Below are 1,153,433 nucleotides of genomic sequence, written 5' to 3'. Positions count from 1 at the left end.
TGAGTAGTTTTTTAAACATAAACTTAATATAATACAATTATTTCTTAGGGTATCCTTTCATAGACTGCTAGGTAATATAGGATTTAAAACATAACCTACGAAGAGATAGAATGGAACTTCCAGTCATTGCTTTTAAGAGGATATACTTTTTAAAAGCACATAATTTGTATTGAAATATTCAATACTTGTATTGATATTGAACATTAATATTTCAGAAGGGGATCTCTATACCCAATGGTCGCTCTTGGCAAGATGATAATAAAAATAATGTTGACAAAAAAAAGTAAACGTTGGAATAAAAGTAAATTAGGTTTTATTATTCATAATATTTATTAATAATTCATTATATATATATTGTTCTTCAAGCTGCAAACAGGAATGGTTAATAACACTTTCGGTTTGGATGAACTCGATCATTCACATTCAAGAAGATATACACAAATGATGGAATTGTGAAGAAATGTTGGACTGGAAATTAACAGCTCAGTTATTCACTTTTATGATATTTTCTAAATATGGGATTATATGATTCAATACTGAAAATTTCCAAGACAGGATGATGAGATGATGAGAAAATAACGAAAGGTAAGATATAATTAATATACTATAACTGAGGGAAATCTTATTGTAGAGTGTGAAAGTTTTAACCAATTGCTTTTATAATAAATGCACTAGATATGCTGTAATGTTAAAGTAAATTATATTTTGTAGCAGTATTTTTAAATTTTATATTATAATTTTGTATTTCTAGCAGATTAATTTTTTTATATTAGAATTTTGTTGTATGTCAAAATTAAAATTAACTAATACGTGCTGATGCGGCAACATTGCGACGTTTTGGCTTTATCAATTTAGATGACGCGAGTTCATAATAAGCTATAGTATGAATAGATTAATATTGGTTCAGAAGTAGACTGGTATTTCGTGAAATGCTAGCTAAGGATCATTTATTATATAAAAATGATTTTCAATATACATGTGAAGTTACGCTTTATTTATTTTTGTTTTTAACGCACTATAACCATTTTTGATAAATTTATGGACTATATACCCGAAGAGAAATAAAATAAACTTTGGAATAGGCATAATCCTTAGCAGTGTTATAAACTATGTGATCATTAATTTTTTTGAATAGCAGCAATTATTTCAAATATATATTCGGTTTTGAATAGTTTACCGAACTTCCAATCGTTCCGTTCCCACAACTCACGCAACTCATCGAATCGGATTTTATTATTCGACTTTCGAATCCAGCCCGTTGACGGTCCATTAATTTTTACGGTTATTGTTTTACGATTAAGCGTTATTTACTGCTACGATCGTGGACTTTCAAACTAAAATCGAAAAATATGGAAAATGTAAAGAATTCAGGCATCACTTCGCTTGACGAAATTTAAGACTTGACATCAGCAAAATAACGTTCAAATGGACTTTATAAAGGAAATCGTTAAATGTTTTCGAATAACAAATTGCTTAAATATCGTCTGTTAATATTAGTTAATGTATGTTTATTTTTAACTATTTTTGTTTTCTAACTTATTTTCCTTACCAAATTTGAAGAAAAACACTAAAAGGAAAAGTAAAAACGATCTCCCAGTCATTTTATTTTTCAAAAGACATTTAACTTCAATTATATTTAAAGTCCAATTTACTTTATAAAAAGAGCAAGCTTTATTTAATTATTAGATATTACAGGATATACTAAAACTAACAAGATCACAAAAACGATCTAATAGCTTAATAAGACGTATTGTATTGTATTTGTACGACTATTAGTATTACACTAATCTACTAGGTGCCCTATGATTGTATTTATATGTTTATAATGCTTGATCAGGGCAATATTCAAGGTTATGCATTTATTGAACTAACCAGGTAGAAATGATCATATAACAATTCAATTCCGTGCCTAAACAAATATGCTTTTTTTTTCTAAATCTTCGACAAATCTTGCCACGAACGTTTAAAGGAACGAAAATCTTATATCCAGCGCTATTTGAAACAAGACGGGAATATATAGAATACACTTAAACTGGAAGAAATTATAATATATTTTATCCTATCTGTCCTATAAAATTTCTAAATTAATTAATCACTTTAGTGCAGTCAAATTATTTAGATAAGCAAAATTACCCAAAAATATGCATACATTTAAGTGTTAAAAACAAGTATGTCATTTAACATAAGAAAAATAATATATTGAAAATTATAACCCAGAGATCAAATTTTGACAAACGCAACACATCAATTTCCGTTTCAAACTGTAACATGTATGAAAAGCATTAGATTGCCCTTTAATTCGAAGATACAGATAAGTTTTTATTGATATATATTTTGTTTAGTGAAATCTTTATATTTTCCTTGGTGAAAAATAACACGTCTTGTACGGCTCATTTTTTAAATTAGTTAGTGCTCTGCGGTCGTATTATTTGAAGTACAGTAAAGTAAATGTACCCTAATGGACTCATACTATTAAAGGCTAATAATAAGTATGTTATTTAGCATCAGCAAAATAATATCTTGAAAATTAAATCCCAGTGATGGTACTGTCAAACATAACAGCTAAGTTTCTCTTTCTAAGTAGGTAGTGTTTAAAAATCATTAGACTGGCCGTTAATTCGAACGCATAGATAAGTTCGCATTGTTATATATTCTATTTAGTGAAATCTTTATATTATTTAGTAAAAAATAACACGTATTGTAAGACTCATTTTCCAAGTTAGTTAGTGCTGTGCACTCAGATTATTTGGATAAGTAAAATAGCTCAAAAGAATTTATGCATTTAAGGGCTAAGAACAACTATGTTATTCAACATCAGCAAAATAATATCATGAAAATTAAGACTTAGGGATGGAACTCTGACAAACATAACACGCGAGTTTCCCTTTCAAACTAGGTAGTGTTTAAAAAGCATTAGAGTGTTCGTTAATTCGAACATACAGATAAGTTATTAGCGACCCTCCCCGGTACGCCCTAAAGGCTAATTGCGTCCCGAAAAATAACAATAAAGCCTCCTAACGCTAATCGGGCCCATCTGGATTCGCCGTCGGCTCGTAAGTCTTCATCCCGACGCGGCCGTTAGCGTCGCATTGTCGACCGGGAACGTCCCGTCACTCACAATAACGTTCCTCAGGTAAAGCGGTTTCGAAGAATATTGGGGCATTAGCGGGAAAATACGACTATTGTTAGTCGTCTTCGGGGTTAAGGGTGTTTTCTTTATCTGCGCACCGTCGTTTGCCGCTGCCGGAGGACGATCGGAAGGCGACAGAAAAAGTTTTAATTTGTTTTTCTCGGGTAAACGACTCTATTTTCTGATTGAGCTGGATAACAGTCGTCCAGAAAAGTAGGAAACTGTTTTCCGGCTTATCTGGTAATTTTCAGTTTCATTTGGTCCGTTCGAACCTACTATTCGGAGGATAGGAGTGAAGCGAGAAAAGGAAAACATTATTATTTTTATTTAGGAAAAATAATTTGCATTAATTTACGGTTATACTTTATAACAGTTTGTTTATTACGGACATCGAATAAAACGTCGTCAATCCAGAAAAAAAAGATTTTTATGATTTTCTTCTTATGATAAATATGTGTTTCATCCATTATAATGGGCATGACGAATAATATAACTTCTATTTATAGCACATGACCAATCAACATGATTTTTTTTGTTAATAAAGAACAACCGCAGAATTAATTTGGCAAGAAGATTTATCTAAACCTAATTTTTCTTTGAATATTCATTAATAACTTTAGTATATTAAGGATGACAAATATCTCATTTATTGGTCATTTTAAACTGCTGCTTAAGTATTCACTGAATCATCAAAATGATCACCGGAGTTTATGCAAAGCCATCTAAATTATTTTCAAATATTTCAATTAGTTTAACAGTTCAATTGAAAAGTCCCCCGCCTGAACCATAGATAACGCCAATAGAATTAAATACGTATGTTTTTAGTTAGCCCTAACCCTCAAAAGAGGCGTGCATAAATTTGACAGCTCTCGAATCATTAGTTTGTGAATTATAGTATTTTGAGTGAAGCAACTTTTTATTGTGAAAATAATGAATAAAAAGAAATTTCGCGTGTTAATGTTACCGACGAATACATTAAAAAAATAAAAAGTAAAATTATTTTATATGACCATAAATTGAAATTGAATGAAATAGCAAACACTCTAAAGATATCAACTGAACGTGTACATCACGTGAGTTTCGATCATTCACATATATTTGAGTATGAGAGAGCTCTTCGTAAAGTGTGTGCCGAGCGAGCTCAGTTTTGATCAAAAACAACGACGTGTTGATGATTCGGATTAGTGATGAAGACGGTTAAGCGTAACAAACCCGAGTTTTCGCATCGATATGTGACAATAGACCAAACATGGCTCCATCATTTCACTCCAAAGTCCATTCGACAGTCATACATATATATAGTGGACTGCACATGATGAACCCGCTCCAAAGCGTGGGAAAACGCAACAGTCGGCTAGCAAGGTTATGGCATCTGTATTTTGGGATGCTCATGGAATAATTTTTGTTGATTACCTCGAAAAAGGAAGGATCACCAACAGCGACTATCACAAAGTGTAATTGGACCGTTTGAAGTACGAAATCGCCGAAGAACGGCCGCATTTGAAGAAAAAGCAAGTGCTCCTTCACCAAGACTATGCACCGTATCACAAGTCAGTGAAAACGATGGCAAAAATCCATGAATTGGGCTTTGAATTGCTTTCTCGTCCACCGTGTTCTCCAGACCTGGCCCCCAGCGGCTATTTTCTGTTCCCAGATCTCAAAAAAATGCTCGCTGGCAAAAAATTTCGTCGAATGAAGAGGTAATCGCCGAAACCGAATCTTATTTTGATGCAAAGTACAAATCGTACTACAAAATGGTATCGAAAAGTTGGAGTGTAGTTATAATCAGTGTATCATACTAGAAGGGAATTATGTTGAATAAAAAATAGTAATTTTTCTAAAAAAATTGGTTTTACTATGGTAAGCCGGGGACAATTTCTCGTGATGTATCAAAGTTTCTATTTTTTCAGGCACCATTTGGTTGCATCAACACTAATTTATGTACATTTCATGAAATAAGAACTAAGCCTTTTATAACATTGAATTCTAAATTTTATAACTCAATCAATACAGGTAACGGACTGACTTCTACAGAATATAAACACCTGAGAAAAACACAATATTTCTTTAAGATATTAGTAAGGTATGGAACAACAATTGAGTTTTAAACTAGTTGAAATTCTTAGTGAAATAATGTCTGAATAGTTGTTGCTTCAATAATATTGCAGATCGAAATCTACTTCTCACCCGCTACTCTAAAACATGACGATTTAATTAGGTTGGGATGTGATGGTTGAATTGTACTGAGCAGGGAAGATGTTCGGTAATTTTCTGATGCTCTGAAACTAATATCGAACATCTCTGGCTGTGTGTATGTGTACATTATCATTCCGGGAAATTTTTTTTATTCACCTTTGCCTTCTGGAATTTTGCACCAATAAGCAATTGAAGATATCGAAATTTTCTTTCGCTGTAATGCAACCAGTTCATGAGAGGACCTTATACTCAATCATAATGGATTATAGCACATGCTTGACTAGAGAAAACAGATATTATTAATATATAAATCCGGCCACTTTGTAGGAAACAAGCAACGCAACAAGGAAACAGTAAACAAACAAAAGAGTCTCGCAATCGCAGCCCTTCCATGAATGTTAGTGGGGTTCTCTCTTTACCGGTTTTGTCGAGACATTATTATTTGAGTGTTGAATTCTGATGATATATTTTAATGTTGGTCAGAAACCACGCATTTGACGTATCTTAACTTAAATACCTTTTTAGGGAGATATGTTGTTAACCGATTTTATAACAAGAATTTAGAAACAATTTAAGATATTTTTTTAAAATACTGTAGTACGTACTAATACTAGTAGGAATTCGTGTTGTCATATGTAACAAGATATACTATATTTGTTAATATTATTATATTCATATTAGTTTGTTCATATTGGGCAGAGATCCTGCACCTGCCCCCATAATCCTTGAAATAAATTAAAAAATGTTGCTATAATATCTGGAACGCATTTTTCGACATTATATAGTACAGTTAACATTTTTTTAATGATAATAATATATCACTTCATATTTAATTAGTATATCATTGTTCACATTTAAATCGTGGTAGTCATTTTAAAAAATATTAATATATATCTTAAATCAGATCGAGTATTTCATAAAACTAAAATTTCCCAATAAATATTTTAATGTATGATGAAACACGTACCACTATTTTACACTCTTTATGCTTATAACGTTTTCTTAACCCCAGAAAATTTTCTTCAGATACATTTGATGTTATTATTAATTAATAAACAAATTTGCATGGTTACTCCTCCTTTCCTAATACACAAATATTCAGGGTTTGGTCTTCTTGAGCCTGTGAATCATGTGTTGACCATCTAGTAGTTACAGAGCCCTTAAACTTAAAGGCCACTTGTTAAGATCTTGATACCATTCTACATTGCCTACATACCAGGGTACGCCTCCTTCAGGAAAACTTAGATATTTCTTACATTACTATCTCAGATGCAACCTTCTTTGTGAGAACAATATATTTTGTCAATCCTTTGTCAATCACGTATATTGCAACATATAAGACCGTAGTTATTTTGCAACTCTTTTTATTTTAATTTAATGGTTGAAATTTTATAGCAAACTATAGCGAAACTTTTGATGATGTTTGGATTAACCAAAAAGTTTCACAAACTGCTTAGACAAAGCCTATAATTTTAAAAACTTCCTTTAGGAATTAAATACAGCGCAACACATTTCATAATGAAATATTCACATTCTTTGACTTTTATGGCTATTATTATTACCTTATTCACTACAGTATGCTGTTATAATATTTTAAATACAACTATCTCTTCTAACTGGTATTTTCACTTTTCGTCAAAAAGTCGCTGACATACGAGAATATACTATTATTAAATAAATGAAAACTCAGTATTTAATAAAACAAACTTCCATACTTTTGACAAAGTATACGTTTATGTTACAGACAGATGTCAGTATCTGGTTCCCTACATTTTAAAATAAATTTTAACAAAGCCGAATAAAAAAGTTTTGATGAAAATCCTAACTTAACTAGCAAAACCAACTAAAACTTTTGCGGAATTTATAATCCATATGAATCTTGGGAAAATACGCACTAAGGTATTATAATAAATAGTAATAATGCATCGTAGTGCAATAAATAAATAAACAAGAATTTACGACCTAATTTAGTTAGCAAGTTGAGCAACATTTTAAGGTCGGTATTTTGAATAATGCACTCGACCATACGTTTATATCAGCACGTAATTTAACGTTTACTCCAGAGAAGTGTAAACGGTACCAAAGTTAGATCAGATTTTCAGCACAAAAGGATCAAGGTTTCTAGGTTCAAACTATTGTTTACTGTTTCTAATACTCATACAAACTTTAATTGACACATTATATTCTAGAAACAAAGAAACTTCTACAATACACACACAAAGGTAAAAAAACATTTTTAGGTAGGAGTAAATAATGAATATATACATAATAAGTTATCATAAATAAGTCTTGTCTTTAATAAAAATTAGAGCATCTATATAGATTTCATACATTACTTCACAACCATCTCCGGAATTAGAGCATGTGCCATCTACTGCATAAAAAAGAATCAACTATATTGTGTTCCTTTTATAATGGCAGTACATCCTTTTTGCGTCAATCGGTACAGTGTATCAAGTCAAATGAACAAAAAAACCTAGGATAATTAGATCTTGTATTACATTAACAATTCTATAGTAATAATAATTAAATTGTTGTATTATTCTTGGTGGTCTAACATACAATGGTTTTAAAATAAGGAACAACAAGGGTGAGTGCAAAATGTAAGGTTAAATGTAAGGTTATAAAGTTATAAAATCCAAACACCATCAATTTTATTGAAAGTGGAAATGTTAGCTGCCAAATTTATAACACATCATTTTCAATGACATGGAATAGATATCAACATATGCCAAAATTTAATTATACCAAGAACAGAGAAGAGAATAATTGTTATTGTGTTGTAAGTTGTCAAAGTCATTAATGAGGTTTGTCCATCAAGAATAGTGGCAAAAATTGTAATAACCGGTAGTAATTAGACATTTGTTTTAAACATAATATGTTTTAGTAATGATTTCAATTTTATTTTATAGCTAATATGTAGCTAGAATTTGTTGAGAATGAAAGTCGAAGAATGTGAAATTCAGAGAATCAGAGAAGAAGAAATTATACAGCATTTTTCTAAGATATAAGAACAGTGTACAGTGATGTGTACTATAAAATAATTAAATTTGCTAACAAAAGTAGATCTGAATCAAATAAACAAAATATAAAACTATCAACGACACCCTAATAATCTAATAACAAGGAAAATACAATGCATTATTTTATAAGAGTATAGGTAAATAAATTATTGTTTTGTAAAACTAATGATGTATTGACTGAGATTCAGCTCCAAATTACGATCACCCATTCATTAGGCTAGTAAATGTACAATATGTTAATCGAAAATTCGAGGTAATCAATTCGTTAACCGGGTTTGTGGATCAAGCATAGTAGCGATCATATTTAGAGATTTTTAGGAGAATTTCACTGCATTCATATATGGTGGTGGCTTTTTCGTTTCGTTTTAATTATATTGGCTGTGTTTGATCTAAACGATTTTGATCTGTTATTATTGTAATGTTTATTTAAATGGTTTTTGGAGTTCTTGTTAATTGTTAAAATACGTAAATTAATTTAAATGTGGTGTTTTATAAAAATAGAGAGGCATATAGAAATTATTTTTATTATTTCATTTCATAATAGTAATTTATAAATAAAATGTGTTATTTAAAAAAATTCTTAATGTTTATTTCCCTCCTTATATATAGTTTCAATATTAAATCAATTACTTATCAAATCTGTGTATATTTATTTATAAAGAATAATGATGATTTGTAATATAATGTTTTTAAAAATAAAATAGCTGGACATATAATAATTATATTTTTATTATTTTGTTTTATTAAATATACATAAAGTGGGTTGTATCCAAAATTTTACCATTTTTGTTTACCTCCGGAACCTTTTTACCTGCTTATTCGATATTAAATATAATAATCATCATAAAAAATTGTAAGTATAAAAAGCTGTATGTATGCATGCGTCAAACTCGGATTATGATCTGTTTTAAAATAAAATTTAGTTCAATATGCGCATATCCCAATTAACGTATCCTAGATTTCATCAGTTTTTTGTTTAATGGTTACTAGATACAATAGAGACTCGTCGATTATCGGTGAATAAAACATCCTCTATGCTTACTGCCAGATGTTTTATCCAACAGGTGTGATTACGACATTATAACCGTCATATAGCATCCGATCAAATTTTACAATAAACGTTTTCACTAAACGGTTGCTTTGATGACGAAACCTTTGCAGTTCCTGTACAAAAGTTCGCTTTCCTGTTCATCAATTTCCGTTTCCGGATTGCTCATAAAATAAACTTAACATAAATGTCTGCATATGGTAATGACAACAGCGCTCCTAGTAAATGATAAATTTGTCCTTATATCTCCAATTCTTTAACATTTTTGTTAACCTATTTATAACAGAAATATGAATATCGAACACCTTGAAAATAGGCTTAAAATTGAACTATTATATTTTTAATTGTAGGCTATGAGATGATTTCTCAATCATTTTCGATCCAAGATCCAATAAGCGTAGTGGATTTCATATTGGGATCATTTATGGCAATTTTACTTTTCCACCGGTAGAACCAAGACTAAAAGCTAGTAGCTTAAATATTTTAAAAATTCCTTTGCGATAGTGAAACTATTGATGACAGTGACAGTGATACTTGGTATGTTGTAAATGTTGTGTAAAACAAAATTGTTGGTTTTACTGTCTTCCCAGCAATTCTTTCATATTTTCTCACCACATAAACCTTCCCTCGTCATCCAGAAATATGTCAAACCCAAATTAATTTGTGTAAATAATTACTAACCATTTTAATTATTGACATGCTCCATTCATTTATTAATCTCCAATATATCACATTTCAGTCCTGGTTTCTTTTGTGATCTTTTTCTCACTTTCATAAAATGATATATTTCTGTGTTATACACAAGAAATTATGATCAATATTTTGTTAAATATAAGCGTCTGCCATATTTTTGTTAAAAATAAATAGCTTCATGAGAAAGCAGTTTGTTTTTGTTTTTTCAATATTATATAAATATTTTTCTAGTAAAACTGATTAATAAATAACAGTTTAGTGTATTATCTTACTGCTATATGTTATTAAATTAATATAGCTGACAAAATAGTTATATCTTTGGAATATAATAATATTTTACACGAAAAGACGATCTATCCTGACGAGTTCATTCAGGAATAGTAGTTAGAGACATTTTTGGGATGGTCACGTCATTCATATCTCGGTTAGGTCTTGCTCCCTCTAGATATTAGATGTGTTAATATCAAAATTGGACAGATCTTAAACACGACACTAACTTCAGAGATGGCACAATATGCTTGAGATAAATTATTCAATAAGTTCTTGTAACTGAAACGAAAATATCAATTGACCCACAAGAATCACTAAGATATTATTAAAATTTTCAATCAAAAATTTGACTTTATGGCGTGTGTTGGCATAACTTATATTTGATCGTAACTGTAGATCCGATCCAGATAAGCCGAAATTTATAAAAAAGATGCTCTATCTAAATGAATTAAGAAGAAGTATATTAATTTTGGCCGCATTCTGTAATTTTTGTTAATAATATTATTTAAAATTATATGATCAAAGACTGTAATATAAATTAATTGTTAGAAATAAATAGCAAAAAAAAGATACACAAATAAAGCAACCGCAATGAAAACTTGTTTATTTCTTTCTCTAGCAATTTAATAATCTACTGAGAACAGTTTGCCGTTCCATCGTGTCGTCTATCTAGAAAGGGTATTTGAAGCCGTTTGGATCCGGTCACGTCATTCATTTCTTGGTTGTCTAGCATCGGATATTGAACGTGTTAATATCAACGTCGAACACAATATATTGTTACAAGTGTCATCAAAAAACTAAAAATAAAATTGAATAAAACTTCATATTCCTCGAAATTTCTTTCCTATTGAGGAAAGCCTGCTTGGTTAACTTTATTTCATTATTTATAACAAAAAATAAATTATTACCATAATATTTCTAAATCAATATTAATATAATGCGCTATATATTAATAAAATTAAAAATAAATTAAAAACTGTACATATAACTGTAAAACTGTATAAATGTATAAAGTCATTACTATATATGTCTTATATAAGCATGGATTTGGATCGGCGATATCTATTCATAAAAGTGAAATCAAAATAAACAACTGTCAAACAACCAAACTTAATTATTAAACTCAATAATGTTGACATTGTTCTATATAAAATAACGGTTTTTTATTTAACACTATTCAGTTATTCAGTGTATACAGACACTCAATGAAGAAACACTCAGAGGATGCTATAGAATTTAATACTTTTAGAAACATTTAGATAAACAATTTTAAAAATCTATAGCGTAACAGTTTAGTCATATTCCAATTGTTAGTTATGAGTTCAATAATTTTAAGGTCATGGCTCTGATTAGTCTTAATCTTCGTTTGATTGAAAACAGCTAATACCTTCACCTCAGTTTAGTTATATCAGCACCTATTCAATGATTGACCATGTACATATACACACATTGTTAACACAATTAAAATTAATGCTTTATTGTCAATTTTCGCGTTCAAAAGATAGAAGACCAACAAAATTATTTATTTCCGTGCCAGAAAACAAAACTAACAATGTTATGTAACCAGAAGCTTTGCAGTTGTCAGCATTTTTTAATTTTTTTCAATTTATTTATTCTTCGTTCGAATTGATTATTCATGACACACCCAATTATTAAAATCATACATTACAACCAGAATGTTTAGAGTCAAACAAGAAGAAGCTTACTCTACAATAAAAGAATCTAAAGCAGGTGTACCACAAAGAATTGTTGCTTTATCTACTCTACACTTGTGATATACCACAAACGGAAAATGTTACGATGGCTACATTTGCTGATGATACTGCGATTATAGCTGTCGAAGACAATAGTGAAGAAGCCTCACGAAAATTACAACAGGCAAGTGACAATATAAATAATTGGACACAAGCTTGGAAAATAAGAATTAATGAAAGTAAATCTGTACATGTGCAGTTAACCTATAAACGGAACGTACACGCACCCATAACATTAAATAATACTATCACTCCATACAGCAACAACGCTAAATATCTCGGAATGAATCTCGATGCAAAACTTCGCTGGAAAGAACCTATAAAGAAGAAAAGAAAAGAACCGGAATTGAAATATAGGAAAATATTCCAGCTAATTGGAAGAAAATCACAATTATCAATACATAATAAATTGCTATTTTATAAGCAAATACTGAAACCTATATGGACATACGGAGTTTAATTATGGGGATGTTCTGCAAAGAGTAACATAAACAAAACAAAAATTTTCAGACCAAAGTTCTGAGAGGTATTGTGGGTGCACCCAAATACTATAGGACTGATTACCTACATCGAGATCTTCAGATATCCACAGTCAGTCAAGAAATCAAGAGAATTCCAAGGGGCATGAGGAAAGACTCCATTCTCACATGAATATTGAAATATTATAACTATTGGATACCACCAGAACAGGACACAGACTCAAAAGAATCAAACCATTTGATCTTGTGTAGTGTTGTGTAGTGTGGTGCATATATTAAAAAAATCAGCAGTGATATGTATAAACATTATTTCACCAGAGACTGAGATAGGACCGATGGGTCCTCCTAGTCATATATATAGATTTAAGTTATCATAAAGACAAATTGTAGGTTAGACGGAAACGACTAGGAACAATATATTAATTAAATAATAAAAATAAAAAAATATTAAAGTGCACGTCAAAATTTATTTTTTAATTAACTTGAAAGAAAACTAAACTAGATGAAATACGTCAATTGTATACAATAAATAAAAAATTAATATATGAAGTTATATAATGAAGCAATAAAGTTGTATAGTATATGACAATCGTGGTAAGTTGCTTCTGCTGGCTCTGTTTCCGTAGTTTTCGAATAAGTTTAAACCACAAACGCGTACGTGCCGTCTGCTAATAACCGGGCAAAGTCAGCTAATTTTGCTTTGGCTTTCCGTTCAAACATTATCTACTCAAAACCCAATTTCATCCCTTTCAATTTCATAATCCGGTGTGAGATAGCGGTCCGGCATGTCGATCTCTTGCTGTCTAAATTTTATATTTAAAGATTATCATTATGATTTTCAACTCTAGTTTAGGTAGCTTTAAGTCTGCCTAAAAAGTCTTTGTTATTAAATAATATTATAATTTGCGTAAAAATATGAAGTATACTAAATGTTATAACAAATTAATCATGACAACAAAAATATAGATGTTAATATAGTGGAAATGAACCGTTTAACTTCAAAAGTTTCCAATGGAATTGTATGCGTTTACTGCATAGAAACATCCGTCAAATACCTTAATAATGATAGAAATATAAATTTATTCCTCACTCTTTGTTCTGAAGCTCTCAACTATGGTTCAGTTATGCTGAAGTCTAACAACTACACTGGGCAGAGAAGATATTCTGATATTCCTCAAACCAGAATTTTAGTAGCTGTGTATATGTATTAATCATAATCTCATAGTACGGCGGGGTAGCATATTGCTGTCAAAATAGGCTAGTCATAATAACTTGAATATTGATTTTATCTGTTAAGCAATTCCCGAAGCTGTGTAATCGATACGTAGAACTAAGCTGGGTGTAACGTGGACAGCTCAGTCCACATATGTAATAGACCCACATAAGAGCAAGGAAACAAAACTCATCAAATTATTAAGTGACCGTGTGAGAAACAACAAATCTCAGTCAATTTGGAGGAGTGTGAGGAGGGATCCACGCTAGAAATATTTTGTAACCATTCATAAAAAATAGTGTAGAGGAGTGGTGATTCAGTAACCAGGTAATGGTTGATATTCTACGAAATATTCGAATAGTTGCGGGAGTCACTCTTTGAAAGATTTCATTGAGATATGAGATAAGGCTAGGAAAGATTGACTGTCCACCACTAGTCACTGCCTGGTGCACTGCAATTTAGACCACTATTTGACTTATCGGCAAAATAATAAAATACGTTATAATTGTCTTTACTACCAAGTAAATTAGATCTTGTATTTGGATACTTTTGTTAGTAAGTACATTGGCTTATTAGAAGAGTGGTGTATTCAATTAACTTCTAATATCCATGGAATGTAAAATTATAATTAAATTATCCCAGCTATTGTTTAGTTTGGCTTTAACACACTAATTCCTGAATTTTCAGTTCACCATATTACACATAAATTTTTCATCATCTCACAAATGTCGTTTTGTAATTGGAGGACACATCACATTTTAAAAAACATATCATGGTCTAAATAGTTTCAACAGATGATTATCTACTGCTGCTTAGTCCATTCCCAGTTATTTATACAATTTTTTTAATTATTGCTCATTTGGGGCCTTTCCTAGTTAGATACTTCCACTACTGCTAAGTTTTGCTAATCTTTGTAGCAATATTTCATATTAAATGGTATTTAGTAAAATTGCTACGTTCGGTAGGAAATTTCTATAACTAATTCTCTCATAATAACTGAAGTACTTCTTGTGTTTAGTTAAATAATGATATATTCAGTATATTTATTTTAACACATTGGAATGTCATTTTAGCAAATTTAAAAATGTTTAATTCGAAGTTATTACGAATTATTGATTTAAATGCTTCTACAAATATAGGAAATTTAGAAATATTTATTTCGATATGGAAGATAAAGAGCAGATGTGAGGATTATTGGGTTAATTCCAAATTAAATAATATAGATAAAGTCATATAGTGTCATCGCAGTCATAGAATCATCTAACCAATAATGTGGCAAAAACATTTCAAGAGTTATTTCCTAACTTGGATAATGTTTGAAAATAAAATTATACAAATACATTTAATTATTTGATAATTACTAATGATTACTGATGAAGCACTAATTTGATATTGTAAATATATAGAACTGTATATGCATATTGTTTACTGGATAGTTGAAATCTGGCAAAACCTGTTACAATGGATGAATGAAAGTAGCATTTAATGTAGAATTAAAATATCAACTCATATCATTTCTTAGCCACCATACTCACATAATTTATATCCACTAAACATTCTATTATTTTTATACTTTCTCTTCAAACTTGTCGTTTAGAGTCACTTCAATCAAGTGAGTCTTGACAATCGTTAATATGAATGCATTTTATCTTTTAAAATTACTTTACGAAAATATAAAAATAAATGGTAATCATCAACTATTACTATCTTGACGACATTATTATTTAACTTCATCAGAATAAGGCAGAATTTTTTAAAATAAAAGTTACAAACAATATTTAAAAATCATGTTTTTGATTATTATAAATTAAAAAATCACATTTAAACAAAATAATACCATTTGAAATAATAACGCCGATTAATTAATAAGAAATATTTTAATTTGTCACAATCAGATTCGTTCATGTTTAATAATGTGGAGCAAAATAAGCGGTCCGGCATGCCGAGGTCTCTCTTCTATTTCATAACCACGGTTACAGCAGTTTCAGCATGGTCACGTCATTCATATCTCGGTTACGTCTTGCCATTGTCCGATATTGGCCGTGTTAATAGCTATGCCAGCCAGGCTATACACACAAGACGGTCCCTGCATATCTCGCTTGCTACAAGCCAATTACTCGGAGTCGTCCGATAACTACGCGAAGTTAGATGTAGAATTTGCCACACACATATAGGCATTAGGTGTCAGATTTTTATTGCCTATATATATAATCAGTTTCTTATACTAATATAGAATTGATTTGGATAATATGACATGTTTTTACAGATCAATTTTATTTTTAAATATTATAATAAGCTTGTCAACGAATGACTAATAACATATAATTTTTTTAGATTTTTTGTGTTAGTTTAATTTTCACAGTATTGTCTCTTCATAATTCCAAATATCTATGCCTAAACTAGGATTTTTCCATACGAAACATCCTGGTGGCAAGATACTGCCAATCTGATCACTTCTCTGATATCGCATAAGAAATAATAAAATCATCTTAAAGATATGCCAATGTCCTATAGCAACAAAATAAATTAACACTGTATTGAGGAAGTAAAGAAAATATTAGAATTAAAATCATGTACACTCCTAGGATATTCAACAAGACACAGGTCTGCAATATAACACACAACAGAGGTTAAAATTATTTTGAAAATCAGTCAAAATATATCATGGGAGTCAAAAAGTAAATAAAATTCATTCAGATATTTTTCTTGAGAATTTCTAATGAGCTTCGATAGAAGATTTCTTCATCCTAAACAACAAGGTACTGAATGTCGAAAAGGCAATTTTAAGGGTTCCATAATAAGCCCCTATATACTCTAAATAACTTAATAATGGAAAATTATTATTTTATGTGGTGAAATGTCAAAACCATCGAACATTTAGTTTATACTATTTTAATCGCTGATCAAAAGAGACTATGGAAAAAAACTAAAGAAACTAAAGGATCAATGGCATATTTAATATATATATACCGATACTGATAATAACACAATTAAATAAATTTAAGTTCATATGTACATAATAAGACATTTTCAAATTGGTGTTAGGGACCATAGTAAATAATAAAACTTCAGGGCTAAATTCTTCGTAAATTCTTCTTAAATATATATATATATATATATATATATATATATATATATATATATATATATATATATATATATATATATATAAAAGAACTGTCTTAAGAGAAATATTTAATAAGGCCAATTTTATGCAAGTTTATATAACGAATTTGACTATAATTTAATTTTGAAGAATTTACCTCTGAAGTTTTATTATTTACTATTGTTCCTAACACCGATTTGTCTTATTATGTACATATGAACTTAAATTTATTTCATTGTGTTGTTTTAGTTCATTTTCGGATTTTGTACTCGTGCCTAGGACAATCACAAATATTAAACAATCACAAACGTAAATTTACAGTCACGCCCCAGCAGGACTCGGACCCGTGACTATAGCAAAAGTAGGTGGACCGTGCTGTCGCCTCTACTACTGCACAACCAAGCCGGAATTATGACAGTTCAAAAAATAGAATGTGGCGAATCTTGAGAAGAACTTCCGAAGAAATCTTGCTCAACTTCCACCACAATAAACAGGATACTGGCCAATAAAGCATACTAATTACACACCTAATTTTTTTCCGGCTATTACATATACAGTGTATCAACGTAGACTTGAACATTATGTTTGAAAACTTTCAGAAAAGCGCCAGTTTTATTATTGATATAGCTATTTAAACGAATATTTGTTTAATAGTTTAACAAAATATTCTTAGAGAAATCGAAACCACCAGGAAAAACAATTGCTTTAAAGTCTTATGCCTAAATAGATGCCTGTTTACTAATAATGCTTATATAGAAAATTATAAATCACTGTGACTAACAAAACGCGTTCGAATATTGAATATCAGTATTTACGGTAGTCATCAAGTAGAACCACAAATATTATAGACCATAAGGTTGATTTGGTTTCTGCATTAAAATGGTTTTGGGTTATACCAATGAACTTCAGGACAATATTTGTATTGTAGTAACTAGTTTGCGAGATTTAACATCGCATTCATAGATATATATATATATATATATATATATATATATATATATATATATATATATATATAATATAATTTCTAATTTATAATAATAATATAATTTTAAATAATTTCTACATCTTATTCTATTATTTATAAGCAAGAAACAACCGCTTCTTTTTAATATTTATATTTTTTTCAATTGGTTTAAAATGTTACAATGATTATTAAAAATGTATATACCAAACAAAATAACATATGAATTAAATATGTGTAGTACTGTGAGCAGAATAAATATTGTGAAACGTTGTTATATTTCTACGGAAATAGTTTCCGGGATGTTGTACGGCCTCGTTTATGAACATCAAGGAGTTTCGCCCAACTGGCGCTTATTTGCAAGTGTGATTCGATTTATCAGTCAATTCGCACCGTTGTCGCTAGTTTATCGGTGTTTTGTGATTTCTACACGTTTCAAAGCCACGTGCTCTCCTTGAGATACAACCGCTCGCCGGCTGCGTCGTGAAAACATCACGCAATTCATCTAACTACGATACTCCCGTATTATTCCTTACTAGAAGAAATTAGAATTATTTCTAAAAGCAGACTTGTTAAATATAACGATATAGTCTTATTACAGCAAAATAACTATTATTATTAGTTAATTTAATTGTTATTGTTATAATTTAATTTAAATGTGTATTATTATCATTTAATTTAAATATATTAATTAATATAGTAATTGAAACATAAAAAGAAATCTATAAATAATACATTATAGTTCATTAATTCTCAACCATTTAAAGTATTGGCACACTAACTCCCCGTGAAAGAAAAACAAAAATGTTAACTTGATTTAGACTGCAAGTGGTATTCAGTCAATTAATCCGCCTCATTCAAAACAAAATGACGGAAAGAACGAATGATAGATACATGCTCGAAAAGAATGGAAACACAAAATCTAAGAAGATATATTCATTTTGATGGAACTTACAATATCTATAATAATATAAATTTGTTATATTTTTTGCTTCTATATTTGACGGATTGCAAAGTTATTGCCATTAATTAATTTATTGATCAACTTAGACCCGTTATTTTAATTACAAACTACTCAAAATCAGTTTTTCAACTTTTTCTTTATATTAAAAGTTCGAATTTTGTTCATTAATGTACCTTAACAATAAAAATAATTATATGTTGAGAAAATGTATTGCATGACATATCTGAAATTTTGAATATTTATTACTTATCTATTAAGTTATTGATTAAATTAGAAATTAATTACCTAATTATATGAAATAACAATTTAAAAGGTACAAAAGACTTATAATAGATATTAATTAAAAAAAATTAATACAATATTTTAGTAATATTTGTAGTATTATTCCTATTCACTGAATATTTAGTTGAGTCTCTTCAATTTATTTTAATATGTCCAATGAAATAATATATCGATGTTTGCGATTTTAAAAGCTAGGAAATTTTGTGGATCAAGAATGTGACCAATAGGAAACCAAACTATCACATAAGATCACAGGCAAATATAATCCGATGAACTTTTGGTTCGAGCTATCAAAGTATATAATTTAATATAGTATCGTCGACTAGAATATATTGTTCACCATTGTTCAATTTATTCAGTTGAAGTTAATTCGGATTTAACAGCTCGTAATATACTACACTTTGCTGATCCCACCATATATATAGCAATGCTTCATGGTCATAAATACATCAGTTTAGAGTCGATATGGATTTCTAGGATTTCTTGCCACCCATGACTTTTTATCCAACCAACAATTGATATATAATAAGGTAGCATTACCAGAAGTTTAATAGATTTTAGCAACATATACCTTCAAATAATACTGTAAAAACAAAAAGACCGTGAAGCAAATCAACCAAGTTTTAGTACATTTAGGTTCTGGCATAAAACAAAAATTTAATATAAATAAAATAATTGAACAAATATTCATATAAAATTAAATATAATTTATTTTAACATTATAGTACATCAAATGCATTTATTATCGAAGAACTTAAAACCACAATTAATATACATCCACAATAATTTATAGGTTAGGGTTGTTTTATTATATATATATGAGCTTTTTTCCACACTAGTATCGGTAGGGTTCTAGACGCGTTTTTGTATGTAGTAATATCCCCCGAAGGCCTAATCCACATAATTAACAATTGCATATCTGAGTAATGCATTTTACTTTCATTAGAGAGCATATTTATGTTTTACGTTTAGTTCTGGTTTCTTTCGATGCAATGTATCCTTGTAAAGTCATTATGATATTACTATATTTCTCTTTAGTTTCTCCTGTTACTATCTGTATACAGATTTCTTGATAAAACTACATTTAGTCACTGCATCTTCCTTAATGCCTTTGCCATATATACAAAACAATTAGTGTTATTTCGCTACACATATATGTTAAAAAACGTTAATGTATACTCTGAAAAATAACACACATGCTCACAAAAGTTTTCACACTCTACAATACAATTTCTACCTACAATTAAAGTTTATTAATTGTATACTGACCTTAGTGCTTTCCTCTTTCATCAGCCTGTCTTGGTAATCGTCAGCATTGAATAATAAACCAATATTTATGAAGTTTTATTCAATCACAGTTACTTTCAGAAATACTAGTCAAGTTAATAACCAAGCTGTATATTTGCAATCCATCAAAAACTTTCTCAAGATTCTACCATTTGAATATCCTCCTGGACCGGAATATCTATTGTAATAATTCTTTGCAATACCCTGTATCAACTCAATTGGGCATAACATTCAGTAATCTGATCTACTATGTATCTTTTCTCAGGCTTATTTCTAAAAAAATAAATTACATAAAATGCAATTTAATATTTCATTTATAATATGTTAGATATGGTGCATTATACATAAAAATAACTAATGGTTCCTCCAAAAAAACCTAATCGATAGTTATCCCACTGTTTACCTTTTTCCATGAACCTTTGTTGTCTTTACATTATATTTATTGTCATCTTGCCATGAGAAATTCAATGTACCATTCTGAAACGTTCATGGCTCTTTTAAATATATAAACTTATATAATTCTTCCTTGATTTTGTTATATGTTTTTAAAAATTGTATTCTTTTAAAAGCAATCTCTGAAAGTTCCGTTAAAACCCTTCGTGGGTTATCTTTACACCACTTAAATCCTAGATTATCCACCAATGTATGAAAGGATGCTCTACATCTCTCAAATAGCTGAATATCTTTTGGATCTTTGTGGATGCTTTCCAGACTGACAATTTTCTCTGAAATAATTGTATTGAATAATGTTTCGATTGAAAAAACTTACTGTTTTATACATTTCGTATATTTGATCTCTGAAACACCAAGATTAATCTTGATTCGTCACGTGGTGCGCATAAGCACGGTTTCTTTTTGACGAATTTAAGGTTATGTTGTTTTTTATTTTTTGAGGTATTTTAGTGACCGTGTCCGTACTAATATAAAGCGCAGCTGCAAGGCGCAAAAAAATCTTCAGTAAAAACCACGGCGATTTCAAATTTATTAAAACAAAGAGTTAAAAGAACGTTTGCCGGTTTATAACCCGTAATTATAATATTCTGAAGAATTTTCAGAAGTTTGGCAAACGGACAACTTTTGCGGGCTCATTCCGTTACATGTTACATGAACATGAACTTCTCTAACAGCATTCTATCTCTTTTTAAATAGAATAAAATGATAAGGATAATATTGTCTGACTCTAAAACGAATTTACAGCTTTAGACAGACATATATTGACAAGCGTGTCACTGCTATTTTGAATTGACTATAGACAGAAAGTCAGATATATAAAGTACTGTCAAATTGTGATGGGAAAATCTACACGGGCTAGCTTAAATCGAAAGATCTGCTTAATTAGTGAAATTTACTTAGCATCACTAAGCTATAAATGCAAAGGCCCTGTATTGCTTGAAGTTTGACTCCTTTCAATACAGAATTAAAACACTGTCCGAAAAATAGTTTTTTATATATTGATTGGCGAAACATTATTTTAAAAATTAAATTTGCACTTAAGCCGTTTTGAAAACTACTTTGCAATATAAACTAAAAATGTTTTCTCATCTATATTTATATTTAATTTTATGAACGTCCTCAAAATATTTAACTATTTAATAAAATCAATCACAATTGTCCTCTCATTTTCAATCCCTTTTATTATAAACAAATAAAATATGTAACTAGTGGACTGTATCAAATATTTAGTAGCGTCCGTTAATAAAATTAAATCTACCAACTGAAAAATTGTTATAATAAAATAGCAGACGAAAAACCAACCAAGCCTTCCGCATCTATTAATCCTATCTAGCAAAAAGCGTCCCCCACCCGTGAGATTGGAAGTTCCATTGCCAAAATCGCCTCAATCATGGCGTCATACGTCATAAATTTTATGGAAATACATCCAAATAGAGCTCAGGCAGGGGTCAAGCCGACAGCATGGCAGCAAAGTACCGGACGATAAAACTTTATGTATATTACATGTAGTTGCCCCAGCGTTGGACCATTTCCACATGTTTATAACGTCCAAATAGGACGGGCTGACAGCATAGCACTAGTTTCTAATTAGGAGGGTCAAAGGCAGTGGGATCAAGTTATTAGATAAGGATGAACTGCCAGTTCCTAATAAATATTTTGTTGAACAGGAGATAGCCGTCATGGGGCTTTTATTACCTACGAAGCTGTTTCATTCCATTATATTTTTCTCTAGGTAGATAGTGGACATAACATACTAAGAATGACTACTGTAGTTATCATATCCACAAACTAATAAGGTAAATATATTTAAATGTGATTTTTAATACTGACTGTATTAATAAAATATGTTAAGTAATATGATTTTTCTAATAGTTTAGCTTTTTTTATTTTCACTGTTGAAAATTCCCCATGGTTCAAAATAATATATTTCTCCATTATTAATTCATTCTTCAGTTTTTCCTATAATTTCATTAAAAATCATATCAACTTAAGAACATAAAATTAGTGTAATCAATTCTTTCGGTCTGCAAAAAAGTGTATTCTCCTTTTTGTTTTTATGCGTGAATTCACCACATTTCTCGCTCTAAACATAAAAAATAACATGCAAATAAGTATAGCGCATAGATTTTTTAATTAATGTTCATTTAATTAGAAAATAATATTATTAAAATAACATTTATTATAAAAAGGAGAAAAAATATTACGGTCTAAATTTTGCAGTAAAAAAAGTTTTTTTACAATCACAAGTTACATCATTAAATTATCTCATTATGTAGTGACAAGTAAGTGATAAAAGTCAAGTTATCAAGTTATTTTGCGGTTTTATTTCTTTTTATGGTTTCCATTGGAATTTCTCGGCGAGTCGATCAACAGAAATCAGTAAGCATTGGTGCTGACCATTTTCCTTTATAGTGTCTTCAATTTGCATAATATCTTGATGAAATCTTTCACCATGCTCATCTGAGACAGCTCCAAGATTCTATATTATCCTTATTTTCCGATTTTTCGCTATTATTTGGTGGAACTGGAGGTAAAGTGTCATCACCATGAGGATTCGGTCTCTTAGCAGATGCGATATTCGGGTATACAATCTTTTTTTTTCAATCCTCGTGTTGTTGTCACGCAAAAATAACAATCCTTTTCATGATTTTGTTATTCACTCCAAATCATTGGCATTGAAAACGGCATGGATTTGTGACTTCTCTCAAGCCAGCCTCTGATTATTTTTGGGCAACTATTGCACCATATTTTTGGCAGCCAACTTTTATCTCTCCCATCAATAGAAAATCCAAAATACAGCTGATAAGCTGTTTTAACAAGTTCTGTTATCGCATTTCGCTGTATTTCTAAAGTAAACTCACCACAAATGTAACAAAAACTGTCTGTAGGATTGCTACAAGTTCATGGCGGCATTTCATAACACATAATCAAATAAAATTTATTTTAGAATAATTTTCAAATTTCTATTTTATTTTTATAGGCTCTGTTTATGAAAAAAATACATAAACTATACCTAAAATGCTTCAAAAAAATAAAGAATATGAGCTTTAGTAAAACTTACCAAAAATATTTTATACAAAACGTAAACAATTAAATGACTAGCTTTCGAATAACCGTTGTAAAGTTACAGCGAATACTGCGCATGCACGTATGTACCACCATAAAAATCACATTCGACACTGTAATTCTTTCCTATACAACTCCCCAAAACCTATTTTCTATGTACATACTCTCTTTATGATGTTGAAGTATAATAAAAAATTGAAAAAACCTAAATTTTTCAAATAAAACAAATTCCTATCATAAAATTTAGACGTCATGGAAAAAATCGGCCAACTGGAGTAAATTCAGAGCATTAAAATTTTCATATCTGTAGCATAATTTCTTGAAGGAGGATTTCGTGGCAGACCAGTATTATTTTCTACCTAACTAATAATAAGCCCCGAGAAATCCTTTAAAAGTTTTTCATATAATCATAAATGCATTTTATTAAACTCCATTCTCTGTAGACAGCACACTGAATTTGAAGAGCCATAATTTGTTAAATCATTTAAAGATGTTCAAAATATATAATTACTTGCATAATACTTGGTTTAAAGAAATTGATCTATTACACATCTTTTACTTTGCTACTTTAGTATTACGTAATAAAAAATGAAAAATATTTTGAAAAAATGCATCAATAACTTAAAATTGCAATATTAATTTTCTTCTTTCTTTCGGTGTTTTTCTCATCTCAAATTCCTAAAATCAAGACTGGATATATTTGATGTAATAATTTTTTATAAACAATTTTATTTCCAATATAAACCTTTCTAATAAAGTTACTATCAGAAATAATTTTGTATAATTGGAGTATTGCTATATAATTTATTAAATTAATATATTTGAGTATTTCAAATTATTCATAAATTTACATGTTACAAATTCATCAAACATGCGCATAGTTATAGAATTCAGCATTTCTTACAAATATCATTAACAACACTAACTTCTTATTAAAAAAATACTTATTGAAACTATTATTTTGGATATATTAAGGCAAGCGCGTAATCATTTTCCTTTCCAGTAACAGCAGTGTCCAGAAAATAATTATATCGAAAGCCGTTTGTCGTCCAGACCAATGTTAGCGCCAACTGTTGTCAAGCCAAAACTCTAATTACAACATAAATATGATGTTACTACGACAACTTTTTGTCTTTAATAAGAGAACAAACCAGACGTGCAGATGAACCGAAACTGTTTTATTGTCAGCGTCAACAACAATATTAAACCGGCTTTAACGTATGTAATATTGGAGTATAAAAATCAATTCTAATATTTTAAATTCACTTTTAATATATATTAAGATATTATAAATAATATACAATTTTTTATTTGTTTTCTCATGCAATAAAATGAGAAATGACAATGACTTACACAAATTTGTAGTATGTCATCGATATTTTGAGACTCCATTTCACAAATCACTGACAAATGTGGCATCCACTGTGTACGAAATTTTCGAAATTCCAAGATGTTTGGCCAAACTACTACTCAGGATACCTGATGAGGTATCTACATTTTATTAAATCTCTTTTCATTCGTGACATATATAGAATAACCTTAAAATTTCTAACCTAACCTTTCTTCCTAACTCCTGTCAGAGACATTATTATAAGAAGACAATTTCAAGGGCTTTTAAAAAAGAAAACTAAGGTATAAAAAGCTATTTCTATAATAAAAATTATTAGCATTATATAGCTTCATTCGTAGCCAAATAAATACGCTTTGTATTGAAATAATTTCAATAACAAAATCAAGAATATACCTTTTCTGATCAAGTTTGTATCACGAAATTTACAGAACATCTTTAATTCATTTGATGTTGCACATGCACAGGTTTGCCAAGGCTCTATTCAATTATTTTCTATTTGTAGTTTGGATACATTGCATTGGTAGGCCCTGTTGCATTTACATTGAATCTTCCAGCATTTTCCTCATTAGAAGTCCTAAATGGATGTAGGGGAATGCGATGTTGAAGATGTTCATTAGTTAAAATATGTTGTTCTGTGATAGAGTCGTCACTTAGTTGAAATTCTCTCATAATATTATAAATAAATAATATTCCTATGCGCTATATGTGTGATTATGGATAGCTGCGAATACCCTGCTATATTTTAATTTCTATGCCTCATGATATTTTTGTCTCATTCCAAATAAATACATTCTTTTAAAGCTTATTATTTGCTGCATCAAAAAAATTTAATTCTTCATTTTCAGACACCATTTAATGTTAATGCGCATTGATATTCGATCACACATATTGCACTGTTTTAACTCACATCACACAATATTTTATTGTTATTAAAGAGTTTTACTAAATAAAATCTAGCTTGGATTTCAATGAGTATACTAATGGAATTTAAATTATGGCCATTTTTTTTACTTCTACAAATTAACATTCACATTTAAAATTCAAACAAGTTTTGCGTATATAAGGTTAAAAGTTCTGGGTCTGATACCGTTATTATCAATTAAAAGTTATTAATTTTTTTCCATAGTTTTTCTTTGAAAAAATAAGCTATGAAAATATTAATTTATGGCCCTCTCAATATTTACATTAGATCCGCTCCCAAAACCAAATTTTATCAAGTTTGGGAATAAATCGAGAAAAGGTGTCAAATCATGACAATAGGGAGGTGGATAAACAAATTGTACATAACATCAAATAGTTTTTCCATCGCTAACACACCGCTGTGTACAGTGAAACACGATTTTTTTCATTCCAGAATAATGGATTTTGGCATCGAGAAGGACAGTGGTCTGTTTCATTCGCATCAAAAAATTCTCTGATCATATCGTTAGTGGTAAATGCGAAAGGCTTCACTTCCCTGCTTCCACTGCTGATTCATTCCAAATATGCAGTAGCAGACCTATTTTTAATCTATGGTTATATATTGGCACATAAAACTGATAGATTTCTAATGAGTCTATCCAAATATAGGTTTCAAAATCGTTTATGGATTTGTTTTTGCCATGTTTAAATTCAGCTGCTTGATTCGCAAATGATTACTGACATGAAAGGAGCAGATGCATTTACTTATGAATTAGTCCATAGAAAATGATATTTTACTAATTTCAATGAAAGAAAACAGGTACAGCATCTGTATTAAAAGATCGTTTAACAAGCTACTGGAGAGAACAAGCTGAAAATGATTAAACAAAATATTGACACATTCACTCAGACAGGAATCACATTTTTACTGATTCGTACTGACACCATCTATGTGCCACGACTAAGTTTCGGCCTTTTTTTCGTAAATAATATTACACTTTCAAATTTCAATTCAATTTTTTTATCTTTATACGATTGATACTCTTGAGATTTCTTCATATAAACTGTACCATTAGGTGATGCTAATACTCGGTTCATATGAAATCATTTTATTACATATTTTACTATTCGTTTTGGGGAAACAATTCTAAAGTCGATTCAACAAAATATTTAGACAATACAAAATAACCACCCGCTTCCGCTTCCCCACTTCCCCACTTCACCGGCACTCGACTCCTGTCAAGCTACGTCCCGGTCAAGCTGCTCAATATGCGGGCCGCCTTGTATACGTCCAGTTAACGTCAGGACGACGTTAAAATGATTAACATATTTTGCAACCCTCTGCCGCTCTCTGGACAAGTGGACATCTGTGTTAAATGGCAAGCCTAATTTATCCGCAAACTTGTATTTCGAGATAATGCTATTAGGTACGTTGAATGTCCGATATGATTTAAACTTTCGGCCCAGGAGAACTATTAATTGTCGCTTGAAATAGTGTTGCAACTCCTACTTGAAACAATATCTAATTATTGAATTAGAATAAATTATAGGGCCAATAAACCGCAATGATTTTGATGTTATTATTCTAACAGTAATCAAGAGTCCACGCTACTTTAAGCTAAGACATTTTTCTAAAAGTACACTATATAATATAAATGTATAATCAAAATTAAATAATATATAGTCTATATATGTACAATCTTATAAAAATGGTTTGTTACTCCTTTATGCGTACTTAAACTGTTAATTCAAATGTTCCTCTCTTGCTACATACAGACCGGGCAAACGAAAGACTACGAATAGGTTTGTTGGGATATTTTTAGTTCTGTTTGGACGGTTGGACGACGGCCAACGAAGGTATGTTGACATTCGCTTACAATCCGTAGAGTGTCGGTAACATCAAAGGAAATGATTGGAATCGACGAATGCTGTGTGGACGGTAGGACCCCATACACTATACTCGCCGCCGTCTTTGAAATAAACGGATTCAGGCCCATTGATAGTTTACTCCTAATAACAAATGCTATATGTAGGTTTCATCCAAGCCGAATGGATATTCGGCATCCAGTGCCGAATCTCATTCGTTGTTCTTCGTTGGCCCGGTCTGTACACAGCATCTGTCGAAGTATCTAACAGTTATAGCAATTATAGTGAAATTGTCACTCCAATATGCCGGTACAAGTAAAATATTTGTACTTCACCGACTTCAAAGTAATTAGTTAGTAGTAGTTAAAATAATATTGTAAATAGAAAAATAGGTTTAGGTTATTAAGCTAAAGTGTGTGTATATAATAGAATATAAAATACGGGTAGTAGATAGGTTAAGTAAGGTTTTTATTTATTTTAATTTAGTTATTACAACGATCATTATGTAGATATATTATTTTTGAATATTTCTAATAGAAATACTAATAAAGAAACAATAATTGAAAACAAGGAATGACTCTACAAGCCCCGGGCCCGGTACCTAGTCTAAATGATTTAACATATTTTCCAACCAAACTAGAACAAGAAAAGTTAGCCCCGTTAGGAATCGAACCCACAACCTCTGCATGTGGGCTTAGCCTTCTAACTGTTACCCCATAGAAAGAGTTGTCTGCAATTCTTCTAGGAATTCCCATATAATATAATTAGTGCTTAAAAAACTAACTAAACGCCTTTTACACTGAACTACATCTGATTTTTCGTAACATCAGTTCGGCAATAACATTATACACAACTATGTGATTATTTTAGATAAAAAAATATGTGAAAACTTTGTACGTGCCTTTGAAATTGGAGGGTTTCCTTCGACTTCCACCCTTCCTCCCATTATATCCTGATTTGATATACAGCTGCTGAATTATATATATTATATTATTATATATGCTGAATTATATATACAGCCGAATATAGAACCTCCTCCTTTTATGAAGTCGGTTAATAAAATTCATCTGCTGATTTCATAGCAGCAAAATTGTTGAAATTTAGTAATGGAAGGCGGTAGGCAGTGAATTAACAAAACGCATCGCATTACCAACAAATATTGTTAATTATAAATTATATTACACATTATACATTGTAAACATAAACGAAATGTTTAACAAAGTTTCCAAAATATCTGGTGACTCAATGAACATACTGTATTAGTATCTAAAATTGCAATATTATCTAGCGAAACAGTAGGTTACAGGTTTATCAATACTTAATAAATTACAACAAACTTGTTAATTATCAGAGTGATTTCTTAAATTTACTTAATTTGCCAGACATAAATCTGCATATCTTGATACAAATATCGGCGTGCACATCATTGTTTTCAAAAATCCAACACGGCTTTGCAGCAGTGTTAAACATTCATTGAAATGTAACTAAAACTATTTTATATAAGCTATAATTTTAAAATAAAAATTTAAAGAATATGTTACTGTTCCCACGCATCCGAGTGACTCAGACAAATATACCATACGAATTCAAACGCTTAAAACATAGTAGGGAGCATCGACAATGGCAGGCAACACTTTATTTCCGAACCGTTGTATGATATAAGACTTGCTAGCGGTTCCCCATAGTTGAATTCCATATGACGAAATAGGCTTGAGTATAGATTAATACAATAATATTTTGTAATTTAATTACTACTTACTTTGATTTGCGACCGATAAGCCAATACATTTGGTAGAGTTTAAGTCCAAGTAGTTTCCGTTTGGCGAGTATATACTTCTTCCAAATTAGGCGTCCATCTGGGTGCATACCAAGATATTTAGCATTCTCTGCTTGCGGGAGTTGACAATTATTGATATAGACTGATGTAAATGTTCTTCTAGGCAGAGTAAAAGTTATATGACTAAATTAATCGAAAGTTATATGGATTTTGTTTCGTTGGCTTTTATACGCCATCTTTTCAGCCACATTTGTATTATATTTAAGTGTGTTTGTAGGTTAATTGATGCTATGAATAGATCTTCATGAGAGGCTAAGACTGCCGTATCGTATGTTGCCATAGTTGCCACACTAGGTTGCGGAACTTTTGAATATATTGCATATAACTCGCTATTTTCATCCCCTTGTTTTGCTGTAAAATAACAATCTGTGAGGTAAGTTTCATTAATTTAACCTGCAATACCATATACTTTATTAAAGACCAGAGATATATGTAGAACGCAGCTGAACAAATGTATAGTTTGTTATTTCTCAATAACTTTTAAAATTATCGATAATAAACTTATAAGCCTTTAGGAGGTAGCAACTTCTGGTGTTTTCGTTGCTTTGAGAATCGTTATTATTTAAGCTAAAGAGCATACTGTGTGAAACTGGTAATTTTGATGTCAACTAAACATTTTTAAAGATGAATGGAATGGAAGGAATGGAAGAGTTCAACATTTACATGCGATAGGAAAATTTAAATTAGCAAAAGGTGTTACTAATCGAACTGGCTGCAACTAACTTTTAGAATTATTTCAACGTCACGGTTTGATTCCTTGTCAGAAAGAAAAGATAGACACCAAAGCGGTATATCTGTAGCTGCAGCCATAAGAAATAGCAACACATATGGTGGTATTAGCAAAGTGTAATGTATTAAAATAATTGAAAAATTGATCGACACATTGTCGCAAAGCAGTCTGAGTATGTAGAATAGAGTGAATAGAACAGACAAAAGATAAACTGTTATACATTTAAGTAAACGTTCTACCTCACTCGGTTGAATACGAAACGTTATTTCGGCCTCTTCCAAACTAACATCATTTTTTGACACGGCATCTTTATCGGTATTGTTATCATAAAGATAAGAAATATTGTATAGAATAATCATATTGTTGATACGCTTTTCCATAATGTGTAATTTTAGGTCTATAGAGCCTGAAAGTTATATGTACGAAATAAAACTGCACTCACTTTTTAACATTAACAGAAAAATATTCAACAAAAAAGCTACATTATATTTTCATTTTGAATATTTCGAAATGATTATAAGTCAATTGGAAAAAACGCCCTATCCAACAGGGTATGAATAAATCCTGCTTGATGTACAGATGCCAAAACAGTTTGGTTGTCAATTAATATAATATTAATATAACCATAATGAATTATTCCATAACTACCTTGTCCATATCAACAAAAACTGATAGCTATAAAATTAACCCTATTAAATCAAGTATGTCCGGAGCCACGAAAAATATTGATATTTATTAAACTATAAGTTTTTAAAATTTCGATATATCGATTTCGATATTTTAAAAATATCGATATAGCAATATTTCGAAGTAAAAAATATCGATATTCTCTAACCATTATAAAATGTAGTGATATTTTCAGTAAACCTTAATATAATAATATAATATAATCGATTTATAGATATTTTTCTGTATCCCTACCTTTTTATCTAGTAAAGAACATGTGATTCTGTCTGACATATGTGATAGCCTTAACAAGTTATACATATGGTGCAAATTCTGACCGAAGGAAATTTTATGATAACAATAATAACAGTGTTGCAAAAAATAAAAGAGTAATGCTTTGAATGGTAAAGATGCATGTTGATATATATAATACCTCTGCTTTAATATTAAAATATTTCGAAGGAAATGCTTTTCGAATTTTCATTATCACAAAGTTATCCAATCAGTTTATTTCCAAATCTGCAGAAACATCGGGTAACTATTCTATTTTAATTTTCATAGAAGCATATAGATCATGCCAACAATTCGTATTTCTTCACTTTTAAATTACTTACCCCTTTAATTTAATTTTAAATTGCTTTCACTAATAATCCTGCCATATTCATCAATTTAAAGAAGTACAGTAATTAGTAGTTAGTCATATCCAACTGAAAAATATATGTAACGTATTGATTACCTATCACAACATCAATAGAAGCTTTATATTTATTTTACCCTTTTGAGTAATTTACAGATCTCCTGAACGTATGACTTTAACTATTAGAACATTTAGAGAAATGAGTAACATGGAACATAAATATATTATAAGATAAGTGTAGTTGTCATATTTTAATTCCTTATAATATCTACAAATAAATTAAGAAATAAAGTAATATATATTTCAGTAAATACAATTTTTGGTAAATTCCATCAAAAATGTAATATTCTGAAATATTCATTCATGTTAGGGATGTTATTTTTTACTATGACATACGAATACACTTGACAAAACTTGATTACAAATCTCATTTAATTGAGCCCCATATAGTTTAATCTTTCAGAAAACCCCTTCGTAACAAAATAACTGGCGCACATGGAACTATAATCGTATTTCAAGTCAATCCTTTCCCAATAATAGGACGCAATTCTCTGTATCTGATTTACTGTAATTATTATGCTTCATTTTATAACGGGTTCTTGCCGATAATGTCACGCTGGCTAATAAAGTTTTGCAACTAACTTTAATATTTTAATGATTTGTGGTTTGCCTTGTACCAGAAAAACAAGCATTTCAAATTATATTGTAACATTATGGTAATTATAGTATAGTTTTGGTTTTTTAAATGTTATTAACGACTAACAAATACATACAAGAGAATTTCTACAACTATGTATATATATATATATATCTGTTTAGTTCATTAGCAATTAATTAAAACAAAAACATTCACTACAGCTTTGAATTTGCTAATTTGATTCATCATTCTATCTTAACCTTAAACGTGATCCTCGCATTATTTTATTTCAAACTGAATAAACCACAAAATATTCTACATTGCATAGACATGCCGCTATTGTTATCGTCTACCAAGGCGGTGAAACTGGTAACTGCAATGATTAATTTTTGTAAACACTATCTTCATGAGTATATTGGATAGCGGCATCTATGATACTTACTTAAAAGCGAAAAATAACATTGATTTGATTGACATTGATTTTGTTGTTTAAATCCTCATCTATGACCAGACGAACATTTTTAGTACCATTTGGTTTTCGAAGATTTAATGAGAAAGTGGATATGGACAGTCTTAGACATGAACATATATAGTGCAATTATATCTTAATGATGCACAGATGTTTCATAATCCATGCAAAAAAGCACCGTTTTTTAAACCAAGAATATAATTTAAATATCTTCTATATTTAGGGGATATGGAAGGTGAAACAGAACATTACGGAAGATATTTTCCTTAATGGTAAGGTAGAAAGGGTAAGGTGCCCTGATATATATAGATGGCGCTAAAATCAGCATAATGATGTTCCTTGCTTAGGTACAGCTGTCATTAATTCGTATTTTTCAAGATTCAAATTGATTTCTCAAATAGTTTTTTACACCAATTTTTTATTATCCAGTTTCAATTCTGTTATCAGTTTAATGTCATTAACTGTGTTAGTGTAACAACTTTATTTGACAATTCGTTTTAATACTTTCACAAGGTTTTAGCGAACTAAATATTTCTAATAAAAAATGTTTTTATAATTTTTTCCATAAAAACTTTGTTTTCTGGCGCGGAAATAAATAATGTTGATAGTTTTCTAACTCGTGAGCAAAAAAATACACAATGAAATATTACTTTTAATTGAATACATGTGCTTGATGCTTACTGGCAAAAGATTAATACAATCAAGAATGACAACGCCTAATGCACGATGTATTTAATCAAGAGTTAGGATACGAATCCCAATACGATTCCGAGGTAATAAGACAGCCCATTCAAAGAAATGTGCCCTTTTGAAACGAGATACAAAAAAATGCCGACAATATGTTCATGAAAGTAGAGGACGGTGAATGTGGCGGAGTTGTTTTCTTATATACTTCGGGTGTAACTGGAAAAATGTTTTTACTATCAATGCTTAAGTAACGAGTCAATCGCAAAATGGAATTGTACTTACGCTTCATCAGATATTTCAGCTGCGTTGATGGAACACAGTCGAATAGCTCGTTCAGCACTTAAGCTGCCGTTAAACATACATACTAATGAAACTCCAACTTGCACCTTTCGAGGAATTCTGGGATAGCCAAAATGTTGCAGCAAAGCAAATTGATAACAAAATGAATGAACAATGGCACACAAAACGTTTTTGGAAGAGTAGATCCATGTAGACGTCGATGGTTTAATAACGCAATTCTAGTAATAGATGTATAAAATAAATTAATGGCTATGCTAGTTATATAATACTAGATGTCATAACATAGAATAAATTCAAAAAATCCGGAACTTGATGAATCTAATGGCTCCAATTCAGTACTATTGGTGCCACACTCCTTTTTTTTAAACCCAAGTTATTTGCAATATGGACACACAACTTTCATTCGTCCAATAAGAACGATTTGCTATGACTCAAAAAACTCAAACTTGGGTTAACGTTCAGATCGAGTAGTCTAGGCACTAAGAAATTACTAAATACATTTTTGATCGATATATGTCGACCGATACAGCTGTTAAATGACATTTATTAAACTATCATCGTTACAGTGACACAAAATATATAAACAAACGTAGCGGGTAGAAGTGGGGATTAAGGGTTTAGCTCGCCGAAAATAATGTATTTGGATAAAATCTCGCTGGCTTTAAAGGTGTTTTTTAAGTTTATAAAATAAAATAAAGGATATTATTCGTTAACATTAAATTAATCTTTGTCTTTTTACATCTGAAACGATATTTAAAAAATTGAAAGCCGACTTGATGGGGGCAGTGTTCTAGGCGACAGGACGGTCCTCCTATGTTATAATCGTGGGTTCGAATCCTGCTGGGGCATGGATGTACTTTATGTTTGTGATTATAATTGTAACTGTAATTATAAGCAACAGTGGAAAATCAGACAAAGAATAATCATCTCAGTCACGCCAGTAACCAGGCTGGGTAAGTCGGTAGGCTTCATGTCGAGAACCGTGGTTCGGATCCCACAACAGTAGGTGCAGTCCATAAAACTCCTCATTACAAGATTTTTGAAATCAGCTTTTTATTTACTTTGACGTTTGGTGAAGAAGGAGAAAAAAATTGTTCTTGCTTAAGGACTGTCATATTGATATAGTTATGGAGACATCGTATATCATCATCATTAAGATTTTTCTGTTAATTTTTGTGGTATTGACTTCTGTTTAATTTCAGGTTTCATTAGTAAATAAATTTATTAACGAAGCACCAACCGAATATTAGGCAGTAAATTCGTTAATTTGTGCACCAATAGTTAAAACTAATATTGTATAGAATATTAATACGTAAAAAATAATTTCATGGAATGTTAGTTCGTCATTTATTGGCAAATTCTTAGTTCCCACGTATGACATAAGATAAAATAGAATGCAACAGATAAATGAAAGTCATAGAAGACAAACTAAAACACTAAATGAGCTATCGGCCAGGGCGAGATCGAAGAGTGAAAAAAAATAAGCAGAGAACAATAAAATTATATTTAAGAATTTAGGTAAAGAAAGTATTAATTCAATCAGCCTGGTGTACATATTTTAGATGAGAGATGCGTATAAAAGATAAGGACTTTAATATATATTTCATATAGTATAAATAGAAGAAATTATGAATTATCAAATTGAACAAAATAATGTACCTAATTATGTTCGTTATTGTTTTAATATACATGCTAAAGTGGAATATTAATTTTAAAATAGTTTTATTGATATATTCTCTGTTTTAATATACAAACACGTATTACTTTATTTATTATTCCATACTTATGTTACTAACATAAAAGTAAAGAAAGATATATATATGATATTCTGAAGTTGTTCTGTTCTGAATATAATCTTAGTTGCGATATCTTGTTATAATATTCAGTAGCGTAGTAATTTACACTTATTGTATTATTGAAAATTAATGGAAATTAGATTTAATTTAATTAAATGCAGTTTAAAAAAATTTGTGAATGTTAGTTCTTGAGATAGTATGCATATATTTTAATATGTTTTAATATACAAATATGTATTGCTTTAATTGTATCTAATATATTTTTGGTCTTATATTGAAAATACTTTCAAAACAATGAAGAGAAGATGATGAAGTTCGTATAAATATGTGTTTGAACTAGTAAGTGAGTGTGAAATAAAGGGATTCAACGGAGGAAGATAATAACGTCAAATCTAACTTATATAATAATGTGACTTCTAATTATGCATATTGTATAAGAATATTGCGGCCATTGTTTCATTTACGCTCCAATAACCATCCTTCGTAACGTCCCTCCCGGACCCGATCCAAAGCCTCGTCTCGTGAAAAGCGAACGACGTAAACGAGACTTTACGTCCGAAATTACGGGCAATTAGGATCTCAGACATTAGATTCGGTCAATATTTTTATTAAAAAACCGCATACGGAACGACGCGCGCAGTTATTAAGAGACGGCCCGAAAGGGCGTTACCGTATTTTATTTTTATTGAAATTGGGTTTCTGCAGCGGCCGGCGGCGGCAAGTTGTGCCCGTTAAGCGAGCCGTTTGTCCGTCGCCCTAATTAAACCGTATTGTACGGCCTCGTGTGGACTAACAAGTAAATATGTTTAATATGCGCCGTTCTCGTAGGGCTAATCCTGGACACGCGGCCTGTTTCCGTCTCTATGGCCGATTAACGGCCGAAACTACACTGCTAACGATTATCGAGGAAAAAGCCATTCGTTACGAAGACGCTTCATTTCGCTACTCCGTCCACTCAATTCTTTTAATTTGCTTTTAATATATAAATTTATTGAAGCTACTGTATTATTAACTGCTTTAAAAGTTTCTATTTCAATCAACATCATAATTACCAGTCTTTCATTGCATATAGTTGTCTAAAAGTAAGCATATGTTCTTCTGTTAAGACCTTCATTAGATATTAATCAGCGATCGCAGAGGTGTTTCTTTAATTTGAGAAAAACATTAACCAAATCACGCTTGTAAAAAAACTTAAACATATAGTATCAGATTATGAGTTGTGAGTCACAAGTGCAATGTTTATATTTAAATGTTTCAATCATATTAAAATAACATTGGAGCAGCGCTGTTGTATGCACAAGTCGTTCCACATTTCCGTTGAAATAATCCGTAGTTTTTAAACAATTCCAAAATCTTATTTTGAACTCTATGCTTTTCATCACTAGCGCTTTATATAGGATATTCGGGAGATCATAAAGCACTTCTTTTTTTGAGTTATTGCAATTAACCGGAGTGGGCTTTCTTACCACGAGAAGAGAGAGAAGAGAGAAGAAACAGCTTACCAAGAATAAAATACAGGTTGACGCTGATTGACAATCTCTTCAGATTTACTCGAAGTATTCCTTGAAACATTTTAATAAAGTTCGAGCAAAAGTAACAGTTCGGGATGTAATATCACCAATGGGAAATATCGCATTGGGCTATCAAGATGTATAATATCATCAAAAACATGCCATCTAAAAAAACCATCTAGCCAAAAAACTATTAGAATTAGAAAATTTTGAAAAATACCCCTAGACCATGGATTCGTGATGCAAACCTAACAGTTCAAGGTCTAAGGCTACCAAAGGAGAACTGAAATAATGAAATTCAGAATATCATCAATGGTAATCTGGCGGAATTACAGTGGACTATGACAAATAGTTTTACTGTAACTTCATACAATAATAAAATACAGGTTGATGCTAGATGGGCAATCTCTCCACAGTTACTCGAAGCATACTTTGAAACCAAAAGTGTAAAATCAATGTGATATCAATATGTGTAATATAATATACCAAAAACTCGCTCAAAGTCTCCTATCCATGAATTATTATAATTAGGAAATATTCAAACTAAGGACTACCCAAGGCTTAAATCTACCGAAGGCGAACTGATGTTGCCCAGTTGTAGGGTATTGCAGTTTAGAAACATTAAAACTTGGACAACCATTCCGTATGAGATATACTACGGCAATTTGTGAAGAAATAGTGCAATTTAAAATCAGATCAAAGGCAAACTGACAGAAGAATTTAATTTTAATCTAACTTTAAGCTGACCAAATAAGATAATAGCCACGTATAGGGTGTATTTTCGGTATTATCGATTTATTATCAAAAAAAAAACATTAATTATGAAGACGCTTCATTTTGCTAACAGTCGTTCAATTCTTTTAATTTGCATTTACTGTATCTTTATTAATGAAGCTGTGTTAATAAAACTCTATTTATTTCAATAAAAATCTACGTTTTCTTAAATTTACTAATATAGAATTACTAATTGTTGCCGACTACAGTATGCCTCAACAGTGACGTAAAACTAGGTAGTTATCTAGGAAGACCGTTTGGCCCTTACTTATTCTGTAATAAAACAAAAATTAGTAGAACTTTTCAGTGTTTATAAAATGTAATGCACTTCACTACACAACTACACAAGATGATCCGATTTGGTTTTTTAGAGTCTGCCTCCTAATTCAGTGTTGTACTGGATTTCCAGCACCTCGTTGTTTACATTGGAGTGGACTCTTTCCTCATTTCTTGTTGCGAATCTCTTAATTTCCTTTATAACAGTTCGAATCCAAGGGTTTCGATGTAATTTAGTTGTTCGAGTAGTATCTGGGTACATCTAAAATAATTATCTACAACATCTTTCTGAAATATTTGTACTTTGTTATATTGTTCTCACGGAACATCCCTATAATTGTGATGCATATGCCCATACAGGTTTTAGCGGCTGCTTATAAAGCAGCACCTTATTATGCACGGATAAATTAGATTGTTTCCAAATAACCAATAAATATTTTGTATTTAAATCAAGTTATTATATTCGACTATCAACATAATTATCTCTCTTTATTATAATTAATTTATCAACATATAACTATCTAAGAGTAAGCATTTATTTGAGCGGTCTCAAATCCATATTTTAATTCGACATGAATCATTGAGCTGCTATTTTCTTAAATTTGAGAAATAAAATTAGCCGTTGTCAACTATATCTAGTGAAAACTCTGAATGAATAGAATTAAAAAATCCAAAACAAAATTTGTAATCTATATACCCAAATAACTATATTATATAGAACGACGGATGGTCAGTGCTATGGCTGTTCGAAAAAAACGGTGTAGCTAATATGACCGTGAAATATAATGATTAAATTATGTAGAATTAAAAGTTTCGTTTGTCTTAAAATAGAATTATAACTTTGTTATTTTAAAATAGCTGGAAATATTGTAAATTTTAATTTTTTTTATCAGCCGTAATATGGCAAGAAAATATTTTTACTTTTTTTTGTACCATAGTAGCTCTTCTATATATCAAGAATATTACTTTTTTGGATTTATATTACTAAGAATGTCGCAATCGTGTCATGAAGGGCTTGGCATTTTTTTAAAACCTCACGCTTCACCAGCCTGTGACTTTTGGAATTTTCAATTCTTTCATTTTCTTATATATTATTCAAACATGTGGTTAAAAATGGATAGACAAAATGTTGTTTGTTTTTCTTGTTTAACTTGAAATATAACAAACCACGCAGACCAAATCTAGTAATAACTATGAATAAAAGAAAATTAAATATCCTAAGCAAACAATTAAATCTATATTTATAAATATGTTAAATAGGGTTGGTTGACCGATATGACACTAACTGTTCAAAGATATAAAGGGTGTGTTTAATTTGTGACATGTCGTAATGTGTTAAAGTGTAGTATTTAGGACTAAGTGAAGGTTTCGTTTATATTAAAATAATATTGGAGCAGTAGAATTGTATTTGCCGTCGGTACAAGTCGCTACATATTTCCTTTAAAATAAAATAGTTTTCAAACAATTTTAAAGGCTTATCTTAAACTCTATACATTTCATAACTTATTTATATAGGATTCTGGAGATTCTGGAGAAGGCTGTTCTCTATTGAATTAATTCAATTAACCGCAACAAACTTATATATCAAGAAAAAAATTATTTCTAATTCTTCTAACTTAATTTTAAATAAGCGTCAAACCACGTGATTAATTTCTAGATTCTTTATTTTCTAGTAATAAGATATATTCTCGAGAAATATTAAATGAAATACAACCAAGTAAAGACACTATGTATTTTGCTACATGGATTGCACTTGGGTTGATTCTCTTCAGTGAAAATCTATTGATATACGACGTTCCTCGTTTTATTATCAAGCGCAAAAACAAAGGAAACGGATGGTTTGCTGACACGTGAACATGCGCAAATGGACATGACAAAAACATGCATTTCCTAAGTTCAAACCACGAACACTCGAGGATTAGCCTTGTGATTTGTTAATCGTCATGACAAATCAGAAATTTAATTATTTTAAACTCAAAGAACAAATCGGTTGGGATCATCGCAATCCTCGGGATGAGAACTGTCTCGTCTTTATATTTTCGTTTGAGTATAATCATTGGATCTTCAACCTTCTGATTTCCAAACTAGTTCCAGTGTATAATTTTGGTTGACTTAGATTAAAAAAAACACATTCCATTTAAAATGTTATGTTTCTATACATCTCAATATCTCTCTATATCTGAATGTGTTATTTTCACACTATCTTCCGTTGAATAATTCTATGTTGTGTAGTAAGACTCTGATATGCTGAGGACATTCGTATACTGCACAATTATTACTAATATGCTCTGAAAGTGCTTGACGTCAGCGGAAGATGACGGAGTTCCAAAACTAATCTATTTAAAAATTAAAATTTTATAAATTTTTTCCGTGAATTTATCCTATTTTCGAATAGTTTTTCTTCTAACAAATCAAATATCATTAAAATTAACCCTAATATTCTTGAGTTTTAATTAATGTAACTACAGTGTGAGTATATATAGAAGTTTTACTTAAATAAACGAAACCGAGGAAATGTTTTGCGTGGTCTAACTAACGCTGGCTCTGAGACCACCTTTTTGATTGATTCATTTGAATTGCCCCATGAAGGCATGTGATTGGTTCATTTCTATAACGCGACTATTGTTTTTCAGTTTGTTTATGACGCCATTTTTGTATGTCTCGTATAGAAAACGTTCAGCATTTTTGTGATTTAATTATAAGCACTATTATTTGACTATAGTGCATCTTCAGTCCCAAAAATTTGTGCATCCAGTGTATGTGCGAAAACAAAAAACCAGACGTCATTTTCTCTGGAAGAAACAGTCTAAGATAGCTAGATTAAGGATGTGTATATGAGTTAGGATTACTTTTACCTGGTACGTATACAATTATTTAAATAGAGCGTTTCTGTTCATAAATATGTATATTGTTTTATACAGGAATACCACAGAAGAAATCATGAAAATATTATCCAAACTTTAAACCCATGTGTATGTCCAAATGTGTGATGGCAAAATTACATGGAAGGTAAATGTGATTATACTGCATAAAAGTTTTTGTAAAATGCTATCAATTAAAAACCTAGTTATTTTGAAAGGGTTCATTTACTTGAAACGAATGTATATTTATTCCATTCTGACATATTTCATATGAAATTAACCATTCTAATTATCTATTAAACAATTTTCACAATAACATTGTAAAAATAATTATTGCTTGCTTCAATGCATATTTGTGTTGAAGAAGTATGTAAAATATTAAAGAGACAGACTTTTAGATGCGCTACTCTGCTTTCAGTATAGGGGAACAAAAAGATAGAATCTTTAATATATCTTATTTAAATTGACAGCACTAAAGAATTATGAATAAGAGAAAGAACGCTATAGACAATTTTATATGCTTTTTACTAACTTGTTATATTCCTATTTAATTATATTTTATGTATAACAGATATAGGTATAGGTTGATAGATTGTGAGGTCAGAGGTTAGTCACGTGATGTGTGTGAAATCCTCAATCAGTAAAAAACCTTCCTAATAAAATATTTTTATTATAGGTGCCAACTAATAACAACCAAAATAATTCTAAAATTATATGCATTTAACACTATATATATTATTCTGTTAGGAAATACTAAGTGACAGTAATGTATCCTAATGCTTCTGACAGAAACTTGATGTATATTAATGTGAGGAATTTTCAGAATTTGTATTTTTATATCTACTAAAATCTTAGAAACCACACTTAATGTAAAAAATAAAAATAAAATAGAATTTGAAATACCTCTATCCTTCATTATTAGTATAAATCTATATCATTATATATTTTGGAATTTCATAAACCCTATATATTTTATTGAATCCATTTATATATCTTTACGTAAAAATTTCACTATACCACAAATGCCATATAGATTCAATAGTAATGCATACTCTTTTTTTTTCTTTGTAAACACGAGTTTGCATACTAGTCCATTGGTAAAAGGAACGTTAACTTTGTTAATTGGCGAAACAGCGGCCATTATCATAAAGCCGAAAATTAAAGGTAAAACCTGTTAACGAGTTTGCCAGGAAAAGCTTTTACAGCATCTTTTCGCATATTTGTTCGCGAAATATTCAGTTCTGTTAATAGATTTAGCCTCGGGGTTTTTCGAAATGCGTTCGCTCGATTTTGAAACCAGACAATTATTTTTAATTTGATATGTAACCAAGGTTTCTGTAATCTGCACCTTCTAACTTTATTGTATTTTGTATCGTTACCTTGCTTTGCTGAATATGCAATATCTATGATGACTGTCCATTTCCATTTCATTTGAAATCTACCATCCATTTGAAAATCTGCTCACTGTAAATTTGTGAGCCTTAATTTTTAATGGGTCGGCGATTTTCAAACATAGGATTGAAATACAGCTAATATAAATTAGTAACAGAAGTTATTTCGCTTCTTAATCGGTAATTATTGCTAGTTAACATTATAAATCTCATACAAAATGCAAAACATCAATTTCAGGATTTCCAAATTTGTTTAATGGATAATATTAAAGTTATTATTAAATAGACGCTTAAAATATCAGAAGAAATCTGCTGCGGAAGCCCGTGAAATACTTTTAGTATCTTATGATGATATATCGATATTCTAATATATATATATATATATATATATATATATATATATATATATATATATATATATATATATATAGTTGTTTATTATTATATTATATATGTATATAGTTGTATATATATATATATATATATATATATATATATATATATATACATATATATATATATATATATATATATATATATATATATATATATGCAACAAGCATATAAAATACCGATATTTTGAAGAAAAAACAAAAATAGTGAAGTATTAGCTCTTTAGTAATATTTTTGCTTCACTTTTGGAATTAAGTACCAAAATTCACCAAATATTTCAAATTAAATACCAATTTTAAAGGATTTATCGATATTTTGTCTGCATCCCTAGGTGATGCTGCTCCAGCATAGTTCCATAATCACTGTTGATTTCGACGATTTACAAAAGTTTATTCAATGAAATACACCACCTAGAGTTCCAAACCGTTCTACACTATTGAATTGCTAAATTTATTGGATGAAAACTCAGCGTAAACTATTAAACGGCCCTTAATTTAGCTGTTTTGAATACACATAAATTTGGTGTGAAAAAATATTGGAAAAATTTACTGTAAGTAGACCACGATATGTAATATGCGTTGATCTATAACCGCAACTAAGAAATGGATATTTATTTTAAAAACATCCAAGAAAGTTAGTATATGGGTCACATTATCCAAAGTAGATGAAAATGTTTATATGCCTGAAATAAAATACTGAAATTAATTTAAAATTCAATTATAAAATAAATAACTACTAGTAGTCGTAGTAATAGTACTGTTATATATATTAAGCATATATACTGATTTTTGGCGTATGGTAGAGAAAGCTTTCTTCAATTAAAATCTTAACGATTATCACGAAGATATACGTAAGATCAATGATGATGAGATATACGATAACTAAAAACAGAGAAAACAGGCGTATATAGTTCTCAGTTCTTAGAGAGCGAATTTAAAATTTCATATCAGTAAAGGTAACATTAATAATGGAAATCGTTGTTAGGAAAGTTACAGTTTCACATCTAAGGTTGTTCATATTTTTGAGTTTTTAATTACCATATTATTACCATATTATTATTAATAGTTTCTAGGATAGGTACACTACTGCTGTTTTACATCAAATGCATTTCACTGCACTATAAGATCAAATGGTTTGATTTGAGTCTGTGTTCTTCTCAAGTGTTATCCAAGCCAAGAGTTGTAAATTGTTAATATTTAGTTTATATTTGCGGCGACTATATACTTTACAATACCACGTTTTTTATATCAGGCTTATAAATTAAATTTAAAGAATTTACAATGATGGTATTACATTGTATCAATTGCATATGTACCTGATGCGACTAACTTCATGTTGAAACCTCACTGACAGACATCACTTTCATTATGTGTCTGATGTGTCTGTATGTATCTGTGTCTGTGTATCTGTTTCAGTGAGTTCCGTGAAGTGCGAACAAAATGTTTATTCAGTATGGGAAATGTTTGGAATTGTACGTAGTAAATCGCATTTCAGAAGAACTTTATTTTTTAGTTTCGTTTTTAAAGAAAAAGGCGGTTGAGGGTCATTGCATGTTGTGTGAACCTTACTGCAACTATGCTCTATCAATAACAACATATGAATACTGGTTTAGGCGTTTTAAAAGCTGCGATTTTGACACCGAATTCAAAGAGCATTCTGGACAGCCAATATAATATGAAGGTGGCGGTTTGAAGGCGTTATGGAATGAAACCATCAATGGAGATCCCTACGAGCTACAACTGATGCGTCTGAGCCGATCATTGCATGAAAAACTATCGGAATATAAGCAAAGATACAACAATCTCAACAATCTTATTCTTCAGCATGACAACTAGTACTGTCCGACCCGCCGTATTCTCCAGATCTTACTCCTTCTGTTACCAAAAATAGATCGATTCGCGGATAACCTCAGAAGACATATCGTTTTTTCATGGTAGAATACCTGAAAAATGAATGAAATGATGAAAGATACTCTGAATAAAATACATTGTACCGATTTCACAATAAAGCTTCAAGAGTTTTAAAACTAATTTATAGATATAATATGTACAATATTAAAGAGCTGGCTGAAGAGCTGTAAAATCAGAATGGAACCATCATAAAAACCTGAAAACTATCAACATCGTATGGCAGCCACCCAAATTTTTAAAATGTTCTGTTCAGTCAAACTGGGCCACTATAATCTAAGTGACATGGCTATGTGCGGAAAGAAGCCCTTCACTGCACTCATAGCAAAACATCAAAATAATCGCATATTTCTATATATTTCATGTTTAATTCAAGTTAAATCTCAAATATAGCACGGAACGGTTTCTTTAAGCATTAAGATTTTTTTGAAAATAATATTTCGTTCATATAACATCAAATTAGATTATGTTGTTAAATGGTCGCATAAATTTAACTGAAACCTTTTTTTATTATTATTTAATTAATATATTGTTACTAGTCCTTTCCGTCTAACCTACAATTTGTCTTTATAATAACTTAAATCTAGGTATACAACTAGGAGGACCCATCGGCCCTATCTCAGTCTCTGGTGAAATAGTGTTTATAAATGTCACTGTTGAATTTTTTAATATATGCACCTCACTACACAACACTACACAAGATCAGATGGTTTGATACTTTTGAGTCTGTGCCCTGTTCTGGTGGTATCCAATAGTTGCAATATTTCAATTTTCGTATGAGAATGGTGTCTTTCCTCATGCCCCCTTGCAATTCTCTTGATTTCTTGACTGTATGTGGGTATCTGAAGGTCTCGATGTAGGTAATCAGTCCTATAGTATTTGGATGCACCCACAATATCTCTCAGGACTTTGTTCTGAAATATTTATATTTCATTTGTTACTCTTTGCAGAACATCCCCATAATTGAACTGCGTATGTCCATATAGGTTTTAGTATTTGCTCATATAATAGCAATTTATTATGTACTGTTAATTGTGATTTTCTTCCAATTAGCCAGTGCATTTTCCTATATTTTAATTCCAGTTCTTTTCTTTTCTTCTTTATATGTTCCTTCAGGCGAATTTTTGCATCGAGATTCATTCCAAGATATTTAGCGTTGTTGCTATATGGAATGATAGTGTTATTTAATGTTATTGGTGCTTGTCCAGTCTGTTTATAGGTGAACTGCACATGTACAGATTTACTTTCATTAATTCTTATTTTCCAAGCTTGTGTGCAATTATTTATATTGTCACTTGCCTGTTGTAATTTTCGTGAGACTTCTTCGCTATTGTCTCCGACAGCTATAATCGCAGTATCATCAGCAAATGTAGCCATCGTAATATTTTCTTTTTGTGATATATCACAAGTGTAGAGTAGATAAAGCACTGGTCCCAGTAAACTTCCTTGTGGTACCCCTGCTTTAGCTTCTTTTATTGTAGAGTAAGCTTCTTCTTGTTTGACTCTAAATATTCTGGTTTTAATGTATGATTTTAATAGTTCCGTGTGTTGTTTTAGTAGCTTTTTCTGTAGTTTATGAACAAGGCCTTCATGCCAAACTTTATGGAAGGCTTGTGCTACATCTAAAAATATAGCTGAGCATAATTTTTTACTTTTGTAGGCTTTTTCAATAACATCTGTTTCTCTGTGGACCTGGTCAATTGTTGAGTGATTGTTAATAAACCCAAACTGGTGTGTTGGTATTAGTTTTTTTCTCTCTAAGATCGGTTTCATTCTTTTCAACAGGAGTTTTTCAAAAACCTTAGATATTACTGGCAGCAGTGATATAGATCTATAGGCTCTTATTTCACTTGGTGACTTCCCAGGTTTTGGGATCAATATAATTTTCGACATCTTCCTAATGTCTGGAACATGCTTTAATCCAAATGTTGTATTGATCAAGTTGGTGAGTTTTATAATTCCCTTTCTTGGTACTTTTTGCAGTAATTCTCCTGTTATTAAATCGTAGCCTGGTGATTTCCTTGAGTTAATGTCAGTTTTAATAACTTTGGTTAACTCTCTCGACGTGACTAATTCAATCATCGAATTTTCAGCTTCTATGTCCGGCAAATTATGTTCAATATTAGTTTCGTTTGGTTTGAAAGTTTTTTCTAGAGATTCAGCAAACGATTCTCCTTTTTGGTTATTATCACGTGCCCAATTTGCATATCTAGGAATACTTGTAGGGTAGAGTGATGTTGCTGGATTCCATTAGCATTCCAAATTGCTATTCGGATATTTTTATTTGCCATTTCGGGTTTTTGGGGCCACAGGCCTAATGTTTTTCGTTTTAGTTTTTCAATCCTTTCGGAAAAATATTCGATCATTTTTTCTTTTGTGCTTCATCTTTCTTTGTGTCTCTTTGGTTATTTTGACTGATATATTGGGCATAAGTCATTTCACCATTTGCGTTGTTATATTCTTTCGGTTGTTTCTTTTCTGTCATTATTTCTTGGGGTTTAACTTGAGCTATTCTATTTCTCCTCTCTTGTTGTGTTTTTGGAACTACATATCTTCTATAACTTGCCGGATGCGCTTCATTGCAGTTTGCACATTTCGGCTTAGCTTCTTTGGGTTTTCTACATTCTGTGGTTATATATTTACCTGAACATTTTACACATCTACGTTCTCTTCTGCAGAATTTCTGTGTGTATCCATGCAATTGGCATCTTTTACATTGCGGTACTAAGTTCGATATTTTAGAGGTTCGATTTTTATTTCGACCCCTAAAATTCTTTTAATACCAAAAATTGTTTTTGTGTCCGTATCATGTTCTAATGTCAGTATTAACCGTTTTCAACGCAGGTTTGCTCAGGATATTTTCGATGTTCTATTTAGCGACCGACAGACTTACATATTAGCAATGTAACTACAACATTGAGAGTACTTTTTATAACGAATTCGACTAATACCATCTTCTGAATTATTCATACACTAGCTAACACATGTAATTAAACTTTATTTAATTAAAGCACAAATTTTAAAACACGAGTAAATTTACAACCATCCAAATAAGTCTGGTTTTGTCGGCCTAGTTTGCTACTGTCTACCTTGTTCAATATTCTTTAGAAATCATTTGAATTTCGAAATCACAACCTGATAATCGACGAAGTAGTTATAGTATAGCGATTACTGAAAATATGCTTGAAGAAAAGAAATAATGCCCTGTAACATATCTACAACATTTAGGACTCATCTACAAAATTTTTCTTCTAAAGCATTTTGAAATGTTACATGAAGGACCATTCTATACTCAAACTTATTTTAGCTAGAATTCCACACGATAATCTTGCATCCCTTGTGTATCTGCTCTATATTCTCAACATCTCAATAACAAACCATATAACAGTAACCACATTACGATATCTAACAAAAGAAAAGTAATACTTGTGCAAGTGGCAGTCAACAACATCCTCAAATATATTGATGACTGTAAAATATAGGTTATAGTTCAATATATGTCCATATGAATTCTATATCCTGATGAAAAAACAGATCCATTTTAATGGTAAATTGAATATGATTTATCATGTTAAAAGTGTGTAGATTTTGCGTTTGAATTAAAAAATTGTTATACTAGTTATCTGTAAAATACTCTAAACATAACTGTGGAATCAAGAGATTGATTTCAATTATATTAAACAATTAATCTCATTTAAAAATAAGTTCTAAGTTCGATATTTTAGAGGTTCGATTTTTATTTCGACCCCTAAAATTCTTTTAATACCAAAAATTGTTTTTGTGTCCGTATCATGTTCAAAGGCTAACATGGTAATGGTAATGGCTTCTTGTGGACTAAAATTTCTCCTTTGTTATTTTTAGTTTTTTAAAATATTTCTCGCATTTAAGCATTTAAGCCAATTTTGGTTTAGTTCTGCGATAATTTTTTCACTTTTAGCTGTTGATGGAAGCCCTCTTGCCATAACTTTGATGTCTCTGGTTTGTTTGTCTTCATAAGAGTGCCATTGCAGTTTCAGCAACTCTAAACAATCTATTATTTTTGTGAATGTTGTACGATATTCGGCGTTGAGTTTTATGTACCGTTGCTTTGAATATTATATAGTTGGACCTCAGTGTTTCGTAAAGCAAGTCAAAGTCGGTAACATTACTTACGATAATTGGCAGTGACCTGGGCATTCGAATTTCTTTATTTTGTGCATTACTTTGTTTTATTTTTATTTTCCGTAGTGAAGATCCTGAGGAATTATTTGCTTTTCTTCTCTTACTTGTAACTGTTATCCAGACTACTTCTTTCTGCAATTCTTCTTCATCTGTTTGTAATGTGTGTAACAATTGGACTGCTTTTGTTGGCTTGATGGTTTGCATATTGGTTAACGCAATTTCAAAACTCTCCCGCGCCGACTTTTCGTTTATCCACGCATTATAGAGTGCCTGTTAGTTCTGAGTTTTAGTTGTATTCTCTACATTCAAAACTGTAATATGTGATACGCCTGATGTCGATATTTCCATTTTATCTGCTTTTTGTGCAGTGTTCTTCTTCTCCATATTTTTTACGTATTGTTGAAATAATACTGTTATTTATATGTTTCAAATTGTCCTATGCTGCATTTGTGGTCCTAATATTGAATTTTCGACCCTTAAGGTTTTATGGCATTTTGCATTTATTTTCTACTGTACTTACCTTCTTTCCGATCGCACTTTCACTTTTTTCACCAGTGTTTAGAATGTTATTATTAAACTTCTTTTAACGCCGCATTTGTAACACAGATGTTGCACTTTTGTTTCGTTTCACTGACCGTCTCTCGGAACACGTCTTTACTATGTTAAAGTTAAACGTCGACTCTAACTATATGAACTATATAATACTAAAAAAATGTTACTACGCGATCTTGATTACGTAATTAATGATCAAATATTCAACGATGTATGATCTCCACTTGGGAATTTTAATGCAACATATCACTTTATAATCTTTCTTTAGAGCGCCCTTCAATACGTCTCCTCACTAAGTCACCCCATAACGGCGCGATCGAGAGCCTGTATCATCATCCCTCGCACACATTACCGTCCTTTTACCTTTCGTTTTTCTCATCCAAGTCCTGTCTTTAAAGCGGCACGTGACAAGTGCCGTCTTGGCCTATTCAGCGCTCAATCAAGCCCATTTATACGCTAAGCGTGTATCTTTTTTCCGCTCCGGATAGGACCCTCGCATTTTTAAGTGCTGCGTGTTGGTATCCGTTTGCTTTAGTGTTTTAATTCCGTGGCCATTATGCTCGGAAGGAGTAGGTTTAATAAATAGCTTCTTGAGAGAGTGTCGATACTTTTTGTGCTTATTAAACCCTATAAAATGTTTTCTACGACATAAGATACAAGAAATTCGGTGATCTGTTGAATTGCTATCTAAAGTAAGATAATATATTTGTGGAACAGCTTTTAATTTTAATTTTATATCACTAATTCCTATATATTTTTATTTACATATTTAATAATGTTTAAGATAGCATATAATATATTTATTACTAAAAATACTTGACCCTATATACGCCCTTACAACGACATTAGTACCAAGGTCTGACAAAGATATTTCCAAAAACTAATCATTGATACCGAAGAATGACTAGAGTAGATGAATTAAATGAGAATTGGTGATTGAATGATAAAATCTAGGGAAACAAGAACCTCTAAGCAGAAGAAGCTCATGGTATATCGGGAATTTTTTTTTTATTCAACATAATTCCCTTCAAGGGCGATACACTGATTATACCGACCCTCCAACTTTTCCATAGCATTTTTGTAGTACGATTGTTCTTCTGCCTCGAAATAGGCCTCAGTTTCGGCGATCACCTATTGATTAGACGAAAATTTCTTCTCAGCGAGCATTCTTTTGAGATCTGAGAACAGGAAATAGTCACTGGAGGCCAGATCTGGAGAATACGGTGGACGAGGAAGCAATTCAATTTCTTTTAATACTTTTTCAGAAAAAAATGTTTTGTTAGTCAGCAAATTATTCATAAAAGCTAAAAGATATGCAGCTATTTGAGGGATATAGACCATCCTTTCCCTCACTGTTCCTACTGGTTATATATGATTTAAGTGGTGTAAAGATAACGCGAAATTAATTATACAAGCGTATAATTAATTGTAGTTTTAAGTTCTTCGATAATATATGCATTAACTATACTATAACGTTAATATAAACTATATTAGATAATATTTTTGTTTTATTGTTTTATTTAGATTAAAATTTTTAACTCAGAGTTGATTCGACAGCATTGCGTCATCAATTAAGATGACGTGGGTTCACTGCTGTTTTGAATAAATTATATAATGACATTTGACACTGCATTTGAAACTACTTCTTTATTTGAAGGTAATCCCTAAAAAAATATTATTACTAGCTATACACTGATTTGGTAGAACGAGCGAAATATTTCGTAGTATTTGAACATAATAAATTATCATAATAAATTGATGATTTGACAAGTATATTTTCGTATGAAATGTAATTATGCTTTTCCGTAAAGGCTTCATTATTCGATCGGTAAGTGGGCGATCGTAACTCAACAAATACCGTACCAGCGTCGAAACTACACATATAAATTTCCGGAATTAAGTTTTGAATGGTCGCTGGATCGCAATAATCGCCCAAGTCCCGGAATATATCATCGGGCGATTGTATTAGCGCGATATCTTCACTAACTCGGCCAAGAATCTCGCCGGGACGTCACGGGACGCGCGATTTACGATTCTTAACCCTTCCGAGAGGGCTTAAGTTACGCGGGGCCGATTATTGCCTCAGTATCTGCATTTCCAAACCAATAAGCAGCTGTGTTCCGGGCTAATAACTTCATCCCAACAATTACATTAATGTCTCGGGATGCCTCCTCCGCGTTTCTTGTAACACCGCGACGCCGGCTCGGCCTATAATCTTAGGATTTATGTGGTGGAACGGTCTCGTTCAACTGCAAATTCTAATGTCAGTATTAACCGTTTTCAACGCAGGTTTGCTCAGAATATTTTCGATGTTCTATTTAGCGACCGACAGACTTACATATTAGCAATGAAACTACAATTCGACTAATACCATCTTCTGAATTACTCATACACTAGCTAACACATGTAATTAAACATTATTTAATTAAAGCACAAATTTTAAAGCACGAGTAAATTTACAACCATCCAAATAAGTCTGGTTTTGGTAAAATATAGGTTATAGTTCAATATATGTCCATATGAATTCTATATCCTGATGAAAAAACAGATCCATTTTAATGGTAAATTGAATATGATTTATCATGTTAAAAGTGTGTAGATTTTGCGTTTGAATTAAAAAATTGTTATACTAGTTATCTGTAAAATACTCTAAACATAACTGTGGAATCAAGAGATTGATTTCAATTATATAAAACAATTAATCTCATTTAAAAATAATTAAAGCTTATTGAGACTTATTGGATATAAATACGAGAGTATTAATTCAACTCTATCAAAACAATGTTCCCCAACTAATAACTAAGCAAGAAATGCACAATGACCTTGATATCAAGTGGTTCCACGAAAATATCGAAAAAAAACAGAATTTGTATACCGTATAAGTGTTAGTATTAAATTTTTAAATATTTTATTTTATTAAATTTTAATTTGAAAAATACATAATGAGAATTGATCCCATTATAAATATTAATGATGTATAAATAAATTAATTTATAATAAAGGGTGTAGTAAGCATATGTAAAAAAGGTGTTGTATTAAAAAAAAATTATTGATAATTTTTTTTAATATATATAGCGATTGGGTTTGTTTTTTAATAAAATTTTTTCTATAAATAATAAAGGTGTTTGAATTTTAATTGACAAGAATTTTGGATTTTACTTCAGTTGATGAAATTGAGTGATAACTCATTTATAAGGATATTAAGCAAAAACGATAATATTCAGAATAATAATAAGAGAGTATAATAATAAGAGAGTATATAATAATTCGAGAATAATTTCACTAGTATCATTTTTCCATAAATTAAATAAATAATTTAAAATAATATCAAAGATCGTAATAATGATGTTGAGTATATAACTTGAGTGAAAGACCTATTATTTAATTTTACGATGTTTTGAAAACGATTAGACAGTATGCAAAGAAAAAATAAAAGAATAAATACCTTCAAAATCAAAATTTTGATTTGATTTTGATTATTTCAAAATCGAAATCGAAATAGATATACGCAATTACGAATTCAATTACTTACGAATTCTAAAGAGAAACGGTTACTCGTTCACTTTGATCGCAAACTATAACTTCTATCAGGATCTTTTCTTTAAAATAGTGCTTTATTTTGTCATTTTTTTAATCATCATCATCATATTTTCAAATATATGTTGCGATCGTTTGATTTTTCACTGTTCTCTTCACTTATTAGGACATTTTTTATGAACATCGGTATTTGTTTATGCTTGGGAATTTTATGATATTTTATTTCAAATAAGTAACAATAATAATTATTACACAAAAAAAGCTGGTTGTTTAAAAGCTCAAGAAGAAAATATTAATGAGATCATTATTATAGTGTTTAATATTGAGTCAATGCTCATACTGAACAATTTATAAAACCTAGACGGAAACACATAAGTGACAAGTCCTACCACACAATTTAAATAGTCTGGACGTTAGCTGTTATTTGGTTTCATCAACGGCACAAAGCTTAATCCTGACAATGGCATCACAGACTGGAAAGTAGTGTGAGCTGGTCTATGCAGAAGTAAAAACATTAGATTAATTTTACGACTGCTTCAAAAGACTCTTTGACCATACGATTAACATACTGTCCGCAAGATGGGACAAGATTGTAGTCATTAAGAAACAATTATTAATCCGTAAATATCGTTAGATTTAAGACAGGATATGTGGCAGGAAATGAGGGCCTCTAGAACAAACAGTGCGATCTGATATCCATCCTCACGATGGTACCAAAACAAATTGGTATTATTACCCCGTCCTTTGCCTTATGAGGATGATAGGGCAAAGTACAACTAATTTTTATAGCAATATATATCTATTATCTCTTATAACATGCATTTAATTACAGTTTACGTATCCTTTAAAATATTGTAATATAACGACAATGTAAATTAAGACATTTTTAACTTAAACTTCTGTGTAACAAATCTTTTGTCATTTAGAAATTAGGCCTACAAATCAGTTTTAGAGGATATTTTTGAATTGAAACAATGTATTTTATTCAAAGTATTGTCCATTGACATCCGCTACTTTATCCCATCATTCGGGTAATTTACGAATTCTATCTCGAAAAACCATTTATCTTTTGAGGCTACCCATGAATGGACCAAATTTTTAGTATGAAGTGCGAAGTGAAATGCTACTCAGAACAGTCACGACTTATATGTTGGAATAAGCTGTAATCAGAAGGAGTAAGGTCTATAGAATACGACAGAATGGGTAGCACTTCCCATTTTAATGTGACCAAGTATGCTTTCAACGGTTTTCAATATGTGGTCAAACGTTGTCATGCTGAAAATGGCTGGCCTAGACTCAAATTCATTATTTATAACTGAAATCCATTAACGACTTCATAGAGTAATGCCTTTCAATTTCATTTGAATGAAATCGGTGGAACATGGTTGCCAAAAGCTTTACACAGTATTCGATAACCTCCAGCTGCCTTGTTCATCCAATTAAAGTAAATAAGTAACACTTCAGCCAAAGCGACTTTTAATGAACGCACTGACAATAATTCTCGACGATATCACACATATTCAAAAATGAGGCTAATAAAAGAAGTGAAGTTAATAAAAATTAATTCATAAGCCTAATAAAATAATATAATGTAATGTAAGATATTTTTAACTAATTCTTATGTATAATATAAATTTCATATAAAAATAAATTTAAAAAACAGTAACATAACAAAGTATTGAAGGCTATTTTTTTTATTTTATGACCATTTAAGCAAAACAATGAACTTAAATAATAAATACAGACATATCGCAAACATATACATTATTAAATTCTTAATGTGTCGATATATGATATGCATATTCTATTACTAAGGGTATAAAAAGGGAGAAAGGAAAAGTAGACAGTCGGTCTAAATTTAGAACTGCAATCGAATTTTATAAAGAACGCAATTGAAAAGGAACGGCGACGATAAAAACTCGTTAAGTTAAAACAGAAGGAGAGATGGCCAAATTGGAATTAGCCACTAATTTAAAGACGGATTTCGTCGAGATTCGTTTCAATAAAATGAATAAATATAAGGTGGATCCAGCTCTAAGGCTAATGAGAGGCCGTTAGTGTCTTTACGCTGACTCACGACGCAATTTAAACAATTTGTGACTTGAAATAACATTAAAATCCGTCTCGGCGAAGGCGTAAATCAGGATTTGGGACAAAGGCATGGGTCTGGTCCACGACGGGGGCACAGGGGTACGCAAAAGCGGACTCGATTTGTTTGGATAAGAATTTTAAAAGCGACAAAGTCAAATAAATATTCTAGATTAGGTGTTCTCCGGGTAAATTGTGGGTTTGTTAGACCGTAACTACTTATCTTAACTACAGTAGGCCACAATACGGAATGTGTGTAACACCAATAAATTTGTCTTAAGTAGTCAAATTTATATAACAAATATTTAGATACATAACTATATTATTATGTATTAAACAATGCGATTTCTATTGATAACCTACTGTATTTGTATTTTGTATAATAAATTCAAAAATTCTTATAAATATGTATTTATTTAATTTCATCCTTAAGGATAAAATAACTAACTTAACTTAACACCTTGCCTGAAAAGTCCCTATCACATTGATGGCTCTAGTTTTATTCGCCGCTTTTTCAGTTAATACTAATCTTCAAAAGAAATCTGCAAAAAAAATTCATGATATTCTACCAATAGGTTTGTGAGTTATTCTGCTAAGCCACAAAGAGGGCGTTTGATCACTGTTGACCAAAAACAAAAACATGTTCATGATTCTGAGCAGTGCTTGGCCATGTTTATACGTAACTAACCTAAATTTTCGCATCGACATGTGACAATACATGAAACATGGATCCACCAGTTCACCGCAGAATCAAAACAAACATCAGCTGAGTGGACAGCAATTGGTGACAGGCCTATTTTGAGGCAAAAAAATAAATCGTTCTACCAAAATGGTACTGAATGTCAGAACGGCTCTGGAATGATTGTGCGACTCTTGATGGAGATTACGTTAATGAATAAAACCAATTTAGAACAAGGAAAAACGCAGTTGATTAGGCCCGGGACTTTTCAGTCCATGTGTTATATCATATTACTATATTTATTTATATTTTTTTAGCTATAAATTAAATAAATTGATATTTTAGCAACTACAGTTTATACACTTTAATTTTCGTCACAAAAATTTTGCCATAATTTATTAATTATTTTAAGTCAACAAATTAAAAATATAATCATATAGTTAGTCAAGAGAGACATGCGACTTGAAAATTTTAATATTGTTTTCTTCCTAAGTTATAGTCTATTATTTCTCAATTTTGAAGTTATTTCAAATTTTGCCTCCGGGCACTTCTTCAACACATACATAATTAAGAATAACAAGTACCTTTGAGATGATCTCAAGAACTTGCTTCAGTCTTCAAACAAGGTTTCTGTAAGATCAAATATACAACTGAGTTAAATAACAAATTAAGTTTCATAAAATAAGCATTCCCGTTGGTTACTTAAGAGGCTTCTTCTCCATGATAACAAGCTATGATGAAATTGCGATTAGAATATATAATGTATTGAACGTTGAAGATAACTTTTGGTATTGACAGTTTAATACATTATGAAATTTATATTTCATACAAATATAGGCTTTAGAGAGCTAATCGATTCAAAAACACGAAAATGAGGTGAATAATATTGACTAATAATACTGAATATATTTATATCAAATATGATGTCAAATAACTACGTACCGAAATTACCGTTAGACTTTCAAACAGTATTCTAATTACAGTCGAGTAAATATTTACGAAGAATAGAGTTGAAATATGTAGTGACTGTTTCTCGTAGAGTATATTTTGTAAATGTATTTCACATTTGTTATTATTTAGTCACAAACTTAATGCACGAAAATTCTTTGGTTTTATTACCAATAATCGCACTTTAATCACAATTTAAGAGGAGACATATATAAAATGTTCGTTTAGCTACCTCACGTTCCAACAGCATTGATGACCAGCAAGAGACAGAAAATGATATCAATCGTATTCGTATGTAGCAATTACGTTCAAGAGTGACTGGAAATGAAGAGGATAGGCTTAGATTAAAAAGAGTTCATGCAATCAAGCGCAACTGCGAGCACGAAACAATGAAATTTCAATTTCTTTTTTCAGAAGCGATTTTCGAGGCGCAGTGCTCCTGCAATCTAAGAGCAAGAAGAATTCTACTACGATTAGAAAATATATTTTGATGTTGACAAATCAGTTGCAATTGTGGAAATGATAATCGTTTATCAATATTGTATCGAATTAAAATTCAACGGCAAATTTACTGGGTTATGCTGCACCTGTGGAAAAGTACAATTACCAAAATTGATCCCACTGCCAGATCCAATACGCTCATTGCTTTCTGGAATGGGAAATGATTCTAACCACTTCTTGACCAACACTCAAAAATATAATAGTTGTTTTTAAAATAGTGTCTTGTCTGTGTCTAGATTTCTCTCAAAAGAGTCTAATATGTCTAAGATCTATTTTGGTACATGTTTCAATCGTAGTGTAATGTCACATCAACGGACCCAATATCCTTAACATAGTGGGCAGGAATAGAAACATGAAGAAGGTCAAGAACGTGATGGTGATTCGCGGAAGGAACCAGGACCTGGAATACCAACCAATTTACTTCAAGTTTTCAACAGATTACCATATTTAATTTCTATAAGCTATGTGGTAATTGGTAAAGCTGATCAGATGTGTAAAAACACTTTAAACGCAATGTTAGATTCAGGATTACCTATTAGTCTAACAAAGTAAAATTATGTACGCGATCTTCGGTTTGTTAAGTAAGTAAAGGGTATTGCTATATAAATGGGCCGCTGTTGGATATTTTAGGATTTTTTTATTCCAACTTTGAAGTCGAAAATATCGATCTTGAGTTAAAGTTTTCTATTATACCTAACCATTTGTTTGGGCGCTATTTTTTACGCATAAATTAATGACAATCGCATTAGGAAACCGAGTAATAGTTTCTAAAGAAAGCGCTGATTATATGGATTCATTATAACCGGCGGATACTTTTTATATTAATTCAAGAGTTCATAAACGGGTTGTTGAAGATCTTCAGTGGTCAAAGGTAGATTATTTAAAATATATAGATTAATTACAAGGGAATTCCACTTATGGACAAAAATATTGTTGCAGTACCTAATACTATCAACACAATCGATCGAAACTAGTGCAATCTGTCGAAATCATGATAATGAAACTCAGGAAACACTGAAACATTTTGAAAATACCCAAAAAAACATAAAAAAATTATAAGTAAGGTTATGTTAGGTACGCCACTTGCAAATAGTGAAATGGAACTTCAATAAAATTATAACACAATGATTTCAAAACAATGCGACTTAACGAAAAAATGTGATCAATTTGTGTGAACAACAAAATGCGAAAACTCGGATTTGTTTGTAATAATACGGTGTCGCGTAAAAGAAAGGATACGCTAAGTCTACTGTTACTCGGGGTGGATCAATTAGGTATACTCGCTTCAAAATCACGTCATCACGAAATCGAATGTATTGCCTATGGCAATTTGTGAATTCGTTTTAAAATCAGGCGAAATTTTCCTTCCCATTTTATTCTAGCTAAAAAGAGATGCAATGCTGCCTGCTACGTTCGAATATGTAACCGAATCAGCTTAGAAAACTCGCTTGGTTGTCAGACCTTTCCAAAATTCTTCAAAAAATTAGTGATTATAACTAAAGCTTATAAACCAGCAAACGTTTTACTACTTTGCTTATTTTACCAAATTCCAAATTGCTGCATATTTTTACTTTGATAGAAAATACCGAAGTCATTAGTCTGAGTCAGAAACGAATTGCATCTCTACTCAGTTACTTCGACTTATTTATTTATTTATATTTGCCGACAATAACAGAAAATTTTGAATTATTTATTACAATTTAGAAGAATATGTTATATTATTTAGATTAGAATTTTGTTTCATTTCAAAGCCAAAATGAACTAAAAGTTAAAGTTGATATAGCAACACTGCGAGATTTTGTCATAAATTTAGATGAAGTTCATTGTTTTGTGGAACGAACTATATTAAAATAATATTATATTAAATTTATATTGTTTTAAATTGATATTAAAAGATAATTGTGGACAAGTGTAGAATTCGGAGCAAAGGAAGGCGGCTCTAAATCTAGTTAAAGTGGAAAAGTGTGACAAGATTAATCATAATAAGAAACGTAAGAAGTATTTGCTTTATAATGTGGGGTTTATGTAATTGTAATGAATGTTGACACTGCTATGGGTGCTGAAAAATGTTTTCCAAAATTTCAAGAGGTGAATGTAGTTAGGAAAGAATCAATTTGTAATAGTTATTATAACCGATTTATTATTTCTAAAACTAAGTTTAGTTTTAGTTTTAACTTATACTCAGATTAATATTGGACATTATTTGTTAATCTGGCCGATCCGTATTCGAGGCAATTCGTTATATTGGCGGGGTGTTTTTTCTGTTTATTTACTGGTCATTAACACTTTCTATTTACTTTGAGACTTTTAAGACTTTTTTAACAACAACGTCTCTCTGGGCCTTTCCAAGTAATTTTTAATCATTTGTTATAATTCTAAATATATCAATTGTTATTCTTGCTGGTTGTTTGATACTTTCCAAATTTATCACCTACATAAGTTATAATAAACTCCACATATTTGAACAACAGTACAATTTGAAAACAAAAGAGCGAAAGAATAACCAAGCATACTTGATGAAGAAGAGTTTTTACGGCACTTTACATAAACATTTTTTTCTGTTAATGCGCTTCGCTGAAATTAAACACGGCGCTGCTTCGTAATTTATTTGGAAGTGAGTAGTTCATTCGAAGCACATGTTGTTAAAAGTGTTGCTGAAGAGGGAGCTGTAAAGAGGAGTAAATTATGGCAGGAGGTAGACAAAAAGTGAGGACTTTTTATCGGTCAATTTGCGATCCGCCATGTGTGCGGCCAGGTCGGCGGCCGTAACGCGTAATTTAGCGCGCGCCCATCCGACCGGGTCTCGGAAAGAGCGGCACCGTATCCATTAAAATACTCAATTATCCTCTTATTGCCGCTCGCGCAAAGGCCATCCCGACATTAGCGTCGCATCTACGCAGGCTGTTGCTTGATATGTGAATCCATTCGCGCGATTTGCTTTATTTTCGGCGCTTCCGGGCCCCCGATAAATTGAGCGAATCGGGTTGCATACATCATTAAAGGTAATTAGAAGCGCGCCACATCTGCTGGATATTGCCTAACCCCTCTCGGCTCCTCGGAATTTACTGCCAGAAAGGTTCGCTGTTCTGTGATTTGTTTAATTAGCGGGATGTGGGGTGTAGTGCAATTAATATTTCAGAAACTGGTGTTGATTCTCTTTCGATTTTAATTTATTCCAAATTTAAATTTTATTGTAAATACCCCTAGTACAGATTATTCATTGGCTTTGGTAATAACCCCGAAACCATTAAATTCTTATGTTAATGTTAAGAGCATCATGTCCAAACATATAAAGTAAAGTCAATATTTAAACATACTATAGCATATTATTTTGCCCATATATATACAACCTATAGTAGACAATATACGGCTACTGAATATACTACTTGTGAAACTGAACTTTGCTCTAGCCAATCCAAGGTTCAAAGTATTTTTCAAGTAATAACAATAAAATATATGAATTAATTTTTGACTTAATACACCTTTCCTTTATATATTTATATGAAAAAACTATGAGTAAATAGCCATTTTTATATTTCCTTAATGAGATCTTCAAACTATTTGAAACACACAAGATCCTCTAGTTATTAAATTATCTTTAATATGCTGAAGTACAAAAATGTACTGTTTATTGGATACATATTATTCATCCCTATCGATATATAGTAAGCTTTTACTCTGCCAATAAATCTTGAAACCAGTGTGAATTCATGGTTTTTGAACTATGGAGTTGTACCAGTAAAAGCAATAAAAATATAATACAAAGATACCTTGCTCCATGTCGATGTTACATGATATATTCGTAACGACAATCTGCATAAGGACCTGAAGGTAGAAACTATGGATAACATTTTCAAGGATTATAACCAAAGATATTAACGGAGGCTTCAGCAGCACAATAAAATTGAGGTTCTCCAGCTCCCAAATAATGACAGTCTAATCAGAAAATTAAAGACAGTAAAACCATTTATTTTTATTCAGTGAAGTTATAAATAAAACTCAGCGCATATTAAAAACAGTGACATAAATGTTAAGCCCAAAGTGTATCTCGTATAATAGGCACTTTTATATAATGATAAATTTTAGCAAATTCGAATAAAAGCAAATAGCTTATTAATATTAATTTACTAGATTGTTATAATTCGCTCATTGAGACGAGATATGTATACATCTGGAAGTTTGGCAAAAATTTCAAAATCTAAAACCTCGAACTTGAATGTTCCTAAATAATCAAAAAAATTATGATGTTAAATATAGACACATCGCAGTGTATACATGAAAATTCGAACGCTCTGGAAAGTTTTGGTATACCTCGTCCACACTAATGACACAATTATTTGTTGCTCCATTCTATTCTAGAGATATGCAGCTTTTGCGCTATTACCTTTTTGTTTTTACAACGCTACCCTCAATGATCGCTAGTTAATAGATTTACAAAACACACTCTATGATGAGCGCTCTAACACACTCTGCAATCTTTAAGATTCCCTTTCACAATTTTCAATAACTCTTCATACTCTATGATACTTTGTGATATTGAATGTAGTGACTCGTATGACAATTCTGAATTTACAATTTCTTACATTACTTGTTGTAGTTAAGTAGCAGAAACTCATAAAAAACATCATCACGGCTTTTATCATCAAAAGAATGAACTACAGATTGATGATTAAAAACGAATAACGAATGATAACTAACGAAAAGATCATTAAATTAAAATAAAAATTAATCTATTGAATAACTATCTGATCTAACCTAAAACATAATATAGTATTAGTCATAGAGAACTTCCAATAAACATTCAGTAGCTAACCAGCCCCATGCTTGTATATTAGCAAATATTATCGCTTTCTAAATTACACTACATTTATATACATATAATATATAATTTGACGAAATATTGTGATTACATAAACAAAATTCTATGTAGTGTTAGATATTTGTATCACATCCTATTCAAAATTCTATATAAAATATTTATATAATAAAAATTATTGGTTATAATATATGCTGTAAAATATGTAAAAACATTATATATCAAATATTTCAACCTCTATGTAGTTTCGTGATTGAATGCCTTTAATTGTCCTTATTTCGAATCAGAAAACTAGAGTCAAAAATAGTTGATAATGAACATCATTTGCGTACTATCCGCCTTTTGCCACAACCCTAGTCATCATATTTAGCTCCATTAGGCTATTCCTTAAATATAAAATATATCTCCGCTGATCTGGCTTTTAGTCTATTGGGGTTATTAAAACCGAATGAATGAACAAACTATTTTTAACATAGACTGAGAAAAAATATTTGTTTCTATTTAAGTCATTTTGGCATTTTGTTCAAAATTTGAAAATATAAATGCACACACACACACACATCTATGATATTTCACAAAAATAAAACATTACATAAAACATAGTTTAACACACATATCATAAACCAGACCTAGTTAGTTGACTAAAGTGATTATGAAAAGCAACGATAGATGGAGCTCGAGTAAGAACTTCTTAAAAACCCAAAGGATATGTCCCTGTCACCTCCGTTCGACCTTTTAGCGATCGCAAAACTATCGATCGCGAGCCACAATTAAACCCCCTCCCCGTCCGCCGCTGCCCACCAACCCACCATTCCTGGCCCCGTCAGCGCTACCCGAAAGATAAAACCGAAGGCAGCCGTCAATAACCGTAACTCATCCCGGTCGGGCGGCTCCTCAGGGACCGGCTAAAACAAGCCATTTGAATGCATAGTTGTCCGTCAGTCAGGGTGACATTACAGGCGGCGCGGCGGTCGCTTCTCTCTCCCTCTGTTCCTCCGGATCGCCAATAAATTGTCATAAAACTGTCAGATCGTCTGATTTGACAGCTCGGGGGGTAATTAAAGATGGGATTTATGGGAGCGTCGCCGCCCGCATCCCGATGCCGAGTGTCGCGTCCGTTCCCTGCGACGTGTCGACGGTTTTCGGAAGTCGCGAGGAACTGGATTTCAGTCGTTCGTTCCGTAATAGATAGCGAAGTGGAACGTACCGGAGAAGATGATTTAACTTTAAACTAAATCATCTCAAAGACATAACTGAAATACACTGAGATATTACATCGTTTTCGCGATGTTAAAAAGGATGTTATGGGCAGGATTGTTACAGTTTCTTCTATTGTTAGATATTTTAGTTGAGGAAAATACTCAGTCAGGTTTAACACATACCTTAAAATTATTGATATTATTACTGTAATCAATGGTATGGTTAATGGATATTAATAATGGTTACAACTAATTATTATCTAGTAATTTTTCCTTAAATTTATTTTTAAGACCAGACATAACGACCCCAAAGTTTGATGTATCTATCGAGGCACTCCTTATAGTTGGTAGCCACCCCTGCATTGGGTACCAAGTTTTATTATCCTACTTTTCTTCACACTGAAATTACCATCGATTCAAGCAGGCCACCTGGATGGAAATCTATGGGTCGTAGGTCGAATCAGTTCAAAAGCTTCTTAATAGGGTTTTGCTCAATGGGTGTCACATAGTTCTTGGCTCTCTCCGATATCCCAAAACGGGGGTATACGCGATGCACTAAACAAAGAGAACTAGCATGACGGTATAAAGACAGATGATATAAAATATAACTATATTGAATTATATTTTAAAATATATACACACTGTGGTCTGAAAATAGTCGAAACAGTCGATATAATGATACACAATATGTTTCGTCGTATTTTAATATTTGAAAAGTAACTATGACACAGTATAATAAATTAATTGTGATTAATTAATGTGTTCATATGAATAATTTTTTCAACAATGCTATAAGTGAGATGGAGATGACCATTCATTCTCAAATTTCCTTTTGAAATAAAATAGGGAAGAAGATAATTGCCGGTCTCTATTACTTTAAAAACAACGGTTTATTTTTCAATCATGTTAAATTATTTTTATATTTTATACATTTTAGATATATCGAAAAGTTAGATGGATGCTATAATCAGTGTATCACCCTCGAAGAGAATTATGTCAAAAAAGTGCGTTTTACTATAGTAAGCCGTGGACTTTTCAATTGACCTGTAAACTGTATTAGTTCAGAGGGTCTTTTTCTCTTCAATCTCTGGGTAATTCACTGGTATCAAGCAATTATAATGCAAGTGTAACACTTCGATGTTTTTGTGATCACGTAATCGTGGAATGATCATTCGGACTGTCATCCAAACAAACACCCAATTTTCTTGGACGTCTTGCAAACTTCCACACGTTTTTGTAACATATTGTGAACAGCATGTAACTTGACGATAGGCTCAAGTGTAAGTATTTAAACTCTAGTTAGTTTTCGTTTAGAGCGTCAATGCTGTTTGAACTCTATTTACTGTTATTTTGGATCAGCATTGTTACTTGTAGCGAATACTGCAGTATCAAATGTGGCCGTTGTTTCTCCATCACATATAGAGATACCACTACTATAGACTAAATACAATATTGATACCTAACATTGGATACTACCTTGTGCTACACCCACAAATCTGAATATTCTTCACCGTATGTCACTCTGAAATGACAATTGGAAATAGAAGATTTAGCTCATGTGCCTAGCTAACTTTTTGCCAACTTGTATTGTAGGCCCGGATGGCATTCAAATTTCCTTCTATTCAAAAACCTTCTAAATTACATCCATAATACGATGTTTTAAGAATAAATCTCGAATAATTTATACATCGTTGGTAGCAGTGATATCTGTCAATAACATATCGTTGCTATGACTATTTATTTGGTCAGTAATGCATAAGCTAGGCCATCAGAAAGAATTAAGAGAAGAATAAATTATCAATAAAATCAAGAACATATTTGATGTATTGGATCACTTTGACATAATTAGCAACAACTTGTGCATTTAAATTTTAATCTAATGTCCATGATTTTTAAATGACAATATATTTTTCATTCTTTTATAGGATTATTCTCAAAAATCAATAACAATCAATAGAAAAAGTCTTTTTTGTCTTTATATTTACAATCATATTTTTATATTACAAATAATTACATTTATCTTACAATTTAACTGAAAACTGGAAGGATTTTTTTCGAATAAAAATTGAGTTGAGTCAAGTCAATAATCAATTACAGAAGTGGTTATCTGTCAGTTTTAAAGATATATTAATATTCAGCTCCGAAGAAAATCTATTATAATTCAGCGTGGTATGATATGCCTATTTGAAATCATGATTTTAAAAATCGCATGATTTACATAATTCTGAATTAATATTGTAAATATATCATAAACTATTTCATGACAAAATAGCTTTGCTATTATTACTTTTGTCGTCATTGTAATTAATTTCTCAACTATCAATTAAAAACACCGGAAAAGAGAATCTTCTTTCATGAAACCCTATACTTTAAACGATATTGAATATCTGCATGGTTAGCATCTTTCAAGTATATACAAAGTTTTTACTTTCTATTAAGAGGATCACTTGCCTCTAACTTTACACGTTTTTACCCTGTTATCTGTTGTAAAGATGTACGATTAATCTCATTATATGTTATATCAGACGGTACCATCGGGCGATGAAGGGGATGAAGAGCAGTATGGGTCAAGGATAAAGTTAAAATGAAATAAGTAGAGGAGTTAGACATAGGTAATTTGATTTTTATATCAGAGGACCTCGTGATACTACACATGGTGGCAATCGTTCGACAAAATAGTTATTTACCAACATTTTTGATTACTTTATGGATCATTTAACTGAAAAAAAAATTGAAAAAACTCAAGAAATTTAATTAATGTAGGTACATTAACATTCTTTATGGCAAATATAATTACATTTATATAATTTTCCTTTTAACAGTAGAAACTACTATGTTTCTGTTGTAGTTATTTATAGTTATATTTACGTCATATTTTAGATAATCAATACTATAGAAATAACATCATAAACAAATTTGCATGCTCCCGAGATATAAAATTATTACCAAATACGCACATTGTCGAGCGTTCTAATATGTTGCCTCACTAAAGAATCCAAAATAAATGATAATCAGATGGAACTAGGTCTGAGGAATAAGTTAGTGCCACGCTGGAGAACTTCTCAAGTTCAAAAAGGTATTCTAAGTCAAGTGAGCAATATACCTTATGCTGCTGTGCACGTTGTATAATATTTTTAAACAAAATATTAAGTTCAAAAAATCTGCAAAAATTGAGTCATATAGTTAATAACAATTGAAAAGTCCACAGCCTACCATAGTAAAATAATTTTTTTTCGCAAAATTAATTTTTTTTATTCAACATAATTCCCTTCAAGGGTGATACATTGATTATAGCGACCCTACAAACTTTTCGAAGCCATTTCTGTAGTACGATTTGTACTTTGCTTCAAAATAGGCCTCTGTTTCGATGATCACCTCTTCATTCGACGAAAATTTCTTCCCAGCGAGCATCCTTTTGAGATCTGAGAACAGGAAAAAGTCGCTGGGGGTCAGATCTGGAGAATACGGTGGATAAGGAAGCAATTCGAAGCCCAATTCTTGGATTTTCGCCATCGCTTTCACTGACTTGTAATTCACGGTGCATTGTCTTGGTGAAGCAGAACTTTCTTTTTCTTCAAATGCGGCCGTTTTTCGGCGAATTCGTACTTCAAACGATCCAATAACGCAATGTAACAGTCGCTGTTGATGGGCCTTCCTTTTTCATGCTAGTCAATGAAAATTATTCCATCCGCATCCCAAAATACAGACGCCATAAGGTTGCCAGCCGACTGTTGCGTTTTCCCACGCTTTGGAGCGGGTTCATCGTGTGCAGTCCACTTGGATGATTGTCGACTAGAGTTCGGAGTGAAATGATGGATCCATGTTTAATCCATTGTTACATATCGACGCAAAAACTTGGGTTTATTACGCTTGATCATTTTCAAACATTGTTCCGAATCATCAACTCGTCGTTGTCTTTGGTCAAAAGTGAGCTCACGCGGCAACCACTTTGCACAGATCTTTCTCGTAGCCATCATGTACATCATCCCATGGATGATATGATGTACACGTTCAGTTGATATATTTAGAGTATCTGCTATTTTGTTCAATTTCAATTTACAGTCATTCAAAATAATTTTGTGGATTGTTTAATGTTTTCGACGGTAACAACCTCTTTTGGGCGTCCACTGCGTTCACCGACTTCGGTTCCCTTTTCACCACGTTTAAACTTAGCATACGAATCTCTGATGGTTGATTTTCCTGGGACAGTGTCCGGAAACTCGGCATCAAGTCAAGTTTTTGCTTCAACTTTATTTTTTTCTTTCAAAAATTAATGTTTTATCAACACGCGAATTTCCTTTTTATCCATTTTTTCACAATAACAAAAGTTGCTTCACTCAAAATGATACAATTCACAAATCGTCCAACAGCTGTCTAATTTATACACGTATCTTCAAAGGGTTAGAGCTAACTAAAAAACATATGGATTTAATTCTAGTAGCGCCATCTGTGTGCCAGGTGGGGGACTTTTCAATTGACCTGTTAATTAACGCATTACACATAAATGTTATACTGTTTACTAACATATTGAATTTGCATTTAACTAGATTTCGTCTAATTTTATGTTCTTAAAAAGAGCATATGACATTCAACAAATCGATAAGCATTCAAATTGAACTGAGACTGAACAAAATATTAAATTTGTTAAAGTAAACTAAAAACAAAAGCCAGAAAATCATTGAATGTAAAGATACTTAGGAATAGTTTTCGATTCAACTTTTAGAGATTCTGTATACGTCGATTTTGCCTATTACCGATCAAGTTGACTTTCTTCCTCGCAGCGTCACTCCGTTCGACACGTGTGTACGTTCGCGAAATCCGTCTCTGCGAGCATGGCCCATACCGATAAGGCAGCCCCGGGCCGAAATAAAGATAGCGATCTTAATATACTGCCTTTGTGCTGGAAATAGTGCTCAGATTTATGGCTTTTTATGCTGGAAATCTAATTAAAAACCGGCTGTAAATCACTAATTTGTTTAGGGCGATGGATATGGGGTACTCCCCGAGGAGATTTTGGACTATTTATGGCGTTAATATTGTCGTGATGGGGGATGGCTCTTTTATCTAGGTGTTTGCGATTTGCTTCTTTTACCCCGCCCACGGAAAATGGATCCGTCCATTTTAAGCAACCAGTTAAGGTTTCTTCTGTTGACACATGAATGTGTCGATAACATGGTCAGAAATATGCTAAACTACGAAACTAATTATATAAACTTTAATTCTAATTTTTATTCATGAATAACATTGATGTAACATAATTATATCAATATTTATTTCAATCCATAATATCTAATGTTAAATACATAAATTAACAATATAGTTAAACATCATGAATCAAATAAAGCTCTGATAGTAATTTTAATAAATTTAAAAACGTTCCGCATTATTTTCAAAGTGGTTATGATAATTTATAAATAATTTGTAATATAATATTATTCACAGTATAGTTCGCATAATGGAACCATAAGGCTTAAAAATAAAGAATTGTAAAGTATTTAAACAGTTACAATACAATTGGAAATCCCAACATCATCCAAGTCCCTATTTAAAATACTTAGGGTCACCAATGAAGAAGAGGAAACTAACAAGTTACCAATAAAGACTAAAACCAACTAACACAATTGTAAATAATAAGCCACACTAAGTTACTTAATATTTCAATTGTCTATATTACAAATATTACAGTTAATACTAAAATCAGGCTCCTCTGATCGCTTATTTTGCCAATTTTTTTGTGTTTTTCTCCGATATTACATTATATATACGAGAGTTATAACATAGTCAAGAACAAGAATTTTTGATATGTTTGCCCAATAAAGAGTATGCGATTTCTTAACTTGAATTCAAGAATTATCGAAATTTTTTATTACCGTTTGAATAAAATAGATATTCTCAAGGCAAAATAAAAATAAGGAATAAGATTAAATAAAGTAATACAAACAACACAAGGTTAACAGCATCTAAGATCACTATTCGGTAGTGGCGAAAAGGATAGCATATTGATTGAGCAGAATCATGAAAATCATTATATGGTTCGCATTGCAAAGCCATAGCGCTTCATAATTAATCATAAAATGACCAAATTATTAACAATTAATGGCTGGTCTACCATTTTAAACCTGAAAACATTCAGTTTGAGCAAATTCAAGGGTTCAAGTATTTAGTACCAGCAGTACGGGTGAAGAAAGTGACACCTGTGGCTAAAGTATCAAGCAACAAAGACGGCGAAGTTGGAGGTAGTTCTGACCAGTAAAAGATCAACAAATTAATTACAGACTTAGTAGGGTGTGTCTTCATTGTATTTGGCCACAAAGATTATTCGAAGTCTTGCTGCACAACAGCATAGTTTTACTTGAGAAGTAGGCACTCCCCCTGATCAACGGTGTGGATAAATAATAATGATGAACTTAATTAAAAAAACAATAACTAATGTCGCGATTCTGTAATAGAATTTTGTTTCGTTGAAATCCTTTTAAAATCACTTGAAAATGTCTAAATTATTATACACCCAATCGACTATTGAAACTAGAAGCACATATTAAAATATTGGAAATAAAGTATCAATAAAACTCTAAAAAAAGTTATGGACCATCAAATATATAATACAATATACTAAGATTTAAACTGTAAAACAATTTACAAACAAAACAAAATATTGATTGCTTCTATAATTATGACCATCCTATCTATAAGTAAATAAAACTATAAATATTAAACTGAGGCTTTATTGTAACATATATGCAGTGAAAAACAACCTTAGGAACCAATACAGTATGAGTATTAACCGAAATGTTATCACAATAACAAAAAATATTTGAATTATGTCAATCATCTGAATAGTCCGGTCGATGTCAATCAACAGCCTTGCTCGAAGTTTAAAATATAGAAACAAGAAAGGCAAATTAAAAGGAGAAGAAGAAAAGTGAAAAACAATAGAGAATTGCCGTTTATTAATTAGTTCTAATGATTTACATATAATTGATTAGTGGAAAATTTCACTTGACTAGCCAATCTGTAGTGTTCGAAAACCATAATATCGTTAGATCCCTGTTTCAGCAACAGAGCGCATTGCAGAGCAATATGGTTTCAGAAATAATGAAGTAAAGACCAAAATTTTGACAACTAACGGTTGGCCTATTATTCTAAAACTGAACTGTTCACTCGAGCAAGTGCAAGAGTAATAGAGGAGCAGAAAATAACATAAAGTGATGGAATGTTTTTGTCCAATAAAAAATAAACAAATACGTCATACTCTTGTGTGGGTCTTCCTTTTGTCAGACAGACCAGCAAGAATATTATAAATTGCACATTCATTGCTGCACAACAACATCGTATTAGATGAGAAGTGTTCCCTAGAACCGGCTATGAATAAATAATGGTGAACTTAATAAATAAAAAAAAACTAATTTTGTTTCAATTTTTTTTCGGTATCTTTATAGTCACCTATTTTAAATGATTAGGTAATTATTAAATGATTATCCCAATGGATCATTAAAACTAGAAACATATTTTAAAAAGAATGTTTCCAATAGTAGTACAGTATAGTACCAATAAAAGTACCAATGAAGTACTAGTGAAACTTTAAACAAAATTATTCGTCATCACAAATTTAGTAGAAACTAAAAGGATTAGCACTGTTAAGTAATTTCTTCAAAAATAAAATAAAAAATTGATTTTTTCTTACAATTACAACCACTTTATGAATAAAAATATATGAAGTATCGCCTACCTGAGGCTTTATTTGACTTGGGTGCTATTCTATTTATGGCAATAAAAAAGAAAAACAATTCTCAGATCAATATCAATCAAAAGCATTATTAAAAATTTACTATAAAATATAGATTAGAGACGCAGAACAGAAAACAATAAAGATTTATAATTTATTTATTACATCTAATGGTTAGCATATACTTGATCAGTGACAAATTTCACTTGACTAGCCGCTCTGTAGTGTTCAAAAACCATAATATCGTTAGATCCTTGTTTCAGTAATGGAGCTGGTAAATATAAAGCTTGTCGTGTCAATTAAAGCCAAACAGAACAGATTGCATCTCTAATCAGTTGCTTCGAATAGAAACGACATAATCGTGGCCCACTCTTGCCAGTAAAATTCGATAGAGAGGTACGCATTTTTATCACACATATTTTATCACAGATCAAAGATAAAAATTGTATAGCAACAATGAGTACTTTTTTTTTAAAAATAATTTAATACAATTATTTTAGAGGAACTGTCAGTCTGAAAAATATCCATAGAAAGCTTAGAAATATGTAGCTCTTTGAGGAATATAGAACAAGGTGTGAAGATGTAAAGCTAACCCACGAATAGGTCCAATAGAACTTTCAGACATTGCTTTTAAACTAATTCAATTTCTAAGAGCATAGTATAAAATCAAAATAGATTTATTATTTCAATTTCTGTATTTAGATGATATTTCAAAATGGTACCAACATACTGAAGAGTCACTCATAGTAGGATGATAATAGAAATTGTGTTAAGACAACACAAGTTTATGGAAAAAGATAAACATTGAAATAACATTTGATTAGGTTTTACTAGTCATAACATTTATTTCAAAATTTATTGAAGATATATTGTTCTTTGTGATGGAAACAGGAATAGTTAATATCAACTTCGGTTTGGATGAACTTCATCAGATACATTAAAGAAGTAATTGACCAACGATGGCATCGTGAAATAGAAATTAACAGCTTAGTTATTCACTTGAACGAACATTTCTAAATTTGGGATTATGATTCAATGCTGACCATTTCCAAAACAGGGTAATGAGAGTTGAAACACGTAACAGAACAAAGTAATAAGACGTACAGTGATATCAAAATGACTTTAAAAGGAAACATTGTACCGAAAGAAACAATATCTAGGCGTAAAAGGTAAATATGATCTCTAATAATATTAAAATATATTAGTTGGTTATACAGTTGTTAATTTGGTGATTAAGTGAACATATTTTAAAAAGAATCTTTCTAATAGTGGTACAGTATAGTACCAATAGAAGTACCAATGAAGTACTAGTGAAACTTTAAAGAAAATTATTCGATATCAAAAATTTAGTAGAAACTAAAAAGATTAGCACTGTTAAGTAATTTTTTTAAAAATAAAATTAAAAAATGATTTTTTCTTACAATTACAACCACTTTATGAATAAAAATATATGAACTATCGCCTACCTGAGGCTTTATTTGACTTGAATAATCAAAAGCATTATTAAATTTTTATTATAAAATATAGATTAGACACGCAGAACAGAAAACAATAAAGATTTATAATTTATTTATTACATCTAATGGTTAGCATATACTTGATCAGTGACAAATTTCACTTGACTAGCCGCTCTGTAGTGTTCAAAAACCATAATATCGTTAGATCCTTGTTTCAGTAATGGAGCTGGTAAATATAAAGCTTGTTGTGGTCCCATCTTTGCATATCTGCCCAAAACGAAACCATTCACTATTACTAGTCCTTTAACCCATTCCTCCATATAAACGTAGGTATCAGCTGGAGTTCCATCAACCCATAAACTACCCTTATACAAAACAGGTTCATTGTTATTCGAAGAAACATCTGTCCAGGAATATAAGTTATCAGTCCAGGATTTTTTAAATTCCAGAGCATACATTGTCCAGTCGTACACAGCTTCATTGTTGATATAGATATCTCCCTGCCAAAGTCCTTTGTACTGTCGGTACGCCCCTACATTAACTCTTCCCCAGTTTTCAACAACTAAATCGATGGTGGCGCCAGTTAATGCATCCGTGTTTATCATAATGCTTGGTTCAAGGGTCTTCCAAGTTCCAAAGTTACTTAGATCAGATGCATATTCGATAACGGGCGATACTCTGACGCCATTAACCAAAACTATAAGAGTGTCGCAGATTCTTCCGTCGATTTTAAGCCACGAGTTCTTTGCCAGGTTTACGCCGGTCTTCCTGTAAACCACATAACCATAACTTTGTCCACTTCCTCCGTTGATATCCATTTGTTCCATGGACACCGGCTTCGAAGTTTTCCAGGATGGTGCTTGCTCTATTAAACTGCTGACAGTCACTTGTTTCGTTAAAGTAACCCATGGATAAGCTATTCTTTGAGATAATTCAGGTGCAGCAGGAAGTTTGGTCTTAATTGGGTTGTATTTTGCGAGCAGCTCTTGTGTCAGCCAATATTTGTCGGTATAATCTCCATTTTCAGCCAAAGGAGAGCCGTAATCATAACTAGTAGTCATTGGTGAAAAATCTAAAATAGAATATAACTTTATTAGATAATGTGGAAGATATATCAAGCTACACATATTAGGACCATGAATTTTTATCAGTGTCGTATTAACAGTATTTCTAATATTATGTATTAGGTTAATTTAGTAAGGATTAAACATGAAATTTGACCAGCGACATATGTTGACAGAAACAAGAAATTTCAATGTTAACAACCAATAATAAAAGCAATAAGAGAACAACTAGAGTAAGAAAGATATAGCAATGAAAAATAGCATGTAGTATTTCGCTCTTAGTAGATTATAAGAATGTATTAAAATTAATAGTTTCTCTACATAAAATAAAAATTTTCTATTTAGTATAATTGAGTTATTAAGTATATACAGAGGCTAATCTGGGAACGTTCAAAATTGTTTTTTCTACATTACTTAATTTTGTTGTTTGATTTAAAGATATCTGCTGTCTAAACCCATCAAGAAGTTCTAAAAATTTGAGATGATGCTGCTCTGTTATATCTCAATTATAGGCTTTGGTTTCAAACATGTAATGATAGTGAAATTGGTAATGTCATGGCGAAAAACATGGGATGGAAAAAACGGTTATATAGAATCGAAAATATCAATAAAATCCCATTTCGAACCGTTTCAACATCGCGATTTTTCTCGACACCACAATGGCAAAATTCGTGAGTTTGGTCGTTGGTTGTATCATATCTGCCGACGTCAAATCAATAAACTAAAGGAGGGATTGTTGCGAAAAAGACCAGCAATAGTTTTGAAGCATAGTATATTCAATATAACAGTGAAATTACGTCATTAAGATGTTTAGTATATTGCCGCAATTTCTAAATTAGTTATAGAATCAGACAATATTTTCTTTCTCATTTTAATCTAGTTAAAAAGAGACATAATGCTGTTTGATAAGTTCGAACATGTAACTGAACCAGCCTGCAAATGTCACCCGGTTGTCAAAATTCTTTAAAATATTAATTATAATAACTGCAACTTATAAACCAGCAAACTTGTTTTAATAAATTTCAAATCGCTGTTTATTATTACTCTGATTGAAAATGGCGAAGCCAAACAAAACAGATTGCATCTTTAATCAATTACTTCGAACAGGAACGACATAATCGTGGCCCACTCTTGCCAGTAAAATTCGATAGAGAGGTACGCATTTTTATCACACATATTTTATCACCGATCGAAGATATAAAATGTATAGGAACAATGAGTACTTTTTTTTTAAACATAATTTAATACAATTATTTCAGAAGAACTGTCAGTCTGATAAATATCCATAGAAAGCTTAAAAATATAGAACAAGGTGTGAAGATGTAAAGCTAACCCACGAATAGGTCTAATAGAACTTTCAGACGTTGCTTTTAAACTAATTAAATTTCTAAAAGCATATTATAAAATCAAGAAAGAGTTATTATTTAAATTTCTGTATTTAGATGATATTTCAAAATGGTACCAACATACTGAAGAGTCACTCATAGTAGGATGATAATAGAAATTGTGTTAAGACAACACAAGTTGATGGAAAAAAATAAACATTGAAATAACATTTGAATAGATTTTACTAGTCATAACATTTATTTAAAAATTTATTGAAGACATATTGTTCTTCATAATGGAAACAGGAATAGTTAATATCATCTATGTTTTGGATGAACTTGATCAGAAACATTAAAGAAATAATTGACCAATAATGGCATCGTTAAATAGAAATTAACAGCTTAGTTATTCACTTGAGCGAACATTTCTGAATGTGGGATTATGATTCAATGCTGACTTTTTCCAAGACAGGGTAATGAGAGTTGAAACAACTAACAGAACAAAGTAATAAGAAGTACAGTGATATCAGAATGACTTTAAAAGGAAACACTGTACCGAAAGAAACAAGATCTAAGCGTTAAAGGTAAATATGATCTCTAATAAAATTAAAATTTATTAGTTGGTTATACAGTTGTTAATTTGGTGATTAAGCTCACATAACTCGCCTAGAACTCATAACTCATAGGTAGTGTGGAAAATAGTTCAATATAAATACAATAAAATATAAACCTAATCTAGAAATTGTTATAACTGTATAATTAATTGTAGTTCTAGGTCTTTCGATAATATATGCATTAGATGTTCTATAATATTAAAAAAAAATATTGGACAACACTATAGTTTCACTATTTTATTTAGATTAGAATTATTTTCATACCAAAGCAAAAATCGTCAAGTCAGATGTCGTGAGATCACTGTTTTATTGAACGGGCTATATATACTATTGACCTTCAAATGCGAAATTCTGCCGCACTTAACTTAATCACCAGACTTATTTTTGGTTCGCCATTTTGCCAGAAATATTCGTTCCAAAAATTGTAAAAATATATTAAAAATATTTTAAATAAAACATATTGCGCCAATTTTTTCCAATATATTCCTTTTTAAAATAATCAGATTAAGAAGGACTTTAACTTTTATGTAAATGCAATTGAATAACACTATTGAAAAAGCATAATTGTAAATAATTAAACTTGATAATTTTCTAAATTAATAGCAGATTAAGTTAATTTCTCCAGAAATGATAAAAAATTGTGGAGTACATACTGGACTTTAACTTTGATGTAACTGCAATTGAATAACATTGTTTAGGTCAAAATTAGTTAAACAATTTTATGATATAGCCGTTGTGGAATGGCATCCCCTTGAATTGGCAATATTGAATTCACCAGTAATAGCAACTTTTGTTCATAAATTATTTGGCTAGGTGTAGTAATGTGCTTCCACGTTGCTAAGAAATGAGGAACACAAATAGATGAAAGGGAAAAATGAGATGAAAAATTATAGAAAATGAATAATTGTGACTAATTAAATTTGACAATTTTCTGATAAAATAGTACTTTAAATAAAAAAATTATATTAACTAATGGTTGGACCTAATTATTTATGCAATATATTTAATCATAAATAAATTATAAATTACCGGTATTCCAATCATCAAATGCCAAATTCTCGGCACCACTCAGAAAATTGAAATTCGTCCCTCCAATGAACATGTACATATTTACTGATGCGGGATAGGCCAATATTGCTTCGTAGACTTCATGGAATTGGTCCAGTGTCTTGGTTTGATGAGCATTTCCCCAATAATCAAACCAGCCTTAACATAAACAAATATTATTGTGTTGTTATATAACGTTACAATATTATAAAATACCTGACCAATATTCCATAACCATAACCGGTTTATTTGGCTGCATAGACTTAAGTGTATCCAAATTGGTTTGAGCATCAGAATCAAAGTTTCCAGTCATCAAGAAATATTCCGGATATGCTCCAGCAGTTCCTTTCCAGGGGTTATCAGCAGTCACCAAAAGCTCGGTAATACCTAAAATTTTCTAAAGAGTTTAAAATATCATTTACATATCCATTAATAAATACCATTGTTTAACATTAATTCTCTCAGATTCCACAGGTAGTTATGATCTTCATAACCAGTAATGGCGTACTCGTTTTCAACTTGAAACATAATAATTGGACCACCTTTGGTAAATTGATACTTCGCTAAAATTGGCATTAACACGTTAAACCATCTGGAACCAAAAATTTTAATTAATATTTTAATGGATTACATTAAGGTGATCTCCAAAGTATCACTCTTACCTTGAAACATAATTCATATAATATTCATTGTTAGTCCTAACCCAAAGTTTGTCTCCGTCTCGAAGAATGAAACTGGGAAAACCACCAAATTCGAATTCTGCACAGATAAATGGTCCGGACCTAACAATAGCGAACAGATCTTCTTCCTTAGCTATTTGTAGAAATTCTTCCAAATGCAGAAAATCTGACATGTCTGAACCTCCATTTCCAAAGTCGTACAGTCCTAAAATAGTTAAGTATAGGTTAATAATTCAAATGTATTCATATTATATTTATTTTTAATGTCAAACTGTCTGGTTGTTATGTGGTTTAGTATGAAGAGCAACAAATTAAGTGAATCAAGACTTCTTGACTTTACAATAATAAAATATAAAATAAAATTTTACTAAAATGAAACTCAACAAAGCTAGTTAGGTCTATTACGTCCAACAGGTCAATTGAAAAGTCCCGGCCTACCATAGTAAAACACATTTTTTTAGTAAAATTAGTTTATTATTCATCATAATTCTTTTTAAGGGCGATACACTGATTATTACACTCCAACTTTTCGATACCATTTTTGTACTACGATTTGTCCTTTGCTTCAAAATAGACCACAGTTTCGGCCATCACCTCTTCATTCGACGAAAATTTTTCCCAGAGAGCATTCTTTTGAGATCTGAGAACAGAAAATATTCGCTGGGAGCAAGATCTGGAGAATACCGCGGATGAGAAAGCAATTCGAAGCCTAATAGATATTTGCCATCGTTTTCACTGACTTGTGACACGGTGAATTGTCTTGGTGAAACAGCACTTTCTTTATCTTCAAATGCGGCCGTTTTTCGGCCATTTCGTCATTCAAACGGATCAATAACGCTATGTAATAGTCAGTGTGGATAGTTTTTCCCATTTCAAGGTAGTCAACGGAATTTATACCATGCGCATCCCAAAATATAGACGATATAACCTTGCCAGCCGTTGCGTTTTTCCACGCTTTGGGCGGGTTCATCGTGTGCAGTCCACTGGCATGACTGTCGATTGGACTTCAGAGTGAAATGATGAAACCTTGTTTGATCCATTGTCACATATCGACGCAAAAACTAGGGTTTACTATTCTTGATAATCTTTAAACACTGCTCCGAATTATCAACTCGTCGTTGTTTTTGTCAAAAGTGAGCTCGCGCGGCAACCACTTTGCAAAGAGCTTTCTCATACCCAAATATTCGTGAATGATATGATGTACACGTTCACTTGATATCTTTAGAGTATCTGCTATTTCATTCAAGTTCAATTTACGGTCATTCAAAATGATTTTGTGAATTTTTTTAATGCTTTATCTGTAACAACCTCTTTTGGTAACAACCTCCACTGGGTTCACAATCTTCGGTGCTCATTTCACCACGTCTAAATTTAGCATACCAATCCTTGATTAAGTTGATTTTCCTGGAGCAATGTCCGGAAACTTAGCATCAAACCAAGTTTTTGCTTCAACTATATTTTTTCCCTATAAATAATATTTTATTAACACGCGAAATTCCTTTTCACATTTTTTTACGATAACAAATGTTGCTTCATTCAAAATGATATAATTCACAAACTAATGATCCGACAGCTGTTAAATTTATACACGCATCGTTGTAGGGTTAGGTCTAACTAAAAACATATGGATTTAATTATAGTAGCGCCATCTATGTGTCAGGCCGGGGACTTTTCAGTTGACCAGTTATACTTCTTATTTTATGTCGATAAATATCAAAACTATATATATATCGATTTTTCTTGACATAAAATAACCTATTTCTGTTCAATAATATTAAATTATTCAGTATAGACAGATATTAATAACTGAGCGCTTAAAATTTCAGTTTCGTTATTCAAACAATTTTATAAACTCTTATGGAAGACTCAAAAATTTCGAACACACTGAATTATGGACAATAGCACAGCAATTCAACACTTAGCAATTGCTGAAACAAAATCAAAACATGAATTTTCCATATATTATATGTATGTATAAAAAGTGCATCTCCTATAACAACCTCAAGCGCAGAAGCTATAGGTTAATCTAGAAAAGCCATCCATATCAATGCCGAATGTAGAAAATTCATGACCATAGTCATGCTATTCATATGGTGGGATCAGCAAGATGTAGTATATTACTATATTCGAAAATCAAAAGAAACTGTTACTGCAGATATCTACTGACGTCGTTGAACGAACTTTATAAATTATTATTATAAAGAGTCATCCTCTTACTTGTCATGCAGACAAATCTCAGGAAAGGTTCTGAAAGATAAACTGTCCCAATTCGGATGGGGGTAAAGCTAGCAGTCTCAATAGACATAGCGCATTGTGATTAACGCTTTTTCAAATTAATGCACCGTAGGCTGGCGTACGGTTTCAAATTGCTGAAAAACTGTCAAAATAGATCAATAACAAGATCGATACCAAACCAACATCATTCTTTCAAAGCGATATTGCCATATTGCCAGAAATGTACGAGAAAATTTGGAAAATTATGAAAAATCATTTGATTAATAATCTTACAATTTTATTTAAATTCACTTTAAAGTAAAAAATTATTAGAACACGCATTGGTACCTAATATTATCGAATATTATATTGTGAACAACAGTATCAATATCAAATAATAAAAAACCCAATTGAGATATTTAACTAGATTCAAAATATAACAATTGTTATGATCTTAAGTATATTAAAAAAAACAACGATAAGATGAAGAGTATACTTGCAATGTATTCTCCTTATATATATTATATTTTCTTTTAACAGTAATATTACTTGACATCAATAAATCAGATAAATATACAAGTATATTTTTAAAAATATGTTTGATTTAACTTGATACCTTCAATGATTGTTTACAACGATTTAATAATAAATTACCACTAAATATACTACTTAAAATTTCATATCTGATAATCTGTATTTGAATTATTTATACAAAACTAGTTCTGATGATGTATTTTTGATAGCTTGTAAGTAGATATGTGCACAAAGCCAAATGTATTAGGTTAGTTATGTAACATTATGTACACGGGTTTAAGTCACTTTCAAAATGAAGGTCAATGAGAATAAAATACAAATGTTGAATGGAAATTAAAAAGCGAATAATATTGTATCCAGAAAACGTATTGAGTATAAGAACATTATTTTAAATAAGTTATTCAATAGTAAATAAAATACATATTTTTAGTAATAAGAGTTTCTTACCGGATTGATACTCATGCAGATTCCATGCTATATAGGTTTCCACGGTGTTAAAACCTGCAGCTCTTAATTTTCTTAATCGATCTCTCCAGTAAGCCCTCGGTACTCTAAAATAATGAATAGCACCACTGTATATATAAATTTCCTTTCCGTTAAGATAGAAAGTCGGGCTCTCAGCCGATAACCCGGAACTAATACCACTGGATGTAAAATATTCGTAATTTGTTGGCAGGTCACTTATCGCCTGACTAATTAAGAAACACAACGGTAATAGCTTTGTAACTATCATTTCGGCGGCCTGAATGTGCGAAAATTTGTTCTAAGCAACTAAAACAATGTTATTTGTTATATATATAGTATTATCAAAATTATTAAGTGCTTTTTCGATGGTCATAGTTAGCATCTAAATAAATAAACCAATTGAACTCAGTATTTTTTACAAACATTTAGCGTCACTCTCATCAAGAACGTGATTTGAAGTATAGCTCCGAAAAACAACACACATTAATAAATAACTGGTTGGCAACTGGAAAACAAAAAATGCTTATGATAATCTATCTTCGATGCTGAACTTTATATTTTATTTATTTTTAGATTCAAAATCACGTGTAATTAAACTGGCAAATTAGTTTCAAAGAGTTTGTTGTACATATGTCGTGGATTTATTGTCATAATTTATGTGAAATGAATTCATTTTTCAAAACTTGTATAGTCATCATAAAAATTTATAACGAGAAGACAATTATTTCAACAGAAGAGAGACAAATTGTGCCACCATAGGTTTTCAACAAAGAAACGCCTTTGTGGGGAAACTTTTATTTTACCACTTTAAGTTGAAATAAACTGCAAATAGGACACATCTATTGTTTACAAGCAAATTATATTGTTGTTGATTACATTAATCGAATTGTTGTCAGTGGTTCAAAAGGTACCGGTATATTTAGCAAGAATTCAGGAGGACACCTAAGTTTAAAACTATCAAATTGACAGTACAATTGAGATTGTTATAAGTTCATTGAAGTTATTGGCAAGTTATTAATAACTGTTCTTAGAAGAGTAATTAGACTACCAAGTGATTTTGCAACTTATGGAAGATTTAACTAATATATTAACAATTCTACTGGCTAATGAGAAGATTCTACCAACATGACTTAAAGTCAAACAGATCTCAGGTTTATCAATTATAATGCCAATTTGGACTTATGAAGTTGCATTAAAGCATTAAAGCAACTAGTTAAGCAACGCAGCCAAAATAAAATTCTTGGATTGACTATCAATGCTTATCGATATGTAACCAACAATGTAATATTAAAATTAAATAAAACACATAGTAAATGATATTAAATAAGTTCTCCAAGATGTCGCCTTAAAACATGAAATACAATAAATAGATTATTGCAACCAAAAACACTGCAATATGGAAGCAATACAGCTACTGGACAAAATGCTGAAAATTAGAAATTTGAAATGATCCAAATCACATTTTTCACAGACAACAAAATGGAATGATTTTCAGTAGTATATTTTTTGAATCAAAAAGTAAAATTTTCTTTCAAGATAGTCTTAGATTCGATCGTACCTCAATCTCTTTGAGACTGAGACAAATTATATTGTTTACAGTTATACATGAAAGAAAATGCATAGTAAATGTCGCCATTTTAAAGAAAAAGTTATACACTGGTTTAACAAGGATGTCGAAAATAGCTTTAACTCTTCAAACTTTTAACTTTAAAAGTATCACGTGGTGTGGAGGTATAAAACCGCTGATACCAAAATTCTACTTTCTACCTCTAAAACTTAATTCTAAAACAGACTCTGAAACAAAATTCTACTTTTAAAACGCTACCTTCTTCTCTAACAGTTCTATGATATTTTTTATATTTTTTATATATTTTAAAATACTACTAAATAAAACCTGTAGTTCAAACAACAAACAACAAACACACACACGAAAAGTCCCAGGCGTAACAAAGAAAACACTTTTTTTGTTCTAAATTGGCTTTATTGATCAACAGCCACACAATTATTCCAGCCGCCGCTCAAATATTTCAATGACACTTTTGTAGAGCTATTTATCTTTTGCCTCAAAATCAACCTATCACTAGTTGTTCACCAGTCACCATGTTTCATCAATTGTTACATATCGACGCAAAAATTATGGTTTGTTACATTTAAGCATGACCAAATACTTTCTTAAACGTTCACGCTCACAAGAACACGTTCTTATTTTTGATCAACAGAGAGCAATCGCAGCACCCACTTTGAACGTAGCTTTCTCATAGTCAAATGCTCATGCAATATAGAACCAACACATTCTTTTGACATTACTAATATGTTAGCTCAGGCAACTTCACTTTTCAATCAATAATAACGATTTGTGAATTTTTTACAAGTTTTCTGGTGGAACCACCTGATTTGAACATTGTGTTCTCCGTCATCGGTATCCCTACGACCACGTTTGAAGCCAGAAAATCAAGGTTTTATTGTTGTTTCTTAAGGAGCAGAGAGAAGAGTTCCCTATAACACTTTTCAAGCCATTACGGAGATTGAACGGTATGTATTTCTATCAAGAAGCAGTGTAAAATTGATTCTGAATTGCTTTGAAATTGTTCCATTAACAAAACCATTGTTTTAAAATAACTAAATTAGTGCCACCCTTAGCACAATAACTCACAAAATTATGAGTAGAACATGCACATTTTAACAGCTTCCTTTTGAAGGTTAGTACTATCAAAAAAGCGGTGAATACAATAAAATTAGCCCCATCCATGTGTTAGATCCGGAATTTCTCGGGCTATGTGTTACTAACAGAAACTAAAATGGAAATGGACTTTATCGATAAATAATTAATAGTTAGAGAATAGAATTACATGTGCTCTTCTATTCCATGAATTTTCATAAGAACAATCAAAATTAGAGTACTAAAATGATTACACGATAAATCGTCAAGGAAGGTCCTGTTAAAGTGTGCTAATTTTGTACATCTCCCTATAGAAACAACAAAATATGAAAGGAAACCCTATTCAGCACCCAACAATACTTTGATAACATATATAATATACTTTATTAAGTGTATCATTGTTTTTAAAACGGAGGGAAATGGTGAGGACAAACCGCTATTCTACGCCGCTAACCCCGCGTTCGTTAGTTATAGGTTTTAATTAGGTCCTGGGACCGAGGTGGCCGTCGTCTACCGCCCCGTCTAATCACCGACCGGCCATTTCCGTCGTCCGCGCCCGGTAATGTCACAAGGGCCGTTCCAACTTGGTCAATCCTTTGCCAGTCGCATTACTCGTGTCCAATTGCCCACTAAATCGGACCTATCTTGACACCTTTACGGCGATTTAGAGCGCTCTTCTAGAGGACCCTACGATGCCGGTTTTATGTCCGCGATTTTCCTGCTGGCCGTTGCAGACGAATGGCCTGGCTTATGTCAGGAAATACGGCTCTTAACTGCCTCGATATCGATACGGTAGGACGTCCTTTGTCTCTTTGAATTGGACTGATCCAAGTTCCCCATTTTGTGTAATAGCACATCAACTGTAAAGCAGCTGAAACTAACTAACGAACAAGTATTTTTCTAAGTAAATATTAATTTATCAATATACTAGAATAGCTATTTCATTTTGTATGATATTAGTGACGATAGTGTTACCTGCAGCACTTTTATATTTACTGTATATAACAAAAAATCCCGTAAACCTCTACAGTACTGTGAGTAAACCCCTTTTAAACATATTAAACTGTTATTGTACTCAACTATCTGTTTAATAAGCAGTCAAACAACTTCAAATGAACCAAACCCCTGCCAACAATATCAGAAGGTCAGCTGTATATTAAAGGCATGGGTTTCCTACCAGGTAGAATACCTTGCGGAGTGTTTACCTTTCCATAAGTAGCATCAATGAGTAATTTAGGATCAGCAAATGAATGATTTTACAAAAAAAAGCAGGTTAACCAACAGGTAGATTGATATAAAATTACTTTTGGTTAATTTAGTATTGGCGGATTTACTTATAATTATTTGCAGGCCCTAAAATATCTACAAACTAGAGGAGGTAAGGGAGAAAAAGTTTACTAATTTTTCGTAACAGTACATCAACATAAAGTAACTGAAACTAGCTGTTCTTCTCGGTAAATATTAATTAAACAATATTCTTAAGCAGTTAATTCATTTTAACTAATATAAGTGACAATAATGTTACTTACAGCACTTTTAGATCTGCTATATATAACCCAATATCACAATGATCCCAAAACCCTTCCAACAGTATTAGAAAGTCAGCTGTATATTAAAGGCATGGGCTTATTACCAGAAAAAATGCCTTGCGAAATGTTGGCCTTGCCATAAGTGGCATCAATTGATTTACGATAAGCGATTAATTAATTTTACAAAAAAAAAACAAGTTAAACACATCAGGTAGGTTGCTATAAAACTATTTTTGGTTAATTGTATAATGGAAGGTATATTTATAATTAATTATAGATCATACCAAAACTACAAACTAGAGAAGGTAAGGGAGAAAGAGTCCTCTCATTTTCTGTAATAGCACATCAACCGTAAAGCAGCTAAAATTAACTAACAAACAAGTATTTTTTTTTGTAAATATTAATTTATCAATACACTGGAGCAGTTAAATCATTTTTAATGAAATCAGTGACGATAGTGTTACTTATAACACTTTTATATCTACTATATATAACCGAAAATCCCGTAAACCTCTTCTACCAACTATGGGTTTATCTGGACTGGACCTACAGTTTAACGTGGGCGCCGAACCACGGTCCTCAGAATTAAGCCTACCGACTGGCAAGTGACCAACTTTAGAAATCATCCCAAAAGACACTTCAGGTCACACAGGTCTTACCCAGCCTGGTTACTGGCATGACTGGAATCATTTTCCGTGTCGGATTTTACACTCTCGCCTAGGGCAATCACAAATTGTACGACCATGCTCCAACAGATTCGAACCCGCGGCTATCGCAACAGTAGGAGGACCGTCCTATCACCTTTTCCACTGCACCACCAAGCCGGCTTAAACCGTTATTGTACTCTACTATATGTCTAGTAGGCAGTCAAACAACTTCAAATGTTCCAAACCGTTGCGAACAATATCATAATGTCAGCTTTGTATTCAAGGGATAGGCTTACCACCTATAGAATGTCTTGTGAAGAAGAAGTTATACAGTAGGTAGGTTGTTATAAAATTACTTTTGGTCAATTGAATAATGGAGGATATATTTATAAGAATTTACACAAACTACACTACAAAACTACAAAGTAGAGAAGATAAGGGAGAAAGAAAGAGGGAAAATATAGAGTATATGAAGGATAATATTATTCAAAGGACAATACAAGTTTAGGGCGAAAAATAAGATATTAAGCAATTATGATGGAAACGAGATAAATAAGGAATAGGACTGAGTATATTGAATGGATATATAAGGAAAGAGAATGTACTTGTTCAAATATTAGCTATGAAAGCAGAAAATGATGACAAATAATAATAAAATTATTAAAGTGAAAGAAAAAATACAATAGAGAGTACAAGTCTAAAGGGCAGAAGTAAATCCCGGAAAAGTAAGAAATAAAAAAAATGAAAGGCGGACAAGCAAAACTGAAATAAGAAATCGGTAACTGATAATAGGTTGAGAGATGTGGACACACAAACTGAAAATAGATCAATTGTAAAGAGACAAGAGGAGTATAAAAGTATTCCAAAAACTAACAATTTAAACATATGTTGTGAAATTTTAATATAACATATTATCTGCTCAACAGAAATACTTATATATAGTGATATTTACTGCAGCAGAAATTTGAATATATCTGCAAAACTACTATTACTAAGAGGTCAATTAAAAAGTCACCGGCTTGTCACATAGATAGCGTTACTAGAATTAAATCGATATGTTTCTTAGTTAGCTGTATTCCTCAATAAATGCGTCTATAAATTTGATAGCTGTCGGATCATTAATTTGTGAATTATAGCATTTTGATTGAAGCAACTTTTATTATTGTGAAAAAAAATGGATAAAAAGGAATTTCGCGTGTTAATAAAATATTGCTTTTTGAAGGGAAAAAATACAGTTCAAGCAAAAACCTGACTTGATGCCGAGTTTCCGGACACTGCCCTAGGAAAATCAACCATCAAGGATTGGTATGCTAAGTTTAGACGTGGTGAAATGAATACCGAGAACGCAGTGAACGCATAAAGGGGGTTGTTACCGACGAAAACATTTAAAAAAATCCACAAAATGACTTTGAATGATCGTAAATTGAAACTGTATGAAATAGCAGACACTCTAAAGTTATCAACTGAACGTGTACATCATATCATTCACGTATATTTGGGTATGAGAAAACTCTGTGCAAAGTGGGTGCCTCGCGAGCTCGGAGCAGTGTTTGAAGATGATCAAGCATAATAAACACGAGTTTTTGCATCGATATGTAACAATGGATGAAACATGGCTTTATTATTTCACTCCGAAGTCCGACAGTCATCCGAGTGGACTGCCCACGATGAACCCACAAGCGTGGGAAAACGCAACAGTCGGCTGGCAAGGTTATGGCGTCAGTATTTTGGGATGTGCTTGAAATAATTTTCATTGACTACCTTGAAAAAGGAAGGACCATCAACAACGGCTATTACGTAGCGTTATTGGACCGTTTGAAGGACGAAATCGCCGAAAAACGGCCGCATTTGAAGAAAAAGAAAGTGCTGCTTGACTAAGACAATGCACCGTACCAAAAATCCATGAATTGGGCTTCGAATTGCTTCGCCATTTACTGTATTCTCCAGATCTGGCCCCTAGTTACTATTTCCTGTTCTCGAACTGAAACTCGAAAAAATTCGAGGATATCGACGAAACTGAGGCTTATTTTGAAGAAAAGGACAAATCGTGCTACAAAAATGGTATCGAGAAGTTGGAGGGTCGCTATAGTCAATGTATTAATCTTGAAGGGCATTATGTTGAATAAAAAGAACTAATTATGCCAAAAAAATTTGTTTTACTATGGTAGGATGGGGACTTTTCAATTGACCTGATAGTGCATCTTATTTTAACTTTATTTCATATTTCACAGGATTCTTACTCGAAACCTCATTAATAACTATTTGGCTAATTTTTGATTCATCCGTTTAACACCATTCAAAGATAAATTTTAATTTTTTAAACGTGTTAACTTTTAAAACGAGGAAATCATGTGCGAGAATGTAATAAATATCGTTATAGTAATTGATAGATAAAATATAAAATAATCGATAATGAATTAGTTTTAGTTAGGTTACCTATGATGTTATAAAAATGTATTCATTACTTTTAATAGAAGTACTGAAAGTCCTAGAAGGAAATTCATTTATAAGAGAAGAAAGCACGTGAGAGTATGTGACAAAAGTAATATGTATTTACTGATAAATAAAATACTATTTAAACGATAAGGAGACAAAGTTTTTGTACCTTTTGAAATGTTTGGAATAGTTTTAAGTTACTTAAGTATATAATAGATATATTTTACTCGGTAATAGTTGAATGAAATATCAACACATCATTATTAATTTAGGTTATATTTTTTTATTTGTCTAATTTTTAATAGTTTATCAAATTTCAATAAGTAAAGTTCAATAAGTAAGTTTCAATAATAAATCTAAATTTAAAACAAAATAGTCTTAGTAACATATTAAGAGAAAAAATAAACTCTGCTGAAACTGAAATGAACAAAAACGTAGCAAGGCTATTTTAAATTTCCAATGACGTTTACGCCAAAAATACGACCTATACAGGTAACGTCCGAGTCCCAATAGGGTGGGTTTAGAGGTGTACGTGCTGCAGAAAGATCGGTACGCTGCATAGAACGGAGAAACAATTAAAGCGATCGGTCTAGTGTAGTTTGAATTCCAATTAGGGAGTTGACAGCAGCACCGCGTCCCAGAGATCGAGTAAATTTGGAGAAATTGCTATTGTAGGGTTGCCTCCATTTTAGAATTGTTTTCTGGTTTTTAATTACCGCAATATTTAAAGTCAACGTTTATATTTTATAATATACTTGAACACATGGTTATATTATTTCAATTTAAAAATATACCATTTTTTATAGAAAACTTGTAATGTTGTGGTTGTCAACAAAAAATCTGGAATTAATCATAACGTGTAAAATTCTTAAAATTCCATAAATTATTACATTAATATATACCACGCAAAATTTTATTAATTTGACTAAATCTGAAAAAGGATGTTGTGATATTGATAATATTCGATCTTTCTACTTTCATATTTCAAAGGATTCTTACTAGAAACCTCATCAATAACTTCAACCAGAGATTAAAGAGCATTGTTTAACTAACTTCATAAAAGTCGATGCACAAAATTAAAACCGTCTTCACTACATTTGCCACGTATGTCATACATGGGCTTTTTTCCTAATGGACTTCCTTATAACTAAGTAGTTTTTCCAAATGGAATTTTAAGTCAATTTATATATTAAATTATTTCCCTCCTTGTAGATGTATTCCACTTGTACATGTTACAAAGCAGTATAGAAACACTAAAAATACTAACCTATTGTTACTAACCTTATTAACTACACATTGATGCTGCTGACTTGTTTAAAATGATGTTACACTATACAAGTGAACAGTGAACATTTCCATTATTACCGCTATTGGAGTAACCCTAATTTAACGCAAATTTACAATTTTAAAGAATGCTCAATCGATTATCTCAGTGGACATATAAACGCCAGAGAGAGCGGCGCCTTGCTCTGTTGATAAAGATATTGATAAATTCCTTGTCGATGAAGAAGAGACGAAACAATAGACTGATTCTCATCCTACTCTCATCTCATAAAGCCAATCAATACAGAGGCGACGGAAAGTTTCTTGTCATGAAAATAATTGTTAAAATCGTATTCCCATCAATCCTATATATGTTTGCTTATATTTTCCGCTATAACGGTATTTTATCTAGGAGTTTTTTAGGATATTTTTAAAATTTCTGCAACTCATTATCCCAAGTATTCCCTCGTGATTTAAATTTTTTTGATAGCAAACACTTATTCAATTATTTGTTTATCAAACATAATAACACAAATTTCAAAAACTCGGTAAACCAAAAAACATCCATTTATATTACGCAGTTCGCTATGAGAATAAAAGATTTAAAAGTTCCAAGGTTTTATCAAAATATTGAAGATTGGATTTGGTTTTTTTTCCAAAATATTTTTTTATCATTGGCTACGAATATTTTACATCATTTAGACAGAACACGGATTTGACAATAAAAAAAGTTATCTAAGAAACGACCGTTCAGTCAGATCTTTAATCGGAATAAGTCGTAGTCGCAGGAAATAATCTCTGGTTAATATAGTTATTATCATATTGCAAGATCCCATTATCATATTATTTCTCGACTCTTAACGACAATTTGTATTATAGTATAATACATATAATTCGTTCGCCTAACCCTAATAAGTATCGTTGGTCTTTCGATACTTCAACTGTTTTACCCCTTCCCGTCATTCTAAACGTCAACATTATTGAACGTTATTGACAATCTTTTTATCTATACAGAAATATCTGTTTGTCATGTATTATACTTTATTGTATTAAATAAATTTTATTCATACATATGCATACTCGTGTTTATTCACATCCCTTGGATAAAAATTTTACTAAAGCAGAAACACAATTGTATACTCCATTAATATCATTTATAGCATTATGATTTAACGTATTTTTAACTTTAAATTGCGCATCTTCTCATGGTTTTGGTCTTAAACAATGTTTTTGTCTTACGCTGTAAATTCACCGTCAAGATAAAACAAAGTAATATTAGCCATGACATATATATATATATATATATATATATATATATATATATATATATATATATATATATATATATATATATATATATAAGGTTCTGATGCTCCTCTAACCAAGAATGGACATTTTTGCCTGTGTCATAGACTTATTATCATCGTTCAACGTGGAAGCATTAGACAGCAATATGCTAATCATAGATAGAACCATAGTCAATCAATCACAATCATCAATCACGAATTTCTATTCGTTATTGTGGTTGTCGATATATTAATTCGGGGTACCATAATGTTATCTTCCAAATCATAATGGCATCTCATCCATATTTGAACGTAGGAAGCAGGCACTCCAGTTTGCAGGCTTCTTTTGGGGTTCACCATATATTAATCTAACCGTTTGTAAAAAACAATATAAAGGGTGATTGGTCGAATCATATTATATTCTTCCTTCTTTATCAGCTTAACGTTGGCTTTCCATATAAAACGTTTCGATATCGCGACCCTTCCGTGAACGTTAGCTTTATAAAGAACCTGCCGTAATGTTTTTGTCAAAGAGAGATCACACATTTCACCGATCGGTTGTTCTAACCATCGCAAAAACAAAGCGTATATAGTGAAAAATATTCTACAAGATTTGGCATGTAAACTGAGTAATATATAGGTCTCGCTCTATTTACACAGAAACAATGTTGCTAACATGCCACAAGATGTATATATATATATGTGTTTATATTATTTTGATTATACCCTGAAGTTGTGAATTACTAATTGTTCTAAGACAATGAAGGTGTCTCATTTGCAATTTGTTTCGAAGAAGTTATAGAAGAAAAATAATAGTTGATGAGACTTACTTGGTTCGAAACTTAAATGACAAAAGAAAATGTCCTTGTTGCTAAAATAAAATAGCTAAAATGAAATATCTCTTATCTCTTATCGCCTTGTTTTATTGACCGAAAGAGACTTATTTATATACCTAATATTAATAATTTTTCTATTATAATTTTTTTAAAATATTTTAAAGTTTCCTTTTACGAACGAGGATCTGGCTTATCTGGCTTAGACCTATAGTTTAATGTGGGCTTCGAACTACGATCTCCGGTATTAAGCCTACCAACTGGTGAGTAACGAACTTAGAAATCATCCCAGAAAACATCCGATCTTACCCAGCCTGGTTATTGGCGTGACTGGGATATCATTTTCCTTGTCAGATTTGGCACTCTTACCTAACAAATCACAATCACAAATATTAAACAATCACCAGCATAAATTTACGATCATGCCCCAGCAGGATTCGAACAGGTGACTATCGAAACAGTAGGTGGACCGTCCTGTCGCCTTTACCACTGCGCCCACCAGCTCTATTAAAATTCATTATAGCTTAACTCTTCTACAGTATATTATTATGATAAAAGCATACTCTAATAAATTCGACTTCTAAATAAATGGATTTAAACATTAAACATTAAAATTGTCCAACGATTAATTTTATCATGTTAACTTTTTTCAACTTGGGCCGATTGCTATCTGCATTTTATACACAGGAGACCCAACAAAGCTCCACATCGCGTATCGATTTGCAATCGGCCAATACCGATAACATGCCATGCACGTCCGACAGTTGTCCATCAGGTCCCGGTTTGACAGTTTGTATCGCAACTAAGCCGTCAGTCCGCCCCGAACGGCCCGAATATCGTAAAGTTTCATTTCGGGCTGATCTGGCGTACAGGGGCGCGCCAACAAGAACCCCCCATAACTCCGGCTCACGTAGAAGCTTTATATTAGGCCATCATGGATACGACGAGGTAATAGAGATATCTGGATATAATAGCCCGCAAAGTTGGATAGTATTCGTATACTGTCTTCACTGCGCTAATGTACTTACATAAATACCTTATTTTGAACTAGAATTGTAGTAATACCATAGAAAACAAGTAACACATGAAACCGAGGAAAAACATATTTTAAAATTGTCTTTGTTTTTGTAGAATAGCTCTTGTTACAAAACAAAAAACATTAATATATAGATAAAAACATTATAAATGTAGATTAATAGAGAGAAAACTCTATAGGGGCTTCTGGAGAAAAGTTTTGCTTTGCCCAACATCCAGATGGGGTTGTAACTTGAACGACCTAAAGTTATTTGATTTGGTTAATTTAAATCTCATTTATAGGCACCTATAAGAAAAACATTTTACTCTGACGACATTTGATTGACTCTTTAATATAGTTTGCCTCGTAACAGCACTGACGTCACGTGACTTATATTTTATATATATATATATATATATATATATATATATATATATATATATATATATATACTAGCTGACCCGACAGACTTCGTCCTGTCAAAAAGATTTGTAATGTGGCAGTTTTTGTGCCTACGTATTTTAAAAAATTCTCCTGAACAGAACCATCACCCTGGTGATAGTCAACATGGCCAGTCAACATGTCTATAGGAAATTTGCCATTACCAATGTCAATGAGTTGTTTAGAGAATATGTTTCCAGATTGGTCATTTTGCAACTCGACACGCATATTCTTGCTTAAATGAAGTACTTTGACATGTTTCCACAAATTGGAGGACTTTAGACATGCATTGAGTTCATCAGCTGGCGTTGATCGTGGAATCACTGGCAATGTTTGACGAAAATCTCCTGCTAATAAAATCATTGCACCACCAAATCGGTTATTATTGCTACGTAGATCTTTTAAGGTTCTGTATAAAGCCTCCAAAGATTTTTTATGTGCCATCGTGCATTCATCCCAAACAATCAATTTACATTGCTGCAAAACCTTTTCCATTGCAGAGTTCTTCGAAACGTTGCAGGTTGGAGTTTCATTGCTTTGCATATTTAATGGCAATTTTAGTGCTGAATGGGCTGTTCGACCACCTTCAAGCAAAGTTGCTGCGATTCCCGACGAAGCGAGTGCAAGTGCAATTTTATTTTGTGAGCGAATTGTTGCTAATATTAATGAAATCAAAAAAGTTTTTCCTGTACCACCAGGTGCATCTAAGAAGTAAATCCCTCCAGTTTCATCATTTGTTACTTTCATAAAAGTTTCAAATACATACTTCTGTCGTTCATTTAACAGTGGAAGATTTGTTTGAATTAATTCTTTCAAAGCGTTGAGATCATACAGTCTTTCTCGATGCAACTCTTGGTTAAAAGCGTCATGCATTGGACGATTGGGCGCGGTCAGGCCTAATTGAATTAATAGTTTGTTTGACATTATCAAGCACATGTCCTCAATTGAAATCAATGCTTCATTGTAAATTTCTTCACTGATTTGTATATTTGGATTTCCCATTCTATTCCGTATTTGATACAAAATATCATCACACATGTAATCCTTGTACTTCAGCCACAAATCAATTGGGTTTGATGGGAAGCATGTAGATATGATTATAGAAAACAATGTTCGTATTTGATGAGCGTGTGATGATATTACAGCATCATTGAGAGTTTGATCCCAATGAGCGTCATTTTCAAGCAATTGCAAACGTTGACAGGCTTCTCTGTAGGATCCACACAATTCACCATCAACAGTTCGTAACTGTTGGAATGATGTTGGGCCACGTACATTGACTAATAGCAGTCGTAAATAAAAACATTCATCATTGCTTGGATGTACTGAATAAATCCGGCCAATCGCATCGGTGGAATATACATCTGTATATCCTGGAACTGGTTTTCCTTGTTTCCGTCGTATAAATCTCCTTGAGGATTGATTCCAGGTATAATAATTTGGCATTTCAGAATATAGCAATGTTTGTGCGAAATCACTGTCTGTTTTGGCATGTCTCAAAAAAAACTGGTTAATGTAGTAGATGGTGGCTGAGCAGCTCTTTGTACTGCGTTCTGTGCTGTAAAATACACTCTTTGTCCATTTTCTAAATGCACAGCTAAGTGAACAACAGAAGGGTATCTCTCATGAATAGGAAAAGAAAATATTCGCCAAACTGCTTCATTACTACTGACATAGCGGCCCATTTGGTATTGGGTAACTTCATCATTAGAATTCTCTGCACCAATTCCAATCACAGCCATATCACTCCCTTTGGTTACATATTTGCAAATGTATTTAATCGATTTCACTGAATGGCAAGATTCAACGTTGATGTGTGCTTTGAATGTCTTTGATAAAATGGGTGAATATGGAACAATCCAACGATTATCTATTTCAATATCTTGTTGATTTAATTTGACAATTGTTGATTTTCCATTGCCTGCTGTCGATCTGCGACGATACAATGGATAACAGTCATTACCAGTAATTGTTTCCGATATTAATGTCCGTGGATATCGTTTTGAACATTTACCATCCATCATACACGGTGAATTTTGATTAAGAGTTCCACAGGGACCATGTATCATGTTTTTGATAACTACCTCATGCAATCCAGGATCTACTTGTACATTAGGGATTTCAGCTGATATCACTGCATCAACTTCATTTGGCCTTATCTTTTCAACCAACCAAATCAAAATGTGTGCATGTGGCAATCCTCGTTTCTGCCACTCCACAGAATACATCCAGCAGCGTGTCTCACCAAACACATTATGTTTTACGATGAAATTCATTAAAGATTTCAACTTTTGTCTAAAGACTCTGGCTGTAATATCATGACGATCAATGGGTGATTGCCCAGGGAATAACTCCTGCTTAATTTCTATCCATTGCGGATTGCATGTAAATGTGATGAACAAATCTGCTGTACCATAATGACGAACATACGACATGGCATCTTGAGCATATTCGTGCATATGCCGAGGGCTTCCGATGTATGTTGCTGGAAGAATAGTCATCCGACCGACATTCTGTGCATTTCCATCAGTATTAATCGCATCTCGAAGGTGAATATACTCTTCAGATCGGAGTTTGGTTTGATTCAACCTGATGAATGTTAATCTCTCCGTTTCAATTTTAACATACATGTCAACAACATATTTGTGATATAATCGCCGACATTTCAATATTGTGTTAGTGATTATCTTCATTTTCCCGAATCATTAGGCGGTATGAATAATAGTTCATTGAACTGACTTTTTTGTTGGTTTCAGAACCTGTAAACATATTTTGTTTTAATAACATTCAAATACATAATATAGTGACAGAGATATTATCGCCATAGCTAAACTAATATTTCAATTACCTGTAATGGGATTTATCATTTTTATTGATAAATCGTAGCCATCTTCACCTTGCCAAAATATAATGGGATATTGCAGTGCATCATATGAGCGGTGTGTTTCCTTTATACGTTGTAATTGATCATTCCGACGATGTAAAACAATATCACGGGATTCCAAATTTTCTCCAACTACAACGATAGCAACTTCATCAATAGTTGGTGCATTAAAACGTCTTGTATGTTGACCTGCAGGTGTTTTATCAGCTCTGATTACAATTTTGTGATTATCGGATGGCATCAGATCCAGGGCAGTTTTAAACAATATAATCAATTGATTGTGTTGATGAAATAAAGTTTGTAATTGTTCTACAATAGACCTCTTTACTAAATTGTTATGTGCACAACGCAGATCAATTTCTTGTGGTGAATTGCCCATAAAATAAATTTGCAGGAATTTGTTGTCGCTATCTGGCACTGGTAACAGTGAACCTGCTCTGTGATATATTTGCCCTTGTATCTGTAAATAAAAAAAATATTATGGTGTGGTATAAATTAATGGATTGTCAGTGATCAAACTTAAATAATATTTGATCTTAAAAAGTATATATTTAGTTTTAACTAATATCTATCAAATATAAAATATAATAAAAGTGTCACTGAAACTGAATCACCATATAATATGATGACTAAGTGATATATTTCGTAATGATTAAGAAATTGAAGATTAGTAACACATCTTAACTTTGGTGACAGAAAATTTTGTTCGCTAAAATAATTATGAGTAACTGCTATAATACATACCTTGAAAGTTGGCATAAAATTTTCCCGAACTACATTTGTTGCCCCAAATGAAGTCATTTGAAAGCAATTGTTATATTGTTGGATATGTGTCAAAAAGTGTATAGAATCTGTTCCTATTCCTGAAACCAATGAGTACAATGGTTCTGGTGGTGGATCCAATTGTATCAATTTCACTTTACCATTTGCGCAACACAATCCATTGGCTTCGTTTTTGTATTTTAATGCCTTACAGTGTGAGCAAACCAAGTTCATAGAACCAATAACAACACATTGGTAGTTACTGTAGTCAATTGACACATCGTAACTGAAAGCAGCTCGATTCAAACTTGCGCGATTATTAGTTGAATGTCGCGCTCGCGCTTCACGCGTTTGTGATATCCGAATTCTTTCACGTTCATTTCCGTCACCACGTTCTTGTGCAGTACGATTAGATCGGTAATTAGCTTGGTTTATAGCATTTCTGGTTCTTCTACCTAAATTGCTTCGTCTTATAGGAGGCATATCAAATATAAATTATTTTTTCACTAATCACGAACTAAACAAACACTAACTAACTAAACACTCTGCACAAAACACGATATACGAATTTGTTTCGTGTATCAGTTGACAATTCATCTGTCATCTGTCAAAAGTCATCTGTAATAGACAACTTTTTTTTTATTTGATATGACTTGAACTCAAATCCTTTTAAGCCGTACGAATTGTTTTATTTATTTAAAATTTGGATATTAAAAATAATAAAACACTGTTGGTAACGCGATTTTTGTTTTACTGATGTAATGACGTGGAAACTGATGCATTTTATCTCGCGTGCGAAACTAATACAAAAGAAACGCGAGTTTCGGAACGCGACATTAAACTCCTCCAACTATGTATTCTGTGCTCCAACGCACACACGCACATTGTTTTGATAGATATGATCTTTGACGTTAGGAACACACCTACATTGCTTAGACAACAGTGAGTGCTTGTAATTTAATATGAACTTTATACCATTGCAATAAAGCTCAAATTGACTACGTTTTAGTTACAAATCATTTATATGGGAAAAAGAAAAGGGCTATTTTTAGGGTTTTTCCAGCAATAATTCTAATTTTTCTAACCGTAAAAACCATCCTTGAACTTCAACGAACATTTTAAAAAAAGATTTGGCCAAATTGGTCCAGGCGTTGTTGAGTTATGCGCTTACCAACACATTTTGCGATTCATTTTTATATATAAGATATATATATATATATATATATATATATATATATATATATATATATATATATATATATATAATCACAAATAAATCTCCATTTGTCTGTAGCTATATATGTTATATTTTGCAAAAATAATACCGTCATAGATTAATACTTGATTACACTTGATTATTACTGTGAAAATGTCAAATTTTATGTCTGAAAATGTGCATTTGCAACACGCATTACTTTTCTTATTTAATCAAAAAAAAAAGCCGCTGAAAGCATGTTCTATCCTTAAAAACAATTGGAGGCGTGGTATAGAAAATTCAAAAGTAGTGTTTTCGATGTGAACGACAAAAAAACCTCATGGTAAAAAACCTCTATCCTCCTGGTAGACCGAAAAAGTTTGAAACTGCGAAACTGCAAGAATTATTGGATGAAGACCCTACTTAAAAACAATTGGCAGAAGCGTTAAATGTGGCCCAAAAAATTATTAGCGACCGATTTCAGAGCAGCATTTTTTGGGGATGACAACAATAGATTGCCTAAAAGACGGGCAAAATTCTATACACTTGACAATCAATTGGCCAAAACCAAAAAAAAAATAAATATGTCGTTTTTTTCGAAAAAAACAGTAATGACTTTCCGATACATCTGGTATTTTGCTTTAAAATTATTTTATTATCCAGAAAGAAGTGACGAGCATTGAACGGCGAGCACAAAACAATACCACTGGTTTAAATTTGCTCTTATATAAATCAAACCCCTACATGTAGTCGTCTTACTCATTAAACCTTTCAGTCTAACATAAACACACCATCTTCATAACCACAGCCATATCACTCGCGCGATATAACGCATCCCTCCTTAATAAACGACGAAGATGATATACGTTGTCGTTGTCACGTTGAGACATCTTAGAGTTGTATTAGAATTATTTGAGCATCGCCTATACCTTTATCCGCTGGTTTACCTTTGATTATCTTCTAAATAGCACTGTTTGGATCCAAATTTCCATTATTATACCATACATGGGATAGTTTCCCAAGTTTTGATGGCTCCAAATATCAATAGCCTAGGATTGAGAAACTGAGTTACTACAATCCGACTTTGGTAGCCTTGGTGCCGTGGAATCGGTAAATGACGTCAATCTTTAAAAGCGCTTCTGATTGGCGTTTAACTTTTAATTGAAATTGACTGAAGTTTAAAATTTTGTGTTTTTATTTCTACTAAAATCTTTGTTATCCCACTTTTAATTTTAAAATAAACGTATTTTTTCTCTATATAGTTATAAATAATTAAACTATATATAGTATATTATTATTATAAATCATTATTTTTGTGCTTTTTTATTACAGTCATCTAGTCTATTGTACATGCAACTTCAGGAATCTCGATGTCGGTTTGATAAACACATCATAGTTTATTACTGATGCTCCTCCATACCTTGCGTTCTTAAACTAACAAGCTTTCTTTGTTAAAGAAAAGATCTAGTTATAATAAAATTAAACGTATAACTAGAACATTATTATTATGTTGAAGAAGTTTTGTTAGCATTGCTGTGAAATTGCAGTTAATATTAGCATGCGTTTTAAAAAAATGTGACACTAACATATACTCGCTAAAATTTGAAAGTTATATTGTTGATAGATGTATAGTCTTATGATACGGCATGTTTAATTAGGTAATTTTTCATGGCATCTAAAATTTATGTATAATATGCGCTACAAATAAATTAATTCCAATAAACCGAAATACGCCCAAATCAAGCAACCAGAAATAGCTGTCAGATAGGTCCTTAGATCAAATCCTTAAGCTGCTGCTTGCTGATACGCTGTCAGCTGTAACATTTATATGGTAGTTTATTAATCGTTACTATTGTACTTAAATCAAGTACGAACGCGCAGTTCTTAAAATCAAAAGCTGGCAATGTTGGACCCTAAAATGCCGATAGGCAATATTGAATCGGAAAACAAACTCCTGCATTTTACATTTGGAACAAGACTAAAGCGGAAAGTGAAATTGTTGAAACATTATTAAACGAAGTTATTTAGTTTAAAGCAGATTTTATATTATTTTCAGTTATTTCCGTATTGTTGGAACTATTAAAGAGTTATGGCAACTTTTGATAAAAAACGATTCAGAATATCACGTAGAATTATATTTTACATTTTTCATTCAAAGAATAAATTAAAGTGTCCGCTTTATCGGAAGATATATTCAGATATGAAAGAAAAACCCGACATATGCGAGAACTTCATCCCCATATAGATTAACAAAATTCTAGAATAACAACAATCATCTTTGTCCTCCTTGTTTACAAAATATTTTGATTTAATTTGATTCATGGCGAACAGAGAATAGCTCAAAAAAAAATGTTCTTGCTTAAAAGCTGAACTAATATGGACTTGGAAACTTATTATATCAGTAAACTAGAGATAATTCTTAAGAATTTTAAGATTTTTCTGTACATGTTAGTGGTATTAATTTCTGATTCATTTCAGGTTTATTTAGTAAAGGCATTTCAGAACAAATCACTAAGAAATACATTAAGTAGTGCATCAAGAGTTACAATAAATGTTGCAAAAAATATTAACAGTTACAAAATAGATTCATAGAATTTTAATTCATCATTTGTTGGTGAGTTGTTAGTTCTCACGTGGGACATAAGACAAAGTACAAAGCAATAGATAAACCAAAGCCATAGAAGCCAAATTAAAGGTAAGCTGCAATGGTAAGATCGAATAGTGGAATAAATACACAAAGAATGATACAATTTTTTTTAATGAAGGTAAAAAAAATATTTTTTTAATCAGCCTGGTGCATTTATTGTTTTTGCAATGTAAATTTTAGTTGGGAAATATGGATAATGGGTAAAGACTACATGAAAATATAAAGGAAACAATGACCATATGCAGCAGTTAAAACTAAACTAGAAATTATTAATTATTAACAGTAATTTTTTAAACATTTTAAAGCATTGATAAATATTATGGTTTTTAACGATTACTATGTTACGTATGTGATTATATAATTATATGTGACAGGAACTGTTCAGCCATTTTAATAAAACCAAAGGACCTTCTTAATTCTTAATTTAATGGCGACATGAAATAAAGGTTATGCGCCGTTAAATAAGTAGTTCGTATCATTAAAATCCATTCGGTAATTCATAGTCGGAAAAAGAATGACCGCCTCATAAAGTCCAGGAATTTAGGGACCAATTATCCGAAATTGTCGGCATTCGGATGATGCACGGGGCGGATAAAGACGTAGAAACTTGCAGGTGAAACGGAGACAGTGTCCCCTGGTTATAATAATTTTAATTACTTCGTCCTTATTGCCGTTAAAATCGCACGATTTGTCACGCGAATAGCTTTACGGCAGAATTACGAATGTGGCGGGCAGTAAGAATTAGGCCGAAAAGTTAATCACCAACATTAAAACTTCGCTGAGGAAGTTGATTAACAGCTTTCCGTTTTTTTTTTGTTCTACATACTAGAGTTCGTTGGTGTTCCATGAGTATCACGGTAATAAAAAACGGATTTGCAATTGCAAAAATGAGTTATAGTCTATTCAAAGTAGTATTAAACTCACGTCATCAAGATGTATAATGTATTGCCTATTGCAGATTGTAAATTTGTTCTAACACCAGACAATATATTCCTTCTCAATTTATTCTGTGTTAAAAAGAAATACAATTATCTCTGATACATTAGAACATGTAACCGTATCAGCCTGCTAATATCTCCAAAATAAGTCCTTCAAAACATTAGTAATAATAATTAGAGGTTATGAACTTTTTTTATAACATCTTTATTAGATACGCTTAGTACAATCTTAATTTACAATTAATTTATTACTACTTTTCCTATGTACTTGGATTAATTAATAAGCAAGACGAATGCGAGAAAATACATCAGTATGTATTCCTCATTTATAAAATTATAATTATTTATTAATTATTAACTTACAGCTTTAATTTACACTAATAGTACACACTAAATGTTCACAAAAGTTCGTATGGTTTTGTTCGTTTCAATCTCCTGACATCCTGGGCGCTGTCCGGCAGTTGTATTGCTTCTACGTTAGTGTGATTTAGTAATCTTCTTTCATGTTTCAAGGCGAAATCCTGCACAACTTCGCAAATCCATTTGATTTCCAGGTCATCGTGCAGTTCTTCATTGGTTATATAGCGATAGGCATTGGTAATCAATCGTAGAACCTTGTTTTGACAGCGCTGTATGACTAACTGATTTGAATTTTTAGTGCAACCCCATATTTGCAGCCCATAGGTCCAAATTGGCTTTATAATTGTATTATATATCAACCTCTTTGATTTTAGATCAAGTTGAGAGTATCTTCCGACTAACCAGTATAGTTGTTTTATTTTGGTCCTAATGTGGATTATGAACTGGCAAACGTTTTTGGCGCTTTGCGTGATTTAATATATTTCAAATCGTTGTTTATTATTTTTGATTATTCTGGTTAATATGCCGAGGCCAAATAATCACTCAAAAACAGATAACGCATCTAATCAGTAACCGGCCGTTCTGCCAGTAATAATGCGTAATTGATACTATTAAATATAAAAAAGTTATTGGGGTTTTTATTGGAAATATGTTTATTGTATTGCAGCTTTACTGAATATTATTATGTATGGGCACCATGACTAAACTCTCTTAAAAAATAAAAACAATATTATTTTGAATTCACTGAAAAGAGGGTGTCTACATACCTTGATGTTAGTTCTATTGAAGGTTAAATTTATGACATGTATAAAAACGGTGAGTCTGAGAAACTCAGTCTTCATTGCTTATTGCAATTTCTAATTTTATTTTATTTTGATGTTTGCAATTTTATTGCTCTTTCCTCATGCTATTTATCTACAGTTATTATGGCAGTGTCGTCAGATTGTACTATTTTACATCTCAGGAACCGCTGTATATCAGGCAAGCTAGCCTCAACACGCTACCCTAGGACACTCCCGCTTATAACCCTGAAGACACCCTTCATGTAACAGCTTATCAAAAGGCTGTCCACAGTCAATGACATCTCAAATTATTTGGTCTATGGTTTAATACTATCTTATAAACTCTATTGATATACTGAGATTACGTTGTTATCCTTTATTAGTGGCTTCAGTATTTTAAGCTGTTTTTTTTTCGTATAACAATAACAACCGGCAACGGAGATTATCCTATAATAGCGTATACAGATCTGAATATTCGGTTCTCCCAGTTTCGGTGCATTGATGAAAAAAAAGGCAAAATGCAGCCGAATTTGCTAAGCACGCATGTGCTTTCTGTGAATGCGCCGAATGCTCCTGTCTGTACCCACCACAAGATCAGACCCAAATTTCTCCTAAAAATAATCTTGAAAGATAATTATGTTATTTTTTTTAATACTGAAGAACTGATGAACCATATTGTATGTATACAAGAAATCTAACACAGGATTACTTTTTCACTTTTATTTCTTGTAAACCATATTTACTTTGATACCAAGATTATACAAGAGAATCGATGAAGATGCGCCAGTCCTTTTGCTCGCTCTTTGTTCTCCATTGATCAACAAAAAAAAAGAAAAATTGAAAACTATTTACTAATACCAATAAAACTTTAATGGTAACTATATTTGGTTTGAGAAATATATTAACTAAATTAAATTGATATAATTAACACAAACCAAGTATACAAACTATATTTCATAACAATTTCATAATGAAATACTATCTAATGGTGATGTAAAATTGCTAGTATTCTCAGTTATTTTATTGAATGATCTCTAACCTGGCTATATTTGTAGGACTGAACACTTTTATTTATTTTACCAATATAAAATTTTAACACAACAATCCAGTTTATCTTTTGTTTTTAAAAGAAGATTTTTGGTAATTTTATCTATATTTTACTGTTTGTTATTTCCATATATATTTAACACTTATTTAATTCAGAACATACCAAATAATATAATACATAAACAAGTAATTTTATCCACACAGTACCTTTATAAAATGAATAAAATAAGATCCTGAATAAAATATTTCTGGAATATCGAAGTATTTTTCAGCTACTCTTGAGCAACAGGTGGCTCATAAACTAGATTTTCGTATATAAAGAGTTACGAAGTCCAGACTGACATTATATCAAATAACAGTTTACAAAAGCATCAACATGTATATTTAAATAGCTAGAAGATTTTCAACGTGAATAACGCGGTTACCTCAATTATATAACTTATTTAACTTAACAAACTTAGGGGGTAAATTGTCTCTTGCCATTTTGCTTATTAAACAGTTTTTGTCTAACATGTATTTATTTAATATTTAAATATTAATCAGATCGGTTCGGATGGGCGTTAAACCCTTTAGTCTAAACACTTCACTATCATATCCTTAACTAAAAAATACTTAACACAAATACTTTTAATTATATCCCTTATGGGTTCTAAGGGATATCTAACTGTGTCGCTTCATTAAAATTATGGTGCGGAGCTTAGACAATGGCACGCAACATTTTATTTTGGATTTATCATGTTCTCCAACGCAGAGTAAAAGTGACATAGGTAACTTGTGTTTTATTTAAATTAGTGGCCCATATTTTCTTACATGTGAACCATATTACTTATATTGCGTTATTGATATTAACTACGGATGATTGTAACTACGAATACATTTTTTTTAGAGATGTTTTGATAACTTCAAGATTAATTTTACAAAATTAAACACATTAATATATGAAATAAATATTACCTATTATTAGTTACTATTCTCTTCTATATTTCTGTTGGAAAAATTAGAATTACATAAATCAAACCTAATTTATCTATTTTATTTATTGTAAAAAAAACTGTTTTGCTTTTAATGCTAAACTGAGGCACATCAACTGATACCTATTTTAGTAGCTGACCTTTTTTGTTTATGGAACCCTTCATTTTTAAATATGATACATTATTAAATTTAATTTTAAATTACATAATTTAAACTAATATTTTAAGCAATATATTTCTAAATATTTTTCCCTACTTTTAGGCAAATTAATTTATTTTAAAACGTTGAAATAAAACATACTGAGAAGTTCTAAATTACCTCCTATTTAACAGAAATATTTACAGTTTAATAATTTTATTTGTTTCAAAAGGTTAATATAGGTTGTCAAATTATATAGTCGATTGATTAAAGGGATATTCTACATATTTGAATTTTTTCACATTTTTTAAGCTTAACTCTCTAGTAAATTGCCCTTTCAAAACTTAGATTTTTTGAACAGCCCTAATTTTTCAAAAAAAAAGTGACGACTTTTGTATGATAGCAACACTTTTCTAGATCAAGCGTTTTCTTTTTTTTTGTTTCAAATTACTAGGAAGGTTCGTGTCAACGAGAGCATTCCTTTTTTGAGACCTCCCACTTGATCAGCATGTAACTTTTTGGAATTTATTTTAAATTTTTTTGAAATATTTTTATAGAATTAGTAAATAATCTAGTAAAAAATAATAAACATTTTATTTGATTAATTATTATTTCACTTTAAGAAAACTTAAAATACAAGCCTCTAGACTAGAATAGCACCTATCATTTAAAAGATATGGCATATAGCATCATATTATTAAAAAACCGCCATATTCACCTAAATATTATAGTAACTCTAATGGCTTTTCTCTGAATAAAAAAGTGCCTCGATGATATTTTCAGTCGATTGAGAACCGAAAAAGTTTCCCTAGTACTTTTCCCGTTCCCTCAAGAAACAAGAGACCACATTGAAAGGATTCTATCAACACAATATCCAGAAGCCTACAGTTCAGGATTAAGCAAATTTGAATATTTAAACGTTTGAAAAGGTAAATAACCAGTTTACGTAATAGAATCACGTGAACAAAGTTATTGTAAGATGAAATATGTTATGGATACTCAACTACAAGTGTTACAAGTGGTGTAAAGTCAAAACTTAAAAAAAAATAGATAGTTGTTATCTTTTATATTATTAATATGGTGCTTTAAATAAAATAGTGACAATTCCCTAATGGCTCTGGTATTAATATTTTATGACAATAGCTAACTGACAAACGTAAAAATATGAACATTTTTATATTAAACAACGTTTATCGTTCAACTGAAACTCATATTCAACTGATAAAAAATGACTTGACTTTTGTACGATAGCAACACTTTTCTAGATCAAGCCTTTTCTTTTTTTTTGTTTCAAATTACTAGGAAGATTCGTGTCAACGAGAGCGTTCCTTTTTTGAGACCCCCACTTGATCAGCATGTAACTTTTTGGATTTATTTTTTTGAATTTTTTTTAAATATTTTTATAGAATTAGTAAATATCTAGTAAAAAATAGTAAACATTTTATTTGATTAATTATTATTCCACTTTAAAAAAAAACTTAAAATACAAGCCTCTAGACTAGAATAGCACCTATCATTTAAAAGATATGGCATATAGCATCATATTATTAAAAAACCGCCATGTCCACCTAAATATTCTAGTAATTCTAATGGCTTCTCTCTGAATAAAAAAGTGCCTCGATGATATTTTCAGTCGATTGAGAACCGAAAAAGTTTCACTAGTACTTTTCCCGTTTCCTCAAGAAACAAGAGACCACATTGAAAGGATTCTACCAACACAATATCCAGAAGCCTATAGTTCAGGATTAAGCAAATTTGAATATTTAAACGTTTGAAAAGGTAAATAACCCGTTTACGTAATAGAATCATGTGAACAAATTGATCATTGTGAGATGAAATATGTTATGGATACTAAACTACAAGTGTTACAAATGGTTTAAAGTCAAAATTTTAAAAAAATAGATAGTTGTTATATATTATTAATATGGTGCTTTCAAAAAAATAGTGACAATTGACAATTCCCTAATGGCGCTGGTATTAATAATTTTTGACAATAGCTAACTAACAAATGTAAAAATGTGAACATTTTTATATTAAACAACGTTTATCGTTCAACTGAAACTCGGAATTAGAGTGGGAATGAAATAAAAAAATTGAAATTATTTCTTCCAATTTATATCGTTGTCGGCAGCATCAAATTTCGTCACCGCAATAATCGTAAAACTGCCGAGCGAAATTCGCCGCAAAACGAAAAACTATAATTTCCCATTCCCCCTTGGAAAAACAAAGAAAAGCGGCGGCGTCGTTATCTATCGGTTTTCCCGGTGTTCGGCTGACGGATCCGTCCTGTTTAGATGGAACTTGTTCCCGTGCATGGAAATGGCCTACTTGCCCCCGATGGGCTGTCAGGCCGCCTATTTATGATCCTTGGGAACATCCAGGGCCGTGTTCAGCTAAACATCCATTGATGCAAATTAAGAAAAAATGCTGCTCTTAAAGCTGCATTTCTTAAGATTACGTGTTATTAAATGGATATAAATATTTATATTAATGTTTTTCTTTTATATCAACACAGTTGGCACGTATATTATAAACCTAATATAGGGTGGGGCTAAAGTCATGCTACCATTTTGATTGCGCGCCATCTTGGTTTTGTGACGTTTTGCTCAGTTTCGCTTTAACCATTGTGTTGTGTAGACGTCCAGATTTTATTATGGATAAATTTACGCCACAAGAACGAGTAGAAATAGTGACAATAGGTATTAAAAATAATCCTTCCATTATTGCCACTCAGCAGAAATGGCGTCAAAAATATCCTAGTCGTCCAGTGCCTCACATAACAATAATTTATCGTTTACATAATTTACATGAGACATCATTGCATCTATTAAAATAACTGTATGGTGTGGTATTCATACTGGAAACATCAATGGTACCTATTTTTTTGAAAATGACCAAGGTGTCGCAGTTACTGTTAGAGGTGAACGGTACCAAGACATGATTCGAAATTTTCTTGTGCCTGAACTGAAAGAGCGAGGACTAGTGGACATGTGGTTTCAGAACGATGGGGCCAGAGCACCCACAGCTCGTTCAACAATTCAATTATTGCATAATATTTTTCCAGAAAGACTAATTTCTGACTGATTTTTGAGACTGATTTTTTAGCATGGCCAGCCAGATCTCCGGATTTTACAGCATCAGACTTTTTCTTATGGGGTTTTTTTAAATCAAAAGTTTATGTGAATAAGCCCCAAACAGTTCAACATCTTAAAGACGATATTCGTAGCGAAATTGAAGAAATTCAGCTTCAGATATTGCAAGATGTCATGAAAAATGCTTTAAAATAATCAAAAGTTGCATAGCGAATCGTGGTCACCACTTAGCCGGTTTCGATCATAATAAAAAAAAGCGTAAAGGCCAAATAATAAAATCTTCAGGAAAACCAAACTTACTGATCTTTTCTTTGAGCAAAGCTATAGGCAATCAAAATGGTAGCGGAACTTATGCACCACATTTTATATATAAATTAGTGACCGCGTTGTGGTTGAAATTCGACCCCAATGTTATGTTCAAGTCAGGTATCTCTTAAAATAGAGTAAAGATAATGATTTAAAAGTTATATGTTATTAAAACATGCTTTCACAATATTTTCCATATAAGATCAAAAAGATCAAATTAAGCTTCTATAAACAACAAAGTTTTGATAAGTTTAAATTACTACAGCAGTAAATATTATAACAAAGTATTACAAGTAAGATTATTTTTAGAACTGTAACAATTTCAGAGCATCAAGCATAAACATACATGATTTTTTTTTACTTTTATATTATAACAGATCAATTTAATAGTCCACGGCCTGATACGTAGATGACGCTACTAGTATTAAATCCATATGTTTTTTATTTAGCTCTAATCTTCAAAAGATTCGTGTATAAATTTAACAACTGTCGAATCATTAGTTTGTGAATTATAGCATTTTGAGTGAAGCAACTTTTGTTATTGTGAAAAAATGGATAAAAAGGAATTTCGCGTGTTGATAAAATATTGCTTTTTGAAGGGAAAAAATACAGTTGAAGCAAGAACTTGGCTTGATGCCAATTTTCCTGGCACTGCCGCAGGAAAATCAACTATCAAGGATTGGTATGTTAAGTTTAGACGTGATGAAATAAGCACCGAATACAGTGAACGCAGTGGACCAAAAACGGTTGTTACCGACGACAACATTAAAAAAAATCCAGAAAATGATTTTGAATGACCGTACATTGAAATTGAATGAAATAGCAGACAATTCAAAGAACTCAACTGAAAGTGCACACGATGAACCCGCTCCAAAGCGTGGGAAAACGTAACAGTCGGCTGGCAAGGTTATGGCGTCTGTATTTTGGTATGCGCATGGAATCATTTTCATTGACTACATTGAAAAAGGAAGGACGATTAACAGCGACTATTACATAGCATTATGGGACCCTTTTGAAGGACGAAATCTCCGAAAAAGGGCCGCATTTGAAGAAAAAGAAAGTGCTACTTCACCAAGACAAAGCAGCGTGTCACAAGTCAGTGAAAACGATGGCAAAAATACATGAATTGGGCTTCGAATTGCCTCCTCATCCACCGTATTCTCCAGATCTGACCCCCAGCAACTATTTCCTGTTCTCAAATCTCAAAAGAATGCTCGCTGTGAAGAAATTTTCGTCGTATGAAGAAATGATCGCCGAAACTGAGGCCCATTTCGAAATAAAAGACAAATCGTACTACAAAAATGTTATTGAAAAGCGGTCCAAATATATCAGTATATCACCCTTAAAGGGAATTATGTTGAATAAAAAAAAATTGCCAAAAAAATGTGCTTTATTGTGATAGGCCGGGGACTTTTCAATTGACCTGTTCAGAATATATATGAAATAATAAATGAAGCAATACATGAAGAACATATCAATAAAATAATTTTGATATTCATATTTGATTTTAACATGTATATTGAAACAATAACGAACATAATTATCTAATTTATTTTCTACAATTTAGAAATGTAAGGGAATGTATTTACAATCATTAAATTAATTACTGATTTTACCAAACCTCGGTCTATAAAGTGAATAATAATTGATAACAAGTTCAAAGTATAAAATGTCATATAGTTACATATCTTCTTACATTAATCGTCAAACACCTTAACATTCATCAATGATTTAAAATGTTTACAAATTTACTGTTAATATTTCATAATATCTTTTATTTGTCCTATGTGGTCCATCTATGTAAATTATGTATTAAGTTTCATTTTAATTAGTGCATATTTTTAATACTTTATTTATGTATTCATATAGTCTTTATCTCTTTTTTTATATTTCTCAGTTAAAATATATATTGCAAAAGCAATAAATACACCAGGTTGATTAAAAGAATAATTTCTTTACCTATATTTTAAGTAAAATTGCATCATGCTCTACTTATTTATTCTACTCCTCGATCTTTGAAACATTCATCTTAACTCTTGATGAACAAACCAATGCAATTTTAACTTGCTATATTCGGATTGTTATGGTCTTGCCATAGTTCTTTGTTAAAAAATGTATTTGCTGAAGAAATCTGAAATGAATCAGAAGTTATCGCTAAAATTTACATAAAAATCTTAATAGAATTACTTCTAGTACAATTATATTGTACTATGCCTCCTGAACCATATTAATTACTACTAGTTCTTAAAGAAGAACAGTTTTTCTTAGCTATTAAATCAAAAGCTGATTTGGAAATTTTAAATATCTTGTAAACAAAGGGGGCAGATGATTCTTATCATTCTCGAATATTGTTAATCCATGATGGGATGAAATTTTCGCATATGTCGGGTTTTTGTTTTACAGCTGTATATACCTTCTGATAAAGTGGACACATTAATTTATTCTTTCTACAAAAAACATTTAGATTTATAATAGAAATGACTAATAATTTATCGTACAAAAATTGGATCCAGCAGCGCTTCGCCAGAGCCTAAAATATATGTTTATATATTTTGTGTCACCGATGTGACGGCTATTTCCTGTTGCTTGATTTTGGCGTAAATCGTTTTATTGGAATTTTTTTATTTGTAGTGCATATTGCACAAAAATTTGAGGCTTAAAAACTTTTTCTCGATATAAGCCTTAACCGTGCCAAATTTCACTCCTCAGAGGAAGATGGAGACAGAATTTTTACTAAGACGATTAATATATAGATCAATTACTATTCGTTAGTCTCGCTAAATCTCGAAAACGGCCGAATGTATTTGAGTAATTTTGGTTTTCAAATATTTGTGTAAATCCAGGGAAGGTTTATATGCTGAGAAAATATCGAATAATTGCAAAAAAAGTAAAAGAACGAATTTAAGAAAGGAGTAATGTAAGAAAGGATCGACCCTTTGTTGGTTGACAAATATTTATGGGTGCATTCAAAAATACATAATGTTTATTAAAATTTTGAATACTCATTACAACTACTAGCACCTATTATCAAACCGCGGTTACGTACAAATATAGGAGGCAACTGATTCTATGGTGAAGTGATTAAAGCGTTCGATTCACATGCGGAGGTAGTGAGTTCAATTGCCGACAAGGCAACGATATTTTCTTGTTTTAGTTTGGTTAGTACATTTGTCAAATCACCTAGGTAGCGGACTCCGGGGCCTGAAGCGTTATTTTCAATCATTGTTTCCTTAATCTTATTTTTCCTCACACGGGCTGCATCTTTATTTGGCCTACCCATTGTAATAATTAATAAAATAACTGCGTAATTAATTTAGTAAATATCCAACACTAAAAGAGAAAGATAAAATATTTTTAACAAAAAAATTGAGCCGACTTCAAAAAATAAATAAGGAACTCACTAAAAAGTAAAATAAAATCAGACAGATTTTTAACACACATTGTGCACAAATTGTGTGTATATAATAGAATATAAAATGCGCGTACTAGATAGGTTAAGTAAGGTCTTTGCTTATTTTCATATAGTTATTACAATGATTATTATGTACATATTTTGTTTTAAAACATTTTTTTGTGTTAAAAATGTAAGTCTGATTATGAGCCCCTTATTTATTTTTGAAACCCACGTTACCTTAGTCGTAGTGAAAAAAGTTTTACGAAGATTAACTCAAGCGCATAAGTATATTGATTGTAATGGAGAATAATATACTTTTTAAGATAATGATCAACAAACCGTGTGAACAAGTTCAGGAGATTTACAAATGCCGATTATAGTGTGGAATATAAGAAACGTCAATGAAGAAAATTTTTAAACAGGGATGTGAACCAAACAATAGGTTCAAGAAAAAAGTAAATTAGATTGCAATAGCGTTAAGAACTTTGAAATAATAACACCTACCAAAGTTTTCGGGTAAATAAGCGCCTTTTGTCACTAATTTTTGTTTTGGTCCTATAATTTTAAGCTATCTGGAGGTGAAGCACATCAGTTGCTTTAAGAAACATATTGTAATATTTACATTAGCGAAATAGTTTGTCGGGAATGGTTTCAAGGTTTTTAAGAATGGTAGATTTTTAATCCAAGACAAAACAAGCAAACGTAGTAGAAGGCTTCCACCGAACCAAACTGTCATCAAAAACTATCAAATAATTTGGATGTCATGCATCGTTGTGAAATTATGCCGAGGTTGCCGACTTCTACATCACTACATGGACACTATAACAGTTGTGAAAGATACAAAATTTCACATTGTAATATGTCGAAAATTATTTCAAATATTTGATTTTCCATTGTATCCATATCTATACCGTTTAAGTATCTTAGTGCCTAAGGAATGCGAAAGAAATATATTTATAGTTTCGATTCGAAAAATCCTTCTGATGTTTTAGGTTCCGCAAATAGCTCCAGTCTTGATAAGTTGTATGCAACTTTTTACACTTTGTCATGATGACAAATCGGATTTTGGCGTTGAAGCAATAATTCACACATAACTAAGGGCCTTTCAGTATATGATGGCTGGTACGAATTCGTGGGATTCATAAGGCACAAAATATCTAAGCTTTTGGACCATTCTCATGTTCTTTAAGTGATTACAAATGCTTTTTTGTTACTCCCAACAACTTTGCATATTCTTGTTGGGCTTTACACAAATCATGATCAAGTGATACCTCCAAATCCTCGTTTTCAGAAATGTTTGGCTATTGGTTAAGAACGTTCTGGTCTTTGTCTTTGGTGTCAAAATCAATGCTTTTAAAATGGGGGAACCAGTATTCACATGCTAAAATCGTTAGAATATGTCTGTTAAAAGCTTCACACAGCATTCGATAACCACAAGCTGTCTTTTGCTTCAATTTAGAGCACAAAAGTATAACTTCCAGCAAATGCGATTTAATCGGTACACATTCAGACATTTTCAGCGTACTGAAGGAATATTTTGTTTACACTCATTTTGCTTTGTTCCACGAAATGATACATATTATAGAGTGTTAACTTTTAATACATTTAATTTCATAATTGTTTTGGGTGGTCTCAACAGGAAGGCACCCACTTTGCACAGAACTTCCTCATACCCAAATATTCGTGAATAATATGATGTACACGTTCAATTGATATCTTTAGAGTGTCTGCTATTTCATTCATGTGGATTTTTTAAATGTTTTCATCGGTAACAACCTCTTTTGGGCGTCCACTGCATTCACCGTCTTCGGTGCTCATTTCACCACGTCTAAACTTAGCATACCAATCCTTGATGCATTTCGCTGCATTTGATCGGTTAGTTTAAATTACAATTACAGGCACTTGTAAAGAAAATATTTTATTAAGAAAGCATTTTATTGGTTGTGGATTTCATATGCATCACGTGACCAACCTCTGAAGTCACATTCTACTGACTAATTAAATTACAAACCCAATTGTAATTTTTCAAAACAATTTATTAAAATATAATAACTTTTATGACTTCTACGTCACTACAGGGCCAGTACAGGGCCACTACAAGCGCTGTAATGGATACAATATTACACCTTGAATGAGAAGTTCTGTAGCGAAACCACCAAATATAACACCTTCTGATTACAATTTGTTCAGACTGATGGAGCGTGGCTCAGTTGGCACAATTTGTTTTTTAATTCTTTATTCTTACATTTTTACTAGTCGTTGGCGGCTAACCTACAATGTATCTTTACAACAACTTAAATCCAGATATATATATTAGGAAGACCCATCGGCCGTATCTTAGTCTATGGTGTAACAATGTTTATGTATCAACACTGCTATTTTTCTATTAAATACACTAAACTACACAAAATCAAATTGTTTGAATATTTTGCCTCCATCTTCTTCCTCTCCTTCCTCCATCCTCCTTCTTCTAGTGTTGTCAGAGTTGTATTACTTCGATATTGATATGAGAATGAAGCCTGTCGTCATGTTTGTAGTTATCTTGATTTCCTGAGTGACAGTCAACCTGAGTTGACCTGAAGGTCTCGATGCAGATAATCAGTTCTGTAGAATCTAGGTACACCTACAAATCTTGTATCGTATTATATTAGTTTTCGCGAAACATTCCCATAATTGAATTCAATGTATCCCATACAGTTTTCATAAATAATTGTGATTTTCTTCCAATTAACCAATACATTTTCCTATATTTTAACTATAGAATTTTCCTTTTCCTTTTTAAATTTTTGCGTAAAGATTCATTGCTACATACAGAGCGTTTTTACTATATGGAATGATAGTATTATTTGTTGTTATTGGTGCCTGTGCGGTCTGATTATATGTAAACTGAACATGTACAGATTTAGTTTCGTTAATTTTTTTTCCAGGTTTAGGTCCAATTATTTATATTGTCACTTGCCTGTCGTCATTGCTTCTTCACTGTTGTCACCCACAGCAAGAATTTTAGTGCCCTCGGCAAATTTAATCATCGTGATATATTCCATTTATGGTATATCACATTCATAGAGTAAGTAAAGAATTAGTCCCAATACACCTGCTTGTGCACCTTCTTCAGCTTCCTTTATTGTTCAGTAGGCTTTCTCTTTTAACGTAAAATTTTAATAGTTCGATGTGTTGTTTCTGTAACATTTCCTGCAGCTTATGAACAAAGCAGTCATGCTATATCTTAACGAAGGCTTATGCTACATTTAACAATATAGCTGAACACCCCGCCTTCAATTACATCTGTTATTCTATGCCCTGATTGTACTGATGGGTAAGTATTACATTTTTCCTGTCTATAATAAAAGTTGCAAATAGTGATGACAAATATTTTGATTAATATATATTCTACCAACTTTTCTCAATAAAAGCCTCTTTTAAATAAAAAATGATCAAAGGATTATGAGATCAACCGTTACAATACGAAGGTGTAGAGGAAAAATTGTAGATCCGACCCTGAAAAGAATGGTATTTACGGGCCCTCTTAGAGCAGAACAGAGCGAGGACGGGCTGCGTCATCCAGCGTCGCGACGGCCGCTTTATGCAGATAAGCCCGTTTTAATTGCCCAAGGAACTCGCAGTTACGGACAGAATGGTCCGGAAAATAAACGAAACAGGGGCTACATGTTCGGCTTTAGAACGGCGAATTGTCGCTCCACCTTCACGTTTTATTTTCTTCTTTAAATTTATAAACGAAACGTCTGACGGCATCCAGAGTACGGCTTTTAAAAGTGGCTTTTGTATAGGGTTTTTGGACTGGAACGAAAAAAAACAGGTCGAGAGCTAAATTGTTTTCAACATTTCAAATGAGTTTCAGCATCGATAAGCAATGGGCGTGAATTAATTTTGGTGGATTTACTATAGTTAGGTAGAAAAGCGCAGGTTTCAGAAAATAACTCTCTGCATCATTCTTACTATTTTTGTACGATTCGATGATGTCGATGTTTCCATTTACAGCTAGGCTATTTGCTTTGTGAATGTATTTTATTATAGAAAAATAATATATTTAACAAGACTTTCTGACATTAACTTTTATATTTTGTTTTTAAACAAAAAATAATAATAGAGTATATACGTTTTTTTAGTATTTAGTACAATATATAGTTATTGCCTTTAGATTTGGCAACATTGCATGGTATTGCAAGCCAAGCGTTCCTCAAAAGAAATGGCAATGTACCGTATCGCTTTGATTAAAGGTTGGGCATTTATTTGTTTAAGTATTAAAGCGTTTGATATGGCTTTTTATAAAGTTATATTTTGGCTTTCCTTTTTACTTAAAAAGAATGCCTTTTACTTTAACATTTTAGCATTTTAATAGGATTACAAAAAGAGTCAAAGGTAAGTTTAGTTGCAGTTGCTACAAATAGGATAAATTAATTAAATGACTTAAATTTTGCACTGAAAGTAAATTAATATCTCAAGTTTGTAATAACACATACTTAGCAGCAAGAGAAAGAAACTGACATATGCGAAAATTTCACCAGGAGATTGCTACACAACTAAATCCGATGACAAAAAGGATCATCAGCCCTCTTGTGTCCTCAACTTAATGACTTTAGTATCCATACCTACTAAAGTTCGGCAGCATCTTTGACAGATTCATAATACTGATGTTAAACACTCTAATTTATATTTTAAGAATTTGTAAGGTTTGGAAATTTAGAAACCAAAGAACGATAAAGAACAAATATTATTGCTTAAACAATTTTTCAGAGAACAAGAAGTTTCAAGAAGTCAAGAAGCTTAATATACAACTGTATAAGTATAAAAGTACCGATGTAATTATTATCTTACGAATTAATTTTAAGTAGACTAGAATAAGGCAAGAAGAGTTATGCGCATAAGATTAATTTAAGTCTTTATGTATAAGTATTATTTTTGTTAGGAATGCTATACGACTCAATATTGAAACAACTACAACTAGAAAATAGGAATCACAAAATAACATACTGTAATTGAATTTTGACAAAGTAATAGGGAATTATATATTTAAGTAATATCAATTAATCGTCCAGTTTATAGGCATTGCAGAACTGAAGGAAAAGATTGCATACCATTAATCCTGAAAAGGTAGTTATTTGGGAAAGTATTATACCTGCTACAGCAGTATGATTGGATGATAACGAAAAGTTATCTGCCAAAATATCAAAGAAGAGAAAAGCAGATCTAATAAGAAATACTTGAAAGGTATATATGTATTGAAAAAAGACAAAATATTGTCATGTATTTATGTACTTGTATCTTGATTTCATTAAATATGATGGTGGTTTTTTAATGGGTAAGCTCTTTTTCCATTAAATATGCTAACCTTGCCTTTATTTGGAAAATGTTCTATTGCAACTTTTACTCTATTGTAATTAATTAGTAAATAGTGCGAGAAGTATAAAGGAATGTATCTACAAGGAAGTTGTAATAAATTTTTTTTTACATATAATACATTTGTATTATCCAAATATGTTGTAGTTTAGTAAATGTTTTGGCATAGTTAAGGTTCGTTGTTTTATATCCTTTAATTTATAATTAAAAATTTAATATTATGCTGTATATTTCTTTTTATCTCCTATAAAATGTTTTGTAAATTAATGTCATTATACTGTTTTTTAAAGGTCATTTTTACTCTATAATACCTGTTTGGTGTACATAGGTTATTATAAAACTTATGAACATTACCATTTATTTTAAAAAATAATACAGAGGTTATTTTACGTCTTGAAGACTAATACTATGCCGATATCAGAAGCTTAGTTATAATTAAGACGCAGGGTCACCCTCGACATCCCAAGCAATACTGAGAATATTAAAATATTTCTCAATCGTAAGGACGCACGCGCCAGCGCATTATATTTAATCTACCGGACCACGATGATTTCTAATGTATCCTGCACTTATGGTATTATTTCATCATCATCATTAATACATAGCCGACGCTCAGGGAGAGTCTACGTTCCCAACCAATATGCTGCGATTGGTGTTGCAGAACTTCGAACATACTTAACTAAATTCAGCCACAGTTCTGTGCTCGGACAATATCCGTTTTATTTTTCAAATATTTTTCAATAATCTTGACCCTCAAGTTTACACATGTCAAGCTGTAACAGTGTCTTCAATCTTGGAGCCAACAAAATAATTGGCAGGATAAGCTTGTGAAAGAAGCTAATTTGTAATATGTTTTCTCTTCTACACGCACCATCTTAGAAAAGCAAAAACTACTACAGCTTGGCCAATTCCGTTTATTACTTCGGTGGTAGGTACCACTTTTTTCTCCTGTACTACTGATCCCAAGTACTTGAACTGCTGCACTGCTCCAAATGGATCCCGTAGCGATTTGCAATAGTAGGTAATCTATCAGTTGTTAGGATTTTGGTCTTTTCTTCGTTAATTCTCAAGCCACATGATACTACGGTGCGAACTATATCAGGAAGAATGCATATGTATCAGCGAATATAGAGCTATCATCAGCTAACACCAAATCGGTCAAGGAGTTTGTAGTATCATATTCTATTCTATTCAATTCTGCCATTGTTTTGGTTGACTAGTGACACGATGCATTGTCTTGATGAAATAATTTTTTTTTGTTTGCTACGCTTTATAATATTCACTATTGAGTGCTTTTCCCCTCAAAATAGTCGATGGAATGTTACACCACGCACATCCCAAAATACCGAGACCATAACCTTTCCAGAGAAATGTTGGGCTTTCAGGCGCTTTGGACGAGGTTTGCCAGTTGCTGTCCACTAAGATGACGATCGTTTTGATTTCGGAGTGAAGTGATGGATCCATGTTTCATCCATTGTCACATATAGACGCAAAAATTCCGATTTGTTACGTTTAAAAATGGCTCACTGCTCAGAAACATGAACACGTTTTTGTTTTAGGTCAACAGTGAATAAACGCAACACCCACTTTGAACAGAGCTCTCTCATAGTGAAGTGCTCATGCAATATAAAACTAACGCGTTCTTTTGATATCTTTACTATGTTAGCTAACTCACGCAACTTCACTTTTCGATCATTCAAAACAATTTTGTGGACTTTTTATGTTTTCTGGTGTTATCACCTCAGTTGGACGTCCACTGCATACTGCAACATCTGTATATCTACGACCACGTTTGAAGTCAGCAAACCAACGTTTTATTGCTGTTTCTGATGAAGAAGAGTCCTTATAGCACTTTTCAAGCCAATGCTTCCCTTGAACGGTATTTTTCAAATCAAGAAGCAGTATAAAATTAAAACAAGGAATTGTTTTTGATCAAAGATAAAAGGTAGTGTCACTCTTAGCAAAATAATTCACAAAATTATGAGTAGAGTATTATACATTTTTAACAGCTTTATTTTGAAGCATCTATGTATTACAATTATCTCTTTCTTGCATGCTAACGATGCTCTTTCCGGTCGCCAAATTTGTGTGAGCAGAACAGCTGTTGAAACAACGTTTCCCCACCGGACTTAATCATTTCTGTCGTAACTTGATCGACTCCAGCGTTTTTACCTCACTTTCATGACTTTATTTCTGTTCGCAATTTGTCTATTGTTGGATCGCCATCACAAAATAAAGTTTCTAGAATGTCAGTTGATGGCGGACTTGCTAAACCTTATGGTGGAACATGCTAATATAGTTGCATGAAGAACGTTCTCCATCGCTCAAGATGCTCCATCTCCTTTCTGAGTGCTGTCGTTGTCTCTTAAGCGTTGGGTACAACGTTCGATATTCACGTTTGGATGCAGTAATTTCCAAATTGTCGATTAGATTTTTGCTTGTTTTCGACATTCCTAGAATATTCAGGGTTGTGATTTATAATGGGCTGATAGAGATACTTTAGTGACACACTCGACAATTGTTTTAGATATTTGATTTTCCATTGTATTCACATCAATACCATTTAATTATCCTAGTGCCTAAGGAATGCGTAAAATGTATTTGTAGTTTCGATTTGAAACTCCTTCTGATGTTTTAGGTTCCGCAAGTAGCTCCCGTCTTGACTAGTTGTATGCGACTTTTTACACTTTATCATGATGGCAATTAATGATGATCATCGAACCAAATAGGGAGTTAATAAAAATATAATCCAACACCGCTCAATCAACACCTTTTGGTTTCCGATATGTTAATTGATGCTTCAGAGGATATTGGAATACAGCGTTAGTCACCACAAACCTGTTCAATAAGGCAAATGACAACAAACATAAACTGTTATCATTCAATTATAATAATGTTCTCAAGTTTATTTTCAGCGGTTTTGCAACTTGTGATCGAGCGTTAACATGCTGAATTATAATTTTTATGTCTTTGGTCGTATTCCGACCGTCTTTCGCGCAGTACTCGGCTCAAACGCATCAATTATAATCGATAGCGATCCTCATTGACATCAAATTGATCCCACTAAATACGCAGCATTAGCTTAGAGCCATGTATATTCCGGTTGGCCGTTAATGCTGATGGATAAACATGATAGTTTTAGTTTTGGATTACCTTAAAGATGGATCCAGATTTTATCACTAATAACAATACAATGCAAAAAATCGGATTTTGCCGTTGAAGCAATGCACATGACCAAGGACCTTTCAATGCAATGCTGGTACGAATTTAATAAATTTGTCTGTATGTGTGAGTATAAAAAAGTAATAATGTCTATTTTACTTTTTTTTTTGGATATAAAAAATAAAATATCTGTTTAAAACAATTTAATAAATCAAAGAAGCACATTTAGTAAATGATTTTTTAAATTCAGCCATCGGGTCCTCCTCTGCTTTGACTTCTCAAAAAAATCTAGCGGTGTGGTCAGAATAACTCGAAACTGTTTCATCTGATTACAAAACATTTTGTTGTTACTAGATGTATAAAGCTCTACTGGACTGAGGAATTACTATAAAATTATTTCATAATCTAATTGTGTTAAATCTCTATAGTATAATTTTTCTCCAATATATTACACTATTACAGATATTGTTACTTTCGATAAGAACCTTTGGTTATAGCATTAATAAAGTTCAAATTATCCGTATTCGCTAGATACGGCCTTAATATGTACACGTACTTCAACTGCAGCAAAAGAAGCTGAATAAAAAAAGTTTTTAAACAACTATATGCTTATTTCAAAACAAAAGATAAAAACTTAAATATCTTGTTTTAAATAACTAGACTTCAACCTATCGTGTTAATAAATAGAAAGCCATCCTTTAGATGTAAACATATTCGAATTATATTTTTGTAATCAAATTTAATGTTTTCATTACAAAATGGTGAAGGTAAAGGAAACAATATGATATAACGATTCAAAATATTTGATATATGAAGAAGAACATATGTAATAATAACTATATTGCAATTATTTATGTATAGTATAATAATAAAACAGTAATCTAGTAAAAAAAACTCTTAAAACATATAAGGTATACGATTTAATAAGGTATACGATTCAACGATCCGTAAACAATTAGTACTAACCTTTAAGTTAGTAATTTCAGTTAATAGAAAAATAGACTAAGGAAAATAAGCAATAAGCAATATTGAACAATTTTGGGATTAAATTAAACAGATCCAAAAACGATCGAAAATAAGAAATTTACAATGCAAAAAAATAAACAACTTATAGGTTAGGCACAAGTAGAATGATTATATTCAAATTCTTTCCCGTAAATAATGAGAAGCGTTATTATTTTAACTAAAAAATTATAATGTAAAAACATTACGCATATATGTGGAACCACTGTCAAAAAGCCATTCGATTTCAAAGCACCATCTCTCGGCGGCCACCCGGAACATATTTTAAATTTGATTTATTTCATATATTATTAATGTTTTACTTTTATGATTCCTATTCCCTACAAAATTTTTGTATATCACTCACACACTACTCAACTGAAATATACAAATAAATGATTGTGACTAGCAAATAAAATTAATATTTGTAAAATTATTTAGTTACTAAAGAAGTACTCAACTAAAACATTGCATTAGTTAATTATGGAAGATTCTTTCACCAAGTATATAACCTATTTTTATAAACTATAGATTGTGGTAATGTATTTGGATATGATAATGTAAACTTCCGATAACCTTTTGTTAAAATATTCTCAATTCTTAGTTATCTCTATTAAGTCGCCATTATATTATTGTGTAAAAATGAAAACTTTTTTAAGTTTTATCCTTCTATATTATTTTAAGATAATAAATAGTGCCTTTCCGAATTTTTACACCAAGATACCTTCAGAAGCAATAACTGGTAACGCAGGAAATCCACTTATATTAACTCCCCTGATTGAACAAAATAAGATTCAAGAAGCTCAAAATGCTTCATTAGTTACTTTTAATGGGTTTAAGAACTTTACTAGTTATTCTGGGTATTTAACTGTAGACAAAGATTATAACTCAAATATGTTTTTTTGGTATTTTCCATCCACTACTGATTCAGATAATGATCCTGTAGTTCTCTGGTTACAAGGGGGCCCAGGTGCATCCAGTATGATTGGTCTTTTTACAGAAAATGGACCTTTCTCAGTTAAGTTTAAAAAAGGACTAAGAGAGAGACAATATACCTGGGTACACAACCATAATATGCTGTATATTGATAATCCCGTTGGTAAATATAGTATATATTCATATATATATATATATATATATATATATATATATATATATATATATATATATATATATATACATATATATATATATACATATATATATATATATATATATATATATATATATATATATATATATATATATATATATATATATATATATATATATATATATATATATATATATACTTACTTAATACACTTAATATACATATATTTAATACCCTTTTTAGGAACTGGTTATAGTTTTACTTCAGGTGGATATGCACAAACTGAAAATAAAGTTGGAGAAGATTTATATTCTGCATTAATTCAGTTCTTTACATTATTTCCAAAACTACAAAAGAACCCATTCTTTGTAAGTGGAGAATCTTACGGTGGCAAATATGTTCCTGCTGTATCGTATATAATACATTCAAGAAATCATGCTAAAAATCCTCCTCAGTTAAAAATTAATCTTCAAGGTAATAAAATTACTAAAATGTTATATTGCTATTATTTCTAAATTATAAATTCTTTATTTAGTAACTTAACAGATTAAATATTTAACTGTAATACTTTAAAAATACTTTGTTTTAGGCTTGAGTATTGGGAATGGTCTTACTGACCCAATAAACCAGCTAAAATATAGTGATTATCTCTATCAGATAGGTTTAATTGATAGTAATGGAAGAAAAGTTTTTCAATCATATGAACAACAAGCAACCAGTTACATTCAAAATAATCAGTTTATAAAAGCTTTTAAAGTTTTTGATGAACTCCTTAATGGTGATACCAATAACCATACCTCAATATTTAAAAATATTACTGGTTTTGACAATTACTTTAATTATCTCTATCCAGTAGATCCATTGAATACAGAGCTGTTGCTTATGGGAAAATACATACAAAGATTAGACGTTAGGCAAAGCATTCATGTTGGGAATACTAGCTTTAACATTGAGAATCAAATAGTAGAGGTAAGTTTTTCAAATAACTATATTTTATTGGCTAAAAAGAAAACTGTCAATTATTTTTAAGCAAAATTTAATGAATGATGTTATGCAAAGTATTGCTTCATGGCTGTCAGAACTTTTAAATAATTATAGAGTGTTAATCTATAATGGGCAATTAGATATTATTGTAGCTTACCCATTAACAGAAAACTACCTTCAGAATTTATATTTTAATGGTGCAGATCAATATAAAATTGCTACAAGGTAATAATTGTATCTACAAAAAATGTGTATATATTTGTTAACTATTTCAGGAATAAATGGTATGTAAACAAAACATTAGCGGGGTATGTCAAAACTGCTGGATATTTAACTGAAGTTCTTGTCCGAAATGCAGGTCATATGGTACCAGCAGATCAACCTGCTTGGGCTTTTGACTTGATATCAAGATTTACAAGAAATAAAACCTTTTATTAGGAAAAGATTCCCCTTACTTAAAAGGAAATAGAAGAATATGATTTTAATCGATTATTATTGTAAACAATTTTGTTTAGTTTTAGAATACTTTTTATATTTTACTTTGTGAAAATTTTATATTAATAAATCATAAGCTTTGTACATATGCCTTTAGGGTATATTAAATGTACCTTATATAATTTTACCTATATATTTATAGTACTACATATTTTATTCTTAAATACCATATATTAATCTTTGCTAGTTAAAAATTTTGAAAGAAAATCTGTTGGTTTAGGCTCAATTGTGTCTTTGAAATAAGCCATTATGTGACCTTTTTGTTTCCAAACATTTACAGTTTCTTTCAACTCCATTTGCCCCTAAAACATAATGATTCAGAAATGTATTATTTCAGTTAATCTTACCATACCTTAATAATCATCATATCGATGACCCTCACATCTTTGATATCATCGTATTTAGTAAATTCCTCCCTGAGTTTCGAGCGACATTGCTCAACATTTTTTGGAATATCATATCGTCTCACTGAAAATTACAAATATTACATAAACTATAAATGAGGTTATATATTTCACATACCAATATAAGGTAATTGTCTAAACCATGCTTTATATAAATGTAATACCCTTTTTCTAGCTTCTTCTTTGTCAAGGGATAAAATGGGTTTAACTTGTTTCAAAGACTTTTTTAGAGGTTGTGCCATTTTCTACTATTTTTACTGCAATGAATTTGAGCCAATTTGTGCTCCACAGAGTATCTTAACAAATTAAATTTCCCAGCAGATGACAGTAGATATTATGTTCTATTTTAGCAGAATCTAGTAGTTCCAATTTAAAGGAATATGGGGAAGAAGAGCTGTTGATTTGGTATCTAACCAAATTTATAAATGAATGTTTTTGTTTATGTATTATTTATTTAGAACAGTAATGTGTGTAAAACAATATATATATATATGGTCAGATGGATTATATAATATCAACAAATTGCTTATCATAGAGATTGCCTTATAAAATTAGAAATTAGGTTATAACACCATTTTGGCTGATCAAGGGGTACCATATGTCCAGCATTTCTTACTAAAACTTCAGTAAGATTTCCACCAGACCTAATGTATCCACTAATTTCCTGATTAATAATCCATATTCTTCTTACAGACTTATTATAATCGTTGGCTCCAGTAAAATTTAATTTTGAAATAAAATTTATTGTTGAAGGATAACCTACTATAATATCATCTTGACCACTATATAATAAAATTCTATAGTAGCTAAGTAGTTGTGCCAGTATATTTGCTTGACTATGTGGTATATCCAGCCACAATTTCTTCTCAACAGTTTTCTTGTTTATATCAAATTTGATTCCGCCCACATGTATTTTTCTCTTGATTCCATCATTGTTAATAAAATTGGTCCAAGTTTCATTTGTGTTATTTACTAGTAGGTAGTTATATGGAGATAATAACCCAGTAGTATTTAAAATTATTGACTTTTCTGTATATCCTATAGCAAATTGGTCCATCAAATTACTAGCCAGCATAAATTTTCTTTTTTGAATATTTTCTATAATCTTATATTCATATTCTTTAAAATTTTGCCTCTCGTTTTCGTCAATTAGCCCTAGTTTATATAAATAATCACTATATACCATTTGATTCTCAGGGTCAATTAATCCATTTCCGATAATTAAACCTTGAAGGTTAATGTGTGTACAAATTTCATTTTGCTTTATAGCGTATCCTAGAGCTGGAATATACTTTCCAGCATATGATTCTCCAGCTATAAAAAATGAATTTTTTTGAATTTCAGGAAATAGTTTAAAGAATTGTGTCAAAGCAGAGCATAAATGTTTTGATATAATTGTTTGATTTTCAGCATATCCATCATGAGTAAAACTGAATCCTGTTCCCACTGGTTGATCTATGTACAATATTGAGTGATTCTTGGTCCAGCTTATATTTCTTCGCTCTAATTTACCTTCATTAGTTACTAAAAAAGGCCCATTTTCTAAGAAAAGTCCTGTTAAACTTGACCAGCCTGGCCCACCTTGTAACCATAATATTAATGGATCTTTATTAAAATTCTGTTCTGATGGAAAAAACCAAAAGAATAAATTTGAACCAAAATATTTATCAACTGTAAAATATCCAGAGTAACTGACTAGTTTAGGATAGTTTGGAAGCTTCACTTTTGATAATTGAAGAGCTTTTTTAAACTGATGATTTTCTATTAAAGGAGTAAGAATCAATGGATCCGAGTCACTATGTGGACTTTGAATGGTATCATCTATCTGGTATATTATGCAACAAAGGATAGAGGTATAAAACAAATTCATTATTTGTAACCTAAAACATATTAATGATTATATATATATATATATATATATATATATATATATATATATATATATATATATATATATATATATGTATATATATAATATATATATTATATGTTTATAAGTATAGTAAAGTTTTACTTACTAATTGGAGCTAAGTTAAAAGCTATCTAAAGGTTATCGCGAACAGTTAAAAGAAAATTACTGCCTGATTCAAAGAGTAATAGTGGTACAATTTTGTTTTGAATATGTTATTTATCTCAAAAGCTGTATTATTGTTTTAATTGTGTATAGGATTAATGTTTTTGATTAATTTTGGGTGAACAAATATAATTTTATTTAAGTTATTTTTATTTTATATTATTTTTTAACATTCAGTTAAGCTTATATAAATTAATAATTCAAAAGTCTGTAGAAAGATAGTTTTTTTATATATTAAATAACATTTTTGGCAAACTATAATGCTTAATCTAAAGTTGTATTTCTCACAAATTTATAGATAAGATCATAAGACCATTTTGGTTGGAATGTTGGAACCATATGTCCAGCATCTCGAACTAGGACTTCTGTTAAATATCCACCAGTTTTCCAATAGCCAGCTATTTCATCACCAACTCGCCAAATTTGACGTTCTCCTGCTAGATACTCATCGTGTCCGTTGAATGATAGTTTTTTAAGAAAATTTACCATCAGAGGATATGGATCTGCTGTATCTAATTGTCCATTGTAAAACAGCGCTCTGTAATTGTTAAGAAGTTCTTCAATCCATGGTGCTATGCTTTTTGATTTATCAGCTAATAAATTATCATATACAGTGTCACTACTTATACCATACTCGACATTTCCAACATGCACTTGTGGTCTAAGTTCATCTTGGCTGAGATAAGTAGCAAAATATTCTAGATCCTCTTCTTTTATCGCCTGGTGATTGTAAACATTTGGTAAACCGTTACTGTTATGCATTTTAGATCTAATAGTTTCTAGTAAATTAGTTGCTTTTTCGTATTCTTGTCTTCGTATCGCACAGGTAAACATTGCGTGTAAAGATTTTAAATTTGTTTTCAGGTTCGAATCTATTAATCCAAGATAATACATATAAGAGCCATAGTCGGCTTGGTTTATTGGATCACTTAGGGGGTTTCCAATGGCAAATCCTTGCAGATTAATTTTGAGATCTGCGCCTGGGTTATTCTTGTGGATAGTATAAGAAATGCTTGGTACATATTTTCCTCCATAAGATTCTCCAGTGACATAGAAATCGTTATTTTGAAGATCTGGGAATAACGTGAAGAATTGCACTAGGGCACTATATAAGTCGTCCCCAACTTTGGTTTCGTTTTGAGCAAAACCACTATCGGTAAAACTAAAGCCAGTACCAGCTGGATTATCGATGAATAATACTGAATGGTCTCTTGTCCACGAATAATCTCTGTAACTCAATTCTAGATTTTCATTAACTTCATAAGGCCCATTTTCGGTGAATAAGCCGTAAAGACTGGATGCTCCTGGCCCGCCTTGTAACCACAGAATTACTGGATCTTCGCTTGGATTATTTTCGGATAAAAAGAACCAGAAGAATAAATTGGAGTTATAGGTCTTGTCTACCGTAAAGTAACCGGAATAACTCGTGAGGTTATTTTTTGTTAGTTCCGAGTAGGTCACTTTTGCTTTTTGCTGAGCCTCATTTATTGAACCGTTTTCAATGTAGGGGGTAAGTATGAGAGGTTCTCCAACATCTTCAAGTTCTCTATGTGGCAGAGGCTTATCTTTATAGTAACCTTCAGATTGTTTAATTATATAAAGTCCAAATATAAAGAATACAATATTCATTTTCGAATTCGCTAGAAAAATAATAGTATTAGGTTTCAGTTTAAAAATATAACTCATAAATACTTACTGGTAATATAAACCAAACTACCTAATAACAACACAGTAATTACTAGTATTGGTGAAACATTTTATCGCGGGGATAATTAAAATTTAATAAAGGAATAAAACGTATATATTATTACAAGTGTTCTTGATATACAAATGCTTTTCATATTTTATATTCACGATAAATTATATTCAAGTCATTGTACTTGTCTGCTTGAGATAATATGGTTATGATAGGTAATTCAGACATACAACATAAAAACGATTAAATTTCAATTGAGGGTATGTTAATGTTTAATTCAAGATATTAAATAAAACATTTAGAGTTTTTGTATTATTGACTTTCAGATCGGAACCGGGTTTGTTGTCTAAAACCAGCTGATGTTTCGCAGTCATTGCAGATTACATCGTCAGGACGGGAACTTTGATATTGAGACACTCCTAATCAGGCTATTCTGAGTAAAATGCCTTTTGCAGCTGAGTAATCAGCCAATACGGATCTTGCTTTATTATGGTCTGTTGAATGATTAAAAACCCAGAAGGATGGTGTGCCAGATAAGGTTGGTCTTCAATCTCCACGATAAACTGGATGTTGAAATTGAGTCAGAACTGGTTGAGTTTGTCCACTGTATGATTCCAAACGGAAAAGGTTCCTCCACATTGAGTTTGTATTTCACAGCCATTAACAGAGCACAACCTTTCGAATTTTATGGATGGATGGAAATAATTTCTAACAAAATTGGAAATTATTTTTGTGTGCTGGGTATTTTTTATGTACAAAAGGACTATAACCGAAGCGGAGGAAAGGCGTGATAAATACTATGGGAATTCTGCACAACGAATTTTAATGATAAAGAAGTGCTTATCTGAGTTCTGTTTTGTTCCAGAACATTCAGTTCGTCTAAAAGAGTACAATCGATGCAATGATATTGGACGATCAGATAATCAGATATCGATATGTAAGGTGGCTGAAGCTGTGGACATCTCAAACGTGTGTGACCTCTTCAAAGGAGTGTTTGACGATGTTCAGCCGCTATCCGAACAAAATACCGGAAGAAGAAGAAGCAAACAAAATAGTGGGTTTCTCCGGATAAACGTGCACCAAAGTAGGCTAAGTTGTGCCTGCCGGCCAACAGAGTTATGGCACAGATTATTTTGCAAACTGTGAAACGATCACTACTATTATTATGAGCTTTTGGAAAACTTGATATTGATTTGAAATATCAAAAACGATAGCATCTAGAGAAGAAAAAAGTGTTGTTCCATGAAGACAATATACAGATATATACACACACACAAATTATCAGTACATATTCATAAAATTCGGTCCCGACCTTCATAGAGTCAACACGTGTTTTTTCATTCTCGAAAACGAGTCTCCGTAAATATCAAATAAAAATTCATCTATATATTTTTTATGAGATACGGTGAAAGGGCCAACCCAAAGTGAAGGAAATATGTGCTTTCAAACAAAAGATGTTTCACGTTTTCCAGAAAGGGGAAAAAGTGAAAGGTACTGAAAAAAAAATTTCATTATAACAGTATAACATGATGGACAACAACATGGATTTGAATATATTATTGAAAGAAAACGAATAAATAAGAACGAATAACGCGCTTCTGAACCAACAACTGTTGCAATTATCTAAGGATATGGCTGCTATCCGTTTGCAACTGCAAGGTCACACGCAAGATACACCAAAAAGCATACTAATTATGCAGAAGACTATTACACTGATGAAGACGAACTAGTATTAGAGGTAGGGGAACAGTCTGACTGGATCGAAGTAACAAACAAGAAGGATAAAAAGAGGAAGTCAGAAATGACGCCTTCGCCAATCGCAAAAAGTGCTATAAATATTAAAAAAAAGAAGCAAGAAGACAAAATCCCTCTGCCCCCTCCGATCAAAGTAAGCAATGTTGGCAATTTTAAATTATTTAGATCACAAATAAAGGGAGTAGTCTCTGACCGAGTGCAGTTTAAAGCTTTGTCTAACGATGATATTAACGTAACCCTTTGTAATAAAACGGACTACAGGAATGTAAAAAAGCATCTCATTGAGATGAAGAAAAACAATTCATTCAATAAACTCGAATACCACACTTATCAGTTAAAAAGTCATAAGTGGTATAGAGCAGTCATTAGAGGATTACCGTCCACAACAAATCAGGACGAAATTAAATCGGCATTACGATCTTGCGGGCACGAAGTAGTAACTGTCACGCCTATAGCGAAAAAGACAACTAATGTAAATGGCGAAAAACTAAATTAAAACTTTTCCGTTGTTCTACGTAGACATGACACAAAACGAAAATAATAAAAAAATATATGACATAAATTATTTACTTGACTGTATAAACGGACTAAATCAAAGAATCCGGGAACTAGAATTATTCTTAAAAACAAATAACATAGATATAGCTCTCATATCGGAAACACACTTTTCTAAAAAAAAAGCTACATTAAAATACAGGGTTATGATGCTTACTGGACACTACATCCCAATGAACGGGCTCGAGGCGGAACAGCTTTAATAATTAAACAAAATATACAACATTTCGAACAGGAAGATATTAAAAATGAAGAAATACAAGCTACGATAATTGGTATGGAAAAAAACGGGGCTAAAATAAATATTGGCGCTATATATTGTCCACCAAGACATAAAATGATACAACAACAATGTAAAGATATCTTTTCAAAATTAGGCCCAAGGTTTATTATTGGTGGAGACTTTAATGTTAAACATACAGCTTGGGGTTCACGAATAATAACACCTGGAAAAGGAAACGAATTACTCAAAGCCATTAACCTTACAAATTGTAATTATCATTCAGGGCGCGAACCTACTTACTGGCCCACAGACAGTAATAAAGTCCCAAACCTGCTGGATTTCTACATTACAAAAGGCATCTCGTTAAATCAAATTAGTACAGAAAGCTTGTGCGATCTAACATCTGATCACACTCCAGTATTGTTGACACTGGGCGCGACAATCCTAAGAAAAGCAAAAAAGCCTAATCTTACCAACAAGTATACTGACTGGGACAAATTCAGATTAATACTGCAGGAACAAATCAGTTTAAAAGTAAGACTTAAAACTATAAATGATCTTGAGCAACAAACCAAACATATAGCTGAACAAACTCGGTCAGCTGCAAAAGATGCTACCCCAATAGCAAGAGAGAAATCAGAATATGAAGTACTCGAACTACTTTTAATAGAATTAGTAATCAGACGAATCAAAAGATCAAAGAATATAAACAGCATTGCTTTCAAAAGTATGTAAGTGAATTAAGCCCACAAGCAGACAAAGATTATTCGCTATGGAAAACCTAATGATATAGAATCTAGCATGGATACATATACTGTTTATCAACCCGATGTAGATATAAATCTAATTTCTCCACTGGAAGTTGCCACTGAAAATGATAACCTCAATCCTAAAAGGGCACCTGGTATAGATGATATTTCACCTGGATTATTGAAAGAACTGCCACGAAAAGCAATCATCATGTTGACATATATTTTTAATGCATGTTTATGGCTGAAGCATGTCCCGGAATGCTTTAAAGTTGCACAAATAATTATGCTCAAAAAACCTGACAAACCTGCAGAACAAGTCGAAACTTACAGGCCTATTTATACAGGCCTGCAATATTAAAGCTATTTGAGAAACTGATATTTAAACGTGTTAAACATTTGGTAACAATGCCAGATTTCCAGTTTGGTTTTCGAAATAACCATTCAACAATCCATCAAGTGCACAGAGTAACTGCAGCTATTGAAAGAGCGTTTGAGGAAAATAAATACTGCCCTGCAATATTCCTGGATGTATCACAAGCTTTTGATCGGGTTTGGCATTTGGGATTAATCTGTAAGCTGAGCAAATTGTTACCGCGTAACTATTGTCAATTGCTGGAGTCATATTTATTCGGAAGAAAATTTAGAGTATCGCACGAAATGGCGTTCTCGACATTTAAAAATATTTCGACAGGAGTTCCACAAGGTAGCGTCTTAGGACCTCTCCTGTATCTGCTCTACACTGCTGACATTCCAACAACAAATGAAACACTTCTTGGAACCTTTGCCGAGCAATAGAAAAAGTGCAAGTGGCAGTCAAAAATCTACAAATTGACGAAAGATTGGAAAATTCAACTTAATAGCTCCAAATCTGTCCACGTTAATTTTGCACTGAGGCGAAATAATAAAAACTTAATTATATAACTCAATAGATGCCCTATTCCTCAAGCAGAATCAGCTAAATACCTTGGAATCCATCTTGACGGTAGATTAAATTGGAAGCATCACGTTAGATAAAAAGCAAAACACATTAGAATCAAAATAAAACAACTATACTGGTTAGTCGGAAGATACTCTCAACTTGATCTAAAATCAAAGAGGTTGATCTATAATTCATTTATAAAGCCAATTTGGACCTATGGGGTGCAAATATGCGGTTGCACTAAAAATTCAAATCAACTAGTCATACAACGCTGTCAAAACAAGGTTCTTCGATTGTTTACCAATGCCTATCGCTATGTAACCAATGAAGAACTTCACGATGACCTGGAAATCAAATGGATTTGCGAAGTTATCCAAGATTTCGCCTTGAAACACGAAAGAAGATTACTAAATCATACTAACGTTGAAGCAATACAACTGCTGGACAGCGCGCAGGATGTCAGGAGATTGAAGCGAACAAAACCATACGAACTTATATAAAGTGTATACATTTAGCGTAAACTATAGCTATAAGTTAATAATTAATAAATAATTATAATTTTATAATTGAGGAATACATACTGATGTATTTTCTCGCACTCGTCTTGCTTGTTAATTAATCCAAGTACATAGGAAAAGTAGCAATAAATTAATTGTAAATTAAGATTGTACTAAGCGTATCTAATAAAGATGTTATAAAAAAACATATATTCATAAAACATATTCTCCAGATTTACCCTTTGTGACTAGTTCCTGTTTCCAAACCTGAAGAAGGCGATGGCGAACTTTAGGTCGAATGAATTTAAGCGTTAGAAAGAATTTAAAAAATGGAAAAACGCTGGATTGAATGTTTTGAGTTACAAGGTTTTGATTATGTTTGCGAGAAAATATATTTCATTTAAAAAGTTACTAACAGTTTTATAGACTTGTTATGTTGGATATGATAGAAGGTATTAGATGGCACCAAAAGTCGACACAGCCAAAATTTCATTCGTTTACACTGCACATGCGCACTTCCGAAATTTCTTTAAATCCGTCAGAGCGCGAACAACTGACAGAACACAAATCAAATCAAAATTAATCAAAATTATCCGCCAATAACCCAATCGTAAACACCGCCATAGAAAAGAGATGTGATTATTCCAATCACGTGACTACTTCAATTAGGTGGTGTCGAAATCATTCTAACTTCAGAAAATACAAATACAGTACTACAACTCGAAATTCAAGACACAAATACTAACAAAAAATGTATTTCATCTAAAGACATTTGGATAAAAAACTAGCTAAAATGAAAGAACTTATTATCAGGTGCTACAACAACTTTACAAAGCAGCATCTGGAAATGCCACTTATTGGGCATTTAGAAAACCCATTAAATTTTTGGCATGCTCATAAAATGATATTTGATTTATGTCATAGAGAAATAGAGATTTAACTTCATTGGAAATTTGGGCGAAATGTTTCGCGACGTCCAACATGTATATGTCGTTACGTTTAACATATTGTTTTATTAGCTATGCTAAGAGCCGCGACGGAATCTGATTGGCTCATTTCGTTCTATGGTTTGTTTATTTTGCACGCCATTTTCAATGTGCCCTATATTGAGAACAGTGTGGTTAGCTTTTTAAATTAAGCATTAAATTATTATTTTAGTTTATTACTATATACAAGTCGGTAGTTGAAATGCATTCCCGTTCCAGAAAGTGTTATGTGCCCGGATGCACAGATAGTGAGGAAAGGCATCACCGTTTTCCGTTAAAAAAAAAACGATTTTTAAAAAATGGGTAGAAAACATTAAAAATCCTAAACTGGTTGGGTTAAATATGAAACAGATTTATGATCGTTACCATGTGAGACATTTTTGTGATACATTTAAACCTTCCTTTAAGTACTTATGAACAATTTAGTGATGGTAAAAATAATACCACGAGCTCAGAATATGTACAAATAGAAGTGGATCAAAATCAAACTTATATAAAAGGTAAATTGAAGGAGTCACATTTCTGTTCATAATTGTTACCATTAATTAATAATAATTGAATTTAATTTAATAACCAAGCATTACTAAGCACAGTAAAATATTGTTCTTACAGGTGCCTATAATGGAGATTTAAATTGAGCAATCAAATTACTTGAATGGCCCCTTTATGGCTCCCTCTGGATGTGGGGCAAAGCAAAATTTTGCGCCAGAGTCCCCTATTGAATTGCATCTCTATTACTCTATGATTTATGTCAGTTACATTTAAAATATTCTGCTATACCTGCAACATCTATCTCCTCGGAATAAGTTTTTTTTTAATCTGGCCAAATTATTAACAATCGAAGAAATCTTATCATGGGAGAATAGCTGAACATGTATATTATATTTTTGAATAGTGATTAAAAATATTTCCGTTCAATATTAAGTAAAGCATTTATTTTATTTGAAAAAGCTCTAATAGTTATTGGGCGATCATTTTTAATTATCTCATGGGTTATTTTTTTCTAGGATTAGGTATATGTTTAAATTTTATTTGGTATTTATGGTTCTTGAACATCTTTAGTTTTTAGGTTTTGTTTAAGTTCTATTGCATCATTAATATTTATTATAGTATGCTATTTAAAAATAGCAATTAACATATTAATATACGATAAAACATTTGTGGGGTTATTATTCCATTCCTTTTTACAGATCCTCAGAACATTCTAATAAAAAAGAAATTCTACTTCCTTTAAAATGAAATTATTCATTGCATGTAAATAGTATTTGGTAATTTTTTTCCTTTGCTTTTTTAAAGTTAGTACGTGAAGGATTATTTCCGTCTCTATTATACTACCGTTGGAAAACATAAGCACATATAAAATTAACTGTTCGAAGCAATTATCTCCGTCCTTTTTCTCTCAAAATTTACACAGAAAAGATTTCGTACGTTTTCGCCTGACATCAGGAATGGAAATAAACAGTCGAAGCGTTCATTTGACTGAATATAATAATTACTATTTTCGTTCGCTAGTTCTTTGACTATCGACTGTTTTGCGACTATCGACCGTTTTCAGTTGATAGTTCCCAACGCTACTTATAATGCTTAACGCTTTCAACAATAATATTACAGACATTTCATTATAAGTTTGATACTTCAGTATAACATTGAAGATAAGGATTACTTATGTAATAGAAGACAAGCATTAATAATATTTTGTTAGTGTTGTTCCCATAGTCTATTTTTAATTTGGATATGTACATTTATTCTTCTTATAAATAGAATTATAAATATATTAATATATTATTATTTAAGCTAATTTTTCAGTATATAATGTCCTTTCAAGAATAGCGTTATGAAGTATATTCAAATAAAGCAACGAATTATAAATATTTAATAAAACTAGGGAGTGAAACTATTTCATTTTTCAATATATTTATTTTATTAGTCCGATTAATTCTATCTAATATTACAGTATATAAGTATCAACAGTAAGTATATAACATGTTTCACTTTTATGAGTGGACGAGTCTATCTTTTATTAGATTATTATATTGCTAAATGTTAAGTTTAAGATTATAGATCTTTAAATATTGTTCACAGCGTAATGTACATTACAATTTAATAAAAAGGTTTACCATGACTAAATCGAGTGATCATATCCAACGCCCATTCAGGCTGATCAGCCGGAACCATATGCCCAGCATTTCGGACTAAGATTTCCGTTAAGTTTCCTGCTTGTTTCACGTATCCTGCAATTTTACTATCAACTATCCATTGATGCCTAGTGGCGGTCTGATACTCTGTTGCTGCATTAAAATCAAGATGATTTAAAAAGTTGACTGTCAACGGATATCCTACAATAATATCCAGCTGGCCATTGTAAAACAAAATTTTATAATGCTTTAAAAGCTCCGTTATCCATGGAGTGACGCTTTGCATTAAATCCTCCAGTAGGTTCTCTTCTACTGCGCTATCTTCATTAAACGTTGCGTTTCCTACATGAATAGCAGCTCTAACGTCATCCTGCACAATATACTTCGCCATAAGTTCCATGCCAGTGTTGAGAGGATCAATGGGGTACAAGAAATTATCGTAGTTATCGAAACCAGTGGCATTCTTAAATTTTGTAGTGTTGGAAAAATCACCGTCCATCAAAGAATCAAAGAAACGGGCCGCCTCAGCGAACTGTTTATTCTGTATCATTTGTAATCCCTGTTTTTCTAGATTTTTTATATTATCTCTAGTTGAAGCATCATACAATCCTATTTGATACAAATAGTCAGCATATTCCAACTGGTTAATGGGGTCGCAGAAGCCATCTCCGATCGCCAAGCCTTTTAAGTTAATTGTTTCATTTTGACCTGAATTTTTTTGATAAATTGTGTAGGCGACGGCAGGAATATATTTTCCTGCGTAAGATTCTCCGGTAATGTAGAAATCTTTCTTTTTCTCCTCGGGGAATACCGTAAAAAATTGTTTAAGTGCTCTATAAATGTGTTCGCCGACTATAGTTTGGTTTTGAGCATATCCACCTAAAAATAAAGAGTTAGCAGTTAGCTTCAGTAGATTTTTGTTATCTTTAATATTAATATAGTAATATTTTTGTACTACCATTTGTTCTGAATTGAATTTAAACTATCAATATGTGCCCAGTTAACAAGAATCAAACAAAATATCAATAAAAGAAGACTGCTTGACTTTGGATCTCCAACCGTTCTGAGCGTCCCTGAACATAGTTCGTTGGAGCTTAGGCAGAAGCTTACAGCTCGTTAGAGGTGTACTGACACCAAAGGCCGGCCGTAGATTCCTAGAATTTGAATATTCTAATGTTGAAGCGATGCTTTTTAGCTCTGTAGTAAACCACGAGCTGATGGAATTTGAGAATATTAAGGCTTAGAACTAGAACTTTTGTAACTAGAGCTAGAATAATATGGCTCCCTTTATTTTAGATGACAGTTTAAAATTACATCAAATGTTCTCTCTAGGCTCCCTTTAAGTTATGATGCAATTACAGTAAAATGCATCAAATTACAAGCTTGCAGCCCTAAAGTAGGCAGAAGTTTTCCCTAGTAATAATACTTGCCCTAATTAGTAACAACATTCGTATTAATAAACTTAATTAATGGACCTTTGAAACTTTGACTTTGATTACATTTTTAAGAAGTAATTGAATTACAAATACTAAATATGTATTAGTATTTCATTTGCGTATTTTTATTACAAATAATTCAAAGATTGTTCAGTCGTAATACTTGGAATATTTAATGAAGGCACCAGCTTCATTCTCATAATTATTTATGAATTAGATATTTCTGTTTAATATATTTTTGTAGAAAGTGTTTTTAGACAAAAACATCTCGTACAGCAGCTGATTGAAGAGAATTATTTTTTCAAGAAGTCTGAGGGCTTATATGCCTCTACAGTTCATCGATAGACGATTGAATCTAACCATATTCATTAATAAATTCCCTTCATATGTCAGAATTTATGTTTTTTAGTGGTTTCAGATGAATAGAGTAAGTAAAAATACAATACTTTTGGATGCTACACCAAAGATGTAGAAAAAATCTATATATTTTTATACTCTTTAATATTCTGATTAATATTGAAACCTTGAAAGGACAAGTTTTAAGTTCCCTGTTCAAGATTCTACTATAAAGTTTAGTCATATATGAAAAATTTAAAATTAGTAGTTATATAAGCTATTAACAAAAAAAATGGAGAAAAAAATTAATACCTACATACCAGTTTGGGTCTTTTAACGAGTATTCAACAATTGATCAGGTGCATAGAATAACAGATGCAATTGAAAAACCTTATGAAGGAAAAAAGGTATGTTCAACTATATTCTTAGAAATAGCACCAGCCTTCGATAAGGTATGGCATCACGGAAAATGTTACTGAAACAACACACTAAATTATTAAAATATTACATCACATTCAGAATCTACAATAAAAGTAGCTAAAAGAGGTGTACCTCAAGGGAGAATCTTAGGGCCAATACTTTGTATGTATGTAACTTTGTAACTACTGTACGTATATGAAACACCCAAAAGGAAAATATCACGATGGCTATATTTGCCTTAATTAAACCCTCGGAGAGGTTTAATGGATCTTCCAGACATTACCTTAAAAATAATTCAATTTTTAAAGGCATAAAATAAGACCGAGGAAGATAAACTATTTGAATTTGTGTATCTTGATGAAATTTGGATGTCTCAAAATGGTTCATTGTGGCACTCCTGGCACGACAGTAATAAAAAAAGTGTAAAGACAATAAAAATTGATGGAAAAAGGTAAAAGTTACAATAGCATTCGATTGTATGTTGATGTATATGTTAGATGTACTATAATGTTAAAATAAATTATATTTGATAACACTTTTTTTGTTGTTGTCGAATTATTTTATTTAGATTAGAATTTTCTTGTATGTCAAAGTCAAACTGAACTAAAACTCAGAGTTGGTGCGGCAATATTGCAATATTTCGACGTCACAAATATCCATGATGCGTTACTAAAAAAACTTTGAATATACTATTCAAGGTATAATTGCTATATATACAAAAGTATTGAAAGCTATACGGCCATAAAGAATTCGATTGTGAGGATATTACGCGAAAAGTAATATAAACACAAGTTTTCCAGAATAAAGTTCAAGAATAACTATTGTAGGTGCACCCAGATACTACAGGACTACTGGACAGGAGTCGTAAGGAAACATGAGGAGAGACTTCATTCCCATGCTAATATCAAAGTAATACAACTCTTGGATAACACCAGAACAAGACACAGACTCAAAAGAATCAAACCATTTGATCTTGTGTAGTGTAGTGTAAAACAACAATGTTAATACACAAGTATTATTGGACCAAACTAAGATAGAGTTGATGGATACACCTAGATTAAAGTTATTCTAAGGACAAATTATAAGTTAGTCGGAAACGATGTAATAAATAAATAATAGTAAAAGATGAACACGAAAATGAGAACTTACCTGTAGTAAAACTGTAACCGGTACCAACGGGATTATCGATATAAATAACGGAATGTTTTTTTGTCCAGGAAGTAGTTCTTTCTCTTAATCCGTGTTCAAATTTGGTTTCAAACGGTCCATTTTCAACGAAAATGCCTGAAGGAAATACTACGTAAGTATAAACTATTTAAGGATTTTTAAATAACACGAGTATTTATATATGTTACAAGATAAAATTAATGCAAGTATCAATGTAACTGTTAAATTTGACGGTTTTGACTTTTCTCTATATAAAATAACACTTTTTACATTTAGTGATATTGAGTTATTCAGTGTATATGGACGTTAATGAAGGAACGCTCAAAAATTACAATTTGGACATTCATTATTTTTGTTGTTTGATTTGAATAAATCTGCTGCCGAACCCCATCAAACACTTATAAAAGCTTATGGTGATGCTGCTTTGTAGTGATCCCTGTTGTCTATTTTAGTTTCAATACTTGAAAAGTGGCATTTTTGATGACAACAACAAAGAGCAGCCCACAGTACCAAATAATTTAAAGACAATGAATTGAAAATGAAAGATGCATTGGTCGAAATTCCAGTTCAAATTTTCAAAGAACTTTCACAAACCTTATTGGTTGATGAATCAACTGTTTCTAGATGTTGTCGTTGCTTTTCCGGTAAAAAGAAGTGTTTTTTGTGACTATTACGACTGGTGATGACAAGTGGATCTATTACGACAATCTTAAACATAGAAAGTTATTGAATGGATTAATCCAATCTACATCGACACCGAAACAGAATATTTATGTTTTGGTGTGCATATCAGCAAGGCACAGTGCATTATGTGGCGATAAAGCCAAAAAAAGCAGTTACTACGTACGTTTAACGATATCATTTGAATATATTGTAAGACGACCAGCAATAACGAGTAACAGAAGCCATTCTTTTGCATGATAGAGCTCGGCCATACGTTGCAAGAGTTGTGTAAGATACACTTTATAATATTCATAATAAATGGCAGCATATAAAACACTTTCTAGAAGTGCGAAAATGGATAGATGATTAAATTGAGAAATTCCAAATAAAATATAGTCCAAGATGTATTTATACTCAACATGATACCTTATGACTTTAATGCTTAGGTAAACTATTGCCAGAATTAGACAGGTTTTGTCCTGGCAAAAGAGAAAATAAAATTCCTGCGCTCAATATTAATGTAATCAAATGGTATATGGTTGTGCTGTTTTAAAGTACACAAAAATGAATATTATTTGGGACTTGCGGATCGATTTAAATGAAAACTTTGATACTTTAGTCTATATATATTCGTGTTTAATAAATAAAAACTCGTTATAGCATTAGAACACTAAAACTTATAGAGGAGGTATTTTATGTATATATTAGATGACTCGGTGTACTTCGTATCATCTATATCTATCTTGCTAATTCTCTCTGACATAGTAGCCATTTGGTCGATTGTCGGCGAATTAATCCTCCTCGTGCGCTCACTGGTAAGTGTCTTGTCAGGTTTAACGACGATAAAATATACATGTCTATGGCAGTCAGATGGCATTCCGTCCAAGGCTATTTTAAAAATTTTGATGAAATTGTGAGTTGTTTTGGTGAAGAAACGTTTCTAAAATCAATTTCTGCCTCCGGATTGTCCATAAAATATATTTGTAAGAATTGATGATCTGCATCTGGTACGGCCACCCGTTGCAACGGTTGTGGAGGATGCACTATTTCAGCTCAAATGACACCAGATTAACGCCTTCTATTTACCACTTGTTCAGATCGATGCAGCAAAATTTGTCTGGCATAAGATTTCGAAACGCCAAAGAGAATGGTTCGATGATTGGATCACTGTGAAACCAAAGTCATTTTTCACAATAAATGCATTTTTAAAGTTGAAAAATAATCAGTTTTCATGCAAGCACCTAATATTTTACAAATTTACAATGAAAAATGAGTAACATAATTAAGTAATCTTAAGTTATAACATTACCTATTAAACTTGTAGCACCTGGACCACCTTGTAACCATAATAATAAAGGAGCATCTTTATCGCCCGTTTCGCATGGAAAGTACCAAAAGAATAAATTCGATTCGTAGGTTTTATCCACCGTGAAGTAACCTACTCATAAAAAGTATAAATGTATAATTTCCTTAAATATAATACTGCTTAATTAAAAGATTACCTGAGAAACTTGTTTTTCCCAAAAATCCATTAAATTGGACTTGGGAAGCAAGTCGTGCATCATAAATTTTACCACTCTCAATGAGGGGAGTGAGGATAACTGGTACACCAGGAAATTCTCCAATTTCTGGTTGACTTTGTTTGAATTTAGGATAGACTTTTGAAATAAACGAACGGGATTCAGTATCAAGAATGAGGGTAACTAACAGTATGGCTATAAAAATAAATCGGAACATTTTTTCTGTTGATGATTTCACCTAAAAAGAAATGTTTTTATTGAAATTTGGGAAATATATACTGATGTATTTATTCCGCACTCGTCTTATTTGTGTGTTGATTCAAGCACAACAGAATGGTAGTAATAAATTAATTTGTAAATTAAGCATATCTAATGTAAGAGATAATAAAAAAATACTGGGTAAAAGATAAATTAATTTTAAATGGTTTACAGCAGATATTGTAGAAGTGTTGTCGATTGTTGCTTGTGTTTGTTTGTTTGTTCGAACATTCATTACTAATTTGTCGAAGGAATTTGTATGGGAACAGAAAACACTAGTTGAATAAAAACTTATTTTCGATACTAAATACTACATGCGGTCGACGGAAGGATGGACAGGATATTATGTCAAGGTCAAGGTTATATAGAAGTGTTAAGAAATTGCAATAATAAATTTGAAAGAGAGGATGTAGTCTTGCTGGTATACCCGCAACCGTACGGTACCAGTCCTATAGCAGTGACAAACTTTTGAAGATTCACTGACATGTGTCACTTTTCAGTGTGTCATTTCGTCGAAGTGTGAACAAGAAATGTTTTCAGTGCGTTGAATGTCTGAATTTTGAGCGAGTAAAGACACAATAATGTAATTCTTCAGCATGATAAAACCCTATCAAATGTTACTAAACCGGCGGAAAAGTACTTGAAAATATAAAATCGACGGGTCATATTTTGCAGACATTTCCCCTTCTGATTACCACTTGTTCTGACATATAAGTGGTGATCCTTCTGAAAAGATCTTCACTTCCTTTTAAGATACCAAAAAAATGGGTCGATTCATGGATAGTCTCAAAAGATAAACCGTTCTTTCGAGATGTAATACGTAAAATGCTTGAAAAATGGGAGAAAGTAACGGCTATCGATGAACAACAAAGTTTGAATTAAATACATTGTACCGATATTTTACAAAAAGCTTCAAATTTAAAATAATCCTTTAAAACTAATTTATAGGCGTAATCATAGAGAGTTTTGTTGCATATTTATTTGACGAATCATTACTATATAGTTACAAAAATATTTTTCAGAAATATAAAACTATGTTAACATACTTCCTTGGTTCAATTGTTATGCGACTGACCATGCCGAATGTTAGTGCAACTTCAATTACATTTCATGTATCTTAAATATTTGGATGATTATTTTGTTTTGGCGTCAATTTAACTCATTTAAAGTAATGCTATAATTATTATTTTGTATCTGTTATATCCTTATTAACATACTTTTGTGTAAGTATATTTTCTGTTTTGTATAAATTCTTAATATGAACACAAACAAATATATACGACTCACACGATCACTATTAAAAATCAAATTAAAATAGTTTATGTAAAATATATTATAATTATATATATATGCATTATTTATACTACTAATTTATGTATATACATTGCCTTGTGACATGGTTTATTTTGATGCACACTTTGAGACATAGTTTTGTTACATTAACCTATAATATTTTTCTATCATCGAAGTCAATATAACATCATAAAATATCTTAAAACTATAAAATATCACAACTTTCGAACTAAAACAATTTCTATTAATAAAGGTTTCTATTCTTTACTACATTAAATATGGTTGAATAAAGTAAAAGTAAAATTAAATAATGTTACTTACAGTTTTATTTATACGTTTAAAATAGAGCTTGAACCAGCAGCGATTTGATTTAAACTGTTTACTGAGTTATTTGATGACCGACGGCTAGTAGTGATAAACTCTATTATTTCTGAATTAATATGTTCATGCGCTGTATGGAAAAAGTTAGCAAGGCGATTGATATGAGATATAAGACACATTTTTTATTTTAAAATGATTGAAAAAGGGTTTTAAAAATTAAGTATTTTTTTAGAAATTTGCTCCTAATGAATTATGGTCAGGGATTAGGGAAAGAATGGTATATAACAGGTCAATTGAAAAGTTCCCGGCCTATCATAATAAGACACATTTTTTTGGCAAAATTAGTTGTTTTTAACATAGTCTAACATAATTCCTTTCAAGGGTGACTCACCTTGGTGGGGTTGTCCCTTGCTTCAAAATAGGCCTCAGTTTTGGCGATCGCCTCTTCATTAGACGAAAATTTCTTCTTCTTTCTTATTTTGAGATCTGATAACAGGAAATAGTGGCTGGGGGCCAGATCTGGAGAATAGAGTGGATAAGGAAGCACTTCGAAGCCCAATTCATGTATTTTTGCCATCGTTTTCACTGACTTGTGGCACGGTGCATTATCTTGGTGAAGCAGCACTTTCTTTTTCTTTAAATGCGGCCGTTTTCGTCATTCAAATGGTCCAATAACGCTATGTAATAGTCGTTGTTGATGGTCCTTTCTTTTTCAAGGTAGTTAATGAACATTATTCCATGCGCATATCACAAAATACAGACGCCTTAACCTTGCCAGCCGACTGTTGAGTTTTCCCACGCTTTGGGGCGGGTTCATCGTGTGCAGTCCACTCAGATGACTTCATCCATTGTCATATATTCAACTGTATTTTTTCCTTTAAAAAAGTAATATTTTATCAACATGTGAAATTCCTTTTTATCAATATTTTTCTCAATACCAAAAGTTGCTTCACTCAAAATGCTATAATTCACATAAACTAATGGTCCAACAGCTGTCAAATTTATACATGCATCCTTTGAAGGTTTAGGGCTAACTAAAAACATATAGATTTAATCCTAGTAGCGCCATCTATGTGTCAGGCTGGGGACTTTTCTATTGACCTGTTGAATCCCGTATCATCTACATTTGTCTTTCAATTTTGTTTTAACAATAATAATAGCAATTTGGTCGATTTTCGTTGAATTAAACCTCCTCGTCCGCTTACTGAGAGGAGAAACTTGTTTTTCCCAAAAATCCATTAAAATGGATTTGGGAAGCATCTCGTGCATCATCAATTTTACCACTCTCAGTAAGGGGAGTGAGGATAATTGGTACACCAGGAAATTCTCCAATTTTTGACTGACTTTGTTTGAATTTAGGATAGACTTTTGAAATAAACGAACGGGATTTAGTATCAAGAATGAGGGTAACTAACAGTATGGCTATAAAAATAAATCGAAACATTTTTTTCTGTTGACGAATTCACCTAAAAAGAAATGTTTTTATTGAAATTTGGGAAATATATACTGATGTATTTATTCCGTACTCATCTTATTTGTGTGTTGATTCAAGCACAACAGAATGGTAGTAATAAATTAATTTGTAAATTAAGCATATCTAATGTAAGAGGCAATAAAAAAATACTGGACAATAGATAAATTAATATTAAATGGTTTACAACAGATATTGTAGAAACGTTGTCGTTTGTTGCTTGTGTGCATTGACTTGTTTGTTTGTTCGAACATTCATTACTAATTTGTCGAAGGAGTTTGTATGGAAACAGAAACACTAGTTGAAAACACTACTGCTTACTGGTAAGTGTTCTTCAGGTGTAATGATGATATTATCGTTGTGAGATGGTACCCCATCGAATGCTATTTTGTACATTTTGATTAAATTGTCGTTTTGATGATGTCATTTTGCAGTTCTCAGGCAACAGTTCGTTTCACTGTTCTTCTTCACAATTGTAACTACTTGCGTGACGCTTATCAATTTCTGCATGAAAATTGCTCATAAAATATATTTCTAGTAGAATTAATCTGCATCTGTTTGTGGTAACAGAGCTTCTAGTAAGTGATAAATTTGTCCTTGAATCTGAAATTTCAGTGTTGAAAACAGTCAGTTTGAACAAGTGTTTTCAACAATCAGTATTCAAAACTTTTAGTCTCAAAATAACTTTCCGAATGCACCTATAAATATTTGACACCCAACAGAAACATAGATCCTTTGTGACAGTGAAACCATTAATGACAGTCGCAGAAACCTCTTGTATCTTATAATACAAAACTATTCATTTTACTATTTTTATCGCTGTATAAACCTTCCCTGAACATTCAGAAATATTTTAAATCAAAATTAACCAAATCGGTTTATCCTTTCTCGAGTTTTAGTGTAACTAACGAATAAAAATTCATTTTTATATACAGTTTATCTAAAGTAGTTTTGTATATACGTCATCTAGATGATTGATATACTGCCTGCCGCAATTTGTAAATGCGTTTTAGAATAGTTTCCTTCTCATTTTATTCTAGTTAAAAAGAGACGGAATGCTATGTGATAAGTTCGAACGATTGCCAAATGGATACAAAATTCTTCAAAACAATAGTTATAAAAAGATACAAACAGGCAAATATTATTTTAATGCTTTGCTTTCTTTAATACACTAAAGCGCTACTTATTATTACTCTGATTGAAAATTCAGAAGCCAGATAGACCAGATTGAGTCTATAATCAGTTACTTTGAACGGGAACCATATAATGGAGGCCCATTCTTGTCAGTAAATTTCTTTAGTGAACATTCTTAACATTTTAGCATTAGCAGCTGGCATTTTTACTGTTAAATGTTAATTTGCTGTGATTTTGATATAAATATATATATATATATATATATATATATATATATATATATATATATATATACATATAATTGCACAGACAGGAAAACATGATTGACTATTTTTCCAAAAGAATTGTAAAACCAGAATTGAGAATCATTAGGCCTGTGGCCCCAAGAACCAGAAATGGCAAAGAAAGATATTTGAATAGCAATTTGGAATGCTAATGGAATCCAGCAACATTACGCTAACCTAGAAGTATTCCTAGATATGCAAAAATAGATATTTGCCTAATATCAGAAATTTGATTAAATAATTGATTTGATAAAATAATTCTAAAATCATACAATTTAGCAGATATAAATTTTATCATACCATACATCCAGTTAACAGGGCAAGACTTGGGCTTAGTACAGCAGAAAAACAGGTAACGGCAGTCACTGTAAAATCAAGCAGATACAGGGTTATAATAGCAGCAATTTATTGTTCTCCAAGATATAATTTAAAAAAATTAAAATTACTTGTATGTCCTAAACAACTTGGGAGAAAAATTCATTAATTGGAGTTGACTTCAATGCAAAAAATACAAGATGGGGATCCAGAATGACAACAATTAAATGCAATAAACTACATAAAGCAGCTGCTGAACTAAAATATAGTTACATGTCAACTGGAAAACCAACTTATTGGCCGACTGATTAAGAGAAAACCCCAGACCTCTTAGATTTTTTCATAGTAAGAAATATAACATCCAACTATATAAAAGTCGAAGAAACATTTGAGCTAAGTTCAGATCATAGGCTTGTGATTCTGACATTGAGCGAAAATATAATAGGAAAAGAAAGAAACCCAATGGTAACAAACAAGAGAACAGATTGGGAAGGATTTGCTGAAGAATTCAACAAACTAATTCAACTAAATGTACCCCTCAAGACAACTGAACAATTAAATTTTGAAACAGAAAAATTCGTAGTAGATATCCAACAATCTTCTTGGAATAATACACCAGAAATTAAGAGTACAATTAAACGAATTAATTATCCAAAAGATGTGAAGAAAATATAACACCTGAAAATAAAAATACTTTAAACAATATAACCCAAAGGCTGAAAAGGAAAATACTGAAAATTAAACATAAATGACTATCTGAGAAATTTAACAGATGATAAAGAAATTAATTATTCATTCTGGAAAGCCACGAAATATCTAAAGCGCTTATGTCTACACAGTCCACTTATAAGAGACCTTTGTGGGAATTGGGCTCGTGACAATCACCAGAAAGCAGAAGCATTTGTAGAATATCTAGAAAAACTTTCAAACCAAACGAAACTAATATTAAATATAATCTGCTGCACATAGAAGCTGAAAATTTGGTGATTGAATTAGTCACGCCGAAAAAGAACTAACCAAAGTTATTAAAACTGACATTAATCAAGAAATCACCAGGTTATGATTTAATAACAGGATTATTACTGTAAAAGATACCAAGGAAGGGAATTATAAAACTCACTAACTTGATCAATACAGTATTTAGGTTAAAACATGTCCCAACCATTTGGAAGATGGCGGAAATTATAATGATCCCAAAACCTGGAAAGTCACCAAATGAAATAAAAGCCTATAGACCTATAGACACTGCTGCCAGTAATACCTAAGGTTTTTGAAAAACTCCTGTTGAAAAGAATAAAACCGATCATATAGAGAAAAACCTAATATCAATACACCAGTTTGGATTTGTTAACAAGCATTGAAAATTGATCAGGTCCACAGAATAAGAGATGTTATTGAAAAAGCCTACGAGAGTAAAAAAGTAATCCTTCGATAAGGTTTGGCATGAAGGCTTTATTCATAAACTACAGAAAATGTTACCAAAACAACACACTGAACTACTGAAATTATCGTATATTACAGCCAGAATGTTTAGAGTTAAACAAGAAGAAGCTTACTCTACAAAAAAAGAAGCTAAAGCAGGTATACCACAAGGAAGCGTACTGGGGCCAATGCTTTATCTACTCTACACTTGTGATATACCACAAATGGAGAATATTACGATGGCTACATTTGTTGATGATACTGCGATTATAGCTGTCGGCGACAATAGTGAAGAAGCCACACGAAAATTACAACAGGCAATGACAATATAAATAATTGGACACAAGCAGGACACAGACACTCGAAAGAATCAAACCATCTGATCTTGTGTAGGGTTTTGTAGTGAGGTACATATAAGTAAAAAATACAGCAGTGACATATATAAACATTATTTCAGGAGATACTGAGATAGGTCCGATGGATCCTCCTAGTTATTTACCTAGATTTAAGGTATCATAAAGATAAATTGTAGGTTAGTCGAAAACGACTAGTTATTAAATAACAAAAAATAAATAATTTTGCTCTATCCGGATTTTACCAATATTAATTTATGGTGAATTAAATGTTTGACATATTCTACCATTTCTTCTTCCTTTTCCCTTATTTCCTTGCATTGGTTTTTATTTCCTATATTATTTCCTATATTATTCTCTTTTTAATGGACTTCTTATTCTTGCTGTGTTTATACTGTTGGTGTCATCCCCTTATTTTATCTCTGCATTTATTGCGTAGGAGATCATCTCCCAACATACTTTTTAATTATTTTATCAATTACGCTATTACGGACCTGTCTAGTTCAAGAATATAGAGGACCTATTCCACCGTTCTTGTTCACGCTCCAAGCGGTCACGTTTCTAACCTCTTTTTAGCAGTTTTAGGTTTGTTATTTCTTACTATTTGCTAATCTTACCGTATTTTCTGTTGTGATTGACTTTAATTTATTTTTAGTATTCCTCCACCACCTTTTATTTACTGTTCTCTTTCTGATATATTGAACTTTATGCACAGCACATTTTTCACCTCTGCTCTGTACTTTTTCAGAACCGAACTATTACCTTTTTCGGATTTTGATTACCAAATGCAAACTGGCGAATAAACTTACCAATGTTTCGAAGTTAAGCAAGAATCCTGTAGTAAATTAGTGGAATTTGTAGTATGTGGATTATTAGAATTTGTGGTTCCGTACATTCAGTCCGTAGTTCAATCCGTAGGACATCACCGTTTAGAAAAACGCTTATCTTGGCTTATGTTATAGGGGTATTTTAGGTAGAAGGTAGGATAACAGACAACCTTTTCATCATTTTATTCAGTATAAAGGGTTTTTCTATATTAGATTTGAGCGACAGTGTCATTTGTCATTTGTTAACAATTATTCATTTGTTTTTCCCCTTCCATTTATCACAAACATGAAATATTTATCACATAAAAGCCGTTAGCCAAGAATTAACATAATATCCTGGTGAAAATATTAATTAAAATATTCATTATCTTATCAACAAATTATACGTATTGACGCATTTATTAAGTATCATCAATTAAAATCCTAATATTAATTTAACAATGGTATTAAGGTATTATTTACACTATTTGTAGATTACGTCTAAGCTATATTGTCATTATTATTTGGAAAAGAAACAATAATGCAAGAGTTATTCTTTCTGTTGATATCTGAAGGATGTATTATTTTAAAATTAAAACTTGCTATATTATTAATTGCTTTATTAATCGTTGATGGTGTATGATAGAAGGAAGTGCATTAAATGCATTAAAAGCCTAATTAATTAATTGAATTCTTATCAGTAATATTTCTGTATTGACCGTAATGCTATTGATATTGTAACATAGAATTAATATTGTACGTCGGCTTGGTAGTCGCATTGTTAAGGCGACAGGATTGGTCTACTGTAGCTGTGATTTAAGATCCTGTTGAAAATTTATGTTTGTGATTGCTTGATCTGGGCGGAGGTAACCATAGTACCAGGGTAAGAACGGATGTCTTCTGGGATGATTTCTAAAGTTGGTCACTCATTAGTTGATAGGCGCAATGAGTATCATGATTCAAAGCCCACGTTAAGGAGTAAGCTCAGTCAAGATAAGTCCTTAGTTAGTAAAAGTGGGAGGTTGAATACACTAATAATTTTAATGTATACGATGAAACAAAGTAATTGCTTCATTTAATTTATTTCCCTATCTGACATTTTCTCGAATGTAAAAAGCTCTCGCAAGAATGTCCCGAAGCTCTTCGAATACTCCTCAATACTCGAATCTCATATATTTAAAATTAACTTTAGACTTTTAAAATTAGTTCTACTTTATAATACTTTATAAAAAAATATATCTATCATCTGTACGGTAAACTATTGTATATTTTCAAATGACATATTAGAGTGTCGCATGAAGGGATAGTTACTAGCACTCAAATATATTTCGACTGAAATTTCACAGGGTAGTGTCTTGGACCTATATCTGCTCTAAACTACCGAATGAAACAGTATTCAGGACATTTGTCGACGATGCGAATCATTTTGGAAAAATATATATTTGCCTAAACTTTCAGCAAAATTACAAATGGTTGTCTCAAGATCCGCGAATGGACGAAAAACTGAAATAAAAAAAAGAATGGAAAATGCAGTTAAATAGCTCTAAATATGTCCACGTCAACTTTGTGTTTCAACGAAGAAACCTAATCACTTGCAGGACCGATTACTTAGACAATATCACGTTGGTGTTCATCCATATGGTTAATTAAATTGGAAATATTACGCTAAAGAAGTTATTATTAGACATTAGAGCAGATTAAACTAATAAGTGAACATTTCGGATATATTTTTTATTTTGTTAATAATTAGTATTTAAATTGGCGGTATCTGGTTGGATATTTATTGAATATGATTTTCTATTTATAATTTATATCTATGGGTAGGATGTTGTCTGAACTATAAATATGACTATTGGAGAACGTATTGTGAAAATTTAGAAAAAATAGTACTACTGGATATATCAGGAACATAATTATCTATCTCCAATGGTTTTACTAAGCCAAATTCGATGCGTCAATTTCCATAACTCAAAGATCTGAAAGTGTCTGAGTCAGTCTTTGGTTTTATATAATATTTAGGTACTACTAATTTTAATGCTACATTTGTAACACTATTAAATCGAGCTTTTTAAGAGAGAAGAACAAAGATAAATTTGTTAACACTTTTGTCTGAGGTTGTCATCTGAATTGACATGGTTTTAAGTAATATTTATTTTAAGTAATAATATTTATTGATAATATATTTTTATTTATATTGAATGATGTAAAATACATACAGAACAACTTAAGCTATACTAATATCCCTTACAAATTTGTAAACTAAGTCATATGCCCATTTAGGCTGATCCATTGGAACCATGTGTCCAGAATTTCTTACTAAAACTTCAGTTAGATTGGCTGCTACCTTAACGTAACCCGCAACTTCATCATCCACCGTCCATATACTTCTTGGTGCTGTTTTATATTCATCCGATCCACTAAATTCCAGGTTATTAAGGAAATTAATTGTAAGGGGATAAGCTACGATTATATCCAGTTGACCGTTGAAAAACAACATTCTGTAATTTGAAAGAAGTTCAGCAACCCATGGAGCAACACTTTGCAGTAAATCTTCTCTAAGGTTTTCTTCTACGTTTTCACTTGAATACGACAAGTTGCCTACGTGAATAGCTAGAACAAATCGACAAGTTTTTTCTAAGTTTCATGTTTTATTTGGAGAATCATACCTTTTCGCACATCCGCTGATTGAAGGAATGCTTCGTAACTATTATCATCATCAGGACTTGGTCTATAAAGATAGTTAAAATATGAGGAAAATCCAGTGAGGTTTTGAAAGACTGTTGGTGATGTGAAGTCTCCATTTAATAAAATATCAAAAGTATCAAAAGCCTTTAGGAAATCCTTTTGTTGAATATACTGAATCGTTTCATTTTGGTATTTTATAAATTCTTCCTTTCCGTTTTGATCAATGAAACCTAATTCATATAAATAGTTGCCATATTCTGAAATCTGATTCTCGGGATCCGTCAAACCATCCCCAATAAGCAATCCTTTTAAGTTTATTTGAATATCTTCCGTGTTTCTGTGTAGGTATATCGCGTAACCTATCGCGGGAATATATTTACCGGCATATGATTCCCCAGTAACGAAAAATGGATTTTCCGCAATTTCGGGAAATAGGGTGAAGAACTGAACTAATGCTTGATATAAATCTTCTCCTACTTTTGTTTCGTTTTGGGCGTAACCACCATTGGTAAAACTAAAACCAGTACCTGCAGGGTTATCAATATAGAGCACAGAGTGATTCTTCGTCCACGAATATTCTCTTAGACTTAATTGGTCTCCATTTAATACTATGAGTGGTCCATTCTCGCAGAAGAGTGCGTATAAACTTGATGCTCCAGGTCCACCTGAAATTTGAAATATATTTCAAAAATCTAGGGAAATTGGAATATCATCTTATAATTCTTATAAATCTTATAATTGAGCAAAAATGATTAATTATGGTGGATACAATTATTATCTACGTTGATATGCTGGATTTTTCTTGATATTAAATGTTTTGGTAAAGATTACCATGGGCTATATAAAACGCTATGTTCTACATTGGACTATGCTATGCCAACAACATGGTCTTGAAATATTAGCAATTGTATATAAAGATATACCTGTCTCATGTTTTTGAATCCAATAAGTGTCATTTGTGGATGGTTTCTGTAATTGAACTTAAATTTATCTATAGTGGATGAACGTTGATTTATAGTAGAAATATCTGATAAGATTGATTTTCTGACAAGTGAGAGTATTTGTCGATGAAACAAATTCACGTTATGATCATATAATCCCAAAAAGACGAGAAGTCTGCTAGAAATATGAGAAAGATTAGTGTCTAGCCACCGACATTTATTTGTATGAAAGAAATTATTTGTACTCTCAATATGAACTTAATCATTCATTGTTTTTTCTTCCAAGTTCTTTCTATACATATTTACTTCGATGGTAATATAAGTGTAAAAAGAGAAAAGCGATTAAAACTGAATAATCAGATATCAGGACTCCTAGAAATTAATCTCTTAAAGAAGAATGGTCATGGTTTTCTACAAATTATGAATTATTGGTTACGGAATTATCATTTCATTTGATCTATTGTTGCATTTGATCTATTTTTATAAAAAATATATTTTAAAAATAAAAATGCCGTGATAGTTGCTGATATTTTAAGAAGTCTGTTTAACGGTTAGACAACCCACAATTATCCGAGAATTTCTATATAGTATATTGTTATAGTATTGTTACTAAATCAATAGATTTCGTTACCTTGCAGCCATAAAAGTACTGGATCATTTTGAAAATCATTTTCAGATGGGAAAAACCAGAAAAATAGGTTGGAATCGAAATTTTCGTCAACCGTAAAGAATCCGGAATAACTTTCGACGGTTTCGAAGCCAGTTATGTTTACAGTGGATTTTTGTCGTGCTTCTTCAATTTTATTTTCTTTTAACAAAGGAGTTAATATTAGAGGATCGCCAACATCTTCGTCTGAGGTGAGCTCGAGAGTCTGAATTGGTTTGTATACATTCGGGTAAGTTACCCTTGCATTTACATAAAATACAACAGCTAGGAAGATAAATACCAGATTCTTCATCTAAAATACATTGATTATTAATGATTATGTTTTGAGGACAAAAACAATGTTATACTTACGGTATTATAACAAGCAGATGACAGTATAACAAATACACGATGAATTATTAAGCAATTTAAAAATGTCTCAAATATTTGTTGATTGATTACGTCGAGTATGAGATTGATAGCATATTTAGATAATTCTGATGCGGTTGAAGAGAATTGTTGTGTAAATAGTACATAATTAATGATAATCGGTATAATGCTCAGACATGTTGGTAAGAGTGTGTTCTAATTTAAGTAGTTTAAGGAGAAATATGACATGGCAATTTATTTTAATATTAAAGAATATGAATTCGTTTATAAAAAATCTTGAATAAATCTTTTAAATAGCTTAAGCAAAATTTTAAAGAAATTCATAGCTTAATATTTGAGAGTCCATACATCCATAGGTCCATTAATTGTTGTTTCAATAATTTTTGCATGATTAATACACCGCTAGAGACGAATTTAATAATCAATAATAACTAGTTGGTAGGTTCTAAGTTCCCATCGAATTTCACTAAATGCTTAGTATCTTCTTCCTACTGCAATCAAAAAATAGTAAGACTTTGAAACAAAATCAAACGAGTTATTTTTAGTTTCTTTTCGAGAGCAATGATTTTTTATTGAAAATAGTATATTGAATTTCAAAAAATTCATTCTGTTTTATAGTCATTTTTAAAACTCGCCATATATATATAACACATTTTGCTATATATTTTATTAGATCCATCAATTAAGTCAGTTTAGTAATATTGAACAGTTATTTTTACTTGATTGCTGAATGAAAATGAAAAAAAAAACAATTTCGAGAGAATTTTGATTTTTTTTCGTCAATATTAAGGTCGGCTTAGCAAAAACTTAAATATATTCCAATCAAGCAATCATGAATAGACGTTCGATCGGTGACACAAAATATATAAACAAACCTAGTCCATAGCCGTTGTGACGGCGAAGAATTTTCTCACAAGGTTTCATCAGTAGATATATTTCTTAACAAATCACTAACCAAACATTGCAGATAATAAATACAATAAATTTGTACATCAAGAGTTAAAATGAATATTGCATAGAACATTAACAGTTATAAAGTAGTCTCTATAAATAGAATTTTAATTTCTCATTTGTTGGTGAGTTGTTAGTTGGACGGGGGAAATAAAACAAAATAGATAAAGGAAATCCATAGAAGACAAATTAAAGATGAAGTATTTGCAAAGGAAGATCGAAGAGTGAAATAAATAGCAATGCAAAAATATAGGAAAAAATATATTATTTAAATTTTAATTTATTTATTCAATTTATTAAAATTTTCATCAGCCTTATGTATTTATTGTTTTTGTAATATATATTTTAGGTGAGAAATATGTATCAAAGATAAAGATTATATGAATACATAAATGAAGTAATGAAAATATGCAGGAGTTAAAATGAACTGAAGGAATAAACACTAACTACATAATTAGCATACTTTGTAGGACTAGTTTCAATTACCTAATTGTGTTCGTTATTTTTTAATATACATGCTAAAGTCAAATATGAATTTTAAAATTGTTTTATTGATATATTCTCTATTTTAATATATAAACATATGTTAATTCATTTATTATTTTGTATTTATATTTATAACATACATGTAATCGAATTTCTAGCATAAGGCGATCACTAGTTTTTATCTAGATCTCTTAAACACCTACACCTCATTTTGAGGTAGCCTTTACGCACACAGAAGTAATTTAGAATAAAATAAATTAAAGCAGATATATGTGGAAGGCTGTGTATTGTAACCCATTCTCTAAATACCTTGCGCATGTGATATATCAATGGAAAGTGGAAAATATCACCATAACTACATTTACTAGTGATATTGTAATACTTGCTATTATAACAAACAAGCAACCCAAACGTTACAATATATATGGAGAATAGATGTCAGTGAGTATAATTCGTTGTGCTTTTTAAGTCCACATGTAATAAAGTACAGATATAGTCTATTCAAAGTTTTTTTCTACATACGTCATCAAGATGTTTAATGTATTGCCTGCCGCAATTTGTAAATTCGTTTTAGAATCAGACAAAATATTCGCTCTCATTTTATTCTAGTTAAAAAGACACACAATGCTGTCTGATTAGTTCGAACACGTAAACGAATGAGTCTGTCAAAGTCGTCCGGTTGCCAAACGTATGCCTAATTCGTGAAAGCAATAGTGAAAACAATAGTTATAACTCTAACCTCTAAACTATTGTGACTGTATAATTAACTGTAGTTTTTGATGATGCTAGATGTATTATAATGTTAAAATAAATCCTGTTTGATAACATTTTTCTTAAGTTTTTTTACTTAGATTAGAATTTTCTTGTATGTCAAAGCCAAAGGGAACTAAAACTCAGTTGATGCAGCAACATTGCGACGTTTTGATGTTACAAATTTAAATCACGCGTGTACAAAATAACTTTGAACAGACTATATACCAGATTAGATTGGCAATATCCTAGTCAGAATAGTTGTGGCCAATTATCAGCAGTGGCGAAATTTGATGAAGAAACTCAAATAGCGGATATGGGGATTAAATAACCACTATAATTAAACCGCTAGCGCCATTAAATAAATCAATGGAATAATGAGATATGAGTATTGTAACTCCCGGATAACGCTGGAATAGGATGGAGATTTAAGAGAATTCAACCATTTGATCTTATTTAGTGTAAATAAGCATAATAATTAATAAGTAAACATTATTGCAGTATCTATTAGGGAAGTGCCAATTAGTTCTGTTTATTAAATTCCTTGTTACTTTTACGTTATTGTAAAATTCAATTGAAATGTAGTAATTTTTTTATATCAATACATTTTTACTAGTTGCCGACTAACCTACAATTTGTTTTTACAATACCTTCAACGTATCTAGTAGCAATATACAGTAATAATGTCCATTTATTAATTAACATCATGTTAGATAAAAAGCAAAACACATGAGAACCAAAATAAAACAACTATACTGGTTAGTTGCAAGATGCTCTCAACTTGATCTAAAATCAAAGAGGTTGATTTATAAGACAATCGTAAAGCCAATTTAGACCTATGGGGTTCAAATATGGGGTTGCACTAATAATTCAAATCAACTAGTCATCCAACGTGGTCAAAACAAGGTTCTTTGATTGATTACCAGTGCCTATCGCTACGTAACCAACGAAGAACTGCTCGATGATCTGTAAATCAAATGGATTTGCTAAGTTATCCAAAATTTCGCCATGAAACATAAAAGAAGATTACTAAATCATACTAACGTGGAAGCAATACAACTGCTGGAAGCAATACCTTTAGTGTAAACTATATCTTAAGTTATTTTAATTTTATAACTGAGAAATATATATTAATGTAATTTCTCGTACTCGTCTTGCTTGTGAGTTAATGCAAGTACAAATGAAATGTAGTAATAAATTAATTTATAATTAAGATGGTACTAAGCGTATCTAATAAAGATGCTGTTTCTTCTTTCTTATATCTATTTCTTTGTGACAGTCTAGGTATAAGTAATCTCATCCCTATCTATCTGACATCTATTTATGACTTACGTTATGAAATAATTTTATCTTGTATATATTACTTTTAGTGGAATATTTCCATAACAAAATTCCAGAGATCCATATAGGTTGAAAATTAATGATAATGATATCTTTTGTCGGACGGTATATAAGGCAAATATATATTTTTGTAATTCTATTAGTTGAGGCTTTTAATCTTCTTATTCGTTCAAAAAATATTCAATCAAATATTCCTGCTTGTTATTAATTTTAATAGAAATTCGTTTCTTCATTATCATAACTACATATTTTTGTCGGCTTCTGTCACTCCTTGGTTGGAGTCTAGCTTCAGTAACTTTGTTCCTTCTTGTAATGGTTCGGGCACTACGCATCTTCTGTGCATTACTGGATGTTCTACATTGAAATTTGAACATTTTGGTTTGATTGGTTGTCTTGCAGCATTTGCTAATGGCTCTATATGGTATTTCTTACATTTTGGTATTGTTACCTTTGTTAAAAGGCATGTTGTTTATCGCGATCCTTGCATTTATAGACAAATTTGTTTCAGAAATGGTAGTATAAACAGAGGTAGAAGCTTCTTATCTGTTATTACTTATTGCCAACGCTCTAATATCTCACCTTGTCTCATTTATGGTCATATGAGCATCATTACAGTTTATTTCATATAGTTTACCACTATTTAGAGTTTTTGCTTTAAGTACAATCTATCAAATTATTTTTATTGTAGGTAGTGACCTAATTAATGAGGTATGATTTCTTTGCATATTCAAACACTTTGATTTCTTTTTGAATATTCTGATAATTTGAAAGAATACTCTTTTGAAAGAGTTGGTTACCGAATCATTTAAATAATAAATTAGTGTAGGCTAGTAGAAACAGTGCATGCAACTTTTGGGTTTATAATAAAATATTGCGCCTTAATTATGCATAAAAGTCATAACCTTACAAATAATTGTTTTTTTTAAGTTATTTCTAATATCGCTATTTTTTGAAAGTGTATCATCAAGTATTTGTGAAATATTATGGAATTGATATATTGGAAATGTTCTCTGTTTGTCATAACAAAACATTTATTATGTGAATTAAAACATAAGTTGTCATACTCCTCGTTACCTTACAGCGTGGCATAATTTATAGAATGGTAAGACGTCAGTGTTTCAAATTGTTTGTGAATAACCCAATTGGTCGATTTTCAAAATGAAGCAAAAGTTATTGGTTTTGGTCTGGGTATTAATAAACTACAGCGTTAAATCTACATTTTTAATTCTTTTTAAATATACTTTTAAATAAGTGCTAGTGTAAAATAATCACACTCGATATTACACCTGATTATTTTTTATTATATTAATTCAACTAATCCAGTTTTATACAAGTGATTTATTATAAATCTTTAACAAAATATTAAATTGATTATATTTTGAGGTGAAATAAAAATCATTTATAATCTTATATACAATTTATATTAAATAGTTTATTTAAAACTCATCTGCTAGTGGTATGTTTCTAACAAATTTGTATAAGAGATCATAAGCAGCATCCGGTTGTTCAACAGGAACCATATGACTGGCATCACGAACCAACACTTCAGTTAAGTTACCTGCTGTTTTAACATATCCTGCTACCCTGTCGTTAACCTCCCAGACATATCTATCGGCAGTTTTATACTCAGCAGCGCTACTGAAATTCAATTTCTGTAGATAATTGGCTGTTAAGGCATATCCTACGACGACGTCTAATTGTCCATTGAAAATTAGAATTCTGTAATAGCTCAGAAGCTCGGAGATCCACGGGGCAACGCTTACTGTTATATCATCCCACAGGTAATCATAAACCAAATCGCTTTGGCTTCCGAATTCAACAGATCCCACGTGTAACGCTTGGCGAACTTCCTCCAATCTCAGGAATTTTCCATAATATGAGGGTTCATCAGAATCGTCAATATAATTATATATGTTGGACAAGCCGGTCGCCCTGTGGTAAATAGTGTTCGAATCACCCAATATAATATCTTGGAATTTTTGTGTAGCTTCTGTGAAATTTTCTTCATTAATCAATTGAACGGCCTCAGCTTCTACAGCTCTAATTTCTTCTCTAACGTTGATGTCAACTAATCCTAACTGGTAAAGGAAGTCGCTGTAGACAAACTGGTTTGCTGGATCACTCCAACCATTGCCGATCAGAGAACCTTGATAGTTAATTTTCAATTCGGCTGTGGGGTTATTCTTGTGAAGGGTATAACTGATAGCCGGAACATATTTTCCTCCATAAGATTCTCCAGACACGAAGAAAGGTTTATCTTGAAGCTCCGAGAATATCGTAAAGAACTGTACTAAAGCTCTATATAAATCTGCACCAACTTTCGTTTCGTTCTTGGCGAAACCGCCGTTGGTGTAACTGAACCCAGTTCCAGCAGGATTATCGATATATAACACGGAATGGTCTTTATGCCAGGAATATTCTCGCAAGCTTACGCTCAGATCTTTATTGATTATGAAAGGTCCATGTTCGCCAAACAACCCGAACAAACTAGATGAACCTGGTCCGCCCTGCAGCCATAGAACAACCGGGGCAGTTTCGTAGTCGTTCAGAGCAGGGAAGAACCAGAAAAACAAATTTGAGTCGTAAAGTTCATCTACAGTGAAGTAACCGGAATAGCTTGAAACGTTTTGGAATCCATCGTAATGTACTTCAGAAGCAGCTCGTGCTTCACTTAATTTATTGTCCTTGACGTAGTCAGTTAAAATAAGCTGACCGGTTGGTGTTTTGAATGGGATGTCCTTATTCAGTCTCGGTCTGCCATGATTTGGAAATTGGGCGCTGATGCCTTGAACGATCAACAGGATTGCTGATAGAACTAAAAAAATTCCCATATTTCGGCTATTTTAGTCCTGAAATAAAAACATATTTATTTGAATATGTCGAAAATTTTATTTTCGTAGAGACAGGAATTAATTCATACCATTTTACAAAAGGAGTATTTAAAACAAATCCAACTATAACAAATTTTAGTATATATGCTAATTATTCTCATGTCAAATATTTATTATTTTCTTAAACAGCTTTAATAATATCTACAGTGTTGATGTGTTGAAGTTGATGAGTCAGAAGTAGGCAAATCTTTAAAACTCTTGCCTGTTATTGCCAGCTGCTGCGCATTAATGAATAGAATTTAAAGACATTTGAGTAGTTTTATATTTGATCTGCTACTCTAGCCATATAAATGAAAAAGTTTGTTTTAATTAGGATTATTATTGATGCTGAAAATTTAATATTAATTAAAAAACGCTCTATTAATCTATGAACGATCAAAATCACGAAATAAAGAGTTCAATAAAGAATACAAGAGATCCGATAACATAATTTTTCAACACGATAATGCTCTACTTACCTCAACCTCCATATTATCCTATTATTACCCCACTCAATACTACATTTCGTTATTAATTACACTGCTCGTTATTTCTTATGAAAATTTATTAGAAAAAAATAGTTTTTTTATGCGGTATTCGTATCTATAAAGTATTAATTACAGAGAGGTAATACTTTCAATTATATATATTTTTTTAAATTATAATACTTCTTTTGTTAAATCGGTTTGAAACTATTCACACAGACTACCACTATAATAACATTTATATAACGTATTTGATTGTTCTAGAAATCGCGGCATTTCTCTACATAGTATAACAGCGTTCCATGTATTAATAGTGGAACAAATCAAATAGCATCGTATACAAAATAGCATTTGCAATATTAATTAATTTTGTTATTTGATTTGAAGGCAAGCCCATGAAATACTTTTATAATTTTTAAAATAAAAAATTTTCATTTCTGTGATTTAAAAGACGTGTATTAAAATTCTAGTAACCAATAATATATTGGAGGGCAAAAGAGAGAGCTTAAAATGGTCCAAAAATGGTCAGCCGTTGATGAATCAACTGTTTCTAGATGTTTACGCTGCTATACCAACACAACCAACATGGTTTGAATGATGATAAAAATTTATACTATTGTACCTGTTTTTTCAATAAATTCTTTTTTAAATTAAAATACTGAGCAGAATATATGCAAGCACGTAATAAAATTAATAAAGTTAATGGAATAAATATAATTTCTTTTATATTTGTTATTTTTAATTCAACTTGACTTTTACTGCAAGTTTGTTGTTGTATTACTCGGGGCTGATTTTGATGCTAATCTTCGATCGAAGATCTTTTCATCATGCGATGAAAAAAATAATACTAAAGAGAAAAGGAATCAAATAAAAGATAGTATGCTAAATCCAGGTCTTGGCATTAGTAATAATTAATGCCTATATGGTTTTGTAGGTGGTAAATATATCGATTAAAGGGTTTGGTAAGCTATTTGAGAGAAGCCATCAAATGCTACTTACCTAAGTCGAAATATCAATTTTGTATTGTTATTTTAATGCTATATTTACAGGCTAGTTAAATTCTACATTCTGTGCTACAGTTTCGGATGGGTTCATATATTAAGAAAATTGTATTTTGCAGCTTATAGGAAAGAAAATTTGGAACACAAGAAAGTAATTTTAAATTACAAATTATATTTTATAAAGCTCCCAAATATAGCACCTTCCATTTACCATTTATTTTGATCGATGCAGCATGGCTTTGGTTTTCATGGGGGGGTTTGATTGGCATGGCAGAGATCGCTGTCAAACCAACAGCGTTATTTCATTGGGATGGGAGATACTTGTAGAACATTATGAAACATATTTTGATTAATATATATTGTAGCTATTTTACCCAGCAAATATATTTTTAAATTGAAATAATGATAAACGTACATATGAATACCTAGCAAATTGAAAAAGTTGTATTTTTTTATTAAAACGGAAATTACATCAAAAATAAATACGGTTGGTAGCGTTCGAACAAAAATTGATTAGATAGTCTCTATCTGTCAATAACCGATTAAATTAATCAGATCAAATAATTATTTAAAAAAACGCTTTTTATTAAAATAAAGCATATTTGAAATTATCTTGAGTAAATTAATCTTTTTGAAACTACATTTAAGAAGCATAGACGTGTTACGTTGTTGCAATGATAATGGTTTGTAGTAATCATTAATAAGTTATTTAAGAAAAGCACGTGAATGAAATGGAGCTGCCAATGCTGAACACTTAACCAATTAAATTTTTACATAGATGTACGAAATTTTCACCCTTAATACACTTAATACAACAGCATTATAATAAAATAATAACTTATTAATGAATAATTTAATTAAAACATAAATACTTAAATTTAAGTAGTATGTCACCTACCTATCTACTGTAAACTGGTGCACTTCAATTACTGTGACTAGACAAAATTGTATGATTCTTTTATCTGTTATATTAACTTAGCGAGATATCGTTTATTTTTTGCTTTTTACCAAAAAGGTGACCTCTTGAAAGATAATACTTATCTTTAAGAGTTTAGGATAAAATCTAATAAGGAAATAATTAGTTCGTATCGAAACCATATCTTAACGTTCTCATCACAAAGGGGTAAGTATATAAAGTATTTACAAAGCCCTTATGTTAAATGTCCAAGTAATGTTATACGCTTTATAACAGTTCAATTGAAAAGTTCCCGGCCTACCAAAGAAAAACACTTTTTCTTGGCAAAATTAACATAATTCCCGTCAAGGGTGATACACTGATTATAGCGATCCTCTAACTTTTCGATATCATTTTTGTAGTACGATTGGTCCTTTGCTTCAAAATCGGCCTCAGTTTCGACAATCACCTATTCATTCGACGAAAATGTCTTCCCAGCGAGCATTCTTTGAGATCTGAGAACAGGAAATCCTCGCTACGGGCCAGATCTGGAGAATACGGTGGGCGAAGAAGCAATTCGAAGCCCAATTCATGGATTTTTACCATTGTTTCCATTGACTTGTGTTGCGTTTTCTTACGCTTTGGAGCGGGTCATCGTCCACTCGGATGACTGTCGATTGGACTTCGGAGTGAAATGTTGAAGCCATGTTTCATCCGTTGTAACATATCGACGCAAAAACTCGGGTTTATTACGCTTGATCATCTTCAAACACTGCTCCGAATCATCAACTTGTCATTGTTTTTGGCCAAAAGTGAGCTCGCGCGGCACCCACTTTGCCCAGAGCTCTCTCATACCCAAATATTCGTGAATGATATGATGTACACGTTCAGTTGATATGTTTAGAGTATCTGCTGAAATAGGTGTAAATTGATATTGAATTTTCATTAATTTTCAATTTACAGTCATTCAAAATCATTTTGTAGATTTTTTAAATGTTTTCGTCGGTAACAACCTCTTTTCGGCGTCCACTGCGTTCACTGTCTTCGGTGCTCATTTTACCACAATCAATCAATCAATCCTTGATAGTTGATTTTCTTGGGGCAGTGTCCGGAAACTCGGCATCAGACCAAATTTTTGTTTCAACTGTATTTTTTTCTTCAAAAAGCAATATTTTATCAACATGCGAAATTCCTTTTTGTCAGTTATTTTTTACTCAAAATGCTATAATTCACAAACTAATGATCCGACAACTGTCAAATTTATACATGTATCTTTTGAGGGTTAGGGATAACTAAAAAACATATGGATTTAATTCTAGTAGCGCCATCTATGTGTCAGGCCGTTAATGTCTTCCATGCCCTATAATACCATTTCCTACAGTTATATTCAATTAATTATGTGCTTACCTTTGGTTATTTCCACTTTCATTACTCTGTATCAGGAATTTTCAGCATAGCACAGCATTATAACATATCCTGAGAGTTTCTTTAGTCACTTTCACTTTCCGACTCACTATCCAACTCAATCACTAAACTGTTGATTCCTAGTCTGTCTAAAACATGTTCACGTTTCCATAATTTATCAATTACTTCCTCTGTATGTCTTAGCGAGTTCATCCAAACCGAAGGTGTTACGGTTGACAAAGACTCCTTCCACATATCCAAACAGTTTTTGATGGAATATCCTTTTCGACCAGCAATATGTCTGCAATAAATTATTAATAAATATAATGACCAGCAAAATCTAGTCAAATGCTATTGTAACTTTTAGCTTATCCATCAATTTTTGTTGTCTTTAAATTTTTTTTGTCACTGTGCTGCCAAGATTGTCACAATGAAACATTTAAAAATATTCAAGTTATTTATATTATTTTATGCCTCTTATTGAATTCTTCTTAAGGTAATGTCTGGAAGTTCCATTAAACATCTCCGAGGGTTATCTTGATTAATGTTATCTCTAAGAATGTATGAAAGGATGTCTTACATCTCTCAAAAAGCGGCCTGTCCGTAATTCTTTTATGTATACTTTCCAGAGTTCTTATACATTTCGTATATTTGGTCTCGACTAAAGCCAATATCAAGGTGGTCAAGATTCGTCATTCACTTTGTATGTAGACGGGTTTTCTTTGGTGAATCTAACGTATTATTCTTTCTAGAGTACCTACAGTAATATTTAGCACGGCAGCAATCTGCTAAAAACATTTTTAATAAAATTGTAGGGACTTATATTATTTAATATCATTAATAATTACCTCCCTAACGGAATTTACCGACAAAAGAGTCCTCCGTTATCTCGTTGCTTTTCGAAATAACCTATTAAAGCTGCAATCAATTTGTGACTCTGAGTATCTTTTGTTTTCGGCATTTTCAACAAAGTAATGTAATATATTAGGAAGCGACTTAACATTTATCAATATTAATCAAAGGATTAAAATGTTTGTCGGTTTATAACCTGTAGTAATTATAACTAATATCTGAATTATTTAGCGTACATCTGACAAACCGGACAACGACCAGCTGTCAGACGTATGCAAAATTCTTGAAAGCAGTAGTAATAAGACATTTTAATTCTTACCTATAAATTATTTTGTCTGTATAATTAACTGTAGTTTTTAAATATACTAAAATGTTAAAATAAATTATATTTCATAACATTTTTGTTTAATTATTTTATTTAGATTAAAATTTTTTTGTATGTCAAAGCCAAACTGATGTGGCAACATTGCAATGTTTCGACGTCACAAATATCCATGACGCATTACTAAAAAACCTTTGAATACACTATGTCTATTTTGGAAATATATAACGAAGAATTCTGATAATTCTGGAAAATGCTACTATCGATTTTATTAGATTATTCTCAGATTATAATACATTTTGAAATATATCCTTCCAATAAAACAGTCAATGCTTGTCATAGATGTGGTCGAAGCCACCAAACCCAATTTGTACAAATGTAAAATTGGTTTGAAACTGTGAGTGAATTTTTCTTTATCATTTTACTACTTAGCATTAGTTTAGTTAAAAACAGAGAGAATGCTGTTATATGCATCAGAACATGTTACAGTTTATATATATGTAATATGTAAGTTTATAAAATTCTATTTGTTATGGTATTGTTATCAAACGTTGTAAACCAAACTTCTTTGATTAATGAGTCAAACAAAGTTAATTCGGTGAATGCTTCCGCTGACATCATTAAACTGACAAGCTGACATTATTAATTTTGATGACGTGCATAGTTTGTTTTATTGGATATACTATATGTTCATCTATCATTAATCGATACATAATTTAAGAAAACTCATACCTGAATGTCTCTACTTCATGTTTTTTTTTATTCTAGCTTGTCACCAATATTAATACCTAGATATTTAGCTGAGCGCTGTGTGCTGGATAATTTATTTATTTAAAATCCTTTAAAAAGTTGTTTTGGATTCATCAACATCAAGCAGTAAGTAATATTTAAAATGTAAAGACTGCTAATTAATTTTGAGATAAATATCGAAAGCTATTTGTTAATTGATTGACCGTATATTTTATAAGATACTACTTAAAGAGATAGACTACTACTGCCCGATGTCTCCCCCCTCTGAAGCTATCTTTCACTACAAAACATAATAGCTAGATTACATTTTGTGAAATCGGAAATCGAGTCAACTAATTTGTACTTCCAATAAGGAAAGATATATTGTTATAATAACACCCATTGTAATCAAACATTTTATCTATTGTCATGCCAACAAAATATATTCCTAACATTTTTTAAATATATGTTTAATACAACTTAAATGAAATCTGAATGATATCATTTAAAAAATAATTTTCATATCACCATTCGAATACAATTATACTTATTATAGTTTTTTTTTTAGGAAAGAAAATGAAGATATTGATTCTAGTATGTTCTATAATAGCCTTAACTGACGCCTTATTTTATAAATACATGTTCAAACACAAACGAAAACCATTCAATCATAAACCTTTAACAGATTTAGGAGATCCTCTCATACTTACGCCATATTTGAAAAATAATCAAATAGAAGAAGCACAGCGAGCAGCCAGGGTCAATCTATCCGTTTTTCAAGACATTCCAAGTTATGCAGGATTTTTCACCGTTGACGATCAGTCGAAGTCAAACTTATTTTTTTGGTTCTTTCCTTCTAGAAACGATTACAAGAACGACCCCGTCATTTTATGGTTGCAAGGGGGGCCTGGATCCTCTGGTTTATTCGGTATCTTCAGCGAACATGGACCATTCATCGTTGGTTCGAATTTAAATCTGTCTATAAGAGAAATTTCATGGAATAAAAATCATTCCGTCATTTATATTGATCAACCAGTTGGGACAGGGTTTAGTTTTACAAGCGGAGACTATTTGGCGAGTCAAGAAGAAATTGGTTTACACTTATACCAAGCGGTGGTTCAATTTTTCACTCTATTTCCTGATTTGAAGGAGAACAAATTTTATATTGCTGGAGAATCTTATGCAGGAAAATTTGTACCAGCCCTTGGTTACACAATTTTGCAAAACAATTTAGAAGCATCATTACACGTTAATTTGAAAGGCGTTTTAATTGGTAATGGATTAACAGATCCTGTTCATCAGTTAGTGTATGGAAATTATTTATATCAATTAGGACTGATCGATAAAAATCAGCTTAAATTTTTTCATAATTTAGAACAAAAAGCCAAAGATTATATAACTGCCGAGAACTATAAAATGGGATCAAAGGTTATTGACGAAATTCTTGAGTTTTATAAGAATTGCACTAAACTAAATAACCCATACAATTATCTGGAACAAGATATTTTTATAACATTTGATTATCAGAAATTTGTTGTTCAAGATGATGTTCGCAGAGCTATCAATGTTGGGAATCAATACTATGATATCGAATCAAATGGAGTCTACAATGCCTTAGTTGAAGATATACCAAAAAGTGTAGCACCATGGTTAGCTGAATTAATAAATAATTATAACGTTTTGTTATATAGTGGTTAGTTGGATGTTATAGTGGCGTACCCTCTTACTCTGAACTATTTACAAAAATTGTCTTTTAATGGTGCTGATGAATATAAAACTGCAAGCAGGAATGTTTGGAAGGTGAATCAATCCGTAGCAGGTTATGTTAAATATGGTGGCAACCTCACCGAAGTACTAGTACGTAACGCCAGTCATTTTGCCACTAGGGATCAGCCAGAAAATATATATGATATGTTATTTAAATTTGTAAGAAATATATATCTAATTTAAATACAAATATTTGTTTTATTTCACATTAGCATTTTTTTATTAATTGCTCCTTTTAAGAGATTTCTTATAGCATATATTTTTGAAATAGATCTATTATCTTATATAATTCATATTGCATGTAAATTAATCAGCGGTATCTATTAGTGAAAATACGAAGTATAAATGTAAAGAACTGATAAACTGTCTGACCTAACTATGGTATATTTCCAATCATGGAATGTTCATATTTGTATTTTCGACATTCTCTATTATCACTTTTTAACTTGAAGAAGTTGCCTATCAAACGCTTTTAGAAACAAAGAAGAACGGCCAGGAAGATAAAATGAGAAGGAATTGTAAAACAAACTTAGTTCGAAATTTTAAAGAGCTTTACGACAACTTAGTAGTTGATGAAGTATCGTTTACAGTTCACTTATGATTCGGGACGGGACGGAATAATACACCACTTATGGCCTTGGTATCGAGTGGGTAATTTATACCCACTCGATACAAGTCACAGCGCCCTCTATTAACTTTCCTTCCTCTTTTCTATACTGGCTCTTCTATCGAGACAAGTCATATATTTAACATTATATTCATTTCCAGATGCTTATATGCTATAGGAAGGATTCAAAACAGTAAAGCCACACGAATCTGACAGATTGACAATGCTGTTTCAGCATCGCGGATTCATTGTTTGCCTCGCAAAAAGTTTTCTGTGGCGTATTGTGAATGGTTATGAAAAATAAATCTGCTACAAAAGTTATCTTCTGCATGCATGATACATGATATATTGTTACAGATATGATATATAGTGTTTCGGCACAAATAAGTTCTGCCGACTCCAACGTACTTACCATATATAGCGCCTAATGATTATCACTTGTTCTGATAGATGCCGCATGGATTGCTTGATAAACGGTTAGATGATTGGATCACTGTCGTTCTTTCGACACGGTGTCGCCAATGGGACTAGACCTTATATCTCTGTTATATATAACTTATAGCAAGATTATGGATAATATTTATTAATATATTTTATAAACTTTTGTCAACAAATGCCTTTTTAAATTAAGGATAAAGCCAGAATGCAGGTAACCTCAATAGCGTACACAAATTACAATATAAAGAAATAATTTGAAAAAGCATCATTAACAGATTTTATTTGTATTTTGTCTACTGTCCTATATATACCAGATATTAATTATCTTCAAATTCAAATTGGATTCCTTAACATTTTTAACATTACGTATATGAGAAAGATTTTTGAAAATCAAAATATCTCAGGGAATGAAAATAATGAAAATCTCCCCTTGAGAGGGCAGATGATCTAAAAGAACAAAAGAAAAATAATTTATTGTTCTAATGTTATTTATCATGATCCTTAAATTTATAGATCCCATCGCTCTAGGAGTTTTCCGAAATCTTTCCTGTTATTGATTTTTTGAAAATAATTTTCACTAAATAATGTTTTAATATGTGAGAAATATTAGAGGGGGTTTAATCTAGCAAACAGATGGATGTTGACGTTGAAACAGATGGAACAAAAGTCTTTTTCGTATACAATTTTGTTAACTAGTTGAAGAACTTTTTTATTTTGTTGGTCCAAAAGGTTCAAGTAATATTCTTAGTTTGAGATTATTGCTCTACTTTATTGCTTTTCCGGTTTGAATGTAAATAACATTCTAAAATAAAACCTATTAATATATGACTGTATATAATAATATGTATGCCAATATAATATAATTAATATAAATATTCATTGGCAGTAGCAATTAATCTGAAACGTGATAAATATAAATGACGTAAATCCGCTACATTTAATTATAAGTGTAAGTGATTCTGAATTATGTTATTAATAGAGATATGGTACTTTATAGTTTAATAAGTAAATATAATCAAGATATACGCCATTAAGATTCCATTCAGTAACTTAATTATTCCTTGTAAACGGATAGTACTTTATAACATTTAAAATTTGTCATAGTCATTCTTTTATAAATAACAAAATATTCTACTTGAGATATTTCAGTCAAAATTGCGTACAGCACATGAAGTACACTAAGACGCTTAATAATGCAATTTATGTTTCAATAATTTATAATAAATGGTTTTAAATATCTCTAGTAATATTTGTTAAAAACAAAAGCCTATAGAAAAATTAAATATACAGATTTCAGCAGTTATAGCGTCATTTGTTTACTTAGTTAAATGTTGTGCTTTCAAAATACAGATCCCAGGAGATCTCCTTGTCCTTTTGTCATATTTTGCTTTTTTGAAAATTATGGAGTTTTTATAGTGCCTAAGTAAACGCCAGTGTATAAACTGATTTGTTCATTTCCGTCCCGAACATTTCTATGATGAGGATGAACCTCGCCGTGGCTTATCAATCGTTGAAAATTTCGAGTATTTCATCTCGCAATATCACTCCAGGACTAAACATTGGTATTAAAATAAAAAAAATATATACCAGAATAACAAAAAGCTCGATAATTGGGTTCTAATTGAATTGACAGTGAAAAAATTAATGGATCAAGTTTCCATTTGTGATATACGGCTGATAATTAAAATATTTTAAGCAAAAAAACTTAACGGACTTCAAAAAATAAATAAGGAATTCAACAAAAAATAATCAAACTTACATTTTTAACACAAAAAAACATTTTAAAATAAAATTATATTAATTAGTATTTGTTTTGTTGGCAATTTAAATTTTGTGTATGTCACAAAATTATATTATTATGTTTGTATTGTTTGGGCACGGCACCGACTTCAAAATCAACGATTATTATTACATATATTACAATTCATAGTATTTTTGGTCAAAAACTATTGCAAAAAGTAATACTTGAGTGAAAAATGAAGTGCGTGAAATAAACAATGTATTTATTTTATTTTTTTTTCTTTCGAAGTAAATAAAATAAAATATTAAGAATCTAAAAATGGCAAACCATAGCGATTCAACCAAATCACCTGCACACTATGATATAAGATTAGAACAATCAGCAATAATGCAAACCCCACAAACAGAATGGACTAAAGTAATTAACAAAAAACGATTGAGAAGCCCAGAAGAAAAAATCGCGAGGAAACAAACAAAGATCAGTTACTATTGGTTACAGAAACCAATAGAGACCAAAAACAGCTTTAGCAACCTGTCGGAAGAGATTGAAGAGAATATACAACCAAGCCCTAAAAAAGTTGTTTCCAAACCACCACCACTAACAATCTATAAGGTAGGAGTAATAAAACATATCCATGACCAATTGAAGACAATCACTACGAACTACACAATTAAAACAGTGAGCTATGAAACAATAAAAATCCAATTGTTCGAAGCAGAGCACTTTAAAGTTCTAGTAAAAGAATTAGATGAAAGAAACACCCAATACCATACATTCAGGCCAAAATCCGAGAGAACATTTAAATTCGTGTTAAAAGGATTATATCACGAGACGGACTTTAATACCATCAAGGTAGCCCTAGCTGAAAAATGTTCACAATATACGACATAGCACGACAAAAAAAACTTCTGCCTAAGTTCTATATTGATTTAAAACCTAATGGGAATAATAAGGCGATGTATCAAATCACCAAATTGGAAAATAATATTATTAAATGCGAACCACCACATACAAAAAAATTATACCACAATGCACGAGGTGTCAAGCGCACGGGCACACATAGACTCACTGTCGCAAATCATATAGATGCGTAAAATGTGCAGGGGAACACAAAACAGGAGGTTGTACTCGTAAAGTTCGCAATGATAAAGTGAAATGTGCTAACTGTAACGGAAACCATCCAGCGAACTACAAGGGTTGCGCAGTTCACAAGCAACTACAGTACAAATTCTACCCTACTTTAAGAGAAAAAAGGCATCAACAGCAACAAAAACAATCCACACCTACCAGTCTACCCACCAGACCAAGTCAACAAGACATAACTTATGCCCAAATGGTTGAAAATATATATGGTTCAGCATAAAATCGAGAAATCACATCACAACCTACTGAAATTAGCAGCAACATTTCTAAATTAGAAAACATGATGGCCAAACTAATAGATCAAATGAGTACGATGCTTGGTCCACTCACAACTCTCGTCAGCAAACTTGCCTAATGCCTGAAACTATTAGCTAGAAAATCGCCGTCTGGAATGCCAATGGGCTCCAACAACATGCCAGGGAACTAAAAATGTTTGTAACTGAACAAAATATTGACGTTGTGATGGTTTCCGAAACACATTTTACGGACAAACATTTTTTGAAAATTCCCAAATATAAACTTTATCACATGGAGGTACAGCCATAATCATTCGAGATGATATAAAGCATTTCAAAAAAGAAAAATTCCGCAAATACTACCTGCAAGAAACCAGTATAACCATAGAGAAAGTCCATGCACCATTAACAATGTCTGCGATTTATTGCCCACCCAAACATAACAAGACAGAACACTTTCAAGAATTCTTCAGTACGCTAGGTAATAGATTTGTAGCCGGAGGAGATTTCAATGTAAAACATTTAATGTGGGGTTCAAGAATAATATCCTCAAAAGCTAGAGAACTGCTAAAAGCAATAAAGACAGATAATTTACAATATATCCCTACTGGTGAACCAACATATTGGCCTTCAGACAGAAATAAAAATCAGATACTATAGATTTCTGCATTACAAAAAATATTGATACAAAAAAGTGTCATGCAGAATCATGTTTTGACCTATCTTCTGATCATTCACCAATAATAGTAACAATTTCTTCAAAAATTAGCATCAAATAGAAACCCCCTTCTCTGTGCAATAATAGAAATAACTGGCCCTCATTTAGAGAAAACTTAGACCGAAACATCTCTCTAAACTTACCGTTACAAACTGAAATGGATATAGAAAAAGCAGCAATAAACCTTACAAAAAATATACAGGAGGCAGCATATTCCGCGACTTCTAACAGTGAAACATTTCCAAGAAAAAATACACGTATATCATATAAAATACACGACGCAATAAATTGAACAAAACCAAGGCATTCAAGAATACCTAGAAAACTTGACACCAACTGAGGCTACAGACTATTCGTTGTGGAAAGTAACAAAAAAGTTTAGGAGATCCCAGCAGAATAACCCACTTATTAAAACAAACGATAATAATTGGGGGGAAAATAAAATTACTAGCTTTCTAGATTCGTCATTTCAAATGGACTTGCCGCACGAGAAATTAACGGTCAAAAAAGTTAAACAAACAATAATGAGAGAGATTAATATTAAAAAAGCTCCTGGTTATGACTTAATTGCTGGTAAAATTTTAAAAGAATTATCAGAAAAGGGTATAAAACTATTAACATTTATATTTAATGCTATGCTACGAATTAATTACTTCCCTAGTATCTGGAAAGTAGCTAAAATCCTACCGACCTATAAGAAAGACCTCCTACCGACCTATAAGTTTATTACCGATAATCTCGAAAGTTTTCGAGAAATTATACATAAAGAAGCTAAACTATATAATAGAAAAAATATAATAGAAAAAGGCTTTCGCAATAAGCATGGGACTATAGAACAAGTGCGTAGATTTGTAAATAAAATAAACACTGACCTAAATGTCATACGATATTGTTCGGCTGCTTTTTTAGACATATCTCAGGCTTTTGACAAAGTATGGCATACGGGCTTGCTTAAACTAAAGAAACTTCTCCCTCATCCGGACTATCAGTTACTAAAATTGTATCTCACTGAAATAAATTTTATTGTAAATCAAGGCGATGAACATACTGAATTAAATCCCATATATTCAGGAGTTCCGCAAGGTAGTGTATTGGGTCCAGTACTGTATCTTCTGTATACAGTCGATCTGTCCACCACAAAATAACTACTGTGGCAACATACGCAGACGACACAGCAATCTTAGCATCCCATGAAGATCCAGTCACATCATCAATAAACCTACAAACCCACCTGGAGTAAATACAATTATGGTTGAAGACATGGCGCATTAAAGTCAATGAAACAATATCCACGCATGTAACGTTTAACATACGTAGAAGAATATGTCTACCAGTGAATATCAATCATCGTCAACTCCCCCAAGCAGAGCATGTTAAATATCTTGGTATGCACTTAGATCGATGCCTAACCTGGAAGAAGCACATACTCTCTAAACGGAAACAAGTTGGATTTAAATTGTATCAAATGTATTGGCTCATCGGGCGCAAATCCAAGTTATCATTAGATAACAATGTATTGCAGTATGAGTTTACACTCAAGCCCATTTGGACATATGGAATCCAACTATGGGGTACCGCTAGCAAATCTAATATATCCATCATTTAACGGTTCCAAAATAAGGTGTTGCATGCCATTGTTGATGCTCCGTACTATATTTCAAATAAAGTGATACAACGCGATATTCCTCTACAACCTATAACGAGTGTAATTCAACGTGTTTGTGTGAAGTATTTTGAAAGAGTGTCAGTGCATCCCAATGTACTCGCTAATCAGCTAAATATGCAACGTGATAGCGAAGTGCGTAGACTAAAACGTTTAACACCACCTGATCTGATTACTGGATATATATAGACTTTAGAATAAGCTTTAGAATAAGACTAATTAATTAAGATAATATTTTATACAGAAGATTGCTTAATTAAGTAATTTTCTACATGCCATGTATGTATAATATAGACATAAGAAATACTTATTGCCAATAGGGCAGATTGTGGAATCACGAAGAGTAAAAATTTAAAAAAAATTACAATTCAACATTTATACAAGTACTTAGTTATATCAGTACAATTCCTTATATATTTTTTGAAGTGGGTTCAATTTTTTTGCTAAAAATATTTCATGAATTAACATTTTTATTAAAATGAACGTGTATAATACTTACATTATTACTTTATTTTAAAACATTTGAAAAGTTGTTTTGGATTCATCAATATCGAACAGTAAGTATTAATGTATTAACACTTTAAAGACTGCTAATTAATTTTGAGAGAATTATCGAAAGCTAGTTATTAAGTGATTGACCATTACCAGTTTCTTCAGGCAATATTATAATTCTCTGTCAAAAAATACTCTGGGGCTAGTCCTATTTTGTTACTCTCCATGGAAACGGATAGTAACATAATTTAACTTCTCTCTAACTTCTATTTTTATTCTTCCTATTGAAGCCTAAAATCGTTTTGAAGCATCGACACTATACCTTACATGATTTGTCAATAGGAGCATTGCAACATTGAGATGTATTTTATAAGATACTACTTAAAGAGATAAATAAACTAGTACTACCAGGTGTCTCTTCTCTGAAGCTATCTTTCATTACGATGTTTTATACTACAATAGCTAGAGTAGGTTTTGTAAAATTGAGTCAACTAATTTGTACTTCCAATAAGAAAAAGTTATTGTTATGATAATATCTATTGTAATCAAACACTCTATCCACTGAGTTGTATTTATATGAATCAACATTTTTATTAAAATGAACGTGTATAATACCTTATTATATTATTTTAAGTCATAAAATTAAAATATAAGTTCAAGTCAATTTCAATTAAAAAGTAAATGCAATATTTACAATAAAACATCAATCATGACTAAGTATATCTTATATTTTAATATGCCTAACATAAAATATTATTTATTAAGTGGAATGGCATTGACAAGATAACTTTTATCTTAAGAGTAAGTACAAATATAATAAGGCAATAATTAGTTCAGTTTTACCCAGTAAGTTAGTTTTAATAAGTTGTCATCAATATAAGGTAAGTGTATATAGTAATATATGCAGACTCATCCTAGTTTTTTCAATATTTTATGTTATCATTAATGTTGAAATTTATTCTATATATCAAATACTCACCAGTATATTGGATTATGTGTGGCACTTAATTGTAAAGGATTCTAATTTAACTGATGTGAAATCAAACTGTGATTTTAAAGAATTCAATTGAATCGATTTACATTAGTGATGAATAATTTGTTTATTTTACTATTGATGAGATAAAACTTGTTTAAATTTGGCGAAATTTTTACAAATTTCAGATATTTTTTATTACTTCCAGTGATTGATAGGTTTATCCATTAGATTATGAGTGTTTAATGTAGTTAAAAGTAATTTTAGTAGGTGATGCCTGATAATTAAATATGAAATTTTAGTTTAAATATTTAAATAGTTTTATTACTATTTGATCAGATAGATTAAGCATGACTTGCCTGGCATACGGTATGGAATGCATTCGCTGAAATGCGAAAATGGATCGATTATTGGATTGCTGCTAAAGCAAGATCGTTCTTTCGATATGCTATAAGTATATTTCCAGATAGATAGCAAATAGTTGGAAAATAAGGAAAAATATTTTGGTTAATACATATTGTAATAATTGCTCGCAATAAATGCTTTTCTAGTGTCAAAAAATTATCCCGGTATATGCAAGCATCTAAAATTTAATTAAAATATATAATATAAATTAAAAATAGTTCATCTAGAAAGGTTCCATATGCAAAAGACTCTTTTGAGATTGAGTCTAGCTAAATTTTTGTTTTGAACCACATTCTGGGTTTTGCTTTTTCTCAGATTGACTAACAATAAATAAGGAAAACAATTAAGACCTGTTATTATTTGCATTTGCATCAGACAAATCCAAAGCAAATTTTTATTAAAACTATTCGGGTGCAAGCATCCTTTTCATATACGATTTAATTTTATGGATGGTAGACTTAACTTGATTGTATAATATTCAAGGAAAACGCAGTTTGCATTCATAAATAAACTTCCATTGCTAGTGCTGATTGGAAGATAAACCAACCACCTAACTGTGGCCAATAATTTGATTTATGCTTCTTAATATTCTGCTAATTAATTAATCTTACACAATAGATCAACATAAATGAAAAACTAAAAAATACCATTAGTTGGAATATAAAATTATTATAATATCGTCGTAAGTGTTATGACTCTGGCATCTAATCCAAATAAAGGAAATATTATGTTAATAATTTATGTAACGTTTTAGTTATTCGTTAACCAAAATGCTGCTTTTTTAAGATAACTAGATTTGTTAATTAATGGACTGCAGAAGTAACTCTAACAATTTTTCAAACTAATTAGACATAATTATTTGAATAACTTCTATATTTATTGTTTTTCTATATTTATTATTATTGTTTGTTATTTTCATAGTTGTATGTGTTTAATGTGTTTAAAATGTGCTAATTAATAGCAGTTTGTATCACCTAAATTAACATGTGTTTTAATTTACAGGTAAACGATGAAAACATCCTTGCTGATTTTGGTGACAATAGTGCTAACCGAGGCTGCTCATCCTCGAGTGCGATATCCCAGCTATATGAGGAAACCGTTTACACATAAACCACTTACTGATATAGGAGAGCCCCTCATAATCACGCCCTACTTGGAGAACAATCAAATCGAAGAAGCACGACTAGCAGCACAAGTTAATCATTCAGCTTTTCAGGGTATTTCAAGTTATTCGGGCTATTTTACTGTTGAACCTCGAACAAATGGAAACCTATTCTTTTGGTTCTTCCCATCTCGTAACGATTACCAAAGTGATCCCGTCATTTTATGGTTACAAGGAGGTCCGGGATCGCCCAGTTTATACGGGCTTTTCACTGAGAATGGACCTTTTATTGTAGAGGAGGATTTAAATATTACTCTTCGAGAATATTCTTGGAATAAAAACCATTCGGTTATTTATATAGACCAGCCGGTGGGTACCGGGTACAGTTTTACGGATGAAGATGAGTACGTGTCAAATCAAGAACAAGTTGGAGCGCATTTATATTCAGCGTTAACTCAATTCTTTACTCTGTTTCCTGAATTTTCAAAAAATGAGTTTTATATTGCAGGAGAATCGTATGCTGGTAAATACGTACCATCTATCAGCTACGCGATCTATAAAAATAACCCCAGCGCTTCTTTATACATAAATCTAAAGGGACTTCTAATTGGTAATGGGTTGACTGATCCAATTCATCAATTGGTTTATGGTGATTACCTATATCAATTGGGGTTGCTCGATCTAATCCAACGTGATGATTTTTATAGCCTCGAAAAAGAGACCTACTCTTATATAAAAGCAGGTGATTATTTAATGGCTTCATTTGTTTTCGATGAGATTATAGACTTTTACGGATATTACACTGAACTAAAAAATACATACAATTATTTAGAGGATGCTCTTATTGAATCAGATGCTTGGGAAAGATTCATTGTGCGTGATGATATTCGACAAGCTATTAACGTTGGAAGTCAGTATTATAGTTCAGGGAGCTACGGAGTTTATTTCGGCCTGTTTGAAGACATATCTAAAAGTGTCGCTCCGTGGTTAGTTGAATTACTAGACAATTATCGAGTTTTAATATACAGTGGCCAGTTAGATGTCATTGTAGCATATCCATTAACACTAAATTATTTGCAAAATTTACAATTTAGTGCAGCTGAAGAATATAAAACAGCAACTAGGAACATTTGGAAAGTGAATCAATCTGTAGCAGGTTATATTAAAGTAGCAGGTAACCTCACCGAGGTGATGGTACGAAATGCCGGCCACTTTGTTCCAGCAGATCAACCAGAAAATGCTTATAATTTAATTTTCAATTTTATTAGGAAGACGTTGTAATAAATATATTAAATATTGCACAGTTTTGTTGTTTAATTTTTTTAAAATTTTTTTTACATTTCCAAGCTTTGATTGTTTTGAATTTAGTCTTTAAAGATTCAATTTACTGTCTATATTTAGTACTATGATATAATATATTTTAATTCTTAGTATAACGGATGAAAATATATTATGGCGGAGGCGCTGGTAAAGGAATATAACACCTATGAGCTGATTTTATTTAGGATAATTTGAATTTGGCATTAAGCTATTCCAGAAAATAAACATAAAAATATAAACAATTTCGGTTTCAATTACAATAAGAAAATAAATTGCGTTTAGAAATTTTTTTAGTTTAACCGTTTCATATCAAAATTATTAACAACTTAAATGAGCAAAATGTTTTACTTCTTAGTACAGTTTGCTTTTTTTAACTATATTTTAAAGTCTACTTGTCACTAACCTGGCATAATTCGGGCTTTCCAGAAGACATCTGATTTTACCCATCCTTGTTATTGGCTTGACTGGAAAGGTTATTCCATGTTGGATTTTATAATAATCATAATCGATTCGTTTTCCCACGCTTTGGAGTGGGTTCATCGTGTGCAGTCCACTTGGATGACTGTCGATTGGACTTCGGAGTCAAATGATGGAGCCATGTTTCATCCATTGTCACATATCGACGCAAAAACTCAGGTTTATTAAGCTTGATCATCTTCCATTTTTTATCCATTTTTTTTTCACAATAACAAAAGTTGCTTCACTCAAAATGCTATAATTCACAAACTAATGATCCGACAGCTGTCAAATTTATACATGCATCTTTTGAGGGTTAGGGCTAACTCAAAAATGTATTTAGTTATATTAGCGCCATTTATGTGTCAAAAATTTTCAATTGACCTGTTAATGATAGGCTTTGTAATATGTATTTTAGTTACGTCTATCTCTTCAATATTTAGTGACTTGATGTGTGTTCTAAAGCACCGTTCTTGGTATTAAACCTACCTTCTCGCGGATGAACAACTGAATAAGTATATGCTATTACGGGATGTTAATTCGTAATTATCTATTCCAAACGTAAAAGACTATGCTGTTGGCTCGAACATTGAAGCAACTCAGTGGATCCTAAACATTTCTACAGCTTTTACTAAATGATATTATTCTTTTGTTCATTTAGTAGTTTTTGAAAATATAACTTTGAAGTTAATTTGTATTATATGATTTAGTAGTTACTTGATAGAGTCCAATTTAAATTTCACTGAACAATTATTATTTTGTCGAACGTAATCATGCTGTTGTTTGAAAGCTCTGCTTTAACGTAGAAGAAAATGACGCATTTATATTTTTTACAAACTAATTTTTTTTTACTTGAAGTCTTTTATAGCTAATAGCTATTTACTCTAACATTCTATGTTACCGTAGATGTGTTATTTCTCACAGTATATGGTCATTCTTGTATTTTTGACTGTATCTTTATGTTTTTCTAACTATATTCCTAAACATGAGCTTGTATAATATTTTGTATTTACTATTTCATCAGTATACTATATTATTTTAATCTGTACACACCTTTCTAGCACCTTTCTTAGTTGCTATGTTTCTTAATCAGCAGGTTAAGCTCATCAAACAAAAGTTTATTATTAATCATTAGCTTTAAATCAAACAAATATGTTTAAGTTAGGTTAGGTAATTTCTATATTAAATCATATAAAAAGCTTACATTTGTAGTACATCTGTACTGTATTAAATGCTTGCATGTCTTTTGATGAGCGATATCTATTGATGAAAATACGAATGTAATAATTTTTAACTAACTTAGATATTAGATTCGGTGGTTTTGACAATTCACATGCATTTATATTTAGTGTTATTGGATTCTCTTTAGTATCATTGGAAAGCTCAAAATTGATTTTCGACAGTCACTACTTTGCTGTTTTCTGGTGTTCATGGAATCTGCTGCCTAAGATCACCAAACCCTTATAGAAGCTTATAGTGATCCTGCTTCGTTATAACCAAATTGTCGGTGATTCTAATGCTTATACAAAAGAAATGTCTGGAGGCTCTTTAGAAAACAATGAATTGCAAGACTTACCACCGATGCGAAAATACCTTACGAAAGCCCAGTTTTTTCTCAAAGAGTGCTTAGCGATTAGCGAATCAAAGGCTACCACACGAGTTAACTGAAAATGTCATTGCGAACCGCTTCGACATCGCATTTTCATTGTTTGCCAGAAAAAAAGTATTTGCTGCTGCATGTTGCGACTACCTGACAAGTGGATTTACTACGACAATCTCATATACAAAAAGTCACAGGTTAGTCCAGTCACACGTAGAAAGAGTTGTGAGGGATATATTGTTGCAGCTCTATTATTAAGTTTTGTATAATCTAGCGTACTTATCAGACATAGCGTTTTCGGATTAGCACTTATTCAAATCGATAACACATAGCTTGATCGCCATATTGCCAGAAAGATAATAAAAGAGGATGAAAAAATATTTGATCAATTTATATTATATAAATTCTTCACAATAACTGACTTTTTGAAGTAAAAAATTGATCGGAATACATGCAGACAGAAGAGGTCCTATTATTAATAATTTTATTAATTAATATTAATAACGCATAGTTGAAAATAAATAATAAATACTGTTAATAATACATTGATTTCATGAATCGTTCATAGATAATTTTTTATTTTTAGGTATTCGTTAAAATGAAGTTATTAGTTACCATCGTAGTGTTAATTGTTAAATTTCAAATGAGTTATGGGAGATCTCATTTTTTAAAACACTTATTCGAACTCCTTATCGAAAGACTTAAATTAATCTAAAGTACACCAAGATGCAAGTCTCTTTTCTGGTATTTTCCATCACCTAATAACTACCAAAATGATCCTGTCGTATTGAAGTCACAAGGAGGACTTTCCGATAGTTGATAGTTTTGACATTTCTCTGTATAAGCTAATATTTTTCTATTTAGTATCATTGAGTTATTTATTGTATACAGACGATAATTAAGGATCGCTTAAAATTGCATAATATTATTTCATTTGAACAAAACCGCCGGCCAAGACCATCATATACTTTTTAAAAATTATAATGATGCGGCTCCGTATTATTCTGATTGTCAGTTTTTATTTAAAATTTTACTGTGGTGGAATTATATTTTTTCAAATAAATGACAAAAGATATATAATTAAATCGATTTTGAAATTTGCAGGAATATGAATTTTAGGGCAAGAATTTAACATAATGGAAATAGAGATTCTTTTAACCAACCCATAATTCTATACTTATTCTTCCTCCGTTTTGGTTATTCGCATATGTTGGTTTAGTTTGTTTACAAGATTTCCATCAGTCACACAATTACTCCGCCGATCAAATACGCCAACCTAAAAATAAGACAATATTTTTACCAAATGGGTTTTATATATAATGTTTGTACCAAATATGATAATATAGAATTGCAAAACATTAAAAAGAAAAAGCACTTTACATTTTCTACAACCAATTATATGCTCTGAGCCTAATAATAAGATAGTAACTTATTAACGAAAATGGCTTCGTTATTTTTAAAAGTATTCCATTATACTTATTACACTCTGTTTAAGGACCTACAAATCATGTTTTTTTGAATACCTAACGACTTCCTCAGACGCCGAAAAACGTTGGCCACGAAATGTGTTCTTGATACGCAGGAAAAAATCATTGGTTCTACATCAGCGTAGTACGAAGATTAATCGAATAGAAATAGATGGCTGTTTGAAAGGTTTCCTTCATTATCTCTTCTTTTTTCGTATTTCACGAAACACTTCTGATAAGCAATATTAATTAATGTTAATAGTTCAGAATTGACCATTCTACGTCGCTCTTATGGTTATCACATATCCAGTTATTCCCAGGAAACAGTGAAACTTCTGGCTCGAAGCATTTTTATGAGATTTGACTTCACACGGTGAATTGTTGTTTTATTCGGGGCTCAAACAAATATATCCAAGATTTCTCACCTATGCAGACGTTATGTTATAATGAGATGTTATACACAGCTTTTGATACACCGCAATCGTATTTCTGGCCATTTACTTGCATCAATTGACACGACCATCTTTTGGACCTCTTGTCAAATTATACATGCAAAATGTTCATGCAAACTCACATCGATGTTCATCTCACGGTAAATCACAAAACGATCTTCCAATATTATTTCGAGCACAGCATCCTTTTTTTTCTGACATAACAACTACAACTTTCGTCCTTAACCGAATTGCATCCATAATTAAATTCATTATTTCAACGCTTCGCCGTAGTCAAGGATAGGGCTTCTTGGGTAAGTTGTACAAAATAGTTGCACGAAAATGTTTATGACTTAACTTCATATGACTCTATGAGACAACATTTTCAAGTCACTGTAAATAATACCAGTTGTGTTCAAAGGGCAATCCATTCTGAAGAATGTTGTGGTTATAAAGGCCAAATTTTCAGTAGGAAATACCAGTGGAGCTTAACAACACTTGGTATTGCCAAGGCTCAAAATATAAATAGCAACCCACGTTTTACAGATTACGAAAAAAAAGCCAATCAGGAATCAGTTAGTCAATTGAATAGTTAATAATCTACAAAGAATATTTACATCTTTATTTAATAGTACATTACAATTATAACTGAGTAGCATTTTAGGGAATTAAAATTTGTGTTAAAATGAATTAATATAATATTTATATTACCACAGGAATAGGAAGTAATAAAGGCAAATTAGAAATTAATTCAATATCATTTAAAAAGTAAATGCAATTTTTGCAATGAAGCATCAATAATGTCAAAGTATATCCTATATTTTATATACCTATTATAAAATATTATTTAAGTGGAATGGCATTCATGTTACAAGATAATTTTTATCTTAAGAGTAAGTACGAATATAATAAGGTAACAATTAGTTCAATTTTATCCAGTAACTTAGTTTTAACACGTTGTCATCAATATAAGGTAAGTGTGTAAGTGTAATATATGCAAATTCATCTTATTTTATATATATATATATATATATATATATATATATATATATATAATGTTAATTTTATTTTATCGATTAAATACTCACCTATTATTCCGATTTGTAACATATATATTATAAGATATAATGTGTGTGCTCCTTAATCGTTAAAGATTTTATTTAAACTGACGTTTAAGCAATATAATTAATGGTCATGGGTGTGATTCAGAAGAATCCAAGAATTTAAAAAAAACTTTACATTTTTATATCGAATCGATTTACATCCGTGATGTATAATTATTAACTGTTACCATTGATAAGATAAAATTTGTTTTACATCTAGCGAAACTTACATATTAAATATTTTTCATTACTTTTAGTGGTTTAACGATATAACTATTTAAATAGTTCCATTATGAATATTTGAATTAAAATTTTTACTCCAGACTAGATATCTATTTCCTCGAATAATAATTTGCAATAAGTGTTTTAAAGTGCCAACAAAATGTTAACTATGAAATCATCTAAAATATATTTGTAGTTTGTATAATAAATTAAAAATTATCTATATTAATTACTGGTTATTTTCTATAGAAATAAGTATATGACCGCAGCACCAGAATAAAAATCATTTAACAAATTGTTTTTATCTGAATTTGATTACTTGATGTGATGATTGTTTAAACAATTTATCACATTATGAACTATTCTTTATCATGTGGCAATAGGTACATAAAATTGATATACTATATTTTGGTAAGAAGTTGCTTTACGTCTAGAAAACAACAAGAATAAATAGGTCGAAATACTATGGAAATAGTTTATTAGAAACTTATCGTCATGCTACTCCGCCATATCGCAATTAATGGTTTTGGTATAAACGATGATGTATGAACTTAAAAGTGGCGACATACATACGATCAGAAAGATTGAAAAGAATAGTAAATGGCTAAAATACGAATTGACGAAAATGTTTTTTCTAACCTTTTTAATTTTTACGCATTTTTTTATACTGCGTATTATGTTTATCCCTTGGGCTAGTTCAGGAAAACTTTTTATATCTGTGCTTCATACTCCTTAGCTTCAAAGTCTTGCTGTGCAAATAATAAAATAAGCTGTAACTGATGTCTGCTGATATAAATTGAACATATTTAACGAATTATTGTTGCAAAAGGGGCAATAGAGGGTAACAATGTAAAGTAATCTAGCTAGTTGTAAAGGATAAACTCTTGAAGTTCGAGTGGCAAGTTTTGGTACACTTACCGTCTGGCGAGTGCCAGATATAGCGATTTTTGGTTACTACTTGGTATATCGAACACTGCTTATCTGGTATGCGGTATGGAAATGCGAACACGAGTTGATGACTGAATCGCTGTTAAATCAACATCGCACTTTCGATATGCTATATATGTTGTAGGTATGTGCTACAAGAATGTTACTAGATGAGAAAAAGTTGGAAAATAATTATGATTCAAATATATTGTAGAAATTGCTCGCAAGAAATCCTTTTTTGTGAAATCATCTATTAAATATTTATTAAAACTTGTTCATCTAGAAAGTAACAGTTAACAGAAAAAAAAACTATTAAGGTGTACTACTATTTGTAGTTCCATCAGATAAATTCACAGCCTTTAAAGAAGGCTTCAAGATCGATTTTGCTTTTCGCGCGAGCTGACCATTTTCCGTTCGGATGCATGCGTTCTTTCATATAATATTTAAGTTTATGGCTGCTAGACATATTTGCCTTTGTTGTATAACCTTAACTTGATTGTACAATAGACGCAGGAAAACGCAGTTTACATTCATAAATCAACTTACATTATTTGACTCCTGATTGGAAGACAAACCAATCACATAAGTGGTAACAATCACATAATGGCTAATAATTTGATTTTTTCTTATTAAATGTCTGCTTTTAAATTAATATTACATAATCAACCAACAGAAATGAAAAACTAAATAAAATGCCATTGGTTGAAATATAAAAAAGTTATAACATCGTATCGCAGGTATCTTGGTTCTGGCGAGTAATTCAAATAAACAAAATGTTACATAACATGAAACAACTTATTTAATAAACTAAAGTTAAAGAAATTTCAATTTAGCGGAAATTAATCAAAACATTTGTTTTTTCAAGATAACATTTTTAATTAACAAATTAGATAGTTTAGCCTAACAATTTTTCAGTCAAATTAACTATTATTTTCTGAATAACTTTAATATTTATTGTTTTAAAATCTTTTTCATTTGATCAGTAAACATTTTATTTAACTCAAGTTTAAATATGTTTTAATTTACAGGAAAGACATGAAAACCTTCTTGCTGATTTTGGTGACTATAGTCTTAGCCGAGGCTGCACGTCCTCGAGTGCGATATCCCAGTTATAGAAGGAAACCGTTTACACATAAACCACTCACCGATTTAGGAAAGCCCCTTATAATTACGCCCTACTTGGAGAACAACCAAATCGAGGAAGCACGTCTAGCAGCACAAGTTAATCATTCAGCTTTTCAGGGCGTTTCGAGTTATTCGGGCTATTTTACTGTTGAACCTCGAACAAATGGAAACCTATTCTTTTGGTTCTTCCCATCCCAAAACGATTACCAAAACGATCCCGTCATTTTATGGTTACAAGGAGGTCCGGGATCGTCCAGTTTATACGGACTTTTTACTGAGAATGGACCTTTTATTGTAGAGGAGGACTTAAACGTTACTCTTCGGGAATATTCTTGGAATAAAAACCATTCGGTTATTTATATAGATCAGCCAGTAGGTACCGGGTACAGTTTTACAGATGACGATGAGTACGTGTCGACTCAAGAACAAGTTGGAGCGCATTTATATTCGGCACTAGTTCAATTCTTTACTCTGTTTCCTGAATTGGCGAAAAATGAGTTCTATATTGCAGGAGAATCGTATGCTGGTAAATACGTACCCTCTATCAGCTACACGATCAATAAAAATAACCCTAACGCTTCCTTATACATAAATCTAAAGGGACTTCTAATTGGCAACGGTTTGACTGATCCAATTCATCAATTGGTTTATGGGGATTATCTCTATCAATTGGGGTTACTCGATCTAAGCCAACGTGATGATTTTTACAGTTTCGAAGAAGAGGCTCGCTCTTATCTAAAAGCAGGTGACTATGAAATGGCTTCATTTGTTTTCGATGAGCTTATGGAGTTTTACGAATATTACACCGAACTACAAAATCCATACAATTATCTGGACGATGTTCTTATTGAGTCAGATGCCTGGGAAAAATTGATTGTTCGTAATGACATTCGACAAGCTATTAACGTAGGAAACCAGTATTATGACTCCGAGAGCTATGGAGTTTATTTCGGTCTGTTTGAAGATATATCTAAAAGTGTCGCTCCATGGTTAGTCGAATTACTAGACAATTATCGGGTTTTGATATACAGTGGTCAGTTAGATGTTATTGTAGCATATCCATTAACACTGAACTATTTACAAAATTTACAATTCAGTGCAGCTGAAGAATATAAAACAGCAACTAGGAATGTTTGGAAAGTGAATCAATCTGTTGCAGGTTATATTAAAGTAGCAGGTAACCTCACTGAGGTGCTAGTACGAAATGCGGGTCACTTTGTTCCTGGAGATCAACCAGAAAATGCTTATAACTTAGTTTTCAATTTTATAAGGAATACTTTAAATTAAATAAATGAGAAATTGAGCAGTTTTGTTTTATTTTATATTGCTAGGATATATGTTGATGGTATATTTTAATGACCTAATTTAGAGTCTCTTTTTTGTCCTGCCAAATAATCTTAATTCCTAGAATAACTTAACATTTTCTAATATGGCGAAGGTGCTTGTAAAACGAATAATCCTCTAACCACTTTAATTAAGATAATTTTACAAAATTTAAATACAAATATATTAAAATTTCGATGTTAATTGTTTCATGAGAATAAATTGAGTTTACAAAAATGTAATACTATGATCATTGCATAGCATTAAATCTATTAATATCTTGAATGAGTATAATGTTTTACTTCTTAGTACATGTTTCATTTTTTGTTTTATTTTTGCTCTATTAAAGTCGTCTTATTAAAAACACGAGGATTTATCTGGACTTACCAGAATACATCTGATCTCAGCTATAGTGGTTACTGGCGTTGCTGGGAATGTTATTAAATGTTGAAATTTACATTGTTGTCTAAATTCATTTACAATTACAATCATAAACGTATTGGGGATTCGAACCTGCGATAATCGCAGTAGTAATTGGACTGTTCTTTGGTATTAACCATCGGTATTCTTGAATTGTCACTGGGTTGTTTCGGAAATTATATATTAACAATTTTTTTTCAGTTTTAATATGGTAATAAGGCTTTTATGGACACAAATGGTGGCAGTAATTAACGATGGTGAGTATAACATATTAAAGATTAATATATATACATAAAATACTGATTGATAAATAAAAATATTAAGTTTATTATTACGAATTTACGAATTAATAAAAAATGGATTTAGAATATAAATGTCTAGTATGGCGAATGCGCCGGTTGATATTATTTTATACTTTTAGTATTTGAAAAGTTAAAATTCTGACTTTGAATTTATTTGTAAAATGTAGATTAAAATATAGGTTCACCTTTACTTGGCGATATAAAACTGTTAACAATAATTTATTTAATGTATTTAATGAGTGCCTTTCTATGTGTATTTTGTCATGTCTACTTCCTCAATTTTACTGAATTGATGTAGGATTTAAAGCATTGGTTTTGCTATTTAATGTAACCAACTGGCAAGTGAACAACTGAATAAGTACTTACTAGGGCGGTATTTACCCATTTTTTTCCAAAAGTAGAAAAATTGTTAACTATTATGGTAATTTGTCATCAAGATAATGTTGCGTTGGCGCAACGTTGGGGGTTTTCTGGTAAAAAGGAAAGAAATTTTTGATATCTCTATTACATGCTTTTATTTGATAAGAATGTACAAAACTGATGATTATATGAAAAAACTGACCAAAGTTGATGGCAACACCATGAAATTTGGAAAAACACTATGTATGAAGGTGAACCTGATATCTCTTGCATATGTAGATCGTCTGGATGTTGTATATCTTCAATCTCTCCCTTACATTTTCTTCATTGAGGATTATAATATGATCAATTCTATCCTCCCTAACTGATCCTGGCAATGTGTTTGTGCAGGGGTGTCCAAGGTTGGTGGTTTCCCCTCCAGTTCAGATTCCTTTTCAGTTTTAAATAAACTTAATGCAATCTGAGATCTGAATCGATTTGACTAACAGTGGAAGCTGTTGCGAGTTAGTACATTTTCCAGGCACTGACAATAGTCAATTCTATTGGAGAATTATGGCCAGCACCATTTTTTGCCTCTAATTCTCATTATATAGTATGCAATGTCATTGTCATGTAAATTTATACCTCCCATGCCTTGGTTGTACTGGTGATTAGCATTTGGTCGAGTGACAATATTGTGCTTCTTTTCCTTCCGGTTGTATCTGTTTACATTCATTATTGGCTCAAGGGTATCAAAGCTTAAAAATACTGTTACAACAGAATTGTCATACCACCTAACAGCGAATACTTTGTTGTTGCAATCAAATATATAATCAAAATTTCCCTTTGGTTTTTTCGCTAAGACTTTTGTTTTTTGAAGTGGACAGGAAGCCACTCAGTTTTCTCTCATTGTATCAGCTCCAAAAAATTTCATTTCAGACAACAAAGTATGAAGGTAATGGCTTGTGAAGAAGTTATCAAAAAAGATGGTAACATTTTCAATAGTGGTCTGTGAAGCTCCACCATAAGTGTCACTCATGTCAGCTGAGGCTATACACCACAATTTGAATTCAAACCATACAGGTTTCCCTCGTATGAATCTCTTAGCAGAATGATGTCCAAAATATGGCACCATCTCTTCATCAATCGATATATTATGGGGAAATACACCAAATTGCATCACCTGTTTATTTAGTTCATTGGAAGAAGGTCTTAGCTTGGGAAACTTATCAGATTTGGCCAACTTATCATTACCAGAAAGATGAATGTACCTGTTTATTTCATCAAATCTATTCCGTGACATTGTTTTGAGTATGGGAGGGATACATTTATCTTCATCTAAATTCCAGTAAAATTTCGTTTGAGGGAGAGAGTGAAAACCAGACAATATAAGGACACCAATAAATTTTTAAATAAGTACGTGATATAGCAAAGGTGTGGGTGTTTTTACATTACGCATATTTCACTGAAATCTCTACTATTTCATCCAGAGTTGGTTTGTCTAAGAAAAGTTGAAACATTTATATTGGTGTCAAAGTATTATTCTTTATTTCTTCGATACATTTGACTGACACAGTTTTTAGGAGTCTCAGTGAACACAGTACAGTTGGAGTACACTTCAGCCATTTTGTTATAGGTTTCTTCTTTTTCTGTTTTGTTTTTTTAGAAGTAGTTTGTGTAGTTTCAGGTACTATTTTGTCGTCTGTAATAGCATGAATTTTAACTGTGCCCACCACATCTACAGGTAATTCATCACCCCCGTCATTGATAATCGTACGTCATTCTTCTATTTCTTCTTCATCAGTAAGTTCGTCTACTTCAGGAGGTATGATGACTGCATCAATGGATTCTTCTGTCTTTAATTCCTTAAGAATAGCTATAATTTCCTCAGCTGTTATTATTTTATTTTTTTAGAAAGCCGAAAATAGGGCAAAGAATAAAATAATAATAAAATAAAATATGAAAATCGCAGCAGAATACACTACGATGTACTTAACTACAACGGAGCTCCAATCCTTCAAAAGTGACACAAACCCTGATATAATTCTTACAAAGTTTTTAGACTACAGAACACTTCATTAACACCAAACGCACAATTCGAGTTCTTTTCACTAAACGAAAATGAGCTATGCAACTCCCAATGTTGCGTCAACACAACGAATGTTTGAATCATTTGCTGCAGTGTCATAGGTCAAATATGTTTAAGAAATAGATTTACATGTGTATTCCACTTATATAACATTCAAGAATACGCATATAGAATTTTAAAAATATATATTTTGATACTTGAAATAAATTGTTGAAAAAATATGTTTTCAGTGATTTTTGTTTTCACGAATACTAATTGAGAGAATTTGTGAATGCCTTTTAACACATACATGATGACTTTTATATAATAAGTTTATTTGACTGCATTTTGTACACGCAATACTGGGAAGAAATAGGTTAAAATGTAACACCGCAACTGTAGAAGGAGTATTGTTGCGTACATTGTTGCCTCGGCCATTGTAACTACTAAGCTGGCTAAATGGATGACTTTTTCTTTATTTTGGTACCTTTCAATATGAATAAATAACGAACGGTTTATGCGGTTGTGAGAGAACTAAACTATTTGAATGAAAAATTAAATGAGATAAGAATTAAATGATAAGTAAACCAAATAAACTTAAATATGAATGAAGGTGTCAAGTGTTGCATAGATCAGTATCGAATCTTAGTAGATTTCCTTTAATAATTGATGATCGATCATTTATATGCCACTTAAAATGATTAGCAAAATTAAGCCGATTTAAGTTAATTAATCTCATCGTTCTTCTTTATATATACATGACATTCAATCATATAATCATACAGTACATACATCTTTGATATGTATAGAGGGTAAGTAGTTTTTTAAAGTATTGCGTTTAAGTTTATGTGCTCTGTGTTGCAATACATAGATGTAGTATAGTTATTTGACAGAGTACTATGTAAATTTCACTGAAAACCTAAAATGTTTTAACATGTTAGTATTGAATCATAACTAATTTTTTTCTACAAACTAAATATATTTCTTTATTTTTAACTCTTTTATGGCTAGTAGCTAGTTAAACTAACAGTTTATTTTTTCGTAAATGTATTATTCCTACAGTATTTTGCTCTTTACAGTATTTTTGTGCTTATCTCTATGCTTTTCAAATTATGCTTCATTACATGAGCTAACTTATATAGTACTTGTATTCACTATTTTGTTTATTAAATATATTATTTTAATCCATGGCTAACACTGAGTGGGATTATTTGTTTTCCCCAATCGGCGCCTTTAAATTTTTCCTTTAAAATTTCTTACCTAACAGGTTAACTTCACCGATCAAACGTTTTGTATAATTTTGGTTATCGCTACTCCATTTATCTCAAAGTTATATTATATAGGAACTTTTGTATATTTTTTAAATAACTTTAAATCAAGTAAATAGGTCTAGATAAGGTAGGTTTAGTTTCTATATTCAGTTATAGTAATAAATTCTATATATTTGTGGTGTTTGTGGACTGTCTTAGGTGCTTGCATGTATTTTGATAAACTAGATCTATTAGTGAAAATACCAATTATTATATAACAACTGTTAACCAACTTAACTATTAAATACTATGGTTTTGACATACCTCTACACAAAATAATGGTTTTCCATTCAGTATTATTGGATTCTCTTTGGTATTATTGGAGAGTTCAAAACTGCATTTTCGATATCCATTACTTTTGTGATTTTCTGCTGTTGACGCCGAAGACCATCACACTTTTAGAAATTTGCTTAAAAATACTGCTCCGTCATAACCCAATTGCCTGTTTTTGTTTCAACGATTTAAAGTGGTGATGATGTCCTTGCCAAAGAAGTGACAGTAGGGTTAATAATGTTAGAAAACCTTGAATTGCCTTTGAAATTAATTGAAAGACTTATCATCGATATAAAAGAACCTTTCAAAAACGGGACCCGGAAATTCTCAAATAACTTTTAGAGAACTTAGCAGTTAATGAATTAGGCATTCAAATGCTATGTGAAGGATCCAGAAGGAGAGAAAATGGCTACTAGACTAAAAATATCATTTCGAACTTAGACAGACAAAAAAATGTTTTCTACTCTATATTGTGATAGTCTATAAGAAGTTGATTTATTACGATAATTCCAATGCAAAAAGGCTTGGACTAGCACAGGAGAGCCCTCCACATCGACACCGAATTGAATTATTTAGCATTAGTCAGGTTTAGTGTATTACAAGTTGTTATTAAATGAAACTGTAACTACAGATGTCTAATGACGTAACAGATCAAATGAAAATTCCCCGGCCTAACACATAGATGGCGCTACTAGAATTAATTATTATTATTATTAATCCACATTTTTTTAGATAGCCCTAACCCTCAATAGATGCGTGTATAAATTTGATAGATGTCGGATCATTAGTTTGTGAATTATAGCATTTTAAGTGAAGCAACTTTTATAAATATTATATTGCTTTTTGAAGGGAAAAATGCTGTTGAAGCAAAAACTTGGCTTGATACCGAGTTTTTGGACACTGCCCCAAGAAAATCAACCATCAAGTATAGGTATGCTAAGCTTAGACGTGGTAAAATCAGCACCGAAGACGGTGAACGCAGTGGAAGCCCAAAAGATGTTATTACCGACAAAAACATTAAAGACATCCACAAAATGATTTTGAATGGTCGTAAATTGAAACTGAGTGAAATAGCAGAGACTTTAAAGATATAAACTAAACGTGTACATCATATTATTCACGAATATTTGGGTATGAGAAAGCTGTGTGTAAAGTGGGTGCCGCGCGAGCTCACTTTTGACAAAAAACGACGACGAGGTGATGATTCGGAGCAGTGTTTGAAGATGATCAAGCGTAATAAACCCAAGTTCTTGCATCTATATGTGACAATGGATGAAACATGGTTCTATCATTTCACTCCGAAGTTCAATAGACAGTCATTCGAGTGGACTGCACAAGATGAACCCGCTCCAAAGCGTGAGAAAACGCAACAGTCAACTGGCAAGGTTATGGCGTCTGTATTTTGGGATGCGCATGGAATAATTTTCATTAACTACCTTGAAAAAGGAAGGATCATCAACAGCGACTATTACATAGCGTTATTGGACCGTTTGAAGGACAAAATCGCTGAAAAACGGCCACATTTGAAGAAAAAGAAAGTGCTGTTTCACCAAGACCATGCACCGTGTCACAAGTCAGTAAAAATGATGGCAAAAATCGATAAATTGGGCTTCAAATTGCTTTCTCATACACCGCATTCTCCAGATCTGGCCCCCAGCGACTATTTCCTGTTCTCAGATCTCAAAAAATGCTCGTAGGGTAGAAAATTTTCTCGAATGACGAGGTAATCGCCGAATATGATGCCTATTTTGAAGCAAAGGTCAAATCGTACTACATAAATGGTATCGAAAAGTTGTAGGGTCGCTATAATCAGTCTATTACCCTTGAAGGAAATTATGTTCAACAAAAAAACTAATATTGACAAAAAATGTGTTTTACTATGGTAGGTCGGGGACTTTTCAATTGACCTCTTAAATGGAATAAATTTAACAACGTATTGTTCAATAAAGAGCTGCTATATTAAGTAAGGTCGTGCTTTTACATGATAAAGCTCGCAATAGTTTGGGACGAGTTGTAGGATGGTGCACTATTGCAGCTCGAATGGGAAGTTCTGCCTAACCTGCACTGACCAAACATAACGTCTTGTGTTCGGTATTTATTATTATTATTTCAACATTATCACCATGCTGCCAGAAAGATAGGATAATATTGTTGGAAAGGGTGATGAAATTTTTAAGTTAATTTATATAAATTCTTCTCGACAACAGAAATATCCATATATCACTACAACACACGACAACACGACAACGACAACAGACTTTTTAATGTGAAAAATTGATCGAGCTAGATATAGCATCTAATATTTATACTTTTACACTTGTTCTACATACATTTTAATGATGTCCGATATTATAAGATACTAATTTCATGTATCATTAATATATATATTTTGTTTTTAGATTTTCGTTAAAATGAAGTTGTTAGTTACCATCGTAGCGTTAATTGTTACACTTAAAGGGAGTCATAGTAGATTTCCATTTTTAAAACAGAAACCGAGAAATTACGTTTGCACAGGTGATAACGGCGAACCACTTATTCTAACTCCCTATCTCGAGTCAAACCGTTTTCAGGAGGCAAGAAACGCTGCTGAAGTACATCTAGACGCATTTCAAGACGTTGTGAGTTATTCTGGATATTTCAACGTAGACAAAGAAAACAACGCAAGTCTATTTTTCTGGTATTTTCCATCAGCTAACGACTATCAAAATGATCCTGTCGTATTGTGGTTACAAGGTGGTCCCGGCTCTTCCAGTTTGTATGGACTTTTTATCGAGAATGGACCTTTTGCTGTAGAATCTGATGGAAGCGTCTCATTAAGAGAATACTCGTGGCACAAAAATCATTCGCTTATATTTATTGATCAGCCAGTTGGAACCGGATTCAGTTATACTAATAACTTTTACGTTACAAATCAAACGGAGGTCGGCAACCACTTATATGATGCACTGACGCAATTTTTTACATTATTTCCGGAGTTACAGAAAAATGATTTTTTCATCTCCGGCGAATCATATGCTGGTAAATACGTCCCGGCCATCGGATACACTATCTTAAAAAATAATCCAACAGCTTCTTTAAAAATCAATCTACAGGGGCTTTTGATTGGTAATGGCCTTAGTTACCCTCTATATCAAATGATATATGGATATTTCTTGTACCAAATAGGTCTTACGGATAAAAATGGCGTCCAAACTTATAATGAAATCGAAAGAATGATCATCGAACTTATTAACAAAGAGGATTATGCAAGAGCAACCGAAGTATTTAATGGTTTCTTTGACTATTTTATTTCAGATACCGGGCTTGAAAACGTCTATAACTTTTTAAAACAAGAACTAGATGACCCAGATTACTGGGAAACTTTTCTGAATTCCGATGAAGTTAGAAAGGCGCTGCATGTAGGTAATCAAGTTTATTCCTCGCAATCTGATCCTGTTTACGACTCACTTAAACCCGATATGATGAAAAGCGTAGCGCCCTGGATCAGTGAGCTTCTAAGCAACTACAGAATACTTTTATATAATGGACAATTGGATATTATTGTTTGTTATATATCTACAGCGAATTATCTTCAAGTCTTGGACTTCGATTCAACTGAGGAATATTTAAATGCGACCAGGAAAGTCTGGTATGTTGATGACTATGTCGCAGGCTTTTCCAAATCTGCTGGAAATTTAACAGAAGTGATGGTGAGGAATGCTGGTCATATGGTACCCGCCGATCAACCGAAGGCCGCTTATGATTTATTATACAAATTTGTCAGAAATATTCGTTTGGCATAATTTTATATTATATGAAATAAAGCACCTTTTTAATATATTTTTGTGTTTTTTATTATTTAACAACCTTATTCAATAAATCAGCCATTGTATTGGACGTGTGTAAATGTTATTGTTGTTTTTCTTTTGTTCAAAATATGCCTTCATTTTAATAAAGAGATGAAGGAATACATTATTGCCGAAGCACGGATAAGGATAAGGGTTCATATGATATTCAATTTTCTGGCTTATGATTCACTTTAGTGGTTTATTATTGGCTGAAAATAGTGGATTAATCAAACAATATCTCTCCTCTGACGATATTTGCTAGAAACTTCTACAAAAATCAGACCATATCGATCCAAAAAAATAGGCAAGCAACATATTTTGCCAAAAAATATTATGAATATAGCTGACTGCTGGAAAATATCCGATGCAATATACTAAGAAATATTTCTAAAATATTAAGTAGTTTTATTGATTTGAAAAATCGTCTAATAATCATTAATTTATGAAAAAAAAAATTGAGTCACCTGATGTTAAGTAGCGATAATTATTGTATATATATTTGAATACGATTGATATAAAAACATACTAATGAAAAATGTTCTCATGGTTGATCATGACTTTTAACCAATTTTTAAGATACACCTTTTGCATACATCTAATACATATCTACGCCTTAACATATACCAAGTATTGTAATTAATGTTAATGATTTGTGTATATATAAATAATTTTTGGATATTTCTATGGTTGGCCGTTATGGTAGTCAATATTTCGGATATGCCTTTTTCGGCTTTGCGTAAATATTTATTTTACATTTATCTGCCTAAATATAAATAAGAGAAAATTGAAAGCGTTCAAGTAATCAGATGAAACTGTCAAGTAAGTATTTAGTGATGTTCTCACATGTGGATGATCTTAGTAGACCTCTTGATATTTTACTTTATACGTCTCAAAGATGCCAAATATCAATAAATCAATCGCCCATTTTCCACATTCCGTTAACATTGTTTATACATGCATAACAGCAATTATGAATGGGGCAATGGGGATGATTATTTAACACATACAAAATTTGAGCTCTTTTTTTTAACAAATCAAAGCCTTCTTTGTAAGAAAATTGGTTTAATTAAAATAAGTTTACGTAGTATATCTCAGCATTTTTTATGTTATAAATATTAGTTATATCTCAATCGCTTCTAACCTTTAGACCTGGGAAAGTATGATTCATTTACACACATAAAAAATTAATTTTGTAGAAAATATTATATAAAACCCCGATGGCATTACATAACATTACCAGATTAACGAATATTTGTTATACATTTGTTTATATATTAATGTAAAATCAATCTAAAAAGACTAATTGTTGATAAACCAAATATCTTTTGTAACATCTTCACAAAAATTATCAAAATACTGAAAACAATTTGTTGAAACCATTATATTTTTTATATAAGTAGCATTGAGATGGTTAATATCCTATAAAGTCACCTATTTAAAATTAGGTGCTTGCATGTACTTCGATTAGAGGTACCTTTCAGGCAGCTTATTAGTTGATGAATCAATTCTTTCCAGACGTTTACATGTCCTGAGAAAGATCAAAAAGAAGGAACCCTTTTAAATCGTTTCGAAATAGTAATTTAATTGCTGGCCAGGCAGTATAGGGCTCCTGGTACTATACTATTACTAGCGATGAAAAGTGGATCACTACGACAACCGCAAGTACAAAAGTCACTGGTTAGTCTAAAAGAGTTATCCATATCGATTCCGAAGCGGAATATACATGAACATAGACGCCTTATAGTGATCACATCATATGCCCAGTTATAATATTTTATATTCATAGTTTTATTTTATAATGATGTCAATTGAATAAATTGAAAGACGTAATGCTGCAAAAAATCCTAGAACTAGCGATTAACAGACGCAAAGTGATCCTCTAGCATGAAAACGCTCAGTGACACGTTGCATGTGTATAATACAATTGAATGTATAAAATGTCTTTTTATTAACAAATGCATTTTTGGAACGAAAGAACGATCAAGATATAGGCTAGCACCTAATGCGAGAAGAGGCATAAGAACTTGAAGTTTGAAGCTGACAGGATGATGAAAGAAGCAGGTGCTAGGCTCGAAATAATAATAAATAATAATGTTCAAAAATTTTAAATATAGAGTAAAACCTGAAATTAATAATATGTTCTATATTTTCCGTGTTCGTGGCAAAACAATAAAAATATGACGTATTAAATTGTTTTTGATATAATATTGATAAAGGGGATTAATATAACACTGCAAAATTTGCAATATAGTCATGGTAATACCAACTATCAATCATTCTTCGTGATATCCGGACCTCATAGTATAATCTAAGATCACTCAGAAGTATGCACTTAAAATTAATCTTTTTAATTCTATAAATGTATATATATATATATATGAAGATAAATATCACTATTTGCGTTGTTAGTTAAGTATAAATGTTTTCAACTGTAAGTAGCTTAATTTCTTCACAGTTTTACTACTGCTTTTACAAGAATTTTGAATATTGGGTATGCAATGGTATAATTTGATATAGTCAAAATCGAATGCTGTTTTATTATCCACAATATTTAGTACTTTTTTGAATATATTAGTGATACTATTGGCGAAGAATATTTGTAGTTTCTGGTTCAAAGCCTTTATCATCTGATTTTATCACCTATCCTATTTAATGATTGTCGGTGCTTTCTATTGTCATTTGTGATATATTTTTTGTTACCATTTTTGACATATGCTTAGAAAATTTTTCATGTCTTTTAGGAAGAGCACACATAGAAAACATAATGGTTTTTTGAATTGTTTGTTTTAATAATTTTTATTAGCTTATTTAGGGATTGTACTACCAGAGAATCATTACCAGTTAATTCATCTTTTATGTTAATATGAATTATATTATTAATATTATTATTAATCCTATGTTAATAATTAATATAGGACTAATTTTTCCCCTTCTCTGTTCGGCCTGTTATAATCTATCTGAGAGCAATAAGCCACTATAATGTTCATTTTCTAAACTGTTTTATATTATATATTTTTTTCTCTACGTTAATCTATTACTGATACTTGTGATGTCGCACCTCCTGGACGTCACGTGATTTTGTTCTCATATCCCACTCAGCGCCAATGCCAGCTCGAATATTGAGTAACTTGAATATTGAGTAACTCTCCTCAGTAAATTGTTCTTAAAGCCTTGCTCTGGAACCTTTCCAATATTTTAATATTCCTGTCTATCGCTGTACCGCATAGATGCTCTATACCCAGACAGGCTTGATTATAAACCATCATTTTGCTCTCATTGCTTAAGTAGGATTTGCTACCTGTTGACCTGTTAACCAATTATAGAGTAAATAGAGCCCGCTCAAACATAATATTGAATCGTGAAAATATTTTCATCTGAACAGGTTAATATTACTGGACATATTATAAATTAGTATTAAAAAATATATTCGTCGTACACACTATAAGTTTTAACCAGGCCTACGCAGTGTCTCTGGAACATAGAGTCCACTTTTAAACATCTTTCCAACCACTTCACCAATGTCGATACATAAAGTAATGCGCCTTGGGTTACTGTGACCAGTATTTCTTGAGTTTGTTAGCAACTAGAGCGATTTAACATAAAAAATATCACAAATATTCCCCGATACTCAATATTGCAGCATAAAAAGAAGTGAAATGCGAAGTTACCAACAAACAAACTTTGAAATTTTTTTGTGATTTAGTTACTTAGAAATTATTTTATTTTCATTTCAGAGTTTGCAATGAAAATACTACTACTTTCTGTTGCCATCTTGGTTTTCCTACAGAGCGTAAATGGAAAATTTCCGTTCTTCAGCAAGAAAACTCCCAAAATACATAAACCTGATTCTGATGCGGGAGAACGCCTTGTTTTGACTTCCTACCTTCAAACGAATCGACTTAAGGATGCCAGAGAAGCTGCCGAAGTTCACCTGGACGCTTTCAAAGACGTCGTTAGCTATTCCGGTTATTTTAACGTCAACAAGAGAAATAATGCTAGCCTCTTCTTCTGGTTTTTTCCATCTGCAAACGACTACTTAAATGACCCAGTGGTGTTATGGCTTCAAGGTGGTCCGGGAGCATCAAGTTTGTACGGCCTGTTTGTCGAAAATGGTCCATTTTATGTTGAAGAAAACGGAAGTGTAACTTTAAGAGAATATTCCTGGCATAAGAATCAATCGGTAATTTACATCGATCAACCAGTTGGAACTGGTTTCAGCTATACAGAAGATTTATATGTGACAAACCAATCGCAAGTCGGTGCTCATTTATATGATGCTTTGACTCAGTTTTTCACGCTATTTCCTGAGCTGCAAAAGAACGAGTTCTTTATCTCTGGAGAATCGTATGCTGGCAAATATATTCCTGCTATAGGGTACACGATTTTGAAAAATAACCCATCTGCTGACCTGAAAATAAATCTCCAAGGTTTAGTGATCGGTAATGGTTTAAGTGATCCAATTAACCAAGTATTTTACTCGAATTTGTTATATCAACTGGGACTGGCAGATAAAAAGAATGTGGAGGCTTACAATTCCTATCAAGCTCAAATTATTGAAAATATAAATAATGGTTTATATAATCAAGCTGTTAATATTTTCAATGAACTTTTTAGTTACTATACTGAATCTACTGGCTTGAATAACGTATATAATTATTTGAAACAAGAAGATGACGATCCAGTGGCATGGGAAGACTTTCTGAATACAAGAGAGGTCCGACAAGCTTTGCATGTGGGAAATGAATACTTCTCATCGCAGTCGTTCTTTGTTTATTTAGAACTATCCACCGATATGATGCAAAGTGTTTCACCATGGGTTAGTGAACTCTTGAGTAACTACCGAGTACTTATTTATAACGGGCAATTGGACATAATTGTAAACTATATTCTGACAGCGAACTATTTGCAGTACTTAGATTTTAGTGCTGCTGAAGAATACCAAAAAGCACCAAGATATCCTTGGTTAGTAAATGATAATGTGGCCGGTTTCGTGAAAGTGGCAGGCAATTTAACAGAAGTTATGGTACGAGATGCTGGACATATGGTACCTACAGATCAACCAGAGAATGCATACCAGTTGTTATATAAATTCATTAGAGGAATCCCATTAGCTTGAACTTTAACTAATAAATAAATTATACTATAATATGATTTGCTTTATTTATCTTTATACGTATAATTCTTTTGCCCATGTGTGTGTAATTGAACCTCTACTAAACGGTTTGGCAGATTTTGATGAAATTGTATGTGTATATTTATATGAGTTCATGGAATTTGTTTGAGTTACATTTTCACGGTAATTGCCATAATAATAGCAATTGCTATATATAGAATACATTCATAGATAAATGGAGAGAAAACTCAATAAGGGCCTCTGGAGAAAAGTTTAACTTTGCCCAACATACAGATGGGGTTATAAGAAAAGAAAAAGAACCTTCAATGTTATAATGTCTAGATACAAAACAAATTTCTAAACACACCCATAAATACTAGACTTCCAACAACAATTTCGATTCTTTGTAACAATAACATTATTGATGGCTTCAAAATATTTAAGTTTTTAATTGATGACACTTTACAAACTTTAGAGTAATAAATAATTTATTAATTAATTATTAATTTTATATTAGTATTATATTTTTAATTATATTAATTAAAAATAAAATAATTAATGATAAAATTAATTAATAATTATAAATATTATAATATTATAATAATTGTAATTATATATTTTATATTATATAATTAATATATATTAATAATTATAATAATTATAAATATTGTGGTAGTGTCAGGTCTCTTCTACTTATCGCGAATTGGCCAGTGACACAATCGACCGAACCATCAAGGACGGGAACAACAGATATTGGAGTTTAGCATTCAACGTTTACGTAACATAGATTCACTTAACAGTCATCCATTCAATGGTTAAACATTCATACATTTCCATTAGTTAATTAGTTGCATATTAGTTAGTATTAGTAATTTAGGGTAAAATGATGTGGCTCAGTGAATGGAGGTAAAACGAAATGAAACAGTGGTGTTTACATGATGTGACCGTTATTTATTGACAATATAAAAAAGATGTGATAAATACAAATAATAAAACGGATGGCAGCGGAGTTACCTGAAGACGAGGCTTGGGCAGTCGATGGTGGCACGTCTTAACCAAACGAGGGTTGAGCACTGAATGACCGAAATACCCTTCAATCATATCCCAGATAAACGTCTCGGGGTTGCCGCCAGCTATTCGTTGTCGGGTTCTAGTTGGCACCCCGCCCGTGTTCAACATCTGGTATTATATTTCTGGGTATTTTGTAGACCGTTATTCCACGATGTAAAATTCGACATGCTCAAGGTCGCTACAGTAATAAAGTATTAATGGAAACATAGTTTCGCTCAATTGATTGCCCAAAAGTTGGTCACCCGCCACTCGGTAGGCTTAATGCTGAGGGCCGTAGTTCGAAAACCACGTTAGACTGTAGGTCCAGTTCACATAAACCCACAGTTGGTAACAAGATACTTTAAAATATATTAAAAAAATAATAATAATTACTTGAATTAGGAATTTCACATAATTTTAGTAATAATTAAGATAAGTGGAGATATGCATCGTTGACTAATTAATTTCAACGGGTTCCTAGCACCATTAAATAAGTGTTAGTATTAGGAGTTCCTTTACACATTTGATTCTATAGTCGGATCTTATCAGTCATTGAAATTTTGACCACTTGGATTCACGACACGGTAAGAAGTCGCTGATATTTGAAAGACATCCTTTATCCCTCTGATATTCAAAAAAAAGCTATACTTTGTCAATAATTTGGTATTGAGTTCTATGAAGCAAGTTTTAGTATTTTCTAACTGGGTTGCATTTAAACATTAAATATTTAACTGTTTATACCTATGTTTCAGATGGTAACAAATATTTTAATTTAAGACAATTAATATCATCCATATTTCTACTTGAACTATTATATATATATATATATATATATATATATATATATATATATATATATAGTTATCAAATTTTTATCAAATAAGCGTTGTAAGTTGGATTTCAATTAAAGCTAAAATCTACTAATACATAATTAAAATTTTTATGTGCAGAATGTATATTGCTTTATCGATCTCATTTCCATTCTCTGTAAATATCGAGCTTGATTACTTGATGTTACAGTAGTGGAGTCAACCACAACGACGTTTAATTTGTTAAAATTTGCAGCAGTTGCCAATCTCGTAGAGTTTCTCTAAACTCTGACTAAATCCTTCACATTTTCTAATACCCTTATCACTTGGGAGTTAATAAAATTTAATTAAAGCATTGCTTTACATAAAGAGGTAAAAAATAGTAATATGTTCTAGTAATTTGTTATTAATTGTTAATTGTATTAATATTAATGTGATGACCATAATTTTGTATATAAGAAGGTATGAAAAGTATTCTTTTTTGTAAAATTAATGTAATTTTTGTTTTGTTTATAAATGTATGTTGTTAATTTCATTATATTGTTATTAATATAACATTATGATAAATTATTTTATGAATATGACAAACGAGTGCTATTTTTTAAACTAACGTTAAGGTTAGATGCAATTACATTTGAAGTTTTAAAATTTAAATGAGAATACGATAAGACTAACATATAAAGTAAATGAGTGGCAAATTGTGAAGAGCTTGAATGTGGTTCTAGGTATAACTTATATTATTACTTATTACGTATTACTTATTTTGGAAATAATTATAAACAATATCTTATAGGTATAGAATTCCGATTCTGTTATACTTCACTCATATATGCATTGATATACAAATATGATAGTATAATTGGCAAATATAAAGTCCTTTCTGTATTTTCTTAATGGGTTCCTCTTAATGGGATTAGTAAGATGGATAAAGACCAACAAAAAACATTGAAAGAGAAGGTAAACTATACATCATCGAACTTTGGCGATTGTCCAGATTGTTTATTATTGAGCAAATCAAAATACCCAATACTTATATTAATAAGTCTATATATATATATATATATATATATATATATATATAGTTATCAAATTTTTATCAAATAAGCGTTGTAAGTTGGATTTCAATTAAAGCTAAAATCTACTAATACATAATTAAAATTTTTATGTGCAGAATGTATATTGCTTTATCGATCTCATTTCCATTCTCTGTAAATATCGAGCTTGATTACTTGATGTTACAGTAGTGGAGTCAACCACAACGACGTTTAATTTGTTAAAATTTGCAGCAGTTGCCAATCTCGTAGAGTTTCTCTAAACTCTGACTAAATCCTTCACATTTTCTAATACCCTTATCACTTGGGAGTTAATAAAATTTAATTAAAGCATTGCTTTACATAAAGAGGTAAAAAATAGTAATATGTTCTAGTAATTTGTTATTAATTGTTAATTGTATTAATATTAATGTGATGACCATAATTTTGTATATAAGAAGGTATGAAAAGTATTCTTTTTTGTAAAATTAATGTAATTTTTGTTTTGTTTATAAATGTATGTTGTTAATTTCATTATATTGTTATTAATATAACATTATGATAAATTATTTTATGAATATGACAAACGAGTGCTATTTTTTAAACTAACGTTAAGGTTAGATGCAATTACATTTGAAGTTTTAAAATTTAAATGAGAATACGATAAGACTAACATATAAAGTAAATGAGTGGCAAATTGTGAAGAGCTTGAATGTGGTTCTAGGTATAACTTATATTATTACTTATTACGTATTACTTATTTTGGAAATAATTATAAACAATATCTTATAGGTATAGAATTCCGATTCTGTTATACTTCACTCATATATGCATTGATATACAAATATGATAGTATAATTGGCAAATATAAAGTCCTTTCTGTATTTTCTTAATGGGTTCCTCTTAATGGGATTAGTAAGATGGATAAAGACCAACAAAAAACATTGAAAGAGAAGGTAAACTATACATCATCGAACTTTGGCGATTGTCCAGATTGTTTATTATTGAGCAAATCAAAATACCCAATACTTATATTAATAAGTCTACTTAAAACAAATTTGTTCAGTTACAGTATGACTTCGACTATTATTTTAAAAGTGTGAATAATAAATAGTGATATGAATATATTATTGTTACTTACTATCTAATCAAATGTTAAAAAACTTTGAATGGAAGATTCTATATTATAATAAATGTTTAGACGCTTGCATAGATACTGATAATTTTTTTAACTTCAAAAACGCAATTATTAAGGGCGGTTTGTACAATAAAGCCATAGATATTTTCATTTTTCTGGCAATATACTGTATCGAAGGATAATGGTTTGGCAGCGATCTATGTATTATAATTCATATATTTTAGATATTTTTGAGCATTTTGAAACCGTGTGCCAGCGAAGTTATGGTTTATCGATGTGAAGAAATGGTAGCCAGTTTAGTTTAACATTTGCGCTTCATCGCTGCTAGATTTTCGTCTAATAAGTCTTTATTGTCTTTTTTGTTCACCTAGGCAGTTCCTTCTCCCCGACATTACTACTTTTAAATATATTGTTTACGTTGATACAAGAGGAAATGTAGGAAACAAAAACAACATTTAGTAGAGGGCGCTATAATTTGCATCGAGGCTATTCAGAAATGTATAAAATACCAGCAATGTAAATAAAGTTTCTCAGTTTTTTCATGTATATGTACATATATATGAATTGTTTTCCGTGATGAATTTGATGCAAGAATATATAGAGAATTTCAAAATCTTCAAAAATTAATACAGAAAATATTCTTGCAGTACATATATATCTGTAAAATATAACCTTGATCTCATATGACCTTGTGTGATAAAATACGATCTTGTCTAGCTGAGTAGATGTTAAATTAAATCAGATAATTAATGTTGCAAAGACAACCGCAACGACGTTTAATTTGTTGAAACTCCCAGTAGCTGCCAATCTGGCGACTTTTCTCCATCGTCTTTGTCTCTCCCAGTTAATTGAAACATTCCTTTTTTAATTTTATAATTGTTTCGTATACTTTGAAAAAATACATATTAAATTAGTAAAAATTAATTTAAATAAATTTGTACTAATGAAGCACTAGTTGTTAACTTGTTATGTTAAAGTAAAAATTTCTTCAGCTGTTTAGATAGGTGTATTAAATAAAGCGGTTTGTTAAAAGTAATCTCAGAATATCAATTAATAATACTAAAATCTCAACATGTTTAATACTGTTAATATATATTGCTAATGTCTACATGTCTATAATATAAACCATTAAGATATGTTATTTTAATATGGACATCTTCCCACGATCCCGCTGGAATTTGTTTGTAAGCTGCAATACTTTTTATACATCTTTAACAAGATATAATTATTTACAAACGAATACAATATCAGTTCTGTTTTAACTTTATACATAATATATACTTCTTTACCATGTCAATGATTGTTAGATATGTAGTGTTCAGTTTCGAAACCTTTGAAAACAATTGAAATTATTCGAAATATTTAGAATTGTTTTAATTAAATGGAAAATATTTTTTTATTAATTGTAAATGTTTTAATTAAATTATAAAGTATATGGTATATGGTTACATATGGATAGCACTTTGAGAACGACGTATTCATTTGTTGAAATTTGGAGCTAAACCATCCTTATTCAAGCAGTATTCAGAGGTGCCTTCATTTTTCGACAATAATAGCATATTTTACAAAACCCCTTCTGAAATTAAAAAAAAAACTGTACTGTGTCAATAATTTATTTGTATTAATTATATATTATATATATTATGAAGATTTGCTAGTGAAGACAGTTCTCTAGTGAGTCCTTCGTTGGACATTATATATATATATATATATATATTTATATATATATATATATATATATATATATATATATATATATTTATATATATATATATATATATATATATATATATAATTGAATATTTTCGAAAAATATTTTTGAAGAATTTATTTTCGAAGATAACATAAATACTTGAATGATGTGCTTGGTTTGAAGTGAAGTCTTATCATTTTTTAAATCTAAAAATTTAAAAAACACTGAAGGTAAACTCACAGATTGGCTTTCAAAATCAGCACATGTTTGCAGTAGTGAATTGTCTTGTTAAAAGTATATGAAGAATATTATGAAGATTTGCTAGTTCAGTTCTCTAGTGAGTCCTTCGTTGGACATTATATTTGTGGCGAGGCCATATTTGAAATTTTCTAAAAACTTATAAAAACTATGGTCGTTATTTATACGGATTCACTATACAGTTAATAACTTCCTTATGCGCGTTTATTGTCGTGCACTCCATTTAGGGGCTGATTCCACTTACTATGGCATTCTCCTTATATTAATCTTCTCAATTCTCTTCTGTTGTATTTTAACTCTAAGTGTTCGATTTTTATAAATAAGCGTATCGAGTAATTTTTTTATGCACTAATTGGCTTAACGAAACTTTTGTCTTCCATTTTGACGAAACCGGGTCCACCTAGAGACGTGAACTTTGGCACCGTTAAAGGTTATATATACGACGAATTTTTAAGACTGTTATTTGTGTAATCTGTTCGACAAATAAATAATTTCCAATAAAACAACATACCCCCAAATCAAACAATCAGAAATAGCCGCCAGATCGCTGATACTAAATATTTAAACAAATATTTTAGGCTCTGACCGACGCGCGCTACCTGCTTCAAGTAAATTATTCGTCTTTTCTACTGTTACATTTGATATTATATTTTATATTTCTTATAGACAGACAAATTTATGTGTCCACTTTATCGATAAATATATACAGCTGTTAAGAAAAACCCGAGATATTTGAAAATGTCCTCCGAACAAAACAAATTCGACAATATCAACAACCGTCTGTTCTCTTTGCCTACAAGATAATTAGGCTTTAAATATCAACTTTTGATATACTTTGATATTTGGTGGACCTAAGTATTGACCAAAACTAAAACCAATAATTCAATAATAATAATTGTAAATAAATTATTTTAATATATAATTTTAATTATAAAAAATATCTAATTGTCAAATTAATAATATACGATATATATAATTAATAATAAATTGTTAAATTAATATATGAAAACTTATCAACGAAAAACTATAAAAGGAAATAAACACGTAGTTTACACTCTATAAAAAAATGTAATTAAAACCATTTTATAACCCATAATTATGGAAGTAATCTTCCACGGATAAATTAAAAAATCCAATACTGATATAAAATTGCCGTCACGTAAACCAATACATTTTTAACGACATTTTTTGCAGGTATTTTAGGAATGTTAACAGCTCTATTTAGATGCAAGATCACGTCCAGGCTTTATAGTGTTAAAACGGTTTTAAACGATCACCTCTTATATAAAGACTTTATGTCTTTACAAGAAAAAAATTAACAAGAACAATTTATCACAGGTATGGTTATATCCTTGTCATTACCATACAAAGTGTTTAAAAAGGACACAGGAATGTCCTTAGTAGAATAATATTTAAACTTTCTGATTCAAAAACCTTCAAAATTATTTAACATATAAATGAGCTTTTCTCTCAATATTATAAATTCATAATCAAAAATGTATGTAGGTTTTCTATATTGGGCAAATTATATACTATTGGGATATATATATATATATATATATATATATATATATATATATATATATATATATATATATATATATAGAACATCACAATTAATATATATATATATATATATATATATATATATTATATATATATCATATATATATATATATATTATATATATATCATATATATATATATGAAGATGACCTATGATGAAGATACCTAAGATGATATATGATGATAAAGAAGATGACCGGACAGTCCTTCTACTTGTGGTGCAGTTTTGAATCCTGCTGGGGCATGGATGTACTTTTTGCTTATGTTTGTAATTATAAACGCCTTTATAGGCAACAGTGGAAAATATGATAAGGAATAGCCATCCCAGTCACGCCAGTAACTAGGCTGGGTAAGATCGAATGTATTTTAGGAAGGTCTCTAAGTTGGTCAATGGCCAACCGGTAGGCTTAATACCAAGGCTCGTGGTTTGGAGCCCAAGTTAAACCGTAGGTCGAGTCCAGATAAACCCCCTTTGGCGAAAAGGAGACTTCATATAATTCGTGAAATTAAGTTATTAAGTATTAAGTCATAATATAATTTTTTTAAAGACTGCTTTTGGAGGTGAGAAAGAATATATTGTTTTTGTTTCAGAGTACCGATAATATAAAACCAAATGGTGAAGCCAAAAAACTATTATAAGAAATATCTTTGATATGCTTTTCACTGGATACATTCGCACTCACTTTGGACAGCTTTGGTAGCAGAACATATTCATCTATTAGTTCTTCAGGTATCTCACGATGGTTCCGTTAGCTGTGTTCGAAATTAATTATCAATTTGATTTGAAGTCCGGGTCGGTGTTCGCCAAGGATATGTTCCTTCTCCAGTGATTTTCAATATGGCAATCCGACATGGTATTCCATTATATGCTACAAACTCCTTGGCTGATGTTTGCTGATGATAGCTCTATATTCGCTGATGCAAACATTGACATCACTAGCATTCTTCTTGATATGCTGCAGTGTCATACAGTTTAGGAATTAAAGATAAATTTTTTTAAAAATTGACTTCAAAAAATCAATAAAGTTCGTAATTTGATCATGTGTTTATGACACAATATTATATTATTACTTTTGTATTGTTTGATTGTCGATGAACAATGATTGAATTTAAAGAAATATTCGAGGTGATTAACCAAATGTTCTAACCAAATTAGAACAACAAAAAAAAGTAGTTGGCCCCGCGAGAAATCGAACCCACGACCTCCGTGTATGAGCTGAACGCTCTAACTACTACACTATAGAGGCATATGATATGGTTAGTGTTTAAAAAGCAAACAACGGCTTTTGCACTCAACGAATTTTGTAAGTAAACCCTTACTAAAACCTCTTCAGAAACCCCTGAGGGATATAGCGACCCTGTCCCTGCTTTCATCATCAGCTTACCTAAATAAATTGAAAGTATACAATTAGTTGTCTGTACGTCCCTCTAACTCCTAACCGTTGAGGAGTTGCGGCTTCCGTCACATCAGCTCAGCAATGAGATTATATACAAATATCTGATTATTTTAGAAAAAAAAATGCTAAAACGTTGTTCGTGCCCTGAAAAATTGAGTTTTTTTCTAGATTTCCCCGGATTCCAATCAGATTCTGACTAGGTTACAATGGGAGTGCAAGTGCACTGTTTTGAATAAAAAGAGAATTTTGAAAATCGGTCCACAATTGACGGAGAAATCGGTGAACATAGTAAAAAATATATATAGTGGATCATAAAGCCTCCTCCATTTTGATGTCGTTTAAGAAAAGATCAACATTGACTGATCGCCTTCTAATGTAAATCTCAACGGGATGCAGTTAAAACAAGTAGGGAAGTTTCAAGTATTTGGGATCAGTACTACAGGAAAAGAAAGTTGCATCTACCGCCAAAGTACTAAGCTGAATTAGCCAAGCTACAGAAGCTTTTGCTTCTCTAGGAAGGTGAAAGAGGTAGATAGATAGTACAAGTAGATAAATCTGTATATGCTATTTGTATAGACTGATACATTTCGAAATCACTATTATATGGATTCATTGAATAACCTATTACTATAGGAAAAAAATTTAAAGTCTTCTATTTGGAAATGCTGAAATAAGTTTTTTCTATATATATTTAACCTATATTTCATATAAGTTTGTAGCCAAGCTTTGTTCGTCTAAACCAACTGAGGGCACGCGCCAAACTAGATTTTTTATGTACTTCAAGATTCTAAAGATTCCATTTGCTAGCATAGTATCTGAGCGAGAAAGTTACATTTTATTTTGTACACTATTTTGCCAATAAATTGAAAAGACTATATATCGCACACAAATGAATTCCTGGTACCGTTAAACAATATTTAGATAATATAATATACTAATAGAATCATATAATAATTCTTGCTTGCAATATTACTATATATTCACTTAGGTCTTAGTCTTTTCGGTGTTATGCTGTCCGTTTCATCTAAGCATGAAGTTGGAGGCACTGATTCGTTTAATTAAAAAGCATTATGTATCTGTTATAATTTTCAGTTTTAAATAATATTTCTATAAGATTCCATGTATTAACTTTCGATAGGTTAATATAAATGATCTGGTGTTATTCATATATTATGTATTTCAATTGAATTATCGATATAGGTTTTAATGAAGGCCTTACTATTAAAATTACAATTAGGAATTTTACCTTTATAAAGCAATGATATTCCACATTTGGGTCCATAATCATCTGGCCTTTTTGATATGCAAAGAATAAACTTTCTTTTTGGGAATCTTCATGCAGAGGTTTTCTGAAGTTTATTATAGTTTATATTTAAAATCCGATTTTTCAGAAATTGGCCGTTCATAATACGGTTGTAATTTATTTCTAAACCTCATAAACATAATTTGTTACAAAACTTTGTAGTGTCCATCATAAGAACATTTCATTTTCAGAAAAAGTTTACAATTTTAGCAAAGATCTTATTTAATCTACCTCAGTCGGTCTCGCAGGATAAGCCAAATTACCAGCAAAGACGTTTAATTTGTAGAAATTCGCTGCAGCTACCAATATCGCACCGATTCTGCAAATTGCATTCGGGTCTCTCGTAGCCGCGGAAGCTCTTTTATCAACTCAACTATTATATTCAAAGGACTTTTACAAAAGGATATATCAAACGTTTTGTTAGACTATTCCCAGAACGATTTAAAATATATATTTAGTTCCTGAATTATTTTATTTATGTTGCTTAATATAACATGAAATATAGTCTAAAAAATAATGTCAGGGACCAGCTAAAATTATTGAGAATATAAAAGCATACTTAACAAATAACTTGCGTATTTTCTCCAAAAAGGAAATTTTCAAGAGACAGTTCTGCACCATGAGGTGTTGCTGATTCATTTATGGTTCCTCCTTGAAACAAACATGTAATAAGTATGATGATTTTAATGCGCTGAATCGATATCCGCTTATAAATTTTTGTTATCAAGTCAAGTATCATTCTGTGGTATGATTTTTTTCTTACTAATATTTAACATTTTTGTATTTTATTGTCTTTAAAAACATTATAAATCATTTTTATGCATACAAAATTAGTTTTAGCTAGTACTCAGAGAAAGAAGGAATGAGTCATAATAAATTGTCATGTTAGTAGATATGCGCTTGCACTGTTTTTACTGAGACTTATTGCGGTGAGTTGAAAATTTAATCTTGCGAAAATTTGCCTGTGCGTGTTTATTTTAAGTACTTTATGTATTTTTCCCACATTTTTTGGCACCATTGGTGTTCATTTTTCTATTAATAATACGATATCTTTGACTCAAAATAATCACAGATGAAATAATAAACACGGAACCACAGAACACATTCATAGATTAGTCAACCAAATTAACAAAGACTTAAACGATAAAAAATATTGCTCCGCTGCATTTCTCAGGCCTTCGACAAGGTGTGACACACTGGACTGCAGATTAAATTGGAAACGCAAATCAGACAGGTATTCTTATGGGAAATAGGATGACGAATACACTAACCTAAATCCAACATATTCAGGTGTTCCGCAGTGCAGTGTTCTTGTTCCAATTGTTACATCTATTGTATACATCGGTCCTACTGACCTCAACGAACACTACTGTTGCAACATATGCTAATGATACAGCAGTTTTATCATTACACGAGAATCCAATATCAGCCATGATAAATCTCCAACATCGTCTAAGCAAAGTCGAACTGCTGTGGAAAACATAGCGTATCAAGCAAATGAGACAAAATCTACCCATATTAATAATTATAAACTCCCGCAAGCAGATGATGTTAAATATATATGAATGCATTTTGATCGACGTTTAATATGGAAAAAACATTTTGAGATAAAACGCAAATGGCTTGGGCTTAAACTAAACCAAATATATTAGCTAATCGGGCGTAAATCTAAATTATCGTTAGATAACAAGATTTTGCTGCATAAGTCAATTATTATGCCCATTAGGACCTATAATATTGAACTGTGGGATATTAATAGAAAATCTAATATAGCTATCCTTCAGAGGTTCCAGAGTAAAGTGTTGCGTGTCATCGTTGATGCCTCAAATTTCGTGTCCAACAAACTAATTCAGGACGATATCCTCTTAGAACCCACACGAGTGTGATTCGAAGTGTTAGTACAAAGTGCTCTGAAAGACTTAGTTTATCCCAGTGCACTTGCCAAACAGTTGAAGGACAGATATTGAAGTGCGTAGGGTCAAACACAAACTACCATACAAACTGATTAATAGACACATAGAGTGCGATATAATAATCTCTAGAACAAGTTAGAATAGTCTCTAGAATACATTAGGTTAGGCTTTAGAATACGGCGGATCATTTACTGAAGCGATTTTCTACATGTTGGTATACTTATATTATATAACGTAAATCATAAAATAATACTTTTTGTCCATGGGCAGATTGTTCAACTTGGAAACGATTGATCATGACTAATTAATAAGGACTGAACTCAATAGAGATTTCAGTACAGAATTTCAGAAAAGAATCATCGTACTTCATTCGGCGCTCGAGCAATTTGATTGGCTAATTCAAATTCGTAATATAGGCGCAAAGAAAATGATTTTTAAAGCATTTGACTTTTCCTTAATAAGAGTTTACCATTCATAGTACGTGGTATCGCAGTATCATATAAAAATAAAACTTGCATACTTGATACAAAAATTATTACAAAAATGCACAATAATAAACAAGAAATAATAATAAAATATAATGTATATATATATATATATATATATATATATATATATATATATATATATATATATATATATATATTATTATTATATATATTATAATATATATTATATATATATATTATTATATACACATTTTATTTCAAGTTTTAATTGCCATTTATTTACCTTCAACTTACTAATTAATAATAATAAATATCGTACTGGAACAGATAAGAAAACCAATTTTGTTATTAATAACACATATGGCCATTTGACCAATCTTGCTGCAATATTTATAACTGTTCGAATTCGAAAGTTTATTTCTACCAAGGGTGCTGTTTTTTATCAGTTTCTCTTGATATATTAGTCCTTTGATTTATTTGAGGGTATGGTTTTGTGTCTATTGTTTTACACTTGGGCTTATAAATGCTATTTCAACTGATGTTCACTGTTATTTATTTTAGATAAGAGTAATTACATATAACCTTATAATTATTTTAAGAAACATATATGTTTTTATTTATCAGCCATATATATAAAAAAATTTAATTTTTAATTAAATGAATTTTATACATGATGTTTATTTGATTCATTTGATGTGTTATTCAGAAAACAAACAAAGGCAAACTGGCTGATGATAGTAAAGGCGATACTTAGAAATAATTCAACTATAACAGTAAACAATCTAGACTTCTTTAGATTCAGTATAAAATCTAACAGTTGAAAATAAATCAATTCTTTGCTTCTATCAATAAAGCCATAAATCCATTCTGCATTTTCAAGATTCGGTAATTAATGATAAAGGGTAGTTAATTATTATATCCTTTCTTTTATTAATAACAAATAAACTCTGTCAAACGTATAAGTATAATATTCAACTATTTGGTTAGTTAACTTCAGTTGAAGAAGTACAATTGCTATTCGCAATTATTTATATAAAGTAAAGGTAAATAAAGTAAAATATATAAAGTAAAATAAATATTTCTAAGTTATTAGATTGTTAGATGAACATATATAACATGTAGTATATAAAAAACAGATAAGGCGTCTCAGGTTTAAATAGGAATCCTTGAACATGACATTGGCATTTAATGATTCTTCCTTTTATACTCTCGATATATTAGAAAATACTTCGGATACTTTTATTTGATTTTTAGATAGATTTTATTTCAAACTATGCGTGTTTTTCTGTAGAAAAAAATCGAAGGAATATTTAAATATTGTTTGTGAATAGCTTGTGTTATTTTAGTTTTAAAAGTGACAGTTTCCTGTAGTTTAATTGTAATTATGAAAATTTTATAATACCATCTATTTACCATATCATGATAATGTCCGCAGTCACAATAAATTTTGTGTACCATTTTTATCTCGGAATTTAAAACAATTCTAGAAGTTATATCTTAATTTTTTAAAAATCTTGTTGCCTATAAGTATATAAGCGTTTTAGATTCCTCAAAGTATCATTGAGCATGGATAATTTTATGAATTTAATGATTTAGTGATGGTTTACGCTGTCAACTTCTATAATGTAAGTATTCAATCCGCAAGTATCAATATTAGTGTTTTATGAAATAATAATAACACTTTAGTACAAAATGGTCTTGTTAAAATTGTAATTTATAGATATACTTACATTTCCTTGTAATTTAATTTCCTCTGCAATTTATTGCAACAGGTAAAGCTATTTGAATTCAACAGTATTCACAGTATTCACAATATTTTTATCACTAATAATTGCTTTTAAAATTCTGAATAAATTAGAAAATGGGTAAAATAATATTAGACAAAACCTAAAACTGCTATCATTATGAATCAATTGTTATTAATATTGTTTATTAACATCGAATAATTTAGAAAACAGCCCTTTATTTGCGTTTACTAAATTTTCAGAATGTTCATATATGTATAATGTACGCTCATATACTAATAACAAAATTGTTTTCGTTTTTGCTTCGGAGCGAAGTTTATTAAGATTAATTAGTAATCTGAAGATAAATAAATATCAGTTAGAGCTGAAATTAAAATTTCAGATATATACTGCACTAATTTGATTATAAAGTCAGATTTTCGCTTTATTATATTTTGAAGTAATAAATTTTAAATTATAATTAGACGTGACTTTAAATAAAGACAGAACATATCTCATTATATGGTAAAGAGTAGTATGCAAACTAATAATTATTGAAGTGTTAAGCAGTAAAGCTCAATTGAGGATAATAATTTAACAAGTGAGAAGCTGAATATTTGTGCAAAATATCCTACGATACTATTACAGTGCGTTACTTATTAACTCTCAGAGATATTCTCGAATATTGTATACGAAATGACTAATGTTGCGCAAAGCACTAATATTCTTAAGTTAAGGTCAGTGAAATATTAATATATTTCTATAACTATTTTAAATTTCTAGCTTATATAGCTTTTGTAGCAACAATTATTTAATGAAGTAGTATTGAAGAACGTTTAAGAGATTCTTAGAAACGGTTTATTGACAAATTTTATTCATAATAAGTCTTATTTGATTACTCATTGAAATTATAGACGTTGAAGAATATCAATTTAGCCATGTCTTGCTTTGTTCGCTTTAAAAATAATGCAGCGTACGCTCATAAAAAATTGTGTCGAGTTTATGCTGATGTATTTATCTTGATTGTAATACTTCCTCCCTTCCACACGAAGAGAAGCAAAAACTCCTGCAGCTTCACAGATTCGGCTCATTAGAGAAGTAGTTATCACTTTTTTTCCTGTACTATTGATTTCAAGTTCTTAAATTCCCCCACTTGCTTTAACTTGATCCATTTGATATTTACAGTTTGTTAATACTTTAATCGACGAAGTATCATCGACATTTGAACAAACTCCAGAAGGTAATGGTAAACTTTGTATTCATTCAGCCAGTAAACCCCTTTCTGCTCATTCTTACCATTAATTACTTGACTTTATAATTTCAGTCCAGATGTTATTATAAGAGCAAACAAAGTTTTATATTGTACCGTAGTGTACATCTCAGGTTATTTAAGTGTGACATGTTTGACATGTGTGATAGACAATTATGAAAAAATCACACTCCAATAAAATTGTTTTATTATACTGTCAGTAGGTTTTTGAGCTATGTCTTATTTTATTCAGCAATTTTGCCACGTCGATAAAAATTTTGTCAAATGTTTAAAAAAAAGTAAATTTAAAACCCATCAACTGTACATTCCATAATGATCTTTTGGATATAATATTAAAAGTGCTATCAAGGTGTAGTATATACCTTTGATTAAAACAGGTGAACAGAATATCAAGAGGGAAAGACTGAGAGTTTGCTTTTAGTATAAGAAAAGAAAAAGACAGAACTCTGATAAATCCTATTAAATTGATCGCACTAAACAAATATGAAAAAGGAAATAGAGGGAAGAGATAATTTTTATTTGCAATGCACCAAAGTTTTTTGCATTATATTTTTTTTTGCTTTTTATTTTTTAATATATAATATTTTTATTTTATAGATATATTTATTTTTATATTATATTTATATTTTGTAGATAAATTTACATTATATATTTATATTTAGTTATTATTAAATATTATATGTATATTTAATTCAATTTTATTTAATACATTTATTTAAAAAAAATATATAGGCACCTCTATTACTCTATGGTCATTGATCAATTGTTACCTTATTTATATTCAATAATATTTCTGATACTCTAATTTAATTACAATTTTATAAAATAAATTTTAATACAGGAAAATACGTGAAAATTTATAAAATATTTAATAAATACCTGTTTACATTTTGCAAGTTTTCTAAACAGTCTTTTTGTTGTGCATTAATTCCAATAAAATGATTTCCATACACCTCTACCGCTGTAAAGGCATAAGTTTCCAAATAAATTTTCGGACAAAACTTTTAAGCGTAATTGATTTAAGGGGAAAACTTATGAAAGAAAATCCAATCTGGGGTAAAACACGGCCATTTATAAAGGGCCGACTTTTGTGGCTTTGAATATGAAATTTATTATATTGCTTGAAACAAAAACACCATATCAAGACAACGGTACAAAATACTATTCAATTAAAACTGACGATTAGTTAAATACTTTGAATTTCATTTGTTTATCAGAGAAACAAATCTAACTGGAATAAGTAGGTGGTGTGCTTTTAAACTAAGAATGGGAAAAGTTATTTTGTTTATTTAAGTTTAACTTCTTCTTTCAAACAAAAATTATTATTGAAATTAACACTAAGTTTAACTCTGAGCGAAAACAAATAAAATTATTTGTTATTTTACGAGTGATTTTTTTTTCATTTAATTTTTTTATATATATTTTAATTATTTTAAAATCTCCTTTTTCCAACTAGGGGTTTATCTAGACTGGACCTACAGTTTAACGTGTGCTCTCAACCACGGCCCTCGGCATTAAGTCTACCGACTAGCGAGTGCCCAACTTAGACATCATCCTAGAAGACATCCGGTCTTACCGAGCCTGGTTATTGGCGTGACCGGAACCGTTTTCCTTGTCGGATTTTGCACTCTTGCCTAGGAACAATCACAAACACACTTACGACCATGCTCTAGCAGGATTCGAACCCGCGACAATCGCAACAATAGGTGGACCGTCCTGTCGTCTTTACCACTGCGCCCCCAAGCCGACATTTTTGTGAATGCATAAAATTTAAAAAGTAAGCAGTATGTGAGTATGCATGTACGAATTGTTGTGTGACAATCGTTAATAATGATCTCTTAGTAATCTATGAATATATTCATAATAAATGAATAATATATGAAAAGAATAAATTCAATAAAAAACATATTGCGATAATATTTTATTTAAACAGTTCGCAATATCGAAAATAATAAAATCAATTTTCTGTTGACTAAAACGGTATTAGATATACTAAAAAATCGGTCTGATATATGGTGATATGATAGGACAAGTAATATATTCACATTATAAGCGTCCGGTTTACATTATATTAAGATTAAACTGGCAGTGTCGTTTTTGTTCTTGGTTCATTAAATCGCCATTGCAATTAACTGCAATTGTCTTACTTATCAAAAAAAGAAGACAGATTCACATTGTATTGGACACTGTTCTGCAGTTGCTGGTTGCATAGCTCAACATGGTTTTGTCTAGTTTAAGTAAAACTATTTTAGTTCAAGCTGTAATGTCACCAATAGTGGATTAATTAAGGCACATAACCATAATTTATAAAATAGTCTTAGTCCGCAGATGGCTAGCATAAGCAGCGCAGTTCAGGGTGTAAGACTACCAAAGGAGGAGTAATGCTGCTGTGAATTAACAAGGATACTCTAAACAAAAAGAAGTCGCCAGTCAATACATTATTATATTTAGAAACCAATAATTTACTTACCTATGCTCTTATAAAAATATATTCTTTTTTTCCTTGTTTGTTTCACTCCTCCACCTTCAGAGTAGTAATCATTAGATAGTTAGGGTGTTATTGATGATTAATGTTATATGTATTAATGTCACATGTCAGATACAGGTCAACTCCTACCGGTAAATTTGGTCTTTTCAAAGAGACGTCCTCCACTACTATTGCATTCTGCAAAATCCTATCTAATGTTTCCGATTTGTCTGATTTAACTTTCATCAGCTTTGCCTCGACAATTACTAGCAACTTCACCTATAAAAGAAATGTTAAATTGTTACTAAAATATATCATGATTGAAGCATATACATTTTTATCAGTTACTGCAATTTTTGCTACTATTTTTGATGGGGAAACCCCTGTAATGAATCGACTACTGAACTGCTTGTCTTTTAGTTGACGTATTGTACATTTACTAACCTAAAACAAACGGACGGTTAATTACAACAAAATGTGTATAAAAGATATAATTAATTTTAAGATTACTTCTAGTACAATTGTATATTATTTCTCTCATAGCCTTTGAAACGTTTTTATTTCAACAAAAAGAATAATTGTCTTTTTTGGTACTTGTTATCATGTTGAAATCTGTAGCTATATCGGGGTGAAATGTGATGTCCAAAATGTTTTGTTACAAGTTTGGCGCTTAATATTCTCACTATAAACAAAATTGAAGTTGTGTGGATATTTTAACATTATAAAACTTAACCTTACAATCAGTACTTACCTTTGTTCCTCCATATTTTAAAACCGATGTATGTCACAATACTAATAATAGCACAACAATTTAATTATTATTGTTATGAACTTGTTAATGCAACACAAAATTTTAATTCAAAAATTTTATTTTAAATCTACATATTCTAGTTTATTTCTTTTCATTGGACAAGGGTTAATTTTAAAATGACCGATTATACACTGTAGGTGGGGAAAAGATGAGCGCAAATATTTGGCACATGCGCACTATATTCCATCATTCCCTGCAGTTTAGCATATTCTGAAATAACATACTATTCTGTAATTTGGACACAAGCTTACAGTCTTACCCGTGTGCGAACACCAAAGCCAGATTGCACCAACATTTGGGAACCATTATGATATACTAAGGAAATTTGGGTAAAAACAGTGTAATTTTCTATCAGTAAGTTTTCCAGGCATGCACATATCTTTGGTAATTTTATCAGAAGGGAAGTGGTAACTAATGCGATTAATACGCCACTGGCTATTTTAAATAATCTGTTTAGTATCTGGTCACACGATATACGGATTCAAAAACCTAAGTCAATTTGAACCATTTGACCAACATGAATTGACAGACTTGGCACTTTTCTAATTAAATTTTTTTATAAATAGAATAGATCAAAAAATTCAGGAAACATCTTTATGTATTTTTTAAAAGCTCTAATATTGTCAATGTGTAAAATTCCTAACGCAAACTATCATCGCTTTAGACGAATTTATTTTTTATAAGTGACGATGACGATGACGATTATGTTTGAGAAAATGTATGTGGATCATAACTCACCTAATAAGAAGCTGAATTTCTAAATAAGTATGTAATTTTCTGCGTGAATTTAAAGATGTGGACCGGAAAAATTCAGGTATTAATACAAACTTAACACTAAGTTATTATTAACAGCGTTCGGACAAATTTAAAAAAAAAACGTAAAAAATAAAAAGGTAAAACACATATTTTATATATTAATCAAATTATTATACGAGTGTAAAATATTTGTGTAGATCGATACATATTTCCCCAGAATATACAATAAAAGAAATGAATATATAATAATATATAAGCATGTTCATATGGTTAGAATATATGTTGTTCGAGTGTAAGTTCAGTGTAAATATAGTGAAAGAACCCTACACCGCACATAAACAGTATGGGTAATTTATAATAATTTAAATCTTTAGCTAATATGTTATATTTATTCGATGTAAGTAATATAATATGAAATAAATTGAACATACTTATTTTTGTTCGATTTTGTTATTTGCATCAGTCAAACAATATTATTAATAAAAAAATAAATTAAATTTAATCATATCTAAAGGTAAGTTCAGTGTAAATATAGTGAAAGAACCCTACTACAGTATGGGTAATTTATAATAGTTTAAATCTTTAGCTAATATGTTATATGTATTCGATGTAAGTAATATAATATGAAATAAATTGAACATACTAATTTTTTGTTCGATTTTTTTATTTGCATCAGTCAAATACTATTATTAATAAAAAAATAAATTAAATTTAATCATATCTAAAGATAAGCCTTAATAAAATTATTTGGGACATATTTTTTTGAATTATTTATTATATTGTTACTAGTTGTTGACGTATTTGTACGTATTTGTCTACTAGTTGTTGTACGTATTTGTCTACTAGTTGTTGTACAATTTGTCTTTAAATTAACTTAACTCTAGGTTTATATCTAGGAGAATTCATCGGCACTGTCTCTTAGTCTTTGTTGTAATAATGTTTAAGTATCAACAGTGCTGTTTTTCTATTAAATGCACCTCACTACACTAAACTACGCAAGGTTAAATTGTTTGATACTTTTGAGTCTGTGTCCTATTCTAGTGTACTCCAAGTGTTTCATCACTTCGATATTGATATCATAATTCAGTCTCCTCGTGTCTCCTTGGAATTCTCTTGATCTATTGGGTGACAGTCAGTATCTGAAGGTCTCGATGTGAGTAATCAATCCTGTAGTATCTCGATGCACCTACAATATTTCACAGGATTTTGTTGTAGAAAAATTGTATTGTATTATATTAGCTTCCATAATTCCCATAATTCTATGCGCTATGTTATTATAGGTTTCAATAGTTGCTTATTTAAGGTCAATTGAAAAGTTCCCAGCCTACCATAGTAAAACAAATTTTTTGGCAAAATTATTTTTGTTTTATTCAACATAACTCCCTTCAAGGATGATACACTGATTATAGCCCTCCAACTTTTCGATACCATTTTAGTAGCACGATTTGTCCTTTGCTTCAAAATAGGCCTCAAAATCACCTATTCATTCGACGAAAATTTCTTCCCGGCGTGCATTCTTTTGAGATCTGGGAACAGAAAATAATCGCTGGGTTCCAGATCTGGAGAATACGGTGGATGAGGAAGCAATTCGAAGCCCTATTCATGGATTTTTGACACGGTGCGTTGCCTTGGTGAAGCAGTACTTTCGTTTTCTTCAAATTCGGCGATTTCGTCCAATAACGCTATGTAATATTTGCTGTTGATGGTCCGTCCTTTATCAAGGTAGTTAATGAAAATTATTCCATGCGAATCCCAAAATACAAACGCTATAACCTTGCCAGCCGACTGTTGCCTTTTCCCACGCTTTAGAGCGGGATCAAAACTCGGGTATATTACGCTTGATCATCTTCAGACACTGTTTCGAATCATCAACTCGTCGCTGTTTTCGGTCAAAAGTGAGCTCGTGCGGCACCCACATTGCACAGAGCTTTTTCATACCCAAATATTCGTGAATGATATGATGTACACGTTCAGTTGATATCTTTAGAGTTCAATCAAGTTTTTGCTTCAACACTGCTTCTTTATCAATACTCGAAATTCATTTTTATCAATTTTGATATGATTTATCAATATCACAATAACAAAAGTTGCTTCACTCAAAATGCTATAATTCACAAACTAATAATTCGACAGCTGCAAATTTATACACTCATCTTTTGAGGGTTAGGGCTAACTAAAACAAATGTGAATTTAATTACAGTAGCGCCATCTATGTGTCAGGCCGGGGACTTTTTAATTGACCTGTTAATAGTAATTTATTATGTACTGATAATTGTGATATTCTTTCAATTAACGAATATATTTTCCTACATGTTCGGAACAAAGTACGGAATAATTTGGTATAAATAATATATATTTTCGAAAAGATGCCGTCCAAACAATCTGCAGTAAAAAAGAGTGCGCATGTACAGCTGCCTAAAAACCTACCGCTAAAATTATTTGTTAAATTACAAATTGTTTCAGTATTCACACTGAAATCAATTGAGTAAAAACCTTATTTTTATTACTCTAGAGGAGTATTTTGTTGACCCTTTGGAATGTATTAATAGGTATACTGAAAATACTACAGTCATACTAATATTTATGATTCTCTTTTCTCAATTTTTCAATGAAATTTAGAATTCATATTCCTATAATGCTCAACCTAGTACAATTTCTGTCGATTCATTTTATAGTTGAGAATAATCTCGAAAGTCTATTTGTTCATTTTATACATTTAATTGACATTTTATAAAAGAAATCAAAAATATATTTATAAACAATTAATATCACCGATTCAATCAGAACTTCATTGTTTACAAAACCTTATGATCAAATATGACTTAATTATATTTTAACCCGATAACTGGTGTCATAGAAAAACCACCGGGGAAAACTATACGCGCGCACCGTGATTCCAGAGAAAACCGTTCAAGTTGCGGGACGACACTCCAGTGTTTTGCGCGCCGTCCTGGGAAACGTCGGGATACGATCAAACAGCGGAACAATCGGGACGAATCTTCGCCGAAACGAATGCGGATTACCACCTAACATTCAGATTGTGTCAATGTTAATAGCAAACTGAAAAAAAAACACTAAACTATTTTTGACGGGGATTTTCGGGTTTTACGTGAAGGTAAGTCTAAAACGAAATCATTTTTTAAAACAATTTAATAATAGTAACAGAATAATTTTAATTACTGTCATTTAAGAAAACAACAGTGGGTGTTTTCGGCAAACAGAAAATGAAACAAGCAAAAAATATATAAAGTGATTGTAAATTTAATTTAGCTGGAAAATTTTAATTTGTATTTATTTCTCGTAATCAAATGAAATGGAATAAATAAGGAATACAGTTATAAATTAGGGAAATAGAATTTAATTTAGCCTTGAAACGTACAGTTTCAAACATTTATTTTATGTTTTTCGACAGTGTTTTTTATTGTTGGAATTTTCTTTCATTTATATTTCTATCAATTTATTGCTCTTGAATGCTCTGAGCAGTAAATTTTTAAAAAAACTACTAAGACTTTTTTCTTTTCGATTATTATCACTACGTAAAATAAAAACTAAGGAAAATATTAGACAAGCAAATATTAAATTTTTATTATTAGTTTGGTTTTTTATATATTTTATATTTCTTATATTCAACGTATTAATTTAGTTAGTTGAAATCAGTCATTTTAGTTTGTAAAAAAATTATTATTTCAATAATATTTCAAATATCTATTTCAAGAAATACCTTTTTTGAAAGGTTATAGACAATATATTTCATAATAATTCACCATATTTGATTTTTTTTGATTTATTTTCATTGAATTATTTTAATTTTTCAATTTCAATTGACCTATAAAATATTGACTTAAAGTAAAAAAGAAATATATAAATCCCGAATATTGATCTTATTAACACATACTAGATGATTTGAAGATATTGGTGGAATTCCTTGGGTTGGTTAGGTTAGGGATAAAGTAATTCCAGGATTTCTAAGCAGATGTCTTTAAAAGTATGTATATCTATCATATTATATCAAGCATTCATGTTATAGCGTATTTGAAATGCAACAGCCCAAAAAACCTTCTAGATATCAAGTTGGCGTCATTTGTTTACTCAATCATAAGATATTGAGTTTCGAAAAATTTTATTTTCGTCATATTTTATCTTTAACCCTCGAAAAAAAATGCGTCTCAGACTCGTCGAAAATTGTATGTTGTTTACTGTGATGAGTGCTTAAAGGAACCTAGTGTTGCTTATTTGGTTTTCGTTACAGAAACTACTATGTCATGCGTTACCCTAACTGGACAATAGTTGAAAAAGACAATGAAATTTTTAAATATAATTAAATATCTATCATAAAATACTTTTGACGTCGTTAAAATAAGGCTGTATATTAAAAGAATCTTAATATTTAGGTTACATATGAATCAACATCGAACACTTAATTGGTTTTCATTTCTAAATCGCTGGCAATGATTTATAATAGTGGAAATAATATAGGAAAAATAGACTGGTTTCCTTTAGATGTTTCACAGATGACTCAGAAGGTGATGCTAAGTATTTGACGATATTGGAAAAAATTTCTTCATCGTAAGCTAAATGAGGTAGATGAATAAAAAAAAACAGAATTTATTAATAAGAAAAGCTCTGTCGTCCATCACGAAAATACTAAACACACTCATAGCGATTCGGTGAAAATTGAGAGATTGGCTGGAAAATTTTCGTGCGTCCACCGTATAGCCCGAATCTTGCGCCGTCCGACTACCATTTGTTTCGGTTTCTGTAAAATTTTCAAAATTGTGCATTATATAAGTCCCCTATATATAATAGTTTTATATATAGTTTGAATAACTTGTGTAATAATAATAAATATTAACTAACAGTGGTATTCGATTTGAAAACTAATGATAATCATCAAACTTTGAATAATCACCGTAAAACGTCAATCTTCTGAATAAATTAATTAAATACGTTTGACACATTTGTCATCTGTTATATATTCAGGGTCATGAAATTTTCACACACCTTTATGAGGATTTACTTCTTTCCTTCTTTTGCTGGTATAAAAAGTAAAATACGTTCTCTGATAAATTTTATTTTTTGCTTTTTAACATTGGTTAAAAATAGTCGTAACGTACCGGATATATGCAATAATTTATCACATCACTAAAATATTTTCTTTTCTCTTTGCTATGTTATTAATATTTGTAAAGTGTATTTTAAAGTATAATTTTTAATTAAAGTACTTATTAATAGTTACTAATAAAATTAGTTTTTTTTATGACATGTAGAATATCACTTCATTAAGTGATCTTGTGCAGATCTTATACTATTCTAACTTATTTTAAAGTCAATGCTAACTTATTCTAAAAATTATTCTAACTTATTCTAGATTTTATTAAATCTCACTCTCTTTGTCTGTTAATCAGTTCGTATGGTAGTTTGCGTTTGAGCCTAAGCACTTCATTGTCATCGCGCACATTTAACTGTTTGGCCGGTGCATTGGGATGCACTAATAGTTTTGTTTAAAATATTTTTTATTGCTTTAAAATTTCTGGAAATTTAGTGAAAACATTGAAATTTAATTATATACCCACAAGAATGAAATAAACAACAATAAACTTTACCCAAAAGAGTTATGTAGATTCATATAGAGAATGAAATAGGATTGTCAGGTAAATTATGATTGATATAGTAATATGTTTTTGCTGAAACAATATGCACTTATTTCGTGTGATAATATCGGTTATTGTGGTCTAATTATACTTTTATACGCATTTTATATTCGCGATTAAGAAAATACCCACCTTTTGTAATTAGTCTTTTTATATATCACTTCAAATTAGTTATATTATACTGCAGCAAAGTAAATGCTGCGCATGAGCTAGGCCTTAACTCAATAAGATCATCCATTAATTGCTCTTTATATTTTATATCCAAATCGCTACTTCTAAATATTCTAGACCAGTACTCACATGCTATTGTATATAATTTGTTCAGTCAGTCAATATTTTAAGAAATTTATATAAGTGACTTTGTTTGAGCGTTAAAATTTAAGGAAACAACGTATTCTGTATTTTATTAAAAATATTCATTTAAAAATTACTTAAGATTAGTTGCCATGTTTGAATAAAATATATATCAATTTGTTACTTTCAAATGTTTCCCGAAAGGTAATTCTGTATATATTTTTCTATCTTACCGTCAGCAATAAATCACTGAAAAACAATTCTCATTCCAAGAGGGTAGAATATATAAGTTTACTAAACAATATTTTCATATGAAGCAGATATTTTATCAACTGGAAATATTTTAACAATTTATCTAATGTATTGTAAACTGGTATTTAAAGAGATTGTGATTAATGTATATGTTATTAATGTTTAGTAATATTATGGGAAATACAGTTGACAGATAATAATAGCCGAAATGAAGACATAGTTGTTTTTTTATAGAATTTCAGATTGAAGGAAAAAGGTTTCTTTTATGATGAAAATTATATTTCATTTCTTTATCTGCAGTCAATGCTACTTTTTTTGCTTATTTTTCTATTTATTTAAAGTAAATTATATGTTATACATTATATTATATGTTATGCAACGGTATGTATGCTTTTTCCTGTATTGAACAAGACAGAAACAATTCGAAAAAAAAAACTACAGATAACAGTAGTTGTTCCCGAATAAGGAAAATGTATACCAATTCTGTGCTTTCAAACATTCCCCGGGATATAATTCTCGATATTTTTCCCATTTCTCTATCAGCAACAAATCACTAAAAACAATTTCCGTTCCGAAGGAAGAAGAATATCGGTATAGGTCAATAAAAAACGTCAATTTCAAGCTTAAATTTGCTAAATTAATTAAAACGTGAATTGAGTTAATCGATTATGCGTTTCTAATTATAAAATAACGGCAGCCATTTAACAGAAAAAGCTTTTCATAAATGACTGTCCTGAATAAAGCAACAAACTTTAAACAATATTTATAGGTATAGATTTAGTAGTATTATTAAAAGACAGAGTCAGTTCACTTAGTAATAATATCGTTATAATAAATATTTTAAATAATAATAATTTTTCGTTTGAAGTATTATGTAAAATACTACAAATGTAAATTAATGTGAATCTTTTTATGTAGTTTGTTTCACGAAGATGCTGATTAATTTTCTGTTAATAAAAATAAATAAATAGTTAAAAACATTAAGTACTGATCGAAACTGTGTTTAATACAATAATACAAATATTTTCAATTACCGTGTAAGTACACCGTTAGCTACAAATTTTCTTTACGAGCCAGGATATAGTCTATGCGATGAAATATTCACAGTGTATTTTCACAGCTCTCAAAGCTCTCTCTGGGATATCTAGGCATTTTCAAATTAAGCCTATTATATTTGGCAAAATAAAAAGGATAATCGGGTTCGTTCTGATCATGAGTGATTCACCGGAAAGAGTAGTAATCGGAAGGAGTAGTATTTGACGAATACATCAAGTGGGTGAGCTTGTCCTTTTAGAATTTGTTTGTGGATTTTTATGAATTTTGTAAAATATATTCGAATGTTTTCATGATACATGTTGCAATTTCCTGATCATAGCTTTACTTATGCAACAAAAACGCTTAATTTATAATTATGCTTGGCATGTGATTGTCAATATTCTGAATTTATAGAATTTCGTGTCTTCATAACTTATCATATTTCCACTACGTTTTATGGCTTCCAAACCAAAAGTTTCAAATCAGCATTACTATATGTTTCCAAAAATTCGACGATATTCGCATATAGATTTCTTTAAATTAAAACAGATACAATTTCTATATAAATATCATTTGCGTGATGGCTATGAAGAAATATACGATGCTGATACATAATCACCAAATTATTTTGTTACAATGATTCATAATTTAATTAAAGGTATCTTCCTTTGTTGGAGGTAGGGGACTTATTTGTGTACTTGATATATGATTAGATAACAACTCCTTATTTGACACCTTTGATTTCAATAGAGTTGATAAGGACCGACATTGTCAATAAAACAGATCAAAGATTAAGATGAATATTAATATGTTTGAACCGATCATCCCCTATTCCGATCATTGATACAGTCTGATTGATTTTGATGGAAAAATGATTTGATCTGCGTATAAAATCAGAAATGAGATATATTGTAAATATGAATAATATATTGCATATATTAAATTGTTACTTAATCAGAAAGTAATTGTGTTAAAAGAGCATATTACTACGTGGCTCACTATTTATATTTCGGGAATAGGAAAAAAAACAAATAGTTAAACTGCGAATATATTTTAATTGTTTTTTAAGTACTCTCCACGATGATCGATACACTTTTGCATACGCTTAAATCAATTTTCAAAACATTTATTCCATTCCGAATGAGGTATCTTTAAAACATGATTTTTGAACGCTTAAATAGTTTCTTCGGGCGATGAAAAGCGTTGACCACGCAGTTCACTTACATTTACGGTTGGGAACAAAAAGAAGTCATTGGGTGCCAAATCAGGGCTGAACAGCGGATGACCCATCAATTCGATGTTTTGAGTGCTGAAATAGTCTCTTGTTTGAGCCGATGTGTGAGAGCTCGCATTGTCATGGTGAAGAACAATCCGTCTCTTGTTTGTTTTACTTATTTCACTGAATACTTCTGGCAAAAAAATCTTTGTGTATCAATTAGAATTTACTATTTTACGATCCTCTAGAGGCCCTTTTGCAATATGACCAGTTTTCCCGAAGAAACAGGCCACCATTTTCTTTGAAGTGCTTCGTGCGCGAAAAATTTTGTTGGGTTTGGTTCATCTTAGAACACCCGTACAGTCGACTGCTGCTTACTTTCGCACTCATACGAATATACCCATGATTCGTCATGTGTCATGATTTTATAAACGTCTTTCGAAGCAATGCGATTTAATTTCTTAAACATTTCTTTACACCAATCGACACTAGCCTTTTTTGATCGATTGTCAAATTTTGTTGGGTCCAACATGATCATAACTTTCGCACAGCTAAGTATTCATATAAAATCGCATATATGCTGGTAGAACTAATGATTAGGGATGCCTCAATCTCACAATAGGTGACATGACGATCTTGCTTAATCATTTTGCACGCAGCATCGATGTATTCTGGCACAACAACCGATTTTGGACGACCTTCACGAAACTCGTCGGACAGCGAACTACGACCACGATTGAATTCAGTAAACACGCGGTACACGGTGGTTTTTGATGGAACTTCATCGTAAAAGGTCAAATTAAGTTGATCGATTCACTTTTGTTGTGATAATCTACGTCGAAAATCGTAAAAAATGTTCACAATTCAGTTCCATTTTTACCGAGACGAAACTTTCAACTAAATATAAAATAAACAAATAGCGTCCGTGCGACAAAATGTTCTGAATACGTATTTCGTCAAAAATGTCAAACTTTATGATGGAACCGTCAGATGGACTCACATGACAACAGCGTTGCCAATTCCCGAAATATAAATAGTGACCCTTAGTAATAGATTGGTAAATATGGTTGCTAAAAAAAAATAAAAATGAAAGCATATTATTATTATATATAGGACATTCTATGAAATTTAATACAATTTATATTAAAGCAAGAAGGTTCTTTGGTTACTGTTAAAAATAAAAAACATTAAATGGTTTTTATATATTTCACATAATTTTTATAATATATATGCTAAAAATATACAAAATATTTTACGTAATACAAGTTATAAAAATTATACTGAGCTATGACCCCAGTTCATTAAAGACAAAAATACCAAACTTTCTATATTTTTCTCAAAGATGCCACTTTATGTCAATTTCAATGTCGAAAGTTGGAAATACCTTTAATAATAAATATTTTTCTTGCCTCTATTAATAAACAACTCTACAGGAAAACGAAAAGTTTCTGGGGGAAGTTCGTTCTATAGTCTTTTAAATATTAATCGCGAGGTCTCGAGATGAATTCATGTAATCATTCTCTTATTCGTCATGATCTCGCATCGTATTATATTCGCCATGGTTGGTAGGTCGGTGTCTGAATAAATAATGAATATAACATAAATCAATCCATTTATTTCTCTTTTATATCCACTCTAATTTTGTTTGTTCTAATTTTATATGTTATATATTTGATATTTTGTAAGAAAAATATAATTATATTCTAGAAGAAGTAGCAGTAAACATGTCCTAACGAGTTAACAATGTAATATATATTATACGGAGAATTTCCGGAATAAAAAATATTTTTTTCATCATCTGATGTAGAACTTGTAGAAACAAATTGAACACGATTGAAACTTACTTAACAACTGTTAGGTCAGGAAATAATGTTGGAAAATTCTAAATGAAGTTTAAAACTTGTGATGAAACTTACATACAATTGTAATGCCATAAAGAAGGCCGAATATATTATGTGCTTGCATGTGTTCTGGATATTTCTTCTGATTCCACCATATGCAGAGCAATATTTATGTATATGCAATATTATGTTCCACTTCATTGTCGATCTGGATGTCTCTTCTGGACTATCTCAAGATTTTTTGCGCTAGGGATTGAGTTAGTAAATTCACTTTATTTCCGAAAATCGTGATATTAAAAAATGTCAATTTCACTCAATTCGTGTTCCTGATTTAAGTACTAAGTTATATGAAATATTTTTGAAAATCTGAATTGTGTTTTATCTAATAGGTTTTGGATGTTTTCGAACGTTTTTTGACCTCTAGGCTGTTCTTTACATCAAAATCAGGACTTAAATAATAGAAACCAAAAACGGCAACTGGAATATGATGAAGCCATAAGTCTTTAAAAGTGTATGATGGGTTTTGGCGGTAAAATTGTTCAGTTCATTCTAGAAAAATAATAATTGTGGAAAGTACAATTTTGAGTATCTCATGATCAACGTCTGTATTCACTAAACAACTGAATAATACTAAATGAAAAACTGTAAATTGATGTAGATTAATGTCAAAAGCATCGAACTTCATAGTTAAGTTAGGTTGGTTGAGAGAATGCTAAGTATCCAAGAAAACAATTGGATACTTAGCATCCCTTCAATAGATGTCGCTGATCAGTATACATACAATTATTTAATAGACTCATGAAGGCAATGAAAATTTAACGATTGTAGAAAAACTACAGGCAAGGACAAATTTATACATGCGCTAATTTAGTTTGGATTTAGCAGTTCTTATTAAAATTAAATTAATTAAATATAAAATTAAATTAATAAGTAGAGTTGTAGGAAGATTTTAAATAAAAGAGATTGATGAATAATTTAATGTATATTATAAAAAAATATGATCTATGTAAAATCTGAATAAAAGCTTAATTTGGTATGTTAAAAATGTGTATAAATAATTTAATTTATTGCAAAAATTAAAATATTCCGCTAGATTGAAGTTGTATTTTGTATTATTCACAAGTTTCTTTTATTATTCCGACTAATGTGGCTGTTGACATTGATTACTGTGTGATCTTCTGACCTTATGGCCTAATGACGTTCATTCTTGCACTATTTTTAGTTATGCAAATAAGATTAAGTGAAACTAATTTCGAAGAATTCTTACCTTTATAGATGGAAGACGTTACGTTAATAAATAGATTGAATATAAAGAACATTCTAGATACAAAGGCAGTTCGTTTATACAGTAAAAAGTTATTGAACTTTAAGATATATATATCTTGCTTTTTTCCTTCCAAAACGTTCTTTGAGATAATTGTGCAGTGTTTTGTGGTGACGAGTGCTTAAGTAAACGCCATTGTCAACACTGAAAATCAACCTCGGCTTGTTTGGCTATATGCATTCCTTAAAATAACCAGAAAAAAGTTAAGAGGGATGATATCAAAAATGTTCAATGCTGGTGTTTTACATGAATTAGGAGTGGGAATATATTGTACTGAGATTCAATTTGTTAAAACGAGATGAAATCGAGCCATGTTTATGAGCGTTGAAAAGTGGATCATGTAGGACAATGATTTGCAATATAATTTATGGTCGAAGGCTGACAATGAGTTTAAATGAGTTTTTTTCAGTAAGATTTACATTAAATTTACAAGTTGTCATCGAATACCAAAGGTACTAGATTTTTTACTTTATTTACCTAGCTTCCAACAACTGGCTTTACCTAATTTAACATTACCAAAACTAGAAATAGAAATGTCTCTATTTTGAGCAAATTATGGGTATTTAGCTCAAAACTTTAACAAAGAAAAAAATTAACAAATATATGTTGATACCAAATAGATAATAATTGAAGGTTTTGCCGTTGAAATATCTTTATCTTTACATCCATGACATTTTAAATGAATGAATTTGCTTTACATAACTGCATCTTAGTAGAATCTAAGACACTTATTTGTATACCTTATGGTATATATTTAGTTGATATACAGTTGATATCTTACAAGTATAAATTCCAAGTTTTGAATAGTGCGTAATTCAACTATTTTGAATCATTGAGTGATTGTGTTAAGCTATTTGTTCTCTTTAAGATAATGCAGTTTTATAAAAAAATTAAAAATGTACAAAATCTGAAACCTGTATTTAACGAAAATTAATTAGTTGAAAAGACGAGAAAGCATTTCCTTTTTCCTTTTACCGCTAGAATTGCTAGAATTAATTCACAGAACATATATTTCAGCGACGTTTTCTAATTAAAACTGACAAACTATTCATATACTTCGCGTTATACGTTTCTAGATACGCGTGGTTAGAATTGATGTAGACTTTCGTATATAAGAATATAATTTTCTAAATATTATCTTTATTAAGAGAGTTTAGAAGTGTTATATTTTGGTATATATTTTCACATGATATACGTATTTATACGTAGATATAATGTGATTATATTAATATCCCGATATAATCACTGTTGATTAACAAAAGCATTATTTGAAAAAAATATCAAGGAAACTTCAACTGCTATCAAAGGTTATTAGGATAATATTGTCTTTATCGTATCATTTTGCCAGACCTAGCTGTCAAATAGGAATACTCTTTTGGTGTTATAACTAAAGCTATTAATTTCAAAAGGGATTCTTTTTCGATCTATTGTCGAAATTAAAACCGAAATATTTTTTAAAACCATTAAATATAATAACTTCTTTGAAGGTCTGAGAAACATTGTTTGAAAAACAAATTTCGTCAGAAATATATATGATGATCCTTGTCCTGGTGGGCTAGACATACCAGCAGCACAATAAGCTATATCTTGACATAGCATCATGACAATTTTAGACCACACATATTTTTAATGACTAGGTCAAAATTGAGGTAGTTTGTCTGGCAAAAGAGGCTTGTGAAAATCTCTTGATTCAGTTTTTTGCTCAGGAATGTCTACATTGACGGAACAATGATATTAACCATATAACCATATAAGTTGCAAGAATCCATCTATCGAGACATTAAAAGTATTATTAATTAAAATTTGGAATCTATATGAACAAATTATTTTCAATGAATCAAAATAACTTTTTCCGAAATCTAATGTTTCATAAAAATTTACCTATAGTACGTACATTTTTAACAATAATATGAAATAAAATAACATGCCTATGATGAGAACCTACGGCAAGTCGCATATTTAATTATTAAAAAGGATTTTTGGGTCCTAGGTATATTGCCGCTATAATGAAAAGAACTAGCAGTAAGGTAAAATTATTAAAATAAGAATATAGTGGCTGAATGTAATTGTGAACAATATAAAGTTCTATTATACGGTATATACAAGCCTAGTTAATTTGACGATTTAGGATAATAAAAAAATTCTCAGTATAGGTCAACGATATGTATTATGCATAAATTCTTAACACCTATATATTTTGATGATGTTTATTGATGCTTTTGTAATTATACAAATATTTACCTAGATTATTTCTGGATGAATAGGGTTTTTTATGCTTTATCATAATGAACATTAGCTAATTGGTTCCTCGAATTGGAAATAAAGGAAAACCTCAATAATATTTTACCTCACATTTCCAGAATGAGGCACGGAAATTGTAAATCGAATCGAGCCCATATATTGGAGGACTCTAATATACTTTACGTATACTTCTCTTTGGTTTAGTATCTTGTTTCTGATGTTATTATTATTACAACACTAAAAAATAAAGTCGTATAATGGAAACGTAAATAATAAACAATTATACCTGAGAAAGTTAATATGCTATTGAGAGAACATGGTTTATAAAAATAGTAACAAATAAAACACACTAATAAATAAATAATCTTAAATCGAGAGGATCAAACTTTATTGGTTGAAAAGGTTGTTCAATGTGTTCGTGCATATGAGGTGGAAATATTTATTAAAAAATTCGAATTTGCCGATATAAAGCTAGCTGTTTACAAATAGGCTTCGGAGATGACGAGCCCGGACTCACCCCGTTGCTTAGTCCCTTGTTTGGATACACGATGATGGTAGTAGATCCGAGGGCAGTTGCGCAAAGAGTTAATATTATCAAATTATATTCATGATATCTTGACGGTAATTTTGAGATAGAACAAATATTATAAAGACGTCGAGTTTTTTGAATACACGATTCTTCACGAACTTCTTGACAACAGTCTTGTCATTTTATTTATTATTACAGCTTTCTTTGGGAAAGATCCAGATCCTTATTAGTGATACGCTTCCTCGATATCTTTTTAAAGCACTGCTTTTTATATCTAAAATAAGCTTTTATATCGAATAAGAATTAATCACATAGAGATGGTCTTCTAAGAGATATGGCCAGACAGTGGATGGTGAAGTAAATCGAACATCATTTTATGCCTCTATGGAACCGAGATTAACATGCAAAACAAAATGTTGTCGAGACGATGAAACATATTATTCAGTAATAATTTTCTCATATATTACTATTTTTCTTATATGGTAATATAATAAATAAGTTATATTATGATTATTGAAGTACAGGAAAGTATACACAAAAGTTTATTTAAAAATGCAAGTGTATTTCCTCTTTTATGCAAATGGATCAGCAAGCACATATTTAGTTTAGATTTACGTTTTTGTGTAAGCGTTAATGGGAATGAGCAGCTTCCTATGCTTTTCTATATACTTATTCTCGTTTTATGCTGATATGCTTGTCATTAACTAGAATCACGCTGTGATGATTGAGCGCGTTGTTCGAATTCGATTTGGATGAATACTATTTTGTTCCTGATGGTTCTTCCTGGATTTCTTTGTGACGACAGAGAAGGTTGATTTAAACACCTGCTTTCGCAGCCTGATTTGTTGATACTTCTGTGTCTGTAAATTATAAAAAGTTCGCAGCTTTCAAAATATAGCATATGTGTTTCCTTAGCCCAGGCAGGTTTTAGTTTTATATATATTAAGTCGTTAAATTACATCTAAATGATGCTGTTTAAATGTACCTAAAACTAAAAACTAAAATTATTTAAACAATTGAATAACTAAAATATTGCTTCGCAACAATGCTAATGCTAAAATTGGGAGTGTTTTGTGTTACTTTAGGTATTTAACCAATTAATTGGAATATCATGATAGTCGAAATTGTATGACAATTTGAGAGTTATTGTATAGATTTTGGTTTTCTAGACATTTATTTAAGGCAATACGCCACATGATTAGAATAGAAACATGTTCATAATACTCAATTCATTATAATATCTATGGCTTATACTTATGTACAGTATATCCATGTTTCGTTAAGCCCTTAAAAATAGTATACATTATTTATTGTTTATTTCCCCTTGATAATTCTTAAATATATTCGCACATCGGCTTTTACAAAGCATATTCTCTTTGCTCATGCATATTTCATTATACATAAGATGGAAATTTTCTTACGGAATACTAATAAGGGGGAAATTGCTCCCTGATTTTATAAAGTTCTATAATAATGAGAAAATTGGGCACTCTCAACAGTCTAAATGATTCGGACGAAATAACATTACCTCAATAAATTTCTTTTATACTTCTTGCGGATTGTCTTAGATATTAAGGAAATTTGAAAGAACATTTTTAATTATAAATCTATTGGTTGTTAAACATATTATTATATCATATTTAAACCACTTTATAAATTGATTTACTTGTAAACTTCATTACGTTATTTTTTTGGTTTTTATCAGCAGTATACGAAAATTTTGATTCTTCTTGTTGTTGTTTATGCCAATATGTTTAATAGCCAGTACTGCTACAACAGCTACGACATTTATTGGATATCAGTTGATGATTAAATAATATTGGACGCAGTTCTGTATCTGCTGTTTAAAATATTTGAGTTATTAATAAAGAATTCAAACTTTGGCTTATTAACTTTGATGAGGCTATGAGTGGGTTGATGTGTTTTTAGTTTTTTTGAAAAAGTAAAAGTTTATTGAAACAATAAATGCCATATTTATCCAAACCTATATTCACATATCATCACATTAAAATAAGAATTACATTCAATAAGTGAGAGGCTACAAAAATGGTATTGTACTACTACATTTTATTTTGTACTTTCTTTTGTTTTTAAGTTTTCTTTCTAAGACTTCCAAATTGGAGGTGGGTTTATTATTAGATTCATTTTATCGTTGTGCAATCGTTACAGGTTATATCTTCAGATACTGAAGCTCTGCTAATCAGACGAATAGACTGAATGGTCAACCGATAATGTCTTTTACCAAAATCGTAAAACCATCTTCATATTTTCTCTTAGTCTGAATTTCGTTCCTATTTTGGAACGTTGCATTGTTGCACGTTGCACAATATGGAAACCGATAATTCGACTATGAACGATTATGCAAATCTCAATTTGAGTAAAATTGATGAAAAAAAAAATAGGCGATCATTTTACTATAAAATTTTAATTAACATATAGATATTGGAATTGTATTATGGTGTTAGAGAAAATTCCATATGTTTTCAATTTAAATCAAAATTGAAAGATGGGAAATTTAAAGACGATTTTGATCATAAAGGCACCAGCATCATCATTTTTTGATATGATTTTCTAACCTTTTCTATATTTTAGCATGTCTATCAAAGTTTCATTTCGTTCCTATTGTGATATGGTCTTTCTAATCAGAATTATACTGTTACAATTGTAATTTGGTCATATTGGGATGTTCGGCGAGAAGACGACAGTTCCACTTGAGCTTGAAAATAAAAATTATGATTCTTAAATATCTATTTACTGGTACAAAGAAAAGAGATAAAAACATTTAAACATATTATATTATTTGTAGAAATATTCTTTCTTTTGCTTATTGGTGTTCTGCCCGATTTCTATTTTTGTCTACTATAGTCAAACTGCGCAAAGCAGCTGACAAATATAGCACTAACTCAAATTTCAACTTGAAAGAACAATTGAAAACCTTCACCATATATGCAAAGATAATACATACCCATTTGGTTCAAATGCAAGATCGGCATTACTTAAGGTGACATTTATAAGAATTAAATTTGTTAATGTAAACCGTAGAAAATTAATAAAATTAGAATCAGTTAGTCTATTCTATCAGGGTTCCAGTCTATATCGTCGATTCTCTTCTCTAGTTATTTTTATCTACAGTCTGATGTGACATCCAATGTACGTCATACGTGGGGTCGAATATGTTGCCAATTGCAGTTTGTAAAAATATAAAATTCGCTTTAAATCCGAAACGAAACGTAACCGATTCAGACTGAATTTTATCAGATTAGGGTTGATACTGCCGGGTCATTGCCAAATTGTCTCAAAATTCTTCAAAGCATTGGTGATCATAATTAGAACTTATATATCGGCAATTAAAGTTTAATGTGGCATCATTGGGTGCTAACGAATAAATTTTCGTTACGTACATTGCTGGTTTTATTGGACCGGCTCTTATTACGTTGATTCATTCATTCAAACACCCATATAGCCAAGCACACTAGAATTTGCGATTTGTCCTTTTATTTGCACATACTAGTTTTTAATTAAAATCATGCGACATAAGGAGATATCTGTGAAGTCGGGAAATACCAGAAAATGTATAAGAAGTATTAGTATATTGAACTTGGTATCACATAATTTTTTTATGTTATTCTTTCTTGATGATGAATAAAAATTCATACACTGCTTAACATATTTTTAAAAGAGTTGATGTTGAAACGAAATGAATTGAGCTATTCTTTTTGAAATGTTTTATTAGGCCATTATCTATGGAATTTCCCATTTTTTAGATGATCCGATATAGATAGCTGGTAGATTAGATAGGCTGTATTTGTACGAAGATCAGGTTTATGTTAAATATACAAGGAGTGTTGATTGGATCTTATTGGTATAGATTTATAACTTCTTTCGGTGCTAATTACAGTTATATCTGCCGGAGATATCCTCAGATTGTTAATATCCATTATGACATCCGCTGTGTGGCATATGTCATCCATGTTCATATAGTTTAATTTGGACTATTCGTTCTGTGACGCTCGTAAAAAATACGGACCCTTTGACCTCGCTAGCCCGAAATCCGCACCAAACAGTAGCTTTTTATATTTTTCGTCTTTCCATGTACGGCTATTATGTTTGTTAATACAGCCATTCACCCAAAAATGCGTTTGTTCGTTAAATAGGATTTTTGCTAAGACCGGGGCCCTAACGAATAATTATTGTAATAATAATATTTTATCATTTGGACATTTCGCTCAATTATGCAATTTGACGTTTTAATTTGTCTCAGTGACTGAATAATTAGCAACTAGTTGAACGGACGCCGCCAAAATAACATGGCCGATAAAGGCTACCTATGTCGACCCACTCTTATTACAAAAAAACGCACTTTATAAATATAAAAAATATGGCAACATATATGTTGCTACGTAATTACACATATTTATATTTAATAAAATAGCTTAATTTTAAGATTACGAAAATTATAATGTTTTGGGGTAATTTTAATTTTGTATAATTTAGAGGTCTAATTTATTAGATCATTTAAGTGCTTTTGCAATATTTCTGACATGGGAAAAGAATTATGACTTGGGACAGTATTAAATATCGTATTGTATTGAAAGGCACCGAGCAAATAGAAAACACGTGGGTAGCAAATAGGATGATGGAGGTTCAGGTGCCGGGGCTAGATAAAACGAGTAACAAGTTACACCTTATCAGAATAAGTCGAAACAGTCAAGGGTCAATAGTGAGAACAAAAACATTGAATTAAGAGGAAAGAAAAAATACAACAATAATTGAAGAACAAAAACAGATTAGTTAACTGTAAACAGTAGAATTTCTGTATGTCGTGCGTATAATTATCAGTTGGGTCCGATGAACGAATCAATACGATATAATAAGTCAATTCCATTCAATTCATAATTATTTTCACTATTATAGAGCGATTTTGTATTCTTTCATTTTATACATTTTATATTATTAATTTAAATAAACAAACTCGTCACTCTGCATTAATTTACACAAAGGAGAGAGATTATAAATTGTATTTTATTTACAATATTGTTTCTCATCCTTAGCAACTCAATCGGTATATTTTGCATCGTTGCTCTGGCACTTGAATGCGGTCTCTAGCCGACGTTGAAATAAATAGTATTTCGAATATAACTTCATAAACGACGCTAGGATTCGACGCTTGGACTACGTGGTAGTTAATTTTCTTCAATGGTGTAGTGTTGAGAATTATCCTGCTGGATTATCCTGAGGATATGGCGAGTCTACGATACCTCTGACTCGTACCTGGTTTCTGGTGCTGCTCTGAAGATGATGACGTGAAATTGAGATATTAAAAGTTCCGACGTAGCAAACAAATTGTCGAAAACACAACATTTGAGAAATAAATAAAATTCATGAAAGATCTCTGTTGCAGCATTATAACTGAATTTAATGAGGAGTGAAGTATTGCAAGAATATAAATGTTAATGGAGAAGTAGAACAAAAATAAAATTCCGAAATATCCGAATGAGTATTAGGTCACAAAAAGATACTGGTAATTTAAAAGATGTCCTGTTATACAAAAGATCAGAGCTCAAATCCAGTTTTGAGAAAAATTATATCGGTATTTCACCATTGAATGAAATAGTAATTATTACATGATGTGAGTGTTTTCTGTTGTCTATATAAAATTTAGGAAATTTTAAAATGGATAAATAGAACGAGGCAATATTACCTGAAGGACGCCTGAGTAGTCGATGGTGACATGCCTATACTCAATGATGGCCAGTTACTGAATACAAAAGTACCCTCAAAAGGTACTTGAGAACAATGTCTAGGGGTTGTTAAAACTTTTTTCCATTGGTTTGGAGTCGCCGCTGACAGTCTATTCGCACGTATTCCGTCTCTGGGATAACACTATTGAATATTTTATAGTCCACTATGGTAATGAAGTAATAATACCCAATGTCGCTACACTATCATTTGTTCAGTATGTTAGGGAAATTAACGAGATATATTGTTAATTATGCTTAATGTTAAGTGTCCTTTTTGCCTTACCTCTAGTTAATTTAGTTCATGGGAAAATCCAAAAATACTGTCAAACATAAGATTTCTTGGGATATACAGTATGCATTCAGATTGGCCGTGATATACGCACTACCTTAAATAAAGTAAACCAAGAGGTTTTATAAATACGAGTGGAAATATGTGCATATCGCAGGTGTCCTCAAAAAATGGTAAAGTTGAACCCATCCGATTTCAGATTTATTAGCTCTATTTCTATTCTCACATAAAACAATATTGTACGCACTGAATCGCTTCACAGACGCTAACTCTACACAACATATGACGAACAATTCAGATTCTGGTGTTAAGAGCTGTCGCTCTAGCGTTCCGCAAAGCCTGGTATCGCCGATCCACTCGTTTTGTAGAAGACGCGATATCTACAAAGGTCCCCCAGAAAATCCTGGAATTGGTATTACTAGAGACAAGTCGCACAAGACAAGAACTTCAGGTGTTCAAATCCAAGTTCCACCCTCCTACAGTCAGGCAACCCAATCGTGAAGAGAATCGTGATCACAAATATACATAGAGTAAAGTTCTTTCTTGGTACCCTATATCTTCCCTACCCAATAATAAAAGCCCAGTCGAATCCCAAGGTCACTTTTAGATATTTTCTGTAAATCTTCTCTATCTCGAGCAATACGTAATATCTGCAAAATATATAAAGAATAAAAATAAGATAAGAATAAGATATAAAGAATTTACATTTGTTCATCCCACCCTTACAGGTTATAAAGGTATATTTAGTAGTAACAATAATTCTAATATATATAGTTATCATACAGTTACATTTATTTAGTTTTTTGTCATTAGTGAATACATAATATCCACTTGATATCAGATCTTTCAGAACAATTAAACAAATTAATGAAACTGAATCAGCGCTTAAGTTATTAGTTACTTAATTAAATTTATATAAATGCTGATTTTTTATTCATAATTCTACAAATATACAGGATAAGAAAACGACAATAACTTATAATTAATGCTACATTTTATATTACAAATCTTTCAAATTAATTGACTATTTTAGTATTATTTTGATTAATAATTATATCAATATAATATAAAAACAATTTTTCAGTTAAACTGAAGCCTTATTATTATTGACGGTATCGTCCTGATCCGATTATTGCTCAGTTATACTTCGAACGTAAGTCCATTAACATACATTAAAATTTAGCTATCGATTTTAACAAGTTTGTATGAAAATAAATGACGGTATAATTTCCAGTAATGAACGACGTTATTTTAGGTTTGTCTGACGGCCTCGGGAATGGTTCACCCTCTTTTCTGTAAAATTAATATTGTTAATGTTCCGAATGATGGCAAATAAGTGATCTCATATTTATTTCATTGGAGTAATTTTCAAAAACGACTGTAATTTAAAATAATTATATTTTAAAATTTATTTTCAAAATTAAAAAATTTTAATTTTCTTTTAAGTACTTAATATTAAAATAAAGTGCGGCTTCTACAAATTATAATAATTAACCGAGAAAATAAAACTTTTGTTAGTGTCATCAGTTAACTTTTACATATCATACATATAGATTGTTTAATAAGTGGACGTGTGAGTCGTTTTATAACTATGGATACAACTTAGGTAAAACAAGATACTAATAGTACTTCTACGAACCCGGCTAGTAGGAGTGTTTGTATTTAGCGACTAGTTTTATTATAATACAATTTCCATAAAACTACTTAAACAGAAAAAAATATCCTGAAAATAAAGAAGGGAATTATTTTAGTAATTATTTCAATATTGAGACTTAATCGCCAGATTTAGCTCTCTCTGAATGCTTACACTTGCTTGTCAAATTAAGAACAATTTATCTTGCATTTTGGAAGGTTAGTAGAGTGACTGGAGATGTGTTGGAATAACTGTATTGAAGCTGACGGAAATACTTAAAATAAAACGGAAATTGGGGTAATTTTAAGTTATGGTTATTTTAATTTATAGGATCTTGTTGATCAATCTACTATATTCTTTAAAAATGTATACCACTAATTTACAATAACTACTTATATCAATAATATTCCTAAAGCATGGTTAGATCGCCGGAGTTGTCTGCTGCAGCAGAAATTGTGGAAATAGTTTGGGAAATATTATTTCAATGGCCCGACTTGAAATATTACAAATGCGATGCTTATGTTTCACTCTAATATTGTATTGAAAATGAAGTTAATTTTTTCATATGTGATAATTCGCGCATAGTTGAGAAACAAATCCTTTGGAAAGTTCTGTCGAATAGTGAAGGTGAACGAATTCCTCACAGACTCATCACAGAACAGCTTTAAAGAAGGACTATCATCCGAAGCAAAGTTGATCGGCAACAGTGTGGAGATTTGATGAAACATATTCGAAGTCTTGTGATACCAACGGAAGCGCATAAAAATCGAAATAAAATCTTTACGACAATTTTTTAGGTAAAACGTATTATATATTTTATATATAATGGTTGATATTTGACATGATGATTGACGATTGTTTAAAATAAAACGTTGCGTTTAGTCTAGCTGTAATATATGATGAGTGGAAGGTTTGTAATTTAATTTTTTTTGTAGACAAGATCCAACAAGTCGCCTCTTTTTGTCGTTAAATTAAAATAGTTTTTAAGTTAATTAAAGCCAAAATTCCCAACGTATATTCAATCCTAAAATATTGATGCTAATATACGAACCAAGTTTTATAAATATTTGGTACACATTTAAAATTGAATCAATAAAAACTAATTCGTGAATATGTAGTCTAGGCACCTATAAAACAATTTTTGATATATATTTTCTTTTCTTTTTTACCAACCTGGGTTTATACGGAAGCCCAGTCTGCTTAATAAGTGATCTTCGATTCACGGTCGGAAGCATTAAGCCTATCAACTATTTTCTGACCAAGTTTAGAAATCATTTTATCCCGTCCTACTCAGCCTGATTATCGACCTGACTACGATGGTTTTCTTTACAAGATTTTACACTCTTGTTTTATGGATAAATATAAGTAAAAAGATAACAAACATAAATTTACAACAATGCCACAGAAGGATTCAAAGCCGCCACAGTTCTGTTGTTTTAATCACTACGGCAAAAAAATAATTGTTAATAGTACGCAAAACTATTGTGCCAATAGGAAGCTTACTCGTTTTAACTCGGGTTCTATAATACGGTTATATGGTCTATTTTATTAAATTTTTGTTGTACAAGCAGATTTAAAGCTTATAAAACATATTACCAAAATGTTTTAAGGATCAAGCATTTACCAAAATATGTACTTTTTGTCTGCAAAAAGACATAGTGGCAATTCCATTAAAAGCATTTAACCTGTGGGATACATAAAATACTAGTTTAGAACTGCGCGCAAATGCAATGACATAGTAAATTGCTTTTTTAATCTAATTTTTTCCACGCTATTCTCCTGGGATAAAGATGTGTGTTCAGAGGTCGTCGTAAACTATCGTAAATAAATAACTTTATTTTTCATACCAACTAACTAGTATAATTACTTATAAATTACGTGCAAATAAAAAAAATGTAAAAACATTATAATGCTCTAAAAATGGTTAGATTCAAATGCTGTCAGTTGACATATAGACGCTTTCTCATTATTATAAAATCTGTTGTACATAGAAAGTACTATCATTCAGATGATATTGATATACCTTAATTATATAGTTGTTCCTTTGGTATTGCGTTACTATATCATATTAGCATAAAGTTACAAAATTATATAGACTAACTTCTTCTTGATTATATAAATAAAACATATGATAAATCGTAAAGGATATAAAACGAAAAAATACTGTTGGTATTCTTACTCTTGTAATTTAAATTAAGCTCAGACATTAAAATTACTATTTACAAAACGTTAATTCCTTGTGGTAATTGAACCTTTTCTTTAATCAGTATGGATAAAAAAAACCTAACAAAATGACAGAAAGTGTTGGATGTTACAAGCCTATTTCGCTGCTACCTGCGATATACAAATTATTTGAGAAACTGCTATTAAAACGCATTAAACCATTTATAGAAAAACTATATTATTTGAGTAACAGCGGTTGTTGAAAAGGCATTCGAAGATAATAAATACTGCCCTGCAATATTACTGGCCATCTCACAAGCTCTTGACCGGATATGGCTTTTGGGATTAATCAACAATATGAGCAAACTGCTACCACGGAATTAGTGTCGACTGCTGAGATCATATTTTTTCGAAAGAAATGGTGCATTCTGAATCTATTTCGGCTGGAGGTCCACAGGGTAGTGTCTTGGGACCACTTTTGTCTTTGCTCTATACTGCTGGTATCCCAATAGCAAAACAAACAGTACTTGGAGAATTTGCCGACGACACAGTTGTCATGGCAAATCCGTATCTCTGTCCAAGGCTGTAGAAAAAATACCAGTAGCAGGCAACAAGATCGACAAATGGACTAGAGACAGAAAAATACAATCTAATAGTCAGATCTCTCCTTGATAATTTTGCGTCGTAGCGAATAAACCTAGTTATATCACTTGACGGATGGCCGATTCCTCAATGAGAATTAGCAAAATACGTCAAAATACATCTCGATGATAGATTAAATTGGAAACATCATGTTAGACAAAAAAGCACAGCATTAGATTAGAGATTAGACTCAAAGCCAAGAAACTTTACTGATTAGTCGAAAGATACTCTCGACTTGACCTAAAATCAAAGAGATTGCTTTATCAGTTCATCATAAAACCAATTTGGGCCTATGGGATGTAAACATTGGGTTGCACTAAAACCTCAAACCAAGTAGTAATTCAACACATCTAAAACAAAGTTCTACGCTATACTCTTAACCAACGAAGAGCCGCACGATGACCTTGAAATTAAACGGATAGACACATGCAAACCAAACTAACTACATACATACATTAAACTACATACACATACACTATACTATACACTAAGTAGTATAAGTGTATTCTTAACTTTAGCTTAATCAGTTTAGTTTAATTTTAATTTGGGCAATACATATTGATCTATTAATCCCGTTCTCGCCTTGCTTGTGTATTACGTACAACAGAACCATAGTAATACGTTAATTTGTAAACTAAGATCGTAGTAAGTGTATCTAATGGAAGATGTAATTAATGAAGAAAATCAGTAAGAAGACATATTTTAAGATTAAATAATGTTTGTATATATGATGTGTATGTCAATATATTTAGAAATTGTGTATCGCTAAAACAACATTAGGTTACTTTGAATAAATCCAATTCTAAAAATTTGTTTATAAAGCAATTCCACTTTGATCCTGATGTGGTATTAAAATTGATGTGTAGAGATACAATTTGGGGAGGGAAAAGTGGAAATGATGTATTTTTCACGACACATATATCAAGGTAAACAAATTGTATTCTGGATTTTCTTTTTAGCGTCATCATCAAATTTTTTCCTGCTTAATATTGAGATACGTTGTACTGCCGATAATATACACCATTTATCTTGTATATAGTTAGTTTTATAAAGCCACATGAAAATCTCTGAAGAAGCGTTTCGTTGCAAATCACTCATTTTTTATTATGTTCTATGAAGAGTAACATCTCATTAATAGTATAATTATTGATAATATATTAATCAGCAGATTAACAAACAATTAAAATTCAATTCAATAGAGCAGTAAAATTTATAAAACATAAAATTGTTTTATTAGCTCGAATAACTTATGAGTAAGAATTTAAAAATTAAATATTAAGTGTATGTATTTCGATGAGCAACACCTACTGTGAAAATTCAAAATATCAATGTAAACCTAATATATCACTACATAGTATAAAACAAAGTCGCCTTTTCTGTCCCTATATCCCTATGTGCGCTTAAATCTTTAAAACTACGCAACGGATTTTGATGCGGTTTTTTTCAATAGATAGAGTGATTCAAGAAAAAGGTTTATATGTATAATACATGCATAATATACTAAGGCAACATTGCTAATTTTAGAGGTTTCTAACGTGATGTCGTAAATTAACCTATTTTTTTAGGCTTATTTAGCAATTAGCAAAAACGCTGCCTAACCCTACGAGTTAGATCAAATTAATGTACTACAGTATTGTACACCATAAAAAGGTCTACAAAAAAGTCCGCGATGGTATATGTTTATCTTTTAGGGATAACCCGCATTAACCATTTTTATTGTTTACTTTTTACGTGAGAAAATGGCTTATTTAGGAAGCTATTTTAAGCAATACGGCATTAATCCTTATCGAATTAAGTACCTTAAATACAGTGTGCAATTAATATAGATCAATATGGCTCCTTACAGCATGTAAATTAAACAAATATTTTCGGAGATATTACAAATTTAAAATTTGCGTTTAAAAATGTGTAATGTAATAAAAATTATATGAATTTAGATATTCCAAAGATAGCAGGAAATCTTCATAGTAAGTATAGGGGAAGAGGAATTGTTTTACTCCAAATTTAATGCGTGCAGGCCAAGGGCAGTAATGAATGAACCAAAAATACTGGATCGATTTTAATCATGTTTTCATTGAGTGACATAGGCATATATATTTTATGCCCGTGCAAAGTCGGAGCGGGCCGCTATGTTTTTATATACAATATTCATATTTTTTCTGTAGTGTATTTAATTTAGTGTCAGCATTGCACCCGTGCGAAGCCGGGGCGGGTCGCTAGTAACTTATAAAATAAAATATCCAATGCACGTCATGGATGAATATACCGACAATAAATAATTATTATCAATATTATTTATACAACCTAACTTAATTTTTAAATTCGATGGTTTTGTTTGGTTTGAGCATTTAAAATAACAGTTTTCCATTTCTATCAGCAGATTCTATCTCGGAACGTATTTTCGGTCACTTTTTTTTTGTTGGATTTGAAAAAATCATAAAATCTATGATGATCTGTAGTAATCTGTGCTGATGTAGAAAGGCTTGGATGATCAAAAAAGTTCGAAGTTAACTACTATAAGACTTATTGGTTGAATATTATAAACTTAAAACTCAAAAGAAGGTTCAAGAATCTTAGTAATTTAAGAATTAATTCCTTAATTTTTCTTTATTTATATTATTCCTTATTAATTTAAGAAAGATCCTAAAGAAGTTAAAATTACTATACCAATTTACTGAAAGAGTGATTTCGTTTTAATAATATTAACATCGTGATTTAATATTGATTTATAGATACAAAGTTATTATGTTGTATTATAACGATTTGTTGCAAGGGTTGATAGAGAGGGGGTGTACTTTTGCAGCTAAAATGGTAAGTTATGCCGCACCCTGCATACTCATTGTACATAGCGCCTTCTGATTACCACTTGCTGAGATTCGTAGCATTCGGGTGGAACTGTTTCGAAATGTTAAAGAAGTATGAAAATGTTAATATTGTTAAATGATGAAATAATGAAAAATGGGAATAAATTGTAGAAAATCATGGAAAATATTTTAATTAGTATATTTACGCCATCATTTCTAGTATAACACTGCAAGTAAATGAGGTAATATACGGCTATTGATATAAATAATAATTGAAAGGGGATAAAAAATAAATTAAACTTATTTCACACATTTTTAACATATCTCTATCTGAAACACATCAAGGTTGGATAGCACATTTTATTAACAATAAGTTTCCAATAGCAGACGATAGAAAATCAATACAAAATGATTGCAGCATTTTTGCTTTTGCATTATTTAGTGAAAATAAACTTGCCACATGATATCTAATTGGCGCTTAAGTCGACAACTTTCATATAATTCAGTTATATATCGTTTATACTTACACTGTAAAGTAACACTTAATAAAATAGAGCCATCGAATTATCGACTCTTAATTCGACAGAATTACATCCTGATAGAAAATCGAAAATATAAAGGAAGTGTATACCGATAAAAGATTAAAACATGGAACACAGTGGTGAAGGAATGAAAGTGGAAGAAGTAGTAGTAACATTAAAAAACGTGCAGCTTGTATTTTGAACAACATTTTTAGTCGTAAACCACTGGAACTAATAACACCGACTACACATTCAATGTATTTTTATTGTAATTGACTAGCGTTTGCAACCAATAAAATCTGAAACTGCATTTTTTGTGTGTGTTATTTTATGTTATTATAAACAATATATAATATTTTCAAAAGTAAAAGAAATTTTATGCTATATACCTGTTGATTGCGTTGAAATTTGTGTTGTGTTTTTAAATACCGACAAGCGAGCAATTTTAATTAAAGGGTAGGGTTTCGTTTCGTTCGTGCTATTGATTAATCAATTTTAGCCAACATAAAACAACACGCGCGTTTTACCATAAACAGTTTTAGTAGAGGTAATATTTAGATATTTCTTTTGATTAAGCTTTGTGTGCGTATCACATAAAATGTCATTTAAAGTATTTTTGTTCCTTTTAAACGAGCCCGTTAAATTAAACTGTATTTATGCGATATAATAAAATATTTGATTAATTATATTCATTTAATATTTGAAACAGAAATGCCTTAATAAAAATACATATATGTATAGAAAGTATATTTTCTTGTACATAAATTAATATAGAATTTCTTTCAATTTCATATATCTACTTTATTTTTCAACTAAGCTCCTCCAAACTTTTGTTTTCTTTTTGCAGAATTTAGTATCAAAAAACAAATCAATTTTTATTCTTAAAATAGGTTTAAAACAGATCTGTAATAATAGATAGATTAAACAGCCATAAACTAATTACTTGAATAAACTACAGGAAGGTGCTACAAGATATCTTATAGGATCAGCTCTTTCTACGAATGTACATTTAGTTAATTTACGTCAGGTTTTGTTTATTGTTTGCTAATTCTATGGTTCCCTCTATCTTTTTACTGATTATAGATGGTCATATCAACATGATACATATATATATATATATATATATATATATATATATATATATATATATATATATATGTATATATATATATATATATATATATATATATATATATATATATATACATGTACATACATATATATATATATATATATATATATATATATATATATATATATATATATATATATATGTATTACTGGTACACAATTCAATTCATTCAAAATGTAACTAAAATTAAATTATGAACCATAGGGTAATTTTCATTTAATTTCAATAATTTTAATTTTTGGGATATGTACAGTACATATATGATACTTACTTACCCATATATTACATATATTACTTAACATATATGATGAAAAATATAAAGTTATGCAACAAATACAAAGCAAATATTTAATAATACATAACATAACATTATTAACATTTATAAATATACATACTAGATTATATCGCAGTTACTTCGATATTGAGATATAGTATATTTCACATCAAATTGGTTTTGTATCTTTTTCATTATCATTATTACTTTCAATACCGTTATTCATATTATTTTAAGTTATTTTAAGTTTAGAAGAAAGGTATATTAGTAAATTTTAACTACACATTAAGTAGCTATTGATAAAGTGTGAACATTTCTAAAGTTAAAGTTGAATATGACTGAATTGTTTTTAAAAGAGAAAAATATCCTTAGCTAAATCCAAACTTCGCAAGGAAATAAATGTATGTTAATAATAAAAAGTTAAATATAATCAAACTTAATTGAAATTGTATTGATTTTATTTAAGCGCTCAATTATTTATCATCTTATTATATACTATATGTACTATATACTATATAGGTGATATCAACCGATATCAACTATTCAACTGTTGTTGCTTGCTTGATTGAGCAGCATTTTACTTGAGGTTAACTTACACATTATCATATAGGCAGATAGATGGCGAGATATATCAGGAAATTTGATATGCTATATGGCTGCCGAGTCTATAATTGATATATATTAAATAGCTCTAATAGTTTTCAACGAACAAGAGTATTTATATGGAAGTGTAACTATAAATAACAAATAAAAATAATTTCCTCTTACTGATTAGTTATGCCCTGTTTAGATTTAAGTATATTCTGTGTGACTGTATATTTTGAATCAATAATTTCTGTTGCCCCTTAGTACATAAATTACCAAGTTCCCCTGGTTTATAACATGTCAAACCTCATCACTATAAAACACGGTTCAGCTTTTGGACCATTCGATGTTATGGGGTCGATTTTGATCATTCCACTGTGCAACGTATATAGTAACGATGTGGAGGGAAAAGCTGCTGGGAATAAATTAACTTATCCACTTGTATTTATTTGTCTCTGGTGAGTAAATTTCGATAACACGAACAAGATCGAACAAAGTGAAATAATCAATGCAATTTTTGTTCGAATATTAAATAACCGATGTTTATAACCATAAAGTGTTCCTATAACCTATAGCTTTTTTCTAAAAAAATATTTTGCAATAATTACTTTAACAACTGCAACAAGTTCTGCAACAAAGAAGCTGTCTGAATATTTTCAATTGATTTCTGCGTATTTTGATACGCTAAAATAGAAAATAATAAGGAAATAATTTCCGGACCTGAATCATGTCATGATTTGAATACGATTTAGTAAAATGGCATAATATTTTCATTAAAAATGGAATTAAAGCAGTTCTACCTCACAACGGCAGTTTTTATGCTTCCATTCAAACAAAGTATAAGAAATTAATTCATCACAAATTAATATATGAAGATAATAGTAGGCAAGTATGCGGCGATTTTAATATTTTGTGCACGTTGTTAGGACAACAAGCTGGGTATACTAAAATATTTGCTTTTTATCTTTCTGGTATAGCAGAGACCAAGCATATCATCAGGACCAAAAGTGTAGGCCGCCGAGGGAGCTTAGAGTAAGTTTAAAATATTTCCACATAAAGCTCTTTCGTCGCCGCTGCACATAAATATAGTATTTCAAGATTTCCAGGATTTTTTTTCTATGATTGAGCCACAGTATATCACGAGCATTACGGATTATTAAAAAGAAGGGTCAATTCTTGTAAGGAGGTCATAGACAAATATAAAATATCACCGAATATTATACAAACTACCAACAAATCGTCAGAAAATTTCAGAAAGCATTCCCAGTTTTAGGTTGTCTAATGAGTCTGGAAGTATATTTTAATCATTCCCACCTCGACTAGTTGTGATGTCAGTGAAAAGAACGATTTCATGAGGATATTAAAGAGATAGGGTAGATACCAAGGAAATTGGGGCGTCTAAATGATATCAGACTAGTGTTGGACGCTTCAGAGAGGCCTTCCAGACTCTTCTTACAAACGAAAATGTCATCTTATTTAAGCAAGTATGCGTAGTAACATCAGTTGATTTGGGTTGATTCAAAAAACAGAGGAGATGGTCTGCCAGAGAGGATTGGTCGCATAGCCCTTGTTGGGATAGTTTTTATGATTTTAAATATTTAAATAGTTTACAAAATACAGTTGTGAAGAGGCTAGGGCCTCAACTTTATCGAACTGAATGTTGTGGACAGTATCCATCCCGTCTTCCAGAATCCTTTACTTACAATATTCATTCTCAACGACGAATAGCATATAAATAATATTCGTTGTTGACAGCATTAGATGACAGAAGAAATGTATAATTAGCGAAATCTTAAATATTTCAGCAGTAGAAGTGGCCAGAAGATCCACTAAGCACCAACTAAGAGATATACAAGCGATTTAAAGTCCATGTACATTCATACGATACTAGTATGTGACTTCTTTAAAATATATTAGGAGAATAGCTTTGAATAAAATTATCGGCTAATGTCATTGTATATTGAAAACATAAATAGTTTCGATAATATGTGTTTTAAAATTTATTTAGTACATTTTCTTGTTACGTATTTAACTATAAATAATCTGGATTAATGTAATGAATCTGAATAAACGTAATGTTTTATTTATTAGTTTTCAGTGCTATAAATATAGGTTTATCGAGATTTAGGGCATATCTCGATAAGATTAGTGGAATACCGAAAAATACCAATTTTAATTATAGCACAAGGTTTCGAATTATTCATGCTATCGATTAATCAAATTCAACCAAAACATAAAACACACCCATTTTCCCGTATACCTTTAATAAAGCTGATATTTCTTTGTATTAATTTTGGTTTATGACCTGTACTAAATATTTCATGATATTATTAAAAAGTATCATATTTTATATATTTAATTAAGTTTATAATTTAAAGAATTATGTTCAAGGTTGAGTTTTATTATTAAAATGAGAATAACTATTACATAAACAATAGATTTTATTTAGAATTTTGAAACATGATCGTTAGTATAAAGTGGACCTACAAACTAGCGTGTGAAGCTAGAAGCTATCCGGTCTTACCTATCTCGGTTACTTGCTTGACTGGAACCGTAGTTTCTTGTTGATTGAGCTGTTGCTGAGTAATATTGTGGCTATATGATTCCTAATGTGTAAAAATATTTACTTAAACTAAAAAATGTAAACAAAAAGCTAAAAGACTGTTATATCTCTGTATATTACATGTTAAACCAAATAAGAAAAAACATTCAAAAAAAGAAAGGCAATTTATTAGCAGGCTGACAAGTATGATATAAAATGGTAAAATCAATGACGATACTCACATAAAATAGTCAATAAAAAAAATTAATAAATTAAAATTAAATACATAAATCAATGTATAAATAAAAGTCAATATAAAATGAAGCTAAGTGCAAGATAAATTTAAATTTTATAGTAAAGGCCAATTTCTTTGAGTAAATAAAATAATTAAAATCTTATTTTGTGTTTATAAAACATTTTATATATTCTACTACCTATATTCTCCTAGTAATTATTTCGTGTCAAAAGATTTCAAATATATTAACGTTGAAAATTTTAATGGATCGAGTTTAAATATTTGAAATGAATGACTAAATATAACGAAAAGTGGAGCACGTCGATTAACAGGCTACAAAAAGATCGTGGTCAAAGCTTCGAAGAGCTTCACAAACGGTTGCAAGGGTTACTAATCCAAGGAAAATGCTCTTAAGTATTTGGTACAACTGAAAAGAATTTATTAATGGGCTGCTTGGAGCTGACCAAACCAGTAAACTATACCCTACCGTTAATAACTAAAACGATTGAAGCATGCAATTATAAGCAGCCAGAAATGATCAATAGGAAAGGTGTTTTCTTCCCATTATGACAACTCTAGGCCACACAAATCTTTTGTAATTGCTCAAAGGTTGAGATATATTGGTTGGGAAGTTTTGAAGCTTCTACTGTATACTCCGGATCTTGTCCTGTCTTGTTACCAGTTCGTTAAGTTCTTATTAACTATCTTAATGATGCAAAGTTGTTTTCAAAAGAGGTTTATGGAAATCACTTGGCAAAAAACAGATCGCCAAGAAATTTCAGGGGGTTTACAGTGACTGAGTAATAGTATTACCAGACAAGTAGCAAAAGGCTTTAGTTAAAATAGCACATATTATTGATTAGTATTTAATACAACTTGTATTAAAGAAGAATACTATTGACGATGCATGTTACTGTACTTTTGTTTGAAACCATAATTGTTATGAATAAAACTAGGCAATATTATCAATTACTAGCCTAGTTACGGTGCATTAAGGTTAAGTATTTTTGGAATTCCTATTTCGAAAACCAAACCAAACGTGAGCATATAAATCTCAATATTATTCTATCATTACCAAATTTATTTTTACTTAATGGGTGTGAAAAGAAAATGATATTTTAAGTGTGTTTTCTTACTACTCATTGTGTTGAAATTTGTGTTTTTGTGTTGGACGCCAATAAGCGAGGAATTTTAATTAAAGTGTAAGGTTTCGCTTTACTTACACTGTTGATTAATCACCTTTAGCCAGCGTGAAACAACACCCGCGCTTACTATAAACAGTTTTAATAATAGTAATACTTTTATGTCTCCCTTCATTAATTCATGTTTTCTTTTGTTGTATATTATACAACAATATACTATACAACAATAGCAAATAGTATATATAATTTATATTTTATTTATTAGACATCTATATGTAAAAATTAGTGATTGCGTAGGGATAGAAATTCGAAATCCATTAAGTTGTGTGAAATGTTTATTTTGTGAAAAGTAGTAATCATTGTATATGCATTTTTGAATTTCATATATGCCTTAGGTATGAATATAGATATCTTATATGCGACATACTTTGACGCCTTTAATACCTATAATAATAAAAAAAGAAACAGTAGAAAAAGCTCACTTAACAACAACTCATATTTATTTCAATTTTTTTTAATACCTAATTCGTTGACATTTCAATCCTATAAAATTACTATTGGATCAATATAAGCTTTGGAGGTACTTACTTATAGCTAGATGAGCTTTTGTTTTATTACATATCTGAGGTAAATTAATTTGAAATTTAGCTTAATAATTTAACAGAAGAATAAAAATTATAACCTCTAATATGATGTTATAATATCTTACGACCTATTTAAAATACTATAATTTCTTAACAAAACGTTTTGTGCTCTTGTGTCCTCAATAGATTACATTAATCAAGTTTATTAAAATTTAACTTGGAAATAAAATTATATTTTGTGGATAAAGAAAGTAGACGATTCGTATTTTAGAATTCCGTTTATACTATGAAAATTTTGCTATAAATATACCATTCAATAAAACAACACATTCATTTGTTGTCATTACTAAAAATTTAAATATTTTAGCTCTTTTGACCCCAACATTTTCTCTAATATTATGGTAAAACAATACTGAAATAATTTTAAAAAAAACTATAAAATCTTAATCATATGGGCTCACATTTAAAACTGAATTAGCAGAAATTGGTTGCCTCTCTATGTGTGCATTTATATTATTTATGTGCAGTAGAATTATATATAAATTTTAGCTCGCCACTATGTTCATATATACTTTAATTATGGCAAATATCGCACCTCTTATTGCAATATTTTTAAAATGTTGGGCAAAACCTTTCGTATTGGTTAGGGTATTGATATGTACTTAGTTTCCTTTTTATGTACACATATGGAATAGTATATTTAAGTATACACTTTAGTTTATTTCTCAACATTTTATAAACTCTTATTTTAATGATCTCGGCCACAAATTGTATTTATATCCATATATAAACAACTAGTATGGCAATAAGACTATACGACGCCTATCTCTCATCATTAACTACTATTGGGTTTGGCGGTTTGGTTTAGAATTTATTATTATTTATTATATTACGCGCCAAAGTTAAATACATATTAATATGGATATGGTAATTTGAATGTGACAATTTTTTGTATTCTATAACAATAAACAAAATGCTTTTTTTTAATCAAATTGTACCTGCTGAAGATAGACTTAAATGGATTTTGTGTAACACGTAACAGTTTAATGTTATGATAAATTAGAGTATTATAAATAAATACAGTATAAAAATTTTAAATCATATTTATTTATTTATATTATCAATTTTACAAAAACATAGTTAAATATATTTAAAAATAGACAATGAATTTAAATAGCTCAGGTTTAAGTAGCCAATAGAAAAAATGAGCCATATATTCTGAAAGAAAATGAGGAAATATTAGCTTTTCCTCTTGAGAACAGTAGAATCTTCTTTCATTACAAACCAGCAGTAAACTGCTAACATACATATTTCATAACAAGGCTTTTCTATCAAATTCTATTCAAATACTGCAAATATCCGAGCTTTGTTAATTTTTTATTATGATAGAAGATTATTTACAGAAGTCTCCGATCAAGTTTCAAGTACAATTGTTCAATAGATTTTGAAATATCACGTTAAAAACCGTATCGAAAATAGCAGTTTCGGTATAATAATTTGAAGTTTGAAAAATATTTGCAAGGGCTAACCGTAAACCAAACTAGTTCATAAGATTTGACCTTCTTCAGACATTTTGTCAAATCTATGTTATTGAGAATCTGGTTTGCCTTAAAATTGACGTGACGAAAAGTATGCCTCCACGTTTTAGTTAAATTTTCTAATGTTAATGGTGCACATCTCAAAGTTGTTGTGGATACCCTATTTCTGAAGTAACATGAGGAATTAATGTGCTTTTCAAATAGCTCGTGTTGGTACAAAATCATACCTGAATATCTTATGTCATACTATATGGGGTTAAGAGAAGGATATGGCATCAAGCTAGATTCCCAGGAGAGTAAACCAGAAAAAACAATGATAGAAGGCACCTCAAACGATATATCCAAAACTATCTAAGTGAACTCTCAAATGATTAACTGGAAGAATCTTATCATAAAATTAGATTTTTCCCACTGAAATTGCGACAAAAATAATGAAAACGTCGACATTAAAAAGTTTCCCTAATTTGACTTCATTATAAGAAATATTTAAGGTAAAAAATTCAATTAGGAAAATATAATCAACTCTAGATCAAAGTAATAGGATTACGAATATAATTTTGAAATGTTATATGACGAAAGAATAATTTGTTTTTCCGCTTTTCTTGATGAGACACAATAGGAGGAGACACATTGAGCAAGGTATTATCTAAAAACTTTGCAAACGTATTAAATCTTCAGTGTTAAGCACGATGATGCATATGCGGATTTGAAAGAAAAAAAGCGATAGTAACGTAGGGTAGTGATATAACGGGACTGTTTTACCTCATGTATGTTGGTGACATTTCTTGAGTTGCAATACAGTAAAATAGCTATTTTTGCTGATGATACTGCCATAATTACTGAGGTAAAAACACAAGAAAGCAACAGTTAAATATATACTTTAATTATGGCAAATATCACACCTCTTATTGCAATATTCTTTAGATGTTGGGCAAAACCTTTGCTTAGGGTATTGACATGTATTTTATTTCCTTTTTGTGTGAACATATGGAATAGCATATTTAAGTATACACTTTAGTTTAGTTCTCAACATTTTATGAACTCTTATTTTAATGATCTCGACCACAAATTGTGTTTACATCCATACTATAATAACTAAACTATAATATTTAATTTCTCATTTATTAGCAATAAACAACTAGTATGGCAGTAAGACTATATGACGCCTATCTCTCATCGTTAACTACTATTGGGTTTGGCGTTTTGGGTTATTAGAATTTATTATTATTTATTATATTAGGCGCCAAAATTTCTATTTTTTAAAAATTATTTTATTTTTTATTATTTGGTTTTCATATTAATATGGATATGGTAATTTGAATGTGACAATTTTTTGTATTCTATAACATTAAACAAAATGTTTTTTTTATAAATTTGTACCTGCTGAAGACATATTTAAATGAATTTTGTGTAATATGTAACAGTTTAATGTTATGATAAATTAGAGTATTATAAATAAATACAGTAAAAAATTTTTAAATCATATTTATTTATTTATATTATCAATTTTACAAAAACATAGTTAAATATATTTAAAAATAGACAATGAATCAAAATATCTCAGGTTTAAGTAGCTAATAGAAAAAATGAGCCATATTTTCTGAAGGAAAATGACGAAATATTATCGTTTCCTCTTGAGAGCAGTAATATCTTCTTTCATTACAAACCAGCAGTAAACTGTTAACATTTTAGCATTCCATATTTCATTACAACGCTTTTCTATATGTTTTATCTCATGGTGAAAACGTTCACCTTGTAGGCCAACAAGATACCTTTTAATTTAGCAGCACTTAATTTGGAGAAAACAGTTTTCAAGTACCAAAATCCTTTACCATTTTTATCTATGGCCTTGACATATTTTTTTTATTAAATCAACTTTTATATGTAATAGTGGAAGAATCACATTTCTTGTGGAATAAGAGGTTCATATTTAATGTGTGAATTACCACAAAGAAAGCCAGTTAATTTTGGCCATTGGCCTTTAGGATTTTTAACTTCATAGTGGTTTATGGTGTCTCTACTATACTACAAACAGAGAAAACAGCAAGGTTTCATGAAACCTGTAGTCCAAGCAATATAGCACAAACTTTCCAGTTGTATTCTTTGAATTTGATTAAGTCTAAGATTAGTTTCATGTTTTCATACTTTTTTTTTCATCACTGAATATGCGATAGGTATGGAAAGATACGGGCTGTCATTGTGAAGTAATACAGCTTTTAAGAATAAATACATTCATACTATTATAACAGAATGCGACGCATCTTAACGCAATCTTAAGTTATTAAAACTAGTTAAAGTTAAAAAATTGTATCAGACAGTATAATTCAAAGAGCCCGTACTTTGTTGAAAATTGATTTTTTTTCTTTCGGTTGGTTTCTTTCTTTGTAAGAATCTATCTTGTCTCTGTAGTAGGCCAGACTGTTGAAATGAATTTTAAAGTAAAAGATTTGAAGGTTAAATTAGTTTACTACCACCATATTACTTACCATCAAGATACATGTATCTTTCTGAAATTTTATCACATTTTTTAATTTAAAAATAGAAAATACTTGCCGTGTATCTTGGATATGTGATGTGATATGGCAGAAATATATTTCTTAACTCAAAGAATATTATTACGAGCTTGCATGTATTTTAACCTGCGATATATATTGGTAAAAGTGCAATCAATATAGATAAATATTAGATAACCTAGTCTTTAAACTTGATGATTTTGCAATCTTTCTACATAAAATATATAACCAATAATTTTCCATGTAGTTAGTTACATTAATTTACTCAATAACAACATTGAAAATTAAATGTTTTTCCATCATATCCCAATAATCCGTTTTCGTTTAAACGATTTATATGTGGTTACATTTGTTGTCAGTGACAAAAAAATAAAGAAGAAGAGATAAAAAAGATCCAAGAGAATGAACCGAAACAATTTTTGAATGAAAACCCAGTCCAAATACATACAGGACTTTAGCTACTCTATGTAAACCATTTAAGAGAGGATTAGTCGAAGTTAAATATACTAGGAGTTTGGGTGCAAAGCAATTCAGAACTTAAATAGTGCCTATTGCCCAAGTAATGACACATTTGTTAAAGTACCCTCAATTAAAAATTTAATAACTTTCCTGAACCCCCTCATTGCATTAAAGACAAAAACTTGTGTAAATATATGAATAAAAATATTGGCTTAAGACTACTTAACCAAAATAGTTTTGGATCTATTATAGCTCCTGGATTCAGGAATATACATTCTTCATCCTTCATCCTTATTTAAAGTTATCGTTATCAATACATTCAATACTAATGAGGGATGCATTTCTAGAAGTTGAGGAATTGCAACTTAACTCAATATTTTCAATTCCAGATGTTCCTATATGAAAAAACGAGGCAAGGGAATATCTCATGCTCTAGAAAATTGTTGTATTATACTGTCAGTAGGTCTTTGAGCTATCTGTTTTATTTTATAACTGGTGTGGACCCCAATTTCAGGGATGTCGACTTCTCAATATCCTGATGTGAATTTTTACGTGTTTGTTGTCAACTTCTGACGTGTTTCTATGTATTTTTTATTGGGATAGTACTAAAACATGGAAATTACATAACTAGTATTTCTAACTAACATTAACATAATTTACTAAAATTTCGATATTAAAACATCTCAAAACCTAAAAATGACTGTAGGGCTGTAAGAACATTGAACACTTAAAAATTAAGCAATAAGACCAGAAGTACCTAAAATCACCCCCATTGACGTGCTTTCTCGATTAAGAACAAATATTAATCGTTTTGTAATTTGTCGTTTTAGTCAAACTTAAAAAAGCTTAAATTATATTCATAATAATTATTATAAATACAAACCAAAGCATGAAATATGGCGCACTTCACTTAAAAGATAATTCCAGTTATTACAGTAATTTATTAAATTAAGTTAAAAAATGTGTTTGAAAACTTTGTCACATAATGAGATGTAATAAATCAATACACCCTGCTCCTGGATTCAGGAATATACATCCTTCAGCTAGTATGTTTGAGAAATTATTTAAAGTCATCGTGATCAATACATTCAATACTAATGGGGGATGCATTTCTAGAAGTTCAGGAATTGCAACTTGACTCTATATTTTCAATTGCAGATGTTCCTATATGAAAAAACGAGGCAAGGGAATATCTCATGCTCTAGAAAATTGTTATATTATACCGTCAGTAGGTCTTTGAGCTATCTGTTTTATTTTATAACTGGTGTGGAATCCAATTTCAGGGATGTCGACTTCTCAATATCCTGATGTGAATTTTTACGTGTTTGTTGTCAACTTCTATGTATTTTTTATTGGGATAGTACTAAAACATGGAAATTACTTAACTAGTATTTCTAACTAACACTAACATAATTTATTAAAATTCCGATATTAAAACGTCACAAACCCTAAACATGACTGTAGGGCTGTAGGAACATTGAACAGTTAAAAATTAAGTAATAAGACCAGAAGTACCTACAATCACCCCCATTGACATGCTTTCTCGATTAAGAACAAATATAAATCGTTTTGTCATTTGTAAATCGTTTTAGTCAAACTTAAAAATGCTTAAATTATATTCATAATAATTATTATAAATAAAAACCAAAGCATGAAATATGGCGCAATTCACTTAAAAGATAATTCCAATTATTACAGTAATTTATTAAATTAAGTTAAAAAATGTGTTTGAAAACTTTGTCACATAATTAGATGTAATAAATCAATACACCCCGCTGAAAATTTATCTAATTAATCAAATATAATACATGGGAGCGTTTAGGTTTAGATAACCCAGTATTAAACCGTCATTTGTCATCGGAAGCTGACGTAAGCTGGGAGAGAATCATCTTTAATATACTGCAACTAATTAGAAGCAGATCGGTATCGATTGGTATGTCAAGGTTTATAAAAAATATGGGGCTCTCGTGAAATAACTTTTAATGGCCTGATAAGTAATAAAGTCTGGACACGTACCGCTGTTGATTCTGGCGAAGTGGTATTTCTGCTTTTTTCAATCAGGATGTTTTATGGTGGCATAATATCATTATTAGATTCTTCAACGAGAAAATAAACTTGGTTTATATTTATGAATCTATATTATTTGTACTATTAAATATTTAGATTGTGATGGCGTCAGATCAATATTAAGAAGTTGTTCCAGGTACGCATTATAGGTACATTTCAAGTGAAATTCAAGAAAAGAAACAACATATTTATTATATCTATTTTTACTAAATATATATTAATATTTAAATAATGCACTAAAGATAAAAAAGTGAAAAAATAAAAAATCTAAAAATTTATAGGTTGATGAAGCCGGGGGTCTTAAATAAATGGCATACTTTCGTTCACATTACATCACATTCCTACCAAGATAATAAAAGAAAATTTTTAATCTAGAGAAATGCTGTTATTGATCAAACATTATAGCGATTTTTTTGCCAAATTTGAGCTATTTTTTACATTTCTCTATTTTTCAAATACTGCAAATATCCGAGCTTTTTAATTTTTTATTACGATAGAAGATTATTTAGAGAAGTCTCCGAGCAAATTTCAAGTACATATGTTCAGTAGATTTTGAAATATCAGGTTAAAAACCGTATCGAAAAAAGCAGTTTCTTTATAATAATTTGAAGTTTGAAAAACTTTTATTTGCAAGGGCTAACCGTAAACCAAACTAGTTCATAAGATTTGATCCTCTTCAGTCATTTTGTTAAATCTATGTTGTTGAGAATCTGGTTTGCCTTAAAATTGACGTGGAGAAAAGTATGTCTCCACGATTTTTGTCAAATATTCTAATGTTAATGGTGCACATCTCAAAGTTGTTGTGGATACCCTATTTCTGAAGTGACATGAGGAATTAATGTACTTTTCAAATAGCTCGTTTTGGTACCAATTCATACCTGGATGCCTTCTGTCATACTATGTGGGGTTAAGAGAAGAATATGGCATCAAGCTAGATCCCAGGAGACTAAACCAGAAAAAACAATGATAGAAGGCACCTCAAACGAGATATCCAGAAACTATCTAAGTGAACTCTCAAATGATTAACTGCAAAAAACATCATAAAATTAGATTGTTCCAACTGAAATTGCAACAAAAATAATTTCCTTGATTTAACTTTATTATAGGAAATATTTTAAGGTAAATAATTCAATTAGGAAAACACAATCAACTCTAGATCAAGGTAACAGAATTACGGATATAATTTTAAAATGTTATATGACGAAAGAATACTTTGTTTTTCCGCTTTTCTTGATGAGTCACAGTAGGAGGAGACACATCGAGCAAGGTGTTACCTAAAAAGTTTGCAAACGTATGAAGTCTTCAGTGTTAATCATGATGATGCATATGGGGATTTGAAATAAAAAATGCGATAGTAGCGTAGGATAGTAATATAGAGGTACTGTTTTACCTGAAGTATATTGGTGCCATTACTTTAGTCGCAATAAAATAAAATAGTTACTTTTGCGGATGATACTGCCATAATTGCTGAGGTATAAAAACACAAGGAAGCAACATTAAAATTAAATTGCAAATTGTGCGCTACTGAATTTGTCCCCTTGAAGCCCACATATCTCCGTTAGAATAAATGATATATAAGTGGCATACATGAATACAACAGCAACAGAAAGAAGATAGTCTCAACTAAAATATTGTGACAGTATTCTGATGGTGTATTGATAGATTAACTGATGATATGGAGCAAGAGGCTTTAAAAAGCTTGAAAAGTCCTACTACTACGTTATTTTTATTATTTAACTAACTAATGAACTGAATTTGATATAATTAAAATTGTTTAAAACCAAAGTGACTGTAAAGAATGTACAAATTCTAAATTTCAAATAGTGCTTGACGAGCGTTAATGTTAGGAAGAGTCAAAATTAATATAGTTTCTTAATATAATAATAGATAATATAGTAGTATATTATTAAGTTTTTGCTAGTATTTGTTATCTAAGTGTAAATAATTCTGGTTAAGGTAGAATTTAATTTAATTAACTTAATTGTTTACTTAGTTAACTTTAGAAGTCTCTTCAAAAATATATCATTATTTGGATTTAATTTTTGGCTCGTTACACAGAAAGCAACATAAACCAGTTTAGAACCGCTAAACACGCGTACTCAAATTTTGAGACATATAAGCAAAACACTAACAAGCCTATATCAATTAGGAAGACCTATTCACAGGGTATATTAAATGTCATTTTAACGTTTTTGTTTAAATTACCATGACTTTGCTTTGATGTCGAGAATTGTAAAACATAAAAGATCGTCAGCTTTAATTTGAATACAAATATATGTTTTATAAATATGCTCTGGATCAGAGACTGAATAATATAACGAATTTTAATAGCATTTTAATGGCTTATTTTTATTATAAACAGAAATAAAATGTAGTGTAAATAAGAACAATATTTGCACTTAGGTAACGTTACTATCTATTTATATATGATATTTATATAATAATACCTATTGTTAAATTTATAATAGTGATTACTTTAAATAAAATGCCACATTAAATGAAAATATTAATATTTTCATTCTAATTTTTGTTACACTAAATAACTAAATCAAAGGCCATATTTCATACAATATAAATATTAAGAGGATGGACAAAATACATGGACACTATTTTCTTTTAAAACAGTTGCAATTCTGCGCTGAATAGATCCGTACAATGTCTGAATAGTTTCCAAAGGAGTGTTGTATTATTCTTGGAATTCCGATCATCACTCTTTACTCTAAAACTACTCATAGTGGTTAAAATATTCTGAGGTTTGACGATTGTGATGGTCAGGGAAGATTTTTGATGATATTCTGGTGCTCCTAAAGCCAAGGGTGAAGTCTGTGTACGGGCGCACTATTATCTTAAAATATGGAATTGTTTGGTAGCAACAATTGAGATAGTTATTCGTAATAATCCGGCTAGTGATGTGAATAAAAACACCAGCTAAATATTACCAAATTATAACAGAATATCCCCGATGTTTGAATGTAGGAGACATACAGTCCAGATCGTAACATTACAGGAAACAATGTTAATAATATTTCATTGGACTTTACCACATTCTTCCAATTCTCAAATGCCTTAGTTTTCTGATCGTTGCAGCACTTCTTTCGCAATTTAACGTTGGTTTCTATTAGAAATGGTTTCAAAATTGCAGCCCTTCCATGAATGTTAGTTTTGTGAAGCTCCCGCTATACAGTTTTTGAGTGTTGAGTTATCGGTCACTTTTGCCGCAGTAGTTTTATGTTGTATGTTATGTTGGCTCAAAATCCATTTTAATATTGGTTGATTTCTGTCAGTTAACTTTGAGTTTCGATTACTATTCCTCTGCGCCGTTATGTTTTACCATATTTTATAGATGGTGCCATTACCGTGGAAACCGTCGCTTGTGAAACGTTAAACAATTCAACAATTTTCATCATAGACGATTTAGGTAATGGAGCACCAATAATTTGGCCTCTTTTGAAGATGGAGAAATCACAGATTTCACATTTCACACCTTTTGATCGCTTGATTTAACTATAGTAGAAGAACTCGTATAATATACTGAAATATAAACTACAAGACTTGGCATATAAACTGAACAATAAATATGCGTTGAATTAGTGGCATTTATTTACGCACACTATATATTTATTTCAGATATTAGAGCTTGTTTGTTTATATAATAAACAGTTATATAATTGAAGTATCTATTTAATAAAGATAATAAGAATACTAGCTGAGTAAGAGAAAAATAAAGTTTTTTTTTACTAAATCTAAATATAATATACTTCTTAAATTAATAGTTTGATTACAAATATTTCTTATAATTCAATTAGAAACATAGGTATTTTAATTTGCTTTGTTATTATTTTGTTTTGTTATATTTTAAGTGGCATTTATGTAAACCTTTGGACACATTGTGAATAAAAATTATTTAAAGGTAAAACTAATATCATTCATTTTTCTTCTGAATTTTATAGCCTTCAAATATATATATTACATATATATATATATATATATATATATATATATATATATATATATATATATATATATTTATATATATAGTTCGAAAGAGTATAATAAAATAATCATTGTTGCTCCCGGGTATAATTGAGATCGATGGGTAAATCAATGAAACGTCTTTATTAACAGATTGCTTATGTGTTATAACAAATTTCGTAACTATCTACGAAAAAATATCACGGAAGATGTAATAGTGGCGTGTGAAATATGGCTTACGAGCGCTTGGCATAACATACTTTTTACAAAACATCACCTGCTGTGACGAAGGAAAAAATTTAAGATCGGTGATTTTGGGCTTTCTTATGATGTTGTGAAAAAACATTGCCCCTTACTGCGTAATCTATATAAAGCTGTAGGAAATCGACAAATGCAGGAAGGTAGCTATAATAAAACACTGAACTTGGCACAACTAGGCATTGATAAATAGAGTCTTTATTAAATTAGGATTCATACATTATCCAGACCAGCATTTTATTTGTAGACTACAAGGGTCCATCAACAGAGCCTTTGTGTAGCTATTTTATTTAAACTATAAGATGAAATTAAAGCTATGGACCTTCCTATGACACTGTGATGAATTTATCCTATTAAAAAACAATGGTTTGTAAGTGGTGATACAAAATCTTGGTGATACGATCAATTTGAATAACTGCATTAAGGCATGAAATAGTGGCTAAACTGTACAATATGGCTCCTAAAAATCGTCAATGATAGATATATATTTGGTAGAAGATATAGACATTTCAATAGATACAATAAGCAGTATTTTAAATAGAATTTCGGGCTCCAAAAGTTTGTCTTCAATATTTTAGTTATATTTAACTATAATGTAAGAAACTTGGAGTTCTAGCCATATTTCTGTAACAAAGTAAGATTGATAAATATATATTATATTTAAAAAAAATAATAATAATTAATTATTTCTGCTAGGGAACCTTTTTCATTAAATAATTATGTTAATATCTGCTATAAAGTATTAAAACTGAAGCTTGCTAAAGAGTATTATTAAATCTATAATATTAAATTGAAAATAGATAAATATAATATTTTAATAATAGAATATGGATGTTAGTATTTGTTTAGAGAAAATCATGTAGTAGGTATTGTTTAATCTGCTAAAAGAGAGATATGCTATAAACGTATAAAATTTGAGGAATTAGTTGCTTCGAATTATGAAAGAAAAAAATTACGTCGAATAAATTGTTTTTGTTATTAAAAATATAAAGATTGCTTTTCCTTTCTTTACCATAAAAAAGTAAAAAGTATACAGGATCTAAGAAGACTGCTTTATGCCTGTAATATATAAAAGTTTATTGAAATTTATATTACACTTAACCTATTTTATGACAGCACTGTTAATATAGCACTAATTTAGTGAAAAGTTTACAGCTCTGATATCTCTACAGCCACGAAGTGAAAGGAGAGCGACAGGACTACAGAGTATGCCATAGCATCTATCACAACCTATAACCAATAAAATTAGAGAGCAATGAGTGGCGACCGATAATCATCAGATCGATCAAAACGCACCACAGCGTATAGCTAATGAAAGTAGCAGTTGATAGAATAAAGATGTTGTGATTGATACCGACTTTTTTTTTTTGAAAAAAGGAAATTAAATATGTTTTAAAAAATTGGATATTTATAATTTTATATAAGGTACTTATTTAAAATATTTAAATGTTTAAAAGATCTCTATGTATTTGCTGAAACTATTTACATTTTCCAGAGAAACGTTTTAATAATTAATAAATCCCAATTCTTTCAATTAATTCAAAATTCAATTCAAATTAATTTAATTATAAAAAAATTCTAAAGAGTACATACCTAAAATTAAATCATATTGAATTAAATATTAATTTTTAATATATTAATCTCCATGATACAGTTTCCTCTAGTTTGAAAAGTTGTTAAATTTTTTCTTTTACATTCATCAGGTTTGACAATTTCCCATTATGGAGTTATTTCCCTTTCCGCAAAAAGCGCGATAAGTTACGACACTTCTATATGTCTCTCATTTACGAGCTCTTTAATAAATGTACTATAACGAAAGTAAAAAGGCAGGAAATATAAGTTTGAAGCACTGTTATTGATAGCACATAACTGTTATCAGTGAGTACCATTTTATATTACTGAATAAATCATTTCCTGAATTTATATTAATACACTTTGTTAATATATTAAAAAGTTGAGATCATAAACGTTTTTTATTTTTTATCAAGCGCTGTTTGTTTTATTAAAAATATTCTCGGTTAAAACTTCCAGACAATGTTTTAAAATTTTAAGTTAAGAAAAGTGGTTATTTCTTTAATCTTCAATTGAATTTAATTATAACTCACAACGGTTTTAACTTTCAAGTTCAAAGCTTTCCGTTATTTTCCTTGTTCTGGTTATTTATAAACTCATAAAACCGAATGCAAAAACTCATTTCAGAGAGACTTGCCATGTATTATCAATTACATACAAATGTCTTTAAACTGAAGAACATTTCCTCAAATGGTCTTTAGTTGCATTCGTCTGAATTAATGAAAGGAACAAACCAAAAAAAAAACAAAAAAAACGAAAAGATATGCTAAATAGACACAAAACTATCTAAATCTAAATATTTCATCGGTCTGGTTACAGCCGTAACTAGGATGGATATTTCTTATCGAAGGTGACATTTTGGATACTAAACTGATTGGTCTAAATATTAGTTATTCGTTTTACGGAAAATATAAAATATAACAAATGTGTAATCTTTAGTAACACAGTAAATGGTATGTTTAATAACGTGTTATGTATTTATTTATATCTTTAGTGTTTCGTCGACAATGTGATTGTGAAAATATATATTAACGGCAATATGTTATGATGTGAACGAAAATTGATGATACTGTGCCATATATGATCTATGTGACAGCCGTTATTATCGAACAAGTCGAAAGCTATTTTTGATATTCCGGACTCGTCTATTGTTTAAAAATATTTCTGATATAAGGATTATCGTAGGATGTAGTATATTACAGAAGATGTTAAATTCTATAAATGAAAGTGATTTTAAATTTATGCATTAGCTGTTATTATAGGTAACATAATTTAAGCTTACGTTGAATTTTAGTTTTAGGAATAATAATGTATTAACCTTTCGTGTAGATGTTAAAATTACTGTTTAAAAAACTGTTTTACTGTTTTCAAAAACACGTTAACTAATATAAACCGATTCTAAAAGCCAAAAAAACACTAAGTTACACTATTTTCACTGAAGAATTATTTCTATTACGGTGGGTACAGACCTGAGCATTTGGGACGAATTTCGGAAGAAAATTGAAAATGCGTTTGAGCAGAACTGAATTCGGCGAACATTCGTGCCGAACATGTTCAAAACTATGTTTGGTACCATCAAAATTAGTTCAAAGTCGTAGTGCGCAAGCACTTTGCTTAGTTCCATTGTTCGCCGCATGACTTTCAGCACTTTTCGACGAACAGAACGTTGTTTTGGGAGCCGCAGCTCGGCCCAACAAACTTGATAGAGCGTGGGCAAAATTTGGGGATTATGAATTACATGACTTTTTCTATGGATATAGGTTGTGATTACGAGAATATAACCCTGTTTATCCTTGTAATTTAGTTATATCTATAAAGAAGTTTTTCAAGCATAAATATGTTTCTAATATCTATTTATGATTAATAATAATACATATAAATAAATAAAAATCTCATAAAAAACACGAAAAATTAAAATATTTATGTTTTGCTTGCAAGAACCTTGTAATGAAATCTGAAATAATATTTATCTTTGATTTCTATTTGGTAATTAAAAAAAAAACGTGTCATAGAAATATGACTTGTTTTTCTTATATTTCCGTAATACAAAATTTGTCAAATAATATGGAAAAAGTATTTCACAACTGGCGACAGAAAAGATGTTTAATAATAATCTCATATAAAATAATAATTAACAACATAAGAATATTAAGTTTTGCAAGGGTTGTTGAAACATTATTTTTCGATATATTATTCTTCGGAGCATATATGAAAATTGTGCAAATACTAGAAATAGCAATTGAAAAATCCAGTGTCATATTACTATTAATTTTACCTAACTCATAGAAGAATACGAACATTTTAAAACGTAACATATATATAAACATGTAAACATACCACCCTTTAATTTAGTTTAGTTTTTGCCAAAAAAGACTACCATAATTTCGACCTAAAATATAAAGTAAAACTCATTGAACCCTTGAAAGGGATACTTACCTATGTCATTCTTTAGATAGCAGGTATATTACAGCGGTTTCTAAGTATTACTCCTTGATTTTTCCAAGATATGTCTCAAATGTGATTGTTAGCTATTTTATGTTTTAGTTTATAATTTAAAACGATACTAGCATTATATCCTCTTATAAAGACTGTGGCTCTTCCATCCAAATCATCTTGTACTTGTCAGCCTTTATTTTTTCATTTTTTTGTAAATTTCCAGCATAAAATTATACATCATGCAGTAAATACAAATTCATACCTGTTTATATAATTCTTGTCTCAATCATTGACGGAAGAATTGCCTGATGACATTTAGACATTATGTGCCATCAAATAAAGGTAATATTCTTAATTACACTATATATTTATTTCAGATATTAGAGCTTGTTTGTTTATATAATAAACAGTTATATAATTGAAGTAACTATTTAATAGTAAGGATAGTAGCTGAATAAGAGAAAAATAAAGTTTTTTTTACTAAATCTAAATATAATATACTTCCTAAATTAATAGTTTGATGACAAATACTTCTTATGATTCTATTAGAAACATAGGTATTTTAATTTGCTTTGTTATTATTTGGTTTGTTATATTTTAAGTTACATTTACGTAAATCTACATTATGAATATAAATTATTTAAAGATAAAAAAAATATATTTCTCATAGTGAAATTTACGTTATTATTTTTTTCATTATTTTCATTCTCATCATTATTTTCTACATATATATTCTTTTCTCTTTGGAATAAATATTTCTTCCTTATCATAATTTTGTTATGTTACCGGCCATACTACAATTTGATACACTTTAAAAACGCCCAGATGGTACATATTATTTTAGCAATAAACATTGCTATTTAGGAAAAGAACTCTACATGTACCGTCGAAAAATGATTCACAAGACATTTTGTTTTGGCATGCAATTATGAAAAGTTTGGTTATAATAAAGAATACGTGCCTCCAAACCATGAAAACCGTCAAATGATTTTCGGAGACCAAGTCTTTCCGACAAGAACCAAACGCGCTACGATTTGATTTCGATCACCGTGAACGGAGAGATATTCGCCGAATCGATGCCGAATCTTCGCGCACGGTCTTGCACAGATCTCGAACGTTCGCTTCGTTCATGTCTGTACTCTCCATTAGCATAATGCATTCGCAGAAATGTATTTGAAATTGGAGCCGCGTCTATTGACTAAATATAGCCGATGTTTCGCAATCGTTACAGAATACTTCTTCAGGATGAGACCTGTTCATTGAAGCTCGCCTAATCAGATTATCATATTTAAACAAGTACCTGCCACGGTTTCATAATACTGAATTTTAAGTGAACTTAATTGGCAGTATCCATCCAGTCTTCAGCCAAAGATAACTGGAGCGTGTGTCCATATATCATATATATCTTGACCTTGAATACACTAGTAATCTTTAGTGGATTCCTTTTAGATTTGGGGCTAGTGAGAGTCTTGAGGATTGAATATAACTTAGTTGTTGAATTTCTTCAGAACTCTTCCAATGCTCTTTTGTTCTTGAAAGCTTTTTCGGCTTCATATTTTTCTAATTAACTTTTTATAGCTGATAATTATTGAATTTTATTGATCAATTGGAGGATATTTTGATTTATATCCTTCAAGCAATTTTGATTAAAGGTACGTCTGAGTTAATAGAGCTAAAAAATCTGCTTTCTACTTCCTCTAAGGGTTATGATTCGGATATCATAACTCTGAATCTGAATAAATAAATATCTAAATAAATAAATCTAAATAAATATATAAATAAAATATTTTTTTTAATTATTTTCGGATCGAAGCAACAATTTAATTCGTCACAACCTTACCCTAGATTAAAAGAATACTGCATTTTTCCTATGTAGGAAAGCACCCTTGTGTACTGGTGCGTTATCCAGGTAAAAGATGCTTTTATTTCTATAAGCCAGGCGTCTTTTGAAAGTTGAAAGTTTGGCCAAGATGATCTGAGAAATATCTGCCTGTGTCTGTTTTACTATTTTCAAGATAATCAATTAACTTCAAGATACTATTTTCATCCCAAATCCACTAGTCATGATCATTCTGGCAGATGCAACCGACTTTAATACCTTTGGCACTTAAACACTAGTTTCCACCAACTGATTCGATTGTTGTTTTCGCGTACAATTAGTCCAGGGATTGCCGTCAAAATCATTGGCGTACTGATCGCGTACGGCACTCATGGACATAGCTCTCACACAATTCGCAAGATATTACTCACCATTTATTTGAATATCCCCAAACTATTTACTCACCTTCAGTCTCCAATAGTCCAAGACGATATCATGCCTTTTTTGAGAGTTTCCGTTGTGGTTTGGTTATTTTTACATTTAGATCCATTTCTTAATACTTGGCATGAATCGAAGGATCATAAGCTCCGTAAACTTTTGTCTCAGATCCAAAAACAATGGTCTATTTTGGAAACTGTTAAAAACATATAAAAATATGGATATAGAATTTTCATATTTTATACCCTAGTCTCGCATATTACAAATAAAGCTTATTGCTGTATATATGCATTTTCTTTAAATTCTTTTTAAAGTTTTTAAACAGTTTTTCTGCAGTTCAACATTTTAAAATAAATATTCAGCCAATATTATCTATCTAAATTACTATACCTCTATTCAGGGCGATATTAAGGATCGTATAAGCTGTAAAAGAACACCATCCTCTTTTATCGTTAGGACTTTCAATAAAACTTTCGTTATATTTGCTCCCTTGCAAACTTTTTATCGCGAGCGGTAATACAAATATTGCACGTTAGCATTTTTCTGGAAAAGCAATATGCACGCAATCTTCGTTTCTACGTCAAACTAAAACTTTGTACTTCTTTTATTTGCTGATTTAACTCGACAATGCTAATGAAATAAACGCCAGCGACAGAACAAAAGGTTGAACAAAAGTTAAATGAATATTAATAACTCAATAATCGTACTGATTATAAACAATTTTAATTCAAATCAGACGTTGAATCTACAATTTTACAAATTTTCTTAATAACGCCTTTAATAAAAATTTTAAGGCTATTCTAAAAAGATTAATTCTTCAAAAATATATGTTTTAAAGATTTCTCAATTACTTTGCTATAAAGCCATATAATAATTAACTGAGTTAATAGCATAAGTATACACGGCTTTTGACCTCAACAACCAAAAGCTATTTATAATGTAAATTGGGTTCCTGTTCTTTAACATTGGTTCCAGTTTTAGAAATATTCAATAATTCATTATTTTACTATTTTTGACCATTAACGGCTATTTGTTGAATTTAAAAGTATACATCAGAAATGAACAGAAGTTGAACTGAGTCTTCTACACTGCTTGGAATCTATTTCACATATATTTTTCGCTATATCTTGATGTAGTCGCTCTATTTGCTCGTAGCTCGTATAGCCCAAGTTTTGGGGGAAAAAATCAAAATGTGAATATAGACATGTATTTTGAGAGATACTCGAACTCCAACAATGTGGTAATTTGGCAACAAATTGTCGATTACGTGCTTCTAATCAGGCGATTTGTGGTTACAGAGAACGTTGTGAACAACACTTTGAAATGATGCACATACTGCAGCTTCACTAGCCGTTAAATATTTTGTAAATCTGCCTCAACCATTAGTTTTCGAATATGATTATACATTTTCACCAATTGACCACTAATACAACTTTATTTTGCACACGTGACAAAACTATCTCGGTGCCAAAAGTTGACCCGAATTTGTAAACTTGTGTAATTAGTACCGTATTGGCAGTGGCAGTAGATCCTTCTAATGTAGTAATAGTTACTGTTTGGGTCCCAACGCGGCCTGGTAATACATATACAAAAAACAAGTAAAACCCACCACCAGCCATACCAGTGACTAGAAGATACCTTTTGGATTTACTTTTAACCTCTAAATTATGTCATTACAAAATTAGTAAACTCATATAATTTTCATTTGAAAAATATAATTAAAATATTTTAAAGAATATACATAAACATGAATAGGTATGGCGACCCATTTTTAAAATAATATCAATTGCACGTAACCATGTTATTTCTATTGTAAATATACTACAAATATCACGGCTAAATATTTACGGGGAATGGAAGGAAGTGCAATAAGCACGTAACCTTACCTGGCACGTTTACACTTTAAATTTTGTTTCAACTTTATTGTCTCATTTATCTTACTAATATTAACAACCGAGGGTGTTTGAAGTTTGCTTTCCACCATAACCTAAATATTAGTTGTAATGGATTTTTATGTTACATATAGTACCTAACAAACCTTAATTTCGGGTTTGGAATTGGGAATAAATCTAAAGAATTAATCAGCATTGATTTTAATGGCGTTCGATGATAAAGGGCCCAATCAATGTGGTATTTTATTGTTCTCAAAATGGTATTATCTTAAGGTAGTATTGTCAACTTATTAGAGTATTTAAACCGGTTATTAAGCTACATTATTTTTTATAAAAATTACATTTTACAAAACATAATTAGGTAAGAAGTTGGTATAAAAAAATTATGGATGATTGTTAATGTATAAATACTCTTTATTTTCAACTAAAATAGTATAAATATGAATTGTTGAGTATGAATATGGTGTAGGAGTGTTCGTCTGGTCGGTCGGTCGGTCGGTCGGAATGTGTGGCTGTCGATGCGATTGTTTTTCCGAACACTCATTACTATTTGTGGAAGAAATTTGCACGAGAACTACAAACACTGGTTGAAGTAGTACTTGCTTATTTCGATTTAAACTGATGCATGTGGTCGGTGGGGGAAATGACAGGATATTAGGTTAGGTAAAGGAAGTACGTTAGCGCTGTGTAAGTGTTACTGTTACAAGGAGGTAGAGAAAATAAAAGAGAGCGAGAAGTCGTCGTGGTAGCCTTTTACAGCCGGGAGCCGCATGGTAGTAATCCACCGGCGTTGCCAACCTTTGAACTTGCTGTAGGTGAATGCGTGGTGGCCTAAAAGGTCGTAGCGGTTGCTACATCACTACCCTCCTAGTGGAGCTGCCGTGAAACGTACCTCTATGTGCGCAGGTTCCGGAATGCACCCGCAATCACGCAATGAAGCGCCTAGGGAATGCTTATGAGATGATGATCCCAACCTGAGCGAGGAGTTTTACGGTTCCAGCTGCCATCGAAGTTGTAGTAGGACGTCATTCGTCTTAGGGCATACCGATTTGTTTGAAGGTACCTATAAGTGTAGTGCCTTACGTGTCTCGTTTCGTGATTCAAGGGTGTCCATGTGTTGTTATGCATGATGGGCTTCTGTGGTTTTCGTCCATTAGGCTAGACTCGTGGGATAACGTCGACCATGTGATGTTGATGGGTTCCATTCATAGTGCTATCGTTCCATGCACGTGTCAAGCATCCGTCGAGTAGCTTTTGTTGAGCTGGTTTACCTGTTAGGCAGTTTGATCACGTCCCGGTCACCAATTGTAGGAATGTTCGTCCGGTTGGTCGGTCGGAATATGCGGCTGTCGATGCGATTGTTTGTTCGAGCACTCACTACTATTTATGGAAGGAATTTGCTCGGGAACAAAAACACTGCTTGAAGAAATACTTGTGTTTATTTCGATTTAAATTGATACATGTCAACGGTCAACGGGAGAATTGAGAGGGTATTAGGTTAGGTAAAGGAAGTACGGTAGCGCTTTGGAAGTGGTACTGTTACAAGGGGATAGAGAAAAGAAAAGGGAGCGGGACGTCGTCGTGGTGGTCTTTTATAGCCGGGAAACCATATGGTACTAATCCACCGGCGTTGCCAACCTTTGAACTTGCTGTAGGTGAACGCGTGGTGGCCTAAAGGGTCGTAGCGGTCGCTACACTGGATATGTTTTAGCCTAATAAAACAGACAATGCCCGTCATAGATGACGTCCAATATAGTACCAATAGTAGCCAGTGAAAATAGATAAAAATAGATAAAATTCTGTCTAATACATGGTAACATATAATCGAATCAGGCTATAAAATTCGATTTGGATTGATACTGGTGGGCCATATTGCCAAATGTCTGCAAAATTCTTCAAATAATTAGTGACAATAATTAGACTCCTATACTCGAGCCCATAAAATGTTCAAGAAATTTTTAGATCTAGTATATAAAATGTAAAAGGAATTTTGTTAGTACATTACCCGTATATTAGTAAAACCATAAGATGAATATTGTTGATAAAAAATATTTTTCAATGGATGTAAATTAATTTTTCGCAATGTATAATACAAACTCAAATAAGAGGCCGCTAAACGCAATTAGATCAGGAATTGTGATAGTGTCCGCCATCCTCATCAAATTCATCACATACAGAAGATTTTATAAATTAAAATATCACGGGTACAACTGTAGGAAGACTATTTTGTATACGTTGCCAAAAGTTTAAAACGCTTTTTAAAACGATTCTTCAATTTGTGTTAAAATACACCTCTACTATAGCTATTATCTCTTCGTTTGATGATTGCTATATGAAAGCATTATATAATCTATGAAACGAAAGAAAAATTGAGAAACAGGAGCATCCAGAAGAAGTCCAGTGAAACTAAATCTGTTAAATAAACCTGATGTAAAATTGTTCGAAATTTAATTATATTATTTTAGCAATAGTATATTTTAATGTGTGGTCAGATACTTAGTCCTGATTTTGATTTTGGAAGAGAAAGCATGGTAGAAGATCAAATCAATAGATAGGTGAAATATTCCTTAAAATTATCGAATATACTAATAAATATCATCAATATTTACATGTTCAGTAAGAATTAAAATATCAGATGATTTTATCATATTTAATATCATATTTGAATATATGATTTTAATTTTTATGGAATGTATATTTTTAAATTAGGTAGTTAAATTCACTATTTTGATAAAGGGATTTTACAGAATGACTTAGTTTGCTTTGCTTTGTTTAATTTTCATTAAATATGTTATAAATTTGTGGTATAGTTTTTTAATGATATTTTTAAACGTTAATCATTAGTAACAATTTTTTTAATAGTGTTTCGCTAGGGTTTGTTGTTTTGTTTCTACTTAAATTACATTTAGAAAATAAAAAATTTGGTTGGTTAACTTTGATACCAAAATTTAATTACATAAATCCAAACATAAATTAGAGTTTCCTGTGATCTATTAAACTATGGAAACAGCGGTTTAATACCACACAGTTTTGCTGTCTATTTTTATAGTCAAATTATTCAACAAAAGTTCTGTTCTGCTTGTTCCAATAAAAACTTTTATGGGGGAAATGCTCCACAAATATTGTTCGTTGGCATTTTATAAGCATGAAGCAATAAGCACGCTATCTTTACAGCCGCGTTCGAACCTTAAAATTCGTTCGTGTTTCATTGTCTGATTTATCTCAGTAATATAAACGACGAATAGTTTATTTAGTTTGGCATGTGCAATATTGCTTTTAGTTTGTTATGTTTCTTCATTTTTCTATGGCACGTTTTATTTTTATTATGTGGTGAGTTAATCGCATATAGTTTTTAGTAAAATAAAACAAATCTTTAAAACAGGTCCTTTTCATCGTCATTTAAAAGAAAGTAATTTTGTAGTGTTACAATATATTTAAACAGTTTTTATTTATTTTATTTTAGTTTTCTCGTAGGCATGGACCTGCATATTATACATATTGGCGGAAGATTACATTACACATGTTGTCCCGTGACGGTTAAAACCAGTGATCAGTGAAATATTTGGTCTCTTAGATGCTGTGTAATATTCAATTGTATTTATAGATATCACAAAACTACCGCGGAAAGTGAGACGGCAGGACACACCCTAAATAAGACTGTTTCGATGAAAACAATACGATGTGAGCCCCACAAAGCTAACATTCATGGAAAGGCTGTGATTTCGAAAGCCGTTATAATGAATGTAAACATTCAGTTTAGAAAAAATGGCGCAACAATCATAAGTCCTCTAAACTTGAAGCTTAGAAGATTGTAGTATCATTCGATGAATCATCGTTTACATTTTTTTTCTATGAACGGCCGGGTTTAAGTAGGGAGACTTATAGAAGCCTATGATACTATCTACTTTCTAGAATCAAGCATGGGGGAGCTTCCGCTATGATTTGGGCGGCATTGGCGTGGTATACAGCTGGTGTTCTCATTCAATGACACCTTCAATGGTGAAGTTCTATCTATGACTAACTTATTGCTGACAAATACCACCATATTTCAGGATAATTATACGCTATAAATACAGCCAAAGAAGATCTTGGTTCTTAGTTTGAGGAACATCAAAATATCATCAAAATTCTTTCCTGGTCTGCACGATCGCCAAATCTCAACATAATTGAACTATTATGGGGAACTTCACAGAAGTGTAACGAGTAGATCTCCATATATAAGATCACTGAAGACACAACTATTCAGACATTCCACGAATCTACTGTGCAACAAAATGCAGGCATTTTAAAATCAAATAGTAGCTCAACATCATATTAGCATATCGGGTTTTCATATTACTTATATACCATATATCAAGTATTCAAGTATCCTTAAAGATACCATATATTTGAATTTAATTGGGGAGGTATAATAATACAATATACGATTAACAGTAAAACAAAACAAAATTAAGTTAAATTAAGTTAAACGAACGTCTGACTTTATGCAGATATTGATATATCTTAAAATATATAAAAAAATATCCTAAGTATTCATAAAGTAAAAAAATATATTAGAAAAATATGTTTAAAGTATAACACCGATATCGGTATATTTAATAGTATAGAACCACATTTTTATTTTGAAATATAGCTACGACAAAATGAAATTCACCGTAATAAATCGCTTTATCATATCATTTTCCGTCAAACCTTTTTTATTCAAATATTTTTCTATAATATATTTTTTTCTATCGTTATTATAATCTTAACATTCATATACTAGGATATTCTTCTAAAAAATTATTATTTAAGGGTTTCAGATACGTTAATATTAGCATTTATTGTTTGGTAGTTTTTTGAGTTATGCTTTTACATGTGCCATAATGATTTTTTTGAAATGTGAACTCAGACTAACGATAAGCAATTCATTTAAATCACTCGTTAGTTTCGCTAAAGCTCGAGAAAGGCTAGATTGATTTAAGATGAATTATTATTATTTAATTATGCCCCATTTGACAAATTTTGGTTTTGAGGCACTTGAGGAAGTCCAGGGAAAGTTTATATGGTGAGAAAGTATGGAATAATTGCGAGGAAAATAGTAAAAACAACAATTACATTTTCCCTTGCAAAGTGTCATGGTCACTGTCATCAATAGTCTGACTGTCTCAAAGGATCGACTTTTGTGATGGCTGGTAAATTTTTCTGGGTTTGTTCGAAAATTCACTTTATATGAAAAAACTTATGTTTCTCCGAAATAACGACCTAAATAAAATGTTAAACATAGCATTGTATCAGATAATCTCACAGCCATAATATCGTCACCATTGACTGAGACATCTAGTGTCTATAATTTTGTTTGCTTTCCATGTTATTATGTCATATTTCTATACTAGCTAATTATATGTGATTCTCTTTAATGATTTAAGCATCAGTGATGTAATGTTAAAATACGTTATAGTGAAAAACGTAATATAGGATTCAGAGCAATATAAAGGCAACAAATATGAAATCGCAATGATAGTTCATGTATAATTACATATAAAAATGTAGAATAAATTTCTTCAAAGAAAATGACTCAATTAAGAAAAATTATTCTCCGAGCTCTCATTAAAATAGTTTTCGAAAAATGGTTATTCTCTTATCTTTTTATTGCTGGGTAGTGTCTTACACAGTAAGGCATAATTATCTTCAAAAGTTTATTTTAGAATATTATGTTATAAAGTATTATTTATTTACACATTTTCAATATTAACAAAAGTATTTTGCTTTGCAAAACTTATATATAATGTATCTGAGAGTTGCTTCCTTATTTGCTTCAAATACGGATCAACTTGTTTGTAGACATAATTCTTAACATATGACGCTTTTTTATACAGTAACTTTGAATATATACCGAAATGTAATTTACAAAGGCCTGTAGAGATTCCTAAAGAAATAACCTCAATAATTTCCGTTGTAGTTAGAGGTGATAATTAAACACTTCAAGTACAGCTATGTTAAGTTAACTATATCTATATATATATATATATATATATATATATATATATATATATATATATATATATATATATATATATATATAATATATATAATATATATATAATATATATAAATATATATATATATATATATATATATATATATATATATATATATATATATATATAATATATATATAAATTTCCTAGTATTACTGTTCGAGGAGTTTTACTTGTATACATCTATTTATATCATAAATTAACTATACGTATATATTTTGTTTTTGTCGTATCATTTTCCGCAATATGAATTTTTTTCATAACACAAACTCTCGTGATAAAAAATATTCTTGTCCTGACATAAAAATATACTAAATAATATATAACAAATACCCTTAACAATCCGTCATTATATGGGTCTACCATCTTACTTGATATATATTTTTATAGGTCCTATATCTTGGCGGAAATTATTTTTTATACACGACGTAAATCTCAGATATATGTTATCTCTTCTACTACAAGGGTATTCGAGTTTAAACAAAAGCGGATTACTTCTATAATTTTTATTTTATTAATTTATGATAGTAATTAATAGGAAATGTATATTATCGAGGACAAGGTCAAGAAGTTATGTGCCACATCAACAACAATGTTGACATTGTTGGGTGGTGAAACTGACGCATAGTAGAAATGGTGTAGTGGTTGAAAAATGTTGGGATTGAGAGTCTCTCTATATAATAGCGAGATATTTACCAAGACATTAGAATTTATCATCGTCAGCACACGTGCTATACTTTTTTGAAACAATTTTCAATAGATACATACGTAAGTGAGATTGATGGGGTCAGATGGATGTCAATATATTTTTAATTTTTTTACATAGAGGGAAGGGTGTGGCAAAACTTGACTTCTGGTGGGTACTGACCCGAGCATTCTGTGCTAATTTACAAAGAAAATAGAAAATGCGTATGAGGAGAACTAAATTTAGTCAACATTCAGGCCTAACTGGTTTCAAAATGAGTTCAAAGCTATAGTGCGCATGCATTTTGCTTAGTTCCATTGCTTGTCGTATAACTTTCAGCGCTTATCGACGAACAGAAAGTTGTCCCAGGAGCCGCGGATCCGCTTCCAAAAAGACTACCATATTCGACTACCATTTTGTATACCGGTAAAACTAATTAAATATAGTAATTTTAGAAAAGAGTTACTTACTTATGTTATTCTATAGACATATTCAACAATATTTATATATTATTCAATATGTTTCTCCTGAATTTTTTCCTCAAATGTGCTTGTTAGCAAGTTTAGTTTTTAGTTCATAATTAGATACTAGCATAGGATCTTCTTATAAGAACGGCTGCTCTTCCGTCTAAATCATCTTGTACAGGTCAGCTTTTATTTTTTCATACTACTCAGCCGATATGTTTGAAATAATCTAAACATAGTTAACAAATATTTCACCTTCGAAACAGTATTTATGAATTGCCTGAACACCCCATTTATAATTTTGTGCCATCCGATAAAGGTAATATTCTTAATTTATGGTTCTATTATGTCTAACTCATACTGAAATTTCCTCATATACAGTCTTTTCTCGTGGCATATATTCAATCTTCTAGTAGTAATTACATAATTGTAATTTTTAAAATATATTCAAGAATTTATAAATAGAATAGTAAAGTTGTTTAAACATAAGAGTATTATAACATATTTTCACCATAATATTTAAGCAAGCTGGATTTCAATATTATTTGTATTTTCTTCATTATCATGACTTTGTTTATTATGTTACCGGCCATATTTACAATAATTTAATATTCTTTTAAAAACGCCCAGACGATATATAATATTTGAACATTAAACATTTCTTTTTAGGAAAGGAGCATTAAACGTACCGTCAAAAAATGATTTACAAGACATTTTATTTTGGCATGACATTGTGAAATTATTTTCATTTGCGTAGAGCGTACGAACCCAATGATGGAAACCATCAAATAATTTCTGGAGATCGAAAGTTTTCGAGAGGAACCGAATGCGCCACCAGTTGATTTCGATGAACGGAAATACCGCGGACGGAGTGATATTCGCCTAATCCACACTAAGATACATTACTCCACAACATCTCTGGTTTTGACGCATGCGCATATACAGCTTCATTAACTTATTTTTTTATCGTGATTTTTAGATTTAATGTCGAACATATTAAGCAATATATAATAAAAATAACACATATTACTTAAAAAAGTATTGAATATGGCAAATATTGTATTACACGTGATAATATTTTATAAATAAAAATACACAAATATGATTAATAATTTATTTAATGTTGAAACTATATATACAGAGGGAAATAAACATTGAAATTTTTTTGAAATAATACATTTTATTTAAAAAATAATTCAATAAAATGCAATAATAAAAATAATTTCTATATGCCTTTCTATTTTTATAAAAACAACATATTTAAATAAATTTGCATTTACATATAAATAAACATAACTTAAAAAAACAATATCGTCTAGATCAAACACAGTCAATATTGTTAAAACCAAACAAAAAGGTCACCACTATGTATGAAAGCAGTAAAATTTTCCTAAAAATCTCCAAATATTATCGCTACTATTCTTGATCCACAAACCCTATTAATGAATTGACTACTTCGGCCTTTCAATTAACATATTGTACATTTACTAGCCTAAGACGAATGGATGATCGTAATCTAAAGCTGAAAAACATCATAGTCAATACATCATTATTTTTACAAAACAATTATTTATTTACATATACTCTTATATAATATTGCTTATTATTTTCCTTTTCGTTAGATCAGTAGGGTGTCATTGATAGTTTTATATTTTGTTTATTTGATCCAGGTCTACTTTTGTTGGCAAATTTAATTATTTCAAAGTACACTGTTCTTACATCTCAGCAAAATGCTGTCTTATTTCATCTTTTCTCATTCTCCGAATTTCATGTTCTTCAACTTTTACTCTCAACAAATTTTAGCTACATCTCAGCAATAAAATAAAATTTTAATTATTACCAAATATATTATGTTTAAAATAAACGTCTAATTATTATCAGTTACTACAACTTTTGCTACTATTCTTGATGGACAAACTTCATTAATGAATTGACTACTTTCAACACAACAAGAATCATTTTCTTCTCTGTTCTTGTTATCATTAAATTTTGGCATATGTTAATACCTATTCCAGGTTATTGAAACTGATGTGTTTTAAATTAATAATATATAACGGCAGCGAAAATTCACACTAAAAATAAAATTGGTGCTGTTTTGATTTTATAACTTTTAAAAATTTAACCTTAAATTCTGCACTTACTTTTTCCATATATTAAAACCAATGCATGTTAAACCAGCAAGAATAATACAACAATTTAATTATTACTACTATAGAATTATTAATATAACACAAATTCTAAATATTCTAGATATTTTTGTTGTTTTGATCTGATCGACCCTATCGATCGACCCGAAAAGAATGGACCGCCATTAGAACTTAGTTATGGAAATGTTCAATATTTTCTATTAAATATCTATATATAAGTAAATGTAAAATGACATAAACAAATGGTGGTCGGATGAAGCTTAATATGATGAATATGCCCCGTACTGATGAAGTACACTTTTCAAGAGTTTGTAATAAATTGGTGATGCCGCATCATATATACAGAAGAACTGAAGAACTTGTAGTTGTAGTAAAAATATTTTTTTTTAAATTTTAGAAATTACGTAATTCCGTTTGAGTAATGTAAAATTTATTATAATATCATTGCCTCATATGAATGAATGAATAATGAATGAATAATTAAAGTTTTTCTAATTTCATTCAAATATTTTAGAAGGAAATATCAGATATTGACATTAAATTTTATTATTTTATGCCTGGTGCAACCATTATAGCCTACTGCTATAAGTATTGATTTAATTAGTTATTATTAATTTAAATGTCTAAGTCAAGATAATACATGGGCTGAAAAGCTCCGTGCCTAACACATATATGGCGCTAGTTTTATTGCATTCGCCGCTTTTTTAGTTAGTATTAAACTTCAGAAGAAAGCTGTCGAAATTTCATAATATTCTACTCATATGTTTATGAGTAGAATTATTAGTTTATGAGTAGAATATAGTTTGAATCCTTTTGTTATTTGCTAAACAATGCATCAAAAACAATTTCGTGTTTTAATTTTACACTACTTCATTACGATAAAAATTAGCGTTCAAGCGAAGCTCCATCATAAACAACAATAAAACGTTGGTTTGCTGACTTCAAAGGTAGTCGTAGAGACACCTATGATGCAGAACACAGTGGGCGTCGAAATGAGATTTGAATGATCGAAAAGTGAAGTTGCGTGTGTTAACTAACATCGTAAAGATATCAAAAGAACGTGTTGGTTTTATATGAGAAAGCTTTGTTCAAAGTGGGTGCCGCGTTTGCTCACTGTTGACCAAAAACAAGAAACGATATATGTAGAATTTTTGCGCCGATATGGAGATTACGTTTATGAATAAAGTTTATTATGAAAAAAACGCGCGTTTTCATTGTGACGTCTGGGACTTTTCAGCACATGTGTTACGTTACTACAATATTATCTGGCACGCTCCAATCAAATGTAAATCATATATTTTGAAAAAAAAATAGAGAAATATTAAGGGCAACAACTTTTATGAAATTAAAATTAACTCAAAATTACTTGCCCTTTTGAAGATTTTTATATTGATACTAATTTATACATTTTGCAGAGTAAAGTTACTTTTAGAGTAAACCATATTTTTTATATTCAAGTAAATATTTTACCAATAGATTAAAATTTTGAAAATGATTTATTGAAACATTTTATTGAAATTAAAATATATTCTTAATTAAATGGCATTTCTCTGTCAGAACAATTATTGTTAATTACTTTTAATAGTATTTGTAGTAACAATATTTCTCAATTATGACATAAATGCTTAGAAGAGTAAATGATGTTATGAAAGTTAACACCTGTAGGCAATTCTAACTCTAACTCACGTAGGCAGTTAATAAAATTAAGATAGGATAAAATTAAAATTGAATGAACTGGTTAGATGGGTTATCTCTTGCGGTGCTTTCTCAAGCTGAAATAGTTTGATAAAATTTATCAGAAGTAATAATCTTTTATCGCTTATTAATCGTCGAAAATAATTTGAATTATGATTATAATCGTTAACTGTTTTGATTATTTTATATATTTTAAAAAAATTGTTGAATAGGCGGTTGAGACGATACTGCCGGTTGTGTCAGTAAAAGTGATTCTTATAATCTAACTATAACTTATAACATATATTATATTATACTATACCGCACTATAGAATATGCTATATGATACAGAATTTTTTGCACTTGCTTTATTCGAATACAGTTCATTGACAATTTTAGATAGTTCACCAATACTGACATTTTCTTCATTTACAGTTCTTATTGTAGATACACTTTGCTTCAAGTAGGTAAATCATTCATTCAATTCATTAAATAAATCTATTAATCACTATTTGGCACTTTTTAAGAACGACAGGCAGATAAGTATTCTTCACTGTATTACAAATGCAACTAAATGTTAATTAAAACATAAACATTCGTTATAAATAAACATAAAAACATAAACGTTCGTTATTTTAAATACGATTTATTATACTTACGAATTTTTTTAAATTTATTATTGTTAGATTTTATTGTTTATTACTATATTTATTTGTACTTTATTTATTTATTATTAAGACCCGTTAGCCTCTTGGACATTTGAGGATCGTTTTCACATGTTCTGCAGCACATACAACTCAATAACATCATTCATCAATTTCAAACACTCAATTTTTACAAACGTTATCCTTAATTTTATATTATAAACTTTTTTAAACGACCTTTAGCACCAGCGAGTTTCGATTGTAGTACATTATTGCCGGCGACCTAAACTCTTAGTCAGTAGCTATTTATGAGGATTTTCTGTTGGTTTATGTGTATTTTTTAAAATTTTTCTTGCTATTACCAGTAAATTAATACTTGCTTAAATAATGTTTGATTGATTATCGGTTTATTAATTAACCCAGATATATCTAGTAGCCGCAATGCCTATTTCATTATGCAGTGTAATCAATCTTTTGGTTGAATTTCAAAAGAAGGTTCCATAAGGACGTATGCATGATAAAGCTAGTATCCATTAAGAATGAAATTAATAAAAATACTGGTTTTAATGTTGTTCTGAAATAATTAAGAGAATATTATTGATTACAATAAAATGTCAACAAATGTTTTATACCTGATATTTTGGCTGTAAGGTGAATGAACCAGAAGTCATACAAAAAGCTTTAAATATGATTTTTACAGCAGTGGATGAGATGTTGTTTTCTAGTTAATTTATAGCTGATCTTAAAACAATTTTTCTTCATTAAAAATGCAATAATAACTATGATACTTCCATGGTTATTATTTTCACATACTTCCAAATTCTGAATGCAGGAATGTAATCCGTACATTTTATTCCTCAAGCAGATTATAGTGATAATAAAGCATATCTATAGCGAAATGCATTTCAAAATATCTTTAAAGCAACAAAATCAAATGAATCTGTAAAATTCAGCAAATTAGTATATTTTCTAATTTTACAATGGGTTGAAATAAATTCCAGAAATAATATTTAGGTACCACGATTAGTGTTAATCGTTCAACTTTAGTATCTTAATATACAATTTGAAGTGAATAGCTTCAATGGCAATATAAATTAATTTATTAATCATCTTGTAAATTAGTATATATGATGTTTTCACAAATATATTTATAAGTTTCCATTAAATCATTGGTGTTAAAATGAAATCAATTAAACTTATTTCGACACTCATCGCCATTAAACTACATCCGCTCCGATTTTATAGTCCGAGAACATAGTGTTTAAATTGTTTGCTTTTTTTAAAACGTAGAGAATCAAATCATTTCGACTCCTCACACTATCACACCTAGTAAAAATAGTCTCGTATAAAAAATTCTCTAATTATCAAAATCCTAGAATTGCAAAATATTGAGTGCTTAATTTTGATGACGTAACTCATACTATTTCGCGACTGACAATTATGTAATTATAATAAAGGCAATATATTTTTAATTAGATTGGTTTTTATTATGTGCTTTTTAGAGAGAACAATATACATTTTTGCCGCGTTTGATGGCTGAAGTGACTGAAAATTATGTCATACAACTATGTTAACAGAAAATATTATTCCAGCTAAATTTGCTGATAACACTTATACTTGATATTAAAGACAATAGCGAGGGCGAGACAACCTGCAATAACTATAAATCTGTAACACACAAAACACACAGATAAAATGTAAATATGAACGACATTTGCCAAATAGCGCACCTGCAAATATTAAAATTTTTGACCTCAGTCCATCATCTTTTATAAGATAGCGCGACTAGAAAAAAATGCAGATATTATTATAAAAGAACTAAATTCATTCTGATAGCGATCTATAATGATGGTTCATTTTGAGCTTCAGAATGACGGGCAATATTGAAGAACTAACGAAGCTAAAAAAAGTCTACTCAGCTATATACAAATATTACCGAAGCAATATGCTGAACTTTTAAATACCTCTACATCTCAGCCAGGATATTTAGAGTTGAACCAGAAGAAGGTTAGTCATCAATAAAAGAAACAATAGCAAGTATACCGCAGAACAGTGTTATGGGTCCTGGCTTTACCTACCGTATACATGTGACATACCACAAATATAAAATGTTATTATCGGAAATGCTACATTTCTAGTGATTATTTCGATATTTGCTATTGGTCCATCAACAATTAGAAAACTGCAAGACGGAAGTAATAATATAAATAAGTTGACCTAGGTATGGAGAATAAATGACATAAATTGAATATATATAAATTGAATATATACTATTATCCCAGATGCAAGTAACTTTGTTGGAAGGAACATACCAAAAAGAAAAAAAAATAACTAATAAAATATGGAAGTCAGTTAAGGGAATGTTCAGAATTAATATTAAGATATTACAAGCGCATTCCAACTTGTTAAAGTGCTTTAACTTTTAGATAACACTGAACTAGAACGCAGACTCAAGATAAACAAACCATGTGATCTTGTGTAGTTAAGTAGAGAAGGGTACTAAATGGTAGTAGCAATTAAAAGTGTGTAGGGTTATTTTTAAACCCAGGGCGTAGAGTAAAGTTTATATTTAATAAAACAATAACAAAAAATTAAACATCTCAAATAAATAAAAGCAGGGATCAAAATAATAATATAACAACTACTTACTCAATATATAGCAAAATAAATAACGCAAATAAATATGCGTAACATGCATAAACAACATATAATGGATTATAGTGATAATAGCGATAATTGATAGCAATGACAAACGGTACTTGGATAAAGTACGATATGTGCACACGGTACGAATGGAAAGTAACGTACAATATATTAGTTTATGTCCACACTAACACTAACTAACAATAATGACGTGCACCAGATCAAGGGAAGTAACGCGCGGTATTTGCTGCCACAAAGGTTATTAGGCCTCGTTAGGATTAAGCTAAATTCTCAAAATAAATAAATAAATTAATTAGCAGTACCACTACTAGTGCACTCACTTATCCAGCTCCAGCTATGATGGACTTTCACTGCATACAAGGTAGAAAGCTATACTCTAGATACGTTGCCATCCAAAACCACTTTCGGTGGCGTTTATGTTTGCTTCAAGTCATCCATAGATCATCAGAAATATTGTCTATTTTGACGTTGGTTTCTGGATTATAAAATAGTTTTAATATATATTTACATTCACAGCCATAAAACTATTAACTTTGATTTGCCATAATTTAAGAATTATGGAGAATATACGACGATTCCAAGAAATAATAAAAGTACAATAAACACATAAGTATAGGTGCATTAATAAACAAATAAGTATAGCATAATGAATAGAGAATAATAAGTATAAAATAATAATTAGAGATTTATAAATGAAGAATAATAAATGGAAAATAATATTAGAATATGAGAAATGAACGCTAATAAATATAAAATAATAATTAGAACATAATAAATGGAGATTTAATAAATAATAATTAAAAACTGAAAACTGAAATGCTCTGAGAACACCATTTCACTCACAATTTGCTGTAACTCAGCTTGGGCATTTTATGAAGTTCTATCGTCCTTAGGCCGTGATCACATCTGGCAAATACAACCCCAAAGAAAGATTAACAATGTTACCATTCATGGTAATTATTTCTGTTGATAAGTATTTGCAACCGCGGCAAATTATACAATTAAAAATAAGCGGCAATCCCGCCTAGTTCCTTTTATAATGATTCAAACCTTAAACCCATTAACCCCTTAAGAAAAACACTTGAACGCCCCTAGAATTGAAGGGTCTAAAATATCGAACTGCAAGATGGAATTCTAAGTACCGTAGATATTCGGATCGTTTTATAATTTCCTCGAATGGTACATGTCTCTGTCTGTGGTTTACGAAAACAAAAACATCGAGAAAATATAAACAAATAAAACTCGCTTTTACAAGTGCTACTAACTTTTATTTTATTAGAGCCTAAGTAAAGACCAATGGGTCTTCCTACATAAGTACCTAGTTTTAAGTCGCTATAGGGACAAATTATAAGTTAGCCAGCAAAGGTTAGTAGTTTACCATTTTTATATTATTTTTTCGATTAACTTTTTTTTTGCTTACTATATCGCAACATTAACGTATAAGACATATAGACCAATATTCAGATATTTTTATTAATTGTGTATGTCCACTGTAAGTTTCCACCATTTACATCCCTCAAAATTAATTAATTCAACGTCATTGTATTTGTCGTTTAAACAATCTGAATAATACATTAAGTTACCACGACCTCAATATAATTCGTAAACGTTTAACATGGAGTGTTTGATATTATAACAGAATTTGCCTTTAAGCCAAATAAGGGGATTAAATTACGCCAAGCTCAGTGATACATTTTATCTATTTATGAACATATGGCTTAAACCTTATTCAACGCATCTCTGCAAATTATTTTGAGTTTATAAATGCATGTATAGAAATTAGAATATTCTTTGAAATGATATATGTCATATGATGCATAAGTCTCTATTAAAATATTATATATTGTCTGGAGTGCTTATATTATTTATTATTTTTTATTCTATTATTTTGTTATTAAATTGTGCAGAAATAATGAAGAGAAACGAATAAGAATAAGATCAAGAATTAGAAACAGTTCTCATGAATTGTTTGATTTATGTAGAACATACTAGAAAATCGTATAAAAACTTTTGTGGACCTTGTTGTTCAAAAGAACTTTAATAATAAACCGATTCAATAGCTTTAATATGACATATGAAAATTAATTATTTTTAAAAACATTTAGGTGTTATTTTTTTGATCTAATACACCAATTTATTAAACATTATATCTTCTGCTAATTTTCACTTGATTTGGAAAACGAAGTGAGTTTGAAATACTGCTTTGTAATAATTGAACTAAGCCCTCATAGAGGCATTGAAAGTAAACCTTCTTTCCTTGTTTATGCATCGACCATAATCGTATATAAAATATTTTATTTTTATATAAGTGTATTGTTGTTATTGTCTTGTTCAAATATTCTTTTTTTTTGCAACTAGGATCGACACTAGTAAACAAATGTTATTACATTAACAAAATTCAAATTGCGTAATAAAAAAGCATTCAATAAACTTACACATAGATTATTAACTTTGATTAAAAACTAAGTTTAAATAACTTAATCTTAATTAACGTTGTCATAGATAATGATTGATTAATAAATATTGAGAGATATAAATGATATTTTGAAAAAAAAAGGAGCAATTTATTTAAAGAATATCTGGACATACTATAGACCTGGAAATATTGTTAACTGTTTTTTTCAAGTTACTGAAAACTCACCAAAGGGTACTGCAACACAATAAGCAAAATTTACTCGAATCAATTGGAATTATTAAACTTTACTTAAGACTTTAATGATATCCATATAATTTATTCGTAATAAATTGGTAAAAAATTAAATAATTATGTGTTTTATTATTAAAGTAGTCTGAGCTCTCAAAATAGAAGTTATTAATAATACTCGAAATTGTCGAATATGGTTCAGAGTATCTACAGAAAATTTTATCATAAGATGGAATATGATATTAAGAAAACTAATAATAATGAATAAAAACAAAATAAGTCATGATGATGATAAACCCAGAAGTAATAAACATCTAAATTGAGGGAGTAATAACTGAAGAAACATTTGTATACTTAAATGCTTGTGGAAATCGAAGGCAATGGAAGCCAGGTGATTAAATCAGCAGAATTGAAATATATTCGAAGACTCAGAAGTTTACTAAAGATACAATAAGGATTGGAAGGATAAGGATAAGAAGTAAACACATACACACACACATATACTTACAGCGAATGGACGAAGAAAGACAGGTAGAGTGTATATGGGAAGCCTGGACGGAGTGGAAAAAATCAAAAGGCTATCTGAGCGATCCTGATATGAATTTATCAGAGAAATACTTCAGAATGGAGGAAAAACTCCATTCGAAGCGAGGGGATTGTGAAAGAAGAAATCACAAAATAAATAAGTAATCTAATCCACATCACTATGTGGTAACAAGCCAATTGAAAAGACCCTGGCCTATCATAGTAAAACATATTTTTAGTTTTTAGCAAAATTATTTTTTTATTAAACATAATTGGTGAATGATATATGATGTACACACTCAGTTAATATCTTTAGAGTGTCTGCTATTTCATTCAATTTCAATTTACGGTCATTCAAAATCATTTTGTGGATCATTTTTATGTTTTCGTCGGTAACAACTTCTTTTGGGCGTTCACTGCGTTCACCGGTGCTCATTTCACCACATCTGAACTTAGCATACCAATCCTTGATGGTTGACTTTCCTGGGACAGTGTCCGGAATCTCGGCATCAAGCCAAGTCTTTGCTTCAACTCTATTATTTCCCTTCAAAAAGCAATATTTTGTCAACACGCGAAATTCCTTTTTATCCATTTTTTTCACAATAACAAAAGTTGCTTCACTCAAACTGCTATAATTCACAAACTAATGATCCGACAGCAGTCAAATTTATACACGCTTTCTAATAGCGCCATCTATGTGTTTTTTTTAATATATTATTGAATATATACTGCATGAAACATTATTTGAGTGAATATTGATTTAATAGTAAAACTATATTCAATTAAGTTTGTTATGCAAGCATCTTATTAGAAACACGAATAAATTCTTCTTAGTTTCTTCCTTCGTTTAGTTCCAAAGAAATATATTACTGAATAGTGACAATACAATATTAAAACTAAAAGTATAGGGAGGAAAAATATGCTTATTTTGATGGCAAAGATATAAGAGATCGAATAATTGGATATATAGTGCAAATGAGTGAATGAATGTTTATTGAAAATGTTACTAAATTTCTTTTTGATAGCATGCAGTTATCTGAAGAATCTAGCTTCTATATACCATTTACCGAAGTTATACAAGAATTGTTAAAATCAAGTCAAATGCAAATACAATCTACAACGCATTTATATGATTCCAATTCAATACCAAAATTGTCTATAATTTCAAGCATCCAAAATTATTAATATTGGAAAACGTCAAGCGCGTTTTATTGTCAATTTCGGGTTCGCCACATTTGATTGACAATTAATTCGAAATAGGATCTGTACAATGTAACTGAGACTGCGATCGTAAGGTGGCTATATAACGAAGGTTTAACATATTTCAGCTAATTTAGACATGGATTTCGTGAGAATTATGCCATTAACCCACATACACTTTGGATTGTCTCGTGAGAGGAAAGTTACAAATGAAAGGTATTCCTGTGTCATGCATGGGACGGAGATAGGACAATAAAACAGCTTCGTTAGAAAATTAATTGTTTTAGCCGGAAATTCTTTAGAAATAAATTAGGCTTAATTAATTAACTATGTGGAAGTCTTTATGAATTTGGACTTTTATTAATTATTCGTTTGGCATTTATTATAGTTGTTAAACTATTTAGGGCAATTAAGAAATAGTTGAAGTGTAATAATAGTATACTCTACAGTACTATACAGCATACAAAGAATATTTATTTTAAGATTATGCACAACTCAGGTTGGATTAGTTTATTTCATTAATTTGTAAATTAACTATTAGGTCTATATCATAAAGAATGGGTCGATTAACAAGGAAGGTGGGTCATTTGAGTCATTTGAGTAAAATATTTTCAAAACATCAAAAACCCTATGTAATCTGACAATTGTCATATAACCCATATTGAAAATTTTTCAATAACCCAATTTTAGGTGTTTGCATTAGCTATTGGTGAAACAACGAAGCATACATGTGGACAACGATATTTGTTAATTTTAATGATTTTAACAGTTCTTTACATAAAATAATAGTTTTTCGTTTAGTATGATTCAATTGTTCAAGGTATACAGATGCTATTGGGAAATGCTCAAAATTATATTTTCGACATTTATTACTTTTCTTGATTGCTTCGAAGAAATTGTCTGCCGAAGCCCGTTAAACACTTCATAGCTACCACATAAATTAATTGAAAGTGTCACTTCGTACAGTATCAACATCGCGATATATCGGTAGACAAAAAAAAAATATTTTTTTAAGTACAGAAGATGAACCGGAATTCTAATTGGAATACTATTTTATTATATATATAGTGGGATCAGCAAGATGTAGTGTATTAAAAGTTGCAAACCTGAATAAATATGTTAGTGCAGTTACCCGCCAACATCAATTTAAATACATTTTGTTAATTGACACTTGATTAATTGTTGAAAAAAATGAATGAACAGACCGTTCCCTCACACATGGCAAGGATATATTTGTGTGTTTTTTTTTGAAAATTTCTTTTGTTTTATTTTTCTTTTCTGTTGTATTTGGAATGGAATATTGCATTATTTAAATAGTATTCATTTCATTCAAAATGAATAAAAAATTTCTATTTCTACAATAGGATTTAACATCAAAATACAAGCAAAACTATATTATTGTAAAGCAATATAAAAAAAAATGTTGTAAATATAAAGTTCTGTTCGTTTCAGTGTAATATCTCTAGAATATACTACAATTTCCATATTTAACAAATATACCAAACTTCTGCATTAGTACCATACATAGTATACACCACATTAGTTGATGTACCTCATGATGGTACCAGGACATCTATTTGTATTACCCGATACTTGCATATAAGTGAACATTAAGTACATTATTGTTAAAATTGTATTGACTTTTCTAATTCACCTAAATAAATAACAATTGCTCCAGACAATACATTGTATTCAAACAAAATGGGGATTGCTGACATAAAATACGATTGAGAATTTTATTTTTTCAGGTCGATTTCGAATTTTCAAAAACTTTTAAAGTATAATATATTTATACTTACTTCTAATTTTTTTAGGAGTTTCTATTCTAGATTGATTCCGATGCTAAACTTGGGGCCATATTTTGTTTTTCGGTTGGTAAAGGGAAATAATCTGTGAATAAACTCATTTTAATTTTATTACGTACACCGATCATAAATAATGAGTTGCTATATTACAATATTTTAGTTTAAAATATAGGACCAAATGAAAATAAAAACCAGTGCTGTTTTCGTTTTTGACTTCGTGTCCTCTACTGCCAATCAGTAAAGCTTCAACCTGATTACGATTGAGTAACATAAAAGCATATTAATTCTGTGACTCTAACTTTGTTTGTATATCATTATCCATTTATAATTTTTTACAACTATAGTTTCGAAGTATCGTTAATATTATCCTTTAATAATGCATATTAATTTAGGGCTAACGTAACTTTTTTGAATAATTGCGGGTATGGTATTTTCCTGAATTGTCATAAAAGTGCTAGTGAGCCAACAATGGATAGCATGACCAATCTGGTCACTCAGACCTAGATGCCCAATGAAGTTACATAGCAGTGGTCCTAACAACTAATATTAAGAATGGCAATATCTGGTGAATGCGGAGGAATTCAATGCCATTAGATTAGAGGTTTTGAGCTTCCAGCACCTTATATTTGGTTGATGACAATATTCCTTGTCAACAAATCCGAATATTTACCGACTCGGTTTTCGTTCTAGAATTTCTGCGTCATATTATATACATGTATGGTGATGATGGATGCTATGGTATATAGAATAAAATATAATAAAATATGATTTGTTTTCTCATATTATTAAAGAATATCAAGCTTTTTGAAAATGGTGTTTTGTTGATTTCTAAATTAGTAAAGATATTATAATATTTACCCTTCAATGTAATGAAATATAATAAAAATAAATCGTATCATTCTCCTTTTTGTTGTTTCTATTTTATCATTTCAGTATACCATGCCCTCCTTTCTTTCCTTTATTCATTATATCATGTGATATTTTAAACAACAATTAACATATATGTGTTTTTATTTTTCATGCCGAGATGAATATATAAACAAATGTATAGTATAGTATAATATAATGAAACAAATTATGTGAGTTATACTCGAATAGTGTGTGCCGCATGGTTACTCAACAATCACCAAACACGAACGCTACTATTGGTTCTAATCTATACAAAAAGATGATCTATCAAATAATATAAGAACTACCATAGGTAATATGAAGAATATCTTGAAGTGAATAATATTGCCGCTTTTTATTTATGTATTTTATGTTTTAGAAATCTAAGGAATTCGTCGCCTAAAAGTTGCCGGTAAAATAAGATTTGTCCTAAATTGTTGAATACATAGAACAACCCTTAGATGCGAATTCTGCATGCTCCAGTTAGCACCGGCTAAAATTTAGGGAAACTGACGGTTTAAGGTGCTTTGAAGTAAATTTGTGATTCCTGTGTGGCGAGAAGTACGGTTTAAAACTTGCCCGAAACCAAAAAGACTTCTAGGCAATTTAAAAACTACTGTTGGTTTATTCATAAGACCAAGATAGTTCGAGAAGTTTATGCGCTTCGGGCTAAACCGTAGATATACCCATCCGACCTAAAAAGCTATTAATATACCTTACTATGTGTGTAATAAATTTTGTTTATTTTTAAAGGGTGTATTTTTTAAAGCGATAGGAAAGGTTGGATGGAAAGGAAGAAAAAGATAATTAGGATTTTTTATGTTTTTCCGAATATTTTTTCGAACCAAATTGTATATATTGTTGTATTTGTTGTATATATTCAACGATATATATCAATTTTGATTGGCAACCTTTTGATGTATAGATCTACACATTAGTTTTAAAGTATTTTTTAATTTAAAGTTTTGTTGTGAAAAAATAACGGTATACTGTATTTTGTCATACTTTGGATAATTGTCCAAAGTCCCGTGTTGTCCAATTGTCCGATGTGCATTGGTAGCCACCGATTTTTTCCATCTTTCAGGAAATTTACCAACTGCATCTCGAAAACACCATGAATCGTTTGAGGTTATCCACGAATCGAATCATTGGTATCTCAATAAGAAGTGAAACGTTGCTCTGTAGTAATTAGAAGAAGCAATGTGTGGAGAAGACGACAGGTGTGGTAGCAATTCCCCTTTTCAATATCGAAAATGTTTTTTGTTTACTCTTCAAGGAAATCACACATACTGAAAAATTAAACCTGTCAGTAAAGCTTCAACTTTAAGTTGGTTAAAAATGTACCCCATGCTACTAATATACAGTAATCTTTTGTAAATCCTTTAAAATAAATTTATTGGTGTAAATAATAATTGTTCTGGTAAATTAAGACCCTGTCGCTGTAAATATAGAGCTGTAAGGAAATGTGAATCCTGTAATTTTCCCAAGTCTTTTTTAATTAATTCATTGCACTATTGAGAGTGTTTTGAAGCTACCAGAGGAAATGATGATTGAATGGGGCAACGTTTGGACTGTACGGTTTATGAATCAAATTGCCCATTAAAGTCATTCAAGCAAATGGTTCATGTTTAGTTCTCTAGAAGGGTCGCGAGATAAAAATGTCAGTTTATCTCAACATTTTAAAGATTATCAGAGCGATGCTCATCTATAACATTGACATTTCCTAAACAAACAGGAGCAAATCAAATTAAATAATACTGGCGTTCACTTAGGTACTAATCATCATAAATACCGCATCATTTTCGATGATAATAAAATACAGATTAACACGTATTATATAATGATAATAATTTATAACAATATAACGAACATGTAGCTCTAAAATAATTTTCAAAACGCAATAACTTTCGTCGATTAAAAATTTAACATGGAATGTTACAACTGGTTTTTATTTACAACTATTTGGTAATTTTGTTTTCAAATAATTTCGATCCAGATCTAAGGCTAAACCTAGAGTCCCTTTTGCCACAATTTATTAAAGGCTTGGATCGTCTAGAATTACGGCTGAACAAATTTCAATTTCTTCCGAAGCCTTTTCAATTATATCCGTAAAATGATGTATCTGATCTCTTGTGGCATGTTTGTTTCTAAATCCAAATTTCTGAGCCGGATTGGGTTGCCTTTCTTCTATAATTAATTTCAGGAATTTTAGAAATAGCTTTTCGAATAACTTGGGTATGATTAGTAGCAGTGATGACATGATAATGTTAATATATTGATAGCCGGCTTGGTGGTGCAGTGGTAAAGGCGATGGGACAGTTCTCACAGTGTTGCGATAGCCACGGGTTAATTTATGTTTATGGTTGTTTAAAATTTGTGAATGTTCTAGGCAAGAGTGTAAAATCCGACAAGGAAAATAATCCCAGTCACGCCAGTAATCAGGCTGCGTAAGATCGGATGTCTTCTGGGATGATTTCTAAAGTTGGTCACTCGCCAGTCGGTAGACTTAATGCTGAGAACTGTGGTTCGGAGCCCACGTTAAACTTTAGGCCCAGACCAGATAAACCAATAATTGGTAAAAGGAGACTTTAATATATATATATATATATATATATATATATATATATATATATATATATATATATATATATTGATATTTATTATAAAATATTCGTAATTGCATTTAATTATTAATTGGCTATAAGAAATATAATATAATTATGATTGTTAAATGATTATTGTAAATTTCTGGTATTAAATATATATTTTTTATACATTCATAAAAATTAATGTAATAAAAATGAGAACAATGTATTATACCAAAAGGTTTCTCCAATGACATATTGTTATATAATAATCCTTTGAATCATTTAAGGATCAAGGAGTAACTATCATCAAGAACTAAATAACCAAATTTAATTGATTAGCATTGATTTGAAGAGATAGTATATATCATAGTATGGTAGTTTTTCTGAGTTTCAGTAATAATGATTCTCAAGATATCAAATTATATACTGTCAGGCTACAAGAAGTTTTGAAAATAACATGTTTCATTCATCTCTGTATGTGGGAATGTAAATAATATAATCGTCACACATGCGCTTGTAGCTGTTACTCCAAAGAAGAAAGCCAAGTCTAATCCATCTGACTATAGGCCCATTAGCCTGATTATTTCATTCCCCAAACTTGCCGAAAAAGCGATATTACACGCTTTAAATAGCTTCACAGACGCATACCACTTAATCTCGAACAAAGAATTCCAAACATGCCAAACACTTAAGCCTTCATCGAGCAGCCCGAGTTGCAGCAACCAGCCACCAGGCACTAAGAAAAGGTCGCAAAGCTGGAGCCATCTTTCCGCAGGAGTCCCGCAAGTTGCCCCACCAGCCTCTGCCCCGTTCAACCTTTATTTGACTGATTTCCCACTTCGCAAACATCCCCTCCTACCATTTTATGTAATTGAAATAGCTTTCTTCACTACCACCATATTATCTACTTACAATATATTGTAGTTATATAATATATATTGAGTTAGTTAATAACAATTTGGTGAAAGTAAACTGTTACTATTAATTAGTATCAGCAACAAATCAATATCATTTAGCCATGACAGCCAATCATCGTTCCAGCATACTTAGTTTAAGGATGAATTACTTTCTTTGATGAATATAAATTGACAAAACATGTAGGATTTGAAACAAAAATGTTTAATTTACATGAAAACTATTTTACTTTACTATCTATACTGCCGATCCAATGCTATACTACAGCTATTCATTAGAATATCCAGTGCCATGTTATTCGCTCTATATAACATTTGTAATATTGATATTGGCTAATTAATTACGCTAAAAGAGCAAAAAATGTGTCCTGTTCATCCTGTTAAGGGAATCAAAAAAGTGAACACTTTAATTAAAATAAAACTTTGCATAAGAGCGCCATCAAACACTGTACTAATGAGATAAAAACACGTGTTGCAACACGTGTGGTCTGAATAGCAATCACCAACATTTAAGATTAATCCATAGTAGACCTGGACGCATACCGTTGTTTCTCGTTAGATTTTACGCTAAATAAAATACGAGCCTTTTTATAATATGATATCTTTATAGTTTAGTGTGAATGGTGCGCAGCTAAAGGGATTTCAGCTAACGATTTAGAGATCTATTAAATACTGACCACTCAATGGGTCTGGCCAAACAAACGTTACCGTGCTTAACAGAGCGGAGCTGTAAATCTAGAGCTTGGCTTTATACACATAAACGGCACAGACCTCGTTCAACAACTGAATTGGTTGCTATCCGGGGTATTAATTTCCATTTCCGATCTTTCTAATTGAAAACGAACATTTACTGTTTTTCAGTAGCAACTTGATCGGAAAATAATAAGTGAATAATGTTGCGTTATGGTTACGAGATGTTAATATATTATGCTACATTACAATATTGCTACGTTAATTAATAAGTTTTGTTATTCAATAACAATATTGTTCAACGTTCAATGTTGTTAATTTTCGTGAAATTGTTTAGGTTTTTCAGATGTTCAAAAACAAGCGAGAATTCAAAATATATTTAAAACAGGCTTCCATGATCTCGTTTAAATTGTTCTGTGCTTATTTTGTAAGAACTGCTAGAAATCAATAGGATGTAAGTATGACAAATACCGCGGTTGTTGCAAAAACTTTTCTTATGTAAACCAGTTTGTTTCACGGATTTTTACAACCCGCTGCTCCAAGGGGTCAATAATTACTAAAAATAGACACGATTGAGGTGAGTAGAAACAACTACACATTAACAAACACATTTTTTAATAAAGAATAATAACCATTTTTAATTCTCTTTGGATCTTTATTAAAGGTAGGGACTACTGATGGTTTTATATTTTGCATATTTTTTGATATGTTAACTTATTAAGCCAATGATGTAAAAATATTATATAAAAAAACAAAATTAACCTAGTTTAACCGGATTTACTAGCGCATATATATTTTGGTTGATTTTGGCCAGAGAAAAACAATATTACTTCAACATTCGTATTTTAGATGGTAATTGTTTTAATATAAACAACGTATCAAGATTTATGTAACATAGATTCACAGTATTTTGAGAATTTTATTGTGCAGTATTATGTTGTTTTAAGTTACATATATTTAAGTACTGTGAACAATACCTAAATAAACTGATGATATGAGTTTCACAAAAATGTGTGAAGAGAAGCAACATTAAATACTACTTTTAAATCATTTGGAATATTGTGGAGAAGGATATGAACCACCCATAAAAACTGGAATCAAACTAAGGGGCTAAAAATGGTGTGAACCCAATGCTACCGTCCAAAATATTGTATCGATCATTTAATTGCTTTTAAATTTTAGCTATTCTTAATGTTTTTCAAAATATATTTCAAAGTGAATTGAAAACAATCTAGTATTTCATTATATATAGTCATAATATTTTATAAAATTGTTGAGTAGAATTCAGTAGAGCAAAATTTCCGCTCTAATTCTTTAAGTTAAATGTATTTCAAAGTCTTGCAAAAGCTGATTTTTATTGAATTGATAGTTTTTAACATGATAATTGCGGGCTATTTTACTTATTATTCATAATTTTCAGGTTAATAGTATCTACAAATATTTATTGTTCTATTATTTATTATTTTTTATTATTTATTATTATTATTATTCTGATAAAAAATTATAATTTCTAAGGGTGTCAAACAATTATTTTGGTTTTCATTCATTTTTATCGCTCTTGTCACTTTGGTAAAATCCTAAATGCGTTATTGGAAAATTCGTTAGATTTACAAAAGAAAACTTAAACAAGTGATATTGACTATCCTCCGTTGAAGCAACTGCAGACGGCGGAATAAAGGCTAGTACGACGGGACTAGGTTTGGGCTATACGGAGTATGGATCAAAACGTTTCAGCGAATCTACCGAGTTAATAATGTGTTACTAAAGGTTTGTATGGTCGCATTGTGGTGATAGAATCATAAAAATGATAGATGATAAATCTTATTGATCATCCGTCTATTTAAATTGCTTGGTTCAATCGATTTACATATTTAGTAGAGTCGAATTAACGGTATGGTTTGGTTCCAGCAACTCATGTTTGTGTAGCTTTTCCAGGCTTAGACCACTACATTCTTCACACATTTCGTAAGGATTTTTTCTTTACTTTTTTATTTTATCGAATTGGAAAATATAATATATTGTTGATTAAAAAGGAGGAATCGAAAATCTGAATAAGTTGTGAAAACCTTGTAACTGTTTGTTTTCTCAGTTTTACCAAATAAGGGTTATCTGAACTGAAACTACTATTTTACATGGCCTCCGAATCACAGTTCTCGGCATTAAGATTACCGAGATATAAGAGATATTACTGGTTAGATATTTTTTACATATTTTTTAGTGTCCGATATTTTTTACATATTTTTTAGTGTCCTTTTTGCCAACGAGTATTTTTCTGGACTGGACCGACAGTTTAACGTCGGTTTATTGTAGTTCATTCATATATAAAAAAAACATCATAAGTATTTATGTGTCAAGAGAACAATATTAACTGTAGCATATTTCAAGAGCCAATCATTCAATATAATTTTTTAATTAACATCATTTTTATATTTTGTCCTCTTTCTTATCAACCAGGATTTATCTGGATCGAACCCACTTCTCCCAACCACGGTTCTCGGCATTAAGCCTACTGACGATCCCAGAAGACATCCGATTTTAACCAGCCTGGTTTCTGGTGGGACTGGGATGATTATTCCTTGTCGAATTTTCCACTGTTGCCTATAAAGACATTTACAATTAAAATCACAAACATAGATACATCCATGCCCTAGTAGGATTCGAACCCGCTACTAAGAGACACATATGGTAGACAGCGTATTTAATATTCAATAATTGCATATCACACGAAAAAAGAATTACAGATATTAATATAAGCCACCAATAAAATTGCTACCATATAACAACGTACATGTCTTTGTAGAAAACTGTTTGTAATTTATAAAATTTAAAAAAACTGTAAAGCAATTCTGAGTAAAATTTTGAATAAAATTATTGCTATATATACTGCTGATGAAATATAACCATTTTAATGAACGATCGTACTCTATTCCAAATTAAACTGAAACCCATCGGTCCAGTCGATGTGTACCCGATAATGCGGTTAGAATTATCGTTTAATTCAATAACATTTAATGGCCCTAATCTCGTCAGTTTAGTATCGTTGTACTATCCTAAATACGATCCTAATTTTATATCAAAATAACTTGTTGATACAAATAGAAAACTATTTATCTTAGTATAAAATGTAAATTTATTCCGCCATTTTGTTAATTATAACATTAATATCTTAAAAATTATATTAAATCACATAATGAATAAGATAATAATATAATGAATAATTTATGTCATTTAGAAATCAATGATGCCGCGATTGATTATTTCATCTTCCATATGTATATATATGAAACCATTTCAATAAAACTTCGGCAAACATTACAGAATGGTCAGTTGTATGTAAAAAGAATATCAGATGAACAGATGTGGATCATCCTCATTAGTTTTTAGGTAAAAGAACAAGTTTCCTTTTAAAAAGGTCTTGTTGTATATAAGTTGCTATGAGCTGTATCATATGTTACATGGGCACATGTCAATAATATAGCAAGTAGGGAGTAACTTCCGTATTTACTAATATTCCAATATTTTCTCTGTTAGTACATTTTACACTTGAGAATTGGGCTTACATTTTCCAACTATACAACTAATGGTTTATTCGCATCTTTGTCTACTCGTCTATATTGATGTAATTATTTATACAAAAGGTTTTATTTACATACCGTATATATTTGAATCAAGAGAAATTTACTACAAGAAACCAACTTTAGTTTCTTAAATAATAGATGGTTAATTTTACAAGCAATACTTATTGATGGAAATATTAAGAGAATTATATTATTACTCAAATTATATTGAGGATAAGCGAGTTAATAATAAATATATTCCATTTTCTATCACTAATAAACAAAGTGACACATTAGAATTGATTTAGAATGGATGTAAATAACTGAACAACTTCAAAAAGAAAAATATTAGATATGTGGCGATTTTACAAACAGAAGTATTTAGTAATAATCAATACAGTACCTGAAACAACACACCATGGATAAATTAATCAAAAGATGTTAGATAGATCGCAGCCAACAAAGCTTAAAGCAACAAAACAGACCACCTGCATACAAACTGTGCCAAATAAATTGGCTCTTTAAACCAAACAGAAAATAAGTGCAGCAAAAAAATGTAATATTTTATAAATTTCTAAAGAACTGAAACAAATTTTAAAACTAAATAGCCTTATTGCCATTGGAATATAGCAAAATGCTTAAGTATGACACTGAATCTAAAGCACAAGTATAAAGACCATGTTAGGGAAAAACGAGCAGAAATTTGTATGAGAGTCAAAAATTATGGCATTGCTTGGACTATAATCCGAGTCATCACGTCACAACAAATTGTTATTACATAAACAAATTATCAAATTTTGAAAGGTGCACTAAGAGTGTACAATTAAGAGGTTGCATAAAAATATCCAGTATACATATCATTCGAACGTATCAAAATCAGTTTCTTCGGAGAATTGCCAAAGCTGCATATTATATTATAAATGAAAAATCAGTTTGTCCACAATAACATTAAACTTACTCCATCACGACGTGAAAAATATGAACGTGTCACCGTAGATTCTAAAAACCTAAAATCTAAATAAGAATTTTAAAACCAAACCGAATTTTTCCTCCTCATTCTATTTTAGTTAAAAAGAGATACAAAATATTAATGATAGGATGATTTCGTTTGATCATTAGTCATATTCTTCTAATTATTAATAATAAAGATGAGGAGCTATAAACTGACAAACGTTGTTTTGGCGCTATGCTTATTTTGACGGTATATATTTGCCAACATTGCGACGTGCTGTCGTTAGAAATTTCATGAGGCTCAGATACGTTGACTTAAGACCTAAAAACGATAGATAATTTATGTGTAAAATTAGCATAGATAAGTTATGTGTAAAAAGTACCTTATTATTCTCATGTCTAAAATTTACACCTGGATTTGAAGGACAATGTTAAGGAAAGAAACTACTTATTAGAAAGGACGTAAGTAACTAGTTGTAATATATGTTTAATAAGATTTTTAAAATATTAAAAAATATAAAATAAAATATTAAAATATAAAAAAATATATAAATATATATTACTTGTTCCAAAACATTGGCGCTTTATATTTCGGCTATCATTCTTATTATAGAATTAAATATTTACTTCCAATTTCTCGCAAGTGTTTTTGTAGGGTATGTGCTCCTAATTCATCTTAATCTGTCTTGAGTCTTTCAGAGTGTCGCGTTTCTCGCAATTGCTTATTTGTTCTAAGGATCCATTACAACTGACAGTAATATTATTACTTCAACATTTTACTCTTGATTGAATAACGCTCTCTGTTAATTCCTTAAAACACGAAGAGATACATTTTCGGTTGCATATTCTTTTTAAAATATTTAGAGTATCGCACGAAATGGCGTTCTCGACATTTATAAATATCTCGGCTGGAGTTCCACAAGGTAGCGTCTTAGGACCTCTCCTGTATCTGCTCTACACTGCTGACATTCCAACAACAAACAAGAAACACTTCTTGGAACCATTGCTGACGACACAGTTATTATGGCAAAAGATATATCTCTGCCTAGGGCAAGAGAAAAAGCGCAAGTGGCAGTCAACAATATCTACGAATGGACGAAAGATTGGAAAATTCAACTTAATAGCTCCAAATCTGTCCACGTTAATTTTGCATTAATGCGAAATAATAAAAACTTAATTATATCACTCAATGGATGCCCGATTCCTCAAGCAGAATCCGCAAAATACCTTGGAATCCATCTTGACGGTAGACTAAATTGGAAGCATCACGTTAGACAAAAAGCAAAACACATAAGAACCAAAATAAAACAACTATACTGGTTAGTCGGAAGATACTCTCAACTTGATCTAAAATCAAAGAGGTTGATCTATAATACAACTAGCTGACCCGACAGACTTCGTCCTGTCAAAAAGATTTGTAATGTGGCAGTTTTTGTGCCTACGTATTTTAAAAAATTCTCCTGAACAGAACCATCACCCTGGTGATAGGGCGTTGTGAATAAAAAATAATTAAATAAAACATATATAAGGATTGAAAAGTAAGTAATCGCTTTATTGTTAATCATGTGAATCATAATTATTATTATTATTATCATTATATTGCTTTGTGGTATACGATGTTTTTTGTTTGATTACCTGGCGCATAGATAAACAAATCTGATGGTTTTCCAACACGGGAACAGGCAACATACAATTGACCATGTGAGAAACATGGGTTTTCTAGATTAATACCACAAACACTTAATGATTGCCCCTGGGACTTGTTTATAGTCATAGCAAAAGCAAGCCGTCAACATGTCTATAGGAAATTTGCCATTACCAATGTCAATGAGTTGTTTAGAGAATATGTTTCCAGATTGGTCATTTTGCAACTCGACACGCATATTCTTGCTTAAATGAAGTACTTTAACATGTTTCCACAAATTGGAGGACTTTAGACATGCATTGAGTTCATCAGCTGGCGTTGATCGTGGAATCACTGGCAATGTTTGACGAAAATCTCCTGCTAATAAAATCATTGCACCACCAAATCGGTTATTATTGCTACGTAGATCTTTTAAGGTTCTGTCTAAAGCCTCCAAAGATTTTTTATGTGCCATCGTGCATTCATCCCAAACAATCAATTTACATTGCTGCAAAACCTTTGCCATTGCAGAGTTCTTCGAAACGTTGCAGGTTGGAGTTTCATTGCTTTGCATATTTAATGGCAATTTTAGTGCTGAATGGGCTGTTCGACCACCTTCAAGCAAAGTTGCTGCGATTCCCGACGAAGCGAGTGCAAGTGCAATTTTATTTTGTGAGCGAATTGTTGCTAATATTAATGAAATAAAAAAAGTTTTTCCTGTACCACCAGGTGCATCTAAGAAATAAATCCCTCCAGTTTCATCATTTGTTACTTTCATAAGAGTTTCAAATACATACTTCTGTTGTTCATTTAACAGTGGAAGATTTGTTTGAATTTATTCTTTCAAAGCGTTGAGATCATACAGTCTTTCTCGATGCAACTCTTGGTTAAAAGCGTCATGCATTGGACGATTGGGCGCGGTCCGGCCTAATTGAATTAATAGTTTGTTTGACATTATCAAGCACATGTCCTCAATTGAAATCAATGCTTCATTGTAAATTTCTTCACTGATTTGTATATTTGGATTTCCCATTCTATTCCGTATTTGATACAAAATATCATCACACATATAATCTTTGTACTTGATCCACAAATCAATTGGGTTTGATGGGAAGCATGTAGATATGATTATAGAAAACAATGTTCGTACTTGATGAGCGTGTGATGATATTACAGCATCATTGAGAGTTTGATCCCAATGAGCGTTATTTTCAAGCAATTGCAAACGTTGACAGGCTTCTCTGTAGGATCCACACAATTCATCATCAACATTTCCTAACTATTAGAATGATGTTGGGCCACGTACATTGACTAATAGCAGTCGTAAATAAAAACATTCATCATTGCTTGGATGTACTGAATAAATCCGGCCAATCGCATCGGTGGAATATACATCTGTATATCCTGGAACTGGTTTTCCTTGTTTCCGTCGTATAAATCTCCTTGAGGATTGATTCCAGGTATAATATTTTGGCATTTCAGAATATAGCAATGTTTGTGCGAAATCATCGTTTTGGCATGTCTCAAAAAAACTGGTTAATGTAGTAGATGGTGGCTGAGCAGCTCTTTGTACTGCGTTCTGTGCTGTAAAATACACTCTTTGTCCATTTTCTAAATGCACAGCTAAGTGAACAACAGAAGGGTGTCTCTCATGAATAGGAAAAGAAAATATTCGCCAAACTGCTTCATTACTACTGACATAGCGGCCCATTTGGTATTGGGTAACTTCATCATTAGAATTCTCTGCACCAATTCCAATCACAGCCATATCACTCCCTTTGGTTACATATTTGCAAATGTATTTAATCGATTTCACTGAATGGCAAGATTCAACGTTGATGTGTGCTTTGAATGTCTTTGATAAAATGGGTGAATATGGAACAATCCAACGATTATCTATTTCAATATCTTGTTAATTTAATTTGACAATTGTTGATTTTCCATTGTCTGCTGTCGATCTGCGACGATACAATGGATAACCGTCATTACCAGTAATTGTTTCCGATATTAATGTCCGTGGATATCGTTTTGAACATTTACCATCCATCATACACGGTGAATTTTGATTAAGAGTTCCACAGGGACCATGTATCATGTTTTTGATAACTACCTCATGCAATCCAGGATCTACTTATACATTAGGGATTTCAGCTGATATCACTGCATCAACTTCATTTGGCCTTATCTTTTCAACCAACCAAATCAAAATGTGTGCATGTGGCAATCCTCGTTTCTGCCACTCCACAGAATACATCCAGCAGCGTGTCTCACCAAACACATTATGTTTTACGATGAAATTCATTAAAGATTTCAACTTTTGTCTAAAGACTCTGGCTGTAATATCATGACGATCAATGGATGATTTCCCAGGTAATAACTCCTGCTTAATTTCTATCCATTGCGGATTGCATGTAAATGTGATGAACAAATCTGCTGTACCATAATGACGAACATACGACATGGCATCTTGAGCATATTCGTGCATATGCCGAGGGCTTCCGATGTATGTTGCTGGAAGAATAGTCATCCGACCGACATTCTGTGCATTTCCATCAGTATTAATCGCATCTCGAAGGTGAATATACTCTTCAGATCGGAGTTTGGTTTGATTCAACCTGATGAATGTTAATCTCTCCGTTTCAATTTTAACATACATGTCATCAACATATTTGTGATATAATCGCCGACATTTCAATATATGATTATCTGCATTTTCCCGAATCATTAGGCGATATGAATAATAGTTCATTGAACTGACTTTTTTGTTGGTTTCAGAACCTGTAAACAGATTTTGTTTTAATAACATTCAAATATAAAATTAAAATACATAATATAGTGACTGAGATATTATCGCCATAGCTAAACTAATATTTTAGTTACCTGTAATGGGATTTATCATTTTTATTGATAAATCGTAGCCATCTTCACCTTGCCAAAATATAATGGGATATTGCAGTGCATCATATGAGCGGTGTGTTTCCTTTATAGGTTGTAATTGAAAATTCCGACGATGTAAAACAATATCACGGGATTCCAAGTTTTCTCCAACTACAACGATAGCAACTTCATCAATAGTTGGTGCATTAAAACGTCTTGTATGTTGACCTGCAGGTGTTTTATCAGCTCTGATTACAATTTTGTGATTATCGGATGGCATCAGATCCAGGGCAGTTTTAAACAATATAATCAATTGATTGTGTTGATGAAATAAAGTTTGTAATTGTTCTACAATAGACCTTTTTACTAAATTGTTATGTGCACAACGCAGATCAATTTCTTGTGGTGAATTGCCCATAAAATAAATTTGCAGGAATTTGTTGTCGCTATCTGACACTGGTAACAGTGAACCTGCTCTGTGATATATTTGCCCTTGTATCTGTAAATAAAAAAAATATTATGGTGTGGTATAAATTAATGGATTGTCAATGATCAAACTTAAATAATATTTGATCTTAAAAAGTATATATTTAGTTTTATATATAACTAATATCTATCAAATATAAAATATAATAAAAGTGTCACTGAAACTGAATCACCATATAATATGATGACTAAGTGATATATTTCGTAATGATTAAGAAATTGAAGATTAGTAACACATCTTAACTTTGGTGACAGAAAATTTTGTTCGCTAAAATAATTATGAGTAACTGCTATAATACATACCTTGAAAGTTGGCATAAAATTTTCCCGAACTGCATTTGTTGCCCCAAATGAAGTCATTTGAAAGCAATTGTTATATTGTTGAATATGTGTCAAAAAGTGTATAGAATCTGTTCCTATTCCTGAAACCAATGAGTACAATGGTTCTGGTGGTGGATCCAATTGTATCAATTTCACTTTACCATTTGCGCAACACAATCCATTGGCTTCGTTTTTGTATTTTAATGCCTTACAGTGTGAGCAAACCAAGTTCATAGAACCAATAACAACACATTGGTAGTTACTGTAGTCAATTGACACATCGTAACTGAAAGCAGCTGGATTCAAACTTGCGCGATTATTAGTTGAATGTCGCGCTCGCGCTTCACGCGAATCAAATATAAATTATTTTTTCACTAATCACGAACTAAAGAAACACTAACTAACTAAACACTCTGCACAAAACACGATATACGAATTTGTTTCGTGTATCACTTGACAATTCATCTGTCATCTGTCAAAAGTCATCTGTAACAGACAACTTTTTTTTTTAAATTTGATATGACTTGAACTCAAATCCTTTTAAGCCGTACAAATTGTTTTATTTATTTAAAATTTGAATTAAATTTTAAACAAATAAAAAATTTTAAATAAATAAAACAATTCGTACGGATTAAAAGGATTTGAGTTCAAGTCATATCAAATTTAAAAAAAAAAAGTTGTCTGTTACAGATGACTTTTGACAGATGACAGATGAATTGTCAACTGATACACGAAACAAATTCAAACAAAAAGGGCTATTTTTAGGGTTTTTCCAGCAATAATTCTAATTTTTCGCCGTAAAAACCATCCCTGAACTTCAACGAACATTTTAAAAAAAGATTTGGCCAAATTGGTCCAGGCGTTGTTGAGTTATGCGCTTAGGAACATATTTTGCGATTCATTTTTATATATAAGATTATAAAGCCAATTTGGACCTATGGGGTGCAAATATGGGGTTGCACTAAAAATTCAAATCAGTTAGTCATACAGCGCTGTCAAAACAAGGTTCTTCGATTGATTACCAATGCCTATCGCTATGTAACCAATGAAGAACTGCACGATAACCTGGATTTGAGAAGTTGTGCAGGATTTCGCCTTAAAACACGAAAGAAGATTACTAAGTCATACTAACGTGGAAGCAATACAACTGCTGGACAGCGTGCAGGATGTCAGGAGATTGAAACGAACAAAACCATATGAACTTGTGTGAATATTTAGTGTGTAATATTAGTGTAAACTATAGCTATAAGTTAATAATTAATAAATAATTATAATTTTATAAATGAGGAATACATACTGATTCTCGCACTCGTCTTGCTTATTAATTAATCTAAGTACATAGGAAAAGTAGTAATAAATTAATTGTAAATTAAGATTGTACTAAGCGTATCTAATAAAGATGATATAAAAAAAAATCTTTTTAAAATTAGACAAAATTTTACCTTGCCGTTAGATTTTCTAATCGTTTAAGGTCCCATTCGTAAACAATGGAGGTTTGAATCCAGATAAAAAAAGAAATTTGAGATGACGGCACGTGTTATATGTCACATACTATGGAATCAAATATGTAGTTTATTATCCTTTTCGATATATATTTATTTTATGAGAAAGTGGATATATAGAAAATGTTTAATATTTTTCACATCTACATAAGAACTTGACAGATCTAATTTCAAAAGTTACATAAACTGTTTAACATAGCGGGAAAAATCCTTTAATGAGCTAAGTTAGCGGCAAAAGAAACATGCGAAAATCACTTGTCTCAGTTTATTACCAGAAACTATAAAAAAAAAACTAAAAGTTAACATTTATGAATAAAGTTTCTAAGAGGAAAACGGTCATGGATCAAATTGAAATATAGTAGCACAGTCGATGATTTAAAAGTGCTGAGAAAGTCTATAATCTAAAAGGACTGATAAACAGGGCAATATAGGCTTTTAAATGCCTATTTGTATGTGTATATAGGTATATTTTAGATAAAATATTGTGAACTGGTTATTAAAATAATAAGACATATTTCTAGGATATTTTGAGAGTAATTAATATTAATTTTAGAATATTATTTATAAGAACATATGAATTCACTAAAGGAATACAGAAATAGTAGAATCTAAAATTAGGTTATAGAAATCAATGAATATGGATAATTGGATGGTTTTGTAACATAAAACCGGCAAGCTACTTATGCAAATGACTAGTACAGTTGCTATAAAGCGATAAGCCAAACGAGATCAAACTTTGTCAAAGGATAATTTTCAACGCAGTATAATTCGAACATGTAATTTTACGGTTTGAATTTTTATGCCAAAAATAGTAATTATTTGCGATAATCTCTGTACGAGTGTACAAAAACTAAGGCCTATAAATTGGTTTGAAAGGATATTTTTAATTTGATATTTTATTATGAAAAATCGGAATCATGTCTTTATGGTGTGGGAAGAATGTATTGATTCCACTCCATCTCACACTATCAAAGGATGGTGTATATTTTGAGTATATCCATAAATCGACCGAAACAAGTTCTGAATAAAATGGAGGATGTAATAGTAGAATAATAATGTAAATTCAATGGATGTAGTATGTTTTCACTGGTTTTACAACATGTTGTCGAGATTTGCCATGCTGAAAATAACATTGTTATGTTTTTGCTCGTATTTCAGCCATTTTTAGACGGTATCCGACTCAAATCAATTAAGCATGATTGCACTAAGCTTCACACAGCGTGTTATGACCTTGAGCTGTATTTTTTCAAATTGAAGTAAGATAGTAGGACTTCCAACCCATGTGATTTACTCGGTCCAAATTCAAAAATTTGAAGGTACTTCAGTAACTTCAAATTTTTATGTTAACACTTCCAGGAAATGATATATACTAGTAGCCTTTTAGCGAAACTTCAACCTAAAAGTGGTTCCAAATGTACTTTTTTAATTTATAGGTCAATATTTGAAAGATATGCTTGAATAAAATCTAGTCCAATTTGAACAAATTCCTAATGAATCCTAAAAGGTAAAAGGAAATTATATCAAATATAAAATATTGAATAATTTTAAAACATTTATTTAATTTAAAACAAAATTTTATAATCATATTTCACCTTTTCAGATTTTTTATTTTTTATTACATTAGGCAATAATTATAAGTAATTCCTATTTATTGAATAAGTTCATAAAAACAATCATTTTGTCATAGAAGGCATGAATTATGTTAAATCCCTTTGCTTTTAGTTATGAATTATTTTGTCGAAACACTAACATATTTTTTAAGAATCAAGACTAAAAAATGATTGATGTTAATTGTTGTTTAACAATTAGTTGCAATTATTAATTAAATGGTGTTTTATTTTGATTTCGCAAATTTACATTTTTCCTTTTGCACATGAGAATATCATGTACTGTTCACATTTATAATATGTTTTATTGGCAAACCGTATGATGAGACAGTGATTTGGATATGGTTGACACAAATTAAATGTTTTTATATCACTGTTAATAATTGGTATCGTTGATGACCTTAAGCGTAGCAAATCTAACATTATAATATAAAATTGTAAACTAACTAATATAAATAAATGTATATATATATATATATATATATATATATATATATATATATATATCCGTGTACTTATTACTTATCAAATTTGCTATTTGACCCCTATATGCCACCAATGATTATAGACCAGAGGTGTGCAACTCCAATGGTAAGAAGTGGGGCAATGTTTCGTTTATTTCAATCATTGGCGGCGCTGATAACGTGAATTTGATTGGCTAGTTTAAAATAGTTATGTAGAAACCTGTAAGGAAAATACTTTGCTTTGATTGGTCTGCTATTTCGCCTGATTACTTTGTAACTTCACATTTATTGGCCAATAGCATCTAAATGAAAATAAAATTTAATTTTTAAAATTAATTTATTAAAATAAAATCCTATACAAATATACTTAAATCTAAATAATATAAATTTATATGAACAAAAAGCAAAAAAAAAACTATAAAAATGCAAATAAAAACAATTATGAACTCTATTCTAGGCAAAATTAAAATATCTATAATTCTTCTATAAGGCCTTCTCATACTTGTTTAGCGCCCTCAATTTTATGGGATCTCTTAGAGTTTTAATTTATCTTGATATATTGAAGGTAAACTTTAAATCCTTCCCTGTTGATATTGTATTAACTTCATTAAACCAAAAATACAATCACACCTCATAATAACTTTTAAAATTTGGTCTTGAAAATCATTATGGATTGGACAGTTGAAACACTAAAAATGTATGTGTTTTTTAAAGATATTTAGATTTTAGAGTATTTAGTCTGTGGAACTACTTAATATAGAATGTAGACAAATATTGCACGTTGCCTCTTTTTCAGAAATTTTGTTAAATAGCCTGAAATAAGGCTAAAATACAATATTAGACTCAAGTTTTTCCCGGAGCAAAGTTCTCTTGAACTGAAAATATAGGCTCAACTGGTGATTTAACAACCTCAAGTGGTACTAGATCTCCCGTTAAAAAAGAATATTAGTTATCTAACATGTTCATTTTCTTCACAATTTTCTCCGAGAGAATGATGTGAAAAAATTGATGTGATGATGAACCCTTTTAAAGATTTCCCGAACATACTAGGTGAAGGATGATGTTTCTACCTCCATGACCTCTAATAGATCCAATAAAATTCTCTAAGCAATCTTGGTTAAGGTTTGTTTAGTATTACAAATATTTTAGGGATATTTTACAATTAAAAGTAGTATTTATTATTACTAATTATCCAGTTATCTTAATTATTACCTTCATGTAAGACTTCTTTATGTAGAGACATTACACTGACAGCATTAGAGCAACTTGGTAGATTAATTGAATTTTATTACCACAAAGATCTTTATAAGTAGGTTTTGATTTTCTGTAAACAAACAATATATAAATAAACATGTATTAGATAGATTATTTTATTTGTACCTGATAAAAACAATGTTGGATATGCATTTATCCTAATACCTGTTCGTGAAGGAAGGGTAATTATAATTTTTTCACTAAAATGTCTGTGACAGACACGATGATGTTGATATATTTGCATTATGGTTTATCCAGGTAACTTACCACTTTTTACTATTTACTTGACCAACCCATTTTTGGAAAGGAGCCAGATCATTCTTTGGAAAACGATATATAATTTCCGTAGTAGATTGTCACCCAGGTACACTACATCCTTTACTACACGGACGCATTGTCATCAATTTTAATATTATTACTCCATAATAATTAATGTAAAACAGAAATTATGCACAACGTAAAACGAAGATTTCTTGATCTAAACAAAAACCAAAACCTTCAAACAACAAATTTAGAAATGGACGCCCATATAAAATGTTGACTTCCCACAATTTGATCGACCAATCACGTTCCATGTTAGTGGCGGCACCAGGAATTTAAACTAGCCAATCAGAATTTGCGATCGCAGAGCTACCGTTGATTGAATTAAACAAAACATTTCCTCAAGGTCGCCTATACCGTGAGATTTCTATTTTTTTATGTTATAGATATTGCAATCTTGATAAAACATATATGAGTCAATTTTTTTTGTAATTTCAACATTTATCAATTCACTAGTTCAAGATAGTGTAAGTAATATATTTTTATTTTAATTAATTACATTATACAGTCGATATGCTTAGTATAATATTAATTCACAAATACTTGATTAATACATCAGTATATATTTCTGAAATTAAAATGAAACTAAACTACTTTGGCTAAAGTTAAGAATACATTTACACACTAAACTAATTCGTGTGGTTTGGTTCGGCTTCAAGCTTCTGATTTACTGCGTGTTGCCCAGTAGCTATATTGCTTCCACGTTGCTGTGATTTAGCAACTTTATTTCATGGGTTCAGGTGAAATCTTGGATTATTTCGTGTATCTATTTGATTCCGAGGTCATCGTGTAGTTCTTCGTTGATTACGTAGCGACGTCCTCATCCAAGTTGCTTTCCATAACGAGTAATTTTTTCTACTGCCAGAGTAAGTGATATAATGTAAAAAAGTATCCATTTTCGGTGAATAAATTAATAATTTTGTCAGGTCTAATGATAACATTATGACTGTGAGGATCTAATGTTCTATGAAGCCTCTTTATATTCTAACCCTATCCACTTTATTTCATTACTTCTTTTTATTAGTGCGGCTAATAGGTGAGGTAGCTTGTTGCCTATTTAATTGACTTCGGCGACCTAAATCAGTTCACTTTTCGTTGACAGTTTTCCGTGATACTGAAGTTCTCGCGCACTATATTTGTGACTAAATAATAACATATAGTCTGTTCAAAACATTAGTGACACGGTTGACCTGTCAAAGTGTCCCAATGTTGTTGCGGCAACTCTGAGTTTTAGAACAATTTGGCTCTGACATATAACAAAATTTTAATATAAATAAATTAATGAAACAAAAATGTTACGTATTATAATTTATTTTAGCATTATAGTACATCTAATGCATATATTATCGAATAACTTAAAACTACACTTAATTATACAACCACAATAATTTATAAATTAGAATTGTTTCATTATATATACATTAAACTTTTTCCACACTAGTTTAGGTAGGGTTCTACCCGTTTTTTTTTTATGTAGTGGAATCTCTCGAACGCCTAATCCATCTAATTAACAATTGTATGTCTGAGTAATGTATTTTACTTTAATTAGAGGGCATATTTATGTTTTACGCTTAGTTCTTGTTTCTTTCGATGCAATGTATCCTTGTAAAGTCATTATGATATTACCATATTTCTCTTTACTTTGACCTGTTACTACCTGTATACATTTTTCTGGATAAAACTATATTTAATCACTGCATTCTCCATAATGCATTTGCCGTATCTGTAAAACACTTATTTTTGTTTCTCTCCTCATACATGTTAAACAAATTTTCGTGTATATTCCGAACAATAATACACACAAAGCTTTCACACACTATAATACAATTTCCTACAATTAAATTATATTAATTGTATACTGACCTATAGTTGCTTCCTCTTTCACTACCCTGTCTTGGTAATTGTAAGCATAAACCAACATTCATTAAGTTTTATTCAGTCACTGACATCTTCAGAAACACTAATCAGTTAATATCTTAGCTGTTTATTTCCAATCTACCAAAAACTTGCTCAATATTCTACCATTTATTAATTTCTTCTTTAATGTGTCTGATCGAGCTCACACAAACCGAAGGTGTTATTTTCGACAATGCCTCTTTCCAAAAATCCAGCCAGTTCTGGTTTAAATATCCTTCTCGAACTAAATGCCTATTGCAATACTCCATATCAACTCAATTGGATTAAATGCGCAGTGATAGGGAGGAATACATAATACACTGTGGTTATAACGTTCAGTAATCTGATCTACTATGTACTTCTACTTTTCTCAGGCTTATTTCTAAATAAGTAAATTACTTATAATGCAATTAAATATTTCATATATATTATATATAGCGAGTAACAATTTGAAACAGTTCATTCTTTAACATGATTTCGTCGAAACTTATTTTATGAACTTTAAGCTATTCCTTAATTACAGCCTTTGTTGATGCACTTGTTGGGATTTTCCCCACCAGTGAATTATATATATAGTAGATATGGTGCATTGTATATAACAATAACTCCTCCTCGTTCCTCCGAGTTCTTTAAAAGCTGATTTTCAAATTATTGCTATTATGGCTCATTTTTCCATGGTAGTCACCCTTGGACTTAAGAAAAACACTAATTTAACAGTAATTCTGCACCAGGAATAAAATAATTCCTGTTTCCAGCATGAAGAACTATATGCCCGCAACGAATTATTAATAAATCTTATAATTAGCAAAACCTAATCGATAGTTATTCCAACGTTTATTTTTTTCCATCAACTTTTCTTGTCTTTACAGTATATTGTACCATTGTGTATTGTGTGCAACCCAATGTACCATTCTGAACTATTTATGTCTTATTTAAGTATATAAATTTATACAATAATTCTTCCTTGATTTTGATATCTGTTTTTAAAAATTGTATTATTTTTAAAACTCTTTTTAATATCTGGAAGTTCCATTAAACCCTTTCGTGGGTTATCTTTACACCACCTAAATCCTATATTACCCAACACTGTATGAAGGAATGTTCTACATCCCTGAAATAGCTGTATATGTTTTGGCTTTGTATGGATACTTTCCAGACTAACAATTTTCTCTGAAATAATTGTATAAAATTATGTTTCGAGTGATACAGTTAACAACAAGCTGATGTTGATTCGTCACCTCTTTCGTCTAAGTATGGTTTATCTTTGGTGAATTTAAGGTTATATTTTTTTTTATTTTTTGAGATATTTTAGTGACCGTGTCCGTACTAATATTCAGTGCAGCTGCAACACGCAAAAAATATTTTCAATAAAAACCCCAGCGATTTGCAATTTATTAAAACAAAGCGTTAAAACAACGTTTGCCGGTTTATAACCAGTAATTATACTATTTTGAAGAATTTTGCAGACGTTTGCGACAAAATTTTGCGGGCTCTTTCGGTTACATGATCGAATTTCTCTAAAATTCTATTTATTTTTAAATAGAATAAAATGAGAATTTTGTTTTATTAATAAATTTTAAGTTATAGTGTTGAATACATTTACAAAGTATGTTTTACCATAAGAAGTTAGCAGCAATTTCTGTCATATTCTTGAAAAATGTTTACTTGATAAATGAGAAAACCATTCGAAATTACCGTTAGCACATAGTTATTATCATCTCTCATATGTTGACATATATCTATATATATATATATACATATATATATATATATACATATATATATATACATATATATATATATATATATATATATATATATATATGTATGTATATATATATTTTCACTTCATATTTTTCAATTAATATACCTATTACAAATATCTACATTTATTTGAAATATCAATTGTCATAAAGTAATGAAGGGTCAGTGCCCTTCATTACTTACTCAGTGCCCAAAAATGTGTCATTAAATTTTGATACAACAACGAATGAAATACGGATTCACTACTACACATTAACTAAGCAGCCGGGGAAAGTTGTCAAAAAAAAAGGGTTTAAATCAGAATGCTCCCGTTACCAATATTTTGTTAAAAATAATAAAATAAAAAATAATGTAATGTTTCAATATAGACAAAATTTATAACAAAAATAGGTTTTTCAAATATCAGTTTTCAGACCATATATTTCAAATAAATATTTTTTTGTTTATGAACTCTACATAAATAACACAATTTACTAAAATCCAAAACAAACCGAAATATATTGTTTCGTTAATAAAGTCAACGATATTTATATAACCGATGCAACTGTGTAAAATATTAGTCAAATAACAAATACGTAATAAACCTTAGAAGGAGTTTTCAACAATAACGGACATTTGTATTTTTTGGGAAAAATTGCATTGTGTGTCCAACTTAACAAATTGACATTTATATTGTACAGCCTATCATATTTTTGACAGTTGTAACATATTCTGGGATACATAGGTTTAAGTGTTCATCATAATATGTATAATATCACAGAAAGTTACCTCATTGTGCTTGGCAAAGCTAGTCGTTCAATGAATGAAATTCTATTCAACAATGAAAGAGAGAGTCTCTCTCGCTTAATAGCAAATCATCTCAAGTTTTTAAATTCTAATACTTCTTTGTGATAACTATTTTTAAAGTTAAAGTCTTGCCAAGTTGATTCTGTCTTCATTGTCACTATTAGCAAGTCAAATTTTTTAATTATATCATAATGTATTTTAGTCTTCTTGACGCATCTTCGAAACATTTTCGAAACATGCAATAATAATTCTTAAAAGAAATTGGAATTGGAAAAAGCATTTTTTTTGTCAATAGTAAATTCTATTTTTTTCTTCTGTTATATTTTTATTTTATTTTTACCAAATAGCGGCTTACCTGAATTGGAACTACTGCTTACCATGAGCTTCGAACAACGACCATTTGCCTACTGACTGACCAGTGGTCAACATAGAGCCCACCCCAGAAGAAATCCGGTCTTACTCAGATTACACAATACCTAGCACAATACCATAAAACGCGTTTGTTCTCTTCGTCCTTTACCATGACTTCCATTATAGCCGTACACTAGAAGAAGTGTACTACTAGAGTTATTATAGTGATATTTCATTACGAAAATGTATTTATATGAAATGCTAAAAATGTAGGTATATTAAAAAATATTAAAATTCCTATTAAGTCTTATTAAGTTAATTTTTACTTTATAAATAATACAACCCTATTGAAATATTTACAAACAATTGATATACTGACAAAAACAATGCGACGTTTGAGTAAAAAGTTTACTTCGGATAATTGGGTAAGAAGTTTGCCCGCACTAATAATTCACGTAATAAAATGATTGATATCAAAGGGAGAAACGTCCTTTTAATCCAGATCTAAGAACAGGTAAACAGATACATAAATGTTTGAAATTTTAATAAATTGTTTTATTTACGGAAAATGCGCAAATGGATACAAAGAATATTCATAAATTCTGAAGCGCTGATCTGTATAATCTAGAAAATATGATTTCTGATGGGAATTCTTCTTGAATATAAATTCGGTTTAATGCGAATGTCTAAGGGGAATATTTTGGTCTGATTAATTATAAGTTAACATTTTTAACACGTCATTTCTCATTTTTTGGGATTGATAATATTATCTTATTAATTTCTTATTAACTCAATATTTTCAATCAGTTTTGTGATTAAGATATTTAAATAAATATGTATTTTTTCTGGAATATAATACCAACTAATTAAATATGTAATTTTAATGGATCAATATTAATAAAGAATACATTAGTTAAAAGTAAAATAGAAGAGATGGCTACATATTACCCTTCAGTCTATTTATAATAACAAGTAATAATAATATAAGTTTGTTAACAATATTTTTAGGAACTAAAGAAAAGCGAAAATATAATTAAGTATAATCAATTATTTCTAACGGATTTTTAAGATTGTATATCTTTCACTGACTAAATTTTCAATGGATAGCCCAGCACAATTTTAAAAGTTTTTATCATATCCAGGATTTCGTGTTTTCTCCAAGAAGAATACTATAGATGCAAAATGCATACAGCAAAATTACTCTGGAGATAACTTTGAACTGACAGTATGATTTAACGTATTGATTTTAACATAGCTCTTTCATTATCTACAATTACATTCATAATATCATTTGTGAACTTGCGTATAGTAATCTAAATTGGGTTAAATTATTAAGATTGCTTTTAACTTAATAAAAGATATTTATTGAGATAACTTAGTACAATATATATTAATCAAAGTATGTCTATCATTTTCTATGACATTTTCCTATCTGTTTGGTAACATGATTCTATATCGAAAGAATGTTTGTTCGGCACGAGAGTTTGTTTCGCAGAGATACAATCATTGCTCCATTTGGCACTTCTTCTATATTTCAGAACCATTTACTAGATATTCCATATTGCCATCTGTGTTATGTTTGGTGAGTACGCTGGATGTAGCAGAACTTGGAGCCATTTAAGCTGCTGAGTATTCTTCACAAGTTTTACAACGTGTGGCAGAGCGTTGCCATGTGAAAGGAAGAAGACCGTCTATCACTCGCTATTGTTACTTTTTTTTATAACAATACGTCAATTTGTAACAATTTCTTTAATTTTTTGTGACTAGCGAGAATTGGTGTATATCATTTGTCTCTTTTTGGATCATTCTCATCGTAGGTAAACGTCCAGAATTAGTTGATTTATTAAATGTTAGTTAATCTGTATGAAAACTTGAGAGTCTGTTATTGAAATACTTTGTAGAGTTTTCGTCCTATAAGTTTTAGAATTTATTGTACTCAAACGCTTTTGCTCCTCTAGCATTTTCTATAATGTTCATCATCAAAATCACCATTTTAAAATCATTGAAACCAATTTGGATATAACGAAGCAATATTACCATAAGTTCACAAAATATTCTTTTAAATGAAATAACAAATGTAATGCATGTCAAAAGTGTATTATTAATACCGTCTCTATATACTGAATAACTCAATAATACTAAAAGAAATACTGATGTTTTATGTAGAAATATGTCGAAAAAATGGAAATTAATAGTTAGGATAGGTTGTTTAATAGTTACATTAGTTATGCAGTAGTACACGATACTATCTGACAGGTCAATTGAAAAGTCCCCGGCCTGCCATAGTAAAACACATTTTTTGGCAAATTATTTTTTTTTATTCAACATAATTCTCTTCAAAGGTGATACACTGATTATAGCGACCCTCTAACTTTTTGATACCATTTTTGTAATACGATTTGTTTTTTTGCTTCAAAATAGGCCTCAGTTTCGGTGATCACCTCTTGATTCGACGAACATTTCTTTCCAGCAAGCAATCTTTTGAGGTCGGAGAAAAGGAAATAGTCGCTGGAGGCCAGATCTGGAGAATACGGTGGATGAGAAAGCAAATTCGAAGCCCAATACATGGATTTTCGCCATCGTTTTTACTGACTTGTTACACGGTGCATTGTCTTGGTGAAACAGGGGACTTTTCAGTTGACCTGTTAGAAGATGAATTTGAAATTAAGTTAATAATTTACAATTACATGTAATCTAATGATGCACTGGGTTTCCAGAAACAATTCGAGTATTATCAATTTTTAACCAAGAACACTTTTCCTGTGTTCCAATCTTGTGTGTTTCCCAAATTTCAAATTCATAAGAAAATGTTAAAGCTAAATTAGACTCCCTAATTTAACCCCCGTATTATGAATCTGGTAAAGATGTTAGCAGAAATCCAAACGGGCGAAAAAAAAAGGAAATTTCCGCACATGTTTCATTAATTGTCGTATTAAATAATCGCATATTTTAATTTTTTATTAATATAAATATATAAAATTTTTCTATGTTCTTAAATAACAAACAATTTATAATATTTTTTACTTTATTAGGAGTTTCTATTCTATTCTATGATATTTCTTTAAAATTTTATTCACAAGGTTTCAAAATATATATTTCATAAATATTAGTTCACTATTACGTTAGTATATTGCGTTAGTAGAATTATTAAGGTAATAAATTAGCTAGAATCAAACCAAAAATATAAATAATTAGAGTAACTATATCATTACGTGTAGGGTATTCATCTTCACTGTATTCGTTAGAGTTGCAAATTTTATTGGGAAACATTCCTAATAGGTTCAACAGCAGAAAAATGATTATAATATTATATTATTTCGATGTGCCAAAATGATTTTTCGTGTAATTTATCGCATAACATAGCAGTAAGGCTACCTAATGTTAGATTACTTATCTTATTTTAAACCGGAACTATATTTATTTTAGCACTTATTGATAATATATTATCATAATTTGTTTGCTCTTGTCAAAAGTATAGTAATAAATAAATATTAGTCAAAAGTATCATCTTAAGAAATTATTGTCAAAGGAAATTAAGAGTACGAATAATCACGTATATATGAAATTTACCATCAAATCAATCACAAGAATTGGCCAAGTCCTATAAGCATCCATAATTTTAAAATAGCGTCTTTTAAAGTGACGAACTATTATATATCATTTTAATACTATGTTATAGAACAGTACAGTCTTTTTGTACGTACGAAAGTGTTAAATTCCTCCTTTTTTACGTATTTAAGGTAAGATTACGTTAGGTGTCATTAGAGTAAACTAAAAACAATCCTAATTCAATGTTTAGGCACGTTCAGATGTATATAAATTCTGATATTTAATAAACAAACTAACCAGAACTAGACAGATTAAATGTAGTGAAGAATATGGAATAATTCTTGACATCAACGTATTTATTACATGATAATTGAATGAATAATAAATCCAATTTGTAAGTTCCCAAAATTAAATAATTCAAGAATCTTCAAGAATTAAACGTCTGAGAATATGTTAATATCGTGGCAAAATATAAAATAATGTATTTGCCAAACTGTCTGTTGGTGTTTCCGCCTGACTTCCAAGGGTTTCCTGTTAATTTATTCCCTATACTTCAAATTCACTGTATCCAAAGGCAGTTTATTAGTATAGTAGATAAAACACATTTGAAAACACCAACCATCCATTTGCCTTTTATTTGAAGAGTCTCACTTTTAGCAGCTTGAAAAAATATATAAAAATTTACAAATATTACAGAATAAGCAACCTCCTGATAATACGACAGATATTGCTTTAAAAGTGGAAGAACGTGATAAATAATGTAAAATAATGCATTTAATTTTGCATTTTCATTTAAGATCAAGGCAAAAAATTTATTTTCTATTAAAAAATTTTAAAAAATTAAAAAGTTATCAATATATGATATCCATGACAAAAATGATTTGATTATATATGGTATTTTAGGCGGAAAATATGAAGGACGAAAGGATGCGAACGTTAAAGTAATATGTTTTATGGGTGGAGTAATGGAGAAAAATTAACGATGGAACTCATTGGGCAAATAAAATAAATTATGAATTAGATACAGTATTTTGGTAATTATTCTGAAACTTAGATAAGTTTTTGAAGTGTTCGTCTGTTAATAAAATAATAAAATAAATTTCAGTCCACTACAAAACATAATAAACTTAATACATTAGATCGAATTTCGATCACTTGTTGATCATAGTTAAAATTAATAAGTTGTTAACGAAACTGTCACAATAACACGTGCATCTTGATTGGTATGTATAATGAATGCGCTCACCGAGCATGCCTTGTTCTCATACATCCTACTTATTTATATTTCTTTTGTTTTGTAGCCTTTCTCTATGTAGGTGTTATTTTAAGGGGCTCCTGTTTTTATTTAAAAAAATCGACTTTTATACGATAAGTTATAAGTTATTATATGATGCTGGTAATAATACTCGAGCTGTGAACTGGAAAATGTTAGTTTATACGGATACTTAATTTAGTGAAGAAACCTAAAAATGCAATTAATTGAAAAAATTATTGTAGAAGAAATTATATGAACTCTGATAAGTGACTCTAATCTTTCCACTATTTTCTACGATAAACAATGAACTATGATATTTAGCTCTTCAACCAACCACCAATCCGTTTTCGTTTTATTTTAAGAGTTTCGATATTTTTAAAATCAGAACTAAGCATTCAGTATTGTCATAAAAAAAAATTGCCATACTATTAAAATAAAACACAAACGGATTGTAAGTGTTTTCAAATTTTCAAAATGTGATATAATAACATGCCAGCACACTTATGTTTTCTAAACTTAACTAAAGCATTCGACAGAGACGAAAGAAACGCGGGAAAAATACATCTAAATACAGTAGATACTGTCAAAAAATTAAACACTAGGAACTCTACGACAATCAAAATAGGAACAATGCTAATAGATGATATAATTGTAAAAACTGGCGTAAGGCAGGACGATAGCGGTGGTTCTATTCCTTAACATTATAATGGACAGGATAATAGAGCAAGTGCGTAAAGAACATACGGATATAGGTTGGGAAGACACGCTCTCCAATACTCAAATATACCATCATATATTACTCTGATTATGTAACATGATTCGCAGACAAGGGACGGCTTATAGTGTTACCATAGGCTTTTAAGAAATAGGCTGTAATTTTTCATATAGCAATATCGACCTCTATAACAAAAAGCATGGTAATTTCCCCGCAGTTGCAAACACAACCTGTAAACAGCAATATTGTGTTATGGAGGTCTCAAGAACAGTATGAAAAGCCCAATTAATAAGGCAGCCAGGATAGCGGGTGACTTAAGACCAACCATTTGGACAAACAAATACATGTTAATGGCAAGCAAAGTAGGAATTTATAAGACATAGGTAAGGCCAGTCATGACACACTCAGCTGAAGCACGAGCTGACATAGCTAAAACAAAAAGGATGCCTCTAACGAAATGAGAGTGTTAAGAGCAATCACGGAAAATACATTAAGATACCTAAGAAGAAACAAGATATTTATTAGATAACAGAGATATTCGCGAGGGATACACGACAGACGATGTGGTAGCATCCGGACACGCATAAAATTTTAGATCGAACAGATCTCTAGAATGAAAGACAACAGAGTGGCGAAAATAGCTAGAGATGTAAACAATTAGCCAGACGACCACCAGGACGACCCCGAAGAGATTGAAAGACTGGAAGGTCGTTGGTTCAAAGATTGAAGAAGAAGATAATTTCAGTCTCTTTACACTCGTATCTTGTCGGAAATGATGTATGAAACTGAAATAACATTTACCTCGGTGACTTGACTCAAGAAATTCACGACAGCAAAAACCATAATTCTTATGAACTACTTATTTTTATCACAGTGTAATATATTTGTGAGAACTTATTGATTTAAATAAAATCACTTATATTTAATAATATTAATATATCTAAATAAGCCGACCTGCTAAATAAACCAATAAGCTAAATGAACATATTTCATATATTCTTCATTAATATATGTTATACCTCAAACGTTCTATTCAAGAAGTATTTTTAGAACTAATTCACTTACTCAATGACAAACATTACCAAATATTATATAATCTATTAAAAGCTATCTGACACAATTGTAGAGGCCGAACTGCCATCAACATATTTTTATCTCGGATGTCTGTGATCTTTTAATTCCGGATATTCTGCCAGCTCCACCGGAGCAGAATTTCAGAGAAATACTTAAAGAGAAACGAGGAAATAAATGTGAATGGCAACTGTTGCTATTCCTTCTCTAACCGTATTGAGGCCGGTAAGTGGGGGAGCTCGCTTGTTTTCTGAGGTAAAAACGATGTTAAGTTATCAATTTAAAGACCGTCGAAAAATAAGACGATAATAAAAAAACGGGTGGAATGAAAGGAATTATTTTCTGCGTATTTATTTTGCTCTTAAAGAAGAGTTAGAAAAACATCTTTTATACGCCACATTATAACGCCATTATTAAAAACTTCAGAAAAATTTATAAATAATACATTTAAGGGGCAAATATAAAACGTATTAAAAATAACGAATTGTTGCGGATTTTCAAAATTGTGGGTGTTTTTGTTATATTTGAAGGTATTGTGCAATGAACCAAATTAAGGAAACACAAAGAAAAATTTAATTTTTTTCATGTTCTTCATCGGAAATTATATACCAGGTGCATTTCATAGTAAAGTTATCTTTTTAAAGCTGAGAATATAGGCACAATCATTCAACAAAACTTTAGAGATAGCTTTATATTGTTAGTTGTTGTATTTGATTTTCATTTTCTAGAAATTTCATTAACCAATGTTACCTGTGTATTTATGTGCATTTATTGTCTGACGATAGAATAAAACGCATTCGATACCTTTTTGCAACATTTTATAATCTCGATTTAAGAATTCAGCAACAAAAAACAGATTTAAAAAATCATCATTCAAAAGAATAATGTTCCCTTTTTTACATTTCAAAAATGTATTGTAAACATTAGTTAAATTATTCCGTCTAGCTTATTTACTAGATTGAACTACTACTGGCTTATAACTACAGTACAATTATTTTTAGTGAAACGAGCAGTAACAGAATAAGCGTACTAAAATTTTATGCAATTAGTAATAACTTAAATGATAACATGCATCTAAAACTATAAAATCACTTTTGCCTTGTAACCTTTTCAAACCTTGTCAACAAGTTAATGCATTTTAAACATGTTACCTTGGAGAGTAAATAATTTTATAAAACTTATTTCAGTTGATATTCTGAAATGAGTAATCATTACCTATGGACAATTTTATATTACTTCTTCACATGTAATAATAAAAAATCGAGTAAAACCCCAAAAACGAACAAAAGCTATAGGATGTGTCTAAATTTTAATTTAAATTTGAATTACATGCGCTTATTTAGCAGCTAATATTATCTGACTGGGCTTTAAACAGTCTCTATCACGCAGCCTCAAGTCATGAATAGGCTGTCGTTATAGACTGATTATTTCCTATTTTTATATATCTCACGCACAGTATTCCGTATTCACTAGTTTTCACCAAAAAAGAAAAACGTAAATCATTTAGAAACTGCTCAACTCGTCTGACATGGTTCTATTTGACTTTTACCTATACTCAAAGGATCTTGGAGGACGTCAACTTGGAACAATTTAAGTTGTAATTCGATCGATTTTGGAAGCTAGAAAAATATTTGGCATGAATGAATTGTATCCAACGACAAGTACTTTGGAGGAGACAAAATATATTAAAAAAAAACAATTCATTCGCTTTCATTTTAAGCACCTCCCTATATTCTGATCATACCAGAGCATGTTAAATCTAGTATGCAAGTTCAAATTATTTTCATTTTACTTTTCTTGTTTAATTTAATTTTGCGAAGGTTTAATTGATTACATGTTCAAATTTGATTCTGTATGAACTGTATTACCATGTAGTAAATACAAGTAGTCCTAGATCTCTCTAGATTTCATTACTAATAAGTATTTTCATGTATTATGATCTTTTTTGTTTGTTTTAAAAATGGAATTATTGAAAAAACATTGGTAGAATACGAAATAAGAATGCCGAAAAAATATGAATAATTTTTTCCGACAAAACTTTTTGAACCGATATAACTAAATTTTGTTTCCGAAAGAAATTTTATGTTTAAAATTTCGCAAAATTGTCAAATAACATCTAAACAATTCAAACATGATATGGTGATCAAAATATATAATTAAAATCAAATCAAAATATATAAAGAAATATGTATGTAAATATAAATATAATATACACATCTCGCGAAAGAAACGTAAATTTAAATTCGTCACAAAAATTTCTGTAGTATGCATGATCATGTTCACCTTTTAATTTTATGCTTAATTCTGATAATAACTTGATAAATATATTTTTCAAATATAGCTGGATTCTGTCTAGCAATCTCTCCGTATCTCCTTTCTTTGGTTTCAATACACAAAACTTTTTAGAACCAGCAATATTAATTAGTCACGAAACTATTTAAAAAAAGGCTAAATGTAACATTCCTGTATGTTGTGTACAAATAAATTACATGTGACTGACAAGAATATCGTCTGAAATAAGTAAAGAGTGATAAATGAATGAGTGACAAAGATGAATCTCTATTTACTCTATGGTTCCAACCATCTTACATCGCTAATTCAAGGACTATACATTCAAGGATTCAAATAACTATAGACAATGCTTTGAATAAAATATTATATTGGGTGAATTTCCCAATTCAAAGATTTAACATTATTGAGAAGCAGTAGTGAAACCGATACATTGTATTTTACTACTATATTTGTAGATTACTATAATAGGTTTAATTAATTTTTATGAATAGTATTTATCTTCTAAAGTTGTTTAAATTGCTGGGTAGTGAATCTAACCTCTATATCCACATTTGCAAGATATCTGTCATTTTCTTTCAAGTTTCAGTAGCACTTTATATACCTTCATTATACTTTTATTCTCAGACCTTCTTTTATGTGTCGTTTCTATTTACATTATCGATTTCTATCTTTATATTCCATTTTTTTCTATAAAATATTATATTCTTCCATAAATTATACTAAATGAAATCGTGTATTAACAACAACTATTCTATAATAATCTTCAACTCATTGATAAAAATTATATTTGTTAATTCTAAAAATAAAAATGCCTTATATTAATTGTGTTAATTAAATATTCTTTTTCAACTAGAGGGTTTAATTATTCATGCTAATTCATTATCTCCGTAATCTATTTAGAATTTTAAACCGAATTATTTCACCGAAACGAAGGAAGCGTTTCTTTTATTTCGATTCGAAGCAAATGAGTTGGAATTGCATTACATTAATTTTACTTAGCAGCTGTTTATTTAATCTTAGAAATTGCATTGGCCATTAGAATGGGGATGCAAAATAGTTCCGCTTAATCTTTACATAAATATTTAGAGTACATAAATTAGTTTCTCTAATCAACTCAATTTTAATTAAAGCTAATTAAAGTCAATATTATGATGAACAAAATATTAAGTACACAACGTACGTGATTGGTAAGTAATTTGTTTGTTAATGTTCAGTAAATCATTAATAACAAACTTGTTAATAAAAATAGTATAACAGAATAATACCATCAAAAAATCAAAAAGTAGTACGAAGCCGAATATGTGATGTTGTTCATTATGAATTCCTGTCTTTTACATGAATTACACGAAACTGTCAACAAATTACCTCGTTTGTTGTTCATCTCTTGTACCATGTATCTTTTCACAAGCTTATTTCGGAAAAAGTCAATTATATAAAATTCAATTAAATATTTTGTTTATATTTACCGAGTAAAAATTTTAAATAGTTCATTCTTTAACATGGTTTCTTCAAAACTTATTTTATGCACTTCAAGCCATTCCTTAATTGCAGAATTTGTTGATGCACTTGCCTTGTCCACCAGTGTACTATGATATAATGCATTGTCCATAACAATAACTGATAGATCCTCCAAGTTCTTTAAAAGCTATGCTATGGTTAACTTCTCAATGGTAGTCACACGTGGACTTAGAAGAAAACACTAATTCTGCACCAGGATTTAAAACATTCCTGTTTACAGCATGAAGAACGATTGGTCTGCAATGAATTTTTAATAAACCTTATGACTAACAAAACCTAATCGATAATTATTCCACCGCTTACCTTGTTCCATCAACTTTTGTTGTCTTTACACAATATATATTATCATCTTGCCATGAGTGATCCAATGTACCATTATGAAATATCCATGTCTCATGTAAATATACAAATTGATATAATATTTCTCTCTTAATTTTGTTATATGTTTTTAAAAATTGTATTCTTTAAAAGCAATGTCTGGAATTTCTTATAAACTCCTTCCTGGGATACCTTTACACCACTTAAATCCTCTATTACCCAACAGTGTATGAAGGGATGTTTTACATCCCTCAAATAGTTGCACATTACTTGGCTTTTTATGGATACTTTCCAGACTAAGAATTTTCTCTGAAATAATTATATTAAATTAAGTTTCGATTGAAAAAACTATTAACTGTTGTCATACATTTCATTTATTTGATCTCTGATACAATTAGCATCAAGCTGGTTTTGATTCGTCACCTGTTTGGCATAAGGTTTCTTTTTGGTGAATTTAAGGTTATATTGTCATTTATTTTATGAGATATATTATTAGCCGTGCCCGTACTAATATTCGGCGCACCTGCAAATGTTTTCAATAAAAAACTCGGCGATTTGAAATTTATTAAAACAAACCATTGACCGGTTTATAACCCGTAATTATAATATTTTGTAAAATTTTGCAGATGTTTGACAAACGGACAACTTTTGCAGGCTCATTCGGTTACATGTTCGAACTCAAACAACATTCATCTCGTTTTAAATAGAATAAAATGAGAAGGAAAATATTGTCTGGCTTTAAAACGAATTTTCAAATTTCGACTGGCATATATTGATGACGTGCGTCACTACTGTTTTGCATAGACTATATTAATGTGTGAATTTAACCTCCGTGGAGCTCCCGCCGTATTGTTTTTGTCAAAACTGTAATACTTAAATGAGTGTTGCATTCTGTTCCAACAGTACTTTTTTTCGACATTATCGGTTAATGTAAGTTAGATTTTGGGTTTCCGCCACTATTTCTCTTGGACCATGATATTTTACCAGGCTTTACTTACGCTGTAATTATCGTGGCAGACACTCGTGAGTCTTTAAACAACATCTGGGGTATCACACATTTCACCGATATTACAAACCATAAAATACACTAAAATATTACCTACAAAACTTACAAGACTCAGCTTACTCAAACTTACCAATATTCAACAAGATATACTATATTGAATGGCGATCATACAAATTTGTCTATTTCCTCTATAAGTTATATAAAGTATGATATATAATAATATGCACTGCATATCGCACTATATATAACTGTTTGTCGCTCGATATCAGTAATTTAAACTTATGTATAACATTACTGTACATAAACTTATTTGATTATCTTAAGTTTAACTATCTACTGCAGTGTGCTGCAATACTGTGCCACTTGTTAGTAGACCAAAACCGTTCTGCAATTATTTTCCTGCTTAGAGTTTAAGTTTATGAAGAAGCCACAAGCATCTCCTATAAATTCAATTAAATAACTGACTAGACACTCCCAACCAATTTGAAATGCAATTTTAATGTTCTTAGAAACATAATTTTAGTAATTGAATTTTAATATATTATTATATTAAAATTTTCATATTACGTATAACTTTTATACTAAATGAATAAGGATAAGATCATTTATTTGGAAATATCGTTTATTTTTATTATTATAAAATATTTGTATCTAATACTGATATAATATAAATGTATTTGAACCAATTGTTGAAGTGTATTTTTCACTTTTATTGCGTTAATAGTCGTAATACATAGGAGTAAAAAAGCTACTGGATGCTAACTGTTGATTATAAGCGAATAGCCTATAAAATGTAATCATTAATAATTATTAATTAATGACACTCATACCTCAACGTATTTTGAGTTTGATATAAAAAAAGTAAATGTTGTTAAAGAGTTTCTAAATTGACAAGTGTCATAGGGTACCTTTTTGGTAACATAATTGCCACCGCCACCCTACTTCGAATCTAACTTTTTTCGCGGAAAAAAACTGTCCAGGATTTATGCGTATTTACTGGGAACATTTGTAAATCTGTTGCTGAGGTAAGGTTCTTGAAAGATGTCATTTTATCTCAGGGTAGTGTTCATACCCATTACTTTACGACGCAACCATAGAGCATCGTATGAAACATTCACGTTCAAGAGGTCGAGTTGAGAAGACCTAGAAAATCCACAGTTTTGATTTACTTCGGTTTAAATAGAGTAATTAATAAATTAGTAGTAACTGCAGTAAGCGCTTTATTGTTTACATCCAAGTCTACCTAAAATAGTCATTTGTAGGCAATCAAGGTTAATTGAAGTTAGCGACAATCAGTGAATCTCTGGAGCTAATAATACAAACAAAAGGGTTCCAGACAGCAGTTTTACTGGGGAGCTATCTATGATTTCAATACAATGTCTATAAACCTATATAATACTATATTTATGTAATGAAATTCAACCACGAAGTAGAAACAAAAACGAAAAATTAGCGCCAAATAGGCAGAACTGATCATATATACCCGATTTGATTGAAATAAATTGCTACTAAATAATGTTGACATGAAGTTTCGAAGAGCGGGAGAACCTGCGGTGATCAGAAAATACAAAGAAGGTTTTTTTAGAACTATTTTTTACAAAAGTTCATGTTCATTTTTGTCAATAGTTTTCAACAATAATTCGAAATTATTACTTCATCGACTTGAATGTAGTCCACGAGTCTATGATATTTATACGTCTCACAAAAATTGATGCTAACAGCTTATTAGCTGGATAGATATTGTTAGAGGTTCCTATGAAATAGGGAATATTAAAATGACTCTATATTTTAATCAATCAATGATCGGAATCAATGTACATGAGTAGATTGTTCACCACAAATAATTTAAACAACTTAGCATCTGTATATAATTAAGGGATTAAAAAAATAAAACACGCACTTGTATTATCCAAATAATATTTAACAGGTTTAATTAAAATTATATTTAATTAGAAAATAATACAATTCACATGATCTCCAGATTTTTTTAAATTCTGATCACTTCAATAATTTAAAAGACGGACCTAGTATAAATTTTTGAGACTTTAGCATAAATTATATATCAACTTGTTAAGTGCAATTTATTAGTATGCCGATTAATGTTGAAAATTTAGCATGTTTCATTCAACTAACTACCTACGATATCCGATTTGTTCGAGCAAACTTGTTAAATCTGAATCGCGTAACTTCCGTATTGAAGGCAACCCTAGAGATAGTTTAGGCAACCAAGTTACCTAATTAAGACAGTTTAGGAGTTGGAGCTACATTTGTTAGAATAGACAACGAATTTATTATATTAGCGTGCATATATTTCTAAAATCTAAAAGATCTAAAATTTCTAATTATTTACTTAAAATATTTAATGTCATGTCTTTTACTGTGCTGATCTATTGCTTAATTAAGTAATAACACGAATTGTGTATCTTTAGGTTCAACTATCACGTAAAGATATTTAATCATTTCTTGCAAATGAAGTAAAAATCATAATTAATGAAGTATTAGGATGTGGCGTTTTAATGGAAGTTCATCAATATTGTTATGGAAGGAGATGACAAGGTTATCTGTGAAGATAGTCATCTACTGAATTAATAACCACACAAAGTTTTGTGACGGTATATTCGTTTCAGTTAATATCCAGTGAGCAGTGTGTTACGAATAACTTATAATTCGGCATGGAATTAATAATACCACTTATGTCTTTGGAACAAAAGAGAAACTTTATTTACATCGCTAGCCTTTTATAAAATTTTGAACAGTATTGATACAAAATACAGAGCCTTCGACTAATTCTTCATCTTGTTTTCTACACTGCCTCTGGTATCGATATAAATCATATATTTAACACAGTGCTCATGATTAATTATATTAATAGGATCTATAAAAAATAATATCTTTACTATAGTCTATCCAATAAAATAGTAAATACACGATCATTTATGACGTCGCAGTGTTGACGGATTAAATTGGATTTTTGGTTTGCAGAGTTTTCCTGTTTATAACCTTTAATTACATTACATTACTGTATCATAATTCATCCTGTAATATGTGCAGCCTCTTATCGGCTAAAGCTACTTCGATCGAATTTTCATAATTATCATTATCATCATCCATCTATAGCTAGCGCTTGGGGAGAGTGTGTACTTCTCAATCAACATGTTGCTGTTGGTGGAATATTGTTCTAGTCTCCAACAATGTCAATCTTTATTTAAGAGATCGTTTTCGATTTTTCGTTTAACGTCGATTTTTTCATGTGTGTGAACTCATTCACCTTTCTTTCATTTGACTGATATGTCCAAACTATTACAATCTGTCTCTCTCAATTTGTTCATCCACTGTGCTCTGATTGTCGTATCTTAAAGGGATGACTTCACTTATATTATAATTTTGGATAAAAACATGCAAAATACGCCTTAAGCATTGTGTTTGAAAAATCTGAAGCTTATATATGTGAAACTATAAAAGAATGCAAACCTCGAAGCCATACAGAAGAAATAGAAGAAGAATAATAGCCCATATAGCTTTTATCAAATTACGTTAAACTTATATAATTCCAAAGCTGTCTTGTTCGTCTGATTCAATTCTATAGGATTGGTTACTTCAAAGTAAATATGGATTTTTAAACTTTTCTCACGAAAAAATTTCAAATAATTTTTTTCTATTTTCAGAGTCATAGAGTCATAGCAGCACCAATATAGTTAATTTCAAATAAAGTATAATTTTATATTAAAAGCCAGGTTGGTGCTGTAAAGCTTAAGTTAAAACAGGACGATCCTCCTACTACTTCAATAGTGGAGGGTATAAGTATCCCACGGGTCACTGATTGCGATTGCAATTGTAAATATCTCTAAAAACAGTAACAATCCGAAATAACCATTACCACTCTAACTACGGTAGGTAAGACCAGATGTCCTCTGAGATCCCATCTTTAAGAGGATACTGTAAACTGAAGGTAATTTCAGTTTAGTACATGCGTATTTTCATTTATTTGAATTAAAAGTCTGAGTGAACAAGCGCTCTCTTGGCAAGCTCTACGCAAGCGCATATACTTTGTTTTGTAACTGGTGCTTAATATTTTACTGTAATATATTTCTCTTTGTATATTGTTCTATAATGTAGAAATTTAGGCATGAAACTAAAAAGCAATAATCAAACATATGTTATAATAATAAAGGAAATACTGGGAACTTATTTAAAGACTAGCAAATATTGTAATATGTATAATTATCATTAAGTTTTTATGAAATATATTAAATTAATTACTAACTAAAATGCACACTTTAATAATTGAATGTCGTATTTTGGTCTACCGAGTAAATAAAAATTGGGAAACATTTGATAAAACAAAGATAAAAAGTCATCATTATTGCAAATCTTAAAAAAAGCACAGTGACAAACACCATATTTATTTAATGTTTTCTGTTATTCTGATTTATCTTTATCGGCTTTGACTCAACAACTACTCGCAATATTTCACCAATAAAAGAAAAGTTAAAATATTACTTAAATATATCATGATCTTACTATTATTTTTGATGGACAAACCCCAGTAATGAATCGATTACTGAAATGTTTACCCTTTGGTACTTTACATTTACTAACCTAAAACGAATGGATGGTTAATTTATGGTAGGTAAAAAAATGTGTATAACAGTTAATAAGTACCTCTAATATTACTTTTAATTCAATTGTATATTATTTCTGGCATATCCTTTGGAACGTTTTTATTTGAACAAAGAAAATAATTTTCTTCTTTGTTTCTTGAAATCTGCAGCTATATCTAGATGAGAGTTTGGCATATGTTGATTTCTATTTGATGTATCCCTATAAAAAAAATTGATGCTCTTTGGATATTTTAACTTTATAAAACTTAACCTTACATTCCACACTAACTTTTGTTCTTCCATATATTAAAAACAATGTATTGTTATAAACTTTTTAACGCATAACAAAACCTAATTTATTTTAGATTATATGTTTTCGCTCGATCAACGGTTAATTTTTAAATGGCCGATTTTACATTTTAGGTGGAGAAGGGGAGGGCGCAATATACCTCCGATAGGGAACTTGCGCCAGTTCCATCAACGCCTTCAGTTTAACGTATTCTATCTCAAAGCTGATCATAGGCCAGCTGGTAGGCTTAATGTCGAGGAGTGTTGTTCGAAACCCACGTTAAGCACATACTTCAGTCTAAATATACTCTAGATATTAAAAAAGTGGACTTTGAAATGTAATCCAAAATTAAATTAAATTTAAATAATCGAAATATATTTTAAGAAGGTACTAATAATTATGTTACTTTCTATTATAAAAATAATAGTAATACTAGTTAATACTTTAGTATGATTCTAACTAAAGACAATTTTCAAATAATTGAAATTCAAATTTTTTATACATCAGACCCACATAAAAAACTCGAATTCAAACTTTATGTAAATGTAGGCCTTAAACCCGTACTATAAAAAGTATATTTTCGCTATCTATTCAATTACATTTATAGGGCTATAAGTAAGTGAAAGACTTACGGAGGATATGGTTAAAGCTTCTTTATTCGTCTGTATTTTTTGAAACGCTCTGGTAATAACTGTTAAACCTTCATTTAAATAAATGATGCATATTATCATAATTTGGTTAAATAAAATAACGTAATAAGTTAATTTATCAAGTGTCAACCTCAATTTGTTTGAAATTAGTTTGGTCCCTGCTCGACCGGCTTTGATATTGTTCATGAAAATTAGAAAGATGTTCGTATTAAAAATTTCGTTCTGTATTGTTAAATAATGATTTACAACGGTTTTATTTGTATAAGGAATAAACAATACAAATATTTATAAAGTAATAGTATTTTTATTATTTATATTGGTAGCTTTAAATATATATAATATTAGAAAATATTTATACATATTTTTGTTTCAGATATCGAAGGAAACCTTAATGAAGAAGCAATATATAAATACCTTTCTGTAAAGTAATTCACAAAAAGTTACTAATATGTCGGAAGAAGATAATGGTGGCATCGACCCTAACATTATCATAGAAAAAAGAAAATTAGAATGTTACCAGAATGCAACAGATACTTCAAACAAAGAAGGTAAGTGAGAATAGTGATATATATCCGTTAATCTTACGAATTATCAATCGAATAATATTTATTGTTAAAAAGCATTCCTTGGAAAAATTGGTACAATATATATAAATCGAGATATTTTCCATCATTTTCTACTTCTTCCCATCTACCTGTCAACATGGTCGTACGGTGCTGAAAGAACAATGTTGGTATGATGATCCATCATTTTTCGTTTTTCTTCCGTATTTCGAAACGGTTAGCCAGGCAACCTATATAGATCTAAAGCGCAATCTATATGGACAAGTGGTAATTCGTCTGGAGAGTACGCTGGGTGTACGATAATTTTGTATCCAAGTTGTAACGATGTATACTTCAATCTTCTACTCCTACAACACGCAAATAAAAATAAATAAAGCGTTATAGCGGAATAGGTTGAGTCTATGTCAATTACTCGCTATTGCTGATCTTTTTTGCAACAATACGTAATTGAATTTGCTCAATTGATGTAAGTAGACAACAGCAGCAACATTTTTATTCAATTTTAGAACCTCATTATTCACTATACCATGCGGTTCCCATTATATGCACAGTAAGATTATATGGTCATGAACATTTCGCTTCCATGCCGATTTGAATACTGATTTGATTGGATTGACCCATAACTTTTGCTCTTGGCATTGTTATAGTATATCCATTGTTCATCACAAGCTCCGATACGCCACAGAAAATTATTTTGTTGTGCCAAGCAATGTTGTTGGTACATTTGGTAGTCACTTTACCTCCATTTAGATCTTCTCCACCGCATGTGAACGTCTAGGAATAGTTGATTCATTTGCAGGTAAATATAGGCTGCTTGAAAGTTCTTTGAAATTTGACCTAGGTTTTCGCCTATAAATCGTTTTAGAATATAATTGTGAATAATTCTTGCAATTTATATGTATTTTCATATGACCTTTTTAACCAGTAGGTGTCGCTCCCACTTATGCTTATAAGACTGAGAATTCATTCAATTGTTGTCCCTCTATTGAACCTTATATGGTTGAGTGATACAGCCTCGATTACATGAATTGCATTCATTGAGTGTGAGCAGACCAGCGAATTAGAAGATTTGTACGTAAGCACAATCCGTAGTGCCCTCCAAATAGCCATCAAATCGGCAATAAAGATAATGTAAGGGTTCGTTATACTCATTGAGAATCCAAAGACACCCAGACCAACTTTCACTGTGGTGGCGGTTCTCTCTCAACTCTCTTGATGGTTCCAATCATCAGTGTAGACTAGTTAGGAGGTTGGATGCAGGGAACAGATGTGGTTAAATTGGATCATCAGAAGTCTTGGCTAAAGTTCTGTTTGCTATATTTTTGAATTACATAGGAATGTGTCAAATTCCAGCTTTACTTTTAATTAGTCTAAGTTACAATTTTGTTATATCGAAGAGCTTAAAGAGTGATTTGAACTTCGTCCTTCGGCTCTCAAGAGAGGTCGTATTTAGAAATGGACCCAGAAATTGATATCATCAGTTTTTAGGATGCAAAGGGCATTTTATTTATTTTATTATTATTACGGAGCTTACCTTCAAATTAATATAACAAAAAACTTAAATTCTTACCGTAACATTTAGATCAAAATTACAAAAGATGCGTAAAAAATAAACATTGTCTATCTGGGTTTTTCTATGTGTTATTTACAAGCTTGCAATACGAGCCATCTTATTATTATCTTATCACACCTTCATCACGTATGTATCTTTTAATTATTATTGAGTTATATTGTTATTATTTATTGTTGTTAGTGATTATACTACTTTATATTATATTTTCTTACGTGTCCTGCACGTTCGAATTAGATGTAAGACATGTCCACAAATTATTATCAGAAGGTCGATATCGCGTTGGACAGTTTTTTTATATGGGTTAGAGTAGTGTTTTTCACATTTCTTAAAACAAATTATCAATTGAGACACGTGGAATATAAATATAACGCTGGAATTTTTTTTCACTCCGTTTTTGTTCCAGCACAACTGCTTCTATAGGTCCAAACCATAACTTCGACTTTTGAAAGCCCTTTACAATATACCACAAATACATGTCTTTTTAGCAAGCGAGTAGAAAATATGCTGGCAAACCGTTTGCATATTTAGCCATCTCAAGTGGTAGCTAATTTCTTTCCTTTTTAATATTTTCCAAGCCGTGCAAATATTTTCCGAGTATTGATTTGCTCTGTTTGCGTTTAAAATCTTACACTACAATTAAGTTACTGTTTTAGCTGCTTTTAATTTAATATATCGATACAGATGGCTAATCTACAGAGACAAAATTAGTTATAAACTTTACTTTTACTTATTGACTTAAACTTATAAATATACAAAAAAAAATTAATAAATATTATTTGATCTGGAAATACTATATCTTGATATATATATATATATATATATATATATATATATATATATATATATATATATATATATTTAAAAAGAGACATGGTTAAAAAGTGTATATATTTTGTAAAACTAATACACTTGCGGAATATTACGATCCTCAATAGCCAGATGCACTTAGTATTATTTATGTATATTATGTATTTTACAGCGTTTTTCAATTTACTAACGGAAATTTTACTATGCGAAACATTTTATGGGGTCGATCGATATATTAGAAGAAGTTCAAGTGTTCATTCTATTAAACATACGGCTACAATTAATTAACATGTTAAGAAGCATTAGTTTAGATAATTCATAATCGCAAGAAGCGTTAACTTCTGAAATCAAGATAATGTAAAGATATCCTAAAAAACATTAGTTAGTTTCTAGATCAGTTATTAAAAGCACAGTGAAAACTGAGGTTTGTTATAAATAAAAACACAATTTTAAAAAAAAGCCATATTAAGTTTAATACCAATTAGAAGCGTTCAGAATCACTGACATCAGTCAATGTTTCCTAAAGGCTTAGCCTAAGGGTTGTAGATTTGTAAAAACAATAAGGAAATAAGATATATTCAGATGTCACACTAACTGATTACTTTTAGGTAGCTGATGAGGATGAGTAACTATAAGAGCACATACAGTTATAATTATACATCAAGTCCTTTTGTAAAAATTATGATTATACGTGCTTTGACATATTAAATTCTCTTAAATGTCTAATTATTCTCTCAACAGGATTTTTTTTACTTGATTTACCTTCAGACTTACAAGACAAAAAATGTACAGTAGTAGCAGTGATGTCCCGTTTTCATCTGTCTTGTTGCGATTCAAATCTTATAGGAAGATATGTAGACTGCATGAATACTTGTAAAGTCCGTAAAATTATATTAATGTAATTTTGTTCAATATAAAGAAAATGAAACAAAAATAAAGTTATTAGAGACTCATAAGCACAATAGGCAAAACAAATGAAATCTAACCTCAAATTTGACCGCCGGTATTAATTCCATATTACCTTTATGAGAAATGATAAATATTATAAAGGTAGTAAAAATGGTAGATACATCAAAATAGTTTTAACAAAAATTAATTAGCAATGTTGAAGCTTAACTGATTGGTTTCAGCTCACACCTTCACCTATATAAACTCTCACCTATCTCTGCTCACCTAGCAATATTTAACGACAAATATTTTGGCCCTTAGAACTCAAATACAATTTGTTGGAAGTTTGTACGGATGTATTATTACATTGAGGAACCACAGAGAATAGATACAGATGGATAATGTATAACGAATCTATCAAACTTGCATCAAATTTCAGACGTTGTGGCGCACATTAACATAATAATGGTTTTTTATCCATCACATATACCCAATTTATCCTTCAACTGTTACTAGCTGCATTGTTTGATAGAATAGCCTCGTTTATAAGAAGATCTCGAATAAATTAGCAATTATTCGTAACATCTTTTCTCCACTACTTTGAATTTACTAATGCCACATTTGAACTTCGTCCTTATTTAGACTATGGTAATATATTGCTGTTGCAAATATATGTTGCAAAAAAGTTGCTGGTTATTTCGATCAAGATTTGTTGATTTGTTACATTTGTTGAATCTGAACATTATCAAACTTTATTCAGGCTCAATTATTGCTAATACTTTTCTCTTCGCTCATCAAATCTATATTTCATTTAATTATGTGGCAATGTTTTAAATCCCAACGGTTAACAAAACTCTGACAAAAAGTATTTGGGTAAAAAGTAAAGGGGTATCAGATAAAATTTAATATAAAATATCCTTTGAAGTACAACTAAAGTAAAACTAATAGTAAATAAAATATAACTAAGTCTAAAACATCGCAGAACGCTCAAAAAGTGTATAAGTTTTAGTGAACAGTTCCCCAAAGGACAAACTCAATTGGATTGATCCTGTTTGAAAACTGAATAAGTAAATATTGTAACAAGCTGATCTAAAAAGTGTATAAAATAAATTATTTTTTAAACAGTAATATAAACAGTAAGAAGCAGGACTAATTTTAACAATTATTATTATCATAAAACATCGCAGATGCTACAGATGGATATGTTTTAAAATTATACTTAAAATAAGTAAATATCTATACATAAAATATATGGAATTTGTAATAGATGAAATAATGGATATAACAGATTATAATCAACAACCATTCAATTGGATAATTCTGCTAATTATTAAATTGATGTCGGCAAAGCAAGTTAATCATAGGGATTACTATTTATAATTGACTGGATTCTAAATTAATTTACATTTGACTTTGTTGAAACGACGGTATATATAGAATAGGATAAAACAACATATGTAATTTTTGTCAAAAATGTCAATTACCTATAAAACCATTATCTATATTAATGATTTCAAAAAGGAAATTTTAAGTACAATTGTACAAAATACCAATACACACTTTTATGTTTAATATTATTTTATATATGTTAATATTTGTATTTAACGAGGAAAGTAAGAAAGTAAAAATGATATTGTCCGAGATAGAAGAGTTGTTTACCAAACAGCAAATTAAACTAAATTAAATTTTGACATTATTGTGGATACGAAAATGGCCGTTGAGATAAATCTCTATAAGTTTATTGAGTATAACAGGTCAATTGAAAAGTCCTCCGTCTGACACATAGATGGCGCTACTCGAATTAACTCCATATGTTTTTTAGTTAGCCCCCTTACCCTCAAAAGCTGCGTGTATGAATTTTGCAGCTGTCGGATCATTAGTTTGTTAATTATAGCATTTTGAGTGAAGCAAGTTTTATTATTCTGAAAAAAATAAATAAAAAGGAATTTCGCCTGTTGATAATATATTGATTTTTGAAAGAAAAAATTTCAACTTGGCTTGATGCCGAGTTTCCGGACACTGTCCCAAGAAAATCAACCATCAAGGATTGGTATGCTAGGTTTAGACGTGGTGAAGTGAACACCGAAGACGGTGAACGCAGTGGACGTCCAAAAGAGGTTGTTACCGATGAAAACAAAAAATTATATAGATGTAGCGACCTTGAGGCATGTCGAATATTATATTGTGGAATAACGGTCTACAAAGTACCCAGAAATATAAACCCAGACGTTGAACACGGGCGTTTATCTGGGATGTTATTGAAGGCTATTTCCATTCATTCAGTGCTCAACCATCGTTTGGTTTAGACGTGCCACCATCGACTGCCCAAGCCTCGTCTCCAGGTAACACCGCTGCCATCCGTTTTATCTAATTGTATTTTTCACACTTTTTTATATAGCCAATAAATAACGGTCACATAATGTAAACACCACTATTTCATTTCGTTTTACCTCCATTCACCGAGCCACATCATTTACCCTACATAGATTTATACGGATTCTGATTGACTGTAAATTGAAATTGCATGAAATAGCAGACACTCTAAATATATTAATTGAACGTGTAAATCATATAATCATGTCTGCAGCGCGAGCTCACTTTTGGCCAAAAACAACGACGAGTTGATGATTCGGAGCAGTGTTTGAAGATGGTAAAGCGTAATAAATATGCATCGATATGTGACAATAGATAAAATATGGCTGCATAATTTCACTCCGAAATCCAATCGACAGTCGTCTGATTGGACAGCACACGATAAACCCGCTTCAAACTTCGTGGAAAACGCAACAGTCGGCTGGCAAGTTTATGGCGTCTGTATTTTGGGATGCGCATGGAATAATTTTCATTGACTACCTTGAAAAAGGAAGTACCATCAACAAACAGCGACTATTACACAGCCGCACAAGACAAAGAAAACGGCTGCATTTGAAGAAAAAGAAATTGCTGCTTCACCAAGACAATGCACCGTGTCATAAGTCAGTGAAAACGGTGGCACAAATCCATGAATTTGGATTCGAATTGTTTCCTCATCCACCGTATTCTCCAGGTCTGGGACCTAGCGACTATTTCCTGTTCTCAGATCTCAAAGGAATGCTCTGGAACGAAACTGAGGCATATTTTGAAGCAAAGGACAAATCGTACTACAAAAATGGTATCGAAAAGTTGGAGGGTCACTATAATCAGTTTATCACCCTTGAAGGGAATTATGTTGAATAAAAAAAAAATTTGCCAAAAAATGGGTTTTACTATGATAGGCCGGGTACATTTCAATTGACCTGTTATAGTTAGGCAATTAAAATCAATCCTACAAATCTAGTTCACAGTTCTAGAACATTTTATTATTATTTTATTGAAACCGATATTATTTATGTATACTATATATGTCAACTTGGCCTTCAAATATAGGAAGCGTATCTAAATTCAACCCTCATTACCATACTGTTTTGAAAATATTTTAATGAAATTCCTTGACACCCTATATTTGATGTACATGACACTGTGCCAAACTCCTATCGACTACATATTATGATTTTTAGATTACGCAAGTTCGTGTCTGTCTATATTAAATATATGTAATAGTTAAATATCATAAAAAGTTATTGATTTTCATTTGAAAGCATCTTTTCAAATATTCTCATATAATTTTAGACGTAAATGAAATTATTGTGCTAATTATATGTTTATTAACAAACATACGCATAATATATGTTAAACTAGACGGCCTACTGAGGTCACAATAACAGAGACGCCTTTAAATTCAGACTACATTTGGATATCCCTTTATGATCCTTTGAAATTAGAAGGGTTTTCTTTGAGTATCTTTTGTTGGATTTTCCTTTATAACTTTATATACATTATTACGGTAATTATTCATATATATGTTCGTGTTTTTACGATCTCGGGTCCTATAAAATTTAATTCAAATAAATTTAAGCTGTAACTTTTTTAGCAAGCACTCCTGGTTATGTCTATTTTTAGAAATCCAAAATAACTATTATAGTTGTTCTAATGATTTTTGTTTCATTTTCAATTAAAATATTCTCTATGAATAAAACGGTTGTAATACCTAAGCTAGCAAAATACATAAAAATCTTCAAAGGAGATTGTTGCTATGTAATACATCATCTAGTTCTTGCTATAATAATTTGTATCGATAATTAATTTTGTATAGAAGTATTATTTTTATAGGAGTATTATATTCATACACTTGTAATATCATGATCGCAACCAATCATGCTAGTATGTCTTTATTTAATACTTTAGGGTATATGATGTGGCTCAATGAATGGAGGTAAAACGAAATGAAACAGTGGTGTTTACATTATGTGACCGTTATTTATTGAAGTAATATAAAAATGTGAAAAATACAAATGATAAAAAGGATGGCAGCGGTGTTACCTGGAGACAAGGCTTGGGCAGTCGATGGTGGCACGTCTAAACCAAACGAGGGTTGAGCACTGAATGAATCACAATACCCTTCAATAACATCCCAGATAAACGTCTCGGGGTTGCCGCCAGCTATTCGTTATCGGGTTCTAGTTGGCGCTGCTGGCACCCCGCCCGTGTTCAACATTTGGTATTATATTTCTGGCTATTTTGTAGACCGTTATTCCACGATGTAAAATTCGACATGCCTCAAGGTCGCTACAATACTCCCCTGTCAGAATTTTACATACAATTACTCCAAGCAACAAAAATACAACAATGTATAAAAAAATATCAAATACAAAAAAAAATATATACCAAACAAAATGAGCTGGGTGAAAAGGGATTTGAAAAATATGGTAAATCGAAACGGTTGTAGTTGGTACAGTCGCGATCTGGTACGGCTGTTGATATCTTCCGGCCCTACAGATACCGTTGCTTTGGCACTTTAATGTGGTCCATCGACGACGTTGAGAACAAGCTATTTTTCGGACAGGGCTCCCGTAATCGACGCTGTGGGAGGATCGATTGTTCGACGACGTGGTAGCTTATTTTCTTCGACGACGAGACGTTAGCAGTTCTGGTACCTCGGCGAAGACATGACGAGTCTACGGTGACTGCAATTGGTACCTAGCTTCTGGAGCTGCTCTGTGACCAATCCGTAGTCACATACGTTACGGTAATTCAGAAAAAACAAATAACGCCGGTATCCGACCGAAGTTGCCCATAGCCTTTCAAATCAAAATGCCTGCCATTATGACGGAGACGGCGAGCGAAGGAAGACATTATGATTTAAACATAGCACCGAAAGAAATATTTAGCCGAGACGCTGATGATTAAGCAGTGATGTAAAACTATCTATGAGTTCAAATGGTAGTGAAAGAGAATTTCGACAAAAAATTAAAAAAAATTAATTGGAAATAATGAAATGAATAGGAATAAAATTAAAAAGGAATATTGAAGGTAAAATCGAAAACGAATCGAATTAAAAATATTTAAAATTTTGAAACAGAAAATATAACGGCCACGTAAAATACACCATGTTCCACGTACCCTCCATTCACGAGTCCACACCCAATTTTGCGAAAGATCACGTCGGGGTCACCACTTTAGGGTAATATGATGTGGCTCGGTGAATGGAGGTAAAACGAAATGAAACAGTGGTGTTTAGATTATGTGACCGTTATTTATTGAAGCAATATAAAAATGTGAAAAATACAAATGATAAAAAGGATAGCAGCGGTGTTACCTGGAGACGAGGCTTGGGCAGTTGATGGTGGCACGTCTAAACCAAACGAGGGTTGAGCAGTGAATGAATTGCAATACCCTTCAATAACATCCCAGATAAACGTCTTGGGGTTGCAGCCAGCTATTCGTTATCCTGTTCTAGTTGGCGCTGCTGCACCCCGCCCGTGTTCAACATCTGGGATTATTTATCTGGGTATTTTGTAGACCGTTATTCCTCGATGTAAAATTCGACATGCCTCAAGGTCGCTACAATACTTTACCTTTAGTTTTAAAACATCTGATTCATATGAGCTTAATTATTGATAAATATATTTGATGCTTTATATACCTCTTTGAGTTTTATTTTGAAAATTTTGCCTTCACTATCAGATTATTCGTTCAATTTGTGAATGTTTATAGCAATTTGTTTAATTGTTTTCAATGTCCTTTCTATCCCCAATTTTGCACTATGATCTTGCATAACGTTATATGTTCGTCAGCTTCAATAAAATCTTTGTATGTGCCCTCAAATGCCTACGTTATATTGCTTATTAAACCGTTTTTTTTTCTGTTTACAATGAAAAACACCTGTGATGTGCTAACGTCATAAATTTTGATAACGTGAGATGGCTGTTTTATTGGACGCGCTATATATATCCACTCTTAAAACTTTCAAAATATATAAAGATACGTTATTTTATTTTTAATTTCCTGATTTTGGTGATTTGTTTTGTACAATAATACATGTTTTATCCAATAGTTTAATATTTTGTCGTACATCATTAATTTATTTTATATCCGAGTAATCGTACTTTGTGTTTAGATTCAAAATAATTTTATCTTTTTTAATAAGATTAATACATTTTAGTAATTCAGGTATAATATATTATTTTTCCACTTGTTTATTCAATATCCTTGCTCCAATTCTGTACTATTTTACTAAATATTGCTCTTTCTCTCTGGTTAAGTCTTTTAAATCTTTTAACTGGCATATATAATAGGTTTTTTTTAAGTAGAGGGACTAAATGACGAATCAGCATGAATATTTATAGTATGTACTTGAATTTTTTTAATGAAAATAATATAAAGATAAGTTGTAGAGCTTGCTTGGTAAGCATTTGCAATTTTATTTGTAATTTTAATTTACTTTTAATATTATTTGAGATTTTTATCATGTTTATATAATTACCCTGAATTCAAATTTGGTGATTCAAATTTGTTATTAATGTTATTGTAAATGTAGTAAGTTATGTCTATCATTATGAACTATCTTATTCTTTCGGTTGAAAAAACAATTCAATACATAACAGTACGTATTTTGATTTTCCATAAAAGGATAATTGGAAGAGTTGACATCAATTAGTCAATAAAAGAGTACCCGGAGAGTATGGATGACTTTGCATTTAGTAATAGCTATATGGGTTTTACAGTATTATTTATAAACAATTTGTTATTAACATTTTGCTAGTATAGCAATAATTTTACTTAATATTTAAGTCAAAAATCACTTTTGAATATAAGTTAGAGTAAGCATGATTTTTCTTTTAAGTCATATCAAGGCTGAGTTTTTTAAAGTTGATATTAATAAAGTCATATTAAAGCATATATATATATATATATATATATATATATATATATATATATATATATATATATATATATATATATATATATATATATTACTGAATAAACATAATAGCACTTTCAATTGAGCGACCAATGCTCCATGAGTCAATGATACATGAGATCGAATAAACTGCGAAATGCAGTTTGTAATCCTAGTTAAATTAGGTACTTGTTACCGTATTAGTTTATAAAATTCAATGTTGGTACTGGTCGACACTGGTGTCAAGTATCTGCAAAACTCTTTAAAACATTAGTGATATTAATTAGAGGTTACAAACCGTCAATCGTTGAAAACCAAAGTTCTAAGTTAATGCGACAACATTACGACTGGCTGACGTCACAAATTTTGATGAACATTGGCTGTTTTATTAGACAGAATATAAGCTTCATATATTTATATGGCCGATATTTTATTAAATATTTGCTTATTTTAAGAAAACTGTTACATAAAAATATTGCGACAGAGCCTCTTATGCAACTAATAAAACCACAGTACATAATGGAACCTTTTAAAATCAAATCCAAGCCATAAATCCTTCATTAAGAGAGAAGAGATTGAATTTTAATCTCGGAGGAATGAAATTTTGACCAAGAGTCGAAGCGCTAAAGCGTAAACTTTATTTTTATGTCTAGCAAGTAAAATTTCAAGAATTTATCCCATAAAAGCTCGAGCTGCTATCACAATAAAGCCGGTTTATATTTTTAAAAATGCATAAAACTTTTTTAATGTTCTCAGCCTGATTATATCTAAGAAAAACTACGTATTTCTAATGAAAATTCATTGCACCATATTTAGAGAAAATATGTTAAAATAATCATTTAGTTAACTTGACTATATTTTGTAGAAACATATTTGTCATATGTATTATCATAAAAGAAACGAAAATTGCAAGGAATTAATTAATATCTCATTTATTCTTCTGTTAATATTATTTAAGCTATATATAACAGCCCTGGCGTATTAGTACTCCAATAACTGTATATAAAGTAAGTATTTATGATCAATATTATTTAATTTAAGATTAATTTTTTCATTCCGAAATCTGCAATTTTATTTATTTACATGACACGAACTTTCGAAATATCTGGTGACAGTGTGATATATTGGAATTAATCTTTCTGCAGTAATTTTTCACTACCCACTAAATGGAAATATCAATATAGTATCTAGTGATATTTAGACACATTAAAATTTTCAATACACCTGAAAATATATTTTAAGCCCCAAGCCTTGACATTTGCACGTATTTGTCCATGTTTATGTCACTGAATAGAAATATCGATGATGAGCATACAGAAACTGAAACAAGCACACCTTTTGCATGCTTAATTACCGAGCTGTCATTTCTGTGACAAGTGAAATGATACAACGCTTGTCTGTCGAGAGTTATATGGAGTTTTCAGGTTTATTTTATCTTAAATAAATGAATGAAAAAAATATAAATTACGAATCTTTGTTAAATAGAAATATAATAGTTTTTCCCTGTCTGACAACCAACATTTAGACCAGGCACAAAATGGGACGCAGCTTGGTGAGGAGACACAGTGAGAGTCATGGCGAGTGTATGCGGAATGAAACTGGCAGGCGCCGAAACCGCTTCGTAATAAGGCTGTACACAGTAGTAGGCTTGACACAATAGCAGTTAATATTGCCTAATAACGACTGAACTGGAAATTAGTTCTGAATCAGATTCAGAAGCCGAATTCGAATCTGAAATGGTAATGGTTATCTCCCAGATGGATAGTAAAAGGTAACTGAGAAGTTGTATCTTAAAAGAAGAAAGACTCACGGATAATATAGTTTAATTAAGAATTTAGAGAACAATTGTAAATAATGAATTTAATTCTCAAGTAGCCTACATGACTTGAATCGTACAGATTTTGTCGAATCCGCACAGCTTGGATTAATTTTGCTTCTATTATCAAACATTAACGGTGTTTGATAATGGTTTTAAAAAAGTACTTAGTAAATTAAGGCATATTGGATATTATTACTTATTCAAGTCATGGGAACTTTGTCATGTGTGATTGACTCTTAGATGATTAAGGAAATGATACAAAAGACGGCCAAGGTAGAATTTTTAATCGAAACTAAATAAATATTACTGAAATACCTTATTGTGATTGTCATTATGGCATTTGCTGCAATTTAATTCAATTGAAAACACTTAAAGAAATTGAAATTTCTAGCCATAACATCAACGAAACTGCAGAAGATTGTATTATATCGAACAGCATGTGTTTTACGGCGACATTTACGATGGAGGTTCCATTTAATATCAACCAGCATGCAGCCAATGAAAATTTAATAAAGCAGTAACAGTTTTATGTTTAATATAGTGTAAATAAAAATTATAATTAGAGATTTATATTCATATTCTTTAAAAAAACTACCTTAATAAAATAATCTAACTCCTTTAACAAAATAACTGTAATTGTGTTATTGTACTAAGAGAATTTGTGGGTTCGAATTCTAGACAAGATCTTAAATCTAAAAAAGAAAAATCATTCTAGACACGTTAGTATCCTGTTTAGGCAAGACCTAATATATCTGGAATGGTGTCTAAGCTATTAAGCTTAATCTCGTTAAGCAATATATTGTATCTAGCTAGACGCAAAAAGTAGACTCGGGAAAGAAGGTTAATAATTCTTCTACATTAATAATTATATAAGAATATTATAAATATTATATAATTAATTAAATATGTTAGAAATATTAAATACTTAGATAATAGATAGATTAAATTAATTATATTTAAGGTCTATTTATAGGCAAATTAATGTTAAAAAAGCATAATATGGAAACTTCAATACAACTAGTAAACGAGCATACAGAAAAAAATCCAGATATTATGCTAGTTTATTCATTGTTTCATTATTATTCGTGAATTCTTTGGAATACACAAGTAACCCGTCGACCAATAATAACCCCATATGGCTATTGTACTCAAAACTGCAATTATAGTCCCGGTTTTTCCCTACTTAACTTAGTACCATACTCTCGTTGTTCAGTGATAACGTAATTGTGCTTGATCCTTTTTCTCTTTCAATTGTATAGTGCATAAGTTAGTCTATATTGTTAGAGGTCTAATTGTTTTCTAGTTATATAGCTGCCATTGTAACTATTTTGTCCAAACAACATATAGTCTATAAAATAATATAGAGATTTTGAATGGAACTCTATTAAACCAAAATATATCTGCAATTAATTATTAATAAATATAATGACCAACAAAACCTAATCGAATGGTATTGTAAATTTTACCTTTTTCCGTCAATTTTTGTTGTATCCACACTTTTAAATATTCAAGTTTCATCAAGATTCACACATTCGAATAGTTGTTCTTCCTTGGGCTTATTTTATTCCTTTAAAAATTGAATTACTTTTAAGGCAATGCCCTTCAGGAGTGTAGGAAAGGAAGTGTCTTATATCCCTCAAAAGCTGCATGTCCCTAACTCTTTTATGTATACTTTCCAGAAAGACAATTTTCTCTAAAATAATATTATTAAATTATGCTTATCTCGATAAAATAGTTTGTATACTTACTGTTCTTATATATTTCGTATATTCGGTATCGAATATGTTTTACTGTTTCAACATCTTGAATAGCGGTTTGGGCAAAAAAATCTGTATATGCGCTTAAAACGATTGCATTTATTCGAAAGTTATTTATAATCTTTGAGTTATTTCAATGACCAATGAATGTTATTTTAATTTATCTACATAAATTAATTTTTTTCTTTAATCGTTTAATAGGTTTGTTTGTTTAATATGATTGTATTTAAATCTTCTCTGCGATTATAGAACATATGAGGACAACAAAAAATTGAAATAATCATCTATTTCAATAAATGGATGCTGCTTGTTACACCTGGATGTCTTGATAGTCCTACCTGTCGCCTTGGATGATGCTGATTTGCATTTTTGTTGACTTTTTACGCATTTTATTTGAACTATTGTCCGATTTAAAGGACCAATATGGATTTGTGCAAACATTTTTGGCTGGTATCTAATCTAGGTTAATGTTGGTTAAAGAAATGTTGATATTTAATTGCAATGTAACTTATTGAATATATATATATATATATATATATATATATATATATATATATATACATATATATATATATATATATATATATATATATATATATATATATATATATATATATATATATATGATGTAATAATATATACTTTCTCAGCAGTTTAAAGTTGGGAAAATAATTTATGAAATCATTTAAAATTTCTTCAGAAATAGCATATGGAGGGAACACTTGTATCCTATATAAAATAATTGCAATGCCTTTTTTAATGAATTTTAAACCAATTCTCAAAAGTTTTATTATTATTATACGACTATCGAATACTTTCATGAAACGAAAGCTTTTAATGTTACGTCTCGCGTTTCGCACCATTTGTTTTAGGTGAAAACCACTTAGAGACATTCGCGATTACTTTAAATAATGGCGGTGGTTTATCAAACTGACAAGCACTACACTTTCCCTTGAGTGGCTTAACGTTAAGACTTTCCACCAGCTTCGTACAAATCTTCGAACCTGTTTTGTGTTAGTATTTACACTCTTAATATTTTTAATACATATATATGTACATATATTATAATTATTTATATACTTCTTAGATATTAGGCTTGGGCGATTCATCAATTTTCATTTAGATCGTAATTTTCGTTTTGATTGACTAATTTTTTGAAATAACATTTATTCAGATGTAATTAGAGTTCTCGTATTCATTCAGTTGTTTATCGGAATTATACAATATTTTGGAAATGTCCTCTGCATTATGTGATCGCTGTTTTCCATCCCACGTGTCCCTAAACAGATATTATCTCCTTGTTCGATATGTCAATGATTGAACGGTTTCAAATATATTCCAACAGTAACTTCACGATATCTTTATAGATTATTAGGTCCTTATATGTGTCATAACCATTTGATGAATTTTTCATTCTAGCTACAATAGTGCCTCCTTCACAACTTTTGCAAGGTGTGACTGAGTGTTGTTATGTAAAAGGATGATTTAGCGTCCACTAGTCGCTATTACTGGAATTTTTAATACTACTCAATTTTAATACAATTCAATGTGTATCGATGGACATCTGCTGTAGTATTTTCATTTATTTTTTCATGAATATTCTCTTCGATGTCGATGTCAAAGGTTTTCTTAGACTAACCAGTGACTTTTTGGGCATGGGCTTGTTGTAGGAGATCTAGTTCATAGGAAGCTATAGAAATATTTTTCTTTGCCAAGCAAATAATAAAACCAGTATGTTGAAACCATTTGAAAACCATTCGAAAACCAAACCATCACATATAAATGCCTAGAATCATTTGGTTTGTCAACCACAACTCATGACCGACTCTTTAACTTAAATTTTTTGTTCTTCAGATCTTTATTACTAATTGATATCAAAATACCCATTTTTAAATTGCTGAAATCAAAAGTAACATTAGATTTACGATACAGCTGCATTGCGATAAGATTCTAATAGTTAAACCTTTTAAAATTACTGATAGGTATAACCTAGGATTCATAGGTTTATTATCAATGAATGAATGAATGAATCCTGTATCGACTTGCTCCAATATTAGTGGAAAATGTATTTGCAAAACAAATAAACAAACAAATCACAAATTAGTAAAAGGCAGGTTTTACAGAAAAGCGCAAGTTTAACGAACTAACCATACATTTTATGATAATATAAATATAAATTAAAGTGATATTCTTGGAAACTATTTTAATACAAAATATAAGAAAAAATAACAAGCTATCATAATCATTTCAGATAAACCTAAAAAAACTAAAATTTATTTAATATTACTTACTATTATCATTTAATATTTGTTCAATAATACTGGATTTGATACGTTTAATAAATTGAGATCCGGGACCTGGGCTTATATCAACACAACATTGTTAGGTAATCTTTTTATTTCCTTCAATTAACCGCTAATAAAATGTCAATTTTGTCTTCGAATATTTGTGTATTAACCATTCCGTTTAGTGAATTATGTATGATAATTAACTAACTCTTGTTTATTTCTAATTCATTACCGGACATACTGATTAATAAATAATACGCTCTATTATTTTAATTTAATGGACAAACATTATGTTCCCAATATACCGGAGCTATAATATTTGTAGTTCATCACATAAATTATGCAAGCTAACCAATAGAGAATTAATACAATTTTCAATAATTGAAATAATAACATAATTATATCTACCTAAATTTATGTAAAGGACATTCCAAATTAATACAATAATAAATATTTACAGATGGACTAGTTACATTTTCTTTCATTACACTTCATTTATGAGTATTCTTTAAAATAAGGGAAATAGAGATTCACCTTCCGAATCCAATAGTTTTCTATACTGAAGAACACTGGGAACATAGGTATATGAAATTTTAGGAGTCGTTTATTTGTCTTAACTAAACTTTCCTTGTGATTCGTTCCTGTTAAGGACAAACCATCAATTTTCATCGCCTGTTCGAACTTAGTAAATATATTTGCAATTTAGCAAGACTAATATGACACTAGACATTTATTTTAAAAAATTGCTGTAGTGTCTGTATAAAGTGTGTGATGTATATATATTAAAATAAGATTAAATCGGCAGTGTCGCTGGTGTAGCCGACTAAATAACTTCCGTCTCTCTTCGTTAAAAGAAAGTAATTTCAAAGTAAATTAAAAGATTTTGTTCTTTAAACCCAATGCGTTTCATAAGTTTAAATCTATAAGTAGAACTACAATAGAAAAGCAAATCTATATATTTCTTTAAAATTCATCAATCTTTACTTAAACTTATTTTCATTTGTAGTGGACGATGTATGAATATTATTCCACTATTCGTTTTCTTTCTAATTTTATCGTTTTATTGGAAAAAACATCTGTTTATGATTCATTGAAGTGATATTGATTAATTTGAATAATTTATTTCATCTGGTAAGTGTGAAAGAAATTGTCAGTCACTGATTTAGTCAAGAGAAATAACGGCCATTTAATAAGACAAGTGAAATAGAACTTCATTAATCATTTTCTTTTTATCATTTTTTTGCTTTCAATAATGCTCGACTCAATTTTATTTAGTTCAATGATCATAGATATATCGTTTAATAACTCAAAGTTCTGAAATCACTCCCAGCACTTTTACTCCTTTTGCCACTTTTCTAACAACTTTAGCATAAGTATATGAGGGATTTTGATGATTATCAGTCGAAGAACGAAAAACGAAAAAGCATCACGCAATTAATGAACATTTGCAAACTAACATGTTTAAGGTATAATAATTTTATAATGCTGACTCCAACTAATGAACATTCACTCAAAATTCAAATTCGAAATTCAATGATTTGAGAAACCATATATATATATATATATATATATATATATATATATATATATATATATATATATATATATATATATATATATATATATATATATATATATATATATATATATATATATATATATATATATGTATATGTAAGGTAAGGTAAGGTTATTCTTAATTCTTTAAATTTAGGTAATAATAATTTGGTGAAAGTTCATTAGTTGGAGTCTGCATTATAAAATTATTAAAACTGTTAGTTTGCAAATGTTCATCAATTGCGTGATGCTTTTTCGTTATTGTAAAACAATGTTTTGTTTCAACAAAAAACCTTCGACTGATAATCATCAAAATTCCTCATATACTTATGCTAAAATTGTTAGTAAAGTGAGAAAAGGAGTAAAAGTGTTGGGAGTGATTTCAGAACTTCGAGTTATCAAACGATATATCTGTGATCATTGAACTAAATAAAATTGAGTCCAGCATTATTGAAAGCTAAAAGGTGATAAAAATTGAAAGAAAATGATTATTGAAGTTCTATTACACTTGTCTTATTATATGGCTGTTATTTCTCTTGACTAAATCAGTGACTGACAATTTCTTTCACTCTTATCAGGCGAAATCCATTCAAATTCATCAATATCACTTCAATGAGTTATAAATAGATGTTTTTTTTTTCCAATAAAACAACAAAATTAGAAAGAAAACGAATAGTGGAATAATGTTCATACATCGTCCACTACAAATGAAAACAATTTTAAGTAAAGATTGATGAATTATGAAGAAATATATTGATTTTCTTTCCTATTGTAGTTTTTCTTATGAAACGTATTGGGTTTAAAGACCAAAATTTTTTAATTTACTTTGAAATTACTTTCTTTTAACGAAAAGAAATGGAAGTTATTTAGTCGGCTACACCAGCGACACAGCCGATTTAATCTTATTTTAATATATATACATCACACACTTTATTCAGATACTACACCAATTTCTTAAAATAAATATCAAGTGTCATATTAGTCTTGCTAAATAACAAATATATTTACTAAATTCGAACAGGCGATCAAAATTGATACTGTGTCCTTAAAAGGAACGAATCAGAAGGAAAGCTTAGTTAAGACAAATAAACGACTCCTAGAAATTTCATATATCTATGTTCCGAGTCTTCTTCAGTACAGAAAACTATTGGATTCGGAACGTGAATCTCTATTTCTCTTGTTTTAATGAATACTCTTATAAATGAAGTAAAAAACTAAAAACAAATATTTCAAAATGTAACTAGTCCATCAGTAAATGTTTATTATTGTATTAATTTGGAATGTCCTTTACATAAATTTAGGTAGATATAATTCTGTTATTATTTGAATTATTGAATTTGTATTAATTCTCTATTGGCTAGATTGCATATTTTATGTGATGAACTACAAATACTATAGCTCCGGTATATTGGGAACACAATGTTTGTCCATTAAATTAAAATAATAGAGCGTATTATTTATTAATCAGTATGTCCGGTAATGGATTAGAAATAAACAAGAGTTAGTTAATTATCATACATAATTCACTAAACGGAATGGTTATTACACAAATATTCGAAGGCAAAATTGACTTTTTATTAGCGGTTAATTGATGGAAATAAAAAGACAACCTAACAATATTGTATTGATATAAACCCAGGTCCCGGATTTCAATTTATTAAACGTATCAAATCCAGTATTACTGAACAAATATTAAATGATAATAGTAAGTAATATTAAATACATTTTAGTTTTATTTGGGTTTATCTGAAATGATTATGATAGCTTGTTGTTTTTCCTTATGTTTTGTATTTATTCTCTTTTCGTTTTTTATATTTCGATTTTTCTACCTTTAAATAACATTAAGTCTAATTATCGTTTCATATATCGCTCATAACTATTTTTGATCATGTTCCTGGTAAAATATTTGAGAATAATTTTATAGTTACACTATTAAAATAGTTTCCAAGAATATCACCTCAATTTAAATTTATATTATCATAAAATGTATGATTATTTCGTTAAACTTGCGCTGTTCTGTAAAACCTGCCTTTTACTAATTTGTGATTTGTTTATTTATTTGTTTTGCAAATTAATTTTTCACAAATATTGGAGCAATTCGATACAGGATTCATTCATTCATTCATTGATAATAAACCTATGAATCCTAGGTTATACCTATCACTAATTTAGAGATTAAGATTTAACTCAGGTATAAATGACATATGTATTAACAACGGATTGATTAACTGGCAAATAATTGATGACTATCGGTTTTGTCACACCTTGACACAAGATAAATAAATAAATAAATAAATATATATATATATATATATATATATATATATATATATATATATTTCTATACATAAAATTTGACTTTTCCATCCATCGAAACGAAAACACTTAATTGTTCATTTCTTTATTGCAATGACAATTTGAGGATACTCCAGATAATTAAAAGAATAGTAATACTTGCGGATATAAAATATAATTGACAGACACGGTAAAATAACATTTAGATAATACTGGATAACGACAATAGCATAGCAAAATAGTAAGAGATATGTAAATACCATTAACGTATAAGAATCAAGAACTACCTAATGTATAAATATATGTAACGATTCTAACTTGCAATATTATTTATACATATACATTTAATTCTTGGTCTTAAAGTTGTTGTTTTACTTGGTTCGTCGGTATATAAATACTTCTACTTCAAAATAATCTGTGGAAAAGCAATGTTCTAACTCTGAGTTTTCAAATCTCTGAATTGATTTCCTTTGAAAAATATATTTATCTAATTCTAATTATTTTTGGTGGATTTTAGCGTACAGGGAAGAATTTCTGACTCCAATATTGAAATTTTGGTCATAGTTTCATTTTCGAGAGATTAAGGTTAAATATCTTTTACGGTTTCAGTGAATGAAAACGAAATGAAACAGCGGTATTACATTATGTGACCGTTATTTATTGACGAATGTACGAAAATGTCGAAAATACTAGTGGTAAAATGATAGGCGCTGGGTTTACCTGTTGACGAGGCTTGGCCTGTCGATGGGGGGACGTTTGAACTCAACGCTGGTCAGATACAGAATGATCAAAGTAGCCTTCAATAGCATCCCAGATAAACGTCTCGGGGTTGCCAAATAATCGTTATCATTTCATAGTTGTTTTAATAAACTTTTTTAAGATACAGACAGAAGACCTTTTAGAAAATAATGCACTCTATTTTAATCTTTGGTTCCCGAAAAATAAGACATTTCTCACCATTTTTTCATTTTTAATATTTTACGTACGAATTATATACGAAAATTTTCAAACCAAGGCATAAGTCAAAAGAATCTGTTGGTTGTTTTTGCTTTTACACCTCCCGCTCTCTGGTGACCAAGACGCACAACTGAACCCTACGATTGAACCCATATAAGTTATCCTTCTATGATATATTGTGTATCTTCATTTTGACTAGAATATTTAAATAAAAATCACACAATCACCCTTGGTGGCGCAGTGTTAAAGGCGATGGGACGGTCCTCCTACTGTTGCGATAGCCGCGGGTTCGAATTCTGCTGGGGCATGGTCGTAAATGTACGTTTGTGATTGTTTAAAATTTGTGAATGTTCTATGAAAGAGTGTAAAACTCGACAAGTAAAATGATCCCAATCTCGCCAGTAACCAGGCTGGGTAAGACCGCATGTCTTCTGGGATGATTTATAAAGTTGGTCACGTCAGTCGATAGGCTTAATGCTGAGCGCCGTGGTTCGGAGCCCACGTTAAACTTTAGGCCCAGTCCAGATAAACCCATAGTTGATAAAAGGAGACTTTAAAATATATTTTTAAAAAAATCTCACAAAAAATACTTTGATTATACGTAAAAGACATTTTATGAAAGGACACCTAACAGATGGTTTTCTATATACGAAAAAATTTAAATATATTGTAGGTCTAAGCTATACAATTAAGGCCACAAATTTTTCAGACGTATACGGATCGGTGAAATCGATAGTCTTTCGGCTATTAATTTTTTTTAAATATTTTTAACTATCTACGGTGTATTCTTGCATGTTATTAAATTGTATAAATACTAATTCATAGTACAAGATTTTTTTATGTATCCTTCTCTTCTAATTAAATTGTAATGTTAATATTGAAATACACGACTTGAAATAATCGATCGAATTTGAATAACTCTTACAAACATCGTCAAAAATTTCAAAAATGATTATATTCGAATATTATCGCATCATAGCAACAGGTTTTTTCTAGTGCTAAGAACTATCGACTGAAATTGACTATTGACTGTTTAGTAATTGACTACTTTTTATTATAGACTGTTTCAGCCATTTTCGCTATTAATCGCTATTTTTGGTTCGACTGATTTTACTAATTATTACCAGTGACTGATTCAATCGAATGTTTTCAGTCGCTATTTTCGGTCAGACTGATTTTGTTACTATTTACTATCGACTGTTTTACTCGTACTTTTAGTTACTATTTTTGGTTCTACTGGTTTCATTCGACTGATTTTTAACGTTCTGGCTCAGTCGTCCTAGCCGCGACCTTGACAAAAATGTACCCAATTTATGCTTACATAGATTTATATGTAATATCGGTAGTTTTATGATTTTTTTGGTTGTTTGCTGTAAATAAGAATATATAGTATATTAATATTATACCATTTTGATTTTTCAAGATTGTTAATGTAATAGGGTAAAAAGTTTAAAATTGAGAATAATAAATAGTAAAATATTTTAACTGTTTTTATGGCAACAATAGGTAATATTTCCATTACTCTCTCAGTTTCTGTTAAAAAATATTTCCGTTCAATAATAGATAAAGAACTTATATCAGTTCATTCAGATCATTTTTAATTATGTTATGAATTAGTCTTTTTTCTATGATTAGGTATTTTTAATATAATAGGTAATATTACTGATAATTAAATTAAAAAGAATATTCTTACCCTCCCAAGTAATCGATGAAAAATAAACATTGCTAATTTTGCTAATAGTTTAACACAAATCGTAAATGAACACATATATTACAAAAAATAAAAACCTAAATTTAATTGCGCAGAACACGCTTTATGCGCGAAATGATTGACATAATCAAGTTTCTATATTATGAAAAATATATGGTAATGAAACTGCCATACGCTAATGAAAATTTGTCATAAAACCTGAACAACTACAGAGGGTTATTTCGAACGTAACGACGGATCAAAGGGTCGTTTTTATAGGCTAAAGCGGCTTATATGGCTAAAAAGCTAAGGTACGTGCGTTATAAAAAGTTATTTTGACGTAGAGCTAAAGGAAAAACATTGTTAGATGAAAAACAGTCGGTCTTGACTGACAATAAAATAATTTTAAAAGGAAAAATGATTTATGTCAAGTAAAACTATATAGATTATATAATAAAGGGAACTAAAATATGTAACAAAAAATAAAACTTAAAAAGGGTCTGTCTAACTTAATCTAAACTTATTCTATGCCTTTTTTGCTATATTTTAGTTTGTTTTTTACCAACTAGGGATTGTGCTCACTGGCCTTGCCGTTTAGGGTGGGCAGCGAACCACGCCCTTTGTCATTAAGCCTACCGACTGGCGAGAAATCAACTTAGAGCTCATCCCAGAAGATATCCGTTCTTACACAGCTTGGTTACTGGCATGACTGGGATCATTTTCATTGCTGAATTGTACACTCTTGCCCAGCAGTATCTGAAACTGCGATCTCAGCAGTAGGAGGACCGTTCTGTAGTCTTGAGCACTAAGCCAACTGAGCAACCACTTGTGCCAACTAAGCCGCCAAGACTTATTAATAGACTTACATCCATATTAACGATGATAATTTAAACAAAATACAATTCCTCATTAACTTTATCCAGACAGCATTTCTCGAAAAGTGTTCTTGGTTGTTTTGTCATTTTTTATCGCTCTAATTTCAGATTTTTGAATTCATTTGGGACTGGAGGATATGCATATTGTAACATGATTACATGAATTATGTAATTATTTCTGACAACATGTCGATATTGTATCGCAAAAATGATGTCAGTTTGATAGCGGTAAAATAATATATTCTTTTTTCGTTCTTATTCAGCATGTTGAGGCTATCTGCTAAGCAAGCCTTCTTACATCAATCTTAACAAGTTTTAATCAAAAAGCGCTATGTTTGGTTAATAGTCTAGGTGAGGCAGAAGTTCCCACTCGATCTACGACAGTCTTTTATTCACAAATCTTGTAACGCGTAGCTGAGCGTCATCCAAGAGACTTTACGCCTGCAGATCTGCAGCAACAAGTTCAATTCAATTTTAATATGCTAGTAATATGCTACGTCTTGCTAATTTTCTAATATGTACAACAATATTTTGTAGTAAAGGGCTACCAATAATTGTTTGTAGCTGGGGGTGTCGTTGTAGATTGATTTGCTTTTCATCGCCAGTAACAGCAAGCTACAGAAAATTATACTTTATTTACCTTGTAAGCAATGAAGCCGCCATGTGAAAATGATTCGACATTGAATTCTCAGTCAATTCGTGTGGTGATAATTTTCTCTCAATTGGAACTATCCTATGCCATGTAAAATTTGAAGTACGTTCAATAATCAGATGCTAAGCTGTCTTCTAAGAGTTTAAGCGGATTTTTTGGTCAATAAGTGTAGCATTTCATTATCTCCCCCTCTTTTGGTCCTCATGGATTTTCTCTGTTATTGGCATCAAAGTCATCCCTTTTAAATTATTAAAACAAAACCGGGATATAATAGAGCCTCACAAATTTATACATCATGTACTTGATTTCTTTCGGGGGCAGATTACATCAAATTCATATAAAAAAATGTAAGTAATGAATGTCGCAATACAATTTTGAGCCTTCCATGATTAGCGTCTGTTTATACGGAATATATCAATAACACTAAATTTCTATTTTATGTCGATAAATGTCAAAAAACATAAAATTTTGGAGTCAGGTTAGGTTAGGTAACATTGTTAATTCGTATTTTTATCAATCAATATCGCTGATCAAAATATCACAGTATCGAGAATAGTCCAAATAAAACCGTACGCCTCCTGAGATGATCATATTAATATGCTGCATGTAGGTAAACCTCACTAAAGGTCGAAGATTGATACGTTGTGGACCATGATTTGGAATCCACATCAAACTGTAAGTACGGCAAAGAAAAATCTAACAAACTAGGATTATTATAGGAATTTAAAATATCGGTTAATACCACAACTGCACCAACTTCAAAGTGATGTCGTGAAAGTGTGAAAGTGTAGTTGTTAAAATAATATTGATAAATAGGTTTAGGTAGGTATTAAGATAAATTGTGTGTAGGTAGTAACTAGAATATAAAATAAGTGTTTTGGATAGATTAAATAAGGTTTTTGTTTATTTTTGTTTAGTTATTACAACGATTATTTTGTACATATTTTATTTTGAAATGCTAAGTTTGATTAATTTTGAATGTTTTTTCTTATTTATTTTTTTAAGTCAGTTCAATTTTTTTGTTAAAAATATTTTATTTAGTAACTTTATTTCAAAAAGGTTGCATCAAAACAAATACCAAACAATACATTTTTAAGCATTTAAGCATTCCATGCTATTAATTTAAGCTTGATTCCATCAACGATTTACAAATTACGACATGCTTTTATGAGAGTATAATAAGTATTAGTAGTTCTTGAGATATATTTAGTATACTTAAAGGAAATAGAACGTGAATTATGGTTGCAAAAATCTAAAGCATTCTGCACCGGCTTAGTTGGCGCAGTAGTAAAACCGACAAGACGGACCACCTGTCCACTATCGCGGGTTCGAATCCAGCTGGGGCATGATCGTAAATTTATGTTTGTGATTGTCCTAGGCAGTGCAAAATCCGACCAGGAAAATGATACCAGTCACGCCAGTAACCAGGCTGGGTAAGACCGGATCTCTTCTGGGATGATTTCTAAGTTGGTGACTCGCGAGTCCGTAGGCTTAATGCCGAGAACCATGGTTCGGAGTCCACGTTAAACTGTAGGTCCAGTCCATATAAACCCCTATTGGGTAAAATTAGGAAATTTTTAATATATAGATTAAAATAAGAAAATATAGAAAAAAAGAGCATTCTGTAAAATTAGTTCAATTGATAAAATTAGAGATTATACTCTTGAGTAAAATAGTAGAATATTACATGTTGCCTGATGACCCACTCTAGATAATTTCCGTTTTATCAATTTCTCAAAAATATTTTTAAAACACCATCAAATATTATTTGAATTTTAATACTGTGTCAATCAGTTTCTTTGTTATAAAATGTTTCTACCGTGCCACCGTTATATTCCATAATTGATAAAATGCAAATTTATTTTAACGACCCTATTGTATTTTTACATTTTATTGCGAGTTTAACTTGATTTTACAAACCCGTTAAGGTAATAAAACTTGACTTTTGAATACAGCTGAAACAGTTTTAACATAAAATATAGTAGAATAAAATAAAGAAGAAACTTAAAATAATATAAATAACAGCTATTAACTGGTTGAAAATATTATTAAAAAAATTATGTTAAATATTGTATATTTTGATGTTCATTTTAGTAAATGAATAAATTTATGAATATTGAACCATATATATATAATATATATATACATATATATATATATATATATATATATATATATATATATATATATTTACCAGGATTAAGAAGTGAAAACATCACCCTATAATTAGTACCACTAAATAATAAATTTGTTATATTGTGTAAGCCCATAACTAAGCACTCATATCCTAGACATTCAAAGAGTTATAAACTGCTTTGTCTCATCATCATCTTTGAATTACTGTATCATTTCAAAACTTTTTTGTAACGCCGTTTTATAAAAGATCACACACCTTAATTCATACAAATTGTATTTATAATATTTAGAACAAAAATGAATCTCTTTGGAAACTAATTTATTCACAAATAACTATATTTATCACAAGTCTGAAAAATAAAAGTTAACTTTCATATAAGTGAATAGCAGGCAACTATATCAACAAGAAGACTTATTATATTGCTAAAATATTAGCTAAGAGTATGTAAATACCTACGGCTTATTTTTTTATCATTATTTTCCATCAATAATGGTCTGGTGCAGAACAAAGCACCAAATTTGCTTTGCAAATATAAAGTGTACAGAATAAACTTTATACATTGGAATCGTAGCAAAATAAACTACATTATTTATCCTATCGATGCATTTTTTGTTCGCAATTTACTCTTTGTTATTGAACACAATGCTTTATGCGTTGCGTTTTAATTGAAATTAATGGACCGAAGATCATTAAATATTCTTAACAATTTCGGCTGTTTTGAAAACATGTTTTTTATATTCCTGTTTATTATATTTATAATTGTTTTTCTAATGGTAAATTATTGCTGATTTTCTCCCAAATATATTTATTTAGCATAAGCAAAATTATTAAAAATCACGGGAAAAATACATTAAAAAAAATTTGGGTGTTAAGTTTTCTAGTATCGTCAAAAGACAAAAGCCGCTGAAGATTTTTTATGAACATTCTCCATCGGTAAGAACATGTGACATGTAGTTTCGACAATTTAAATGTTCAAGACAAAGAACGTCCTGATGAGCCAAAAACATTTGAGGGTGCAGACTTGCAGGAGTTATGTGATGAATTCAATGCTTGCCAAAAAAGTTAAATGTGAGTAAACTCGCAATTTGTAGACGACTGCAAGCGATGCATATATCTAAAAGATTAAATGACAAGCAATTGGAAAATCGAAGAATCGTCAGTGAAATGATGTTTCAAAGGTACGAAGGATATTCATTTCTCCGTATTTCGTATTCATTCAAATGCAAAAAATCATGGTTATCAACTGGCGAATTCTGCCCATCGATTGCAAGGCTAAATCGCTTTAGTCACAAGACCATGCTGTGTCGTTACCGACAACTATTGATCAACTTGAACTGTTCTCGACCAATGGAGAAGCGTCCACAATATGCTCAAAGGCAAGTGGAGGTAGTTTTACAGCATGATAACGCACCGTCTCATAGAACAAAACCAGTCCAAGAAGTGTTGAAATCACTTGGATGGGAAGTTTTATCACACTTGACATAGCTCTATCCAACGACGACCTTTTTACATCTATGAGGCACCCGATTTTTCAGCAGCACTTTTCCGATTTCGAAGAAGTTAAAATATAGCTCGATGAATGGTTTGCTGAAATGAGAAACAGTTCCTTTGGAATGATATTCATCACCTTCCCAAAAGATGGGCAAAATGTATAATGTGTCAAATGATCAATGTTTTAATACATATATTTTAACTATCGTTATTTACAATTATAACTTGTTTTCTTTAGAAAAAATAACAGAAAGGAATTACTACACTTGATTGTATAAACGGATGTTAAAAAGTTGTAGAGGCTGACAGATTAATAACAAATATTCTATTCTGTCTTGAAATTACATATGGTGAAGAAACAACTTCATCTTAAAAGATTAACTGTGAACTAATGTTATCTGGCAAATCGTGATTATTATCACTTTACTAGTTTCCTTATAATAATAACACTTTATACGCAAAAAGTATAATGATGCCAATCATTTTTAACCGACTTCAAAATAGGAGGAAGTTCTATGTTCGACTATATATATTTTAAATGTATCTTCACCGATATTTCCGTCAATTATGGACTGATTTTCAAAATTATTTTTTTTGGTGGAATCCGTGGAAATCGAGGAAACCCTCAAATTTCAAAGGCACATACAAAGTTTTCACATATTTCTTTACCTAAAATAATCAGATATTTGGGTATAATATTATTGTTGAACTAATGTAATGAAAAACAAGAAGTCGTTCATTGCAAAAGTCGTTCAGTTTGCTTTTTAAGCAACCATCTCATATGACAAGACGTATAAATATTGCAGGCAACTGCCTCTATAGTATAATGGTTAGAGCGTTCAACTATCACGCGGAGGTTGCGGGTTCGATTCCCGGCGGGAGCAATGACTTTTTGTTGTTGTTCGAGTTTGGAAAATATTTGTCAAATCAAATCACCTAGTCTAGGTAGCGGACACCGGGGCTTGAAGCGTTCCTTATGTCCAATTATTGTTTTTTTATTCCCATTTTTTCTCATACAGACTGAAACTCTACTTGGCCTACCCACTGCAACACATAATAAAACAACTATATAATTTGTGGAATAAATTAAAAATAACTAATCTAACAATAGAATATAACAACGAATAAACTAATCACTTAAAATTAAAAAATAATAAAATTTTAATTTAACACAAAATAAGTTTTAAAATAAAATATGTATGTATGTAAAACAATTTCGAATTGGTTCATTGTCCATGAGATTATATTTGTATATTATGTTTTAGGTGTAATTTCAAAAAATATCACAAAAACTTAGTAAAAAAGTTAAATGAGTGACGGCCCATATGCGACTAAAAGCCCTAGGATACCGAAATTTTCTCTTTCTTCTCCTCTTGTCACGTTATCCAGCTTTTGTAGATTAGACAGAGTAATCCAGAGAAGTGGCGAGTTTCAGTTTCATGTTTGTTTTGTTGATGTCTGGAAGTGATTACATCCGTTGGTCCTTTGTTGTATAGAAATTGTATAGAAAATCTTAATTATATATCAGACTGTCTTTAGATTCCTTCGCATTTTATGTCTTAATGGTGCAGTTTTAGTTCTCGGATAAAGCTCCATTAAACTAAAACGCTTTTAGAAACACCAGAACAGATGCTTCCGAATAACAGAAAATTAATGTCTGAAGTATACATAATATTAATAGCTGAAATAGATTTCGTTAAAGTAGTTAAATAAAAATTATTGAAATAATATAAATGGTAGTATCCACCAATTTTTAATATGAATTATTACATATTATCCAAGAATCTTCAATATCTCTAATATTAATTTTTACTATTTTCGATTAACCTACAATTGGTCTATACAATAACTTGAATCTAGATATATATCGGGAAGGACCCATCGGATCTACCTTAGTCTCTGGTGTAATAATATCTATGTATTATCACTGCTGTTTTCCTATTCTTTCTACTTCGATAATGATATGAGAGTGGAGTACCTCCTCATATCTCATTCGATTTTCTTGATTTCATGAGTGTCTGTCGGTATCTGAAGGTTTCGGTAGGTAATTGATCATGCAGTATTTGGGTACATTTACAATACTTCTTGGAACTATGTTCTGAAAAACTTATATCCGGTATATATTACGTTTTGGAATATCCCCATAACTGTAATCCGTACGTCCACACTGGTCTCAATACTTGCTTGTATTATGGCAATTTATTATGTGCTGATAATTGTGCTGACTTTTTTCAATTACACAATACATTTTCCCATACTTCAACCAATTCCGTTCTGAACTCTTTATTGGCGCTTGTGCAGTCTGATTATACGTGTACGTTTCAATTACATTTGTTATTCTAGAAACCTGGTCAATTGTTGAATACTTGTCAATATATCCAAACTGGCGTGTAGGTATAACGTTCTTTAAGATCTTGCAGAGGTTCTGACTTATTAGTTTTTTAAATTAATTTGTTACTGTTCCTTTTTAATTAAAAATTCTCTACTCATATAATACCTACCATTTAAGCGTTTTAAAAAAATATCATTAACAAAGGTAAGTTCATATTAAACTCAGATTACTATAATACTAGAATGATGAATTATTGAATAGATGAAGTTATCAGCAATCTACATGAAAATCTGATTGCTAATTTAAAATGAGTACTCGAGAGACCGAGCTTTGCTCTGATAATTCCGAGATTTGAATTTTTTATTTGTAATAACAATTAAATATACTCTCTTTAAATTAATAACCTCATATTTTCTTTATTTACACGTTTTAATTTTTTAAATGAATATTTTTAAAAAACAGTTATATTCCGACGACAGAGTTCTGTGGTAATAAAAGTAAATTAAATAGTTTGATACGCACTTATGTTTCTGATTCCAAATTGGCAAAAAATCATTGTAATTTTTCAATTTATATGACTATTGCCATGTGTGATCACTAGTCTTCTAGTTGCACATTTCTCAATAGATTCATCGGCTATAGGCTGTAATACCCATTGTCGCACATTCTACAGTCTTTCTGTATGGTATTTTTTTTAATATAAGTCAAGATAAAATAAGGAGGATCACTGCTTAGAAATTCTTTAAAGTTAAAAAATATTTCGATAATAAAAAACAAAACAACAAAAAAGCAATTGTAAACAGTGTATAATAATATCCCTCATTGAATGACTGAAATTAAACGAGTTTGCAGATGATTTTTATTGTACGCTGTCCTAAGCTTCCATGGCGTAACCTATCCACGTGTTCTCTCACTTTCTTCTCAATAGTACCCAGCTTATTTCACCAATAAGGTTCAGTCATATTTAATTTCATCTAGCCCTAAGCTTATCGTGTCATAACTCCAAACATATTTCCACCTTTATATTACTTGGTATTATATTTCTTTTATTTTAAACTAGATATACTCGGCATTCGGTGCAATGCCTCGTAACAAAAGTATTTGTTCTTATAATATATTAAGTTTTATGACAAAATATAACATTACAAATATTTTGTTTCTAACTTCATTACGTTAGACCTATTTATCTATGTATCATTCATTCTACTTTTATAATTATGGTTTTGATGGAGGATATCAATATCTGAAGAATTAAAGATGTCACATTCTCTTTCTATATACCTAACACAATTACATTTTAATTTGAATAGGAAGTGTTACATATACACTATTTGTGCTATTGGTGGAAAAATATATGGAATTGTGACATTTTTACACTTTTGGTTTTTATCCATAATTCAATCAGTTTTACACATTATTGTGTCACATTATTTCTTACAACTCTGTGATAAAAGTACACGTAGTTTGTTAAGACGCTCGTGTACGCACCCAAAGAAAAAACAAAATGTTTCGTAAGCATTTTTACAACAGACTAAACATTTTTTATGTACTATCTGGCATTGGGAATTATCGACTTAAAGTAGTCGAAACAGTTGATAGTAGCATAACAGTCGAAACAGTCGATAGTCAAAAAACTGGTGATGAAACCGTGCATAACCGTATTTTTTTCATTCGTGATGCCAGATGGAGATATACCAATTCGTACCTGTATAAATGGTAGGGGGAGACACGGAGATAACTGCTTGAAGTAGCTTATTATAAATGTTTTTTTTTCCAGCGGTAGTATAAGCGAGACGGGGATGTAAAAAAAAATTAAAAAAATAAATTTTAACCAAAAATTTTCGCGACCATAATTACTTTTTTGTATATGTAATAGCAAAGAAAATAAATAGTTGATTATTAAAGAAGAGTTTCCCTCTCAGAAAATGTATTTATTAGAAACATTTAGTATAAATATTATATATAGTTTATCACTTCTATACGGTTAATATTTTTTTTACAAAATTTAACTGCTAACTGTAAAAACTTCCTCAAGTCGTCTCGAATCCATGCCATTTCTGGAATCTTTCGAATCTAACTTTAGTTTTTAAGATGTTGGGAAATAAATTTTCACAATCAAGAGACTTTAACAAAAATCTAGAGAGTTAGATCGAAAGGAAAACGAAATAGTGAAAAAAAACCTATTATTGCAATAAAAGCATTCAAAATTATTTTACTATTTATCATTCATAATTTTAAACTTTTTGCCCTATTACATTAGTATTCTTGAAATATACAATATATTGTGATTTACAAGCAAACTACCAATAAAATCATAAAACTATAAACAGTAACTAAAAATACACGACTGAATCAGTCGATAATAAATAGTAATAAAATCAGTCGGAACGTAAATAGCGACTGAAATAGTCGCTGGTAAAAAGTAGTAGAATCAGTCGAACCAAATATAGCGACTGAAACAGTCGATAGTCAATTTTAGTTGAAAGGTCCCAACGCTAGTACTAAGCATCGTAATTTATCCCATATACAGATATTTCAAATCTAATTGATTGACGTTCCTTTGAGTAAAAAAAAATTATAAAAATGTTCATTTATGCAGGTTTCTGAGTTAGATATTTGTGAATGTACACAGCAAAATGTACCAATATTTCATTACAATTGAATCAATGGTATAGACGCACATTCATTTTTATATATTAGACTACATTAATCAAAGCTTAACCTTAATGAACATTAATTATAAAGATAATAAATTCACAATAATATCTAATATTACCACCATTTTATAAATTTATATTAGAACTTAGAATTTTACATTACAAGTTAGAATTAGAATAACTATAATGCTAAACATAAGCAAAAATAAAAAGAAAATATATTGTTTATATTGATTTATATTTTACCCACCAAACGTTCATTATAGTCGGATCAACAGTCAGACATTGAAAACAAACAGGCAAACATTTATCTTTTTTATGTTAGATTGGAAATTTGTGAAATAAAAAGAAATATTTGAGTATGTTCAAAAACTGGGTATCACCACCTTGAACAGATGACCCAATATACAAGTTCTCAGGATTTGACAGGCAGATAGAATTCTTGTTACGATAACTATACCATATCGAAAGCAAAACCAAATATTGATTTAAACGCTTCTGTGTAGAATCAGACTTTCAAATAAAAAATATCCGCTTTTGATGATTACAAATTTTCGTTGAAAAAATAAACAGAATTTATTTAGCAGAAAATCACATTAATATTCGCATTTAGGTAGTTAACAAACCATAATAATTATTTTTTTGGTACAAATATGTATTTTTACTCGCTAGAAGTCGCTAGAATAAAACATAATATTAGTGTTTCTTTTGTTTACAGGACTGTTTTGCCCTACATGGTTTGATGGTTGGTCATGCTGGCCTGAAACACCTGCGGGACAAATAGCTAATCAATCATGTCCCTCATTTGTAGCAGGATTCGAACCAAATAGTAAGTTGAATCAATATCGTTAGATATTAGAGATTCTATGAATTATATTTTGCCCAATATTAATCAAAGTGTAAAAGATAACGACTTTGCAGATACCGTAATTTCTAAGCAGATTTCCTTCCCGAATACAAAACGTAAGCCTTACTTTCAGTTCTTTACAAAAACCTTTGTTATTAATGATAGTTTCGGCAATTAATTTTGAATTAAAGACAGTAATAAATTGGCGCTCCGCTAAGCGGTTACTGTTTCGTTGCTGTTTCGATCATTTCAGTTTTTAGCAAAGCAGGATTTATTATTTCAGTTCTGTTTAGTTTCAGTAAAATTATTTATCAAATTTGTGAAAAGGTCTTATTGAATCTAAAATTTATTCCAAACATTAATTGCGATTATTTTCATTTAATTTTTTTTTCCATATTATTATATATAGTGTCGAGGAAAATTAATATCGGGAAAATACAAATTAACGATATACAGGGGATCAACACATGACATAAACACAATGATTATATCTGAATGTGTTGAGTTCATTTGTTTTTGGGATAGCTATAATTTTTCCCGAAATCGATTTGTAGAGTTTTCGTCTGAATAGTTTCCAATGTGGTCCCATTCTTGTACCAAAACATACGCGAATTGTTTCAGTGATGTTGGAGGCGAAAATTACTTCACATTTTTTGAGTAAAACTTTCCTTAATGGTTCAATTATATTGAAGTTTGATAATTGTGCTGGTCAAGAAAGAAGTTTGATGATATTCTGATGCTGCTCAAACTAACACTAAACCTGTGTATGTGTGTATGGGTGCGTAAGTGTTTGGCAGTAAGAACTTCACCGTTGAGGATGTCGAGATATATTGATTCATAGCGATTTGGCCAGTGATGTCAATGAGGAGCGGCTGAACACTTCTTTTTGGGTGATCGTTATATAAACCAGTCCGTTTGTAGGAAAAAATAAAACTGATGAATCCTATATCCTATATTATAATGTAGTCGCAACCCTTCCATGACTTCTAGCTTTGTACATATCTCACCAAACTAAACCAAACAAAACTGGTTTTGTCGAATCGATATTACTCTACTGAGTGTTGAGACTTACTGCTACTTTTGCCGTGGTAGCTTTATATTGTCTAGCCACAATCTTTTTAATGTTCGTCGATCTCTGACAGTTAATTTTGTGTTTAGTTCATTATTGCCATTCGTCGATGATATTTTACCACGTTTATGCTGCCATTGCAGTGGATACTGTCACTCCTAAAATGTTCAACAATTCAGCTACTTTCGTCATAGATGAAAGCAATGTAATATGAAATATAATTTACCAAACTTGGCGTATGAGCTCAGTAATACATACATATTCCATTATTTATACGCAAGCTGTGATAGAAGACTTTTTTTTCCACCTTTCTGGTAAAACATTTCTGGGTATTTAGTCTAAAAACTGAATTAATAAAAATAACAGCAGCCGGGCAGGGCAATGCCTGGACTATACAAAAGGTGCATCATTTATCATATTATCACATTATTGATATTTTTGAATAAATAACTTTTTATTGCAACCAGTGCATTAATTCTGACGCTGGTTTTTACTGAAACATTCGTTACCGTAAACATCACACAATGTTTGATGATACTGAGCTGCATTTTCTCTTTTGAGAAGTATCATAAAACAGCAAAATACGAAAAATATAATCTTCTGGAATATTTATTTTCAGGGTGCAATAACTCTTCACTGAGTAAAAATATGACACATATTATAATTAAATCATTCTATATACCTTTCAAAGGCTATATTATGAGTTCCTGAAAATTGACCAAACCAAACAATTATAAGAGATGTGACCTTTAAGTCATCTATTAAAAACATCCCACATTATTTCTTTCCTAATCTTATATAAATTTATTAATTAAATGTAATTTTTTATAACTTAATCATAATCTAAAAATTAATTCTGGTCATAATTTTCAGCCATCATTATAATAGATTAAAAAAAAAATCCAATCCAATAAGTATGGTTACAAATTACAAACTACAAAAATCATTGCCATTACGAAGATTATCGCCATAACTTCTCCGGTATTATGAGATTCTGTTCGCTTTCTTTTTAAATTATTTAACGCAAGGAACTCATTATTTTAATCACCCTACACTATTACTTTATTCGATGTTGAGGCAGATTTATCACATCAATTTTTAAATTAACTTATACATAATTTACTTCAATAACTATTAATAACTCAACACAAACAACAAATAACGTATTTTATTACATTAATCTCACCAATATGTGTTTACTTTTTATTGTTTCGGATATTTATCAGTAGACTTTAAAAATGATATCATTTAACATTATTATTTGAATTAGTAAATTTAGTTTAGCCTAGCTATCCTAAAATACATACAGGGTCTAAAAATAAGTTTTGAGTATGTTACAAAAGATAGATTAATATTAAATTACATCTTACTATCTCCCATACATTGGATTTTTAATTAAGATCTTTTTGAATTAATTGAGTCTTTGGCTGCGGGTCATATTGTTTTGGCGATCTTTTTTATGGGGCTTTTTATTATTTGCCATTTTGAATTTGGTTACTAAATTCCCAAAAGAAAACGACAAATTATCCTTGAAAGCGCGAAGATATCGACTACTATATGAAACATGCGCTCAATCATTACAAATATTAGTACTGATTCCATCCAAATTAGTAATACCAGCGACAAAGAACATGAATATAAGTTAGTCGTAAGCAAAAGATACAATAAAGTAATCTTGCATATGCCATATATATCAATATCCGTAAAGGAAATTTTAGCCGTAGAAGCTACAATGTAACGTCTTACATCACCCGCAGTTTCCATCAGATCGTGCTTCTTTCCACTACTACATCGTTTGATTAATGACTCATGACTCGGTCGGGAATCACTTTCACTTATTCACAAAGAAATCCGGGTCGATTTTTTTAGCAAGTCAATTGAAAAGTCCTCAACCTACCATAGTTAAACATATTTTTTTGTCAAAATTAGTTTTTTTTTCAACATAATCCCTTCAAGGATGATACAATTATTATAGCCATCCTCCAACTTTTTGATACCATTTTGGTATCGGTTTCGGCGATCACCACTTCATTGGACGAAAATCTCTTCCCAGCGAGAATTCTGGTAATATTCTGGTATATTCTGGTATACGGTGGATGAGGAAGCATTTCGAAACCCAAATCATGGAATTTTTCCATCGTTTTCACTGATTTGTGACAAGATACATTGTCTTTGTGAAGCAGCACTCTCTTTTTCTTCAAATACGGCCGTTTTTTGGCGATTTCGTCCTTCAAACGGTCCAAGAACGCTATATAATAGTCGCTGTTGATAGACCTTCCTTTTTCAAGGTAGACAATGAAAATTATTCCACGCGCATCCAAAGTACAAACGCAATAATATTGCCAGCCGACTATTGCGTTTCCCCACGCTTTGGAGCGGGTTCATCATGTGCAGTCCACTCGGATGACTGTCGATTAGACTTCGGAGTGAAATGATAGAGCCATGTTTCAGCCATTGTCACATATCAATGTAAAGAAACTCGGGTTTATTACGCTTGATCATCTTCAAACACTGCTCCAAATCATCAAGTCGTCATTGTTTTTGGTTAAAAGTGAGCTCGCGCTGCACGCACCTTACACAGCACTATTTCGTTCAATTTCAATTTTCGGTCACTCAAAATCATTTTGCGGAATTTTTAATGTTTTCGTCGGTAACAAACTCTTTTCGGCGTACACTGCGTTCACCGTCTTCGATGTCCATTTCACCACATCTAAACTTAGCATACCTATCCTTAACGGTTGATTTTCCTTAGGCAGTTTCCTGAAACTCCGCATCAAGCTAAGTTTATGCTTCAACTGTTTTTCCCTTCAAAAAACAATATATTATCAATACGCGAAATTCCTTTTTATGCATTTTCTTCACAATAACAAAAGTTGCTTCACTCAAAATGTTATAATTCACAAACTAATGGTCCGACAGCTGTCACATTTATATACACATCTTTTGGGGGTTAGGGTTAACTCAAAAACATATGGATATAATTCTAGTAGCGCCATCTATGTGTCAGGCCGGAGACTTTTCAATTGAATTGTTGCTGATATCACTGAATAAGCTTAAAATTGCAAAAAAATATCAAAACTTATTTGTACATAGCATATTAATTATAAAGAATGTGCAACCATTAAATTTTGATTAAATAATCCACAGAAAAGACCAAAAAAAAAACAAAGTGGTGCAATATAAACACCTTGAAAGCAAAAACGTGTAACATTATCAGTAGTTTGAAGAAATAGTAAACATATAGAATAGTAGAGAGTATAATAGAATTTCAAATAAAACATATTCTGTGGGAATATCTCGTTTTAAAACGGAAAAAGCAAACTTCTTACATATTGTTGTTCTTTCGGTTCTTATAGCCTGAAAATTGAACTAGAAGATAGACATTTTCTTTTGTTTATTTACTAATTTAAAATTACAGAATTGTCAAAAATAAGTGTAACGTACAACATATAAAATACAAATAAAAGAAGATACTAGGGATGGATAAAGTACTCAGCAATATACTATTATTAGGTTAAAATAGTTTTGCAAATATATTTTGAAATCTATAATTTCAGTTTATATTGTATATTTTTATATTATAATTTAAAATATTTAATAATTATATTACTACAGTATTTGTTTCTATTTGGTCTATTAAAATATACTTGAGTTACCCTTTTTCCTCTGCATATTTACATATATGTATATTTATATATATATATATATATATGTATATATATATATATATATATATATAAATATGTTAATATGTGAATATATATAAACGTGATGACGTGCGCAAGCAAATATGTCTACTCCGAATTTTAATTTAGTCCCAAGTTTAAACAAATTTAATTTCTGGTTGAAATATTTTGAATTTCTTAGGCGTAATATTTTAATTCCTTATAAAAAGCTTTATCGGCATAACAAGATATATTTTGGATATTATCTTATTTCTGTCAGCTAAATATTAGTAATATAGAAATAATAGATATTTTATGAATTATTAGAACTAAGTGACATGATTTTTTGGATAACATAACTAGTTAGACTAAACTCAAATAATTCGGTTGGGTCTAATTCTATATATTAAACGTACACTCTATTGAGTGTATATTATATTTTTTGTAAAAGACAATTTAATACATTATAACAAAGATTTGGAAGATATAAAGGCTTTATCTTTTCTTAGTGCTTCTTATGTTCATTAATTTATTTTTACTTTTGAGAACGCTACAATATTGGCGCGAATGCTAGTTTCGTGAGACCGGTCAAAGTGACCAGCGCTATGCTATTAGCAGAAATTGCTGTAGACGCTTCTTACGTTAAAGAACGTGCGAAATTTAAAAGATACATCACCATATTCTTATAAAAAAGGGTAACAAATGAATTAGTTGATTTGTTGTAATTATTTATTAATAAATAATTATAATATTAAACATGGCTTATAAATTAATTTTAAAGGATTTACAGCACATGGTGTTACTGTGTATTAAATGCATAGGTTACATTTGTAATATTCATGTTGAAGCAACTTTTTTAAAATTTTAACAAATTATTTGTCGGTATGTTCAATATGTCTGAACTTGTACCGAGTAAACCGTGTTTGGTGAACGTTTTACTTTTTATTTCAATTTGTGGAAGTTGAAAGGCGGTTGAAGGTGATCGAATGCTGCATAATGTTTATGGCAACCATACTCCATCAATATTAACTTGTGAATACTTGATTCAACGTTTTAATGTAGACGCGATAAGGAAGAGATTCGCGGATAGCTCAAAAATCTATATCGGTTTTTCGAGATGGAATGCGTGCATTTTCTGAAATATGGGAAAATGTAGAGGTTATACTTTGAATAAAACAAAGAAAATCATTATCAAAACTAATTGATAGGTCTATAGGTTTTAACATATATTTTATTTAAATTGAAAGAATTATGAAAATGTTGTTATTGAGTAATATACAATTCATAGGCTAACCCATACTAGATATTATTCAAGGGAAAACCTACCTCGAAAAGTTATGTCTACCGATTAAAACAACTGGTAAGTGAGCGGATCACTATATGGAGGATACAGCGTTTTAGGTTAAGGTTTTTATATCGATAGATTCAAATATTTTTTATTAGTTTGTGTCGTTTTGACAAATATTGTCGTGCTGAAGTGGGGTTTTATCTGATCTTTTGGAGAACCCTAAACATTTTTCTTTAAATGCATCGTTCAAGCGGATAATGGAATTTGATGTTCACCTAATACCAATATCCCTTTTTTGCCGGCGAAGAAGGAGGTCATATGTTATTTAAAAAATATTTCTCAATGTGTCTGGGTTTTAGTGTATATGAGATACGCATTCTTATCATTCTTGGGGCTTTTGCCAATAAGTCTATTACTGGTTGACCTATCAATCAATCAACAGTAAGCAGGTGCCTACTATTGATAAGTCAACTACCAATAATTTAAAACATTTTTGAATCGATTGGTACAAGTACTCATCCCGCTGCTCTTCCATTTTTTTCCGAAATATCTCGATTATTCAGGTCGTCTTTGCCCTTTTAAATAAATTACTCACATCTGTTTTAGTTAGAGCATGCTTTTCACTAAAATACAATTACTTTCTCGCAGCGCCTATTTATATGAATGTAGTAAGAAAACACTAAACTTAACGAAACCCGACATATTTAATAATGAGGAAATTGTAGTTAATTGAAATAACCGCTTAATAATAGCTGTACTACAGGTAAGTTTTTTAAAAGGAACAACGTAAAGTTATACATAATGGTAAATAAACATAAAAACTCCACGTGTCAATAAACTAAATGTTAAGTGTAGAATTATAATTAAAATAGTAATAATACCCTTGTACTGAATAATAAGGAACCTAATTAGTAAATAATTATATTATTTCTGATAGTGCAAAAATATTTTAAAATTATAACGTTAATTAAAAATTTTAGTGGAAACAAAATTAGCAATCTAGGAAATAGTAATTGCTAATCAACGTTTTCATAATATTTATTTATAATTAGCTCTTGGTAGTTAATGGGTTGTATGTTTGTGAATTAATTATCTTTTGAAATATTGGCATAATAATTACACTATATGACTTTACATATACAATATTGTATCTATTTAGTTAGCTTAATTTTGAGCCTCTTAAATATTACCATTTCAAAATCGCTATAAATTAATTTATAGCACTGTTGTTTATGAAACTAGCAATATTTAGATTACAAATTTAATGCTAATCATTTAAGATGGGTATTACGCTTCCATAAATCAAACATTTCGAGAATATTAATCGTTTTTGCATACATATACGAAGATTTATAAACTAATATATCCGATGCAATATAATTTTATAAATATTTATTCGTTTAATTTTTATGCATTAAATATTTATTCATTTAAGATTTTCAATTAAACTCTCAATAAAACTTTTATTATGGTAATTATTAATAAGTTTTTACAGAAATACCTTTTTAAATTGCCTTATAGTTTCTAATTTTATATATTCATTAAATATAGTATATTATTTTAAGAAATCCACATAAATATTCTTCTTCTGTCCCTGTGTATGTAACTACTCCTAATGGTAGTGCCGATTTTGATGATATTTTTTGTGTGTATTTATGTAGATTCGAAAACGGTTTATAGTCACATTTAGGAGGGGTAGGTGGCTATTATAATGTTACAGATTTTTTAATATTTTTAATTTCAATTGGCTTATATCTGTCAGATATATGGCGGTTGACATATGTAGAATAAACTAAATATTTCATTATAATAGTATATTATTTGTAATATTAAAAATAAAATGTTAAAAAACGTTAAAAAAACAAGAAATGAGCAAAATCATCTCCATTTGACTACAGGCCTATCAGCCTTCTCAGTGCCAATTCGAAGCTTGCCGATGCCGGGCAATACTTTACGCTCTCAACTCTTTCAAAAAGGAAAACAACATCATTCCTGATAAACAATTCGGCTTTCGCGCTCACGACTCATTGGCCCATAAGGCTACTAGCCTGGCCGCACACATCCATCACGCTCTTGACCTACATAAAAAGCTTGGAGCGGTCTTCCTGGACATAACCAAAGCTCCGGTGTGCGGTTAGGCCTCCCAGAAGACCGCTCTCATCAAGTCCTACCTATCGGACAGATCTTTCTAGGTCAAGATCAGTACGGTACTTAGCCACAAAGAAAAGAACCATAGTTAGAAAAGACCACATTGATGTCGCCTTTTTTCGCTGACGACTCTACTTTCTTCACGGCCTCCAGATTCGAGGTTACAATTCGAGAGCGTTTACAGAAGCAGCTCGATCATGCGATCAAGTGGTTAAAATTCTGCAGGTTGCAAATCAACCCCCTAAAAACCCAGACCACCATTTTTCATAAGAAGCGTTACGCACTGAACTTCTCGCAACTTAAGATCGACACGACAACAATTACATGATTAGATAACGTCACGTACCTAGGTCTCCACTTCGACCGACTGTTCGGTTGGCATTCCCAAATCCAGAAAGCAATCCAGAAAGGTTCCGGGATAGCAAACGTGCTATCTTCTATAATTTGCCCTTCTAGCAGACTTCCCATTTCCATCAAAGGCTTATTTCATAAGATGTTAATTCGGCCCGTACTCCTCTACGGATCTAATGTCTGCTTTAAGTTTGTTACACCAACCAGGTGAAACGACTTAAACTTTTCCAATATAAGCTCCACAGGAGAATCTTAAACGCTCCATGATTTTTCAGAAATAATTTAAGAAATAAACACCACATATCTCAAACATTCCACAAACAACAACTCAGCTCAAGTTCTTCTGAAAATTCTCTTGTTCGCGAGCTGGTCTACATGCTGGGAGCTTCCTCGCTAACCTTCCCCTTTTTCAGGCTGAAACGACCTCATCCGTCACTGCAGTCATAATTTTTACCCCTAGTCGTGTGTTAACTCATGTTCGCGAATCAATAAAATGGCTGTGTCCTCGTGCCCAATAACGGCTGCCCGATCAGCGGGTGCCATATCCCCAAATTTAATGCTGTAGTAGTAGCGATTCACAAGTGTCAGCTGTGAGGCGGTTTCGGTTTAGTGTATTGGTAAGCCCAGAATCAGTCCCACATAACCTGGTCCAACTTGTCACGCCAGGGCAAGTCTCCGCGACCAGATATCCGTCATGCATTCCAGCGTCTGGTTTTAGGCCTGAAAAATAATGTATTTATCCCGCGTTCATCTTGTCTGTGCATTGACCTAGGTACAATAGAATACCTATACAATTTACTAGGCGTTATCCAATAAAAAGTTTTTTTGTCGCGTTTTTATTTTTTTTTATATTATGCCACTATCACTTTAATCATTAATATATCAATAATATTAATTAAATTTTAAAATAAGATAGCATTAAGCATATGTAATAAACAAAACTCCTGCACAAGAATTCTTATATAGAAATAATTATCATTAAATCATCATATATACTATCAAAATATTTCACTTATTAGCATTAATTTGAATGAAAATAAAACTGAAAAAGGAATCACTCCCCTCTTATGTCAGGTCTCTTTTTTTTAAAATAATAAATAAATATTAATTACATCAAGAAATATCTCGAACAAGGTGAATAATATCAAATATTCTATGTATTTTTTAAATAATTTGAAATCATCTAAATCACCTAAATAAAAATAAAACTGAAAATAAATCAATTTATTGCAATAAGAAACGGACGTAAAACTTTACAATGGTTTCTAAGAAACTCATCTAACACAGATTGAAAATTCAAACCGAGCATATAGAATTAAAATTGATTTTATTGATTAGATCGTATGGACTTGGCAAACTATTATTCGTTCGAGAAACGAACATATCGTATATCGTATAAATCATTGCTCTGCTCTCCGATTTCGTACATTAGTTAATAACGGCGTCGGAATGGAAACATTCAATAGGGTTACTTTAAAAGGAAGATTTGAATAGATGCTAATATTAAATCCGGGATTACATTAATGTTTAGTGGGCAACACGGATTTTTGGTAAACAATTTCGTTAAGCTTTTGGTTACTTTAGGTATTATGAAACGCTATTATGAAAATTTGTTTTTAACCCTATTCATTTAATGAGTTATTACATTGCTGTACTGTTATATGAATTTTCTGCTAAAAGATTTTCAATTTTAGGACTATTTAATTTAGGTTAGGAAGTAATATTTTTGTATCAATTAAAATTTACACTCAGAGCACCAACTAAAAGTCTATTTAAAGCATAATAAATTATGTAAAAAAGAAGTTAATTATTTTTCAATAAACAAATACTTCAAAAAATCGTGCTACAAAAATCGGTTTACTAATGGTATTAGAGAGATGATATTTTGTATTGTCTAAAATTATTTCATAGTTTTATGTATCGTTGTTATGTTTGAATATGCATCAAAATAGACACCGGCAAAGATAATATATGCTATATTTTGCAGCTTTTCATCGATACAGATGAAGACGTTTCGATTGCCAGTAGATTTTGATTTGCGTTTAGTGGGATTGACAAGAAACCATACACTATGAGCTGTGCTCCTACGACCAATCTCATGATTAGATACTGTATTGTGAGTAATTGGATCGCATAAAGGGAAAAAATCGCTCAGAAGTTTGGCCACTGGGACGGAAATAGTGTTCCATTAGGACAATGACCGGCCACATATATCACACACTCACCGGAAGCTCCAGCAATTTGATTGGGAGATTGTTATGAATCCATCTTATAAATCGAATCTGGTACCAAGTGATTGAATATCAGTTCTTGTTCACGGCAAATTATTTTATATGTGAAAAATTGACTTCAAGAGAGGCTTGTCAAAATCTTGACATATGGCATACGAGAATTATATTCCAAATAATCACTCTAAGTTTGTTATTACCTTCAATTTCCTATAATAATAATAGACATTTATCTATTTACTATTTATCTATTTACTACACATTTTTTAAGCATAGTTTATGGATATACAATTCAATTCGTAACTAATAATTTTCCCCATACGCACTTTCAATTGCTGAAATCGTATCTCACAGAAAGACAAACATTTTATTGTCAAACAGGGTGACGAATACACTGACCTAGAGCCCATATATTGGGCTGTGACGCAGGGCAGTGTTCTCGGCCCATTATTATATCTTATGAATACAGCTGACCTACCTACCTCAAGAAATACTACTGTTGCAATATATGCTGACGATACAGCGGTTTTATCATCACACGAGTATCCAATATCAGCCACAAAAAATCACCAACTTCATCTTAACAAAGTCGAATTGTGATTGAAAACGTGGCGTATCAAAACAAATGAGATAAAATCTACCCACATGACATTTACCCTTTGCAGAACATGTCCCTCAGTAAAATTGAATAATCATCAACTTCCGCAAAACCAAATGTATTGGCTGGTAGGGCGTAAATCTAAATTATCATTAGATAACAAGGTTTTACTGTATAAGTCAATACTTAAGCCTATCTAAACCTATGGTATTGAACTGTGAAGTACTACTAGTAAATCTAACATAGATATCCTCCAGATGTTCCAGAATAAAGTGTTGCGAGTCATCGTCGATGATATTAAGCACTAATTAGACAAATTATCTATTGAGTATTCGTTTTCAAGCTTCAATATCATAAGAATATTTCAATAATCTGAATTATAGTCATGTGTACATTATTAGAGATAGAGAATGTCGTCTTTGTAATCTCTCATTTAAAAATAATTATATTTTTATTATTTAGTCTAAGGTAAACAGGGATATTGTTTTGTGACATGGGGCTCGATGAAAACTATGGTAATAAGCTATTGGAAAATAAAAGTGACTTATCATCCAGACCCACGACAAGTCTGAATATGGCTCGGTACATATAGCAATGGGATCTCTTACAAACACATACAATCTGGCTAAAATCATCTAAAGAGAAAATCTACCCACATGACATTTACCCTTTGCAGAAGAACATGTTCCTCAGTAAAATTGAATAATCATCAACTTCCGCAAGCAGACAACGTTAAATATCTGTGAATGCATTTTGATCGACGTCCGTGTTGGAAAAAACATATAGAGACAAAACGCAAACAGCTTAAACTAAACCAAATGTATTGGCTGGTAGGGCGTAAATCTAAATTATCATTAGATAACAAGGTTTTGCTGTATAAGTCAATACTGGACCCCATCTGGGCCTATGGTATTGGACTGTGGGGTACTACTAGCAAATCTAACATAGATATCCTCTAGATCTTCCAGAATAAAGTGTTGCGAGTCATCGTCGATGATATTACGTGTCCAATAAACTGATTCAACGCGTAATCCACATAGAACCCATAACGAATGTGATTCGAAGTGCTAGTGCGAAGTACTCTGAAAGACTATTAGTGACGTGACTAGACGTGAAAGACTATTTAGACTCAAACTTAAACTACCATACGAACTGATTAATAGACACATAGAGTGAAATTTAATAACTTCTAGAATAAGTTGTAATAGTCATTAGAATAAGTTAGGATAGACTTTAAAATAAGTTAGAATAGTATCTAGAATAAGATTTAGATTATAAGTTGTACAGCAGATCACTTACTGAAGTGATCTTCTACATCTTAGGATGGTTGTATTATATAACCGAAATCAAACAATAATACTTATTGCCCACAGTCAGATTGTTAACATTCTAAGAGATTAAGACTAATAATTTTTAAAAAATCTGTGTTAAAAATCGCATGTTTCTTATAGTCAAGCTATTTAAATAGGGCCGTTGTTACTGAATATCCTTTTTTAACAATTTTATTATATTTTCAGTTAAATATACAATTAATCTAATAATATTGTATAGTGATACAATGCTAGATGTGAATAGATTATGAAGAATTCTTGAGTAATTGATATCAATGGACACGTAATTCTTCTGCAAAAGTGTGCTTTATTACTATTATATAATTAGAAAAAAACATGTCTAGATTCCCAGCAGTTTCTTTTATAAAATGTCGCATGGTGTAAAATTGTACCATTTTATTAAAGTAAGGCACCATTCTTCCTTTTAATGCGACATTAAAATACTGTTAAATGATATATTTAACCTCATCTTATCAGAAAAAATTAACTTACTAACATCAATTTTGCCATTATCGTAGTATAATCGTCGTATAAGCTAATTAATAATCTTTAACTATTAACTTGATGGAATATGCATCAAAACAGTAAGTTTTGTCTCGTTCTCTAACATAATCCTGCAAAAAAGTTAATTAATACAAGTTACTCTTAACTTTGTTTAAAGCATTATCTATACTACTTAATATATTCAATCACACGCTCGTTATAATCGATGTTTGCTTTTCTAATTCATATAATTAATGCCTTTATTCGGAACGTTTTTACTTTAGATACCTTCACTTCAGTAACGGCAATATTATTATATATTTTATAAGAAACAAGAAGCAATTAAAGCTTATAAAAATTAGGCAATTTGTTTTAATGAATATATCAAAGCTTCTTAGAGTGACTAAATTGCATCTTGCATAATTGCATGCAAAATGTTGAAATTAAAAAGTAAAAATATAGTTTTTTGTTTGAATCCAATTGTCATAATAGGGCAAAATTGTGGATGGCTAATTTTTGACCATATTGATCATGATAATACATTTTCTCACATAACTCTTCCTCACCTAGACGTTGCCATTTTGTACAAGCCCTATTCGCCCTATTTAATTCACCAAATCAATCGATTCCAGGACGCAACTATTGAAATATGGAGATAACATTAATATATATCGATTTAACCTGAGGGGGATTACTTAGAAGTGGACTTTATAAATGTGGAAATATAAATAATTTCTTTCTTTCAAATAGGTAATAATTTTTGATTACCATTTATTATTATTAATATTAAGCTTTACAACTCTTTTATTATTTTGATTGTATTATTTTGCAGAATGATAAATGACATATATTTTTAAGCTTTTAGTATGTCCATTTGACTCTAAGAGATAAGGTTAATTTGTTAAAAGAATTTTAAACAAGAATGTTGTGAAGAAACTTATGAAGTGCTGTTGTACTGAACTATTATAATAGATATATAATATATAAAGACTACAGTCTATTGCATTTATACGTTAATTGATATAAAAACCCTCCCGAACAATGAGATTTATCAGTATGTGGCCACATAAGTTGAACACATGATAATGATTGTCTTTTGTCGCCTGGAGTTACCGTAACAGCACAATTATAATATGAGGAGGACAATCAACTAGCAGATGAAATCGATTAATTTCAGTAAGATCAGAGCCACTGAAATGTATATTACGTCATATATCGTAATCGTCTACCTGAAATTAACTTAGCTATGCAGCAGAAGCTCTATTTTCGGTTTCCCGACCAACTAAGTTGTAGGAGAAACGGAGCGTGTTACGTCATAATATTGGAATGATTCAAAAAATTAGTTCAAATCTAAATTCTCTCAGTTAGAACAATATATCTGTTAGAATTTCACTGCAATGCACTTATTTATTAGAACGTAATGAAACATTTGCTACTGCGTGAGAACATATTCGTTCGTTTGTTTCTATAACCTTCAAGATTAGAAGAAGATTAATCCAAAAAGATAAATATCTCTCATCCCGAATGGGGTGATTATATCAATAATTCGTACTTATTAAGCACTAATTAGACAAATTATCTATCGAGTATTCGTTTTCAAGCTTCGATATCATAAGAATATTTCAATAATCTGAATTGTAGCCATGTGTACATTATTAGAGATAGAGAATGTCGTCTTTGTAATCTCTCATTTAAAAATAATTTTTATTGTTTAGTCTAAAGTACACAGGGATATTGTCCTGTGACATGGGGCTCAATGAAAACTATGGTAATAAGCTATTGGAAAATAAAAGTGACTTATCATCCAGACCCACACCAAGTCCGACTACGGCTCGGTACATATAGCAATGGGATCTCTTAGAAACATATACAATCTGGCTAAAATCATCTAGCAAAATTATGTTTGTCTAATAACTGATGTTATACACCCCATACCCATTTCATATATCTAAATATAGATATGCAATTTTAGATATTACAAATTGAAAGTACGAATTACTTTAAAGTAATTAAGAAAATGAAATGTATATTTGATATTGTGGATTATATATAAAAAATATGGTAATATTAAAATATGTTATCTAGCGTATATATTTTACAATAGTTAACACCTAATATGAAATAGATTATTTTATATAACTACTCTATAATGTTTAATTTTAATTCCATTAATTATTTTTAGCGAAATAAAATCTAACTAAACATACCTTCTAAAATGTTGTTTTTAATATCGAACAATATGAACAACTTTTGTAACGATGTATCGCTTGATATTACAAGGGTAGAAATGAAACAATTAAAATGAATTGGAATTTTTGTCCCGTGATTTTTTTGCTTGAAAACATTTATTCAAAGGCACGTCTCCGGTTTGAATTTGCTCGTTTTTCAACATCAAAGAAGGACTCTTTGTTTTCGTCGGTTATTTTTGTTTTGTAATAAATATTTTTTATTTTCATATTTATCAATATGTTTAAGGCATGTCAGACATATAATTTAAAAATGTTTTAGCTGTAATGTAAAATGTTATTATTATTATATCAAAATATTTTAAAGTCTCCTTATTGCCAACGAGGGTTTATCTGGAATGGACCGACTATCGAGTGGCCAACTTAGAAATCACCCAGAAGACATTCGGTCTTACACAGCCTGGTTGCTGGCGTAACTGTTTTGGTTATTCCTTGTCGAAGTTTACACTGTTACCTATAAAGTTATTTACATTTACAATCACAAACATAAGGTACATCCATGAGTACCGTCCTATCTCCCGGGCAGTGGTCAACGAATCCGCCAATATGTTATTTAATTACTGTAAAAATTATATTTATTGCTTAGCATTTAATTTAAAGGTTTTTTAATGAAAATCTTCTTTTTATCAAGTAGAGTAGGGCTGGAGTTGCCGTGAATTTACTACTTGCCACTAGTTACTACTGAATGACGAAAACACCTGGTCAATCTGGCCAAAAACTATATTAAAAGAATGTTGAAATTATATATAAAATGTAGTTAGATCGTCATTCTATTCTTTTCTAAGTATCGAAAATTTTATATCAAATTAATATTTTAATAACACGAAGCTAACTTTTTTCCATTATTAATAGTGAATGGAACTGTTCAAATATGTAGAACCACATTATTTAAATATTTCACACTCCCTGATGTTAAAAAAGAATAAATCTAGCCAGAAAAACATTGAAATATATATCATTTTTACAATCAGAACACCAAGTCGCCTTTTACCAACGAGGGTTTAATTGGACTGGACCTATTGTTTAACGTGGGCTCCGAACCACGGACCACGACATTAAGCCTACCGACTGGCTACTGATCAACTTAGAGACCATCCCAGAAGACAGGTTTTACCCAGTCTGGTTACTGGCGTAACTGGTATGGTAATTCTTATCGGATTTTCTACTTTTGCCTATAAATAGTTTTACAATTAGAATCACTAACATAAAGTATATCCATGCTCCAGCAGGATTTCAACCCGCGACTATCGCTACAGGAATTAGTTTGGTACCTCGAAATATATTTAAATTTAATATAATGCCATAACATCTTTTAAACTTAGTACCATTTTAATGTTAAACTTTTTACTGGTTTTCATTTTCACTTGGTCAGTTTACAACTAAAACAATTACTGTGTAAAATTTATGAAATGTGGAAGGTTTAAAATAATAAAAGCTTTTGTTTTACAGATACAAGTGGCGACTTGTTGAACGACGCTGGGAAACGATCTATTCTAATATAAACTAAACATTTATGTCTAGATGTCTCACTCATCAAACTATTCAGTCATAACATACACACACCATCGCTCCTTAGAATATACAATCTTCGTACCCAGAGCCATATCAGTGGAGCGATATAACATAAATATACCAATATTCCTTACACTGAATTATTATGACTTTTAATTGAAATTATTTAAATTTAAATTTAAATTTAATTTTAAATTTTAATTTAAATTACTTCATTTAAATTATATTAAAATGGTGTCAAATGTTATATTTAACTTCATCTTTCCAGAAAAAGCTGTTTAGGTGATATATTTCGGTGTTCTTGATAGGAAATAAATTGATATAGTAGATAAAATAAAGATAATTCTAAAATACTAATTTAATAAATTATTTTAAAACCAATTTACCATTTTTTTACTATTAACTATTATTTATTAAGTTAATTGAATATGCGCCAAAATAATAAGATTTGTCTCGTTCTTTAACATTATCCTGCAAGAAAGTTAATTGATACAAGTTACTTAAACTTTATTCAAAGCATTCTCTATACTACTTAATGTATTCAATAACACGATCGTTATAATCTATGTTTGCCTTTCTAATTTCAACAATTAATGCCTTTATTCGGATCGTTTTTACTTAGTTACTTTCAATCCACTATCATCAATATTATTATATAGTTTAAAAGAAAACGAAAAATAATCAATTGATTTGATCAAGCCATATCTATTGGTAAAGACGCAGTGTAAGGAATCAACATCTGCAACTGCTAATATAACTGTTAAATTATATGATTTCGACATTTAACTATTATACATAAAATAATAATTGCACCTTTATATATTATAGAATTATGCAGTGTACATAAGCGGTAATCATAGAACGCTCAAAATCACAAAATATAGACTTAGAATGCGATCTCCCCTATATAAAAGTTCTAACTAAGTTTTGTGCGTTAACATTTGTACAAAATATTTTTAAAATATTTCAAAATACAATATATAATTTGATTATATATAATTTTTAACTTAAAAGTTAAAAATAAAAAACCATAAATTAAAAAATTATTTGTCCGAAATTTACTTCGAAACACAATATTGGAATGTACTGAGTAACTATATTAATTATATGCAGCCATAAAAATTTTGTCATTTTTGTCATTTGCAATCCTATTTATTTTTTTCACCCACCAGAACAAGGAACATCTAATTAGTATTTTTGTTATTGCATTACCTTTGCGCAGTATGTTGTGCTCAATTAATCGCTTTAATGACCACTTGCTGATTATGCTACCATACCACTTACTATATCTGAATGATACTTCTTGCTAAATTTGGTTTTGCACATCTTTTGCTTTTTAGATAATATAACATAATAACAAAATCATAAAAGTATATATGTAACAATTCTTGGTTGCAATATTACCACATATACACTTCGTTGTTGATCTTCTTGTTATTATACTGTCTGGTTATTATCAGCCTGAAATTGAAGGGACAGATTCGTCTGTTTCAAAAGCACCCGTAGAGTAACCTGTATTAAAATTTTCAATTTTTACTCCTCAATTTACATCATTTCAAAAAAAATATATATTTGTACTTACTTGTAATTCTTTTTGAAGATTCCAAAGTGGGCTGAGCAACAGCTGATTCTAATACTTAACTGGAAGCCTTATTTTCCATTCCGATAGGTAAGGGGAAATGATCTATGTTTATACACATATTAGATATTATAGAAGACTTGCTATTAAAACAACAATTACAAATAGCATCTTGGTTAAACCAGCTTAGTCAATCAACTTGTCGGTCTTAAATATAAAGAATAAGGTTTCCTGTTCGAATACTTCATGTAGAAGATTATAAGAGGTTTCCTGAAGTTTATAATTATGTACTTTTAAACCATTTTTGTTCTAGAGTAGAATTTTTAGAAAAATATTTAATTTTATTTGAACCTTCTTATCCTGGTTTTAACGTCTGATAAAACACGACTAACGGTGTTCCCATTTAAGTTACCATACTATATTCTATGTTCTGTGTTCATATTTATACTTTTTACATTTGTTACACATTCAATAATGTCATTTAATTGGCAATGACAAATAACGATCTGCAGGGTCAAAAAAGTACTGAGGAACTCAGCTCAAATGCCCAAAGAAATTAAAAGAAATTCAAACAGCTTAGCAGATGGTAAATAAATTGTTTCTAGTCCCTTAGATTCAGTGTAAAATATCCTAAAGAGAGAAACTGAGTACCACATGGGGAGCGATCAAGATTGACACAAAAGCATCATGGCCGTAAAATCTTATACACATTAGAGACCAGCAAGATGTAATGTAGTAGAAGCTACTAAAATCGTTTGAAACTATTACTGTCAGCATCAATTGAACAAATAGAACGAGACGTATTGTAAAAAATATCATCGCTAGCGAATAGACTCAGACTTATTCTCTTGAATACTAATGATCGGCCTGTTCGAATGGAAAGTTGCCACACCTAACTTATTCAGCAGACATGACGTCCTTTGATTACCACTTCATTAGACCCATGCAACACCGCTTTGGTAGCACAAGGTTTTGATATTATTGATATTATTTATTTAGAGTCTCACTAACGCTTTAGTATTTTTAGAGACTACAACACAAGAAATTTCTAAACAATAAGTCAGTCAATAGTTAAAATGTTTAAACTTATAAAATATCATTAAACAGATCAACAACCAACGTCCACAACAGACATCGAGACAAAACAAATATCTAGCAATGTCTAGGCCGGTCACACGCGAAAATAGATGCATTGTTTTTAAATCAACTTCGTTCTATATATCACCGCCAGATTTCCTGAGAGATATGTAATTTGCAATATTAATATATTATATAGTTCGACTAATATGGTTCTAGTTTAAAATAACGGTGTGTAAATAAATGAAGAATTTCGTTTATATTAATACACAAAATATTTAGAGTTGTTCGAAATACTAATATTGTAAAACTTGCCAGTATACTTCACATTTCATGCATGAAAATTGCATCTAACTAAACAGATATAGGAAAATGAAATTGCGGTCTTAAAGGATGATTACAATCTGAAACAGAGCTTATAATTGCGGCTTTGAACAAAATAATTTAATCAGTTCTGCTATATGGAATTCAGATTAAATCATCAGTGGAAATATCTAATTGAATCAAACGGATTCCTACGGCAATAATACTGGTTTGGTACATTAATTCTTAACCTTCAATGATGGCTTTAAGATATATTTCGTTGTTAGAAATATCCTGATCAATATTATTCCATAAATCAGAGAAATGTGCGTGATATATAACAAATAGCTATAAAAATATTCAGAAATAATCGCAATTAAGCTTTTATTAGCTATATTTACTTATGGTCACAATATTAAATTAATTTTAGAAAATTACTTTTCTTTTATACCATTATTTATTGTATTAACTTCCTGTTGTATTTATTATAACATAAGTGTTATAATGAAATCTATTCGAAAATAATGACCAATATTAATATTAAATTATAATTAGAATAATTATAAGAAGAAATAAAATACCTGTATTAAAAATATGAAGAATATCTAAAAAGTTTAAAAAGACACAACTTAAGAATTGTGTTTTTAAATTTCTGAAAACAAATCTAGTATACTATTACACAGTATATATAGGAAGATTTTTATTTTCAAAGTACAGTTAAAGCCGTTAATATTTATAACAATCTATTTCTTTGCGAGAATATTTAATGTTTGCCAACGAATAATATTCATTTGGAAAAATTGTAGAATACAATCATCAATGTAAACATTTGTCTCAAAATATGTTCTACAACCTAAGCAAATTAGAATGAATTAAATAATTTAAGTAAGTCTAAAAAATCAAAAGATACATATAAGAATATTGCATTCATTAGTTCGAGTCGTTCCGGGGCATGGTTGTAAATTTATGTTGCTGATTGTTTTCAATTGCGATTACTCATAGGCAAATACCAGACGAAAAAGAAATGGTAGAATGAAAATATTGTAATAAATCTAGTAACCAGGCTTCTATACCGGACGTCTTTTGGGTTGGCATCTAATTTGGTGGTCACGCAACAGTATAGCCTACACACTGTGCTGGGGACCATAGGAAGCCGTTACAAAAAAAAGTACAAAACGTAGTCGTATTTAAAATCCATATACATTCAAGATACCAATTGTAAATTGGTAAAGAACGATGCTAAGAATTTTTATTAAACTCAAACAATCAAACCATTTTGTCTAAAAACACATCCTTTTCCTCAAATACGTAACAGAGGCACTCTGCAACATACATCCATATTATATTTTTCAAGCTCTACGGCCTGCTTGTTCTAAGAAAATGATGTGTTTTTAAACAAAGGGTTTCGTTTGTACTAAAATAGGATTGATATGTCAGTATTTTCTGTTTAGTTGTTTCATCAAGTTATTTCCGACAAAATGAAATATTAGGTAAATTATAATACAAAAATTGCAGCAAATTTTATAAGCATTAGTAGTAATTATTCAATTTTAACAATTAAATTACAATTTAAATACATTAAAGCCAAATAACTGATTGTATTCCTGTTAAGATATGATTAATACATTGCATTATTTTATTAATTTAGTTTCCTGTAAATTTGTGCTTTAATAAATTCTGAAATAGTATCAGTATTAGAAAAAACATGTCAAGATCGCTGACAGTTTCTTTAATAAAACGTCGCATGGTTTAAAATTATACATTTTTATTAAATTTAAGAGACCTTTCTTCCCTTTGATACAACTTTAAAATGGTGTCAAATGTTATATTTAACCTCATCTTTCCAGGAAAAGCTTTTTAGGCGTTTCTGATAGGAAATAAATTGATATTGCAGATAAAATAAAGATATTGCAAATACGACACTATAAAAATAAAACAATAAAAACAATTTACCATTTTTTAACTATTAACTATTAATTATTAAGTTAATTGAATATGCGCCAAAACAATAAGTTTTGTCTCGTTCTTTAACATTATCCTGCAAAAAAGTTAATTGATACAAGTTACTTGAACTTTATTTAAAGCATTCTCTATACTACTTAATGTATTCAATAACACGCTCGTTATAATCTATATTTGCCTTTCTAATTCGAACAATAAATGCCTTTATTCAAAAATATTCGATTGAAGCTTATAAAAATAAAGCCATTTATTTTAATTAATCTAGCAGAGATTATTGTAATGTCCAAGTTGAGTTTAATAAATTGAAAACGCTATACATTGGATTGTCTCCAGGTCAAAATTGAGGACCACTGATGACAATAACACACTTTCTCGTATAGCATTGAAGTGTATGATTTCCCTCTATAAGCACTATGCCCACGATTTAATTTCCTAAGGTGAATATATTCAAAGATATTGACATTTAGTTAATTGAAGACATTAAATGTAATCAAAGGTAGCTTTAAATTCCATTGCAGATATTAAATTTAATTATATGATAATATTTAAGGGGGCTCATATCATAATCAGGCTGGGTAATACCGGATGTCTTCTGCGATGATTTCAAAGTTGGTCACTCGCCGTGGTTCGGAGACCTCGTTGAACAGTAGGTCTAGTCCAGATAAACCCTTGTTGGTAAAGAGAGAAGGAGACTTTAAAACATATAAAAAAATTGGGAAAATGAATAAATAATTAATATATTTCAAAAGTCTTACTATTTTTTTTATTTATAGTTTATTTTTAGTAATATTAAGGTTTGCTTTTAATAGTGTTATTTGCTGAAAGTTAAAGATCACCTCTTTTTCTAACACTTCAATATGTCGAATTATGAACGCTGAGAATTCAGATTCATTTGTTAAAAATTTTTAAATATATATGTTATTTAAATTAATGTACTGGTTTACAGTTAAGATGCATGAAACTTAATTGGAATTGGGATATCAGAGGGTACCATCACCATCTATTACAATTGATAAAACACAATTAAAGAAACACAGTCGTTATATTTATAGAAATATAAGGTGATTTATTTTAAAGCATTCGATAATCATATGTAATTCATTGATATAAATACATTGTAATCGGATACCGTACTCCACTACCAATATTCACTGAGTATTAACCTTTTTAATTGTCATTTGTTTCGATTGATGTCATATTATTTAATTGAAATGCACAAATAGTAACTCTTGAATAATGTTAAATAATTCAATACAGACGAGGATGATTTGTATTACATACAATCGTAGAAAAGCGACGGAGGAACTAAAAATAGAAAGAAGGTCGCATGAATTCAGGCTCGTCTTATCAATTAGATTGATGCACATTCTTTACATCGGTAACGTCAGTCCTGGGACCATGACTTTCTTTTATATTAGCTTCTGATTCTGATGTTTAATTTAATTTAAAGGAAATATTTCGTAATTTCTCTTCGGTCAAGAAAGCACTGAAACGTTTGTTTGCATAATTTTAACCCCCGCACTTTGTTTCTGTCAGAAAGGTGGTATGGTGGGATAGAGATGGTAACCTGTTGTGAATATATATTATAATATTTTTCAACAATGAATCAATACATCTTTTGGATATTTATATATATCCTTGATTGATTTTTTATAAGTATTTTTTTTCAAGTACATTGAGGAAGCACAGGTGATATATACACAATATTTACTCATTAATAAACTATTGAGTCGCCATTTGTTTTTAATACAGCTGCAATTCTTCACGGAATAGATACAACAGTAGTAGAATATCTATGTCTTATCCCAATCTTGTACGAAAATATACACCCATTGTTTCAATGATGTTATAAATGGAAACCTACTCCTGACTTTGTTCTAAAACTCCCCATAGCTTCTGAATTAGGTTGAGGTTAGGTCAATTGTGCTGGCTAGCGAAGGTCTTTGATTATATTCTGTTGTTCTTCAAACTAAGGCCGGTTCATTTTGGCTGTGTTTGTCGGCAGCAATATGTTAGTCATATAAGTCATGTAATAATTAATTCAATCATCATCGGGGATGTTGTGATATTCATTAGCACTAATCCTACATGTAATGAAAATGACAGACATCAGCCGAATATCACGATATTGCTCCTCAAATGATGCAGGAACCTTCCTCATTCTTGGAAGCTAAAACTGAAATATAACGTTACCATGTAAACTGAGCAAAATATACGCGTCGCATTATTTACATAGAAACAGTGCAACAAGATGTACTATATTGTTTTGATGTTAATTTCTGTTCTATCCCCTGTATATCACAAGTTTTTCTTTAGATTAAAATAAGAAAAACTGGCAAAAATTATCAGCGCCTTGTTTAACTGAACAGGTTCTCAGTTAATCTTGATATGATAGTGTTTAAATAAGGTAAAAGTGAGTTACTATAAAGTAATAGTATGTTCATTAAAAACTATTCTAATACAAATTAATTCATTTACCCAAAATCGAACAAAATAGTAAGTAAACATTTCAAGTTGACGTTCGATCGAAATCCGTTCCGAAGCTTTTCAAGGAGCTATATATATATATATATATATATATACATATATATATATATATATATATATATATATATATATATATATATATATATATATATATATATATCGTCGGGGTCACCAATTGTAGGAATGTTCGTCGGGTCGGTCAATCGGTCGAAATGTATGACTGCCGCTGCGATTATTTGTCAGAACACTCACTACTATTTTTGGAAGGAATTTGCACGGGAACTAAAAACACTGGTTGAATCAAAGTTGTTTATTTTAACTTACGATTGATACATGTGGTCGATGGGATAATTGACAGGATATTAGGTTAAGGTGAAAGAAGTACGGTAGCGCTGTGGAAGTGGTACTGTTACAGGGGGACGGTGATAAGAAAGAGAGCGAGACGTCGTCGTGATGGCCTTTTATACTCCAGAACTGCATGGTACCAATCCACCGGCGTTGCCAACCTTTGTAGTTGTTGATGGTGAATTGGTGGTGGCCTAAAGGGTCGTGGCGGTCGCCACAATTCTATACTTGATTTGCTCCAACTCTAGTAAGCAATATTAAGGGGCTATAATATATATAATTCATCTTGCTATATCTGGTATTGGTTTTGTGACTACCTCATAAGTAATAGTTAGTTATTGTTTATAATTGCTGTTGTTCGTAAGACACTAGTTCAAAATCACCAAAGTGTTGGGTAAGTACGAATGTCTTCTGGGATTGACTCAGAGCCGATATTAAGCAGTAGCTTCAGTTCGAATAAACCTTACTTAATAAGCGACGTAAAAGAAAAATAACAGAACAATGTAAATAATAAATATATAACATCATAAATAATATAAACATAACAGAAATTTAAAAACAAAATTTACTGTAAACTATTTTTATAGTGTTCTGCGTATATATTAATATTTTTGAATTAAATCAAGCCACACGCCGATTAAAGTAAATAGTTATAGGGAAGAAGGATTCAGAGATTACCAAAATCCATTTGCCAGGTAGTTTTCTTGGGAAAGTCTATATTAAGTTAAAATGGAAGGCGGATTGCCCGAGGGTATACTGAATAATCCTTACGCAGTTAAGCTAGCTATCAAATAACGTAAGATGTCTATGCCTTAACTTTGTATCAAGTAAATCGAATTAATATATGTAGGAATGTAAACAGCGATTAACATATTTAATGTGTCAGTTTAAAATGAGTGATAATTATATAAAATCGTTATTGATTTTAAGCCTTTTTATTAAATAAAAAAGTCTACCTTAGTAAATTGTTGTAACAATTTAAAGTAATTTTAATTAGAATTTTTATTGGAATTATATATTATATATTGGAATAATGCAATATAATCAACTAAAATTATCATCACACTTCTATTTTCGAATCATAACGTATAGTTTTAGTTACTGATGTTTCTGTTGTGTTCAGAGCAATTTTGCTAGATAGATTTTGAACAGATGATTTTATATTGAACGTTAAACCGAATAGGCAATTTAATATGAGTAGAAAATTTGCTCATCAGTTTGTTATGCGTTGTTTTTTTAAATATTTTAAAATCTTCTTTTTACCAACGAGAGTTTATCAGTCCTGGCCACGGTCCCCGGTTTTAAGCCTACCGATTGGCCAGTGACCAACTTTGAGACCATCCCAGAAGACATTCGGTCTTACCCTGCCTGCTTATTGGCATACGTGGGATGGTTATTCCTTGCCGGATTTTCCACTGATGCCTAAAGACATTTACATTTATGATCACAAACATAACATAAAGTCCATCCATGCCCCAGCAGGATTCGAATTCGCGACTATCGCAACAGTAGGAGGACCGTAATGTCGCCTTGAACACTGTGCCAACGAAGCCGGCTGTTTTATATTTGTCTTATCTCTTGTAATGCTTAGTAGTTGAATTGATGGAAAATAGTAATTCTAAACACATTGGTATGAAATAAATGAACAAATCACTACATACGTTATTTTTGTATTAAAAAATTTGTTAAAATAACTATAGAATCATTAAATATTAGAGGTACAAATTGAAACCCGCCCTTTTGTATAGATTGGGTCAACCTCATATCTAAGCTATAATTGCAAGAAAATATGCCTGAAGCACCTGAAATGATAACAAAGACATCTGAGTATATTAGTAAAAGAAGAAATGTTGCGCTGGGAATGGTTCCAATGTTCAAACCAGCTGACTTTGTCTAGAAGAGTATTTTGGAGCAGTAAAGAAGTGGAGGACCTAATAAGCTAAAATTGTTACCCTACTAACGACTTGCTCACTCATTGGAAGTTAATTTGGAATGGAATTGGAACTAGTAACAGGTTCTATCATTTAAAAGTTATGAAAATAGTTTAAAAAGATCTATATTGACTGCCACATGAATTAGTGCCTACAAACATTGAACTGTGTTCTTTTACATATCAGAAATTATCCCAACACGCCATAAAATCAAATGTTTATGCATTGTATAGTTACTGGAGATGAAATATCGATCTAAAGTATCACTATACCTAACCTCAAATGAGAAAAAGTACTGTGTACACCTCGATCAAGTTTTGGACATCTACGATGAAATCAAATATTAATGTCGCGAAAGTCTTATTGTGTATATGATGGAACCAACTCAGTGTACTGCTCCAAGTGTTACAAGAACCACTTAACACTTAAAGGGCTAAAATGGGACATCCTACCTCACCTTCCATATTCTCCCTATATTGCTCTTTCAGATTATATTATTTTGGATCAAAAGCACACGGGCTGACTAAACAGAAATATCAAGAATATGTGTCCAAGAATTGATAACTCTAAAAAAATACGAATTTTAGCGAGGTTTAATCCACTGGGAAGATATATTTCGAACACTAAATAAATAAAAAGCTCGTCACAATCCATACAATTTACTACAATTAAGGTGCTTATTATGTAGAAGAGATTTCTGTTCTTTTTTTGTATTCTATGTGATTGGTGTAACAAACAAGTTTTGTCAAGAAGTAATAGTTATTTTAATTGATGAAAAAAAAAATAAAAAATTGAAAGTTAAAATGAAGGAGATAATGACAATTATTAACTATTTATACATAGCAAATTCCAAAACCTAATAACTACCGTTAATTAACAAATAATCAATTTAAAAAGGATTTTAAATTTGTACAATATTTTTAACCAAAAAAATATAGATATATATTTACATTTAATGTTTGAAGCAAAATGTTTAGAGATTCTATATAACTACACTTAAAAATGCATATATTTAAACTAACATAACACATTTTTTTATTCTTTGTATCTCGTTTTAGTTAGAACATAAAAGCTATATAACCAAATAACTCTAGTAAACTATAACCCTACTGAGAATCATCTACTAAATATGTTTACTGTAGTCTGTAGTCTTTATTATATGTCAGTTTGACCATAAGAACAATCATTAAGGCTACAATTTACCAATCCTCCTTAATATAAAGCGACTTAACCTCAAAGCTAATTAAACGTTATAACTAGAAATGCGAAATTATTTCAAGGGATTTGAGCTAGATGGTGTAACTATGTCTCCCAATATACTGGAATTATGCTTATATTTAAGCTTTATAATAGCATTTATATTTTATTAGTAATCGTCCAGTGGTCGAAATTTTACCATAATTTATTAGTTAATCATGTTGTTCGCATAACATATTAAAGAGAATAATTTGTTTGAAAATATTTTCACTGTAAGATCAGAAATATGATATATAATATTAATTAAATTAACGTATGTTTATATATTAAAACATATTAACATATCAAAATACTGAAAGAAATTGGATCTTTTTTGCACCCTCTAGAAATTAGATATTAGATTAGAATATAAAAGCACGGAAATTTATAACCATTAAACGGTCTCTTAACTATAGGCTGATCAAAAGTTGATAACGGATTTAAAGAGTAAAATAGCATATATAAAAAAGCTGGTACTATTTAATTGTATTAAGTATATATTAATGGTATTTTACTTAAGTATGCAAAGAACAGCCACCAACACAGTTGGCTACTTTATTTTTTACTATTTAGAAATGCATATTAGAGGAATGTATTTAGAATTCATTAAAAGAACTAAAGACTTTTCGAAACCTACATCTATAAAGTAAATAATTAAATAATTGATAAAATCTTTATTGTATTTTATTAATTGATAATTTTAACATCTTAAAAACTATCATCAGTTTAAAATAATAATCAAATTACTGTGAATAATTAATTAATTCTCATGTAATCTCTATGTTTATAGACTAATGAATAAAAGTATAAAAAATAAAAAATAAAGTATGAAATATAGACTAATATTTCTTACCTAAAATACACATCGGAAATAATAAGTACACTAGCTTATTTGTGAAAAAAAATATATATACAAAATTTTTAAAGCAGTAGCTGTCATGTTATTATATTTTTTCTGGACAGGAGATATTATATTTTTTTAAAGCTAATTTGTTTAATTTGTCTTCTATGACTTTCGTTAATCTACTGCCTTCAAGTTTATCTTAGGCCCTACATGGGAACTAACAACTCACCAACCAATGAGGAACTAAAATTCTATAAAGTTATTTTATAATTAGTAATATACTTTACAACCCTTGATGCACCAATAAATATATGTATTATCTGCAACATTCTGTTAGTACTTTGTCACGCAATGAATTTACTTATTAGAAGGATTAGAAGTTAATACCAATGAAATTTAAAGGAAAATATTAGTAATATTTACAATTACCTCTAGTGAATTGATATAGATCTCCAAAAAATATTAATTATTATCAGTTCTTAAACAAGAGAAATGCTTCCAAGCTGTTTTGTGTTCACTACTTGATGTGTAGATTAAGTGAAATTCGCAAAATTAATTAATTAATGTTACATTATATTATGAACCTGAAATAGCTTACGAAAATACCTTGTAAACAAACAGGATAGGCGATTCCTCTTATATACGAATTTTGCTAATCTATATCAGGATGAAAGTTTCGCGTTTGATCTGTTTTTCTTTCAAAGCCGATTATAAGTTCTGATACTATTCCTATTAATATTAAACGGTCATGCACTTCTACTACTTTAACATAATTATGCTGTAAAATTATTTTGTAAAATGAGACCATAGAAAAAATAGAAATTTCACGGTATAGGCGACCTTGGGGAAATGTTTTGTTTAGTTCAATCAACTTAGCGCTGCAATCGCAAATTGTGATTGGCTAGTTTAAATTCCTGGTGCCGCCACTAACATGAAATGTGATTGGTCGATCAAATTGTGTGAAATCAGCATTTTCTATGGGCGTTCATTTTTATGTCTGTTGTTTGTAGGTTATGGTTTTTATTTAGATCACGAAATTTTCGTTTTACGTTGTGCATATTTTCTGTTTTACATTAATTATTATGAAGTAATAATATAAATATTGATGTCAATGCGTCAGTGTAGCAAAAGATACACTACACCGGGGTAAAATTCTATTACGGAAATTAGACATCGTTTCCCAAAGAATGATCTCGCTCCTTTCCAAAAATGGGTTGATCAAGTAAATAGTAGTAAGTTACCTGGATAAACCACAATGCAAATACATCAACGTCATGGTGTTTGTTATGGACATTTTAGTTAAAGATTTAGAATTATCCTTCCTTCACGAACAGGTATTAGGGTAAATGCATATCCAACATTGGTTTTATCAGGTACATATAAAATTATCTATATACTACATGTCTGTTTATATATTGTTTGTTTACAGAAATTCTAAACCTTATGAAGATGTTAGTAGTAATAAAATTCAATTAATCTACCAAGTTGTTCATATGCTGTCACTGTGATGTCTCTACATAAAGAAGTCTTACAAGAAGGTAACAATTAATATAACTGGATAATTAGTAGTAATAAATACTACTTTTAATTGTAAAATATCCCTAAAATATTTGCAATACTTTAACTTTGTAGATCAATCAGTGTTCAATCATTTTATAGTAGAGGAATTATATATTTAAATTTGATTGCCTTGTTAAGAATATATTTGTTATGGTGCCATCAATAAATTTAATTGCTACTTTTAGGGGATTTATTACCTTAAAGAAATCTATTTTGTCTAAATTTACAAATAACTACATTTGTTTAATAAATCTTAACCAAGATTGCTTAAAGAATTTTGTTGGATCTCTTAGAGGTTATGGAGGTAGAGACAGCATCCTTCCCCTAATATGTTCGAGAAATTTTTAAAAGGGCTCATCAGTTCAATTTTTTCACATCATTCTCCTGGAGAAAATTGTGAAGAAGATGAACATATTAGATAACTTATATTCTTTTTTAACGGGAGATATAGTACCACTTGAGATTGTTACATCACCAGTTGGGTCTATATTTTCAGTTCCAGAGAATTTTGCTCTGAGGAAAACGAGTCTAATATTGTATTTTAGTCTTATTTCTATTTAACAAAACTTCTGGAAAAGAGACAACATGCAATATTTGTCTATATTCTATATTAAGTAGTTCCACAGATTAAATACTCTAAAATCTAAATATTTTTAAAAAACGCATAAATTTTTAGTGTTTCAACTGTCCAATCCATGATGATTTTCAAGACCAAATTTTAAGTTATTATGAGGTGTGATTGTATTTTTGGTTTAATGAAGTTAATGCAATATCAACAGGGAAGGATTTAAAGTTTACCTTCAACATATTAAGATAAGTTAAAACTCTAATAGATCCCATAAAATTGATGGCACTAAACATATATGGGAAGGCGTTATAGAAGAATTATATATATTTTAATATTGCCTAGAATAGAGTTCATAATTGCTTTTTTTTTGCTTTTTGTTTATATATATTTATATTATTTACACTTATGTATATTTCTATAGGATTTTATTTTAATAAATTAATTTTAAAATTTAAATTTGATTTTTATTTAAATACTATTGGCCAATAAATGTGACGTCACGGGGAAATGGCAGACCATTCAAAGCAATGTATTTTACTTACAGGTTTCTACATAACTATTTTAAACTAACCAATCAAATTTGCGTTGTCAGGGCCGCCAATGATTGGACTAAGCGAAACTTTGCCCCACTACCTACCATTGCAGTTGCACACCCCTGAATGAGACATAAACAATTTTAGACGTTTAAGTGTCAAGCAATATTTATACGAATCGAATTAATATAATGAAATATACAATTGTTAATGAGTATTACAAAAATAAATTTTATGATGAGAGATTTTCTGGAGTACAAAATATCTTCTACAAATATACAAATAATATATAACAAAGGTACTCTAAGTCTACATAACCATTAAGGGAAAGACAATTTATTGATTTTATATGTATTGTCTTTGTATAAATCGTTTTCAGATATTTTTTAAAAATCAGTTGGGTTAACAAATTGTTGCTTTATCTGGTATTAAAATGGGAAAAGATAAATGAAAGCTACTGAAACAGAATAAGGCTATTCTGATACAAAAGACATCAAATAAAGGCAAGTAAATTGCCGATGTTTTTATTTTATACAAAATGGATTCCCCACTTTATCTCTATCCCACACGTCGCCTGTCAAGATATACATCTCGTTTCGAACGTATATGTCTTTTTGTTCCGAAGCATCAACCACAAACCTTTCAGAAAAGAAATTTGTTTCGTCTTTCGTTTAAGTTTATTTCTCATTTTTTTCCAGATACCGTTTATTATAAATGTGAACCGGATGGATCCTGGTATTTTCATGAACCTTTTAACAAGACTTGGGTGAACTACACCACCTGCGTCAACACGGAGGATCTGTCGGTAAGTAGGTTTATATATTTTACATTTATTTTACATTTCATATTCTGCACATTCGTCATATAAACTAATACAGTTTATTTTTTAATATATTATAACTATAAATTAACTTTGAACATGTTCTTTTAAAATAAATAATTAATTGTTTAAATTATGAGTTAAAAAGACACGTTGTTTGAGATCATTATCGTGTATCCATGATTATATAGATAAAAGGTTTATGCTTATATGTACAAGTGTGTAGTTTTTATTGATTTTTGTTGTTTTGTTTTGATGTCCGCAGTGTTTGTTAGCGTATAAGAGACCGTTCCGATACGATACATTGCATTTTGATCTTCCTTAAAGTCAACTTAAATTAAATAATAATATAAAACAACTTAAATTGTAACAGCGAACCTTATGGCGAAAACCTCAAATTTTATTGTGATGAACTTTTTTGCTAAATTAAAAGAAATAAGTTAAAATGTGGGAGAGCATATTAATTAGCATAGTTGGTAGTATGAGAAACATAGAAAATGTATGTCGACATTTATCGGGGAAAGATATTGATGAAGAACATACTAGCCATATTCTTAATACCAGACTTTGGATTACAAAATATATCAAAATTAGGCAATTTTGTTTTTGAATGTTGAGGCAAAGAAGACTAATAATTTAAAAATTTTCAAAAAGTTAAAAATCACACAAAATGAATGTCATGTGAAAAGTCTGATTTTCTACCTATTATATAGATTGAAATAATAAATGACGAAAATATTCGAAAATTTAGCAATAAAAAAAAAATTCAATACATTTTAAAAAATCTCAGAAACTGCTCGTAAAAGATATAAATTATTAGGCAAGCTTTATTCTTAAACAGTTTACTTTGGTGTACAAAATATGTGATCAAATATATTTTTTTATTTCTACATCTTTCAGTGAAATGTGTCAACTCATAATATACATGGTGTACAACAGGAGAATATATATTTCTATTCCAATCCTTGTACGATGGTACCGATATAAGTTTTCCAGTATTTTTCATGTTATAGTTCGCATTTCTGATGTATATAACTTAAGAATAAACGAAATGAAAGAATTAATAGTAGAAGAGTTGTAATTATATATCTTATATATCTCTATAACATCCAGTTAGAGTGAGTGCAAAACTTAGCAAATAATCCGAAGACGAAGAAGTTAACAGTAGGAGAGCTGGTGAGGTTAAGCGAAGAATAAAGACACAGTGGTGGATAAAAATTCTTAAACTATAAACAACAATTCTTCTCTTTCAAAGGTTTCCATCTATATTTTCAGTACTATTTCAACATGATGACGCTTGAAGTCATCATCTTAACTAACTTTTGCTTATGTAAAGATCTACTTATATAGCTTCTATTTGAATTTGCAACTGAAATATTTCAATTATATTATATGGTGATCTATAAAGATTCACGTTCGATTTCTTCCGTTCTTATATTTTAATACCATATCATGTAATACCATATCAATTTAGCTCTGCTCCGTAGTAAAATTTCTCTTTTTATATATATTTGTCATCAAAGTAAGCATATATTAAATTTTTCCGAATTCATGGGACCAAATAAACTTACTTTTTCGCTATTATTATTTTTCATTTACGGTATTTTTTTTTTGTATATCTTAAAGTCTCCTTTTACCAACCAGGGTTTATCTGGACTGGATTTACGTGAGCTTCTAACCACGATTCTCGGCATTAAGCCTGCCGACTGGCGTGTGACAAATTTAGAAATCATCCCAGAAAACTTCCGGTCTTACCCAGCTTGGTTACTGGCGTGACTGGGATCATTTTCCTTGTTGGATTTTGCACTCTTTCCTAAGGACAACCACAAATTTTAAATAATCGCAAACATAAATTTACGGCCATGCCCTAGCAGGATTCGAACTAGCGACTATTTCAACAGAAGGAGGACCGTCCTGTCGCCTTTACCACTGCGCCAAACAAACCGGTTTTACAGTCATTTGATCGTTGTCCATAATTGGTTCCTTGTTAAGATTATATAATTTCTGTATACTTCCCGATAATAATATATTTTAATAAAATAACTGTATAAAAAATTCCAGAGTAATCCTATATTACAAGATTTTCATAAAGCGGACTATTTGAGATATAAATAGATATTTTACTATCCTTGTAGCTGTAAAAGTTAAATCTTGTGTGTGTAATAAAACAGTGATGGTTTGAGGTTATAAAACATTATTTTCTCAGGATAATAATAAAATCACACTATGTCAGCCAAACTAAGATATTTAAGAAAATATTTATATGATATGTGCTTACATATAGTTTGAATATCAAACTCTCAAAATTACATTTTCGACATTCGTTACTTTGGTTATTTGGTTTGAAGAAATCTACAACCTAATCTTATCAAATGCTTTTAAAAACTTACAGTGATACTGCATCATATTACAATTGTTGGTTTTGGTTTCATCGATTAAAAGCACAGAACGGCCTGGTGGGCCAAATAATTTTCAATAAGAACTGTCAGATAGCTCAGCGTTTGATAAATCACTTGTTTCCAGAGGTTTAGTTGTTATGGGAAAAACCCAATAGAGAGGAAAATTGTTACTACAATTGCAGTTTAATGTTTCTCTAATTAAAAAAGTTTTTTCTTGCAAATGAGTAAAAGTGACCGATAAAAATTGGATTTACTACGATAATCCCGAGCACAAAAAATAATGAATTAGTTGAGAAAAAGCATCTATATCGACACCGAAGCGATATATTGATGGCCATAAAGCCTTACTATATATGGTGAAATCAAAAATGTGTAGACTATTATGAACAGTTAAAACCGAATGAATCTGTTGCTTCAAATATCTACCGATTCCAATTGAACAAACTCTCGACTTGCTGTTACAAATAACTGAATGTAAAGAAATAAAGGAGAAATGGAAATAGATTATTGCAGATATGGATTGATGATTATGTATTGCTATATTGTCAGAAATATGGAGAAATCTTAATAATTTAATAAAAGAAACTGTGTTATACAATTTTTCCTGAATAAATACCTTTTAGAGTGAACATTTATCAGAATACATTTAAGCAGCTACTGCTACTCAGAATTCTAAAATTATAGTTGTCCTTAGCTTGATAGTATAATATCCATTGTCTATTATTATATTTTCATGGACTTCATACATCTTAAGCTTAAGTGCATTACACATTAATTTATCACTAGATTAAATTAAGAAGATTTAAACCAAAGATTAAAATTAAAACAAGTAATTTAAACTAATTCATGAAAGATATTATATATATATATATATATATATATATATATATATATACATATATATATATATATATATATATATATATATACATATATATATATATATATATATATATATATATATATATATATATATATATATATATGTATATGTATATGTATTTAATCAAAGCTGATGGAAAAACATTTATTTATTTTTATCAAACTAACATTTTCTAAATCTGTGACCAAAACAGAGAAACTGCTAAAATAAGAGTTGTATTACAGTGTTAATTGTGATATATATATATCATATGTTACATCATCATCTTAAAATAGATACCCCCCACTTGACTGATTCTGGCTATTAGATATGTCTGCTTTTAAATACTTTCATTATAATTAAATAGACAACTATGTTAAAAAGATGTGGGGAGATGGCATCCTTTTTAACAAACAACCGCACAAATGCCCAGCAATTACAAGAAGGGCTTTAGCAATCTTTAGAATATATTTAGTTTCCAATGCTGCTCAACCTGAAGATTAATGTATAGAACATAGTTCATTAGACGAATTACTTTTTCGATCATAAACTACCAATAAAGAAAAATATACGCAATATAAATATATGTTAAATCACAGAACAATATTACTTGTATTTTGAAAAATTAATATTCCAGGTGCCTTTTAATTCAAAATAAATATATCGACTCTTTTAATCAACTGTTAATAAACTCACAATGGAAAAGCAAACACTGACTGCGTATTAAAATTATTTTAGAAGGACACCGCCAAGGGGCAAAAGTTAATTTTGGTGTGGGTTAAGTAAATATTAGCAGTGCGTAATGATAAAATGTAAGGTTATCCGGGATATGCCGGATATTTTATCCTGGATTTAGCTTAAACAATATATTATGTGATTATATAATTTCATACAAATAGAGTTTTTGTTAAACAAATGATTATACATATCATAGTTTAATATTTTCATAAATAATTGAAATATTTTCATATATTTCGGTTATGTGTTCAATAGATAAATTTGTTACTAAAAAAATTCTGACGGCTTGTTTAGCGCAGTGATTAAGGCAACAGGACGGTCTTCCTACTGTTGTAATAATCGCAAATTCGAATCCCGCTGGGACATGGTTGTAAATTCATGTTTGAGATTGTCCATAAGACAAGAGTGCAAAATCCAACAAGGAAAATGATCACAGTCGCGCCTGCAACCAAGCTGAGTAAGATGGGGTATCTTCTGGGTTGATCTACAAAGCAGTTACTCGCCAGTCGTTTGGCTCAAAGTCGATAATCGTTATTGAAAGCCCACATTAAGAAGTAGGTCCAGCCCAGTTGGTAAAAAGGAAGCCCTAAAATATATTAAAAAAGTTATTCTTTGTACTGTTTTTTTTTATTTAAACCTATTATCTGAAATCTCGTTATAATATATAGCATTTTATTAATACTGTAGTATATTAGTATATGTATTTACATTTCGTATTCTTGATAGTGAAGAATAGTGATTCTGGCATAGTAATATTAAGCAAAAGTCAGATATGTATATGTAAATAATTACATTTGTTATTTAACTTATTTTTACAAAAGCTACACATGAATTAGTAGGTGTCTTTCTTAAGTTAAAGCTTTATTTTGAGGTACAGTGAGGTTGTGAGGAGTATTAGGTAGGTACGTCAAGTACGTATATTATTGTTAATTATTTCCTACGCCGACAAATTCATGGAAATAAAGAAAATAACAGAACGAATGATAATCACATGTATTAAGTGGGGTATAGATTTAGTCATATTAGTTAGATAGTTAAAATATGTGTCACTGAAATAAAACATTCATTCTAGTAAACACTTCTTCAAGGGAAAGTCCTGGTAGGAATTTATAAAAAAGCATTTCGTGGTTTTCTATAGTACTGTCGTTAGATTTAAGAGTATTAGCAACTAACATATAAAGCTACAAGGTTTTGTAACAATCATTATTTAGACATTAACGGTATATCTAAAATAAAGGAATATAATGTAAACCTTAATTTATTTACAGTATTATACCTGGCTTATTACGCATGAAAATTATATGTGAAACTAAAACTTAACAAGAACAAGATGAAACAGATGTGGAGCGAAAGAAAAACATGAAATTTGTTTTTGTTGAAAAAAAATAGAAGAGGGGAAACAGAAAAATAATTGATGTAAAGGTATTATTGTACTTGTTATATCTTGATGTTTAAAAAAAAGAAGGTATTACTTAAATATTTTCAAAACCTTTTAATATACTTAAAATGTTAAAACAACATATAAAATGTGTACTTAATTTTAAAGGTTGAAATCGATATAACGCGATATTTGTCGATATTTGTTTAAATATCGAAATATATGTATATAAATGTATAAATATCTTATATATTATATCCATAAATATCGATATTTTTCTCGGCGGCCCACATCCCAAACTTGCTTTAAACCGAATATTATCGCAATCAATCTCATCTCAGTGGTCGATTTTCGAGTATCGCAGCGCACAGCGTACCACTTGGAAGTATCACTCTTACCACAGATTACAATCCAGCGTATAATCGTCACCCCTTGTTGTACTCAAAAGCATTCTCAAAAACACAGTCGGCTACTTATATATATATATATATATATATATATATATATATATATATATATATATATATATATATATATATATATATATACTCAAAGGTATTTGAAAAACTCCTGTTGAAATGAGTAAAACTAATTATAAAGAGAATTAACCTAATATCTACATAACAGTTTGGGTTTATTAACAAACATTCAAAAATTGACCATGTGCTTAGAACAACAGATGTAATTGAAAAGGTTTAAAGGTAAAAAGGTATTCTCGGCTATTAACGTGGCTACATTTACTGGTGATAATGCAATTCTTGGTGTCGACAACAACAGCGTGGAAGGCACACGAAAATTACATAGGCAAGTGACAATTTAAATAATCAGATCGCACGCGCACCAATAACAATAATATTTATATGATAATCATTTGGTGTAAAAGGTTGCGGGAAGGAACATGTATAAAGGGAAAAGAAATAGCTGGTAAAATATAGGAAAATGTATTGGTTAATTGAAAAATACCAACTTCCAACAACAAGGCATTTAAGGGAATCGCAAAGAGACATCTTGAGAGACTCCATTTTCACATCTTCAGAGACTCAAAGGTATCAAACTAATTGATTTTGTGTACTGTACTGTCTTGTAGTGAATTGCATTTAATTAAAAAAACATCAGTGTTGATAACATAATTTAATAAGTATTAACACTATAACGTAATTGAGACTACAATAATACATTATAATTTAAGTATGTATATGTATATTATGATTTAAGTTATTGTAAAGACAAACGCCGAAATCTTATAACGCCATTACTTGCATAAGATAAATATGTTATGTAATTGTTCAAAAAAAAATATTATCTGGTAAGTTTGTTTTAAACTGGATAGATTTATAAAGATAAAAGATACCTGCACAAATAAGAGTTTCATTTTAGTTTTGAATTCAATATTTCGATTATTCAATTACAGAATATTATAGAATATTGTAGCAAAATATTCTGCAGCTGTAGCGATTCGGTATTATTTCGTCAGTGAAAGCCATTTTAACGCAGATCTAGTCAATTTTAATTGTTATAACTTTTATTATATTAGTAAAAACGTATTTAAAGTTTATTAATAAATCACATGGCTCAACAATGTGAGCTATATTGTAAAACTAATAAAAACTATAATAAATAAAAGCTAATTTCCTACTAAACATTATATTTATTATAAATTTCATTTAATTAATTGTATTTTGTTGCAGTTCCGACGAGTTGTGGTCATAATAGACTCTGTAGGATATGCCGTATCGTTGATAGCTTTGTTAATTTCCTTGGCGCTGCTGTTTCACTTCAAGTAAGTATACAAACTCACCGTATTACACTTTTATTAGTATTAATTTTTCGCAGCTCTTTAGAAAACGGTTTAAAACAATTTTAACTTCAACAACAGTAAAAAAGCTGCCATAACATTAAACGAAACTTATTGTTCCGTTATGCCGTAAAAATTCTGAAGATTGCTTTCGAAAAGTTTGTATTTAATTTTCGTCTTTTTTATTTACAACGCAATTCGTATTTTAGAAGGATATTTAGAGATAGCCTTAAATATTTTTAATGTTAGCTAAGCTTTCAGCATTTACTCTGTAATTTATTTTGTATTTGTTTTAACCATTATTGCAGCATTATGTCAGTAGTAATATGAAGTCTGTAATTGTATTTAACTATATCTAATAGCATTTATAATTTTTCATAATATACCAATTATTATTTAAATAATGCTAAGAAATTAATTTTAATTTCTGGCTGTATAAATTTCAAAATGTATAATCAATTGTGCAGTACTGACATTATATATGTTATTTTACATATATGTCAAATAATCAATGATTAATTGATATTGACGTTATCACATAGTTACAGTTAACCTTAACTTAAAATAAACACATAAGGAGTTATTATTAAAATTCAAAATAAAACTATTAAACAAAGTTCAGCTGCTGAAATCTTCTTTCGATGGCTCTGCAACCCACATCGAATATGGCCTCGTTTATATTCTGCCTCCATGTTCTGCCGCTCTCCTCCATACTCATATGCCCAGGAGCTCGGAATCGGGGTCTTCCCACTGCTGTTTTTTCGTGCATTTGGCTGCATAAAATTATTTTTGGTAACCTCTTGTTTTCCGGCCTTAACACATGTCCTTTAAACAGATTATATAATTCTTAATTAAATCTAATTCTCGAGATGTTATTCCCAATATCTTTCGAAGTCATTGAGCAGGTTTTTTGTTCTTTGTGTCATTATCTATGCTGCGCTTCTGTAGGAATGCTCATCTGGTCGATCGGTCGGAATGTGGTGGCTGTCGATGCGATTGTTTGTCCGAACACTCACTACTATTTTGTGGAAGGAATTTGAACGAGAACTGAAAACCCTGGTTCAAGAAATACTTAGTTTTTTTTATTTTGTTTTTAATTAAATTGATACATGTGGTCGATGTGAGAATGGACAGGATATTAGGTTAGGTGAAAGAAGCACGCTAGCGCTGTAGAAGTGGTACAGTTACAGGGAGGTAGAGAAAAGAAAAGAACGAGACGTCGTCGTGGTGGTCTTTTGTAGCCGGGAATCGCATGGTACCAATCCACCAGCGTTGCCAACCTTAGAACTTGCTGTGGGTGAATGCGTGGTAGTCTAAAGGGTGGTAGCGGTCGCTACATCACTCGCCTCCTAGTGGCGCTGCCGTGGAACGTACCTCTATGTGGTGCAGGTTCCGGGGTGCACCTGCAATTACGCAATGAATCGCCTAGGGACTGCTTATGAGATGGGGATCCCAACCTGAGCGAGGAGTTTTACGGGATCAGCTGCCATCAAAGTTGTAGCAGTACGTTGTTTGTGTTGGGGCGTTCCGATTTTTTTGAGGGTACCTATAAGTGTCGTGCCTTACGTGTCCCGTTTTGTGATGCAATGGTTTTCATATAATGATGTTATACATGATGGGATTCTGCGGCTTTCCCCCATCAGGCTAGTCTCGTGGGATAACTTTGACCATGTGACGTTGATGGGTTCCATGCACGTGTCAAGCACCTGTCAAGTGACTTATGTTGAGCTGGTTTACCTGTTAGGCACTTTGATCACGTCGGGGTCACCACTTCAGGATTATTATAAGGCTCGATGAATGAAGGTAAAGCGAAATGAAACAGTGGCACATGAAGTGACCGTTATTTATTGAGGATATAAAATATTAAGGAAATACAAATAAATGAAAGGTATCGGCGCTGGGTTTACCTGTTGACGGCGCTTGGGCAGTCGATGGTAGCACGTCTTAACCTAACGATGGTCGGTTATTGAATCATCGAAAGTACCCTTTAATAATCTCCTAGATAAACGTCTCGGAGTTGCCAGATATTCGTTATCGTGTTTTAGTTGGCGCTGCTGGCACCCCGCCCGTGTTCAACATCTGGAATTACATTTCTGGGCATTTTGTAGACAGCCATTTCGCGATGTAAAATTCGACATGACTCAAGCTCGCTACACTTCCATAGCTTGCGAAGAGTCTTATTATTGTTTTATGAACTCTCAGCTTGTTACGGCTGTATACATATTTAGATTTTAATATGTTTGACTTTGCGAAATAAGCTATTGACTATGTTTATACTTCTGCGAATTTCTCCATCTTCCGTGCTCTCTGAGTTCCGTTCCACTCCCAGGTATGTAAAGTAATCCACAGATAATGCCTTCTATAGTATGATTCGTGCGTATTCATTTTCTCTTTTCTGTATTAAAGTCTTTATTTTCTCTTCGCTAATTACGAGGCCGATCTTCTTGCCATGTAGGTTTATGCCTGGCTCTTCGGCTCATAATATTATCTTAATACCTCATATGCATAGCCAGATAGCTGTAGCGCTTTGTTGGCTAGCAGGTTTTCCTTCCCGATATCTACTTGCCTTACTATATATTCTAAAACTAAATTAAATAGGGCAAGAGCCAGCCGATGCCCTAGCTTTATGCCTTTCGAGATATTAAATGCGTGAGTTAGTTGGTTTTTAATTCATATCATTCTGATTAGTTTGTGCGGTATTTCTTATTTGACCAATATCTGATACAGTTTTTTTTATATCAATTGAGTCATAAACCTGTATAAAATCTGCAAATATGTTATATACTTCAATGTTGTGTTCCCAGACTTTTCGTAGTATTTTTGTTATACTGTAATTAGCTGATCCATAATGGATCTACTACGCCTAATACCGGATTGATATTCACCAATTATATGTTCTGCTAGAGATTGTAGGCACTGGTTAATAATGTATGTGAAAATTTTAAATGAAATGTATAGAAGAGTACTATATAATACTTTTTATATATAGAACAAATCGGAACAGTACTCGGAAATAGCTCTTCCTTCCATATATTTGTTATAAATGTATAGATAGATTGTGTTGTTGTTCACCACCTGATTTATATATTTCTGGTCCTTTATTGATTGTTTGATTTCTGCTAGTGCTAGTCGCTCAGATTTATATCTTGCTTGATTTTAGCAATAGAGTCTCAAGTAAAGTTTAGAAATATTGCTTCCAAATGTTCTTTATCTTTTGAGGGTCGCTTTCTATTTGTTCGGTTTTTAATTTCCGCAGAAGTTTTTTCGAGGTTTGTAACCCTCTCTCACGTTTTTTCGGTATCGATAGACCCCTGTTGGATTGTCAAATCTGAAGTCTTTCTCCATCTTGTCGAGAACGTTGTTCTCGTAGTTTTTATTCTTATTTCTGAATAGTTTATCCGCCCATCTTCTGGCTTCTTCGAAAACTTGACCAAAAACTTGCTTACAACAGTTCAAGTAAAACAAAAAGACAAATGATCTAGTATAACAATTAACATATTTATTCACTACTACACATCTAAATGTATTTTAGTCTAATAAAAAAGTGACTTTCGAAACTAATAGCAAAGACAAACCATTTTAGAAAAAATATATCAAAATACTGTATCACCCTTGATGGGGGACATGTTAATGAAAAAAGTATTAGCATAAATCTTTGACAAACTGTTTTTCTTAGACCTCAAGCTTTTTGATGGTGTTGATAGACACCGATTACAAATAGGTGCTTTTATGGTTATCTAACGCATCATGTAATGAACCTTAGTAAACCAATATCCATTATTACACATGTGCTCCCTCAGTACCAATTAAAATATACGTATGTGTACATTTTCGCAATGAAAAAATAAATTGATTGCTTTCGATAAACTGAGTAAATATTTAAATTCGCGTCTTTAAAAACAATTATAATTTGGGACGAATTCCCCCATAGTCTACATTTCAGGGTGGATAATTTCGTTTGTCGTGTTTCTCTCCAATTCATTTGTTTCACAGTTTGACAACTCAACTGAATTATTTTCCTTTCTTCCGGGGCCCATTATTCAGCCAAATGATAAATATTTAAATTGAACTTTATCAGTAAAAACGTATTTAAAAGCACTCGTACCGCGTTCCGCAACAGGAAGGGAAAAATAAATTATACATTAAGTAAGATTTTATATATAAAGAGATAAAATTGATTTATACTCGAGAGTTCGTAAGGAGTCATTAGTGATGAAGAAAATGAAAGCAATATTTGAAATTTGTTCTCATTTTTACGATAATTCTGTAAACAAAAAATTAAAACTAGGAGATTTTTTTGATATATTTGAAACTATCCTTTTACTAACGATAGTTTATCTGGACTGAACCTACAGACCAAACGTATACTCCGAAATACAGTCCTCGGTATTAACCCTGTCTTAGCTAGCCTGATTACTGGCGTGACTGGATGACTTTAACAATTGCAGTCATAGACATAAAGTACATCCATGCCCCAGCAGGATTTGAACCCACGTATATCGCAACATTAGGAGAACCGTCCTGTCGTCTTGTCCACTGCGCCAACCTAGCCGTCAGGAGATGTTTTATTCATTATAAAATATAGTTAAAAATCAGTTATATTTTTTAAAATATAATATTAATAACTATTTTTTAAAGTACTCCTCCTTTTTCTGGTATAATCCTGTTCTGGTTTACTTAGATCGACTCAAGGTTTTATTGATGTAGAGTTTGTGTTTAGATAGCTATTAACTGATAATTTTACAGAGCTAAATCTGAGGATATATTTCACACTTAAAAATATCGTGTCAGAAATGGCTTATAATTTCGGATTCTTGAAACGGATAATTTAATTAATTTATTTTCTAATTCATTACGAATGGTGAATTACGAATTAATATATTAGTGTAAGTACATTAGTAAATTATATGTATTATATATAAATTATTAATTAATATATATATATATTCGTTGTTATCATATGCTTTAAACAATAAAATATTTTGAAGGAAAAAGAAATATTATATGTATATGATTACGGGTGCTTCAACATGACAAATCACCTACGATAATCGAAGGTGATAATTGTAATTATAATATCCTACGAAGAGAAACAGTTTCCTTAGCTATTTTTATTCAAACTCTGGCTTAAGGGCTTATTCTTTAATTAGACAAACTCTGGCTTATGTATGAACCCCATAGAATATTTGCTAAGCAATATATTAAACTCTTAAACTCCTACACCCTAGCCAGGGTATTTAGAGTTAAACACGGATAAACTTATTCAACAATGAAAGAAATAAAGCTGGTGTATCGCAAGGCAGTATTTTGGGTGTCTATTTACCTACTTGATGAATGTGGCCTTCACAAAAATAAAATATCACTAAGGCTATATTTCCTGATGACTCTCCAATACTTGCTATTAGAGATAATAGTGAGAAGCAACCAAAAAACTGCAACACGCCATTAACAATACAAATAAACGCAGTTATAGATATAGCACAATAAAAGTCAACGAGAGTAAATCAGTGCATATTAAAATAACTTGCAACCAAACTGTGCATATATCAATAAATATGAATTGTACTGTTATCCTATACACTAACAATGCTAATCAGCTTGGGATGAATATTGAAGCAAAACTTCATTTGAAGGGGCATATCAAAAAGAAAAGAGAAGTACTCAAATTAAAACACAAAAAAATTAATTTCTTATAAGAAAATCTAAATTATATGTAGATAATAAGTTTCTGCTGTAAAAGCAACTACTAAAACTCATATGGATCTATGGAATTAATTTATGGAAATGTTTTGCGAGATGTGATAACAATATAATACAAGTATTTCAGAATCAAGTAGTGAGTAGTACTGCAGATGCACTCTGATAGTATAGTAACAATTAATTACACCTAGAACTTCGGATTCAACTTCCATAGAAGAGATTAAGGGATTCGCAACAAGACATGAGAAAAAAACTCCACTGACATGTTAACAATGTTAACAAGTGCTGCAATTCTTGGACAATACTGAAGTCTGCGTTCTAGAGACTCAGGAATGTCAAACCATAGGTTATTCCATAATTGTGTAGCGCAGTACGCTAAAGAGTAAAAATACTGAAAATTGTTCCCAACATTTAGTTGATTTTATTATATTAAAGACTAAGTAACACTGGAAAAAAATACTGACTCCGTAACGACAAATTAAAAGTTTTTCGGCAACGACTAGTAACGATATATTAATAAATTAAAAAAAGATATTCATCTTATCGAATAGTGAGAATCTTCGAAATAAATTATCTGCAAATATCACAAGTACAACCTTAAAATTAAACATATAGCTACTATATCCATCCATCCATAACATTGCAGAAATAATAAAAATGGAAATCAATAGAGTCAAATAAAGTGACATAATGAATGAAAATTTTAAAATAATTTTGAAAAGGAAAATCTAATAAAAACATTTTCAAGAAATACATTTCACAATCAATATTATACTATAAACATGGGAATATTTTATATTATTTTAAAGCTTAGTTTAATAAAAATTAATTCTAAAGATCAGTAATTGCTAAAACATAAAAAACATAATTTCAAAATAAGTTCTACTATTATAAAAAAATTATTAACATTAAATTTAGTATTCAAACTAAAAAATTATTTCATATTTTAGTTAAGAACTAAATAAATAATTTCAAATAACCAATGACTATAATTTTATATTAGAATAATAAATGTGAATGAATAATTTTAACCATCATATTAAACCTGAATAAATTATAAATACAAAATGTTTTTAAAAATAGATATAAATGAGGCTTTTACCGATTCTATTGCAATTATAATCACTGTTATATGATATTTCAGGTTGCGGGTTTTATTATTTCATCCAACATACATTTCTCAGTCCTTATACTGAATTCGAACCCTAACCATCATGAGATATAACGCATCGTATAAATGTACGTTCATTACCGTTAACAAGGTCAATGATACAACCCAAGAAAATTGTTACAAAATAGTGTAAAACACTAAAAGAGACAATGGCAGATATAAAAAATATGATGCTTCATTATCGTTACTTACGAATATTGATTTTAGAGAAAAACCATAACGGCATGAATTCGTTTGACGTCAATCCAGGGTTTGTAGTTGTTTAAAAACGTTCACCTTATTTTTCTCACAATCTCTTTCGAACAGTATTCTCATATCGTATCCATTTTTCATTCCGCATTGTTAATCTTTTTAAAAATGTCTCGGGCCCGTTTCGTTTCTTTAGTGGTCCGCATACTGAAGTAAAGTCGATCGATTTTTTTTATGGACAAATAGTGTGGTATTCCAAATATTGAAACATTTTCGTATATTATATACATATACATATATATATATATATATATATATATATATATATATATATATATATATATATATTGTCATTCTTAGTTTTATTTGCAATGCGTTTATCTATATTAGTGAAATTTTATCACATTTCTTTTAATTTTCACTTAACAAGTTAATTACATTTATTTGTTGTTTATCTGTTTTAAAGAATGCCATGTCTTCAGATGTACAGGAAATATCGGTCGACATACACATAGTACAGAAATTATACGTAACTACAGAAGAATACTTGACAAAAAATGTACATTTAAAATACCAGGTTGCAATTGCATGCAATGAATTGGTTGCAAATGAATGTCTTTGAGCTAATACAATGACATGAATTAAAGCCTCTTCCTCACATGTTCAACTCGTTATCGGCAATCCGAAAAAAATTCAAAAATTATCATACATTTAAGTTTAAAGATGAAACTATGTTGCACATGAGAAAAAGTTTCCATTATTACATATGGCACCAAAATCATTGAAAACACTATTAGCTGAAACCACATCTCAAGAAATTATTTTTACGTAAAATTCATAAATTCTATACTTGCTTACAAATGACATTATTTGGAGCAGTCTAGAACGACGATCGTCGTAATTTTGAATCGACATGAAGATTCAGGGACCAGTGTACCATCAAAGCGTTTCTTTCTTTTTATACCTGAGACCAATCCAAAATTATTACTAATTTATTTGATGGGCGATGAGGAACATCACAATTTCATCGAGCAGATAGAAGAGAGAAAAATTTTGACAACCTTGAGACGTTTTTGAAAATCATAGCCATTTGATTGTTCAGCACCATTTCCAATAAATTTTAAAACCGAAAACTACGTTATTGTCATTAAACCAGACACAGTACCATATGGAGAGAACTTAAATAGGCATAATCTACCAACTGTTAATGAAATTATATGAATATAAAATGTATACAAGGCAGAGATAAAACGCTGCAGATGGTCCAAGACAATAATCGTTTTTAAGATGTGAATATGCAATGTTTAATGCAATATGCATGAAAATATGCAATATCCAGTGATATTCTGCAAAGGAGAAAATTGATATCATTTAAATATTAAACAACGAAATCCGGTGACTGACTCAACATGTATATTATTTTATTTTTATTTTATATGCAATTAATTTCTTATTATATATTTTTATCTTTTACTATTCAGACGCAGAAATTAACAAGAAAGTAACGCGCTAAACTTCTACGCATACCGATTCAATTGATTATTAAACAAATCCAATCTTATATTATTAATCTTATATTATTATTATTAATCCAATATTATTGATGACTCAACTAAAAGTTATTACGCGAGTTGGTACTTTTTATCACTACTTACAAAAAGGGAAAGTTACAGCGTAGACCTATGTACAATTGTGTGGCATTTATAATGATGAGTACTTAAGTGAATGACAGTCTGAATCAACTTGTTTGTTTTTCTTTTCTCAAATCTTTCCTGACCGAACAGTCCTTGAAAAAGTCAATGAAATTCTTAAATATATCGAGGTCTATCAACGTATTGCAACTCTTAACATCGCTATGGAGCTACATATCGATTATCAAACAGTTTTAAATCCCAAATGAAACCAAACCAAATCTAATAATTTTTAAACGAATCATTACAATGGATAAAAATATTCGCATACGATAATAATATACAAAAAACTATGATCTAAACCTGGATAAGGTTTATAAACTATTGCAAACCCCATTTGGTCACCAGGAAGGTCAAAAAAGAAATGATTATGATCTGCAATATTCTCTTAACGGTTTACAATCAATGGACCTTGTGAAATAATTTTAATTCACCCAGATCTTAGAAATATATCGATCAAAACGGCATGTATATTGAATGATATTAGATAGAAACGTATACGAATAAATTGAAGAACCGATAATATTTTTTATCGATAATATAATATTTAATTTTTTTTTCTTAAACTAATAAAAAAAATCCTGTATAAGAACTAGGATAACACTACTTCAAGAAAATCATGCATGGTATAGCTAACCTTGAAGATTTAACTGATTGCATATTTAATTGATTCATCAGCCATTTTTTATTTGAAGCTTCAAAATTATTATCCGTTAATTTTCATAGCAACATGATATATAATAAGTTTTGGAATAAATTTGGAAATATATTTCTATATTACAGCTCTAACTATATGGATAACTTCACTATAGTTAAAATGACTAATTACGTAAGTTAATATTTAAATTTTGAATTAGTCCTATAAGTTATAATATAAATGGTCTAAATTATAATGGTCATCTGTAGGTCATAATTTACACGTTCAAGTTCGTCCTTAATTATATAAATTCTATAACCACGGATATAATAATTATCTTCAACAGTTTATGATTCACTCAAAAATAAATTGAATAACAAAAAAGTATCATGTTTAAAAAACTTCAACTGCAAAATATAAGAAAATAATACATTGAACACTCAGTAATTAGAAATGTATTCTATATAAAATTATTGAGAACTTTTAATAATATAATCGAGAGATTACCCATAATAACATCGTAGATAAAACATAATACATATTTGATTCCATATATAACTCAATTTGGATAGACATATACATTATAAAAAAAAACTATTTTAAAACAACTGTTTTTTTATTTTTATTAGACGTGGAATGTTTAAATTTTAGTAAGGGAGTTTGTAAAACAAAAGTTAAAAATATCTATAGTAGGATTGCCCGCACAAAGCAGATTTATTTTGAAAGGGGAAGAAGATACAAGCGCGAAATTGAATTTTAAACTTTACTGAGATATATCCTGTTCTTTTGTGTGGTTTTGGACCTGGCTGATTTATCGAAAAAGTTTTAAATCCTCTGGTTATCAGAAAAAAAGTCTTATCATACATTTTTATGGTCGACAAGAAAATGTGTCGAATGCTCCAAATTTATGTTAAGTTGTTTTTATATTGTATTTGCTGCCAGATTGTATATATATATAAAAGTTACATTTGTAAACAAAATATGGTATACGATAAAATAAGATAAGTCTACTGTGGAACGACATTTTCATTTTACACAAGCAGTATTAAAAATCATTATTTTGGTTTAAATAATTACTTTTGGGAAATTACGTTTTTAAAGCCTTCCGCGTGGAATACTAAACTAATCGCGTTATTTGTATATGTATATCAGAATATTTGAATAGGATACTTTCACCAACATAACAATTTACACAATAACAATAATACAGAACCAATAATTGAAAAATAGTACAAAAATTAAGATGAGAGCTATAAGCCTACAAACACAATAATAACATATTGTATCTGTTCGAATTTTGTGATACGGGACGGAGGTAATGAAACCAATCCTTAAAAAGCTAAGAAATGTTTTTTTTTATTTAAATGAATATTTATTATTCATATATATCTCTGCCATATGATCATTTATGGAGTTTAGTCATATAAAGTGGACCAACTGGTGTGCAATTAACTTACACAACTACAACTTATAATCACACAAAACATTCGATCTTATCTAGCCTAATTGATACAGTAATGATTACCTGATTCCTTCAGTCACTCTTGCCTGTGGACAATCACAGCTACAAACAATCACAAATATTGTTCAGATAGGATTCGAACCCACGACTACTGCAGTAGTAGGAGAGGCGTCCTGTCACCGTAACCACTGATATTGGGATATTAGGTCGAATCAGCCTGGCATAGTGTAAGTTGTGAGCTGTTAAATTTGACTGTTAAGTTAGAAAACTAAAGAATTGCAACACAAAGAAAAACCTTATGATTTATACATCATAAGGTTTAAACCTATACATCAAAGTTATTGTAACGGTCCCGGTGTAATTCAAGGTAATAAAATGAAGGAAATAAATTCAAACAAAGATAAAATCATTAACAAAGTATTAATTTAATAATTTCCAACATACGACAAGAAGACAAATATATTATATATATATATATATATATATATATATATATATATATATATATATATATATATATATATATATATGTACTAAAGGATTTTGTTATCTAAATGTTGAATTAATAATTTTATTCACACTGACATTAAACTAATGAAAAAGTTATTAGCTGAATATAATAAAATTGCACACGAACGACATGACCCTCTGAAAATTATGACACAAAAAGCATCATAAAAAGTTAGGGCCAACTTTATATCCACAATAATTTAATTTGCTCATTAAACAGTATCAACAAATCAAAATATGCAAATAAGTGAAAAGTTTTGAACTTAATATTGTATTCAATGTATTGTAATTTATATTAATAATAATTATATCTTATTTTGTCGTTTATATGCAACCTGCATCAAAAATAGACTTATTGTTAAATCGTATCTTATTTATGGTAAGTATAGCATACTCTGTCCACTATCAACTGAGAACAAAAATAATGTAATTGTTTAAATAAAATATGTTATTATGAAACTTTTTCAAATTTATTTATGGAACCTCTTTGACTACAATGCATTGATGCTACTATCTTCGAAACAATTCAAAAGTGCTATTCGAGTAACTGGTATATCGATTCTAGCTGGAAAATTCAACACAATTACAGATTCAGCTGGAAATGGCTGGGAAGGAGTTTTAGGAAATTTGCTATGGGAAAATGACAATGGTTTACGTTTATTGCCATTTGTCTCATTAAATGACTTATACAATACAAATCAATATAATTAATTGCGAGTGGAGCTTCTGATCATTCAAAACCTCAGGAATTTCAAATAGGAATGCCAAATATATTTTCAGCAAAATAATAGCCAACGAAAAAGATATTGATGCAACAGAAAGGCAAATATTTGAAACAATTAATATATGTGGTACTAAAATATGTCCTCCTGCTCGATACAAAACAAAAGTCTGGATGTGAAACGAATGTCTACAGAGAGTAGAATATCGAAAACCATCAAAACGAAACGCTTTCGTTCAAGCAGAAACTAAAACTAGAAAGAAAAGCCTACTGCCATAGCGTTGTCGTGGAATTACTGCATCAAAATGTGAATATTGGTGTACAAAATTCTTAGAAGATTGAGTGGTGGAAGTAAATCGTTGATCGATAATATTCAAAAGGCAAATGGAACCATCGTAAAGTCACAGGATGGTGCCTCGAACGATGGAGGGTATTCTTTTAGTAGCCCTGCTATCATGACACACCATAAAATTAGTTGAGCAAATCCAACAGCAATTGATATTTCTGAAATTTTATTTCCAAAGGATCCGCGAACAATGAATTTATCTTAAAAGACAATAAAGTCACTAAATAATTGTGTGTGAACCTCTGGAGGCACCAAGGTTATGTAAAATATAGACAATATTTTCACACTCTATCAGTTGAAACAGAAACGTATTAGATGTATGTCGTTTTATTGATGTAAAAATTATTAAACTTTTCCAGAAATCTAATGTGATTGCTATGTGCGAATGCGAAATAAGTTGTCAAATTCATGTTGTTCGAAAAGGAAATGCAATTTCTACACTGTTTTTCAAAACAGTAGTGGATGCAATTAAGCGAAGGGCTTTTAAAAATAGGTATGGTATTCAGTATGATGCTATAAATAACTTGAATCGATTTGAAGTGCGCTGATAGTACTATTATATTCACTAGTACAGTTATTGAGGACTCTAGTATTCCTCATGATATAGCACTGCAGATATAGCCTCATGATATAGCCACATGGCTTAACAATTTATAAAAAAATGGCCAAAATATTGACAACTGATGGATCTTCTGTTATTACAAATCACAACGAGATGGAATGTGATATCTACAGCCATAATAATATTCTGAATCCGGCAGTTTTTGCTTCTCTAAGATAAAGAAAGAAATATTATAATCAACACTAAAATCTGCCTATTTCGAGCGCTGGCAATATAAGCAATATATCCTTCTATATGATTCCAAGATTTTGATAATTTTACAGGTTGACATATATAAGCTTGAGGTCTATAATGTTTGAGGTAGATTCTACATATTTCTCTCTGAGACCATTTGAAATGCATTCTTTCATTTAGCACGCGACAATCAGCGCATAGTTGAGGAACAAATTCAAAGACACAGATTACAATGGTTTAGACATGTCATGAAAGATAAACAGCATCGATTCAGACGTGATAAATAAGTAATTAGGATCTTCGAAGCCGAGCACAGCTACTAAAATTATACTCATAAGAAGTCCTTCTATAGATTGATGATAAAAACAAAAAAAAACAAAAAAAAATTAAAATTTGTGTAACAGTTTTTATTGGTGTTTTTCCTGTGACACTAAATTTGACTAGATTCAATATTCAGAGGTCTATGATCTTTATAAATTATACATTATTTATAAATTTTTATTTTTATCAAAGATTATTTATTATTTATAGATCTTTACACAATCATAGTTAAATTTTCTTGTAATTAAAAGTTGCTCTACTTTTTACTCTCACTAGTTTTTTTGGATTTTTGGATATCAAAAAAAGCACTAAACTTCGAAATGAACAATTTCCTTTTTAAGGCCTTATTTAAAACTTTATAAATTGAATCAAAAATTAGAAGAAACATAGTGCTAAATTTTGAGAGTACTTTTGCGATAGCAGTAATAAAATTATTCAAAATACCCATTAAAAATGTAATAACTCATAAAAGATTTGGGAATTTAAAACATTTAAAATAAATATTTCAAAAATATAAGTAAATTAATATTTACGTCAGCAACACAATATAGATAAATTTCGAAATTTTATCATTTTATAGTAATTAAATAATAATAGATTAATAGATAGATTATAGTCATATTCGAGAATATGAATATTTGATTACTAATAAAATCATTCAGTATCAATATGATATTGTTCCTGAGTGTTAATAAAACTGCCTAAATAATCGATTTCATCACGGTAAGTATTTCTGAAAATAATTCGTTTCGCTTTCGCAAACACACCCACAATCTCTGTTTTAATTGAATTAACTAAATATCGAATTTTTATCGAATATCAGAAGTGAAATACGAAGAGATATTTTAGTCTTACTCAAGTCTCATACAAAATAATCCCTTAAATAGATCTTAGTACCTTAATTGTAATATTATATTATCACACAATTTTAAAGATCATAATGTTCATAATTTGGCCCATTCAAAGATTTATTTCGGCCGTTGTGATCACTCTCTTCTTCAACAAAAAAACCGCATGTTTATTTTAACCTGATATAAACTATTACTTAGAACATATTTGTAATTAATATTTTGCTTTCTGTAAACGATTTCGAAAAAGGATGAGGTTGTATATTCGGCTGTATATATTTTTTAAATTTATTTTCGACGTTTTCTTCGTCAACTGTGGACCGATTTTCGAAATTATTTCTTTATTCGAAAGAATGCACTTCCGAAGTGGTCACATTGAGAGTAACTGACGATCGCATGGGGCAGGGGGGGAATCAAATTTCATAGGCACATACAAAATTTTCACATATTTTTTATCTAACATAATCATATACTTGAGTTTAATGTTATTGCTAAGCTGATGTGGCTGAAAATCGTAAGTCGTTCAGTATAAAAGCCATTAAGTTTGCTTTTTAAGCACCAACTATAGCATATAAGATCTCGTAGAAATATTGTGGCCAATTACTTCTATGATGTAATGGTTTAAGCGAATAGGTCCCTAACAAAGGTTGCGGGTTCGATTAGCGCGAGTTCAATGACTTTTTGTTGTTCTAATTTCGTTGGAACATTTGTTAATTCACTTAGGCTAGGTAGCGGATCCTGGGGCCTGAAGCTTTCCTTATTTTCGATCATTGCACCTTTACTTGGCCCATCCATTGTAATATTAAATAAAATAACTGCGAAATTTATTTAGTAAATATCTAACATTGAAATGAGAAATATAAAATGCCGGCTTAGACGACGAAGTGGTAAAGGCGATAGAACTGTCCACCTACTGTTGCATTAGTCGCGGGTTCGAATCCTACTGTGGCGTGATCTACTGGTGTACCTACTGGGGTAAAGGTAAATTTATGTTTGTGATTGTTTAATATTTGTGAATGTCCTAGGCAATAGTGTTAAATCCGGCAAGGAAATGATCCCAGTCAAGCCAGTAACCAGGCTGGGTAAGAACGAATGTTTTTTGGGATGATTTCAAAGTTGGTCACTCGTCTCGGCATCACTAAACCTACCGACCAAGGAGTCCAGATAAATCCTCATAGGCAAAAATGAGACTTTAAAACATAAAAAAGAGAACCCAAATAGTTATATTAAGTTAAATTTTCACCAACTTCTACAACTATATTATATTATGTCATATGATATATACGGCGTCTTTGTTACAATTAGTTTGTGATATGATAATAACTGAGACTTAGAATAAGCACTGAGAGAACACTGAAGATGTTAATCAAGTGATTACACAATGAACGATCTGTGTTCTGTTCCTATATCAATATCAATATTCTGATTCTGGTTCATGCATAAGTTCAAATGTTAGTGAAGAAAACAAGTAATGTATTGGTAAAATGCGTAATATAAATATATAATACAATAATACGTACATTATTTTATATCTAACTACAGCACCAAAAAAATCGACTACAATGGATTGACAATGACTTTTCGGAGAAAGTCGCAACTGTAACTCTCAAAGAAACTTTAGGCGGTTGGACAGTTAATGAATCAACTGTTTACAGATATTTATATTAGATGCGAAAGATACTAAAACAGTTGAAAATAGCTACCATACGAATTGACTGAAAATTCCACCTTGAACCATTCTAAAATCGTAAATTCAAACGCTGGCAATGCAAAAAATTTTGAGTTTTTTGTCGCGTTTTGTAATGGCGGTGTAGAGTAAATTTACTATGACAATCTCAAGGGAAAAAAATCAGAAGTTATTCGAAGAGCTACTGCGCATAGAGTGGGATCAGCAAACAATCAATTATATTATAAACTGATAAAACTGAATGAATCTGTTACTGCAGATGTTCATTGACGTAAACTTAATATATTGACAGACGTATTGTTGTAAAAAATACTAGAAATATCGAATAACAGAAGCAAAGTCATCATCTTGCATAATAACGCTTGGACATATATATTTTTAAGAGTTGCGAGAGAGAAAGGAAACTTCTATCACACCCAGCATATATACCAGGCATAACGCATTCTGATTACCACTTGATCAGACGAATGCAATATAGCCTGGGACAGTGTTTCGAAAATGCTGAGGAAGTGCGAAAAACAATCGATTATTGGAGAGTTACTAAACCAGCATGGTTCTTTCGACATGGCGTCGCCACGTTACCCAAAAGATGTGAAAAAGCTATGATTAATTAGATAATATAATATTTTAATGCAGAGGATAGATCAAGCACCTAATAATTAAACCAAACTAAATGTTCAATCAATATCCATTTAATCTTAATTAATCAGATATCTTAATTACATAGTTTTAAATAAAAATTATGTTAATAAGGTTGTTATTACATTCGAATAATGATGGCCAATCAAATCAGGACTTGATTTCTAATAAGAGGTTTTATATAGCCTTAAATCTGACGAGATGTATTGCTAATTCGGGTGGGCGATACCGCAATTATCCGTAACAAGTCTATTAAATTTAATCCGATTGAATTTAAGAAAGGATAGGCTTATTAGTATGATTGGTTTAGGTATAATGGATCAATATGTTAATAATTTTAAATGACTTGTAACGCAAACATAGATTAACTTGATGTTTAAAATGTATATTAATAAAAATTATTAATTTAACCATTTTATGATAATACTGATTGATAAGATTTTTTCTTGTTTCTAATTGCGGCATTCAATGCTTCCAGAATACTTAAATTCATGAAAAAGTTAGTTAAATAAAATTCCATCCATCTTGAATAATAAGTTACTGTCTAAACATGCAGTTTTTGTCAAAACTAAGTCACATATTATACTGTTATAACTGTCCATCCACTGTAGATACATCAAATATAATGATCTAATTTATAAAAGCCACATGAATTATACTACCAAGAACTAATACCTATCTACCAGGAGTTATTATCTACTCAAACAATTTTATTAAAAACTTTATTATTAACCACCAAAGCTCATGTATTTCTAATCAATATTATTAGATCAAAGAGAATCTTCTTGAAATAACAAACCTCGAAGCAAGGAAAACCTCAAATTGTTATCTACTCATCTTTAAATATCTTCAGTTCGTATTACATTCGTTTTCAGAAATACTTATCAACCCACGATCCATTCACAACAAATGAATACATATGTTTTCTGAATGCTTAAATTCATTATAATCATCACAATAATAACGTTAAATTATAGCACATTAAATTTAAAAATATATGTGATTTTATTGGAGAATAATTGTATTAATGTTGGAAATGTTACTTGAAAAAGTGTGGGCTTGCTCTCAAAAGATACTCGCATTGGGTCGAAGAATTTACAAAACAGCAATATATTTGAGTAAAAGAACCAACTGGAGATAATAAATTTATTACAATATATCTAATTAACAGAAAAAACTGTGTAGATTAATTTCGATTTGGTATTGGAGATAGTATTACTCGTCTATTCGTTAATTAAACATCATTTAAGAAGCTTTTGTATTTGTAACTACTGACTAATGAGAAGGTATAGATTCAGCTTTTTAGCTTCATCTGGTTTTCGAATCACAAACGTAATAACTGATTTCCGTCGAACTATAAAATCATCTTTTTAACATTAAACAATCTAGCAATAATGACAATATCTGTGTATGTGTAAATATAAAATAGTAAAATAATTTAATTAGTAAATATATTGAAATGTCATGTATATCATAGGACATACTTGAGTTTGTATCATAAGAAGTGCCATAAAACGTTTAAAGAGCCAACTTTATTAAAAAAAGTATCACTACTAAATATGTAATTGATATAGAGGTTTTGAAAGAACTGGATATATACATCTCTTATTGTAATTTATAAGAATATTTATTGAAATTTATTACAAAGCAATCATTTTCATATTTACAACAAAGACAGAACTTATTACTTTGTTTAATCCAGATATATTTTAAAGCAATGTGTTATAATTTTTAATAAAAATTATAATAAAATAATAATTTTTAATAAAAATTATATAGCTAAATTTGCTGGATGTAATTAAATTTGCATGTTCTCATATAAATTTAATATCGTAGCAAGCTGGATTGTGTTATAGCTAGAAACTTAATACAAGTTTATGTGTCAACAGTCAAAGTTCGATCGTGAAATTAAATATCACAATGGTTCCATAATAATATAAATCAGTCTGCTCATACATTTTCATTCATTCATTTTTCATAGTTTGTTCAATAAGATCCTAGAAATGATATGAAAATTTCCTGAAAAGAGAATAAAAACGTTAGCATTTGTAGCTGTTTGTAACTATTTTCCGATGACAATTTCTATACTGTTATTCCAGCGATCTTTCAAATGGACCTCATCATCCTAGTTGGTTACCTTGAAAAGCAAAATTATGTAATTATCATCAAATTAATAAGTAAGAGCTGATATAGAGAACTGCACAAATATTTTTTTAGTTTTCTAAATCTATCTTTAGTATTCGTTGCTTGCATTTATTTTAATCAATGATCTTTGGTGAAAATACGAGATATAGATGTAGACAACCTAATGTGTAATAATAATGGTTTTGACATTTCTCTACATAAAATAACAGTCAATAAATGTGCTAGATAGTATCATTGCATTGTAAATTACATTTTTGATATGTATTACTTCTATTGTTTAATTTGAAGAAATCTGCTGCAGATGCTCATCAAGTAATTTTGGAAGTTCATGGTGATACTGTTTCGTCATATCTAAATTTTCGGTATTGGAAGGATAACCTAGAGGACTAAAAAACTGAAAACAATGAATTTCAAGATTTATTGGACGAAAATCCAGCTCCAATTCTCAGAGAACTTTTAGACACCTTAGAATTTGACAAAGCAACTGAATTCACTTATTTAAATTTAATGGGAAAAGTCTACAAAGAGGAAAACTCATTACCACACGAAATGACTGAAAACACCATTTAAAACTTTTTTCATCGTATTTTCGTTTCTTGCAGGCAAAAAAGAGGAGCTTACTTGTGACTGGCAATAAAAGAATATACTGCCACAATACCAAGGACAAAAATCTATGAGTTCGTCCAGGAGAGCCATTCACATCGACATTAAGTCACAAGAATATTCATGGCTATGTGTGAAAGTGTTGCTGTGCATATGGTGTGATTAGCAAGATCTAACATATTACGATCTGATAAAATCAACTGAAACTGTTAGTACAGATGTCAACTGACTAAATTAAATGAACTAATTTTACAACAAAGATGAGCAACAGAAAGTAACAGAAGTATTTTGTAAGAGTTGTGAAGGATACCGCGTGGTAGCTCGGATTAGAAGTTCTGCACACCAGCGATAATGCCTTGATCACTTGTTGGGATCAATACAGCATATCTTGGCTGGAATATAGTTTCAAACGGCCGACGTTGTGCGAATATAGATTGTTGATTGGATCTAAAGTGCAAAGAAAAGTTGATAGAAAAATCAAGAGCGGAAACGTGAATGATCCTGACGACACAGCAACTGAGTTCTATATAACCCCTGCACACCATAGCACTTTCTTCAGTTAAATCATCACAACAAAAACTACACCAGAAAATTAGAAATATAATAAAATTATTTCAATCTGAAAGAGGATAGGTAGTTCAATTGGGTGCAAAAATTGAAAACCAATCGATCTCTATAGAAACATTCGAAAGAGTTATAAAAGAGTACATGAAATAGTCAATCTAAGCGACAATTAAGCTGTATTTGTGCAGATAACTAATGCTCTTTGATAAAGAGGGAAAGAAACAAAACATGGCAGTTCATTGAGACACTGTATGTGGACGACGAAATGCTGGCGTCAGAGTTAAAATAAGAAATGCTCTAGTGTTACAGCCAATTCTCTTGTTATGACTACTGCCAAAAATTAAGCGATGTAACAAAATGCCGATTGACGACCAGAATACTGTGCGACAAGTTCACACCAGAACGTCTAAAAGCTGTTCTATGCGATAGCGGTAGACTAGGCGCTAGGTATGTCTCAGAATGTTGATTGACTACAATAAAACAAGAAGCAAAACACAAGCCTGGATTCTGTAACTAATGAGGAACTTCGAGAGCAATGTCCCGAAAAAAGAGTGAAGTCCTCTTGCGATGATATGGCCATGTTGAGACATGAGTGTACAAAAAAGGACATGAACGAAACGGGTTGGACTCAACACAAGCAATCTACTAAGCTACATGATAAATAATAACGAAACTAGCGGATCTCACCTCAAGGGATAGACACAACAGAAAAACATAAAGAAGATCTGAAGAAGTTTATTACAAAGCATAAGCTGTTACTAAATTATGAAAAACTAACTAACTAAACAAAATACTAAAGTTATTTAATATCATATTTATAGTAATTAGCTCAATCATCACTAGAATTTACTAATTTGCATGAACCGTGTCTCGTTTCAGAAACATCTGGTCTTCATCACTATAGTTCATCTCTAAACATATCAACTAGTGTTCATAATTAATTCTCGAGCCACTAAGTTTGTATCTCTATACGCATTAGTGGATTTATTGTCAACCACACCTCGGCTCATTTCACGTCAGTTATTTTAGTAAACAAGCGGACACAAAATAGGAAACTAGTCTATATTTAATGTATATAAATTTATGAACGCGGTTAAACATATAAAATCAATCGAATGCATGAAAGATGTATTATACGAATCACGCTCAAACCTTTATAAAATATCGATGAAAGGATTTCAAAAAGGGCTTACGGATATTGACATTTACTTTCCTTATACAAGACGACCCTCACATTCCTTTCAGAATTCCGTTCGAACTTCTCATAACATAATAAATATTTTTTCATCGTCAAGACCTTTTCTTGCGTTAAAGGTACAAGAAGAATTTGATATTTTACTTTCAGGTAAAAATTGACGAGATAACTATAAGATTGCATTCTGGTTACCAGAACATTATATTGCAAATTAAATAAAGCAGCTTTACTTAAATTTAATAGTTGGTGGTGTACGCAATCTTATTAAAAACTAACTATTGTATTATGACATACATAGTTGTCTCACGTTTTATCTAAGAAATTATGTTGCTTATATTAGATGTAGTATTTTATATTCTACTGTATTTTCAATAAGAAGAGTCGCGGGAAAAGTCCCGCTACAATTTTGATTGGGCGTCGTCTTGGTTAGGTGTAACTATTGTGTTATGTAGACGTCCAAATTTTATAATAAATAAATATACGCCACAAGATCATCCATAACCTGTTCTAAAGAATATTTATCTGGCTTCTAAGTGGTCTCTTAGTACCTACCTACCTACTGATTTTAACTCTAAATTATTACTCTTGATATTTTAACCTAATGTTTATTAAGAAACATATCCATCCCTTCTCACCAACTTTCTAAGACTAATAGGATGCTTTCAAAATAACAAATTCTTGATCTAGTCTATATCTCATCCAATTAATCAATCATTTTACAACTTTGAGTTTTATGTTCATGTTTGGTAGATTTGGACAGTGATTTTATTACCAAATTTTATGAAATGCTTCAACGGGTAGTGATTCAAGTACTTAGTTGTCAAAATATATACCTAATATCAGGACGTTTCGAAATATCTATTTAAATAACAAAACACTTGAATAAAATCTCTAAAAATATTACAGTACCCAACCCATGAAATTTGTGTATACTTTGGGCTCGGCACCGATTCAAAGTGGTCGGTTGGTAGTAGTTAAAATGATATTATAAAAAGATAAATAGGTTTATGCAGGTATTTAGCTAAATTGTGTGTATATAGTAGAAGATTAAATAAGTTCATTAAATAGGTGAAATAAGGTATTAACGACTATTATGTTCATATTTTATTTTAAAATGCTTTTTTTGTGCTAAAAGTTACTATTTACTTTTTAAGTCGGTTCAATTTTTCATTCATTTTTTTGTTAAAAATATTTTATTTTTCAGTTCTTAATCTTAATCATTTACTCAATATATTATGCAGTAATTTTATTTAATATTACAATTGGTAGGCCAACAAAAGCTGCAGTGCGCATGAGGAAAAATAGGAATAAAGAAACAATAGATGAAATTAAAGAGCGCTTCAGGCCCCCGTGTCCGCTAACTAGTCTAAGTGATTTGACAAATGTTCTAACTAAACATCTACAAAAAGTTATTGTCCTCGGCGGGAATCGAACACGCGAACTCCGTTTGGGAGCTAAATGCTTTAACCATTACGCCATAGAAGCAGTTTTGTACAATATTTCTACGAAAACATATACGTTATAGTTACAAGAAGCACACTGAATTGCTTTTGCACTGAACGACTACCGATTTTCCGTCACATCAGCTCAGCAATAACATTATACACAAATATCTGATTATTATAGATAAATATGTGAATGTCTTGTACTTTGAGCATTTCCTTCGCTTTCCCTCCTTTCCCAACAGATCTTGATTTGGTTCCAACGGGGCCAAATAGAAAGTGCATTCTTTGGAATAAAAAAAGTATAATGAAGATCGCTCCACAATTGACGGAGGAATCGAAAACATACATTTAAAAAAATATGCAGCCGAACGTAGAACCTCCTACTTTTTCGAAGTCAGTTAAAAATAATTTGATATTATCATATAAAACTTTGAAAACAGTATTTTCAACATTTTTAGGTATTGGTAAAAATATTGTAGTAATTACTATACATTTTCTTTATTTATAAAGTGCTTACATTACATTATATTATGGTTAGCATGCTTGAAACTAAATAAAACTAGTTCCATTAGGACGCACTGCAACTTGGAACATTTGGAGCTAGCTTTTTGTTATTTTTAGTCATTTTTAATGACTAACTTTTAAGTGTAAAATAAATTTCAAAAGTTTTTTACGGCACAAATTCCCGAAAACTTTTACGATAGCTTTTCGACTGACGTTCCCGCGACTGTTCTCCAAATTGCATTTATTTGCAGAGTGTAATAAAGTGCATGACGAAAGTTTAATTGCAAGTTCCAGCTTGTTAGTAAAACAGATTTATAGGTAATATAACCAATCTGGACCGGAATATCCTGCTGACTTTAATTGTTGTGCAACAGGCTTGGTAAAAATATTTCTAACGACTTATTAAAATGTAAGCATAAAAAAACTGATCAAAAACACTTTTACGATTACATTTAATATTTGGAATATCGGTGATGCTTTTTGTGTAATTTCGTTTGAAATTGTTCTATTTGTATGATGACCGCTGCAAAATATGCCATTAAATGAATTAATAGCTTCATTTGTTTTGTTTACTGAAAATACCTTAAAAACTTGATGTAACGCAAACTTTGTACATCGATGACTGCTTGCGATATATAGTGTCTAATATTTAAAGTCATTTTAAATAATGAATAGTAGCGGAGTTTTACAGAGGAAACACTGCATTCTATAAATGCTATATATTGCCAATTTGCCAATTCTTCCGCTAGTTGCCTCAATAATGTTGCAGTTGAAAAATCTGCTCCTTATTCTCTACTGCTAAATCTCCTCATAACGGTTCAATTATGTTGAGGTCTGGTTATTGTGCTGGACACGAAAGATACTTAATGATATATTGATGCTACTTAAATCAAAACTTTTCAACCTTTTGGCTGTGCGCATTATCATCTTCGAATATTGCAGTGTTTGACAGCAATATGCCAGTCATATTAAAAACTTCGTCTATCAGAATGTCGAGAAATTTATTCGCAGTAATCCACTCAGAGATGTGAATGAGAAGGCCAGGTGAATACAACAATATTCTCACCCAAATCAAAACGAAGTAGGGATCTTTTGGGTCTCTTTATACATATCATATATTTGTAGGAAACAATATAAGGGATGATTCATCGGGCCTTAAAACATTTATCTAGCCACAGCCATATTTAATTTTCTTTGATTCCTGTCAGTTAACTTTAATGTTATGACCGTCGATGATATTCTGCCATGTTTTTGGTATGCCGGCATTACCATGGATACTGTCGCTCGTTTTTTTTTCTAGGATGGCCAGCTAGGACCAAATGGTATTTCGCTGATGATCACTTCGCCTTCAGGATAGAAAGGTTTGCGGTCCACAGAGACCCTGAGTTACGACTGGGATTGACGTATTTGCTTTAACTACCGGGGTTTGTGGATGGGTAGGAATTTGATTAGATTGTTATCGTGTTCTAAGTCGCCTGGGGAGAACCTCGCACTGAGCATGTTCGTGAAGCTTTTCTCGAACGGGATGCCTGATTCTAGGTGTGTATTCGTATTCCTCATAAACCTTGACATTGCCTTTGCAAATGGTCTTCTGTATTTGGACTGACCATTGGATCCTGCAATCGGATTGGATAGGGATATGGACTTTTTCAATTTGGAGGCGATATGCGCGGAAATCCTTCGTGCGGTGGAACCGAATACGAGTTTTGCTTGGGTTAATCTGTAACCGCCGGAATGTATAGCACGCAATCGCCTGGTTGACTTGGACATGGAGTGTGTCGCGGATGGCGTTGGGACTGTAACCGGTGGTGAAGAAAGCTATGTTATCTGCATAAAATGCTGTGTGTGATTGCTTGGGAAGTGGGAATTCAGTAAAGGTTGAACAGGGCTAGGTATAATGGAGCACCTTGTAGGACTCCTGGCATTTTGTTCCGAGAGGAGACTGCATCGCCGACCTTTACTTGAAAGGATCTATATTCCAAGTATGAATAGATCAGGAAAATTAGGTCACCCGGTAGACCTAGTTGTTTTGCTTTAAAGATTAGACCGTTGTGCCATATTGTCACTCGTGAAATGTTGACCATATCTGAGAGATTACATATTTCAACGATAGCTTCTTGTAACTCTCGTAGAATAAAACGTGTAATAAATGAAATATAACCAACAGCACTTAAAATTAATCAAGTATTGCGTAGCATTATTCACATAGTCACAGTGTTGCCAATATGTAATGATATAATATATAGTATGGCGATGATATGGTCGTTCCTCTATAATACTAACGAATTAGTAAATGAAATATGAAAGTAGAATTATGAGGCGAGGAATGAAATAGCTACTAACAATAAAGTTTTGTTACAAAAATATCGATAACTTTGTGAATTGGTTAGAAGCATATCATCAAACCAATACCAGCAGAAAATACCATATCAAAAAGAAATCACTGAATAAACAAAAAAATGGTACTTTGAAATATCTTGACTTAAACCCAAAACATTTTGTATTCTAGCTATGGCATGGTAATATAGACAGATTTTTTAATTACAAATTAATACATTTCTAACCAAATAACTATTCCTAGTCACATATTTCATTTCTTTGTTCATGCATTATGTTAAGATAATTGTAAAAAAATTGATAATTGATAAAGTTAATATTAGTAAACGCTGCTAACATTATTTACGCCTTATTTTCCGTTGGTGGATCTATCTATTTTTAGTGATAAACCTTAGAGTACCATCAAAAATATTAAATTCACGAAAAAAACTCGGTTATCAGATGGCAACATTAACAAGCACAATTCCGTAATTCTACAAAAGAAACAATTTATTTAAAAGTGTATTAGATTAGACGTAATATTATGTATGGCTTTATTCAAACTAACATCATGAACTAATATTAATACGTTTCAAGTTGTTTATTAAAAGAACCTGTATGACACTGTTTTTATTAAATTTTTTTGTCAAAACCATGTGCAGCAAGATTACAATTTTTACACTAAGGAGGTTAAGACCCAAAATGAACAGTATTTTTCATACGCTTTAGGATTTTTCCTTTCTCTTTTATAAGGATTACTGGGACAGCCTGTTTGTCAACAGCAACGTCGGAAACTGCTGTGCGTATCCCAACAACGTTTTCCCATTTAAATGGACACTTTTCCAGTGAGAAAATAAGTTAGTGGTTGTCTTTCTGGTTCCATTCCTTATTGAAATGGTATTACATATGTAAAAACAATATTATTTAAATAATGCATTTCTACACATTTTATAATGTAAATTACACAAAATATTGTATAATGATGGAGATTCTTTCGAGTCGAATAGAATCTATAAATGTTACTTAAACAGTTGATAGTAAGAAAAAATATTTAAGTTTTTTATAAGTAAATTATCGAAAAATGATTGCTACTTCTTTCTTTTTCTAATCTTGGTGGAGCTACACTTGGAATATTTGGTTCTAACAGATGTATGAAAATAAGCTTACAACCATTTAAATACATTCTATATATTGAAAAACAAGAGTATTTTATCAGAATAAAAGAAATGCTTTTTAAGCTACAAAAGCGTAAATATAGGTATTATCACTAGATAAAAAATATTGATGTGTTGCAATAATCCCGATCGTAGTGAGATGGGAATGTGAATTACATGACACGTCTCATTATCAACGTTAAAGACGAGTATTCTTTATTCAGAACTTGTGTTCTGTATTTGATGAATAAGTTTCATGTTTTGCACTGTAAATTGCTTCAATTAAACAACTAATATTGTACTAAACGTCACCGATAAGTAAAATTGCAGTGCAGTTCACAAGTTTCAGCAATTTAGCATTCAACGAGTCATACCTTTATATTCATTACAATTGTTTAAAAAGTACAAGTTAACAGGGTATATAATAGAAAACCATCATCATCATTATGAACAAATAGTTATATATTGATTAAATCTAAGTTAAGTCTAAAGAAGTAAAAGAATATAACAATAACTGTTTAATTAATTTTAGATATATCAAATAACATTCTTGCATTTACCAGATGTACCGGAAGGTGATTACCGGTTTTTCTAACGGTTGTCGCCAAGCTTAAGTATGTAATGTTATGATTTGGCACATATATTATTTTATATGTCACAGATTTATTCCTCTTTGAAAATGTCAAGTTTAGTACTGGAAACGTGAATTTGCGGCACGCATTACTTTTCTTATTTAATCAAAAAAAAGCCGCTAAAAATCATCGTTTGCTGGTAGAAACTTACGGTGAACATGCTCCATGCATCCTTAAAAACATGTGATGGGTGTATTTGATAATCCAAAAGTGGTGATTTCGATGTGTTAGACAAAGAACGTTCTGGTAGACCGAACAAATTTGAAGATGCGAAACTACAATTAGATTAATTTTGAAAACCCTAAGTGTAAAAGATCATTGTTATCACTAGGCGAAGCCGGCCCATCGACTCCAAGGCCAAATCGTTTTGGTCACGCATTGTTTGCTGGTACTACAGTGGAGTGGTGTATTACAAATTATTGAATCCTGGTGAAACAGTTAATACTGATTGCTACCGAGAACAAATAATCAATTTGAATCATGCATTTATCCAAAAATGTTCATAATGGGTCCGAAGACACGGTAAAATGATTTTACAGCTCGATAACGCGCAGTGTCATACAGCAAAACCCGTCAAGGAAGGGTTGAAAGCTCTTGGGTGGGACATCTTATCGCACACGCCGTACTCTTCAGACCTTGCCCCGTAGCACTATCAACTTTTCGCATCAATGGGTCACGTGCTTGCAAAGCAGCACATCGCCAATTTCGAGGATGTTAGGAAATGGCTTTATGAACGGTTTTGCTCAAAGAACAAACAGTTTTATTTTGGATTACATTCATAAACTGCTTGAAAAATGGGCAAAATGTATAAAATCAAATGGCCAATTCTATCTATTCTATAGAAATTTTATCTATTCAAATAAAATTTTCCATTTTTTATTTATAATTCTAGTATTTCTCTGAATAAAAAACCTGTAATGACTGTTCGGTACACCTGGTATACTTATAAAAATTGTATATAGGTTGTCTAAAATATTCCTATCGACACAATGTTAATATCTAAATTCTAGTTGACTACACCAAGATTATGAAACAATCCTAGTACCGCTCAAATACTCTATATCTTTCTTAGATGCTAATCTAGATCTATTTATTTCTCTGTGCTTTGTAAATGTGAATTGCTATAGACTGTAAAATACAACAGTAAACAACGTTCTCAATTTGACCAGTAACCAGATTAGTTAAACCCAATGAACTTCAAGAGAGCTTCTGAGTTGGTCACTCAATAATCGATAATTTTTATGCTAATTATTATTTATCAGCCAGCGATGAACAGGTTGAGTTCAAATAAATTCAAAGTGATTTTAATATAACTAAAAATAAATATTTAGATTCTAAGATCTTGATTAATATAACGTTAAACATATAGTTTATTCACGTACAGAATTTTGCAATGAAAAACATGCATCTAATTTATTTATTTACAACCCCATAAATTACAGTTTTTATTGGTAGCATGGCTTTACTATTTTTACGCAAGAAAGAAATATGTTTGCTATTTTGTAATCCTCACCCAGTTGGCCAGAACAAATAACGTTTAAACAAAAACAAGTATAAAAGCCAGATGGTTTCTTAAATCGATATATAATAAATTATAGAGTCTGTCAAAATTAACTAATTTTGAGCGATTTTATTAATAAATTCAAAATTTTATTACAAGTTACATCATATTAATATGGACACTTTTAATATATAAAATTATTTTATAAATTATTTAAAAACTATATCATACATTATCAATATTAAAAATATATTCCACCGTCCTTCTCACGCTTCTGCATATGTCATGTCTATCCGTTTATATAATTATATAATTATATAATGTCATTTAAGCGTTTCCATTAATTCATAACATACGATCGAGCGTTGTGATGCTTCAAAATTATTTCAATCCAATGTATGCTAAAGACTACTCAAATCAAATGCATCCAATGCAATCAAGGAAGGTCTCCCATCCTGGTTTTCTTTTCGTACATTTTATCAACTCCTTTAATGTTCTTATCTACACAAAATTTTCCCCCATTTTTTAAAATTTCTTCGTTTAGTTTCTATGTTTCTGACTGCAAGTAAAATTTCATTAAAAATAAATAAAAAAGTAAATAAAACAAATTTAGAAATATTGAGAGCTTCTTATTCACTTTAGTAAATTAAATCAACAGCTCGTAAACCTACAACATCGTGCATAATAGCACAATGTGTTGGGATGATAAAGTTAATTTAAAAATTCATGAAGTTGCCTTCTTTTTTGACAAGAAAATGTATAGCAAATATGACCTATGTCATTTTTTTAACAAGATTCTTTGTTGGGCTATATCGTCAGAATTTTTATCACCGGTATTAAATTTCCTGCGGTGTCAGATTTTACTTAAGGGGAGCTGTATATCCACAAAGTTGATTAACATTTTTCAGAAAAAGGCTTTATATGAGTATTGGGTTAATCGTTCAAATTATTCAAGGGAAAAGAGTTAGGAAATATTTATATCAAACTAAATATTTGTCATTTTTAATTATCTGTTGTACAGTTCAATAAAATTTATCACTTGTGTCAGGCTACTGAAGAGTCTACTTGACCCAACACAATTTATTCATGATTCTAGTATATTACAGGAGATATAACTTAATTTAGAGTTTTCCGAGGCCATTGGAGTGGTTTTGTTATGTGTGAGATGTATATTATATTAGTCACTTACACGTAATTTGATCAGCGATATCTATTGGTGAAAATACAAGGTATTAGTGTTGTCATACTAGTGCAAGTAATTGTTAAACAACCCAACCTAACAATTAAATTCAATAGTTTTGTATAATTAAGTGTTATTAGTTATTCAATGTATACAAATGCTAAGCAGGGAAGGCTCCAAATTGCATTTTCGACAAACATTACTTTTGTTGTTTTATTTAAAGAAATCTACTGATGAATTTCATAAAATATTTTCAAATCCCTATAGTAATACAGAATCTACAAAAGCATTCCAGTAAATTAACACTAATAAGCTATTTGTTTGCTATATAGATACTTTAGGCTTAACATCTATGTCAGTGCTTTAAAGTTATACTGAGTTTTACTTATAACTTCACTGACCTAGATCAAACGTTTTTACTTTCTTTAATATTCAAAGCTATCAGTTACTAGGAGCTGGACAACCTCAACTATGATGTGCTGATAGAGCCTCTATTCATGTTTTTGGGCCGAGTCCTTGATAATGTTATCGAATGTTTTTATTTTCAGGACATTATTGTCCTTGCGAATGTACAGTAGAGCATCAACTATATCTGGCAGGCAGTACCTTGTAATCTTTGTATGCTATTGTTATTGCTTTAGCTAGTACAATCCCAGAGCTGAATACAATAAGTCCCTACTAGTTTCAATATTTGTTGGTAAAGTAAAAACTTATTATATACTGCCACGTCCGAATATCTACCCAATAAACAATACAATTTTTGCTGGTTGCATATTTATATATACTGGCTTGTAATTGATTATTTTGATGGGCTATTATCTGCCCAGCATTGGATTTCGGCAATAGATGTTTGTAACTTTTTGGTTGATTCAGTGTTGTTATCTCCAATGGCTGGTATTACAGCATCATCTGCAAAAGTAGCAACAACATTTTCATTGAATTTAGGCAAGTAAAGAGTATATAGCATATAAAGGACTGGTCCTATTACACTACCCTGTCGCATACCTACTTGTATTTTCCTCAAGTCAAAATAGGCAGGCTCAAAATAGGCTCTGAAGTATGAAGTATGAAGTATGAAAGGTTGAGTAACATCCACAAATATTGCAGAACAACCTTGATTTTCTTCTAGTGATTTTTCTATTTCTAGTGATTTAAGTGATTCTGTAAATCTGATCAATCTTGGAATGTTGTTCCTTGAAACCAAATCGATGATCTGAAATAAGATACTTTACGAACAAATTATTTAATAATTGTTTTAATCATTTTCAAAAAAAATGTTTCAAATAATTCGGACATATCGATCGACATATTGGTCGGTGCGGCGCAGTTTCATGGGGTGGCTTTCCTGGTTCTGGAATCATAATTACTCCATGTTATCAAAATTAGCAATTTCTTAGTATTTTTAATCCATCCCTTAAAATAATGTTAAGTATGTACTTTTTAAAATAACTTCAATCGCATCCCTTCATCCAGTCAATAATTAATAGTAGAAATGTATTTTTTAATTTCAAAATTTGAACATCTATCAACTAAGTTTTAGGCATAACGGATTTTACAATATGGCGGCTAGGATATTTCAATTCTCACAATAAAATAATTCAATAAAATCTTATGTAAACATGTTTTACTAAAAAAGTAATAAAAAGAGGAAACAAATTTAATCTCAGCTATTATTCTATATATATGTAATAGATATTTAAATATTTCAAAACCTTCGGGCAATGGAAATTATCTCTGCCAATTTGATTGTCGCGCAAACTTTTGAGCGTTTGAATTCAAAATTCTTGAAATTTGGACCGAAACAAGCTTTTTCACTTTCAAGTCTTTTACTGTTTTTTTTTCTTCCATTATCGTTCGCTTCAGTTAAATTCCCCTAATAAAAAAACAACCTCCATTCAGGAAGGGAAATTTGCTTTCTTTAATGGAAAATGATACTACATCGAAAATAATTTGACGGGTAAAAAGTAAAGTATGGCGCTTCATTTTAAAAAAAGGATATTAGTCACAGTAAATGGTTTTTTTTGTTCGCTAATTATGAAGTATGAGACATTTTACATTTTTGTGGTTAATTTACGTTTTCAATCTGATTTTACACTCCTTTCAACACGAAAATGAATTAAATAGACACTCAAACAATGTCATTATAGCTTATGTTATATTCATTCTACTGTATGTTAAAATATATAGCCGTACAATAATTCGTCATAATTACTGAATGTCTGTTATATTTATTATTGTTCCATTAAAACCTACCTTAAATTTTGAGTTTCAAGATTCGCTAAAAATACAAGAAATTTAGTGTACGAAAATATGTTAACTTTGTACCTAAAAAGGTAATTAAATATTAACTAAATTAAATCTATTTCACCATTTTTGTAAATGCAACCATTGGAAATAAAATTATGGACTATTCTCTTTTCTAATGTAGATATTTAACATGACAGTATTCCGGTTACAATATGCAACCACCATATTTATTACCACTAATAAGCCAGGAAATTGCAGGCAAACAAACGAACCGAAATTACATTTTCATGTGATATGCACTTCGGTTTGTTTAACTTTTCACCATACTGTACAAACGCTTCAATTTAAACCTGTTGAAAGCGTAATTTATCCAACTACCCAAGTATTATTTACTACAAACATTTACATTTGATAATTATTTAATATGCAGATAAATTATCTATATAATAAGTTTTAATTTTGTATATACTTTCCCTATAGTTTAAAAATACTGCATTTAAACTTTATACATTATTTAGCTTATACTAGAGAGTGCCGGTAATGTGTTTCCTTTTTAAAATCCTGTTATTTACACATGATAAAAATAAAATGAAAAATATAATGTTGGTATACTAAAAGATGTTATACTAAAACTTAATATTCCACTTCGGCGATATTATTGTATATAGTAATTCCAGAGATGAAATATTTTTATCAGAAGCATTTATATCTAAATGTTTAAGATAAATAGACAATTTTTTTAAGAAAAAATATTATATTATTACAAATTTTATTACAATAAATTATAGAGAGTTGTCAGTTATCTGTTGCAATATGTTCTAATTGTAATTGTCTCTAGACAACAGTGTAACATCCGATCAGGAATAACCATCCCAATCACGTCAGCCACCAGTAGGTTGAATAAGGCCAGACGCCTACTAGGATATGGTTTCTAAGTTGGTAACTGGTCACATTAAGTCGGTAGACTTAATATTAAGGGACGTGTTTCAAAGCCCCCGTTAAGCAATAAATCCAGTCCAGATAAGCCCTAGTTGATAAAGTATACTTTAAAATATGATTAATAAAAATTTTAAAATATAATTTAAAATGATTTAAATTAGTTCATATATTCTATTAATTCAAATTACGCCGTTATTTCCTACTAACCCGAATAACATCATAAGAAAACTTCTAACATCTAGTAATCCATCATTATTTCGAGCTAAAATGCATTAAAAATAATCAATATATTAGCCCTTTTGGACAATAATTATTTTACCTATATGTTTAAATGAAAATATACCCAAATATCCGTACACAGCACCCCATGGTTTTTGAGGTAGATATCATATTGTTAGGATGTCGATGTATTCCATAGTATTTTATCTGAACTTACCATTATTCTTTCAGAAATCCAACACTACTGGAATAATATAAAGTAATATCAGTACTTGAACAATATTGTCTGTAAACAATACGACCAGTAAAAGAGCTATAAATCTAGCGAATAAAAGTTAAAACACCTCTTTTTTTGGCCTGGAACCGGGTAGGGGACCCGTTACCGTGTTACGGATACCTGGTCGGGAAGACCCGCAGAAATAAGCGAGTTGGCCTGGTTATGTGGAGACTGCCTCTGGGCTACCCACTAAACCCCACCCTATCAGCTGATCCAATGACCCTAACTGATACTTCTTACTGATAGTAAGGACTGTGCCCGTAACCGGTAACACCGTTAAGAGGCACAAGGGTCAGGTAAGGACGTGGCGTCGTTATCACACCACGCAGCTTGCGGTACATGAGTTAATCGCTCGCCGGAGAAGGTCGAGACAATTTAGAGTTAGAGCACGACGGGTTAGTGTCGGCTGTGATAGAATAAGGCTACGAAGAGCCGAATGAGTTATTGGCCTAAAATATCAACCAGCTCGGTAATACATCTGTTGTGCGAGAGACGAAGGGTGGAGAAATATCTCGAGTAAACCTCGGATATAAAATCGTGAACTTGGGGACATCTGCTTCTCTATGAATTTGATTGTTCCTGACGAACCAGCGGGCATTGATTATTCTCCTGAGAATTTTTGTAATTTGGTGTTCCCGCTTTTCAACCAGGCCAGCAGGCTATCTCTATCTATAAAATCTCTCCTGTACAAGATGCTGGTTCGATCAGTCGTTCTATACGGCTCCAATGTCTATCTAAAATACGTCTCACCTAGCCAGGTGGAACGTCTTCAAGTGTTTCAGTTAAAACACCTCCTGGTTATATGAATATAAGCCTATTTGTAGTGCATATTATATATTCATATTTGCTCTATGCACTTTTTGATATAACCCTTAACTGTATCATATATCTGATATAATCAAGTGAAGGAACGATGTAAGACCAATAGTATGGCTTCATAATATATGTTACTAGAGATATACACATTTAAAGTCAGCAATTAAAAACCGATATTATTTTTCCCCCAAAAATTAATTTTGAAATTGTTTGCAGCCAAATATGACATCCATTATATCAACATAATTAGAATATCCAAACACATTTATTTAACCATTTTAAGTACCCTTTATTATGAATAGAATTTCAACTATTTCGCCACTAGATAGTTACATGAAATTTCATATTTAGTTTTACTGAAAGTTCAAAATACCGCCTAGGGTTTAAGCACGTTTGGAAAGATTCTTCATAAAGTCCAGTCTTAGTAGCCTCATTTTTGTGGTTATGCAGAGGACCATCAAACAAGGAAATGCCCTAAAGCAGTATAACATTCACTAAGTGTTACATGGTGCTAATATATATTATATGTAATATATATTACATTCCTCAAATGATAGAGTAAAAAATTGAGTCTCCTATATCCTGGTCTAAGAAAAATGCCAGATAGTATATACTTTAACATCACGCAGCTGTTTTTTTTAAATATCTGTAATCTGTAAATCAATTTTATATTTACTATTGATAACAGTATTCATAGTATACTCAGTAGTATTCAACCTTAAATTTTTCGTAATAAAAGCTCACAAAAGTATTCACTCACAATTTTCTTAGAAATTAAAATACTTAATTTAGATTATATATTATTTTTTTAATTATATTTTTACTTTTTATATTATTTTAAAATTAAAGTTTTTATTGAAACTATATATTTGAATTATATTTTTAGCGGAGCTGATTGGTTTTCCTTTTATACTTGTATTCATCTGTGAGTCTAAGGTCAATATATGAGTACAATAGGCTTTTGAATGTAGAGACATATTGATAAAAATATTCTACATGTTCGCCGCTATCTGAACCTTAGTACCTGAACAAAAAACCCAAAATTGAACGAAAAATGCAATGCATGTTTTTTGTCACGACAACGAAAACATTGCATGCTTGTTTTTTAGTGGATTTACATAGAAAAATGTACATCATGCGTATAATATACATACACAGATATATAAAAAAACAACCCTTGACATAATGTATGTCAAAATGTTCCGTTTCATCAACAAATGAAATTTTTATAGCACATTTAGCATTGCAGTAACTTACCCAAATATATAACAAAATAAATTTGTACTACTATATTTACTATATTCGACTATATCTTGATGCCATATTTTATTTGAAATAAATTTATATTTTTGGGCTACCCGTATTTTAAACTCTGAACTTTTTTTGACAAAAATTTTCGAAATATCTGTAGTTTTTATCTAACTGTGGGCAACGTAAATGCTCGTTCCAGAATTGGTTTTCTCGTTTCGCAAAAAAATGGATGTGTAACCTCACTCTGGCTGGCAAATCGTTAAATAAATTCCTGGTAATACAAAATAATATTGACCAATTTTGACATGTATAATCCCGATCGAAATCCAAAAAATATAACAAACGATTGCAAAGTCTGCATTGGCATTGATTGAAGGAAGTTACTATGCATTTGGCAGGACTAACAAGGTATTAAAATCTTCAGGTAAAGGTATTGAAAAACAGCTTGAATGGAATGAAAAACTGTTAAGAAGACACATCAAAGTAGAGAAAGAAAAGGAAGATAAACCCACAGACTGCCATTTCTTGTAGTATCGGCAAAACTACAAAATAAATTTGGGTTTAAAAAGGTAGCTTGTGAAAATTATTTGGTTTACAGAATATCGGTTTCATCAGCAAAGCGGTAAGATGGTACATATTTGTAAATATATATTCACTTTTAAATACATTAAAAAAACAAAATTTATAATTCCCCAACCTATTATATATTGGCTTCCAGATAAGTATAATCAATTCAAAACAGCAGTAAACTCACGTGATCTTTCAAAACGACACAATGTTGCCGCAGCACCTCTAAGTTTTAGTACATTTTGACCTTGACATATAATTGAATTCTAATCTAAATAAAATAATAAAACTACAGTGACTAATGAATAGTACACCTAAAACATATATTATCCAAGAACTTAACACTATAATTAATATTACCCCCACAATAATTTATATGTTAGAGTTATTTATGTTAGAGTTATTTTATTATATTTATATTGAACTTTCTAATCCACCTAATTAGCAATTATATATCTAAGTAATGTATTTTACTTTCATTAGAGAGCATATTTACCTTTTACGCTTAGTTTTTATTTTCTTTGGTGCAATGTTTCCTTGTAAAGTAATTTTGATATTACTATATTTCTCCTTAGTTTCTTCTATTACTACCTGTATATTTATTTGTTTCTACTATATATTTTCTTGATAAAACTACATTTAATCACTACATTCTCCTTAATGCATTTGTCATATCTGTAAAAGAGTTACTACTATTTATCTCCTCAAACATTTTAACCAAACGTTCATGTATATTCTGAACAATAACACACATTCTCATATAGTTTTCACGCTCTATAGTACAATTTCATACAGTTAAAATATATTAATTATATACTGACATTTAGTTGTTACTCTTTCATTACGCTGTCTTGGTAATTGTCAGCATTGAATCATAAAAGAACATTCATAATAGTTTTATTCAATCACTGTCACGTTCAGAAACACTAATCAAGTGGATAACTAAGCTTGTTATTTCTAATCTACTACAAGTTTGCTGACGATTCTAGCATTTGTCAATTTTTTCCTCAATATGTCTAAACGAGCTCATCAAAATCGTAGGTGTTATTTTCGATAATACCTCTTTCAATAAATCCAGACAGTTCTGGTTTGAATATCCTCCTGGATCTGAATATCTTCCGTAATAATTCTTTTCAACACCCCATATAACTCAATTGGATTAAATATGTTATGCTCTGATGGATGGATGTGACATAATACTCTGTGGCCATAACGTTCGGTAATCTGATCTACCATGTATCTTCTCTCAAGCTTATTTCTAAAAAAGTAAATTACACAAAATACAATTAATTACAAGTTCTTTAAAAGCTAATGCAAAAAGCTCTGCAAAAATAGGTTATGGTTCATTTATCCGTGGTAGTCACCCTTGGATTTAGAGGATAATATCAATTCTGCCCCAGGGTTTAAACAATTCCTGTTTCCAAGATGAAGAACTGTATGTCTGCAATGAATTATTAATAAATGTTTTGACTAACAAAACTTAATCCATAGTTATTCCAATGTTTACCTGCTTTTATTAACTTTTGTTGTCTTTACACTAGATTTATTATCATCTTGCCATTACTGACCCAATATACCATTCTGAAATATCCATGTCTCTTCTAAATATACAAATTGATATAATAATTATTCATTGATTATATTGTATGTTTTTAAAAATTGTATTATTTTTAAAGCAATGTCTGGCAATTCCATTAAACCCCTTCATGGGTTATCTTTACACCACTTAAATCCTATATTACACAACAGTGTATGTAGGCTTGCTTTACAACACATATTCTTGACATTGGCCGCCTACCTGTAACTTATATTCATAAATATAAATATTTCTTACCTTTAGCCACTTATAACGAATTTAAGGGCACCAGCACCAGCAGCGATTTTTGGGTTAGACTTATAATTTTAGAAAAAATCTGCAAGAAAAAGTCTATAAGAATTGGTGATCTCTATTTGAGATACCCTCTAATCGTGTAGAATATCGGACATTTGTATGGTACAAAGTACCATCTTACTGGAACTCCATATTGCTCACATGCTTTTTACATGATTTTGACCAACTGAAGTTTCTTATTCATCAATTCTCGTATATTCATCAAAAAGTACGATTATTTTCTGCTAAAACTAATATTGAGTATTAATGAATACCGAGTTTGATAAAGCCGATATTATTTCAAGTTTCGCACATTCCGCCCATGGACACTGATTAGTTTCTCCAATTCCCTAAAACTTGTAGTCTTCAAATATTTTCAGTTAATCACCGAAATTTAATATCTTCTAAAGCCGTATTGAAGTCAGCATATCTTAAATTATGGAACAAATACAAAAAAAACTTTCAGCAACACTTTCCATGAGTTTAAACAAGAAAATGTTTTTAAATGGTTCGTAATTGGAGGCATATACACTAATTTATAGTCCTATAATTTAAAACGTTAAAATTTTACCTAAATATAGATCACGAATTAGTCTGAAACGTAACTCTTTCTCGAAAAAGTAAAAACGTGGAATTAAACTATTTTAGACGAGGCTGGCCATGCCGTAATATCCTAATTCAAAAAAATCTGTAGCTTACTTCCGTTAATAAATGCAATTTAATTTTAAATTTTAAACCGATATTTTAACTAATTATATACCGCGTCCAGCTTTTAAATATTTCGCCGTACGAAAGTATTTCCAAAACATTCCTAAAATATCAATTTAACTTTACAAAAACATTAAAGCCGAGAATTGCCCCATAATACATCATCCAAACAACAAAAGGAAAACTTTCCCAAGCAAACAAAAACCAAGTTGCGGGAGTCTTATTAGATTTGGAGAATTTTGAGGGATACGGTGCTCCTTCGCTCAGCTTTAAATGGACTTTTGATTTCGTGAACTAGTCACCGTCGACTTGTGAATTTTTCAATATCTATAGAAATTCAAATAAATTGTAATATTTTGTTCAAAAAAAACCTATAAAAACTCTACATATTCTAACAGAAGTTGATATAACAGGTGACAATATTTATACTAATAATAAATTACGTAACAAATCAACTGAAAAGTCCCCGGCTTGATACATATGTCCATATATAATGTAATATATGTCCATATACATGTAATCTATATATTTTTTAGTTAGGCCTAACCATCGAAAGATGCCTGTATAAATTTGACAGCTGTCGGATTATTAGTTTGTGAATTATATCATTTTCAATGAAGCAATTTTTGTTATTGTGAATAAAATGGATAAAAAGGAATTTCATGTTCTACGGTGTTGATAAAATATTGCTTTTTGAAGGGAAAAATACAGTTGAAGCAAAAACTTGGCTTGATGCCAAGCTTCCGGACACTGCCCCAGGAAAATCAACCATCAAGGATTGGTATGCTAACTTTAGACGTGGTGAAATGAGCACTGAAGATGGTGAACGCAGTGGACGCCCAAAAGAGGTTGTTACCGATCAAAACCTTTAAAAATTCCCCAAAATGATTTCGAATGACCGTAAATTGAAATTGAATAAAATAGAAGACGCTCTACAGACATCAACTGAACGTGTATATCATATCATTCACGAATATTTGGGTATGAGAAAGCTCTGTGCAAATTGGGTGTCGCGCGAGCTCACTTGACCAAAAACAACGACGAGTTGATGATTCGGAGCAGTGTTTGAAGACGATCAAGCGTAATTAACCCGAGTTTTTGCGTCGATATGTGACAATGGATGAAACATGGCTCCATTATTTCACTCTGAAGTCCAATTGAGAGTGTTCCCAGTGGACTGCACACGATGAACCCGCTCCAGGGCGTGGGAAAACGCAACAATCAGCTGGCAAGATTTTGGCGTCTATATTTTGGTATGCGCATGGAATAATTTACATTGACTAACTTGAAAAAGGAAAGACCATCAACAGCGACTATTACATAGCGTTATTGGACCGTTTGAGGGACGAAATCGCCGAAAACGGCCGCATTTGAAGAAAAAGAAGGTGCTGCTTCACCAAGACAATACACCGTGTCACAAGTCAGTGAAGACGATGACAAAAACCCATGAATTGGGCTTCGAATTGCTTCCTCATCTATCCTATTCTCCATATATGTCCCCCAGCGACTATGTCCCCGTATCTCGAAAGAATGCTCGCTGGGAAGAAATTTTCGTCGAATGAAGAGGTGATCGCCGAAATTGAGGCCTATTTTGAAGCAAAGGACAAATCGTACTACAAAAATGGTATCGAAAAGTTGGAGGGTCGCTATAATCAGTGTATCACCCTTGAAGGGAATTATGTTGAAGGGACTTTTCAATTGACCTGTTACTTTACATTAGTTATATTGCAACGCAAATATATAAATATCTTAATACCTTAAAATGTTTTAATTCATAAAATAGGGAAGGATATAGAACATAAAACTATAATTTATTCTAAAAACTGTTTTATTCAGAGAAATATGACGCAACTTGCTGAGCGGTGATATAAAACGACACTGATGGTTTTATTAATTATCGGGTTTTTAGAAAACAGACTAAACCCATCTTACTCTTTCCCATTCAGGTAGTCTAAAATCAGATGACATACTGACATACTTACACAAACACACACACACATATACAATTTTAAATTCTCCTTTTTACCAACGAGAGTTTATCTGGACTGGACATACCGTTTAACGTGGGCTCCGAACCACGGTCCTCGGCATTAAGCCTACCGATTGACGAGTGATCAACTTAGAAAACATCTTAGAAGATATTCGGTCTTACCCAGTCTGGTTACTGGCGTGAAGGGGATCATTTTCCTTATTGGAATTTGCATTCTTGCCCAGGACAATCACCAATTTTAAACAATCGCAAACATACATTTATATAAACATATACAATAAACTATAAATTTTAGACATATACATGTTTAAGGGCCCATACCCCAGCAGGATTCGAACCCGCAACTGCAGCGACCGACAACAGCAGACAGACCATCCTGTACCTTCTAAACTGCGTCAACTAAGCCGGCTAGCAAAATCTTTATATTTTTTTTATAAAACCAAGTATATGCGATATATTTACAGTGACAAAGAGATAAAGTTATAATAAACTACATGGATCAGGAGGGATGCTAAAGAGATATAATAAAAATGAGCTATTTTTAAAATATTAATAACATGCCATCAGAAAGTATATAATGGTGATAGGTGAACAACATAAAACTATAGCTAAAGCTATTCCGTCTGATACAGGGTAGTCCAGAAAACAGTTTATTTGAATATATAAAAAAAACATTATATTCAAAGACGTTTGTTTTTTTTATAATGGAAAATTAATTAGTTAATTAAAGTATGATTATATTTTTGATAATAAAATCATCAGGATAACATACATGATAAATCCTTGCATGTTACAACTCTTCTTCCACAATAAGAATATTATGGAAAATTTTCGTAGAAGCAGAACATTCATCTTCAATTGCTACTATGGCTCGTATTATTGAACTTAAGGAATTAGAACATAATAAATTTAAAAATTTAAATAATAAGAAAATTGAGCTCACAGCATTCAACAACTTTTCCAATGGACAATAGGTATATTATGGGATATTATATATATCCAATGACATATGGAAGATCGTGTCAGTAACTGATCTTCTGTATAAACTTATAACTTAATGTAACTACTATTCTATATTATTCTAAAAATTATTATGATTTGTCTATTCTACCTATTAGTTTAATCGGACCGTAGTAAACATTTTAGCCTACGCAGTTCGTTGCGATCGCACACATTTAATTGTTTAGCAGGTACATTCAATTGTCAAAATGTCAAAATGTTGCCAAAAATACTGCAATGAGGATGTGCTATTATAAATTGAAGCCTCTTGCTTGTTTTTAATTTATAGATATTTATTGATTTAAACATTCTGTATATAAGAACACAGTCAGGATGATTATATAATAATACACCTAACATTTTACAACACCACATTGACCAATACTGGTAATATTAAACCATGAAATTATATATTGTTTATATATTTCTTTTATATATTCATGCTTATGTTCATATGTTCCCCAACAAAGTCAAATCAATATCTTATATTATATACATGACATTAGGAGAGCATTGCCTTGTAATGTTAATAAAAGAGAAGGAAATTTTTTTAAAAAATGGAATAGATTTTGATGGAATTTAACCAAATATTACTAATAGAATAAATATAGGTTTATTATCAGAGATTAGTAATTTGAAAGTGATGCATTCATTAGTATACGGTGATACATTGATTTAAAACTGAATGGTATAATGCGTCATTCTATGCCATTCAACAAGTCGCCTGTTCTCTGTTTAAAATAAAATACTATTTTAAATTATATTAATAGTTTCTGATATATACCACTTGATATTTCGTAAATAGCGCAGTCGCTAGGATTACTGGAAAGTCATACAGCTCTTTTGAACTCATTTGATGAACCGAAATCAAATTAATAGTGAAGAAATGAAGACAGGTTCACGTTGAATTGTCATTTCGCAATTAGTTGAAGCATTCTTTGATATAATTATGTAGTTGTTAGTGTAATCCTATCGCACCAGAAGCTTTAAGGTCACAAAAGATGACTTGAAGGTGCTCAAAGACCCCTAACCATTAGTCTGTAGAGTTTCGGTAGAGTGATGCTTGTTCAGAACGTAATGCCAACAAAGGCGGACAGAACTTGCTCTAAGCTAACATAGTCTATTGTAATTTTGACAGAAACTTCATGCTCCATTCAAGGTGAATGGAGAGTAAAGGCGCATTACAGTACTTCAGTTTCTCATCAGTAAACTATTAGAATTTTGAGTTATCAAAATTTGGTAATCCATTGTATACCGGATATACCATGAATGTTTGGGTAGAAACAGGATCGAAATAGTACTGTTTCTACCAAAAGTTCAAAAAAAGTAAAATCTTTAAATCAAAGTGACGGATGTAGTTACAGGCCATACTCAAAAATAATATTACAAGTATAAACTGTTTAGATGGCACAATGACGACGTGCATCTCCATTGTCGTTTCTTTAGGAGGGAGGTGTTTTATATGGCGTGACTATCATTGTACTGTATATGGCCTACATTGTAATTTGAGGGACATTTGCTATAAATATGTCATTTATTATAAGTTTTAAGAGAGGTTTTAGTAGATAAAAACATCTGTTGTTTGCAGCTAATTGCTCTGTACCGCAGTTCAATAAATCCCCTCTTCTGTCCTTAAATTTTAAAAAAATCAGCTAATATAATTATAGAAGAGTAAGTTTGAAATTATGTACAAACAACTTTACTTACAACCCTAAATATAGTTTGTTGCACATTAAAAAATTGCATTACTGTATGGGAAATCCCTAATTCCGTAAAGAAAAGTAATCTGTCTTACAAGGATCAATCATCTTACTTATGCCAATAATAGTTATGCCTGTTAATAAGCACCCCTTCAAAGGTACTCCCTAAGTTGGTTGTTGGGCCGCGATACCAAGCATACGTTAATCCAGTCCAGATTAACTCTTGGACAACTCTCAACCACTGTTGTATGTATTGTGAAAACCTACCCCGAAGGACTGCTACCTAACCTTTCTTCTACACCAGATATTATTTTTTCAAATATTATTTGATCCCATCGATACCCAGTGCATACAGAGCCTAAAATTAGCATGAAAACTATGGCTAGTTTTGAATAAATGCTCTAGTACTATGTTTCTGCCTTTATTTAAATAACTCTTTCATTTTGTCTTGTATAACTTCTGTTCTATATACCATATTCGTAATTACACCTTTCACATACAGGCGAGGTACATAAAAGTATGATTTAACCGGTTTGTATTGCGCTAATTATTCTAACTGTGGTTTTTAATAACTGAATTAACAATTAGCAGTTAATTTTCGTTTTCTGGATGTTTAATTAAATGTTTGAAAGGCGGAAGGGTGGAGTGGTAAAAATTTAAATCAGAAATTAACTGGTTATGGCCTAGACGGCAAGTTTGAAATACATTTTGCATCAAAATGAGAGTTAGTAAACGTTTCTCGAGGGGGCTTGTTTTTCCGTTGCTTTCGCGATGCTGTCTAAGATAGTGCCACCAAATCTGAATTTAAATTTGTGTCACCAGAAGAGTGGTTTTAATACAATTTGAGTTTATTACTTGAAGGGTTAAACATAATTAATAAACGCTATGTTACACTGACGTATAATTTAATTAATAAATTTACCCATTTTTTAATGTGGTATTTCCGTTTTGATGGCCTCTAAGATATAATTTGAAAACTTGAAATTAAATTTCTGTCACCTAGTCTAGCTGACCCGGCAGACTTCGTACTGCCTTAATCGATAAATATCTAAAAAATACTAAAAGACCTAAATGAATGACAATATTATGGCTGTCAGATAACATCCGATCCAATGCTATTTTGAACATGTTTACTAAATTGTTGTTCTGATGAAGAAATATTTGTAATTCTTGGACAATGGTTCTCTTCACTGTTGGATTATGAGCACAACGCTTATTAACTTCCGCATCTAAATTGCCCATAAAATAAATTTGTAAAAATTGATAATCCACATCTGGTAGTGATAACAGCGCCCCCAGTAAGTGATAAATTGTCCTTGTATCTGTAATTTTTAAAGATTTGTCCTATAAATATTTCTGATATATATTTTAATACAAACTTGAATATTATAAAAAAATATTTCTAATACTTTATTATACATCAATGAGTAACAAAGATATGAAGATACATAGTAAATAAGATAAAATGTTACGGTATACCTTGAAAGTGGGCATGGAATTTTCCTGTATAATATGTGTAGCGCCAAACGATGTCATCTGGAAACAGCTGTTATCTTTCTGAATGTGATGATATCTTTCTGCCAAGAAGTGCTTAAAATCATTTCCAATCCCAGAAACTAAAGAGCGTAAAAGATCTGGTGGTGGGACAAATTGTGGCAATTTTACTTTGCCTCCAGCACAACTTAATCCACTAGATTTACCACTGTATTTTAACGCCATGCAATATTTACAAATTATTTTCATTTCCCCAATTGTTACCGATTTGTCGACATAACAATCTATTGCCGCACCATTGTGGAATGCAGCTCCTTCCAGGATCACAGGAGCACTGTGTCTGCGGAATCGCTCAATTTCATTATGTCGTGCTCGCTGTTGTTGTGTTTCATATGTACGAACTCGTTGCATTCTAAGCCTATCTACTTTATTTTCATTCTCTAAAGAACGCAATTCTGACATAACAATACGACTATTTTCTTGATCTCCCTCTCTCTGGTCATCAATGCGGTTAGCACGTGAGGTAGCTCTTCGCACATTTGATTGACTGCGCGCACTAAAGCGTCACTATCACAAAAAATCAACAAAAAATAAGCGAACATAATTTGAAATGTCACTATCACAAAGGTTCACCGAAGATAAGAAAGTTCTCGCGCACGTGGTAATCGTCTCTCAAAAAGATAGAAGGTATCGATCGACATAGAAGATGAATCGACATATTAGCTGGTCGTCAAATGTCAAATATTATGTTTGCGTTCAGAAATTTAATTTGTGACAAAACTTAAGATTTATCAATCTATATAAAAATAATATGATATATAGTTAACAACTGCAGTTAATCTTCATAAAAATAATCTAATAGTTAACAACTGTAGTTAGCTAAAATTAAGTTTATTTTTCACCTCTTGAGAATAAAGATATAAAAATTCTAATTAGTTATTCATTTTAAACTATTCGTTCTAATTGATTTCTGAATGACGGGGGATACATCAAAGAAAAAACAAAATTGTTGTTTTTATTTAATTTAGAGCATTTCTTATTTATACACCTTTTAAATCTTCCCTAGACTTCCAAAAGTAATTCAAGACCAAATTTATCCAAATCGGTCCAGCCATTCTCGAGTTTTAGCTGATTAACGAACAACAATTAATTACTATATATATATATATATCTATATATATATATATATATATATATATATATATATATATATATATATATATATATATATATCTATATATATATATATATATATATCTATATATATATATATATATATATATATATATATATATATTTGAACTACGATATATATTTTACTCCTTGACATACACAATATTTATTTATTATCGAGATGTTGAACAACCATTTGCTTTTAAAACAACTGTGTCTAGGTACTTTGCAATGGAATTCTGTTCTTATACTAAAATTGTTTTAATGATGTTGAAGGAGAAAATCTACCTAACTATGCTCTAAAACTATCTAAAATGGTTTAATTATGTTGAGGTCCGTTCATTATGCTGGTCAGGAAAAGTATTCGATGATATTTTGATACTCCTCAAATCAATACCTTTTTGGCGGTGTGTATGGATGCATTATAATCTTGGATTATGTTTGACAGCTATATATTCTAGACATATTACCTCACCATTGAAGGTATTGAGATATTTATTCGCAGTAACAGAGTTAATATGAGCGAGAGAAGCACGAAGTTTGGATGATAGGCTACTTTTGAGGTTCTCCGTTATAAGCATTTCGTAATCGCATCTTCTTCATGAATGTTAGCTTTGCGGAACTGACACTGTTTTTGTCGGAATATCACTCAAGTGAGTGTTGAGCTCTGCTATCACTTTTGTTGTAGCGGTGTAGCCAACATATAACAAGATGAACTATAAGACATCGTGTTTATATTATTTTTACTATTCCCTGTTTGTGTATAAACACAGATTAAATTCAATGCTGGTATACCTATCCAACCGTATGTCTATGTATATGCCTCACGTAAATAAAAATAGAGAGAATAATTATTTTAGCTTGTTCCGTCCTCCCTAAATGTCAAAGTGACACTTATGGATTTTAAATAACATAATGCACATACGTATATCGACCATATCGTAGGCAGAAATTTCTTTCAGGATTCTACAAATAGAGTTAAATCAAATGCGTGCTTATGTCGTCATTAACATAGTCGATTAAATAATTTTATGATTACTATTTATTCATAATTTTATTAAATAGTTCATTAAACTTTTTAATGATATCTAATCCGAATTCATTTTTTTTTCATCTTTTCTGGTCTTTTGCTGATTTCGCTTCGGGTTCGGGTTAGTGAGTGTTTTGCGTGCGACAGAGACCCTGGGTTATGACTGGGATTGCCATAGTTGGTTTGGTTTGTGGATGGGTAGTGATTTAGTCAAGGTATTATCCTGTTCTAAGGCGCCTATGGAGAATCTTATATTAAGCATATTCGTGAAATTCTTCAGAAACGGGATGCCTGATTTCAGGTGAGTGTTGATGTTCCTCATGAACCATAGAGCATTGAACAACGCACGGATTTTAATGGATTGGAACACTAAGAATTGTTCAAGTTGTCTCTCAGAGACATACCTGTACCAGACCTGTCCTTCGTAGAGGTAGACGTGTGTGGTATGCCTCCGTGAAGTTGTTTAAAACATGTAACATCGCTTTCTCGGCAAGCTTGGAAAGTGAATTAATTAAAATTATAGTTATGATAATAATATTTACTGTTATACTATTAGCAGCAGTTATTTTAAACTTATGGTGCCGTTTTTTGACAGATATGTGAATTACTCCATACTAATTAACAATTTTTGTATAGTGTTCATTACTTCATTAAATACTGAATTCCTTAATACTTAAAGTAGTGCGTAATTGACAAGAACATTGACAGTGGCAGCGCTTTATTTTCTAATAAATGCACTTTATTTCTGTTCTATTTTCTCACTACAAGTTAGAAAGACAAAAATGTGATATATAGACCACAGAGTGGTAGAAGAAAACTTAAAATAGACATTGGTGAAAAGTTTATCATTCTTCACTTACCAAAAGGAGTTTGATTGGTTGTTGATTAATTACAAAGATCTGTAAAAATATTTCTTATTTGTTACATGTATTGTAATGTTTGAGTACTTAGTTGGCCTTGGGGTCACGTAGCCAACATATGACGTCACTATTGACCAGTAGTATTTCTAAAACAATTTATTTATTCTCTGAAATAAATTGATTAAGTTTTATTTTATAATAACATACAGAATGTTAAAAAACAACATAACCAATATATAAATAAAATCAACTTAAAAAAAAATATATATATATATATATATATATATATATATATATATATATATATATTCTTACTTAAATGTCGAAGTCATGCATAATAATTATTCACCAATTTTGTTTATGCATAATACGAATAAATTGGCATTTCCCACAGAACTAATTCATTTTTGAAATGTGGCTAGATTGTTCCAAGGAAACGATGTGAAAGGAAACGTCTCATTTCTGTGGCTTTTCAAATTCTGGAAAAACAACATCTTAGATCATATACGTACTATATGTCAATTATAATAAGGCGATATAAATAACATTCAAGACAGGAAACGTTGGATAACAAACGGACAGCAACTAATTCAAACGAATCAATCAATGACCTTTGAAGATCTTAACATAACAATTCAAAAAATGGTAGTAAAACAGCATGCAAAAACAATCATCAAGTAGTGCCATCTCTTTGATTGTTTGCCTCTCTAAGATCGCCTATAAAGTTAAATTCTTATTCACTCATTGCGTATTGACTGTTCGTTTTTTCTTTCCCGAACGCTAAGTCAGTATAGTCTAAGAAATGGTATTGAAGTTTATTAACAGACATCCACGAAAATGTAGTTAAAATATAATTGATATTTTCATCCGTAGATTTTTACTTGAATCTACTATTTTCTATTTACTTACAGATTCATTTTTCTGTCAATGAAAATCTCTATAATCAAAATAATATTTCCATAGGGTTACCATTATCAAACCTTATTTTAACTTGCCCTTCTTTTGTAGCAAGATATTACCAAATAACGTAAGGAATTATGGATTCAAAATTGTTATGCGATTCACAATGTTTATTAACATAAATGAGTGCCATGAGCTATAAAGTTGTTGTTGTAAAGTTGTAAGAAAGGATAGCACAAGAATTGTGCGCGCATCCGCTGAAACTAATGAGCTATAATGAGTGACTAGAATATAAACGATAGCATATGGTAGTAGCAAAGGTATTGCATTTTAGAAACGTACAGATGAAGTGTACTAAAACTTGAGATTATTCAAAATATAATGTATTCACTATGATGCTTTACATTTTCCAGAGAAACGTTTTAATAATTACGTAAATCGTAATATCAAATCAAACTAAACTCACCACTGTTGGCCAAAAACTTAATGCATTCCTTTTCAGTTCGCAATATTTTATTAAATTTTATTAAATTGCATAACAGAATAAAAAACACAAATTCAGTTTTTAAGATAGAAAATTTTATTGCATGATCATAGAATAACTAGTAGATTGATACATGCTATATAATTCTATAGCTTGGGAATAAGTTTATTATAAGATAAACATGGCAACCCATCCAGCACAAACAATAAACAATCTCATTATTATAATTGTTACTGCTGTTTTTTTTCGTCGATCTTGAAAACACGTTGGTAAACTTAATAATAGGTGTATGTCATTAGAAGAGTGTGTTTGTCAGTGAATATCATATAAAGTAATTTCCTAATAATTCATTATACAGTTTCTAAGTTGTCTTTCTTAGATGTACAATCTTAGTTTTGACCAAATCTCTAAAATTCAAGTTTATTAACCAATATCTCAAACACAATATTTGTACAAATTATAGTATTTGTCATATTTATTAATAATATTAGAGAGAAGTCGCGAAATGTCTATGATGACGATTTTTTCTATTAGAAGCCTACTAAAGTGTTTAATCATCTTTAATGTTATATAGAAATAACTGAAAATGGCATACCATATTATCGTTTTGCGAAAGACGTGTACTCTGTACTTGAAGCTTTTAGCAAACCGTATTTGTTCCGTTAAAACGATATTTTAAATTCTTAAGCTTCAAAGGTGTGGTTTTGTTTGTTCTTGGCATCTAAAATTTCAAAACTTTACGAACTCTGTATAGTGGTCATGCGGTACATTTAGTCCATTTAATATTGACTAAATTAAATCCTGTTAAATATTCAGACAAGGAACATATTCTTATGAGTTATTAACTTGATTGGGTATTAATTAATAACAAATTATAGAAATAAATTTTACTAAAATATCGTTCCATCACATTCTCATATTTATTTTAAACTTATGTTTTTTTGATACTGCTACGTGATGGATGTGAACGAATGAATGAATCTCCTAAACATGTTATTATTTTACTGCGATAATAGTTTTCATTAAAAGTAAATTATGTAATCAAAATAACAAAGCTTATTATTATTTAGTCCTGAAAATATTATATATATAATATAATAGTAAATCAATTATTATTTGCTGTTCTTACTGAAACTCTTACATTAGTATATTAAGATCCGTCAAAAGAATATATTACACAAATTCTCCATATACATGAATTTCCAGTCTCTCGTGGAATAATACAACGGCCGGCTTGGTTGTCGCAGTGGTAAAGGCGACAAGGCGGTCCTCCTATTATTGCGTTAGCCGCGGATTCAAATCCTGCTGGGACATGGTCGTAAATTTATGTTTGTGACTGTTTAAAATTTGTGATTTTCCGAAGCAAGAGTACAAAATCTGACAAGTTAAATATCCAATAACCAGGCTGGGTAAGACCGGATATATTCTGGGATGATTTCTAAGTTAGTCACTCGCCAGTCGGTAGGCCTAATGCCAAGCACCGTGGTTCAGAGGTCACGTTAAGCTATAGGTCCAGTCCAAATAAACCCCAGTTGGTAAAAAGGAGATTTCAAAATATAAAAAACACAATGTGGGTTTATACGAACAAATAATTTATTTGATGCACAACACAAATGATTATTACTACTGATTTCAGTCATTGCAAAATCATAAATTCATCTTCAAATTCTTCTAAAATATGAATCTCTTATTTCTAAATTAATTTTAGTACAAATAGCCAGCCTTAGAATGTCTCTGGACTTGTTTTACAATACAAAATTCCGAGTTAGTTTTCTAGAGAACAATTTCAGTAATTTAATGAACAGAGCAAACTTTTTCCACCAAATGTAACCAATTATTTATAATTTGACGGGAACCAAAATGTTTGATGTGTCAACTGACACAATAAGGGGGCATTACCATAAGAGCAAATATCACACAACTCTTAATAAGATTAATGTAAGAATGAATGATAAAAACAATATAGTTCAATGGTGTCTTTACAACGTCATAAGAATATGTTCCATCATAGTTATATCACATAATTATATTATTATGGAACTTGGATTGAAGCTAAATAAATACGCAACATTCCAGTATTTATATGAAGTCGATATTATGTAATTTAAGTAGTCTTTTGAAGCCCTAGTCTATTTAAGTACCATCAAATACCCTTCATAGGTACCCACTATTTAGAAACAACACATTCTAACTTGAACCCTAACTCTAATCCATTGTAGTACTATTAATCGCCACTTAGAAATCGAATCAAATATCACAAGAAATAATGAGACATTTCCAAAGGGATACAAATGAAATTAGAAAGCACTTAGTACTGATTAATGGCGATATTGAACAACTTAAATTATTAGATATTTTCAGGTATATTATTCCGCGATATCTATTAGTAACCATTATTGTAAATACCTTTTAAACAACCTAACCAATTGAATTCGATTGTTTTGACATTTCCCTACATAAGGTAAGAGTTTAGTATTATTGATGTATTCAATATACACAGAAGCTAGTCCGATTTTGTTGCTTCATTTGAATAAATCTGCTGACCAAACCCTCAAAACACTTTTACGTTACGCTACGTTAGATCCCAATTGTTGATTTTGGTTTCAGCGACTTAAAAGTGGTTTGACTGGATAAAACCTATTCAAACTCTTAAAAGACTTTCAAATAGCTTAGCAGTTGATGATTCAACTATTTCCAGACGTTTACATGCCATACAAAGGATCTCAAAGAGTGAAAACGGTTAGCACACAAATTGACTGAACATTTATTTTCCAACCGTTACAGTATTGTGGTTTTATTATAATCCAGCCAAAAAATAACACCAGCTTTTCTGAAGTGAATTGTGACTAGCAATAACATAAAAAGTGGATTTCCAAGGATAAACTCAAGCGTAATAAGTTACGGGTGCGATCAAGCGAACCATTCATATGGACATCGAAGCACAATATTTATGGCCATAAAGTTTTACTACAAATGTCTACCGACATCAATTGTACAATTTGAAACACGTACTGTTGGAAATAAAACCGGTAATAGCAAGTAATAGACACAGAGTTTGCAAGAGTTGTGAAGAATATTTCTGAATTCTATCTATATATAATATATAGAACCCAAAACGCTTTAGAAATGCTGAAGAGGTGGACAAATCAATCGGTAATTGATTCGTTGCTGAACTAACGGAACTTTTGAGTATTATGCCCACTTATCTCAATAAAGACCTTTAAAATTAACTAATGAACCTAATAATTAAAATAGTGGTTGTTGCTTTTTCTTGTAATTAAATAAAACAAAGACAGACATGTTTAATAAATAATGTAAAATAAATAGTTTAGTTATATACTGAAATAAAATATACTGAAAATAAAATCTAAATATTCATACACATGGTATCGCCATGATGTTGGAAAGATGGGATAAAAGTTGATGAATTCGAGTTTTAACATAAAAGATACATTGCTTGAAAACATGATCTGATGCATACACCTAATGATTAAAATAATAGTAGTTGATTGTCCATGAACTAAATATAACAAGAGAAGACATATTTTTTCAAGTATATTTTAACGCCACCACGTGCTAAGTGAACAGTTTTAACATACAGGAGAAAAGCATATTAATTTTAAAATATTACATATAAAAATTTAAAATAGAACCTACATATTTAAAATAGGCAACCTTTATTTTGCAAGCAGTATATGAAAATGAGAGTACAATAGCTATTTTATTTCCGACGTTACTATTAAAACCAACACCGAACACGAGAACATTTCAATTCGTACTTCATTCTGTTATACAAAGAAAAGTATTCGGATCACGAGTATCGTTACGGCAGACATGCAGCAAAGGTAGTTTTAAATGGCTATCCTTTCCCAACAATATGCTTTCAAACAATACCCTAATTAGTCATAGTACACGCTCAGACCCATTTCGTGTATCGTTTAACTTCATTAACTTGGACAATTTGCCATGATAATACATTTAGGAGCAAATTAAAAATCGATAATTATTAACGTAGTTATTTGTATCGACATAAAATGATATCGAAAAACATTTTTAGGCGACCAGTTATAATAGTCGCAAGAAAATAAAAAAAAAAACAAATACTAATGTAGCGTGTAAATATCATAAGGTCTTAAAAATTTAGTTTAGGTGATTGTTTTAGTTTAATAATAATATGAATAAAACTTAATTGGATTGGCATCTTGGATTTAAATACATAAAGATCCATAAGTCTTTACACTTACCAATGGATACCATTATTATCAGTAAAATATCATGTCATAGCTACTATTAGTGTTTAAGTTACAGAATATAGAAATAATAAATTCAAAGAATTATTAAACATTGGCTTTAATGAATTATTATGGAAACTACTTCAAGAAATGACTATTGTTGATTAATATAATGAGTTTTAACCTGATTGTACAGACTTGATTCTCAACACCCTCAGATTTCCTAGTTATTTGGTTGAATATACAATAGACAGTAACAGCAGTTTTAAACGTTTAAGAATTCGCTTCATATTTCTTTTTCATATACTGTACTCTCAGGAATCCAGCGATTACTGACTATTGGACGAATATGATGAATAAAATATACGGATGAGGACGAATCTGTATAACAAAAATAGATACTTGAAGGATAGTACGTGGATGAACAAAGTCGAAATGCAAAAAAATATTTACTTGGACTGCACACTAACTAAGCAACATTTTATAACTATTATATTGAACGAATTTTGAAGACCAAATATTGTATATTACCTCTAAAGTTTTGTTCTATAAGGTTCACTTTCATTAACATATTTTAAACACTGAATGTACAACAAGCTGTGGCATTTCACTTTTCGTTTTTTTATAATGCCACTTAGAAAATAAATATGTAGGAAGACCTACAAAAGCTTACACTTATTTTGTGGTAAATGGTCCATAAAAGCATTTATGTGATATTTTCGTGAGAGCAGAAAGAAAATTTTAAATCGCAGTTACTACGAGGGTCGAATAATGTCGCAATAATTCTTTGTGGATAAAATTGTTGTGGTCGTTACTTAAAATGGTTTAAGGTGGACGAAGTGCTACACATAAATTAAATTCGAGCTAACAGCATAGCAAAAAACTGTAAAGGAAACGCAATAAACTAGAAGGTATTACGTTGTCATAAACAAAATAAATTGAAATATGGGATATTTAAGTGGTTTAAAATTAATAAGGGAGATGGAAGAATCTTCATGCTGTCTCAATCATATATTTCGCTTGATAATAAACTTAAGTAAATTAGTCTGATTATATGATTAGTCATTATATGATATAAATGTTCGAACAAAATCATAATCTTTAAGTTGAACATAATAGGTCAATTGAAAAGTCCCCGGACTACCACAGTAAAACATTTTTTTGGAAGAATTAGTTTTTGTTATTCAACATAATTCTTTTCAAGGGTGATACACTGATTATAGCGGCCCTCCAACTTTTCGATACCATTTTTGTGGTACGATTTGTCCTTTGCTTCAAAATAGGCCACAGTTTCGGCGATCACCTTTTCATTCGACGAAAATTTCTTCCCAGCGAGCATTCTTTTGAGATCTGAGAACAGGTAATAGTCGCTGGGGGCCAGATCTGGAGAATACGGTGGATGACGAAGCAATTCAAAGCCCAATTCATGAATTTTTTGCCATCGTTTTCACTGGCTTGCGACACGGTGCATTGTCTTGGTGAAGCAGCACTTTCTTTTTCTGCAAATGCGGCCGTTTACGATTTCGTCCGTTCCATTCAGCGGTTTCATCATTCAAACGATCCAATAATACTATGTAATAGTACCTCTTGGTGGTCCTTCATTTTTCAAGGTAATCAATGAAAATTATTCCATACATACCAAAATACAGACGCCATTAAGTTGCCAGCCGACTTTTGTGTATTCCCACGCTTTAGAGCGTGTTCATCGTGTGCAGTTCACTTGGATAACTGTCGATTGGACTTCGGAGTGAAATGATAGAACCATGTTTCATCCATTGTCACATATAGATGCAAGAACTCGGGTTTATTACGCTTGATCATCTTCAAACACTGCTCCGGATCATCAACTCGTCGTTGTTTTTGGTCAAAAGTGAGCTCGCGCGGCACCCACTTTGCACAGAGTTTTCTCATACCCAAATATTCGTGAATACACGTTCAGTTGATATCTTTAGGGAGTCTGCTGTTTAATTCAATTTCAATTTATGGTCATTCAAGATAATTTTTTTGATTTTTTAATGTTTTCGTCCGTATCGACCTCTTTTGGGTGTCCACTGCGTTCACCGTCTTCGGTACTCATTTCACCACGTCTAAACTTAGTATACTAATCACTGATGGTTAATTTTCCTCGGACAGTGTCCGTAAACTCGGCATCAAGCTTTGTTTTTTCTTCAACTGTATTTTTTCCCTATGTTTTATCCACACGCGAAATTCCTTTTTATCAAATTTTTTCACAATAACAGAAGTTGCTTCACTCAAAATGCTACAATTCACAAACTAATGATCCAACGGCTGTCAAATTTATATATGCATAATTTGAGGTTTAGAGCTAACTAAAAACATATGGATTTAAATCTAGTAGGGCTATATATGTGTCACACCGCGGTCTTTTCAATTGACCTGTTAGTATAATAAATATTGTTTGAAGGTGAACGCTTATAAAATACAATGTTGATGTAAAAGAGGAAAAGAAAAGTCTGCGATATTAGTAGCAAAAATCGAATTAGCTTCTATACAAATTTAATAGGATTATTTGAAGCTTACTAAGTTATATTTTCATTTTTAATTTGTTAATGCCATGTTAAAACATATGGTGATAACTATTCACACTACGTCATATCTTCAATTCAGATTAATTTCTATTTGGCACTTCTTTCCGTTAACGACTAAACATTGATTATCAAATGAACTAATAATCCAACAGGTTTTACAATGGACGCAGGCCATTGTAAAATTGGCCAATTCAGGGTCTAATTCATAAAAGTATATTCATAAGTGCGCCTAGTATGCGTATATATATATATATATATATATATATATATATATATATATAACCTAAAGATTTGACAAATGTTCTGACCAAGCTCCGAACGACTTCCGGGCTTCCGTTATATACGTTCAGCAATAACATTATACACAAATATCTGATTATTTTAAATAAATACAACACAAGTGGAAACAATAAAACTGTACACAAGATAAAACAATACAAGTGGTATACCCAAATTATCAAGCATAATAACACTACTTATAATATATAAAAATAATTCATAAAATCGGGTAATATAAATCTATATTTAAAATAGCGATAAACTAAGAATAACGCATAATACAGAAACTAAATAGTAGAAATAAGAGCTTTATATCAAATAACCAGATACCAGATAGCAAACCGAGTATTAGATATCTCACCAGTTTCAGCACCAAAATAAAAATTTCGGCATTCACGTCATAGAAATCTACCTCTCGATCACTTGTAAAATGGCAACATTCTACAATAATTTGAAAACCAGCAAAGTTAATCGAAAACCGACAATACGTCACTGAAAGTAGTCACTATCTGAAATCATCAAATGCCTACTGAAGTTGCTGTGAATTATTCTAATCTATTGGATTTGGACAAAAGCTTTCAGTTCAGAGTACTGGATCATCAAAGATGGGTTGTTGCAGCTCTGTTGTTCAGCCGTAGATTATAGATTAGTAGATTACTGAAATTGCAGGGACCTAAACTTGGATAACCATTCCATATAAACTTTATCATGGAGATTTTATTATTTATCATGGATAATTTTACTACAACTATGAGCTATCAAAATGGAATCCATTCACATACATCCCTTTATTCGTTTCTTCAGCATAGAGGTATACAGCGCATCTGATATGGCCCTGGTTATTCCAAGATGAGGTGTGTTGACTTTATCAGTTATACTGATGAGTGAAATGTTTAGAATTAAGGATTCAGTTATATATTAAAGTAGTATTATATCGGCAGCATTGCTAATTCACTCGTACCAACAAGTCTCCAGTACTTTTATAATAAAATTTAAATTTTACTTAAATAAAATAAAGAAAAAAAGGTTTTCGTTTTAAAAACTACACGCATCATAACTTACATAGGTTTCACAGAACTCTAGGGTCAAGTAAATACTAAAATGTTTTGATATTATTACAGTGTGTTACAAAATTGTATTAACCATATTGCACATTTGCCTAATAAACATCAATACATCTGTTTTAGTTGCTCGTAAAATTTATACTGCATTGTTTCTTTCAGGTCGTTACGATGTGCCAGGATCCTAATCCATATGAATTTATTCGCATCGTTCGCCATCAATAATTTTTTATGGCTCTTATGGTATTACCTGGTTTTCGATGAGACTGAAATTTTTATAAACAATAAGGTAAGAGCAATTATTAATTTTTTACAGCTTTAAAAAAAATCAATATAACAATAATTTAACTCAACTTATTATAGTAATGCAAATATTGATATATTTTAATTGACGTAATTAATTCGTAATTAGCACAAAGGCTGCAAAAAAACTAATAATAACAAAGCAAAATTTTCAAACAAACGTTAAAATATGTATTTTACTATTGCAACTGTCTATAGCAATTAATTAATTTAGGCCAATCATTATCTCTAACAATTCTAAAACATTTCCCAATCACTAGAGTTCCCAGGATGATGTAATACCAATTTACACCATTCTCACCCACATGTTAATTTACAGTGCATGGTTTGGTTCTCATCGATCAGTTAATGATGATTTGGAGCTGTAACCTGACTTTATATTACCCGGTGATATTTTAATTTCTATTATCAATAATTTAGATAATGTTTGAATTTTAATAAACATAACAATGTCTTCAGTTTGTTCGACTCATTTATTGCCTTGCGTTGATTCGATTGATATGCAATTTTGGTGAGTAGTTCTACAAATAAATATGAAAATTCTTAACAAGTGGTAATCAGATCAAAGCGTTATGTCCGGTGGGTGTACTGCAGAATTCTTCAATCTGCAACTTTCTCTCGTTCCTAACTGTTGCAAAGCGCAGACAAGCGTTGTCATGAAACAAGGTGACTTTGCATCTGTTATTTAGCTATTGCTAATATGGTTTACTACAACACGTTTGCCGTTTAATTCAATTTTAGAATCTCGTAATATACTGGCATGTTCCTAATCCTATTATGTATTCAGCAAAATTTTATGGGCATGAGTATTCCGCTTAGGTGTCCATGATGATCGCTTTTCTGTGCGGCACATGAATTTTTTAGCTTGGGATTATCGTAGTAGATCCAATTTTCATCGCCAGCCACAATTCGCCACCGAAAACTCTTCTTTCTCTACTAGCAAGCAATTGAACCATTATGTTGAAATAGGTCAAAATGACATATTCAGTTAATTCATTTAACATCGCATATAAATGTCTGGGTTGTTTTCAAGCTCTTTGAGAGTTTTATGTTATGCTTTAATAAAGCATTTGCATGTCTTTCCAGTATTTAAATTAATTATTCCATCGGAACAATTATATCTCTTAATTGATTGTCTTCTATCTTACCTTCTCTGGAGGTGGCATAAAATTCAGAAAAACTTTAACATTTGCAAACCAATTCTATTAATATATTTTTTTCTAAGGGCCTGCTTCGAATGTGTCTTTCTTACTTACTTAAACGAAAAGTAATGGAAAAGTAATGTTTTTAGTACCTACAGTTGTAGTTTATCCATAGTTTGCTAGAAACTCTTGATGACATAATAAATGCAAATAGAATTTTCTGCTGAAACCAGTTTACGCTATTTTCTCCACATAACTTTTGGTTGACCTCAATCCGAGAACACGGGAACCTCAACGAACAATTGGGATCAATCGATCCTGACCACAATTGTTTGATGGTGATTTCTTACCCAATTTTAAGACAATTAACCATAACAAATATTACATATAAGTTATTAGACATAAGTATTATTTCTTATAGTTAATTATTTATAATGTGAAAAAATATTTAACTTTCAAAATATTAGTTTTCATCGACATTTTCAATCCAATGCCAAAATTTCCGGGATGATTCCTTATTTATCTTCAAAATTGAATTTTACAAATCACTAAACTTCAAAAACTAAATGAGCTAATTTCTGTTTTACTTGAAATAATTGTTATATATAGGTCACAATGGTTTACCTATGTCGACTGTATTCACAAAAAGGTTGTCCTCAAAAAATCAATCTCAATAAATAATTTATTTATTTTCTGTGGGCAATGTAAAGTTCAGTTATAAAGTCCCCGGTCTACCATAGTAAAACATTTTCTTTTGGCAAAATTAGTTTTTTTTTATTCAATATAATTTCTTTCAAAAGGGTGATACACTGATTACAGCGACCCGCCAACATTTCGATACAATTTTTGTAGTAGGATTTGTCCTTAGCTTCAAAATAGGCCCGCAATTTCGGCGATTTGAATAGGTGATCGACGAAAATTTCTTCCCAGCGAGCATTCTTTTGAGATCTGAGAACAGAAAGGAGTTGCTGGGGGCCAGATCTGGAGAATACGGTGGATGAGGAAGCAATTCGAAGTCCAATTTATACATTTTTACCATCGCTTTCACTGACTTGTGACACGGTACATTGTCTTGGTGAAGCAGCACTTTCTTTATCTTCAAATGCGGCCGTTTCGGCCTTTTCGTCCTTCAAACGGCCCAATAAGGGCAGTGTTCGGAAACTCGGCATCAAGCCAAGTTTTTGCTTCAACTATATTTTTCCCTTCAAAAAGCAATATTTTATCATCACGCGAAATTCCGTTTTATCCATTTTTTTCACAATGACAAAAGTAGCTTCGCTCAAAATGCTATAGTTCACAAACTAATGACCCGACAGCAATCTAATTTATACACGCATCTTTTGAGGGTCAGGGCTAACTAAAAAAATGTGGATTTAATTCTAGTAGCGCCATCTATGTGTCAGGCCGGGGACTTTTCAATTGATCTGTTAAATGATTGTTTATTCTCATTATTATTGCAAATAAGTTACTTCCGCTTTTTATCAATAAATACGCCATTTATTGCGAAAATTGGATAAAGTGATACTAAGGAGGGTTTATGCATCAGAAGGTTTTCTTTGTAAACGAAATAGACAGTAACAAAATGGATTAATTGCTCAAAAATGTATTGGATGAAGTAAAACTTCCCATTGTTAGCTGTTTCAAGTGTTAAGCTATTTGAAAGTTCCTTGAAAATTTAAGCTGATTTTTTGCACATTGAGACCTGCAATTCATGGAATCTTGACTTTCATTCTTTTAAAATTATTCAGTTAAATATAAATTGCCTTTATTCGAATAATGAATTACCATAAGAGATTTTCCAAAACACATACAATTTTAAATGAAACATTCTTTTGGAAAGCCGGGATTTTTTTGTACGCCTAATATTTCATTCAAAAACAAGCTTGACAAATTGGAATTAGTTTAATACTATAGTTAGATCAAAAGATAAAAAATATTAATTCCCAACTTTTCTTTAAAATCAGTGACGTTTATAAAACACTGATATACAATGAAATGTATAATATGCTGCACAATGTTAATTATAATAAAACAGGCAAATCAAAGCAACAGGAATTCGTTCTTTTATATATCCACGGCGAATTCAAAACGTCTGCGAATATATACCTTTGTAGTTTAAAAATGAGTACAAAATGTTTCATATTGCTAAAGTTAACTCATACTTATTATAAGAGGGAAATTTCATTTTATGTTTCCTCATGGGCAAAAATGAGTTTATTATTTGTGCTGGGAGAACCGTTGTACTATCGAAGCAAAGGAAATTGCACTTTCTTAAAACGAGCTTCCTTTTTATTAATCCATTTTGTTTTCGCTTTATTAAAAAGTGATTCAATATAAAGCAAAATCAATTTTACGTTTTTCTGCTGGCCTTTTTCAGGTTAATTTTCAATCTGAGCTCTGGATTTTGTTTCCTTGACTCTATCTACTACACAACAAGATTTTGAAATAACTTTTTGTATATTACCATTATATTCACCATTTTCAGTTATTTCAATAGAATCTTTTCATTTTCTTCCTACTAATGGGGTTATAATTTCAATTATGACCCTTTATACATACATGGTGTTAATCTCATTAAATCCATTAATTTTTATCACAACTAACAGAACAACACACACTAAAAGTAAATATTAATTTTATGAATAAGATATAAATAGTTATATAAATAAGATTGAATTTAAAACATTCTTAAGGGACACATCAAGCTTCACACAATTCCCATAAAAGATTTTAAAAGGTGTGTGTCATTTGATCACTATACAGAAGAATTGGTTCTACTGTAAAAATTCCGAAATAGTCGAACCAAGAAAGGTGTCAATGTTAGTTCCTTGAAATGTAAAAGGGATGTTGTTCATGGACCTTCGAGGTTGTATAACAATAAACACAGATTATTTTTGTAAACTTTTAGAAAAATTTAATGCAAAATCATGTAAAAATCAAAAATCAGCTTACAGGTAGAAAATATGACAAAATAAAATAGGTCAGTTGAAATACGAATTGACTTGGCATCTAACTTATTAGCCAGATATTCTTTTGGTTTCATCTCTTTTTTTATTAATAAAAATAGGTTTCATCAACCAAAGAGGTAATAGATGCTGCAAACCAACAATAAGTATTCCGGACATAATGAAGCCATATTTCAACTACCAATCCATTTTGTGAACTAATTGAACAGTTTAGAATCTAACTAATAGATAGGATTAAAATACTAAATAGTATTAAAATTTGTTCCGCTTAATATCATAAATGTTGTCGCAAAAATTTATTCAGAAGTGATCAATCTGACAAAAAGGCCCCTATTATCAAAATAATCTTGGAACAAACATCATCGAAGGTCCAACAAAAACTGTTAAAGCTTGACCTGGCTGGTCTGGATGCATTTACCATATAATTCCCTTAGTGGATTAAAATTGATGTCGAAGGAGGCCTGGCAAAATAACTCAATCAAAAGACCCAGAAGGTTTGCGCCGTCAGATTAATGACTTTAAATGTCATCAATCAAAACGCAACATAATTATACAAGACTTTGAGTAAATTCTGAGGCTTTAAAATTAGATGATTTAACTTATTCTATATCGTCTTGGATACTGTAACTTTACTTGTATTAAGATTTTGTCGCAAAATTTAACTTTTATTATTGGTTATTTTAATTTTACTGGAGTGCAAGCAATTTACTTTAAGAAATTTTTCTTAGCTACTATAAAATATTGGATCAACATTTTCCATTTCTTGCATATTTTTAAAACAATCAGTTATACATTTCGTTACAAGAATATTAAATATATATAAATTATTATACAATCTAATCAAATATCATATTTAATTCTCCAAAAACAAAAAACACATAGAATGAGACCGAAATCAAAATGTAAATATTTTAGCCATTAATATAACAATGGCTTATTTCGTCAATTTATTATCATTTTTAGTTTATCAAAATTGTTTCACTCAAGCTAAAAAAAACTGCAACGGACGAAACTTTTTGCTAACTAGCAGTTTATTTCTTACCATAACATTTCTTTAGTGTTATTTATACTATTGCATATTATAATGTGACTTCTCCAAATTGAAACATTATTTGAAACACTATATGTAATAGATATAGATTTCTTGTGAAATAAGTCCGTAGAAAAAGCTTAATTACCAAAATGGATTCACCTATTTCGTTCAGGATTCCAATTCCTCTTAGAGCAATGTACTACAAGTAAAAACAAGTAAAGTGTTATTTTGGTTCTGTTCGCGAACTTCAAAGGGATAACATTAACGAATTCAATGTTGATTGTTTTGTGTATTTAATCAACCAATATATTTTAGAATGTATGAATATATATTTATATATGCAATATATTTAGAATGTAGATAGTTCATAATGTATTGCGTTCGTTGCATAAATAAAAGATATCCATCCAAAATTGAGAGGAAAATGAGGAACTATGAGTTGAAAGACACAATATTTACTACTGCGTTAAAAGAAACAAGGTAAGGTGGATTCTCTAAATTCTCTCTCTCTCTCTCTCTCTCTCTCTCTCTATATATATATATATATATATATATATATACTTTGACCAGCACATAGTATTAATTTATTTATTATTATTTTTAATTTATTCAGATTAGAATGTTGTTTTAACATTATAAATTTGGATGACGTGAGTTCACTGTTTTGTTTAATATAGGTCAACGTTTGAGCATGTGTATTTAACTGATTAACATATACTGACAGTCTTGGGTAGCTTATCTATTCAACATATGACGATAAACAATAGTTGAACAAGCGAACCAAGTGAAAAACTGGATTAGAAAATACTATTATCTACGCGGCATACCAGTTGCTTTTAAAATAGCCCAATTACACTCACAGAATAGTGTCTAAATAGTTTCAAACGGAATCTTTTCCTATTCTTGTACAGAGATCCAATTACCACAATTATGTGGGATATACAAATCTACCACTCACTATTTGCTCCAAGACTCTAAAATTTCAAAACGGTTCAATTATGTGGAGGTCTGGCGATTATGTTAATTAGGAAAGATGTTTGATGATATTCTGATGATCTTCAGATCAAAGAACCTTTTTATATGTGTGTATCAGCGAACTCATCTTGAAATATGACAGTATTTGACAGCAATATGCTAACCATATAAAGAACTTTCGTAGTTCCGCCTAGTAATGTGAATGACACAACCAAATGAATACTACAAACTGACCGCCCTAATCTTACCGGTACTTAACTGTAGGAAGATCTGACAATTTATAGGAAACAATGTAAAGGACGAATCATCGGACCATACCACATTATTCCAATTATTCCTATACTGTTTTCTCGAAACAGTATTACTTAAGAGAGTTTTGACTTCTGCTGTTACTTTTGCCACGATAGACTTTTGTCACTAAAACTTAACATGCAAGTTGAGGAATACCTACGCGTCGCATTATTTACACATAAGCAATATTAGCAACATCCAACAAGATATGATATATTGCATAATGTTGATATTGTTTTGTCTATGCCCTGTATATATAATAAATAATAATAATAATAATAATAATAATAATAATAATAATAATAGTAATAATAATAATAGTAATAATAATAATAATAATAATAAATATTCTAAGAGTATCAAGAACATCTTATAACATAAGGTAACACCCAGTATATGTAGTAGTAAGTCATATTCGAGGGCTTTGTAACATTACACGACTGGTAATAGTGCAGTTCATTATACGATATCCTTTGCTTGCGATCGAAATACTTTGACTGCGCAATCCTCTTAAGATAACCTGAAGCATAAAACAAGTCACCGTAACATTGTTAAACCTAAAGCTGCATGATTGGATACATTTCTATAGCAACGCCGAAACACACGCAACTTTATCTATTTTAAAACACAAAATATTATATATGTTTTTGTTTTTTATTATTAATTCAATAAATATGTTTCAAACAATCTTCGAATGAAGAAAAGTTTATTCAACTTTTATCTAAGAGTAGGGTAATTTATGAATCAGCATTACACATATAACTTTCGCATGAAACACAATAGCAAAAAGTATACTTTTTATGAATATTAACTCGATATAAAGTATATTTAACTTTCTAGCATTTATTATTGTAAACTTTGAACATAAATCACTTTCAACACAACATACTATGGTCGCGTTTTTCTTTCTAAAAACTTTCTTATTAAAATATATAAAGACTTTTCCAAATTGATGTATATTGCAGTCATTGTTTAGGATGGCAAATTTGACAAATATTTATCCATAATGATTATTTTATTAATAAAAATTATAAATTAAAATTAAAATTATAAGTTACTACAAGAAGCGGTAATACTGTATATAAATTTAATTTAATCATTTAATAAGTAGCCATAGTACCTTTTATAAAGCCTGGAACCGGTCCAAATTTTTTGATTAATTACAACACCCATGAAGTTATTTTCGTGTCGTCTGGAATGGTAATTTGCATGTTGTGATTGACATTGATATTGACATCACTATTGCTCTCTACTGATATAACAAATTTATTGAGACACTGGCGATATTTCTGGTTCTGTGCGAGGCTTTGGAAAACTTTGTAAATAATTTCACCTGCAGTTGTCTGATTTTACCAAAGGTTGTTAGCATTGTAACAGAACGGATGGATACATCGATTGCCATTTTAATTTCTACGCAGATATTAGATTTCACCGCATATCTACATCGAACATGTATCGGACTAATTACACAGGTCTGCAAGAAAATGTCTAAGATTTTTATAGGATTTGTGGCGTAATTTTTATATTTTCGATTGTGCTTAATATGAAAAGAATTTCCTATTTCTATAACAACACTTGTGGGATGAATCCGAAGATCTCTAAAAAAGACAGATACTCTATTTTCGTTGGCATTTCCATCTTTTTAATGTCCTGCTGAAATTTTTCCTGTTATTCTTCACTCATATGTTCGAAATTTTTCAAAACGTAATTGAGAATGGAGAAAATGTACTTGAAAATTACGTGTTAGGCAACCTAAAGGCTTTTAGCATTATTTTGATGATTTGTTTATTGTTTCTTATTATAGGTCTTGATGATTGCCTAAAAATTTCTCTATGGCCAACTTGAAAGCAACTCATATTTCCATTTTCATCCGATCACTCAGCTGACTAATATATGGTCCGACGATTACTCCTCTTTTGGCAAGTGATTTTACATTATTCTTCACAAATACCTGGTTTATGTCCAATATCAGCAGCATGATAAAACAACTTTAATGGAGATACCAATGTATCTTAGAGGACGTTATTTTAAGCAATTTGAGCTCACTCGGTGGTCAACACTTTTAGGTACAGCGATTTGCTCGATCTCTGCCATGCCAAAGAAAAACAAGGATTAAACATTTGTTAAAGAAATAAAATTAGTTAGGCTTCTATTTGATGATTCTATAAAGAGTCTATTGTGCTGTATTGTATAGCAGTTTTGGTTTTCAGCATATCTAAATATATAGAAATCAATTGAAAATACCCAAACAGGTTTTATGTTGCAGACCTGATATAGACATGACATTTTAATCGTCTTCTAAGTTATTTGAAACTTGTACTTCGATATCGAATTTACAGAATTATTTGGAGAAAAATTTTGTTTCAACTTCTTGGATATACTAACTTTGTCAATTTGATTTTTTTCTTATAATTATTAAATCGAATTCAACACAGCCAATTCAGTTAGACATTAGCTAATTAGTTGAATCTTAAATTTGTTTTACTATTGCGTCATCCATGAACCACACATACTGTTTTTTCCATTTCGTTCTTCTGTTTCTGGAAAAATTACATTTTATTTAGAATAAAATCTGCTGGACTTTCTACTGTTTTAGAGAGTATTAAAGAAACTTAATTTTTATATACTAGATACTACAATGTTGACATCTCATCCACTACTCTACAAATCCGAATGTAGAAATGTAGTCGTGTATGCACCAAAATCCAAAAATAATGTTTGCACTAAAATGTTTCAATAAACATTTTATTCAAACACTTTTTACTTTACACAGCATTGCAATGGATGCCGGGCGGAAATAATAATCAAAATTTATTTGTCTTTAACGTTCATAGTTTTTCGGCTAGGAATCTTTGCATACGTACAGAGCATAAACCACCAAAATTTCATCATGACCAAAGCCACGCTTTGAGCGCGCATTTATATGTAAAAATTAAATCTTATTGTCAGATTAAAGATTAAGTCTTTACTGAAAAGCTTTTAAAATATTCTCGAATATATAAAAAGAGGTAAGGCAGGACTCCCTTATGAATTTTTCATTGATTTAGATTAACTCGTGATATATTGCATCCAATATATCAGTACACCGTAAGTCAACTGCACACCTTGTCATGATGCTACAGAGGCTGCTTATACATAATTCAAGCGCCTTTCTAATACGGGGCATCACGTCGCATCAGATCAGATTCGCAAAATGTATATATCTTCCCTGTAGAGTAATTGAAACATGATTTAGGGCTATATTTGGACGACTAGAGAATTATTAATATATGACTTTAAATGTAGGTCATTAGGTAGCACTCGGATAAATGTATTCATTAGATAAAATTATTAGATATTGCATTTAATTTTCAAGGTATACGAATAATAGTTAATTTCCAATTAGTAACTGTTATCCATCTTTATAAAATGAGACCAATTTTGCATTTTAATCCATTACAGCATATATTTCTGCAGCAAAACCGCTTCTGAAATATATCATTGCATTAGAGATAATTGTAAAGGTACACTCTAAATAATTTTCTGTAAAATTGGTAAAATTTTACTACGAATAAGTTTTAACTAAATGATGAATATTACAAGGTGTAGGGAGAAGGTTCATATACTGGGGATTGACAAAATAATATGATTACATGACTTATATAAAATATTTATTTATGAACAAGGTGTTGAGCCACAGCTAGCTTAAAACAGTTATAATTCTTGGCGGACTAGATTCGTACAGTGTCTGAATAGTTCCAATGGAATTTTGTCCCTTTCTTGTACCAAAACATCCAGTCAATGCTTCAATGATGGTCGAAATCAGCTCCTGACACTTCGTTCTCAAAAATTCCTTATAACGGTTTTATTTTGCGCAATTGTACTAGCCGGAATGACATTCTGAGGCTATTCAAACCAAGAAAAAAACTTTTTAGATGTGTGTTTGGGCCCATTATCATCTCGGAATATGGTAGTGTTTGGCAATAATAGTAAGGTAGTTATAGTAAAAACTTAATTTTTGAGGATGCCTAGAAATTTTATTTAGATTCTAACAGATTCTAAATTAACAGTAATTTGATCAGTGATGTAAAAAGAGGACCAGCTGAATAACACGATATTGCCGCCCAAATTATAACGGAGACTCCTCCATGCTTGACTGTAGGAGTAAGCAATCCAGACGTAAGATTTCTTTAACGATACCATACCACATTCTTCAAATTATCAAGTGTCCATGTTTTATAATGGTAGCAAAACTTCTTTTGCAGCTTAACATCGGCTTTCTTTATAAAGAATTTCGCAATCGCACCTCTTCCATGAATGTTAGCTTAGAGAAGTTCCCACCGTACTGTTTCTGTCGAAACAATATTACTCGAATGAGTTCTGCTAAAGTATCAGCAGAACTCATTCACGGTAATTTCCTCTTCGCCGATTATGTTTTGCCATAATCATAACGTGTTATCATGTTATACTTCACCTTTGATACTGTTACTCATGAAATACTAACCAATATCTAAAAGATCTTACATTTCACTGATTGTTTGTTTGAACCATCGCACAGCAAAGCGTATAATACACTGAAATATAACTTATAAGACTCACTACACCTCGCATTATTTCTATATTTTTATGGTGTTCATATTATTTTATCTATCCCCTGTATATTGATTATTTTTAATTGTATAGCTTGGATGGAAAATATCGTGGGTTCAATATTTATTAATAAATTTAAGTAAATAAACAAAAAAATTTATAATTTGAATTGCTGGAACATGATCTTTTAAATTTAGATAAGTTTTAAAGTGTTTATCCATTAATGCAAATAATTATTTATTAATATAGCATTTCAATTTATAATGATGTTTTCATAATTACCGGGATTTTACGGAAACTTTGATTTCAACAACATTAACCGGTTTGGTGAGCAAAATGCTGTCGAAAAATAACACTGAATATTATATATAAAAATATCGCCTGCTTGATTTTATTTTGGACTGTATATGTTACTATATTTTAAACTGCGGCTTTTAAAGGTATTTAATGTGACTAAAGTTTTTTAAGAATTTTTAAAACAAGTATTTGTTATATTTTAGAGATTCTAAAGGCTAATAGATAATTGTATGAAATGAATCAATGAATGAAAATGTAAATAATCGGTATATTTTATTATTTAAAAACTAAAATATTGTTTAGAGATTTTTAATATTTGGTCATTTATATTACTTGATATATTCGTAATAATTAATTAGTAATTTATTTTGATTTCATGTTTGATATCATAAATATTGAGAACTAAATTGTATTTGAAAGAAACTATTTTTAGAACATCTTCAAAATGGGGAAAAATAAAAATAATAATAACTCACTTACTTGTCATCAGCGGAATTTTTTCAATCAGATTTTTTTTACTTAAGTTAAATAAAATGTTGCTTAATATTGCCAAAAAAATTATTTAGCATTGAATAAAACCTTTTATAGTATAAGTTTTAAAATATCTTGATATTTATCTCGGCGTATGCTCTGCTTGCTAATATGTGATGTTTGTTTCCAATAATAATTTAATAATCGATATTAGTTACGGTGTTAATGCCTAAACAATCAAAATTAATAGGTGCTAGGCAGCTCGATATGCAGATATTAAATTTACTACATGCACCTCATTTAGCTTAGCTTCCGAATCAGGTAAAATATAATTTGATGGATTTATCCCCTTTGTCTGGTAATTTAAAATATAGTTATTATTTCATTATAAATAAAAAATGTTATTATAGATTGTTAACAATTTGAATTAGTAATGGTCTTCAGGAAAGGTGTAAAAAATCAGGTGTTTAGCCGCCTCCAATTCCTTTTAAAACATCAACATTTTTTAGCGGAATAGATTCAACTATATTGGAGATAGACATCTACTCCTCACTATCTGCTCCAAAACTCCCAATAATGGTAGCGGTGGTTTAGGTTTAGGCGCTTTTAATGTATTATTGATCACCATCACTTTTACCCTTTTAAAAGTCATGTATTGAGTGAAATTGGTAAAATATATTTTACTTGCTACAGAACTTTTTCTTATCTTTCTAGAAACATAGACAAAACAATCCTGATCATATGTACAGTAAGGCTATGGTTATGAATATTCCATTTCAATGTCGATGTTAATGTCTCCATTAGACGGCGCTTAGAATTATCGTGGTATATTCTCTTGATTTATCAACTCTTAAGCTGCGTGAAAGATCCCTGAGAAATAGAGCTGAATTGTCATCCAATAGACATTGCAATTCATCGTATTCAAACATTTTCGATCTTTCAGAACGTTATCTGTCATTAACATCAAATTAAGCGCTTTTAAATTGTTGATACCAAAACTAACTATTGGTATAGGACGCAGCAGCATCACACAAAGCGTCTTAATGCCTCGGCAAAAGGTCTTTTCAAATGAAGCAACACAAACAATGAATGAAATTTTGAGAAACAGAGAATATAGTTTAATATCTATTTACATCGATACTTCGCATTTTGACTAATATATATCGCTGACCAAAATATATGCAAGCAACTACCAGAAACATATTTGCAAGTCTTGATAAATTTTATTTATAAATTTTCAAAAATATTATAACATTGAAGCAAGAAACAATTATAATATATAAAATTTTTCATATATTTTAATTTGTTACTTTTATGCTAAATAATATTATTACTGTAGTTAGTATAATGTTACCCTATGAAATAATTACAGTATATATAATTTATATCTTTTTCTATCGTTATTTATTACACCCTATAAAATGTACTGTTACACACTTACTTGAAAATTATTTCCCGCTTTACACTGATTGTATTTACATAGCTGTTAAGAGTATAAGAGATGGTAAAAGGAAAGCGACAAATTAAATTTCCGTGATATAAGTCATTATGGTGGTATAATTGAAATAAAGCCTCTTTGTCTTTGTAAAATCTTATTAAGTCAAAACCATATTAAAAATCGTCTTTGTAAAAGAGGCGTTAGCAAATAATCTGGAAATATCTAACAGCATAACAACTTTAACATTTTAAGCGTTTTTAGTAATACATGTAACAAAATTGTTACATCAGTTTAGTTCCCAAATAGAGTTTCATTGAATAATTCCTTTAAAATTCGACTGTTTGGATGCATGCTGACTCCATTATTTCTAGAGAGAATTTAATAGTAATATTTTAATTCATTAAAACTTGTTATTTTGAAAACAATCCATACTAAGAATTGATTTTTGGCTTGATAATGTACTAGATAATAACATCCTATAGTGCGTTCAATAAAACAGTGATCTCACGTCATCTAAATTGGTGACGACAAAACGTCGGAATGTTGTTGCATTAACTCTGAGTTTTAATTAAGTTTTGCTCTGACATAAACAAAAATTATAATCTATATAAAGTACTGAAACAAAAATGTTTGCATTACAAGTTCGATCATATCAGATATCACTGCGAATCTTTTTAATTTAAGTAAAATGATTAGGAAAATATTGTCTGATTCTAAAAAAAAATTGTAAATTGTGTTATGCAATACATTAAACATCTTGATCACGTGAGTCCACTGTTATTTTGAATAGATTATATTTTGAATAGATAAGTTTGTGAAGTGACGAACTGTTAAGTTACTAACCTAAGACTCAATAAGAAATATGATATTAAACATCGAAAATTAATATATAATTTTTATTTTTTTGTTAAAATAAATGTATTTACTCTTTTAATTTGTCATATGAAGGAGGGGGATGAATTAAAATTATTTATTAATTTCTGGCCAAAAGGGCTCATGAGAGCATGAAAGCCTTTCTTCATTACCAATCATCCAATTCCATTCTATCATTACCATCCATCCATTGCAAATTATGCAACATGACATTATTGTAGCAGAATGGGAATAAAACAAATTAATCCATTTTTAATTGCAGAAGTTCATTCGTTGAAGTTTTTCAGTGACTATGTTTGTTAGCTCATAGGTTAATGGTACTCCTGTTTCTTGATGTATTTTATTTTTTCTGAGATACCATGCTCCATTAATAGAATGGCTACCATTATATCATTAACATTTCATTTAAGAACACTTATTATCTTGATATTGGTCGAGAAACTTGATTGATTTGGTTTTGAGAAACGACGAGAAGATACTTATAAATGAGCGAACTATATAAAACTAGAATGGTCAAACGTATAGTTATTAAACAATAACAAGACGAGTGGCAAATCCTGTCGATTTGGATAAATCTGACGTCCAAGAAAATTAGGCCATGATTCCACATTTTGTCAAATGTTTTGGTGAGATTCATGAGATGTTTAGAGTATGTCCCGTTTTTATTTTCGCAAATGATGATTGCTCCAGTAATTCTCCTTGATCAAATTTATATGGACACCATATTTTTGAAATATTTAATTTCGAGGCAACATAATACAATTTGGAGGGTTTATTTTTATTCCTACTTAATGTAAGTATAATAGATACTTTTTGTAGTTAGCTTTAACCCTCAAAAGATACGTGCATAAATTTGACTGTTGGGTCATTAGTTTTTGAATTATAACATTTTGAGTGAAGCAATTTTTGTTATTGTGATAAAAAATTGATAAAAGGAATTTCGCATGTTTATCAAATATTGCTTTTTGAAGAAAGAAATACTGTTGGTATACTAAGTTTAGACGTGGCGAAATGAGCACCCAAGACCTTGAACGCAGTGGACGCGCAAAAAAGGTTGTTACCGACGAAAAGATCTAAAAAAACCCACAAAGTGAATTTGGATGACCGTAAATTGAAATTGAATGAAATAGCAGACATTCTAAAGATATAAACTGAACGTTTTCATTATATCATTCACGAATATTTGGATATGAGAAAGCTCTGTGACCAAAAACAACGACGAGTTGATGATTCGGAGCAGTATTTGAAGATGATCAAGCGTAATAAACCCGAGTTTTTGCGTCGATATGTGACAATGGATGAGAAATGGTTCCATCGTTTCACTCTGAAGTCCAATCGACAGTCATCCGAGTGGACTGCACACGATGAACACCCTCCAAAGCGTGGGAAAACGCAACAGTCGGTTGGCAATATTATGGCGTCTGTATTTTGAGATACGCATGGAATAATTTTTATTCACCACCTTGAAAAGGAAGGACCATTAACAGCGACTGTTACATAGCGTTAATGGACCGTTTCAAGGACGAAATCGCCGAAAAGCGGCAGCATTTGAAGGAAAAGAAAGTCCTACTTCACTTCAAGACAATGCGCCTTGTCACAAGTCAGTGAAATCTATGGAAAAAATCCATCCAAATGGGCTTCGAATTGCTTCCTTATCTACCGTATTCTCCAGGTCTAGCCCCCAGCGACTACTTCCTGTTCTCAGATCTCAAAAGAATGCTTACTGGGAAGACATTTTTGACGAATGAAGAGGTGATCGCCGAAACTGAGGCCTATTTTGAAGCATAGGGCAAATCGTACTACAAAAATGGTATCGAAATGTTGGAGGGTCGCTATAATCAGTGGGGAATTATGTTGAATAAAAAAAAGACTAATTTTGCCAAAAAAATATGCTTTATTATGGTAGGCCGGAAACTTTTCAATTGACCTGCTATACGAGCAAAAATGACATAACCACGTTCAGTCAGATGATGTAATGTCTTTTAACTAATATTATTGTATTTATTAATTAAATGTTACTTTTTTAATTTATACGACAGAAGTAATATATTTTACTACATTTCCATAAAAATTAATTAACTAACTATTCTATTATAACATTACAAATATTAAATGTATTTTTTCCCAAAGAACTTACTAACAAATGATTATACCATTTAATTTCAATCTCAAAGTTGTTACTTACTTATACCAATAATTATTATTATTTATATTTATCGTTCCAAATCGAATATCTTCTTTTTCCGAACAGTAGTCGGATCGCTAAATTCACTACAAATTATATTAAATTCAATGCCATAATTATATTCTTAGTATAATGTAAATATGATATAAAATTGTAAGCAATACTTTGTATTATTTTTAAAATGGCCTATATTTTTTGTAATTTACGAACAGAATCGAATGTCTCAATCTTCCATAGATAAAAACATATACGCATCAATAAAAGGACCTTGTGTTCGGAATGTTTGGTTTACAAAAAATCCAATTTATATCATCTGTGAGATGACACAGTCAGAATATATTTGATTAAATTTTTATGAAAAACTGAAGTAGGCCCAAAAAGATTTGTATATTTTTAGACTATATACTAGGTCGTTCAATACGTTCATGAATTGTCATAGTTTTCTCAACAGTAACATTAAAAATTCCACTCGATTTTAATACTCCATTTTTCATAAGAATACAGCCAAGTTTATGATTATATTAAATGTAATTTGAAGTTCATATATATTGTGAGCACAATGAGTGCCGCTTCTGTTGGCAGCGAAGAAATGTTCAGTGTACCAATGTTGGGCCAAGCTTGGCTCAAGCCTGGGCAATCTGAAGTTGACTGGAATCTTCAGTTACTTCAGCGTGTCCCAATACCAGGCATGGGTCTAACTTGAGTTATTCTTTCCACGCTAGATTGTCTAGAAGTTCAAGATTCTCTGCTATTTGGAGCAGACCTGGATCGAAGTTATCATCTTGCTCTATGCATACAGCTATTCCAAGCTTGGGGCTAACCTCGCTCCCATATAGTTTCCTATATGAGCAATGAAAGATAAAAAACTTAAAAGTTTTTTTACGTCGTCTTATCTTTACAGATCATACCGCTATAACCCAAATTCAAAATAAGAGACCAAAGAATGTTGTTAAAGCGTGTTAATAAAATATTGCTTTTTAAAGGAAAAAAATACAGTTGAAGCAAAAACTTGTCTTGATGCTGCTGTTGTTATATCGATATTTAAATTTGAGTACATGAGATAAAAATATATTTTCTAAACAAAACAATCAGTTTGTAATTTATTTAAATATGTAAGATACAGCTTAGAGCAACATTATTTCTCAAATATATCAAAATTAAATGTTGGATATTATTAGTATTTTAACTGACTGAAGTCATTTTATATGCAACCTCTATCCAACACTGTAATCATAACATATTTCAGGTCCTCGCAAGAATTATAAATAACATATGCAGAATTATCTTAACAAGAAAGTAAATACGTAAATTAGTATTATTTTAGACAAGCAATGATAGTATTATAAAAATGAATCAGTTTTTGAAGAAATAACTGACAGAGAAATCGGAATTTACAACGATATAAACACGGAACTCCCCAACTAATGTAATGACATCCTTGATTCTGGAAACACATTTGGAAGGCGAATAATTTGTTTAGTAAAATTGATTTTACCTTTGCCATAAATACATGAGACATGCGGCTAAATTCTGTCAACGGTAAATTTGTTCTTTAGCAGTAATTGAAAGGCGTGTCCCAATTTTGAAGTTTCTATCTACAATGGCTGTCTTATCAATTTTAACAAATACAAAGTTGTTGTGTTTGTTTCTTGTTAGTGTCGGCATTAAATTGAAAGTTTTTAGCAAAATATAGTAACTCCATCGTAAAGTTTTAATTATTATAATTAGTACAAAATATTCTTAATATTAAGATTAGAAGCTAACTGATATCCTTCTACAAAAATTTATGTAAGTTAAACCGCATTCTGTTGTTACACTTAACAGTATATTATCCAACAAATAGCTATTAACAAATAACATTACTTTTTGGATTTGGAATTAGCATATGACGCCACATATTTTTTTGCCTGTCAACGAAGCGAACCGCGATGTCAAAATGGTTCGAAATGACATTGATTCTTGTGACAGCCACTTTGCCTCCCTTTGGATCTCTGCCATGCCATGTGCACATCTGAAGACAGTTGATTCCGCTGTTAAAATGTCTTGAAATTTTTTGATTGCTTGAGTCGAGTTTTGGTCCAGTAAATCTTACACTTTTCTAACTTTCAGATTTATTAACATTTTTGATCCAAGCCGTTGTTATTGGCCACAAAATAACCACCATTTAATCAGTGGAAATAATAGATTTCTCCAAATCAAATAGTAATGAGTCAAAAATTAAATTTGAACGTTTCATAATTAGCGTCTCTATAACCTGAATAACTAAATAGTATTAAATGGAGAACTGTTGTTTTATGTAGGGAAATGCATAAAACAAATGTATTTAACAGTTGGGTTTGCTTACTTAACAATTGCTATATGGCTGATATCCGATCAAAACTCATGCCCAGCTATTAATAGGTTTTGAGGCAATATTCAGTCACTACTATTTTTATCAGAATTTTTTGTGTTTCTAGTATTTCTAACATTATTCATTTAATAAAATTAACCACAAAATATAATATTTAATATTTTGAAAGCCCTTTTCCTTTATATTCACAAATATTAATACACCATTTTATGTCGCTGTTAAATTTCCGCATGCTTCCGAATTTCATAAACTAGCCGTCTTAGATGTAATTATGATCGATTACTTCGACACCATATGACAGCGTGATATCCTGCTTAATGGTCGGTTATCGTGTCTAATTCTCCTTAACAAAACGGTGCGAGTAAGAGATGCGGTATTGAAAATCGCAACATAATTGACGATTAAATCGCTCATACTGAATATAGGTTCTTAGTGTAGCTTCTACTGAGACGTGTAATTAATACAGTAGACTAAAACGTTCGCATCCTTGTTGCAAATAGGCCAACCATACGGTAGAGGTATTAAGAAACAATATATAGCTTAAAATTAGTAATATAGTATTATTTACTAATTCAAACTGTGAGACAGAATTTACATAATATTATATATGAGAATACACTTCACAGCGCATACGATAAAATTTCATTGTGGAGCTTACCCTAGTATGAACTGAAGCATAATAACAATATCCTTAATTTCAAGATGAGATTAAGAAATGCAGTGTCATGCCTTTCCATTATTTTACATTTACATTTTACATTGGAGGAATAGGTCTAAAACTTGAAAAAATTACAACAAAATCTTAAAGATTTTTAAATATTTGTTAATAACAATTATTTGTTTGACAACCAAATGCTTTCTACTACACATTTTTATCAACAAAACGTGTGTGCATCAAGGGCTTAATTGTACCAGACCTACTGCTTAACGTGAGCTTCGAACCACGGTCCTCAGCATTAAACCTAACGACTGAGGTCATTCCGGAAGATATCTTACCCAGCCTGGCTATTGACACGACTGGAATAATTTTCCCTTGTCATAAGGGATCTTTTAATCAATCAAAAGTATAAATTTACGACCATGCACCATCCGGATTCGAACCAACGACTATCCAAAAATTCTGTTTACATAACAGCGCTTTGCAAATCCACATCAATTCGTTTTCCTCTAACTGATTTCCCTCTACCCTTGAACTTTCATTGGTTTGAGGTTCTATGGCTTGGTGATTGAAGGTAAGACGAAACAATAGCTGATGGTTGTATTATCTGGCTGTTATTTATTGACGCTATAAAATGTTAATAAAATATAAATATGTAAAATTAAGTGGCGCTAAGTTAACTGAAAAGGATGCTTGGAAAATCAATGGATTGATGGTTAGTGACTGAATCGTCCAAAGTACGCTTCAATGATATCCGAGATCAACGTCCCGGGGTGCCAGACCCTCATTTTCGTTTATTGGGTGAGCTACAACATCTGGGATAATATATCTGGATATTGTATAGGCCGTAATTCTAAGATGTAAAATTCGTCATGCCTCAGGTCGTACAATACTACCCTGCAAAATTTTTTACATAAAAAATTAACAAAAAAATACAAATTATAGCACGGAGAAAAGGTATTAAATACGAAATGCTACTGATATGTTAAAAAATATAAATATGCTACAAACAAAGAGCATTGAGCAGGTTTATGAGAAAACTAATTTATAAGGTGATAAAAAAACGGCTACCGGAATACGGAATATACTGCCGTGTGTGAAAATTTTTAGATACTGGTACGGCTGTCGATATCTTTCGGTTCTACAGATACCGTTGCTTCATCGTTGCTCTGGCATTTAAATATGGTCTACGGACATCGATGAAAATAAACTACTTTTCCAACAGGGCTTCCGTAATCGATGCTGGAAGGTTCGATGTTTTGTTGACGTGGTAGCTCATTTTCTTCTATGGCGAGACGTTGACAATAGTGGTGCCGCGGCGCAGACATGACGAGACTACGGTGATTGCAATCGGCACCTAACTACTGGGGCTAAACTGTGACTAATCTGTAGTCACGTATGTTATGGTATTCCGAAGGAAGACATTCTGATTTAAACATATCGCCGAAAGAAATGTCTAGTCTAAATTTTGATGATTAGATAACCAAAAATTAGAAGTTAAAAGCTCTAAGGTTTTAAAATATTGTCGGAATGATAACGTTTGGAAATGAAAAATGAAATTAAATGTATGAAAGTTATTGTTTTCCAGCACTAAAATTAAATTTAATGAGGAACTAGTTCTTGTAAGAATGTAAATATTGAAAGAAAAAGCAGTTAGAAATAATTTACAAAAAATTCGGGAAAATGGGTCAGAGACAAAAAGTTAACTTAAAATAAGCTATGTTGCACGAAACTTCCATTCGCGAGTCCATAATATGTAAAAGTTTAAAATTCGATATGCCTCGGGGTCGCTCCACTACTCATCACTATTTAACACTAATACGTTAAAACCCTTAAAAAATCCGAACCGATGTTCGCCAAGGAAATATTACCCCCTCTGTTTTTAACACAGTAGTATATCTATTTATATCAAAGGCTTTTGTAAACAGATAAAGAAAAGTAAAAAAATATGACATTCAATATGATGCTACAAACCGATCTAATATTCGCTGGTGATTTTTTCGTTAATATAGATATTGAGGCTTTGAGCATTGATTACGGTATAATTCGTTTTGCAGAGCCATAGGGCTTGAAAATAAATGAAAACAGCCGGATTTTTACAACACAAGCCGATTACTAATGCATATCTCAACGGCGTCAAGTTAGAGAAAGTATTACTAAGTACTTTGATTCGAGTATTAGTTGAGTTCTGAGGCACCAAGTTCAATAAATTGACACTTCATATAACTAGATTTACTTTACATTTTTTTTCAACACAAACACTTAAAAAAAAATAGGCACGAATTGTCAACATATGTTTTTGATTTAATATATTCATAGCAATTACCATTTACAATAATGCACTTAGTCCAAAAATATACCTGTATATAGTGTTCTGTCATCTGCCTTTAAAAATTCTACAAATGTTCTTAACGTACTTAACGTTCAATAGTAATACTTCACGGTCATAACAGAAAAAATCGATCTCTTTTTTGATAAACTTTTTGCATATACTATTTGATGGGATGCAGCATGTAGCAGCTTTTCCATCTTCGCAAATCGGAACCAATGTGGTGCGAGAATCTAAAACGTCGAATTTAACCTTTTTTGCTTTAACCTAGTGGCTAAGTATTATAGTGATGAAAAACGCTAATTATTTATACAAATATTATATTTTCATAAAAAAAATTATTGGATTTAATAATAGTATGATATCATGTATTAAATGTTATATAACCGTAGGAAATTTGAGTGTTTAACAATGTTAAATTGCTCGTAAATTTCATTAAATTAAATTAATAATTAATTGATTCAATTAATAAACACATTAATTAAATTTAATTTGCCCGTAAACTTATACGTAACCTAAAGACCACAAAAGCCTATTTTTATATATTAACAAAATGACAAAATATTTTCAATATTTGCTTGTCTACATTCAATTGTTTGAACAGCGATTATTCTTTAATACAATAAGCAATTTCGCTTACAACATATTTTGCTATGTAAGTTCAATAGCCGCTAATTTGCATTCACCCAAAATTCTCCAATTCGGGAAGGGAGAATTAGATTTGGGAGTTCGGAAATGAAATTGCAGAAACGACAAAAAAGCGATTTGATCTAACAATGCGGTATTGTCATGGAAAATCCATATTCATATACGTGAAAATTCTGAAGGTTATTCGAGACGAGTGGATGATTTTACAAAATCAAGATATTTTAAAATCAATAATTTAACCAAAAAAATATCCCGTTCGAACGATGTTTAAAAAATATTTTCAGATAAGCATAAGAGAATTTACAATAAATGATATATACATATATTACTTTTTATTATTTAAAACGAATCCAAATATAATACAATTCAAGATTCCATATTCAATTCGATCGGATTCCATACAATTTTTATATTAAAAGAACCCGATGCAACACTTTAAAATGAACTTAATATAGATTGGCTCATTTTCTACATTTTGTTAACGTAAAATTAAAATACTGCCTAAAATTATGGAATAGTCAATGTTTTACAAGTTATATTATTATATATTATTAACTTATATAAGTATGAACTATTTATTAAGTTACAGGTTGTATAATAGATTATGTCGTTCAGACGTATATAACTTTCACACTTTATTCAGTATAATCAATTCAGGCTTCAATTCAATGAATTCGATGATATAATCTTTTAATTTAATGTGACAATGTGCATATTTTTCAGCCTTAAGAGCTTTTGAGAGTTTTCCACAGACTCAATTTAACTATATCCTTGAATATATTCTAAAATGCCCTTGATGACAGGTTTATAATATGTTATATTATTCACTCATTTAATTCCAATAGAGCCTTCTATAGCAATGTTCATACATTTGGCCCCAAATTTATTATATCGCCTTCTAAGTAAATCCCTTCTAAAATTATGCGCATGTGATATTGTATAATACGATCATCAAAACAATATTTAAACGAAAATTTTCTTTTTATGTCTTCTATCATCTGAAAACCTGTTTGAAAATGAATATCAACCGAACTGTCTTAACATGGTAATTTGAATTCGAGTGAATGCGGTCGATTGCACTTATTGAATTTTTGCCGAAAAATTCGTTTACAATCATAACCACGTTAGATGATTTCCGCTATCCGCTGATTCTTTCCACAAAATGTGGCCTTTTTCAACAAAATTACTCTTTAGACATTCTAACTATCAGACAATATTATTTTACATCTACATTTTCATTCAAACTTTAAGACAGTTTATTTGTTAGATGATTTTCATAAGAAAACATTATTGAAATGAACGGATAAAATCAAGCAGTGTAAACAAACAGATAATCTTCCAACCCCCCAACCGTATTATGCTTGGATGCTACTACAATTCAATCAATATATTTTTAGTTAGTCCTAACCCTCAAAAGATGCGTGTATAAATTTGACAGCTGTCGTATCATAAGTTTGTGAATTATAACATTTTGAGTGAAGCACCTTTTGTTATTGTGAAAAAAAACGGATAAAAAGGAATTTCGCGTGTTGTTAAATATTGCTTTTTGAAGGGAAAAATACAGTTGAAGCAAAAACTTGATGCAGACTTTCCGGACACTGCCACAGGAAAATGAACCATCAAGTATTGGTATGCAAAGTTTAGACGTGGTGAAATGAGCACCTAAGACGGTGAATGCAGTGACGCCCAAAAGAGGTTGTTACCGAAGAAAACATTTTAAAAATCCACAAAATGATTTTGAATGACCGTAAATTGAAATTGAATGAAATATCAGACACTCTAAAGACATCAACTGAACCTGTACATCATATCATTAACGAATATTTGGATATAAGAAAGCTCTGTGCAAAATGGGTGCCGCGCGAGCTCACATTTGACCAAAAACAACGAGTTGATGATTCGGAACAGTGTTTGAAGATAAACCGAGTGATAGTGATAGTGATAAACCCGAGATTTTCCATCGATATGTGACAATGGATGAAACATGACTCCATCATTTCACTCCGAAAACCAATCGAAAGTCATCCGAGTGGACTGCACACGATGAACCCACTCCGTCTGCATTTTGGGATGCGCATGGAATAATTTTTATAAACTACATTGAAAAAGGAAAGATCATCAAAAGCGACTATTACATAATGTTATAGGCTTCTAGTTATAATATTGTTAGGCTGCATTTGAAGAAAAAGAAAGTGCTGCTTCAACTAGATAGTGCACCGTGTCAAAAATCCATGAATTGGGCTTCGAATTGCTTCCTCATCCGCCGTATTCTCCAGATCTGGCCCCCAGTGACTATTTCCTGTGCTCAGATCTCAAAAGATACTCGCTGGGAAGAAGTTTTCTTCGAATGAAGAGGTGCTTGCCGAAACTGATACCTATTTTGAGGCAAAGGATAAATCGTACGACAAAAATGGTACAGAAAAGTTGGAGGGTTGCTATAATCAGTGTATCACCCTTGAAGGGAATTATGTTGAATAAAAAGAACTAATTTTTCCAAAAGCTGTGTTTTACTATGGTAGGCCGGGGACTTGGGACTTTTCAAGTAACCTGCTAATTAATATAATATTTTTTAAAATGTGTATTATTGTGGCACTATCAAAACCAACACACTTAATACTGATATATATTAAGAGTAGATTATTTACTTTTTATATTGCCAAATTACCTTCTTAATAATTTATCAAATGTCTCTAATTTAATGTTCTACAAATTCATATGTCATGTATAGGAAAAATCATCCCAGATCCCCAATAGTCCGTTTGGAGAAGTTCAAAATCAAAATCAAAATGGTAACAGCTTTATATTCTAGAGTCTCCTTTGTACAAGCTAAGAGTTATCTAGACTGGTCCTATTGTTTAATGTAGGCTCTGAACCAAGGGTCTAAGCATTTAGCCCACCGATTGGTGACTGACCAACTTGAAAATCATCTTAGAATACATCATTTCTTACTTCCTTGTCGTATTTTGCACTCTTACCTAAGGAGAGACGTAAATTTATGACCCTGCCTCAGTAGGATTCGGGCCCGCGACATTCGCACTTGGATGACAGTTCCGTCGCTTTGACCACTGCGCCAACCAAACCGGCATGCTTGAATTTCAACCAATATTGGCTTATAATATTGGTAAAAGGTTAATCCAATATTGGTTCCAACAGGATGGAAACGTACGAGACGAGAATGACTCCAGCTACTAATAACTCCAGAATTTATACCTTTCCAGCTACGATTTTTCCTATACTGTAAATCCTCAAATATTTGATACAATTAATGAAACTAGCACTAAAACTATTGACGAAATAGTACCGCTACAAATTAGTAAATTATAAGCTAATAAAAGCTGTTTATTTTCTTGGAAAATGATATGTTTATTAATTATCAAAATATATATGGGTAACACCAATTTGAACTTAGTTACGTATGCAACTTTATCTATTTTATATCCGCTTTCGTAAAAGTTCAAATACATCCGTCCTTTATCTAATTATTTATTTAAACATTATCTCAGTGAATCATTAGAGATTATATCGCTCGAATAAACTATTAATAATTCAAATAATTTCCTTTATCGATTGTTACATATCCACTTCGGTTCTCACATATACTATTTTAATAAAAATAGTAGGGTTTTTCAAGTAAAACGCAAACGGATTTCTACACGTGTATTTTAGCCCTTTCAAAACTCTTTAGAAATAGGATATTTATTTCAACGTCCAAAGTTTTCCAGTTTTATAAACTGTTCATGAATTCGAATGGCCTTTAAAACCTTCCTTGATTCGATTTTAATCTCCTTAATTGACCCAAAACGCTATCCTTGAAATGGTTTTTCGAATTTATGGGACGGTCAAAGATCTAATGGAGTAAATCAGGCAAATAGGATGGTTGCGGAATTATTAACTTAAACTGTTTATGCAGAAATCGAGTAGATCTAATGTTGTATGCGTCATGTTGAAAAACTCGAGAATTTTCATTCTATAATTCCGACCTCTACACAGATAGCTTCACTCAAACGGTACATCAAGGTAGAATTCATTTTAAATTACCCAACCTTATTCATACTAAATTCCTATTAAAATTAAAATATCCAAGTTAAATATCTTTAAATATATTCAAGTTATGATTCGCTGTCCGCGTTTCACGACATTTCGCAAGGTATAACTTTTTGAATATGACATTTTATTAATTTACAATATCACGAGCAGCCTTGAAGTCGACACATACGTAGAAGTTTCATATTCGTAACACGTTGAAATTTTCTTTCGGAATGAAAATTTGACCCGACACTGATATACCCCTTGGGAATTCTCGAGTATTTTTTCGGATACCCATCCCTTTTTTTTTGTGCTAGTGACGCTTTACTTGCTGAATCTAGTTATATACTACATGTTCTTGTCAAAATAGTATTTTGTTCTTTTTAAAACAATCAAAACTTATTTGTGGTAGATTTTTCTAAAACCATATTCATTAGTTTTTTTAATAATATGTCATTAAATCTATAAACAAAACTGTATTTCTCTGATTAAAATGCTGTTCATCAAGATATTGTTTTGCATAAGCAACAGTTGTATTTCGGCCAACCGACATTATGCCAAACAATATGAGAAAATTCGTGAAATTGTTAATATCACACTTATCTCAAATAAATAAAAGTCAAATAAACGCAAAATATTAATTATCAAGTTATTTGTTCGTTTTGCAAATCAAGTTATTTGTCCGATTTATTATCAAGTTATTTGTAAAAAAATCATACCAACCCTAAAATAGTATTTGACAATATTACTCATTAGCTTATAGTAAAAGAGAAATATAGGGGATGAACAAAATAACAGAACATATACAAAATATTTATTTATTTATTTTTACATATTTTAAAAGCCATTTTATTACCAACTATGGGTTTATCTGGAGTGGACCTACTATTTAACGTGAGCTCCGAATCACGGTCCTCGGCGTTAAGCTTACCGACTGGCGAGTGACCAACTTGGAAATCATCCCAGAAGACATCCGGTCTTACCCAGTCTGGTTACTGGTGTGCCTGGGATCATTTTCCTTGTCGGATTTTACACTCTTGTCTAGGACAATCACAAATATTAAACAATCACAAACATAAATTTACGACCATGCCCCAGCAGTATTCGAACCCGCGGCTATCGCAACAGTAAGAGGATCGTCCTGTTGCCTTTAGCACTGCGCCACCAAGCCGGCGAATATATATTTATTAATTAATGTGTTTAGCCACCATTTACTTTTAAACCAGCTGTAATTCATCGCGGATAGGTTCCTATAATGTCCGAATATTCTCCAACGGAATGTTCTTATTCTCTTATACCAAAATATCCGCCAATTGCTTCAATGTTGTTGTAGATGAGAATCTACTCTGCTCTCATAATCACTCAGATATTTAAAGGTCTGGCGATTGTGCTGGCTAGGCAAGATTATACATAGGCACATTATCAATTTAGAATATAACAATGTTTAATGTAGAAGTGATTGTATACATACTATCTGTGGTAGTGTTCACAGCAATATGCAGAGTAAGAATTTCATCATTGAATATGTCGAAATATTTAATCGTTATAATGCAGCTAATGATGTCAATAGGACCAGTTGATGACCAAGATATTGCCACCCAAATTATAACGGAACCATCTCCCCCATGCTTGCTGAATCAGGCTGTTCAGATCGTAAATTTCTTTTTTTTTTCGTTTTTTTTTTCTTTTGAAAAAATGTATATATAAAGTAAGATATTTTAATAATGTTAATATTAATGTGTTCACATACACATAATTGCTAAATTTCATCTGTCCAAGAATCTTCTATCTATTAATCGGCTAAGCGAAGATGTTGCCTCCCTTTTTAAGGAGAACGGGTTCACTTGGTTGAGTGAATTTTGGCAAGTTTATATCGATGAGGAACTTTATACTTTATATTATTATAAAGCTTATTCTAAAGTCTTTATATGTCCAATAATCAGATCAGATGGTGTTAAACGTTTTAGTCTACGTACTTCACTATCACGTCGCATATTTAGCTTACTAGCGAGTACATTGGAATGACACTTTTTCGAAGTACTTGTATCACTTCATTTGAAACACAGTGCAGAGCATCAATAATGGCACGAAACACTTTATTTTGGAATCGTTGAACGACGAATATATTAGATTTGCTAGCGGTACCACTTAGTTGGATTCCACATGACCAAATAGGCTTAATTCTAGACTCATACAACAATACCTTGTTATCTAAAGAGATACGATTTTATTAACAGATAGTCCGGATAAGGGAGAAATTTCTTTAATTTCACTTGCAAACCCCTATGCCATAGTTTGTCAAAAGCCTGAGATATATCTAGGAAAACAGCCGAACAATATCTTCTGGCATTTAGGTCAGTGTTTAATTTGTTTATAAGTCTATACACTTGTTCTATAGTTCCATGCTTATTGCGAAACCAAAACTGTTCTAGAATAATTTTTCTATTTTCTATTATATAGTTTAGCATTAATGTAAAAACTTTCGAGATTATCGATAATAAACTTATAGACCGGTAGGAGGTGACATATTCTGGTTTTTTTTCCTGTTTTGAGAATCATTAATATTTTAGCTACTTTTCAGATAGCATAGCATAGCATTAAATATAATTGTTAATAGTTCTGATAGTTCTTGTAAAATTTTACCGGTAAATAAATCATAATCGGGAGTTTTTTTAATATTAATCTCTCTCATTATTGTTTGTTTAACTTTTTTAACCATCAATTTTTCGTGTGGTAAGTCAATTTGAAGTGGCGAATTTTGACAGCTAATAATTTTATTTTCATCATAGACCGGAAAGGTTTAAATATATTTTTTAAGTGTTTTGAGAAGAGTGCTTTCCTTTATTTCTTCTAGCCGAATTATTTTCATTTGTTCATTTGTTCAACGGGTAATCTGTAGCCTCAGTTAGTATCAATTTTATCTTCAAGTATTCTTGAATGCCTTGGTTTTGTGCATTTTTGTTCTTTCGGCTCTTTTACTGCTTCATTAAATTTTCTTTTATTCTCTTCAGTTCTTAGCTGTTGCCAATTCCGTCGTAACTTTCTTTTTTCTTGGATATCTTTCACTGTTAGGAGTCGCGGAATATGCTGCCTCCTGTATATTTTTCGTAATGTTTATTGCTGCTATTTCTATATCAAATTCAGTTTGAAACGGTAAATTCAAAGAGATTTTTCGGTCTAGGTTTTCTCTAAATAGTGGCCAGTTAGTTCTGTTATCGCACAGAGAAGGGGGTTTATCTTTGATTGTAATTTTTGAAGAGACTGTTATTGTTATTGGTGAATTATCTGAAGACAGATCCAAACATGATACTGCACGATTTTTTGTATCAATATTTTTTGTAATACAGACATCTACAGTATCGGGTTTCTTATTTCTGTCTGATGAACAATTTGTTGGTTGAACACTAGAGATATGTTTATATCTCTTCATTGCTTTTAGCTGCTCTGTACCTTTTCAGGTTATTATTCTTAAACCTAGAGTACTAAAGAAAGCTTGAAAGTGATTTTTCTGCTTTGTTGTTATGTTCAGGTAGGCAATAAATCATGCAAATCATTTTTATCCACATGTGGTTTGTGAAATGCATTTCACAAATCATCATAATGTCAATATATTGTTCGCTGGATGATTGCTGTTACATTTTACTTTATTATCGCAAACTTTGCGAGTACATGACAATCTATCGTTTTATATTCCCCTGCCCATTTTACGCATCTAAATGATTTGCGACAGTAAGATTTTGTGTGCCTGTGCGCTTGACACCTTGTGCATCGTGGTATTGCTTTTTTTGTATGTGATGGTTCGCGTTTAATAATATTATTTTCTAATTCACTAATTTCATACACCGCATTATTGTTTCCATTTAGTTTTATGTCAATATAGAACATAGGCAGTGGTTTCTTTGTCATGCGTTGTCGTATATTGTGAACATTTACGACCTCGTGACCTTGTTCAGCTAGGGCTACCTTGATGGTGTCAAAATCCGTTGCGTGATGTAATCCCTTTAGTACGAATTTGAATGTTTTATTGAATTTTGGCATGAATGTATGGTGTTGGGTGTTTCTTTGGTCTAATTCTTTCACTAGAATTTTAAAGTCAAACATTTAGATTTTTATTGTTTCATAGATCACGGTTTTGACTGTGTGGTTGGTAGTGATGGTTTTCAATAGGTCATGGATGTGTTTTATTACTCCTACCTTATAAATTATTATTGGTAGTGGTTTGGGAACGACTTTTTTAGGAATTGGTTGTATATTGGTTGCGATTTCTTCCGATAAGTCGCTAGAGCTGTTTGTTGTTTCTATTGGCTTCTGTAACCAATAATCACTGATACTTGTTTGTTTTCTCGCGGTTTCTTCATCTGGGCTTCTCAATCGTTTTTTGTTTATGACTGTAGTCCTTTCTGTTTGTGGGGTTTGTGTTATCGATGATTGTTCTAATCTTGTACCGCAGTGTGATTGGGTTGGAACGGTATGGTTAGCCATTTTTAAATTGTTAATATTTTATTTTTTTGCTTCCAAAAGAAAAAAAAATTATTTCACGCACTTCATTTTTCACTGACGTATTATTTTTTACAATAGTTTTTTTACCAATAATACTATTCTTAAAAATGATTGTAAAAGGATTGTGGAAAAATAAGGAAAAATATTATTTTAAAAACTAATAAAAATGAGATGTAGTCATATCGGATCATGTATTTTGCAATGATATGAAAATGAACTGTGTGTTGAAACATTTTAAACTAATTTACTTAATTTTAAGCAGTGTAATTTAAGATTTTGTAATTTTTTAGGTTATTTCTGTATTGTTAGATTTATGGCAAGTTTACGTTAAAAATATTAAGAAAGTTATCTTCACGTAAATGTATATTTTACATTTTGCATTGTATAAGTGAGATCATTGTAAAATGCGAAAATGTGATTATTGCAAAAGTAAGAAATGTGGAATAAAATTAAAAACTATATGAATATATGAATACATAAATGACATAATGAAATTATGAAGGAGTTAAAAGGAAACTAATCAATTATTCTGATTATTTACTTTAATGACCTAAGTTTTGAAAAATCAGTAGTTAATTTAATTATTTCTAAATTGTGAAAAATATATTGCCTAATTGTGTCGTTGCGGTTTAAATATACATTTTAGAATGAAATTTAAAACATAAATGTAGAGAAAGATAATGTATACTTATATTTAAATATATGAACTTGTTACAGTTCTGAAATAACTCTTACTGATATCTTGTTATAATGTTAGTGGTAGAGATAATTTAAACTCATTAATTCTTAATGATTAACACATGCAACAAAAACAAGTTGTAGCTCCACTACGGCATTCTTTAAGCTCCAGTCTAGTCATTATTACTACATCACATTTAAGATTTTTAGTATTTGTAAGTAATTTTATGTTCATGTATCTTATCTGCAGATTACCCAGCCGAACTCTAAATCAGATATCAAATTCCAGAAACGACAAAAACTGTAAAGAAATTATGTAATACCGAATCGATCGATATCATTATAATTATTAATTGTTTAGATAAGAATGTAAAATCTGTCACTAAATAATAATCAATGATGTCACTCAAATGATGTCCGTGTTAGTCGCTCGCCAGTTAAAAACTCCAAATATGTGCACCACACTTGTATTAATCGAAGGTGAATCACTCATCGAAGACTGTTGTTTCGAGTGAACGTAGAACATCAATTTGTAGGTCTAGTAAAAAGATCAGAAATATTGGCATGAAAATAGTTCCATGTAAAAGAAATTATTGCCGGCTTGGTTGGCGCAGTGATAAGGGCGACAGGTACTGTCCTATTGTTGACCTATTGTTGCGATAGTTGCGCGTTCGAATCTTGTTGGGGCATGGTCCTAAATTTAGGTTTGTGATTGTTTAATACTCGTGACTATCCTCTACGCAAGAGTGTAAAATCCGACAGGAAAAATGATCCGAATCACGCCAGTAACCAGGCTGAGTAAGACCGGATGTCTGCTGGGATGATTTCTAAGTTGGTCACCCGCCAGTCCGTAGGTTTAATAACGAAGACCATGGTTCGGTGTCCACGTTAAACTGACCAGCCCAGATAAACCGCCGTTGATTAAATGGAGACTTTAATATATATATAAAACTATTATTAACATATCTTTTATTTCAACTTAGAGTAGTTTTATACGTGATAATGAATTATGAAAAAGACAATTAGCCTTTCTTATCCGCTTTATGTTATTCATTAAAAAATGACTATTTTGTAGGAATAATTTATTTCACCATCTAAACGAATTAGAACGAAATCGAAAATGCAACTATTTAATATTCAATTCTCAATTAATTTTTTCTTTCTTTTTCAAGATTTAACAGCCTCCTCGTTATAAGAAATGCCAGGCTATATCGACTCAACTGCAGGCCATTTAATTTAAAGCATAAATATTAATTAAAAGTTTTAATAAAGGAGAATGTTCGACAGATTTTATCAAGATTGCTACAGCGCCAAAAGGCTATATTTGAAATGAGTAAACTGGAGCCTTTAACTTAAGAAAGATAAATTATCAATAGTTTAGTTACAATAAGTGGTAAAATTATTAATTGATTAATAGTTACCAACAATAGATCAATATAACAATTAACAGCTTAGATACAAAAATATTTGTAATGTTAAAATTTCTGTACTATTTTAATTATTTATAAGGCTCTATTTTCAGATATATTTTCATAATATTTTAATTACTACTTCAAAATTAATAATAAAAGCACTATATAAAAATATAAATAAACGGTCCATTGGATGGTTTCATATTCTAATATGAATTATACGACAATTTTAATGTGGGTTATGAAGAAAAAATGGAGTATAAATTGTCGTTCTTTTCTTGACTGTACACATTGGATCTAACTTTGAGCAGCTTTGGAAGATGAACATATTCCCCTTAGAAATATTAAGATTATCCAAGCACCTTACAACGTGCTGTGTACGTATGTGAATGTATTCGTAGAATTTATTTCAGATTCAAGACAACGTTTCTTAAAAAAAATTCCGTCTCCGACGCTTTTTAACATAATATTTGATCCCAAAGGCCATAAATATAGTGCGTTAATACAGATGTTTGGCTTCGAACATCCTTTACGATTTTTCGTATTGTCTAGCTGATCACTAAAAAAGAAAATACTAGGTTATTGGCTGCTTACTTAACAGCATCCTATTAGAGCCAGGAGTACAGGAGTTCAAGTTCTTGGGATTAGTATATAGGAGAAGAAAGTGGCATCTACGGCTGAAGTAATAATCCAAATCAAAGTTGCAAAAGTTGGCCAAGCCGCAAAAACTAAGATGGTGCAGATGAAAGAAAATAAACCTTATAATCAAGACTAAAATCTGGGTCTTCCTAACATCAGTCGTTGAACACTGTCACTGAATAGTGTATATAATTTTGAGGTCTAAATGCGATACATAAGGCCAATTCTACATGATTTTGGAGATCTTATTAAAAGTTAAATTATTGAACTAAAATTCGATATCAATGCACAATTGGAGAAATCCAAAAATGACAGTTTCAACGATTTGGGTATCGGTCGAATGAATGGTGTAAAGACAACAGAAGAGATTTTCCAAAGACTTGATAAAATCTACTTTTTGAATGAAGGGAGTAACGGGGAATGAAAAATGTGAAGTCCTGCATCTCCATCAAGAGCATATTGGTTGAAAAGTATACAATTATCAAGCGACAGATATGAATTGATGAGGATATTCAACATCTAGCGATTTTTAAACGCAACAAATTCTATATGGATTTATCAACTATTGTTCATTTTTAACTTGGAAAACATTTAATTCAATAATATAATAGACACTTAACGAGTATTAATTAAATGTCAACAAAACAAGTTTTCATATTTGCTAATAGCTAGGATTTGAAAAATTTGAAATATTCACAGTATGTAAAAAATCCGCATTAATCTGAGATCGTGCCTCAAGGAAAACAAACCAAGAATTAAATACTATTTAATGAATATGGCAAAAATAATTTTCTTTAACCCTCGAACAGGTAGAAATCAAGTACATAAAGTTCGAAAGTAGACCGTGAACTGGATGATAAAAACTAATGGTTTTATTCTTCGTGAAAGATATAATATAATAGATCGTTTATAGTCGTCATAAAAATTTTGACCGAGATATATATTTCTCTAAACTTCAGATAGATACAACATATACGAGGTCTTTCAAGAATCCATGAATAAAATCATCATCAAAATATTTCCATCAATGCAACGAAAAGAATATCTAGAATAACTTGAGAATTAAATTAAAAACTTATAAAATACACAATACGCCGAAAAAACTCTTCTTTTTACGCGGCAAGTAATGAAACCGGAATATTGAAACCTTTCGGAATAGCATTCCATAGAATTTTCAGTCAATTCATCACCTAGTATTTTCCCTCATATTGAGCCTTTTTCTAATATGTAAACATGTAGAAACAGCTGATACATCAGCTGCTGAACTTTTTGAAAATTCTTTGAGAGTTTGAGCTAGATTTTTGTACAATAGGTATTGAAATTAATTGTATTCATTCAACATTTTTGGGCCTCCTAGCCTTTCTTTATCATTGCCATTAAAATCGTACCTATGAAACTGTTGAACCCAATACCGACAATTGGAATTGATCTTGCACAACATTTGAAATACTTGAGAATCAGTCAACGAATGTATGAATGTATAAAATGCAATGTTGAGAGAATTGTATAATTAGCATCTCTACACTAGCTCAATAATGCTATATCGAATAATGTTATTTTATATAAAGAAATATCAAAACCACTGGATTTAACAATTAAGTTAGGTTTGATAACAATTGTTTACATTAATATAGATTAATTATGTAGGCCGCCGGTAATTATTCTTAGTGTATACCGTAAATATAGCAATTATTATATCAATGTCTAATGTTTTTCACTATTAAAACGATAGTAGCTTACCACTACAACATTTTTATCACACTATAATGGTTGTCGTCATGAGCATATTAACTGAAATATTGATGATTTTTGTTAATAATTATCGTCTAGATGCTGATGATATGGTATAATATTGTAGTGAGACAGATTTTTCAAAATTTGCATACGCTTGTTTGACATCATAATTGATAGAATAAGATTGGAATTTCATTAGTTCAACTCATTAGTCTAAGTCATAAGTCTCAGAAGTATAAATTAATAAAACTAAAAAATAACAAATTTAATTAACAAATAGTTATATTAAAAATTAATAAAAGGTTATGTTTTCAAAACTGCATTAGATACTGAGGCGTAATATAATATAATTAATTATTTCTTCAAATAAGGCAACCAAATAAAGCATATTATGAAAAAAAATTAATGCCAAATTATTTTTTGGAATAGTATATTTATAGATACAGAAAATGAATATATTGAAATCCTAACCAAAATTGAATTTTGCCGTTTAAAGGATAACTGAGATAATATTATTTTCGGAGAAAGTATAAAAAGAATCCGGTAGAGTCAGGCCACGATATCTTATCCGTTTCAGATACATAATTTCAATATTTCATCATTTAGGAAATGTATGTTATTTTCGAGGATAACCCTTAATGTTTTCGTTTTATTTTTTAATTTAAATGTTCAAATAAAATTACAAAAATCGACGAAATTATAAAATACATTTTAGAATTGAATCTACAGGGTGAATAAGATTTGAGTTTTTTTGTTACTTTGACGACTTATTTATCCAAACTCAACTAATTTCTAGATAAAAATTATCAACAAAAACAAGTTGTAGCTCCATTACGGCATTCTTTAAGCTCCAGTATAGTAGTAATTTTATGTTGATGTATCTTATCTGCAAATTACTAAACTCTAAATCAGATATCAAATTCCAGAAACGACAAAAACAGTAAAGAAATTATGTAATACCGAATGGAAGTTGTTAATTAGATATTCAAAATCTTATTACTTATATATTATTTATCCGGGAACGTCTTTTATTATTGAAGGGCAAAGACGTCATTCAAATGAGTAACATAATTCAAAATACAATTTAGTGTCTACGAATTTCTTTATAAATCAGCTGATAAGTTTTTTGGAAAATTTTTGTTTAATTGGATAAGTGGAGTTTTTTCCTTAGTGCTTTTCATAGAATGAAAATTATGAAAGAAAGAAACCCAACAAATATCAAATATAACTATTTTAGGGTTTCGATGAATGGAGGTAAAACGAAATGAAACAGTGGTGTTTACATTATGTGACCGTTATTTATTGAAGTAATATAAAAATGTGGAAAATACAAAATAGATAAAAAAATATGGCAGTGGTGTTACCTGGAGACGAGGCTTTGGCAGTCGATGGTGGCACGTCTAAATCAAACGATGGTCGGTTACTGAATGATCTGAAATACCCTTCATTAAAATCCCAGATAAATGTTTTGGGGTTGCCAGCTATTCGTATCGGGTTCTAGTTGACGCTGCTGGCACCCCGCCCGTGTTCAACATCAGGCATTATATTTCTGGGTATTTTGTAGACCGTTATTCCACTATGTAAAATTCGACATGCCTCAAAGTCTGTATTTAATGTTATACTAAATTAGAAACATTGTGTTAGACAAAACGCTGAGCAGATAAGACTCAAAATTAAACAACTAGTAATCCGACGCTATCAAAACAAAGCTCATCGCTTAATTACCAATGCTTATTGCTACGTTACCAACGAAGAACTGCGCGATGACCCCAAAATCAAATGAACCGAATTTATCGAAGGTTTCGTTATACAATATGAAATAAATTTACTAAATCATATCAACCTGGAAGCATTAAAACTACTACTCAACGTGCAAAAAATTAGAAGATTGAAGCGAATCAAACCGCATGACGGTCCCTAAAGTATTACTAAAATGTTACTATTAACTACAGTTTGAGCTACTCTAATGTGTATTGTTACTCTAACTAATTTTAATTTGGAAAAACATTCAAGCACACAAGAAAAGTATTAATTAATTATATTATAGTTAAGCTTCTATTAACATAAGCGTATTTAATAAAAGGTCTTATAAAAACGTTAAAATTAAAGCAGTTGAGCTGAACAATGATATAAAAACAGTCAACTTTTCGATACCAAAATATTGTTTTACCCCTTCTGCTATAATCACTAGACATTATTCATATTTATTAAGAAAACTTGCACCCGCTGAACTGAACTAATTGATTATACTTAAAAGATTTCAGTTTCTTCAGAGCGAAATTCCTGTTGTACTAAGAATATAAAATAACTGTATTTTCTGAGCATGAAAAATATTGCAAAAATAATAATTTGCACATTTTTCGAAAACAAAAACTCAAATTTATAAGAAAATGTACTAAAATCACTGGCCTGAAGCATATGAATATCAACTATCCTATGAATTTCAAAAAGACATTTTTTACCCAAATAAACAAATATCACGATTCCAATAAAAATTCTATAAACACTGAAACACACATCCTTTATTTGAATAAGAAATTAGATTTCTCCTTTTCTATATCCCTGTTTCTGTATTTGTCTGTTTTGCTTCGTGATGAACATAAAATAAATATAACCGCCTTGGTTGGTACGGTGGTCAAGTCGATAGGACTGTCCTCATACTGTTGCGATAGTCACGGGTCCGAATCCTATTGAGACGTGGTCATAGATTTATGTTTGTTATTCTTTATAATTGTGACTGTCCAAAAGACAAAAGTTTAAAACTCGACAAAGAAATTAATCCCAATAGCAAAAAGGCTGAACAAGATCGGCTGTAGATCCCATGTTAATTAATAGGTCCAGTCTAGATAAACCATAGTTGGTAAAAAAATAGGCTACAAAATATACCAAAAATAAATAAATAATTAAACTATTATATATAGTATATTTAAAATTAGGTAAAATAGAAGTTGATTTAAACGTAAAAATTATTCGAGTCATTAATAGGAAGCTAATGCAGTAGAAATGATCAATTAATTCTTATGCCCTTTTTCTGTATATATATATATATATATATATAAGCTTGAAATAAGCATATATCTTTCTTATCATTACCTACGGAAGTAGGTGTATAATTTCAACATTTATCAGCAGTAAATTTCTTCCCTCTGCAGGTGTTATCAGGGTTTTCCGTAACGTAGACCCTTTGGTAATATTTTTTTCTTAGTAAATTCCAAGCAATCCCAGCATATTTTTTCTTGTTGAGTCACGTTTACTTCATACATTATTCGAGCTGTTTAGCTCTTTATGATAACTGTGTTATTTATTTCTATCATATATACCTTTTTACAATTGTATGTAAACCTAATATCAAATGATTAAAAGTGTGGCATGTCGCCATCATAAAAATTACTTATTAAACTTATGATATAATTGTATAATTATTGTGTGTTTTTTAATCTGCTCTCATGTTATCAACAACTACATATAGTCACGTTTCTCTTCAAGCAATTTTTATCAATTTTTCATATTATTGTTCTATAAGAACAAATAAACCCACAGAGCTACTTGTCACAGAGATAAGACAATTGCCCAAGGAGGATGCCGCAAAGAAATCTGAAGAGTTGCATTTTATGGTAGAACTATATATGACATAGATATTAACGACAAATTATGCTTAACTTGTAATGTTGGGGGATGGATCGAATCCGTCAACATCATTTTCGTGGTTGTCAATTTCTTTCATCTTATCAACTTATCAACAAGATTTCTGTAAATCCAGTGGACTACATCCAATATCACAAACAATAAATTGGAATGTATGGGGATTTGAGTTCTTCAAAGAAATGTAACAGATAATGTTGTTTACAAGTAAATGTTGAATTTGATTTTTTAACTGTTTATGAACTTTATATTATTTGAGGAAGTCGTTAGAAAAGAACAGAATATTTTAGCTGTGTTAAAAAATAAAATATATCATCAAAAATAATTATATAACAAATATATAAATATAACAAATGCATAAATATGCATACATTACACTTTTTAATTTATTCATTTTATTTTTTTAATTTCAATTTAAGCATTAAAACATTCCTATTTACAATAGAATTTCATTAAACATATTCTGTAATGAAAATAAGGTAATTTTTAATATAATAACATTAAATTACTAAAAGACAATATTTGAACTGGGAAAATAATAACTGTGTATATATTTACCAAACTCAATAATATTCCAGACTTATTTCGATTTGCCGTAACTTTTCTACAAAGATAAAGTACCTCAAATATTCCCAAAACGAGTAAAATCAATTCTAGATCATAACTCGATACATAAACTTTATTGCTCATTTTGCTCCTTTTGTTTATTCCGCGGACCGATTCCGAAACCCATTCTCCCAAAAAATAATATAACAATATTGGGTTTGATTTTTTTTCTATATTTTAAAGTCTTTTTACCAACGACGATTTATCTGTGTAGGACCTACTGTTTAACGTAGGCTCCGAACCACAGTCTTCGGCATTAAACCTATCGACTGACCACTAACCAACTTAGAGACCATCCCAGAAAACATCCAGTCTTACCCAGCCTGGTTACTGACGTAACTGGAATGGTTATTCCTTGTCGGATTGTCCACTGTTGCCTATAAAAACATTAAGGATCGCAATACTGGGTGGACCGTCTTGTCGCCTTGACCACTGCGCCAACCATGTCGGCTTCGATTTGATTTGGATGCATTCATATAGATATAGATAAAAATCATGACTGGATAGCATCGACAAAAACTGCTTTTGAATATATTAGGCAAAATGTCACATTTAACATATATCATTTATTTATGTTTTTATATGTTCATTTTTATGTTATTCGTTTAAAAATTTTATTTACTCAATTAATTAACTCGCTCAATTTGTATCTATGGATATCTCATAAAATATCAAATATTTGCGAGAGTTATTAAAACAAGCAAACAGGTTTATTTTTAAAATTTTTCGAGCAGCGATTGAGCCTTTACATTTGTAAAGACTTAAAATTGTAAAATATTAAAGCTGCGCGGAAAAAGTTCAGATCGTACGTGCTCCTGTACTAGCAAATGTCTACAAATTGATAAATAAGATTAGGAAACTATTTTTGCAAATAAAGAGAATATGAATATAATATTTTTAGCTATTTGAAAGATAAATCAACAAAAATAATTATATAACAAGTAATAAGTAAACAAGTATAATGCATAAATTATACGTTTAATACATAAATTTTAGTCAGTGAACATAATCACAACTTAAATATGCATAGATTTAAGTTTTCAATTTAACTGCACCTTTGCTAAAACGCCCATTTACAATATAAATATTCTAAACTAAACTATTCTTACTTTGGTAAACAAGCAAGTGTAATAAACATATTCTGTAATAAAAAATAAGCTACTATTTAATAAAGCAACATTCAATACGTAAAAGGCAACATTTCATCTGCGAAAATATTAAAATTATGTATATCTTTACCAAACACAGTATTACTTTAGATTTATCCCGATTTACCGTAACTTCTCTACAAAGATAAAATATCTCAGATATTCCCAAAACGAGTGAATTCAATTCTAGATCGTATTTCAATACATATACTTTATTTTTCGAGTGAGGATGTTTGTTTATTCCGCTGACTGAAACCGATTCTATCAAAAAATAATATAACGATATTCGATTTGATTTAGATGCATTCATATATCTATAGATGGAAATCATAATTGGATAGAAAAAAAACTCATTTCGGACATATTAGGCAGAATATCGTATTCAATATTTATTATTCGTTTATGTTGTACGTTTTTATATGTTATTCGTTTAATGATTTTATTTACAAAAATAATTTTCTCGCTTAATTTGTATCATATAAAACATTAATATATTTACGAGAGTTGCTGAAACAATATTCTTTAATCTGTTTATTAAAAACATTTTCCTGTGCATTTTTCTTCGAGTTTGAAATTATATTTATAATAAGAATATTTTCTTTCGACTTGCAACAAGGAAAATATTTCTAAAACATAGGAATCAATTTATAATGTAATTATCGTCATAGTTGTATCATACAAAATATTTATTAATACAAAAGACGACATTTATATTCAATGCAATGTAATAAATGAAATACTTATTTGGCGTTTGGATAATAGCGGAACTGACTATAAAAAATTTAGTAATAAAAACAGACACACAGAACACAGAATGGATCAGAAATCAAGCCAAATAAAATCAAGCAAGAGAAGAAAAGACCTCATATCGGCCTATCAGTCTATTACCTGAAACTCTACATCAAGAGGATACATTAATTAGAATAATTTAATAATATTCTATTCCAGCATATAAATTTGAACTTCGTCCGAAAATGAGTAAACCAAATAAGACCATAGTACACTTATACTATTGTGTATTGTCCAGTATTGTCTCCTATATGTATTTGCTACCAAAATCATTACTATAGCAACATACGCAGACATGGCAATTTTATCATCACGAGGCCTTAATAGCATCAAGTAATCTTATATATAAAAATGAATCGCAAAATATGTTCCTAAGCGCATAACTCAACAACGCCTGGACCAATTTGGCCAAATCTTTTTTTAAAATGTTCGTTGAAGTTCAGGGATGGTTTTTACGGCGAGAAAAATTAGAATTATTGCTGGAAAAACCCTAAAAATAGCCCTTTTTGTTTGAATTTGTTTCGTGTATCAGTTGACAATTCATCTGTCATCTGTCAAAAGTCATCTGTAACAGACAACTTTTTTTTTTAAATTTGATATGACTTGAACTCAAATCCTTTTAATCCGTACGAATTGTTTTATTTATTTAAAATTTTTTATTTGTTTAAAATTTAGTTCAAATTTTAAATAAATAAAACAATTTGTACGGCTTAAAAGGATTTGAGTTCAAGTCATATCAAATTTAAAAAAAAAAGTTGTCTGTTACAGATGACTTTTGACAGATGACAGATGAATTGTCAAGTGATACACGAAACAAATTCGTATATCGTGTTTTGTGCAGAGTGTTTAGTTAGTTAGTGTTTGTTTAGTTCGTGATTAGTGAAAAAATAATTTATATTTGATTCGCGTGAAGCGCGAGCGCGACATTCAACTAATAATCGCGCAAGTTTGAATCCAGCTGCTTTCAGTTACGATGTGTCAATTGACTACAGTAACTACCAATGTGTTGTTATTGGTTCTATGAACTTGGTTTGCTCACACTGTAAGGCATTAAAATACAAAAACGAAGCCAATGGATTGTGTTGCGCAAATGGTAAAGTGAAATTGATACAATTGGATCCACCACCAGAACCATTGTACTCATTGGTTTCAGGAATAGGAACAGATTCTATACACTTTTTGACACATATTCAACAATATAACAATTGCTTTCAAATGACTTCATTTGGGGCAACAAATGCAGTTCGGGAAAATTTTATGCCAACTTTCAAGGTATGTATTATAGCAGTTACTCATAATTATTTTAGCGAACAAAATTTTCTGTCACCAAAGTTAAGATGTGTTACTAATCTTCAATTTCTTAATCATTACGAAATATATCACTTAGTCATCATATTATATGGTGATTCAGTTTCAGTGACACTTTTATTATATTTTATATTTGATAGATATTAGTTAAAACTAAATATATACTTTTTAAGATCAAATATTATTTAAGTTTGATCATTGACAATCCATTAATTTATACCACACCATAATATTTTTTTTATTTACAGATACAAGGGCAAATATATCACAGAGCAGGTTCACTGTTACCAGTGTCAGATAGCGACAACAAATTCCTGCAAATTTATTTTATGGGCAATTCACCACAAGAAATTGATCTGCGTTGTGCACATAACAATTTAGTAAAAAGGTCTATTGTAGAACAATTACAAACTTTATTTCATCAACACAATCAATTGATTATATTGTTTAAAACTGCCCTGGATCTGATGCCATCCGATAATCACAAAATTGTAATCAGAGCTGATAAAACACCTGCAGGTCAACATACAAGACGTTTTAATGCACCAACTATTGATGAAGTTGCTATCGTTGTAGTTGGAGAAAACTTGGAATCCCGTGATATTGTTTTACATCGTCGGAATTTTCAATTACAACCTATAAAGGAAACACACCGCTCATATGATGCACTGCAATATCCCATTATATTTTGGCAAGGTGAAGATGGCTACGATTTATCAATAAAAATGATAAATCCCATTACAGGTAACTAAAATATTAGTTTAGCTATGGCGATAATATCTCAGTCACTATATTATGTATTTTAATTTTATATTTGAATGTTATTAAAACAAAATCTGTTTACAGGTTCTGAAACCAACAAAAAAGTCAGTTCAATGAACTATTATTCATACCGCCTAATGATTCGGGAAAATGCAGATAATCACATATTGAAATGTCGGCGATTATATCACAAATATGTTGATGACATGTATGTTAAAATTGAAACGGAGAGATTAACATTCATCAGGTTGAATCAAACCAAACTCCGATCTGAAGAGTATATTCACCTTCGAGATGCGATTAATACTGATGGAAATGCACAGAATGTCGGTCGGATGACTATTCTTCCAGCAACATACATCGGAAGCCCTCGGCATATGCACGAATATGCTCAAGATGCCATGTCGTATGTTCGTCATTATGGTACAGCAGATTTGTTCATCACATTTACATTCAATCCGCAATGGATAGAAATTAAGCAGGAGTTATTACCTGGGAAATCATCCATTGATCGTCATGATATTACAGCCAGAGTCTTTAGACAAAAGTTGAAATCTTTAATGAATTTCATCGTAAAACATAATGTGTTTGGTGAGACACGCTGCTGGATGTATTCTGTGGAGTGGCAGAAACGAGGATTGCCACATGCACACATTTTGATTTGGTTGGTTGAAAAGATAAGGCCAACTGAAGTTGATGCAGTGATATCAGCTGAAATCCCTAATGTATAAGTAGATCCTGGATTGCATGAGGTAGTTATCAAAAACATGATACATGGTCCCTGTGGAACTCTTAATCAAAATTCACCGTGTATGATGGATGGTAAATGTTCAAAACGATATCCACGGACATTAATATCGGAAACAATTACTGGTAATGACGGTTATCCATTGTATCGTCGCAGATCGACAGCAGACAATGGAAAATCAACAATTGTCAAATTAAATTAACAAGATATTGAAATAGATAATCGTTGGATTGTTCCATATTCACCCATTTTATCAAAGACATTCAAAGCACACATCAACGTTGAATCTTGCCATTCAGTGAAATCGATTAAATACATTTGCAAATATGTAACCAAAGGGAGTGATATGGCTGTGATTGGAATTGGTGCAGAGAATTCTAATGATGAAGTTACCCAATACCAAATGGGCCGCTATGTCAGTAGTAATGAAGCAGTTTGGCGAATATTTTCTTTTCCTATTCATGAGAGACACCCTTCTGTTGTTCACTTAGCTGTGCATTTAGAAAATGGACAAAGAGTGTATTTTACAGCACAGAACGCAGTACAAAGAGCTGCTCAGCCACCATCTACTACATTAACCAGTTTTTTTGAGACATGCCAAAACGATGATTTCGCACAAACATTGCTATATTCTGAAATGCCAAAATATTATACCTGGAATCAATCCTCAAGGAGATTTATACGACGGAAACAAGGAAAACCAGTTCCAGGATATACAGATGTATATTCCACCGATGCGATTGGCCGGATTTATTCAGTACATCCAAGCAATGATGAATGTTTTTATTTACGACTGCTATTAGTCAATGTACATGGCCCAACATCATTCCAACAGTTACGAACTGTTGATGGTGAATTGTGTGGATCCTACAGAGAAGCCTGTCAACGTTTGCAATTGCTTGAAAATGACGCTCATTGGGATCAAACTCTCAATGATGCTGTAATATCATCACACACTCATCAAATACGAACATTGTTTTCTATAATCATATCTACATGCTTCCCATCAAACCCAATTGATTTGTGGATTAAGTACAAAGATTATATGTGTGATGATATTTTGTATCAAATACGGAATAGAATGGGAAATCCAAATATACAAATCAGTGAAGAAATTTACAATGAAGCATTGATTTCAATTGAGGACATGTGCTTGATAATGTCAAACAAACTATTAATTCAATTAGGCCTGACCGCGCCCAATCGTCCAATGCATGACGCTTTTAACCAAGAGTTGCATCGAGAAAGACTGTATGATCTCAACGCTTTGAAAGAATAAATTCAAACAAATCTTCCACTGTTAAATGAACAACAGAAGTATGTATTTGAAACTCTTATGAAAGTAACAAATGATGAAACTGGAGGGATTTATTTCTTAGATGCACCTGGTGGTACAGGAAAAACTTTTTTTATTTCATTAATATTAGCAACAATTCGCTCACAAAATAAAATTGCACTTGCACTCGCTTCGTCGGGAATCGCAGCAACTTTGCTTGAAGGTGGTCGAACAGCCCATTCAGCACTAAAATTGCCATTAAATATGCAAAGCAATGAAACTCCAACCTGCAACGTTTCGAAGAACTCTGCAATGGCAAAGGTTTTGCAGCAATGTAAATTGATTGTTTGGGATGAATGCACGATGGCACATAAAAAATCTTTGGAGGCTTTAGACAGAACCTTAAAAGATCTACGTAGCAATAATAACCGATTTGGTGGTGCAATGATTTTATTAGCAGGAGATTTTCGTCAAACATTGCCAGTGATTCCACGATCAACGCCAGCTGATGAACTCAATGCATGTCTAAAGTCCTCCAATTTGTGGAAACATCTTAAAGTACTTCATTTAAGCAAGAATATGCGTGTCGAGTTGCAAAATGACCAATCTGGAAACATATTCTCTAAACAACTCATTGACATTGGTAATGGCAAATTTCCTATAGACATGTTGACGGCTTGCTTTTGCTATGACTATAAACAAGTCCCAGGGGCAATCATTAAGTGTTTGTGGTATTAATCTAGAAAACCCATGTTTCTCACATGGTCAATTGTATGTTGCCTGTTCCCGTGTTGGAAAACCATCAGATTTGTTTATCTATGCGCCAGGTAATCAAACAAAAAACATCGTATACCACAAAGCAATATAATGATAATAATAATAATAATTATGATTCACATGATTAACAATAAAGCGATTACTTACTTTTCAATCCTTATATATGTTTTATTTAATTATTTTTTATTCACAACGCCCTATCACCAGGGTGATGGTTCTGTTCAGGAGAATTTTTTAAAATACGTAGGCACAAAAACTGCCACATTACAAATCTTTTTGACAGGACGAAGTCTGTCGGGTCAGCTAGTTTTTAATAGTTTAATCAAGTTTAATAACAAGTCAATTGAAAAGTCCCCGGCCTAACATAGTAAAACACATTTTTTGGCAAAATTATTTTTTTCTATTCAACATAATTCCCCACTGATTATAGTAACCTCCAACTTTCGATTCCATTTTTGTAGTACAATTTGTCCTTTGCTTCAAAATAGGCCTCAGTTTCGGCGATCACCTCTTCATTCGACGAAAAGGTCTTCCCAGCGAGCATTCTTTTGAGATCTGAGAACAGGAAATAGCCGCTGGAGGTAGACCTGGGGAATACGGTGGATAACGAAGCAATTCGAAGCCCAATTCATGGGTTTTTGCCATCGTTTTCACTGACTTGTGACACGGTGCATTGTCCTGGAGAAGCAGCACTTACTTTTTCTTCAAATGCGACCGTTTGCCGGCGATTTCGTCCTTCAAACAGTCCAATAAAGCTATGCAATAGTCGCTGTTGATGGTCCTTCCTTTTCGAGGTAGTTAATGAAAATTATTCCATGCGCATCCCTAATTACAGACGCCATAACCTTGCCAGCCGACTGTTGCGTCTTCTCACGCTTTAGAGCGGGTTCATCCTGTGTAGTTCACTCGGATGACTGTCGATTGAACTTCGGAGTGAAATGATGGAACCATGTTTCATCCATTGTCACATATCGACGCGAAACTCGGGTTTATTATGCTTATTCATCGTCAAACACTGCTCCGAATCATCAACTCGTCGTTGTTTTTGGTCAAAAGTGAGCTCGCGCAGCACTTACTTTTCACAGAGCTTTCTCATACACAAATATTCGTGAAAGATATGATATGCACATTCAGTTGATATCTTTAAAGTGTCTGCTATTTTATTCAATTTTGTACAAATTGTGTTTCATTTTGTTTTTATTCAAATTGTTACGGTCACTCAAAATCATTTTGTGGATTTTTCAAATGTTTAAAACCTCTCTTGGGTGTCAACTGCGCTCACCGTTTTCGGTGCTTATTTCACCACGTCTAAACTTAGCCTACCAATCCTTGATAGTTGATTTATCGTATCCTTTGAGGATTAGGGCTAACTAAAAAATATGTGGATTTAATTCTAGTAGCGTCATCTATGTGTCAGGCCGGGGTTTTTTTAATTCACCTGTTACCTTAAAATATGCTAGAAGACCTTGCATTTTAAACCGATGTCTAACTTAGAAGAAACCCATACAGATTAAATGAACACAACTTAACCAAACCAGATATATTGACTTCTCGGAAGCAAATCGAAGCTATTCTTATATAAAAAGATATTGCAGTACAAATCAATAGGATTTTTGGTTCTACGGAATCCAACTATGAAGTACTTTTGTCAAATATTATTTAACAGTTTTCAGTGGTTCCAAAACAAAATGTTGCGTACTACATCTCCAAGGAATTGATCTACCATAATATATATCCAGAACCCATAACGAGTATAATTCCAAATATTAGTTAAATCGAAAGTGTGTGAGTACTTCTACTCCTGCGTGCTTAGACGTAAACTTAATAAAACTCAAATAGAAGAAAACAACTTGCAGCAGTACGCGTTTGTCCAAAACCACCCCTGTCGGATGGGACATAAAACGGTATATTATGAACTTTTTGAAATTGCTTAAGTCAGCTCGGGACTCTAGCCATTATTACCATTCCACTACCATGTGCATACAATACTCTTTACAGGATAAAAGTTCAAAACGTTGGAAGCATAAAGCTACGACGTTTTTTTCTCATTATATCTGTATAAGGTCATAGAAAAAACAAAAATAACTACACGTTGTAAAAAAAATCTATAAATTATAACTCATACATCTAACATATCCAACATATTTGTGAAGTGCATAACGCACTGAGTATAACACTGTTTTTCGAACTAGACTTATTGCTTAACGTGTCTTACCCATACTGGTTACTGGCCTGACTGAGATCATTTTCCTTGTAGGATTTTCCACACTTACATTTTGGACGCTGCCGCTACTAAGTCAAACATTTTAACTAATTACTTTAAATCCTAATTTATAGATGCCATTAATATAAGACTAAAAACATATAAATCAAAGTGTCATATATTTCAATAAACCTTTCTGCAGATTTGATAACATTAATATTGATATCTTCAGATATTGCTGACAAAAATATTGACTTAGTGTTTTAACCATGTATATATATTTGTGTTTAAACGTTACTTAATTTCAGTTTAGTTCAGGGAATATTTAATATATTGAAAATAATTATATGTGAGAGTTAAATCAACATTACAAAATATAATTACCATCGTAAAAATAACAAAGTAAAGCGCTAGCTAAATTTTAAAGGGATATTTGGATATGTGAACCCTTTACATGAAATGTGTGCCACCGTAAGCTCGCAAACCATCGAAAACAACAGCGTGTTTGCGATTCAAAATACTATTTGGTCCTATTTAGCTGTAATAAACAGAAATTTTTACGCCATGCAACTGAAAACACAATAGCCGGTTGGAAAAGTTGCGGCCTTTGTATTTTTGAATGCGCGTGAAATGTTATTCTTCGAATATTCCGAAAGGGAATATCTGCCAATAGCATGTATCACACATTATAATATATATTATAATACATATTATATAATACATATTATATAATACATATTATATAATACATATTATATAATACATATTATATAATACATATTATATAATACATATTATATAGTACATAATATGAATATGAGTATAATAATACATATTATGAGTTGGTTAAGAAATAATTATCTTAAGATGCTACATACATTATTGGTTTAGATAACATAATTATATATTGAGAAACAATAAATATAGGAGATCAAATAATAAAAATTATATATATCTTAATACATGTCGGCACTTGTTCACTGCTTGCATGTCAATGCTTGGTTAATGGAAGCCGACTAAATTGTATAATTATTGGCGAACAACAATATCCAGGGTAATCACAACCTACCCAAAACCTAGCAAAACATCAGCGAATAAGGATAGTAGACGAAACCCAAAGTTAACTGACAAGGACCGGTGATATAAAACTAACGCGGCAAAAATGACTGCAGAACTCAACACTTATTTGAGTTAAACTATCTCGAAAAAAACAGTATGTTATGGTAGAAGCTCCACAAAGCTAATATTTATGGAGGGGTTACGATTGCAAAACACTTTATAAAGAAAGTCAACGCTAAACGGCGGAAAAAGTTTTTCAACGATCATAAAACATGGACATTTGATTTGATGAAATCATTGTTTACATTATTTTACATCAAAAGTACTTGCAATCCGGACTGCCTACTTCCTACAGGCATACATGAGGGAAGTTCCATTATGATTAACCAACAAAATTGTAATATTCAGATGGTCTTTTCATTCTCATCATTGACCAGATTACTACGAATTAACATCATACTCAATGAATAAGTTTTTATTATGACCAGCATCTTGCTGTCAAACACTTTTATGTCCCAAGACCGCGAGTGCGTTTTTACATATAATCATGTATAATATAAGTCAGGGCTTGAGGAGCATCAGAATATCATCATATATCTTGCCGGTACAATCGCCAGCTTTCAACAAAATTTTAACATTATAGGGATATTTAGTGCAGAGATTGATGACTAGATAGCCATCGCCACCTTGAAAGCAACTAGTATAAGAATTTTTTAAACACGCCTAAGCCAGAGTGATCTATATCTTACGTCTTAGAAGTGTACAAAGCTTGTATATAAACACGCAGAATTTGAACTAAACCTACTAAAATTTAAAAAACTAAAATTTAAATTGAAATTTGGATTTTGCTTATTAATTCCAGTGCGATCCAACTTTTGTTAAAACTTTAGTTTTTTCTTTACTCAATATGTAATAAAATATATATATATATATATATATATATATATATATATATATATATATATATAACATAAATAATTCCGGAAAATTCGTGTGACCAATATAATGTTTTTGCCAACTTACATCAGATTCGATTAAAAAACTTATATCATCAGACTGAAAATAAAATGTATTCATTTTAAATTGGACAAATTGACTTGCATGATGTATAGCTATAAAAAAAGTTTTGTTTCTAATAATCTCCATAAACCTAAACTAAATTTGTAATAGGTACACCAATAAAAGTATTATTATAGTAAATCTTATTTCCTATATTGATCAGTTAATATATATTAGTTAAAGTTTTTGTCTACAGGAAACATGAAAACAACTAAACTATTTTTAAAGCGCATGTAAAATTATTTTCCCTCCTCTGGTGATATTTTCAAATATATTTTATGGGATTTATATTTCCGTTATAAATCAATGAAAAGATAATCAAAGGATGATTTATCTATTTTGAAACGACTTTTTGCGTTTTGCAAATAAATAGCATTCACATAGAGCCAAACCTAGCAAGAATAGTGCATTCAAATTTAACGTACTATACTTTTGAGATCGTCATCATCGTTCTATGGGCATAATTGGAATTATCAGATCAAATATGGTAGAATTGAGTATATAATTGAATACATATTACATATTAATTAAGTTAAATGAATGAAAACAAAACAAAAGAATGCATATAAATTTGTAAAGTAAAGTAATATATTTAAAAGCTTGTCGTGTAATGTCTTACAGAAAACAGATGTGTTCTAGGAGCGTCAATAAGTTTCTTTCCTTTCTCTGACCCTTGTCATTCCAAGCGGTTTGTTTAGTCTTGACCGAGAAATTGTTTCGGAAGCTAATTAAATTCAGTACGGCGTTATATCTCTACAATAATTTACAAACTTTAGACTGACATAATAGAATTAAGCCATCTCTACAAATCTGTGGTCACGCAGCTTATAAATTTTGAAATAGACTCGCTTTGATATCTCTTATTTAATTCATGTCTGATGGACTTGACTACCAAATTAAAAACGAAATATATTTTAATTTTTATATTTGAGTCCTTAAGTTGAAATTATGAATAATTTTAGGTTGTTAAAACTGAATACGATTTAAATACATCAACTTTACCAATGTACAATAGTACATATTTGTAAAATTCAGCAAAATAAATGTGTTCACAAGCTATTGTGGACACACGATTGTAACACTTAATTAACTTCTACATTAGCATATAAAGTACTTGCTTTACTGCAGATCTATACCGGTGTTGAATAATTGAATAAACTGAGCGATATACTATTCATAGCATCTTGCATGACAGATTTGAAAGGTTTGAACGGATAATTCGGCAGCACCCTGCGTATACGCCAGAAATGGCACCTTCTGATTACCTCTTATTCAGATCGTTGCAGCATGATTTGTCTGATATACGGAAAAGCTGAAGATGTGCGAAAATCATCCATTCTTTCGGTGCAATATCGATTTGTTTTGCAAGAATATGGAATAAAATTATATGCAGTAGGTTCTCATAATAGTTGATCTCACGATTTTTTATCAATAAAATGCATTTCACATACGCTTCAAGTATATAATTTATAATTTTAGGCTCAATTTAGACCTTACTTTAGATATACTTAGTAGAATTTTTATTTAGAAATTAATTTATTACTACTCTTCTATTATATTTATTGTACTTATTCAATATATTGTACATATGCAAGACGAGTACGGGATAAATATATCAATATGTATTTTCCTAATTTAAGGTCTGTAATAAGTAACTTTTAATAAATAAAAAATCAGGTAACATAACTATATGCATTTAAAAAAATATTACATCATTGTTGCTTATTAAAAATGATCTAAAATCCAATGTCATATCCAATACCAATCCCAGATTCAGTAATTAATAAAAGTAAATTAATTCATAAATAACAATTTATTAAATATAAAATCTAATAATCTTCCTCCATTTCAATTATATTAATTAATATTAATTAAAATCTAATAATATTCCTCCATTTCAATTATATTAATTAATATTTATTATATTACTATATTACTTATAATTATATTAAATAATTATTAAATAACAATAATAAATTATTTTATTTATATGATATTATTTTATTATATATTATTATTGTTATTGTTATCTATTTTAAAAGAATCTAGAAACAATCTAGAAGCAATGTTTAAACGTTAAGCAAAAACTATAATAGATATATTGCAACATAGGGGGAGAAATAAAGAGAATATGTTGGATGAGGTAGCCTTTCATATCCTAATTTATGAATTTTTGAAATTAATTTTGATTTATGAATTTACACAATTGTGCGCTTCTGCATTGTCTTGAAAGAACTAACATTATTCGACAAAACCCGGAATCTCTAGTATTTTCTGATGTATCCATATTTTTAAACGGCGCCAAAACTCATTCGGTTGTAACTGAACATCATCATCCAATCCTTTGAAGAGCTCATATGGATGCGCTTATGGTCGGGTGTGAGCAATCTTGGCACTACGCGGAATAGCACGGGTAGCTTCCTCATACTCAAAATATTCATGTAAAATATGATGTACTCTCTCAGTTTATTAACCTGCAGCCTCAGCAGACTCGATTTTATTTACAATTTCTGGCGTGGCAGCCGCTTTTTGGCGACCTAGGCATATGTCGTCACTTCTGCTGATACCACAACCACAGCGAAAGTTAGTAAAACATTGCTTAAACCGTTGAAATTGATGGTACAGAGTCCTCAAGTCTTTCCTTCCTTTCGGTAATGTTTTTTTTTGTAAAAAAGTAATGTTTCAAATGACTTTTTCTCATTTTTTTAAAATTCGAAAAGTTATCTGCTACCAATGGATGTCAACTAAATCAACAAACTAAATTTTGAAGCTTGTTTGAAATGCCACAGTAATATATCAATAGATGGCAGCTGATGACAGCAGTGATTTATTTAAATTTACTGCACTGAAATTTCAAAAAGTCACTAACTTATCAAACCGCCCTCGTTTAAATCTTATTTTAAATTTAAATCTAAAGGGTGTCATAAGAGATCAATGAACTGAAATATACCTATACATCTAAAATATATTAAAACATAAAAAAACTTTTTTATAAAAATAGTTTTCCGTTATATCAGTAATATTGTATGATCACAAAAATTCTTGCAATTAATTCTTTAATATAATCACTGATTGCATTAACATAGTATTTAGTAATTTAGTTTTTCTTTCTTTACATACAGCTTTCTATATTTCAGTTAATAAGAAACTCGATATCTAATATATGTGTTGCCTTCCATACGACTGTTGCAGAACCTCTAATATTACGACGTTTAATTTCCATCAAACCAGGCTGATTTCTATTCAGGCTAATTTAAATTCATTCAGCGCAATCAACATAATATATTTCAATCGCTGAATTGCGCTGCATCTCATTGCATTCGAATTCAAATGAAAATACTCATGAATTAATTTTGAGTTCATTTTAAACTAAATTGAAAATTGGATAATGATGACATGTTTTGCGTGACAAAGTTTCATTACATGCATTTTCATCGCATCGCTCTATAAATTAATATGTTACGAGTTTTAGTCCTTATTAGAAATTTGATATTGAAAAAGATTTCTCATATTAATTTCAAATATCAGCGCACCTGTAATCAATTAACAGGATTACGATTTGACTGCTGCATAATTTTTCCTTCTCATACTGTCTACTTTTAACATCTATAATTCTTCTAAATATTTAATTTTTATTGCTTGATTATTGCCTCCATTGCAATATCCATGTTTCGCAACTAAATATTAGGGTTCTATGTTCCTGTCGCAAATTATCAATTCTTAAATAATCAACTGAAATATCAAATTTTCTTAATTAATTTAATATATATTAGTGTTAATATATAGTTTTTCCAATTCTGCCCTTAAGCTCTTTCTTCATTAATGTTAGTCACATTATATTCGATTTCTACAACCAAATGTTTAAATTATTTTATTTGTTCTCTTTTTAGCATCACTAATTTTTATATTAATTTTTCCTGGGACCCACTTCACCATTTCCGTTTTGATTTTATTAACATTTTTAAATGTTCTGTAAGTAATAATACATTTCTATTTTTCTATATTCTTATACCCTCTATATAGTTTTTATGTGTAGTTTTATCTGTGTAGTGTTTTTATCTATTTAACATTTTTTTATTATTCATCCTTTAATTATTATATTTCATTAAATATGTTTGAACATAAACTTCAGCCATTCCGCATTCTTACAATTTTTTAACCTAGCCTTTTTTGTTCTAAGATAACCCATAATATTTCCCTTCCTACTATATCAAATACATTTCCAAATCAATGAACGTAAGGCAAATAATCTATCCAAAATAGCAGTGAACTCAAGTCATCTCAATTTGAGATGTCAAAACGTAGCAATGTTACAGAATTTAATTTTGACTTTTACTTTAATTTAGCTGTTATATATTACAACACTCTAATACAAATAAACTAATGAAACAAAAATGTTATAAAGTATACTGTATTTTAACATTATAGTTCACTGTTTACTGCTACCTTGGATAGACCATATCTAGTTTTTTCGTACTGCAATTTTACATACTATTTTTCCTTTTATGCATATAGGTTAATTCTTCTTTCCATATTCTATTGTAGATATCTACTAATAATTCAATAAACTTCTTAATGTCGTTGTCGTTGTCGTTGTCGGTGTGGTTGTCGTTATCGTTATCGTTATCGTTATCGTTATCGTTATCGTTATCGTTATCGTTATCGTTATCGTTATCGCTATCATTATCATTATAAAAAATAATATGATCTGGAAATTCGACTCCTTTTATTCTGTTGAGAAATGGCGTCCTAACATTTATAAAGCAAGTAAAATTAAATCCCTCTAATCGCGTCAATTTTAGTTATCTACCAAATGAAAAGAACTAAGATAAATGGCAGCTGAAATAAAATGAAAGATGAATAAATGCATGCAATGTAGTATAAAATTTCATACGAAACAATATACATAAATATTTAAATTATTATAATTAATAATATCGACCTCTGAGCATCCTAAAAAGGTTGGACAAAAGTTAAAGAAAAGTAAGAAGAAGTTTAGTCTTATGTATTACTTGATAAATTAAATTAAATTTCTCTGAAACTATATTTTATCTTATATAAAGTTAATCTGTGACTTCCCGTGTTAAAAAACCATACATATGATCAAATAAATATCCAAATCTTAATAACCCAATACTAATATCTATAATTTAATAGTAATAATAACTAACATAAACACACTTCAAAAAGTAAATAATTCAAACGTATTGTAACTATGCATTGCTATTTCTTGACCCTTGTCATAGTTGACAGTGTACTTAATCTTAGCGGAACAATTATCCTAGAAGGTAATTAAATTCACAATCACGCTGTATACCTTGTCTCAATATAATTAACAGGGATTTGGTTATACCTAATGACGTCGAATTGACATTGCTATACTATAGAAAAGGAATGTAAACAGTATTTAATACTCTTAAATTAAACGCTAAGGTTATTAAATCACGCAATCATTCAGAAGTAAGATTTTATTTTTTCAAATTTAATAACAAATAGAATTATTAAAGCTAAAAATGAAGCAAATTTAAATTTACAGCAAAAATATGGATGCGACATAAAAATGTGGGTTGTTCATTAACAACATTTTAATTGTGAAATAAATCCCTTCGTATTTCAAATATATATAGACTTTTCATTTTGCTCAATTAATGTATTTCCATAGATAAACATAAAAAAATTATATTAAGGAAATTAATACATCAACATTCGTTAATATAAATATAACATACATGTAATGATAAGCATATAAATAATCATTTAAAAATATGTCTCAAATAAAAAATATATTATTTTATCTTATTAACACCGTTTTCTTGAAAATTAACATATTAATTTAAAGATTTTTACATTTTTTTAAAACAATTTCTATTTTAAACTTTTGGGCGACTTTCATGATGATGTTCATTCAACTAACAATATTTTTCAGGTTTGCGGTAGGTATTCTTGAATTCATGTTTTATATATATTAGGTGCTTCCATATATTCTGGTCAATTTCTTTTACTTTAAAAATGCCTTTAGGTAAATTGGTACAATATATAGCGACGCCATGAGGAAAGGACGATGTTGGTTTGGTAACGATTGATCCATTTTCGCACCTATTCGGCATTTTAGTGAGTACGCTGGATGCAGCAGAACGTCCCATTCGAGCTATAATAATGTATCTTTCAGAAATATTGGAACTTTGTCTGGTACTCACTATTGCTTTTACCATAAACGTCGTTCCATTTGTTCAATTAACTTCGAGAGATAACTGCGGTAGCAGTTTAATTCGATTTTAACAGCTCGTAATTCACTACAACTTGTTGATCCCATCATATACACAGCAAGACTTTATAGCCATAATTATTCCACTAATGTGTAGGGCTCTCCTAATTTAAACCATGACTTCTTGCATTGGGGTTGTCGTTCTAGATCTACTTTTCATTTGCCAGTCACAATATGCTACAGAAAGCTTTTTTTGTCAGACAAGCAATGAAACCCCAGGATTTAAACAGTTAGCAATGACATTTGCAGTCAATTCGTATTTCAGCCATTTTTCGTTCTTATATTGAATTTTACCATGTTTTACATGTACACATCTAAAAATCGTGTTCAATACCTGTTTTAGAAATATTTCAGTGGATCATCAATCTAATTCTTGATATAAAACATATTGTAATTAAAAATATGTTTAATCAAAAAAACATACTATATTTTTGTTAGTAATCTAATATTTCCTATAAAATTAATAATTAGTATTGTGGTAACAATATGCTTAATTATTTATTTAAATTTATACCATCCATTAGCTAAACTATATTAAAATATCGGTTGTATTGTTTATTGAATTTGTTTATTGACTCTTTGATTTGGCTGGAAATATACCGGTATACCACCTGGATTTTATTAATCAACAACATTAAAGTTGAAATATTAGTGTATAATTACATGTTAGCAATTATCATCTGTAATCTTACCGTAATCCTATTATAGTATTATTACTTATCACCTTTTAATTATTCACATTTATGAAATACTGTTCAAAAATCAAAAGCATCAATTATAAGAAAACATATAAATTTGGAAGCGCTTTAATGTTCAACAGTATCACCATAAATAATAATTTAGTATTATTCTTCAATTTTAACTTAATTACGAATAGCGACCAAAAGAATTGTTTGAAAGTTTTGAATAATAGAATTTCATTTATAATAGTTGCTTTGTAGGTAAATTCTGACGCTTTTGAACGTTATCTGTTATTTAGATTGTTCTGCAGTCATCAAAAGAAATATTAATGAGAATTTTACGCAATTAGAATTTTTGCAATTGTTGAAAATATCGTATAAAGAATTTGCCTTAAATTTTGAATTACAGCGGTCTTACCCAAAGGTATACATATAGTTGGGATATGGATAAAATGTTGGGCCTAAGAAAGATAAGATAATTTTGTAGATCTGATTTTACATCATGACAAAGCATCAAGGCTGTCATTAGGCTATGATCTCAAAACATGAGCAATTTTCTGCCCAACACAAATAATACAGACACCTGATCGAGTTGACCGGTTACTTAATAATTAAATTATTCGTTAGCTTAAGTGTATTATTTTAGGGACCCATTTTAAAAATGAAGAAACAAATTTGGATTAAAATTAATTTTTGTGTTTTATTCACCAAGTACTTTCTAGTAAAATGTATAAAACCAACAAATACACCTAAGCCTGTGAAATCAACCTTTTTCTCAATCCAGCCGAAAAAAAATACAACAATTAATTCCAGCGCCTAGTTTAATCGAATTATAAATTAAATTCTTGATAAACTAAATTGCTTTACTTCACATAGTAATTTAAAAATGGTTCATTTTCTGCGTCATACGAAATCGAATAATGTTTTATAATTCCTTATAAACATGCCTACATTATACATTTTCAATCTACCTACCCCTCAGGCTACACATAAATTACCTCTAGAAGAAAAATTATTAAGCTTTGGAAATGTTTCAAAAATCGATAAGTTATTTTCATCGCTGTAAATTTTAAAAGGTACCACAATCAATGATACTGCTGCTTTATTTCTTTGTATATATATTATAATACATGAAGTAATAAACCCAGTTATTCGATAATATTTTTAATTAGATTTTAAAAATAATGTATAAAAATATAGATACTTGTACAGCAATATCTTATTTAAGGATAACCTTAATTTGTATCCAAAAAGCCAATATATCTAGTTTAGCTTAAATCCAAGTTATGTTCGTTTAGCAAGTACATGCAGAAGCACCAAGAATATATATTTGAAGAATCGAATGAAGTATATAATCAGGAAGAATAACGGTTTTAAGATCAAGGATCTTAAGTCATTGAGACGTCTTGAGACGCCGAAATTACCTTCTCATCTGCCTATGCTGCCTGCCAGAATAGTGATTTCTGTGGTCGGTAGATTTGCAATATACAGAAGATACAATATATAGAAGATATATCTAGTACATACAGCACATCATAGTTCTCTATTTATGTTCATTCTATAGTTCCGTGCTTATTACGAAATTCAAATAGATATTCTAGAATAATATTTTTTATCATTGTGCTCAGCTTCTTAATGCACAGTTTCCCAAAAACTTCTAAGATAACAAAATTCTTAGGTAAGGTAATTCTTTGTAGATAAACATACAGACTTTTCAAAGTCTGAAATATATAACAAATCCACATTTACAAAAGATTAAATTTATGTTATTCTAATTAGAAGAAAAAAATCAAGTCAAAACATTACAGTGAACATTCTCTGCGTTAAAAATCTACGAAAGTTGTGATCCCCAATTCAGAAATGTCGAACTTTTTTTTCTTGTTAGCGAATAATTTAAAAAAATGTAATATTTAAAACAGGTAATATTTTAAAAACTTTTAATTATTTTAGTATGATAGGTATTTAATGAATTATTTTTAAATTATTTAATGATTAATTTAATTTAAATTAGTACTTAATTTTAAAGGTTTGCTACATATTAAAATGTTTAGAAAATATTGATTTTGTTTTACAATAATATTATATGCCGATTATAACATGCTGATATAACTATAAATAATTAAATAGTAATTCTTTCTAAAAAAGTAATGATATATCTTTTATAAAATATCCATATTTTTATAAACCCTAAAAAATCAATATTTTTTAAGATATCGAAATCGACATATATTTTAAATTTCCAATAGATTGTAAAAAAATCGATATATCAAAATATCAACATCCCTATTTTGAATACTAGATAAAGAACGCCATAGTCAACTTAAAGAGTTCCAAGATCAGTACTTAACCGGCTTGTTTGACGCAGTGGTAAAGGCGACAGGATGGTCCACGCATTGTTGCGATAGTCGCGGGTTCGAATCCTGATAGGGAATGGTCGTAAATTTATGATTGTCATTGTTTAATATGCGTGATTGTCCTAGGCAAGACTGCAAAATCCGACAAGGAAAATGATCCCAGTCACGCTAGTAACCAGGCTGGGTAAGACCGGATGTCTCCTGGGATGATTTCTAAGTCGGTCAGTCGCCAATCGGTAAGCTTAATGTCGAGGACCCTGGTTCGGAGCCCACGTTAAAATGTAGGTCCAATCCAGATAAACCCTCGTTGGTAAAATGGAGACTTCAAAACAAATATTAAAAATGGATCAGTATTTCCTAAAATTGAATGTACTTAACGTACATATTTTAGGGTCCCTTTTTTACCCGCTAAGCCTTATCTAGACTGGACTTAAGATGGTTAACTCGGGATCCGAACCGCGGTTGTCGGCATTAAACCTACCGACTGGCGCGTAACCAACTTTAAACACCATCCTAGAAAACATTTAGACTTTACTGCTACACTTTTCCTTGTCGGATTTTACATTTATGCACAAATACAATTAGAAACAATCAAAAACACAAATTTACGACCACATCTCAGCAAGATTTGGATTCGCAACTAACGCAACAATTGGAGGACCGTTCTGTCGTCTAGACACCACTGCGCCAAACCCACCGGCAAGAAAATTGAATATTTTATCCAAACCGCCATAGTCATAAAATATAGCATAATATACTCAGACCGGATTTCAAAAGAGCGCCTTAAACTCCAAATTATTTCATAGTAAAAAAAGTTGTGTAAAAATTAATTACCCGGCCGGTATATTATTTTAAAGTTAGTTGTTAATAAAACTTACACCTAAGGCTTATTTCTCATTAATTGGTTAACTAAATATCATCCAGATATAATTTAATAGAAATATTTTTAAGTCTTTTAAGGAACATTAAAATGTTAATACAGCGAGGCCCAAAAACATTAAAAACAAGTGATAAGTTCTCGATATGACAGAGACGTTGGTGCGCCTGTCATTCATTCGAATAACAAATTATAACTTGTTTTCTTAAGTAGTTTGTTGGTACACATTTTTATAATAGACTAAAATGGATTAACTTGAATATTATGCAGTCATAAGATTCCTCGTTTTATATAGATTAGTCTTTAAGGAAATGCACTCATCGACAAAAGTTTACGGATATTTTGCTCCTTCCATGTCAACGGCTAAAACGTGGGTAGCTGAAGCGAAACATAATCGCATATCATTTGAAGATGGCCTACGAAAAAACCGTTAAAAAGGTGCATGATAACGTGTTCGACAATAGTCAAGTGCGGGTGAGTGTGATAGTTGAGACTGTGGATATATCAGAAGAAAGGGTGCAAAATAACAAAGAATTAGGGATGCGAAAATTTTACGCAATATAGGTAGCGCATTTTCTTAAAGGTTATCAAAAGCTAATCCTAAACAATCAGCCTTGTAACAATTCTCTATAGGGCCATAGGACGACATGCCACCACATACCATACCACAACACAGTAGAAACAATATAAATGTTAAGCAACAATTTTTACTCCAATCCTGTTGACTAGTTGGATGCCAAAGTTTGCCAAAAGAAGGGCTAGGCCTGAAGTAAAAGAAAATTAATTAGCTTACATCAGAGCAATGCACCTGCACAGAAGGGAGAGTTGACCATGAAAATACAGAATTTGGGTACGATTTGCTCGATCACCTTCCCGATTTATCATTCCGATTTTTATTTATTGTTCTCCAAACATAAAATAACTTTTTACCTGAAAGGAAATTGGCAGTCCAAACTTCAAAAAAGGAGTTTGAAAGACAAAGGAGACTTTATAGAAAAATTAATTAATTATTTAACTGAAAAATCGAATGATCTTGAATTAATAAAATATCTAGTGTTTTTAAAACAATTTGTTATAAATTTTTCATTTTCAAAAATACCGGGTAATTGTTTCTGGACCACCCTGTAAATAATTTTTTATTTAAATAAAATTTTAATTTTAGTTGACTTGTATTTACGTCTTTTTAAATTGTGTCAACTGTAAGTCTGAAAGAAACAATGTAACATATTAGATTAACGGTCAAATAAAGATCATTAGATTACACGGTCGATCACGTTTTCTTATCGAAAATAGAAAAGGGAAACTAGGATGAAAAACCGCAATGTCATCTCTTTTATTCAAGCAGGACTATTTGTGAGATTTGCGAATGAGAATCGGGGATAGTGAAGGCCGAAAAAAAGGTTTAATAAATTATATAAAACTTGTGTCCCTACTATAGTCCTCTCCATTATCCAAAGAACACCCTTTTATCAAAAGAACAAGCAATTGATATTTGTGGTAATTTGTATAGATAATAAAAACAAAGCCAAAATTTCAAAGTTAAATTATATATAATTTAAATATGTATCACATAAAACTGTGTGCCCATTCTCTATATATCAACAATATTATAAAGACACTTTCAAATGGAAACATAACAAATATTTTGTGTATTTTGTTTATCAGTATCTATGACTTCAATCTGCCACCATATTGCTGAATTAAAACTATAGGTTAAAATATAGTATAAGCTCAGAAAGATTAATGAGGATTGAGTTTCAGTCATTTCATATGGATCCTCCCTTCCTCCACGTCCCCCTTTGGAGATTTTTCTTTGAATATAAATATCTGGACAGTTATTTCATTAACTGCTAAGATGTCGGAAACCTCTTAGGCATTTGAACGGCTTTTTGTCCAACAAGTCTTACAATACATTGTAAGACTTTATCCTTAATATTACCCCTTATCGTTATAAACGCAAACCGACAATTCATGTCTAACAGTGTAGCATAACTATAGATTTTTAGAAATGTCTAATGGGCTTTGCCTGTATATTTCGTTAAATCAAACAAATGTAACGAATGTCGAAAATGCAATTTTGATCAACCGATTATTAGCGTCTGTATACACTGAATAAATCAACATTATTTAATGAAAAACTGTTATCTCATCTAAATAAAAGTGGAACTAACCGAATTTAACAGTTAAGATAAGTTGTTTAATAATATATCACATTAATTCTTTGCATTTTCGCTGATCAAAATACATAACAGTAAATGGAAACAAGTTAATTATACTAATTATACTAAAGAACTAAATAATTTTGACAACTATAAATTAATTTTTTATTTCATTTTGCAAAAATGTTCGTTTCATTTTCACGACTTTATGCACTAACCTGTAATAATATTTGACCTAACCAATTATATAGATATAAATTATGACTAACAGAAAGAAGCACGAATAAAAATATAACCATTTATTGAAATAAATATTATATTACTAAACTAAATTTCATATGTAGCAAAATTGAGATTTCGTACATTTGATTGATAACGTATCTTAAGATTCGGGCTATATCGAAAGTGAATATTTGTTTGCCTTTGGAAGCTACCAGATTTTTTCGCTGTTATGTTTGGAAATTGAAAATTCGTATTTGCACGGATTCAGAGTTTGTTTTTCATCATATAGATTTCCTAACAATATTTCCATAAATGTTAATTATTACTAAAATATATCTAGTTAACATATTTGAAATAAAGCTCGCTTTTTGTATTTAAACCGTATACAACCTAATGCATGTATTTTTATCAGCTATACCTATTGGTGAAAAAGTATCGTTGCTAGCAACCTAACCTAATTATTAAAAAAAATACTCCTAAAATAATTATTAAATTCTATGGTTTGAAATTTGTTTATACAATATGCATCAATATTTTCTTTTTGAATTATTCAATATCAAAGAGAGATATTTCATTTTTTGTTTAGTTTGAAGAAATATAGAAAAAGGTCCTGATGGTGATCCTATTCTATCATATCCCAATTGTCGGTTTTAGTTTCCATGATTTAAAGGTGGTGATTTTGTGTCAATAACAAAAGACATCCTGGATTACCAAAAGGTTCAAAGACAATGAATTTTAATATTTGTTGGCTGAAAATTATACTTCAAGTCATTTGAACATGTGCACATGTCCATTGAAGTCAAATAAATTAATTGAAAGACGCATTGCTGCAAATAAAAAGAGTAATAGCGAGTAACAGAGACAATGTCACTATTTTGTATGACAAGGCTTAACCACATGTTGCAAGCGTTGTACAGGATGCACTGTTACAGTTTGAATGGGAAGCTCTATCGTAGCTAGCGTTCTCACCAAACATAGCGCCTTCTGAATATAACTTGTTCGGGTACCGAAGAAGTGTAAACCGATTATTGGATCGCGGCCAATCCGACATCGTTCTTCCTGCACAGTATTGCCATATTGTCAAAAACTTTGGAAAAAATTTCAGAAAATCGTGAAAAATACTTTAGTTAATATATATCTTGTCGTTTAATATATATTCACCAAATAGATATTTCAGATATTTTCAAAATTCCTGTCTAGTTATAATAGAAATATCCTCTTTTAATTTATCACCATTTATATATGTGCCATATATGTGCGCTCACTTACTTATACATTCTGTTAATAATACGTATAATATCAAATCATTTTCTACAGAAGATTATCCAACATATTTGGAACAACAAGAAAAATTAAAGCCGGTTTGGTGGCGCAGTGGTAGAGGCGATGGGACGGTCTTCCTACTGTTGCGATAGCCGCGGGTTCGAATCCTGCTGTGGCATGGTCGTAAATTTATGTTTGTGATTGTTTAAAATTTGCGAATATTCCAGGCAAGAGTGTAAAATCCGACAAGGAAAATGATCCCAGTCACGCCAGTAACCAGACTAGGTAAGACCGGATGTCTTCTGGGATGATTTCTAAAGTTGGTCACCCGCCAGTCGGTAGGTTTAATGCTGAGGACCGTGGTTCGGAGCCCACGTTAAACTTTAGGCCCAGTCCAGATAAACCCATAGTTGGTAAAAGGAGACTTTAAAATATATATATTAAAGCTGTATAAAAACCTAATGAGTGGTTTCAAAACCAAATAATAGAGTAAATTTTATATTGCTAAAAATATACACGACATAAAAGTTAATATATTTACCTCACCTCATCAATCTACCTTACTATAATGGTTATTGCATCTTACCTGTAATATAATTATCTATCTTCGAACTTTTTTGGTCCCTAGCGCTCTTTGTCACTGGCATCAACATCTCCACTAATTCAATAATTCGAAAATTATGGAATAGTATGACCATAAGTTTGAATAAGCGTTTGATTTGGTTCAAATCATTCAAACCTAGTACACAATACAAGAAAAATCAAAAAATGAAAAAAGTATGTATTGATTTCGACGTTTGTTACCAACATACCCGATTATAAAATTGGGTTATGGTTTCGCTCTATTATTAATGCTTTATTTGCTTTGATCTTTCTTTAAATATCTCGAGATCTAACAAAAATATGCCATTTATACTTCAGCAAAACAACATACAAAAAAAATTAACAATCTGTTGAAAATTCTGCGAGTTTAATACAAAATCCTGAACTAAATATATAAATATATAAATATAAATCTTATATATAAATCTTATTGATTTGACAAGAATTAGGTATGAAATATGTTTTTCGAGTAATTTACAAAGTAGTAAGATATTCATCATATTGTTTTTGAAACTGATATTGAAATATTTTGTACGGTTATCTATATATTGTGCTAAACATTCTAAATATTCGTTTCATTATGAATGAAAATTTAATGTTCACAAAGTAAAATGTAAAATCCAATGCGTTTATAAATATTACAAGACATAGTAAAAAGAACGATTGTGGCATTAGCTACATAAAATCCTTATCGAAAAAAATATATCAGAAAGTTGTAATTAATGAGGGATAAGATAACTAATATATATTAATTTAACAAAAACCTTTTTTTGTCCCCAACAAGAATTTCCTGCTGACCGTCGACCAAAAAGCGAATGAACCTACCCTCTTTTTGTACTAATCTTCCTAAGCTCCCAATTCCCCCAGATCTTTTCCGTAATTTTTTTTCTGATAGTGCAGCCATCTATTATTTTATAGGCAATTAACTTTTGCATTATCTCTTTTTATTTATAAAGTCTATTAAGTGGGTACGTATTTTGCTAGATGCTGATAAATAAATCTTCTTAATTTTTTGTGTAAGTATCTTGACTGATAAACTTATCCGATTTCTGAAAAAAAATGCAATAATAAGACTGTGAATTAAGTTTAAAAGATTTGTAATAGATAGTATAGTATAGTATCAAGTCAATGTTGCCGCATCAACTTTGCTAGCTTATTTTGACTTTGGTATATAAAAAATTCTAATCTAAATAAAATAATGAAACCAAAATAATGTTATAACGTAAAATTTATTCTAATATTACATGTAGTGTACTATTATTGAGGTCTATTATTTCTCTATTATCAAGAGACTAATGAACTAACCAAAGTTAATTATACAGCCCCAATGGTTTATAGGTTAGAGTTGTTCTATTATATTCAATTCTTTTCCACACCACTTATGATGTAGAGTTGTAGGGGCTCTTTTTTATGTAGTGGTCTATGGAGATCCCCTTGAGGCCTAATCCATCTAATTGTATGTTCGAGTAATGAATTTTACTTTAACTAAAGAGCATATATACCATTTTATGTTAAGTGAGTGTCTCCTTTATTGTGTTTTCTTGTCAAGTCGTTTGTTGTTTTGATATCACGGCCTTTCTCCCTAATTTACCTAATCTCCCTAATGCCCGTGTACATTTTTCTTGGTAAAATTAGATTTGGTCACTGCAGTCTTCCCAATACAGTTACCATATTTGCAAAACAGTTAATATTTATTCCCTCTTCATGATTCTAACCAAATGCTTATATATATTCTGAAAAATTACACACATATCTATCCACTCTCATCACCCTGCATTTTTAATTGTCAGCAATCAGCAATCATCAAGTCAGTAATTCAGTGCCATCTTTTGTCACTATCACTTTCTTCACTCTAACACACTTCTTGGTCACAATAACTAAACGGTTAATTTCCGACACTTGTTCATGATTCCATTGGTCAATTTCTTCTTCCGTGTGTCTGATAGATTTTGAATGGAAAAACCAATATCCAAAGTATTAGAAATTTGGCAATTTCAATCAGAGTAATCACAAATGTTAAACAGCGATTTGAAATTTATCAATACAAGAATAGCACTAAAACATCGTTGCTGGTTTGTAACTTCTAATTATTATAATTAATATTTTAGAGAAATTTTTTGGATAACTGACGAGCAGGAGGATTTTATAGGCTGATTCATTGTTATATCAGGGCGCATCAGGAAGCAGTCTATTTGTTTTTAACTAAAATAAAATAATTATAAAAAAACAGTATTAGTTTAAATCGAATTTACAAATTGCAATAGACCATACATTTGGATGTAGAACGTGTGAATATTGATATAAACATTGTAGAGGTCTCAAGGTTATAAGAAACAGTCGATTAAAGAGAACTTTAAATTTTAAAAACGTCATTAAGAGAATTAAGAATGAACAATTGGAGTATTTTGCGCCAGTAAACAGTGGTTATTGAAAATGTGCTTGAACAAAACGAATACTGGCCTACAGTAGTCCTGGACGTTTCACGGTTATTTGACAGGGTGGAACCTATTTAGGACTAAACCGAATATATGGTATTACCGCGGATCTATTGTCAATTGCTAGAGTCGTATCTTTTCAGAAGAAAATTTAAAAGTCAGTCATTTAGTATTTCCTTTGTTAGATGACTACGACTGGTATTCAGTCACATTTCTTAATGTAGTTGATATGACTCGGTTTTATTTATCAGATTATATTACTTAAAGTTATGAATTAGATATTTAGTTGATGAGATATACTGACAAATAAATCCAAATAGAAAAAGCAATCCAAAAAATGTGCATGATTTTTTTATATGTAAAAACCATATTGTTTATAACATTATTTAGTTAGCAAGTAGCTGTAGGTGTGACATCTTTCTTGATATAGTCATTCAGCTATTTTTATTTAGCCGATAGCTACATTTATATGAAAATGAAGCAACCATTTCTGTAATATAAAAGATATCCAAAAATGTAACATAACACTGTCCTCTTGTCTAGAAGAAAATAGCATGTTTAAATATTATTAACTATATCTAATAATAGGTTTTTGAAATTTTAAAAAGCATCAGTTGCAAGCATCATGTAACATTATAATAAAATAGTAAATGAGAAAGAGCTTATGTAAAATAAGCAATATATATGGATGGATTACACGAGACTGACTACCAAAGGATATGAAACGAAGTCAAACAGGAAAGAGGCGTTCTAAGAACAGAGTATAAGATGGGTATTACGTTGCAAATTACAGGTCTAAACCAGCGATTTAAAGGCGGACCATTCAAACAAAAGATGTCTAATCAAGAACGAAACTCACTATATTAAATGTCCTATACTACGTAGCTAACAACTTGAAAGTGAAAATATTGTATATGTTAAAAAATTAAAAAATCTAAGTTACTTAATATTCATTAGTTACTTAAAAGAATAATATAAAATACAATTATTAAACAAGATTTTATTATTTTTAACTAATTAGCGTGAATACATTATTATTTAATAACAAACTAATTCGCCAATTCTGTTAAAACTACAAAATGTTAAATAACAAAGAAGACCTTTATTAGCCCCTCAAAATTAAGAAATATATAAAGGAACGAAACTTATTACATATCCTATATTAAGAAAGTCAGTGATTTGAAAGTGACCTATTATATGATAAACGATATAAAAATCTGAATTAGTTAATATAACATACAAGTAAAATAAATGTCTTAATATGTGTTTATTATTTTTAATTAAATCTTGTGAATATATTATTATTTACTATCAAATTAATTGGTTAGTTCTGTTCAAACTACAAAATCTTAACTAATAAAGAAGACCTTAGTTAACGTCTCGAAATTAAGAAATATATGATATTACCTCATTTAATGCTAACTTATACAGTTTTACAAATGTAAACTTACTTTAGGCTAAGTTGGAGTACGGGCGAGCTTCGTTTAAATTTACTGCGCCTTTCTTTATCAGGAACGATGACTTTTATTACAGATTTGCACTTTCAGGCGGATATCCGTTACGCTGTCACTCTGCTAACAAAGTACGGAAATCGATATGGAGTTGAATTGTTCGAAATTGTGAATTATTTCGTGATTTCATCAAGTTAATATTAAATTTATACAACGCTGAGAGATAATAATACATTCTGTACACAATATCACTTTATGCTGAATTATTATGAAATAATAAGTTACATTTATTCAAACAATTCAATTTATACAAATATAACAAAATTATATAAATAAATATGAAATAAGTTCGGAAGCGGCTACTTCTGGAGTTGTCGGATAAAGCAAAATGTTTCTGCAAACAAATTTATGAAATCGGTTATTTCGATAAGAGATATATTTAAAATAACAATGCTTTAAAATTCGTTCAATTTTTATCCCTGACATTGTTATAGTTTCCTCAAAAATGTACTAGATTAATACTAATTATTTAACTAATATTAACAATTTATATACTTTCTTGATATAATGTGTATAGTAAGAACGCTCAAAATTCAAACTGTCATAAATAAAACATGACCTACGGTAGTAAAGGATTTCCGCATTATAATATTTTTTGTACGAGAATTTGCTTTAATAATAGTGAATAATTTTTAGTAGCAGTTATTTTTAAACTCTGTAACAATATATCACGTCTCTCATTTGGGTTAGTAGTGGCCCAATATCTGCAGTATTGTTTATTTATATATCCTTCTAAAGGAAAATAGCTTCTGCTCTAGAATATTACATCATTTTGTTCATTCGGCCTAAAAAAAACTTCCATTATTCTTTCAGTGTAATTTTTGTTAACTAATAAAGGCGCTAAGTAGCTTGAGATGAGCCTTGATGAAAAACTTTAAAAAATGGAAAAGATAAGATAAAGATAGATGGAAGAAAGGAAGAGAATAAATTATCCGTACATAATAAGTTGCTACTGTACAAGCAAATACTGAAAACTATTACCGGACTAACGGAATTCAGTTGTGATGTTCTACGAAAAGTTATATCAACAAATACACAACAATTTCAGAATAAAGTCATGAGTACTAAGTACTGCGGATGTACTCAAATAACAGGTGGAGTAAAAGTTCCTCTACCATTTGTTTGCGCGCCATCTTGGTTATGTGACGTTTCGCTTTAACCAGTGTATTGTGTAGACGTCCAAATTTTATTATGGATAAATATACGCCACTAGAAGGGGCAGAAATAGTAACAATATTTAATGATAATAATCGTTTCATTATTGCCATTAAGCGGAAATTGCGTCAAAAATATTCTAATCGTCCAGTGCCTCAGAAAACCACAATTTATTGTTCATATGCGAATTTTCGACAGTACGCTACGACAGCAGATAGACCTTGTTCTGAAAGCAACGGTCGTAATGCTGAAAATGTGGCTCTGGTGCGCGATAGTGTTGCAAAGTCTCCAGAAACATCAATTCGGAGACATATTTCTGTACGCAGTTTAAGTCGAATTTTGAAAATGTTCCCGTACAAAAATCAATTAGTCCAAAAATTGCTAGCGAGAGATCCTGATCAACGAGTTGAGTACAGTAATTCAATCCTAAGGCTGTCTGGTGAAATTGAAGATTTTTGGTCTAAATTGATAATGAGCGATGAAGCCCATTTTCTTCTCAGTGGCCTCGTCAATAAACAGAACAGTTGGTTTTTGTGGTCACATAACACATAACACATAATCCTCAATTAATTTATGAAACATTATTGCATCCACTAAAAACAACAGTATGGTGTGGTATTCATGCTGGAAAAATCATTGGTCCCTATTTCTTTGAAAATGACCAAGGTGTTACAGTTACTATTACTGCTGAACGGTACCAAGACATGATTCGAAATTTTCTTGTGCCTGAAATGGAAGAGCAAGGAAAAAATTCAGCGTCATATGTTGCAGGTCACCATTTAGACCATATAAAGTTATAGACAATAAAAATGGTAGCGGGAAATTTGCCCCACGTCATTCTATAAAAACGGCTTGGTTGGCGCAATGGTCAAGATTACAGGATGGTCCTCCTATTATTGCCATAGTCCATAGATTGTTTGTAATTATGGTTGTCCAAAAGGCAAAAGTGCAAAATCCGACAAGAAAAATAGTCACGCCAGTAACGAGGCTAGGTAAGATCGGAAGTCACTTACCGGAGACCGTGGATCAGTGCGTAGTTTAAGCAGTACGTCCCATATAAATAAACCCTAATTACTAAAAAGGAGTTATAAAAATTATTTACACCGAGACTTTCGAATTTCAACTATTAAAGAGGAAATTAAAAAATTCGTCACAAGACATAAAGGAACACTCCTCTCTCATATTAGCTCCGAAGGGTTGACTCTTAGATAACATTGAACTAGCTCGGAGACTCAAGAGAACCATACACTCTTGTGTAGCTGTTCAGGGAAGTATACTAAAATGTAAATATACAGGTGTTACAAACTTTTATTTTAATTTATTGTATTAGAGACTAAGTGAGCGCCAATTCGTCTTCCTAAACTTCCTAAGTACTTAGTTTTATGTCACTGTAGAGACAAATAGATAAAGTAATGTAAGTTAATCGGCCACGACTAGTAATAATATATTAATAAGTTAAAAAATGTCTAAATGAAGCTTCGATTCGGAAATAATAATAAACATTCAAAAAAAAATCATAATTGAGAGGTCACTATAAATAATATAGATGTATTTAAACTGAATATTGTAAGAGAAATGACCTCTGTACATTCTGATATACGAGAAAGTGATATTGTAGACATATAAAATAACATTCAATCATACGCGAAATCCCTAAACATAATTAGGTACATAAAAAATTAGTTAAATGACAAACTCTATCCCACCTGCCTAATTGACCAAAACAAACGTTGAAAGGTTTGACACTATCCTCGTACGAAATTGTCTATTTTGTCAATACCAAAAATAAAATTTTATACTTCATCTGGGCTTCAACAATCTTTAGCCAGTTCTTCGATTTGCTCTTTCTCCTTCTGTTCCACTTCTCTTTTATGGATTCCTTTCCTAAAATGAGGATCTAAAGGACTTTCTACTTATTCCTTCAAGGTTTTTGTTATCACTTAGATCTGGAGAAATAATCTTTATGAGAGTTTTTGTCAAGATGCTTTGTTTTAAGGAAAATATTTTTTGTATTTCAAGTCTTTCGCTGGACTTGGCTTGGTTTCTTGGCTAAAATAATTAATCAATTAAATCAATGTGTTAACTTAAATGAATGAAACCTAAATCTTCAACCAAAATATTAGTCGCACTAGCTAACAGGAAGTTATTAATGTTCAATCATGGATAATATGATTAAAACTAGAAATAAAGTTACTGTCAAGTCTAAGTGATTTATTTGATTTAGTTTTAGAAACAATTAATTTTTATATCCAATTTTAATTCAATTGCGGAAGTAGAAACACTAAAATATTTGACTAATACATGATGCAATAACACCCAGGCGTAACTCATAGAACAAAATAGAAACAAAAAAGAAAGCTTTTAGGCAAAGTTCAATTTTATGCTACTCTTTTTTATCACTTCTTTTATTGAGCCAATTATTTTTCCTTGGAGCATCTTTTTGACCGTTACTGGCAAATAGTCATGAAACCTTGACTCTTGTATTTTGAAAGTTAGGGCTAGATTTTAGGAAACTAACATATGACATAATCTAAATATCAGATCTGCATTTTCTCAAGTATTGGTTTTTGAATATCAGGATGAATTTTTCGTATTCGAACTCACTTCTGTTGATCAGAACTGTAATAAAACTAATACAACAAAACATCAATTAAATAATTATAGTTTTCAATATACTTTTTTTTATTTCAGCTAAACTTTTATTAGAGTATTAATTTAAAAAAATATCAGGATAAAACAAACCGAAATACGAGAAAGTTAAATGTTGAAAATTCCTTGCACTTATAGAAGATAAACAACACTAGCAAATAACATTATGTGTTAACTGTTTTCCTGAATTCCTAAATATATTTTTTTTACTCTTTTACTCTTTGCTATTCCATAATCTGCAGTATAGGCAATAAGTATTCCTTATGTCTATATTATATATACATGGCATGTAGAAAATCACTTCGTTAAGCGATCTCCTGTATAAAATATTATCTTAATTAATTAGTCTAAAGCTTATTCTAAAGTCTATATATGTCCAGTAATTAGATCAGATGGTGTTAAAACTTTTAGCCTAAGCAATTCATTATCACGTCGCATATTTAGCTGGTTAGCGAGTGCGTTGGGATGCACTGACACTCTTTCGAAGTACTTCACACAAACACGTTGAATTACAGTCGTTATAGGTTCTAGAGGAATATCGCGTTGTATCGCTTAATTTGAAACATAGTACGGAGCATCAACAATGGCACGCAACACTTTATTTTGAAACCGTTGAATGATGGATATATTAGATTTGCTAGCGGTAGGGGTACCGTATTGTTGGATACCATATGACCAAATAGGCTTGAGTATAGTCTCATACAGCAATACCTTGTTATCTAATAATAACTTGAATTTGCGCCCGATGAGCCAATATATTTGATATAAGTCCAAGTTGTTTTCGTTTAGAGAGTATGTACTTCTTCCAGGTTAGGCGTCGATCTACGACGAGTTTACGATGATTGATATTCACTGGTGGACATTTTCTTCTACGCAGGGTAAACATTACATGGGTAGATTTTGTTTCAGTTGCTTTCATGCGCCATGCCTTCAACCATAATTATATTTGCTCCAGGTGGGTTTGTAGGTTTATTGATGCTGTGACTGGATCTTCATGAGATGCTAAGATTGCTGTGTCGCCTGCATATGTTGCCACGGTAGTTATTTTTGTGGTGGGCAGATCGGCCGTATACAGAAGATACTGTACTAGACCCAGTACACTACCTTGCGGAACTCCTAAATATATCGGATGTAATTCGGTATGTTCATCGCCTTGATTTACAATAAAATTTGTATCAGTAAGATACGATTTTAGTAACTCATAGTCCGGATGAGGGAGAAGTTCCTTTAATTTAACCTGCAGGCCCGTATGCCATACATTATCAAAAGTCTAAGATATATCCAGGAAAGCAGCCGAAGAATATCTTTTGCCATTTAAGTCAGTGTTTATTCTGTTTACAAGTCTATGTACTTGTTCTATAGTCTCATGCTTATTGCGAAAGCCAAACTGATGTTCTGGAATAATTTTTCTTTTTTCTATAATATAGTTTAGCTACTTTATGTATATTTTCTCGAAAATTTTCGAGATTATCGGAAATAAACTTATAGGCCTGTAGGAGGTCACATCTTCTGGTATTTTTCCTGGTTTGAGAATCATTAATATTTTAGCTATTAATATAGAAGATATTAATTCGTAGTATTGAATTAAATATAAATGTTAATAGTTTTATATCCTTTTCTGATAGTTCTTTTAACATTTTACCTGTAATTGAGTCATAACCATGAGCTTTTTTAATACTAATCTCTCTCATTATTGTTTGTTTAACTTTTTTGACCGTTTATTTCTGGTGCGATATGTCCTTTTGAAATGGCTAATCTAGATAGATAGTAATTTTATTTTCATTATATTTATGTAGCTGAGACTGGAAATGTTTAAAAACATTTTTTAATTGTTTTGAGAAAATGTCGGCCTTCTCTTTATTGCTTTTAGCCCAATTATTTTCGTTTTTAGAATTTACTTTTTTCTGTCACGTTTTTCTGTATTGTACATGATATATGTGTATTTTTTCTTGGAATGGTTTCACTGTTAGAAGTCGTGGAATATGCTGCCTCCTGTATATTTTTTGTAACGTTTATTGCTGCTATTTCTATATCAATTTCAGTTTGTAACGGTAAGTTTAGAGAGATGTTTCGGTCTAAGATTTCTCTAAATAAGGGCCAGTTAGTTCAATTATTGCACAGAGAAGGGGATTTAACTTTGATGGTAATTTTTGAAGAAAGTGTTACTATTGTTGGTGAATGATCAGAAGACAGGTCGAAACATGATTCTGTATGACTCTTTTTTGTATCAATATTTTTTTACAATACAGAAATCTATAGTATCTGGTTTTTTATTTCTGTCTGAAGGCCAATATGTTGGTTCACCAGTAAAGGTATGTTCTAATTTATCTGTCTTTATTGCTTTTAGAAGTTCTCTACCTTTTGAGGTTATTATTCTTGAATCCCACATTAAATGTTCTGCATTGTAATCTCCTCCGGCTATAATTCTATTACCTAGCGTACAAAAAAATTCTTGAAGGTATTCTGCCTTGTTGTTATGTTTAGGAGGGCAATAAATCGTAGACATTGTTAATGGTCCATGGACATCCTCTAGGGTTACACTGGTTGCTTGCAGGTAGTATTTGCGGAATTTTTCTTTTTCGAAATGCTTTGTATCATCTCGAATGGTTATGGCTGTACCTCCATATGCTTTCTGAAAATATTAATGACTTTTTTATAAATACTAAAACCTTAGATCTTAAATATAAAACGTTTGACGATATAACCTCTTGTATCCTATAACGTACGTTTTCTACATAATTAATAAAGATCATATTAAATTGATTTAGGTTTTACAGGTTCTTCATCCCCTCGAAAACAAACTTTTACCTACCCGAAACGAGCGGCTTTTTCCCCAGGTATTTCCAATTACATCTCAGCGCCTATTAGAGATAAGAATTTCCCAAAATTAATTTTAAAACTTTCGCCGAAAACATTTGCTCACTTTTTCTTCGCAAATAAAGTTATATTATGACGATCCGTTTAATGAATATTTTCATTTGTAGGATAACACCGCTCAGATTTTTATAAATCCCAAGCATCAGATTTTTTGGGCACTCAAGAAATTATGCCGAGCCTCATTTAAAAATCTTATTATTTTAGATATTTTTTATAAAAATTTATTATTTAAACAGCGCTCTTAATGTTTTTACTAAAAATAAACAATATATTGGCTTGGAAAATAAAATTCAGGATGGATTAATAAACAGAGAATGTTTTTCTGCAGATTCAAAGCTGTATTGTAAAATATAATTTAAATAATTATTTTCTAAAATACGCTCTGCAGTTAGCCTTTACTTATTTTCATCTTTTTTGTCAATATTTATATTTCATACTAAATAAATGATTTGTCTATTGAGTTAACTCAAAAGTCAGCTTAGCCAGACTACGTTGACAAGCATTAACTGGAAGTATTTATAGAAAGAGACTATGTATTCCAAATGAAGTAAAAGAGAACAGCAAAATATAGCATTTGGAATATTTGCCTATTTCACAGTCATTATAATAAAAGAAGTGCCTAGAAACATAGAATTGAAACGTCCCCGGCCTACCATAGTAAAACACATTTTTTGCAAAGTTAGTTTTTTTATTCAACATAATTTCCTTCAAGGCTGATACACTGATTATAGCGACCCTCCAACTTTTCGATACAATTTTTGAAGTACGATTTGTCCTTTACTTCGAAATAGGCCTCAGTTTCGGACATCGCCTCTTCATTCGACGAAAATGTCTTGCAAGCGAGCATTCTTTTAAGATCTGAGAACAGGAAATAGTCCAATTCATAGATTTTTGCCATCGCTTTCACTGACTTGTGACACGATGCATTGTCTTGGTGAAACAGCATTTTCTTTTTCTTCAAATGCGGCCGTTTTTCGGCGATTTCGCAATTCAAACGATCCAATAACGCTATGTAATTGTCGTTGTTGATGGTTCTTCCTTTTTCAATGTAGTCGATGAAAATTATTCCATGCACATCACAAAATGCAGGTGCCAAAACCTTGCCAGCCCACTGTTGCGATTTCCCACGCTTTGGAGCGGGTTCATCGTATGCATTACACTCGGATGACTATCGGTTGGACTTTGGTGTGAAATGGTGGAGCCATGTTACATCCATTGTCATATACTGATGCAAAAACTCGGGTTTATTAAACTTGATCATTTTAGACACTGCTCTGAATCATCAACTCGTCGTTGTTTTTGGCCAAAAGTGAGCTCACGAACTATGCACAGAGCTTTCTTATAACCAAATATTCGTGAATGATATGATGTACACGTTCAGTTGATATCTTTAGAGTGTTCTGCTACTTCATTCGATTTTAATTTACGATCATTCAAAATTATTTTGTGGATTTTTTAAATGTTTTCGTAGGCAACAAACTCATTTGAGCATCCACTGCTTTCACTATGTTCGGTCCTCATTTCACCATGTCTGAACTTAGCATACCAATCCTTGATGGTTGATTTTCCTCGGGCGGTATCCGGAAACTCGGCATCAAGCCATGTTTTTGCTTCAACTGTATGTTTTCCCCTCAAACAGCAATATTTTGTCAACACGCGAAATTCCTTTTTATCCATTTTCTTCACAATAACAAAAGTTGCTTCACTTAAAATGCTATAATTCACAAACTAGTGACCCGACAAATGTCAAATTTATACACGCATCCTTTGAACGTTAGGGCTAGCTAAAAAAACATATGGATTTGTGGCGACCGCCACGACCCTTTAAGCCACCACGCATTCACCTACAACAAGTTCAAAGGTTGGCAACGCCGGTGGATTGGTATCCAGGATGTAAAAGACCATTACGACGACGTTTCGCTTTTTTTTCTTTTCTTCACCCCCTTGTAACAGTACCACTTCCACAGCGCTACCGTACTTCTACCTAAACGAATATCCTGTCATTTCTCCCGTCGACCACATGTATCATTCAATACCGAAATAATCAAGTATTTCGCGAACCAGTGTTTTTAGTTCTCGTGCAAATTCCCTCCAAAAATAGTAATGAGTGTTCCGATAAACAATCGCATCGACAGCCAAACTTTTCGACCGACCAGACGAACATTCCTACATATTTAATTCTAGTAACGCCATCTAAACGTCAGGCCGAGAACTTTTCAATTGACCTGTTACAAATGGCAGTCAAAAATATTCACAAACTGAGAATGACTATACAGATTAACAGTTCGAAATATGTCAAAAAGCCCTATTTTATTTCAGTTGAAGGATTTCTAATACATCGCGTAGTATCAGCGAAATACCTCGGCATCTACGTTGATAGTAGATTGAAATATAAACATTACGTTAGACAAGAATCGGAGAATATCTGTTAACTTGTTAAATAAATTACTTCATAAAACTGATGTAGGTCATATCACCAAGCTGACTATAATTACACAAAAATGTTCTCGTAATAGCAAATGAGTTGAAAAGTCCCAGGTGTAACAAAGAAAACGCCTTTTTTTTTGTTTTGTTCATTTTCAAATTGGCTTTAATCATTAACGTAATCTCCATTGAGAGCTACAAAATCATTTCAGCACTACTAACTTAACTTTAACATTTCAACATCACTTTTGTAGGACGATTTATCTTTTCATTCCAGCGAAATTTCTTTCCGGTGAGCTTATCTGCGAAGAACGATAGTAGTTAGGTGCCTAATCTGGCGAATACGGTAGATGTGGGAGTAATTCGAAGCTCAATTCATGTAGTTTTGCAATTGTTTTGATAGACACGTTGCGTTGTCTTGATGAAACAAAATATTTTCTTTGCCATATGCGATAGTTTCTTTACAATTTAGTCCTTCTTCAAACACTCCAATAACGGTATATAATATTCACTGTTGATGATGTTTCCCTCCTCAAGACAGTCGATGTCGAATATCTTTCCAGCCTATTGTTGTGCTTTCGGTAGGTTTAGACGAGGTTCACCAGTTGTTGTCCACTTAGATTAGTAAAGTGATTGATCCATGTTTCATTCATTGCCACGTATAGATGCAAATATTCTGCTTTGTTACATTTAAACATGACCAAACACTGCACAGGATCATCAACAAGTTCTTGTGCAACAGACTACCGGACAGCATTTGACTATGAGAAAGTATAGTCAAATGCTCATGCAATATAAAACCTACACGTCCTTTTGATATCTTTATGATGTTTGCTCACTCACGCTCGAATGATCGAAAACATTCAAAACGATTTTGTGGATTTTTTGGATTATTTATGTTGTTACCACCTCATTTGCACGTCCACTGCATTTTGCATCATCGGTGTCTCTACGACCACGTTTGAAGTCGGCAAATCATCGTTTTATTGTTGTTTTTGATGGAGCGAAGTCCTTATAATACGAAGCAATTGCTTAAAAAGTATTTTTCCCATCAAGAAACAGTGGAAAATAAAACAGGAAATCGTTTTGATCCATTATTTCAAAAATAACAAAAGTAACGTCACTCTTAGCAGAATAGATCACAAACTTATATGAAGAATATCATTTAATATTAACAGCTTTCTTTTGAAGGTTAGTACTAACTGAAAAAGCTGTGAATGCAATAAAACTAACGCCATCTATATGTTAAACCCGGGACTTTTCAGCCAATAGTTTAGTTATTAAACATACTTGTTTTTTGTGGATATTAATACTAATAAGGTAAAATATAAAAACATTATTGTTATCAAATTTGATCTATACGCACATTATAAACTAACATTAGTCTAAAAAATTATGCAAAACGTATTTCTCAAGATTTGAATTTAATTGTTCCCATTTTGCCATTAGAAAATGTTGTCACGTCTTCTCATCAATATCCATTTTCTATTTCATCTCTGAAATTATTTGATTAAACAGTTTTGCACCAAAACCATAAACATAATCTATATTCCTTTTTAAAAACTGATAACGAACCATAATTGTTTTTCCCCTACGTGTTCGGAATTAAATTTTTCGATTCCCTTCTAGATAAAAACCTGTGCTCGATACTAAAGAAGAAATGTAAAGAAATTTTGCTGTTTTCCATTTTCTTTATTTCTTCGCTGAAAATGATTTACATCGTATTTGCATAATGCTTAATTATATATAATATAAAATATTATTACATCGAATGCAATTAGCAGGCATTCGGTAAATAGAAGTAATAAATTAATTCTATACAGGCAATAATATTAAAATATATGTAAAAGTAAATTATAATAAAAATAGTTGAAAAATAAAATATAAATTATTCAATTTGAACTGGAATAATTTATTAAAATCGTTATTTCAAAAACATATTTTATATTATAATACTTTTTGGAAAAATCATATCAACGGAAACCTGCCAACGTATTTTGCATCAGCCACATGATGATGAAAGTGTATTGTTTCTCATTATACTTGCCTTAAAAGCCAGATCCAGAATCCAAATGACGTCAATTGGAAGCAATTGTTATATTTCTGGATATGATTCAAAAGCTATATAGAATCTGATCCATTTCCGAGAACAAAAGATTGTATTGGCTCTGGTGACCGTATCAATGTTGCCTTAGATGTCCTTGACTCGCAGTATGGTAAGTTCTGCGACCTAAATTTGTACATCCATTTGGTAGCATTTTGAAGAACCAAATTCAAATGGAAATAGAAGATTGACTCCTTAGTGTTTCTCTATGCATCTATATATGTCCGCATTTTATTACCTATTCTTATCTCTATCTTTACTCTCTATCATATACTATGATACATATTTTCACTATGAATTTGAAACTGGTTCAGTATGAGTCACTAGGGTTATGTAATATAATTTTACAACAGCGACAAAATTAAATTTCGTTACTTAAATGAATGGAAGATCCTACAATTTGCGTAAACATCAGACAAGAATATCATATAATAATTTTCTAATTTCCTTTTACCCATGCATAATTTAACTCATTTTCAACAAAAATATTATTAAACTTCATTACTGAGTTAACAGACCTCCAACACACCATTAGAAAGACCTTAGTGCTCAAGGTGAACATTCAACTTAAATGTAGCCTAAATCACGAAACAGATATACAAATATAGCAATGTGAAGTCAAGGATTATCATGATGCAAAATAAATACCAAACATCTGCCAATCCAAATTTTTTCGATCAATGGTTCAAAATAATAAGTTGTTGTTGATAACAGTTCTCATTAATACTACTGTTTAATTCGGTTTTAATAAGTCACAAAACGACACTCACCAGTAATAATGCGATATAAAACCAAATTGTTGTTGCTAAATGGCATTTTAAATCAGGTTGCACTCAAATCCTACTTTTCAGATCCTCCCTTCATAGTTTGATGCGGTGATAAGTATTCAGATTTGAAATCCATTTATGCCAGCGCAACACAAGGTAGTGTCCTTGTACCAATATTATAGTTAATTTATAACGGTGATATTTCTAAACGATAGAGTATAACAACGGCTACCCTTGCTGATGATACTGCTTTACCCCCTGCTTTTACAACTAATAATTTGGACAGATATGACTTCAACAGTACAAACGGCTGTCAATAATGTTATTGATAGAACCAAAATAAAATTAAATATAATATATGTTTCATATGTTTTTTTAATATTGAATAGGTAGCTCCCAGTGTTCTTACATATGAATCATTCTAATAGTTTTCACACTCTAAAAATCTAAACATCTGAATGTGACCAATATTTAAAATTTCGCAAAATTCTCATTATAGTAATACTTATAACTCTTAATCTGTACAGTAGGATTCTTTACATTGTATTAATACAAGCCAATTAAAATTGATTGAATCAACAACAAATACAGTTTTAAGCATAATTGCTCGTAAACTTGTTTAAATTCAATAGATTGCCAGTATGTACACTTCCTCTATAATAAGATTAAAATGTAATTACTTCAATTGTTGATGAGCTTGCTGGGGTAGTCTGGTTTATTATATTAAAATTGTTTTAATAAGTAAAAGCAAATACGGAAAAACATCAACAACAACACTCTGTAAAATAAATTATTATTTAATTTCAGTTCTGGTGCATCGCCCTACATACTGTGCTATACAGCTGCTTGATCTCAAATTACTCTTGGATGTTATGCGAAGGAGTTTATCTTCACACAGTTCTGGTATGGGCCTTTATTTCACAGAGTAGTCTGTTAGCTTGGATGATGGTAATTGGATGGGGGATCCCTCTAATTACCACGCTGATCTATGTCCCAGTCCGAGCAAGATTCGGTGAAGGAAATGAGCTGAAAATGTAAGTTTTTGATTTTCTTTATTATTAATACAATGTATTAGATAGGTACCTAATTTTAATCACATACATTTATTAATTTTGAGGAGTTTATTTGGATTAAAATGTCGATTAAAATGTTTATACAGTGTTCAGTATACTGTAACAAAGTATATGACAATATACATAATGCCAAACAATTATATTAATAAATAACATAGACATTTTGTATTTATACATTAGATTATTGTATTAATGCCCCAAAACAATTCACGAGATCGAAATCACTTAAAACATCTGATCCTCATACATCTATTACAGGTTCCTACGACTTTTGATAAATTTAGTTTAGAGATTACAACAAAAAATCTGACAGCCCACTTGTTGTAGCTCACCCTATAGCACTAATAAAGCAACGGAAAGTAACAGAAAATTCCCGATACAGTTTTCTTACTCAGTTTTGGCAGGAAACAGTAAAATAGCAAATATAAACTGACTGAGGCCGACTCTATAATAACAATCAGAAACACACGTCCTGATACGTACAAACCTGATGCTATAAACCTAAACCAGAAACATAAAATAGCGGAAGACCTACAACAAAACGGTATAAGTTACTTCTCGAGAATATAACATTTGCCGCGTAAGTCTAAGGGCAAAAGTACGTCGGACAATAAAATAAGTAAAAATAGCTGCAGCACTCTATACAGGTATCTACAGCCAGTCTAATTACTAATTACTAATAAGCAATTGTTATGTTCCTCATTTTAAAGCTTATAATGGAATTTTTTATCAAATTTTAAACTGTTTTAAATGAAACGAATATAAGATTTAATTAAGAAGACTAAATAGACATAGAATGACACAACAGATAGTTGACAAAATATTGCCAGATTAACTTTTTTTATTGTTTTAAATTAAAATAGTGACGAATTAATACATACAATCAAGAGCAAAAAATAGAAAGAGATTTACAAGTTTCATTAGGAATAAACAAATAAAACAAGCTAATTGAAAATATTATCAATGTCGCACTGAAGAACCTAGGGAATCTGCTAAACAAAATATACTCTATAGATTTGCCATGAAGTACATAGAAAAGTTATTGACTATTCAAATGATACAAATGTAAGTATAGGAAATCAGTTGCCCTATATTGGTGATTTAAAATAGAAAGATGAACAGAAATATGCTGTAGTGGCGGTCAAGCTCCTGTTATTGAGCTATACCTTGAATATTTAAATTATTTTCCTAACCAACAGAATCTGCTCTCAGAAATGTTTTATGTATGATTCGTAAGTATAATGTACGAGTTCAAATGTCATCTATCAGAAAAAATAATAACACATGCAATTAGTATATTCAAATTTTAAATGTGTCTTTATTATTGTTTTGAAGTTAAGGATTTTGTTCATATTTAACATCTGGACTCCACAATTAACTTGTATCTTATAGTCAGCGAAGCGAGCCGGTATCGACTGATTTATCGACTACCCTACTAATTTCATTGTTAAATCCAACTGGTAAGACATATTACCCCTTATTTAAAATTACAGTTCAACAACAATCAAAATGGCATGATATAGCGGTTTTATAAACCAAACTTAACTGTAACATTTGCATTGCCAACTGCTTTCCTACCAAATTTTGTTATATTGCTTAATGATTCTTGAAAAGCGCCCTGTGATTCCCATAACCCTCATTAGTGAAGTAATTTTTGTTGCGTTAATATGAAATTTAAATTGCCGAACCAAAACAAAACATAATAAACGAGTATTGTATACTTTGGAATAGAGCACTTTTGGAACGTATCATTTTAGGCAAGAAATGTAATACTACTAGTAGCATACAAATAAATTAAGTAAAATGGTTTTGTATCTTCGCTCAAACATTGCATCATTATAACAAACATTACATGCCTATATGACCTATGCCAACTGAAAAGCCAAACAGTATATAAGGTAATCACCAGGGTAATGGAAAATATAGTTAAATATAAGCAACAAAATCTTGATTTTACAAACAATACCAATAGATATCAATAGTAGAATACCAATAGTTTTTTGATATATTTTTATAGAACTTCATTTTTTAATAAAAACTTAATCAAAACACATATGTGAAATAAAACAATTTACATAAGAAATTCAAGAAAAATCCAGCATTTATCCAAAATAATTCAATACCTCTCTGTTTAATTTTATCCTAATAAATTAAAGGACGTAAATTAATGTTAGATATAAAAGAACATTGGGAAGCTTATTGGGTGAAATTACATTTTTTATATCCATCCTAAGGAAATGAGACTTTTGTTCCTTATCCATCCCGAAATAATTCAAATTAGTCTTTTTTAAGGTTCTTACTTTTCCGAAGTTGGTCTGATAAGAAATTGATTTTTCTCTGTTTCGAATTTTACATTTATTAATTACTATCTGTTCAGATTTTTGAATTGTGGTTCTTTTCATTTATTTGCTAATAATGCATCTACAATTCAAGTAAAAAATGTGTTTTGCGGATGGAAAATCTTCCAAATCCAAAAAATCCAAATTTGATATAATAGTCATTTCTTTAATTTTAATTACATTCTAAATTTTGGTTTTTGTAAATGGTGGCGTAACAACTAATATATAATATTGTTCATATGTATAATAAATATTAACGCTCATATGTATTATAAATATATTAACTATTGTCCAGTTATGGCAATGCATCATTATTTTCAAAGTTCAGAGCCACCATTTGCTTTTAAAATAGCTGTAATTATTCATTGAATAGTGTCCCAGTAATTTCCATCGAAATTTTGTCTCATTCTTGTACCAAAACATCCGCTAATTACTACAATAATGTTGGAGATGGAAATTTACTCCACACTATCTACTCTAAGACTCCCCATAATAGTTAATTTGAGATTTGGGGATTTGGTGGTCCTCAAAGTTAGACTGAAGCTTTATGGCTGCCTGTATGGTCGCATAATCATATTAGAATTTTACAGTGTTTACCAGCGATATGTTAAACCTTAGTTTCTATAAAAGGTATCAATACACTTTTTGTTGCTATAAACAACAGTTGAAAACATGTATATATTTTCTATTTAAATGAGTGATTAGTATCAACATATTTATAACATCACTTTAATTTAACACAAGCAACATTCATTTTAAACATTTTGTGATTATACACAACGCTTATCGTAATCTTTCTTGATTTACCCCGATACTAAAGCCACTCTTAGATCGAAGGAGACTAAACCAGCAGGAAACCAATTTCTAACCCCAATATCTATCAAGTTCTGGAATTCTGTATTCTGAATTGTCCTCAAATAAGGAACATATTAATTAATTCCGTTTTAGCACTTCTCTGTATTGACCCAGTCAGTTAACTCCCTCTAACCGGCAAATATTTCATTTAATTTTTACGATAAAATTAATTTATAATAAAAAATACAAGAAAAATGTATCGCTCTTTCATTCTTCTTTATTATAACTTAAAACATCCTTAAGCAATACTAACAACATATTTTAAAACCTATAAAACAAAATTAAATGTTCTACACCCAGTGGTAAACATTATTAACTGTATTTTATACTTACTTCTAATGAATCCGGAACTGAGGAGACCTAATTAATTTTCGCTATTTTGACAAAATAAGCGTTCTTTGAGTATGCCTCAATAATTTATACTTAAGCATAATAATTAGTCTTTTTAACAGACCCTGTTTTTTTCATTAAACTGGATAAGCTTGAAAATTAATCTTTCGCGAGATTCTAAAAATGACTATATTAGGACAGATTATTAATTGCTACTTGGTTTCGTCTTTGATATTATATTGGGGATCATATTCGGTTTGGGTTAAATTTAATTTGCTAATAAACAGGAAACTAAAAGGATGTCTAACCGTGATAATTCCTAACAATTACACTTTTTATTGCTATTACGAAAAACATGAAGGTTTCCTCACAATGAACAACGAAGTGAATTTATATCACTGATATTATTCCTGATTCCTTCCTGACTGCTACTGAGTTGTTGAGTTGAGTTGTTACTGACTAAGTTGTCTCTTTAATATATACTCTGGTAATAGTTTTATATTGCGGCCTTTCCATTTTTCCATATTTCGCACCCTGTCCACCTTTATTACTTGTCACTATTTTAACTTTCATAGTATTCTCGTCTCACAATAAGTTATTAGAATTGATTTACATATTATTTTGTACACTTTGATTTCATGTTATGCGATTTATTTCTATATAATTTTATTGATAAATTTACTCTTCATGAGGAAGTCCTCTTATTTCTATATTTATGGAATTGGTGTTTATATATTTCCCCACATTTTATTTAAGATTTTATCTTATTTATATACTATATATATATATATATATATATATATATATATATATATATATATATATATATATATATATATATATACATACATAATGATTAAAATACATTAACGGAATATAATTTATACGGTGCTCTTATTATTTATATGTATCTAAATGTTAAATGTTATTATGTCTATATTTATATGTATACATCTTTACAGTATACCAATGATGCGCATTTTACAATAAGTTTTTGATCTACTTCTGCATAATATACCCTATCACATATTTTAGACCACCTTTCAAATACAATATAAGACTTCGTTAATACTTCGTTATTAAAAAATCTTTTAATCACGTAAATAAACGTACTCTCAATATTTTATATATACATTCTAGCCAAGTTGTTTCACAATAAAATAAACTTATATCTGTTAGGAACAATAGTACATAAAATATTCGAATAGAATAATAGATCCTTAGAGTGACATCAGTTTCAAGATTAATGATAGAAGTTTATGATTGCCACAACGCGTGTCATGTTGACATTTTCGCATGACGTTATACGGATGTTAATTATAAGGTTTCCATTTTACTGTTATAGCTTAAACATCGGCAATACTTTCATACCACAGTAGGTTTTTTAGTGTCCAAGCAGGTCATTATTTATAATTATTGATATTTTGGCACGCCTTTTTATTTTCCTGGAAACCATCTAGTAATTAATTAGATATCAGCTATATAAATAGTTAATTAGATATATAAATTAAAAATAACGTAATATAATCACCCAATGCAATCACCCAAATTATGTTTTAGATTTTTGTATAAATCATTCAACATTTAATCATATGTACTATATTAATAGTTTATATTGGAAGTACAAATTGGTTCGGAATTTTATTTAATTCACAAATAGAAAATGTCTTATGAAATTACGGAACTACGATTTATTCAAATTTTTTTGTATCGAGATGCTACATTTCCCATTTTTCTAATAATATATTGATACTATATCAAAAGACTATTTACCTAAATTACGTTGTTATACACTTCAAAAGGCAATCAAGCTGTCTCATCACAATCCATATCCAAATTAAAGAAGTAAAATAGAAATATCCCGTAAATGAGACTTTCTTAGCTCAAAATTCAAATAAGAGAAAACAATAAATGTAATACTGTCAAAAAATCTCTAATACTTTAAGGTTATATTGTTGCCAGATGTCCAATCTTAGAATATTGAGCTTTACATCAATGAAATTATTGGTTAATCTACAATATATTGATAATATCCCCTTCTTTCGAAAAGTTTTCCTTACACCTAATATATTCATGAAAATATATTGATAATTTCATTGATGGTTTTCAACAAATGTAAAGTTAATTCACCATTAGATAATTTATATTTTTAACCAGCTGACCCGGCAGACTTCGTACAGCCTCAATCGATAAATAAAAGACCTAATAATCCGTAATTAATAAAAAAATGCTCGGTATGAATGAATTTTTATTATTATTTTCGATTAATTACACACGACGTGTCATACTTAAAAAACCTTCCTCCGCACACAGTTATGATATGCTTTGTTAATCAATTTAAAGCTTTCTGAAAAACTATATTTTTTGTTTTGTTTTTTGGTGCGTCAATGAACAAAGATGACGGTTTTCCGAAGCGCGAACAAGCGACCTATAATTATACATGCGCGAAACAGGGAAACTCCAAGTTGATTCCGCAAACTTCGAACGACTGACCTAAAGATTGATTTAAGGTTATCACAAAGGCCTGATGTACTGTAAATTGTAAACGTTTAAAATCGAATGGTAAATCCATTAGAATCATCTATATACGCGGGATCAAGACATCATCTCCTTTGTATTTTCCCTTTATGATTGTTGCGTCAATGACATTATTCATCATCTTCTTCACAGCCACTCTTGTTTCACTACACAGTCGAGGTTGATTAATGTTACGCAACACGATGACAACTGATCCTACTTTTAACTTCAAATTGTGAGGTGGTAATCCAGGCAACTCCAGTGAATTTAGAAACTCCGTGGGATACCTGACTACGTCGTCCTGGTTCATAACGGTGTTCATAATATTTTAAGGAAACCAACTGTCCTGGAAGAAAATTCTGAATGGTCGCATTGAGATCCTCGACAATTTCGAGTCCTCGACTTTTTTCCTCCTGGCAATTTTCTAAATGGACTGCCAAATGGACTACTGTAGGGTGTCTTTCATGGATCGCAAATGAAAAAATATGGCAAATTCCTTCGTCGCTAAGTACATAGCGCCCCACCTGGTACTGTGATATTTCGTCATTTGCATTGGTTACAACTGAAGACGGCCATATCGCTATCTTTGTTAACATATTTACATATGCACTTTATCGACTTCAGGGAGTTACAATAGTGCACATTGATATAGGTCTCAAAAGCTTTGGATAATATTGGCGATTATGGCACGATCCAACGATTTTTTACATCAACATTTTGTTCTATTACCTTCACAACTACCGATCGCCTATTGTCCGAAACTGATCGCTGACGATACAATGGGTATCCATCATTTCCCGGTATGGTTTCAGCAATCAGTTCTCTTGGGTATCACTTGAAACTCTTGCCATCAACTATACAGGATGAGTGGTAGTTGAAAACTCTGCAGGGTCAATGTATCATGTGTTTGGTAACTAGTGCAGGTAGCTAAACTTGTGACTATCTAAATTGTTAACTATCCCAATTTAAACTATTGGTTACTAACGTAAACCGCCCTAAATATACACCGTTCTAATATTAATATTTGTTTTAGTGTGAATTATATTATTGTTAGTTGTTCATCTTTGTTTTACCAGAAATTACAACTCAAAACTATTCAATATTTATATTTTATTACTCTTAACTACTTCCCGACCTATCACAAAAAACGAAATGTGTAGTTAGTTTAAGTTCGCATCTTTATATGTCTGAAGTAAAACCTTTGGATCTAGAATTGTAAACAAAATTCGACTACGGTATTTTATACTTGACGCTGACCTTCAACGCATATAAGAATATATTTTGACGAATTTTACATTACATGCATTTATTTACTAATTTATATATCGTTACTTTTAAAATTCAGTTTCCACTACACAATATTTAACAAAATCATCTAACAGCACGAGAAAATATGCCATCGATTTCGGATTTTTTAAAATTTTATATTACTCTGTTTATAGGGATTCAATAACGAAACTTCTATATAATGCTGTGAACTGTCCTCGGGTTCGTACAATAATTACAATTATGTATATTTGTAAAATTTGATATTATTCAATTATCAATCAAGCAAAAAGACAAGCAATTGACAACTAGAAAAACCTTTAGCGAACTTTTACATCAACATTTTGTTCTATTACCTTCACAACTACCGATCGCCTATTGTCCGAAACTGATCGCTGACGATACAATGGGTATCCATCATTTCCCGGTATGGTTTCAGCAATCAGTTCTCTTGGGTATCGCTTGGAACTCTTGCCGTCAACCATACAGGATAAGTGGTAGTTGAAAACTCCGCAGGGTCCATGTATCATGTGTTTGGTAACTAGTGCAGGCAATTTTGGATCAACTGTGAGAATATGGGCATGAGATTGTCCTGTATAATATGTGTACCGCCAAATGATGTCATCTGGAAACAGATGTTATATTTATGAATATTGGCCAACAAGTGCTTAGAATCATTTCCAATCCCAGAAACTAAAGAGCGTAAAGGATCTGATGTTGCAGCACAAGATAATCCAATAGATTCACTACTGTATTTTAACGCCTTGCCATATTATCAAATTATTTTCATTTCCCCAATTGTTACCGATTTGTCGGCACTATAATCTATTGCCGCATCATAGTGGAATGCAGCTCGTTCCAGAATCACAGGAGCACTGTGTCTGCGGAATCGTTCAATTTCATTATGTCATGCTCGCTGTTGTTGTAGTTGATGTGCACGAACTCGTGGCACTCTAAGCTTATCCACTTCACTGTCACTCTCTAAAGGACGCAATTCTGACATAGCAATACGACTATTTTCTTGATCTGTCTCTCTCTGGTCATCAGTGCGGTTAGCACGTAAGATAGCTCTTCGCACATTTGATTGACTCGGTATCGTAAATTGTAATTAATCAAAGTGAGAAAAGTTATCGCACACTTAGCAGTAAAGTAAATTGTAATTAATCAAAGGGAGAAAAGTACTTAGCAGTAAAGTGTCACTATCACAAAAAATCAACAAAAGAAAGAGCACATAATTTAAAAAGTCACTATCACAAAGGATCATCGATGTTAAGAAAGTTCTCGCGCACGTAGATTGTGCGCTCGACCTCGACATCAAAGAAAAACCAAAATTGTTGTTTTTATTTAATTTCAACACTTTCATATTTATTCACCCTTTAAACCTTCCCTGGAATTTCACAAATAATTCAAAACCAAAATTATCCAAATTGGTCCAGCCGTTCTCGAGTTTTAGCGAAACTACCGAACAAGGATTCATTTTTATATTTAAGACAACAATCATATTGTGAAATACTAAGATTAAAATATTTTCCTAATACTTATTCTATAAAGTCCTTTCACATTGAGAAAAGAAATATGTGAAGTGTCTCGTCCGCTACTTGAGTTATACATGAATTAACAGTTAAAAATTTAACGAAAATATTTTCCGCTTGACTATTGCTGATAAAACAATATTAAATCAAATATTTTTTTTATGTTTCAATGCCTCCTTTTAGCAACTAGGATAATTAGATTGGACCTGTTACTTAACGTCAGCTCCGAACTAGCGAGTGATGAACTTAGAGATCATTCCAGAAGGTATCACGCTGTTATACAACCTGATTACTAGCATGACTGAGATCATTTTCCTTGTCGTATTTTGCACTATTGCCCTAAGAACGATTGCAATTCTAAAGAATTACAAACATAAATTTACGACAATGCTCCAGCAGTATTCGATCCAATGACAATCTCAACAGCAGGAGGACGCTAGTAAACAGGTTGTCTTCTGGGATGATTTCTAAATTGGTCACTCGCCAGTCGGTAGGCCTAATACCGAGGGTCGTAGTTCGAAGCTCACATTAAACTGTAGGTCTACTCCAGATAAACACTCGTTGGTAGAAAGGAGACTTTAAAATGTATATAAAAATTATTATATTATCCTGCGAATAAATAAATAAAAATCACTGAACAATAAAGTATATTGTATTTCACTACCAAATTTATTACACCATCCAGTAGTTACTGAAAAGTTACTGTTTTGCCAATTTTAAACCACACTTTTTAAAAAACATTCTGTAAGTTTTTTGCCAACAGTTAAAAAGTATAATGCGGAGAGAGAAATGGCTAACCCACAAACGAAACCAGGCTTATAAACTATTCAGACTTTCATCAACCGTGCCCAGTTAAAAAAGGCTTTATATTTATAAAACAACGATTTATCTGCAAATTTATTTATATTTTAAAAAAATCCTAGAAATAAAGATATAAGAATTAAAAAAATAATTTCAAAGCATGCGGTTCCGTTCGTCATCTCTCTGACAATGGTTGGATTCCTCACTGATGTAATTAAACAAAAATGTTGCTAAAAAGGCCAAATGTTCTACGTTTATATAGTTTCATAAAGTTGTAAGAGTTTAAAAGTATCTTTACAATGCCACAAATTTCATGCTAATATTGCATCAAATTTACATCATGCACTCTGAACTAGGAAGCAAATAGAAAGCTATTTGTTGCAATATTATTATTAAATAAACGATACATATGCCTTAGAGTGAGTATTTAGTCCATAATAGCCCCTCTTTAATCGAGGGGAATTGAGAACTTTCTTGAAGTGAAATACAAGAATCCGATTAGAAGTTATCTTACAATTATATAAGCGTGCCCAGTATAGATATTTTTATTTAATCTAATATAATCAACATTTTATACTGGGATTCTTCTTGAGGACAGACAAATTATTAACTTGAAGTCCATCCAGGTACTACACCAAAACATGTTTAAAACTCCATCTTCAGGCATCGACGAGTTCCTATAGTTTTGGCCAGTTAATAATTATTTCGATTACGGCCAGATCTATAACAATTGTCATTTCATTAAAGTCGAGGCCTTATATATCAACAAATACTTTAAACTCACAAACACAGTTGTCATTATTGTCATGAAATTATTCCAGTACTAAATAACAAATATGTTTACACCAATTATTTTAACTTTTATTATTATATATTATTATTATAATTTATACCAATATTATAACATTTAATTTATAGTTGTTACTACTGGTAGGTACATCCATGAAATATCAACAAAATGCATAGGAAATTAGATTAATCATCAGTGGTCGTATCTCACGTTGATTTGCTATTTCTCATTGATGTCTATAAACCAGTCAGCCTCTCTCATTCATTATGTTAAAAATAAAGCAGTGCTTGCAACCTTATATCCTCATACCTTAGTTTGATATATATAGTTTGACTGGTTAGTAATAGTAGTTATAGTAATAGTAATAGTAATAGTTTGATACCCAATTACCTAAAGTGCAGCTTCCACAACTAAATGAGATCAATTGTGCTAAAAGGAAGTGACACATATCTCAAAGCACAAACAAAACATTAAAAATTGTGAAGAATTAAAAACAGAGCAAGCTCAAAATGTATATTTTATACAACCGGTAATTTTGTACATTCGTAGATAATATGACAAAAGACAAATTAAAGCAACGCTTTGAAATCAATTTTACGATATTATGTTTGCTAAAAAACAACATAATTACAACATTTTTAAAATTGACAGGTTATATAAATAACAAAAATTAAAAGGCCTATTTTTACCTATTACAGATATCATATGTTGGGTAGTAAATATAAATAGTATATTCGCGGGTATTCAAACAAAACGTTGTGGCACTCTTTTAAAGAAATTTACATTTCTGTTTTTGATTATTGAAGCACTTTTACAGGTTATAATGGACCCTTTAACTTTGCACCAATTGTATTGTAATTTTACTTTGAGTCATAACTATGAATCAGTTATATGGTAATTAAATATTACAACTAATAGATAAATAAGATTATGTATTTCATACATTCAAAAATATAACTTATTATTTTTACCAAATAGAACTTATCTGGACTGCATGTACTACTTAACGTTGACCTCGAACCACGGTTCTCCATATTAATTGGTGAGTAACCAACCTAGAGACCATCCCAGAAGACATCCGGTCTTACTCAGTTTGACAGTTATCAGCTTGATTGGGATAGCTATTTTTTGACTGCCGTCTAGAGACGTTTACCATTACAATTATAAGCATAAAGCAAATCCACACTCTGCGGAACTCGAAGCAATGAGAGGACCGTGTAGCCGCCTTAACCACTGCCGTAGCCGAAACCTATTTATTAATACAATAAAGAATTTACTTATTATTAAAATATAATTTTCGCTAATTTGAAATAACATTCGTTTTAATCTATCTTTTATAAACACGAATTGAAAATGTTGGCCCTTCATATCTCAACCGGAATATTTAAGGCAATGTCTACCCATAAACCTGAAAGCAGAAACAGAAATTTTAATTTCTAGTTCGGTCGGATAGTAGTAACATTAATATTTTTAAATATTTTATAGGCCATATATCTTTACTCTAGGTTTTAATGTTAACTAGTTAGATTAATAATATTTTGAAACATATTTATAATATAAATGTCAGAAACTGAAATACCCTAATTTGAGTATCTGACATGAAACGTTTTTTAATTTAATTATCCCTTCACTTACCCTTTAAAATTTAATACTCTTAAGGGCTTTCAAATCTAATTTTCCTCAAATATGTGTCTTATAATAATAAATATGCTAATATTGTCTGTTAAATTTACATTAATACTGCCCACATTGCGTTTCATGTGATATATATTATTTTTGTACAAAAATGATAATGCTCTTAGTTCTATTACATCCTTTAGGGTACATATAAGTAAGAAAATCGTACAAATCACTACCTCCGCAATTTTCCCTTATCCAGCCGTTATATTTTTGGACCCACTTTATTTTTTCATATAATATGAAATTCTGTTAATTATTCAATATTTCACCCACAATCATGTTCAAGTCACAAACATTTATAACACAGCGTTAACTCATGATGATTTCGTTCATATTAAACTCGCAAATCTACTTTATTATACATTAAAAAAGCTACTTTAATAAGCCTTCTTATATTCTTCTAACTGTTATCAATTCTCATTAACAACAGGATTATTTTTCATTCAAAAAGTCCCATAAATCGACAGAAAATTAGTATTAGAAAAATATATATGTTGAGCTAATATTTCAAGGCTATATTGTCAATTATTACCAATGGCATTTTATATAAGACAATTGCAGCCAATATATAATTCACTACCACATTCTTTTATAGCTATTTTATTTTTTAGCTTGGATTAAAAGCAACTAAAATCTTTTTTATTACCCCATTATCATTAATTAAATTACTATAAATAAATTAAAGTAATTAATAAATTTTAATACATATCTCATTTATTAATATACTTATGAGAGTAAGTTGAGGAAATACGACTGTAATTAAATGTGGTAACATAAAAGGCAACTTCCCATTTAATATATCAAATTAAATCACTATAATATTGCTAATTAGGAAAATTAACATTACCACTGTATACTCACTACGTAATACATTACATATAATACGACCTTTTCTATGACAGAGATGAATACCTACGGATAAATCAAGTTAATATTCCAATTCACCAGGCATGATATGTTTAATTTACAAACCTAAGCCGAGAGGGTCTTAAATTTACTCGCCTAATTATAATACTAATTTTGTTTTTTACTACAGTCAATATTTCTTGTAAATATAATATAAAATTTTGTATTTCAACTGGATAAAGTCGATTAAAACATACTCAACATCGTCAATGTTTTTATCTATAATTTCTCGACGTTCAAATCTGTTACTTCATCCTATAATTCGCTTTGTTTTATATTTTTAATTATTATTTATTCCTATGTATCGTAAATATCAAAAGCCATATCTTATATTATCCAGAACACCTATTTTCAACTACAGTATTTCGTCTTCCTACATTAATTGTTTTGTTAAAATACTATTAAACTTTTTTAATACAATAAAATAACCACTATTTTATTTGTGAAATATAATTATTAGTAAGTATAAGCAACATACAATAAAAAGTCGCTTTTTTGTAGTGTTGGTAATAATCCACTGAAATCGACTATCGACAGTAATTGACTACTTGTTACTATCGACTATTTCAGTCGCTATTTTTGGTTCGACTGTTGTTACTAGTAACTGTTTTTAGTCGACTGTTTTCAGTCGCTATTTTCGGTCCGGCTGATTTTATTACTATTTACTATCAACTGTTTCAGTCGTTTACTTTTAGTTATTATTTCCGATTCTACTAGTTCATTGGACTGATTTTTAACGTTCTGGCCTTCCATCCTAGCCGCGACCTTGAAAGTAATGCTCCGAATTTATGCTTATATATATGTGGTTTTATGTTTTTTTTTTTTGTAGTTTGCATGTGAATAACTATATACTGTAAATTAATATAGCAGCATTTTGGAACGCTAGTTTTCGAGGGCAAAAATATTAAATTGGAAACGATAAATAGTAAGATACTTTTAACTGGCATAACAGGTAATACTTTGGACCGGTATAAGAGGTAATAGTTTTTGATAAACTTTCACGATTTTTGTCCAAGCCTCCTGTTTGTCGAAACTTTTTTACTAAAATATTGAAAACTAAAATTAGGTTCCAAAGGTTTCAGAAATTGCATAGATCCAAAAGATTTGAAGAATTTTTTACAGTAGCATTTGTTAAATTTCTTTTAAAAATATTAATCGCAAAGAGGTGAATAAAGTATATAAAATATTTGTAATAAATACATTTTCTGATAGGAAAACTTTACTTCAATATTCAACATTTTATTTTGTTGGCTATTCAGAAGAGCACCGCAGTTTTAATTTGTTAACGAACGGACTATCTTAACAGAATGTGTTCAGCTTTTAAAGCCCATTGAAATAATGACCACCGAGTTAACTGGTGAAAGATATCCCAACGATGTCTTTAATTATACCGTTAATAAGAGGACTGCAACATTCCATCAAATCCAGGATTTTACCAAGAGAATGGGGAACAAATGACAAAATTGTCGATTAGATGTCATCAATAAAACCTGGCAATTTTAGAAATGAACACGATATGTGGGAAATCCAGATTTTTAGATCCTAGATTTAAAAAAACAGGATTTGGTATTGCAAATAATGCTGAGGCGATACAAAAAGTTATCACAATAGAAGTATCTTCCATTCTAAGTTCAAAAAATACAAATATAGTTCCACAACTCGAAATTCAAGACAAAACTACTGACCAAGAATATATTGACATCTGGAGATATTTTGATAAAAAAATGGATAGAATGGAAGAAGTAATTACTACAAGTACTGCAGCAACTTTACAGATTTAGCAGTATTTGGAAATTCCATTTATTGGGCGTTTAGAAAACCCATTGGATTTTTGGAAAACCCATAAAATGAAACTACCTGAATTATATCAGTTACGCATAAAATATTCCTCTATACCAGCAACCCCTGGGAAGTAGTATTTTCAATATCTGGGCAAATAATTTACGATCGAAGAAATAGCCTCACGGGAGAAAAGTTGAACATGACAATATCCCTGAACAGTAATTTAAAAATATTTCCGTTCAAAAATAAATAAAACTTTTATCTAAAAAGGGTCTGGTAGTTATTGTACGATCATTTTTAGGTTCATCGTGGATTAGACTTTTCAATGATTAGGTATACGTTTACATATTATTTAGTAGTTATGGTTATTGAAAATCTTTAGTTTTTAGGTTTTGTTTAAGTTCTATTGTATTGTCTATATTTATTATGCTATGTTATTTAAAAATAGCAATTAATATATTAAAACACGATAAAACATTTGTGGTGTTATTATTCCATTCCTTTTTACACATCCACAGAAGATGCAGTATAAAAGTAATCCTACTTCCTTTAAAATTATATTATTTATTACATGACAATAGAAATGAGTTTTTTTTCCTTTTCTTTTCTAAACTTATCACGTGAATGAATATATACATCACTGTCTCGCGTATACTACCATTGGAGAATATAAAAACATTTAAAATTAACAGCTCCAAGCATTTATCTCCGTCCTTTCCTATCTCATAATGTAATTACTATTTTCAGTCGCTATTTTTTTGACTATCGACTGTTTCGACTGTTTTGCGACTATAGACTGTTTCGACTGTTTTCAGTCGATAGTTCCCAAGGCTACTTTTTTGTATTGGGAAAAGTATTGGGAGTTGCATACAATTCTAATATTACTTTAGATAATTATAAACCTAACTAGTAGTTTTACATACATACTAAGCTTAAATTTTAACACCCTTTTTAAAATAATGTGTCCTCGAAAGCATATGCGATTAACCATAGTTATATAGAAAAGAAAAACATAGAAGTACATCAAGTTTCATTAATGTTTGAGTTTTTGTGTTACTCTGGTGGTTCGAGTTTTGTTAGAACCATAATATACAAGGACAAGTTGAAAAGATATTATAAATAGTAGACAACAGAAATAAAATGCTCACTTTTCATAGTGACAATAAATGTATCTAGGCGTTTTATAGAAATGTATATTCATATACGAAAATTTTATCATGTGACAGAGTTTAAAAAATAAAAGTATAATAGTAGAGAGCAAACACTTTTAAATTATATTGAACCAATAATAATGTTAAGAATCAGAACTGTCAAAAAATATGCCAAAAAATACAAATAAAAACTTATTATTGTGCTTTTTATAACTGATAACTATTTTCTTAAGTTATTTATTTAGAATAAGTTAGGGGACTTATAAAGACGGAATTATAAATTATAAGGAATAAGGACGGGAATTATTACGGGAAATTGAGAAAAATAAAACAAACTCATGAAAAATTAGTTCATGCCACAAAAGAAGCATTATTAACTTATTCACTACAGTCGAATTTTGACCACTACTCGATCACTAGGAATTACTTTAATAAATAATGTTCTATATCCTATTAATAATTATATGTATTTAAAAGTTAGGACTATGATTATGATATATTATTAAATAGCAGGTGTGACAATAAAACTCTCCATATTATGCCGAATACTAACTAACTTTACATTAGTTGTTAACCGATACTGCACGTCAACAATTCATGTTACTCCAGGTATAAAAATTCAGGGCTAACGGACAATAAAATGTTACATACCTTAGCTGTACATAATCCCTGAATGAAATGAAGTTGCGCTCTTTTAGTATAACTTTAAGATGTTTACACACACTTTGAAATTCGATGCAGCGACGATTCAGAATGTCGATTGGACTGTTTAGGTGAACTAAAAATTGTTTTGCATACTTGACTCAAAATATCGTCAACTGAGTAGATGGTAGCTGGCGGAAGCCGCCTAAAGGACCCTTAATTCATCATTCTGCAAATGTGGTTTGGTAGCCGCAGTGGTTAAGTCGATTGGATGGTTCTACTGAAGCGGTAGCCGCGAGTTCGAACTCCGGCGGGGCATGGTTGTAAACCATGGGACATCCCAGTCACTTTAGTAAACTCACTCGATAAAATTCTAAAGGTCAGGTGAAAGCTGTGAGGTCACACGGTTAATTGAAAGTGCTCAAAGAAGTGATGTACACTCAAGGTTTGAAAAACACCCTCACTTTGGATTCCCGAAACAAATATCTCAGATAGGGATGTAAGGCCTCCAAAGGCTGACTAAAGTTGCAGCGAACTAACATTACTGGAATTTGGATTACCTGGATGGCAATTCAAAGTGAAGGGCCATTAAAAGGGGATTGTAGTAACTCAGTTTCTCAACCATAGAAAGGGTAATTCCATGAATATTAAGGTACAGGCTATACTCAAAAATCATTTATCATCAAATCTATTATTAACTTCAATATTCTTTTATATAGCCGTTCAAAAAGCCGCCTCTTCTTTTCGTAAAATAAATAGTATTATAAAGTAAATTAGTTAAGTTTTATTGTTTTAAATCCCTTCATACTTCGTAACTCATATACCTCCTAGATGAAGAATAAGTTGATGTTTAAATTGAAGAGAGTGAAGTTATGGAATAACGCATTATTTTGAAGTATCGGAGGTTGCATAAAAATGTAATACTTCGTTACATAATCCTATCCCTAACTAACAGTTTTTATGCATATATTAATACGCAAAGTCAAAATTTTGACACTCTTTGTAAGAATAATGTGTCCCTTCATAAAACTCTTTCATATTGCGTAACTGTCGGAAGATACTCTCAACTTGATCTAAAATCAAAGAGGTTATAATACAATTATAAATGATCTATAATACAATTATAAAGCTAATTTGGACCTATGGGGTGCAAATATGGGGTTGCACTAAAAATTTAAATCAGTTAGTCATACAACGCTGTCAAAACAAGGTTCTTCGATTGAATACCAATGCCTATCGCTATGAAACCAATGAAGAACTGCACGATGACCTGGAAATCAAATGGATTTGCGAAGTTGTGCAGGATTTCGCCTCAAAACACGAAAGAAGATTACTAAATCATACAAACGTGGAAGCAATACAACTGCTGGACAGCGCATAGGATGTCAGGAGATTGAAACGAACAAAACCATACGAACTTGTGTGAACATTTAGTATGAAATATTAATGTAAACTATAGCTATAAGTTAATAATTAATAAATAATTATCATTTTATAATTTAGGAATACATACTGATGTATTTTCTCGCACTCGTCTTGCTTGTTAATTAATCCAAGTACATAGGAAAAGTAGCAATAATAATGTCTAAAGTGAAGAGAGTGAGAGTGAGTTGTTGAATGAACTATTAATAATATTTGACATTAATTGTTGATAATAAAAATGTATTATTTTACTATATTTTTACGCCCTTTAATACGATTTTGTTATTAATGGCTGTGTAACTAATGGATTTAGTCATAAACGTCAATGTCTAAACTTACAAGCGTTTAACAAATTATGAGTTTAACGTTAGTCCCGAAAAGTTGTAAATTATATTTACTGTTGCTACAATCCTCTTTTATGTCTTTCCAGGACAAAATTATGTATGTGTGGACCATAAATCATGTAGTTTATTTTTATTTTATACGCAGCTCTGTATAATGGAAAGCGTAATATTAACTACAATGTACTGTAATGTCTTTTAATTAGCGTTACAATTACATTGGCTAATATATGAACAAATGAATCGTAAAAGACATAAAACATTACAACTTAAGTGTAAGTATAAAAATTAGACTTATATATAACTTATTAAAATAGTGATAAATTCTTATTTCAAAAATTTCATCGGGTCACTACTCAAAGATATGCAGCAGAGAAAAAAAATTCTTTAGATTTTAAGATGAGAGACTAAATGAATGAATTTTATAAGAAATTAAAATGCATTACAAATTTGATTTAAAATCATATATCATATCATCAATTTATAGTCAGCGTTCTGGGGAGTGTCTATTTTTCAACCAATATACTGCATTTAGTACTGCAGGATTCTGGATGTCAATCTCTCATTCTCCAAATCGCATTCTATGATCTCGATTCATTTCTTTTTCAGAGTTGTTCGCTGCGTCTTTCACCAACAAGGTTAATTTGTTCACAGAGATCTGGGCGGAGTTTTACCATGTTATCACTAAACAAACATGTTCAAACCATTATAATTTACTTCTATCAAGGCTTTCCTTAATAGTGTCGCAAATGTTATACCTTGAATGAATTACTTTATTTATATTCTTCCCCATTCATACTATTCAATGTAACTTTAATGAACTTGTCCCAAACAATCATTTGCTAATAACATGTATTCGACATTATAACCTCTTTATCGATGAAAATTTTTTAAATGCAAAAACAGTTAATTTTCCGAATTTTCTATCTATTTCTTTCAAAATCTGAAAATTAAAGAGAATACTGTATCACCTTGAACTTCAATTCTAACAATGTATATTTTTCCAAGGTTTTTCCTGTGTTGTATGAGAAAATACATTGCCCGGATGAATACAATTTTTTCTTCAACAAGCCAGTTATTTTCTTAAGAGTTTTATATCCAACTGATCAAAATAGTTATAATAATAATATTAGTTTGTTATTTAATTCATGATCGAAATTATTTTAGTATCGCAAAAATTATACCGGATTCGAACCACTCCTTATTTTCCTCTTGTTATTCAAGTATAATCCATAGTATCAAAGCGACTAAGTTATAGACTATGGCGTCCATTATGTACAAAGCTTTTTAAAATCGCCAACGTCAGTCACACTTCAGAACATTGCTAACACTACCTAAAAAAATTCCTTTGAGCTTTACAGAATCTCCAATTAATCGACAAACCTCCCAAAACCTTATCTATATTACAGTTCCTAGTGTTAAAAAGCTCTTTAGGTGCATTTGATATTGATGATATGTTTATATAACTGTCGGGAAACAGTCGAAAATAGCCGATAGTCAAAAAACTAGCGAGTGAAAATAACAATTACTATTTTCAGTACAATGCATGGTTCGACTGTCTTTTTCTTCAATTCGTGATGTCAGACGAAGATGTACAAATCCTTTCTTGTATAAATTGTGAGAGAGAAAAGGACGGAGATAATTGCTTGGGGCAGTTAATTTTATATATTTATATGTTTTATATTTTCCAACGGTAGTATAAGCAAGACGGAGATGTACAAACACCGTCACGTACTAACTTTAAAAAAGAAAAGGAAAAAAGTTAGTGAATGCTATCAAAATGTAATTTATAATTTAATTTTAAACGCAGTAGAATTACTTTTATATTTTAATGTTCTGTGGATCTGTAAAAAGGAATGAATTTTTTCTATGGAATGGAATAATACCCCACAAATATTTTATCGTATTTTAATGCGTTAATTGCTATTTTAGATAATATATAAATATAGACAATACAATAGAACTTAAACAATTCCTAAAAACTAAAGATGTATAATAACCATAAGTACTAAATAAAAATTAAACATATACCTAATCATTAGAAAACCTAATCCAAGACATAATTAAAAATGATCTGAATGAAATTATGTAAATGCTTTACCTATTATTGAACAGAACATATTTTTTAACAATAATCGAGAGAGGAATCGAAAAATTACCTATTATTGACACAAAAACAGTCAAAATATTTTACTATTTATCATTCACAATTTTAATCTTTTTATCCTATTACATTAACAATCCTGAAAAAAATCGTTCCAAAATGTTGCTATATTAATATACAATATACTGTTATTCACAAGCAAACTAAGAACGTTAAAAATCAGTCGAATGAAACAAGTAGAACCAAAAATAGTAACTAAAAGTATACGATTGAAACAGTCGTTAATATATAGTAACAAAACCAGTCAGGCCGAAAATAGCGACTAAAAACAGTCGACTGAAATGGTCACTGGTAAAAAGTAGTAAAATCAGTCGAACCAAAAATAGCGACTGAAACAGTCGAAAGAGTAGTTAATTACTAAAACAGTCGATAGACAATTTCAGTCGATAGTTCCCAATACTACTTAATATGGTAGCCTGTTACCAGTGCAGAAACTCGACAAATTTTAACAGTTATATAATTAAATTAGAATACTTTTAAAGACAATATTCATGATAACTTTGAAAGATTATTATGGCGCATTGTTTAAATTAATTATAACAGTTATTTAGGTATAGAAATGAAATTTTCACCTGATTGTTAAAAATTGATAAAACTATTCTAAAAAAGAATAACCAGTAGAAATCATTACAACCTCTATGTTTGAACAATTTTATTTGCAAACATTTAAATGCAAGCCTTCAGAAGATTTGCAGAAAATTATTATTAAAAATATCTCGAAGAGAATAATATAATAAAGATTGGTATTGTTCCTGTTTTAAACTAAAATTTTTCGAAAGAATCCTGTACGTTATTTCGCAACGATGAAAAAATACATTTTGCTGCCAGGGATAGCTGATACGAGAATAACTGATGATACATAAATTATTTAGATTTCCATCAACATTGTCTCCGTTAAAGAAGGCTTTTAATGTATACATCTTTTTACTGTAGCAGCTAGTTGAAAAAAGATTTAATTTCAAAAACATCCAATGTAACATTGTTATTTTTTATTTAGGAATATGCATGTATATACGACATTACTTTATAAGTATATTACATTAGTAAGTTCAGTAGATTATATAAAACTTAAATAAAAGATTAAATAAATACATAAATAAAATATGAACCGCATTAACTCTATTTTTTATAACATCTTTATTAGATACGCTTAGTACAATCTTAATTATTATTATTATTACAATTAATTTATAACTACTTTTCCTATGTGCTTGGATTAATTAACAAGCAAGACGAGTGCGAGAAAATACATCAGTATGTATTCCTCAATTATAAAATTATAATTATTTATTAATTATTAACTTATAGCTATAGTTTACACTAATAATACACACTAAAAGTTCGTATGGTATTGTTCGTTTCAATCTCCTGACATCCTGCGCGCTGTCCAGCAGTTGTATTGCTTCCACGTTAGAATGATTTAGTAATCTTCTTTCGTGTTTCAAGGCGAAATCCTGCACAACTTCTCAAATCTATTTGATATCCAGGTTATCGTGCAGTTTCGTTTCGTTATCGTTCTTCATTGGTTACACAGCAATAGGCATTGGTAATCAATCGAAGAACCTTGTTTTGACAGCGCTGTATAACTAACTGATTTGAATTTTTAATGCAAACCCATATTTGCACCCCATAGGTCCAAATTGGCTTTATAATTGTATTACAGATCAACTTCTTTGATTTTCGATCAAGTTGAGAGTATCTTCCGACTAACCAGTATAGTTGTTTTATTTTGGTTCTAATGTGCTTTGCTTTTTGTCTAACGTGATGCTTCCAATTTAATCTACCGTCAAGATGGATTCCAAGGTATTTTGTTGATTCTGCTTGAGGAATCGGGCATTTATTGAGTGATATAATTAAGTTTATATTATTTCGCCTTAATGCAAAATTAAGGTGGACAGATTTGGAGCTATTAAGTTGAATTTTCCAATCTTTTGTCCATTTGTAGATTTTATTAACTGCCACTTGCACTTTTTCTATTGCCCAAGGCAGAGATATATCTTTCGCCATAATAACTGTGTCATCAGCAAAGGTTCCAAGAAGTATTTCTTTTGTTGTTGGTATGTCAGCAGTGTAGAGCAGATACAGGAGAGGCCCTAAGACGCTACCTTGTGGAACTCCAGCCGAAATATTTTTAAATGTCGAGAACGCCATTTCGTGCGATACTCTAAATTTTCCAGACTCCAGCAATTGACAGTAGTTACGCGGTAACAATTTGCTCATCTTACAGATTAATCTCAAATGCCAAACCCGATCAAAAGCTTATGAGACATCCAGGAATATTGCAGGGCAGTATTTCTTTTCTTCAAACGCTCTTTCAATAGTCGCAGTCACTCTGTGCACTTAATCGATAGTTGAATGGAACTAAAAACATCTTTTTGGAAACCACAGTTAAATATTAATTATTATTTTTCGAACTAAACTGATATTCTTCTATAACGAGAATATTATATTCTCAAAAATTCTAACTTTCATTTAATAATACAGCAAACTCAAAGAATAGAACAAGCAGTAAAGAAAAAAAACAAAATAATATATTTTTACATTTTTTATTAAGATAAATTAATAAATCTTTTTTAGAATAAATAATTCAAATTAAATTCGGTTTCTGGGAATTTACTCCGAATTCCATTTACCTCTGCAAAAGTACTGGAGATGTACTTTTAGGAGTAATAAATGTCTAACGATGCTCCGATATATAGATAGCATAAAATTTATATCATAGCTCTAGTAGTACGCTATCAATTTACGAAACTATAGTGAGAATGTTATAAAGCTAAGTAAACAGTCCTGTTTTAACAAAAATCGTCTATCCGAAAATCATTTTTACACAGTATTCACATTAAAAGCACTAACAGAGCTTAAAATAAAAATCATGTTAGAATTTTATTAAATTCGATTTGAACTATTGCAAAATGGCAAGAAACTGTAAAAGCATTTTCTTGACAACAAATGCACCTGAATGGATGCTACAGTGCGGTTATGTACATTCCGGCGCTATACCCTTCGATAAAGCCCAATAAGAGTGCCTCAAATTGGTCGTAAGCCATCACTTCCATTTAATGTTATTGTTGTTGATATTCACCATACTAAATAAAAGCCTATAGACCTATATCACTGCTGTCAGTAATATCTAAGGTGATTAAAAATTTCCTATTGAAAATAGTAAAACCGATCATAGAGAGAAATACCCTAAGGCAAACACACCAGTTTGTGTTTATTAACAAGCATTCAGCAATTGACCATGTCCTCAGAAGAAGAGATGTTATTGAAAAAGCCTACGAAAGTAAAAAAGTATGCTCAGCTATATTCTCAGTTGTAGCACAAGCCTTCGGTAAGGTTTGGCATGAAGGCCTTGTTCATAAACTACAGAAAGTGTTATCAAAACAACACATCAAACTACTAAAATCGTACATAACAGCCAGAATGTTTAAAGTTAAACAAGGAGAAGCTTACTCTACAATAAAAGAAGCTAAAGAAGGTATGCCACAAGAAAGTGTACTGGGGACAATGCTTTATCTACTCTACACTTGTGATATATCATAAATACTGCGATTATAGCTGTCGGTGACAATAGTGAAGAAGCCACATGAAAATTACCACAGGCAGGTGACAATATAAACAATTGGACACAAGCTTGGAAATTAAAAATTAACGACAGTAAATCTATGTATGTGCAGTTCACCTACAATCAGACCGTTAAAGCATCAATAACATTAACTAATACTATCATTCCATATAGCAACAACGCTAAATATCTCGAAATGAAACTTGATTCAAAACTTCGCTGGAACGAACACACAAAGAAGAAAAGAAAAGAACTGGAATTGAAATATAGGAAAATGTATTGGCCAATTTGAAGAAAATCATTACCATCATCATTATCAGTACATAATAAATTGCTATTATATAAGCAAATACTGAAAACTATATGGACATACGGAGTTCAATTATGGAGATTAATTATGGGGATGTTCTGCAAGGAGTAACATAAACAAAATACAAATTTTTCAGAACAAAGTCCTGAGAAGTATTGAGGGCGCACCCAAATATTACAGGACTGATTACCTACATCGAGACCTTCAGATAGCCACAGTCAGTCAAGATATCAAGAAAATTGCGATTGAAGGGGGCATGAGGAAAAACTTCATTCTCGTAAAAATATTAAAGTATTGCAACTTTTGTATACCACCAAAGCAGGACTCAAAATAATCAAACGGTCTAATATTGTGTAGTGTTGTGTAGTGAGATGTATATAATAAAAAATACTGCAGTGTCATGCATAAACATTATTTCACCAGAGACTGAGATAGGGCCGATAGGTCCTCCTAGTTATATACCTAGATTTAAATTATCATAAAGACAGATTGTAGGTTAGTCGGAAACGACTAATAACAATGTAATAATTAAATAATTTTAAAAATAAAAATTTTTGTTGATATAATCATTAATCAAATTAAATATTTCTTCGACTGTCGTTGTTGCTGATTTCCGTTGTTTGATCAAAGATTTGCCAATCATAAACTTTTCATAAATAATACTCTCAATCTCAATATCGTACAAAACATATCAAATTGGAATTATCCGATATGTCTGTACTTTCATCGATTCGAAAGGGAATATAACGACATAATTTCAGATGGCCTACGACTGTTTTTTCACTGTTATCTGCTATATCTACAATCCTACGCTTTATTTTTTTTTTCGAATAATCGAGATGCTGCTATTAGTATCTTACCAATACCAACAACATGTTGAGAGCCGGCCTTGGCTATTAATTGTGAAATTTCATAAGAAGCTAGGACATGATTATGACCTCGAGTTCCTTGTGAAAACATAGACTCCATATTTTGTCCTATTATCTAACACTTTCTTCTTATTTGCCAAGAACTCTTTAGGCCTTCCTTTGTAGCTTTTGTGTCTGTAAACTCTTTAGGTTTCATTGATTCCTTTGATAGTTCAACATTACAAATTACACATAATTGTTTGTTATTAATTCTATATTGCTTTCTATATAATTTTTCAAAAATTTACAACAGAAATTATGGATAATAAGCGTATAGATCGGTATAAAGTGACATCTATTTTTTTCCAGCTTTTGAATAATTATCAAAATAAATAATCCTTTTGTGTTTTATTATGAGTACAGTGTATATTTTTTTGATCGTAGTAGTATAACAATTCTTACTTATATTATAATTTTTTTTAATTTATCGTGTCTTGAGAAACGTACTCATATATATATTTATTTCAAAAGCCGAATAATTAAGAAGTTTTGCGCCAATAATACTTAATTCTATTATTACTTAACAATCCATCATCAGAAGCCATTTATTATACGTTCAAAGTCTCCAATTTTATAAAAGAGAAGAGTTTTTCTGACGAATAATTTTAGTTAACCTTTGGAATGACACTGATGGATGAGCAAGACAAAGTAAAAAAATGTTTATTTTCCTGGCAGTATCCCATATCGCGTCTTAAGCTCGAGCTTGTGAAAATAAAAAATAACATGTCTGCAAAATAACGTTCCACCATTCCATATTAAAAACCAAATTACAGAAAAGACAGTGCCGAAAAGTTCATTTTATATACATTTTGCGTTTAAACGCTAAAATACATTACTTCAATAAGATGTCAATTTAAGTCCAAATTTAATTATAAGAATGAATTCTAAAATGTTTATAAAGGTAATAGTTTATTCAATATGTAATATCTTCAATAACAGATGACTCTCTAATTAGTTCTGATTTTATTTTTCGATTGATTATCTCATCGTCAATTAATCAAAGAAGTTTAATAGAAATAGCATCTCATTTAACGGAATTAACAATATATTGGTTAAGATGTTGGTTTCAGAAAACTGTGTACATAATAATTATCACATTAATACACAATGGAACAAAAATACAATTAATTACTACTTTAAAATTGATTGAAACTATTTTTGGCATCCTTTCATGAATCGAAATTAGTTTTACCATTTTCATTTTACTACCACTTTACCATTTCTGTCTTAAAGAGTAACAAATCAAGAAACCAGCTCTTAGTCGTAAATATCAGCCTTTTGAAATAAAACGACACTGGAGGTAACATAACTCTAAACTAGTAAATAGTAACCAGTAACAGTTTTATTTTTCGCCAGTACAAAGCAACCTCTGATACTGCCTTAAAGTAATCACGAAAATCATGGAAATCAAAAAAACCATATTCATTATATTAGATCGCTTTGACGTGTAGTACATTAGACATGTGATATATAAATAATAGTAACAAAATTAATTTGTTTTATTTGTATTATATATATATATATATATATATATATATATATATATATATATATTAATAAATATATACAAATATATATACATATATAGATATATATATATATATATATATATAAATATATATATATTAATAATATACTTCAAAATATATAATTATAAAATCATAAAATTTTATTTATCTTAAAACCTTAATTTACTAATGATTCTTATACCTAGATATAGTTAAACTTATGAGGTACTAAAGTGAACCCAGAATGTACAGGAAACTGAATACTTTTACATATTTTTTGTGGAGGCCTTTTTACGAGAGGTGATAAAACAAGCGACAGGTGATCCTATAAAACTGAAAAAAGGTTTCGCAAGTAATAGTTGACTGCTATAAAATAAAAATGAAAATATAGTCATCGTAAAGCCGTTCGCTAACAATTTTTATAATATGTCCATTTAATTTATATTATGAAGGCACATTTATCAGTGCTAAATATTAAAATTTACATAACAATTGATGTTACGACTTCGTAATCATATTGGGATTTCGAAAAGATAATTTCATTGTAATATACAAGATTATAAATAATTATTGTTGCTGATTTAATGTTAATATGATAGTCAATATAGAGACAAGAAGCACATATATTCATAGACAAAAGTATAAAGATGTACCTAACAGTTAAATTAAACGTTTGAATGTCTTCCAAATGGCATAAAATTGTTATTAACAACATTAATGGCAACTGTTCACATAAACTTTAAAATGATATACATACTTATAGATGGATAATAAGATTATAGTGTCAAATTAATAAAGGTTAATTGAACTGTTTCACCAAAAATTTAACTATATTTAAAATAATTTAAAAAATATTACAAACAAATACGCGCGTTGCTATTTATATTTAAAGCCTCATCATTGCTAAATGTTGTTAACCTCAATATGACAATTACAATTGAAACATTCATAACCATAAACTTTTCCAGAACGTTTTGTTGTTAGCACACAACTTGTGTTATTTACAGTGACTTCAGAATTTTGTCTAAATGGAGATGTAGAAACTCTGGGACATTTTCAAGCCAGGAATATATTGATGAACTTCTTCGGCTTCTGGTGATGAAACTCCATTTTTCGAAGCGTTGACATAACGAATTCAACTGTGGTCGCAGCTGTCTCATCGACGAAAGTCGTGAAGATCGTCCAAAATCAATTGTTGTGCCAAAAAATACTGATGCTGTGCGCGAATAAATATTGCAACCGTGAGATGAGTTGACTGTGAGATAAAATCATCCAAGTATGGTGCGCATCAATAAGACTGCATTTAATAATTACATGAACATTTAGCTGCAAAAAAATTTCTTTCACATTGATTTCCGCATAATTTGATAAAAGCTCAAAAAGACGCTCGTGTCAATGGATGTAAATAAATGAACATGAACTACAATCACGATATATTATAGGCTGTGTATAATATCTGTACTGGCGGCAAATCTTTAAAATATTTGTATTAGCACCAAACAAAAGAAGAATTGGCCTCATGCAAGCTCTCACATATAGGATCATAGGATGTTCCCATATATCAAATATAAATAGGGTGGCGAATGCTTTTCGACACCTAAAGCAAGAATGGTTGCTTTCAAAAATCATGTTTTGGAGATACCTTATTCGGAGTGGAAAAAGTTCAACAAACATTGTTTCAAGTTGGTATGCACATATCGAATGCGATAGATATGGCTAAAAAGCAATAAGTGATATAAATATTGAATTTACTGCTGTTCTAACAGATATTTCCCTTCCTTACGGAAAAGACAAAGTTCTGAAAAAATGAATGGATAAGTACATATATTTAAAGATGCAATTAATACCTGTGTTTATTTTATTATATTTGTACTAGATTAATAACAGCAAAAGCAAACTATATATTAAGAGACACAAAATAATCGCAGAGGAGAGAAATATTATTCCAGTCCATCAATTTGGCTCCGTAATAAACACGGAACCATAACATCAAATACATAGAATAGTCAACCACTATATTCAACCAGTACATTGGACTGCATGTTTAATTTAAAAAGCTTTTGCCCAAACGCACTTTCAATTGCCGAAATCGTACCTCACGGACGGACATTTTATTGTCAAACAGGTTGACGAATACACTGACCTATTCCCAATATATTCGGGTGTTCCGCAGGGTGGTTTTCTTGGTTATATCTATTATATAGAGCTGACGTACCGACCTCAAGAAACACTACTGTTGCAACATATGCTGACGATACAGCGGTTTAATCACCACACGAGGATCCAATATCAGCCAAAAGCAACCTCCAAGTTCATCTTAACAAAGCCGAATTGTGGTTGAAAACGTGGCGTACCAAAGCAAATGAGACAAAATCTACCCATATGACATTCACCCTTTGTAGAAGAACATGCCCCATACTAAAATTGAATAGTCATGAGCTTCCTCATGCAGACAATGTTAAATATCTGGGAATACATTTCGATCGACGTTTGACATGGAAAAAACAACTAGTGTCAAAACGCAAACAGCTTGGTATTAAACTAAACCAAATGTATTGGCTGCTAGGGCGTAAATCTAAATTATCATTAGATAACAAGGTTTTGCTGTATAAGTCAATACTTAGGCCCATCTGGCATTGAACTAGCAAATTTAACATAGATATAAGTTCCAGAAAAAAGTGTTGCGAGTCATCGTCGATGCGCCATATTACGTGTCCAACAAACTGATTCAGCGCGATATCCTTTTTGAACCCATAACGAGCGTGATTTGGAGTTAGTGCGAAGTACTCTGAAAGAATATTAGTGCACCCCATTGCACGACCCAGACAGTTAAATGTGCACGATGACAATGAAGTGCATAGGCTCAAACGCAAACTACCATACGAAGTGTTTAATAGGCACATTGAATGAGATTTATTAATCCCTAGAATAAGTTAGAATACTTTTTAGAATAAGTTAGGGTATACTTCAAAATAAGTTAATAAGAGTAGTATCTAGAATAAGAAGTGATCATCTACATGTTAGGATGGTTATATTATATAACGGAAATCATATAATAATACTCATTGCCCACAGGCAGATTGTCGAGAATAATAAAAAAAAATTATGGAAACGATTTTATTGTAATCAATAACCATGTTCTAATTATTTTTTATGTGAGCTAATTAGCCATTTATGTTTAAACATTCTCGATTGACTAGAGTATTGAGACCGGATTGGTAGTGCAGTATCCAAGGGACAGAACGCTCTTCTTTTTGCTGAGATAGTTCGAGGTTCATATCCCGCTGGGGCATGATTGTAAATTTACGTTTGTGAACGTTTCCAGTAACGATTATTCATAGGCAAAAGTATCAAGTCCTACGAGGAAAACTATCCTAGCCATCTCAGTAACCAAGCCGGAATTATCTGATATCCTCTGGAATGGTCCTTTTTTTTGTTTCAGTGATAATGTAACATTAATCCATGTAACGTTAATAGTCTAACATACATTTCATTACCAAACAGTCAGGTAATTGTCGATTAGAGAACTACATAAAATTGTACATTAAGTGTTGGCATTTTGTCTTTATATTAAACACAAACGCAAACATATATTATTTATGCTTCCGCAATCCGACCATATGTAATTAAAAAAGGACACACGAAGATATGTTTAGCACATATTATGTCATATGTTGTCCCTCAAAATTGTAATAGTCGAGATAGTGACATATTTTAAATACATACTCGGAAGCTTAAATATGTCATAAATAATTCTATAAAATTTGTTTTTAGTCAGTATCTCGTCGACATTAATAATGCAGATAGCTCCATGCGTAAACCCGTTGTATGCCTGTTGTGACATCATAATAAATAATAATTGATGCCTTTGGCTGTTAATTTGCCGGTATATATTCGTTAATTATAATCATTTTCGTGGCTAGTTAAATTTATTGTCACACAAAATAGAATAAAATTATTAAACTGACATTTGAAAATTTAAAATATATATTTAAGTTTACAGGTAATTTCGAATTTCAACAAATATGTTTCATTATTAGCTGTATGATTGGCACTAATGTATTTTTATTTCATACTAATACATAAATCACTAATTTTTCTATATAGTTAAAAGTTTTTAACCATGTTAGACCATGTTTTATATATTAAGAGTTTTTTTTTAATTTTCAAACATATCATTATCACTTTAAAAACATATTGTTTTCGAAACATAGATAAGATACGACAAGATTTACATATGTTGAACTAACCTAAATCTGAAAAGGATCAACATTTGTTCGAATGAAAAACACTTAATACTATCTTAAAGTCTTAAATATCTTAACACCATTTTCTCTGGAACGTAGTTTTTTACATCAAACATTCTATTAACATAATAAAATAATGAATGAACTTTATATCTAAGGGGTTATCAAGGTATTATTTAAAAACAAAATTGTATTAATAAAAATAAGTAATAAAGCATTTTTGCAGCTATGCGTTGTCTGTTGTCAGATACAATTGTTGTCCTACATTTAATAATTTTTTGCAATGAAATATTACAATGAGATTTGAATAGGTACCTTCAAAAGGGTTTAAAGCAATTGAATATCTATAGTTGCCTTTTGCAGCTTGTTTGGAAACAAGGTTGAAATAATAAATCCGTAAAACAATTAACAGATAAAAAGACATTTTATCAAAAAGTATCTATACCGATTTATTATTTTAATGTCTGCAGTTAATAATTATCTGCTATTAAAATATTAATAGCTTTTATATGTTTCTTGAAACGCTTATTTTTTTCATCACTCTATATATCACGGCATCAGACACCAGACCGATTTTTTAGAATACCAATTGCCGTATTAGTGGCATTATATAACATGTATGCCTATAAGCCTGAAAAAAAAACAAAAATCGAGTACATATGTCTCCCAAGACGAGACAAACCCAATAATAGTTGAAAGAAACATATAGTAGCTAATAGTTGCACATCTCTTTTATTTTTAATAACTAATATTATATTAAATATTTAATACAAATAAACAAAATTACAATCAATTTTATGATATCACCTGTATGCTTTCAAATATAATAAGTATTTAAGAAAAAATGAATAAACACAGATTCAGTAAAGGCAATAAAAAAACGTCGGGAAAATAATATTGAAAAAATCCCTTTATGCTGATGCTGATTAATGAACCTATTTATTCTTCGAATTGTAGGGGATTCATTTAAAGCGCCTGTACAGACTTAAAAATTACGTCAATTCCATTGACACCAGGAACAATGAACAATTAAATGTTTGGAGTAATAAAATAAAGCTAATCATTTATAATCTGCCTTATAATAATAATAATTAAGAGAATATCATTTCTGTTGTGTTCTAGGATCCTTTTTACTTACATGTGGGTTATCTGGACTGGATTGGAAATTTGAGTAGGCTTGGATCCACGGTCCTCGATAGAAAACATGCCGACAGGCAAGTAACCAGCTTAACATCATGTCTATTGAATGATTCACAATGAAATTCAATGAATTCAATTCAACGGTGAACTCACGTCATCTAAATCTTTAACGATAAAATAAAACATTATATAAGAGTCGGATTATATAACATGTATGCCTATAAGTCTGAAAAAAAAACAAAAATCGACTATATATGTCTCCCAAGACGAGACAACCCCAATAATAGTTCAAAGAAACACATGGTAGCTAATAGTTGCACATCTCTTAGACATTATGGCACACGACACTGCATATTTGCTAAAAGCATTCGGAAAAATTACGAAAAAGTTCAATAGAGGTGAATTTTCACAAATATCTTCAATGCAAGCCCTTATATGTGATCTTACATATATATATATATATATATATATATATATATATATATATATATATATATATATATATATATATATATATATATATATATATATATCCATCCTACAAAAACTACCTTATTTGGCATCTAATGATTTTTTATTTTCGTAGGTTAAGAAAATTAAACGATTTTAAAGAACGTTCAATATTCAAAACGTATGTTAAAAAAGATGAATATTCATATTGCGAATATTATTATTAGAAACGGCAGAGTATACATAATAATTTCATATGGTGTATAAGATATTTATATAGATTTTCATATGAAATGACTATGACTAACAAACCAAAATTTTTCAAATAATTTATTATTGATTCCTATTATTGATTCCTGCCATGAGTTACTTGATTATATATTATTATTTTGATAATCTACCGCGAGTAAGGAATGGGTAGGGTTTTATGGTAGATGAGTGCTTCAAGCTCCTTACGAACGGTATGAATGATTCTAGATTGTATGCAAAAATTCGAAGAGAGAATTTTATACTTCTTCCCTTGAAAATGACATTTTACAGCTATATGGGTTGAACTCAATATCACCACATGTTCGACATTGCTTGAAATATTAGAAAGAGAAAGGACGAAAATCATAATAATCAAATCATCATGACATATACTAATACTGGTAAAATATTATAGTGAAGTTAACTTCAAGTCATGTTTTCAACTCAAAGCTTTAAATAATTCATTAAATAAACAGTATTTTGCTTTCTATTTCATGTCCCTATCCTACTTCATGTTTCCTTTTAGATCTTAAATAATAAAAGTTTGTTGAAATATATAGAACAAGATATTGCGTCTAAGATAGAGCCATATTTTTTCCCATCATCATTTCCCGGGGTGTAATGAATATTCAATAAAATTGCCAATTTCTGCCAGGGCCATATATTTTCACCAACATTTACGACCCCGTAGGTTAACAAGGACTACAAGAACACGAAATAAGAAAAGTAAATTATTATTTATGACAAGGGGTTTCAACAGACGTAAGAATTATGTTCGAAAAAAATTACACTTTATTATTATTTAGAGTTAGGGTTTTTTATATTTTATTTCTTGATTATATATAATTATTATATATTGTACATTATACATCCAAACCAAATTATAAGAATGGGTATAAAACATTATTAGATTAATTCTGTGTTTAATAGATATTTACAAAAAATTAGTAAACACAGTTTGAGAAAGGCGACAACAAAAAAGAGATAAACGTTATGGAAAAATAATACCGACAAAATGCCTTGCTACGCTGAAATTTCCGTTCTTCTGATGCTGATTAATGAGCCTATTTATTCTTCGGATTGTAGCAGATTAATTTAATAGGTCTGTAGAGAGTTAGAGTAACGTCAGTTTCAGTGAAACTGAGAAACAACGGACAATTAAGTATATGAAGAAATAAATTAGAGAAAATTTCGGTAAATTTGTGGAATTAAATTCACTTTTATTCATATGTAGGCTTAATATTAAATCCACGGAGTAAAATAAAAACTACATATAATAAAATAATCTAACATCTTAAATAAATAAAAACGGAGATAAAAATAAATGATATAACAACAGCTTACAAAATAAATATATTAAATTCTAAGGGTTCGAGATCTTGAGGTCGTGCTGGTCAACTGATATATCTGCAAACATAATGAAAATGAATCTGTTTAACCGATTCTCAATGACGGCGAAATTACAAATATACCTCAAATATAACAGGAATCGGTGTTCATAACGATAAATACTTCTAATATCAGGTAATATTGAAATATAACGGTACTGACAGTTATATACTGGCAGCTAAAAGTACGGGTAATTTATTATGCTGGTGGATCATGCACTGTTAAGTAATAGTATCGATAAATAAATGCACCGATAAGTATTGATAATAATAAATGAAGAATAATGAATACAAAATAATAAAGGGAAATTTAAGATATAATGAATAGGAATTAAATAAAGAAAACTGGAATATTTTGTAAACAAACTTACCATCATGAAAACATGAAACTCATGTTGAGTGCCATAAAACAGAGTAAAATAAAATAAATAAGAAAAAGGTAGTGACTCTGAGCGTCGCGTCCTCAAAAATTAACCCTTATGAAGTTCTCGAAGTAACATCAACAATGTTGCCTTTCATTGTAATTATTTCTATTGCTAAATATTCAGCTATTAGGAACGATTTAGGATTTCCTTGAATGGTACATGTCTTTATGTTTTAAGAAAAAAAAACATCTAGAAAATATAAACAAATAAAACCCTCTTTTACATATATTTAAAGAAAAAATGTTTAAATAAATAAAAATAATAAATTATTTTTTGGTATGAAGGGTTGTATAGCAGTAACAATAATTAATAGTAAGTAATATAAGTAATATTAATTATTACATCAGAATCAGATTGACTACCTAGTAATAAATGAAGAAACCTAGACCAAAAAATATATCATATATAAATGTTTCTGTTAGTTAACGTTTATCTATGAAAATAGAAGCAATCAAAAATTAATTTGATATTTGTCATGTTTGAAGGGCCGTTAACGTCAAATAAGATTTCAAACCGAATTTTGAACTTCAAACAGACCTGATATAAAATATACAACTACCAAACTATAAAATATATAAACTAAAAAACATATTTAAAGAGTAGCAACACTCAAAACGTCTTCATTCTATGAAATATTTATAATACCTTCCAATAAACCATTTCTAACTTCAGCGTCTTTTATAAGCAACATAAAACATTTTAGATTATTTTTCTATGCTCGAAATTCTCAAAACCCATCAATGATCTTCTGCATTTGACAAAATGCTTCCTGCTCAAAGAAAATAAGTTCTAAAATCACGACACTTTGAGTTCCAATTAAATGATACTCTCATGAAAATTTCACGAAAAAGGAAATATTAATAGATATTGTTTTTTAGAAAAAAATGGTTTCAGAAATAGTGATTTTAATATAAGGAAAAACAAAAAATGTTTTTACAATGTGAAAAAATCTAATCTATATGTAGCAAAAGTAGTGATAAATTAATTCTTTGAAAATGGAGGTTCACTCGCACGCCATATTCTCCTGATATTGTCTTTCCTAATTACTAATTATTTGGATGGCTCTTATATTTTTATAAATGTACTGAGAATGACTCCTGTATACTATATTTGGCCAATCAACTTTATGATATTGCTTGTATGCTTTCAAATATAATAAGTATTTAAGAAAAAATGAATAAACACAGTTTCAGAAAAGGTAATAAAAAAACGTCGGGAAAATAATATTGAATAAATCCCTTTCTGCTGATGCCGATTAATGAACCTATTTATTCTTCGAATTGTAGAGGATTCATTTAAAGCGCCTGTACAGACTTAAAAATTACGTCAATTCCATTGAAAGCGGGAACAATGAACAATTAAATGTTTGGAGTTATAAAATAAAGCCAATCAGTTATAATCTGCCTTATAATAATTATAATTAAGAGAATATCATTTTTGTTATGTCCTAGGATCCTTTTTACTTACATGTGGGTTATCTGGACCGTATTGGAAATTAGAGTAGGCTTGGATCTGCGGTCCTTGAACTCACGTCATCTAAGTCTTTAACGATAAAAGAAAACATTATAGTATGTCTAGTATAGAACACATGGGCAGAAAAGTTCCGGGCGCAACGAAGACAATGTAAGTTTTTTTCAAAATTGGCTTTATTCATTAACGTAATCTCCTCGACCTGAATATCTATTGCAATACCATATATCAACTCAAATGGATTAAATATGCAGTGATAGGGAGGAAGACATAATACTCTGTGGCCATAAGGTTCAGTAATCTGATCGACAATGTATCTTTTCTCAGGCTTATTTCTAAAAAAATGAATTAGATAAAATGCAATTAAATATTTTATATATATTTATCGAGTAACAATTTGAAATAGTTCATTATTTGATATGATTTCATCGAAATTTATTTTATATACTTTAAGCCATTCCTTAATTGTAGCCTTTCTTAATGCACTTTTTGGGATTTTCCCCACCAGTGTATTATCACTTTAAGAACAATTGTATATCCAGGTAATGTATTTTACTTTCACTAAAGAGCATATTTAGTTTTTTACGTTTAGTTCTTATTTACTTCGTTGCGCTATTTCCTTATCAAGTTTTTTGATATCACAATATTTCTCCTTAGTAACTTCTGATATTACATGTGCATTCTATTCCTGGTGCAGTTGCCATATCTGTAAAACAGTTTATATTTTTTCTCTCCTACATTCGCACCAAATGCTCATGCATATTCTGAACAATTACACGCATATTTATGCACACAAATCTTCCACACATTATAATATGATTTCCTGTAGTTATCCTATAATAGTTATGTGGTAATGTCAGGCCTCTTCTTCTTATCGCGAACTAGCCACAGAATAAGATTAACCAAAACCGATCAAGGGCACGCAGAAAAATAGACAGCAGATTCATTATCTTTGGTGGGTATACAATGACATCCGAAACCAACCACATTAGCCTTACAACAGACGCACCCAAATTCGATTACACTATCGCTAGCTTAAATCACGATGTTTTCAGCGAGGTGATAGACATAATTCGAAAACCAGCAGGCACTAACAAATACAAGTTAAAAATAGATTAATAAAACGGTTTGCGATCTCAAAACTAACAAGATACGCAAGTTGATGGGAGGCATTCCTGACAAACTAGATATTCGCTGGTATCATAAATCATATCAGCAAAAAGCCAGGAAATGTGTTCCGCCCTGTACGTATTCGAGAAAACTCAAGGGCACCTCAGTGAATGCGACGTACAGGATTCCCAATACGCCGCGCCGCCTGAACATTATCGACAGAAAACAAAACATCACATTTTTAGTCGATACAGGAGCGGAACTCACCATCGTACCAAGAAACAAGTACAAAGGGGCATATAACTCCAATTTTAACCTTTTTCTGCTAAAGGCTCGAAGCTCGCAACTTATGGCACAATTAAATTGTCATTAGAATTTGGTCTGGAAAGAACATTTGACTGGGTTTTTGTAATAGCAGAATTCCTATCCCATTTTGAAATACAGGTAGATATCAGGTACCAAAACCTAATATATATCCTTCAAACCAGACTTTCACTCGGTGCAATAGAACAGCCACTAAGATAATTGCCAAATTTCCAAATGTCATCAGACCATTAAAAATTGTATAAATACAGATACAGTGAATCGCATCGAGACAAGAGCACCAACAGCACATGCAAGAACCAGAAGACTAGCACCCTACAAATTAAATTATTTGAGACAAGAAAAAAAAAACTTGAGAGAGAAGAAATAATTAGACAATTATCATAGAGCTGGTCGAGCCCGGTCCACATGGTAGAGAAGAAGGACGGTTCATGGAAAATATCTGGAGACCACCAAACGTTAAATGCAAACACCAAACCAGATTGATATCCAATACCACACATACAACACTTCAGTTCAAACTTACATAATAAACGTGTATTTACAATAATTGATCTAGATAAAGCATATCACCAAATACCAATGAACTCAGAGAATATAGAAAAGACAGCCATCACAACACCGCTAGGGTTATATGAATATATCCACATGCCATTTGGACTACGAAACGCTGGTCAAACATTACAACGATGATTGGATAAATTTTTCCAAGAATTACCTTATGTATATGTCTATACAGATGACATTCTCATCGCTTCAAGCAACCGTCAAGAACATGTTCAATATATGGAGGAGGTTTTAAAGAGACTATCGCAACAAAGGCTAACAATAAAGCCAAACAAATGTAAATTTCGAGCAGAAGAAGTACATTCTTAGGAAAAAAAATCAACAGCTGTAGAATTTCACCACTACCTGAAAAAGTAAAAGCCATAGAAAATATCTCAAAACCTCGAACAGTTCAAGAGCTGCAAAGGTTTTTAGGAATCGTCAACTTCTATCGAAGATGGATACCTAAAGATGATCAAGTGCACGGGGGCATTTGATACAATAAAAAGACAGTTGGCTGTGTCGACTCTCTTGGTTTTTCCAGACCCTGATGCTAAACTAGTCCTAAACGTCGATGCATCCGACAAAGCTATGGGGGGAGTTTTGCAAGAACTCCAACCAAGTGAGGAATTTCAACCCATAGCATTCTTTGCAAGAAAATTGTCTCAGACTGAAATAAATTACAGCACATATGACAGATAAGTTCTAGCCGTATATAGTTCCATCCAGCATTTCCAACATTTTTTGGAAGGGAGTCAATTTACTGTATTTACAGACCACAAACCATTGATATATGCTTTCAAACAGAAGTCAGACAAGCAAAGTCCAAGGCAAATTAGACATATTAATTTCATAGGGGAATTCACGACGGATATCAGACACATTGAAGGTTCAAAAATATAGTTGCAGATATCCTTTCAAGGCCAAACCTAAATCAAATTGAACAATCACTGGACTATACAGCAATTGCAAAAGCACAAAAGGAAGACAAGGAATTGGAAAACATCCTCGATGGAGCAATGAAAACCAACCTACAACTGGAGCAACTACAACTACCAGATCTAAATGACCTTTTCTATTGCCACTCATTAAACTGTAAAATAAAACCATATATGCCAGCAAAATACAGACTTCAAGTGTTCCAGAAATTGCATAATTTAGCACACCCGGGATAGCGAGGAAGTAAAAGGTCGATAACCGCAAAATATGTGTGGGTTAATATGAAAAAAGACATCAACAGATGGACAGAAGAATGTATTCACTGCCAAAAATCGAAGGTAACAAAAGGCAACAAAACACCTCATAAACAAATAGATATGCCAGTTAACAGACTAGAACATGTGTATATGAACATTGTCGGACATTTACCATCATCCAGCAATTAAAGATATATCCTCACAATTATAGATCGATTCTCTAGATGGCCTGAAGCAATACCTATTAAAGATATCGAAGCCGAAACAGTAGCACCCAAATTCATAGAGCACTGGGTTGCAAGATTTGGTATACCAACAAAAATAACAACAGATCGAGGTAGAGTTCCCACAAAGCGATGGAATAGTTGAACGATTCCATAGGACATTAAAGAACGCACTGGTAGCCACAAACAATATAAAATAAACAGAAAGCCTATCACTCATTCTTTTGAGCATTCGTTGTGTTTTTAATGACGAAATACAGTGTACCGTGGTGGAGCAAATGTATGGCACTACATTGAAGCTACCGGGAGAAATATTCCGGCCAACATAAAACTATTAAAACCAGTAGAAGCGACCAACCATGCTAAAGAGAAGCCCTATGACCTTCAGGAAGTACCATTTGTGTTCGTAAGAAAAGACCAAGCAAAAACACCCTAAAGCCCATCATACGAAGGACCCTTCAGACGATCATATAGTTGCTAGTGTAATTGGAATGGTCGCTACCTCATATCTCTTACATATCGATAACCAAATTGTCTTGAAATAGATTAATAGCTGTAGCTATTGTAGATGTAACAATTAAAACATATTTTTTGTTGATGTTTAAAGTTAGTAATTAGGGATGTGATAAATTGCATTCTCTTCTAAAAATATAATAATTAGTAGAAACATATCAATGGGACCAAATGTAATTGCCTTTAATGTACTAAATTTCATTTATTTATTTTTTATTCTTCAAATATTTATTGGGATTACCAATTATTTCTTTAATTTAATTAAAATGAAATGAAAATGATTATATCGTCGATAGAAATATAGAAAATATAGAAACTTTGTCTTAAGCCAACAGGATAACCGAATTGTTGATATTCTATGTGAGATTTTTGTTTTCCTGAAGAATCAGTTGATCATGGCTATGCTGATTTACGGCCTGGGTTTTCGGTGGGTTACATTACAATCTCCACAATTTTAAACATTTAACGGAGACGTTTGATTGAATTTTCTTTGAGCGACCGTGAAGAAGGCCATGTCGCTCGCGTATTGTACGGCTTCTACGTCCTTTCTCACCGCAGTGTTGTACATGAATAAATTGAAACGTGGTATAGCTAATGGGGAACCTTGAGGGACACTTGCTTTGATGGTTTTGTAATTGGAAAGTGTTCCTCCGACCTTAATTTGTCGATCTGTCTTTCAAAAATGACTAGTCCTTCGGGTATACCTGCTTAAATGACCTTATATATAACACGTCAATTGAAAAGTTCCTGGCCTACCATAGCAAAACACATTTTTTAGCAATTTTTTTTTATTCAACACAATTCCCTTCAAGGGTGATACACTGAGTATAGCGACCGTCCAACTTTTCGATAATATTTTTGTAGAACAATTTGTCCTTTACTTCAAAACAGGCCTCAGTTACGGTGATTACCTCTCCATTCGATAAAAATTTCTTATTGTATTATTTTGAGATCTGAGAACAGGAAATTGTTATTAGGGGTCAGATCTAGAGAATACGGTGGATGAGAAAGCAATTCGAAGCCCAACTTATGAATTTTTGTTTCCATCTTTTCCACTAACTTGTGATACTGTGCAGCAATATATTCTTTTTCTTCAAATTCGACCGTTCTCGGCTATTTCGTCCTTCAAACGGTCCAATAACGCTATGTAATAGTCGCTGTTGACGGTCTTTCCGTTTTCAAGGTAGTCAATGAAAATTATTCCATGCGTAAACTAAAAATACAGACGCCATAACCGTGCCAGCCGACTGTTGCGTTCTCCCATGGTTTGGAGCGGGTTCATCGTATGCAGTCCACTCGGATAAATGTCGATTGGACTTCGGAATGAAATGATGGGGCCATATTTCATGCGTTGTCACATATCGACGTAAAAACTTGAGTTTATTATGCTTAATCATCTTCAAACACTGCTCCGAATCATCAACTCGTCGTTGTTTTTGGTCAAAAGTAACCTCGCGCGGCACACACTTTGCACAGAGCTTTCTCATACCCAAATATTCGTAAATAATATGATGTCCACGTCCAGTTGATATCTTTAGGGTATCTGCTATTTCATTCAATTTCAATTTATGGTCATTCAAAATCATTTAGTAGATTTTTTTAATGTTTTCTTCTGTAACAACCACTTTTGGGCGTCTACTGCGTTCACCGTCTTCGGTACTCATTTCTCCACGTCTAAACTTAGCATACCAATCTTTGATGATTGATCTTCTTGGGGCTTTGTCTAGAAACTCGGCATCAAGCCAAGTTTTCAAGCCATCCCATGACTTTGCTTGATTTGACTCTCCCCGTCTACGAATACTTTTAAAATGTACATCAGCTTGTTTTCAATTCAAAGTACAAATAAATACTGATAAATGATGAAAAGATCATTAATATTTCACGTTATGTCGTACATAAATATCAAATTTTACATTTTAGGTTTTATGGTAATTAATTTATTAATTTTTTTTTATTTTTAATAATTTATTAGATTATTAAAGTTTTATTAAATTTTAATATATTTATTAGTTATCAAACAGCACGCTTTTTAGACCAAGTATAATATCTAATGTATTTCCTATTCGCCTTTGACCTCATTAATTTAACGGTAACGTCGACAATAACAACATTTTAGTGTCACCTGAAGTCACGCCCAAAATATATATCTTTAATGAAACCAACCCTCGATCCCAACATCACCTGTCCGAAATGTGATAAAGTAGAAACTCTAAAAGCTACGCTATGTTTGCAAATATCAAACTTATGCAAATGTAGGTGTCACTTGAAATTCTGCCGGTTCCCAAAACTAAATTCAAAAGTAAACACATTTAGTTCTGCAGCGTGAAAATGGCAGATATTGAAGTAAATCAATATCTTCCAACTTTATATTGTGTTTTATAAAACTATGCTAGAATGTTATGAAATATGAAGGATTAAAAAATGTTGTACCCTATTTTAAAATTTATTTAATTTTTCCGAATGAAGTGACACTTGCTAAAATGCGGTACAATACATTGTTGCGGATTTATATATATATATATATATATATATATATATATATTCTAACATATATAACAACGAAAATTCAGTCCTAACATAAACACCCGTTTCTTCGAATACACAATGCTGTATTAATCAGGTGACACCACAATATTAATCAAACTATAATAATAGCTATAAAATATAATTAATTAATTATAATTTTCTCAATGCTTGAAAAAATTGCAAAATGCTGTATTACTTTTTTGGTAATTTGTAATTTTAACTAATTAGTTCGTATAATTGTGTTACTTCCATTCAACCTATACAGTTAGGAATGGCTTAAGTGTCTTCAGTCGTCAATCAAATATCAATCTATATATTAATACAGAAAATAAGAGAATACGGAAAAATTATAGAAAACATAATTAAATGCGTAAGAGTGTTAAAAATATAAATATATAAAAATTAAATGTTAAGGAGCAGTTAAATAGAGAAAAATCATGAAGGATTACACAGCGTAATATACATACATGATTTTTATTTATGTGTTAATGTTATTGTTGAAAACTTAACAATCAATCGCTTCAGGAGAAATAATAAAACAATGTTTGATAATAGAATTTCGTTATTTACTTATTAATATAAAGAAGAAATTAATTAATTCTACTTATTTTATAGTCGTTAGTCCCCAACTGCTATTTATTTTATTTTTGACACTCCTATATCTAGTAAATATGTGTGTTGATTGCCCTTACCGTAAATTATGTCCCGTTTTTTAATAACATTTCCTATATAAATGTATTACATACTCAAATCGAAATGATGTATACTCTTTTATATTCTGTATATATTCTATAGTCTACGATAAACTAAGAATCTGAAGATAAACTAAGACTATTTAAGCTTTCAATTGAAAATAAAATTGTCCTAGACTTATATAATTCTAGTATTCTAATGTTATTCAATAAGTTTCGGCATTGGATAATACTGATTAGAAATTGATTTGATTTGAAATCCATCTTGAAAATCATTTTTATTATTATATCATGTAAAAAGATTTGGAAATACATACATATTATACTTTTTTTTACATTAACCCGTCCCTTTTATTCAATGTGGCCCAGTAAAGATTATTAAACTATATTGAAGACTGATACAAAAATTAAGATAGTTGAGTTGAAATAAAAAGAATTTTAGATATGATGCCAATTATGGAGAAAAAGAAACTGTTACTGCTTATTGTTTCATTTATTCCAATGTGGCGAAACTAGTTCATGTTTTACTAAAATAGGCGTAATTTAGATAATTAAAAGAATTTTAATATTTTCTCTTTATAATATATCCTAAAAGTTTAGAATTAATTTACGCAAAATACTACTTCAAAGACTTCCACTGAAAAGATTTTCACGCTTAGTCTTTATAGCCAATACCTATAGTATTTAAGTAAGTTTTAAACGCCATAAAATGAGTTTATAATAGCAGAGCACGCCAATAGCGAAATACAAATACAATAAATTTAAGTAAGAACTGTTAAAAATTAATAATTAATTTTCATTATAAAAAATGCGAGTAATTAATATTAGGTTATCTCTACTCTATAGTTAATATTCCTCTATCTGATGCTGTTACATTTTAATTTAACATTTTTATATTATACTAGAATATAATAGTTGCCTTTTACTGTTATTTACCAGTTTAGGAACATTTTTTCGAGCTTGAAATCAGGAAAAAAATTGTTTTCCTATTATTATGAATGATATGAAATATATAAACCCACTAAAACCACCTTTAACTGGTCCTATGAATCATGCTGATATTGGGCAAAACTGAAGGCACCCTTAACCAGATAACTGTAGGAAACACGGGAGCCCTGCAAGAGGTAGATGCCATTTTCGAAAATTGATGAAATTGCGCTGGATCCTCTGCTGGTGAAGACTTGGAAAGCGACCAGCATAATAAATGTATTTTCGGAAAGTCCCGATTTGAATTTGAATTCCAGACTGGTTGGAAGAAGAATGTCTTAAAAAGTTTTAGTTTTAAAAAACCAGAAATTATTTCATCGATTTTTTACAATGAGTTAGTATAGCGCACTAGCTATCCTATTTCATTTTAGAAACACTGATAACTAATTTGAGGAAAGCTATGAAATTTATCCATTTATATAACTCGTCTGTCACATTATAAACACTGAACAAATCATCAAGCTACGCAGCTAATCTACCTGAAATATTAGTTTTGATTTAAAACTTTATGATTTTTAAAAATTTTCTAATTCTAAAAAAAAATCTAATGGAGCAAACACATTGCATATTTATAATTCCATTGTTTGTGAACATATAGAGATTATCTGGTTTCTATCCAACTCTGAATCACAGAATATATAAGGTGGATACGCCAAGAGACTTTTGCCCAGAAAATAGAAATCCTTTTTATACACGATTCGGTAATAAGTTTTGTGAACTCAAACAATAATAGCACCCATGCTTAGACATCCTCGAAAATTTAAAAATATGAAATTACAAACTCTGTTAGATGCAGTGCAAACAAAAACGCAATGAGAGGTTAGAATTTAGCTATAAGGAAACAAAATCAAAATTAATTTAATATAGAAAAGTAGAAAACAAGCATTGTCCATTAATTTTCAAAGTCATCTTATAGTTACACACCTAAGAAATTAAATAAAATTAAAATTATACAACTAATATATAATTATTCATATTTATATTTATTTACAACTTTTTTCAAAACGCTTTGTTGTATAAAATAACACCTGCGTTACTATTAGTGTTATAAAAGTGTAGGTCATAAAATGTGAAAACCTAGGCTCAACCATTGTAGGGTGAGAACATGATATAAAAAATGAACTATTGAACGTGAAATTTAAAATTTAGTTCTTGATAAGCTAGGACTCTACATTCTAGGATTTATCTTTCTTATTTTCGGAGTGGTAAATCGAGCATGTAAAATATGGTGCGCGTAAAAAAAATTAAATTAAACATTCAATAACTGTTAAGTGATTTGTACGGTTAATTTCAATACATAATGGCTAATCCACAACACATTTCTGTCAATTTATCAATTGAAATACTCGCTATACCAAATAACGATCAGTTGCCAATAACTAAAACCCCTCAAATACATGAACAGAACATCGTTACAAACAAAAAACGCTTGATAAGTTCCGAGGAACAAGTCGTCCGAAAACCGTTGAAAATCAGTGACTAGTGGCTTCAAAAACGCATCTAAATATACAACAGTTTCAGTGCCCTGGTAGAAGAGCCAGAAGTAAACCAGACCAACAAAGAAAACCAACAAACAATTCTCAGACCAGTAACAATATATAAGGTAGGTATCGTTAAACATGTGCGTGACTTGCTCAAAACAAAATGTAATAATTACTCAATAAAAACAATCGGATCTGAAACAGTGAAAATTGAAATATTTGACCCTGAACATTTTAAAGTTTTAACAAAAAAAAATTGGACAATGATAATTGATAATGATAATTTTGATAATGATAACACATGATAATTTTCGACCGAAATTTGAATTTTTTTTAAATTAGTCATAAAAGGATTACATCACGCCAAACACATTTAAACACCAGGCCCGGCTCAAACACAATTAAAACAGCCCTAGCTTAACAAGGCCATCAAGTTGTAAATATACACAATATTAAACATCATGCAACAAAGAATATTTTATATTGATTTGAAGACAAAAGAAAATAATAAACATTTTTACGAGATTATTAAGTATTTGGACCACAATGTCATTAAATGTGAGCCAATATACACAAAATGGATCATTCCACAATGCACCATATGCCAAGCATATAGGCAAACCAAAACATAACGTCGCAAGTTGTTTAGATGTGAGAAATGCGCAGGAAAGCATGCGACTGATGATTGCACACGCAAAATACGTGACGATAAAGTACAATGCGTCGTCAACTGTAACGGAGATCATCCTGCAAACTATAGCGAACGCCTAGTCCATAATGTGTTTCAACAAATATTTTATACAGCACTGAGAGAAAAATTAAACTTACAGCCATCAAAACAGCCCATCCCATTTAACTCGCCTAAAGCACCAATACAACATCCTTACAAATCAAATGCACATGCAATAACCAACAGTCAGACCCAACCTAACATGTAGACAACGCCAACATTGAACCTGTAAGTACTATTTGTAAATTAGAGGAAATGATGTGTACACTTATGGAGCAAATGAGTATAATGATGTACAAGCTAACCTAATGACTGATAGCCATTACAACAAATACAATAAAGCCGTCTGGAATACTAATGAACTCCAGCAACATGCCAGGGACCTCAAAATGTTCTTATATGAACAAGATATCGATATCATGATGGTATCCAAAACACATTTCACTGATTACATGTTTCTCTAATACTCTGGATAATAGATTCATTGTCGGAGGAGACAATAATGCAAAACATGTAATGTGGGGTTCTAGATTAATAGCAGCAAAAGGCAGAAAATTGACCAAACAATGAAGGCACATAACTTACAGCATATCTTTACTAGTGAGCCAACATATCGGCCATCAGATAGAATTAAAATTCCCGATACCATAGACTTTTGTGTTACAAAAATTATTGAAACCAGAACATGCAAAGCTGAATCATGCTTCGGCCTATCATCTGATGAACTCAAATATTCCTAACAAAACCAAAACACCTTCTTCTCTAGAGAGAAATTAGATAGTTTAATATCTCTAAATTTACATCTCAAAACAGAAAGAAATATAGAAATAGCACCAAAAAATATAACAAAACCTATACAAGAGGCCGCATGGTACGCGTTAATAGCGCGATATATCAAAAGTTTAATTATAGTTCATCTATAATTAAACAAAGAATTGCTGAAAAGAGAAAACTGCGAAAAACCTGTCAACAAATCAGAACAGAATAAAAAAAGAGAAAAGTCAACAAGGCCATAAAAGAGCTGAAAGTGCTAATAAATACGGAACAGAATCAATTAATTCAAAACTATTTAGAAAACTTAACGCCTACTGATGCAACAGAATATTCTCTCTGGAAAGCAACAAAAAAAAATTAAAAAATCTCAACAACATAATCCGCCCATTAAAACTGACAACAATACCTAAACATTTAAAAACAGTATTTAATCCATACCCGTCTGAAATATCCGTAAGAGAAGAAAATTACATTGTTGACTTTCTTAACACTCCGTTTCAAATGGATCTGCCATATGAAAAATTTACTGTTCTAAACTATTCGAAAAAGTATACATTAAGAGACTCAAAATAATCGCAGAGGAGAGAAATATTATTCTAGGCCATCAGTTTGGCTTCCGTAATAAAAACGGAACAACAGAACAAATACATAGATTAGTCAACCAAATTAACAAAAACTTAAAGGATATAAAATATTGCTCCGCTGCATTTCTCGATATTTCTCAGGCCTTCGACAAGGTGTAGCACACTGGACTGCATGTTAAATTGAAAAACCTTATGCCCTATACGCCCTTTCAAGTGCTGAAATCGTACCTCACAGACAGACATTTTATTGTCAAACAAGGTGACGAATACACTGACCTACACTGTATTCCACAGGACAGTGTTCCTGGCACATCGTTATATCTATTGTATACAGCTAACCTACCAACCTCGAGAAACACTACTGTTGCAGTACGCTGGCGATAAAGCGGTTTTATGATCACACGAGGATCCGATATCAGCCACAAGAAACCTCCGTAAACAGACAACATTAAATACCAGGGAATACATTTCGATTGACGTTTGACATGGAAAAAACATATAGTGACAAAACGCAAACAGCTTGGGCTTGAACTAAACCAAATCAACTGGCTGATAGGGCATAAATCTAAACTATCATTAGATAATAAGGTTTTTAGTTTATAAGTCAATACTTAGACCCATTTGGATCTATGGTATTGAACCGTGGGGTACTACTAGCAAATCTAAAATAGATATCCTCCAGAGGTTCCAAAATAAAGTGTTGCGAGTCATCGTCGATGGCCCTTCTCTAGAATAAACTAGAATAGTTTTTATAATAGGTTAGGATAGACTTTAAAATAAGTTAGAATAATATCTAGAATATGATGTAGATTATAAGTTGTACAGTAGATCACTTACTGATGTGATCTTCTAAATGCCAGGATAGTTATATTATATAACGGAACTCACATAATAATACTTATTGCCCACGGGCAGATAGTTGAATTTCTAGGAGATTAATGAAAACATTACAACAACACAAAATAACCACTTTATTTCTGTTTAACTTTAATTTAATAAATAATTTTTTTGTTTTAATAAATTTTGGAGTTTAAGATTGCTTTTAAGATATAATTAAATCCACTAAATTATCTCTAATGGAGAACAAAGACGACTTATCTTACGGTCTGTTATCGTCTTTAACAACATCCCCCTTTATATACAGAAATTTCTTTGTTAGGCATTTTACGTTATCACCTTATTATTTTAAAGTTTATAAAAATAGATATCTGACCTTATATGTACGTAAAATATAGTCTTTAGAAAGCTTAATTAGAACTATAGCACGTTCCTTACAGCAGACTGTAATAATAGATGATTACCTACTAGATATAAAAAACACCAGGAAAACTGTTTACCCAATTAGAGTAATTTTTATCTTTATTTTTATTCTATCATCCTTTTTATATTTATATAAAAAGTATTTTTTGCCATCGTCATCTTTTATTATGTAATATTGGGAGAACTTTTAGAATGAAGAAATATTTTCGCAAAAAAACATGTTATTTCTATATATACTATATTTCTATTTCTACATATACCTTTTAACTCAAGACCTTTAACGCAGCGTTTTTCCATTTTTACATACCTTCCTAAAATTAGATTTCCTCGTAATTCTTAAGAATATACTACATGAGCTAGTATCATATTCAAAGTAACAATCAATGGTTATCTAATGTAAGAATAAAATTGTTATTAATCGTACAAAATATCTTAATTGCAGTTATTTATGACTTACAGATTACAACATGTATTTAAACGTACATACATATATTAAGTTTGTCATTTTTAATCGATTTCCTAATTTGTTTTGGGTATATTTTACCGCTCTCAAGATAACATTTATTTATCAAAAATCTGTCAGTTTATTTTCTTGTCCGAACTAAAAAGATGCAAATCAAGTTCATCATCTTTTTATTCGCTAACATATTTATTCTCGCTGCCATACAAATTTATTTACAGAACTCTTGTTATATAAATTTATTAATTTATCTTCTTATCTAAAATAACATAATTCGATTCAAAGTCCTTCAAACTGCAGGGATCAACCCAAGAATATTCGCTATAGGTATTTTCTTTATTCACTTCATCCTCTTCAAATTCACTGTCATCTTCAATGTCGCTGTCATCTTATATATACCCGAAGATGATATTGATGATCTCGGCCAGTATTCTTCTTTCAAATTAAGAAGAGCCCATTTAGGCACATTTGAAAATTGAATACAATTTTCTCTCCATCGGTCCTCTTCTCCCTCACAATTATATTCTAAACAAGCACCCGAAGCCGATTTTGATGATCTCGGCCAGTATTCTTCTTTCAAATTCAGAAGAGCCCATTCAGGAACTTTTTCGCGATAATAAAAATCATTCTCCGTAGCAAATTCATTTTCTCTATTCTCGTCAATATTACTGACACGACCAGCTTCTTCATCAATATGTGTATTTGTCAATGTCTGGCTCGGCTCGATAACTAATGATTGCAATTTTCGATAAACTGTAGCTCTGTTATTACTGTAGTAAAGTTCATTATTCTTAGGGTTTAGATCTCTAATTACATTTTCTTTCACTAGTTCTTGCTCCTCAATATTCAGTTCCACACTATAATCTTCCAATATTTCTCCACAAACTCGATTTTCTGTTCGATCCCTACTAAATATGCTTTTAAGCAAATTTGTAAAGACGCTTAAATTTTTTTTTAAATTCATGATAAATATTTATCAATATATTTGTTCTATATAGAGAAGCTGCCACAGTCACACCTTCGAAAATGACTGAATGTCCAATGGTTAGGCTACGATATAAATAATAAAAATTAAAGAGAGGAAAATGTTTACCGTAAGAGTAATAAACTAATAAAACCCAAATAAAATTATAAAATATTTACTCTCACATAAATTTATTGAAGGAAACGATACCTTAATAACATAATTTATATATTATAGCTATCTATTTTTTAGTAATTTTAAGGGTATTTAAAAATATACTGTTAAATTATTCTTTAACTTAAACACGTATAGTACAATCAATATAGTTATCCAATTTATTTTTTACAATTTAAAATTATATTAAAGGAGTTTATTAATTGACAATTTATTAAATTAACGTTAACTACCCAAAACTCAGGTATAAAAGTAAATAATTGATAAAAGGTCAAAAAAAATAAAAATTATATAACTTATTGCTTTAATCCCAAAACACCGTAAAATTTTTGAACGCTTTAAAATATGTACCGACTTATTGGGGGATTTTCATAATTTCTACAATTTGTCTGTCTTTCCTCTATGTAAATTATGTAGTTAGTTTCACTTCATTTTTGCATTTCTTTATGTATCTTTTAATCTTTGCCTTTCAGTCCATTTTTTTTCAACCTAAAATATGCATCGAAAGATAATAAAACTATATACCAGCATTAATTGACATAATAATTTCTTTATCTCTATTATTAAATAATATTGCATTGTTACTTACGCATTTAATCCATTCTTCAACATTTAAAACAGTAGCTGTTAAATTTTTTTATTACATTTTGTTCCCTATATGCAAATTTATTTATTTAAACCTTTTATTTATTTCTTATAATACTATGAAATCGTTTTTAATTTGTCTCCTGTAACTCTCGTTAATCTAATACTTTCTACTTTGTTTTCTATCCTACATTAGCACAAACTTCTCACCAACAAATGAGGGATTAAAATTTTATGAAATCATTTTATAATTATTGGCATTCTATACGACTTTCCTTTGAACTCGTTCTGCACAAATCAATATATTTATTATGTGTGGCTATGAAAGTGACTTAAAGTTAGTACTGATAAAATGTACAAAAAAATCTTAATAATTTTTACCTTTAGTACAAGATATACTATGTCTCCAGAACCATATCAGTTCTTAGGCAAGAACAAGATTTAGATGTTTTGTTTATCCCGGACAATCGAAAATGTGACTGTTGTTATTTTGATTTGAAAATTTGCAAGATAGATATAGGTGACAAGTTCACCCAGTCCTCCGATCATTGATACTTATAATAATATAAGAAAAGAACAAACATTAAATAAATTTTACATTATATTATATAAATAATCTGATACAGGTTCATGAAGTTCACCCGGTCATCTAGGGTAATAATAAAAATGTTATTGTTAAAATAGTTGAAAAGATATTTATTACAGCTGTTTATAAATTACAAATTACGGTATATTTTACACTTATATACATATAACACATTGATACTTTTTTTTAAATATCCTAATTTATCTTGGGTTTTTTGTCATGGGGTCGAAGAGAACATTTATTATCTAATAAACCAGTTAATTTATCTTCTTCGTCCGAACTAAGAGGATCATTAAGAAGTTCACTTCTTTGATAAAATCCCAGAACAGGATTCCAGTCAAGGTCATCATCTTCACTCTCGCTATCATCTTCAGAATCATTTGAATCGGTGTCCGACTCACTTAAGTTTCCAATACGCTTTAGGCCTAAAGATAGAAAGTCACCTAAATCCGAGCAAATACTAGATCTTGTTGACCCCGACCAGGGTCCGCTTGAAGTATCACTGATACAAATACTTTCATCATCATAATCTTCATCTTCCTCATCATCAGAAAAACATGTATTCGCCTGCACCTTTGTCGGATCATATTTAACCAGAGCTAATGTATCGTCTGATCCTTGTAGTTTTCTCAAAGCCGTAATTTTTCTTCTGCTAACTACTTGACTCAATTCGGTATCCGACATAGAATCTTGTGATGATGATAATTTTCGACGGGCTACAGCTCTGGTTCTGTAAGGAAATTTTTTATTATTAGGTTTCCGGTTTTTAGTTACATTTCTTTTCAACAGTTCTTGCTCTATTTTAGTTTTAACGGAAGTAAGTGAAACACTCTCTTCATCATGGTATTGGTTTTTCGTTGGATTATCATCAATTAAACGTGGCTTCTTTTTAAATATGCGAATTTCAGAACCCTGCTCCTCCATGTAATTGAGTATAAAATCGTACTCGATGTCCGATAATTTCACACTATATTTTTCCAGTATATTTTCAAAAACTTCACGGCAACTTCTTCGACTTATCGATGGTTTCTTGTTAACCATTCTTCTATACACTTTCATCAATTCACTTAAAATTTGATTAGAATTCATGGTGATCGTATATCAAAATATTTGTTCTGTAGATTGAAACACGCAGAATTACGCCTACGAGACAGACTGAAAATCCAAGGGTTAGTATGCGATATAAATACAGAATAGGTGGGAGAAATAAATACTGTTAGACCAATAAAATAATGAATATTTAAAGGAATATTATAGTCTAGAGATATACATTTTATATATTTCTGGAAGTGAAATAAAAAGAGCAAACAATAGTTTTACTATCCACTAAATGTTTTGTTACCATTGGTCAAACAGCGGCTATTCGAATGAACAATTTTTAACATATTTTTTACATTTCCAATTTTTGTAAAAACACCTTTGACCGCCTCGATAAAAGAGTTTTTTGGGAAATGTTTATTTATAGTTTCAGGTAGACATTTGTCTAAATGGTACTTTATATTTACTTTATAAAACATTTTTAGAACATTGTCACGTTAGAAATTGGCCTTTCGGAAGAGCTCGCTTCGAGTATTGTCAGGTCTAACTCTGACCGCACAGGCTTCTGGATCAATTGCCATTTCCATGTTAGCTCCCTCATATGTATGTTTAGGTTCAAAAATTTTTATCACTGATTCATTACCATTTTAGGCCCTCTGATAAACTCTTGTAAATATAATTTTCAATACTTCAAAACATAGAGGAGGGTTTTCGTATGAATCATTAGCTGCCACTTCCTGCCATTAATACCAGCTCTGCGTACCAAATAGGCCAGAAATACAGAAATACAATCTTCATTTGAAGTCTACTAGACTAGAGATCTATTTAGACCTACAAAGTATCAATATGGAGTCCCACTAAAACTTGAAATCGACTAGTAACCCAACGCTACCAAAATAAAGTACTTCGGTAAGTTTAATGTAATTTTAACACAACAATACATATTCATTTATCCCGCACTCGATTTCTCTCGTATACTGATGTAAATACAATAGAACAATAGCAATTAATTAATTTGTAACATAATATTGTACTAAACATATCTAATATAAAATGTATTAAAAGAAAAGTTAATAATGACAAAGAGAGCATTAACTTTGTTTCGTTTTCATAGTAACGTTTCATAAATCACTTCATCGGCAATTTAATCTTAAGGAGCAGATTTTACTTCTTTCTAAACAACTTCGGCGGTTTTATGTTGGACGTCGATATATATCCAAAAGTCAGCTCACAGATATTTTAATTATTTTTCTGCTAAGAAAATACCTGTAATTCAGAAAACCAATAAGATCTATATTATAATTTTCAACAAGCAAATAATCACTTTTAATGTCACATTGCTTTGATAGGATAAAACCGTATATATTTTTTTAATTCGTATTACTAATTATAAAATTATATTTACTTCTATAAAATGTAGAATGAACGGGCACTTCTAAAGTACGCATATAAATATGTTCTATTATTTATGACAAGAAGCCTTAAGAAGCTCTATGTAAGCTAGTAACCATATTTTTAAGTAGTATTCTAAATTTATTATATAATTGAGATAATTATACAATTTTTAAAGGTAAAGCTAAATTCGCGCCAACATGTTCTTAAATCATCAATATATCATCATACCACGTCCGTTATACAATGAAGAAACACAATGGCGCTTCAGACTATCTGGCATGTATTTAATAATATATGAAATACATAAACATATTTTTCAGTGGAGTATTTGAAATATAAAACACAAAACACAGTATATTAACCATTTTTATATAAAATGCAAAATAATGCCAGCTGTTAGATTATGTAAATAGAGTAGCACTAATCCGGGCCAACTTATTAATCAGCCTCCACTAATAAATATTATTCTCAGTATACTCCAAACTTCTCGTGTCGCAGCAACCATCCATCAGGCATTTATAAAGGGTCGCAAGGCTGGAGCTTTCTTTCTAGATGTATCTAAAGCTTACGACCAAATATGGAGAACGGCCTAATATTTAAAGCAAAACAACTAGGTCTAATGAATGACCTAATTTCCCTGATGCGCTTATACTTGGAAGATAGATCCTTTGAAGTAATGATCGGCGACGTAGACTCATTTCGTAAAAAATCTCTGCAGGAGTCCCGCAAGGTGCTCCACTAGCCCCAGTCCTATTCAACCTTTACATGGCTGATTTTACACTTCCCAAGCAATTACTCACAGCACTCTACGCAGATGACACAGTTTGTTCTCGACTCAACCAGACGATTCCGTAGTATAAATTCTGCAGATTAACCAGAGCAAAACTCAGACTGTTCTGTTCCACCGCAAGAATGATTTCCGCGCATACCGCCTCCAAATTGAAAAAGTCCCTATATCCTGGCCCCAGAACATATCATTCATCAGTCTTCAATTACCGTAGGTTCCAATGGTCAGCCTAAATTCAGCAGACTATTTGCAAAGGCAATAACGTGTGCAGTCTACTATTTCCACTCCGCTGCAGGAAAAACTCCCAATCTCCAGGAAGCCACTCTCTAGAAAATGCTGGTCTATCCAGTCTATCTCTACAGAGCACAGTTGTGGTACAGGTACGTCTCCGAAAAGCGACCGCGCGTTACTCAATGCCCCATTAGGAGGATCGCGAAAACACACCTAGAATCAGGCATCCTGTTCGTGAAAAGCTTCATGAACATACTCAGTGTGAGATTCTCCAAAAGCGCCTTAGAACACGACAACAATCTGATCAAGTCCCGACTCATTCATAAACTCCGGTACTTAACCAAATGCAACAATCTCAGACGTAACTCAGGGTCTCTGTTGCCTGCAAAACCTTTCTATCCTGAAAACGAAGCGATATCAGCTAAAGACCATTAGGTTCTAGCTGGTCTTTCTGGAAAATGAAAAAAAGTACAAGAAGTTTTACGAGGGAATATATAAGAGAGGTGTGAACGGAGGATACCTCCTCTATAGTCCAATCGTCAGAAATTAATTGTAATAAATAAAAAAATTATTTAATTTTATAATATTTTATTCAGGATATATTCTTAAAACATTGAGCTTGAAATGGAATTTTTGAAGTTTCTAGACTATAATACACTTTAATAACTGTACTTATGAATATAATAGTATATATACTAAATATAAATTTAATCGTTATTTTCAATGATAATACAGTACAATGAACAAATATACTCGATATTTCAGTTATTAAAAATATCCTTCTATCCTATATGTTACATTATTGGAAAGGAAAGTTTAATAATATTATATACACTTCTTATTGATCAAATTCTGTTATATGCCTAAGCTCATTCGACAATAAAAATATAATCTATGTGAAAATAATTTTCCTTCCTATCACCTTAAACACTTTTATATTTAATTGCAAAACACCCTACCAATGTTAGTCCTTAACGATTAAATAAAATGGAAATAAAAAAAATTATTTTATTTAAGTAAGCAGCAATAATAATCAAATTTATATTTTGATTGAATATGAGCGTCATATTTTTTATAAAGTTTTTAAAAAGTTAAATAGATATAATGATAAATTTCATCCGTGCTAATGAAACGACAAGTAAAATCATTTTGATTATTTTTATTTTATATGCGTTAAACAGATATTGTTAGAGAATCAGGGATTCATTGAGCACATAGTTTGCTATATCTTTAAAACAAAAGCAAATTAAATTCAAAGTTAGTCATGATATTTTGGTTAGGTTCAAATGAAAAATTTAAATCTTAGTATATAAGTCGACGCCTTCGATTAATAGATACACACTCCTTGAACTTTCTGAAGAATCTCTTCAAAGGAAAAGGGTTAATAAAGTTATTTAATATTCTATTCAACTCATTTTCAACAAAAATAGCTGTGTTAGTATATTCAACTGATTTCTATTTATTTTGAAATTCAGAAAAGAAAAATAATATAAAGAAAAATTCCGAGATGTCTGTATTTTTTGCAAAATTATTGTAAAATAAATTACACTAAACTTCAGGCAGAATTCTTATAAATATGCATTCAGTAATGCTATTACAGCTTTGGTAATGCAAGTACTATCAGATTCCAAGCAAAGACAGCCCACAACGAGCGTGGTTTAAAACATGTGTATTCGCCTAACAGTTTCTATTATATTTATAATAACTGGATGGCATTAAAGCAAAAAGATTTTGTGGGTAAAGTATACGTCGTATATTTTGCCTTAAAACTTGGATGTCAGGATGAACCTTGGGCATCTCATAATTTTACAGACTATGTGTTAAAGACTTTCGAAATTGATTTGAGAGCAGGAAAAATCTCTCCCATTAGAACTGCCTATGGCATGGCACCAGCAAAGAAGTTATAGTGATAAAAGTTACTTTTGTTCGTATGATGTGATCCGATATAACGCGAAATAGATCGTAAATATCGTACCCCAATCTGCAATCATCTATGCCTCTCATTCCTCGTGCTGCTGATATACCAGTGGCCACGTCCCCTATAACGTTGACCGAAATTTCATGTTCTAACATAACATCATATAACATATACATATATTATAACCCAAATGACCATGAAAAGTATCATCCTATAACAAAATTATTCTCAAAAGAATCGTCTTCGGATTCAGTTCACTCAAAAACCTAAAGATTACGTTACAAAACCTAAACAGATTTTGGCTTTTTTTGAAGACTTGTGTAATTGTTCGACAAACGTTCACAGCTCTATGATAAATGATTAACATTTCAGAATACACATTCCATATTAAATAAATATTATAATGTGCAAATTTATCGCAATATTAAATTTATTTATCTAAATATATTTTCAAAAATTAGAACACTTCCAATGAGACCACAAAGCTCTAAAAACTTATCTATTCGTTTATATTTTCGTATAAAATTAATTTTTTTCTAGTTCAACAAACTAAGTAAACTTTTAGTAAGTAAATATACAACACTTTCCATCTGGAGCTGAACTCTGCGTTATAGAAATGTATAAAAGAATTTAAAACATTTAAGAAATTTAAATTTTAATGGTATTAAATAAATTGAAAATTAGTGATTTCCCTCATTAATTTTAAACAAATCATAACGAAAAAAGTGGAAACGTTTTAAAATAACTGGGTCAACTAGTATATCAAAAATATTTGTACCGTGGAATAATACGATTAAAAAACGCGCGAACAAAAACCAGCAACTCTCTGAAACTGACCGGCAAATTTTTCTTTTGTTAGGCCATCCTGGTCAAAATTGTTCAACCAAAAGAACAAAGGATTTGTATTTCGTTCATCTGATTATAATACTTTAGCTGTTAATTCAATTGTTTTGAATTAATTAACTTCCTTTCCCCCTTTTTGCAATTTTAATTTTCAAAAATGTTGTGCAGGGGAAATAAAAAGCACAAACATTCTTTTCATGTGTTAGATAATATATATTTAAAATAACTTAATAACTAAAAATTAATTTTCATAAGTATATTTTAATATATATTTTTTTTTAAATTCAGTAAATACAAAACTCTTGGCTAACTTCTTCTGCTAAGCTAGCTTGGAAACGGAGACATCAGGTGGGTTGTTATTATATTGTGATTCAGGTTTATGCCATAGTTTGATTCTAAGTAATGAAATAATGCACAAAATGCTTTTTAAAATCGTAATAAAGTGTATTTTTTGTTGTTATCGAACTGTTTACATAATTTTCTGTAACCAAAATTTGCATTTACCATGGGATTAAAAAAAAGGAAATGAAAGGAAACATCAAAAGTATATTTTTAAATAGAAGACGAGCTTTTTAGGGCAGTCTAACTCAGTTACAAAACTATAAAGCAAAGTTATATAATTCTATTGCTTCTAAAAATGTTAAGAAGTCAATAAAAAACACATTTACTATCATTGTATCACATTAAGAAACAAAGCTTTTCACTAAATTTCTCATATATCACAAAACCAATTAAGAGGCTATTCTAATCTAGAAATTTAATTTCAATAAAAAAAATAGAAGAATGTATAACAAAGATCATACCAAATTTCATGAATCTATTCAATAGATCTTCAGATATCCTGACAACTCTCTTAAGAAAATTAGTTTCAAGAAAAATGCGTTAAGATGCCACGGTTTAAATACTGCACCACTTCAACAATAAGATCTTTGGAAACTATTTAAATCTTGACAAATTCCTCTTAACAGTATATTTTTAAAGGGTCAAACTTTGAAAATGTGAAAAAACAAAATGAAAATAATTCGCCAATTTCAAATTTTTCAAATTTCTAGGTTAAAATACCTCTTTATTTATACATTGAAATACTTTACTGATACGTGAAGAGCAATTGCTACCAATATTTCAAAAGCCTGTTGTTTCCATAGGAGATGATAGAGATTTATTTTATAAAAGCACTTCGGAAAAATATTTGTCAATAACTACTATCTTAAAGATATAATATTCAGCCCGCATTTTATTAAAAAATGCTTTATTAAAAACTTACTTTTATAATAAGTTACAATCTATTGAAGAACTGAGAGCAAACATATGCCATGGTAAATTTTACAAAGCCATAAGTTATGTTATACTCCAACAATAAAATTATTAAAAGGTATGTAATGTGATCGTTTTCTTTTAACGCCATTTCAAATATTAGGATTTTGGTCCACTCTATATATTATCCGTGATACTATCTCATTCATCTAACTCATCACAAGTGTTAACAAACACAAGACAATGACGAAAGCAAACGATTTCATCAAGGCATTAAAGATATGGAGAAAAAATATCCAGGAAAATGAAGGGTGTGAGTGATTACAGGCTAATATTGGATACGTCAGAAAAATGGTCCTCCAAGAAATATTGGTACGTCCACATACAGTGTACAGTATTTTTACTACTACTGCACATAAAGTTGGTATTGACGCAGCAATTTAAACCAAACCTTTCCAAAAATGGATATTGCTTCAAGTATATACTTTCAAAGTTTTCAAGCGTCTCAGAAGTAAAGATGAAGAGAACTGTTTGTGTAGAACTAGGCATTAGATGTTGTTTATTGAATCTAAAAGTACATTTTCTTCATTCACATTTCTACTACTTTGCCAGAAAATTTGGAAGATATGTGAGATGACGAACGATGTGAACGATTTCATCAAGACATTAAAGATATGGGGATAAGATACCCAGGAAAATGAAGCATCTGAGTGATTTCAAGCTAATATTGGATGCGTCAGAAAGACACAAGCGAAAATGTACAAAAAGGAGCATCACTGAGAAAAAAATAAGGTTTCAGTATGTGCTAAACAACGTTATTAGATAAAAAATATGTATCATAAACGTTTTATAAATGAAATAATATTTATCAGATCTAGTCTCTTTTATTTTATTGTAATAACTTGTTTAACAAAGTTAATCACCAAGAAACTATGAGCCTGTGCCGTCATATAATAAAAACGAATCATTTTCGATATCAGCAGACTGACAAATAATAAATATTATGCCACAAAACCTAAATAGCTCATAATTTTTTTTCGTGAAAACTTGTGTAACTTTTAATTTCAATTTATGTTTTTATACACAAATTTTGTTTTGATTTATGTAGAGAATTATTATATTCCTTATAAACTGAAGAACTTAAACAGAAAATATATACTTATCCAGATCAATTAATAACGAAACCTATAAATCTTCAACATTCTAAAATCTTTCTAACTGGGAATTACGGTGTAATAGTCTAACCAAAAAAGAATAATAATGATTATGCTATTTTTCAGATGTATATAGATTCAAAGCATATGACAAAAGAGATAAAAATAACTCGAAAGTTTTAAAATAAAAACACGACCACTTTTATGATATCAAAGTATAAGTCATAAAAAACTAAAAATAAATGTGCACCAACTTTGTCGAAAACAAATGATATTTAAATATAAAATTCCTTCATCTCGCTAAAAGAAAACCCGAACTATATTAAAAATTTTATTTAAATTATTTACATAGACAAATGAAAATGTTTTTATTACTTCTACTTATGTTGCAATCAATACGAGACCAAGTATATGTTAGTATCCAATTCTTATATGTATAATATAATACATTTTATGTCAAACTATTCTGCTGCTTCATTCAACAACATATTTTTCTTATCTAGAGGTATATATTCATGGGATTCGTTGGAACTTTGTAGAAATAACTTTTGCGTCTGCAAGTTATTAATGATTTTTTACCAGCATTGATATTTGCTGATAAAGTGAGCAAACACAACAACTAATTTTAACATAATATTTATAAGTTTAATGGTGTACTGATTATTCAATTATATTGGTTTAATGTAGAACTTGAATAGCACTTATCAGGCCACTATTTAGTATGAGCATAATTTTTCTCATAAAAAAATTAATAAATACCAGAAATTATCTTTATCCATAGCATTTCAGAAATAAGAAGTTGTAATTTGTAAACTAATAGTTGGATTGATATGAAATTTTATCGTCGTATAGAAAAAGTACTTTTTATATTTTGGCATCTAAACATAAAAAGTACTTTTTCGATACGGTTATTAACACAGCAAATTTGCCAAAATAATTTTAACATTGAAAATTCGAAAGGAAAAAAGATTTTTTCAAATTTTCTTTCTTTCTTTCTTTCAAAATTGCTTATACTCTTAATACTAATATAATTAATGAACTTGATGGTGAATGAACGTAATAGGTTGGCCAATAAAAAATGATTATTGCTTATATTGTAAAAACTATTTATTTTTCTGTTTAGTATTTAATATAACTTCTAGGTATGGTATAAGAGATGTTTAAAAAAATGTGCGCACGATGGATTATCCACTGGGCGGCCTTCCTACTGCTGTAATTGTTACAATTAGGCATTCTATTATTCACGATCTATTAGACAAGAACACTAAATCTTACTAGAAATGTCATCCCAATCACGCCGATAGCCAGCTGGGTAAGACCGGATATCTTCTATGATGATATCTAAGTTGGTCGGCGACTCAACAGTCGGCAAGCTAAATGCCGACGGCCTTGGGTCGGATTTATGCAGGTTCAGTTCAGATAAACTCAAGTTGGTTAGAAACTTTAAAATGCAACAAAAGATAGTAAAAATAACTCAACTAAAACCTAATTAAATGATACAGAAGCAAACTAACCTGTCCGATTTTATTATACCGTAGAATCGAGACAAAACAAAAGAATAGATTTTTCAACATTGTCGTCGATGGATTACATTAGTGAATTTGAAAAGAACTCGATCAGTTCGTGTCAGAAAAAAAATCGCGTTTGAAATTATCCATGTCTCATATCTGGATTGAACATTTCCATTCAATCTGAAATAGTCGAGCGCGAAAAAACTGAGGCAAATATCATTATAATTGGATGATATGTCGCGGATTTTGACACAATTAAATTTAAGGTGTTAGAATGTTTAATACGGATATTTTAGATAGAAGATTTATTAGTTATTTAAATACTTTAAATCACTACAATAATATAAATTAAGTAAATCAATACTTAAATAATAATAAATAATATTATTAATAAATTAAATACTTTAGGTCACTTTTCGCTCATTTCAGTCTGTTCAAAATTTTACCCACACTTTTAGCAGGTGTGGTTCAACATTAATTAATTAATAATTAATTGATTAACATTAATTTAATTTTATGGTGTTTTCGAAGAATTTCATGAAGAGATATTCCTGGCCTGGAGGCCCATATTTTCACACCATTATATTGTATTACTTGGTGTGTTGGTTGTTATTGTGTTGTTAGGTACTTGCATGTATATTGGTCAGCGATCCCTGTTGTTGAAAATGCGAAGTATAAATGTAAACAATTTTGAAATAACCTAATATAAATATTAAATGGTTTCAATATTGCCCTACATAAAACAATAACTGTCCAATAATTAATAATAAGTTATTCAATATTTACAGAGGCTGATCTTTGAACGATCAGTCTATATTTAGTATTTTCGATATAAATTCCTTTTGTTGTTTGATTTCAAGAGACACATAAACATCCTAAAAAGAAGGTTAACAGTGCTGGTTTTCATGTGAGTGACAGTGAACCACCTAGAGAATTAACAAAAATTCGAGGATTTAATTGTAAATCTTATTGGGCCAAAAAGTTAATTCAATATTTTCTCTGATCAAGTCAGACTTTCAGATTAGAAGTTGACAACTCTACAATTTTACATGCAATACAAAAAAAACTAAAATAATGTAAGTAACTACCACACGAATTAACTAAATATTTCATTTCAAACCTTTTCAATATCATGGTTTCATTGCCTTGTAAGGCAAGTATCATGAGTTATGAAAAGTGTATAAACTACGATAATTCTAAATAAGAAAATGACCAGATTGCTACCAAATCAATATCGCTCTTTTAGCAAAGTATCGCCAAGTTGCCAAAAAGAGTTATTATTTACGCAAGCACCTAGTATTTCACTCTTCAATATGTTTTCAATTTTATGAGTGCTTTAAAGACGTAGAAAATACGCAGAAATCCAGTATGGATGAAAGAAGGATTTTAAATATGAGGCTCTTTTAACTTTTAATTAAATCGATTCAGTGGAATTTCAATTAAGCAGATTTGCAGTTCATCACGTATCTTATCTTATACTAATATACACTTATAAGAAGATAATTAATGAACAATCTGATATTAAATAAATACGTTTCAATTCAATGATTGTTATCACAAACGGTCTACAGAGGCTTTAATAGAGTTCCTAAAATTTGATATAAAAAGAAGCCCATACAAATATTCAGGGTTATCACAATACCTATTTGATTAACGGTTGATTGAAAAATACGAACTATTTCACAAAATTTTGATAAAATATGACACTTTTCTTCTACCTAAAACCATTTAGTCAGCTTTCAACATTATCGCCGTTGAAAATGGTTATTTTATATATATTATATATTATTATAAAGGCTATTTACATCCAAAACTACTTCTCACAATTATACACATATATGTACACATACATCCTAGAGTATTTTAGAGTATTTTCATATAAAACAAATTGACATTTTGTTATACTGAGAAACCATATTTTTATAGAAGTTGAACCTAAAACATAATTGGACATAATTTACAGAAAAACGTCAATAGTATGGTTTTCTAAAATATATCTAAATGAGTGGGTTTTGTACCACAAAAAACTTTAAATTAGTTTATGAATTAACTATCGGTAAACCAAGACCAAATAACAAAGAAGTTTTATGTTATTTAGTTTTACGCATCTCTGACCAGAATACTAGTTTTTTAGATACAATTACAATACCATTTAAAATGAACTCACAAATTAGACGAATAAAACAAATAAAACTAAATAACACTTTAGCTAGAAACAAGATTTACATAACCTGTTAAATATAATTTAGAGAAAAAACGAGAGATTATTGAAAAGAGAGATTACTGCAATAAAAAGGCCAGCATTTTAAAGAGTAATGTTTGATTCAGTTTTACAGTTGTATTGAATACAAAAATGCCTATTGATTGCATGTACATAAACAACTTTAAACAAAAAGTTTCGATATTTATTTCATTGGACAAAGTTGTTAATTCATAAATTTCTATTTTGGCTGCCTTACAATTTAAGAAATTATTTTTAAATATATAGTGTTAAAATGCCAAATAAAGATTGTCTGGTAGTATTTTCTTAGGAACCATCACAAAATTTATTATAATTCGCGAACAATCAATAAAATAAGACCTAAGGAAACATAAAGACATTTTCTGTCATTTACCTTTACATTACTACTCGACCATCAGGGTTGGGGAGGGTCCTTTTATTGAACCTCAAATGAGGTAGTTAAGTTTTTTTACCAACCGCAACAGATAAAAATTTCACCAATTTGTTTTCTATTTACAAAAATACGGAAAATTCATAGGACACAAATAGAGGTCCCGAAAACGTAGAAAAATTTTTATGTAAACATCGTCAAAGAGCCTTTTATCATTTTATAAAAAATATATATAAACTATATATTCTTATATTTTTCAAATGATGCAATAGTTTCAGGAAAATATTTATTGCATTAGAGTTAGTAACGAAAATGCATTTTTCCATGCGCATAGGGAATATTATTCCGTAAATTTTCTCAAATAACTATCATTTGAATAAATTACAGGCTTGCTGAATGTAAAAATATATTATTTATGTTAAATTCCATTTGAAGACTGTATACTGCATACATATTTTATGTTAGAAAAATGTTAAAACTCTTCCATTATTCCGAGGAATTCTAAATATAATTTAAAATTTTGCTATATTCAGTTTGTGATATTTAATATAAATTATATAAAATAAATGTTAGCGTTGGGAACTGTCGACTGAAAACTGTCGAAACAGTCGATAGTCAAAAAACTAGGGAATGAGAATAGTAATTACTAAGTCACTAAGTCAAATGCACGCTTGGACTGTTTTTTTTTTCGTTCGTGACGACAGGCGAAGATGTACAAATCCTTCCCTGTATAAATTATGAAAGAGGAAATGACACAGATAACTGCTTGGACCAGTTAATTTTAAACTTTAAAAATGAAAAAGAAAAAAATAGTTACTGAATACTATTAACATGCAATGAATAATTAGGTTTCGAAGGAACTAGAATTACTTTTATGTTTGTATGATCTATGGATCTGTAAAAAGAAATGGAATAATATCCTTACAAATGTTCTATCCTATTTTAATAAATTAATTACTATCTATAGATAATATACTATAATAGATATAGATAATACAATACAACTTAAACAGAACCTAAAATCTATAGATGTACATTAACCATAAATAATAAATGAAAATTAGACATTCCTAATCATAGAACAAAACTAATCTACTTTTAAATAATATAAATGTTTTATTTATTACTGAACGTCAATATTTTTAATCACTATTCAAAAATATAATATACGTGTTCAGCTTTGCTACCGTGATGAGAATTCTTCCATTGTTAATAACTAAGTGTAACTGATATAAATCAAGTAATATCACTTTATAAGCATTTATGGACAAAAATAGAGAGATTTAAATCGAAACTAAAAAGTCAATCAAAAAAACTTCTATTATTGCCATAAAAACAGTCAAAAGTATGTTATGATTTATCATTCACAATTTTAATCTTTTTACCCTATTACATTAACAATCTTGAAAGATAGGGTTCTAAAATGCTGCTATATTAATATATAATATATTTTTATTTACAAGGTAACTACACACAAAATCACAAAACTATATATATTACATATAAATCTATCTAAGCCTACATTCCGCATATTTTAGTCAAAGTCGCGGCTAGGAGGACAGCCAGAATATTAAAAATTAGTTGAATGAAACTAGTAGAACAGAAAATAGTATCTAAAAGTACACGACTGAAATAGTCGATAGTAAATAGTAATAAAATGAGCCGAACCAAAAATAGCGACGGAAACAATGGATAGTAAAAAGTAGTCAATTACTAAACAGTCGATAGTCAATTTCAGTCGAAAGTCCCAACGCTAATCAATAGTGTTATTATTTCAATAAAAAGGCCAACATTTTAAAGAAGAGTGTTGTTCGACTAAGTATTGCAGTTGTATTAAATACAAATATTTGTGTTGATTAAATTCTAAACAATTTTAAACAAAACTCTTCATTATTTACTTCATTGAACTAAATTTCAATTACGGCTGTCTTACAATATAAGAAATTACTTTTAAAAATATAGTATTAAAATGCCGAGTTAAAATCGTTTGGTAATAGGAACCATCACAAAATTTATTATACTCAGTAAAAAATCAAAAAAGGACATAATGAAACATAAAGCCATTTTCTCTCATTTACCTTTACATTTACTACTCGACCCTCAAGACTTAAATAGGTTTCAGAGGGTTCTTTTACAGAACCTTAAAAGAGGTAACTAAAGAAATTATTTTTAAAAAATTAATGTTAAAATGCCGAATAAAGATCTCTTTGGTAATATTCTCTCAAGAACCGTCCCAAAATTTATTATAATCAGTAAACAATCATTAAAATAAGACCTAATGTCACATAAAGACATTTTCTGTCATTTGCCCTTGCTTTTACTACTGGACCATCAAGGTTTAAATTGGATTCGGAGGATCCCTTTATTGAACCTTAAAAGAGGTAGTTAAGTTTTTCTATGAACCACAACAGATAAAAATTTCACCAACTTGTTCTCTACTTACAAAAATACGGAAAAATTATAGGACGCAGAAATTTGTATGTAGAAAGCGTCAAAGAGCTTTTTATCATTTTTGAAAAAAATATATAAATGATATATTCTTATGTTTTTCACATGATGCAATAGTTTCAGGAAAATATTTATTGCGTTAAAGTCAGTAACGAGAATTGGACTGTTCTTTTTTCCATTCGGGATGACCGGCAAAGATGTACAAATTCCTCCCTGTATAAATTGTGAGAGAGGAAATGACAGACATAATTGCTTGGGGCAGTTAATTTTGTATGTGCTTATATTTTCCAAGGGTAACATAAGTGAGACGGAGATTTATATATTCCTTCTCGTACTTAATTTAAAAAAGAAAAAAGAATTATTCAATACTGTTGCAATGAACATGCAATGAATAATTTAATTTTTAAGGAATTAGAATTAGTTTTATATTTGTATGTTTTATGGATCTGTAAAAAGGATTGGCGAAAATGCAATAATAAAATGCAATGAAAAATTTGTATGTAGAAACCGGTAAAGAGCTTTTTATCATTTTATAAAAATAATATATAACCGATGTATTCTTATATTTTGCAAATGATGCAATAGTTTCAGGAAAATATCTATTGCATTAGAGTCAGTAACGAGAATGCATTTTTCTATGCGGAAAAGGAATATTATTTCGTAAATTGTCTCAAATGACTATCATTTGAATAAATTACAGACCTGCTGAATGCAAAAATATATTATTTATGTTAAATTCCATTTGAAGACTGTATATTTCATACATATTTTATGCTAGAAAAACGTTAAAACACGACCATTATTCCGAGGTATTCTAAGTATAATTTAAAATGTCGCTAGATTCAGTTTAAATTTGTGATATTTAAAATACAATTTGTAATATAAATATATTCAGGTTTATACAGGTACACAAATGCAATTTTCTAATACCCTAATAAGATTTTTATCAACAGATGTATGTTTATGACGAAGCATGGTCATAAACGTTTAGTTTTTTTATTATATTATATTCTACGAAAACGTAAACCTTTTTCCTCAATCAAAAACATATATAAATATAACTATAATTTTCTGTTGATTTTGTTGGAAATTTGTTACCATTCTTTATCAAATTTCGTCATAACACCACGGATGCTCTGTTCTTCTGTTTACATCATACACAACTTATTCATTATTATAAGTCAGTTATAAGAAAATAATTCGATAGAATGAACAATTAATATGACGAATACAATCCAATACCGAAACAATTTAAACTTTAGGTTTACAAAAGTAAATGTATAAATATGCATCTTTACGAGACTATCTTTTAGACAGCTATCCTATGTCAGAACCTCCAGTTTATGTGTAATATATAGCGCTATTTCAAAACAGGCAGCACCAACGAAGAATGAGCCTATTGTAAGCTAGATCATGTATTCACCTTCACTAATTTTATGATTTTTGCTAACGGTTATGGTTGAGGTCCAAGGTATATATATTGTTCTATCTAGTTGGCGATTCTGCTGAATATAGATTAACGAAGTGAATAATTTACAAAACGAAAGAAAGGTCAAACTGCACTCTATGCTGTTTTCAGTCTGCTTGGGCATCCCATAATAAATGGAAGATAAATATGTGCACTAATGGAACTCATCAAAGTTGTTCCACCTGAAAAGCGAAACAAACTTAATGTAAAAATTTATCCCATCGGATTATATAACAAACTTTTAGTTGAAGTGGGAAACCTGTTGGTTCTGTAGATAGGTTAGTTGATTCACCATTCAAACATTGAATGTTATATATTATAGGCTCGATAGCAGTGCTCAAGCATTTCAAATAAAATTATTACCTCATTAGCTATGACCATTTTACCTCAAAATTACAAATTAGCTCAACACGTAGTTTACCAATTTATCAATTTAAGAAAAACATTTAATTATTTAGAATATCCAAGGGGCCTTTTTGGATATTTTTGTTATATTATAATAACAATCCCCGGTATTATTCCTACTGACTAGCGAGTGACCAACTTGGAGATCATCATAGAAGATACCCGTCTTACCCTGCCTGATCGCCGGCGTGACTGGAATCATTCTCGTTGGCGGATATTGCACTTTTTCCTTTCAAACAATTATAATTATTAACAATCCCAAACATAAATTTACCGCCACGCTCCCGCAGGATTCAAGCCCACGACTGTCGCAACAGTAGGTGGGCCGTCCTGTCGCCTTGACCACTGTGCGAATAAAGTTTATAAGATAGCAGCAAGTTTATAATATTTATAATATTTATTAGTTAATTCAGTTTTAGAACTATTAGTGATAAATGTTTAAAAATGTAAGACAATTAACTAATATTTTTGTGAACTTGAGTAATTGTTTAATTTCAAAAATGGTAAAATATTACATAGCCATGTTGGCTATAGACGAAGCGAGCCATATATATTACCCAACATAACAAATAACAGCAGGAAGTAAGTGAAATAAAGTTTGCGTTATTTTACAGAACGATATGTTAGATTACACTCTTGAGTATTCTTCGTGAGCACGACATTTTTAACATTCAACCCATCGTTCCTATCTGTTTCCATAATTATATGAGTACTTTCGTCTGAACTGTAACATAAAAATAATGTTTATTTCTCCGAACTAGACATGCAGTACTCTCTTATTATATTTCTCCATTATTTTTTGCACGAAAAGGAAGTAGCAGTGTCTATTTAGCAAGTTTTCTGCCTCAGTAGTAGTTTTTCTAGGTATTATTTCTGATATTGGATATAATTTTTAGATGCACAAATCACCGCAACATGTACAACACATTCATTTAACATAATATACATTTTTGATATCTCTATATGTATAATTCTTCTGTCCGTATGTATGTATTTGAACTCGCGAAGTCGAGAATGGTTTATAGTCATAATCAGTCCCGGTAGGTAGCAGCGATAAGATTCCAGGAATTTTTAAATATTTTTTTTATCTCAACTGACTTGTATTGGTCAGGGTGACTTTTTCATGATAACCGGCGCTACAATGGTGGTTGCTATGTGTAAAATGAATTAAATATTATATTATATATTATTTGTAATATTAAAAGTAAATGGGCTGTCTCCGACACATAAAACTAAACTGAACTTGAGTCTTGTAAAACTAACATATTCTTCGGACCTTGTAGATATTACTGACTCCCAGTGTGTTAAGTTATGTTAGGGACATTTTATTTAAAAATGTACTTATTATTGATTTACGCTTATTGTGTACAGATATGCTCAGCTGATCGAATTTGAGCGAATTTTATCCAAACAATTAGTATCAATTTTAAAAAATTAAATGTTCATATTTAAAGCCTTTGAATAGGACAACTGCTGGTTCTGCTAGTGTCATTATATATTTCATTTTACATAATAACAAGATCTTAAATAATTTGTAAATATAAATAAATTTAATTATTACAGTTTTATTAGGTGCAATATCATCATAATAAATGAAATTTATTATCTTTTGAAATAACAGTATACATCCAACTACATTATATTCTTATAATTAATGTTCACGTATAATTTGGTGTTATTAATGAATAAGCCTATATTGAATAATTAAGTTCCAATCTTAGAAGATACGTCTACTATATAATAGAGTTCAAGAACTTTAGATATCTTAATTGTTTTCGAAACAAGGGATTCGTTAACATTGTTGGCAATAAATGAACATCCCCTTAAAACTTACAAACAAAGGTTAGACTAAAATAGGCTTTTATTTTATTCTAAAACTTGATCGGAATCAAAAATGGCTCTGTACTATTCATTGCTTTTAGTCTGACACAATGCCTATAATGACAATGACGACTATGACATATACAATCATAAAACACATAGACTATTTCTATGTTTTATGTATACAATTTAAGAATGAAGCAATTTAACAATTTAAGACTACACATTTTTACACAACCTTAAATTAATTCAGTAATTTTTATATTAATTAACGTAAATATTGTTTTATACAATTTATAGATTATTTTTATTAGCAGAAGCAAACTGGTAAACTGTCACCCATTAATTATGAAGCTTCTGAATCTTTGTGGCATTACTCTAAACCAAAATCTCGTATCTCTATTATCTAACATTTATTTATTTCTCTATCTATCTATTTGTTATGTCTAGAATCTATTTGTGATATCTATTCTACAGAATTCATAATATCTATATTTGTTATAACAGGATCTCTGATTATCACATCAACTATTTCATTTCAATGTTTAACCTGGTCAGAGAGTTCAGCAAGATGTCTGAAGATCTTATCATCAGGATATAATTTGATTTAAGTGGTACCTTATTATTAAGTTATTTAAGAACTGGGTGTTCTGTTGGATAAACCATTTTTAAATCGCCGAGATTAACACATTGCCCACAAGATATTATAGATTATATTATAGATATTATTCTTTATATAATTATGCAGGTATATTTTCTGGCTTTTGTCTGATATCCGGAGCAAAAATATATTATGTTTACACCCATAACCTCCATTCTCCCATCTAGTCATAATCCCGCCAAATATGTTTGAGCAGTCTGCCTAGCGGAGACATTCATTTTCCAAGTGGCTGGACTTTATTTGTGAATTAATGGAATATTCTTTGCTTCACAGCTTTAACACACCAAAATTATTAGACCTACAATTTTTATATCGTTTTCATTTGGGTTTCATAGCTTTACTAAAATTATCTGTCACGTGTTATAATGTTCTCAACTCAATTTTGTTCTTTCAATTTACTGAGAAATAGGTTTTCAAATATAACAGCAAGACTCCTTTTTGTAGTTCCTATGAATAGGATAGTCCAAGACCAACAATTTCGTAACGATTCAAGAATTCCTTTACTTCATATTATTAATAGAAACATTTTTTTATGTCACATTTAACAATTTTTTCTCAACTTTAACATTTGAATACAGCCGATTATTCCTCAATATCCCAAGCGCATCCTAAAATACGAAAACCATAACCTTTCGAATCGATTTTATATTTTTAGTCAGTTTAGGCGATTTTCGTTATTTTTTGTCCCCAAACTCACTACGGTTTTGATTTCAGTGCATGATGAAAATATTTTTCAGCCCTTCTAAAATAACTACGTTTAAACTGGTGTTTATTGAATTGTTAATGAATGTTTATGATCACAAAGTGAGAAATGTTTATAACAAAACCTTTATTGCCTTTTGTTGACCTCTGCGAAAATAACTACTACATATTGCTTTTTTTAATATATTTTAAAGTCTCCTTTTACTAACTATGAGTTTATCTGGATTACGCCTAAAGTTTAACGTGGGCTCCAAACCACGGTCCTCAGCATTAAGCCTACCGACTGGCGAGTGACCAACTTTAGAAATCATCCCAGAAAATATCCGGTTTTACCCAGCCTGGTTACTGGCGCGACTGGGATCATTTTACTTGTCGGATTTTACACTCTTGTCTAGAACAATCACAAATTTGAAACAATCACAAACATAAATTTACGACCATGCCCCAGCAGGATTCCAACCCGCGGCTATCGCAACAGTAGGAGGACCGTCCTAACGCCTTTACCACTGCGCCATCAAGCCGGCTTATTGCATTTTTTATGTATATTTCGGATAATTCTACTGACTAAAACGTGAACTGACTAAAAATGTGAAAACCTGTATTTGTAAATAATTACAATTTAATTTTTATATTTATAAAATTATATCATTAATACATTTATTAATAAATAATTAACATATTTATTTATTAATTAAAAAAACAAAGTATTCTCTATAAGAGTACGCAGGTGAAGACATGCATTTGTAGGTTTTCCAGTCACTACACTTTATGAGAGGACTTACAGAATGTAAAATGGATTCGATGACATTTCTATGAGAAAAATAATAAGCAGTTATCGACCCAATCGACACAAGACAAGAGTATAAAATGCGACAAGGATAATAATCCCAATCAAGCCAGTAACCAGGCTGGGTAAGACCGAATGTCTTCTGGGATGATCTCTAAGTTGGTTACTCGCCAGCCGGTAAGTTTAATGCCGAGGACCATTAGGACCACACATTAAACCAGCTCAGATAAAGGCAAGTTGGTAAAAAAGGAACCTTTAAATATATTAAACAAACGTTTAAAATATAAATGAAATTTTTAATAGTACATATTAATAATTCATTGTTATTGAAATCATTGATATTATATTATTATTTACAATAAATTCATGATATTATATTACACATAAAAACAGAATGTTTACTATCTTACTTACTTTTTCATAACAGTTTAAAATATATGGTGCTGGTATACGTGTATAGAAACTACCATACAATATAGCAGGATTTCATATTTTCTTCAAATAAAATGAATTTACAGTTCAGTATCCTCAGGGACTAGATATTCGATAAACTGTTCAGTGTAGTTTACAGATAAAATATCAATAGTTTGACTTTCCAATAAAAATATTAAAGTTAGCATCTATTCTTCCACATTTCGAAATATTGTACTTTATTATATTAAATCCTAAAATTCCTTATAAATTCAATTTTAGACGTTCAAATGTTAAACAATAGCGTTATTATGTATTATTTAACACTAATATAAACGTGAATATATTTTTATATTCTTTAACATTTTAAACCCAATTTTATATTTAATTTTATTCTTCAAATTCAATTTTTAATTATAAAATTAAATATAAAATAATTAATTAATAGTTATTATAAAAATAAAATATTTTATTATAAGAAATAGTGAAAAATAAATTATTTTTAAGTTAAAGTTTGGTGAAATATTTTCAGAAACATACACTTAACGTGGTGGATATTTTATTTGTTTATCCTTAAGATACATGCTTGTTTAATAAAGATAACTTCATTTTTATACTGACATACTAGTGTCGATCCAAAAAGTCGCCGTAATCTTTCCGTAAAACAAATTTTTAATTTTTAGCCCCTAATCATATCATAATTTATAGTTTTGGATATCTTAACAAACCTCCTTTAATTCTTCATCCAGTATGTGATATAATGTATTGCGTGTATAATCATTTAGTGACCGAAAGGAAGTTGGGATTTTATACCTTTCATCTAACTTTCTAGTTATCACAATTTGTTTTTTATGTACTTTATAATCTCCTTTTTACGGTTGATGACAGAAATCAATTATTATTAATATATTAAGATGAATAATATATGCAATATCAATGCCATTGAAGGAATATATCTATAATCTTATGTATTGCCTACCGTAATTTGTAAATTTGTTTTAGAGTCAGACAAGCTTTTTCTTCTCACTTTATTCTAGTTAAAAAGAAACACTGCCTGATGAGTTCGAACACGTGAACGAATGAGCCCGTCAAAGTCATCCGGTTTTCACACATATGTAAAATTCTTGAAAGCGATAGTGATAAGAGGTTAGACTATAGAGATATTCGCTAAATGTATATGCAGCAATTATGTTACTAAGATATTAAACTGGTAGAAAACCACCAATTGTTATTGCTATGTAACATAATTTATTTCCCATAAATAAAAGTGTTAATATAATATAGTGTATAATTTGCAAAAAACCCACCCTATACATACAGCCATAAAAATAAAATAATAACTAAAGCCACCTACAGGTATTTTCAGCCATTTACCTTTACTTTTACTAGTTAACCATCAAAGCTTAAATAAGTGCGTGGATCCTCTTGTGTACCTTAAATGGGATAGTTAAGTTCTGAAATGTTTTTCTTTTATGCCACTACAACTGCCGACAAAAATTCCAGTTGGTTGAATGTGATTGAAATTGTATTTGTATATTGTATATATATATATATATATATATATATATATATATATATATATATATATATATATATATAGAACAAGTAGAAATCATAAGAAGCAAGGTCTGGAAAACACGACGTTTCATGTATGCATTCACCAGTTTAGCAACAAGCGTTATCATACTAAAGTATAACAAGACCGAAGAAATAATACACTGACACGAATGGAGAAATATTCCGACCGTTTTTCACGCAATGCTTGGCTCAAACGCATCAACTGTAAACTGTGATCCCCATTTATTGTTTCATCGAGTAAAACCTTCAGATCCTCGTCTTCCTCGTCTTTGTATTGACTATCGAGAACGTTCCTTTTCTTCGGTGTCCAAATCGCCACTCTTATAACTTCTTCACCCGTATTTACATATTTAAATCGATGGGACATGATCACCATAACCTTCACACAGCATTTTATGACCTTCAGCCGCCATTTCTTCAAATTGAAGTAAAAAATGTTAATCTTCCTGCAAATACGATTTACTTAGTACAAATTCAGGCAATTTCAATGCACTTTATCAACATGTTATCAGTCGAACATTGCTACGTAAGATGATGACTGTATGTCTATTCTCGTTATTGTTGATCTACATCATCATTTCATTGCAAACATATTTTTGTCTGAAATAATTATATTAAATTATGTTTCGATTGAAAAAACTACTTACTGTTTTTATACATTTTGTATACATTGATCTCTGATACAGCTAACATCAAGCTGATCATGATTCGTCACCTATTTTGCATAAATACGGCTTTTTTTTGGTGATTTTAAGGTTATATTGTTTTTTATTGTTTGACATATTTTAGTGACCATACCTGTATTAATATTCAATGCAGCTGCAAAGTGCAAAAAAATATTTTTAATAAAAACCGCGGCGATTTAAAATTTATTAAAACAAATCGTTAAAACAACTTTGTCAGTTTATAGCCCGTAATTATAATATTTTGAAGAATTTTCAAATGTTTGACGAAGGGACAACTCTTGCAGGCTCTTTCAGTTATATGTTCGAACTTCTCTAATAGCATTCTATCTCTTTTCAAATAGAATAAAATAAGAAGGAAAATATTATCGAACAGTAAAACGAATTTAAAACTTTCGACAAGCACATATTGATTACGTGTTTTGAATAGACTATATATTTTTTCAATTCTTAGAAAAATAAAATAGAGACCACAAACCAAGTCCAATTTAATTTAATTATAAAAGTTTTGTAATGCCACTATGGAGGATGTAATATTTTATCAAGATGAGTCAATTTTTTTATTCTACATAAAGGAATAAATAATACTCCGCGAACTTATTAAACAACCTGGTATATTGTTTCATTTAAATAAATAGATTTAACAAACATCAGAAATTGCACTGGGAATGGTAAATAGGTTTACGAAGCCCCGCCAAAATGGTGTACGTTTCGCGAGATAATCTAAAATAGAATTTATTCAACACCAGTAAATAAAAGAAAATTGGAACGGTTTGAATTTAAATCGTATAATTAATTTTCTATATGTCATTCCTAAATTAGCTGATAATTAATTCGATATTTTTTGTTTTCAGGTGCTGGATAAAGGAATCGCGGTTTGATATAATTCAACAAATACCAGTGGCGGCGACCATCTTCTTGAATCTCATATTCTTAATCAATATCGTTCGTGTAGTTGTCGTAAAGCTGAGAATGGGACCTGCGAATGATGGTCAAGGTGGTGGCGGAGGTGCTTCTAGATCTACACTACAAGCGTTAAGGTAAGAATGCAGAATAGAATGTGTTTAGATAATTATATTTTATAATATGGAATTAGTTATAAAATACTAGTAACTAAATTTTAAAATAAAATAAGAAAAATTAAATAAATAAAGTAATTAACGTAAATGTAAAAATGTCTTACTGTATAGTAAAATAAAAAAATAATGATAATGTATATAAAACATTTTTAAATTTTTTATTTATTATCTGTTTATATTGTTCGCTATTAAATAAATAATCGGATACTTTTACTGATGACAGTATTTAAGCTGATCATTAATCATGTTATGTAAGAAAAACATATAATATGCTGTAGCAAATTGTACAAAATGGTAATACAAAAGCTGAGTAGGAATGGATTAAATTGAACTATAATTTATTGTAGTCACTCTTCTGTAAAATTTTTCATTATTCACTTTCCGGTGATTTCCGGTGCTTGTGAACCGAGATGCTATCTGATTGTTTCTGAAGTACCTTAGGGTCTTTAGAAACATCCTATCTTATTTTGGAGCACTTGCAGTTATTTTATCTTGATAGATTTGAGAAAATGAGACCATACATGCATGTAGAAATATGGAATGTACCATTGATATACAAGGATTCTTATTAAAACTGATTTGACTGACTTACACAGAAAAGGGTACAGGGCTCTCGATATGCCTGAATCTTCAGTGATATAATCTGACCGTTTGAAATGCCGATAAAATCAAATTTCAAGGTATATCTAAGTTTGTATTTGGTAAGTTTTTGGAGCTACGAACTTTGGTAACTTTGCAACCAAAATAAGTTGCCTTCTGTAAAGAAGCATTAGAACTTACTTACTGTTTGAAATAGAAGACAATTGGATATTAGCAAATATAGGAGCGAAGAAGGCATCCTGTATAACTCCACATTGGATCAATCTGTTAATTGAAAAAAAAATTAAATTGAAACGAATTGACTTGAAAAGTAGACCATGGTGCCACACGTTGTTAGTGAGCCACAAAGCACTGGCGAGTACTAGGGCGGCAAATAATCGATAAACAATAATGTCAGAAAACTTTAAAATAAAATAGATTATTTTTTCTTTTCTTAAAATATTTAATCATCTCGGTATTTTGCAGATATATTTTGTACCATTGATATACAAGGATTCTTATCAAGACTGATTTGACTGACTTACCCAGAAAAGGGTACAGGGCTCTCAATATGCCAGAATCTTCAGTGATTTAATCTGACCATTTGAAATGCCCATGAAATCAAATTCCAATGTATGTTTAAGTTTGTATTTGGTAAGTTTTTGGAGCTACGAAATGGTAACATTTGCAACCAAAATAAGTTGCCTTCTGTAAAGAAGCATTAGAACTTACTTACTGTTTGAAATATAAGGCAATTGGATATTAGCAAATATAGGACCGAAAAAGGCATCCTGCATAACTTCACATTGGATCAATCTATTAGTTAAAAAAAAATTTAAATTGAAACGAATTGCCCCACGTTGTTAGTGAGCCACAAAGCTCTGGCGAGTACTAGGGCAGCAAATCATCGATAAACAATAATGTCAGAAAATTTTTAAAATAAAATTGATTATTTTTTCTTTTCTTAAACTATTTAATCATCTCGGTATTTTGCAGTGCTACATTATATAAAGAGCTACAAATAGCTCTTGAACTTTTCGAGGCAACTGGAAAATATTTTTTAACACTAATGATAAAGTCGTTGGAAACGCATCACATATCTTTCGACTTTTTTAAATGAACGTTATTTTATCTGGTATGATAACATTAAATGAAATACGCGGTAAAATAATATATTTATTATGATTATTCTAAATATAAATGAACTTACTATATTTAACTTTCTGTCAATATGCAAGACTCGAAATACCTACACTGCACTTAGTAGAATAATCTAAATTCAGTTTATTATAAACCTTAAAACTCCCTATACTTCACCACAACATCTAAGTCCTACTTCATCCCATTCAAATCCACTAAAATGAGGTTATTGTAACAAAATAACAACAAATATGTTTTCTTAATTTCCATTTTATATGAGAAACCAAACGCATCTTCTGAAAACCACTTTTACTTTTGCAAACCAATACAAAATTATTCATACCATAAACTTGATGATTAATAAATAATTGGCATAAACTTAAATAAACATAAAAATTACTTACTTAACAATGATATTTTAAAGAAACTTTCATTGGGATATAAAATTCTTGTCGTTCTCTTTTCGTATTAGTTTTAATTTGACAGCAGTAAGGCACTGTATAGCATAACGTAAAGAAAAAGAACTAAAAGCCCAAAATTAAATTGGCCTCCTTAATACTCAATAAAAATTAATTAAACAATGAACGACAAAAAAACATTAAAAAACCGAATAAAGAGAATGCAATTAGCGGAAGTCTTTAATTCCTTGCCGCTTAAGAAGCAACCATCTTTAACAAAACAAAAAAGAAATTAACAAGATTTCTAAGCCATTAACTATTTGTTTAAAATAATAGTTAATTTTAAATACTTCCCTCTTAAATACTTATAGGGGGATAGATTATCTCTGAGATCTTTTAAATATTTTATAAAATACTCAAATTTATGAATAGTAAGCTAGATATCAATCAAACACGAAACTGAAAGGAATTATTAGGAATTATTAAAATAAGTCTTATAGATAAACCATATCGTATTTCAATTTTATTGTCATCGGCCAACATTATAATTAATTTTGATATGAACAAGAAATAGACTTTGGCACATATTCCTAGAGGTAGGTAAAGATGTTTAAGAAATTCCTCCACACAATCTCGTTAATATCTGGCATCGTTAAATAAATATAATAAGTCAAAAATAATTGCTGATACTTAACTTTGATATTTTATATCAAAATATGAGTATACGAGATCGAGAAGAAATGCCTGTTTCATTAAACATTAATCATTAACATCAGTACATTAACATTAGCACATCATTAATTTTTAAAACTAACTAACTGTAGCTTAATCACGTTAAATATAAAAGAAAAATTATCTAGTATCTCAAAATTCATACTTATCCAATAAAACGTTTGAATCAAGAAGTTCGAATTATTAATGACAATATATGAGCAACGAAATGAGAATAATGAACTTCAGTATTTGATTCCATAACAGCATCAAGAAACTTACCTTATATATCACTTCTGATAGGAATGTAGAATCGGAAGAATAACAGAATTCCTGAATTTCAAGGGACATCTATAAAATTAAAACGGATATTTTGTTCAGATTCGAACTAACTTCAATACGACTTATTCTAAATGGAAATTGATAGATCGAGAACAAATGCCAGCCTTAAGAAAAGGTATTAATTAATCTTTTATTACTAAATATTGCTTTGAGGCTATCACTTGTTCCCAATTGATATTCAAATGAGAAGCCCCGAAATCAAATTAACACCTTTTATACCGATATCAAAATTGTGACAAAACAGAGAGCGTCCCCGGAACAAGGGTGAATAAAATTAATGGAAACCCTTCTTGCTTGGATACTTAAATGATACATCGACCTTTCGAAATTGTGCGGTCACAGACAGAAACCTTATGGCAATAAAACGATTAGAAATCCAATCAATATCCTTTGATACGATATTACAGTGACCATTTAATTATATATGTTTTAGATATCAATATTCTGGCGAGAAAATTAACCCATCACAAGATAATTAGAGGAGATTAATTTGGAAAGGGGAATCCCTTTTTCTCTATTGAATATTATCCGACATGGTCGGCATGAAATCTATTATAAACCAAAAATGTTAATCATAAAACAGTTGAAATCTGAAATATTTTAAAGCAAAAGTTAACTTGTAAATTTCTTCAATAAAAATTTACAATAACAAAGTAATTCTGAAAAAAATATATTGAATGCATTGCTTACCCTTAATAGTAACATGAACGAAATACGTAGAACAATATAAATTAAGATATTACATCTACGTAATCAAATTAATAGAAAAAAATATATCAATAGGACATCAACAAAAAATTCAACCATATTGAAACATTTTGTAAGAAATCATCGAGAAAACTTTTAAGCCATACAGTTTATTATCAGAAAATAAGACAAATGCTTAAATGCCAACCCTAACATAAAGAGAAGAGATTATGTTTTAAATAGGATAGCCTGATAAGTAAACTTTCTACCTCACAGCCTTTGCCTTGAAGATGCAATGCAAAAAAATCACCAATTTTTTCTATGAACGCATCTCCATCTCAAAAACTAAATATCAAATACAAAGCATCGTGTTAGTCTCAAGAAATTATATTAACTAATTTTCCAAAATCAATATATCCGAATTCTATTTCGGAATTATTTTGTATGCCTTCTATCGAATGAAAGGCGGTGCCCCGAAATAACAATTCTAGTTCTAGCCAGAGATATGAGTTCCATCATATCTCGACCGCTTTTAAATGCATTGTATCACTCCTATTCGCCTCTTTTTCGGGTTTCATCGGATTCGGCACATTACATTTTCCAATACAAAGTTTACACAGATTCTGTATTTGAAATACTATATTCTAGAAAATAATTAAGAATACGTTTGAAGTGAACTAACAAAATCGAGCACTCTAAATAATATAAACGAGAGTTGTGTCAACTAGTAACAAAATGAACTTTCAGAATCACATTAGCAGAGTGTTTAATTATTAATTCTCAATTATATGCTTGGCACCAGCATTAAATGACTTTGATACTATGCACTCCAAGTATGTCACTCAAAATTAACATATAAATGAAATACATATATTTACTAATTAAATAATAATTAAATAACATCCATAATTATAATGAAAAAATTGCAATCCTAATCATTCTGGTTTGTTAGTAACAAAGAATTTATATAGGAAAGAAATTTAACAAGATAATGCTGAGCGGCTATTTAAAATATTGGGCCTCAAAGGAGGATCTGTAAAATGAACCAGAAAAAAATAAAACAAAACATATATAGTGGGGTCAGTGTTATTTTGTACATATGTCATTTAAATTTGTGACATCAAACCATCGCAATGTTGCCGCATCAACAGAGTTTTTGCTCAGTTTGGCTCTAACATACAACAAAATTCTGATCTAAAATAAAATAATTGAACAAAAATGTTATCAAATATAATTTATTGTAACATTATATTACATCTAAAAACTACAGTTAATTATACAGCCACAATTGTGTATAGGTTAGAGTTATAGCCCCTTATTACTCTTGCTTTCAAGAATTTTGCATACATCTGACAATCGGACGACTTTGATAGGCTCATTCGTTTACGTATTCGAACTAATCAAACAGCATTGTCTCTCTTTTTAACCAGAATAAAATGAGAAGGAAAATATTGTCTGATTCTAAAACGAGTTTACAAACTGCGGCAGACAATACACCAAACATCTTGATGACGTATGAACAAAAAAACTTTTGACAGTTGAATATTTTTCCCACTGTATTATTATAATTCACAGATTCACGTATTAATTTAAATTATTGCTTAATTTGTTGATCTATTGTGATATTTAAGGAGTATTAAGAGATCTCATTTATATGACACTTATAATTAAATAATTTTTAATAATTATATTAGCGTATTAGTTACTTATTGCCAGCTTTTTGAATTATATAACTCCAGTCAATATAACACTTAAAAATGTTTGTGATACAAGGATAATATATAACAAATGTTAAGCTAACTTAACTTTCTAAGTTAAATTTCAAATTATCAATTCAAATTTGATTAATTAATTAATTTAAATCTAAATTAATAATTTCACAATAATATCTATGTTTAAAATTACCTAAAAATATTTGTCATCTTTCAGTTTATATCCTAAAATTCAAACCACAGATTAGTAATAGTGAGAATGGTCAGAATCAACAATGCACTGGGATTATTTCATTTATTAGACATTACTCTTTCTATTACTTCCAATGCACATAACCTAATGATACAGTACATTCACTATATATTCATTATGTTACTAAACTAAAAACCATTCTCAAGAAATATCAATTATTTTCATCAAATAAATGTCAATTTAATTTAATATAATCCAACGTGTTAAATATTCACTGTAAGGTGTAAGTCAGTTTACTTTATAACAAACTTTCGTAGTTAATAATAATTCTATTCAAAATGAGTGTGCAATTTTTACATAAAGTAAATAGTAATATTAAAATGAATCTAAAAAATTGCTATTAATTTTGAATTATATAAATTTATTATTAACATTGTAAGATATTGGTTTAAAATATAGTTTTCTTGCAAAATTCCCAAAATATTTATTGAAATTTATTTTAATTTATAAAAATTAAAATTTATTATCACACCATAATAAATTAATTCCGATTAATTAAACATATGAAAGTATGGAAGCCAGCAAACATATTGAATCTAAATTTACCTGAAAAGACGGAGAAACAGCAATATTTCGGATGTCATTTTTCAAAGCGATGCAGACTATTGATTTGACCTTAAAAGCATTTCCCGAATTGCATTACGACAACTGAGATTTGTCTAGCAAAATCTGATAAATTTTCAAGACTCTAAATTTAAAACGGTAAATCGGTAAACGGTAAAAATATATGCAATGATTTCTGGTATTATTAATATTAATTATTTCATATTAATTGGTTCTCTAGATATCTAGAACTATAAAAGCGTTTATTTCCAGCAACGTATTTGGGATTATCTTATTTAATTTCTAGATAATCCGGTGACCTTTGTATCACCTATCTACAAATTTTCTCCAAAAATAATAACAGTAACTTCGTTGATTATCGGTAAATCAAACGTCTTTCTTTTTTCTGCCAGCAGATATTTTTTCAAGTCTAATGACGATATTATGCCTATCAAATGGCATTCGATTCAATATTATTTTAACTAAATCACTGTTCTGATAAAGAAACGTTTGTAGTTCTTCGACAATAGTTCGCTTCACTATTGGATTATGAGCAAAATGCCTATCAATTTCTGCATCCGGATTGCCCATAATATACATTTGCATGAAATAATGATCTACATCTGATAGTGACATCTGATGATACCTTAAAATGGCCGTGAAATTGTCCTGTAAAATACGTGTTGCACTAAATGACGTCGCTTAGAATCAACTAACCTAGAAATTAATGAGCGTAATGAACCTGATGATAAAATTATGTCAATTTTATATTTCTACCAAATCCACATAACCCAGTAAATTCACCGTTATATTTTAATGCCCTACAATATTAATAAACGGTTATCATTTCCCTGTTGATATCATAATCTATTTCCATGGGGTAGTGAAATAAGTAACTACCATAAGTGAAACTAATACGACCATTATCATATTTGCTTTTTGCTGATCATCAGTGCGGCTAGCACGTGAAGTAGCTCACCGCACATCTTATCGACAACCTAAGTTAGGCGTTGATTTCTCCTTTACATTGTTAATAATAAAAGTAAGACAAGTTCTCCTGAAGTAAATTTGTGGACTAATATTGTCAAATGTGAAATACATTTACTAAGTAGGCTTTGCCAGAAACAGTCACTATATATTTCAACTCTATTCTTGAATTTGATTCTAAATTACTGTTTACACACATATGTCATTTCTGACACTTCCGCGGGTGTTATTGTCGATACTGCAGTAGTATTCCGGTATTCGACCCGCTTAAATGTTCTTAAAAGAACCATCAATCTCTTGACGACCTTTTTGCAGAATCTGCCTTGCGTTTTTTAGGTCTTACAGCCTGTTGTTTTACTTTTCTTCACATGAGCTGAACAATTAGTATTAATTTTCAAACAAAATATACCGAAATAAAGTATGTTTACAGTATTAAATAATCAAATTGTTAAAACAACGTAAATTAAAACCACACCGGCATAACAACGTATGTAATAATTAACAAAGCCAGAAATTAAATTCGAAAAAAGTTCCAAATTTTAAATTTTATTTCTGAACGAAAATATACAAACCTAATTAAAATTGCAATTTGGGAGCCATTAACACGATACTCATAATTTCACAAAAACAGGTACCGTTAAATATACGAAGTTCATTATGAGTTTACTATATAAAATTTAATAAAAGTATACCCTAAAATGTATTGTTAAATGTAAAAATATATAGCACTAAATACAGTATTTTATCTAAGAATAAATGATGAGATAACACAAAAATAAATTTAAATTGAGTTCATGATTATAAAACTTAAATTTATGGTACGATTTGGCAAAAAAAACATGGATATAATTCAAAACATAATAGAATTTAATCATTTTCTCTGTCGAAAAGTTAACGTTGATACGTTTTAATACCCTTGAGAAGACGCTGCATGCATTGTTAAACATTTAACCATTTTAACTTTGCTGCAACCAAAACTAAATATGCAAGCACAAAATACATTACGGAAATTACCATAGAATTATTTAATTTTTAATTTAAAATAATGTTGGTATTATAACAGTTAAATAAACTGTATTAATTATGTACCGACAGTTATACTGAAATTGAAATAAGTTTGAAAGCATTAAAACTAAAATGAAATAAAAATATAATTAATTTGATGGTATAATAATCATAAATAGTAAGTATAATATGAAATTATAAATTATATGATCATTGTATATTTTTCATTAACACTAACAATTAATTTAAATTTTAAACCAAAATTATAGAAATGTAACAATGAGAAAGAGTTTGCGAAAGAACAAGTCGAGAAAAGCAGGCAGGCTTGATGTGAAAGGCTTCGCCGTTGTGTACATCTGATTACTGATTTTTTCTGTATTTACTTTCTAGTAGATACACCGACCCAAACTTTAGAACTATATCCTAACTATTGCAAATTGCACATGTTCCCCTGAAAATTATTAAACTTATTCGGGCATAATACTTGGTTACCAGCTGTGTATAAATGCAAAACGATTTATCGAATTATCCACTGTTTATCAACATAATATAGATAACATATAGCGTTCAGTATGATGCTTCACAACAAAAGTATAATGGTACTCTTCTTAAACGATCTGATCTGATTGAAGATTTTCTCCCGATATTCTCTGATAATGTTGAGGAATTAAGCGTTCTTTACTACTAGTATATAGTTCCCGTTACTGAGTCACACAGCCTGATAATTAACGAAGAAAAAAACATAATATTGATAAACCACACATCGCCTGTAATTTTTTTCGCGTCCTTAATTCTCACCAATATCCAGTTAGAGTAAGTGCAGGAGTTCAAATACTAAATCAATAACAACGTAAGAAAATGGCATCTATCGCTGAAGTAATAAATTGTCTCGGCCAAGCTGCAGGATCTTTCACTTCTCTTAAATAGTGCGCCTGGAAGCAAGGACTAAAATAGCAAGACTAAAATCCGTGTTTTCTGAACGCCAATGCATTGGCAAGTCTATGCCTTCAGTTTTATATAAATATATAAGCATGAAGTCAATCAAATACGAGCTTAAGGAGAATGTTTCATATCTCCTTACAAGGCTGTGTTAAAACTTAAGTTATTAAATTAAAATGCGGTAGCGAACATCAGTGAGAATTGGAGAACTCACTTCAGAAACCCATATTTCAGTTGGACATATATGTCGACTGAAAAGGTAACGAATTCCTTCCTCACTTATATGGCAAAATTAATAGTAGTAATAATAGTATTTTTAATATACTAGTCCTTGAACAAGATTGTTGGCGTTTAATAAAGGCTAGTGATCGCCCTGTGTTCGAAATGCGACCACAGTTTATTAAATTGGTCATGTTTCTGTCATTATAGAATAAAGGAAATAATTCAAAATTAATATGTTACTAAAACTTGTTTTTACAATATTTTTAATATAAGATCATATATGTATTTTATATAAGTTTAATAAAAATAATAAATGTCAACATATTAAAATAACTATCTCAAGAGCTACCATTCACTAACATGTTTTAAATGGTTTTTAATTTAACCTAATTCCCATTAAGTTTCAATAATCAACAAAATTTAAATTACTACATCACTGAACATTATAACAAAATATCATAAGTAAGATTATTTTCAGAACAGTAACAGTTTCAGAGCATCAAATATAAGTACACATTATCGGTCTTTAATTTTACGTTATAAACATAAATATGGAATAATAAATTAAGTAATACATATTTCTGTATTGAAACCGATTATATATAAATTAAACAATTTTGAAATTGATATTTGTTTTTATCATGTTTTTTAAAACAATAAGAAACCTAATTAGATAATTTACTTTTTACAATTTTGAAATGTATATTAAAGTAATGTATTTACAATCATTGAAATTATTATTGATTTTTCAAAACTTCAATAAAGGAAATAATGAAAGTGAATAATACAAAGTTCAAAGAATAAAATGTCGTATAATTACATATCTTATTATATTAATCGCATCAATACGTATCAATGCTTCAAAATGTTTAAAAATTTACTGATAATAGGTTTACCCATAAATTTACCCTCTTTCATTTATTTGCTGCCTTTGACTTTCTCTTGTGTTACATGTAGAAACTAGCAACTCACCACCAAATGATGGAATGAATGAAGTAAAAGACACCTGAAATGAATCATAAGTTAATACCACTAAAATTTACAGAACGTTCTTGACAACCTTTAGAAGTACCTCTAGTATTACTATATACTATGTCTGCAGAACTATACCAACTACTATAAGTCCTTAAACAAGAACAACTTTTCTTAGCTGTTCTCTGTTCACAGGACATCAAATGCAATCAAGTGCTCATTTCAAAAGTCTAGGTATATTATAAACAAAGAAGGAAACTTAATATTCTCGAATTTTATTAATCTATTTTTGGATGAAATTTTTGAAAATGCGAGTTTTTCTATATATACATTCACAGCTATATATGCATTCCAATAAAGCGAACACATTATTTTGTTTTATCTACAACAATTGTAAAATATAATTTGACGTGATCACACTATTCTTAACTGTTCTTTATCCAAACTGCCATAACTCTTTAATAGTTCCAACAATACGAAAATAATCGAATATAACACAAAATCTTAAATAAAACTAATTAAAATTAAATAAACTTGTTTAATTATGGTTTAACACACTCAATTTCCGTTATAATATCGTTCCAAGTAAGATATGTAGAGCTTTTTCTTCGATTTAAAATTGCTCTGCCGGCATTTTGTGATACAGCGATGCCAGATTTTGTTGGTTTACGTACAACATATATTATTTATTTATTTATTTATTTATTTATTTGTAGGGCATATTACATAAACATTTTAAACCTCAAAAATTCTTTGTCGATATAAGCTTTAACCGTGTGCCAAATTTCACAACCCCAGCAGTCTTCTTCAAAAAGGAAGGTAAACTTTTCTCCAAGCCGATTAATATGTAGGTATTGCTTTAAAACTTTCATAAATCTCACAAAATGTACGCAACATCTCCAGACGGCGATATGTCCAATTAAAATATCTCTCCAAATTGTAAAAAATTACGGTGTTTTCAATAATAATTTAATAATAATATTTAATTTATTTCATTTCTCCACTACCTAATGAGTCCGAGGAACAACAAAAGTTTTTAGGCAAAATAATAAACCAAAATTATTTTTAATAAAAATGTTTAAAATGAAATATCATACCTACTATGAATTAATATATATAAAAATATTTTCTTGATGATATTAAAACTTGGATACCTTTGTCTGAAATTTACCTAAAAAAAATTAATATACTTTTTATAATATGTATATAAATATTTAATAACAACTAATATCGTTTATGTCACCTTAAAAATCTAATTAAGCGATACCGAAAAAGAATATTTAAATTTTATTGCGTATATAAACAATTTAAAAAAATTATTTCTACAAGATTAATTTTCGGAAAGTCAATGTTGTAACAAAACCCATTAATTTTTTTTTGTCGTAGGTAATATTTTTCTTCATCTTGCGTCTTTTATAACTGATAAAAAACTGTATTAAAAGTTAATCGAAGTTAACGAAGAAGAAGTTCAACTCTCATTAACACGATTTAAAAACATTTGATGCGTAAACGGAAGGTTTCGAATTGACAAACAAGGAAGGGTTCGGGTTATTTTTGCGACTTAAAGGAGAGTGGAAAAGACTAACCATTGATTAATTGGAAAAGTAACCGCAAATTTCACTGTGTTTTGTTATCATTAATCTATCATTTATAACAAGATTAAAAATAAAATTATGTTTGCATTCGTAAATATTTGATCTAACTCATTTTTCTTCTGAAACTTCTCTTCTTAAATCCTTCTTCTTAAAGTTCTCTTTCTTCTTAAGTTTGTTCGTTGGATTTAAAGGAAAAACAAATCCAAAACCGATCATAATATGTGAAGCTTGATGACCTTTTCCAATTTTTCGATAATCCCGCTGATTAAAATTTCCATAAAGAAATTGTTTGTAATTAGTGTTGGGAACTATCGACTGAAATTTACTATCGACTGTTTAGTAATTGACTACTTTTTACTGTCGACTGTTTCAGTCGCTATTTTTGGTTCAATTGATTTTACTACTTTTTACCAGTGACTGTTTCAGTTGACTGTTTTCAGTCTGACTAATTTTGTTAATGTTTACTATCGACTGTTTGATTAGATTTATATACTATTTTTGGTTCTACTTGTTTCATTCGACTGATTTTTAATGTTCTGGCTCTGCCGTCATACCCTCGACCTTGACAAAAATGTATACCCAATTTTTGCATAAATAGATTTATATGATATATATGTAGTTTTATGACTTTTTTGGTAGTTTGTTTGTAAATAACAATATATTGTATATTAATATATAGCATTTTAGTACGATATTTTTCAAGATTGTTAATCAAGATAGTACTTGGGTAAAAAGATTAAAATTGAGAACGATAAATAGTAAAATATTTTGACTGTTTTTATAGCAGTAATAATATTTCAATTACTCTCTCGATTTTTGTTAAAAAATATTTCCGTTCGATAATAAATAAAGCATTTTATTTTATGTTTAGGTATATGTTTAATTTTTATATAGTATTTATGGTTATTGTACATCTTTAGTTTTTAGGTTTTTTTTAAGTTCTATTGTATTGTCTATATTTATTATAATATATTAATTAAAAATAGCAATTAACACCTTAAAATACAATGAAACATTTGTAGGGTATTATTCCATTCCATAGAAAAATTCCATTCCTTTTTACAGATATACAGAACATTGAAATATAAAAGTAATTCTACTTCGTTTAAAATTAAATTATAGAATGCATGTTATGTATTATTATTATAATAGTATTCAGTATTTTTTTTCCTTTTTATTAAAGTTCGCGAAGGAATTTATATATCTCCGTCTCGCTTATACTACTGTTGGAAAATATAACCACATATAAAATTAACTGCCCCAAGCAATTATCTCCGTCCTTTCCTCTCTCACAATGTATACAGGAAAGGACTCGTACATCTTCGTCTGACATCACGAATTGAAAAAACAGCCGAACCGTGCATTTGACTGAAAATAGTAATTACTATTTTCAATCGTTAGTTTTTTGACTATCGACTGTTTCGACTATTTTCAGTTGATAGTTAGCAACGCTATTTGTAATATAGTATTTTCTACATAAAACTCATTATTATCATGTCTTTTATTTTGAAGCACATAATATTTTAACAGAGATCTATTTTATAAGACCCATATAACATTCTCAGAAATACCGGTCAAAACTATCTTTGAAATTAATTATATAGTAGGGAACAATATCCTTTTTAACATCTTTGGGAAGAGAAAATGTAGATGTAGTTTAGTAAAATATAGTCACTTTAGTGGAAAGTATAAATTATTTAAAATAATGTCGTACTTTTTGACAGGTATTGGTTCTAGAAAATAATCACTCTTACCCTATTTCACTATATAATATTTTAATAACATTATGATAAATACAAACTATGTAAGATACATGTTATAAAATTTAAAATTCTTTTAAATATTCTGATCAGAAACAAAAACAATAAGTTTTTAAGTCAATAACATTAAAAATTTCAAAAAAAAATGAAAATCTACTTCAAATATTCACATTAATCATCTTTCATCAAAATTTTCATCATCAAAGCACAGTCAACGGAGACTCAAAGTCATTTCAAACAGCCAGATTTAAAGAAAAAAAGAGTTCATCCCTTTGTGAATTATTATTATAGATAAAATTCCAATTCCAATACTTTTGAAATTGCTTTAACTGCTTATGCAATATGCAAATGCAAATTTGAATAATAACAGAATAACATCATATCTATACAAATTTTAATTGAAAAAGTAATTTTGTGAATATTTACATACCATCATTCACATTTACATGTACATCATTAATTTTTAAAATACTTATCGTTTTTAAATGACTTCGAAAAAGGAGGAAATACGCGTAGTAGTGTAGTAGATAGGTTAAACAAGGTTTTTGTTAATTTTTAATGGTTATTACAACGGTTATTATGTACATATTTGATTTAGAAATGTTTTTGTGTGTTAAAAATCTAAGTTTAATTATTTTTTAATTTTTAGTAAGCTGCTTATTTGTTTTTTGAAGTCGGCTCAATTTTCTTGTTAAAAATATTTTATAACATTTGAAAAGATATAGTATCTAATAATAAAACACTCATATTTATTCCAGTAATTATCTCAAAAGCACCAATTGCAGTCACTAACAATATTCCTTGAATTATTAAGCTGATTTGAGCTTCCAAATACCCATATTCCAATTTTCGCTCAACTAAGACATTATTTCCCACTGTTCTTTTATAACACCGCATCACAGCCACAATGTTATTAATTATTTTTATTATTATTATACATTCTTATAGATAAAGTAAGTTGACCGTAAATTTCCATTTCCTTCTTAACATAGAATATTTGCTTAAAATTAAATAGAACCTGCAAATAATAATAAACCTGAAATAAATAAAAACATAACCCGCAAATGATAATTGACCGGTAATTCAACATCTTCTGGACTGAAAATACGTTTTTTACACTTTTACAATAATAAGACACAATAAATGTAAATTTATGACATCTCTATGACATCAATATAATTGTAGTATACTAAAAAATGGTAAAATATGAGATCGTTAAATTATGTATATGATATAATTTCTTTTTTATTTTAGAGCTACGTTGTTGCTGGTGCCACTGTTGGGATTAAACTTCCTTCTAACTCCATTTAGACCTCAGGGAGGACACATGTGGGAGAATCTATATGATTTAGTTTCAGCTATTACAACATCATTTCAAGTAAGTAATTATTATATTACCTGAAAAAATATGTAACGAAAACATGACCATAATTACCAATTATTTACTCCATCCAATTAGTATCGGGTTATTCTTAATTGGCGAAGGACAAAACAAGTAATAACTCTGCACCGAGTGATTATAAATTCTAACATTTCTAAGTTCGGATTGAACCCAATTAAAATGAATGCAGGTTTTGTTCGAGTAGTTTCTGATTGTAATGTAATTGGGCCACTGTTATATTATGTCAGATTCAATAAATAATAACAAAATTGGAACTAAATTGTTTTCGATCCTTATCTGAAATATTCAACAGTGGTAAAAATAGTAAGATTTTTAAATGTATATAGTTATTTTTCCTAATATTTAGTTTTTCTTTATTTCCAGGCCTCTAAATAGTTGTTGAGTCGGCGTTCTTTAAGTTTTCTTCGATTCAGTTTTAATCTCCTGAGCCGGTTGCGCTTTACAGCGATTGTTTTAGTTTATAGAAAAGCCAGAGGTCCACGGATCTGCCGAATAGGTCGTTTACGAAATAATATGAATTGAATGTTTGATAAAAAGTCATTAGAATCTTTGATGTTTGAGACCAAACAAAGTTTATTGGCTCATGATGCTGAAACCTGGAATGAAGAACTTCACGCAAATGTTTGGATATGCAAAGGCAAAAAAATTTTTTGTCACCAAATAGCACAATTTTATGGGTCGAAATACATTTTGGATAAGTTCTAAACTAATTATATTATTCAATATATTTCAGAAGTTTAATACATAATATTTTGTAAAATTATATCTCCACAGTATTCCTACCATTTTTTGATTTGTAGGAGAACAACTGAATGTTAAAGAGAGCTTAATGTGACAAATATGAGGGTAAAATAAAAATTTATCCGCCTGATGCAGAAAATAGTAAAAAATTTCAGTTAGTAAATACTGTGTGTATGTGTTCGGAAATAAAATATTTCGTTTATGATACACTAAACCCCTGAATAAATTCATCCTAAGTTGACAAAAGCTTACTGAGATTCTGCTCCTTCTATGTCGATCGTTAAAAAATGATAAGCTGAATTGAAGAGGATCGCACTTGAAAATGACTTACTTAGGATACGTCAGGGATACCAAAGCTCTGTTTGGAAACCCGAACTTGTTGAATGCCGATCAAAACCAAATGCTTAAACGATTTTCTAGCAACTTTTAGGCCGATCTCTATTTAGATACGGCCTATTTTTTACGGCACTTTGTCATAATTGTTGACATGGAGTTCGCTGAGAACGTCAAATACAAAGTAGCAGTCAAAGCAATGGGTGGAATCTAGTGGTTCAGTGCCAAAAATGTCCAGCGTGTTTTGCGATGTAAAAGAGTTCCTGTTAGTTTAGTGTCTTGAAAAAGGCACAATAATTTCCTTCTTGGTCAAAATTTGCCTGGCTTAATGAAGAAAAACAATCTGTCGTCAGGACAACAGGACACCTGTACACCAGGATATATTAAGGCTGGAATAACTTGAAGTTAGTTGAGAACTATGCTCCTAAAATGGCATCCTCAAATACCCATCTGTTCTCAAACTTAAATAAATTCTGGAATGCGCTTCACAAGGTTGAGAAAATCTTAGATGAATATTTTCAGTCCAACTTTCACTTCCTGGTTTTAATGCTGATGCAAGAGAATGACATTAAAGCAAATCTGCTGAAATAAAGAGCAAATTTTAACAGAGAATCGCGGAATTTCTTTGTCAAATCGAGAACTTTTCACCTTACCTTCATGTGTTGAATAAATATATAACGATTCATACTAATACTGTGAATAACATTCGACGCATTGTCTTTATGCACAAAATTTTGTTACCCTTAAACTCACATTCTAATGTTTTTGTTCCACATTGAATAGTGGGCGATTGTGGCACCTGTTGTACACACAGATTATTAACACTCAAAACTTTAGCCAAAACTATGATAACGTTACATATTACTGAATGAAAAAAAAAATAAAAAGACAAACTTAATAGCCTATTACCTATTACCTATTACCTAACACACAATGTATTAATCATCATAACTGGTAAGAAACCCACTATTTTTAAAACTAATTTCGTTTCTATTTATGAATCTACACTTTAATACTTCAATGGTTGCTGAAAATTGATTAAATATTTTTGCATTTTTCAAAGAATTTGTTTCAATAATCAAGAAAACTTCAAGTTTTACTAACATTTATTTTCAATATATGTGACAAAACAGCACACAATTAAGAGTATAAATATCATGGTAATAACATCTGAAATAAAGACCATCCCAAAATCTTAAATTAAAAGTATTCCAAAGGAAATTGAACATCAATTAAGGGGATTTTAGAGGGTCTAGACATTCTAGTCTAGAGGTATGAATTTTAGGTATTTCTTCAAGTAAAATAAAAAAGAGACAAAATATTTTTGCAGCCCATCTTTTACTATGTGTTTATTAATATTTAAGTAATAAATTAAACGAAAAAAATTAAAATTTCAATTAACTTTAAGCAATTAAGTATTCGTTGAGAATGATTCTAGAGAAATGCTACTCTCGCACAAAAACCAAACATATTTCTATCGAAAAAATAAGAGCTGTGGTAGAATATAATAGAAGAATGTATAAAGAAGACTTACACAATTTCAAGATAATCGGTTTACTAGGACTGGAGATATCATATCAATTATCTCGAAAGAAGTATTTATTTCATTAAGACAGCTACTTATGATATACCGTATACCTCCTAAAATAATTTAAATTTTGAAATATTCTCTTTAGGGAATACCTTTAAAGGGTTAAGATTTGACAATAGGAAAAATTGTAATTTTTTAGCATTTCTAGGCGATAATATTGCCTTAACACTTAGAAGTTATATTTTATTTATTTTAATGATTTTGTATTTAACTAATTATCAATTTTTAGTAATGTATACTTTAAAACAACAAATTGGTATTCTGTATAATATTTTGATGGATGTCCGTGCCGCCCGAAACACTGAAAATATATCAAACGCCCATCGTTCTGGAATGGTTGCTCTAACCAATAAAAGGCCGAGTTCGATAAAGGGTTGAGTAATGAAGCAATCACTTATTTCGTAATTTCCATTAAACCATTTATTTTCTCAATTTTAAAACTCTATCGTAGCCTCCGGTCATTTTCAATTAACCCAGAAAAAATCAATGAATTTTTATCAATTTATGATGATTACTTATTTAATAATATTACAATTTATTTCATAATATTAATGTATGAGCGGTAAAAAGTATTTTCTTGTATCGATTTCATCTCTTCGATATATTTAAAAAATATGTATTGATTTTCGTACCCTTTACGGTCATAAAATTAAAACGTGACCCAGAATATTACGATATCGTTGTTCTTTATGGTTCCAGTTTTTAAAGTAAAACTCGAATTCTTACCGGTAATGTAATAACCTGTATCAATATCGTATCTAAAATTACGTGTATTTTTTTATCAATAATTTCCATGCCATTGATAACATAAAAATCTATTAATATCGATAAAGTTCTCTATTACTATGTGTGAGTATTAAATATTATTTGATATAATATTATGATTTTGATATATTATTTTTAATATTAATTCTCGTGTATTTCCAATTGAATTACGCGTCTACCAACAATCAATAGAATCAAAATTTAATTTATAATAAGCAAAAACAGAAGAAAATTTAACAGAAATTGGGGATATATAATTTTATCTGATTTAAAAGAAAATTATTTTTACAAGAACAAAGTTAGAATGATAAAACACTTTTGAAGACCAGAAACTTTAATAATATTTTGTGATCGCCAAGTATTTGAAATTGAGCCACAACTTACTCAAAATAATTACGTCTGCTTTGTAAATCTATCCTGCTGATACAACCAATTACAGGTATATTAGTATACAAAAACCTAATCCTACCTTCAAGCAACTTCAAATGTTGACAAAGCTTTCGATACAGTTTTTCTAATTCTTCAATTTCTAATATCTTATCTATATTATATTCCAATATATCTTATATTCTAATATCATAATTAAATTTAAAAAATATTGAAAATATAAATCATCAAAAAATCAAAGGCACTTAATCAAACTTTAACAAGCAAAAATCATTAGGCAAGAGTAAAGTCAATTGAATGTATGCATTCAAAATGCATACAGAAATGCTTCCAATTTCTTATAAAATTTAAAAAAAAACATAAAACTATCAAAAATGTATCACTATCAACATTATTTTATGGAGACCTGACAATGAACAGAACAAGTGAGTATTGTGTGAACACTGAGTATCTAACTGTTATATTTTGAATAATCAATAAAACAACAGATACTAAAAGGGCATTATTTTAAAAAATTCAGAAAAATTATAGATGTTTCATTTACAACGTATTGGTATACATAGAAAGGTATTGAGAGTTTGCCAATACGGATCTAAAAGATCACTAATCACTTTTAATTCGGCAATATTATTGTATATAAACATTTTCTTACTTATAGTACACTTTTCAATGTTATTACTGAAAGTTCAAAAATAGAGCTTGAAAGGTAAGCTTTGAAAATATAAATAACGACCGAAAATTAAAAAACTAAAGATTGAATATTGTGAAAACTATTTATTATAATAAAACTGAACTAAAACTCAGAGTTGAGGCGACAACATTGCGAGGTTTTGATGTCACAAATTTAAATCGCGTATGTACAAAATAACTTTGAACAGACTATATGTGTATTATGGGAATCACTAAAATAACAACTGTAACAATGTCAAGAGAATAAAGTCAGCAACGCTAGTATAAATTAACAAATACCTTAAAATTCAGCAAAGCTGTTTTGGCTGTTTTCGAGATTCTCACCTCATGTATGGATTAAATCAATTAAAAAATTAATTGGGTGAACCTATATATTAAACAACCATATATCTGTAATAATAAGATATATCGCTAGATATAAAAATGTTAGTTTAAAATGTTATTTTTTGAGATATATATTTGATGATTGCGAACTTCTGACAACATATTTTATTGACCTATAATATTCAAATAAAAACTAAATTTAATTACAGATAGCAAAAAACTTTAGTGCATTTGATATTTCTTTTCATATTAATGGCCCTACTATTAATTTAATAGAATCTATTAAAATTTTAAATTTTTTATCTCCCGCTATTAAAATTGTATTAACTTATTAAACCAATCATACATTTTAGGTGCCACATTTTATTCTGAAAGCCATTATTAAGAGATATCTCTTCAAATTACTATGACGTTATTGACAGCGCGGAATCTAAAGAAGCCCACACATGATATAAAGAACATTCTTGATGGAGTTGATAAGTGGGATATACTGCTTTGCCTCTATAAAATTAATCTCATCTTGTTGGTCAGCAAAGTTAGTTATAAAAAAATATAAACAAAAGCTGCATTTAATTATTTTTTTACATACTTTTTGAGAGATCTATATTTTGTCTCCATGCACTCTATTAAAAAAAATCTAGAAGATCCTAAACATCCTAGCTATCTCTTAATAAAAGCTTTATATGCATCTTCTTAAAGGATAATATAATTTGGCACTATTCAAATGTTGATTGACATTATACTAAAAATATTCTTGCAGTGTAATAATATGTACCTTTTAAAATAGATTTTGGGTTTATATAACCCAAAACGTAATACGTTACCTATATATTATATGGTAATTATGTGTAAGATATGTTAACACATGCTTAATCCAGATAATTTGGAATTTTTAACATGATTTACCCACTTTCTAAATAGAGCTGGAAAATGTCGTTGCTTTGCTTTCTATACATCCCGTTACAAAAAACTAATATTGTAAATCGAATATTGATTATAACAAGCTAATTTTGATTATAATTTATTCATAGAAACATAGAAACATGCTAAACGTACTCTTCTTACTCTTCTTAAACATTGGAATGAAATGAACCAATGAAATTATTTCGTGAATCTTAATAAAATAATAATTCAAACAAGTCAATAAAATGGATCGAAAAAGCGATTGTAGTGTCATCTGTCTATGAAGTGCAGTGTCTATTTACTATATTATATGTGTATATCTGTATATATATTATTAGCGTATTTATATCAATAAGTACAGTCAAAATTATTAAAATCAGTAAAAGAACAAAGAAATATTTAATTATCAGTCATCATTTCCTACAAGAGAAATAAGCACTTTAAATAAATTTCCCTCGGTCGTTTATACAAGTTCCTGCTAGAGCAGTAGAAAGATATAACAGACAATTGGAAATTACCCCAAGAGGGATTCTATTCAACGGTAGAATATTTCAAAAAATAACGAAATGAAAAATAGGAAAGGTCCTTTTCGTACTAAAATATTTCTTTTCGTTGAATTGAGCAGTTCGTGCTTTTGTGATTTTATATCGAAAAATATAGAATAGTAAAAGGATTGTATAGAGTATGGAAATGTAAAATTCTTAGTTATACTGTCACAAATACTTGTCTTTTATGTACTATATCAATAAAATCAAAATATAAAGGTGTCTTTTTACTTTACTAATTATTTATTATAAATATTATTTATTGTCAAATATTTATATTTTAAATTATTGAATATAAAATTAATATGTTAGATGTTTAATTATGAATAAATATACTATATTAATTATATTATATGTTTGTTTCATAAAACCGAATGATAATTCACTTATTTTTATATATTGGTATATGTTAATAAAGTGTGTCCAGTTCAGTTGAAAATTTGAAGTGTTCAAAAATTCAGGCTGTTAAAATATACAACATATTTTACTATAATTGATATATTTCAATTGTATAACTCAAACTTGAACAACGCTAGACATTGCATACCAAGAGGTGTGATATCTGCAACCTAAAGATATATGATGGATTAATAACCCTCAATGATTTCATTATTTGCTTTAGGAATATATCCCCAAAATTGGATGTTCAGATAGTCTTGCTAATTTCAACATAAAAATTTTAACATTTTCGATTTCCTATCATCCATAGCAGCTAACTAATTCTAATATTATATATTGTATTCATTTTTGACATGTTTGTTATCTAGGTGAGTTTTTATCTAGGTAAGATACCTGTGACACTCAAGAGTCAATCAAGATCGAATGCTATGACAGAACGTTCAAGACAGTATACGTAAAAGACTAAATAAATATTAAGTAATATTTGTGCCAATCAAAATGTCAATGTAAACAACTGTTAAACTTAACCTAACTGTTAAATTAGATGGTTTTAAGATTTCTCTATATAAAAAACCAGTTTTCGTTGATTGCACGTAAACGTATTGAGTATTAAGCCCATTAAACATTTTTAAAAAGTTATGGCGATACTGTTTCGGAATGTTGACATAACATGAGAAAATTATATGATTGGATCGCTTCCAAGTCCACATAGTTCTGTCATATGTAAGTTTTAATGAAAGAAATGATTAAAATATGTGCAAGTAACTCAAAAAAGAGTTAATGATTTAAAAATCTCTTTATAAAAACATATGGACATTATTATATGGATAACTTTAAAATAAATGAAGTAACAACAAAAATATGTATAAAATATATAAAAGTATTCAAGCAATATGATGATCAGATGAGGCTGTGAATATCTGGCTATTGTGACTAGGAAATTTAAATATCTACTGGTTTTGCTACACAACATATGGCCGTGACGGTGCAATACCATTTTATCACATAAATCAACATTACTCCTTTGAAGCATTTTTTTCCTATATTAGTTTTCACTTTTTTATCTTCAAATTATTTCAGTATACCAAGGACATTATTTGTCCATTCTAATTATATCTACAGAAATGTAAACAAAATTAAGAATAAGTATATTCAGCCATAAGCGCAAATAAATACGTGTACACCCATTTATAGTTCATTATGATATTTAAACCTAGAAACTCTTAACTAAAGGAAACAAAATAATATAAGAGACATATACACACCGTACAAAGAAAGTTGGTTTGGAATAGAACTTCTCGTTCCATTAATACTTAGAATATTAAGGTTAGATGCACGTAAACGATAACAAGCGACATTTGGATGGATAATTGAATAAACAAATTTTAGGTCAATTTAGTGACCAGCTTAGTTCTCCAAACCACTTAAGAGTAGATGTTATCATGCAATATAAGCGTTCCCTCGCTGAGCATTGTAACAATTTGATATTTATTGCACCTAAAAGACAAAATAACATTTAGAGCATTATAATACTATAAAGTAAATAATACATAGAATAAGATAAAATTTATTTTATACTAACTACTTAATTAATAATTAATTAAAAATTAATTAATTAATAATAAGATACATTTAGAATTCTAGTGTGATAGAACTTTTTGAATAGGATTAACTTTCTTATTAAAATATTATATTTTAATAATGTTATTCAGTAATTGTTGGAAAAATTACGAAATAACGTTTGCAGGTACTCACTTCAACGGTATATATACTAAAATTGAAACGTTACATAGAAGATTAGCCCGCCCCCTGGTCAAGGAGGACATGTAAAATCGTAAAGCGTTCTACATTTTTACCCAAACTCTCGACTTATCCTTATTTTCTACAATAGTTAATAGACTTTCTTTAAGACCTCCACGGACAACCCTCTTTCCTTGCACATCATAATTTGTTAACGGTTTTTACTAGTTTGCAGTAAATCGCAATCTATTGACCAAATTTATAATATTGCAGCAGTTAATATTTTTTCCAAGGGACATTGATGATTGTGACGAGGTCTACGCTTAGAATTGTTGTAATATCTATATTTTTCATCTTCTATCAGACCTATCACCCGACAGATATGATGGTTGAGGCATTAGGACGATCCCCTAACTCCTGTGATAGTCACAGGTTATTCAGTACTTGATATTTGTGATTGTACAAAAGGAAGAAATAGCCATCTCATTCCAGACTGAATGTCTTCTGGGATGATCTCTAAATCAGTCACTCATCACTCAGTTCCTTCTAGATAAAACATATTTACTAAAAAGGAGGAGAAATTAAAGAATCCGCCATACTTAATAAAGTATAAATTATAGTTATTTACTATTTAATCATAAAATGTACTGAAAATATTTATGGCACTTATTAATGTCTTATAGAATAATGGAACTATTTTGTGTATGAAAAAAACTCAAATCACTATTCATGAGTACAAAAATGATGTCAAAAATATGTCGTTTTATGAATAATATTATTTTTAATACATTTATAATAAAAAAATTCTGCATATTTTTCAGATATATTATTTCACTTAATATTTCTTTGCATCTGTCATCCTCAATAAAATAAAATCTTGGGTAATGTTACAAAGGATTCTTTGTGTGTCTCGTTTCATATCCTGAAATATTGTTCTATGACCCAGATATGCTTTGATTTTCAGACATTTTATGAAACACAATATATTAAAGCAGATAATATCGTTTAAAAATATTTGCAAGTAAATAATAATACGGGTATCAAAATTGAACAACAAGAATGACGTACAATAGTGATATTTTGCTTAAAAAGTCGACATCAATACCTACGAAATCAATACATAGTGTGCCCGCAAAGCTCGCACGGACATGGGTACAAATTTATGTTGGTAAATATGATCCTTGAACTCCTGTGGATGACCATTACTGCGAAACCATTTTAAAAGTAGGTCCAGTTCAGATATTGGTAAAAAGGAGACTAAAATATGAAATATAATAATAAGAATAATCAATCTCTTTATTAAGGAAATCGTTAAAACGTTTAATATTTTTAACAAACTTAAAAAAAGGAGGAGGTTCGACCGTATATTTTTATGTATGTTCACCAATTTCTTTATCAATTATGGACCGATTTTCAAAATTCTTTTTTATTCGAAAAGGGCATTTCCGAGGTAGTCTCATTGGAATCAAGTCAACATCTGATGGTGGAATCTGGGGAAATCGAGGGAAAGATTCAAATTTCAAAGGAACGTACAAAGTTTTCACATATTGTTTTATCTAAAATTATCAGATTTTTGGGTATAATGTTATTGCTGAACTGATATAAAGGATGACCGGACGTCATTCAGTGCAAAAGCCGTTCAGTTTTTTTAACCACTAATCATAATCATTTGAGAAGCCGTAGATATATTACAAGCAACTGCTTCTGTGGTGTAATGGCTCTAAGCACGTTCAACTCACACGCGGAGATCGCGGGTTCTATTCCCCGCGGGCCAACGATTTTTGTAGTTATTCTAGTTTGGTTACAACATTTTCCAAATCACCTAGGCTACGTAGTGGGCACCGGGGCCTGAAGCGTTCCTTATTTTCAATTATTGTTTCTTTATTCCTATTTTTCCTCATACTGACAGCACCTTTACTTCACCTACCTAATGTAATCCTTATAAAATAACCGCCTAATTTATTGAGTAAATACATAACACGAAAAGGGGGAAAATAAAATATTTTTAACAAAATAACTGAACCGACTTCAAAAAATAAATAAGAGACTCACTAAAAAGTAGAAAATAATCAAACTTAAATTTTTAACACAAAATAAACGTTTTCGAACAAAATATGTACATAATAGTCGTTGTAATAACTAAATGAAAATAATCAAAAACCTTATTTAACCTATCTACTACACGTATTTTATATTCTACTATATACACACAATTTAGACTTAATTTTTACTTAATACCTAGCTAAACACATTTATCTATTTACGATATTATTTTAACTACTACCAACTGATCACTTTGAAGTTGATACCGAGCCCAAACAATACAAAAATAATATTATAATTTTGCGACATATACACAAAATTAAATTACCAAGAAAACAAATCTTCATACAAAACAAAATCAAAATGTTTGCTCGTACCGACTTCAAGTACTCAGTCGGTAGTAGTTAAAATAAATATATAACCGGCTTTATATATTGGCGAAGCAGTGGTAAAGGCGATGGGACAGTCCTCCTACTGTTGCGATAGCCGCGGTTCCGAATCCTGCTGGGGCATGGTCGTAAATTTATGTTTGCCGGATGTCTTCTGGGATGATTTCTAAAGTTGGTCACGCGCCAGTAGGTAGGCTTAATGCTGAGGACCGTAGTTCGGAGTCCACGTTAAACTTTAGGCCCAGTCCAGATAAACCCATAGTTGGTAAAAGGAGACTTTAAAATATATAAAAAATTCATAAATAAATAAATATGTAAATAATATATATATATATATATATATATATATATATATATATATATATATATATATATATATATATATATATATTCGGTATAAGTCGGTTCAATTTTTTGGTAAAAATATTTTATTCAAAACGCTTTCCTTCGAATAAACTTTTTCAAACGGTTGTCCCATACGGAGGGGTGTAAATCTTTATTCAGGGTGTCGTCGAGAAACCATGGAATATGTCCTATATATGTAGATCCCTATAATTAATCCAGAACATTCAGTACTGCCGACTTTTTGCAACGACTTTTGCAACAGCCTTTTCGTACCTATCTATTTTTTTTTCAATCATAATCGCTTCAATTAACCTAATTATTAACAGCGACGTTCTACAAACTCTTAATGAGGAACTCCTTTCGAATTCAACACTTAGCATCATCTTCCTTGATGTAGGGACTGGTTTTGCAACAATTTGCGAAATTTCTCCGAACATCAACCATGATCTTTTTCGCACATAGCTGTACTACCTGATCTACAGTGTAAACCATTTTTCTTCCATATAAGAAGCGGTTTACCAACTTCTTTTGATATCCTTTGTTAGCAATGTCAGCCTATATTTTAAAGAATTTCATCAACTTTTTTACCAATTTTCCATGAGACCGCGATGAATTTTCATTTTTGAAAAATTGAATAAAATGTACATTATAATCAAATTGAGAACGAGAACTTTTCAAAATGAAAATACTCATATATTCCCAGATAGAGCCTGTCAATTCCTCCAGATATACACGTATTTTCCACTTTAATATAACTTAGTAATACTACACGAATATACTCAAAAATGCATACACTCTTAAACGACCCTACAAAACATATTTTTCAAATAAAAAGAAAATAGTGGGTACAGATTGTTAGGAATTAAACTATTAATGCTCACAAGCCAACAAAAATAACTAATTCAAAGTCCTAATGTTGTATTATAAAAAAGCTAAAATAACAATTATAACCTCGATGAACCTGCTACAAACCCGAACAATAACAAATAAAAATTAACTTGAAGCTCGAACAGGTTATTTAATATTTAAAGTACATATGCCCTGAAATGAGAATGTTGAATGAATCAGCTGTTTTTAGCTCTATTAACATTTGGAATATTAAAATTAGATGCCTTCAGATGCACGTTAGCGATAACAAGGACCATTTCACTCGCATAATTGAATAAACAATTTAGTCCTATTTCGTACGCTGCTTAATTTCAAGACCTTCTAGCATTCGATGTTATCAGGTTAAATAAGCATTCCATCGTTGCGTAATATAACCATTTGTGCCTGTTAAATTGAAAATAATGCAATTCAACTAAGTGAGAAATGGATATTTAAACTAAAATCTTACATTCATAACTGTGAAGATATTATTTTGATGCAAATTTAATTTAAGCTCTACTACTATACAGAACTAGACAGATTATAAATATTGAAAATTATAATTGTAGAATTTGATAGTTTCTCAAGATAATTCTATTAATTTTTTATTTATATTTTAACAAAAAAACAAGAAATATGAAGTAAATACATATATGAAAATACATTAAGAGCAATAAAATGTTCACAACAAAGTAAATAAATAAAAAGACTGTAAATATTGTAATAACAATAAAGTCGCGGAGGTGATACAAATAAACAACTGAATTATTACAAGTTTATTATATTTCTTGCAGATTTTCCAATAAATGTCATATGCATCTAAGGTCGTTTCCTTCTTTTCTTTCCAAATTATCATTAAGCTAATTATAAGGAATCCCCATTAAAGTTTGTCAAATGTGGCAAAAGCTAAATAACATTTTAATAGTTTCTATTCTTATAGCCAAAATTATATTAACGTTTTGGAAATTTCATTTCACACTAGAAACACTGTATACTATAATGCATAAGATTATCATAACCTGATATTTTCACTACAAAAGTATAAAGCCTTGTAGCTTAATTCCCTATTATTACTAAAGATCTGATATTAGTTCAAAACTTGATGGTATTAAAACAGTTTTGAAGAACTTGTTAAACTTATATATAATGTACAGTATTCATCTGTAATATAATGTCACAGAAAATATGCATTGGCCAAAAAAGAGTCAATGTATTAAGTAATCTTCCTTTAACGTAATTTACTGGTAGTCAAAGACTGGAGTACATTAATTTCTAGTTATCTATCATTAAAATCTGAAAACATTGAAGCTTCGAAAATTGCTCCCAACCAGTAGATTCTTTGCATTTGGAAACTCGAAAGATGGAGGAACAGCCCTCATTTTAGCTTACTGAAATTTGAACAGAAGTACCTTCAAAAGTTATCTTGACAGTCTTATGTCAAGATATATGGCCACCTAAAATGGAATGAGGTTACCAAAAGTGTCCCCAGATATCAGCTATTGGAATTTATGAAAACACTTGCAGTTGTACAACCACCAATCTATTGGACGATCAGCAGAAACTTACAGTTCAAGGTGTACGGACACCAGAGGCAGCTAAGTTAAGAAAATGGAAGCTTAGAAAACCGAAATGTACTTCTGATTTTTGAAATAAAATTGTTTGACAAAATGAGTTTTCAACCTTTCACAGAAGCATAAGATTTACAATTAAAAAAGAATTCAATTAATATCCATACACCTATTGTTTAATTGAGTATCGAATCCTCATTTAAAACCTTATATATGTATTTTTGAAAATTAGTGAAGACTTTTCTATCACTGAACAGTTTAGAGCTTTATTGAGGGCCTTTAATGTGTATTAAAAATAATTTTATATCGATTTTGATCATGAATAAAACCACCATTACACACTGGAGTCAAATTACGTTCATTCATAATCATATTAGGCGGTAATAAGCGCCCAAAGCGTTAGAAAGTAATGTTTCTACAAGAAGAAACTTTAGAAGAACATTAAATTGAATGTATTACTGTCAAAGGCGAGTATGTTGGTGAATAAAGCCGATTATTGAGTGGTTATGTTATAATAAAAATTGAAAAACTAAAAAGAGTTATTAGTGGATATTTACAATAGCGTATGGAAAAGGGAGCAAATCCCACAAAATTAGCAAATAGAACTTATATTACCGATTATAGAAATATATGGGATAATGCTGTCTGCAATGACAACATGAAATCAAACGCCTTTAAAACCCAAGCAGAACTAAGACAAGGCGGAAGATTATGCCCAACCTTGTTTAATCAATAAAAACTAATAATTAGTGGATAAATAACAAAAAATGTTAAATAGAAAAAAAAACATTAACTTATATGTTATAACAATATAGTAAAAGTAGAAATGTCTTACCACATACAGAAAGTCTTAAACAGATGAAGTATGACAATATTATAATGAGATGAATATGTGAGCCAGAAGAAATAACTATGAAAATTAAAATAAAATGTCAATATAGAACAAACAAACTGGGAATAGAAATTTAATTTATTTGAATGGGTAATGGAAACTAGGAGAATATAAATATTAAATTTACTAACAAAAAAATTAATATATCTTTTTAAATTGTAAGACGGAAAGGGTACAAATCAATATATATATAGAGATGACAAGACATAGAGATATTGTCATGGAGGCAAGATACAAAAATCCATATATATTCTATAACTGTATATTAAATATAATTGATAATTGTATCAAAGAATTATAGGTTTACAAACCAATAAGAATGCATTTTTCCTTTCATATACTACTGTAGCTACAAAAAAAAGACAAAATAAGTTTAACACAGTATTTTACCAGTTATTCCGAAACGGGAAACATAATGATATTTGCTTAATTTAAAAAGCTAATACAAAATAGATAACATATTTTTTCTCGCGTCCCTTATTTATGTAAATTTAGGGTCGACGAATTTCCATACACGCCTGCTTTTTTGGCGAGAAAAATATTTGTTTACTTTTACCATTATTTACATAGAATTAAAATGCTTTTTGAACCTTTCTCTTTTATAGAGTCTATTTGTAGGTATTACGGTTTTGGGTGCTAATGGGAACACATTGTTGGTTAGTGTTCTTTTTATTTCTGCTTAATTGTGCTTCTAACACGGGGATGTACCTATATCCAAGAGCGTTTCTTTTTATTTAATTCTATTACAATAGAATGGAAATAATAAAGGGGTTGAAAACTAACTACTGTAGCTCTGTTGAGAGCATGTCATCAGTTCCAAATATATCTTTATTAAATCATACATGTTCATTCAAAGTAAGTTTTGATTTCCGCTACCAGTTCAGCATTCAATAGACCTTCCTAGCGATTTTTACAAGCCTTTTTTGAAATTTTTGACGAGACAGGTAACTATAAACAAATTATAGTCAGACGTTGGATGATTTTCTGAAAAAAAATATCGATATTTTTGGTCGAAATTTTTTTGGTCGATACATCGATATTTTTTTAACCGATATTTTCCAATATTTTTTGAAAATAAATTATATATCATTCTTAATAAACCTTTAAAATTGGTACTTAATTTTAATATCACTATTTTTAAAAATATTTGGAAAAAAAAAATTTTTTAGGCTAATATATGACTGTATTTTTTCTTACAAATATCGATATATTTTTTATAAATTCTCGATATTTTTAAACTTGCTGCAAAAAAGATATCGATATTTTTAAAAAAATATCGAAAACGATATATTTTTTTCGGTAGCCAACACTCCTAGTCCAGACTATACGGTGAATGGAGCAATTCCCAGCAAATTCAAATATGTTTATGGTCTAGCGTTGTCCTAATGGTTAGAAACGCCTTTGTCATCAATTTTGCCCTTTTTTAATCTCTTGTTTCAATTACATTAGTTGTTGATTGTAGCGCGTCCAGTTTAAAATTTGGTCAGGTTCCAGCAGATTATGATCAATAAGCTTTTCAATTCCATTCTCTTGACATCTATTCTTTGGCATCAATTCATGTTTAATAACTATTTGTGAAGTTTCTGCTAGTTTTTAAGCATTTAATTTAATTTTCAACAATTTACGTCAGATTCAACTTTAACAACGATATTTTCAAGATGAAAATGACCAAAACAATCTTCCTAAATACTCATTGTCGTAAACACCACACAATTTTTTACAAACTTGCGCTAAATTAATTTTTCTCTTTTTTAGTAAAAATCTAGACATGACGTAAATGACATTTTAAATTGATTTCAATGATTTTTTATTGACTTAATGATTTTTGATTGAATAAACGAATAACACTATTGGGTAAATACTATGTCAAAATGTTCTGTAGACTATTATGTTTCAAGTGCGCTATAATATGGTAGTATGAAAATTTTATTGAATAAATATTTCTGTAGTTTATCCAATAAAACAACCAACGTAAATCAACAAGATATACGACTTAGTAAGTCGTAATGTTGAAGCATTTTGGTTTACAGCATTTGCCGATGTTAACCTCTATTTTTCCTCTCTCGCTAATGTTTTGAAGAATTTTGTTTTTTGATATTTGACAACAGGGTCGACCACTACCAAGACAAATCGAATTTTATAGGCTAATTCAGCTACATGTTCCGATGCATTAGACCGCATCCTATCTCTTTTTATCTAAGGTTAAAATGAAAGGAAATATCCACTCCAATTTTAAAATGAATTTTTATATTAAAAAATACTTAGCAGTGTATTCGACATCATCTAGACGTGCATTGGCTGTTTTATTGGAAAGAATATTAAAATAGGCATTTTTTTAAATAACCATCTTTTAAAAACTATCGAAAGAAAAAGTATCTCTACTTAACATTATTTATTTATATTTCAGTATGCATATTGTTTAATAATGTAACAAATTTTTTATTATGTATATGAACAATTACATAATTTTGCAAATTATATAACTTCATTAAATTCAATTACAAAATAAAATATTTTAAAATATCAGAAAAGTAAACCTGATAAATCACGGATAATTGGTAACCAATTTCGCTTATCTGATAATAATGTCTGCACAAAGCTTGAAATGTGGAAAACCTCCCGCAGGATTTTCCAATGAAACTTTTTACTGCTCCAATTGTTCCGGATTGAGATAAAACGTATGTTGTGTTTTAAAAGTTTAAACAGGAACTACACGGAAATTTACTCAAAAGCATTTTAGAAAAGCAATTTTAAATAAAACAAGTAACAAGATTACGTTGCGTTATCAAAGGAATTAATGAAAATACAAATTACTAAATATTACAACAGTATAATAACCTTCATATTTCTTTCAAATAATTAGTATTAAATAAATTTTTGTTTCAGGGGCTGTGCGTTGCGATTCTTTTTTGTTTTTGCAATGGCGAGGTAAGTAATGTGTATCTAAAGTATCTATTATATACACCACATGGGGTTCTAAATATTTTGATATAAATTGATATTGTGTATTAAAATTCAATTTTTCTATCTTCAAAATTAAATAAAATAAATTGTGGTTTATAGGAAATCCTAATAACACTACATGTCCAGGTTCTTACCTTCCATATTCATTTATATCTTCAAGATTACAGGTATCAAGATATATAAAACAATAGGATTCTTAAGAATGTTCTCAACTCCATCACCTAATTGTTTAGAACAAATTAAGGAGCTTAGGGAATAAGAATAAATTCTGAAAGGAATAAATAATAAATCTAAATTAATAATAACTTTAATTACAATTTTATGAAGGTAGGGTTAATTAATTAAATTTTGAAGAACACGCAGCTATTGTTTAAAATGTTACTTCAGAATTGATGAGAGATTAAAGTTAAAAGCTGTAACATGCTTGTAATTGTTAGAATTATATTATAAGGTATGTTAACTATCTATGAATTAAATGCTATAGTCGTAGTGACTATATTCTGTATGCTGTAAAAGACATGTGAAACCTGTGGGTTTAATAATAATTCGATAGAACAAGGCAGTTATTAAATCAGAAAACGTAGATAAAATTACTCAAATTCTTTAAGAAAATTATACGATGCAAAAAAAATTCATCTCATTTTAAAATTTTTAATATTCATAATAACTTAACGTGTTTTATATCAAGCATACAGATAAAATTAACTTTCTGTTCTACAGGTAACTCGTTATTATCTTAATTAATGTTTTTTTATATCTAATTCTTAGTTATTTGATTCAAGTGATTCAATACAGATTGAAGTTTTCAATACAGATATCTACAAGGAATTCATTCACTCTTTATTGGATATACACGTCAAGTTACACATTATGGTCACCAGCGTTATTGAGATTGTTTTTTTATTTGTCAGAATTTACAGTGTTGTCTATATATAATCGTAATTGCAATCAATAATTGTAATCAAAAGCATAAAGTACATCCATACCATTATGTTATCTCAATAAATAAATAACAATAATTTAAAATATGACCTCGAAGAGATCAAATTCCCCTGTATTATCTAATTTAGTTTGAACAAAATTGTAGATCATTCGCCTGTTGTAAATGTTTTAATTTTATCTTACCATGCAAATTATATCGTGAAGAAGCTGGCTTCAAGATATGGCTTCAAGCCTCAACATCTATATCGGCGAATATAGCTCTATCGTCAAAATATTCATTGTTAATATTTCAACACGTTACTCAACACATCCACTACTTTAACGAAAAACAATGAAAATTAATATAGCCCATGATACAGTCTTAAATCAATAATTTTCATAAAACAGTAAATTTACTTCTCTACGAAGTTAACTTACTGCTAAACAGATTTTATTATTTTTCCGTCTTTCGTTTTCAAGTCAATATGATATAGGATTGGTTCCAATGTATTTTTATATTTGCCTCTATAAGATTTGCACTAAAAAAACAAGACATTTCGACAAAAAAAACAAAAATAATGCTATAACTTAATCTTGCTATATGATATAAATTTTAAAATATATTAATTAAATAAAACCCTTAAAATGAATAATAAATATACCATTTCAAAAATAAATTAAATTTACATAGTGTCATAAATATCAAATTCGAGAAATTTAATGGCATATAAAATTACACTGCTAACTTGGACGAGGAAAATGATTAAACCAATATTGACGTCTCGAAACTATAACTCGAAACTTCCGCGAAAGTCTAGTATTACCGCTTCAATTTTAACAGAAATTCTTTAGCGTACTTTTTGTTACAGGTGCAAGCCCAAATCAAGCGTAAATGGAGAACTGCAACATTTAGACCCAGAGCAAATTCATGTACCGTCACCACGGTTTCGGTTAGTACAATATAACTTGCTTTGAATATGTAGATTATGTATATATTTTGTACATTACTTTTTTTTTAATTGAACAGATAATTTTAAAAATTTAAGGAAGTTATTCTTATGATAAGACCGAAATATAATGTCTTATAAATGATGTAAGAACTTGAGGAAACACAAGTTTTTCTTCGAACACAAAGATAATAACAACGGGTCAAGTTTGAATATTTAAATAAAATGAATATCTTTTATGAAATTTTTTGATTACTGAGGAAAATTGCAATTGCATTTTGGCAATAACACAATAAAATATTTTCTTTTAACCTGACCAATAATGAAACCATAATGATAAAACTGCAAAAGCTACTGTCGCTGTGTTTGAGCTGGGTTTTAATTCAATTAATATTACAATTCATCGTCCTGGAGCCTTTTAGTTTTCAGGCAGTTCTTTGTCATTGATATCAAAATTACCGTATTGAAACCGTGGATACCAAAACCAACAATTATAATATGATGAAGCAACATGACTATAAGTTTCTAAAAGCATTTGATAGGTTTCGGAAACAAATTTCTACCAATTAAACAACAAAAGCAACGAACAAAATGCAATTCTAAGTGTTCGATGATCAGAGAATCACTAGGCAACGAATAATAACTGAATAACTCAATAATACTACATCGAAAATTGTTATTTTATGGAGATAAATGTCAAAACCATTGAATTTAACAGTTAGGTTGTTTAGTAGTTGTTTTTATTTATTTGTTGTATTTTCACCACATCGTTGACGAAATACGAATAAAAACAGCTATGACCAAATAACTTTATAACATGACTGTGCTCTATATTGTCAAATTTCTTAGGACATATTTGAATATTAGCATTTCGGACCACCAAATGTAGAAATATATCAGATATGTGAATAGAAACACTTGCCAGAAAATGAAAATGGTGAGAGAAACGGTCAGTAATAAACAATATATGGAATCATATACATATAAGCCAATTTTGTTGCATTACAGCTTAGAATTTAACAAGAAAACAGCAAAAGCAAAATTCTTCACTGTATAATTATGAATTTTAATGTCATACCTTATAGTACTAATATGATACTTTTTATTTTTTCAGTTTGTACGATCAAGTTATCCCCATAACGGCGAAGAAAAAGTATGACTAGGAGCTATCGGGCGTAGAGCTTCACAGTGGATCCAATCTAGAAAAGCTTCAAATGCTTTAGTTCGAAACCAGGACCAGATAGAACCAAGCGCTCAATGTGTTTAAATAATTAAATATCCTTTAATCGCTGTGAAGATTCATGCCAACGGGAACCAAACCTAACTAAAAATATGTATAGACAAACCATTAACTTACATGAAACTGTACATATATGTATAAGATAGACTAAATTAATACTGATAAAAATTGTTATCATATTTTTAGTTGTAACCAATAAATTTAACTTTAAGCAGTGCAGTTAATGTTTACTTGTATACTACAGCCAATAAAGCTATAAAATATTGATTTATTTTTAATTGATTCCTTTCCAAAAATTATCAGCAAGATTAAAATAAAATTAGATGACCTGGATGGATGGAGGATACTGTTAAAGATCCAATAAGTCGCCAGTTCTTCTGATGAAGTAAAATATTTTAAGTAAGGCAAAGTTTTGTTTTCATTTTCCTATATATCCAATGTGTGCATACTATTGTTGAGCTTAGTCAATTAATCGGAATGGAACAACATATCAAGATTAGAAAACGGCCTGGCGTTGGATTAGTTGCCCCTCCAAAGTCACTCAGAGCATCAATGTTTGCGTCAACAACAGCCAAAGGTAGACCGAAATTGTTCAAAGTACAGCTACAAATACAGACCTTATCCTAACCTGAAGGATCTTTATCCATTTTTCAATATGAACCACAGCGAGCTACTAAAGTACAAAAACTGTCAGCTATGGACTATAAAAATTTAGGAGTAGAAAATCTTTGAAAACCAAACCATAAGCTATATACCATAGAAATTTGCGTAGAAATATATTGTAGATCAGAATGGCCGCAAAATGCCTAGGAAACTATACCTGATTTAAAGTATGATGAATTAAGCATTTCGATAAGCTTTTGCTTATATTGAGTTAGATTACATCGGCAGTATCATTTAAACGATGGTTCCATTAACTATATGCGAGTAAAATAATTTGTCAAATTAATTTACTGGTCAAATACCTTCTATACTATTGGAGATGTTCATCATATTCTTGAACGTGCTCCCCATGCACTCCATGCTCACTCCCCTGATTTCAAATCAATTTGCTTGCCAAGTGTTCTCCATAATATTGGAGATACTCTTCATATTCTTGGAGATGCTCTCCATACTCTCTATGTTCTCTCCACTGCTTTTCAATATAGCCAATAAAAGGGCATTAAATGCAATAGTTCAGTATTCAATAATGCTACAAACTTCTTGACCGATATGATATTGGCTTAAGAATTAACGGAAAAAAGATCAATATATTAACAACAGATGGACTGCTATCTACTGTAAATGTCAAAGTGATCCATTAGGAAGCAAATCCAGAAGTTAATAGTTCTTGTATTTGAAGAACACTTGAGATCAGTAATACCGGAGAACATAATGGCATCTACCGCCGAAGTAACAGGTCGGACTGGCCAAGTTACAGGGGTTTTTGCGTGTGAAATAAGGAAATATCACAATCAAAACTAAAATCCGCCTCTTTCGAATCCCTATCTTGCCTATCCTTCTGCATGGCTCCGAGACTCAGAACCAATTCTGCATGTTTCCCTTCGAAATCATATTAGAAATGCACAATCAGTGCACAGTTGAACAAACTTAACGATGGTTTCAATATATCTGTTGAATTAAAAATAAATTAATAAACTTCTGTCGCAAAATCGACCTTTGAGATGAAAGATACAATGAACAATTAAGAAAAATACATGGACCAAGATAATACACAGCAATTTTAAAACAGGAAACTAACATTTCCGAGATATAGTGAAGAATGTTCGAAGTCCCATGATGAAGTTTCAAAACCTTGTAACAAGATACAAGCAACTGAGAACATCATATTCCATAATGCTAATACTATAAATCCTTCACAAAACTTGGCAACAGCCTTCATATGTTACCTAAGAAATAGTGTAAGGTTATAAGAGCATTGACCGTTATTTCTAACATTAAATTTCTTATAGATTGTTATCTTATAATATTTGTTATATATTACCTCTTTTTAGTGAAATCTAACATAATTCTAAGTACTCTGAAATTACCGAGAGCTTTTTTATAAATTTGAAATATTATTGTGCAAATGCATGTACATTACTATTTTTTAAATATTGTCTATGTAGCAGAACAATTACTAGTCGAAATGAGCAAGATGATGAATACAGTAAAATATATCATTTAAACATTTGTTCTTAAATATCATACATCTTGTTTTTATATAAGTTTCAATGGATTTTATACCATTTTGTGAAAAATATCGATGTGCTTTATATATAATCATCACCCCAATATTTTTATATAATTAGTGACTTAAAATATTTAGTTATTTCTAATGAACATTATCTTTATATTGCATTTCGCTTATCAATAACAATGATTGACGGTTATATACCGATTTTATAGGTTTTTAGATTTTAGCATCTAACCTCTCATGTTTTAATTTAATTAAACAGCTCTTTCATAACTCTATTTAAACCTTGAGAATACCGAATTATTTCTAGCGGCAGATAATTAGGAAAAATGTGTTTCATATATGGCTGGTGTAAAAAATATATTTAAATAATCCCAACTATACGCCTTTATACTATATAAATATTATATATTTCTTATATTTGTAAATAAGATATGTCAAGATAGTAAGGTAAGGTAAGATAGGTCATTCGTACAACCCACAAATGGTATTTGTTAATTTGATACACGCATAACTGAAGTTAACCTACAGGTTAGGAGATATTATGACTATTCTAAACCAGGAGGAAACAACAAAACAAAATACCGGATAATTCCCTGCGGATCTGCGAAACGTACGGGAAAACAAATACTATTTACCCGAAGAAAGGCAGCATATCTCTTGGGATTAGAAAACACAAGAGTCAGCAGACTAAGAGAATATTGACTCCTAATTCTAGAGCGAACATAATTTAAAATGTTATTATAGATAATATTGGGTTGACAAGTAAATCATTCAATTCTGTTAATAAGAAAAACTTATTTAATAATATTTTTAATTTTTGAAAAATGTATAATCGAAATCTAAATACCTAATTATAATAATAAAAAAAATCAAAAGAATATGCTCAAGACTGAAGCAAGTAGAAACATATAAAATAATAACGACATATAAAAAATGCAAACTCATCTATTATTCTTACGACCTTATCATTTTGACATTAAACTATTAATAATAATACTTCTTTCCGAGAAAATCCCTTTATCATCAGACAAATTACTTTTCACCTTTCACTGAATAGCTACCCTTTCTTAGAGGTTCGCGTTGCAGTTTTTTCTCGCCTAAGAAATTTTAACTAACAATGAACCACTAAGCGCAGAGACCGTAAAAAATATATCTATTCCACTGAATAGGTTCTCCAGAACACGCACTGGGAGACATTACAATTAAATTGCTAAGAAATTAATTTTAGTTTTATAATATCTTTCTTGGAAAAGTAAAAAACCGGAAATCTAGAAATATGTAACATAAATATTACGATATATTGTAAATATTGGGTTAAATTAATAACATAAACCAAAAATCCGATCTCTAGAAAAAATGGCATATTGTCTGTGAATTCTGAATGAATTAAAATAATTAAAATAGGAAAATATAAATAAGTTCAAAAAATTGTTTTCCCTTAACATTTTATGACGTCCTGTTACCCAATTATAAATTTGTCTTAGAAACAATTATTCTTGATCCCAGGTAATGTACAGCAATATGAAATAAAATATTCCATTTAATTGGTTACTTAATTCTTTTGACATAATTGTTGGATATAATTAGCTTTAACGCTAATTATAAAACTTAACTTAATTAAAAATAATTTCAGTAAATTTTTCACTGTTAAATCTATTATATATTATTAAGATACGTTTAATCATTTATTATGAGTAAATTAATATGACAAACCCTAAAAAATAACATACATTATACATACAAAATAACTAACGAACAACTATTCATTTATGATTCATTCATTTATGAGGATATATATATATATATATATATATATATATATATATATATATATATAAATATCCTCATAAGACGGACATTCTTATACACACTTCTAACCTAAATCGTCAACATGAAAAACCCAACACTTACCCTTGGTTTTTAAAATACTTCAAAATGTCTGTTTTGGGTTGATTGCTGATCACTATCTGCAGTTTTATTGATTTACATAACCTTAAACTTTATAAAAAACATTATAAAATTGGTACTTAATTTCATTTTTTTTTTAAATATTACAATTGTTCCTTCCTTCGATATATCGATATTTTTTCAAAAATGTCGAAAATATATATCCATATTTTTTAAATGTCGATATATCGAAATATCGATATTTTTCTCGCCGACCGACACCCTAAGAAGTAGTATTCTGTGGCCATATTACTTAGCTATCTTATCTAGAGTGTGTTTTCATTCACACCTGCTTCTGTCTCATTTTAAAACGAATTTGGAAATTGCAATAGTCAATACATTCGACATCGTGATAACATTAATTCACCGTTATTTTAGATAGTCTATATAATTCAGTCACTAAACTTTTATTACTTTATTATATACCTGTTATCTACTTATAAATTCATTTTGCAGTCGCTAAATAACAGGTCCTGTGTAGCTAATACAAATGAAAAGCCAACAATTGGTCACAAATATTATGGCTTCGGTATAATCATAGTCTAAGATGAAAAATTTAAATTCAAAACAAAGATATTTTTTAGGAATTTTTTTAATCAAGAATCAAAGTGAGATTAAACTGGCGTATATCCATAACAGAACTTAGTGATTCTTATGAAAGATTGACTATTACTTATATTCTATATTTACTGAAAGATTAATATAGAATTTTTAGATCTACGTTTCTAAATATATAGTGTTTCGCTAACTTAATGAATAATCAATGCAGAATCAAATTTTACTTTAAAAAGACTTAAACAATAATAATGTATTTCACACATTCCTTTCAATGCCCTAAAAACTCGTAGCCATTATGTATATTTGGACTTTATTTTGTTTAAAAAGGAACAGAGGGACAAAACGATATTTACTCCTTTGAATGAATAGTCTAAATGTTGTCTAACATATTATTTCTTCAGAGTTCTTACTGCCGAGCAACGCTATTAATAACAATCGGTTTTTACGTACCGAAATTCGTTTATCAGCAGACAAATTACTTTTCGCTTTCTTTGAAATTGCTGTCGCTTTTTCACAATTGGGTTTTTCTCACACGCATTTTTAGATTACAATAGCGCCGAGCTTAAACCAAATTACACGCAGTTAAGTCAATTTTAATGTACGATAGAATTATTCTGTAAAGCCTTTAGTTTCAATTTGTCTCATACTTGTTGCTACTAATATTTTTAATCCATATTAAGTAAAATTAAGTATTTTCAAGTAAAATAAAATGTTATAATCAGATTGAACCAACAAAATGTTTTATTTTGTAACCTTATTAACAATTTAAACTTGCATCACGTTATATCATGAAAAAATTGCATAAAATGAAAAATCACAGCATATCAAACACAAGTCTCAAAAAACTCAAAGATCAAACATTAATGAACGTATTTCCATGTGATTTTTACTAAATGATTGAGCCATTTATGAGGAATGTTTAACATTATACACATTTAACATTATACACATTTAACATTATATATCATTACCCTGTCTCGATAATTATTGGCTTTGGCTCATAATTCAACATACCAACTTATTCATTCACTAACTGTTTCTTTCTAAGTCAATGTTCAAGTAATAACTAAACTGTTAATTTCTAGTCTATATAACACTTGTTCACGATTCCACAATTTATTTGATGGAGCTCATCCAAACTAAATGTATTGCTGTCGACAATGCTTCCTTCCGCACGTCCAGACAGTTTTCACTGCTATATCCTTCTTGATCTGCATGTATATTGTAGTACTGCTTTGCCACACCTCATATTAATTCGACTGGATTGAATGTATAGTGATAGAGAGAAAGACGTTATACTTTATAACCATATTGTTCAGCCATCTAATCTACTTTGTATCTCCTTTCAGGCCTATTTCTAAAAAAGTAAATTACCTCAAACAATTAAACATTTATCAAGTAACAATTTCAAATATTTCGCTCTTCAAAGTGGTCTCTTCAAAACTTACTGTTATGCAAACTATTTCGTTACTATAGTCGGTGCACTTGTCTTCCACCAATGTGATATGGTGCGGTATATCGTCCATAACAATAAATGATGGTTCCTCCAAGTTCTTTAGTAGCTGATTGTCGAGCCACAGCAAAAACATGTTACTGTTCATTTCTCCATGGTCGGTCTTAGCCTCTCATTAAGGCATAGCATCAATACCAATCAACCATAGCATCAATTAACCTACAAAAACACAGAAATCAGTCACAAATGTGGCTGAAAACACCGTGCATCAAAGCCAAGGAAACCAAATGCATCATATAACTTTTACTCTGCGTAGAAGAACATGATTCTATAACAATAATTGTCCCGCAAACATAGGATGCTAAGTATCTTGGTATGTAGACGCCTAGATCGACGCCTAACTTGGAAGAAGCACATACTCGCCAAAGCGAAACAACTTAGACTTGGGCTATTGGGGAACCGCTAGCAAGTCTAATATATACATCATTCAAACATTGTCGTTGTTCCGTACTATGTTCCAAATGAAGTGATACAGCGCGATATTTCTATAGAACCAATAATGAGTGTATTTTAACACGTTTGAATGAAATAATTCCAAAGAGTATCAGTGCATCCCAATGTACTCACTAATCATCTAAATATGCGAAGTGACAGTGAAGTGCGTAGACTAAAACGTCTAACACCATCCGATCTGATTATTGGATATATATATAGAGTTTAGAATAAGAGTAATTAATTAAAATAGTATTTAACCATTCATTTGGAAACACAAAATTAGATACGGAATCTTCCTTAAGCTGATTGTACGCTTTTAAATATTGGATTATTTTAACATTTAATGTTTGGAAGTTCTCAGTTCATGGGCATCTTAAATCAACCTGCAAATCTTAACACCATTTGAATACTATATCTCCTAGCAGCGTAACAAGGAATAACTAATATCCTTCAAAGAGCTGCATATTTCCAAGTTTTTATGGGTACTTCCCAGGCTAAAAGTCTTTCCCTGAAATAATTGTGTTCGTAACTTCATTTGTCACCCGCTTTGTATGTGGGCGCTTTCATTTTGGTGAGTCCAGCATTATAGCGTCTAATAGTATAAATACGTGCCTCTCCAACGCATTTATTATCTCGCTCTTGTTCGAAGTAACTGATTGGAGAAGCAATCAGTTCCTAACTTTGACTACTTAATGGCTTTGTCATTTTTATCACAATTATCACAAATGTTAAGCAGTAGTTTGTAATATATCAAAACCAGCGTGAAAGGGACGTTTGCCGGTTTATAACCTCAAATTATTATTCCTAATATTAATAATAATTTGGCAGACATATAACAACAGTGTCGATAAGTACCAACACAAATAAGTCGATTAGGTTACATGTTCAAACTAATCAAACTTCGTTCTGTCTCTTTTTAACTAAAGTAATGCTAATTAGTAAAATGAGAAAGAAAAATCCGATTTTTATTAACTGAATTTGACAATATGTTCGACAGTCTTGATGACATGCATTGACTGTTTTATTGGAAGGACTATTCCTTATATTACCTTAACCATTTTATGCATATTATAATAATCCTTTACGCCACATAATTTAAATCAATATCTTTATCACATACACCCGTGCGTAGCCAAGTCTTTAGTTCTTATATAATTCAGATTTCAAAAATTCCTGGAGACTTTAAAACTAGTTGAATTAATGCAGGAAACTCTTGCACATACCTCAAAATACCTATCAATTCTTCTGAAAAACATTATGACTTTGGAGATTTTCTAAGAAGATTTTTAGCGCGGAATTACTTTGTAATTCAAAAAATTCCAACTAAACATTGGCAGGATAATTAATTATCCAAGTCAACTCAAGAGTGATTAAAAAAGTATTAAGCAAACATTTTAAATGAGGTTTTCGCTTTGCTTTCAGTAAAACAGTATTTTTCATTATATTTATCATGTTGAAAAGTGTAGCACGACTGTGTAGTAATTAGTCAATATTTTGTTCTGCTATAATATTTTAATTCCCCGTCATATTCTTCAAGGTCATTAGTATTACACACGGTTATTTTATGTTTAAGCATCCGGCAATTAAGCTAGATTTGTGACCGTGTTCTCATTTGTTTCATTAATTTATTCATAATTTCTTAGTCTATTGATTTCGTTAGTAAGTTCAATAAGTCAGATATTTCTGGTTGCGCTTGTTTATTGGTTTGATTGGATAATGTAAAAAGATTATGTCGGCTGTTTTTGTGACTGTTGATATCTTCTTTTTCTTATCGCAGGTTATAGATTTTGCTATTATTTGTGCAACTGTATGGAACCCTTATAATTTGCTGAATAATCACCAATGCAATTGACATTTCATGTGCATTTCAGATATCTAATTTTTTTGCGACAATATGTTTTTGTGTATCATATAATATAATTTGTCTTATATATAAGAAATATATCCCTTATCAATTCGACTATATTAACCTTCAACAAATAGATTTTTGATAAATTTAAAACTCTTTTTGGAAGCCTCTAGACGAAAAATATTTTTATTTTCTATTTCATAATTCCGCCTGATATGATGATCCAATATTACTTTTAAGTAATACTGTTTTTTGAATCTTTTTTTACCAACGAGAGTTTATCTGGATTGAATCTCCTTTTCATCCAATTGGATCATATTGGTTAGTAGCTTATTATTTTAATAGTATATATTTTTGTGATACATGTCAATTGGTCGTAGGTGCATTTAATTATTTCTATTTTAACTCCTAGACAGTTACTTTTAATTGTGACATGGGAACTGTTTACTGAATTGTTTCTTTTGTATTAATCCATTAAAACTATCCATCTTTTACTTCTATTAGTTTTATAACCAATAGTGGCTGATCCTGGTCTGTATTTTTAACTAAGATCATAGTAAGACGGTAGTTCAATCTATTTGAGGAGTATGCGTTACTTACCATTGATTATAAATGTCATTATATTTCGAAGCCAATTGATTTGATGCAGAAGCTAAGCCGTCATTAATTGTGTATATCACAATAGTCCAATTTGTCCAATCTTTGTAAAACCTAAAATACCACAAAAAAATTAGAGAAAATTAGAGAGAACGTAGAGAATCCAACAGGATATAAATTATAAGCGTTTATTATTTAACAAAATAATAATAATAAAAACATTGCTAAATAGATTAGAAAATATAGAGACTAGTAATGAACAATACTTTCAAAAGAATTATTTTACAATTTTTTTCAAATAAAGGCTTAATTTTCATAAAGACAATTTTAATTATCCCAGAAATACTTGAATTATCGTTAAAAATATTTTACATCATTTCTAATTTTTTAAAAATGTAATTAAGGTTTCAAAAAAATTTTTTTTCATTCTATGAAGACAAGAGAATGTTTTGCTTCAATGACACACAATGCTAAAATATCCTTGTTAATTAAAATAATATATATGCTAGACGAGTGCAGTTTATTTTTTGCATCAGCTTTGTTCGTGATCATCCTTCTTCCTTATAAAAAGAAAACTTAAAAGTCGTGATATTTCTTTTCTAATAATAACATATTCTGAACAATATAAACGTATCATTGTATTTTATGCAGGACCAAGTTTTTGTAAACAGCTATTACATTATTTAGAAAAATGTAAGTGTTGCAATCTTATGTAAATAAACGATGTTCAGTTATCCATCCTAACAATCATAAAACGGCTATCATTTTAGAGGTCCCGATGAACGCAAACTATATATTGTATGAATAAATTTTTATATTTTTTATATTTATACGATTCAAGGGTGGTAAGCTTTTTTCTTTTATCATTTATAAAGCTGATTTAACTATAGCTCCATTTTTTATATTTATGGTTGTACTATTATTTCCAGGGATTATATCATGTTTTTTTTGTAATTTGCCTTTATTGCAAGATTTTGAATTATTTGCATGTGACCTATTATGATTCTTTTTGGAATCAATATATTTTGTTAACAAGAGTGGTGCCATGAGGCGAAAACAGCTACATTTATTTTAAGTCACATTTTACAAAACTTACCAAATCGTAATCTAATACTGTATCAATTGGTTTCAGTACTATAATGAATTCTTTCCAGCATTCTAATTATATGGCCGAGAAAATGTTAGTCTAGCCGACTTATCCAATAAGACATTTAATTTTGATGTAACTCTCAAAAATTGTACTATTAAAACGTAAGAAGAGTTCCATCTTGTAGAACAGGTATATATTAGCTGATCTACAAGACAGTATCTTATAGCTACAGTTGATTCGGGCTGAATAACAAATGTATTTATGTTAAAATTTATTTTGAAACCATATTTATTTAAAATACTAACTGCAAAATACCTCAAGGGTCAAGCAATTATAATACCAGTCATAAGTTACATTTTTAACAGGTCAATTGAAGATCTCAAAACAATACTCGCTGGGAAGAAATTTTGGTCGAATGAAGAGGTGATCGACGAAACTCTGGCCTATTTTGAAGCAAAGGACAAATCGTACTACAAAAATGGTATCGAAAAGTTGGAGGGTCCCTATAATCAGTGTATCACCCCTGAAGGGAATTATGTTGAATAAAGAAACTAATTTTGCTAAAAAAATATGTGTTACTGTGGTAGACCGAGGACTTTTCAGTGTTAATGTAATTGAGTTACCAATACTAAATATGTATTTGCATTTCAATTATGTATTTTAATTACAATTAATTTAAATACTGACCAGATCTGCCTATAACTTTGTCAGGAAGAATCAATAAATAATTTTACCAACATAATTATTAATAAAAAAATGTATTTTACATTTCTTCCAAATTGTGTTACTTATTTCTTAACAAACATCAAATAACAATTTCTACTTGTATTAAAAGCGCAACAGATATTTATTATTTATTAGATTATCGCATTTAAGCGAAAAATCCTTGAGTATTGCGATATAAAACCATTCTCAAATATTTTTCCGTCAAACAACATATATATTAAGAAAAAGTTCCTTGCCCTTTTAATACCTAAAACCGTGAATGAACAACGTGAATCGTTTTATTTTCAATATGACACGTTGACAAAATTAATCGAAATTTAAAACTAAAGAATATTGGATATAGTCCATTATAACACGACAAGAAGGTGTAATGTTCAAAATTAAATCTATAAAAATGTTATATGTTATGAATATTATATTTTATCTATGAATGTTATAGTTCTATCTAAAAGCGTATGTAGTTTCATTTTATGGGATAAAATAATATTAGCTCTAACACATTACGGCGCAATAACCATAAATCCTTTTTATGAACGACCTAACGCAAATTACGTACTTAACAAGTAGTTTTGTATATTACCCGTAATAAAACATAGACGTATGTTAAAATATAAAAGTCTATAAACAATTTCACAATTTCGGCAAATACTCCTTTAATTTACAAACTAACTCAACGGAAAATAATCAATATAACCGAATTTTGATTAAGCAATAGTCGATTTTTGATAGTCGAATTTCAATTTCGGAAGTCTTAACGCCCGAAGCAATAGTTTATGGTCCTAGTCCATAAGTAATGAATTCAGTAGAGACTTTCTAATATTATTATGAAGTTTAGGAGCAACTAGTGGCCTAAAGAAGAACATAAAATGAGTTAATCTTTAAATAATTTCAAATTAAGGAAATATAGTAGTATGTAAAACTATTATATCTCTATCTCTATAAAACTATTATATTATATCTTCTTCCCTTGGCGCTACAGCCCAAACTGAGCTTTCGCCTCCTTTATCTCCTGCCGCTCTCCTCCACACTCGGTTACCAAGAAGCTCACGTGCATCTTCATTAGTTTCATCTTCCCAGAGTCTCCGATGTATTCCATTAGATCTAGTTTTTCAGATATTATTATCCTTAATTGGTCACATTATCTGTCTTAATACCTTTCTTTCTTTCTTTTCTTTCATGTTTTGTAGTCTCTTTGTTTATTATTACAGTGTAAGTTTTTAAATTTTAGTACATGGGTCATTGTAAAATAGGTTTATTGGTTATGCTTATTCTTCTGCCAATTCCTCCATCTTCCATACTCGCTGAATTCAGTTCCACTCCCAGGTATATAAAGTAATCCACCAACTCAATATGGTCTTCTACTATGATTCGTGTGTCATTACCTTTTTTCTGTATTAAAGTCTTGTTTTACTGGGGTTAATCTCACGGCCGACATTGTTAGCATGTAGTTTTAGTTTTGAATATGCCTGGCTTGGCGCTTCTGCTCTTCAGCTCATAATATTGATGTCATCTGCATAGGCAGACCGCTGTTGAGTCTTGTTGGTTAGCAGGTTTTCCTTCCCGATGTCTTATTATATATTCTGGATCAATATTAAACAGGGTAGTGGCCAGCCCATCTCCTTGCTTTAAGCCATTCGAGATATTGATTACGTTAGTTAGTTGGTTTTAGATTCGTACCATCGCTACCGAGCATTGTTGCTTTTTTCATTCTGATTAGTTTATGCGGTCTCCCTAATTTGATCAATATCTCTACAATTGATTTCTATCAATCGAGTCATAAGTTTGTCTAAATTATATAAATATGTTATATACATGAATGTCGTATTTCCAGACTTTTAATAGTATTTGTTTTACTGCCAATAGCATCGTGGACCTACGACGCCTAAAACTTGATTGATATTCACCAATTGTATTTTCTCTACATTTTGTACACAGTATATAGAAGAGATAATCTCCCTTTTTATAGATATGACAAATAATACTTTTTTTCCAGTTCTCAGGCATTGACTTCTCCATCCATATTATTGTTATCAGTGTATGGATAAATTCTGTTAGGTAATCACCACTTGATGTGTTGACTTCATAAATATTTATGATGTGAATTGGTGATTTTACCGGATAGCCTATAACTACCTAACGTTTTTACCAAATACAATACTTAATATTTTTATATAATAATAAGTTTCGGGAAAAAACAATTTAACATATGTTTAAGCGTATTTTTAAATAAAAAAGGCAACTTTCTATATTCCCACTTTCTAATTCTGATTGTTTCTTCAAAAGGGATAAGGTATATAAAGCACCCAATATGGCACTGGATGTTTTAAAAAATTGAGGTGTTTCGTAACGTGATGTGATGTGAATTTGTATATTGTAAGAATTTCGTTTATATTAGAATATAATTTTTCCCACAATGTTGTCTCTTCAGCCTTTCCAACATGTGGCCATTTGTTCCGCTAAACTAAAATAGGTTTAAAGTAAATTAAAGGTTTAGACACACACACACATATATATATATATATATATATATATATATATATATATATATATATATATATATATATATATATATATATATATATATATACATTTAAAAAATATTCACCCCATAATAAGCTAATCCTGCTGCGAATAATAAATTTAGCGTAAAAAGTGTCGAAATAAACTTTGGTGGTGAGGTGGTTAAAAATGATTGATGTACTTCGATAGAATATCGAACAGTTTGGTTATTTCGAAAAGTTATACAGGATCAATATATATGTATCCAATAACGTGTTGGCTTTGTTTGTGAAGCATTTCACGTAACACCTCCCAAGCTCTAATTAAATTAATGAATCCCATAACTAAATGAAATATATATCGTTCTAAATATAAATCTTATATAATTTGTTGTTAAGTCTTCAGATTAAAAGGAATTTCAACGAGAACTTTCTTCTAAGAAAAATGTTAAATACGACCTTGCTAAAAGCAAATCTACATTATCCATAAATTCAAATAATCGCTTCATATTTTCCTCTGAAATATTTAGAAAGGAGCTTTTGTTCTTATTATGTACTCGAGACGGTTTTAATAGTATATAACCAAGAAATATTTAGTATGTGTGTGTTTATTGATTTCAGTCACTTCATCCTCTTGGATTTTTTTAGTGATTCGACCTACTGCTTAACGTGAGTTTTAAGCCATTAAGCCTACTAACTGGCGAGTGTACTTAAAGATTGTATCAGAAGACATTTGGTGTTACCGAGCCTAATTACTAGCGTGACTAAGATAATAAACCTTGTTCATTATTATATAGGTTTTAGGTTATAGGTTAATATATATTATATAGGTTATTATATATATTATAGGTTATTAATAATTGTTAAAAAATATAAAATAGTGACACGATTATTAAAATTTCACCGACAACTTTCCAAAAATATTGCGATTCTTTCTTAAAAGTTTCTGAGGAAACCTCATCTATCTGGTTTATTTGTTTATACACCTTAGAGATACAGTAAGAATAATGTGTAGCCTAACTAATTTTAGTAAATTAAACATATAAATATATTAAACATATAGCAAATGTTAAATAACCTGTTTATATTTCAAATTAAAAAGTATCATTTGAATTTATATAGATTTTTGATCTAGGAACCCTTGCAGTCGTGCTCAGAAGAACCAAGTAAAATTTCATTACAGTTACACATAATCAAACTAGTATTCATTTTTAAACGACTTAAAAAAAGGAGAAGTCTATTCCATTGAAACCAAATCAGGATCTGTTGGTGAGAAGGGGAAATATCGAGGAAAACCCTCAAATTTCAAAGACACGTACAAAGTTTTCACATGTTTTTATATTATTTAAAAAAATCAGATAATTGTGTATAACATAATGTTATTACTGAGCTAATATGACGGAAAATCGGAAGTCGTTCAGTTCAAAAATCATTGTTTGCTTTTTAAGCACTATCCATATGATATGACAAGTCGTAAAAATGTTGTAGGCAACTGCTTCTACGGTGTAACGGTTAAAGCGTTCAGCTCACGGAGGTCGATTTTGTGACATATACACAAAATTAACACAATTACGAACAAAATAAATCTAATTTGCGGCCCCGACTTTGAAGTGGTCAGAAGACAGTAGTAGTTAATATCGTAAATAGATAAATAGGTTTAGGTAGGTATTAAGCTGTATTGTGAGTATATAGCAGAATATAAAATATGTGTAGTATCTACTACACCTATCTAAGTTAATTAAGGTTTCTGTTTATTTTTATTAGTCGGTTAGTATTAAAAATATTTTATTGAATATTAAATAACGTCACGTCACATATAACAAGTATCAAATTACTTTTCAATTTATTCTATTTTCATAATGAAATGAAAAAAAATGAAACTAAATAAAATTATATTATTTATATATTTTTTAGGCTGGGAGCCTTCTTGGTGGTAGACATCGAATAACAATCGAATCATATCAGAAATAATTGGAAAGCAAGCAAATTACTTTTATATATTAGATAACGCCTTGTACGATCAACTATGGCAAATGTCAAACAAGTTTTTAATTATTTGTATTTTCTTTCAACTGTTTAGAGGCGCATACAGGACAAACGAGCAAGCAAATTGATTATTAAACTGTTTCCTTTAGTTTCGATTCTTTCAAACACTAGTTAAAAAAAACTAGTCGACAATTTGACACTAGTTGAATTAGATTTTTTAATTTTTCTGAATTCGAGTTTTCCATCGTTCATTTTCAAGTTTCTTCGAAACATCAATGCGCTTTTCTAATATGAAAAATAGCCGGAAACCTCACGGTGTTACATCAGGAAAATAGGGCAGCTTCTTTATGAGCTCAAGTGATTTTTCTAATCGAGAAGCGTCATAGAACCACTGCTATTTAAGAAGAATATGATAATGTAAAGAAGATTATAATGATAAGAAAACCAAAACGTATTTTTAATCACAACAATATAGCAATGTTTCACTTTTTTTATTTTTTAAGTCGGCACCGAAACCAATTTTTTAAATTTGTTTTCAATACATCAATTGTTCAATAGTTTTAGACACAAAAATTTTAGACATTTATTAAATAAAGCGGCATTTTTAAAATGTGCGAACATAAATTTTTCCTCATATAATGTAGTTTGGTTTGGTGTCAATACATTATGAAAGAAGTTGTTTGTTTTACGAATGTATTATTAAGACTGAATAACAAGTTGACATATAGATTACCACTGCACAGTATATCCACGCTATCCTTTCAATGCTAAAAACAATAAGAACATATTTAAAAATACAAATAAAATATTCGATATTAAAAAAAATATTCTGTTATTACTAGGTGCTTTCAAATATTCTCATCATCATTTTTCGTCGATTATTTCTTCACTTTAGAGCCATTAATTAAGAATAATTAGTACAATATATTTTAATAAATATATTCTCCATCATTTTCTATAATTTTTACCATCTTTCTGGCAACATAGTGATACCGTGTCCAATCATCAGAACTTCCCATTTGAGCTGCGACAGTTTATTTTTCTCAGCTTTTCCAACAGGTGGGCGAGTGTTGTCAAAGGACATGTTGTGTTGTTGCAAGAGCAGCAATACATCTGTTAGGGATGCCGAAAAGATATTAATATATCGATATATCGATTTTTTTAAGGTTTATAAAAAATATCAGTTACACTAAGGAAATTTAAATTCAAATAAATTTTCTAACAAAAAAATGGGTGTTCTTTTAAACGTACAGTAGACATTTGAGCATACTAAATAATTAAAAAAAAAAACAAATACGAAACAGTATTTCTTTTTATAATTCTATTATAAAAATATAATTAAATACGTAATAATATCTAAAAAAATTATTTTGAAATATGGTACTCCAAGAAGCATCCTATATGTAATGCCACTTTGCATTTGATGCAGATCAGCAACTGTTACGGCCTTATGGCACACTCTGTAACGAGTTAGTTTTAATCGTGTGCCTACAAGGAAAAAAAGGATAAAAAGGAATTTCGCGTGTACATAAAATATTGCATTTTGAAGAGAAAAAGTACAGTTGAAGCAAAAACTTGGCTTGATGCCGAATTTCCGGATACTGCCACAGGAAAATCTCTAAAGATATCAACTGAACGTGTACATCATATCATTCACGAATATTTGGCTATGAGAAAGCTCTGTGCAAAGTGGGTGTCGCGCGAGCTCACTTTTGACAAAAAACAACGACGAGTTGATGATTCGGAGCAGTGTTTGAAAATGATCAAGAGTAATAAACCCGGGTGTTTGCATCGATATGTGACAATGGATGAAACATGGCTCCATCATTTCACTCCGAAGTCCAATCAACAATCATCCGAGTGGACTGCACATGATGAAGCCGCTCCAAAGCATGGGAAAACGAAACAGCCGTCTGGCAAGGTTATGCCGCCTGTATTTTGTGATGCGCATGGAATAATTTTCATTGACTACCTTGAAAAAGGAAGGACCATCCACAGTGACTATTATATAGCGTTATTGGACCGTTTTTTGGACGAAATTGCTAAAAAAGGGCCGCATTGGAAGAAAAAGAAAGTGCTATTTCACCAAGACAATGCACCGTGTCAGAAATCAGTAAAAACGATGGCAAAAATTCCATGAATTGGGCTTCGAATTGCTTCCTCATCAACCGTATTCTCCAGATCTGGTCATCAGCGGCTATTTCCTGTTCTCAAATCTTAAAAAAATGCTCCCTGGTAAGAAATTTTCGTCGAATGAAGAGGTGATCGCCGAAACTGAGGCCTATTTTGAAGCAAAGGACAAATCGTATTACAAAAATGGAATCGAAAAGTTGGAGGGTCGCTATAATCAGTGTATCACCCTTGAAAGGAATTATGTTGAACAAAAAAAAACTAATTTTGCCAAGAAAATGTGTTTTACTATGGTAGGTCGGGGACTTTTCAATTGACCTGTTAGGTGTTATATGTTGCCGTAGCCGCCAGAAATCATCCTCTTCCCATTGTTCACCATCTCTCTCATTATTATGTTGGATTTCTTCATTTTATGGTTATAAAATTTCTGCTTGCGCTAACTGGCAGGCAGGCAAATTACGAATGACAACGTCTCGCTCATCTTCCTAATCTTCCTCGATGAGGTCTTCGTATGTGTTCGTTGGAGGTAGAATGACAATGTCCTGTTCATTACTACTGCTGTCATAGATATTTTCTTCTAGCTCTGTCAACAGTTCCGTGAGGGTTAAACCACTAAAATAAAGTAAAAATGACATAGCTGAAAAATAATTATAAAATATAAGTTCCTACAATAGTTTTGTATTTTATAAGTAACTAAGCCATTTAAACGTACAGTAAACATTAACGCCCAATAGAAAATGACATAAAATAAATGTGGGTGCTATACTATAAAAAACCTAAATTTTTAAACAATGAAGTAAAAAAACTTATCCTACAATATGCGTCATTTTTATGAATACCACAAAAAAAATCATTTCTTCAAAATAGGTTTGAAAAGAATGAAGGTACTAAACAGCTATTTTTAGAACTAGCATCAAATGACAACTTCGAGCAGTCAGTAACTCTCAATATGAAATACAATGAAGTGTAGAAATATGTATGATGTATGTTAAAACAGTAGACAGAACAGTAGGCATATCTAGGTTAAAATATTTAGACAAAATCTATTTTTTGGACCGATATATCAATACTTTTATTCGATCGAATATATCGATATATCTTTTGTAAAATATCAATATTTTTCTGGTTGATATAAAAAAATTCGATATTTTTTTTTCTCCGATATTTTTCTCAGCGGCCGACATCCCTAGTGTCTGTAACTCGCTATTGCTGGCCTTCTTCAAAACTATATCGAAAATATAATTTTGAAATAAGATAAATTAATAGCACTAAATAGACAACTATTATCCTATCTATATGTATCTTAGGTTGTTGTTTAATAGTTATTTTCATTAATAGTGATTTTCACTATATAAATATATATTTGTTATTTGTTATGGACAATTAAAATTACATGTTAAAAAACGACCCTAATATAATATAACTGCCCGCCGTGTTTCTCAAATGCATGATGTTGCATTAACAATGCATTGATTTCAAAAATCGCATAAAATAATATCATTCAAAAATCGTGCTGCATGTCCAACTAATAAAAGTCCATTGTACAGTCGTACACCTACTACAATTCAAAACAAGCAATCAGAAACCAAATTTATTGGAAATTTCCTTTTTAATTTGTTCGTTATTTACGGCCTGTCAGATTGCGAGAACCAACTGGTGTAAATCATTTTCCAAAAACAAATGTCGAGTTGTTGAAATGTATCCAGTCGCAAATTTACAACTAGACCGAAACAAATTATTTTGACGATCCGCTTTAAAGCTTAGTTTGACAATAACATAATCAAATATATTGGGTTATCTCATTAACACTTATTCATGTTGACTGATAGTGATATTAACATAAGTAATTGTTAATAAACAGGTTAGTGTCAATAGTAACTTCAAATAACAAAAACGCTAATAAACACCATTTTTAACACAACAGTTGTGCTTATAACAAATTCGAATTAAATTGAAACTCATTTAAATGTCGAATAAAATTTGTCATACATAATTTATGTTAACTATCATTTAATGAATGTAATTTCTATTACCGTTAAATTTCATAAAAGTATTGTTTAAGTTTACCTTAAATGTGTTTCTAATATACCTATTTTTATTACTAACTATAGGTGCCTATAGCGATTTCACTAATAGATATTCATGACAATTCAAAGTAACTGGGTTAATGTTAAATAATTTCAAAGCCTGCCGGGAGGGCAATACTCTACGCTCTCAACTCTCTCACAAAGGAAAACAACATCATTCCTGATGAACAATTCGGTCTTCGCCATCACCACTCATCCGTCTATTAGGCTACCCGTCTGGCCGCACAGATCCATCACGCTCTTGACGAACGTAAAAAGCTTGCAGCAGTTCATCTGGGGCTAATCAAAGACTTCGACAAGGTCTGACACGACGGTTTTATCGCAAAGTGCGTGCGGTTAGGCCTCCCAGAAGACCTAACCTCTCTCATCAAGTCCTATCTCTCGGACAGATCTTTCTAGGTCAAGATCAGGGAATCACTTCCCAGTCATGATCAGTGTGAACAAATCAATGCTGGCATACCTCAAGGCTCCTCGCTGGCCCCAGCCTTGTTTAACCTCTATTCAGATCTGCCGAAAAAAGAGCACATTGACGCAGTGATTTACGCCGACGACACTGTTTTCTTCACGGCCGCCAGGTTCGAAGTTACAATTCATGAACGTTTACAGAAGCAGCTCGATCATGCGGTCAAGTGGTTCAAATTCTGGAGGTTGCAAATCAACCGCCTGAAAACCCAGGCCATCATTTTCCATAAGAAGCGTTACGCACTGCACGTCTCGCAACTTAAGATTGACACCGCAATAATTCCATGGCTGGATAACGTCATGTACCTAGGTCTCCACTTCGACCGGCGGTTCGGTTGGCATTCCCAAATCCAGAAAGCAATCCAGAAAGGTTCGGGGATAGCAAACCTGCTATCTTCTCTGATCTGCCCTTCTAGTAGACTTCCCATCTCCATCAAATACTTATTTTACAAGATATTAATTCGATCCGTACCCCTCTACGGATCTAATGTCTACTTCAAGTTTGTTACACCCAACCAGATGAAACGCCTTCAATTTTTCCAAAATAAGCTCCTCAGGAATATTAAACGGTCCATAGTTTTTCAGAAATAATCAAATTCATAGGGAAACTGACACTCCAGAAATCAAGCACTTCATATCTCAATAATTCCACAAACAACAACTCAAAGTTCTTCTGAAAACGCGCTTGTTCGCGAGCTCTCCCCCTTTTCCAGGCTGAAACGACCTCATCCGTCGCTACAGTCATAACTTTTGCCCCCATACAACAGTATCCAGTTGTGTGTTAACTCAGGTTCACGAATCAATAGAATCGCCGGGTCTTCGTGCCCAATAACGGCTGCCCGATCAGCGGGTGCCATATCCTCAAAATTAATGCAGTAGCAGTAGCAATCCACAGGGGTCAACTGTGAAGCGGTTTCAGTTTAGTGTATTGGTAAACCCAGAGGCAGTCCCAAATAACCCGGTCCAACTTGTCACTTCAGGGCAAGTCTCCGCGACCAGGTATGCGTCATGCATTCCACCGCCTGGTTTTAGGCCAGAACAAAAAAAAAGTTTTTTATGTAGTAGATTCCCCTGCAGACCTAATCCACCTAATTAACAATTGTATATCCAAGTAATGTATCTCACTTTCATTAAAAAGCATACTTACCTTTTTACGTTTAGTTTTTGTTTCCTTTGATAGTGTGTCTCCTGGTCAAATCCTTTTGATATCACTCTGTTTTTTTGCTTTTTCTTTTAATACCCGTATACACCATTCTTGATAAAATTAATCACTGAATTCAACCCAATACATTTACCATATTTGTAAAAAAGTTAGTATTCATCCTCTCCTCATACATTCTAACCTAATGCGCATTTATATTGAACAACTGAACAATACAACTTCCTACAGTTATCGTGTATAAATTATACTCTTTAGTTGTGTCCACTCTCATCACCCAGTCTTGGAAATTGTCAGCATTGAATCATAATCCCACATTCAGAAAGTTTAATTCAAGTGAAGAACTAAGCTGTTAATTTCCAATCTATCTGACATTTGTTCACGATTCCATGTTTTGTCAATTTCCTCTTCAAAGTGTCTAATCGAGTTCATCCAAACTAAAGGTTTTATTAACCATTCTAACTCAGCATTTCTAAGTAGAACAAGAAGAACATATCGTCAATTAATTATTATTAAATGTTATGACTAATAATACCTAACCAATTGTTATTCCTACGTTTATCTTTTCCATGAACTTTTATTGTCTTAACACTTTTTATCATCTTGCTATGAGATCCAATATCCGATTCTCAAATATCCATGTTCCATCTAAATACACCAATTAAAATAATAAGTCTTCCTTGAGTTTATTATATGCTTCTAAATATTGCATTCTTTTGAAAGCAATCTCCGTAAGTTCTATCAGTCCTCTTCGTGGTTTATCTTTACACCATTTAAATCCTATATTACCTAACAATGTAGGAAGGGATGCTCCACATGCCTCAAAGACCATATCTCGTTTCAGACAGACAATGTCCTCTAAAATAATTGTATTAAATTATGTTAGCATTGAAAAAATTACTCACTGTTTTTATACATTTTATATATTTGATCTCTGATAGTGTTAACATTAAGCTGATCTTGATCCATTACCCGAATCGAAGATTATGTTTTTCATTTTTTGAGATATTTCAGTGACCGCGTCCATACTAATATTCAGTGCAGCTGCAAGACACTAAAAATATTTCCAATAAAAACCACGTCAAGCTCATCTTAATTCGTCACCTGCTTCGTATGAGGACCGTTTCTCTTCAGAGAATCCTTCAGAGATTATATTTTTCATTTTTTGAGATATTTTAATGACCGTGCCGTGCAGCAACACGCTAAAAAATACTTTCAATAAAAACCGTTGCAACTTAATATTTTAACAATAAAAATGTTGTTAAATGTTCGAAGTAACTGATTAAATACGCAGTCTGTTATGTCTGGCTTCGTCATTTCCAATCAGAGTAATAATAAGCAGCTATTTGAAACTTATAAAATACAAGCAAAGCGTTAAAACGACGTTTACCGGTTTATAACCTGTAGTTGTTATAACTAATATTTTGAAGAATTTTGCAGACATTTAACAAACGAACGACTTTTGCTGCTTTCGTTTACATGTTCGAACATATCGGATAGCATTATATTTCCTTTTAACTGGAATAAAATGAGAAAGAAAATATTGTCTGGTATTAAAACTAATTTACAAACATCAATGGGCAATACATTAAGCATCTTGATGACGTATGTTCAGTGCTCCTTTGGATAGACTATAACTATATATTATCAACCACCAACTCTATTAATGAAACATATTTTCAAATATTCACATCGTTCGTCTATTTAACATTTTAAAATTATTTCAATATTTACTTATTTCAAATTACGATACATTTAGCAAACAAAAGATATAACAGATATAAATCTTTAATGTTATAATGTTAAAACATATTTTGCAAAGTTTTAAGTTTTTCATCGCATTATCGATTATATTGCTGAACATAAGACATTTTAGAGAAGCATTAATTCGGTCGTTGAATTTTGCTGTTAACACTCTTCTCGGTTTGCAATTACAATTTCCAATTACTTTTCATCGCATTTCGCGTCGGATTAATACAGACGTTTAAAATAAGCGACGTTATTCGTTTCTGAATTCAAAATTGAATATTCATCAAAAACTTCTTTTTCCGACGAACCTCACCACGAAAACACGAAAACTTCGATTCCGTATTTCTGCCCCTTTCAATTAAACTAAGCGTAAATATTGAAAGAATAAAATATACCGTAATTTTGTGGTACGTAGTTTTGTTTTTTATTTCATTACTTGTCACCTAACGTATATGTTATTATATTTTATTTATTTTAAGTATTTGCTTGCATTGTACTCTGATAATTGTTGCACTTTAAAAAAGCCTATTTAAAAGATAATACATTAATCAAAATATTTTCCATTCTTTCCTACAATGTTCTTCGCCATTTTGTAACCATGTGCAATACACTCCATCAAAGCCTATTATCGAGCTCATTCTGTGGCAATTAAAAGGCGCTATATCTTATGAGCAGCTGAGTATACCTTGCTTATCCTATAATGTGTATAGCAACACCCGTCTAGGATGTCTGAATGTTTTTTGAGTGTTTGAACTAGTTTTTCAATAAGTCTTGACATTCGAATTACCAAATTTTCACCACTAGATATTACACCTAATATTATCTAGAGCATACTATTAACTATACAATTTGATTTAAGTCTTCATTCGATAAAGACGCGTCTTCATATTCTTACGGCCAATACTACCTTTTTGCTTCTATATATATATATATATATATATATTCACATATCATATATATATATATACATTGTTTGTTTAATAAAATTGTTTTTAAAAACACACGGTAATGCTAATTTAAGAAGGATAAATTCTTAGATGTAATATCAAAAGATTAGGAACGATTAATTTAGTGTTAAAAAAAAAGGAGTTAGTAGTTAATAGAAGCAAAAAGGTAGTATTGGCCGTAAGAATATGAAGACGCGTCTTTATCGAATGAAGACTTAAATCAAACTAAATTAACATAATAAATCATTGTAAATTGAAATTAATGCCTTTGAATCAAACGTTAGATACAAACTGTCATTATAGATGTAAAACTGCGATCAACAATTATGATTACATCACAAGAATGTAAACAATGGATGGATACTGTCGATCGTGTGATACTATTCTGCTATTTTCACTGTATAATATCCCCTGTCCTATACTCATAAAGAAACTCTATGACTATACCAATTTCTCTAAATAAAACTACAGGTTAGAAATGTTTTTATCGAATCCCTCAAAATATATTTATACGCACTATATATATTCACCACTATATCATTAAGCTTTATTTTGCACAAACACAGATAAGTTCCATGTTTTTCCGTTTTCCTGTTGAAAAGTGGTGAACAAATTGTCGCTTTAAAGGTGATACGGTTGACATAAAGTACCTCACATAACCTAGAAAATTAGAAGATAAAAAATGAAAGCGAAAACCGAACGAAACGATCATCAAACATCGCATAAGTATAAGGTAACGTATATAAGTGAAAATCATAGTTACCCTGTAGAAATTCTTGGATCACAGCATATGAACATAGTTCATTGAGAGAGCCAGCCTGTCCAACTAAACAAAATTACAACCTATAATTTAAGTAAATTTTATAATAAATATATACCAACTCTCCCGTATAACTTACATTTCTTTAAAATATTTTTATAAAGAATTACTTTTCTCTCTTAATAAAACACGTTCATTATCAATATAAATTTTATTAATGACGAATACGTGTCCCTACATTCATACTTATTCCAGGCGGCTGTAGCGAACAATTCAATAAATCCCCCTAAGCTGGGAGTAATATATTTGGATAATTTATGAGGTTAATCTCAGATAAATCTGAAAATTATTGTATGTGTATTGTATGTGAGAAAAAATAACAATAAACAATCAAAATTGACCTTGTCACCTAATAAAGTCAAAAGTTTAAATATCAAAATCAATTATTTTAAATATAGTAATGATTTGATATAAAATATATGTTGTTTTATATTAAGATAATAAGATTATTAAAAATATTTAATCATTTTAAGAGATTAAAAATTGATAATTATAATATTTTAACGCATTATTTCGTAAAAGAATATTACTTATAGAATGAAAATAGATACATTTATTTTGTTTATTAATTATGAACCAGTGATCACCCAGTGGTCAAAATTGGACTATAATTCATTAAAGTTTAAGTATGTTTATAAAAAGCTCATACTAATCCATAATAAAAAGAAATTGATAAAAAGATATGTGATTCGTATTCGTTTTCCTATCTTAAAATAACTTTTATTGGTAATCTTTTGAAAGCAGTTTTTTTTAATATTATTTGATTCCTAACATTTTTGACAATTTCATAAATTTGTAGAAATATCTTAATAACCTTTACAATAATATTTTAGTTCAATGATACAGTGGGCCTCTAGAATCGTTTCAGTTACGATCATATCTTCATCAGAATATGTTTTTCTCGTGCTCAAATTAGACTCTTTAACATTTATATCATAAATCTGAAAGTGACATTTGTAGAAAGAGGTAAATGGGGGAGAATATTCTCCTTCTGTGGACAGAGAAGACACACGGTTCTTCTTATTTTCGAATGCTCTTAATATAGTTCAGGATAAAATTTACGCATATGACGGTATTTTTTATTATAACAGCTGATAGTACCTTTCTATCAAGGGGCTACAACATGCGTGCGTAGGGAATTGGGCTACGTTTTGCCTTATTTTCATCAATGCGCCAAATCCGCTCGGACCGAATATTCAGATCTGTACTCGGCATTACATATGAAATTACATCGCTTACATTTATTAAATAGAGAACTACAAGATTTACAGGAGAAAATGATGCATATGCATATGTCAGGCAGAAACAGTAACTCTACCGTATAAAAAATTGATCGGGCAGCACCACTTATTAGCAGGTTATATAAATGTATCGCATAATCTATATGTTGGTTGCCAGTCAATATGTACTTCTTATTTCGTTTAATTTTATGTATTTGTAGTTATATTATGTATTTGTGACATTATTATATACAGAGTTTAGCCGTATGCAGTTCTTCTCCATATAAACTTTAACCAATACAAATCTTACATTTCTTTATGAACGCAATGTTCCTGAAAGGGAAGTAACATTTTGGTTGTAAGTATTAATATATGAATTTTAAAGTATATAAATGCTATGTAGTGCTGAGGAAATTATCAAACTATAAATAGACCCAGAAACTACCGAAGTTCGCACAGAACAAAGTAAGGTTTGATCATCACTACAATTATCACGGCATCATTAAATTATCTGACAATAATTAACTGGTGACTGATATAATTACTTCACATCAATGAGGACAAGCATTATAAGGCCCTATTCAATCTTTATTTTAGTTGTGTCAGATATTGATAGATTATTTCACATATTAAACTAGCTATTAAACTAAAACATATCCAACTAATTCATCTAATCCACAAATCCAGCTAATTCATCACAAGATGTTTGCCCAGATTTTTCCTCTCTAGCTTGCTAGAATCGCACACAATGTTAATGACAATAAAGATAAAAGGTCTTTTAAAATATTTATTATTAAATAATGATAGAATTAATTATGGAATTTTTTGGAATTTGGAAAAATAATTAAGAAAAAATAAAAGTAGTTCATTTTCCATAACAAATCTTAATGATTGATTATTAGTACAGTTCACTGTAACATATATAGTAGAAATATAGTTCTTATCTAAATTGAATACCCTTAGTTTACTTATCAATGACAAACCTTTGTTTATGCCTAAATAACACTTTACCCAATAAGCAACTTTTTTACACCATTTAAAAGTTCATATGAAACATTCACTAAATTCGCACAATATATAAAAAGAGAACTTTCTTCCAAATTATAGATTTCCTTTTTGAACTAGCTAAAGCACTTCGTACAACCAACATAAAAGTATACTATTCAAAAACATAAAATGTTAACTCTTGTTTTGTATCATTCGCAAGTTTAATGCATATTTATTAAGGCACTGCAAAATCCATCGAAATTATATTTTGTAATATAATGTAATTTTGTAATATATGTAATCATAAGAATAATCCAATCAGTATCAATATATGGTAAATATAATAATATATGTACAAAATCATATAACGATAATAATAATAATAACATCTATATAATCAAAATATACATATTTGAAGTTTATTTTAATTACCTACTAACGAGAAGAACGTGACGATCTATAATAGCGAAGATCTTAATAGATTATAAGGTAGTTTTACGTCACGAAAAGTACATTATGCAACAATGTTATGACAATAATACTTTGGGGCTATGCAGGAGTATTTCAAAACGATCGAAAAAGATTAACACATTTAACATTTTAATATATATTTATGATATTTGTACATTCTATCCTATTTATGTTATATATAAACATAAAATCATGGCAGATTATCTTTATCATTTATCCAGATATAGTACAGTATATAGTACATTTCAATTGTACCTTTTGAATATAAAAAATTCTTTTGTAAAATAGACATTACTCCTTTCTTGGGATTAATTCCATAATATAGGTAATAAAACTAATTTTTGCTCTTTTCTATTTATTATTATATTTGCAATTTCATATAAAAAAATGTCTTACATAATATAAATATATGAATATCTAATATATAAATATTGAAATCTATATATGAAAACTTAGTACTGAGTCAAAATGTGCGTTACTATTAAAAAAAATGTGCATATAAAATGCCAATAGCCTTATTTTAATGATGAATAATTGTTCCTTAAAAAATATCACATTCCCAAATCTAACTTAAACATTCAAGTTACTAAGGTACTTTATATTTTACTTTGGCAACAGCATAAATGTATGAAAAAATAGTTGCAAACAATAATGACTAGTAATCACAACATATAATCGAGATGTAAACTTAAATTAAGTTAACAATTCGTTCACAATCTATTAGAAGTAGTAAAAAATTATTCAAAAATATAGTGTCCTTATTTCATCTTAAATATTATGAGTAAAATGCCTTCAAAAGCATACAGTCTAAAGTAGAGATTCATCCAAGTCTTCATTTGTTTTAAGTTAAATCTCAATAAGAACTCAGCAAGCTCCGAAGGAATTTGAACTACAAATATTATTTTAAATATGTCAAAAGGCACAAATCAAATATTACCGTTATAAAAAAATTAAAATAATAAAAATAAATAAAATGAACAAAAAAAAACTAAATTACTAATGTTACATTTCATAATACGCATCAGCATAATGTTGAATGTTTGCAATACAACTTATAAACTATGTTAGTGTTTCTAAGAACATTAATATACACTAAATCTGAATTATTAAAAAGACTGTTCCAACTGGTTTTAGTTAAATCATCAATTATTTGACACTTGTTCATGATATAAGGCACATTTAATTATTGTTATTCGAATAATACTTGCCTTGAATAATTTACAAAAGTACATGTCAGTTTTTATAATTGAAATAAAAAAGAATAAACGAAATTATTATCCAAAAAAGTGATAGATTCAAAGCTATGAAACAATTAATGAATTACATAATTTACATATGTTGAATTAAATGTATTGCACAGATCCACTAAAGTGGCGCAAGTAAAGCAAAGCATCTTTTTAATACTAAATGAGAATGAAGAATTAATAAACCAACAAAAAATAAAAATAATATTCATGGCGAGCTTACAGGAGGCGAAGCAGGAGCTTTATCATTGTCAACAACAGTAGAAGTGCTAGGCATAGATGCTGAGGTTGGAGCTGCAGTGTTAAGAGGTGCTGCAGCTACAGGAACATAGATTTGCGGTTGTATTTGACCGGCGCTTGTCGTAGACATTTCTCTTTGCGTAGCTGCCATCCGAGCAACACGTTCAGTTCTTGCTTCACGTAATGTTTTAAAGAACGAATAAAATATAAATATACCCAAAGCCTATAAAAAGAAAATATTATGTAAATACAAGGACTTTTCAGTAAATAATGATTCAAATATTCAAAATATAAATATGCAGTCTTATTTTATGTTATTGCCACTACAAACAGTCACAAACTTCTACGATTTTATAAAATTAATTTAAGAATATAAATTTTTCTTAATGAGTATATTTCATATACATTAATTATTTACAAAATTAGTATTACTGCCAACAAACAATAGTAAAATAAGTGAATATGATAATCCTTATTGTAAATAATAACAATCAGATATTTTTGGGTTTTATATTTTTAAAAATAATGTACACTTTCTCCACTTTACTTAAAATAAACTCAAAACAAAAATAAGAGTATTTTCTATGACCCTAACAAAATTAATGATGATTGATGAACCGAAAACGAAAAGCTACTAAATATTATAGAAATATATTATTTAGCAAAAAGTATTTCTAAAAGATAAAATTTAAAATGCACATAAATAGAATTATTGTTGAAAACAGAATTATGGATTTGCTTTACCTGAAATATTGAACACGCAAAGCCAATGATTACACCATCTATCATTATACTTTTGGTATACTTGAGTAAAGGTTTTTTACAACCTTCTTTGAAAATAGCAGTGGTGTGATTTAAACTATCAGTACTAAAACATGTTGGGTGCATAAATTTAGTACCATTAAAGTGTTCACTGCCATCTAGACCACAGCAATGTAACTAAAAACAGCAATATTATAGTCCTTTAAAAAAAATTAGATTCAATTATTTCTAATATAGAATTTAAAAAAAGTTGACAGCGGTGGGATTCGAACCCACGCCCTTTCGGACTGGTGCCTAAAACCAGCGCCTTAGACCGCTCGGCCACGCTGCCTGTTTTAAGTAATCTACACAACCCGGTAATAACAAAAACTTACCTTGTTTTGAAGTTTACTCCATTGTTTTTTATTGTTATCAAAATTTTCAAATAACTTAGTCATCAAATCAATAGATGCAATTGGAATCTCATCCCATAATATAACTGACCAAACACCAACACTAAATTCACATACTAATAATATGAAGGTACAAATCATAAACTAAAAATATATAATTAAATTATTAAAGGAAAATTTTAATTCCAAAGAATATTTTACAGAGATTCATAAAAAGCATTTCTTACCAAAACTATGTGAAAATTATGCTCTCTTGTCGGTCCTTTAATACCCAACCAAGTAACGAATAAATGAATAATGCCAAGGAAAAATATTACGAAAAATGGGCCAACACTATTTGATGGAATAAATGCATAATGATTAAACAATTTAAAAAGTAAATAAGGAGAAAGCGTAAGGAGAATTAATCCTGAAATCTACAATGAAATAATTTAAATATATATTATTCCACAAAATATGCTAATTACTTACAAACAATAACAGAGAATGTAGTATACAAAAAACCTCTTTTAGTTTTAAAGAAGCCATCGGAATAATGACATACCAATTACTTAACAAGACACTACACGAAAAAGGATATCTAGGACCTATGTAGTAAATAAAATGTATATCCTAGCATCACAATTAAACAGACAAAATAATATGAATACATTCATTAGCTCTAGTCAACAAACTTGCAGCCGTTACAAATAGTTGTCACTACTATATATTGTTTATTTATAAAAGACCATTTTCTTATACCTATGTAATTTTAGTAATGTTCTAAAAATAACTATAAATATAAATGTCAACATTAACCTTAACCTTTTTTAGGCAACCCAATATTATGCCAACTGATGCCAACACAGTAGTTAAGAAGTCGGCCTTTAAATAATTAGATTTTACCTTTAATAATTATTTTTGATTCTGTTGCATTAACGTTGTACTATAATCTCTGATTAAACATCATCATCACCAATTAAGTAAAAACAATGTTTTTCAGCTAACAATTTTATTTTACAAAAGAAGAAAACAATAGGTAATCACCTAACCCTTCAAATGATGTATCGTTATTAAACATAGAAAAAATTATTAAACTTCTTAAAATGTATACCCTTATATACGGTTTTTATAAATACATGGTCCAGAAAGATGAATATTGTGTCCTTATTCTAGGCTTAGATAATGCGGGTAAAACGGTATGTATTTTATTTTAAAATATTAATGCACATATGTATAATAAACAACATTTAGACATATTTGGAAGCAGCTAAAACAAAATTAACTAAAAATTATAAAGGTATAAATCCATCAAAGATAACAACAACAGTTGGATTAAATATTGGAAAAATAGATGTTGGAGGTGTTCAGTTAAATTTTTGGGATCTAGGTGGGCAAAGTGAGTTACAATCATTATGGGATAAGGTAATTAAAAATATTTGGAGCGAATAAAAATTTATAATAATGGAATTTTAGTATTATGAGGAATCACATGCCATTATTTATATAGTTGATTCTTCAGACAGAGATAGAATTGATGAATCAAAGGAGATATTTGGTTAGTATGTTTAATATTCATAATAAGAGTTAATAAAATTGGCATTTCAGATAAGATGATAGCAAATGAAAATTTACAAGGTGTACCTCTGTTAGTGTTAGCAAATAAACAAGATCTTCCAGACTGTATGGGTGTCAGAGAAGTGAAACCTATTTTTAATAAAAATGCCCATCTAATTGGAAAAAGGGATTGTATGGTAATGCCTGTATCTGCTTTGACAGGGTAAATTTTTATTATATCAGATATATTTTATTTTAAAATATTCTTTATAGGGAGGGTGTTGATGAAGGTATTAGGTGGTTAGTAGATTGTATTAAAAGAAATACCTTTATAAGACCCCCTAGAAATAGTGAAGAAACCTAGAGCTTTCTAATTTAAATGAAGGTATTCTGTTATAAGGAATGTCCCAATTTGATCAAACCACCTCAACAATATTAACAGTAATAGCTGTACCAAACCAAATTAAAAATATTGCTATATTTTTATATTAGGTTTGTTTATAGACATTATCACCTAGTCTTGCATTATTTTAAGTAACTTTTTATGCATTTATATATTTTTATTGAATATGAAATATGTTAAATAAATCACTATGTTTCTAAATCTATAATTTGCAAATTCCCTTTGTGTGCTACATTGTCTGATAACATATTTACTTATTTTACCACTTTACATGATATATAAACAGGACAGGTAAAAATAAAATTGATAAATGTTCTTATCTATGAAATAGTTACACATACTGCCTTATCAAAAAACAGCCAAGTCAAAGTATATTCTAGGTTTTAAGACATTTATAGGGTAAATAAAAGAAATATGTATCCATACTATGAATCTGATTGGAGTGTTTTACCACCTGAAGCAAACAGAAGGTAAAATATCTAATTTCCCTTGTTCTTTTTTTCATAATTTAAGAAATAAAAAGACAAAAGTACTAATCAATTCCAAACAACCCATATACATATATATTTCAAAAGGCAAAAGCTTGTTAAATTTGTCCAAGTCATATGAAACTTTATTTATGACGTAAACATACGTGTCCACCTCAAAGTGAGAATATTAAAATTCAAACTTGATTTAATTAACTATCCACTTGTCACGTGACGTCACTGCCTGCCATATTGCATATTTATGTCAAATCAATGGATAGATACTAACATTACATTTCTTTATAATTAAAGTGTTTTATTTTATATAGTCGTGATATATTATACCTTTAAAATTAGTTTATATTGTTCGGTAAAAAGAAATTACTTATAAAAAGCAGTGTATTTATGTCAGCTGTCAAATAAGCAAGGTGCAAAATACAGGTGAATTTTTTCGTGTTTGGACCCCTTTTTAAAGAATTGTTTAACTTGATTTTGCTTAGAAGCCTTAATAAAGCCTCTAAGACCAAATAAGGGCTAAATAATCTCTAAATGTGCGTGTGTTGCTTAACCTACTGTTAGCCTGAGTAAATTTGTCTGTTTTTAAAGAACTAATATGAATGCCTCAGAACATGGGTAATGTATTTTAAATGTAAAAGTAGTTATGTACTAATAATAATTACATTTTAGATTCAATCCGGCTTTTAACATGGCCACAATTAAACAAGTTGTTAATGAGGCCATTGAAAGGGGTATGTAGTATTGTCCAGTATCAGTATAATATTATATTAATTAATTTATAGTTCGAATGCCTACACCTATGCGGCTTAGGGACTTGATAAGACAAATTCGTGCTGCAAGAACTGCTGCTGAAGAACGTAGTGTAGTTAATAAAGAATGTGCATATATAAGAAGCACATTTCGTGAAGAAGATTCAGTTTGGAGGTAAAGTATAACAAAAATCATTTGTTTTATAACTACACTTAATATTCAAAATAATTAATTTCATACAATGAATCTAATATAATTGATCAATTGTAAATGAATATACATTGTTATCTTTCATTTAATGCAGCCACATCATTAATTTCAGATTTAACATTTAACCTATTTTATGGACAATCAAATTATGTTCCAATTAATATTTTATATTACTATTTCAAGTTATTTATTATATATTTTTACTTTGAATTTGTTATGTTTCACAACTTATTATTTATAATTTTAGATGTCGCAACATAGCCAAACTTCTGTATATTCATATGCTGGGATATCCTGCTCATTTTGGTCAACTAGAATGTTTGAAGCTAATTGCTAGCTCTCGATTTACAGATAAAAGAATAGGATATTTGGGAGCTATGTTATTGTTAGATGAAAGGCAGGATGTACATCTTTTAATAACCAACTGTTTAAAAAAGTAAAATTTTGATATTTAAATATTTTCAGAGAAAAATTAATACTATTTTTCAGTGATCTTAATTCAACAACCCAGTTTGTAGTTGGTTTAGCATTATGCACACTTGGTGCTATTGCTTCGCCAGAAATGGCACGTGACCTTGCAGCAGAAGTAGAAAGATTAATGAAATCACCAAATGCATATATTAGGAAAAAGGCTGCATTATGTGCATACAGGATAATCAAAAGGTAATAAAATATAATAATAGTATAAAATATCATTTAAATATATTAATTACATATAAAGATGCTATGTAAACTTAATTATTCTTGCAATTATATTTTCAGAGTACCAGAATTGATGGAAATATTTTTACCAGCTACCAGAAGTATGTTATCAGAAAAAAATCATGGAGTCCTTATAACTGGTGTTACTTTAATAACAGAAATGTGTGAAAATAGCCCAGATACCTTAAATCATTTTAAGAAGGTATATTGTAAAGTTTTTATCTTTAATTTATAGCTAGCAAAAATATTTAATTTATTATAAATTTTATTAAATGTTTTAATGATTGCAATTATATATATTTGTTTCAGATCGTACCTAATTTGGTAAGGATTTTGAAAAATCTTATTTTGGCTGGTTATTCTCCTGAACATGATGTTTCTGGTGTTAGTGACCCATTCTTGCAGGTATTTTCTCAATATCATAATAAACATGTTTTTTCATAAAATGTATCTATTTTTAGGTGAAAATTCTGAAACTTCTTAGAATACTTGGTATAAACGATGCGGATACTTCAGAGGCAATGAATGACATTTTAGCACAAGTGGCTACCAATACTGAAACAAGTAAAAATGTTGGAAATACTATTTTGTATGAGACTGTTTTATCTATCATGGATATCAAATCTGAAGGTGGATTAAGGGTAAGAAAATTTATATTTTGAAAATATATATCAGATATAAACTTGATATTGTAGGTTCTGGCAGTAAACATACTGGGAAGATTTTTGCTAAATAATGATAAGAATATCAGATATGTAGCTTTAAACACATTGTTAAGAACAGTTCATGTTGATACATCTGCAGTTCAGAGACACAGATCCACTATTTTGGAATGTCTTAAAGGTGAACATTTCTTGTATATTCCTTTTAAACCATTTTTAAAATGTGTATTATCTAGATCCTGATGTTTCAATTCGAAGAAGAGCTATGGAGTTATCATTTGCTTTAGTTAACTCTCAAAACATTAGGTCAATGATTAAAGATTTGCTGACATTTTTGGAGAAAGCAGATCCAGAGTTCAAAGCACCTTGTTCTAGTAGTATTGTTTTAGCAGCAGAAAGATTTGCCCCAAATAAACGATGGCATCTGGATACTTTATTAAAAGTTTTAGTTGCTGTAAGTATATTTATATTATTTTTTATATATATATTGGTCACATTTGATAGAATATCTCTAATTATAGGCAGGAAATTATGTCCGTGATGATGTAATAGCTTCAACTATTCAACTTATATCAGAAAGTACAAGTCAGCAAGGTTATATGGCTATGCAGTTGTATAAAGCATTATCAGAAGATCTTCAGAACAGGCAACCATTAACTCAAGTGGGAGTATGGGCAATAGGTATATTTAAATTTTACAATTTATATAAAGTTTTTAAAATATGGTTCTCTACAGGAGAATATGGTGATTTACTATTGCAAGCCTCTCCGGAAGAAGATTATGATTTTAAATCACCATCAGAAGAACAAGTTATTGATATATATCAGAGGTATATATATATAGTTGAATATTTTAAATGTCACTGAACTAATCAAAATAATTTAGGCTTTTATGGTCTCCACAAAATACATCTACTACCAAACAGTATGCCCTCATGTCTTTAACAAAGTTGAGTACTAGATTTACTAATACCACCAAGTAAGTTAAACAGAAATTTTGTAATCTGTTTGAACATATTTTTTTATGATTTTAGCAAAATACAACAGATCATTAGCTCATTTTGTTCAAGTTTGCATATTGAATTGCAACAGAGAGGTGTTGAATTTACTCAGCTTTTTGGGAAATATGGTCACTTAAGACCTGCTTTGTTAGAAAGGTATTTCTTATTCAAAATTTAAATGCTTCCAAATTATGACTACATATATTGCCTCCTGTTTCTGTATTCTACTATTTTTTTTTTTAAATTAGAATGCCACCTATGGAAGTTATTCGTCAAACAGATGAAAATGTTCACACCAATGGTGATATAGATGGTTTAGAACCACAGTCTCAAGAAAATAGTCCACAGCATATACCTAGTGAATCAGTTAGTATTGTTTTATGGAACGGAACATTTAAATCCAATAATACTTTTTCTATAGTACATTTTTCAAAATAATTTTAGAATGCGCTACTCGATTTGTTGGGAGGCTCTGAAGAGTTAGACATTATCAAACCGCAATCTGAACCATCGAAAGCGACAACAATCTCGAATACCAATAATCAAGATCTATTAGATCTTTTAGGTCTAGGGCCACTCAATGATGGACCTCCGATTTCTAACGATACAAACAATATGGGATTAATCCTTGAAAATAATAACGCAAATTTTCTACCTGTGATCAATAATCAGAATTCAAACTTCCTTACTGGTATTTAATAAATATGAAATTCTTAATTTTAATAATCACTGTAACAATTTTACTAGATGACCTCTTCACAAGCGGTCCTGTTGAAACTCAAACTAAAAGTATACCGCCATTGACAGCCTTTGAAAAAGATGGACTGAAGATTATATTTTCATTTGATGGTGTCCAAGAGAATAATACTGTCACCATAAATGTAACAGCAAGTAATAACTCTTTGTTCCCAATGTCAAACTTTTTGTTTCAAGCAGCGGTTCCTAAGGTAATGTTTATTAATATCCAATAAATAAGACGTGGAAAAATTATTTTATTTTACAGACATTCCAGATTCAAATGCTTTCCCCGTCTGATACAGCAATTTCTCCAAATGGAGTAGTTACACAAGTCTTAAAAATTACAAATCCAGGACATGTAAGTACTATTTATGTCATTTGGAATATTTATATAATTGGTAGTTTTAAGTTAAAAGTGAGAATGACTTGAAATATTGAGAGAAAGGATTTTTTTATTCAACTAAATTATTTCAATTGTTACCTTGAAACCTGGCTTATTTTAAAATTTAAACAATTTCACTTAAAATATATACTGTATTAATTCTTTTCAATGCACAATTTATTTCTAAAGTCAATACTATTTACGTCTACATTAACTCTATTGAACATAGTGAATAAAAAGGGATGACATAATCTATAAAAAAAAGTAGTCAATAACCTTTGAGTTATGCTTCCCAACTGTTTACTTCAAAGACAAAAATGGATTTTTTTTATATCTAATTAACCTGATATGAGAGACATGGGATTTAAAAGCAAACATTTAATTTACATTAAAACTATTGGTCAAGCATGGTCACTTATTGAATCGGTTGCCGGTATCCTACGCTGTATACGAAACTTATGAAAAAAATTAATAAAAACAAATCATGTCTGGAGCACCTCCGTCCTGAAGAAACGATCAAAGGAATGTATGCGTTGTCCCGTCTGAACACCTTACAATTATAGTTAAGTTATTTGTGACCACTGTCTGAACCTTCGTCCGTTTCGTTTGCCCATTTTCCCTCAAATTCCTGTATAAAATGCATGTGATATGAATCGAAGTACTAATGGTGTATGCTAATATTTTACTGCTGGGAGATTTTGAGCACATTTAATCGACCTTTCCAGTTAATTACACTGCCGGTTCAATGATATTTTAAAGTAAATGGAACCTTTATAATGTAAATACTTTACGTCACCAGACAGATTTTTTAGAATATCTAGAATCATATCTGTCCCGCTATGTAACAATACTTCAAATGTAAGAATGCTTCCATATTATGTCCAGCAAATCGGGAATCCCTACAATCCAAATCGAAACGACACATTCCGCCCTGTTACAGCGGTCGTTAATTGTCGTAACCACCTCCTTACCCTATATCTCCGACAAATTACCCAACAAACGTCAGTTGGTGTCTACAGCTTAATGTAGTAAACTAAGGCATCGATAAAACTAAATAATAATGAGGTTACAAAGACGTCTATTAGAATTGGTGTATTACAGGTATCTTAAGGATATTTCTTAGTTCGCATTAATTCTTCTAATTACAATATCCCGTAATAGTTAGTTTGTATCAAAATCATCACTTCTAAAACATCGAATCCTATACGCCCATCATTGTCTCCCTGCTATAGCACTCAATAATTTTCAATAATACTGTTCCTTGATTTAATTAGAACAGTAGACTTCAGCAAATGACAACAAAAAATATGTCACTTAAATTTGATTGGAAGCAAGCATAAAATAGCCCATTATTTTAATATCCGGTACTAAAATCAATAATAATCGAAATGTAGTTAATTTACCATTATGACAAAACTTTGGCCTATAGCATTAAATCGTCATGAATTGTAAGTGCTTCACCATTTCAGTCAATATATTATTAATTTTTCAAATCATATGATTATTAAATGCATAATTTTTGTAATTTCAGACTTTATATAAATATTTGGTTATCTTTTTTTTCTTCTAGAACATCTTAAAAATGAGAATTCGAATTTCCTATGCAGTTGATGGCAATCCAATTCTAGAACAGACTGAGGTAAACAACTTTCCAAATGAACTGTGGGAATGACTGAGTAGAAGAGGCCATCAGACATGAAATAATGTTGTGTATAGAAATTTTTGTGACTACGATTTAAAATTTTCTTTAACAATGGACTTGATATACTAGTTGTTGGTCGGATTAGGGATTTTAATTTCGGCTGTATCAATTATAAATTCTGTTATTTTTTTAAAGGCAGATAATGTGCGATTGAGTCATGTTGTGTATATAAAAAATATATATTTCCGGCTAATAACTATAGATTTACAGGCTTTTCTAGAAGCTAAAACAATATATATTTTCTACATTTAGTTACAGAATCTTAAAAGTGGTGTAAATATTTTTAAATATTGATGCAGTACTTAATAGTATTACCTAATTTTTAATATGAAAAGAAATTATCTTGTTTTTTCTTTCACCGATTCAATATTTATTCACGAATGATGCATTCACTAATTTTTGAATTTATGTAGAATTAATTTTTTATCTCATTGGAAAATTTTGTCAAGATCTATATAGATAATTTATAAATATTAACTTATTATAAAATAAATAAAAACATTTTGTACCCTCCTTTTTTGTGATCAAGAAACTTCATTGCATTACTTTTTTAATTTAATGCTTGATTTGTTATATACTGTTATTTGCGTCCATAATCTAGTTAATTAATAAATATTGTAAATAAATGAAGTGTTTTATTAAAATACAATCACAAATATATATAGTCAAATGCAAAACTATAACCCAACTTTTATGATTTGATATGATATAAATTATGTATACCTTTAAAGAAACTTTGAATTTATTATTTTGATATAGTTGTAAAACAGTTTATTACTTTCTGAACACAGTATGTTAAAATAAAACCACTATATTTAAGTTACCTTTTATTATTAAACCTTAACAACATAAACTTAGAACCTCAATTTCTGGAAGAACCATTTGTTTTTGCCTTGTTTATATCTTTCCTCAAACTTGACTCTTGTTTGGAAACGAGCCTTCTTCCTCTTCATTGGGTCTTTCAAATCCTTTGGAGTGATCTTCACATCAGTAAGATCAGTTACAGTGTAACGAGTGGGCATCAAATGGTTATAATTCAATGTCTAAAATTATATATAAATCATTTAAAATAGCTATTTTTGACATTAATTAAGCTACCGTTTTTCAAAATAAGTAAACAATTGTTTGAAACATTTAACACAAAGTCACAGTTATTATAAGAAAATTTTACCTTAATAAAAGGCTTTACTTTGCTTCTCTTGTGCATTTTTCCCTTGCCCATCCTTTTGTGAATTTTACGGGGATATCTATCAATTCCAGCAACCAGGGCATGTCCATAGGGTTTGTCTGCAGTACCATCATCATAATTTTTTACTACAATGGCTTTTCTGCCAGCGTATCGGCCACCTAAGACCAACACGACTTTTCCGGCTTTCATAATCTTCCCCATGATTGTCTGAAAAAGAACAAAATATATAATATAAATCTGGCTTGATGAATCTACAACAAATTAAGATAACAAAACATGTAACATAACCTATTATGAGTTTTTTTCAAAAATAAATACTAGAAACTTTTCTTGAATTAAAAATCTTAATATGATCAGTTAAATAAAAAGTTATTATACCTAAAATAAAACATACAGACACAGAACTACTATTTAAACACAAGATGAATACCGATTTTTAAAAATGATACTTACGATTCTTACAATCTCCCTGAAAAGAAAGAGTCTATCAATAATATCACTAGATGTCGTATGAGACTATTGACAGTTGACTTTATTATACCATTTCCTATTGGTATGACTGTATTCACTGATAGAAACAGAAAACTGTATATATTAATATAATAATTATAGGTAGAGGTAGACACTATGAAACTGAAATAAGGCATATACAATTTTAAAAAAATATATATTTGAAATCATCTTAAAGTATCTATGCTAATTGATTAGTGGAATTATTTCTGGTTAATTGACTATTACACGTTAATAAAATGAAAAACCAATGTCAAATTCCGAATTCGCTGGTAAAGGGGGAACCCATCTGTAAAACCATTTCTTATACTTAAAATAATTTTTCGAAGTGGTACACTGCAGTCTCGAGTAGCTTTGATATTGTCAGGTTAATGAAATTCAATCACCGAATCATTACGAATTTTCCAAAGAACAGGTTATAAACTGTACCATAGATATCTCAAGGTCCATTAAAAAACAGTAATTGTTGTTGGTAAATAAATTTTAACAAAAGTTTAACGTGAATTTAATAGTAAAAAAATGTGCGGGAAGGTGTGATATTTATTTTATTTATAGTTTGTGCAAAGTGAAAAGGAGAAAATCAAAAAGGTAAATAGAACTAATATTATATTTAAACTAAATATAATCTATATTTTTCATTTCACACTTTAAATGTATTTATTTTTAATTATACGCATTAATATTCACAATGCGTTTGTAACATTTTAAAGTTTATTTGGGTTAAGGTTTTTTTAATATGCGAATTGAGTAGAGGATGTCATTAGTAAATATAAATTTTAGATATTTTTTAAAATATATGATTTGTAAATAGAATATGTATCATGTTTGTAAAATAAATTAACAACATATTTTGAATTAGGAAAAGTTTCAATGTATGGACTAGACACATAACATATTTTAATTTTGTTCAGTAACATAAATGAGGACATTATAAATCATCAAATTTCATATAGGTATTCAAATTTTTAATGTAAATTTTTGTTATATAGCAACGAAAAATTTCAATTAACTTAAGGTAGACATTATCTAACATATTTCAGATACCAAAGATACTTTTCAAAATATTCAATACTATTTCATCATGTACCTTCAGGGCAACGCAAATCAAGCGCGGCATTTGTTTCCGTTTATTTATTAACTAACGACTTATTCAAAACAAAATAACATCAAAAACACTGTTGTATTAATATAATAGTTGTTATGATTGTATGATTTAGAAAAGTGAGAATAATGTTGTAAACAATATTTTGTTTTTAATACGTTTTTTTATTTACTGATTTATTACTCTAATAATAATTATTAATTAATTATTTTGTCAGCAGTTTAAAGTTTTCTCATAATTGACAACATGTTTTTATACTGGTAAACAAATTTCTTAATATCAGATTCGGTATACTTGAATCTAAAGCACTACTATATAAAAGGATGTTCATTTATTACGATTTGGGAGGAATGTTGTCATGTAAGGAATGTAGTGGTGGGTTTCCTATTACTAAAGTAGTTAAAGAATCGTGTCGCTATACATTCATATTTTTAGCAGTCTTTGAATATTAATTCTGGAACTTAATGTAAATCCCCAGATGACTTTTAATATCCATTTATATAGATGCACCCAATGGGAATATCTGCATAATATGCTTCAAATACGTTTTATCGAAAAAGGCGGTACAATTAAAAAAAAATATATACGGATTTTATTCCAAAATTGAAAAATATCAGGTTTTAACCGTATGTTCAACACAAGATAAAAAAAGTTAAATGTTACATCAAGAATATATGTTGATATTGTTTAATGGATAAACGTTAACGACGTTGATGCCATAAATTAGCCATTGTATCAAATGGTCAAAAAATTGGTAAAATCTAGATAACATATCAGAAAATTTAATAATCTGTAAACCTATAAAATTGTATGTATCTTATAAATTATCGTAAAACTGTTTAAATTATGTAAATAAAACTTCAAAGAGTTCTCAAAGGAATAAGCCAAGGAGAGCAAACAGAATTTAAACCAAATAGTGGTTGTATAGATAAGATTTTTCGCATTTCGCCAATTTTATGTAGGAACTTATTATATGTGGGAAGCCTGCGATTGTTATTTGTAGCATCATATTGGATTCTTAGACTCATTCAGATTGGGTATTTATTGGTCCATCTGATATGCTGATGCTAGTACTATATCAGTTCATATAGATTAGGCTTTGAGAAACAGGGTTTGAACAATAAAAAAGAAGAACCAAACTTCAAGAAGTTGGGGTCAGTAACATAGGAGAAAAAACAATTTAGAGTTGAACCAATCAAGCAATTTTTGTTATTTATGGAAAATATTTGGTTGAGACATTAATGAAAACATGTCATCGAAGTTAGAGATATCCGGTGAGCTACTGCAGGGTTTTCCATTTAATTGTTTCTGTGTAGTTTCTCACGAATTTTACAAAATTATCATGAGCAGTTTGTAAATCAAATGTAATCATTAACAATTTCCTCTGAAAATTCCATAAATTTCAACTTCTACTTTCTTCGAATTCTTTCGGTTAACCCAGAGATTTTTGTCTTTCAATTCAATTTTTTTTCACTTCTGAATCTTTTAAGCTAAACAAAAGTCTCCGTAGCTTATGTACCATAAACTTATGCAAGTATATAGTAATATTAAGTTAATAAAAAATAAAGAAATGTACTAAGACACCTATTTCCTATATCATAAAATCATAAAACACAACATTCATGCACATATTTCCATTTCCAAGCAATGTTTTATGAAAAAACATCCATACTGCCATGGGTTTCCCTATATCTCATTTTTAAAACTTTCCACCTGTTTTAAATATGTAGACCTTTGTTATTTTAAATAATGGAATAGACAAACTCAACCATTTCCTGGCTCACCTGAATTCTGAACACCAAAACATCCAATTAACCATTGAGACTGACGATTATTCCGAAATTGCTTTCTTAGACGTTTTAGTTCGACGAAAGGATAATTATTAACTAGGATATCAAGTCTACAGGAAATCATAACACAAAGGCAAACGTCTTCAGGCTACGTCATCAAGACCCATCCTAAAAACTATCCGTCTCCAATTCTTTCATTTAGAGTGTCTTCATCATATCCAAGCCACATTCCTTAGAGAATAAACTAATAACCTCGAAATGGGTATAGCTTGAAGGACATACATAAAAAAACCCTCAAAATAAGTAATGAGATGCAATACCCATCTATATAAAAAGGAAATATATAAGACATGTTTCGAAAGAACCTACGAAAATGTTTCCCTAAAATTCTCCCCTTTTTTCAAGGACATCGGACCGCATTATATACCAAAATATGAAGTTTACTATAAGACACAAAATCAAAGTACACAGTAAACATTCCTACAAACATACACAATACATATCAAAGTATATTCAAATCACATAGGAAAATATCTCAGGCGCCTCCTAACCCTGAAGCAAAAAGGTATTCGTTAAAAGTAACAGGTATGTACAAGGACTCAGTCAAATGTGTGGGATATGGACACAGGACACCCGGTCTAGTCAGCTTTGGCTGAATTCTGGATGCATACCTGCCACAGTGTTCAGTTTTATAACGTCAAGTTTTAAGCTACTCTTCAAGGCTATGTGGTGAAAAAAAAACATCAAGAGATTTATAAAGACTGAAATAATCTCAACAAAGACAATCGTTATAAGATCAATCCTATTTGACATATCGCCCTTCGCTCAATTATTCAAAAAATCTGAACTAGCAAGGTCCTAAGCAACTATCATTTGTGTATTAAATAAGATAATCCGATTAGGGAAGGTCCAGCCCCGAAGACGCAATTTGTAACGATTGCGAAACGTCGGCCTAAAATCTGGAAGCCCATACCGCAAAAATTGAAGAAAGTTTGCACGCACCTGCTGTAAACTATTTATAGTTTTAGCATTCATTTTCCAAGAAAAATAAGAGTGTTTCCTTCAATGTTTAACATCAAATGTACCAATAAATTCTGATAACTGTTTTCTGTAATGGTTGCGTTTAATTTTAACTCTCAGTCCTTCATCTTAGCACTTACTTATCTATGATATCTCTGATATTATATATAACCGTAAATGAATGGAATGAATGTTTGAATTGAACAGTTGTTTTGAAAACAGAAAAATTCTGAAGCTGAGAAAAAATGTTTTTAATCAGTAAATCATTTTTTTTTAATTAATTACATCTTACCTTAGATATGCTTAGTACAATCTTAATTTACAAATTAATTTATTAGTACTATTCTGTTGTACTTGCATTAATATATAGGCAACGCGAGTACGGGATTCATACATCAGTATGTATGTTTCAAATTAAAATAAAACAATCTTCAATCTTCCGATTTCCCGCGTATTAAATCAAATGAATTAAATTACAATTTATATATTAAAGACAATATCCATATATATCCATACCGTTTTTTAATGTTTATTTTGAAATTAAATAACTCTTACTGATCTGAAAAAACATATTGCAAAAGTATTTTGATATCATCTGGCATTTAAGTAAAGACAAAACAGGTTATGTTAAAATTTTTCTCAGATAATAGCCGCAATAACTTAATGTTTTGTATTTTTTGCATTAATAAAATAAAATAAATTTATGTCCGAATGCGTCATATAAACAAACAAATAAGACAGGATGAAACTACCTCGAAATATATACTTGTGGTTTGGTTTTTATGTTCGACCAATTTTAATTTTAAAATAAAGTCACTTATTGTTTCAAGTCATTCTCTTTGTTCGGTTGATGATGTTTCTGTTTTTTTAAATTTCCCTTGGCTGGGCTTATCAACATCCTGCATCTACCATAACTAGGCTAGCCAAGATCCAGATCTGGGTACTGGTAAAATTCAAGTTACAAAATACAGTATTTTACCTGTTTTTATTTAAAGTAAAAAGTACAGTTAGGTATTAGGTAGTGTAAATAAAATAGAACTAATCTAGTCCAGTTTATTAATCAATAAAAGAAGGGCAGTTAGTAGGATTTCGTTAGGATCATGGAGCTGTTCTCTTTTGAATTAATTCACTAAACCGGAATCAAATTAATTATCAAGAAAATAATACAGGTTGACGTTGAATTGGTAATCGTTCCGTATTTACTCGAAGCATTTCTTGGTGTAGTTAAGTGGAGTTAGTGCAAAAGTATCGCAGCTGAAATTGTAAGGTCACAAAAGATGGATTGAAGATGCTCAACGATTCCTAGCCATAAACTATTCTAATTATTCTAAGCGATTCTTGATGTAGTTAAGTGGAGTAAGTATCGGGGAAAAGTCTCGCAGCTGAAGCTATAAATAAAGCTGTAAAAGTGTAACCATAAACTATTCCAAGTAAGAAACATTCAAGCTTTGAAAAACACCCCTAGTCTGTGAATTCCCGGCACATGCATCACACTTCAAGGTGTAAGGCCACCAAAGTAGACTGAAATAGCTGTGATCAGTATCTCAGTTTATTAGCCGTAGACTATTGGAATCACAGGAGTTACCAAATTTGGAATGAACCCGTAGAGGGTTACCGTGGAAATTTGGGTAGAAACAGTGCTATTTCATTTGAAACATAATTTTACACAAAAAACACAAGTTGTTCAAATGGAATAACAATTATGTACATCCTTGTAGCCGATTCTTTAGGAGGGAGGTGTTGTTTAATACGGCCCTAGACTAGTTCTGTTTTTTCCCTTAGTGTCGCTTTGTACCGCCGTTCAGCCAGTCGCGACTATTTCATCATCATCAATCCATAGCTGCCACTTGGGGCCTCTAGTTCTGAATCAATACGTTGTTGTCGATCGGCCGCAGCTATTCTGGCTTCGGACAATACTAGTCCATTATTTTTCAGATCGCTTTCTATAATTTTGGTTCATGTCTTTTTTGGAACTTCTTTTCTATATCTTCCATACAAACGGCCGAGTTCGCCACAAAAGTTTGTGAAGAATTATTTCACTTTTCATTTCACAGATATGTTGTACATATGTATGTATGATATTTGTTGTATATATTGTACAGTGATCATCATATCTTAACGAATTACTTCATTTTCAATACGACCTCGCAGGGAAACATGTAGAAGTTGACTTCCAACTTGAACAGTATCCAAGACTCGGAGCCCTACACAAGATTGGCAAGATAAGCGTTCCAAAGAGGCGGATTTCGGCCTAGATTGTAAAATTTTATCTCTTCCACATGTAACTAATGCTTGTCTAATATAAACACACGCTCCTGTACTTCGGCGGTAAATGCCACATTATTCTTCTGTATCACCGGCTCCAAATAACTGCGTAACCATAAGAACCATCGTAAAACGTCTGAGGGAGTTTAATAACTTTTAACGGAATATGTTCACTAATTAATGGGTTAAACCTGCCCAAAGTGAGAGCCAGTGCATACAGTCGAAAACAGGGACAGAAGACAGGAAATCAATAAAAAACAACAATCGCACTCTTTCCACATCTAATACGCTCCTCCATCGGGTGGCGTAGCACGAAGATATCATCTACAAAATCTTTTTTGGGTCTACATACCATCTTCTTTTCTTGGCTTGTCTACTCACGAGCTCTCTGAACACCTTCCCAACAATTAATAGCAGATTATACCTAGATAGCTCATATACTAGTTACTGTCGCCTATTTTCAAAATAGGTGCAATTATTGTTATGCTCTCTCTGATCGCCAAATCTGAGAGAGCAACACTCTCATAACTTGGCCAACTCCAGCGGTCTTATCACACTGTAACGATATTATTGCCTTTCGCAATTGGTCCATTGTTGCCTCGTCCATTAGGAAATAAAGTTGTTGTAGTGTCAGTTGTTGGCGGAGTTGCTAAACCCTGTGGTGGATCATGATTGTCCATAGCTCGAGACGCTGATCACATCATCCCAGTAGGCTTCTCTTTCTAGTATTAATTTTTGCTTGATATCTCTATTTCATTTTCGGAATTTCTCTAGGTCGAACATAACTCGTATCATAAGTTACTTTCATAAGCAATCTGAAGTTGACTTCAAATTACCTTGGATGGGGGCTTTACATTTAACACAAGTTGCCTGAACTTTATGGTGGGCGCTATCGATCACTGTAAAATATTCCACTCCAGTTAGAATTAGCGGACACGGCAGAGCATTCATCCATCGCCGCTGTCATTCGGCCTCGTAGACAGGTGGAATGAATTTGATCATCCATCATGACATTCATACTAATAAACTTAATTAATACATATAAATTTCGTGAAACCGTTTAAAAATGAAAGTGACAATTGACAAGCTGTTTGACAATTTCACTTAGAGTCTAGGATTATTCTTATCAACTTTCAAGATTGGCATATTAGTGATCGCCATTTTACGTACGAAAACTAACGAGCGTTATTTATGTTCACATGCATTTTGAATTCATACATATTTGGCATTCAACTACAAAATACATCAGCGCCAGGTAACATGTAACAGATATTTTAAGAAATAAGAATATAAAGATAGATAATATGATTACTACAGAAGTAGTATTAAAAGTAATAACTATATAAATATATTAACCAAAATGAATAAGTCGTAACCGCATAATTTTACTTGGTCCCAGTTACAATACATATCACATTCCACTCATTTAATTCGTTCGTAAGTAATATTCTAGTTTATGTATGTTTGTGTATAAGATGCACTTTTCTATTTAATTATAGTCCTATTTTAGTTCTTTAAAATTTCATGTAAAACTGCTGAACATAATTATAGTTACCTTGCCAAAACAAAAGCTAACATGATATTTAATAAATTACACTACATGTCAATGTACAAATCAAAGATTATAAGTCAAAGTACAATCTATTTGATCTCTGAAAATTGCACTAAAATTGCCTCGGTCCATGTGGTCTGGTTCGCTTCAATCTTCTGATATCCTGGGTGTCGTTCAATAGCTATAGTGCTTCTACGATTCTGTGATTTAAAAATGTTGCAATGCGATAAGCATTAGTAATTAATAGAGGAATCTTGTTTTGGCATCGTTGGATAACAAGTTGGTTTGATGTTTTAGTGCAATCCCATATTTGCACTCCATAGATCCAAATTGGCCTTATGATTGACTGACAAACCAATCTTTTGATTTTAGGTCAAGTTGGAAGTATTTTTCGTATTGATTGTTACTAGTATTTTTTCATCCGCTATAAGCAGAGATGTCTTTAGCCATAATGACTGTGTCGACAAATGTTTTAATGACTTTTGTTATTCGGATATCAACAGTATATATCACAAAACATTATCCTGTAGATGTTTAAGTAAGATCCAAATTTCAAACCCGGTCAAAAGCTTGTGAGATGTCCAGGAATATTGTAGGCAGTATTCCGTTTCTTCAAATGCCTTTTCATTGCCTTCGAACTTATTTGCACCTTCGGGCACTCAATTTTTCAAGCACTCAACAAGATTTCTGCGTGTTGATCGAATTTCCCTATCGATAAAAATCTTTTGAAATGTTTGCAAACTATGTGGTATTTTAAATAATTCATTAGATTAATAGACATAATATGGTTTTTTTATATTTTAGTTTTCATTACGTTTAGGTTTTTTATTCGTTTTAACCATCTTAATGTTTTTTTTTGGTATTGCAAATGATTTTGAACGACCCTTACAATTTTCATATATGATCAAATTGGTAATACAATTCAACCAGGGTTTTAGTAGCAAATAATGGCATTTATCGCGAAAAATGAAAATAAGTATCATCAATTTTTTGCTGAAAAACAATTTTCAAATCAAATGAGATTATAAATGTAAATAGTGGCCATCACTCCTATAAATTATTATTAAGTAGTCACTTAATAAGACCTGTATTTTATCATTCTATTTCTATAAAGAATATCCTTGAAACGGTAAAGAAATTACGTCAATAAGGAATAATATATTGTAGTTCTTCCTTGTAAGAAGAGCGCGGCAATTTATTTCATACTTGCAACTAAATGTGTAATTTCGCAAACTGGTCAATTTTTTCAAGGTACCTTGTTTAACTTAACTTAACTTAACTTATTCTTTGAATTTTAAAAACGTTGATTTGTAGCTGTTGTAACTAAAAATATTTCACATATCAAACAACCGACATACTTAAGTAATAATTCACATGCGACATAGTTTTTATGATAGTGAACATATTTTTCATACACAAATATATATTTTAATACATATAATTAGGTTACGGTTGTTAAGTAGAGAGGCATAATCTTTTTTTATCAAAGTAAAATTTAACATTTTAGACAATTTTAATATATGAAATTTTATAAAAATATAACGAAAATTTAATTTGGATCTACTGATTCATTCTTTGTTTACAAGTCACATAACATTTAGGTGTTTTGTAAAAAAATACAGCGTATAGAAATTCATACGGAAATGATATACCGGATACGGAAATGCATAAAAAGACTGCAATAAATCTTTAAATAAACATGCGAGTATTGTTGTTTATTATTTTTACAACCGTGCTTATAACAATAATCACCAAATTTAGTAGTTTCTATCCATTGTCTCTTATCCATGTCTGTATCCATCTTAGAATGAAATAGAAGAAATCCACATGTTTTTTAGTTAGCTCTAAGCCTCAAAAGATGCGTGTATAAATTTGACAGCTCTCGGATCATTAGTTTGTGAATCATAGTATTTTGAGTGAAGTAACTTTTGTTATTGAAAAAAATGGATAAAAAGGAATTTGGCGTGTTAATAAAATATTGCTTTTTGAAGGAAAAAATACACTTGAAGCAAAAATTTGACTTGATGCCGAGTTTCTGGATACTGCCCCGAGGAAAATCAACCATCAAGGATTGGTATGCTCAGTTTAGACGTGGTGAAATGAGCACCGAAGACGGTGAACGCAGTGGACGCCCAAAAAATATTGTTACTGATGAAAACATTAAAAAAATCTACAAAATGATTTTGAATGACCGTAAATTGAAACTGAATGAAATAGCAAACATTCTAAAGATATCAACTGAACGTGTACATCATATAATTCACGAATATTTGGGTATGAGAAAGCTCTGTCTAAAGCGAGCTCACTTCTGATTTCGAGCTGATTCGGAGCAGTGTTTGAAGATGATCAAGCGTAATAAACCCGAGTTTTTTCGTCGATATGTGACTATGGATGAAACATGGCTCCATCATTTCACTCCGAAGGCCAATCGGACAGTCATCCGAGTGGACTGCACACGATGAACCCGCTCCAAAGCGTGGGAAAACGCAACAATCGGCTGGCAAGGTTATGGCGTCTGTATTTTGGGATGCGCATGGAATAATTTTCATTGACTACCTTGAAAAAGGAAGGACTATTACATAGCGTTATTGGACCGTTTGAAGGACGAAATCGCCAAAAAACGGCCTCATTTTTTTTATTATTTAATTAATACATTGTTACTAGTCGTTTCCGTCTAAACTACAATTTGTCTTTATGCTAACTTAAATCTAGGTATATAACTAGGAGGACCCATCGGCCCTAACTCAGTCTCTGGTGAAATAATGTTTATACATGTCACTGCTGAATTTTGTAATATATGCACCTCACTACACAACACTACACAAGATCAGATGATTTGATTCTTTTGAGTCTGTGTCCTGGTCTGGTGGTATCCAAAAGTTGCAATATTTCAATATTCGTATGAGAATGGAGTCTTTCTTCATGCCCCCTTGCAATTCTCTGGATTTCTTGACTGACTGTGGGTGTCTGAAAGTCTCGATGTAGGTAATCAGTCCTATAGTATTTGGGTGCACCCACGATACCTCTCAGGACTTTGTTCTGAAAAATTTGTATTTTGTTTATGTTACTCTATGCAGAACATCCCCATAATTGAACTCCGTATGTCCATATAGGTTTCAATATTTGCTTATATAATAGCAATTTATTATGTACTGATAATTGTGATTTTCTTCCAATTAGCCAGTACATTTTCCTATATTAACGGCCTCATTTGAAGAAAAAGAAAGTGCTGCTTCACCAAGACAATGCACAGTGTCATAAGTCAGTGAAAACGATGGCAAAAATCCATGAATTGGACTTCGAATTGCTTCCTCGTCCATCGTATTCTCCAGATCTTGCTCCCAGCAACTATTTCCTGTTCTCAGATCTCAGATCAGTTCTGAGGTGATCGACGGAACTGAGGCCTATTTTGAAGCAAAGGACAAATCGTATTACAAGAATGGTATCAAAAAGTTGGAGGGTCGCTATAATCAGTGTATCACCCTTGAAGAGAATTATGTTGAATAAAAAAAAACTAATTTTGTCCAAAAAAAATGAGTTTTGCTATGGTAGGCCGGGGACTTTTCAATTGACCTGTTAAGTTTGTTGAAATGTTTCAAACGAAATCAATGTTCCGCTGCGCCTTATATTACCAGTTCAACAATTAATCAATTACAACTGCAAAGAGACGTTTACTGTTTGTCGCCCCGGGCCTATCAGTCAAAAAATCGAAATAACTAACACCCATGAGAGAAATAGAGTTTAATAGGTTGAAACACATACAAATTGGAAGGAAAACAAACTGAAAAATTTAAGATTTTTGGATCTAATGACGTGTTAAGTATGATGCCCTGGTAATAATAAGCCCGATCATAATATTAAAATTGAAAGAAAACTGTAAGAAGGCTACCTGAAAATACTTCAGGAAAATGCGATTCGGTTTGGAGTAAATCTAATTAGCCCAAGTTTTGTTTTCCAACAGCAAAATGATCCTAAACATGCGTCAAAACTACGTTAGGAGTTTTTAAAGCAAAAACAAAACGAAGGCATTTTGCAAATGGCCATGACAATCGCCAGACCGCTCCTCTATCGAATTAGTATGGGATGCATTTGACAGAAAAGTGAAGATGCCCATCGAGCTCAACACAGTTGTGGGAATACTCACAAAAGTAAAAAAATACAAAAGTAAAAAGTAAGTAGAAGACACTGGGGCTACAAAATACTTATCTTATTTGCGAGTCCCTAAGTAAGCCGATAAATAATAAAAACTATTAAGAAGGCCATTTTACAAAACGCTCTAATCAGGAATGCAGATGGCAAGTAAAATACACCTATTAGTGAATCTATTAGTTCACCGAACACCTTGAAACTGTTTTTCAACTCAATGAAATCGAAGAACTACAAAGTAAAAATCTTTGATAAATAAAATATTCGCTTTTGTTTGACTACTGACCAAGTATTAAAATACCATCCGAAGAAAAAACTAATTAAGCTCTAACGGTTTATGGATTCCTCTTTTCGACTATTTGTTTTGCTGAACTATCGTTCTTTACACTATATTTTACACAAAGCTGCAACATTAACCATCTAATGGTACTTACAGAAAAAGTGACCTTGACAATATGACACAACCGTAATTCTACCCCCAGGTTTCATTATCTAGACGGTTGATTCTGAGTTACCACGTGAAATTAGTGTGTTAACACTTGTCACCATGTTGGGTATCAGTGTGTTAAAATTATTCTTTCGAGGGCCTTATAGTCAATTTAAACATTGTTAAATATGGCCTAAAAATATTACAAAAGACCCACGGTGAATCGTGCCGAAATCGCAGGCACATGAACGGTGTAAGGTAATCAAATAAACCAAGAAGTGGTTGTTGATTTGCCTTATTCTGGTCGACCTTCAACGAGCACAAACAATAAGAATATAGTCAGAATCAAGAAGCTGGTTATCGAAAATTGATACATAAGTTAGATTAAATAACCGATTTAATAACCGATAAGATTTTTTAAGCACTTTCATAACTTAATGACTGGTATACTGCACGATATGTAGCTGAAATAATTCATTTTTTTAAGAATCTAAAGAATTGTGATAAATAAAGCATTTTAGTCACGTAACATGCTTTTTCCGCTGTCAAAATTCAAAATACTATTTCGGCATAATTGACTGTACTTTATTAAGTAAACTTTAACTATTAGTTTGTGAACTTTACGTATTGGTATTTTGAATTAATTAATTTGTGTATGTGTATTATTAGAACTGACAATTCTTATTAGTTACATCTATTGGTCATAATTTTTTAAAGTTCTGAATTTCAGTAAATGGTCCACACTACCAACTTCAATAATTTAGAATTTTGAAGAAATCTGCTGCCGATGCTTATGAGAAAACACTTGATTGATATCACCCCAAGAAGAACTCGAAGAACATCCAAGTTAATGTTTTTAAACAGATAGCTCGACGCTTTAAACTATGAAATTGAAAACTTTGAATGTATTTAAAACAAAAAATTTGAACACTGATATGAATGTTTCTACTGCTAATAACCATAATCATTTATTAACTTATCTATAATTAAATTATAGGTAAATCAGGTTTGAGTAACTGTTCATTGATCATTATTCATAAACTTATAAGTAGAAAGCTGTTGACAAGTAGAAAAAGTGCAGAAAAACCTGCTTATCAATAAAATAATAACTTACATTGTTACTTAATTCTAGAAACACATTGATAGTTCTGGAAATATTATAAAAGTAACACGATAAATTTGTATGAACACATTTGTATTTGTATTGTTAGAACTAGCAATTCTCATCAGTGTCATCTATTGGCCATATTTTTACAAGTCACATTTTTAATCGCTATTACTATATGGTTATCGGTACACTCAAAATTACATCTTCAATTTTCATTATTTGCTCTGTCTGATTTGAAGAAAACTGCTGCAGATGTTTATGATGACGCCTCTCCATCTGTTGATATTGGTTGCAATGACTTGTGTATAATGATATTGATATCGATTCCAAAAGCAAACACTCTAAAAGTCAAAAAGCATAATAAGCAATGAGTTATAAGCATTATCCAATTCAAATGAATAAAGACCACGAGGGTGAGTTACAAGTTGACAAATCAACAACTGGCTGAAATCATGAATTGAATACGTTTAAAACAAAAAAAATTGAATATTGTTAGCAATATTTCTATTTCCATTAATCATTTTAAAAATGTAATCAAATGTAATCAATCAATGTAGATAAATTAGATCTGAGCCGGTAATTATTGATGGAATTATAAAAACCCTTAACAAGTAAAAATGCAAAAATTAAATCATTCTGAATTGATATTTCCTAGGTAAAGAATGATTTTGAAAAAAAAATTACAAATGATTTTGAAACAAGTACAATGATTTCATAAATAAGAAAATTGATAATACTTTCATTTACAACAGAGTTTCAGAGTAGCAAATAATGATGTTTGTTGTTAAAAGTGGAAATAAGATCATCAATAGATTTTTATTTGGCTGACCTAGGTCAAATGGCATCATCCCAAAAATTAAACAATAAATATCTTACGAGTATATTCATTAAAAACGTTTTCACATTGAACGAATCAAATCACGCTTATGGGTTTATAATGAAATATATCAATATTTCCATTAGAAACATCAGATGGCGTCTGATGTTGGTAAAATTTAATATATGAATAATGACCATCGATCCTATAAATTACACAAGTCTGCAGAAAAAAAGGCTGTTTAGGTTTTGTGAGTTAATCTCTATGTTTCTGGGTATGCTGAATCCGAAAAATGACTGCCTTTTTGTCATTGAACGTTGCGTTTCTTGATAATTTAAGTAACTATGTTAAACGAATTACTACATTAAAATAAAATAACAAACTCGAGAAATATTATTTTATTTGCAAAACATTAACGATAATATTTTTTATCTAATATATATGTCCTCGTGAAATCGTAAATCCTGGCAACCTGAAGCTTAAAATCCTTTTTGCTTTATTTTGACGATTTGGTTATAGTTTGAGTATTATTGATTAAATATTTCTCTATGACCTTCTAAAAATTCCTTCTTTTTGAGGATCATCATGGTAGTCATGAATCTTGGGTGAGTAAGCCGTCTGTCGTTGTCTGGCCCGACGAAAACATCTTCTTTCAACTTTGCTTCTGAGAGGCCTGGAAATTTTGAAACTATGTATTTGAACTAATCTCCATATTTGAGAAGTTATTTTATAAATGGCTTCATCAATCCCAAAGTTAAGTGCAACGGAGGTACAAGAACTTTATGTGAAGGTATCACTGTTTCTTGAATGCCGTTCTTTTCACCAACCTTAAGCTCCTTCGGCGGCCGACTTATTTTGGTCCAGAGATTAGCTCAGTCTCTGTTATCCCAGATACACAAAAAGCAAGGCAATTTGGTAAACCCAGCTTGTTGTCTAAGCCACATGTACAAAATCGCCGCATAGCTACCAGACATGGTCTTTTTTGAATTTGAATCTGAATCCTACGAGTTCAAGCTCCATTTCCAAGTTCTTCTAAGTTTCTTTGAGGTTTTCGAAATGACATATAAGAATGACAGCTGCAGACAGAAGAAACTTGAATTTTTCCAAATATGGTGCAGAACTCAGATTCGACTTTCTTATTAAATCATTTAGCTCGCACTGGGAAAACAGTTTCGGAGTTCTATTATCATCTAATAGAGGACTTGACGTATCAGTATGGCATCACCTTCGTCAGAATTTCGAATCTAGGACAACGTCCCAGGGGCCTTGGGCACTCCCACACTAAATATTGACGTTCTGGAATATTTCCCATATTATTTTCGTTTTCAACGTACCAAAATACATAGAAATCAGTTGAAAATACTCAAACAGCTTTTTGTTGTAGACGTGTGTTTGTTTCTAATCATCACTATTTATCATTTTACAATTTATTTGATTAAATATGATTCTTGGTTTTTTTGGTCTTGTATTGTAGGATTGTTGGATAAGAATGAAACGGTTAAGAATTGACATCATCAACAACTGACATCAACACATACATTGACACATTAGGTCTGTATTAGTAGTCACATTGTTGATGAACACGTAAACAAATGAAAAGAATAAGCAAAATAAACTCTTATCAACCTAATAATAATGTAACTTGTTACTTATTACTACAAACACATTGAAGGTTCTTGAATTATTCTGCTTTCTTAGTTTCTAAGTCAAGAATTACTGAAACGCGATGAATGTGACAGTGAATAATCGTTTCTAATCATCCTTGAATAACTTTTACAAACTACATATTAATTGCTACCTAATTGTCATGTCATTGAAAAATTCCATTACATATCACACACTTACATATTAAGTATGTTCATTATTTCCAAAAAAACTTATTATATTGCTAAAACACACACGTAATCTCTATCTGGGGGGTATTGTGTAGTTCTTTCGTATTACCTGATATTTGTCGAACAATTAAAATAATTTCCCGATTAATATTGAAATTCAAATACACTTTCAGAGATAGCAGAAATATTCGAAATATATAATTATACAATAAAAAATGTTATAACCAATTTATATTGTACATTATGTATGAAGAACAAATAAGTTTTGAGTTTTTTTATTTCAAATTATTGTCCATCGTTGGCCTAAAATTGTTCCCATCATTCAGATATATGGATTCGGCGATTTCATCTGTATAGGTTTAGAAGGAACGAATAGTAGTTGGAAGACTCAGTGGAGCTTTCTGTTTAAGCAATGTACTCATGTTTGATTGAACTTATTCGATCGTATTTGAAAAACCTGAAACCTCAAACAGATGGGAAACAGGATCACTAATACTTCAATACTTCTTTTTTTAATGTAAAGATATTTTGTAGTTATTTGTTGTTATATATATATATATATATATATATATATATAAAAGAAAGAAACAAGACCTGAAGATGGCAGATCAGATTATGCAGAAACGTCGTGAAAACATTAAAGGTTAAACATCTTCCATATGTTTACAATAATGTATATTGTTTAAATATAAACGTAATAATTTGTCACACTGCCAAAAATTATACATTTTTCTTATTATGAAATACCATATAATTCTGCTAGTGTAACTTGTTGTGGATTCACTGAATTCAAATTATTATGCGCTGGCTATACTTCAACCATTTATTATTATATGATATATTCATTTTAATAAATAGAGTAAAAATTTAGATCTAATAGAATTTAAAAGACCACCCAATTTGAAACACTCCTTACCAAATTAAATAGAAACAAAAATGTCGTAATTTTTAGAATTTTAGAATAAATTTAAAGAGATCTTTATATTTCACGTTTATTTTCATATTCTTAAATTATTGATAATAATTAATAACAAATGGTAATATTTTTTCTTTATACTCAGTGAGACTGTTACTACTGGATTAGTTGAAACAGCGGTCAAAGCAATAAGACGGCCCTCGTACTGTTGTGATAATCGCAGGTTCGGACCCTGCAGCTACATGGGCACAAATTTTTGTTTGGGATTATTTATAATCACCCAGCCTGGTCTCACGTTAGTGACCAGGCTGGGTGACTTTGAGAGTACTTAGAGATTAGACTTAGAGACCGGATGACTTTTGGAATCATCTCTAAGTTGGTCACTCGCCAAAAGAAGACTCTAAAATATAACAAAAAAGTACTATTATTCAGATCTCCCAGTAAGCATTACTAAATGAACGTAATAAGTTAAAATAAAATATAAATGTTAATGCTTTTCACATGATATTATAAAATCGTTTCATATCGTACACTCACATCAAGTTGTTGAGGCCACTATCGACATATTTTGTGATGTAAAATCTGCGTCATGAAGTAAACAATCCTTGCTGGGGGTATAGACCAGCGCATGAAATATAAAAGATAATATACAAATTTTGTATTTGCACACGTATACAAAATATTCAAGTAGTTCAGTTTTTGGGAAATATATAATAAAAACAATTAAAGGAACTGATTGCTGTAGTTATGTAGTACCTAGCAACACATAGCGCGTCATTATTTTATTTGATTTTCATAGACTTGCAATTTTTGCAAAATACATTTATTAGTTGTAAATAAATATAATAAATAATGAACTTATTACATGAAATTATTATTGTTAAATTTATAGATTTCTTTATAGAAGTAGGAAAAATAAAAATGGAAGGAAGTCTACCAGTTATATTCACCGGAGACAACATAGGCCACGTATAAGTTATGAAATATGAAATAGTTTAAAACACAAGAACTGTTAATTTACTTCAAAACGCTACTGTATTTTAATGAAAGAAGGGGAGGGACTTGGTTGAACGGTAATACAAAACGACACTGAGAGTTTTTATCTGTTAGAAAACAGACCAAACCTCTCTCGACGTCTATATTGCAGACATCTTAGTCGTTACACCGTTCAGTTTTAAAAAACATGAACCATTCTTCGAATACAATCTAGTGCCATAACAGTCGCGCGAAGTGACATATACTTAATTAATATATTGTTACTAGTTGTTGCTGTTGGCGACTAGCCTACAATTTATTGTTTATAGTCCCAATAGATTTTTTTGAGTATATATCCTGCTCAAATGTTATCCTAGGGCTCGTTATATTTCGGTATTAACATGGAAGTAAAGACTTTGTTCAAGTGAAGTCTCTGTCAGGTACCTGAATGTCACGGTAGTCATTTTTATATTATCTGGATGCATCTACAATACCTCTTACGAATTTTCAGAATTATATTTGGTTGGACTTCAAGTTCATATCGGTTTTAGCATTTGTTGACGGATGAGCAACTTATTATATAAGGATAATTGAGATTTATTTATTATTTTTGTTTCAATATCTTAATCATATTGAATTAGACACTGTCTCGGAGAAAACTGTTTCTGGTGGTTCTAAATGATCTCAATTTGTAAACATAAAATGTATTATATTATGATAATCGAGGAAATACTACCAAAATGCACAAACGTGTAAACTTTAAATGTCCTAATCAGATCATAGATCTGACATATGAATTCCTGGAAAGTAGTGAAAGTGTATTTTGCTTAATACTACAGCCAACTACTGAACAAACTGACTGCGCATCTTGATAAGAGACGAAAACTCATACTATTGCTGCATGAAAACGTTTCCGATCATACTCATGCAGCATTTTTATCATTAAAATAACATTTTTTCAGTCAGGAACACACCTTAGTGGATAAACCTCCTGGATCTTTTCTCCTTTAGATGTACTGCACACTCTTACCTGATACAAAGGATAATAGTAATAGAGTTATTTTAACAATTTAGTGGAGTAATCGAATCTCTTCTTTTGATTCACAATTGTCGTGTTAGACCCAAATTTTATCAATATTGTTTAAACGATTCTCAAAATCCCTTTAATTCATGTTAAAGTCGCATTTGAATATATTTTGGTTCTATTGTTAGCAAATACACACACTAAATATTTAACATAATACGAGTGTCAAGCAATAAGTGTGAAAATACTGATTGAGATTGTATGAATTAGTATTGTTACTAAATTTGAAAAATGGCGCTAGAAATGATAGAATTAGATTAGAATTAATTTATAAATCTGAAAAACAACCAATAGTTAGTTGATATGTTGATATTAGTTCATGTAGTTTTACTTAATTAATACTTTTACTTCATACTTTATCAAATATGTCATATTTTCTGCGGATTAAAGTATTTATATATTACACCAGAGTTCTATTACTCTACTATGCTAATAAAATTACTGTCGTCACAATATGAGCACGTATGTTCTCTAATGACATAAGTTTGAAACTTTGTTTGCAGTTCTCGATCTTGTTATTTCAACTTCAGTGTGTTTTGTGATATATCTCCAAGTATTCCACAGTATTCAAAGATTTGTGAATACATCTTCAACTGAAGGAAAAGGCGACAGGCAATAGACAAATACCATCGAACAACCACCATATTGACCTGATGTGGTTCCAGCAGACGATTTATTCTAAAACTCAAATTAGCACTTCAAGGCATCCGATATTGATTAGAATGTGAAGTATCAACAAAACAATTTAAAAAACCTACTCAAAATGTTAAATTCGATGGCTCAACGGAAACTGACCATGAAACATCCTTCATTATTAAAGATATTTCTAATAACAGATTGATTACTTGTCAGGTAAAAAAAGGGTTTTTTGGGTAGTATTGCGACTAACACTACTGCAATATTTAGATTGCGCCCAACATATTGCGTGGTTGCGATTAGGAAACATTTTTTAATAGTTAAGAATATGGAGAGGATGCTTCAGAGATTTCAACAAAAAAGTGGTATAGAGAAAAATCTAAGACGAAAACATTTCCCACAACCAAACGTAGAAAGGTAAATATGTTTTAGGAAGAGCGCAATATATTACCTCATTATTTATCCAACTTACAGGAGTAAATATTAGTCAGGAAAATGAATGAAAACTTACAATGGTGGATTAGGTGGAAACCACAAAAAACACGACTTGAACTCTATCTCATAAGTAGGAGAACATTTCATTGTAAATATAATAAGGATTGTCTCCCTCTTTATAGTTGGATATAATGTTTCACACTTTCCTACAAATTCATGACATTTTATTTAAATATCTACTTTTTGTTAATCTTACGGTTTCGAAATAAACTGGAAAACCAATAAAATCAACATCGTTCTTTCTACACGGTATCGCCATATTGCCAGAATGATGATAAAAGGCTCTGGAGACTTATGGAAAATATTCTGATTATTGTGTCGCCTCCCAAATTCTCTCAATAAATGACTAAAATAATAAAATGATCATAATACATGCAAGCACTTAATATATCGTAAAACAAATGCTACCTAGATCAACGAGACAATACCGCCATATAATAATTATCAAAATAAATCGCGCGAAAATCGCTACGATTGTATTTAAATTGGCAGTTGCAGATAAATTATCTGTACGTTTCTATAAAACACGAGACAAGTAATTGTCTCGACACTCTCTTATCTAAATCTCAGATGCCTTTGATCCTGGCTTTTATAATGCTTTATTGCTATTAGACATATTCCGATTTTGTGCGGTATCCTTAATTTTCGGTTTGGTTTGGTATACATATAGTGTTTACCAGTTATTTTTCTACACCCGTGTAACAAGCGACTAATATAATTTACTACAGTAAGTAATTTATTTATACTTAAAATCCTATATGTTATTCATTCGAAACTTGTATAAATACAATGTTGGGAAACGTTATATGCTTCAGTACACCTAGTTTTAAACAAAATGTAGTAACAGGTCCGTTTATTATCCTGACCTAGTAACAGTTATTAGTTCCTATCGGTTGGTTATCAACAAATACATTTACCTTGAATATTATTTACAATATTACACTTCCCCATATAATAATCCAACTACTATATATACAATTTATTTTCATATTGTGTTTGACATATTACTAGTAGTAGAATCAAAACTGTCACGTCTTATTATTATCTGATAAAATATATTATGTATACTTTGTATTACTATAATGTTAAAAATTTGCAACTGTTGATTAGAAAAGTAAACTTGCTAGAAGCTTAATTTTTTATATAGCATGTAATTTAATTTTTAATATATATACAAATATAATTATTATTATAAATGATAAAATTGTATGCATTAATTGTACAAATTATATAATAATTTAACGAAAGCTTTGTCATTAGTAATTAATAGCATACTCATTAATATTGAATATTTACAATTAAATGTTTAACAGCAAGCAATTGTTAAGTTACCAAATTTATACAATAACACTACTAGGATGTTAAAATATTGATTAAAAAATATTTTTGATAAAAATTCATTGTTTTAGTCAATAAGAAATAATTTAATATTTATATAGCCCCTAAATAATGAAAATGCATGCAATATTATTTTATAAATAAAATAATAATTTAAAAGAACTCTTAACATAGTTATATATCTAGTATTGCCTGTATCTATAAGTTTATTTCGTATAAGTTTTATTTCATATAAGTAATATTTATTTTTCAAGAATTATGAAATGAAATGGCTGAAATGTCGAAAACATTGTATCTTTTCTCAGGTAATTTATGAATATCCAAATGCCATGACAAAAAACTCTTTCTATGCTCAGAAACCTAAAAGCATCGAGAAAGATTTTAATTTCAAATGAAGCAAAAACGATTTCTTTTTCATGAAAATATAATTTTAACACCAAATTCATGTGACCAATATCAAATTTCCTTATTTTGGAATAATTGAAATGGCTTTCAAATATCTAGAACAGATTGTTGTTAAAAATTGTTGTTTTGATCATTATGCGTCATTTGCGTTGGTGGCTCAATTGGTTCAAGAGGCCTTTTGGCAAATTACCTCTTGGTATTCTCACCAATCTAATAATACACCTTCTACTATGTTATAGCATAGATTTTTTCAACTTTCATTAAAAATGCAATCCCTATCAGTTCCTGAAACACCCTAGTAGCCTGATTATTCTAAACTAAAGTCGGTTCAAGGTGCGTCGTCGATTGATCTTAGAAAAACGTTGGCATTTGAAAAACAATGCATTTTATACACATGGAATGACTTTAAGGGCAACGAAATAAATTTGGAAAAATAAACAACCTGATAGTAGTTATATTCTATATTAGAAAACATTAAATAATATATTACGTAATACAATGTTATACTTTAGATAATATTCTAATAATACTACTAAAAGCAATATAGGCTTGTTATAATCCGCAAATTATTACGAATACAAAAAAAATCTGAGTATGTCATAGTCAATTGCAATAACATGAAGATTTTGAAATTTAAAAAGTTCGACGCAGTTTATTTATTAATAAATTTCAGGTAAATTACAAATTTACTTTACGTTTTATGGATCTTGAAAGTACTAGTTTAAAAGGTTAGAGATATTAAAATAATTAACTGTTAATTGTTATATAACTACATCTTACATCTACGAATAAAATCGTATGGGAAAATATACCAATATACTCATAATTTAATATATTGAATGTTACCATCGTTCACTGCTCTAGTCTTTATTGCTTTGAAATGTTAGGTGCTTGCATGTCAAAACAATTGTATGATGATATTAATATACTTATCATGATGGTGTTAAACATATTTAGTTCTATACCAAAAAAGTATTTGGACATAATTATGAGATGTCTTCTAACATATTGTTAACGCTAATTACTTGTAAGTCATTTTTACAGGCTTATAAAGTTCTCAAAGATTGATTCCTTTTATTTCATATCATGAAATTAAAAGGAATTGTTACTATTGTCATGAATATGATATTTAATTCTATTGCTATTATTTTTCTTATTTTTTAAACAAGAGATACTGCCTCTAAGTTCATTTTATGAATCGACACATTTTTGTATCTTCAGATAACATGAATTCCTGCCACAACCATTTGTCGTTGATGGACTGTGTGAGTGTAAGATTGATTGATATAAGTATAAAGTAATACGAGTAGTAAAATTCATCTGATAGAATGAATGAAAGGCTTAACACCTCTGGTGGTGGCGTCTAAAGAATATTTCTAGATCATTTGGGGCGGATTTGCCTCCAAATGCTTTTTGTTTTACTTGTTGTACTCTCAATTTTATTTACATCTTTCGTGTTATTCTCATTAACTGCTTTATTCTCTGATCAACTGTTTTGTTTTTCTTATTATATTTTTCTATCTCTATAGAGAACTATATTATAATTAATCTTTATATCGGATTTGTTTTTTTGTTTTTTTTGTTAGCCTCAGTATGGGTGTTTTTTTATTACTATAGCTTATTTTCATCTCTTCAATTTGGTTACTAATGAATGCAGCAAGCATCATTCGGTTTTATCAATCTGTTTTGTTAATGAACACTTAATATTAATCATCATTTTTCTTTCTTTTTTTATTTCTTCTTATCATTATTATTTTAATATTTATATCACTTGATCTCACATTTCTAACAGATGTCAATTTTTCAATTTTAACAATTTTTAATTTTTGTATGTCGTCTTCCCTTCATTATTTTGTTTTCTCCTTTTTCTCATTATCAATTCCTGTTGTTGTACTTCTGACTAGTTTTGTCGTGTCTTCCAGATTATTCCAATAAAATGTATTTAATTCAACTGTGTCATTTAATTTTACAGCATGTTATCCCATGGATATTATTGTGAGCTGAGTGAATCGTTATCTATCTTACAAATTAAAATCTCCACTTTTGACAAATACCAATTTCGGCTTTGCTCAGAAATTTTTCTTTATTTCCATCTTAATTTGACTTACGCTTAATACTTGCGCCATGTTTTGTAAAACGTTACAAATTGATTTCAATATGTCATATATTACTAATAAAAAAAAACTAAAAAATGAGGATTCGTGTAAATTGTGTTATAATCGACGGTAATATGGATAAGTTTTTAAGATAGTGTAATTCGAATAAAGTAATTTTGGAGCCTAGTCGTAGTAAATAATTTAATCTTATTAAGATCAAATTGTTAAATTATTTTATATATAATATAACTTATATATACTTTTTAAAATTTTAATTGATACAGTGATTATTGACCTAGTAACAACTAGTTATTATTATCAGTGAATAAAAGTTCTTCACCTTGTATTTACTTCAAACATCTATTTAAAAAAAATATTTAAACAATACATTGTTTCGTTTCATATAACATATATAATAAGAGATTTCATATTCTCCTATTAAAATAAAACACTTAAGGGGTTAATACAATCATAATATTTATTTAAAATTTATATAGTTTAATGACGTTTTTGAGTAACAGACAATGTTATATTTTCATTTTGTATTTATATTAGATTTAATTTAAAATGACTACGTATAATTTAACTATACTTCTGAGAAAAGGTATCGCAATTTTTTCTTCGTGGAGTCAATAATTATTTATTAACATTTAATATTCCCAAATAGAAAATAATAATGTTGAATAAGTTTTAACATTTTTTTCCGAACAAGAACTTATTATATGCATATTTCACTTACTCCATAAATAATTTAATCAACCAATTGTGTAAATATAAAAACCAACTATGGTTTATCTGAGCTGGACCTACTGTTTATCATGGGCTCTAAAACATGGTTCTGAGATTTTCTCTAATGAATCTAAAGTGATCAACTTGAGACTAGTCATATATAAATATTTATAAGAAATATAGTGTCCACATTGCATATTTTATATTATATTATATTAATTTATACCATAATTTAAGATCCTAGCCTCAAGGAGTAGTAGATGCAATTATACGAAGAGTTTAAAAACGGATATGACATTCGATATCTGGTATTTGCTGATGATAGAGTTATATTCGCTAATACAGATATTGAAGCTTCTATCATTCTTCGTGATATAGTTCGCAGTGCAATGCCATCTTGATAATTAATGAAATAAAGACCAAAGTATTAAACGATTATCTCGCCAGTCCTTGTGCATAGCTCCGAGACTTGGACACTGTTACTGTCTGACATGTGTAAGCTTGCGGTCTTTGAAATGGGATTCTTAAAGAAAATTCTACATGTTTCTCTAGAATATCGTATTAAAAATGAACTAATTCATTTAAGATTTGACAATCAACGGATTAGTGGAGTAGACATGTCTGTGAAATCAAAAAATGAACAAGTTGAACACACCACGCAGCTTGCGGTACATGAGTTAATCGCTCGCCGGAGAAATTCGAGACAATTTGGAGTTAGAGCACGACGGGGAAGTGTCGGCTGTCATAGAATAAGGCCACGAAGAGCCGAATGAGTTATAGGCCTAAAATATCGGCCAGCTCGGTAATACATCTACTGTCTGAGAGACGAAGAGTGGAGAAATTTATCGAGTAAATTTCGCATATAAAATCGTGAACTTGGGGGACGTCTGTTTCTCTGTGAATTTGATTGTTCCTGACGAACCAGGAGGTACTGATCATTCGCCTGAGAATTCTGTTTTTAAAGACTTGAAGCCGTTCCACCTGCTAGGTGAGACGTATTTTAGATAGACACTGGAGCCGAATAAAACGACTGATCGAACCAGCATCTTGTACAGGAGAGACTTTATAGAGAGAGGAAGCCTGCTGGCCCGGTGGATAAGCGGGAACAGCAAATTAACAATACCTTGACCTTTATGGAGGGACTTTTGAATGTGGGAATTCCACCTACATTTGCGATCGAAGACAAAACCGAGATAGGTGGCTTCTTCTGACCATGGGATTTCGGCGTTCTTGATTTTAAGACGCGAAATGCTCGGTGCAAAACGCTTCTTGTGGAAGAAGATGGCCTGGGTTTTCTGTGGGTTGACCTGCAACCTCCAGAAATGTAACCACTGGACCGTCTCATGCAGTTGTTTTTGAAGTCCGCTTCGGATGTACGGTGCTACTCTTGAAGAAGCAAAATAAGCAGTGTCGTCTGCGTAAAAAGCTGCCTCAACTTGTGGTCTCCTAGGGATATCTGAAAGAAAAATATTAAATAGAGCGGGTGCCAGGGTGGAGCCTTGTGGAACTCCTGCGTCGATGGTTTTCCGGCTAGAGAGAATGTCTTTAATCTTCACCTGGAACGATCGTCCTGACAGAAATGATTGACAGAGCTGTTAGGTCATCAGGTAGACCTAATCGGATGCATTTCGTCATTATGCCTTCGTGCCAAATCTTGTCAAAGGCTTTGGCTGGGTCCAAGAAGACCGCTCCAAGTTTTTAACTATCAGTTAAAAGCACAGTTGGTTTTTGCGGAACGGCTGAGTGTTTGGCACGGAACCCGAATTGCTCATCTGGAATGATATTGTTAGCTGTTTATTGGTTAAGGTTGAGCGCGGACTATGGATTGACGTTAATGCTGATCTTTAATCTGTAATAAAAGCGCTAGTTAAACTCATTTATCGCACACACAATAATATCGCATATCATGTATTTAAAATTTTATTGATAATTATCGTAAATATTAAATTATATATATTTTGGTATTTTGCAGATGACTACCAAAATCTTTAATGCTCTAACCAGGCGGAAAACTGATTCCGAAGATGAGTCTGCAACTAAAATGGACAGATGTTTGAATCTCTTCGATTTGACAGCTCTAGGTGTCGGATCAACTTTAGGTATAAGCATAAAAACTATGATGATTGAGGTTTAAGTTTCTATAATTATCTGATCTATCTAGGTCTTGGTGTTTATGTATTGGCTGGATCCGTGGCGAAGAATGATGCGGGGCCCGCAGTTTGTTTATCGTTTTTGGTTGCTGCCGTAGCTAGTGCATTTGCAGGTGAGTGATCGACTTGAGTAATAAATTTACTAGAAGTCATTTAGTTTCATTATGATTGACTCATTTTCTACTATTCGTTCAATGTCTATATTTACGAAATATTATATCTACGTGGGTTATGCTATAAGTAACTTACACTGAAAAAACAATCATATGAAAGTCTAACATAACAACCGATGCCTTACGTCCCTTCTAAAAATATAGTCCCGCTCCAACCACTCAAATGAAATTTTAATTTCACCAGTGACATCATTGTTAATTATTTTCTATCGAGTAATTTTTCAGACTCAATAGATGCTATATCTGATGAATATGGTGGTTACATATAGAGCTAGTATTTTAATGGAATAGTTTTTTGGTGGTGATCGGCCTAATTGTTTAGATGGTACTTATAGTCTGAATACTCTGTATTAATACTGTCTTCATCACAAAAATGTATCTATGATATTTTTAGCGACAATGTCAGCCTATGTTTTTTTCAGTTTTCAAGTAAAACTAACTCGAGATTTAAACTGTTATATATCTGTCATATTCTTTGACAAATCCACGCTATACTACCAGTTATATATCGACCTCAAAAATAATTCCGATTGTTTTTTAACATTTGTCATTTAATTCGTCAATTGTGAACTATCTCGGTAGCCATCTTGAGAGAAGTATTTTTCGTATGCCATATTACCAATTGAAATATACTATTTCTCCAGGATATTTTTGTGGGGATATAATTGTTTATTTGAAGGACCTACATTAAATGTTTTTCAGTTTAATGTCATTAATCGTTTCGTATTTCGTAATGTACTATTCGATATTCATTATCCTATTGTAAAAATATAGGAGTTTATCTGGCTAAATGGCAGCTATTTCCAGATTTTGGCAGCTATTTTGACGGTATTGTGTAGAAGATTATATTTGTGAAAAAAATATCACTTTTGAAAAATAACAACAATCTTTCTAACGTAGGCCAGGCGTTTATCGTACAGACCACGTTTTTATCTAAGAAATACATATTCTCATTCATTACCTGTTTATCAGACTGCAAATTTAAAATATGTTAAATTATTATAATATTTATAGAGTTTAAGATTTCATAACTCTTGTTATGACAGCCCAAAAACAATAAATAATAGTTGGTTTGTATTATAAAGAAACCGTTATAAAAAAATAAGATATGTAAATGAGTATGTATATAATTTGTGGCTAAATTCAGCTGTTAAAAATTAATAATTAATTTTCATTAATAATACATGAAAATGAAAATTGTTAAAAAGATGAAAATAGGATAAGAAAAAAGTATTATAAAGAAAAGACTAAAGTATCTTGGCACAATAACATTTGTTTATAGTAAATCAAAATTACTTTCCAGCCAATCCACTAAAATATTGCTTCTCAGAAATAGAGATCTTGAATGAAATAAACAACGTAAAAAATATTTTTTTAATATTCAAGTCAATCAAATGTTGAAAAACACAAAACATTTTAGAGTTTTACATTTAAAACAAACGGCTGATATAAAACTAGACCCTAGACATATATCTGCAGATTTAAAGATTAAATAATATTAGATATACAACATTTTGTAATGTTGTTGACCTTGACGTGTCAAGATGTTATTAACGGCGAAATAAATGCTCTTATTTATAATGGCTATTTAAAAAAATAATAACATCATATCTTTTGAATTATAATAAATGTGATTCATATGATTATATTATGTATTATAATATGATTTAATTATTTAACGAAAATTTTAAGAGTAAATTAAAACGCAGATGCAAGTTAAATTGAGCATACGTGAATTTAAAATAAGTATCAATATATCTTGAAAATCTTCTCCGGCAATAAAAATAGCCACTTCATCCATTCTTTGTAATTCACTCAGACATTTTTCATTAATTCACCTCTTCGCGTGCTCACCGGTGTTTTGTCAGATCTGATGACAATATTATAGCTGTCAAATGGCATTCGATTCAATACTATTTTGAACATTTTGACTATATTATTGTTCTTATGAAGCAACTTTTGTATTTCTGGGAAAACAGTTCGCTTCACTGTTGTTGTGTGAGCACAACGGCTATGAATTTCCGCATACGGATTTACATAAATGTATTATGTATTTTTGAATTTGCTGATTAATGATCTGCATCTGTTGATGGTATCAGCACTCCTAATAAGTAATACATCTGCATTTGTCTCTGCATGTTGTATTTTTGATACAAATTTGACTGTTACCAAAAATATTTGATGATATAATACACTGAAAATGGGTATGAAATTGTCCTGTAGAATAGGCGTTGCGCCAAACGACGTCATTACAAATCAATTGTTATATTTTTGAATGTTGCCTAAGAAGTGGTTATCATTTTCCGTCTCAAAAACTAATGAACCTAATGGATCTGATGTTGGAACTAATTGTGACAATTTTACTTTTCTACTGATACAACATAATGCGCTGCATTTTAATACCTTCCAATATTGACAAGCGCTTACCATTTCCAAACTTGTAACTGATTTGTTAGCACCATATTTACTGGTTTGTTAGTGGATTGCTGCTTTTTCCTGGATCACATGAACACTGGGTCTGCGGAATCGTTCAATTTCACTTTGTCGTGCTCATTGTTGTTGTGTTTGACGTACACGAACTCGGTTTTAGACCTATCCATTTAATTTCCAGTCACTTTCGAACTCAATTGTGACATGCCAATACAACTATTATTATTTTCTGTATCTTTGTCTTGACACTGATAGTGATAAAATAAAAGAAAAATTCGCGCACTAAATTTTTGACAACAAATGTGAAATGCCTTTATAAAGTGTGCTTTATCGTACGAAAGCATACGTATTTCAACTTTAATCTTAGTAAAGGTTTACTTAACAGCAATTAGAATACGATTCTAAATTACCGTTAACAGACCGTTATGTCATATTTGGCTGAGTCATTATTTTTTACATGATTTTCATGTTATCTAATCGAATCTATCAAAAAATACCTACACGTTTGAAGTATAAGTCGAAGTGTGAAGTGTAAGTTGTAAAAATGCTGAAAAGTTATTTTCAAAGTCAAATTGTCTTTAGTCAGTATTCAACATTTTTGGTCATAAAATATATTTCCGAACGCATCCATAGATATTTGACAACCAACAACAATGTGGATCCCTAATAACAATGAAACTATGAAATATATATGAAAGCCTTTATTACAAAATAACCAAAGCTTATATTTTATTTGATGCGTGTTTTTACAGCTTGCTACAACCATTTTTGATATATGATAAACGTTTGTATGGAGATATACGTATTTTAGTCACGACAATCTCTTCGTTTTTTTTGGTGATTGGACCTACTTATTAATGTGGGCTACCTTCCACATTTCTCGGCATTAAACCTACTAGTCAAAGTCAGTGACCAAGTTAGAGACCATCGGAGAAGACATCAGCCGGGTTACTGGGGCCGGGATGGTTATTCGTTATCGGATTTTGTACTGTAGAGACATTTACAACTACAATCACAATATATCGATCCTGGCAACCTAGTACATAGACGACAAAAATGGACGACTATTTAAAGAGAGTTATTTTTTTATGAGTATGAACTATATATTGGATATAACAACTGAAACATAAAGGATTTCTATGTATCCCTGAAAATTATTTGTACTGTAGAATACCACAACCAATTGAACTGACTGGAATAATTTGATGAGAGAAGGTACTAATAAAAATCCTAATAACTTATTGTATATTTATGGAACAGTAAAGCATTTAATCTTCCAAATAGGTGTTTTAGTTTGTTTCAGCTATTTCATTTCAGCTATCAGTTTTCCAAGTAATTTCTTGAGTTTTATTCATAAATAAATATTTATAACTAATAATTTTCAGTTCAATTTTTAATATAATTTTGATAATGTAAGTTTTGTGGCAATAAGATATCAAGGTAATAGAAAAAGGAAAATATGAAAGAATTGTTGTGCTACCAAAGTATGCCTACTAGCTCGTAATGTCGTACGATAAGCGTCTTGAACGATGAATGGAGTTCTCAATGCATCCAAGTTTCCTTACAATCGTGACCCACCATAGAGTTTAGCAACTCCGACAATAATTAATATTTCAGAAATTTGTTTCCTGATGCTGAGTGCAACTATGGACAAATTTTGGATTCGGATTTCGGATAGCAGATATGATAAATCAACAAAGTGGAAAACTTTATTTCAACGTTTTCACGTTCTGCGGTCTACGATAAAATTATAATTGTTCCAATATTGAGAAGAGGAAATAGTAAAGACTCTAACTAACCCTAAAGACTCTGACTGCCCCAATACTAAAAAACTGAAAATCATTATTTACATTTATTGTAAATGTGTATTGTATCTATATATGTATATTGTATCGTGAATGTATTTTATGTTTGAATTTCAATTGAAAACATCTCTAGGTAACAGTGTAAAATCAGACAAGGAATATCCACCCCAGTCCGCCAGTAAATGTTAACTAGGCTGTATAAAACTCGCATGTCTTCTAGGATGATCTCTAAGTTGGTCACTCATCAGGTCCAGTACATATAAACTCTAGTTGGTACGAAATATAGTGAAAATATTATCGATAACAATGATATTTAAAATATTCTCTATATATGGAAGAAGACATTGATTATTGTTATTTCATTTAAAAACAAACAATGGGGTAGTTTCTTGAAAACTTCGCTCATGGCTTGTTTTTTGTAAATTAGTTCTAAAGTGTTCTTTAGCATAATGGAAATACTGATTCAGTATTAATTTATCTAGACAAACCAAGGTCTTACATCAAGATATCACTCAAAATTAACTTCAACATTACGAAAATGTGAAATATTTTTCTTCTATACAGATGTTCTTACTTTCCACCTCCAATTCATAACTTTGCGATAGAGTGAAAACCTACCTTCTTTTATATTTTTCGTCGATTTCTTCTCTTGGACCTTGTTTTTCGTTAATGTTTAGAAGTGAATCCAAACTTACAGTACTATGCGAAAACAAGCTTTTGTTGATTTTAGACAAGAGCCATGGACACTCTAAATCTTGAAGATATTATTTTAATTAGCTAAACGTAAAGTGAATATTTCATAAAATATTTTTAACAAAAAAATTGAACCGACTTAAAAAAATAAATAAAGAACTCAATAAAAATTAAAATATAATAAAACTTAGATTTTTAACACAAAAAACATTTTAACATATAACATTTTAAAATAAAATATGTACATAATAATCGCTGAAATAACTAAATAAAAATAATAAAAAACCTTTTTTAACCTATCTACCACGCGAATATATATTCTACTATATACACACAATTTAGCTTAATACCTACCTAAACCTATGTATCTATTTACAATATTATTTTAAGTACTACCAACTGATCACTTTGAAGTAGGTGCCGAACCCACTAGCCACTATTGTTAAACTACCTAACTCACCTAGGTTTTTACAAATGTTCTAAAAACTAAACAACAACAAAAAGTCATTATTCCCGCCGGGAATCTAACCCGCGACCTCATTTTTAGAGCTAAACGCTTTAACCATTACACCATACAAACAGTTGTCTACAATGTTTTTGTACAATGTTCTTAGATAATGTAGTTTAGGGTAAATGATGTGGCTCGGTGAATGGAGGTAAATCGAAATGAAACAGTGGTGTTTACATAATGTGACCGTTATTTATTGGCAATATAAAAAAATATGAAAATACAAATAATAAAACGGATGGCAGCGGAGTTACCTGTTGACGAGGCTTGGGCAGTCGATGGTGGCACGTCTTAACCAAACGAGGGTTGAGCACTGAATAACCGAAATACCCTTCAGTAATATCCCAGATAAACGTCTCGGGGTTGCCGCCAGCTATTCGGTGTCGGGTTCCAATTGGCACCCCGCCCGTGTTCAACATCTGGGATTATATTTCTGGGTATTTTGTAGACCGTTATTCCACGATGTAAAATTCGACATGCCTCAATTCGCTACAGTAGTTAAGGTGGTTAATATATACATACATACATATATATATATATATATATATATATATATATATATATATATATATATATATATATATATATATATATATATATATATATATATATATATATATATAGCCGAACCTCCTTCTTTTTCGAAGTTAATTAAAATTTTCTCATATCTATGTTTTGTATGAAATATTACTCTTGAAATCTCAATTTAAAATAATTCAAAATCATATTGTAGATTATTTACGTCATGATGAATTCGAAATGATGGATTAGAATTATGAATGATTAATCAGCAGCAAATCCATTATTAATCGAAAAATATGAATTATACATTTACATAAATGTACAATACTTCCTTGAAAAATTGCAGCCTTGGAAAATTACTAATAATGTACTTCCATAATTCTTTTCATATTTTAATGTAATTTTGATTTATTCCGGTGTGAATCATTAAAGTATTGAGTCAAATGATATACAACCATATATTTAGTGACGCAAGTATACACGTAAACCACGAATATAACGTAATTTTGCAATGGTAGAATCGATCTAAAACTAATTGCTACAGACAATAGTAACTTGGAAATCCCTATATAGAGTATGTTGTAATTGAAAATAATTTTGTTAGAAGTATTTTTCGCTTGGATTGCATATAAATTTGAGGTACAATAATGTATATATTTACCGCAATAGAGTTTATTATTTACAAGAATTAACGAAAATTAGCAGAAATATAATTTAAAAAATCTTGTGAATACAGTTTTGTAATTTTTGAAGTATAATCCATCAAGATTATCTATTATAAACATGATCTTTAGTTTTTATATCGATTTGACAAAAATGTATTATTTCCTTGTAGGAGGTTTTGTTTATAATATCAATTACACAGAATAGACAGAATTTATATAGAATCAAATATTATCATTTGTATAATTCGTAGGTTATATATTAAATGCATCCTGTTTGATTATGCCAACTAGACCATGAAGAAAACTTAATTACATCACTGAGGAATCTCCAGTTCTTCAATTAGAATCAGTGAAATACCTCGGAATTCATTTCAATGGTAGACTAAATTGGAAAGATCATGTTAGTCAAAACGGCAAAATGATCAAACTCAAAATTAATCAACTCTGCTGGTTGGTTGTGAACGTTTAGTGATTTATTGGTCAATAACAAAGCCTATGTAGTCTAAATTGATTAATTACTTGTGTATGGGGTATAAAAATGGTATTGCACTAAGAAATCGATCCGACCAGAAATCCAACGCTGCCATAAGAAATTAATTAAGATTCTTTGATTCGATTAAGTACCAAAGCTTAATACTACGTAACCAACAAAGAACTTTACGATTACTCCGAAATCAAATGTATCCAGGAAGTTATCCAAGATTTCTCTGTAGAACCTGAAAGAAGGTTACTAAATCTCAGCAACATAATTACTGAACAACCAGATTATTGAAAGAAATAAAACCACACGTACCAACTTGTATAAAGTGTATCAGTGAAACTATTTAGCTTAATTTAAATTTATCCCGCACTCCTTATTATTGAAAATTGATCCGAATGCAAAATAAAAATAGTAATATATAATTAAGATTGTACTAAGCGAATATAATAAAAGATGTAAAAAGATCTAAGTTGCCTTTCGATGGATTATACATGTAAAATGTAATATAATCAAGGTATTTACAACAGTAGAGTTTTGACAAATTGAAATCAAAGCCACGTGGTTGAATTTGATAAGATAAAATAATTATCGAGAGAAACATTAGTAAATTATTAAGTGTCATTAGATATAAACTATAATATTTTCATGTTCTAATTGACTCTTAACTTCAAACAAATATTGTGTTATTCGATAAGTTCATATGATATTCTTTTTTAAAAACAAGAAATTTTATAGAAATCTGTCAAACCTTTAATTAAGTTGAAGTATCATAGCATTTTTTACGATGGAATAACTGAATGTCTTGAAATAACCAACATAAATTTATGAACAATTTTTAAGAATATATAAAGACTCTTCTTCCAATATTACAGAGGAGGTAAGTTTGGTCAATTCCCCCTCAAAACTCTGAGAATGATTGATAATACACGCATTAAATGAACATTTCCATTGTATAATCCGCCATATACAATTGGGTTTGCATATTGGACATACATCACCAAGGTCATTCTAAAGGTCAAAATACCTCTCTTCTAAACATCTCCAAGGCTTTTGACAAGGTTTGGCACAGACCTATAATTTTGAAATATTAGATTGTGGTCTTGGCGAGAACCTTCTTCAATCCTTCTTGAAAGATATAACTTTCCAATGTAAAGTTGGCATCTCAGTTCTTAACGAGTTCTATGTAACTTTCCATTCAAGAGAAAATAAGTACATATATGCAGATTACACCGCCTTTTCCTGCGACAGCGTCATCTACAACACACCAGAAATAGAACTGAATCTAGCCGTCAAGTGGTTCAAATTTTAGCGGCTACAGATACATCCAAAGAAAACGCAGGCGATTTTTTTACAAACAAGGAGGCTTCCATGAATACCAGTTTCATAGAAAAAGCTCCGATGAAGTGGCCCCAAAAGAAGCACAGTTTGACCTACAATTCAACTGGTGTGTTCAAAACCAGCAGACCCTTTTCAAAAGTAATGACGTTTATCATTTCTTATATCCCATCTTATATCACGTTAGACAAAAAGCAAAACACATTAGAACCAAAATAAAATAACCATACTGGTTAGTCGGAAGATACTCTCAACTTGATCTAAAATCAAAGAGGTTGATCTATAATACAATTATAAAGCCAATATGGACCTATGGGGTGCAAATATGGGGTTGCACTAAAAATTCAAATCAGTTAGTCATACAGCGCTGTCGAAACAAGGTTCTTCGATTGATTACCAATGCCTATCGCTATCTAACCAATGAAGAACTACACGATGACCTGGAAATCAAATGGATTTGCGAAGTTGTGCAGGATTTCGCCTTAAAACACGAAAGAAGATTACTAAATCATACTAACGTGGAAGCAATATAACTGCTGGACAGCGCGCAGGATGTCAGGAAATTGAAACGAACAAAACCATACGAAGTTGTGTGAACATTTAGTGTGTAATATTAGTGTAAACTATAGCTATAAGTTAATAATTAATAAATAATTATAATATTATAATTGAGGAATACATACTGATGTATTTTCTGGCACTCGTCTTGCTTGTTAATTAATCCAAGTACATAGGAAAAGTAGTAATAAATTAATTGTAAATTAAGATTGTACTAAGCGTATCTAATAAAGATGTTATAAAAAAATATCCCATCTTATACAAAAAAGCAAGCTTTCAATTTCGATGAAAGCAACTCTGTATAAATTATTAAGATTCATCTATCTCTAGCATATCGTTTTTATTATACTTGAAGACATGCAGAAGTTGGAAGGAAGTAAAATCCAAGCAACCCTGAAGGCATTCTTCTATATTAAGAACTCCTTATCACATTGAGGAGCTGTTATCCCCTTATAAAAGGGTTTCCCACAGTATTGTGCGCCCATTTCATAATCATAGTTATGCCTTCTAATTAGTTATTCTGTCCTGGACAGATAGTCCACCAACCCGTTGTCAATCTTCCTTCAAATAAACTTCTTCATCAATTGATTGCAAAGACAATCAACTTAATTGAAGTAGAGAAAATCAACTATAAAAATACTAGAAAAAATGGATTGATTACTTTAAATAAGATTAAGTCAAAAAAGTTACTGAAACTTTTCCAAATTGTTGAAATATAAGGAGTATTCATCAAATTTAGCTCTTCTTCTTTAGACTTCTGTTAACCAGACTGTAACTTAAGTAGAAGAAGTTAATTTTGACTATTTAGAGTTCCTCTTCAGAAACAGATTCCGAAATTTAGATCACTAAGCCATATATGTTATATGTCGCGACCATTACGGCCTGGTTTGGTTTGGTTAGCCGTTCAAGTTACCTGTTTTTCAATAATCCCAATGAAATCACCTTCATATTTCATAACTTATAATATCATAGATCTTTTACATTGAAATGGTGTTGAACCAGCAATGCATCATGACAATAAGTTGCAACTTTCCGTTAAAATAAAATAGATTTCAAGCAATGAATACATAAAATTATTTCATTTTTATTGCTGTTACAAAGCAGCTTTATTGACAGTGACAGTACTCCGCTGGCCACTTTATTCTCTATTTACAATATATTTTTACATAATTATTTTGAAATAATATTTGTTTCATTCTTGATTCACTTATTGACTTCAGAAATGTCTAAAAATGTTAAAAGTAATTCAAAAACAAAAATACAGGATATTTATGGTAGTGTTTCGAAATATTAAAGAATATTAACCAATATAAATCCACTATCAACGTTTGATAATATCGTATTTTAAAGGTTATATAGGTGTATTGAGGTGCAAATATAAACACAAGATTCTCAGTAATAACAAATAAGCGTACAATCCACCGCTGTCAAAATAAAGTTCTTACATTAATTATCAATGCGTATCGCAAAAAAGAACTGCGCGATGACCTGGAGATTATATATATTGGCAAAGTTATCCAAGACATAGCGGAAATAATAAGAATATTGAAAGGAGCCAAACCACATGAATTTGTATAAAGGGTATGTGTTACTTTAACTTAAATTAGTCTAGTTTAATACACACTCGTTTTGCTTATGAATTCTTGAATGTGAATGAGTTCAGACGAAAAGTAAAATTAAACTAAAAAAACGTTTCTAATAAAAGATGTTATAAACAAATATAGGCTGAGGCTGAGTCTCTATAGTCTATTATTTATTATGACAACACTCGATATATTCAATTATTGTAACTAAACTAAGCGTTTTATAAAACAATTGGATATCTAACTCCGATGTCCTTAGAAAGATGAGAAAAATTGAAATCTAGTAGTATATTTGTAAAAGACATTTTTAACAAAAGCATTAACATAGACAAAAATAACGAAAAGCTCTTCTGGATTTTAATACAACAATACAAATAACTATATTAAGAAAAATATTTTAAGTCTTTAAATGTGTCATTTATATATTATAACGATCGCATAGGTAGATAACGTTATCTTATCACAAATTACAAATTAATTTATTTGTGACTGATTAATAAATGTCAAGTTGCTTATATCGTATTTATTCAAATATATTAGAATTTTCAAAGAGTGTTGTAGATAAATCAAATATATAAATTTTAATACTTTAAGGCAATTACGCGCCAAGTTTTAATCGATTAATCAAATATTATCTCGAAAATCTAAAAAATAATGATATTTTTATAAACATGAAGTAGTTGATTTTTTCTAATAATTAGTGACATTTCAAGTATTAATTAAATTGATTTTTTAATTATAATTAAATAGTTAAATAAATCGTAACTAGGTACCAAACTATAATTACAGAAAAATAAACGTTATCATATCTGCTTATTTTCTTCTAAACTGCTAAAAACTTCTTATTTTTAATAACAAAAAACTCAAAGAACAACTAATAAATTATGATCATTTTGAATAGAAGCACAAGCAGCAATGTTTTACTTACTATAAAAATACTTAATTGTAACCCAGTAAAGTAAAAAATTTCAAGAAGGGTTACGTTGATTCTTTAATTTAAAAAAAGTGTTATTGAATATCCTCTGAGGTTATCGAAAGAAAGAAGGTACGTACAAAGTTTTCACATTTTTTTATAATGTTATTGCTGAGGTGATGTGACAGAAACTCGAAAGTCGTTCAGTGCAAAAGCCATCCAGCTTGCTTTTTAAGCACTGACCGTAGCATATAAGACATCGTAGAAATATAGTGGACAACTACTTCTGTGGTGTAATGGTTAGAGCGTTCAGCTCTTAAACGGAGGTCGCGGGTCCCTGACGGGGACAGTAACTTTTCGTTTTAGTTTAGTTAGAACATTTGTCAGATTTAGGTAGCGGACCCCAGGGCCTGAAGCGTTCCTTATTTTCAATCATTGTTTCTTTATTCCTACTTTTCCTCATACGAGCTAAATAAGGTTTTTGTTTATTTCTATTTAGTAATTATAATGATTATTATGTACATATTTTATTTTAAAACGTTTATTTTGTGTTAAAAATCTAAGTTTGGTTATTTTTTACTCTTTACTGAGTTCCTTAACTCTATTCAGTGATTTATCTCTAACTTGTCTTTTCTAACATATCTAAAAATATGTTAATTTTTATTTAATAACTAGCTGACCCGACAGACTTCGTCCTGTCAAAAAGATTTGTAATGTGGCACTTTTTGTGCCTACGTATTTTAAAAAATTCTCCTGAACAGAACCATCACCCTGGTGATAGGGCGTTGTGAATAAAAAATAATTAAATAAAACATATATAAGGATTGAAAAGTAAGTAATCGCTTTATTGTTAATCATGTGAATCATAATTATTATTATTATTATCATTATATTGCTTTGTGGTATACGATGTTTTTTGTTTGATTACCTGGCGCATAGATAAACAAATCTGATGGTTTTCCAACACGGGAACAGGCAACATACAATTGACCATGTGAGAAACATGGGTTTTCTAGATTAATACCACAAACACTTAATGATTGCCCCTGGGACTTGTTTATAGTCATAGCAAAAGCAAGCCGTCAACATGTCTATAGGAAATTTGCCATTACCAATGTCAATGAGTTGTTTAGAGAATATGTTTCCAGATTGGTCATTTTGCAACTCGACACGCATATTCTTGCTTAAATGAAGTACTTTAACATGTTTCCACAAATTGGAGGACTTTAGACATGCATTGAGTTCATCAGCTGGCGTTGATCGTGGAATCACTGGCAATGTTTGACGAAAATCTCCTGCTAATAAAATCATTGCACCACCAAATCGGTTATTATTGCTACGTAGATCTTTTAAGGTTCTGTCTAAAGCCTCCAAAGATTTTTTATGTGCCATCGTGCATTCATCCCAAACAATCAATTTACATTGCTGCAAAACCTTTGCCATTGCAGAGTTCTTCGAAACGTTGCAGGTTGGAGTTTCATTGCTTTGCATATTTAATGGCAATTTTAGTGCTGAATGGGCTGTTCGACCACCTTCAAGCAAAGTTGCTGCGATTCCCGACGAAGCGAGTGCAAGTGCAATTTTATTTTGTGAGCGAATTGTTGCTAATATTAATGAAATAAAAAAAGTTTTTCCTGTACCACCATGTGCATCTAAGAAATAAATCCCTCCAGTTTCATCATTTGTTACTTTCATAAGAGTTTCAAATACATACTTCTGTTGTTCATTTAACAGTGGAAGATTTGTTTGAATTTATTCTTTCAAAGCGTTGAGATCATACAGTCTTTCTCGATGCAACTCTTGGTTAAAAGCGTCATGCATTGGACGATTGGGCGCGGTCAGGCCTAATTGAATTAATAGTTTGTTTGACATTATCAAGCACATGTCCTCAATTGAAATCAATGCTTCATTGTAAATTTCTTCACTGATTTGTATATTTGGATTTCCCATTCTATTCCGTATTTGATACAAAATATCATCACACATATAATATTTGTACTTGATCCACAAATCAATTGGGTTTGATGGGAAGCATGTAGATATGATTATAGAAAACAATGTTCGTATTTGATGAGTGTGTGATGATATTACAGCATCATTGAGAGTTTGATCCCAATGAGCGTCATTTTCAAGCAATTGCAAACGTTGACAGGCTTCTCTGTAGGATCCACACAATTCACCATCAACAGTTCGTAACTATTAGAATGATGTTGGGCCACGTACATTGACTAATAGCAGTCGTAAATAAAAACATTCATCATTGCTTGGATGTACTGAATAAATCCGGCCAATCGCATCGGTGGAATATACATCTGTATATCCTGGAACTGGTTTTCCTTGTTTCCGTCGTATAAATCTCCTTGAGGATTGATTCCAGGTATAATATTTTGGCATTTCAGAATATAGCAATATTTGTGCGAAATCATCGTTTTGGCATGTCTCAAAAAAAACTGGTTAATGTAGTAGATGGTGGCTGAGCAGCTCTTTGTACTACGTTCTGTGCTGTAAAATACACTCTTTGTCCATTTTCTAAATGCACAGCTAAGTGAACAACAGAAGGGTGTCTCTCATGAATAGGAAAAGAAAATATTCGCCAAACTGCTTCATTACTACTGACATAGCGGCCCATTTGGTATTGGGTAACTTCATCATTAGAATTCTCTGCACCAATTCCAATCACAGCCATATCACTCCCTTTGGTTACATATTTGCAAATGTATTTAATCGATTTCACTGAATGGCAAGATTCAACGTTGATGTGTGCTTTGAATGTCTTTGATAAAATGGGTGAATATGGAACAATCCAACGATTATCTATTTCAATATCTTGTTAATTTAATTTGACAATTGTTGATTTTCCATTGTCTGCTGTCGATCTGCGACGATACAATGGATAACCGTCATTACCAGTAATTGGTTCCGATATTAATGTCCGTGGATATCGTTTTGAACATTTACCATCCATCATACACGGTGAATTTTGATTAAGAGTTCCACAGGGACCATGTATCATGTTTTTGATAACTACCTCATGCAATCCAGGATCTACTTGTACATTAGGGATTTCAGCTGATATCACTGCATCAACTTCATTTGGCCTTATCTTTTCAACCAACCAAATCAAAATGTGTGCATGTGGCAATCCTCGTTTCTGCCACTCCACAGAATACATCCAGCAGCGTGTCTCACCAAACACATTATGTTTTACGATGAAATTCATTAAAGATTTCAACTTTTGTCTAAAGACTCTGGCTGTAATATCATGACGATCAATGGATGATTTCCCAGGTAATAACTCCTGCTTAATTTCTATCCATTGCGGATTGAATGTAAATGTGATGAACAAATCTGCTGTACCATAATGACGAACATACGACATGGCATCTTGAGCATATTCGTGCATATGCCGAGGGCTTCCGATGTATGTTGCTGGAAGAATAGTCATCCGACCGACATTCTGTGCATTTCCATCAGTATTAATCGCATCTCGAAGGTGAATATACTCTTCAGATCGGAGTTTGGTTTGATTCAACCTGATGAATGTTAATCTCTCCGTTTCAATTTTAACATACATGTCATCAACATATTTGTGATATAATCGCCGACATTTCAATATGTGATTATCTGCATTTTCCCGAATCATTAGGCGGTATGAATAATAGTTCATTGAACTGACTTTTTTGTTGGTTTCAGAACCTGTAAACAGATTTTGTTTTAATAACATTCAAATATAAAATTAAAATACATAATATAGTGACTGAGATATTATCGCCATAGCTAAACTAATATTTTAGTTACCTGTAATGGGATTTATCATTTTTATTGATAAATCGTAGCCATCTTCACCTTGCCAAAATATAATGGGATATTGCAGTGCATCATATGAGCGGTGTGTTTCCTTTATAGGTTGTAATTGAAAATTCCGACGATGTAAAACAATATCACGGGATTCCAAGTTTTCTCCAACTACAACGATAGCAACTTCATCAATAGTTGGTGCATTAAAACGTCTTGTATGTTGACCTGCAGGTGTTTTATCAGCTCTGATTACAATTTTGTGATTATCGGATGGCATCAGATCCAGGGCAGTTTTAAACAATATAATCAATTGATTGTGTTGATGAAATAAAGTTTGTAATTGTTCTACAATAGACCTTTTTACTAAATTGTTATGTGCACAACGCAGATCAATTTCTTGTGGTGAATTGCCCATAAAATAAATTTGCAGGAATTTGTTGTCGCTATCTGACACTGGTAACAGTGAACCTGCTCTGTGATATATTTGCCCTTGTATCTGTAAATAAAAAAAATATTATGGTGTGGTATAAATTAATGGATTGTCAATGATCAAACTTAAATAATATTTGATCTTAAAAAGTATATATTTAGTTTTAACTAATATCTATCAAATATAAAATATAATAAAAGTGTCACTGAAACTGAATCACCATATAATATGATGACTAAGTGATATATTTCGTAATGATTAAGAAATTGAAGATTAGTAACACATCTTAACTTTGGTGACAGAAAATTTTGTTCGCTAAAATAATTATGAGTAACTGCTATAATACATACCTTGAAAGTTGGCATAAAATTTTCCCGAACTGCATTTGTTGCCCCAAATGAAGTCATTTGAAAGCAATTGTTATATTGTTGAATATGTGTCAAAAAGTGTATAGAATCTGTTCCTATTCCTGAAACCAATGAGTACAATGGTTCTGGTGGTGGATCCAATTGTATCAATTTCACTTTACCATTTGCGCAACACAATCCATTGGCATCGTTTTTGTATTTTAATGCCTTACAGTGTGAGCAAACCAAGTTCATAGAACCAATAACAACACATTGGTAGTTACTGTAGTCAATTGACACATCGTAACTGAAAGCAGCTGGATTCAAACTTGCGCGATTATTAGTTGAATGTCGCGCTCGCGCTTCACGCGTTTGTGATATCCGAATTCTTTCACGTTCATTTCCGTCGTCACGTTCTTGTGCAGTACGATTAGATCGGTAATTAGCTTGGTTTATAGCATTTCTGGTTCTTCTACCTAAATTGCTTCGTCTTATAGGAGGCATATCAAATATAAATTATTTTTTCACTAATCACGAACTAAACAAACACTAACTAACTAAACACTCTGCACAAAACACGATATACGAATTTGTTTCGTGTATCACTTGACAATTCATCTGTCATCTGTCAAAAGTCATCTGTAACAGACAACTTTTTTTTTTAAATTTGATATGACTTGAACTCAAATCCTTTTAATCCGTACGAATTGTTTTATTTATTTAAAATTTTTTATTTGTTTAAAATTTAATTCAAATTTTAAATAAATAAAACAATTCGTACGGCTTAAAAGGATTTGAGTTCAAGTCATATCAAATTTAAAAAAAAAAGTTGTCTGTTACAGATGACTTTTGACAGATGACAGATGAATTGTCAACTGATACACGAAACAAATTCAAACAAAAAGGGCTATTTTTAGGGTTTTTCCAGCAATAATTCTAATTTTTCTCGCCGTAAAAACCATCCCTGAACTTCAACGAACATTTTAAAAAAAGATTTGGCCAAATTGGTCCAGGCGTTGTTGAGTTATGCGCTTAGGAACATATTTTGCGATTCATTTTTATATATAAGATATAGTTAACACCAATCATTCCAATAGTAATACATATAGGAAATGAATATATATCTCTCTATATCTTTATAACTAATGAAATGACAAAAAATGTATATCCCCAAATCCTCTTCTTTATTTTTTATTTCAAACGTGTTTTTCAGTCGAATATACTCAATGGCCAGTGAGCCTTTGTAATTTGAATCAATTAGTGTGATGTGAATATATAGTTTGGATGTTTCTTTTCAAATGTGGTTAGTTGTTCAATTGACCTATTTTGAGTAAAATAAGAAATAGTTCAAAATATGTATTGTTCACTTTAACTCACAGGTAATCTACATTGTACATTGTATCAAATATCCACCACCATCGGTCCATAGCCGACGCTCGGCGAAAATATCCACTTCTCAATCGATATGCTGCTATTAGTGCCGCAAGACTTCATTATTCACTAAACATCGTTACAGCTGGCGGTCGGTCGCAACTGTCTGACCTCGAACAATACTAATATCTTATTTATCAGATCACTTTCTATGATCTTGCTCCGTGTTTTTTTTTTTTTGGAGTCTATTCTATATCGACATCAGATCTGCGTGAGGAATTCCTTCACCTTTTATTAGATCCAAACCAATGTATTCTGCATCTCTAGATTTGTTCCTCAAACTTTTCCAAGTAGCTAATTCAGCTCACTGTTTTAGACTTAAATACCACTAGCGCGACACCCACTTTGCACAGAGCTTTCTCATACCCAAATATTCGTGAATGATATGATATACACGTTCAGTTGATATCTTTAAAGTGTCTGCTATTTCATTCAATTTCAATGTACGGTCATTCGAAATTATTTTGTGGATTTTTTAAAATGTTTTCGTCGGTAACAACCTCTGTTGGGCGTCCACTGCGTTCACCGCCTTCGGTGCTCATTTCCGGAAACTCGGCATCAAGCCAAGTTTTTGCTTTAACTGACTTCAACTGTTTTTGCTTTTTCCCTTCAAAAAGCAATATTTTATCAACACGCAAAATTCCTTTTTATCCATTTTTTTCACAATAACAAAAGTTGCTTCACTCAAAATGCTATAATTCACAAACTAATGATCCGACAGCTGTCAAATTTATACACGTATCTTTTGAGGGTTAAGGTTAACTAAAAAACATCATTAACTCCATTGTGAGGCTGCAACACTTCCCGGCGTCTTGGAAACACGCACATATAGAGGTTATACCCAAGAAAGGAGCAAAATCATCTCCATCTGATTACAGGCCTATCAGCCTTCTCAGCGCCATTTTGAAGCTTGCCGAGAGGGCAATACTCTACGCTCTCAGCTCTTTCACAAAGGAAAACAACATCATTCCAGATGAACAATTCGGCTTTCGCGCTCACCACTCATCAGTCCATCAGGCTACCCATCTGGCCGCACACATCCATCATGCTCTTGACCAACGTAAAACGTTTGGACCAGTTCTTCTCGACCTAACCAAAGCCTTCGACAAGGTCTGGCACGACGGATTGATCGCAAAGTGCATGCGGTTAGGCCTCCCAGAAGACCTAACCGCTCTCATCAAGTCGTATCTCTCGGACAGATTTTTTCAGGTCAAGATCAGGGAATCACTTTCCAGTCGTAAACAAATTGATGCTGGCGTACCTCAAGGTTCCCCGCTGGCCCCAGCCTTATTTAACCTCTTTATTTCAGATCTGCCGAGAAAAGAGCACATTGATGTCGCGTTTTACGCTGACGACACTGCTTTCTTCACGGCCGCCAGGTTCGAAGTTAAAATTCATGAACGTTTACAGAAGCAACTGGATCAAGTGGCGGTCAAGTGGTTCAAATTCTGGAGGTTGCAAATCAACCCCCTGAAAACCCAGGCCATCATTTTCCATAAGAAGAGTTACGCACTGCGCGTCTCGCAACTTAAGATCGACACCGCAATAATTCCATGGCTGGATAACGTCACGTACATAGGTCTTCACTTCGACCGGCGGTTCGGTTGGCATTCCCAAATCCAGAAAGCAATCCAAAAAGGTTCGAGGATAGCAAACCTGCTATCTTCTCTGATCTGCCCTTCTAGCAGACTTACCACCTCCATCAAATGCTTATTTTACAAGATGTTAATTCGGTCCGTACTTCTCTACGGATGTAATGTCTACTTCAAGTTTGTTACACACAACCAGGTCAAACAGCTTCAAGTTTTCCAAAATAAGCTTCTCAGGGGAATATTAAACGCTCCATGGTTTGTCAGAAATAATCAAATTCATAGGGAAACTGACACTCCAGAAATCAAACACTTCATATCTCAATCATTCCACAAACAACAACTCAGCTCAAGTTCTTCTGAAAACGCGCTTGTTCGCGAGCTGGTCGATATGCTGGGAGCTTAGCACCGCGTCACCGCCAAGCTCCTCCCTTTTCCAGGCTGAAACGACCTCATCCGACGCTACAGTCATAACTTTTGCCCCCATACAACAGTACCCGGTTAAATAATGTGTTAACTCAGGTACGCGAATCAATAGAATCGCCGGCTGCCCGATCAGCGGGTGCCATATCCCCAAATTTAATGCAATAGCAGTAGTGATCCACAGGGGTCAACTGTGAGGCGGTTTCGGTTTAGTGTATTGGTAAGCCCAGAGGCAGTCCCACATAACCCGGTCCAACTTGTCACTCCAGGGCAAGTCTCCGCGACCAAGTATGCGTCATGCATTCCACCGCCTGATTTTTAGGTCAGAACAAAAAAAATAACTAAAAAACATATGGAGTTAATTCTAGTAACGCCATCTATGTGTCAAGCCGGGGACCAGTTGACCTGTTACGTTCCTTTATAACCGGCGGAGTCCGAAAATTTTATCTAAACAACTGCCATTCAACCCAAAAATACTTCCTAATTTTGTAAGCCTAATTTCTTCGAGTCTCATATTTTTTTAAAGTTTTAAGTTCTTTAAAATCTCATTTGTATTTATAAATATACATACTTTAATATGCATTTACGAAAACATTCTAGTAATCTTAATATTTTTTTCAGGTGTATGCTATGCTGAATTTGCTTCCAGAGTACCAAAAGCAGGATCTGCATATGTCTACAGTTACGTCACTGTAGGGGAGTTCATCGCCTTCGTTATTGGTTGGAATTTAATATTGGAATATGTGATTGGTAAAAATATTTTCGAATTTGAATATAAAAACATTACTAATCGAATATTTGTTTAAAGGTACTGCCAGCGTAGCAGTTGGTTTGAGCAAGTACATAGATAGAATGGCAAATAGTACTATAAGTGATCAGTTAATCGAATGGGTTCCCCTTAATATTAATTTCCTAGGAAAATATCTAGATTTCGTGTCCCTGATCTTAGTACTAATTTTAACAGGTAAATATTAAGAATAATTTAATTTATTAGATACTTGCATGTATTTTCTTCATATTCTGGTTTTAAACAAGCCCTTATTGAGAAAATTGGTAATTGGTTGGAAAAAATTGGCAGTATATATATATATATATATATATATATATATATATATATATATATATATATATCTTCTTCAATATTTTTATTTCTATTATCATCATTCAAAGGAAAATTGACCTCGATTTTGTAAACAAATGTTTAACTAATGAAAGATTAACGATATTTCCGGAAAAAGTCTGTTTATATTACTATATATAATGAGTTTTCAGAAATAATAATTGAATAATAATAATTAAAATATTTAAAATGTTTGTCATCATTTCCTTTTTCCCATCTATTTCGGGAATCATGTTGAAAGAACGATTTTTGTAAAACGGCAGTTCGATCATCGAACCATTTTCGAGCTCGTTAAGCATTTAACCGTACAAGTTTTGTAGATCCGTGTTATTGTGTCCGTATAGATAAGTGTTATTCAAAAGGCAGAACGTCCCATTTAAGCTGTAATTATGGAGCATTCACAAGTCTTGCAACAACTAGTCGAACATTGTCATGCAAAAGAAAGGCTAGAATGTCGGTAGACATTCGCAGAATTAATTTAATTCGATTTTGGCAACTTTTACACACCTTGCTGATCCCACCATATGCACAGCAAGACTCCATGGTCATGAGTACTCCGTTTCGATTTCAATACCTTCGATGGCTCCCGTGGACTAATCCATGACTTCTCGAACTTAGGCTTGTCATAGTAGCTTCACCTTTCATTTCTAGTTACAATACGCCACAGAACACTCCTTTTTTCCCAGCAAGCAATAAAAACATGATGTTGAAATGATTCGAAATGGAATTTTCAATTTTTTTTGGATCTTTCCCATCGCATAAATGTTTTAAAATAGTTGATTCGTCAACTGCTGAGCTAACTGAAAGCCCTTTGAGGGTTTGAGCTGGGCTTTTGTCCTATAAGCCATGCAATTCAGTGCTTTCTGATTTTTTGATTCTCCAGGTCGTTCTTTGTCACTTCTTTAAAAATAGGGTTTAAATCGTTGAAACCAAAACTGCCAAATGGGTCATTAAGGAGCAACTGAACTATCAGCTTCTAAAAGTGTTCGCTAGAGCAACTGATTTATTCAAAGCAAATAATAAAAGTAAAACTTCATCTAAATGCAGTTATGAGCGTCTCTATACACTGAATAACTCAATAATACTAACTGGAAAACTAATATTTTATGTAGCAAAATATCAAAATACGATGGTTTTGATTTTAACAGTTGAATTAGGTTGCTTGATAAAATGTTAATAAATCGCCTTTTCTCCATCAAATATCGTTGGTTTTGTAACTCATCAAAAAAAAACTAATAGATATATGTAATTTTTTATAAATAAGAATATAAAACTGGATAAAATGTGTATGAAGCAACAGGCCTAATAGCTAAAAAGCCTCTTTTAGAAACCCTTTTTTTCGGTATCGTTCCAATATTTAATTTTACGCTATCAAAAATCTCGTTATATTTAATGAATATTTTGCTCAAATTATTTCGATTATAATTGAATTTCCCATGTACTCGTAGTAATTTCCTTAAATCTACACATTATCTTTCAATGGCTACTTGAACCTTGAATTTAATATCGGTCTATTATTATTATATTGTTGTTGAAGCTAATTATGTTCTAGTACATCCATGTAAGAGAAAATAACATACGATGCGGTAAACCCAACATATTTTTAATATTAATGAAAAAATATATTTAGAGATTTATAGAATAAGCAACAATATTAAAAAGTGAACACATAGTTGCAGAATTTAGTTATATTCATATTCATTCACTCAAGTTAAGATACTACAATAAGGAATTATTTATTTTATAAATTTATGCAATTTATCCATCAGTTATATCTATTTATTAGTATGGTTAGTAAGGATTCGTACGTTAAACTTTCACTTTCTAGGAAACGTAGCATTAACAAATCTGATATTTAGATCAATACATTTACTAGTTGAAACGAATATTTCTATTTGTATTTAATGATACAAAAAATTTACAATATTTTCACAAATTCTAACGTTATATTTAGAAAAAGGTATTATTTTTTATTATACAACATTTAACACAACATGAATATTAATAATTTATCTATCAATGTTTGAACAGAAATTAATAATGATATACAAAAATGATCATATTTTCTAGTAAACGAGGATGGTTTTTATTTTATATTAATTTATCAAGGTAATACTAAAGAAATAAAAAATATGAAAATCTAATTCAAAATATTTTTATTTCTGATAAAACTGGTTACTTGAATCGACGGTTCATACAATACTGGCGATTCGAACTTAAAATTGTCTACGGCTGATCAGCAAAGCTACTACAATTCGCCTTTGGTAGCCGTACATCCTAAACTGCAAGCTTCTATCTAAATTCCAGTACACTATATTAATTCATAACCACTTAAATCCGCTTTTGGCAGCTTTACACCCTGGACTGTTAGTAGAAACCCTTGACTAGGGGTGTTTTTAAAGGATGGATGTTTGTTAATTCTAATAATACAAGATTACACATGCGGATCAACTTTTGAAGCCCAGCAGATGAAAATGATTCTCAACGTTATTTGATGCTCCGGAACGTTTTATTGATATCTCTTCACATTAAACTTGGCCTTATTAAAAGCTTTGTCAAAGCGCTGAATCGCGAAAGATCGCCAGTACTTATTACTAAGTTGTTTCCGAAACTGTCATACGCAAAACTTAAAGAAGGAGTATTTGTCGGTATTGATATTCGAAAACGAATGGCTAACGCTATATTCACAAAATGTTTAATGCTTGATAAAGCAGCAGCATAAGCATCGTTTAAAAGTGTTGTTTTTAACCGACTTCAAAAAAAGGAAGAAGTTCTATGTTCGACTCTATATTTTTTAAATATATGTTCACGGATTTCTCCATCAATTAAGGACCGGTTTTCAAAATTCCTTTTTTATTCGAAAGAGAGCCCTTTCGAGGGTTCCCATTGGAAGCAAGTCTGGATCTGATAGTGGAATCCGGCAAAATCGAGGGAACTCTTAAATTTCAAAAACACGTAGAAAGGTTTCACATTTTTGTATCTAAAATAATCAGATATTTGTGTATAATGTTATTGCTTAACTGATGTGACGAAAGACCGGAAGTAGTTGAGTGCAAAAGCCGTTCAGTTTGCTTTTTAAACACTAACCATACAATATGGAATGTAAGAAAATTACAGGCAACTGCTTCTATAGTGTAGTAGTTAAAGCGCTCCTCTCACACGCGGAGGTCGCGGGTTCTTTTTTGTTGTTCTAGTTTGGTTAGAACATTTGTCAAGTCACTTAAGCTAGGTAACGGACCCCGTGGCCTGAAGCGTTTAGGTTAAGGGCCTTATTTTCAATCATTGTTTCTTTATTTTTATTTTTCCTCATACGGGTTGCACCTTTACTTGGCCTACACATTGTAATACTTAATAAGATAATTACGTAATTTATTAAGTAAATATCTAACACTGAAAAGATAAAAATGAAATATTTTTAACAAAAAAATTGAACCGACTTCAAAAAATATATAAGAACTCACTAAAAAGTATTAAACTTTTATTTAAATAAAATATGTACATAATAATCATTGTAATAACTAAATAAAAATAAACAAAACCTTATTTAAGCTATCTGCTACACGTATTTCGTATTCTACTATATACATTTAGCTTAATACCTCTCTAAACCTATCTATCTATTAACAATATTATTTTAACTACTACTAACTGATGTCTTTCAAGTCGGCGCCGAGGCCAATCAATACAAATATAATAATATAATTTTGTAACATATACACGAAATTAAAGTACGAACAACACTAATCTAATTTTTTGTTCGTCGGTTCAATTTTTTTTGTTAAAAAATATTTTATCCGGCCTTCGGTTACAACTTTCTCGGTAACCACATATCACCGGAAGAGCACGAGCGGCTTCACTAACCTATAGCAAGACTCTAAAGCGATATCAATTATTTTGAGAAAAGACACAGTTCAATCTGATTTATATGTTTAATTCAAAAACTGACCGTTAATGGTCAAAATAGCAATATAGTAAAATAATTAATTTATTGAATATTTAGAAAACTAGATTTTAAACGACTAATTTTAAAGAACGGGTCCAGACTCCCAATTTACCTTATAATCAACTCTCGGTTGCTCAGGTCCAAAATCGTCTATACTTGTGCAATTTATGGCAAGTGGACTTTTGAGCACCTTCAATCCACATTCGCTGGCTTTATACCTACAACTTCGACTGCGATTTTGTGCCGGAGCTTTACTTAACTATGCCAAGAAATATTTTGAGTAACTGTTTTGCTAATCAAACGGCAACCAATGCGTTTTCTTTCCTTAATATGTTGTGTTTTTGCTCGTTAATTCCAGTTAATCTAATGAATTAAAAAGTGAACGGCCTTATGATCTTCCCAGAATCCTACCGACTGTGCATGTTATGAAACGTTAAGGCCAGCTGCAAAATGGGATGCAGCTTGGTGATGCGACGCAGTGAGGATCACGGCAAGTGTACGCTGGATAAAACTGCCAGGCGCCGAAACCACGCAAATACGATGCAAATACGAAGCCATATTGCTACATGACTCGAGAAACTTCAATTTTGGATAGAAAATTTTCGCAAGGCAACTTCAAGTATTTCCTGAAAGTTGGTCCTAGTTTATATAAAACATTTGACAATATATCCAAGATTAAGTTCATTCTCTACATGCCTTTAATACTAAATACATATAGTATAAAAATATTTAATGAAAAATCGTGAATAAAATTATTTTAATATCAACTTAATAACCTTAAGTAAAAATCAGGATATCTTAATGTTCAATACGTTTAAAGAACACTGCCTGTTTCTCTGCTTTCATTAAATAACATTCGTAAACATATATGGAAAAGTAAAAAGTATTTTCATTTAATTAAATTCAACCGGTTTCGTAATCGTTCAATATAAACTGGTCACCTCTTGGTAACTGGACTATTGGAGAAATGATCTAGTTAAATAAAATTAATATTTTGAATAGATTTTGCATAGGTTACTCATAAACAGTTTTCAAGACAAACAAGAATTATCTGAATTAATTCGAGGGTCAGGCTCTAGTAAATGAGAACAAAAAAATCCAGTAATAGTCTTTTAATTTAATTGTAATCAACCCATTTATAAATCCATATGTTTTAATAATATATTTGGAAAAATATTTAAAAGAACTCATATCAAATAGCAAAGGACCCTAAATAGTCCAGGAGGCTGATGAATCTATAATAAATAAATAAATAGTAAACGGCAGGAGCGAAAGTTATATAGTGAGAATAATTTGATATCGTTGCCCGAATATTTGATTATTAGTTACGGTTTAAAATATATAAAAAGCCGGCTTGGGGGCGCAGAGGCAACAAGACGGTCCTCCTACTGTTGCGATAACCGCGGATTCGAATCCTGCTGGACCATGGTCGTAAATTTATGTTTATGATTGTTTAACATTTGTGGTTGTCCTTAGGCAATAGTGTAAAATCCGACAAAGAAAATAATCGCAGTCACGCCAGTAACCAGGCTGGGTAAGACCGGATGTCTTCTGGAATGATTTCTAAGTTGGTCACTCGCTAGTCGGTAGGCTTAATGCCGAGGACCGTGGTTCGGAGCCCACGTTAAATAGTAGGTCGAGTCCAGATAAACCCATAGTTGGTAAAAGGAGACTTTAAAATATGTAAAATATATATATATATATATATATATATATATAACTTATATTGAGAAATAAAAAAACCAAAAAACACTAATATGGATAAATGGTGATGAAGATACCTCTACGATGGAAAAATAAACAAGGTACGAATATTTGCTAGACGCAATTAAACCAGAACAGTAAAATACATTTAGTAGCAGAGGCATGGAGATCATCTTACACTATGATAACATATCGTCTCATAAAGCCAGAATAGGTATTCTGAATACAAAAACACAGCTATATAATATCTTCCTTACTGGTCAGGATTAGCGATGAGTGGAGGGGCAAGGGAAAAAAGTTCAGACAGGGTTGTTGATGAATTCATTAAGTACATACATATCCACTTATGAATAGTAGTTTTGACATGTTAAAAGTTGTGATTTCGATAGACTTGACAAGGTACGGTAAAAACTGAACGAAAACAGTTATTATACAAGCATATTATAGTATTAAACGCCTCGGATGTCGTGTTGCAAAATTCGTTAAAATCTAAAGCGAAGGTTGAATGATAAAGCCTACCCGCCATATTCACCAGACATTTGATTCACAAACTTTTGATTATTGCTTATTTCGATCAATACGTGTCTGGTTGAGGGCAGTTATCGTACGGAATAACTTAAAAAAGAAACAAAAACATGCAACATTTTTAAAAAATATTTACACAAACTATGTATGTCTATACCCATCATTCATTGATATTTTTGAACAATGGGTTATTTAGATGCGGCAGGGCTATATTTAAATGTATGTAATTTGTGTTATTGAAAGAGTATTTGTCATAATTTGCCAGTAGGGCCAAGTAATCAGCCAAATAGAGAGATTAACGGATTTTCGACTACTACACTTTAATTTTTGATATATCAAACATGTTATATAAGTTTATTTTATCTCTTATCTTCAAAAAATTATTTTCACAGTTCAGTATATTAATTTTAAATAGAAGAGGTTTATTTTCTTAGAAATTATTTGATATTGTCAAATTTTGCAAAATTTTATATAATACTAAGCATCAATATATGATAAAAAATTTTCAACTAATTTATTTCGGGAAAAAATAGACAACGAACTTAATATTGGCAATATTGTCCATTGTTTTCTATGACCCTGCGCCATATCTCGGAGGTTTCGAGGATGCAAATTTACTGATAAATTCGGACATATAGTTAATGGTTTGTTCAATAGCTTTAGCGTTCCGGATTCACTGTTTGAGCAACATCTCTGATGCTATTGTAAATATTAACCAAACCCAGTTAGAGCAAGTGCACGAATTTAACAAGTATCTGAGATATGACTAATACAAGAGAAGAAAGGGGCATTTATCACTGAAGTAAGTCGAATCGGAAGATAGATTTACATTGTCAATCCTTCTGTATAGATCCGATACTTGTACACGGTATGATTAAGCTTGGGGCTTTCAAATGCGATTCTTAAGGCAAATTCTGCATGTTTATCTCTGAAATAATATTTGAAGTTAAATAACTCGTTTAAGATGTGACATCAATGCATAGTTGAGTAATAAATTCAGAAAAGCAAAGACTACAATGGTTTAAACATTTGTCATCTGTCGAATGAAGGGTGTACGAATTCCCCACAGACTTCGATTATCAAAATATATCTTTTGGATCAGCTCTGAAAAAGACATGGATTAAGACCATCGAAAACGATTTATAAATTAAGCGACTAATATTATCCGAGACCAGAATAACTGGGACATATCGTTAAATGTGGCGAAATTTAGTGAAAAATATTATTGCGGCACCAACAGCACACCAACACTCTGTCCAACAGAAGACAACCTTTTTTAACTGGGTCTCCTATTTTGATGTCATAGTTTCACAATTTTGCTAGGTTATCTTTGAAAGGTATTTCTTACGATTGATACGTTTGTCCAATGCCCGGCAAGTGAAAATTGAAAGCATCACTTCTAAAACGTTTTTATCAATTATCGAGTTCTTTCTATTTCAAAACCCAAAATACGTTGACTGGATATCTTCTGAGGAAATCTTTACGTTGATCATTTATAAATCAGCAAATCTTACAAAATGCCAATTCGTCTATACTAACCATATCGCTTGATTGTATAAACATTTCTAGAAAATATTAACTAAAAAATATAATTTATCTTGATTTGTTGTTTTTACTTGTGCTTAAAGAATAGTTGTGAATACAATAGAATAACTTCACGCTCTCATTTTGTATACAGCTCAAATCCTAATCAAATTCATTCTCTTTTAAATTGAAAGATATATATGTTTCAATAATTCACGGAATAAATATAGACTTTTTGACTTGGCTCGATAGGACCGGATGTCTGCTGAGTTGGTCACTTATCAATCAGTAGATGCCATTAATCTTATAATGATATAACAATGGTCAAAGTCGTTAGGTTCACACCGAAAATGAAACTTTTCTAAATTTAAAATGCTAATTCCACGGTTTATTTTTATGTCGTCCTTTCAATTAAAGATTAGAAAAACTCTTTCAAGTCATAAATTAGTCAAATCCCCCAAGATTCACAAAACCTTAGCCGTCATAGAGACATACTCGCTGAACAATTGAGAGCGGAAAGCGTTCCAATTCCATGGAGACAAAAACCCCACAGGATCACATACTCTAAACAAATTAATGAAGGATATGAAGTCGCCTCTGTCCTTTACCCTCTCATTTACAAAACAGCAAATCGTCATCAATGAACAAGGTTTTGCTCTACAGGTTGTTGATCAAATCCGTATAATAATACGGAGTCATCAAACAAAATCATATGACAATCTCTGAGCACCCCATGATTTGTCAAAAATTCCCAAATACATCAGGACACACATGAAATCTCTGCCAGAGACGTTACTGCCCAACAAACCTCTTCCCCAAAAGCGGTCAATTCCATTCGTCGTACCCCCCAACTAGACGTCCTTCACGAGCATCAGCAAGGAAATAAATTAGTCAAATCCCTCAAAATTCACAAAACCCAAGCCGTCACAGACACATACTCGCTGAACAATTGAGAGCGGAAAGCGTTCCAATTCTATGGAGACAAAAACCCCACAGGATCACATTCTCTAAACAAATTAATAAGGCAATTAATAAAGGATATGAAGTCGCCTCTGTCCTTTACCCTCTCATTTGCAAAACAGCAAATCGTCAGCAATGATCAAGGTTTTGCTCTACAGGTTGTTGATCAAATCCGTATAATAATACGGAGTCATCGAACAGAATCATATGACAAGCTCTGAGCACCCCATGATTTGTCAAAAATTCCCAAATACATCAGGACACTTGCATACCCAGAATTCGAAAATTCATCAGATCAAATTCCCAAAACGCCTACATCAAATTTTTGCCAGAGACGTTACTGCCCAACAAACCTCTCAGCACTTCCCCAAAAGCGGTCAATTCCATTCGTCGTACCCCCCAACAATTTAAACCAAAAAAAAAATCGTAACAAAACTGTTAAAAATTATCGAGAATCGAAATCCTTCGGATATTTTGAAACAACTAACAATTTAAATGCGTCGGAGGTATATTCAAGATTATATAATTTACGTTAATGCTAGAAAATATATTTCTGAATGTAGGTAAAGCAAGTTAGGTCAATTACAACTGATTATGTAACAATTTTCTATATAACACATATGGAATTAATTATAAAAATTATTTAAAGATATATTAAATATATTTTATTTTATCCATGTTGCTTAATGATGAACCGATTTCAATTGTAATCTTAAATATATTTTGTTGCAGAGATTAAGATACTTTCGATAATATGTTATGTTATGTTTATGTTAATAACAAGTTAATGGGAACAGGATGGGTTCTTATCTTAATAAAATACTTTTAAAAAATTAAACGACTTCTAAAAATAAATAAGGAACTCACTAAAAAGTCAAAAATAATCAAACTTAAATTTCCAACACAAAAAAAAAACGTTTTAAAATACAATATGTACATAATAATCATTGTAACAACTCAATAAATATAAACAAAAACCTTATTTAACCTATCTACTACACATATTTTACATTCTACTATATACACACAATTTAGTTTAATACCTACCTAAACCTATTTATCTATTTACAATATTATTTTAACTACTACTAACTGATCACTTTGAAGTCGGTGCCGAGCCGAAACAACACAAAAATAATAATAATATCATTTTGTGTCATATACACAAAATTAAATCACGGACAAAACATATCTAACTTAATATAACTGTTCGGGTAATCTTTTTAATATATAATAAAATATACAGTACAAAATAATAATAACACATAACTAAATTTATTACTGGTTATATATTATACTGCACTATTATCATCCCATATATTTTTATGATAAAAGCATACTTTTGTATATTATTATTGAATTTATTATTGTTTTATAATACTAAACCACTTACTCAACAATATCTTTTTTCTTACAGCTCTATTAGCGTTTGGAGTAAAGGAATCATCTGTATTAAACAACATCTTTACTCTATTGAACTTGGTTACGATTGGAATAGTTGTTGTTGCTGGATCAATAAAAGGTAATGTTTATACATACTAAACATAATACTAGTGTATGTATTTAATTTTCTTCATATAGTTATATTTTGATTATTTGTATTATATTACTGTTTGTCTGTAAAATCTCATCAGTATCTATTGACCGAAATTTTAATGTTTCGAAGCTTAACGAGAATGTACCACTATCAATCTGGATAGTTTTGATGCTTTTCTCTCACATATAGCATTTTACTCGCCGTTATGACCACTTTGTTACTAGTTATATCCACCAAAACTCATTACCAAATTCTATTAAATATTTTTGTGGTAATGCTGCTCCACCCATTGGTAGACTGTCAACTGTGTAAGAATGTAAAAATAGATTTTTTGTTCACCAAGAAATATTTTTCTGTCACATATTGTAACTGGTAATGAAAATGGATATGTTACGATATTCTAAAACGAAAAAATAAAACATGGAATAGTCTCAGAGAATCATCTATATTACATTAAAAGTGAAATATCCACAGTCGGAATTTTATACATTTGCTAAAATGAACAAAGATTGGTGCATTACGAGATAGATGAAACCTTCACCGTCAAACTAAACAAGTTGTCTAAAGAAACTAGTGTAGAAATAGCAATAGCATAAGACGGCGCCTATATCATCTCAAGCCATCCTTTTGCAATATGAGTGAAAAACTGTTGCAATTTCAACGACAGATTCTTGCACATCCAACGACAAGCACATACAATTCATGTACAAGAATGTATGTACACAACTGCTTCTATGGTATAATGGTCAAAGCGTTTAGTTTCCAAACGGAATTCGCGGGTTCAATTCCCGACGGGGACAATAACTTTTTGTTGTTGTTTAGTTAAAATATTTGTCAAATCACCTAGACTTTTAGACACCTAGATTTATTGAGTAAATATCTAACACGAAAAAGAGAAAAATAAAATATTTTTAACAAAAAAATTGAAACGACTTCAAAAAAGAAATAAGGAATTCACTAAAAATTAAAAAATAATCAAACTTAGATTTTTAGTACAAAAAAAAACATTTTAAAATAAAATATGTACATAATAATCGTTGTAATAACTATACAAAAATAAACATAAACCTTATTTAACCTCACAATCTAGCTTAATACCTACCTAAATTCATTTGTCTATTTACAATATTATTTTAACTACTACCAACTGATCACTTTGCCTAAACAATACAAAAATAATAATATATTTTTGGAACATATATAAATAATTAAATTAGCAACAAAACAAACCTAAATTAATATAACTCTTTGGGTTCGGCATCGACTTCAAAGTAGTCAAACTAATTTTTTAGTGAGTTCCTTATTTCTTTTTTGAAGTCGGTTAAATTTTTTTATTAAAAATATTTTATTTTTATTTTTTTAGTGTTAGATATTTACTCAATAAATCTAGATGTCTAATAGTCTAGGTGAGCAAAAAAAAACAGATTTGCTCGTAATTTAATTTTAAGAACACAACCGATCCCAAACAGTTATATTAATTTTGATTTGTTTTGTTGGCAATTTAACTTTTTGTATGTCACAAAATTATATTATTATTTTTATATTATTTGGGCTCGGAAACAATACAACCAAATCATTTATATCATGATGCAGTTCAAACAGGTGTTGATTCATGTGCAATTTTTAATTAGTCTGTCTGATGTGCTGTTATTTTCTTTTCCTCCTTATGAATATATTTTGGATCAGCTTTTAGATATTGACAGTTATTAAGTAATTAATGTTAAAATGTTTGTGATTCTAGCCGATGTCAATAACTGGAAATTAACAAATGTTCCTCCCAAAGCTGGCCAGGGTGGTTTCTTACCGTATGGTATCAACGGTGTTATGGCTGGAGCAGCAAAATGTTTTTACGGCTTTGTGGGTTTTGATGCTGTTGCCACTACCGGAGAAGAAGCTAAAAATCCTCAGAGAGACATACCCATAGCGATTGTTATCAGTCTGCTTATAATTTTCGCATCATATTTTTCAATATCCACTGTTATAACTATGATGGTACCATATTATGAGCAGGTATATATAATAATATATATTAATTCATTAATTATATATTTGTTGTATGTGTAATAAATGTTACTTGTAGGATGACGAGACACCGTTTCTTTATGCTTTCGAAAGAGTTGACTGGATCACAATAAAATGGATTGTAACTATCGGTGCAATATTTGCCTTATGCACAAGTATGTTGGGGGCCATGTTTCCTCTACCCAGAGTAATATACGCTATGGCTAAAGACGGTATTGTGTTTAAGACCTTAGGAAATGTAAACAAATGGTCACAAACCCCTATATTTGCCACTATCCTCTCAGGATTATTTGCAGGTTAGTATTTTTTAATATACCGGAGTGTCTTGTAAATTATAATTATTTTATATTTATAATTATTTTTTTTAAGTGCGCCTGTTATGAAATGTGAGAATTTTAAAAGAACAAAAACAGTTATTTTAATATTTTTAATGCATTTTAATTATTTTAACGGTTTAAGAGGTTCTTCAATTTAAATTAATATTCCTCTATATCATCGTTATTAAATTTAATTTTTTAAATTTGATTTCTTTCCATAAAGTAATCAAATTTCATGGAAAAATCACAAAACCCCTTTGCTATTCGTCACTTCAGCTTGCGATTTTCTCTTTCTAAATATATTCCTCCTATTTTATTGTCAACTTCAACAATGTTTTTTATTAAAATTTGAATTTGTACCGATTCAAACAGTTTTTCAGTATTTTATTAAAATACCGTGGTTCACCTTCCATGATGTCCAATTTGATTTGGACATACATCTAACGTAAGACAACTCAAAAATTTGGATTATTCCTTAATACATAGTTTGGAACATATCAGCTTTATATTTAATCTAATATTGCCATGTTGCAAAATTACTTTGCCGTATGCCAGGTTGTGCAACTCAATTGCAATCTTTTGTAAATCCCCATAATTATTCCGTTCAAGTTGAATGACTCGTAATAAACTACACCCAATTGGTATTCAAATACAGAGTGGAGTTTTGAAATATCTGCTATAATTTATTACTACATTTCATTTGTACAAGCAAGACGAGTGCGAGATAAATACATCAATATGTATTCCTCAATTATAAAATTATAATAATTTAAGCTATAGTTTACACTAAATGTATATACTTTATATAAGTTCGTATGGTTTGATTCGCTTCATTTTTCTGATATCCTGCGCGTGGTCCAGTAGTTGTATTGCTTCCACGTTAGTATGATTTAGTAATCTTCTTTCGTGTTTTAAGGCGAAATCCTGCACAACTTCGCAAATCCATTTGATTTCCACGTCATCGTGCAGTTCTTCGTTGGTTACCTAGCTATAGACATTGGTAATTAATCGAAGAATTTTGTTTGACAGCGTTGGATGACTAATTGATTTGAATTTTTAGTGCATCCCCATATTTGCACCCCATAGCTTCAAATTGGCTTTATGATTGGCTGATAAATTAATCTCTTTTTATTTTTAGACCAAGTTGAGAGTATCTTCCGACTAACCAGTATAGTTATTTTATTTTGGTTCCAATGTGTTTTGCTTTTTGTCTAACATGATGTTTCCAATTTAATCTACCGTCAAGGTGGATGCCGAGGTATTTAGCTGATTCTGCTTGAGGAATACATATATTGAGGAGCTTGAGTTATTAAGTTAAATATATAAAAAAATTAAAGTCAAAACATCTTTAATAAATAGATACCAGGTGTGCCTTTAAACCTTTTCCGATTTTTTTGCTAAATAAAACACGTTGTTTATAATGCCTTAGACTGAAATTTGTATGCGTAAGTATGACGGCTGCAAAATTACTTGATCATATCATATCTTTCGGCGTATTCTTAATATTTTTTGATCAATGTGCAATTCAAGTTGATCATTTGTTATCGGCACTAATCAGTATTAACTGTTTCTCCAGGTTTCAACAATTCATAATATACGACACCAGACAAGATTTTAACCATAACCAAAGCGATTTGATCTTGCAGTCGATTGGCCGGCCCCGCTAGGTGATTAGCTTAGGATTTTCAAAATAAATCTATTTTTCATCACCCGTTACCAGCCGTATTTCACTGACGATTTTTCCATTTTCTAATTGCATGTAATTCATTTCATGTGACATATCTTGACGTCATCTTTCCCATGGCTTGAAATCGTTCACTGTAAATTGCGACTTAGCAAACATCCAACTTTTTTGCCAATTGGTTTTGAGTGTGTGCTGGATCTACATTCAATAACTATTACAGTTTCACATTTTCAAGAGGGCCTTCTTTGTCTTGAATCTTCAAATCACATTTGAATTGTAGAAACCAAGTCTCATATATACTTATGGCTGGAGGATGATCACCACAATCAAGTACCAAACTTGTATCAGAAGAATAAAATAACGCATGTCAAATCCGTAAAGAAATTCGTAGGAAACAAGACTTATTTCCTTAAGCAAATAACTGTCATATAAAAAAACAATTCTTTAAAAAGTTTTATTTTGATAACATTTACTATTCCTTCCAGAATGTTTAAGTCTCTAAGCATTAGTATATATTCATCTACATAACAATAACAGTAATAGTCCAGTAATTTTCCTATCCAGCTTTTATAATTATATTGAAAATAGTACTCTAAAAAATCATAACCTTTTGGCAAAAAAGCAAGTCTTCAAAAATCTGATAACGGAGAAAATTCTATTTCATTTATCGCAAAACTTCAACAAACAGCCTAACTTTGTTGAACTAAGTTTAACATAGCAAAATTGGCGGAAATTCACCAACAAATAACTTTATATACATAAGAAATTTGTTACATATATATAAACTATCTGGCAAATAGATATTGACAGACAGAAAAGCCGCAATACTTTAGGAAATTCGCAATTAAATGGCAGTTGCTTCCTAAGCTGATGATAATTAATATATTCGCTAATGCTTCAATAAACTTATATTACAAATATATTTACACTGCTTTTGAGGTATAATAATTAATAAATAATACGAGAAATAGAAATGTTTATTTTCAACGTAACAGGTAATATCCGACTAGATAATGGAAGAACCAGATTAATCCGGAAAACAGATATGCATCCTCCTAAATAAAATTCATATTTCCTAAAAACGGTATGTAAATAAATGCTAAAAATAGATTACATTTTCAGGTGTTATGGCGATGTTATTCGATCTAGATCAACTTATTGACATGATGTCAATTGGTACATTACTGGCTTATACAATCGTAGCAATATGCATTTTAATTTTAAGGTAATCCTATTATATTGAATTAATTTAATGTGTTAATTGGTTATTTATTTAACAGATATCAAGCTGATGAAAAAAACATCATCAAGAGTTTCGAAAAAAATAATGTTCAATTTAATCAGCCTACATTCTTCAATTCATTTAAAGAGATTTTTAATTTAAACAACAACAAGGAAGCAAATAGAAGGACATCTAGGATAACAAATTGGAGTATAGCCATTTATAGTACGTTTTTTTTCAAATTTGTTTAGATTAACATTGAAATTACAAGAAGAAAATATCAGTTAAACATGTTTGACCATTTCATAAACTAATATAAATAAGTTACTGTTATTATAAGTAAATTATATTTCAGGTATATTCACATTACTTTTTGCTGCCATAATAACAAATGTTCCTAATGTTATGTTCAAAGAAGCGTTTTATTTGGTTGGATTCATAGTAAGCTTACTTGCTATGGTAGTTTTAATTATCGTAATAGCCAGACAACCTGTCGTTGAAATAGAATTAACTTTTAAGGTACATTACAAAATGTTTTTCAAAGAGCAAAACTAAAAATAATATTTTTAGGTTCCTTTTGTGCCAATCGTTCCATGCGTTAGTATATTTTTCAATTTATATCTTATGTTACAGTTAGATCTCGAGACATGGATTAGATTCATTGTTTGGCTTATTATTGGTAAGTAAAAGTTACCACAAACATTATAAAAGAAATATGAAATTAAAGAACAGTTCATATTGATATATATTCATATTTATATATAATATTCAAGTTTATATTAACTGAAAAGAAATTTTAAAAGGAGGTTTTTATTTTAAATTTATTGAAATAATCCATTATACAACTTGGGTCAAAAGTCCCACTATCATTTTGAATGCCTATAAGTTTGCTCAAAGAAAAGATAAGTAAGTTTGGTTTTTATAAAAAAGTTTATTTTGTCTTTACATTTTTTTTTCGTTATGATTAAAAACGTTCGGCTCCTTTAAGGCATTTTTCATGCAACATCTGATGCTGAATTTCTTCAATTTCGTGACTAATATTCTCTTTAAAATGTTGAATCGTTTGGGGCTTATTCACATACATTTGATTTTAAAATTCCCCATAAGAAAAAGTCTGGTGCTGTTAAATCCGGAGATCTGGCTGTCCATGCTAAATCGCCACTTCGCGACATTAGTCTTCGTGGAATAACGTCATTCAATAATTGAATTGTTGAACGAGCTATGTGCGCTGTGGTCCCATCTTGCTGAAACCTCTAAAATGTCCTCTAGTCCTTGTCCTTCCACTTCAGGCACTTTCAATCATGTCTTGGTATCTTGGTTCAGCAATAAGGAGTATTGAGGATTCTGTGTTCCCTAAAACCGACTGTTCTGTTTATTGACGTGGTCACTGAGAAACAGGTCTCGTTATCTTCTAGAATCAGGCCTGTCCGTTGTCGTACCGTACTCGAAAATTCGCATGTAAGCAATAAATTGTGGTTTTGTGAGGCACTGGATGATTAGGATATTTTTGACGCAATTTCTGCTGAATGGCAATAATGGAACGATTATTTTCAATAAATATTGTCACTATTTCTCCTCGTCCTTATGGCGTATATATATATATATAACAAAATTTGGACGTCTACATAGTACAATGAATAATACAAGTCACCTTATATATTCCCAGTATTTAGTTAAGATAAAAATTATGAATAAAAGTAATTTAACTAATGAATATCTTAAGTTTACATGATTTTATATTTTACAGTAATTAATTAATTGTGTTAAGATTAAATATTAAGCCTTTAAAATATAAATTTTTTCTTGTTAATAAATAAAAAAGCCAGAGTACAGAAAATAAAAATGCTATATTTTGAGTTAAGGCTACTATTACTAACACTAATTAATTAACTATAACTTGAATAGGTAATTATAAGAAAAAACCAACATCTTTAAAAACTTCATTGTTTTAAAATTTAATCATTCTTCTTTCAGGCTTTCTTATTTATTTCTCATATGGAATAAGAAACAGTGTTGAAGGCAAAAAACACAAAGTAGAAGATCTTCAGCTACAAGAAGCAAATGTAGAAAAAGATGATGAGAAGAGGTATTCCCAAACCGATAGATTTACATCTTTGCCATCATAGATATTGTTAAAGTAATATTTTTTTAAATATATTGCAAATTATGCATTTATTAAAGATGCAACTCCATTATAGGAGAGATGAAATTAACCATCATGACTCACAAAACTATGCCAAGTAACTAATTATTTTACTAGCTGACATGTTTTAAATTTTAATCCCTTATTATAAATATTTATTTAGATTTTATTTAATTACAATTTATGATTAAATATATATGCATGTTAAGTAATATTCTAACTTAATATGCATATATATCATAATGTTAAAGTGACACAAGTTGCTAAAAATAATGTTATTACTGTTAGGCCAGATCATAAAATAAATTACAATATATTTCATAATGTAGGTGCGTTTACTTACTAAGAACAGCGACCGTTTGTGATATATGCACTTATTAGGTATTAAATCTTATTAAATTTATATCGTCTAATATATAAAGTATATTATAATATTAGATTGTAAATATACAATAAATGTTTTATAGATATTCTTTGTCTGTGTATCTATATTTATATAATAATGCATCTATATAAGTAATTAGTTCTCAAAACATTATTCTCTAATTCTGTGTTTGGTAAAACTAATTAACCTCTAGTTAATTATAATGACTTTAATCACAACAAATAACATAAGAACTGAAAATACAGTCCGTTCAGTAAAACAGTGAACTCACGTCATCTAAATGGTTGACGTCAAAACATCGCATAGTTGACGTATCCACTTTGAGTTTTAGTTCATTTTGGTTTTAGCAACAAAATTATAATCTAAATGAAATAGTGAAACAAAAATAATGTTATCAAGCATAATTTATTTTACCATTATAGTACATCCAATGTGTATAATATAGGACTTAAACTACAGTTAATTATACAGTCACAGTAGTTTGTAGGATATGTTTTATTATATTTACATTGAACTCTTTGTCACACCACCTATGAGGAGTAGGTAGTAGAGCGTCTAAATGTAATGGTATCCCCCGGAGGCCTAATGCACCTAATCAACAATTGCATATGAAAATAATGTATTTTACTTTCATTAGAGAGCATATTTACCTTTTACGTTTAGTTCTTGTTTCCTTTGTTGTAGAGTTTCATTTTCATTTTGATATAACTGTATTTCTCCTTACTTTCTTCTGTTATTATCTGTTTACATCTTTCTTGATAAAACTAGATTTAACCGTCGAATTTTCCCTAATACATTGCTATGTCCGCAAAACAGTTAGTATTATATTATTATAATTAGTAATATAATAATAATAATTTGTTATTATAGTTAAATAACCAGAACTTTCTGCCTCGGTTATCATTAGCTTAGAAACAAGCGCCTTCGTCAAAATAACAAAATTGCTAGACAAAAATTCAAGTAAGTATCTAATAAATTAAAGTAATAAGTATGTAAATTAAGTTTTCTTTCTACAAATTTTCAATACATTAATTAAATATCATATAGTATAGTGAGCATTAAACTTTCAACCTGGAACACAAGGAAATATATTTATATATTATTTATATTTATAAATTATACATTCACATATTTTTAAAGCTAATACACGTTTAACACTTAGAATTGATATTCTCCAAATAAAACCAATAAAAATATTGAAATATTGTATATATATATATATATATATATATATATATATATATATATATATATATATATATATATATATATATATATATAGTATAAATATTAAAGGTTATATTTTAAATTGAAACAAACTCGGCAGAGCAAAATTATATTTAGAAAATAACATTTAAGCCATTTAAAATAAATAATTAATTTTATACTATATACGATTAATTTTACACACTATATATGAATAGACTAAAGCCTATTAAGAAATGTTAATTGGTCGCCTTTTAGTTGAAAGAGTTCATAATTTGCGGCAGACTCAAAGATTTCTAGTTTGAGTTCAATTAATCGAAACGTTTGTTTCCATTAGCTCTACTCTGTGTTTACATGAAAATGAAGACGTATATAAGCATCATAAATACATGTGATCAATTAAAAGTTTATAGAACTTACCTATATTGACATATATATCACAGTAAGTTATATTTGAAATAAATTGTATAATTAAGATATTTCAATTCATGAAAAAAGCAAATTGAAAAACTAATGAGTAAATAACATTTTAGAGAAAATATAGCGATTAAAAAACCATCTACATATTAATTTAAACATTTTAAGTTAAATACTAATATGCAAAATGTATAATAATGCAAAATTTATATATTATTTAATTTATACCAGTAATACATTTTTCAAGTTATATAGATTTTCAGGTCTTTATTTCAGAATTTTATTTAAAATCCTTTTTCAGAAGCAATAATAAAATTAACGTAACCTTATATTATTTATAATTCCTCCACTTCTGTTTAAAACATTAATTTCAATACCTTATTTTATAGTTCTTATAAAATAATTAAAAATTATAACATAAAAGATAAATAATTAATATCGTAAAATGAATAACATATCATAAGGCACAACAAATATGCGAAAATCTATTTTGAAATGAACAATATTATATTTGACCAGAAATTTTTGGAGGATAAAAAAGGTAAAAAATATAGTACGCCAATGACGTAATTCCGGTGAACGAATTAGCAACTCAAGGCGGGTGTCTGACTGCTAACCTATGAAAATTACATCAGAAAATATGGTTTATTTTTACCTGGGTTGCTTTTAGCATCATGTGCATTTCGTCAGTATTATAAAATATTATAAAACGATGGTGTAGTGAAAAACTGCAGTGTTGGAAATGTACTATAACACTTATCGAAATTACTAGTAATTAGAACATTTATTTATTTGTTATTCCGATTTCTTAAAAAAGTAAAAGGAATCGAATTTTACACTTGACTAAAATTTTACTTATATCGGATACAATTATTTTCTAGCCGAAAGTAGTATTGGGTATTGTTTTTTGGATCTTGTATAAGCCGGCTTTTGCCACGTTGTGGCCCAATTGTTCTGATTAAGCCTTCTTTTTACGATACTGATTGGCACTAGTAAAAAGCGGACTAGAGTTCAATAAAAGTTTTGTTAATTGGTGTCAATTGATTTGTGTAGTGTTAATTGAGAAAACAGGCTGTGTATAATAGTATTTTTAGTTCAATATTGATTAGTATTTTGAATTTCGGCAAGCATGGAAGAAATACTATATATTTTCAATATAGGTAAGTCATTTTTCCTTTCCTGTTAATATGTTTGTTACAAAGTAGCATGAAATATAATATCTGAAAATATGTTACCTACACTTATTTATAAGCACATTTTACTTTCTATAGTATTTCCTTCAATATTTTGAATACGTGCCAAATATATTCATTCATCGTTGCAAAATATGTAAAATACTATTTAGATGACAAATCTTGGCTAATTTTAATCCGTTATTAAAATAACAATTTTCCATATAATTAATTTTTTTATGAAATAAATTAATAATCATATAATAATAAACTAATAATTATGAAAATGTAATATAAAAAATGTAATATTAATAAAAAATTACTATTTTATCGGATATTACGGAAATAAATTTACCTTATTATTAAAATTAATATTAATAATTTTTATTCGCATTTTTTAAATAGAGTTACAGTTAATACATGGTATATTCTACACAGAAAATATTTACTTAGTGTATCAACACAATTTTAGATTATGCTGATATACTGTCGTCTACATATAGGGTGGCACATTCAGAGGCCCAAATATATCAACTCCTCTATCTATATACTCAAATATCTCTCTATCTTGATATCAAAACAATGTTCTTGTTTTATTGTAGACTATTAAAACTAATTATACAAAATTTGTCCTGTTTAATTGTTTTATCGCTGATCATTATCAGTTGTATAAATTCGCTAATTAGCGCTAAAATGTAAAACTTTCTAGATCCATCGCAAAAAATGAAAATTCCCTCTTGGCAACAAACCCAAAGTGCCCTTAGTCGAAAAAAAGAGGTTCTTCAAAGCGATGATACCAAATTAGCCAAAGTATTATCAACATTAGATTTAACTCTTCTTGGGGTAGGTAGTACGTTGGGCGTGGGAGTATATGTCTTAGCTGGAGAAGTAGCTAAAACAACTGCTGGACCTGCTGTTATTATATCATTCCTGATTGCAGCACTAGCTTCTATTTTAGCAGGTAAGCAGTCTAATAACGATTATAATAGTTTAATTTTGTTTTGAATAATATATCTCTATATAAACAAACATCATACATCCGCATTTAATGTAAACAATAAGCTTAATTCAACAATATACAATTACTTGCATTTGACAAGATTTGATTATGAGTAAATATCATCGTTAACTATTTAACATTATTTAATATTTCATCATATGTTAGTTTCAGATAGTATCTTTTTTAATTTCTGCCATCTGCAATATTTTTTTCGGTAAAGTCTTAATCTTAAATCTTAATAATATTCCGATTTTAGGATTATGCTATGCCGAATTTGGTGCCAGAGTTCCAAAAGCAGGTTCAGCTTATATTTACAGTTACGTTTGTATTGGAGAATTTTTTGCCTTCATAATAGGATGGAATCTCATTCTGGAATATCTTATAGGTGAATTTTATTATTCTTATTTTAAACATATCTTTATTTTATATAAACTATACGAATATGTATGAAGTAATTTATTACAGGTTCAGCTGCGTGTGTTAAGGCGCTATTTTTATATTTTGATAATATGGCAAATAACACTATATCACATTATTTTGAGCAAACCATGCCAATGAACGGCGGACACGTAGCATCATATGCTGACGTATTTTCTCTTGCCCTTTCACTGGTTTTCTCTGGTATGTGGTTTTATAGTTATACTATTTTGTTCAATAAGTTCGTATATTATGCTCGTCCACGAAACTAAAAATTCTAGAGCGTTTTAATATACCTTCTTTAACTAAAAATCCTTTACTAACATACTATATATATCTTGTCAATTTTTAAGCGCATAGCAATCTGAATATTCAATAAATCCTGGATTTACGAGGAATAATTATCTGATACATTCACAATAATTTTATGTTTCTATGGGATACGTATGGGTCTACCTCGATGATTTGGAATGAAAAGAAAATGCTAAGAGGTCTGTCTTCGGTTACATAACGAACTTATATTCAAAAACCCGCCAAAAAAATATTAGTCTCAGTTTTTTGGTGTCTAAAACAAATTCCTTTGTGGATTACCTTCATACTAGTAATATGACAAACCCATATTATTATTGTAACATTCGTGAAAAAATCTTCAGAACTTTTCAGAAGATAAAATAATATTTGATCAAGATAGCACATCCCACATAGCTAAAAAAAACACCGCTAAAATTAGTGAATACAATTTTTTTGTAATTTTTAATTTAATTGTAAGTTTAATCACTTCATATAGATCTTATTATCTCTTATCATAGGATTCTGGTTCCTTTTAAACTTCAAAAAATTATTAGAGTTACCGTAATTTTTTTCAATTCCGCAAACTTATTGAACAATACTAAATTATTTATTTAAAATATCACATTATACTAATGAAAAAAAAAACAGTTGCTTTAGCATTTGGAGCCAAAGAATCCTCACTTGTTAACAACGTATTTACTTTTGTGAATATATCTATTGTTCTTTTGGTTATAACGTCGGGAATATTTAAATGTAAGTATCACTCATATCAATGATATTGGTATCCTACAAAATATTTAATGTTTCCAGCCAACCCGAGTAATTGGAGTAAAACGGCCGATGAAGCAAAAGGTTTAGGAAATGGTGGTTTTGCACCTTATGGAATAAAAGGTGTTATTAAAGGAGCTGCGAAGTGCTTTTACGGATTTATCGGATTTGACTGCATAGCAACTGCAGGTAATACAAATAAAGAAAAAGTTTTATTTGTTTTAACAATAATAATATTCAGGTGAAGAAGCAAAAACACCACAAAAGTCTATTCCTATTGGTGTTGTAATGTCTCTGCTTATAGTTTTCATGGCATATTTTGGAATGTCCACGGTTTTAACGATGATGTTACCCTACTATGAACAGGTAATATATATTATTATATATATTACCATTCCTACTGTTGTATTTTGTACAATAATTTTCCTTTCAGGATACAACAGCACCTTTGTCCCATGTTTATGACGTTATAGGTTGGACAGTAATCAAATATGTAGTTAGTATTGGAGCTTGTTGTGGTTTATTTTCAAGGTATATCATATTTTTTATATATGATGTGAACAACATTTTTTACCTATTCTAAATATATGTTTTTAGCCTTTTAGGTGCCATGTTCCCCTTACCAAGAATTATTTATGCAATGGCCTCAGATGGACTTTTGTTTAGAACATTAGCTAAAGTGCATCCAAAATTTCAAACTCCTTTCATGGGTACATTATTAGCTGGTGCAGTGACTGGTAATTAAAGTATGATGTTAAAGTATAGTCTTAGTACTTATGGTAAAATTAAATTATAGGCATTCTTGCTTGCATTTTTGAACTGAGTAAATTAACAGAGATGATGTCCATCGGAACATTGCTCGCATACTCTATGGTTGCTGCTTGCATCCTGGTTTTAAGGTATATAACAAAATGTACATATAGGTTCTTCAATAAGAACGGGTTAAAAAATAGAACAAGCTGGGGTGAGGCTGTAACGATTTTTTTTTATCTAAAAGACCCATGCATGCTATTATTTACGGAATATGACATCCTTTCCCACGGCTTGTTCAGGTGGTAGGGTCCTCCTGTGACTTCGATAAAATCTCGTGAAAAACAAATTGCGTAATTTTGATGACCAACTTCGTCACCGCTGCGAGAAATAACTATAGCCTTAAATCGTTCATGCAATAAGTCAATTTGTGTTGTTTAATTTGTGCCTAGGTGTGCTTTGTGCGCCAATAAAACAATTAATTGACGATTGGCGACAATTGAAACACCGCCAGCCACAGACTACCAATATTGACCCGCTCTTATAGAAAAACCACATTTTATAAAAGTCTGCTTATAATTATTTGAAATCATGTAGATATGCTCCCGATTCGAAGAAGTGTGATAATAGTCAAGAACCTGTAACTTTAAAATCAATCATTAAACAAACGATAAGCTCCGAACAGTCATATCCAACGAAAATAACTTCTGCTATTGTTTCTTGGTTAATTATAGTTTTCTGTAAGTATTTTATATACACGTTTGCTCTACATAGTTAATATATCTCTTATATTTCAGTTATCTTTTGCTTTATACTATCAGGATTAATGACAATATTTGAAGATAATTTATATCGTGGAGAGGCGTGGCTCATTACTACTTGTGTTATTTTAGGATTTTTCCTGTTATTACTTTTATTTATTGTTTCTTTCCAACCAACTTCCGATGTAAAATTGGGTTTTACGGTATGTACACAATATATCTGTGCTATATTTTATTTTGACCATTTGTTTTTATAGGTTCCTTTAGTTCCATGGATTCCTGGAATTAGCATTTTTATTAACATTTACCTAATGACAAATATCAATAAGGACACTTGGCTAAAATACGTTTACTGGCTTATTATTGGTATGTATATATATATATATATATATATATATATATATATATATATATATATATATATATATATATATATATATTGTATATGTATCATTTTAGGTTTGATTATTTACTTTGCTTATGGAATATGGCATAGTAACGAGAGATCCCCTCCCTTTAAGCCTCAAAATTCAGTAAAAGAAAATGGCACTAATGGCAATGTACCCTATTCTGCTGCAATTACAGCCAAAAATAATGATGTCAACGAAACACTTTGATTTTCATATTATCAAAATTTACAGTTTAAAACTGCCATCAATAGTAGCACATTGTTATAACATATATCTTCATGTTTTGCAAATCATAAATCTAACTTATACAGGGTATAATTTAAAAACTATATTTTAGTATTGCTTTCAGACCTAAATTATTGTGATTTATTTATTGATTTTATACCGAAGTATTATTTGTAGTTTTTTAGGATAATAAAAGCATTTTTTAGTTTCAGCAACTAGTTTAATTAAAAATATAATATATTCTTGAATCCGATATAAATATAAATAAAAGTTAGATAATTCTTGTCCTAAAAAGTACATTTCTAAAGTTAATTTATGTAAATTAGATTTGATCTTATCTACAATTATATACGTAACATTATGTACGTTAGTAATCTGTAAATACCTTTGTTTTATATTTTGTCCTTTATTCATTTTATTTCAGTTTTAGACTAGAATGTTCATATTACTATATAAGCTTTTGGAAATGATTTTTTATGGTAATTGTAGAACCAGAATGTCCTACCTAATACAGTAAGGTCAATAAAAATATTTTACTAAAACTAAGTTTTGTGTGGGTATATATGTATATCGATAATAAAAATAGATCCATGTTAGACAAATCATGAACAAATAGTTAGGTTCAATCAATTCTTTCATAATCTATAAGATAACTTCTTAAACTGTTAGGTAGTCCGTAAAAACCATAAACTGAAAGGCCTAAAAAGATATTGTTAATTTTAATGGTTTTAATGCAATTATTACAAAAACTGTATCTAAAAAATGTGTAATGATGTTTAGTAACTTAAGCAATAAGGAAGGACAATAAAGGTTGCTAAAATATTTACATAATTAAATATCAAATAAAAACTAAAAAACATTAAAATCTATTTATAGGATCTTATTTAATAAACATTTATTTAAAATGTTATCCAAGCGGACAGTAATCGCACACAAACACAGTATGCACAATTATATGGAGTATTAATATAGATGAAACATAAATTATTAAAATGAATCACGTATAAAAGCACATACTTTAACAGATATATACATAACTACTGTTTTCTTTTATTGCCATATGATCCACAGCTATTAAGCCATCAGTAAACAGTATTGGAATATAAAGCTAATTTTTATGAATGAGACTGAGATTCAATGTGATCATTATCTATTGTTTTAAAGATTCTATACTTTTAAATATATCCTGCATTTTGATTTTATGATCTTCTTTTAACAAGCTACTTCCAAGAGATTTTGATAACCTTCTAGACAACTCATCGTGTTTCTTGTTATCTTTAAATTTTATGCTACTAAAGACATTTTGCATTTTGATTTTATGTTCTTTAAAAGCCATTTCTTGAATAGTTAAAGGGTTTTTTGTTTCGTAAAGTACGTTAGGTGTAGTGTCCCCTTTTTGGACATCCCCTGCAGATTTTCTATAATTTTCATTCTCTAAAAATACTTTTAATTTATTTCTTGCTTCAATTGTGTCTATTTTTTCTTCGATAACGTTTTCGTTTGGTTTTACATCTTTTGGTTTACTTAACGGGATATAGCTTTTAAACGGATAATTTGGTGGCACAGACCGTGTTTTTAATTTACTGTCCAATTTTTTCAGAAAATTTTTAAATTCTTCTGTTCCAGCTTTTAAATTATTATCCGAAGCGTTTTCATTCAAAACTGGGTCCGCTTCTTTAATAGCTTTTTGAACTTTTCGCAGAGTTACAGAACGAAGATCATGTACAGTTGGCTTTCCTGATTCTGAAGTAGCGGAATTTTCACTTGGCATATTATTATTTTTAGAAGTTACAGCGGCGGATTCTTCATCTATGTCGCTGTTTGAATTATTTATTTCATGTATATTAACATTGTCGTCTATTCGGACAATTGAAGATTGCCTGATTATCTCTTTAACAACATCAGCTCTGTGTTCGTTGTTTATTTTTTCATCAAATTTTTTACTAAGACTTTTCTCAATTAAAAGTTCATCTCTATCATCATTAATGATTCCAATTTGATTCTGATCATTTATAGAATTTTTAGGTTTTTGAATTTCATGAGCATATTCCATTGGCGACAGAACAATCACATTTTGTGTTACAGGGGTTTCCTCAACTTCTTGATCTGCAATTATATTGTTTTCATTGCTCATATCCTCCTTAGCTTCCAGAGTGATGTCACTATCATAATTTGAAGGAGAATTAACATTAATGTCAACACAATGAACATCAACAATAACATTTTCAAGACTAGACGACATCACAACAGACACATTAGACACTGAACCAGCAGACAATTTTCTATCATTAATTCTACTTATATCATCGTTTAAACTATCCTCAGTCCAGTCATTCAACACAGCCTTTTCCAGGACTTGGTCAAGTTGAGCTATGACCGCATCTTGAATGTCAATATTTTCATTTAATTCCATTATTGGTGGTGAAGGTGCAATTTTAATTTTCTTCGTGTCATTTTTAGTCTCCTCAGGTTGGAAAGTTAAATTTGAAAAGCCATTTAACATTTTAGTATGTTCATGTGCGATATTAGCGGAATAGTTTGTGCCATTTACATGTTTGTGATGCACTTTGTGCGAACAAACGCAAACATACATTGGGATACCTATGTATTCAGTGAAAAATATTTACATGTGCTAAATGAACACAATATAAAATTTAAGCAAAATTTTTTCATAGCAATAAACAAAAAATTATAACATACCTATAGCCATCCATACAGCAAATCTTATCCATGTTAGATAATCTAGCATTAGCATCAAATATATATTTACCATAATACTGATAGCTGGTATTAGCGGAATAAATGGAACCTATTAAAATAAATATAATATACATTTTGTACATTTCTAGCTAGTTATTACTATTAATAGAATACCTTAAATGCCAATTCTTTCTTCGAAGTTGGCTGCGTAGAAAGTGATATAATTAATAAAATGGTTATTGATGTCACAATGGAAACAATAGTTATAGCCCATATTTCGTGATTTATTATCGGTGTTTTCAGATACATTGCACAAAATCCAAGACATACGCAAAGAATACCTAGTAATAAAATTATTTAATTAATAATATTTAATATTTATAGCGACTTACAATAAAAAAATACTTCCAAAACTACGATATTTTCAGTTATATGATTGGGCTCCCGACTTCTGCAGTTAAATATATATAGTAACGATTTCCAGCATGATACCGATTCATTATTTATAAGATCTGTTTCATCGTTGGTAGTTGGCCCATCAAAATTTTGCCGGATTGTATCATCATTGTATCTAAAAAATAATTTTACTTAATATTTTTAATAAAAGTTTTTTATGATAGAATTTCGCAACAAACATCTAATAAATGGCATACCTGCAAACTTAACATTATATACATGCAGACTGCAGAACACTTAAAAACAAAAAGCACCAACATAACTTACTTTTCTCCATCACTACTATCACTAGAAGTACTATCAGTATCCGATGACACTTTAACAGGTATATATACTTTTTTAACTTCTTCTTTGTATCTATGAATAAAACGTTACATAATTATAGCTACAATGAACATTAATAATACAAGAACAATAGACTGCGGTATCTAGTTGTTATACAATTTTTGTTAAATACATAACTATTATTCCAGATTATTAAAAGCAATCATACATTCATTTCACATCAACAGATTATCAGATCTTTGACAATTTAATATAATTATTAAAACATTTTATATCTGATCTGTGTCTACTAGAACTGTGGATTAATGTTTATCAGATTTACAATATAACGCCTACCACCTTATGATATTCATGTTAAGGCTCTGTCTTTTAATTTGGCTTTATATTATCATTTTCATCAAATCAACAAAACACCATTTAAGGGTATCCGCAGATACAAAAATATTTGTGAGAAGAAATTGAAAACCGTTTTTGTCAGATTTGTATCAAACAAAAAATGAACTTAAATACTGTAGAGTTGATTGCATAGTAGTGTCTAAACGTTTAAATAATCTAAAATATTTAAGGTAGTACGCACTGGTAAGAATCGGACGGGTGATATTTGTTGATTATCATAGCTATTATATTCCAACTACCCGTGTTTGCTACGAATATTTTATTATTTCTGCATAACCCCGAATGTGCCCATGTCATCTAAAATAACTCTATATGAACAAGTAACAACCGTAGATTATACTAATTGTAGGAACCAACTAAATTACGTATTTAAAATTTGCAATAGACGGAGGATTATTAATAATTTTAGTACATAATACAATAAAGCTTATAATTTAAATAATAATAATAATATTTATGTTTAAGAAAATCAACAATCACATCAAGGAGGAATATATAGGAGGAATCTTGTATTTAGCGAGATCAGCTGGATGTAGTTTAATATAAACTGCTCGAATCAAATCAAATTATCCTTATCTATCAATTGCAAAAATTAAAAAATGATACAACATCCGCTATAATTATTAAATATTACCCAAGTTTATTATCACATTATGATTTATTTCTATAACATTATAATACCGCCTTCCTAATTATGAATATATTTCTGTGCAAGCGCTGCCATAAAAATGAAAACCAATGGTGGAAAATATTTGAAAATAAATTCACAGTTCTAATGTATACATCGTTGTTAAAATATACAAAAGTACTTACCTCAAAATTAATACACTGGCAGCTACTATAGTATAAGCTAATAAAGTTCCTATAGACATCATGTTAACTAGCTGATTAAGATTAAATAAAGCTGACATTAAACCTGAAATATAACAATTATTCAGTAATATGAACAATATGTTAATAAATTATAGAAACCTGTCAATATTCCTGCAAAAATGGTTCCTAGATATGGAGTTTGATATTTTGGATGTACCTTAGCTAAAATTTTGAAAACCAAACCGTCACTTCCCATCGCATAAATTATTCTCGGAAGTGGAAACATTGCACCAAACAAGCTAAAAATATGTATAATAAAAACTAAGTTTTGACTAATATCAATGAGTTATAAACGATATTATTAATTAACATCAAAATTACCTAGCACAAAGTCCGAATAAAGCTCCTATTGCCACTATCCATTTTGCCCAATACCATCCAATTGCCTCAAACGCTCTCGGAATAGGTGCGTCATGATCCTAAAGTTATTTTTATATTTGATATTATTATTTGATATTGTAAATGATAATGAATAAAATAAACAAAAGTAATATTTAGAACAGATTACTAAATACAATGCAGCTGGTAACAAACTATTTAATACTATTCTATAATACTATTTAAATCTATTTCTGATATTATGAAATATACATATAGGAAAATTACCAGTTGATAATAGGGAACCATTAAGGTTAAAACAGTAGATACACCAAAATAAGCACAAAAAACGATAAATAGCGACACTATAATCGCTATTGGAATAGCCTTCCTAGGATTTTTTACTTCTTCCCCTGTTGTTGCTATACAATCAAAACCAATAAATCCATAAAAGCATGTGGCTGCCCCTGAAGAAACAAATAATTTTATTTCAACACATTTTTTTTAAATGCATTACTTTAATTCTTAATATGCCAGCAATAAATACCTTTGATCATTCCTTCTACTCCAAAAGGAAAAAAACCTCCATTTCCTACATCATTTGTGGTATTTGTATTATTAGGAGAAATATACCAGTTAGATGCATGAGCTGAAAATATAAAAATGTTAGCACTACATAATAATTACAAATTTAAGTTCAATACAATTATTCCAATGATCTTTGAATTTATGGATTCCACTCAATCTCTTTATTTGATATATTTGATAATTTTTTACTATGTGAGAAAATATGTTACTTATATGCGAAAAGAATTAACAATTCTGTAAATCTGGTCTATTTTTATGAATTTTTGCAGCCAAATTGCTCCAAAAATACTCCATAATAATCTAACTTGTTTTATTAACCAGTTTGGAAGTGGGCCACAAAGAGAATCTTTTGCATTCCAAAAAAAAACGCAAAAGACTGAACACTTTTTGGTCGATTTCATAACTTGCTTCAGAGTGGAAATTCAGGATCACACATAATCAAAAACATATTCAAGTGTTTTTTTTTCTATTATGCCATGAAGTGACAAACAAAGGAGAAAGGAAATGGGATATCAAAAATAGCATGATATAAAAAAATATGATTTGGTGTAGTAGAAATGGAATAGAAGTAAGTATGACAGAAGAAATAAAACAGTAAAAGCAAACTGGTTAGGTTTTGAGAAGTGACCAAAAAGATAACACAAATAAGACATGATGGATGAAGCTAGGAAAAGGAAAGACCATTGAGATGGTATCTAACCATCTTGCATAAAATAAATGTGTCAAAATATAATAGGAACTCAACAATAAGACTGATCTACTCCAAATAATATTTTCTAATAATAATCTAAAAATTCTTTAGAAGCGGCGGTACCCTTTCATGAAATATCAAGCCCCCAGTTATTCACTGGATAAACTAATAAAAATTATAACCGCATAATAAAACTATCAGTAATAAAATTATAGATGATCTTATGAAAGATTAAATATTAACATGATGATGTGTACTTTTTAGATTATTGTGGACGAATAACCTCTTCAAACTTGTTGAGAAATCTATTAGATTTTAAAAAACGTAAAATGTAATTAATTGTTGTAATTTTACTTACATTTGATGGATCCCCCTATAACTACAAATATTAAAACCAATATATTGAGTACAGTAACTATGTTATTTCCCATGCTACTTTCTTTCACCCCAAATACTAGAGCAACTGAAATATAATAAATAAAAACAATATTATATTAATATATAATATTAGGATATATAATTTTACCTGCCAATAAAACTGATATACTAAATGAAAAAAAATCAAAATATTCTGACATAAAACCCCCACTTAAAGGAGCTACATGCCTAAAAGTATCTTGCATTGTGTTATTAATTAAGGAATCCAAATAAAGACTGAGACTTCTGGCAACACTGGCAGACCCTTAAAACATTTAAATCAAATTAATATATGTAATTGGAAAAATACTATATATTTGAAGGTACCTATTATATACTCCAATATTAAATTCCATCCTATTACAAAAGCTACAAATTCGCCCACGCAAATGTAGCTGTAAATATAAGCTGAGCCGGCTCTTGGTGCTCTGGCACCAAATTCTGCGTAACATAAACCTATAACATATAAGATATTAAAATTTCGATCTCTACATTATTTAGCTAAATAATTGTAAAGTAGTGCTCATAGAGTTTCTCCGTGGTAGTGCTGTCAATGAGAGATTTACAGTAGATACTGTAGATCGGGAACATCTGCAGGAAATTGTTCTCTTTCTGGTTAAATAAACGGATATATAACAAATTAAAACCTCAATAAAAATGGATGAGTATTGGAGCGATTCAATTAATCGCAAAAAATCCGATAATAAATAATTAAAAGCAACTGAAACATATTTTTTTCCTGTGAAGAAGTTATGAGTGCTTTAGTAGCAGATTTGGTTAACAAAATAGAGAAATAAGTCAAATTTATCTATTGAGTGTTCTATAAATAACACTGTATAAATAATCATGCAATATATATATATATATATATATATATATATATATATATATATATATATATATATATATTGCAAAACAGCAAAGCAATGAAAATGTAAATAACTTAATTGGTTAAATATGTCTAATGTATCATTAAAGTTATTAAATCAAAAATAAATGAGAACCTAATTTTATACATATTTACATATTTTAAGCATATTGAATCTAAAGATGCTGCAACTTTTGATCTAAAAAAATAATTACTCCTGAATAGGTATAATGTTATATGTTATGATGAAATGTTTTAGAATTAGGAAATTAAAAGAAATATAATTTTGGTTAATCATTGATAAATATTATAACTGATACATACAAAACAATTGTTTTAAATATTTCTCAAAAAATATCAATAAATAATTTGTCAAAACAAGAATAGTGATGAATTGTCTGTCACTGAATCATCAAAAAATTAAATGATCACGCTTATATCTGACATACTAATAAAAATGTATAAAGATTATGTCCAATAATAATTGAACTATTGTAAGGTAATTAATCAAATCAAATTTAATCCATTATAATGATAAATGACTTATTGGTTAAAAGAAGCTAACATTATTATAGGAAAATATAACAATTTCTAATATAAAATCTATAGGTAAATATTATGACATTCCAATTTAATTTATTGTTGTATATATCCTTATTATCCATTAAGAAAATGCCTAATTAATAATTCAATTTAAACAAACACTCTCACCAATAAAACATGATGAGTAATTAAAAAATATATATTACTTTATTTCTTTGACACATAGTTTTCAGAATAATAATAAAAGACATACCTGCAAATAAAGAAGCAACAGCAGCAATTAGGAAACTCAATACAACAGAAGGACCTGCTACACTCTTAGCAACCTGCCCTCCAAGAACATATACTCCTACACCCAAGGTGCTACCAACACCTAGTGCTGTTAAATCAAATGTATTTAGAATTCTGTTCAATGTTACTTCCTGTGTTGTTGCTGGCTCAATTGCCTTTTTACGAGTAAGAATTTTCCATATTCTACTCATGATTTATGGTTTTCAAGTTTAGATAACTTAAAAATACTTTGAACTAAAATATGAACTATAAATATATATATTCCAATACTTACCACTAACTATATTATTTGCTATATCATTATCTGTGTAATGGTGCATATATTCAAGTTCAATTTGAATCTATCCAAAAATGCAAATGTAAATTTAAATTAAAAACTAAATATATAATAACTCACTCATAGAATAGATTCCATAATTATAAAATAGTAACAATATATTGCACAAACTTAACTTATCTTTTGTTATCTCACAAGACTGTCACACACAAAGTAAATATTAAACCATATGACTAAAATAATTCAAATTAGTTAGATAACTAGTTATACATAATTAACCATCGATACTGTGTCCCTCTGTGATACAATATATATGTTATTTATATACCCACGTGGCAAAAACATTCCTAGAGAAAATCAGCTGAAGTTGACAGCTGAAGTAAGATCTGTCAGTAAAAGCTAAAAATGTTCAACTCTCGTTAAAAATAAAGCTTGCGCAAAGTGATTTATCAGAGAACAAAAAGACTATAAAAATCGCATTGAAAGCCGCTAGAATAGAAATGTAGCGCTTTTAATTTTCGGCTATGCAGCATCACAAAGAACAGCAAGAAAATGTGACAAACCATTGCTTTAATCATTGTGTTTTTTCTTCTGTTGCATAAATATTGCTTTATTTGGAAGAAGATATGTCTGGGCAACAAAGCGCTGTAAGTACCCCTTGTAGGGTGGCAAAAACACCACCTAATTCATGTAAACAGGGACCCATGAAAGCAACTATACCAATGAGTGGAGTAGTAAAACCAACAAGTACAGTAAAAAGTGCAAGAAGTCCTACTATGGTAACATGTATATCACCCTCACTATCTTGGAGGAATAGAACATCTCCTGAGCAAGCTTCAGGTCAAAGGAGCCCGGGATCTTCTAGTTATAAAGGTTAGGAAGAATTAGCTTATCATTGTATTATAATTGTTAAACTTTATATATGTATATTACGATATTACTACATTTTCTTTGGCTGTATTTAATTTTAGGAAAATCAAAATATAGTGGGAGATCAGTGGAAGCAATGCGTAGGACAGCATCATTGGATACAATTTACCTCAAAGGACATTGGCCTAGGGATTCATGTTCTTGGGGTCACATGGGAACTCTTCAAATTGATAGAGCTACACAGGTAAGTTTTCGTTACATATTTTTATAATTTATTATTATTATATTCCCATCTAACTACATCAAATATTAGCCTAATTAATGAATATTGTCAGACAGATGAAGGTGATTGGTCAGAATCAAGAAAAATTCACTGTATATCAGAGGGTGAGGATAAATTTGATAAATTTGGTTTAAGACCAAAATTACGAGGAAATAAGGAATCAAGTAGTAGACATGTTTCTCCAGGTGATCATGTATCAAATACCAGTTCTCAAACATTGGCTTGTAAGTTTGACTTCTATGTAGTACAAATAATATAAACATTTTTTCCTCATTTAGCATGTATAATTTCACCAACTCTTAAAATAAATCCAGTAAACATATCTTTGAAGCCCATACCAAAACCTTCAATGCGTAGTTCAGTAGAAGGGTTAAATCAAGAGATAGAAAAAATTGTTCTTAGGACTGGCTCAGAAGGAAATTCAAGTGATAGGCATGTTTTGTTCAACATAATAATCATAAATAAAACTAATTTTATTTTAATTTCCTGCTATAGACCTGATCTACAACAGGCAACACCAGAAGGTCATAGAGCTCCACTGGCAGAATTATTAAGATATAAATCTCGATCAGTAAACACACAAACACCACAAGATTTCAGTCATTCTTCAGGTATATTAACTTTTTTAATACGTATGTAATTTTAGTACTTGATTATCATTATTTGTATTAAGTTGATGGTATTTAAAGGAGGTTCTTCGAGATGTTCATTATCACCTTCATTGGTAAGAAGATGGTCAAGAGATTCGACATCAAGTGATGAAGGTTACTTTTATTAAACACAGATATATTAGAACTTTTTTAATTTTCTGATTCCCTGCATGTAAATACAGTTAATACATATATCATTTTGAATTTAGAATGGAGATATTAGTGGCCATTTGCCCTGTTGTTGCACTCAAAATAAATATTTGTACCATGTAGATTTATTTAATGCAGAATATACATGGTTTCACAATTAAACATTGATTTTTATAAAATATATACTTTTGACATCATTGGAAAACCATGTATACAAATCTTGGACATAATTGATCATTATATTTTTTTATGCAGGTGACAGTCATGGTTCCAGCCCAGATAATGAAGCTAGCAAGCTTGGTACTTCACCACACATCAACAAGTTCTTAGCTAGAGAACCACCAGATGGTTGTGAAAAGGTATTTTGTAAATAATATTACTATCCTTATCATTCTAAATAAAATATTTACTTCTGGAATGATCTTGATACAGTATAATTATCTTTACAATTATATTTGGAAAAACAGATTAATTTTCAAATAACTCCAAATTAATTTTTAGTTTTTTTTTCTATAAATTCAAATAAATATTTTCGTTTTTGTCCAGAAAATATATCCTTGTTCATCAAGAGTACAACAGTACTGTTGAGAGTTTAATAGGAAAAATAAAGCTTGCGACAAATACAAATATTTGATTTGAAGAACCTGAGGTAATCAATTCCTCGTCATGCATAATAACACCTTTCGCGCGCTTGTTGCACAAGTTGACGAATTTACATCATAAAATATTTAACTGTCTAGCAGCTCAAAATTAATGATTATAGATTATAGAACGCTTACTGGTCTTTGGACTGTTTGGAAAAGAACCTTTTTCGGAAAAATCATATCTTTAGAGTTAGAATGGCCTAACGCCATAGAGTCAACGCCAAATTAACAAGCATAGCTGCAATATTTAGAAAGCACCAGCCTTCCTCACGAGCCTCACCAGGCGGCATAAAATGAATGACATTGTCGTTTCAACAAGCCGGCACTAGGTGTCACGTGGTGGACGCCACGATTTTATAATCCATACATAATAACCCAAATGAATCTTTGAAATAATAAAATTATTTAAATTATTTCATGTTTCCAGGTTAGATTAAAATCTTTGGATGAGAAAACTAATATTCTGCTAGAACACGCTCCTCAACCTAGCTCATTTAAACTGAAGCCGAGTTTAGGTTCAGCATTTAAAATTTTACAACCTAAACTTAGCCCTAGTGAAGAACAACTAGAACCCACAAACCCTCAGGATATCCCTTCAAATAAGTAAGTAAAATGAGTTGACACATAGTAATGAAACAGACTTTGCAGTATTATTTCTGAACTTTTTCGAAACTATTATGTTTCGCATGTGTTAATTTTGTAGCAGGTCCCACACATTTAAATTAAGCAGTTAGGCCAAATTCTAAGATTTAAATACTTAGAATTTGACTATATTATTTTTTGCAATATATGAATATATATTAATAATACAATATGCCTAAATAAAATGTTTATTTATATTTTTACATAACATCATGAAAAATCTGTGTTATTGGCATTAATGTATTTATTCAGGCATGTTATATTAAGACTAGTTCTGCTAAATATGATTTATTTCCGTAAATACTTGTGTAGTAATAACTGTTTTGATATTTTATATATAATGAATCTTACAATTATTCTGTTACAATGATGTGTTTAGTTTTCATGTAAAGTGGATTAGAAATGCCTAAGAAACCACTCTAACCTCATCACTAATACCTATCTTTAAAAAAAAAACGATTTCTGGTATTTCTAGGTATATCGGGCCATTTTGAATAATGCACAGTTTTATCCTTAGTCTGTATAGACGATTAAGTTACGCAATTTGTTGAAGTACTTCAAATATAAATTTCCCATATTTTTTTACGGGTTAACGCTGTGTATTATATGTACATATATTAAAATAAAAGTTACTTTGTAATATTTTTAGTGCTGAGGATGTGTTTAGTTTTTACAGACCAATAATGAAATAGGTAAGGACTTATATTGTCTATCGAGTGTGAATATATTTATACTATCCACTGAAAATGGTGATAATTATTGGAATACAGGTTAGTAAAATTGCACGTCAAACCATTTAACCAAAGATATACATATATTTACTGTGTCGTAGTTTTGTTTGATGAATTTTACAAGTATGACATGTTAGTTTATATTTTGTTAAATAAAATATCTTTGTAAACTTTGACATGCTAATTGAACTATCCTGTTAAATTGGCGTTCGAACTGAAAGTTTATGTTAGAATACTGTGTTTTTGTTGCAAAAAATGTGCCTTTCGAAAACTATCAATTTTTTGTAGACTGTTATTTTTGTCTGTACTTAATTTTATGAACAAAATCGAATTTGATATTCTAATAGTTCAATTCAGTTTAATTTCACCTTATAGTCTTTTGTCTACATTCAACTTATTAAGTGCAATTTAATTTGTACATACTCTTGATAAATGTAGACATTAGACTTTATTATATAAAAATGGTTACAGGGTGAAAATATTGTGATGTCAGTTATCTCCCAAAGTTGAAACCAAATAAGCCAAAAGACTTGGAAAACAGGGTGTATTTTTTAAAATAAATAAATATTCCCTTAGGATAAAAATGTGTTCATAAGAATAACTATGTGAAAAGACTTAAGTATACATGGAGATTTCGTGAATTGGGTGGATCTTAAACTAAAAATTATTACAAAGTAACTTATCCTTACAGGGTTAGAAATTGTAGATTCATTTAAAACATATTGATTTACTAATTTAAAAAATATTTCATTCTTGACCCTGTTAGGATTAAACATGTAAATATTTTTAAAAATAATAGTAATAATAAACTACACTTAGAACACCTGTGTATGTTTTCCATGGTATTGACATTCCCCTTTCGATATAATTTTAATGTCTTGTGATTTTCATGTAGGAGGGACTGCAAGAAAGCTGTGATTTTTTTGTAAGATGAGTAACAATTGTGTTTAAAACATTTTAATTCATGTTCGATTTCTAAAAGGAATAACCTCTGTTTCATAATTAGTACTTTATGTAAACCATTTATTATATTAAACCATGTAGTTTTTATATTATTGTAATTGAAGTAGAAATTTTTAATAATTTGCATTGTTACATTTTTGTAAAATATTTTTTGAAACATTTCTGTATGTTAAAAACATATCCAATAAAAGGTGAGACTGAAATAATTATGTTATTCCCCATCGCAAAAGTACATGAAAAAGAAAAACTGACATGAAAACCTCTGAACAAATAACGTCATATCATAATCTCTTGAATCTTCTTATATTATATTCGAATAGTTACGTGTGTTCCATGTGTACATGTACATACTAATGTGTATGTACATGACTGTACTGTGAACATTTTTGTAGGTATATAAAGATTACTAATGGTGGATTATTAATAATTCTAGTATATTATATAATAAGCATTGTAATTTAAAAATAACGATATATATAAAAATAATATATGTTAAAAAAATATCATCCGTCCTATACATACACGTGCGCGCTTACCTTTATCCTCAGTATTCAGTTTAGATTTTAAATTCATGCCCATAGATAATTATTAGTACTATATTTGTTATCTGATACAAATGAACGGTCTAACTTTACGCGGGTATTAAAATAATACATATTTTCTGATTTTAATAATTTTATTAGGTACGAACATCGTACAGCAGATATATAAAAAATACATACTAATGACTAGAAAACAAAAACAATTTGTACAAAAAACGCATGCGCTATACAAAAACATTTACTTTTTAAGTACTATTAAAAAGTAACTTGGCAGCTTAACAATTAAGAAACTAATTATGCAAAGATTTACCTTTAAATAATAAAAGTAACTTTGCGACAACTTAACAGGTTTTAAGGCAGTAACGAAAAATCAGTATTTGAGGTTTTAAGCTTACATAAATTATATAGGGCGCATATAGTAATTAGTAGATATTAATAAGCGCTTTCAATGTGATTTACTTTGTTTTTTTTTTAATTTGAAAAACCTTTGATCAGTATTGTTGCGTGTAAGTTTATAAAAATGTACAACATCAAATCATCAAACTGTTCTTAAATTAGAAATAAGTAACAAAATAAATTATCTATACAATTTTAAATCTCGTTAAAGTAAAATATATATATAAAATGCTTCCTAAAAATAGAATAAATAAAATTTCAGTCCTTAAACAGGAAACATTATTCTAATAAACCGCTAAATTAATTATTACTTTTAAATGTTAGTTTAGAGTGTTAAATTTCACAAGCCCTGGTTCTGATATATACACTATCAAACTTACCAGTACCGATATTTTTTAATGCAATTATTTCCCAGATCAACTACAATAACGTGATGATCATTGGTAACCGCGCAGCCGTTTGGTCTTTTTAGCTTAGAATCATATGAATCAATGTACTGATTTATAGTTTTATCGTTTGAACATAAGACCTGAAGGTAACTGCGACCTTTTTGTTCTGTTCTACTGGCTATAATTCTATTATCTTGATCGACGACTATTCCACCATATCTTCCTTTTCCTAGAAAAAAGAAACATATATTGAGAATGTTTTTTTCATGAAGTCTATAATAAGGGCATTTGAAATGGAGACTCCTGAAGATAACTTTAGAGCCCAAAAAGAGAAATCTGCTGAGAGCTGTGCAGGATCATTAAAGATTGGGTGTTTATGGTCATAATTGTATAAATGAATATCAGTGTTAAAGTTGAATCTTGTCCTGAACAGTCAATTGTTAAGCACACACAGTTAGTCTTAAATCCATCGACCTATATATCCTATATCATGAAGCTCGATACTTGAGTTCCACATGAATTGGCTATAAAAAAAACTATGAATTTGCATTTTAAAGTAGTTACTAAAATGAACCAATTAAAAATGGATCATGTTATACAAAGTACGAAAAAATCTAGTCGAAATCAGGAGAAGTTTCAAAAAAGATTTGCAAAAGAAGATGATGGTAAGGGTTTGATGGGATTGGAAATTAATTCTTCATTATAAGCTAATTGAACCTGGTCAAGCCATTAATTCGACTCTACTGTCAACAACTAAAGCAGGCGATTAAAAAAGACTGAATTGATCAATAAGAAAGGTTTTGTCTGATTTCACAACACTAAATAACATACTTTTTAGAAACTCAGTCATTCTTATCAATCAAACAATTGGTGTTTGAAATTTTTACGAATAAATTCGCTTTGAAAAACAAACCAAAATGACTTCTCCAACTCATCATCTTCCAGTTTTAAGCAAATTTTCTGCAAAATGATTTTAAAAGAAAATACATTCTATATTTCTATACTTTATTATTTTAATGCATTTGTGATCATTTTTAGAAAATTATAATAATAAAAAAAATTTAATGTAGCAAATATCGAAAAATCTGTATTTAATTAACAATAACAGTGTATAGTATATATGAATAACTGTACTAAATGGTTGTGTCTAAAATGGTTTAATAGTAAAAGTAAACATACCTTTTCCTTCATCATAAACAATCTCCATAAAATCACCTTTAGCAGAAAACATCTGAACTCTTGAATCAGCTACAAAAATTTCGCCAGTTGGGCCAACTGCCACTGAAGATATTAAACAAAATGTTCCTTTTTTTCCCACCTAAGTAAATATAAATATGTAATTGATTATTTGAGTCCTATACGCTAACATACCTGGAATAATATTTTTCCTTCTTCATCGAAAACAAAAACACAACTCATTCCATTATCAGCAACTAAAAGATGGCCGTAACTTTTATCTACAGCAACATCTATTGGTTCTTGAAAAGCATTGTAAGTAAATGATTTGATTGTTTCGCCATCATTATCCATTTCAGTCACTACTTTGCTACGCCAATTTACGACAACTAAACCGTTATTCGAAATAGCAATTCCTAAATCAAGACAAATAATTAAAATATTTTTTTCAATCTTTTTGTGTCAAAATACCTGTACAACTTCTTCCTAAGAGGCCTTCGTTAGTTACATGCTTAATACATTCAAACTGTTCGTTAAGAACTTTTATTCTAGAATTACCAGTATCTAAAACATATATGGTTTGATCTTTTTCATCTATTGCTATAGCAACAGGTTGATTGAACTCGTCCTATAAAAATGATGAAAGTGAATGCGTTACTACCCCACATCACTACATTACTTACTTTTGCGCTACCTCTACTTCCATAGATTGCAACTGGATTATTGTGTTCTAAAACATCGAAATATAATGGATTATCCTTTATTGGACGATCGATCACAGATATTTTGACACCATATCTATCAGAATCATAGTTGTTACATTTATTTTGTTTTGTTACAGTTATAGTTACCTTCCCGGTTTTCGAGCACGAAAATATATTTTATAAGTGCCATCTTCACAGTCTTGAATTCGAAGAGGTAATAACGATTCTACACTTTGATCCGTCGTTACCTGAAAGTATATTGTTTCTATGTTTATTGTATATTAGAGCTTTGGATATGTTATTGCTGTTTTCATAAAGATTAACGGTTGATTTTTATAAAATTCAAAAAAAACATGTGACGAATTATTTTCTATCTATAACTTCTATTTTTCCACCGTTCTCGGACCTTTTATTTTAGAATATGTTTGTTGAAGAGCTAATAACTTTCCCACGGATTTCTCCGGAAAAGAGCAATAAAACTTATATAAGCCTCTTACCTCGCAATATTAACATTAGCAAACATATTTTTCTGTATAATACTCACTAACGAAATTTCTGCTTGTATTGGATCACCGCCAGTTTTTCTTGAATTTCCATGGTAATCTACAGTTGTGAGTGTTATAGAACTTTCAATTCCAGCAATAATACTCTCTTCAACTTGGGCAGTACATAAACTTGGAAACGTAGTACTAGTACGTACTTTTCCTATATATATCATCAAATCAATAAGCGCGAATGAAATATTTTATTTTGTATCTACCTAAAATTCCTAAGTGCTGTTGAATTTGATCCAAGCTGTCGTTAAGAGTGAAATCACATTTAAGAAAAGAATTTTCTCTTGGTTCTCCTAAACTAAATGCCGTATCTAATTTCTCCGTTAATATTTCAATCTTCTGAGTTATGTTTCTAACTTCCACTTGATATTGAAGTCCATGACATTCTTGCTCCACCTAGTGAAAATATACTAGAATTTCTCTATTTAACATTACACTTTATTACCTTGTTCTTTTCATTTTCAATCAACCCATGTTGTTCCTCCAAAACTCTTTTCTTTTCGTTACACATCTGATTAACCTGATCTATCATTTCCTGTTTTCTTTTATCTATTGCCTCTTGAATTTGTTGGAATGTTGATTCGATGTGCTCTATGCATTTATCTTTTGCATTAGTTAATTTGTTTAACTCCGCTGTTACTCCCTCTTGCGCTTGAGTTAACTATAAAATGAAACAATTAAATATTTTAAATCGTTATATACAATATATTATATTCAAAACGCTTACTTTTGAGATACATTCATTAGCTTTATATAATAGGATTTCTGACATACGTTTAATAGCAATTGAAAACGGTATAATAGTATGCTCGCAACTATTCGTACTGTCATTGTGAGACCCTCCAGTGCATAAAGTGCAAAACACTGTGTCACAAGTTTCACAAAATAACAATTCCTGATTTATATGAACTGAGCATTTTGGGATAACCTACAATTAAAATTATATATTAATTTAAGGTTCACTTTGTTTAATAATAGCAAATAATAAACTATGTAACATATTAATAAGTATTAATTTAATATAATCAATTTAATAAGTCAATTATTATTAAAATTTGTTTTGCAGTTTTCAATATACTAATAGAATTATCTAGTTACTCCACAATATGTTATTGTGTCGATTGGGATCTATCCTTGAATCATAAATCCAATATTTGTAATTTCAGGAATATTTATTTGTTTTCTCATTTTAGTTCCACAGACTGTTAAAATTTTAAAAATATTTTTGAAACTAAATAATCATTACAGATCCTTAAGGGAATTATAAGCCTGTACAGTGAATATTTTAAATTAGTATCTGAAAAATACTGAATATATTGATCTTTCTATATATTGCTAATGCTCTTTTGCAAGGTAAAATATATATTATAGTTGAAAATAATGGAGGTATCGTTTAAACAAAATATTTTATAAACACTAGTATCTTATATCTATTTTTAAAAAATGTAAGTTCCCAATGGACATTTTGCATAAGTACATTTAATGTTGAAAAACGGAACTATGCAATAAAATCGCTAATAGTTTGATGTGAAGTGGTTCTTCATAAAGTGGAGATGGTCTAACATTTAACCAAGATTTTTTAGCATAAGCATATTAAGCCAAACTATACTGATTTTTTCGAGGATTTTTAATCCTGAAAATAGAAAAGTATAATAAGAATAGTATAGTATAATCTTTAGTATTTCTTGCCTGTTTATTGGTTCAAAATGAAAAATATTATTTTTTCTTCAGCTTATGTCAATCTTTTGAAAGATTCTATTGTAACTTTTCTAATACTTGTTTAGTTTCGCTTTTTTTTTCATTTTAATCTTATTATTTACACATACTTCACATCACAATATTTTTAAAATTATTCTATATATCATATGTATCAACTAACGCAGATTTGTTATGCAGAATACAAATTACCAATTACCAGTAAAAGATTAATTTCCTTTCATGAATGCTAAATTTTTAAATGTAGTATCAGACAAATAGTCTTTCGTTGAAGAATGAATAAAACCTAAATAAGTCATTTTTAATTTTGATTTATTTCTCTAAGCTACACTATTTCGTAAAGATAGTTCCATCTTCTGGGATAGAGATATATTAACTAATGCCCAAGACACTCTTTTATGAGTTCAGCCGATTTGGGCCTTCTGGCAAATTCCATAACAAAGCGTATTTAGCAATTGCTCTTTAGATAACACTGCTAAAACGAGAATCTTTGATGAATTTCTTCATATTTAAAATATCAAATACAAATTATATTTTTAAGAACCAACTGAATTACAAATGCCGAATATGTATTTGTATTTCAATTACGTATTTTAACATGAAAATACTGCCCAACACAGCTTGTGACAATGTTATATATAACATTTTGTATTCTAAATTAGATATAATTCAAGAAAAACCTGCGCGCCTAAATATTTTATATAATTTAGTCGAGCTAATGCTCTTACTAGGACAATATATACGGCATGACGTTATTTTATTATCAGAGTGTGTGTGTGCAATGTTTTTACCAATAACATTGATTCTGAGTGACCTTCACAACTTCCATAGATGCTTCCACAATTAAAATCTTGGTAGTGTAATCTAGGTGGTAATTCTTTACCTGAGACACAATTTTCAATTCACAATAAATACTTTAATGATAATGTACATAATAGCAAATGTAATTATATTAAAACCGTTAGCTGACAATTGAAATGAAAACACTCTTCTTATGAATTGTGATTCAGAAAGCATAAACCGTTATTACCTCTCTTCTCTGTCTTGACATTAAATCCAATAGTTGATTAACTAAAAACGAGGGGGGTAAAGCACTGACGCCACCTCTTGGAATTGTAATTAGTTCCCTGCAAATCGGACATCGAAATGTCCCGGTATCACGAGTTTGAGACGCTGCAATTCTGGTGAGACAATGCAGACAAACAGTGTGTGAGCACTGTAATAATTTTGGTGTGTGTTCATTACCATCGTACATGCCTGAAATAAAAGATACATTACCGTTAAATATAAGAAGAATTACGGAAATGCATAAGAGTTAAAACAATGATGATGGTAGTAGAGCTATCGTTTGAGAATGATGTCAGGTTAAATTTGATGTGCATGTTAAACACTTAAAACAAATGGAAATGTGAGAATGTTATTGATAACATTTACATTAAATGGTCATGAGGTGAATGCTAAACTACGTTAGATTGCAAAATTAAAATAAAAATAAAAACGCACCGCTCCAAACGCTATCTGTAACAACAAAAACAAAAAATATTAATTTTGGACAGCGGCTTTTCAATACCGAAATTTCTATTATTATCTTATAAGTCCTATTAATTCCCTTTTCTTAATTTGACATTTCATTAAATATAAAGGTTATCAACTATTTTACAATTAATGATTTATAAGAAGGTTTATAAACTGTATAAAGATGTTTTCAGATTAATTAGATGTCTTTAGATAAACTCTATTAGCTTTATTCTAAATATTATATTAAATATTTATATACATATATTGATTTAGCTTAAATGATTGGAATGTTCCATTAGAAGATAAAGTTCAAAAATAATTAATTATATAAATATAAGATATTTGTTATCAAAACTACTTTTGTAAGGCATATAAATATTAAATCTTAGAAAAAAAAATTTGAAATTATTAATAAAAGTTACAAGAACGTTTATTAAATATATAAAGATGTTTTCAAATTAATGAGATATTTTTAGATAATATATATAATATATATTGATTAAAATATAATTAGGACAAATAATTAATTATATAAATATAAGATATTTGTTATCAAAATTTCTTTTATAAAGCCTATAAATATTGATTTTTAGAAGAAAATAATTTGAAATTGTTAATCAAATGTTATTTTGACAATTTTCACTAATAATTGCTAATATACAGTACCGATCATATATGGGGAATTTTAAAACGTTTGTATTATCAGCCTTGTCGATTTAAGAAAATTCGAAAATAATATGGTATATTAACACTTGGTTATCAAACCTTTATTTGTATTAATATTGGACATTTTCGCCGAATCGATTCAATTTAAATTTAACTAAAATATAATTGGCAGTATTAACGCCACTTAAGCCTTACTGTGGTTTTAGTAAAACAATTTTCGTTGAAAGACAATACATTGTTTTACAAGTCGATGAAAACGAAGGTCAACTTGCGCTTCTAACAGTTTTGCCATTCATCCACATCCAGTATCAAATAAAGAAGTGAATGTCGAAGTTGAAGCAAATGGTAATAGTTATATACCACTGAATTGATTGTATTAGCTCCTGAAGGAAATAAAATTGAATCTTGTCCAAAATTTGTGTTGTATTAATCATGCCCGGGACTTATTGAATGATGACAGAATAGATATATTCGAAATAATATTCAGATAAATAAGAATTAATCTATTTCTTGTTCTAGTTGTAATATTGTAAGAGTTTCTCTAATCCAATATATGATCGGTATTGCTTTTAATTTGTAAAAATAAATAAAAACTTCGGCAAATAAAACATAAAAATTATTAATGCCTTGATATTTGTTTACTACTGTGAGAATAAATAAATAATATAATTCTAGCATATATAAGTAAACAAATTAAAGGATATGATTTTGGTATTTGATGAAAACTTTCTAAAGGTTATTCTACAACAGAGGTATATATAGACAGAGGTTCACTAATATTATAGTCAAGATTTATATATACTTGACACTAAAATAATGATTCAAAATCTGTTTTATTAAATTTGATTACAGTAAAAAAAATTATGTTCTAATATACGGTTTTAATATAGTTCGAAACTAGATTACAATTACCCACTTTGTATCAACAAACAATACGTTTAATCTATTTACATTATTTTAAACACATATTTTTATCAACAATAGTTAATATTACTGTGCTTCTTATTTGATTTCATTACATGCAGTAGTATGTGCTAAATATAAAATTCAGTACATATTCAAAACTCTTGGGCCTAACCGATATTTTGTAGTATGGAAGGTTGCATAATAATCAGTATCGATATCATCTATAATCCAAAATCGTTTTAAATAAAGTGTTAAAAGGCATTAATTCAACAACAAAGAAGATGGAGGATTGAAAACAAAAGAATTGGCATATATGACATATAAATTCGGTTATATATTATATTCTCGTAAAATATATGTGTCATTTACAGTAACATACATGGTATATTGTGCTATATATATTAAAATAATATTTTAGAATTGTACACCTTGAACTAGAATTTTGAAAGCTGGTCATAATAAGTGTTGTAGAATGCCAATACAAAGGCAAGAGATGGATTTGTTAAGGCATGATAAACGAATAAATGCTAGTATCTTCAGTGTAATCTCATAATAGTTAAAGGGACGATCCCTATTTCTAACATCTTAATTTCTAAATATCCTGAAGAAGAATAAAACCAAAGTGATGGTAATTTTCTTCAAAACAGTGGTCAAATATCACTGAAATGTATTTAGATACGCTGAAGAAATATGCAAAAGAGTTCTTTAATTTCGTTGGTGATAGGCCTAACTAGTGTTTGACTTGATTGCCTTATATTAGCATTATACTATACATTTTAATTTGTTTATAAATTGACATTATTTTCTTATTTTCAAAGCTTATTTTTTTGTTAAACCGCATGACATACAAAGGGCTAGTTTTTCGTTTTTATTTTATTTTTTTAGTATGTATGTGTGAATATTTCAAATCGTAAAAAATGGTAATAGAATAGAAAAAAATAAATTCAAATATTATTTATCAATCAATTATTTTTTAATTCTAAATACACAATAATTTTATAGATCTCTTTATCTATAGTATAATGGTTAAAATTTTATGTTACGCAATCTTCCATACTGCAAAATTATCTAATTCTTTTATGCTTAAGATTAGTATACTTAAATATAAAAAAATCTACTAGACGTAAATAATATTAAATAAACACTAGTAGTAAATGGATAATTTTGATATGAATTAATTTTTAAGGATTTGCAATAGATAACATAACACGAAACTCCTCTGTAATTGTATTTGATTCACCTTTTATTGTATATATTTACAGTTTACATATATTGTCAACAAACGTGTTCTTAACGTTCTTAAACGTGTTAAAAGTCAACTTAAATCATCCGAACATGAGAATTTGTACAGAAAAAGAGTAAAACTTCCAATTGTATCAAGATACATGTCGTTTAGCCAATGTATCATTCAGATATTACAAGAAAATGGAAAACCGCGGTGACGGTGTTTTGAATTTACAACGCAAGCCCTCAAAATTAATTCAAAATCTTTAAAAAATAAATAATTCAAAAAATCATATACTGATTATAAAACCCCACATTTTTTAATAACAGTGCTATTTTGTACAAATTATCTAAAATTAATCTCCCACTGTAATTTAATGTACTCATTTAGTAATACTTACATAAGCAAGTGCCGCAGGTAAGGAAGCTTTCATTAAAATCCTCATAATTAATGCTAACAGTTTCCACCAATGTTGAATTCATACTGACCATCCTCTCACCGAGCCTTGTTCTGAAAATGAACAAAACAACGTTGATAAATCTGTTTAAATTTGAAATAGTTATATGCTATATTTATTTTATATTGATTACAAAACTCAAATAATAACGATTAAGTCGTAAATAATACGATTTTCAATAGTCAAAATCAAGCTAATGAGTATTTAACATATATTTAATAGGTTAGTAAGTTAAGAAATCGATTCATATACCAAGGTATATATATATATATATATATATATATATATATATATATATATATATATATATATATATATATATATATATATATATATATACCTTGGTACACACAATGCTGGCTTCCATCGACATCTAGATATGTTTACTTTTTACTTCCCGATTTACTTTTAGATAGCACTTATTCAATAAAGAATCAACAACTGGCAATTAAAACATTTAATATGAATATCTATTGACAATATTTTTAAAAATATTAATATACACGACATCGGAAAATCCTTCAAATTTAATTAATAATCCTTATAATAAATTATTATTCTTTTAACTATTAGGTTAGGATTTAATTTTAGAACAGAACATCTGGCTTGGCCTATTTTTTTTTCATTTCATTAAATGAGTAGATTCCCTTCGTCATGTCAATTAATCAATACTGGTTTTATAGTCAATATATAAACAGTATAAAAAATAGATAGGTAATTTAGTAACCGGTTTTTAATCTATTTAACGGGTTCCAATTTAATTCGTATTAATTATTACTTGTACTTTTTATTATAGTAATAACTGTGTGTTTTTATATTGTAGAGCTTTAAACACATTATATTTTCAGTTTCTGTAGTTTATACATAATTTTAGATGTAATATAAATATTATGTATAAATTCAGTTTTACAAGGCATTTATAGAAAACAAATTATAAATTTATAAATATTAATGAAAACAGTATAAGTCAATATATTTTCCATATTTTCTACTTTCCCATCTTTCTGGCAACATGGCGATACCGTGTCAAAAGAACGAAATTGGTGTGGCGGCGATCCAATTCATTCATTAATTTTCGTATCTCTTCAAACTTTGGAAACCGTGTGGCAGCAAAGCCATGATGCATCGATCTAAACAAGCGTTATGCCTGGTGAGTACGCTGAATAGAGCAGAAGTAACATTAAGTTTTTGAACATAACAAAAACAGAATATCTCTACGGGTAATTCAATTATTATGTAAGACGATGGGGGGGAGGGGTACCGATGTTTTATTCTTTTTTTACAAGGGTGTGGAAAAATTAAAACAAATAAAACATGTATTTTATTTCCTTTAGATTCTCAGTTACTGAATATTAAACCGAGGGTGTCCAAAAATCATCTTACCTAATAAATGGGATCTAATATAAAAAAAAATTCATTTATCGTTCGTTAGAATTAGTTATTTACCTTAGGACCTACATAGTATATTCTATATAACATAATTTTTAACTATGAAATGGAAAAGATCCCAACGTCCATTCATTTAATTTTTAAAAATAATTTGGAATCAAATGCTCATAATAAACAAAATATTCTTCTCGGTTGCTCTTTTATGAAATATAGGTGATCAAATTACATAATACCTTAAAAATTCAGTACATAAATATCGAATTATATTATATTTTAAAAGATGTAAAAAGAAAGAAAACATTTTTACCATTAGTTGATAGCTGTATAGTCACATCATCGCTGAAACACCTAAAATTACTTTCGCATTAGAAACAAACACGTAGTCTTTTGTTTATAAACGACAACGAAAGCCTACCTCTACTATTGGCGATGTAATAAAACGGAATGACAAACAACTGTAATTTATTCGATCTTCGCTGATTTCGTTGGTCACAGCAATGACATTGACCTTCTAAATTCATTTGAGTCGGTTTAATTTGACTGCAATGTTTTCGTTTAATTTAGAACAATTGATATTAACATTATTTTATTAATTTATATTATATTTAAAGTAAAAAAATAATTTATTTTTTAAATTTAAACCAATTTACCTATTTATTGTAGTAAGGAGTCAGAGTTGTATTAAAGTACTGGCAAAAACAAATATTTTAATATCAATAAAATTGAAATTGAAATTTCAAATTGAAATATATTCAACACTAATATCCCTCTTACCTGTTTAACATAAAAAAAAGAAAATATAAATATTTGATCCATGAACTAAAGGCAAACGAACGTAAGCAACCTGTATCTTTCATTTATTTGGGAATACATGAGCTCCATTAGTTCGAATGCATTCTGGAGAAATCAATGTTTAGTGTGGATATTGGGATAACAATAAAAAAATGAAGAGTTACTAGTCGATAAAACCATCAAAAAAATTAAAATATATGAATCAAAGACATTAGTTTTCCAACATAAATGGATACTATTTACCACCATCGATGAGATCTTTTTAAACCCATTCATACTAATGAAAAATGTAGTTAACACATATTTTAAGAATAATAATGTTATTGTTGGGTGTGGTTTTAAAATTGTTTCAAAGAATTATTATTCACATTCGGTAGAAATATAAAACGATAACAGAGGAAATAGTCTAGACCCTGAAAATACTACATAAATATGTAAATTGTCTGAAGTAATCTTCCATTATAGTTCCAAATCCTCAAATTCCTTTGACTGAACAAAGTATTTTTATTAACTGCATCGAAATTACCATATTTAAAACGTGGTATTTTTTATCTATGAAGTATATCCATTACATTTCCAAGATATTTGATAACTTTCAGCAGCATCTTTCTTTGAAATAACATGAAAAGCAAATTCTTTTGGCACGAACATAATTATAAAAAGCCGTGACTAAATATAAAATATATCTATTGTTAAGATGTTACTACCCCACAACATTAGATATATTCTTCCCTAAATATAGCAAAGTAGCAAAATTAGAGTAACGAAATAATCAATAAAATAAATATTTACATTTATGTTACTATAATAAGAACAATAACACTAACAACAATAACAAGTCAAAAGATATAGAAATGAAAAGTAACACAAACAACAGAATAACAACCTTTTATAAGGGACAATACCCCTTCACTTCACTCTTAAGTAATTAATTAATTCATCATAGAAATGACAGCACAAAAATATCCCTGAAAAGACTAAATTAAATTTGTATTGATATAATATCATTCAGTTCTTTACAAATTAATAATGTATTATCATATTATTTACGAATTTATCGAATAATATAGATTTTAATACCTTACAGACATATATAAATTAAAGGTAGTTTCCTTTTTGCGACATGATCTACAGGCACTGAGAAAAGTTGGAAAAAGTAAACAAAGAACCATGTAGGCAATACTAAACTCTTAGCGCTTCGGGTTACAGCTCGCACAAAAATAAAATAACCTCCTTGACGATTGCCTGGCCAACCACCTGTAAACCACACCGCGTTCCCAGACAACAGTCAGCGTTGCTGATGGGGTTGACGAACTCGACCAGATGATAGCCGGTCATTTCTGGATAAAAATAAACAAACAAACTCAAACTCTACCATATTTGCTTCAAAACAAACTACCTACTTATAAAACAATATATAGCAATAATATTGCTAATGGATGACAATACACTCAACTGAAAAGAAATATTAACCGTTAATAAGATACAAAGAGCGTGTTTTCTTGAAAGTAGATCAAATATGAATTGTTTCAAACGGTCCATATGTTTTAGATCCAAACAATTTTATAATTAGATTTTACACTTACGATTTTGGAACCAATAGGAACTGCCTTTTAACAATGCGATATAGTTAAATATAACTGTCAGTCAATAAATATGAAATATATCAATACGGAAATATGATAGGCCATCAATCATTTAAATAAGTTATGCAATTTTCATTATGCGTTTGCAATTGTTTACAAAACATCCAATACAAAGGTCGGGCAATGATTCAGCCTGTACTCTACATATATTTTTATTGTATGAAGTATCGTCAATAGACAACTAGGAAGTAAATAGCTACAACGTACAAAATATATTAAAAAACTGTCAATGTCAATTAGATTTTGAGGTTAGAAATTTCAATGAAAAAAAAAACAAACAAATAGAGAGAACGTTTTGAGTGTAAAAAATAATTTGTTATTATCAACGAATATTTTGGAAGTAATTTAATAAGTGAAAACCATACAAGTAATATTTCACTCGAGTACGTGACAAAATTTGTAATTCTAAAAAACGTTGTTAATTATAACGGTAAAGTATTGGTTAGATTTACATTTTTAATATATAATTATTACAATACAAATTATAAAAATAAATATTTTTCGCATTTGTTTGGTGTCGTGATTTTATAGTTTAAGTTTATATTTCCAACTGTTATGAAAATAAAACCTTGTTAGAAATGTAAAATTAATTAATTATACTGATCTATAACGGCTTGCTATTAAAATCACGCGATAACCTTACATTTATTAGCTTTATACTGCATTGAAAAATAATTACAGATATATTGAAATGTTAGATTTATTTATAACCTATAGAGTTAGTTAATTCCATTCCTTATTTATGAACATTTTTGTTTAAAAATTCTGTTCATATATATTGTGTATTGATATTTATAATATTGCATTTGTTGATGGCTTATTGTTCTTAGCTATGATATAATTTTGAACACAATACGTAACTTTTAGGATTTCGAATATGACATTTTATCGTGGTGTGCTGAAACAAAGGCTTAAGGCGTCCATTTTATACATTAATAATATTAAAATGTAGGTCAGATTAACACAGCGATTGGTTGTTTAAATATTTTTATTTCAAAATGTCAAGCTGATGTAGTTATACTAAGATTTTTAGACGCGATGCCTATTTATATAATATAATTGTTGATATTTCTAGTTTTAGGTATTTGATTTTTTAAGGGTTATTCTTCTTTCGTCTTTCTGGCACCAGGTGTATTCTATGATAAAATTGCAATGAGAAATAAAACAAAACAATATACTTTTAAACAATTTTGAAGGATTTCATTAGTAAGCATCAAAATGGCATCTAATTAAAACAATCTACGGATTTGCTTAGCCTAGTTATTGATATGGTTGACTGGCTGATAATTAGTAATATAATTAACGAATACCCACAAGTTGGGCGGGATTCAAACTAGTATTTGTCACAGTAATAGAACGACTGTTCTGTTGACGCCCGACTCCCTTAGGAACATCTACAAAAAATTGAAATTTAAGTTTTACAACATTTTTTGTGTTATTATTATTTATTTTTATGTTTTTGCATTATTTCCTCAAAGTATTAAAGTAGAGCTTAGAGCAGCTTTTGACTTATTCGGATTCAATTATTTATACAAATACAATATGTATAAAATAATGATGTTTTCATTTAAAATGTTTCATCCTAATTAAGGTGTAATAAACATTTTTACTTAAATTCAAACGCTATAATGTTATTAAGATAATTCCTATTTAGTGTTTTGTAGAACGTTTCAAATTCTATTTAATAAACACTTTTAGGTTTATACTCGAAATTCATCAAATGTTATTATATATAATTATCTGAATCACGTCGTGCGCGATTCGGGAAAGCACAAAGACAATGAACGAATCATATATAATTCCCGATTGTTCTCAATTCGTATATTCCAGGAAAAATTCAACGGTTTTGTATAACACCTCAATTAGCAGAATGATATCACACTTCCTCTATTTTATACGCTTATTTATACAAGCGCATCGATACTTTAAAATTATATATCATATACGTGTATATAATCATTAATATGTTAATCAAGTGTTTATGCGTCTACAATTCTAGTGGGAATGACCCTTCTATTACTGACATAGCCTATAACAGGTCAATTGAAAAGTCCCCGGCCTACCATAGTACATTTAATTTTTTGACAAAATTAGTTTTTATTTGTAGCGAATTGAGGCATGTCGAATTTTACATCGTGGAATAACGGTCTACAAAATACCCAGAAATATAATCCCAGATGTTGAACACGGGCGGGGTGCCAATTGGAACCCGACACCGAATAGCTGGCGGCAACCCCGAGACGTTTATCTGGGATATTATTGAAGGGTATTTCGGTCATTCAGTGCTCAACCCTCGTTCGGTTAAGACGTGCCACCATCGACTGCCCAAGCCTCGTCTTCAGGTAACTCCGCTGCCATCCGTTTTATTTATTTGTATTTTCACATTTTTTGTTTTGCCAATAAATAACGGTCACATTATGTAAACACCACTGTTTCATTTCGATTTACCTCCATTCACCGAGCCACATCATTTTTTACCCTAAAGTGGTGACCCCGACGTGATCTTTCGCAAAATTGGGTTTGGACTCGTGAATGGAGGGTACGTAGAAAATGGTGTATTTTACGTGACCGTTATATTTTTTTTGTTTCAAAATTTTAAATATTTTTCATTCGATTCCTTTTCAATTTTACCTTCAAGATTCATTTTCATTTTATTCCGATTAATTTCATTATTTCCAATTAATTTTTTAAAATTTTTTGTCAAAATTTTTATTTCACAATCTTTTGGAATATTTTTACATCACTGCTTAATCATCAGCGTCTCGGCTAAACATTTCTTTCGGTGCTATGTTTAAATCATAATGTCTTCCTTCGCTCGCCGTCTCCGTCATAATGGCAGATATTTTGATTTAAAAGGCTTTGGGCAGCTTCGGTCGGATACCGTCGTTATTTGTTTTTTATGAATTAACCTAACGTATGTGACTACGGATTAGTCACAGAGCAGCTCCAGAAGCTAGGTACCGATTGCAGTCACCGTAGACTCGTTATGTCTTCGCCGAAGTACCAGAATTGCTAACGTCTCGTCGTCGAAGAAAATAAGCTACCACGTCGTCGAACAGTCGATCCTCCCACAGCGTCGATTACGGGAGTCCTGTCTGAAGAATAGCTTGTTTTCAACGTCGTCGATGGACCACATTCAAGTGCCAAAGCGACGATGATGCAACGGTATCTGTAGGACCGGAAGATATCAACAGCCGTACCAGATCACAACCGTTTCGAACTATCATATTTTTTCAAAGCCCAGTTTACACAGCACATTTTGTTTGGTATATGTTTTTTTTTGTATTTGATATTTTTTGCAAACATTTTTGTATTTTTGTTGAAGTAATTTTATGTAAAATTCTGGCAGGGGAGTATTGTAGCGAATTGAGGCATGTCGAATTTTACATCGTGGAATAACGGTCTACAAAATACCCAGAAATATAATCCCAGATGTTGAACACACCGAATAGCTGGCGGCAACCCCGAGACGTTTATCTGGGATATTATTGAAGGGTATTTCGGTCATTCAGTGCTCAACCCTCGTTCGGTTAAGACGTGCCACCATCGACTGCCCAAGCCTCGTCTTCAGGTAACTCCGCTGCCATCCGTTTTATTTATTTGTATTTTCACATTTTTTGTTTTGCCAATAAATAACGGTCACATTATGTAAACACCACTGTTTCATTTCGATTTACCTCCATTCACCGAGCCACATCATTTTTTACCCTAAATATTATTCAACATAATTCCCTTCAAGGGTTATACACTGATTATAGCGACCCTTCAACTCTTCGATACCATTTTTGTAGTACGATTTGTCCTTTGCTTCAAAATAGGCCTGAATTTCGGCGATCACCTCTTCATTCGACGAAAATTTCTTCCCAGCGAGCAGTCTTTAGAGGTCTCTGAGAACAGGAAATAGTCGCTGGTGCCAGATCTGGGAAATACGATGGTTGAGGAAGCAATTCGAAGCCCAATTCATGGATTTTTGCCATCGTTTTCACTGACTTGTGATACGGTGCGTTATCTTGGTGAAGCAACATTTTCTTTTTCTTCAAATGTGGCCATTTTTCGGCGATTTCGTCCTTCAAACGGTCCCATAACGCTATGTAATAGTCGCAGTTGGTGGTCCTTCCTTTTTCAAGGTAGTCAATGAAAATTATTCCATGCGCATCCCAAAATACAGACGCCATAACCTTTCCAGCCGACTGTTGCGTTTTCCCACGCTTTGGAGCGGGTTCATCGTGTGCAGTCCACTCGGATGACTGACGATGGGACATTGGATTGAAATGATAGAGCCATGATTCATCCATTGTCACACATAGATGTAAAAATTCAGGTTTATTACGCTTGATCATCTTCAAACACTGCTTCGAATAATCAACTCGTTTTGGTTTTTTGGTCAAAAGTGAGCTCGCGCGGCACCCACTTTACACGGACTCACTTTTTGCACTTTTTCATACCCAAATATTCGTGAATGATATGATGTACACATTCAGTTGATATCTTTAGAATGTCTGCTATTTCATACAATTTCAATTTACGGTCATTCAAAATCATTTTGTGGATTTTTTAAAGGTTTTCGTCGGTAACAACGTTCTTTTGGGCGTCCACTGCGTTCACCGTCTTCGGTGCTCATTTCACCACGTCTAAACTTAGCACACCAATCCTTGATGGTTGATTTTCCTGAAGCAGTATCCGGAAACTTGGCATCAAGCCAAATTTTTACTTTAACTGTATTTTTTCCTTTCAAAAATCAATATATTATCAACACGCGAAAATTTGTTCTATATCACTCAAAATGCTATAATTCGCAAACTAATGATCCAACAGCTATCAAATTTACACACGCATCTTTTGAGGGTTAGGGCTAACTAAAAATCATATGGATTTAAATCTAGTAGTGCCATCTATGTGTCAGGTCGGGGATTTTTCAATTGACCTGTTACATGAATAAAGTGATAATAAATAATTTTAACTGATAATGAATGACTATAATGATAAATGACTATAATTTATTTTTTAATCATAAGAAATTAAAACATATTTTCAATGTTTTTTTACAAATAGAGTTATAATATTACCTACAAAATCAAGGAAATCATTACACAGGCCTGCAACAAAAAACTGTTTGAGTATTTTCAACTGATTTCTATGTATTTTGATATCCTGAAAACGAAAATAATTAAAAAAAAAGATCCAGGACATCAGAATTTAGTATGGCAACGCCCAAGGTCCCGACAACGTTGGCCGAGATTCTGAGTTGGAAGATGATAGAAGTGCGAAATTGTTTAATTTGGTAAGACTTCAACTAGTTTATCTTTCTCCTGGTTTATATATATAGTGAGTTCATTCCCCACTTTGCCCAAGAGGACGAAAAATTGGTTTAGTGAATTAATATTAATGTTTTGATGGATGCGTTTAAGATCTGATACGATACAGTACAATGGTTCATTTCATCATCATCAGATTCATCAAAAAGAACCTCAGAACCTTTTCCTCATTCTCTACAACATTAAAAAAATTGAAAAAGAAGGAGCATCCAGATAGACCTGATATGTATCGTTAATAGTTTCTAAATAAAATAACACGTTTCTAATATACTATTATATATTTCCATAATAATATTAAAATAAATCTATTTTCTTTTATTTTCATGTAATAACTTGTTTAACATAATTACCCAAATTTTCAAAAGACCTGTCGTCCTATAAAAAAAGGAAGTCACTTTTGGATTGAGTACACTCAAAAAACATAAAGAGTGTGTCACAAAACCTAAACATCTCTGAGATTTTTTTGTAGATATACGTTATATTTTAATTAACAATATCATTGGTAAAAACCAGTTGACAATGCTAGAAATTTGTGAATTTTGTCTCTAATAAAATACCAACAAAAATCTCAAGTATCATCCTGTCAAAATATCGTGACATTTAGATACATTACATACACATTTAGATTCAGTATTAATTTACTACGATATATTTACTTTGATTTTAATATTTTCAAAATAATGAAATTTCGTCTGTTCTTTATTTTGATACGATTCAAATTGGTTTTAGGACTGCCTTGATAAGTATTATAGCGATTCTAATAAACTCATGATATGATGAACATCAATGATATCAGTTGCAGCGTTAAATTGAATGATGTTTTGAATTACTGTAATTTGAGACAAGAAAAAATTAAGAAATCAATTTTTGTATGAATATTTACAATATATTAAATAATTTATTTGTATTTATATTATCATTGATTTATTACTACATTGATATATTATCAAAGTCGAGTAGATATAATACGTAGTGTCACAAATGGTTAGTTTCGGTAGTAAAATCGGAGAAAAGTGGAAAAAACGTTTGATTGATTCTATCTTTAAGGAATAACATTCCTTCAGAATATACACAAGTTATTTTAGTTTATTGAAGGGGCTAATATTATTCAAATTGAGAGATAAATGATGATTTATGAAATACATGAACCATCAAATATAACTTTCCAGATAATGTTTTCGAAGCTTTCAATATGATGATTTAACCAAAGAACATGGGAAACCACCAAAACAATTCTAAGAAGCATATTAGGAGGCATACGATGAAAATTTATCGTATTTCTTATAATTGTTATTATTGTAGGCTATTATATTTTTTACAAAAAATTGGCAGTATCACAATATTTACAAAAGAGGAAAATAATTAAAGAATGAACATATTGAATATTTTATTCATTCTTGAATAAAATTGTCAACTGCAATGAAAATTCTATTTCAATTCGAATTCTTCGATACCCACAGTCAGTCAAGAAATCAACAGAATTGCAAGGGGGCACGACGAAAGACTCCATTCTCATGAAAATATTGAAATATTGCAGCTTTTGGATACCACCAGAACAGGACACAGACACAAAAGAATCAAACTATCTGATCTTGTGTAGTGTTGTGTAGTGAGGTGCATATATTAAAAAATACAGCAGTGACATGTATAAACATTATTTCACCAGAGACTGAGAGAGGGCCGATGGGTCCTCCTAGTTATATACCTAGTTTTAAGTTACCATAAAGACAAATTGTAGGTTAGACGGAAACGACTAGTAACAATGTATTAATTAAATAATAATAAAAAATCGAATTCTAAATATGTTCAGTCCCATATGAACAGCTGAAACGGACCTCTAATTAGATGTATAAATAGTTATAAGCCTATACATTAGTTTTAGAGTCCATGGATATCCGTTTTTTTACGGATTGCATCGTAAATAGAAGGAGTAAGGTCTGAAGAATACGGCGGTTCGGGACGCACTTTCCATTTTAATATTTCTAAGTATGTTTTCACCAGTTTTGCAACATGTGGTTGCTCAAACGCATCAGTTGTAGTCGACAGCGATCCCTATATTTAATGAAATTGAAACGATTCCGTATAATCCGTATAACATATTTTAAGATGACTTGATGTTTAATAAGTATCATCGAGTAATAACTTTTAAAACATCGAAACCCCTCTTTACATTAGTTAAAATCGATGGAGCATGACTGAGTATTGAGCCTCACACAGTATTCCATGACGTTCAACTGCATGTTTCTTCAAATTGAAGTAAAAAGATAAAACTTCCCGCAAATGCGATTTACTTGGTAGAAATTCAGACGTGTTCAATTCACTGAAAAAATGTTTGTTCGTACTTCGTCGAAATGACATATACTGAAATGTGAAACCCATCAGAGAGGCTTCAACATGAAATTGATCCCAAATCTACCCGATGCCACTTAATACGCAATCTTTTGTAATTAACAGCATCTTTTGTAAATCCTTTAAAATTAATGTATATGCTCCAAAACTATCTAGAAATGTTGAATGCTCTGAATGATTATTTATACTTTTGAAGTGAATTATAAATAAATAAAGACCAGAATGACCGAAGAGACTTGTCAAATTAATTTTAAAGATACCTCACCCTACCGATGAACCACATTGATAATAAATAAGTTCCTTAGAGAGCGTTAAACAACTATTCATACTTTGAATAAATGCATATTTCGTTTCATAAATTTATATCAATGTAATCAATGGGAAACACGCGCCCAGTATTTATCATGAAGGCTGGAACCATATTTGTACCTCTTTGGATAGTTAAATTAAGACTTTTGAAACGTTATTATTAAACAACTCCACATTACTTTCGATTTTTTAAAATATTAAAATTTAATTTAAAAAATTTCAAACGTACCATTTGTTTGCATCAATTGTTTTTGACACTTTATAAAAATCTTCCGCCCACTAAATTTAAGAGCGTACGATATATTATTCCACATTGGGGTCATCAATCTTCCTTACGATGCTAAAATAAACAAAGCAAAAACTCTGTACTCTCGTCAAAAAACGATTTTATCCAAAGCAACGTTTAAACAGGCGGCAACTTTAGATTCGCGTACAAGCCGCTCAGTTTAAAAAGCTTAAGATAAGAAATTTCCCGAACACATTGACCTAAATCTGTGAAGAAGGACATAAGCACGGATATTTCCCAACCTCTAATACATAAACATACGCTACCATTTGGTTTACTAGACAAAGAACTAGTCTTATTCGAATGCATAACGTTATAATAAAAACGGAATTTAACTGGTTAAATTAGATATATAAGAACCAATGCACATAACAATTAACATATAATTTAAGCTTAAAATTACATAATTTTTACATTTTATACAACTTTTTAGTTTTTAATAAGTTTTGTTATAATAACAACGGAATTTAACTAGTTAAATCAGTTATATAGAAACTAACACACATAATAATTAACATATAATTTAAGCTTAAAATTAAATAATTTATACATTTTATACAACTTAATACAAAATACTTTTAACACTATTGCCGACTGAATAATCTAACATTAGAACATAAGTTGAAGCAATTGCCTGGCCAATCCGTATAACATTGTAGCGACCTTGAGGCATGTCGAATTTTACATCGTGGAATAACGGTCTACAAAAATACCCAGAAATATAATTCCAGATGTTGAACACGAGCGGGGTGCCGGCAGCGCCAACTAGAACCCGACAACGAATAGCTGGCGGCAACCCCGAGACGTTTATCTGGGATGTTATTGAAGGGTATTTCCATTGATTCAGTGCTCAACCATCGTTTGGGTTAGACGTGCCACCATCGACTGCCTAAGCCTCGTCTCCAGGTAACTCCGCTGCCATCCGTTTTATCTAATTGTATTTTTCACATTTTTTTATATAGCCAATAAATAACGGTCACAAAATGTAAACACCTCTGTTTCATTTCGTTTTACCTCCATTCACTGAGCCACATAATTTACCCTAAAGTGGTGACCCCGACGTGATCTTTAGCAAAATTGGGTTTGGACTCGTGAATGGAGGGTACGTGCAACATGGTTTATTTTACGTGGCCGTTATACTTTTTGTTTCAAAATTTTCAATATTTTTAATTCGATTCGTTTTTGATTTTACCTTCAATATTCCTTTTCATTTTATTCCTATTCCTTTTCAAATTCTTTCAATATTACATTCATTCAAACATTTGTTCCTCGTTAAATTTTATTTTAGTGCTGGAACAATGAAGGTTAAATTTCATTTCATTATTTCCAATTCATTTTTTTTTTAAATTTTTTGTCAAAATTTTCTTTCACAATCTTTTGAACTCAGAGATATTTTTACATCACTGCTTAATCATCAGCGTCTCGGCTAAACATTTCTTTCGGCGCTATGTTTAAATCATAATGTCTTCCTTCGCTCGCCGTCTTCGTCAAAATGGCAGACATTTTGATTTGAAATGTTTTGGGCAGCTTCGGTCGGATACCGTTGTTATTTGTTTTTTCTGAATTACCGTAAAGTATGTGTAACGATGTACGGATTAGTCACAGAGCAGCTCCAGAAACTAGGTACCGATTGCAGTCACCGTAGACTCGTCATGCATTCGCCGAGGTACCAGAATTGCTAACATCTCGTCGTCGAATTAAATAAGCTACCACGTCGTCGAACAATCGATCCTCCCACAGCGTCAATTATGGGAGCCCTGTCCGAAAAATAGCTTGTTCTCAACGTCGTCGATGGACCACATTCAAGTGCCAAAGCAACGATGAAGCAACGGTATCTGTAGGACCGGAAGGTATCAACAGCCGTACCAGATTGCAACCGGACCAACCACAACCGTTTCGATTTATCATATTTTTCAAAGCGCTTTTCATGCAGCGCATTTTGTTTGGTATATCTTTTTTTTTGTATTTGATTTTCTTTCATACATTTTTGTATTTTTGTTGCTTAAAATAATTGTATGTAAAATTCTGGCAGGGGAGTATTGTAGCGACCTTGAGGCATGTCGAATTTTTCATCGTGGAATAACGGTCTACAAAATACCCAGACATATAATCCCAGATGTTGAACACGGGCGGGGTGCCAGCAGCGCCAACTAGAACCCGATAACGAATAGCTGGCAGTCCCGAGACGTTTATCTGGGATGTTATTGAAGGGTATTTCCATTCATTCAGTGCTCAACCATCGTTTGGGTTAGACGTGCCACCATCGACTCCCCAAACCAATAAATAATGGTCACATAAGGTAAACACCACTCATTTCGTTTCATTTCGTTTTACCTCCATTCACCGAGCCACATCATTTACCCTAAAACATATTTTAAGATGACTTGATGTTTAATAAGTATTTGGTTTAAACAATTTGGCAATCTGTGCTGTTAGTTTCTAAGCAATGATATTTTGATTTTTATGATATAACTCATGACATTTTGATGAAGAAATATGAGATCTGTTTTGAAGAAGTAGATTTTCTGAGCAGAGGATATAGTCAAAAAGTAGACTTTCTGAGTCAAAGATGACCCAATAAAAGCACTTTTCCACAGAGCAGAGTTATGCTACAATATTTTGGAATTTTAGGACTCTACGTTATTCACTAATTCAGTTTCAAAAAGATATGTTACCAATTTTTATCCATTTTAAATTAGAACGTCATTTAATATTAAGATATTATCTAGCAGAAGACGATGACTTCAGTTCTACGACGTATAGTAAAATATTCCTTATTCCTTCGTCTTTATGATTAACTGTGAGGTGTTATGAATGGAGTGCTTACTATTAATGGATTTGTTTATACTGAAATAGAATTTGGTCGGAAGTAAGTCTTCTTTCCGTTAAAATAAGAAGCAAATTAAGTTCTTATTTTATACTTTACACGTTTTCTAATTTGTACCGACAGTAAAAAGAAAATGATACATACTTATCATTACGTTAATGCATTTATTAAAGAGTCGAGTTAAAGCTGATTATTAGTTCTCACACAATACGTATATAATACTGAGAATTAAAGAGATCTTAATACTTACTTATAATTATAACAACTTCCAATATTTTCACAATCAATTCAGTAATTAAAAGATACTTTCTTTTGAGACAATTAGAACTAAACTGAAGTTTATCTCGAACTTACTAATAACACTTTTACAAGAATATATCATGTCATCAAATATACCAACTTCATTAATGATCACCGCCACTTCCTTTTTCAGGTTTCTTTATAATCATCGAGTGAGTAAGACTATCTATAAATATAACGTATCGACAGATAAATCCGACCTTCAGATATGACATTTTGATCATTAGATATTACTCTTCGGCGGTTTTAGTGACGTTAGATTTGATATTTCAATTATAAATTGCAATAAATGAAATCCAATATCGTAAACCTCACAAAATTATAATGAATCATATTTATTTTTAAAATAGTTTGCTGAAAATTTACTTAGGAAATAGAAAAAAAAATTATGATACATGTATCGAACTGTTAATGTTAGTATTGAAATTGAATGAATTGAAGTCTGACCGTACACAGTACTAGTAACATGTACCACCGTTATTATTCCAACAGATTCTCCAAAAATATCTTAACAAATACAAAAAAGCGACTTTAAATCTAAGAACTGGTTATGTTTTAAAATTAGTTTGATCGGTGATTTTTTTATTAGGAAATAGGATCTAGGAAAATCTGGATTTAGAGATAGGAATAGGACTAGGAAGTATCGTATTATGTTAACACTACCTAGTGAATAATATTCAAGTAGTAAACTACATCCATCATTAATTTTTTGACCACTCGAAATTTGTACCATAACAAAAAAACAGACTAAAATGTTATTTATTATTAGTATACAAGCAAGAAAGCAATTTTTTAAATAAAATTAGTTCAAATGTTTTATTTTATCTCAAATAAAACCTAAAATACCTCATATTTTTCATATAGAAGACCCCGTAAAATATTGTTTAGATCATAGTAGGCGGAATCACTCCACTTCATTTATTCTCCGTAGGTAAATATAATAACAAGGCAGTTACTTCCAAAATTGTTTAGTCATTACTTCCTATTTACTATATACTTTGTATATTATTTCAGTTCAAACCTAATCTAAATCGATTATTTTTAGATTTTCTGTGAATATTTGCAGACTAGATTTCCTCGATATAAACAGAAATATTTATGTTGAAATAATATAGTACTTGGAATTAGTTCATAATGTTTTACAACATTTAACGTCCTTGTAAAACAAACAAAATATTATTCGCAAAATATTGTATATGGTTAAAATATAACAATAATATATAATTTATCAAATGTGTAGGATTTTTTGCTTAATATGCTGTTTTACGGATACTTTGGAACAGAAGCCTGAGTTTTGCTCGGGTTAATCTGAAGCCGCCAGAATTTGTACCACGCTATCACTTGGTTCAGTTGTACTTGGAGTCTATTGCGTATTGCGTCGGGACAGTAACCGGTTGTGAAGAAAGTGGTGTCAAGTATGAATCTATCAGGGATATTAGGTCCTTCGATAGACCTAGTTGTTTTGCTTTAAATATTAGATCGTGGTGCCATATTTGGTCCAAAGCTTTAGAGACATCTAAGAAGATGGCTCCAGTTTTTCGACTTTTTATCATTGCCCGGTGGATAGTGACTGCGACGCGGGCAGCTTGATGGAGGCATGAATGTTTAGCACGGAAACTGAATTGTTCGTTCGGGATTATGTGGTGTGCGTCTGTGAAATCGTTTAATGCGTTTAATATCGATTTTTCGGCAAGTTTGGAGAGTCAACTAATTAGGCTGATAGGCCTGTAGTCAGAAGGGTTAAACTTGGCATTTTTTTAGGAATGATAGCGACAAGTACATGTTTCCAGTTCTTTGGGAAATGCTTTAACCTCAGGATGGAGTTGATAATGTTGGCAAGTTCATATAGTTGCTTGCCAGTGAGGTTTTTTAGATGGTTTATTGTTATGCCATCTGGGCCTGGAGCTTTTTTGGAGGACAGAACTTTTTCTCGCACGGACGCTATTTATTTATATTTTATATTTAGTTAAAAGTTTCGTCTCGGCAAAAAATGGAATAGAATCGTGAACATTTTCGTGCGACGATTTCAAGAAATTCAATCGCGGTGCTTCGAAAGACGTTTATAACATCGTGACAGGTAACGAATCATGGATATATTCGTATGAGCCCGGAAGTAAGCAGCAGTCAACTGTATGGGTGTTCCAAAATGAACCAAATCCAACAAAAGTCGTTCGCACACGGAGCGCTTCAAAGACAATGGTGGCCTGTTTATTCGGGAAAACTGGTCATATTGCAACAGTGCCTCTAGAGGATTGTAGACCAGTAAATGCTGATTGGTACACAACTATTTGTTTGCCAGAGGTCTTCGGTGAAATAAGAAAAACAAACAAGAGACGCCGGATTGTTCTTCATCATGACAATGCGAGCTCTCACACACCGGCTCAAATAAGAGACTAGTTGAGTACTCAAAACATCGAATTGATGGGTCATCCGTCGTCCAGCTCTAATTTGGCACTCAATGACTTCTTTTTGTTCCCATCCGTGAAGAATAAACTGCGTGGTCAACGATTTTCATCGCCCGAATAAGCTATTGAAGCGTTCAAAAATCATGTTTTGAAAAGTGTATCGATCATACTGGCGGGTACTTTGAAAAACAATAAAAATATATTCGCTGCTTAACTATTTGCTTTTTTTGCCTATTCCCAAAATATAAATAGTGACCCTCGTACATTATGATCTTAAAAATTAAAAATTAGGGAGTTTAAATTCGTATTCAACTCATTTAATATATATAAGGGATACTTAATTAGGGTTAATTTGTGAATCCAATAAATATATGTTGTATAAAATATATATAATTGAAAAGAACGGGCCATGCGGCAAAATCAAATTTTAGTGACGCATACCACGCGTCTGTTTGGGTAGAAATTATTGAGAATTATTAAGAGTAGACAAGCACCTAAAATTATTTGGATTAATAAAGGAAGAAGAAAAAAAAAGAATAGTAACAAGAATTGGAGAAATATCATGTCCCATTACATACTGAAACCAAAGGAAAACAGAGAAAAGCATAGGTAAAGAAAAATAGATCGGTCAACTGACGTCAATTCCAAAATCCCAAAAGTCCCCGGCCTGCCATAGTAAAACACATTTTTTGGCAAAATTATTATTTTTATTCAACATAATTCCCTTCAAGGATGATACACTGATTATAGCGACCCTCCAACTTTTCGATACCATTTTTGTAATACGAATCTTCATTCGACGAAATTTTCTTCCCAGCGAGTATTCTTTTGAAATCTGGGTACCTGTTCGTATACCATAGTCGCTGGGGGCCAGATCTGGATAATACGATGGGGAATAGCGGGTGGATGAGGAAGCAATTCGAAGCCCAATTCATGGATTTTTGCCATCGTTTTCACTGACTTGTGATACGGTGCATAGTCTTGGTGAGGCACCACTTTCTTTTTCTTCAAATGCGGCCGTTTTTTGGCGATTTCGTCCTTCAAACGGCCCAATAACGCTATGTAATAGTCGCTGTTGATGGTCCTTCCCTTTTTAAGGTAGACAATGAAAATTATTCCATGCGCATCCCAAAATACAGACGCCATACTCTTCCCAGCCGACTGTTGCGTTTTCCCACGCTTTGGAGCGGATTCATCGTGTGCAGTCCACTCGAATGACTGTCGATTGGTCTTCGGACTGAAATGATGGTGCCATGCTTCATCCATTGTCACATATCGACGCATCGAGTTTATCACTTGATCATCTTCAAACACTGCTTCGAATAATCAACTCGTCGTTGTTTTTGGTCAAAAGTGAGCTCGCGTGGCACCCACTTTACACAGAGCTTTCTAATACCCAAATATTCGTGAATGATATGATGTACATGTTCAGTTGATATCTTTAGAGTGTCTGCTATTTCATTCAGTTTCAATTTGCGGTCATTCGAAATCATTTTGTGGATTTTTTTAATGTTTTCGTCGATAACAACCTCTTTTGGGCGTCCACTGCGCTCACCGTCTTCGGTGCTTATTTCACCACGTCTAAACTTAGCATACCAATCCTTGGTGGTTGATTTTCCTGGGGCAGTGTCCGGAAACTCGGCATCAAGCCAAGTTTTTGCTGCAAATCTATCTTTTCTTTTTGGAATATTTTATCAACACACAAAATTTCTTTTTTCCATTTTTCTCACAATAACAAAAGTTTCTTCACTCAAAAAGCTATAATTCACAAACTAATGATCCGACAGCTGTCAAATTTATACACGCATCTTTTGAGGGTTAGGGCTAACTAAAAAACGTATGGATTTAATTCTAGTAGCCCCATCTATGTGTCAGGCCGAGGACTTTTCAATTGACCTGTTAGTGTTATTATTTGATGGAATTATAACAAACATGCTAAAATAACATTAAATTGAAAAAATTAACGATCTACCTAGTAATCAAATACGAAGGTTTTTTCCGATGTGGAGGTTGTCTTTTGATTGATTTTTTAATTTTATTATAATAAGAAAAATAGTTTTATTAAATTTAATATTATAAAACACTTTAAATAAACTGTAATTGGTTTATTGTCTTATTTCAAACTATAAATTATAACGACATTTTAGAGTGAAAATAAAACATGGATTATTTCAATTACATTATGTATTAACATGTTCATTAATTATTTTAAAATTCTGACATTATCTGTTTAATTGTCTGTAATATTTAAATAACCAAGATTAGATATAAACATTTTTTAAATTAAACTTAACGCCCAAACGATCGAAGTATTTCGAACCGTACGGTTTACTCTTGATGGGGATTAAACCGCCTACTTATTTTTCAAATATATTCGATAGAACCTTATGGTATCCATAAAGCTTTATAGTACCCAACTGATGTTTGGTTCAAGTAGTAAATTTTTAATACGTAGCGGTTAATCAGGATTTCAAAATTTCGTATAAAATAACCAACGTAATGATAATTAAGAAGAGGCCGTTATTTTAAAAAGGATACATTGGCTAGAAATACTTAATTATCAATATATAGTATTAAGATATACTGTATGTTATACAATACTGTAGATACAACATTTACACCCTTAGAACCTTATGGTGAAGTTGCTTCGTCATATCCTAATTGCCGGTTTCAAGGATTTTTCGTATCAACGATTTAAAAACGCCGATTTTGATGGCAACGAAAAAGAACGGCTTAGAGATCCAAAAGTTTGAAGATAATGTGTAATCAATTTATTGGCGACTTTGTTATTACTTAATAGAATCTGTTCAAGCATTTGGCATTTGGAAATTACTTTCCATGGATTTTAGTCACGTTAACATATTAGATTTTTTAATTAGTGAGAAACTTTCGTGGTTAAATTAATACATTTTGGGATGCTAATATTTGGTAAACTGGTTAATCAACACATTGGCGAATGACCAACACAGCAGACATCATATCAGTTATGTCATAATAATGTTATTCCGCCTAAGATTTAATACACAATAGAAAGAGCCTGTGTTGAAGAATACTTGCAAAAAATAAATGTTAATTAAATTGAATATATTAAAAAAATTCAATTAAATTCTCCAGAGAGAGAATATGGGTAATATAGTATAACTTGCAACAATCTTATTATTATCTTACAAATTATAGCTATTCTTTATTTGATCAACAAATGATAGCAAATATTAAATACCTAAATGCCTTATATTTTGGAAAGCATTGATGAAACCTAATTCTTGGTAAAATATTTTAATTTTTATTAGAATAATAATATATTGTCCACATTATGTTAAAAATAAGCAAGTAGAAGATAATCTGAGTTATCACCGCACAACAAAATATATATATATATATATATATATATATATATATTATATAAATAAATTAAATTAAAGCAGTGGACCTATGGTGTGCAATTATGGGTTGTGCAAAGAAATCTAAAACCAAAATGATCAATATCAAAACACAGTTCTTCGTAGAGTTGTTAACGCCCCATAGTTTGTTAGAAGCGAGGGTATCTATAAAGGTATCAACGGTCAGTGAAGAAATTATATGATTTTCAAAAAACTTAGATTGTATGAATATAAAAATGTTTTAATATTACAATTGATTGGTACTGATGATGGATTTACTCGAATGTTGTGACACAAAAATCCTTTGAACTAGTATATTTAAATTACATGAAAACTGTACTGTATACGTGTTTTAAACTTAAGTGAAACAAGTCTATCAAACGCTCCATCAAAGTTTGGTTCTGGACCCTTAGATCTATATATCAAGAACAACATGGAAGGAAAATTACTAGATAATTTTAGTTAATAACTAGTAATATGTATGCTACGTGCTTATTAAATTAAAATTAATTGAGAACTATGTTAAAAATTCAATGTTTTTAAGAATTGTTAGAATATAAGGTTATTTCAGATTGAAGTGTGAAGTGATTTCCAAAATTATTTAATTTATAAGTGTTACGATGTTATGAGGTTTGGTTGCTCAATAAATTCAGAAAATGATGCAAAAAATGTATTAATAGTTTCAAAAAATACTTTATTTTTCTGTATAATCTATTCAATATACTTCTTCAATCCCAATTCATATATGACAATATCAATATCTTATATAAATAAATATTACATGGCTCTCTGAAAGCATTTTAAAAGATATTTGTTATCCTACCAAAGTGGCGACAACCTAATTGGTTCTGATTCCTAAATTTTTAATCATATTTTCTTTTCTAATGATTACTTTTTAATATATGACTATGTGTTTGCTTCCTTGTCTCGCAACATACATAATTCTGAATTTTAGCTATTTGTGCCCATACATTTTTTATACTTTTTTTCATCTCTAGTTTTGAGCTGAATAAACCTTCTGTGCGGAAATTTTATTTAATTTTTATGTAATACTTTGTTATTGAACATCAACTCTTTCAGAAGTGTCATATAATAAGGCTGACTTAAATGAGTCAAGTTGTTAGATGTCGAAAATACTAACATATCGGGAGGCCATAAGTGCTTGAAGTTGAAGAATTGGATTTATTAGTAATTTGGAACATAACAGGTAAGAACTAACAACATAAAAATTGATATACCAAATAATATAATAGATGGGTGCGTTTGAATAGAAAATTTAAAAAAAAAACAGCAAACTGAGACATAAGAGGCTAGAACAAACAACATTACAGATATAGCTTCTTCGGGTTAATACCCGGTTTGGGTTTCTACCAAAGCGTTTGATCTGAAATGTACCAAATATTTTGTCAATTGTTATATAATCTGCAGGACATATTCTGGTGTTGTAATCTACAAACATTTCAACAGTGTATTTTTAATAACCAATAATAATCTCTGTGAGCTTTATACAACTTATTTAATACGTATTTAAATTCAATAATAGAATATTAATACCACATTTACATCAAACATTTTCAACTGTATATTCACGCCATGAATAAATCTCATTATATTGATCCGAAATCAGATATAATCATAACGTACACGCCCCTAGGTTCTTTAAGTATTGTTTACAGAAGCGTACTAGCTACTGAAGTGACTTGAATCGATAAATAACGAAGTTAAGCGGTTAATTCAAGTAGCATTTGACAAGCAAGGGAGAGGTATATTTAAATGGTCGCTCTATAATCGGCTTTTAGGGTAATTTAATAGAAATAGTCGTTTTATAGCGAAACAAAAATACATGCATAACAATTTATTCAATTAGGACACGAAAATATTTGTTTATTGACAACATTCGTGTAGGTCACTGGAACCGGAGCGTATAGAGATATGGAATTTGGATTAATTGATAAAATAATCGTTTTGATATTAACTTACTTTTTATTTAGATTACCGTAGCTTTAATATGGTAGTCACAAACATATTAATCAATATAAACCATCGAGTAATCAAATCAAAGATTTCGAATACGAAATTATTTTGAAAACTGAGATTCTTGCGTGTTAAGTTTTCTTTATATTATTTCTTGTAAAATAGTTTCGTCCTATTACATGACTGTTCCGATCTCAAGAATGACATTAACTTGTATATTTTCGAAGTGATGTCGAAAAAAGACGCCATTTAATTTGTTTTAATGCCGTTTAGGAATAATAAAATGCTGCGTTTGTTAGTGTCTCCTGGTGATTATACTAGCTGTAAATCGTTGAATGGTACCCGTTAAGAAATTCCATAATAAGGCATTCCTGTCGAATGAAAGAAGAATGTAGTTTTATTGAGCTTTAAGTGTACGAGAATTGACTTTAATTCTAGGTAAAAATAATAAAATTTTACAAGAAGAATAATTTTATTCAACAAATTATGTTAAAAATTTAATGTTTTTAAGTATTGTTATGAAGTTATTTCAAATTGTGAAATAACTTCCAACTTACTTAATTTATAAATTTACAATAAGTTCAGAAAATGAAATGGAAATAGGCCCTATCATAGTCTCTGTTTAACGTTAAATAATGTTTATGTATTAACATTGCTGTTTTTATATTAAATGAACCTACACTACACAAGATCAAAGGATCTTCATGTTCATTGCAGTTCTCTTAATTTCCTGAGTGACAGTCGGTATCTGAAGGTCTCGGTTAAGTAACCAGTCCTATGGTATCTGGATGCACCTACAATGCTTCTTACGATTTTATTCTGAAAAACCTATTATCTGTGAACTGCATATGCTGTTCTATGCACAGATTTACTTTCGCCTGCTGTAATTTAATGTGGCTTCTTCTCTATTGTCCCCGACAGCAATATTCGCAGTATCATCAGCAAATATAGCCATCGTTGTATTTTACATTCGTGGTATATCACATCTGTAGAACAAGTAAAGAATTGGCCCCAATACACTTCATTTTCATACACTTGGTTTAGCCTCTTTTATCGCGAAGTGGGCTTCCTCTTGTTTGACTCTAAACTTTCTGTGTGTAATATAAGATTTTAATAGTTCAGCTTCTGTAACATTTTCTACAGCCATGAAAAAGGCCATCATGCCATAACTTATCGAAGGCTACATCTACTCGTAAGAATATTTCTGAACAACCCTTTTTACCTTCATAGGCTCTTAACTATTAAATGGTTGTGGTTATCTAGATAAAATAGTTTTCCATTTGTTTTTGCAGAAATCTGATGCCGAAAACGCATTTTTCAAGTGAAAAAAATTATCAGAATACATGCGAGCATCTACTACTTATTTCTGCTATCCCCCTATTTATATACCTCAATCATTGTAGTGATTTTAAGGTTAACGTTTCTTCGTTTTTCGCAAAATATTTTTGAGACGTGAAAAGAGTTAGCAGTCAGAAGGAAGATTTGACAGATTTAATAAGAAATAAGCCGGATATTGAAATAATTGAACTCATTGGTGTTGGTAACTGTTTTTGACTGTTTAAATATACATAGGTCCATGTTGTTTATAGAAAAAGGTTATTTGGTTACTGTTCGTAAATTTTTAAATTATTTTGGTTCAAATTCAAAAAATTACAATAATTATTTGAATTCATTGATTTCCCAATTTGGTATACAGGTTAGTTTTGATAATACAATTCGTAACGCTACAAAAGAAACAATGGAAAGTACTGCAACACCCGCCGTATTCACCAAACATTGTATCAGATGACACTATGATAAATCATTGGTAATGTTTTTGAATTTCTTTGACAATTCTACTTTTGAACGTTAATATCAATTCGCGACGCCATCATATATTTCTGTCATAACACAATCAATCGTGCTAATGGGGTTAATTGTTACATAAACACCTTCTCACTAACTCAGTGTTAATAATTCTACTGGTATAAATATTGGACTGCCAATAACAGTAATCTTAAATTAGTGTTATATATATAATTACCTACTATTATTCAGACTTTAAGGTAAACATGTTGTCAAAACGTTCGAAATTCATTGTAAATATTATACGAGGGCAACTCGATAAGTCAGTGATTTTTTGAGTTTCCCGCGCGGTAACTTTAAATGCATCACTGCTGCTCTCAACTGCTATCGATTTACAGACTGCAGTGAGCAAGCTGTCACAATTAGTTGGCCTTTAACCGCCATTGACAGCAGACAACCTCTGAAATTTTAACAAAAATGGAAAAAAAATGATTTGTAAATCCGCAAGGTGGCTGAAGCTGTAGACATCTCAACTGAGCGAATACATCATATTTTACATGAATATTTGCATATAAAAAAGATATTCGCGCAACGCGTGAGCGCTTGAAAGAATGATTGGCGATGTTCAGGTGTTATTCATATCAATTATCTCAAAAAGAGTAAAATAATCACCGGTGAATATTATTAAGAGCTTTAAGACAGATTTGATATTGATTTGAAGCAAAAACGAACGCATTTAGCAAATAAAAGTGTCAAGAAAATGCACGTGCGTAATCAACATGGCAAAAATCCATAAATTACGCTACGAACTTCTACTACGTCCAGCATGTTCTCCAGAATTAGTCTTCTGCGCCATTTCTTGTTTCCAAACCTGAATAAATGGCTGGGTGACAAGTTTGGATCGAATGAAATGTCGTCAGTGGCTATTTTGATGGGCTCGAGAAAACCTATTATTTGGAAGCAATAAAAAAAGCTTTTAATAAACGCAGGACTAAATATATTAAGTTAAAAGATGATGTCGAGAAATAAAACGCTTTAAAAAAAAATCATTCAAAAACTCACCGACTTATTAAACTGCCTTTGTATCTTAAATAAATAGGAAAAATATCTTGACAAATCAGTTAAAGGCATGCAAAAATATGTTGAAAGTACATAAATGAAAATTCAGCGAAAATGTAAACAGACCCCCTGGTAAAAAGAATTGACATATCTCGATAAAACTAAAGTTTTTCAATTATTAATGCTAATATTCCGTATTATAAACATTCTCAGCGTGTGGTTTACGCAACATCTTAACAAAATATGCACATAAAAATGTGTTAACTCTGTTTATCATTGACTTTTAATACGTATACAATAATATGAACGACTTGTTATTTCAGGCCAATAACTTTGTCAGCTTTATAGTGTCAACACCAAAAGAAGACCAAATTCAAATTTATAGTTAAAATAAATAGATTATGATGAACAAAATATAAAAATATTTTGTAGGTAGTATAATACATAAACTATGGTGTAACTATAAGAATGTACTAACAATACTAGACACACCAAATAATTCAAATCATTTAAAAATGAAACAAACTACAGAAAAAATGAAATGAAATGAAAGGACAAAAGCACTATTTTTAATGTACTGTAATGTTTTTTATAGAACGATACTGTTGCTATGCAATTGCAAAATCAATGGAAATGCTAAAATGACAAATTTCTACCCTCGTCATCTCGATGGTCTCCACCTCACCAGCAACTTTCAGAGCTTGCCAACATTATTAACTCCTTCCTGAGGTTAAAGCATTTCCCAAACAATTGAATACATGCGCTTGTCGCTGTTATTCCCAAGAAGAAAGTCAAGTTAAATCCTTCTGACTACAGGTCCATCAGCCAGATTAGTCAATGTCGCCCGCAAAACCTCCCTATCCCGAACACGACATCAGCACAATACCATACTATTCTAGCTGGTCACTTTGGAAAAAGAAAAAAAACCCCGTCATATTAACTAAACATTGCCCTTCCGACTATCACTTGCTTGCTTGATTGGATGGACTTGATTTTGCGTCTATTCTAAATCCCACGAAATTAATCAATTCCCTGGTAGAGTCAAAAAACGCCTCGACCTTCCAATCAAGATTCAAATGGTGCATTTATATTATACAAAATAGTCTCGTCTATTAATTACTATTAATTTATAACTTAGGGTTTAGTTGCGGCAGCTAGAGAAGAGACTCAATCAACATATTATATTCAAATTGTGTGATAAAACCTAATTATATCACTTGAGGAATACCGGATTTCATGAGCAGAATCCGCAAATTACATGGATGCTAGTTCATGATGTTCTATTTCCAACATCACATTCAACAAAAAACAGAGCAGATGAGACTCAAAATAAAAGAATTGTACTGGTTAGTCGGAAAGTACTGGAAAATACTCCCAAATTGACTTAAGATCAAACTGATTAGTTTATGTGTCACTTATAAAGCCTATTTGGACTTGTGGAACTGCACTAAAACATTAAATCGTTATCACGAGGTAACCAATTTACTACGAATTATTTATTTACAATAAATTTATTATCCAATACCATACTTTAAAACATGAAATGAGATAACTAATCAGAACATTGAAGCGAACTCAACCATTCAAGTTTACTCTTAACTTTGGATTAAGTAGTCCAATTTAATTTTAATTTGGGAAATACAGACTGATGTATTTATCTCGCACTCGTCTTGCCAGTAAAGCAGATTAATAATATTAACCTAATTTGTATATTAAGATTTACTAAGCATGTCTAATGTAAGATGCAATAAAAAATTTATGGTGTGAAACTAAAACACTGTATCATAAGATTAGGCTTCTTTTAACAATATAAATGTGAAATATTACATATTTCCTATCAGCATGTATTTTTACTTCTTTAAAATAACTTTGGAGTTATTTTATTATGTAGAAATATATTGTTTGTTTGACCTAACTTAGAGAATTTATAGGAGTTCAAGAACAGCGAATATAACATTCTCAAGATCTACATCGATTCGTGCATAGTCCTAAAAAATCAAGCATTCATATAAGAAAAAGTTGTCTCTGATATTAAAAAACCAATGGGGTTTCGCTCGTTCACAATAAACGCTTGATTCTTGATTAAAAAAAAGTTGACTGATTTAATTTGTACTGGTAACTAGAGATGCCCAAAAAATATCATTATTTCTTTTCTGCACTATATCGACTACTCCCAACACGAAGAAAAATTAAAGAACGATTTATTATTCAGGAGAATAACTTTGTCGCTATTACAGAGTTAACGCCTAATAAAGACATAAAACTTTAAATTAACAGTTAAAATAAAAAGATAGTGACGAAATATAGTAAAAACTTTCTCGATATAATGTAACCACAAGAATAATCTAACATCCATAAACACACTAAACCAGAACATTAAAAAATAAATAAATGATAGTAAAAATAATGATGAAAGGACAAAACCACTATTTAATTGGCACTAATGTGTTTCATAATACGATACAACCACTATGCAATAATGCATTTAAAACAATAATTGGCGGTGTTTCCATTGTAACTATATGTGATATCCTATTAGATGGGCCAATGAAACAATTGCCGTTTCACGGTAGGTTTCACCAACATAAATCGTTAAATAGTATCGGTAGTGAAAATAAAATGCAGTTAATGTTGGAGTAAATACGGATTCATTGTGCTTTTACGCGCTCAGATGACCATGAAATGTCGATGCTATTTCGGTTCAGTTCAATTAATTCGGAATATTTGTGGAGAGTTTCGAAAAAAAGGTTAATGAAACGCTTGTTTTATGTTTTAAACCACTTTGTAAGTGTCGATTTCAAGCGGATCTATAATTACATCAACTTAAAACAGATTTTCATAGAATTATTTTTGTATTTTATAGTTCTGGTTTTATTTTTTAATGTCAACCCATTATTTGTTTTTCAGTAGTTACTGACCATCATTCAGTAGAGACGTGCCAGCATCGATAGCTCAAGTCTCCTTCAACTAGAACAACCCCATTCTCTCTTTATCTCTTTGTACCTTTGTTCTACTTCATTTATCCGACCATAACCCTCAAACTAGTCTCAAATATGGATTCTGGGAAAAAGTTCCTGGCGTTTTTAATAAAATTCAAATAGTACATATTACGTATGTACTATTAGTACGTATTAAAACTTTATATGGTATTAAAAATGAAGTAACTCGATTCAGATATGATAATCAGTGCATAGTTGAGGAACCAATCCAGAGATGTACATTACAATGACCTGAACATGGGTAACGGTCTTAATCAAAAACAGTAGCAAGACTTGGTGAAGAAAGTTCTGTAGAACCAAAAGCAATTTATTAGTTGAGAGATAGACATCCCCGAGTGCTGGCTATGTATTGATGATGATGATGATGGGACTAAAAATTAATTCATTTATACTAAATAAGCACCATTACTATCGACAAGTTTTCGTTATTACTTGAAGAGAGACATGATATTGATATTAACGTGAGGAAATAAGTGGACACCGCTAATATGCTTATCTTGCCGGACTTTTTCAAGAATTTCGTCAGCTTTTTCGGTGGACGATCAGAGCTTGTTCCATATTTCACCACCTTTTTCAAATACTTGAATGAAAACAAGCAAATCATTTCCACATAGCCGGTTTTAATTAAAAAAAGTAAATATCTTAGGTTAAATGAATCCCAATGAAATTCAGAGGGCCTTTTTGTAATTTGTAACTAACCTGCCTTTTCAGAGACTAAAAAGGAAGATTACTTGCCCAACTTAAATATGACAATAACAAAATTTTAAAGAAGATCAACGCAAAGGAACCCCATAAAAATTAATCATTCTAGATCAATGGCATTAAAAGTGCATCAACATCAACAGTCATAGAAATACGACAAACTAGAGAAGTCTAGTAAATGCTCTAGACTCACACATAATATTAGCAACAGAACAGAAATACAAAGACTGAAAGAAATGAAGAGAGTCACGAATTATTTCTAAAAACGCAAATTGGAACACTTAAGACTCTTGAATGATAATTAAAAAAAAAAATTAGCAATCCACAATTCTTTTTCAATTTTACTCTTAATAAACTATTTTCATGAACAAGTCATGAATTACGTCCAATACTTTAAACAATTGAGCGAATTTTTTCCAATTAAAACATTCCAAATAAATTCACAGTGAATTCGCCTTAGCTTTGGCTATAAACCAATTGTGGTATGTAGAAAAAACTAATTGTGTTTAGAAGTAGGCCTAAACATTGTTGGCTTGTCACTATTCTTTGGTTAAGCGAATAATAATCAACACTAATACAGTCAATGGATAAAACCCATAAAATAGCTCTTCTAAATGTCATCATTAAAAGTGATAAAATACAATCCTTATAAAGCTGACATGAATTAGGTATGAGTTGGTATTAAGTTCGTTGACGTTAAGATCGTCACCATCAATCATACAGTTACTTATAATATTTATACTATCTGCATGTCATGCTTTTTAATTTGGCAGAAGCTGGCTAAAGTAGTAGTAATATCGCAGGAACATTATAGTTCTTCGTTATACAAACACAAAATAATTATAAATTATTATCCGTGTACTATTCAAAATATCCGACTACTATAATGTGTATTACGTAAAAAACCTTTTGAAGTAGCTAAACATCGTTAGTTAATCTTCCTTGTGTTCAAAACGCGTCACTAATATTGATTTTAGTACATGATTGATGGCCGAAAAAAGACGCAAAGGCCGATCCTTTGTTGAGTGTTGTTCTGTTTCCATAAAATATATAAGTTGCAGGCGTATTTTAAGAAGAATACAAAACATTACGTGATTAAATTAAATAATTTCCTATTAAGAGAATACTTATTGTTATTATGTATATTAATTTATTAGGCCTATAAAATAATTTTAAAGGATTTAGAACAGATGGTATTACAGGTCTTACTGAAATAGGCGTTATTTATATTCGCATTTAATTATTTTTTATTGATTTATTTATGTTTCATAATTTTTTTATTTAGATAGATTATATATATTCATTATATACTTATATTTTAGCTTTTTGACATTTTATAATATTTGTATTTATACAGAATTTTATTTTAATAATTTCTTTTGAAAAATTACATTTGGGTTTTATTTTAAATTTAACTGGTCAGTAGAATGTGACAACAGAGGTTGGTCACATGATGCGTATGAAATCCTCAACCAATGAATTGCTTTTCTAAAAAAACATTTTCTTTATAGGTGCCTGTAATGGTGATCTAACCAATGAAATGTAGCGAAATAACGTTCTCAGCGCCTTCCTGCTGAGACCACGCAAAACAATTCTGAAATTATTTGTATTAAGTTAACACTCCCTCTATGATTTGTAACCAACTTCATGTTGAAACTTCACTGACAGACTTCACTTTTTAGTATGTGTCATTTCGTCGGGGATCGCTATCGAATAAATTTGTACTATTATAGGCCTAACATATATCACTGAACTGAACTATGACAATAGGAAATACGAACTATCCACGCTTTGAAAAACATCAGTGGTAAGCGTCGCAGATTAAGGTTAAGGTGTATGTGATGTATCAAAGGCACATTGAAGTAGCTCAGTTGCTCAGAAATTTTAGAATCAGAAATTTGGGTAAAAATAGAGAAATTTGGGTAAAAATAGCGCAATTCAGAAAATAATCGAAAGCAAACTGGTGGACGAAGGCATATTTAAAGTTCTCAAACGAAGGCATATTTAAAGTTCTCAAATAATTTTACTACAACTGAAAGCTGCCTAGGCGTGGTAACGACAACGTATTATATATCGCTTTGGTCAATATTTCAGAAGGGAGGTGTTATATAGGGTGTCTATGCGGCACTGAATAGTCTAAAATTCGGTGGTGTAACATGATGTATTTACATAATAAGGGTTTTGTTTACATTAAAATAAGATACAGATCTAAGAAAATAAGGAGCGGCAGCATTGTTTGTACACTAGTTCCAAATAATCACCACTTCTTTCCGTTGGTTCTGAAGCTTACACGATACATAAATTAGTTACATGTCTCATCATCTATGTTTTACGAACAATTAATATGTGATACATTTATTTATATATTGTCTTATACTTGATTAAATCCAGAAAGGTTCAGGGATAGCAAACTTGCTATTTTCTCTGATCTGCCCTTCTAGCAGACTTTCCATCTCCATCAAATGCTTATTTTACAAGATGTTAATTCGGTCCGTCCTTCGGATCCTCTACGGACCTAATGTCTACTTCAAGTTTGTTACACCTAACCATGTGAAACGGCTTCATGTTTTGCAAAATAAGCTCCCCAGGAGAATCTTAAACGTTACATGGCTTCTCTGAAATAATCAAATTTATAGGGAAACTGATACTCCAGAAATCAAGCACTTCACATCTCAATCATTCCAGAAACAACAGCTCAGCTCAAGTTCTTCTGAAAACGCGCTTATTCGCGAGCTGGTCGACATGTTGGGAGCTTAGCATCGCGTCACCGCTAACCTCCCACCTTTTTCAGAATTTTTTTTCCTGAAACGATATCATCCGTTGCTGCAGTCATAATTTTTGCCCCCATACGACAGTATCCAGTCGTGTGTTAACTCAAGTTCGCGAATCAATAGAATCGCCGGGTCCTCGTGCCCAATAACGGCTGCCCGATTAGCGGGTACCATATCCCCAAATTTAATGCAGTAGCAGTAGCGATCCACAGGGGTTTAGTGGTAAGCCCAGAGGCAGTCCCACATAACCCGGGCCAATTTGTCACTCCAGGGCAAGTCTTCGCGACCAGGTATGCTTCATGCATTGCACCGCCTGGTTTTAGGCCAGAACAAAAAACTTATGCTTCATCGCTTTATTTTTATATTACATTTACAACATACTTGTTAAAAGCCTCTCAAAGGAGGTAATAAAAGTAATGTTTTGACTCTACACTGCCTGCTAGATAGGTCTCCATGCGTCTTTCTGTAATCAGAATCATAACTCACGTGAATAAAAAATTTAAAAAACTGCGGTTAGAAACATTTTAAAAATCGTGTTTTATATAATCAACATTCGCAATAACATTAAAATAAATTAACTCAAAACCGCATAGTGAACAAGAGAAATTATAAGCAAACCGAATAAGATAAGAAAGTAGATTTCCTTTCAAAAACGAATCCGCAATATATGTTCGTAATGAAGCCTTTTGAGCAGTAATTACTGTTATCATAGGAATTAATTTAAAATGACTGAACATCTAGTATATAATAGACGGAGTGAAGTAAAGACCGCAAACCATTTCTAGTTTTTCTTGCTTCCGGTTCGTAAACCTGCTTTTTTCTAGGGAAAATAAACAACGGCTGCTTTAGATAATAATTATATTGCCGCTCTGACGAGATAATTAATCTAGTACAGTAACTGAATGAGCGGACTGTTTCGTATTTCAAGTTTTAATGTTTAAGGCAAATTACTTTTTACAAATAATTTACAATTTGATAAATTTAAAAATCTGTATTCATTAGTTGGAAGATATTCCCAACTTCTAGATAAGATCAAGCAAATTGACTTACGAGTTCATAGTAAAGCCTATTTGGACTTATGTGATGACGAACAAAGTTCTTCGGTTAATTAACAATGTTTATCACTACAGTTTTACCATTAGGTGTACTTAATTTCCAAGAAAGTCGTTCAATAAACCTTATTAAGGCGTATCGTTTTTACGCTATCAGAAGGATATCCAACTGACTAGAAATAAACAAAACCTTTTTTATAATTTTTTATGTTAAGCCTTAATTGACAAAAAAAACACAACTAATGAACCTCATTTAATGACATCCAATATGGTAGTGTTAAATAATATTGGGTTACTTATTTAACGCATGAAGGTGAGTTATGAAGTGTCACTGATAATTTCTTAAATACGATTTATTTCTACTTTAAATTAATCCATTATTATTAATCTATTTAATCTATATTAAACCTAACATATTGTTACTTTATGTCCTTAAATTAAACATTTTATAACAAACGACATGCGAATGCCAGTTATACATTATGAGTCATAAAAATGACCCCAAACTAAAATTAATCATAACCTGCAAATTAGCTTACATTGTCAATCTGGTCGAATGTCAAATAGTTTAATATTTGTTTAATTGGTTATCAATTATTATTCATTGAAAGTATCCGACCTGTATTGAAAACTTGCCAAAATGTAGAAATGTTCTAAGATGAGTTCTCTCTAAAATATCTGAAATTAAATGACTAATCTAACATCTAGGCAGTGATTTTTAGTTATATTTTAGGGTCTCATTTTTACCAACTCGGGTTTATTGGGACTAGGACCTACTTCTTAACTTAAGCTTTGAATCAATGTCCTGATCAATAAGTGTACTGATGATTGACAAACTTGGAGATCATCCTACTATCAGACTGGTTACTGGCGTAACTAGGATCATTTTCCTTATCAGATCTTGCCCTTTTGACTCAGCAAGATTAGAACTCGCGATTATCGTAACAGTAGAAGGACTGTCCTTTCGTCATATTTATCGGTTGAGCAAATAGATTTCTATATTTTAGTAGAAATGAAAATATTTACACAATTCGTTTATATTAGTCAGAATCTGTCAAAACTGAATTTTGGTTGTCCATATCTTTTACATCAAATTTATCAGCGTATTCAGTAACTACACGAAAATTAGTCCGGTTGACATTATTGGCACGGAAGTATTTATAAAAAAAAGTATTCAATAGAAACATCCTCAACATTCCAGCTAGTCGTGTAACATTATTCCTACGTATTTATTTGTTATTAGAATAAAGGACGCCAAAAAGCTACATTTCTATAAAAGACGTAACAGTTTGCTAAGAGTTGATAATTTCTATGCATACATGTTTTATTGATACATAATTTAAATAAATTTGAGTTATAACTATGGGTTCTCAATAGGTTCCTTAATGCACTAATACGACGATAAATACTCCGAAAAGAGAGAGATGTGGTTAAATCTTATAAGACGAGATCCAGGCGCCATTACATATCTTTAATCGGTAATGTATTTCTGCGAACAACCATTTTGATGTAAATATCTACTATAATTAATACCTTTATAATGTTAGTCTAGTTCAACTATGTATGGTAAACGTAATACCCAGGTAAATAACATTGTCTAAAAAATTTGAGGTTAATGCAATCTTCATTAGTTTTATTTAATATGTATTTTTATATATATTTTTATGTACCTAATAAAATAATTCTAGTTTTAGTTACCAAATAATATGGAAAATTATATCTCGCAATGGATTTAGGTTAATAAGTATACATAGAACAAAGCACATAGAAGAAAATGGGCTTTTAATGCTATCGAATGATCATATGTTCTAACAAGAAAAAAAGAATATTTGAAATATAAAAAATCCTTCGAAAAATGCCCATCCATCAAGGCCATAAAAAGCAAATATGATCAAATAGCTGTTGTCTTGTGCATTAACAGTTGAACAGTTGAAATGCTCAATTGAAAAGTCCCCGGTCTGACACATAGAGCGTCAAGGCAAACTAATAACAAAAGAGGTTGTTACCAACGAAAACATTAAAAAATCCACAAAATGATTTTGAATGACCGTAAATTGAAATTGAATGAAATAGCAGATACTCTAAAGATATCAACTGAACGTGTACATCATATCATCCACGAATATTTGGGTATGGGAAAGTTCTGCGTAAAGTGGGTGCCGCGCGAGCTCACTTTTGACCAAAGACAACGACGAGTTGATGATTCCGAGCAGTGTTTGAAGATGATCAAGCGTAATAAACCCGAGTTTTTTGCGTCGACATGTGACAATGGATGAAACATGGCTCCATCATTTCACTCCGAAGTCCAATCGACAGTGATCCGAGTGAATTGCACACGATGAACCCGCTCCAAAGCGTGAGAAAAGGCAACAGTCAGCTGGCAAGGTTATGGCGTCTGTATTTTGGGATGCGCATGCAATAATTTTCATTGATTACCTTGAAAAAGGAAGGTCCATCAACTGCGACTATTACATAGCGTTATAGGACCGTTTGAAAGACGAAATCGCCGAAAAATGCGGCCGTTTGAAGAAAAAGAAAGTGCTGCTTCACCAAGACAATGCACCGTGTCACAAGTCAGTGAAAACGACGGCAAGAATCTATGAATTGGGCTTCGAATTGCTTCCTCATCCACCGTATTCTCCAGATCTGACCCCAGCGACTATTTCCTGTTCTCAGATCTCAAAAGAATGCTCGCTGAGAAAAAATGTTCGTCGAGTGAAGTGGTAATCGCCGAAACTGAAGCCTATTTTGAAGCAAAGGACAAATCGTACTACAGAAATGGTATCGAAAAGTTGGAGTGTTGCTATAATCAATGTATCACCCTTGAAGGGAATTATGTTGAATAAAAAAAACTAATTTTGCCAAAAAAATGTGTTTTATTATGGTAGACCGGGGACTTTTCAATTAGAACTTGAAAAAACAATATTAGTAAGAAAGCTATTTTTTATTATATATTAAAAACTCATGTATAACCGTTTAGTGACAATAAAATACGTATTTATAGGGAAATATAATTCATACATTGTATCTTAATTAATAAAGTTTTAATTCAGTCGAGTAAAAGTCATTGTTTGATGACTAATAAAACATGTAACACCATCAAGTCAATTCTTGACAAGCTCGAATTATGTTACTTCATAAATCCGTTTTTTTGCATTTCTTTTCCGTATCATTGGTAGCACAAAACTAGAATGTATAAAATAACTAATTCGAATAAAATCGAAACGGATGAAATTCAAAGAATATAAAAACTAACTACCATATACGAATTGTTGGTTACCAAACCGTCTATCGCTTCTGAGTTAATATGGCGGATTATTACGATGTGTTATTCCTAATAAAATCTTATAATCACATCTTCAACCATTTCATGATTTTTTAGAATCTCTATACTATATTATTACAATAAGTCAATATTTTTGTGATTCTGTTATTGTCATCATATATATTTTCTTTAAGGGTAAAATTATCTCAGATATTAATACCCTTCAGAAATTATATATATTCGCTCTGATTGATTTTCATAATATCGAAGGGGAGACTGACAATACTTGATTCGTTAACAGTTATTAGCATTGCTGATTTTAAAAATATGGTAGATTATATTTTGACAATTACATAGCGTCAATATAGAAATAAACTATTTACTTAAAACAATAAGTGGAGTTAAAGTACTTGAAATATTACTTTTTATGTAACAATTTATGGCACAAAAATTGTCTTCTAAACTACCTTTTAAGGAAGTAATAAATATAAATATATACTATGTATAGATATACGGGATTAACGAGATTGAATAATAACATAAATCAGACCGTACCGTATAGGTATTTGTTAACTATTTTAGGTAGATACATACCGCTTCTCAAACCGAACGACCTATTAAACGCCTACACAGACTTCAGCCGTATACATATATTACATATACAGAATATCGTTATCGTTAAACATTCCTGAGCAATTTCTGGACAATCTAATATGCGACCGGTCGTAAATCCTGCGGCAGGTCACATTATTTGTTCAGTGCGTGATTACTCTCAACTCGTAGACCTGAAATAGATTAATGTTAATTAATTTAAAACGAAACGAGTAATTCTCGCTTTGTCTGGTGTGATCTAACACCAACAAGAAAACGACGTTATTTGGTGTTCCGAAATCCATCCAATCTGTTTTTTTTTTAAGTTGTCCAACTAATTTTATGTAATTATATATTTGCAATCAACTAAATATACTACTCAGGACAATCCAATAATTAAACTTAGACACTGAATTAGCCTTGTTCAATTTTATAATTTACAACAAATTATCCAAAGAAATTAAGGAAGTAGTATGCAAAAAAACTACAAAAAATGCAACCTAATGTGTAATATAGAAAATAAATAATACGCAAAAGTAATAATTAAGTGCAAAATCTTACAAATGGCAAAGAAACAGTCTATTTACACTAGAGGACTACTAAAAATCTAAAGCAATGATATTTACACAGTCCAACAAATACCAGATGTCTACCAGAGAAATGCTTTTTAACATTACAAAATTCACAAACTTGATCCAGAACATGCAACACGGTCCAGATGTTTGAAAAATGATCAAAGTAATTATAATTCTTAATTCATATTATTATATTACTAATTTCACCAATGTCATTGCTATCAGTAATATTTAAACTATTTGAAAAAGTATTTTTGAAAAGGCTAAAACCAATCATAAGGAGGAAAAAATACCTGCAAATTAGTTTATGAACAAACAATTGATAAACAAACAATTGAATCATAGATATTATTGAAAAAGCGTAGGAAAAACAAAAGTCCTAGATATATTCTTTGACGTAATTTAATAGTTTTATAAGGTTTGGCATGATGATAATTGTTATTGAAGAAAATTTATAAAAAGTAACCAAAAAACTTCAACATGTAAATAATCATATAAATAAGTCAAACCAAGCAGGTAGAATAATAGTGTATGTTGAATTCATATACAATTGGAGTAATACTGACATCTCATATAGTCACAATATTATGTCGCTGGGGAGACATCTCTTGATGCAAAACTTCTTAAAATAACCATATCAGAATATTCACAAAGAAAACGATGAGAATTAAAACACAAAAAAAAGAATTGATTAATGTAGATTAATTTGATTATGATCGAGGAAAGACTTTTGAGTAGCACTGATATAATTTCAAGATAATTAAACCGCTTGATCTTGTATAGTTTTGTGTACAGTAGATTAATTAAAAATAGCATGGTAAGTATCAATGTAATTAATACACAAAGTATTAATATTTTTGAAACTAAATAGAGACAAATAGGTTCTAAACACTTATGAATTAGTCTATAATATTTCGCAAAAATGTATTAATAAATTTCTAAAAAATATTTCATTAATACGACGCACCTTTGAGTAAACATATAGTCAAACAAATATCTTAAGTACTCAAATATCGAGAGTAATATAATTTCTAGCGTTATATTTTTGTTAATTCAAAGATTTATTATAAAAAAACTATCCACTAGTCAATCACTTCATATTTTCTATCTTTCCAAAAAAAAAACAAAATAACGGATCACGTAATCAGAGCAATAATAAAGCTAACGAAGCCAAGAGGTAAATTATCAGGTTGGAGTAGACTTGAGACTTTGTAGTTTTATTCCTTCCACTCAAACTCGACAATGATTTAAGAAATATCGAGTTTCAGCTTTCAGTATCAACTTGATGACTATAGCCTTGTTTTAGAATTCCTTATTTTTGAGCATTTTTGGTTTATCACAATGTACTTTGACAGCTATATCGAAAGCATCATATTTAAAATATGAAAGTAAAAGTTACATTTTATCGATAGAGAATGTTCATTTTTTGTTCTTCGTCTAGTAATTCCACATCTTCGATATTCAAAAAAAAAACTGCTTAAATTTCAATAAAATAACAAATATAGTAAAGCAAAATGAGCAAGCAAGACGTGAATAATAGCTGTTGTAATTGTACCATATCATTTTGGTTTAGCCTCTTAGTTGATGTATCAGTCATTATTTTGTCATTATAGATGGAATTATCATTAGAGTGTCGTAGGACTTTAAATTTAATCAGAATAAGGAAAGAAATTTATGTTTACTTATTATTAGATATATAAAATATAAAACTATCATGAGGAATAATGAGAAAAATTTTAGAAATAATAATGTAGCGATCTTAGCATGTCGAATTTTACATCGTGGAATAACGGTCTACAAAATATCCAGAAATATAATCCCAGATGTTGAACACGGGCGGGGTGCCAACTGGAACCCGACAACGAATAGCTGGCGGCAACCCCGAGACGTTTATCTGGGATATTATTGAAGGGTATTTCGGTCATTCAGTGCTCAACCCTCGTTTGGTTAAGACGTGCCACCATCGACTGCCCAAGCCTCGTCTTCAGGTAACTCCGCTGCCATCCTTTTTATCTTTGTATAAAAAACATTTTTTATATTGCCAATAAATAACGGTCACATTATGTAAACACCACTGTTTCATTTCGATTTACCTCCATTCACCGAGCCACATCATTTTACCCTAAGGTGGTGACCCCGACGTGATCTTTCGCAAAATTGGGTTTGGACTCGTGAATGGAGGGTACGTAGAAAATGGTGTATTTTACGTGACCGTTATATTTTTTTTGTTTCAAAATTTTAAATATTTTTAATTCGATTCCTTTTCAATTTTACCTTCAAGATTCATTTTCATTTTATTCCGATTAATTTCATTATTTCCAATTAATTTTTTTAATTTTTTTTTGTCAAAATTTTTATTTCACAATCTTTTGGAATATTTTTACATCACTGCTTAATCATCAGCGTCTCGGCTAAACATTTCTTTCGGCGCTATGTTTAAATCATAATGTCTTCCTTCGCTCGCCGTCTCCGTCATAATGGCAGATATTTTGATTTAAAAGGCTTTGGGCAGCTTCGGTCGGATACCGTCGTTATTTGTTTTTTTTTCTGAATTAACCTAACGTATGTGACTACGGATTAGTCACAGAGCAGCTCCAGAAGCTAGGTAGCGATTGCAGTCATCGTAGACTCGTTATGTTTTCGCCGAAGTACCAGAATTGCTAACGTCTCGTCGTCGAAGAAAATAAGCTACCACGTCGTCGAACAGTCGATCCTCCCACAGCGTCGATTACGGGAGCCCTGTCTGAAGAATAGCTTGTTTTCAACGTCGTCGATGGACCACATTCAAGTGCCAAAGCGACGATGATGCAACGGTATCTGTAGGACCGGAAGATATCAACAGCCGTACCAGATCGCAACCGTACCAACCACAACCGTTTCGAACTATCATATTTTTTCAAAGCCCATTTTACACAGCACATTTTGTTTGGTATATGTTTTTTTTTGTATTTGATATTTTTTGCAAACATTTTTGTATTTTTGTTGAAGTAATTTTATGTAAAATTCTGGCAGGGGAGTATTGTAGCGATCTTAGCATGTCGAATTTTACATCGTGGAATAACGGTCTACAAAATACCCAGAAATATAATCCCAGATGTTGAACACGGGCGGGGTGCCAACTGGAACCCGACAACGAATAGCTGGCGGCAACCCCGAGACGTTTATCTGGGATATTATTGAAGGGTATTTCGGTCATTCAGTGCTCAACCCTCGTTTGGTTAAGACGTGCCACCATCGACTGCCCAAGCCTCGTCTTCAGGTAACTCCGCTGCCATCCTTTTTATCTTTGTATAAAAAACATTTTTTATATTGCCAATAAATAACGGTCACATTATGTAAACACCACTGTTTCATTTCGATTTACCTCCATTCACCGAGCCACATCATTTTACCCTAAAATAATAATAACCAAAATCAAATGACACTTTTCGGCCTTGGTTATAGTGATCAAGGTAATAGGACGACTTTCCTAACGTTGTAGTAGTCGAGGGTTCGAATCCTGCTGGGGTATAGTTGCAAATTTACGTTTGTGATTGTCCATAAGGCAAGAATGCAAAATTTGACAATCATGCCAGTGACGCCAGTAATCAAGCAGGGTAAGACCGGATGTTTTCTGTTTGAGATGATCTCCAAGTGGGTCACTCGCCAGTCGCTAGACTTAATACCAAGGACCGCGGTTCGGAGCCCACGTTAAACAGTACGTCCAGTCCAGATAAACCTTAGTTGGTTTAAAGGAAAGTAAAATATAAAAAGAAACTTTATAAATCAATAGAAAATAGCAAGAAAGCGAATTCATTAAATTTTGAATACACAAAATTCACATTATATTGTATTTGTCTAAAAGCCGCAAAATATTTTTTACGAACTAGGCGTGTATAATAAAGGCAGGAATTAAACTAGTTTCACGAATTTAATGGAGACAAAAATATATGGTTCCACACCCATTAATTATTTAAGTCTGCCCAATAAATTGAACGTGAACAGTCTATATACTGACTATAAATGATAGAATAGACCTGTTTTACCATTTAATTGCTGATTCTAATGTTGATTGTTCATATACACATGACTTTAATATAGAATTGAAAGCTTAAACTTAAACTAAAGAAAATAAGAAATAATCTAAGAAGCATACGATTTTGACAACTAATCTTAGAATTAGCTGGGAATGATCATGATGATTAAAAGAACATATATTATGAAAGTATTAAATAAGTATTGTTTTACACTAATAAATATCTTACTAAGTCGTTAAATCAAAACTTCATTAAAATAAGATTAAATGTATATTGATAATTAAAATAATCAATTTAAATCGCCACGTGTAATGCTTATTTTTTGTTAACAACGATGATATTAACAATAAAGTAAATAAATTAGAAAGTCAAAGGTGATCGACAAGCGTAAATATAAAAACTCCAACGAGATAGAGCTATCTATAATTATGAACTTCCGGTAATGTTTTGTTAATAATGAAGACAAGCCGCTATTATATGTCCAAGTATTTACATTTAAGTAACAATTTGAATTAACATAGATGACATATGATTATTTTAACATAAAAATATACTTACATTTTTTTCTTCGTCGAATCCGTAATTTTCAAAAGTTGTGTCAAATAAGATGTTTTAAAGAAAAAATCATAATATGCTTTTTTGATATGTACTAAAAGTCACTTCCATTACGGTTTGTGTTGAGTGGATCTACTCCTTAACGTGAGCAACGAACTATGGTCCTTGACATTAAGTTATAAAATATTTTCAACAAAAAAAAAATTAACCGACAGTGCCGAGCAACAAATTAGATTAGATTTGTTTATATTATTATTTTTGTATTATTTATGCTCGGTTCCGACTTCAAACTGATCAGCTGATTGTAGTTAAAATAATAGTATAAATAGATAAATAGGTTTAGGTAGGTATTAAGCTAAATTATGTGTATATAGTAGAATATAAAATAACATACGTGTAGTAGATAGGTTAAATAAGTTTCTTGTTTATTTTTATTTAGTTATTATAACGATTATTATTTATTTTTGTGTAAAAAATCAAAGTTTAATCATTTTTAGTTTTTAGTGAGTTCCTTATTCATTTTTTGAAGTCGGTTCAATTTTTTTGTATTTTTTTAAATTTTTATCTTTTTAGGTGATTTGACAAATGTTCCAATCAAACTGGAACAAAAAAAGTTGCTGACCTGCTGGGAATCAAATCCGAGACCTCCGCGTGCGAACTTAACGTTCTAATCATCACACCATAGAAACAGTTACCTACAATGTTTCTACGACTTCTCATATGATCTTGTTAGTGCTTGAAAGGCAAATTGAATGGTTTTTACACTGAACTTCCGATTTTTCGTCATATCAGTTCAGCAATAACATTATACTCAAATATGTGATTATTTTATATAAAAAATAAGTGAAAACGTACGTACCGTTGAAATTTGAGGTTTTCCCTTGATTTCCCCCTTTCCCCCATATCAGATCCTGATTTGGTTCCAATGGAACTACCTCGGAAGTGCACTCTTTCAAATAAAAATTTACGAATTTTGAAAATTTACTTAACATGGAATAAATAAGTATGATTTTTTGTTAAACATTATTAGGAGTTTATATAACTATAAATTTGTACAATGGATGTTTTTACAAAATTTGGGTAATTTAATCATAAAATAATAAAACTAAATCTATATTATTTTATAAATTTTTAATATGGTTTGTATATAAATGAGATTTTGAAACATTATTTTAGGATACAGATATTTTTGAATAATTTATATAAAATGACATAAATGAAAGTTTTCTCTTATTTATTTGTACAGTATCATTTGTCTGCTCTGAAATTCATTTGATATTATTCATATTACTAAGTAGGTTTAAACTTGACATACTTGTTTTATTTGTAAAATAGAATAATACACTCTACCAATACTATATTTCGACTAATGATAATTGATAAATAAAAAGAACTTGAAGCAATTAAAAAAGCCCGGTCCTAGTTTGAATAACATATAGGCGGAAAAGTTTGCGGTCAAATAGTTAAAATATTTTAAAAAATCATACAGGAAGATGCGTACATGGGAAAACTTTAATTGGGTGCCGCATTTGCACACAATAAAAATAAGAATTGTTATGATTCATTACTTAAACATAATAGCCTGTACTTTTATATTAAACATCAATTTATGAATATATGATAATGGACGACTACCATAATACAAATGAAATTTAGAAGGATAAACAAAAACAAAATATAAAAGTTCACTATAAAACTGATTTTTGGTATAGGAAATATTCATAGAGATCAACAACCAATGCCAAGAAACACTAATTACATTACTAATACACAAAAAGTGTTCGTCAAGATGACAACATTGAACTGGGTTGAAGCTTAAATGCTTGCCGATTGACCATTTCTAATATCTATTGAACAACCTTCATTAAGTTTTTACTATTTTTGCAGACAGTGTTACCAAAAACCATTGTTTTTTTTTTTAACAAAGGTGAAGTGAAAGACGCCAAATATTATTTCTTAAGTGTGAAAATGTTCTTTCAACTAATTATTTTTATTCATATATATTATATATATATATATATATATATATATATATATATATATATGATGCTATTTGAGATAAAGTTAAGAATAGCACTCAATCCAAGTTCGAGTTTTTAGGTTCACTTCAATCTTCTGATTTCCTGTGCACCATCCAATAGCCGTACGGCTTCCAGGTTGCTGTGATTTCGTAATGTTACTTCATGCTTGAAAGCGAAATATTGGACAAATTGGTAAATCCATTTCATTTCGAGGTCATCATGTGCACGTATGCAACCTTTATAATTGACTGATGAAATTATCTCTTTGATCTTAGATCAAGTTGGGAGTACCTTCTGACTAACCAGCACAGTTCTGTGATCTTTAGCCCGATCTGTTCTTTTTTTTGTCTAATGTGATATTTAATTTAACTTACTGTCGATTACCATAACTGATTTTGCATGAAGAAAGTGATACAATTGGGTCTTTGTCATTTCGCTGCAACGCAAAATTGACATGGGAAGATTTCGAGCTTATTCAAACTGTATTTTAAAATTTCTAGTCCATATGTGTATCTTGTTAACTACTAACATACTTGCATTTTATAGCCCTAGGCAGAGGCTTGCATTTTTATAGCCTTATTCTTTTGGAATCATAACATTTTGCGATATGACAACATTCTGTCACATATTAACATATTAAAAAAAACTAGCGATTAATAACATAGCATTTTTTTTCAATAAGCTTCTATTTCTGCAAAGGTACTGTAACTTTTCCTGTACTTCTGTTATACAAAACTATGTTACTGAAAAAACTGATGGATTCCCTAAAAATAGGTTACTGTAATAGCTTGTAACATATGGGCTGAAATGTCCCGGGAGTAACAAAGAAAACGTGTTTTTTTTTGTTCAAAATTGGCTTTATTCATCAACGTAATAAGAGCCACACAATAATTCCCACGCCGCTTTAACATTTCAATACCACTTTTGAAGAACAATTTATCTTTGCCTCAAAATACCTTTGCCTGCCACCAATTGCTGTCTACCCAGATGACGATTGTTTTCATTTCGGTGTGAAGTGATCCATGATCCATTGTCACATATCGACGCAAAAATTCCGATTTGTAACGTTTAAACATGGCCACACACTGCTCAGAATCATCAACAATTTCTTGTTTTTGATCAACAGTCAACAAACGCGGCATCCACTTTGAACAGAGCTTTCTTATAATCAAATAATCATGCAATATTATAAAAACAACACATGTTTTTGATATACTTACGATGTTAGCTAACTCACGAAATTCCACTTTTCGATTATTCAAAATGATATTGTGGATTTTCTTATGTTTTCTAGTGTTACCACCTCATTTGGACGTCCACTGCTTTCTGCATCATCGCTGTCTCTACGACCACATTTGAAGTCAGCAAACCAATGTTTTATTTTCGTTTCTGATGGAGCGGAGTCCTTATAAACCTTTTGAAGTTAGTACTAACTGAAAAAGCGCTAAATATAATAAAACTAGCGTTATCTATGTGTTAGGCCCGTGACTTTTCAGTCCATGTGTTAATTGGAAGCTTTTAATCTGATAAGTTTTTTTATATCTGATAATGGTTTTGTATCAAATATGTTTTGGTTTCGAAATTTATCCAGTAAAAACTATATATAGCTATCGTAACTAATTCTATTCTATAAACGTGCATATTTCGAGTACCACAAATATAATCATGGTGATTTGCATTTCATATATCCGTCGGCATTTTAACGAGCCAGTCGGTCCAGTTACTTCCCGAACAAAGAAGATCGAATCGCGGATAGAAATCTAATCTGCGACATCGCCGGCATTTCGTAAGGGAACATTCCCACGCGAATGAAAAGGTGGACTCTGACAAAACGGACAATAGTATTTTACAACATTGAAGCGGGAATACTGAGCGGCAACGTTACGGTTGAGAGAGTTTGCCCGTCAAGGAACTCATTATTACAACCATTACTGTTCAGGTGATTAGTTTTACTGCCCATTTATCTCATTATAAGTATGATTAATTCAATTCAACCGCCGCTTAGTAAGAACGGACCAATTAATCGTAAATTAAATCAATGATATTTTCACTCTCAGCAAGCTTTTCCTATTTAATTAAAAAAAATTAACTGAAAGTCATCATCAAGCAGTGCTGCCTGATTGGCAGTTTGGCAGAAACCCGTTTGATGAAGATATGAGTAGGCTCTTCGAGAAATTCATAAGATGAGTCGTTTTTCAGCGTATAATTTACAGATTCAATATTTATCATATAGTAAACACGTTTTCTTCCGAAACCACGTTTAATTTCGCTCAATTTTCATCGCACTGACTTGAAAAACCAATACATATTTCTGTTACCTGGTAGTTTGACGCCACTTTCTATCTTAAAGCCATATAAAAACATGTTTATGTCCATTATTCCAACTTCAAAAGTTCATTTGACATTAAACACTTAGTTTTGTTAATAAATATCATTAGGTAATATTATATGAATGAATATTATTAAGTTATAGTAATATATCCTACTACTTAATAACCTCTTTCCTTGAAACAATTATCTAATATGTTGTCAGATTTTCATCGGTAGATCTTCCTTTAACTTCTCCTTTGTGTTGTGCACCCATTGATATCACCTTCATCTTCTGTCTGCGAATCTTGATACTAAATCTAATATACTAATTTTCTTGACGCGAGAGTATCTTAGTTCAGTTTCGACCAGCGGTTCGGTTGGCATTCCCAAATCCAGAAATCAATCCAAAAAGGTTCGGGGATAGCAAACCTGCTATCTTCTCTGATCTGCCCTTCTAACAGACTTCCCATCTCCATCAAATGCGTATTTTACAAGATGTTAATTCGGTCCGTACTCCTCTACGGATCTAATGTCTACTTCAAGTTTGTTACACCCAGCCAGGTCAAAACGGCTTCAAGTTTTCCAAAATAAGCTCCTCAGGAGAATATTAAACGCTCCATGGTTTGTCAGAAATAATCAAATTCATAGGGAAACTGACACTCCAGAAATCAAGCACTTCATATCTCAATCATTCCACAAACAACAACTCAGCTTAAGTTCTTCTGAAAACGCGCTTGTTCACGAGCTGGTCGACATGCTGGGAGCTTAGCACCGCGTCACCGCCAAGCTCCACCCCTTTTCCAGGCTGAAATAACCTCATCCGTCGCTACAGTCATAACTTTTGCCCCCATACAACAGTATCCAGTTGTGTGTTAACTCAGGTTCGTGAATCAATAGAATCGCCGGGCCCTCGTGCCCAATAACGGCCTCCCGATCGGCGGGTGCCACATCCCCAAATTTAATGCAGTAGCAGTAGCTATCCACAGGGGTCAACTGTGAAGCGGTTTCGGTTTAGTGTATCGGTAAGCCCAGAGGCAGTCCCACATAACCCGGTCCAACTTGTCACTCCAGGTATGCGTCATGCATTCCACCGCCTGGTTTTTAGGCCAAAACAAAAAAAATCTTAATTCAGCAGCTAACTGTGAATGTTTTGGCCTAGTCTGGCTTGACCGTTCTTTCTGTATGACTCAATTTCTTCCTCCACTGTTCATCTACACACACCTATGTGTACCTAGATTCAAATCTAGGTACACATATTTATTGTTTATTTACGGTATAGTATTGAACACAATTATCATCGTTTTGCTTTGTATTTCGAGTATCTTGAAGTTACTGTAGCTGATTACTGTGCGCCATAGTTGTATACTATACGTCTATACAGGATTCAGCCAGTCATGCTCCGCAGCGTGCAAATTATTTCCTTTTGGTCCATATCTGTTTGCGCCAAGTGAAGCGTCGGTCAAAATGGTGAAGTATTTGACGTCATCTGATTGTGGAATCTCCGTGTTAGAGAGTTTCATAGGTAGGCAGATTTTTCTTTTGAGTGTCAAGTTTTTTTGAACTTATTGCGGCATCATCTGCATCTGTTGGATCTCATAGCGAGTGGTATAAGTATGAGTGGGTATATCAGTTATAACATGTGAAAGGGTTAAAAAAATAAAAACTATTAATTTACTTCAAAAACAAAAGTGTTATAATTAACGCAAAAAGAGAGGCGACTGACTGAACGGCGATACAAAGCGACACTGAGGGTCTTTTAGAAAAATATATTAAACAAAAAAATTGAACCGATTTCAAAAAAATAAATAAGGAACTCAGAAAAATTAAAAAATAATCAAACTTACATTTTTAACATAAAAAATAAAATATGTACAAACTAATCGTGGGAATAACTAAATAGAAATAATTAAAAAACTTATATAACCTATCTATTACACGAATTTTATATTCTACTATACACACAATGTAACTTAATACCTACCTAAATCTACTTATCTATTTACAATATTATTTTAACTACTACCAACCGATCACCTTGAAGTCGGTTTCGAGCAACAAATTAAATTTGTGTTGTTGCTACAAAAAATGCTACCCTAATAGCAAGAGAGAAATTAGAATATGAAGTAATTTACCCCCTCGAAATTAGAAAAATGATAAAATAAAGGCGAAAAGTTAGAAGAGTATGGCACAGAACCAGAAATGCTGCAGACAAAACTACTTTTAATAGAATTAGTAATCAGACGAATCAAAAGATCAAAGAATATAAACAGAATTGCTTTCAAAAGTATGTAAGCAAATTAGCCCACAAGCAGACAAAGATTATTCGCTATGGAAAGCAACTCAAATATTTAAAAGACGAATTATTCGAGTACCGCTAATTAAAAATGATCGAAATGAATGGGTTCGACGCGACAATGAAAAAGCTGAATTGTTCGTACAATACTTAGGTAACATATTTCAAACTAATGATATAGAATCTACCATGGATACATCTCCTGTTTATCAATCCGATGTAGATCTAAATCTAATTTCTCCACTAGAAGTTGCCACTGAAATTAATAACCTCAATCCTAAAAAGGCACCTGGTATAGATGACATTTCACCTGGATTATTGAAAGAACTGCCACGAAAATCAATCATCATGTTGACAGATATATTTAATGCCTGTTTAAGGCTGAAGCATCTACCGGAATGCTTTAAGGGGGCACAAATAATTATGCTCAAAAAACCTGACAAACCTGCAGAACAAGTCGAATCTTATAGGCCTATTTCGCTACTACCTGCAATATCAAAGCTATTTCATAATCTAATATTTAAACGTATTAAACATTTGGTAACAAAACCAAATTTCCAGTTTGGTTTTCGAAATTCAACAATCGATCAATTGCACAGAGTAACTGCAGCTACTGAAAGAGTGTTTGAGGAAAAGAAATACTGCCTTGCAATATTCTTGGATATCTCACAAGCTTTTGATCGGGTTTGGCATTTGGGATTAATCTGTAAGAAGAGCAAATTGTTATCGCGTATCTATTGTCAATTGCTGGAGTCATATTTATTCGGAAGAAAATTTAGAGTATCGCACGAGGTAGCGTCTTAGGACCTCTCCTGTATCTGCTCTACACTGCTGACATTCCAACAACAAAAGAAACAGTACTTGGAACCTTTGCTGACGACACAATTATTATGGCAAAAGATATATCTCTTCCTAGGGCAATAGAAAAAGTGCAAGTGGCAGTCAACAAAATCTACAAATGGACTAAAGATTGGAAAAATCAACTTAATAGCTCCAAATCTCTCCACGTTAATTTTATATTGAGGCGAAATTATTTATATCGCTCAATGGATGCCCGATTCCTCAATCAGAATCAGCTAAATACCTTGGAATCCATCTTGACGGTAGATTAAATTGGAAACATCACGTTAGACAAAAAGCAAAACACATTAGAACCAAAATAAAACAACTATACTGGTCAGTCGGAAGATACTCTCAACTTGATGTAAAATCAAAGAGGTTGATCTATAATACAATCATAAAGCCAATTTGGACCTATGGGGTGCAAATATGGAGTTGCACTAAAAATTCAAATCAACTAGTCATACAACGCTGTTAAAACAAGGTTCTTCGATTGATTACCAATGCCTATCGCTATGTAACCAACGAAGAACTACACAATGACCTGGAAATCAAATGGATTTGCGAAGTTATCCAAGATTTCGCCTTGAAGCACGAAAGAAAATTACTAAATCATACTAACGTGGAAGCAATACAACTGCTGGATAGTGCGCAGGATGTCAGAAGATTGAAGCGAACAAAACCATACGAAATTATATAAAGTGTATACATTTAGTGTAAACTATAGCCATAAGTTAATAATTAATAAATAATTATAATTTTATAATTGAGGAATACATATTGTTAACTGTTAATTTATCCAAGTACATAGGAAATGTAGTAATAAATTAATTTTAAATTAAGATTGTATTAAGCGTATCTAATAAAGATATTATAAAAAAATCAGCATATCTGATAAATAAAGAACAGGTTACTAAAATAAGAGATAAAAATAACATAAAATAGAAAATATTACATTATGAATCCTATCTAAGAAGAATTAACAAATTCTAGGAAACTGCATAGTTTCCGTTAATTTACCTAGCTTAAGCAACATTAAATATAAAACATGCATATCTTATTTTAAGTTGATACGACTACGAAGGTAGACTGGAATGTAACGCTCACATGTTTGTTAAAAAAAACAAATAGGAAGATCCGACAAAAAGAGCATTATATAGCTTCAAAATCAAATATTTATTTTTTAATATAGTACGGGATTGCAACAGAAAATAATAAGCTGCAATATATAATAACCGAATGGAAACATATTCGTATATATTCGTGGATAACATATGCTTCGTCACAGTAGTCCATTAAAGTAATTTAGTTTGTTTTTAATGTGTTTTAATTAGTATTTGTTTTTTATAATTTCTGAGACAGATTGATACCTACCGTCCAAAGCTTTGACGGTACTAAAATACCATTACATTATTGTTCTAGATTCTTCTAGCACGATATATGCTTGAGTGATTGTCCCGTAATGATACCATTTTGATAATCATAAATCACGGTTTTATCGGCATATCTGATAGTTATATCAGTAGAATCTTTAACTGCCATTTGATGATTTTTGTCTTAAATTAAACAAAAAAATGTTCAGTCAAACAGAGATATCAGTTAAGGTCCTACCAACCATACCAAAGGAAGTTGTATTCAGAAACATGGACATAATAGGTAATTATATGTATTAGGTAGGTAGGTATTATATGGTATTATATACAATACTTAATTAATTGTCCTTAAATGGCTAGTACAACTGATATAATACATATCTGTTGTAAGTTGCAATGGATAGATAAAATAATATGAATACCGCAATATATTACATCTTGTTGTATGTGCAACATTGCTTCCGTGTAAATAATGCGAAGTGTAACTACTGCTTAGTTTACACACCAAGTCTTTGTCCTACGATAGTTAAAACAAGCGTTTCATAAACGGGGAAATGTGTTATCTTTCAGATGTTACATAAGCGACAGCATCCACAATAATGACCGCACAAAACATGGTAAAATATTATCAACAATGTGTACATCAGAACCCGACACTCACGTTTGTAATACTGTCTTGACAAAGACAGTACGGTGGGAACTCTACAAAACTAGCATTCACAGAAGAGCTGCAATTGCTAAATGCATTATAATAGAAACCAATTCCAAGCTGAGAAAAAAGTGGTGTAACTATCTTAAAACTTGGACACTTGATGATTGGAAGAATGTGGTTTGATCTGATAAATTACCATTAACGTTGATTCTTACAAACGGCCGGTTTTTCTGTAGATATAAGGAAAATTCCAAAAGAAGGCCCTACCTGCTTCCTATAGTCAAGCATGGGGGATCACGATTATAATTTGGGCGACAATATCGTTGTATTCAGCTCCTCTCATTCATACCACTAGTTGGATTTCTGCTAAGTATTTCAACTATGTTAAAAGCAAATGGTCAACATCTAATTACTAAATATATATTGTGCATTTGTCAGATATTTGTCCATCTCATATACTAATAATACTATAACTTTATGTTTTTCAAGAAATTATAGGAAGAGTGTCATAGAAAGTCATCGCTTGCTTTTACAAATATAAGACGAATATTTCTTTTTTTATCAATGAAACTTTAATTATCACTAGTTATCAGAACTACAATTATTTAGTTAATAACAGCTTCCATCTAATAAAGTGATAAGCGAGATTGTGCCAAGAGAAACAATTTTGAGAACGTAAAATCGGTGCTACAGTTATTAGACCGAAACCGTTCGGTCAGATCAATGGTTTTAATTTTAAAATGGCCCCAAGGATATTCAACTCAAGACATAGTTATTAAGGTATTGTATTTTCACTGAAGGTAGTTAGCAACTGGAAAGTTTGCTAATACATTTTCTTTACGTTCACTTTATTAATTGTGATTGGAAATGACCCCTGACTTAATTAACTTGGTTCGATGTAATTGTTGATTTTCCTGATAGTGAAAATGAACAGGAAGTTTCTGTACAATTCATATTGAATAATGATAAGTTGAAATGAATAAGTTGTTATTATTATTGATTAATTATCAGTGACATTAACATACGATGGAAACTTGAAAATTACTTCTCACATATTTGAAGAAGGAAAACAAAATGACATTCACAAAAAACTTCGAAAACAATGAACTGCAATGTTTATTGGAAAAACCCAATTGATGAATCAACTGTTTTCAGACGTTTACATACAATGGAAAAGATTTAAAAGGAGAAAATGGTTACAACCTGAATTAATTTAAAATGCAATTTCGAATATCACAGTTTCATTGCCAGTCTAACAAAAAGAAGAGTTTTCTGCCTCTTTACAAAAAATACCAAAAATAGTAAGCAACAGATGCAAGGACATCCTCTTGCATGACAATACTCGGTCGCACGATGCAACAATAAAGGATATAGTGTTTCAGCTTGAATGGGAAGTTTAAATGCGTCCACCATTCTCAGGCCAACTTGTTCCTCACTTGTCTAGATCAATACAAAGTGCCTTGGCTGGCACAGGCTACCAGAAAGACCGGAAAAAGAGTCAATGATGGAAAATATTTTAATTAAAATATATTACGCCATATTTTTAATCCCTTTTTAAAGCGAAAAAATGATCAGAATACATGCAAACACCTAATTTTGATTTTGAATATACCACATATATCTATTTTATTTTAAGTAACTGGAGTAAGAATGCCGAAAATGCTTATTTTTCGCCGATATATCGATATTTTGGAATTGTTCGAATTGTTTCATTTTCACCATCAAATATCGCCAGAATAAGCCTCTTAGTTGCGTTATAGAAATTTGAATCGTCGACATGGTGGAAGCGCTCTCGAAGCGCCCCCTTAAGCTACCTAAGACTTTGAAATTAGTTCGTCTGGTCATGGGATGACTGTTTACCAAAATAAGTCTCTTAGAAGATGATAGTGCGTTAATGCAGTTGTTATAACATGACCGGTAAAGTAGAACTTTGCACTCAGTCAAAGAGGTGCTGTTGCATATGATGTATATAACAGCTTTTTTGCTTGTCATAGGTGCATTGCATCCGTATCTTCAGTAGTAAATCCTCTTCAAATAATTGGCAGGTCCATCTTGTTACAAACCAGATACTAAGAACAGGAATTGTCAAGTGAATTGGAACAACGAACGTTGCTTACTATAACTAAATATATATAATAAATAACGTGAGAAAAATGTTCAGCCCAGGTACCGGCTGCCTTGCTAAGCGACGATTCGATTGACAGAAACAGTTTTTGGAAGCATAATGTACTATGTTGGAGTCAATAGGGTTGTAGCATAATATCGTGCCCGTGCTATGTATATATGGTTGCATATAATGTACGCGCCAGTATAGTTGCCTATAGTTAGATACAGTAAATGTGCTGATAAAACTGGCCATGATTATATGGTTACATATATTGTACGCGCTAGTATAATTGCCTATAGATTCCGCAATACTGATATATTAATGCCTGATAATATTAATCTATAAAAATTTAAAAATAAAAAAACCGATGAAAGCTATTTAAATACATGTCGATACACAAATTCGGTGCAAGATAATTAGTGTATAGATTAAGCATCGGCTCTACGAGTACGAGCTAATGGGTTCCAATCCGGTGAGATCGCTGGCACTTTTTAAAGTACCTGTACAAAAAACATTACCTAAAGTTTAATTAATCGATTGGAGCTTTATTAAAGAAGTTAATTGCTGAAATTTAAAGAGTTGGCAGGACTTTAAAATTAACGTTATTGATAGAAAGCCCATCTATTATCAGCAGCAGCAAACTCTTGTTGAATCGTAGTTGTCAATGTTATAAGACGGTATTGTTTCATTTTCAGGTTCAAATATCGCCGCAACGAGCCTCTTAGTCGCTTTCTATAAATCTTACTCGTCAGCTTGGTGGGAGCTCTCTCGAAACGCCCTCTTAAGCATTTAAAGACTTTGTAATTGGTTCTTCTGGTTATCGGATGAAGGTTTACCGAAATAAGTCCATTTGCAGATGATAATATATTTACACAGTTCTTATGACATCACTGGAAAACTTGGAACTCAGTCAAAGAGGTTGTTGTTGTTATGAAGTATATAAAACAGCTTTCTTCAATAAATTGTACATGGCCGTTAACGTAGTGTATTGTATTCCTCTCTTTGAAATTTGAGGTTTTCCCTCGATTTTCTTGCCTTCCCCCCATCTGATCCAAATTTGGACCACCTCGGAAGAGGTCTCTTTGGAATAAAAATTGGAATTGACGGATAAATTGGCGGACATACCTTAAAATATATATATATATATATATATATATATATATATATATATATATATATATATATATATATATATATATATATATATATATATACGTACAGCCGAACATAGAACCTCCTCTTTTTTGAAGTCGGTTAAAAAAATAGGTAATAAATTCATGTTCTGTACAGTGATGTATTGATTTTATAGATTATTTACAACTAAAAATATTCGTAGATTCTAGAGATTCTAAGAACATAATTGAAAATAACTTAGGTGTTAGTAATTATGTCATAACTTATTTAATGTGACTATTTAATCAATGCTAACAGTCGTGAATATGTAGAGTATGTAAGCAAAAGTTCTTAAAAATGTACATTGTGTATCTTGTAGATAAAAAATGGTGCTAGGCTTGATTTCAGTGAACGGAATAAGTTTTTCGGTAATCTTGAGTAGCCTTTGCCTTTTCCGGAAACATCATATACATTATTTTGATTTGATATAGCGTACATTTACTTATATATAATTTTACCAATTTAGTCAGTATTAATAAATTATTTTTACAACTGAATTAGTTCATAACTGATATATAGACAAGGTCAAATATTCCAACAAAATTGTTCCTCAATATTCTTCAATAAAATTTCCATAATTTTTAATTAAAGATCAAGTAACCAAGTAGTTAATTAAAAATGCCCTTATTTTATTACTTTGTTACTTACTTTAATTACTTACTTTATTGATTATACACGAGTACACAGATTTTGCAGAATAACGACAGCTCTTTTTACTATCGACTGTTTCTGTCGCTATTTTCGGTCCCACTGATTTTACTAGCAATTACTAAACAGTCGATAGTTGTTTTCAGTCGATAGTTCCCAACGCTAGTAAATAATTCTTGTACATGGCCTTTTATTAACTCCAAATAAACATACAAATACAATACACAGTACAAGAAAACATACAAAATATTTGGCCTATACATTTATTTTAAAGGATTTGCAACATATGGTGTTATTGTGTGTGAAATCGCATCGGGTATATTTGTAACTCACAGGCTTTGACAGACCTCATTTTTCAGTATGTGCCATTTCGTGGAAATGCGAACATACAATTTTTAAGTACGTTGCCATTTGCAGGAAGTTTTACTTTTTTACTCCAATTTGAAGAAAAAGCAGCTGAAGTTCATCGAACGCGAAGCTTATGACAACTATGCTCCATCGATTTCAACATGTGAATACTGGTTTCAACATTCTAAAAATGATGATTTTAATACCGAAGACAAAGAGCGTTTTGCAAGAAACAGGCAAAAAATTGGAAACGAGGATTTGAAAGCATTAATCGTGATTTGAATCATTGTTGGAAGTAACATAAGAAACAATTTCCAATCGCTTGAAGAACATAGGAATGACCTAAACGGTTGGAAATTTGGTGCCGAATGAAATTAAGCCAAGATACATTGAAAGGTTTTAGTCATTTAGTCATGTGTGAAATGCTTCCACGGCAAAATCGGAAAGATTTTTTACGATGCAAAATTGTTGCTGGCAATGTTACGATAATCTAAAGCGAAAATCCCGGGAACCACTTGGTTAGGCATCAACATCAACGAATATGAAAATCCATGAAATATCCATGAATCCAAGCTAATGCCGTGTATTTGGAGGAATCAAATTTGTGTGGTTACTATGACCTATTAAAACCTAAATAAACCATCAATAGGAATCGCTATCAACTACAAACGATGCGTTTGAGCCAAGTATTGCGCTAAAAAGTCTGGAATACGAGGAAAGACACAACAATGCTATTCTACGACATGACAACGCACGACCACAAGTTTCACTTCTTACGACGATTTGAAAAGGGTAGATTCATGGAGATAGTTCAAAAGATGCATCGCTCTTTTGTGATGGAATACGTAGATTGATTGAAAGATGGGACAAAGTTTCGGCAATCGGAAGACAATACTTTGAACGAACAGCTGCTTAACTAAAATACGCAAAATATAAAATATAAACAGCATACTAATCCACTTAAACTAGGTTTTTGTATATATAAACTTTGCAATACATAAACTATAAGACACTGATAAATTATCAGAGAGGTATTACAAACAAATTACTTGTTAATCTAAATTGAGAGACTACACTTAATGTGTTAACGATAGTAGGCGTTAAACTGTTGACATAATGACATATAATTTATTTGATCACCGAAACACAAACAATATATTAATTTCCATTAAATTTACATAAAGCCGTTAAAATAAGCAAAATAAAATTGAAGCAAAATAGTCATTATACATATTAAAAACAGATCGTAAAAAGTATACGTTAGTTTTGGAATGTTAACTAATCAAGTAGGCATATCGATTGTTTAAAAACCGAAAGCAATTAAAAACAACGTGTCCTGAAACTTGATTGTTTCGACATTTGAAGGCGCGTAAATACAGTACGATCAATTGGTATTGTCGATTATTTATTTCACCGCTTAGAAGTGACCAGATTGCGAATCGCCAATTATTTTCTTTATAAAAATACCTCGGTTTGTTATGCGATATTTTGTGAATGTACCGTAATCTCGGCGTAACGGAGAATTGATTGCCATATCAAATAGACACGACACTGTAATTTTCTTAGTAATGGAAGACTATACTTTTTGCAGATATGGTTTACTAGAGATGATGATGTTTAATAATAACGAAATTATAATTTTACTCGTTGTACATGCCTTTCACAGTAACAAGGAATGGGGCTTTACAGCTAGAAGTGGAAGTAAGTTGACCTATGTATTTTTGTCTTGATCTATGTTGAAAAACTCAATAAATAATGGTATGAACATTATTACCAGTTAACTTCATTATAAATGTAATGCTACAAGTCGCGAGGTAAAGCGTAAATCAATATGTTATTGTTTTATATTATTTTTATATATTTCTACTAGCATGGATAGAAATAAGTCCGTTGTTGCCAGCTTGTCTTAAAAGTCATAAAATAAATTAGTGTTGACGATGTTAATTGCGCCATAACTTGATTTTCTAAGCTGCACCCTGAAAAATAAACTAATAATAATACTCCAAATACTAAATACTAAAAGTATAATCAACCCCAACTTCAACACCACTCAATTAAAAAAAATTGACAGTAATATAATTGTTTAATTATTTTTATATATATTTTAAATTATCCTTTTCGCCAACAAGGGTTTATCATCCAGAAGACATCCCGACAATCAGGTTGCCTAGGGCAATCACAAACATAAATTTACAATCATGCCCCAGCAGGATTCGAATAATAGACGATTTGTTCCATAGAGGCCGGTAGAAATCTGAAGTAACAGTTTCATTGAGATTGGCAATTCGTAGTACACCACACCTTGCTGATCTCACTATATGCACAGCAAGACTTTATGGCCATGGATTTTCTACTCTCTAGAACTAATCCATAATTTGTTGCGTTGGGATTGTCGTAATAGACCTGTTCTCATAGCCAGTTGCAATAATTCACAGATAATTTTTCAATTTTGCCTGACAAACACCTTTTTACATGAAACCTCCGGGTTAAGATGATTCTAAATTGCATTTTCAGTTAATTCGTGTGGTAGCAATTTTTCCTCCTTTTTCACCGACTTTGAAAAAGGAGGTTCTATGTTCGGCTGTATATTTTTTTAATGTATGTTCCCCGATTTCTCCGTTATTTGTAGGCCGATTTTCAAAATTCTATTTAGGGTAAATGATGTGACTCGGTGAATGGAGGTAAAACGAAATGAAACAGTGGTGTTTACATTATGTGACCCTTATTTATTGGCTATATAAAAAATGTAGAAAATACAAAATAGATAAAACGGATGGCAGCGGCGTTACCCGGTGACTAGGCTTGGACCGTCGATGGTGGCACGTCTAAACCAAACGATGGTCGATTACTGAATGATCGAAATACCCTTCACATCCCAGATAAACGTCTCGGTGTTACCACCTGTTCGTTATCGTGTTCTAGTTGTCGCTGCTGGCACCCTGCCCGTGTCCAACATCTGGTATTATATTTGTGGGTATTTTGTTGACCGTTATTCCACGATGTAAAATTCGACATGCCTCAAGGTCGCTACATCTATTTATTTATTCAAAAGAGCGCACTTCCGAGGTGGTCCCGTTGGAACCAAATCAGGATCTGTTGGAGAGGGGAGGGGTGTATTTAATCGAGGGAGACGCACAAATTTCAAAGGCACGTACAAAGTTTTCACACATTTTTTTATCTAAACTAATTAGACATTTGTGTATAATGTTATTGCTGACCTGATGTGGTGGAAAATCAGAAGTTGTTCAATGCAGCAGCAATTTAGTTTAACTACTTTTCTAGTTTTAATCACTAACTATAGAAACCTCGTAGACATATTATAGACAACTACTTCTATGGTGTAATGGTTAAAGCATTTAGCGAATAAACGAAGGTCGCTGGTTCGATTCCCGGTAGGGACAATCATCTTTTGTTGTTGTTTCGTTGGAATATTTGTCAACACTAAAAAGAGAAAGATAAAATATTCTTAATAACAAAATTGAACCGTCTTCAAAAACTAAATAATGAATTCACTAAAAATTAAAAAATAATTAAACTTAGATTTTAACATAAAAAACAAATATAAAAACATAATAATCGTTGTAATAACTAAATGAAAATAAACAAAATCTTAAATAACACATCATAATTTTTTTATATATATATTTAGTCTCCTTTTACCAACTATGGGTTTATCTGGACTGGAGCTACAGTTTAATATGGGCTTTGAACCACGGTACTCAGCATTAAGCGTACCGACTGGCGAGTGACCAACTTTAGAAATCATCCCAGAAGACATCCGGTCTTGCCCAGCCTGGTTCCTGGTTTGACTGGGATCATTTTCCTTGTCGGATTTTCACAAACATAAATTTACGACCATGTCCCAGCAGGATTTGAACGCGTGGCTATCGTACGAACCTGGAAACAGTTGATTCAACGATCACTAAGCTATTAAAAAGTTTGCGCTGGGTTTTCGTCCAACAAGTCTTACAATTCATTGTCTTCAAACCTTTTCGTCCTCCATATTATGTGATTATCTGTCATCCAATGATTACCGTCTGTATACACCAAATAAGCATATAATATTGAATGCAAAACTGTTATTTTATATAGAGAAATATCAAAATCATCGAAATCAATATTTAGGTTAAGTTGCATAAATACATAATATATTATGCATTAATAGAAGAGGAGAAAAAAATAGAGAAATATATTTTATTTCATTACTTCATTTCATTCATTTCATTGTGGCATTCTGAATCGAAGAACAGATATTTATGCAATTGTTGTCTAGGTATCATGATTAATTAACCATTAAAAAAATATGTTTAAATCATAATCCAAATCAACAAATTGCATAATATGTAACTTAATGGTGTGTAGGCGATTAATGAGGTCACACTACGAGATAACAATTAACCTAATTAAATAATATAACTTGGTTAAAACAATCTCATAACAGTTGCAGAATATATTTTAAAATATTTACTCACTCCAACAACAAAAACAATATTTAAGTAAAAACAAATATGATCCCGTCTTCTAAAAACTAGGTGTCGCTATGTTCGCAATAACCTTCGCTAAGTTTAAAACAAATTAAGTATTTCTTATGTACAAATATTCATAATATGAAAATTATGGTTTATTCAATGCTTTCAATACGATTTTAACACAATAACAAACTCAATCAATTAAATGTTAATAAAGACTTTGTTTCAGAAGATATAAATAGTTCAAATATTAGTCCATGGAGCGATAACTTGAATATAGACACGGAAGCTTATCTTTAAGATAATTTACACAAAATATTGAAGTTGGGATGAATAATTTCCACGAGAATATTTTGTGCATAAATTGATTAAATACTAATAAAGGTCATAGTTTTCAATAAAGCATATTTTGGATACATTTAAGTGTATCATTGTATATGTTGAATAAAACAAATAAACAAACATATATCTAATATAAAATAATAAAGGATAAAGGATTTTAATTCCTTTAATCAATAAAATAAAAGCAAAATATATAAACATACAGGAAATGTTATATAGATATAGTGTGTTGTAGATAATACTGATAACCTCACGTACTAAGGTCTCCACTTCGACTGACGGTTCGGTTGGCATTCCCAAATCCAGAAAGCAATCCAGAAAGGTTCGAGCATAGCAAACCTGCTATCTTCTCTGATCTGCTCTTCTAACAGACTTTCTATCTCCATCAAATGCTTATTTTACAAGTTGTTAATTCGGTTCGTACTCCTCTACGGATCTAATATCTACTTCAAATTTGTCGCACCCAACAAGGTGAAACGGCTTCAAGTTTTCCAAAATAAGCTCCTCAGGAGAATCTTAAACGCTCTATGGTTTGCCAGAAATAATCAATTTCATAGGGTAACTGACATTCCAGAAATCAAGCGCTTGTTCGCAACCTGGTTGACATGCTGAGAGCTTAGTACCGCGTCACCGCCAACCTCCCTTTTTCCAGGCTGAAACGACCTCAACTGTCGCTGCAGTCATAACTCTTGCCCCATACGACAGTATCCAGTCGTGTGTGAACTCAAGTTCGCGAATCAATAGTTGGTTTCACTATCTGTTATTTTGCCGGGTCCTCATGCCCAATAACAGCTGCCCGATCAGCGGATGCCATATCCCCAAATTTAATGCAGTAGCACTAGCTACCAACAGGGCTCCAGTGTGAGGAGGTTTCGACTTAGTATTTTGGTAACCCCAGAGGCAGTCAAACATAAACCGGTCCAACTTGACACTGCAGGGCAAGTCTCCTTGACCAGGTACCCGTCATGCGTTCCGCCGCCTGGTTTTAGGCCAGAACAAAAAAAAACAAACAAAAATTATAGATAATACTGAAAAGAATAATTAGAACTGATAAGTTTAAAGTCCTTTCTTCCATACGCAATATAAGAAATAAAATTGCTTATTGAAAATATAATTATGAAATATTAATACATAAATCATCTAATACCGTAATCTGGTTAATGGATCATGACTGCAGAAAATGTCAATCGTTTCATTACGGATTACGACAAAATTAAACACTTCCAACAGTGATTGAGAAAATCTACAATTTTAAAATACTAGTAAAACAAAATAATTTTTTTAATACTATAATAAAATTATGGTACTAGTAGTAATTATTTATAAGCAAAATATAACAAATAACACAACAAATAACGTAGTATTTTCAATTGAAGCAAAAACTGATTAGACTGATTTTATTAGAAAAACAGTTTTACAATTCCATTTAAAAACTTTTATTTACTATAAAAAATTATTACTACAGTCACCAGTTTTGATTATATTAAATATATTAATAAATATATATAAATAAATTATTTGGTTATAACAAATATACATAAAAGTTGATATATACAATATAATTACGAAAATAAAATTTGATGGGAAATACAAATATTTATTTACAATATAATTTCGTCAATTCCTTATCGCTAAAGGAAATGTTAAAAACATTATTATTGTAAAAACCACAACCAAACCATACAATTTCAAACAACTATATTTGAAATTCCAGTTAATACTACAACTGTACATGATTTATGAAACTCTTAATATTATTTACTGATTATTCTACAAATAAAAACAGCAATATCTTTTTTGTCTTAAATACTATGTATATTGTGATGATTTCATATAGATTATGGCCCAACACACAGATTTTGAATAAATAAGAGCTCAATTATTCATAGATATTTTCTTCAAAGTGTCATTTTCAAAACACTGTTCAGTTGATTTTCAATAAACTTTTGTCCATTATTCTTTATATACTCAATAAACTAAAAATGCTTTCAGTTAAGTGACAACTTTAGTCAGAAAAGTAATCCGAAACAATTCAAATCCACACAGTTTGGATAAATTTGAGATTATTTATATATAGTTTATATCCAAAATATAAGTCTTAATATATTATAAACGGTACCCTCTAAATTAATGCGGCAACATCGCGACGTCTTGACATCATGAATGTATATGACGTGAGTTTTACTGTTTTATCGAACGGACTATAAATCACTAATTAATATTTGAAATTTATATGAATAAATCAACTTTAAAAGACATGAATAAACAACGAATTTACTTTTTCTTAAACCATAATATTTACAATAATTTCAATTAAAACGTATAAACATTTAATCAATAGCGATTAAATTACAATTTAAACATATACACACAATATGCAATCAGCAATGACAATCATACATTAAAGATTGCAATTAACACAATAAGGTAACAGTTGTAAATAATGCACATGATTCATAGTCTATATAGACAACCTAAAGATGGCCGTGAATAAATTAGTAACGATATCGTCCAAAAATTACTATTCATCAAATCGTTATTGACAATATAGGTTTAAAGAAATTCAATGCCAAGTTCAACACAAGCCAATGTCAGCAAAGGAGAATAATTCGAATAGAACTGGTACGTTAGTAAAACAGTTAAAACAAAATGTTTTACATTGTTTTTACTTCAAATCTGATACTGACGTAAAACGTTAAGAGAAGAGCAATAACCTGAAAAGGTTGTTCCCATAAATATAAAAGCTGTAGTCAGTTTTATAATGCACAGAATTTACCTTAAAAATTCGATACATTTCCTTATTGCAGATCTGTTTATATTCGACCCTCAAATTATGATAAATATTATTTATTTCAACCGATGGAATGTTTTTCCTATTACTTGTGTTAATACGATTATACAAGTCATAAAATAGATACAGAAATACTCTAATCACATGCACATTTAATTTTAAAATTTCAAAAATGATCCCATTATAAAATATAATTTCGAGATCAAAATTATATTAAATTAAAACTACTTTTTAAAATAACTATATATTATATTAGGTGTACAAATAATTATTTTACGTTCAATAAAAAACGTCACCAGTTGGTAATCTAAAACTGCCTGATAAAAAATATGATATATTCTTTTTTTTATATTTTAAAGTCTCCTTTTACTAACTAGGGATTTATCTGGACTGGACCTGCAGTTTAACGTGGGTTTCGAACCACGGTCCTCGGCATCATAGAAAAAATAGAAATTTCACGGTATAGGCGACCTTGGGGAAATATTTTGTTTAGTTCAATCGACGGTAGCGCTGCGATCGCAAATTGTGATTGGCTAGTTTAAATTCCTGGTGCCGCCACTAACATGGAACGTGATTGGTCGATCAAATTGTGTGAAGTCAGCATTTTCTATGGGCGTCCATTTTTAAGTTTGTTGTTTGAAGGTTTTGGTTTTTGCTTAGATCAAGAAATCTTCGTTTTACTTTGTGCATATTTTCTGCTTTACATTAATTATTATGGAGTAATAATATAAAAATTGATGACAATGCGTCAGTGTAGTAAAAGATGTAGTGTACCGAGGTAAAAATCTACTACGGAAATTAGACATCGTTTCCCAAAGAATAATCTCGCTCCTGTGCCAAATAATGGGTTGATCAAGTAAATAGTACTAAGTTACCTGAATAAACCACAATGCAAATATATCAACGTCATGGTGTCTGTCACGGACATTTTAGTGAAAAATTTAGAATTAGCCTTCCTTCACGAACAGGTATTAGGGTAAATGCATATCCAACATTGTTTTTAACAGGCACATATAAAATTATCTATCTACTACATGTCTGTTTATATATTATTTGTTTACAGAAAATCAAAACCTATTTATGAAGATGTTAGTAGTAATAAAATTCAATTAATCTACCAAGTTGTTTGTATGCTGTCAGTGAGATGTCTCTACATAAAGAAGTCTTACAAGAAGGTAATAATTAAGATAACTGGATAATTAGTAGTAATAAATACTACTTTTAATTGTAAAATATCCTAAAATATTTGTAATACTTTAACTTTTTAGAATAATCAGTGTTCAATAATTTTATAGTAGAGCTATTGTATATTTAAATTTGATTGCCTTGTTAAGAAAATATTTGTTACGGTGCCATCAATTAAAAATTTAATTGCTACTTTTAGGGGATTTATTACCTTAAAGAAATCTATTTTGTCTAAATTTACAAATAACTACATTTGTTTAACAAATCAAACAACCACAAACACCAAGATTGCTTAAAGAATTTTGTTGGATCTATTAGAGGTCATGGAGGTAGAAACAGCATCCTTCACCTAGTATGTTCGAGAAATCTTTAAAAAGGTACATCATCACTTCAATTGTTTCACATCGTTCTCCAGGAGAAAAATGTGAAGAAGATGAACATGTTAGATAACTTATATTCTTTTTTAACGGGAGATCTAGTACCACTTGGTTGTTAAATCACCAGTTGAGTCTATGTTTTCAGTTCCAGAAAATTTTGCTCTGAGAAAAACAAGAGTCTAATATTTTAGTCTTATTTCAGGCTATTTAACAAAACTTCTGAAAAAGAGACAACATACAATATTTGTCTACATTCTATATTAAGTAGTTCCACAGATTAAATACTCTAAAATCTAAATATCTTTAAAAAACACATAAATTTTTAGTGTTTCAACTGCCCAATCCATAGTATTTTTGGTTTAATGAAGTGTTTCAACTGCCCAATCCATAGTATTTTTGGTTTAATGAAGTTAATGCAATATCAACAGGGAAGGATTTAAAGTTTACCTTCATTATATCAAGATAAGTTAGAACTCTAATAGATCCCATATAATTGATGGCACTAAACAAATATGGGAAGGCGTTATAGAAGAATTATAGATATTTTAATTTTGTCTAGAATAGAGTTCATAATTGTTTTTTTCTTGCTTTTTGTTTATATATATTTATATTATTTACACTTATGTATATTTGTACAGGATTTTATTTTAATAAATTAATTTAAAAAATTATATTTGATTTTCATTTAAATACTATTGGCCAATAAATGTGACCTCACAAAGTAATCAGGCGAAATGGCAGACCAATCAAAGCAAAGTATTTTCCTTACAGGTTTCTACATAACTATTTTAAACTAACCAATCAAATTCATGTTGTCAGCGCCGCCAATGATTGAACTAAGCAAAACTTTGCCCCACTACTTACCATTGGAAATCATACCACAAGATATTCGATCTTACCAAGCCTGATTACTGGCGTGACTGAGATTATTTTCCTTGTTGGATTTTGCACTTGTGCGTAGGACAATCACAAACATACATTTACGACCATGCCCCAGCAGGATTCGAACCCGCGACTATCGCAACAGTAGATGGACCATTCTGTCGCCTTTATCACTACGCCAACCAAACCGGCATGATATATTCTATCTGAGTATTAAGCTGAATAAATGTTATTACAGGAAACTTTTTACTTCTTAAATTGAATCCAACAGATGAGACATGTCGATGTTTTTGGAATCACACAGTAAAGCTGACTTAAGTAAAATAAACTATCAAAAAAGGTGACGAAAGATTAAGGACGGTGCTTAAGGGCATGTAATAAAAATATGTATGTATATAAAATATTACAAATGATAAAAAGATACTACAAAAACTAAAAGCCTTATTTTAAATTGGACCAGAAAATGAAATATAAAGCAAAAGGTATATAACATACACTGAATTTTACTCTATTGTAATATTTTGTGACATTAATATCAAAATAAGTACAAATTATCTTTTGCATATTGCAAGACTACTTAGAAATACTAGATCAAAATGGTATAAAACTAAAACTAAAATAAAAATATAATTAAAACAGGCAGATAGCAAAAAATAATATAAAATTTAATTTACAACTATACCATAATAAGACGAACTTAAGTATTAGCGTCAATAAGAAAAATTATGGCATTTCAAACAATTTCGAAAATTACAACACAATATAAATATAACCCCAACATATATACGGTATATGAAGTACAGATAAGTTATATGAAGAATTTATAACGTATCAAACTCAACTAACTTTCGTGTTAGTTCAATCGCTAATGAGTACTAAAGAGCTAAAACGTTCAGAGATGTTTGATGAACTAACCAGGATTCCAGTATTTATTAGACATTTCTCTTAGCTTAAAAAACTAGAAACTGGTAAAAACGTTTACACTGCTAGTCAGTTTACGCTGTTATTCCAAATAAAAAGAGAAAAAATAATATTTAGGAATAATATGAATTTTAAGGAATTTATAATGTATTTTACCTACGCTCTATATCATTAATTTCATGTATTATTTTACAAGCGTTTAACACCATCCGATCTGGTTATAAGACATATAAATTTTAGAATAACATTTACAATAGACTAAATAATTAAAACAATATTTTACACAGGAGATCATTTAATGAAGTGATCTACACGTCATGTTTATATTATAATTCTAATGCTTATTGCCTACTGGGCAGATTGTGAACCACTAAGAGTAATAATTTTAAAAAATTACTAAAGATCAACATAATTTTTCTCCAGTCCCAAGATGTTATACAAAACACCCTTTGATATTTCCCTCTTGCAGTTTAAAAAAATTAGCTAAAAAGACTTGTCATATTTTAGACGATATTTTAGAGATAGAAAAAATAGTGACTAGATATTGACTGTAAAATTACCGAAAAGATCCTTAAAGATATCAAATATAAAATAAGAAGTTGAAAGATTCGGCTGGAAACATAAGCCTAACAGTGTGGAAACAAACGACAGCCTGGCCAGCTTTAATATCGAATAAAGTTAAAAAACCGTTCTTATATATAAAACAATGAAATTAAATATAGGATATTTTCTTTCTACTTCGATGTATTTCATCACAATATTATAGAAAATAATTAAGCGATTTGTTAAAATGATGTCAGCAAGTTACATATACAGCAACAAATGGTATTGTATGAAATATATAACGAATTTACGTGTTTCTTTATAAGTGTTTTTGAACAATAACTTGCAGCTGTGTTCTCAAGGTTGTTGTTTTTATAAGCAATGTGTCTTCTCTATATTCGGAACTAAATGAAGTGATTGGCAATGTCGTCTTTGTTTTGAAATCAAGGTAAAGCTATTGATGCCTTAGCGTTTTCACACAATATTAACTGTGTACAGGAATGATTTTATATAATTCTGATGCCCAATATTTCACAAGGGTTAATTTTGTAACACATATCACTGTATGTATTTGTTATTAAGCAACAATAACTAGTAGACTAAATAATTATACCGAAAAAAACTAAACCAAACATTTTAATGACTATTTAAGTTTCAACGTAATAACGTGTATAACTACTAGAACGTGCACTCTTAAGACTTAAGAATGTATGTTTATAGGTATCTTTAACAACAACTTTTTGCAGATGTATTTTCAAGGCTGCTTTTTTCACACCATATGTGTTTTCTATATTTGGTATGGTAGTTAAGTATTCCAAAAACTGACATTGGAGTTATACTATATATTTTTGTTATAACATAAAATTGTTAACCTCTTATTAGTTATCATATTTTCACCTGGATAGGCATTTATTGTGAAAAATTAATTAAGAGCAACGTTTAATTATAAGTTAATCAAAATAATTTTAATCATTTTCTACATCTACTTTTATACATTGATGTATCCTTTTCACTCTTATTTATGACATACTGGAAAGGCACTAATGTGTTGTTAAGCTCCAAAGGTGTTGAGCGCTAAATTATTTTTAACAGTTTTCCATTCGAAATGTTCAGCAGTAACTGTTTCATGCAATATTAGTAGGTCATAATATACATTACTTTTTGTTGATTCTATCACATACAGAGCATCAACACTTTACTCCGAGGTCACTCATTCTCCAGAATTAATTCATGATTTTATTTTGCTTTTTACATCATCATAGTTGATCTACTTGCAAACTATTTTTTTATTAAATTCATTCTTTAAAATTTACTGTAAGACTATAAGTGAATCTAGAACAAATTAGTCATCAAGCTAGCGTTGTTTCAAAATTTTTTTCTTTTTTGGTTATTTGTAGTCTTCTTTACGAAGTAGAGTCTTAGTTTTATCATATCAAAATAATCACTTTTTAAACAGTTAAAACCAACCATGATAACTGAGTTACAATATTGAAATACTACTATCAGCTTCCACATATTTTCATGGGCCCCAGCAGCGAATTTATTTAAATCAATCAGTATAGCCACCAATAATACCAAAAGTGGTGGGTAAAAGAATCATCATTAGCTATAAATCATATGCTAAAAAGGCAAATTAAGGCAAATAAATGGTACCGATAAGAATTAATTCCTAAGTTTAAAAAACAATATCAGTAGGACTTAATTAGAACACATAATTTATGAAACCAATAATAGTGTACTTAGAGGACTAAAATTAAGATTTTTTTAAACAATTCATGTCAAGAATAATATACTGTCATAACAGTTTAACCCCAGGGGTGTACTTTAAATAAACAAAACTGGTAGAAAATTCGATATGTCTGTCATAAAAACTTTGGTGGTGACGTATTCAAAACTTATGGTAGTTTCTGTGGGGCATCTATTATTCTGTTAAAGTAAATAAATGTCAAGTGTTCGAAAAATTCCAGGCTAAAGCAGGCATATACAGTGACTATAAAAATAAAACAAGAGTAAAAACCGTAATTAGTAGATTAAATAAACTTAAAACAATAAAAAGTAAATTTTGACCAACTTATATTAATGAAATAATTCAAATTGTCTTCTTGTTCTTACGTAATATTAGAGGATATGAATCTTCTTTCGTCCAACAAGACCTACCACAACTATATTTTATTCAAAGAAAAATGCTGAAATTTTTTCAGGCGTTTAAAAATTATTTTGATGTAAGTGTGATTCAATCATACTGGCATCAAAACCATAATAGAACTAAAAAGAAAGTCATTTGCTTTATTAGAAGGTAACAACCCTTAACCCATGAATGCCTACTTGGAAGCAATTCAATGAAACAGAAGGGTTACTCTGTTTAGTTCTGTAGCTGTTTCCATTTTTAAGAAAACTGAAAATGAGTTCTTTTAAAAGACGTCCCTCTTTCATACTGAAAGTTTGAACACAAATCTTAGCAGGAATATAGCAACATAATTTAAAATGTCGGCCACATCTCCGCTTACCATTCCGCTTTAGACTGGCCAAAGAGAGCAACAGTAATGGTTATCAGTAGATATCTATTTTTATAGTAATAGTAATCTATAGTAATCTATTTTTAACACTCATTGTCATGAAAAGCGAGGACTTATTCAGATCCCTAATATTTTGTTATAAACTATAGGAATGACTGACTAATTATTATCTTTATTATAGCATAATGCCAAAAATTATCAACTATTTATCATCGTTATATTGTAGTTGCACAATTAACCAATTGTTATAGTAACAGAAAATACCTTAATACTTGTTTATTTAATCTGATATCATTATTATGTTATCTTTTATTTTTAACTAATACTTTTTACTAATATAGAAATATAAATAAATACAATTAAATTTTAAATAAATAATTTAATCAAAATATATAAAATAATGTGATTATTCAACAACCTCCGGGATGTTATTGATATAAGTCAATAATAATAAATGGAATGAGGTGTTAAGAAACATTTAGTATAAGCCAAGTGATTCCTTTAAATATATTGAATATATACAATTTTTTAGCAAAACGGTATTTTGCATATTTTGTCTTAGAAAACTTATATTTTGAATAAAAATTAATTTTGTTTGTCCAAAAAATTTGACTTACACCAGTATATCTCTTACCACCTCATCTATATAGATCATAAGAAAATATTAAAGTGCATATCAGTAAAACAAGGGCTCAAACTCAATTACAATCATACTAAAATATTTTCTATAAAAAACATTCATTATATATATTTAAATATTAAATCGATATGAACAAAGCTCTTAAGATTAAAGTGTAAAAGTAATGAACTTTTATATTTATAAATTGAAGGCAAAAACATCATAAAAAAAGAAAATAACTCTTAGCAGTGATTATACATTACATACTCTTATTATTATTCGTAACTTAATATACCTAAATGTGACTCTTACTGATTCAAGACTGTCCAACAGCCAAAAAGTAAGGTAATTAATAAAACAGCATTTACAATATATTATTAGATTCATAAGCTTGCATTTTTAACTTATGTTAATATTTAAAGGAATATTTTATTAGAATATTATTGACTTTAATGAACATTTTGTATATAAATTGAGTATAAAAAGTTCGGATAAAATAATGGACGCTCACCCTAATATTCAAGGGATTCGATTGGATATCACCTGTTGAGTTGGCGATATTCTAAACCGGTCGAGAGATTTTGATTCTCCGATGTTGCCAAATCTTTGATTCTGAAGCTCTAACATTAATTCTATTCTTCGAACGAAATGAATACATAAGTTAGTGGGCATAATGATTAAATATTCAAAATCTATTTATTAATACATTTTTTCATTTTAGATGTAAAACATCATTAAGATAAGAACGTCAAACATAAATAATGAATATATTTCTGATAATAAGTAATTGTAAGTAGAACACATTAACACTTTCTCAGCCACATTCTTGAATTTAAATAGTGCATATATATTGAAAATTATCGTAAATTCAATTAAAATTCAGTTTATTTATGGCATTTGCTGTATATTAAATGTATATTGTTATGGTCAAAGAACCCTTAGCAAAAAAATGAATATAACCGGATAATATAGTGTTTCATTATCAAAAAAATAAATAAATCAAAAGATTACTGTTATGAAGGCATTAATAATTATAATTAGGGTCTATTTAATTAAAATAAGTTTATGAATAATTAATTTGACTTTGACTTTAACTGATATATCAATCTTATTTAATAGTTGCTGGTTAATATATAGCACACTGGTTTTATTTGAAGATTTTTGGAATTTAAAATTGCTAAAAGTAGGCCCCATATATCGCACGCAATCAATCAACTATCACAACGCCTGACTGTATCCAAACCAACTGTAATTCTCCAAAATAAGGTCTGAGTATTCAGAAACATAAGTAACAGAAAAACAAATGTCAACACAATAAACTGAGTGACAGATTGCTTTAAAATATCGAATGGTGAATTTTGTACGATGATGACGTCGAAATGTCAATGTTCGAAATGTTCACAGTCCTCTAGACATTAGAAAACATCCATGTTTTGAAAAACACTCTGATTTCCTGCACAAGCAATTTAAGGCGAAAAGACGCCCAAGGCGGATTTAAGTATCTGTGAACTAACATAGTCTACTGGAGTTTAAACAGAAGCTTACAGTTCAGGGTGTACGATCACCAAAGGTAGATGCAGTAGCTCAGTTCTTTGGCCACAGATTATTGGAATTTGGAGATATACCTTGGAAATTTGGGTAAAAGCAGTGCTATTCAGAAGATTTCAAAAGGACAATTGGTGAATGAAGGTACAGACGAAATCCACAAGTAATTTTAGTACAACTACAAGCTGTCCAGACGGGACAAAATTATATATACCGCGCAATTGCTATGGCTCTGGTGCGAATATTAGACTGTAAGATATAATGAGGGATATATCTAGACATAGCGGTTGTTTAAGTTGTTTAAAACTTGCCTCTAATGTCTCCCTTAACAGAAATTGGTATATATCGCTTTGGCATACTGGTAACATTGATTATATAATAAGAAATACAAAACCTTTGCACTCTGTTGTACTCTTTGTCTAATATCAAATGTTTTAATATGAAGATGATATCAATGACACTCCAAAAATGGTAATTTGATGTAATATGTAAGTCGCTTTATTTTTAAATTATACTCTCGAAATTATCAGTATTTGATAACTTAATATGTAAGCGTTAAATTATTTACATTTTTGTAGGATGACCAATGTACCAATCACTGTACCAATAGTATTTGACAGTAAAATTATGATAATATTGTAATTATTATTTAGGAGTGACTTTTCATTTCAAAGATTTTGAGAAATGGCATATATCCCTAATATATATTCTTATATATTATAATGATATGATCCTCATATCATTATAACATAGCCTTATTGTTAGCCTACAATTATGATCACAAGTAATCATTATGTGATACTACATATTATGGCTATTAACACTCTAGAATTGAACAAATTATTGACTGGAGTTTTATTGAGAAAATAATGATCACAGCTTTGAGATGCGCTTACAAATCAAAATCTAGTGAACTATAAAAATTAGTGCTTAATAAGAGTTACAGTAAACTAGGTCAATTGAAAATTACCCGGCCTGACACATAGATGGCGCTACTAGATTTAAATCCATATGTTTTTAGTTAGCTCTAATCCTCAAAAGATGTTTGTATAAATTTGACAGCTGTCGGATCATTAGTTTGTGAATTATAGCTTTTTGAGTAAAGAAACTTTTGTTATTGTGAAAAAAATGGATAAAAAGGAATATCGCGTGTTGATAAAATATTGCTTTTTGAAAGGAAAAAAATACAGTTGAAGCAAAAACTTGGCTTGATGCCGGCTTTCCGGACACTGCCCCAGGAAAATCAACCATCAAGGATTGGTATGCTAAGGTTAGACGTGGTGAAATGAGCACCGAAGGCGGTGAACGCAGTGGACGCCCAAAAGAGGTTTTTACCGACTAAAATTTTTAAAAAATCCACAAAATGCTTTTGAATTATCATAAATTAAAATTGAATGAAATAGCTGATACTCTAAAGATATCAATTGAATCCGTACATCATATCATTCACGAATATTTAGGTATGAGAAAGCTCTGTTCAGAGTGGGTGCCGCGCGAGTTCACCTTTTTCCAAAACAACGACGAGTTGATTCGGGGCAGTGTTTGAAGATGATCAAGCGTAATAAACACGAGTTTTTGTGTCGATATGTGACAATGGATGAAACACGGCTTCATCATTTCACTCCGAAGTCCAATCGCCAATCATCCAAGTGGACTGCACACGATGAACCCGCTACAAAGCGTGAGAAAACGGAACAGTCGGCTTACAGTTATGACGGCTGTATTTTGGGATGCGCATGGAATAATTTTCATTGACTACCTTGGAAAAGGAAGGACTATCAACAGCGACTATTACATAGCGTTATTGGACCGTTTGAATTGCGAAATCGGCGAAAAACGGCCGCATCTGAAGAAAAAGGAAGTGCTGCTTCACCAAGACAATGCACCGTGTCACAAGTCAGTGAAAACGATGGCAAAAATCCATGAATTGGGCTTCGAATTGCTTCCTCATCTACCGTATTCTCCAGATCTGACCCCCAGCGACTATTTCCTGCTCTCAAATCTCAAAAGAATGATCGCTGGGAAGAAATTTTCGTCAAATGAAGAGGTGAACGCTGAAACTGAGGCCTATTTTGAAGCAAGGGGCAAATCATACTACAAAAATGGTAACGAAGAGTTGAGGGTCGCTATAATCAGTGTATCACCCTTGAGGGGAATTATGTTGAATAAAAAAACTAATTTTGCCAAAAAAATGTATTTTACTATGGTAGGCCGGGGACTTTTCAATTTACCTGTTATGTGCTGTACATGGTTTTATGGTATAAATGGCTTACATATTTTACAGAAGGAATATCTACAGAGTTATAAAATTGTAAATATAAATCTATATCCTGTTAAGCCAACTTTATTTTTTGGGAAAAGAATTGAATCTGACCTAAGAAACAATCAGAAGTGTTATATATAAACGACCACACAAAAACATATTCCTCATGTCTTATCTTGACAAATTTGACTATATTTACATACACAAAAATTACACAAACACTTTTGCATAGGATCCAACGCACCCAAGATTGTACCAAAAATATTTAACATTTAATATAATTGAATTTGTTTGTTCACTATGTCATCTCTTCAAAGTAACGCCTATATTACTAAAATTCTTTTTTGTTTAGCATAAAACTTATGTCTGACATGACTTATAAATTATTTTGCAACTACCATTCTCCGGAAACCAAAAGATTATTTATTGAATGAAACGCACATGCACAAATAGAATTCAACACAAGCAAAGAACGAGTGTCAATAAATAGATTGAAATTGATTCTGACGTAATGCTCGCAAGATTTCAGGTAACAGCAAATCTACTACCGCCTTGATGTAACTATCACGAATTCAACATGAAATCAAGAGAGTAAACAAACGCCTATCGAGACGATCAACTTAATTTGAATGCATTTCCGGACGTATATCATATGTATGAAAAGCATACATTGAATTTACAAATTATATTAACATATTGTATTGGTAACAGATTGTTTTGTAAGAATCCATATTATTGAAGAAATGTAGTGAATTAAAAATATTAACCTATACACACTAAAAATAAGAAATTTGCAATAATGTTTCCCAATAATTAGACAGATCATAAATATATTAGTAAATTAATTTTTATCATTATTAGATTAAATATCATACGTAGGAAATATTGGCAAATAAGTTGTAATTTTGATGCAACAAAATATATCGATAATAATATTATAATTACATTACAGTATGTTAATGTTATAAAAGATTATAAAATAGCATATCTTTCATTACCGATTTGTACCTTAATGATCTAATAATAATAGTTTTATTCACGCTAGGGGAGATTTGTTTCCACATTGAATGTAGCCTAAATATAAACATGAATATCCTTATTATTTGAATAATTTTATAACAGTTTAAAAGTTGTTCACCTAATACTAAAATCACCCAAATGTCAATCTAAAATACATAAATGTCGAATTTCCTCTGCCGTATATTTTATTAAGACAAATGACAAAAGTCAGGATACTGAAATTTGTAAAAGAAAAAATAGACTTATTTGAGGTATAAATTCGCAAAATGACGCAGTAAATCGCATTACCCAACTGATATGGTAAAAAAAAACAATGCAGATATGTAAACATTAAAACAGGTAAATAACATTAACCTCTCATTCTATTAAAATCGATTGAAATCTTACATGATGTAATAGAATGTTTATTTTTAAAATAGACGTTTGGCTTTAAACAAAAGATTTAACTTACTGAATAGCAAGTCTCAATCCATCCATGGCCCTCTTCGAGGTAACGAAGAGTGAACGATTGTGCGATCGAACGATAAATGTTTTGTAAACAAACACTTATCGTGACAATGAATTTAGGAACTCCCGAAAACACCAAGTAAATACCGAAAAAATAACGAGAGAATAATCGAAAGTGTTATTTGACGTATCCGAACGGCACAACACAACCACACCAAGCTCGAATTTCAACTGTCGTGGCTAGCGACCTGACGGAGGTCTGCAACCGTCAGCTGTTTTCAAATAGAGGAGGCAGTCAGAGAATAATTTTGCGTCGTGTGTAATACGCGACGTTGCCAATATTGACTGGAAAACCGGCTTAGTGCGTACCTGGAGTAATATGCTGAAATAAATCTATTAATAAATACTTTTCTGTTTATGTATAGATTATTTAATTTGGCAACTATCGTTTTGTGTTTATATTTTGATAATCCTAATATACAATAAAGAATAAAGTTTTTTATTAGTTTGTCTTAATTTTGTTTTTATTGCTTGTCGTAATTAAATGCAGTAATTTTATTGAACTGAATATCATCAAATTTATGGAAATATCGCTTTTTATTTATTAAATTGAATATTTAAAATAAAATAATGAAAATATATGGATAAATTGACTATATAAGAAAGAAGTATTAATATCTTAAATTTAATTTAAGAAAAGAAATCTGGATGAACCAAAACCGTTTTTCGAATATTGTGTGATATACGTGAAATTAACAATAAACGTCTTTGATTAATGCTTGATGATTAAATTTAATATGTTTGGTTGGTTAATTATTATTTATTACTTATTGTGAATTAATTTTAAGGGATATACTAATCCTAGATATACTAAATATAGGGAATAACTAATGTAACTTGAGCTATATTGATAGCATTACATTTATTACTGGGCTAATATTTTTCGCAGAAGATATATTGTCGATACAAGATGTCAAGTTTAGCGCCAACAAAACACGAAAATATAAAAAAACAAAAGAACATTCAATGAGTTTATTTGAATTGTTGGGAGCTTATTGTGAGTACTCTATTTGGCTTCAACGTAAACCGATCTGTAAAAATGGGGCAATATTGGTTTCGATATTTCTTAATGATATGCTGAAAAGGTGCACTGGTTAAACCGTTTTAAGGGATTATTACCTATAGCAGCTGATGTATTTGAGTTAAGTATAAAACATGAATACACATAAATAGCATTATATTGTGTATATTCACCAGATATTATCCCTTTTATCAGTACTCCGATTTACTATGATCGATGCCAGTGAACATGCTGAAAATTCGCCGACTACAAGATATTCTCAATAATAATTTCAGTGTTTTACAATTTTTTAATTTTTTTGAAATAATTTTCAGATACAACGAAAACTTATTAATGTCCCAATATATAAAAATATTGTATATATGCATATATAAAATTACTACGTTAATTCAGCAACATTTTTTGCATGAAAAATTGTACACACGTTATCAGTAAAAAAAAATCCAAAAAATATCTTGAAAATTGACTCATAGTATTAATACAATAATCAACAGTGTTTTTCATTATAGAGAAAGTATTATAAGTAAATTACCTAATTGTAAAAATAAGACAAAATATTAAAATTAGATTACATAATCATATTAAGATAAATTAATGTGTATGATTAATGTCTAGTATCATATTATTTGAAAAGAATACTTTTAACAGTTAAACGGAATTATATACAACATGAAACAATTCATTTTAAAGTAATTATGCTTTTAAGTTTCTAAATCATTAAAAAAAGAAAGCTCAAAATGTGACCATTTGTGACTTAAAGCGTTTAATATTTCCGTTTATAATGTTACAGACACATTCCCCGTAACAACTTTTTTCAATGGCACAAAACAAACATCTATTATAGATAAGATAACAAATTCATTCAAAGGACTTTTAACAGAATATTTATAGTATATGTTTATATTGTTTTATTGTTATAACAAAGATATTATAGAATTTACAGTAACAACATATAGTAAGAATAAATCAAAAAACGGAAAGACCTAGAAATAAGCAACAATACTACTAGGATCAATAATTACTAAGACGTGAATATTGTTGTGGTGTTCATTATCAGCTCATTCCGTCAAGCCAAATTGTCAACATGAAATATTCTTTAGTATTAATTACAAGACACCATCGATTCATCTGTTTCATACAAAGTTCGTTTGATATCGTTCCATAAACGCTTTGTTCGCCATATTCAATTACGTTGAATTTTTAACTATTTCTTGAACCAAAAAATCGCCTCAAAGATATAATTTTAGATTAATTGAAGAATTAAAATTGAATTGGCAACAGCTTTATAGGCCGTTTCAGCTATGGAAGTTCTACAACTGATGGCTCGAAAAAACCGTATAAATAAAAATACCTCAGTATTTTTGACGACTGTAGCATATTTTCAATAAGGATAAAAGCGTGCTTTATATTACAAAATACAATTGGAGTTCATTTTTATTGAATTTTGGTTCTTTTTAGATCTATCACCGATACTACTGGCGTGAATGAGATGATTATTATCTAATGAAATTTGATCCCTTGCCTATAGAGATTCGCAGATAACCTTATCTATATTATAAACCTCTATCTATATAACATATAACACCCGTGAACTAACGAGATTCGAACCCGCGACTATCGCATCAACGTCATCACCTTGACAACTGCTTTAACAAAACTGAACCTGTTAAAATGATTTGCTTTATTCAGTTTTAATTAGTATATTCTGAGAGATTATTCTTTATACAATATTAATATAAACAAATTAAGTTATAAGTTTGTTATAAAGAACGTAAGTTAGTTTAATTTGACTTTTCTCATCTCTGTAACATTTTGCAAAATTGGTCTAGATGTTTAAAAATTTTAATGTTGATTTAATTATATAGAATATTCTCATCATCATCATCATCATCGATCAATTGCTGGTACTCGTCGATAGTGTTTCAACCAATACGATGCTCTTGGTGCCACCTAATCACTGTAGACTATCCTGTTTTTTAGGTAACTATCAATAACATTAATTCATGTCTTTTTGTTCACCTTTCATGCGACAAATATATCTAAACCAACGTGATTAGTGTTTATAGATCTGTTCTCCACAGTTTGTCCCACCCTAATCGAATGCCTGAATTGAATGCATCATATTTGAAATATTTCAAGCTTATAGATATCAAACTATAACTGTATGCAAATCTCTGTATCATACAAAACAATTGGAAAAATAAATGCTCCAGAAACATGAACTTTATTCCTGATTTTAATATTTCCTCTCTTTCACACGCACAATCTGGAAGAAGCGAAATCTCCTGCAGTTTGATCGATTCGGCTTATTATCTCAACCCTAGATGCTGCTTTCTCCTGCATTAAAATATTGTCTTGAACTACTGTAAAAACTTTATAACAACACAGACCAGAAATTCTTCCACGTTCTTCTGCATTTCTATTCATATGAAGATGTCCGAAAATGGGAGTTATTTATGTGAAAATGAGTGATGTATTGTTTTTCTTTTACAATTCAATTTGTGATAATCATTTATGATATCATAAATTTATATTAACACGATTTTTATATTAAAACTAATTTAATTGCCAAATGCTTTTTCTTGTTACTAAAGTATATAACATTTTGCCATCTGTTGGTTTGCTCAATTTGGAAATAATTTTCTCGTACTTCTATATTAAAACAATTTTTTATAGAGAATGTTTTGACACATTTTCTTAAATTCATTTCCAATTTAAAAATATAATACTTTCATAAATCAAATTTAATCATTCTAGAAATAGAATGAGAAAGCGATGAAAATAAAACATTAATTTAAAAGATTTAAAGAAGTAATAATCCATATTTTCGGAAAACCATAAGCTAGTATATTTTCATCCTGATGAGTATCAGCTCATGCGAGTCCTTATATATCGACGAGGTGAAGCGACTAATATTCCTTTGTAAACCTGCTCGTATCACACAATATGTAAAATATTATTCTGACAAAAGTATATGATTAATTTTACTAATTATACATTTCGCTATAATATATTAATATCAAATGAGTTATATATTTTCAGCTTCTAGTTCTAGGATAATATAGAACTTATGATAACACTTTGGATTAAGAAACAAATTATCCTTTTTCGCTATTTTAATTCTAATAAAATATATAAACCCAATTTTGCCATATATATCGTTAGTATGTTTCCAATTGGTTGGATATGCAAAATACTTTTTACATCACTTTTTTTTAATATGCCTTTGTAAACCTGCTCGTATCACACAATATGTAAAATATTATTCCGACAAAAGTATATGATTAATTTTACTAATTATACATTACGCTATAATATATTAATATCAAATTAGTTATATATTTTCAACTTCTAGTTCTAGGATAATATAGAACTTATGATAACACTTTGGATTAAGAAACAAATTATCCTTTTTCGCTACTTTAATTCTAATAAAATATATAAACCCAATTTTGCCATATATATCGTTAGTATGTTTCCAATTGGTTGGATAAGCAAAATACTTTTTACATCACTAAAAATTTAGTGAATCTTAATTATTACATGAATCGTCTAATACAATTGAATTGCTTCGGCATTTATCAAGATCGCTATTTCTTATAAATCGATATGCATTTATCCACTTTGAAACTCTTAAACAGATTGCATTTGATAATGTTAATGTTGCTTTCACTGGATTTTTTCACAGCTGAATATCATACGTCCTACACTGATTTCAGTATAACCTGCTGTAACTTTCTTCCATTAAGTCCATGCAAGTTTACTATTTTATTCTTACGGCTTTTTCTTGACGTGCTTTTTCATTTCAGATCAACATCAATATGAATGTCAAAACATGTAATAAAAATCGGGGTTTTATTTGTCAAATATTATGTGTACTATAAATTTTCAAGATATTGTTTATCTCTCCGTTCATTATTCCTGTATTAATTTAACATTCTATGTTACTTGCATTTATACTTACATTTAATCTGAAGAACTAACAACAGAGGAAAAAGCAAGAAGGAGGACTCGAAACACTGTAGAACAAGAATTTTAAAAAGTGAATAAATGCTCACTAAGTTTCTTAAAAACATGATATGATGGAAAGAAAAGTATTTAGGGCCATAATGGAGCAAATAAGAATGGAAGAGAACGAATATAGAATTAGGATGACTTATGAGAAGTAATTATACTAAATGAGATAGAACTATTAGTTATATTATAGTTATATTTTTGATTTGTTAATTATAATGTGTTAATTATATGTAACCAAAGATAAATCAAAAATGTAACAAGTAAAAATTAAAAGTTAAAAGTATAACAAGAGAAAATGCATAAAAAAGGATCAAAATCTAGATAATTAGATAAAGTGTCGTGAAAAGACGTGGAACAATATGTCATCCAAACTAAATCCATTCTAATAAAATCTAGAAAATACGTCTTCATAGAGTGTTCATACATTCATATTATTTAAACCATATTCTATTATTCGTTCATTTACGTTATGTTAAAAAACATCAAGTTTAAAACCAAGAAGTGTTATTTTCTGTAAACACATTCCGTCGATAAACAAATCATATATATTTGGTTATTTTAGGACTAGCGATTTTAATGAAAGTGGCTATAAAGGCTCCATTCAAAGCAAAGGAGATCGATTGTCTAGCTACCTCTTGTAATTAATAAGCAACGCCGCGCCAATAGCTAAATAGGATTTAACATTCAGACTAAAGGCAAGTTAGTCTGCTTCCTGTGGGTCCCATATCCTCTAGGCATAAGAAGGTGTAAAAACAAACAACTGGCAAACACCTCCCTTAATACATACTACTCTTTTTGGCATATAGACTTTCAGTGGTATATGACTCATGAAAATTGAATCAGCTGAATTAGGACTTTCTTGAAGATAAAACATTAAGGCGCATCATTACTCCCGGATAGGCCACCTTCCTAAATGAAGCCTTGTTTGTTTACTAAACTACGTTTGAATTAGTCTCGTTTGACTCTAAATTTTTCCTACATGAGGAGTCCTCTCTACTTCTATTCTTTCAGCAACTCCCTGACAATAAAACAAGACTTGGCTGCAGCAAATACCAACTTCACTAATTGGAATTGTCTGGAGACATTGAGCGTTGTTGTTTTCAATTGCTCAGAACACTGTCATCATATCCATATTTTTTTGAGTGTTTTTAACAAGTTGTTTTGAACATTTTCCATTCTATCTGGATCCCTCTCCCAACACCGAAACACTTTTAGATGTTCAAATATTCTACGTTTTCTTTTGCGCTAAGATTTTTTTTGTGTATGACCTTTACCAAAGTTTTTCGTGACTTAACACAATTTTATGTATCTGCAGCACCTCAAGGCGATTCATACAGTCTATTGTTAAACATGGTTCATCACTGGTACTACTCAATATCCACATGGCAGATATCGCTAAATTTGAAACAGTAAAATGTGTGTTTTATGCAGGTGACACTGTCTTCTTTTAAGCTGCCAATTGTCTCTTATATGCCGCACAACACCTATGCCTCAAGCTTCAAGATCAGTTAAATATAACATCAAAAAAGCTCAAGCGTTAATTTTACATCGTAAACGTTCCCTTACCGAAACCAAGTTACTTATGTAAAAGGTTCCCATTCCAGGACCACAAAAAGTTTATAACTGTTTATTTATTTACTATTTATGTTAAGAATTTTACTTCGGCAGCTATACAAAATGGTCATGCTATCACCAATTCCTCAAACCCACTAAGATAAGAGAAACTGTGTTCCAAAATAAGATGAGGATGATTCTAAATATCCCTTGGTATTTCAGAAACAACCAAATAGAACGAGAAACAGGGCTGCCATTATCATCTAAATTTACAAACAGAATCACCGAATGAAAGTTAATGAAAGCAACCTCCAGCTTCAGCAATAATGTAGTTATGTTGCACAATGTGCAACAATATATATATATAATAGCCGGCTTAGTGGCGCAGTGGTAAAGGCGATAGGACGGTCCTCTTACTGTTGCCATAGCCGCGGGTTCGAATCCTGCTGGGGCATGGTCATAAATTTATGTTTGTGATTGTTTAAAATTTGTGACAAGAGTGTAAAATGCAACAAGAAAAATGATCCCAGTCACGCCAGTAACCAGGTGGGTAAGACCGGATGTCTTCTGGGATGATTTCTAAAGTTGGTCACTCGCAGGTCGGTAGGCTTAATTCTGAGGACCGTGGCTCGGAGCCCACGTTAAACTTTAGGCCCAGTCCAGATAATTACCTTATTATTCTTTCAATAAACCCTTATTCAATCTATATTACATAGTCCCACTGGGGCAACACATTTTTATGAAAAAATCCGAGATTAAAGCGACTGTAGATATAGCAAAGGATAATATTTTTAAAAATAACATTCCACATATGTTTTTCAGTTTTTGAACACTTTAAAACTTTTAAAATACAAAACTCAAAAAATTTTGTTATGATACACATATTTTTTACATTAGTGGTGGTCATGAAACTAAGAAAACTAATGTTGCCAAGAAAAATTATCTAATTTATTTAATTTTTCTATTCAGAAATAAGAACACAGTTTATATACAGTTTCAATAATATAACCAAATAACCACTGTGTTAGTATTAACGTAATATTTCATGTTTCCTCAATATTTTTACACATAAACAAAAACAATCGATACATTTCGAAATACAATTCCCGATCGTATTTCCAAGATATTCCAACCTAATAGGTTTTTACCGTACTAAAATAATAAACTTTTTAACTATAAAATTTTTAACTATAAAATATCCTGCCGCTCAATAGTTGGGAATTTTTGGGAAAGGTAGTCTTTTCATTATGTTCAGATTTCTTAAACTTCTTTGAATTACCTGACAGATGAAAACGTCCATTGGCAACCAGAACATCTCAATATTATTTTCATTCAAAACATAATACCAAAGAAAACCATACAACTTTTATCTGTAACTTAGAAAATTAAACCGTACCATATATTAAGAATGAAATAATGTACTAAGTAAATGTGGAATTATTAATTTAAATATAATTTTTTAAAAAATGTTATTGATAAAAACTGCCATTAAATACAGGAATCAGTAAGTATACGATCCTTTAAATGAATAAATAAATAGGTGCTGATAAAACTTTGTGTAAATCTGACAACACTGAATGGGGACATAATAGGCGCAGCTGATTCAAATAGCAACGTGTTTCAGGCCTGAAATCATCCGAAATGAAAAGAAAACATACAAGGTGTACAATGGACACAAATAAACTTACAATTTTCAAACAAATATTACTGGATATTAAATTGTGAGCATAATACTTTGAAATGTTTATAATTATACTTCTCTTTACTTAATTAATTTTTTGACAAATATTTTAGTGACAAAAATAGTCCTGTAATTAAAATTTTAATATACTTATTAGTATCTGCGTTCGATATTTCTTATTATGTTATACGGATATAAATAATGATTAATTACTATCAGCATCATTAGAAATAATTATCACATCATTGTAATTACCTTTATTTATTATTAAAAAAATCTGGTTATTTTAAAAATGTGAAAAAATGTTGTTGTTTATTCTCATACGTTTTTCAATGTATTATGTACAATATATAGAATATGTCATTATATTGCTTAATTTTTAAGGAATAGTTTTTCATAAAACTAAAAAGCTCCTAGTGTATCTAATGGTCAACGTATCTTTTAGCAAATTAAAAATGTTTTTTAATGTGTTTTAGTCTCCTTTTTCCAACTATGGTTTATCTTGACTGAACCTACTGTTTAACGTATGTTTATCTTTGAACAAAACATTCAAAATACAAAAGTCATAATCCAAGTATAAATCCAGATAATTACAGAATAATTTTGTTAAGATACAGATATTTTCCATACGAAAAATGGTCTTAAAACAATAAGAAAAACAATGTTACCAAGACAAATTTATTTAATTTATTTAATTTATCGACACAGACGACAAGAAATAATGATGATCCGATTAAAACGACCCAGACATCCTAAATACATCCAATTTTAAGAAGTATCATTAACAATAATGAAAATGAATCAACAGTTAGATCACATTTTCATGGTTTCAGAAAGATATGTATATAAATACATGAACATGTCACGAAATAATGCCAGTTGAATAATTTAAATGAAAAACTAATCGAAAACATTCTCTTTTTCTAGCACTACGTTGTATAAGATATGAATGATACTAGCTTGCCATTCGGTACAGCATGATCAAACGACGAACCATGAATAGCACCAAAAACAACATCATTATATCGATACAGTAGACTCACTATTAATTGGCCAAGAAACCATCTTTTATATATTTAAACTAATACATTTTAATGCGATATAATAACTGTCTTAACTCCAATTACACAGAAGCTACAGTCGGAATATAATATGAAAATATATCAGATCACAGAAACACCAATAACAATAAGTAATAATATCATTCCATATGGAAACAACGTAGCTCTAAGCCACAGAATTTCAAAAAGAAAAAGAAAAGGAGAGATTTGGAGTTGAAATATCGGAAAATGTATTGACCAATTGGAAGAAAATCACAATTATCAGTACATAATAAATTATTATTAAGCAAGCAAATATTAAAACATATATGGACCTACCGAATGCAATTATGAGAATGTTCCGCGAGTAGCAGCGTTAACTAGTATACAAGATTATTAGACTTAAGGATTATTGTAGGTTCACCCAGACACTATAGGACCAATTACTTACACCTAGACCTTCAGATACTGGTTGTCACTGATGAAATCAAGAGAACCACAAAAAGGCATATCACAAAATTCCAGACAAACAAAGTTAGTCGGGAACGTCTATTTGCAATATAATATACAAACCTTCCAATGGCCTGAGCAAAGCAAAGCACCGAGTATCGATTATTAACTACAATGAAAATGAATTAATAGTTGGAGGGAAACTTTTACATCGCTTGAGACAATACAAGTCCTATGACGTTTCCCTAGCAGTAACTAAAGTTAGATATTCAACAAATTGTAGAGTATTAACAAATATTTTAACATAAACATTCACAATGCAAAAAAAGCAGATCAGATCAGATTCAAAATCAAAGATCCTTATTGGTTGGTTGGAAAATAAACCTAACTTGGACTAAGATCAAAGAGATTGGTCCATCAGTCAATTATAAAACCTCTTTTGGACTTGGGGTGCAAATATGGGGGTTGCATTAAAACATCAAACCAAATAATAATAATTTAACTATGTTAAAACAAAGTTCTTCAATTAATTACCTATACGTATTGCTATGTCATCAACGAAGATCTACGAATTTATCCAAGATTTCTCCATAAAATATGAAATAAGGTTACTAGAAAACATCAACGTGGAAACAACGCAGCTACTGGATAACCCGCAGCAAATCAAACGATTCAAATAAACCAAAGCACTAGAATTAACATGATAAAAAAACTTTGTATTTCCTTCTGTTCAAAATTATTGATCAAAATTTATCGGTTACAACATATTTAAATACATATTCACAGAAAATTTACTAAGCATCAATAACGCCATCTATTAGAAACCCATTATGATTAAATACCACACCTAATATGCGCTCCATTAAACAATGCATATTGTAGTGCCAGTCAGACCTGACCCAATTTCATTGAATTCAAAACATAATTAAAGCCTAAATTTTATTAGTTTAATGGCTCCGTAAATATTTGTTGAAATAAACCAATGTTTACACACACTCTGTAGAATATTCAATTATTTATAACAAACCAAATCCAAACCATCCGACTAAATTATTTTGATCTTAATCTCGATTTAGACAAATATAACAAAAATTGTATAATATAATTTCCTTTAATACAAGTTAACCTCGTGTTTTGTGTTAGTTTACGTTTTGTTTGCTTGGTTGGATATAATTAGATAAGTAATGTTGATAATAACAAATGAAATTACATAGATACGCATGGAACATTAAGGCAAATTTATTATAAATAGCAATTGTTATAAATAAAGTGAAATAAACAAGATAGGTAACATTAGTAAAACTAACAGTTAACTAAAACTAAACTATGCAGAACTTATAAAAATATGTAGAATCGATCAAAATTGAATATCATTAAAATTACTAATTTTAAATTAATCTGTAATCTAACATATCTTACATAGCTTAATAAGCCTAGTTTAACAGTCGCTCTTCGCTATTTTGTCCGTCAAAAAGAAAAATAAGATTTTGTTAATTGAATTACACTTTGTTATTCCATATGACCTCCCTGAACTTTCGGTACATTTGTTATAATTTACATATTGACTTATTGAATGAAAATTTAAAAAACTATCAGAGCGTGCTTATACTATTGCTAGTGCATTTCAATGAGACTCGTTTTTCACGAATATATTTCTGGAGATAGAAAACCAGCCAGCAGTACAAGGAGTTAAATTTAGGTTCGAATTTGTAACATTTGTATTCATTGATTTTCACACTTGTTTTTGATGTGTTTTGTCGAAGGGGTCTTTGTTGTTAATTGTTCATAATAATAAGTTTCAAATATTAGTATGTGATATCAATTTTTTAACAATTAATTGTTATTGTTGCCCTCATTAATATATTACCATATTAAATTAATTTTAAATAATGACTGTTAAAAAATATAAAAAATGCTAATGAGGCTTTAATAGTTTTATTTTTATTAATATTAGGTGATTACATGTATCTTGATCTATGCATTTGCGATGTATCAACGTAAACAATTGTTAAACAGCATAAAAAATACATAAAATAACAGTTTCCAATTTAGTATTAGTAAGCTATATTGTGTATACAAATACTAATCATGGAACGCTCGTTTCAAATTCGAACGAATGTTTCGATATTCATTAGTTTTGTTTTTTAATTTGAAGAAATGACTGCTGTCCAAAGTCCGTCAAACACTTTTAGCAACACGTGGTGATGTTACTCCGTTATATCCCAATTGTTGGTTTCGGTTTCAATAAACTAATAAATGATTCAAAACGAGGGAAAACGGCTACCCCCCGAATTAAATATTGTGATATAATTATATACGAATTTTTCTCAATAAGTGCCTTTATAAAGTAAAAAAATTATCATAATACATTCAAGAACCAAATAATGTATAATTTGAAGTATATTGTTACTGTCATTTGTTATATACAATTAAAATGTGTATAAGGTATTTAATTCTTGCTACTGTTTAGTAACATTCTTTGGAATATTTTCTAAAACGATTATAATTATTTTTATTATAATTTTAATACATGTTACGACTTACTTATCAAAACCAACTCTGGCGAACCGGCGTCTAAAATCAAATTGTCGAATGAAGAGTCAAAAATAAATTACATTATAAAACCTCTCAAAGCTGTGGTAATAATTCAAAAAACGGATAGTACTCTTACTTTTTATAATATGTTATTTCAATGGGGAAAAGGATTTTTATTTTTACAGATAATTGTGACAAGTAATAATAGATAATAACAATAAATAATAATGGAACATATGAATGAATAACAATTCAAAAATGAAAATTCATACCGCGATTGTTTAGAGGATTGATATTCTTATACCCACCAAACCAAACTAAGCTTCAAAACCTATATCGATTTCCGTATATATAAGATTAAAAAAAAATAATTTAAAGTATCAAGTTGCCAAAAAAGCGATATTACACGCTTTAAACAGCTTCACAGTCGCCTACCACTTAATCCCGAACGAACAATTCGGTTTCCGTGCCAAACACTCAAGTCTTCATGAAACTGCCCGAGTCGCAGTAACCATCCACCAGGCACTAAGAAAAGGTCGCAAAGTTGAAGCTATCTTTTTATATAATTCCAAAGCTTTCGATCAAGTATGGCACAACACGCTAATCTACAAAGCTAACCAGCTTGGTCTACCGAATGACCTAATCTCCCTGACTGATTCATACTTGGACGGTACATCCTTTCAAGTGTCCGCAGGAGTCCCGCAAGGTGCTCCACTAGCTCCTGTTCAACCTTTATATGGCTGATTTCCCACTCCACAAACATTCCCACACAGCATTTTATGCAGATGATACAGCTTTCTTCAGCACCGGTTACAGTCCCGACGCCATTCGCGACAGACTTCAAGTTCAACTGAATCAAGAGATTGCGTGGTATAAGTTCTGGCGGCTGCATAGCAACCTGAGCAAAACTAAGGCTATTCTGTTCCGCCGCAAGGAGGAGTTCCGAGCTTATCTATAGCCTCCAAATCGATAAAGTTCCTATCCCCTGGCTCCAGAGGATATCATACCTGGGTCTCCAATTCGACTACAGGTTCCAATGGTCAGCCCAAATTCATCACGCTATTTGCAAAAGCAATGGGGTGTACAGTCTACTTTTCCCAGTCACTGCAGAAGAAGCAAACTCCCAATTCTACAGAAAGCGACTCTGTATAAGATGCTAATCCGTCCAGTCTGCCTCTACGGAGCACAGGTGTGATACAGGTACGTCTTTGAGAGACAAGTTGAACTACTCCAAGTGTTCCAATTCAAAAAAGTCCACGCGTTACTCAATGCCTCATGGTTTATGAGGAACGTCAACACTCACCTCGAAAACTGAAAAGACACATCACTGAAAAGTTTCACCTACATGCCCAGTGTAAGAATCTCCTTGGGCGCCTCAAAATACGGTAACAATCTGATCAAATCCCTACCCATCCACAAACCCCGATAGCTAAACCAACTACGACAATCCCAGTCGTAACCCAGGGTCTCTGTCGCCCACAAAACACTTCTCTATCTCGAACCCGAAGCGACATCCGCAAAAGACCATTTGGTTCTAGCTGGTCAATCTGGAATATGAAAAAAAAGTCTCTTCTTTCTCCGGGCTCCCTCGAGTATCTGTGCCGTCAACTGTAAATTGTCAATCACACGAATAAACCATTAATAATTCCATTAGTTTCTATCACTTTGCCACGTGCCCATCCATCAATTCTCACATATATAAGATTGAAGTTCGATACGATGTTTACTATTGATTAATAGTCAGCTACATGCGACAATAATGTTTGGAGATTGGATGGGAGATTTGACGTGAAGTTTTTTATGAATCCACCGTATAGCCCAACTTGCCCCGCCCGGCTACCATTCCTTCTAGTTACTACAAAACTATCTTACAACCAAAGAAATCTGAAATATCTTCCACAGTGACAAAATTATTGTTTTACGAAAAAACTGGAAAAAGATCAACCAAAACGGCATATAAATCATTAATAGTGTTTGAAATTTATTTGTGTTTTTATTTATTTTGAAAAATATGAAACCGAAATTATTTTTCTCTAAGTCTTTTTCTATGATAGCTGCTACGGAGCCTCCATAGATATTGTTCGGTGCATACAATTTTGATTCTTAGATGCCAAATGTGGGTAAAATTGTACATCTGTTACTATAATATTGGGCGACTTGTTGCTCAATCGACTAAAGATATACTGAAGCAGCTTCACGATTTAATCTTACTATCATCGGTTCAAGGACATATAAAACAATTTTCATTAAGAAACATTACGTTCTATTAACTTTCTGATCTATTTTAACCGCAATGAATCGAAAACATATCTCAAATGTAAAAATAATGTGTATATCAAAGCAAATTACCTTTACGATCTTAATATTGCACTACAGTAAATAAACTATTACGCTTTTCAGTCGCTGTATATGGAAAAACACAGATAAAATGTTCTAAACATGTAAATAGTAAAAATAACAATTGCTGTAATGACTAAACTGAATCGACTAATATTAGTTGATCTTGATATAGCTGTTCAAAATTATTTGCCACCATTTTATCCTTATGTTTACAGACAAAATTGGTGACTCCTCTTTTATTGCTTTTCCGAGATAACATTGATATATTACAACTCTCTGGCATCATTATTACATCTTTATAACCACATACAAATAACTACAGCTTAAGGACTATCAACAGATGGAATACTTATAAGCTTTGTTTGTTTTTCCTTTTTTAGATTCGTTTCCATCTTTATTCAAAAGTAGGCTTGTAAAATATCATTGGTGACACTAATTTATATGCTTTTTACAATTTAGTATTTAAATTTAAAAAAAAAAACAAAGGGAATAGTCAACCTTGATAATTATTATAAATATATTAAACGATGTAACATATGCATTATTGATGAAATATTTTTCAAATTAAGGCAAATTGCTTTTGCATTAGTGACAGTTCAATGTAATAATGGGGGTTCCTATACATCTTAATAACCACATATGGCAAATACAGCGGGGCAAACGTTCAGACTAGTTAATATGGAGAAATTACACGACGTAATTGCTTATGTATCCATGCGAAAGTTTACAAAACGGGTATTTGCCCGCAGATGTCAAATGGTCATAGCAGACAATGCACTGTTGTAATTCACGGAATTAAAGTTGAAATAAAAACAATGATAAACGAAGAAACAATGCGAGTGGTTTATAGAAAAGGACTAAAAAAAACGTCATTGATGCAGCCACTACGCGATCCATACGAACAAAAGAATGCTGGGCATTTTTACAATCGCTTTATTTATGCGTCGCAATACGAGATTTATGATTATACAGTGTTGTCAAATTGCAGCAAAAGTAATTCGTCATCCGAAAAATTATCACTCATGTCATAAAGGTGTTTGACAGAGTAGTAAGGTGTCCAATAAATTTGCAAAATTAAAAACCATTTTATAATTATAGAAATGACTATTTTATATCATTTCCCTCGATTTCAATACAATCATTTAAATAAATTTCAAATATATGGATACACTACAGTGGTTTCACAGAAGACCTAAATATATGCTTGGATCAGCGACATCTATTGGTGAAAATGCGAAGTGTCAATGTAAAAAAATCAAAATTACCATTCAATGTTTAACAATGTTCCAAGACATATCGGACGATAACACGGCTCAGACTCTTTAAGAAGTTTAGCACATCTTAGCAATTGATGAATCGACTGCTTCCAAAGGTTTAGATGCAATGGGAAATATACATAAGACAAAACGAGAAAAAAATGGCTACCGCATTGATTGAAAAAAACAACCATTTTGAGTTGTTTCAAAAACGCCGTTTCATTGCTTGACAGTCAAAAAAAGAGAACCAACCACACCGACACCGAAACTAAATATACCACACGAAATATGATCATAAAATATTTAATGTACATATGGCACGATAAGCAAGACACCCAGCAATAGCAATCAATCACATAGGTTAAAAGGATTCACCAGACACAGAACCTTCTGATTGCCACTTGTTCAGATCGATGGTGATTGGCTTGGCTGGTATGCGGGTTTCAAATGTTGAACAGGTACACAAACAGATCGATGATATGACTGCTGCCAAATCAAAGTTCTTTCACCGGTATAGCTATGTTAACAGAAACATTTTAGCAAAAAAGTTTTAGAAAATTATGGAAAATATATTGAATAATAAATATACTTTATCAATTTTATTCAGTGAATCTTTTTTTAAGAGAATGCCTCTAGAGTAGTTATTACCTCTAGGTGAGATAAATATTGTTTTCCAAGAAAATAACTATTTCAGGTATCTGGGTATTTTTTCCGAATATCGAAAAATCAAAGGAAACTAAATCTGGCGAATAAGCTTTGAACGTTGAAGCAATTCGGACCCTAATTCATTAATATTAGGAATGGGATTTATGATCTACGTAAACAAGTACGTTATCATGATGATTTTTATTGTCAATAAACTGGGTATATTTTACGATTTATTGCACCCGATTGATTCAAAATGTTACAATAATAATCTAAGTTTTTATTCAGAATCGTAACAATTGATGAAGGCACAAAACAGTTTTAATCCTTTCTAAAATTGCACATGACTTTGGTAACCTTCCTAAAAAAGACGAAATATTAATATGGCGTTACGAACTTATCCTACGTGGTAGTTGATGTAAAATTATAAGACATTGGCTGTTTTATTGCATACTCCGATTTTTCACTTAGTACTACTAATCTTCAAACGAAAGCTGTTAAAATTTACTCACAAGTTTGTAAGTTATTGTGCTAAGAGCTGACACTACTTTTGTAATTTTCAAAACAATGGATGAAAAACCATCATAAACAAAAATCTTGGTGTACTGACTTCAAACGTGGTCGTAGAGACACAAAATCGTTTTGAATGAACGAAGAGTGAAGTTGCGTCAGTTAGCTAACATCGTAAAGATATCAAAAGAACGTGGTGTTGGTTTTATATTGCATGAGCATTTGACTAGAATTGAGAAAACTCTAGACTAGCGACTAGTGACTGTTGGCAGTCCGCAAAAAAATGCTCACTGGTAAGAAATGTCGCTCGAATCAAGACGTTATCGCTGACACTAAGGTCTATTTGAAGACAAAAGATAAATAATTTTACATAGGTGGTATTAAACTGTTAGAGCGGCGCTGGAATAATTATGTGGCTCTTGATGGAGATTATATTGATGAATAAAGCCAATTTTGAACGAAAAAAAAAGAGTTTTATTTAATACGCTCGGGAGCCATATGTCATATATGCATTTAAAACGCTCGAGAGCAAGAACATTTAAATATAATCGTATGTATAGGTTACGTCTGATGAAGAAAAGTTTTGCCAAGTAGAATAAACTAAAAAAATCCAATAAATGTGTAAATTTACTTCCGGACACCAGGGTCTAATAAAAAAACGGAGGGTCTTATAATGAAAGAAAAAGATAAAATCTCGGCAGGTACAGTATGTTAACTCTGGCTGCTAACAATATTTTTTATTTATATTTTTAAAAGCCACTACAGCATTGTGTTACTTAACTATTGCGATAAAATTTGTTATTGTTTGAAAATTACACTTGTTCTAAATAAAAGTAGATTACAAAATATTAATTGATAACAAAGTGGTAAATCTTTTCAATAACACACTTTCCAAAAAAGTTATACAATTGTCAGCATTTTGCATCCTCTCGGCAAGGATCGGCAAACTACCCACATCTATTGAGTGCTTGCTATAAACTGTCTTTTAATATTTTATATAGGTCTAACGTCTACTTCAAAGTTGTTACACCTCCGCAAATGACAAATATTCCAAAACACACTTCTTAGACGTATCTTTAGTTACAGTTAATTTAGTAGTTATCTTTAGTTTTTTAGTTAGACAAAAAGTTAAGCAGATCAAACTTGTTAGTTACAAAACAGGTCAATGATTAATTGAACTTGTTGTTTGGTGTGCAAACATGAGTTTTATTTGGATATCAAACCGACTAGTAGTCTAAGGCTACCAAACAATGTTACGGATAAATACCAATTACTACGAAGCCACTGAAGAACTCACGATGACCTCGAAATCAAATATCCATCAAGAATTTGCAGTAAAATTTGAAACAGTGTTACTAAATCAGACCAACGTTAGTTCAGTATCATTATACAACTATACAACAAGCAAGTTTTATACCGCACACATTTTTCTTGTGAACTGAACCAAGTAAAAAAGAGTAGTAATAAAAAGGAATTTATAAATTATGGTTGTTCTAAGTGTATCGATTAACTTTATATAATACCGCATAACATATAATAAGATATAATAAGAATAAAAATATGAACTATGATGAAAAATATGATTATGATTATGATGTGTTAATAGCGATCTCCCATGATTGATTTCAAAACACGTAATGGTCAAACCATCACTAGGTCTGAGATTTAGTGTATCGAAATTTGGAGTCGTTAAAGATAAAAAAATGTTCAGCGAAATTGACTCATAATAAAAGATAAACCCTAAATATGAAAGAAATAAAGATAAAAATTAAATTCCTTAAAATTAGTTCACATCCACTGTACCAGGTTTGTTCCTTCTCGGTAAAGTTTTTTCCCTAAAAAAACACCTTTATTTTCAATGGAATTTTTAAAATGTTTTGATATTAATACATCTTCCCCATCCCTCAAGCAATTTAAGGATGGCATTCGAAAAGAAGGGTTTCTCCTTGGAGCTAAATCATTTATAGAGTCATATTTCAGCTTATTTTAGCGTGTGCCCCACTGAAACTAAAAGATGGTAATGTAAAGACTTCCCATCTACTCCGATTTCAGCATTCTTTGAGTCATTTAGCTGCATGAGCCGGTACGTTGTCTTGCTGTAAAATTACCGTATCATGTCTTTGAGATTATTGTGGAAGTTTATCGATCATTGCACAACTAATTATGTATTGTCAGTATCGTGTTAACTGTTTCTCCAGGTTTCAACAGTTCATAATATACGACACAAACCTAATCCTGATTTTTGCAATTCCTGATCTTCACACGTTTTCGACCTACCAGGGCGTTTCTTTGTCTTAAATGTTGAAATCACCACAAGCTCACCATAAAGTATCTACCAGCAAACGATGACTTTCAGTGGCATTCTAATGAATCTAAAAAAGTGATGCGTGACGCAATGCAAATGAAAAAAAAATCAACATTTTCAAACTTAGGGAGTTTTGAAGTTAATGTCTGTAGAATAAAATGACATATGCATCAAATTACAGCATTGCATACTTATATTACCGACACGCCTGGTACATAAAAGATCCGATCGTATATATAAGAATTAACAAGTCCTAAAAAACTATTTTAATTTCTGAAATAAAATATATTAGCCCTCAATGTCGTTAGACACTGAAGACAAAATACATTCTATATTTAAAAACATGACGATCGACCCCTTTAGCTCGCTTCATCTTCATCTTTCAATGTCGATCGTTAATAATGAAAACAACCCAACTTGAGATACATCTAAAAATAGACGATGATCATTTTCCAACATTCGATACCGCGTTATCATAAAATATCGTTAAGAACACGCTTAATTAAATTAATAATACACTATTTATTCCATAAACATTATATTTATTGTTAAACTTATATATAGATTTTATAGAATACAACAAACTATAGACAAAAAACAAACTACATTAATTACACTCTAATTTTATATAACTAAAAATAAGGTTAGGCTAGATAGATAGCCCCAAAATCATACTCTTGTTTCCTATCAGTCGAGTGCAATTTATAAGTATATAGTATACATTTGTTATTGGATGTATAAATTATTCGAAATATTGTCTATCGGAAGATATAACTTTTCCCCATTTTTAAATTATTAAGTGCATGTATTGTATCATTTTTCACTTTCACAACCACAAGAACATGTATAGTGTATAAGTGTTTAATCAATTCATACGCATATATTTATCGCACATTTCTCCTTATCTGTTGATGTAAGTACAACCGATCAATTGTAATACATTAATTTTATAAATAAAAAAAGATATATATCTATTGTAAATATCTATTATAAAATGTAATCTATATTACTATATATTTTCATCCAAGCAAAACTGGTATATTCTTATTTGATAAGCAAACCAGAACTCAACGGCAAAGAAAAGAACATTTATTCTGCTTGGGTGTCAATTTTCCGCAATTTCCATGTTAGCTCCGGGTGAGTTTCAGGGTTTTGCATACATAAATACAGAGAATGCGAAGGAAAGGTCAAGACTTTTTCCCACAAAGGCGGGCTATTTCATCAGCACGAAAACAGTTATTTTGTGAAATGACTGTTCATCACCTTCTATGTACAGGGTGTTAAAATAACAAAATTATCATTTAAATGAATAGTAGTAATTTAAGATAGAAAATTGTTTCGAAATTATAAATTTAGATTAATAAGCATCATTATTCAGTTTGTTTTGCATATAAAAATAATACATAAACGACAAAAGTCAACGAAACTCAGTGAGGTGCAATTAAAAAAATATTTAAATATGCTGGGTAAGAGCGAATGTCTTCTGGGACGGACACCCGCCAGTTGGTTAGGAGTCCACGTTAAACAATACATTCAGGCTAGATAAATCCTGAGTTGGTAAAAATGAGAGTTTAAAATATAACAAAAACTATATAAAAACAATGTATCTTATAATTTATTCATTGATTAATAAGCATCAAATTTACCCATTTTTCGTATAATTAGAATACTCCTTAAAAAATGAAGTGAATAGGTAGAATTTGATGATACTTGTAATGTTATTAAAAATACATAAAAAATGAAAAGTTCAGTTTTACTGCATAATAATTGATTGATTTTATCTGGTTTCTTGCCAAATAAACGATTAAATACTGGAAAAAGTATTGCCTTTCCTTCTAAAAAGTTTCATCTTTTTATTGCCGTCTTGTTGGGGGGTCTATCTGGGTGCATTCACAATATTTCTCAGGATTTTATTCTGAAATTCTTATATTATGTTGATATTACTTCTCACAGAACATCCTCATAATTTAATTCGATGGGGCCTTATAGGTTTTAGTATTTGTCTGTACAGCAACAACTTACTAAATACAAATTACTTACATGTTGCAGTTTTCTGGTTGCCCCTTCGCTATTCTCCCCGACTGCAATAATCGCAGTATCATTAGCAAATCTAACCATGTAATATTTTCCATTTGTGGTATATTACATGTAAAGAGTAGGTAAAGAACAGGGCCAAAAACACTGCCTTCCGGCACACCTGCTTTTGTTTCTTTCATTGTTGAGTAAGCTTCTTCTTGTTTAACCCTAAACATCCTGGCTGAGATGTAAGAGTTTAAGGGCTAAACGTATTGCTTCGGTAACATTTTATAAACTTTATCTAGAGCCAAGCGGATGCGGAGGTATTATATTTTTTCTATCTATGATCGTTCCAACCTTTTTAACAGGAGTTTTTCAAATACTTGCAGTGAAATTGGTCAATAAAAATTTTCTTCAATTAGTAGTATTTCTGGTTTCGGAATCATAATAATACCAGCCGTTGTCCAAACATCCAGACATCTACTTGTTCGATTATCAAGTTATATCTCGGTGATTTATTAGGATTGATGTCCCTTTTTATAACATTCACACTTGCTGATCGATAGATTATGTTCAAACTCAGTTTCATTTGGTTTGAAAGCTTGCACTAAATGATCGACGAATGCTTCAGCTTTTTTTGATTGTTGCCTGCCCCACCTAGGCCTGCCCCCTGAGTCTTTTATACAAGGATTTTATAAATTTGATGCCTTCCAGAGTGACTAATAGTTTGTTTCCTTGTCATTTATTAGATCTCGCAGATGAACAATTTATGGATTGATTTTCATTATTTTCCCTTTTAACCTTTGTGTTACTTTGTTTAAACTATTTTCATTTTGATTTTGATAAACACTAGTGAGACTAATAACACAAAAATTAAAAGGTCTACTTTATAAAAAAGATGACTATAAATAATAGATTATTAACTTGATAGATTTGTGACTAAAATGCCTATCTATTGTGGAAGTGTTCTGTACATGAAATATAAATATGTATATATAGGAATTTTTCATGATCAGAATTTTTATATATCTAAAGATATATATATATATATATATATATATATATATATATATATATATACCATGGATTAAAAAATGTGTTAAACATATTTTTTGAAACTATATTTATGAATAAATAAATACTGATATGTTTCAAAAAAAGGATTTTTGTTAGTCGAACTAGGAACTTGCCAGCTGGTATATTTTTTGTGAAATTGAACGCTTATATATTTTTCAGGTATCTCTCCTTCACTATAAACTTAAATAAGATGGTTGTAACTGACCCGCCGTAGTAAATCTCAGGTATTCGTTTAAGAATATAGCGACATAGGTGGCCGAAGTTTTAAGATGTTTCTTAGGAACAAGCTGTTCCGGGAATTCGTTATTGACCTTAGGCTTATTCTCAAGCCCTTACACTATAACATTATAAAGATCTACTTAATTTTTCTCTTTTCTTACTACGATTTAAATTCAATTCTTAGATTTAATAGTTATTAGAGTATATTATGTTTATATACAAATTACATTCAAATATCGTATTGATAATAGTAACGGCCAAAATTTTTTAAAAGTAAAAAGGTTTGTAATTATAGAATAAACGTTTATGTCTGAGATATCATGAAAAGGTATTGCCATTTATTATGATACCGAGTAGTGAGTTTTGATACAATGATTATATATACCAATCACGTCATTAAAAATTAAAAAAAACCATTGCAAGGCTCTATTATATCACTTCTTCGCCAAAAAATTTCCGACCAAAGCTTTCTTAAGCCGGCTTGGTGATGAAGGACGGTCCACCTACTGTTGCGATAGTCGCGGGTTCGAATTCTGCTGGGGCATGATCGTAAATTTATGTTTGTGATTGTTTAATATTTGTGACTGACCTAGACAAGAGTGCAAAATGCGGCAAGGAAAATAATCCCAGTCACGCCAGTAACCAGGCTGGGTAAGACCGGATGTCTTCTGGGATTATTTCTAAGTTGGTCACTCGCCAATCGGTAGGCTTAATGCTGAGGATCGTAGTTCGCAGCCCACGTTAAACTGTAGGTCCAGTCTAGAAAAAACCCTAGTTGGTAAAAGGAGACTTTAAAATATATATAAAAAAAGTTTTCTTATCTTTATTCATTTTATTTCACTTTAGAAAGGTATTTATTGAGGAAAAGTGGTACAATATATATTAACAAAAATATTTTACGTCGTGTTCTACAACTTTTTCCCATATGGATATATGGCGATACCATGTCGACAAAACGATGTTAGTTTCTTCCTATTCAATTTGCAACAGAATTAAGCAGCTATTTTCAAAACAAGCAACAAATGTAATAAGTGTCGAAAATGCAATTTTTAACGTTCCATGGTTAGGGTCTGTATACAAAGTATAACTTAATGGAAAACTGTTATGTAGAGAATATAAAAATCGTCAAATTTAACAGTTATTTTGATTGATATTTCGCATTTTCACTAATAAACATCATTTATCAATTTAACAGTTATTTAGATTGATACTTCACATTTTCACTAATAAATATCATTTATCAAATATAATGAACAGTGTCTTCTATACAAATAAGAAATGAATAAAAATTAATATTTAAAATATTAAAAATTACAATGATTAATAATGATAAAACTAACAGTTCAATTAAAAAGTCCCCGGCCTGACACATAGATAGCGCTACTAGAATTAAATCCATATGTTTTTCAGTTAGCGTTAACCATCAAAAGATGCGTGTATAAATTTGACCGTAGTCGACTGTCGGATCATTAGTTTGCGAATTATAGCATTTTGAGTGAAGGAACTTTTGTTATTGTGAAAAAAATGGATAAAAAGGAATTTTGCGTGTTGATAAAATATTGTTTTTGAAGGAAAATACAGTTGAAGCAAAAACTTCGCTTGATGCCAAGTTCACTGCCCCAGGAAAATCAATCATCAAGGATCGGTATGTTAAGTTTAGACGTGGTGAAATGAACACCGAAGATGGTGAACGCAGTGGACAATTAAATTACAGTTAAAGGAAGGTTTAAAAATCGACAAAATGATTTTGAATGACCGTAAATTGAAATTGAATGAAATAGCAGACACTTTAAAGATATCAACTGAACATGTACATCATATCATTCACGAATATTTGGGTATGAGAAAGCTCTGTGCAAAGAGGGTGCCGCGCGAGCTCACTTTTGACCAAAAACAACGACGAGTTGATGATTCGGGCAGTGTTTGAATAATTGAATTGATGAATTGCTTCCTCATCCATCGTATTCTCCAGATCTTGCCCCCAGCGACTATTTCCTGTTCTTAGATCTCAAAACAACGCTGGGAAGAAATTTTCATCGAATGAAGAGGTGATCGCCGAAACTGAGGCCTATTTTGAAGCAAAGGTCAAATCGTACTACAAAAATGGTATCGAAAAGTTGGAGTGTGGCTATAATCGGTGTATCACCCTTGAAGGGAATTATGTTGAATAAAAAAAAACTGATTTTGTCAAAAAAATGTGTTTTACTATGGTAGGCCGGGGACTTTTCAATTGACATTTTATACTATGATATGCTATTAATAATTAATTCGTAGAAAATATTATATGAGAGGGTAAATTAAAAAGTATTTAAAAACTAATCATAATATATCTATTTAGAATAAAAACATATCTATTTTGAAGCATCTAAAAAGTTCCTCTACAATATACAGCACTTACTTCTTGAAGTGTTTAATTTTTCATTCATTCTGTTAGTCATTATTCACTCATTCATTAATGAATACTAAGCAATAAAAACCTAAAACCGATAAGACTTTAATGTAAAAAATGATCAGAATGTATGCAGGCATCTAATACATCGAAAAGAAATTCAGCAGTAATCCTTAGCAGTTCCTAGACGCCTAAACTTGATAATGAAAATAGCTTTGAAATGTTTGACGATTTTTTGAGAACAGCTGCTTGAAGGACTAAAACATAAAGCCTTTAGTAACTGATAAATATGTATACTCTACGACAATCCTAAAAAACATCAAAAATTATGTGGTTTTCCAAGCATGACCATCGGCAAGCGTTAGAGGGACCAGTTGCCTACAGTTTAACATATCATAAATTACTCAAGGCGAATGCGATTACAAATGATGCGTTTAAACTGAACATTGAAAGAAAAGTTAGTTGAACAAGCAACACAGTTAGTATTCACAAAGTGCATCTCTATAATATATATATTAATCGTTTAAAAGTTTATAAAACCAGAAGACAAGTCCTTAAATTTTACATTTGAAACGATGTTAAAATGGAAAGTGAGTGGCTAAAACACTATTAAAGGAAATTATTTAACTTTAAACAGTTTTATTTAGAATTTTGTGTTACTTTCGGTTATTCCCGTATTGTTTCAATTATCAAAGAGTTATGGCAATTTGCAGCAATATTTGGATAATCAAGAATGGTATGGTTAAATAAAGTTATATATTACATTTTTTGCAGAGAACACAAATTAATGTGTCCGCCTTTTCATGTTTCATTTGTAAATGTATTTCTTAACAAAGCACCCACCGAATATTGCAGTAAATAAATATTTATTTGTATAAATATTTGTCTTTGAAATAAATAAGCAAAGAACAAAGTCATATTTTTTAAAATTTTAGTTAAAAAAATTATTCTTTTAATCAGCATCGCGTATTTATTGTTTTTGTCATATATATTTTAGGTGAAGAATATGGATAAAAGATGAATACATAAATGAAGTAATGAAAATATGCAAAAATTAAAATGAAACTAACTACATAATTTACATAGATGAAATATATAGGGCAAACTATTAACCGTATATTTGTAAACATTTTAAAGCATTTATAAATATTAAGATGTTTAATGATTAATGCAATAAGATATGTGATTATATGACATTTTATTCTTTGAGCCTTGTATTTCCAAAGTGTAAAAAATATACTACCTAATTCTGTTCGTTATTGTTTTAAAATAATACTAAAGTCAAATATCAGTTTCAAAATTGTTTTATTCATATATTCTCTGTTTTAATATACAAACATGTATACATACTAATGTTTATAACATAAAAGTAATTATATTTGATGTTCTGAAGTTACAGTTTTGAAAATAATCTTACTTATAATACTTATGATGTCATTTGTACTTGTTAATACCTTGTTGATTATTGAAAGTTAATTTAAACTAGATTTAATTAAATGCAATTTAAAACATGTTAATGAGTGTTAATTCTTGAGACAGTGTGCATACATTTTAATATGTTTTAATATACAGACAAATTTATTGTCTTAATGAATGTTATGTATCAAATAAATTTCTGGTCATATATTGAAAATACTGTGGAAACAATTTTTAGTAACATATCATTCTTAAATTAGCCCTTTTACTCTATTATGATAGAAACCTGATTAATTTAATACATTGTGTTCGAATTTCGGCCACAAGGCGATCACTAGTTCTAAAATTACCCTTACGCCGCCGAGTTTGGTATTTATTTTAGAATAACATAAATGATCTGATTAATTAAATTATTGTCTATCGGTGGCTACCACTTTTCCACTCCTTAGGTAATTATTTAGCTCTATCGCAAAAAATATGATGTATCATGAGGAGACCCAAGTTAGGAGCCAATTTTCAAATTTCTAATAAAAAAATTACTTTATCTTATTTTTACTCGTATCCCGGCCGTTTTTCTTAAGAGATTCAGTTAAAGCCTATATTGTTCATCGATAAAGAGATCACATGGCTGTAGAATCTGAATGCTTCATCATCAAATCATAACCGACTCTCGGAGAAAGTGTCTACTTGTCAACCAAAACGCTACTGCAATGCAACCATCACAATGATGTGCCGCCAACTAAGAATATTTTTCACCAGATATCGCCACTGTTGACAATCGGTCGCAATCGTTCTGGCGTTTAATTCGATAAACATATCCATACCACTGGAATCTGCCTCTCTGGATATGTTCATCAACTGTGCTACGCTAATTGACGCATCTTAATCTAATAACTTTACTTTTAATACGATCTAGAAAAGAAACATATATAATTCACCTTAAGCTTTATATTTGAAATATTACAAACGTACAGATGTCAGACTGTAACAGTGTTCAAGCCTCGAAGCCCTATAGAAGGATTACCATGATAAGAGTTCGAAAGAACCGCATATTAGTATTGATCCACACACACGCCATCTTAAAGAATTAAAATCTCCTGCAGCTTGTCCAATTCGGCTTATGACTTCAGGCGTAGATGCCACTTAGTTGCTTAAAACCTACTGTTGCAGTTAAATTTTTAGGCTAACATGTTCAGATTCCAAACTTGCCCAAAGGAGGGACAGTGTATATTGTCAAAAACGATAATCGCATGATTTCCTCAGTTAATAAGTTCTTTCATAAACTGGCTGAATGCAACAATTTTTATCTACACAACCGCGATTTGGTCTAATCATCTCATCTTGCTTCTTCTCTAGTCTCATTTGTACAATTTTTTATTCCTCGATAGTTTGCTGTCTTTTTTTTTCAATATGCGAATAATTGCCTTTTTGACGTGAAGCCATATATATATAAAACAAATAATAGATATACTAATAGGACACAGACCTCAACATAGCAGAGATAACACGGACCGGCGGTGAAACATCATTAATATAAACCACGGATTTAACTCTTTCGAAACATACAAACCTCATATATAATCCAAAGAAAGAGAATTTGTTGATTCTACTGATTCTACTAATGATTCTGAAAGCTCCTATATTTTGTTTGTTGTCATTTGTTATTGCAGTTGCAAGTTTATTGACTGTCCAGAGCAAAGTATTACCTATTACGCCAGTCAAAAGTATCTTACTATTTACCATTTACAATTTAATTTTTTTGCCCTTGAAAACTAGCGTTCCAAAATGCTGCTATATTAATTTACAATATATAATTACTCACAAACAATCTACAAAAAAAACATAAAACGACATAATTACATATAAATTATAAATCTATATAAGCATAAATTCGGCGCATTACTTTCAGGGTCGCAGCTAGGAAGACAATGCCAGAACGTTAAAAATCAGTCGAATGAACTAGTAGAACCGAAAATAGTAACTAAAACTAAACAACTGAAAGAGTCGATAGTAAATAGTAATAAAATCAGTCGGACCGAAAATAGCAACTGAAAACAGTTACTAGTAAAAACAGTCGAACCAAAAATAGCGACTGGAACAGTCGATAGTAAAAAGTCGTCAATTACTAAACAGTCGATAGTGGATTTCAGTCGATTGTTCCCATCACTAGTATATATATAGTACTATAGTATTAGTGTCAGTAATAGTTCATTTATGGAAAAGTTAACTAGATGCAAACACTTTAATAGTGTGGTTTTTATTTATCTTTTTTCGACATTCGACTGTAATCACCTCGCCTCACCTGGGGTATCTTTATTTAATAAATATTTCGATAAAAATTTCTAGTTTCCGATGTTTAAAAAATACTTATAGTCTATCCAAAGTTATTTTGTACATACGTCATCCAAGTTTGTGACATCAAAACGTTGCAATGTTGTTTGTCACCCGCCTCGTACGAGGACTGTTTTTTTTTCCGGTGAATTCAAGATCATATTTTACATTTTTTGAGATATTTCAGTGACCGTGTCCATACTATTGTATATATTCAGTGCAGCTGCAACACGCTAAAAATATTTTCAATAATAATAGCAGCAAATTAATATTTAACTGTACAAAAAGCTTAACTCTCCAACGAATTTTACTGGCAAGTGGGGGTCTCCATTATCTCGTTCTTTTTCACAGTAACTGATTAGAGACGCAATCTGTTCTGACTGGCTTCGGAATTTTCAATCAGAGTAATAATAAGTAGCGATTTGCAATTTATCAAAACAAGCAAAGCATTAATTAAGTTTAACAACCGGACGAATTTGACAGGCTAGTTCGGTTACGCGTTCCAACTTATCAGACATCATCTTTTTAACTAGAATAAAACGAGACGGAAAATATTGTCTCATAATAAAACGAAATTGCAAATTGAGAAAAGCAATATATTAAACGTCTTGATGACGTATGTACAAAAGAACTTTGGATAGACTATATATGATAGCTTCTATTCTAGACTGAAACACCCGCTTAACAATAGGCTTGGTATTATATGATGATACACAGTTTTCAAACAAGTCACTATATTCACGGATACGGATGTTGGGACATATAGCATTTTTCATGATATACTTTACATTACAATCATATGTGGCATAAGAATAAATTAAGAAAATACTAAGGTACAGCCTTTATTTGTTTGTTGCCTAAGTTTATTGACTGTCCAGAGCACGGCTTGTCTCCAAAGTTGAAATGATTAATCTTGAAACATCGTTAAAGGCTAAAACTATTCTCTATATGATGTATCAGTTGAAGCATTGTCACTACAAATATCTACAAGCCTTTACACTGCTTTCAGAACAATAAAAGCTTCCACATAATATGTTTAATTAACACAATGTTTAATATATTCAATACATTATAATTCTATTTAAAACTCAAAATAACATAAACTGGATATTATCTAGTCTCTATAAATCTAACGATATAAACTGTCAGTAAGACTCATTCATAACAGCTAGAGATTTTAATTTAATTTTTATTATTAGGATTTATTTTAACTTATTCAATAACATTATAAATCTTACAATTATGCACAATGGATTTACGTTATTAAATTTATTTAATTTTTCATTATTGAGTTTTCAATACTGAAGCTAAAAAAGTTGATAAAGATAGCTTTACGTCAATATGCGACGTATTAACAATGCTAATGTATTTCTTATTGTTCTTTTCCAAGCCAATGATCAAAAAAAGTACCGACACGTTCCGTGCCACTACGAATGAATAGAAAATGCATTCTTTTAAAACTAATGTAATTCAATGGGTAGACCGGCTGTCTACATCGATTTTCCGTGCCATCTGATGAAGTATTCAAATTAATGAAGTAATCGAGTAGTTCCTGGTCACTTGTTTTTTGAAGTTAAAATTATACTACAACATCGATTAATATTTTACTCCATGACGTATTTTGATACTATACTATAGGGTTAACAAAATGTAATTTGAAAAAATTAAATTTAAATTAATCTTAACTTTATTATGAAACATGTAATACATATGTACATATGCGTCTGTGGATTGATATTAGACGTACGACTTAATTTTATTAGATTTTTCTAGCAAAGCACATAAAAAAATATGTAACAAACTTAATATTGAAGGTTTTGTAGATTGTTTTCCATGAAACCTCGAGATTTCACTTCGACACATTGTCTACAAACTTATAGCCTTTCAACTGTTAATCTACCAAGGCGAGCTGCATTGAGGCCGATCAATTCAGAATAAGGCCAATAATTTGCCTGCTTCCTAGCCTGGTAAATGGCTTTTTTCTGGTCAAATTATGTCCCACCAGATACACAGGAGAACATTCTTCAAATCAGTGTCTTGTTTGGCACTCAATGTACTGGGTTATTTAAGTATTACTAATGACTTTTTACGTTTGTGTTTTCGAGAAATAATCAGTGGATCATCACACATGAATTTACACACACAATCAACACATGAAGTCCAGTCCATTTTTGCGTAACTCCTACTTGAGCTTCAAGTATTTATTTCAACAAACTTTCCCCAGTTCCAAAAAGGAGTTACCAATGTACATCTATTCACTACAATCTTAAAATAAAGCGATCCTAGTGATAAAGTAATAAAGGCTGTAACCTTAGTATTTTCTTAATTTATTCTTATGCCTCATATGATTGCAATGTAAAGTGTATCATGAAAAATGCTATATGTCCCAACATCCGTATCCGTGAATATAGTGACTTGTTTGAAAACTGTGTATCATCATATAATACCAAGCCTATTGTTAAGCGGGTGTTCCAGTCTAGAATAGAAGCTATCTATATATAGTCTATCCATATAAGTTCTTTTGTACATACGTCATCAAGACGTTTAATATATTGCTTTTCTCAATTTGCAATTTCGTTTTATTATGAGACATTTTCCGTCTCATTTTATTCTAGTTAAAAAGAGACACAGTGATGTCTGATAAGTTCGAACGCGTAACCGAACTAGCCTGTCAAATTCGTCCGGTTGTTAAACGTATGCAAAATTCTTCAAAACAATAGTGATAAGAGGTTATAAACCGCCAAACGTTAGATAATGGAGACCCCCACTTGCCAGTAAAATTCGTTAGAGAGTTAAGCTTTTTGTGCTGTTAAATATTAATTTGCTGCTATTATTATTGAAAATATTTTTAGCGTGTTGCAGCTGCACTGAATATATACAATAGTATGGACACGGTCACTGAAATATCTCAAAAAATGTAAAATATGTTCTTGAATTCACCGGAAAAAAAACCGTCCTCGTACGAGGCGGGTGACAAACAACATTGCGACGTTTTGATGTCACAAATTTGGATGACGTATGTACAAAATAACTTTGGATAGACTAAACCGATGGATAGAATAAGACCGTTTCAACATCGCGGTTTCATTGATTAGCTGGCACAAAGGTAGAATTTTCTGCGGCGCACACTGACTGCCTATCAACAATGTATGAGTTAGTACAGGAAAGTTATAAACATCGACACCGAAACGGCATATTTATGGCGTTATCTTGTTGTTGGTTTTGTTGGTCTAGTATAAAACCGAATAAAAGTGTAACTGCTCTTATCAACCGATTTCAATTGAACAAAAATTATAACGTATAGTTGCAAAAAGACCATTAATAGAGACTTAGTGGGAGTAACTTAACCTCTTGCATGACTATGCTCGGCCGCATGTTGCGTGAAAGAGTTGTGAAGGACCAGCGTACTCACCCAACATAGCGCTTTCTTATTACGCAAGTCTGTAACGAAAAAGCTGTTTGAACATTTTCAACTGATTTCTATGTAATTTATGTGCTGAAAACAAAATTAATATGGAAAAAATCCAGAATGTTAGGGATTCGTTTACTGCACATATTCAATACTGAAGGTTTGATAGATGCATTTAACATCCAATGCGATATAGTATATTCACACAAGGAGTTTAAAATACAGCGATTTATAGATTCATCACAAGCATTAAAGGAGTTCTACTTCACAACGGCGATTTCTATCGTCTATTACATTCCTGTAGGTCAATTCGGACAGCTCAGAGAAACCTACAAGAATGTGAAATTGGAAATTAAAATAAGAAGACCATAGTTGCAATGTCTGCGGCGATTTTAACACTTTATGCAAGTTGTTCGGACAACGAGCTGGGTTTAACAAATTTCCTTGCTTTTGGCACTAATGGGATAGCAAAGACCGAGAAAATCACCGGATCAAAAGGAGTTATCCGCCGAGGGAGTTTAAAGTTGCTGAAAAGAACGTCCTTCAAAAATGGAGATTGTTTCAAATAGATAGTTTCAACGTTTCGATGTCTCTCAGAAGCAAACGTAAAGGAAGGTGTTTTCGTCGGACTAGAGATTAGACGGCTCATGAGAGACTTTTTTAGGCAATCATAAAGGCCCTAACCGTAAAACAATTGTAAAAAGAATACTAAAAGCATTTAAAGCTTTAGATTGCCTAAGGAGTATAAAAGTAAATTTTCTTCATTCCTACCTCCAGTACTTCCCGGAAAATTTGGGAAATGTGAGTGAAATCAATTTCGCCAAGGCATTAAAGAGATAGAGATAAAATACTACGGAAAATGGAGCTTTTGAATGATATCAAACTACAGTTAAACGCTTCAGAGAGACCCTCTAGATTATTTCCAGAAGCGAAAATGTACAAAAAGGAGCCTTACTAAAAAAGAAATGGTTTTACTGTGTGCTAGAGAATTAAATTTTTAAAAAATATGTGTCGTTCTAATCTAGTATTACTCGTTTAACATAGTGACCCCAATTGTCGAGAAATGTATCGTCCTATGATAAGGGGGAATTATTAGCGGATTCCCAAAACATAAAGATTACGTCACAGGTCGATGTAGCATGCTTGGGTTGTCATACGGTTTCAAGAGGCTGAATAAATGCGACAATGGATCGATGATTGGATCGCTGCCAAACCAACTAACCTCCATGTTTCCAGAAAAATAGATGTAATAACGATGAAAAATATTTTAATTATTATGTATATGTAATTTTAATTATTTTGTAATTATTATGTATAAGTAGCATTGGGAACTATCGACTGTTTAGTAATTGACTGCTTTTTGCTATCGACTGTTTCAGTTGAGTAGTTTCAGTCACTATTTTCGGTCCAACTTGTTTCATTCCACCGGTTTTCAATATTCAGGCATTACCGTCCTAGCCGCAATCTAATAGGTTTATATGTCATATATATATATATATATATATATATATATATATATATATATATGGTTTTATGTTTGGTTTGTAGTACACTATAAATAACAAAATATAGTACATTAATATAGGAGCATTTTGGACTTCTATTCTTCTAGATTATTTATTAATGTAATAGGGATAACGTTTTGATTAATAAATAGTAAAATAACTACTTTTACTGCTTTTATGATATCTTTGCAAACTATTAGGTTTTTTTATTGACTTCTTCGATTTTCTAAGTATCTCGATATTTGTTCATACATTTTGAATGTTGAAACTTCTTTCATTGAAGTTTCAACGAATAATGATCTTAAAGTACCCCTAATTAAGGATAAATTAAATTATTATTGTAATTGAAAAGGGTGCAATGGTTTATATTGATTTATAAAATACGATACAAATACTTAGTGGCCATTCCTCTTTGCTATCAAATGACATAAAATTAATTTTAAATGAGTCTCTTCTCTTGAACGAAATTATCTTTATCCTCTATTCTGCCCTTATCTATTATCCCCTTCCTTATCTTTCCCAAATCATTATTCTATTCCATTTTTCACACTGCCACTGGCCAATTTAAAATTATTTGAAATGAACTGATCAGATAACAGTTTCCTCTCTCAAAATTAATACGAGAAAGTAGTCTCCGTATGTCATCACATAAAGAAGAAGAAATAACCACATGAGAAGAATCTACCACATGGGAAATTTACTGTTAAAGAAGTAAAATAAACAATACTTAAAGAAATCAATGCTAAAAAAAGCTCCTGGTTTTGACCTAATTATTGGAAGAATCTTAAAAGAGCTCTCAAGAAAGTGCATCAAATTAATAACATTCATATTTAATGCCATGCTAAGACTTACTTTCCTAGCACTTGGAAGGTGGCTTAAATAATTAGGTTTCTTAAAGCAAGGAAAAAATCAGAAGACGTCTCCTCTAATTGTCCTATAAGCTTGTTACCTATAATCTCTAAACTTTTAGAAAAAACTATACATTAAGAGACTCAAAATAATCGCAGAGGAGAGAAATATTATTATTCCAGACCATCAATCCGTAATAAACACGGAACAACATAACAAATACATAGGTTAGTCTACCAAATTAACAAAAATTTAAACGATAAAAAATATTACTCCGGTACATTTCTCGATATTTCTTAGGCCTTCAACAAGGTGTGGCATACTGGACTGCATGTTAAATTGAAATAGCTTTTGCCCAAAATGCACTTTCAAGTGCTGAAATCATACCTCACAGACAGACATTTTATTGTCAAACAGGATGACGAATACACTGACCTACACCCAATATACTCGGGTGTTCCGCAGGGCAGGGTTCTTGGCCCATTGTTATATCTATTGTATAAAGCTGACCTACCGACCTCAAGAAACACTACTGTTACAACATATGCTGACAATACAGCGGTTTTATCATCACACGAGGATCCAATATCAGCCACAAGAAACCTAGGACTGCATCTTAACAAAGTCGAATTGTGGTTGAAAACGTGGCGTATCATCAATCAAATGAGACAAAATATACCCCTGTGACATTCACCCTTTGTAGAAGAACATGTCCCTCAGTAAAATTGAATAATCATGAACTGGGAATGCATTTTGATCGATGTTTGACATGGAAAAAACATATACTGACAAAACGGAAACAGCTTGGGCTTAAACTAAACCAAATGAATTGGCTGATAGGGCGTAAATCTAAATTATCCTCAGATAATAGGGTTTTGCTGTATAAGTCAAGAATTAGGCTCATTTGGATCTATGGTATTAAACTGTGGGGTACTACTAGCAAATCTAACATAGCTATCCTCCAGAGGTTCTAGGATAAAGTGTGGCGAGTCATCGTCGATGCCCCATATTACGTGTCCAACAAACTGATTTAACGCGATATCCCATAACGAGTGTGATTCGAAGTGTTAGCGCGAAGTACTTTGAAATACTATTAGTGCATCCCAATGCACTCGCCAAACAGTTAAATGTGCGCGATGACAGTGAAATGTGTATTAATAGACATATAAAATAGAGTCTAGAATAAGTTAGAATAGTCCTTAGAATAAGTTAGGATAGACTTTAAAATAAGTTAGAATAGTATCTAGAATAAGAATATTAGATTATAAGTTGTATAGCAGATCACTTACTGAAGTGATCTTCTCTACTTCTTCGTTATCGACTGTTTCGACTATTTTCAGTCGATAGTTCCAATGCAAGTATACGTAAGTATCAGGTGCTATGCAATGTTGCTAATTTACACTAACGCACTAACAAATGTTGCTAATTTTATACGTCAATTCATCACTATGGATGAAAAATGGTCTACCACCATAATCTTCCACTTTTCTTTTTTTCGATTTTCCAGGCCGAGCCACAACAGCGAATGGCCGAGTACAATAACATTATAAAGTGAATTCATTAAAAAATACAAAGTTTAATTACTCAAATGGGAACGAAACAACACACAGCAAACCGTTAGTTGTTTCTATCCCATCGTAAATGATACATTTAAATTAATATCGGGCATATCCTGTATCGACGCTACGGCCTCTTATAATTAACGTTTAACACGATTAACCTTCTCATTGACCTTTCTTTATTTTTAACATCGGTAAAAATCAAATCTACAAATGCAAATTTAATTGGGTCCTTGCGCGTTGGTATTCTAAAGAGCAATCGTGCGCTATGACACCGGCGAATTGTTAATTCAAATCGTAGAAATTTAAAGAAAGCGAAAACACTTTTACAATATTTTCACTTAATTAATTATCATGTTGACGTTTATTGACTTATAACGAGATCAATTTTTTAAAACACTAAAATCAAGTAAACAATAGTCATCACAAAAACAAACGGCATAAACTGGAGTCATCCGAGAAGTTCACTCACCACCTGTAGGTAGGAATCAAAGCTACCAAAAGTAAACATAACTATAACAGGCAAACAATGCCGGTTTAACAGAAGGATTGAATATTATTTGATCGTTCTACCTATTTGAAAGGTACGAGGCAGTGGCGAAGCGTAGTGGGGGTAACAAGGGGCGTCAAAATTTCACAATAAGTGATAATAATATCTCGTAAATATTTGAAGGATTTCATATATTTAACGAATCTATTACTCGGAACAATTAAAATAAGCACGGATTTTTTTTGCGGAATGAGCTTTGCAGATATAAAATAGGCAGATGGCACTGTAAGTTATGAAAAAATGTATGTTAAGAATTTGAAATTTCCATTTAAGCTCAGGCCTCAACTTTTCCTGTGAAAATGAGTTGAAATGGAAAATGTTTTCTTCATTAGATAAAATAATTGTAGAAATTGGTGATTGTTTTCAATAAGTTTATATATCTAACGTCGGTTATATTGTATCTGCCGATTTGTATATTGGCAATATTGGCAAGCTGAATTGACTTTCTGGACACACTTAAATTATTTAAATTTATTGTGAAATTCAAGCTGGAAGATATTATATCCAATGTTACAATAATACTCCTAATATTCTAAATAATTTCCTTAAACAATGCCAGGTGTGAGAGAACTTTTTTAACATTGAAATTGATTAAAAATTATTTAAGAACCACAATAACATAACTATGCTATGCAGATTAGCTCGATTCACCCTTGATGCTGCAGACAAAAGGGAGGCGAACAGAGCATGCAAGAAAGTAAAGGAGGCCCTCTTTACTTGGCGAGCGATGAAATGGAACTGATTTCTCGCGGACCAAAATCTGGATGGCCCCCCTTCTTTCTGGCGTGTCTCCAAATGCCTCGTGGGGAAAACGCACAATGTCATCCCCCCTGAAGTCAACGGTTACAGGAAATTTCGCAGTCACTGACCAAGAAAAGTCGAGTTCCTCGCAGAGACCTACGAGGCTCAGATCAAGTGCCTCCCTCGCGCAGAGAACACTAAACCTAAAGACAACGACACTGTCATCAACGAATCTAACACCATTAAAAGACCAGTAAACCCAGCCTTTCTTCTCAACCGTTTCGTGTCTCCAAAGTCTCTACAGACTCTGATAGCCAAACTTCAAACCAAAAAATCTCCAAGTTTCGACGGAATATCGATTACCCAATTAAAAAAGCTTCCGCATAAGCAGCTCGCGGAACTTGCAAACTAACTATTAACTAAACTAACTGAATTGGAAACTGGCTATTAACTCCCTCATGAGGCTCCAACACATCTCGGCATCTTGGAAACACGCACATGTAGCGGTTATTCCCAAGAAAGGAACAAAATCATCTCCATCTAACTACAGGCCCATCAGCCTTCTCAGAGCCATTTCGAATCTTGCCGAGAGGGCAATACTCTACGCTCTCAACTCTTTCACAAAGGAAAACAACATCATTCCTGATGAACAATTCGGCTTTCGCGCTCACCGCTTATCTATTAATCAGGCCTCCCGTCTGGCCGCACACCTCCATCACGCTCTTGACCAACGTAAAAAGCTTGGAGAAGTCCTTCTGAACCTAACCATAGCCTTCGACAAGATCTAGCACGACGGTTTAATCGCAAAATGTGTGCTTTCCAGATTATCTAACCGCTCTCATCAAGTCCTACCTATCGGACAGATCTTTCCAGGTCACGATCAGGAAAACACTTTCCAATCGCAAACAAATCGATGCTAGCGTACATCAAGAGCCTTGCTGGCCCCAGCCTTATTTAACCTCTTTATTTCAGGTCTGCCGAGAAAAGAGCACATTGACATCGCCTTTTACGCTGACGACACTGCTTTCTTCACGGCCACCAGGTTCGAAGTTTCAAATCATGAACATTTACGGAAGCAGCTCGATCATACAGTCAAGTGGTTCAAATTCTGGAGATTGTAAATAAACCCCCTGAAAACCTAGGCCATCATTTTCCATAAGAAGCGTTACGCGCTGCGCGTCTCGCAACTTAAGATTGACACTGAAACAATTTCATGGCTGGATAACGTCACATACATAGGTCTCCACTTCGACCGACGGTTTGGTTGGCATTCCCAAATCCAGAAAGCAATCCAGAAAAGTTCGGGGATAGCAAACCTGCTATCTTCTCTTATCTCCCCTTCTAGCAGACTTCCCATCTCCATTTTTTATTATATTTAGATGTTAATTCGGTCCGTACTCCTCTACGAATCTAATGCCTACTTCAAGTTTGTTACACCCAACCAGGTGAAACGGTTTTAAGATTTCCAAAATAAGCTCCTCAGGAGAATCTTAAAAGCTCCATGGTTTGTCATAATCAAATTCATAAGGAAACTGACACTCCAGAAATCAAGCACTTCATATCTCAATCATTCCATAAACAAAAACTCAGCTCAAATTCTTCTGAAAACGCGCTTGTTCGCGAGCTGGTCGACATGCTGGGAGCTTAGCACAGCGTCACCGCCAACCAAGGAAGAGTTAACTCCAGAATGAAACGACCTCATCCGTCGCTGCAGTCGTAACTTTTGCCCCCATACGACAGTATCCAGTCCTGTGTTAACTCAAGTTCGCGAATCAATAGAATCGCCGGGTCCCCGTGCTCAATAACGGCTGCCCGATCAGCGGGTGCCCTATCCCCAAATTTAATGCTGTAGCAGTAGCGATCCACAGGGGTCAACTGTGAGGCGGTTCCGGTTTATTGAATTGATAAACCCGGAGGCAATCCACATAACCGGGTCATAATCCAACTTGTCACTCCAGGGCAAGTCTCCGCGACCAGGCATGCGTCATGCATTCCACCACCTATTTCCACCACCCATTCCACCAACATTTTCACTAAATCGTTTGTAGTTTATTGGATCGCTTCACTTCATTGTGATTGTGAACACAACGCCTATCAATTTCCGAATTGCCCATACAATAAATTTGTAAGAATTGATAATCTGCATCTAGAAAGTGGTAACAACGCTTCTAGCAAGTAATAAATTTGTGCTTGTATTTGCGATTCTCTAGATTTCGTTATTTATTTCTGATACAAATTTGAATGTTATCAAAAAAATTTAATTGTATATACCTTGGAAGTGGGCATAAAATTGTCCTGTACAAAATGCGTTTCTTCAAACGACGTCATTGGGAAACGTCTATTACATTTTCAAACGTTGGCCAAGAAGTAGTAAGAATAATTTCCCATCTTAGAAATTAATGTTTAATGCATCTGGTGATGGGACAAATTGTGGTAATTTTAATTTTCCACCAGCACAACATAACAATAGAATCATCGCTGTATTTATAATCCATTACATATTTATTATTATACATTATATATTATATACATTACATATTATATACATTACATATTATATACATAACATATTATATACATTACATATTATTACATTACAATATTGATAAACAATTATCATTTGCTCGATCGTAACTTAATTTGTTAAACTCGTATTCTAAGCCTATCCACTACATTTCTTCATTTCCAGTGACACTCCAGAATTCAATTGTGCCACATCAATACGACTATTATCATTTTCTGTCTCTCATTGACCATCACTGAGGTTAGCATTAGGGTAGCTCGTCACACATTTGATTGACTTCGACCACCAAAGTCAGGTCATCACGTACTAAATCTGCGACTAAATAATAATAAATGTGAAATATATTTACAAAGTATACTTTACCATAAACAGTCACTACATACTTCAACTCTATTCTAGGTAAATGTTTACTCAATCGCAATTAGAATACGATTCGAAATTATCGTTAGCACGTAGTTATATAACATTTGACATATGTGTCATTATTTTCACTTGATTTTCAAATTATCGAATCGATGTGCCTATCAAAAAATACATACATTTGTATGAAATATAAACCATGGTAAAGTATTATTGACATGTTATATATTATAACTTAGGCAACCTAAAATACCGTTCATGGAAAATACACAGAAAAAATACACATTATTATTGTTGTGACTGTCCATCGATAATCTTATAGTCGACTTTTTGTGAATTGCTAGTCATTCCGATTACAAAGTAACCTTCAGAATCCCCTCTTCTAAATTAATTGTAGAGCACAATTTATAAAGAAATATTCAATCATTACTCTAAGTATAAGTGTCGCGTAAAGTGTGTTTTGAATTTGGCTCGATCATGACTGTGTTTTCGGGAAGGGCCTTGCATTATGTCTTTAAAGTACCAGATAGAAAAACAACAATGGATTTTTACCGGAAAGTTCTTGGTATGAAAGTACTTAGACATGAGGAGTTTAAAGAAGGGTGCGAGGCACAATGTAACGGGTAAATATATTGCACTGAAATGTACATCAGAACAGAGGAAAAATAAAATTTTAGTGCTTATGATGGTCGATGGAGCAAAACGATGGTGGGATATGGCCCAGAAGATAATCATTTTGTGGTAGAACTAACGTACAATTAGGATGTGCCTATCAAAAAATACATACATTTGTATGAAATATAAACCATGGTAAAGTATTATTGAAGGGTCAGTGCCGAGATATTATATTCAATATTTAATACATTATATATTCTAATCGCGGTTTGATTATAGCGATCGGTAATTTAAATCAATATCCAACATTTTTAGTCGCAAAATAAATTTCCGAACACACCCATAAATATTTGGCAACCAACAACAATGTCGATCTTAGTGATAACAGTGACAGTGAAACTTTGGGATAATAAAATTGTTTTTACCATTTTCTCCGAATAATCCCATATTATCTCCTCATAGAAACTTTCCGTAGACTTCCACAAATATTTTAAATCCAAAATTAGCCAAATCGGTTTAGCCGTTCTCGAGTTTTAGCTAGGCTAACGTAGAGCAAGTCGTTTTTATATTATAGTCTTTTAAACTGAAATACATAAATAAAATAGCGGCAATATTTTCTTCCACCCAGGCCGACACCCACGCTACGCCACTGACACGAGAAGACGTGAGCTGAATTTTGAAACGCTAATGAATTTTTATAAATCAATTGATGTTTAATGGATCAGAAAAAACGATTTGTTGGACAGTATTACATTTTTGTATTTACTGTTATTTAGTATTGATTATTTCCATAGATTTTTTTATAAACCGATATAGATGATATTATGTGTAACACATACAAATTCGTAATTAATTATATTCGAGGCGTGTTCCATATTTAATAAATAAGGCATATTCCAAAGTTAGTAAGACCGTCATCAATTAATACAAATATTAGGCGCTTGTATGTATTCTGATAATTTTCCACTTTAAAAATGCATAATCGGTAAAATGCATATTAATCAAGATATTTTCCAAACTTTTTCCCAACAAAGTGGTAACGTGTCGAGAGAACCATGAGCTGCCATCATCGATCCATTTTCACACTTCTTCAATATTTCGAAGTCTGCCAGCCAAGCCATGTTGTATCGGCCTGAACAAACGACAGTAAGAAGGCCTATGTCTGGTGAGTATGTTGGGTGCGGCATTCGAGCTGAAACAGTATATCCTTCAAGACTTCTGCAACATGTGACTGAGCGTTGTTATACAAGAGTACTTTGAGTGTGTTACTCGCTATTTCTAGTCTTTTTGCAACAATACGTAATCCAAGTTGTTCAATTTACGTATATCTGCGATAACGGTTTCATGTGGTTTTAACAGCAAAGGAAGACTTGATGGTCATGAATAATCTACCACAGAAAACTCTTTTTTACCTTGAAAACAATGAAATCGCCCCTTTTGGATTTTTCCACCATAAGTGAACAATATAGAAACAGTTAGGTCATCAAATGCTAAGCTTTAAAAGTCCCTTGAGAACTTAATATCGGAAATCTTGCAATTCATTGTCTTCGGACTTTTTGGTAATCTAGGCCGTTTTGTGTCGTTGACATCAAAATCACCAGTTTGAAAAAGTTGAAACAAAGACAGTAATGCCAAGAAATATCAAAAGCAATGAAATCGGAAGTTAGGTTAGATCGTTTAACAATTGCTTATATTAATACTAACCTTTTCACCAATAAATATCGCTGATCAAAACACATACAAACACCTAATAATTTCAATGAACATTTGTTCGTGCATTCATTAATTCATGCACAGTTGTGATAGAATAATGTTTATTATAAATTTCAATTAATAAACACATCCTCTAGCATTTACATTTTCCCAATCATTGCTATAACACATATACAGTCTGTAGACTTTAACATGGTATAAAAGCTCATTCTCGTTTAGATTTAACTGGTCTGAAAATATACAATAAGCAATTTACAGAAAAAAAAAAAGGAAAACGATCTACGATCACAATATGGATCCAAGGAGATGGGAATATTGTACTAACATTTACATCCATAAGAGCATATAGCGTAAATAGAAAATATAATCACTAACGTTTTAAAGAATTTTGTAAGAATTTTGGAGAACATTTGAAAATAGTGTCGACCAGTACCAACACAAATTGAATTTTACAGACTAACTCGCTGACATATTCTTTTTAACTAGGGTAAAATGAGAAGGAAGAATCCGCTCCAAGTTGACAACAAATTTAACATTTTTACAAACTGCATTTGGCGGAATATTCCACATCATGTATGTCGTCCATTGGCTGTTTTATTAGAAGGACTATATACTTGTTTCATCAATTTAAGGGTGTAGAAATATATTTGCTACGTTTAAATCCACCACGAAAATACTATATTTTCACAGATGCAACAAATTCATTGTCACTTACGCTCTGGTGTAATCGTACTTGTAGTTGTACTACTAGTCTAATCATATATATGTGTAATAACAGGTATACCCTTCCAACTGAAACAACTATCAACAAATAGCATCGTTAGAATATGTAATTTTGGAAATGGTTTTCTTGGTGTAATTTAGCATAAGCTACGAGTAATTTATTAGTTATAATAAATAGTATAGTTATGTTGTATATTAGTTTATATGGTTTGTTATTAAAAATAGACAATATATATATATATATATATATATATATATATATATATATATATATATATATATATCAAATCAAATCAAAATCTTCAAATCTTCTTCAAATATCAAAATTTTAAAAGTTGTTAAGTTTTGCTTTTTTATGCTAACCAGATGGCAATAAGGAAAATAAACTACAAGTTAACTGTCAAATATCTTTATTCAGTTATCAATTGTATATAAGGAATATCATTCCGTATAATATAATTTCAATCAAATTGAAATATTATTTTAAAACAATATTAAAATTGATATAATAAAGCATGTAGAATAAAATTAATCGTTTTTTTTTTCAGCAAATTAAATTTGCAAGTAAATATCATATCCCATATAAGCGCAAAATTAAAAATAATTTCTTTTTAATTTGTTAGAATATGTAAATACATTTTCGACCTTCAAAAGTATATATGCAAAAATGTATATAAAATTATTAAACATACAAACAAGATATGGAAATATCTATATTCTTGGTAATTTTTCTTTGAAATTATTTTTATTTTAGAATTTAATTCTATAAAATATAAAATAATATATGTTCCGTAACATTATAATTATACAGGTGTTCACTACTTGCTGTTCTTTAATAGTAACATATAATTATTAATACTTACAACGCAGTGCAGCAAAACAATGACATAGAATTGAATTGGAGAATATGTATTATGGTCAAAAAAATCGATTCCCAAATAGTATATCCTTTGTATACCGAATCACACGGTTAAAAATGTTTACATATTTCACAAATTCCGGTGGAATTATTAATAAACATAAAAATCCGATGTTTCCGGAATGAACACAACAGAACTAAATCGGGACAGACCGGACACTAAAATCACCAAGAGCAATTCAATATTCTTTCAGCTGTTGTGTGTTTTTGTTATGAAACGCAATAGGTGGCTGGTCTGAGTCTGACGGGTGAGAAATCAATATTCTGCGACCTCGCTCTTTGTTTTGGCACGACTGGTGAAGTGGGGAAAGTAACCCTACTCCTACGCGACCCTTTTAACCCCCAAAAAGTGGAACAGTTAATGATTATTATTTATGTCAATTATTTAAAATATTCAAAAAGTCAATATCAGTCAAATCTATATAAATATATTTCATTTTGTTTTATGGTATACTGTGTAATAGTTTAAATAAAATATTTGTAGAATAGCATTCAGAGAATTAAGTATAAATTATGATTTCAGATATTTAAACACAGATATTTTTTATCTTTTTAGTATATATAGAACTAAAAAATAAGGGCTTTAATATCTTAAGTACAAAAATAGATTACTTTTTAATTAGAGTAAAACTATAATGATCTGCTATAGCATGAACCACCATAGAATAAAATATTTCTTCTATTTTGGGATATACACGGGGATATTGTATGTACCAGCACCTCGAAATTGAATTAACATATTAGTAGTAAACCATTATAAACAGGATCTATCCGTAATAGTCTCTAATAGTCTAGTAACATATATATATTCTTTATGTATTTGATGCTATAATTAAAACTTATTATACTCAAAGCATTAATTAATAATCTTCATAATTTAAATTTATTATATTAATAATACAATGGGTAAAACATTAGAATAACATTTAAATTTAGGTTTAAGGTAAATTTAATAACGTTAACATTTAAGTGACAGTATTGATAGGCAAAAACATGTTATATATTATAACTTAGGCAACCTAAAATACCGTTCATGGAAAATACACAGAAAAAATACACATTATTATTGTTGTGACTGTCCATCGATAATCTTATAGTCGACTTTTTGTGAATTGCTAGTCATTCCGATTATAAAGTAACCTTCAGAATCCCCACTTCTAAATTAATTGTAGAGTACAATTTATAAAGAAATATTCAATCATTACTCTAAGTATAAGTGTCACGTAAAGTGTGTTTTGAATTTGGCTCGATCATGACTGTGTTTTCGGGAAGGGCCTTGCATTATGTCTTTAAAGTACCAGATAGAAAAACAACAATGGATTTTTACCGGAAAGTTCTTGGTATGAAAGTACTTAGACATGAGGAGTTTAAAGAAGGGTGCGAGGCACAATGTAACGGGTAAATATATTGCACTGAAATGTACATCAGAACAGAGGAAAAATAAAATTTTAGTGCTTATGATGGCCGATGGAGCAAAACGATGGTGGGATATGGCCCAGAAGATAATCATTTTGTGGTAGAACTAACGTACAATTATGGTGTAAAATCGTACAATCGGGGCAATGATTTCCTGAGTTTAACTATACAGAGCAGTGAAGCTTTAAAAAGAGCAAAAGATGAAAATTGGCCTATACTTGAGGGTAACATTCTCATTGCTCCTGGAGGCTATACATTCAGCATAGTTGATCAAGCTCAACCTACAGATAGAGGTACTTAAATAAAACATTGGCCAGAATATCATACATTTGCTATATTTTTTAAATCACTACTTGAAAAACCTCTTAATGATTATCAAATAATTTCCTATTGTTAAAATATTTCAGTGCTATTTTAAAAATAATCTCATCACAAATAACATTTTTGTACATAAAAGGAAGCAATTTAAACAGTTATTTGAAATAATTTTAGATCCAGTTTTAAAGGTGACACTTGGGTGCTCCAACCTAACAAGCAGTATAAATTATTGGAATGGTATCCTGGGTTTAACTATTTTTGAACAAAGTGATAAAAGTGCTTTGCTTGGTTTTAAAAGAAATGAAGCTAAGCTTGAACTAAAACAAATAGGTGAAATACTGACATTTTAGAATTATTTGATTAACAATAATTTTTTGGTCAGGTTTGATTGACAGATCAGAAGCCTATGGTCGTATAGCTTTTTCTATACCACATGATGAACAAGAATCTTTATCAAAACTCATTGAAGAAAAGAAACAAACAATCTTAACACCTCTGATAACTTTGCCAACCCCTGGTAAAGCTGATGTAAGAGTTATTATTTTAGCTGACCCAGATGGGCATGAGATTTGCTTCGTGGATGATGAACCTTTCAGGCAGCTCTCTCAGCCTGATTATGAGAGTGAAAAAGTGTTGGACATCCAAATTAAAAAAGACAAATCTTAAATAGTGACTTAATTTATTATATACTTATAAATACGTTATATTATGAACACATTATATTTTAAAAATTAAGGTCAGCATTTTCCATCTTTCTCTTTTCACTTTTTGATTCTAAACCTCTTAAAAATTCCATAAAAATATTAACTGGCCCTAAAAGACTGGTTTTTTTATAATCTTTGATTTTAAATTTGTTTAATGTGGATTCATCTGTTTCCATTGTCATGTTATCCTGTTCTTTAGTCTTCTTATCGTACAGATCAATCTGCTCCATTAGTTGACTAAAAATAAGAACTGTATAGACCTAAATGGAAAAGGATAAACAAGCTCATTCTCACTTTAGTGTTGGTACATTATTGAGGTCAAAATTGTCAACGTTTTTAACATTAAATGGTATACATATTTTTCCAGTTTTCGGATGAACACAAAATGGAGCTTTTAATAAGTGATTTAAAGCTTTCGATACATTTACATCGAGACGAGGATAAGCATAGTATAATTTCATCTCTTCAATCATGTTTCTTCCACCTCTTGATAGTTGTCCCTAAAAACAGACACTTAAAAATATGCCACGTAAAACTTGTTTTAAACATTATTACCTTACTTTGCAAATCTGCAAAAGTCTTTTCAAAAGAGTGCCATCTCTGTTCTGAAGTCTCTAGTTTCCTCATATTACCTCTAAATATTTCCCTTACTTCTTCATCTACCATATTCAAAAAACAATCGAGCCTTTCTTGTGTTCCTAATATATCTTGGTCCTTTAATATACTTTGTATGAAATATTTATCAATTATTGACAAAGCCCTCCTAAAATTAGTTACAGTGTAATCAAGTATGATATATTTTTAAATTTTAAGTTACTTTAAAGAATGGTGCACATTTCCAACTAAGTTAACCTTTTTTGATGTACCTAAACCACCTTTTATTACATACATATATTCCACAATTGCACTTCTAACATTATCATCTAATGTACGAGCACTTTCATCACATACCCACGCATGTATACCTAGAATATAAAATGAAAAAAAAACTTTACTTTTGTAATAGAATATACCTCTTCTGCCAGAAAATACCCATAATATATGCTTAAAACCAAAGTCTTCTCTCAAGGTAGCATCAATAATTTTGCTTGCTATGGCCATAAATTTCCAACACTTGTTGCATACATCTGCACCTGAACAACAAGTTCTTATTTCATCATAATCAGTCATATCAATATCAAAGACAACTTCTTTGAAAACAGGTATTAGTGCAGTTAACATATTTTTATCTCTAGGCTTTGTCTGATATACACATCCTATATCTATTTTAATGGGAAATCTTTTACAAAGCTCATTTACAAAATCTGCATGTGTGTCAAAAGACTGGAATCGCAAGTAAATATCGCCTATTAGAGTAAACGATATTTCACGTTTCGAAAAATTAGTACTTTTTCCTAAAATATGAACAATTGCTGTATTAACATTAACCCTATCGAGTAAAAACTTACCATAGCTTAACCAACGATAAAATGGCAAAGATGGAAACAGTCTTTTATAATAAATTGGTAATAGATAGGATAATTGTTCTTCAATATATTCCGCCGACATTTTATTAAAAACAAATTCACTCTTGATTTATAGATTAGTGAACTTAATAAAAAAATATACTTTCCCGCCTAATAATTCATATACAGGTTATGATATTGGTTTTGAGGTTTGGTTCTCTATAAAGTGATAATAACACACTTTGTAAACTTGCTTATTTTGTAGTTAAATGTTAAAAACCTAACGAAATAAATACAGGGTCAATATTAAATTAGTTTGGTGTTACGGTTATTCAAGATATATTTTTAGGCCAGCACGATATATGGATCCAGACGAGGTTGAGTTTTTAGGCGAAAAATCGTTAGTAGAAATTGTTCCGACATTTAATAGTGCTCCTATATATTTTATTGGAGGTGATGTAGGCCCTTTTAGGGCTAGTATTCCAATAAGAGTCCCTTTATGGGTAGCTGTTAATTTGAAAAAACAACAACAATGTAAGATAATTCCACCTGACTGGATGGATCTAGAAAAACTGGAATTTCTTAAAGAAGAAGAAAAAAGTAATAAGTTAGTTAAAATAATACTGAGTTTAAATTTTTACTGACAAATTTGTATGTGTAGATCATTTGTTAAAATGCCTAGTGATCATTATATGATTGAGGCGAAGCTGATACTTGGATGTGCAGCTGATGATATACCAAAAACAGATGAGATAAGAACAATAATCAAAGACATTTGGGATATTAGAATGTCTAAATTAAGGTCATCTATGGACGATATGATCAAGAAATCTGCAATGTATGCTGCAGTGGACAATCTAACTCTTATGGAAATCAATTCAATTAGACCACTTCTACCTCATGCCTTAGATCAGATATACAGGATAAAAACTGTAAGTCAGTGTTAAGACATCTTCAACTTTCTACTATTGATTTATTTTCAGAATAAAAAGGCTTTATCTAACAGATCACAAGGCACCACAAGCACATTGTCTGAATCCAGAACCTCTTTTAGTAGCAAAACATAATAGGTTAATTTAAAATACAATTAGATATAAAATATATTATTTTTTATTATTATAATTTTATAAAAATACAATTATGAAACAGGACTGTTGTCTTCTTTTGATCCTGTTTGTGACAAATGTTTAACTATGTCAACCCAATTCCAACCACGAGGCTTCTCTCCTTTACCATCAGTTCTAAGAGAATATAATAAAATGTATTCATAATTAATTTGTTTTTATACAGCAGTCTATTAGTTACCGATTCCACTGCCTCCTCTTTTGTGCTTTTGTTAAATGCTCTTTCCTTTCTTTCTTTACTCCTTGAATTGGTTCCTGTTCAGAAATACATAATTTTCCAACATCCAATTCAACTGGACTTTCTGGTTGTTCTGCTATCAATTCATCAAACTTCTCTTTAAGAAATTCAAATAATGAATAAGTCATAGACATTCCTATATATTGTTCTGCTTCATTACTGACTAGTTCAACAATTTTTTGTTTTAAAGATGATATTCTGTAAAAAAATATAGTTATTTCCAGAGTTAGAAAACATTTTATACTATGATTTCAAATTACACATGTTTGTTATAAAAAAGTTCCATATTAACTTGGGGTATTTCTTCTGGATACTTGACACCCCATTTGATTTCCAGTAGAAATGATTTGACAGTGTCGCTTTCTCCAAACTGTAATAACACAGGAAATAACAACTACTAAGTGTATTATCGAATAAAATTGTACCTTATATTGAAAGGTATTTGGTGTTATTTCTTTGAAACATCCATCTCCTTCATAAATGGATAAAAGCACTTCCCGCTCCTCTTCTTGTAAAGCTTCAGTCTCCGACATAATTAAATAACTAATCAATGTCTTACTAAATCATTATTAAGAATACGTAATTCCTAATAGAAGTACTTATATATGAACAAAATGTTACAAAAATATAAGTTCTAACCTATACCAAATTACTGTCATATCAATTCCTTTTTAATATAGGCAACTAATAATTCACTTTTGAATGAAGGTTTAAAATATATACTTGAATATTAAATGAAACAAGACATTAGCTTATCTATGTGATATATCATTAGATTTAGATTGATATCCAAAATTTTTAAACAATGAAAGAATAATTCAACTTAGGCACTCATTTTAAATTGACAATATATTCAGATGTATTTGTCAAAAAATGAAAAGTTCAATTTTCAATAGCATTTTCTAAATATCAGTGAACAGAAGAATCGTAAGTAATCTATAATATTGAATTTAAATATTTGTTAGCAAACCAAATTAATGCGCATGCTCAAACTCTTCTTTAATATCTATATATATTTGAGGTTAGGGTTCTTCGACCATCACTCGTTTAGGCTTAGTTACTTATTTTTATACCTAACGCCTATAAAATATCTGAAAAGCAAATATATAATCATATTATCCTATGGCCCCTGTAGAAGATAACGATAGCGGAATGGAATCTCAAGAAGGGTCTCAATCTGTCGATGTTGACTTGGAAAAGGAACCCCAAGAAGTTAATGAACCAAAAGAGCCGCCAACGAAAAAACAGCCCGCAATTGAGGCACCTGAAGAGGAGGACGAGGTAATACTAACATATTCTCATTTTTATGTACAGTTTATATTCAAATTTTAGCCTGAGACTTTGTCTGAGCGATTATGGGGTTTAACAGAGATGTTCCCTGAATCATTAAGAAATTTTACATATTCTTCTGTAGTAAATACGAAGTTAGGAATTTGTAAAGCATATGGTTTTTCAAGAAGTGCAGCTTGGGTTGTTTTCAGTACATCAATAATTTTATTTGCTCCTGTTATATTTGAAGTTGAAAGGGCGAATATGGAAGAGATGCAAAGAACACAACAAAAACAGGTACATAGTAGATATATATGCTAGTGCTTCAATTGACTTATGTATATATTTAGATGCTCTTGGGTCCCAATAGTGCAATATCTGGTGGAGTACCACCTTTATTACCTCCTCCAATGCAGCAACAAAGATAAGAACTTTATATTGTGAAAAAGTTAAAGCAGTTTAGATTTAGTATATGATTATTTTGTGTTGAATTGAGTATGTATAGTGTAAATTGATGTTACTATGAAACTTACACTTCCTCAATGGATTTGATTTGTTTTATTCATTTTTTACTGCAGTTAATGAATATTTGCAAATAAATTTTGCCATGTGGTTTTAATTATCTATTTTGCTATTCAGGTAGTCTTTAAATGGTTAATAATCCAATTCAATCGTCTATATGTATATTCATATTGTATTTTTGGTGGTTTTGATATAATTATTTAAACAGAATAATGTTAACAGCTTTATCAGATCATAACCACCAAAAATAAAATTTCAGCTATTAAATTATTTAATCGAACTAAACATGGGAAAGTGTTATTTAAATGATCCAGAAGTGATGGATTCCATGTCATTTATATTTCAAAAAAGTTTTTTAAACTCGTTTTGCAGCATATAATAACTAAATTAGAATAATTTGAAAATACTGGTTTTAAAAGACAAATTATATTATAACTTTAATTAATTATTTTTTTAATATGTGTAATAATAATATAAACAGAATCATAGAATATATCGAGTATTTGAAATAACCCACAATTGGATTATAATAGTAATCCAGAGAACATCGGAACGGCACGAAAAATAAAAACAATAAGACAATGTTGTCAAGGTAATAAACAATATATGGTTAACAATTTATTACATTATTTATTCTTCAAAAATGCATTAGCGTTTGATAAGAGATTTTGGTGTTAGGAAGTAGTCAAATTCTCTAAACCGTCTAAATATAGGCTTACAAAACTATCGATTTATTTGATAAATTTTAACCGTTATAAAAAATATCGGCCAAAAATTCTAAAATTTTTGATATCCCTAATGAACACCCATAAAAATTGTCATTTTCTGATTAAAATTAAAAATATGTTACATATATTTAAAAACATATTTATATTAAAATTTAAACTCATAAATATTGGTGTTTGTTGGTGGTGTGCGAAAAAATTATCGATTTATCCATATTTTTTCCGTATATATTTCTCGATGTTTAAAAAAAATAACTAAATGTCTAAAACATTATTAAAGACCATATAATTATTTTTAATAAGCGGTTAAAATTGATACTTAATTTTAAATATTTAGTGTATTTTGGCAATTACTTTTAAAGGATTAGGATATTTTGACACTTAATTGTAAAGGTTTTATTAAAAATATCAATATATATTGCAAAAAATTATCGATATTTTTTTAAAAATATCAAAAACGATCACCGATATTTTTAAAATACCGATATATCGAAATAATTTTTTTTGTGACCGACTAGGGGTGCCGGCTAAAAAAATATCGATATATTGTACAAAAGATATCGATATATCGTCAAAAAATATCGAAATTTTTTTCAGAAAATATCTATATATCGATATTTTTTCTTCATCTCGATGGCCAACACCCCTAATTTGTTCAGTTACTTTATGACAAGATGTTTCTAGAGTAAAAAAGAAGAGGTATGTTAAAGAAGAGGTATGTTAATGTTTAATTAATGATTTAGCTGCCGCCAAGTTTTAAGCTCGTATTTACCCATTAGCCAGAAACACTAAGTTAATAAAATGGATAATATAAGAGACATTGTAAACGGCACCCAGCTGGTTCGTTTCGTACATAAACCTGTTAGTATTATGGGAAAGGTTAAGAAAGTATCTCCAAATGGAAATAATTTTGAAATACAAGCTGTAGATGATGTCGGTGTTTTAGTACATGTGAAACAACCAGTAAATTCACCTATAACAGATCATTGGGTTGAAGTAATAATGTGATTTTTAAGAATGATATCACTATTGATATCAATTTTTTTCTATGTAGGTTCGAGGTGTTTCTACTGGAAAAGCTGTAGATGCTGATGATTATACTATTTTCTCAAACAAAGAATTTGATGCCAAATCACACAATACACTTTGCCAGTTGTTGTATTCTGTTCCTAATTTATGGGAGACCGATTTTGGAGATGGAAAAAGAGACAACAGTTACCTTTAATATTTATTAACAAAAAATAACTATATTAAGAATATTTTATGTTTATTTTAACGATAGATAATAAGTTTATTTCCATAAATAAATGTTCTTTTATATATATCCTAATGTTTTATTATTATATTCGTATTGTGAAAAGTTAAGAGTATATCCAGATTAATGGAAACTTAGGAGATATACTGGAACACCCATCAGCTGATTAACGTCAGGAACGAAAATAACCTTACAAAATTGGCACAGATATTTTCGCAGTCTTGGCTTGACGACAAGATACTAGAATAAAATGTCTGCTTCTCGAATTTCAACCTTCATTAAAAGAAGTTGTTTTCACCATAAACCACAGAATATACTTATAAATTATAGAACAGCTACCAGTACAAAACACGGTGTAATTTTACCCGAACCCCACTCAACTTCATTTGGTCTAGTCAAGGTATTATATCTTTTGCTAGTAATTGCTTTAATATTCTACACCTGTCCCCCTATCTTTGTTGGATTTCAGGTAGTACTTACGGTGGCTACAGGATTATTAATAGGAGCAGGAATAAGTAAAAATATTGCAAACTTTTTGGAGGAGAATGATTTGTTCGTACCTGAAGATGATGATGATGACGATTAAGAAATGTAATAATATGTGTTAAATAAATATTTAAGAGAGCAGGGTTGTCAACATTTCTTTTTATTTTGCAAATCAGGGGTTCTAAATAAAAAAAATATTGTTAAATTTTTTATTTTGAACTATGAGATATTCACACTATAAAGGTAAAATATTAAATATTTATTAATACATATGTTTGAAAGATATTTATAAATCTAATACTGTTTGTTAATAAGGCAGTCATTACTGCACTATTGAATGTATTAAACCATTATAGTGTGTTTCTTTACTTAAAAGATACTATGTAAAAAATTATTAGTACACATTTTATGACACATCATCACGGAAACCATTAAGATTTTATTCTGGGGGTTTCTTATGAGGTCCCCAGCCATGAAAACATTTTGTAAATCTTTTAGACTCTTTATTTTTTAGTGTTAAAAACAATTTCCTTGGCTGTTCTGATTGCTTTACTCGCATATGTTGAATATAAACCTAAAACAATATGGTTGTTATTTATTTGTTAAATTTTTTAATCAGAATTTTGTTATACCTGTGCAGACTTGTAGGCTAGTTTAATTTCAACTTCACTACAATTTGCACCCAACCAAAGAAAAACTTGTTCTCCATTGTCTAAAATCATTATGTCGTCGTCCGCCAGATCGTCCTAAAAATAGTAAGTTTATAAGATATAGAAAAATTTTACTGCTTTTGTTTATCATAGGTGGCTTATTTTCTTTTTGCTTTGTAGTAATCACGTTTGTCAAACCTGTGTAGTACTAATCAGTTTTGTACAAATGAGAAAGCAAGAGATGCTGTGTTACAAGAAAGCGCTGGATAGCTCGTGCATTAAAGCAAAAGCATCTGGTATATCGGTGAGATTTAAAACGCTTGTAGAAGCTGCGAATGCCGTCCGTGGAATGAGCGTTTGTAGAGCAGAATTATATTTGAAAAACGTTTTGGCACATAAAGAGTGCGTTCCGTTTAAGAATTCAAAAAGTGGAGTCGGTAAATGTTCTCAGGCTAAACAATTTAAGACCATACATGTAGGTATTATACCAGTCAGTGACATACTAAATAAGTAGCTGTCAGTTTTAACATATAATTTCTTCGCTTTAACTTTATATGTTATATATAATAACAAATATGGTAATAACATAAGAAAATCAATAGAAATAAATTTTAGGGACGCTGGCCATACAAAGCAGTAAAATGTCTACAAGATTTGCTTAGAAACGCTGTTTCGAATGCAGAATTTCAAGGAAAAGACCCGACCGATCTTTACATATGTCACATTTTCGCCAGTCAAGCTCCTACGTCACTCCGTAAAACATTTCGTGCCCACGGAAGAATTAATTCTTACGAACGGCATTTAAGCCATATTCAAATGATACTCAAAACAAAAAATTATGATTAACTCTTGTAAACATGTGGAATTTTTTATGTATAAATTAGAATTAATATAAGTTTATTTACCTGACAAAAGTCTGAACACTTTTCTGATACAATGAAGTAACCTTTTTCATTGGAACATCTGAATAGTCTGGTATAGTCCATAAAAGTTGCATTTCTATCGTAAGCTTTTTTACCTCCTAGACCCAGCCAGAAGAAGTTGTCTGGTTCTTCACCTAATAAAGTTACAGTTGGTTCAAACATAAATAAAGCATTAATTAGTGCGAACTATTGAATTATATATATTATTATATATATATATATATATATATATTATATATATATATATATATATATAATTAAAGATACCTTCAGATAAAACTTGTTGGGTGACCCAGGGACTATTGAACATTTCGTCAGCAATCTCTTGAATCAATCGAGCTTCGTCTGGATCACTCTGCGATCCAATCCAAACATAAACAATTCCAGAATCAGTGTTATCATCTTGTTCAAATGGCACCTTTAAAATGTAACTAAAAAGAACATCATGCCGTTATTTGTTAGAGAATTCAGTTCGTCATTGTCCTACCAAAAGGCGGAGTTCAGCTGTGAAGCATCAGGCTTTATTTGGACTAATCGTGTGTATAGAGCACTACCATTGGACCGTAAATGGTAAAACTCCACCATATGCTTCTCCTTTTGCTTCCTTTTTCCTTGGTGGATGATAAATTTCCTTTTAAAATGAGCCATGAATTTCATATTTTCTTGTTGTTGGTGAGTTCTAACGACTTCTAACTTATCCTAAAAACGCCGATATTAACAATCGTAGTTTTATACAGGGTTACACACCTGAAATAAGGATTTGAATTTCTTTTGTAAGGTGAATGTAAAAGTTAACCATCCCATGTTGCTAGCTTCTCTGCCTTGCCAGAAATATACAACCACCTGGAGGTCATCAATATCATCAACGGGTTCGTTGTCGTCTGTATCATCAACAGGGACCCAGTATCGACAGAGGAAAACATAACAATCTTTAGAATAAAAGTGACCTGCAAAATTATTAGTTAGAAAATTATTTGGCTTTTAAACAGTCCGTAACATGCCCAATTCTTCTTCAGGTAGACGTACAAACTTTTTGCCTTCTAATACAAATGCTTCTATTCCCTCCAAGTCTTCATTCCATTCATCCATGAGTTGTTGAGCTTCCGGTAAAGCCATTGGGGGTTGTCTATTTACAAATATTAATGATGATTGGAATGTAAAATACACTTTAACTATTGGCAAAATATAATTAATAATAAAATAACAAATGCGTAGATTAACAAAAGTGGTCGGAATATAATATACGCATATAATATATAATATAATTTACGGAAATTGTTACGGGCAGTTAATGTGCAAAGTAACATAAAAAATCATGATCTACAACTCATTATCTATTCATATTGAAATCTCTACAATCTTTTTATCATGAACCCGTTACTAAATTTCATCATGCACTACTAATAAATTACAGTAGACTTATGAAGATATCTTAAAATAATCTCGAATCTACGGTACAATGATGTTAGTAGAATTTGTACAAATTTTACTAACTTCTTTTGGGATATAATAAAATTAGGAAATACCGTAGGTCTTAAATGAAATTATATAGAACATACCTGGGTGTAAACAGTGCAGTTAAATCTGCTTTAGTTTCTTGCTGTTTCGCCCATTTTGTTAAATCTGCTCCGGTCTTCTGAACAGACTCTGCTGTTCGAGTAAAATCGACAGCAATTACTTCATCCCATCCCATAAATTTGCACTTGAAAATCTACACAGGAACGAACTAGTGAGTTGTTTCCGATTAAATATAATTATTACCTGAGGCTCTGTCCCTTCTCTAACTCGAGTGACCAGGGCATAGTCAGGACGATCGATCATATTAAATAATTCTTCCGATAACTTAACAGCCGCGGCATTTACTAAACGGGTGCTCTTTTTACCGATCCTAAATAAATATGTTTAACATAATATATTGCGGGGAATTAATGCCTACCAGACAAATACGTCCAGATAACAATCTAGAATATAAACATTTTTGCTCTTCAGAAGTGTATTAGCTAATTTTCCATGCGGAACTTCTACTTGGGGTAATTCTAAATATCCCATTCCTAGTTGTACTCTATATAAACGAGGAGCAACCGGCATGAAATTCGAATCCACGTGTTCCTAAAAAATTTATTTGTTAACCTTATCATTAAAAAATAATAGGGTCCTAACAGTGATTGCATCTTGAATTGAAACATAATTGGATAATCCTAAAGTGTCCCAAAACTCCTTGCTTTCATCTCCTACAATGTCACCAATTATTTCCGCTTTGTTTTTCCGTTCGTTTTTATTAATTTTCTCGCATAATAACCTCGATTTCGACTTCAGTGTGTTTTTTGCCTTTTTACCGTTCCATATAAATATTTTTGTCCCTGAAACATTAGCTATTAGTATATAAGAAGTTATCTAAGTTAATTAAGTAATATTTTTGAAACCTTTATCCAAAATAAAAACATATCTTGGATCTAGAGATGACAATTTAATGGCCACAGGCTCTAAATGGATCGATGGTCCTGCTGCATGTACTCGATAAAGTCTGGTTTCGAAAATCTGTAAGAAAGCTTTAAGAATAAAAAAAAAATTGGTACCATATTTACCATATCTTCGACCGTAAAGAATCCACTGGAAGTTCGTCCGCCTTCAATGTATGTGATCTGAGTTTCAAACAGACTGAGGAACTCATCAGACTCATCTCCTTGTTCTTCTCGAATAGTTCTGCACTGGGCGCCCAAATAATTTCTTAGATTCACTGCGTGGATAGCTGAACACGCTCTTTTATCCAACTGGCATAAAAATCCGTTAGTTTCAAAGATGTATTGATAAAGCCACATTTCTTACTGATGCTTTTTCCCCAATCCAGAAAAAAATCTCCCAGTTCAAGTTCTGGTTGTCGCCCGTGCTAGTTTTTAAGACAATATAGCAATCGCCCTCGTAAAATTTGCCGTAAGCTACTTCCTCAATGCGGTTTGGCAAAAAGTTCTCTATTTCCCAAATTGTTAATCCAGGTACTTGCCCTGCATCTTCATCGAAAAACTCAGAATAATCCAGAGGTGGTTTCTCTAATGTTTCATCCCATCGTTTAGGCCTAATTGATGCAAAAATAAAATAAAAGATTAGACAATTGAATACATTGTTGATGCTACTATTAATGATCAACTAGGACTATTATGCCATCTATATTTAAATATATCTGTGGCATATCAAAACGATTATATATAGCTAGATGAATATATGTTACATCGCGCGACAAATATGAAACTGGTTCGGTGCGTTAGTGTATGGTTTAAAATGTGACGAGTGTTTTATAAGGTATTATTCGTCGATATTACAGTAATATAGGGTAAAATATACAGTATAGTTCGTACAGTCAATTTAAAAAATCGTTGCTACTTCTCTAGAAACCATTCCGACAAAATAACTGAGAGCTGGCCAAGTTAGACAACGGCCTCATACGCCACATTTGTCGTTATTTTAGAAGGGACAGAAGCTACTTCGCGCTTTAACATGGCAGTAGTTATTCTAAGAAACCTAGTTTAAAATGTTAGGTGTAAAGTAAATAAATAGTATTTCTTTCAATTCCTACACATTAGATATTTATTGTAATTTACTTACTTCAATGATTCAGTTTTGATATCCTCTTGAACTCGATTTTTATCTTTAGCTATATCTTTCATACCCTAAAATGAACAGTATATCTTCACTCATACTTTAAGTAATTCTAATGCTAACTGGTTTAAATTGCAACAATAAAATGACAAGCAGCAAAATAAATTAATGTACCTTTAAGATTTTTGCTTGGTCTTGATCAGCTTCTTCTTGGTCTCTTCGACCTCTTCTTAATCTCATTTTTCTTGCTATTGGATCTTTACTGGAATCTAAGCAAATAAATGTATAAATGAAATGTTTATGTCATACTATACTTACTATGTGCTGGTAAAGGAGTTGGCACTGTAGCACCAGCCAGTCTTAGTTGATTTTGTAATGAAAAATCAATATTATAAAATTCCAATCCTGCTCCCTTAGTCATTTCAGTGGGTTTTGGTGGCATTATAAGATCAGGATTGTTTTTGAGATCCAAGGAATCTAAATCAGTAAGCAAATGAATTGCATCAGGTAGGGTTATTAAGCGATTGGAGCTTAAATTTAACTTTTTCAAAGATCCACATCTAAAATTAATTTTATTTTCTTAAGAGATTATAGCAGAATATGACACTGAAACTCACCTACATAAACCTTCTGGAATCATTTCTAGCTGATTATGAGCAGCAGAAAATATTTCTAGTGCTCCTAATTTGCCTATGCCTGATGGTATACCTTCAAAATCTAATTTATTATCATTAACATACAGCCTTCTTAATGACTGTAATTTACATAGAGATGATGGTAAACTAGTAAGTTGATTATGGGATAAGTTCAATATTTCTAGCTTTTGCCAATACTCCATTGCTAAAATGTTTCCAAATCGGTAAATTTCATTTAGACACTAAAAGACAATTGTATTTACCATTAGAGATATCAGTGACCTCATTTTCACTGAGGTTTAACCTTTTCAAACTAGTTAAAGAATATAAAGCTTCAGGCACTTTTGGCAAAGAATTCTGTGCCAAATCAACATCACTTAGATTAATTAAATTATCCAAGTTAGTTGGAAAGTTTGTTAAATTTCTCTGAGTTTTTCTCAAGTGAAGTGTTTCTAAATTTACCAAACTTGGTAGTTGTCTAAGCTGAAAGTGACCTAAGGGATTGTTGTTCAAAATTAAAGTTTGAAGGTTTGCTAATCTTCTTGTCTGTGGTGGTAACGTTTCAAGATTATTATTACTTAAATCCAGAAATAATAAGTCTGTTAAGTTTATAAATAATGAATTTGGAATTGTGTCAATGCTGCAAAATACATTTTAGAAATGAAGACTCACAAAGTACATGAAATTCTTACTGATTAAAGCTCAGGTTTAAAACCAACAGTCCTTTGGCTTTATCAAGACCTTCAGGTACTTCTTTCAAATTGTTATGACTCAAATCTAATGTACTCAGCTCTTCCAATTGAAATAACTGAAAAGGTATTCCTGAACTTTTAACATTATTATGCCTTAAATTTAAGGTTCGTAAACAGTTCAGTTCAGTTAACTCCCCATAAAGTTTCTCCAAATTATTTCTAGTTAAGGAAAGATGTTCTAATTTCATTAGATTACCCATCTCTTTAGGAATCTCTTTTAGATTCGTACGATCTAATTTCAGCCATTGTACGCCCGTCATCGAACTTACAGCCTCCGGGAATTTATCACCCTAAAAAATATGTATCTGTATCTGTTTTTTTAAGCTATATTTTTATGTATACACTAAAATCATTTCTTGTGAAATCCACACCCCTAACAAAGGGTAACACACCAGTGTTAGCCATAATTATTGCAAAAATGTAAGATAACTTTGATCAAATAAATTCTTATCTAATATTATTCATTTTCAAGTATTGTCAAGGTAAATCTACTAAATCTGTTTTGGTTAAGTCAAACAGCTGATATATATCAAATATATTATATACAATTGCCATTGTTATTTAAAGAAGAAGAACGGCTTGTCCCCACTCCCCACTCCTTAATCAATTTTTAGTTTGTGTGCGATCGGGATCGACTCTTTTTGCAAAAGTTATCCGCTCGGTGCGGGTATTTGCGCCAATCCGTGCAAACGTGAACCCTAATCATGGAAAATTTTATTTAATTTTCGTTGATCATGTGCCCCATTCGTTTGTTTTGATTCCCGTTATATTAGTTGCTTTTGTCATAGTTATTTCAAGTAAAAAATCGATTTTGATTAACATTTCCGAGTATTTTTATTTTTATATTGGCAGTTTAAAATATTTATAACCTTCTTCTGCGGTCAAAATATTGTTAAAAACATGGAGAAGCCTGGTGAGAACAAAAGGATTGCTTACCGGTTGGTGTTAACAGGAGGTAATTTTTTGGCGTTAATATCGATTTTAGTAAATTGTGCAAATTGCATGTTTTCCAATGATTGGATTTTAAACTCGTAAAAGAGGCACTTGTTGAGTGTTTGTGTTTTTAGGCCCCTGTGGTGGCAAAACAACGGGTCAAGCAAGGTTGTCCACATTTTTTGAAAATTTGGGGTGGAAGGTGAGATTTCCATTTTAATTTTTTGTATACATTTTTAATTATACATTTATTATTTTAGGTATTTCGAGTTCCAGAGACTGCTTCAGTATTATTGAGGTAAATATAGATTTTTTTTATTAAGTATTATTAAACAAAATGTTACGAATTTTTAAATAGCTGTGCTATAAAAAATATTTTATTATGAAGTTATTTTTGATATCATAGCCAGACATTTTTTGATAAAATCAAGGTTATGGCCAATGCATTATTTACTATATACCAGCGATTTCAATATTTTCTTTGGTAAAAATTTTAAATGAACCATGATTAACCAATAAGATGGTTTAATTGGACGAGCGCCAACTGGAATTCATTGGCATGACTGGTTTTCTGGCACTAGTCTGTAAGGGCATTCTCGATTAATAAACCGCGTGACAGTTTCGCATTGGAAAATTACTCTTTATGCATTTAGTAGTAAGCTATTTTCGTTAATTGTTTATAACAGACAAACTATTTCAATTTGATTGTGATCGCTGAAACGAGAGAAAAATAAATCAATTTAAATCATTTATTAGCGATTTGTTTCATTCAATTTTTTTTGCGCAGTTATCGTCAATTAGCCAGCATTACGCATTTCATATTTTTTTTTAATATAAAACTCATTCAGTACTTTTTAATTTGTTAATTTCACTATGTTTCATGACAATATTGCAAAACTATTATTATTACATATATTAGCGATGGTTAATACACTGTTTTCGAGTATATTTAAGTGGTATTATACCTCATAGATTAATAAGATTTTTATTACAATTCTAATTTATATGAAGATCTAAGTAAATAATTATATGTTGATAGATGTGGGTAATGTTTTAATCTATTTAATATAAATATGTAATTTTGTTTTATCAGTGTCTGTTTATATTAAAGAAGGTAGATGCCCGGGAAATGTAGCAAATTGACCTAATTTTGATGGAACATCTTCAATCTAAAAACGCGATATCTTTAACAGAAATGTAATACCGAATAATGCAAAACAGTTATGGCCTACATAAAACATTTCTTTATTATAAATATTTTATTTTTACAGAAGATACTGAATGCATTCTGTTTATTATTTACAACAGAGAATTTTATTGGTAGCCCTATTTTTTTTGTTAAATATCTATACTACTGCTAATAATGATTATTAATTTTTTTCTTTTAATTTTAGTGGTGGCGTAAAATTCAGCGACTTGAGCGAAGAAGAAGGTAAGTGAATCCTTTTAACGAATAACGGATAATCCGACTTTATATAAGGCTTCCATTTTGCCTCAAAATATATATGTGTCTATTTTAAACTTGTGGTATTATTCTTGATTACTACACAAGACAAACAGAATTTGTTGTCAATACCTTTTCATGATTATTTGTGGCTTTAGCATTCAGTTGAGGTTCCTGATTTTTAAGTAAAATTTTTAAAATTTGTATATTAATTTAATTTAAAAATCAGATCGTTTTTACTAAACAATACGACGGTGGGCTCTAAAAAAATTTCTATATGATTAAAGTTTTGTAATTTATTTCTCATTAAAGTAAAACATAAAGCAAAATAGAGTATAAGGCAACATAATAGATTTTTATTTCGCACTTTGATCATAAATATACATTCTCAACTCAGCTTTTTAAAATACTTACTTATAATATTTTTTGTCTATGTCACTAGTGTATGTCTATGCATGTCTATGTATGTTAGTTGTTTCGAAATTATTTTATTAACTGTAAACATATTAATTTATTAACATAATAAATTATGGTCTATTTTTTGAGTCGTCTTTCATATAAATACAAGCTGTATAAATATAAAGTATTATCTCGAAGATTAAGGGGAACAAATACAAGACGCATTGTATTCACCGAGCAATATTTTTGATGCGGATATAATTTATGCATTTAAAAAAAAATCCGTTTACAGATACGTCATGAACTAGACGATTAACGTGTCTTATCTCACATCAGGTGGCTGGTGCTAAATATAAAACGAGGAACTTGCCAAAAATTTGGAACAATTCGCTCCAAGATGATCCTTTAAATCTAAATAATACCAGTTTTCAACGTGGTTAGACCTATCAGAAAGTAGGCGGTGAATAAACTATTGAATATCTATGACTATTGTCAGCTTTTTTGCCTTATATAAGGAAATGTTACTGTAACATAAATATCTATTTTAAATCACACAATGTTTGACTATAATCGTTACTTAACTTTATGTTTATAGTTTTTTATTTCATTTGCGTTGAATGCCCAGGAATTAATTCTTACTCCTTTTTTTCTTTTCAATTGGTTATAGTAGATCTTAGTAGTGTTTTTTTACCTGAGTTGTATTGGTAGCAATTTTGGCAGTTCAGAAATATCCATAATTTTCTTCATTTGGGATCGTTAAAAAATTCATTTTTGTCGCCAATTATGGCCCTTCACAGAAAATTATTTATTTTTCTCTGGCAAGTAAAAAACATCAGAATGAGGAGGAAGGTTTTTCTTTCATTTGGTTCATTCCTTATAAGTTTATTACACGTTTCATTTGGGTTTATGTCTACCAAAGCTTGCGATACGTTATATTTTGCCTGCCCGTGGCCTCACTATAAGTTTTAACATGTAGGGTGAGCAACAGAGACAACTATGAAATGTAACAAAAGTTCATTTCTAGCTTGTGTAAACAAAACATAAAAAACATCAAAGCATCTTGTAAAGTTAAAACTATTTCTACCTTAAGTCATAATATATATTTTATAACATATATATTTTATCAATTTCAAATATTTCGAATATAAACAAGCTAATAAAAAAGCAAGCTAATTAAACCTCATTGGTTCATCCAGTGTAGTGGGTTAGAGCGACAGATGGGTTTTATCTATTATTTGTAGAGTTTAACTTTTTCTATTTAATTCAAAAGGAAGCTACTATTAAAAACCATATAGTGAACAGTTAGAAATTTATTTTTGAACATAATTTTTTAAAATAAAATTTTAGAATCGTATCATGACTGATAATGAGAAATTAATACTACAATCTCACAGAGCCGTACTAACCATTACTAAGCTATTGCAATTGGTGTGTTTGACCCTAACTTTCAAATACATGCAAACTTATTTGGAATAAATGGGATTCCTAGCCCATCACTGTATTACACCAGACATTCTCACTGATTATTTTGACTGATTTGTGTCACTAGATGCCGCTCGGCTAAGCAGACATTATAGGCTTTACTTGATTAGTGTCATTGCCAGAAAGATATAAGCAGATACTAGAGAGTGCTAGAACAATTTTATTTTTAATTATAAAAGTATTTGTGAGACAAAAAATCATAGGATAACAAAATATACACATATTTTATTAATAATCTATCTTATTAAACATTTTTTAAAATCAGCACTAATGAATGTTTAAAATAATCTCAACATTACCTTTATATTGTCAAATTTTTAGTTTAGTTTATGGGGTGTGCTGTTTTTATTTTAAAAATAAAAAAATAGTGTTACATAATACATTAAAATGGCTGCGTTGGCTGCCTTATATATTTATTGTCAGTTATATTTGATTTGCATGCTATTTAATCTGTAAATACAATTTTAATAATTTTCTGACGAAACTTATTCAAATTCTCTGTGGCCAAGGGTCAGTTGGCTCGGCATTTTTCAGATCTCCACGTACAGAGAAAAAAAAACAAAAATCATTTCCTGTTACACCCCGCAGTTAATTTTAGAAATAGGGCATCGCAAAAATATTTTGAAGCACACACAATTATTATTGCCAACAGATTTTAAACGTACCAAGTGCTTGATTAGGTTTTGTTTAATGTTATGTTTGTTTTCACATTATTTTCGTGAAATCGTAGGTAGAATATGAGCTGCTCTTTCTCTCGCGGGTTTTTTTTTTAATTTATATTTCAAATATTCATATGGAAAATGTTTGATGACATAAAAGTGATTAGCTGATTTGATAAAAACTACATGTTTAGATGTTTCTTCAATTGTAACTGATAATTTATCTAATTACAAGCAAATATGTAATTTGGTTTCATGTGCCGTATGCGGTTTAATAAACGTTTTCGATCTATAGAAGGTAACATGAATATATATCCATGTGGTATGACGAGACAATCGCCGGGTCCACGTGAATTTCCCATTACGTCGTTTGATTCAATTTAAAGCGATTTTATTTGCATGAGACACGCGACATATAAATTTAAAATCGGTTCTCTACGCCATCCTAACAAATGGGGATTATCCTTGCGTGTCACTCGCGATCGTCAAGAGTTCATCGTTATTTCCAATTCAGTATTTCTGCTCTCAATTTCTTTTCTAATCATTCGCGTGTACATTTCCGATCGCATATTAAATAATATTCAATATAAAATTAATATTATTACCATAAATAATAGTTTTGTTTATGTTACATGCTACCTCTTATTTATTTGCATAGTTTTGGTATGCGAGGGTTGGAGAGACAATTTTAATGTAATTATAGACTATGCTCGTATCGATCTAATGTTAATACCTAAAAAAAATTCGTAACTTTTTTTCAGTAAAATCCAACTGGCATTCTTGTAGTGTGAAATAGAAATTATTTAAACCAAATATGATGCTCCATTATTAAAGATAATATTTTGTTTTTTTTTTGGTTAGTGTTATAATGCTATCGGTGAAGAAGTTCTGGGGTTTTTGATTGAAAAAGTTTATCATGTTTTCAGATACTTCTTTTTCGAAACTAATTTGATTTCGTTGAGAGGGTTCTGTAGAGAACATACAAAGAGATCGTCTATACGGTGGATGCATTCATATAATGTTGTCGATGGGAATACTCGTCAATTTTTTAATTATAATTTGTGTACGGCAGAAGTGGTTATGAGAGTTAAAATTAATGTAATGGTTAGTTAATCGAAGTTAATGTTAAAACTTCCCAACCACAGAAACATTTTTGTTAGCATTAAGGTTATTTTATTTCAATTACCATGTGAACTATCTTTAGTTGTGCACAGTAGAGTTAATAATCAATCATATGACTAACTGGTATTAGTTCAAAGTGGACGAATTCCTTTCAGTCCCATCACATACACAGCATCATCTTCGATCATTCATCGATTTTCTTCGATGCTCTAGCTCTGTCTGAATGGTTTAAAACATTTTTATGGTTAGTGTTTAGTTCCGTACCAAAGTCTTATTGTAATCTTGTTGATTTTTTTTTTCAAGAATGTAATCCCTTTAGTGATTGGAAGACCAAAATGTGACTCAAACATTTTTTATGCTGTTGCGGGAAGCAGTCTTGTTTTTGTCGTAATTATATTGTAAAATAAATAAATAAAAAGTAATTCTTCATTATTTTTCCATTTTGAAACGTAAACAATTTTCATGTTCGCGGGCTGCAAGTACAGCGTTTACCTTTCCAACGATAATCTAGTGGTGTCTTTAAGATTTATTTTTCTTGAGTTGTTTGCAATCACGAAAAATGCTATGAGCTCTTTCGTACGGTTTTTCCTAAGTATTGCGTTGCTCTCTTTTCACTATATAACCGAAATATCTCGATTTTGGTCATATAATGGAACGCTATAATTTAATATAATAGAACACGGATATTTTTGATACGGATATTTGAATCTATGAGCAGTTTTGCAAAGTGTCACAAAAATGATTGATAATAATAAAACGAGTCTTTTAAAAACCACTGTAATAAAAATGTATTACTATTACTTTTTATCAATTAATATTGATCATCACCGGCTTGGAAGCCGGTAGGAAGCTTAAGGTGACAGAACGGTCTTCCTACTGCTGGACAGGACAAGTGACTAGGCCAGTCACGCTAGAGTGGGAAAGACTCGATGTCTTCTGCAAAGTTGGTCACTGGTCTGTCGGTAAGCTTAACGACGAGAACCGTTGTTCGGAGCCCACGTTACACAGTAGGCACAGACCAGATAAACCCTGGTTGGTAAAAAGGAGAGTTTAAAATACAGTTTTAAAAGAATGAACATTAATAAAAAGTTAAGTTTACTTGTTATATTGAGTTTCATGTCAATTATATTTATTATAATTTTATTGTACTTAAAGTTACCTTAAAATGGTTTTATAAACTGTACAATTTTCTTAAAAAAACTTTTTTCATAACGGTTTTGTCTAGTACAAAGTTTTGTGTAATTCCTTGTCGTTTTGTCTTTTTTCTTCAAATATTTTGTTTATTTTATCTATTTGATGTTGTGAGGGTTACAGTAGTGTAACGGGAATTAAATAACATAATAAAATACAAAAAATGATTCAATAATTATTACTTTTGATCTATTTTTTTGTAACTATGGAGGTATATTTTTCAGCCTTCACCTGATATAGTTGATATTATGAAAATGATTGGGTAAGAATTAAAATAAGTTTTTTATTACATAATAAAAACTAATTCTTTTCTCTAAATTAAAATTGAACATTGGAAAAATATAATTGAGTTTGCAATTGTATTTTTGCAAAAGTTTTAGTATCCTGACAATTTTCATTAAAGTGATGATTTGCTTATTTAAAACGCTTATTTCGATAATACCAATTATGTCTATCAATAAACGGAGGCATTATACAGGTTGTAGTTATCGTCTTTTTAACAAGTCACTGGTATTACAAATATCTCAAATCGCTTAATTAAATCGCTCGCGCGGGGTATATATTAATATACCCCGCTATTACAAATCCCGTACTTTTAGCAATATGTTAACCAATAATATTTAATTGCATCACATGGTCTAGAATTTTTAAACCCAAAAAAAATATTTAATAAATACGAAAACGAATGTTTAATCATTTCGTAAAAAACAAATTATAAATGTAAACCTATTTCTTAGGTTTATTCTGGAATGTTCTAATCAAATAATGTGTTGTAATTTGCTAGGAATTCAATAATTAAATATAACATACATTTTATTATATAAATAATATAAAATTTACTTTGATTTTAGGGGTAATTTTTCAAGAGAACCTGCTCAAAACAATGTTACAAATCGAAGATACGTTTTTCGAACTGGCCAGAACATCTAGGCGAAATTGTTTGATTATCTGTGACCGTGGAGCTATGGATGCATCAGCATGTAAGTTCAATTCTTATATTCGACTTTAATTAGCTTAATAACAGTGTTATATATTTGACCCTAGTCATAAGTAAAGAAAAATGGGAAAATATAATGAAAGACAATAGCTGGAATTCGATCGAATTAAGGGATAACCGTTACAATCAAATTATTCATATGGTCTCGGCCGCTAAAGGGGCAGAAGATTACTACACAACAGAAGTAAGTTTTTTTCTAACCTACTGCTTGCATTAGAGCTACTTTATTAGAACACTTTGTCGTCAGGATCATTCTTGTCGGTCAGAAGGGGTAGAAATGGCTCGAGAATTGGACACGAAAGCGGCCGCTTCTTGGGTAGGACATCCTTATTTCGACGTGATAGATAATTCTACCGATTTTGAGGGCAAAATCAGAAGAATGATCGGGGCTGTGTGCCATAAAATAGGTCTCGATACAGGAGATCGCCTCTTGACCAATTCTAAGAAGCATAAGTTCCTTGTCAGGTAAGTGTCTTCTATTTAACCCAGTAGTTTGCCATCAACCTGCAGAATATAAATACATATGTTAATGCCAACAGGGGTCCATTACCAGACGATTCCCTGTTTCCACCGTTTCAAGACTTTGAAGTGGTACACAACTACCTGCAATCCAATTCCCCTAATCAGGTCAGGTTAAGAAAGCGCGGCCAGAAAGGTGAGAAAAGGAAATTTCACAAAATCCGTTATTTATAGTTTATACTGATACTTTTATTCTTATATTGTAAATTATTGATGTTGCTATTGTACGTTGTTTTATTTATTTCGTTCCATGAATCGTATCCAAAATAGCGGCAATTCTATTTCATTATATTTATAATATCTTGTATGATTTGTTTTATTGTTTATGATTAAGATGGGAATATATTAGGAAATACAAACGACTAAATTAGTTGTTTTCTTTTTAACAGTTCTGTTTTGTTATACTAATTTGCTATATTCAAATTTTATTTTAGCGAGGTAAGCGTTATTACTTTATGTTGCAAATAGATGCGCTTTTTGTTCCCTGCGAAATAATGGACGCTTTGTCACTAATATAACCCTTTGATTTTTATTTTTCTATATGTACTAATAATATAAGCCAACAATTAACTTAGACTAAATTGTAGGGTACTACAGCTATATCCACACAGTACGGCGTCAAAACCAACCGGGTGGTCAGGTCATCGAAGTAAAAACACAAATAAACCATCGTGATTATATCAACTTGCTAACACAAAAGGACAATTCACACTTCACCATCTTCAAGAAAAGGCGATGCTTCATTTTCAACAATCAGTATTTCCAGTTAGATATTTATGAACAACCCAGTCACCCTAGGTAAGTATCTAGTAGGGTAAATATTTTATTTTCATACTGGTTGCGATTAAAGTGGCCGTGGCGTGATGACCATGACTTTGTGCTAATATATACGGATGAGGACAGACATTTAATTTAACATTCTTCAGCAATAACCATTTTACTAAAGAGGTATGTCCAAAAATAGCCGCCAACTGTATAACGTTTATACCGTTTCTTCCTGGCATGTTTAAATTTGCTCCAGCATAGTATAATTCTCTTATACAAGTAGCATTTTTCCAGCTCTAAAATTATTTTATTATAAAGTAGGACGAAGCATGAAAGTATAATGTATTTACCCGATGTTGGATATAGTAAAATGACGCCAAATAGAATGGGGTTTCGTCGTATTTAGACTTCTTATTCGGATCAGCACCTTTTCGCAACATATATGTCACTAATTGGGTATTAACGTTAGCACAGGCTATCATAAAAGGAGTGTAGCCTGTCGTTATATTATACTTATTAACGTATTGGGGATAATTATTCAAAATACAGATGGATTTAATTGTATCATTTCGTAAAACTGCAGTGTAAAACTCTTTAAACATATCATCTATTAAAAATCGACGAATCCAAGATGTTGATCTTAATATAATTAATCTTAGGTTGTATGCGATTATTATTAATAGCGAATATATGCACAATTTAAGTTGTAAGTTACACAGTGTATCCATATTTTCTAAAACCAACGGTAAAACTTTTTTGTATAATCTTGATGGCATTTTTCTATTATTAGCGCGATTATTTCGTCAAACACCTTTAGCTTATTAAAATTACCAATAATGCATTTTGTGTCATTGTGACATTTCTAACAGAAAATTATATTGAAAAAGAGACCTACTTTTTATGGTTAATTATTTACATACTACTTATTTTATATTCTTATATAATTTATGTCGTGTTAAGTGTTGTTTTCTTGGTGCTCTAATCAAATAAGTTTTAAAAAATCCAGTATTTGTAATATTTCACACTTTGTAGGTGCAGAGGTATGATTCTTTTGGAGACATATTCTGCCTTGGACGAAGATAAACTAACAGCTACTTTACCGACCTTTTTAAATATAGAACGGGAAGTGACCGGGAATCCAGATTACTCAATGTATAATTTATCTCTCCGAGAGGATTGGAAAACTTCGAAGAAGTACTTACACATGAATTTTGTTGGTGAGAAACTTAATTTATTATGAAAGTTTCTTTATATAATAATAATGCTGTTATAGGTCCAGAAGACAGTCCTGCACGTGAAACGAAAATGAACGGAGATGCAAATATTAACGCCAAAATGTCCAAACTAAACGGGCATGGCAATTTAAATGGCTTGGCTCATTAGATCATCTTTTATTTTGTGATATGAATTTTAATGTGTACTTTATTTTATCCAAATAGTATTTAGTATCTGTGTTAGCAATATTTTTGTTTTATACTCTAAGACCAAAAATATCAAGATTTGTTCTTGATAAAATCAATTTTCTTGTGCTTATAAAATGTACTTTTTATTAAATATTCTTCAAATAGAATATTTACCTGGAAATAAAAGGAATTTTCCTTTTAATATAAAATCTGCATTAATTACAAAATGCAAACAGGGTTATTCTTCACTTTTGTTAAGAATCAAATTATACTAAACAAAAATTTGAGACCAGTGGTGTATTAATAATAATATTGTTGATCCTATCAAAAGATTTACTTAAATATTTTAGAATAGAATAATTCTATGTACCATTAAATTCTTATATTTAAAGTTACCTTTTTAACTTAAAATAACTTTTATTTTAAAAATAGGCCTTTTAAAAATAAATTAAACACTTAATTATAATAAAGATTTTGTGAATATATTTCAAGTTTATTTTCTGTAAGTATTTAAAACAAATAAATACATCAATAATATAAACTAATTTTTATGATTTCTGATTTAAATATTGTTTCATAACTTTTTTACCAGGTACTAAGCCTTGTGTAAGTCCTGGTCGTTTTCTCTTCTTCTTTTCTTCACAGTCTTCATTAATTTTATCTATTTCCTGTTGTGAGGGTTGTGGAAGTGTGTAACTAGAAATAAATATAATAAAATAAGATTAAAAAATTAAATCATAGTTATTACTTTTGACCAGTTGCTGATTTTTGGCATATAACTGATTGAGCTATGGAGGTTTCTTTTTCAGCTTCTAGCTGCTCACTTGTTTTCTGTATATCTGAATCATGGGCATACTTGCAATTATGACCAAATCTACAACGTCCTTTTCTATAATTCCAACATATTTTCTTTCCTAAAAAAATGTTTAGTCAATTCAACCTTTGTAACAGCAGTATAATATTTTTTATAGCAAATTACCATTTATTACAACGACATCTTTTGTGTTTACCATTTTTACATGTTTTTGAAGCATGGCTTCTTTGGCGTTTTCATCTTCTAAGAAAGGATTTGTAAAAACGGATGTTTTGATCTCAACATTACTCCTTTTTGTCTTATCAAAGTCAGGTACTGGTAGTTTAATGTTAGGTAGAGTTGTCTTAAAATCGCTAGGTTCACTTTTCACTTCTGTTTTGCTGAAACATGTGACAGCTGACCCATTTTTTATCAAGTTCTATTTGCCTCTTTCAACAAATAACTGAATATGACTTTAATTCTACATTTTTTAATTAGCGGTAATTTATTTTAACCTAAACTAAAAATTTTACTTACATTATGTCTTGATCATCTGAATCTGTATCGGAAGTGTCACTACTATAATCAGCTACTAAAGACATCTTGGATTATTTTCTTAATATTATATTTAAAATAAAGTTAGTATACAATTTTTGAGGTTATTGTTAAGGAGTGTTATAATTCCTCAATGTTTCAATAAGGAAAACGCTTAAATTTAGATATCTTATTACCGGAAAATGTTTATTCGATAGGTGCGTTTAAATTTTAAAACCAAAAGTGAGTATTACTATTAATCGTATTAATTTAATTTTATAGATATAACATCTCTTCGTTTCATAAAATAAATTTTTGGTATTAATATTTAAAATACCTATAAATCAATTGAACTACTTTTTATATTTGAATTAATTATTTATTTGAATTAATACAATATTTACATTATTTGACTATATTAATATGTATATAATTCAGTAGGTTTAAAAATATTTTATAATATTGGTAACATTGCTCAACTGTCGTTTATTTGTCAAGGATTTGCCAAAGACATTTGGGAAAGGGAGCGCCAAGGTTGATATACCACTTTTTCCTTTTTAATTCATTTTCTAAATTATTTTTCAGTTTCAGACTGCCGGAATGGCTCTAAACGCGCAGTATGAGGCAATAGGTAAAGGATTTGTACAGCAATATTATGCACTATTTGATGATCCAGCGCAAAGACCAAACTTGGTTAACATGTACAATGTAAGTGAATTTTGGTAATTGCTGGTTTCGAATTCTTCGTAATAACAATGTGTTTAAATAACCGTCTAATATTAATATATCTTTATTTTAGGTTGAATTATCATTTATGACTTTTGAAGGAACACAACTTCAAGGGGCGCCAAAAATTATGGAAAAGTTAAATGTCAGTACTTCCCTGTGTTATTATAGTATTTTCTAATTTATAGTTTTTTTAGAGCTTATCTTTTCAAAAAATTAATAGGATAATAACAGCTGTAGACTCGCAACCAATGTTTGATGGTGGTGTATTAATTAATGTGTTAGGGAGATTACAGGTAAATGCTAGTATTTTGTTATAAATCTATTACATATACATGTAAAAAATATTGTCTTAATCAGACTGATGAAGACCAACCTCATGCCTACGTGCAAACATTTGTTTTAAAGCCAATTGGGGGCAGTTTTTTTGTTCAACATGACATTTTCCGACTGGTGCTACATGACTCTTTGTAGCATACTGGCAGTACGTATTAGTGTTGCATTGCTTAGTGTTATATTGTCATTTCATAATTTTGCACCTCATTTAAGTAAATATGCAACAGTAACTTAACCCACACAAATATATATATATATATATATATGGCTTTTAATATATTTTGTGCATTTGGCTTTAATGAAAACATATATACTATATTATATTGGAATAAGTTATATTATTCTTTCTTTATTTTTAGGCAGATGAGGATCCTCCACATGCTTTTTCCCAAGTTTTCGTTCTTAAGCCCTTAGGAACTTCATTCTTTGTCCAACACGATATTTTCCGTTTAGGGATTCATGATACTGCTTAAGTTTCATACTGTAATTGCTTGAGAACTTGAAGTTTTTACAATTCTCACACAATTATTGTTACAATTCTTATATCCAATGAATAGTTTAAGGCTATTTTTGTTTATTTTTACTGTCGCTTTTCGTTTCACACTTATTGATAAATAATAAACCTATTTTCCAAAAACAAAAATGTTACTGTGTGCCTTCTACACCACAGATTGAATTGAACGTCATTTTAATTCGAACATTAACTAGTAAAATATTTGGAAACCAATTGTATGTGTATTGTTTTTTCTTTCAATATATGTATTAGTATTTTATTTTTCTAAAGGTAAGCGAATTTATCTGTATAAAAGCATCTAACAGATTGAACAAAATTAAGATAATGGTTAAGGGTTTGTTATAGATAACGCATTTAAATACAAATGTGAGTAGTAATAATTATAGATAAATTAAAAAACCTTAGACATTATTAACAGGTTTAATAAATAATATTTAACGACAACATAACAACACGTGGATCACTGTATTAGAGAAAAATAAATAAGTTGGGAAGAGTATTCATTGCTCTGAAAAATAAAAGAAAAATATTAAATAAATGAGTTAGTTTTACAGTAACGACATTTAAACAAAAAAAAAAACGTACAAATAAGTCCAAGATGGAAATCAAATCGGGTTTGATTCTGAACTGTTATTGCTTTACTATTACCTAAGGCTAAATATTTTGCTATGTAGTAATTCTCTTAGGTCTCCTGTTTGTCCAAGTTAAATTTCTTATTGATCTAATTCCTGAATTTTTTGAGAAGCTTTTTTGAGATCGATTAATTTCATTTTGGTTATCTGTTTCGAAGGAAGTTAAGATTGCTAATAGAACTGCCAAGACCTAAAATAAAATTAGATTTAAATTATTTTATGATTCTGTTAAAAACTTTGTTATATTTACTAGACAAATGATGATAACCATAGTGTAAAAGTGCATTGGTGAAGAAGGTATTTCTTCCATCTCTTTTAGCATCCTAATAGCAGGTTCGAAACCTGGATTGAGATCCAGGGTGTGTCGGAAATGTATCTGAGCTTCATAGTAATGCCCATAAGCTTTAAATATCTCTCCTAGTGTAAAATACTGTTGCCATGCTCCCTTTTCTGGTGGCGCTACTTCTAATGATCTACGTGTCAAATATATGGCATCATCCAAATATTGTAAATGAAACAGCACTTTGGCCAAATTGAGAAGAATCTCAGCATTATGGGGTGATACAGCCAATGCTACAAAGACCACAAATACATATTTTTCATATATGAATGTCTCAATACATTACCCTTTCGAAAACATTCAATGGCTTGTTTGGGATCACCTTTTACTCTCCAAAAGTTACCTAACTGATGGTAAGTAGATACTGACTTAGGCTTCTAAAATTATAAAACAAGAGATTATAAACTTTAAAAAACCTGTGAATTTATTGGTTACTTCTCTTTTAATTTGAATCAACTTGTTAGCTAAAATGTCTAAATCAAAAGGTTTTCCAGGTTTGAATTTATACTTTCTAATAAATTCTATCATGGCTTCAGGTTCCACTAATGATGGATGGGTATTCCTATTAAAATAGGTGAAACATACATAGTAAATACATTTTGTATTAATACACACCTATTCATTACTCCAACTAAATTGTCATAAAATGTAAAATTGGCAGGTTTCCCACATGATAAATTATCGTTATATTGGGATTGCTCAGGTTTTGATGTTTTATTAACACTAGTCGTATTATCTTTATTATTGCTGTAATATAATTGAAACATATAAATATATTTATTCAAGAAGTATTATATTGTACCTAGCAAAAGAAAGTCCACTTGGGCAATCACTGCAAAAGTTGTCTGCATTTTGTTTAACCCAAGTACTACCATAATGTTCGGTTGATGTGATAATGTTAAATAAAGGATCCTGATGAACTACGTATTGTGGTATCGGTCTAATTCCAGAAGCATCGTCATTGGTGGAATGTCCTTCGACAATTTTCGTGCGATCTGAATTTAATTTCCATAAAGTTGATGTACGCGAATTAATAGAGAAGAACTGGAGACAAAGGATATAACAGACAATCAAATAATTTAAACGACATCTTATATGACAAATAGAAAATTTCATAACAGTATTTCTATTGAGGTTTATAGTTATTTTCATCTAAATCAGAATGACTTTTCTTTCAGTATTCAAGTTATTTTTGTTCACTGCAAATTATAAACAAAAATACCATTTGTACAATGACATCTCTTCTTAAGTTTTGTTTGGCATAAAGCACAATAATTGTAAATTGTTTATCATATTTTTATGTTTTTCAAAATTATATTTAATGTGAGATTATGAACTGGTAAATTTAATTAATAAAAACGAATTATACCAAAATACCTCAAATAATTGAATAACTGAATTTCCCATACAAGCTTAAGATTTTGCGCAGTTTCCTGGACCCATTCAATGATTTTTAAATAATTTTGGAGTTTAAATGTTTTAGTGGAGTTTATTTTATAAATTATTTGTAGAATGCTTTTATGTTTGAAATAAAGGCAGTTGGAATTTAAACAATTATTTCATAATCATTGATGTACAAATATTTTATGATAAATACATAAATAACTGAATATGGCAAAATAAGGTTTTAAACAAACATGCTATTTTAAAACTACAAATCTACTGGATTATAAAGTAAATGTGATTTTATAATAATTATTGACTGAACTTTATAAAATTTCATTCTGGCTGTTGTATTAGCTTCGTATTGATTTTAAATAGGTTTAGTAATTATTACCATTATTTGACACCTAAAATTGCAAATTATTTCAGGCCATTAATAATGTATAAGGTTGTATGTTGGCTATATTCCATGTTTTGAATATCTAAGACCGGACAATATTGGTCCGTTTGAATAATTTCTAGAGCCCCAACATGTGATTACTATCGATATTTCCAAATATGGGACAAAATTTAAATGTATAATTAGCAAAATTGGTTGCATTCTGACAACGATTGAAAATTGTTTCTTGATAAAAACATATAAGTTCGATTTTTCTCTTTACTCTTCCTGGGTATTTATCTTCATATGTGGAAAAAATAAATCAAAGAAGAATCATAAAAAATTGATAATTTTAGTGGAAATTAAATTTAAGAAGGTTGAAAAGGAAAAATGATGTAGTGTAAAATGGTTAATATTGATTGGATCAATCTTTCTGCAAACTGTGCTTTAAGGACACAGGACATTTTAAAAGGGGTCCTGTATCTCCCAAATTGATGCATTAAACGGCCTTGTTAGGGTTTTTGGGAGCACCGAAAACTTTTTTATGGCCTGGGGAAATTAGTATGAACATGTTTTCTGGCCTTACCGAGTTTCAAATTCACAGACGAAAAAATACTTCAATGTATTTGTTTAACGAACCATTGTTGGTATTTATGTTATTAAAAGAAAAAATAAGGCAAACAGTCGTCGCGGGAAATATTTTATTTTTACATAACAATTAACAATTATTAATTCATTTTATTCGTTGTATTAATTATTATTAACCTTTCAAAGGATATTTTTTTAAATTAATTACATCTTACATTAGATATGCTTTCTACAATCTTAATTTACAAATTAATTTATTACTACTGCTCTGTTATACTTACACTACTACTGTATTAATACACAAGCAAGGCGAGTACCGGATTAATTTCCTAAATTAAAATAAAACTAAACTATTTAAGCTAAAATTAAGAATACACTTATGCACTGAACAAGTTCGTGTGGTTTCGCTTACAGTGGCTGTATTGCTTCCACGTTGCTGTGATTTAACAACCTTATTTGTATAAAATATGTTTATGTATGTATTATATGTTTTAAAACGAAATCTTGGCACACTTCATATTGTGCAGCTTAGTTGGTTACGTGCCAATGCTTATCGCATTGGTAATTAATCGTAGAACTTTGTTTTGGGTGCGCCGGATTACTAGTTGGTTTGATATTTTATTTCAACCCCGTATTTGCACCCCAAAGGTCCAAATTGGCTTTGTGATTGACTGATAAACCAATCACTTTGATTTTAGATCAAGTTGAGTGTATCTTCTGACTAACCAGTACAGTTGCTTAACTTTGAGTCTAATCTGTTCTGCTTTATGTCTAACATGCTGTTTCCAATTAAACCTACCATCGAGATGTATGCCGAAATGTTTAGTTAATTCCGCTTGGGGCATCCTTCAAGTGATATAATTAGTTTTTTTGTCATTTCGCCGCAACGCAATATTAATATGGACATATTTGGAGCTATTAAACTGTATGTTCTAGTCTCTAGTCCATTTGTAGATCTTGACGATCGCTACTTTTTCTACAGCATCTTTTGCCATGATAACTGTATCGTCGGCAAATGTTCCAAGTACTGTTTCTGTTGTTGTTTTAAATTTCCAAATTGCTTTCCATAGCGAGTAATCTTTGTCTGCTTCTGGGCTTAATTCACTTACATATTTTTCAAAGTTTATATTCTTTAATATTTTGATTTGTCTGATTACTAATTCAATTAAATATTGTTTTGTCTACAGCCTTTCTGGTTCTGTGCCATACTCCTTCTAGCTTTTCGTCTTTCTTTTATCAACTCCCTGATTTCAAGGGGGTATTTAGGGTATTTACCTCATATTCTGATTTCTCTCTTAATATCAGGGTAGCTTCTTTTACAGTAGAACGAATTTGTTCAATTATATTTCGGATTTGCTGCTCAAGATCGTCTATACTTATAAGCGCTTTATCAGTGGGCCAGTAAGTGGGTTCACACTATGTCCACTAGGTTTCCACTAGGTCCTTTTGCAGTTGTTATTGATCGTGAAACCCAGGTTGTCTGTTTAATATTAAAATCTCCTTTAACGATAAACCTTGGGCCTAATTTTAAAAATAAATCGCTATATTGTTGTGTTAATTTGTATCTTGGTGGACAGTACGTTACTCCTATGTTTATTTCAGAGCCGTGTTTTCAATGCGACAAAGAATACTTGTACCGAAACTATTATAATGTTGAAAGGTAATTTTCTGAATATCCAGTTTCGAATCAAATATATTTTTCCTTTCCTTCAATTGTTAGATGGTTTTAATATAGAGAGTAGGTCTTCTGTTTGTGCCAATGTTATTGTTTACCTTTAATTTTTATCTGTATATATTAGGTGCATGTATTCTGAAAATTCTTCATCTTAAAAAGGTATTTATTATATAAAATATTGTATGCAATTTTCTTCTATCTTTCTTTGGATTCTTGGGTCGGCATTGTCACATTTCAGCATTTCAAGACTCTGCGCCAGCCAAATCGTATTGCACCTATCTAACAAGTAGTAATCTGAAGAGGCTATGTATGGTTAGTAGGCTGGATAAAGAACTTCCCATTCGAGCTGTAAAAGTATATTTTTGCACTTTTTGGTAACAATGCGTCGTCCAATTTGTTCAATTGATGCCGTCAGAACAGTATCAGTATTATTCGGTTTTAGCAGCTTGTAATATACATATACATCAACAACTTGCAGATCCCACCATATGCACTGCTAACTCATGCTTTTTCTGCGCTGGGAATTATTATATCCATTTTTCTTCATCAACCATAGAAAATACTTCTTCTTTTGCCTGGAAACCAATTATCGAATGTTAATAAAATCGAAGATTGATTTGCGTCTGGTAAACATTGAATTACTGTTGGAACCAAAGTTAAAACCTGGTTTTTCAACAAGTTTCTCTACTTGATGCCATCAATGAAATACACAAACCTTTTTCAGAATGCAATGGCTTAGAAGGAATGGAGATTTAAATTTATAGGCAATTTTGGGTAAACGTTTCGCAACGTCAAATGTCACTACTTTGAACTTACTACCTGTTTGTATCGCTATGCTGAGAGCCGAAAAAGAATTTGATTGGTTCGTTTCATTTCTATAGTGTTTGTTTTTATTTTCGGCGCCATTTACACAAATAAAGAACGGTGTGATTTTCTACGTTTTCGTGATTAAATTATAGTTCAAATTAGTTCGTTATAATGTATGTTTATTCTAAGAGGTGTGTACAGAAAGCAAAATAATGAGACATCGTTTTCTTTTCAGTTTCCGACTGTTATTTAAAGAATATATAGGTCAAGTAGAAACCTCAAATTGTCTAGATTGAGCTTGTGTGGTGTGTGAATCAGCCTTTTTTTACCATATACATAGGGCTCTTGCTTATACATAAAATTATATTGCATTTTTAGAAATGTAGCCTATTTTTCATATTGTTACCAACAGATCGGCGATAATTGTAATAACATTGGCCAGAGTATAAACTCAAAATGTATTCAAATGGAACAATATAAAAAATATGAAGATAAATTCTACTATTCAAATCAATATATTGCGGTATAAGGCGACTTAATCAAGTTAGATTTTTGTTTTCGGTCTATTAGAAGTCGTGGAGTCAAAAATATACATTCCAAAGTATATAAACATACATATTCTGTCATGTGTTATAATTATTATGTTAAGAGTATGATTGAGTATATGAGATATTTTTGGATTAAAGAAGTTATCAAAATTATAACAGAGAAGGATGAGGAATTTGTTCTCAATATAATGAAACAAAAATATAGAACTCTAGTGCATCCTATTTATTTATGTATATAAAAATATATGTAAATATGAATACGATATGGTATAATATGGTTCCAAATGTGATGGCATGGTGTCACGTGATGCATCCGCGTGATAAAATCTGTTGAAGAGCAGGTGTCTATAATATATTTTTAAATTAACCCATCAATTCACTAGAATGGGGATCCCAACACCATCTGGATATGGGACGTTGCCAAACGTTTGACCAAAGATACCTATTGAGTTTTCTCTATTACCCTATGATTATTTATAGCTGACGTTTGACACTAAAAATATATGCCACTGTCAAATGCAGTGGTAGCACCAATTCTGCAAAAATACATTCTTCATAAAGAAATAGTTTATTTTATATAAAATAAAAGTTGTCGTTTATAACTGTAGTCGGATTGGGAATTTGAACGCTCTGTGAGTTTTATTACCGCAAACCGTACAGATTCTAAATCTGACAACAATTCTTTATTTAGTTATTTACATTTATTATGAAATAACTCTATATAAATTATTTTATGAATATATACATTATAGATATAGAATAATTCTTATTTGCAAAGAAAAAGAAAATGGTTCACTTACACCTTGATATTTATTTTATTCATTTTACAAAAAATGCTCTATCTATAGAAATACGTACACCACAGCGCTTCATCAAATCTTTGAAGTAGGGGTCTCAGCCGGCGAGAAAAATATCGATATTTCGCTATATCGATATTTTAAACAATATCGATATATCGGAAGAAAAAATATCGATTTTTTTTTGCAATAATAAGTATATATTATTATTATTATTGCAAATTATTGTATTGTAATAAGTATATATAATATTTAAAAAGTACTTAAATTAAGTACGAAAATACGCTAAATTTTATAATGTTTAGTTGTAATAAATATCTTTATTTTTTTTTTATGGGAAAATATCAGCTAAAAAATATATCGATAAATTGGTCAAAAAAATATCGACCAATATTTTTTGAAAAAAACTCGATATATCGATATTTGAAGAAGTTATTTGGAGGGGATCAATTGGTTGACAAAATTTTAATTTTTGGTCGAGTTTTTCTTGTTTTTTTTTTGGTTGGTTGCCTGATATTTAATAATAGTTCTTTGAAAAAGCATTTAATTAGCGATAGCAGTATTATGCTGTTTCTGATAAAGATTGGTTGCTATCTCCCTGTTTCTCATACGATGATCTTCCAGTATAATTTTCAATTTTAAACTTTTTCGATCTTTTGTTGACTCATAGAGGTATCAGAAATGAAGTAAATTATCAACCATAATACAGATCTTTTTAAAGTTAGCCTTAGTCAGCCCTATTATTATTTTTTTCGACATTGGGACTATTACTTGAACAGTCTTACGCATTTAATAATCTACTCTTAAATAATATATTCAACTAATTACATAATTCAATATCAAGCAACAAAGTTTTTTTCACAATGTTGTTATAAATAAACTACATTATTTAAAGTACAGAGTTTACGATCAAAAATGACAAATAAACAACTGGCCAACCTGAAAAAAAGTATTTGACAATACTTCACGTGCGATTCTTTTAGGTAAGAAACAAGGTCAATTTTTAATCCCCAGATGTTTAATTTTTTTTTATGATGTTTAATTTTTGATGGATTTGAGAACTGATTAGGTGGTTAATCTCTACTTAACTAAATTTAACATAATGAAGTTCATAGAATAAATTAAACAACAAAGTTCTGTTTATAATGTTATTTATAAATAAATTACAAATTAGTTTGGTAATATTTTAAGAGCGATTCGTTTATAAAAGAAATTAGGGTTAATTTCTAATCGCCAGATAATTTTTGTTGGATCTGATAACTGTTTAGGTGGTTAATTTATAAATAAAACAAGGGCAATATCTAAAGACTCATTTATTAGGAAGCTCTATAACAAATAAAAGTACATGTCAAACAGTAGATTTTAACCTAACATAATTACGATTATAAATATTAGCAAAACGGCACAATAGAATATTTAACTTTGTTACATGAAAGTGTACGTTTTACTTAATTTCCAGGTTAACTTTTATCCGTTTGAAGAAAAATTAATAGTGCGTTTAGGGGTTTAGAATGTGACAAATGACTCAATTTATATACTTTAAAGGCTACCCTATTTTTCAACCTAGACGTAATTACAAACTATTAATTTTCGTGGAAATTGAGTGCTACGGTGATATATCGTCTTTCGCATTCCTTCCCGACTTTCGAGACGACTAAGAGTTTTCGGGTGCGTTTTTATTTTTCATGCACAAAGTTTAATGAGTCAAACGCTTGTGTCCTTAAAATATCCAATTTAGGCTAAACACCAAGAAACTGCGTATAAAGAAGAATGTGTGTGTTATATTTGGTTTGATGCTGACTAATTTAACTGTCACTCCATTACGTATGGAGTCGAGGATAAGTGTGAAAGGCTTTCGCGCGTATGTCAAAGTTTACTAAGATACAGAAAAAATATTGCTAGCCTTTTGTAAGTAGTATCGAAAGCCCAGTACTGGAAAGGTCCTGCAAGCTTTGTTATATCTATAAAATGTTTACTGCACGTATGTAGTATTAAATATTAAAATTTAATCAGTATATAATGACAGGGTCCTTCCTAAAATGTTCCGTAATTCTAATAAAAGGGGAAATATCATACTGCAAGGTTTGCGAGAATTTAGGAAACGACCTGTGTTGTTTCTCTTAAATATTTAAGGGAAGGTGGCTTGTATAATTTAGTCGAACTAAAATACAATCTAACTAACAACTACACGGAGTTCTTATAAACTTTTTAATAAAACAACAACTGCTTATATAATTTATACAGGGTGTCTTACGCGAGATAATAAATAATTTATTATTGCTCGTCCTATATATATACTCTCGTTCCTTCTCTGTTGAGTGCTTTCGATGTATCCATGTATATGATATGTTTTGCATGATATTAACCAGTTATTGACTACACCATCGATGACGAACCATTGGCACGCATGAACCTTGAAGTTATAGATCAGTTTACGAGTATGTTATCTCACTTTATTTTAACGAAAGTACTGATGTAAGTAAATCTGATTTTTAGTTTTTGTTCGATATTAGTAGTTAACGGCATCGTTTCTAATAATGTAAACAATTACTAAGGACATTATTTGATAAATTGAATGTTTCCAACTTAGTTAAACATGAGTGCAGATATTTGTAGGGAAAAAGAAATAGTACAAATACCAATACCAAAATTATGGAAACCTAGAATTGAATCCCAGTCACATTTAGTTGTTAGAAGCTTTCGTTTTTCCTATGTTTACAATATTTCTTTTTAGCTATCCTTGTTAGTCATTTTCGGAAATGAATAATATTAAACACTCGCTTATAAACTGTTTGTCAACCTAACAGTTTTGGAAAGTTGCATATCTTTAAACGCTGTTATTGTTACTATTGCTATTTAAGATGTATAGCTCGCCCAATAAAACAGCCTATACACGTCATAGATTATATTGAATCTATTGCCAACTGCAGTTTGTAAAATCGTAAAATTAGTTTTTTAAATTCAGAACGGATTTATCCTTCTCCTTATTTAATGAGAGATACAATACTATCTGATGTCGTCGGAGCGGTCTAAAAATCTCGATTTGTATTGGTACCGGTGGGCCATGTTGTCAAATGACTGCAAATGTCTTCAAACTATAAATATAGTTTATTGTATTTAACATTTTATTAGACGATCTATATATCTACGAAGCTATAGATCTCTGGTCGGAAACGGAGATTTTTAGGTTGACGATATTACTTACTTAATATAATTTTTTAACAGTGATTTACTAATTTTGATGTAATGATATTTATTATCTCTAGTAAGTCATCTTGCATATTTATTTATAAAATTATTCGATGAACATATAATTAATTCTTTGTAAAATTGATGAGATATTTTAAATTGTAACTATATTATCTAAGGAACAAAATACATAACAATTGACTCTAAAGATGATACACTGATTTTAAATGCTGGATCGAATATGTTGTACGATGTGTAAGTAAGAATATTTGTACCTATTTCTATTTTGCGTGTTAAATTAATTTAGAATTTCATTATTGTGATAAATATCCTATGGTGATCTTAAATTACATCCGGTTTAGTAGGGGAGGGGAGGTGGGAAAATGTTGTGGTGGGGGGTGGGAGGACGAACGACTTAGATATAATCCAGGTTAGTCGGACGTGGAACCCGCGGCGGTCTTTTCGATGGTCGCCGTGGATTGGGGATCCGAAGAGTTCGTTCAATTCGCGCGCTCGGCAGCCAAAGCGAGTTCGATGAAATCGCATTGAGGCCGTCTCCTGTAGGTGTGAGACGGTGATGGTCTCAGTGGAATAGCCGCTGTGCCAGGTGAAGAACCAGGATCAGTGACACGGTGACGAAGGGAGAGTGCCACAGGCGGTCGCTGGCGTTGCATCCGTCCTCCTGACAGCAGAATGTTCTCGAGTTCCAGTCCCAGTTATCTGCAATTCATTAAATAAATGTCAGTGGGATATCTTGAATATAATGTTTAAGTGAGAAAATGTTACGTTTAAATTTTATTAACTTTAAAATAAAGTATCGTCTCTAGAAACAATGTATATTTTAATACGAATATTTTAATATGACATATACGGTACACAAATAAGTTCCGAAGGTTTTTTGTAACTTTGAGGCTTTATTGAGAAAAATTGTAACGTGTTTTAGCATCTTATCTTATCTTTCAGAGTCAATTCATCAATTTCATCTTTCAGTTTCTTCGTCAAGTTCAGGGCGTGAACCCGCTTATTGGTCCACCGACAGAAATAAAGTGGATTTTTATTACCTACTGGATTTTTGCATAACCAAATCCTGAAAAGAAAACAAAAAAGTTTAATCTTACTAACAAGACTTATAATGCATATACTAATAATGAAATTTAATTGAATAAATTCGACCAAGCGCAAAAGAAACTACCCTAATATCAAGAGAGAAATTAGAATATGAGGTAAATTATCTCCGTAAATTACCCCCTCGAAATAAAGGAATTGATAAGAAAGACGAAAATCTAGAGCAGTGTGGAGAATTAGAAATAATTCAGATAAACAATACTTAATAGAATTAGTAATCAGACAAATTAACTGATTAAAGAATATAAACAGTAATGCTTCGAAAGGTGAAGTAAGCCCGGAAGTAGACAAATATTACTTGTTTTGGAAAGCAACTGCCTATTAACAATGATACAAATGAATAGGTTCCACGCAACGAAAAAACGCAGCATTTATCTAAATAATTTCAATCTAATGATATAGAATCTACGATGGACATAAATAAACATTTGCCGACGACATAGTTATCATGGTAAAAGATGTGTCTCTGCCTAAGGCTATAGAAAAAGTAAAAGTGGCAGTCGACAAAATCTACAAACAGAAATTGGAAAATGCAGCTTAATAGCACCATATCTGTAGAAGTTAATTTTGCCCGATTGCTGAAACAGATTAAATTGAAAACATAATATTAGACAAAAATCAGAGTATATCTAAAGATCTAGTAGACTCTAAATCAAGTAACTCCACTGGTTTGTAGGAAGATACTTTCAACTTGACCTAAAAATCAAAGATATTGGTTGGTATCAGCCTAAGCGAAGTTGATTTATATTTCTGTGCACTTTAGATAAGGACTTATGATGACAACTCAAACTCATGAGAATAATATTACAATAAATTCTACTTTAATTTAAAATGTATGTATAGTCTATCCAAAGAAGTTTTGTACATACGTCATCAAAATGTTTAATGTATTTCCTGCCACAATTTGTAAATTCGTTTTAGAATCAGACAATATTTTTCTTCTCATTTTATTCTAGTAAAAAAAGACACAATGTTGTCTGATAAGTTCGAATGTGTAACCGAACTAGCCTGCCAAAGTCGTGCGGTTGCCAAATGTATACAAAATTCCTCAAAACATAAATGTTTTAATGCTTTGATTGTTTTGATAAATTTCAAATCGCTGATTATTATTACTCTGATTGAAATTTCCGAAGCCAGATAGAACATATTGTGTCCCTAATCAGTTACTTTGAAGAAGAACGAGATAATGGAGACCCCCTCTTGTCAGTAAAATTTGTTAGAGAGGTAAATTTTTGACCAAGATGATAATAAAAATAATGTTATGACAACAAAAGTTGATGAAAAAAGCTAATTGTTAATAATAATGTGTTAATAATTCATTGCCGATATATTGTATTTCATAGTGGAAACAGAATGGTTAATAACACCTTCGGTTTAGATGAGCTCGATCAAACACATTGTTAGACACAACATTGTCCAATGTACTTATTATTTCAATTTATGTATTTAGATGAGATATGGATATTTCAGAATGTGCCCAAGATGATAATAAAAATAGTGTTATGACAACTAAAGTTGATGCAAAAAACTAATTGTTGTAATAACAGTTGATTAAACACACAACAGTTATTTATTAATATTTCATTGCCGATATATTGTATTTCATGCTGGAAACGGCAATAGTTTGACGTTAGTTAATAACACCGGTTTAGATGAACTCGACCAGAGACATTGTTAGACACAACATTGTCGAATGTTTGATAGATTGGAAATTAACAGCTGAATAACTACACTTGAATGAAACTTTCTGAATATGATATGATTCAGTGCTGCCAATTTCTATGACAGGGTGATGAGAGTGGAAACAGCTAAAGGTGAGCTAATTAATAATTATTAATTAATTAATATATGATAATTGTAAGAAATGTTATTGTAGACTGTAAAAGATTTATGATGAGAGAAAGAATAGTAAGCGTTTTGTAGATCTGGTAAATGCATTAAGGTGAATGCACTGATTAAATTTAGTTTAATCAAAAAATATGTAACAGGTATTAACAGAACAAACTAGGGAGAAATACAGTGATATCCAAAGTGCTTTTACAGGGAGACACTGTACTGAAGGACACAAGAACAAAGCGTAAAAGGTAAATATGCTCTCTAATGAAAGTAAAATAATTACTTGGTTATACAGTTGTTAATTAGATGGATAGAACTTCAGGGGATATTACTACATAAAAGACGCGCCTAGAACTCCAACTCATTGGTTGTATGGAACAGTTCAATGTAAATATAATCAAACACAACCCAAACCTATTATAACTGTGTACTTAATTGTAGTATTACGTCCTTCGATAATATATGCATTAGATTTACTATAATGTTAAAATAAATTATATTTGATAATGATGATGATGATTGTTTAATTATTTTATTTAGATTAGAATTTTGTTGTATGTCAAATCCAAATTGAATTAAAACACAGAGTTGATATAGCATTGCGACGGTTTGACGTCACACATTTAGATGACGCATGTATAAAACTTCTTTGGATAGATAGCGTCCGTTGCAATTCCTCACGGTGTCGTTAGATTCAAGTGGTTCAATGATTAGGTTATGTTGACTTCAAAGACATCGGTCTGTTACTGCATATTAGCAAAGATCTGCCATTTTATAAAATCCCATAGAAACAGAGTCAAATCGCATGATATTGGTGGATAATGTACATTATTTTGTGAAAATTAATTATACCTTCAAATCGTTCATTCAGAATATCTATTGTAACGCCTGTTGTTTAGATTAAAATGACATCCCGCTTTTAATTTTTTTTTTAAATTATGACTTTTAGTGGTTTAACAATCCGCCCGCTAGGTAATACGCATTTCCTATGATTATATTATATGTCATGTATATACATGACATGTAGCAAATCACTTTATTAAGTGATCTCCTGTGTGAAATAAGTCTTATTCTAGTCGATATATGTCCTTTAATAAGATTGGATCGTGTTAAATATTCTAGTCTACACACTTTACTAGCACGTCGCACATTTGGCTGATTAGCGGACACACTGGGATGCACAAACACTCTCTTATGGTACTTAACACAAACATTTTAAATTACATTCGTTACATTACGTTCGTATTTCATTTAAATTACATCGGTTTTATATACTGATTCGTATAGCAATATTTTGTCATCTAGTGATAAACTGAATTTGTGCTCGATAAGCCAATACATTTGATATAATTTGCAAGTCCAAGTTGTTTTCGTTTAGCAAGTATGTGCTTCTTCTAGGTAAGGCGTCGGTCTAGATGCATACTAAGATATTTAGTATCCTGAGTTTGGGAAAGTTGACAATAGCTGATATTAACTGGCGAACATGTTTTACGCATAGTAAATGTTAGACAATGTTGGATAGATATTGTTTCATTTGATTTAATACGCCATGTCTTCAGCTCTAGTTGTATTTTATCAAGATGTGTTTGGGGGAACATTTTTTACATAAAAAAACTAATTATTTTTCTTTGGCTAAGTGTTTATACTATTTAGACAAAAACATTTGAATTAATTGGCCAATAGGTATATATGAATTTGGATTTAGTGACTGCGCCTAATTCTTAACGTGGGTTCCGGAACGACGGTACATGACATTAAGCCTACGAGCTGACAAGTGGTCAACTTAGAGACCATCTTATAATACCTTTACTTGCCTATACATTTGCCCTTAAATTATTTTCCTTGTCGGGCTTAGCACTCCTGCCTTATGGACCATCATAAATATAAATATACAACCATACCCCGACGGGATTTGAACCTGGGACTATCGCAATAGTAGGAGGACTGTCTTGTCGCCTTAACCACTAAACCGTCTTGTCAGTTTGTGAAAAGATAGATTTTTAATAAATGAGAAAATATTGTTTACGCTTATTTAAAAATAAATTGCCTAATAATATTAAAATATTCTTTGTGTTATTCTGAGCTTTTACAATCTCTAGCATTGTCAATTTTCGCAACGAATGAGCTTCATTGAATAAAATTCAATTTCATAAGATAAATCAAGCGATATACCAATATTCTGATATTCCGAAACACAATAGACACTATGTATAAAAGACACTAACGTATAAAAACAAAATTATTTTAGGCGCTATTACGAGACGACATTTCCATTTACAATTTGATTTCCATATAAATTCTTACTTCTATAGATCTTACTTTTAACAGACTATTTTCTGTATTCGATGCTCTGGTATTGTGGCTTGACTGTGTATTCAAAATTCAGAGAAGGGAGATAACTTTGTATTTTCATATTTATTAGTTAGAAGTTTCGAGGGTCTTAAAAAGGATGATTGCCGAAAGACGTGACTTGTGCAAAAACTTTTTTAAATATTGCTGTCTAAGAAAATATAATAATTTGATGTCTTTAGGGAGATTTTTATTTGATAATTAACATGACATTGTTAATTAATGAAGCCCTTATGATTGTTTTGAGATCTTAGGCCATTATTTTCATTCTGTTGGTTTATTAGTTTGAACTAATTAGTGACAGATATTGTGACATTTTAATCTTGATCTCTTGATATCTTGATATCTATCGTTTTCAGATTATTAAAATACATCTCTAATAATATTAAAGAAATTTGAAATATAATATAGTTCAGATACTTATCATTTTTAATAATACTGATAAAGTTTTAGGAACCTAATAATGAAGTATTAGGGTTGCTATTTATAATTCTGGCCTTGCTAACATTAACTGTTGCCAGATGTCATCTGACGTATTCCCTTGAAATGTTGGCTTTGTTCAACATAACCTTCTTTAGGACACTTTGTAGTTTGAGTGTAATTGGTGTAAATTGGGGTTAATTGTGTACAACTTGAAACATTCTAACTAGTGGACATTTTCGTGCAATTATTTTTCATAACTTTCGGTATGGTTTATCAAGAGAATAGTGTATGGATGAACTTAATTTTTTATAAGTGGTTAAAGTGTCATTCTACTGCACTATAGAAAACTGGTACAAAGAATTCAATATTCGATTCTGTGAAATACCTCCAAAATCGGCTATTGTGCCAGAAAACATCGAAATAATATGATTTTAGGATGCGAGATCGTCATGTGACATACCGTAAGTTTGGAGCCTCCTTGAGCATCAGTATGTTACTTATCAATACAGTATGATAGTTTGTTCATGTTGGAATCCACAGTTCTGTTCAAATCACCGCAGAGTGCAGATGTACCCTTCAGAATACTCTGTAGTGACTGAAGTAACAAACATCTGAGTTACTATTGGTGTTATAAAAGTGCCGGTCATAAAAAGTGAAAATCAGTCTCAACCATTGTAGGGTGATAACGTGATTTAAAACGTGAACTTTTGAATGTGAAATTTAAAATTCATTTTTTATAAACAAGGCTCTACCTTCTAGGAATTTTCTTTCTTAATTTCGGAACGATAAATCGAGCGAGTAAAATATGAGGAGCATAAATTTAAATTAAAGATTTAAATCTTAATTAACTTTTAAGTGATTGAGTACGATTAAGCCCGGAAGAACGAGTCGTCCGAAAAAAAAACAAAAATCAGCGATTAGTGGCTTCAAAACCCCATCCAAACATACAGACCAGACCACCCTCAGTAACAATATACAAGGTTCGACTAAAGTCCGAAAAACTATTAAAATCAAATACTCAAACAGAATTAAAACAGCCCTAGCAGAACAAGGCCACAAAGTTGTAAATATACACAATATTAAACATCATGCAACCAAAGAGCCACTGCCAATGTTATATATTAACTTGAAGCCCAAATAAATTAATACAAATATTTATGTGATTAAATATATGGACCACAATGTCCTTACATGTGAACAATGTCCTAAATGCCAAGCATATGGGCATACCAAAACATACTGTCGCAAGTTATATCGATATGGATGCCCAATTCCTCAAGCAGAATCAGTTAAATACTTCGGCATTCATCTTGACGGTAAATTAAATTGGAAACATCATGTTAGACAAAAAGCAAAACACATTAGAACCAAAATAAAACAACTATATTGGTTAGTCGGAAGATACTCTCAACTTGATCTAAAATCAAAGAGAAAAAATCATAAAGCCAATTTGGACCTATGGGGTGCAAATATGGGGTTTTACTAAAAATTCAAATCAACTAGTCATCCAACGCTGTCAAAACAAAATTCCTCGATTAATTATCAATGCTTATCGCTACGTAAGCAACGAAGAACTGCACGATGACCTAGAAATAAAATGTATTTGCGAAATTATCCAAGATTTAGCCTTAAAGCACGAACGAAGATTACTAAATCATACTAACGTGGAAGCAATACAACTAATAGACAACGCACAGGATATTAGAAGATTGAAGCGAACCAAATCATACGAACTTATATAAAGTGTATACCTTTAGTGTGAACTATAGCTTAAGTTATTATAATTTTATAATTGAGGAATACGTATTGATGTATTTATCTCGCACTTATTTTACTTGTGAATTAATCCAAGTACAAATGAAATGTAGTAATAAATTAACTTATAATTAAGATTGTACTAAGCATATGTAATAAAGATGTTATTAAAACAAAGTTATATCGATGTGTGAAATGCGCAGGAGAGCATGAGACAAATGATTACACGCGCAAAACACGTGACGATAAAGTAAAATGAGTCAACTGTAACGGTTACCATGCTGCAAATTATAGGGGATGCCTAGTCCATAAAACGTTGTAACAAAAGCTTTATCTAGCACTGAGAGAAAAAAAAACTTTCAGTCACTAAGACAGCCTATACCATATAACTTACCTAATTCGCCAACACAACATCCTCATATATTATACGCACACGGAATAACCAACAGCCAGACCCAACCTAATACGCAGACAACGCCATATGATCGACGTTTAACGTGGAAAAAATATATAGTAACAAAACGCAAACAGCTTGGGTTTAAACTAAACCAAATGTATTGGTTGATTAAGCGTAAATCCATATTATCCTCAGATAATAAGGTTTTGCTGTATAAGCCAATACTTTGGCCCATTTTGACCTATGGTGTTGAACTGTGAGGTACTACTAGCAAATCTAATATAGCTATCCTCCAGAGGTTTCGGAAGAAAGTATTGCGAGTTATCGTCGATGCCCCATATTACGTTTCCAACAAACTAATTCAGCGCGATATTCCCTTAGAACCCATAACGAGTGTGATTCGAATTACTCTGAAAGACTACTAACATTCATCCCAATGCACTCGCCAAACAGTTAAATGGCAGTGAAGTGTGTAGGCTCAAACGCAAACTACCATACGAACTGATTAATAGATACATAGCGTGAGATAAAATAATCTCTAGAATAAGTAAAAATAGTCTTTAGAATAAGTTAGGATAGATTGTAGAATAAGTTAAAATAGTATCTAGAATAAGATTTCAATTATAAGTTTTTAGAGCTACTTCTACTTTTACATGGGCAGGTCCATGGGCAGATTGGTGAAGTTCTAAGACATTAATAAAAAAAATGTCAGAACCCACATCAACCCATAAATACCCAAAAAATATTTGTGTCCATTGGTGTAAGGAGATATTAAAAAACATCTTTAAGGTATATCATAAGCAGGTGTTTAACAACAAGTGAAGAATGATGGAGCTCAAAACAAAATAGATAAAAGAGCGGAAAGAGTATTACGAAAACTAGTTCCAACGCATGGAGAAGTGCGTTGACCTTAATGGAGATATTTTGAAAAATAATAAATTTAATTTTGATCTTTAATATTTATTTTTTTACTATTAGGTCGAAAATATATATTTTGAGCCTTGAACATTAATTATTATCAGATCATATGTGACGTTTCTAATGGAAAATTTGACATTTATGGCTGTTGAATTACTTGATTAATTCATAAAATAATTTTCCGGAACGCTGGTTCACTAGGATCAAAAATAAGTTCTTCTTGGAGATGTCAGTGATTCACGTAACTGACATCAATTAGTTTCTGGGTATCTTTATAAATAAATGTAAACTGTTTCTTAATTACTTATGAATACAGTTACTATACAATAGAATACTATAAATACCCGAACTATTGTCGATCATACGGATCGATATTAATATGCCAATTTGTACTAATTATTAGTCGTGAATGATAACGTGAATGCATACCGTGAATGCTTGCGAACCTTTTGGTTCGCCCTATTTGAGGTGGTGTGTATGCCACACCCACTCTGAAACTATACGGTATCCTACGAACATTCTAAACAATTTTTCTAATTTATCTCTCTGACGTCTTGAACAATGGCCACGGCCTTTTTCAGAATATTGTGTCATTTAAATATGATTTGTGTTGTTTTTAGTGATTTCAACATTGTGTTTCAACGAATTAAGTTAATAGTAAATATTATTCTATTATATATTACAACTGGAAGAAAATCACAATTATCAGTACTTAATAAATTGCTATTATATAAGCAAATACTAAAAACCTATATATGGACAATCGGAGTTCAATTATGGGAATGTAACATAAACAAAATACACATTTTTCAGAACAAAGTCCTGAGAAGTAATGTGGGCGCACACAAATACTATAGGGCTGACTATACATCATACATCATAATACTGTACATCGAGACCTTCAGATACTCACAGTCAGTCAAAAAATCAAGATAATTGCAAGGGAGCAGGCTCTATTCTCATTAGAATATTGAAGTATTGCAACTTTTGGATACCACCAGAGTAGGACACAGACTCAAAAGAATCAAACCAAACCTGATATTCTGTAGTGTTGTGCATATAATAAAAAATTAAGCAGTGACATGTATAATCATTATTTCACCAGAGATTGAGATAGGGCCGATGGGTCTTTCTAGTTATATATCAAGATTTAAGTTATCATAGAGACAAATTGTAGATTAGTCGGAAACGACTAGTAACAATGTAATAAATTAATAATTTTAAAAAATATATTACAATTTACAACGTGGATTATCCGTATGTGTCAATTAATTTACTTCCAATGTTGAAACGCTTTGTCGATAGGCAATATATCGACGAAAGTCAAAGTCGCCTAAAATCATTTTTTATACCAAAGAGTATTAATAATATGCAAAAATAATAATACAATACTGTTGTTGATTTGTGCAAACTAATACCCAAGAAATAGAATAGCGTAATTTCAAAATACATATAACTAAAAATACTGAAAGCCAATTTTAAATATTTGCATGAGTAAAAAATAAGACGACATCGGACGACAGAAAGTAGGTATCGGGCTTTAACGATATAGCTGATAACCTATATTAAGTTTTTCTTTCATTCTTAATCTGCGATATTGTTCTAAAGTTTAGAGACATCATCGTGATTCCCGAGAAGAAGCAGTAGTTCGATATCCGCACGTTGGAACTAAACTCTTAATCAGTATCCTACATCAAGTTACGCGACTCTTTAAAAATACTTATCAGACTAATTAACATACTTTTTTAATGTAAAATGTTAAAAACTGTGTGTCTGTATATATTATGAAAGTATTTGGTCAGTTCTTTTGCAATTGATTTATATTTAACGGATTTTTCTTCGGACCTATTCAAGCTAATTTAATATTTTTTAGATTGAAGGAAATCCATAGAATCACGAATTTCACAAGTCCCTTACTACAGTCTTAGTAACTTCTTCTTTTCGAAAGACTATTTTGTTGGTGGAATTAAATGTTCTGGACCAGTTAGAATATAAAGGTCATCCTCCGATTATGTATAATATTATGGATAAGATTCCAATAATGTGGCCTCAATCATATATTATAGATCTCGCTAGTCTATTTAAATAGATCGTAGATGACACAGGGCACTAGTGTTTCAACGGCTAAACATAAAGGGTTGCAAATATTTCGATCCAAAATGACCCATATCGGGTTAAATGCGCTTTATTTCATTCGAAACCTTTAGATTCATCGTGAACTAGTTATATTAATGGTTTTTTTGGTTAATAACTTTCTTAATATTCTTTACTTTGACATCTTCTTTTCGATAAAGCATTCTTATCCTTCGTCCTATTTAAGATTATTTTATCTTAGAATGAGATGAAAGTAGCTAGTTCCGTGATTCTCGAATTTTTCAGTTTTTTGAATAAAAATGTTTTTCCTAATATGACAAGCAAAGCTATCTACTAGTTTTAAAAATGCCCTTAATTTTTAGGAGCTTTCATACATTCCGCCTATTAACGAAATATTTGGACACAGTAAAATAGAATTAATTTTATTTTCCGTCATATAATTCCGACTTATCACTCAATGATTTTTGTTATCAAATAAAAGGCCGTTTATATATTCTAAAATCAGGTATTGCAGATATTTTTAGAGGAACGAAAATAAGCTAAAGTAAATAATAAATAAGCGTTGTCTGTTGGTTTGAAGTACGCAAAGTATGACTTTAGAACAATAAAGTAATTTTCAATGACGAATTAATGTTCTTTCAATTACTACGCTAAAACATAAATAGTCCCTAAATAGTCCCTCGTATAGATACATTTTGTACTATCTGGAATCGATACAACATACGACCAAGGAATTGTCCTTATAAAATATAATACTTTTAAAACTTTTAAAAGAAACGAACGCAAAAAATTAAATTTGCGACAAAAGTCAAATGGGAGATCATCATGTTGTATTAGTGTTCGCAATAACAATATTTATCTGTTTAAATTTAATCCATTTATTTCCTGAACATTATTGTCCCCATTTTTTCTTTCCATTGAAAAATACCCCCCATTATTCATCGAAAATTTCATCTGGCCTAATCTTTTTTTGAGGCATTTTCTTATTAGGAGAAAACTTATCCTCTCGTAACAGCTGCCATTGTCAGTTTATAGTTATGGTTGAATATGTTAAATTTGTTATATTTTGTATGCTTAGTAAAAGTTAGATTATGGATTATTATGTGTAGTGTTATGTGCTATTAATAAAAGTAATTAAAGTAATAGCTTCCACATTAGTCAGCGCTTCTTTATATATTTAGCCAAAGCTGACTGGACCGTTTGTCCATATTTCATATTATCTCCCAGTTTCTCCTATATATACCCCACAGGGAACCTTTGGACTGTAATCTTTTGGATGTCTATGTAGCCAAAGAAGTAATGAATCTTGAGAACTTAGGATTTGTATAATTCTTTGGTTGAGACCAGATTTCATTAAGATAATGGTGATGCTTTTCTCGATCCTTGATGTTTTGTTGTTTTAAGAATCGCTATCAGCCAGAAGACTAGGCTTTAGGAGTATAAGAGTACTAGAAGTTCCTCTCTGTTCGGGTTGGAAGCAATTTTTAGCAGTTTCTACTTGGTTGTACTCTCGATAGAACTGACACTTCGAGGTCGGTAAACGTTTGAGAGCTAAAATATTTGATACTGTAAGTTGGAGATGAATTTTTAGGGAAAATTTGGTTTATTGAATTTTTCCTTTCGTTTTCCAAAATTAAGATCCGCTTGTTCTAAAGTAACTTTATCTAGAGTGTTTTTATATGCCCGATTTTGGTGAGTTCGTAATAACCATTTGATTATTTAGAAAGTTTTCGGAAATAATATAGGTTTTTGGTCATGAAAATTCCCTCTTTGATTCAATGTTCAATTCAAGTGAAGTTTGTCGAATAATGGATTTAAAAAATACCATAGACTAATAAAAAAGTATATAATCGTATTACTTGGTCCCCTAAGGACTTGGAGGCTGAAGCAATTTACTCTAATAATTTCACCAAAATCAGTACTCAATAAAGTTATTAAGGAGAAATACTATAATTAAAAAAAAGAAAAAAATCAACCTTACAGAGAAACAAAAATTCTGACTACTTGTTCCGGCCGACAGTTTGTTAAATAAAGCTTTAAAGTTGCAACGGAATATTCTTCACAATTCTTGCAAAATCGTTCAATACGCTACACCTTGTAGATCCCACCATATGCACAGCAAACTAGCTATGGTTATCAAGAATTTGACCTGCTTGTTCTTCTAAGAAGTCTTGCAATTCATTGTCTTTGAACTTTTTTGGTACTCGAGGTCGTTTTTTTTTATTTTTTGACATCAATGGATCATAACCACACCATTGTACATTTTGTAAAATTAAACTTGAAGAATTTGACTCATTGACCAGTAAGATAAATTGACATTGTATTAGGCTTTATTATTTATATTATGTTAACTTTTGTAGAGTATAATAAACCTGTTAGAATCATTTTATCCATTTATTCTACTTTATGAGAAAAATTGATTATGAGGTGATGCCTTTTTTCACATTCACGGAATATTTCAGACATTTCTCCATGTGATTTTTACTAATTTCTCTATATTATATATTCAAAAAAATGGTATGGTTATATTTTGAGAGTTATGTAAAATAATTCATTCAAATGTTAGTCAGTACACATTGCAATCAGTTTAGTGTTTGACGTTTGACGTGCAGTCTAGAAGGTAGTACTAGTTTTACAAGAATTTTTCGCTATATATTTATTTATTACCTCGCTGAATTTCTATTATTATCATCATGTTGCATAATGGTCATGAGGTCGTACCTAAGATATCTAGCATCGAACTAATCCAACACGTGAAAAAACAGTGATTTATTATTGATTTTATTATTCTTAATGATCTAAGAATTTGGAGAATTGTCAGTACTGTCTAATATTACGTCTACACCCTTGACCTCCAATAAAATCCAATGCATACACTGAAACTTGTACAGCATTCGTTCTAATTACACACCTCGCTATAATACAGCAATATAAACTTTCATTTTACGAAAATTTGGTTACTGAAAAATATCACATTTATGTCTCACTCAAGTATCACTCCTGGTTTTTGTTGATGATGATGGGAGGATGTCGAGGCGAAGAAACACGCGGCAACGCACTGCCACCGGTTCGAACTGCCAAAAGCGCAATTCTCTCGGTTATTCAAGTTTTTGGGCGACCTTGGGTCGATAACAGCGTTATGGCGTGATGTGAGCGCGGCGTTTCCTTCAACCTCGACGGTATCAAGTCAAAGAATAAATAAGTAAACGTTGGTCGGCGAAGATAACCTCGGGCCTCGGAATATTTCAGACATTTCTCCATGTGATTTTTACTAATTTTTCTATATTATATATTCAAAAAAATGGTATGGTTATATTTTGAGAGTTATGTAAAATAATTCATTCAAATGTTAGTCAGCACACATTGCAATCAGTTTAGTGTTTGACGTTTGACGTGCAGTTCCTAGTACAATCATTCCGTAATCTAAAGGAAAGCCGAGGTTCACCCAATTCATATCAGGATTAAAGCGTTTATCAAGCGAAATGATCTTGGCCCGAGCCCAACTAACTTTTAAACGAAAGACACTTCGGCAGGACGACGGGCGCTATCGCTTAGCCGTGCCCGACTATCCCAGGAAAATATTTTTCCGCCTTGGAATGCTCATCGACGTCTCTCTCGTCTATAAGCTTTTCCGTTTGTGAATTTTAAAAACGTTGAAATATCTTTGTAAATAACTTTAAAGGCCATTTAGCAATTCAAATGTGTTTCTAACAATGATATTTCATCGATTTTACGTTTGTAACAAAACTAACATTATTACCTATGCACATGTATATGTAGATAGTCTATCCAAAGAAGTTTTGAACATACGTCATCAAAATGTTTAATGTATAGCCTGTCACAATTTGTAAATTTGTGTTGGAAGCATACAATATTTTTCTTCTCATTTTATTCTAGTTAAAAAAGACACAATGATGTTTGACAAGTTCGAATGTGTAACCGAAGTAATCTGCCAAAGTCGTTCGGTTGTCGAACTTATACAAAATACTTCCGAAAATATTGTTAAGGGGTTACAAACCGGCAAATGTTGTTTTAATGCTTTGATTGTTTTGATGAACTTCAAATCGCTGCTTATTATTACGGTGATTGAAAATTCCGAAGCAAGACAGCGTTTCTAAACAGTTATTCTGAACAGGAACGAGATAATGGAGGCCCCCTCTTGTGCGGGGCACTCATGGCAAGATGATAATAAGAATAGTGTTGACAGTTAATATGACAACAAAATTTAATGTAAAAAGGTAAACGTTGGAATAACAATTGATTAGTCATAACATTCATGAATTATTCATTGCAGACATTAATCAGACACATTGAAGAAGAAATTGACAAATGATGGAATTGTAAAAAAATGTTAGATAGATTAGAAATTAACAGCTTAGTTTTTCACTTTAATGAAATTTTCTGAATATGATATGAGTCAATGCTGCCAATTTCTAAGACAGGATGATGAGTGTAGAACCAACTAGAGAACTATTTCGTTGTATGTCAAGGCCAAACTGGACTAAAACTCAGTGTTAATACAGCAACATTGCGATGTTTTGAATGAATTTAATTTTCTTAAACGTTTAGTGGTTTAATACTTTACCATTATTTATATTTCATACAAATGTAGATATTTTTAATAGGTACACCCATTCCATAACGTGAAAACCATGTGAAAACATTGGAATACATGCTGAATATGATATTACATTAATTATTACATGCTAACAGTAATTTCAAATCATATTCTAGTTGCGATCGAGTGAACATTTACCAAGAATAAACTTATAAAATATTTGGTGACTTTTTTTGATAAAACATAGTTTGTAAATGTATCATACATTTGTTGTTATTTAGTCCCAAATCTGGAACGCGAAAACTTTTACTTTTACGATTAGCAATGTCAAGGAGAATACGACGTGATTTAGTTTGTGGAGTCCAATCAAATGCAACCACACTTAGCACTTAAATAACTGCAAGCATCGTAGTAATATTCTGCATAAGCAAATGCCTGAGTTTAATACAATCAAGTATGTTGAGCATTCTTAATGAGATATAATTAGAAAGATAATAGTTAGTACTGTTTATTTTGGTGGGTGAGAAGTCAACAAAATCAATAAATATATAACAAGAATATATCTTAAAAGGAAATATTTGTTTGTATCAAATTTTTTCCAAATATTTACTTAAAATGGATAGGATGCTAGCTCAAGGTCATTATATCGTTATGAGATCTGACAAAACACTTGTGAGAGCTACACAGCAAGTGGCTATTGTTGTGGTGGGAGACGATTTCTAAAAGATATATGTAGGGGATATAAAGTTTATCTGGTAATCTGGTTAACCCACAAATCAATTTACGGTTTTAACTGTACTATTTAAAGAAATTCATTTAAAGCTGGAAAATATTTCACGAAACTCACGATACGGAAAGTAAACTTAATCAATGGGAGTCCTTACGACAGACGCTGAGAGCTGGGGACCTTACATGTCCAAATATGGACGTTAATCTTAATAGCGGCCTGGGCAAATACTGAGTGGAACGTGCTAATGTTAACATTGTCATGTTCAGGTTTGGCGCATTTATCACCTGTCCCAAAAAGGAAATTAATACTAGTCTACAAGACATGGACTATGTTAGAAAATTGCAATAACTCTATAATTTTATATACTTCAGTTATTAAATAGGTGTGATTTAATTAAAACTTTATAAAAACATTTTCATTTCTAAGAGTCCTGATGTACACCTTTTAAGAGAAATAAACCCTTAGGTATTTATTTTACTTGCAATAATAGACCTTATTGGATTGTGAATGTGTGGTAGTTGGAGATAATATATTTTTGAAGGTTAGTTTTATTAGTGCGTTTTTAAGCAAAATTATTGTGATTATTTTATTATGTGTATTTTTTAAACCTGTTCTGGGTTGACGTTTCCTGACCATTATTACCACTATTGTGCTAATAATTAATGCTAATACTAATAATTTAATTTTTAGTTAATTTTATTTATATTTTGGATTCTTTTGAAGCCAATTAGAATTAGTTTATTGCACATTAGTGTTCTTGGAAACAATGTATAGCTACAGTTTGGTACGAAAATGAGTTTTTAAGTTTATTTTTTTTTAAATAACAGCAGTTTGACGGCTATATTAAGTGATATCCTGTGTGAAATATTATCTTAATTAGTGAGTCCTATTTTATATGTTATTCTTAATTCTATATATGCCCTATAACCAGACCGGATGGTGTAAATATTTTAGTTCACGCATTTTGCTACCACATCACACATTTAGCTGATTAGCGAACATATTGGGGTGCACTAACACCCTTTTAGAGTGCTTAACATAAACATTTTGAATTACACTCGTTATGGCTTTTAGAGAGATATCGCGTTGTATTAGAGACATAGTACGGAGTATCGATAATGGACTGCAATGGTTTGTTTTGGAACCTGGTTGTATGGTGTCTATATGTGCTTCTTTCAGGTTAGGCGGCGGTCTTGATGCACAACAAGGCATTTAGTATCCTAAGTTTAGGGAAATTGACAACTATTGGTATTCACTGGTGGGCATGTCCTTCTAATTTGTTTAATATGCCATGTCTTCAGCAACAGTTATATTTTATCAAGGTATGTTTGGATGTTCTTTGATGCGGTTATTGGATCTTCGTAAGATGCTGAGATGGCTGCGTTGTCTGCATGTGTTATCATAATAGTGATTTTTGTGGCCGGTATTCGGATGTATATAGGAGATACATTATCGGACCCAGTACACTGCTTTGCAGAACTCCTGAATATATTGGATGTAATTTGGTAAGTTCGTCGTCTTGTTTTAAAGTGAAATGTTTATTGTAAGGGTTTACTAACTCAAAATATAGGAAGCAGTGGAAATACGGAAATATAAGGAAGGAGTTTCTTTAATTTAACCCTGTGTATCATATGTGATCAAAACCCTGACATATGTCTAGGAATCATTTATTTTATGGATGCCATTCTAAAAGAACAATTTCTCATTTGAGCTGAATTATTCATCGAATCATTTTTTAATTTCTTCGAAATCGATGCAACATACATCGATACAAAATGATGCTAGTTGAATGGAGCCAGATCTGGAGAGTACGATGGGTCGCTAACGAACAGTATTAACAGTATATAATATATGAGATGAGAGTATATAATATATGAGAGAACCTGATTTTGTGGGTTCTCCAAAGCGAATTGACAGGTGATAAACATGATTTTTTTCGCTAGGGATTTTCGAACTGAATCCATTTTTCATCGTCCTTACTATTCGATACAGAAATGACTTACTTTCATGTTTTTTACTGACGATCTTTTGGATCTTTCCCATTCATCCCTTCCTCCAATTTGTTTTTAAATTTGTGTGTAATTTGTCTTCATCCGATAGGTCCTGAAATTCTGCATCATCAAACGTTTTCGGTCTACCAGGTTGCTCTTTGTCCCGAACGTTAAAATTACTTTAGTGAGCAAGTCTCTATCAGCAAATGATAACTTTCATCGGCATTTTTCTTTTGATGAAACAAGAAAACTTAATGTATGTTTTCAGACACAAAACTCGATATTTTCAAAAATTCATAGACGTAACGTAATTTGTTTAGTTTTGAAGTTAATGTCAGTAGAATAAAGTAACATATGTATTAAATTATACCATTGCCATATATATGACTGGTGAAATATGTTGCAAAAATCTGAAAGTAATTACCGACACACCTGGTAAATTATATTTATCAGTCAGACATTTATTTGATTTATTCGGTAAAAATGATTTGAAACTATATTTATTTGGTAGATAGCCGCACAAATAACGAAAGGCATAAAATAATTTTCAGTTTACATTGTAAATATAGAAAAATTGAAAAATATTTATTTTATTATTGTGTCATCTAATCTGTAATTGGACGAATAAAATATTAAAGATTTTGACTTTTCAAACTAAAATAACCGAAACAAATTATTTTAATTTGCTGCTTGTTGCTGGTATCATTTGTAATAAATTCTTCCTTCATTTATTTTTTATTCTTATAATCAGATAAGCAAATTGCTTTATCTGATTAAGACGACAAACGTTGCCACGTTCTATTATATCTATATATGCCTCCTTGTTTTGGCAAAATGTGGAGTAGCATGATAAACAAGGATTAAATAAGAAAAGGTTTATGTTATCTTGTGAGTAAGGCGTATCTGACATAAAATAGAACTAGCTGACGTTGTAATAACCACAATTGGACTACGCTTTTTCGGAGATGAAACATAAGGAAATATATAAAACACACACACTTTGAAACTAGGCAATTTAAATTAAATTAATTCTTATATGCGATAATTTACAGTAAATTTTGTTTACTGAAATATTTTACTTTAAGTCTGTAGTAAGTAATCTGTCATTTCTGGTTCTTTGTTTTCTTGAAATGAAAAGATTTCTCGTTTTTATATCATTTTCTTAAGAAGGATTTTCTTGTTCTTTTTTTGATAAATAAGACCATTAAAGCCGTCTTAAATATTTACTCTTCTCTCAATTCAATTTGTAGCAAATTTTAAAGGGTAAGAATCCATTAGGACTTGGTTTAGTATTACATTTTTTCATACATTAAAAATTATTTTTTCGGAACTTTTAAATGAAACAGTATACTCAAAAGACATTATTCTTATTATTTTTTAAGTAATGTGCATAGTGTAACACTTATAAACGGAATTTTCTGGGTGTTTAATTGATTATCAACAAAACTGAAAATAAATGTTTTGTTGTGTTTATATCATATGGTTTGTGGTTTACTCTGTAAGTGCTTTTTCTAATTTTGAATCATCATAATCAAATAATTGATGGCTTGACTCATTGTTAAATTTAATAGGATTAAAAAGCAGGAAGAATATGAAAAATTAATTCGAAATTGCATCTGTACTAAAGGGACTTGGGTATATTTGTAATACTAATTTGGTTATTAATGAATATAATTAAGTTAATTTGATTGCTAATTTGGTTAAATGCGTTTTGATGGTCTACTACTGTTTATTTGGCTTACGTACTGCATATACAATTCAAAAATAATAATTAAAAGCTATGTTGAGAAGAAACTTGATAAACAACTTTTATATTATCTGGGACCTATTTGAGTGAGTGAGAGAGATTATAATCGGAAAAAGGAAATTAAAACACTATTCACCGTTGCTATAATTCTTAATATTCATTGTAAAATGCTAAAAACTTGCATATGTTTGAAATCTACATTAATAAACAAGTTAATGGCCTATTATGAAGATGTATCGAGATAATATGTTCACTCTTACTATCTTCCACGGCTTAGTTACAATATCAAGAAAATTTTGAATGCCAAAGCGGTATAGAGCATAAAAATACAATCGATATTGTAACTAATTTCGATTAATATAACGCAATTATGAATCTATCAACGGATTGTTAAATATTATGGGGACATTCCAACTAAAGATTCTTCAATTCAGAACTAATATCATACAGCGTCGAGTTGTAGCTGCCAAGCATTAAGCATAGCATCATCAGAAATGATTTCAGATGAATTTTGCGTTGCTCAGAAAACACGAAAAGATGATAAAGAAACTAGTATTAGGTTATTCAGTAAATACGTTTTCAAATATTGAAAGTGTTTTTCTGTGCAGTTTTCTGGAAATATTATCTAAGCTATAACATTAATAATCTGTGGAATAATAATTGCGCTTGCAATAAATAACATAAGTCCAATTTTGTATAAAAACGACAATGATAAGTTTGATTTTTGTTCTAGGTAATATACAGAATTCATTATCTTATACCCTGGTTTTTTTCTCGAAAAAAGTATTCCAGTTTTCTAGAGCTATCGCATCATTTTGTATCTTGAATTAAGGTCTCAAATTGGCTCAAATTTCATTGGGTAGTTTCCAGTGATTCTTAGAAGTGCGTGCGAAACTATATCAATAATTGGACTGCTGTCAGACTAAGAATGTATTCTCGAGACGGCATCATCATGTCTTTTTAAAGTGAAAAAATGATAGGAATACGTGTAAGCACCTAATAATTATTTATTCAGTGAATTAAGCTACGTTTTTTCTTCCCTTAGCATTTCGATTATTAATTAAACTTTCGATATATTAAAACGTTCTTTAATTACCAATTTGGTTGACCTTTTATATCTTTATTTCTTATATATTATCTTAAATCATTGTTTACTTATTGATTATTACTATCTAGCCTGATAGAAGAAATTTACATATTACCATTTTCCTGTAGCGATGGTACGTTTTTTGATGTATGGGTGATATCGATGTGTATGTGAAAAGAATCTAGTAAACATGACCGTATTTTAAAGAAAACTGTAGAACTTTTGAAGTTTTTCGATATTGTTCAAATATTTACATTTTTATTTATGTAGATAAAAAGTGGCCTTAGAACTAAATCACGTAACGCATGTGGATTCTTATAGCAAACAAATCAAATGTTGTTGTATAAAATGATACCAGCGATTTTTGCTAGAACATTCTCGTTTTCCCTATATGGAACTTTCCCAGTTTAACTTGACACGTATTCAACATACACGTCGATACAGTCAGCATAGTGTTGCTAATCTTCTATATAAATTGGAATCAATAGCAGAAATGTATGCAAGCACGTAACTTTGGAACCACTGCATAAAATTGGATAATCCTTTTTGTTGTTGTTTTCGTTATTATCAGGACAAGGTTTATACAAAAAAATTAAGAAGCTTACGGAAAGGTGTTTTACATTGAAATCTGGTAATACGATGAGATCGACACCGAAGACAGTTGACAGAACATTGACAGATTGGTCTATCAATAACAGTAATAACGCGATCCGTACAAAGTAAGGTGTTACTTTTAAATTAGAAGAAAAAGACAGCTTACGAGGCTAAATATTTAATTAATGGCAATTAAGGTATATTTTTCCTTCATGCATCTGATGGAATTGGTAAAACATTCTTCGTTTCATTAATTTACATATTCATTCTGCGCTCAAACTGTCATTGAATTTGCAAGGGATACAGTGTAGTACGATGGCGAACCACACGAGTACTGGAAACTTTTTTGGAGGCGCGTTGATTCTCTTAGCCGGAGATTTTTACCAAACGCTGCCAATTATTACTAGATCAACAGCTGCTGATGAAATAATGCTTGCTTGAGGACATCTAATTTATGGAAATACATGAAAAATCTCAAGTTAATAAAATTACATATTAGTTATATATCGGACATAGGTTAGTGTTCACCACAGATGAAATAGAGATTTAACTTTATAAGCAATTATGGAGAAATATTTCGCTACATCCGAAATCTAGATGTTGCTACTTTTAACTTATTACTTGTTTTAATCGCTATGCTAAGAGCCTTGTGAAGGAATTTGATTGGTTCCTTTCATTTCTGTGGCACGTTTGTTGTTTATATGTTTTGGACGCCATATTTATAGAAAAAAAGCAATTTTCAAATTACAGAGAAGGTGGGGAAGAGTTTGTTCTTTTATACGATTTAGTGATTAAATTATTAGTCCTTAATTGTTAGTTCATTATTATAATATTAGTCGGTAGCGAAATATAAGTATAATGCATCCTCGATCTAGAAAGTGTTGTTAATGCACGGATAGAGGAGATGCACCATCGTTTTCCTTTGAGATAGCATTAGGAACTATCGACTGAAAACAGTCGATAGTTAAAAAAACTAGCGACTGAACATGGTAATTACTATTTTCAGTCAAATGCACGGTTCGACTGTTTTGTTCAATTCGTGATGTCAGACGAAGATGTACGAACTCTTTCCTTTATAAATTGTGAGAGAGGAGATAAAGGATGGAGATAATTGCTTGGAGCAGTTAATTTTATGTGCTTATATTTCTCAACGGTAGTATAAGCGAGACGGAGATGTACATATTCCTTCACGTACTAACTTAAAAAAAAAAAGGAAAAAATAATCACTGAATACTATTTACGTGCAATTGATAATTTAATTTTAAACGAAGTAGAATTACTTTTATATTTGGATGTTCTGTGGATCTGTGAAAAAGAATGGAATGTTTCTTTGGAATAGAATAATACCCCACAAATGTTTTATCGTATTTTAATATGTTAAATTGCTATATTCAAATAATATACCATAATAAATATAGACAATACAATAGAACTTTAACAAAAAACCTAAAAACTAGAGATGTACAATAACCATAAATACTAAATAAAAATAAACATATACCTAATCATAAAAAAATAAATGACATAATTAAAAAAAGTAAAATCTTTTTTAAATAAAGTAAATGGTTTATTTATTATTGAATGGAAATATTTTTAACAACAATCGAAAGAGTAATTATATATTATATATATATATATAAATACATGTAAGCATTATAAATTGGGTACATTTTTGTCAAGGTCGCGGCTAGGACGACAGAGCCAGAACGTTGAAAATCAGTCGAATTAAACTAGTAGAACCAAAAAAAGTAACTAACAGTACACGACTGAAACAGTCGATAGTAAAAAGTAATCAATAGTTCACAATACTACTTTGAGGTATCCGGATGGCTTTAAAAAATGGATTAATAATATTAAATTCCCAAACTGATTAAGTATGAAAAAAATTTATGATCGTGTCGCGTGTTTTATAAGTTGGTTTAAATTTATTAGTGTTAATGATCATTTAAATATTTATCTTTTAATTTCAGAAATTAATCTCCTTCCGAAAGAAGCTATGGAAACAGGAGATATTGCTTTGTTCTTGGATTAGCTATTTGATGTCATATTCAGCTTGAAAGCTAGTAAATAGAATTTTAATACAGAAAAATTTCGTTTGCTTTTAGTATAAGAAAATATAAAGTCGGAATTCTAATAGGTTGTTTAAATTGATGGTACTAAACAAATATAAAAAAGGGAAAAAACGGAGGGAAAATTTTACATATATTTAACATATATTCATATATATAATATGATATTTATATTTTATAAATATGCTTATTTGCATATTTCCTTACAGATACCTATAATGGAGATTTAAACCGACCAATCAAATTACTTGAATTGTCGGTAGTGACCCCCTCGTTGGACGTTACAAAGCTTTTCTCTAGATATCCACCTATTGAGTTTCTTCTCTATTACTCTATTGTGTTCACAAAGAACTTGATAGACATTGACAATAGGAAAATTCACACTGTTGAGACTCCACTAGCCTTTCATTTCCACAAATGTTTTGCCAATTCAGAGAACTATAAGAAGAATTAATTTCGAGTGTGTTGTCATATATTGGTGGCAATTACAAAAACCATGCTTGGTTGAGTGAACCAGTTATTTTAGTACCGAAAAATAAGGATGTAACTGTAGGAGTCTGAAAGGATTTCTGTACGGTTAGGTAAACACATATTTTAAAGCCTGGTGTAAGGCGAATAATTCAGCGGTGAGTATCATGCCCTGTCGATCAAGCTTGAAAAGGCAGGGTTGCCCATTACAGACAGAGGCGCAAGCAAGTCCTGCACTGGATTTGGTATAATATGTGCCGGGTAGAGGGAGAGTAGCCCAAAAAATGCTCTCTCTTGGATTATAGACGGAGGGAAGTTCTATAAAAGAAGCCGTAAAAGTCCAGTGAGGCTGCTAAACCCAGTTTCGTAGAGCAAGTCAGAAATAATGGAGGAAGTGCTGATTACATGGATAGAGGGGCTGCAATCGAAGGCAGGATGATGAGTCCATGAAGAGACCAGGCAAGTGGAGGAAGGCAGTGCAATCGATCTTACCGTGAATACAAGGAAGAAGTCGTTTCGGAATTAGGGGAGAGGAATGGTTGATATAAAGCTGCATAAACTTATTGCTAGTAATGATCGTAGACGTCTCTTTCCGAAGTTGGTGGATTTATCTGCACAGTAAACCAGTATACCGTCCCCAAAGAGACTAAAAGTCAGTCATATGTCAAATACATATGAAGAAAGCTTGTTTTCTCATATCTCTCGCTTTTGCAATGCCATCTCTGGTATCTGTTTGACATTATTATAAATAAAAATACATAAGTGACTTTGATTACAATTAATGCTTAATAAAAAAATAATAAGGTAACGCAACGTAATTAATTCTAAGACGCAAAATTTTTCGCTGGGTCAGCTGGTAAGTAATAAATGTAAATATAACTCAAAAGTCCACGTTTACAAGAATTTAATTTATTATTTTTTTGTGTCCTTTAATGAAAAAAATTGTTTGCAGTGCTTTGAAGCTTGAAGATCAACCAAAGTCTTAATTAAGATGATTCCCAAACAAATTAGAGCTGTAAAAATTAAAACAGAGATTTTCGTCATAAAATGTTGAACCGTTTAAAGGCCCACGTAATACGAGCACGGTCCGTATTTTATCATGTAATCAATCGAGAATAAAATAAATAAACAAGTAAATAAGGGGAAACAGAGGGGTCGCTTTGTTGCAGTTAAGACGCGGTAGTAAAATTAACATTTTCCGAGCGGAAAACGTCGAAATAAAGTGTATTAAATTCCGCCCTCGACATCGATACAATTAATTAAGGTTCCGGTCGGGCCTGTCCGATGAGAAATTTAATTGTTTTCGGGGATTCGGGTATCGGATCCGTGGCGTAATGGCGCGCCTGAGCTGTGTGTCGTTCACGAAAAACGGTGAGAAAGTTTTTGTCCGCCCGTCGACAGGCGGAGATAAAAGGGCCGTAAGTGGTGTCACCTCTTTCTCTAATCGCTGAATGGAAATAGTTCCGTCCAAATGGACGTTAAATTATGATGCACTGTGGAAGCAAATTTGTACAGCGGATTTACAAAATAATATAAACACCTGACATATACACAATATTTATAGTCTATTTAAAGAAGCAGTGAGCTCACGTGATTAAGAAGTATGATATTCGTTGCTTATTAATAATTTTGATTACTTTGGATGAAAATGTCAAGGCCAAATAAATAGTCGATCAGAAACAGATTGCGTCTCTAACCAATAACTTTGACCAAGAATGATGTAATAGGGGCTCGTTCTTACCAGTTAAATGTCACAGAGAGGTAAGTATTGATACTATTAAATATTGGGCTCTTGAGGTTTTTATTGGAAATACTTTAATTGTATTGCAGTTGCACTAAATATTATTGTGGGCACTAAAATTGAAATCTCTCAAATTAAAAAAATCCATATAACTTTGGATTCACCGGAAAGAAAGTATCTACGAGTACATAGCTTGAGGTTAGATCTATTCGAGATTAAATGTATGATATCTATAAAAACGGTGAGTACTTTTAACCATCAGAAGAACCTCAGAAGAAAGTGTATATTATACTGATATATAACCTACTACTTTTGGCATGTAAACTGAGCAATACATATGCGTCGCATTATTTGTGAAGAAGCAGTGTTGCCAACATGCCACAAGATCGATTTAAATTGAAAAGTTTCGTTAGGGCATAATTATCATATAGATTTCGTAGACTTCGTACAAATCCATCTTACATAATTAAAAACAAAGTAATCTCGGTTTTGGATATCTACATAATACGTAATAAAACAGAAATCTTTATCAATAGTAGGAACAAACACTATTTTCTTAACTTGCTGAAATAGTATAAAACACTTCTATTGCTATCATACAAAAATTGTGGTTCGCATAAATTTGTCGAATTTTATACTCTTATCAGTCCTAAAAGCGCAGTCGTCATGCAAAGAGCTATGTGACGAGATGAGCCTCAGTCTAATCATTCCAAACGAGTAAACTCAGGTTTACAGCCCATCACCATTCAATTATTCTTTGATCATATTGGATGACTGTGATCATAGTACGATGCTTCAAATTTTATAGGCATATATAATACAATATTATCTTTATCAAAAAACAAAATAGAATAGAATTGAACAAAATTATTCAACGATATCCATTCGTGAACATGCGAAGTAACAATGTAAACAACTATTAGAGAACCTAAGTCAATAATAAGTAATTGTTAAACTCGATGGTTTTGATATTGTACTACGTAAAATTTTGTTTTTATCAATGAAATTATTTAAAAGTTGTCAATTTTATGTTAAAGACAAATAAATACTTGGAGATTAGAAAATTCTCGAAGATAATGGATTGAAAGACTTATTGGTCGAAAATCCTGTTCAAATTAGCAAAAAGCTTTCATGTAATTTAGCATTTAATAAATAAACTGCTTTCAGATGTTCGATATGCCATAGGGAATATTCAAAAGGACGGAAAATTTCTGTAACACGAATTGATTGAAAATGTCATTTCGATATGTTTCAAAATTTCGGACTAGTGGCTTGATAGGAATTTTTTTAGTGTGGTATAGTGACTGTCGATTAAAAAAGTACAAATAACATGGGTTAGCCACGGGCCAAGAAAGAGCTGTGCTTGTCGCATAAATTGTACAAACCCAAATGGAATGCCTCCAATTCAAATAAGAATTTGCCTCCCCAGCCATATCAAGGGTCACCTTTAGCCGCCATATTACTTAATCTGTACATGTAAACTAAAACACATTTTATTATTAAATATTGCTCTAATGATTTTCTAATTGGTGAGTTCCATCCTTAAAATCAAAATTCAGATTGCTGTAGAGGTAAACTTCCACTTCAGTTTCATGATTTTACTTTTTTTTATTTCCCAGTTATACAAAATACTGGGAACAGTCAGAAGCCAGAATTTGCTAAATATAGTGAAAGTTCTCTTTATATTTTTATTTCATATTTTAACAAAGTGATTTTTGCATTAATTTCTGATCTTTGTAAGGGAGTGATTGTCTGAAGTGCGAAATGCGAAGTGTGAAGTTTTCTCAAGCGAGCTATTATAATAAGGTAGACCAAAACGTTCCTTTTTGTTTTCAAAATAGAATCTAGAACGTTTATTATTTTTTTATATCATTTTGATATAATCATTATCAATTATATGTAATTCTACGTTTAAAAGATAAAAACTGAAACTAATTGTTGTTTAATGTTTTTATTTGTTTAATGTTTAACATTTCAGTTCAGCCGGTCCAAAAGGTTACAAAAATAATAGTTTGTCCCGCTAATAAAAATTTAGTTTAACAATATTAGTTTGTCATTTGACCAGGTTGGTTGAATAAAATTTGTCTTGCATCTCAAATAAACTGTTGCTACTATTTCGATTATTTTATTTTAAGGAAAGAAATAAAAAAAATTTTTTGTATAAACATCACAAGTGATACTGCATATAAATATGAAGATTTTCTGAATATAGCAGACAAAAATTTCCTATGTAACCAATTTAAAAATAAAATAACTATATAAAAATGTATAAAACTAAATCTGAAACGTTCTCTGAAATCCAATTATCCTTCAACAAAGTAACATTTGCGGCAAGCGTTACTTTTACTTTAATCAAAAGAAAAGTTCAGCTGAAAGTCAACGCCTGCCTCTGGAGATTTAGGACGAACAAACTATATCGATTTCAACATGTGAATAATGGTTTAGGATATTTGGAAGTGGCGAATTCAGTGAGGAATATTAAGAACATCTGTAACATAATGAACGAAAGTTTAACCCAAATATTTTTTAATTCAAGAAACAATAGTTTTTTAATTAAATACACCTTAAATAGTAGTTTAATATTATTTAATTATTATGATTTTGAATTAATCTATAAACTCAAATAATCTGTGTGGCCTCTATAGACAATACTGAAGTAAAGGGTTAAATGCATTAGGTCATAATCCCATAGTCATAATGGATCGACGTTAATGAAATTTTGAGTGTGAATCAGCTCTGCGATGATTTAGTTTCACAACTGTACTTGGTAGGCGGCGCTGATAGGGCACAAGAATATTTAAAAAATCATCAAAAATAACAAACAAATTCATCCTTATCTCTCATCACTTTGTTTTTTCTTTTAGATGAAATAATTTATTTCGAAACATACTTTAAGATTCATTTAATTTCTTTAATTTCATGTTTGTTAAAGCAAAATATCATATAAAATTTAGAAATTAAAACATATTAAATTATTAATTAATATTTAATATTTAAATTATTAATTAAAATTAAAACTTTGCCCTGAAACATTGCTATTATTTTAATGTTGCTGCCGCTTGCTGTGCCCCATAGTTGAATGACGTATGTTCGGATTGGCTTGATGATGGATTTGTGTACCATCAATTTTCCTCTTAAGAAATTAATTTAATTAATTTAATAAGAATTAAGCAATTTACTCCTTCAGGTATTTTTAATTTATTTTATCCTTGATGTTGTTAGGATATACATTGAGTTTCAGGGAGACTCTTTTACTTTTAAGCGTTTCTTTGTTGGTGGCTCTATACAATGGTAATTTTTAATTCCTCAACGGCGTTTTCAAAGATTTTGACCGTAAAAATATTTTTATGCAGTTTACTTCATTGTTAATAACGCTCTGGTATCGGTCAGGTAACGGTCTGGTACAAGTTTGTGTTTTTCGTATTGTATATTGTAGTAGGGGGGATCAGTTAGCGTTACTGTTGTAGCGATGTTGATTATAATTGCGGCGGGGACCGAGCTTAAATCGACTTGAATGTTTCCGTTTTTGTGAAGTTCTTGTCAACATTTTTTGTATTTGTAAAAATCCAGCAGATCAAAAATTTTCTGTCAGTCGGTTAGTAACGAGGTACGCTATCGAAAAGTCATGAAATCTTCATTTTATCTATTGCTCGTAGTAGTGCTTTTGCTTGTAGTTCGAGTCGTCACCACAGATAGATCTGGGACCATTATTAGTTTTATTGTCTATGAGCTTTATTGAGGTTACCGTGTGACGAAATTCTTTTAGGGGATAATGTTTCATATTGTTTTTAATAATAATGACTGTTACTTGATGGATGGTCCATTCTAATACAATAGAACTTTTAAATGAAACACGAGATTTAGCTGTAAACCTCGTTTTAGATATTAGGACTATGTATATCAGTTCTGTTTGGAGGAAGGTTTCTAATTCTTAACCTCTTTCCGTCAAGCGAAGTGATAAATTCCATCTCACATGCAATTTCATCGAATTGATTCGAATAATGAAAAGTCGTTATAAATTAAATTAAAATTAAATTTAATTATTATTAAAGTAAAACCTTTGAATCAAGACTCAGAGACAATTATTAAAATTCTGCGGCTTGATATCGACACGGATTGACTCTCATATCGATAATGTTGTGTAATCTAGAGTCGCCTACAATTCTTATGGCTGTTACAGCTGCTTTACGATTACTGTAATAGCGGACCACAACAATTAAACTTACACCCTTCGAATGTTACCCGATTTTCTATGTAAATCGGCCGGGTTTAATCTGTCGATGCGGCACAACTTTTCAGATTATTCTAATGGTTTTTTTCGTAAACCTATTTTTTTACACACGCACACACACATACGCATATAAAAAGGGTTTCAAATGGTCTGTAGGCGTAATGTATTAAGGTTTTGTGGATAAAAGACCTTTAGATTCCGATCAATTAGTCACATTTCTCATCTGGTTTGGGTTTTTTAAGAAGAATGTTATTTATGCTCCAAACAGTAAGAACCATTTAGAAACATATAAATAGGGAACTTCGCATTTTAGCCGTGGTTCGATAAATAGATCCAGTTGTAGTCGAATTGGACCAAATTGATTTTGTGTTTGTGAATTATTTGTTATTTATTTGAAGCAAGCTATATATCTGATAATCCACAGAAAGTTGATTCTGGGTCTTATTAATCTGTAACTGATCAACAATATTTGTTTTCTATATCATTAATAAGAAAACTAAAAATTAGTTTTTCTATTTTCTGACGTATTTTAACATATTATTATTAATGATGGCGTTAGCATTGAGTTGACTTTTTGTTTTAAAATTCTCTTTTGCATGGTCTTGACTTAAACATCCAAAGTCTCTTTGGAACATTATTCGAATTTCTAATTTAATTTTATTGTAGAAGAATTGTAGAAGCAAGGACTACTTAAAAGGTTCCCTTAGATATTTTTATTGTTTGTGACCATGACTTCTAAAAATCTAGCCGTATGAGATACTGATCGAAAGTTGAATTATGGAATAGTTATTTCTCTAGAAATACTGAATGAAAAATTGGAGATTTCCTGAAAATTAGGTTATAATTAACAGACCATGATTAATAAGATTCTTCAAGGGAAGATAATTTTAAATGGATATATTTGACAATATTAGCCTTAATGCTTTACATTTTAAGAGAAATTTCAACAACAATAAAAAAGGACAAATTTATCCTAAAACCCTGTTGGCTGATGGAGCTAAAGAAATTTGTTATTCATTCATTAATGTTATCTGCTATAGCACGCAGTGCATATTAGCATATGCTAATCAATGAATATTTGTAAAATAGGATGGAAACTGAAAAGGTATTAACATTTCTTATTACCCTGTTTAATAAAGTTTAATTTTTAAAATTCTCTTGTGAATATAAAGTAAAACCAGTAAAAATAACTGGCAACCTTTCGAGAAACTCTGCAATAGCTACAGTGCTGCAGTAAAGTAAGTTGATCCCAAATTGGTGAATGAATAATAGCAGATAAATTCTAATCAATGGTATTAATGAATTGATGATTTTTTGCAACTTTTAAGGTAAAACCATCACTATAGAACTTGAGATTTCTGCTTAAAGCCATGCAATATAATATCGATTTTTAGTAAGTTTTGATAGACTAACATGTGGTGTACAATAAATATTAGCCCATATATAACCCAATTTCTCTTTTCATTTGAATTTGGATCTTCAAAATGCCATGAATTAACACATCTGATGAAAAGTCGGGGGCTTAACAAAGAAAAAACGTGTTTCTTTGTTTAACAGTGGCTTTAGTCATCAAAGTAATCTCCATCGACAGCCTAATCTAAAAAATAAAGTAATCTAATATTTTAATACCACTTTTGTAGAACGAGTTATCTTTTAACTGAAATAGACCTGTCACCAGTTGCTGTCCACTCAGATGACGATCGTTTTGATTCCGGAGTGAAGGGATGGATCCATGTTTCATCCATTGTCACATATCGATGCAAGAATTCCAGTTTGTTATGTTTAAACATGACCAAACACAGCTCAGAATCATCAAAATATTCTTGTTTTTGGTCAACAGTGAATAAAAGCGTCATGCACTTTGAACAGAGCTTTCTCATAGTCAAGTGCTCATGCAATATAAAATAACACGTTCCTTTGATATCATCACGACGTTTGATAAATCATGCAACTTCACTTTTCTGTCATTCAAAACGATTTTGTGGTTAGTACGAATTGAAAAGCGGTGGCTGCAATAAAACTAGTGCCATTTTTGTGTTAGATCCGGAGCTTTTCAGTCCATATGTTATACGTATGTTAGGTCTATGGACCAATGAATGTTGTGTGTCGATGTTGCAAGGTAGTTAAGTTTACAAGTGAAGCCCCTGGGATTGTATTATATCAGTTACAACTATTATTATTAGAATTCCAAAATTAAAACGTCATTGTTTATATTTGTATATACTTCGAAAAACTTGTTGTGTACTATTGAGCCCATTCACCAATTTGTAATCAATTTACTGCAACACTTTGCCTATCATATAATTCCTCGAAAGGTTACAAATTGGAGTTTCTTAGGTGCGTATGTTCAACGACAGCTTGAGTGCGGAATGAGCTGTTCGATCGTCTTCCAACAATTTAGCTGTAACACCGGATGAAGCAAGGGCAAGCGTAATTCCATTTTTTGATAGAATCGTTGCCCAAATTATTCATATTAAAAATCTTTTTTTTGTCAGGTTCATTAAGAGTATTTAAGGAAAAAATCCACAAGCTCCATCGTTCAACACCTTCATATATGTCATATTTTTGTTGCTAATTTAAAAAGGGGAACGTTTTTCTCAATCCCTCACTAATATAGGCATAAAATCGTATTGGATTTCGCGTCCCAACTCTTCATTAAATGCTTTTTGGATTGAGCGTTGTCATTCCTACTTGTATTAATCCTTTGTTAGTAAGCATCAACAACATGCTTTCAATTAAAATTAATGCTTCATTATGAATGTGTCTGTTCAAAACATAGAAAACGATCAACATTATTTATTTTAGCACTAAAAAATAAAACTCATAATGACATGCATAAAAAGCACCACAATAAACTATGTTTCTGAATTTATATTCAAATTCCAAATGAATATTCGTAGCTCGGACAGGATATTGTATTGATAATCTGGCCAGCTGGTAATATCATAGATACAATATTCTATGAATTTTTGTCTTCCGAACGTGCTATTATTTGGTATACAAATTTAAAAACAATTACTTAGGAAAAATTGAAACACTTTTTCCTAAACTTTAAATTATACCGATTCCAATTTGTCAGCAATTTCGATAAAATAAATTCGACACAATTTCATTTATTTTCCTCTCGAATAATAATATTTTTTTTCAATGGAGGTACAAAATTATATCGTTATAAGATCCTATTTATACATTAAAATTGGCGGGGTTATGTGTACTGTGGACCATACTTCAGCGGAAGCTATATGGAAAAAAATATATGCGGGCTAACAGCACATTTCCACAGCAAACAGTCAACGACAGTCTGATATAAAAATCCAGTCGGCTGGGCAAATAACGTGCTCGTTCATGTTTGACGCGCATTAAATATGGATTATTAAAAATGTTTCATTGTGTGCCGTTTTCAATTATTAGCTGTTTTGCCAGTTCGCGAGTGGCACGTTGCCAACCGAAACGATGAAATAAATTACCCACCCAGTCAATCACAACGCGCCATCAATTATTTATTATTCATATTAGTATCATCCCTGGCATATACAAACTCCCTTTAAACTATTAATAATAGGAATTGTGGGTCCCATTTTTAATAAGTGATTTTTTTTCTGCCTTTACCATACTTTTACTATTTTGGTGAATTCAATTAGATTTAATGAGATCATTGGGAAAGACTGCCAAAAGCTATAAAATAACTAGAAGTGATAGTCAAAAATATCCACAAATGAAGTATATACTGGAAAATGCAATTTAATTGGTCGAAATCTGTCCATGTCGATTTTGCGTTGCGGCGAAAAGACAATAAACTAATTATATCACTTGACGAATGCTCTGTTCCTCAAGCAGGATTAGCGAGATGTCTCGGCATCTATTTCGACAGTAGATTAAATCAGAAATATCGTGTTAAAAATAGTTACTAAGTCAAATAAAGGCTTATAGACCTAGCTTACTGCTATCAGTAATATCTAAGGTATTTGAAAACTCCTGTTGATAAGAATAAAACCGATTATAGACAAAAGAACCTAATACCTACACACCAGTTTAATAATTGACCAGGTGCATAGAATAACATATGTAATTGAAAAAGCCTATGAAGGTAAAAATGTATGTTCAACTATATTATTATATGTAGTACAAACCTTCGGTAAGGCATGAAATGACATGTTCATAAGCTACAGAAAATGTTACCGAAACATAATGAACTATTAAAATTTCACATTACAGCCAGAATGTTTAGAGTCGAACAAGAGGAAACCTACTCTATAATAGAAGACGGCAAAGCATGTGCACCACAAGGAAGTGTATAGTGATATACCTCAAACAAAAAATATCACGATGGCTACATATACTAATGATGCGATGCGATTCTTGCTGTCGGAGAGATAGCGAAGAAGCCGGGCGAAAATTACAACAGGCAAGTGACAATATAAATAATTGGGCCTTGAAGGTAAAAATTAACGAAAGTAAATCTATGCATGTGAAGTTTACATATAATTAGAGAGTACAAGCACCGATAACAATAAATTATACTATCATTCCATATAGCATAGATTAGCTGGAAGGAACGTGCAAAAAGGAAGGAAAAGAACTGGAGTTGAAATATATATTTGAAGAAAATCACATCACATTATATCACAGTACATGATAAATTTCTATTATACAAGCAAATATTAAAACGTATATGGACATACGGAATTCAATTATGGGGATGTTCCTTGGAGATAGAGGGATATTCCTTGGTAATATAAACACAATCCAAATTTTGAAGAACGAGGTGCTGAAAATTATTGTAGATGCACCCAGATGCCACAGGACCGATTACTTACACCGAGACTTTCAGATATCCGATTGCCACTCAAAAAATCAAGGGAATTGCAAAAAGGTATAAGGATCCATTCCCATGTCAAAATCGAAGTATTAAGATTCTTGGATAACATCAGAACAGGACACAGACTCCAATTAATCAAACCATTTGATCTTGTGTAGTGTAGTGAGGTGCATTTAACAGAAAAACAACAGTGTTAATTAATATATAAATTATATTAAAATATTAGACATCTAGATCAGAGACCAAGATAGGGCCGATGGGTCCTTCTAGATATATAGTTAGATTTAAGTTATTGTAGGTTATAAGACAAATTGTAGGTTTAGAATCTCAATAATGATCTATTGTGTTGATGGAGATTCTGTTCGTGTTTTTGGGTACTGTCCTTGATATCGTTATCAATAGTTTCTACCTTCAGGTCCTTATACAGATTGTCATTACGAATGTATCATGGAGAAACAACAGTACCTCGCAGTACGTTGTTTTGAAATCGCAGCATCGTAAGTGTATATTGGATTCAAGACTTTTTATTCTTTCTTCAAATGCAAACAGCTTATATTTTGATGCACCATTTTTCTGACCATTATAGTATTTTGGCAATAGCTGTTTTGCGATCTTTAGTGATTTTGCTATGACATTGATGTTTCTGTGAATGGTAGAATATTGTTTCTTGAAACAAAATTGATTGTCCGGAATAAGATGCTTTTCCTCAATGGTTGGTTTTATGCTTTTCAATAGAAGTTTTTGAAATAACTTGGGTATTGTCGGCAGTAGTGATATTGGCTGGTATGACGCTGTCTCATGAGGTGGCTTTTCTGGTTAAGGAATCATAATTACTTCAGACATTTTCCTCAGCTGTGGTATATATTGTTGTCTGAATAATATATTTTTTTAACTTCATCCACTGTATGGGTTATTTTCGTCGTCTGTGTTCGCTGAATGTAAAATGAAAAACCATCGAATATAACACATAGGTTAAGTTATTTAGTAGTTGTTCATTTTGATACATCACTTTTTTTTGTTTATAGATATCGCTAATTAAATTCATGCAAGCACCCAGTATAAATAATAATAATGAATATAAAAAATAATAATATATCCTTTGAAAATTTATAAATTCAATGAATCCCTATTTCCTTGCATCAAAGGGCGGTACCGTTCTTTGGGAAATTGGAACGTTTTGTTTTAGGGTTATGGCCTAGTTCATCCCGTGCTCAATCGTAGCGGAGTTTTTCTCTCGACCCTTAAATGTTATTGTCGAAAGGGATATAGGGAATTTAACTTATGTTGTGAAATTATTGGGATTCCAGGAAAATTGAAGGAGATTCTATGGGGTATCGTATGTATTGGTGTCGCAAATAAAATAAAATTAAAAGTTTTTAAATGAAAGATAAAATTCCTTTGTAATGTTTCATTGTTAAGTATAGGCCATTGCATGTGTTAAGTTAGCCTGGTATTTGTTTTAGTACGACAAAACGTTCTGTGTCTTGAACAGATGGCCACTGGGATCTTATGACTTTCTATGTTCTATTTAGTTTTCATTTTTAGCTAGACGGCGTTCGATTCTAAATTTTAATAAATATTAACTCATATAACTTATCATACACTTTTTACTTAGTTTCATTAAACATCTGGTCAGTTCCCAATCTAACTTCTTTTGGCCATTAGAGGATATCGTTTTGAGTAAATTTATAATAAAAAAGACTAAAGAAAAATGTCAAATATTTGAAGCATATTTATTTAGATTAATGAATACTTAAATTACTAATAATAACGGATAGCCCTTTTCTTTTTTATTTACCGGACTTATCTGGCCTTGCGATGTCCAATTTACTAGTTGGAATTGTGATTCGAAACTCAGAGGATGTATTAAGAGTTATAGTATGGGTACTGTAGCAGAGTCGGCATGAACTGAATGAACTTTTCTGTGATTTTGTTTGTGCATTCAGAGACTAATAACATCTCCATTTCTCGATGTATTTGGATGTTTTTGATATACTATGGAACATCTAGAATCATCTTAAAGATCTTGTTCATTAACAATTGCAGTTTTTTTTTATCTTAGTAGGTTTAAGTAATCAAGACCATCCGAACCAAATGAAAAAACGGAACCATATCCTATACTATATGTTGGTTTTTTTTGAGATTGGTAATTGATCTACATAGTAGAGGGAACAGGAGCTCTCGGAACATCGTTACCTTTGGCGGTAACTTGCTGGATTTGACGTGATCATCTTAGACGACGGTCGAGGTGAAGTTCAAGGTATGTAACTTTTTTTAGCTGCGAAATAGAAATTTTAAATAAGTATATTGATGAATTGAATAAGTAAAATAATCGATTGGGTTTTCTTGGATTCATTTGCTGGTTTCAAAATTTGAGTAATTTGACTGTTATATTTAGCTGCTCTTAGCGCTAAAAGCGCTGAAGCGTATTTGTTTGGATGATCGATAGCCTTTTTGGAAGATAGTGCCATAGTACCGAGGTGAGTGGGGAACCCTGTGGAGATATCATACAAGACTGGATGAATTTCCTACTTGAAAAATATATACCGACTTTCAATGGGAATAACTAATTTTCTAAATATGAGTGAATTAGGTTTACAAGATCACTAGGAGTTTTTAATATTTTGAATATTAAACCATTATACAACAGTGTGTCAAAGGCATTAATCAGGACCAAGAATACTGCCTCCAGGAATTTCTTAATAAAAACTGTGGTTTACTTTGCCCGCTTATCTATAGCTTGATGGATTGGCAAGTATTTAACTCGAAATACAAGCTATTCATGTTGGATCTACACTGTCTTGTATGGCGATTAAGGATAAAAATAGGTACCTTTCTTCCTACCTTGTTTCCTTGTACACATTATTGTTACAAGTGGTAGCCCTGTTTGCTTCTTGTTCATTTATCATGACGAGAATCCTATTCTTATTTAACAATGACGTATTCTGTGCATGTGTGCGTCCCCTTGATTGTCTATATTAAATAATTTCTGTTACTGAGGTGTCTTGAAGGCTCATAATAACTTGTTCTAATTTATTTATTTTGTATTGTATTGCACTTTGGCCTACGTAAATTCTTGTTCTGACAAGAATGATTCTTGAATGATTCTTGACTTGACAAGATGTTTTATTTATAGCCTGCCGCAATTTATAAATTTGTTTTAGAATCAGAAAATATTTTCCTTCTCATTTTATTCCATTTAAAAAGATACACTAAAGATACAGATGAGGAAACAAATGAGCAAAAATCGCTCGGTTGTCAAATGTCTGCAAAATTCTTAAAAATATTAGTTATAACAACTACAGGTTATAAACCTGCCTGGAAAGTATCCATAGATAGTTTAGAGCTATGAGATATAGTCTTTGAAGCATGTAGAGTATATAATTAATAGGCGATTACGTAGGAGGATGTACAGTGTGAACGATTTATGTGCATATCTGTTTAATTATTAAAAATTATACATGAGCATTAGAATGTATGAGGAGATGAATACTAACTGTTTTGTAGGTATAGTATAAATGCATTAGGGAAAATTGATTAATTTTATCAAGAATTGTGTACACATGTAGTAATAGAAGAAACAAAAAAATACAATGATATCAAAATGACGTGACAAAGAAACACTGCTTTCTAATGAAACTAAAATATATTACTTGGATATAGAATTGTTAATTAGGCCTTCACTACATAATGAAAGGTGGCGAAGACAATATTTCAACGTAAATCTAATAAAATAGCTCTAACCTATAAACTATTGTGGCTGTATAATTCACTCTAATTTAAATTATTCGATAATGTATTGATTAAATGTACTATAATGTTAAAATAACTTATATTTGATAACATATTTTTTCATTATTTCAAATAGACTAGAATTTTGCTATATGTTTTTGACGTTATAAATTAATATAACGTATGTTTACTGCTCCTTTGGATAGACTATATGTAAATACATTATACGGTGTTATACGTCATGTAATACTGCTCAGTATATCGGTGCTGTGGTTTTTTAATTATTTTTGTGTTTGTTGAGATACGACATAAATTAAAGACATTAAAGACATTTTTCATTAAATTAGCATTGCAACATTAATTTTTTTGCAGTATTTAGCACTGGTAAATCGCACGTGTACGCCTAGCTATGTGTCTTTTTTTTTGACGAAATCGCTCTGAAAGTACTCGAATTAACTTGTTGTTGACTCTCTCAACGTCTTTCGCAAACCTCGTTTATTCATTGGAAAGAAAATCGACCACCAGTGAGGTACCGGTTTTCCTCCGGATTAGTGTCTTCTTAATGAACCAAAAATGTTTCTTATCTGCGGATACTTTAGCTTAAATTATTGAGCTTTACTTCTGAACTTCTGAACCTGATTGAAAGAACTTTAGTATCGTATCGTATCCCAAAGGGAATACCTGAAGGGGATCAAAAAATTCTGGAAACAAGTTGTTTAAAACATCTTACTATTTTTTAATTACACACGTATACATAATATACTGACTCTCTTTTTAACTAAAACTGCAGAAATTGTTATTGAACCTCCAAGTTTATAATTTAGAATGGGACGAAATAAGTAAGCGCTTTGAAATATCCCAGAGTTATACTTGAAACCATTACCACCGAAGGAAAAATAGCCGCAATTCGAGTAAGAGCGTAGACGTATAATAATACAACGTGATAAGACTGAATAACCCAATAAAACTTTTATTCTGCACTTTATTCAAAGATCAAATATTTTATCATAGCTTCTGGCAAACAATTTTTATTTCTATTTAAACAACAGATATAAGTGTTCAGAAAAGAAGGAATATAATTTAAAAACGTGCTTTTACATATATCAGTTAATCTACTTATATATAGCAATTATTTTTGAAAGTGATAGTAAATTATTCTACATGTTCGTTAATTTTACACTATTAACGTATCGCGCGCATCTGTTACGTCACTGGCTACAAACTGTACTGTGTAATCAAGTGCTTGTGTTAAGATTGAATAGTGCAAAGAGTAAGATGTCTAAAAATAGACGTCGTCGAGATAGGGGTTTTACTTGTTTTTAATAGACAAAAATCCCCAGTGTCGTTTCGTATAGAACACTTCTATTTTTTCTTTAAATAGAATAATTTTTAAAGTAAATTAAAAGTTTTGTTGTTTTAAACCATTGATATTTCATAAATTATGTACATATGTTATGCTATTGAATATCATTCAGGTTTAACGATCTTTGGATTTGCATTAGTTTTACTATAATATTGAAAACATACCGAACCCATCTCACACATTCACCATTCAGATAGTCTTAAAACAGATGGCCCTTGCACATGGCCGCGATTATCAGATTCGCAACGATACTAATGTACCTCCTAAAAAACGGCTACAGGGATGTACGTTGTAGTTATGGTATCTTTATCGCATATTTTATAATTATTGTAAAATTGTTTTTGAATATAACTTGTACATTCGTCTGCTAGATTGCCTTTGAAGAAATTTGAAATGGCATTGTTTCTACTAAAATTTCCATGGTGTCCCTCCCTTGAATAGTTTTATAACTAACTCCAGGTTCTAATAGCCTACTGCTGAGAAACTGAGCTACTACAATTCACCTTTGATGGCCGTTCAGTCTGAAGTGAAAGGTTTTGTCCCAATTCTAGTAGACTATGTTAATTAGCAACAACTTTCGTTTGCCTTTGATAGCCTAATAGCTTTAACTGTGATGCATCTATCGGGAATCCATAGACTGTTTTTAAAAGCTTGACTACTTGGAACTTAGAACTGACTTGAAATAGTTTATGGCTAGGGGTCTTTCAGCACCACCTATCCAGCTTTTGTGACCTTACAGACTTATAAATTTTGTTCATAAATAATTAAACAAAAATACTATTATCAAATATAATTTATTTTAACATTTTAGTACATTTAATTATCGTATTATCGAAGGACTTAAAGCTACAATTAATTATACATTTATAATAGTTTGTAGGTTAGGACTGTGTTTTATTATATTTACATTTAACTCTTTTCCATATCCTCTGAGTTAGAGTTCTAGGCACGTTCTTTTATGTAGTGGTGTCACTGGAGACCTAATTCAACTAATTAACAATTGTTTATACAAGTAATATATTTGACTCTCATTAGAGAGCATATTTACCTTTTATTCTTAGTCCTTGTGCCCTTCGGTACAGAGCTTCCTTGTAAAGACGTTTTGGTATTACTATATTTCTCCTTCGAGTGCTCTGTTAATACCTGTATACATCTTTCTTGATAAAACTAGATTGAATCACAGCATTCTCCTTAATGCATTTGCCATATTTGCAAAAGAGTTAGTATCCTTTCTCGCCTGACATATTTTAACCAAATGCTCATTTATATTCTGAACAATTACACACAAATGTGCGCATATAAATCTTTTACACTCTACAATAACATTTCCTACAGTTATCGTTTACATTAATTATTTACTCACCATTAGTTGTTTTCATTCTCATCACCCTGACATCATTGTGTCATAATCCCATATTCAGAAAGTTTCATTCAATTAAATAACTCACAACTGTTAGTTTCCAATCTATTTTTCATACACTTTTTCACATTTCCATCATTTGTTAATTTCTTCTTCGATGTCTGATCGAGTTCATCCAAATTAAATGTTTTATTAACCATTCCTGTTTCCAAAATGAAAAACAATATTTCTACAATGAATTATTAATAAATATTATGACTAATAAAATCTAATCAATTTTTATTCCAACATATACCTCTTTCGATAAATTTTTGTTGTCTTAACACTATTTTTATTATCATCTTGCGATGAGAGACCATTCGATATATTGGTCCCATTGTGAAATATCCATGTCTCATCTAAATACACAAATTGAAATAATTAGTTTTCCTTGAGTTAATTATAAGCTTTTAAAAATTATTTATTCTTTTAAATGCAATGTCTAGAAGTTCCATTAGATCTTTTCGTGGATATCTTTACACCATTTAAATCCTATATTGCCCAATAGGGTATGAAGGCATGTTCTACATCCCTCAAGAGGCTGTCAGTAAAAATGTTTACCTCTCTAATGAAATTTATGGCAAGAGGGGGGCTCCATCTTACAACCATTATACAACTTTATTATATATCCATATAAGATTTGCTTCCATGAACGCTGATAATGAAATTGATTTGGATACGGAAGCATTAAAAATAGCCGTTTTGTCATCTTTGCGATGCTGGAATATTTATCGTTCCCTGGAAAGTTTTCGATGATTTCTTGGTTCGCGAGTCTCACTGGAATCGGTCTGTCTGGCGAATCAAAAAGACCTCGGAAAGTTTTTTTTGCGGGTTTCCTTTTTAAAAAATGCTCATCGATAGCCCCGTTTACCTAAATTGGCGTAGGTAGGTGTGATATCGATTTACTTTAATTCCCGTTAAAGAAAAATCGGTCGTCATTTGTAACAATCTAAAGAGATAACTTTCTTTCCCGAGGATGAGAAATAATACGATGTTTGAGTACAATATATCATTTTATGGATTATATACAATATCATATTTTGATTGTAATTACGTAATCGTTAATTCCGTTAATTAAGTAACTGTTGTCAAGTAACTGTGTAAGTCATTGATATTATGGTGTTGTTATGTTCTATAAAAATACTAGTTATGTGAACAAATTACGATATGAGATTATCAAATTCTACATCTTTAATTGTCATTTCAGTATAAGATTTGGTGAAAAATATAGAGATTTCAAGTCCTTTCATGCTGGTGTACTATAAGGAAGCCTCTTGAACGAATATTGGATTTATAGGTAAGATCAATTCCAGTGAAGTATCCTTAAAAAAGATGTGTAACAACTGGAGTTATTGTTATTGTGTTGCTTATTTGATGATACTGCACTGCTCGTTACAATTAACAATACTATAGATAGAGTAGAAATAACTGTCAATAACATTACTGAATAAACTAAGAAATGGTGAATAAAATTGAATGGTAAGTTTACATCTGTTAATTTTATATAAAAAATATACTTTGATTCTAGAGTAATTCTGGATGCGAATATAGCAAAATAGTTAACACTGGAAGCTAAGCTCAAGCAGGCAACGGGCAGAACTTTGTACGAGGCACAAAAAATCAGCGCAGAACGTCTTTCGAAGAAATACCGAATTTGCGTAAGCATAAAAACGTTAAAGTATAGTAACTGCTCAACATTCATTGGACTTATCTGAAGAATGAGGAGAAAGAATAGAAAAATAATCCTATGAACTAATACAGTTAAACTATGTGAAAACTGTACTATCTTTTAAAACTAAACTAATATTTTATATAAAAAATATACTAAAATTTACCTTCTAATGATAATTGATTCTAGAGTAATTCTGTATGCGAATACAGCAAAATAGTTAAAACCGGATGCTATGCCCAAGCGGAAAGGGCAAATAAACGGGCAGAACTTTGTACGAGGCTCAAAAAATTGGTGTGGTTGATTGGACGATACATCCACCACATACATCAAACACTATTTCCTATTAATAATAGGAAGGAAAATTACTAAATAGTTGCAGTTAATAACTAGTTGTAATATATGTACCATCGCGTTTTAAACAAAAATAATTTTAATAAAAAGTAGAGTTATAAGGGTAAATTAAGAGGTCGAAATATATTTATATTCAGCTTGCAAACAGCTAGCCGACGGGCTTGAATAGCAAGTTTTCATGACTGGGATAAGGATAATACTCTCAAAATATATGTGTTTTTGGACGAAGGAAATAAAAGTTTGTCATATTGCACTATAACTTAACTTAAGTATGTGATAAGCCAGTAAGCCTCTTTTTTTGAAAATACGCATTTCATTGTAAGTGTGTAAACATGTGTTCGCCTTGTATAGGTGTGATATCTATATACTAAGTTGTTAAAGCTGATATGACTCTTATACTGTTAGGAACGAGATAATTGGGGGACTCCTAAGTTGCTGCGGTTTTTGTTGAAAATATTTATTAGCCTGTTGAGGCTGCACTGAATATTAGTTTGAACACGGTCACTGAAATATCTCAAAAAATAAAAATCGTAATTCTGGATTCACCAAAAAGAAACCGTCTTCTTACGAAGCGGGTGACGAATCAAGATCAGCTGGCGTATAGGGTAATATATGATTTAAATGGTGTAAAGATAACCGACGAAGAGGTCTAATAGAACTTCTAGACATTGCTTCTTTTAAATACAATTTTTAAAAGCTTATAGTAAAATTAAGGAAGACTATAGTGTTAAGACAACAAAAGTTAATGGAAAAGGGTAAACGTTGAAATAACAATTGATTAGGTTTTACTAGTCATAACATTTATTAATAATTCATTGTAGATATATTGTTATTCATTCTGGAAATAGGAATGGTTAATAATACCTTCGGAGAAATTAACAACTTAGTTATTCACTTAAATGAAATTTTCTGAATATGGGATAACGAATCAATGCTGACAGTTTCCAAGACAGGGTGATGAGACTGGTAACAACTATAGGTGAGTATGTAATTAATATATAATAACTGGGGAAAATTGTATTATACAGTGTAAAATATTTATATGTACATTAAAATGTATAAGAAGTGAAAGAATATTAATTGTTTTGAAGATATGGCAAATGCATTAAGGAGAATTCAGTGACTATATCTAGTTTTATGAAAAAGATATGCAGAGGTAGTAATAGAGGAAATCAAGGTGAAATACAGTGAATTTCTTTACAAGGAAAGACTATACCGAAGGAACCAAAAGCTAAGCGCAAAAGGGAAATATGCCCTATAATGAGAGTGAAATATATTACTTGGATATGCAATTGTTAATTAGGTGGATTATAGACCTCCAGGGGATACCCCTTCATATAAAAAACATGCCCAGAACTCTATATAATCATAGGTGTTGTGGAAAATAGTTCCATGTATATATTATAAAGCAGAACCCTAGCCTACAAACTACTATAACTGTATAATTCATTGCAGTTTTAAGTTCTTTGATAATATGTGCATTAAATGTACCATAATTTTAAAATTATATTTGATAAAATTATTTTTGTTTAATTATTTTACTTAGATTAGAATTTTGTTGCATATTATGGCCAAAATAAACTAAAATTCAGAATTAATGCAATGTGGCAACATTGCGACATTTTGGCGTCATCAATTTAGATGACGTGAGTTCATTGTTTTATTAAAAGGTCTATATTTTCTATGTTTCGATTCGATGTTTTTATTTAACTTTATTGACGCCGAGTCCGGAAATGAGATGAAATAGATAAACACTAATATCTCCAACTGACATAGATACGTCAACATCGGAACGCGGCTAATTAAACGTCAAAAAACGACGGAGATTTGCAGCGCGTTGTTTGTGTTAGCGCAACGCACCCCGCACCCCCAATAAATTGCGTTGTCGCTCAAGTTGAGAAGCGGCCGACGTCCTAAACGGATTTTCTCGTCATTTTCCGATCGACCGGTTGGCCAACAGTCACCACATGGCGGATTTATCAGGCAGCGACAGGAGCGCCGCCAGTAACCACGGATGTTCGCCTATGGTCGCCCGATACGCGAATAATTCGCACTTTTTTCCACACTTTCCGCACCGTCCATTGTTCGAGCCTCGTTCGCGATGCAATTAACTCCGATTTATTGGGTTTTCATTGTGCGATTTTTACGCGCTCGCCCGTCTGTTTTCCAACGCTTTCGCAGGCAGGCTTTATACCAACGGATACATATGGGTTTTTGGAATATATTCGATTGTCCGTATATAAATGCTATTTTCTCTTAATTAAAATTAAACGTATTAGAAAATAACGAACAAATAAATATTCAAATAAATTATAATAAAATAAATCAAAATATCTGTGATATTCCATGAAGACTAAATGAATTGGGGGTTAATTTAATCGTTTATCTATTACAGTATTATTACTCGTATAACAGTACTAATCATATAAAGTTGTGAATTAATTTAGGAAAACTGTTAGGATGTTGATCGGTCGAAAGGTAGAGATTAGTTATTGAAAGCTTTTATTGTATATTGTTATTAGAAGGAATTACAGTCTTGATGCAGTTGAATCGTTAAATGAAAGCAAAAACCGTTGAATACCGTAAAATTGGCATTAAAAATTGGTAACACTAAGTCGATCACAGGTCAATTGAAAAGTCCCCGGCCTGATACATAGATGGCGCTACTAGAATTAAATCCATATGTTTTTTAGTTAGCCGTAACCGTTCATTTGTGAATTATAGCATTTTGAGTGAAGCAACTTTTGTTGTGAACGGTGGACGCAGTGGACGCCCAAAAGAGGTTGTTACCAACGAAAACTTTTAAAAAATCCACAAAATGATTTTGAATGACCTTAAATTGAAATTTAATGAAATAGCAGATACTCTAAAGATATCAACTGAACGTGTACATCATATCATTCACGAATAAGAGGGTATGAGAAAGTTCTGTGCACAGTGGGTGCCGCGCGAGCTCTCTTTTGATCAAAAATAACGACGAGTTGATGATTCGGAGCTGTGTTTGAAGATGATCAAGCGTAATAAACCGGAGTTTTTCAGTCGATATGTGACAATAGATGAGACATGACTCCATAATTTCACTCCGAAGTCCAATTGAAACCCTTCGGAGAGGACTGCGTACAATGAACCCGCTCCAAAGCGTGGGAAAACGCAATAGTCGACTGGCAAGGTTATGGCGTCTTTATTTTGAGATGCTCATGGAATAATTTTCATTGACTACCTTGAAAAAGGAAAGACCACTAACAGCGACTATTACATAGTGTTAGTGAACCGTTTGAAGTACGAAATCGCCGAAAAAACGGCCGCATTTGTAGAAAAAAATGTGTTGCTTCACCAAGAAAATGTACCGTGTCACAAGTTAGTGAAAACGATGGCAAAAATCCATGAATTGTGTTCTCCACATCTGGCCCCCAAAGGAATGCTCGCTGGGAAGAAATTTTCGTCGAATGATGAGGTGATCGCCGAAACTGATGCTTATTTTGAAGCAAAGTACAAATCGTATTACAAAAATGGTATCGAAAAGTTGGAGAGTCGCTATAATCAGTGTATCACCCTTGAAGGGAATTATGTTGAATAAAACAAACTAATTTTGCCAAAAAAATGTGTTATTATGTGTTACAATGTAGACTCGCAGTATTCTTTAGATGTTTCAACTTCGTTTAGCTACCTGGAGGAGTTAGAATACATTACTCTACAAAAATTTCCTGATTTGGCATGCGAACTTTTCTTCGTTTTCCTTTTCTAATGGCTGCATATTCTTTTTGAGTAGATCGGTACAGATCGTCAGAATAACAAAAATATCTAGAATTAGATTTTGTGTTACATTAATAATTCTGTAGTAATAATAATTAAATTGTTGTGTTATTCTTGGTGGTTTCACTTACATTGATATTAAAATTTGGAACAACGAGGGTAAGTCCAGAATGTAAGGTATTCAATAAATTATAGATAGAACAGTCAAATTTGAAACAAAAATATATTTTAGTAAGTTTCTATAAAAAAACGTCATAAAGTATTAAAAAAGCAACTTTGTCGGGCGCAAATTAGACTTAATATTTCATTGTTCTAGATTATAATGGAAATGAAAGTTTTCGGATAAGGTTAATTTTATGCTTCCGTAATTTCCGCTCCTGAAAAATAGTACTAAATTCGCTTACGTGGCTAGGAATTTTTTTGAATGTGAAATATTAGAGCCTCCGGTAATTTTTAAAGCCTTCGGTGATTTTTACCACAACGGTTGGGCTAATAAGAGCGATAATAAAGGAATATTTAATATATGCGAAACTACTTAATAGTATTAGGTTGGCTGAGAACACAAATTCGATTTTGTGCATTTTAAGAATGGATATTTTTTATCAAATATGATTTATACGGTTTATTATGGTAATTGCAGGCTAGGAAGTCCATGAAAATACATTTCTTTTTAAGGCGTTTACTAATACGATTATGATTATTTGTAATTAATAAAAGTGGAAGGGGTTCTCGTATTCAAAAGATAATCCTTGTATATAGTTTTCGCTACACCGTCTGATAATTTAAAGAGTTAAATATATATTTAATATGGTGTCAAGAATGACTTAATAGTGTGTACGTAAAAAAGTAACTCAATGTTAACAATTATATTCCATATTTTATTTACTGTCCACTTTATCGAAATTTTCTATTTTAATATTTTGAAAATAATACTGATAATTGTATTAATTGAGCATACTAACAAGGTCTTCAATAATACTCCTTGATATAGAACATTTCTTATGTAACAGCATTTTTAAATTATATAGTAAAAGTAAAATTTCTCTCAGTGTTCTTTGTTGTACCATACATAAGTTTTGTTAAATGATATACTTAGCAAAACAGAGCCTTATATAATTTTTATAGTTAATTTTTTTAGTTTATCTGAATGTACCACTTTTGGGTCCTCTTTCTTATCCCTCAAAGTTGCTATGAGAATATCTTAAAATTATTTCTTGAATTTTGTATTCTGCGAATATTTAGTGAAGCAGAAAGAGAACTTGTGAATAGAGAATTGTAATACGTGTCCACTTTCCACAGATTCGTTTGAAACAGAATCTTTACCTTCAATTTCAGGCGTTTAGGAATCAGGTATTACCAAATTACCTGAAATTTATTGTATATGAGATAACGTTGTAAACAAAAATGTTATATATATATATATATATATATATATATATATATATTTATACATTGCCTGACGTAAAGCCATTAAAAGTAATTTTAATATCACTTTATTGCTAGATAGAGATAATATAGTATATAATATAATATATAATATATAATATATAATATATAATATATAATATATAATATATAATATATAATATCCCTTTAAATCACGCCGGTAACCACGCTCGCGATTTCTGAGTTACTCACTCGCTCACATTAAGCAATAGATCTAAACTAAAAAATATTCTAGTTGATAAAAAGATGCTCTAAACTATAACTAAAAAACGAACCCCAGTAAAAAGTTATTTCTTCTTCTGGCGATTACTTCATTGAGTAAATATTTATTACTTTGAATAAACCTTTCATGTTCAGCGTTTAAATGTTAAAAACATAGCCTACTTTTTCAGAGTCTCGAGAATACGGTCGCTTGAAAGTTATAACCCTTTTTTGCTAGAGGAATAAAAGTGTAAAAAAGTTAAGACGACAAATATGCCACCACAATAAATGCCTGTAAAGAAACGCAAAACAATCAATTTTCGGATGATGGGTGAAAAAGGAAAAGCCACGTCGTGGGCATATTTCTTGAATAAGAAAAATAAATCCGGACTAGTAAAAATGGCGGTGTGTGCCAGTTACAGCACGTTAAACATGTGTGCTCAGATATATTGGCGAGACGTTACCAACTCGGCCCAAACAACAATTATGTTTATTTTGTCGCCACGCCATCTGCGTTACAACTTTGGTCGTCGTATTTAACTGACCGACAGCCGCTTTATATATTTACATGGAAAAAAAGTTTTTTTCATCAAAATATCTATTGTTGTAAACGTGTATTATATATTATTTATGAAAATATTTATTCTTTACTAGACATATGACTTAATTTGCATATTTTTCAGAAATGTTTCCACATAAAAAAGATAAAAAACAACGAAATTAATATTGGAAATATTTTTATCGGTTTCTATACCCTTTTGCAACCTTAAGTAAATATAACTTGCTTGCTTCGATGTCTGTGGTTCTTCGAAGTTATCGTTTGATTAGTTTCCAGCATATTTAATAATTTACCACACTCATCGGCAACTTACTCTTTGGGCATGGTCAGTGCCCTGCTACCACAAGATATTGTTTACCAGAGTGTTGCTTAGATTTTTTTAAATTCAATCTAGTGTTAAAAAATCATAACATTTTACTAATGATTCATGTCACAATGCATGCTGTTACAATAATGTAGAGGCAAAATTAACCTAAAAAATACCATCTAACTATAGTCGTTCCAAAATAACAATGAACTCACGTCATCACGACAGAGAATGTATTGCTTATTGCAGTTTTTAAATTAGTTTTAAAATCAGACCGTATTTCTCCTTCTCGTTTTATTCTATGTTAGTTAAAAACAGTTACAATGACGTGTAATACGTTGAAACATGTAACCGAACAGTAATCAACCTATAAAACTTGCCTTGATGTCAAATTCTGCAAAATTCTTCAAAATATGAGTGATAATAATAAGAGGTTATAAACCGGTAACTGTTTTGGCTCTTTGCTTGTTTTGAAAAATTCAAAAAGTTGCACCAATAAATAGCCAGAGTCTGAAACCGATTGCGTCTCTATATTGAAAATCTCCCAAATATTGAGAATAAAATATTTACTTTCCAGTAAAATACATTAGAGTTTTTATTGATAATATTAAATATTAAGCGGTTCAGAACCGCCTGAACTATTTTTTAGGTTGTTGCAGTTGCGCTGAATATTATTATTACTTATTAGCTTTTTGATATTGTATAATATTTGTATTTATATGGTATTTTATATTAATAAAATGGTTTTGAAAAATAACATTTTGGTTTTATTTGAAATTTAATTGGTCAGTAGAATGTGATATCAGAGGTTAGTCACGTGATGCGTATGAAATCGTCGACGAATGAAATGCTCTCCTAGTAAAATATTTTCATTATAGGTGCCTGTAATGGTAATTTAAACTAACCAATGAAATTCAGCGAAATGACGTTCTCAGCGCCTTCCTGCTGAGACCACGCGAAACAATTCTGAAATTATTTGTATTAAGTTAACACTCTATATATTACTCTGTAGGAAACAATAACTAAATGCCAAAAGGCAGATATGAGAACAGGGGTGTGCAACTGCAATGGTAAGTAGTGGAGCAAAGTTTCGCTTAGTCCAATCATTGGCGGCGCTGACAACGCGAATTTGATTGGTTAGTTTAAAATAGTTAATTAGAAACCTGTAAGGAAAATACTTTGCTTTGATTGGTCTGCCATTTCCCCTGATTATTTTGTGACGTCACATTTATTGGCCAATAGTATTTAAATAAAAATCAAATTTAAATTTTAAAATTAATTTATTAAAATAAAATCCTATACAAATATACATAAGTGTAAATAATATAAACATATATAAACAAAAATGAAAAAAAAGAACTCTATTCTAGGCATAATTAAAATATCTATAATTCTTCTATAACGCCTTCCCATATATCTATTAGAGTTCTAACTTATCTTGATATATTGAAGGTAAACTTTAAATCCTTCCCTGTTGATATTGCATTAACTTCATTAAACCAAAAATACAATCACACCTCATAATAACTTAAAATTTGGTCTTGAAAATCATTATGGATTGGACAGTTGAAACACTAAAAATTTATGTGTTTTTCAAAAATATTTAGATTTTAGTGTGGATGTGAATCTGTGGAACTACTTAATATTGAATATAGACAAATATTGCATGTTGTCTCTTTTTCAGAAGTTTTGTTAAATAACCTAAAATAAGACTAAAATACAATATTAGACTCGTTTTCCTCAGAGCAAAATTCTCTGGAACTGAAAATATAGACTCAACTGGTGATTTAACAACCTCAAGTGGTACTAGATCTCCCGTTAAAAAAGAATATAAGTTATCTAACATGTTCATCTTCTTCACAATTTTCTCCGGGAGAATGATGTGAAAAAATTGAAGTGATGAGTCCTTTTAAAAATTTCTCGAATATACTAGGGGAAGGATGCTGTTTCTACCTCCATAGATCCAAAATCCTTTAAGCAATCTTGGTTAAGATTTGTTAAACAAATGTTGTTATATGTAAATTTAGACAAAATAGATTTCTTTAAGGTATTAAATCCGCTAAAAGTAGCAATTACATTTTTAATTGATGGCACCATAACAAATATTTTCTTAACAAAGCAATCAAATTTAAATATATAATTCCTCTACTATAAAATGATTGAACACTGACTGTTCTAAAAAGTTAAAGTATTGCAAATATTTTAGGGATATTTTACAATTAAAAGTAGTATTTATTACTACTGATTATCCAGTTATATTAATTGTTACCTTTTTGAAAGACTTCTTTATGTAGAGACATCACACTGACAGCATACGAACAACTTGGTAGATTAATTGAATTTTATTACTACTAACATCTTCATAAGGTTTTGAATTTCTGTAAACAAACAATATATAAACAGACATGTAGTAGATAGATAATTTTATATGTACCTGATAAAACCAATGGTGGATATGTATTTACCCTAATACCTGTTCGTGAAGGAAGGATAATTCTAAATTTTTCACTAAAATGTCCATAACAAACACCATGACGTTGAAATATTTGCATTGTGGTTTATCCAGGTAACTTACTACTATTTACTTGATCAACCCATTTTTGGAAAGGAGCGAGATCATTCTTTGGGAAACGATGTCTAATTTCCGTAGTAGAATTTTACCCCGGTACACTACATCTTTTACTACACTGACGCATTGTCATCAATTTTTATATTATTACTACTTATTCATAATTAATGTAAAACAGAAAATATGCACAACGTAAAACGAAAATTTCGTGATCTAAACAAAAACCATAACCTACAAACAACAAACATAAAAATGGACGCCAATAGAAAATGCTGATTTCACACAATTTGATCGACCAATCACATTTCATGTTAGTGGCGATACCAGGAATTTAAACTAGCCAATCACAATTTGCGATCGCAGCGCTACAGTTGATAGAACTAAACAAAACATTTCCCCAAGGTCGCCTATACCGTGAAATTTTTATTTTTTCTATGTATGAGAATCATCAAATCATCTCTTCAATGAGAATAAAATACATTACTTGGATATAGAATTGTTAATTAGGTGGATTATTCCTCTAGAAGGTAGCACTTAAAACTCTATTTCGTAGGTGGTGGGAAGAGAATTCAATATAAATATAATAAAGCAACCCTAACCTACAAAATATTGTGGCTGTATAAGTAACTGTAGTTCAAGTTTTTTGATAAGGTATGCATTAGATGTTCTATAACGTTAAAATAAATTATATTTGATAACATTTTTTTTGTTTCATTATTTTAGTTACGTTAGAATTTTGTAATATGTCAAAATATAAATAAATTGAAAGGCAAAGTTGATGCGACACGTTTGCGATCTTGTGAAGACAAACGGTGATGATGTGCTGAACATTTTTTTATGAAATGGCAGCTATTGCCAGAAACCTATGCTTTTACCTTACACTTAAACACTTAACCCTTATCTAACACTTAACATCTTTAATTTTTAGTTTCCAAAAATGATTTATTTAAATGCAAAACGGAACAAAAGTGTTATTTTTTGGATGTGAAAATTAAAAGAATATATCTATTATCTTCCATAGGATCCTGGCCTAACCCAGAAATGGTTTTTGGAAATAAACAGTGATAAACTTAAGGAAATGATTATTCTTTTGAGCCCAAACAGCAAATCTCCAGATTTCAATGAATGTTTGTTCTTTACATTTCATACCAGATATCTATAGATCCAGATATATAGAGCTATATATGTAAGTTTAAGGATCATTTGCGTTGGCCTATTAAAAAGGGAAATATATTTATCAGCAGATGTTAATATTTCTTTCAAAGTAAATTTATGTTAAATGACACGGATATTATTTATATACATTATGTTTAAGTAATTTAAATAATATATTTTATTAAAATCCTTTTTTTTTAATTTGCCGCTTGGCGCTCCCTGTGGTCATTAAGACGATCAAAACTTAATTACAACTTTATAGCTAGGATATTCTACGTGTTCTTATTTTATAAAATATTCTTTTGGTTACCCGTCACAATTTCCCACCAAAAACATTTGTCACGTATGGTAGTAGTTCCGTGTTCAGAAATGTTGCTTCAGATCCTTTCAAAATCACAAAAGGCCACGAAAATATTTCTATTTCAAATAGAATTTTAAGCTCGAAGGAGAATCCGCAAAATCTAAGTCTTACAACTTGGAAAATTCGTTTAATTTTTATCATGAGTACATTTTTGTTATTTAAATAGAGATTCTTTTGGTATTTTCAGTATAAATTCCTACACTGTTATTTAATCCAAAGAAAGAGGAGTAATTTTCCTAAATCCAATTTCTTCTGTTTTCGTCATATTTGATTTTTGACTTCGAGAGCTTTTTGTTTATTAATTTAATTTATTTCCCATTTTCTATAAAGTTATCGTCCTCAATTTTCCCCGGCGGAATATAAATGTCCCCTTAATGATTACTTAATAATTCCCCTGGACATTTTCGACATTCAAAATGTTACGAAAGTAATTTTGAAAATTTCCAAGGTCCTGTTTCCGACGGGATGCCATCAAATTTAATAACATTAATAAACCATTAATTATATAACATTGGACGACTGTTGAGGGTATTATTCTGGTCCCGGTACAACTACAACTCCTATGTTATTCGCAAAATTAATTATTTATAATTTATTTCGGTTATTTTTTAAAATGTTCGATTACGGTATACAAACAATGGAATGCGGTGCATGAAAAAGGAAACAAATGTTCCCCGAAATGAAAATAAATGTGGCCAAACTTATAACCCCGTCCGAAAGCCGTTTGGTGGCCTGTGGCGTCGCCGTGGGAAATAACTTTTAAAATGATGGAAATTGATAAAAATAGTTTGGCGATGTGATTTACGTAGACGCTCGTGAAATATTGTCGTTCGGCATCAATGATTTCAAATTTCCTGACTACAAAATCAAACATTAAGAAAGTGTTTTTCATTTATTTTTTTTAAATGTCACAAATAAACAGTATATAGTTTATCCAAATAAGTTTTGAAGATACGTCATCAAAATGTTTAATGTAGGCAATACAATTGTATAAAGTCGCAATTTGTAAATTAGTTTTAGAATCATAACATATTTTCCTTTCCATTTCTAGTTAATTCCAGTTAAAAAGAGAAACGATGCTGTCGAACGTGTAACCGAACTAGCCTGCCAAAGTCGCCCGGTTGTCAAAGGTATGTAAAATTCCTCAAAATAATTAGAGGTTATAAATCGGCAAACATTGTTTTAATGCTTGGCTTGTTTGATGGAAAATTCTGAAGCCAGGCAGAACAGATTCCGTCTCTAATCAGTTACTTTGAATAGAAATGAGATAATAGAACCCCCTCTTGCCAGTAAAATTCATTACAGGGGTAAGCATTTTTACTGTTAAATATTAATTTGCTGCGATTTTTATTGAAAATATTTTTTTAAATGTTGCAGCTACACTGAATGTACTGAAATATCTCAAAAAAATGGAAAATATAATCCTGAATTTACCGAGAAAAAACCGAATGATTTAATACAATTATTTAAGAGGAAACTGTTAGTTTGAAAAGTAACGAAGAGGTCTAATTGAACTTCCAGATATTGTTTTTAAAAGAAAAATTTTTATAAGCATAGAATAAAATGAAGAAAGATTTACTATTTCATTTTATATATTTAGATGAGAGATGGATGTTTCAGAATGGGACCAATACACCCAATGGTCACTATATGGCAAGATGATAATAAAAATAGTGTTATGGCAACAAAATTTGATGGAAAAAAGCTACTATAATCCCAAGCGTAAAAATCCATGGTCCAGGGAGCTGTCCATATCAAGACTCATATTCAAGCAGAATATTGGTGGTCATATAATCTTGCTGTACATATGGCGAGATCAGCAAGTTGTAGTCTATTTGTCAAATTGTGAAGGATACGCTTTTGCAGTTCGAATTCTGAACAAGTACGAAAATTATTGGATAGTTGCCAAATAAAAATCGGTCTTTGAATAAAATGAAGGAGAATATTTTGATTAATCTTTCTAATATCAATTTTTCTCAAGATATGTATATTAAGCACCTACATTAAATATGTTGTTATGTTTTTATGTTGTAATATTTTTTAATTAAATATTCCTGTAGTTTATATTGTATTTGTATTTACAATATTGAAGTCGTGTGACCTGTAAATAATTTACGTACTACTAATTCAAAAGTGAACAACCAGATGGCGCGAATACCATCAAATTTCAATATTAACTACCAGAGAATCTTTTATTGCAGCATATTAGTGTGTTGTACAAATTATTTTGTCTAAACTTTGTTTTGATAAAACTTTTTTTTCGTGTTGGTTGATTTATGGCGGCTGAGAAACGATGTGTACTTTAGTTGGAAGTACCCTACACTACCCTCAGCACTCACCACTGTCTGATATGTTTTGATATGTCAGAAAAAAATATTTCTAAAATATCACAAGTATACGCGATTTTAGGTCTGAACAACCAAAAGCTCTTTATATGATACATTGGGGATCTCAAAATCATTCAGCAGCCCGATTTTTAAAATTGGTTCTAGTTATACGAAATATTCAATACATTCATTATTTTATAATTTTTGACCAGTAATGGTCATTTTTTAAAATAAAAAGTATAAATTTGAAGTGGAAAGAGGTTGAACTGCTTCTGTGTGGTAATTATTCATCATGATTTCAGCTCAATATCTTAGTGTAGCCGGTCTCGTGTAATCCAACTTTTGTGTAAAAAAAATCAATATGTGAATGAAGAAAATCTATTTTGAGAGATATTCGAGCTTCAATTTTGCGGCAATATTGAAACAAATTGTCGATTACGTGCTTGTAATCCGATAGTTTGTGGTTACCGAGAAAGTTGTGAACAACATTTTTTTACGTTTTGTGAATTTTGCATCTGCCATTTGTTTTCGAATATTAGGTCCGACAAATATTTCTTCTTTGATTTTTCCATAACAAAATCGCTTTTATTGTCCACTGGTAATGAAAATGAAGGTCTTAAGGCATTTTTTGCACTTGTACCTAGATAAATTAGTAATGGATCGTACAGGAAACTGGCTTCGACGCTAATGATCGGATATTATACTGTGCCATGTTATTGTATTCACACCGACAATTTGAATTCAGGACATTCATGAAGAAAAAGGAATCACCTACATGATCTTTCTGTTCTCTACATAACGTTGACACTGAAAATGAAAAGTATACATTAAAAACTTTGTTCTTTGCACGCGTTACATAATTTTAGCTACCGATGGCTCGATAGTGTTTATTACAGAAAAATCAAAGTATGATTTGTGCCATAATTTTTCAACTTTTATCAAATTTGTATGCTTGTGTAATATTAAATAATAGAATTCGTTAACAGGTGATTTTCTTTTGTTGGAAATAATATTACAGTAGGCCGAAATTTAAATATATATGGAGTTTCTTATACTGTAACTTCCATTTTGGAATCCGATCCATTGCTGTCTACATGAAACCTACCGACTGGCAAGTGACAAACTAGTTTAAAAGACATCAGATTTTACCCTCCTGGTTACTGGCTTTGACTATTTTGATTGTTGTTTATTGTTATATTTTACACTACAGTTTACACAATACCACACAGAGATTAAAAAATTAAATATCCGGAATATAATTCGAAACTGACTATTTATGAGCAGGAAGAAGTAAAAAAAATTCGTCCCAGAAGAAATCGATCTTAAGTATAATAGTTACAAGCAATGCTATGAATAAGTTAATATTTGTTCACGAAGATTGCAACTATAACAGTTTTGGTACTGTAATAATAGTGTTATCAGATGATTATTCCTATAACTAGTGGATTATTAAAATTATTAAGATCAACACCGGAAAATTTGAAAATTACTTTCTGAAGATTTCGGAGGTCGAATATGTCCGGAGAAATTACAAAGGGAACATTTATATTCAGCTGGGGAAAATCGGGAACGACAACGTGGTGGAAAGCGAGAGATAAATTAAATTAATAAACAAAAGATTTCTGACGACAAGAATCGAATATGACGAAGGCGGAAAAATGTTACGCCCCATGAAATTATTCAAGTTACATTAATCAACTTTAGTCCTAATTAAATTTCTCTCTGGATTTCGATATTATGCCTATAAGTCGCGACGATGGAGCACTGGTCGGTCAATCGAGAACTGTCCAAATTAAATTCAGGAAAATGTGGCTCTTGTCCACCAGGAGCCAGCGCTCGTTAATCAAATAGAATTGGGCGAAACCTGAGTGAAAGGTTAGGCTCGGATTATTACGGTTAAGTCGCCAGCAATTATTGCCAAAGGGCCAACAACAATAAACAAAGCCGAACGTTTAGTTTGTCTAAACTAAATATTTCCCCACTCAAAGTATACCGCACCGTTTAGTAGCCAACAGATGTTAGTCAATCTGTGAATAAATATATTCTGCGTGTTTTAGTAGAATTATGTCAAGTGGTTTAAAATTTATTTGTATTTATCAACACAATAATGTTACGATTTTGTTTTATAGCCGTCAACAGTAGAATTAAATATTCAACATCATTTTAATGTTTTATTTTTCGTAACAATACAAGCAAAATTTAATGTTTTAATTAAAATTAATTTCTAAATTAGTGAATACTAATGTACTTGCCAAACAGTTACATGTGCGCGATGACAATGAAGTGCGTAGTCTCAAACACATACTGTCATTCGAACTGATTAATAGACACATAGAGTGAAATATAACAATCTCTAGAATAAGTTTCAAGGTCATAAGGTCATAATGCGTATATACAAAAAAATATTTTATTTTTAAAGCTTTTGTGTATCGTTTCATCCATTTGGATGAGAGCTATGATCACTATTTTCCACTTAAATCAGTCGACAGTTTTATCGGACCGTCACAACAAAAAATAGTGAAATTCTAGAAAATGTAAAAAAGTGGCCAGAAATCGTTCATAAAATCCCTGGAGTGATATATGGCGATTGGGAAATGATAGCACGTGAAATGGCTGATGCTGTAGGAATCTCAAGTGAGCAGGCATGTCACATTTTACCTGAATATAAATGATAGAAATAAATTTGAATATAAAATTATCATGTCATAGATACCACATTGGTTGGGGATGTTCAATAATCCGAATGAGTTTTTGCACCATTTCATATCTATTGACGAAACATAGATACATAAAAATACACCATGACAAGGAACAATGAAAACAGAATTGAATATCTTGATTAAGATTAAACAATTACCGGTGAATATTATTGGAGCAAGATCTATTGCATTTGATAAAAAAAAAGTTTTTCCGTCAAGACATTACGCAGTTACAAACATGTGTAGTGACCATAGGGCATATTCTTCAGTTTTAACCCGTTATGACTATTTGTGACAGTTTCCATATCTGAAGAAATGTCAGTGTGCTTAGAGATGTGTGTGATAAGCTCATCATTGGAACAAACTAATCTATTATTTGGAAGTAATAAAAAAATGGAAAATGACTAAACTGCATGGTATTAAAAGGAGGTCATGTGGAGTTATAAATAAATTGCTGTCATATCAAGCTGTACTCGTGTTATACATATTTTAAAGAATAACTATACAACTAGTACAAGCCTATATTTGGAAATTTCTTTTCATTGAATATTGTTATGAATTTGAATTGAATTTGTTATTAGCCACCGTGAGGTCTCAGATGGGTATGGCACTCTTGTTATTTGGGCTTACGGAGAAAATAAATTGAAGAAATTGTTTTGAATACTTAAAATACTGCAAGGCATCTCATAAAGGCAAATCTTAATGTTGGTTTCGGGATTTGTTTTGGCGTTTAGAAGGTTTAAGTTACGTGTTGGCTAGAATAGTAACATAAGTAAGTTATGACAGGGGATATGGGAGTTTTATAATTTATTGTTTTAAAAAATATTCTTTTAGAGGAATTCCTTATCAGAGCTCCCATCCTGTAGCTATTGTGAAACGTGATCCGCTTACCACATAAAAAGGGAACCATGGACAAAGAAGCATAATTCTTAACAAATACCATATTGGAAAAAATGCTACAATTGAACAGCATAAATGGAAAAATTAGTACCTTCTAATAACAAAAACAAAACTATAATTAGAAGGTTGAGGATTCTACAAAATTCATTGCCAGTATTGCAATGAGACAAACAAACCAAAACATAAATACAGAGAACATTTATCAGGTGCGTGAATTTGCATATACATATTCGATATAGTTGCTTAAATAGTCATAAAAAATTGGAAGAAATTGGACTGTTTTGGTATCTTGGAAGCCAGAATCTGATCTCTATTGATCTGAACTAACCAATGGTAATCCACAGCCATCAAATTTAGTTGGTATACTGGATGCGTGATATATTTTTCATCACTTGCTCGACTAATTAAGAAAAATGTTAATAATTTTGTATTGATCGCTACGAGAAGGTAACTAACAGGTCAATTAAAAAGGCCCCGGCCTACCATACTAAAACACATTCTTTTAGCAAAACTATATTTTTTATTCAACATAATTCCCTTAAAGGGTGATACCCTGATTATAGCGACCCTCCAACTTTTCGACACCATTTTTTTAGTACGATTTGTCCTTTGCTAATAGGCCTCCGTTTCGGCGATCACCTCTTCATTTGACGAAAATTTTTTCCCAGCGATCATTCTGTTCAAAATGTGGAGAATACGGTGGATGAAGAAGCAATTCGAAACCCAATTCATGGATTATTGCTGTCATTCTCACTGACTTATAACACTATGCATTATTTGGTGAAGCAGCACTTTCTTTTTCTTTAAATGCGGGTGTCTTTCGGCGATTTCGTCCTTCAAACGGCCCAATAACGCTATGTAATAGTCGCTGTTGATGATCCTTCCTTTTTCAAGCTAGTCAATGAAAATCATTCCATGCGCATCCCAAAATATAGGCGGTATAACCTTGCCATTCGAATGTTGCATTTTCCCAGGCCTTGGAGCGGGTTCATCGTGTTCAGTACACTCAGATGACTGTCGATTGAACTTCGGAATGAAATGATGGAGCCATGTTTTGGGCGTCCACTGTGTTCACCATCCTCGGTTCTCATTTCACCACGTATAAACTTAGCATAGCAATCCTTGATCGTTAATTTTCATGGGGCATGTACTTTTTGCTTTCAAAAGGCAATATTTTATTAACACGCGAAATTTCTTTTTATCCATTTTTTTACAATAACAAAAGTTGCTTTACTCAAAATGCTATAATTCACAAACTAATGATCCGACAGCTGTCAAATTTATACACAAATCTTTTGAGGGTGTAGCCCTAACCATATGGATTTAATTTTAGTAGCGCTATCTGTGTGTCAGTGATTTATAAACTTTGTCAAGACGCACCTTTATCAACTAGCAACTAATGCTGAACATATAAGAGTTTCAGTTTATGCATAGAGTACATGGCACTGAATAGTCAAATAGTATAACAGACATATATATTTCTTCCTCCTTTCATGTATATAACTTTAGTATTGACCCAAAATCACTATTTTTAAAAGTTTTAATAACAATAATGAATTGGAAAATGCTGCATCCATTAAAATTCCAAGTTCGAACTTATTGCGTCAGATAACTTCGTAATAATATTTACCTCAAAGTTCTGCCATAAAAACTTTTTTTATTATATATAATTTTTTAATTTAAAGTACATACATTTTAAAAAAATCAAACTTAAAGGTTATTAAAATTGCTGGAGCTGGCGCTTCGCTAAAACAACACGCCATTTCAATAAAGTTTTACTACTTCTCCTTTTTAATTCAAGAAAACATTCTGCCGACTGTTGATTGCGAGTAACTTACGTTAAAATTACTCCATTAATAAAAGGGTGTTAATTGTCTTGTGGGAGATTATCTATTGAGATTACGCCGAATATTGAAAGAAAATTGAATGTTATATAAGTAGGAAAATGATAAATGGCTTTGCAATATTACAATGCTTGGTCGTTATAACATCCATATTACAAGAGATATGAAAATGTATCAGGTCTTTAGATTAATTTTAAAGAATTTACAGCATATGGAGATGCTGTGTATTAAATCGAATCGAGTAAATTTGTAACCATCTTTATGTTGAAACCTCATTGATAGGCCTCACTCTTCAGTATGTGTAATTTTTTTGTACTTATTTCATTATTGTTTTACTATTTTACTTCAATTTGAAGAAAAGGGCGACTGAAGGAGATTAAAGGCTATATGACGCTTATGCAACCATGCTAACCATATGTGTTCCAGTATATGACAATATCGTGGCTTGTCTGATTATTTCAACAAGGAATCCGTAAATTGCCTGAATGTAAATTATATGTGGAAAATTCAGAATAGGATGTTCTATTGCTGTTGTATTCTCTTGATATTGCACATGATTTTACTGAAAAAGTTTTTCATTCAACAAACGTGTCTTTTATGGTATGATAAAAAAGATATGTAAAAAGGGTTACCAGAAAAATAAAGTCATGTCAAATATTTTCAAACATAAGACATATTTTCACAACATATCGTCTACTTTACAAGAAATAGGCTTCAGATCACTTTGACTTATTAAAATTTATAATAATTAGACGGGTTTGCATTATTCAAAACTGTCATTAAAATTTTATCCTTATTTTGTTTACGGTGGGATATGCGAAATATGGAGTATATTGTCGTGCCAGCGGTGACACTAAATCTTCCGATACCCGTCTCATTGTGGGCGTCGGTGCCCTGTTTTTGACCGAACAATGAGAAATCTCCAAAGGCCCCGGAATCGGCATCGGAAGCCCTGGATCACTTTCGAATAGCTCCGTAACCGAGTCGACCGACTGGAATCAGTCACCGGCAGCATAATAAATTCAGGAGCGCCAGGCGCTGACTGTTTCGGCTCGTTCGATTTCCTGTTATTTAGCTGGCATGAAAGTTGTTTCGGTTTTTTTGACATAATGCAAAAAATATTTTTGGTTTCAGAGCAGTAAAATTCTTTTTTAGAATATGATTTTATTTTTCAATAAAATACTATCCAAACATTTTCCATTTGCTGTTATACAATCATGTAATCGATATCTTGAACCGTACTAGGGTTTCCGAAAAAAATATTGATAAATCGATATATCGATATTTTTAAAAATATATCGTTTTATTAGATTTTTTCAAAATTTAATTTAAGAAGTAAGTTTTTATTATTATTTTTTTAAGTACCGATATTTTTCGCTGGTAGTTTTCTAGCAGATATATCCATAATTAAAATTAATAATTGAAAGTTAAAATGTCGTTATTAAAATCCTGGGGCTTTTGAAGGTAAGTAACGAATTTTTGTTTTGAAATTTTTCCCCTCCGGTCATCAACAGAATTTTGCGAGGAAATGTAGGATTAGACTTCCGTAGTGTTCTCTGTTGTTCTCTGATAGATCATCAAACGTTTTGTTTATTTATAGAATATTCTAAATAAAAATAGGCTATCTAGTCTGGGCTACCTAGAAAAATCTTATTCAAATCCAGTATTGTTTCACTGCAATTTTTCTTATAAAACAATAGTTTTCTTTTAAAGCTTGAACTTAAAATGGCTTAAAGAATTGAATTATTCACTTGACGTAAGTTTTTTCTACTAAAATATTGTGTATAGGTATAGTTGTTGCTTCTGAAGTCTATTCTGGTATCTCTAGGTAATGAAGATATAATTCTTAATAACATAGCGCCTTCTTATATATTTGTTCGTAAATGATCGTTTTTTAAATATAACATCCTTTATTAGATAAACTAGTATAGCCTTAAGTAATACATATTATAAAATATTGTTCATTTGTTCTTGGATAAATTCATAAAAAAAACAAGTGCGAGATAAACACCATATGTATTTCCGCAATTAAAATTAAATTAGACTAACTTAAGTTTAAATTAATAGTACCACATATACATTATACAAGTTTGTGTGAGTTTTTTCTCAATTTCTGGAACGCTTTATAGATTTATTGCTCTAGGTTGTTTCGATTTTGAAATTTTCTTTCATATTTTTCAGCGAATATTGAATAACTTGCTAGATACATGCATCTCTTTGATCTTAGCTTAAGTTGAAAATATCTTCGATCTAACTAGAATTTGCTAGTTAGTCTACTATTGGGATGGATGTCGATGCCTTTTTACAGAACAACTTGAGATGAAAGAGACTAGTTTATCTGTTAATCATATAGCCAATTAGGATCTTGGTTGCTCTAAAATAGTAACCCAATGCTGCCAAAACAAAGATTTACGATTTATTGTCAATGTTTACGTACCAACGAAGAGCTGCACGATGACGTCGAAATCAAACGATTCTCAAAATGAAAACATATAATAGAATCATAGTAATACATCAATTTGTAAATTAAGATTGTACTAATCAAATGTACGATGTAGTTAATTAAAAAAATAATAAAAAATATTTATCAAAAACTTTTAGGAAAGTAACTAAATATTTCCAAGTACCATTTCAGTCTTGATAATATTATATATAAATTTACAGTTGTAGGTTAGTTATAATACTATACTATTTGCCAGACGCCCTTAATGAAAAATCCTGTTTGCTTTAGGTACAAGTTAATGGCGAATAATTTGACTGAATCTAAAGAACATAGAGACTAAAAATTGTAACGTATGTAGAGTGGTTGGCACTGTAGACAAAGATTCTCAGCAACGATATATTCCGGTAATTAATATTACACGCCGCCACGTCTTAATATCAGCAAATAGCAAACGGTGGCAATATATTAGAATTAACGAATACGGCGCAATTAAACATACTAAAACAATACGACGCAATAAAATCTACAGGAAATATTAAGCCGCACCCTCTCGGTTCGCGAATTTAATGGCCTACAGTCACGTAATTCCTCGCCGATTGATCAGACACGGTACATTCGTATATGGTTATATGAAGAGATCCTAATAAATTTGGATCCTCCATGGCACAGAAGATTTATATTTCGGTCTTTATTTATTACTAAAGTCTAAATGCGGTGATTCTAGCGAAAAATATTTAAATCTCTGCCGTTTTAATTCCTACAATTTGTGAAAGTAATCAGAACAGAAATCAGTTATGGTCTATCCAAAGTAGCAGGGAACTTACGCTTGTTATTGCTTTTAATGCCAGGTAATATTTTCCTTCTTATTTTATTCCAGTTAAAAAGAGACAAAATGCTGTCTGATAAGATATAACATCGAATGAGCCTTCAAAAGTCGTTCGGTTGCCTAATGTCTGTAAAATTCTTCAAAACATTAAGCATAAGAGGTTATCAACCGGCAAAAGTTATTTTGGCGCTTTGCTTTTTTTGATAAATTTCAATTAGCTGGTTAATATTTTACTCTAACTAACATATTACGCCTCTAACCAAACTTCGAACAGAAACTAGGTAATGGGGGCGCGTCCTTACCAGCAATATGCGTTAGAGAGGCAAGTATTAATACTATTAAATATTAAGCTGCTGGGGTTCTTGCTGGAAATAATTTTATTGTGTTGCAGCTGTAATGAATAGTCTGGGATTGGCTTCCAAAAAATAAAATAAGTTTTAAAGATACCATCTTATAGAATGTTTAATTGTGTTTTATATAATTTACTTTTTAGAAATAGGTCCGAAAAAAGATACACAGTAGATATTGCTACAGAGTGTAACATATTCCTCAATGGATATGCAGGCCAAGAAAGGTACAGGAAAGTAGTGAATGTGGGACGGAAGCAATATACTCTTTATAATAACACCCTTCGGTTCGGATGAACTCAATCAAACACACACAGAAGAAGGCATTGACAAATGGTAAATTTGTGAACTAGTGTTAGATTTTAAATTAACTATTGCTGATTGACTTGAACAGTGGCTTGTGTTAAATAAACTTTTTGCATGTGGGATTATGATATCAGACAATACTTACTAAGATACAATCCCGAGAGTAGAAACAACTAAAGCTGAGTATATAATTAATATAGTACTGTAGACAATCGTATTGTATTGTGTGTAATTGTTCAGTATATATATATATATATATATATATATATATTCGTATATGGTTATATGAAGAGATCCTAATAAATTTGGATCCTCCATGGCACATGAGATTTATATTTGTGTCTTTATTTATTACAAGTCTAAATGCGGTGATTCTAGCGGAAAATATTTAAATCTCTGCCGTATTAATTCCTACAATTTGTATAAGTAATCAGAACAGAATATGGTCTATCCAAAGTAGCAGGGAACTTAACGTCATCAAGATGTATATATAATGTATTGCCTATTTCAGTTTGTAATTGTTTGTTATTGGTTTTAGTGGCAGGCAATATTTTCCTTGTTATTTTATTCCAGTTAAAAAGAGATAAAATGCTGTCTGATAAGATGTAACATCGAATGAGCCTTCAAAAGTCGTTCGGTTGTCTAATGTCTGCAAAATTCTTCAAAACATTAAGCATAAGAGGTTATCAACCGGCAAAAGTTCTTTTGGCGCTTTGTGTGTTTTGATAAATTTCAATTAGCTGCTTAATATTTTACTTTAACTAACATATTACGCCTATAACCAAACTTCGAACAGAAACAAAGTGATGGGGGCGCGTCCTTACCAGTAATATGCGTTAGAGAGGCAAGTATTAATACTATTAAATATTAAGCTGCTGGGGTTCTTACTGGAAATAATTTTATTGTATTGCAGCTGTAATGAATAGTCTGGATTGACTTCCAAAAAATAAAATAAGTTTTGAAGATACCATATTATAGAAATATTTAATTGTGTTTTATGTAATTTACTTTTTAGAAATAGGCCTGAAAAAAGATACAGAGTAGATATTGCTACAGAGTTCCTCAATAGATATGCAGGCTAAGAAAGGTATACAGGAAAGTACTGAATGTGGGAAGCAATACACTCTTTATAATAACATCCTTCGGTTCGGATGAACTCAATCAAACACACAGAAGAAGCCATTCACAAATGGTAAATTTGTGAACTAGTGTTAGATTTTAAATTAACTATTGTTATGGACTTGAACAGTGGATTGAGTTAATTAAACTTTCTGTATGTGGGATTATGATATCAGACAATATTAACGTAGAACGCTAAGAGTAGAAACAACTAAAGGTGAGTATATAATTAATAAAGGATAACTGTAGAAAATCGTATTGTAGAATATTGAAGATTTATGTACATTGATATATATATATGGTATATTCGTTAGATTCGTTGGATATGGTAAATTCGTTAGAGAGAATGAAGTGATTAAAACTAATTTTATCAAGAAAAATGTATACAGGTATTAACGGAATAGTAGCAGTGATATTAGAATGATTTGACAAGAAAACACGCTTCTTTCGTTGCTGAATTTACAAACTATTGTGGCTGTTTAATTGAATGTGTTTTGAGTTCTTCGATAATATATGCATTAGATCTACTGTAATAAATTATATTTTATGACAATTTTTCTTCATTATTTTATTTATAGGTAATAGATTGTTATATATCGAAGCTAAAATAAACTAAATTGTGTAAAATGTCAACGTTAAATGTGGCAACATTGCACCGTTTTGACGTCATCAATTTAGATGATGTAAGTTCACTGTTAGTTTGGATAGACTATATGTTACTAGTTGGTTAGATGATTTAGACGTAGTATTGCCGTATTATTGTGCTTCATAGGGCCAAATAGGGTTTATTATTGACTGATAAATTAATCTGTTTAATCTTAGGCTGAGTTGGGAATATATTCCATCTAACTAGTACAGTTCTTTAATTTTGACTAAATGTGGTGATTCTAGCGGAAAAATATTTAAATCTCGACCGTTTTAATTCCCGGAAATGAGTAATGAGAGCAGAAATCAGTTATGTTAATGACAAGTCCTGAATAAATTTGTATCGATTTGGGATTTTTTTCGCTCGATATAAAAGTTACCGAAGAACGAATTCTCACGCAATCCAGGTGAGAAATCTAATCTAGATGTCGAAAACGAACCGACAAAAGGCTGCCGCCCTTCGCAATCGCAGAGCAAAAATCGGAAACTATTCTATGGTAGAGGCGCAATTATTCCCGCGAGACTTCGATCGAATTTCTAGTAGCTAAGAATTTGCGAATACATTACGCGTCCCTCCGCGTGTATGTTAAGCGTCCTCCAGGGTTTGATTTCGCCTCCACTCAACCTTTAATTCACAGAGACATTCCCGGCTTCAGAAAACCTTTTCCAACCCACTCATTATGATTGTTTATTTGCCGTTACAATGGAAACTCCGCGGCAAATAAGTTAATTCGTATTTGGGTTTATACATAGATTTGCCTGCGTCGGTTATTTATATCATTTTAGACGAGGTGATTTGATACTAACCAGAGCTAATTGGGCATGTTGTTTTGTTTGTTTATTGTATTGTAGTAAAATTGTTTAAAATGTGGCTTTTAATGTGAATTTTTAATATTGTCTATTTCAGGTTTAAGAAAATATGGTGAGTACATGAATATATACTCGAGTATACCTGTTATACAACATGACTAACTTAGCACTGAGTAATCTAAGTAATAGGTGGTGTGGTGTCTGGTGAGATGATGTGTTTACATCGTTTATATTAGAATATGTTTATATTAGATTACACATCAGTGTTTTCAGAGCGGTCTGTTCAACAAGTTCCATTAATATAAAATAGATTTGAAGTAAAATAATAGGTTTTTCAACCTAGACTCACGAAAATGGTAGGATTCTGGGACCATAAGATTGTTACCATTTGAATTCATTCTAGAATTAACCTACTTCTCAGGAAAGGTAGATAGATTAACGTTGAATTGGCTATCGTTCTTCAGTTACACGAAGCATTCCTCCATTTAGTTTAGTAGTTTTAACCAAAGATGGATCGAAGACGTTGAATGTCCCCCAGCAATAAATTCTTGGAATGAGGAAACACTCTTGCTTTGAAAAACACAATTAGTTGGTGTATTTCTAGCACAAGCTGCGCAGCTTATGGTGTAGGGTCACTGAAAGCGAACTGAAATTATATAGTCTGAGTTACCCAGTGTGAGCAAATCCAGTCTATTGGAATGTTTGCATAAGTTTACAGTTTACGGTTTACGGTCACCAAAAACAATTGCAGTAGCTTAATTGCCGAGTTCTAGACTATTGGAATTTGTAAAAACCCAAAATCTGATTAAGTTACTATGTTGAATCCATTCAATTAAACGGAATCAAATTAATTATCAAAAAATTGAAGACTTATTGACATTTAATTGGTAATAGTTCTGCAGTTACTCGAAGCATTAGTTTGTATTGACGCAAAAGTATCACAGGTGAAGCTATAAGGTTAGAAAAGCTAGGTTGAAGATGCTTAACGATCCCTAGCCACAAACTATTCCAGATAAGAAAGATTCAAGCTTTGAAAACACGCCTAGTCCATGGGTTCTAAGAAACATGGAAATCTGGTTAAAGGCAAACTGGCGAACGAAGGTACATGCGATATTCTGATGATTCTTATCAAGATATTTAGGTAGACTGCGTATATCAAACCATAATAGTTACAAGAACAAATAACTTCAAAGTAATCGATATTCTCATTATTTTAGATCCTAAAGGAATATTTGAATCTTTATGGAGCATTTTCAGTTTTCTTACAAGATATAAGAATAAATTGACTACTGTTTTAGTTGATAATAACGATCAAGAAAGTTTTTTTTTAACATTATTTATAGATCCAATTATTTTGAAAATTTAAACATTAGCGATATATATTTTTCGAAACTAATTCGAAAAATTCGAAAAAAGTAATAAGAAATAAAGTAACGTTTCCAATAAAGTTACGTTTCAGTGACGTCTGATCTTTTATTGCATTTCTACTATTGTAATTCCTAGATTTTCGTTCAATTACTGAACTCAAATGGATCACGTGGGATGACGACTAATTTTGAAAAATTATTTTATAATATTCTAATATTTTACTAACTATTTCTAAAAATATATTTTAACATTTCTTCAGGAAGATTTGAAGATGTAAATTTACGTCAAGATATTTCTCGGTACGTCAGTACACATTTTAGTAAAGAACGAAGGCGCGAAAGCATCAAAATAATTTATTTTGCGTATAAATTGTGTCATTATATCATAATATAAAGTAAAATTATTATAAATGAATAATAATAAAAAGTGAATTAAGTGTATAGTCCTGTATTGACTCAGATAAAATGATCACACGATTAAAATGCCGAAAAGATATTGTCCAAGTTCGCATAGAACAAATTGACGTTTGTATCCTAGGCTGGTTGAAAGATATCGATATATCTATAAAATCGATGATAATATATTTATATTTTTCTAAATATAGAAAAGGAATATATACCATATATTTTTCAGCAAAAAGATACATTCTCCAGACCAAGATTTTTGTTTGTTTTCCGGGTGGAAAATTTATAATATGTCTATCTATATAACGATATATGGATATATGCATATTTTGTAGCTTCCTACATGTCTATAGCATCTGTCACTAAACATTGACGTAATTTGGCGAAGTACTTTCGTTGGTGAAAATAAGAAAAATGAGTGTTTTAAATGCTGATTTGGATAGAGGTTGTAAAATAACAGTTAATGAAAAGCGCACGAATTTTCTAATTAGGCACAAGACGTTTTAATTAGTCTATAAAGCTATGATCTTCATATAGTCATATAATCTGCTTCATATAATTTTATCAGAAGAATGCACAAGAATAAATGAACAAGAAATGCAGTAGTTTTGACAGTAATTAAATATTAGAAGAAATAAATAATTTAAAGTAGTAATAGAAGTAAATGTTACATTTCGATATAAATAGCAAAATAAAAAATCACAATAAAATAATAAAAAAGCTTAATAGTACTAACAATCGATCAAAAGATGTTCTAACATTTATTTATCACTAAATAACACGTTGACTAGAGAAATCGATCAACGTTGACGCGAAACCGAAACAATCGATCACATTTTGCGACGGTAAAGAGATCATTTCCAGAGTAAACAAGCCCTTTCCACTTTGTCAAATTAGTTGCGGGGGCTGTACGGAAATTTCGAAAGAGAATATAAAATGGGCGCATTATTTTTTACGCCCTGCGGTCGTTGTTTAATTTGGTTTTGCATGCAGGTGTGGACGGATAGATTCTCGGCATGAGACTCCGCCCGCCAGGAAGAAAAAACACGGATTTTCTATGTGCCAATTAATCTGAGCGCGGCTCTTGTCGAAAAACAAATAGCAGCCATGACCTCTTACAGGGCAGATCGATTCAGGGAGTCGTGTCACTTCATTTCAAAAATATATGAGGGGATAAATTTTTATCAATTCATAACTTTTACTTGTTCAAGCATAATTTAAATTTATATTTGAATTAATATTTTTGAAACTCTGTGGTTAAAAAGTACTCAATTGCGAAACAAACATATATAAATATAAACCGAAATATCATTACTTATGGTGATGATTATTATTCTTAATATAAAAGGTAAAAGTTACAATAGCGTTCGATTAGAGTTTGTTGGTCATTAGATTCATTAATAATTAATTGCAGATATATTGTTGGTCGAGAAGGATATTCCATCAAAAACTGTTTGGATATGTGGAAGTAAGCATTGTCAACCATAACATTCGGTTTGGATGAACTCGATAAGACATACTGAGGAAGTAATTGATAAATGGTGGAATCGTGGACATGTTTTAGACAGATTGGAAATTTACAGTTTAGTGATTAAATTGAACAGTGAGTCGGAAAGTGAAAGTGACTGAAGGAAACTTTCAGGATATGTGATAATGCTGTGCAATACTGGATAATCCTGAGACAGAGTGATGAAAGTGGAAACAACTAAAGGTATTATTAATATAATATAACTGTAGAAAATGGTATTGTATGTCGTGAACGATTTGTGTGCACAGATATGATTGTAATTGTTCAAAATTAAACATGATTATTAAGCTGGAACGTATGAGGAAACAATGAATACTAACTGTTTTATAGATATGGTAAATAAATTAAACAGAATTCAGTGATTAATTTTATGAAGAATGCCGTACATAGATAGTAGCAAAATAAATAAAATATACAGTGATACTAAGATAACTTGACAAGTAGACACATCAGTGAAGGAGACAAGAACTAAACATAAAAAGGTAAATATACTCTCGAATAATAGTAAAATACGTTACTCAGATATAAAATTATTAACTAGATGAATTAGGCTTCCCGGGGTATACCACTACACAAAAAAACGCGCCTAGAAACTCTACTTCAAGGGTGACGTGGAAAAGAGTTAAATGTAAACAAAAGAAAACCTAACCTACTAACTATTATACCTGTGTTCTTAATTGTAGTTTTAAGTCCTTCGATAATATATGTATTAGATGTACTATAATCTTATAATACATTATATTTTATAAAAATTTTGTTTATCAAATATAATTTTTATTCAATTATTTTATTTAGATTAGAATTTTTTTGTATAAGTTGGTGCGGCAACATTGTAATATTTCAACGTCACAAATATCCATGATGCATTACGAAAAAAGCTTCGAATAGACTATATGTTAAACCTTATATCTAGTTATATAAATATTGCCCATCGACATATAAGCCACAAATAATAAGTGCTTTTTTTAATATAAAGATGCAACACTGTGCACTAACTAAAAACCAAAACTCGTTGTATTTGCTCCTTATTATTATTCCTTGTACTGCTGACCATCCGTAAGTAATCAGCGCTGGGGGACACCACCTGGGGATATATATTACTAATCTATATCGATATATATTACTGATCCTAAATACTTAGCCTTCAGTTGTCAAACCTGTAGACTTTTCTTCATTAATTCTCAAGTCATACGATTCCGAAGAGTGATCTATATTGCGAAGAATGAATTATCAGTAGCAATCATTATAATGCAATCATGAGTGTATATCATATCACGTAAGAAGCTTGTAGCATTATACTGAACACTATGTCCCTTTTCAAAAGACTTGACAAATTACATCGCGTTGGCTAATGAAATAATTGTAAGATTCCTCAAGAACTTTTTTTTTAGAGAAACGTGTTTATTTTCCAAAGCTGTCCAAAGTGAAAGACAGCGTATATAGTTAAAAATATAATAACGATCAATAAAATCGACAGTGGTACGTTTTCTATATCTAATGTGTTACTCCATAAATAGACGGAGTGTCAAAAATATATTTATAAAATCATGTTAAAGTATAAACAAAACTAATAATAATTCAATCTATTTAAGGAATAAATATTTTTAATAGAACATTTCTCAAAATTTAAAAAAAAGTTATTAGTTGGTTCAAAAACTGTGCCATCAAGTTTAAAGTTGCTTAAATACATTTCGTTTTTGTATACAATTGTCTATAGTAGAACATGTCATCTTACTATAAGAAACAAAACAAAAGTAAATGAAATCTTAAAATAAATAATCGGATCTGAGGAAAATTGTTTTCCCTTATAAGAGCAGAGATTAATTTCTTCGTACAAAATGGCATTTTTTCTCCACAGCTTCCATTGAATTTTTCCGTTTGATGGGCTTTAGGCTTAATCTTTCTGTTTGTTTCCATTGTTCTGTTTGATTTCCAAGGTTAGAAATGAGTATAAATCAATATTCGATTATACCGATCGAAAACTAATGAATGTCTGTACGATATGAGTATCCAATTAGGTTTTGTATCAGTTAAGCTTGTTAAAGCAGATGAACTAGGTATTAGAAAATTTTAATATATATCGGATGTATGCATAAGTTGTCGCTGTTTGAGAGTAGATGGCGACAATATCTGTTACAGATTGTTTATAACAGTAAACATACTTGATTCTTTGTATTTGATGTATTAGACGTGCATTAGACATATATAGTAATATTGAATATATTATTTTTAATTTCTTCTATCAGTTTTTTGCTGTGTCAAACATTATTTCCTTAGCATTTTATGAGGAACGTTGCTGTAGAAAGTCATCTTGTGGAAGTATATAGGAAGTCTTCGAGGAGCTTACATTTGTTTGAATCGATCTAAGATGGTGATTTTCGCACTCATATTAAAAAAAACTATTCTATTCGATTAGCCACTAAAATATGAACTTGAAGAATTGAAGGCTTTACTGGACTTGCATCTATGTCAAACATAAATGTATAACTTATGAAATTAGATGTTGATCAATCAATTATCACCACTGGTTTAAAAGCAATTGAAGCAAAGAGATCTTTAGAGGTGTAAAAAACTAAAATATTGTTTCAGCGTTAGATAAGAAAAAGTCGTCTTTAGGTAGTGTTTTTGTTTTCGCGAGACTTATTTAGAGTTGCAATATACAATTTACCGTTTGGAATCAGGACTGTAATAGGAAGATCAAAGGCTGGATTTGAAGGCGTTTATTTTTGGACGAGAATACCCGGGAAAGCTATGAAGACCTTTCTTATTTCTAACTTTCTAACTTTTTCTTCTACCGATTAGATATTATCAAACAGTAGAGGGGCGAGTGAAAGATTATTCTTGATTTGGAATGAATTCGACTTTTTTTTGATAGGTTTAGACCATTATCAAATCCGGTTACTTTATATTTAAACCTTTATATTATAACTATGTCAGATTCCATGCATCAGGATATTTAAAGCCGAGTCGTAATGTTTGTTGGAATTAGTTGAGTTGATGTTGTATTATGGGTAGTTAAAATGAATAGAATTATTTATTGAGAACTGTATAACTTATTTCAATAAATTGAAGCAATCATTGGTAAGAAATGGCAGATTGGACGGCCAGGTATAAGACTTTAATTTTTCGTCATGTCAAATATTATGTAAATTCTTAAGAATTGACTGGGGAATCGGAAACTTAATAGTAATTTTTTTATGTAGGCTAAGTCTTGTTGCTAATATTGGTTTTCAAGAAACCGTGAAGCTGGTGTACGTTTCATGTGTATATATAGTCTATCCAAAGTAGCAGTGAACTCAAGTCATCTCAATTTAAGACGTCAAAACGTCGCAATGTTGCCGCATTTGAATTTGGCCTTTAGTTTATTTTAGTCTTTCTATATTAAAACATTCTAATGCAGATAAAATAATGAAATAATAGGTGAAACTCTGGAATATATTGGGTTCATTATAACATTGTTTTATAATGTCCTAGCTGACCTGACAGGCATTGTCCTGTCTGAGCTATGCTTTCGAACTGGAATAAATAATAAAAATTCCTTGCCCGTAAATAAATAATATTGATGGGTTTTCAATACGGGAATAGGCGACATATAATCGGTGAAGAAAAATTAAGAGGGATTTTTAAGATTGATACCACTAACACATAATGACAGCCTTTGGACTCCGCACTGGAAACTGTGACTATTTAAAGTCGAAAGGAAAGCCATTCGAAATTGTAGAGATGCGTGTAATCAAAACGAATAATTTGCAACACTTTGGTCATTGTAGAATTCCTAGAAAAGTTGCAAGTTGTAGTTTCATTAATTCGTATGGTCACTCAAGTGCGGAATGAGTTCTTGAACAGCTCTCCAATAACGTAGCTGCAATATCTGATGGACCAAGAGCAAATGTTATTCCATTTTGCGATAGATTTTAACAAAACCAATAATATTAAAGACGTATATCCAGTTCCATTGGGAACATCTAAGAAAGATATTCCGCTATGATTCACTACTTTCGTATTGCTAATTTAAAAGGCAAAAGTTTCTTAGATTTCGCGTTTTAACTATTGTTTAAATACGTAATGTATTGGGGATTAGGCGTTGTCATCTGGACACACAACCTTCATTGGTCTACTGGTAACTAAATAACTACAACTGAATGCAGCTCGTTTAGGATTAAACACAGCACTTCTACGTTATTGGTTGGGATTGTATCGATTCCGTTCAATTTTTTTTCACAATCCGTCGTCCGTTTGACTTGATCGCGTTTGTGATCTTTGACTTGCAGCACTGCCGGTTCTGTAACCTAATTTGGTACGTCTAATTGGTGGCATTTTGAAGAACCAAATTCAAATGAAAATAAAAATTGACTCTGTTAGTATCTCCGCATGGCTGCATGGCCACGTGTTAGTCTATCAAAACTTACCAAAATCGATATTTAATTAAACTTTTAATGTAAGGCGTGATTGCGGAGAAACGAACACTACGTAAGAAACTCAAAACTGGATACATATTCAGAACGAATGGACTTTGCACTAAGAAATGAATACACGAAATTTTTGATTGATAGACGCCAACCATAGAGTATATAGGTTTTACTTAAATAGGCGAAATCGAGGAAATTTGCGTGGTTCAAATAATGCTAGTCCTGAGACCACTTTTGATCGGTTTATTTGAATTTCCCTACAAAAACATTTGACTGTCTTTTTATGTGTCTAACATAAAATACGATCAGCATTTTCGTGTCTTAATTATAATTATTAGTATTTGATTATAATGTATCTTCATTTTCAAAAGTGTTGTGTATCCAGTCTATGTGTGGTAATAAAAAACCAGACGTCATTTTCGTTAGAAGAAACAACCCAAGTTAGCTAGATTAAGGTTGTGTGACTTAGCGTTGCTTTTACCTTGTACGTACGCATATAATTATTTATATATAGCATTTGTATTCATATATATTGTTATTTACAGGAATAAAACAGAAAAAATAATGAAAATATTACCCATGCTTTAAAACCAAAATGTATTCATATTGGGCTGTGGTAAAATTACATTGAAGGTAAATGTGATTATATTGCATGAAAAGTTTTTGTTACCCTTTAAAAAGTTGTTTGTATAACAAAAAACATAAAACATAATTATTTTGAAAGGGTTCTTTTATTGGAACAAATGTATATTGGTTAAGGTAATTATAATTAATATTTTGGCTTAAGATAGGATGTTAAAAAAATACATTAATACAATTTGTAGACTAACAAGATGAGCTTGATTTTGTAGACAAGAGATTAATATGTTCGCTTTATTATATTGTTAATTGATCTCTAAGCTGTCTCTTTAGCTCCTTGATTGTAATTTCTCCTTGATTGAGTGTTAACTTAATACAAATAATTTCAGAATTGTTCTGTGTGGTCTCAGCAGGAAGGCGCTGAGAACGTCATTTCGCCGAATATCATTGGTTAGCTTATATTACCATTACAGGCACCTATAATGAAAATATTTTACTAGGAAAGCATTTCATTGATAAACGATTTCATACACATCATGTGATTAACCTCTGACATCACATTTTAATAACCAATTAAATTTTAAATAAAACCAAAATGTAATTTTACAAAACCATTTATAAATATAAAATTCCATATAAATACAAATATTATACAATGTCAAAAGGCTAACATATAAGTATATAATGAATATATATATATATATATATATATATATATATATATATATATATATATATATATATATATATATATATATATATATATATATATATATATAAATAAAAAATAATGAAATATAAATATTTAAATAAATAATTAAATATGGATATAAAAATGGCTGCAATCTAATTGAAAACATAACATATCTCGTGGCAAATATAATCAAAATTGTTTATAGCTCTTTTTCCCTATTTCATATTTCTTTAGTGCTTAATTGATAAAATATATTGAATATTTGAATATATATTTATATTATATATTGAATAAAATATTTATATATTGAATATATTGATATATTTGAATTGTCAAATAAGTTGTATTAAAGTTTCTATCTTTTCGTTCCCTCATACTGAAAGCAGAGTGAACTGTGAACATTATGGAACGGATAATTAAAACAGTTTAATGAATATACGTCAGAATAGTGATTTATATCAAAATGATTGCTGTGCTCTTACTATGGTAAAATCGAGGAGTTAAAAAGACAGCTTAAGCATTTATTATTAACAATATAATAAAATAGACATGATAAACTTGTCTATAAAATCAAGCTCATCTTGTTGGTCTACAAATTGAATTATATTATTTTGTATTATTGTATCTTATTAAAATACTTGTTGAAAAGGTTATTTTGGTTAAGTAGCCTTAAGCCAAAATATTAATTATAAGTATCTTGACCAATATACATTTGTGTCAAGTAATTGAACCCATTCAAAATAATTATGTTTTTAATTGATGGCACTTTACAAACAACTTTGTAAAGGGTAACAAAATCTTTTCATGTATTATAATCACATTTACCTTCAATGTAATTTTGCCTTCAACCCAATTGGACACATTTTGTGTTTAAACTGCGTGTAATGTTTTCATGATTTCTTTTGTTCTATTCCTTTAAATAATAATTTGTATGAACACAAATGCTATATATAAATAATTGTATACGTACCAGGCAAAAGTAATGCTAAGTTGCACCCACATCCTTAAAATAGCTAACTTGGTTTGTTTCTTCCAAGGACAACTACGTCTGGTTTAGTGTTATTTCCGCGTATACAATGTATTCACAACACTTGAAGATGAAGATACATTATAATCAAATAATAATGATTATATTTAAGACACAAAATATGCTGATTGTATTTTATGTAAGACACACAAAAATGGCGTAGTAAACAAATTGAAATAAACAATGGCGTTATAGAAATGAGCCAATCAAATGCCTTTGTAAGCCAATTCAAATGAACTAATAAAAAAGTGGTCTAAGAGCCACCATTCAACGGACCACACAAAACATTTCCTCGGTTTCGCCTATTTAAGTAAAGCCTCTATATATACTCTATGGTTAATATATCCGAAATTTTCGAAACTTCAGCGCAATTTTTAAAATTTTTATTTCCATAATAACCTTCTTTCCACATGAAGTGTATATCAGTGAAATCGGTCTAGTCGTTCTCAAGGTCTTCATGAATAATAAAAATAATGATGTACAGAAATATTCATAAAACGTGACGATTTTTTATTTATTATAAATCTATTCATTAATAGTTTTCAGAATTTTTTACATTAATTATGTTGGTATTGATCCTGTAATAGAGCTGTGCATCCTCTCATACCGATATTTTTTCGATAGAGAGAAAGCAAATACCCTTAGTCCGTCTTTGTGGTTAGTGGATCGTACCTCAAAACAACGAGACATATTTTTAATCAGTTTCCGTAAAGCTAATGAATCTCCCAATTATGGAGGCGGGCTATTGAGGCAAAACCCGGACGAAATTCTGCCAGTCAGCTCACCGCTCAGCCACCCGCTCCGCATCTCATTCCACCGTTTCCGTTTCAAGTTGCGTAAATAATAAACAGCGGGGATGATTTAGACAGGTGGGGTTCGGGCAATTTTCGACAATCGGTCCATTATCCACGCGAAACACTTCAGTCGATCAAGATATCCATCTAATTGTCTTAAACCAGTGTCTCCCTGTCTTGGCTTTTGTGCGTAAACGTGTAATTAGCGCATTGTCATAATGAAATCGCTATTGCCGACAAAGACATTCAGCAGACAAATGGTAAATATGAGGGGTTTTAATCGCTCTCTAGTCAAAAGAAAGGGATCTTGTTAACAATTCCCTTTAAAATATAACAAGAACACATTAAGGTTTCAATTTAAAATCAAATTGTGCGCAAACAACTGCTGTTGGAGGCGTAGGGGATAATCTCATGGAGAACAACGTAACTGTTTCCTAATGACGTAGTAAATTTAGTCCCGAAAATGAATTGATTAAATTGCTAGATGTAAATCAGCGCCATATGAGTCGGGTTTCGTTTGGGCACAAAAAGAAATAAATGGCTCCGTTCTTATTGGGACACCCTCTCGTTTGAGGCCCATTTCGTTTGTATACTTAAAGGCAGTCAAACTGACAAAAAACATGCTCAATTTTCAAATAGGATTCTTATTTTGTTGTTTCTTATAAAATGTTTTACATTTTAACTATTTATCTACAATATTTTATATATAGTTTTAAATTTATTTATATATTTATAATATATTTTTTAAATGTTTTTATTTCATCATAATTTTTAATATATTACAATTGTGTAACTTATTATACAGATTGATTAAGTATTAAAAATTCGAATAAATCCGTAGCATTTTTCATACTATGGTAATCTGTTGTTCAATTTAATTTCCGCAAAGAAACTATTATCAAACCTCCACTTAAATTATTTCTTTTATTTCTTAGCCTCCTTTCTCTTTATCAATTAGGGTTTATCTGAATTGGGCCTGTAGCTTAATGTTAGGTTCGAATTTTGGTTCAGGACATTAAGCCTATCGATTGGGTAGCGTTATTGGCATAATTAGTTTTGTCGGATTTTATTTTCTTACTTATGGATAATTACAATTAGAGGCAATCACAAACATAAAATACACCCATTCTCTGGAGGGATTCGGACTTCTGATTTTTACAGCTGTTCGTCATTCTGGATAGTACGTGGGCATTTAGTTTAGTCGAATAATAAATAATAATTAATAAATAAATAACAGTAATATTGTGCATATATTATATTAATATGTTCATTTCCTTATTTATATTATTTATATAATATTATATGTGTATTGAATATATTGGATTTTGTGCCAAATACAATTTTATTGGGAAAATTTACAATTTTACGATTTTTAAGAGGAAAAAACCTGATCAAGATCATTGTATATTAGTATTATTTATGCTGTAGTTATGTATTTTTACACATGTTCTAGTACTTTTAGTAGATCATTGGTTATGTTTGCTTACGCAATGTATTCAAAATATGTTTTGAATGAAATAACAATTATCCATCTTTATTATTTGAAAGAATTACTTTAAATTCTACTTACAATACTCGCAATGTAATAATACAAGTTACAGTAATGTTAGTAAAAGTCCTTTGACACTATCTGACTTTTGGTAGGTTGCCAATGTCAAATTTAAATCTTTTTTGTCATTTGATGGGTATATATGTCATATAATGCAACCTTTGCGGACCTGACCTTCACGGCCATGTGCAAGTGCCATCCGTTTTAAGATTACCTGAGTGGTGAACGGGTGAGATGGGTTTGGTCTGTTTTCTAATAGTTACCTAAAATCCTCAGAGTCGCTTTGTATAGCCGTTCAACAAGTCATTTGTTGTCTTCAATAAAAGAGTTTTTAATATACATTAATAGTTTTTGTTTTCTAAACCTTTCAAAATGTTACACATTTTAAGATTATCGTTATGTTTTTGTCTTTATTGCTAGTATTCCAATATATTTCCTTAATTTTTTGGTGCATTAAATGGATAGTGGATGTTTTGGAACATTAAAGGTTTTTCGTTCATTTAATTTAATATACTATATAATGTCCATATTTTCGGATCATTCCCTTCTTCCGTAAAGCTGAAAAACATAGTTTTATGAGGGTTTTCCATGTTCATTATCTTCTGTATGAAAGCAGATATGTTTAAAATAATTCTAATTTGATTTATTTGATGCATAGGCTTAGTGAAATTTCTTTATAGTAGATGATACATTCTCGTTGATTGTTCTTGTAATAAGATAATTCAATACAACTCTCGTTAAATAATGTTTTGTTCTATAAGGTAAATACTTGTTATAAACTGATAAATTGTTGATGAAGATACCACATATAAATATGTATTATAGAATAGGTCTTGATAAATATTATGTAAATTAAAAATAAGACAAAATACAGCAAGTGTAGTTAATTGTAAGAAATGTGGGCAACAATATTGCTAATGCTTACTTAAAAAAGACATCTTTATATTTCCGAAAATTTCGAATTTGTGAAAATGAATAATTTATTTTGGTATAGCACTTTCCGGAAAAGTCTGCTGAAAGTTACACAGCATTGTCAATGTGTGTCGTACAGTGATTAATGGAGGGTTTAGCATTAAAACTTTTTGCAGTATTTTTTAAAATATATTTTAAAGTCTCCTTTTACCAACTATGGGTTTATCTAGACTGGGCCTAAAGTTTAACGTGGGCTCCGCATTAAGCCTATCGACTGGCGAGTGACCGATTTTAGAAATCATCCCAAAAGATATCCGGTCTTACCCAGCCTGATTACTGGCGTGAACTTTTGAATACCTGAATTATTTCAAGAACTGTTTGGTCAGATCAGAGCGTTTACCTTTAACATTAAAATAATTATTTTTGAAGCATTTTAATAATATTCTCTATGTTACTCAAAAAAACATCTATACCCTTATTGCACCAAACACGTTGATAATTCTTGTGATGTGTGTAGCCGAGCACTGTTATGTAATTTTAACTATAGTCGATCCAAAGTTACTCCAAAGCATACGTCATCAATATGTTTAATTTATTGCCTGTCGCAATTTGTAAATTTGTTTTAGAATGAGACACTGTTTTCATTCTTATTCTATTCTAGTTAAAAAGGGACACAATGCTCTATAATAAGTTCGAACATGTAACCGAACCAGCCTGTCAAATTTTTCTGGTTGTCAAACGTATACAAAATTCATCAAAACAATAGTGATAAGAGGTTATAAAACGGCAAACGTTTTAAAGCTTTGCTTGTTTTGATAAATGTTAAATTGCTGTTTATTATTCTCTGATTGAAAATGCCGAAGCAAGACAGAATAGATTGCTTCTCCAATCATTTACTTCTAACAGAAAGGATATAGTTCTCTCTTGCCAGTAAAGTTCATTAGACAGATAATCATTTTTATGTTAAAATTAATGTAATATTTTTAACGTGTTGCAGCTGCACTGAATATTAGTATGGGCACGGTCATTAAAATATTTCAAAAAATGAAAAATATCATCTTGGATCCATCGAAAAAATAAAAGGGTTCTTACACTAAGTGGGCGATCAATCAAAATCAGCTTGTTTTTAGTTCTATCAGAGATATATGAAGTGTATAAAAACAGTGAGCAGTATATTCAATACTAACATAATTTACAATATATTTAATACAATTATTTCAGAGGAAACTCTGTGGAAAATATCCACAGATAGCTTAGAGCTATGATATGATCTTTGAGACATGAAGAACCTGCCTTGGTACACTCTTAGGTAATATAGGATTTAAATAGTGCTAAGATAACCCACAACGAGCTCTAATGGACCTTTCAGACATTGATTTTAAAATAATACAATTTTTAAAAGCATATAATAAAATCAAGTATGACTTCAATTTGTTTATATAGTTGAGACATGGATATTCAGAATGAGATATTGGGTTACTCATGATAAGTTATTAATAATAAGTGTTAAGACAACTAAAGTTGATTCAGAAAGGTAAACGTTGGAATAACAATTAATTAGGTTTTATTAGTCATAAAATATATTGTTCTTTGTGCTGGAAACAGAAATGGTTAATAACACCCTCGGTTTGGTTGAAATCGATCAGACATATTAAAGAAGAAATTAACAAAAAGTGAAATTGTGAACAATTGTTAGACATACTGGAAATTAACAGCTTTATCATTCACTTGAATTAAATTTTCTGAATATGGGATTATGACTCAATGCTGACAATTTCCAAGAGAGGATGATGAGAGTGGAAACAACTAAAGGTGAGATATATATTTAATATACGATAACTGTAGGAAGTTGCATTGTAGAGTGTGAATGATTTATGTGTATAGATATGTGTGTAATTGTTCAGAATTATAGATGAGCATTAGGTTAACATATATGAAGAGAGGATGAATACTAACTGTTTTGTAGATATGATAAATGCATTAAGGAGAATGCAGTGATTAATTTGGTCCGCAGAGGTAGCAACAGAAGGAACAAAAGAATACAGTATTGAAAATGCCTTGACAAGGAAACACACTATCGAAGGAAACAAGAACTAAACGTAAAAAGGTAAATATGTTTTCTGAGGAAAGTAAAATACATTACTTGGATATACAATTGCTAATTAGGTAGAATAGGCCTTCGGGGGATGCCACTACATAAAAAAAATCGACTACAACTCTACTTCATGGGTAATGTGGAAAAGAGTTAAATATTAATTTAATAAAACAATTCTAATGTATAAACTGTTGTGACTGTATAATTAACTGTAGTTTAAGTGCCTCGATAAGATATGCGTTAGATATACTATAATGTAAAAATAAATTATATTTGATATGTTTATTTCATTATTTTATTTCGATGACGTATGTTCACAGCAACTTTGGATATACTATATATGTCTTTTACTTGTTATTGATGGATTTTTCCAAGTTTATATATTTATATGTTTATATATTTATATTAACTATTTGTTTCATTCAGTTTTAGCAGGCCATAATACACTAAGCCTTACCTGCAAACACTGCTACGCGTTATAAAAGTTAATCTTATTAACCTACGCAAGCAGTTGTTAAAAGGCGAGGGCATTTCGATGGCTTCTGCGAAATATATATCAGGGGCAGATTTCGGCAAATTGGCCCGTAAAATAGAATATGCCGTTTATATTTTCTTGCCATTGCCGCATTCGTATATCACCGTATTATTAATGAGTGCTAGGGCGTTGAAAGCTCGTCCATTCTTCTTTCAGAACCATCTGTGAATTGGACTTTATAATTAATGTATCAATTAGTAATGTAAACGTAGTCCCATATGCGGAGGGATACCTTCACCGCATACACCTTGCTTTAAAATTAAACTACAACATAATATAAATATTGGTGCTTTTATGTATTTTGACCAGCGATACACGTTCACGAAAATACTGTACTGTTCACGAAAATAGGAAGTATTAATGCAAAGAACTTTAACATTTGATGGTTTTGACATTTATCTACATAAAGTTACAGTTTTTAATTTAATATTATTGCTCAAATAGAACGCTTAAAATAACATTTTCGAAATTCATTATCAATCAACAAATTTGATTTTAAAAAATCCACTGTCGAAGCCCATCAAACACTTTTAGGAATATCATCCTAAATCACTTAAGAGCCCTGATTTTGATGTCGATGACAAAGAAATGATTAGAGAACTTATAAATATCTTATAATAATTATTATAAGTATAAATCATCTGTATGCAGTGGTTTATATCCAAATGGAGAGAAAATGGGTATCGCATCAATTGATATTAAAAATTTCATTTTAAACTATTTTAATACAGTGATTTGTTTACCAGGCTAAAAAAGTAGTTTCATGTGGCGTGTTTTGACTGGCGATGTGAAGGTAGCAATTCCAATCGGAAAAAGCCTGGAGTAAGTTCAGAAGAGTCATTCACATCGACACCGAAGTGGAATATTCATAGCCAATATTCAAGTTTTGCTGTACATATGGTGATATGAGCAATATGTAATGTATTATGAACTGTTAAAGTCGAACTAAATTGTTACTGCGACAAATGACGTATTGTTGCAAAAATGCCCATTAATAGCGAGTAAATGATGTAAGATCAATACGCTCAGCAAGATTTATGAAAGATATACTGATGCAGCTCGAAGTTGCAGTTCCGTTGCATCCAGCGTATGCACCAGATATATGCCCTTCTGATTGTTTCTTGCTCATATCGATGCAGTATGGTTTGGTTGGCATACGGTTTCCGCTGAAGAAGTGTCAATCAATAATTCAATCGACATGATATCGTCACGTTACCAGAAAGATGTGAAAATATTACAAAACATGTTGGAAAATATTTTGAATTTTCTCGTTAAAAGCCTTTTTAAAGTTAAGTTTAATCACTTCAAGAAATAATCACAATACACGCAAGTACCTTATACAATATATTTTATCACTACCACTTTTACACTAATAGTTTATAATGCATTTTAAAGATTATTTTAGTAACATTTTTGTATTGTTATTGTGCTTTTTATTGAATTTTGCTCAGATTTATATTGTATTAAATGACCTTAAAACCTTTCCTTGAAAAGTATTGAACTTTTTCAGTTTACTAGCTATGTACGATATGAAATTATTCATTCATGATTTAATTCGGTGTTCGCCAAAAAAACTCATCATTAGATAAAATTATGTGAAAATAATTTAAGAATTGGTGTCCAATATGATGAGACAATCTTCAGATATTGAAACATTTTTAATTAATATTATTTAACATAATCTTTTTCTGATCACTGAATCTGTATTGTTTGACTTGGAATAAATCCAATTCAACAAGCTTAGCAGCAATACATATGGAAATAATATCTCCCAAAAATAAGGCAGTATTAGGAATTAATTTCTTCCTTAACTCTTGGAGAATATCTGAAATTATTCTGAAATCTGGATAAGGCCAAGAAAAGCAGAGGAAAGAGAGGCTTCATGCACCTATAAGATTAGTACTTATAATATCCGAAGTTTTTGAGAAATTATGCATCAAATCGGCTGCATTCCTATATTTATATCAGGCTTTTGATAAAGTGTATCAAAAAGATCTAATATTCACCAACTATTAAAAGAGATAAACAGAGTCCTTTAGAGAAATAACAGTCCGAATAGGAAAGATGATAATGAAATAGGATATAAAAAGTTATATTCACACTCCAAAGCTCCCATACTTCAAAGCTGAAAGAGACCAACTAAAGGCCCCTTGTGAGTGTAGAAAAGTGTATATATGAGAGATTTGTAGGATGATGAGTAGACCAATAAAGGAATATTAACGACGTATAGGATGTGAGCAGAGGATACAGTCAGCTTTAGCTGAACACTAGATGGAGACTACTCGAGGTTTTAATCACCTTACAAGGCTGTTTTGAGAGGAAAATAATAAAATAAAATAATAATATAAGAAAATAATCTCAACAAAGACAAAGACTATAATGTTCATATAATATTATATAACATCAAATTATTAAATTTATAAAATATATTTCGATTTATAGCAGCAAATTGCAGCATAAGCCTGGAATACCAGTGGATATATTAACCTGTAAAGAATGGTGTGTTATTAATGGAATTTTCATGGCACCCGACGTTGTTTTGATGGCGTTGGCCATTTCTTCGGCGGCAGTAACCGACACGCAAATAGTGCTTTAAATCATGGCGGCCCCATGAAAATACGATATGTTTTTCGCGATTTTCCTGATCTAATTGCCCTCTGTGGACGTGATCCGAACGACAAATCGGACATTATCTCAGTTTTTAATGGAACAGCTTTAGTTTTTCGTTCGGATGGCATGGCACCATCGTAAATGGCGTATCATAACAGAAATTGGTGTTCGGGTCCATTTACTTTATGTGCATAGACTAAATATATTTGGTTCCAATGTCAATTCGATAAAATTGTTATCTGGTTCCTTTTATTTGGCATGAACATTTAATTGCAACACAATTTGACGATATCAGTAATAAGTATTTCAATGCCACTCGAATACATCGTAAAATTAAAAAAAAAACACTTAAAACTAAGTTTAGCAAGTTCGCGAACATTAGTGGTTTATAGAAATAGAAAACGAACATGGATTTATTTTAAAAATTATTTTATATTATAACAGGCGATAGTTTTTTTTATTGATAGGGCAACATTCTCAATGCAGAACATTTTTATAACATTTTATGAACTATAAAGCTTAATATAGAAAATCATAAAAAGTGACAATCAATAAATTGTACTGAAGTAAATTAATACTTGGTCCTAATGATTATTTGCAATATTTCGTATTCAAAGCAAAAATTCAGCATTTCTTATTTTTGTTTAAATTATTTTGATTGGGTTTAATTTTTTATAATATAATATCGATGCCCTTAAATGGAAATATCACAAGGAAACTTATGCAGCACAAAATATTTTATGATATTTTATATTTCCAAATAATCATTGCAAAAAACCATAAGGTTAAAAATATTAATCGCGGAATTGTCAGTAAATCAGTCTGATAATAGAATTCTAGTTATATTTTTTTCTTTTAATAATATCCAAGAGATCAACAAACGTCAGTAGTCATTCCTTTTTACCATTTTCATGTTTTTGTTTTACTATTTGCAATATATTCTAGTCACCCAATCTCACCCTGTTAATTTGTTAAATTGAGAGAAATCTAATTGCAAGTATATAATTATTGGAAAGAATTACGCATTTATTAAAATATACAAATCCGCAAATATAATACTTCTTGGGAGTTCCTTTATGCTAATTTCTTGGCGTTCTTGATCGAACTACTATACGAATTTTTGGCAACTAATGTTTTATCTTTCATCTATTATATCACCAAAAGCAACCCAATGTAAATCTGGCAAACTTTTTTCACCAGATGAATTGTTCTATTTTACAATCATTTTACAGTAAATTCACCACAAGTGTGGACAAATTAGATCGAATAAAATTATGTTATAATCGAAGGTTTTGATATTTGCCAACATGAAGTAACAATTTATTAATTAATGATTTCTGATCATTTCTCTCCCATCAATAATTTCTTGTGTTGGTTGAAACGATTTAAAGCGGTAGTGTTGAAAAACGGCTTGGAGTATTAAGATATTTTGAAGGCAATCAACTGCAAGACTTAATGGATGAAAACCCATTTAAAATTCTCAACTAATTTTCGAAGACAACTTGCTGAATTTAGAGGTTTACATGAATCGGAATGGGAATGTTCCATCCTCTTGCATGATATCGTTCGGCCATACGTAAATTTTGGCACATCCAGTATACTTTGATTACCACTTACTTGGCTACATGGCATGGCTGGCACATAGTCTCGAAATGACCAAGAAGTGCAAAAATGGACCAACGATAGTATCGCTGTCAAACCAACGTCTTTCTTTCAACATTTTAGTTCCATGTTGCCATAAATATCTGAAGTTGTAGAAACATTGTACAACAAATTTAGAATCGTACGATACTGAAAAATATATAAATTCTAACATACGGAACTGTTTTAATTTATGTTTCTTTCACTAGGTATGTAAGAGACATACATTGAAAATATTAATATAAATTTTGTATCCCAAAAATTAAATTGCTGTTAAGTCACAGTGAGAACTGCACAAAGACACGGATGAGTATGAAAATAAACTTAGGTTATTTCTTTATTTTTCTTACTACTAGCTCAAACTACTTTTGTACGCATATATTATCTGTACATACAAAAATATCAGGCTAGATGCAAAAACAAGAAACAACATACATCAAGATATAAGAAAGAGATAACAAAAAATGAGATAACAAATTCATATTGACGATATTTTTTTGAGGAAGAATTTCGTTTCACACTTTTTTCTATTCTTCATGAAATTTAAAAGGTTTAGTTTCATAATTCAATTTGTAATTATTTACAGTCGATACTCCGTGAATTTCGATACTCACAATCCGATAGTAAACACTTTTTATAACTTATTTTTATTTAATAAGCAATAGAAAATACATAATAAACTATAAAGTTTACAGGGCAGCCGGGCAAGTCGATGTAAAACATATTGCTAAGGATGATGCCTATGGTGAGTAACAAAGCGTTAGCAGGGTTTTATCAACTGATAAAACCAAATTTTAGTCCGCATTAAAATTCATGAATGGGCGACACCTGCGAAGATGGGATAAAGCATAAACCCCTCCATTATGCGTTAGCAAGATTTTCGGTATTAACACACCAAGAAAAAAGGGGAATGATGTGTACGCCATTTTCTAAAAAATTTAAGCCTTTTTTTCTTTTCGGTGAGCACATATATGCGGCGAGAAAAATAAAGACCAGGGCATCAACAAATACGAGGGTTACTATTTATATCTAAATAAATATTATATGAAAAAGATTAATTTGTGAAACTGACTTTATGTTTTTCACGCTGATCTGGTAATTGAAAAGGAACTACATAAAATATCAGAAAAGATTGGTTATTAGTTATCCATTAATCAGTTATGTTATCCATTATCAGTTATATAAACAAATATTAAAACTTATATGGACCTATGGAATTCAGCTATGTGGATATTTTAGGATAGATGTAGTATTGTTCCCACTGCTATAGAGGACATTAAAAGACTCGCAATAAGGAATGAGGAAAGGTTGTCACTATTATGAGATACTAAGTAGAGGTTTTCCTAGATTCCTAGATAAATAACTAGTTTCGAGTAACTGTAGAGACAAATTGTAAGTTAGTTAACAATGGATACTAATAATATGTAAAATAAAAAAATATTTAATGTAATAATGGGAATTAACTATTTCTTAGCTTTTAAAGTATGGCTGAAATCATTATGATTCTCAAACATGAAAGAACCAGAAGAAGACAAGTTCTTGAGAAAGTTTTTTGAAAAATATTTTGAGAAATTATGCATCAAATTTAACAATAATTTGATTTAAATAAACTGGTAAATCAAGTAAATAAAGATCTAAATGTTAAAAGATATTTCTCAGTTGCATTCTTAAAAATATATCAGGATTTTGATGAGTGTGAACAATAAGATTCAATATTTACCCACTATAAAAAGAGGAAATCAGAAAATTGTTAAGATTTAAGCTTAGACTTTAAATTTAAACCTTCACTAGTATTCCTGCAGCTTCTTCAAGAAACAAGACACCGCATTGGAAAGGTGCTAAATAAATGTGACATAAAAGTTATATTCAAACTATAACATACAGAAAGATGCCTTCTGCACCTCCCTAACTCCAAAGCAAAAAGGGGCCAGCTAATGGTCCCATGTGAATGTGGGAAAGTATTCATATGGGAGATTGGAAGAATGATACAATGAAGAATGAAGTGCACAGAAAAAGAAACATTAACGATGTGTTAGATATGAACACATGGTTCAGACAGCTTTGTCCGAGCATTTGATGGAGTTTAGTCGACGTTTTACCACCTTACAAGGCCGTTTTTAGACAAAACATCGAGCTATTCAACAGACTATGAGAAACAAGGGAGTTTATTGTTTGCTTACTCAGCCCTTATAGTTTAATATATAGCAGATATGTAGTGAAATTTAGATAATTTTGAGTTTCTCATTTTTAATAATCGTAAACAATAAATAAAACACAAACAATATCAAGAGAAAATGTTCTTGAAAATAAAATATTAAGACTGTCGAAAATTATCTTCAACCCTCGTGATATTATTATGGCAGCCAATGGAACCGAATGAAATTATTTCTGGGTCGTTATTTATTTTGTTTAATTGTTTTTTGTTTGAAGATTCTTGTGGAGAAATTTACTGGAAAAATACTGAAAACTGTTTGAGATTCTGTAAACACACACACAAGGACACTCACGCTCGCTCTAACTAAATTACTGGTTCGATATCTAACTCGCTAACTTATCTACGACGTGCATGTTCACGTAGTTTAGTTATTCTAAGCGAATTACAAAACACCAACAAGCAGACCAACAATTTTCAAACTCCGAACTTGGTTATCCCTTAACTTACCGAGTTTCACTTTTCATAGAAAAAGGTATAGAACATAAAATAAAATGATAATAATAATATTTCCAAACGTATTACATTCTTATATTATAAATGTTTAAATGAATGAAATATTTAATTCTTATTGGCTTATATGATATAAAAACTATTTAAAATTAAATATTCTCCGATTTCATACCAATACATTTTTATGTCACAATATTAATTAGAATGTCATTATATTAATTAGAACAAACTTTAAATCCTTTAATGAAAGATTACTTAAAGAAGAGGCAATATTAAAACATGCTTAAAGCTATTTTCTGTTGAGAAACTTAGAACGAACATTGATTCAATCATCAAAAAGAACTTTGGTACAAACAAAATTAGTTTGAGGATGAAACAATTTTATATCAAATCAAAGTAATCCTACCATGATAATAGTAGATCGATAGTACAATAGGTGTTTTACCGATGATTGAAAGTACTGCTTCATTATGAAAATGTTAGGCTACATGATTCATAGTTTATTTAAAATATTAGGAATCATAGTCAAAAAGCAGTGACTAACCATCGCCAATAATTTAAAATAGTGATGGCCCTGCGGTCCAAATTCGACCACAATTTATTAAGTTAATCATGTTGCTCTCATATTAGAGTAATTTTTTTATTATTATTTAATTAATACATTAATTAAACTTAAATAAATAAGCTAACTTAAATCTAGGTATATAACTAGGAGGACCCATCGGCCCTAACTCAGTCTCTGGCGAAATAATGTTTATACATGTCACTGCTGAATTTTTTAATATATGCACCTCACTACACAACACTACACAAGATCAGATGGTTTGCTTCTTTTGAGTCTGTGTCCTGTTCTGGTGGTATCCAAAAGTTGCAACATTTTAATATCAGTATGAGAATAGAGTCTTTCTTCATGCTCCGTTGCAATTCTCTTGGTTTCTTGACTGACTGTGGGTATCTGAATGTCTCGATGTAGGTAATCAGTCCTATAGTATTTGGGTGCACCCACAATACCTCTCAGGACTTTGTTCTGAAAAATTTGTATTTTATATAATGTTACTCTTTGCAGAACATCCCCATAATTGAACTCCGTATGTCCATATAGGTTTCAATATTTGCTTATATAATAGCAATTTATTATGTAGTGATAATTGTGATTTTCTTTCAATTAGCCAGTACATTTTCCTATATTTCAATTCCAGTTCTTTTCTTTTCTTCTTTATATGTTCCTTCCAGCGAAGTTTTGCATCGAGATTCATTTCGAGATATTTAGAGTTGTTTCTATATGGAATGGTAGTGTTATTTAATGTTATTGGTGTTTGTACGGCCTGTTTATAGGTGAACTGCACATGTACAAATTTACTTTCATTAATTCTTATTTTCCAAGCTTATGTCCAATTATTTATATTGTCAGTTGCCTGTTGTAATTTTTGTGATTAGAGTAAAATGAATTAAAAACAATACGTACCGCAATTAGGTAATTTATTTTTTCTAATTTGGAAGTATATGGTATACTACAATCATTAAATTAACTATCGATTTTAAAGAACTTCTTCAAAACAAATAATCAAAACAATTGATACAAGGTTCAAAGAATAAAATTTCCTATCGTCACATATCTTATTGCATTAATCATTAAACACTTTAATATTTATCAATGATTTAAAATGTTTACAAATTTACTATTAATAATTCATGTTTTTTTCTGTTTGTTTTACGTGTTCCATCTATGCAAATTATGTAGTTAGTTTCATTTTAACTCCTACATATTTTCATTATATCAAATATAACTTTACATGACCATACAATTCTTAATCGTATTTTTATCCAAACTTGCTATATTTCTTTAATAGTTTCAACAATACGGGAATAACTGAAAATAGTATAAAATCTTAAATAACACAGCTTAAAATTAAACAACTTCGTTTAATAATATTTTGACCCACTGGTCAGTTTTAAATCAATTCAAAGGCAAAACTTAAGGATGATTGTTCCGATTCACAATAGTTAGTTGGCATTTTGCGGTGCAAAGCTGCCAGATATTAATAATCTCCCGTATAAGAGTTAGAGCTGGCAACGCGTGGGTCAGAGCCTAAAATATTTGTTTATAGTTTTTGTGTCATAGATCTGACTACTATTCTTAGTTGCATTATTTAGATATTCGATTGGTTTCGTTTTATCGCAATTTATTTTTTTGTAGTGTATATTACACAAAAATATTAGCTCTGTAAATTTTTCCTCGATATAAGTTGTTTTCTTCAAAAGAGAGGTGAAAATTTCGCTAGGCCGATTAATATATAGAAGAAGATATATTTGAGTTTGAAAATATATTATTATATAATATACAGAATTTTACACAAGAGACACAAGTCTTAAATTTATAAGAAAATGAAATAAAATTAATATACAGTCCTTATTGAAATGTATGTTTTACTTCATCATTATTCAAGTTCATCATTATTCTTATAGTCAGGGGACCAGTTTTACTCCATAACATGAACAGTCTTGAAAGTAGGTTATCCCGAGGGCGAATTGCGCTAATTCAGATACTAATTGTCAGTCCTTTATCATGCTCTCTTGAGCTGCTTTGCTCGAGGCTCGCCAACTTATCTTTATAAGGGCTCAAAACAACACTAGAACAAGCCTAACGATATTCTTCTTATTGTTGTAAATGAATCCTACGCGGTCCCACGTGGTAAAAAGTTTCTTGGAATATTGCACGAATATATTTTATTTATATCAATGTAGTTAATTTTATCATAATAAGGTATCAACTTTCTAATAAATTAGCCTCTGGAGCTAACATTAATTCCTTATTTAAACAAAAAGAAAAACACATTTTCGAGAGAACAATAATAACACTGAAGTTATTACTACAAAATAATATCAATTTTATATACTATTGTGGTCAAAAAATAGTAAGACTTGTGAAGAAAAATGTAATGGGGTTATTTATTGGCCAAAACCATATTTTTACTGTAATGCAATTATTTTCGAAGGTTTTAATTCATCTTTGATCCCCTTAATTAATTTAAAATAATATCTGCGAAATAATCTTTAAGAAAGATTGTAATTAACACTCAATTATTTAGAAAATTCGTTGAAAATTTTTCATATGCGCGTATTTTATGACTATTTTTCTAATTATATAGCGAAAATACATTGTTGTAGATTGAATGAAAAGTTTCATCACCTACAGCGTATCGAATAAACATGGCGCCTGTTGGTTACATCTCGCTAAACCAACAACGTTTTTTTATAAGGTATTTGATAATTCAATAAAGTAAAATATATTTATTTATAGCAGGTCAATTGAAAAGTCCCGGGCCTATCATAGTAAAACAAATTTTTTTGGCAAAATTAGATTTTTTTATTCAACATAATTCCCTTCAAGGGAAATACACAGATTATAGCGACCCTCCAACTTTCCTATACCATTTTTGTAGTACGATTTGTCCTTTGCTTCAAAATAGGCCTTAGTTTCGGCGATCACCTCTTCATTTGACAAACATTTCTTCCCAGCGAGCATTCTTTTGAGATCTGAGAACAGGAAATAGTTTCTGGGGTCTTGGTGAAGCAATACTTTATTTTTCTTCAAATGCGGCCGTTTTGAATGCAATAACGCTATGTACTAGTCGCTGTTGATGGTCCTTCCTTTTTCAAGGAAGTCAATGAATATTATTCCATGTGCATTCCGAAATATAGACGCCATAACCTTGCAGCCGACTGTTGCGTTTTCCCATGCTTTGGAGCAGGTTCATTGTGTGCAGTCCACTCGCAAGAGTGTCGATTGGATTTTGGAGTGAAATGATGGAGCCATGTTTCATCCATTGTCACATGTCAATGAAAAAACTCGGATTTATTACGCTTGATCATTTTCAAACACTACTTCGAATCATCAACCCATTGTTGTTTTTGGTAAAAAGTGAGCTCGCGCGGCACTCTCTTTGCACAGAGTATTCGTGAATGATATGATGTACACGGTAACAACCTCTTTTGGGCGTCTACTGCGTTCACTGCCTTCGGTGCTCATTTCACCACGTCTAAACTTAGCATCAAGGATTGATGGTTTAATTTCCTGGGGCAGTGTCCGGAAACTCACTGTATTTCAACTGCATTTTTTCCCTTTAAAAAGCAATATTATCAACACGCGAAATTACTTTTTATTTTTTTTTCACAATAACAAACGTTGCTTCACTCGAAATGTTATAATTCACAAACTAATGATCCGACAGCTATCAAATTTATACACGCATCTTTGGAGGGTTAGGACTAACTAATAATATTTGGATTTAATTCTAGAGGCGCCATCTATTTTTCGAGCCGGACAGTTTTCAATTGACCTGTTATATTGTGAAATAAATCCCGGTAAAGTGAAATAATAATCAGAATATATGCAATCACCTATTATCTTATAATATTATAGGATAGTAAATTTTAGCTCTTTAAATAAACAAAATTTCCAAAAAATTTATGATTAATTTTAATAATTCTATATTTAAAAATTATATTATAAAAAATTATATAATTTTAATACAATAATTATTATTAATTATAATGTTAAATGAATTATGTAAATGTCAATTATATTCTCGCACGTATTATATTTTAATAACCTGGGAGTTATTTATCTATCTAATACTGTCTAAGAGATGCTAATATACGAATAACATTATTCAAGTAACTTGATACCTCATTTAATGTTAAGGGGATTAAAATAAGTATATCTAATAGTATAATATAATAATATTAATTTTACTTAAATTCCTATTAGCAAAATAGAGTATTTTCAGTGATAATGTGAATTATGAACATACATCGCAATGTTCATAATTGAATTTAAGTTATTTTATAATTGACTTTTTTTATAAAATACGCTCTAATTGTTTTCCATCTATAATCCATTCTTATACATTCTTCTAACCGAAAAAATAGACAACACAAATTAGGTAAAACACGCCTAATAGTTACTTTGTGAAAGTGTAACAATAGTTGATGTTTGAGTTAGTTGTTACTCAATAACTGCAGTTTTTTTTATATAATCTTCGAAATGAAAATGGGCTTCGTCATTGAAACTAGCACGTCTACCCTTCATTGGAAAAACTAATATTCTTTCAAAGTAAGCTTTCTTCAAAATAAAATCATATTTGTTTAAAGCTTCCATTAAATGAATTTTACGACGTATGTTTAAAAAATATAAATGCCGGCTTGATGGCGCAGATGGGACGGTTGCGATAGCCGCGGGTTCGAATTCTGCTGGGGCATGGCCGTAAATGTATGTTTGTGATTGTTTAAAATTTGAATGTTCTAAGCAAGAGTGTAAAATCTTACAAGGAAAATGATCCCAGTTACGTCAGTAACCAGGCTGGGTAAGACCGGATGTCTTCTGGAATGATTTCTAAAGTTGGTCACTAGCCAGTCGGTAGGCTTAATGCTGAGGACCGTGGTTCGGAGACCACGTTAAACTTTAGGCCCAGTCCAGATAAACCCATAGTTGGTAAAAGAAGACTTTAAAACATATATAATAAAAATATAAATATAAATATTTATGAATATATCTCTACCTAAATGATTGTACCGATTTTGATGAAGTTTTGGGTGGACTTGAGGATTATTTAGTTTAACAACCGAAACCGGTAGATGGTGGTGCGAGAGCATTCCACGATTTTTTAAATATGATAAAAAATTTTCGATTATAAGAATATATCATAACAAAATTACTAATTGGATGTTAAGATCATCTCATAATATTCATTTTATTGTGGAAATAAATTATTCGTTCCAAAACAAGATGTCGATGATGTGGAACAGTTCGCTAGTTTATGTGTTATATCATGTAATCGTTATGGTGACCATGTTCAATTTTATTAGTGGCTGAATGGTGAACGAATGATATAGCTGTATTCTGTTTTATAACAAATAAAAACCCTCGGTGTTGCGTTGTATCGCCGTTCAAGCAATCGCCCCTTCTTTCCTTGAACAAAATAGTTGTTAAAGTAAATTAATAGTTTTGGTATTTAAAACCCTTTTCCATTTTATAACTGGCGCACTGGACTGAATTTACTTGCGAAGAGAAGGAACAACTTAGTAAAAAAAGGCAGGTTAGCGTTAGATTATTCCACAAGTACTCGAAGCATTTCTTGGTGTAGTTAAGTCGAGTTCGTCCAAATGTATCGCAGCTGAAGCTGTGAAATCACAAAATGTAAATTTAAAGGTATTCAGCGATTCCTAGCCATAAATTATTATATAATATTATATAAAAATATTCGAATTTTGTCCAATGAATCATGAATACATCCATCACAGTTAAAATTTATATATTTATTATCGTCTTAACACAATTATGTTATTTAGCGACTTCCAATACATTCACTTAACTTTTACGAACACGATGTTTTATTTTATAAACTTTTTGAAACGACCTTTTGACTCTGAGGTATTCGATCCTAGTACGTTATTGTCGACGAGCTAAACTCTTAAGCTGCATGACTATCCGTTGGGTTCTCTACTGGAATTTGAACAGAAACTTGTGGTTTAAGTTGAACTTAAAAGGCTATAAAGGCGAATTGTGCTAGCTCAGCACTACGCTCTAATTTTCAAAGCCAAAAAAACTAGGTTTACCGGATGACCTAGTATCCTTAATTCCGCAAGGTTCTTCATGAGCTCCGAGCCTGTTTAACTTGTAGGTGACCGAGTTCCCTCTCGCGAAGTGAAGATCGAACACATTATTCTATGCAGACGACACATCGTTTTTCACCTCTAGACATTATCTGGATGTCATGCGAAGTAAACCCCAAGCCCAACTCAACCAGCCGACTCAACCCCAATTCACCAGGAAGCGATCCTGTATAAAAGACTGGTTCGATCAGTCTGCCTTTTTGAAGCAAAGATGTGGTACAAGTATGTCCCTAAGAGATAACTTGCATAACTCCAAGTGTCCCAGTCCAAAACAGTATGCGCGTTACTCAATGCCCATGGTTTATGAGCAACGCGAATACCCATCTCGAATCAGGCATCTCATTCGTGAAAAGCTTCACAAATATGCTCAGTATAAGGTTCTTCCTTAGCCCCTCGAAACACACAAATCAGCTGATTAAAATCTTACCCTCTCATCATTCGCGGAGTCAAAAGACCAGTTGGTTTTAGCTGAACATCTTGGTTAATCATAGGGTCAAATTTTACCCTATTACTTGCACAAATAATCGTTCCGCGCAAGCGAAATTTATAGGATTTATTTTTTATGTACTCTGATTAGATAGATATTCATCAAACCGCATACCGGCAACAATTTCAACATTTCAATTTTACATTATAAAATCCAAATTTTCAGATTAAATTCTAAATCAGTATATTTTCATTTAGGCCGAGCAGTCTAAATAGGTGCAACGAATGTCATGTCGAAATATTTGACCGACCTCCATAAATTAAAATAAACATTTCCTTTTCAGTTGTATAATTTGGCAGGACCAGCAGCTTCCGTTCCATCTAGCGTGCTATATTCGAATTGCCGTGCGGCCATTTCGGATTTATTCACCAGAAACATCCGACACTCGATGTTTGATGCCGATTTGGGCGCTCGCAAATAATTTTGGAGATACATTTCAAACCTAATTGTTTTTAGAAGTCCCGATAGGCTATCATTAACTGGCCGATTTAAATATGTCGGCCGCCGATCGTGGAACCCTCGTCCGGACCGTCGGGAACGAGGGGCGATGGGGGAGGTGCGTCCGGCGTGACAGGCCGGAATATCTATCGAGCCGAGCGATAAATTGGCGGGCGTTCAGTCCAATAAAAAGTTTTAGTGCCGCCGTAAAAACGGGCCTCGGTCCAAACGGATCTAGATTCGATTTTGATTCTTGATAGATAATGTTTGGGGGATGCAGCCGACGAAACGGTTACCAACAACAATGCTCTAAAGGCACTGTTACGGTCAGGGAGATACTGTCGCGGTTTATATATCAGCGCCGTAATGACCTAACTTGGGGCGGCCGAATTTGTTTCGCTCCATCTGGCGCAAGTTTAGATTTTACGATGCTTCTTCTTCGTCGGATCGAAAATAACATATTCTCATATGGCAATAATCCTTCGAATTCCATACTTTGTAACCGAACATTTTGTTTAAGAGCTGAAAAATTCGATTTTTTGTCATCTTTTCAATAAGTGTGCCCTTGCGAGAATTTTTCAGTTTTAATTAAGTGCAGGATCTTAAAACTAAACTATAAACATGTTTACCCCAAAACTATTTTTTCGATATGGTTGGTGTATGTTATTGTATCGATTTACTTTAAACGCTAACTTTTTTATTTTATGTATTCTTGAAACATTAACGACCATCCTGTGGTTGAAATTTGACTAAAATCTATTAAATTAATCAGAAATGTATATGACATATAGCATTAATTAAAATAATAAATGTCTGTATATTAAAGTGACTGTTATTTAATTTTATCTAATCTCCAGTAAATTTCATTAATCAACGAAGTATTGATTACATTACTACACCACTGAACATTATAACAAAGTATCATAAGTAAGATTATTTTCAGAACTGTAATAACTTCAGAGCATTAAATATAAGTATACATGATCATATGTATGTATGTTATAAACATACACATGTATGTTATAAACATACATAAAATTATTTTGACATTGATATTTGACTTTAGCATGGATGTTAAAACAATATGGAACACAATTACGTAATTTAATATTTGTCAATGCTCTAAAATGGTTAAAAATTTAATAATACCTAATTTCCCGTATTTTTCCTATATGTGTTATTCCATCTATACAAATTATGTGGTTAATTTCATTTTAACTGCTGCATATTTTCATTACTTCTTTTATGTATTTATATTGTCTTTATCTTTTATCCATATTTCCATATTATAATTCCTTTACCTCAATTTTTAAATAAAATTTCATCGTTCTTTGCTTATTTATTCAATTTTTCGACCTCAGCCTTGCAGATAGATCATCTTTAATTTGCCTTTTATGGTTTTCGTGAATCTACTTTGTCCACGCTTTCTACTTTGTCTTCTTTTCCACGCTGGAACTAACCACTCACCAACAAATGAGGAATTAAAATTCTATGAAGCTATATTAGTTTATTATTGTTAATATTATTTATACCCTTCATTTAAACTCTTGATGCACAAAATTGACGTATTTATTATATCGAATACCTGCAATATTCGGTTAGCGCTCTGTTATGAAATGCATTTACTAAAGAAACCTAAAATGAATCAGAAGTTAATACCGCTAACATTTACAGAAATATTTTAATAACCCTAATTCCGTCACGAATCTGACAACTATTCACTTGAAAAATACCTAAAATGTAGAAGCATACATGCTAGAATGTTCCCTTAAGCGTTGAAATAATATTGAAAATATTTGGAAAATCGTATTTATAAAACATATGAGCAAGCTACAGATAGGATAGGTGCTTGGTGCTCTTTAAGTTTTTACACTTTTAGTTAGAGGAATGTGTAAGTATGATTAGAATACAGAGGAAAAGGAAGTAAAACTCTACTAAAGCTGAATAATTGATTAGATATATACTTTTATACATTAATTTTTTTGTATTTATAACTCTGAACTTTGGCAGTGGTCACACTTCACCAGAACAGTATTTCAAAATTAAAAAAACTGTTTGTATATGGGTATTGTTTGCGATTAAGTTTATTTTGGAAGATCTCGAGAGTTATTATAACTTGGGGACCACTTGGAGGAAGGTTTCACTATTTTTGAAACTTTTCATTATTCAGTAAATACAGACTTTTTTATTCGTGTTATTTCAATTCAGGATATTCTACCACAATGCTATATCCTTTTCTACCATTTCTAATGAATTTACTGTTTCTTGAAGATATTTAATATATAAATACATGAATCAGTATAGTTAGGCCATGTAATCCAGCGCAAGTTAAAATGTAACAAAACAATGTTGACAAAAAAATGTGTCAAAACCAATATTGCATTTGAGTTAGGAAATAATTACTATAATCTTGCATTCGGAGCATGTTGTCTTTTATTAATATTAGGATGCTAAAATGTGATCTAACGACAACGATTGCTTAACTTGCCTTATCAGCTTTGTTAGTAGAAATAAGATGCTCTACTGCAGTACTAACCGGAATATCAATATTATATATAATAAACAGATTTGTTAAAACTGGTTCAAAATACTTTTGACCTTTAGTTAAGCTGCGTTTTCACCAAATACTGTACGATTGGAGGTATCTAGATTTATTTCCCTCAAACTAACGGTAAACAGGTGAAAATAAAATAAATCTAACAACAATAAATAGAACAGATCTGGTGTTATTTAAAGCTATATTCACTTCGGAAAGACGGAATTTTTTAAAACGAATTGATCCAGTTTTTTTTTGTATGTTTTTAGCGTTATTAGGACTTCAACTGGTTTTACACAAAATTTGTTTCAATACTTTGAGTGGAAACAATAGAGTCTAGATATAAAGGTAAAGAATTTGAACACTAATTTAAAGAATTTTACACTATTGATAAATAAAAATGAAAAACCATAAAAATAGCAGTATGTTCCTATTAAAAAGTTGAGTTATAATCGTCACAGCAATTTACTGTGTCTTGATCTATAGTGGATTAACTATATCTATAGACTACTGTTGAAATGTACAATTCGTCTCATCTGTGTGGTGTAAGTTAAATAAATAAAATGACATATCAACAAATAGCCAATAGAACTTACTGACGTTAAGGGAATTTCTATTTTACGAAGAGTGTTAATGTTGTTTAAAGTATAGCAGTAAGCTGTAAGTTTCAAACAGCACTCAATGTCTTTCATTAAAACTTTTTTACCAAATTTAAAAAGGAGAAAAGTTAGAAAGAAGTGTTTTTACAAATGATGCGTTCTTGACGCGAAGCTTTGCATTTTCGGAAATGACAAAATATTTTTTACTTAAGATTTTATAAAATAACGCAATAAGGAATAAAACCTAATGATAAACCTTTGACATCGATGTAACAGTAAATATTAAAACAAGTATTATTTTAGTAGGAATAGTGTATCTTCCTTTTAAGTTTGCCTTTAAAAAATATTTTTTATAGAAATATTTTTATAGAAGATATTATATTATTACCACTGAATTAAATTGCATAATTGAACATAAGCGGTAACTATTAATGTGACGACAATAAAAGGACCAAAATATAATTGTAAAGTTAATAATATAAGATGATCATATTTATGCATGTTTAATACAATTCATATTTTATAGAAAATTCCAGACCATATAAAACAACAATTATGTAAGATATAAAATATTGCTGCTTGTTCTAATAGTGAAGTACTGACCTGTTGTGAACTATAATTCATGATTAAGATAAGCCGATTTTGAATGTATCACTGTATTTCCTGTTCCTGTGGTCGGTATTGTGTCTTATAAAACCGTCAATCATTGGTGTAAACGTTTTCAAAATGGTGATTTTTTCCTAAGAACACTAATCCACTGGACTATAAACTCTATTCAATGAAGACTAAAAGCAAACGCAGCTTTTCTTTTTTTTTCCGACTTCGAAAAAAAGGGGGTGATATGTTCGGCTGTGTAAATTTTGTTAATGTATGTTCGCCGATTTCTCCGTCAATTGTGGACCGATTTTCAAAATTAGTTTTTTATTCGAAAGAGTGCACTTCCCAAGTAGTCCCATTGGAGCCTAGTTAGGATCTGACGAGAGAAAATAGGGGAAATCGAGGGAAACGCTCAAATTTCAAGACACGTACAAAGTTTTTACATATTCTTTATCCAAAATAATTAGATATTTGGATATAATATTACTGCTGAGCTGATGTGACAAAAAATCTGAAGTTGTGCAAAAAATCATTCAATTTGCTTTTTAAGCACTACCTATACCTGATAAAATCTTGCAGAAATATTGTAGACAACTGCTTCTATGTAGTAGTTAGGTGAAATGGTTAAAGGGCTTAGCTCCTAAACGAAATGCGCTGGTTCGATTCCCGGCGGGGATAAAAACTTTTTGTTTTAGTTTAGTTAGAACATTTGTAAAATCACCTAGGCTGGTTAGCGTCCGGTGCCCGAAGCGCTCCTTATTTTCAATAATTGTTTCTTTAATCATATTTTTCCTCATACGAGCTGTATCTTTACTTGGCCCACCCATGTTAAATAAAATAACTGCGTAGTTTATTAAGTAAATACCTAACACTAAAAAAATAAAATAAAACATTTTTAACAAAAAAATTAACCGACTTGAAACAAATATTTTAATATGTTGCCGAGCCCAAACCATACAAAAATGTTAATATAATTTTGTGACATATATAAAAAAATAAATTACCAACAAAACAAATCTAAATTAATATAACTGTTTGAGTTCGGCACCAACTTCAAAGTGATCAGTTAGTAGTGGTTAAAATAATATTGTAAATAGATAAATAGGTTTAGGTAGGTATTAAGTTAAATTGTGTGTATATAGTAGAATATAAAATACGTGTAGTAGATAGATTAAATAAGATATTTAATTATTTTTATTTAGTTATTACAACGATTAGTATGTACATATTTTATTTTAATTTTTTTTTGTATTAAAAATCTAAATTTGATTATTTTTTAATTCTTAGTGAGTTCGGTTTGGGTTATATTTTTGATAGAATGATTTATCACTGAGGAAAAGTTAAAAAACTTGAAGAAAGGTTGATCGAATACTGTATTGATCTGTAATATATCACGACTCCATTCAGTTTATCCACTCAATAGATGCTGAATCAATATTAATAGGTGTTGGCTTATATTTAATATTTGTGATAATTAGTGTAGTTTTACAACAGTTATTTCTAGCCTGTTAGCTATCTCGAATGCATCGCTTTTCAAAGTGCATGTCGCTGACATAGAACTAGCCTATAAAATAATAAAAAACAAGACAAGAGAAATAAAGGCCGCTTTATCTATCGTCATGAACAACAGTTGCTAGAGTCCTAATGTGTTCCTAATAGTTGTGAAAGACCAGGTCGGCCTATCGGGGTTGGTCTTTTTGTCGGGTCGGTACTTTTTGCACGAGTACGTCGAAAATATCGGTGGAATGAACCGACCATAAAGACGACGGCACGGAAACAATACCATTAGTCACTTGCAGCAGGATATTAATGGTCTGGCGGAGAGTTAAAATTGAATTAAACCGCGAAAAAAGGGGCACGATCACCGGGAGGAGTAGTTGCTGTAAATCAAGCAAGCGGAAAAAACGACCCTATAAATACTAAGCTTTAAATCCATATTGGGTTATGTATAATGCTGATTTGAATTGAATTTTTCCTGCATTCGAGATATATAAGAGTCCATGTGGGTTTGGAAAATCGAAATAACCAATATCAGAATGTAAAGAATATTTTCTCGAAGTTTTAAGGATTTTTTCTCTTTCAAAACTATATTTATTTATATTAGGTGTTCGAATGCACATCTATTCGCAAAAATGCAAGGTATAAATGAAAATAAATGTTAATTTGTTAATTGGCATGGATATTTCTACATAAAATAACAGTTTACCCACTAGTATAATTGAATTATTTAATGTACAAAATTCAAAATACAGTTGCTAATCTTGGAATGCTAACTATTTTCGACATTCATTACTTTTGTTGTTTGGTCTGAAGAAATCTGTTGCCGAATCGTATTAAACACTTTTAGAAATGTATGGTGATATTGCTTGGTCATATCCTAATTATTAGCTATTGGTTTCAATGATTTGAAAATGGCGATTATGATGTCAATTGAAAAGACCAGCCTAGGTTCCTCACTAGGACAATAAACTGTAAAAATTATTGGACTGTAGTGGATCTGCAATGACAATCCCTCTCAAGTGCAAAATATAATAATTTCGCCCAGGAGAGTCTTAAATATCGACACTGAAGCAACATGTTCGTAGCCATAAGTATTGTACTGCATATGGTGGAATCTGTAAGATGTAGTGCATTAGAAGCTATTAAAACTGAATGAAACTGAAAACTAACAGCGTACTTATCAAACACAGCGTCTTCCGATTACTATTTGTTCAGATCGATGCAGTATGGATTGGCTATTTGAAAATACTGAATTAGATTGAAAATGGTTCGATGATTGGATTATTTATTTTTTTTTACTTCAACTATTTCCATGGGCACCCTCTGTGTCTAATCAAGTACTTTTTATCATACCTACTTACTTATTCTGTTCTTCACATATCGTAACCATACACGCTAAGCCTCGTAGTAAATAATACCTTTGTAATAAATAATCATGTGTATTGTGACAACTAAAAAAATCTCATTATATTAATATATTATCAAAAGCGTCGATTATGCGTGTATTATGTGGTGATTTTGATTTGCAAATATTATAAATTGGTTTTAAACATATTTTTTCAATCTGATGCTTTATTGTTAAAAATTGGTATAGCACTTTCCACTTTAATGTTTTAAGTACATTTTTATCGGTTTTCCAACATGCCGAGCGTTGTCATTCTGAAGACGAACATTGTCTTTGCTAATATTCCAACGCATCTATAGCAATCTCCATTGAATATTTCATCAACTAATACTTCCTAATGTTCGTCTTAATTTTCTTTTCATATCCAGGACGCTTCCTATTTTCCATGTCAAAATCACCAATTGTAAAACATTGAAAACGGTATTCACATGTTGAAATCGATGGAGCATGGTTGCCATAAATTTTACACAGCATTCGATGACCTTCCGCCAACTTTTTCTTCAAACTGAAGTAAAAAGTTAAACTTCCCACAAATGCAATTTACTCGGTTGATATCAGTCAAATAATTTCAACGTACCGATATTTTTTTTGTTAGTATTTTGACGAAATGATACACAGTGAAAAGTAAAGCCTATTGGTGAAGTTTTACATATAAAGTTTGTTACAAATGCATCCGATGCAATAATTGATTCACAGTAACGACATTTGCTGTAAATCCTTTGCAAAAATTAATTGATAGGTGTGATATAAAATCACGTATCAAATACTTCAATTATTATCTTGATGGTTGGCGAATTACTTATCAACAGAAGGCCTGAAAGTGTAAATATCACGTGCTAAGTACAGCGAACTATCAACATTAATTGAAAATCCAGTTTTAGTAAACTACATTTTAATAAAAAATATGTAACGAATTAATTACAGTATCTAAAATGACATAATTTTTTTTATTCCATAAAATATTTCTTAAACTAAAAATGTAATGTTATAAAAAATAAAACATTTTTTCACTGCGTATAAAATGATATTCGGAAATAATTAGTATGAAAATCCGAGTATAAATATATCTGATTCTAATTAAAATACTAAAATGTTTCAAAAGGAATTTCAAAAGTTGTTTCGTTACTTTGACGACAGAAAACTCCAGATTTATTTAATCATATATTATTAACCATCGTGGCATCTGTTTTCAATTGGACTATGATGTTACGACTTAATTATTATTATTAATAAGAAACCCATTATAAAGGGAATTATTTAACAGTCTTAGTCGTACAGCAGCGATTAATTTATTTTTAAACATTAAATGTTTCGTTGTTTTTTGTTTGTAGAACTCTCAAAATATTCTTCAAAAGTTTGACATCCCTGGAGAGCTAATTTATACCTTAGCAAAGTTAATAATTGCTAAGAGACAGATCTATATAGTATAGTGAGTGATAATGTTTTTATATTATATTTTAAAGAATTTTGTTGATTTTTGCACTCAGTCGATCTAATCATGTCTTGTGATATTCGTTACTGATATTTTTTCTTCTTTCAGTATAGGTGATGAACAAAATACCATATACATTCCAAAATAAGGTTTCCACAATCTTTCACCTTCTACTTGGTATTGTCCATCCAGTTGATGTTTATTTTAATCCAATGTGTAAATCTGAAATCATACGGTGAATTAAGGATATGTTTTTAATTTTATTCGAATGTCTCGAAAGAGTGTAAATTGTATATCGAATTCCAAACTTACGTATTTTCAAATTTAGATTTAAAATTATAAACGTGCAGATATTTTTTAAATGCTAGCTTATTACACAACTCCAATATAAATGCTGATTAAATGTTGACCACCATGCAATATAATACATATTGTTACATATGGGCAACACTGATTCCGTGTAAATAATGCGATTTGTATATTTTGCTCAGTTTACACGCCAAGCCTTGTAGATTACGTATCGGAATATTATACGCTTTTTTCAAGCGACATTATCCACGGTAATGACAACATATTGAAAACATGGTAAAACATCATCGATGAAAGAAATAGTGGTAGATATTGGGCTATATTGACTGACAGAAATTAACGAATATTAAAAATAATTGTGGACAGACAATATAAAACTATCGTAGAAAAAGTGATAGCAGAACTGAACACTCACTTAATAATAATAACCCACACGGAAGGGTTGCGATTGCGAAACTCTTCCGTGCGGAATTAATGCATCCTAATTAAAACCAACACTAAACTGCGAAAGAAGTCCTCCCTCGATCATAAAACCTAGACATTTGATGATATGAATCATCATTTACAATGTTTCCAACAAATGGCCGGGTTTATATATGGGAACCCTACAAGAAGCCTATGATTCAAACAGTCTGCTTCCTACAGTGAAGCATGAGGGATGTTTCGTTGTGATGTCGACCTCAGCTTGTATTCGCATTCACATTACTGGCCGGATTACTGCAAATGAATATCTCGGAATTCTCAATAAAGAAGTTCCTACTATGACTAGTATATTGCTCTAAACACTAATATATTATAATATACATATTATAATATACGCTCATGTACACAGCCCGAGGTTCAGTTTTGGTTTGAAGAGCATCACAGTATCGCTAAACATTTTATCATTTGAAACCGTTAATACAATGCTTAAAAACATGTTTAGCTTCAATGGTATTCTCTTCATCAAAAGTGATATTTAATGAACACACAAAATTATTTATTACTAAATTATCCGTTACATTATAAATAAAAAACTGTAAAATTTTAATACGTATCGGTCGGATGTTATTATTGGAAAGTTATTGTGCCATCTACCAATAGTACCAGATTGGAGACTAATTGAAATAAATGTGACTTGGAAATGTTTAAATGATAATTCCTATTACGTTCGTTGTATTATTCAGTCTATCTCAAACGATTTAAATTCGATCACAGAGTTGTAAAAAACACTAGATAATAGGTCAATTGAAAAGTCCCCGGCCTAACACACAGATGGCGCTACTAGAATTAAATTCTTAAATTTTTTTTAGTTAGCCCTAACCCTCAAAAGATGATTGTATAAAGTATGTCAGCTGTCGGATCATCAGTTTGTAAATTATATTATTTTGAGTGAAGCAACTTCTGTTATTGTGAAAAAAATGAATAAAAAGGAATTTCGCGTGTTGATAAAATATTACTTTTTCACATTAACACTGCCCCAGGAAAATCAACCATCAAGGATTGCTATGCTATGTATGACGAAGACGGTGAACGCAGTGTATGCCCAAAAGAGGTTGTTACAGACGAAAACATTTAAAAAATCCACAAAATGATTATGAATAACAGAAAATTGAATGAAACTGAGTGAAATAGTAGACACTCTAAAGATATCAATTGAACGTGTACATCATATCATTCACGAATATTTGAGTATGAGAAAGCTCTGTGCAAAGTGGGTGCCGTGCGAGCTCTCTTTTGACCAAAACAACGACGAATTGATGATTCGGAGCAGTGGTTGAAGATAATCAAGCGTAATATATCCGAGGATTTGTATCGATATGTGACAATGAATGAAACATGGCTCCATCATTTCACTCCGAAGTCTAATCGACAGTCATCCGAGTGGACTGCACACGATGAACCCGCTCCAAAGCGTGGGAAAATTCAACAGTCGGCTGGCAAGATTATGGCGCTTGTATTTTAGGATGCGCATGGAACAACTTTCATTGACTATCTTGAAAAAGGAAGGGCCATATCAACAGCGACTATTACATGGACCGTTTGAAGGACGAAATCGCCTAAAAATGGCCGCATTTGAAGAAAAAAAAGTGCTGCTTCACCAAGACAATGCATCGTGTTACAAGTCAGTGAATACGGTGGCAAAAATCCATGAAATGTGCTTCAAATTGCTTCTTAATCCACTGTATTCTCCAGATCTAGCTCCCAGCGACTATTTGCTGTTCTCAGTTCTCAAAAGAATTCTCGCTGGGAAGAAATTTTCGTCGAATGAAGAGGTGATCGCCGAGACTGAAGCCTATTTTGAAGCAAAAGACCAATCGTACTACAAAAATGGTATCGAAAAGTTGGAGGGTCGCTGTAATAATTGTATTGAATTGGAGGGAATTAATTATGTTGAATAAAAAAAAACTAATTTTGCCAAAAAAATGTGTATTACTATGATAGACTTTTCAATTGACCTGTTAGTGATTAACTACTAGTGAATAGTTTGGCAGATAATAATGTACAGTATTTTTACAATAAAAATTTTAATTTACAAAAAAATCCTTCAGACTTTATTCACAGTCCCCATAAATTACGAAAATATATGCAGTAAATGTCAGATGTGCATCAATCCATCTTGCTGTAACGACTTTAATGCATTTATTGTTGTCGTGCCTTGTGCCCATCGATCTTTCGAACTATAAATGGTATTCTAAATGCAGAACGGAATCATTAATATGATTCTCATATAGACGAAAGGATCAATCACAAATAATCAGCGTCGAAAGTAATTTAAATTAGTTTCACTCAGGAACGTTTAATTAGGTTTGCATCAGTTGGAGTGATTGAAATATATAGATTTTAGATGGTTTTAACACCTCCCTTCTTAGATTTTTAATGTAGTATTAAGAGATTTTATATTTATCAAAGATGTACTGTTGTTATTTAATATTAATAACTAATCAACAATACTTGTCCTTTATATTAATTAACATAATAAATATACAAAAAAGTTTGTAATTTTTGGAACTTATTAATTGGATTAAATGTTATCGAAGCAATTATTAATGTACTATTATATACTACATTTTTGCAATTATTTTGTTAGCGATTCACCAATATATGAAAATATAAAGAACTGTTAAACAATCTAACATAATTGCTAAATTTCATGGATTTGTCTGATGGATGTAGAGAAATACATAAAATAAATGCATTTTTTGGTATATATATATATATATATATATATATATATATATATATATATATATATATATATATATATATATATATATAACATAACATAACATCATTTTTGATATTCCTTTTGATTGTCCTGTTTGACTAAAAGAATGTTGTCGGAGCCTTTCAAACGGTTCAGAAACTTATGACAATGCTTCTCGGTCATATCTCTTTTTCTTTGATTTGGCTTTAACGTTTAAAGTGATGGTTTTAATGTCAATGTCAAAGAACGGCCTGACATATGTCAATTGAGCATTTTAACATTAACGATTTAAAAGTAACTATTTTATTGCTAATAATAAAGTTCAAAGGATATGAACTGTAAGTATGATGGGATATAAAATTAGCTCAAACACATCGAAATCGTCTTATATATCAAAACTAGATTTAGGTTTTTTCAAATTTGTTCTTTTTTACCTCCAATTTTTGTTATTAATGTTTCAAATTGTTTATCCATTTTATCAATATTTTGCCAAAAATAAGTTTTATAATTACCAGTAAGTTATGAAACAGGATTTTTTCTAATAAAACTTAATATTGTATACAGTTTTCATTAAGAGCAGATTTATGTTGAGAAATTAAACAAATGTACAAAACATAGAAATATAGCGCAATAACTTAAATGGTCACATCCCTAATTATGTTTTGAGGCTCTGAATCACTAGAGGGCCGGAGGTAAAAAGAGATTTCAATTCATGAAGACATATTTCTTTTATTTCATTAGATTTGAAATTTTGTAGAACTCGTTAGGTTATGCTTGTTTTTTATTTTTGGGTATAATTTTAAGGACATTTGTTGTAGTATAATTTTTGTGGAATGTAAAGCAATATTTGCAGTATAACATTAACAAAAAGTAATACTTACTTTAAAAAAAAACATAATAACAGTGTTGTTTTCCACGACGTAAAGATTCAAATAAGATTAATTATTTTCCAAAGGATTCTACTCTAGCGCAGAAACGGTTCTTAAAAGTAAACAGTAATAAACTCCAGGAAACCTTTTATGATTTTCAATATCAATCTTCTAAACAGGAAGGTTTATTGTTTGCATTTTAGATCGATCAGATGACTACGGATTCAAATGTGGAATATCATTTCTTAACAAAGATGCAATATTTATAAAGTCTTTCTTTGAAATATGAATTATTGAATTGAAATAGATAATATGCGCATATTTACAGCTCATTCCTTTCATTCATTAAATATTAGAATAAGCAGTTGTTCAGCCCACATTAGAATCTTCAAAAAGTATATAAAAAGTATAAATGTAATATATTTTCAAAGAAATAAATTAATAATAAATTAAGAGTTTGATTATTTTGAAACAGATGAATCTGTGCCTTCAAATTCATGCAGATAAGACCCAGAAAGTATAACACCAAAAAGAAATAGAACTAAGAGTATATGCTGTAATATTGCAAGCAAGAATTGTTATATATATTTTATGATTCTGCTATTATAGTATATTATTATTTAACGAAAGTACCAGAAACTTATTTTAATTCATTTATGTGTGATTATATCACTAGGTTCTGATATTTATTGGAAATTTACAAAAACAGATTTAATGAAAATTTGCATTCAGACATACTATTTCCACAAATGGTGATTTATTTTAAAACGGTTAATTGTGAACATCCTCAGCAAAGGCAATGTAATAAGAAAAATAATTAGGTATTGCTTGTTCTGGTGAATAAAAAAAAAGTAGGGACATAAAGGACAAAAATGAGAAATTTAATATGATATGGATACTATCCAATTTGTATCTATATTAGTACAATAAAGATATATTAAAAAGAAAATGAAGCTTGATAATCAATCATATAACATGTAATTCTATATTAAGTAAATTCAACTTATATATTAATTAATATAGTATATTTAAGTATATTTTGGACAAATTAATTTTTAATTTATAGATTGTTACTTTATAATATTTAAGGCAATAACAATGTACAATTAGAAAATAAGTTATTAGTTATTGTTTTTGATATACTTTGAAAATATTTTATTCTCATGTTAACTAGTATTTAAATAAAATATTTTAATAAAATTCTATTTTTTAATTTCCCCCTGTAATATAAATATTTTATTCATATTTTTGTAATACCCCTGTAGTACATAAACTCGCTTGATGCGCCGTCAGGTGGTTTAGACGAACAAAGCTTGGCTAGGCAGTACCAAACTTGCCGAAAATGCGATATTATACGCTTTAAGCAGTTTCACAGACGCGCACTACATAATCCCGAACGAACAATTCGGTTTCCGTGCCAAACACTCAAGCCTTCATCAAGCTGCTCGCATTGCAGCAACCATCAACCAGGCATTAAAAAAATGTCGCAAAGATGGAGCCATCTTTTTAGATGTTTCCAAAGCTTTATCGATCAAGTATGGCACAGTCTATTTTTCGAACCAGCTTGGTCTACCTATTGACCTAATTTCCCTGATAGATTTATACTTGAACGGTAGATCCTTTCAAGTGAGGATCAGTGACGCAGTCTCCTCTCGAAAACAGACCTTCTCAGGAGCCCCGCAAGTTGCTCCACTACCCCCTGAACTGTTCAACCTTTATATGGTTGATTTCCCACTCCACAAACATTCCCACACAGCATTTTATGCAGATGATACAGCTTTCTTTACCGCCGGTTGCAATCCCGACGCTATCCGCGACAGACTTCAAGTCCAGCTGAACCAGGTGATTGCGCGGTACAAATTCTGGTGGCTGCAGATAAACCCGAGCAAAACTCAGGCTATTCTGTTCCATCGCAAGAAGGAGTTTCGCGCTTTTCGCCTCCAAATCGATAATGTCTCTATTCCTTGGCTTCAGAAGGTATCATACCTTGGTCTCCAGTTCGACCGCAGGCAATGCAAAGGCAATGGCGTGTACAGTCTACTCTTAAGTTAATCCCCCATAAAGCGACTCTGTATAAAATGCTAGTCCGTCCAGTCTACCTCTTCGGAGCACAGGGGTGGTACAGGTACGTCTCTGAGAGACAACTTGAACTACATGTGTTCCAATCAAAAAAAGTCTACGCGTTGCTAGTCAACACTAACCTAGAATCAGGCATCCAATTCGTGAAGAGTTTCACGACCATGCTTAGTGTAAGGTTCTCCCTACGCACCTTAGAACCCGATATCGTCTTGATAAAATCCCTACCTATCCACAAACTCCGGTAGTTAAACCAAATACGACAATCCCAATCGTAACCAGGGTCTCTCGCCTGCAAAACACTTCTCTATCGCGAACCAAAAGCGACATCAGCAAAAGACCATTTGGTTCTAGCTGGTTATTTTGGAATAAGAAAAAAAATTAAGCTTGTCTTTTCCGTGTAAAATAGATAAAAAATCTTTAAATCGTTTATGTAGAATGTACCGCCGTCCTGTCGGAACTCATCATTATGTTTGGGTCAACCAGAGATCGATGATCTGTTCTGTACTGTTTGCCGTTGATGACATAACAAAGTACAAACCAATTACACAGATGGCTCAAAATACGTTTTCGTCGATGTATTAGCACTTAGAGAACGTCATAAGAGTTGCCACCGTTCCTACTATAGAAATTGTGCCTGTTAACATTGAAGCCATCCAAAAATACGCCTGGTTCCTAGAGGTAATGTTCAACAAAAATTTGGATCATACTAATATTGATAAGGTTTTGGACGTGCCACATAGTCTAACATACATATTTATAAGCCTTGGTCCATGCAGTAATAGATAAATACGGAACGATAATTATTTTTCAAATATATGTCCGATGAATGCGACAACTATGACATTTATTCCTTAAAATATTAGCATAAATAAAACGAACACGTTATACACGATAATATGACAGTTCGAGTGACATAACATGAGAATAAAATGGAAGACATGGAAATGCACTTTTTAAAAATAGATCTGGAAAATTTACGTTTAACCAAACCAAACATTGGGGAGCATTAAAATTCATGAACGTCATATAGCAGCAGCAGCAGCAAATGTAGGACAAAACGCAAAGCTTTCCATTATACGTTTCCAAGATTTTTTATTAACACCGCAAGAAAAATGACCGTGAGAGGGCTTCCTAAAGTATAAAATATAGGGGTATTTTTTTTCGAGAGAGAGGCAGAGAAGTCTCTTCACCTGAGATGTGTAATTTATTTTTCGGCGTTTTTTCTTTTTCTGAGCCTGTGATATCGTCTGGGAACAGTTCATATGAAATTATAATTTAATATATGTAAAATAGGAGTGTTTCGTTTTCGAAACTAGCTGCTTCGTAAAAAATTTACCTTCCGACGCGTATATATATTTAAATATGTTTTTGGCGCTCTTGCTTCAGCTGCTTTCAGTCGTCCGTAACGTCTCCTTACCGACAGGGGGGATATCGGAAGATAAATAATTCGTGAATACGCGGCCCGTTTATAATTCAGTATTTGGACTTTCAAGAAGTTCCGGGCTTTTTCTTTACGTCGAATCTTTCCGAGCGAACAACAAGACACATTAATTAACCGTAATAATTCTTGAACATTTTTTGTTAGCATCAATTTAAATTCAGTTACTGCTTAAGACTTAAATGGAAGAAGTAATATAGGTTTTGTAATTTCGAATAAAGTTTGTTTTTTTCATTATTTAAGAGCTATGGGGTTCCAAGCCAGGGTCTTTACCTTTAAGCCTACTGATTAAGCAGTGGCGTCTCCTTTTACCAACTAGTGGTTTATCTGGACTGGACCTACAGTTTAATGTGCGCTCCGAACCACGGTCCTCGACATTATGCCTACCGACTGGTGAGTAACCATCTTAAAAATCACCCCGATATTATCCAGCCTGGTTACTGGCGTGACTGGGATCATTTTCCTTGTCGGATTTTACACTCTTGTCTATAACAATCACAAATATTAAATAATCACAAACATAAATTTACGATAATGCCCCAGCAGGATGCGAACGCACGACTATCGCAACAGCAGGTGGACCGTCATGTCGCCTTTACCACTGAACCGCCTTTACCATCTGAAAAATATATGTTGAGTAAATGTTGATGAGTAAAATGAGTAAAATATATGTTCCATAATTCTGCTGTATAATAGTATTTTTTCTTGCAATGCTTCAATGGTTTCAATAGTATGCTTGTTACTAGTATGTTGGGTTTGAACTTGCAATTGTTGGGATTTGAAATCGGTTTGCTAGGATATTCTTTAGCCAATGTTTCGAAATCGCCCCTCTAGAATTTTTTAATTTTTTTTTATCGATTGATTAGTTTATTGCAGTCATAATGCAGGGAATGACAATGAAACGTACACGACAATGAAAAGTCGTGTTCTAAAAAGATGTTTTGTTATATTGTAATTCGTCGTCTTCAGAGTTAACACATTTCTTTTGAAAATGCAACTATAATTATTATTGAGTTATAAACTTCCGGATTATAACCACGTATATCGGTCCAAACTAACCGACGTTTCGCAATAGTTAGACATTGCGTCTTTTCTTGGCAGGAGTTCTGATTCTGAAGCTTTCCTAATCCATTAAAAGTTATCCTATTTATAATATACCTGTGGTGGCTGAGTGATCAACCGATCCTACTTATTTCTGGGTATAATTTAAAACCAGGAAAATGTTATGCTAGATAGGGTCGTTTTTATAGCGCTTGACTTTGTTGAGATTATTTTGGATTTTATAAATCTCAAATCTTTCATTGTTTTCCCTTAAAATATCCTTATGGGATGACTTTGCTGAATTGAATGTTGTGGCCAATCTATCCAGTTATCCAGTAAAAGCTGGATAGTGTGTCTACATCTTACACATTGTTGATGTCCCGTTATCCGTGTACTTTTTATACTGCCATTTTCTCCCATGTAGATTTTCCCATGCTCACAGGGGATATTGAACACATCTAGCGGGCCATTTTCAGCTTTAGCATTAGGGATCGCACGACAAATTTTTCAGTGTTGTTTGCATACAACTTTAATATTGCATTTATTTAAGACCCACCCAAGGTAGTGTCCTCATTTTTTGTGGCTGTTGGCAACATTGAATCTTGTTACTCATTTGGAGGATCTTATTATTTATATCACTTCAGCAGTATATTTTGAAGGAAAGAAGTGTCTATAGAAATAAAGTTCATTCTCTAAGGAATCTAAGGATCTGTACGCATGTCATGAAAGCAATATAAATTTAAAAAATCAAGATATTGAAATTGAAAATGGTCATCTGAAGGAATAAATATTATTTATAACCAGTTATAGAATCAATAATCAAGGTTTATTACATATTCAAGATAAGGTTTCTAAGTATATAATTCATTTCTACTTATGGTGCTTAGATGTATCTATCTTCAGGCCTCACAAGCCAATGACTCGGAAACATTAATGTAACCTACTTAAGAGTTATTGATAATAATCAATTTATGTGAGGGATTTAAAATCTATATTACTCTATGGACACGGTATCGCTATGTTGGTAGAAACAGAGAAAAGTTTAAAAAATATGGAAAATATTTTCATTAAAACGAAATTAAGTATCACATATTAACGTATCACAACACTTTCTAAATTTACGAAAAAATAAATATCTGTTTTCAGCTGAACAAAACCTTTTTTCGTAGTTTTTCTTGGTCGTAGTAATAAAACTATTTGAAAGAAATAGTTGACATTTCTGAAATGTTTAGAAATGCAGTTGTCCAATCCACATTAAAACCTCCAAAAGAATTGGAAGTTCAAATATAATATTTTTTTCAAAGAAAGTATATAATGTGTTTCTCACACACATGTTTTAGATGTATGAAGATAGGAAACAGTTATTACAACATCAAAAAGTCTAAGAATTAAATGTGTACGTAGTAATGTTGTAAATAAGAATTGTTATATATCTTTTTATTATTTTTATTATTCCTGTAGTGTAATTAAGCTATGTTACCTAAATGTTATATATATATATATATATATATATATATATATATATATATATTTTAACCATTATAATCATATTAAATAAGACATTTTTTTGTTTTGAAAATGTTTCATTTGAAAAAATGTTTATACAAATTTTTATATATTTTTTTCTCGCTATAAATCTTAAAGTACTCTACACTTCACAACACTACACTTTTTGGTTATAACTTTATTGATGGGAGATCGCATTCCATCTTTCTTTGTTTCTGCTCATAGTATTTCAGATCGCAAGCTTAATGATACTTTACTTAAATATGACTGACGCTAAAAAGGAAAGAAATCCAACAACCCCGGCAGGAATCTATACAAATAATGTTTATACCGAAAACGAAATTCCTTTTCGACAAATGAATCTTTAATAAAACCAACAAAAAAAGCAATTATATTTAAATTGATCGTTCAATATTTAATAGAGAACCAAATCAATTCAAACTGGATTTATTTCTAAGATTTATTTCTTTGTGTTTAGATTAAATTCGAGACTTCATTATCGCCTGATTCGCGTGTATTAATCAATACGAATCATAATTAACGAAACACGAGAAAATTAATAAATTAACAAGAGCACAATATTGTATTTTATTGAAATTTTGTCATCTTCTATGCCAGACATTAATTAAACTTGCGAAAACAACCTTGAGGTTATTTGCTATATCCAATTTATCTATAGATGCGATTAACGACTCCGATACCTGAGATACAATATTTATGGAACTCTGAATGGTTTTCAATTTTAATAGATCCTTTAAAATTAACTATTAAAACTTTAAAAATAATCATTACCAAGTTATTGTTTTATGTTTATAACATTCGATCATTTTTCTGCCAACAAATCAGATATAAATATAAATATAATCTGAATTTAATGTAACAACTTGTTTAACATACTTAACCGAATTGTTAAGAAAAGTATCGGACAAAAAGAAAGAGATTTCAAATTCAGCATATCCAAAAACATAAATATTACTTCGCAACACATACAACAACATTTCTAATATAAATTTTTAAATAAACATTTTAAAAAAAGTAAAATATAAATATTTCGTTACATATGGTAAATTATCAATATGTATAGATAAACAATATTTTTAAGGACTAATAATTAATTATAGTTTTTTTGCTTAACACTTGCCAATGTTTACAAATTGTTAACCTGAAGTTACGTGATATTTATTAAAAATATTATTTACCATATATTTACGATTTAATTCTATAAGGATTCTGAATGCTTGTTCATAAATATTAGAATTTTACGTCAGACATATAACTTTATAGATGGGTGTCTATAATGTATATGATACTGCATCGCTTTTTCAAATTGTTTTGTTGATTTGTTTGAGTCTTTTTGTAAAGACCCATGAAGACATTAGACTGGTTCGTTTAATTTACGCGCGTTTGTCTTTTTATATAAAAATAATTTTATAAATATCGTTAGCATGGTAGCGTCTGCATGGTAAATATCCGCATTTAAGAACCAATCAAATGTCTCCACAAGCCGGCTTGGTGGCGCAGTGGTAAAGGCGATAGGACTATCCCCCTCCTACTGTTGCGATAGCCGCGGGTTCGAATTCTGCTTGGGGCATGGTCGTAAATTTATGTTTGTGATTGTTTAAAATTTGTGAATGTTCTAGGCAAGAGTGTAAAATTCGAGAAGGAAAAAGATCCCAGTCACGCCAGTAACCTGGCTGGGTAAGACCGGATGTCTTCTGGGATGATTTCTAAAGTTGGTTACTCGCTAGTCGGTAGGCCTTAATGCTGAGGACCGTCGTTCGAAGGCCACGTTAAACTGTAGGTCCAGTCCAGATAAACCCATAGTTGGTAAAAGGAGACTTTAAAATGTATATAAAAAAATATATCCCCACAGAAAAATATTTTCTATACATGTATCTACAATGGAAGTTTAAATTAACTTTTTGTTTATTACGGTTTTGTGTTAATTACATTTTATAATTTATAACAGACATTTATTTACCAAAATATTATTACTTGCTGATATATTTATATTTATTCTCTTTTTAAAATCACATTAAAATGTTTCATTAGATTTTCTATCCATTTTGATTTTGATATTTTAGCAGTTCTGGGACACCTAATTTCGATAATACTATTCCCACAGTTCCTAACTAGTGATTGTGCTATCATTAAGTAGACATAAAAAAGTATGAGCCTGCGTTATTAATTTTCTTGACAAATGTTATGCTAATAATATTTTGTAGTTTTCTCCGCTACCTTAATTATTATTTACTAAAATTAAGTAAATTATGACGAATCTGTGGTCAAATAAAAAAGGACAAGACTAGTAGTAATACTTTCTTTCATTATAAACCGCATTCGCAAAACAGTCGAAAGAGTCCATAAACTAATAATAAAAAAATCATAAAACTACATATATTATATATAAATCTATGTAAGCATAAATTGGGTAAATGTTTGCCAAGGTAGCGGCTAGGACGACAGAGCCAGAAAGTTAAAAATCAGTCGAATGAAACAAATAGAACCAAAAATACTAACTAAAAGTAGGACTGAAACAATAGATAGTAAAAAGTAGTCAATTACTATACAGTCGATAGTTCCCGACACTTAATACCCGGTCAGCAGAATAAATGTATAACCTTGAATATTATGTTGACCAAGTAATATAAACATTAAATTCTAATATCTTTACGAGTACAACCCTGTACAAGTATAGCATTAGTTTGGCATCGCATTGTGTGTATTCTTGTTATTGTTCGTTAGTTATAGTGTAAAACCTGTAATCTTAATTTTAAATTAAATAAAGTTAATTTTTAAAGATTAATTAACGGAGTTTAATATAATTGTATAACCGTTTAAGAAAGATAGAATATGTTTTTTTTTGTAGAAATATAATCATACATGGAATATTTATTAATATAGAGGACACTTGGAAGTTGTAACATTCCAATATTCTTGCAATAGTCATTGTTTCTGGAAAGATTTCACTTTAATAAATTCTTGTACTATTTTTGAACTTAATTGTTGTACTGTTGGTAGTATAAAACTAATTTTATAACCATGAAATATGAATTATCTTTAAATAATCTTTCTATCTTATATTATAATTATAAATCAGTATATTTATGATTGTATTCGTTATTATGTTATTTGTAGTTTTACCCTCGTATATATTATTTATCCTCTGCGAAAACTGTTAACGGATATTACATTTCGAAGCGCTCAACAACAATTAGTATGCGAGACGTTCTAAATAATTTTTGATGTTATTATTAGCCCTGCAGTGAGGGGTTGTATAACTGTATATTATAGTTTACGTGTTAATGGAATAATGCTGTACAACGGAGAAGGTAATGCAGTCGACACTAAAACATCTTAATATTTATGAAGCCGACAAGGCGCAGCAGGAGTGATGAGATGGTGGTCGCCGAAGAAGTCGAAAGCAAACACGTCCATAATCGACGATCTCTCGTTTTATCTTTGCCCTAGCCGCAATAAAATATTCATAAGAGGAATTACTACCATTTTTATTTGGCCGATTGTGGCTATCGGCTACGATAAAAGACTCCTAGTTTCCCTAAATCTGTTTTTGTTATTAGCAATTTGAAACTATTTGGATGTTTTCGTGCCTAAGAATTATTTAATATGAAAATTGGTTTTATTATATTCGACATAGCTTTCGTCTTTCGAAACTTTTTTGCATATTGACATTATTTTAGATAAGTCCTATCTTGAAAGATTGTTATTATTATTATGAGGACTCTTTTTTTATTTATTGAAATAATTTACTCATTTATTTTTATGAAACATTTAACAATAAAATCGCTATAAATAAAAACAATTTTTATAATTAAAATATATAAATGATTTGTATGATTAAATTTTGAAATTTACTTTTTTTTCCGGTGTATTAAAACGAATCAATAATGATTCTGACGGTTTGATAAAAGTTTTCATGAGCGATTTTCAAGAGTAATAAAAATTAAACATCGAATATTAAATTTAAATCGAAAAAAAAATGAAATTCAGGTAGATCAAATTTAAAGGTTTGATTATTTTCCACGACAATTACACTATGACCTCTACGATAGTTGAAGATTTGATTCCCTTCAAACATAGAAGTAAACCTATTTTTTAAATTCTAATACGATTATTAATTGAATTGTCCATAGAAGTATAAGGAACTAAAATAAAACTCCTTGATATGCCAGCAACTACGCTAACTAGATTGAGTAATATCGAAGATTAAGAATTAACTCGTCCATTGTTGATTTACATACAAGAGAAACGATGAATTATCTACTGTATGGTAGAGTTGTATGGTAGTTGGTAGCGTATCGGCCAAATCCAATGAAAATACAACTTAAAATATTTGTTTATATATTTTGTGCCACCGATATTATGGTTATTTCTAAATGCTTAATTTAAGCGTATTTTGTTTCATTGGAATTTACTTATTTGTAGTGCATAAGATTTTAGGCCTCATATTCTTTCTCCATATAAGCATTAATAGTGCCGAATTACACGCCTACACATAATACTACATGCCTTAATACATACATTAATATTTCTTGTCTCTTGATGATTTCTTAACTTCAAACATTATGTCAAGATAGATGTCAGGAATTTTAGTTTATAAAAAAGGAAACTTTAAATTACGAATGGCAACTAAAATCGGCTCTCTAAATGAAAAAACCTTATTACCGACCAATATCGCCACTTCCAATCATACTGAATCTATACGAGAGACTACTCTTAAATCAATAATTGGAAAAAAGCAACTCATCCTTCTTCATGAATTTGGATTTTGAAATAAACATTTGACAATCGATCACATAACAAACATATCGTAATACGAATGTAATTGGCCTTCCTCTGTTAGTTATTATTTCACTAATCATTCATGAATCGAATAACTATAGTGAAATATCAGAGGAATTAAAATTCACGATAGCGTAATTTTTGTTTTGTTTTGTTAAGAGAGATTATAATTTCGGTCATTGTAAGATAAAATACTGAAATCATTTGACATATTATAGTGTTTGTATTGAAGTTATTATCTGTGTTTTAAATGTTTTAAAGTCTCTGAAATCCATACGGTCCGTGAGTGGTAATACTTACTTTCTTGTATTAAAGAAAGTAGCAAATTTGTAATGTAAACAAATTATGAAATTAGTAATGATAAAAAATTTACATACAACTTATTATTTATATCCAACAATCAGGACCGTATCAGTCAACATATTCAATTGCAATTTTAAGGTTTAATATAGCAGTTAAATAAGGTTAACTTAATGTTCACAAAATTGTTATAATTGGATTTGAAACAAAATCCGATCAGCAGCTTTATATATAATATTCAGACATCCTATTGTTTAAGTAGTGAATCGATGTATGCCATGAAAATCTATATTTAAATTATTTCCAATAATACTGCACTTGAAGGCCTAAATTATCGATATGGAATTATTGAAAAGTATGTTCCTAATTCACACTTAATTAAAATAAATATTTTAAGTCGATTGGATAGAACAGTGTTTTACAGATCAATTATATGTTAACCTGTGAGATATTAATGCTGATTGGTTCGTAAATAACGTCACGACTGCAGTTAACTCATTCGGCGCTGATTGGTAGTAAATAGTAATCTATTTGTTACGAAGTTTTCTCACAATCTAAAGCCTGCATATCTAATCTCTTATCTCGTTGTTCTATCTTTCATTGAGGAATATTAAAAATAATGAAAATAATACACAATCAATCAAATTATATAGCTACTTTTACCATTTTAAATAGTTTTCTTAACAATACAATATCATAACAATTAAATTTAAAACGGAATATAATTTAACGATTTTTTAAATTTTTAAATGGTAGTGAATTATTCGGTTATTTTTATCTTTAATCAAAGGAATTATAAAGTAATTTTAAAACTATCGCGCCACTCTAACACTTCTTGTCAAACAATTAAGAAACGACTAAGTTTGCATAGCCGAAAATTGATTCGTCCCCATCGCTATATCTCACGGTGCGTCGTCTTTTCTATTTGGCGCAAGGGCTTTTTTACTTTTAATGGCATTTTTATATTCAACGCTTCGTATAATCCCAGAGTAAACTCCGGATAAAATGCGAGACCCAGAGGAAAAAAGCGGGGGTCGCAAAGACAATACAGTAGCTTAAATATAATTTGTTTTTTTCTGGCCTTGTACATTTTATATTAACCGTTTGGTTTTAAAAATAAAAATTGTTTTTGGTCACTTTTTATAATTATGATGTTACTTGGGATATGACAATGCCTTCGAAGCTATAGATAGATTAAGTATTCAAGAGAAGTCAGATTAGACATTTAGCAAATGGTTGAATCTAATCACATTATAAACAAACTAAATACTAAAGATATATATATATATATATATATATATATATATATATATCTTCTAGAACATTTTTCCACATTTAAAACATGTCTTACACAATTCTTAATAATCGGATATAGTCGGATTACCTACAATTGTAAGTTTTCGAACAACGGAGATTAAATAAAGAGCGAATATCAGAAGAACAGATCGTTATACTGGCTGAAAATAATCTATTTTCTTCCCTAATATGGTTAAAGTTTGAAGAAGGAAATTATTACAATCAACATTAAAATTTGGGTTCTCCAAACGATTATTTAGCTATTCCTTCCATAAATGCAAGGCTGAATTTCACATGATACTAATCGAAGAAAATATCTAAAGATATCGATTACAATAGTTTCAAGATTTTTAGTCGATAAGCGAAGGATAAATGGTAATCTTTTTGATAGGAAATAGGTCGAATAGCTCAGAAAAGTGTCGAAAGAACAATATGGACTTGGCGGTGATAAATTTTCGAACAACTTCAATAATTTGAAAACATGTAAAGAATGGTAATCAGAGATTACGCTGGTTACGATAGAACTTCCAACGGGAGCTTCATCAGTGTATGTTTCACAACTTCCAATGTGTGGCCGAGCGTTATTATGCAAGAGGGCAGCTTTGCGTCTGTTACTCGCTATTGCTGATCTTTTTGCAACAGTATTAGTTTTATTTAGTTTAAATAACTCATAATAAACTACACCATATGCGATCCCACAAGGCTTTATGGCCATAAATATTCCGTTTTAATGTAGTTACGTATGGTTCTCGTGGACTATTCCATTACTTTATGAGCTAGGAGTGTTTTATCTCCAGCCACAATACATCGCAGGAGCCTAATTTTTTTACCTAGCAAGCAATCAATCCGGTATATTGAAACGGTTAGAAATTGCATTTTCAGTAAATATTCAGTAGTAGCCATTTTGAAACCAGTTGACTCATCAACTGCACCTGGTCAGGTAACGTTGGTCTCCAATAAGTCTTCAATTTCAATGTCTTCGAATTTGCTTGGTCGATCAGGCCGTTTTCACATTGCTTTCTAATTCCATGATATTTAGATTATTAAAACCAGTACCGATAATTGGGAATGATGGATCATTATCATCATACATTTCTAAACGTGTTTGATAAGCTTCAGTAGAGGATTTCTTCAATTCCAATAACAAAATAATAAACGTCGAATATACAATTTTAAGCGTTGCATGATTAGCGTCTGTATACAATGAATAAATCAATAATAGTAAATGGAAAACTATTAACGGTTAGTTTAGAGTGTTTAACAACAACTGTGATAGTTTCACCAATAGATATCGTTGATCAAAATACATGCAAACGATTTATTCTGAGCTCTTGTTCTAATGTATTTCGTTTAATTTATCCAAAAGACTGTATCAAATTTATCATACCGTATGTATTGTATACTAGGTTATTTGAATACACAGTCCATTCGATCTGAACGTTCATAATTCTAATAATTGGATATATGAGTTTGTCGTAGTGAGTTTTTTGTACATCGATCGCTGATAGTTCACTCCAATCACGCTTTACATTAAAATTTTAATTGAATATTGATTTTTAGTAATTTTTAATACTCTAACAAGTGGTATACATAGTTATACAGAAACACTAAGCCAGTCAATTATTTATTTTCATTTGAATTTGTTTCTTCGAAGTGTCATCATTTAGATATACTAACCTAGGTCGTGGAACTCGCAATGCTGCAAGTCAAGGATATATAGTAAGTCAACCTGACGCGAAAAGCGAGGGATGAAGTTGAACGGAATCGGTGGAATCGAAATGAATAATGTAAAAATGTTGCGCTTAGTTCCCATATGCATTCAGTTATAACGCGCCAATCGATTACAGTTCACCTAAAATCATTATTATTAGACCAATGAACATTATGTGTGCACATTGCGGGGCATTTAAGTTTAAAAATGAAACCCTTGGATTGCATTGCGCCAATGGTCAAGTGAGATTGACGTCATTGGTACAGCCACCACAGCCACTCCATTCATTTTTCAAATTAATTCTATATTTTAACAGGCCTCCTGGCATAACCAGTAAGTTATTTTAAACATATATTATTGTTATAAATGCAGCATTAAAATGCCTACGTCTTCATCTGTCTATATCTCCAAAGGCTTTCTGCGTGCCGTTGTGCAATCATGAATTTACGTTCAATTTGCTTTGTTACAATACTCTGGCTAACCAATAGTTGTGACTTCCATTATCCTGCATGTTCAACGGTAGAAGTGGTGAATGAAATATTTAAGTACCTTTCAAGAACTTAAGTGGTAACACCTGATGAAGCAAGTACTAGTTTTCCATTTTGCGATCGACTTGTTGCCAAAATCAATGTTATTAGAAATGCCATTTACCCCAGGATTACCTAAAAAAAGTCCGCCACTTTCACCGTTCGCTACCTTTATGAGGATACATTGCTTAACAAATATCTCCGGATTTGCCACAGGTGCACTATGCTGCATAGAAAACCATAGAAAAGAATAAACTATACTGTCTTGCTACGTTAGCTGAAAAATGTAAAACACACAATTTTCAATGACATCGAATATGTATAAATATATGCCAATATGGCATGAAAACAAGAACAAAAAGGAAGTAGTAAAGTTATTAATGAGGTTTGTCCATTAAGAATAGTAGTAAAAATTGTAGTAACTGCTAATAATTAGACATTTATTTTAAACATAACATATTTTAGTAATGATTTAAATTTTATTCTATAAGTACGATGTAGCTGGAATTTGTTGAGACTGAAAGTCGAAGAATGTGAAATTCAGAGAATTAGAGAAGAAGAAATTAGACAGTATTTTGCTAAGATGAAGAACAGTGTACAGTGATACTACGGAATAGTATCACTAACAAAAGTAAACCTGGATCAAATACACATGGGATTTGTGGATCGAGAATAGTAGCTAAAATTATAGTAGCGATCATAGTTGATCATATTTGGACACTTTTAGGAGAATTTCACTATTTTCATATATAGTGGTGGATTTTTCGTTTGGTTTTAACTATATTGGAGGAGTTAAAAGGAGTAAACAAATGAAGCTGCATATACGCATGTGCCAAACCGTAATTATTCTGTGTTTCAAACCATATCCGGAGATATTTGTTGAGTAATGTATCCTACCCTTATGACCAAATCGTACGCATACTTTTGTTGCTAATTTAAAAGAGTCACGTGTTTTTGTTATTGATTCAGGAATCGTAATGGCTATCGCGTAGTAACACTTGATTAAATGCCTTGCGAGTTGATCATTACCATTTCTAATTGTATTAATCTTTGTTGGTAAGTATTAAGCACATTTCCTCAATTAATGCCATCAACCTTATTTATTTACACGCCATAAAACAAAACTAACCATGTCAAAAAGAATTACAATAAACACTAATTTTCATTATTCATATATCAGACAGCACAACTCCTGTCGGGTCAGTTAGTAATTAATAATCCTGCATAAATTCTAATGTGTGATATCGATTTTTAAATTTTCAAGCTCTTCATATAGCAAGGTCGGGTTTTTTTATAAATCAATTTACCAAATTGAGATGCAGTGCGATGCTGCTTGCGCTATAATAATCAAACGGGAAGACCCGTTCGGTCGGTTCTGATCGATGCCGCACCTGGCGGGAGGGCCCGTCAAGTGCCAGCTCGGAACGAATTTTGTGTAAACAGTAACTGGATCTATGCACACATATTACTCTGAATTAAGTTTGACTTGGGTGAGTGGGTTATGTAAAGTTGCTCGCCGTATTATCGGCGATGTCGTAAGGGACAGGCAATGCGTTGGCGGGGCGAGAAGCGCTTATAATAGAGGTGCCGTCATTAGGCAACCCTCCGGAAACGGAACCTTGCTTATTAGACGACGCCTAATTTCTCTATTTAGAAGTTGTGTACACACGTGTTTCCCCCGCCTAGAGATTAAAACGCGTTGTAAATGTCGCTGCGCTTCCAATAGATCCCTCTTCCTTCAGTTTATGTTGCTTAGAAACATAAGCATATACAGTCTATTCAAAATAACTGTGAACTCGCGAAATCAATATGTTTAATGTGTTGCCAGCCGCAATTTATAAATTCGTTTTAGAATCAGACAATATTTATCTTCTCATTTTATTTTAGTTAAAAAGAGACATAATGCTATCTGACAAGTTCGAACATGTAACCGAAACAGTCTACAGAAGTCGTCCGGTTGTCAACCGTCTGCAAAATTCTTCAAAATATTAAACTACTAAGGTTGCTTGGTTGGTAGTTTTAACGCTTTGCTTGTTTTAACAAATTTCAAATCGATACTTATTATTAATCAGATTGAAAATGCCGCAGTCAGACAACAGATTGCGTCTCATCAGTTACTTCGAACAGGAACGAGATAATGGAGGTCCCCTCCTGCTGGTAAAATTCCATAGAGAGGAAAGCATTTTTACTATTAAATATTAAGTTGTTGCAGTTTTTATTGAAAATATTTTTCCGCGTGCTGCAGCTGCACTGAATATTAGTATGAACACAGTCACCGAAATAAAAACCTAGAAAAATGAAAAATAGAATCTTGGATTCACCTAAAAGAAACCGTTCTTATACGAAGCGGGTGACGAATCAAGATCAACTTAATGTTTGCTGTATCCGAAATCAAATATATGAACTGTATAAAAATAGTGAGCAGTGAAAAAACATTATTAACATAATTTAATAGAATTATTTCAGAGGAAACTATTAATCTGAAAAATATCCATAGAATGCTTAGATATATTCAGCTCTTTGAGGGATGTAGGATATCCCTTCATACGCTGTTGGGTAATATAGGATTTAAAAGGTGTATATAGCTAGAATGCACGAAGAGGTATAATGAAACTTTTAGACATTGCTTTTAAAGGAGTACAATTTTTAAAAGCATATAATAAAATCAAGGAAGATTAATTATATCAGTTATTAGATGAGACATGGATATTTTAGAGAGGGACCAATATGCCCAATGGTCACTCATAAAAGATGACAATAAAAATAGTGCTAAGACAACAAAAGCTGATGGCAAAGGTAAATGTTGGAATAACAGTTAATTAGGTTTTATTAGTCATAACATTTATTAATAATTCATTGCAGATATATTGTTCTTTATGCAGAAAACAGGAATGGTTAATACAACTTTCGGTTTGGATGAACTCGATCAGCCACTTTGAAGAAGAAATTGACAAATGATGAAATAATGAACATATGTTAAATAGATCGGGAATGATATGAGCATTTGGCTCAAATGTGTGGGGAGAGAAAGAATACTAACTCTTTTACAAATAGAATAAATGCAGTGAGGAGAATGCAATGATTACATCTAGTTTTATCAAGAAAGATCTATACAGGTAATAACAGAACAAACTAACGAGAAATAAAGTGATATCAAAATGACTTTACAAGAAAATACTGTATCAAAGAAAATAAGAACTAAGCGTAAAAGGAAAATATGCTCTGTAATAAATCTGTAATAAAAGTAAAACATATTACATTGATATATAATTGTTAATTAGGTAGATTAGACCTCCAGGGGATACCATTACATAAAAATACGCGCCTGGAACTCTAACTCATAGGTGATATAGAAAAAAATCAATATAAATGTAATAAAACACAACCCTAATCTACAAACATTATTATAAATATCTTTGATAATATATGCAGATGTACTGTAATGTTAAAACAAATTATATTTTATAACAGTATTTTTTCATTTAATAACATATATTTTTATTATTAATAGTTTAATTATTTTATTTATATTAAAATATTGTTGTATGTCAAAGCCATAATGACCTAATACTCAAAGTTGTTGCGGCAACATTGCGACGTTTTGATGTCGTCTCCAATTCAGATGACGTGAGTTCACTGTTTTATTAAACGAATTATACGCATATTTTTATATTTTAATATTCTATAATAATTGTATTTTTCTAGAATTTCATTTTAATAAATTGTTTTGAAAAATTATATTTGAGGTTTATGTCAAATTTAATTGGTCAGTAGAATGTGACTTCAGAGGATAGTCACGTCGTGCGTATAAAATCCTCAACCCATAAAGTGTCTTCCTAATAAAATATTTTCTTTACAGGTCCCTGTAATGGTAATTTGTAATAATATAATATGTAAATATAAATCTATAGTCTAATCGAAATAGCAGTGAACTCACGTCATCAATTTTTGTGCCTGTCGAAGGTTGTAAATTCGTTTTACAGCCAGACAATATATTCAGACGTTGCTTTTAAAATAATACAATTTTTAAAAACATATAACAAAATCAATGAAGAATTACTTTATCAATTTGAATATTTAGATGATATATGGATATTTCAAAATGGTACATTGGGTCACTAATGGCAAGATGATAATAAATATAGTATAAAGACAACAAAAGTTGACGGAAAGAGGTAAACGTTGGAATAACTATCAATTAGGTTTTGTTAGTCATAACATTTATTCATAATATATTGCGGACATATAGTTCTTCATGCTGGAAATAGGAATGGTTTTGCTCCTAGTGCAGAATTAGCGGTTTCCTCTAAGTCTAAAGGTGACTAGCATGGAGAAATGAACCTTAGCTTGTTTTTGCAGTGATTTGAAAATCAGCTTTTAAAGAACTTGGAGGAATAATCAGTTATTGTTATGGACAATGCACCATAGCATAGTATACTGGTGGAGAAGATCAGAACAATTTCTTTAACAAAGGCTGTAATTAAGGAATAGTTTAAAGTACATAAACTAAGTTTTGAAGAAACCGTGTTAAAGAATAAACTATTTTAAATTGTTACTCGGTAAATATAAATGAAGTATTTAATGGCATTTTATTTAATTTACTTTTTTAGAAATAAGTCTGAGAAAAGATACATGGTAGATCAGAGTATTACATCTTCCTCCCTATCACAGCATATTTAATCAAATTGAGTTAATATAGGGTATTATAAAGAATTATTACAATAGACATTCAGGTCGAGAAGGATATTCAAATCAGAACTGTCTGGATTTACAGAAGGAAACATTGTCGACAATATCACCTTCGGTTTGAATAAGCTCGATCAGGCACACTGAAGAAATTGACATATGGTGGAATTGTAAGCTAGTTTTTGCTAGATTGGAAATAAACAGCTTAGTTATTCACTTGAGTAGTGATTCTGAGAGTGAGAGTGATTGAACTTTATGAATGTTGGTTTATGATTCAATAATGGTCAGTATCTAATTAATATACTTCAACTGTAGAAAATTATTATATTATTATATTATAGAGTGTAAAAGCTTTATGCGAATGTGTTATTGTTTAGAATATACATGAATGTTTGGTTAAAATGTATAAGGAGAGAAATAATATTAATTGTTTTGCAGATATGGTAAATGCATTAAAGAGAATACAGTGAATAAATCTAGTTTTATCAAGAAAGATGTATACAGGTATACAGGTAGTAACAAACTAAGGGGAAATTACAGACAGTAGAAAAAGACAGAGTAATATTAAAATTACTTTACGAGGAATTGTTGCATCAAAGAAAATAAGAACTAACGTAAAAGATAAATTTGCTCTCTAATAAAAGTAAAACACATTACTCAGGTATGCAATTGTTAATTAGGTGGATTAGGCCTTCGGGAGATACCACTACATAAAAAAACGCCTAGAACTCGACCTATACTAGTGTGGAAAAAAGTTAAATGTAAACATAATAAAACAACTTTAACCTATAAATTATTCTTGCCATAATTGTAATTTTAAATAATTCGATAATATATGCATTAGATGTGCAATGTTAATTAATAATGGATAATGTTAAAATAAATTATATTAGACTAGCGACCCGCCCCGGCTTCGCACGGGTGCAATGCTGATACTAAATTAAATACACTACAGAAAAAATATGAACGTTGTATATAAAAACATAGCGGCCCGCTCCAACTTAGCACGGGCATAAAATATATATGCCTATGTCACTCAATGAAAACATGATTAAAATCGATCCAGTATTTTTGGTTCATTCATTACTGCCCTTGACCTGCACGCATTAAATTTGGAGTAAAACAATTCCTCTTCCCCTATACTTACTATGAAGATTTCCTGCTATCTTTGGAATATCTAAATTCATACAATTATTATTACATTACACATTTTTAAACGCAAATTTTAAATTTGTAATATCTCCGAAAATATTTGTTTAATTTACATGCCATATTGATCTATATTAATTGCACACTGTATTTAAGGTACTTAATTCGATAAGGATTAATGCCGTATTGCTTAAAATAGCTTCGTAAATAAGCCATTTTCTCACGTAAAAAGTAAACAATAAAAATGGTTAATGTGGGTTATCCCTAAAAGATAAACATATACCATCGCTGACTTTTTTGTAGACCTTTTTATGGTGTACAATACTGTAGTACATTAATTTGATCTAACTCGTAGGGTTAGGCAGCGTTTTTGCTAATAGCTAAATAAGCCTAAAAAAATAGGTTAATTTACGACATCACGTTAGAAACCTCTAAAATTAGCAATGTTGCCTTAGTATATTATGCATGTATTATACATATAAACCTTCTTCTTGAATTGAAATTGAACCACTCTATCTATTGAAAAAAACCGCATCAAAATCCGTTGCGTAGTTTTAAAGATTTAAGCGCACATAGGGATATAGGGACAGAAAAGGCGACTTTGTTTTATACTATGTAGTGATAACATTTTTGTTTCATTATTTTATTTAGATTAGAATTTTGTTATATGTCAGTATCAAAGTGTACTAAAATTCATAGTTGCTGTTTTGAGTAGACTATATAATATATTTATATTGCACTGTTTTCAAAAATTAAAATTAATTTTTTATAATTTAATTGATCAATTATAGATCACGTCAGGGATTGATCACATGATTCTTGAGTGTGATGGGACACATCTGCATATCGAAAGATGTTTAAGAACCAATCAAGTGCTTTCAAATTGCTATCACAGTACAATGTGGATATTGGACGTTCCGAAACTTCAGAAACGCGTTTTTCAAATAGTTGAATTCAAACTATCACTAACTTCAAACTATTGCTAACTTTGCATTTCATTATTTCCAAAGTTATTCTAGATATGATTTTAAACTGGAAAAAATCTGTGCCGAACATAAAAATTTAAAACTGTCAGAGCCATATGACAGTGTTAATTAATAAACTTACTTTAACATTTGTTTGTTGTTATCTCATTTATTTTTCTTATATTTTCAATATATTTTTGATGTTATTTTTTTCAAGTTTAAACAACGACTTTTATACAAAACAATCAAATACCTATATAATCTAAAATATAATCCCTCAGGTAACGTTTGAGGCAGTCTGATAAAAGACGTAAAAGAAAAACATAACCCTAAAACATATTATTTCACGTTAATTTTTACGAAAATGATCAAAAAGCTGTTGTTATAAAAGCCAACAACGCAAACAAAATCGACTGAGTTTTGGCCGGCGGCCTAATATCATTATAATCACGGAAAAACAATGGAAACAAACCAGAAAACGATATTTCGTCTTGGACAGGCACCACGCGTATCGCCGCAGGGAAACGAAAGGCATCCATCTTCCTGTTGACGAACGAGGAACAGTCGCCGCCCGAAGAATAACAGATAACCGACCGTTCCATCAAGTCGCACAATAGATAGAAAAAACATCCGTGGGCATCGTCAGCAACCCCTCTTTTATCCTGCCACCAATCTACCGTGCTGAGGTGAGACAAAATTAAAAACATCCCCGACGAAATAAATAAGCGCTGGTCGGTCGTCATGGCGATAACTACTGTTTCTCGTACATGGCCAAGCGGGACCACTCAGACCGTCGACGCTTTATGACGATCGTTTCAATAAACGTGACTTTTGCCATACTTTAATATGAAATTAGACTCTCTTAACTACTCGATCCCTTGACAATTCCCTTAAGGAATTCGCCTAATTTACGGCTTAATTTGTGTGCTGTCATAAGTTTTTGTCGTGCCATTTCATTTTCTCTTTGTGTTTTACCTAAAGTCACTGATGAATAATGTATTTAGCGCGTTGTTATTTCATTTACATAACACAATTTAAATAGAAAACTTTATTACAGTAAAATTAATTGGAAATTTTCCGGTATACACATAGCTATAATATTGACTTCAAATAATAAAGATACATTACTTTGATTTGTGAGGGATAATAACATATGTTTTGCGTCAACATTCCTTCCGAAATACTTTGTTACTACATGTAACGATAATATTATTTGTTGTTATTGGCGCGTGTCCGGTATGAATAACAGGTCAACTGAAAAGTCCTAAATAGGCCTCAGTTTCGACGATCACCGCTTCATTCGACGAAAAATTCTTCCCAGCGAGCATTCTTTTGAGATCTGAGAAAAGTAAATAGTCGCTGGGGGACAGATCTAGAGAATACGGTGGATGAGGAAGCAATTTCAAGCCCAATTTATGGATTTTTGCCATTGTTTTCACTGACTTGGTGAAGCAGTACTTTCTCTTTCTTCAAATGCGGCCGTTCTTCGGCTCTTTCTTCCTTCAAACGGTCCAATAACGCTATGTAATAGTCGCTGTTGATGGTCCTTCCTTTTTCAAGGTAGTCAATGAAAATTATTCCATGCGCATCCCAAAATACAGACGCCATCACCTTGTCAGCCGACTGTTGCGTTTTCCCAAACTTTGGAGCGGGTTTTCGAGTCAATTGAACTTCGGAGTGAAATGATGGAGCCATGTTTAATCCATTGTAACATATCGATGCGAAAACTCGGGTTTATTACGCTTGATCATCTACAAATACTGCTCCGAATCATCAACTCGTCGATGTTTTTGGTCAAAAGTGAGCTCGCGCGGCACCCACTTTGCACACAGTTTTCTCATTCGTGAATAATATGATGTACACGTTCAGTTGATATCTTTAGAGTATCTGCTATTTCATTCAATTTCAATATATGATCATTCAAAATCATTTTGTGGATTTTTAAAATGTTTTCGTCGGTAACAACCTTTTTTGGGCGTCCACTGCGTTCGCCGTCTTCGCTGCTCATTCGCTCACCACGTCTAAACTTAACATATCAATCATTAATTGTTGATTTTCCTAGGGCATAGTCCAGAAACTTGGCATCCAGCCAAGTTTTTGCTTCAAATATATTTTTTTATCAATTTTTTTCACAATAGCAAAAGTTGCTTCACTCAAAATGCTATAATTCACAAACTAATGATCCGACAGCTCTTAAATTTATACACGCATCATTTGAGGGTTAGGGCTAACTAAAAAATTTATGGATATATGGATTTAATTCTAGTAGCGCTATCTATGTGTCAGGCCGGAGACTTTTCATTCGATTTGTTATATGTGAAATGCACATGCTTACATTACTTAATTTTTATTTTCAATTTTTTGTTTCTTGTTTGTAATTGGTTATTGTAATTTTTGTGTAGCTTCTTCCCCACTATCTCCGACAGCAAGAATGTCAGCAAATGAAGGCATCGTAATGATACCCTTTTGAGGTATATTACGTGTGTAGAGTAGGTAAAAAATTATCCCCAATACATCTGTTATGCTATACACCTGGTCAATTATTGAGCGTTTGTTAGTACACCCAAGTTGATGTGTAAGTATTATGTTTTTCTCTATGATCGGTTTAATTCTTTTCAATAGAAGATTTTCAAATACCTTAATTATTACTATTTCCGTGAGATAGGTCTATGGCCTTTTATTTAATTTGGTGACTTTCTAAGTTTTGGGAACATAATAATTTCAGCCAATTTCCAACCCTCTGGGACATGTTTTAATCGAAATACTGCATTGATTAAGTTGGCGGGATTTATAAATCCCGTTCTTGGTAGTTTTTGAAATTAATGGGCGTGTTATTAAGTCGTAGCCTGGCAATACCTTTGAAATAATACCAGTTTTGATAATTTTGAACTAACTAATTGAATCGTCAAATTTTCGCATTCCATTTTCGGAAGATTATACTTAATATCACTTTGGTTTCGTTTAAATGTTTTTTTATAAATGGCCAGTAAATGCTTCCGTTTTCTGTTTATTGCTGTATGCGCAATTTTCACGTAGATATCTTATATATATAAGTAGACAGTGTTGACATTATCGTTTTAGGTATTTGGTGGCTGTCCAAAACAAATGGTCTCAATCCTTATCATCTGTTTTGCAGATTATTAGTAATAGATGTGTTTTCCAATATATTTATTTTTAGGTGTTATATTTTGTTTCCATTTCTGCTTCGTAGCTTATTCGAAGCAATTAGTTGGAAATATTCAACAAATTTTTCAATTTTTGTTTTTTTTATTCTAATTTAATTGTTTGCTTATTTGTTAATGTTTGTTCTATTTTAATGTACTTTAATTAAGAGCCAGAATCACTGATGATTGATCTGTTCTAGGTTTGTAGATATCATTCTGATTATGGAAAAATCTAATAGATCTGGAGTATTTGGGTCGATCGGTCAATAAGTTGATTTTCTTATAATATGTAGTTATATCTTAGTTCAGCAGCTGCTTTGTGCAACTCATCACCTTTAACTGTTGTCATTCTAGACCTCCATCTTGTACATTTAGCACTGCTCTCGCATCCAATTATTAGTTATTCTTCTAGGTTGTATAGTACGTTCAGGTAATTTTCCTTTCATTAATTACAAGTTGTTGAGAAGTAAGTTGAGACTAGTCTAATTGTATGCCTGCTTGAATTAATTGCTAATTGAGACTTGTTTCTTAATAGTGAGAAATATTTTTCTGGATGTATCCTATAGTAAAATCTTTATCCTTTAAATTAAATGAAATAATCCTTCGTCAGATACGTTTCAGATACTAGACAAAAATCTGTTTTCTGTAATTGAGGTGCTGATGCCGCCACTAATAATCTGATTTCTAATAACGTTATAGGTACTTACAATTTTAATCTGATTTTGAGGTGTACTAAATAGACTTAATACCATTACATATTGATCATATTATTAAATAAATGTGATATTAGTTAATAAAGCAGCATACTTAGCATAAACAGACTAAAATATTAAAATCAGCATTTTTAATAAATACATGAATATTGAACCTTACAGATGTAACTTGATGTTATTAATACAGAAGAAAATAATCCATATTGAGAAATTAATTTCTGAAATTAGATTTAAGTAAAACAAGAAAAAACATCGTAAACAAAATAAACAGGAATCAAAAATAAATTTTACAGTAGTTACTTACAATACAATAAATAAACTAAATTTAAGTGTGCGAGATCTTGATGTTGAAGTAGTAACCACTTTTCACTGGCAATAGTGAAATAAAAAATAGATATAAAACATAGCAATGTAACAGATACTTTTGTCAAATAATAAAAATACTATAAGTTGGTACTGACGGTTAATAGTATTCCTAAATACTAGTACTGACAGGTAATAGTATTGATAAATAATGGTACTGATAACATTAATAAAACACAATGACGATAATGGTTAATAACAATGAAAAACAATAATGATAGATAAAACAAAAATTGATAGCAATACATACTACGAAGGGAAAGTGATCTGCCCATAAAGTAAACATGGTAAACTAAATTTATAAGTAGAAAAGTTGTTGTGTAATCACATCTAACTATAATGAACTATAGTGAATATATAATGCGTACAAGAGAAAAAAGCCAAAGGCAAATACGTTATACAATAACTTATATAAAATATTTATAATTTATACTTGCAATCATAAAATGTTATCGTTCTTTTCACATGACCATTTAAACTTACTCCTCAGACGAGTAAATGTCCCAGATTTAAAAAAAAGGATATATTAAAATATAAAATTACCGAATGCCATTCAAATACCCTATATATTGGAATAACCATTTATGGCCTTCCTTGAATAAGATATTTTTTTGTTTGTATTTGTCAATAATGTATATAAGAAATATAGATAAAAAAATTGCTCTTCCAATGTATCAAGTATCAGAAGATTCCTTCCAACAACAACAACAACAACATTCCATACCATCATGTCCTTCTAATATAGATTTAAGATTTAGACACTGTTAAAATCTGATCCAAGCTCTTAATTTTCTAAATGCGATGCTTAAGGTAAATGTTGGTTTATCTGCAAGGTCAATATGCAAATTTCGGTGATTTGGACATCCAAAATGGCAAAATATGGTAAACATTATACAAATACATGATAAATCAATTACAGCGTATCGATTGAATATAAGTACCGATAAAAATGAAATTCTTTGAAAAATTAGTGAAAAACTTTTGTTCGAAAGATCGAAAGTTATATAAATCGAAATTATAGCTATAGTCCAAATTGAAATAATTTAATTGAATGAAAAAGCTTAATATAAATTACTTTCTTGTAAACCCAATTTTTGTTTCCGTCACAATTTGCTTGAAACTACCAACTAAGTAATTCCAAATAAAAACGAGTATGCTGTTTAAAATGATAACGATTCTTACTTTATTTGTGTTGGATTCTCGATGAACGCTCCCGGAAGAAACCCGAGTTTAATTTAATTTTAATAGTGGGGAAATAAGTGGAAAAGTCTGAAAATGCAATAACGTACAATGTTAATAATTCCGCAGCCTTCTCAGCCATATCACTGGTCTTACGTTCTATTAAAATTGGTTATTAAAACTCCGTAAGTTTTCAAAATAACGTTTGGCGGTTAAAACTTCCTGACCTCCTGAAAATTATCAGTTTATAAAGTTTTTCAACTGATTTTGTAATACAAATACGAAAATAACACAATCGTGTTGATAATACACGATTTTCCATTAACGAATCTTGAACTTTATTCGGCACAGTTTATTATATATATATATATATATATATATATATATATATATATATATATATATATATATATATATATATATATATATATATATATATATATATATAAACATAATTCTAATTCTTACCAAAAAGCTAATTATGTAATTTTAATTAAATAAATAAAATTACAGGAAAACCGTCTTACTTGTTACTACATCCATTAAAGAAAATATTTTAATTTCAATACACCCTCCAAATAGATATATCATTGACCGATCTAATGGGTTGTTACTTAGATTATAGACATTCCATCAATATGTAATCAGTTGTAAGGGAATTGGATTTTAATTAAGTAAGGTTATAATGCAGTTAAAACTATTGACATAGGCGTTGGAATGCTTAAAATGTAATTAGATACATAGAGTACAATGAGCAATAATACAGATACATACATATAAAAGTGACATAAATTGCAAAACGAGTGAAGAGTAGTATCGACAAAATGAATATAGTGAAAAATATAGGGAATCTAAAAGGAAAAGTTTAATTGATCAATGTAACAAAAACTAGAGATATTAGTAAATTTAAATCAAAAATAGTATATAATATAAATAAGAGAATAATTAAATAATGGATCGTAAATGGAGAGAGATGGAGACTAGCAAACCATAAGAGAATAAATGGAGAAAATTAAAAAATAAAAAGTTAAGTTAAGAGCTAAGAGAAGGCAAGAAGGAAGAAAAACCCAAATGAAAGAAAAAACAGAACAAAATCAAATAAATGGAAAGGAAGAGGGAGGAATGGATTAAGAACTAAAATAGACACCAGCCTAATCTAGTTCAAAGAATATAAAAAAGTTCAGAAGCATTAACTTCCACCTTTCATGCGCTTCATTATTACTATTTAAATATGTATTTAATATAGACTGTTGGATTAATTATGTTCCTATTATTTAATTTATTAGTATTTTGTTTTTAGTTAGAAAAAGTAGTAAAGGTACAAGAAGGACTGCTAAATTGAATGTATTATTATCGCAAGGGAGTCATCAAATAATTTTGCTCTGAAGCTCTTATTTTATTATTTAAGCACAGAAATTATGAAGTGAAGTCTTAATTGGTCTAAATTATTTGGTATACTCAAATGAATTTAGTCAAAACTATTTACAGTTACATTACTCAGTAGGCTGCTATATTTGTGACATATTAGGGTATAAACTTTGTTTGAATTTTCAAATTATTTTTCTCAAAATTGACTGTCAATTTTAACAATATTTGTGATTGTAATGCAACTGTGGAAAATCTGACAAAGAATAACCATCGCAGTCACCAGGCTAGATAAGACCGGATATCTTCTGGGATGGTCTCTAAGTTGGTTACAGGCCAGTCGATAGGCGTAATGCCGAAAACGGTGATTCGAATCCCAGGTTAAACAGTAGGTCAAATTGAAATAAACCTTTGTTGGTAAAAAGAGGACTGTAAAACATATAAAAAATTATTATATCAAGATATAAATGGCCTAAAAATCTATTATTTTCATGGCGGTCTTGTTCTGAAATAGCTTCCAAGATTCCTCCCTCAACTTTAGAGGCATTAATAAGAGTTTTTTTAGTAAAATGTATACAAATAAAAAATAAATTTAATTTAAAAACTAACATTTATTGTTTTTTAAATTGTTTCGTCTAAATATGTATATACTACTCTAAACCGATATATTTTTTTGGAATCTGATCATTATTGCACCAGTATATCATTACTATCACATAGTTTTGACATGTATGGTTCTGTTTATGTTTTACGATGCACTATAAAGGGCCTTTAATAATATCCGGAACGAACCGATAAATCCGAGACGGAAACTCGGATTTTGTCGTTTTTATTTGTCCACTATAAACTTCGGGTTCGCCCTTTAAATTGATTACCACTTCGAGTGTTTCTCGATGCAATAAACAATGCTTGCGGATTGATTTTATGATGGATTTAAAGCGACTCCTTCTGCTGCAGCAACTAACAAAGCTAGATGACTTGATAAAATAGTTTGCCACGGAATGAAATTGGATTAAATGCGATACAATTTTTATATTTTTGTCAAATTAAGTAATTTGTTGCGTCTGTTATCTGCTACTGCTAGTTATATTTGCAACAATACGTCGTTCGTAGACATCTGCAGCTCTGCTTCATACGAAAATAACAGCTCGTAAAACACTACACCTTGCTGATCCAACTATATGAACAGCAAGATTTTATGGTTATTATCGATGACGAAGTGGATGGTATCCCAAAATAACCCATAACTTTTTGCATTTGCAATTTCAGTCAATTGTTATAGAAGCTATTTTCCGTCCTTTGCATATTTTCCATTTGATGTAAATGTATATAAACAACTAATTCACCAATTGTTAAACTATCAGAAACGTTCTTTGAAGTCTTTACTTGCTTTTTTTATTCAATATATCTTGCAATTCATCGATTTTAAACCCTCCAGTTGTCCATTGCTATAGACATCAAAATAACCACCTTCAAATTATTGAATAAAAAACCCACAATTAGAATATGATGGAGCAGTATCACTATACGTTTTTAAAATAATTTGAGGAGCTTTTGAAGATTATTTAAAAGATTTATTTAAAATCATTTAACAAAAGTAAAGAAGGCCGAAAAATGCGCTCCGAGATTGGTGATTGAATATTAATATACACTCAATACATCGAATTCAGCAATTAAGGTAACTTTTTAACAAATTTTTTAAGCATTTTACTGTTACCGTTTATACCACTTCCACTAATAAGGGTAATACGTTTTTGTATAAAAATATTTTTCCAAAATTCTAAACCTTAATTTAGCTATAAGCCGTTTATTTGATCCGTTCCTTTTTTGAATCATTTTTGCAGTCACATACTCATTCCAACGAAAGTTTCTGTTTATATTTTACGGCGCACAGTAAAAGGGTTTTTAATAATTCCCCGAAAGGGCCACTAAAGTGCGGAACGGTTATCCCGTTTTTATTTGTTCACTATAAACCGCTAGCCCGTCATTTAGATTGATTGCTCTTTGAGTGTTTCGCGATGAAATAAAAAAAAGTAATAAATTGATTTTATGAAGGATTTAGGAGGGTGGAAGAGGTAGACGCATTAATAAAAGTTGTATAAAAAACATCATAATATGTCTGGATGATTTATAAAGGATATCGCGAATAACTTATGTTTTCCACTTACTATCTTGAGCCACATCAATTTCTTATTCAGTACCATCTTTATGAAATGTATTTGTCTTTAAACAATATTTATTTTTTCTTCTCTTTCACCCACTTTCACAATTGTAGTAATAATATCAAAATGTATTCAAACATGTGTCAAATCATTTGAATCAGGAAACTATAACGTTATGAATTATAAATCAAAGAACAACAGAGCAGAGAACCAGTAGATAAAATTGTCTTGATAAAAAGTCAACAACCCAACTAAAACATTCGAATTGCTAAAAATAAAATACTCTCTGGATTTCTTAGTAATTTACTAGGTGATTAAGAAATTAATTACTCTCTTTGAAGAATTATATTTATTATTTTAGTATTGTTTGGGCCCGAAACCGCTTAAAGCTCAAAAAGCAAACTAAACGGTTTCCGCCCACTTCCGATCTTCCGTCATATCAGTTCAGCAGTAATATTATACACAAATATATAATTATTTGAGACCAAAATATATGTGAAAACATTGTACGTGCTGAAATTTGAAGATTTCCCTCAAGTTCCCCAGATTCCGCCATCAAACCTTGATTTGGGTCCAGACCACTTTGAATTTTGAAAATGGGACCAAAATTGATGCAGAAATCGGCGAACATACATTAAAAAATATATATACAGTCGAACATAGAACCTTCACCTTTTTTGCAGTTAGGTAAAAATGAACGAGCAAAATTATATTGGACATAAAAAATATTGGATTTAAATCGAGATTATATAGTATATATTTACACAAATGTCTTGATTTTTAAAGTAATACAAAACCGTAACCTGGCAGTAAGAATTACCTAATCTGAACATAGGGGGTCATAATTGAATCGATCTAGGAATGAAATACGACCTCGAGGACCATCAGATTTTCCCCGGGATATTTCCTCTTATTTTCCAGCTTGGCTCGCGGAAAAGGGCATCCGTTTACTGGATAATTGAATCGACTGTACTAAAAAACGTATAGATTAAAAAATGAAATAAAAATAAAGCACGCTTGCTTTAATAATTCTAAACCCTAAATTCATAAAAATTGAATAATTGCTTTATCAAAATTAAACAATAAATCAAAATTAATTGTTTTATAATCAATTATTAAACTGTGAAGACTGACATGATTTCGAGATTTTTGTAATTTTAAGCGTTTATTGTGAAATATTATTTTTCAAAATGTTATTTAGAATTAGCTAATATTTCTTTTTGTATGATTCAGTATCTTCATTTATTGACAAGTGACATTGTAGCTTATATAATCATTTCTATCGACGCTCGACTCTGACAAATTTGATACGTGTTTCTAGTTAATTATTGCATCGATATAACCACTTCTGTTTTTTTACATATTTTTAAGTTTCCTTTTACCAATTATGGGTTTATCTGGACTGGACCTACAGTTTAATGTGGGCTTCGAACTACATTAAGCCTACCGACTGGCGAGTGACCAACTTAGAAATCATCCCAGAAGACATCCGGTTTCACCCAGCCTGGTTACTGGCGTGACTGGGATCATTTTCCTTGTCGGATTTTACACTCTTGTCTAGGACAATCACAAATATTAAACACTCACAAACATAAATTTACGACCATGCCACAGCAGGATTCGAATACGCGGCTATCGCAACAGTAGGAGGACCGTCCTGTTGCCTTTACCTCTGCGCCACCAAGCCGGCTACTTCTAGATTGTTATAGTTCGTAGTAAAATGTTTCTTTAATATAACATGACTCATGACATTTTTGTAATTCTTTGCTTATCAGAAAAAAAGATATATATTTTTAATTAGCCAACTATTTTAATAGATTTTTTATATTAATCATAATTTATCGACAATATTGCGATTTATTACTATCGTTGTAATATAATTTTTCGCATCTATATAGGATGGGTAATATTTGAATTACTTGTGATTAAAATATCTAATTGGTATTTGAATTTAAATTACTTCCTAAAAAACTAATTTGTTATTAGTATTTCCAATACCTGAAAATGAGGCATTTTGTAGTTAGTATTTCAAATACATATGGCTTCAAAATACATTTGAACATAAATACATTCAGAGATCTTATCAATAGGCGAGTTCTGTAGAAAATAACGATAATAAATATAACGCGCGATAACAGAATATCGCTCGGTAAAGCTGCCAACATTGCCTATACTGTGCGTCAAATTGTCAAGTATCGTGTCAATTGTAATTTTAATTTTTAAACGGTTATCTTCACGAAGCTTTTGGGTGTTAATTAAATTTATCAGCACAAATGTCATGATGGATGATCGAATTCACTCATTACATCTATGTATGTGTTCGGTGATGGAGTGAATGAAGTGAATGCTGAGACATACCCAGGAATGCAATATGACAGATTTTACTGCAACCCCATTATAACTGAAAGAGAGCTTAGAAAGAAAATTGAATAAGTTTTTGATACTGTTATCTGAAATAAATAGAGCCATATTGACATCATGCTACCACCCTAATTACAAAATGCGTTGGTTGCAAGAAAGCATCACAATAAATGAAAATAATACAAAACCTTGAAGTTCATACCTTAGAGGGAAAATATTTTTAAAGAAACATGAAACAATACCAAAACTCTAAAGGCAAAAAGCTTATCATCCTTGAGTGCTATCCAAATATAAAAAATGTATCAATACAATATAAGTTTGTGTTCATCAGGACTCTAGCATATTTTAGCTAGACTCTAGTCAGTTTATGAAAGCAATTGTTTTACTGATTAATAGCGGCTCTAAAAGTGTTCTACAGCTATAACAAAAAAATATCTCCTCCTTTGACGTGATCAAACTCAGGAGGTTATTTTTGATGTATATAGAAGAAAAAATAATTACTCGCGAAAAACTGGAACTGCGATCGGAAAAAAAGGTCAGTACAGTAGAATATAAATGCAAAATTATATAAAATGTTAAGGGTCGAAAAATCAACATCTGGACCATAAATGCAGCGTAGGATAATTTGAAACATAAAAATAACAGTATTATTTCGTAAAAAAATATGGAGAACACTGCACAAAAATCAGATAAAATGGAAATATCGACATCAGGCGTATCACATATTATAGTTTTGAATGTAGAGAACACAACTAGAACCCAGAATGAACAGGCACTCTACAATGCGTGAATGAACGAAAAGTCTTGAAAAGTCGGGAGAGTCTTGAAAATACATTAAACAATATGCAAAAATAAATAAATGCCCTCCAGCTACAACTAAATAAACAAAGCTCTGATGGCAAGGACAAAACAACGAAAAACCACCAAGCCAACAAAAGCAGTCCAATTGTTACATACGAAACAGATGAAGAAGAAGAATTGTAGAAGGAAGTAGGCTGGATAACGCTTAAAAATAAAAAAAGGAAAGCAAATAACTCCCCAGGATCTTCACCACAGCAAATAAAAATAAAACAAAATACACAGAGTGTAGAAAGCCCAAAGAAGCTAAGTCGAAATATGCAAACTGTAATGAAGCACATCCGGCAAGTTATAGAGGATGTGTAGTTGCTAAAACACTACAACAGAGGAGAAATGGAATAGCTCAAGTTAAATCTCAAGAAACAATTAGTGAAAAGAGACAACGGAAAAAATATAACAACGTTAATGGTGAAATGACTTATGCCCAAAGTATCAGTCAAAATAATCAAAGAGACACAAAGGAAGATGAAGCAAATACCATCGAATTGCTACTTAAACTAATAGGAAAGCTGGACAAACAAGAAAAAATGATATGAGAATATTTTTCCGAAAGGATTGAAAAACTAGAAATGAAAAACATTAGGCCTGTGGCCCCAAAAACCCGAAATGGCAAATAAAGATATCCGAATAGCAATTTGGAATGCTAATGGAATCTAGCAACATCACGCTACCCTACGAGTATTCCTAGATATGCAAAAAATAGATATTTGCCTAATATCGCAAACTCATTTAACAAAAGGATCCTTTATAAAATATAGAGGATATACATTTTATCATACCGTACATCCAGCTAACACCGCACGAGCAAGAAGTGCAGTAATAATAAAAAAGAATATTTCCCATCATCAAGAACCCGGACTCAGTAGAGCAGAAAATCAGGTAACAGCAGTAAATATTCAATCAAGCAGATACACGGTTATAATAGCCGCAATTTATTGTCCTCCAAGATACAATCAAAAAAAGGAAAATCATTTGAATGTCCTAAGCAACCTGGGAGAAAAAGTTATAATTGGAGGTGATTTCTATGCAAAAAATACAAAATGAGGATCCAGAATGACAACTAAAGGCAATGCACTGCATAAAGCAGTTGCTGAACGAAGATGTAGTTAGATATCAATTGGAAAACCAACTTGCTGGCCGACTGATCAAGAGAAAACCCCAGACCTGTTAGATATGAAGAAAAAGTAAGAAACATAACATCCAACTATATAAAGGTAGAAGAAAATTTTTAGCTAAGTTCAGATCATACGTCAGTGATTCTGACGTTGATCGAAAATATAATAAGACAAGAAAGAAACCCAACTTTATCAAACAAGAGAACAGACTGGAAAGGATTTGCTGAAGAATTGAACAAACGAATTCAACTAAATATACCCCTCAAGACAACTGCACAATTAAATCCTGAAGCAGAAAAATTCGTAGTAGATATTCAACAAGCTCCTAGGAATAATACTCCAGAAATTGAGAGTATAACTAAAGGAATTAATTATCCAAAAGAAGTGAAGGAAATGGTAGCTGAAAAACGTAAATTACGAAAAAAGTGGCAAGAAAACAGAACACTTGAGAATAAAAATAGCTGAACACTTAAAATAAAAAAGCATTTGCTGAATATCTAGAAAAAACTTTCAAACCAAATGAAACTAATATTGAACATAATTTTCCGGACATAGAAGCTGAAAATTCGATGATTGAACCAGTCACGCCGAAAGAGTTAACCAAAGTTGTTAAAACTGACATTAACCCCAGGAAATCACCAGGCTACGATTTAATAACAGGAGAATTACTGCAAAAACTACCAAGAAAGGGAATTATAAAACTCACCAATTTGATCAATAGAGCATTTAGATTAAAACATGTCCCAGACATTTGGAAGATGGCGGAAATTATAATGATCCCAAAACCTGGGAAGTCACCAAACGAAATAAGAGCCTATAGACCTATACCACTGCTGCCAGTAATATTTAAGGTTTTTGAAAAACTCCTGTTGAAAATAAGAAAACCGATCATAGAGAGAAAAAACCTAAGACCAACATACCAGTTTGGGTTTATTAACAACCCAGGTCTCATTACATGACATATTTTCTCGTAGCAAAACTTGGTATTTTAGTTTTTATAAAACTTAAAAGAAGAAAAAACTTAATATAATTAATAAATATTGTCTTTGAATTTACGAAAATCAGCTGTTATTATATTATCATGTTGTAAATAAAATATAATTGATGCAGTGGTAGACGATAGACTGGATAACCCAAAATATTTTATTATATTATAGCCTGTATGGCTATAAATCTTGACAGTGAAAGGTATAGGTCGATGATATTCAACTCCTTGCCACCTAAATTGGAAGGTTATAATAATACATTAATCCCCATATAATGTGGTTTATACAACAAAAATTTTTGTATAAATTGAACAATTATACAACATTATTTAAATAGATAATAACTAGTTATTTGTTGCTAAGTAAATTTCTATGTATATATGAATAGTATTATTTAAAGTTAAGAATACGTTTTAAAAAGAAATATATTTATTTTGGTTTTAATTTACTTTTAATCCAGAGCTTCTTTAGCCTTATACAAAGCAATGCCACTAACCTAAAGATTTCCATGTCTTTACATAAGCATCAAACCAAAGCGGAGAAATGCCCTCGAACAGTTACTCCCATTTTAAAATAGCTTCGGTACGTCGAGTAAATCACTTAAAAGGCCGCAGCTTCCTCCGCAGGATTAAGCCTCGTCCGGGGGAATAAACTATTTCGGACATGGGCTGCACCATATATTCAGACCGTCGGCTCTCGCGTAAAACCGTTTTAGTGTATATGAAAATCCGACCTTTTGCTTTTTGATTCATCTCTCTGATCTTCTGTTTGAATATCGCTTCGCATCTGATTTGTTTAGACCTTCTACAGTGGCTTAGCGTATTTCTACGAGTAATAGATTGCTAGTAGAAAACATAGTAGGAGCCGCTTTAGTAACTGTATTCTGTTTATCAAATGTATAGAATAGTTTCCGAAATATATGATGTTTTGGCAATTTTGATTGTGATGAGCAACAAATGGACAACTAATAAACACAAATACGTATATATTACACAAATATGATTAGGTGTTATATTGGGAAAAATGCAAGTATCAATGTCAAGCAACCTAACTGTTAAATTCGGTAGTTTTGACATTTTTCGACATAGAGTAACAGTTTTAGATTTAATGTTATTAAGTATTATGTTGAATTCCATTTGTAATCATGGAACGCACAAAATTACGTTTTCGGCACGTATTACTTTTGTTGTTTGATTAAAAGAAATCTGCGGTTGAAGTCCTTCAAACACTTAACTTGACATGACACTGCTCTGCCATATTCTAAATATTGATTTTGTCTTCAATTAATTATTTAAAACCAATTATTTTAATGTCAATGGAAAGAATGTCTTCGAATACCAAAAAAGGTAGAGGACAATACATTTCAAGGCATATTATACAAAACTCAAATTCTTAAAGAAATTTCAGAGAGGTTAACTGTTGATGAAATAGATTATTTCCTGACGTTTTCCTGCGAAGGGGAATGAGATTAATTGTCCACTACATAAATTGACTAAAAATTTCATTTCGACTCGAATTTCACCATAGCGGCTTATTTCATCATTTTATCATCACTCGTAGCTCTTTCTGATTAGCAATTTTTCAGACCGATATAGTATGGATTCACTGCCATAGAGTTTCGAAATGATAAATATAATTTGAGTGCAAAAATTCATCAAAGATTGGATTGCTACCATACCAACGTCGTCCTTCGCACGGTTTTATGCCAAAAAATAGAAAATTATACTTTGAATATTAATCAAATTCTATCATCTCAATTTTTCTGCGAATATTAATGATGAATATCTTGTAGAAATATCACTTTGAACATCGAACACGATTTGAATAAATTCTGAGGTATAAAAGATAAAAAGGAAAGGACTTCTCTAGTCTGATAATATTCAATTACAAAACAATAAAGTTACATTATTATTCTCAGGTTTGCGCTAATATTTATAATTAATTATTAAAAACGTGATTTTGACGATTTAACAATTTCGATCATACTGCCACGTTATCATTAAACAACGGCTTAAGATATAAGGCCCAATTAATTGAAAACGGTCGTTTTCTTGTTAGCACTAAAATAGTTAAGATCTTTCAAGTATCACTGGTTTGTTAGTATCTAGTAAAAAAGTATTATTTATACATTTTAGTTTCTGTATTATACTATAAGTAGAGTTAAAAAGTATATTGTAACGCAGCATATTCTACGCAGAGTTTACTTGTTGGTTTTTGTACCGTTGATATTTTAGTTTTAAATAGTAGGCATTAATGAACAAGTCATTTAGTTGTGAATGTTATCAAAACATGCAACTGGCATTTGGGAAATTTTCATCAAGTTTAGTTATTTTATTATTTATTTTAAATTTGTATACTATGAATTCAATATACTAAAATACATAGTACCTATAGTATATTTATTATGAATTCAATATACTATAGTACATAGTATCTATAGTATATTATAAAAGATAACATTTAAAAAAAACTTTTAAAATTTTAATAAAGGAAACATTCAATTCATTTGTGAATCGAAGAAAATTAATAAGTGCATAATATTCTTGAAATGTACATATAATTTACAAGTTTTGGCAACGTAGGAAAATCAGATTTTAGTATGCCTGGCATGGATCCTTAAGTATCCAATTAGTGACCAGTAAGTCACTAACCTTTAATAAGAAAAGATACAAAAAACTAATATATACAATTTTTATAATTTAATTGTTTCAAATTATAATACTTTCTGCCTCAAATTATCATGTCTTAATTTTATGAAAATTAATTCACACACATATTATTTTTTGTCTATAAACTTGTTTATTAAACTTACTTCATGACGAGCAGGACAAGTAAGCAAGCTGACTTAGTAAGTGACAAAATGAAATTCATCATCAAATACCTAGAAGCAATTCAAAGTTACGACATTAACGAACTAACGGGGTTAGATCCCGTCTAGACAATTTATTTATTAATTCAGTCGCCTGAATATGAAAACTTCCATCGCCCCGTTCAGCTCTTCCCAAATCTACTTCCAGTCTGGACAGATTATTATCCCGATTTCCATTGCATCGAGACCTAATTTATAAACAGTCTGGGGAACTTTTCTGCATTTACACGCGTTGTCGCCGTTCGCTAAAGGCCAGATAGAGAGAGCATTACTTATTATAATTGTAAATTTATTTGATCGCATATATCATATTAAGTTGAACAAAAATATCGCATTTTGCTTTTCAAAATAACACTTTATTTATGTGATATATTATTGGAAAGGATATTTTAAATATATTTTATTTTACTATTAGGGCTGTGAGCTGATTTTTTATGTAACTTTTTAATTTTTTATAGATTTGAATTGGCCTGATTTTTTCTAATTGAAGGGAAAACGAATATTGAGCAGAAATAAAATTCTTTCTTTCTTAGAATATATTTTTGGAAGTTTCAAGTTTTAAACCGCTTTAATTTCGTTTGAATTTTAGAAACTATTTATAACTATTAAGTTAGACGTCTAACTTCTTATATATGTTCTTTGGTGCATATTACATTATGATTACTTCCCATTTACTTGTTAAACTTACTTCTTATAAACACATCGAGACTTACTTCTAAAAATACCAATGACATCAAATCTACCTTTTAAATCGATGAAAATAAAAATGTTGTGTATCTGCAACTAATTTGAATAAATAACGAATGGAATAATAGTGATAGTATTATATTTAAAGATTCAACAAAGGCAGCATAAATAATTTCAAAAACAATATGTAAAACTATATAAAGCACTTCATCTTCAATTGAATATTGAGATCGATTATTAAATATTGAAAATGAAAAATATTTGATGTAGGATAAGTCACGGAAATGATCCCAGGTATTGAATAATATCAATGAATAGCCAGAAAATCAATCAAAGATTTACTAGTAGATTTTAGTAGAGGGTCCAGATATCTAATTTATTTTAGAGATCTATGCTGATGCATGCATTGTTCAACAATAAAACAATGTTATGTACTATATTATGTTATGTTATATTATGTTATATTATGTACTTGTCTCTAAAAGTGAATTTATTAAAAATTTTGCTACAAAATATATTCATTTATACTACTGTTTTCCATCTTTATGGAAATCGTCGACCTATTCTCGCAATTTTTCACCATTTCGAGATCGTATGTTAGCCAAGTCATGCTGATTGGATCTAAAGATGTAATGAACACAGGAGGAGCTAAATCGGGTAAGCGCGTCGGATGCAGTAGAATTGCCCATTCGAGTTAGAATGCTGTATTCTTCTCAACTCTTCCACCGTATAGTTTAGCGTTGTCACGTAGATGATAATTGCGTCCGTTATTTGCAACTTCGGATCTTTCTTGCAATCTGGCCAATATCGATCAATTGACGTGAATAAATATATGTAGTAACAGTTTCATTCGGTTTAAGCAGATAAATATTATGAATTAATGTTAATAGCAATTAATTGTGATATTAATTTGAATGAGATTTCTTTGAATCATAGAACAAAATATATGATTGTCCAAAATACAGTGTCAGGTATTCCATGATGAGCGTTTATATACGCTAATTATCTCAATAATATCTAATGAAAAACTGTTGCTTATTTAAGTAGAGAAATGTTAAAACCATCGAGGTATGAAAAATATATTTTGACATAAAAATTATTTAAATTTTAAGGATCGACCAAGGATACGTTAAATCATTTTTTTGTTATTCTTTAATTACCTCGAAACTAATAAAACTATAAATTCAGATTATTTTTATAGATTATCTGGATATAAAAATCATAAGAAAAGGCCTGACTTATAAAAGAAAAACATATTTTTCGCCATATTTTCAAAAAGTGATAGGTTAATGCAAACACTGTTAAACCTTACTTTCTTTGCCAGATATAACACATTTTAACTTCTGACGAAGAAGTAAAACTCTAAAAGCATCGTTCAGATTCTCACTTCAGGATATCCTGAAGGAAATTAAAATATTCTCCAGATAAGTTTATGCAAATTACACTGAAATTACACTAAAATTTAGTTTTAATAAAAATAGAAAGCTCATTAAATAACCTGGTAACTATTTAATTGAATAATTAAAATAAATAAAAATACTAATCACTATATTTTTATATACTGTGCTGCTTGTTATAGACGTAGTTATCAACAGGCATTATTAATATAACTGATGTATAATATATTGGCCTAGCTGTCGACCCAAATTAACTCTGTCAGATTATAGGCATTTATATTTCATAAAGATTAAAGATCAACGAGTTTTATAGGATTATATTTAATTGACATTTTTCGTTTAAATCGATATTTCTAATATTATTGATAGCTTTATAAATTGATACCTTCAATTGTTAATTTTCTCTGAGGATTTTCTAAGATGTATAGTAAATAAGATAAAGTATATTCTATCTGTGTATTAGAATAATAACCTATACTATGTAATATTGTTTGATAGAATAAATAATGATTATCAAGAATGGCGAAGTTAAAATTCATATCCCCAGTCCACATTAAGATTAATACATATATGCTGATAACATAGGTGTAGGACAAAATGAATGAAATTGAATCTAAATAAATCTGCGTTTGTATGCTGGATGACCCATAGATTCTCAAAAGGATTCATAAGATAAGATTCATTCATTCAAAAGTTTTAATAATATTGTGACGATACGTTGTCGCATAATATAGCTTTCAGTGTATTATATTTATTAACAATATGCTGCTATAAGCTTCAATACAGTTTATAAAGAGTCCGTATATCATGTTTTGTAAAATGCTGTTTGCAAAAATTCTATTTCTTCTAACTTTAAGGCTCTAATTTTTAAATAAATTTAAGATAAAAAATATTTTGTTATCAAACAATTATTATCAAAAATATTATCTTAACAAACATCCTCTTGAAATAATACATAAATATCATCCAATTAGGATAAAATGAACTAATTTATTTGTAACATGATATGCAGTCTATGTATTTCTTACCAAAAATGCATACAGAATACGTGTTCATGTAAGAAACATTTTGAATTTGGTGTTTTAACTGGCGTTACTTTTAAAAAATGATAATAAGTAAAACGTTTACAAGAAGTAATTAAATAGCAACTATTAAATGAAAAATACCGTTTTAGATGATTCTACTCGCCAAGAAAGCTGAATATTGATACATGAAAATGAGGAAACCCATACAAGTAATACGAAAGCTATGTTCGCGGTATATTTAAAATTACTGGTCTGGAGCTGCAACTAAATTGCAGAACATAGCAAAACATGTCATTAAAATGTTTGTTAATTAAAATGTTTTCCATAGAAACCATTACTGTTACTACATGTTATTGAAAGTGCTAAGAACGGAACCTCCCAATATTTCATTAAAAACAAAATCACGCTAATGGAGCGTTATTTCTACCCACCAGATTTATTAGTAAATGACATCTGAATGTCTTTTGAACCCATCTAGAATAATTTACAGGCCTATTTCGCTACTACCTGCAATATCAAAGCTATTTGAGAAATTAATATTAAAGTTATTAATTAATTAGTTAATATTAATGTTAAAAACTTTGTAATAATACCAGATTTCAATTTTTTTCTAAGTAACTGGGGCTATTGAAAAGGCATTTGAGGAAAAGAAATACTACCATGCAATATTCCTGGATGTCTCACAAGCTTTTGATCGGGTTTGGCATTTGGGATTAATCTGAAAGATGAGCAAACTATTACCGCTTAACTATTGTCAATTGCTGGAGTCATATATTTTCGGAAGAAAACTTAGAGTATCGCATGAAATCGAGTTCCACAAGGTAGCGCTTTAGGACCTCTTCTATATCTGCTCTACACTACTAACATTCCAACAACAAAAAAAAACACTATTTGGACTATTTGCCGACGACACATTTATTATGGCAAACGACATACCTCTGCCTAGGGCAATAGAAAAAGTACAAGTGGCAGTCAACAAAATCTACAAATGGACGAAAGATTGGAAAAGTCAATTAAATAGCTCCAAATCTGTCCACGTTAATTTTGTATTGAGACGAAATGATAAAAACTTAATTATATCACTCAATGGATGTCCGATTCCTCAAATAGAACCAGCTAAATACCTTGGAATCCATCTTGACGGTAGATTAAATTGGAAACATCATGTTAGACAAAAAGCAAAACGCATTAAAACCAAAATAAAACAATTATACTGGTTAGTCGGAAGATACTCTCAACATGATCTAAAATCAAAGAGGTTGATTTATAAGACAATTATAAAGCCAATTTGGACCTATGGGGTGCAAATATGGGATGGCACTAAAAATTCCAAGGTTTTTTGATTGATTACAAATGCCTATCGCTACGTAATCAACGAAAAACTGCACGATGACCTGGAAATTAAATGGATTTGCGAAGTTATCCAAGATTTTGCCTTGAAAGACGAAAGAAGATTACTAAATCATACTAACGTGGAAGCAATACAACTGCTGGACAGCGCGTAGGATGTCAGGAGATTGAAGTGAACCAAACTATGCGAACTTATATAAAGCGAATACTTTTAGTGTAAACTATAGCTATGAATTAATATAATTTTATTATTGAGGAATACATATTGATATATTTTCTAGCACTCGTCTTGCTTGTGAATTAATCCAAGTATAAATAAAAAGTAGTAATAAATTAATGTATAATTAAGATTGTATTAAGCGTGTATCTAATAAAGATGTCATAAAAAAATCTATAATAATATATTTAACAGTTAAAAGTGTTATTTTGATATTATTCCAAAAAGAACTGGCTCAAAGATTTTAAACTTTGATTAATCACAGACGGCTTAAGTGTGTTATTGCAAATAATATTTATTTTAAACATATTTAAAATAATAATAATCTTTCTATACTCATTTCATTCTGTAATTAATTTTATTTAGTTCAATAATTTTATAATTATATAATAGGAAACAACAAAGCAGATCATACAATGTTGATCATGGTGCAGTCTTGTTAGAAAGAAATTTGTTTACAGCATTATCGAATAGCTTTGTTTTTTCCTCTCCTCTCGTCGAAAAGATGTCGCTCGACCCGCGATGACCCACATTTCCAGATTAAAGTTGCGGGAAGAAGCCAAACTGTTACTTGTCCCGAACAAACAACGCCGCCGCATTGAAAATTAATCGAGAGGGCAAGGGGTCGCTTTTTCATAAACACGAAAACGGTTTCAGAGGAAAAACGAACGACATGAAAAATTCTAAACAGATTCCGTCGCAGAACGTAATTTAATCTTAATAAGGGATGATCTTACGAGGCATCGACATTTCCAAAAAATATCGCCGCTTCTGGTTACTTTCCAAATGGCCTAAATCTAAAAATAACCCCCGGGTTTCGGAATTTTCCGTCCGGATTAGTAGAGTTATTTAATACTTTGTTGGTGCCGAATAAAGTTTTGTTAATTAAATTAATTTTAATTAACTATTTTTTTTCAATACTATGGGAAAGATATTTAATTTAAAAAATGATGGATTTTTAACGCATTCTTGTTAACATTCAGGCTTATAAATTAATTACTGAAATACTGTAATAAAAGTGGAATTTCACATTCAAAAACTTTATGCTATAATTTTTTATAATATATTAGAGTATAATCAAAGCATTATTTATCTCCAACATTACTAAATATCAATGTAAACCACTTTTAAATAATGTACCCTAAACATTAAATTCGATGGTTTTAACATTTTTCTACAATAAATAACAATTTAGTGTTACTGAGTTATTTAGTGTATACAGACGCTAATCATGGAAGGACCGAAATTGCATTTTCGACATTCATTAATTTTGTTATTTGATATCAAGAGGTATGTTGACGAAGCCTATGAAGTATTTTTAGACCTTTATTTTTAAAAGTGGTGATACTGATGTCAATGACAAAAACGGCCAACAAAACTTATTGGACAAAAGTCTAGCTCAAACACCCAAGAAACTTTCAGACAGCTTTGTAGTTGATAAATCAAGTAGGTAATAAAGTTAGTTTTCTATGACATATTGTGACTGGCGATGAAAAGGGGATCTATTAAAATAATCTCAAGCTCAAGTCGTCAATTAGTCTAGGAGAACAACCCGCATCCATAATCAGCGAAAAATTATTATAGAAAATATTTTGTTTAATATATATTTTACCAATTCTTCGTAATAAATGCTATGTTAATCTGAAAAAATAATCAAAGTACATCACCTAATATTTCTATAATAATGAATATAAGGATAATTACAATTTCGCTAGATGGATGATGATGTCATAATAAGCAAAGAAATATCACGAAAATATAGTATTTTGCTTAAACCTAGTTAAAATATATAGTCTATAGTGAACTAACGTCATCATGATGTCAAATGTATTACCTATTGCAGATTAACTGATAACATATTTTTAATTTCTTTTGAAAACCAACTATTAAAGAACTTGGAGGAACCATTAGTAACTGTTGTGGACAATGTACCAAGAACTTGATACTAGAGAAGTGCTAGAAAAATGGCTGTAATTAGGAAATGCCTTTCAGAACATAAATTAAGTTTTGAAATTACCATATTAAAGTATGAACTAATCAAAACCCAAAACCCAAAAAAAAACTAATCATTTACCCGGTGAATATAAATGGAATTGTGTTAGATGAAATTTACTTAAAAAAAAAGAAAGCCTGAAAAAGATAAGCAGTACATCAGGTGGCTGAACAATGTGGCAACCGTGTATTACGTCTTCTCTATATCACTGCATATTCAACCCAATATAATCGATTGATCGATTAATATAGGCCGAGGAGGAAAGACAATGGTTTGGATATGTGGAAAAAAGCACTGTACACAATAATACCTTTGGTCTGAAAGAATTCCATCAAACACAAAGAAAAAAAGTTGACAAATGGTGGGATCATGAATAAGTGCTAGGTATAATGGAAATTAACCATTAGTTATTGAATTCAATATTGACTTGGAAAGTGACAGTGACTGAATGAAGCTTTCGGGATATGAGATTATGATCCAATACTGGCCAATCCAAAAACAGGGTAACGAGAGTGGAAACAACTAAAGGTGAGTATATAAAAACTGTAGGAGAGTTGTATGCATAAATACGTGTGAAATTATTCAGAATATAAATGAGCATTTGGTTATAAGATATCAGAATACCAACTGTTTTGCAGATATGGTAAATGCATTAAGGAGAATGCACTGATTAAATCTAATTTTATCAAAAAATGTATACAAATAGTAACAGAAAAAATACAGTGATATCACTAGGTGAGTGGAAATCCACTGTACACCTCTACATAGAAAAACGCGCCTAATAAAAAGAGTTCAATGTAAATATAATAAAACATACAAATTGTAGTGGCTGTATACCTAACTACAATTTAAGTTCCTCGATAATACATGCATTAGATATACTATAATGTTAAAATAAAGTATATTTAATAACATTATTTCTGTTTCATTATTTTATTTACATTATAATTTTGATATAGGTCAAAGTCAAAATAAACTAAAAGTTAAAGTGGCAGGAGGCAACATTGTGACGTTTCGAGGTCATAAATTTAGATGCCTTGAATTCACTGTTTTATTGGATGAACAATAAGATTCCATTTCCTATTGAAGTAAGTAGCCAAAATGTAGACAGTTATTTTCTTTGCTCAAAAAACTGGGTTCCACTAGACCTAATCTTCAGGGATAGCTCGAAATATTCAAAGGAGGATTTCCAAGAACAAAAAAACGAAATGACGATAAATGGGCGAAGGCCTTGGAGAAGACATAGGACTCAGAAAGTATTTTAATTTGCGATTTTATATAACATGCCGAAAATATTAAATTAATTTAAAGAGATGAATAGGTTTGATTTAAATTAGACAAATGTTTATTGTTGGTATATTTGTATGCTTTTCAAACTAAGCCTATCCAATTTTTTAAAATTAATATAGTGAAGATTTCAAATATTTCCAGTATTTTCTTTGATTAAATAATAGGAAAATATTGTAAAAATTACTAGAGGGAAAAGCTCATAACCACAACGGATGTGTAGTTTTTATGACATGGAAACGAAATGCTGCCAGAAAAAAATTAAAATTTAAATTTTCACAAAAAAAATCACTATTACGTTAGTAGGTGTATATCTACAGGAAGGATTATGCTGATTTGAATTCGTGCTAGTTTAGAAATGGTGCAAATTAACGTACGCGATACCCGTTTTATACTCGCAAAACGCACACAATTCAAGAACACTCCACGTAAAAGAAAAACGAATGAATATAACTCTCTAATTAATAGTGAATGAAAAAAGGAGGGAGTAGTACGCTTCGACCTTTGTTCGCTATTTCCCGGAAGAGAAATATGAGGAATGAAATAGGACGTGAACGGCTCGCTCGCCTATGGAAGGGAAATAATTTCAAAGTCTATTGACAAATTAGGTCCCTTACTTTGACGCATTGGATCCGAGATGGAAATGACAAAGACCGAGGATTGGGCTACGTCTCCGCTTAGGCAGCATGGAGCAAACACTGGATTTATGGCGTTAATTTTTCTCCAATCGACACGTACATTTTCTTCCGAAGGATCGAGTTACCTGGCAAGAAATTATTAATTAATGTTTAAAACGTTGAAAACCGAAATAAGGCTTACCACGTTTTTACCATTAAGGTACAAAATATTAAACTAATTTATTAGGTACAAAATATCATTAAAAATATATTTTATTTAACATATTGTCTATGTATAGTCGTAACATTTTCCCTTCTTTCAGGAAATATGCGGAATTTGTCTCGAAAGAACGATGTATCTTTTGAAGCTATCCACGAATCGCCTCATTTTTCATATGTCCATAAGAAGGGAAGCACTGCTCAAACAAGTCATAACTCATATATCAGAATAAGTGGTAATCGAAAGAAGCAAGATCTAGAAAATACAGAGGGTGGGCTAGTACTCTCCATTTTAATATTTCCAAGTATGTTTTCACAATTTTTGCAACACGTAGTCAAGCGCTCTTAAGCTGAAAAATAACATTGCTGTGTATTTGCTCGTTTTCCAGCTGTTTTTCGTGCAGTCTTCAGCTCACATACGTCAATTATAGTCGATAGCGAGCATTGGAAATAATGCCTTCAATTTTTTTTTACTATCCAGAGCGCTCCTTGGCGTCGGTGTCAGAAGTACCACATTTAAAACGTCGAAGCCACTAATTTTGAAATCGATAAAGAATTGGTTTCGTTGACGTAGACGTTTCGTAGCCTGTTTCTTCAAACTGAAATAAAAAAGTAAAAGATTCCTGCAAATGCGATTTAATCGGTACAAATTCAGACATTTTCGATTTTCGATGCGATTTAATACACAGTAACACCATGGGTTGTAAATTCTTTAAAATTAATTTATAGGCCTGATTATTTTATTTGATGATGTATATAAATTACAGTAAGTGCGAATTACTCTGAAAAAGTAAACTGAGATGATTTTTAAAGGGATTTTACGAGTTTTTTTTAATATATTTTAAAGTCTCCTTTTACCAACTATGGGTTTATCTGGACTGGGCCTAAAGTTTTAACGTTGGCTCCGAATCACGGTCCTCAGCATTAAGCCTACCGACTGGCGATTGGCCAACTTTAGAAATCATCCCAGAAGACATCCGGTCTTACCCAGCCTGGTTACTGGCGTGGCTGGGATCATTTTCCTTGTTGGACTTTACACTCTTGCCTACAACAACACAAATTTTAAACAATCACAAACATAAAATTACGACTATGCCCCAGCAGGATTTGAACCCGCGACTATCGCAACAGTAGGAGGAACGTCCCATCGCTTTTACCACTGCGCCACCAAGCCGGCGGATTTTACGAGTTTTGCCGGGCATAGAACAAGATCGATTGATGCAATCAAAAAATGAAAATGAGGAGAAATAGAGAACAGCAAATTTAATAGAACTATTGTGAATAGAAACAATTAAACACACTTTTTTAATATATTTTAATATATCTGTTTGTTTTAACTATTAATAACATTTTTATTTTATATACATATAAAAACAATTCTTAAAACTAAACTCATCTTTTAAATACAGGATATGTAAAAGTAATAATCACAATCAATAATGTAGAAGATGTGAAAGGTCACTGTGGACAGTTGTGACTTAATTATTGAAAGAAGATGCAAGTGATATACGATATCAGTGGTGAAGTTACAAGTATTTTGACCAAAAATAAATTATTTACGGAATGTATTGTTTGTTTTTATAATCACTATATGTGTCCGGTATGTGTTGCAATGCCATATAAAAGAAAATGTTTGGTTATATAATCTGTTTATTGAAGTAATTTGTGATACCTTACAATTTGTGTGTTTCTATCTGGAAACTACCCTCAATTATACATTTGAGCACCATGGATTTTCCAAATTTAGTACACGTGTAGTGATTTGTGCCTTGTTGATGATCAAATGCAAATCGCTCTAAAAAACTGGAAGCGGTGCAACTTTTTAAAGAAAACGCTCTAAAGATTGTTGTTACAAAACCGTGGTGAATTGATATTTCAGGAAATAGAATGGCAAGAGAAGTTTTAACACAAAAATGGCGAAAGCCTTCGAATAATTTACAACTTTGTCTTGATTAATTGTAGCATCGATAAACTTAATCAGAACAAAATGGAATTTCAAAGATCATGGGCCTACTAAAACGTTTATATCAACAAGCCTGTTTCAACATTTTTTAACCTTACATCACTTCACAACGCATACTGTGATGACCATACGTTTACATTTATTTTGACATTGACGTTCCTTCAAATATGGAAAAATCAATTTGTAGGTGTTTTAGTAACAACATGGAAAATAATATTCATTCTTTGAAATCGGATAATTCTTCATATTAAATACGATGCCGCTCTCATAGCTGCTTTTGTTTTAAACGCGAAAATATTACCATAAATATGTAATAATCAATTAAAGAAATACGATAAAGAAAAACATCCTATTTAAGCATCTCCATATAGATTTTGCAATATATAGTCAAATGTTGACGTGTTGTAAAATCATTTGATCGCGTATCTGGAGTAAAAAAATATTAATAATGTTCTTAAATGCTTAACTCAAAGTATCTATCTATCTTTTTCTTTAAAAGAACCTTATCATAAACCTCAACAATTCACTATAAAAACTTAAATTAATTAAGAAAAAATGCATGCTGAGACAATCTGATTATTATTTCAAAACTTTTTATCAATATCTAATGTTCCAGATAGCAGCAGACTGTATATTAAAACAAACAGAACATCTAAACGCTAGACAAAGTTCCCATTTTATTTTTTTAAGATACTATAGACTTATGAAGTTAAATTGAAAAACTAAGGTTTGATAAAGAAATCAGATATTATGTGAGAGATAAACATTTTTATGATGTTAATAAAAGGAACTAGACTCATATCAGAGCTCCAATTTGATAACAACCTATACAGAATTATGAGTTATTTCATCCAAATTAAAACAAATAAATTAAATCAACTGATTAAATTCACAAAATTCTATTAAACTTCGTACAGATGAATTGGATTTTTTGAAGCGGAAGTTAAACAATCACCTCAAGCTCACTGATGATGATGATGGAATTTATTACGTTTTCAACTGATAAAGTACAAAAATCTTGTGAGACTTGTCTTAAAGACAAGAAGTTGTTTTCTGAATCTACAGAAGAATGCAGGCAGACTGGATTAAAAATCTGAAATTATTTTTTGTCACTACCGCCTTCTTCGTAATATTAATGTTGTAAAATTATCTGTAGATTCTAATGACTTATATTATTGATATTGCATTTAATATACTCAAAATATAAAAAATTTAAATCTATGCATGCGTAGGTAGCCTCAAAACAAGATAAATATATATAAAATACATATAAAATAAGATTGAACGGAACTTGTTCTTGTTCTGTTTGTTGAAGTATTTTAAGACCGTATATAGACTATATTTATTTATATATCGAAAATCTCCTATTTTAAAAAAAAAATTGTTTTCTTTCATTTTCTGTTTGGCAAAATGTTGTGCACATGCTTTCACATTTAGTAAAGTATATCACATACTTCATATTAACAATGTTCTACAAGGTACATTCGATTTCGTTTCGTTTTATCATTATCGTTAGATTATATTAAAGCATTTCTTCTTTCTTCATACATATGTTAGTGTTATTTTCTCGTCCCTTTGTTTTATTTTAAATTAGTATTCATATTACTATTGACATAACTTATCATTTAGATTCGTAACGTTTTTGAGACCGACGAAATAATTTCGGCCTAAAAAATTGGCTTTAAGTATTTTTTTATTAATTACGTCTTATATTAGATTCGCTTAGTACTTAATTTAAAATTAAGTATATAACTACTGTACTTGCATTAATACACAAGCAAGGAGAGTACGGGATTAATACATCAGTATGTATTTCCCAAATTAAAATAAAACTAATCTACTAAAACTATTTAAGCTAAAGTTAAAAATACATTTATACACTAAACAAGTTCATGTGGTTTGATGCGCTTCAATATTCTGATTTCCTGCGTGTTGTCCAGCAGCTGAATTGCTTCCACGTTGCTGTGATTTAGCAACCCTATCTTGTTTTGTGACTTTAAGTATGAAATAGACTCACTTAAGAAAAACTTATGCCACTTCACTGGTTTGTTAGTCAAATATTTGTTTCTCATATTATCGACCCTTAAAAGAAAATCTTTAAACCTTGCATGACATGAACGTCGCTTGCGAGCTTATTTTAATTTTCTCCTCAAAAAGAAGAAAATTGGTCCCATATATAATTTTCTGTTATCATTTATTTGGATCTTAGCGGTTGCATAAATTGATATTACACCAATTTTTAAATCGTTTAATGTGAATTTTAATGGCGCCAAGCTCCAATTATACATTTTTCTTTATTTGGATTTTCTTTAACATTTAATTGGAATATGAAACTAACAAAAACTTTAATATTCGTGTTATAAATATTAAAATATAGCTATTTAGCTTATGATCGTTACATTTTGAACGATACTCACAATCTCCATCACTTTCTTTCTGATTATTCTTCTCATTATTTATTGTGTTGGCTGGTAGCTTCAGTAATTAAGTCATCAGGAGGATCCTCGTATTGCGACTATAGTCTTAAAGCAGGTTCGTCTCTAAACAACAGTCTAAAATCCGACAAGGATTAACCATCCCAGTCAAATTATTAAATAAGAAGACTAAGACCAGATATGTTCTGGAATTGTTTCTAAGTTAGCCAATCATTAAACGATAAGTTTATTGCTAAGGACCTATTATGAAGTAGACCCCCTCCAGATAAACCCTGGCCAGTAAAAAAGTGCCTTTAAAACTTTTTTGTCAAAACTAATAGTTCCTACAATATTGGAATATCCGAAAATAACACAAATTTCTAAATAACACTGCTTATTTATAGCCGCTCCAATATATTTGTGTTATTTAGAGAATCTGTTTATGTTAAAGTATAAACTTTTTAAAATAATCTCTAGTCCCATCGAGATTCGATCCCAGTACGTTATTATCGGCGAGCTAAACTCTTACCTAACCTAAAATATTTAATTTATAAATTGTGTATCACTGATTTGACTGCTATTCCTAGTTGCCTGATTTGAGCATATTTCGTTTTAATGAAATATATATATAGTAGCGCGCATTATAAAAAAATTTAGGCCTGAAAACTCTTCCTCGATATAAATTTTAATCATGCCAATCGTGTTTTCCTTTAAATGGGAGGCAACATTTTGTCTAAGCCGATTAATTTGTAGATATTAATAAATGTGAAGATTCAATTTGTAAGAGAGAATATTGCTTCTTAAGTTGTGGATAGGCAATGAAGAGGCGAAAAGAAATTTAAATTAATTACCGACTTACCAACTTAGAAAATATAGCCATTTGGCATATGATCGTTACATTTTGAACGATTATCACAATCTCCATCACTTTGTTTCTAATTATACTTCTCATTATTTATTGTGTTGGCTGGTAGCTTCAGTAATTAAAGCATCAGGAGGATCCTCGTATTGCGACTATAGTCTTAGAACAGATTCGTCTCTAAACAACGGTCTAAAATCCGACAAGGATTAACCATCCCAGTCATATTATTAAATAAGTGGTTTAAGACCAGATACGTTCTGGAATTGTCTCTAAGTTAGCCAATCATTAAACGATAAGTTTAATGATAAGGACTTATTAAGAAGTAGACCCAGTCCAGATAAACCCTGGCCAGTAAAAAGATGACTTTTTACTGAAACAATCTAACAAAATAACTTATTCTTGTTAACTAGAGACTGTTTTTAGATATTTTTGAGTTCATATTGATGTCATAACGTTCTTACCCTATTCTCCCCAAAAAAATAACAGTACAAAACCAAAATTACTTTTTTTAATCCAATAGCTCATCGAATATTATATTATATATGGTATCCTTTAACAATATATTAAAAAGTATTGTATTTTGGGAAAATATTCAATTTAGAAATTGACTCTTCCGAGGGGATGCGTTTCCGAAACGATTTTTACCGTTGCCTCGATTAGAAAGTTTTGAAGCGAGGCTATTGTTGCTGTTGACGACACCATCATGATTAATACATTAAGTTAATTTCGCTGGGTGCTCCATTAAGGGGGAGTCGACAGAAGGTTTTTATCGCCGCGGCCTTTATTAAATCTTTTATGAACCGGCTTTATGGAATCAACATCGAATTCTAATGTAACCCTTTCGGAAAAGGACGATCCTCCATAAAGCCATCCTGGATTCGAATCGAATATCATCGTTCGAAGTTTTTCAGTATTTTATGTATCATAGAATGAAAGATGCTGTTTAATATCAGAAACAACTTTAATAGTCACTTAATAGCAACTAGTGACCACCCTATGAACGAAATTCGACCAAATATTAATTTATTAAATTCTTCATGTCATCTTTATCTCGTGAATGATTTAAAAATGATATGTTGCTAAAACTTGTTTTCGTAGTATTTTCAATATAATATCAGAAATGTCTTTGATACATTATATTAATTAAAATAATAAATGTTTGAATATTTAAATAACTACGACGTAATTAAAATAAATTTCCTTTAAGTTTCAATAATTAACAAAGTATTAATAAGTTTAAATGACTACACCACTGAAAATTATAACAAAGTAATATTATTTTCATAACTAACAATTTTAAAGCATCAAACATAAGTATACATGATATTTTTTACTTTTATGTTATAAACATTCATATGGAATAATAAAAGAAGTGACACAGTAGATGAAAAATGAGAATATGTGAATACAATTATTTTGTCATTGATATTTAATTTCAGCATATACATGAAAACAATAACGAACATAGTTAGGTAATTAATTTGTTACAATTTAGAACCACAGTATTTACAACCTTTAAATTAACTATTGATTTTTCAAAACTTAGGTTATTATAAATAAATTATCAAAATAATTGATACAAAGTTCAAACAATAAAATGTCATATAGTCACATACCTAGTATAACACCTCATAATACTAATTATTAAATAATTTAATATTATCAATGCTTCAAAATGTTTAAAAATTCACTGTTTAAAAACTGTGTTTAAAAAATCATTATTTCTTCTATTTGTCCTATGTGTTCCATATACGCAAATTATGTATTTCATGCATGTATTCATGTAGTCTTTATATTTTATCCATATTTCTCACCTAAAATATATATTACAAAAACAATAAATACGCCAGGCTGATTAAAATAATAATTTCTTTCCTAAATTTTTAAATAAAATTGCAGCGTTCTTTGCCTATTTATTCCACTCTTCTATTTATCTCACCCTTGCAGATAGCTCGTGACTTTATCTTACATCTCACGCGGGAACTAAAAGCTCGCCAACAAATGAGGAATTTATATTTTATGAAGCTATTTTATGATTGTTAATATTCTTTGCAATAATATTCATTTTAACTCTTAATGCACAAATAAATGTATTTATTACTTTCAATATTCGGTTAGTTTTTTATGAAAGGCATCTACTAAAGAAACCTGAAATGAATTAGAAATTAATACCACTAAGATTTACATAAAAATCACAATAAACTTTAGAATTGCCTCTAGTACAATGATATACTATGTCTCCAGAACCTTATTAATTACTACTAGTTAAAGAGGACGGACGATTTTTTTTATTCTCTAATTTTGTCGGGTTTTTTTTTTCACCGCTCTATATAATTTCCGGTAAAGGAATGAAGAAAGGAAAGTAAAAGTGTAAACTATAATTTTACGTAATCATACAATTCTTAATAAAATTTTGTCCAAACTTATGGGAATAACCGAAAATAACACAAAATATTCACTGATTGGATAGCTACATTTGATAGCTTGATTTGGGGGTATTTCGTTTTATTGAAATATATTTATTTGTCGCGCATATTACACAAAAATTTTAGGCCTACAAATTCTTCCTGAATATACACTTTATCAAAAAGAGAGACAAAATTTTCGCTAAGCCGATTAATTTATAGATATTAATAGATGTGGAGATTTTAGTCTGTAAAAGAGAATATTGCTTCTTAAATTAAGTTGTGGATGGGCAACGGAGCGGCGAAAGGAAATTGAAACTAATTACCAACCGTCGTGGACAGTGGAGCGATAAGACACAAGAAGGATGCTTTAAAATTGCCTGCATTTCTCTTATTGTGTCCCTTTAGTATTCTCTGGCCTTTCCTTATTTTTGCTCCTATAAATAATCCTATATTCTGTTAACTTTTGTTATAAATTAAAATCCACCTTAAATTTGTTCTAATTATTAAGTGCTTGCATGTATTCTGGCCATTTTTCTTTCAGTTTCAAAAATCATTTGATAAAAAATTCGTAAAACATGTATCAATCAAAATATATTTTCTATTAATATCGTTTTGTCAGTACCGTGTCAAAAGGACGATATTGGTTTGTTAGCAATCCAATCATCGATCCACTTTCGTACTTCTTCTGCATTTCGAAATCTTGTGCCAGCCAGGCATCGATCTAAATAAGTGGTAATCAAAAGACGCTACGCCTGGTGAGTATGCTGGGTGTGGCACATCTTCCCATTCAAGCTGCAACCTTCCATTCAACAACAACATCCTTCACAACTCTTAGAATGTGTATCCTAGCGTTGTCATGTAAGCAACTGACTTTGCGTCTCTTACTTGCTGTTACTTACTTTTTCAACAATATATCGTTTAACTTATTCTACACCTTTCTGATTTCAACAAAGCTCATCGAGAATCTATGGACATGGATATTCTGTGGGTCCATTACTTCGGTGTTGATGTGGATATTTCTCCTGAACTCACCCATAATTTTTTGCACTTGAAACTGTTATTGAACAACTTACATTGATACTTTCTTTTTTTTACCAAGAGATATCGGTGATCAAAATAGATACAAGCTTCTAATACAAGAGAAGAAACTAATTATTACTATCATTATTTAGATTAAAAATATTTAATTAGATTTATATTCTTGTTCATTAACTATTAATGTCAACGTTATTATTCAATAACTCCTGGCCATGCATTTCTATCATCTTTATTATTTAAAGATGAGTTTCTTGTAACTTTGAAACTTTTTGGAGAGACATTTTATGTTGAGCCAAAATCTCTAGTATTTGAAGGTTGTGTACTTATGATATGATGTTTCATGTGAGCATTTTTAAGTTTTCAATAGTGCTCCGTGTTTGTTCACTCATAGTTTCATTATTTTAAGTACCGTATAATATATTGTTTACAGTCAAGGGACATATATAAAAAAGGATGAAACCTATCCGTAGATTTGAGTTTTCAAATGAATGAATTTCAATCGCTGAAGGATCAGATGTTGTGGAAATCAAAGTTATATATAGTCTGTTCAAATTAACAATCCTACTCACGTCAACACGATTGCATTGTAAATTGGTTTCAAAATCAGACGGTGTTTTCCTTTTTATTTTATTCCTGTTAAAAATAGATACAATGCTGTGTGATACGTCCGAACATGTAACCGAATCAACCTATAAAATTCGCCCGATTGTCAAATATCTTCAAGTGTTCTCAAATTATTACTAAAAATAGTTAGATGTTGTCAAGCAATAAATGTAGCTTTGCTTATTTTAATAAATCAGATCGCTGCTAAATATTTGGGATTGTTCTTATTTAAAATTCGAAATCCAATAAATAGTCAGTCAGAAAAATATCGCGTCTCTAATCAGTTACTTCAAACAGAAACGAGAATAGGGATGTACTGAATATTAGTACGGGCAGAGTAAATAAAATTAGGAAGAAAATTACAATCAATTTTATTGATTATTTCAATTGTTTGGATTCACCGAAAATCTCCGACATAAGAAGGGGGTAAGATCACTTTGATGTTAGCGCTATTCGAGATCAAATTGATAAAAACAGTGAGTAGTTTTTTTTAGAGCAACATAAGTTAATGCAACTATTTCAGAGATAACTGTTAGTCTAGATAGTATTGATAGAAAGCTTACGAATATGTAGTTGTTTGAGGGATGTAAGTAATCCCTTCATATGCTTTTGAGGAACATAGACCTGAAATGGTATGAAGATAACGCACGAAGAAATCTAATAAAACTTCCAGGAATTTCTTTAAAAGAATACATTTTAAATAAATACACATTTAAACACTGATATTCAATTTGAATAAACACGACGATACCTTATTGATATCGATATATTATATTTATATCGATATCGATATAAATCAGAATGTTAGGTTTTTTTATTTATTTATTGACGGATTTAATTAAGTTAGATTAACACCCAAAAAGTTATCAGCTGCCTCAGCATTAAGGCGTTAGCTCTAATTTTGACATATGATCAGTGAGCAATGCATATTTCGAATGAATTATTTATTCTACCAAGCAAAGAAACATTAGAAATTTTTAACAAATCGATATGTCCTTCAAAGTTTAACTCGATATATACCAACCAGAGAATTGAAATAAGAACCAACTTTGATTAAAGTGGAACCTTTAACTTGCCGTAGATGATATTTACTGATCGGCAAAATCGTCCTGTACTTTATTTTATAGTACTTTTGTCTGCAAAGAATATCCCGCTAAGCTCTGAATTTATTTTAAATCATTCGTTTTGGGAGCTGTTCCTATCCGTTCTCGGTAAATAGTTTGCGATAGAGTGTCGAGGATTCGATAGAATGAAACGGGGAAATAGTTTCGATTCTGTATCCGGCCAAATTGCACCTCTTTAAAAGACGACGGCGACTCGCAAACAACATAAAGTGTTTTTAAAATTTAAATTAAATTCAGGACTCCTCACTCTAATATTCTTAAATAGAAGTTCTTTTCTTTTAATTTTACCGTAAGGTAAAAATTATCTTGGGATATAGAATTTAAACATATATTTGGAAAAAAAAGTCTATTTACATAATCCTTATGGTAATGAATATAAATTGATAGCCGCTATTTTAGAGGGGTTACTCTTAAAAAAATATGGGCCTATACATTTATTTTAAAGGATTCACCAAAGATGATGTTAGTATATATTAAAACGCATCGAGTACATTTGTAACTGACATATTTCACTTTTCAATATATGTCAATATTTCAATATGTGTCGAAATCTAAACAAATATTTATTTCAGTGCGTTGAAAATCTCTCATCCAAGTAAATTGCATTCGTGGAAAGTTTTACTTTTGTCCTTGAAAAAAAAGGCTGCTGAAGATCATCGAATGCTGTGTGAAGCTTCTAGCAACTATCGCTTTCAACATGTGAATAATGGCTTAGATATCTTATAAGTAATGATTTTGACATCAAATATAAATAGCGTTTTGGTCAGCCAGTAATTTTAACGCATTACTCGTTGATGATCAGTATAAAACGCAAGAAGAATATAAAGAATTATTGGGAGTAATACAAGAAACCATTTTCAATCGTTTGAGGAACATCGGAATGATTCAAAAATTTGGATATTTTGTGTAGTATGAGTTAAAGCCATGAGACATTGAAAGACGTTTAGACACGTTGTGCTTGAAGCTGCTTCAATGACAAATTTGTTGAATTGTTGAAGCAAAAAATAGTTGATGCATGGATAGCTTCAAAATATACATCGTCCCTTTATGATGGAACCCGTAAATTGCCTGAAAAAATGGGAAAAAGTAACGATTATCGATGGATAATTCTTTGAATAAAATAGATTGTACCGATTTTTCACAATAAAGCTTCAAATTACAAAAGAATTCTAAAACAAATTTATAGGCCTATATGTAAATAATTTCTTGATAGTTTCTAAAATATATATCCATCTGTATACAAGAAAGTACCCAACACAAACCGAACTTGCTTTCGACACTTTTCTTTTGAGGAAATAAGATAATCGAATAAATCAGTCGGAATGGCATACCATATTGGATTAAAATGTTGTTGAGCTGAGTTTTTCAAACACTACTAGCCTATAAGGTGATTTTACAATTTCAATAATTTCTTTGTAATCACAATCAACTTTATGACAGTGCACTGTTCATAAGAATCAGCTACTGCAAAACGGGACGTACATGGAATAATTGCCACTAAAAAATAATATTAATCAAACATGAAACTGATCACAATACTCTATCTTATATATTTCACACAAGAGATTAATAATATGGACATATTATTATGGGAGAAAGTAGTTGATTTTTCTTTTTCAAACCACCATAGCTCGCTCCTAGTATGTTTTTAATATTAATTACTATCATTCTCAACTTCGAAAGTCACATTCTTTGGAAATGTATGTCATCTCATAATTTGACCGTTTATTTTGTTAACAGGCGCCTGAACATGAACGTTTCTGTTCTGTTCATTTGTTTCTTTAATAATAATGTAGATTTAGTAAAATTTGTATACTTCAATCATAAATAAAGCTAAAAGTAACACAATTCACTAATTTGTTTGTGAACAATAATAGTTATTAAATAGCAGTGATTGTATACAACATTTATGACATAAAGCTTTTTGGATGTATAGCTTTAAAATTATCATTTTTTAAAGAATACTAATATATCTACATTAAAGTTTAGACATTTCTAAATTCCGCTGAACGAAGGCCCCAGCTTGTTGATGCGGAGGAAACATCACTATGATATAAACCACGAAAAAACTTTATAAAAAGAAAGTACTGATATAAACGATTAAAAAAGGAAGGTTTGTAATATAGGTCATAAATGTAATTTGTATTTATTCTCATGGACATAATTTCCATCGACTTACTCTGATTGATGTTCAATCATTATATTAGCTGATTGCAAACTTCCATTGTTTTATTGTCAAGTAAATTATCAATCTCATCCTAAATATGAAAATAATTAATTTTTCAAATCCTAATTCATTATCTAGATACCTAATTTTAGTGATTGTTTTTTAATGTCGCCATATTGATAACCTTATTTGGATAAACACGACAAAATAAATTCCCAAGATGACAATACGAAAATGATTTTTCCAATCCGACTACCACTTGTTCCGAATAATGACACATACCTTAAGGAGACAGGAATTCACGTCTTATGAAGATAATGAAATATGAATCGACAGGCTCATGGAGTGTACCTAAAAAGGATGAGTTAATAATAATTTTTATTAAATTAATTTTAATTAAACCATTATGTATTATGAAAATACTATTAATTCAATACTAACTTAACATTAATCATCAGTTTATATTTACACGTTGTAGAACTAACTTGGCAAATTACTATAAATTATTTGAAAAGCATACTTTTCAACAGTAGCGAGTTAAATGAATTGCAGTGTACCAAACAAACCAAGAAAATTTACAATACCCATAATATGTACTCCATAAATTATCAAAGTTTCGTCATTTGTTTTCGGACCTTCGACTTCGGCAGCCTTTAGAAGTAAAGATAAAAGTTTATTCCAGGACAAATCATCAAAACTGCATCGTTCAGATATAACTTTTTTAAGTTGTGTAACTCAATTACGTTTATCGAATTCGCCGAAGGAGATCGTCAAAGGCGCAGTTAGAAAGAAGCGGAATAAAGCGCAAATAACGCCGAAACGGCCAGACCCAGATCGTTTTCCTTTAACTATTAATAAAGTTCCAGTTTGAACTTTCAGTTTGGGAAGATAACAAAGAGCAAATTCTTTATTAGCATCATAATAAAAATACTAAATTTTTACTAGGTTATAAACATTATCAGTTTTTAAAATGTACATTTACTTAATTAAAATTATTTTTGAATTAATTAAACTCAATTAAATTAATTAAAGTTAATTATAGTAATTAAAGTTAATTATAATATTTTTATATCTTAAAAACCGCTTTTTACCAACGAGGGTTTATCTGGACTGGAACTAATGTTTAACATGGGCTCCAAACCACGGTCCTCAGCATTAACCATTCCAGACGATATCCGATCTTACCCAGCCTGGTTACTGGACTGACTGGGATGATTATTCTGTGTCGGATTTTCCACTGTTACCTATAATGACATTTACAATTACAAATACAAACATAGAGTACCCACGCCCCAGTAGGATTCCAACCCACGATTGTCGCAACAATAGGAGAACCGTCCTGTCGCCTCCACCATTGCAGCAACGAAGCAAGCAATTATACTAACTAAAGTTAATTAATTAGTTACCTAGTAAATAAGATACAAATAAACTTATTTGAATATCTTATGTAATAGTGACATGATTTAGATAAAATCAACTGTAATTTGTACCAGTTGTACCGAAATGTGATTTTCTATATGGGTTTTCCTAACGGATATGGCTAGGCTTAAGTAGGCAATGCTATGATTTGACACATATTTAATTTTATTGTACTAACATCAAGCTTCATAGCTATATATCATAGAGAAATATAAATTTAACTTTATAGGAAGTTTCGAGGGAGTCGTCAAGTTTCACGACGTCCAACATCTAGATGTGTGTGTGTGTGTGTGTGTGTGTGTGTGTGTGTGTGTGTGTGTGTGTGTGTGTTAGCATTTAAATCCAATATTCAATCCCTGTGCAATAATCAGATGCTAAGTCAGCATAAATTACCAATGTTAACATCACGGAATGATACCAGAACAGTCTCGAACAGTGATACGGATAGACATTGACACATTGCCTAGTCTTGCCTGTCCAACGAATTTAATAATTAATAATTTTTTTTAATTTAAACTTTATTGGTCAATTACACGTGACGTTAGAGCTTTCTGTTAGAACAAACGTGTATTTGCGGCACAAATTAGTTTTCATATTAAATCAAAATAAAATACCTCTGAAAGTCATCATTTGCTGCTAGAAACTTACGGTGAGGATACTCTAACCTTAAAAATATGCGAGTTTTCGAAGTATTCAATTCAAGAGTAGTGATTTCGATGTTCAATACAAAGAACGTTCTGGTAGATCGAAAAAGTTTACGATGCGAAACTGTAATAGTTATTGGATGAAGACCCGACCCAACCCAAACTCAAAAACAATTGGCAGAAGCGTTAAATGTGGCTCAAAAAGCGATTCGCGACCAATTACGAGCAATAGGTAAAATACAATAGATAAGAAGATGAGTGCCACATTTATTTGAATAAATTGAATAACAGGTAAATCGAAAATCTGTGATCGTCTGTAAAATGCTGCTACAAAGGCATGGTCGGAAGTGATTTCTGCATCGAACAGTGACGGGTGATGAAACGTGGACTTATTTTGAAAACCCTAAGTGCAAAAATTATGGTGAAGTCGACCGATCGACTGTGTTTGGTGAGACCAGAGTGGCTTTATGTATTACGAACTGTGTGAAACAGTTAATGGTGATCGTTATCCACAAAAAAATATCAATTTCATGCATTGACCCAAAAAGTTCTAAAATGGACCCGAAGACATGGTAAAGTGATTTTACTGCACAATAAAGCTCCATTTCATAAAGCAAAACCAGTGAAGAAGCATTGAAAGCACTTGAATGGGACATATTATCATACCCGCCATACTCTACAGACCTTGCCCCAACCCACTATCTACTTTTCACATCAATGGGACTTGCGCTTACAGAGCAGTATTTCGCCAATTTCGATGAAATTGGCTCGATGAATGGCTCGATGTATAGGTTTGTTCAAAGGACAAACAGATTTTTTATGGCATCCATAAATTACCTGAAAATTCGGCAAGATGTATAGAATCAATGGCTAATACTTTTTCCTGAAAAATAGGTAATGACTTTCCGGTACATCTGCTGATTACAAAACTTAAAATCTTGGAAAAAACATTGGATCCGACTTTTTTAATATTTACATTAGTAATGTTCATGTATTAGTTAATACTTGCACACATGTCTACTAAATACAGTACATTGCACTACAAAATTTGTTTTCCTCTTAGCCTTTCCTATGGTCATTTATTGTTGTAAACAATTAGAAAAAATATTTATGTAAGAATTTCAAGAACTATGATAATATTGAATTTCATGATTTGTAGGTTGAATATAAATTATTTGTTGAATGAATGAATCAAATTTATTCAAAAATTCTTATATAATTCATTTATAATTTATAAACGGAATTAAGAAAAATGTTGAGAATGATATATTAGTCAAGTTAGGACAAAAGGACCAATAAAACTGACAGTGCGATCTGGTTTACCGCGATGGTTTTTTTCTATCCTGGTTCCCAGTTGGTTTACAAACCCTTGCTGACACCAAATGACGTTCATGAATGCCCTTAAAGGCAAGTATGCGGAAGGGCACGAGGGACCGAGGGCGAGTTTTGGCCACTTGAACTGAACAGGACGCTGCAAGACATCGAGACCCTCTGAGAGGGATTTTAAGAGGGGATTATCCGAGAATAAAGGCTGAAGTTTGGAGGAATTTGTTGAATATGTGGTTCCCAAAATCGATTACAGCTGCGTGTCAGTTTCTCTGTGAATTTGGGAGTTCCTGACAAACCATGGAGCGCACAGAGCTTGCCGGAGTAACTTGTATTACATTACCTGGAGCTTTGAGATTAAAGTTGGCTCAGCGTAACTAAGAGGATAACTGATCCAATTAAGCTCTTGTAGAGCATAGCTTTGATAGTTGGTGGTAATTTACTCCTACGACATTGTAGCGGGTACAACGTAGAGAAGATTCCGTAGCCTTTTGAAATGACTTTTCTGATGTGGCGGCACCAGGTGAATCATTTATCGAAAATTAAACCAAGATATGTGGCCTTGTTGCGCCAGGGGTTTGGAGAATTATCTACTTGGGGCTTGTATATTCTTAGGCCTCTTTAGCGATGGAATGCTATAGCTTGGATTTTTTAGGGGCTAATTTCTAGTCTCCATAGAACCATCTTAGCCATTGAACGGCTGTGGATGGTTGTCTCTGGAGTCTGTTTTGCACGCAATCCGAGAAATGAGAAACGGTGAAGAATGCAGTGTTATCCGCGTATTGTGCGGCTTCTACGTTCTTCCTCATTGGAATGTCGGCCATGTAGAAGTTAAAAAGAGCAGCGGCAATGGGGGAGACGATTGATTGACAGAGTTGATTGATTTGATTGATGAAAGCAATTTTCCACTCTAACTTGAAAGGATCTTTCCGACAAGAATGACCTCAGTAGAATTACCAGGTCTATGGGTAAATCTGCTTTTAAGGCTTTATAAATTAAATCTTTCTGCCAAACTTTGTCAAATACCTTTGTGATGTCAAGAAAGACTGCACAAAGGGTTTGTTTTTTCCTCAGTGCCTTTTTGATGTGTACGGCCAAACGAATGGTCAGATGAGCGCACGAGTGTTTGGCTTTGAACCCATGTTGAGTGTCTGGAATTACGTGGTTTTGCTCAGTAAACCGGTTAAGGGCGAATAGAATCGCTCTTTCTTCTTTTCTTCGCTTCGTAATCTTGGAGATTCAACTAAGCAGGTTGATTGGAATGTAGTCTGAAAGCGAATTGTTTTCTCCTTTTTTCGGGATGACGTTTATGTGAACGTGCTTCCAGATTTTGGGGAATAACTTTTTGTTTTGAATGCTTATTTAGTTTTTCCAATAATTCTTGGCCACGAAACCGTAAACTTACACGTAAAGTTAACGTAAATCTTTGAATCTTAATTTTGTTTTTCCTTATTTGTTCAATTTTCCAATTTACATCATTTTAACAGCACCACAAAAATATTAATATCATTTTTGATATAAGCTAAATTTGAATATAAGCGAAATGAAAAAAAAATATATTAAAAATAACATTATAACATATTAACTTTCCCGGAATATGTGTTCGACCATAATATCATTGAGCCGTTAAATAAATGCTATCCAAGGAAGCTGATGGTGATACTGTCAATAGACATTTGGCGATAGCAACTGTGGAAACGTAACATATTTGTCTCAAACAATTATCGTTACTTTGGTAACTTTGGTGAATTGGGCTTAAGCAGTCAAGCCAAAAATATCGAATATGTTTGTGTACTCCATCTACTACACAAACGATAAAATGGGGTATTAGTAAATATGTTTTACAGTAATATTCGTATATTATTGAGACAGCCTAGAGTAGCCACAATTAAGAATCAGCATCACAATATTGTATTAGTAATTATCAGAAAATAAAAATATTTCGTCGTATCAAGTCATAGTAAAAACTCAGTTAGTTAGTCACTAAAATAATCAATCAATCACTTTATTTTAAAATATATCATTTAATGAATTCATCAAGTTGCATGGTAAGGGATCACATTTTTAGGATTATCAGAAAGTAAAATCAGAACTTAGAATTAAAAATAACCAAAAATAAATTTCTAAATTCTCAATCTGAATACCTACTAGATAGAGTTAAGTTATAATTTGAATCTTATTTAGTATTTTGTAAGTAAGAACTAACAATTCTGTCCACAAACGCTGATGAAAAGATAATAAATATGTTGTATTAAATTAACGTTATTTCTTATTTCCTTATTAACTTTAATTCTAATTTTACAATTATAATTATATGAACTTCTTTTTCAGAAACTACAGAATATAAGAACAATATAAGTTTCTAATTACTAACATTGCCAGAAAAAAAAGTTATATTATTAAACTTCCATTTGCTTCCTTATTAGATCAATCGATACCACAGTATTGCAGAAAAAACGGCACATTTATGGTATCATATCTCTCAATTACATTACTTCTAATTCCTCGAGAGCTTCATCCCTCTCGACAGACTCGTAAAATATCCTTCTTCGATGGACGTTATACCCCGAGACCTTTTGTTCCATAAGAAATTCATATCGAGAGCCTGTGGGTATACCCAGACGCTCCAACGAATATCAAACACTGGGGCTGAACACGAGATACATTAAAAGGTTTTGTACGTACACATGTCGTTAGAGTAGATCGTAATTTATTTTGTGCTACTTGTAAAACCGTAGGGTTTTATTAACTTTAAATAGAAGCGGACGGGTAGGTCACATCCCGAATTAAACAAAGAATAATATCGTTACTAAATTAATACAAAGTTCGTCCTAAAATATTAATTTTAATTAACATGGTAATAGGGCGGGTGGTCCTATGTTTCTTTACCTTCACACTTTTACACGGGCGTTTTCGTTTTAAATATCATATAATAATATATAAATAATAATAAAATTAATTTTGGCATATACAGTAGCAAGCTTACGAAATTGTCTTCATATTTGAACTCATTTAATATACTTATGATACATGAGCAGCTTCGACAGCACTAGACAGCATTTAAAAATAATGACAACTCTGATATTTTAAGGTCCGATTAAATATTATAAGGTATGCGAATTAGGTAATAAATTTTATTATTATATTAGGTGATGAGCGTTATCCATTGATGAAAATACCAAATATCAAAACAAACATCTGTTAAAAAACTTAATTGTTCATTTTGTTTTTTTTAATATTTATTCAAACAATATAATTGTTTTCAATATTCAGATTTTCAATATATTTTCAATATAGAGATTTGATGTCAAAGACCGAAAAATACAGCTGTTGGTATATTAAATATTTCCAAATGTTTACATGTTCTGGGAAAGATTTAATGAAAGAAGTTGAAGAAAGACAAAAATAAATAGATTATTAACATTATTTGATGCCCCGAACTCAGGTCTTCAATCCGTGTATCAAGATTAGTTCTAGTTTTCGAGTTAGCGCATTGTGGCAGCATTACACTCTTATAACAGCTGTCAGCTGACGACGTTGTATTAAACATCATTTAGAACTTGTTTATATGCTGTGATTGTGCTCCGGCTCCTGTGAAAATGCAGAAACAACGTTGCAAAGTAAATTTGAAGTAGTGTAGTTTATGTTACATTTGTGAATATTATGTACTCGGTAAATGTGGAAAAGTCATAAGAAATATACTCAAAGATGCCTACTTGCAGTATTTATCGAACAAAGCTGTACAAGGGGTCACTTGGTGAAAATGTATACTTTCCTATTTTTGTGCAACATTATGGAGAGAAAAGAAAAACCCTGAAGATTATTGCTACTTTTGCTCAATGAATGTCATCGGTATAATTGTAAAGAAATAACACAGTATAAAAAAATACTAGCATAGATATAGACAGTGATCTATTGCGAATTTGTCCAATTACGAGAGTAAAAAAGCCTTAAGAATTCCAAAAGCAAGAAAGCGATTCCGTTGTGGAAGAATCAAAGAAAAAATATTTATCAGACTTGGTTTTTGAAAACAATTTTGCAAACGCAAAGTTTGCAAAATTATTAACTCCTGATAAATTAGTAGTAACACTTTAAATCGACTGAAAATAAATGAATCGAATAAAAATCTCTAATTACAAAGTGTTGTTCAAAACTTTTAGTGAAACATAATCACCGGATTACAAACACGCAATCGACAATTTGTTTGGCGCTCGAACTTGATTATTTCATTTTTTCCCCATGATTTTTTGCACGGGAGGAGCGCCTACACCAAGATATAAAGAAAATCGAAATGTGATATCAAGGATTTTAGAACGAAGACATGATGAATGATTACTATTTCTCTAATGCGTAAAACAAATGCCAAACAGTATAAAGGGCCCACTAAAACTTTTGTTCATATCTGATTTATACATTTAAAATCAGTAAATAGCTGTAAATGATCAAAGGTAGTAAAATAATAAAAGTAAATCTAAATAATCGGCTGCTGATTTAATATCAACCCCCCTCTTTATCTTATAAACAGCTTTTGATTGCTCAGGTCCAAAACCGTACATACTTGTGTTATTGAATCGCTGTCAACCCAATATCGGTACTTTTAACACACAATTGCCATGTTGCTACAAAAATGGAAAACAGTTGTGAGAATGATGGAAAATTTTGGATAAAATTGTGCTTAATATGCACTTGTACCAATTTTCTTAATTTACACCTTTTTGAAGTGAAAAAATAATAAAATTGCAAGCAACTAAGGGTTAAAATATATGGCCTACTATGATCTGCAAATTAGAATGTAAGGGAAATCGTTGACAAATATTTTTACTCATATATTTGGGAGCATTTAAATTTCATATGCGGAAAATCTAATGAAGTTCAGTCAAATTATATACCGTATCTGGTAAACAAAAGGCGCAATGTTTGGTTTTAACCACAAAAGGCGGACTATTCCATATAATACCACAGAGATATTTGAAAATAATATAAATTTAAAGATAACTATGATTTAATTACTTAACCTTTTAAAATATTTTATTGAATTAAGAAAAGTTGGTTGGTAAAACTATATTTGACTGTACTAAATTTAATATCTAGTTTAAGATAAAATCATGTTAAATAAATGTCTAATATAAAAACTTTAAACTAATTTTAAGCGGTCATCAAGTAAGTTCATGCGGATTTTTACAGATTTGACAATATATAATTGATATTGTTAATAAATAATTATGTCACAGTTCTGATTTTACAGCCGCCGTTTTTTTTCTTCTGGCCTAAAGTAAGGACCAAAGAAACGCCTTGAAATTTCGATTCTTCATCTTTGAACATTTTCCGGTTAACCAAGGGCGTTTTTGTTAACTGTATCGAATCAGTAAATTTTCAACAGTTCCCGATTATATTATTTTACTGTACTTTCTTTAAACTCAAATAAAAATATAATATTATCTTTAAAGCTTATTTAAATCTTATCTATCTATAAATGTTTTACATATTTTAAAAAAATACAAGATAACTACGAATATTTTTAAGAAATCAATATTGTTATATGTCACTTTTCAATAACTTTTAAGTCACTTCGTTTTATGTGATCAATATACAGATTTATATTTCTCCGGAATCTTTATTGGAAATCTTCTGAAATAAGACACCATCACATTACCACCGTTTCCTATTGATGTCTTGTTATTGACACGCATTTTTCTCATTACAGAGATTGGCTAGAGATTTGGAAAGGCTTCGGAATTAGGCCAAAGAATGGATTACGTCAGATACGTGGGACAGATAAGCCTATATGTCGGTTAAAAATCGTGATTTGGAAGGATGAATCTATGGTTTAGCTGGACATTTATATTCGCACAATGCAATTTTTTTTCTACTCAAGTGGAATACAATTATGTTTTAAGAAATTATAGTTTATTTGTCAAACAAATCTGTGAAAACGATATTTTTATTAGTTACGGTAATCATATAAATCATAGAAATGTTCAATTTATGATACTGTTGTAGATGAAAAATAAACCAAAGATAAAAGATGGTAATTGTAGTAATAGTTATAATCTGCACGAGAAGATAATTATAGTAATACCTTATAGTAAGGAATAATTATTTGTTCAGGCAACAATTTCAGCTTTGGCCTAAGAGAAAATTCACTTACTGTATGAATTTGAAGGAAATCCATAATTCAGAGCGTCAATTTTGGCTTTCGCTTTAGTAACAATGGTTTCTCAAACTGTTGAGAAATGTAAATATTCCATAGCCTATAACTCGGAGACTATAATATATAGTTCAATTACAAATCTTCGTCATCTTCATTTCATTCCTTCAAATTCCTCATTCATAACAATTTCAGTTTTGGCCGAAATAAGAAAGTCGCAAACGACGATTGAAAAATGTAAATATTTAATGGTCCACAACTCAGAAACTATAAGAGGTAATTCAACTTCGCGTACGCTTTCATAATCAGCTTGCCAAAGAGTTATTAGTGTGAATTTAAACGAAATCCCTAGTTCATAACAACAATTTCAGTTTTGGCCGGGATAAGACAGTCCCAACCGACGATTGAGATAATTCAATTAATTCAGATTTGGCCGGAACATGGCAGTCAACGATTGAAAAATATAAATATTTAATAACCTATAACTCACAAATTATAAAAGATAATTCAGTTTCGCAAAACTTTTCTTTAGCAACATGGCCAAGAAAACTTATGTGAGTTTGAACGAAATTCTTATATTAAATAATACACATTTACATACATTAATCAATTTCGGTTTTGGACGGAATAAGAATATTGTAAACGACGATTGAGAAATGTAAATATTCGATGGCCTATAATTCAGAAACTATAGGAGATAATTCATTACGGGAATATTTTCATAACCAGCATTCCAAAAATACCCAGTATGTGAATTTTAACGAAATCCTCAGTTCACAACAACTTCAGATTTGGCCAGAATATGAGAATCGCAACATACGATTGAAAAGGGTAAATATTTTATGGCCTATAACTCAGAAACTATAAAAGATAATTCGGTTTCGCAAACTTTTTCTTAATCAGCTTGGCCAAGAAAACTTAGTGTGTGAATTTGAACGAAATCGTTATTTAATACTCATTTACATAATATCAATTTCTGTATTAGCTGTATGTAATATATGTAATAAGAAAGTAAGGCCGAAATATACTTTATGTGTGATTTTAAATGAAATCTGTAGTTTATAACAACAACTTCGAACGTCGATTGAAAAATTGAAAAATATAATTATAGCCAAGTATTATACTAATAACTGTACTAGCTTTCTAAAGATGACTCTAGGGGTTATAAAGTTGTCGAACTATACCTGATTTTAAATTAAACATTAGTCGATTTGTTTTAGCTACTATATTATATTTGAGAACTAAGCTACTTTTTAAGATATTTCTGCTCCGAGAATAATTTTGATGCTGAAGTTCATGGAATGTTGATCCAAAAACGTTATAGGGCTGACCAAACTATGTAAAAATACTTGTCGTAAGTGGTTTCAAGACTTACGAACTTGAGTGAACATTGAAATAAAAATATTATTTTGTAATATAACAACGTGTGGCCACACATTTGTTATGTTAAAAAAATATGGCATACTTAAAGCTACAGACCTTTTAGGTTTATAATAATTATTTATAAAATTGTTTTAGAAAAAAATTCAGATATAGACAAAATTGAAGATATAGTGCACGGAAAGTAGCCCATAACAATAAAATTTAAAGAGAAACTGTTCTAAAATAATTAACATCGTTGCTTTACAACAGAGTCAACTAAAGCTTCACAAAACATTAGTAGCTATGTTGGTAAAAGTTCAAAGCTGTCAAATTCTGTTTAATAATGAATATGACAATATTGAACACCACTAGTTTTCCAATGAAGCAACTTTTCGTAAATATTGTTACAAGTTTTCGAATTTTTTATCAAAATTCAATTTCCATAATTTTGTTTTATTCAATCCAATTCTAGTTCGACATAAGAATAATTAAATAATACTAAAGTTTGACTTTTATAAGCAAGTTGCAGAAATCGGCAATGTTGATGATGATACTGATCTCGAAATGACAAAAAAGGGGGAAAAGCGTAATGTATTGGAATAAGTAATTTAACCTGTAAATAAGTAAAATGTAAATATGATTAATGAATTATAAAGTAATTTGAGAGATTTATATTATCATATAAAGGTAAAATCCTACTCAACACACCATAATCACCTATTCCATTTTATACCCATATTCCCATTTCTATATTTCTATATATATATATATATATATATATATATATATATATATATATATATATATATATATATATATATATATATATATATATACACATATATATATATATATGTATATGTATATATATATATATATATATATATACATATATAATATATATATATATATATATATATATATATATATATATATATATACACATATATATATATATATATAAGCAAAGCGCCAAGGCAACGTTATGTATATATATATATATATATATATATATATATATATATATATACATATATAATATATATATATATATATATATATATATACATAATTAAAATTGAAAATTATTAAAAATATTTCCCTCTAAATACGACAATAACGACTTGTTATTGTGAAAGTGATAATAAAATCTCGGTTTCTTACACGTTGAGGAAAAAAGAAATTAATTACAATTTGCGTCTGTTCGTGGAACCGCAATGGTAGACAAAGAAGCCCTAATTCCTAATCCCTTTAATCGTATTGATTAAAATGCTTCATTACGGACCATTGTTTGGCACTTTTTTTGTCACATTTTTCCCGTTAGGGGCGAAAAAAGCCGTAACAATGAAACCCGAAGAGCGTTTTGTCGCGGCCGCGAGTCTGCCCATCATTAAAAGCGGTTCGATGTTTAATTCCAATCATTGGAGTCCGTATGACGTTGCCGATGCGGCGATCCTGCGAGCGTTCCATAAATCATCCCGTCCGGTTTGAAAATCGTCCTGCCGACTCGTTATCTCTCGAATTAAAATAGGAGATGCGTCTTTAGCGCCTCATCCGCCCCGGATCTCTGTCAGCATCCCCGACAATTTACGGGTAATTTATTGTCTACGTTGACGACTTACCTTTTTCTGTACACCTGGGTACGCAGTCTCTTACTATTGTGCCTTCGCTGATATATTTCTGGAATAAACAAAAACAGACATTTTAATCAACTTCATATATCTAAAATATTCATTATTCTAGCTCACGATTTAACATAACATATAAGCTGAAAATCCCGGGCCTAACACATAAATCATAGATTTTCAGTTTTTACTATCCGTTAAAAGAATGCTGCTAATTGGAAGAGTGACATTACTTTTGTTATTTTCAGAACAATTGATCAAAAACAATTTTGTGTTTTAATGTTACACTTCTTCTTGATAATACCGTCGAAAAATAGTTAAGTTAATAAAGTTAGCTAACATCGTAGAGATATCATAACATAAAGAAAAATTAACATAAAGTAAAGAACATGTTAGTTTTATATTGCATGAGCATTTATGAGCATTTTTCAGCTCACTATTGACCAAAAACAAAAACGTTTTGATGATTCTCAGTTACTGCCATCATTTCCCTTGTCGGATTTTGCACTGTTGCATAAGAACAATCACAAATGTTAAACAACCACAAACATAAACTTACGAACCCAGCAGTACTCGAACCCGCGACTAGCAACTAACAGCAGTAGGACTATTATTTCGCCTTTACCACTGCACTGACCAAGCCGGCCTTAGGACATGTTATTAGAGGGTTAAGCCTTGAAATTGTAACAAAAATTATTTTTTCAAATTTCTAGACTAGAATACCCCCTTAATCGTCTGATCCAACATGCAGAAATTCGCATCTTGGGCTGATAGAATATCATCCAATATATATAATAATGCCGATCGAGCTAAAAACCATGTCTAAAAGTCTTGTCAAATAGTTTTAATGCTTTAAGAACGGTGATATTTGAGAAGGAAACAATGGTTAACAAAAATATATAAAACCGCGAAATTGGACATCTACTTTAAACAAAAGTATCATGAGAAAGAAAAATTAAACGGCTAGTTTAAAAGCAGATATGTACCGCAACATGCCGGCAAAGCAATTTTAAATCATAATACAGTTCTTATGATTTGCATATGAAACGATAGTAACACGAAAAGTGAGTGAGTTAAGATATTTTTAAATGATTTTATCAAATTTTAAACAGTGTTATTTACGATTTTGTATTATTTGTGGTAATTTCCAGTAATGTTTTAACTGTTAAAGAGAACTCAAATATATTTCTAATTATCTTATATTGAATTGCTAAAACATGTTTTAGTAATATTAACATATTATTTTATTAAGTTATTCCCTAGTATAAGAAATTAAGTACTTTAGGATGTTTTCATTAACGAAAATTTCTTGAAATAATGCACCTTTTGAGATCTATAGAAAAGATTATGACTGTATAGAAGAAAATCAAATCAAATAATCACTCCGAAGATTGGAAAACCCATTAATAAAAATGCAGTAAATGCTTAAAAAATGCTTTAAGGGTGACGAATTAAATTTGGAAATATAAATAACTCCTTTACGTCTTATAATTTATTTATTATAAAAAGTGCCATTATAGAAAATGGCACTTTTTCATAAGAAATCATTCTAATAAATAAAATTCAATATTTTGTTTTCTTTTTAATTTTGTATATAAAACATACATAAACACAACATTTTAACATATCGATTTATCTCGTAATGCTTCTAATAATTGATATCGAAAAAAAATTGTCGACCATTTGAACCGAATGAATAAATAGAATTTGAAAACTACGTATTTATTAATACGCAGCTTCAAATATATCGCTTTTCTTAAATTTCCATCCAAAAGGCGAATTAGTTGAATGATGACAGACGTAGAGCCCACGACGGAAAATGTTAAATTGCACGGGCGCGTTCGAATCCGCGACCGAGAGCGCGGGCCAGATCAAAACGGCATTTCTCTTAATTGAGACAGTCCGTCTGTAAGCCGGGCCCATTCGCCTCTTCCTGGATGCTTCCCACGTTCCCGCAAGGATAACGACCGTCTTTAAATATCGCCGAGTTGATTGAGGAGGACTGACGCTCGCTTGTTTAGAGTTAGTCCGGTAGAATTGAATTTCGTTTGGTTCTTAAATACGGTTTTTAAAAAGAAATAAAAAAAGTAAATATTAATAAAGAATTTTGGATACTATGAAAATTACTGTACTGTACAGCTTCTCAATTTTTCCTCCTCTATTTTTGTTTTTTCTTATATTTTCTTATAATTTATTTATTTTATCCCCGCCCGCTTTTTTCTTCTCTTTTCGTTTTCCTTTTTCTGTTTCTCTTCTTCTACATGACAATACAAATATTATGAAACACACTACTATTTTAATAAAGAAATTTAATAAAATAAGTCATATGGTAGATTATATGAAACGTGGTACACAGTGGTCTATCCCTGAACAGGGTTCAATATTGACCGCTCAACTCTTTTCGATACTCGAAGCCTTATCCTACATTGCAACAGAATATTTCAAAGAATAGCTTTTCCTTAATGATTCCTGAAATTATCTCGAAGTTTCCTGGAATAGAAATCCGAACCCTCTATTTGAACGGCTACAAGGTAACTTTGGTGTCGATCCCTTCTTACTTTGGTATACCGGGAAATAAGCGCTCAGATAGTACAGCTAAATCGGCAGCTTCCTCCCCCCACCCCATCACAAATGGTTGTATCCACATTAACCTTATTGCAGTCATTTCATATTCATGCAGGCCAACCATAACAAGCTCTTTGAAATTAAAACTAAATTTTTCTCCTCTCTTCACGTTCCTTCCCTTCATCACCATGCCTTAGCTCTGAATCGACTGAAATTGGGTCACTGTCATTTCTCGCACGATCACTTAATGACTTCGAGCCCGCCTGCTCATTGTGAGTTTTGTCACATTGTCCTTTAGTCAACCACATACGGAATGCCTGTCCACGACTCACCCAGATTGGAGCCATGTGTGGGCCGCAAAACTCTAGGAATTCCATAAGAGAAGAAAATACAGACAGACAACTTAGATTTCTATGAGAAATCGATTATGTTCATAGAGCCTAGCCTATGCTGAGATAAGTGATCAAATAACTATTACCTCTTCGGTAGGAGTGGTAGTGTATGCTGTATGGACGGATTATCTACTTGGTCATGGTTGTATTTAGTGACTTGTATGTGTGTCCATTTTTAAAATGTATTTACTTCATTTATCTTTTAATCCTCCCTATTTGTGTTATTTATTTTAATTTATTATTTTATATATACACATTTTGTCTGTCCCCGTTTCTATTATATCGACATCGTACTGTTTTATATTCGCAAAATGACGAAATCACTCAAAACCACAAAAATAGTCACAATTTCAAATTATAACCAGTTTTCGCAGGTGCCCAACTAACTTCGCAACTATTTGTCTTCATTTTGCCTTAAAATTTTATACTTTTCCAATGTATCTAAACATATCCGGAATGGAGTTCATATAACCGTATAAATATTTCAGGAATTAATATTTATATTTGTTAATATATTAACAGTACATGATAATCACTAATAACAATTACCAATATAGACTTAACTATATATATAATTTTATTTCTAGTGTACTGATATTTACTTTTATATTTAAAAATAGATCCGTATTTGCTGGTGACAAACAAACAATTATGATTATAAATTATCATAAATACATATATTGTCTTTTGTTGGTTATTATAACTTAAACTAATAAGGAATAGAGCAAATACTTAATGGCTTTATTCCAGATCAGAGTTCTTATTCCATTTTCCTGATTTAACCACTAAGATTTCTGCACTACAAGTTCGTAAAATTTATTAATCACAACTTATCAAGTTAGGGGATAAGGATATTGGCTAAATTGATGACTTTGAAATTTTTCTACATAAAATAAGTTTTCCATTTAGTATTATTGTAGTCCTAGTTGCATTTTTGACATTCATTAATTTTGTAACAGAAGTTTATAAAACACAATAAGAAACTTATGGTATTGCTACTCATTCATATCCCAATTGTAGGTTTTGATTTCAGCGATTTAAAGGAAGTAATTTTGATGTCAATGATAATGGCCTTAAGGACCAAAAGAATACAGGGACAATGATTGGCAAGATTTATTGTGCGAAAATCCAGCTCAAACTCTCAAAAAACTTTTAAACAGCTTAACAGTTGGCTAATCAACCGTTTTTAGTTGGGAAATATCCAAAATATGGCGAAAAAGAATATCTGTGGTGTATTATAACTGAAGATGAAAAGTGGATTAAAAAAGATAAAAAATCATGGTGTAGTCTAGGAGAATAATTCACAACTTACTAAAGCGAAATATTCATTCTCATAAAGCTTATATGTATTGATGGGATGAACAAGTTGTAATGTATTGCAAGCTGCTAAAGTCCAATGAAGAAGCTGTCATTATAGATGCGGATGACAACTAAAGAAATTTAATGACGTATTGGTGCAAAAAGGACTAATAAAAACGAAAAGTCATTCTCGTGACAAAGCTCATCCACACGTTGCAAGAGTTATGAAGAATACACTGTTGTAGCTTAAATGGGAAGTCCTAACCCACCCACAGTATTCACCAGATATAGTTCCTCCACATATTCAGATCGATGCAGCATAGCTTGGCTATCATATTGTTGAGAAATGAACAAGAATCGTGTAAATCGATCCATGGCTGGATCCATAACTTTAATATTATTTAATCAAATAATTGACATTAACTTAGCTGGTTTGCTTCATGCCATATAAATTGATATAAACTTCAATCAAGGTTAAAATTCATAAAGAAAGCCTAACCCTTATCAATATTTTACATAATATTATCGAACGACAACATAAAAAAATTCTTTTTGGGATCGCCTCCTCGGGGAAACTCAATTATCACGACGCTTACCATTCACCCTAGCACCTCGAAAAAATTGCTGTGTTGTCGAAATACGCGACCGGTATTTTTTAAACATTTTGACCGGTCTATTTCTTTCCGTCCAAGTACCATTCTTGCTCAACTAACAGTGTCATTTAGTAGCATACAGCTCCGCATACTAATATTTCATCGAGCAGATTTTGCTTCACACTTTGTTCCCCTTTTTTTGAAACAGCAGATAATTTGGTACAATCATTCAATATATAAAGTAAATTGGATGTATCTTTGTTGTTATAACAAAATTAATAAAGTAATATCAATGTTAATTTCACTAAACATATAATAGTTAATATTAATATGATTTGTTATATTACAAAATTTGTTTATATCATTACTGTTTTATTTAATACCTTTGTTATATGTGAAAAATCATAATTTCAGTTAATTCATCCATGCCTATTATCTTTATAAATATATCTTACAGAATATTGTCAACTGCTTGTAGCTCTAATTCACGGCTAATTTTTTGGAAATTTTTCTTATAAGCATAAATTGTTTATGGTTCGTTTGAAAAAGCTTAACATATCACCATAAAAATAATTAAATAGCATGAAGTCGTAGCTTCTGGCCAGTCAATATTCAAAAGGAACCTGTGCAAATAATTATTGTTGAAAGGTATAACAGCAAGGCATCTATATACTAAACGGCTTAGCAACAAATTTGCCTCTTTTTTGAAGAAACCATCGGAACTTGGAGCATTCAAAATTTGACAAGGTTAAAGCTTATATGGAGGAAGAATTTTTAGGCGTAAATTTTGTTGCAATATGCGCTACAAATAAATAAGTTGCAATAAAGCAAAATACACCTAAATCAAGCAACCGGTTTTATATATATATATATATATATATATATATATATATATTAGTTATTTTTTTTAAGTCTCATTTTACCAAATATGGGTTTATCTAGACTGGGCCTAAAGTTTAACGTGGGCTCCGGACCACGGTCCTCGGCATTAAGCCTACCGACTGGCGATCTGAGATCATTTTCCTTGTCGGATTTTACACTCTTGCCTAGAACAATCACAAATATTAAACAATTACAAACATAAATTTACGACCATGCCTCAGCAAAATTCGAACCCGCAGCTATCGCAACAGAAGGAGGACCGTCCCATCGCCTTTACCACTGCACCACCAAGCCGGCTCAAGCAACCGGTTTATCAGGTAGCCGCCATATCGGTGACTCAAAACTATATAAACAAATATTGTTATACGGTAGATTATTCATCGTTTCTGGTGTACGTCCGTCCGCACGTAAATCAACTATGAACACCTAATTTTTAAAATCAGAATATGGAAACGTTGTGCCACAAGACAACATTTGAAAGACGAATACATAAATTTTACATTTGAACCGATAAAAAATCGGATAGTAATTACGATCGAAGATGGAACTATAAAAGAGTTATGGCAAGTTTGGATAAAAACTACAAAGAACAGGTAATCACGTAAAATTATATTTTACATTTTTTGTAGAGAGAACAATTTATGTGTCCGCTTTTTCAGAAAGTGTATATAACAATTGTATCATCTTAACATAGATAAAAAAAATTCGAGTATAACAAGAATCTTCAATCCCCTTTTTTACAAGATATTTAGAAATTTGTTTGAAAAAATGTTTAGCTGTAAAGATATGTGTAATAAAGATATCATTTGTTACCAAGGATATATATCTGATCAATAAATTTATCTACATTACCAATTCAATAAAAATGTATTAGAAGTTATAATAACTTCACAAATTAAAAATTTCAGGAGAATCCCTAGAGTTCTGTAATCCTTATTAGATCTTCTGATATTTATCCGTGAATTTGATATTGCAGAGGATAACCAATTCAATTACCAGAAATTATTTACTATTTTCATATCTAAAATATATAAAAAATAAATCCAACTACTAACAGGAAGACAGGTGATAATAGCATAATGCTATATGCTAATATAATATAAAATATAAATTATAGAAAAGTTTTATAAAAATCTCATACTGGCATAAACAATTAAAATAAATATTCTCAACGGAAATTTGGTTGTTTGCATTATAACATATTTCTACTTCATTTATATAAACATAGGCAAACTAATTGTTTCGAAATAAAAAATGATGATATGTATTAAAAATTAGATTTTGTAGATTTTGGAAATTATTACATACCCTCGATTACTTTACACGTAACTGAATACAGCAAGTTAATCTTATTAATATTAAAAATGATCAGAGTATATTTGAAAGCCTTTTTAAAGTAACTTATTTTTTTAAACGATAAGATTTTCAAGATGTTTTAAAAATGTTATTAGTTTCAAAACTAAAGCTAATATGGAACTTTAAATAAGATAAAAACTTTCTAATCTATTACTGAAATTTAATATTCCCCATTTTATATTTCACTTATAACAAAAATACACATAAAAACTAATTTTAAATTATAATATAATTGAAAATAATTTTACGCCGAATCTAAAATACTTTATAAAAAATATTATAAAATTCATGTTTATATTTTCCAGCTGACATCTAAATGTTATTAAACCAAGAAAAATAAAACGCATTATATTTTGCCATATAAAAAATATTTAGCTATAAAATATAAATCATGGCCTAAATCATTTTAGAGCTATTTTTATATAACAGAAAAAATTGAAATAAACAGCAGCACAAAATGTATTAAAATCCTCTGAGTATTTTGGTTGCTTAAAATTGTTTTTATAAAAACTTTTTTAAGGTTTATAAAAATATTTTTTATCATAATGAGATATTTTAAAGTCGTTATTATTATGTTGTTATTACTCGAAATTGTTTATTCGCATATCTGCATGATCAGTTTGCTTTATAAAATCCAATTTAAAAAAGTACTTTAATAAACTCAGATTATAGTAATATATATATATATATATATATATATATATATATATATATATATATATATATATATATACATATATATGTATATCTACATATATTTATATATATATATATATATATATATATATATATATATATATATATATATAAATATATGTAGATATACATACATATATATATATATATATATATATATATATATATATATATATTTGCCATAGATAAAATGATCTTCCACCAAAACAATGCATACATACATATCTATGCCATTTCCATGGGCAAAGATTTATCATCAGCTTAATCATATTTGCAATATTTAATACCTAGAAATAGTTTCCTATTTCTATTACCATCAAGACATCATTGGAGTACCAAACACCTCATTTGGAGTACTCCCAATTTTAAAATAGAATACAAATGAACCAAACCAAACCTCAAGTTAAATCTAGCAAAATAAAAAAAATATTATATTAAGAAATAAAATGTATTTCGCTTCTTTTACAACTTTTGTTACACTTTAATTTACTTTACACATATTTTACTACAGGAAACTTAAGTTTATTGTAATAAAAAAACTTATTAAACAATATTTAAAAGTTTTTTTTATTTAACTTTTATTTTCAGAACTTTTATTAGTTCTAGGAAAAAAAATCTATTATAGTATTAAGAAAGGTTAAAATCTTTTCGGCCACAAACAAGCTGATACTAAAATTTAAAAAGTTTTTCTATTATTTTATTTCACACGAAAAAGTATACAAATAAAATTTTATTTCGAAATGTTTTAATGAAAAGGCTGTATCTAAAAAAAATTTAAAATTTTAAATTAGCAAAAATTCATTCGTATTTTTCTATACAAATATTATTAAAATAAATGTAATATTAATAACTTTACGAATGTTTTAATGTAATGGGAAAACTCCAATAAACTTTTAAATACCTTCTATTAGCATAATTAGTATTATTAAAACACATATAATATATAATGAAAGAGAATATTTTTGTTTAGATTGTAACATATTCCTACTTCATTTAAATAAATATAGGCGGTGGTTAATTTTAATACAAAATAAAAAATAATAATAAATAAAAATAAATAAATTTTTCAGAAAAAAAATTATTGTACGTATATGTTTAAATAAAATGTCTTTGTCATGAGCTACCGATACTTACGATACAATAATTGATTTCTCGAGGAGGACAATCTTTAAGCTTCATGTAAGTGTCATTTATACAGGGCGTGATGGACCCCACCCCCTCGTTGTACTGCCCACAGTGGAAGCACTGCAGGGCCATAGCGGTGGTACCGACCAAAGCCGCAAGGGTCACGCACCAAATCCAGCCCGGTTGGTGCATCTTCGTTGTTTCGTCGACGAAGTTATCGCAGTTTCGCGCACTAGTCGCGGCCGCAGCTGCTTCAGTCCGTACGATGCGCCACTCGAAGAGCGACTGCACGAAAACTTCGCAAATTTTCGAAAGCGGCTTTAGGACCGCCTGATTGGGCGAAGTTGGCGCTGGCGACGCGACCCCAATCGAGAGGGCGGCGAAGGGGAGAGAGTTTTTTTTTGCAAAAACGCGATCTTTTGGGGTTTTTATCGCTCTAGCGGACTGGTAACTGTATTCGAAAGGGGAGGTCTTATCTTGAACAAAAGTTATTTTATTCAAAATGTAAACTTTGCATATTTACTATAGGTTTCGATACTTGCCTACGTTTTTTAGTGAGAAATGATGAAAATGCCATAAATGTAATATTTGATTTAAATTAAATAAAAAAACACTATCGTTGTTTTGTTATTAATATAAGTTTAAATACTTATATTATATTATAAAAATGTTATAATATTAATGTTTTATCATAACTTAAAAACTTTAAATAAAACAGTCCATAACTATTTTTTTTTTACTTTTTAGGTATCTTTTTTACCAACGAGGGTTTATCTGGCTGGACCTACGGTTTAACGTGGCATTCGAACCACAGTCCGCAGAACTAAGCCTGCCGACTTGCATGTGCCAACTTAGAGACCATCCTAGCTACTGGAGTAAGTATTCCTTGTCGGATTTTCCACTGTTACTTATAAAAACATTTACAATTACAACCACAAACATAAAGCACCATACATGCCCCAGCAGATTCGAACCCGCGATTATCGCAACAGTCCGTTCTATCCCTTTAACCGCGTGGGATAATGCTCTAACACCACCAAATTCGAAGTATGAATATTTAGAATTAAGAATGAATAGTTAATGCG

At 30.7% G+C, this 1,153,433-nt stretch overlaps 34 protein-coding genes, 1 long non-coding RNA gene, 2 other non-coding genes and 7 pseudogenes across 67 annotated transcripts; 23 read left to right on the top strand and 21 right to left on the bottom strand.

The window, feature by feature from the left end:
• Window positions 1-72,676: 72,676 nt before the first annotated feature.
• LOC143191927 (beta-galactosidase-1-like protein 2) lies at window positions 72,677-80,840 on the bottom strand. Its single transcript, XM_076397370.1, has 6 exons — window positions 80,507-80,840; window positions 77,294-77,516; window positions 77,072-77,223; window positions 76,848-77,018; window positions 76,614-76,790; window positions 72,677-73,653 (listed from the first exon to the last, which is right to left on the bottom strand). Exons 1-6 carry the CDS (start codon window positions 80,790-80,792, stop codon window positions 72,704-72,706), a joined length of 1,959 nt encoding a protein of 652 aa, XP_076253485.1. The 5' UTR covers window positions 80,793-80,840; the 3' UTR covers window positions 72,677-72,703.
• Window positions 80,841-121,033: 40,193 nt separating this feature from the next.
• LOC143191936 (venom serine carboxypeptidase) lies at window positions 121,034-123,328 on the top strand. Its single transcript, XM_076397379.1, has 5 exons — window positions 121,034-121,771; window positions 122,009-122,239; window positions 122,355-122,734; window positions 122,796-122,974; window positions 123,025-123,328. Exons 1-5 carry the CDS (start codon window positions 121,315-121,317, stop codon window positions 123,185-123,187), a joined length of 1,410 nt encoding a protein of 469 aa, XP_076253494.1. The 5' UTR covers window positions 121,034-121,314; the 3' UTR covers window positions 123,188-123,328.
• Window positions 123,329-123,358: 30 nt separating this feature from the next.
• ND-B14 (NADH dehydrogenase (ubiquinone) B14 subunit) lies at window positions 123,359-123,961 on the bottom strand. The gene is made up of 3 exons (XM_076397380.1): window positions 123,767-123,961; window positions 123,597-123,712; window positions 123,359-123,546 (listed from the first exon to the last, which is right to left on the bottom strand). Exons 1-3 carry the CDS (start codon window positions 123,888-123,890, stop codon window positions 123,418-123,420), a joined length of 369 nt encoding a protein of 122 aa, XP_076253495.1. The 5' UTR covers window positions 123,891-123,961; the 3' UTR covers window positions 123,359-123,417.
• A 119-nt stretch (window positions 123,962-124,080) lies between these two features.
• On the bottom strand, window positions 124,081-125,761 carry LOC143191938 (venom serine carboxypeptidase pseudogene; annotated as a pseudogene). The gene is made up of 2 exons (XR_013004677.1): window positions 125,667-125,761; window positions 124,081-125,528 (listed from the first exon to the last, which is right to left on the bottom strand). The product of XR_013004677.1 is annotated as a venom serine carboxypeptidase pseudogene (transcript).
• A 93-nt stretch (window positions 125,762-125,854) lies between these two features.
• Window positions 125,855-127,550, bottom strand: LOC143191937 (venom serine carboxypeptidase pseudogene; annotated as a pseudogene). The gene is made up of 2 exons (XR_013004676.1): window positions 127,419-127,550; window positions 125,855-127,362 (listed from the first exon to the last, which is right to left on the bottom strand). The product of XR_013004676.1 is annotated as a venom serine carboxypeptidase pseudogene (transcript).
• A 7,248-nt stretch (window positions 127,551-134,798) lies between these two features.
• Window positions 134,799-148,386, bottom strand: LOC143191932 (venom serine carboxypeptidase). 4 transcript variants are annotated; one of them, XM_076397374.1, is made up of 6 exons: window positions 148,251-148,371; window positions 145,844-145,908; window positions 140,765-141,020; window positions 140,572-140,700; window positions 138,582-138,716; window positions 135,008-136,119 (listed from the first exon to the last, which is right to left on the bottom strand). In XM_076397374.1, exons 2-6 carry the CDS (start codon window positions 145,844-145,846, stop codon window positions 135,206-135,208), a joined length of 1,437 nt encoding a protein of 478 aa, XP_076253489.1. In that variant the 5' UTR covers window positions 145,847-145,908; window positions 148,251-148,371; the 3' UTR covers window positions 135,008-135,205. The 4 variants fall into 4 exon arrangements, with proteins under 4 accessions (XP_076253490.1, XP_076253489.1, XP_076253491.1 ...); XM_076397375.1 differs by lacking the exons at window positions 145,844-145,908; window positions 148,251-148,371 and adding an exon at window positions 142,655-142,750 and having other exon boundaries at window positions 134,799-136,119; XM_076397376.1 differs by lacking the exon at window positions 145,844-145,908 and having other exon boundaries at window positions 148,251-148,386.
• Window positions 148,387-150,606: 2,220 nt separating this feature from the next.
• Window positions 150,607-153,211, bottom strand: LOC143191933 (venom serine carboxypeptidase). Its single transcript, XM_076397377.1, has 4 exons — window positions 153,084-153,211; window positions 152,697-153,024; window positions 151,106-151,789; window positions 150,607-151,049 (listed from the first exon to the last, which is right to left on the bottom strand). The coding sequence occupies exons 2-4, from the start codon at window positions 153,022-153,024 to the stop codon at window positions 150,664-150,666; spliced, it is 1,398 nt and encodes a 465-aa protein (XP_076253492.1). The 5' UTR covers window positions 153,084-153,211; the 3' UTR covers window positions 150,607-150,663.
• Window positions 153,212-158,027: 4,816 nt separating this feature from the next.
• Window positions 158,028-161,985, bottom strand: LOC143191934 (venom serine carboxypeptidase pseudogene; annotated as a pseudogene). The gene is made up of 2 exons (XR_013004674.1): window positions 161,884-161,985; window positions 158,028-159,478 (listed from the first exon to the last, which is right to left on the bottom strand). The product of XR_013004674.1 is annotated as a venom serine carboxypeptidase pseudogene (transcript).
• Window positions 161,986-162,006: 21 nt separating this feature from the next.
• LOC143191935 (venom serine carboxypeptidase pseudogene) lies at window positions 162,007-167,035 on the top strand (annotated as a pseudogene). The gene is made up of 3 exons (XR_013004675.1): window positions 162,007-162,108; window positions 165,227-165,334; window positions 165,756-167,035. The product of XR_013004675.1 is annotated as a venom serine carboxypeptidase pseudogene (transcript).
• Window positions 167,036-174,787: 7,752 nt separating this feature from the next.
• Window positions 174,788-177,775, top strand: LOC143191931 (venom serine carboxypeptidase pseudogene; annotated as a pseudogene). Its single transcript, XR_013004673.1, has 2 exons — window positions 174,788-174,873; window positions 176,373-177,775. The product of XR_013004673.1 is annotated as a venom serine carboxypeptidase pseudogene (transcript).
• Window positions 177,776-182,658: 4,883 nt separating this feature from the next.
• Window positions 182,659-186,425, top strand: LOC143191930 (venom serine carboxypeptidase pseudogene; annotated as a pseudogene). The gene is made up of 2 exons (XR_013004672.1): window positions 182,659-182,718; window positions 185,026-186,425. The product of XR_013004672.1 is annotated as a venom serine carboxypeptidase pseudogene (transcript).
• A 3,836-nt stretch (window positions 186,426-190,261) lies between these two features.
• On the top strand, window positions 190,262-194,976 carry LOC143191929 (venom serine carboxypeptidase-like). The gene is made up of 2 exons (XM_076397371.1): window positions 190,262-190,386; window positions 193,557-194,976. The coding sequence occupies exon 2, from the start codon at window positions 193,569-193,571 to the stop codon at window positions 194,937-194,939; it is 1,371 nt and encodes a 456-aa protein (XP_076253486.1). The 5' UTR covers window positions 190,262-190,386; window positions 193,557-193,568; the 3' UTR covers window positions 194,940-194,976.
• Window positions 194,977-197,274: 2,298 nt separating this feature from the next.
• LOC143191928 (venom serine carboxypeptidase pseudogene) lies at window positions 197,275-200,130 on the top strand (annotated as a pseudogene). The gene is made up of 2 exons (XR_013004671.1): window positions 197,275-197,415; window positions 198,719-200,130. The product of XR_013004671.1 is annotated as a venom serine carboxypeptidase pseudogene (transcript).
• Window positions 200,131-222,705: 22,575 nt separating this feature from the next.
• Window positions 222,706-662,226, top strand: Dh31-R (Diuretic hormone 31 Receptor). Its single transcript, XM_076395298.1, has 12 exons — window positions 222,706-222,847; window positions 336,317-336,491; window positions 370,258-370,368; window positions 402,429-402,535; window positions 409,616-409,707; window positions 467,487-467,613; window positions 549,371-549,597; window positions 626,092-626,277; window positions 641,416-641,539; window positions 658,972-659,013; window positions 660,840-660,920; window positions 662,032-662,226. The coding sequence occupies exons 2-12, from the start codon at window positions 336,392-336,394 to the stop codon at window positions 662,074-662,076; spliced, it is 1,242 nt and encodes a 413-aa protein (XP_076251413.1). The 5' UTR covers window positions 222,706-222,847; window positions 336,317-336,391; the 3' UTR covers window positions 662,077-662,226.
• On the bottom strand, window positions 307,923-309,002 carry LOC143190831 (uncharacterized). The gene is made up of 3 exons (XM_076395396.1): window positions 308,896-309,002; window positions 308,717-308,835; window positions 307,923-308,426 (listed from the first exon to the last, which is right to left on the bottom strand). Exons 1-3 carry the CDS (start codon window positions 308,966-308,968, stop codon window positions 307,923-307,925), a joined length of 696 nt encoding a protein of 231 aa, XP_076251511.1. The 5' UTR covers window positions 308,969-309,002.
• Window positions 510,119-511,951, top strand: LOC143190749 (uncharacterized). 2 transcript variants are annotated; one of them, XM_076395301.1, is made up of 4 exons: window positions 510,119-510,298; window positions 510,583-510,853; window positions 510,911-511,078; window positions 511,181-511,951. In XM_076395301.1, the coding sequence occupies exons 1-4, from the start codon at window positions 510,242-510,244 to the stop codon at window positions 511,825-511,827; spliced, it is 1,143 nt and encodes a 380-aa protein (XP_076251416.1). In that variant the 5' UTR covers window positions 510,119-510,241; the 3' UTR covers window positions 511,828-511,951. The 2 variants fall into 2 exon arrangements, with proteins under 2 accessions (XP_076251416.1, XP_076251415.1); XM_076395300.1 differs by having other exon boundaries at window positions 510,583-511,078.
• On the top strand, window positions 649,989-650,095 carry LOC143192117 (U6 spliceosomal RNA). Its single transcript, XR_013004738.1, has one exon. It is a non-coding gene; the product is annotated as a U6 spliceosomal RNA (small nuclear RNA).
• A 27,679-nt stretch (window positions 662,227-689,905) lies between the features above and the next one.
• Window positions 689,906-692,977, bottom strand: LOC143190755 (tetraspanin-8). The gene is made up of 6 exons (XM_076395310.1): window positions 692,677-692,977; window positions 692,433-692,621; window positions 692,188-692,349; window positions 691,796-691,990; window positions 691,035-691,274; window positions 689,906-690,456 (listed from the first exon to the last, which is right to left on the bottom strand). Exons 1-6 carry the CDS (start codon window positions 692,731-692,733, stop codon window positions 690,421-690,423), a joined length of 879 nt encoding a protein of 292 aa, XP_076251425.1. The 5' UTR covers window positions 692,734-692,977; the 3' UTR covers window positions 689,906-690,420.
• TRNAL-UAG (transfer RNA leucine (anticodon UAG)) lies at window positions 692,065-692,144 on the bottom strand. Its single transcript has one exon. It is a non-coding gene; the product is annotated as a tRNA-Leu (tRNA).
• A 182-nt stretch (window positions 692,978-693,159) lies between the features above and the next one.
• On the top strand, window positions 693,160-694,345 carry Arfrp1 (ADP-ribosylation factor related protein 1). The gene is made up of 5 exons (XM_076395313.1): window positions 693,160-693,383; window positions 693,439-693,609; window positions 693,661-693,742; window positions 693,793-693,964; window positions 694,015-694,345. The coding sequence occupies exons 1-5, from the start codon at window positions 693,291-693,293 to the stop codon at window positions 694,103-694,105; spliced, it is 609 nt and encodes a 202-aa protein (XP_076251428.1). The 5' UTR covers window positions 693,160-693,290; the 3' UTR covers window positions 694,106-694,345.
• A 122-nt stretch (window positions 694,346-694,467) lies between these two features.
• AP-1gamma (Adaptor Protein complex 1, gamma subunit) lies at window positions 694,468-701,401 on the top strand. 3 transcript variants are annotated; one of them, XM_076395273.1, is made up of 19 exons: window positions 694,468-694,614; window positions 695,299-695,360; window positions 695,412-695,553; window positions 695,837-696,025; window positions 696,079-696,252; window positions 696,352-696,493; window positions 696,601-696,696; window positions 696,753-696,932; window positions 696,987-697,134; window positions 697,190-697,407; window positions 697,475-697,634; window positions 697,689-697,782; window positions 697,839-697,931; window positions 697,987-698,109; window positions 698,202-698,319; window positions 698,398-698,644; window positions 698,701-698,900; window positions 698,957-699,049; window positions 700,644-701,401. In XM_076395273.1, exons 1-19 carry the CDS (start codon window positions 694,559-694,561, stop codon window positions 700,743-700,745), a joined length of 2,637 nt encoding a protein of 878 aa, XP_076251388.1. In that variant the 5' UTR covers window positions 694,468-694,558; the 3' UTR covers window positions 700,746-701,401. The 3 variants fall into 3 exon arrangements, with proteins under 3 accessions (XP_076251388.1, XP_076251389.1, XP_076251390.1); XM_076395274.1 differs by lacking the exon at window positions 694,468-694,614 and adding an exon at window positions 694,834-695,244; XM_076395275.1 differs by lacking the exon at window positions 694,468-694,614 and adding an exon at window positions 694,841-695,052.
• A 188-nt stretch (window positions 701,402-701,589) lies between these two features.
• On the bottom strand, window positions 701,590-702,558 carry RpL27 (Ribosomal protein L27). Of its 2 annotated transcripts, none has more exons than XM_076395320.1 (3): window positions 702,418-702,558; window positions 701,947-702,171; window positions 701,590-701,818 (listed from the first exon to the last, which is right to left on the bottom strand). In XM_076395320.1, the coding sequence occupies exons 2-3, from the start codon at window positions 702,163-702,165 to the stop codon at window positions 701,630-701,632; spliced, it is 408 nt and encodes a 135-aa protein (XP_076251435.1). In that variant the 5' UTR covers window positions 702,166-702,171; window positions 702,418-702,558; the 3' UTR covers window positions 701,590-701,629. The 2 variants fall into 2 exon arrangements, with proteins under 2 accessions (XP_076251435.1, XP_076251436.1); XM_076395321.1 differs by having other exon boundaries at window positions 702,343-702,442.
• Window positions 702,559-702,779: 221 nt separating this feature from the next.
• On the top strand, window positions 702,780-768,216 carry LOC143190741 (high affinity cationic amino acid transporter 1). Its single transcript, XM_076395284.1, has 13 exons — window positions 702,780-703,062; window positions 729,183-729,309; window positions 729,372-729,473; window positions 749,666-749,794; window positions 749,853-750,008; window positions 760,238-760,342; window positions 762,099-762,367; window positions 762,438-762,675; window positions 765,503-765,605; window positions 765,661-765,827; window positions 765,958-766,121; window positions 766,173-766,281; window positions 767,577-768,216. Exons 2-13 carry the CDS (start codon window positions 729,183-729,185, stop codon window positions 767,726-767,728), a joined length of 1,821 nt encoding a protein of 606 aa, XP_076251399.1. The 5' UTR covers window positions 702,780-703,062; the 3' UTR covers window positions 767,729-768,216.
• Window positions 741,845-745,363, bottom strand: LOC143190746 (uncharacterized). The gene is made up of 2 exons (XM_076395293.1): window positions 744,825-745,363; window positions 741,845-744,722 (listed from the first exon to the last, which is right to left on the bottom strand). Exons 1-2 carry the CDS (start codon window positions 745,237-745,239, stop codon window positions 743,857-743,859), a joined length of 1,281 nt encoding a protein of 426 aa, XP_076251408.1. The 5' UTR covers window positions 745,240-745,363; the 3' UTR covers window positions 741,845-743,856.
• A 303-nt stretch (window positions 768,217-768,519) lies between the features above and the next one.
• On the bottom strand, window positions 768,520-768,918 carry LOC143190771 (uncharacterized). Its single transcript, XR_013004336.1, has 2 exons — window positions 768,781-768,918; window positions 768,520-768,721 (listed from the first exon to the last, which is right to left on the bottom strand). It is a non-coding gene; the product is annotated as an uncharacterized LOC143190771 (long non-coding RNA).
• A 1,395-nt stretch (window positions 768,919-770,313) lies between these two features.
• LOC143190740 (cationic amino acid transporter 2) lies at window positions 770,314-775,758 on the top strand. Its single transcript, XM_076395283.1, has 14 exons — window positions 770,314-770,913; window positions 771,635-771,886; window positions 772,182-772,310; window positions 772,391-772,546; window positions 773,282-773,386; window positions 773,444-773,590; window positions 773,643-773,767; window positions 773,835-773,932; window positions 773,999-774,138; window positions 774,198-774,300; window positions 774,749-774,891; window positions 774,949-775,115; window positions 775,170-775,278; window positions 775,372-775,758. The coding sequence occupies exons 1-14, from the start codon at window positions 770,883-770,885 to the stop codon at window positions 775,527-775,529; spliced, it is 1,863 nt and encodes a 620-aa protein (XP_076251398.1). The 5' UTR covers window positions 770,314-770,882; the 3' UTR covers window positions 775,530-775,758.
• Window positions 775,746-784,592, bottom strand: LOC143190734 (high affinity cationic amino acid transporter 1). 3 transcript variants are annotated; one of them, XM_076395268.1, is made up of 16 exons: window positions 784,371-784,592; window positions 784,248-784,314; window positions 783,936-784,190; window positions 782,599-782,727; window positions 782,381-782,536; window positions 782,213-782,317; window positions 781,123-781,224; window positions 780,864-781,042; window positions 780,579-780,676; window positions 780,357-780,496; window positions 780,198-780,300; window positions 778,971-779,060; window positions 778,640-778,818; window positions 778,422-778,588; window positions 778,248-778,356; window positions 775,746-776,246 (listed from the first exon to the last, which is right to left on the bottom strand). In XM_076395268.1, the coding sequence occupies exons 3-16, from the start codon at window positions 784,162-784,164 to the stop codon at window positions 776,170-776,172; spliced, it is 1,863 nt and encodes a 620-aa protein (XP_076251383.1). In that variant the 5' UTR covers window positions 784,165-784,190; window positions 784,248-784,314; window positions 784,371-784,592; the 3' UTR covers window positions 775,746-776,169. The 3 variants fall into 3 exon arrangements, with proteins under 3 accessions (XP_076251383.1, XP_076251381.1, XP_076251382.1); XM_076395266.1 differs by having other exon boundaries at window positions 775,746-778,148; window positions 784,371-784,541; XM_076395267.1 differs by lacking the exon at window positions 778,971-779,060 and having other exon boundaries at window positions 775,746-778,148; window positions 784,371-784,541.
• Window position 784,593: 1 nt separating this feature from the next.
• On the top strand, window positions 784,594-864,355 carry LOC143190747 (protein FAM117B). Of its 3 annotated transcripts, none has more exons than XM_076395295.1 (8): window positions 784,594-785,123; window positions 785,222-785,364; window positions 785,456-785,627; window positions 785,682-785,835; window positions 785,899-786,014; window positions 786,459-786,562; window positions 787,275-787,450; window positions 864,205-864,355. In XM_076395295.1, exons 1-8 carry the CDS (start codon window positions 784,877-784,879, stop codon window positions 864,338-864,340), a joined length of 1,248 nt encoding a protein of 415 aa, XP_076251410.1. In that variant the 5' UTR covers window positions 784,594-784,876; the 3' UTR covers window positions 864,341-864,355. The 3 variants fall into 3 exon arrangements, with proteins under 3 accessions (XP_076251410.1, XP_076251411.1, XP_076251412.1); XM_076395296.1 differs by lacking the exon at window positions 864,205-864,355 and adding an exon at window positions 845,090-845,222; XM_076395297.1 differs by lacking the exon at window positions 864,205-864,355 and adding an exon at window positions 842,348-842,388.
• LOC143190739 (tripartite motif-containing protein 2) lies at window positions 789,841-919,890 on the bottom strand. Of its 6 annotated transcripts, XM_076395281.1 has the most exons (15): window positions 875,464-875,695; window positions 836,632-836,822; window positions 799,376-799,485; window positions 796,164-796,178; window positions 795,691-795,917; window positions 793,672-793,872; window positions 793,390-793,605; window positions 793,151-793,340; window positions 792,935-793,095; window positions 792,538-792,638; window positions 792,370-792,484; window positions 792,158-792,314; window positions 791,882-792,102; window positions 791,690-791,828; window positions 789,841-790,739 (listed from the first exon to the last, which is right to left on the bottom strand). In XM_076395281.1, the coding sequence occupies exons 3-15, from the start codon at window positions 799,464-799,466 to the stop codon at window positions 790,498-790,500; spliced, it is 2,076 nt and encodes a 691-aa protein (XP_076251396.1). In that variant the 5' UTR covers window positions 799,467-799,485; window positions 836,632-836,822; window positions 875,464-875,695; the 3' UTR covers window positions 789,841-790,497. The 6 variants fall into 6 exon arrangements, with proteins under 6 accessions (XP_076251396.1, XP_076251393.1, XP_076251397.1 ...); XM_076395278.1 differs by lacking the exons at window positions 836,632-836,822; window positions 875,464-875,695 and adding an exon at window positions 919,733-919,890; XM_076395282.1 differs by lacking the exon at window positions 796,164-796,178.
• LOC143190770 (glyoxalase 1-like) lies at window positions 916,194-916,642 on the top strand. Its single transcript, XM_076395330.1, has 2 exons — window positions 916,194-916,441; window positions 916,496-916,642. The coding sequence occupies exons 1-2, from the start codon at window positions 916,296-916,298 to the stop codon at window positions 916,578-916,580; spliced, it is 231 nt and encodes a 76-aa protein (XP_076251445.1). The 5' UTR covers window positions 916,194-916,295; the 3' UTR covers window positions 916,581-916,642.
• Window positions 919,891-920,816: 926 nt separating the features above from the next.
• LOC143190756 (glyoxalase domain-containing protein 4) lies at window positions 920,817-922,257 on the top strand. Its single transcript, XM_076395311.1, has 4 exons — window positions 920,817-921,186; window positions 921,241-921,497; window positions 921,697-921,852; window positions 921,905-922,257. Exons 1-4 carry the CDS (start codon window positions 921,041-921,043, stop codon window positions 922,186-922,188), a joined length of 843 nt encoding a protein of 280 aa, XP_076251426.1. The 5' UTR covers window positions 920,817-921,040; the 3' UTR covers window positions 922,189-922,257.
• Window positions 922,185-923,867, bottom strand: DNApol-alpha50 (DNA primase small subunit). 4 transcript variants are annotated; one of them, XM_076395291.1, is made up of 6 exons: window positions 923,675-923,867; window positions 923,240-923,620; window positions 923,044-923,191; window positions 922,782-922,989; window positions 922,521-922,726; window positions 922,185-922,463 (listed from the first exon to the last, which is right to left on the bottom strand). In XM_076395291.1, exons 1-6 carry the CDS (start codon window positions 923,772-923,774, stop codon window positions 922,247-922,249), a joined length of 1,260 nt encoding a protein of 419 aa, XP_076251406.1. In that variant the 5' UTR covers window positions 923,775-923,867; the 3' UTR covers window positions 922,185-922,246. The 4 variants fall into 4 exon arrangements, with proteins under 4 accessions (XP_076251406.1, XP_076251404.1, XP_076251405.1 ...); XM_076395289.1 differs by having other exon boundaries at window positions 923,240-923,867; XM_076395290.1 differs by having other exon boundaries at window positions 923,044-923,620.
• Psf2 (DNA replication complex GINS protein PSF2-like protein) lies at window positions 923,868-924,822 on the top strand. Its single transcript, XM_076395314.1, has 4 exons — window positions 923,868-923,970; window positions 924,021-924,278; window positions 924,333-924,603; window positions 924,655-924,822. The coding sequence occupies exons 2-4, from the start codon at window positions 924,034-924,036 to the stop codon at window positions 924,736-924,738; spliced, it is 600 nt and encodes a 199-aa protein (XP_076251429.1). The 5' UTR covers window positions 923,868-923,970; window positions 924,021-924,033; the 3' UTR covers window positions 924,739-924,822.
• LOC143190762 (RWD domain-containing protein 4) lies at window positions 924,766-925,678 on the bottom strand. Its single transcript, XM_076395316.1, has 4 exons — window positions 925,459-925,678; window positions 925,294-925,403; window positions 924,977-925,231; window positions 924,766-924,912 (listed from the first exon to the last, which is right to left on the bottom strand). The coding sequence occupies exons 1-4, from the start codon at window positions 925,564-925,566 to the stop codon at window positions 924,810-924,812; spliced, it is 576 nt and encodes a 191-aa protein (XP_076251431.1). The 5' UTR covers window positions 925,567-925,678; the 3' UTR covers window positions 924,766-924,809.
• Window positions 925,679-925,834: 156 nt separating this feature from the next.
• Window positions 925,835-926,921, top strand: mge (translocase of outer mitochondrial membrane 22 homolog mge). The gene is made up of 4 exons (XM_076395318.1): window positions 925,835-925,960; window positions 926,055-926,314; window positions 926,366-926,599; window positions 926,653-926,921. The coding sequence occupies exons 2-4, from the start codon at window positions 926,156-926,158 to the stop codon at window positions 926,728-926,730; spliced, it is 471 nt and encodes a 156-aa protein (XP_076251433.1). The 5' UTR covers window positions 925,835-925,960; window positions 926,055-926,155; the 3' UTR covers window positions 926,731-926,921.
• A 1,203-nt stretch (window positions 926,922-928,124) lies between these two features.
• On the top strand, window positions 928,125-928,873 carry LOC143190768 (replication protein A 14 kDa subunit). 2 transcript variants are annotated; one of them, XM_076395327.1, is made up of 3 exons: window positions 928,125-928,264; window positions 928,329-928,545; window positions 928,604-928,873. In XM_076395327.1, the coding sequence occupies exons 2-3, from the start codon at window positions 928,351-928,353 to the stop codon at window positions 928,772-928,774; spliced, it is 366 nt and encodes a 121-aa protein (XP_076251442.1). In that variant the 5' UTR covers window positions 928,125-928,264; window positions 928,329-928,350; the 3' UTR covers window positions 928,775-928,873. The 2 variants fall into 2 exon arrangements, with proteins under 2 accessions (XP_076251442.1, XP_076251441.1); XM_076395326.1 differs by lacking the exon at window positions 928,125-928,264 and having other exon boundaries at window positions 928,271-928,545.
• Window positions 928,874-928,983: 110 nt separating this feature from the next.
• Window positions 928,984-929,873, top strand: EMRE (Essential MCU regulator). The gene is made up of 2 exons (XM_076395329.1): window positions 928,984-929,204; window positions 929,274-929,873. Exons 1-2 carry the CDS (start codon window positions 929,055-929,057, stop codon window positions 929,388-929,390), a joined length of 267 nt encoding a protein of 88 aa, XP_076251444.1. The 5' UTR covers window positions 928,984-929,054; the 3' UTR covers window positions 929,391-929,873.
• Window positions 929,486-936,375, bottom strand: fliI (FLII actin remodeling protein). Its single transcript, XM_076395265.1, has 21 exons — window positions 936,187-936,375; window positions 935,785-936,134; window positions 935,356-935,732; window positions 935,075-935,297; window positions 934,776-935,017; window positions 934,632-934,726; window positions 934,464-934,528; window positions 933,690-933,936; window positions 933,449-933,634; window positions 933,287-933,401; window positions 933,024-933,223; window positions 932,800-932,972; window positions 932,625-932,751; window positions 932,423-932,574; window positions 931,865-931,989; window positions 931,611-931,810; window positions 931,351-931,562; window positions 931,131-931,294; window positions 930,846-930,997; window positions 929,923-930,036; window positions 929,486-929,864 (listed from the first exon to the last, which is right to left on the bottom strand). Exons 1-21 carry the CDS (start codon window positions 936,247-936,249, stop codon window positions 929,730-929,732), a joined length of 3,717 nt encoding a protein of 1,238 aa, XP_076251380.1. The 5' UTR covers window positions 936,250-936,375; the 3' UTR covers window positions 929,486-929,729.
• Window positions 929,904-930,854, top strand: LOC143190763 (large ribosomal subunit protein uL22). Its single transcript, XM_076395317.1, has 3 exons — window positions 929,904-930,045; window positions 930,121-930,415; window positions 930,556-930,854. Exons 2-3 carry the CDS (start codon window positions 930,167-930,169, stop codon window positions 930,784-930,786), a joined length of 480 nt encoding a protein of 159 aa, XP_076251432.1. The 5' UTR covers window positions 929,904-930,045; window positions 930,121-930,166; the 3' UTR covers window positions 930,787-930,854.
• A 56-nt stretch (window positions 936,376-936,431) lies between the features above and the next one.
• Window positions 936,432-947,493, top strand: Ttd14 (TRPL translocation defect 14). The gene is made up of 11 exons (XM_076395292.1): window positions 936,432-936,799; window positions 936,912-936,979; window positions 937,038-937,075; window positions 938,172-938,209; window positions 943,926-944,054; window positions 944,119-944,255; window positions 944,319-944,536; window positions 944,611-944,726; window positions 945,178-945,388; window positions 946,388-946,572; window positions 946,629-947,493. Exons 1-11 carry the CDS (start codon window positions 936,745-936,747, stop codon window positions 946,736-946,738), a joined length of 1,305 nt encoding a protein of 434 aa, XP_076251407.1. The 5' UTR covers window positions 936,432-936,744; the 3' UTR covers window positions 946,739-947,493.
• Window positions 947,219-948,229, bottom strand: LOC143190760 (uncharacterized). Its single transcript, XM_076395315.1, has 4 exons — window positions 948,089-948,229; window positions 947,738-947,952; window positions 947,507-947,672; window positions 947,219-947,454 (listed from the first exon to the last, which is right to left on the bottom strand). The coding sequence occupies exons 1-4, from the start codon at window positions 948,151-948,153 to the stop codon at window positions 947,307-947,309; spliced, it is 594 nt and encodes a 197-aa protein (XP_076251430.1). The 5' UTR covers window positions 948,154-948,229; the 3' UTR covers window positions 947,219-947,306.
• Window positions 948,230-948,234: 5 nt separating this feature from the next.
• Window positions 948,235-949,874, top strand: LOC143190766 (putative nuclear transport factor 2). Of its 3 annotated transcripts, none has more exons than XM_076395322.1 (7): window positions 948,235-948,328; window positions 948,524-948,619; window positions 948,671-948,793; window positions 948,885-948,956; window positions 949,009-949,107; window positions 949,172-949,295; window positions 949,507-949,790. In XM_076395322.1, exons 3-6 carry the CDS (start codon window positions 948,686-948,688, stop codon window positions 949,283-949,285), a joined length of 393 nt encoding a protein of 130 aa, XP_076251437.1. In that variant the 5' UTR covers window positions 948,235-948,328; window positions 948,524-948,619; window positions 948,671-948,685; the 3' UTR covers window positions 949,286-949,295; window positions 949,507-949,790. The 3 variants fall into 3 exon arrangements, with proteins under 3 accessions (XP_076251437.1, XP_076251439.1, XP_076251438.1); XM_076395323.1 differs by having other exon boundaries at window positions 948,246-948,328; window positions 948,527-948,619; XM_076395324.1 differs by lacking the exon at window positions 949,172-949,295 and having other exon boundaries at window positions 949,507-949,874.
• A 193-nt stretch (window positions 949,875-950,067) lies between these two features.
• Window positions 950,068-951,867, bottom strand: LOC143190750 (tetratricopeptide repeat protein 17). Of its 2 annotated transcripts, none has more exons than XR_013004335.1 (7): window positions 951,436-951,867; window positions 951,249-951,380; window positions 951,069-951,195; window positions 950,920-951,010; window positions 950,544-950,866; window positions 950,247-950,483; window positions 950,068-950,169 (listed from the first exon to the last, which is right to left on the bottom strand). XR_013004335.1 is itself a non-coding variant. In XM_076395302.1 (7 exons), exons 1-6 carry the CDS (start codon window positions 951,783-951,785, stop codon window positions 950,328-950,330), a joined length of 1,179 nt encoding a protein of 392 aa, XP_076251417.1. In that variant the 5' UTR covers window positions 951,786-951,867; the 3' UTR covers window positions 950,068-950,169; window positions 950,310-950,327. The 2 variants fall into 2 exon arrangements, 1 of the variants encoding a protein (XP_076251417.1); XM_076395302.1 differs by having other exon boundaries at window positions 950,310-950,483.
• A 6,241-nt stretch (window positions 951,868-958,108) lies between these two features.
• Window positions 958,109-1,152,632, bottom strand: LOC143190767 (U-scoloptoxin(05)-Sm1a). The gene is made up of 3 exons (XM_076395325.1): window positions 1,152,358-1,152,632; window positions 1,143,438-1,143,495; window positions 958,109-960,719 (listed from the first exon to the last, which is right to left on the bottom strand). The coding sequence occupies exons 1-3, from the start codon at window positions 1,152,538-1,152,540 to the stop codon at window positions 960,583-960,585; spliced, it is 378 nt and encodes a 125-aa protein (XP_076251440.1). The 5' UTR covers window positions 1,152,541-1,152,632; the 3' UTR covers window positions 958,109-960,582.
• Window positions 1,152,633-1,153,433: the final 801 nt, after the last annotated feature.

This window comes from Rhynchophorus ferrugineus, unplaced genomic scaffold (genome assembly GCF_030347505.1).
Source record: "Rhynchophorus ferrugineus isolate W39M unplaced genomic scaffold, kcgeb_rfMv2 rfM2, whole genome shotgun sequence".
Lineage (NCBI taxonomy): Eukaryota > Metazoa > Arthropoda > Insecta > Coleoptera > Curculionidae > Rhynchophorus > Rhynchophorus ferrugineus.
The sequence above is the reverse complement of the archived record's forward strand: the minus strand, read 5'-3'. Positions and strand labels throughout refer to the sequence as shown.

Excerpts from the sequence above, each read along its gene's own strand:
- LOC143191927 (XM_076397370.1), bottom strand. The coding sequence starts at position 80,792 with ATGATAGTTACAAAGCTATTACCGTTGTGTTTCTTAATTAGTCAGGCG. Across the intron at positions 76,791-76,847 it reads GGTTATGGAATATTGGTCAG|GCTGGTTTGATTATTGGGGA; the intron begins GTATTTTATAAT and ends GTTTATGTTAAG. Across the intron at positions 73,654-76,613 it reads ATTTGATGATTGGAATACCG|ATTTTTCACCAATGACTACT; the intron begins GTAATTTATAAT and ends ATTCTATTTTAG.
- LOC143191936 (XM_076397379.1), top strand. The coding sequence starts at position 121,315 with ATGAAAACTTTTTTAAGTTTTATCCTTCTATATTATTTTAAGATAATA. Across the intron at positions 121,772-122,008 it reads GTATATTGATAATCCCGTTG|GAACTGGTTATAGTTTTACT; the intron begins GTAAATATAGTA and ends TACCCTTTTTAG. Across the intron at positions 122,975-123,024 it reads CAATATAAAATTGCTACAAG|GAATAAATGGTATGTAAACA; the intron begins GTAATAATTGTA and ends TAACTATTTCAG.
- ND-B14 (XM_076397380.1), bottom strand. The coding sequence starts at position 123,890 with ATGGCACAACCTCTAAAAAAGTCTTTGAAACAAGTTAAACCCATTTTA. Across the intron at positions 123,713-123,766 it reads TAGACAATTACCTTATATTG|TGAGACGATATGATATTCCA; the intron begins GTATGTGAAATA and ends TGTAATTTTCAG. Across the intron at positions 123,547-123,596 it reads TCGATATGATGATTATTAAG|GGGCAAATGGAGTTGAAAGA; the intron begins GTATGGTAAGAT and ends ATTATGTTTTAG.
- LOC143191932 (XM_076397373.1), bottom strand. The coding sequence starts at position 143,231 with ATGGCAAAAATACATGAATTGGGCTTCGAAGTGCTTCCTTATCCACTC. Across the intron at positions 141,021-143,045 it reads CAAGGGACAACCCCACCAAG|GTGAAATCATCAACAGAAAA; the intron begins GTGAGTCACCCT and ends ATTTCTTTTTAG. Across the intron at positions 140,701-140,764 it reads GGGAAAAACAAGTTTCTCAG|GTTACTTCACGGTGGATAAA; the intron begins GTAATCTTTTAA and ends TTTTATGAGTAG.
- LOC143191933 (XM_076397377.1), bottom strand. The coding sequence starts at position 153,024 with ATGAAGAATCTGGTATTTATCTTCCTAGCTGTTGTATTTTATGTAAAT. Across the intron at positions 151,790-152,696 it reads AGTACTTTTATGGCTGCAAG|GTGGACCTGGAGCATCAAGT; the intron begins GTAACGAAATCT and ends TTCAAATTTCAG. Across the intron at positions 151,050-151,105 it reads ATCAGCGGATGTGCGAAAAG|CTATTCACGTAGGCAACTTG; the intron begins GTATGATTCTCC and ends GATTTGTTCTAG.
- LOC143191929 (XM_076397371.1), top strand. The coding sequence starts at position 193,569 with ATGAAGTTGTTAGTTACCATCGTAGCGTTAATTGTTACACTTAAAGGG.
- LOC143190831 (XM_076395396.1), bottom strand. The coding sequence starts at position 308,968 with ATGAACTTGGTTTGCTCACACTGTAAGGCATTAAAATACAAAAACGAA. Across the intron at positions 308,836-308,895 it reads TGGATTGTGTTGCGCAAATG|GAATAGGAACAGATTCTATA; the intron begins GTAAAGTGAAAT and ends CATTGGTTTCAG. Across the intron at positions 308,427-308,716 it reads ATTTTATGCCAACTTTCAAG|ATACAAGGGCAAATATATCA; the intron begins GTATGTATTATA and ends TTTTATTTACAG.
- Dh31-R (XM_076395298.1), top strand. The coding sequence starts at position 336,392 with ATGTCGGAAGAAGATAATGGTGGCATCGACCCTAACATTATCATAGAA. Across the intron at positions 641,540-658,971 it reads CTATTACAACATCATTTCAA|GGGCTGTGCGTTGCGATTCT; the intron begins GTAAGTAATTAT and ends TTTTTGTTTCAG. Across the intron at positions 659,014-660,839 it reads TTTGTTTTTGCAATGGCGAG|GTGCAAGCCCAAATCAAGCG; the intron begins GTAAGTAATGTG and ends TTTTTGTTACAG.
- LOC143190749 (XM_076395300.1), top strand. The coding sequence starts at position 510,242 with ATGACTTCATTTGGGGCAACAAATGCAGTTCGGGAAAATTTTATGCCA. Across the intron at positions 510,299-510,582 it reads ATTTTATGCCAACTTTCAAG|ATACAAGGGCAAATATATCA; the intron begins GTATGTATTATA and ends TTTTATTTACAG. Across the intron at positions 511,079-511,180 it reads AATGATAAATCCCATTACAG|GTTCTGAAACCAACAAAAAA; the intron begins GTAACTAAAATA and ends ATCTGTTTACAG.
- LOC143190755 (XM_076395310.1), bottom strand. The coding sequence starts at position 692,733 with ATGGCTTCTTTAAAACTAAAAGAGGTTTTTTGTATACTACATTCTCTG. Across the intron at positions 692,622-692,676 it reads TACATTCTCTGTTATTGTTT|ATTTCAGGATTAATTCTCCT; the intron begins GTAAGTAATTAG and ends ATTTCATTGTAG. Across the intron at positions 692,350-692,432 it reads ATAATTTTCACATAGTTTTG|TTTATGATTTGTACCTTCAT; the intron begins GTAAGAAATGCT and ends ATATATTTTTAG.
- Arfrp1 (XM_076395313.1), top strand. The coding sequence starts at position 693,291 with ATGTATACCCTTATATACGGTTTTTATAAATACATGGTCCAGAAAGAT. Across the intron at positions 693,610-693,660 it reads TACAATCATTATGGGATAAG|TATTATGAGGAATCACATGC; the intron begins GTAATTAAAAAT and ends ATGGAATTTTAG. Across the intron at positions 693,965-694,014 it reads CCTGTATCTGCTTTGACAGG|GGAGGGTGTTGATGAAGGTA; the intron begins GTAAATTTTTAT and ends TATTCTTTATAG.
- AP-1gamma (XM_076395273.1), top strand. The coding sequence starts at position 694,559 with ATGTATCCATACTATGAATCTGATTGGAGTGTTTTACCACCTGAAGCA. Across the intron at positions 696,697-696,752 it reads TTAGTGACCCATTCTTGCAG|GTGAAAATTCTGAAACTTCT; the intron begins GTATTTTCTCAA and ends ATCTATTTTTAG. Across the intron at positions 697,635-697,688 it reads AGTGGGAGTATGGGCAATAG|GAGAATATGGTGATTTACTA; the intron begins GTATATTTAAAT and ends GGTTCTCTACAG.
- RpL27 (XM_076395320.1), bottom strand. The coding sequence starts at position 702,165 with ATGGGGAAGATTATGAAAGCCGGAAAAGTCGTGTTGGTCTTAGGTGGC. Across the intron at positions 701,819-701,946 it reads AAGTAAAGCCTTTTATTAAG|ACATTGAATTATAACCATTT; the intron begins GTAAAATTTTCT and ends ATATAATTTTAG.
- LOC143190741 (XM_076395284.1), top strand. The coding sequence starts at position 729,183 with ATGACTACCAAAATCTTTAATGCTCTAACCAGGCGGAAAACTGATTCC. Across the intron at positions 762,676-765,502 it reads CCTCTCAGGATTATTTGCAG|GTGTTATGGCGATGTTATTC; the intron begins GTTAGTATTTTT and ends TTACATTTTCAG. Across the intron at positions 766,282-767,576 it reads CATTGTTTGGCTTATTATTG|GCTTTCTTATTTATTTCTCA; the intron begins GTAAGTAAAAGT and ends TTCTTCTTTCAG.
- LOC143190746 (XM_076395293.1), bottom strand. The coding sequence starts at position 745,239 with ATGGGCAATTCACCACAAGAAATTGATCTGCGTTGTGCACATAACAAT. Across the intron at positions 744,723-744,824 it reads AATGATAAATCCCATTACAG|GTTCTGAAACCAACAAAAAA; the intron begins GTAACTAAAATA and ends ATCTGTTTACAG.
- LOC143190740 (XM_076395283.1), top strand. The coding sequence starts at position 770,883 with ATGGAAGAAATACTATATATTTTCAATATAG. Across the intron at positions 774,139-774,197 it reads ATTAGCTGGTGCAGTGACTG|GCATTCTTGCTTGCATTTTT; the intron begins GTAATTAAAGTA and ends ATTAAATTATAG. Across the intron at positions 774,892-774,948 it reads TTGGTTAATTATAGTTTTCT|TTATCTTTTGCTTTATACTA; the intron begins GTAAGTATTTTA and ends CTTATATTTCAG.
- LOC143190734 (XM_076395266.1), bottom strand. The coding sequence starts at position 784,164 with ATGAGTAGAATATGGAAAATTCTTACTCGTAAAAAGGCAATTGAGCCA. Across the intron at positions 782,728-783,935 it reads TGTTGCTTCTTTATTTGCAG|GTTTATGTTACGCAGAATTT; the intron begins GTATGTCTTTTA and ends TATATGTTATAG. Across the intron at positions 778,819-778,970 it reads GATAGTAGTGATGGAGAAAA|ATACAATGATGATACAATCC; the intron begins GTAAGTTATGTT and ends ATTATTTTTTAG.
- LOC143190747 (XM_076395295.1), top strand. The coding sequence starts at position 784,877 with ATGTCTGGGCAACAAAGCGCTGTAAGTACCCCTTGTAGGGTGGCAAAA. Across the intron at positions 785,628-785,681 it reads CAGTTCTCAAACATTGGCTT|CATGTATAATTTCACCAACT; the intron begins GTAAGTTTGACT and ends TTCCTCATTTAG. Across the intron at positions 786,015-786,458 it reads AGATTTCAGTCATTCTTCAG|GTGACAGTCATGGTTCCAGC; the intron begins GTATATTAACTT and ends TTTTTTATGCAG.
- LOC143190770 (XM_076395330.1), top strand. The coding sequence starts at position 916,296 with ATGACTGTGTTTTCGGGAAGGGCCTTGCATTATGTCTTTAAAGTACCA. Across the intron at positions 916,442-916,495 it reads TGCGAGGCACAATGTAACGG|TGCTTATGATGGTCGATGGA; the intron begins GTAAATATATTG and ends ATAAAATTTTAG.
- LOC143190739 (XM_076395278.1), bottom strand. The coding sequence starts at position 919,758 with ATGTCATTGTTTTGCTGCACTGCGTT. Across the intron at positions 793,873-795,690 it reads TGTCAAGACAGAGAAGAGAG|GTTATCCCAAAATGCTCAGT; the intron begins GTAATAACGGTT and ends TTTTAATTGTAG. Across the intron at positions 792,639-792,934 it reads TACAAGCAGAAATTTCGTTA|GTAACGACGGATCAAAGTGT; the intron begins GTGAGTATTATA and ends ATATACTTTCAG.
- LOC143190756 (XM_076395311.1), top strand. The coding sequence starts at position 921,041 with ATGACTGTGTTTTCGGGAAGGGCCTTGCATTATGTCTTTAAAGTACCA. Across the intron at positions 921,187-921,240 it reads TGCGAGGCACAATGTAACGG|TGCTTATGATGGCCGATGGA; the intron begins GTAAATATATTG and ends ATAAAATTTTAG. Across the intron at positions 921,498-921,696 it reads AGCTCAACCTACAGATAGAG|ATCCAGTTTTAAAGGTGACA; the intron begins GTACTTAAATAA and ends AAATAATTTTAG.
- DNApol-alpha50 (XM_076395288.1), bottom strand. The coding sequence starts at position 923,774 with ATGTCGGCGGAATATATTGAAGAACAATTATCCTATCTATTACCAATT. Across the intron at positions 922,990-923,043 it reads AATGTGCACCATTCTTTAAA|GAGGGCTTTGTCAATAATTG; the intron begins GTAACTTAAAAT and ends AACTAATTTTAG. Across the intron at positions 922,727-922,781 it reads TTGCAGATTTGCAAAGTAAG|GGACAACTATCAAGAGGTGG; the intron begins GTAATAATGTTT and ends GTCTGTTTTTAG.
- Psf2 (XM_076395314.1), top strand. The coding sequence starts at position 924,034 with ATGGATCCAGACGAGGTTGAGTTTTTAGGCGAAAAATCGTTAGTAGAA. Across the intron at positions 924,279-924,332 it reads GAAGAAGAAAAAAGTAATAA|ATCATTTGTTAAAATGCCTA; the intron begins GTTAGTTAAAAT and ends TTGTATGTGTAG. Across the intron at positions 924,604-924,654 it reads AGATATACAGGATAAAAACT|AATAAAAAGGCTTTATCTAA; the intron begins GTAAGTCAGTGT and ends ATTTATTTTCAG.
- LOC143190762 (XM_076395316.1), bottom strand. The coding sequence starts at position 925,566 with ATGTCGGAGACTGAAGCTTTACAAGAAGAGGAGCGGGAAGTGCTTTTA. Across the intron at positions 925,232-925,293 it reads CTTTTTTATAACAAACATGT|AATATCATCTTTAAAACAAA; the intron begins GTAATTTGAAAT and ends ATTTTTTTACAG. Across the intron at positions 924,913-924,976 it reads AAGAGGAGGCAGTGGAATCG|AACTGATGGTAAAGGAGAGA; the intron begins GTAACTAATAGA and ends ATATTCTCTTAG.
- mge (XM_076395318.1), top strand. The coding sequence starts at position 926,156 with ATGGCCCCTGTAGAAGATAACGATAGCGGAATGGAATCTCAAGAAGGG. Across the intron at positions 926,315-926,365 it reads CACCTGAAGAGGAGGACGAG|CCTGAGACTTTGTCTGAGCG; the intron begins GTAATACTAACA and ends TTCAAATTTTAG. Across the intron at positions 926,600-926,652 it reads AAAGAACACAACAAAAACAG|ATGCTCTTGGGTCCCAATAG; the intron begins GTACATAGTAGA and ends GTATATATTTAG.
- LOC143190768 (XM_076395327.1), top strand. The coding sequence starts at position 928,351 with ATGGATAATATAAGAGACATTGTAAACGGCACCCAGCTGGTTCGTTTC. Across the intron at positions 928,546-928,603 it reads TAACAGATCATTGGGTTGAA|GTTCGAGGTGTTTCTACTGG; the intron begins GTAATAATGTGA and ends TTTTCTATGTAG.
- EMRE (XM_076395329.1), top strand. The coding sequence starts at position 929,055 with ATGTCTGCTTCTCGAATTTCAACCTTCATTAAAAGAAGTTGTTTTCAC. Across the intron at positions 929,205-929,273 it reads CTTCATTTGGTCTAGTCAAG|GTAGTACTTACGGTGGCTAC; the intron begins GTATTATATCTT and ends GTTGGATTTCAG.
- LOC143190763 (XM_076395317.1), top strand. The coding sequence starts at position 930,167 with ATGAGAAAGCAAGAGATGCTGTGTTACAAGAAAGCGCTGGATAGCTCG. Across the intron at positions 930,416-930,555 it reads AACAATTTAAGACCATACAT|GGACGCTGGCCATACAAAGC; the intron begins GTAGGTATTATA and ends AATAAATTTTAG.
- fliI (XM_076395265.1), bottom strand. The coding sequence starts at position 936,249 with ATGGCTAACACTGGTGTGTTACCCTTTGTTAGGGGTGTGGATTTCACA. Across the intron at positions 933,402-933,448 it reads TCTTTACGGTCGAAGATATG|ATTTTCGAAACCAGACTTTA; the intron begins GTAAATATGGTA and ends GCTTTCTTACAG. Across the intron at positions 931,811-931,864 it reads TCTACCTGAAGAAGAATTGG|GTCACTTTTATTCTAAAGAT; the intron begins GCATGTTACGGA and ends ATAATTTTGCAG.
- Ttd14 (XM_076395292.1), top strand. The coding sequence starts at position 936,745 with ATGGAGAAGCCTGGTGAGAACAAAAGGATTGCTTACCGGTTGGTGTTA. Across the intron at positions 936,800-936,911 it reads CCGGTTGGTGTTAACAGGAG|GCCCCTGTGGTGGCAAAACA; the intron begins GTAATTTTTTGG and ends TTGTGTTTTTAG. Across the intron at positions 944,256-944,318 it reads AAGATTACTACACAACAGAA|GATCATTCTTGTCGGTCAGA; the intron begins GTAAGTTTTTTT and ends CTTTGTCGTCAG.
- LOC143190760 (XM_076395315.1), bottom strand. The coding sequence starts at position 948,153 with ATGTCTTTAGTAGCTGATTATAGTAGTGACACTTCCGATACAGATTCA. Across the intron at positions 947,953-948,088 it reads TCAGATGATCAAGACATAAT|CAAAACAGAAGTGAAAAGTG; the intron begins GTAAGTAAAATT and ends CACATGTTTCAG. Across the intron at positions 947,455-947,506 it reads AAATCAGCAACTGGTCAAAA|TTACACACTTCCACAACCCT; the intron begins GTAATAACTATG and ends ATTTATTTCTAG.
- LOC143190766 (XM_076395324.1), top strand. The coding sequence starts at position 948,686 with ATGGCTCTAAACGCGCAGTATGAGGCAATAGGTAAAGGATTTGTACAG. Across the intron at positions 948,794-948,884 it reads ACTTGGTTAACATGTACAAT|GTTGAATTATCATTTATGAC; the intron begins GTAAGTGAATTT and ends TCTTTATTTTAG. Across the intron at positions 949,108-949,506 it reads ATGTGTTAGGGAGATTACAG|GCAGATGAGGATCCTCCACA; the intron begins GTAAATGCTAGT and ends CTTTATTTTTAG.
- LOC143190750 (XM_076395302.1), bottom strand. The coding sequence starts at position 951,785 with ATGAAAATAACTATAAACCTCAATAGAAATACTGTTATGAAATTTTCT. Across the intron at positions 951,381-951,435 it reads AGTGGACTTTCTTTTGCTAG|CAATAATAAAGATAATACGA; the intron begins GTACAATATAAT and ends ATTATATTACAG. Across the intron at positions 951,011-951,068 it reads TGATTCAAATTAAAAGAGAA|AAGCCTAAGTCAGTATCTAC; the intron begins GTAACCAATAAA and ends TTATAATTTTAG.
- LOC143190767 (XM_076395325.1), bottom strand. The coding sequence starts at position 1,152,540 with ATGCACCAACCGGGCTGGATTTGGTGCGTGACCCTTGCGGCTTTGGTC. Across the intron at positions 1,143,496-1,152,357 it reads GAGAAATCAATTATTGTATC|AAATATATCAGCGAAGGCAC; the intron begins GTAAGTATCGGT and ends TGTTTATTCCAG. Across the intron at positions 960,720-1,143,437 it reads ACCCAGGTGTACAGAAAAAG|ATAACTGGGACTGGAACTCG; the intron begins GTAAGTCGTCAA and ends AATGAATTGCAG.